Below are 1153433 nucleotides of genomic sequence, written 5' to 3'. Positions count from 1 at the left end.
TCCTACTATAATGAGCAGAATGACAGATGCTCCTTCAACCAAAGATTCACAGATTCTGCTCTGAATCTGGCAATGACACCAAAATTAGGTGTGTAAGGTGAGGCCGAGCGAATTCTTTCCTTTGATTCTTTCTGATGATTAATGGGCCAACTTGCGGGAGATTTGCTAAGGTATCTGTTTATTTTCAGAGAAAACAGTTAATATCCAGAGAAATGGTTTAGACATGTACAAACAAAGCAGGAAAGAAATGTTCCTCACTGCCACTTTATGCCTGATTGACCCTTGCCTTGTGGCAAGAAAAAATACCAAGGAGTGACCTCAAATCTCCCTGACTATTCCCTGTACCAAAAGGTTGTCCTCATCCTAACCCCCACATAGAGAGTTCAAGCAGAAGGCATTCTGAGGGCAAGCTGAGGAAGTGACACAAAATGCCTAAAGGAATTTCATACACTGGTGATTTTGTAGAGGGTCATTCCAAAAGGGATGCATGTTGGGGTTACTGGTACTGTACCAAGTTGATGTATATGAAGCCTCAAAAAATTCCTCGTCATTAGCATTGGCACAAGGATATATTTCCCTGTTATCCTTAATATAAGCCAGTGTAGAGAAAAAAGTATTGAAGGGAAGGCATGACAGATGTGAATCACCTCTATTAACTTGCAAAAGTCATGTACATGTGTCAAAACAACATATTAAAATGGATTAGCCATTCATACAAATAAGAACAACATGTGCATTTGTTTCAGCTAGGATAAAAATCACAAAGGCAATCAATTCTCATACAGCATATGTGAAAGAAAACTTGGCACAAAGGACATCTTATCCCAAGTGTTCAGATACACGTTTCAAGTACGCATATTATTTTTTTCAGCTTTCAGGTTACTAGTCTGCTCCTGCAGGCCATGAGAAAGCTTGAAGGGAGAAATAATGACTTTACACTCCCAATTTATTCTCTAAAGTCACTATTTTTTGTCTTTTTTGAACTTTTTTCCATGTGGCTTTAAATCCTATTCACATAGCCATGCTCAAATGACATTAAACTGTACAGTAAATACATTGTAATAAATATAGTTTTCCGGATAATAAATATGTATTTGGGTATTTTTTCCATGACTCTCTTTAATGATAATTTTACCATATACAGAGCTGCCACTTAGCATGCATAGAGCACATTTTCTAGCAGTTGGCCTCCCACTGTCAACCATGCACGACAACAATGTTGACAGATGGACTATATTTACTCAAAAGGTTTTGGACCAAAGAAGGAGGTTACAGCTTAGACAAGCATAAGTGTTTTGTTATTACCACATAATATTCCCAATAATTTTCTCCTTTCATTGGGATTTGTAAACAGCTCCCAGTCATGTTTCAGAGATGATAAGAAGTGTCACTTTGTTCATCAGTTCTCACATGTAGCAGAAATCTGTTGTCTAAGAGCATGGAGCCATGTCACATACAAAAAATCAGGTTAAAAGAGCAGTATATCCCTTGGTAGAGATATAATTCCTTGGCTCCAAAATCACTTCCACAAGCTCTCTGACAGAGCAGGGGATCAGATTCACAGCTAGACAGACACCCAGCCTCGCTGCCTTACAGGTATGCTTTCTGAAATCTAGTCAGATAAGAACATTTGGGGTAGATAGAAGCATAGAGGTCAATTCTGCCTTATTTTCTCTGACAGCTCAGCATATCCACATATTGCCCACTCTTAAATTAGATGCCAGTGTTCTGTTTATTTCAATGGCAATGACAAACTTACAGAACTACAGTATTGCTTTGGAAAACAATTTAAAAGCCTGAGATATTCTTTTGTTCACGCTTTGGGTAAGTGCCCTTGCAATTGTAAAGACACTGCCACAGTTGCCCTGTGTTTTCAAGCATAGAAGTGTCACAGTTTCTATTCTGAAGCAGAAGTACTTGTGCCTTGTGCAAATTGCATCAACACACAGCTCTGAGAGCACAAACTTACTGCTAGCGGAGACAGGCTGCGAGGCAAGGCAAGATGGGAGCCTCAGGGTTTGCTGGTGGATTTTGTTAAATGTTGGTTCTATTCAGTCCTGGGTAAATTGAGGGAATGCGATATAATCACAGCACCAGGTATCAGGTTGTGGCCATACACAGAGATTGCTGCCTGCTGATGTTGAGCCAAATGAGCTGTGCTGATGGTATCAATAGCAAAGGATTTGATTCTCAGGCACCTCGCTGATAATTCACTTGAAATCTTTTAATTGTTTCAAATAACATCTCTTCTCAAATATATCTAAGTTGGTCACTTTTATGTATCCCCTTAAATGCCAGAAATCAAGTGAATTAAAACAAACTCAGCCATCCTTGAACTTTTTGAATTTCCATCATTCAAGGGTGGAGAGAGTTTTCTGTTTGAATTAATTGGAGAATAAAAATCAGTATCCAGCTGAGATGTAGGGTCTTTTTTCTCTGTGGAATCAATTCTCCCACAGAAAATAGACGTTTGTGCTGGAAATGCCGACTCAGATGAAATCAGAAGACTGTGATCAGGGATGTCAAGAGCACCAGAGATTAACGTTGCATTAAATCCTTGTGGTTGAAAAGAAGCCACAACAGTCAAGCCCCTTCTCCCCGGACACCCGCTATGCTTCATTGCCCTCCAGTTTCTCCCTTCTTTTTCATGTTTCACGACGTGAGTGTATATGTGTGTGTGCACACACATATGTGGGAGGGTGCTAAGCTGTGCTCTCCTTATGCTCTGTTTCCTCTGGTAAAGCCTGTTTTCCTCCCTGCTGTTTGCGCTGCTGTGTGTGCCAGCAACATCTATGCACACTCAGTGAATTATGCGGAGTCGCCTCAGAAGCCAAAGGAGGAGGTGACAACTGGGGGACATCTTTCTCTGCCTGACAGCATATGTAGAAACAGTCCAGCTGGACAGACTTCTTTCTGTGCTGAAGGGACCAGCAGATTATTTTTGTAATTTACTGGCTGAAAGCTCAGCATTTTAATGCCTCAAGGACTAGAAAACTATTGAGCACGAAATCCTGAGAACATGAGAACCGGCCTTGGAAAATGGTGTTTGTGACTCCCCCTATTTTTTCATCTTCATTTCAGCAGGCAAAGTGTATAGTCAATGTTGAAAGGAGACATATAATAATGCTGATAATTTATAAGCTGGCAATGGGATGTAGTTTAATAGAGTCAAGCAACAGCCATTCAAGTTTCTGAAAATCCCTGTAACAAGTACAATTGTAGCTGAAGTTGTTTTGCCTTCCTCCTGTCTCTTCAGAGAAAGCTCAGCTGGTAATAAACAGGGATGGAAGCAGAAATGGGCTTTCATTTGCAGAGATGGTCCCTTTGGCTCAGGTGGAAGCACAGGGGCAAGGAAGGGTAAAAAGCAAATGCCGCTGCTGTGTTGGCCATAGTTACAAATCCCTGGCCTCAGCATCAGGTAACACAACTTATTTTAAGATCTGGAAATTATTCTAACTCTTACAAGAGTTTAAAGTTTACTGTTATTTTAATGAAACCTAAAGCAGGACACACAGGGGGCAGGAGGAAGGGGCTGTCGTTTTGCTAGAGACAGCCCCATCACCAGTGTGGGAACAGACTGCTTGTTCATGTACTTGCCAACGAGTTTCCTGTCAAAGGCACTTGTCTTGCTCAAAAAGCCATTCGGTTCTCAGGGGAATGATGTTTTGGGCTGGATCCCTCCAGGTAATACTCTGTACTGTGCCTCTGAGGCCTTGTCTTCTCCAGGGAAAAAAAAAGGCTGGTCCTCTGGGCATGTTTTCTCAGGGCTTCCAGCCTTAGCTGGAGCATCCCTCAGGATTTAACCTCCACACTGGCCATTGGATCTCCACAGTCTGACAGATAGCACTATCCGTAATGGTGCTTATGCTGTGCATTGCCAAAAGGTCCTCAGCGTTAGCCCTGACACCATCCCCCAAAGTAGCATTGATACTACAAAACCACTCCTGGGCAGCACTTGCAGACTTTTGAGCACCCCTACTTGGTTTAAAAAGACCAACAGAGAGATCCTGCACTCCAGCTGCCTTTGCAGGGGAATTGTCTTAGAAAGCAATTGTTCTCTCCAAACCTTGGGGAATAGTTTTTTTCCATTACAATCATTGTAAAGGCAGTGACCTAAATGCAATGGTGCTTGCACAGAGGATGCATCAGCAGCCCTCCTGTATCATCTTGTCTGTGAAAAAGCAGCCACATTTTGAATCAGCATGTCTCAGTACAGGCCTTATGGGCAATCAATGGATATGTGATATACAAACAATATTTCCTTTGACAGAAAAGTCCTGGTGCCCTTAGGAGAGCCAGGAGAAGTTATTTTTAATTTATGCATTTGGCCAAACACCAAATATTATAAGCCAGACAGTGTAAACCAGTTCTGTATGAACATTTGACTTGTAATGTGATTATTCAAGTGCTTAAGCCGGGACACGCTTCAACATTTTCCTGACTTTGGCGTCATATAGTCAGTTACTACCTCTCCTCCCGCCATGTAAACATAAACTCTGTGTTGCTCAGATCATGCTGGAGTGTCTCAAGAATGGGATAGTGCAGATCTGGATTCCTCTTTGTCTGATCCGTGAGCAAGCTTTAAGCACAGGGTTCTCCACGTGTCTTTGATGTGTATTGTTTGGGGAAAGAACATATTTCTATTTATCTCTTACCATGTAAAACATCACATTTCCCAGGTGTTATGATCCTATAACTCCTCATCACATTTGTCCCAGAATTACCTATACGTATCTTGTAAAGGAAAAACATAATCTTGAGATTTTTTGTGTAGGCAGAGTTTCATGTCTGCAATATTCAGATTTTTTAGAAAATGGGAAATCCTAAAACAATCCCATGACAGAAAGTGAAAAACAGAGAGACAAAGAATATGAGAAAGCTCAGTGCTGGAAAGTAAACTGGTTTTTGAGGTAATCATGCTCCATATAGTAAAATAAAAGTTACAGTTCTTTACCTCTGACAAGTTGAAGGACTTTTTTGTAGGAAAGATTCAATTTTCTCTTTTAACATGCTTCTTTCAAAAGGAGCCACACTACAAAATAAAAGATGCACAGAAGCAAAAGGCTTGGATATAAATAAAGATGAGGTACAACAGATCTGGGACACATTATCTTCCAAATGTAAGAAAGAAACAACCACAAAAACTCCAACTCACAACATTTTATGTTATCATACCAATGAATGGAAGTTCTAGTCTATAATCTTTTTCAAGATGCTTCCTAAACCCTATCTGGAGCTTGAATAAAGTCATGCTGTGTACTTGCTTTGAATTTGTAAATGCAAGTAACTTGGCCTAAGAGTGTTTCGAAATGCATTTTTAAGTATGTCTTTTTAGTGTTAATTTAGAAATAGAAGGCATTACTTTTCTAAGCAAACTTTTCTAAAACAAGCAAAGTTTTACTGACCCAAGAATTACTTGTATTACATCCTACATGTATCAAGTAAGTGTAGTAAGAAATCCTGCTGGTTTTATCTATTCATGGAAGGTTATTTGGGTATACAGATGCAAACCCATCTTTTTAATCTAGCCTAGGTACAATGTACATGACAGGCAATTCTTAGAACAGGTATGTGCAGCTATGCTGGTGGATCTCTGCAACCATCACATGGAGGGTATTTCTGTTTCTTGCTGCTATTACCACTGCTTTCATTAAACATCCCCTGCAGCATTCACACACACGCTTCACACCTTTCAGACACACAGCCATAGTCACACATATATGTACAGATGTAGTCTTAGAGATTTTACAGCCTACTATTCATTACCAGTACCTAACCCACTCTGACTGGAAAAGCCATTATTACCTATGGAAGACTCAACTAGACTGAGCAGGAGGTGATTTATTAGCCCTATATTTAAATTTAATCATCAAAATCTAGGAAGGAAATATTGTCGTTCTTTGCAACAGAGTTCCACTGGATTTTCCTGACAACAATTTTAAGTTTGCAACATACCTGTCTGCAAAGAAACTCCTATCATAGCTTCTGTAAGGACAGAGACTGGCACTTCGAACTCCAGCTTCATTTCTGTTGTCATAGATTACCCAGCAATTGCAATTATTTATTGCTGGGCATAGTATTCCTGCACTCTCTACGGACCTTGCAAACAACTTAGTTTTCTTTCAGGCACCAGTGGTTCTGCTGACATCAATTGAAGTCAGATGAAGTTCAATTTATTGTTAAAAAGTGTTCAGGATAATGCTTGGGCTTTTTCTGAAATCTAGTGCAACAGCTAGGAAGACAGGTCAGCTGCTTAGTATTTCAGAAAGCCCTACAGAAATAAATTCTGCAGAGCTTTCTGCAAGTCTTTTTAGTTTTTAAGACAATGGGAACTTGTATGCTTGATATTTTTGAGCAAATGGAGACAGGTCAGCTCAATGAAACCTTTCAAAGTAACTTAACTGTAGCCTTCAAAAGCATCCAGGCAAAGTCAGGGTTGGAGCATCAAAGTCATAATCAGTGAGACAGACCATGATGCCATCCTCAGTCTATAGGGTTGGGGCTAGTTGCGTAGCCACATCACATGGCGCAGGAGCACGTCCCCCCACCAGTAAGAGAAGGAAATGCAGGGAAGGGGCCAAGCCCTCAGAACCTGCCTCTAGTACATGTCCTCTTGTCTCAGAAACTTCCATCACATTTTGACCACAGCTTCTATCTTCCTCTGTCATGTTCCTGTGTTTTCCAGCAGCCTAGCTCAAAGGAACTTGTCTATATGAAAATATTTCCCAGCCCTAACCTGGTGGAAAGGCTGGAAAAGCGTTCTGGCCAGCCACTCTGACAGTGATTTTATGTCCAGGTTGCTCTCCTGCTGAGTCAGGGGCAGGACTCAACCTGTGGGCTGCTGTCATCCAACCTCTCCACAAGCCTCCTTCTGCTTTAGCCCATGTCCCTGACTGCACCCACAAGGCTCTGGAGGGTCCCCAGGATGGCTTTCAGTGGTGCCTACACAGCTCAGCTGGGTTCAGCATTGCCCATCTTCAACTCGTTTTGACCAAGTGTTCTCCTGCCCCTGGTACTGGACCGTGACCCCAGCTTCATGGATCCTCCCATGACAACTGCTTACGATGGATGGAGGCAGGTGAAGGAAGTTCAGAGACTGAAGGAAAAAATGGAAGGAAAAGCCTTCTCTTTTATCTATTTCAGTTAAATTTGTAACCGCCAAATGCATCTTCTCTTTCCTGAAGTGATAATCCTGTCCCACTTCCTGCATGACCCAGCTATAACCCTGGAAGGAGGAAGTCATTTATTTCAAGTCCTGTTGTTTTAAAGGTGTCTCAGCCTTTAAATTGGCATCTGAGGCCACCCGAGACTTGTTTTTCACCTGCCTGTCTGCTCATCTGCCTCTAGTCACCCGGCAAGCGGAGCTGGGGACTGGGCAGCCACAGCAGGATCCCTGCACAAAAGGCTGACATGGGAGCACAAGCAAGGCTTATTTGTTTCACACCATTTCCCCAGCACCCGTGCTGACAGACAGACAGCCTCCCACCAGTCCCTGTGGGGCACTGAGCAGCCCCGACACCATGGGTATGCAGCTGGGAGGATGCCAGTGCTCTGCCTCTCCTACCTGTTGCCTTAGAAACAAACAAAGGGACATAGGCTTTTTTTCTTTCCTCTCTTTTTCTTTTTTCTTTTTTCTTCTTTTTACTCCTTGGGTAATACAGTCTGTGCCAAGTCTCAAGGTGGGAGGGAAGAGAGAGGAGTTAAGAAAGAAAGGAGAGAAAGGAGTGAGAATATCAAGACCAGGAAACATTTCGAGACTAAATATGAAAGCAAGACACATCGAGACAGCTACCAGGCTCGTCCCTGACCGCTGCCCTTCTGTGATGTGTGGCAGGAGGTCACAGTTGCCACACCAAGAGCACTTGTATGAACCAGCTGTGACATCTGGCTTACACTGAGGGATCTGAATGCTGGAACTGGACAATGTTTGTTTTTTCTTGCTTGAACCCAAATCAAAGTTTTAATTAAAGAACACTCAGAGATGCTTTCAGCAAGACTGCCCAGGGTCAGTGTGCAGAGGGTGCTTTTTCAGGGGTATGAGCTGGTCATGGTCTGACTTGCTCCCTGAGGGGACGGGTTCAATTTTGGGGTGAGGTAGGAGTCGCAGAGCTTAAAGCAACAGAGATGGATTACACTCAGAAGGACCCTATAACTGCCTTTGTGTACACGGAGGCCCAAACCCTGAGGAATAACCACTGTCCCCAAAGATCCCATTACCTCTTGCGTGCCTCCTCTTTTTGCCAGCAGCTATTCCTCTGGTTGATCAGCCTCGCTGCCCTTCTCCTTGCAAAATCACCTGAACCTTCCCGTGGTTCCTCCTTTGTTTAAAGTCAGTCCTAGTGCTCACCTCTCACCATTCCCAGCAAGGACCACCACAGTGATGCCCTCTGCCAACACTGGCTGCAGCTCTGTTGATGCTTAGCTACTAACATAAGCTATTAGTTCTCAAGCTTCTGTGTTAGGTAATACTTTTTTTTTTCAGATAATTGTTTTTTAGACTGTTAGTAACTCTTTAGGATAATTTCTGAAACAGAACAGCCCTATCCCAACTTCTGACCAGCCAGTACCACCATAATAAAATACTTCAAACACATCAGATCTCTAGAAACCCCTTGAGTCAGTTCACAATCCCTATTAAAATTGCAGCAGCAGTTCTTCTCTCCAGGGCTATGCTTGTTTGGAAACCACCCAGCTCACATCCTATGCCTCCAATGCTAAGCACACTCTGTACAGCTGCAGTTTAGGCAATTCAGCCCAGAGTCAATATGTCAATCTGTAGCAACAACTGAAAAACAGAAACTCAAAGCAGAGAGGTAGGTTTGTGGGATCCCCTTCTACAAAGAATGGTATTAAAGGGCATTAGTCTGTTGGATATAGCTGAGACTTCTAGATTGACTGCCTGTGATGTCACAGCCACCCATGTGCCCTATAAATCTATTTTTTGGTTTTATGTGTAAATGATGTAATACCCGCAAGCTTCCTCAGTCAGGGTTCATTATTTAATTTCTCAGGTGGCTGAAATTGTAGGCTTTGTGGCGTCTATGGCCACCCACGATGCACTCTCGCTGCCCAGAAACGAACTTCCTCTTAGGCCTTATTTTCTAATTGGCATCTGCAGAATTAAAAGTCCACTGACCACTGCATGTCATGGGAACGCTTGGAAAAGTATCTCTGGAATGATAAAACCATTCTGATCCCAAAATAAAGTGTGTGCTTAAACTAAGGCCTTCTCTGATAGAAAGAAGACAATTAGAGCCGAGTTTTGCTATGGTGCCATATTAAGAAAACCCCTAGTTTTCATGAACAAATATCTACTTGGAAAATAACACCCGCCAAGCAAGATAAAATCCTTGCTATACCTAACCTAATAGTCCACCTTCAACAGAATTTTATCCTGAATTTTCTTTACTAAATGAGAGTGCATCTTTACTAACATCACCGGGCTTCTAAATTGTTCTTGGGGGTGGTTCTCACCAGTGGTGTCATGAGGATTTATCTGTCTCCCTTGTCTTACCTACTGATGATAAACACATCTCATGCTTTCTTTTAATCCTGCTAAACTCATACCCTTGGTGTTGTTTTACCTAAATGTTTATAAATCCAAGGAGTTAATGATCCATGAAAAACAGTTTCCTGAACACAGAGTATTTCCTACATTCGTCCACTGGGTCTGAGAAATTTGCCTTCTCCATAATAGTGCCTAGTGTCACAGTACCAAAAGCAGTGGTTTTCTGAGAATACCTGTGATCCTTCACGTTTTGGCAAACTGAAATATTGTGCCTTATTAGCAATTAAAATAAATTGAATGGCGCAGTGCAGAGGTCAAATTATTACCGTATAAACACTGATTAGCATTCCTTAAACAGTGTAAATCCTTAAAGCCTGGAAGGATAATCTTCACAAATTACTGTTACTTTCATGAACCTAGAATCAAGCATCTCAAATAAGATTAGCTTTTGGAAGGGCCTGATCCAAAGCACAGTGAAATCTATGAGAATTGACTGCATCCCAAAGATTTACAGTAAAATTCTTCACTGATAGAGTTAGGATTCTTACTGAGGAAACAGTACAAGTGACAATAGTAGATAAAACCACGTATTTATATAGTAACACAAATATATTTGCAAATATAATATACGTTTGCAGGCAAATTCATTCTTCTACAGTAGTAAAGTCACATACAAGATACTTCAGATATTAAATATTAAAATAAGAAGAAACACAAGGAGAGACATTTTCTCATGGAAGAAAATCTGATTAAGAGAATTTTTCATCTACAGGGTTGTGAATGACTAAAACATGTTATTTATTTTCTGAAAGAACTCCAGTAAAAAAATATCACCCTGAGAAAAATGGATGTTCATGCTGTAGACAATACAAGCGGCTCCTGCTTTTTCTCACAGTGAAAATGCTTGAAGAATGTTTTTGGACAGGATGTTTCCAGCAAAGAGTCTCAAAACAGCATTTTACTTTCTCTCCATTTAATATAAAACAGAAATTAAAAGGTGGCAATGAGAAAAAAAAACTCATAAGGAAACTTTTTATCCTCAGCAGCACCTTCTTACTCAGGGAGAATTTTAATTGTGGAAGAAGAGGCAAGAACAAATGTCTGTTGGGCAAGTGGAGCTAGTCAAAGGATTTGCTCCCGAATATTTCTTCCTGTATTTTTATTCAGTCTTTTCTACATCAGATGTCTATTCACCAGTGTTTCATCACTGTAAACCTGTTCCCCTGCACCTTCCATCTGATTTTGATGTTTTTGGCTTATCTTAGGACTTAAGTTCATCCCCCCCCTTTTCCTTAAATCAGCTTTCCCAGTGGCCTGGACATTACCTTCTGCTTTGCTTGTTTTCCCCACTCAGCACTTTTGCCTAGCTAGAGCACTGCACCAGACACAGACCGTTTATCCCCGTGCACAAGCTTCATGAACAAAACCCAGCAGACCCAGCTTGATGTTCTGCCTTGGCAAGTGCTGCCTTTCAGGAGCTTCACACCACCCTCCATAAGCCTCCTCACTGCGTTCAGAAAAGGGCACGGAGGTTACAGGGCAGGTCCCAGGGAACTGAGTGATGTACCAAACCAAAACAAATTTGTCAGTGCTAGCTTCCAAACATTACAAAGCGGTACTGTTTCCATGGAGGGTATGAGCAGAGACTTTTTGCTGAGGCATGCATGTTGAAGGAGGGCAGGAATTTACGGAGGTCCTCCCTGTGCCCAGCCCACCAGGTTCAATGCCAACATTTGGCAGGCTGGAAAAGTCACCTCATTTTGCAGACCTGCAGCTGACATCCAGAAAGTCACACCATGACGACAGCCAGGCTTAAACCCTCTCCTGTGCACGCACAAGGTCTGCTGCTTCCCAAGTCTCGAGATGTCAGCCCAGGCCCCAAGGGTTGCATCGTGGAGGGCAAAAAATAAACAGCCAAGCACCGCAGGCTGCTGCCGGGCACCCTGCATTCCCATGAGAAACTTGCAAAGTCGGATAAACTGCGTCACAGCCTGGAGGCCTGGACGGTTTAAAAATACTGCCTGCTGAAGATTTCCCAGGCCATATATAGTTCACACATCTCACAGTAGCAGGAAGGAGCTGCAAAGACACACAGAGACACAGAGAAGGAAGAAAGTAACGGGGGATGCGACTGCCAGCGTGCAACACAGGTTAAAAATAGCCTGGGCCACAACTGCTCCCTCCTAGCAGGGGGGTGTGGGGACCGCTGGTTCTCCCTGTCCTCACTGGCCCTCTCTCAGCTGCCTATTTTCTGCCAGGAGGAAAGGGCAGGAAGGAAGCTTTTGGTTCCTGTAGGCAGAAGGAAACAAAATGACAGCCCTGCTTGTTTTGACACCAGGCGTGCTCACCGAGATTTCCACAGACACCCAGCTGGTGCTGTGGGACCCCCTCCCTGAGGGGTGGGCTGGGGGCACAGGGAGAGCACAGTGCTTGTGACCCTCAGCAGCGGCAAGCATAACCCTGAGGGATGTGATGCCATGCTGCCCAGAGAGGAACGCAGCCTGCACTTTGATAAAGGCTATGAAATAAGTCTAATCTTCCTCCCCCCACCCTGTGTGTGTTGAGTCCTGATGTGGAGGCAAAGACGAGCTGTCCAACCCTACTCTGGTAAAATAAAGAAAAAGCAAAAAACACTTGTTCTGCCCATCATGTCTTCTCTCCCTCAGCCCAGCCTCCCCAGAGCCACTGCAAAGGGAAAGCAACCGTGTGCCAAATGGGGCTATCTCTTTGCAAGGATCTTCTCCATCACCTTCTCCTAGCCCAGTCCCTTGCACAGAAAGCAAGAATATGAAAGTGTGTGCCATCAGGCAGGATGTGGGACCCTACCCTCTGGAAAACTCCTTGCTTGTTGGGATTTCCGGCAGCCAGGTGATCGCTGCCTGACCTGTGGCTTAGATGGAAAGAAAGAGGTGTTGGTATGTCTCCATAGGCCATGCAATTCATCATGGGGCCAGTTTTAATTTGTTTGTTAGAGTGCTGGGATTTTTTCTTTTATTTTTGGTCACTTGCATCCTGCAGGCCTGGTTGCCCTGGCCGCAAACAACTTCTATCAACTCCTAGATGCCGACATGAGGCACTGAGAGGGGTCCAAGCCAAAAGCCCAGATTCCAAACATCCCTGAACTTTGGATAAGTTCAAATCAGAGCACACATCTTTAGTGAGAAGAGGAAAGCTGTAACATGATCCCAGCCCTGGGCAATAGAGGTAACACTCCAGTGTGGTCTGAAGGTGACTTCCAGAATATGTGGGGTGGAGCACAGTGGAGGAGGAGAGGAAAAAGCATGAAGACATTCTTCCTGTGTTAAAAAAAGAGAAAGCTCTAGGAGAGAACTGGGTGCCTGCTGTCTGTGGGAGGGTGAGGAAGGTTGGTGACAGAGTAAAGGGTGTTGAGAGAGGTGGATGAACTCTGAATGGAACAAGGAGTGATACCAAAGAGCCCTGTAGGCTGTCAGAGAGGTGTCAGAAGCCAGGAAGAAGCAGAAAAACCAAGAACACCAGCATTCAGAGAGAAGTTCATCAGAGCACATCTGCATATTTATGAGATCTTGAGACTGACAGCTGCATTCAGGCTCACACACAGTCCTGCTCTCTGCCTGCCTTTCACATGAATCAAAATCCCCCTAATGCCTCAGCTCCAGTTCTGTTTGCAGGGGAAGGATGCCGTGGGCTAGAAGGGCAGCACTGGGCACCAGCTGTGATGTGAGTGGGACAGTGAGCAGCATCAGCCCCTCTTCCTGCTGCCAGCAGTACTCACCTCAGCATTTCCAGCTAGAGGGACAGCACGGGCTTTTCCTTCTGGAGCACAAGAAGCTGCATGCTGCCCTCCAGCTCTCCATCAGCTTGCGTGTCAGTTCGTCACTTAGGCTTGCAAGAATTAAGGCTGGGCACTAGCAGTGTCAGGCTGCACAAGCAGAGATGCCTTTCTCACTCCATGTCAGAAGATGGACTCTTTGATTCCTGTTCCCAGAAAGGCTCCTTGGAAAGCCCACAGAGAGGCAGCAAACAGCCTATCTGGGTTTGCCTAATGCTATATTAATGCAGTGGGTGTGCTTAGACATAGCAGTCTCTGTGAGCCCCAGCAACAAGCTTTAGCCTGAATTTAGATGGCACCAGCCTGCAGGATTGGGGAGTCACCCCCATCAGATTACACAGGGTTAAGGTTTAAGGTCAGAGCAGTGCAAAGCTTAAGGTGACAGCAGCTCAGGCCATGCTTACAGGAAGGTGGGATGACAATCCCAAGCATGATCATGCATGTGGTGTGCATGCAAGGGTGGCTGTGAGCGTGCCATGTCCCTCTCATGGGCCACGGGAACGAACTCCTGGAGATATCTAACCTCCCTTTGGCCAGCTGCCAGTGACTTTTGTGCCATGCCACAACACCAGCCACAAAGAGTAAAGGATAGCTTCCTGGCTCTCACTTTTTCAGTTAATGAATACCACCACTAATTAACTGACAGTAACATGGAGCTATTCTTGGCCGTAGGTGGATCCTACTGAGGTCATACTGGTTGCGGGTAATGTAATCTATCACCCTGTGAGGCACTTTGGAATACAGTGTGAGAAGACCACTCGGAAAGTGCCAAAGCAATAATCCAAGTCAGGATTTTCCCTGGTAAGGTAATATGTTCCATACTTGCTGTGCCTCTGAGAAATAGAGCATTGAAGTTGCACTGGCTCCGATGCAATGCTGTAAAGATTTCCAAATACATTGGTGGAAACAGAGGACTACTGTGCTCAAGAGGTAGGTCCCTCTTTGGAACAAAAGAAGTGCAAGGCATTAATATTTTTCTTAAAGCAACTCTGAAGACAAAAATCCCACCCTGTGGAAAGGCACTTGGCTGCCAAAGAGAAGTATCGTGCTCTGGGCGGGTGGGCGGCTCTCCCTGCACAGCAGCCGGGTCACGCCGCCTGGCCCACGTTAAGACTGGAGCTGTACTCTAGGTGAACTCTACCAAATTAGCTGTACATGATGCTGCATTCTCTCCTTTCTCGGAGGATCAAAGTGGCTGGATCCAGTCCCAGCTTTCTGCAGATAAGCAGGTCACAGGACTAGTTTGCACCTCTTTGCTGCTTGTAATACACCATGTTACAGATTCTTCTGTATTTCCTAGTTTGTGCCCATATACCCTGGATACTGCTGGACACATTTATTCCTTTTAGCCCTCTGAGCTAACCTAGTGACCTGGGATACTTCCACAGACTCTTAGCACCAGTATAGAGTCTCTGGCAGTGTTACATATGATTATAAACTACTACCACTGTTTTTGCCCAAATGCTCTTTACAATTCCCTTGTTTTATATAAAAAGCTCATTCTGTCCTTCGAAAGGCGTCTCCCACCAGCACAGCAGCACAAGGGCAGGTGCAGCAGCCCAGCAGCCTGACTGGGATTAAACCCTTCCTGAATGGTGGAGGGAGAAAGACAAGGAAGGCTATCTGGTTTGGTAAACCATGAGGCATCCCTAATGCCTAAGCAAAATGTGTGTGAAGAATAGCAGGGAGGGGAAAGATAGCAATAATTGGAAATCCATTTCACTTGTATAAAAGTGTTAATTAGTTGTTTATCTGCAGGCACACTGCGGGCTTCACAAAGGCACACACAAGTTAGAGCAATTAATTACTAGCAGGGTCTGGGAGACTGTCTCCATAATTAAAATTTGTGATCAAGCAGCAGCAATGGGTGATTCAAAAGCAAACAGCAGAACATGCACACATATATTCTTCTTTAAAAAGATAACATGGTTTTCTGTCATAGGACTGGGTGATAAATTGACTGTAATTTTAACCATTGCTGTGGTTTAAGGAAACAAATACATTTCTAATATGCAAGTGATAGCTTGCATAGGTAAAAGAATCCTATGCAGTTTATCTGTCAGTAGAAGCAGACACATGTTGAAACCATGCAAGAATTTATGTCAAATCCAACAAATAGTTTTGGATGAAAAAATAGAGATAGAATAGAGAAAAAAAAATCTTTTCAGAAAGATTTATTTAATTTTGGAATCATAGCTTGTGACCTAATGTTCCTATTTTAATTAAAAAATAAAAAGAAATCCCCGAGTCCAAAGTACTCTGCTGATTTGAAGGTAAATATTTTTCCAGTTCTCACACCCAGCTATAGTGGCACATGCTCCCAGTGTCCATCTTCCTCAGAACATAAAAAGTTTTTAAGGACTGAATGAGGGAGAAATTTAAACAGAGGTATCTTATCAGCAAAGAAAAAGACATGAGAATACTTTGGATGAAGCATTTAAATGTTTTATTTAATTTGTGAAAAATATATCGAGTATAATAATAGAATAGCACTGAATTAAACTTGCACAACTCCAGTGGGACGGGAAGCATCCTGAAAATTTTGGCTTGGGATCTTTCTTTTCAACATTTTAAAAAAAAATATCTGATAGCTGGAGCAGTGAAGACCATTCCCAAAATAAAAGTGACCTTCATAATTATTTTCATAGGCTATTTTTGGCAAGGCTGATTGATTGAAAATGATTTCCAATTAGTGTATTTTAAAAGTGACACATTTGTATTTTCTTGTTGTGAACTGCTTAATTCACAAAGATATTTAGCATTATAAATTACTCATAACCTCTTTTCTGGAATATTTTTGGCCAGGGGATTGTTTAAGACAAGCAGTGGGTATTGTCTAGCCTATATCTGAGCTGTGTTTATCACAGACAGTGACTGCGGGATTTTCTGTGCTCTGCTGGGTGGCTAAAACACACCTGCAAAAAAGTTTTGGGGGCACTGCTTCCAATTGTTCATTGAAACTCCCATTTCCATGTTTTGCAAGTCACAAAAGATCTACTTTTTTCAGTAATATTGCAGCCAAGAAGCTGACAGAAAGGTTTGCTGAAATGTTTCCATGCAGAAAATAGAAAAAAATGAGCAGAATAAAGTTCAAACTGATGCCAACAAACGGTATTTGGTACAGTACAGCCTGTTTCTCACAGCTGCGTTCAGAGGCGAAGAAGACGTTTCCCTGGGTCTGAGGACTCCTTGCACAGGAATGGGCTTCCAGCAGGGAGGATGCACAGCGCTGTGCAAGCGCTTCACAGCAATGAAATACAGGATTGCATGGCAGCCCCTTACTGTAGAAGGTCCGCCCTTTTCATATGTGGCAAGTCACAAATTCAAAGCAAAAAGTTGCATGAAATGGAGCTGTAACTTTATATCTAAATGTGTAATTCAATTATAAACTGAGCATCTTGGCCATCGGCCACAATAAAAGAAATGTCCGATTAGTCTGTGTAAAGAAAAGAGTTCATATTTCAAAAATGAAATGTTAAAATCCAAGACCAGCCCTTAATTACCATGCAATGACCACAAAAAACCTTACAAAAAACCAAATTCAATTACCTGAAATATTATTGCTTGATAGTACTTTAGCCTTCTAGAGTGGACACTAAAACATTCCTGATGTAAGAACGGGGAAGGCTGAGGCCATTTTTTCCTCTGCCAACAAGCTAGGTTTTGCAGCTTTTCTTGAGCAGAATACTTTTAACTTTCAGAATAGTACCTACCTAAAACACTTGCCTTGTAATATAGCTTCTAGGAGCTAAGTCATGAGGGAACAAGAAATTGCAAAAAAAATGGGGGAAAAAATTGAAAACAAAAAAAGAAAGAAAAATAAATTGAAAAGAATTTGAAGAAAAAAAGAAAATTGAAATTGAAAAAGGAAAACAAATCTTAGATCATGAAAAATAAGTTTTGTGATAAAGTAAGGATTTATCTTTCACCTTTCTGCACATGCTTATTATTTTTTATACCAGAATGTTCACAAGAGAAAGTCAGATAACAGCAATGAATAACTGAAACTCCCGTGTAAAAAAAAAAAAATCCAAAATACTTGTGAAATTGGGGATTTTGGGGAGGGGGTTACAGTTGCCCCTTAGAATAACTTTAAAAAAAAATAAAAATCTTACCATTAGTAGAGTCACAATCCACACCAGGGAAGGTACAAAACTTTAAGCGATGAACTGAAGCTGAGGAAAAAGTCATTACTAAATTAGCAGAGCCGAACTTCAGTCAGCCAAGTAGAAGACTCCCCTTTCTACCAGTTAATTTAGACAGCCAGTCCTCTCCAGCTCAACAGCCATCTGCACCTCTTTAAGTTGTCATATTTGGTTCGATTGAAATGTTCACATAGTAAAAAAAAAACAAATAGACTTTGAGAGAGCAAGAATATTACTGACAAGCTTTGTAAAAATCAAACCTATTAACCAAAAAAAAGCAGCTAGACAAAGAAGCCAATATACAGACATTTTATTGGGGTAGGTTTTATTGTGAATTGTGAATTGCACAGTGAGTAGTTTACAAAGGTCAGCCAACTACGTTATTCAAGACAATTACAAATCTCGTCCCAACAATTTTATAATGCAACACTTTTGTAGCATTATTTGGAACGACTTTCCAAATAGCCAAAAAGCAGTGAATATTTTTCATGTTGAATCATTGTTCAAGCATTGCTGTCACCTTCCTAATGTCACCGCACTCCACGCTGACCTGTCAGTGCCCTGCAATGGAACACTTTTGCACAGCAGTTTATCAGGGTGCCTTGCACTGGGATATTGCAACTACCAGCAGTCTTGAAATGCTTTTTTGAGTCTTTGTATGTGTGCTGTGCCACTTTCACACTCAGAGAGTTCTCTGGCACAGATCTTGCTCCTCTGCTTATGAAAACATTCACTAATTTTACTCTTAGCCAAACAATAAAAACCAAAATACATATTCTCACAGAGCAGAAACACAACTGCCTCTAGGAAGGTATATATTACATTTGCCAATGTACTCAATGTACCGAGATACACACTTCACAAAAAAGCATGTCTTCTATTTAGATATGTCACACAACCTGTAAAGTGATTATGAATTTGCATTAAAATATAAAATATATTCAAGACCAAGTGTCCAAATTAAGCGGAGCGGGTTTTTTGGGGAAAAAAAAAAAAAAAGAAGTAAGTGTCTGCATATTTGCCTCAACTAAAGAACCTTAGTTTAAAAGGCAGGTAAGTTAAAATCAGTCTTTTTCTGCACAGTAGAAATTCAGGTTGGTACTACCATATTAGATTTCCCATATGAAAAATACAGGCTATGAAAAGCAGCAGTACCTCAGAAGACAATTTGTAATACTGAAAAATCCCTGGGAATTTCAGTGGTACATTAGCTTTAAAAAATGTTGAGGATTTATGATCCACTTGCAAAGAAACAGTAAAATTGTGGGTGTAAAGAAGCACTTCATAAAATCCTTGCATAAATTTTTACATATAACTAAAGAATGTGGAGTCAGCAAAGCAAAAAGTGGAAATATTAACATCTTTTTAGTTCTCATTCTAGTGTGTCTTTTTTTTTCACTTAAACAGCTGCATATGGGAAGTTCCTCTCTTTTTAAAGGTGGCACAAAGGGATGATATTTTGTCACTGAAGATGACAAAGAGAGGTTGCAGAGTTCCCATCCTTGGAGACAGTCAAAAGCCACACGGACATGGTCATGGGCAACCTGCCCTAGCTGACCCTGCTTTGAGCAGGGGGGTTGGACCAGATGAGTTCCAGAGGTTCCTTCCAAACTCAACCATTATGTGATTCTGTGATCTTCATTAACAAGAATGATGTGTGATGTTGCAAGAACATGTCTGCTAATCACATACTACTGAATATTGTGCATGTGCTGTACAATACAAAGCAAGTGATGTATTTTTAACATGAAAAAGATAACTGTCATAGCTTAAATAATATTCAATTATTAAATTCTGATTTCCTAGAAAGTGTATTTTAGCTGAATCCCTTAATGCATTTTAAATGCTGTAAGACTGAAGAAACATTTCCCTTTCCTGAGTTCTCTAAGTCTTTATTTGATGATGAGCAGACAAAACAAAGGGGGTAGTTTACAGTTCTAAATGTTGGATTTCATTGATGGTTCATCATGGCATACATGATAATTTTACATGACACTATATGTAACATGTAACAACACTGCCATTGCCCACCCCTACTCTGCACTGTGTTTTTACAAGAAAGAAGAACTCTACAACACAAAGCGTAAGCTTGTATTTAGAAAGTCTCTATCTGAACCATCGGTGGGGACTTTTCTTTTCCCCAGCCTGAGTCCTCTTGGACAGTGAATCTGTATAAGATCACAAATCACAGTGTCTGTTTTTCAGTGCATGCCATTTTTTATGCTTTCTCAGGAACTCTCACTTACAGTTGTCTCCTCTAGTCCCATTTCATTCTTTGTACTGGCGGATGGCCTAAAACAGGAAGAAGTGGTTGGACTTTGAATGCATGGTCATTTTTCATACATTTACTGTGCACTGTGTGTACTCCATCCCTCCATTTCTTCCTTACCCATCTTTTAGTCAGGATGAACTCTCCACCAGCCCAAGTGGCTTCCCTCAACTTGCAAGCAACTGCAACCACTTGCCTTCACATCAGTGGTTGAGCAAGAGTGCAGTCACTCCCGGTTGTTAAACCATGCTTAAAAGAAAAAGATTTGCTGATACAAATTCGAGGTGTAACAAAAATTACTTCTGGCTTAAGAAATACTGGCTAGTTGTAAACAAAAGATTACCATGCCCTACCTCTCGGAGGGTATATTTTTCCCAGCTCCCCCTTCATAGTGCCCCACAGTTTGTAACTGCATTTGGCAAAAGCTTATCTTTCACAGTCTGAATGTGGAAGAGTTTTGCTTATCTATCATGTTCATTATTATGTGATTAGACAGTAGCCACCACCCACTGTAACTATGATATGAAATGAGGAATGTGTGAAGATTTACTACTTACTGTCTAAATGCATCTTGGAAATATATCTCTACAGGAATAAACTTGCTTTTCAACTTCAAAAGTATAGCCTACACCTTGCTTCAGAATGCTGAGGAAAATCAACATAGCAGGAAATCCCCATGTTGACACACTCAGATTGGTGCCACTGTTCTGACCTAATCAGGAAAGGAAATGACTTACAAGTAAGACCTACAAGCTGGGGTCAGCAGCCTTGGTGAAGCAGCAGTCAGGGGTGTTCGAGGCTTGGGCTCGACTCTCATGGTGGCATTCAGTCACATCTATAGCAGCTTCTCAGCCTCCCAGCTTGTTAGAAATAATAGAGCCAGACATCAAATTAAGAAGAGAAAGGTTACAGTGGAAGTCAAGAAAGGCTGGTTTCCTCCTTCATGCTAAACTGCTGATGACACAACTGTTTTATTCCCTCATGAGTTTCCACGGCTCCTACAACACCATTCTTCCTGGACATAAGATCACGCACTGTCATTTGTCTTTGTAGATCTCTCATGCTTTGCCTTCTACAACTTTCCATGATGGAAAACCTCACCTGTAACCTTCTGATTACTGCCATCCATTGCCACAAAACAAACTGCTCATAACCCCCAGGAGGGCTTGTGGGGCAAAAGACAAAACTGCAGGTGGGTAGCACTTCACACATAGCTGATTTTGGGGAAGGGGGAGTGGTAAGAAGGAGCCACCTTGGACATTCCTCAAAGTGGTAGGGTGCAGGTATTCACTTCAGCCATTTTGGGGCTGTGGGGAGGAAAGCCATGTACACACCTCAGCCTCATCACAGGGTGCTCTGACCCACTGCCCTGTCCATGTGGATGGGGGATCTGGGCCCTGGGGAGCACTGCTGTGCCCCGTGGCAAGCCGTTGCTATGCCCTGTGGGAATGTTAGTGCCCACTTAAGGGCAGGGAAGGATGCCAGAGCCTCACTGGAACTGTACGGAGACAGTCACACGCCCAGCTGAGGTGGCTGAGAGAGGGAACTCATCTTGCATATCTTCCCCTGTGGTCCATGTCCTCCACAGGCTGGTTCAGAGGTAGAGACTAGTTTAAGGAGTGGTATCAAGGAATGTGAAAGCCCTCACACTTTCAGCTGTCAAGGCTCATTAGGATTTTACCTACATGTCTCCTCCCAGCAATGGCATCTCAGCAGCACAGTGCCCCAAGACACAGTATCAGCCCCAAATGCTGCTGAGGGCAGGGTCCCCCCTTGGGCCATCCAAATCTCTCATAGGTACATCAAAAGGTTCTCCCCAGAACTTACTCATGAGTTGTCTTTAGAGTCTGCCCAGCTGAAAAGTATGGTGACATTAAATTGTATATGCAAATTATTTTTCTTTAAAACAAACAAAGTCTCCAAGCCTGACGGGCAAGGGCAGGGATGGGATTAGGCAAACATCCTATACAGACGGTTCCTCTTTCTGTCTGTCAGCTTGTAAGTGCTTTCTCTTCTGGAACTATACCGTACTAACTGAGCCGGAAACAGCTATTTAAAAAGTGATTATAGTGTGACATTTTTGTTTGACCTAACATCAAGCCATGTGCAGCTTAAATGTCAGCAAAGCTATTTACTATAGGCACAGACAGGCCCTAGCATGCTTAAATCTACCCAGCATCTTAAAACTGCTTGCTGTCTCCACTCAGTGCACATGAATGACACTGAAGCCAAGATGTAAAGTACAGTGCTCCATAAGCTGCGATGATTGACTAATACGCTGGGTAGCACAATGCATTCAGCAAGAGGCTCACAGGGGGATAGACAAAATAATGGATAATTAAAGTCAATCTCAGGTTAGAAAGCAGAGGCCCGTGTAAAATGTTCCCTTGGATTAGCAAGAGCATGCCAATAGCTGGTGTGTTTTGTACAGGGATGTCTGAGGAGCTCAAATATCTGGACAAAAATAGCAAGCCGAATTTTTTTTTTATTAGCACAGGAGTCGCATGGGTCACATGAGAGAGGAGAGAGCACAGCCCCCAGCTGCGGCTATGGGTCCTGCCCTCCGCAGCCTCCTTCAGCCCCTGCGGCAGAGCGGGGTGGCCTTAGGGTTGTAGCCCATGGGGGGCTGGCAAAGCGCAAATTGGGTCGCCCAGCTGCGGCTGCCATGCAGGGTGACAGAGGGGAAGGGAAGCTTCAGAGCCATGTCACGGGCGAGCAAAATAATAGCTGAGCAGTAGGGAAGCATGAGGCTAATACAGCTAATTACATGCATCTTTCCCTGTGTGAGAACTGACAGGAATGAAGTGGCTTCAGATTCTACAAGGATGCACGAACATGTACAGCTAGAAAGTGATATACATGCTTACACAGTTTCATGAGCTCTCTCTGGAAGACAATGAACTGTTTTGCAACGGATGGAGATAAGTACACTTACAGGTCCTTAATGGGACCAGAGGCATATATTTGGACAGCGTTCTAGTTTGACCTTCTCAGAGCCTAAAATAACAAACAAATCGGTGTGCCTTTATTTTGAGAAAACGTTGCTCACAGTAATAAGGGTGGGTGGGGGCACTCAAAAGGAAGCCGAACTGTGATAAAACTTCCATTTTGTTCTTTCTTGTATGTCAGAAAAAAATTTACATTATAATTCAGAGTGCCTTTCAGGGTTTATTTTTCTTTACATTGTTACATGCCGGATCACATCTGATTTTGGAAGCTAAGCAGGGTCTGACTTGGCTGGCATTTGGGAGACGGCTGAAAATGCAGTAGACTGAGCAGGATCTGTGTGCTCATTATATGAACATGCAATGCCTGAAAGCATGACTGGGGGGGAATTACAAGAATATTCACAGCTTTTCCATATTTTAAAATATTGCTTTTCTCCATATATAGCAACTGAAATAACAGCATGACTGAAAACAGCATCATGAATATTAAATGAGCATTTTTTCAAATAATAAAAAAAAGGAGACTGCTCGTGAATAGCGGTTTGTACTTCCCAAAGAGCACAAAAAAATCCCTTTGAGCAAACTGATCATCAGGTCATTAGAGATAGGAAATAAATTCTTTAATTTCTGTCTGCTTGCTATTTACTTTACTGAGTGTTGACAGTGGCAAGGGACTGTTAAAATCCCTTCAAAACTCATTTAAGTACAATAAGTGAAAATAGTATAAACTTTTTAACAGAGAAGATATGAAAGGTAGTCAGAGGTTTTTTTTTTTATGTGGGGTTTATTGTTGTTCTTGGTGTTTTCAGTGACAAAGGGCTTAATTATATCACAGAATGGTTCCTTCCTTCTTGCTTTACCTTAGAAAATTCCAGAAGATCAAGGCTGATCTGTTATGATTTTGCTTGGAGGCTCCCAAGTAAGAGTTAAAACTTTAACAAAAGTTTCCTTCATTAAAAATGTTCATTAGTCATTCAAGTTAAAACAAATATCTTTTAAAAAAATAACAACTGTAACTAGAACTCCTTTCCTCTCCTGCTTTCTTATCAAATGTCATCAGCGTGTACCTCTCAGATCCTGAGTGGGCCTTGCAGTCCAGGGTGAGCTTCAGTTTTTTTGTCACCTCCTCCCCTCCCAAAGTTAAAAAGGTAAAACTGACATTGAATGTGTTACAAAGAAAACAAACAAACAGGACTTTGAGTATCTTTCTTCCCCCTTTAAACAAGGAATAAATATGATATGGCAAAGAAGGCAAGCTTCACATGCTGTAAGCCTCTCCCAGGTAGTGCCTGTGATGCCCTCATTCAGTTTTACAGCCCTTCTTTGTTATATTGAAATGTGAGGGATTTCTAAATCCTGATTTGGATGCATCTCCCAGCAGCAGAGAGAAACCGACAATTACTGAAGCAAGGCAAGTTGTTTTCAGTTTAGCAGTTTTTTTCTAAGCCAGGCTTGTGGTTTCATTTAAAGTTTGAATGCTTCCATTCTCTGAGAAGCCCAGTGGCTTTTCAATAGCAGAAGATCAAATGATGTTAATCGGGCAGTGTGACCTAATCCTCTAATTCAGCTGCCTTTTTACATTAGAAATGTTCTGCTCATGTAAGATTGATTTGCTCTTAAATTGACTTTTTTTTTTTTTTTTGTTAAATGTGCTATTCTAAAGTTCTACTCCTGGCTCCGCAGATCTGTTACACAAATAAGGGAAGACCACTTGTTCTCCATTTTATGGGTTTAGATAGGCCAGTCCTAAGGGTTCTGATAGAAAATCTCTTGTTAATTACAGAAAGCCCAAGATGTTATGCAACAGCAGCAAGAAAAAGATTTTTCTTTCTGGTAGTGGTCCCACCGGTTACCTACACTGAACAGGAGGCTACTCTGGTCAGCTATTGCTGACTATAAGAAGGCTACCATAAGTGTACTTTCTCCTCAGCCTTCTGATATGCCTTTCGTTGATATTCGCACACATTTCACCAAAGACTGAAACAACCTCCTCGTCTCCTTTTTGTTCGCTCACTTTTTCTGATGCGGTGGCTCTGATGCACTGCCTCACGTGACGGGGCTGCTGCCGGGGACCACTGCTGGGAAGGGGCAGCTGGAGCAGCGCTCCTCTGCAACATCCCCCCTCCCTCCACGCTGTGCGTCTGCGGGTAGATCACAGATTGCAACCACACCTGATGTGCAGGATCACAGGAGAGAAAACAGCCTGCTGGGTTGCTCCACAAATGACTGATGGCTTACACACTGAGATTGTCTCACGCTGCCATGCGGATGGGGGCAGCTGGGTGACCCCAAACACAGCCTGTCAGACCTGGCAGTTTTTCTGACACTGTAACACCAGAAGAACTCCTGAGCTCTACAGGTATCAACAGATAGACCATCAGCACTGGTTGTGTCTTCTGACCTTCACAGCAGCATCCCCTAATGGAGGCCACATGAGGGGAGTAGTTTATAGGCCATGCACATTTGCCTGTATTAATCAGTTCCCATGCACACATTTGGAACTAAAATTCTACAAAGCCTGGGACAGTCATTGCTCCTACAGGCAACACACAGGTGCCTGCATTCCTGCACAAACCTAAAGGTCAGATCCTCCTGAAACACTAGGCTCTGTGGTCAAATGGCCAGCAGAAATTAAGTGTCGTTCACTTACCCCTAGGCTGCATTTGACCAATATTTACAGATAATAACCAGCCCATAGTGAACACTATCAATGTTAACCTACTTCCTATGACCTTTCCTGACTGAGCTGTAGAGGAAGTCTCAGCAGATGTCCAGCCCTCGGCACAGATGTCAGCACGTGGTGCCTCTCTGACCTGCTTTGACGGCCTGCAAAGGGCAGCACGGGGCTCCCTGGGCACAAAGACACACAGCCTAGCACCTCTGAGGTGTGTGGCAGAGGGGAAAAAGCCTCATGGCACACACATACCTGCCACTCCAGTGGTTTGTTCTTTTCTGTACCATTACTGATCATTCTTACAACAGATTTTTCACCAGCTACTTCTACATCGTTGCTAAGATTGTCCCAGGTAAAGAAAGATATAATACAGTCTGGAGAACTAAAATGACAATTTACAGTGTTTGGCAGGTGCCCTTCAATCTTTTTTCCTCTTAAGGAGGACATCAGGGCTGTTGCTCCTGCCTGTTGGGTCTGTGACACGCAATCATTTTGCTATATCCAGTGAACTACATAACTTTAACTTTTTTTTCCTGCCAGATGGTAACAAATGAATTTAATCAATTAATTACTTTTCCTGAAGATATTTTGCCAACACAAGGTTTTCAGTGTCCATGTTGGCAGAACACGTAAGTTTTCAAAATCCCACATGTTATTGTTGGCATTGCGTTACGTTACGTAAACCATAAACTGATTAAGATCCACCTTATGAGTAGTTCATGGGTCTGTCCCCAGTCATCTGGCATCTGTGGAGATGATTTTCATATTACTGCGCCAAATTTGTAAAGCATCCCCTTTTCCCCAGCCCTATTTCTTAAAGAAATTGAAGCATAATTTCAGCCTTGCATTGGGCAGCTGCAAATAGGGTCGAAGCAGAAATGTGTAGGCAGAGAGCGCCATCTCCAGCTACCAGATAATAATTACTCTGCAGTAACAACTAATTTCTCCTTTGGAACTGCCATCTGTTCCGGCAAAAGATGGAGAAAAAAAAGCCATCTGAGACTGATGAAAGATTGAGATTTAAGCCTTAACACTATCTTAATATCCTGCAGGGAGGCTATGCAAATCCTTGCTCAAGTTTCTGATTTATATAAAAAAGCTGCTTAAAATCACAAGGAGATGAGCATCTCAAATTTGTTTCTGTTTTCAGGCTACTTAGTCAAGAATAAAATCACATCAGATTCTAACAGAGCTAAAATTTGTACTATATTATGGTCCTCCAGCCTACAGAGAGTCTATGCATCTAATACTACATATGATGCATTTGATAAACACTTGGGAAAGCTCATAAACGATGCCTCTAGTACTGTGCCAGAATGACTGCATAGAAAACTAGTGTGAATAAGCAATATGCAAAAATAGCATACAAAGCGCATACAGAAGAATTATATACATACAAATACTACAAAATTTACAAATATTACAAAAATTACACTATGTAAATATTACATAAATACATTTGCTTACACAAATACAAATATTACCAAATATGACAAAAATTACATAAATACCAAAATTACATAAATACAAATACAAAAGAATTACAACAGTTGTATTAAATACAAGAGTATTTTGTATACATTTCATCCCACATAAATGGTACTGTGGGAATACAACACAAGGTTGGTGAGGATTGTAAACATGCTCAAGTGACTTGCAGCTGGGGTGTTGAAAACACATATATCATACTAATTGTTGTTTAGCTTTGTGTGCTTGATGGGTAGAACGTCTGCGTTTAGATAACATAGGCCTGTGATAGACTCAGAGGCACCTTACTGAACATCCTTTAGATTCTTGCCCTGCTGTGGGAAAGATCAAAGCACAGTAGAAAACTACACCTGTGAAAATCCCTAACATATACAGGTGAAAGCAGCGGGCCTGAGATCTTTTCTTTCCTCTCTTCTTTCTGGCTAGCAAGGACCGAGCTCCACGGTGCCTGTGTCTCCACTTGCGTGCCTCTGCCTGGGTGTTGCTGTGGAGACCCCCCGGGTTGCGAGGCAATGAGAATAAATTTACTCTTTGCATTTCATCTGTGATTTTGTGGTTGTTCCTGAATCATGCCTGTGTTGGCTCACACAGGTACCTATATTAGTGTACACTTTTAAAGAAATCCGTGCTGAAAAAAATAAACCAAGATATTATTTATAGCTGATGCCTCAGAAACTGTTCTCCACCACAATGTTAAATTATGTCATTGCCATCCTGTTAACCCAGCAGTTTTCTGTTCTTCCTAACACCATTGGAAACCTTACGTCTCTGGAACATTCACAGCTTCAAAGGGTTCAAATGGAGCAGAGATATTAAGTGCACTAGAAAATCAATCTGTGAATGCGAGTATGCTGCTTTTGATAGTGTTCTCTAAACTAAATGGACAGCCAAGGTCAGGGCCTGGGAGCTCAGCCTCATTAATGCCATAGAAGAGTTTGTTCTAGAAACATATCTAAAGGATACTAGTGGCAAAGAAGGTGTCACACAATAAAGTTGAAAACCATGCCTCCTCATATGGTCTCTACAAGACTCATCCATGTTAAAGAATTATTAAAGACTTTGAAAAAGTAAATGTATTACTGGATTTAAAGGACTATGAATACTGAATATGTACACTGAATAGAAAGATTCAGAGGGTTAAAAGACAAAGCATCTGTTATCAGCTAGCCTTAAAAATAGCATTCCTGAATTACATACAGCATCTTATTTAAAATGCAAATTATTAAATTACTCTGTGTTATTTTTATGATTGAGTTCAGAAGGTATTTGACAACCGTTCAGAAAAACAGAAAGATTCAGTTTGCAGCCACAGAGACTGCAAGATACAGAAAGAAAATTGATGAAGCTCCACTAGAAAGAGACCTGCAAAGGACAAGAAGGCAATCAAGAACAGCTGGCATGGATTTATGAAAGACAAATCACACTTGGCCAACCTGATTGCATCCTGTAATGAAATGGCTGGCTACGTGGACAAGGAGGGAGCCGCGGAGACAACAGATCTTGACTTCAGTAAAGCTTTTGAAATAATTTCTCACAGCACTTTCACTCACAAACTGAGGAAATACGGCTTGAACAAGCTGTTAGATGCATTGAAAACTGCCTAGGCTGACAGGCTCAGTGGGTGGCAGCTGGTGGCTTGGCAACCTGCCTGAAGTCCCATAACAAGTTGAGTGCTCTAGGGGTTGATACTAGGGCCCATATAATTCATTGTCTCCATCAAAAACCTGGACCATGGGACAGGATGCACCCTCACCATATTTTAAGACAACGCTAAGTTAGGGGGGTGGTTGACACACTAAACTATAGAGCTTTTAGTTCTAAGGAACTTTGAAAAGCTCAAGGACTGGGCTGACAGAAGCCTTAACACATTCAACAAGGAGAAACACAATAAAGGAGAAACACTCAGCCCTGCAGCTAAGGCAGAATAAGCCCTTCCATTGGTACTGGCTGGGAAGAAATAGGCTGGCTATCAGCTTTGCCAAAAAGGACCTGAGGTTATGTGAAAGCCAAGTCTAATATGAAAAAACAGTCTGCTCTCATCCCAAAGAGGGCAAACCACACAGCAGCCTGCATTGGAAGGAGTATGGCCAACAGAGTGAGGAAGGTTATTATCCCCCTCTGCTGAGTGTTGGTGAGGCCCTGGCTGGACACAGGGCCCAGTTTGGTGCTTCCACAGATCAAGATGGCACATCTCCAGTGAAGGCTACCAAGATGATCAGGATCTAAATCATACCACCTTGAAGGAGAGGTTGAGGGATCCTGGGCCCATCTTATCTGTTGAAGAGCATAAGGAGTCATGTATCAGCAGCCTACAACTATTTGAAGGGGGTTTATGAATACGACAGAGCTAAACTCTCCTTGGTAGTGGTAGGCAATACAACAGGAAACCATGGGCAGAAGTGGCTTAGGAGGTCCAAAGAGGAACATTATGAAACAAATTATTTATTTGGAAGGTAGGTAACCTGGACAAACTATGAAATTTTTATTTTGGATGGTTTTGAGAGCTGTGATTTACTTTCAGCAGGGTGGCTGGGCTGTGCAACATACAGAGGTCCTTTCCAACCAACCCATTTATGACTGTGCACAATTGTAAAGCTGATGACTTTCCTGGTCTGTGATTCTTGTTTATTGTTGGAAGGTAGCCTTAAAATGGTCACCAAAATGTTGTCTGGGCTTTATTAATTTATGAGTGTGTTTCAGTATACCCATGAGCAAAAATAAAAATACTCTGCCCATCTGTTGATATCTGGCAAACTGCAGATGTTCTTTTCTGAAAACAGAGTATTTCATTGCCAGATTTAAACCATTATCTGCTACTTCAGTTGGCAGTATAAAAATAACAAAGAAATGCAATGCATTTTGAGAATCCACTGATTGTAAACTAGTTCAGTGTGTTAATTATTCAACTTGTGTAAGTGATGGAAGTGCCTGTAACCACCCCCGGGAGTCCCCAAAATAATTTAAAACTCTTGAGTGCAGCAACTCTGATACATACCCTTTCCTCTCTGAATAATTACATTCTGAACTATTTACCTTTTTTTTTTTTTTTCCTAAAAAGTATGCCTAAGGTCACTGTTTTGACTCAAGTTTTGACTGAACTAGGAGCTATTCCTGCCTCCTTCACACCAGGAGCTTCTCCTCCCTCTGCACCCCAGGAGAGGCCACACCACCCACCTTCCCCTTCCCCGCACCGCACCCCGTGAGCATCCCGGCTTCTCTTGCTGCTTTCCTCGTTGCGATCGCAGTCCTGAGTCCTTATTCTTAAAAGCGCTGTTTGTGGTTAATGAATCCCGCTGGGAGTACGGCCCCACCATACACCTGCCACCCGCCCCCCCGACGCCCGCCTGGCCCGGCAGGCCCTCAGCCGTAGGGGCGTTGCTTCGCCGCCGGCTGCCGGGGCGGGGAGCGCGGCGCCCGGCCAGCCGCTGCTTCCCCTTCCCCCAGCGCCGCTCAGAGCCGCCGTCCGGGCCGGCAGCAGCAGCAGCAGCAGGAGGAGGAGCGGGCGAAGGCTGCCGGGCGGCGGATGGCGGCGGGGGCGAGTGGCGGCGGCGGCCTGCTGCCCTTCCTGCGGCTGCTGGGGCAGCTCAAGGTGAGCGCGGGGGCCGCGGGAGCAAGGCCCGCCTCAGCGGGGCGGCGGGCCCGCCGTGGGCCCGGGCGGCCGCCGTGGCGGGCGGGGAGGCTGCCCGCGGCCTTCGCCGGCGTGGCAGCGGGGGGGCACTCGGTGGCGCCCGGTCCGGCCGCCGGGGCCGGCCCGGCCGCGGGGCGGCCGGCGGAGAAACCGCGGCCACCGGGGCGCCACCGGCGGCTCGCCGCGGCGCCTGCGACTCGGAGACGGCCGGCCCCGGGGCTGGGGCTGCGGCGGGGACACGCGGGCGCCGGCCGGGGGAGGGCAGGAGGGGCCCGGCGCTTCGCCGTGAGCGCCGTGAGGCTGAGTGCGCCTGGGATCAGGCAGGGAGAGTGCGAAGGAGCGTGTGGAGAGGTACCTGTGTAAAGGCGTCCGGTCACAGCCTCGGGGGGCCCGGTCCTTGGGGCAGGTGTTTCTCGGAAGCATCAGATCTCAGCGGAGCGTGGAGGTCACGGTGGGACAGAATTTCGGCTGGCAGCTCTGAAGCGAGGGCCTTCAAAACCTGAGGCGTTAACGTTTCTCTGACGCCGTCCTCACACAGAGAGTACCACGGACGGGATGGGTGTACAGGAACGTGGCGAAGCCAGAGAGCGTATCGGATCACATGTACAGGATGGCGATGATGGCTTTGGTGACCGAAGACAAAAGCCTTAACAAGGACAGGTGAGACTGTCTCTGGTTATCATGACCATGTTAAATGCTGTGGGAGATGCTTAAAATAGCTGGCATCCTGAGGAAGAGCTTTTAAAACGCACTGAAGGAGTTTGAAACGCTTCCCCCTCCATTCTTTGGACAGGGTGCTCTTTACCTGGAGAGCTGAAAGACTTGTTGAATTCCAGGTGCTGAGGCAAATTGTTAATGCAGAGGCTCTGAGCAGGCCTTCTGTCATGCCATAAACTCTGTTAAAACTCAGTTTGAAGCAACAGACAGCAAAGGCAAAGCCATACACCGTGTGGATTTTGATAGCACTCAGCAGCAGTAAGGAGCCTCAGAAATGATACAGTGTAGAAGAGAAAGCATCATTAGTCTTGAATGAGTTGTCAAGTCTGGTATGGGATCGTGCTTGTTTTGGCCCTTCAGGAGCTGATGAAAATAATGAAGGCTTTTTTTGGCTGTTCTGCTGCAAATTGACATAGCTACAGAATTGTGAGTGTCAGATTATATACTGAATTTGGGATGGCTCCCATCAGATTACCTTCTACCTGTTGCAGCATTCATGTGAACCGTATAATGTAGTTACCACAAAATCTCTGAGAGTCAAGCATACAAAAGCTAAGCATGTTATTTTTGAATGCTGTGCAGTTGTACAAACTGTATTTATATCTGAATCTACACTTACAAGTAGCAGGAGGTAGAAATCAGGAATTAAAATCCTGTCTAGGTAGAAACTACTCTCCTTAGTAAAGAAGTGAAAAATGTTATGCAAACTTAAAAAACCAAAAAACCCCCTTTAAAATATGTGAAGGGAGTAAATTATGCAGTCTCTTAGCTTTATGAATAACAAGATATGAGTTAAAATGCTGAAAAACTAATTATTCTGTCTTTCGTATTTGTCAGATGCATACGATTAGCTTTGGTTCACGATATGGCTGAATGCATTGTTGGAGATATCGCTCCTGCAGATAATATCTCAAAAGAGGAAAAACACAGGAGAGAAGAGGTATGGGCATAAGGCACGAAGCCACATCTGCGAAGCATTCTGCGTGTTTTTAGTGTTCTGGTGGTAGTGAAGAGACCCTCTAAACCACATACTACTGTCATTGGCATTGGACAAATAAGCCACGAACAACCAAAGTTCTCAACTCATGATTTTTTTGTACATGTAATGTCACCAAGTACAAAGTTAGGAAGGAGAACCTTTGAAGTACTCTTGACATTGGCCATTTATTCCTGAACTAGGTGGATTTTTGGTAGCCTGAATTAGTCATTTTGACCAGCTTTACCAAGAGGTGGGGAGCAGGGAGTAGGTGCACTGAGAGGGGTGGGTGACAGTTCATGGCGGACCGTTTGTGTGGTGTGGATCGTGTGGTTGTGGCCGAGACTTATTTAAATTTAAACCATTTGTGCAGGACTCCAGACATGGGTGCATGAGTCACGAGCCTTTGAGTGCGGTGTGCCTAGCGTTATTTTATTTTTGGCCTTGTATGTATCCAAACTGTTGGTTTGTCATTTCTAGTTTGCTGCATTATTTGAAGAAAATGTAAACCACTCCTCCAGCGACAGCTAGAGGGCAACGTGATGCCTCAAAACTCTTCAGAGGCTACAATTAGCTCTTCAAAGAGTGTAAAAAAACGTTGCAGTGATTATTTTCCCCACCACTACCTTTTGTGCTTACCTGTTTAAAACTAGGGGCTGGGGGAACTATGACTAACTCTAGGAGTTAGCTCTTTGCTAAGAAAGTGGAAATTAAAGATCAGCATTCTTGAAGTACTGTCTTTACTGACTGCAATTTTGATATTTCTTTTTTTTCAATTTATTTCATAGTGTGTTATTACAATAAACAAAAAACCTTTTTCCTGGAAGCCTCCAAAGGTTGTTTTGTCACTGAGGATAAGGCTTCAACTTTGCCTAGAGGGAATTCTCATTTGTGTTCAGGCAATGAAAAAGATATTTTAATGCCTAAGTATGTTTAAGAAGTTTTCTTAAGTATTTGCAGCTCCTTCTGCTCCTGTTTCACTCAGTGAGGACTTTGCTGTTGACTTTTTGGGAGTGAAGGTCAAGCCCTAAACGTTGAGGCTGACTCTGAAATACTGTTGTAAAAATACACTAAGGGTAATGGTTTCATGAGGTGGCTTGAGCTGAATTATCAATATGCTGCTTCCGCTGCAGAGTTCTCCTTTTTTATCCCCTTTGCTCTATGGCTGACATTGAGCTGGTTCTGAAGTTTGCTGCTTGTGCAGTAAGTTTAATCAGCTAGTCTCACCAAGGGTAAGGCAGCAGAAAATGAACTTGATTTTTAAAAAAAAAAAAAGTTTGGGTTTCTTCTTTGGGGTTGTTTGGTTGGGGTTTTTTTGCCAAGTAAGTCATTTTGGCCTGCTAACCTTGAAATCTGATGAGCTCCAGAGCTGGAAGAAGGTGGGAAGGAATGAGACCTTGATGTTTCAGTGGTGGGAAGCAGCAGGTTCAGTTCAGCCCTATTGTGAAACTATACCCTGTATTTGAGTGGAGAAACAGTCATGGCACAAAACCTTTGTCTTGCCTGTGATGTTGATTGTTTCGGAAGCAGCCCTTAGTGTTACTAGGAAAACAGTAGAAATAACGCAGAAATGAGACTGATCAGCTGGGAGAGCACAAAGAGCCTGCAGAGCATTTTCTGCTTGCTGATTACACCATCAGTTTGATACTGCGTTAAACCTTGTGCCAAGATTTTTGTTGTTGAACAAATGGTATCTCAGTCTTGGAGCACTGCGTTTTATTGCTGCAGGCTATTAAATGGATTTTCTTCCTCTGTTTTTCGAAATTGGAACACTTTTAAAGGCTTATGTTGTGTTGTCTGCCTGACAGACAGTACCTGTTCTCAGCCCTGTTAGTGGAAATGTGCTAGTTGAGTGTTTGGGAGGGCACAGTTGCTTGTCAACACTGGAAGTTAGTATTTCAAAGCTGCTTTTATGAACTGCACCTATAACCTATTAAGTTCAAATTTTGCCGCCACTAGTTAAATTTGGAAGGCAGAGCTGGTAATTGACTTCAGTTCCCTGGCATTTGACTTGCCTGTTTTGCTCTGGGCTTCTTTTTGGATTCTTGAAGATACTGGAAGCACTTTCAGGTTGTTTTTCTTGTGTTTTAGACTACTTCTCTAACACTTTACTTAGGCAGCTCCCAGAAAAGATTCTTCACTGAGAGTGGTCCTGCTGTTTCTCTGGCAGATTTATGTACATGTGCACTTTAGAATAATACACAGTGTAGTGTATGTTTCTACAAACTTGGCAATAAGTAGTTAATTCTTAAAGATAATGATAAAAATATACTTGCCCAAAAAATGGATGAATGGAAATGGCTTCTTTTTTTCAGGCAGCTATGCAACAACTGACCCATCTTCTATCAGAGGACCTCAGAAAAGAAATTTATGAACTCTGGGAAGTAAGCTTGCATTCTTTTGATCCTTTGCTAAAATTCACGGTGACCCGTTGTCCTCTTCCTGTTTGTCATCTCTTATTTTGACCTCAAGCAAGATAGATTCATTTGCTTGGGAGATAAAGCTAATGGTATGAGTCAAGGTTGCTTTGGAATCCTTTTCAAATAGAAACCCCAAACTTTGGTAAAATAACCAGCTTCTGCCTTTGGCCTCTCAAAGTTACAGATGAACCTATCCCGAGCTTGGTTTGTACAACTGAAGGAAGGGTTTGTCTTCTACATCCAGCCCTCTTGGAAATAAATCTGTTTTTTTACTACATTTTCTCCTTTGTTTACATCTTGCCATTTGCAGCTCATGATCTTTTAATACAGGAAAAAATAATGGGAGCTGATGATGCTGTGGAGTATTTTCTGCTTTTTATGGAAGTAATAATTTATGTGGCTTCCATTTCTTTATTATACAGCCCATTAGGTTTAAAATATTTAGTAGTAACTTCTGGTTTAAACTTCAGTGTGGTGCACTGACACATAACAGTGCTTTTCTACAAACAGCACAGATTGCTGGCTGGTCTGGGGTACCTTAAATGTTTGTATTGGAAAGTATCTTCTCTATTTGAAGGTGGTTTAACTTTTTGATGTGAACTCATGCTGTTAATTGATAAGATCTTTTATACTTGTAAACTAGGGATGATTAGATTATTTCCAAACAATTAAAGTTTATAATTACTATGCTTTATCTTATCCTGGCATGAGGACAAGTGCATCACCAATCTCTTGTTCACATGCTGCAAACAAACATTATATGTTTCTTGGACCTGCAACTGTATTTTCTGCTGATATTCTTACTTTTCCACTTGGACTATATTTAAATTCCGGATATTTGCAGCCAATTTCTGCCTTTTGTTACAGCAGCCTGTTTGTTTGGGATTTTTTTCTTGCTGTAGCTGTGTGGTGAAACTGGCAATGGGGATGTGTTTTCAGTGCTATAATTCAAGGTAAAGGGGGTAAACCAGTGTAACCAGATCTGGGAAATAATGTGTGTGCATTTGTTTAGTGAGCACGGGTTCCTTCTCCCTTGGGAAGCTGTTACAATTGAGGAAAAAAGTTGTTGATAGATACAATTATTCCTGTAGGATATTTTTTTTGCATGTATTTTTTTCCTTTACCTCAGTCTTCTGATTGTATAAGAAGCACGTAGCTTTTTATCATTCTCATTAACCATAATTTAACATATGCACAGTTTTGATCATTTGTTCTTTGTTTCTACCTTCAGGGTAATTTATTGGCATTGAGTCTCCAATGCAACAGTACGAGTGTAAGCCACATAGCAGCGAGTATAACCTAAAAATCTAGTATTCACATGTAGTCCCTCTAGTCTTAAGTGGAACCACTAGTTGCTTCTTAAAACGAATTAAAAAAAAAAAAAGCGGAAAACAAGAAGCTTCTGACCATTTGGTGTGATACTCTGCTCTCAGCTAGCCAGAGGCATTTCCCTCTGGTTTCTTTTTGTGAGGGAGGGAGCCCAGGGCTGAACAGTGACTGGGACACAAGTCTGTTGACACTCTTAGCAAGTCCTTCCTGCACTGCTCTGCCCTCATCTCCACCCTTCTTTCCCTTTCAGCCTTATGAGGACTATTGCTTTGGACAGTATTGGTGGGCACTCTGCAAGTGTAGTGTAGAGGAGAAAGGTAGCAGAAGGATTCCTCTGATATATTTTCACTTTATAACTTAATCCAGAATACATTTGAAAAAACATGAAAGTAAGTTAGTCAGCACACTTCTGTCCTGCCTTTTTATTTTCAAGAGCAAAAGTACAGGAGTCTTTTTTTTAAAAGGCAGACTGTGGTGTTTGAGAGACCAGTTACTGTTTTTTCAAAGTATACTGTTATTTCGCACTCTTACACCTGCTGGGAGGAAACAGTGTTTATTTCACCACTGTGCACAGTGGCACATAGAATAGCTGATGTTTCTTGAGGTTAATGTGAACTGAGGTATGAATAAGATCTGGTGGGTTGCGTGGCACAAAGAGGTTGGTAACAGATTGATACTCCCAGTTAACTGCTGGAGGTGGGACAGACCTTTATGAGCAAAAAGCCATAGTTCTCCTGAAGTTCTCCTTTGTAATGCTGCCAAGAATTTGTTCTCTTTGGTAGCCAAAAAAAAAAAGAATAGAAATAAATAGATTTAAGAAAATAAGTAGTAGTTAAACAATCTAAAGGTGAGGCAAAGCTCAGATTGAAAGGAGGAAGGTAAAAATGTTGAAATGAAAGTGATTACTAAAATAACGATCAAAATGTAATTGAAAATTCAAAGCGTTGTTCAAATGCAAATAGAGTAGTATATGAATCAATCATGGCTATCAAAATCTGGATGTCTGACTTTCAGACGTAAAGCAATAATAAGAACAAACAGGCTTCTAATACTATGTCAGACAAGGAAATGACCACGACGCTTATCTGAGTGTCACTGTGCTGGAATTACAACCCAGGATCTTGCCACTGTCAGTGGCATCCACACCCACAGTTGTCTTCTTAAGATGCAGAAAGAGATGCCATATTCCTTTGGTCTGTAAGAAAAACTCTCCCTGTGCTTTGTGCTGCTCTCCTCTGCAGAACTGCTGTGCATCATGGGTTGTGTGGATTTGAAAGCACAGATGGGTCTGGTGTGTACTTGAGCCTCTGGTCTGATGATTGGTGGTGGTGATGATGAACTGGTTCAGACCTGCTGAGGGTGTCAAATGTGATGGTGACCTGCCCAGACAGAAGCCTTTTTCTGTGGCTGGTGTTGGAAGTCAGGAGAAGGCCAGCTGATGAGACATCAAATACAGTGTAGTAGATTTAGAAAAGAAAATGAAACTGCAAACCTGTCCACAGCCAGCACTGGAAGCAAACAGCAGCAAAATTGTTCAAGTTGACTAGAAATGTGAATGACTCACAAATACATACTGGTGATGACTGGAGAGAGGGAAAAAGCAGAGAGATTAAAGGACTTAGTCTGAAGGGGAGGAAACCCCTTAACAACTCCTTCCCTATCTCCTAGGAGAGACATAAAGACATAAGCAGCTCAGACAGATTAGACCAAAGAGATTAAGAAGGAGTGACAGGAGAAATGTAAAGAACAACTCTTCATGAAAACAGCAAGTGGTGGAGAAATGTGCAAAATAGGTCTTAAAAACAGATAATGGTAATGCATAGGCACACACTACAGTAATTCATAGCCTTAGCCTGGCCTGAAAAGATCTTTAGATATAAAATGTTGTTAAATGGAACCTATTATTTGAGTTGTATATTGTGTAGGGTTGTCTCCATATCATCCCTGATTCAGTTTAGCGTATGCAAAAGAATTGTGTTCTTAAGTCCTACTGCATTTAATAGCAATTTAGCATGTACTTATTTAAAGTGTTTTGCTGAATAGCAGTCTTAAAAGAGAGTGAAAGACGTAACTGTCATGAATATTTATGGCGTGGCTTGTACTACTGAAGAAAATTCTAGATCTATAAAGAGCTTCTAATACTCTTGTTTCAGAACAACAAATTTTTTTTCTTATAACTGCAAATCTGTTCAGGAATATGAAAACCAGTGTACTGCAGAAGCCAAGTTTGTAAAACAGTTGGATCAGTGTGAGATGATACTGCAAGCGTTTGAGTATGAAGAGTTGGAAAACACACCTGGCAGACTGCAGGATTTTTACGATTCAACTGCTGGTATGACATTTGGGCTTTTTTTGGTTTTTGTTTCATAAATGAAATGGAATATACAAATTGCCTTTTATCTGATAGACATTCAGAGGAAGTGAGAACTAGTTATTTCACTCATTGCTCCAGTACCCTAAATATTTTTGGGGAAACTTATTGCAGTGTGACAATATTGTACATTTATCTGTAGGTATTGAACCTGAATATCATTTACACCAAGTTCCTTTTACATCACTTTTTTACTTAGAGAGAGGTCCAGGCCCAACGTTCATTACACCTGCATGTGTTTAAGGATCTCCATGTAACATCAGAGGGGGTATAAAGGAGGCTTCAGGCTTCACCGATGCTCCAACAGCAGCTTGTTTCTACTTTGTTAGTGTTTCATGAACCAGTGAAGTAGAATTTGTTATTCTTACATGAGCTATGGCCTTGTGTGACCTGCCCAAAGTACATGTGAGAACCAGCTCAGTGAAATGTTTTAGGTGCAATTGTATTGCTTTTTATTCTATCCACTGCTTTTCAAACTAAACTGATTAGTTGAAAGGAGAAATAGGTAAAATAATAGTATTCATTATTTTAGCAAGGGAGCTGAACACTAGAAGAGGACTGTGACTCCAAGTCATCCTATCCTGGGAAAAAACTAGAGGCAGACAAACTTGGGGAGGGGGCCAGCAATCACCAGACACAGTCCCTGACAAGTCTCATTTATACCTTGGTGACCCCTCAGGGAAATAATAAGCTTTCTGAAAAATGCAATAATTTGATTAGGGAAGAAGGAAAAAAGGGACATCATCAACAAAGCCGGAATACTTCATTTTCTAATTGACATCTTTCCCTCCTACCAGAATACAGTAACTTAAACTGAGCTGGTGTCTCAGTAGAGCCTACAGCATATACCCTAAGTGCATCTGTAATTGGGGTGGTTTCCTGTAGCAGGATACATAGTGTGGGATTATCTTAGTCAGGGTGCATCCCTTTTTCAGCTCTTAAGTGTCTTAATAGAGCACAAAATATTTTTGTAAGGTTTTTGGGAAGAATGGCTATAACTACTGTTACTCCATAGTTGGATTAAACTGGGAGTACTCTCTTTCTTAAAAGAATAATTTGACATTTATTCTGAGCCTAAAGTGACATCACTGCCAACCTTTCACATGTAGGAAAATGAGAGCATTTTTAATTAACTTTGTTTCTTTTGTTTTGCAGGGAAGTTTGTTCACCCAGAAATACTCCAGCTTGTATCTCTGATTAACACAGAAAGGAATAAAAAAAAAGCAGCTACATCTCATCCACATTCCTGAGGTGTTCCTAAATGCTGTAGCTATAATAAATACTTTGTTTTATATTCTGTGCATTATTTTTCCTCCTATAACATCATTAATTCTGCCAGGAGATTTTTTTTCTGTGCATTCACTGATGAGAATCCCAAGACCACTTAGACAGGAGCAGGTAGGATAGTTACCTCCTGGATCAGAGGTTGTGTCAAGGACCAAATATTTGGAATTTGCATGTTTGGGTTGTTTTTTTTTTTAATCAGCCTCTGATTGATGCAGTCTCAGTTACAAATAGATTCTCTACTGGGGAAATTTGCGTAAATTTAAAAATTAGCTGATGACAATCTAATCTGTTCATGTAATGCACTGACTGGGACAGGTCGTCTTGTTCTGTGACTTCTAAGTATGTATGGATTTAAGTACCTTCTGTATCAAATGGGTTAATACCTGTTCCCTGTGCTACACTGAAGTGAGACCAATGAGCACTTTTCTCTAGAAGCTCTTGAAAGAGCCAGACTTAGAGATGAAATTTCTTTGGAGTGCGTAGGCCTTAAGAAGTGATGGTGGATAAAACTGGTAATCTCATTAATTACGTTTTCTCAATATGTTTATTGTTTCATACAATTTTTCCACTGTTGATGGGTTGTATCAGGCAGTGGTGCTGACATTTCCATAAGGCCAGTATTCCTGACTCCCCCTCACACCGGACTGGCAATTTTACAGTGGTTTGCACGAGTAATTGATAATCACAGAAGAGCTGAGGTTGGGAGGGACCTTCAGAGCTTGTGCAGTCTAATGCAAAGCCTGTACACGCATGCAGAGTGGGCTGTCCCTTGTTAATGCTGTTACCACCGCACTGATTCTGCTGTAAATGGCAGTTTTTAGTGGAAGTAATAACGCTAATGTGAAAGTACAGTGTGGTTGTCAAGTGAAGCTGTAGATGGTGGCAAATGCCATAATGAGGCCAGTCTGCACTAACTGTTGTGTCATGTGTGCAGCTGGAGATTGGGGAGAGGTCACAATTGCCAGATGAGGGAAGTGCACCTGGAAAAACTCCATGGTAGAGACCTGGAGCCAGCTTCTTTGTCTTCAGCCTCGTGTCAGATGAGGCAGCGTACAGCTAAATTCAGTAGTCCTCCCCTTTAAAGGCAGGTGATTTAGGTGAGCACACATCTTCAGGCACTGGGACTTGGCAAACATCTCCTTTATGCAAACCTGAGGGGCCTGGCCGAAGCTCGCGCTGTGTTCTGTGGCTGCTGTCTTGGGCAGAGGCACGGCACGCTGCGCAGAGCTGCTGGGAGCTTGTGCCTTAGCGGTGGCACAGTGCCCAAAATCTGCAGAGCAGAGTGGTCCAGGCGAGAGGTGGGATGGCTGCTGTGCTCGGGGAACCCCGCAAGGCAGCCGTTGTGCCCTGTTGGAGACCCTGGAAGAACAAGCTGCGCTTTACTGAGCAATACGAAACCGTTTAGTGGTCACTGGTGGCTGACTGTCATACCGCAAGTGTGAAGGAGTCGGCCCATCATTCTTCAGGAATTACAAACCATAGTCTCCATCAGCTTGTATTGAATGCCAAGCACAGAAGAGCTACAGATGCAGTGCAAGATAGAACTGAGAATGTTCTTGACAAAGAAGTGGCCTTAAAAAGCTGTTTGATAGAAACATACACAGCACAAGCTACCCTGGCAGGAACAGTCGGTGCCTCCAAGACAGCAGGAGGCTTTACTGGCTGGTGATGTGCTGTTGTGCAGGGGGCCCAGGGATGGAGCACTGAACCCCAGGCAGCCGGGCAGTGGTGCAAGAAAGGTGAATGCCAGCCTGGGAAACAGAGATGTGGTGCCTTGGGGCAGGGGGCGGGGTGGGGTGGTGGTGTTGGTTTTGTTTTGGGCACTGCATTTTAATAGAATTAGGAGGTGGTTGGAAAGAGGCTGGAGAAGAAAGTGCTATCAGAAAGCCTGAGCCATGACGACAGCCTGCAGGACTTCAGCCTTCCTAAGGCGATACTGAAACGTACTGTTCATGTGCAGAAGTGTGCTAGGCCCTGGACACACGACCTACAAGAGGAAATCACCTCCTCCCATGTCTTTCTCCTGATCTACTCATATCTGCACTGACCCTACACAGAGTGGCAGCTGCTGTAATGACATTAACATGTACAGATCTATACAGAAGAGAAGCTTGTCTGGCCAACCTACCTCCACGAGATTGTGTTCTTGCAATTTACCTTGATACTCTGCAGGGATGGAGCAAGGCTTAGAGATGCACAGTAATACCGGTAAATACACATAATTAAAAAAAAAAAATCACAAAGTATAAAAGAGCAAGAGAGAAATTTATTTTTAATATCAATAATTTACACAAACTAAGTTGACTATTAGTATCTTCTTTGTTTAAATAAATTCACATTTATGCACAAAACCACGTAAAATAAGCTAGCAAACTGTTACAAGAAAACTGTACTAAAAACCCTAATTAGATTTTCTTCCATGCTAAAAATCACACTAAAGAGGCATTTGATATAAATATCCAAAGTTAACTTATGTCCACTAGAACATTACGAAAGGACTTCCAGCTCTGTAAAAACTATAACAAAAGCCACACTGGAAAAAAATCACTTAAAGCCAAGTTTTTTCACAATATTCTAAGCAGTCTGTAATGTCAAACTCACTGACACAGATTTGAAGCTTTGGCTTACGCTCAAAAAATGCATCCATTTTGAAAGTAGCCAGACTGTTTTCCATTTTGTTTATACTTTATTGATAAAGTTGTGCTCATCTCAGTCTGGTGAACTGAGTAATGCAACATGCAGACTGACATGTGCTCACTAGACAGTAAGACAGTGTCACAAGTGTGCTGCTCTTTTCTTAGAAAAAAATGTTAAAAGGATGCAAGAAAACATGCTGCATCAAAATTGCGAGATGACTGGCTCTTGGTGATTAGGCAGATATAATGCAGTTAGTGGAATTATGTCCTGGAGTGAAGCACAACAAAATTTTGACAGCAAAAGTAAAGTACCTACTCATTCTGTGTATTGTAAGATAATACGGTTTACGCTAGCAGCTCTGAAATGCGGACTGAAGGCATGGGTTCTCTAATCTATGGCACATCTCAAGCCAATTGTTGGTTTTGTATTCTTTCACTTAAGGCTGTATGTTGACTGAGGCTCATAAATATACCTTCCCCTATTTTTGAGGGGAAGATATGGAGACAGAAATATTAGAGGTTCCCTTTTGTACTTAACTTACACTGTCAAGTCTTACCAAACCACAGAGAGAAAGCAGTCGAGCTTTTTAAACAAGCTTTTCCAGCTACAACAATCATCTTAAATCAGCAGCTGTGATCAGTTCAGTCTCTATATGAGTAACCTGGTGTCTCTTCCTGTTCCCCTTAACTCTGCTGACTAATGTGTGGAGAGCAATGCCAGACTGTATCAATGAAGGAGAAAAAGACTTTTTGTGACAGTAAGTGATTTAATTCCTTTAGGAAATAGATTATGTACAGACACTCCTGAGCAAAGGGCACATGGTATGGCTGGTAGACAGCTGGTATATGGACTATTGCTGGCAGTAGAAATCTTTGCACAGCTCTAGGTCCATCTGTCTGATGTGGCACTGAGAGGGGAGTTGGAAACCAACAGATAGAAAACAGTAAACTAAAAGAAGAAAGAAACTGAGACTGGGATACTGTTGGAGGGAAGTTACATAAGCATGAAAACTATTTTGGTCACTTAACATTGAATTTAGAGCATTATAAGTCAATGACTTGCATGTGGTTTCTATGGAATACAAAGTACCTGATGATAAAATGGCCCACTTAAAACACAGCTAGAGAGAGGAGACATTTCTCCAGCGCAAGGCCAGGGAGGCAATTTTCCACAGCTGACAAAATCTTGTTGCACAAGTTGGCTGGCAAGGGAGGTCTAAAAATCACTGACTAGGCAAGTCTCTGGAAGAGAGGCATGTGAGGCTCAGGAGGGCCTGCGGTCTAACACTGAAGCTCTTCTTCGCTCTCAGGGAGTCGGGTGCCGGCAAGAGAGCTCTGAGCGCTGGCATGAGCTGTAGAGCTGAGAACTTCTTCAAAACTGCCCCCTGTGTGGCTTGTCCCACCAACCTTGGTCTGAAACAAGGCAAACAAAGTGAACAGCAAGTTCCTCTGCTCACCCTGTGTAGCAAGTCCCTTTTGCATTCCATCCCGTGGTCATGGAGGGCTGGGAACTTCAAAGCAGGCAGAGACATGTGGGGTTGGGTTTTTCTTAGCACAAAAGCTATAAAAACAGTCAAATAAAGCAACCCCGTCCCTCCCTCAATTTCTAAACTTCTAGGCTGCACTCATCAAATCTGCCAGTGGCATTTATCATGCACTTAAAAGAACCAGTCCCTAAGTAGGCCCCAGGCAGGATCCTAGATCCTACCATTAACCTTGGTGCAGTTCTTCACATGAGTAGCTCACACTTGTTTCACTGTTTTTTCCAGTTCTGCACAGGCTGAATAAAAGATGGGTATTAAAATGAACTAGTTCATCTGCCTTGTAAAGTGGCCCATCCACCAGCAATGGTAACACAGCTGCTCTCAAAATACATAAACTGTACTGGGATTTCAGAAAGTAGAAGGAATATAGTAACCAAAGAACAAAACCAGCCGGCAGAGCTTTAGCTAAAGATTTGGAAATGGTCAACACTAAGTGATGAAAAGACAAAACTGTTTTGACTGGGTTGTCCTGATAAGAGAACATTCTTTTATGGCTTGGCTTGCTGATATGCCCACTTGAAGTTTATTCAAGCCTGAAAATTGGGCAAAACTTTTTACTCCATCCTAGAACTGCAGCAGGAAAAAGACAAGCTGGCATTTTTTCCAGCCTACCAGCCACTGAAAGCTTAGGAAGATTTTAATTTAATGAATTTTGTGTCCTAAGTTTCCAAAGGGTTAATCCTATGTAATCCTTTGCTTCATCAACTATCACAGGAGCTTGCCTAGCTTAAGAGTTCAATAAAATAAGGTGGTAGTAGGTTTGATATTTGCTCTGACAGTTTGAGTCACAGTTATTAAAAGTTCCTGTCTCAAGAGGTATCTGTATCCAGTCTAGTGGGCTTTGCTGACTTTCAGAAGTATCAGTCCATCGCTGATCTTTGCAAACAGCAATACAAAATACATATATTGTTAAATGTTGGTAGACTTGAACTGGCAGTGAAAAGGCAGCCACTGCCTAGTAAAGCTACTATTAAGTTTTCATGGCAGAACTCATGACTTTTATTTGCCAATTAAAATTCTCAAAAGAAAATTGATTCAGACTGATCAGTGATCATGAAAGTGTTCCTGCACTATTTGAAATGACTCAGATAAGGTGCATCTGAATTTGGACACCTCAAAATTAGAAACATTAATGCAGTTTCATTTCTACTAGCCTTTCTGCCTACTCCTCCATCCAAAAGCAAGAATGATCTAAGTCACTTTACTGAATACCCAGTGTTTATGCAAACATTTAATTCATCAGTGTTCTGATTTTCAGAAAAGTTGAAGAGAACTGGGCACCCAGGTCCTGTTGATTTCCAGGGGAAGCTGAACTAATTCACTCTCTTAAGAAGGCTGCAACCCAAAGTCCAACCTCCAAGAGCAAATAAAATCTAATTTGAAATTTGAGTTCTAAATGTATGAAATCTGAACATCAGTTTTGGCTGACTACTAAATATTGTAGGACCACTGAAGACCTGTAGCTAATATGGGGGGGGGCGGTGAGAGATGATAAGGCTACTGCTGTTCTTTTCTTTTTTCAGAAGCGTTTCTGGGAAGTTTTCCACTTTTTTAGATCACAGCAGGATCCTAGAATTGAAGGAGCAGCCTATGATTTCTCCCCCACCACTCCTGTGTCTTCTAAATCTGCAGGCCTTGGAACAGAGGCAGGGAAAATGAAGAACAGTGCTGAGACATTCGCAGTTGTCCACAGCCTATGTTGGTGGCATCCTAGGTCCATGACTCCAGCTTCCTTTCTTGATTTGCACAAAGAAATGAAAGAAAGATAGATAGAATACAGACAGAAAATACTTCAGAAGATGTTAGTGGGTTTGCCAATAAAGATGGACAATGAAGGTTTCATGGGATGTGGAAAATGACTTTAGACTCAAGACTTTTTGTTTTGTCCTGCTTAACTAAAGATTCCTTAAAGGATAATCTAAGAGCACCCTGAACACAATACGTTAAGAGCTGGCATGACAGTCTCCTCTAGAATGCCTTTGCTTAATCAGCAAAATAAGATCAGGCTCCTCAAGAAGATCAGGGCTGTGCAGTTTGAATTGACTTTTCCTCTGAGTGACACACTGAGGTGACTGGAAACAGACATCCTACCCTGATGCAGAAAGGATATCACTCACATTTGTCCTTTAGCCCTCAAAGCAAAGCAAAAGGCTTTAAGCTGTCCTTCTCACAGGTTGGTCATAAGTGTAGAAGGAATGAATCTGTGGAGTCTAGAGTAGTCTAGAACCAAACTTGGGAGCTAGAAGTACTGCTGAAAGCCCTGAGACTAGGTTTAGCAACTAAATGGGTACAAAAGGTGCTGCACTTCTCCAGTGTAGTTTCTTCTAACTTGTGAGTGGCGAAAAATGAAAAAAAAAAATTTAAAAAATCCATTTCAGACCTCAGGTGTTCCAATGAGCTGCTTCCCTTATCTAAATGGGTAGAAGGAACATAAAGAGATAAGCAAGCAATACACTTGACAGCACCAGACAGGAATTCAGGCCTTCCAAGCTGATGCACCCCACTGCATGAATGATTTCTCCGACAGTGAAGTTCAGTATAAAAAGCATTTGCAGCTAAGGTGAAAAGAATTAATAGGAAGGTGTATACAGGCACTGAACTGGGGTTCTGGAGGTCTGCATTCTGTTATGGCTCCTTGGGATGCTGCCTCCCACATGTGAAACTGAGATGATGTTTCCTTCTCTGACACAGTGCACAATCGATGACATTACCCTGCACTATCAAGACTTAAAGTTGTCAGAACAGTCTATCACTAAATAAATGTGAACATTTAAAAGGTGAAAATATAGAGCAACTCTGCAATCTTTGGTGGACATGGGTCTTCAGAAACATAAGAATAAATCAAGCTCTCTGCTGCTTACTTTCCTCAGACACTGACTGGAAAATTTTATCTGCTGTGTGATTTCACAGTGGCATGGAAAAGACAGACCTTCCCTGTGTACCTGCTGCTTCAGTTCTAGCTGTAATTTGCATTTTCTGTAACAAGGAATGTCTTTCTGTCCCAAGTGGAAGGCCATTTTCTTGCCTTTTGAATGCTTTACAAGTTGTTATGTCCTTTGACATTAATCTACTATTTTCAGTTCCCCCTAAAATGAGGGTTGATCAATTTGGCTCTTGTCCACTTGAAATACATTGGAATCTTTCTATCGCAGCAAAGTAAAATGCTATTTTATGAGCACACTTGGCTATCTGATGAACAAGAACCATTAGGAGACAAACCCTCTTGTTCCCCCCCTTGAATGTGCCTCACCATGCAGCCAAAATTAGCTCACTGCAAATTTGCCATGCTCTGTCCTGCTAAGAGCCTTAACAAGTGCTGTTAGTGATAACTGGTAACTTTGCCATCAGATCTTCCTGTCCCACAGCAAATATGTCAATATAGTTTTGAAATTTTAAATCCAGACAAGACAATGAAATTTGAGAGGAAACACATCTGTATTAAAGAAAGATGAGTTCGGTGCTAAGAGCCACACAGGTAGCATGAATCAGACCCGAGTTACATGACAGCTCCCACCAGCAGAGTAAGGGGCACTTGGTGAGTACATCTCTAGCACTGAAAGGAGGGTAGCTCAGGGATGGAAGTTCACTCCACAGGCACATGGCTGTGTCCATCTGGCAGGGCACTGCACTAAGCTCATGAGGCCACACTGCTTCCAAAATCTGACTTTGCATCTCCACATGGCTCTGCCTTGCACAGCATAAACAACCATGGTCACACCTTACGAGATGCCTCTGCTTTCCATTTCAGTATGGCCACATTTTGGGCATTTCTGAGAGCATCTCTTTACTCTGGCAGACAACAGAAGTAATTTCTTAGTAACAAAGCAGAGAAAGACTATTTCTCTGCATATTGCCTTCATTTTCCATTAGTGCTCTTGCAGTTCCATGAAATTCTTGATGGAACAGCCAATTCAACCAGTCTCCTGTACAAATTATAGGGAAAATTAAGCTGTTACACTTTAAGAAGCACAGCCACGTAACTCAGCCTCCAACCTTTACCTTAAGGCTTGTGACAGTGGTCTCAACCTTCTCCTCAAACGATTTGAATGTTGGAGAATTCCTACGAGGAAAAGAAAGTTGAAGAAAAGAAGAGTCAGTTGCAAATGTAATGGGGTAACTCCACAAATTGATCAGTTCTTAGCAGGCAACAAGGCTAGGACAGAATGAAGGCTGGCTGGCAGCACAGGGCTACAGACTGATAGGGTATGAACAGTCTCTTGTACTCTGTCAGTCAAATCCAATTATGGTAAGCAGATGCGTATTTTTTAGCTACAAATTTGCAAATGCAGAACCTGCCTAGTAATTGAAACCAGTTACTGGCCTGCCTACCCTCTGATAAATTTATCATGTTCTCAGAAGAACAATCAAAGAACACTGACTGTAGTGCTGCATTCTATGGTTTTATCCATTTGTGTTGTTGCTTGTAATGAAATTAACAATTTTTTCAGCTGATAAGCAAGTTCATAATAAACATAATTAAAAAGATGACAGTTTAATATCCTGAAGCTAGGATGAAGGAGATTAGAACTACATAGGAAGTGGGTCCAAAATGCCTTTGAGGAATCCTGACCCCGCACTCCATGATTTTGTGATCACAGGTGTATCCTGCAGCTTTCAAAAGACGAAGACTTCAGGACGACTGTGTTCCAAAGGTGCTCCTCTGACAAAGCTAAGCTTTTCTCTGCCTTTCACTCCCTATAGAACAGAATATAACACTGTTTGGGGGAAAACTGTGAGTTGAACATATCTTAAAAAAAAAAAAAGGGCAACAGCTGTAATTTTCCTTCTTAAAGTAAATCACATATTTGGTTTGCTGGCTTGCCTGACAACCTTGTTTGTTCTTTCTTTCTCCAAAATCTGAAACATCTCTCATTTTAAATGCATTCAATCTTTTATATTTCTTCCTACAAACAGAACATAGTGACCACAACTAATACCTGCCACACAGTATTATAATGCATATGCCATTTTAAAGTGAGAGTATGATTCCCCACGGAGATCTGTACCCATGTTTTCCCTCAGTTGCTTAGATGGATGTCTCTTCTCCCCTTTTGACAGCAGCTTCCCCACTGCTGATAATCCCTATCCCATGTAGGGAGCCATGCTAGAAATAGGCAAGGGGGAGTGAGTACAAAAGCTTGTCTCCTCCTCCAGCAGTTCAGCTGGCACAAAGGACTTGAGCAGATCTGCAGTGGGTAAAGGGAACCCTCTTCTGGTTCTCTGTTCCTTGCCTGACAACTGAGAGCTCAATTACAGCATACTTTGTGCTTCATTAGTGAAGACTCTGCAGCTCAAACTGCTGTCCAGCAGGGTTCCTCTTGTACTTTCTTTACCACAAGAAACAAAGCGGTGACAGGATGTCTCTAAGCCCAGTGCAGTATAATGAAACAGTTAATTAAGTGTTTAGTTCTTCATCGTTTGTTTCACCTGTCTATTGTGGTATATCCAGAGAAATTATAGCAATTACCACCACTGAGAGTGCAGTGGTAACTCCTAACAACGTGGCCATCAGGATGGACAAAACCCACTACATCCATTTGCTCCTACGTGATGTGAAATAAAATGTAAGAGAGAACTTTAACCATAACGGAAGGTACCCTCACAGTGGAACAATGAGGCAGAACCACTTTACCCTGGCAGGTGCCCATGCCTCTGTGTCACCCATGGGGGAAGGCAAACACATGCAGGAGCCTGCACTTCATTCTGCAAAGTTACGAAGCTGATGGCTGCTAGAACTTCAGTGTTCCAGTTCATCCTCTGCACATTCTGGTAACGTACCAGGAACATGATGATGACCTCTATTTCTGCAAATACATTTACATCATATCCCTCATCAGGCTAAGTTAAACTGACCCTAATTTAAGGAAAGGGCAAACAGAAACCAGTTGGAAAAATAATGCAGATTTACTTTTGGTTTCTGTTAAATAGGTGACAAACTTTCCACCAGGCAAGAAGAGTCAACAGGAGAGAAATGGAGTTTTATGACTTATATTTGACTCATAGGTCACACTGGTGAATGCTTGCCTTAAACTATCCACCTGCTGAAGTTGAATGCATTAGCATCCATCATATAGGTAGGAGATTTGTTTTCCCCCACATGCTTGGCAGGGAGTGGGGATATTCATATATTTAGAGGCCAGGGAGGTAAAAAGCTGGATCCTAATTTTATTGAAAACAATCAGAGCTTTACTTGAACAGACATCAATATTTCGCTGCAGTCAAGTAAAGCATGATTATAGCCATTAAAATATGAAAGCACTCATATAAAATCCCTCCATAGAAGCATGATCCAAAGCCTGCTGGAGTAGAAAGCATCTCTGACGTTAATAGGCTTTGGATGATGTTCTAGAATCAGCAAAACAACTGAATTTCAGATTCAGTAATACAAACCTGCTAACTACCCAAATACATCTCAGAACTGCTTCATTTACTCAAAGGCTTGTACAAGAGATTAAACTGTTAATACAATTAAAAGGAAAAAAAACCACAGATGGCCTGTCCTGCAGCTCTTATCTACATGAATAACCTTAATTGATTGAAGTAGGACCATTCATCCAACTAAAAACTGCAGGATCAGGATCAGAGTATGCAATTCCCCCCTCATTACAACACTGCTGGACATCACCATAGCAAACAATATGGGTAGCATATTACCTCATTGCAGGCATGCTTATGGAATGGCGAATAGAGTAACTGTGGGATGAAAGCAAAAGATAACAAAAATAAGCTGTAAAATCCAGTCTACAACATAATTACAACATATCATTCTTTTTTTTTTAAATTAAAAAAAATATACATATTTTCAAGAGTGCTGGTACTCTTCCTCTCTTGATGGCAATAGCTTGTCAAACTCACTCGTGAATTCCAGCTCACTTTCAGCACTGAAGATCTTACCGCCACATGTTCTTGTCAACTGATCAGCAATTTAATAGGGCTCAAAGGAATGATGCAAAGCAGCTCCTGGCAATATCCATTTAAATGATGCAGACCCCTGCTATCTACAGAGACATGTTACAGAGGAACAGAGAGCTACCTCTGTTCTGCAGTGACAGACAATAAGCTCTACGTTGGGGGAGTGCAGCATGCCTCAGGTTTGTGAGCATAAACAGAGCTGGTTCAAGGCCACAGGCAAGTGGGCAACTGCCTTTGTTGCATGTACAACGGATAGAGTCCAAATAGCCAGTGCCAGCCACCAATTTCTATAGGATCCTGCACAACAGGCTACTTAAACAAGAGCTTTCTTCAACCAGAGAGGCAGCTCTCAGCTGCAGCAGCTGCTGTCCCCATCTCTAGGACATTTCACCTCCTCCTTCACACCTCAACATTACCAAAAAGCTGTTTTCCACAGCTCTTATCCAGTTCTCCTTGTGATACTTCCCTCCACAGACTTCCCAGCAGCAAGAGTATCAGAAGGTTGGCAAGCGGAGGATGGAGCCTCTGCATCACTCCAAGATCCCCAAATCACCTTGCACACCTTTAACCCTGCAGATGGCCACCCACTCTAACCGCCTGACTTACATTAGCCACATTCTCCCACTGGAGCCACCAAAGCCAACTCTGCTATCATAGCACCACCTATTCCCTGCTGCTGGGAAGCATCAAGTCTGTTCTAAATGTGAATTTTTATTTGAAGCGTAAGAACTGTCTATATGTACATTCAGACCTGAACATTAGAAGTAAATTGTGTACTGCAAGAGTACGTATTGTTTCAAAAATTCCTGCATGGTTACTTTCAGTGTTGACTGACAGATGCAGCCTGGGCTGATTGAAAACAGTGAGAACTTTACTTTAAGAGACAGCAACATTTGACTGCAATCAAGCAAAGCATGATTATAGCATTAAAAAATGAAAAATCTCATATAAACAGCACATGTATTTGTTCTAAACTACACAAACTCAGAGTAGCACTGTGTCCACATACACACAAAAGATTTTTTTTTTCCAGGTTGAAGATTCAGAAAGGGCCGGGGGGGGGGGGGGGGGGGGGGGAGGAAGGAGTTATTTGGCAATTAGGTGGGACAGAGATCTTACAAATTGTTTGTTGTTGTATTTTAAGGCTTCTTCTAAGCTCAGACAGACAAGAACTGACAGCAGACAACGCAAATATTTCATGTTCAATTTTTCACAATTTTTAAGACTTAGAAAAGATTAGCCCAAACATTTCACAAGTGTAGCAAATCTTTAACAATCCTAGTTAAATTAAATAAGCATGCTTGCCATTTTAATCTTGTAACACATGACAAAGAGGCAAAAATAAGAGTTTGGAAGTATTTCAGCATAGGCTGCTCCTCTTCTAATAGCAAAACATTCCAAATACAAAGGTTTAAGTAAGAAGATTAAATTGTGCCAAATTAAATTCGCACAGCTGAGAGGCGGCATGTGACAGACAATTGGAATACTAAGTGCATATTTTATTGAGCTCATCTTTTAATTTCTCTAAAGAAGTAAGGATGCAAGTTAAAGGAACAGTGACAACATCTTTTACTAGAAGCCTAAAACATTAAGCTTTTTTAAAGACATACATGTCTGTGGTGGTGATCAGTGCAGAGGCAGAGAACAGAGATCCTTCATGACAAAGGTCACTAAATATTACATTTTGGTTTCATGTCACAGTGAGATAGGAAGGCCAATCTATGTCCCATTTTGAAATTTTCTCAGTGAAGTAAGAGTCCACATTAGGATCACCTAGCTGAACTGAAAAATTGTTCTTGAGCTGTCCTGTGCACTGGTGATGCTACAAGACCAGAGGGCCTGCAGGGGATTCAGGGCTGCTCAGCCTCTCTGCTGGGTGAACTGACATAAAGCCAGACCGTTTATAGAACCTTTGAGAACACATAAAATTGTTTTATAATTCATCATATACTGAAGTGCTTTACAGCATCAATAAATTCAAGCTCTAAATATAAAGAAACCCTTTAATCATGTTAAGAACTTGGCCTGCTATTGGAAATTTCCCCAGGACTCAAGACTTCTAAAGAGTCGCCATGTACACTTCATGACTAACACACTTTTGCTTTATTGAAGAGGAGGTAAATACTTTATACAATCTTTATAAAACTCTGCTGGCTGAACAGATTTTTTAATGAACATTTGTTTATGTTCCAACTTCTGACAGAAAAAGATGGTTGAGATAATGGGTTTCGTATAAATAGGTTTTCCCCAAGAGGCACATCTTTTGAATGTGTTCATTATTTGAATTTGAGACTAATCTACTCAAGAGCAAGGCAAACAACTCAGTCCAGTCTTTTCCTCATTATACTCACCACGCTGTAAAAATGAGAAATTACAGTTTAAGTAACATATGTTTTTATCCTACATAACGATGCTGAAAGGAAAGAGGTTACTGCACTATATTCCATAAAACAAATCCTGTCAAATACAGAAGCAGTATTCAAGGAGAGTAATGTGTCTTACCCAATTGAATGTGATCTGTGGTGGATGCACAAGGAAAGAAAAGCAAGAGTTAAAAGTATTATGAAAATGTAACAAAAATATACATATATCTCTGTAGCATGTCACACTGCCTGAGGAGAAAAATCAAATCATTTGCATTCAAATCTTGATGCTGGAATTCACACTAGAATGTGAATCAGTTCAGATTCCTTCAGAGCAAAAATTTTCACACACTACTTCACTACACAGTCACCTATTCTGTGTGTAACAAAGAACAGAAGTTTTGTCTGCTAAAATTTGTGTTCTCTTCACTAGATCAGGTTTAAACAATGCTAAGTGGTTTCCCTCCCAAAATCCCACCTTAATCTCATTAAAGAGAAAGGTGAACTGGAATTGTATGTGTACATCAGCAGCAAATGTCCTTTTTCCCCCTCTGGATTTCTTAATCATCTCAGTTGAGAAAGGTATGGAAAAAATAAGAGGATTTTAATTCCTAAAATGACATTTTCTAAAATACTTCTTCCCTGTTGAAAACAATATTTGAAATACTTTGACACTGTTTTCCAGCTCACAAGAAACTTAATTAAGGCAGCAGAACTGGGAGAGGTGCACTGATATTCAAATATTCAAAGGATGTTGTTAAGGTTCCAAAGTCAAGAAATGATGAGGCAGACAGCCTCTCCTTCATCTGTGTGCATTGATGTAGTCTTTAATTACAGACCACTTCAAGGGAACACCTGTCTCATGCAGTGAGCCAGATAGATGGTGCACTCTTCAATACTTATTTTTCACATCCTTTTTCGATGTGTGGTGTGATGCATTACTTACTGCACAATATTCATACCTTGCTCTGAAGAAAAGCATTGATTTCTTCAGTGTTATTTACAGGGCTCATCATCATGTACATTGGTGTTTCTCAAACATTAATGGATTTATCTTCACAGCACATTTCTGCTTAGACCAGCTTAAGTAATATTGTTGCGATACGTAGCTGCCTTTTACTGCCTGCTGGTTCCCAGTTAACAGCCACCCCCTTCTTCATGCTGATTCAGATACCTGTACAGCCATATATGATCAGGAAATCTGTGTTACTGCAGAGCTCTAAAAGCCAGCACAAATGAAGGGGAGAGTGTCAGTAGAAATGAGAGAAAACAACTGCTTTATTCATCAGCAAAAGAAATGCTTATGAAATTATATTCTGAAGCAAGACAGTATTACTGTTTCTATTACAGGGGATATCAGAGAGACAGAGGTTTAAGAATGGTAGTTTTGGTTATGACAACTACAATATTTCAAGGAATTCAGCTCCCAAGGAGTTCATCAACAGTTTTAAGTGCCCAGAACATCCCTAGAGCATGGAAATCCTGGAAATGGACAGCAAAAGGCTGTGCAAAAACTCCACAACCACAACCAAAACCCCAAAAAGGCACAACAATAAAGGCACAACAGAAATCAACTCCCGCAGCACTACAGCAGATTAGCAGATACCTGAGCCATCGCCAAGAGATATTGGCCTAACCTGCTTCTAAAAACTTTAGATGAGAGAGATTTCGCAGCCTTCAGAAATAACCTATGCCACTGTTCTGCTGCATTTGTGAGCCACTAGCCTAGCACTTGCTAGGCCCTTATCTGCAAAGATGGCTGGTCAGTGTTCCCCCAATCTCTGCTTTTGATTTTTTTCTATCTGTCAATAGAGCACCTTATACTTTCCTACACTAAATTTTATTTTATCATTTAAAATAATTTTGAATTCTAATCCTGGTGTCTAAATTGTTTGCACTCCCTCCCACTGCAGTCATTTGGGGATTTTAAGTGTACACATGATGCTATCATCTAATCCAGTAATGAAAATGCCAAAGAGTAACAGACTCAGGACAGATGCCTGCAAAATCCTGCATTACAGTGAGCTACTGAGATCTGTTCTTTGAATATAATTTTCAACTGCCTATGCCCTCTTCCTGCTAAAGCAATAACACCTAAACTGTATTTCTCTAGTTCTGTGAAAACAGTATGGACAGCCTTATCAAAGTCAAGTGCTATCATATCTCCTGCCTCCCCTCTGTCCTCTATGAGAGGTGCTTTCAGTTCAAGATAACTGTTCTTGACAAATCCATTTATGTTTTTGCCATCATGCTATCTTCTAGATGCTTACAAAATAACAGGTTAATGCATTCCCCCAGTACCTGCTTTGTATTTCCCAGAACTTCACTTGTCCCATTCCAGAGGGATGACCTTTGCCTTCCTCCACACCTCTGGGACCTCACAGAATTCTGGGCTGATTCCCATCATCACATTCAACTGTCAGTCATGCCCCCAAGCTCTCCCTCCCTGCAGTCTTCTGTCTCTTTCCACATGTGCCTTCCAACCCCAGGCAGGAATGAGGCATTATATTACCTTCATTCATCTTCAGAGCTGGCTCATCCAGGAACTGAATCTGAAAAGGGTCTGTGCAATCATGTAATTAAAGAAAATGTATGAGACAGTTGACTGAAGGATGTATAAGCAGTATAACTGCTGACATCCTAATTTGCATGCATGCCTTTGTTAGCTTAATCTTCAAACACATTTACTTGTGTAGCATTAATGTATGTGGTAGTGTGCATGTAGTAGTGTAGTGTATGTACTTTCCTTTTCCTTTTTTTTTTTTTTTTAAAGCAAACTAAAAAAACAGAAAGTCTCCCAGTTGGTATCACAACTTATTTCTAAAAAGGTCATCAGCAGGGCTGAAACTCTTAGATCCACACAGACAGCTGCAGTGTCGTCCAGCAGTATTGGACTAAAAGATCCAAACTTTACTAGTATGCAAAGGAGCAACAAATAAAGGCTCTCACCTCTGTATCACATCTGTGCTCTACATGGCAAGAGCCATGTTGAAACGTTAGCGTAACCTCTACTGAGACATCTGAGCCCACACTACTGCCCTATGAGTGACCTGGGACTCTCTTCCCCTTTACCTTCCTTCTCCGTGTTAGAAAATGTTAAAGGAGACAATATGAGCTGGGGATGCAAGGGCAACAAAAAATCCTGATGGCATATCATTAATCACAAGAGCTATTTATGAAGAATCTAATATCTTAACCAGATTACTACTGCCTGGTTTGTATCCTAAAGAAAAAGTATCTCTATACTATTTTTAATGCATTTCTGGTATTTCCAGTAACATGATAATATTAAATAGAATGCATTACAACTGTAAAGAGACTTTACAAGCACTAATAATTAATACAAAATTTAGAAGATGTAAAATGCTAAAGATTATTCATGCACAAAATTAATTACAGAGTTGCAACACTGGGAAGCTCGGGTGGAGATGAAAGAGAATCACAGCAACTGCATGAAAAGCACTTTGTCCCAAAAGGGTGGCTTGTCTGTTCTTTGGGACACACAGAATTTTGTCTTTTTTGAATCCTAACACAGCAAAATAGCACATTTGGGGGAGTCTATCTGCCCTGTTGCTATGATATTTTAGTAACATTTTTAGAGATAATACAAGGTGAAAATTAAGACCCTGCATCTTCAGAACAGAAATGTGTGTTTCATGTGGTGCTCTGTACAGTTGACATAGCAGGCAACCTGGAAAACAGCATTTTGTTTCACAAAGAAGGCACACTTCAATACTTAGAGTCAAGCTGATTACAAGCCTTTTCAAAATCACCATAGACAGGGAATAAAGGCCAAACACACCGGACTGCTGAACATACTGGGAATTATGATGATCATCTGGATTTTAGAAATCAGTTTCAAGTGTCTGCTCTGAAAGTAAGCAGAACAGGGATTTGCATCTGGATGCCATTGGTGACTATCAGACTTAATACCTAACCAAGAGAATTAAGCCAGAGTCTGATGTCTGTTTAAATCAGCATTATGGGAGGGGGTGGTGATAATCCATATACTAGATCACTCAAAATTATTTGGATTAGCAAAGAAGCAAGCAAACAATGAAACAAAAAATGCATGCCTCTTACATCTTACTCCCCCAAACACAGCTGGCATTAGAGTGGGAGAGGGTAAGATTTTTAAAACCAGGTGATAAGGTTTACAGTGTGACCCCACATAGGACTTCACCTGCCCAAGCTGAGCCAAGATCTTAGGTCAGCTTTGTTGCTGAGGGAAGCATACTGACCATTACTCCAGATTTAGGATGTTCAGCAGATGCAGAAGGCCCAAGTCACTCCATGCTTCATGTAACTATGGGATCCTGGCTATTCCGTTTACTGCTTCATCATAAAGAGTCAAGAAAACTCTCCTAACTGAGAATTTAAACTGTAAGCGTCCACAAACAATGGCAATGCTAGTAGTTCATATTTTCCCGAAAAATTCCCATCCAGGTTCAGGATAATAATTTTGATCAAAGAAAGGTACTAGAAACAAGTTTCTCAATTAATCAAAATGCTTATGGGCTTAGCCTTTGCTTTGTAGCTAAAGGGCTAACGGGATAAATACCACCCATCTGCTTTCCAAGCGCTAGTCAGAAGCATGATCACCATGGAGTGGGGGTTGGCACTGATAGGTAGGACAAAGGAATTTGGTAGCAGTCATTAATGAAGGGAAATATTAAGTGAAAAACATGCTCTATTACAGTGGAGACATTTCTGCCTTTGCAGTTCATCTCATACCTATGCAAAGCACAAGCAACATGACCTGAGAAGTACTGAATTGTTAGAGTCATCCTTCCCTCTGTGATCAAGAGCCAGTGTTCAGGGTATTTGCACACCAACTCTTTGGTCACCGCCGTAGGATCTAAAGCAGCAACAGGACCTGTTCACTGAACGGTGGGCTTCTCTTTGTTACAGGAGAAGTGTTATGAAAGAACAGAAAATGAAACAGAGGATATGTTGGTGCCACATGCAGCACACACATCTTGCACATTTCTCAAAAATACAGGATACAACCATAAATGCAGGGAAGGCAGTAAGAATAAAAAAAAAGGCAGGGACGAGGGTTGTGAAAGCAACTCATGCAACTGGAGCCTCCTGGAAAAGAAGGAACTGATGTGAAATATGATAAAACCACAGGAAATGAGTGACATGAAGGACAGCAGAAGGACTACACTCACTGTTTCTTGTAATAGAAGAGCCAGAGGCATCAAAGGAAAGACCAGGGAGACTCAGAACAGGGAATGAATGAACGAACAAATAAACCACACACTTCTTTACCACATAACTATCTGTTCATCTGGGAAGACATGAGGTGTTATGAATGTCGAAAGCTCATACAAGTTAAAATAAATAAATTGAAAAAAGATGAACTCATGAAGAAAAACCTTTCAAAGACTTTTAAATGAAAGATCAAACCTGTGTTTTAGGATGTTTTCAGCTCTTAAGATTGCTGAATGCTAAAAAAACGTACTAGGAAAGTGTAACTGCACGCCCTTCTTATTGTTATATCCTTTTCTAGGCATATACTACCTATGGATGTTTAACTGTATTGAGTCAAACAATTCTTAGTTTATGTTCATACCCTGGTTGCAAGTCACTCACTAGATTTCCATTTTAAATTGCATGTGGAAAAAGACATTGTGAAGCAGATCATACAGTGAAGAAGATTTCCCTTTTTTAGTTTCACCTAGAAAAACATTAGTACTTCTGTAGAGTGTTTATTAAGCTGTATGTAAAAGGTAGGTATGAAGCAAGGACTCTAAAAATTTCTCAAGATTCAGATTAAAAATAAAGAAGTGGAAAAAAAGTTTTAGCTGCCAAGAACTATGGTTCAACCATTTGCAGTAAAAAAAACCCCTATAAATTTGAAGTTCTGTAAAACAGATTCGCACAGTTCTTAGGATATGGTTACCTCATACATTACAAAATGACCAAAAAAGAGAGTACATACCAATATCTCTAATAAATGAGACCCTAATTCTGCTGCTCAAATAATATATTGTGGAGTTATCCATGTCCATTTATTTCACCACAAAAAATCAACTCCCTAATACACCTGAGAAGAAGTTCTGTAATCCTGCTATCAAGTTGAAAACGGAAATGCTCGTTTACAGTGTACAATTTCTTCATTTATGCTCTCATTCTGAGGAACTTTGCCTTTGTACATCTTGAAAAAGCTGATAAAAAAAATAGCCTGAAGTGTTTTATTATCTGTCCACAAGCAGCTCAAAGGCAGGCTTGCTTTCTTCAGATGATGGTCTCCAGAATCCATGTATGAATAAAACCGGGTTAATAAAGATCTGACAGCTATTTTTTGTTCCATTTTATTTGTACATTTCCTTGAGCTTGCAAAGTTATTCCAAAAGGATTTCAAATTGCACTTTTCTTGAACCTGCACTCAAATAAGAATTGTATCATCATTCATTGTTATCCCTTCTTTTTGTTTGACACCATGAATGTTATAAAACAGTCTGACTAAAAACTACTTGAACCTTTAAACACTAACGTAGAAGGAAAAGAAGAGCTGACAGATGACTTATACTTTTTGTCCTCGAAATAAGACCAGAGAAGCAGCAGATCCCTATACCTCATATCTCCGAACTTCTTGCTGATAGCAGTTCCTACATTGCTGATTGCTGCTGTTGCTTTTTGTCCTGCATGGCTCAGGGTCTCATGTGTTTTCTTGTAACTGCAAACAAAAATAGAACAGAAATAGTGATAAGTAGTAAAAAAGAGAGGCTAGAATCCCCTGCAATTAATTCACTTGTCTCTTATTTTCGTATCTTAAAGAAGCCCCATCCACTGAAAGATTAACAAACGTAACTGTAGCACAAAACAAATTACAAAGACGTCTGTTTCTGCACAGCTTCCTAAGTGCAGTTTAATCCTAATATGAGCGAAACGCTCTCCAGAGCAATCCTTAACTGTGCCTCTCCCACTCAGGGGATGTTACCTGCAAAGGGGTCAGCGCAAGCTGTTTAAAAGTAGAATAACAGTGATTTGTTGAATACCTGTTTGATACAATTTCTGTAAATTTACATCAAATAAGCATTCTCGTAGCAGACACCTGGTAGCAAAATCTGCTGTCTAAAGCACAGAAAATAATCAGGACATATACAAGTCTGGTCTTCCATGCGTATATGTATTAGGTACATTTATCAGATACACTTCAAAATGATTTGTTGATATTTCAAATTAGACAAAATTGATCAAATCTGTTTCCATACGCTACGATTTTACTTTTAAAAAATTTCTTTAAAGGAAAAAGGTTTTGGGAGAGACAGGGAAAGAAAGATGAAAAACTCTAGGCAGTGAATGCATATTCTAAATAGCATTGAATTCTTTTATAAGTCATTTATTTCACAAATAGCATACACATTCAAACACAGAATCATCTTAATTTCCTGATCCAGAATATATGCTCTGACCCACGTAGATTCTTCAGTAGATTTAAGCTACATTCTCAGAGTAATCAATAAGCTTTTCTACACAGATGCTTTTCTGCTGAGTAAACTAACTCTGAGCTCGTCAGAGGCTTCCTTCCAAGTAAATTATCTGATACTCCCAGTGATGCAGACAAGCTCAGAATTAAAAGTACTGACCCAGTAACAAAAGGAGAGCACATTATAATCAGTCTTTTATCCTGTGGTGTGTGTTGGCAGACAAGAACTGAAGAAATGATCATGAAAAATTCAGAAATACAATTCCACTGGTCCTAATTCTCCTTTGAACAAATTCTCTAAGATTGTAAATGTGTACGAAAATACACTGGAGATTAATAAAAAAAAAATCCCACTGCCTAATTCCTGAAACAGAGTGTTTTCTTCTTACTTTAGGTATATGAAAGCAATATAACTTTGTGGATGCAGGTGGGGAAATAAGAGAAAATTAACATTTGCAATAGGCACATCACATTTTATGTCGGGTCCTTTTAGCCTTAGCAGTACCAATTGCTGAAAGTCTCCTGTTGAGGACTCCGTTTTACAAACCACAGGTTAGAAGGCAGATGCCAAGTAATGCTCTATTCTTTCAGATAACAGTCTATCAACAATTACTTTTTCCCAACACAAATACTTTGATTTTATGTTCCTAAGCCACAAAATATCTTACAGACTACTGACCTGACCTAACAAGTTCTAAAACTGCCAAGTGAAATAGCTCATTCTACGAAGGTGCTTGTTTCTGTTTTCACTGACTAGAAAGGCAGCCTACAGGGAGCAACTTAGATCAGGGTACCAAGTCTCTAGAAACCTAGAGTAAGATAAGTGAAATCAATCACATGCACAGTGCTGAATGACAACAAGGGCTAAAACATCGCAACAGTGACAGAATGAGCACAAATAACAATTATAGAAAGGCAGAAAGACTGGGTATGTCTGGTTTATTTCTTCTGGTGGAATACAAAGAAGACCAAAAAGACTGTTTTCACTGGGTCTCCTTTCTCCTCAGACCTGCTCTCTGTTCCTGGACACAGCAAGATTGCAATGCTCTTATTTCACTGAGGTCTCATTCTCTAGATTAACTAGTTTAATAGTTCTGTCATTCTCTTGCTGTCAGCGGACATACTCTCATATAAACTAGAGTGGGATGAGAACCTAAAATAGACATTAATGATGCTTCAAGTCAAACTGTAAGCACGTAGCTTTTTGGGAAGTGTTACTTACGAAAAAAAAAAATCAAATATTCTAATGCCTGTGGGCTTGTATCTCTCTCTCTATATATATAGATATATGGGCATTTCTTAAAATGCCTACATTATTGCATACAAGACTTTAGGCATTTTCCTAATAGAGAAGTTTCCTAAACCATTCAGCCCAAGTGAAATTTTGCTGATGACTAAATGAAGCCAAGACTTGACTTCCAGGTCTAAAAGGTCCTTGGTAGCAGAACTTATTTATGTACAGGTTGACTGTACACAGTAAAATACTCTGCAGATATCCTTCTGAGCTAATTTTTTGAAGGCGACATCTTGAAGTTAATTTTATTCACGGGCATGTTTAGCTTTATGAAAACACATCCCCATGTCTTACCCTTCTGCAGGTTCTTCATGCTGTATAACACTGTTAAGAGAATAGTCCCAAATAGCCCATGCAGCAAATGCATTTAACTTTAATTGAGAAACATTAAGAGTCCCCTATGTATTTCTGAACATTACATTGGTCAGAACACACCTGAGAATTGGTTGAAATGACACTGATTTTGGCATTCCAACTAATATTGTGTTTTCTCTGTAAATCCCATAAGCCCAACAACCTCCCCAGTATTTCCACTACCAAGGAAGACATAGAGACTGCATTTATGTTCCTAATGCTTTTGACGTTACATAACAGCATAAATCCAGCTAAGACTGTTATGCAACTGGTGTTTTTTCAGCACCAACTTCAGCAAAAATGACCTTTGACATGAAGCCCTCCTCCCTTTGGCAAAGCTGAAGAAAAGCTTTAAGGAACAACAAAATAACAAAAGTTAAAATGCAGTGCAACATGCAATACCTGTCAGCAGAGACAAGGAACAGTAATTTGCATCCTAGCAGAGCTCAGTGATGGCTGAAAAATAAAGCCCACCTCATCCCTGCCTCTCCACCATTATACGTATCACTATGCCTTCTTCATAAATAAATGATCTTTCCACAGAGCACATTGCCTTCCTATAGTTAGCTATGCTCCGTATTGATATACAGCACAGTATTTTGGTTCAGATATTTTTATCATAGTTATGTTGTATTTACCGCAGTCATTTGATACCTTGCCAAATGCACTAGTAACTGACCTCCTCAACATATTCTCTCTGACCTCCAGGAATATTCTCAGTTCTATTAATAATCTGAGACAGCAGTTTTCATACCCTCATGTAACACACACCAGTTTGCAGTTTTGTTTTAATGCACTGAACAGCTTACAGAATCTTCAGAAACCTTTAAGAGTAGAAATAAAGTTGGATATTCCAGTTAAGACCTACTAACATTTATTCCTTAGAAAAAGCGCTGTACGTATGGCTTAGGTCCTCCTATTGTCCCAACATGCTAAATCATCTACAATACCTGCATGCTCTCGTCCTTTGAGCAGCCATGGCTGGCAATTGTTAGGGAAGTACTGACCACCCAGCTCATCGGGACAGGTGACAGCATCTCAACAGGCAGTCAGACATTGGCTGAAATAAGGTCAGTGACCCTGAACCTTAAGGCAGAAATGCTCCAGCAGAAACAAACTCAGAGAATTTAGGACACAGAGATTCAAGAAATACCATCTTCCATCCAACCCACAGCATGCATTTTCACACAAACACATCATTAGGCTCTATGTCTTTCTTACACTAATACAAAGTCACCATAACCTCCCTGAGTTTAACAGCATTATGCCAGATGCCCAGTAGCATTAGTAAAAGTAGAAAAGCTACTTGATCTGTGCAACTAGAGTAGGAATTCCTTCTCTGGTTTTGTGGCATCTAAACATACTCCGTAGCACAGAAGAACTGCTGGTAGTGGCTAACAAGGATCACATTCCATTCTTTTCACCTAGCACTTAACAGTAAATATTTATAATATATTTCACAGACAATAAGGATTAAACAAATAGGGTATGTGAATTGCTGTCACAATCATACACTTGTAAACAAAACTCACCTGTGTCATTTTGAACATTACCTTTTATATGACATTAACCTAAGAATTTAATCCATCAACTTCCAATTATAATTTAGTTTTAAAATAGGCTATTTCTTTAAAAGAAGCAATTGTTTATAAAACTCATTATAAGAGGTTATCATAAGATATGCTGATATTGCAGTTATATTCTGATAATATGCCCAAAACATTTAAAAGAAGCTTTAAAGATAACTCACATCTCCAGTACTGTAACACACTAATTAGGCAAAGTAGATTTGCAGCATGTTTTGACTGAATTTTCACCTGACAGTTTCATATATGCATTTAGGTTGTATTATCATATGACAACCAGGTCTCACTAGCTGATTTTTACAGCCAGTGAAAGCAAATGAAAGAAGATACTGTTTCATAAAACACAAGGTGTGAAGGAAATAGCGCTTCATAGAGAGTATAGCCATGCAGCAGACATATAGAGAGGTCAGAGAACTAGACATTTAAATGATCAACATCATCTGCAGGATAAGACAGGATAATCATACAGCATGCTGTTTGATCTCATCTCAACTCAGTACAGAATTGCCCTTCACATGGCGGAGTTAAATCTAACCTTACTTCACATGGACTGCTAGCAGAAGTAGGCCACAAATATAATATTCACATTTTGCATAGCAAGCTGCACATTCTGTAAAATTAGTACATCTGCTAATTAATACATCTTCATTCAGTATTGTGCCTCTCAATCAATGCTTGCTGTCAAACTTAATCCATTTGAGAAACACTCTTCTGTGATAAAGCTTGCATAAGATGCAACAAAATGCAAACAATTAACAACAAAACCATACAGTAGAGCAGAGCCTGGTAGCACAAGCCATGCCCTATGGAGCTTGCTGCTTTTTAGTTTTCAAACCATTAGTCAGCTTACAAATGACATTTTTTGAATCAATGTAAAGCATCTGGGTCTCTGAGAAACTCTCAGCTAGAAAATTGTTGATTTTCTGTGAAAAACAGGGCTCAGGATTGACTAAATTATGTTAATGCTCAAACAAAATAAATGCATATATGAATGGCATATAACATGTACATAAGGCATTCTCTAAGAGCATTCATATTGCCATTTTGCCCACAAATGAACTCTACAGTGTTGTGGGATTGTTTTTTTTTTTTTTTTAGTGCTTCCCTGAAACTCATTCCAACTTCAAAAACAAACAATGACAGGTGCACTTTTTTAGACATTCTTCCCTTTGCCAGGTATGTTAAGAATTAATTGGAACTGTGCTGGCACTTGGATGGGTACATATGCCTAAAAAGGAAAAATGATGCAAAGGAAGTATACCCCAGGTAGTTCTTCTCCCACAGAGAGTGGAAAGGCAGAGCTGAGGGAACCAAACCTCTGCAGGTTGAAGAGGACCTGCCTGCAGCCAGAAATCTGTGAGCAGCACATTGAAGATGACTCTTGCATTGGCTGAAGAGAATCACAGGTCAGGAAAGGTGCCAGACAAAGGTAACAAATATTCTGTGCTGTACTGCACTGTAATCTTCAAAAACGTGGGAAAAATGGGGATATAATTCTGTGAAAGCACTATTTGTGCAATGCAGCACAGAACAGGGGTAAAACAATTAGCTGTGGTATGGTTAATCTACAGGTAGAAAAGTCACAATATGTTGGCTTAAGCACTGATGAGTTTAAGACATTCCAAGACAAAACTTCACAGTTCATCATCTCTTAAACTATGACAATAACACTGTGGGCTCTGTACTGTACACTAGATCAACAAAATTATGCAGATTAAACATATTCCAGTCTCCCTTTTCCTTTCTTCCCCTTCCTTTTTCCTCTTCCTCCCTTTCCTTCCTTCCTTCCCCCTTTCTTCTTTCCTTTTCCCTTCCCTTTCTTTTCCTTTCCTTCTTTCTCTTTCCTTTTGCTTAATTTCTGCTCTTCCTTTTCATTTCTCCCTTTCCTTTTCTTTTCCTTCGCTTTACACTGACCCTTTCCTGGATATTTTTAATCCTGGTCATTGCAGAGATTCCAATTCACATTCAGGCTCCACTCCTCTCCTTACAGTTAGATAGACATACATACAGATAACTATAATATACATGTATATATTTTCTAGTGCCCAATGATAATTACAGTGGGCTTTCTCCTGGGAAACTAACACTGTATTCATTGATCCAGAACAGATCACCTGACCTTGCTGGGGAACTTCTATTAACTGAAGGTTCTGGTGTAAAAAGGTGGACATACACCTTTTAGAAAAGCAACAATGAGAACAGACTAAGTTAACTCCTCGAAGTCCTTTCTCCAACCATATTATTCCACCCTTCCAAATTCAAGGCCAGAAATGCATGCGGAAAAGGAGTAAAAAAATTATCTTTGAAGAAGCCATTAACATTGCCTGATCTGACCCAAAGGACACAAAGTCAGTGGAAGTGAGAGGCTCCCTTCCATATAGCGCAGGCTTACACACAGGTAATGTGCTTGCTGAAGCCAACATGCAATTTCTTCACTTACACAACTGCTACATTTACTTGCAAATTTAGTGAAGAAAAAAAATGTCAGAAGGTGATTACACATTGCAATGAACAGAAACACCCACATTTCTTTTACTACCATGCATAACAAGTACGTGTGTGGGAACACAGTATGCTGAATTCCTAAAAGTCACAGTAGGACTGTGCTTGTCCACAAATTATATCTGACTTCCTGAGAAAATTCTGAACCTCTGGAACACATTACTATATATTTAGTAATACTAATGAAGACTGCAGGTACCATAGATTGTAAGTCTAAAACACATGCAGCCCAACTATTACTTTCTATTTTCTCATCACCTGGCAGAAATTTGAACTACAAAACGCTAAGTTCCCACTATTTTTGGAAACCCATACAATTGTCCTCAGGTTCCCTATCAGCAGAACCAAGCTTGCTCACATAACTTTCAACCAGTAGTCAACTAAGAGATATTTATTCTGCCTCTGGAGGGAAAGGCCAAGCGCACATTGAATGCTCTTGTCCCAAATCTCAGGTAAGTATTACATGTAAGACCAGAGCAATATTGAAACCTTCCTAAAACGGCTTCAAAACACAGACACCACCTGAGAAAGTCTCAGGCACTGTCTAGGAGACATGCTGTTCAGAGCTAGCACTTACAATTCTCTTGATTCTGGCCTCTGAATCATAAGATTTTACCTTTCTACAACAAGTGACAATTTTTGACAGTGAGGGCAAAAGATGAAAAGTCATTCTGAAAACAGATCTGTGAGATTCCTATCCTAGATGGCAGTCTTGCATGGGTCCACTTTCCATCACATCAAAGCCTTCCCCAACCCCTGGCTGGAATCACTAAGTATATGGGCTTTTGAGACATTTCAGCTGATTTCACTACTACAGCCCTCAAGGACAGAATGGTTTTTCTTCAAGTTTTTAGCTATTCTAATAATTTATTTGCCATGGCGGAACTGCTGCTGCTAACAGTGGTCTGAACATCTGGAGTATTGGTTTTTAAGGCGGTTAGTAGTAAAACCAACCATTTTTATCTTCCTAGCTCTATCTCTGTAGTTATAAAACTATTCCATCTATGGGTTGAAAGGTTTTCCTGTTTAAAATAGAGGAGGCATATGCCTTCTAACAGTTGCTAACATTTCGAAAAAGAATGACAAAGGAGCTTCTGGGAACTATTAGGCTGGAGTGAGGTTATTGGTGGGTAATTTTACAGATACAACTGTTTCTTAGAAAGTCAGTAGTACCAAAATATCTCCTAAGAGGACACTATAATGCCCTACCATTTTTTTCCAGAGTACAGAAGAGCACTAAATTAAAAGCTGAGGGGCAAAGCTGAGCACGGTTACAATATCTATGCTTAGTAAAGGCCAAGGTAGATCTATGTCCTTAGTGCTTCATGTGAGGGACTGGTGAGGATGATACACTGACCCTTGTAACTTTCTCCATACATAATGCAATGCAATTCTGTAACTGCACTGAAGAATACTATTACTTGGGACCTTGACTGTCTGAAAAAAATGGAGCAGTCTCAGGAAGTTCAACAAAGGGAAATGCAGAGTACTGCAGTTTGGGATTAATAACCGCATGCGCCAGTAGAGGCTGGGGATCAACCAGCTGGAAAGCAGCCTTGCAGAAAAAGACCTGGGGTCTTGGTAGACAACAAGTTGAACATGAGTCAGCAATGTGCCCTCACAGCAAAGGTGGCGGACGGTATCCTGGGCTGCATTAGGAAGAGTGATTACAGGTCGAGGGAGGTGACCCTTCCCCTCTACTCAGCTCTGGTTATGGGCACACCAGGAGTGCTGGGTCCTGTTCTGCGCTCCCCAGTACGGAGCAGACACGGACATAGTGGAGCAAGTCCAGTGAAGGGCCATAAAGATGTCTAAGGGATTGGAGCATCTCTTATATGAGGAAAGGCTGAGAAAGCTGGGACTGGTCATCCTACAGAAGAGAAGGCTCATGTGAGGATCTCTTCAATAACCTGATGAAAGGGAGTAGAGAAGATAGAGGCAAACTCTTCTCAGTGGTATCTACTGAAAGTGCAAGAGACAAAGGGCACATATTGAATGCAAGAAACATTTAAACAAAGAAAAAGGTTTTTCACAGTAAGGGCAATTGAACACTGGAACAGGTTGCCCAGAGAGGCTGTAGAGTCTCCATCCTTGGAGATACTCAAAACCTGACAGGACATAGTCCTGAACACCCTCCTTTAGCTGACCCTGCTCTGAAAGGGGGAGTTGAACTAGTCAGTCTCCTGACAATGATGTCAACCTCAACTATTCTGTGATTCTGTATGAAACTAGGTTAGTCTTTATAGAAGCTATCTTCTTACCTTAATGCACTATGCAGTGAAAATCTTAAGGAAGGAAGGCTAAAGAGTGCTGTGGGCATTTCACTGAAGCACCACCACACAGTTTTAACTAAGTAAACATACTGCATTCAGGTTACATAAAACCTTTCCTTTGTAGCGAAATGTTAATTAGAAAAGCTCAGTTATGGTCTTTGTAAATATCCCTGTGAAGACACTTTTAATCATTTCTTAAACTAAAACAAATAACCTTGAAATCCGCCAACATTACCCAGCTTCTAGCATCTAAATAAGAATGAATTACCTATATTTAAAATATAAATAAAAAACCTGCATTGCTAGAAGCTATCTGAATATCCACCCATCTACCCATCTCTATTCACTAGAAACCTGATCTTTAAAAAGGTGTGTGGGGGAAGTCATTCCAGTTGAATGCCTTACCACCATGAAAACAAATTAAACTTGAGGCAATCATTTGCTCTATAGTTACTGATATCCTCTATAGTAGAACCTCCTGCCTTCCCTAACATATAGATTATACTAAAAATCAGTGCACTAAAGAATAGCAGAGGAAATGAACAAGGAACTTGAAAAATGCCTTTTGATTCTGGCCATCATAATTAAGTGAAGGACTTCCAGGTGTATTTCATACAAGGCTGAAAAATGCAAACAACATTACAGGTTTTCTTTATAGAAAAAAACAAAGGTGATTAAAAAAAAGCTGGGTTTATACCAAAAAAAAAAAGCTGCGCAAATGTAATGTCTTACTAGAGGTAGTTACATTGCTTTTGCATAACTTAAAGCGTGAATTAATGACAAGGAAATAGATTTTGTACAGAACTGTATGTTGACCCTGACATAATCTTCAATCTATGGAGGACATCAGTACATTGACCTCCAGCTCTAGCTTTCCTCAATTTGAAAACTATGAGTGTTTTTTTTTTCCCTTTTTAATCATAGCAATCCTTTAACGAATATTTCTGACATGCACATGTCAAGCACACTCAGGCTAACTCCTAAGCTACCTGTGGCCAACCATTTAAAATGTAAATGCTTAAAAATAGTCAGAATCTCAAGTTTAAATTTAGTCATTCCAGGTGCCATCCATCCTGTGAGTTAGGTCACAAGTCTTAACTAGTTGTTCAGACAAGGCTTGTTGTTTTTGAAACTCATATTAAATAAAAAGTAGCAGCTACCATACTGATAAAGTATCCTAAGTCTCTCTATCCTTGTAGAAAATGTCAACATTGTGAAGGGAAAATGAAAAGCTGTCTTGGAATTTGCTACCACATTTCAAGTAAAACCAAAAGTTTTTGTTTCAAAATTTTGGTAGTGTCTCCCAGTAACTCTAGTTCAGGTGGCTTGCGCCCCACCTCTCTTCTAAAGCTCAGTGTCTCTAGACTGTCTATTCTCCTAGCACATGCCAGACATCCTCACTGAGACAGCATGTTAATGACATGGCATAAGAAATAGGAGCTAGCTGAGAAACTGTCCAAAAGTTAGAGACAGAAGACATACAAACTACGTTTCCTGTTAAGGGGTTGATGCCTTATTTGACTTCTCATTAAAATACAAAAAAATATTATTTTAATGTAAAAATGTACATTTTTACATATTTTTTCCAAGTCTCTGTCAGGGCCTTGAGTGCACCAAGAGGCACTGCAAACTCTTCCCCTCCACTCCCATGGGTTTCTCTGCCTGGACTCAAGGCTAGTTCTGACACAGCACAACTGTGTAACCTTGGGTAAGACTGTGGTGACAGTGCTGTGCAAGAAAGAGTTGGGAGAAGCCTTGTAAGGCACATCTCCCCTTCACTTAGGAGCTACACTAGAGCTTAGACTGCATTTAAACCCTTGGTCCTTGCCTGAATTACATTTCTGGTGTGCCTGTATCTGGCCAGGTATCTCACTGATCTTGACTCATAGATTTGACTTCCCTGCTTGACCTTGGACCTGGCTCCTCACTACAGACTCACCTGGAGATGTAAACTCTTGGCTTGACCCTGTTTACTGTCACTGGACCTGCTCTGCTCTCTTTGTTCAGGTACTGTGGGACTGCTCCTTCATGGGTGATGCCACTGCCCTGCCTGCCTTGCTGGCAACTCCCAGCTCAGCTCTGTTGTGGAGCAGCTCATTCTTGCTTCTCCTTAAGCGTCAAATTCAGTCGTCAATTGAAAAGAAAAAAAACAAAAGTAATTTTTCAGACAGCACTTGATGAAAGGTGGGTGGTTCTTTCTACCAATGTGTCCTGGTTTAGCCAGGATAGGGTTAAGTTTCCCCAGCAGTGGGGGGGAAGCTCTAGCCGGGTTATTCATATATCATGCTGAAGTCACATCCTGGCGCGAGGGCGGGAAGAATCGGTGATCGCGTGGGTTGGCGCAGCCGGTTCTCTCACTGCTGTATCGGTATATACTTTGCTCTGTTCATTGGTATCACTGTTATTGTTATTGTTTGTTGTGTTGCTGTTGCTCTGTGTATTAAACCTTTTCTTATCTCAGTCTCGGGGCTTTGTATTTCACTCCCTTTGTGGGGGAGGGGCAGCGGCCGTGTGGTCTCAGACCCCGGCAGGGATTAAACCACCACACAATGTTTCTATTAATTCAGCCAAAAAAGTTTTAGAGGAACATAGTACATTCGTATGTTAAGTATAAAGATCAGTATGAAGCTGAGACCAGCCCCTCACTAATCATCATGTCCTTCCTAGAGCTTTCGAATTCATAGCTTTATTCTCCATCTCTCTCAGTGATGCTCCATCAGAGATACAGAGCAAAAAGTGTTTGAAGCTTGCAAGTAACAGTACCTATCCTGGGTTTGAACATTTTTGCAGCAGATTCAGGATAAGTCTTATTGCTATGTCCATATGTGTATTTTTCACTCCTTCCTTATGTGAGACAAAAGGCCTGCACCAGTGGTTCTTGGCAGCAAGCTGCAGCCCAAATAATCTCTCCCCCCTGCTTCCTCATCCAAGAACTGGTGCATTTTTAAAAGGCACCCTCCTGGAAGGCAGCAACTGACTTGGACAACAGAATTACTCACTATAACTGGTCTGGTTCAAGACAAAAAAAAAAAATTCAAGTTAAAACCATTTCAACAACAGCAGTAGAGTAACAGTGCTTCATATTTATGGAGTACCTTTCACTCTGGGAACCTAAAGCTGCTTACGTTTTACTGAATTCTTGTGAACTACTCACATTCTGCACAGTAGTAAACCAAGGCTGTGAGAGGCTTCAGGGACTTGCCTAAGAACACACTGCTGGAAAATAACAAAAAACTTGACATACACAGGATTTACGACAGCCTCAAAGATGGTACAGTTACTCCAAAAATTTTTTGTTGTTTCTTTTGGACAACCAAAAGCAGGAATTAAACAGAGTCAAACGTCAACTGATCCTGCCAGTATTCTTTATAATTCAGATGACGGTACTGTTTTTTTTTAAACAGTTACTAATGTTTTTGGGGATGTTTTTGGTTGCTTGCGTTTTTTTCATTGTCTCTCTTGAAGTTGAAAAATATAATACATTGAGATTAAAAGAAGGTTCTCTCTCCGCAGTAAGGACTCTGTAAGAATGCGTCATGAGGCAGGAAGATAACCCTCTCAGAGCCACAACAGTTTTAGCTGCTGTGATTTTGCAAGGGTGAGGTACAACTCAGCAGCAAAGCATGTTGCCGCTATGGAAGGGTTTTTTTCAGGTCTCCTTGCTCTGAGAAGCTTGACATGTTTGTCCCTGCCATCTACTCCTCCTGGCAGGTATTTCAATTGCTAAATTTCATACCAGGGCTCATCAAGACAATAACCCCAACAGGCTACACATATAAAGATGAATTTGTGCAAGGTGTGTACTCACGCAGAAGTTGTCTGCATATCATGCCAGCTTTTGCTGAAGTTCTGCTTCAGTTCATTCATCAGACTTATGCCAAGCTTTTGTTTAATTTCAACCAGGTGCTTTTCTTTGGCTGCTAGCACTTGCCGCAAAGTTGAAATTTCATCCTCCAGCTGAGAGAAACAAAGAGGGAGAAGAAAGGAGTTAGCCTGTTCCCACAGAAGGATAAACAAATAGGATGTTAAGAGATTAAATGAATCTCACATAAACTTGCATTTTTTGTAGGTGACTAGAGAGACAAAGAGGCTCAAGGGCTTGTGGAGATCACAAAAACATGTCCAGAACAGAGTCGACACCGCATTAATGTCTCAAACTGTGTCACCTATGCGCACCATCATACACATGCATGTGACAAGAGAGAATTCTCCAGTAAGGAAGTGACTATTGAGCGACTTGACCAAGATCTGCCTTAGGGCATTAGGAGTCTCAAACATCAGTTTTTCATTCACTTAGTAAAATGGGAATGGGCAGAACAAGAGAAGACTGGATAATTCAGGCAAATATCTCTCTTCAAATGTACAGGGTTTTAACTTCACATTTGTAGCTTTTTAGTCTTCCACTCATGAAAAAAATAGATGCAAATTCTTAGGAGCAGGTTAAAAAAAATAAATCACATGACAACATATGACTTGACAGTATCATAAAAAGTTACGTTCTTGTCACATGAGTTTTAGCTATATATTTTAGGCCCTACGTATTTCAAAATAGTAACATAAAAATATATAGCAGATGGACTGTTAACTTGAGTGAACAGGTCCTCCACAAAGCACAGAAGCATTCAGAAGACACAGCAGACTAGTCTTTTCAGAGCTCCTAGTCATTCACCAAACTGTGCAAATTCAGGTTGTAAAGATGCCATTCAGTCCGAACAGAGGGATATAATTCTCCCTGAAGTGGACATTGTTTGAAACATTTAAACCAAGCCAGTGTTTTAGCAAGGCAAGGACAAGGACACTTGACTTAGAGGACTGACCGCTGAATCAGCCTGCCCCTGGCGCAGGATCCCCGCCTTGGGCAGCACTCCTGCCAGCATGGGTTTGCATTCTTCATCCGGAAGCCTCCCAAGCCAATCAATTATACAAGCAGCACTCAGAGGTACTGAAGCTAACAAGGGCAAGTGACACCAGAGCAGCTGCCTTTCACTTCAGGTTTAGAAATTCCCTTACCAACTGTGTTCCTTCCTCCATATGTTAATAGGATAACATATGGTAATGTATCTGATTACCATATGTTAAGTTCCCTGGAACCACAGTCTCCCTGTGATTTAACTCCATAGGCTGCAGGGAATGAGGCAAGCAGCAGCTGAATCAGTTGCTGACCTCCAGGGCTCTATTTAGGATGTCAATACCAGCATTATTTTTATTTTACACACATATGCATCCTGCTTCCCTGTAAAACTGGCTGCAAGCTCACTGTTCTTAGACAAGTCTTACCCCTGAATCCCCCAGCTATTAGTTTCTCTTTTGTCACTACATGCTATCTAAATTATTCAAGCAGCTCAGGAATTAAGCAACAAGACTATGAACACAAAGCAAAATCATGACCTCAGTGGAACAGGTATCAGTATTCACCAATGCCTGTGATAGCAACACTTTGCTGTTCAAATACGTAACAATGCAGAATTGTTTTATTCCTTCCCATGTCCTTTATGCCCCATTATACTCCTAATCTGCAAATGAAACACTGTCAAGAGGAAGTATGAGTTTCCATTCTGAGAGGATAACTGGTTAAATGCTTACCAAAAGAAGAATTCACAAATGTCGGCATTCCTCAGATTAAGTTCAGAGCTCCCTTTAGTTGTTTCCCACCCACAGAAAACCCCTCAGTGCACAAGTCTGCCTGAGTAACACTGCTAAAGAACTTAAACCAGTATCAATATGCTTACATGTACTTAAATATTAATGCTTTCCATATGGGCTAGCACTAGGTTTATCATTAGGTACCTAGATATGCAAACATTTGAGGGCTTCTATTAAAATTACTTTCCATGTGTTCTGTTGAATGGACATCTAAAGCTGTAAAGCCCTAAGCAAGCATTAACCATGTGCTCAATGGCATATATGAACAACATTTCTGACTGTATTAAAAATAATAAAGTATTTTTCTTTAGAGATCAGTTTTGAATTGACAAAAATCTTCCTCAAGTTCCATCATTTTAAATTAATGTTAGATACAAAGCCTCCCTTCAAATGTTCAGATATCAGTCATTGAAGACTGTGAAGTAGGTAGAAAGGATTAGGGACTTACAGTAGGATCTTGAAAAGCATTTAGGCAGGTTACATACCAAACTCCCACTGAAGTCAGGCATCACCTGCTTAGGCATGTTTGAAAAGTCCAGTCATAAATGCAGACTCCATTATGAAACTAGGGCTTAAGCCAACAGAAATACAAGCTTCTAGTCCTCATGTTTCCTTTCCCTCTAAGTGCAACAGAGTCAGAAGAATATAGATGCATCATATAAGGACAAAGCTTCCTTCTCCCTTTTTGTGGGTTTAGGAATCAGAGTTAATAGCTGGTTTTTCTTTCCTCTGTTACTGTGTGGGACATGTAAAGGCAAGGAGAGGAACTGACCACCTAAGACGTTATGATTACCATGATTAACTGACATGAGTAACACATAAATCACACAAAGGTGAGACCCCAGGAAAAAATCCACCATTACAGAGAGATCTCTCTGAAATCTGGGACTGACTAATAATATGGAAGGAGGACAGTGACACAAACCCAAAAAATTATTTTCCCCTGTTTAACATTTTTGATTATTTTAGGGCAAATTGTTTGTTTTAGAGGGTTGGTCATCCTTTTAAGATGGTGGTATGCCTGAAAAAAGCCACCCCAGTAATTCTTCAACATATAACCTTTACGATTTTTTCCAGTAGATACTTACAAAACAGCTCATAAAAAAAAAATCAGTAAAACGGAGCATTAAACTACTATTAATAAAAAAAATATGTCAGTTGGTATTATCTATATTCTGAGATAAACATAGTACTATGTAAAATGTGGAGGTGGAAAGATTCAGCTATCGGTTGGAATAACATTGATGAATGGGTTGAATGGTAAGCTGAATAGTAAATTGAGTATTTATTATGCTTGTTTTAAGGATCAAGCCAGTAAGAATTAAAATATTAAGGGGCCCCAACAGAAAAAAGAAGCCAGTATAGTTAAATGTATGCTTCTAAGTTACATTAAGCATCCTTTTTCCCTACCACTACATCACCCAAATGTGTAGTGGCCTGGCCTGGCTGTTTGCACAGCCCTCCTCACCAGAGGAACCTAAACCAGGTAAAAGCCATCACAGAAAAGGCCTATTTTTAAACCAGATCCGTTCCTAGATCCGGTGCAGAGAGGTGCACAAGTACCTGTGAGGGTACAGCACAGGGGACAGGAACAAGTGGCTGGAGATGGAGAAGAGAGGAAGGAAGTGATCAATTAAAGCAGCACATGCAGTACACCCATGTTCTGTGATATGTACCACAGACATACATCACTACTGAAAGGAAGGCAGACATGGCTGTTTAGGAGTGAGAACTACCTGAGGGACAGGCTTTGTCAGGTATGTTTAAAGAAATAAGAAGCGAGTTATGCAATCAACACCAGCAGTATGATAACATACTGACAAGAACTTGAGAAGGAGGTGGCAACATCAGCAAAGCCAGCAGAAAAGCTCAGGCCATGGTCCCCTGACAGGGAGGTCTCAGAGCCGGTGCTGTCCCAAGGAATTCCCACTGGCCCCCGTGAGCTGGTACACCTCTCTGCAATTGCACCACCACAATTATCAAAAACAGCCAGGAGGCACGCAGGTGAAAACAGTACGGGTAGAAACTTTGAAAGGGCACTGCCACAGAACATCTCACATCGTGGAACCACAGCTTGGAAATACCTTGGATTCTCAGGGCAGGCTCCCACACTTCACCACAGGTACCACTGTGGCAGCCAGCCTGCAGCATGCATCTGTCTGCCTGTGCTAGAACTGAACATCAACTCTCTGCATAGCTATATCCTTTAAGAAAAGCTGGAAAACATGTAACAGACAAAAACTGTAATAAGGAAGGGCCAGCTCTATCACTGGTAGGAAGAGCAACTGTAAGAGGGTACTTGATAACAGAAAGAAGTTCACTTTGTGCGGAAGAAAATAATGTTTTCCTTCATTTCACTGGCTTTCAGAAAGAAACCACAAGACTACATCTTGTCTATACCGTTCTTTCTTTGTGTCTTCTGACATAAAAAGGATTATGTGAAAATTACAGCAAACATACAGAAAAACTGTCACTCAATGAAGCCAATCCATGGGACCCTTAAATTTTGATTGGCTATTCTATTGACTAAACTAGTGATTGTTTTTGAATTGTTACCCCTTTTCAAAGTTGCTGAGTATTGTAACATGTATACTAAAAATGCATAAAATATTTGTAAGGACATGTGAGCACCTTACTACAGTGGCCTTTAAGGAAAGTTGTAACTGTGAACAGAATAACATAGTACAAAAAATAACAGGCACTTCACCTCTGCACCAATCATATAGCTCAAATTTTACACCTCCAGGCTGAGTACCTGTTGATTTATAAGTTTTTCCTTGGGTGAATAGCACCCAAACACATCAGGGACACCCATAAATAAAATTATTTTCCTTGGGTGAATAGCATCCAAACACACCAGGGACACTCATAAATAAAATCAGTTTGCAGAAAAAGGTACTCGCATCTTTCCTCAAACTGGGAATAAACATTCAGTTACACACATAGCTGAACTCAGAACCTGTCCATCAGCTAGAAAGCTTGTAGATCAAATCAGATAGCTGCTTTTGTGAAGGTATGGGAGGGGGAAGACAGCAAGGAGTAAATGACAACTTTGATGACCGTAAGGGAAGGACAACTGACAGCAGTGAGTGAGATAGCTCAAAACCTCAACCCCCATCATGACTCAAGTCATTGTACCATGCTCCTCACACTAAGGGAGGAAGGGGGAAAAAAATAAATCTGTTCTGATAACAAGCTTCTGGCCTTATGTAAAGTTTTCAGGCTACAATTTTCTGCTATTATTCCAAAGTGTCAGACTGACCTCTATTTATTCAAATGACTGTTAGAAGTTTCTGTAAGTGTTACTCATTTTACTTGCACTGTAGAAATTCCAAGGCTCAGTTAGAGTCAGAGCCCTGCTGTGTTAGCCAGACTACAAATACAAGAACAGTTAGCCCATGCTCTGAAAAGCTTCTAGTACAAAGAGACTACTAGCAGGGGAATAGGAGGATACAAAAAACCTGTCAGAAAAACAGTAGTGGTAGTTCCCCTCCCAATGTCAGGGAGGGAAGGAGGAAGAGGAAGAAGACAGAGATACACAACAGAGAGATGGAACATACTTTTTCTGTTTAAATACATGCACAATAGCTCCCCATTATATCATCTATTAAGTGACTGCAGCATGAAGGAAGATTTGAACATTTCAGAACAATAAGAAGAAAGGTACTTGTTCCTACAGGCTCAAACAGGTATTACCTAACACATAAGCACATGGAAGAAAACAGAACTACCACTGGTGGAGCCAAGGGGGCTTGAAAGTAAGGACTAACAGCTTTTCAAAAGGAAACATCAGCCAGTGCCCACAGAGGTTTCTTTCTGAAGGAGTCAAGGTCTTACATGGTTTTTACAGTCTTTTCTAAGAATCATAAGCCTCATTTAAGTTTAAACTTTGTTCACTCTAAATTCAAGTTTCCCAAACCTTTCTTAGCATAATTATCAGTTTTATTTTGTTTTTAAGCATAAACTGTATGCCAGTAATCTGCTGCGAGCAATTCAGAAAATAATTTCTAGGTCAGCCAAGATCATAACATTTGAAAGGCAATCTCTCACTTCTGTGTTTGTACATGAATTAAAGCATTTCTGCCATGAGCAACTGAGAACTCTCTGCTCCCATAGGAATCAGCAAGCAGGAAGGATGTCCAGGAACTCTTGAGATTAATTCTCTTGAGAAAGGCGTATCATTCTCAGATGGTTGCAGGAAGTTCTTTTTTTAATTCCCTGTTTCCATCTGCCTCTTAAGTCCCTTTCATGAGAAAAGAGAAGAGAATCACAGAATGGTCAAGGTTGGAAGGGACCTCTGGAGGTTGTCTGGTCCAACCCCCCTGCCCAAGCAGGGCCACACAGAGCCAGCTGCCCAGGACTGTGCCTAGACAGATTTTGAATATCTCCAAGGATAGAGACTCCACAACCTCTCTGGGCAACCGGTACCAGTGCTCAGTCACACTTACAGTAAAAACATGTTTCCTGATGTTCAGAGGGAACCTCCTGTGTGCACCCATTGCCTCTGGTCCTGACGAAAAGCTAATAATGAACATCCCAACTCCTATTTCATCACTATGTGATGAACTGAACATGTAAAGTTTCAGCTTCCTTCTTATTATTTATAGATGTGACAGGATCAGCAAAGAAAAAAGAAGTAACTAGCAACTCAAACACAAGGCTTGATAAAACATTAAAGCTAAAACTCAATCTTTTGGGTTTTGTTTCATTAGAAAATCTTAAATCAGCACTGAAAGTAAATGACTTGAGAGTCATTAAGAATGTGACTTCTTAGAGTATTTAACATTACAACTTAATATTTAAATATTTCTGTTGTATGAATGACAGGGATCAATCTCTGCAAAAGAACTGTCCTCTGGATGTTCCCATTCTGTGTGTAATAGCAGCAAATGCTTCACAGAGCACTATGGAACAATTACAAAAGAATACTTTTTCCCTGGCCAGTTTACGCTTTGAGGGTATATGCTCAAAGTCCCAAATTCTGGGTTTCCTACTATTCAAATGGATTGTTATTTTATTCTTGCTGTGTCTCCAACCTTCTGTCATAAAAAATCATTATTTCAATTAAGATAAAAATAACTCCCCCCTTTCATACAGCTGTAATTTCTGTTATGTGTCTCATATTTAAAATAAGTAAGCTCTCACTTTTTCCCATTCTCTCATTTTCCATTTTGGAATTTCACTTCTGTTTCTGTGGTATTCAGTAGCAGTAATTAAAACTGAATCCACCCTCCCATTGTAGACCAAATCTAGACAATCTCGTTAATCTTTGTAATAAAAAGACCACACGGTTCACACCTTTTTCCTCCCATCTCCTTGTTATTATTTTTAAACTTCTTCATGGTGTCATGCATCTCCTTAAGTTCTTTAATTAAGAAAGCAAAAAATAGAAACCAAAAATATAATCCTTTCCAAACACATCAGTGCCAAAGGAAACAAAAATGTGGTGAAATTAGTGTGCTCAGCAGCAGCAGCTTTTCCTCTGAGCACCACACTTTTCCATCAGGTGTCACAACCACTGTAACAACAATACCATAGATCTAATAAGAACATCTTTCATTCTAAGGAAAGGTTTATAAATAAAGACACGTCTTGCCTAAAACAGTAAGGTATATTTAACTTTCTCTCTACAATCATCAAGTAGAAGGATATTTAATCTTCAAAAATATTTAAGGAAATTAATTGCTTCACATTATTATAGCCTAGAATAATTTTACTGAAATGGAAGAGCATACCTTTATGATGTGTACTTCATCCTAAAATTACCATCTTCCAGTTTAAGGAAGTAGAAACAGTAACAGTCACAGAAATTCAAATTCATTACCTTGGCTAGCTCAATCTTTAACTCTTCTTTTTCTTCTTCAGAAATCACATTGGTGAAATCAACATCAGTGACCACATCTTCATCTGCTTCATGCAAAGACTGGGTTTCCAATAGGCCTTAAAGAGTTAAAAGGTCAAGACAACCGTTATCAATTATTTCAGCTATGATACTGACCTCCCCTAAAATCTAAGAATGATACAATATTCACCCACTACGAAAAAAACAAAGAGAAACAAACCAACCTCTTCCTGCTAAAGGTCATTTGGATTCTGCTCCTCTTTGCTTCTGAAAAGCTATTGGAAGTATCAGATGGTAATGTCTGCACAGAAGCAATTTAATATGTGAAATAACCACTCATTCCCAGAAAGCTGTCACCTTGGACCCCACTAGTCCCTGATGAGGCATTTCCCTGACTCTAACAAGACAGAAGAAAAAAAGAAAAAAAAAGAAAGTTTTTTCTTCAAAATAAGAAAGCTGGTTAATGTGGATCACTAATGTGAATAGGGGCAATAGTATACTGAGCAATATAGGAAGTATATTACTGAGCCAAATTTGCTTTACAAGTACCTCTGACTGCAGCAATCTGAGAACCTTACAGATGTACACAGTTTGCAGAAGGAAATGCCATACCTACTGTTCAAATTTTCTAGATGTTAGAGAGGAGCATACCTTGATTGCTCCTTTTAAACCTGTTAAGGGTGAACAGTTATACTGGACCTCCAGTTACTTTCTTCTTCTGCATGTCCAAGATCAGGATCAGTATGTATGATAACCAAGATAAGCACATACATAAATGTTTGCAAGTCCCGGGCCTGTCTGGTATAATATATATAGAGGAAATAAAATATAACCTATCTCCCAATCATTCAGTAAAGAATGACTGCTAGGGTTCCAGCCATTAATAGCCTCTCGTTCTTCACTGTCTGCAAACAGAGCAATGCAAAACATGAGATAGCAGAAAACATTTTTGCTTCTCTGGAACTTGTTTTAAAGTTCTCAATCTGTTTCTGTTGTGGAAGAAAATTCTCCTCTAGGCTACATCTGGGACAACACTCTTCCCTGTATTTCATTTCTTTAGCAGGGTTAATCAGCCATCTCAGCTGACTCCTGACATCCGTATACTGCTTAATACAGGAGAGAACAACTTCTTTCCCAGGTCCACAGAGGCCTGTATACTCTATTACATAAAGATTAGAATTTAACTTTGTTAAGTTTTGGCAATAGGGAATAGAGGTTACAAGCAGCAAGTCCATAGTACTCAACAACTTGAAGTTCAGTACTTAATATTTTCATGCAGAAAGCAAAACTCCCCCCAGCTTTTCATCATTTCTTCCACATAGAGTCCCCCAGTGCACCTGGATTTCCTCCTATTTAACAGAACAGAACTGCTTTGATTCATACCATCAACTTTACTGCAGAGCACAATGTGGAGAACTCAGCCTTGTTAATCACAGCCTCCCCTGAGTGGGAAGATAAAGAGCAGCAACACAGGTGCTGAACCCCTGCCTGGCACCATATGCAAGAATAGAACACCACCCTTAAGCACATAACCTTCTAAAAAAACATGAGACCATACAGAAGTAGTCAATACCTTAGCTATTACCCAAAAAGCATCTTGCCAGGAAAACCTAGTTTGCCAAAGCCACAACAAAAGAAAAGCACATTTATTCACTAGGAATACTCCCAAATCACCTTTATTAACATCCCTACATCCCTAAACATAATTGCTGTTCAGTATTTGTTTGAGGATTAATAGTGTTGCTATGGGAATTGGGCTAAACTTAGTCCCCTTGGTCTTGAAAGCAGTCTCTTTTTTCACGGATGGAGGAGCAGCAGTACAGGGCAGCTCTTGGAAACACCAGGAAGAATCTCAGGGGCAACAGGGTTAAGGCTGAAAACCCTTAAGGAAAGTCTTGGAGTAGATGTGAGATGAGGCTATCTTGGAGCAACTGATACTTGAGCTAAAAAGAAGGCAGATTTGTGCTCAGGGGACAGCATTAGTTTGGGATCAGCTAGGTAAAGAGGGCAGAATTGCAGGACAATGGTTAGATAGATACAGAAGCCAACACAGGCTAAAATCACCAGACGACTGGATAACACTTAACTAGACCCAATGGTCACGACTGAACTGAAATTACAATTCATTCCAAAATAGCATATGAATGTCAACCTTCTGCATGATCCTCTGCAACCTTATCCAGTGCTAGTCCCAATTCTTATCTCTTGCTTCTCGTCCAAGTCCTCTAAAATCAAATCTGATCCTTCAATCTTCACCTTCTTGCTCAAGACACTACCAGAGTCCTCCCTAATGGTCACTGTTCTTCCAGAAAGGCTTGGCTTCAGTCACCTCACAGTTCCAATCTGAACATCTCTCCACCATACTGTGGGTCGCAATCTTCTTTCAGCCAGTCTTGGTTCCGAAACTTCCTCAAATGAGCATTATCATGAGCAACTTACTCTCTCACTCTTCCCTTGCTGTTCTCTGTCTTTCCTTCACCACCCTTGTTTTTTTCCAGTCACACCTAGTAGCTCTCAGCCCTGGACTTCACCTTCTGCTGCCATTCCACTCTGTGGAGGACAGTTTCATTGGTATCCTCTCATGACTTATGACTGATCACTTTGGTGCCAGACCAGGTCTATCAGCACAGGTAGGTGTTTCAGTTCTAGTGCAAGGTCACCTGAACTTCTCAGTCTCTTTTCCCCACTTGAGCTACCGAAACTCATTTCTTGAATCTGACATGGTTTAGTGGTGGACTTGGCAGTGTTAGGTTTATGGTTGCACTTGATGACCTTAAAGGTCTTTTCCAACCTAAATGATTCTATGACCTGAAAACATCTCTTCACCAGTATCTTGGGCCTACCCACGCAGACCACTTCTCTAATTTGACTGTCTTAGTCTTCAGTTTAGGAAAGGGAAGAATAAAAAAACTGAACAGGAAGAAAACAGGCTTCCTAAGGTAGAAGAGATCTCAACTCTTCCCATCTATTGAGAATGTAAACATAAAACTCCGTCCCTGTGATTTATAGCCTAGAGAATTTAGCATCCACAATTTCAAACAATTGCACAGCAAAGTATGCAGGCAAGGTTCCCAAGACTTTGATCTTCTTAAGTCTTTTTTTTTGCCTTTTTTTTTTTTTTTTTTTAATTTATGTGCCTGTCCCTATTTCCCTTCTAATAACCAGAGTCCTGTATTAGATTTCAGAGTTAGCAGTCTCTTAAAACAAGTTTAATGAAAACAATCACTTGGTAGAGAAGATTTAAAGTGATTTCACAGACAGAGATAATGCTAGATTAGCTCATCCTTTTATGAGGTATCAGAGAAACCAAATAGGGAGGCCAAGTCATTCATAAAATCTGTTTTACAACAGAAAAAAAAATGTTCAGGTTTGTACTTCTGAGCACCACAGCACCCATTCCCCCAAAGCACATCTTCTGTGAGGTTCCTACAGCACCTTACCCAGGAGGAGTTCAGCACAGCATCAGGAAGAACTATAGTACTAACTTGATTCAAGGAAGCCAGCCACCCACAAGACGCAAAACCACAGGAAATTAGGCTATTGACATTTTCCTACTCGTAAGACAACTTGTTAGTTTTGCTGTTTCCAAGGAGAACAGGAACCTGCAGCAAAATTCACACCTATATATATATATGAATTGGTAATGATTTTGGTAGTAAAACAGCTCCTATTGCTACTATTGCTGACCCCAAAATATTCTCTCACCTTCTACTCTGTGCAGGAAGCACAGCCTCCTCTCAAACTTCCCTGCAGGGTCCTTTCAACTAGGCAACTTGGGGAATATACTTTTCAGACATTGGTTATAGATGCAACAAGTATAGACGCATAATGGAATACAAGAGCTCAGTGGGATTGCTGATGTCTTAGGCACGAGTAATTCTTTAAGAATCAAGGAACAAGGTAGGACCCTTTTTAGTGTGTTTAATCTAGCTACGCATTTTGCTAAACACACTTAGTCTAACCGTTCATGAAAACACACACAAGGATGAGTTGATGCAGCTAAATGGTTAGAGCTGAGTCCTGGAATCTATTTTTTTCTACGCTATATAGAAGAGTGACAGATTTAGGCATCTAAAAGCCAGAATTTCAAGATAACACATTTTTGTACTTCACCATGTACATTCAATTACAACAATTATGTACTTAACCCAGAAAAAAAGAAATCTGCACTTTAGCAATGCAGACATTCATCTGTGCGCATGTACAGACATTCAGTTTATACATACAGTTGCCGTAGCTGAGCACGTAACACAGCTCTTCTCTTTAGTTTCACACTTCTTCCTTTGGGGGTAGAAGGAACTTAACTGGTTTCCAATTCATCTGGAATTAAATATCTCTACATAGTATATATCTATATAGATAACTATATATCTATGCACAGTCATAATGTATCTACAGTTATATAAATAATCTGTAAATTTATCACAGAAACTAAAATACAGAATGGCATTTTAATCAGATGTCCAAGGCAAATCTTTCCTGCAGCATTGTAATAGAACTTTTACAGCGTGCCTCAATTTCCATTTGCTGATCTCTACACAAACCCCATCTTTTATTTTAAATTTAGGCTATCTTAAACAATAGTATTCAAATGATCATTAGCTGCTTATTAAACTAAACTTGTTGGGGAAGTTGGGAATCTGGTCAGGTAACATTTCAAGGCTCTGTTTTCCCAATAGCTTACTGAAACTACAGAGAAGTTGTAAAATTCATTTAAGTCACTCTTTCTCCCAATTTACAGTATTAAGGAAAATATTACTTACTAACTCTCAGTTAAGTCTCCTTTTGACAAAATATTGGAAGCAAAAAATTTCAGTGAAACATCTCCCAATGGCTAAATTGGTTTTCCATATGAAGTGACAAATATATGCCTGGTCAGAATCATTACTGCCAAATTACCAACTGGTTTTATATGCAGGAAACTAAAGTGGGTTTACCTGCATGTTCACAAAAGTAAGGACACTAAAAGAACCTACTCTACTAGGGTTCCTACCCCTGATTATTAAATTTAACTGACTTCACTGCACTGTGACTTACAGTAATTCTAGAACTGCAAGATAATCTGATACTCCCCAGACCAATACATAGCAATGTTTTAATTCTGCTAAATAAAAGTCAAGTTCTATGTAGTCAATGGCATTGCTAAACCAGCAACAATAAGCAGAGGGGTTACAATTAGGACATTATTATGTTTGAAATGGAGCATAATATAGGTCCACCAGCTCAAACTCAGACTACGGTTGCATAAATACAAACTCGTTCTCTGCTAGTTAGCCACGCCAAATTACACAGCTTATCAACTCAGGCACACTGATAACATAACCTACTGCTCTGGAGCCTTAAGCTAGGACCTCTGCTTTGGATGACATTTGCTCAGAGCTTATGGGTATCTCTGTGCTGTGCTACACTGCAAAGACAGCAGAACATTTCTTGCAGTTACCGCTTTCTCTCTGTAGATAAGACTAGTAACCCAAATTCTACGGTCTGCTGTTAAATCTGATTTAATGCAAGGAACTGTTTCAGCATTGATCTGTACCTGTGCTTATGTTTGCTATTAGAACTGTAGGGATGACAAATTAAATAAGCCACTTGGAAACTACAGGACCTGTAACTGTTCCACAAAATTTAAATTAACCAAACAATACAATGATAAATCCAAGACAATTTTTTAGACTCACTCAGGTATCTGAAGGTTAACTGGATGAAGGTGTTTTAATTAGTGCTTTTTATGTATTTTCTCCATATTCATCTCAGGCTCATGTTCTAGAGTATTATGTATCAAGCTAATTCTTGTATGTTGGTTACCTGTGTTAAAAAAACAACAACAACAAAAAACCCAACAAAAAAAAGCCCACACTACTGGCAGTGATGTCTGATCAACTAACCATAATGACATCAAAATTAAAGGCAAGAACACCAAATTTCTGCTTTGTGTAGATTTTCTGACATTTATTTCAGGGAAATATATAGATGATCCTTTATTCTAACAAAACAGTTAGGAATAGAAGCCCTTTTACTGCTCTATGTTTTTGTTTCCCAGCCAATTAAAAATAGCATGCCTACCTTGTTATCTAGTATTCATATCAAACAGTAAGAAAACATTTTTTAATTATATAGACCTTCTAGTAAACAAAATGACATTACAGCTTCTTTTGCCATATCATTATAGTGTAGCTAACAGCATAGCAAAGTATGCAGATGAACTGTTTCTTATATGAAATTCAAAACCACTTGTTTACAAATTTAAATTGCAGTTAAGTCTTCAAAGGGATGAATGGTAAGCAGAACAAAGGAACTGTCCAGACATTGCATTACTGACTTTGATCTTTTTTATAATGTAGTCTTAATGCCAGATATAGAGATTAAGGGGGAAAAAGGGGGACTAGAAGCATGTTCAGTAAATTACTAAACTGACCAGAAAAACTATTAAAAATTGCAAGGATGTCCGGTACCATATTTGCCACTCCGAAGTTATTATGGGAGGATCCAAACAGGAAAATATGCTTTCATTTAATCCACCTAGAAAACAAACTACTTGAAGGAAGATCTTCCCTTCTGTGTTTGGTTCTAACTGTGGAGAAGTCTGAACTGCTTGAGCCTAGCAAATACCATAGAGCCTGCCTTTCTCTTAGAGGACTTAGAACAGAAGGAAGGTTGACTTCAAAACTATGACTGGAAAATAAACTCAGAGGCTGGATTCATCTTGGTTCAGAGAGGGAAGAACTCAAGATGCACAGGTCATGTGGATCAAAAGTGTAAACATTAAACAAAACTGTGGATTCTACTTCCTGCAATCATGGGGGCTCAATCTTCCTTTTTCTCTATGTATGCTCCTTGGAAGAGACATATGGATTGCCAAGTGTCTTCATTTCCTCTATCCACTGGGCTTTGGATTGGTAGTGGTGGAGAGGAGAGGAAGAGAGTACAGCTTTTGAGTGTTCAGGAGCTCTAGGATATAGTCTACCATCTCAGAATAAGTGTTCCAGTCATCCTGAAGCAGCTCATTGCAGACCTTACTAAGGCTTTCCATTCCATCTCTGAACCCCTGCAAAACCAGGCACTAATAAATCTATCCATAGCTGTGAGATAGACTGGCAGGTTTCCAAACAGAGGAACGCTTCTATTTGAAGCTCCTGGATAAACAGCCAGTCGTAGCGTGCTAATTCTTTTCTCTGTTTTAGTAAAATAAAAAGAAATTAATCATACATTGAGGATCTGTGTTATTTTTCCCCCAGAAGCCACTGACACAGCTGCCAATCTATGCCAGTGAAGAGAGACAATCTACACACAAATAACTGGCAGAAAACAGACTCCACAGCTTAACCACTGCACCAAGAAGCCGTACCATTGATAAGGAGTTTGATAATCATCCCGAAGACAGAAGTGCAATGGATAAAAGTGAGAACAGCAATCATGGAAAAAAAGTATATATCCCTTACTAAAAGCAGGTACCAAGCTTCAACGTGAGAACTGATCTTCCAAACAATTATCTGAAATGTCCAGAAATGCAAGGCATGATCTTATACAGTTTATCCAATAGCCAGCTCTCTTTATAAAATAATAATCCTGCCTGCCTGGGGAAGACAAGGGCGACATTGCTTTCTAAACTGTAGCTATGGAAATACAAAGCAATTGTTGTGAAGTGTAACAGTTTGAAGAGAGCAGATGCCTCTTTCTATTATGTCAATACTGAAAGTAATGACAGCATTGTACCACTTACTGTGCATTCTTTGATCATTCTGCACAACTTTCTGTGAGGTCAAGGGTAAGAAAATGATGCCACAAGTGGAAGGGTTATAATTTCTTTTTCTTTCTTTAGGCAGAACAGAAAAAAAAAGAAAAAAGATGAAGTCACGATGGTATAATAGGGAATGAGAAAGTGGATGACACTGAGTCACAAAAGAGACTTGTTCTCTACAAATAAGGTACTCTAGAAACTGTAACACACTGTATAAAACAAATGAAGGAATAAAGCATATCTAATCAAACGAGAGAAAAAGCAATGTAGGGGAAGATAAGAGCTATGACATGGAAATGTTGGCAGTCAGAGGTGGAAGTTGTCAGTCACATTTCTTAAACCCACCCTTTCGTACTAAAAATACATGAAGGTACATTTTTCTCATCTCAGAATAGATAGGCACCTTGGGTCCCATCCTCAGCTGGTAGAAGTGACTGTGATCCCATCAATTGTATAATTAAGCTCACATATCTGCTTGACAATTGAAATCACAGAAACTTAATGGCAGGATTTAATAACCTTTCTTTCCTATGAAAGGATCAGTTTATTGTACTTTTCTAAAGCCAGGTGCGAAAGAATATCCCTAGATAGCAATCTAACTGCAGTATAATTAAACTCACAAGCCTCTTCAATTAACTTCCAACAAAGTATCTGTGCTGCAAGAAGTGATAAAATTGTATTTTTAATTAAAAAATAAATTCTTCAAGTAGCTATAATTTGTATCCTTTAGATCACAACACACCTAGCTAACAAGATCTTTATAAGTCTAATTTAAATATGAGCAAAATCCTGCTGCAGCCAGCAGGCTGCTTGCTTTCCCCACACCCCCATTCAGCTATCTCAACATGTGAGGCAGGTGCGTCACTTTTGATCCTGTAAACTTACTGGGAAAATACACAGGAAACAAGTTATAATTGGGTACATGACAGATTCTTTATTCTCTTCAGGCTCAAATTCATTATTCCCATTGCTTTAATACAGATTATATGTCTTGGCATTGTTACATATACTAAAATACACATTTAGGAATGCTGAGAGAGAAGGGACAAATTATCCTCCCCTATATCTTCTCTATCTCTCACATTGGGAGAGTAAAGATTACAGTTTTTAAGGACAGGACTGCCTTTTGCATACTGCTTGGCACAGAATATCCATGATCTGTGACTAGCTTTGTAGACACCATCATAATTTTAAATTAACAACAATAAATCACTCACTAAGTTGGGATAAAGGCACAGTTCCTTTATGTTTCTTTATGTTAGACTATGTAAGAGCTCATGACCACCAAGAAGAGGCAGTGAATGAACATGTTCCTCAGAGGAGGCATGTCTTGTGTCTGTCCATCCGTCTGTGTGTGTGTTGCCATTTTTTAAGCACCACCTGCTCAATTTGCAATACCCCTTAACTTGTTCACAATTAAGACTAGCTATTTTGCACCAGTGCACTTTTGCCTTCCTAAGGAGGGTCATCTGACAGTGTAGACTTCCTCCGGGATTCCCTTAACAAACTTGACTTACTCTTGGATGCATCCGCCTGCAACACAACTGCATTCCCATTTAAAACCAATAAAACCAAAGTTATTTATATTAATACTATTTGAAAACAATCCATTTTACTAGAGACAAAGGCCATGTATTCCCTTGCACAGACCCTTTGTTAATATAAAACAAATTTTTATTTGTTAAAACAAGTACTCCAAATATATTGAAAAGCAGTTCTAATTTGTGCCACCTTGTTTCTCGCAAATGCAGTGCCTTGCAGCTAGGCAGTCATTGCTGTGGTGGGTTTCGCTGATAAATCTGGAATTTGGAGTTAGGGCGATGCTAATTCTCTGGACGAAATACTTCTCGATCAGAGTATCACCATCTAGCTGGGGCTGTTCAACTCAGTTTCATTTGGTTTTCTCGCCAGGTTTTTTGCCAGCACCCTGAACTGTCAAATGAGGCATTTATTATTCTGCTTTTAACGTTAAGCTCCATGTTAAGGCCTTCAGAGTTTTTGGCATCATTAATTTTGTGGCTTTGCCCAGCCAGTGTTTTGTACCCTACCATTACAAAGAAATGTGTTTGCTTAGTGAGGCTGTGGGTGGAGACATCTGGGGTTCAGGGCCCTGGATATCTGTGAAGTTCCCATAGAAACAGGTTTCTTGGCCCTTCCTTCTGTTGGGTAGAGTTGGAAGACAGGAGGCATTGTCTCTGCAGTCTGCCTGAGTTACACAAATGACCGTACTGCAGGAGGGGAAGCGATTTATCAGTCCAGGAGACAGAGACTGGCACTTCCAGACACACTGTACTGTCTCAGTCTTTGAGGTCCCTGATTTCCCCTCAAATAAAAGCCAGAATGACAGCTGTCACAGAGAGTGTTTTCTCCTCCTCGACGATGAGCCCTGAACCAGAGGGTCAGCTTCTCTGACAGCTGCTCTGAATACAGGTAATGGCAGGGCCATTGGTAAGAGAAGAGGTTTAGGCACATGGCACGAGCTGCTACACCCTCGAGGCTGAATTAGATCACACTCAGCAGCAAGACCTCAAAACTCTACCCTACTCCATGCAGATCACGCAGTCTGTTATCGTGCCTATTGTAAGTTCAGTGCCTTAAGAAGGTCTACAAAGAGGACAGAAGACAGTCCTTGTCTTTTCTTTGCTCTTCTACTACCTTACATAAGATTTTTCCGAGGATGGTGTTGCAGGATGGATATAACACAACATACTTTTCCAAAATAAACCAATATTCCAATGCTTGCATCTCTGCTAACAACTTCCATTCACGTCCTCATCCCTATTCAACTTAATTGTTAAAATCTTATTGTCTCTTACCCTTCCTCTGTCCTTGAGTCCCACGTGCAGCACACAACTATGACCAGAACACTGCTGCTCCCCTTTCAGGATGGGTTCATGCTCTGTATTCCTGTGCAGACCTGGACACAAATGAGCAGCCTTCTAATTCTGGATCTAGGTCTAAATCTAGTTCCTATCTTTGAACTTCTCTTGAATGGGTACAAACTATTATCATTACATACTCTTCTTTACTCCTTGTGTTTAATGCAGACTTCACCTATATTGCTCACTGTTTATGCCTCTCGATTTTTTTCAAGGAATTTAAAGCCACAAGGGGAGACATATTTTTTCCTCTACATGTAGTATTTGACTTGCAGTTTCCTGACAATTTGTTATTTAACTCTGCAAAGACCTTATTTAAATCTTCAAAACCACATTGTGATTCAGTTTATATGAATGACATTATTCAGCAGTCTTTTCTTTTTTTTTTTAATCAGTGAGACTGTTCAAGTAATTGTTCCTTCTTCACCATCATCTTTTCTTAGCTATCAAAGCTTCCACACCATCTGACCCACAACATGACCGAAGGATTTACTCCTGCAAGACCACATGGCTTCACTGGTTCTCCACTATTCTCATATGCACATAACAATGTACAGCACTGGTTAGATAGTTTAATTACACGGCAAACATCATTCTCCCTGATTACGACTTTGATTCCTTCCTCCCACAATAATAACTTAATAGCTGCCATCTGCCTATTAAAATACTTTGAGCAGAAGATAATCTTCTGTTCCTCACATAATTGCCCCTCTAACTCTGTAATGTACATACATTTTACTTGTCTCTAAGGAAAATCTGGTTGTGTTTAAATACAACTACCTCTGATCACTTTTTAATGAAAATTTAGCATGCACCAACCCAGCAGAGAAAGAACATAAACATTTGAGGCCTTCAGAAGATATTCTAACTAAACACATTGGCTCCGCATCATTCTCTAAAAATCTGTCAGCATTTCCTAGAGTGACCTACCTGTGATCTACTCAGTAAAGAACATTTTAATTAAAAAGTGTGAAACATAGAAAGATAAAGCACCTAAAATGCCTAAGCCAACATCATCACGACAAGTTATTACTAAACCCACCTAAAGCACAATGAAAACAATTATTCCAAGGAAACTATGCAAAAGTATTTTAAAACTTTACGAGGGTTATGAGCAACCTTTCTGTAATCACAAACCTACACCATCTTAGTTCTACCCAGGTGGCATGGCAATTTCCTGCCGGGGAAACTGGTGAAAAGAGAACACCTGAACAAACAGGTGAATACAGAAAAACCTAACTCTTTACTGACAAAGCAAACATGGAAAGCATCAGCTCCCTTCAGCCACCATTTATAAATATTTAGAATATAAACTGTACAGCCTTTTAAATCCATATCATACATAGTTTTTAATCATGCTTTCCATACTTTACTTACAATTTATAAATTAGTAACTTCAATTATTAGGCAATTATTAAATACAACTTTGAAGTGTGGCACAGGTACTAAAGAGAGACAACTTAGGTATTTGGATGGCTAAAGAGGAAGTGTGTTTCACAAGTTAAAGCAAAACCCAGACAGAAATCAGATGGTACAAATGGAAAGAAAAAACAGAAGGAATAGTTCTCAAAAGAGGATGAAATAGTTGGGGCAGGATCTGGTCCCCTGGGGCCTGGGAAAGCAAATAACTTCACTGACCAGCAAACAAAAGTAGCCCTTTCAGTGAGAAAGCACATGAAAATAAACTGCACTCCCTGCTACAAAAACAGTTTGTGCAAACACTTTTTACTGGGAAAACCAACACCATAGACACTTTACGCTTGCATGAATATAAAAAATGTGTTCAGAGTGTAATTTTATATCTCTCTGCCAAAAGCGCCACTAGAGCCCTAGTTCCTGTGTTATACTAAATGCTAATCTTGTGTTTGCATTTTGAGGAATCTGTTGTTGTTAAAAGTACTTTAAATTCTATTATCTTACAAAAACAATAAAAGTCTAATGTTGCCTTTAGAACAACAGCAAAGCTGAAAAGTGACTGCTTTCCATTACACATTTAAGTACTGTCACTACTTTAAAACACTCTACTGACTAGGTTCTTGGTGGACAGCAAGGATAACTGCATGCCGAGGTAAATTAGTGGTGATAGCAGGAAAACTTTACAAAAAACAAACCCCAGAAGACCAACAAAAAAAAAATCAGAAGTAAGCATTTTTCCTGAGAGCCCTCCCTGCTTCAGAAGGAACTGACTGCTCAAGGCATACTGTTACCTCCCCTTTTCTGGAAGCGACACAAAGCATTAGACCGCCTTCTGATCTTTATACCCACTACCTGCTTCTCCAAACTCCCTGGATTCTCCTTCAGTGACTAGAAACACAAAGATGTAAAAATTGCCCAAGATCTGGATCCCTGAATACATAGTTCCTAAGCATTTGAAAGCCCATTAGTTGGACAAGATACTAAATGAGAGAAGCTATTTTAGCTGGCCCCAGGATATACACACATAACCATGACTTCTCCTTATTTCTGTAAACGTGTCTTTATAAATTTTACTGCTGTATTATTCTTATTTGGTTTTTGTAAAAGCCCTGGCTTTCAGCTACAAAAATGAGATGTCTTTCAGCAACCAGCCTTACATAAGAAAACTTCATGACAGATAGTGTGGAGACAATACCAAAACTTCCAGTATTTTATGCGACTATTTGCAGTAGGAACTTTCTTGTCTGCTTGGGGATCCAAGAGTGGATTCTTCACTTTACCATGCCATTACTATAAACACAATACTTTTTTACTGGAGTGAGAAAGAATCAAAAAGTTCAAGAAACTCTTGCACAGAAGTAATTAACAAGAACAGCCTTTTAGAAGCCCTTTTTACTATCCAGAGAGTTTAAGTCCTACAAGCACAGAAAAGGTAAAATGTGCCAAGCAGGAGAAGGAAAATGGAAGATTCAGTGTAAGACCTTTATCATCATGGTAAGATGGCACTTGAGGCAGTATTATTTCACGCATGTCACATTCTTTCATTTGTTTGTATCTTGCATTGATAAGAACATTTGCAGAAAGATCCTCACTGATGACATTCTACTTCTTTTTACAAAGTGAAAGAGAGAGGGAACAAGACACAGCACAAGAGAAAGAAAAGGAGATTTAGTGCTACAGTTATCTACCTGCAACCCTTAACCACGCCATGGATGTGGTAGTGTAATGATGATAGCCTAGTTAGCTATCATAATAAGATTTTGATTCACGGATCTCAAAGATGGCTAAGCAGCATTACCTCTGTTCCAGAGAAACAAACAAACCAACTAATATGCCCAAGGTTTTGGAGAAGGTTAGTGTGATATCTGATATTAGAATTCAGATTTGTTGGTCCCCTCTCATCATTTCTTGTACACAATAGGTTTAGAGAATGCAGCAGCCAAAATGCCCAGTTTAGAGAGCAGTGATATGACTACAGCAGACCACACTTCTAAAATTCGGCACCGCAACCGCGCATTTCTGTGAGATACAAATAAAACCATACAAAACTAGCCCGCCCTGATCTCGTATTTATATATTACCTGAAGAGGTATTTTCTGATCAGTAGAAAGATCTAATTCTACCCTTAAAACACTTTCTGAAACAAAGGCTGGCCACAGTCTTTCTAAACCCAAATTCCAGGACTACCTAAAACAAGCTACTAAATAATATGTAAATTTCTAAATATGGCCACGTGAAACATACTTCAACCCCTCTGCAATCTTCTGACAAGTTTGTGCCACATCCTTGACCTTCAAGCAGCACATGGCCTAAGTAAAGCACCTCAGAAGTTCCACGTGTTTCTGTACTGTACTGCACAAGTCAGCGAGGCACATCAGAACAGCATCAGCAGATTCATCTTTCCACTAGTGCACTTGAGAACACTGACAGAGAGCAGGCTTGCATTACAGTTGTGCTGCCTCACAGTAGGACTCATACCAACAGTCCTGTGAAAATAAGAAGATACAGGAGAAAAAATAGAGCGAGAATTTTAAAATGTGTTTTAGGGTTTGATGTGTTTGGTTTTGCATGCTCCGTATTTTTTATCTTTGTGGTTGTAAAATGGGCAAAGTTACAATGCTTCGTAAGACTGGACCCAGATTTTAGAGGAGGTATCTCTTTTACATCTCTTTTCCAAATCCCATCGTATTTTATTCTCAGTTCTCATGTGTAGCATGAAACCACTCACATCTTCTCAGCCTCAGCAAACTGAATTTCATCCTGTGACAAGTATCATAAAGCTGAAAGCAGTACAGGTTCAAAAGGGTAAAACAGAAGCAACTGCATTTGATTTCAGACATTTGCTTAAAATCTGATATATGCATGGAATGACTTATTTGATATATTTTCCCTTCTTTCAGTGTAAAAAGGATGAAAGAGCAATTATCTCGAGCTCTGCACACTCTTGTTAAATATTTAAAAATCCTATTATAAATTACAACCCTACCATTTTCACTCGACCTCATCTTCACGTGATCTTATTAACAAGGCAGCTGAGATTTCCATCATGCAGTCAAATATGCAGGTTATCACTGGCTGGTTCAATGACCCCAGTATCCTCCTGACCCTTCGCAAAGTCCTCTCTCCTGCTTTCCACAGCGGGGCAATGGTGAGCTCCAAAGGACAGTAAGGAGACAGCACAAGCCCCTGGTTAACTGGAGTGAACCTTGAAGCCTCAGGAGCATGTACCGCCAGGCACTTTCCTTGCAAAGATAGGTGGGGAATGTAGATGCACTTCTCACAATGGAAGGAACTAACAGCTGCTGCTGGGCAAGAAAACTCAGGTTCCCTTTGCCTCATCTTTCCCATTTTCTCACGTGTATCAACACTGACCAACCTGTGTGCTGATGGATTTACCCGAGTAGAGGGATTTTCTTCTCATAGAGCAATTACACTAAATCAGCCCCGAATCACTAGTTTTACTCAGCCATTAGGGGAAAAGTGAACACAGAACAAAACAGTCAGTGCTCCTTGGTAAAGCCGCCAACCTCAAACATGAGGCTACGGAAGATGCTGCCCTCTCCAGCACGCCTGTGCTGTGGTGTGATGGCCACAGCACTGCTGCTGCAGTGAAGTAACCAACATCTCTGTGCGTTCCTTACCCCTACTTTCCCACGTGAGACTGACTCTCTATCTGGATTCGTATCTGCATTAGTAACCACATCAGTAGCTAATGAAGAGAAACGGCAAGAGAATGCTGACCAAGCTGCCAATGCCCTGTTTTGGTGAGTCTTGTACACTGTATCACAGGTAATGCAAGATCCCCTCACCACTGCCTCCCACCATGGAGGACCATCTGACTGTGAGGTGACAGGTGCCGCTCTGGCAGGGAGAGGGCCACTGGGCTACTGCTGTGACTTCTAATGATTTTCTTCTGATCATAACCTCCAGCCAAATGGCATGTGCCCAGGTGCTGCCTCTCTGCTCTGTAACCTCACATGCCAGATGCAACTGGCCTGAGGATCACAAACGGAGCACCTCAGCTGCAACAGCAGAGGAAAGCAGTGCCCTGCTGCAGGCCTACAGGACACAGACCCCAGGGAGCAATCATCTAACTACAGCTCTCACCACAATACGTTACAGGTGTATGCATAGCCATGGCAAGCTATTATGGCTACAGTGCACAACTAGCAGAGGATGTAGGACATCTGCCAAGAACAGCTGTAAGAAGAATTGCCAGGACAGGGAGATGCCTCAAAAACCCTTTCAGAGGCTGGAAGTGCAAGAAGCTGGTTGAGCTACCTGGGTAGGTAAAAGGGCAAAGAGCAGAAAGCTGCACACCAAAGCTTTATTGGGGTAAGAATCAAGACAGGACAAACCAGAGAAAGGAGGAGGTATGATTATAGCTGGGTACAGGAAAAAAAGGGAGAATTATTGCAAAAGGAGAAAGATGTATTAAGAGCAAAGCTCCAGTGTTAAAAGTCACATAGGATTCTCAGATGAGAGACAAATGAAGACATCCATGGTACTGTCAGTATTAGGGGACATTCACAGTTTTAAACTAGAAAGCAGGATAGTCAGTTACTCATTGTACTCCAGGTCCAGATTATCAAGAGTTCTGATTTTCTTGTCTTTCAAAAAGAAACATTGTTCTTCAGACTTCCAAACTTTTCCGTTTAAAAATGACTGACAGCCATAGGAAGGAAAACAAATATGCTCTTACGGAATTTTCAGCACCTAGTGTAAGTATAGCTGGTGTGTTCCCAGATCAGCTAGCTCTGGGACCATTAAGAGGAGAAAGGGAACAAAGATAAAAGCACCCAGAGGCTTAAAGATACAATTTATGCAAAGTACAATTTATGATTTTTATTACACATATGAATTTGTTTACATGGAACAAATGGTTATTTCTTTAGAAAATAATTTTAACATTCATTACTGTTACTTTCTGTCTGGTAGACTCTCATCTAGTTAGCATGAATGCTGCAAGACATATTCAATATACTTAAGTATACTAGTAATTTCATTTCAGTCCATGAACTCGCTCTACTGCTTTAAGATAACTGTCAGAGCATTTAAATTTCACAGTCTTTGGGGCATGGACAGATGTTACATTGTGCCTTGAACCACACAGAAACTCCTGGTATTAGCAGTGACCTGTACGCAGTACCTTGATAGGGTTGCATGCAATAATACCTCTTTTTTTGTCCACAGTTGCATTAAGATTTATAAGGTTGATTCATGCTGCTAGGTAAAAACGCTGACAAAATTTACTTTCCTGCTCTGAAGAAATCTACATTTTATACTTGCATGTGTGTATTTCTTGAATGTGAAATTGATCTACTCAGGCATAGTTTCCCTTCAGAACAACATAAAGTGGCACAAACAACACAATTATGTAGAAAAGTCCTTTTGAAAAAAATATTTAAAATGTAAAATATGAGAAATCTGACAGCGCTTTCAAATTTACAGCTTTTACTTTGTCTTTTCAATTGGAATGCAATCCCCCAGCAAAGCACACTCCAACAAACCAGTCAGGATGCATTTCTATGTGGGCATCTACAGGTTCCTTAGAAGCAATTCATAAACTCATTAAAACATACACACATTTCTCCTGCTGCTTAAGCAGATACTTGAAGTGGGTTTTCTTCCCAAGCAAATTGCTACTGTTTTGTTAGTAACGTCCTATAACTATGCTCTGCAAATTGCATAGCAGGGCTGAAAAATTCAGATTTCTGGCCAGTGCTTAGATGTACTTAACTGAATTCAACTGCATTAGAGACATACAGGTTAAATTCTTTTTGCCAGCAAGGCTCCATAACTGCTGTAACACGCACTGAATTAAGTCTAGAAGACGGACATTTTGGAACAAAAGTTTGCTGGCATGAAAATACCTACCAAAAAATCTTAGCTTGTACTGCTAGTGTATCAAAGAAAGATTTTTTTCAAAGTAATGGGAAACTGTTCTGAGCAACTGTAGAAATAAAATCCACAGGTGAAAAACAGAAGAAAAAAGTCACTTAAGAATCAAGTATAGCCTTGAGAAGTCCCATATTTTTGTCAACTAAATTTCAGATTAAAAAGAAAAAAAAAAAAAGAAAAAGCTCCTGAGCTCCTGCATTGTATGCAGAAAAATGAAGGGCTAAGAATCCCTAATTAGATAAAATTAGGCAATATAAAATGCTTTTATATTCTCTCACTAGCCAATAGATAGTCACCCAGAAGAAGAATTTATTAAAGACCTGTGGCAGTAACAGACTTGCTGACCAAAACACATTTATTGGCTTGAATTTTTAACATGTACTGAGAACATATTTACTCATCTTACTAGTCAGGGAAGATAAAAAAAAAAAAATAAATCACATGCATATATACCACTATCTGGCTAATTAGAATCAGAGATTGTTTTCCATCAGTTCTACAAAATAAGAAATGATCAAATCCTTTACTGTATGAAGTTCCTGGTTAAAGAATAGGAGCTCCCACCGTAGTATCTGTACAGACATATTCAAAAAAAATAGTCTAAACAACAACCTTAGGCTCTAATCTTAATAACTGAGTTTTAAAAACCCCGGCAACTGTGCCACCGATCAATTTCTTTTCCCAGTCAGCTTCAGTCGTGTATCTATTAGGATAGCACATACAAAACACTTTTGTCAGAAAGGCTTTCTCCTTCACAAGCATCATGAACTCAAATTTCCCACTGTATTCCTTTATGTACAACCTCATTTGCAATCATTTGCCTCTTTTATGTCTATTTGTTCAAGACAGTTTTTAGTTATTCTGGAAGGTTATTTTGTCAGTTAATTTCAAGGAGTATATGTCTCCCTCTTACACATCTCCCCGTTTCATAGATGACATAAAATGGTTTCTAAACATTCTGCTTTCGAAGAAATATTTGTACCTCCTGCTTAGTACTCACTTATGGGCATGGGTGGGGAAATCGTGAGGTTCTTCAGAAAACAGAAGCAACACTTATAAAGGCGAGCAAGATCTGTGTATGCTAAATACCTTAGGTTGACTGAAACATCACCTAAACCTTGCATAAAAAGTTTCTTCTGTTCCTTAGAGGCCAATTAACTTTACTCAGAAAGAGAGAGGAATAGCTAACTTAATCGTAACTGTTGCAATAGACGAAGGAAACGTTGGCTTTAAATTAACGAAAGCCGTGTTTGCAAAACTGCAGAAATGCTTTGGCACATGCAATTTTAAGCTGATCTCCGGGGAGAGGTCTGCTGGAAGTCCAGCCGCAGAGTCCCCGCTGCGGGAGCCGCCCCGCCGGCAGCCTCCCAGGCGGAGAGCTGCGATTTCGGGCCGGCCCGGCCCCGTCCCGCCCCCCCCTCCCCGCGGCAGGCGGGGGCCGAGCCCGACGGCAGGACTCGGGCGGGCACCGCACCCCGAACCGCTTCAACCAGCCCACGAGAGCCCCAAACCCTGACGGGAGTAACTTAACGGCAAGTTGTAAGGCGGCTGCTTGACCATGAAATGTTTAAAACCAGTAGAAGGAGAAAACGAACGTCAGCCCCCAAAACAGGCAGCAAAATACAGGCAGCCGAGAGGAGCCCAGGTCGGGGTGGAGGACAGGGCGCACGGCGAGGACGCTCCGCGGGCCGTGCCGGGCCGCGCTCCCCGGCGGAGCCCGGGGCCGCGACCGCCAGCGGGATGCCGGGGAGCCTCCCACGGGTACCGGGCCCCTCGCCGGAGCGGCGGGCGGTGCCCCGGGCGGCGGCTCGCCCTCAGGCTCCCCCCGCCGCCGGGCACCTCCACCGCCGTCCCCGCGCGGGCTCGGCCCTCCCCGCGGAGGGAGCGGGCAGCCCCCGGCGGCGGCAGGGACGGCGCCCGCGCGTCGGCCCGGAGTGTGTCTATCACACGGAGGGCTCTGTCCGGACGAGACTCACCTTGTGCCTGCGGCTCCATGGCGCGGGGGGCTCTGCCGTCCGCCGGAGCCGCCGCCGCCCCGCGCGGACCCGCGGCTCTTGCGGCGCTGACGGCCGGGCCGGGCCGGGCTGTCGCTGCCGCCGCTCCCCTCCCCCGCGCCGCGGGAGCCGGGCGGGGCGGGCGGCGCCACCTGCCGGCCAGGCGCGGGCAGCGCCGGCGCCGCTCACCTGGGGCCGCCCCCGCCCCGGCCCCCGCCCCGGCCCTCGCCCCTCAGCGGCGGGGCCGGCCCCGGTGAGGGGCATCGGGGAGCGGCGGTGGGACTCCCGCGGCAGCAGAGCCCTGGAGGGATGAGGGGAGGGGGTGGGGGGGTGACCGCGAAGCAGAGCCCTTCGCGGGGTAAAGAGCCGCCCGAGCCGCTGCGATTTCGCCCGCGGGGAGACGGGCCTCGCCCCGCGGCCTCCGGGGCGGGCTGAGCGCGCTCCTTGTGGTAACTACAAGCACCTTTGGGAAAGGTCGCATCTGCTGGGGCTGCAAGCGAGGGGAACGGGCCTGCCAGGGGGCTGTGAGAAAGGGCAGCTCCTCTTCAGTGCCCTTCCCCTGCCCGCTGACTGGCTGTACGGTCTCCCGTTTCTTTTAATGTGAAAATCTAATCTTCAATATTGGACTCGGAGGCAAGTGTACAACAAAGCTTCCAGCCTAAAGGTCAAAAGTAGCATGGGTAGCAGAGTTTATCTGCCCACAGAAACCTGTGGCGTCCCAAGGGCAAACCTGGTGTCGTGCCCCTCTCCCGCAGGCTGGGCCCTCTGCCAGGCCCGACCCCCCCAGCTCCGAAGCTGGCCCTGGCCAGCACCCGCTTTCCTGGGCTGCTCAGTTGTTCTTTGCCACCTCCCCTGCACCGCGCCCCAGGCCACGGCTGTCCCCCGCGGAGGGAAGGCACCTGGGGATGTCACATCCCGCTCAGATGAGGGAGACAAGTGACTCAAATTCGCAAATCCCCAGTGGAGCGGACAACAAGTCTCCAAGTCCAAACATTTATTAACTACCCACAATGTACTAATTGAACACAAGATAATTGGCTAAGTATATAGCAAGTTGTGGCAAGCAATACAGTATGCCTTGCATTTTTTAATGGAAAAAGGAAAAGAGGGAGATAGAGGGAATGGGGAAATACAGATCACCGGTCTGTGTTCCTGTGCTGATCCCGCCGACGAGGGTTCCAGGAGGCACAGGAGACATCCGTCTTTTTCACTTGCATCCATCTTCTTCGCTTCACTGCACTCTCCAGGGCCCCCCCCTTTCTTCCCCCCCCTCGATTTATACCCACTTTCCTTGGGTCTGTCCCCTAGGTCGACCCACATACCTACGTATCCCATGTACGGGGAGGGGTAAGGTGTTTCATGGGATGATGTAATTAGCATGATCATGTTAGCCCTCATTAGCATATTGAGGGGTGTTAACTTTAATATGCATTTTGTGGATAATGAAGCAAAGTTCATTCACTGGACAGATGGCCCTTGAAATTTGTCCAGGTGCATCAGAGCAGAGCCATCCTGTCTCCACAGGGCTCCCTCCTCCAGCTGCATCCTGTGTTATTCGGGCAGCCTTATCAGCTTCGACCTCCACACTATGCGCCCTGTGACTCATAGTTTTGTCTTGCGAGTATTTGAGGCATTTCTTCGATCAGCCTCAACTTTTGCTTTCTCAGGCTGTTTTTCTTAGTTTCTTGCAGGCCTGGTTTCTCGTCTCTTACAGAGGATCCTCCCCAGGGGAAGCAAGGGGCCCCAGGGAGCCCCAGGGCACCGGCAGCAGCAAGCTCCCCGCCGGAGCCAACAGGCATACCTGGTGTAAAAGCAGCACCGTGAAGTAGTCGGTGGATGAGTATTTGGCTTACTTGAGTACTGGTAGGTTTCAAGTACTACCTCCTGTGGTAGAAGCATGGGAACACATTCAAAGAAATACCGACAGAGCCTGTGCTGTCAGGTATATCCATATAAAGGATTTTTTTTTTTTCCAGTACGTAGGTCTGTATCCTACTATTCACTGGAAGCTGGGGTGACAATACATAGTTCACAGTACAGTGCAGATTTACTCTAGGTTTGGCTCATGCTGACATAACTTTCACATTTCATTTCCAGTCCATGTTAACCTCACTTGTGGAAGGGTCCAGAATACTTGTCTTAGCAATGCTGCATTCACTGTGGCTGATTATCCATGTATTTGTCAGTCAGTCACCATATCTAATTTGTGTATATGTGTGGTGGTTTAGTCCCTGCTGGGGTCTGAGACCACGCGGCCGCTGCCCCTCCCCCACAAAGGGAGTGAAATACAAAGCCCCGGGGCTGAGATAAGGAAAGGTTTAATACAACAGTGCAACAGCAACAAAACAAACAACAACAATAACAGTAATAACAATGAACAGAGCAAGATATCTACCGATACAGCAGTGAGAGCAGAGAGATGGCATAACACACGCGTTCACCGACTCTCCCGCGCTTGGGCGCCAGGAGGTGACATCAGCATGGTATTGAATAACCCAGCTAGAGCTTCCCCCCACTGCTGGGGAAACTTAACCCTATCCTAGCTGAACCAGGACAATATGATACTACTGAACGCCTTCCAGGACACACTGAAGACACATAGCTTCTTGAGGCCTGTAACATTACAAATAACAAAGCAAGAGTAAAGGCAGATGGAGGAAATATTGGACCTTTGTTTGTGAAGCTATACAAACAGGTAATATTTTAGTTAGAGATAAATGAATCCAAAAGAAAATGATTATGCAGTGAGGTTAAAGAAAAAAGAACATTTATAGGTAGAAAATAAGTTATTTTCCTTAAAATATTGTAGAATATAGAAAAGGGTCAAATTTACTTATTTCTCAACTTTGCTTTTCTAACAAATTAGAAAAATCAAAGCCAAGGCAGCTTTAATTTGTATACATCTAATGATATTTTCCTTTAATATGCACATGCTGGTGGTTTTGAATTTGAATTACTGTAAAACACGAATTATCATTAATTTTTCTAGTCAAGCCTCTCTTCACTGTGATTTGACATCTCCTTGGGCTGGAATTTACCACTTGCAAAAGCAGAACAGAGGTTGTCAGAAGAATGAATTCCTGTACTCACATCTTTTCAAATAGAGACATCCCACCATGACAAGATTTGAGCTCAGAAATGCCATCAACTACTACATGAAAAAACCCAAACCCAAGTTCAGCCACAAATGCATGAAACAACTGAGAAATGCCTCTCAACATGTGAAACTATCAGTATAATTAGAACATGTACTTTTCTGCAAATATAGGCAGAGGTTTTTAAAGCAGCCTAAGCAGTTTCCATGAATTATAATGAAAACTGAGCACCCAATTTACTTACAGGGCTGTATCAATATTAACAACACTGTTTATGTAGAAGCATAATTAAAAATCTGACAGAGGCATATGCTGTTCAAATTAGTGAACAACAGAAAAATTTACTAAATTTTTAGATGCTGTATTTGATTTATTCTTTACATTCATATATATTACTTATTTTGCCACAGCAGAAATGCACTCTTCTGTAAAGAAAATCCAAGCAGAGTTTTACCTAACAAGCACTGTTGAACACCAAAACTAGTTCTACATTTAAGAGATCCATAAATATCTTCAGGGAAGCAAAACTGTCATCTTCATGAGATCCATAGTAACATGTTAATCTCATGGCATGTTACACAGGAAAAGAAATCAGTCATTTACAAGTTAATATTCTCCTATAACATACAGTTAGGAAATGAACATTGTAAAGGTAAATATGATTAGAAAATTAATATCCCATTGAAATGATGTCATTTAATTGTGAAGTAACTGATTCATTTTCTACCTACAGTACAGCAGGACCCATTTTCATGTTGTTCCACATATATCACTGATTTGGTGAGATTCCCCATTGAATTTGCCTTATGAGGGATTTTGTTCCACTTTTCTGTCAGAAGAGTGACATAATTCAGACTTTGTTTTCTGTCTTGGAAGGTCTCAATCAAGTTGTAGCAGCTTCGTTGTTGCCTGAGAAAGGTCATTGTCTCTCCAGTCATGATGAAATTAAAGACAGTTGGGTTTTGTTTGGTTTTTCAAAAGGTCAGACAGAATAAAACAAAAGCCAAATTATTCAATTTTTGAAATACTTATGCGTTAATGTACACTTCAGATTACACCATTTTCACAATACAACAGTAGAAGGCATCAAATAAATTTATTATGTTTATGGCATTACACTGGCTGATTTTTGTCTTCCAACACAAAAGCAATGCTATTCAATCTAGTATCAGACTTCAGTGGATCTCTCCGTGCTTGTAGGGAGTAACTACGTGCATTTTGCAGATAGAGATTACGGCAGGATTCCGCACGATGCTGAGTATCCTAAACTCTTACTAAACTTCCATGGAAAATAATGAGGAAAAACTGTGCTGAATAATTCACATAAGTGCAAAGAGAACTGTGAAATACCACTGGAAATTGTTGGTCCTTCAGACTGTTTAGTGGGATAAACTGCAGCGTATGTATACATGCATTTCATACGAAAAATGGCAGGCTTCAGTGAGCACAACATTCTAGTTGTGAGAAAAAGTTAGATCCCCCAGCAGTGGGCAGAAGAAAACTTTTTAGTAATACGCCATGAATGGAAAGGCCAAGGATATGCTGTGTTTCTTCTGTTTCATTGAAAGGTTGGAAAACCACACTCTCATGTGTTCAGATCAGACCTTACAATTTATTTCCTTCCATTCAGAAGTCCTTGAGTTCTCTGCTAAATGCTTTGTGCTAAGTGTTCAATTCTTGACATATTGTGGGTTCCAATTTTTGAATGAAATACTGAAAATTAAAATAAAATAAGCTCAGTATTATTTCAGAGTTTTTTCCTTACCTTTTAGTAAGTTCTTCTGATTTTCATCTCTTATTCTATGTATACTTAATGTTTTGGGCAATCTTGCAATTTAAAGCTACAAAGCGTGAAATGTCAGCGTTACTACAGCATACAACAGTGAGAAGCTGCTTGCATTGTAAGTTTTATAGACAGGCACTTCAGTTTGGTCTGCAGTTTCATTCAGTGGGCTTCTGGCTCTATGGGTTGAAAGGTACTAGAAAAATACAAAACAATATAAAAAATAATACTAAGCTAAATGATACAATTATATTATTAGAGAATAATATTAAAATCACTAGACCTTACCTCTTAACAGTAAGCAATACTTTTAACTCCATTTTCCACTGGCGCTTGAGTAAGAGGAAATGTGTGACTCTGCCTAAAGCATCCCAAAAACTCATGAAGGACGTCTGTAGAGGGAATATATCGAGTAAGTAGGAGAATTTCACCCCCTTCAAAGAAAGTTGAATTTATTGTATTTATTGAAAGTTGCATGTATTTTCTTCTAAGGCTCACCTACTCTTATCACATAGGTTAGATAAAGGGAAAGACATTACCTTGCTTTGTAAATCAGACATAAGAGCCATCAACAAAGCCTTAATACTCTTTGCAGTTCAATATTATCACAGAATCACAGAATCACAGAATCACGTAGGTTAGAAAGGACCTTGAAGATCATCTAGCCCAACTGTTAACCTAGCACTGACAGATCCCAACTACACCATATCCCTCAGCGCTATGTCAACCCGCCTCTTGAACACCTCCAGGGATGGGGACTCCACCACCTCCCTGGGCAGCCCATTCCAACGCCTAACAACCCGTTCTGTAAAGAAATGCTTCCTAATATCCAGTCTAAACCTTCCCTGGTGCAACTTGAGGCCATTACTTCTTGTCCTCTCACTTATTACTTGGTTAAAGAGACTCATCCCCAGATCTCTGCAGCCTCCTTTCAGGTAGTTGTAGAGGGTGATGAGGTCTCCCCTCAGCCTCCTCTTCTCCAGACTAAACAACCCCAGTTCCCTCAGTTGCTCCTCGTACGACATGTGCTCCAGACCCTTCACCAGCTTCGTTGCCCTTCTCTGGACATGCTCGAGTAATTATCCGTGTCTGCATTGTCCAACACAGCTTTCAGTTCATCTGTTCAGCTGCAATTTTTTCCAGCATTTAAGTCAAGACATATACTTCGGTTCTTCAAAATATCAACCTGTTATTGTACAAGAGATAAAGCAACAGGTTTATCTCCATCGTTTGCCATCTACTACATACACACGCCTCCATTCCTTTAATACTTTCCAATTCTATATTGGAATTGATAAATGTTGATATGAGGGAAGACATATTACCTGCCAGGTGAGCTTTGGGAACACTGGGATGTTAGCATTGGTGATGTCTATACCAACACTAGGATATGCAATATCAGAAATGCTTGGAAGCACAGAATGTTCCTACGTCTTTCTGTCTCCCTCCTTCACAGGGGTCTTGGATGTAGCTTGAGGGTTGTGAAAGATTTTTTTCTCTCCTATGTTCTGAATATATGTGAATCCAAAGACAGTTGTACTGCGTCAGAGGAAAGATCCACTTAGCACAATATTTATTTAAAACCCTGCTTTTCCGCTTACACTTCCCACCCTCCAACCACTTGTAATTCAGGGACATGAATCTCAGTGGATTTCTCTTCCATTAACATATTTGGCCTTCACAGACTCACAAATTTTAGAGCCCTCTAAGGGACATCCTTTGGCAGGGAGCTCCACAGATTAATAACCCGGTGCTTGAGGTCCTTATTCCTTTTGAAGCTGGTTTCCACTACCTTAATTTGAACTGAAAAGTCCAATATATTTTTACTCACCATGGAAAAGAAATACTCTCTCTGATATTCTTCAATACGTGGGAGTAGAAGACCACTATGAACCTGATTTCATTGAAAAGTTTGGTGTTGAAGGACCTTGATGGGTATGTAATTGGACTTAACTGTCCCCTAAACCCACTCCTGTTAGAAAAGAATCAGACTTCTTATCTTTGGGAAAATAATGAAAGTGGTTTTGGAAAGCCAGGTTAGTCTCAAATAACCTTTTCCATGATTCTTAGAAGTTCTGCTACAAAACCTCTTGATATCTCTTGATCTCATGCTGAACATGATCTTCATGACCCTTCACTGGTAGAAGCTGACTAATGCTGGAAAACTGAGCTGAGTAATTGCCTTCCTTGAGTGCCCTTTCCTGAAATACATGATAAAGCACAACTACTTTAAAAGAAATGAAAACACAATTAGGGAGGGTCAGCATCTTCCACTTACAGCTGAAAGGAAACATATTTCACAGTCCCACAGGCTGTTCAAAGCAGCAATAGGACTGAGCTTCTGTAAATATCTGTTTGGTGTGAACCCTCTTACAGAGAAATACCAAAAGAAATATAACTGATCAGAATGTGCTTCATTTATGAATGTCATTTTAAATTGGCATGTATAGATGAACAACTAGCTGCCTTAAACACACTTTAGCTACTCTATCACTAGAAAAATGAAGATAAAACTCAGAGCCAGAAAAAAAGAGTAAGGAGTTTAGCCAATGAAAGTCAGTTATCTTTTGTCCCATACTTTTGAATTCTTATAATTTGCTTGTTGCAAATGTCCAAAGGCACTAAAATAACCTGCCTTTAAAAACATATGGCAAATTAAAAGAAAAATAGCATTTTTTAACGTAGTACACAGAAATATTTGGTTCTGCAGCTGATACCTACTCAGTTATCTTAAAATTCTGTTTGTAATAAAACTTTACTCTTGGTATATTCTTAGGCTATTCCTTTGGTTATACATTTATCTTTCCAACAGAATTCTAGTTTTCTATATAACTGTCTTCAAAAGATGAGATATTCATGATGTATTACTGAAATCTTGAATAGCTGAGTACAGGTCTTTTCTATACATTTAGCAATGGCAGGCACCAAATATAAAACCAAAACATTTTCCATTTGGGGGGCAAAAAATGGAGAAGAGGAAACCATAACTGTGGTTCTTTGAAATACTGTGTCTGGATGCCATATGCTGACGGGACACATACTTTTGTCAGAGAAGCCTGAAATCTTCGAAAGAAACAGACATTAGGGGCTGTACACACACAGTGTAAATTCATGTGCAACACCAGTGAGGGGAAGAACATCATCCTTCCATTTCTTTGCTAACTTTGAAAGGGACTTGCTGGAGAATGAATTACAGGATCTCTACACACTTAAAGTCTTTCTTCAGTTTATATTAATCTAGCCAGTCCTTCAGTTCAATTCTTTAACTATATGTTCATATCAAGAAATGTTTCCTTCTTCCAATATATGGAGATATTGGAACTACAAGCACAGTAAGTAACATTTCACTTTGGCCAGCTTTAGATGACAGACCAACAGGGCTTTCTCATATGGAGCACAGGACTGTAAGGCTTAGTTGCCACTCACTACCAAGGCATAATGGCTCACTGTGAAGAGAATGAATCCATGACAAAATAGATGAGGCCGGAAATGCAGACAGCTAAAATCCACCATTCGACAGAATTGTGGTACAGGGTGGCCAAATGACCCTCAAAGTGCAGGCACAGCCCAGTCACTGTGGCTTTGCAAATATTCTGATCTGCTTAACAAAAAACTAAATAACTTCCCCAAACTTGGGGATGTTTCCCCTCTCGATCGAGGGATCGAGTACACCCTCAGTAAGTTTGCAGATGACACCAAGTTGGGTGGGAGTGTTGATCTGCTTGAGGGTAGGGAGGCTCTGCAGAGAGATCTGGACAGGCTGGAGCGATGGGCTAAGGCCAACTGGATGAGTTTCAATAAGGCCAAATGCAGGGTGCTGCACTTGGGCCACAACATCCCCCAGCAGCGCTACAGGCTTGGGGAGGAGTGGCTGGAGAGCTGCCAGTCAGAGAGGGACCTGGGGGTGGTGATTGACAGCCGGCTGAACATGAGCCAGCAGTGTGCCCAGGTAGCCAAGAAGGCCAATGGCATCCTGGCCTGTATCAGAAATAGCGTGGCCAGCAGGGACAGGGAAGTGATCTTGCCCCTGTACTCGGCACTGGTGAGGCCACACCTCAATTACTGTGTTCGGTTTTGGGCCCCTCACTACAAAAAGGACATTGAATGACTCGAGCGTGTCCAGAGAAGGGCAACGAAGCTGGTGAAGGGTCTGGAGCACATGTCGTACGAGGAGCGGCTGAGGAAACTGGGGTTGTTTAGTCTGGAGAAGAGGAGGCTGAGGGGAGACCTCATCGCCCTCTACAGCTACCTGAAAGGAGGTTGCAGAGATCTGGGGATGAGTCTCTTTAACCAAGTAATAAGCGACAGGACAAGAGGGAATGGCCTCAAGTTGCAAAGTTGCGCCAGGGAAGGTTTAGACTAGATGTCAGGAAGTATTTCTTTATAGAACGGGTTATTAGGCAGTGGAATAGATTGCCCAGGGAGGTGGTGGAGTCCCCATCCCTGGAGGTGTTTAAGAGTAGGGTCGACATAGCGCTGAGAGATATGGTGTAGATGGGAACTGGCAGTGTTAGGTTAATGGTTAGGCTAGATGATCTTCAAGGTCCTTTCCAACCTAGTTGATTCTGTGATTCTGTGATTCTATTGTCAGATGATTTACCATGCCACCTCAACATCTCAAAATGAAATATATTTACAATGCCTCTTTTGAAAGATGTATTCATTTTAGAAATGGGAAAATGGAGCTCAGAGAGACCAAGTAACTTCATCGTGGTCAAAGGCTGCACAAAGTAGGCTCTTAACATTAACCACCAGTCAAACCTTCTTGTTATTTCCAGGGATGGGCAAGTGTCATGGGCAAAACAGTCTTGACCCAGGGAATTTCAGTTAATTTAATGTATTGCCAATTAACACAAACTTTTAATTACTGATTTGGGTATTGAGAAAGAAAACTCCCATGAATATAACAAACATGTAGGGAAACACATTTCCTCCCCTTTCCCCAGACTCAACTTCAGTCCAACACCACAGACTACACTCAATCTCCTTGGTGAAGCAACAAGTGCTGCAGGAGGTTGGGGTTAGTGCATAATTGTTTCTCTCTGCAACTCCTTGCTTCTTAGTCTTTTCCTCCACTGCTTCTTGCTTCTTTCTTGTTTCCTCCACTGCAGTGTGGGTTCCTCCAGTGGCCACAGTCCCTTGGGATTGTCTCCACTCCAGCATGAGTCATCCACAGCTGCAGTCCCTTAGAGCCATTTCTCCTCCAGGATGGAGCATCTCCTCTCATGAGTGCATCTCCAGTGGTGGCTCCAACAATATTCCCTTCTACAAGTCCCCTCCTGTGCCTCCTGCCCCTCATGACTACCACCCTTTCTTGCATGCCACTGAGCAGAGTCTGATTGTTTGATATTCTGGCATGGGGTGGGGGTGTTTATGTCAGTGACAACCCACCACAGTAACTGAGTACTACCTCATAGAATCATAGAACCATAGGACAGCCCAGGTCGGAAGTGACCTCAAAAGATCATCTTGTCCAACATTTTTAAGGAAGGGAAGCCTAGATCTATCTACCACCCCGTCAAATTGTGTCTTGAAAACCTTCGGTGGTGGGGACTCTACCATGTTCCTGGGGAGGTTGTTTCAGTGATTAATTGTTCTCATTGTAAAAGAATTCTTTGTTATATCAAGATGAAACCTCTCCCAAAACCTCTTCTGAAACCTCTCTCCTTTTCTTTCCTTGGTAAACAAGGAAATCATGTGTAGCAGAAGACAGGGCTGGGGCTGAAGACATAGTAGACATAAGAAGCATTACATTAATTTTCTTACATTGATGTGTCTACCCTGGGACAGTATTTTCCTCTACACCTGTATCTGATTCATAAGATTCTATTAAGAGATCACAATTCTGCAAAATGGAATTTTCTTATTGGTCTAGCAGACATTCTTAAAGTTCCTTCAGGCTGTTAGGATGCATGAGATGTACCAGGAAGATGCAAAATCACATGGAAGGCATTCTAAGTATGTATTATTTTACCTTTGTGTGAGCTGTACTGCCTGGAACTGGATGTCATGCTAGGCCTGCAGCAGAATACAACAATTGTAACCAATAAAAAGGCCTGAAAATGTTGCTCTTTAGTGATTTAATCTGATTTTGAAATCTTACATTTACATTTTCTCAGCAGATTATCATGATTGTTCTAATGGTTCTGGAACTACTTTCCAAATTGTTTTAATGTTCTTGTGAGAAACACTCAGTTGCCAATTATCAATGGCTCAGACAGGATGCGGTGTGAAGCACTCTTTATTATGTTCTTGCAAGACCGGGCGCCCCATCAGGTGGACGCGCCTAACAGCCATCATGCAATGGTTTATATCCCTTTCTCCCAGCCGCGAGTTCCCTCCCTTGATTCCTCATTGGCTGAGTACTACAGGGTGTACAGACTTCCCGAACCGCCTACCGATACACCCCTTCATGTATGTGTTCATACATCGCATGTTCATGGAAATGAACCTTGGCTTTCTCCAGGGCGGAGAAGTTAATATGCATGAGCTCATCACGCAAGCATACTAAGAAGGAAAAGTTCGAAATTCATGTTCCCCAAGTCTTTCGGTATCTGCATCCATCTAAAGCCAGTTCCAAGTGCTGGTTCATCACAGTTGACAAAAAGACCACTTGTCTTCTAGCTCTAGGCCAGGGATTTCAATGGTTGTGAATTGCTCTTGTTGATTGCTTTGGTGAATCGCTCCTGCCCTTCCCATCAGGCTTATTATGCAAAAACAACATTCTTTCCCTTACAGTTCTGATGATAAAGTGTTTGAATAGTTTATTTTTTTTTCCTGCCATGAAATGTTTTTTCTCAGCTGTAACTAACAATGTAAGAATGAAGATAACAAACCTTGTGTGGCTTTTGAAGTTATGTTTCAATGCATAGCATTGTATGAAGCATGCTCTGTGATGGAATTGTGCAAAAAAATATTTTCTTCTTATTAATATGAATTAAAAATATCTGCCTGTTTCTTCCACAGCTCAGTTTTCCTTCCAACATCCTGACTTTCTCATAACAGGGATCTGTAGAACTGAACTTCATATCAGCTATCTGACATTGATCACTGGGCTCATAATCTCAGAAGAAATTTAGCAGCTGCTCCCAACTGTAAATGCTGCATCAAGAATCTGGATAAAGATCTTTATCTGATGCCAACTGACATCTCTATTATAACCAATAAAGTTCTGATTAGCCACTGTGGTAGTCTTTGATAAATATGTAACAATACAGCCAGTGACAGTATTACTACACTGTATTATGACAATTCACAGACTGGAATGGAAAGTTATCAATGGAGAGTGTCTCTTGCCTCCGTCTCAAACTTTATCCTAGTTTGTCTGGGGTGAAAAGGGATAATGTAAGGTGAGCAATGGAGGCTGAGCAAGTGGGAAGGCACATCAGACAGTTCACCAGAATCTAATAAAATAGAGAATATGAAGTTTGGATCAGACTAGAATTTACAGATTAAGTGACTGCATAGAAGTAAGTGAATTGTAATCTTCATTTGTAATTCTGGGCCAGGAAACTGGGAAGTTTATCATAATATATTGCTGAAATACTGAGGGGCAACACCAGAATCTTGGAGGACTTTTGGAAAGAAAACCTAGGACTCATAAAAGCTAACTGTTATTTTTGCCAGCAGGTACCAAAGTGCCTATAATTCATTAGATAATAGAAGCTCAGGAATCTTTCAGGGCTGTGGAAAATTGTATTAAAAATGTTTATACTGATATAAATGGAGAGCGAATGTGAATGCATGAGAGCAAAATACCAGCAGGAAAAGGGCTATTAAAATGGCATTTGTTGCTGACACCTGTAGGTGTTAGATCTGAAACGGAGACAATGACTAAATCCTGTGGACTCACAGAGGTTGGACAAGATAGAGAGATAAATCAGAGTCATTTCCTGAAGGGTGTGATAAGACACACCCCAAATCAGCATGCTCCTAAGAAGAACCCAGGAAATGTGGGAAGGGGCTCCAAATCTGATGCTCCTCATCCCCCATGTCATTGCAAGCAATTCTGGACATGGCGCCTCAGTGCCTGAATGCTCAGCAAACTGCTTACATGCATACAGTGTGAGTGTGACTGTGAATCACTGAAATCAGTCTATTTTAAAATAAATTAATCTTTCCTTCCTATGAGGTGTTGCTATGTTTCCTTTATTTCCTACAGGGCAATTCTGTTGTCATTATGCTTTTAGGAGTTTCTAAAAGATACATATACCACAATAAGCAATTCAAGATTCATTCATATAATTATAACTTGTGAGATGAAATAGTCTATTTGTCAAAATAAGGGTGATCTCTCATGTTAATGTACAAAAGAAACCCAGCATTCTAGGCATGGGTTCATGCCATCCTGACACAGAGCTCTAGAGTGGTTCAGATGAACTGCAACTGCAAGAGCTCAGTTGCAGCCCTCATGGTGTCTTTCAAACACCAGATGGCATACGACTAAACTTAGCAGTCTAAATGTAGGACGGCAATTAAAATGCCTAAATATACATACGTAGAACCATTTTAGGTGTCCCAGAAGTCCTGAGATGCCCACACGAGCTGGTATGACACAGGATCTGTGGGAGATCTGTTAAGTGGTATCTTGGGACAGGCAGGATACCTTAGGATATCTAAAATACTACTAGACATTTAACTTTAAGCACTTGAATTATTCAGTATGGAGAGCATTCATCTCTCCAGCGTCACTTGCGAGTTCCTTGAGAGTTTGAGATGCCTCGATAGAGCAGAGAGGTGCAGCACAGCCCTGAAGTCAAGCCTGCACTGCTCTGGAGCAGCAGCTCCAGGCCAGGTGAGACTCCTTGCGATACCTGAAGTGACACGGTAGAGCCTGTGTTCAGACAACTGTGCAGCTGGATGTGAGAGAAGCATCTGTAAATAGAGTCACTGCTGAAATGTACTTAATACCGTGTTGTGTTTGGAGAACTGTAGCATATTCACCAAGTCTACCTGCCATTGTGCATCCACCCCTGCTATGATCACCTCCTTTCTTTTAAAGGACATTCTTGCCACCTTGTCTAAGCTGCAAGTGTCTTGGTTTGTAAGTCAGGCTCTCGCTAGGCTTTAGTTCAGATCAGCAATTAACCTTTTAGCAGCTTCAAAAAATGGCTTTATACTCCCAAAGCCTTCCACCTCCCCAAGGGCATAGTTAATAGCTTTCCTCAGAAGTAGTGGCATAGACATGTCTACTCACATATTCCTACTACACATACCAGAAATTAAATGCTGGCAATCGATTTAACTCATGCAGACAAAAACTTTGTACAAGGGTACTGACCCGAGGATAAGGAAACACACATTGACCCAGCTTGCACCCTGTAATAGTCCCACAGTTAGCTGTAAGCTCCCCCACAGCTGTGGGCAAAGGGACATCTCCCCACCAACCACCCCCTGTGAAACTTCAAGTGTAATTTCTGATTCACATGCCCATCAGCTGCTTCTTCTGGTTCATGTGGACTATTTTTGGAATCCCTTTGGAGGTCCTCTGTGTTGTCCCCATGCACATGTTCTTCCTTGACATTTTGTTCAGGTTTTCCATTTTTGCAGACAGCAAGGCCTGTGTCTCACAGGGTCATGCAAACCTTAGAGGCTGTCCCAGTAATACTGCAAGTATCAGGTATTTATACCCAGTGATAAGATCCCTCCTAAGCCTCCAGGCTGTACAGTCCCAGACTTCTCAGTCTTTTCTCAAATAACAATCCCTCAATCATCTTCATGACCCATTCCTGGACTTGCTCCAGTGTGTTCATGTTTGCCCAGATCTGGACCCAGAACTCCAGGAGTGGCCTCACCAGTGCTGAGCAGAGGGGAATGTGTGCTGCCCTTGACCTGCCAGCAGTGCTCTGCTTCATGCAGCCCAGTACACCACTAGTAACTGGCCCCCAGCCGGGCTTGGTGCTGCTGATCAAAGCTCTTTGAGCCCAGTAATTCAGCCAGTTTTCAGTCCACCTCCCTGTGCATTAATCTAGGTATGTGCCAATCCTGCTGTACAATGAACTTTCAGTTTTGACAAATACTGCAAAATGGGGCTTTATTAAGAAAGTCAACTTAGTGAATCTATATTATGACAATTAAATTTTTAATGGGTCAGAACCAATATCTGCTACAGGTAAAATAATCATGACAGATCCAATGCAATTTAATTTTAACTCAGCAGAACTGATGCAGTTACTTGTGTCTTCTTAGAATGTTTTCTTTATAGCCAAAAGGTAAGAAACTATCTTAAAAGCAAGGATAGAATTCATTTTTCACATGTAGCTCAGAAGTGGAATTCTTGACTGGGACTGTTTAGACTCTTTGCTGGATTAAAAAACATTCATCTATGTATGTATGCACTGGGAAGCTGGTACACAAGCTATTGCTGAGAAGCATTTCATTCAACCTCTTAAAGCACTACTTTGAAGTGCTCTTGATACTGATGGAAGGCCTAGAACATTTAATTATTGCTGTGTTGCTAGGTATAATGCCCATTTCTGTGGCTTAAATCCTACATCTCCAGACTGAAGTGGAAGTGCATCCTGCCACGTGACTGGGAGTGACTGAACGAACCTGGCAACATTCCTGCCTATTTATTATCTAGATCGCCAAAAGAAAAATGTAATTCTTTAACAAATAACTTTAACCCACAGGAAGAAATGGATCATATATAAACTCTATTTTATGTCCTTACATATGCATTCATTTAGCATCATGATGCAAAGATATGAATCACACTTCATGGAAAGATTAGATTTTTAAAGATTTTCCCATTTATGCAAAACACTTCTGATTCTTGTAAAAAATGGAAAAAATTAAGATTCCTTTAAAAGGAATTCACAGTTGAAAGGAGAAAAAGAATCAGCAAACATCAGAGTAAAGTTTCATTATTTTTTTCTCTTTTAAAAGAATTGAATAAGGAAGAGCTGTCAGCAATCCACCATGATGAGCAGAGTGCATTCAGAGAACTGGGTGCCCAGTTAGAGTGACTTCACCCTCCCTGAGAACACAACCAATGACTGAAAATAGAATGGGTCTAGGATTGAGTCCCATGCCCTCAAAATCCCAACTACTATAAACCAAATTTCTTGATACCACACGTTATCTACTCTCGTACCATTGCTATTTTAAAAAATATTTCCTCTTCCATGTCTGGCACAGCCATTTGCAATTTCAGAACTTCTCTTTTCTTTTTAGAAACTGGCTGCTCTATGGCTGTTTGTTGTTCTGCACATTGCTTTAGCTTGGTAATGGTACACATACAAAGAGGCAAAATAACATCAACGTGAGGATTCAAATTTTGCTTAACTGAAAGCTTACCTGTAAAACATACGACTAATTTGGGATGCCTGTAATCTGCAATAAGAGGTAGCTTGCTTACTGAAAATCTTCTGCACATTTTGATTTCATCTTCTGCTCAATGAGTGGTTAGAAACAGAGCAAGTCTCTAATGGTTCCTCATTTTTCACCTAATTTATAAATACAATTATATCACATACTACATATTCCTTCTTGACATATCTGTGTACTTCTGTGTTCTTATTAAAGCAAGTTCCACTTGTTAAGCCATGATTTTATCCATGTGATTAAATGACGTTCTTATACGCTCCTTTGGTATTGCAAATTCTAAATTCAAGAAGAGTCAAGATGACATGAGGATCGAGCTGAAGGGTGTGTGATCTATACAGCAGACTCCTCTCAAAGGCCTGAAATGAAACACTCAATTACTCAGAGTATGCCTACAAAAGCTTTCCGAGGCAGACATGAAAAGCAGTTTGCCTTTCTGTGCAGTCTGCCTGCACTCCAGCTCAGGGGGACATGAGCCAGCTTTACACAGAGCCCCAGCCAGAAAGCTGAGTGGTGGCAAAGCATGTTAGCTTGGATCCAGTGCTGTGTTAATGTGGGGATCCATGGCTCCCACTTTGGAGCTGGCTTGGCGTTTGGGTGGGGCTGAGACCCCTCTGCCTGCAGAGCACTCTGCTGCCGTTCCCCAGATCATCTTCCCCCTGCTGACAGCAAACCTGCAGCACTCCCTCCTCTTCCCCACTAAGTGCTGACAGCAGATTGCTAATATCAATCACTCTCTTACAATGAGCGGCTGAGGTCCATACAAGGGAATTACACAAAAGAATTGTTGTAGGCTTCATAAAACTCAGTGTATCTCCCTTGTCTCTGTCATCTTTCTTTCTTCATACTCTGATACTTTAACAGAGGTAACCTTACATATTTTGGTCTTGATTTATCATTAAGGAGTGCCATTTTATTAAGTACCACATATTTCTCGACATTTGTATTTGGGGTTCTAGCTTACTGGGACAAACCGAGAGAGGGGTTTTGTGAACTTCTGCTTACTGCTGAAATCACTGGTCCTTTTCTCTCTGAGCACATTCTCCTTTCCTGATGCTGGACAAGCTACTGCAGTCAAGTGTATCCAGTACTTAAAAAGATCATTTGGAGGATTTGTTCTGCATGTAATTTCCTAAAATTGGTCAAGATCTCACAAAAGGCCCTTCAAATTTCCCTGCCCCTTTTTGGAAGTCCAAGAGATATATGAAAAGCGTAACGTTACAAGCTATGGACGCAGGAAGATGCTGAGCATCCTGATTTCCAAGGAGCCTACTAGAGTCTGCAAATGCTCTTCACTTCCCATTATCAGAATCTTAGACTCAGTTAACACTCATTTCAAACAAACAGTAGAGAATTAAGTCTTCATCTGTTACTGAAATATTGTGCTTATATGACTGAAGAGTAGATTTGAAGAAAGGGATTTAAACTGTAACAGTAATAATTTCCTTTTCTGATAAGCTGAGTTCCATCTTCTGTATCCACAGCAAAATGGAAAAATATTTTCTGCATCAGATATTTGTCCTCAGATAAACGTAAGAAGCCAATCCAAATAAATGCTTTGGGTTATTCAGCAATATCAGGAAAAACGTCTTTGACTGTAACATAAGGATTTTCTGTTCACTGTTACTCAGGTTGGTTTGCTGCTCTTTTAATTCCTGCCTGGTACAAATTATCTCCAGTTCCTTCTCAGAGGTCAGCTCGTCTGCCTGTCCTTTCTCTTCAGTTGTGTGATCTCATCCACTAGAACCTGCTTCTCATTAAAATAAAATTTTAAGTAACAAAAAAGGTTATTTTAATGGGAGCAAGGTGGGGGGTTTTTTGGTAGAACAAAAAGGTCTTTTTTTATCCTTATTTGATAAGCACACACTGACAAAATTACAAACATTTATGTAACAATCAACCAGGATAATTATAGATCATTTTACCCCACAGGTAGGTCAATTATTTCTTTAATCAAGCTATGCATATATTAAGTGTTATCTGTACCAAGGCTGGTACTAATTGAAATGATGCATGATTACTGCATAATTTAAAATCTCTTCAGATTGCAGAATTGGGTTTGGCCTAGCAAAGGACTTTGTTGTTGTTATTCTTTTAGAGCCAAATTAATTGTGCTGCTTTAAATTCTGGATTTAATTTCTACTGATTTTGTCTGCCTACAACTGTCTCTTTTGCAGACTGCCTTTACTAGTGGCTGGCCCTATACAAGCCCATTCAATGGCCAGCAAGGAAAAGTTGAGCAAGCCTAGTAACAAAGCAGGTTACTGGTTCTGCTCCCATTTTATAGAAGTAACATTTTTAAGGCATCACAAAGAAAGGAGAATAAAAGTCTATACCAGCTTTTATCTTAAAATGAACATTATTTCCATGTTGATCACCTCTAAATAAACTCAACCTCAGTACTTTAGATGGAAAAAATACCAGCATTGATTACGATGATATATTCAAGCTGAAACAATGATTGATCCGAGCTAGATTTACTGGAATCACAGGCATTTAAATCAGGTACATTTCCTGAGAAAACCTCAGGAACTTTTTCAAATAACCTCAGTAAAATGTATTCAAAGATTTCTTTAGGCTCCTTTCTAATATACAACTATATAATTGCCCCCTTTTTTATTATCAAGACTGCTATGAATAAGCAGTACGCCGTTTTACCACTTGATGGTGCCAAATGTTTTACACACTTAGCCAAAGCTAAAAACTTTAAAACCAGGTCACCTTTTGAAAGACAGTTTAAGCTGAAGCTTGAATCATATTCTATTTTCATAGGAAACATACATTTATTATTTGATACCATGGATATTTGAAAATTAGGCATTACCATTCACTTGCTGTAACTTCAGCACTGAAAACTCTTTTAAATGTGTGTATCTGCCAGTGATTCATCTGGCCTCCCCCTCACAAATGCCCACCCACTTGGTGTTACACCCTATAGGTAAGGACACCTAGGCATGTACAGGTCTCCAATGTGCTCCTTTTACCCATACACATCCCTGTCAGCATGCCTACCCCAGTCATCTCCTTTCCAAAATCAGCATCATGTCCTCACCATTTGCAAGACTCTCAATGTATATTTGAGTCCAGGATAAAATTAACTGATCTGAGCAGATGGACTCAGCAGTGGAATGAGCCTGACTCTTAGCTCGTGGCTTAGCATCACCATGAGCAGAGTCAGGTGAGAGCAAGCACAAGATTTTTCATGGACTCTTAGCTTAGGTTAGCATGGTGCAATCGGTAGGTCTGATTGGATATGATACAGTGAGCAACATTAGTGCTTAGGGGCAATTTAGCATTAGAAGAGGAACAATCTTGGTAATTAGAAAGGACGTGGATGGAGATCCATGCTTGGTCCTTAGGACTTTGGTGTGGTAAAAGACAGCAAGGATGGGGTGAGAGAAGGAGCTTCTATGTACTTGTGTTAAGGAGGCTGAAGGGAGAATCTACAGGCAAGCTGACATTTTGCTGTAGTGTGGTTGCTCTTTGGAGAGGTTACAGGAAGGAGATAGCCCAGGTGCTGCTACTCCTAACCTTCTGCACATAGCACTTTTTATACCTCAGAGAAAAGGTCTCCACCAGCTGGAGAGTTTGTAGGCTATACACTTAACAAAGTCTTTAGATACCTTCAGAAAGTATGGAATAATTGCCCACAGACCTGTGAATCTAACTGCATGAATTTTCATCATTCATCTGTTTGTCCCAGCATGCATGGGGCTCTTATGCCTCAAAAACACCACTGGGTCCATACCCTGCCAGTGGAATCCATTCCTGCTCCCTGGAATGTATATCTGGGCTCCATTGAGCTCCTGAGGCATCACCAGTGCTTGGTGTTTCTAGACAAGGGAGGAGACCTGCACACTCCCGATTCTTACAAAAGATGCTGAGCAACTCCATGCACAGAATGAGCATTTTTTCAGCCTTCAGTATGGAGTCAGGCAGGATGCCGTAACAGGATGCCTAGGAACTCCAGAGCTGGAGCAGCAAAAGAAATTGCAGCCTGACATGTTCTCACATCAGGCCTCGTGGTCACCCTTCTGCCACAGCACCAAGGGAACAACCCAATAGAGAACCATCTCCTCCCTTTGCACACCAGCTCATGCGCCCTTGTTGGCTGTACTCTGTCATCAGAGGCAGGGAGAAAAATGTGCGAAGTAGATTTGTGAAGGGAAAGTGTGAAAGTTATGCTGAGTGCAGAAGGAGGAAAACAAGGAAAAGTAAGGAGGAAAAGTGCAGAAGGTGCCTGTCTTGAGGCCACCCTGAAGATGTTAGGAAGCTGTCTAGCTGCAAGAGAGTTACACTGAGGTGCAGACCTAGATGTTGAATGTGCACCATTCTGTGCATATGGTGAAATTATCTACCAGTCCTTTGAAAGATGCGTTGTGATTTACTGCAATTTGGGAAAGGAATTTAATTACACTATATGACATCTGTGCTAAGGTAGAAGTGTTTCAGGCCATGTGTCTGTAATCATCTTTATTCCTGATTAACTTGTGATGAAGGTGGGATGTTGGTATCAGAAATGACAATAACTTACACAACTTCTGTAGTATTTTCAAAACATACATTGGCACAATAATCTCACTAGTATTATGCACACTGTGCCTATTTGCTACTTTTGTATGTCTACACTGCTTCTCAAAACTCTTAATCAAATCATATTAAACAGTGCCTGTTCTCAGTCACTGCCCCAACCCCAGAGCTTGAAGATACAACAAGCCTGTCAGAGCACAATTAGAATCAAACTGCAAAATCGCACAGCTGCCTCCTCACCTCCAGCATGCACACAAAGCACTTTTCAAGGCGGGTTTTTCCTGGAAAACAGTTCTTGCTTCCAACTGCTCAGTTAGCTCCAGTTTTTCATCTGCTGTGCTGAAAACAGCACATAGTAATGAGAAGCTCAGTTTCTGAGGCTTTGCTACTCTGCCTTTTGTTTGAAAGAACATTGCTGTCTGTTCTGTGGAAGACCGCAGCCATTACTGCTTTCCTACCCAATTCTCCCTTTTAGCACCCATCTGCTTAGCTGGGATGGGATCCTTGGTTAGCATACGTACCTCATCATAATTGCACATACAGTTTAACACAGCACTGTTGCCAGCTGCTTAAACGTGTGGGAGAATTAACATAACTGTATGAACCTAGTGCAATCAGATGAAAAGGAGTAAAAAAAGTTCAATAATTAACAGGAGTCAAATTATACACATACATACAGAATATGTACATAGTTAACATACTTTAATATAATAATGAATACTGCAGCATGTAATAATGCATATATATAAGAGGAAAAAATAATGTGTGTATAGCAAACACGCTATTTCATTATTTTGCTATTTTAAATGGTCATCAAAGCAAAATAAATCTCTCAGTCTAAGAGCTGGGCTATATATATATATATGTCCACAATGTCAATGAGCAGGCTGGAAATTTTTCCGATGAGTTAACTTCCTAATGTGGGTGGAGAAAATGACAAGCAGGGAATTTTCCTTCTGGAAAAAAATCTGCCCTTTAGTTCTCAGGCTGCGTAAGAAGTTGGTGGATAGGTGAAAGGGGAACATTTTGAATCATTTAACAAAACATTGGTTATCCTTGTAGGCAAGACACAAGTGGGGTTTGAAAACTGGTTGAATATACAAGAATACCAGAACTGTGAAAAAGGACTGGGAAGGACCCAAGCCCTTTCCCATCTGGGCATATATCAGTATTTTACTTATTGGTATTTAGAAGGAAGATTTTTTTCTCTTGCTAGATTGTTTAGCATCTGCCCAGTGCACAGTTTCTTGCAGCTCTTTTGGAAGCGATATTGAGAGAGCTCTTCACTGCTGGAGATGGTATTCTAAAATAGAAAGAATAACTGCTATAATCTAGTAGAGCTATTCTTCAGATCATAATTCTGAGGAGACAGGACAGGCTTATAAAGTGAAAAAAAATCATTTGAGAAAATATGGAATAACAAATAATTTAAACTAAAAAAAACCCCAGCGGTGTCAGAACTAATTTTCTTTTTCCACAAGGAAGAGAAAAACTAATCAACAAGGAAATTAAAACAACCTCCTACCTCTAGTGTCTCTTCACTGTGTTAAGCAACCTGCCCAGGTCTCAATCTAGTATGGACTAACTAGGATTCAGAAATGAGATCTTGGTGTTACAGCAGCTATTTTCAAAGAACTTTCTTACTCATTACCAGTCAAAAAAACCCCCAATCATACATGAAAAATGATTAAGCCATTACACAATTCCATGTTTTCCCAGATTTTCAGGACCATATGCACATCTTATTTACCTTCTGTACTACACCACCCATCCCAAAAAAGACCTGACAGAATTGGAAAAGGAATGGAGAACAGCAATAAGGACAGTCAGAGTTTTGGAAGAATTTCTGCTGTGTGAGCGCCTCACAGGCTAGGGGTCCTCAGCATGGAAAAGACATGTTGAGTGAGGGAGAATGGAGAGAATTTTACATAACGATATATACAGCAGAGACACGTAAGTCTCACCAGTGACATGGAGGCAGTGAGCAGGAGCTGATAGATCACTGTCTCTTCCCATACAACACATATTGGGATCTAGTGTTAATTCTAAATTCCAAACAATCACAAGGACATATCAATTCAAGTGACATGTGCTAAGCTGTGTGCTTCCCTGCCGTGGTGCATTCTGATTAATAAAAACTTGCATTTGTACAAAAGTGATTGGGAAATTTCATTTAAAAATACCTGTAAGGCCAACAAAATATGAAAATACCACTTCTCTTCCAGAAGACCCTACAGAGTCTCCAAGAGTGCTTAACAGGTTCTTATGCTACTCAAGTCATATGTTAACAGACTCCAATCCAGCACAACTGTTTATACAATCTCTCAAGTATATAAGTTATTGATTCAGACAGACTGTTGTGATTGAGTAGATAAGCCATTCCTTGGCTGAACACTACAGCCTCTGAAGGATCAGAAATCTTCCTCGGAGTGGCTGTTCCCACCCCGCTCTGCCTGTGATGTCCTAATGTCCATAGTCTGGTGTGAAATATTGGTCACTTCCTATTGAGAAGTAGAAAGGGACGGAAAATCTATTAGAAAAATGACCTGTGAGTGACCAAGGATTGGAAGCAAATATGTTGTTCTCTGGTAGCAAAGAAGAGGATATTTATGATCAGTGGAGAGATCAGTTTACGAAAATCTAAGTGGTCTGTCAAATTGTGCGGTATGTATGGGGGAAGTCATGAAAAGATGCATTTGTTGAGATTGAAAAAAATAATTATCATCTACAATCTCAATCTCATTATTAACACATCCTCCTTTTTTCTGCAGAATATTTAAACCACTTCCTTTCTGCTTTAGTGCTAAATGGAAGCCACCAGCTTGAGATCGTAGTGTCCAGAAGAAAATAATTAGGGCATTTTATGATGAAAGTTTCATTCATCTCTTTATGGAATGTTTCCATGCAAGCAGTCATCTGCCTTATTGTCTCTCAGGTCAAACTAGTAAATCTTAAAAAAAAACCCCAAAATCCGTATTTAAAAAATGCATTTAGATGGAAATTTGCATGCTTACTGCCTGATAGCATTCCACAAAGTCAGCATCAAACTGCTGTCACCTTCTTGCTGGAAGCAGGATGTTCAGACATGCTAAAGATTTGAATTACGAGTATGTAACACTGGTCTTAGCCTCTGTACTATCTGCAGTAACGTTTCAACTAAAGTAGTTTTAACTAGTTAGATTGATAAAATGTGACATACAGAGATTGTTATTTGTGAGTTGCATTGGTTACCTAAAAATATGAGACATAACATCTGAACACGTCAGTCTAAAAAATACTGTCTACCAAGGCAACTTCTAGAATAATGGAGTGATATGTAATTTTCTTCCTCACATTTTAAGAATGCTGGGCTATTTTCAGCTGGTCTTGACTCTTATGCTTGTTTATTCCCAGCTGGTGCTACGCCACTCCCAGCAAAGAGCCTTTCCTGGCTCCTCCAAGTCGCTCTAGAAAGATCCTGATTCTTCAGGGTCAGTTGGAATGGGACTTGTTCAGATTTCAAATCACTTGAACACATCTGGCTGTGACTGATCACGACTTACACGTGGAGCCACTTTTGCTTGTACACACCGTATCAAACTACATCAATGGATATCTGAGGCTTCTCAAGGCACAGTATTTACACTGTGGCTCTCTGGCTTAGAAACATGTTCAGAGGCCGGAAGTGAAGCAGGCAAAAATTTCTGTTTGTGATAGACTAGGTCAAGTCTGCAGAGAGCCAGAGCCTCTGTGCTGAGGCAGTGACATACTGAGGACTGTGTGAGACATAGTATGTTGCCTCTGATAAAAGTCTCTGCAGGGTCAGCAGGATCATGTGGTGGGTGAATACATCTTTCTTGTGCAGTGACACACAAAAAAGGGAAGTAATTCTAACTTCAGCTACCTTTGAACTCATGCACAATAAAATGCAGAGTACATATCAGGCTAAAATCTATTTTGAAAACATAATTACGGTCCATTATTTTGCAAAAATCTTTCAAAGATGTATGCTTTTACTACCCATTTTTCAAGCGGTTCCTTCCCCTTTAAAATATAAGTTTGGGCAGCGTTCTTCAAACAAATAAGGCCCACGCAAGACTCCCAAGTACCTTTTCAAAAATACCTCGCATCCATCAAATCCACTGAAGTCAGTCATATAGTGACCCTACCCCATTTCAATGCATTTCTGAACAGTACTCCCATGATTATGTCTACTTTTAGTTTTCTGTTCATGAGGAGAGAGCACAATATTCTTATTCAGTGAAATGGCTGCATTTTTTCCTGTTCATTACATGCAAAATGTCTCATAAATATGCCTTAATTTGATTTATAATGATGAATATGCTTGTTGTGCTGTTCTTCTACTGGGTCATTTTTAACTTTCGTTAACTCCTGCACAAATTCATTAAGGGCCTGGTTACAGAAGAGCATGTCATACAATATTACTTAAACATGATGTAAACCACTAACACACAATAAATCTAATGTCACGTCTCTTAACCCACTTGATCATTTCCTTTTTCTGGCACGGTGGCCTGTCAATAAAATAAGCGGGCATGAACATAAAAGATTTAGCAAAATGAAGTGCTTTGTCTCCTAAGGCTTCACATCTTTGCCAACATAACCAGACTGAATAAGAAAGCTTTTTCCATATATATTTATATTGAACTATACTGGGGCTTTTGAAAGTGAACTCTTTACCTTACTGGTTTTAGCCTCCATCTAGGTAAGGAGACAAACTGCGGTGGACCACATGGCTCCTGCTTGAACCAAAATTTTGTGGATACTTGTCTACTAGGCCAAAAAGACAGGCAAAGTTATAGTCAACTAGTAATTCCACTATCGCCAGGCAGGAAAGGAACATGTAGGTGAGCACTTGCTTCTAGATTGGTATTCCAAAAAAGCCAATACAGGGATTTTTCCAAGATAAAGTAACTTTACTCCAGAAGAGAATGGTTGTAAGAAGCACTGACACTGGCATAGTTATCACAGCACAACTGCTGTTTTAGCTATTCTGGCCTATTGCTTTGTCCTGAGTATCTTAAGTCCCTAGTTACTATCTCAGGCTGGTTCTTTTAATTAGAGCAAGGCTTTAATTGAACATCATCAGGTGAAATAGCTGAAAACAGTCTCCTGCCCTGGTGTGGGAAAATCTCAGAGGGGAAACTGTTATGATGGTAGAAAAATAATTTTAAGAAAGTTGAAAAATACATATTGATAAAATTATTTGTAGCATTTAAATTTATGACAACAGAAATACCCTGGAGGAAAAATGGTGAAGGAAAGCCCCTTAATGCATTTGACATCACTTTTTGTGTAGTCTTTACATGCATATTTAATTATTACATGTACACAATAGCTGTACACATATGTTTACCTGTACACTGATACACAGCACATCATCACAGGTAACTCAACTGCTCAGGTATCTTTGCAGATCAAAGCTTTATTCATCCATAAGTCCCTGCTTCTGTTCTAAATAAAATAATAAACTGAATGATAAAAACACACAGTTAAGCTTAGCAGAACAGCAGTAACTTGAAACTATTTTAACAGGTTCTTAGAACTTGACAGCATCCTTTTAAAACAACTTCTTTCTACAAAAAAAACCCAAACCAAAACAATTCTGAAACATTTAAGGCTAGAACATTTACAGAATAAACCTAATCAACAGAGTTATTTACAATTAATAAATTCAAATGTCTGAGAAAAAGTTATCTGGAGATTTTGAAACATTTGTGCAGTTTTAGAAGTGATCCATGGCTGAAGATCCATGGCTTTTTTAGTCTGCGCAACAGCGATGACTGAAAGTTAGGTTTGTTAAGTAATTTCTCATTTGTTAAATAAATGTAACTTTTCTTTAAATTTAAAACTAAAGAAAATCTATTTTTATTTAATAAAAAAAGGAAAACTATAATTTATTTTTGTTAGCAACTTTTCTTTGATATTGTTCTCTATCAATGGTTTGGCTTGTGACACACACAGCACCACAAAGGGGTTAGAAAATTCCAGTTCCAGGAAATTTTTGCTGGAAATTCTTTATATATTCAGAGTCGATGCTTGAAGGAATAGTCTCCATAGCCAGGAAAGATCAGGTCAAAACTGTCAGTACGTTTTAATTTCTATTTCTAGCTCCAGAATTTATTCTGTGTTTGTCTATGTCCTGCCTCCCCTCATCTTTAGACATTTTTAGCCCCTGCTAGTAGTGGTATTCAACACAGAGCTAGCACGTTTTCAATGGTCTAATTACCATTGCTGTGCTTTAACACTAATGTTCAAAAAATGAAATCTCACACTGACGTTAAAGGGAGAACCTTATATATACAAATGTGAAAGTCTGCACTTTATCCTGGGATTCCTAAGAAATTAAGCTTATAACACCACATGTAACGATGCTCAAAGATGTCAAATTCCTATATGATTTTTGAAGATCAGTACCTGGGCAAGAGCACCTAAAGTGAGAGTTCTTCAGTCAGAAGAAAGAGTGAAGCACCAGGTCACCGTTACCTGGTGGGAGGCCAGCCAACCTGCCAGCTCCTGAAAATTGGTCTGGCAACCTGCACAGCTCTAGTAGCTGACTGACTGGCACCTATGTACTTTGGAAAATGGTAGAGCATGTGTTACTTCTTGCTCACCTAGAGAGGAGGACAAGGCATCAGATGAGAATTTAGGGAACATAGGGCAGAACTAGAGATATTTAACAGGGAGGAATAAGTTCATATAGGATATACTAAGTGAAGACAGGTTATAGTGGAGTGGCACAGAAAATAAATCCACGAGAAACCAGACTTTGTTAATTTTTCTGTTCATGGAACAACTAGTTTTAAATATTGTATGCCTAATAAGCACAGGAGCCAGCAGAAACAGTGACTGGACTCTGCTTTTCATCAGTGAGCTGTGTTAAAATTTTCAGGTACATCAGCCTAATGTGGTCAGTCTCCAACCTCAACAATATACAATTCTCATCAGACGTGCCTTCACAACAGTAGTTTTCCTTTCCTGGTAATCCTATATTGGCATCACCTTTGCAACTTGAAAGCCTTTTCTTGGTTCTCATCTTTCTTTTCAACATACACAAATTCATATCCATGACAATCTTCCCGTTCCTTGTTCTTACCTTAAAGGCAGCGGATAATAATTATATAAAAAGACACTTATTAAAGCAAAGAAATACATTTCCACATTGGAATGTAGATAATTCAGTGCCAAAGAATGCCATTGAAATTAGCAAATTAGCCAAATAATAACAAAACCGTAGCAGTGTACATGGACAAGAAAACAGGCAGCACTTAAATTATTTCACTGCAATTCTTTTGTTCTGAAAAATGACAAACCAGCAAGGAATGAGTAATGCTATAGGTTTGCTGCTGTTATCTATCTGTATTTAACTATATATATAATTATTCATCTTACTACATTTTAACATATAAATTATTGTTACATATTACATATATATTTTTTAAAAAGAGCAAAAGCTTTCACACCATAGTAGTGTGATCATGCATATGCACCATAAACTGAATCATGTAAATGTGTTCTAAAAATCTATGTGTCTTAGCTTAGGACATGTTTGTTATCTGACTTTACAGTAGACAGAGAAACTCTACGCTGAAGAATGCGCTTTTTTTCATGCCTAGATAGTGCTCTGAAAAGATGACCATCCAAAATATGATACTTGCTAATACATTACATTTATGTGTATTGACAGGAGTGGGTCCCATACCATCGTCCAATAGCAAGACCGGGATGTGCAGAGCTCTGTTACGACTTGAATGGACCGACTGCTCGGGGGGAGCAAGCATGCTACGCACACCAAGTCCTGGGCACTGGGACCTGATGGAGTTCCCATGCACATAACCCACACTTACCCCTCAAGTAGCAGCTCAGGACTGGTTGTCACAACCAAAGCAATTACTGCAGCTCACATCCAGCCACCTTTTCTGGAGCACTCCTCATCTGCCAGGCTGTCAACTGAATGAACATCTTTGGCAGAGACAGCTGCTCCATTTATCGCTGATCAGGCTGACAAGGGGTCCTCACGAAGGTTGGTTTTTATGAAGTACAATTCTGACAGTCATGTTCAGTCCTTGAATGCTCATTTGTGGGAGACGAAAAGTCAGCCTTTCTCTAGCTTGTCTCCTTTCGCTGCTACAAGAAAGATAACATCACTACACTCTCAGGTCCAAAGATGCAAAATAGCTAATTCAAGATTACAATGAATAAATAAATCACAATTAAATGAAAGCTATAGGCTGCCTGTAATCTAAGTAACCTGTTTTTTAAAAATAACATCATAAGGGGAGTGGTGACATAGAGCGCATATTGTAAAAGAATTTGAGAAAAAGGCACCAGCAGACACTGAAGGTCCAAAACATTGAAGGTGTTACTGGAAAGCTTTGCTGAATTAATGTTTGTTTGATTTGGCTAAGGTTTGCCACTACCTGTTTATTATTAGTTTGGACTTGTCCATCACCTCATAAAAGTCAGATGAAGTTAAGCTGAAGCCACGTTTTTGAAAGTATTTTTAATAAATAATAAACACATGGTCAAACTAAAGGTTAAAGTAGACGCTGCTTGAAAATAAAAAAAGTTAAGACCATAAAGGCTTGGGGAGAGCTGCAGTGAGAAGCCAGGAGCTGAGGTCAGGCAGAGGGTGCTGCCACACCGCAGGGCTCACAGAGACATGCTGCCCTCCCTGCAGCTTCCTCTCCCAAACATTTTCTGCTCCGCAAAGTATTTTGGTGTGATGCACCGAGGACTTGAGCCTGCCATTACTTTTATTTGATAAGATAGGAGTTAGAAGAGAATCTACATGGCAGTTTTTAAGTGGGAAGGGGCAGGCACAGGATGGCTGAGGACAATCACCTCGATGGTGTGTACACCCTAGGAGAGAAGCCATTAGCCCAGTCAGCTCCTTTGCGTGCCAAGGGCACTGTGCTGTGCGACTGGCCGGCCCTCACGGCAGTCTCTGTTGGCAAGCCCAGCTCTGTCCTGCCCTCTGCAGCTGCTGCTAGAATGGGCCGTGTTCCTGCCCCTGCAGGTGAAGACCACCGTGCCTTGGATGCCCAGTGTGGACACTGAAATGGTTCTTTATTCATTAGACTGTGCTGTGCTGCTGGGACTGTGACTCGGGAAGCAGTGCATCACGATGGGCATCCATCCTCAGAGAGGCTTCAGTCTCAAGCCACCCCTCACCATCCAACAGATGCATATGGATTCCTTAAAAAAACCCAAAAACACAACAACCAAAAAAACACCCAACAAAACAAATCCAAAGCAAAAAAAACCTCACCCAAAACGAGCATGTTGCCAACTCTTTAGATGTATCATACACATGCTAAAAAAACCCCAAATGAAAAAAATCAGAAAATGAGGAGTGCACAAGTGTACAATTATCGTCAGGGGAATCACTAGCAGAGTCCTATTTAATCACACAATGCTGCTCTTCAGGCTTAACTAGCTTTACAATTTTATTTTGATTTACTGCTCTTTTCCTCCTATCTGCTAGGAGATTTTGGAAACTGTCCAGCATTTTTTAGCATGAAAGAGAACAAAATAGAAACCATTATTTACAAAATAAAATGAGATTGATGAGATAGAAGGCAGACAAAAGTGGGCAACAGGCACCTAAAAATGCAGCTGTCACATTTATAGAAAGAAATGTTTCTAGAGAAGCAATATTTATGTATGTCCAAGTTGGTCAAGGAAATGAGCTCTGGGCCATCACAGAACATGGACTTAGATGCGTCCATCACTCTTACAGGGTTGTGAAAACAAAATTTAGCTTCAGATCACTTCAATATTCTAGTAGTGGAAGTGTTAAGAGGAAAAACTGCCTGGGAAAGGTTGACATGACTGTGAGTGCATCCAAAAGATGGTAAGTGGACAAGTTAGGTAGAAATAAGGCTGATGCAAGAACACTGCTCAGATCAGGTGGAACAAAATTAAGTGATGGTGAGAATAGCGCACTACAAAGTGGACAGGCTTGCACTGTGTCTCAGCTTTGCAAATCCGTATCTTACCTTCCAGCATCTCCACCTGAGAAGTGTTTTCCACAGCCAAGTAGGATGGGAGAGGCCACTTCCCCACCATCCCCAATGGATCACCGCTAGGATCTGCTACAACATTCTCACTACCTAGCAACCTTCAATACAAGAAGAAAAAGAGGACAACCTAGAAATACTGGGACAGAATGATAATTCAGAGAGCCCAATATCCTCTCTCTGACCATAAGCAAAACCAGATGTCTGGGGAAGGATGCAAGATACGGCAAACAAATACTACCATCTACTACTGTCCAGGCCTCCAAATGTTTTTGACTCAAGGACCTCCTGAGCCAAACAGGTTATCTATCTATACATTTGGTGACTTACCACAGATTTCTCTCCTCTGAACTGCTTTATTTTCCACTTCACCCCTCAGCATCTACAATATCCTTCAGCAGGAAATTCTACCAGTCTTTCACTGTTCACATGAAGATTCCCCCTTTTTTTTTTGCTATGGCTCCCGCTCGGTCACTATTTTGTCTTTTCTGCATCACTCAAATATTAAGACCTTTATAACAAACATGATAACCATTAAGTATCAGTCATATCATTCCCATACTGAAGAGCTTTCCTCTTATTTTCTTGTTTGTTGTCCAAAAAGCATTCATTCGATTATTGTTACTAGGTCTCATCTTTACTGTCCTGTGTAACTCTCCATCATCAACATCTTTTGTTACCCCATTGTTTACCTTTTTCTTCACATCATTGCAATTACATTCAAGAGCGAAGTCCAAGCACAGGTCTCTGCACAGTTCAACCGACATCCTCCCTTCACAGCAAAAGCTACTCCAACTCTTTTGTATCTTCTGACCATAAGATGTCCAAGCTGTCCATGTGAGATCCTCTTTCTTACCCCATACCTAATTAGTTTCATTTGAGACTATTGCAAGGAATTCCAACAAAGATTTCTAGAAACTCAAATAAAGTATGTAAACAAGATGACTCGCTGACCTGCCAAATAAACTTTGTGGTTGCTAAGGCAAGACTCCATAAAAACTGTATCAACTTTTCAAAAGCATGACAGCTTTACCCATGTGGCTGCTAATTCTAATTCTGTTCTCATTAGCCAGTATTTCACGTATCACACATTCCAACATATTGGCGCCTTGTTTTGCTGCTGAAGACAAACTACTAAACAAATGCATGAGAAATTCAAATATTAATTCAAAATTCTTGGAATGTTAATTAGTTTTAATTATTAATAGTTAAATGTAATTTCTTATAAGCAGGCAGAAATGCATTAATGATTATGGGAAAACACCTATCTTTATTTCCTATAATCACTATTTCAAGTACCCACAAAAGCACATGTCAATCATCTGAAGGGAAGCATCTAAAAATCACAGTTGCATATCTGAAATCTCTGTGGAGCACATTAGTCCTTTACTTAGAGAAATAACATCTTTATAATCAAACTCTGCTTTTCTGTCTTTTGTCAAACAGTATGAGATTGCAAGTGAGAAGTTAGCCTTTAATTTCAGTTTCAGCTCTAGGGATATCAATTTCTTTGTCCTCCTTACCATCCTTCCACTGCTGCAGACCGCATGCTAGAATTCCTGCAGATAAGGAACCTCTGGTATGATGCCCTTGACATTTGGTTGCAAATCTTGACTGTTTTGAAGGGGGCTGAGGAGAGGGCTGAAAGACTGTCCTTGGCCAGAGGCATCTAGCACCGGCCTCAAGAGTTTTGCTGTGTATTTCACTGCAGTGAATTGTTTTTCAGCTTTATTTCCTACAGAAACAGACTGTAGAGAAGCATACTACCTTGTCTGCCTGTGCATGAACATGCAAATGCAATTTCATCATTAGGCATAGTGTTTAAAACTCCCAACACATCAGACAACACATTCCATCAATATTGTCAGTTCATCAAGTGTGGAAACCGAAAACAGTTCCTTTCCAGAGAGAGGCACCTGGTTCAATTAATGGATTACATATTTCAAGTTCACAGCTACAGACTGCCTTCTCTAAAAACTGCCTTTGAAGGAGATGGAGCTTTAGGAAGTAGTCCTAACAAGGGAATGGGAAAGTTGGATTCTAGCATATTTTCTCCTCATTTTGTATTGGGTTATTTTAAGCTAAAATTTTAACATTTCATGACAAGGTAAAATTTTGTGTTGCATATTAAGATGCTTTTAAAAAATGAAAGCAGTAGCCCAGAGATGCCATCACAGGGCAGGGAGTATTTTACATAACAATATTCATCATAATAAACTGGCTTTCTACCTCTGGTTTCATTTTCAATGTTAAAGTAGTGAAAGACTAAAGTGACTGTAATACAGTGTTTGTTAACAGAAATATTCTGAAATTTACATAATTCAGTGGAATTTTTGTAGGATTACATAAGAATCATTATGTAGGATTACACAAGATATCATAAGAAATATTACAGATTTAAGCAAGACTCCTTGGAGCTGGTCAACTATCATTCATGCATACAATTTTTTGCAGAAAGAGTTAAACATGCAGACAAGTTTTATTTTTCTTTTTTAAAACTTTATTAGGTAGACGTTACTAGATGACATCGTAAAACCCCTTGTGTGCAAGTGAACAAACTACAATATATGTCTTCCCACAATTCATTAAATCCACCCCCCCATTTCTGAATATTGATTCTAAGACAGGTGAAGTGCATTCAAATGCTACTTTACATTCTTCCATTTCATCATGGGGAAGCACTTTTTCAGTCTGTTGGTAACAGGGGCTTGGGATATCAGTGTAAGTGAAAGGAATGCCTTTAAACAAAGTACCGTAAGTTTTGACTTACGAACTTCACTCTCAGTATGGACATCAGATTCATCACAGTCTTTTAAATTAAACTGCCTACCATGATTGTGATTGTTTTTAGCAAAGTGAAGCAGTACAGAGACATACCTACTACTGAATACTAGTGAGGTAACATTTTGAAAATAAAACTGTTAAAAAATTCACTTACTTTCAAAAGGTCCTGTCCAGCAGGACAAACATTGGCAGAACACCTTCCCTTGTATCCATGCATGTACATGTGCATATACAACCTGTGTCTACTATAGCTTTTTAAAGAACAGGATTTTAGTTATACATTCATCAGGACAAATTTAAAAGTCAGACATTACTATGGTAGATTCAACAGAAGACTTCAGTGAACCATCTCTAGACCTCCTAAATTAAAAGGCACTCTGAAGAGGGTAGCAAGAAATAATCCTTACAAAACATTGACACAAACTAAAGCAGCCACAAAGGTAACACACTCAACAGTGATTATTGGTGTACATTTACAATACCAACTTGAAGATGGATTATTTGTAAAAATATTGCCCAAGACTACCAAGTATTTGTCAAGTTATTACAGCATGAAGACCATTGTTGCAATACTATGCAACAAAAAAATACAGTTACCAGCTAAATGCGGGAGAAAGATAATGGAAAAACCTTATCAGCATTTTGGTTGTGTGCCTGCTGGTTGTAAGAGAAAAGAATTTCATTTAAGGAAATAACATTTTAAAATAAACAGTAACTCCTAAGATTGAAGAAGTATTTTGATACACGATGCCTCCTATTCAATGGGTTACAGAATGACTTAGTTAATGCCTAAAAAGCAGAGATAATACTGAAACAGAAGTTATTAAGAAATCTGTAAGAGTGATAATTCACTTATAATTTTATTGCAGTATTGTTCTAAATCAAATTCCCTACCACCAAAACCTTCAGATATGCAAGTTGAATCCTGATTAAACACTTGTGTGTGATGCTTCCTGAAGAAATAACACTGCAAGTGACAGCTGTATTACCAATTAAGAACTCCAGGGGAAAAAAAAGCCTCTCCTACTGTTCTGAAAAACTTCAAAAGAATAAAAGGTTCCAAGAGATACTCTTCTCATCTTAATTTCTCCCTCTTTTCCTTCTTTCACAAATTCGTAGTGGAGGAAAGTAAAACCATTTTATGATCATGAATCTACAGGAGATAGACCTTCTAAGCATAATTTTTCTTCTTGCCCCTCCATTATTAACTCAATTTCCTTCTGATAATTACCTTTTTATAACTTCAATATTTTTTAAAGGATAATTTCTATCAGAAGTTCATATAATTCAAGATAATTTTAGAAAAGTAGCTTTTTTCTTGGCACCTGACTTCCAATAGATGGTCAAAAATGGGAGCAATGTTAGTAAGAAAATACAGTTTCCTTTAGAAAATCAAGATCATAAAAGGCAAAATTCCACTGTCTTCTGGGAAGAAGGAAGTAATCCCAGAAGAAGAAAAAAATCCTACGGTATCCATTTTGAAACTATCTGAAGATGGTACAACAAATACTACTTTTTCAGATCATACCTCCCACCATGCAATAAGGGCTGGGCAGAGATCCCAGAGCTGTTCCACGAAGCTTGTTTGATGGTTTAGTCCATCAAAATACCCACCCCAGGGGAATTACCAACTTATATTAACAGGATATGTTAGTTCAAGTTGGGTACATCTGAAATGCTGTTAAACTGCTTTAAGTCCCAACCTAGCTACAGTGCACCTCCGTGCACCACGTTTCTCGCTATTTCCATCTTCATTAATTAGTGCGGAACACGTCCCGTTTGAGCCCTGGAGTTTGAAGGTACACATAACACAGGTTGTGGTCTAACCTAACTTCAGCTGAATTCTCTTCCACAAAAAGTTGCATTTTTTTAAGTGAAAGAAACGTTGAAAACTCCTAGCTGGTTATGCTGGAAGACCAAAGACGACAACAATGTAAGATGCATTTCTGCAGAAGTCTGAAGGGAGATGGGGCAGGGGGGGTGAACAGCAAGTTAAAAAACTCAGAAACGAGATAATCAGAATTAAAATAGGCATGCCAGATTATTTTTATAATTTGTAAAAAGATAACTTCATCACTAACATAACATTTTTCAACTTTCTGAGCAAACCAGTATTGGTTACTTTGGCTTAACATGTCTGTAGGAGTCCATGGAACAGAAATTCCCATATTGCTCTATGGAGGGGAACAAACACCTTTCATTTGTTTCAAGCAATAAGGCACTTACACATTTAAAAGTCCTCATTATACAAAACACACTGAATACTGGAATTCAAGCGTTGATAGTACGGGTATTGCCAACCTCCAGTTTTTATAACTTCTTAGTCATCAAATAAATATACTACAGGAAGTTCTAATCGCTGATGCATCTAGTTTGTATGTAGCCCAAATGTGGAGTTAGAAATTGCTTTCTTAATGAATCCGCGGTGTTTTGGTCAGCAGCCTGTACGCTAAAAAGGATGTGATCTATTGTCTCACTACCCTTACCTCCTGCCAGTCAAATGAACCCTATTTTAAAATGGAATTCTTCACCTTAAAATATATAAAAGAAAAGACATGGGGCAGAGGAAGGTTTCTCATTGAATTATCATGGTTCAGCTTGGACAGCCTCTTCAGAGATCATGTTTTCTTTTTCTCAGCACCTATTATTCTCATCTCTACCACAGTCACAAGAATTAACAAATACCTTAAAAAGTTATTTGGACTCAGATGGTTAGTTATGTAACAAAGACAACTGTGCTTTTTAATTACATTTAAAAAAATGCAAAATTAAAAGCCCTGAAGAAAAACAGATTTCAGCATTCTGCATTTCAGTAATTTAAATACAACAAAATTAACCTTTCGCTGGTACAGCTCAACAAAACATTACTGGAACAACTTCTTATGAGATCACATTTTCCAGCTCTGATTTTATCTTCAGCCATTTTCACAAGTCACTTTCAAATTATGAAATTTGGAAGGAAAATGAGAGTATTAGAAATAAGAGTGTATAACAAATGGAAATATGGTAAACATTTTATTGTGAGATGGTAAACACAGTGAAATGTAAGTCTATCCCTGTCCTTGCAATTTCTGGACACGAAGCAGCAGAATGTAAATTGATAGGAAGAACTCTTAAGAGTGCATTTTTTATGCAAAAAGATAGTCCATGACTGAAGACTGAATCCATCTGCTTATCCAGAGCTTGCATAAGGCATGAAAATGTTTCTTGACTGCATCAGCACTTTTACAGGACAGGTTTAAAATATCTGAACAGCTTGTTTGGATTCTGTAAGTAGATTTTCCTTCTAAAAATGAGGAAAATGTGGCACTGTATTAGTAACATCATGCTCAGCGACAGCAGGTTAAAATTTCAACAATACTGTTTTCAGTCTGACAAATTTTCAACAAGATGAACACTGAATGGGGTTAGCATGCAACTGTGTTTAAGCAGGTATGTGCAAAACTCATGTTTATGCTAAAAAAAATCAAATATTTTTAAATAATAAATTTCTCCTCTTCTGACTTTGATCCATCCAAAACACTTCAAATTTTTCAAGTTTTGACAAGCCAAATAAGCTCCAAAAAGGTATTCTTCTGTACAATATGCATTGTTTAACAAACTATTTGCTATTATAGCTACTCTTTTTTTTTAAGAAAAACATAGACTTAGAAATAAACAGCTGAAATTACGCTTAGAAATTTATGTATTTATTTTTTACTAGGGACTAAGTAATTAAAGCTTATTACACATTTTTGCCTTTGAAATCAGAGCATGCACTCTAAGACCAGTTTCCATTTCCCTACCTTACGGTATTTCACTGTCAGGTTAAGAGAAGCATCAGTGATTAGTTACCTGACACGAGCACTCCATTCCTTACTGGACAGAGAACGTATAGATCCTGAGTTCTTATGCACAGAAAGATAAGGAAGAATCAGCCAGGAAGCTACAGTCCTGTGTAACTGCAACAAGCAGCATTTGTTAGCTTTATTAAGAAAAATGTTTGGGGGTGTTGTGTTATAGCTTGAGCAGTACTTAAGTGAAAACACTGCTAGTCTTGCAGGTGAATCAAGGCTCAGCTGGTTTTTCATATAACAGTAGCAAGACAAGTCACCAAATACATCAGCAACATAACTTTTAAATGTTGTATGCCCTCTTTTTCAAGTTTATGTGTTAAGTCTGAAAAATACTGAGCAGCTATAATTCCAATTCTTTCACTGTGCTAATATCTGCTACACTGAAGAAAGTAGAATTTTAAGATATGTTATTTAACACTGTCCATGGATGTTATTTCTAACTTTATTAGTGACTCAAATCATTACGAAGGTCTCTTATACTAAAAGATATTATTCCTTCCCCTGACAATTTGCTTTAGTAAGAACATCATTTGGGAATTCTTCCCTACTCCATGCTCTCAGTAAACTCTGCAAGTGAAAGGACTGGCTACATAGCAGCTTGCGCTTCTTCAGAAGCGAACCAGATTTTCAAATTGCTGCACAACGGCTATCAACGGGATTCCAGATATTTTTATCAAAGTATTTGCAACCGAATTCCATACTGGCCTGAAAACAATTATGGCTCCTCTGGTTTCATGGGACTATGACTGATGTCAGGAATGGAGCTGACCCACTGCAACTATAAAGCTGCAAAATTAAAGGAAATTAAGAAATCATCTCTCTAATAGTTTCCTCAGGTAGGATTCTTTCCATCAGCAAAATCAGATATCTAACACAGATTATAGAAGTGAGAGTTATCCATGGTTCTTATCCACAGTGTGGACCTACATAATTATTATACCAAGAATTATGAACGGTGCAAGGTTTGCTCAAGAAACAAAACACCACAACTAAGTTTTAAAAAACTCAGAGCCTGCATGGCAAACTATTTGGCCGTTGAATATTAAACAGTTTCTCAGATCTAACTGGCAAGAGAAACCATTCAATCGCTGGAGAATTTGTATCCTCTGACTGAATTACTGCCCTACCTACACACCATTTAACATCACACAAACTATGGCAGTCTTTGGAAGAACAGAAAGCCCCTTGACTAAAAATAATACCTGATGGTGATCCAAAACACCTTCTAGCTAAATAGGCAATAGTCCCTGCAAATTAATGTCTTTAATAAAGTAAACCTTCACGTTGATCACACTTTCAGAATCAGTAAATAGATGTAAATTAAAAAACCCCTAACATACCAGGAAAAGTTATGAAGTCAGCATTAGTAACATCAAAACCAAACACAAAATCCTCCCTTACTTACACATTTGCACTGCCCCAAAGGAAGGTAATAGATCACTCAAGGTGCACTGTACTTTAATGACAGCTGAAAGATATAAATATACTGTTTATTATAGAGATAAAAATTGAAGACCAATAGACTTTTGTATCAAACTAAAACCAATGGGTCAGCTACAGAACGAGGCTACTCAGAACTGCACTTTTGCCTCTCGCTTGTATTCCTGCTCAGCTTCTTATTCTCACTGGCTAATAGATTGACACAAGGAAAAGCACAGTTATTTTCCAGTCACAAGCTCCTGGATAAACTCTGCAAATATACCTAACTATGCTCTGAGATGCCACAGCAGTCAGAACCATCCTGCCACTCACACGGCTGAGCAGGCCTGAAACTTGACCCAGTTAATAAAATACAACTAATTATTTTAGCAAACAAAGTGGAGAAAGGGAGAGCAGCCCCCTCCAGCCTGGCATGCCCAGCCAGCCCTCCCTGGCAGGAGGAGGATGGGGCGCACACAGCACGGCACTGCTGGGAGGGCACCAGCTCCGACTGCTTGCCTGCAAGGAGGCCTGAGCACGTGGGCAAATCCATTTCAGGCAAGCTTGAAAGAGAAGGCTAGTGTAGAATGGATTTAAGCATTTCCTGGTCTGAATACAGTTATCAATGAGCAACAACTTTGCACAAGGATAATCTTAAATATTAAATGTGGTAAAAGCAAACCAGCGATGATCAGCATACAGTAGCGTGAAATCTGCCTTAGCAGGTTAATTCAGCTGCCTCATGAAGTTTTCTGCTAATAAAGATGGAGTAGAACAGTCTGGTGTTTCTTCAGAGTAGTTACAAAAAACAAAACACATTTACAAAATGAAAGAAAACCATCACTGAATTTCCTTACAAAGTCCATTCCATTTCTTTCAAAATGATATATTAATGCTTGTAGAACAGATGACATGACTTTGATGTATACAAGATTTCCTGTGATACGAGAAGAGCTATTTAAAAGCTAACATTATATTGAATAAAGTTTTGTACTAAACTACTTCTCATACTTCAGTTGGTTATGTTACACTGTTTATCATCTTTGTCAGCGACATGGACAGTGGATTGAGTGCACCCCCAGCAAGTTTCCCTGATGACACCAAGCTGTGTGGTGCGGTCGACACACTGGAGGGAAGGGAGATGCCATCCAGAGGGACCTGGACAGGCTGGAGGGGTGGGCCTGTGCAAACCTCATGAAGTTCAACAAGGCCAAGTGCAGGGTCCTGCACATGAGTCGAGGCAATCCCAAGCACAGATACAGGCTGGGCGATGAGTGGATTGAGAGCAGCCCCGGGGAGAAGGACTTGGAGGTATTAGAGGATGGAAAACTGACTATGAGTCAGCAATGGGCGCTCGCAGCCCAGAAATCCAACCATATCCTGGGCTGCATCAAGAGAAATGTGGCCAGCAGGTGGAGGGAGGCGATTCTCCCCCTCTACTCTGCTCTCGTGAGACCCCACCTGGAGTCCAGCTCTGGGGCCCCCAACATAAGAAGAACATGGACCTGCTTGAGCAGGTCCAGAGGAGGCCATGTAGATGATCAGGGGGCTGGAGCACATCCCTTAAGAGGACAGGCTGAGAGAGTTGGGGTTGTTCAGCCTGGAGAAGAGAAGGCTCCAGGGAGACCGTAGAGTGTCCTTCCAGTACTTAAAGGGAGCCCACAGGAAAGATGGGGAGGGACTCTTGATCAGGGAGTGTAGGGATAGAATGAGGGGTAACAGTTTTAAACTGAAAGAGGGTAGATTTAGATTAGATGTAAGCAAGAAATTCTTTACTGTGAGGGTGGTGAGACACTGGAACAGGTTGCCCAGAGAAGTTGCCCCCTCCCTGGAACTGTTCAAGGCCAGATTGGACGGGGCTTTGAGTATCTGAGCAACCTCATCTAGTGGAAGGTGTCCCTGTCCATGGCAGGGGGTTGGAACTAGATGATCTTTAAGAGTCCCTTCCAACCCAAACCATTCTATGATTTCATATTTAATATTGATGAAAAATTGTACTATTCAAGTGGGAATATTTTTATATGGATGAAAAAAAGTCTTCCATATCCCTACTGTGCCTGGCTCTTGAAATTTTTTTCTATTCTACAGAAAAGCAAAAGCAAATATTATTTTAATTTTTTTTTTAACAGAAAAAGCAAGATTAGACTCCCTCATCTTTACAAGGTCAAAGATGCCTCGTTTTGGTATGTGTAGAAAATGAAGAACCATTTCCATTTGATTTAATCTGTTCTGATAAAAGCAAAATGGCCTAGATGAAATTACAATGTAGTAGTTGAGATGCGTTTTTTTTTTCCTCCACCCACAATGACATGCTTTCTGAATATACGTAAGTGCACATCTATTATCTTCCCTTTTATGCTCTTTATTCTAGCATCTGAATTTCAGATCTTACAAACTCCCATCAGAAACTGAAAGTGGCAAACATGGCAGAGTGAAAACAGCTACAAAGACTGTAAGAATCTCTCACACATTTACAAAGAACCAGGAAAAGAAAGAAAATTAATCCACTGTATAGTTAATTACAGATAATCTCAAGTACTAAAATATTCTCAAGTGGAATAGTTTGACACTGAATTACAGACTGCACTGCAAACCCGAATCTATCTATATATATCTCACACTCTGAGGTCTGAAGGTTTTTCTAAATAATACAAAAATATCTTCATTATTTGACATTTAAAGAAAGGAATAAAAATCCCTGAGTAAGCCAAAGACAACTAATATGTATAACCTCAGAAAACACACTCAAAACCAAGACTGATTTTAAGGCAGCTTTCAACCTCAGACAGAACACAAATAGAAAATTGATGTGTCACAAAAGAAGAAATCTAATTAACAGGTGAATTTGCATTGACAATAGACTTTGAACTTTACTTCTAAATGTCACTGCTTCCCTGCTTAATTTGCAGATCTTAGAAAGGTACTATTTCTACCATTAGGACAACAGGGTCAATATGCCCTTAAATTTAAATGGAAATATTAAGTACTTGTTGACCACTATGGTGTGCTTGTATACACTCTTGCAACAACAGCAAAAAAACAAAACAAGAAAACAAAACCAGAAGCTGGCAGAAACCAAACATACTAGCCAACTACTGTAAGCTGATACTTGTGTTTCCAGGTAAACAAAAATCATCAGTTTCTTCCACTGAGGCCTTGAAGCCAAAGTGAGTATGTTAAAACAGCATTGCTGATGGGGCAGAATAGTATTTACTTAAAAATTACAACTAGATTCAGATTTAATAACAATTTTCAAAGTGGTGCAAAGTACATCCTCTCAAATGATATGCTATTTGCAGGCCTAAATTTTGAAGTCTGTGGACTTTTCAGGACATTGCCCACCTCCCTGCTTCCCACTCTCCCCATATATATGCAAATATATATATATATATATGCATCTTCAAACACACACACTGAAAGTACCTTCACAGTAAAAATCCAATCTTCTTTTCTTTAAGATCAGCTTGTATTTTTAAAGTACAGATATTTCTCTTATTCAGTTCCTTTGTTTCAGTGTTCTGATTACACAAATTTATTTTATTCTGATTTTTTAAAGTTATATTTGTATGATAAATTTTGATTATAACTGAAAGTGAAAAAATTCTCAGTAGCTGATTCCTACCACTGAATTACATTGCTCTTGTGGTGATGTGCTGAGAAAGAGGTCTGGTAGCAAACAGTAGTACTCTGAAGTTAGGAAAAAAGAGCAAAGATAGCTATTCTCTTCAGATCTGTAACACCCAGGAAGAGAAACACTGGAAGCAGAGAATAAGAATGAAATGGTCTCCTAAGAATTCATGACCCCTCCCCCCTTACCCAAATTCACAGATTTTCCTCATGAGACATCAGTGGATGCTCTTAAGAGTTATGTAGCCTACTTCAAACAAATGAACTAACAAACAAAACATGCTATTTAGGTTATAAAGTTTCATCAAGTCAATCTTCACACAACTAGAGTGTAGCACGTGTATTTATGCCAAGTCAGAACAGAAGAGCAGGTTTCCAGCTTCCCTGCAAACACACTTCAGGGATATCTTGGGACAGGAACAGACCACTGACACTTCTTGTTATCTAAACCCTTCAAATTTTTTCTGTACTGGGAGAGTTTCAAAATGCTCCACACCCCACAATCAATATTAATAGACTGCCATAAATTAAATACTGAAGTGAAACCAATCAGCATATTTGTAAGTATCACAGAGCTTCAATACTGAGGATATTTCCTTCTGAGGCCCTGCAGTTTGGCGGTGGTAATCTACACTCTTGCCCACTAGCAGGACTCAGAAGATAACCAGCTGTCGTGCTCTGGCATGTAACAGGGTTTCGGTATGCTGAACAGAATGCTGTGTTATGGAAGTTATTTACAGAAGTAGTTTTTAATACCAAAAGTAGTATGCTCAGTATACAGTAAGAGTTCAAACACTTCTAAGCATTTCCCCCTTAAAGGCCGACACTGAAGTTAAATGGAGCACATGTTAGCAGTTAAATGCTTTCTTCACAGGCCAAATCGGTAGTAGAGTTGTGGCTACAATACAGACCTTGATTGTCTAGTTCAGAAGACTCAAAAAACCCCTCCAAAGTAATAATTAAAAAAACCCAACAAACCAAACATTTAAAAAGCAGCAGTCAGGGGGCCCATCTTGTTCAGAGTGCACCAGAGCAAAGTGGCTTTCTGGTCTGCAGTAGTGTTTTCGGCTGAGGGAAGATGGCAGGAGATCGATCCCCCATTCTTCTTCCAGGGCGGTGGCTTTGATGCTGTTACCAGCACTGTATTGCTCTGTTGCACAAAGCGCGTATAGCCCTTGCAGGACCAGCTCAGTTCAGGTGAGTAAGGTCCATCCTTACCAGGGCATACCTGTCCGTGACCTTTTCCTCTGCTTTTTACAAAGGCAATAGATAGGAAACACAAATAAACCTGTCAAAAGAAGAAAATAAGAAGAAAATCATAATTAAATGCAATCCTTTGTGCGTGCATTGTGTTCTTTCAGTGTATGTAGAGTATTCAGATGCAGCTTTCCATGTCTCAAGAGAATTTAGATAAGGCATTTGGACAAGCAGAAAAACTATTAGCCTGCAACAGTCTCTTCAAAAATGAGTTAAGCTACACTGTTTACTTTACAACAAATTCCTGCTAACCCTACTTCCATCTCTGATAAATTAATTCCTGAACCACGCTGTTTTGTAGAAGATACAAACTTAAAACTTTTAAAAGCATTTTGGTAATTCTTAGATTTAAATCCAAGGCTGATTTAACTGAACTAGTTTTCAACCTGTTTTGTATGTAACAGAGGCAGCATGTTATGGCTTTTTAAAAAAAATTTATTTAGTTTTACAAACATCCTCATCTATTGTGAAGTAATACCAAATGTTTATTCTTGCCTGGGCAGAGAACTATTTATTCTTAAAAGTCTTTTGAGAGAAAGGAAGCTGTAAGAGGAAAAATAAATAAATAAAATCCGTTTAGTCAAGAGAAAAATAGTTTTTCATAAGAGGTACTCTTTCAAACACAAATGAGAAGGATATCCCCCTTTCTCTTGCCACCAGCTGACTGAAATGGTGAAAGATCTCCTTTTCAGACACCACTACAGTAACAATATATAACAAAAGACTACTACGGTCACCAGGGTCCTTGCTTTGTTCAATAGCCTTGTAAATGTTGTAGAATGGTTTTCAGCTATGATACTGAGACTACTTTAACAGTTGTGTTGGCAGAAGATATTGCTGTACTTACCTTAAAACCAAAACTTTCCTATAAATAATCAAGTGTTTTTGGAACTGCTCATACTGCTGCTCTTGATCACATATTATCTGGCCATACCTAGGATGGGACTTCAATGACATACTGGGTATTACTGTAATTATCATTATTATATTACTGCAAAACCCTCTTAATTTTCAACATAAGCAAAAGAGTGGGGCTCTTCCCAGCATAATTACAGAATCACAGAATAGTTTTGGTTGGAATGGGCCTTAAAGATCATCTAGTTCCAACCCCCCTGCCAGGGGCAGGGACACTTTCCACTACACCAGGTTGCTCAGAGCCCCGTCCAACCTGGCCTTGAACACTTCCAAGGAGTGGGCAGCCACAACTTCAGGGTCCATCTGGTCCATCTGTCAAATCCATGTCTCTCCAATTTAGAGACAAGGATGTCATGTGGGACAGTGTCAACTACTTTGCACAAGTTCAGGTAGATGACATCACTTGCTCTTCCCTTATCCCCCAATGCTTTAACCCTGTCATAGGCGGCCACCAAATCTGTCAGGCATGATTTGCCCTTAATGAAGCCATGTTGGCTGTCACCAGTCGCCTCCTTATTTTCCATGTGCCCTAGCATACTTTCCAGGAGGATCCGCTCCATGATCTTACTGGGCACAGAGGTGAGACTGACTGGCCTGTAGTTCCCCAGGTCTTCTTTTTTTCCCCTTTTTAAATATGGGGGTTATGTTTCCCCTTTTCCAGTCATCAGGAACTTCCCCGGACTGCCACGACTTCTCAGATATGATGGATAGTGGCTGAGTCCCTTCATCCAAGAGTTCCCTCAGGACCCACGGAGCCATCTCACCAGGTCCCATGGACTTGTGCACCTTCAGGTTCCTTAGATGCTCTTGAACCTGATCTTCACCTATAGTGGGAGATTCTTCATTCTCCCAGTTCCCACCTTTGCCTTCCATGTCTTGGGCAGTGTGGTTGGAGCACTTGCTGGTGAAGACTGAGGCAAAAAAGTCATTGAGTACCTCAGCCTTCTCCATATCCCAGGTAACCAGATATCTTGTCTCCTTCCAGAGAGGGCCCACACTTTCCCTAGTCTTCCTTTTATCACTGAGGTACCTATACAAGCTTTTCTTGTTGGCCTTGATGTCCCTGGTCAGATTTAATTCTATCAGGGCTTTGGCTTTCCTAACCTGATCCCTGGCTGCTTGGACAATTTCTCTGTATTCCTCCCAGACTAACCGTCCTTTCCTCCACCCTCTGTAGGCTTTCTTTTTGTGTTTGAACTTGTCCAGGAGCTCCTTGTTCACCCATGCAGGCCTCCTGGCAGCCTTACCTGACTTCCTCTTTGTCAGGATGCATCGCTCCTGAGCTTGGAGGAGGAGATCCTTGAGTATTAACCAGGTTTCTTGGGCCCCTCATCTCTCCAGGGCTCCAAAGTATACCAGATTGCTGAGCAAGATAAGCTTTACTGGCATTAAGAATATTTTTGGCACAAAAATGTCACTAAAAAGAATAAATATTTAAGATCTCTCTCTCTTTTCAGTGAATCCAACTCAGAATATCGATACAGGAAAAAGATATGTATTCTTAGCCTAAATAATGAAATGAATAGCAATATTCCTTATTTGGCCAGGTGTAGTCTAGGGAAGCTGTAATGGTATTTTGGTTTTATACTGATTGGTTATGTGCAATCTTATTAATATAAATATCCTGGTATATTTTGGCTTTATTATATCAAAATAAAGATGCCACAGCCCCACAAGCCTCAAGGCTGGGCATACACTGCAAAATTTTAAAAGGAATAAGTAGTCTGGTGAAGAGTTGTAAAGCAGCGTAATAATCCCCAATTGACATATTACTGCCAACATAAACAGTGGATATGCACTTACATGAGTAAAATTACACATTTATCATTATGGCTTATTTAATTTCTACAGGAGAATTCAGTTAAACCAGGCAAAGAGCAGATTTGCTAGAGTAACTACATCCACATTAATACAACCACGTTAAGAGAACTTTGATACTCTATCAAATGAGTTTACAGCACTGGTTTTTGTGATGGAATGCAATTTGGCAGTCTATGCACTGAATCAGATTTTGAGATTGACTCATCTCAATTTGCTGCTTTGTTGTTGTTGTTGCTGCATCTTCAAGCTGGAGGGCTCTTGGGACTATGCCTAGTGCCCCCAAAATCTTACCATGCACATGGCCAAGATCTTAGAATTGTTGTCCACTGGGGTGATTAAAGGGAGGGTTCAAGTCAGCCAGCCCCCAGGACTACGCTTAAATTACTTGGACCTTTTTATTAGTTTAACTATACTAGTTAAAGATTTTGGTTCAGAAAACCAAATAAGTGGGGAAAAAAGTAAACCTAACAGGCATAAAATGCAAGTAAGAAAAAAAGATTCTAAACACAATTTTTTTTTAGAGAAAAGTAATGTGCTTTATACTAAAATGGTATCTATGAAATTTGTACCTTGTGTCCATCTCTGAGATGAAAATACAGAGATGTCATACAGAAAGTCACTGCAAAATCAGAATCAGACTCATTCACTTATATAACTCTTACCTATTACAACAGCTATGGCTCCCAGTGCCAGTCCCAGAACCAGTATTAGGGGTGTAATGAGTAGTTTTCCAGCTGAAATGCAAAATTCATTAAACAATTCAAAGTAGGCATTTTGTTTTTCCCTTTCCAACCATCCATAAATATTTTGATATTGGACTCCCAAACACTGGTTCATTTTTTTAATACTTTACCAGGATTCCTATTTGTAAATTCATCCTACAAATCTAACTGGGAGCTATCACCACTCAGCCAGATCCCTCTCTTTGCCCTTTTCACCCACCACAACTCTTCGAGCACAACTCATTTTGTAAATTAACGGTTAGCTTGCATTTACTTCTGTTTCCATTCTAAAATCCTTCAGGCATTGACAGAAACGTGATAGCTATAAAGCTACTATCGTACAGCTTCTCCAGAATACTACTGTACAGCAACCACCCTGGAAAGATGCCAAGCAAACCAGCATCTTTGAGAGTTTATATTAACTCAAGGCGATGAGACCATCACCTCTAAATATGCTTCTGCTTGCTTTAAAAGGCTATGGTGAAGTCCTCCTGTACAATTGTGATTTAGGTCTAAATCAAACCACAGCCAAGCCTATTTTGGATCATTATTTAGAAGGACATGTTTCTGCTCTTACATGAGTAAGGCAGCGAGGTTGTGCAGCACACCAGCTAGAGCATAAGACTCTAAGAACAAATAAAACATGCTCATATTCTTTATTTTTGTTGAGTTCATGATTTGTAGAAATGCATGGAGGGGAAGGCAGGGTTCCTTCTGAAACACTTAAGCTGAAACTGAACTTTGAATCCAAGTTATCTTTCTTGCGTTGCATGCTTTCAACTGAATGGCAGAATCTCCCTAGCCATGTTGGCTGAGAGTTTGGATCACAAATGTCATTTGTCTCAGCTGTCTGAAAACACAGCAGGGCAGGCCTTTTTACCAATACACCAGCAGTCTGATCAGGGATTTGAAATTAAGCGATTTTCTAAGTTAAGCATGTCTTTGAAAGATCACCTCTAGAAATGGAGGAGAAGCAAGTTTGTTACCTCTCTCTAGTCACTTGTGTCAGATTTCAGTAAAAGGATTACTTCATTCAATGATGATGTAAACCTCTCCATAACCTGAGCCACTAATTTGGGCAGTCTAAAGGAAAAATGAGATATTTTGAAAATATTTACAACAGTTAAATGAATTGGTCCTTTTCGTGCTCTATTTTGATAGCTTTTAAATTTCATAGGAGTGTTGTGGGTGTGAAACATTAATTCCTAGAAGAAAAAAAATTGGCAAATATTATTTGTATTACTCTAGTTGCTAGGCATCTTAATGGTAACCCTTCTTGGGACTCCACTGTGCTGCATTCTATACACACAGAAGTTATCAAATAAATTATTCAAGCGTAGACAGGAGAAGGAATGTAGAATGATGGAAAACCTCAAGAAAACTCAAAACATGAGCGATTAAAAACATTTAAAAACACTACCAGAGCTCTTAACAATTTCAAAGTAAAGCTTATAAAAGATTGTTTTAAGGTATGAACTCGCTTTACTTTACTAATAACCATGTAATTAGAATGTTACAAAATCATGACGTTTGGTACCAGAATTATTAAAAACTTAAACCACTGAACTGGTGACTAAGTACACAGAAATAAAGTCTGCAGAAAGAACTAAGCTAGCTTTTGACTGGAATAATTTCTTTGCAGACACAAAGAACAGTTCCTAAGCTAATTCAGTTTAAGAACTTGTTTACTTACACATTTGACAAAGTAACTCGGAGCTGAAATAAAGACTGAGTGAGTGCATTTTTCCTTCTGCCTGTGAATGTAAAGTTATGAGTATCGTGTAGTTCCAAGATCTTATAGGATAAATTCATCATCATGGGACAGTATCTTCTTTTAGTTATCAATGCATTCTTTCTAAAGGTTACACTTTAAAAACAAAACAAAATATCCTTTCTCCTTATATATCTACCACATTTAAATCCTTTACCTTTGTAAACTAAAATTAAGGAACAAGTTAACATGAGGTGAACATAACTTGCACAAGCTACCATCAGTAAAAGTATGAACAGCAGCAATCACTGCAGAGCAGGAGATATGTACCTTTTACTCCAATCATTACCATCAGCATTGTATGAAACATTTATAAAATGCTCCCTTTTACATGTCTGAATTGAACATTACTTTATATCCAATTCCAGTTCAACACAAATCGTTTGTTGTAGTTTGACGGATTATGAGGCTTTCAATAAGAGGGAATCGTGACACACAAGAAATGCTGATGAGACTAAGGATGTCTATTGCAGGCACTAAACTTCCCAATGATCCACTGTCTTACGTCTGTTAGCTCTGAGACTGCTAGCAGAGAGCGCAAACATAAAACTTGCCTCAGAGCTGAATAAAATCTTAGGTCATTAGTCTATGTGGTGAACTCAGCAGTAGGTTATGATAGCCATTTTGGTAATGTTCAAAACCTAGTATTTAAAGATAACTTAAAAAGAAATGGTTGTAAACAGAACAAGGCTCAAAAGAGAACCTTTTTTCAATTTTACTCAAATTAATGGTAAACAATTTATCTACTGGGTTACTCAGCACAAAGATTTAGACATCTGTGGTAATGCAATAACTGTATTTGCAGGTGTCTCAGGGGGGTTGCATCACTTGTGATAGAGAGCGATGTTTTTCTGCAAAATGAGGAAAAGTTTAGGGAAACATGACAGAATATTTTTCCTTTGCATAACTTTGAATTTGGTTGCCAGTTTTATGGAAATGTATACAAAACACCATAACTCCTTAAAGAATTCTTTGTCACGTAGAAAACTAATATAGTAGTTTTAGAAAACAAATTTAGTCACTAGCATGAGAAAAAGTTTTGTCTTCCAAGTCTAAATATCATGTTTATGTAACAGAGCCACTAAAAGTATCCACTTACAAATCAGAACAGTCACATCTATGTAGATTTAAGTTCTAATACAAGTTTGTATCTGGTTTTAGAGTCCTATCAAGTGTATATAGAATATAGGCAACTTCTTACAAATCAGACTGACTTAAATGAAGGTTGGATCCTAGAAATGCATGCTTCCTTCTGCAGAGTTCAAAGCCATGCATACATAAAGTGCATCCTGCACTCTGTCTCGGGACAGGAGCACATTGGATCTGAAAACATGCTGCTTTCAGAATTCTATTTGAAATGCTGTTTACAATGCAAAAAATGTCATTTGCTTTAGTAGCATCATTACATGTTGTGTCCTGTTATGTATCCGTGAAGTACCCGGCAGTTGACTGTGAATATAATTCAAACTGAATTCAGGTGGTACTTAAGTGGCATCTTAAGTACATTTAAGACAGCTGAACATGTTTTCCTTTTCTATGCAATTCATCACTAGATATTATAGTTATAACTAAACATTCTGCCTCCAACAACTTAGCCAAATAATTACTATGAGAATGAAATCTCTAAGTCCACTGGGACTGAAGGATAAAAGCAATTTCAGCTTACTGTACTGGTCACAGGACAAAGTTTCTCTAAAAAATGCTGGCTAAAGAAGGGAGAGAAATGTCATCGAATTGAGAGACCACTTCTGCTCCCAGGTTATTTTCTTTTCCCTGTGATTTCTTTTACCTTTACAAAACCACTGGTTTATGAAGAAAAAGTTTATGCTGTCATAAATGCTTTTCCCTTATTTTTATTACAGAGCAGTTTGTGATTGTAGGCACGAATGCTTGCTTCTCAACAGAAACCATGATAGCATGCCAGCCTGCCATGAAGTGTTCTTTCCTTTCTACACACCCCACCCACTCAGATTTAGTAGAAACAGGCCAAAAAACCTTCACTGCTCAAGGCTACAAAATCACCACGTTTACTTAAATAAGTACTAACTTCTCCATAGCAAGAAAGTATAAAAAGTCACAGAAGAAAATGTATCTAACAACACCTCCCCAGTCTCTCCCTGACAATCAAGGTAATGTTCTCTTAATTTCCACTACTTAGCTAACTAGCAGAAGCATTTTACTACAGGAAATCCAACCTTTATTTCTTGCTACCTGTTACTAAAAGTTAGAGACTATGCTTTCAATGGTCTATCTGCTACCATCTCCTTTTTCCAACATCTTCTGCTGACTGCCAGAATGGAACCAAAACCAGGCTTGTACACTAACACCTACTGATGATAATGTTCCCCTCTTACCTGATAAAGCCTTAAAATATTTACATTTACAGTTCTAGCTACCAGGACATCTGAGCCCAGGCATGATCCTTAATTGGAACTAAACATTTCTGGGTTTTCAACTTGATCTTAAATGATTAAGACTAGGAAGCTTAAGTTCAAAACAAAATGGAAAAAAATAAAAGATCATAACAAAGAAGAATCTGATGGAGGGTCTATAAAAGATATGAGAAGGTAAGTAAGCTATTATTACTTACTCAATTTCATAACAGAAGTAACCAATGAAATTATCGGGAACCAATAAAAGCCAGGAGGAATGGAAGTACTTTCTCCACGCAACACATAGTGAAATCCTACAGCCCCTACCAGAGATATTGTGGAAGCCAAAACTTAAGAACTGTATAAATTGGTGAATGAATGGTGAATTGATAGTTATTAAGCAAAGGTTTAGATACAAACCTTAACTAAGGAAGCGTCCACAACGATTACTGGAAATAGACAGGGAGTGAGATCTTATTTCTAGTTGGCCACTGCTGGGGACAGACTCACTAGGCAGACCTTTACACTCACCCAATTAACAGGCACAGATCAATTCTGTTGAAGTTTTACAAAGATAGCTAATCTTGCCAAATTCCCACCATTCAAGACAACAGAATCCACAAACTGAACTGACACTGTATCACAGTTAGGGATTATATTGTCTTGAAAGAAAACTGTCAGGAGATATAATCTTAAAACAATATAATGCCTTCTTAAAAAAACCGTGCACACCCACATGTGTGCTTGTGTGGAAAAAAGTACAAAAATCTAGACTGACTCACATATGCCGATCATAGCCATAACCTAATCAAATGGAGGAAGAGCAGTGAGCTGAATTCCTGAATTCTAATCTGATATAAATTGTCGAAGCTTTTATTTTTTGATTTTTCACATGTGAGTTCTGTTAGGGCTCTGGAGTGCTTTGGTAGTTATTCATAAAGTGCATCAGGATCAATATTTTAATTTAGAGCTCTAGAGGTAACAGGGTCATGAGTGTCAATGCAGAATTCTTTGAATCATTGTCAACTTGGGCGTTAACAAGCCATTGTAAAAATGAAGGCAATTACTACATGTGCTGGCAGGTTCAGCTAGCTCTGTCTCTATTCAAATGATGACCATTCCTGTGAAAAATAGCACTGTATGACAGAGGTAGTCCTGGAGATAAATTTTTAACAGAGAACCCTATGAGAAATTTAAGCTGAGGCTGTAGGCTTTGCTAATCTTTCTTAGTTTACTAATTAAAGGCAAACTGCAAGTACACTTGCAAACAGGAAATGAAAGTAAAATTATCTTATACCTTCTCTATGCATGTTTTTATAAATATGAACATATACATGTCACCACTGAAGTTTAACTCATATATGCACTTTCGCATTTCTTTACTGCTTCCAAGTCACTGCAAATAAACTAAAACTAAATAAAGCTGTTTCTTTTTAAAAGGGAAAGGTTGTGTATTATTGATTCTTGAAATAGGAAACAGGGAAAATAGAAAATAATTTTAATAGTAGTTAGGCACATGCAGTATGTGCATCTGTATTCTGGACTTTGCATGTGGCATTAAAACATGCCAACTGCATATTTAGATGCCTTATATGTAAATCATTGCACAAATTAAAACAATAATAATGTTATTTTTTGCAGATCTATGTTGTGATAAAACCCACTTATTTTGTATTTATATCTCCATTGTACATAGCAGGTTTAATCTTGGAATAAAGTTACCCATGATTCTGCATGTGAGCAGCACAGACTTGGTACTATCTCTGAGCACAGTCCCTTGCTATCACAGATAATAATTCCATCAAATGTACCAAGACCCATTTTAAAACAGCTTATATTGTTTGCCATTGTGGCTTTTACTAAAAGCTCTTCTGAACCATTACTAAGTGTTTTGAAACAGTTCTTGAATTTTAAGCCTAAATTTATTCATGAACAGTTTATACCCATGTGCTCTAGTGCCAGCATTGTCTTTAATCTAGACTAGATCTTCTCACGCGTTGGAATTTATCTCTACAAAATGTATCAGAGTAGGCACATTCAATCATTTTGAATTTTCATCCACTTTCCTATTTATTTCTGTATCTTTAATTCACCTCTCTCAAGTTTGTTCTAAAGCCTTGCAAGTTCCTGAGGTCAAATTAAAGGGCCTGGATGTCTTATTGCCATTTGTTAGACAAGCATTCCAGGTTTGCGAGCCTCCCACAACATTGCAGATCAGCAAGATCGGCATTCTTGTTACCAGGCCTATGAGTTAATGTGCCAACTCTTGTATTACTGTAAAATAGAAATCACCTAGTTTTCTTACTGGAATGTGTTTGGCTCAGGTGTATTGTTGTCACTGGAAGTCTGCTGACTTCTATTTCCACACATTCAGTCTCTTACCTTTACCTCTACATTCAAGATCATCAACTGATAAGCTCAAAGCATTTCCTCATCCTAGTTGAATTCCAAGTCATCTCCAATTTCTATGCTTTAATTCAAGTACAAAAAGTCTTATTTTCCTTAATAGGTCCCCAGTTTTCAACAGTTAATTAGGAGTTGGTTTTTTTTTTTTTTAATAAAAAAAGTCAAGCTTTTGGCATCATATTCCTGTGAAAGAAATTAATGTATACAGTTGTATTTTGTTTTAAGCTGGATTTTGTCTGAACCAAAACTAACAGATAAAAGGTAAGTATCCTCCTATTTAAATGGGCAAACTTGAGTGATTGGGTTTTTCAAACCCAGACCAGGTTTAAATCTAAACAGTGCTTTATTCAAATAGATCCCTGACACAAAGGTTCATTTAAAAAAAAGTTCCTGCTCTGATCCACTTCTCCTATATGCTTTTAGAATAACGATCACAGCCAGCAACATGCATATTGACATAATTTTTCCAGTTTGCTTACTTATTATTTAAAAAGGTTAGAAAACAGAAGCTATCAGAAGAGGACACAATACTTATTCATACACAGTCCATGAAAAAAGGTAGTGCAAATGGTATATATTTCAACATACTTAATAAACCACCTTTTACATAACTAAACAACAGACTGCCTATCCAATACTTTAAACCACTAGTTTTTATTTAAGTATTACTGACACCTCCCCAATCACCTCATTGTGCAGCTCTCCATAAGGAACATTTATCCACTCACCACAGACAGAGCCTCGCACTAATCTCCTTAAATGTGGTCTCTCGGGGAGGTAACGGTATTTGCATCCAAAGATACTGAGGTTTGACGTGTGATCTCCGAAGAACCGGAGCTGACGGTATCTCTCCCCACAACGGTAACAGAAATTAGTGTTACACTGTGAACAGGTCATGTGGTCACACCCTTCTGTTCTCTGGATGTGGATCTGTATGAGTGGAAGAAAAAAAGAAAAGCATTTTTTCCCCCGCCCTAATCACAGGAAAGTAGGCACTGCCTGGTGCAGTCCATAAATCAGATGAAAAGACACCACAAACAACCCACTGCTTAATTCAGCATTTGCATTAATTAATACTGCAAATATCCTAAGACAATAGTGGTTTTCTAAAGCCACGTTTCAGAGCATCAAATATGAGTTATAGTTGTTTCCAGATTTCCATACATATTTTTCTATATAATCCTCCTTCTTTGTTTAAACACTCTTTGTATCAGATGAGAATCTGAGTCATCCTTGCCCTTACCGAAAATTTGTTTTTATTACTGAAGTAGACACATTAGCATCAAACTTTATTAAAAATAAAAGCAGCACAGTAAATATAGTTATGAACTCTGTTTGACCCGTCAACAGATGGGTTTCCCTCCTATGCTACCTATGGCTCCACTCCCTTTCCTATTACCATCACAAATGGACTTGCATTTGGTAATAAACATCAGAAAGGCTTCACTGTTAGAGTGAATGATTTGAAAAGTATGGGATTTTATTTTTTTTGTAAAAAGAAAGATTCTACAAACCATATAAAAGGATACGCCAAGCTTTCATAATGGCTGCAGTACAGCATGAAGCTGGGCTGCCTAGGTTCTACATCCATCTTTCTGCTCATTGCCTGCATAAATAGCTCCATTCCTGTATCTCCATCTACTCTTCTGCAAAACTGGTACATTACCTGCTTTGCACAGATTTGATAAGGCTTCAGCTTTAGTTAATAGTTCTGAGAGTCTTAGGAGAGAGGGTAGTCCTGGGGCTCAGTATTTCACTAAATCAATACGATTACACAGCCACTTCTAAATCTTGCAAACTAAAACTATAGATAATAATGCTGTAAACACACACTTTTCCTTGCTCACTAAATTGCTAAACCCCTCCCCATCCCAAGACCATGCTCCACAGTGGAATGGCAGATAAAATTATTTAATAATTGAGGGTGGAAGTGACCTTTAGAGGTCATCTATTTTAACCCCTAGCTCCAAGCTGGGCTCACTTCAAAGTCAGATCAGATTGCTCCAGGCCTCATCCCACTAGATTTTAAAAATTTCCAAGTACGGGTATATCTCAGTTTCTTTGAGAAACTGTCCCACACTTCATCACCCTTCCTGGGAATATTTTTTTCCCTTACATCCAATTGGAATTTTATTTGTTGAAACTTGTGATGGATGAATGAACACCTCCTGAAATTCTTATCCATATCTACATTTTGCAGGGAGGTACAGGTGAAGACAAGGCATCACGACTCAGTGGCCCTGCAAGCACCAGAGATGCTGAAAGCTCAGGTACAACTGAAGCCTCTCGCCTTGAGAGGCTTGTGACTCCTGGAGGATCTGGCCAACAGTAGTGATCTCAGAATCTGTATTTCTACAATTTCAAATGCTTCTTCTACACGTAAGAGAGGGGACTGAGCTATAAAACATTACTTTCTAGTAAGCAACTATTCTAGTGGACTTGTATTCATCCCATGAAGGGATGCAAATACTCACCGAGCAGTTATCCCCCCTCTATCCTGAGGAAGCCTGCTGTATCACAGGAGCCCTGTCTCCCAGAAACACCTGACAAAATACCATTGCTGACAAGCTTTATAAGCCACTTGACTTTGAAACATTCACATTTAAGCACTGACTGCAAGCAAAGTGGAAAGAAATGTTGACCCAATATTTTACCAACTTGAGCATAACTTCTTAAGTTATATACTATTTTCTTCTAAAAGGGATATTCTCAGCATGAATTTTGCTTTTACTTTTCAAGTTTTATATGAAAAAATTTCAACCACTCATGGAGCCATAGTTTATTTAATTCCTAAGAGATTAATTTGAATTGAAATTAAGGAATTTTAATAGTGACTTAATATATTTTAACACATAAAGTTTAAAATTTAATTCCAATTAGTTTTGCAGGGGACAAATTCAGACAGCAACTATACAGAATTTTGCAATTTTAGAGGCACCTTTCCTTATCTGGTGATTCAGTGACGTATCTCCATCTTAAAAATGTAAATGAGGGAATTAGATCTTATGACACTAATGAGAATTAACTGGTTGATTCAAAAAGAAAACAAGACTGTTGAATTCTCCTTTCTCTTCTCCAACTTACCAACCCAATCTATTAAGTTACCATCCATCCTAATTGAAAATCTGTACAAGCCTGGAGCCTACAAAAACCCTAGATGCAAACCCAAACTACTTCACATTTCAGAAACAAATTAATCTTCTTTGGTACCAGGAACTTCAAGGAGCTGCTGGCAGTAGCTTTATACATTCTACTATCAATACCTTTCAGAAATACCCACGTCTTTGACACTGCCTACCATTCTTCTATCCACGTTTTCCTAGAAGTATCCCAGCTCCAGTTAGCCAGGCAATACTCCTAAATCACTTCTGAATCTACTTGTTTCTGCTCTAAATACTCCAGATATACTGTCCTCTTAAAACATAAAGAAGGTGATATAGGATTTATTTTCTCACAGACACATATTGCAATTACACATACTTTATCTTTGCTTCTTCAAAAAGTATTAAAAAAATTTTAGTGAATACTTATCTGCACATAAATAACTGTCTTCAAAGCTGCAAATTTGGAACAACTGGTTGTACTTGCTTATATTTTTTGTTGCAAAAAACCTTCCCTTTTTTAGTGAGGAGAGACTTCATTAAAAAAAATGAAATAAAAGAACCCAACAACCTTAGATGCGGGGCATATACTCCCTGTCATATGCCACGTAGACTGACAATGCCAGATGAACTCTGTATGATTCAGTCAGTCTGCTTTCAAGCCTAAAACATGACATCTCACCAGGTCAACTTCAGCTTGCGTTCACATGGGCACGCCTCCCTCCCCTCAGAATAAGCCACTGACAGAGATGGATTACAAATCTATAGGTTGAGAAAGCGATCACTGACAGGTCAGATATCACATGAGTGTTCCTGCTCTGCTGGCAATGCCGCGGCATGCAGCAGGCAGCCGGGGGAATGCACAGGGCCAGGAATGCACCTTGCTATAGTTAGCTGTGGCCATGTGGGGCTGGGTGACTTGTAACTGCAGGCTGCCCCACAGCATGGTGTGGGTGGAGAAGGCAAGATGAGAGCACAATGACTGCAAGTCCCACTTCTGCCTCCAAGCATTCAGTTAGTGTTACTGGTTTCATCCTGCATCCAGAGCCTGCTCAAACCCAAAGACAAACCTTTCCCTGTAAGGTGAGGGTATAGTCATTCAGAAACCCAAGAATGGCTCCCACAACAAAGAGGGGTGAAAATTACACACCAACGGCAAAGCTCAGAGTCTTAAGGAACATCTGAAGTAGCACAGGGGCTATTTCAGACCCTCACTTTACCTCCTCTGCACGTTACATGCCCTCTCACAGAAATCTTCCAGGGAAATCGCTTCTAAGATATCTGAGAATGAGTGGCCATTTCTCCTCCACTCTTTCTGGAAGAAAAGCTGGTGCACAGCTTTATCCCTTCTTCTACAAGATAGGGCTCTCCTCCATCCAGAGTATGAGAAATAATTTGCACAACACCTTCAAAAACTATGCCCCAAGTTATTTGATAACACTCGTATTAATCAGAACAGTGCATCCACAGATAAGTACATACTACTTGATTTGCATTGACATCCTTGTTTACTTAAATTTCTGCTGTTCAAAGCTTTCTAAGCTAGAGCCACTGTTTGGTGTTTTTCAGACAGTGGTGCTTTTGAAATCTGTGGTAAGATAACACCAACATGAAGTACTTCCTTGGTTTGCTGTACTGTACAAACACTTGTGGAAAAAAGGCATTTCGCTGCAAACATGTCACAAGAAACTGTAAAACATAAAACCCTAAACAGTAGTGGGGAAAGACAAGTAAGGTTATTGATTTTATGAAAAGTCATCTAGTATGTAGCAGATCTGAACTCATTAGTCAGTCCCTCTAGAACAAGACCAGCGCTTTCTGAACAAGTCTTCTTGAGAAGAATGGTCTACACTGAGCTTCTCACAGTAGCGTGTAATAAATTTGAAATAGGCTCTATTAGAAACAATAAAGATGTAAAAATTAATTTAAGGTAGTTTTTAAAAAGTAGCATTTTGTAGTATGTATTTCCATACTGACATAGTCACAACATGAATCTACAATTATGTATTTTGACTGCGTGTAACATTTTTATTTGCTTATGTAAGCATATCTTAGAGAAACCAAGTAAATATATGCTACTCCCATTAGCTGCACTAAAGCTGTGTCCACCAACAAGAAAAAGTAATCAAGTTTAAGCTTATTTAACAGTACCTGCTAGTATTCACATTAAGGGATTATGTTCTTTCAAAGCACTTACCAACACTAGTGAAAAAACTTGTGAATACCTGCCTAAGGATCTGGCTATATTTACACACACCATAAGAGTGTTCCTATTTTCTCACCTTCACGCCCAGACAAGATAATAATTGTGCATTCTACTTCTCCATGGTACAGCTACTTAAAGAAAGAGTCTGTGGGTATATGTGTCAGTGTGTATATATAATTAACTCCAGAAGATATCTGGAAGATATGGTCACAGTTTACACTGCAATGAGTATCACACTTTGCAAGTTACCAGTAATTTTAGAAGTTATTTCAGTAAATTCTACCTCTACTGAAGTTTCCACCTTTAATTTCCATTAGCTTCAGTTTTAGCATAAAGACTGAATATTAATATCTTGACATTTACAATTTAATCTTGCCTTTTCCTCAAGCTGCTTGTCAATTTTGGCTGCTACAAATCTTTAACCAAAACATGAAAGAGGTTCTTTAAGCAGAATATATGCACTTATCAAAATATGTTGTCACCTGAAACATTGACTACGCGGATCAAGAACAAGGATAAATCAAATAGTGTGTTACCAAATCTGTTACCTCTGTCACCCTTTTCTCTATTTTATTTGGATATATGGTAGTCATCTGAGTCAATGTCATTTTATATAGAGGTTTTGGGGGGGATGGCTGGAGAGAGAGGCAGAGAAAGTATCAGCTCCAATCCCCCTGATCCAAATTGTTAACTGATGTAATGTTTATCTCTGTGTGCCCAGACATTTATTAATGCTTTGGTGAAGAATTCTCCACAACATGTATTTTTTACAACTACTCAAAAACTGATTAAGAAAAAAGAAAAAGAACAGTATCAGGGACCGCTGGCTAAGTGGTTCTTTTGATTACTTGCTAGTTATAGATTTGGTTTTAAAACAAACTGTGTTGAGATAAACATTTTGAAGGCTGTAGGCAGGAAGAATTTTTTTCACCTCTGAAGAAAAAAAAAAAAATGTCAGGAGTGGGGCTAGCAATACAGTTTATGAAAAGGTTGAACCCTCTCTTCAATATTCACTTGTACCACATTACCAGAAAGGATTTGTTAACAAAGGTTCTTTTTCTGTGCTAGTTTCATAACTTTCCATACTGCCTCCCACCATGCAGTTTTATTTTCTTTTGATTAAGAAAAGAAACCTCAAGTATTTATGAAATTAATAGCCAAACTCATGCAACTTCAGGCTTCAACTTTAGTGACTTAACCTGCATAAGTTTCAAGTGTCCAACCTTTTATTTTGAAGACGGTGAAAACAGCTGTACATTTGGCATTTTAAATAAATTTTTAAAAATGAAGAACAAACATGTTAAGATTAGCAGTTTTAGTTCCTTTCTCTTTCCAGCTAGCAGCTCTCTTCCCCCTGCTTTTCCACATTTGTACTTTTTTGCTTGGAGCATTTTCTTCTTTTTTTGGACAACTTATTTCAAGAGTTACATCATTCACATTGTCATAAAATCTGAATCTGGACACAAGTCAAAGGATTAAAAACAAAACACATACTTCCCACTCCAAAAGGAATGAAGTTTGTAAAAGGATTTTACTGTAAAGATTTCCCAGAAAGTGAACGTTTTTAGAACTGGCTCAAACCTATCAATTCTTACTAAACAGCAAGCTGTTAAAACTCTGTTAAAATGTCATGTGCATGCAGGAGGAAGGGTAAACAACCAACTGCTGACTTTAGAGCTTTCTGAATTTTTCTTAGTGTTTTGAAATCTTTCAATTTCAAGCTATGGCATCACAGGCATTTTTTTCCAAGACCAAAATAAGATACTTAGTAAAATAATAAACATTCTGTTATTTGCACAGCGTAAGGCTCAAAGTGTGACAAAAGTATAGTTTGGAAATTCAGAAGGAAACATTCCCATTCAATATTTATTTCCTATCAAATGTTCCAGTTTCCCTACTTCATCCTCTCCATGAAGTAGATTAGAGCAATAGACAGGTTCATATTAGGCACTCCCTTTCAAAAAAAAGGAGTTTCCCACCACCATGGTGCTCTCAAGATTTTGACTTATTACTCTGTCAGTAGCTGAAGATAAGTGCTGTGAAAAACACAGTGAACAAAAATAATGGCCACCTTCATTAAGGTCAGCCAGAGCAGGGGTGTGCAGGGCTGCTGCATCTCATTTGAGTAGTGGGAAATATTTCCTATCCTGAATGAGATTAATAACATTTTTAGAGTATGTGCCTGCACTTCAGTGTTGAAAATTAAATTAATGCAAAAGAAAGACTTGTAAAGAACTGACAAATTCTAAAAATACTCCTGGTTTTGCCAAATCTTAAAGTCTCCCTTAGTTAACTTGTTGACAGAGTACTTTCTGCCTTACTCAGAAATTGCATTCACCCAAGCTCTTTGGAAAACCTGACAAAGGGCTTCATATTTCTCTAAAGCTTTAAATTTCTTTAAAGATTTATTTTAGGAATAATTTATTCTGTAACACATATTCATTATAAGCATATATCAAAGCCCCCTCTTATGATTTCCATAATGTTTCTTTTACATGCAGAGATTCTGCAGAATCGATGAGGGAACCAGCAAGTAGAACATCTGACCAGTTTTTCTCAATGGGTCATTGACAAGAATCTGCACAAGCGTGAATCCCTTTTCCAATGCTGAACAGAAGCTACAAATACTTGCTTTAATACATATTTAAATGGTTTGAAGCCACTACCTGCAAGCCAAGGGAGAGCAGCTCACCTTGCATTTTGGACACTTCTGGGCATTCCTCTGCCCGTGTTCGATTTCATTGGCCCAGTGACGCAACAGCTTGTCTCCCTTCTTGTATTCTTTGCAGTTAACGCCTTCATGCCAGGGAGAGTGGCACTTGAAACACCAGACAAATTGGCAAGATGGACACTGGATCTGTACAAATGAGAAAACACCACGTTTGCAAGCTGGGCACTGACTCAACTGGAAAGCCTGTTTTAAAACAACTGCTCTTAAATTAGGAGAGTAGCTGCCCAACAAAGGTCTAACATCTTTTGAAGGGTCTGTTTTAAAAACACAAGTTGTAGAAACTAACTTGTTCTTTTTCAAAGAGAGAAAATACAGAACTATTTGCTAAAGCCAGGAAAGGCCCCAGTCAAACAAATCACACGTAGCTTGGTTTAACCATAGAAACTTCTTCCCAAATTCACTGTGTGGCTCAAATGCCAAAAGGCAAAATCCAGGAAGCTTATTCAGTTGCCTCCAATACACGTGTGAAAACACCTAAAAATTAGCAGCCAGTTTTCAGTGCTGTGGATCTCAGTCTTCTAGTTATAAACTTCCCTGCCAAGGCTATTACCAGGGACTACCTGGTCTTCTGAAGGGGCTCTACAGAGTCCAGAATGGGTTATAAAGCTTATATTAGAAAAGGTCCAGGGAAAAGGGGCCAAGAGCAAGGGTCTCAACTAAGGGCCACAACTATCACCTGGAAGTCAGGCACCTCCTTTTGCTCTTGATTGTGTAAGGGCAAGACGAGGCAGTGCCAAACAGACCACAGCTAACGGCAAAAACCACAAACCAAACTCCTTAAGTTGAGAAAGGATCTATTCTTCCCACTCTCTGGGTTTTAAATCATTGTGTCAAACATCATGATGACCATCGTCATCATGTCTTCCTTCAGAGCATGGCTATTTTGAAAAAAAGCTATAGCAGCTGCTGTGTTTGTACAAGTAATAAATAGAGGCAAGTTGCTGGTGCTTATCTGATGAAAGACAGGCTTCCTACCTGGATTGTGACTAAGGAAAGCAAGAACTAGAAGCCACATTAGACACAGGCATGTCTCCACTTCTGCTGTGTTTGGCAGCAAAACATCTCAGCCTGAAAGACGGGAAGGCACATCTCTCAAGTGACTGCTGAGCCCTGTCCACTAGCTCCAGGCAGCCCATGCCTGGCACTGCCCTTGCTTGGTACCAGCTGATGGACAGGACTGAGGAATTCAACCAGACAGAAAAAGGCTTTTTAGTTGTATCTGTGTCTAGAGCTGGTTCAACACCGAATCATGGATGTGTCTGTGCTGGCCATGCATGGTGTGAGGGTGCTGCTCAGGAAACTACATCCTAGTGTGTAGTCACACATGAAGACCCCAAAATGTATTTCCGAAGTTCTCACTCCCACCAGCTGCTGTGCCTTCTGCTCAGACATGCTGACTGGTGGTGTGCTGCCTTGACTCCAATTAAGAGTCCAAAGTAGGCACTCTGATCAGTCTTAAGTATTTTGCTGGGGGGCAGCCGTAATTATTTATATGTGCAATTTCTACATCCATCACTACCAGCATACTAATACAAAGCTGATCTGATCTCTGATGCATGACTGAGAAATGAAGCCGTCTACTACCCCTAATGCTATTCCCCAAGTTCTATACACAGAGACAGCATTTAGCTTTTTGCCTTTAATGTTTCACATTAAAAACTTAATTGACACAATGGCTCAAGCTGAGCATTTTTATGACTGTGGCTGACCTATTTTTCAGTGGTTGTCTTTAACTTCATCGGTAGAGAGAAATTTTAATTTTTATTTTTTTTTTTTACACTGCAGCAGTGTGCAAGTCATAGCTTCATTTGTATAAAGTGATGTACCTCTGTGCGGCACTGTTTAACCAAGTATTTTACTTTTAACAGTGGACTATATGATGCGCTGCTCAATGCATCACTTCAGCTTACCTCTTTATGCCAATACACATCTACAGATCAGCAAGTGTAAAAATGGGAGTTAATGGTCAAGAGAATTAATAATTTTCTCACTACCCATAAGACAGCATTTCCCCCTCCAGGATCCTTTGCCTGGGCATAAGGCTAAAGTGCAAAGAAGAGAAGCAGCATCAAGAAATTGACAGATTTTCTTACTACAACACATTAAATTGACAGATTTTCCTATTATAACACATTAACATTTTAGGCAGTTACCATCTACTAGTCATTATCCTTATAAAAACAATAGTATGTGCATTTAAGTGTTAGAATACATACATTTCCTTCATATCAAGCAGATTCAAAAGGAATGTAATATTAAAATGGATGAAATTCTGATATCATGTAGCCGGTGTAAGTATAGCTTACTGTTTTCTATAGCTCCAAAGTGACATTTTCTGCTAAGGCACACAATAAGATACCTCACACAGAAGAAAACTGCGCGTATCACACGCTTCCTGTCAGTGAAGTGAGTTACTGCAGACACAGGTAGGCAACACAAAAACAGGAAAGAACAACAAATTAACTTGTTTGTAGGGGAACAACACAATAAAGCTGCAACGTGTGGATTACAAACATTCTTACTTTTTACACGAAAACACAGTAATGTCTAAGGCCAAGATAAAGTATAAAACAAAAGCAATACAAAATAAAACCGGTGCCCTTTCTGATTTGTTTGTCTGCTAGCCCAGACGCTAAACCAAAGGGAATACACTATCCTGCATCTCTGCTTCCCAAATGAAATCTCCTAATAAAACAGTTTAACAGGAAAGAGGAAAATTCCCACTCTGAATAACCTAAAGAATAGTGTATTCATTGCTACTAACCAAACTAGCACAGAGCACTGATCCATGTTTCCACAATACTTTAGAAACCAATATACAAAAGATAGATTACTAGTAACTATCCTGCCCAATATCTGGGGTTTTTTTTTCCCCTTTTTCCCCCACCCCAAGCTTTGAATTTATGTTTTTCATTAACACGTCACAGTGACCTACTGCAAGCATCACACTGTACTGCTCAGTATTTGTTATGCCTCAGCCAAAGATGGAGCTTGTAGCCACAATTTAGTGTTCTGCAACCTGAAAGCTTTTATAAGTTGCAGTATCCAGACATCTGAGATACAACATGAATATTAAAAAATACAAACCCAAACCAACGATCTGCGAAGCTACAAGTTAACACTTCTTAAACAAAATGCCAACATAATTTAAAACATAGGTTTTGTGTGTTTGGTTTTGGGTTTGGTTTTCTGGTGAAAATCTGACAAATTCATTGCAGGCTCTATCTTTCCATTATAGCATGCATATAATTGGAAGAAATATAGCAGCCACCAGGATATATATTTAATTTTATACATGCACACTGACATCAGATGTTTCCAAATACATTATACTTAGAAAGTACTGAAATACAGGATGAGGCTCTAACCGCATGAACTCAGAATAACATCTGTTACCATGAATAGGCCTGACTAACTGAAGTAAACTAGAGGGAACTGTCTACTTCATTACCAGGTTTGGAGTTCCTAGTTTCCTCTTCCACCTGTCACCCCTCACAGCACCTTCCTCAAAACTGAACTGGTAAATAGTTTTCACATTTTGAATACGCCACTTGACTTCTTTGTTGTTCAATACTGTATGAATATACATTAAGCAAAGAAAAGCATGCTCTTTTAAGTACTTATGAACCTTATTTTTCTTGGAACCAGTGGCCGCAAAACAAAACCCTAAACCTATTCAAACTTGGATTCAGCGTGACACCAGTGTGCTTAAGAAATAGGGACGCAACTGGCCAATTATAGCAGTCTTTCAGATTCTTATTCCATTCTTTCTCTGCTTTTCTGAAAGAAAAAAGTCAAGTATGATTTGCTTTATGCTCCAGTATTAGTGTATGAAATCATCACAAGGACACAGAAATGCTATCTACTTATAATTTAAATCAGTAAAATACATTGTAGCCCAGCAAAGCAGAGAAACTATACCCCAAAAACACGCAAAACATCAATCCAGTGTTTTTTCAAATACGTTTTTTGTCACACAAAAGTTTTTCCATTTATTTTACAACTTCCATTTCAGTCAATCAGAATTGAGAGGATGGATATATACACAATCTTCTGTGCCATCTGGAGGTCAGTGTCCCTTGAAATAGAAAAGATTACACAACTTCTCATACTAGCCCTTTGGGTTCTCAGCTTTCTGAAACACTGACCTTTGAAGCTAACATTTTCCATTTTCTTAGCTAGTCTCTTTACTGCGGACTAGTCTAACTATGATTTTTCTCACCTCCCAGGAAAAGACCTTTCAAAACTGGTAGGTAACTTCAACACGAAACACTGCTTGATGTGACACGATTATAGCAAAACTGACTGCACGTTAAAAATATTCTGAGAGCCTGAAGCTGCAAAAATCTTAGTGGGATTTTCTGCTGCTTAGTGGAATGCTAGCTATATAATAGGATGGCCAAATTAATCATGCAACTAACTGATTACATGAACTACAATCTTTAGTTACAGCTACACAGTTACTTTATTCCAAAATAAATAGGGGCTCCTGCCAAAACAGCTGCCGCCTCCTTGTCACCAACCAGTCCTGTCTCTTGTACCAGCTGAAAATAAGAACAACAAAACAAACAAATCTTGTATCCCACTGGAGCTGATCTTTGATCCAGCTCCCAGTGTGACACCAAAACATCAACATGAGCAAAAGCAAGTTAGCAGGAATGAACAGCTGAGAGCAAACAGGGAGAGCAGAGCAAAATCACCACGTTCACAGCAGTTCAGGCTCAAGGCAGATTGAAGTGATGTATAGCCATGAAGGTAGCTACTAAAGGTTAAAATCTGATCCAAAAAGGGGAGAACTGATTGATATGAACTACGCAGACCCACTTTATCACAGCATCTTTGCAGGTACAGATTCCTACTAGTTCTAAAGCAACAAGTTTCAGAAACTCTTGAGTAGTTCAAACAAGATAGTTTATATAACAACCGCACTGAAAAAACATTTACATTTCCAAAGCCAAGCACTCAAAGCCCTTCTTTTATGTGATGTTTATCTCTTGACAGAAGCAAACAAGCAAACTTCATTACGAACCTCACAGGTTGACAAGGCAGAAATAGAGTCCAAGAACCAAGAATTGCTTCTTCATGGCAGGTGGCAGGTCAAAGAACTAACATTAAGCATCAGGTGAAATCCATGGCTTAGGAGAAAAAAATCCCCCCAAATCACCCCCAAAACCCCTCACAAAACTAGCCAGCCTACTCACTTTTGTGAAACCTGTATCTGTTCCATGCATAGGAACTAAACTGCCAATTTTTCAATTTTTGCCCATTTCCTTTGCACTTTGGTATACTAGCTTTCACCAAAGGTTTATTAGGATCTTGTCTACAACCAAGTTCTGCACTCCCAATTTAGGTCATAAGACAGGTGGCAGAGGTATTTCCTCAGTTAAAAGTTGGATCCATTTGTGATACAAATATTTGATATGAGAAACTAAATAGTCACACTGCTGTACTGTGCTGTCCTAAGTGGCACTAATGGGAGAAGAAAGGTTTAGATAGCAATTTTCCCTTTCCTCCCTCTCCTTCTCTCTCAACATACATGCACCAGCTAACTTTCTAGGCTTAGCCCACCAAGACTGACCTCAAAAACGAAAACCAGCATCAGCAAACTGAACTGCTGGGCTTTCATCAGTTTAGCTGACACAAAACAGCTATAGCAAAGAAAATTAATCTAATAATTTTGCTACCTCTTTAAATTTAGATGTTATTTATACTTTTAAATAGTTTATCAAATCTTAGGAATGTCATCAATAACATTTTTAAAGTATCTGTTCAAATGCACTCTTGGATTTTAAAGTGTTTTCCTGTTGTAGTGCATAGGAGAGTGAGGGTACTGGCACTGAGCCCTTGCGTGCAGTGATCCTACTAGTAGGCTTGCGTACCGACGTTCCCCACACATGACTCAGTTCTTCTGAAGGCAGCACTTCCAGTGCTGGTGCAGAATTCATCTGGTGCAACTGCTGTTTATATTGGTTGCATGTGAATATGTGAGTTTCCTAGTCTCCAGTCATGTCTCCTATGCTATATGCAGAAGAAAATGAGTCTTTATCTCCAAAGAGCCTGTAATTGAAGGCACGGACAAGATACATACAAGCAATCACAAGAGAATCTAAGAAAACAGAGATAATAAGGGCCCACAGCTACGTGTGTATGTAACTACTCACATATACACAATCTCATATGTAGTCTTCTTTTTAAACCTTATCTCTGCAACAAAACTATTCCTTGTGCTAAGCTTAAAATAAGTTAAAGCTGTACCTATGTCAGAAAACAACACAGGTTCAGGGAGTAGGCTGAAGCCCTGGACTATGATCACACATACTGTTTGCTAGCACTTTCCTAATTATATTTCTGAGCAGCATCAACTAGACATTCTTCCAGGCAACAGCTGGGCACAGCTCAAAGAACACATTTTGCCAGAGTCTGTTCCCAGGAGGAGACTTAAGCTGTGCAGATCAGAGCTACAACATACTGCAAGCCAGAAGCAGTTCCCTGGTCCTGCAGTGATGTATTATTTCATGCATCACACAGCCTCCCATCCTTTCTGATTATGATTTGTAGGGAAGTGGTGGGAACATTTTAACGCATAAAAGAGCACTGGTGGGCAGAATGACCCATTTTGCATCTTGAGGAACATTCTCAGAGTTGGCATGTTTATGATACAACAGCTGCACCACCTGTGACTCACACCAGTGGGACACTAACAGCTTCTGGCACCTTGAGAGGCTACTCCAGAAGCATTAAAAACTCTGATCTACCCTGGACTCTACATCCTGTCTACACCTGAGGGAATGCTAAGCAGATGGGTAAAGGAGAATGGTTGTGGGCAGAAGGAATTTTACCTGCAGTTTTGAATTTCTCCACCTCTGTGTAAGATGTCAAAAATCTGAAAAAGTTAAGTCCAACAGACAGTGTGGCATATAATTAATGCACTGCACAGATATACATAAGCAGCTCATAACTCAGAGTTAGCTTTACCAAGGTTTCAACTCCACTGGATACACAACCTTCTATCTTCTAATCTCTGTACTGGGCTGAATCTTATGCTGTGTAATTAGCGCTATCTAAACAGTCATCTAAACTTGTACTAAGGAGAACTCGTTTGTCCAGGAAAGGCCAGCTCAATCATGAAATTAACCACAACAAATCTAATAACCGGATGGAAAACTAACACAGAGCATGATGCTGAAGACAGAACCATGGTCTTCTGGAACTGAGATGGACCTTCAGCAGCCCAAAGCTTCTTCTAACTGTAATCTCTTGCTTTTTACCTTCAACTGAAATTACAGTATAAGCAAATCTACTAAAAGAAATGCTGTAAAACTTTTTTCTTCCTATTTGCCAAGTTTTCTATATTGTGAGTGATGAGACTACAGTAATGTATAACCTCTAGCAGGGGACTGAAGAAACCAAAACCAAGAATCAGGACAGACAACAGCTCTAAGGAAGGAGCAAGCCAACAGCCAAACACTATAAAATTGCCCAGTATTCATTTGCCCAGAGTTTTAGGGAAAACTTATCTTTGCTAGAGTTGTGTGTCTAAAATTATCACTTATAGTGATAACTCCCCTTCCCCAGTCTCTTCTGATTGTGACCATATTGTTTGCACGTCAAAGAGAAAACACTCTTTAAATTAAAAGGTGTGTCAGGACAAAATTACACCACCCACCAAAGAAGTAAGGGCTAAAGTTCAACTATTTGAACTGTTAGAAATCAATTAAGTAGTTAAATCAATGTTGTACTACAGATTCATATTCCTAAGCTTGTACACAGCCCCAGTGATACAAGAAACCTCATTTAATGCCCACCAAATGCTGTCCTATTTTTGCAGTGCCATCTAACCCACAGTCCTGGCAAGCATGCTCACTTTGTATTTGTTCTCCAATTTGGCAGGGGTAGGAATGTGGCCTCTTCTCCGGAAGGTTGTAAAGTGCTTGCACTGAGGGCACGGCTTGGTGCTGGAGTCAATGCGGCTGAGTTCCAGGAAATATTTATACTTGATGATGTCATCATGGGGCAGGTTATAGAGGACAGTTGTTTCATCCAGGTGTTCGCTGCACTCTGTGATTGGGCATTTTATATCCGCTTGTCCCAGCTGCACCTGCATATGAAAAAACCCAGAAAAGCCGTATGACCTTTTGCTTGGAAAAGTTAAGCAAGCATTTGTGATTTTTCTTGAGGAAATTTACTTTCAAGTACTGTAACAGTCCACAAACTATCAAGCACATAATCTTAAAATTATTTTGACTTAGTCCAAGCACACTGCGTTTTTTTCAGAGTATTTTCAAATCCAATCAGAAAAGCTAATTACCCTTATGACAACTGCAGCTATTAAACATACAGTCTCAGAGTATGTACCATGGCTATGTACTCCATGAAAGCAAAACACAATTCCTAACTAGCAGCATCCATCCAGCACTCCATGCTTTGGTTGTAATGGTCAGCCTCCACTATCACTGCTCACACAGGCTGCGAGAAAGCAGGCAATGGAAACATCTGTGTGCTGTTTCACTGCAAAACGTGCTGGGAACCACAACACAGAGAAATTAAAGTCAATTTAGGATCATCAGAGTCTAGCAGCTCTGACTCAGTGCTAGCCTTGAGTTGGTTCCTGCTTAGCAAGCTCAGTGTCTCTGCAGTCTGCTTCCAAGTAGCTCCTTACATGCCACACTGCATGTGCAGAAAGTGTGAGCTGAGCCTGGGGCTGATCAAGATAATAAATTTTCCCAGCACTCAGAGTTAGAGTTTAAAAACAATCCCTAAAAAAAACCCCAAAATCCTTAAAAAATAAAAAAAACCCAACCCAAAACAAAAACAGGTATAGAAGCAAGCTCAAGGTTAACAGGGCTGAAACTGTTGTTGATCTAATGAGTCCTGATGGTCCCAAGCTGATCCATATGGTCAGATATCCGCAACCTGTTTCCAGAGCTCCTGGATCCGAGAACAGCACTGGACCCAGTTCTGTACCCTTCACGCTTGGCAGGCTTTAACAGCTCAGCCTCCATGCCAAAACAGCAGATCCTACTTGGTCTGGGAGCAGCAGAGTTGCATTTGCTTGGCACTGAGCCTGAGTTAATAAACCCTGCTGGATCTTGAGAGTCTGCAAGGACCCAGCTTGAGCATGTTTGTGTCTGCCTCAAATAATCTTGCATGAATGAGTGTTGACTGTACAAGTGGAGCTTACCACCAGTCCAATTCCTTCCTTACTGAATATCTCCGTGCAAAGAAAAAGCGGTTCAATGGTGCAACCAGCACTTCTTTCTAGGAATTACTGTTTCAAGGTTGGCAAATTTGATTTCCCTAGACTGCATATTCTTTAGCATGCTCCATTATGGGAATCTGCCAAACAATACACTAAATACAATAGAAACACCTGAGATTTGGATGACGATCTCGCTTCTGCATAGTGGTACCAGAAGACACGTCAGAGACTTCACTAATGCAGTATTTAAGCTAAGAAAGGAGGAGAAAAACCCCTAAAACCAACACAACACTACCCTGCCATTTCTGCCTCAGCAATGAAAACATATGAGCTCTAACTGAATGATAATTAATTTAGGCAGGAGCCAGAGGATCAGAAGAGTCATAACAAAATGGTATAAAACCTAAGGTTCATACTGACTTCAAAAAAATCCCTATTGCACACTACCTTTGTTCTCTTGGCAATGTAGCTAAACCTAAGCAGAGCAAAGGGGTTAGATACACATTAGAGAGAGAAAAGCAGGGTGAGGATGGTGGCAGCCTGTCCCAGACCAGCAAACACTGCGGTGAGCAGTTGCTGCCGTGGTGCTCTAAGAAGCCTCAGCTCAGGGTGCAGGCAGGTCAGGATGGAGGCAGATCTGCCTGCAGTACAGAGGAGAGGCAGCTCCTCCAGCAATACACCCACTCTTAGGAGGGAGCTTCCCTGAATTTCATTTCCAGCTCCAAAAGATCAGCAGAGCTCTACCACATGCAAATAAGGCTAGGCTCAAAGTCTGGCTTTTACATGGACCTGCGTAAGTACAGGAGGATTATGTACTCAAAGGTATTAAAAAAAACAAAACCCCACAAACTACATGCTGGGAAATGTCCGCATTTTATACCTGTAGGACACTAAGTCACTGGTAGCAGCATGTGAAAATTGAATTTGAGCATAGGACATCACTAGAGTGACTCTTCTCAGAAGAATCACCCAGTACATCATGGAGGTGTGCTTAAAAAGGAGATGATGATTAATCCAGCACTAGAGCACTCAAACACGCTAAACTAGGAAAACAATTTGCTACAGAAATATAAATCCTTGCACTACTGCAAGGATTAGTACAAGCTTCTGTTTAAAGAAGTGTAAATACAACAATTTAAAACTAAATAATCAAATTAAGCAGGAATGTCAGGGGTTTTAAGCATTAGGGAAATACTGAGAGGCAAGCCCTTTTGCTAAGAGTAAACTAAGCTACAACGGGGTAAACACTTCACAGTGAGAAGGCACACTGTATCTGGCATCTAAACTAGTGCTTAAGAAGCACTGCTTATATTAAATGCTAGTTAGAACAAACCTGCATTTATAAAACGAAGGAATACAAAGCTGAACACTGTCTATATTTCATGCCCACACAGAATATGATTAATATATGTGGTAAAAGTCAAGTGTGGTTTCAGAGCTTATTTTGAAAATATGGTTTACGCCCACTTGAAGTAAATCATTTTTATCCTCTGTAATAGTTTCAAGCCTTTCAAGTTTGGCGAAGATTGATCCTTTTCCTGTGTTTTGAATGGGACTGAAGTGAACAGAGCTGGTTCGCTTATTAGCAGGATCTTCAATGGAGCCTTGTCTTACCAAAACAGTCCATCTTTGTTTGTGCACTAGCATCAGCAATTAAGTACAGCTTTAGAGGTAGCCTGTTAGGCTACCTGCTGCTGCAGACCCAGAAGGTGCTACAGAATGGGAAAGAAAAAACAAAAACATTCCTTATAACATAGGTAGAAATACCTAGTTTTATTCTTTTCCTTGATTTTTTTTAATTTTGAAGAGCCCATCCTTCAATATCAATTTATCACAATGTCAAACCTCTGAGTTTTAAGAAGCCTTTGAATTTCAAAACACCATAGTGTGGTAAGAACTTCAGAACTCCTGGTATACACAACAACATGGTGTATTTTCACAGCATGATGAACGACTCAGATATGTCCAAAAGCAGCTGAGCTGTAGTACAGTGTTAAATGTCAGGCAGCATGCAGTTCTTATGCCCAGCTGTGCTTCACTTCTCTAAAGCATCTTCAGGAGGGGCTAACTCTGCCTACAATTCATAAGGAGAAAGCAGGCTCTCAAGACCTTCACTCTACAGAAAGGTAACATTTAAACTATCAGAAGAGAAATACGTACCTCCCCATCACCCCCATACCCTCCAGATTCTTGACATTTTATTTGAAAACACTGGGGGTTGGGGGGGGGGGGGGGGGGGCGGGGGCGGGCAGGGCAGAATCAGACTCTACAGTGGTCCACTTACTGCCCCAAAATGCAGTGATACCAGCAACAGAAAACAGAAACAGATGACATAGTACTTTAAATAAGAAAATTATTTCTGCACCCTGAACTTTCTTTTAAAAGGAAATCTTTGTTAGCCACACATAAAGCAAAGTTCAAACTACACCAGAGAAGCATTGATTTATACCTGTCGTTTAGCCTGGCCCAAGCTGGATGTAATCTAACCCTGTGCAGGCTGTACTTGGGCAGCTATATTCCTTAAAGGAGGGGCCATTTTACTTTAAAATAGACAAACGAGCATTTTCTAACTAAAACTTTACTCTTAGTTCAGAGATGCATATGCTAAATAAACCAGTAAACTGTTCTTACTTCTCACCTGAAAGAAAAGTGAACAGTGCCATCTCTGCTCTGCACCTCTGTAAAGAAATTCAATTTCTACCAGTGTGACAAATTCTCCCCTGTAAACTACCAAAGATGTTATGCATAAAAAATAACATTCTGGAAAGCACAGATGCAAGTGAAGGGACACTCTGGTCTACAGGACCTTCATATTCTACAGGGGAGAAAACAAATGGCAAGTTCCCTTTATTTATAAGCAAAATCCCATTGCTCACTGTTCACCGGAAACACTGCTCTTGCATTTTTGCTGGTAAGTTGCAAATCAGTGAAGAATTACTTTTCTTGTAGGTTTGGTAAGTGGAGAGTGTCATTTTGAATTTGTTTTCTTTAAAAAAAAAATCGTGGAAAATACTTGAAGGATTAATCATGGTTCGGGACTCTACAGTGATAGGTGCTAATCAAATGAAATCCAAGTAGACATGACTCAACAAGTGAAAACCAAAGACAGTGCAAACCTTTACTAAGCATTCTGCACCTGCCTTTAAGCTTGTGGTTCCATGACCATTTCTGTGGTCTGAGTACTAACTTCAGCAGTCTGAATCCCCCACCTCTGATTTGTGTCAGTGATATGCTGGCATTCTCCATTAAACTCCTTTTACAAAAAAAACCCCACCAAAATTCTATGAAACGGATTCTCTTTTTCAGTCCATCTGTCCTCCCTCCTCATTGCTAAATGGTAAAAATCAGTGCTGCAAGACAAAGTAAGAATGAACAGCTGGAAGTACAAGTAATTAGATTAGGGGCTACCTAAGTTGTATCACCACCAAAACAGATTGGTTTCTTGTGTGCCACCTCCTCCACTGGACATCATCACACAAGTTCTGGTCTGCCATTTATTACTTCACAAACCATACCCCATGGAGTATGTTTCATTTTTATTTCCCCACTGGACATCATCATACAAGTTCTTGTCTGCCATTTATTACTTCACAAACCATACTCCATGGGGTTTTATTTTTATTTCCCCTTTTATTCATTTCTCAATACAGAAGACTTGCAATAAATCACTTTCTGAATTCCTTTCTCATTAAGTCCCCCTACTGTCTTCTCTGCCAACTACCACCTGTAACCTCACTCTAGTTGAGATCCATCACTCCCCTCCCTCAGGAGTCAAGGGCTTCACTAGCTTTAGCAGGGCATATATTGCTGATCTCAAAAGGATCTAGAAAAAGTTCAAATTGGTGAGGAACTCCTTCACACTGGTATTGAACTAATAATTGTTGTATTTTGAGTTTTAATTCATATTTTCTGCTATGTCAGGAAATATCTGAGTAAGCACCAAAACAACTAGAGTGACCAGTCTTTCTTCATAGTCAGTGGAGAATGAGGAAGACAACTGAGGCAACTCAAACGTGGCAAATGTCAACAGCACCTTTAAGATGTCTAGGAGAAAAAAAAAAAAAAAATTCCCACTTTTCCCCAGCTCAGGTGCTAGAAGTAGCCCAAAAAACCTAACTTCTCCCAGCAATATCTGACAGATATTCAAAGACAAAAAACCTCAAATAATTTCTGTATACATTTGTGACAGATGTCCATTTTAAATTGTATTTTAAATGGCTATTTATTCTTAATAAAAGTACAACCAGAGACTTCCACTAAAAAAAAAATGAGATTTCTATTATGTCACAAGCTCACATAGATCAACCCTGAAAGGGTCCATCAGGATGTCCTCCTTCACATGTCCTCTGAGGACAAATGCTTTGTTCTCCTTTCACATTGGTACCACACATCTGGATGACCCATGACAATGACATGTTGGTTCCTGCTCCATGTGACATTCAGAAAGAGAAAGTCACTTGGGCCCAAACATTGTAAGCATGAGCAGACACCACCTCTTCTAGTCACACTGTTAGAGATTCACATTAACTATCACACTGTCAACACTAAAAAAAGACACAAAAAGAAGCAAAGTCTCAGGACCTTTGAAGAACATGTTAGTACCTCATCCTTCAGGAGAAAGGCACTCAAAAGCAAGAAGCTGGGAAGGTGTACATAACTGAATCCAATCACCACCATCAATGGTTTGACCTTTCTGTTCCAAAAGCATCTCTCTTTTGAATGCTTTACAATGCATATTTAAATGCGGCATCAATTTAAATTCTCATCTAGCTTTCACAACCTCAGCCTGTACTGGGTCTGGCTGAGCCAGAATTGGTTTTCCCCTGTAGCAGTCCTCATGGTGCTGTGTTTTATGTTGGGAGCTGGCAGGGTGTTGATAGCACACTGGTGGTGTGGCTACTGCTGAGTAGTGCTTACACAGCACCAAGGCTCTTTCTGACATTCCCCCCCCCCCACAGTGGGATGGGGTGGGCAAGATCTTGGGAGGGGACACAACAGGACAGCTGACCCGAACTGACCAAAGGGATATTCCATACCATACGACGTCTGCTCAGTATAAAGCTGGGAGAAAGGAGGAAGGGGGTGGGGTCACCCTTGGTCCTCCGAGGCAACCACTACGCGTATTGGAGCCCTGCTTCCTGAGAAGGCCCGACATTGCCTGTTCATGGGAAGCAGAGAATAAATCTGTTTTCTTTTTTTGCTTCCGCGTGAGGACCTTTGCTTCGCTTTGCTTATATTAAAACTGCTTTTGTTTTACCCACAAGGGTTGGTTTTTTTTCCTATTTTCTTTCCCCTCTTTGCCCTGTTGAGAAAAAAAAAGGGGAAGGGGGGGGAAGTGATAGAGCGACTTGGTGGGTACTTGGCATTTAACCAAGGTCAAACCACCACACAGTCAGGGATTCCAGCTTCATCCATAACAGTCCAAGGACTGCTTCTGGGAACGCACTTACACAAACTCACATTCCTGGGGTGCTGCAGGATGCCAGCACCACCACCTGCGCAGAACACCAACCAGAGCACCTTTAGCCCCAGAAACCAACCAAAACCTTAACTGGCAAAACTGGCCTCCACAGCCTGAAGCAAAACCCCAAACCACAGTGTCTGCTTCCTGTTCAAATTCTGCTTTTTCCCTCCACAGTCAAATATAGGATTCTCCTAAAAAAAACTTCATGAGGATAAGCTAGCAAGATATTCCTCAGAATACACCTAAACTCAACCAAAACCTTTTTCTTGAAGGCCTCTTAATTTGCTTTTTCATTTGATGACATGCTGACGTGAAGATCTAACTCCTTTTCCCTTCCTTCCACAGGACCGGGTGTTACCTGCTCACATGGATTCAATATCAACAGGAACATTCTTTTATTTGTCCTGTTCCCATGGGGATAGGATTTATAGAAAATTACTTGTAGAAAAGCAAATTAATACTGAAATTCTCCCTCACAAGATGTAAACAAGTAATTATCAACTTGCATGAGCTCCCCCTCTCTGCGCTTTCATCTCCTGTTACTTTCCCTAGCACTAAATGAATTAAAAAATGAAACAATTTTACCTCAGTAATGCATTTAGAAAAACTACACTGCATTAAGTCATGCCTCTGCCTGCTACTACTCAAACCTAGCGCATGTCATCAGCATGTATGGAGGTTATGTACTTTCTGCTCTGTTTTTTTTGGCATCCATGGTGAGCTGAAATCCACAGCAGAGGCAATGGTTAGTCCTGTGGCTGGACAAAACCAGAGCAGGCACACCCAGACAGCTGCCCGCTGTGCTGGGACACTGACAAAATAGGCACACCAGAGTTAGTGAGAGATCAGCTCACAGAAAGTTTTCACAACCTCTGGGAGCCCTGGAGTGTGCAAGATAAAGCTATCTTTCATCTCTCCTCCTGGGGTATGTGTAGAAGCAGAGGGAGGGGGAAATCCCAGCTGAAGAAGGTAATTCAGGAGGAAGAGTGGCAGAAACTGCAAACCTTGGAGCAATCTGACCCAAACCCACAGGTCTCTCAGCATTCATTAAAGGGAACAAGGAAATGCACAAGAGCTTTCTTATTTTGTCCAGGTGTGCATATTACCAATGCTAGCCAAGTATGGGTATGGTAATTTTTCTATTCCTTAGAAGGCACATTCACTTTTAGTAAAAGACCCAAAGATGCTCCTGAAAGAACTTCTTTGAAGTCGGCAGACCGAGCCAGACACCTGCCTTTCCTGAGGTGGAAAACAGAGGCAGTTGCTTCTGCCTAGGAATGGGACCAAAAGATCCCACTAAAACCAAGCAGGTATGGAAGGGATTACAGAAAGGAAGCAAGGGCCAGGAGACCAACTGCATACCATGATACGCTCCAATAACCTGGCCATCTCAGGAGTGAACCCTGCTCGCAGGGGCTGAGTAGCATTAGGAAATACAAGTAGCGAAGAAGCAAAACCTTCTTAATGTAATGATTTGCTGGGCTTCCAACACTGGAATAAAAACACCACTGCCAAATAACACAGAACCAAAACAAGCCAACTGCAACAGCTGATTCTTGTAAAATAAGATAAAAAATCTATCAGTTAACTCTTTAATCAACAGCCTTAAATTCAGAAGAGAACAGCCTGTTCTCCTACAGCCAACATAAGACTTTCAGAAACAGTCATCTGTACTTGAATTTATTACCAGCCAAGCCTAAACCAGGTCTATTCTGCCCACCCAGGTGCTCTGGTAAGGTACAGACCATGAGAGTCCAAGCTGACATCCTGGGAAGGCAAGGAGTGAACAGGTTGAACGGGACAGGACACAAGCCCTCTTCCTCCCATGGGGCAGTACCCCTCCCTTTCAGCATGTCAGACCTCCCAAAAGCAGGAAAGTCATGATGTGTTTGCTATAATTCATTTAAATACTTACCTCACAAAACAATAAATTAGAAATAAAAAACCCAAGAAAACCCCAAATCCTATTCTCCTTTTCCAGTTAAGAAGATTAAACCAAAGTGTGCTCAGCTACTTGAGCAGATAATTTTTATGTATATGCTGCTCTCTTATAGGAGCAATGCTTAAAAAGGTACACAGCTGTTTCCTTGTCTTGCTTACAACAGAAGTCCTCTTCAGTCAAACTCCGACCTTCACTGAGTTCAGACTGAATTAACCCAGATTCAGATCTATTCCAATGGAATAACTACTATAAACAATAATTAATATCACAACCAAATCCTTTCCCATGCTTTTCTTAAAAGAAGCTGTTATAGAAGAATGAAAATATGCAGTCTTAGTCTTTATTAGAAACATCACTTCAGTCTTCAGGTGGAGCCAAGCAAAATCCATCAACAACAGCGACAATTTATTCTACAACTGTTTATGTTGGAAAAGAGATCAACAGCTCATTCTTCTACCGTTTAGTAAGCAGTGTCCTAACGAGACAAAAACTAGAAAAATGTCCCGAGTTTGCATTTGCCAATCAGCGTTCACCTTTCAAATAAAATAGGGCCCAAACCACCATATATTTGCACAACCTATTCAGCAATCTGTATCACTGAGCCTCTAATACAGATAAGCCCAGTTATTATCATCAGCAATAATTAACTGAATCTTCGATTTCACCAGCAACAGCTGTTGTTATGTTTTACTGTTGTACCTACAGAAACATTTATGGTGCTTAATATTTTCTCAGCTGAAAGTGGTGTTTAGCATATAATAAAGAAAATCTCTCAATCAAGGGAAGGAGGTAGGAGAAGTATACTCCCACCTGCCTCGCTACTCCATCCCAGAAGATGGCTACAAAACCTAACAGAGAGTTGCCATGGATGTGGGTGATGACTTAAAAATAGCAAGAACTTTTAACATGAATCTCTCAACTATTCTCTTGACCACCCTGATCATCTACATTCCCTGGCCTGCAGAAAAAAGGATGGGCATTTTATATCCACTCTTAATCTGTCCTGCTTTCCTTAAGAAAGCTACCTACAACTATTTAGTTTCCATGTCTTTGCTAGGTCTGAGATTGTATGCGAGTTTTCTTGTGCATGTATGAATAATCAACATTTTCATTCTTAACTATTAGACATGAAACCAAATTGTGCCCTCTTTACTTGATAAATTTAATATAGAAACAGCAGAACTGTACAGGTGCAAGCAAAAGCAGAAGAAAGCCTGAAAAGTACTTTTTAACTGGCTGACAATTGTCAGGAATGATAGTAACACACCTCATTTCTAACATTCAAGGTGGAATATATAAGGTTATAATGCCATCACTTGGTTTCCTTTACAAAGAACATAACTTAAATTTGTTTATACAATCAAGTTGCTAAAAATAGCTAATATTTGAATTATAGTTATTTTGCCCTGCCTTCCTGAAATCAGACCTATCTCATTCTACCAGTACCTATCCACAATAAACAAAGCTGCTTTTGGTGAAGAGCTATGCTAATTAAAGCTACCACAAAGTGAAACAAATTGGTAACTTTTACATAGCTTAAGCCATAAGAGGAGGGGTGTGCATGCTGACCCATTTTCAGGAATAAATACTTCCTGGGAAAGGCTAACGCAGAACGACTTCCAGGCGTCTCCCCACATACCATCATTTGGACAAACCCCATATACTGTGCTAAAGCTCCCATTTCACGTGACTTTATGAAGTTATGTCTCATAATGCACTGTAAGTTTAAACCACATTTTAATACACATTTAATGCAATGATGGGTACAGCCACAACAGGGAGCAAACAAACAAGATCAAGAAGTGCAAACAGCACAGCCCACTCCAGGGAGCAGTCTGAGGCAAAAGCTTAAGCAGTGGTTCTGATCCATACTTGAAGAAGCAGAAGTGAAAGCAAAGCAAAAGTGTCACTCCAGTTAGGAGAAAATTACCCATGAAAGAGTTACACTGTTACCTAAGATACCTCAGCAGAAAACTGTGACACAGAAGAAAAAGCCTCTTGGGAAAGTTGAAAGAACATTTTTTCCCCACAACTGATCTAATCCAGTAGAGAGCTGCACTCCTCTAGCATGTAGTGATTTCTAAACAGCATATTTAACAGCCAAACTATCATAGGTAATTCTTCTGCTGATCAAACTCTGGCTGTAATTTGGGGGTTGTTAACATAACAGGTCAGTCTCCCTGAGAGTCTGCCAGAATTGAGTCCCAACTGAAGCTGGAAGACAGCCTTCAATTCGATTAATGGAAAGTATTTGTGTATTGATTGCTGCAGACTTTGTCACAAGCAGCTACAATCTCTACATCACCACAAAACCATTAGAAACAGCAAAACAAGGGGGGAAGCAGACAACACAGATGTTTTACACCAGGAAAAACAAACAATAACTGTGTTCAGAACAATATACTGCACTAACCACTTTTTATATTGCACTTACCACTTTTCCATAAAGCAAAGAAATCATTAAGCAAGCTCATTTAAATTCCTGAAGGCAGTTCTATCAGCTGATTAGGTGGTTAAAATACTCATTTTCACATCAGATTTGCCACAAGAGAAGAAATTACGACTTCCTATTTGTTCTAAATTCTCTTTAAAAAAACCCAAAACACTACTATTCATATACAGTTTATATATGTAAATCTATGTTTTAAAAAAAGTGTAGCAACATAATATGACCTTTACTACAAACCCCGTACTAGTTCAAAACATTGATACGGATCTGACAAATCTGTTGCATGTAGTGTTGTGCTCCGAGAGCCTGCTTTTGCCGTGAGGCGCAAGTGAAGAATAGAGGTAGAATAAGTCAAAATGCCCCAGGTTAGACTCCTGACTAAAATTTCACAGTTAACAGTGAGGAATAGATTTGATTTGATTTGATTCTTGCAAAAATAATATTGTCATCAGATAAGGCTGTGGAAATACTTGCATGTAGGAGAAAAAAACCACAAGGTAATAAATATAAATATAAGGCTTCCCTTCCCTACCTCATCATGTTTTTAATCACTTTTGTTCCTTTGAGGATAACAACAGTCCCAGCCAGTCCTGAATACTACAAGAAAGGTGGCACTAATTGTTGTAATCACTGAATGCAGTTCCCTGCAATCACCCTTTTTGACTAGTTAGAGAGACTGGCCTGGAATAAAAAAACAAAAGAGACCTTCTACCTACACAGGCTTACCCTGTATGACTGGGAGTTTAGCCCAAGATCTCCAGTTATGTGATCAAACACCTACATGGGCCTGAAAGATTTGGGATGCAGGTCCAGCTAGATCTCTCACGTATCAGTTGGTCCAGGTATCCCTCTCCAGGTCTCAGACTCCTTCAGCCATTCCATCAGGTCACAGTTAGCCAAGAGTGCCATTATCTCAGACTGCACCCTGCCTAATGGCTAAAACATTATGGAAGAAGTCAATATAGCTTTTCCTTCTCCCTCTCTGCTTTAGAAAGCAATCATGAGGCTGCAGGGAGAAAAGCTTCAGGTGGCTAACACCAGAGTCTGCAGTAGTTTTAAATTAGTTTTCCAATTGATCAGGCAGCTGAATTAATTCTGTGACATATGATCACTGGTTCGCAACCCAATAGAAAAGTGGGAAACACACGGCCAAGGAGAGAGACTCTTGCAAAGGTAGCTGGCCACCAGTCATCTTACCTGTCATGTCACTCTACACCTTCAGATCATGTACCAGGTTCTTTCTCGTGTTAACTTTGTTTACCTTTAGGAAGCTACAAGCCTGAAATACGCTCAGCAGCTTCCCTCAGTAAAAACTGAGGCAACTACAGTACCAGGGTTGGAGGGCTGCACCCAGTCTATGCATCAGTGTTTTCCTCACACATCCAAAAACTATTGTTCTTCAGAAAGCAGCTTGTATTTTTGCATAGCTAGGTGATTATTAGATTTATGAATACTAATGCATATTTTCCCATTCTGTACAAATACTCAAAATGCTCAGTGCACTCAAGAAAATCCTTCACTGAGCTTCAGGTCTGAACCCAGCATCTGCCCTTACACCCGCCCTGCAGCCCTTCAGATGGTTTTCACAGTTTCCACTCCTCTGTTAGCACTATTTCTGCTCTTTCTTGAAGGATACAAGAGTCTTACCTGTGAAACTAAAGCAAAGGGAATAGTCACAAAGTAGAAAAAAAAATCTTAAAAATCTCAAAAGATGAAGAAATGCATTACTTGTAACGAGACAATTAAGTTAATAGGTATCCTCAGCAATGCTGGACCAAGCAGCAGGGAGGAAAACTCTATCAAGAACTGTCATGCATGCTACAAAACACTGAAGCAGCTGACTGTAAGAATAAAATAATGATTATAAAAGATATAAAAGATATACTACGAACAGGACACCTCATTAACTCAACATACACTGCAAGGAATTTTTACTAAATACATTTCAATTGTTCTGTTCCAAGAGTAAAGATATCACCTCCAGAGACTCCAACTTAAAAATGGTCATGGTAGGAAAAAACTGCTTACAATTGGAGGAAAGCAACTATTTATCATTTCTGTAGATACTGCCTATCTATTTACAAACAAAATTACTTCAGACTTGTCTAACCCCACCCTCACCACCCCCCCAAAAAAATCCCAAACAATCAAGGATTATTGACTGTGAGAATTTGTAAAGTGATGGTGGTTAGATACCTTGAAACACCACTTCTGCTGGCATTAAACTTTTGCAGGGCTCCAGAAACTGGGTTGCCACACTGAATATTTAAAGAAGCAGCTTTGTTCCTACCAGTAGGTATCAGAGTTTTCAAACCACCACCAGTAAGGACTGCAGCTTGGGGACCAGGGAGTGGGCAGGTGAAGTGAGGTGAAGGAGGTATCAAGTCAACTATATCCATCTCCACTTCTGAAACCACAGACTCCAGTAGTAATTGAATTCAATACTAGTTGAGGAAATTCTAGTTTCATTAATTATTTCCAAAGAATATATATAGTCCTCAGTGAGAGAGAGGTTAACAGGTAGGAACTAAAGCAGTACAGGAGGAGAAAGGAATTGTTACAAAGCATGGTACCAGAGAACACACAAGGATTGTACACAAGGACAAACATCTCTCCAACTCCAGATTTTGCAAGACCAAAAATAAAGGATCAACAGCTTTCATGACAAAGAAACAAGAAAATAAGTAGAATGCTTGTTAGCAAGGAGATGAAAACTTTTGAAAAGTATCTGATTTATCATTTCATTGACATCTTTGTTAAAATGGAAGCACATCACCTGACATTAAACACCACTGACCTGTCTATCCAAATATGACCCCTCTCAAAATATTAGTTTTGTTTCAGATTTTTAATGGGATAAGAACTTCTTTTTTTTAGAAAAATAACCCAATAGTTCTTCCAGAGCAAATACTTCTACCTAGTAGTTGCAAACTGCAATTACCCTCTATGATTAAGCAATCACTGATGACCATTTGCCACCAGTGCAAGCTTCTGTAGAGGCCTGGCGAGCTGCAGTGGTTTAACCTGGAAAAGGGAAAGCATTCACAGTTGCTCTAGCTTGTTTGGGGAGAGGAAGACAACAAGAGGGGAAAATTCAGGAAAAAGAAAGAAGAGGTACTCACTTCAGCCTTTCCTAGGAAGTCCCCACTCTTCCCACAAGTTGCATCTTTTCTCTCCTGCAGTTTTTCCCTGGAACATAATGTCCTCTTGTCTGGATACAAGGGGGAAAAAAAGTCTGCTCTTCAGACTTTTCTGAATCCACCTGATTTCCCTCACTTTAATAACACACAGACAGAAGCTGACTACCCTCTGAACTGCCCTGTACCTTCACCTAGGGAAGGTTTCGCACTTGTAAAGTCTCCTTTTAACCTGAACCTGTACCAAACAGCTGGAGGTGCTGCTGAGAACTGCTGTTGCTGCCACCCAGAAAACTGCTGCCCCAAAACACATTGGTTTTCTGTGCAAAAGAGACACAGCAATATTTGTATTTGTGACTATTGTTGTTTTGGAAGCACACCCAAACACCAAAATAAGCGATGTGTTTGTTACCCATTTTTCACCAAAACACTGCCTGCAGCGAGGGAAACAGTTGGCATCCTACTGCAGAACTAAGGTCTGAATTGTACTGACATTTCTCTAAAAGAATCAAAACATCACTGCATGAGAACAAACATGGCTGTGTTAACTTCCTAGTAAATTCAGCAATTTCGGAATTTCCACCCATGTGCGCCTACTTTTGATTCCCCAGCACCACCCCAATATGCTATAGGTTTTTGAAGCAGAAGTCACATAAAAGCTGAGAATTTCTGGCAGCACCAGTAGGACATAATAACAGCTTGACAGTCCCCAGTAAAGCACTTTCCCCAACGCTTAAGATTCCTAGTACTTGTTAAAACAAGTCTCAGCACTTTCCTTGGTGGCAAGAGATCAGGCTCAGAGACGTTCCCACCCCCTTATTCCCAACTGGACAGAGAGGGATGGCAGAAGTATCCTTCCAAAGCTAGTCCCTTGTGCTCCTCCCTGCTCAGTATGATCAGCTGATGTCCTGTTGCATGCCTATGCAACTCCCATCATTTCCTACAAACACACAGGCTTACTAAACTTTTAGTACCAAGTAACTAATGATACTAAGATTAAGATGGCACCTCTGAAATTCAGTGGTTAACTGAATGAAAGCCACTCTTTGACTCTCCTCCATTCCATATTCTATGTATTCCCTACATAAATTGAAGGTGACATAGCTGAAACAGCTGAAAGAGTGTATAGAAGTCTAATTTTTTTGTCAAACTTATTTTGGGAATAAGGTAATTTACCCAAACAGCAAGAAAAAAACGTAACTAAACAAATCTGTTAAAATTTATATTAAAATACAATCCTGTAAAACTGGGTTTCTCAGGTAAAAATGACAAATCTGAAAAAAAGCACCGAAGGGTGCTTACACTTAAATCCACAAGCCACTTGCTGTCAAGCAACGGTAAGGCAGTATCAAGGGAAAGTTTAAGAACATTTTATAAAATCATTTAGATTTAATGAAACATCTCTTATTAAAGGCAAAATTAATCCTTTGTTGTATTCCAGTGCATAGGGTATCCTATAAAGGCATTTTTAATAATAAGGTCTTTGGAGTCTACTTTCAACCTCTACTGAAATAAATGTTTAGTACAAATATTTTAATGTATGCTAAGAATTATAGAAGACTGAAGAAAAGACTTACGCACATTTTCTGTGCTAAGTCTCCAAAGTACAAATGGCTATGCTTAAAACTAAGTGCAAATTACAGTTCCATTTGATTTCTCATTTGCAAAACTGCAATCAGTAAGAACGAACAGGTTAGCAAGTCTTTCAGCACACAGGAAGAATGATAAAATAGAGATCATAAAAGCATTTTTTAATGTGCATCCTCAGCTATTTCTGCACACCAAACCTCTAAAGTTATTAATTTCTCATTACAGTATATGAATGTCTTATAAATAAAAATGTCTTTTTCCTAATGTCACCTTGATTTACCTCAAATCATAGCTCCCAGTGACTGAGTGCCAAAGGTGAGTTCACAAACTGAGTCACTGCAATAAGCAGTCATCTGTGAGAAGTCTGGATTGGGGGACTTGGCTAGTATCACCTTGGAAGGCTCTAATACTGCCAGGAAAAAACAACAATGCAGTTCTCCTACCTTAACTATTACATTATTCTCTCTCATCTCACGGCTCCTAGAGTCACAACAGCTGTAACAATCCTCCTCAAATTCAGTTGTATGGGAGAGTACCAGCTATGCATTTTATCAGCAAGCTAGAAGACAATCACCATGTACAGAGGAAAAAACCTGACGTTTGAACTTAGGGAAAAACCACTGGCGGTACTAGGCAGTTATTTTATGCTAAACAGCTGCTAGAGAGAGATTTGCCAGGAGAGATTTCATCCTAGGCAGAGCAAATGCAGACAGCAAGCAGATCCCTGCAGCCTCAGCAGCAGCCTGCAGACACCCTGCCTCTCCCCTCCCCTGCCCCGCATCTCTTCTGGCCTCTCTGCACCAGGCCTCCCTACACGAATTTGTTCTCACTCTTTGCCAAGCCAGCCCTGGTTAGCCTTCATCCACCACATCAGAAGACTTACAGGATTGTCACTGGTGTGCAGACTGCCTTCAGCTCCCACATCATGGCACTACATCCAGAAACAAGGCTTCCCGTCCCATTCAATTTAACTCCTCTGCCACCTCCATCCTGCTGTTCTTGCTGCATTTTGGTTCGCCCACTCCTCCTGGACAGCAGGAAAGGAAGATGTATGCACACCAGAAAAGTGCCACCCTGCTCCAGGATCCACTGCAGGATATTACAGCAGTCTAAAACAGCCAGGATGGACAAAAAGTAAATCTTGTTCAAGTCTCACACAACTGGGACTGTGATTTACGTCACCTAATGAAAAATCTGCATGTTTAACTGCAGTTTTTCATCATGTATCATTTGATTCCCCGTATATAGCATTTGTAAACATGAAGACAGACATCCTGCAATGCTGAGTTCCCCACTCAATTACTGAAACGCTCAAGATTTTCAGTAAAATAGACTAAATGTGATTTTTAAAATTTTAATTTACTGGCAGAAACAAGAAAATAAGTGGGCTTCTCCAAAGTTCACTCTCTTGAGGTATCCAAACCAACTTTTTGCTAGGATTTTCCCCAGAGATTCAAGTGGGATGAAACATTTCCATTTGGAAGAAACCAAGAAAATCTAGAAATCTGGGTTTGGATTTCTCAATTCTAACAGCAGACAATAAATTGCAACAGTGATACATGGTAGATACTTCTACTCAACAAAGAAATGCACTTGCTGAATTCACGTGGGACATCAATGATTTTCCTTCTTATCTATGACAGCAGATAAACATCTTACAACGGAAGGTGGTGGATTCATGTCCTACATGGGACTAGAGAAACTGCATACAGTATTGACTACCGTGCAACAGAAGTACTTTTAAGAGACACTTGGAAAGTAAAACCCATCAAGCTGCAAATTCGAGTACAGTACAGCAAAGAAAACCTGGCCAACCAGCAGAAACTGCTCAAGAGATCTAACCAGAAAAGTGGAACAAAACAAACCAAAAAAACCTAAGCGTAAAGAAAAGCTCATGAGAAGAAAGCAGGACTGTTTCATTTAACCACCACGAAGATGGGAGCATCACAATTCTGCCTGTAGTCCAGGAGTATTAAAATTTCCTGAGGTGTGCAAATTCAGAAGGGAACTAATAGCAAGAGTCAAAACATAAAAATCCAAAAGGAAAAATGAAAGGAGAAAGGAAGCTATGCAAAATGTATATATTTCCTCTTTCATGGAATGATCTGTAATTTAACTGCAGTATGAAGGTTTAATTATCATCACAGATATTTGTATTGTTACAGTAGTCAGTGTCATTCGATAGCGTATTTACAGGTTCAAGGAAATTTCAACAATTAGGTACCACTTCCCTGAATTTACAGTTTTCAAGCAAAAAAGCATTTTTAGAATTTTACAATTTTGCAATTAGTTTCAGATGAAACCATACCAAAACCCACCATCTCTTCCCCCAAAAGTTGAGGCAAAACTGATTTTTAAGGTAGTTTAAAACTGGAGTTACAAGTAGGCATGATTCCAAGGTTTTTCCACTGCGGTCACTATAGGACAGCTAAGACTGATCAGCTATCCTAATTCTGTATTTTTCCAGTTAAATTAAAAAAAAAAAGCTATGAGCAACTTCTTGTTTGCTTGGGTTTGCAACATGTAGTATTAGCACAATCTGTTGTACAACCCAAGACATGATATATGCAGATAGCTTCTCTAAATCATAAACCCCCCCAAAAATATAATTTCTAAAACATAAGTGGTCAAAGCAATACTATACTAAATCAACACTAAATTTCCTACTGCCATGTGATATGTTCTCTAAACTGGGTAGCGACAATTGCTCTTTTTAAAATAAAGTCCATTTTTTTCTGGTCTCGTTAGTGCAGCCCTACCTGCCCAGCCGTATTAGTCACTTCTTGCAAGAGCACTCAAACACCAAAGTGGAATCAAAACACCTCTTATTACATCCAAGAGAGGATACAGGTTTAACTGAAACATTAAAGCAAATCTGTCCCCTGTGCCACCATACATAAGGGTGTCACCTGCAAAACACTCTGGATGGAAAAACTACTGCTTCAGAGAGAGACTAACTCCTGTTCCCAATGCCCTCCCATCCCCAAGTTACATTCAAAGAGAAAGACAGGAAGAAAAAAGGAGGAAAAGCAGACAAACAAAGTCTTAATCTCATGATTATTCCACTCTCTTATCACTTCTAGAGCTTGAGACACAAGTAAGAAAAGGGATAACAAAGGGATAACAGTAACTCTTCTGATACTGGGGGGGTGGGGGGGGGGGGAAGGGGGGAGGGGATGGTCTTCAAAAAACTTTTTGTAATGCTCAATGCAACAGTAAGATAATCTTCTGTTACAGGCCTTTATGATTTTAACTTTCAAATTTCACAACTGCTCCACTTTACCACCAAAAATATCTGTACAATAGAAGCTCAAGTCTATTGAGTTCTATCTTCAAAATCAGCATGCTGAAATCACAGTTGAGTAACAGGGTTGAGTAACAGCATAGGCTAGTCCATAACTTCTCCAAGTCACAAATAACAATGCTTCCCATACCCTGCAGTAAGTGGGGGAAGAAAAAAAATAAATAATGCTGTAATTTCACTGCTGTGAACACTATTCAGCTCCCCCTCCAGAGGTGTACAGGGATAGCAAGGATCGGTGAAGAGCTTCTTGAGCCAGCTATAACTGATGGGTCATGAAGGTTCAGCCTTGGCTCAAGTGTCTTAGTTTAATGCTACAGAGTGACACCACCAGTGCAAAGCATGGCCAGCTCTCTGAGAAATCTGCTACGTGGATCATACTTGCACAAAAGCAGCTGGACAGACAAAAGGGCGTGACATCTGATTACAAAGATCCTCCTGCAAGGAAGTCTTTCTCTCCTGCTCAATTATACACTGTCAGGAAGTAAAACAAGACAAACACTCCAACATATGACAGAGATAAGAAGAGTCCGTGGCTGAGTGACAATTCCTTCCCCTAAAGTCACACAGTATAAAACAGATGTTAGATTTCTTCCAGTACAAAACTTTCACCTTAATGGCACTGATAAATAATAAATAATGTGACCAAGTTAGTCTTAAGCTGTATAAACCTCTACTTTTTCAGGGCACAACTGCAAATACTGTAAGCAAAAGGATTGCTATGCAAAGGAAATACCATTTTAAAAAGCTCCTGAAAGTGGGAAGGAAGCTCATCCAGGAAAGGGAAGAAGAAAGAGAGCAAAAGTTGGAAGCTGGTGAGAACAGAGGTCACTCTCCAGGATCTTTAGAGCACTCATTAGATAAGCATACACCTTTTGAAGAAGCTCAACTTCCTGCCGTAAATAAAGGTTTTATAACCCACTCAAAATACGTATCAGCCAGCCATTTACCTCATTTCATTTACCTTTTATTATTCCTTGGGCAGTACTTCTGTGTTTTTCAAGTGTCTCAATAGACCGTTACACAATATATACTATTTGATATATTCCAGATATAGTTCTCATCAGTTTTTCCACCATGACTTACATATATGAAGTAATTCATTAAAAATCATACACCTTTCAGAAATATTTTTCATGTTTCAATGCTTGCTGGTGTCAGTATATATCAGTCTTCATGTTTGTGTAAGGTTTGTTCGAATCCAGAAGTAGGTTTGTCATGATCAGATTAGTGCCTGGTACTGATTTCAGAGCCAAAAATTAAATCAATTACTGCTTCCATGAAATTTATCTTTCCAGACAGACTTCACTAGTGAACTCGGAGACAATACTTGAAGCTAAAACCCTGCAGAAGACCAGTTTAGTTTGGTATAAACCTAACTTAACAGGAATTGAATAAAAATAGTCTTTAATGCTACAGTCTTCACAGGTACAAACACATATAGGACATTAAATACATAAGACGTGCTTGGCTACACAGCCTCTACCTTTGTGCAAGATTTGTTCATTTTCCCTGTGGATCTAGCTTCTGCATGTAACAGCTGTAAAGAGCACAACAGCTTCAACAAGTTAATTCAGCCAGCTTGCAGGTATATTTTGTGATGAATACAGAAACTCAATGTTTATTGCATCTCAGCAGCAAAGCCCTCCCTGTGTACACCAGGTCAGGCACAGAGCCAGGATGGATTTCACCAGAATCCCCAATAAATCACCTTGCAAACCACCTCGAGCTACCAGAAAACTACCTGGCAGCCAACACAAGTACTTTAAGGATGCTAAAATCCTTCCATAAAATTTGCCAGATATCGTTATCAAAAACTGGAAGGAAAAAAAACCTTAGAATGAGACATCAGGACATAAATCCAGAATGATGATGCTGCAGCCTGTCAAGTGAAGCATACAGCTAACCTAAAGACTAACAGGAAGACAAGGAAGTTCAACAACAACCAGCTACCACCTTCCAGTAATTTACAGCATGTTCACCCAACTGGTAACTGTAGTTTCACCAAAAAAAAAAAAATTTCAAAACAAACCCCACACCCAAACCACCCAATTTCAGAGACTGTTTTCCAGTGTTACATAGCTTTTCTTTGGTACCTTAACCATCTATTCAGTTCATTGTTTTCATGTAAAAGCAATCTGTGGAAACTAAAACAATCACTGGTCTTTTCTAATTGTTCTTTCTCTCATAAGTTTCTTTATACAACAGCCTGCATGAATTCCGTTGGAGAGTTATTTCAAAGGCATCCTCTATAGCCTAGGTCAACTCAGGTAATGGCAATGTCAGCAGAGGGAGGGAACCACTTAGATTGATCTGGCTGAATCAGAGCCGTTTCCAACCAAAACAGTCTGAAAAATGCAGTTTTGAAATTTATTTAAAAGCCATTTCTCCTAAAAACAGTGTGAAACATTTGACTTCAGATTCCTTACAGACCAAAAAATGCCAGATACAAAGCATGGTGTGAAGTGCACTGCTTGCAGGTACACGTTGGGCATTAGAAAATCCTTTGCCATTTTCAATGGTTAAAAAAAATAAAGACAATAGAACTCTTTTACCGTTTCCTCATTGGACTCAAGCTTCTCAGCAGAGCACACTGAGAACTGCAGGAGCCTTTCCATCCAACCAGGCCAAATTCAGCACATAATGGCGCCACATAGCGAGTCTTTTTTTGGCAGCAGCAAAGGTGCTGGCTTTGAGAACCACTCAGATACAGTGTCCTTCTCAAATTCTGAGACTGGAATGGCTCTCCCAGGTCCTTCCCTTCTATCCCAAACATATAGGCTCATGCTGATTTCTAGCCTAACTTAATTTATTGCAATTTTTATAATTCGCATTGTGCCAAAACTTCTTTAGAAGTGCCTACCCAACTTACCCCCTCTTGTACTTAGAGAGCACAGTCATTTCTCCTCCCAGTTCTCCTTATGTTAAAATAAAGTTCCGCATCTACGCGACAGCACTTTTCTCCTTGTGGTCCTTCCTGGTTCCTGACATTCTTCTTAAACCCTGGTGCCTGAGATTCCAAATAAAGCCTCGCCACATACGACAACCTCATTGCTCTCCTCTACTACATCCTCAAATTGCATTCACCTTTTTAGTGGTTCCATCATTATTAGCCACTCACATAATCTGTTGTCATTAACCCAGATTTGTTGCCTCCTACTAACATTACAAGACAGATGAGCTCCTACTTGAAAAATGAAAATCATCAAAAAACCACTTCCTTACTCTTTCTTTTCACCATAAGGACTGATAAAACAGAATTCTCCTAGATCAAAACTCAATAAAGAAGCTAAATGGTAAGCCAGTATCAGAAAACGTAGCATCTGGTGCCAGTTCCATTACTGAGGCAAGGAGGGTGGACTCTGTCCTTGCCTCCTTCCCTTCCCCCAAACATCTCAATGTTTCTCACTAAGAAACATGCTTCTAGCTTGTGAAAGCTGTAGTTACAGCCCATTCACACCAATACGCATGCTGTAAGTGTGGATTACATACATCTTAAAAGAATTCTATATTTATTGTAAAATAAGGCTTAAAACTTTTATGGGTCAAAAGCAGTACACCTACAAAAAACACAGAAAGTCAATTAGAGTGGGAAAGAATATACTGGAATAGCAATGAATTGATTTTGGTTTCATCTTCAAAACAAGTTTAGCTTTTTGTACTTGTACCAAGAGACTGTATGACCAAGTTAAAAAGAACCTTCACCAGCAAAGATCTCAAGATGATGCATACCAGTTCTTCCATGAAAATCCTGTACCTTGTTCTGTTGTGCATTTTTAAGTAGCATCATATCTTGCAAGTCTTCAGGCATTTTGTGCCTTTGCACAAAAACAAAACCTGGCCCGCTCAACCCACACAATAAACCCCCAAAATCCTTGTATCATTTTGAGCTCTGCATCTTTTCTCTTGTTATTCAAACACATAAGGAGCAATAAGGAACTTCTTTTGAGAGCTCTCTGGTGCAGGAAAAATCTCAAGAAAATAATTATCATACTTGGTACTGCTTGGCTGCAGCAAACTAAAGCTGTTGAAACAAGCAAGATCAAAAAAAGAGGTTCCTCATCTGCAAGAACATTCACATGAAAAACTTCACTGGTAAAAACAGCCTTTGGAATAATCTGTTGTGTGTTATAAAACACTTAGGGATGCTTTAAAATTCCAGCTAGTTGAGAGCTTCTTATTTAATAATGACACAGGCAGCAGAGACAGGACTAGCAGGTACCAGCCTGGGCTGTGAGCAGCTCAGAGAAATACTCTGAACCATGCCACCAGGCCTGACCAAGAGCTGTGGGTGCAGACGCACCTTCAGGCGCTGGATAAGCTGTGACTTCCTCTTTCACAATCCAGACGGAAATGATGCAGCAACAGGACCAAATTGCTGGTTTGATTTCATTGAGCTCAAATGAAAACCTCCACGTGCTGTCATCTTGAACACGTTATGTCCCCTTGCCTCACGCTGCCTTTTCAATCGTTTTGTTCCAACAGGCTGTTGCAGTTGCCAAAATAAACGGCTCTGATTAGTCATGGAGACTTTATTCAGTACCACCTTGTGGTGGAATAAACATTTGCACGCTGTGTGCATGAAACAATTAGGAAGTGGATAAGACAAAAAAAAACCTAAAAAAATTGTTGTTAAAGGTTACTTTTAAACCAGATAATTTTTTTCTGATAGTGGATCAGATGATGCAGAAACAGTAGGGAACAAGTTGCAGGTTGGGATGAGCAGCACTGCTAGCTAAAATGACCACAGACCTTCAGCTTTAGACAAGGTCTGCTTTTCTTGATATAGAAAGAAAAAGAATGAGATCCAGAACTCATTTCAGATCCTTAACTTACCAGAAGCGATGGCCTGGTCTTGTCTGACTACCTGTCTCGACTTGGGTGAGGTCCTCATGAAGCACTACACTCTGGGATACTTCAGGCAGGATTTGCTGAGTTACTCTCACAAAAGGAATGACAAATCAAGCCTTCACATGAAATACCTACTTCACTGAGGCAAAAGCACTCAGAAATGTCCATCAATAATAGTCACAACTCACTGCAAGGAAGGTTTAAATCTTAGATACTGGGAAGATGCTAGTAATTTAAAATAAAGTTATGACTCCCGATAATGCCTGGAAAGAATGGGCATCTTCAGAAGTTTGAAAATTACTCTTTAAGCGTTACTTAGAAATACACCAGAAGTGAGACTGAATCTGCTTTCCATTATACAAATGGGTGAAAATTTTGAGGCTGCTTAATTTCCACCGCCCCTGTATAAGGAAAATAGGGACCACAGATATGTGCATACTCTGAAATATCTAGATTTTAATAACGCATTTCACATAACGCAATGGCCACTATGATGTTTAGATGGCCATGTATGTGTCAATACCCATAAGTGTCTAACAGCAACAACATTTAGACAGAACTGCAGTGTTTTACAACTGATCTTCTGCCTTATTCTGAGTAGGATTAGTTCACCACAATAAAATATACTATTACCATCATAATTCTGCCTGGACTCCTAACATCTACATTTTGTGGTTGGTATGCAACACTTGGCATCTAAATACCATGGGGCACGTTTGCTCTTCTGTGGATCCGCTGATTCCAAAAAACTTTTAAGTTGCACATTCTTTCCCCTTTTTAAGCCGTACGTTAATACCTTAAAGTTAACTAAGCAGAGTTTCCAAGCTATTGCACAACTGAGCTGCACATGCACTTGAAAAAGCACTGAGCAGTCTACATACTTGCTTCCATAAGGCCTCTAAAGGAGTACCTCTAAGCAGACAAATTATACCTGGCACTGCACAGGTGTGCTGGAACAGAAAGGCATAAAGTGTCCTCTCCCCAAAGCATTCACACAGCAAGCAATATTAAAATAGCTGAAAGCATTAAGAAGCCCTCCCCCACCATTTCTCTGCCCACACACAGCAGCAATAGTCCTGACAATAGTGAAGCACTTTTTGCCTGCTCAGGAAAGTGGCACCTCTCACAGCGCCTCTGTAATTGTGTCACAGATGGCACACTGCCCTCACCTGCTCCACCCCTCTCTGCTGCCTGTAAGGTATGAAAGTCTTCCAGCAGTCCAATAAAACACCAACCCATTCCTTTCCTGGGAGTTCTATACTTTAAACTGTGTTTAAAATCTATTTTTTTTTTTCCCCTTTTTAAGGTTAGATTTATCTCCTGTCTGGTCCCATCCAGTAAGAAACCAGAAACAGATCTAGTCCAGTTTCAATTTCTGGCCCCCATTTACCAGAATAACTAGCCAGTATTTGACTGCAAGTTTAAACAGAGGCCAAAGATCCACCTTATACACAGGAAGGCCACCAGTCTTCATGATTCCCTTTTGTTTTATGAAAGCTTACCCTCAGCAAGCCCACTTTCTGGGCCAAACTGATTCTTACAACACCACCAAGCCCTTCCCATCCTGGCAATCTTCTTCTTGCTCTTCTTCCTTCCTTGCATTGTGTGAGCAACCCCACAGAGCCACAACACAGCTGTACAGTTTGGATAGGACTTCCCTTTCCTACAAGCTAAAGGGACAGTCATTCGGATCCCCATCCTACACCCCCAAGCTGATACACCACCATTCCTACAAGATCAGGGAGTCAAACCAATTAAACTAGAGAGGTACTTGCCTTTGCTGCCATGTGTTAGTAGTAGAAAACAACATACACAATGGTATCAGCATGACTAGGCTTGACAAAGTTGAACTTTGCCCCTTCTATTTTCCACTACAATATTCAATATAGTTTGTACTGTACTTAATAAAAACACCACCGAGGAAAAAAGTTCACAGAAGGGAAGAGGTACTTTTATTATTATTTCAATCTGATATTCCTTATAAGAGACATTTGCCATTTTATAAGTGCACAACTGTCTACCCACAAGCTCATAAGGAAAAGGAAGTTGGATAGCTTTAGAAATTTCTTTGTCTTCTAATGACATTGTAATCTAGGAAGTGCACAGCCTTTCTCACAATTAGGTAAATAAACAGGAGCAACGATACATACCAACAAGCTTGTCAATGAAAATATACACCAATCTTAAACTGAAGCAGTGAGGTAGCTACTAAGGTAAATGTGGACTCTAAAACGTTTTAGGTTCAGTTCCAAATCTGGCTTAAACTACTGTTAAACTTCTGACCTTTTGCACCGATATCCATAAAGTTCTCTTCTCTACTAGTAAAGTCTTGAATTCATTTTTCCATTTTTTCTATTTCACTTACATTTATTGTATAGGTAAATAAGCCTTGTGAGAGCAGTTGCTTAATGTATGCGTGCCACAGCAGAAAAAAATATATTTAAGAACTGGCTATTCAACAGGAATGCTGTTATTTTAATGTTCACATTACCTTCCAAATAAAATTCATTTCTTTGCCTTATCAAAAATTTTTCGAGTACTTAAAAATGGACTCAAGAGTTAAATAGCCTCTTCATCACTAGACAAATTTGTCCCTTTTTATATACACTAGAAAAAGTCACAGGTATTTGGCTAATAAAATCCTATAGACAAGGACCTTTTTAAAAAAAATATAATTCGTAAAGAATGTATTAAAAAAAGGGCAAGAGAAACCTAAGTGCAAGCATCTAAAGCATACTGAAAGACAGATAAACCAGTGTAACTGGGTGGGTAAGTAATGCACTTCTTCACCAGTTTAAATTCCTTTAAAGAACTTGCATCCCTTACCACTCTTAATCATTTTGACAACATACATACATCCTGGCCACGTAAGATACGTACTTTCCTCAAGCCTGGCTGGTTTATACAGCAGGAAGCAAGATATTTGTACAAGAAGAAGAGAGGAATGAAGGGCCAAGAGGCCCCAGAGCAGTTGGAAGAACAGTTGTTCTGGGTGGAGAAACAGAGGAATGGGGCAGAGGTGAGCTGAAGGCCTTCCCAACCCCCATTTAACTCCTTCATTTCTCTTTCTTCGGGTAATTAAAACCCAACAGTTCAGTTTTCAACTCATTTCACTTTAAAATCCCTGGACTGAGTCCACACCTGTGCCTGGTAGCTCTTGGGAACAGCTGGTGGGAGCAGTGGGAGGGAAGGCACATGGCAGACAATCTCCCCACAGCTCAGCCTGTCTATGGTCCCCAATGCCAACACCACAGACAGACCAGCAAGATGCAACACACGGGCTATGGGAGGCAGCTGACAAGCAGGGCTTCTGCTTCACAGAAATTCCGCATTTTCAATATTAGATTTCAACCCAAGCTAAAAGAAAACCAGTTCTCCTTCACCTCCCGCTGCAATTTCACATTCACAGGAAGTCTTTACCCTTCAAAATCAACTTTACTATCAACACCAACAAATTCATGGCACCACTGCAGGACTCACCATTTACCCTCACCCCTCACTACCAACAATTTCATGACAACATTTATCCTTACTGCAGGAATTCAGGCTTTCCCCCATTAGCAAAACCCTTCCTGCAGCTGTTCAAAGGTGACACCATCTTTTCCATTCCCAACATCTCTGATCATACAGATCAGAGTTTTAACAGAAATCTTCTCAGCTATAAGAACAGCCATTCTTTTTCCCCTTCGCTCCATAACAGCATGGCTAAGAAATAATGGCCACATATTACAGCCCTACATCTGACAAAGACTTTTCCAAACAAGAGGAAGTCATAGCTATCCATGTGGAGTAAGCTTGAAGCTACTTCTATGCAGGCAACAAACATACCATGCAAAGTGGTGGTATGTCGCCAGAGTATTTATCTAGGCGTACACACACCAGGACAACCAGGCAGTATTATCACTCAAGAACATTGCTCAAAATTAGTTTTCTTTAAAAAGAATTTAAAGTATTTCCAGCAATGCTTGATTTTGTAAAACTTTGTTCCAAACTTAAGTTTCAGCCCAAATTGGATCCTTCAACAAGCATTCAAGAGGGACTAAAAGCCAGCTATACACCTAGTCAACTTTAAAGACTGATGCTTACAAATGTAAAGGTACTTGGGTGTTGTTCTGAACTGTGACAGTAACCCTTGGGCAGCTGGCTACGAAGCAGCATTTCAGCACTGGCACTGCATACAACACGTCAGGAGAACAGGACAGACTTTCAGAAGCTGTTTGCTGAACATGACAGAGGAGAAGCTTAGGTGCTCCTGCAGTACAGGCTGCTCACAGCTGATGGACCAGGTCTGTCTCCTCCTCCTTCTACTCAGGAACACAGCCGCCTTACAGTGGCTGAAGTGGCTGGTTTGGTTTAGAAAGCCTGTAATCTAACCAGTAATATATTCTTTTCTCCTCCCGCACCCCTCTTCCTCCTCTGGAAACTTTTGTGTTCTTGCAACGTCAGCTGGAGGGTGATCATTCACCCTGCCATCACCTTCTGGTAGCCAGTCTGAAGTTGTCCTAGCAACTCACTAGCTAGCATCAGTGTGTGTTTTTGGATTAATAACCCTTGCAAACACAGAGCTTCTCCCCCACTGAATGACAGTGGCCCTTCTGAGCTCTGGTTTGACTCAGGGCACAACCAGCTCATTAACGATCAGATGATTCAGCACTTGGTGTCTACATTTCTGCTGGCTGGTTTTCATCAGCAACCAGACTACAGCTTTGAAGGTGTATCATTTATATGATACCATCAGACACCTGAAGAGGCACACAGGTGTCAAGTGCCTCCAGCTCCAAGCCAGTACTAGGTTTTAGGCAATACAGCCTGCTCCTAAATTCTCCTCTTCGCTACGCGGCTTTATAATCACATTCCCCACAAAAATCCCATCTGTAACTGCTGTTTTGTTCTTCAGGTCTTTCAGAAAGAGATCACGCAGAGAAAAGAAAGGGGTCAAAAACAAGATCTCAGCTCACAGAGGAAGACCGGTAACAGGTCCTGGGCAGAGCGAAGACAATCCCCACATTTCATGCTCAGGAGAGAAGAGCAGGATTTTAGTCCCACCAAAACCAGACATGCACAAAACGCTGTTGGATGTGGCCCCTCTCCACCCCCAACAATCCCTTCCAATTTACTCATGGCCACTAATCTCGCTAGGGTTCCTATAATTAAAGCACCATAATATCCGATAGAGAATATAGTATGCTGTTTAAACTAAGTCACCCAAAGTCCTTTAATATAAGAATGACTGCCCCAAGAGAATTACAAGATTTACAAAATAAAGCTTCACTAATGAGCACAGGATCAAAACTGGACTATCAAGTTTCCCAATTTGCACACAGGCAGTCAAATGACCAAGGTTTCTGTAAAACTTTTACAGTCACTTTACAGGAAAAGTGAAACAAGTATAGATACGATTACATATATATATATAGTTTCAAATATTTATTAGAGAACATACTGTACTTTACAGATGTTAGGAGGCAGGATATGTTATTTTGGTCTAGTCAATACTTGCTGAAAAGTGAGGAGATTGTTGTTCTGAATAGCACTTGTCAGGTTTTCAGATTAGGGAGATGAGAAAACACATATAAACCTTAGCCTCTTTACCAGTCCAGGATAAGTTAAATAGTAAAAACTATGTAAACTTTAGGTCTTCTCCCTCTTAAGTCAAAATGCTTCCCATACCTATTTGTTTACTTCTGAAGAAAATTTCTGAACAAACCCCATCCCCAACCCGGACACACAAATGGACGAAAAGCAAAACCGCATGCAAATACTCCCTCTGACTCAGACGTACAAGCAGCCAGGAAAGGTTACGAAGTGAATCACTCATTTAGCAAACCTGTGTGTGCACACAGTTTCTGGAACAACCCGGGTCTGGTGCCATGTTAAATGGAAAGGAAGATGGGAAGTGAAGGAGATGTGAATGCAGTATTACATCTGTGAGACTGAGTTCCCCAGTTCTTATCCCCTATCCCCAGCTTGTATGCTGGATGCACGAGCATAGAAGCCCACAGCTCCTAGGCAAAAGGGGAGCAGTTCTTCAACCCTTCTGACCCCAACCTCAACTCAGCACATACCTGAGAGCCCATGGAGATGGCCTCTGTGAGCACAGTCCTGGAAGAGCACTGACATTTCAAACATTCACACTCTTCAGCCTCATCTGTTTTACGTTCATGATAAAGCATAACAACAAAGAACAGCTTTGGGCTGCATCGATTCCTGCAGACAGGGCTTGTTGGGACCCGATCCAGGCTCTGTGGGACCCACACCAGGTCCTGAGGTGCAAGAGTCACAACCTCCTTCATACTAACCCATCACCCATATCTATCTCTCCCTCAATTTCTCCAGGTCCAAGGGAACAAAGTCATAGAAATTTTTTGGTGAATGGTAAACTGGTCATAGTCAGACCCTGAAAAGCCCTTAGGGGTCTGCAAGTATTAGGCCAGGAGAAAGAATAGCTAAATTGAGGCAGAGGTAGATTTACGCAATTTACCAAAAGACAAGCTCCAGATCAGGCTAGGCACTCAAGGCTCACCTGCTAAGCTTCTGCCCCAGCCATTAAATCTTTGAAAGGAATTATGCAGCAAGGTGTGGGTGATAAGAAAGACTGGATTTGACCTCTAAGGACCTTCAGATATGACATTCCCGAATCAACTGCCCTCATGTTCCAGCGTGCCGGTATCACTATGAGCAAACACTGCAGTTGGGAGTATTTTCATCTGAATAATCTTCTTTTCAACAATGCCTAAAATTTCAGTTGATTTTCTGATCTATAAAGGGCTCCAAGGCAGAAGTTTTGATGCTGCTATGTGTTTGCATAGAAGAGGGAAGAGTGCATTAACAGGGTTTTTACTTTGCTACTCCATTAAGCATCATTTCAGAAATCTCAAAGCCATCATCATCACAAATCCAGCTTTCTTCAGTGGGAAAACAGACATTAAAGGCAACATGAATTGCTTTAAGCGTTATACTTATGCCAACATACTCCACATTTTCAGCATGAAAGACCACTGCTTCTCTAGAGACTTAGAGTAGTCAGCCAGTGTCCTCTCAAACAAAGGGCACAGATCGCTACTTCTCTGACAAGGAAACCAGATCTAAACAATGCATATTGCTGCTTGAGGTTTCGGTTTTGGTTGCTTTTGTTTGTTTCCAATTTCAGGTACCTTCTTAAATTAAGCTGACCGTATCCAACTGGAAAATCTTTTAAAGTTTTCAAACAGAAACAGCTTTTCTACATTTACTTCTTTTGAACTTTTGGTAAATTTTCTTTTATTCTTTGCTACATGAAGTGTTAAGTCTCAAAGATGAAAGGCAACTTTATTTGTCCTATACTGCCTTTCCACTCACCCTTCCCAGAAATTCCTACAACTGACATGGAGAAGAAGCCTTTTCTCTCTCCTCAGGATGAGTCACAGGGTCCTTCCACAGCACAAAGGAAAGATACATCACTTCTTGTTCTTCTCAAAGAAATATCACTTTCCTGTTCTTTTCAAAAAAGAAAGATAGGGAAAGAACACATTGGACTGTTTGAAGGTATTTTGTTTCCTTTTTCTCTGAACAGATTTATCAAACAACTAAAATTCTGCCTGGTCATAACAGCATCTGTTACAATGTGCCCACAGAAGTGCTCTGTGAATCTCCCTCCAAGACCAGCATGTCCGCCTGCAGACATCCCCTCCTCTGCATCTGTATCCCTGCCCCATTTTCTGTGCACAGGAGTAAGTACCCACATGGCTATCAGCCAAGCAGACCTTCTAATAGCTGCTGGGATAAGCTTTGCAGAGTGCTTAGCAATAGTAGCGGCTTCTGTGAATCCCTGCATATACATCCACCAGCTGGCCAATGCTAAACCCACTTCATGAGGCATATAGCTGGTTCCCAGCCACCAAGCTGCTGGATCATCATCCAAGAGTCCAGCCTGAACCAGGCAGAAGAGTTCTTCAGTACATGTTCAGATACTGGATCACATAACTTCCAGAGATCACTGTAAGCTACTCTGTATTGCTTTAGCTCACAGCTAATACAGAACCAATTTTAGGTTTGGACAGACTCTTACTCTGATACAATTTTTTCTCAAACCCTCTAAGATCCTACACCCCTTCTTACTCAAAGGAAACAGGACAAAACAGGCACATCTAGTGGCATTTCAACTCTTTTAGATAAATTATACCCTAAACCCACCTCTTATTCAGCACTAATTTTTTAAAAAAGGGGCTTAGATAACTCAATTCAGTGTTTATGCCTATGCTGCGGACACTTGAACTTCATCATCTGAGGTCGTTACCAACGACCCTGCCTGACCATTCCTTGAAATATTTTACCACCTGTATTAATGGGGAGGAACTACCACAATTCATCGTGTCAACTTGTAGAACAGGCTGCAGGCACCTGCAGAAGCTAGAGATGACCACCCTGACATCACACCACTTTGCAATTTCCAGCTTCAAAGCAAGACAATATTCCGACACATGACCTCAGTAGCAAATACGAAGGTGGCACAAACATACACTGGCAATATACTCTAAAAACTTGCTGAGAGTTTCCAGTCCATCACTTAACTGCAAGCCAAACCATCCTGGGCTCTGTGCACAAAGTCTTGAGAAGACTCAGGAAGTGTTCCTGAGTTTCAGTGCTACAGGAGACATACAAAACACAACTCTGCTTCTCCCATTCATCAGTTCCCATGTTAAGCCCTTCCCTGTTACCTAAACATAACGAAGGTGGTCCATAAAAATGCTAGTGAGTTTACTGTTAGCCAGACCAAAAGCTACCAGCACTAGTAAATGCTACATAGGCTAGCAATGCCTGGAGAGGAGCTTCACTTCAGCCAGAACGTGCAATTTCCAAGGAGTGAAATGTTCCCTGGTCACAACAGCCTGACAACTATTTTTAGTGTGTGGGGGTAGCTGTAGCCATCCATCCTGTCCAGTGGGAAGCACGACTCCCTGCCCCAACAGGTGTAAAAATTCATTCTACCAGCTCGTCTCCACTGAAGTTTCCATTGAATAAAAACATAAAGGCGGTAAGCAAAGGCTACCTGGTTTTGTCTTTCCCATATACCCATACTTCTCCCATTGCTCTTCTGGGTTTAGGGTATGCCTACACTAGCGGCAAAAACAATACACGAGTGTTTTGTGATGCTAAACTAGCTACTAAAAACACTAGCAAAGACAGAGTTTTGCTTTCAAGCTGCTGATTTCGGTTCGAAACAGTAGTTCCGACTGACAAAACAGCGATGAAGATACAAGCAGCCTATACGGGCGTAGCTATCTGCCCAGGACGAGCAGCTATCTGCCCGGAATGGTAAAACTGTTGTGTTTTGGGTGGGGTTTTTTTCCCCCAAAAGTTGTTCTTGTTTACTGTCGCAACTTTGATTCTTCACGAAGAGTCACAGAGATACCCCCCCCCCACACACACACTATTTTAACCTCTCGTACCTGGCGCAACACCAAAGGCAACGCGCTCCCAGAGGCACCGGCCGCTCCCGCACCGAGGGCCCGCCGGTACCGGACCCGCCCGGCGGGGCGAGGGGCTGCGGGGCGGCGGCCGAAAGGCCCGGCCCCAGCTCCCGGACTCGCCCCAGCGGCGGCTGCCGGCGCCAAGCGCCGTTCCCCGTCACCCTTTGCACTTCTCTTTAAGGGAAAGCGGTGCCAGCCACGGAACCCCACGAGTTTGAGAGTTCGAGGAGAAAAGCCTTTAAAAGACGGGACGAGCCTGGCAAACGTAGAAGTGACCAACCCGACAGGCCGCGCAACAACGCGCAAACGCTTCGGGAACAAACGGTCAATAAATTAGCAGCTCGCAGGCGGGCGGCTGCCAAACGCGTCCCGTGCGGGACGGGCGAGGCTCCCACGCCGCGCCACCCCACCGGAGCTCCACTCGCCAGGCGCGCAAGCCGCGGGGCCGGGCCCGGAGCGATGCTCAAGCCGGCGCCTCACGCCCGGCAACGCGGTGGGCCTGGGCGGCGGCCGCACCGTCCAACGGTGTCCGTCGTCCGTGTCCCCCCCCCCCCCCCCCCCCCGCCCCCAGCTCAGCGCAAACCAGCAGCGCCCGCCGGGCCGTACCTGGGAGCTGAGGTACCGCTTGAGGCACTCCTCGCACACCGCCTTCTTGCAGCAGGACAGGGGCTTGATGGGCTTCTCCTCCAGGCACACGCGGCAGCTCAGCACCAGCAGCGGCCCGAACTCCCCCGCGATCAGCCCGGAGAAGGGCTCGGGCAGCAGGTACAAGTCCACCACCTCGATGCTGCCGCCCGCCGACAGCGGGTCGCTGCCCGCCGCCACCCCGCGCCGCCCCGGGGGCTGCCCCACGCCTGGGCCGCCGCCGTCTGGGCCGCCGCGGGGGGAGGCAGGGGCCGCCGCCGGCCGGTCGTTCTCCACGCAGTAGACGGTGCAGTACACGTGCCGCCGAGGGGGGCGGCGGCGGCCGTTGCCCCCCTCCGGCCCCGGCCCCTCCTCCGCCAGGGCGGCCGGCGGCTGCTCCAGCCCAGCCGCCGCCTCCTCCTCGTCGTCCTCCTCCTCTCCTTCAGCCCCTCGCCGCTCGGGGCCGGCGGCGGGCGGCGGCTCCCCGCTTCGCCCCGGCCCGGCTGCCCCGCCGCCCGGGGCCGCCTCTGGCGGCGAAGGCGGCTCCTCCGGGCCGGGCTCCCGCGGACCCCCGGCCGGGCTGGGCGGCGCGACGGCGGCGGCGGCGGCCGCCCGCGGGGCGCTCAGCGAGCTCTGCTGCTCCCCCATCGCCGCCCGCCGCCGCCGCCGCTCCTTCCCATCCAGCCGCCTCCCGGCCCCGCTTCTGCTTCCGGGTCCCGAGCCCCGGCCCGCCGCGCCGAGCCCCGCGCCGCCCGCCCGCCCGCGGGCGCCGGCCGCCCGGCCTCCTCCCTGCGGGGCTGCGGGGGAGGCCGCGACGGGTGCTCAGCGCCGCCCGCGGGGTCTCGGCCGCAGCCCGACCCCCATACCCGGGAGGACGCGGGCAGCCGCCGCTGGTGCCGCGGGGCAGCGCGCCCGGCCGCGCCCCGCAGCCGCCCCGGACCGCCCCACACGTCCCCGCCCCCCGCCTGCGGCGGCCGCCCCGCCGGGCGCCCGCCCCTCCCGCCCCGCTCTGACGCAGCTCCTTGGCCTCGCCCCTCATTCAGCCGTAAACACCGCGGGCCTGCCCGCACGGCCCGGCCGCCCCCCGCTCCCCGCTCCCCGTCCCGGGTCCGCCCCTCCGCCGTGTGCCGGTACCGGGGACCGGCCGGCACCTCCCCGCCCCCCCCGCGCCTTTCTCTCCTCCTGCTGCGGCGGCAGCGCTCCCCACCGCTCCCCCGAAGTCGTTTTCTGCTCGGGAGCACGGGGAGAGGGGTAAAGGGGGGCGTTGGGATGCAGACACCGGTTTCAAGTTCATAACGCCTTCGTGGTCCGTGAGTAGCGTGTGGGGAGCGAACTGTGGGCGTCCGGCTAAGAACCATTCGCGAAGAAAACAAATCGTCACGAGCAGAAGCAGCGCTGCTCTAAGAGCCACGCACTGAAAACAGGCGATACAGTGGCGTTCACAAAAATAATTTAAACCAGGTGGATCCACGTAGGTCCAAAATGGTATCTGGTTGGCTGGGTACTCGCAATTAGGGGGATTAGGGGAACCTCTGTGCGTTCTGCTCTGAGAGTCTGCCAGTATGCTGGAGCCTCTGCTTAAAGGCGGCATCTCCAGACCTTGATGTCATCGCTACATCATCACGTAGGGCAGATGTCATGGAGCTGATCCTGCAGCAGCTGAGTAACATAACAGGGACTTGGCAGCTTCCATCCTGAACTTTGTCTAGAGCGTTAATCGGACGTTAACCAGTTGCTCTGCATGAGAGGGCATGGGGCTGGGCTAGCTAGAGTAAGAGGAGGAGGTATGCAAGTGGGGAGATAACAGTGGGGGATGCCAGGGGTGTTTGCGTGCTGTCACCCCAACCCCAGTGAGCTCATCACCGCAGGCCCCATAGGACCTGGCGCATCTCCATGCATTTGTCTGGCTCTGTGCTTGAGCTCAGCAGCCCCCCAGCCGTCCCGCAGCGCGGGGTGTGGAGGACGCTGCGTGGGGCCAGCCCAGCTCTGGAGGGCCCTGCGTGGCGCTGAAAGGTGTGTGTGCTCTGGAGAGGAGCTGAGCCTCCCAGAAAGCCACAGGGGGAGCCTGCCTGGCCCTGCCCTGCTGAAGGCTGGAAATGGAGGCACCCCGGGCTCTGTGTGGCAACTGTGACATCTTCTAGCTTGGGGGCTCTTCGACTTGAAAATGCTGTATTTCTTTCAGACCCAAGCTGACCTGAAAGTCAGTGTGAATGAATTTGTGCAATGTCAGACTGTGGTTACCCCTGCCGGAAATCCATATAGAGGAATTATTTATTTTAAACAATATGTTTATTTAGCTTTTCTTATTTGAGCCTCTAGAGTTGATGCTCCCAGAGCTTACTTCATTCTAATGAATGAATAAACATCAGAATTTCCTACAACTCTGCCATTCAAGAAGCTGGAGCTCAAAGAAAAAACCTAGAAAGACAACATCATTGCAAAAGCAAGCAATGTTGCTCAGCTGTTAATTCAGAAATGCATGTGATGAAGCACAGCAGGGGAAAAATGGTGCTGGGAATTCAGGACAGCAATGCAAATTGTACTTGGCTTGGAGGAAGCGTTAGGCAAATACAAGTTACAGAATTGCCTGTGCCCTGCTAGACTATGGACTGAGGATAGTCCAGCGGCCTGCGCCTGGCCATGTGTCCTGCTGGTCCTGCCTGCAAACAGTGGGCAGATGTGCTGGCCCCACCTGCCCCCCGTGTCCCCCATCCTGCCCTGCTTCTGGCTGGGATGGTGGGACCAGCCCTGGCTGGTGACGTCCTGCCTAGCAGCCTGCGAGGGGGCCCCGCCACTCCCTGCCACAAGGCTCCTTGATATATATATGCTTTGCAACAAGTCTTTGCCATATTCTGTATATATGCCCTCAGACATATTAAAAAAGTATGGAATTATATAGTAGTAGACAGAAAGAAATACTGGGCTGAGGTAAACATGACATGACCTGCTAGTACGTACCAATTGCCTTTCCCACCATGCCTTCACACAGATTAATATTTGAACAACGTCAAGGAAGAAGAATTTTCAAAAAAAGACCACCCTAACCCTCCACAAGCCCCCAACAACTGGACAAAATAGGATGCTGTGTTGCATGGCACTTGCTTATTCTCCAAGAGAGCTGGTGAGAGAACAAGCGGTCAGCGAGGGATGCTGGTTCTGCTGCTCAGTGCACTGCTGGTAGGTGCCTGCATGCATGAAGCAGAAGCCTGTACAGGGCTGAACGTGTGGTTCCCAAACAGGCTGCTCTGCTGCTGACTGACAGCCTATACCATGTATCTTAGGCTGGCTGTTGCCCAGGTTTTGAGAAAACATGAGTCAGATTGCATCCAGAATGACTGTTGCTAAAACCTTCTTGTTTTAAAATGCGATTTTAGATCCACACATTTTACAGTCTCTGTAGAGCATGTCTAGACTTTAAATAAAACCTTATGGAAGATATGAAAAAGATAGCAGCACTACTGGATTTGCATAAGATAACAGATTAAAATAAATTATCCTGCAGAGATAAACCTTTTTCTCAAACTGTTTGGTTTATGAGAACTTTGTCGTGTTTGAGCACAGTTGTGTGGAACTGAGTCTACTTGCTTGAAAGATTACTTTTCTCCCTGTGATATAGGCCAAGTCAAACTCCACAGAGATTCACACATTTGAGCTCTGCAAATGAAGTGTGAGGAACCAGCTGGCAGGGCATTCATTCTCTGTCAGTGATCCCCTATTTTGGAAACTTCTACCCACCATCCTCCACCAGAACCTGGATTTGCTTACCTTTGCTGAATGCAGCAAAGTCTGTCATTTTTTTCTTCTTTGTTAAAACTATTGGAGGGTGTGGTTTGAATAGGTATGTTTACAGGTGGTCCTTTTACTCATGCCTGATTTTTAAATTCCACAGCTGAGATCCAGGGCAAGCAATATTGTATTTGCAAACAATAAATGTAATTGACTGCCACAGTTCTGGTGATGAAATTTAGGGATTTTTTTTGTTATTCACACTGAACAAAGAAGTTAGGGTGGCTATTGCATCAATTGATTCAATTTTTCCCAATTTGTAAAATATTACAAAGTATTGCCTGGGAATTTCCATCCTTCCTTATTTTCCCTCAGTTCCTCCTTTCCTCCCTTCCTTTCTTTAATCAAAGAGCACATAAAACTTCAGCAAAAGAAATTACCAGGCTATGTAGCATATAAGCAAACTGCAGAATTCATTACTACACGCAATCACTGAAGCAGTTCTATAGTGAATTTAAAAACTGGATACTTTTAGCAATACAGCAGAGCTAAAGCAGGCTGTGCTGTCTGTACCAGCTATGTATATCTATCTATATATCTATCTATCTATCTATCTATCTATCTATCTATCTATCTATCTATTTATCTATCTATCTATGTGTGTGTTTACACATATATGAAAGGAGGACTTAATTTCCCAAGGCTGTAGTTCTTGAGACTTCATGAAAATTACTTTTACTAAAAATAATTAATATTTTTAGGTTGAGTAATTAACATTCATTCTTCTGGGCTTATGATGATGGCCTCTGAGGAAATTCGAAGACTTATTTTACTATGTATAGCAATAAGTAACTGGCAGCATGGTACTGGGTCATTGGGTGTAAAACTTACTTTTGGGGTTGTGTGTTCTTTTTTATCTTCCTATTAAGTGTTTTTTCAACGTATTTACAATTTTCGTTATCTCTTTTGCCTACCATTGCAAATGTATTCTGAGTATTTTATGAAATGTCTTTAACCAAATGTTTATTTTGAAAACAAAATAAAAATTCAGGTACTCGTGTTTGCCCCTCATGCTTGTAATTCTCACTATTGTACACTTCACATATAATATGTTGTCTTACATTCTCCAGAATACATCCCGTATATACCACTTACACTCTGGACATGGTCCAGCTTTTGAAAGTTATAAACTGGCTGTGCTAGCTTGACAGTTTTCACCCAAAAATATCTATAACCTTCTGTGACAAATGCTTGTGGCAATGGTATAGCAGTCATGACAACGGTTTTCTGGGACTGCCCAGTGAGAACAGAACTCTTAAAGCTTCTTCATCTGCAGTTCCGAATTTAGGTGAGATACACGTGGCAAAGAAGATGTAGTCATATAACTCACCTAGAAGAATCCTCCTAGCATCTGAATTATGACACCCAAAAGAAAGTATCCTTGACAGTACTTGGTTTTAATAGTTATGCAGTAAGTTTCTGCAGCTAGAAGGAAAATATAGTTATCTCCTTGGGCTTCTGTTCATTTTGTGACGTGAAAGTCATGTATGTTCTACAGAAAGTATAGGTTAGAAAAAGGCATGCGCTAGAATAATTTCTTACTAATTAAATCAGGAAGAACGTGTGCCTAATTTAATTGTTACAGTATTTATTTTGAAAACAGTCTGTGCCATTATTTTTATCTAGCACTATGGGAACAACCTTCAAAATATAGCTATGTATCTTTAAAGTATGTCCAGAAATTCTAATAGATAGCTTTTGCATATGAGTTCATTAGAAAGCTTTGGGAGAACGTGGTCACTGGCACATCACTGGAATTAAAAGATAGATATATTCATGTATGTGAGTTCCTTCCAGCAAAGAAAGCATTGCCTAAATGAATCAAACCTTTTGGACCACATATGTGCTTACTATCCACATCTGGGCTAGGGACAGAAAATGCTTTTCTGAAATTTATGGATCTTTTCAAACAGATCTTAGCAATGTCTCAAATCATCTTTTAAAGGGCACCTGCAACCTTGATTCATCCTCCTTAATGCTTCTCTTGTTTTCGAATGATGTGTCCTACACACTTCTTCAAAATCCTCCTTTACACCTGTGACACTGTTTTTTTTCTTAATTTTCTGCCTAAATCACTAATTTTTAGTATCTTTCTCTTTTTTCCTGCCACATCTTTTCTTCCTAAAATTACCACAAAGCTCTGTGTTTAGCCTACAGCTTTGTAGACAGACTCATGACTGTGTTTCTGTTCCTGATCTTGCTGAATCCAGTTTCCCATTGAGGGCTGGACTCACCAGCAGCTTAAGCTGATGGAAACAACTTCCTCCTCCTTACCCCAATCTTTGATTCTTCCTAGACCTTCTTACCACATTATCATCGTTCATGTCACCTGGGTTCCTAACTTGGGAATCACTTTCATCTTCAGCACATGCAAAGAACCACTTGAGTGAAGCAAGGTACTTAAACATCAAACTTTTCATAGAGCAGCAGTATATATTTTTAAGTTCTTGAGGTTAAACCGGAGAGATTAAGCTGGGAATCTCATGACCACAGATTGCTTCGCCAGGTGGGCTTCTTCACTGTTTGTCCCAGAACCACAACTGAATCAAGCTAGTCTCCCTATATCCCACAGTCACCGATTTTCTCCTTAACAGCAGACGACGCCCAAAACATTTATCAGCATTAATCTGGAATGAAATGCCTCAGTGCACAGCCTGGATGTGATGCAGCCATTTTGAGGAAGCTGAAGTTGTTTACCACCGTCAGCAGCAGTACAGGCATGAGACCGTTCCAAACTACATCAGCATTTTTAGACTCTCCCAAAGAAAGAATCCTTCATTACTGCATTATTTTTATTAATATGCCTTTGAAGTTAATTTTATAGTAATAGCTGGCCACAGGATTACCTGACAGCAGCACAGCAAGAGTAAATTCTGCTGAAGGGCAAATATATTTTGTAGCTATTCTTGTTTTAATTAACTATGCAGAATGACACACAAATAGAATGTTTTGTAAAATAAAGACTTATCAGCTACATTTTTTAAAATATCGGAGTAATTCTCTGATCTGCAAATTGCTATCTTTTCCTTCTTAGCTTCAGGCCTGAAAATCAGTTGAACATTTGTTAAAACAATTGTCTACCCTTATTACAGGATTATCAAATTATGCTTTTATCATTTTGTACTAGAGGGTTTTTTTTACAATGTTAATAATTTTAAAGGATTTCAGAAAATAATCAAATTAAGTAATTAACCTAATCAGACAGTGGGGATACATGGAGCTATTCAAATTAGCTGTTTTTTAATTATTCTTCTTTACTTCTTAAAGCCAAATTTCAGAATGATTTTGAAGGCTTCCTTATGCTCGTTTCTGTAATTCAACAAAACCCATTGTTATCAGCAGAGGCTCCCATTACACGCTTTGTGACTCCGTTGAGACTTATCGCTTCTGCAAGGAGCTGCTGTAACAAATCGAGCTGCTTTCGTGAGCCGAGCAGGGATGGGCAGCACGGTTTCGTGGCAAGGCCACTGGAGCGAGGTCCTGGGGGCCCCCTTTCTAATCTCAGCTCTGTGACTGACCAGCCCTGTGACCTTGGACGAGATACTCCTGTATCTCTGTTTCCCCTTTTACCCTTTGCCTGCCTCAATTATTTAGACTGTAAGCTGTGTGTGACAAGGAGTGTTTGTAGCTGGGGCACCGCATGGCCCGGCAAATCCCCTGGTCTCGGCTGATACTCAAGATATTGCTGTACCACAGACAAAACACAGTCATTTCAACATCCAACGTGTCACGTGAAATTAGTTAATAAATAGAACAATTTACAGTTAAAAGTAAAATTGTATATATTCAGATACTTTTTGCTATTTTTACTTTGTTTGACTGGGGAACACATTCATGAGAATTTGTCTGCTGGGCTGTAGCCATTACTGAACAGCATGTGTGTGCTGTGAGGGTTTTACACACATAAGCCAACACCAGGAGCTTAACCCACCTTCAACCTCACAGTCTCTTTGTGTAAGAAGGCAGGAATCTAAACATTTTCCGTTGCTCAGGCAATGTGTCCAGATTTCCAGTGGGATTTTATGTGGTGTACCAAAGCAAATATTTGGTAGAACATGTGTGACAACTCTACCAAGGAAAGAAAGGCCAGAATAAAATCTAGTTCACTAGCAGGAGCAAAATACCATAATTCCTCTTCATAAACTTGTTTTTATTACTGCCACAAGAAGTAATGTCTGCTTACACTTGATCAGTCATTCTGCAGAATAAGATGATGCTGGTTTCATACCGTTATGGGTCAGAATAAGTTTCATTTTATGGCTTTGACCCTAATTTGCAAATCCCCTGTGTTTTCCAGCCTGTAAGGCTAACTTCACTGTGGAGATGCCATGCTTAGAAAATCTTCACAGCTGTATGGAAAAAAGGAGGCTGAATTATGAGTCTGCAAAATTTAAGCAGTGTTATATTGATTATATGTTCTATTGATTATTCTATAGATAGTTTGACTATTGTGCACTGCAGTGGGGATTTAGAAGCATCAGAAATGGGAACAGTGAATTGCCTTGACGAAAACTTGTTTACTTGCTGCAATGCACATCCAATATGTGACACAACACAGTGTCAGGTGGCACACCTTTTCTGAAGGGCTGCTAAAACAGAGCAATTAACAGGGAATCAGTTACATTATTTCCTTCAAACATAATTTCAGGTTTGTTTGCATGGGGCATCCTTTGCTCCCCCCATAGTTAAGCTAAAGGCTGATTCTTAAAGACTTCATTGCATACGTTGAAAAAAGTGTTGGTAAATGTTACGCATTTTGCCTTAGGAGTTACTCTATACAGCTGAAAACAGCCATACATTTGTACATATGCCAGTAATAAGTCTGCATGCAACATCACATGTGTTTTTGCATGTAGTATTCATCAACCTTGAAAAAACTGTTCCTAAAAGTCTTTTCCTAGATTCTCTTATCTAAGATATCTTGTTTTAAAACAGGCCAAAAGTAATAATATTAAAAAGTGCAGGCCAGCTAGAGCAATCTACAGACTGCCGTAGAAAGCTGTTTTTAAAGAAAAGAAGAGTTCAGCTAGGAACTTGCTAAATACACGTGAGAAACAGTTTGCACTCTCTCTACAAAAGCAGTTTTTTAGTAGCCATTTTAGAAGCAGCATTAGTACATCTTGCCCTAACAATGTTAGTTGCTTGGTTTGCAGATTAATTCCTGGATGAAGTTATAAAAAGAGAAAGAGATGTTGAAACAATGTCTGGAGTAATGAAAGGGCATCAATAAACCTCTTATTCTAGGAAAGCATAACTGGGGGAAAAAATGTAAAATTTGAAGATACTGTCTGGACAGAAAACAAAATCCTTAGGCTGTCAGAGTAGAATTTGAGACTGCCGGCAAGCCAAGGTTGCAGCAAAATCCCTGCAGTTTGTTTTGTGGATCTGGTATGCTTATCAGCAACATAAAAAAAATCTCAAAAATGCCAAGCCTATCACAGGAGCCTTCCCAAGGAGCCACTTGTGTGGCTGCGTGCTGGGAAACCAATAGTTCTGATGGGTTCTTGCTATATGAATCTCCGTTCATGAGGACAAGAACCGAGACTGACTCTCTTAATGTAGCTTCAGAGCACCGAGATAAAAAGCACTGGTATAACTTTAAACCTCAGACAAACTTGAATTATACTCACAGGGAAAATTATCACCATCATATTCTTCAGTGCCAAGCCAGAAGTTTCACTTTTACTTGAACAGTGGCAGATTTTATAAAAAATAGTAAATATAATTGCAATAGTGTTCCTTATATTAATTAGATCGGAAGGTATCTGACTACTTATGATTGCTTGACTTAGTGTGACTTCACCTGCTGCTTGGAGTGATTCAATTTGCTTATAAGAGAGAGTTTAAAAATAAAGAGAAGAGAGCAAATGTGGGAGATCAACATAGAACTGTGTAATTGCAATCAGATTTGTCTTTTACATTTTTATCACCTATGAGCTTTTTGCATGTGAAAAGGTCTAACGATGGAAGACTACTGTTTAAGCAATTCTTATGTGAAACAGCTATAGGCTTTCTTTATGCTGTCGATTTTAATGAAGTGCATTTATTGAGTACTTCTTATTTTCCATTGAAAACATTTATCTGTGGTTCCTTCAGGACACAACTAGAAGGTATATGGTAAATTTTTGTAATCTAAGAATTGATCTGAACACAGCACTAACAGCATGATTTTAAATAAGTGAAACAAAATTGATGCAATTCAGAGCCAGTGAAGGTAAACTGGTATAACCTGCGCCAATGTCAATGAAACAATGCCCAAAATAAGACATGTTTATTTAAATAAATTAGCAGTGTATGTTAACATCAGGTATGTCTAGATAGTGTCTTTCCAGCTTCCTTGGTCACATCAAAAGGACAAGAAATTGGTCTAAGATGACTAAAATTGACTAAGTATGGATACATTTAAAAATGAGTGAAGCGTTTATCTTAATGCTGCATGATATTCTTGTTTTAAAACACCTGACATCACAACAGAAGTAGTGCACATGTAAAATAAATGAAAAACTGGTACCTGAATTCAAGGAGTAACTATCAGTGGGAAAGGATCATCAGGTGGGCCTGTTTCCAGTAGAATTCAGTGGAAATTAATGCGAGTCCTGGCACTGCTCAATAATTTCTTAGTGCGAGTCCTGGAACTGCTCAATAATTTCATGAACAGGGTGGAAATAAATACAGTGAGTAAAAGCTATTGAGTAACTAACAATAAGGGTAGAGCAGTTGCACAAAGGAGTTTAACTTTAGTGTGTTAGTCTTGTTCCAATAAAATATCTTAATATAATAAAAAGTAAACTAGTATGTTTCAACATACATGTCTAGTATGTAATAGATTTTGTAGTGCTTAAAAGTCTTCAAGGATGGATGCTTTTCTAGAAGTTATCTTTCTGTCAAACATGCATTAAGTGTACTCCGTACACGTTACATAGGTAGGAAATAAGACTCAAGTCTATTAGAGGAATCCTTTCTGGTGTTGGTTTTTATGAATCTATTTGTAACCAGCGAAACTTCTGCACCTTGACCAGACCTGATAAAAGCAAGTTGTTCGTGTCACCGGAGCACTTAGGCATGGCACTGCTGCAGGAGTCTGGGCTTTTTCTGTGTGACTGTGTTCAACATGAAGTAGGGTCCCAGCTCTGCTGGAGCACTGAGATACGCTGAAGTGTTATCAGGAAGAATCACAGCAGTTCCTGCAAACAGACCATTAAGGAAGCTGCCGTGCTTCTTCCAGGTTAGCAGTTTTGCTTGCAGTGCAATTTTTTGCTTGGGAGTTATACTGATGCAGTTCCTAGTGTGGATGTAGGTATGTTGGATGCTTTTATGCGAGACCAATCTTTTCTCTTTCCTATTTAGAAAGCTTAAGCCTTTGCACTGGCAAAACTGCGTCCATGCGAACGGGGTTACAGCACTTAAAGGATTCCAGTGCAGCATTGGCTTGCTTTCATTTAGGCAAGGTCCATGCTTCTTAGGCTGCTGAAAATGGATGTCTTGAACTTTCAGTTCAGAAACTGAAAAGATACCCTAGGCATATAGTCATACCATTTTAACTCTGCTTGGTTGTGTGGTATAATGTGAAGTAATACTAAAACTAGACTATCTAATCTAAGCTATTATTCAGCATTTAAATATGTGAAGCAGAGAGAGCACAGCTAAGAATATGCCAATAAAATTGCCATGATTTAAGATGCCTGTTTTCCCATGTTTCTTTGGGGTAGAGATAGGCACAGAAACATTTGAAAACTTGGGCAGAAAAATTTTTACTTTCACATTTGTGGATGTTAATAAAATTTCAGCCTACAAAATTGTTCTGGGTATATTTTGAAATCTTTATACCCTGAGTTAAGAACCAATTAAAAATTGAAAGTGAAGGCTAGTAAAGCTTAATTTTTTTCCACATATTTCTTATGATTAATATAAGAAGTATGTGTGACAGAAAAGGATTACAGACCAATAGCACCACTTCCCCTGTAATCTTTATCCCTTTCCTGACTAAGTGCTATCTGCTAATACAAATCCCCAAGATCCTGACCTCTCTTTTTTGCTTTCCTTCCCTGCAAGCACAGTGGAGGAAATGATTCCTGTCACGTAGCCAAAGGGGGCATATTTACATGGCTCCACATGATGTGATGAGGAAATCCTGTTGCAGAGAAATCAGGAGAAAAACAAGTAGGTGGCCTGTTCTGCCCCTCTTTTTTTGGAAGTCCTGCCTCTGCTCCTCTACAGGTTTGCTTCCTGAATCACCTCTTCTGTGACTTTATCAGTACAGATCTCTTTGTTTCTCAATTTTGTTTCTCCGTTTTTGAACATGGAGGTTTTCAGGACATTATTCTCCTTCCTGGTATCTACTGTGATTGTGGTGATGTCTGCTACAGATTTTTGCTTTGCAGATTTTTCTTGTAGTACTCGTATTTTTTTGTTCTTCCACTGATCATCTTTAAGTGCGTCACCAAAGTAAGGAACTGCTGTAAGTGCTTTAACTCTGTTCTCTTCTGGGATGGGGGAAAAAGCCTCCACTGCAGACAGGAGTGTGTTATAATTCCAAATCCTAAAGCATGCCAATAGCTTTGGCTGTAGCCTAGAGGAAACCAAACATAGAAGGGTTTAATGTTTGTTTGAAAATGCATTTAGTACATATATAGCCCGTGGTTAATATTTTCTAGATTATATTATAAACAATATATGAAACCTCAGTGTGGGAGCTTTCCTTCACCTACCAAGACAATACCTACAAGGCTGAATTCCCTTCCCTACTGGCTCTGAGATCTGTAATCAAAATCATCAGTGAAATGCATCAGTTGTCTAGAAAGGAAACCTTTAGTAAATGTAGGACCCCATGTAAAATCAACATGGAGCTTATGCAAAAAATCAATTTTATTAAATGTATGTGATAGTAAAAGCTACAGAGCAGTTGTTAAGAAAGCATGATGCATGTGAGTGTCATCCTGCAGTTTCAAACCAGGAATACACTCCTTCAAAGGCTAACTGCTCCTTCAGCTGGCAGCCAGGTCATGTATGTTTAGAGCTGGGTCTGATCAGAGACCACAAGATTAAGAACAAAAGCACTTTTCCACTGTAGCATTAATTTTGATACGCAATGCTATATGTTAAAAGCTTTAAGCTTCTGGAACATTTAGGTCTAGATCCCGCTTTGTGCCTCAGAACCATTGCTACGTTTGTACAATGCACCATATGCTATTTTAAAAAATCTCTGCTTTCAGAGAGGAGCTTATCAAAACAGAAAAAAATTATGTTTTATTCCAAACCCATAATTCTACATATATCTTTTGGTCTGCGTCTCCCATTTGTAGTCTTTCAGAAGGACATAAAAGGGACACAGCAGGCCTCCAGTGATTAAATAAAATTTACCAAGATCAGATGATGGTGCTGTGTTCTGCCTTTGCCAGTCTCAGGATATGGAGTCAGATCCAATTTCCTAGCCTGGCCTCTCCAGCATGGCAGTAATTTAGTAACACAAAGAACTAATGGTCAAAGCATTGTCATACCAGTCAAAGAGATTGTGCAATGCTTATTTGCTTAATTTTTTAGTCATTTTCTTCTTTCCAGTAATACTGGAATTTATCCAATGTCAAAAACATTTTTTGACCTGCTTAAAGACGTTTAGGCTAAAAACCTGACATCCTGTGTTTAAGGTAAGAATGAGTAGGAGGATATTGGGGAACAACCAAGTCAGACTTCCACAGTATAAAAGTGTATAACCCTATGGAATAGAAAGCTGTAGAATATGATAAATGTTTCAGGAGAAAAAGAAAATTTTCTCCTTAAAAATAATAAAAACATTTCAGCTTTCAGATTAGGAAGAGCTAGAAATACTAACAGCTTCTCATTCTGTAATGCAGCTCTTTTCCCCGCTCTTCTTAAGAGTGCAATGTAAAAAGAGGTAGAAGTTGAGTACAAGGGCAAGGGCGAGAAATATTAAATGTATAAACATTCTTTAGGTTTTTCTTATTTTACTGAAAAACGCAAAACACTCAATAAAGTTTGTGTTGCAAATTCTTGTTTTATTAACAGATCTCTGTATCTCAGAAGGTGAATGAAGCTTAGAGATGAGGAGACAAAAACCACAAGAGCTACAGTTGTAGTCCTGCCTTACAAATTTAAAGGAAAAACTAAATCCAGTGTAATTATGGAACATCAAGTTATCAAAGATTGTAAGATCAGTGGTTTTTCCCCTCACATCTTACTTTCAGCAAGTATGTAGGGAATAGTGAACACCCTGAAAAGACCTGACTTGAATAAGAAGCCAGCATTGCGAAAAGGTTGACTAACACTGCTTGTAAATACAGGATCTTGACTATTGGGTCAGTGATTTAGGGTGTTTTCCACACACTGCTCGGACATGGGGCCAGGGCTCTGTGCCTGCCCACCTCTGGGCATCGTCCATGTGGCCGCCTGCCCCATGCATGGCCCTCAGCTCACTCAGCAGTGCTGTGGGGCAGCAGCCTCTGCACTGACTCTGCTCTGGCCAACAGGACACTGCGGGATACACCACCTGTATGTAGTGGGATGAGACCTGACAGCACATGCTGCTGTTTTAAAGCTACATAGGTTTTCTTGTATAGATTTGCTCAGTTAAGCTATGAAAAATACAATTTCTGCATGTTTGACTGCTACTTTATGAGGCCATCAATTTTTAGGAGGGTTTTATGAAGTTTTGATCTGGGCAAACATAGTTATTAGATAACGTCTATCTAGTTTTAAGAAGAAAATAAAAACCACAAATAAAGTAATAAAAATGGGCAATAATAAAAAACCTTAAGGATTTGGTGTGTGCAAGGTGAAGATTTAGGTTCGGTTTGACTGACAGGAAGAGAGGGAACTGTAGATCTCTAACATGAATCATTGTCCCTTGCTCATCATAAAGTTTAATTTTCAAGTAGTTTAGCAATAATAAAAACCCTTAAGGATTCTGTGTGTGTGAGGTGAAGATTTAGGTTTGGTTTGACTGACAGGAAGAGCGGGAACTGTAGAACTCTAACATGAATCATTGTCCCTTGCTCATCATAAAGTTTAATTTTCAAGTAGTTTAGCCTCAGATTACCAGAAAAAATTTCTGATTCCACTCTAGATAATGTTGGTGAGACAGCTGTAGATTTAAGGGTTGTTAAAGAATTCTTATTCACAAAATTATGCACTTACCTTTAATCACATATTTAATTCTCATGTAAGCTAATGGGGTTTAAAAATGTTCTGCAGTCCTTTTGCTTTCAATGGAACTTTAACATTTTCTTCAACTGTAAATTTCCTTAAATGCTTTTCTTAACTGGGGACTTTCCCATCTTCCTGCTTTGCAGGATCAGCCTCTAGCTCCTTCCCCTGTGGTAGGCACCAGCCTCCCAGGTACTGGGTACAGAGAGCCAGGATCTAGGTGGGGAGCAGGGTGAAGCTCTACCAGCTCCCTTTGCTCTGTAATGGGAGAGACACTATAGGCACCACAGGGGATAGTGTGTGCTCATATGGGAGGCGGTCTGCAGTCTCCCTGGTAAATCCCTTTCTGAATCACCCCTCACATGGCACAGGCAACAAGTACTGCACCTTGGTTTTCCTGCTGCAGATAAATTAAAGGGGATTTTCCCTGTTTTTCTACAGATTTGGACAGAGGGGTTTTTATTTTTCTGCTATAAATTCATTTTATGAAGAAGTATCAGTTAGGATCTGATAGATGATTCTCAGCCATTTGTCCTCAGCATCCCCTTGTCCCTAGCGTGTTTTCTGCTTTCTAGGGGATTTGCTATTTCATGCATTCAGCTAAAGGTCCCCAAAAGCATATAAGAGAGTAAAATCTTATGTTTCATTTTAGAAGATTTTATAAGAATCGTAATGATGATTATTGTTTACTATTTTATTTAAAGGAGAAGCTCCCTTCGGGACAAAGAAAACAACCCTTTTGGTCTAACCGGTCAAATGACATTCCAGGAACATTAGCGTCACTGGGGGTCCCTAGTGACTGAAACTTCAAAACGTTTGGCTTCTCTCTGTTTATTTAGTGACAGAAAATGTGGAATGCTTTTGCCAAATTATTTGGAAGAGACTTAGCGGTGAGTAATCTGAGTTTTCTGTCTGTTTTTTATTCCTTGTGAAATTTAGTAGTGGTACCTAAACTCATGTGTAGTATACTTCTAGCCACAGAGTAAGAGGAATAAATGAGTCTGTAGTAGAAATATCTGATTGTTTCAAATATAAGGCCAAGATGGAGAGCCATGGTGTAGCCAAGGAGAAACATGGGTGAATGGATTTTACCTACTTCAATGTAGAGCAAGGAAGAAATTATTTCTTTCTTGCTACCTATCAAACAGGCGTGTTTACCTAAGTTTTTATTTACCAGATACCTAGTGTATCTTTTTTTAAAAAAAATTATCACTACATCACTGGAAGAAAAGAACATAATTTAATTTTATTTTTCTTTGCTAGTTGAAATGTCCAATTTAATGTCTTCCTGGAAAGGAAGGAATATAATGCTAACAATCCTTAACTGTTATATTGCTTAAGCATTTGAAAGAACCATAGCTATAGCTTATTTTAATTTACTAAAAGAGTCCAAGAGTTACAGTTATGCCATGTTTAACTTTATAACAGTCATACAGAGCTCAGTCTGACACTAGGTACATTGCCCAAAATAATTTTGCTAAGCGGTACTGTTATTTTATTTAGAAATGAAAAGAAAATGGTTTTCTAATTCAAAGTTTTGTCAAGACTTTGAATGTAATAGCTCTCAGTAAATCTCAAATTGCTTTATGAGTGTAGGTAAATATCATCATGCATGTCCCATGTCTATCCATGTCTATCAGCTGGACTCACAGCGCTGTTGTGGCTACCAAATATTCCTCTCACCCTGGTTCACAAAAGTCCTATTAGCATAGAGAAACACTTGTCTGCACCAAGATCAGCCCGTAAATGAACGTGCCACCTATGGAACTGTCTCTGCTTGACCTCTGCCAGTACCAGCCTTTCCTTGGTGCAGGTAGAATAAACTTGGGGTCTTGAAGGGTTTATTCTTCCTCAGGAGTTTTCCTCAGGATCTCTCTGTACTTCCATGTGGTGGGTGTTTGCTTTGAAAACCTAGCTATTTCCCTGAAAGCCCAAGGACCAGAGACCTGTGGCGTCCCTCTCTTATTTCCCAGGGGACCCTGCCTGGTACCACTCTTAAAAGTATACCCAGGCTTGGCCAGCCAGAGCTGAACAGTGTTCCAGGAACATGGCTGTGAACACCTCCCTTGGGTTTACAGGGTAAGCATGGGATGGCAGGGGCTCAAAGTGCATGTCCTCTCCTCAGGGTAGCAAGTCAGGAGACAAGTGCTGAGCACTATTTCTGGCAAGAGACAAAACCTGGTTTTGTTATTCAGTTCCCGAAATAACTTTGTTCTTTTCTCCCACAAGGCTGAGGTGACGAAGTTGTCCCTGATGCTGCAGAGAGGAGCCTCCCTGCAGGCTCCGTGCCCCAGGGTGGAGCAGAAGTCACATCAGCTGCTTTTGACAGAAGAGCTGCAGAGCAACTCTAGAATAGCCTGAATTCTAACCAGAAAATAGAGCAGGCCTTAGGCTTAGCATGTTTCCAGGTTTGGCCCTCAGCTGCAAGGACAGTCATTCTCCTCTGCTCCAGCCCACCCAGTCAGCCCCAAGAGGTGGGGGTGAGCTCTGCCCAGGCTTCCACCCCCCTCAGCTGCCTCCAGCAGCACCACAGGGTCCCCTGGGGAAACAAAGACCTGTTGCCCCTCCTGAAGGGCCTTCCCGGCCCACCTTGTCTTCTCTTGTCCACTAGAAGCTTTGAACCCCCAGTTACACAGAGTGTTGGGGGATACCGTCCTTAAGGCATTCCAGGACAATGGCTCCACTCTCTGTTTCAGCACTGCATATGAAACCAGAAAAGAAATACTGGTCCAAAACCTGCTCCCCCACAACCCCTATATTCTCTATATATCTTCTATATGTTCTCACTCTCCAGAACAAGACTGATTGCCTGAGAGGACTCCCTTGCTCCCAGGAATGCCACTGTAATGGTTGTGCTCAGGAGAAGAGGACTTTACCTTGATTAGGATCCTTGCTAAAGGTCAGCAGAGGAAGAGGAGGGTGGTGAGGATGAGGACAGAGCATTTGATAGTAAGTAGGAGGCAGTGGAGTGGGGCAGCATGGGTAGGTACAACACTATTTTGTATCCAGATAAAAACCATGGATGTTAGGCTTGTCCCTGTGTGGATATTCATGCATCTGGGCTATGAGTGGGGCTGATGTCTGTTTAAGGTGGCCAGCTGGCTAGAATAAGCTCCGAAGACTTATTTTCTTTTGGACTGCAGGTGGGAAGGAAATGAAAACTAGTTGCTGCCTGGGAACAAAATTAGAGTCAGATGCACACACTTGTGGGATGCTAGCCAGTGAGGTACAATGTTATTGTCTAGAGCTTTTCCAGCTCTGCAGAAACCTGCTGCCAGGGAGATTTTGTCAGCTGATAATCACCAGTAAAATGGAGAAGAGCTCAGGGTGGAGAAGGAAGGAGAGATGCTGTATGTATGAGGCAAGGAGCAGGGGGGAGTCCAGCCATTGCAACCATGCTACCCAGGCAGGTCTCTGCCAGAGTGGTGTGGAGAAGGCACCTTCTGACTCTGGCCATAGGCTGTCCCTGGTGAGAAGAGCGTGTTGGCTCAGCTCTGGTGAACAGGACATCTCTGCAAAGCTGTTCTGCAACTGCACGTGGCAGGGAAGTGGGACTCTGCCATCACGCAGAGCATGTGAAGAGGATTAGCAGCTCATGTGTGTGAGCAGTGGCAGTGCTGGGGTGCAGATTCAGGCTGGTCAGGCTCTGCTGCTTTGTGGATCCTTCAGTGGACTTCAGTTTCTGTCACTCCTTAAACTTACAGGGTGTGCAGACCACCTCAGAAGGTGGAGGACTAAGTGCCCTCAGGGTTTTTTTTACCAATATTCAAGCTAGAGGCTCTTTTTCTGATTCTAGGTGGCTAGATGCAGTCAGAAGTTGCAGAAGTTATCCTTGAAAGCACTGGGAGAGACAGCCTAGGAGATCATACCAACCTTGTCATCTCACCTTGCTCCCATGCTTGCATACCTGCTTGTATACTCTTTGCCATCTTTTACTTTGATTGCCGTATATATTCTGGTTTAGCAGCAGACCAAACATCTGAAATATAATAACTAGGTAGCTACCATAGAAGAGAAAAGATAAAAAACTTGTTTAGGAATAGGAAACAGAATTGGAAGAAACAGTCAGTCCTTGAAGGCAAGAAGACTTTATCAACGTAATTCAAATCCATCCAGAGATCTGTACTGTTCAACATATTCATAGACAACCATAGTTCAATCAGTGGCAAAGAAAGATTGTAGATGACCCTAATTTGTTTAAGGCAGCAAGGCTAGTTGTGGGATGCAGGAAGACTTCACAAGACTGAGTGAGCTGGCAGCAAAATGGCAAATGAAATTCGATGTACGTACATGTAAAGTAAGAGGTGATTCTTTCCACTGTGAGATGCATATCTAACTTCTCAACCAAAAGAGGTAGATGTCAAAAGGGGAGCTGGAACAAGTTCATGGAGGAGAGACTAAATGCACAGGAGGTATATCTAGCCCTAGATTTCTCCAAGATGGAAATAATTGATGGCTAGAAGAGCATTAGAGGTATGCATTGCACATACTTGTCCTGTTCTTACTCTTCCCTGAGCAATATTTTATGACTACTTTTGGCATGAGCATAATGGGCTAGATGGACTGTTACACAACAAGCATTATACAAAATAAACCATGAGCATGGGTAGCATAGTGCTTACTGTCTTCCTGCCTTCCTTTCCTCCCCTCCTTAATGCAAGAATTGTGTAAAAATGCTGAAGGTTAAACAGACCTTTAAAATTTTCAGCAGCTGCTATTTGGAGGAAGGAGAAAAACAAACCCTTCATGATCACTGAAGGTAGGTGTTTCCAAAACGAAACTTAATTTTCTGTGATGCTCCCTTAGCATCCATTGGATGCAGACAGGCAATAGAGGACAAGGTTACATTGACTGAAAGACAAAAGGCGACCGAGGCAGAGAACAAATTGCTCCCTGTTAGTAGGATGATTTAGGGTTTTATTTTATACAAATGGCAACACTGTTGTAATTGTGATAGTCTAAGGACATAGATGCAGCAATTTTTGAAGAAGAAAGAATACCTTTTGTTAGGCTGACTGATAAACAAAACCCATTGGGCAACGCTGGTGCACAGGCACTGTGGCCTTGGGCACACAACCCTTCCTCTGGGCTCCAGCAGACGCCTCTGTCTGGGACACACAGGCCTTTCTTTACTCTGAATCAGGAGCTTTTCCCTGAGATGGGAAGAAGGGCTTCTGTGCCTGAAAGCTTGCTTGTTTTCTTCAGCTCGACCAGCTGGTCTAATACAGGAGATCATGCCTCACTTAATTTTCTTGTATCTGTTAGGGATCTCATAGATGAGGTGCCAGGAGATTGTGTGCAAGACATTTCAGCATTGTCTTTGGATACTGCAAGGCTGCTTACGTTTTTCTGCAAACATCTTCTGTGCACAGTTTACATTGGGTCTTTATGACAGACACTTCATAAAAATAAAGAGTAGGGAACCTAAGATGAGAAACTGCCAGCAAAATTGTTGATATATTTAGTAGCCGGTCATAGATAGATCATTAAGGCTCCCCTTTACACAGATACCTGGCCAGCTCAGGCTCAGGGCAGCCAGCATGTGTCTTTCAGAGTCCCCTGGGAAAAGCACTCTGTGGGTTTCATCTGCACTGCTGACTGTCTTGGGAGGCGGTGAGGTGGTGTGAAAGGTGGGCAAGGAGCTACAGCTTGTCCTGTCTTCAGTTGTCTGAAGTTTACTCTTTCAAGCAGTGTAAGGGTAGGCAGGATAGTCCCAAATTTGCAGAAACATTCTTCAAATTGAGGAATGCAGACAAGGAGAAATTAAGGGATTTACTCACCCTAACATAGAAAGGCAAGTCACAGGTCACAACAGCTCCAACATCCTCAGTTATGTCCAAGACCAAATAGCAATAAAAGGTTTGTATCCTTGACTGTCTTGTGGTGTGTTTGATTGTTTTAATCATGCTCTATGATCACTTGGCCTCATCAAAACCACAGTTTAACAGAGCTGTATTCATAGTCATCATGCTGTCAGGGGTGGAAGCTTTGGCTGCATGCTTTTCTGTTTCCCACTGAATCACTTTGATGTGGATCCCCCACATCTTGAGTGAGCTATCTAATAAGTCACCTACTGTGTAAAAGCTGGGTACAGTTCCTCCTCCCACTGTATTTTTAAATGAAAATAACTATGGCATCCGCTTTAGTCAAGCCTTCAGGGACACAGCTTGTTTCATCTCATAATAGGGCCTGTGAGGAAATTAAGAGACAAAATTTACCTATGTTACTGAAAAAATATGTAGGGAATTTTTCAGTTCAAACAAGGTTTGATTTAGCCCTGACCAGGAGTTTCATTTCATCTAACATTAGTCACCTAAAAGAGGCATATGATCTAGTCCTGACTTTCTCCCAAGCAATGGAGAAAGTACCTTGCAATGGAGAAAGTACCTTGCAATGGGAAAGCAAGTCATTTCCTCTCATCTAAGTCTCTGTTTAGGGATAGGGTAGGAGGAGCCCACGTTTCTTCACTTCTGCCAGTCTCTAGAGCAGGTCCAGGACTACCTTTCTATGAATAGAATTTCACTGATGCTAAATATCCATTATTCAGATGGTCTCACAATTATGCATCATCAGTTATATGTATGCGTAGGCTGAAAAATACAATGGTCAGATAAAAATCAACCATGAGTCACTACTGGTCTCTAGGAAAAAATGCAAAAAATCTTCAAGTATTCACTGTGAGGTAGAAAAAAATCCAAAACCTTTCCATTAATTATTTGTTGGCTAAGCCCTTCCATCAAGAGCACCAGCTTTTCATTACCATAGAATATAAAGTAATAAAATCTACAAAAAATATAATTCCACAGGGCCATTTTTCTTTGGAAAAAGCTATTTAAATTTCTGTCTTTTCTGATTTTAAAGACAGGATATCTGTGATTCCAAGCACATCATAAATATTAGCAACAGAGACCTGTAATATGTGGTTTAACTCTGATAATGGCATCAGAAGCACCTGAAACACGATGCTAAGGCTGCATTAGAGTCTATAAGTCGACATAGCCTCCAAAAGCTCAACTTAAGAAAACAAATTGTGTCTGAACAAAACAAAGTACCCTGCACGTGGGAAACAAAACATCAGCACATATATTACAGTTTTGGATAACAGTTCAGATTTTTCTTGAAGTCATGATAGGTACTCCTGGTAAATGTTGCTTGGAGCTTTCTTTTACTAGTTCTTTTATACTCGAGGGAGCATTTATAGCGGATTCCTGTTTAAATCTGCTGAAGCCATCTTCTTGGTTCAGTTTTTAGAATATCTTTCGGAAAGTTATCTCATGGTGCATTGTCTGAGCCACTGTAATCAGATAGGGGATAATCTTACAAAAGTTACAACTTTTGGGGAATGCGACCATTATTACAAATTAAGTTTAAAAAAGTCTAAAGAGAAGCAACCTGTAACAGACCTTGTGCACACAACCAAGTGATAAGAACAGACATATTAAGATAGGAAAGTTATATTTCTTTTTTATCTAAATTCCATGTCTCTACTGGACAAATGTAAAATTATCTTGATTGCTCTCCAATTCCCATATTTCAAGATGACCTATCTCAGCAGTTCCGGGAGCCTGTTTTCCACTTGGCTGCCCCTTCTGCACTCACCAACACTTATGCCACGCTGATCTCATAATCCTAGAAGGTGTTTATTTCACAGAAAGCAGTCAAGAATCTTTGTAAGACATTTTTCTGCAGTTGGAACATACAGGTAAGATTAACATCATTCATTGATGTTAAAGTCCTTATATCTTGGCTACATATAGCACAAAACTATTTAGAAACATTTTTAAAAAATGGCTGACATTAAAGTTCAAGCTATTTTCTCATTATTTCTATGATCCTTTAGCCATCGTCATGTGTTCCGCTTTGCAAGGCTCCTTTAGTGAAAATCAATCTGGTCCTACAGCCCCCTCTCCTGTGCATTTATCATTAGTGCAAGAAATTCAGCAATTTGGTCAGCTCTGTAACATTTGTTTCTTGCATACTTACGTAGGGACTTAAAAGTTTGCTCATTATTCCATGTTTGAACAGTTGGTAACTAGTAGTGCATTTGTAGTCGTTGCACCTCAGTGCATTAAGGGAGTACTATTAAAGTGAGGAGCTAAAAAGGAGGTGGAAACAGCTACATTTCTTTTAAAATCTTATGAAGGGACAGATCAGCACCTGCTGGGTTATTCAGAAATGGCTGATCAGGTTAAGTATCTAATTTTCAAAGGGAGTTTATTAGAACCTGTTTATGCTTATTAGTCTGTCTACTAAATGCCAGCCTTCACCCTGGGGATTCTAAACACCTTTGAAAGTCTGCTGGAGAAGAGCTGCATGCCTAGGCTCTGGTGGAGGCATTAAACTAGTTGAGAGCAGGATTTCATTTTTCAGTGTCGCTCCAAGGTCAATCAGAACTTGCCTAGTAGAATCAGAGATTAAACCAGGGGTTAATGAGGAAGCCATCATATTTTAGGTAAAAGCTGAAGCTAATTTTGTAGTTGCATTTACTGTGCTGATGGCTTTCCTTCAAAAGCTGCCTCTGCCAGGGAGTCTGACCTCGCTGTCACACACAGTTTGGTCAATACTGTCATTGCAGCATCCTTCACCCTGGCAGCACAATAGGCAGCACAACGGTAGCAAGCTCCCGGCCAGCCGATAACTGGTGGAGCCTTTTGTTTCCTGGCTGAAGCTTCTCTTATGTACCAAATTCATCCCAATTTACTACCTTACTTATTCTCCCATTGTTTTCATGGGATGCTTATGTCTGTGACATACAGATACATACAACAGAGCTGGTGCCGTGTGCCTTCTCAGGTCTGGAGCTGTCCCAGCTTGCAAATGACTGTTAGAAGTAGGTAATATCTGTAACATTATATGCAACTACTGCTTGGGTCAACAGAGCTACCTTAACTCTTAGCTTGGTGGCAACAGTATTACTTAGTACTGTTCAGTATTACTCAGCCTAAAACAGACTCCAGCCAGACTGAGAGACTTCTAACCCATTGTTATATACACTCCTTATAATAAAGTTAAATCCAGGATTCCCACAGAAAGACCCATCTTGCTGACAGAAAGATCAAAAAAGAGAGTGAGAAATAGAGTGCCAGTGGATGAGGTGATGTAAGGTTGGAAGAAGAAAGTGTCATTTGGTCTTTCTGCAAGCTTGGCCCTGGTTGTCTCGTGACGGCTAACCAGAAGAGAAAGATGTTGGGCACAGTGAGTGCCCAGCAGTGAGCAACTGGATTTAAATGCCCTGGTCATGATCACATAAACTCTGTGATGGAGGGTGGTACAGAATCCATTTCCAAGCTTTGACGCTGACAGAACCAGGACAATGTTCAGTTCCTTTTCCTATGAGACCACCCTGTCTCTTCCTGCAACTGCCAGCCTCATTCACTACACACTGTTTCAGTTCTGCAGCAGCAGATTTGTTATGATACCACTGCCATTCACCACACCATCCCTCAGAGGTCTGTCCCTTACACTGAACTCTGCAGAAAGAAAAAAGAGTGGAGGAACAAATATGGAAAGCAGAGGTGAAATAATGTCTTTTCCCTTTTCTTAAATCCTACAAAACCCTGGCAGAAGGACTGCAGAGAAACTGCAGAGAAAATATTATACAGTTGCTGTAGCCCAAAATGGGAAAAGATTTTTCCTTCTGAAGCCATGACATTTCAAATCTGGTAAATAAGGAAAAGCTACAAGGAGATATGGTGTAACCGCTGCAGGTGAGATATTCAAATTATTTGGCTAAAAACTCAACAGTCTTTGCTGTACTTATGGGTTTGTGATGGTCTTATAATTTGACCAAGTTTGGAGGAATTTTTCATATGAATTATCAAAGATAGCATGTTGAGACCAGTCCTCACCTAAGACCTCAGCATCACTATAGTGTCTCAATAAAGAGTTGTAAAGACATTTCTAATAACAATAAACACAATGTCACCTGAGTTCATTTTTTTGATGCATAAAAAAAGTTTTATCTGGGTGGAAATTTTAAACAGAAAGTTTCTTAATGCTTTAATCAGCTGAAATAAGCTCTCTCTGATAGGAAGATTTGGGTACATCTAGCTACACCAATACCACCAGCCCTGCTTATCTGGCTTCACAAACCAACAAACTGTATCAACAGAGCTGCACCCACGTACTCACCTACTGCCAAAGAGGGTTCATTTTATAGCTATTGATCAAGCAGACTGGCATGTCTTACTGCACATTTTCTGCAGAATAGCATACTTTGTAGATATATCTGTTCTAGTCTAAAACAAGATTATCTCTTAGATATGTTATACATTTTGCAATTCAAATAGTCTTGCCTTTCTGAAATACCCTTGTGCAAAACACTATGTCTGTAGAGCACAGTTGTTAAAAAGAAGTCAGCTTTTGAAAATAGTTACTCTTATGGGAAAAAAGGGAAACAAAAGCATTTATCTTCACCATTAGTGGTAGAAGCAGTATTGCAGATTAAAGTTTCAGCATTTGTCCGTAAGGAATTTGGGTTCTGACTGTATCAGTTTGAAATAGAGGGGCCAGCTGCACTCCTAAATGTGTTTTTTTCTTGCAATATATGGTTTATAACTGTTGTGGTTTAACCCCAGCTGGAAAGTAAGCACCACACAGCCGCTTGCTCACTCCCTCTGCCCCAGCAGGATGTGGGGAAGAGAATTGGAAGGGCAAAAGTGAGAAAAGGCATGGGTTGAGACAAGAACAGTTTAATAATGATAATATAATAATAATGATGATGATGATGATATTGTAATGAAAAGGAAGATAACAAACAGAGACAAATAAAACCCAGGAAAGACAAGTGATGCAAATGAAAACAATTGCTCACCACCAACTGACTGATGCCCAGTCAGTCCATGAGCAGCGGCACCCCCACCAACCTTCCCCCTAGTTTATTGCAGAACATGATTTCATATGGTATGGAATACCCCTTTGGTCAGTTGGGATCAGCTGTCCCAGCTATACCTTCTCCCAGCTTTTTGTGCACCCCCAGCCTACTTGCTGCCAGGGTGGTGTGAGGAGCGGAAAAAGACTTAACTCTGTGTAAACACTGCTCAGCAACAACTAAAACATCCATGAATTATCAACATAGTTTCTAGCACAAATCAAAAACTTATCCCCATACTAGCTACTATGAAGAAAATTAACTACCCCAGGCAAACCCGGCACATTCTCCACCCCTTATTCCATAACATTTATGTCATTCTCAGATCCCATCCTATCTAATACATCCACATTAACCACCACTCCCCTTCCCATCCTTTGATACAACACACAGATGTCATTCCCTTAGTCTATGGACTAATGGACTACCCCTGTAAAGTGTCTGTAAAATGTCCATAAATGTCCACAAACATCCACAAAATTGAGTTGATTTAGTCCATGATTTTGGGCTCCATCTGTTATGGTGGTCACTCAGGACAGGAGAGGTGGTGTGTTGCGTGGAGTTATTGGGCACCAAAATCAGCTCAGGTTGAGTCATTACTGCATTTGCACTGCTTCTTGTAAGGCTTGTCCTCCTTTGGTTCAGATGGTTCCTGCTATAGTAATTCCTACAACATGCAACTCAAACCATGGGTCACAACAATTTAAAGGTATATCCATTACAATCTCCACCCCTGGTCCCTTTGGGCCAGGTTATAGGGTTTAGCATTGCAGTGAACTCCTTCCCTTGCTCCTAGCCTGGCTAGCAACAGGAGGTTCCTGCTATAGTAATTCCCATAACACACAACCCAAAACATGGATTATTTTCACCCAGGATTAAATGACTTTGAGGTACACAATGGACTCTCCCATCCTTCTGCATTACCCACCCAGGTCCTTGAGCGAAAGCAATCCCACAAATAAGTTTACCCTTTCCTGAGGAAGGAGTAATCTGGACTGTTTTTCCCAACAAGTTGCTTATATGTAATATGGGGATCTTATCTCCTTCCACAGTGTGCAGGGGTTTTGATTGGGCAGAGCCAGGTCAAGTGGCAGATCCTCTAATGTTAACTAGCCAAGTGGCTTCTGGAAAATATGTATCCCAATGCTTGAATGTCCCAGCACCCATTGCTCTCCATGTAGTTTTTAACAGTCCATTGTGTAGTTCAATTTTCCCAAAGGCTAGTGCATGATAATGCATGGGATACACCCAGTCAATGCCATGCTTCTTGGACCAGGTGTTTATGAGGTTTTTCAGAAATGAATCCTGTTGTCCAATTCATTTCTTTCAGCGTAGTGTTGCCATAAAATTTGCTTTTCAAGGCCCAAGAGAACATTCTGGTCAGTGTCATGGGTCATAGAGTATGTTTCCAAACATCTAGTAGTTGCTCCCACTATTGTGAGCACATGGTGCTTACCATGGCAGGTTCATGGTAGTGTGATATAATCAGTCTTTCAGACTTCCCCATATTGATATTTCAGCCATCGTCCTCTATACCAAAAAGGCTTTAGATGCTTCGCTTGTTTGATTATGGTGCACATTTGACATTCATGGATAACCTGTGCAATGGCATCAATAGTCAAGTCCACCCCTCGATCGCAATCCCATTTGTATATTGCATCCCTTCCTAAATGTCCTGATGTGTCATGGGCCCATTGAGCTATAAGTAACTCACACTTATGTTCCCAATCCAGATCCACTTGAGCCACTTCAATTCTATCAGCCAGTCCACCTGCTTATTGTTTCAGTGTTCTTCAGTGGCACAACTCTTGGGTATGTGAGCATCTATGTGATGTACTTTCACAACCAGGTTCTCTACCTGAGCATCAATAATTTGACATAGTTCAGCAGCCCAGATGGGTTTACCTCTGTGCTGCCAGCTGATCTGCTTCCATTTCTGTAGCCACCCCCACAGAGCATTTGCCACCAGTCATGAGTCAGTATAGAGATAAAGTACTGGCCATTTTTCTTGTTCAGCAATATCTAAAGCCAGCTGGATGGCTTTTATCTCTGCAAACCGACTCAATTGACCTTGTCCTTCAGAATTTTCTGCAACTTGTTGTGTAGGAGTCCACACAGCAACTTTCCACCTTTGATGTTTTCCCACAATATGAAAGGATCCATCTGTAAACAGGGCATATTGCTCTTTATTTTCTGGTATTTTATTATACAGAGGGACCTCTTCAGCACAAGTCACCTCCACTGGTGACACTGAAGTTTGGGCTCTCTGGCCAGTCCATCATCACTTCCAGGATTTCTGGGCAGTCAGGGTTTCCTATTCGAGCTTGTTGCATTATCAGTGCCGCCTACTTACGCCATGTAGCATCAGTCGCATGATGAGCGCAGGCAATCAAAGGTGCCAAAAGGAGCTGTGCTTCAGTAAAAACTGCTTCTGAAGCAGCTTGAATTCCTTCATATGCTGCTAATATTTCTTTTTCAGTTTGAGTGTAACTGGCTTCAGATGCCCTATATCCCTGGCTCCAAAATCCTAAAGGTCAGCATCAAGTTTCTACAGGTGCTTTCTGCCAGAGGCTCCAGGTGGGGCTGTTATCCCTGGCTGAGGTGTAAAGTATGTTTTTCACATCTTGTCCTGTCTGGACTGGCCCAAGTGCTACTGCATGAACTATCTCCCATTTAATTTGTTCAAAGGCTTGCTGCTGCTCAGAGCCCCATTCAAAGTCGTTCTTCTGGGTCACTTGGTAGAGAGGGTTTATGATCAGATTATAACCTGGAATATGGATTCTCCAGAAATCCATGACACCTAAGAAAGCTTGTGTTTCTTTTTCGTTAGTTGGTGGAGACATAGCTGTTTCTTTATTGATCACATCCATTGGGATATGATGACACACATCTTGCCATTTTATTCCTAAAAACTGGATTTCCGGTGCTGGTAATTTGACCTTAGTTTGTTTTATAACAAAACCAGTTTTCAAAAGTATCCAGATTATTCTTCTCCCTTTCTGAAACACTTAGTTCTCTGTGTTGCCCACATAATGATGTCATCAATATCCTGCAGGTGTTCGGGACCTTCACCTTGTTCCAATGCAGTCTGTATCAATCCATGACAAATGGTAGGACTGTGTTTCCACCCCTGGGGCAGTTGATTCCAGATGTACTGGATACCCCTCCACATGGAAGAAAACTGTGGCCTGCACTCGGCTTCCAGAGGGATCAAGAAAAACACAATGATATCAGTTGTTGCATACCATTTGGTGGCTTTTGACTCCAGTTCATATTGGAGTCCTGGCATGTCTGGTACAGCAGCACTCAGCGGCAGTGTGACTTCATTCAGGCCTCAATAGTTCACTGTTAGCCTCCACTCTCCATTAGATTTTTGCACTGGCCATGTGGGACTGTTAAAGGGTGAATGAATTTTACTGATCACTCCTTGACTCTCTGGTCACCAGATCAACTTATGGATGGAAACCAGGGAGTCTCAATTGGTGCAATATTTTAACCGGTGCATTGTCATGGTAGTAATTGGCACCTGCTGTTCTTTAACCTGCAGCAACCCCACCACAGATGGATTGTCTGAGAGACCAGGCAAGTTAGACAGCTGTTTAATCTTCTCTGTACTCAAGGCAGCTATACCAAAAGCTCACTGGTAGCGTTTTCAGTCTTTGAAATACCCTCTCCTGAGGTAGTCTATGCCAAGGATACATGGAGCCTCTGGACCAGTCACAATACAATGGTTTTGCCACTCACTCCCTGTTATGCTTACCTCAGCCTCCAAAACAAACAGTTCTTGGGATCCTCCCATCATTCCAGATATACAGATGGATTCTGCCCCTTTGTAATCTGATGGTATTAGAGTACACTGTGCAGCGGTGTCCACTAGAGTTTTATAATCCTGTGGGGCTGATGTGCCAGCCATCTAATCCACACAGTCCAGTAAACCCGGTTGACTCTTTTCTCTGCCTGACCAAAGGCAGGGCCTCTCTATTCGTGGTTGGAGTCGTCATTGCTTGATTTTTGTAACTGCAAAGCAGAAGTCCCTTCATCAGGGTCAAAAATATGATCAGCCCTTCTGTTCTGCCCAACAGACACTGGAGCAGTAATTTTCCTGGATAGATGCTTTTTGGCTGTTGTTTTTCCTTGCAGTTCCTGTACCCAAGCTTCTAGTCTCCAGGTAGGTTCATAATCCCACTTCCTCATGTCCTCCCCCTGGTCACACAGGAAGAACCACAAGGTTGCATGTGGTGTGCACCACCAGTACCCTTTCACTTGAACAGAAAAAGGCTGACTCTTAATAGCTGAGGCTTTGGTTGGGGTGTGTGAAGAAGATCTACCCTTCTCGTCTTGCTCAGACATTTTTTGGGTCAGTCTGTCCACAGCTGACACAGGCCCACATGGAGGAAGACAGATTATCTTTTATATTCTTGGAGTTGTCTGGCCAGTTCATCTATAGTTGGTGTCTCTGTGCCTGTCCATTTCATTATCGCCTGGATGTGAGCATATGATATCGATGCATTTTGTACAAACTTTCACCACATGGACCATGTGCACCAGATTTCATCTGGGTCTTCGGATGCCTGGTCATTATCCAGGTTGTTGTAGATCACCTCCAACATGGCTAAGTCCCTCAGATACTGGATACCTCCCTTAGTGTTGGTCCATTTGCTCCAGGAATTTCCAGGTTCTTCCTTGAAGGGATATCAGTCCTTCACACTTGACAGGAGTCACCACCAAAGACTGAAGACTTCTGTTTTTTTTCCAATCCCTTCATCAGTGGTCTTATCCTCAGCAATGTATCCCAGCTGTCGGTCTTCCTTATTCTCTAATTCCTGACTAGTGACCCCAATATCCCGGCATCAGAGTAACCAACTGAGAAATATCTCACCTGGTTGAAGGCTAAAATCTTTTCGCATACCTTGCAGCTCACTTAGGGATAGGGATCAGGTGGTTTCTGTCTCATTTATGATGTCAGTCTCTTCGTCCTCCTGTTCTTGTGACTGCTCTGATGCAGAACAGGCTGCCTCTTCTGATTCTTTTTCCTGCTCCCTTTTAGGAGAAGCTTCTTCATCTCACTAAAGGAGCTGCCTTCCACTTCCATTGTTTCTTTGTAGCTATAAGGGCAACTGATATAGAGTCTGCTTTAGCTGTAGTGTCTATTAGTTTGTTTTCCGTCTCTTCTCCCTGAGGGAGCTACATAATATTGAGTGGTATTTGGTAGATGCTGGCCAGGGCCCAGTGCCATGTGGTAAGCTGTGCCTCTTTGGAATAGCCATGGCAGTTTCTTTTTTCAAGCATTCTGTCACTTCATCAGGATCCTGTAGTTGTTCCTGAGTGAAGTTTCAGACCACTGGAGGTAGTAAATTCTCTAGATACCTGCCCATATTCTCCCACATTCCCTGACATCCATGACCATACTCTTGCACAGCCAGGGTCATATTCCTAAGTTCCTTGTTAACCTTAGACAAAACTCAAGCAATATTCCCAAGAAACATCAATAGAAGTATTTTAACTACCCAAGGATGTTCAAGATACTGAGAAATTATTGTAACAAGGGAAAAAACATCACAGAAGAAGGTAGCGAATATGCCATTCTGTATTTGCTCCACAAAAAACCTCTCAGAGGAAGAAATATAATTGTTAGTTGTCTCCATGAGATGGTACCTGAAGTACAGTAATGGCTTCAGGACAGAGCCCAAATACCAGATTAAGCTCAAGGTCAGTGTTTTAACAACAAATCTCCCAGGCAAAACATCACTAATCACTACAGAGCACATCAAACTGCAAAAGCCAACACTAATCTTTAACATGTATAGCAAAAAAAAGAGCATGGTGCAGATCAGATAAACTAATATCGAGAACAGATGAATCGATATTGTGACCACAACTGTTAACAGATATAAATCCCTTCTAATATACTCTGGTCAATCTGTTATTATCTCAACACTTTGAGCCCCATGTTGGGCACCAAAAAGGACTGTCATGTTTTAACCCCAGCCAGCAACTAAACACCACACAGCCGCTCACTCACTCCCCCTGCCCCAGCAGGATGGGGGGAAGAGAACTAGAAGGGTAAAAGTGAGAAAGCTCATGGGTTGAAATAAGAACAGTTTAATAATTGAAATAAAATAATTATAACAATAATAATAATAATAACAAAATTGTAATGAAAAGAATAATGAGAGAGAGAGAAATAAAACCCAAGAAAGACAAGTGATGCAAACTAAAACAATTTTTCACCACCAGCAACTGACTGATGCCCAGTCAGTCCCGAAGCAGCGGCCCTCCGGCCAACCTCCCCCCTAGTTTATTGCTGAGCGTGACACCATATGGTATGGAATACCCCTTTGGTCAGTTGGGGTCAGCTGTCCCAGCTGTGTGTCTTCCCAATATTTTGTGCATCCCCAGCCTGCTCACTGGTGGGGTTGTGTGAGAAGCAGAAAAGTCCTTGACTCTGTGTAAGCACTGCTCAGCAGTAACTAAAACATCCCTGAATTGTCAACAGTTTCCAGCACAAATCCAAAACTTATCTCCATACTAGCTACTATGAAGAAAATTAACTTTGCCCCAGTCAAAACCAGCACAACAACCATAAGTCTGCCCATGTTGTCACGGTTTCCTTTCTTGTTTTCTGTTGCTCAAGTAGAGCAGTGTCGTTTTGCAGGGTCTGCAACATTACATGGGACTGCAAAGAACAGACTGTCATGCTTTGAAAGAGGGAAGTCTTGACCTACGTTGAACCTTGGTGTAGGACACCCTGACAGTGACTCCACCGTTAGCACATGTGGATTTATATGAAGAGCTGCAAAATGACATTTCAATTTAAGAAAGCACCAAGGTAGAAAAAGCCTTGTTGTGGCCATGAAAAAGTTGTGATTTACTGCCTATTGTTGGTAACTGGTTTATCATTGCTGTTTTTAACCTATGCATGGCCCTAAATGCCAATGAGGACAAACTGTGGTCAGTGCTAAGACAACTCATTTGGTGCTAACAGCCAGTGCTGGCAGCCAGGAGAAAACTGCTGTGACCTGGAAACTCCTGCTGTAATGCTGCTACCTGATACTGCAGCTTTGTCACTTCTGCGGCTCATAGCAACAGTGAAAGTGACCCCAAACTCAGCTTTGCTGGGCAGAACAGCCAGCCATGAGGCTGCCAGACTGGGGGTCCTCCCGCTGCTCCCTCCCAGGTCCCAGCCCTCTCCTGTACCATGCACCCTGAGAATCCAGACTGAAGCTTGGAGATGTTCTGGTTAGTATTCGGAGTCAAAACTATTTTGGAGAACACGATTTAAATCAATAATGTTAAAGCAAAAACGAGATATGAACTCTTGAGTTTTCTGGAATGGAGTTTTTCATTTTCCATCTCATCCATCAACCCTCAAACTTGGTGTTCCTCCCTATGCCTGCCCTAGGGAAGCTAATCTGATAGGTGATCTCCAGTGAGGTGCAGAGGAAATACACTGGTTAGTCCCCTTTTACCTTAAAAATCAAATGAAAAAGGAAACACCTCATTTGTCTAGTACTAAAGGGGTGCTCTGGGACAGAAAAGAGTGCCCTCTTCTGCCTGAAGCAACACAAGCCTCCCCTCCAGAAACATCTGTCACAGGTTGTGGAGTGGTAGCGTACCAGTGAGAACAACCTGAATCCCTTCTGTTGAAGTTACTCTGCTTCCCATGAATAACAAGTGTTTCACAGGCATCAGAAGACAAAGAGAGCACTGTTGTAGCTGAATAGTTGGGATAACCCCATGGTTTCCCTTCTTGGCTCCAAGGGCTGCTTGCTGACTTCATACTGTGTAACATATAGGCATGGATGACATGAATAGAGAGTGCTCAGAGGAGAGACAAGAACCTAGGGATTCCTCTGTCAGTATCAATCCCTATCATATTTCTCTGTTTTTTCTTCCCCTCCTCCCCCAGTGTTTTCTTCTCTTATTCTGTGCTATGACTAAAGGGAAAATAGATAGGGGACAAATTTTGCTTTTAGTGAAAGCACTGGATTTTGGGAGGCTGGAGATGTTCAATTATTGCTTTTATAAATCACTGCTTGGGAGAAAAGCCATTGTAAAACCAAAAATCTTTGTACAAATGTTTAAACATTTCTGACCGATTGGACTAGTAACTCATCTATATAAAGAAAACAATCTCTATACATTATACATTATGGATATCATGGTATTCATTAGCAGGGGAAAAAGCACATAGCAATGAAATGTAGCATTAGGAACATTTTAAAGACTTTTTCATTTGCCAAATATGTACCACAGGGTTTTTGTGAAGCGTACAATTTTTGGACACCCTCCTGATCTTTACTGAGATTTGGGGGGGTGGTGGTGGAAAAGAGCAAATGCGTATTTTTGTCCTTCTTAGTTTTTATTTTCTTATGAGTCATTACTCTCTTCTTCTTAGTGCTCCTTATGAGAGTCTACATGAGCTGTATATAATATTATCTTAGCTTATTTATGGATGCATTAAGTATCTTTTAAAGTTCAGTGCATTCTCTTCCCTCCAAGCTACTCAAGCCCTTTTATTACTTTGTTCTTCTGAATCACTAACAATATTTTACCCTACTCTGATCACTATACAAAAGTAGCTATTATATGGAAACAGAGATATGAGGAATTGCTTTCTCTTATTTTCCTGGAATGAAAGCCTCATTAACCAGACTAATTCTGCCTTGGCAACTGCTCATTTTGACCCTGGTCTGGAAATATATATAATGTGTGTAGCACATCACTAAAACTTGGAGACAGTTTTGTTATGTATGATCCTGGTGGGGTGTCTAGCTCAATGGGACTCTCATACCTGCTGAGAGTCCCTAATGTGATTCAGAGACAGAACCAGAGTTAAATGCTCAGAAAAGAAGTATCTGTTGTATTTTATCACTGCACACAATCAGATTGAGTGGGAATAAGCTAACCATGAATAGATTAAGGTTTTCAATTAGTAGAAAGGGCATAACTATGTGAGTGGAAAGGTTCAGAGACAGCACGTTTTGGCAGGAAAACAATCTGACCAGTTTTAAGGAATTTGACAAATATTCAATCATTTGGGTTAGTGGAGGACTAGCAGAGCTCATCCACTGCTCTGTTCCCACTCTGCGGATGCTTGGTGTGGCTACTGCAGAAAGAGTTTCAGCTGACTCTGTGCCCTTGCCTTGTTTCTTCTGCCTCCACAGTGATTTTCTATATGGGCCTAGATACTGCAGTTGGTGAGGTTAAACTGTTCTGATCTTTCTTGGTTGCTTGGAGTGCATTCCCTGTTCAATGTCTATCAATATCTTTCTCTCACAGAAGACTTGCACTGCTTCAGATCATGCCCTGGACTGTTGCCTCCTGTGCCTCTGTGGTTACTGGAGAGGTCTAACTTATTTGTCATGCCTGCAACACTCTGGAAACAATAACTTTGCTTCAGAAAGAAAAGTTATTGCATAATTATATATTATACAAAATCACAGACCTTAAAGCAATATAGTCATGCACATTTACTCCTAGTTTACAACTTTCACTTCCCAAAGCCTTGAGTCCCTGAATGCTGCCTTATGTAATGGCAAAATTGTCTCTTTGCTCTGGAATCTATAAATTAAAATCTAGCCCAGTCCTTTGATGTCTTCACTTCGATAAAGCCACTACTGTTTAGCTGTCTATAACCTTCTGTTTTCAATGACTACCTCCAGCAACAGTAAACAAGTCCTGAGACATGATGGAGACAGAATGGAAGAGCTGTGAATTGAATAGCCCCTAACGTTGTTTTACAAATGTACACCAGAAATCCCATAGCCTTTATGCTTATCTTTCCAAAACATTTTTTTGTCCCTTGTTAATAGGTAAATAAAACCTTTCAGATGGGAAGCTTTAACAATTCAGTATTCATTGTCTCTGACCAGAGACAGGACACCAATCACCCTGAGGTGTCAAAGAAAGAATTAAATTGAACAAGTTAAGTTGAATTAAGTTGAAAAAGTCACGTTGTATTGAGTGGCTGGATGCTTTTCGGACACATGAGCTCAGGTTCAGCTCCAGATGAAGGCATTTAAATTCAAATGTCTACACATAAGCTTGGTGTCTAGACTTCCACTATTTTCAGAAGGCATTTAAGGTGTCATTTAACAGCAAGCACAGGTGTTTTGTTTGGGACAAAGAATCAACCGAAAACCTCCACAGATGGATTGGTCAAGTGCCTTGACTCGGTTGTCTGAGCACAGGAGTCTAATGTCACTTGAGATGTCCGCAATGGTTCGGCAGATGACACAGCAGCTGCAGAAACCCATGGAGGCCAGTGGGGCACTCCTGGGTGTATTTCTTGACTCTGTGCATGAATGTTTCAGCAGTAGTACTGAACCCTTGAATTCCACCGGTAGCTAGCTCACATGCAGAGGCTTTAAGTATGTTTCCTAATCTGGAACTAATTCATACCTGTAATGTTTCTTTCTTGGCTATGAGAACACTTGGTGAGAAATGAAGCACAACTAAATGGCTGCAGTTGTCTCCTGTGTGGAGTGGGAAAAGCCTCCTGCCATCTGACATGGATCCTGGGGGAATACTGACCCCTCCATTCCCTACTGGAGCGGTAAGGGAGAAACGCTACCAGGAATCAGGTGGATACCGAGCCCGTACAAAGGCATATGGTAAGCACAAGGACTGCTCCTGCCTCTTGCCGTTCCTGGAGATCTTCTGAGTCTGTGAGGAGGAACAGGCATAAACCCCAACCTCGGCAGAAGTACCGTGGAGGCTCTGCAGCCAGTTTCCCCATCCTGTGCTGTCCAGCTGAAGGTCATTGCATGCACACATTTTGCAACAAATGCCTTTAACTTTTACTCTTTCATCAATAGATGGCACTAGGCAGTTAGCAAGAGCCATGTGTGTTTATGAAATTTTTGATCACTAAGTAGACTATCTGTTTCTGTGCTCAGTACCATGTACTTTATATGGCTCAAGATCATATTTTCACAGATTCTACCACCTTTTCAAAGTTTTCTTAGTTATAAAGGACAAAAGATGTAACAAGAAACTGGCAGTTCTGACCGCTTCAGTAATGATAGGCATGAAGATTCTTTAATTAAGATTGTAAGCATGGCCTGCAATGGTAGTTTGTCTGGGAAAACTCTGACCTAATCTTGATTTACCTGAATTTTGTTTATACCCATAATTTCAGATCAAGATCCTTAGCACTGTTCTGATCTGCAAGGAACACTCTGAAGCTATTGACAGGCTACATTTTCCAGTGTGTCGTGGAAAATACCTTATGAAGAAGGAGAGGGGGAAAGGAAAAGGTGATAGTGAGGGAATCCCATGAATCACTGATCCCATGATCTAACACATGCGATCAGGAGGATGAGCAGGCATGATATCACTAGGTTTCTAAGAAGAGACAGGTATTATAATCTCACTTGTAACTCTACAGCTTTTTCCATCAGGTTGAAATAGTTAATTCCTCTGAAGTATTTCTCATTCACTCTGTAACTGTGTGATTGTTAAAGAAAAACAAGGGGAGAGCTGATAAGGTACTTTTAGCTCTTGTAAAAAACATTTATGGACCAGGACTAAGATTTCTTGATGGGATCAATATAAACTATATCAGAACCCCAAAAGAAGGTACAATAAGACCAACGGGAGCAGACCCTTTCATTTGTGTCTGATAGACAAGGTACAAAGTGCTGTTTAGTCTGTTTAGCCTGGGTCTGTTAACAGACCCAGCTGTTGTCTCAGCAGACTGCATATGCAGCACTCTGTTAATGATTCAAAGCTATTTTATCCATGCAAGCTTCTTTTATGTAGAAAAGAATATTAAGGTAAATTTAATTTTACTTCTCCCCAAATTACATTAACACATAATATTAGGAGCGGCTGCTGGTGTTACGTTTTCTGATGAGGCTGTCCCATACATTTTGGTTTCTAGGGCAGTCTAATCTGAGTGTTGGAGCCTGACTGCTTGTCAGATCACAGGCACGATGCTGTGTGTAAAAGAACCTGGAATCAAATAATGAAGAGCTCAATGGAAGGTGCAAGTTTCACATTTCTTTATTTTGCCTACTATTTTAGTAAGGCAAGGTATTTTGGTCGGTCTAAATGCATGCAGTGCTGGGCTGAGACATAACTCTTCCTCGTCCCAGCTGCTGCTATCTACAGTATGTGCTAGGGGCTGTTCCTGTGTTATGATTTACACTGGTGACACTCTGGTGCTGTCATGAATTTGGAGGTGCCTTCTTTTGCTTATACTTGCTAGGTCTGGCTCCTCTCTTCTTCTTGTATAAAAGAGCTACAAGCAACAAGCAGCCTTAGTTTGGAAGGAATACAATTTGCCACAGTCATTAACTGCTTTTAAAAATAGAATTGCGACATTCACGAGTGAAGGAAAAGCTGTAAATGCTCTATGTTTGGATTGCACTCCCGCCTTTAATTACGGTGTCGCACAAAATTGTAATCTCAAAATTAATTCAAATTGAGTTGGAAAGGGAAACTTGTCATGCAGATTGAAAGCTGACTGCAATACCATAAACAAAGGGTGATAGTAAATATAGATGCACCCTATTCAAAGCCAAAGGCTTGTGGCGATTCTGAGGACAGATATAATTTAACAATTTATTGAATAATCTAAAGTGAGGAGCAGAGGTTATAATGGTGTCTTGGTAGAAACTCAGGACTGGAACAGAGAGTCTCAAGGGTTAAAACATGAGGTTGCTACACATCCAGAACTGTAGATGGGGGCTGGAAACATCTGTTCTGCAAGTTGAAGTACCAGGAGAGTTTTTATCTTCCATGCAGCAATGGGTTACATCGATAGTATGCATACTGCTGAGATATATAGATAATGGGAATAAACACAAACACCCTGGAAGACAAATTAAAAAATGCAAACAGGAATAACAACCTGACCCCAAATCTCATAAAAATAAAGGAGAAAATAATAGGGAGTGTGTGTGTGTTTGTGTGTGTGTTTGTTTGTTTGTTTATGGTTTTTTTTTAACATTCTTTGGTTGTCTCAGGCAAGGAAAACAACAAAATATGATTCAGAGTAAGGCACTGGAGAAGCAGGTGGGTGCAATTAAAGGACTTTCAGTGGGACACAGGAATGTGGGAAGCACCACAGCTGAAGGAGAACCATGGATGATGGCAGACAGCGAAACTGTGCTGCTCTGAGGGTCTCACAAGCTCAGGCTGCATATATGACGGTGCAGTTGTGAAACAAATAATTTCATAAAATGACCAACTCATATTCTAGGCAGAATGTCCCATTTTTCAATACACTAATGAAGTGACTGATTTTGTCATTCTGTTGCTATGAACATCTTGTTGTTCTGCTGTTGTGAAGAGTCAAATCATCACTGGGAAACATTGTCCTTAAAAACTTTTTACTGAAATAAATGTGCAGACTAAAACTTTGGCAATATACAAAACATATATTTTGCAATCATGTGCTTACCACCCTTGTATCCCAATGTCTCCAGCTATATCTTTCAGTTACCACATAATGTCTAATGTCATGGAGGCTCAAGAAGTTGTTCTCTGAGCACTACTAAAACTAGCAGTTTTAGTATCTGTCTTCATTGAAAATGCCAAATTGAAGGGTGATATTAGCCACTCCCTCAATTTCTTTTCAGGCCTACCCAGCTGTCTATCTAAAAATGCCTCCAACCCAAACCCCACCTTTATAAGACTTGCCTAGAACTGTGATCTCTCGCCATCTGGCCAGTTTATTTCAAACAAATTCAGAGGTTTTCACTTAAACACAGGCTGCAGAATTGCTTAAAAGCCCAAGAAACCCCTCTTCTCCCTCCCATGATATCTGAAGAGGTTGAATAAATCCGATATCAAACTGATGAACAAGTCTTGAAACGGTGGCCTGCCTTCTCCCGCTAAATAGATTTATAGATAAGCACCAACTGATTCTTTTTTGAGCCAAACTCCTTGACACAAAGCAGAGCAATTGTAGTGAGTCTTCTGGGAATTAAACATATTTACTGCTGGTGTTGTTTTTAAAATAGTTGTTTACAGGGTGTCAGATAGTAAGACTGTGTATGATTCATAGCAAAGAGCAGCATATCAGAACTTTAAACTCTCCTTGCATGGTAATTTGCCTGCTAGCTTGGTTGGATGGAAGGAGAATATTTAGCTTTCCGCTGTAAATATACCTTAAGATTAGCACTCTTAATACAGAAAATGGGAAATACAGCATAGCAACTCCTGTTAACTTTTATATAAACAGCATTAATCGAGTGCATTCTGTATTGTATTCTCCTTGCATTTATGTTCCAAATTGGTCATTCTCTTCATCCTATAAAACATTTTCTGTTACATCGTCTACCCTGATTTTTGTTTTTTGTTTTTTTTTTTTTTTTTAAATGTATATGGTTTAAATTCTACTTCAACAACCTTAATAGATATCTAGGACATTTTGAAATATGTACAACCAGTTATTTCATTATTTATTGCACTGTAAAACTGCCCAGAAATGGAGTATTCTGCTGCTATCGCCATGATATTGTTGATGTAGAACCTGATTAAACCTGCTAACATGATGCATACATGGCTGGACAGCTGCATTTTTTTGTGTCCTTATAGAAACTGCTCATGCACACTGTGACAGCTATTTCAAGCACCTTAGACAAAGCGGCATATACTAACTTTTTGTAGGCCATTTTTTCTTACCTATTGGAATGAAAGTTGTCTTCTATGTGGGGCAAACATGCCATACACTTTTTGTAGATCTATTTAACTGCTTCCAGGAACAGTTTTTATCCTCAACTCAGATCAATGATGGTAGAGGTGGTCTAGGAAGGTCTGGGAAAAGGTATCTGTACCTGCTTCCTGGTCAGTGGCATCATCAAGAAACTAGGAAAACAGGGGCTGAGAAACTGGTGTAGGTATCCTAAGCCTTTCTGTAGATGAAATGTACTTTGCATATTATACCAGGAAGTAGAATAGAGACTGTGGATGTATATCATGTTCCATGCTCAGGATAAGTCTCTTCATTTTGTCAAACTTTTATAAAGATCTGTGTACTTGGCTGGATACTGGACAGCACCAAGATGAGAGAGGAATTGTACTCTTGATAGACAGGTCATCTACAATACTTTTATTGATTAACTCTCTTTCCCTGCAACATGCATAAACATGCACAAACAGACAAACACACACATTCACTCAATTTCTGCAGATACTTTCAAAATCATTTTGTTTAGGTGTTGTTCTTACTTTGCATCCTGCACTGAACTTCTTTATTTAGCCTTCTGCGATGAAAATACCTCCATGAAATCAGAAATGGATTTAACTAAATTGTACTGTTAAGTTTCTACTGCAAATCAGAGCTGACGTTTGTGCTTGTATCCATGAGAATTTTTGACCTCAAAACAGACTTTTAGATCTCCAAAACACACACCACCATAACAAAATTAGAGTACTATGGGTTATGCTGGAACTCAGAATAATGGCAACTTTTATCCAAAATGCATCCAGTGAAATGTTTGGTGTGTTATTCTATTTAACAGTTACAGTTTGCAGAAGTTCATTTGTCCACCTTTTTCCCTAGTGAAAAAAAATAAAATCCGAAAGACAGCTTTAAAATTGGTACATAAAACAGTAAGAGGAATATATCGTGGACTAGTTTTTCTGCTATTGTAGTTCTAAATTTTAGAGTAATGAAAAGTATTTATTTTTCATTAAATTAATTTATTTCCATGTTTTTCTCTCTTTTCATCTCTCATCTCAATTATTCTTTTCTTTTTATAATGCTCTTGTTAAGTACTTACAATCCATCTATAATCTGTTGCCACAGCATTTGTACAGCTGAAAAGAAAACATTACTGAGTTGTCAGCATGTTTTCAACTTCATTAAAGATGACAACCTGGTAATCAGCTGTACAGACTATATTACCACAGTTACAGGGAAATCTGAGCTATTTTCCTGCCATTAAATCATCCTAACAGCAACCAGCATACTCTGGAGTCAAGTCACTCAGCCCTCACTTTCATGTTTCTTAATAAGTTGCTTTGAGAGAATTTGGAATTTACTTCATACAGCTCTCTGGTACAAAGGCTGCTCCTGAACTGCTGTTTGAACTAGTTGTAGAGCGTCAATGTAGCTGTGATAAGTTTACTGAGGATGAATGGTTTTGAGATAAAGTTTGAGCTTCTCTTCCACTGAATTTAAGAAATAAAATTTGCCAGGGACCAAAAGTCCTGTTCAAAGAGAACTGACTTTGCATAATGCTGTTTAAATTACATCTTCATTTTACTAAATTGTGGTCTTTTGGAAATGTCATGTGCACACAGGTAGGTCACTTGATTTTTCTGTAATTCCACCAATACAAAGCATAATGCTTCCTTACAGAAAGGTTTTGAAAGTGTGTAGAGACTAAAATTAGCACAAATGAAAGGCAGTGCAGTCAAGGAGAAGGAAGAAAAACTGGAGAATGACAATAACATAAGGTGGCACCTACATAAGTCAGAAGGCAGTTTAATTTTTTTCCTTTAAAAAAGAAGAATAATATAATTAGCTATTCATGACTAGACCTTTAGGACTAGAACAAAAGTGCTTTAGGCAGGGTTTGGTAGAAGAAAGGAAATTACTTGATACCAGGTTTGGAGATGTCCATACAAAACTTAAGGGTTAGGATGGAAGAAAGTACAAAGGTGCTAATGAGCGAAAAGTCTAGTCAGAATTCATCAAGACAACTATTGGTGACAGAGCAGAACTGAACCATGGGAAAGGATACCAATTTTTTGTCAGATACAGGCAAGGTGATATTTTCTATAGGAAATAGAAAGGAAATAATCTGAAGGTGATACAAAGAGAATTCTTGGAACAATTTAAGAGATAGAGTCAAAGAGATATGCAAAAGAAGTGGTTCTTGGGCATCAGATAAATTTAAATGGGAAAATATGTATAGAAGGAACAAAGCAGCAACAGCTGCAGTAGTCAGATGAAACATCTCTAAGAGAAAAAAGAGAGCAATTTTAGGCAGGGGAGGACACAATGAATATATGAACAGAGAAAGACAGGAAAAGAGCCAAAAGTGTCTTCCTGGGTCATAAGAATCATTCATGAAATATATATGATGGAGACCCATATAGCCAGAAACCAGATGTATAAATGAAAAAAAACCCCAAGCTATGAAGGCAACATCCAGGTATGAAAAACAGTTGAAGGAAAGCATGTGGTGGAACACAATCACAGGAAGCATGTAGTGTCTGCCAGACCACATCATTCAAAGAAAAATGCCCCGAGCAGGGCTTCTTGCCAAACTGTTGATGTTCCAAGACCAGACAAATTTGCTGTTGGCTAGAGGCCTCACATTCTTCTGATCAAAAGTCCCCAGACAAGAAGCATACTAATGCAGTATATCAACAGTGAGCATCTGACACATTGTGCATGTGTTGTACAATGACTGTGCATGCATTGGTTGCCCAGATTTGCAGTGCATGTGCAGATCAATTGGACAGCACGTGCCCACTGGTTTTAATGCACTTCAGTTACATTGGACTTGCTCTAAGGAGGTGACAAAGCTACCGTGTGTGCGGACAGTAACCATTTGCCTAGGATTTCAGGATATCTGCCAGCCCAAACTTATCCTTTTCTAGAAGGTGGAAGAGGCAATAGAGGAGGAAAGCTATGCCAGTGTTGTCAGATAAGGATATTCATGAAGTGTGTAAGAGCAAAGCATTCTGCACAACATAGGCACAGAGGAAAATACAGTCCAGGTCCTTGCAGAGCAGGGATGGAGAATTTAGCAACAGCACAGCCACTTTTGCTTTTGCTGCAATGCAGTATGAGGAAATGTACTTATGCCATGTGGTTATGTTACCTGAGCTGATCTGGCAGAATAAGCAGAACAACTTGGAATGTCAAGTCTAAGCCACAACATTCATAAAGTTTATATCAGCAAGGCTGATAATGTCATGAAGACATACTGGGGAAATGCAGGCTTAGACGTAAGTATTTGGACAAATCTTGGTGCCTGTGTGATAGCTATGATAGCAGAGCCACTCCTAAGGACATTTCCCTTAGCATCAGGAAGCTTGATATAAATTTTACAGTCTATGGGATGCCTATGAACTTGTCTTCCAGCAGAAAATATTGAGGAAGCTTTTCCCAGTGTGTTTAAAGGATACCTGATGCCTCCCAGACTCTAAGGATTCAGCTACTTCCAAATGCAGTGTGACTAGCACACATGCCATAATGACTGCTACTAGTGATGGGGGACAGCAACATAAGGCTGAGCATAACTGAAAAAGGGGAAACCTCAGTGGTTGAGACTGCCAACACTAGCACAAGATAAGTGAGCATGGGCCTTTTGTAGCTACCAAAATGAAGTATCAAAACTAAGGAGACTGTCTCTGCTGAGCCTGAGCTACCATGCAGCTCCCAGTCTTCTTCCTTTTTCTGCTTAACTACGTGATCACAGAGGACATGATCCTTGGAGCAAGTGTCTCACTTGTCTTTTCTTCCTGTCTACATCCCACCTACAGTCTAACCACCCTAGAGGACATCACTTACAGGCCCTCTTCAGCAATTACAGTCTGCTTTGGCACACTGTGTCAGATTGGACAAAGAAGAAGTCGAAGTACGCTCATTTGTCTGTCTAGAAAATGGCTCTTCCAGAATATGCCTTCTGCTATATTCCTATAGCATCTGCACAAATCCAGAAAGGGTACAGTGAAATATTAGATGGAATAGGAGTCCTTGCTGTTGACAATCTAGTATATACAGACACTCAACAAAAAACTAATAGCACTACTCATAAAGTGGAGTGCCATCTAAAACTGAATCATAGCAAAATAAAAATTGGTGTTGTGTGAGTTACTTTGATCAGACCTTGGCAAAAAATACCTCTGAACCTGTTCAAACAAAGTGAAAACAATAAAGCATTTCCAAATCTCCAATTTCTTGTCGGAAAAATCAGAATCCATAATAATCACAATGGTTTACCTAGCACAGACTAATATAGATCCTGGCTATGAAGCCCAAAATAAAAAACAAAAGGCAAGTCTTATCAGGAAAATTTGATGAGAACTTTTAGAACACAGGAGCTGTATCATTTTTAAACCACAATAAATGACAACAATAAATGGCAGCAACAAAGTCTCTGGATGTGTTCCAGGGAATGTTCCTAGAAATTCAGGCCACAACACTGAAAAGGTAGATATGCCGTAAATAGTGGACGAAGCAGTATTTTGCAGGAGACATTTTGGGTGCATAAGGATTGAGAGTGTAGAACTATCACAGGAAAATTATACTAAAATAGAGAAGAATTTACCACTGTCACTGGATGTCAGTACATATTGTGCAGTATAGCTGAAATAGATCACAAACCTTAGGGGATATTCTTGACAAATCTTAAGCTTCTGTATCATCTAGACTTCACACATGATCATAAACCTACAAAGGCATGACTTCAAAGTGAAATACAAGCCCAGAAGAGAAATTCCTGTAGCAACATGTACTGGTGTCTGCAAAAAAAGGAGCAGAAATGCTGAGGAAAAATAGAGAGCATCAATGTGATGAATCTTTTAAAAGAATAGGTCAGGATGGCTTGCCCAAAAACAAATGCTCCTAGCCTATCAGGACTTCTGGAGTGTAAAAAACCAAAGTTAACCTGAAAAATAAAAGGAAAGCAAGCAGTGACACTGAAGAAAAGTCCTTCCAGGCATCTGAAAAGATTTATGGATCTGACAATGATGTTATAGGAAGTCTGAGGATCAAACATACTTCACTGGTCCCAAATGTTTGTAAAAGACATGTGGTTAGGACATGCTGACAATTTGTATCTTTTTCTTTCATATGGCAATAAAATGTGTATAGCAACATCTGAAACACTTGAATAAGCTAATCTGTGTTAATGCATTAATAGAGACTTCCATTATGGAAACTACTAGAGGCAGAAGCAGACGCTTTTATACTAACAGATGATGTACTTTAGAGAGCCCAGGAGCAATGGATAACTGATCTAGAAGATATCCTTAACCTGATGCTAGATTATTATTACAAAAATATTTTTGAAATAGTTCCAATAGACAATGCTTTGCTGATCTCTGGACTGGGTGACATAAAGGCGATATTCTCCAGCTAAAGCAGCAGTGGTGACTTCACTTCATAAAATGAACCACAGAGCACATTTAGAAAAATTTCAAGGCACTGGCATTTCATTACACACAGGCACACACAGACAAGCAGAGGCAGAGCCAGCCACCAGCGCTGCCCACCATCCCAGGGGCTGGTTGAAGTGCACAGAAATAAGCAAGTGGATTCTGATACTGTTTAAGGTGGTCAAGAGTGCTACCTTTTTGTTTATTAAGCTGCTAAAATGAACCTCTGGAGTCAAATATTTCATCTTCACAGGCTCTAGCAAGCAGAAAGTGCAAAGCTGTAACCCCTGTGGAAAGAGTGTCTTTTTCTTTCCAAAACCCTCACGTCAGGGTGAAACAAAACAGCTAAATGAACAGAGGGAAAAAAAGTAGAAATACTATTCATGATGAAAATTCCAGTATACAAAATCCTTTCCAAAACAGGATTATAAAGGCCAGTGCCACTCTAGTGAGATAACTGAACACCCTGGGCTGGGTGTTAGCGAGCCGAAGAAGGGATTCCTCTCTGGGTGAAATTGCAGACGCTTAGGAACTACTTGTATCAGTATGGGCATGGCAGGTTGTGACCACATAAGTCCTGTGACATGTGGAAGGTAATTCCCAGCAAGCCACCTACCTCTGGGAGAAAACAGGCAACACAGCTCACAGCCTACACACGCCATGGTGTCACAGACATGACCTGGTGGCAATACACAAGAATGTGCAGAACAGACCTTGATACATATGTGGGAGAAAATCCAAGCTTAAAAGTCAGGGGGAGTACAACAGCATCTGCTGAGGTGCCTCCCCTCCATGGCTTAACCACATTAATTCCTAGCACCCTAACCCTGATTCAGACCTTGTGGTTTCCTTGAGCTTCATCTTTCCTATGAAAGCGTGTATACAGAGCTTTTGCTCAGAGGCTCCAAAGATGCATTTACTTACAACCTGAGACATTTACTCTACATAGGAAGCTTCCTAAATGCAATGTTCCATGTCTGGACTTGTGTTACCCACGGAAGGAGTGAACCGTACTGTCAAATCAACTGAAATGGAAGTTGTGTCCACCTGCATCTAGGTAAGCAGTGAGGCAACTCATGGTTTGATCATGTAAACCCTGACCAGTCTCTCTCTTGATATGAAATATACTCACCTGGTTCTCTACCTGCTCTAAAACGCCTTTACTCTTTAAGGATCTTCCTCTGTCATGCACACATCTCCTTTCTAGCAATTGCCTTCCTTGTTTGGCTGTTGACGACCTTCTGGTACCCTTTTTAAGAAACAAGTGGAACAGCACCAGCTGCATCCTCAGGCTGTCTGGGAGAATTCAACCTACACAGGAGATCAAGATCTAGCAACTTGCTGTGATAAGGTCCTCCAAATCTCACAGGCAGGATTTGGGGTACTGTCTGTTCCAGACACCTTACTGTCTTAAAGCTTGAATTGTTTCCCATCACCATTTATGCATTCAAGGCAGGTACTGAGCTGCAGTTTGATTTAAATCTTCTATAGGCAGTGATTCTGACAAAGCACGTTTTACAATTTTGTATGCTTAAACTTATGTAACAGAGAAGTATATAGACCCTGAGTCTGTAAGAAAGGCTATGCTAGTCTTACATAAAAAGTTCTCTTTACTGGCTGACAAGGTTGCCTGCTACTGCCCATGAAAAAGACAGATTTTCCTGAATCAGAATGGTAGAGGTAGGAAAGCACCTCCGGAGATGGGCTAGTCCAACCCCCAACTGAGCTGGGTACCCAGAGCTGTTTCTCATTGGGTTTCTGAAGTTCCTTTACATATTAGTTTACATTGTGACAGACAGCATTTCATTAACAAGAAACTCCATAGCTGGTATCACAATTTTTAATTAAGTACCACAATTACAAGTGATGGGATGAAGGAAGGGATTCATTTCCAGTCCAAGGGATTCTTTGCAAATAGGAAGATACAGCAGCAGATTTTTTTACATCAGCTTAGGGTCTTATTTGGAAAGACAATACCCAAGAGAGGAGATCTGTCTAAGGAATTAGGCCCTAATTCTGATGAGTGTGAAACTGTCATGTCAGCTTTGCCAGCTGAGCAAATTGGAAAACACAGCTCAAGACTCAGCCAGCACATGAAGCAGTTTTAAGGTGTGCTGTCATTTCATTTCTTTGTTCTCACTTCCAAAGCCAATAAATAGTTCCTTGACTTTTCTTCATCTTTTCTAGAGTAAATATCTCCTCTTTAACATTATGTTTTCTTCCATTTCAGGAGCTATTTCAGGCTGGCCTGATAAATATTAAACATTTTATTCTTCAGGTTGGGAAATGTCCCTAGAAGATGCCGGCCGTATCCAGGGCACTTCTCTACTAATCAACAAGAACTTGTAAAATGGGCTGCCAAGCTGGTGGCTATCAGCCAAAGTCAGGGAGCAAGCAGCGGGGAGACGTGGAGGTGGCCTGAGACCTAAATGTTGTACTGACTTTGACACCTAATGTTATTCCTGGCTGACAGTGTGAGTCACTGGTGTGACCCAGACCTGCAGACCCATCATGTATGTGTAAAGGGAGCAAATTCCTCAGTGACAGAGAGCCCCAAACTCCCAAGTTCTGCAGTGAGACTCTCCAACTCCCCACATAATACCTGCCACCACAGTTCATCTGCAGCAACATGAGGGCTGCCATCTGTAGATTTCGTGTTTGTGGCAGTGTGACAGAATACAGTTGTATTGTAGTAATTAATGATAGGTTTCTGTAATGTTACTTTTTCAAGAAAGGCATGGTAAGGAACCCCTAAGTATTGTTTCTTGATCGCTATCAGCATGTGCCAAACCTGAGTTGCTAATAACAGAATGTTTTTTAAGTCTTTATTGATTGGAAAGCCTGTTACATTTATTTCAGGCTAGTCTAATCCTAGATCACTGCTCCCAGAGCCAGTGTGTCCTGGTTTTGGCTGGGATAGAGTTAATTTTCTTCCTAGTAGCTGGTACAGTGCTGTGTTTTGGATTTAGTGTGAGGATAATGTTTATAACACACTGATGTTTTAGCTGTTGCTAAGTAGTGCTTATCCTCAGTCAAGGACTTTTCAGTTTCCCATGCTCTGCCAGCGAGGAGGTGCACAAGAAGCAGGGAGGCAACATGGCCAGGACAGCTGACCTGAACTAGCCAAAGGGCTATTCCATGCTGTAGGTTGTCACGCTCAGTATATAAACTGGGGGGAGTTGGACGGGAGGGGTGGATCACTGCTGGCGCATTGGTCAGCGTGTGGTGAGGCCTGTTCATCTTTTGCCTTTTCTTGGGTTTTATTTCTTTCTATTTTGCTTATATTGCTTTTCATTACTACTACTACTATTATTATTATAATTATATTTTATTATTAATGTTGCTATTATATTTTATTTTATTTCAGTTATTAAATTGTTCTTATCTCAACCCATGAGTTTTACTTTTTTTAAAATTCTTGTCTTCATCCCACTGGGTGGGGGGAGGAGTGAACGAGTGGCTGTGTGGTGCTTAGCTGCTGGTTGGGGTTAAACCATGACGGTACTTTTGACCTGTCCAAAGGGATATTCTATACCATATGACATCATGCTCAGCATATAAAGCTGGGGAAGAAGAAGGAAGGGGGGGACGTAAGGAGTTATGATGTTTGTCTTCCCAAGTAGCTGTTAGGAGCCCTGTGTCCTGGAGATGGCTGAGCACCTGTCTGCTGATGGGGAGTGGTGAATGAATTCCTTGTTTTGTTTTGCTTGTGTGTGCCAACTTAGGGTGAAGTTAGGCTGTTCAAGATGAGAAAATAAGAGAAAAGACTCTGAACTCTTAGACCAGAGGGCTATTAAATGACCCGGTATCTGATATTTAACAGAACCTGCTACTTGGAAAAATAAAATACTATATATGCAGTAAAAAATGTTGGAGGATTCTGAAGTTACTTGTTAAAATTTTGATTCTGCAGAAGTCAGTGAGCCTTCTTTTAAAAAGAAAAAAAAATCCTTTTATCTTAAAAGCAGTTTAAGCTCACTATCTTCAATTTTAACCGCCCATACATACCACAGCTTCTGTACGTACTACCTGATACCTTGAAATCATCTTCTCCAGGACACGGGAGTACATGTACCATGCTCACATGCATGTGGCATGCCCTTAGCTTTATGTTCCATTGCCAAGCCTGTGAGTAATCCAGGTCTTCAAACAAATTTTTTCTCTTTAACAGAAAGTGTCAGCAGCAAACCACACACATACTGGTGGCATTTCTGCAGATAGCTGCGCACAAAAGCCAAAGCCTGACGGTTACCATGGGATTCTCTCATTAAGCTTTTACTGAATATACCGCATTCTTCACTGTCTGTTAATCTTTGCTACTCTTCCCCCGCCTCCCCTAATTCTCTTGCCCTCTGTGTAGGAATGTGAATTGTATCAAACCATGGCAAGGGTAAGAGAGTTGCTGTGCTCCGTCTTGAGAAATCTCATTTTTCAATCCCTCACCAAATAGACATTGCTGTGTATTTTGAAGAAAAAAAAAAATCTACTGCACCTGTTGCTGTTTATGAAAAGCAATAAAAAGCTTGGAAGAAGGAGGATACCTAATCTGCCCTCCTGCTGAACATTGGACCAGGATCTCATTTTCACTAAGTCCTCTTTGTGCTCCTTTATCAGGAGTAGAAGCCTTCAGACAGGTGTATTTTACACTGTCACTCCCCTGAAGGCCCATATACACTTCCAGAGAGGTATGAGAGGGTCCCAGTAGTTCCAGTAACGAAGATGGCTTGGGTTATTATTTCACGTGAAGCAGTCCTTTCTGGTTTACGTGTGTGTCCTTTGTGCTTAGGCTTTCAGGAACAGCCCCTGGGGAAGACTTGGCTCAACAAAAACTCTAACTGTTCCTAGGCATCTCAGCAGAAAGATTTCTGTCCTTTTGGATCTTACAAAGAGCATGGTATAACTGGCTATACTGAAACCTCCAGGAAGACAGGTGCAACACTTTAATGCACACTTTGTTTTACTTAAGATAGCAGGACTAAGAAGTTTTTTTTTCCACTTAGCTCCTCAGGTAAAGGAGCCTGAGTGACAGATTTTTCCCTCTGTTGTCCAAATCTCCAGTATGCTCCAGATACGTCAAAAAAATCATCAGCTATTGCACTGCTCGCCTGCTATGGATGTGCCTGTTTCGAGACAGCTGCTAGCCTGGATCAGGCCGCCTGCACTGGCCCCAGGTGTTTCGTGGGCTGCTGTACAAAGCTGCGGCTGCTGTAAGCCCGCAGTAGGTTTTAGAAAGCTGGGAAGGGAATTATAGTGACTTGCTGCTGGCACACTCCTATTAACGTGTTTGCTCACTTTCTTCAGGATCTTATGAGATTTACCAGTGAATTCAGATAACTGACAGGATCTTAGTTATAATTAGTAGCAGCTTCCCTTCTGATACACAGGAAGGGCTAACAACATTTTTCTTAATGCAGAGTTGTTATGCTATCCTCCAGGGAGGTACTTTAAAAAAATGCATTTTCTGGCAAAAAGCCTCTCCCACTTGTTTAGGACAGATGGGAGAGGAAGGGATTCTGAAGTGATGGAGTTAGAGGGTAACAAAGTATTGTACAAACTGTCACAGTGTGTGGGCTGTTGCAGATCAGCTATTTTTGTTACTGTCATACATCCGTTATATTGGGAGCTCAAACAAAACTCACCAGTAGCAAAAGAAAGGTATCAGTGCTGATGTGAATGAAGTTTCTCTCTCCATACAAACTGAAAAAACTCAGGGAAATTATCAGAGTGTAATACATGTGGAGACCTGAAACTTGAGGGTTGGTTCAAATTACCGCATTTATTTAGCCTGACAAGCGAAGCTGTCCACAGGGTCTAACCACAGAGCACTGATTTTCTGTTCCATTTCAGAGAAATTTGAAGATGAAAATAAACATTAGTGGGGCTTTCAAAAAGGTCTAAGAAACTAAATACCCAAGAAGAGTTCAAGATCCGCTGAGTTTCAGTGAAACTGAAAGTCTGGTTTGAGGTTAACTCTCCTCACGGACACCACAGAAATAAGGTGCCTGAAGGGATGGCTTGGATTGCTGAGTCCAATTCTTTACAACTGGAAACAGCCCTGTAATGTTTGAGAAGGCTCATCCTGAGGGACCCTTTCCCATCTGTATTTCCCCAGAAAGTCCTGTAGTTTTACATGCCAGCAGGTCCTTCTAGGAATCTGTCTGGTCTCTCTCTCCAGGTTCTGTTATAGACTATACAGATGAAAAATTAAGTGCAGAAAAGGAATAATTAATGGACAAAACCTGAATGATAAACTTCCATTTCACAATCCTGGAGCCCTTAAGAGCAGTGATAGGACTGGGAGATGATCTGGGCGAGCGACCAGTCAACCCAGTTAAACAAAATTTGACAACAAAGTTAAACAGAGTTTCTGGCCATAATTTGTATGGCTTTCAGGACTAGAAAGTTTTTTTCATTGTAAATGGTCTGTAGTTCCGAGCTTGACGACGGCTTTTTGAGAGCAGTCCTCTGGGGTATAACATTTTCATGTTAATTTTTTCTGCTCTTTCCTTTGATTTTTCTAAATGTAAAATGTACTTCTAAATGTAAAGTGTTCCCCACTGAAATGGGGAATTATAATAAATAAATAAAGCAAATAAGTGCAGTACTGAAAGTAATAAGCAGTACTAGAAGTAATGTAATTATGCACGTGAATCAAGATGTCCTCACATCCATAAAAGAGGCTTGAATATGGTGAAGTTCAAACAGTGACTTAGCTTTTCTCAACTAAAGTTTGTTTTTCAGAAGTATACCTGAGCTATAGCTTTCCTAATGCAAAAGTTTTGGAGTGTTGTTCCTGCTTTCCAAAACTCCCTTCTCTAATTGAACTAACTCTTTAGCAGTTGCAAAGTCTCTGAGGAGTGAAGCAAGGCAGGGCTTTGTCACTTCAAATATAAAAAGCTGGAGCCAGACAAAAGTCTGACTGTTTCTCCTACAAGAAAGGCATGATCCAAGTTAAAACAGAGATCTAGGAAGAGATTCCTTCAGATCCACACTTGCTTTTCCTGCTGGTGCCAGGAGGATGTGGCCTCTTGGATGGTACCATTGATCACCTCTGGGAACTGCTGGTCCTGGACCCAGTGCAGGCTGTGGGTGTTTGGGGATCTGGCAGGAGCAGACAGCAGGGAGCAGGGAGCAGGCAGGTAGATCTTGCTGCCCTTCCTGGCTGCCCCTGCTTGAAGGGCTTCTCTGCTCCACGTGTGCCTAGAGCTGGCCCTGCTCGGGTGGCACAGCACCACTGACACACTGGATGCTTTGTCACTAAGGTCATAGAGACCATGCTTAATTTTAATTGGCACTCACCAGCAGTTCAATTTAATTACCCAACATGCCCATGAGAACTGAGACTGTCATGGGGCAACAGTCTCAAGCATCCAGGCATGAGAAAGATAAGTTCAAGGGAACAGGCCTGAAGAAGCAGTGCTAGTTTCTCATATATTTCCTTTCACGAGGCGGAATATGTGGTTGTGCGTGTCAGTGACTGTCAGGGTGGGGGTCTCACTTGGACAGAGTTTTGTCAGGAACTACATTTCAGGCTGTGAATTAATCAGAGAGGTATTTTTTGCACAGGAGAAACTCCAGACTGAGTGATGCTTTTGGCATAAACACTGGATTTCCAGAAGCACTGGATATTATTAGCCTGTCTTTTGAGGTTGTGCTTTATCTTTCTGTTTATGTGCAAAAATTTCCCTGCTGCTGAATTAGCTTGCTCAATGGAAAACTTATCAAGTCTGAAGAGCTCTGTGCAATTGAGCAAGAAGCTAGAAGGACATGAAATACTTAGACTAAGAATTGTAGGTTACAACTAGTATTTAACATTTATTTATAAAGGGAAAAGAGGTCATGTAGCATATTCCTACTATCGCATTGGCCAAATAGCTATGCAAATGTCTTTTGATTCCTCCTTAATACTCATGTTTTGCAGAAAGTCTCCCAGGGTGCTAATCCCCTGGAGTGATATTCATTCACATGAAATGAAATACACAGAAGGGTGGGAATGATAGAAAGATTTTACTGGCACAAATGTGGCAATGAGCAAGTTATGTAGGTCAGCACAAATGAGTATAGATAAAATTTTTATATCATCAGACCATGCATTTCACAAATGCTGAGCATGAAAGGGGAAAAAAATCAGAAATTTTGTAGAGGCATTTAAAAATTATTGGGGGTAATTGTTATGGGGTTTTGTTTTTTCAAGCAAAGCAAATATTCAGGCATCTTGATTGCAGAGTGAAAACCTGAATTCTCACTGAAACAAACAGCAAAATTCCTACTGACCTTAATGGAATTAGGATTTCATCCAAGTAGCCAACTGCAGGAGACTCAAGGAAGGGAAAAATAATAACCAACACATTTCAGAAACTGATGTTTTTCCTGAAAGCTTTTTTTAATACATAAACCTCTTATTTACACTACAAAGTTAATTCTGAGATTCCCTCAGCCCAGCAAGCAAGATTTTTGCATCCTGTTGAGATGCTAGGAATATTTGCAATGGGAAAAAAATGAAGCTTAAATGAGAGGTGAATCACAGAATTAGAGAATGGCTGAAGCTAGGAAGTGCCTCTGGTGATCGTTTAGTCCAACCTCCCTGCTCAAGCAAGGTCACTTGCAGCAGGTTGCCCAGGACCATGTCTAGTCAGGGTTTTAATATCTCCAAAGATGAAGACTCCACAACCTCTCTGTCCAACCTGTGTCAGTGCTCGGTCACCCTCACAATGAAAAACTGTTTCCTGATGTTCAAAGGGAACCTCCTGGGTTTCATTTGGTGCCCATTGCCTCTGGTCCTGTCACTGGGCACCACTGAGAAGTGTCTAGCTCCCTCTGTCTGTTAAAAACCAGACCTGGGGATAGAACTAAATATTTTGTATCTAAAACTACAGCCCATTTTGTTTTAGGGGATGTAATTTTCAAACTTCTTAGGAAGAAGGAAATAGCTTTTGATCAAAGCTAAGAACAAGAATTCTAGCAACTATTTGCACTGGAAACAATCTCAAGAGAACAGAAGTGGTGGACAGAGAAAAATGGGAAGATGGAAGCAAATGGTGCTGACTGTAGGCTACATGGCTCTCTGAAATCATAGCCTGTGTTTTGCCACCACCTGCAATGTGACTACATGCTGCCATTCTTGATCTCAGATCATATTTGCAGACACAAGAAGTGGCACAGCATCATTGGATGGGCACATTGGATGGGCACACGCTTTGCTGGGTAAAAAACTGGCTGGATGGCCGGGCCCAAAGAGTTGTGGTGAATGGAGTTAAATCCAGTTGGTGGCCGGTCACGAGTGGTGTCCCCCAGGGCTCGGTTTTGGGGCCACTCCTGTTTAACATCTTTATTGATGATCTAGACGAGGGGACCGAGTGCACCCTCAGTAAGTTTGCAGATGACACCAAGTTGGGTGGGAGTGTTGATCTGCTCGAGGGTAGGGAGGCTCTGCAGAGAGACCTGGACAGGCTGGAGAGATGGGCTAAGGCCAACTGTAGGAGTTTCAATAAGGCCAAATGCCGGGTGCTGCACTTGGGTCACAACAACCCCCAGCAGCGCTACAGGCTTGGGGAGGAGTGGCTGGAGAGCTGCCAGTCAGAGAGGGACCTGGGGGTGTTGATTGACAGCCGGCTGAACAGGAGCCAGCAGTGTGCCCAGGTGGCCAAGAAGGCCAATGGCATCCTGGCTTTTATCAGAAATAGCGTGGCCAGCAGGGACAGGGAAGTGATCTTACCCCTGTACTCGGCACTGGTGAGGCCGCACCTCGATGACTGTGTTCAGTTTTGGGCCCCTCACTATAAAAAGGACATTGAATTACTCGAGCATGTCCAGAGAAGGGCAACAAAGCTGGTGAAGGGTCTGGAGCACAGGTCTTATGAGGAGCGGCTGAGGGAACTGGGGTTGTTTAGTCTGGAGAAGAGGAGGCTGAGGGGAGACCTCATCGCCCTCTACAACTACCTGAAAGGAGGCTGCAGAGATCTGGGTATGAGCCTCTTTAACCAAGTAACAAGCGATAGGACAAGAGGGAATGGCCTCAGGTTGTGTCAGGGAAGGTTTAGACTGGATATTAGGAAGCATTTCTTTACAGAACGGGTAGTTAGGCATTGGAATGGGCTGCCCAGGGAGGTGGTGGAGTCCCCATCCCTGGAGGTGTTTAAGAGTCAGGTTGACATAGCGCTGAGGGATATGGTGTAGTTGGGAACTGTTAGTGCTAGGTTAACGGTTGGACTAGATGATCTTCCAGGTCTTTTCCAACCTAGACGATTCTGTGATTCTGTGATCGTTCCTGCAGTCCAGGCACTGTTACACCTTTAAGTCAGCCAGGGGTATCTGGTATAGTGCTCAGCCCCTCGTTCATGCTGACATGGTTTCCTCTGACATCTTACCCTTTTTTTTTGCAGTCATCCCCCCATTACCTTTGCACCACAAACTTTTTGGTTGTAATCATCAGACTTGTACCATGATTTCATTGTGCAAACATCTTCATTAGTCTTTCAGTGTACTTTTGGTTTTTTGCCTCTGTCTCTCTGATGCCCTCCAGTTTATTAGATAGGGCGGAGTTTTCTAAATCAGAATCACAGAATCACAGAATCCACTGGGGAAGGCTGTCACATGATGCAGGCTGCCATGGCTCTTGTCACTGGGACTGTGATCTTTTACTTTTCCTGAGAAGTTGTTCCTAGCTACCTAAAAGTGAGGTCAGATTTTTGGTCAGTGCTTAAGATGCCTGAAAATCGCACCCATGCTGCATATATGTCTACAATGAACACATGAGAAATATTTTTCTTTATTTACAGGTTCAGTGTTCCTGATAGTTTAAAATAAAAACATTTGTCCAAATGAGACTCAGCACTTTCAAAGCATGGTTTCCTTTCAGTTTCAGTTCTTCATCCTTCACAGGCCTCTGTTGTGCCCAGCATCTGCCTTTTTATAATCTGTGATTTTATCTAATTTGGTCATTTCTATGTACTGACTCTGAAGCCCATACTATGATTCTATTAAAATAGAAAAGTTATTTAATCCTATGGAAAACATAATGAAACTGCTGATATTCTCAAAACTTGTTTGCATTGTTTTCCTGGATTTGAACTATAAAATATAAGGCCAAACCAAAGATAGAGCACTTATTTTATTTAGCATCAACAGTATTCAAAATGTTTTTCATACTAAGTTTCTGTCTAAAGTTTAAGCATGTACCCACATGTTATACTAGACAAGACCTTACATCCTTGTCATGTTGAACAGACAGTGAAAGCAAAGATTAAATGGAAAACATGATTTTATATTAATTATAAATGTCTATTATTTCTCAGGACCTGAGGGAAATAAACAATAGATCTTGCTAATGGAAGCTTGGAGTGTATTGCTTTAAATCTGTAAATGTGGACAATTTACATGCGTAACATGCCACATATCAGCATGAAAATATTTGTCAGAAAATGATGAATGAAACAAGAAGAATAATGAAGAAAAATGACAATACGCATACCCTCCAGAGAGTAAAATAAACAATGTAAGTATTTGGTAAATAAATCCCTGCAGAACTCTTAGAAACAACTTACTGATTAATTGAATCAATCCATCAACCTTTTGTGATGGCATCAATTTGCAGTCCCTTCAATGTTGTTCTTCTTCAATAGCTACTGCTTTAGAAGCCTTTACAATGTAGGATATGATGTAATACATCTATATGGAACTATAATTAATTTGATACTCTAGTGAGAGAAAACTGGCTGATTCTTTTACTCAACTCTCATATGTACATGCTTAAACTAATTGTATCACTCTTATAATTGTACTCCAAGTTCTCTTTTCCCTGCCCCTCTCCTTTTCCTGAAGTTTTTTGGCACCCACTTTTTTGATTAGTCAAAATTTAACAGCAGAGTGGGACTGGGAGATCATATTTTTCTTCTTTCTTTTTAAATTGAGATGTTGTCATTTACTTACTTTATTTAGCATATAAACTCTTTGCAGAAAGGACTGTCTTATTTACTGTGTTCATAGATTGCACCACGCTTGTACATCCAGTAAGTATCAGAAATTGTAATTTTTGTATACAGAATGCCCATCTTGAATCTCTTGAGAGGAGGAATAGGAAAAGCTAAGAGGATAAGGGGAGAGACTCTGTGTGTGATTTTGTGTCCCCACCATGAAATATAGTCACGTAACAGGTATGTATGTGTGTCTGCATGTATGACAGAGAAATGAGCCAACGTATAAGCAAATGCCTATAGGTGCATGAATACTGAGAATCCCATGTAAATTAATGCAATTGCACATGCTTACATGTTCTCCTAGGAATAAAAAGTTCACCTGTGTGCATAAAAAACAACCATCTAAATGTTTGGAAGAGAAAAAAAAACCCCGAGACAAATTTGAAGAGACTGAAATGTGAATATGATTTAGTTAGTGTGTTCACAAACACATTTTCTATGAATTTTCTTCTAGTTCACCTGTGCTTTTTGTAACTCTGGATATTTATGACTCTCTGTACTTACTGAATAGGTTTAGCAAATGTAATTGCACATTTGAAAATTACTCCTATCAGGACTCGCTCTACCTCACAGCTTCTGTAATGCTGCCAAACTTTACCATGTTCTTAAGTGTCTCCCTGTGTCTGGGACCCTTGGAGGATGCACATAACCTTCGTGCTTCCTCTTCTTCCAGTTTTGCACATATCCACAGTGACACCATCCTCCATGACTGTGATCACCATCATTATATGAACAGTTTGAAACAACTGATGTGACAAAGAGCAGTACTTAATTTTGGGAAAGTATCTGGGGTTGTGTTCAGACAGGGAGAGAGTGAGAATGGGACAAGAAGATGGTGACAGGGAGAAAGAAATTAAATATGTATGAAATAGCATTCTATGTGGCAGAACAGAAGACCGTTGAAGAGCACAAGCTGAATATGAACATGCTTCTTCACATTTAGCTCCATAAAACCTATTTCCCAGCAGGACAAAGGCAAAGATAGGAAAGTGGTTAGGTAACAGATGCCAGCAAAGATCCTCTTCCACTGGTGAATGCAGAAGTCTGGCTTTCGTACAGGAGATTCAATTTTGGATCAGAGATGACCACAAGCAATTTTTTCTTTTAATTCTCAGGTTTCACAGTACTCTTATCTATCCAAAATAATCCCAAGGTATTTTGAAGTCCCAAGAGCTAAGTCTTCTACTCAACAGAGAGCAGAAAAGATGGTGTTTTGATTGGACCTGATGAAAAAAAATCTTTAGTGATCTTGGCAGGATTTGGAAAACACTTGTAAAAGACATTATCTGTATCAGTTAGTTTCTGAGAGATAAAGGAAGAGAACATTTTAAAAGACCCTTCTTTTGGACATATGGAGAGAGATGTGCAACAAATGCATGTATGATGCTACACTATCCCACTCAGCTATGCAAAAGTCACAACTGCAAGTGGCTGCAATTGCTCCTCTTGGTGGAGGTCTGAACAGAGGGACTTGTCAGGACATTAGAAAAACAGAGCCGATTTCTCCAGTCATGGCTGGGGATGAATCGTATTTAGTGACTACAGGAAGGAAACATCTTTTACTGACTCATTCTGTGCTGTGCCACTTCTATATGTGAATGAATAACTGCAGTCTAAAGGGCAGTTTCTTTTATGCATGGTAATTACATTTAATATTGCACATAGCTTGGAGCGGACTGATTAGCATAACAACTGTCTACATTTTTCTCTAAGGAGCAGTGGACACAGAGCTGTCTGCAGTATTTCTATGCATCGGTCCTTCAATAAATCTGGCTCACCTTTAGTGTCTGTTGCCAATCCACATGCACTGGGAAGAAGACAGATTCAGTTTAGCTACAAAACAAATTCAAAAAGTCTATCAATTTTGTCTCAGCTATGTTGAAGAGACTCAAAAAGAAAGAAACCAAGCAGTACAATAGAAAGAAAGCAAGCATTACATACACATAGATTATTCATGGGGCTTTCCATTTTTGTGAGAAAAAATCCAATTGTATTTAAAAATAAAACAGAGGACTGGAAACAAAAATATTACAAGCTAGAAGGATTCACGGTGTATGAAGTTTTGCTTTGCCTACTATCAGTGTGCTCAAACAGGATGAGAGTGCAAGTGATCAGAACCTTCAGCACTGAGTTAACAGCCACTTCTATCTGGAGACATCCAGGGATCAATATATACTGCACTAGCCTTTGTCAAAATGCTGTATGGCAGTTGAGTATTGCAACCACTACTTAAAGTAAGCAAGTGGATCATAAACTGTTTCTCCTTACCTGAATGAAAAGTATCACTTGCACTATAATTACGGCATCAAAAATCCTAATGACAATAATTAATGAACTCTCTTTCTAAGGAATTGACTTAGGAGAGCATGACAGAGAATCTTGAAATGTATACTGTTCTGCTCCACCTTTATTAAATGACCTCAGGCAAGCTGTCAATGTATGTGTGCTCTATAAAGATGTTGCCTAAGACAGGATTTCATCATTTCAGTGTAGGGACAATGAACAGAATATAAAAGAATATCAATGCAGTGGAAATATCCATGTTACATAGCTCCTTCTTAACAAGGATTACTTTAGCAGTACTTAATACTGTTGGCAACTGTAAACCTATCATAGGCTTAAAATTCCTGATGAGTAGGCAAAAAAGCCCCATTTTCTAAGTGAAGAGACTATTGCAGTCAGCCTTGTAAAAGAAAACTTGTAGAGTCAGTGATAATGAAAATACCTCTTACCTATGACAAAGTTAAAATGGTGTCATGACCTGGCAATTTCTATTCAGTGCTGTCACATCCATGCACTGCACAGATCGGGATTGTCATCATGTAAATGTAACAGGGTTCTTTATCCTGCATTGTTGCTGAGTTGGAAACAGTAATTCTAAGTTTCCTGTAAGTTATGAATAGCAACAGGGGGCCATGAATAGCTTGGAAACCTATATTTTTTCCATTTATTTTTTTTTTAAATGCAAATTACACTAGTAAGTCAAAAAATCACTTTTGTTAAAAATACATTCAGAATTAACAAATGCCAAAAAGAAAAGAAAAAAAAAAAGACACATTTGGATTGTATCTCTTGCCTTCTGAATATTTAAGTTTATAACAAAAGCCCAGCCTAGAAAAATAACATTCTTTACTGGATTTTGAGGAGGATACAGCTGTACAAATCAAAAATGTCATCCAGATATTCTCAAATTACTGTGCTCTAAACCGCTTCCAGAAGAGATCTGTCCACTAATCATTTAGTTTAGTAGTCAACAGTCTTAATTTCTTTTTAATGGTGGTGCTCTAACTGCAACTTAATCAGGGTTATGAATACCAACTTCATATAGCTATGTATGTGTATATATATGTATACTGTGTGTATGTGAGTGTGTGTATATCTACTCTATATGTAATATATGAATACACATTTATGTTGTAATCCTTAATAGTTAGATATGCTTCCTATTTCCTAAGTACTTTACAAACATTAATGATTCAGACCTCACAAAAAGCCTGTGAGGCACATATTATTCCTGTTTTATAGATGGGAAGACTAAGACACAGAGAAATTAAGGCCAAAATTTTCTAAATTAAAATCAGGCCTAAAAGCTACATGTAGACACTTCATTAAATTGTCTGACTTCTAAAATTGTTAACTATCAGTATCTACCATTCATTGGGAAATCACTGAATGGTACAAAAAATTATCTTCTGAAAATTAGATTGCTGCTTAGGTGCCTAAACTGGTTTCTTTTCACGTTAAAAAATGATTTTTATAGAAATATGATTTTGATTAACTGTTATACAGGGAAAGATAAAATACCATGTTATGACATTTTCATTCCATTTAAACCTCTACATTGTGTTTAATACTATACATCTTCTATATGTAATACTACATAAAAGTAGAAACTTTCAAAATTTTTCAAGTTATGGGAAATTTCAGCCTGGCACTTGGAAGCTCTATGATTTTCCAGGGGGTGAAAAGCAGTTCTACCCAGAATGAACTCAGAATTTCAGGAACCCAAGTCTGAAAATTTTAATTCAAGATTCAAATCAGCAATGAATGCTTTACGGGATCAGGTCTAGGGGACGTGCTTAATTCACACAGGAAATCCCTAGCAGTATCTGGGGCTGGAGCCCTTGGCCCCCTGCAGCAGAATCTTCCTAGGTTATGCAGCCCCTGTCAATTCCTGTGTATTTTATATACATAGACATACACACACACACACACACACACACACTTACATATATATATATATATATAAATCTCACTGAATAAATGTAAGTATAGTTCCTGAACATGTCCCATATCTTGTTTTCACTGTTGAATGCCTGTTCCTCTGTCATTGTCCAGAGTTGCTGCTTGTGACACTGTACATCCATGCAGACACAGCAAAGGGCACTGGTTTGTACAGGGATGGATGAGTGGCATGAGCGCACAGGCCATGGGAGCTCGGGAGCCACGCGGGTTCGGCCAGCAAGGAAAAGGGAGTTGCTCAGGGCATCTCAAGCCTTTCCAAGTGCTGACCTTCCCTTTTGCCCTCAAAAGCTATGTGGTCACCTCAGGTGTGGTAGGTGTGTGCGTTTGCCTATGCAAGGTCTGAGCAAAGAAACAATGACAATCCAAGTTTCTGAAAAGCCTGAGCAAAATATTGGGTTTTTCTTAATGAAAGCCACCTAAGTGCTTGAAAATACAGATCAGATGTAGAATAAAACATATGTTCCTAGGAGTTCAGAGTATTTCATATACACATTGACCTACTAGTAAAATTCCCAAAGGCATCTTGTTGCCAACTACGTAACAGCACAGTTTTTTTTTCAGTCACAATAATACAGGAAGATAAAATACACGTTCTAACACACAACAGATCCCCCAAATATACCACAAAAAGGTCTCCAATATTTCTTCAACTCAACTAGGCCCTCCCCTCCCTCCCCAACTGAAACCAAAAATAAAATATATGGATCCCTTATGGTGCAATTAGGAAAAAAAAGCTCACTTACAGAGAATTTTCAGTTGAAATTAGATATAAAAGAGTAAACGTATCTAGTACATATTCAGTTGGCCTTTGTTGATAGAAATCTGCAGATGTCTCTGTAGTTAGTAAAAGACATTTAGAGATAGCTATAAAAGCACCTACAGTGCGATAAATAAAACCAGCAGGATTAAGAAGCACTGTTTCTGCTGCTTATTTCCAGAACGTTAAATTATTAGTTTATGTTACCCCTTTCCCCACCCCGACCCCCAAAAGGTCTCATTTCTTTTGTTTTTTTTCTTAACCATTATAAACTCTTTGTTTCTTGACCACTGTGGAGCCTCAAAAGTAAAGCACTTCTCAGACAGCTGGCAGTTTTCTACTTGGTCGCTCTGGAGCCGTGGAGCAACAGAGCCTTATTCCCTGACATGAAAACAAAACAAAACCAAACAGAAGAAAACCACTGACTTAGAAATCGTTCAGAATTAACAGCAGCATGTTACTTCAGAAAGCTTGCACGGAGTTTCTCTGATGTGCAACGCAGTTGGGTTAAGGCAAGTATGAACTGTACAGCCTTCAGGACAAACAACGTGCTGTCTATTGACTTCTGCTGCAAGGTCATCCTGGTATTTTTAGTGTTGTGTTGACTAAGGAGACTCGATGCGGCCAGGAGTGTGGAGGGGGCTCCGAAAGCACCAAATGGGCTGAGCTCATGTCTTAATCCTGATGGGCCATGATGGCGGTGGCCAGGGTAGGGAAGAGCCAGAAGATGGCACCAATGCCTCTGCTCTGGCCCTCTGGTGCTGGGAGGCAGGAGGTCCAAGGTGGGGGTCTGGGACATCTCCCTTAGTACCTGTTAGAAAGAGGGGCTGAAGGTGTCCATTGTTTTTTGTCTCACTGTTCAATCAGCTTTTTTTTTTCTTTAGCACAAAAACTGGATTTTTTTTGCTCTTTGAAGAACCAAGGGGCCATCCTGAAACAGTTTCCTTGACGGGTCCTCCAGCCCATGTTGAGTAGCCCCTTTGTTTACTTTGACCTAGAAGATAGAAAAAGAAAGATGCTTGTAATCCACCATATACCTATCTGATCCCTGCCCTGCTGCTCTGATGCCCTTTTGCAAGCAAGTGTAAGCCACCAACCAGTAACAGTTCAGGTACACATGGGATGAAGAGGACACAACAGCAACGTGTTTGCTCAGGTGATTGCTTGGCTCTCTCTGGAACACCATCAGGGAAGGCCGCACAGGTTTTCTAAACCATTCTAGGCAAGAGTGATATTTAATTAGAATCTTAACTATATATCCATGTGTCAACTGGAAGGTGACCTGAACTATAATAATCCATCAGAAATGCAGCTGTCTTTGTAAAAAGGATGCAGTATGCAGGACAGACAGGCTGAATTGCAGATACCTGGGAAAGTCTCCCAAGGCCCGCTCACAAAGCAGAGTACATGCGTGAGTACCACAGCCCTGTACACCTGAGGTGCTGTCCCAAACCTGTGTTTTCTAACTTCAGCTTTCAGTCTAAAACAGACAAGGTGTTGCTGGTTGCTACACAAGGCTTAGCTGGTAGCTTATTTAAATAAAATGTCTGAATCCCACAAACATGAATCTTAAGGAGACAGTAACCGAGCAGATTTGTACTGCATGAACTTGGTGAGTGTGATGGTGGTTATACTCTAGATGCTGGTTTTTGTGTCTTGCTTAAGTTTCATTTATACATCAAATGAATGGTAAAGCAGACAGTACCTTCAGTATGTGCAATTATCTAGACAAATACCTACAGCCTTAGACAAGGAGACCACGACCAGCATAATGCACATGTAAACACACAGAGAGAATTGATGGGACTAGGTACAAAGGGACATGCATTAACCCCTCCTACACCCCTCTGACCCTGAGTTATTGCCTCAAATCCCTCTAACACTTGTTGAAAAGTAGGATCCCATTAGCCAGAAACTATCGTTAAGTGCCTTCTAGTGAAAAGCAATGCCTGCTGATAGTCTTGTGTAGCAAAATACACAGAAGTGGGCATATAGATATATAAACACATATATATATACATATATATAGTGGTCTGTGTGCATATAGGGTGTGTGTTTCTATGTGTATATAGTATATGTGTGTGTTTATATAATGCAAAGATGCTCAGACTTCACAGAATATGAGGAAAGCAAGCTTCACTTCAGGGCTGAACTGCTTTTGAGCAATTTCTCCAGTGCATTAGGCATCAGCATCAGACAGGCATGCTTTTTTTTTTGCTTCACCACCTCTTTTCTTGAGCAAACAAGATTACTGTGAAAAACGTAAAGAAAAATATCTCTCCCCTCCTTCCTTCCTACTGTTTTTAGAGCAGTCATGATGCAGTGCAGTCGTGTTCCACAACTATAATTGTGTTTTTTCATGTGCAGCAGAATCAGTTCCATGGAGTGTTTAGTCACCTTCCTCGGTCACCTCCCAAGACCAGAATTTTCTCTTGACAATTGATTTCTACCATCTTGCTGTGTTCTTGTCCCATGGTCTGGAAATGAGCACTGGCATCTCCCACACAGCATGCCAGGAAGCTACTTTTTAGTACATCAGCTGTGGCCACACTGTAAGGGGGTACATGAGCACTGGTTCTGTCCCATTCTATTTAAAAAAATGTATTCGTTTTGAAGGGACTGACTAGGTTTCTTGGCTTGTACAACATAGAGCATGCTGTTGACTCTTAAATAATAATAAAAAGCCATTTACGACAGGTAGATAAACATAATGATAAAAATTCTTCTCCCAAACACCAGTGTTTTATTTAAAACATAATTTTAAATTGAATATATTTTTCTTTTTAGAAAGGAAGCGATTTAAATTAATTGTGAAATTGGGAGAGATGATAAGGAGAGTTGTGATTGGAATTCAAAGCCTAAAATATACAGAAAAGAAACAAAGTGAATTTGAATCTAATAATTCTAGACTATTTAAGGAAACAGTAGCCATAGATAGTCACCCTAATTCACTATCAACTGATAACACTTCTTTTTCATAAATGAAGATTTTTTTCCTTAAGTATCCTGTTCATTCAACTGATGAAATCCCCCACAAGTGTACTCTGTGCGTGTTTAAACTGAATTGTTCTTAAAAGTAGAGCTTGATTGATATCACAAATAAAAAGTAATAATTCTTTAGATAAAAAAACTCCTGACACATTAGAAATGTAAAAATGAGGAGCCTAAATAAATCAATATAATTATTTAATTGCATGTGTAAGTTTGTGTAGGTTCAGTATAACCTCCAAATTAACAAAATGAAGTGCTAACTTTAGCACACAGGAGGAAACTGGTTACAAAACAGTGTGTCTTAACAGTTAGCAATTACTAAACACAGCATTCCTTCAGGATAATAATTAAACTGTGCATGTATAAAACAGTTAAAATTGATTTAAATCACTTGGATGTAAATCTATCTGGCTTGAATTGAAATAAAAGTTTGTGTTGATGGAATTCTGTCATTGCAATCCACTAAATCAATTCACTTCAGCAAGCGGTACGTGGGTGATGACTGAGACCTACCACACAACTCTGTATGTCTTTAAGATTTGTACTATTTCTGTATCTGGTAAATATATGGGGGGTTCTCTGAGCTTATTACTGAAATGCATGTTGAAATTTGCATTTTGGTGTTCTGTACAACCATTAGAAGATGATTTTGTTTTGGTAAGCTCTTCAAAGCTGAGGCCATATGTTCTCCTTCACTTTTGTAGCATGCCTCACACACCTATAGGTACGACCACACCACAGACAACAAAAAGAGGTGTTATTGTGTCTTTGGAAATAGCTAGTAACTGGATGATTTAAAGGCAACTATGTCCTATTTCTCTCATAAACCCAGAGCTCCACATGAGTTGCCCCCAGTGTGAGCCTGAATAGTATAGGACGCAGAGGTGGCAACAAACTATCTTTATATTTTCTTGATCTTTTACAGGAATTAGACAGGATAATTCTTAATATAACCTCCACTGCTTATGGATTCAAAGACATTTTGTAGCAAATGATAAAGTTGTGGAAATAGTTGTGTGAATACATCCATATGAATATGTATGGTATAGTTGTATCCTGGATGGGTATGATTATACCTTGGACAGTGGTGAGAGTATGGCAATGGACTCCATAAAGCCGGTCAGGTCAGGTCAGGTCAGGTCAGGTCAGGTCAGGTCAGGTCAGGTCAGGTCTATTCTATTCTATTCTATTCTATTCTATTCTATTCTATTCTATTCTATTCTATTCTATTCTATTCTATTCTATTCTATTCTATTCTATTCTATTCTCTGCCTTTCTATGTTAAATAAATCTTAACTTTTACTCCTCCCATAGAGATGCTGAGCATTCTAAAGTGAAGGTGACATTGGCCAGAGAGTAATGTAAAGTCCTGTATTTTTGTTTTCTCCTTGCATATAATGGAGAAAACATCAGAACATCAGAACACTGATGTTCTTTCGTGAACAAGATCCCTAGGGAACCAAACCCTTCCTCCCAACAAATAAAGCATTAGAACATCAGGTGTGGCCTGCTGTTATCATATTGGTGTGTTTTGATTTCCAGTAAGTAATATTGCTGTAAATAGTGCTACAAGCAGATCAAACCACAGCTTGATTAATTTGACATTCGAATTTGTCACTCCACTACCTAATGGTCTGCCTACATTTACAGAGCAACTGCAGTGTGAATACATATGCATGTGTTCCTGGTACACCTCAGCTGTAAATAACAGGTATTACTAAATGCTGCAAAAGCCTCTTAAGGACAGACTGGAAATTCTAGAGAACCTTGTCAAATGCTATACAGTCAGAGGGAAACATGAAGTGTCTTTGTTTGACTGTGGCTGCGACATGGCAATACTTTTGTGGGTTGATTGGACAAAATGTCAGCTCACATACTGATTTCTGTCTCTCAGTTAAGACAGCAAAATCACCTATACTCCAGTGAAAATGCAGCACTGAAATAAGGTGTAAACCAGCTACAAGCTTAAAAATATTGCCTTCTTTTTTTGCACAGTCTAGCTTTCTTTCCAGTCAGCATGAAGATGCTCAGTAAATGCAATCTGCTCTTCTGGAAGAAACACTGAGAGCATAAAGAGAATGGGATAATATCTCAGCTGGAGGGCTCCATATGTTGATGACAAGGTAAGGTATACTGAGAAAGAAATAGGATTAGAATTGTTCTAAGAACCTATGAGCCACACATAATACTAGGAAGGAAAGAACATTTTCTAAAAGCACAGCATTGTGCCAAAAGTGCAGGTGAAAAATCTTTACTTGAGCACAGACAGATGGGAAGCTGATGTTAAGATGGCATTGGAGATATGCACCATTGTAATTTGAGATTATTAAAAAGCTCCTAGCAAAGCTCCCAAAGGGCCCAATCCTAAGCACCACCACAGAATTGATTGTACCACTGATAAAGGAGTAAATGCCAGTTCCATGCAAAAATCCACTAATCCATTAGCAGACTTTCTTCCACTAATCAGACGAAATGAAATTACAGTCAAGGGTAAATGGAAGTGTATGTTGGGATGGATATTGTTTGCCTGCATTTAGTTCTTTTCCTCAAAAGAGATGTTCAGAAGAGAAACAAAGGAAAAACGTAAATGATGCCCCTGCGTGAGCTGTTCTGTGTTGTGCTTTTACTGTGTAGGCTAGTGATGGTAAATAAAAAACATTTCAAAAGGCTGCAGCAGTGAGGTAAGATTTATCTGGGTAGTCAGGACTGTTCTGTATTGCAGTTGGCATCAGTACAAGAAATATGTGAAGATGATTTTTCCTGGACTGCCCTATGGTGGGGTGTTAGCTCTAGTGTGAATGCACTACAGTTGTATGTGCTGAGATTTGATTACCCATTTAATCCCCAAATATATCAGACTGCACTTCTAGGCAGTGGATGGAGTTGTCACTCACTGGTTAGGTAAAATACTGTCTTCTATTCAAACTGGTTTTAAAAGCCATGTGTTGTTACATTTGTTTTGGGTTTTTTTTTTATATGTGGAGACTGGAAATGAGGTACAGAGGTGCCTCAGTGAACAGATGCACCGGTAAGACAAATGCTAAATGCATCCACTAAATTAGCAAGTTGCTGAACTTTTGATAAATCTTAATAAAAACCACTTTTTTGCAACCAAGTTTGGTCAGATCTGACTAGTTTTTACTACACCAAATTATCATTCTGAGTGGAACCTGCTTGAATGAAAATGGGGGAAAAATCAGGTGAGAGCTGAGTGTTGTTTAAACAACTGTGACACATTATATCCTGCCATAAGAAATCATTATCATTCAACAGGAGAATAATGTTGGTGCTTAAGTGTAGCTTGAATTTGGTCTATCAAAAAAATGTTTCTGCCCGTTCTGAATTTTTAAGTCACATCATCTTTCAGCTTAATGATCCTTTAATATCAGCCTGCCACTCTGCAGAATATCTCAGAAGTTAAGTACTTACATATACATGGGCTGTAGCTGTAAATGAGATGTCTTCTGTGGACCTTGATAGCCGTAAGAGTCAAATCCACCTATGAAATCAACTGAAAGGGGGAAAATTGCTTTCATTAGCAACACCTTTTCAGAAGTAATAGTCACTATCATTCAAGAATCATCCAGCACACAGATTATTTTTGACGGGCCCCCTAATAATCTGTTAAAATTAGACCAGCTAATTGTGGAGATGCAGAAAAAGGGTAAAAAAAAATAGAGAAAGGCAAAGTCCCTTTTTTAACTTTAAAATAAAATTAATTTTAAAATCACAAAAAGAAAATGAGGGATTTATAACAGCCATCTGTCTATCAGAAGTAGCCACACATCCCTCTTTTTCAAGTAGACCACCTCACTGGATACAAACCAACATGCTATTCAGATATTGCAAATGCTGAAAACCATTTATTTATTGGCATGAATGCATTGCTTCTGACAGTGATTACTGTGTCTGGCTTGCTGTCATACTGTGGTTCAGTGATGTAGAGGAGAAAGCACATTGATCTGACTCTGTCTGAGAGACAGAAGATTCTCTGATTCCCTGCTTTGACATTTGGGTTGAAATGCATGAACAGAGGGTTGGAACAATCCATCTGAGCCTCAGAGATGAGACTTCACAGATCTAAGGAAACCAGCACTTCTCTCAAGGCGCTGGAGGTCTGCAGGAAGGTTGTAGAGTGGGATTTATTTATTAATTCACATCATTGCCAGTTCCCGGTGGTCTTCTCATGTTTATTTTAAACAATTTCCAGAGCAATTCAATCTCATCTGAGCCTGAGACCCCTGTTTCTCTGCTATAACACTTTCTTTACACAGGTAAAAGTCCACCCTTTGCTTCCTTTGCACCAGAAGACCCAACTATTGGCTTTTTGGGAGTTATGTGTGGGCAGCTCTCATCCCTGAAATATTTTCTCTTACATAGCAGATGTGAATTTGACTTTACTTTGATAGAAAAGGGCCAAAGAGTTCAGGTATAGATGTGCATTTTTTCACAGGTCTGGACACTGCTACTGGCAGACTGGCTCTGTATCCATTAAAAGCAAAAAAAGAGAAAAGGTTCTTTGATAAGGGGATAGCTTCCTGTGGATCTAAAATGAGTAAAATTCACATAAAAATCACAAAATATAAATTTATAACCCTTGGTTTCAGAACTTTCACAGTGGTTGGAGTCTTAAAATTTACATTATTTTATACTAAGGTACCCCTCAATGTGTGCCACACTTATCAATGCATTCACATGCATTCCAGACATATTATAAAATCAAATTCTTGTACCCGTCTGTCCGCCATTTATTTAGCAAACAAAGAGCCACCAAAACAGTAGACTGGACCAGTAGAGTATATCTCCATTGCAACCACAGACATGTTGAACATGTCATGCACCTTCTTCCCTGGCAAGAATGGCCCCTGCAGAAATAATTTAGCTGGTTCTGTGCTCTGTGGCAGCATTACATATACTCTTATCCCAGAATGATGTTTTACTAAATTAATCCCTGACATGTCTAATGAAGGAGGTTCTATAGTCTCTCTGTGTTGCCTTTCCCTGTGCCTAACTTCCTAATGTCTAATTTAAATGTAATTTCCTGCAAATTAGCTCCTTTTCTACATTTTGGCCTTTTCTCCCTATGGATATGAAGACAAATGAGCATTTTTTTTTTCTTTTATGACTACTTTCAAGCATTTTCAGTAAGTATTTTCATTCTATCCATCTTTTCCAGATTTAAAAATACCTAGTTCTTTCAAATTTTTCTCATGGCCCATGTTTTCCAAGCCTCTAAATTTCCAAGCCTGAGGATCCTTCTTCAGTCTACTTATGCTTTTCTTACAGTGGTGTGCACAAATCGGGATTAAGTGGAACAACTGCCATGTAGGTCTTCTGTACATTACCTGCAATAACATGGTGGGTTTTCTGTTGTTTTGGGCTTTTAAAATTTTTTTATTCTATTTATTTTTTCAACAGCATCATGCAAATGCTTAATAACCAGATCTTTATTTTTATGTTTTGACACTAACTGTAGTTTAACCAAGTAGTCCATATTTTATCTGAAGACGCTTGATTGATTCTTCCCCACAGGAGTTCTTTTGCACTTGTCTGTATTGAATTTCATCTTCTTGATTTCAAACCACTTCTCAAGATCGTTTTGACTTCTAATCCTATCTTCACAAGTGCTCATACTGCTCCCAGTCTGATTTCATCTGAAAGTTTTACAAATGTTCTCTCTTTTATCATCCTTGCTGTTAACAAAAATAATGAAGAGAATTATTACCCTAGCTGAGGTCCCAGTGGGATCCCATCTGAAATGTCATCCCAGCTCATTGATAACTAAATTTCAAATAGAGTTTTAAACAATTCTTCACACAACCTATGATGACTGTATCTGGACAGTGCTTCCCTGGCCTGCTTACAAACCTTTCATAGGGTCAGAATCTTGCCAAAAATCAGGATAAATGTCATTTGTTGCTTCCTACTTACTCACTGTCTGTAACCATCAGAATAACTTTATTACAATGTGATCATGTCTTTGGAAACATACTAAATTTATAGGCACAAAATGAAGATTCACTATAGGAATATTGTTGAGCAAAGTACTAGGCTGGGAGGAAATAAAACCCCTCTTATTCATATACAGATTGCAGCAAAAAGAATGGACATGTCTTTGCTGTAGCTATGGTTTGTTATTCTCTTGACCAGTTTTCCTTTTTTTCTCATTTCTGACCTCTGACAACACAAATCAGAAAATACCTGTGTTGGATTGAGTGTCTCACAAGTGTCAACCCATGTCAGTTTACAGGTGTTGCTTATATGCATTTGTCTGGCTTTGCATTTCTTGTGTACTTCCCAAGACCCATCAAGCAACTGGTAAACCACTATTAAAAGGCATAGATACTCTGTCATAGGGCAACAAGTCTTAAGGGTGATTTTAGGGTTGTTTTCAGAAAGCTAAACCAACATGTTAAGAAAAAGATTTCTTTGAGTAAAATAACTTTGTGTGGGCATGAGAGAAAGATGCATGCCGAATATCTCTGCATGCATTCTGTCTTTGCCCTGTTGCACAGAGTAAACACAGAATGTTGACAAGCCAGATTGTCAAGTGACAAACAAGGCAAGTTTGTACAGGCATTTCCGTGTTCAACAGACATTGGAAATTCCCATGTGTGTAACCAAATGATGGTAGGGCAGAGAGCGCTACTGTGACCTTGTTGTAGGCATACAATGGCTTCTTACACGCAACAACAAACTTTGCAAGGTAGGTAATAGAAAGTGAACTCCAACACAAAAGGATTTCAGTAATTTCTTTGTAGCGAGTTTTCTTGATAGTGGCAGTTTCTCAGCACTGCAGAGCCTGCGGTGTCCAAACTGTGCTAAAAGCTCCCTGTGGACTCTCAGCTGGTTTCTTAAAGCATGCAAAATACTGCCCTTTCTGCAGGCATTTTATCCTGGCTGTGCCTGAAAGGTCACTAAAAGTGTCTTACGACTGATACATTCCTGGCAGCAGTGACATGAGATGAATAAAACAAGGCTCCTTAGCTGAGTTGCTACAGAGGCGTCCATCCTTAACCTCATCCATCAAATGCATTTTTGACTATTCTGTTTTACATTCATCTTACACGTCATTGTTATCAGAAGTGTCTCTTTTGTCATGTTTTGCTTTAGTAAAAGCACATGTGCTTATACAAACAAACACAGAATCCCATTCCTTTGAAATATTGGTTGCTGAGATGCTTATTTTTTTAGTTGAACTTGAATAGGATAATAGCAATAGTATTTGTCTGTAAAATGTGTTATAAGAAATTCAGCCTGAGTATTTTCTTCCTTTGCTGGTGTTAAGGGGCCTGTCAGGCAATATGACTGTTGTTACAACTGTAACACAGAGAGGACATATGGCTCAAAATAGGGACATATTTTCTATTACTAAGCACCCACAGGGATGTGAAGTTTCAGCCTCTGCTTGCAGTCACAGTCGCCACTGTCTCCGGTGTGTATGGGGACAAGATGAGAGGCATAAATGGGTTTCTCATTTTTCATTTCTGGAAGTTCGTGGTGTATAGAGGGACCATTAAACTGGGATGCACAAAAAAGATCCCATTAGCATGGATGTGTATATGGGAGAAGAGACTTGCTAGAAAGTTTGTAGTGAGAAACATTGAAGCTGATGTAATCAACAGATGGGCAAAGAGAAAGGAATAAGTGTGGAATAAAAGCAATAACATCTTCCTGTAGAAAGCAAAAGGAAAGATATTGAATAGAAACCAGAAGACTAGACACTATTCTACTTATAGAAATTTTCCTCTGTAAGATAGAAATACAGAAGCACAAAGATTCAAGTCCTCAGCTAATATATATATTTATAGCTTCAGTGACTTCATTGAAGCAATGATAATTTACATTACCTTAGGATCTGACCCAAGGAGTCATTTAGGGCACATGTGTATAGAAACGTGACTGATGCTATGGCTTTCCTTGCATTTTAATAGGCATCCAAAAATCAATGTAGACTAGATATGAAAGGATATAGAGTTTAGGAATGGGGAGGGGGATGAGTGGCTTTATCTGCAAAAAAAAGGACAGAGAAAGTTTGGAAAATAGCCATGTACTTGGCCAACCTGCAGTATGGATTCCTTCTTGACTGCTTTCAAACCTTCTCCTTACTTTGTTTCTTTGTTACTATTGTTTGTTTTGCTGATTATCTCATCCCTACCCGTGATGCATGAGGCCCTGCCTCTCACAATGGTAAATCTACTGCCAACACCCAACCCTGCCTTCACCACCACATCCGCTTCCTGCCTGGGACTCCTTCTTTAAAAATGAAAATGTCTTTGGTAGTAATTCTATAATGAGGGTGACTTCTTTCACTGATTCCTCTCTCCTCCTTGACTTTGTACATCTCCCTGACAAAGAAGCTTGGCTCCTCCAGCTTTATTAGTTCCATTCCTGACACCCCCATCACCTCCTCATACGCTTCCTTCCTCCCATCTCCACTTGGTTCTCTGCATGCCATCTCTCCCATTTCTTCTACAAGCAAACTGATAAAGTAGTCCTCCTTTCTTCAGTTTGTCAGCCTTTTTCACTCCTTTTACCATTCATTTCCCCTTCTCTCTTACTACAGTCACAGAAATATTTTTCTGTAAAACTTCTGCTTGTCCCAGTGACAGACTCTTTTGACTTTTTTTTTTTCCCTCCCAATACAAATACATGTAAATTCCTTTAATAAAAAAATCCACCTCACCCTTATCCCTGCTTGTCCCATCCTCTCTCTTTCTCCCTCTCTCCCCTGATGGTTTCAAACACTTTCTGGATCTACTTTCCTCCGTTTCTGTAGATTTTCTCCCATCTATTGTTCTGTCCCTTGCACGGAGGTGGAACCACAGTCAGATCACCTCTTCCTATCCAAATTTGGGTACCGGTAACCAGCACACACAGTTCACTGTGTGGTCATCCAGGCACCTTTTGGACAGCCGTCACTCTCTTTTTCCTGAAACTTTTGACTCATTGGCATCCGCTGTCTCCTCTCGCCTTTCTCCTTTCATCATTCATCTTTCTTGATGGTTCTCCATCCAGCACGCTGCTGAAGTCCCATAAGCAGTAACCTCTGCCTTTTATGTTTTCTCCACCTCCTGTAAACTGGGTAGTCGCACTCGCAAACAAATTCTGCTGTTGCTGGCTCTCTGAGGTGTCATGGAGTACCTGGTTTGTGCTCACTCTGATCCTTCTATACAAACTGAAATCTCAACTTCTCTCTGTGATATTTACCCATGGATAATTAAACATCAATTCCAGTTCAGCATGGCTAAAACCAGAATTCTTAGCTGCTCCTCCCTAATCACCTCTGCTACGTCTTATAGTGAAAAATGGCACTTGTATCCTCAAGTCTGCCTGTCACTTGAGGATATAAGTTAGATGTCAATTTCAGTTTGCGCTGTGCGTGATTTAATTTCCAAAGACTATTTTTGCATATTGAAGAGGAAGACTTCTATCTGTTGATACAGCTATAACATTTACTTAGGGCTCTCAGTGTCAAACACCACAATTGTTCCTCTCTTTTTGAACTCACCAAATATAGAGTTAAAGAGACAAAAGCTACAGGACTCATCTTTTTTGACTAGGTTACTCTTCTCCGCATCCTGCTACTGATTTGATCTTCTATATTACATCAAATAGAAGGTAAATCTTTTTACATTTAAAGCCTATTGTAGACACTCTACATCAGACTCTCCTCCTTCCAGTTCTGAAAGCTAAATTCTGCCCCCATGCTGTCAGCTTGGCCTCCATACTTGTAAAATTTCCAAACATTTTCTCTCCTTATGAGAATATTGTCACAAACAGTTCTCTTAGTACTTTCCCTAAAACTCTAATTAGTTTGCCAATGCCCTTATATTCCTGTCTACCACAGTGAATAATATTTGCTTATAGTTTCTTTGTGTTAATTTTCTGTCTGTACCCACCAGTTCCCTGTTGGTTAATGTGTAGACTGCAAGCTCCAAGAAAAGGCTTGGAGTTCATGTTTGTACAGTGCTTGGCATCATGGTAGTCCTTAAATATATACTTGAATCTAAAGCACTAAAATAATATTAAAAATTTATACTTACTCATGATAAAGATGGTACCATTTAAAAAGTGCTAATGGCCAGGGAAGCACATGTGCATGTGCACATGGATGCTTCCTGCACATGTATGTCATGACTGAACATGTTATCTGAGAGGTATAGAAGAGAGAGAACATGCGTACATGTGCTACATCTGACATGTGGTGTCAAATTTATGTACACTGGCTCCGGAGGCCAAAGACTTGGCCCCCTGGACTCAGGCCTCAGAAGTGTTGTGATTAAGCTTCACTGCCACAGCAAGGCACTTCACTGCACGTGTAGCTGGATGGGAGGAGAGATGGCAAACAAACTACAGCTAAAAACATCACTGGAGGCACTGTTGGTGCAGAAGTGAGTATGTGAGTCAAGAGAGAGCTGTGCACAAATGTTCGTAGCTAAAAACTGGCCAAACTGAGAAAAAATGAAGGGGAGTAAAATTAGGCTTGGTTAATAACTTTAGAAATGACATATGGGAAAAAATATAAAAGAACATATGGAGACATCCTTGCTCCTGCAGCTTTGCCAGTATCCTGCTACCCGCCTCGCTGTTTGGTGAAGGTCCTTCCAAACCCTTTAGTGCTGTCGCCTTTTTATGCTGTGAGCATGGCCTCATGGCTGTTCCACAATATAGCACACAGGAGGAGGTTTGCTTGAATACAATCTCAATAAAGTTTGTTTACAGTGATAATGTAAATTGGTCTTTTTGCTGAGTGCACAGTGATTTAGACTGGCAAAACAGGATAGAGCCAAGCACTGGGAAAACAGGAGGAAGAAGGGCATCTGCCAGTATCTGAGGCTGTCTCCTTCCTGTCGGCACAGGAGGGTTCAGAAATGGCTAAGGATTTGGATGCACAGTCCGGTTCTTGCAGTGCAATGAACTGCATTTCTGCCAAACAGCCAGTAACGGCCTGTGAGTGCTCTCAGCTCACCCATTTGCAAGGTCAAACTAAAACCTCAAACCTTTAAAACATAACTTCATGGCATTTCTGAGCCCTACAATGGCCACAGGAGCAGCAAAGGGAAACCCCTGCACAAACTTCAGTGGAATTTCTCAGCTCAGATTCTGCCTCACTGCCACTGTTTCCATGCTGTTTACTTTTACAATAGCCAAAATTATTCTTTAATTTTTTGCTTCACAGGGGCTTTTCCTCCAGCTTCTTCTCCTCTTATCATGTTTCTTGTTGGATAAGGGCCTGCAGAACCTTCTTCTGTCTCTGTTGCTGCTGATCCCCTGGCTAATTTGTTGATCAGCCATTCTGAGGCAAGACATAGGACTGGGGAAGTATGAAGGTTTGTGAAACCTGGTAAGCACCACCTGGTGTCACAATCCTTACAGAGGTACTGACAAGGATCTCAGCCTGTTACTCATATTTAGGACCAAGCAAGGATTTAGATATTACATTCAAGGTGAGATGGTTGTACCCAGAAGAAAATACCAATATGAATGGTGCTGGGGGTCCAGAAATTAAAGAAGCCAAAATGTGTCTCAGACTCCTAGGCAGAGAAGGGGTCTGGTCAGTGGCAGAGCCTAAGGGCAAGACATGAGGAAGACCATGCTCTGGAGCAATCCTCAGGAAGGTAGGACTAGCCAATAGCAGGAACCATGTCAAAGAGATGGGAACCAGGGTCATGGCTGAGCAGAAAGGAGCCAGAATGAAAGCAGCCAGGAGTAAGGAAGCAAGGCTTGCAAGGCACGAGCAAGGCTTCAGCAGCTGAAGGCAGAAACAGGGAGCAGGGACAGGACAGGCAAGAACAAGAGCCAGAGGCCAGAGGAAATGACTGGATCATAGCTGTAGCAACGAGAAGTACTGCACTGAAATGGCCAGTGCTGCCTTTTATATCTGATAAATACAGCAAACCACCTGTCAAGCTTACAGACCTGGAAACAGGGCTGCAGTCAGGTAGGCTGACGCTTGATCCCTGCAAGGCTTTGCAAGGTTTGCTCAGGCTTGCAGTGGGGCTCGTCCCATGCTCAGTAAGGAGTCTGTAAAATGCCTCCACTCAGCTATGGAACATTAATAGCCTGAAGAATATATTGTTTTTCTAAACTGGACAGAACTGGACACTGCTGGATAATAGCCATTTGCTTTCAAATTTTCATGCTTGGGTACTGAACAAAATAATATAGCCCTGCAGTAGTTTTTGACTGACAAATCATTCTACGAATTAAAGAAAATGTGTGGTAGACTGAATTATCATAGAAGTTATCAAATGAATCGTTAGGAAAAATTGTTTTTAGCCAGATCATTGCTAGGAGCAAGCAATAAAGAGAGGAAAAAAGAAAAAAAGAGGAAAAAGAAAATGCCTGGGGCAGTGGCCTCCAAGCATGACCACCACACTAATAAATTAGAATAAGAGTCATTAGTAGGTGCAACAAAGTGAAGAATTAAGGCCCAAATCTATGAAAGTTAACAATCCAATGCTAATGAAGACCTATCTAGATATTTAAAAGGAAAAGTAATAAGAAAAACTAACAGAAGCTATGTCCCAGGCATGTAGGAAACTGTGAGGAGCTCACGTGGACTGTGTCAGCTGGGAAGACACTAAGGCTGCGGGCAGGTGTCCTTCTTAGGGCCACTGGAAATGGTTAATCAGTCTAGTTCCCCTACAGCAGCTCATCACCACTTCTCTCCAAGACGCTGCTGTCCTTCAGTCTGCACTGAGATTGGAAGGCCAGGACCTGTGGTGTTAGACCCACTCGTTTTGACTGAACCCCTGCGAAGGCACATGAACACCCTCAGAGGCTGGGAAACCAGGGAGGGGAAGGGGGCTGGCAGCCCTGTACAACGGCCACCTGCGGGCTGCTCCTCCACCTGTGCTCAGTGGGGTCCAAGCTGCCCTCCCTCCATTGGGGCAGAGGAGATGCTCCCCGGGGTACAGTGCAGGAGGGCCTGCCTCCAAAGTCTGCCCTTTGCATTCAGTGTGAAGTAGCAATAAACGACTGACATCGAAATGAAGTCTTTCACCAGCATCAAAACAAAACACGACAGTCTGCCTGAAACCATTTTTCATGCATTTTCCACTTGTGGATTGTTTCAGATTTTGCTAATTTTTCCTGATTTTGAATATGAGTTTTGTTTGTTTTTAAATGTCAAAACATTTCCATGACCTGGAAGACCACATCCTATTCAGCTGTGGCAACAACCTGAACATCTCTTCAACTCATCTGTGACTTTTGTTGTCAGAACTGTCACTAGTTACTACCTAATTTCTGCTACCAGTTTGACGCAACCGTGTGGGACATTGTTTTGTGATCTGGACTTCTTTGTGTTCCTCTCCGGAAACAATTAATTCATGACAAGACAAGTAATATTTTCAAACTGTTTTGGTATGAAATGTATCTTTCTTCATAAAAGAGATGTTAACTGTTTATTCCCTTTTCACATAAGCGAATCTTTTCCAATACTTCTGCAACATGTCTTCCTTGAAAAGATAAAGCATGTGTGGTGAATAGTTAAAAAAACTGATGCAAGGTAAGTATATCTCCCTGGCTGTTACAGTGCATTGATTTTATTAAGCAGTATCCCATTGTGATGAGCTGCTGGAATGGAAATGTTACTTCCTTCAAGCTTTACATTTTGTTATTTAGACATTTTTTAAACTTGAGGTTGACAATCCCCACAGGAGGAAGTGATGGATGTAAGGGGAGTGGCAGAGAAGACAGTGAGGGAGAAGAGAAATTATCATAGATGGAGCCAGCAACACCACCATTTCCCCCCATGTGATTTTATTTATATATTTGCCTCATACCACAACCCTGTCTCCTAGGGATTTCTTGAACATCATCTTCATTAGTTATGAAGGCAGCAATCCATAACCAATTTTCTTTTCATGTCAAGCTTGTTCATGTATAAACCCAGCCCTTTTGTTGGAAACATTTGCAATTAATCCCACAAACAAAGAAAATGCAAATCGTACAGTCTACCCTAAGCAACCCTTCTGACTCAAGGCCCTGACCACCATCTATTATACACTAAAATGAATTGAAATTCCCACTTTGAGTCTAACCTAATTTTCTAGTGATAATAGGCATGGATTCCCAGAAGCATTCTATGCATCTAGATAGTAACATCCTAATTTCCTTTCCTGGTAAATGTTTTAAATAAGATTTTAGCACCAAAGGAAATTAACCTTTAAATTAATTGTAATTATAAAATGCCATCACTGATTTTGTCTTCAGACTAATTACTTGCTATTATTTAAACAAACTGCACCTCCTCTGAGCTTTAAGTTTGTTTGTCTCTCTGCACTGCAGTGCCAAATGATCACAGACGAGGCTGCGTAATGTCTGCCGAGCCCTATGACACCTTGGACTGCTCAGGTCCTTTTACATCTCAAATGCAGCCAGTTTCACTTGTCATATCTTCCCGCCATAGGCTTTCACCCCCACACTTCAGCATCGCACTCTGCAGCTCAGACATTTTCAGGCTGTGCTTTAGAATGAGCGAGCACGCCTTGTGGGATGCAGAGTGCCTGTGCTCTGTGCTGGTGAGAATGAGACAAACAACACCAGCCTTCTGCTCTGTGAAAGGTCTCCTCCAAGACAGTACATGACTGGAAATAGTGACACAGGAACCAGCTATTGATATGTGCAAAAGGTTGATGCTGTACAGACATCTCAGGGAATTTCCTACATGTTCCTGGTGGCACTGAGCTCTCCAAGGCAGCTCTCTTTAGCATGAAAAGCATGAGGTAGTACCATGGGATTTCAAAGGCTTCTCTCCCTCCATGCTTCCATCAGCATCCTGACAACCAAAGGCATCCCATTTCCCTCCCTTTGGTTTACTTAGTTCACGTAGCAGTCACCACACTAAATGAAACAAGTAAACAGAAAAAGCTTCTAATTTAGCCACAGGCTGTAAATTGGGGAGTGCAGCTGAGCAAAACCAAGCTGTAGTTTCAGTGTAGCATGTTCACTGAATTCTTATTCATGAATGACCTGCTCAACAGTTGGAGGACAGCTGTTTTAAATATTGGTTTGTATTTGTTCCTATTCTTATGTTGCCTCCGCAGACTGCCTAGGCTGTCCTTAGCATTAACCAAACAAGTCAGACCAGTGCTTCACCCTGTTGTGAGAGAGGTGTCTACCACACATAGGACAAATTGCTCTTTGGAGTTACATCCCTACTTCCACTGACTGTGGTAGAAATCTCAATTGTTGGTTTAAACTGAAGGCCTAATTACATGCAGCTGTGTGTGAGATGCATGCTACCTGCGGCATCATGGAAACGGTGAAGATGGAATGAATGGTGTTTTCCAGAGAAAGACTCAGGACACATTACAGAAAAACTAACAAAATGTATAGCTGAGGTGCTGGAACTCCTTCTCTTGGGAGGCTGTGTTTGATAAAAACTATCTTGGTTCAAACGTAGGTGGAAGCTTTCAGGAAGTGAAGACCATTGTGGTCTGTTGCTGCTGATCCCCTGGCTAATTTGTTGATCAGCCATTCTGAGGCAAGACATAGGACTGGGGAAGTATGAAGGTTTGTGGACAATGGAACCGCTTCTGGCTAAGGAAGTCCCTGAACTGAAAATTACTGTCAGGATTTTCTGGGAACCACAAACTTGCTGTGTTCTTATATGCCTATATGGCAAACAGATATGGAAGTAAGCATCAGATGTCCTTCATTACTGGACATCGCATATGGGGCTGGGTAGACCTGGTCCCTCCTGCCTTATGTTGTGATACACCAGTGTGACAGATAACACTGCACTGGTAGGGCTGCAGCTTACACCGCAGCTGTGGTGTCACCTTTCCTCTGGGGGGAGAAGAGACCTACCAGGCTGCCCACGACAACAACTTCCAGAGATGCCTTCAAGTCCAGCCTTCACTGCAGAAAGATGTTTGCAGTCATCTTCAGCCATCTCCCTCAGCCTTAGTTTCTGCTTCCTTCCTATCTTTCTCCTGTCCTCATAGTCTCAGTATTTACAGCCATATTCACCAGAAAATGAGAAGGGAAATGAAGAAGCAGAATTAATAGCCGAACGTTTGCTACCAGTTTCTCTTTGTCTTTATTTTAGAGATTTTTAAGCAGTGATGGAAGCCGAGGTATTATTTCTTTGTAATATCTTGCTAAGGAGATTGTAAAAAGCATTTGGCACAGAAATAAAGTGATACCTGAGCACATTCTGCAATTCAACAGTGCCTTTCATCCCAGAAGCTCAAAGTTATGAAGCAACACACCTGTGAGTTTGTCCCTGTCATTATTTCCCATTTTAAATCTGGGAAACAAAAGTATGGAGAGGTTAAACAGCCTGCCTAAAAGTGGAAGGCAGCCTGTAACAAAGCTAAAAATAAAAGGCTTTTCTACCTATCCCATATGTTTGTCAAAATTTCACATCTCTTACAGCTGATGAATTTAATACTGTCTTTTAAAGGAAAATTTTTGTCATCACCTTCATACTTCCCAGGTCAGGTCTAGGATTCCAGAGTGGATTGTTTGGCACTGAGTTTATTGGCACATAATTGCTATGCTGTATTGCTCACCAGTAGATATCCCCTATCTATCTGGGGTATTGTCTTCCTGAACATTTTCAGTGATTCCAATAGAATTGTGAATTCAAGTTTTTATTGGGGGGAGTGAAATAATCTTAAAGGGTTGTCTAGAACTCTACTTCTGTGCTAGAAATCCCCAAAAACTGGGCTCGAGGGAATGTGCAGCAAAAATCTACTTAACCCAGTTGCAATTTCTTTTGTTTTGCAGTTTACATGGAAACAATGCCAGGAGACAAGATAGTCTATGTGCAAGTTTGGTCCCTGCTAGTGTGAGATAGTGCAAAGGTTGTACCTCATAGTACTCAAGCAACAGTCAGACAGGCCATATCTATTCTCTGATTGCCTTGTCATTGTGTTATGGTAGGTAAATGCCGTTTCTTCTCCCTGTCTGGGTCTGCAAGAAAGCCTTCTGGATTATGATTTCACTGTGGGACACAGACTGAATTGGTGATTTTCTCTAGGCTGAGGTTCCTTCCCAGCCAAAGCTGTCCCTCTAATAACAAGCCAGTCCCTTTTCCCTCAACAGAACCTGCAAGGTGAGTGCAGAATTCCCACTTCAGTAACCCAGGTTTCTATTTTAATTGCTTACAGACAAAAAGCCCCAGGAGGATGGTGCTTTATTGCTTACATTCCAGGGTTTTCCACAAAATATCTGTATATTTAATAACATTTTAAAAAAAATACACTGAATTTTCTTTTAGTAAGGCAGTACAGCTTATAGCAGGGAGCCAAATTGCTGGTGAGGAAATGCACATTAAACAAACATTTCGATGTTATTAAAAATAATGTGCAGCCTTTGAAAAATACAGGCCTAATACGATTTTGGAAAACAAATGAGTAGCTCTGATAAGTTTACAGCCATTGAATGCCTCCAAGTAATGATTGTTGCTGACATTTTCATGCTTTATTTTTAATTGATACAGCTAATAATACTAATGAGGTAAGAATGACAATGGTTTAGGCATACCAGTGGCAATAGAGAAGAGGCAGCAGCCCTGCTGGGCACCCGTCCTCTCTTGTTGGTGACCTGAGGCTCTCCAAGACTCAGAGTTCCTCCTCCCTGTGCAGCCACAGGGAACACCATGCAGAAGGGACCTTTGGGAGGCACAAACCACCACCAAGAGAAGTAGTTGGGGAAAAGCTTCCCTTGCCTGACCCATGGGGAATGGTGCAGTATTCGGCTCTGTGCACCTGGTGTTAGAGCACTGCTTGAGACTGTACCAGGGAGGAAAAGCAGTTTCCTCTTTAATCCTTGACATAGAATTAACCCAAACCAGATTGTTCTCATAAAAGGTAGTATGGACTTGTATTTCGATTTAGAGGGCCTGCTGCTGGATTTATTTGGCGTGTGAGTAATTAAAACCTCTAGACTTGCTGATTCAGTCCTAGTTATGACCCTGATTTGATCACTGTATTGTTCCATTCCTAATCCTTTAGTGAGGTTAGAGCAGGTTAATCTTAGTGAAATGTTTGCTTAATTCCACCCTTGCTCATTTGTTCTCTTAATAAAATCTGCATAAAGAATGGAGAAACAGTAATTCTTTCAGCTTGTTCCAATTATTCTGAGAGCAAAGCTAATTCAGCTGAAGCAGCTTAAGAGCAACTTGATTGTGTTTCTACAGTTGAGGCTCTGTGCCAACAGAAGATGAGGCACCTCCTTTGCTCCCAAGCCGTGTCGATATGTTAAAATCTGGAACCTGCCCATGTCTGGCTCTTGGATGTTGCATGACTTTTTCTCTAGTTTAATGCCTTGCTGCACACTCCTGCCAGGCTCAGTGTTTCTGCCTCTTTTGCTCCTCTTCTGGACTGTTGTTTCTCCCATGGCCCATTAGCAAAGCAGAAGAAATGGAACTGAGTGTATGGGTGTTCACCACATCCATTATGAGAAGCAAAAGGCTTTTTCTTTTGGCTGTATCTCATCAGAAAGGTTTTTCTATTGACTGTCTCATCAGACAGGATTTGTGGCTAAATGTTCCTTTGGTGCAACCCAATAGAGTTATCCTTATGGTCCTCTGTGATTGGCAGTGAGGCATCCCATTTTTACAGGTGTGAGTGGTCCTGAAAACCAGAGATCTAGATTTCTCCTGTGATGTCTGTGAATACAGAGGTGGGTAAGAAGACCACTCCAGCAGCTGGGAAAGCAGGGCAGTGATGTGGGAGAGTTGCTTTGTGGTGACTGGTCTTGCCAGAGGATCTTTCACAGCTGACACATCTTTAGCACACAGAGGGAACACCAGCTGCCAAACTGTATGCAAGCACAAGCCAAGTCTCACCCCTTATCAGCTGTGGATGCTAGGCAGGGATTGGTGGGCAGTAGAGTAAAGCTTTTTTCTGCTATGCTAGCTGTCCAGCAAGTCTGGGGGAGGGATTATACTGTGGGCAGGAGGGGTGTCTTCATCACTCTGTGCCACACAACTTGCTCCATAGCAGCATGCAGGGGTGAGGAACTGGAAAAATGGAAGAAGAGACTATGGGAAGAGAAACACAGCTAGGGGGTCTGAAGTGATCTCAGACCAAAGAATTGTATATGCAGGAAGCTCTAGGAAAGGCTCTGGGGCATATTCCACTTTTCCTGAAAGCTTTTCTACTTTTCACTCAGTCTGCATGAGATGACCCCATCTCTGAACGTACTGAGGAAGTTATGCTTAGGCATCTTCCTCTGGAGTATAAATACTAAATAACATGGCATCCGTAAGTGATACATTACTTCTCAGAGGAGCACGATAGGTGGATATGTTGCCAAAAGGGAAGGAAAAGGTGAAAAAACGTATCTAAATGGAAATGAAAGAATCTAAAATTAAACGTGAGCAGGGGGTATCTGTACGGACTGCAGCCCCTGACTGTCACAGCAAGCGTTTGGCAAATGTCAGAGTGGATGTCTGATCAGAGAGAGAACTAGAATTGTTCTTATTCTCTGCTACACGGAGCCTCTCCCTAGAAATTAAAGTTGCTTTAATTTTATGATACCTTGAGGGGCCAAATCCAATCTGAACATTATTACAGTGTTGGGACGACTCAGCCACAGAAGTTCCCTTTTTCTCTTTTTTTCCAGCCACGCTTTCAAACCTCACCAAAGGTGAAGTGGTGCCTGAGCTTGCACTGGCTTCATTGTACTGGGTGGGGATTCACTCTGGTACCTCAGAGAGATGCTCACAGATGGGTAAGATGGGTAAGATGGCTCTTTGGCTGGAAGAGGAGGCCTGGCTGAGGTGTACTAACAAAGTAATAAAAGCCTCAAAATAGGCAAGACGATTGCAAGAAAAGGTTCAAAGCAGCATGACGATCTGTGGCTTCTGAACAACAGGGAGCTCCGTCCGCAGTGAACAGAAAACAATAACATATTGGCAGTGGCACTTTGCTGCCAGGAATGCTGCTTTACAGACCACGGGAGAAAGCTCTCAAACGTGCTCTGACTTCTGCTCTTGTTTGGTGAGCCAAGTCACAAGTCCCTTCCTTGTTTTTTACTTGCATCATGCCTTAAAGCATTACAGAAGAGTGAAAAAAAGATTCAAGCCCTTAGAAGAGAGGGCAGAATAGTATTAAACAGGTTTTCATTTGGGGGGGCAAGGAATCACTCTCCTCCAGCTCTGTGGATAGTAAATACACTTAACGGAAAAGTAAGAGAAAATACATATGACTGGGTTCTTCCCTCAAAAAGCAAGACTTATTTGTGACGTACCCTTGCTCCACATGCCTATCCCAAACTCTTTTTACTTTTATGCCTTCCTTGCCTCCACAGAAACACAAAGACAACTGAAACGAGGATGGTTGGAAAGGCCTCCGAAGTGTGGTTTGATTTCAGCACTAGATCTCCCCTTGACGGCTCACAGTGGCACTGTATTGCCAATAGATTATAGGGTTGCAGCTATTTTCTACACAGGAGAACACACAAAGGAACCCCCACCAGTCCTAGCAGTGCTCTCAATCAAATAAAACCCCTTTAGCTTCCTGTTGCAGAGCTCTCTCCAGGATTCATGTATATTTTATCAAAGTTACAGGCAGTTCTGATACTTGTTTCTAAAGTGCTTTAGTATGAATCCCAAGATATACTGAAATGCTGCAGTGGCCCTTTTTAAAAAATCAAGGTTAGAGTACAGAAAAAATGAAATGGCTTGATTCCATAGCATGTAATAAGAGCAAATTCTGCTCAACAGGCTTCCATTGATACAAATAAGCAGAAGAAACACAAATATGCATCTATATGAAATAATTTTGCTCCTTGTAATTGTACCCTGGGAGCAGAAGGAACAAAGAGGAGCACCACAGTTTCACCTCATGTAAATGAAGGTCCTGCAATGATCTAAAGCTATTTTTTTGCCAGAAGTGCTTTTACAAGCCAACACACAAGTCAACACAGAAGAGCTATACCCTCAGTGATAACCAATTACTGTGAAGATAGTTAATAACAATCTAGGAAAAAATAAAAGCTTGTATTTACCAGTTGGGATTTTTGCATTTTTTTATTTTATGTCTTAAGTCAAGCTGTGAGGAAAAAAAATTACTATGATATTCTCAGAAGAAAAGAGTATATATATTTTTAAGCTGCATTTCACGACTCCTTTGTCTTTCAGGCATTTGCAAATTTTAGGTCAAGAAGGATGGACAGAAAGCATGTTCTGGCTACAGTATAATAAGGCATTTAGGTTGAAGTCAGCAAGAGCCAGCATAGTGGAGGGGTGATTAAAAAAAAAAAGAATTAATTTTGTATGTAATAAAGCTTTAGTACTTACAGCTGTCCTCTTCTTCAGTAATACATTTCACCACATAACAGGCATAGATGAAGCCTGCCAGCTGAAACAAAATGTAATAGTGTTAGATGTAAGCAAATACAATAGAAAAACAAGAACTGGTTTTAGAAAAGCAGCAACAGAAACCAAAATAACAAAATTCACCAGACTCTGATGAGGTAATGATAATTCTTCACAACAGTTTGGTATTAATTTTAGTTGGAAATAGTTAGGGGAATTTTTCATCTTTCTTAAAAAACACGCTCTTCAATAAAACTTCCAAAAATTGATCAAAAATTTTACATTACTGAATTGGCTTTTTTTAATGATTGCAAATCAGAAAACCAAGTGGGTGTTTAGATGGATGGACTTTTAGCCATTGAAAATGTAAATATTTCTGTCAAAATTAGATTTGTTATCTAACAAAACTCAACCCTCTAGCAGAAGTCTGTTTTTTAGCAGAACCTTGCCAGCTAAACCTAGGACGAATTCAGTGCACTTGTAAAACAGGTTTATAGTGATATTTTATCACTTGAAATTGGGGCTGCAGATTAGTGGGACTTGTTCCCATACCTGCAGTAGCCCCCAGGCCTCAAGACATATCTAGCAGTTTGGATAGGTCTGGATGTGTTTACATCAGGGTCTCATGCTGCAACTGGCAAATTTGTAACTTGTTCCCTTCATTCCTCTCCTCAGAGCATGCCCAGAAGTGAATTTTAAACAGATGCCACAGTATTTAAAGACAATGAAAATCTGGAGGGTTTCTTGAGTACCATGGCAGATTGCTCATGTTACACTATCACCTGAAGAAATAGAAAAAGGGAATAAATGACCAATATCACATATGCCATGGGCCGAGTATCTGGTAGGTCTTCTGCTGTTCCCTCCACCAAGTTCTGTCATCACTGAGAAGTTACACCAGAATCAACAGAATAAACACTGAAGCAGTAACATGTGCCGCATGTTGCATGCTTTACACGGCTTCCCTTACATGTAGGTCTGGAGAGTTTTCTCTACTGATTGCCAACAAACCATTTTTCATACTTTAGCTCATCACTGAAGTCTGCATGGTAGGGCGTCAAAAGAATTCAGGTTGTTTGATCTCTGACTGAAAAGTCAGCCATGCTGTCGAAATGTGTTATTCTGTACAGGTCATCTGACAGAGATCTTTTCATGAGCTGCAAACCCAACAGTAGACTTTGGGAATTAGTTCTTTAGAAAGATAATAAAAATGCCTTAAGGCTCCAGTCAGGACTGAGTTCTCTGTGTGTGTGGTCCAAAAGCCATAATCTCCATCTGAGGGAGATGATGATCTTAATTTCAGACAAAGTAATCAGTGGGTCAGACAGTAAAAAGGGTGAAATCTGAGAAGACCATGTATTGTTATGAATGCTGGTTAGTGCGAATGGATTTTTTTTTCATTAACCTGAGGCACACCTACAATCACAGCAGTATTGTGGGTTCTTAGAGCCCTTGTACATGAAATGCCAACAAATCCATTCTGTTTCTTAGTACTTTTACACCTGAGGCAGTGACTGTACCTAATTTACTCCAGCTCTTACACAGATATTCCTGGCATTTCTGTCAGTTTTCTACATAGAAAGCTCTCCATGCCTACAAATGCTAGCTTCTAACATCTGTATGGGTGAGAGATGGCTAAATGGAAAAAAAAAAGGCCAGTCCCAAGACTTTTCTGAAGAGATCAAGACTTGATTTGGAGATCACACTGCAGCCAGCATAGATGTTGTCTGCTAACTGCTTCAGTTCCCGTTGGGAGCCCAGAAGCTGCATTACAACAGAACCAAATAATTACTTTTGTCATTTATTATAAGTCTGCCTTATAGTGCTTCTGGGAAGATTTTACACCAGAGAAGGATGATATATTAACCACTGGACACAAAGAACACACTGTACCAAGAACAGTGGCATTCAGCTAATATCAGCATTTCATCTCTGCTTTACTGGATCACGCTTTCCTTTGGTTTCTTGGCTTCAAGACAGAGGGCTAATTTGATCCACTGACTTATGCCCTGCATAACCCCATTGACTTCAGTGACATTACATGAGGTTTAATTCAGCAATGAATTAGGCCCAGAAAGGTTGTTCATAAATGATTCCCTTCTTGGATGTGAACCTTATCTTAATAGTCTCTCTGTTCTCTTTTTACAGACCATCAGATCCAAGATAGCTGAATAGCTGCATCTCTAGTAGGCTGCAATGGTACAGCTTTTCTTGTAATACAGTTCAATACTTTGCTAAAACACCACAAGTTCACATGTTATTAACTAAACTTCTCTCACAAAGCACAACGAACAAACTGTATCACAAACTGTGCTTACAACTGATCTTTTAATGGTATTCAGTTGCATCTCTTAAATGCCTAGGGAACTCCTTTGATATATAAGTAAATCCTACAGCATTTCATCAGATGAGCTTGCTGATTAAAAGAGTGCCTTAAAGTTAAAAATTGTTCTGTACTAATACAAATGGAAGTTTGTTTCCCATGAGATAATGAGAGTTCATAAAATAAACCTCCCCTTCTCCCACATTTATCCAACCATTTGCTTGGTACACATAATAATTTTGGTTTACTTTGAACATCACATTAGTTTTTTGTTTTTAATCTTTTTTTAACCAAGCAATTTATCAGTTCGGATCCAGTGATAGCTATTCAAGATTTATCTTCTAATTGCATCAGCAGCAGAGGGCACACACTCAGAGCTGGGGTTTAGAACAAAAAGTGGTAGTTTTTACTTTGAGGATTCTCAATGGCCTGAGCCTGTGGTGACTACAGAGACTTCTGGGACAGAGACTAGGAACATGCTTCCTTCCCAGTATATGAGGACTTCCTGTAGGAACTCATATATGCATGTAGCAGAAATTTCTTAGGGATCAGTCAGCTAAAATTGTTAATGAATTCCCACACAGATGAAGGGCCCTCATAAAATTTGTTAAAGTGCAAGATGCATTTTTTTGATGTTGTTTCTCTAAGAAAAACACACTGCAACATACCTATGTACAACACAAAATAGATTCCAAACAAAGCACTTAGCTGAATACACTCCTCCCCCTAGAAAAGAAGATGAGAGAAAAAAAACCCAACAAACCCAAATGACAAAGGTCATTTTCCTGGGAATATTCCCATATTCCTGGGAAGCCCTCAAACACAGCAGTGCTGAGTTCAGTATAAGAATTACACAGAGCAGAGTCTTCCTGATTCAGTATCTCAGAAAGATTTTTGCCTTATGAGAGAAGCAAGGGAATGAGTCCTCAGAGATAAAGAAGAGAAGGAGCCTGACTGTCTCAGAAAAACAATTTAAAACTAGGAATGCTAGATTTGTTGCTTTGCATCCCCTTTTGTTTGTTTGTTTGTTTGTTTTTAAATTAACCGAGATTTCTTTTATAAACCATGTACTGATAGAAAGAAATAGGTGCAATGAACAGGAAATCAGTTCTGGATCCCAGACTCATCCAGATTAGGTGTCTACATCTATCCCATTCACATTTTAATGTGGGCTTCCAGAGGAGAAGGAACCATTAACAACATGCCTGCTCATTTATACATACAATGATTTATACCTATAGTGATCAGTGAATGCATGTTTTTATGAACGTCATTTTCTGCAGCTTGAAAAAAAAAATTGCTCTTTAAAACTTTCCCTGATATGTCCATATGAGAGTATAAATGAACACTGCTTTTTCTAAAAATGGCACATTACCCATCCCTGCACCAGCTAGGGTGTTAGTCTGATGACAGCTGATGACCATTTTTATATAGAATGATCTCAAACATTTATTATTTTTTTTAAGGTTTTTTTAATCTATAAACACCTTGATAAAAACATCATTCCTTCTGCCAAGGAAAAAATGAAGACAAGAAAAAGGCTAAAATAAATCAACAATATAACAACAGTACTGAAGGTTTGGCAATGAGATTAATTACAGAATTAAGTTAATGCATCTTATTGCCTTATTATAGCCATATAAGGTAAACAAAAAAGTAGACAGAATATTCCCTACCAAATCATCAGTGTCCTGTTACACTGCTAGAGAGCCTTAGCAATCCTGAGTTTTCTGTGAGTGTACTTCCAGACTTGCTCAAAATATCAAGTGCTGTGATCAAACTTAATCAGAATCCGTATTGATCAGAATCCTGTCTTGCCATTTTTTTCTCACTTCTTTTATGGAGATGAATGTTTTCATACACTGCAAATAGCACCAGATTTTGCAAAAAGGCTATTATATGAAAACCCATCATTCCTGGTCAAGGTCCACACCTTTCCCTCTTTTAAAGAAATATCTATATAGATAATTATTAGGAGTTATCTTTATTAAGCTGGGCACTTGAAACAAAAGAATGACAGCAAGGAAGAAACGAAAACTAAAAGTGGGCAAGATCTCTGTGGGATTAAGGTGATGAGGAGAAGGGTCAAGATGAAGATGAATGAATTATGGGTTATGGAAATAGTACATGGCCTTGGCTTCACTGAATGAGTGTGTTTTATTCTATAACTGGACTTTGTCAAAAGAAATGTACTTTAGACTTAAAAACCACAAAACCATTGTGTTTTCCTATGGAGAGATGTTACAATATCTTCTGAAACAGCTGAGGCCTGTGTATTTACTTTTCATTATTAAGTTTTTGCAGGATTCTACAAATACTGTACTGATTCTAGAATACAGGTTTTAAGACCTTAGCAAAAAATAGGCTAGTTCAAGCAATAACAGCATAGAATTACATGGAGGTTAATTTTGGCCCTGGGAACTTTATATTGCGAAGCTGTGATGTTATGTGCCTACCCATGTGCAGTTTAGTCATATTTCTTAAGCTTACAGGGGGATGCACATATAAAACCTTTGTAATGCTGTGCATTTAAGGAACAGTGTTTCTTTAAAATGGATTTTTGGAGGCTGGATATATATATACATTATGAGCAACTTAAGAACTGGAGAATTACTATCTAGAAAGCTTCCAGTGTATTGATTCACAGAAAAATCATACTCATTATTTAGCAGAAAAGGTGAGACAGAGACCTTTCTCTCAATATCTGTAGAATTAAGTCAGTGTCGTGGGGATTCTAAAGCTGCCCCCTGCAAAAACCCTTTCAAGCATGATTTCACTGCCTGCAGCAGTGCCGCATCAGTGAGTGAACATCATTGCTAGCGTTTAATATAAAACTCAAGCTATGTTCCATGGAAACTACTCTGTTGAGGTACGCTTTTATTTGTGCTTACATTTAACATTATGAGAACTCTGTCATTCCTCCAAGTTTAACTATCTTTCATCATAAAAGGAGCACTGGAAAATTATTGACATCAGGCCAGATTCCTGATGGGGAACGTAGACTGCGTGGTCTTGCAATCATTCTTCTTCTACATAATTAACTATTATGTGTTGTCTGGAAATAATAATTCATTAGTATGACCAAGTAGCTTTATTCTGTGCAATAAAATAATTATTAAAGAAAGGCAATGTTAAATTGCCATGTCCACAATAATAACTAGTGGGCAATCATTAAATTTAAAACCAAACCAAACCAAACCCGTAATTTCTCAGTCTATGTAGTTGTCAAATTCTTTTTCTTTCCTCGCTTAAGCTGAAAGCTGTTCCAGAGGTTTTTGGATTTTTTTTTTTTTTTCAGCAGGCACAGTAGAAGCATGAATCATAAATACAGATAAATCCAGACACATTGGAAAATAGAAGTGTGATAAAAATTGCATTTATTTCACCTAGTGCATTGTAATCTTTTTTATATCAGCTGTCTAAAAGGTGCTTAGCATAAAGTCTTTCTTTATTTCTCAGTGGACTATTCAATTTTCTGGAGATTTCCTTTTTGTGTAAGTATTGAAGATCACCATAAAGACCTGCTAGAATGCTTTTGTTTGAAATGCTGCTGGGAGCTTGTGAGTGGTTCTGTCTTGTTCAGGGCAGCCATTCCCTTAGTGTCTTCCCCGGCAAGCTTTTTCACCTGATGAATTGAAGAGACCACAGGGGCACTGAAAATCACAGCATTGTGCCTTGTCAGATAAGAGCTGTGCAAACCTTTAACAACAGTAGAAAGCAAGAGATACTTACCTGTTTTGAAGCTGTATTACAGACACTCGGCTTGACCCAAATTTCCTGAAAGTTTAGTGAGACATTTCTGCAAATCTGACCTAAAACTTTCTACAAATCTTCCCTCTTCCTAGGTATTTCAGTGTGATTTATGCTTTTGATAACCACATGATATTTGGTGCTTTTCCATGATTTCATCTCACAGCTAAAGAGTAAGATGTCCTTTTTCCTGCTTCAGACATCAAAGACAGCCCAAAATACAGGGGCTACCAGCTTGTATGAGATGGAACTAGGGATGGTTTATTGCCAACCTCTGTGTTAACTGAACTGCGGAGCATCTTGTAGATTCAGGCTTGGTGCTGAACTTTACATTCCTGCTCCCACAGGCGAAATGCCCCAGATGGAACTCTGTTGGATTCCCTCAGGAGACTGAAGCAGGCATATCTCAAGGGGCAGAGGGGAAGCCACAGCAGGCTGACCTGTGTTGATCCCCAGATCACAGCTTAGAGCAATGACAGGGCTGGGAAGCCAGGAGGAAATTCTCCACTGGCTGCATTCAGCGGGTACTGGGTGCCCCTCAAGTGTGCATTGCTCAGTGCAAGCTGAAGGCATTACTGCTGAAAAAAAACCCCAAACTGTTAAAAACTAGAGAACTTTGAATTTTCTCTTTTCTGCTTTTGTGGAATTGTCTCCATTTTACCTTTTCTCACTTAATTAGGTTAAAGGATATATTTGGTTACATATTTCACTAATTCCATCCAGATGAGTCTATAGGAAATCCTGAAAATGGAAAAGTCTATTGCTCTGCTTCCTCTCACGGCATAGCTCTGAAACTCAACTTGTCGCTGTTAGAACAGAGCTCTGATGGTACAGGGGTCAACAGTGTGCAGTGACTACTGTTCACATCAAAGGGATTTAGCCATTAAAGCTGTGTAGATTGGGAAAAATCTTCCCCTTTATTTTTAAAACAAGGCCAGCTGCCTCTATCCACTCGGCAACAGCAAAACAACAGAACAAAGAATGAAGTTGAAACAAAAAAACTAAAGAAAAAGGCTTTAAAATACATATAATTCTGGTCATTCTGTTAATAATAGGAATGGATTATTAAAGCAAAACTGAATATGTGTCTGTATGTGGGCTTTGCTCTGAAAGTTTTATAGCAAGAAAACTTCTATGGAAAAAACCTTTGGACCTTTTTCCCCTCTTGTCTTCTGGGAATGCTTTGGAATGGTTTAATCATCTGGCTTTGGTATCTGACTGCCTTTGGCAGCAGTGGCTTTTCTTATCATTATGTCTAACTGTGTGTCACCTTTTCTAGACAGCCATAGGATTAGGATAAGAAAAATTGGTTCTCTATGCTGCAGATCTAACAAAGCCACAGACTGCACACAACCCACCAAATGAATGCCTAGCATTTTAAACTGAACTGAATTAAAAGAAACAGTTGATTATCAATGCTATTCACTCTTATGAGGGGCAGTAGGATTAAAAAAAAAAAACGTATCTGAAGTTTGTGCAGATTGTATAGGGGGAAATATTTTGGTGGTACAAGAAAACTCAAATTCCTGACAAATAAACACATATGAGCGGTTCTGTTCCGTGAAAACCTATCCCTCCATGTTGAGGCACCCTTATGGCAAGTGAACCTCAATGATGTGAGTGTCAACACTGGGCTCTTGGATCTGGGAAACAGAAGGATTCAGAAGAGAGTGAGTAGAGGATGAGAAAGGGAGTAATATGTTGTTGTGCCTGCCAGTTTCTCAGGATTGTGGCCAACCATGAAAACTGTGTAGAGTAAAATTTCAGAAGGGAAACACAGGTAATTTGCTCTTCTCCATCATTACATATTAGATTAAGTTAGAGCAATGTTGTCACATAAATCGCAAGAGCCAGAACATTTCATCAGAAGTGAGAGAGACTTTCAAGTAGTGACTGACTCTTTCCCTGTGATGCTATTTATTTTCCGTGTGATAAATTGCTGTTTATTTGAAGGCTCTGATGGTGGTTGTAGGGTCAGGAAGATTCATGGTACATGACAGTTTGGGCACTACATGGTGGTGGTCATGGTGTAACAGTCTAATAATGCTCTGATCAAAGTGCTCCTATGACGGCTGGTGATGGCCATGTTGACAAAGCAGATTGGTGTACAATATGCAAAAGGTACAGCTCAGCTGAAGCAGCTCTTCAGCAACCAGAAGAGTGAGGTTCATTACTTTAGCTTACCAAAAGAAAACCAAGTAAGACATTCATAGGAAATGCTCTAGATGTTATGATCTAGATGAATAGGGTCTGAAGTGATAAAACCTGAACATTGGTTGATTGTTAAAATACAATAATAGTAATTCAGAAACCCAGTGGGAATTGTGGGCTAACAGCAGAGGAATAGAGAGATCTCTTTAACAACACCATCAATAACAGGACTGCCATGAAGATGACTAACTCAGGGGGAGGCTTTGCCTGTGCTCTGTGGCTGTCTGTGCCTGTGCAGAAGATGGGAACGCGGGATATCTGACAGGATAGCCTCTCTCTCTGGCAATGCATGTAAGGAAGATGAGGAAGAATGAACTTATCTTAACCAAATAGTTCCCTCAAGCCTCATGCTCTGGAGTAAGGAAGGAGAGGTATTTCAGTGAAAACACAAAGTAGTCTGCATGGGGTGCTCCACATCATTGCATCTCCCTAGGATCTTGCAAATGCATTGCTTAGCACAAACATTTTGCTCTAGATGCACAATATAACAGCATCAAGTGTCAGGGGGGTTTCAAGGTCAATAAAACCTCTTCCTGTGGCATCTAATGTTTAATGTAACTGAACTCAGCTCATGTTTCAATGCTATTTTCCCTCTCAGCACTAGCTTACTGCAGGCTTTTTCCACCATTGTAATCTATAATAAAAGCTATGTTTCAGTGCTACCTTTTTTATTCAGCAAAATCAGCTAAGCAGGCTTCAAAAAGCAAATGCCAAAATGCTTTGTGAAACATTTCCTGCAAAAGGAGAACCGTTGGAGAGTTTAAAAGAATATAACACCATTCAGCCTAGGCTGCTACGAAGAGAGATTACCCTCTAGTGCCTCCAAGTGGAAGGGCAGTTTAGATTCCATGGCCAAAGGCACCTTCTTTCCCCTTACGGCCCTTCTGCTGAAGGACAGGGGATCACTCCCTTATTTATTCAGCATGAAAAATAGTGATCTCCTTGGCCCGGATGGAAATAGCTTGATGGCAAAGGTCCCAGTCACTGCTTGGGGTGGAAGAATATGTATGAATAAATCCTGCACTATGTGTGACAAAAAATCCTTGATTGTTTTAGCTGAAGATTCCAGTAACATCATATCGCATGAGGCATTTGGGTGGAATGACAAATTATAAAGAGAGAACATTCTCGGAAAGGCCATGTCCTTAGAGTCTGTGCCTCATTGCAGAGAGTTAAGTGGATGAGTTATATCTGACAGTTTATGAACCTTGTTAATATAATGCAGTACCTGGGAATGTGCCAGCCATGGTGATCAAGGAAGTCTAAATTAGACCTCTGCCATCAACAGACATCAGATGTCCATTTAAAACTAAATGTTTCATCTGAACCAGGCATGTTTCTCATTATCCTCTAAAGCAGTGCTCGTCAGCTTGAAGCTCTGAAGCCCTGTGTGGCTCTCAGTAGCCAGCACGCATCTCTTCCCTAGGACTCAGTAAGAGGCTATTTAACATGCTGATGCAGAAGCTGTTCTGGTAGGAAGAGCACAAGCAACAGCAGTACTTTGACATGTTAGTCTTCATGAAAAATGTGGGGTTTGTGGGTTTTTTGACCCACATGTGGTGAAGACTGCAGCTCTGTCACCTGTTCCAGGCACAGGTCACTCAGGGCAAGCCATCCAGTGGCAGATTGGGATGCCTTGGCCCCTGCAGGAGAGGTGAGGGGAAGCTTCTGCACTAGCAGAGAAGGACAATCTCCATCCAGCCTCCACAATGGCAATGGACTTCATGAAGTGAAAGAAAAGGCCATAAAGCCCTTTTCCTTCTGCTCTGGCACACACAGTAGCCACCATGCTGGTACAGCGGCTGTGTTCCTTCTTTGTCCCTGAAAATGCTCTGCCTTTCCCTTTGGCTTCAGAAGCTCTCACTCCTGTGATGCAGAGTCACAGTATTCCCTAACATGAGCTTCAAAACAGCACAATCAAATTTTGGGGTTTGTTTCTGTTTGTTTGTTTGTTTGTGGTTTTGTTTGTGTTTTTGTTTGTTTGTTTTGGTTTTTGTTGTGGTTTTGTTTGTTTGTTTTTTGTTTTTTTCCCCTTTGTTTTCTTACAAAATCTGTAAAATTGAGATAATAGTGCCTGTTTCACCAGGGCACTGTAAGTTTCCAGTCATCATTATGACTTTTGGATTGAGATTTTGGCTGGAAAGCATGAAAAGTGCTACAGCTATGTATTCTATTCTACATTGTTATTAATCCATTATATTAGAGTACTGTGCGAAGAATAACAGCAATGTGTTAATGCTTTACTTTTAATATTGTTTATATTTAATTTTTATATTCCAACTGTTGATAGTGTCATTTTTTTGTAATTCTCAGACTCAGCTCTGGCAGAGAATAGATCTTTGGTAGATAGAGATTTGGTGTTATTGACTTGAACAGTGCACCAAGCCTGGAAAATGAAAGATAATGTTATGTCCTACTGAGGGTCAGAGAAGAAATGATTCTTAGCAGTTTAGTTCTCCTACATCTCCAGTTCATTGCCAGAATTGAGAAGTATGACCTTATTTCATCTGGTTGTATTGCCTTGGCAGAATAAAGGGCAGGGAGGATAATTTAATTGGCAAGACATGAGAGAATGCAATACGACACTGCAATGAGGTCCAACTCAGCCATCTTTGAAGACAGCTGAGCTGTGCAGCTGCATAGCAACAATAAACATAGTGTAAAGCCAATACATGTCATATGTAATGAGATTTTTTTCCCCTGGTTTCTTATATATACACAGTAAGTGGATAAAGTTCTACTGATATCTTTAAATGTTAATGAAAGAGGTATAAGAGTTTTCGGGAAGGTGTGCATAGTGTTGAGATAGACTTCTCAAAAGAAGAAACAAAAAATTCTGTTGTTGCAGGTCAGTTCTAATCATGTTTCCATCTGGGAATATTTTAATCTGGAATATTTTCTATGATTTAGCCTGTTTTCAAATATTCAGATACATGATGTTAGTCAGCAGCAAACAAAGTTTTACCTACTAGAAAGCAACAGAATAATCTTCCAAAAGAGGATGAAAAACATTAATTGCAGTATAATACACTGGGGAACTGCTTGGAGAAAAATGAAACAGTACCTGAAAGCATAAAGTGTGTTGTCAAAGGGGAAAGAAGAGTTGACAGCACAGATGGAAAAAGAGACCAGGTGCTCAGGTGCACACAGGCATGCCGACATGCCCTCCATTTTTCACTGGTGCCCTAATGGTAGAGTATATTATGTAATGTGAATAAGAGAATACTGGGAATTAGGAGATATGTCCATACTGTCTAACAGCTGTCTGTTACATCTCCTTTAATCATGGACACCTTAAATCATCTACTGACATACAAGAGACACTACAGTTTATGTAGTTTGGTGGAGCATGAAGACATCCTGTTTCATCAAAACTTATGGGTTAGGAAGTTCAGTTAGTTATTTGGAATGATTATGCCATTATCAGGTCAATAGCTAGGGAATGACAACATTATTGAGCTAGGATATTTATTTCTGAAACCATCCCGCTTTACAGAGTAGACAAAACTAGGGGTCTTCACCAACCAGTTATTCTCAGCATCCTCATACTTCCTTGTGCCATTGAGTATGTCACATCTGGAGCACCATGGATCATCATGCCTTTTTGCATAATTTGTGAAGTTAACAAATCAAAACTAAAAAAAAAAATACAACCCAAAATTTACCTTAATCATTTGAAATACAACATATCCATCAAATATCATTCTTAAATACCTTGTCATTGCCAGGTAATTATGAAAATCACTCTCTGTTAGGAGGAATGAAGACACAATCTGGCAAACAGTTGTTGAAGCTGTGTGGAAAAACCTAACTCTGAGCTAGCGAACAGCCCTTACCAGCTACTTTGGACTTCTGCCTTCCACAGTGACAATGTGCCAGAGATGATAATTGAAGCAAAAATATATATGTCCTGCTGTTACGAATCACTGTGAAAGGTGATTACTCCTATAGGCCATATATTTGCAGGAAACTAGCAATCCATTTTACCAAATTTTGCTCTGTGATTTAGACAAAAAGTTTAGCAAGTTCTTCCACACTTATACTTACATAAGAGAAAAAAATTGAGCAGTGGACAAATATTTTATATAAAGTAAACCTGACATAGAAGATCCATTTTTAAATTGACCAAGGGATTTAGGAGCTCATTGATGACATTTAGGTGGAGAAATGTGTAAATGAGTTTTGAAAGTGGGATTTGAGAGCTTTTGACAAAATTTTATCTTTTATAAACATCATATCAATTTAGGCATCTATTTTATCCTATTTGTTATCACTGAATGTAAAGTGATAGTTGTATTTTGTCCACACAGTGAAACTCAAGAAAATTTCAATTGAATCATAACATTTCTTGATAATCTTGGATAATCTGGTGAATAGATCCTGGAACCCTTCACTATGGAGGAAAACAATTATCTTTTAATAACTCCATCACTATTATGCTTTATTACTTTGTTAACTGCCATGCATATCACTGGGAAGGTTATTGTAATTCTGAAGATATGCATTAATATATTGTTTGATCTAAGATTTAAAATAAACCACCTTATCTTTGTGAAGGTTCTTCTTGTTACAGATGAGCTACACTTTCATAAACTCATAGATTTGATTGTTTTTTCATGTTTAGTGCTCAAGAAGACACATAGTTCTTGGAAAATGTCTAACACAGTATTAGTGGGCAATAAATCACCAATCTGCAGTAACACAAGTCTGCAGCATGAACATGGAAACGTACAAGGTATAACACACTAGGTATGCAAGTCCAGTGGTAGGCTAGAGACATTGCAGAATAAATTTAGCGTTATTGAAAATGGAGAAATAGCAGAAAGAGTCTGAAAAAAACCAATATTTTATGCCAGGACAAATGAAACAGAATCCAAACTTTCAGTGAACAGGGACTGGAGTGGCAGCAGGCCTTATTAGATATAAAAGGTACAATTTGCAAGGTTTGACATATGAATGTGCTACCCAGATAAAATAGATCCTTTGCTTGGATATCTACAAACCAGAGTTGACACAGGTCCAATAAGCAGGTCTCTGTTTCCCAAAGAACTGAAGGAGATCAAATACATTAATAATACTGAAGAAATAGGTTAAAATTAAAGTTGAAAATGCCAACAGACTTCACACCCAAAACTCATTAGGGCAGAAACATCCCAGTTCCAAAAGTGATACAGCTTGTGTGTCTAAATGATCAGTTTGGCTAAGGTGATATAACCTGGTGGTCTTGGTCCCTTCACTTGAATGACTGGGGACCTGATTGGGACAAACACAGATCCTGCTTAGCACCTCTGCCCAGATATTTTTTTTTTTTTTTTTTTTTGCTGTGGAAACCAAGGTATCAGAAAGGAGGACATAAGTGTGTGCTTATGTCTGATCTCAGTCTGGACTTGTGAGAATGGAGATCTTTCTTTCACAGACTTCACAGTCCTTTGTTCACCTTTTCAGAGGCCTGCTGTTTCCCTACAATGAAAGCAACAATTTTGCAGAGGCAGGTGGCTGCTTATGTGTCCAGAAAGCCTGGGTGCTCACATGTTTCTCATGAAAAGTCTGAAAAATCGCCACTAAAGGCATAATTCCACAAGGTGTTAGACTTCATGCTTAATATATGCTTGATTTGCTTGCCTCTGAATTTCATTCTGGTCTTCAGCATGCAGCAATCTACCCATGAAGGAAGACTTTATAAAACTGGGCAGCACACAGATTTGAACCCCTACTGGTATTCAGAGAGAGATGTTAATTGTATGATTCATGAAGATATCTGTTTTATCTGGAGGATGGCATCTAGCACAAAAGCCTGCTTTGGGATCCTTTTGTTCCTCATTCTGATCATTCTGTCAAGCCATCTTATTCAACTTCAACACAGAATCTGGATAATGATTCCCCATCCATCTGATTTGAATCTGGCAGAGTCACCCTAACACTCTTCTGTTCTTTTAGAGACATCCTTCCAAATTCCTTTTAGCCTTCTTTTTAGGTCATTACATTTCTGTACCAAATATGAAGGTCCTGATGATGGCGCATTTTTTTTCTTCTTTCTTATATCAATTTACTCCATCCTGATGTCTTATTGAGCCCAGTAAGTAGTGCAGTTGTCTTCATTGTCCTTGCTGCTGCCTCAGTCAGGCAGAGTCTTTCACTACTGAGGTTCTTCCCTGATAACAATATGTTTTTCAATCAATTTAGGGTCATGATTTTCATCTTTCATATGCACCCTTTTGCAAGTTTTCATTATCTATGGCTTCTTCCCACTGATATTGTTTCCAACAGATGTTATCATGGGGAGGTTCTATATTCTAATATATCTTTTGTCTTCTGTATTTCAACTACTCTATTTCCTGCTTTCAAGCAGCAAAAATCCTGGTGATATAGTTTCAATTAATCATCTATCTATTGAATTCTTGTGCTCTTTCCATCAACTCAATTTTTCACACGTGGAAAGATGTAATGTAGATACAAATATATTGTAATGTTAAATTAGTAGCAGCATTTACAGCTAACCTTAATGTAACATGTTTGAATGTAATGACTGTGGCATGCATACTAACTTTGAAATACTTTCCAGTTACACCATCTTTGTCATGAATTATACACTTTTCCAAAAACAACAAGGTAATGTCAAGGCAAGCCTTGTGCTTAGTGAGGGATTAACGGAATACCAATGCACTGATGTTTCTTTTAAGAGCCAAGTATTCTTGCTTGTTTCTTCACTCTTTGTGACACAGGGGAATGGTCATGATAGAAATATCAGACCTCAGTTTTGCCCTCAAGTTTCACTTACTCAGCAATGTTCTAGCAGCTTTGAAATTTTCACCTCCAGAATCATGAGCATAATTGACAACAATTATAATTATCTTCCTTTTTTCTCCATGAATGCGAAAACAAATGGTGTCTAGCTTTCCTGTGTAGTCACTGGTGAGAGACAGGAACCTATAGAGTAAACAAATCTTCCCACCTATTTTAGGCATCTATGTTATCTAAATTAGGTTGAGATGGATCTCTCTAGAAATGTCTTGTTTTTTCCATGACTGGGAAAGAAGTCCCATTGCTGTCTAGTTTGGCTAGATACTAGCTTTTATATGACTGAAGCTTGGTGATTTGAGGTTAATCCTACTCTAGCAGAACAAAGAAGGAGGTTGAGAGTTTCTATATGTCTACAAGAATCTTAAAAATCAACTGAATTTAGAATAAGTAAAGACAAGAAAGACTTCAGCTCAATCTGGACCTTGTTATTCCAAGTACAAGCAAATAAAGTGTTTGAACACAAAAGCAGGAAAGCCTGGCTCACAGATGGAGTGCCTGTGGAGTAGTGACTCCAGACCTGTGGTTCATAGTGCATAATTATCTCAATGTGGATTCCCAGTTTAACACAGCAGTTAAACAGATCGTGTGGTCTGTGGTTTTTTAAATGGGAACTCTGAGTCTAAACAAGGATGTTACATTTTGTCTGTGCTTAACAGTGGTACCACTCATACTAGTTTTCAAAATATTTCACTACGTCCACACCCCAGAAAGGATTTTGAAAAATGGAGAAGGTTCAGAGAAGAACTGCGAGAATGATTAGGGGACTAGGAGTAGGAGATTAAGCATGTTAGCTATGCAAAAGAGATTAAATTTAATCACAAATCATAAGAACAGGAAGTAAAATGTTGCTAATGACAGGATGATACAGTTTTTCAGATAAATGTATTGTAAGCATCTGGACCAAAAGCTAGAAACTTAGACAAATTAAAGGTAAATTTTAGTAAGAATTTAGGTGGACTTTCCATCATGGGAAATTTTAAGATCAAGAATAAACGTATTTTTAACTGTAGTTCAGGCAGGAATTAATTCAGGGAATCTCTGTGCCCTGCGTATATGTTATGTAGGATGTCAAACTAGGTAATCGCAGTATTTTCTTCTGGCTTCATCATTTTCAACTTTAATATGGTGCATGCAATGTTGGCATGCAACAGTTTTAGTGTGTAGTAGTATTTGTGAAAGAAATTAATTCCACACATGGGGAAAAATGAGCACTTTGCTTTAGTGGAAGAATATCAGAGAAACTTGTAGTGAGAGTAAAGTATTTGCAATTAGTATCTAGCTCACTCAGGTACAGCGGAGTACAATTACCTTCAACTGTATTATGATTTCTTTTACTGTTTTCTTCTTGAGTAAATTAACTTCAATTTGCACATTCAGTAATAAGTAGCATGGTGCATATTACACCACTATTACTACACCTAATTCAATAGATATGTAATTTACATTGCTATTTATATAAGTGCTGAATTAAATCCAAAGAATCCCAGGAGAGGTGTAACCAGCTTATTCCAAACCTCAGTTTAATATTTAATATAGAAATATGGGGAAGGAAGGCACACCTCAAAAACTTCAATTCTTATGTCAGGAATTGCATCTGAATCGCCAGAAAGGAAGAAGGTAGTATCTTAACGTATACCCCCAAAACAAAATGCAGAGGATTTAAAGAAGGTACAGAGCACCTGGGAATAGGGCAAAGAGAAAAGAGTGAGGGACCATGTCACCTTGACTCTTTCTTTTACTTCTTCCTTTTTAATTTTTCATTTTTTATGGAGCATAATATTTCTGACTTCTCTATTCTACAGAGGGATGTGGATTAGTATGAAATGTGCAGAGGGACAAAGTTTCAAAATAAGCATTGTACCACTGGCAGGAGGTTGCCTGAGGCAAACACAGCTCCTCTCCACCGATCACCTTATAACCACAGTGCCAGACGTTTGCTCTTATGAAATGATCAGGTGCAGGGACTGAAGGCTGTGAGTACACCAGGGCAACACACCACTGGTGGAGCCCTCCCTCATCAGCAAGTAGTCTTCATGAAAGGTATTAAAAGAAGTGAACTGTAGAGCCAGCAATGACAAGAAGTTGTACAGTGACATAAATCAAGTGTCTTGTGGAATAGGGCCACACTAATGAGGCAGAGGCACCGTGCTGCCTAAAGGACTGGAAATACTTTATCTTCATAAAACAGAGTACATTCTTGGGACCTGGGTAATTAATGATGCAGGGAAAGATACTCTGGCTGTGACTATGTTGTTGAATAGGAAAGGGCCAAGGGCCAATCTCTGGCTTCAAGGCCAAATTGTGTAGACTGATCGTTGCCTGCACCACTGTGGCGCAGCTCCAGCTAGAGCACAGGGGCTGTGCAGCACTCAGCTGAGACTCCTATGAGTCCTACGCGGTGAGACTTACAGCTCTGAAGCAATGCCATCTTCTCTGAGTTTTTTTTCAGTTCGAAGTATCTGAAATAATGAGGGCTGTGTCACAGCCCAACAGAGTGAAGTTTTGCCTTCTAATATACTGTTGCTGTACTGTAAAATGGCTGTGTCATATCATACCCATCCAAGTTTTTCTCATAGTGAAGGTAGCAAAGCAGAGGAGAGACAGCATAAAATATTCTTGTTTGATATTGATGTCTATGTTGAGATGTTCCCTTGATTTTGTCTTTTTACCTCTGCAAACTACTCCTGGATGCAAAACTGAGGATTGTGTCATGTCTCTTGGATGTAACAGAAGGGTATGAGGGGGTGCTTGAGGGTTTGAAACATCTGGGGATAACACTAGGAAACTGCATAAGCTTGAAGGAGCTAAACATGGTGCTGTCTTATCCATCCTGCCTTTTGGGAAAGGTCTCTGAAAGGAACTATCTCCAGAAGCGTGTGCATGTACTGCCATAGAAATTGCTTGTGGGAGTACTCAAAACAGACTCAGGGCATAAGCTAAAAAATAAGTAAAGTAATTTATCAGGAGTCCAGTGCTTGAGCGAGCTCTCCGTCCCTCTCTTATTATGAGCACAGATATACCCTTTGAGGACACTCACTTTTTGAGCCTTTCAACATCTATGATCCAAAGGGTTGCCAACATACTTGAAACATATATTGTTCGTGTGATGATTTATTATTATTATTGTTATTATGTAAATCTCCATGCTTACAGTAGTATTTACTTCCCACAGACAGCCTTGCTGAGATTAATGGTCTCCTGAATACTAATACGAACCAGTGCAAGTTATTGCTGCACAACTGGAACCAGTCAGACAGATGAAGAGCCTAGTTTCTCTTCAAATTTTTCCACTGACCACATTTAAGATCCTCCTTGCATCTGTGTGGGGATGTACCCCCTCTCTTGGTTGGAAGTTAGGCCTGCAGCATTTGCATTCACCTTACTCTGTGAGCTGTTCACTCATTTGTATGGTGCATAAAATAGAGAGTGCTCTTTATAAATCGTAGTGTTTCCTCCACTTCTTTTTTCCAGGGATGCTAAGACTTCCTTTCAGACATCCCTTCCCTTCCTCCCCCTGGCACCTTTCAATAGCGGATGAAAAAATGGAAAAGTACTTGCTAAGTATTTGCTGTTTTAAAATATTTCTCTGCAAAAGGGTGTGTGTGTGTGTGTGTGTGCGTGCGCGCGTGCATAGGAGTATGTGCACATGTATGAGGGAGAGGGAGGAGAGATTTTGGTGCAGAGAGACAGGATGTACTTGTTGCTCCACTCTCCCTGCTTCTTACAGTTCAGTGAGTTTCTACATACAGGGAATGTATTTTCCTCTTCAGACTAGCTGTGGTGAAAAATATGTTATGGGAAACACAGCCTGACAGCATCCAGTCATCACTCTTTAAAGGCTGTGATATCATGGCACACCAACATTGAGCATTAATGTAATCTAGGCTTTATGTCCAGCTTTAGTTTAATAACTAATTAAGTAAATATTAAAACACAGGGTCAAGGAAAGCTCAGTGTAGACACTAGCATAAAAAAAGATTGTTTTCTGCTGTGTCTGTTTAACCTTTCTGTCCTCACTATGAGAAAAATGTAAATGGATGTGACAGGCATTTTATGGCAGTGAAAGAGTGCACTAGCAGAAATCAGAACACACAAAATAATATAGCAACTTCTTGAGCCATTTTTGAGATCTAGATTAAATACAATAAAACCTGCCCAGTAGCAGGTAGCACCATGTGTCCAGCTCTTCATCAGAATTGATGAATCTGAACTGTCTTTCCCACATATACCTTCAAACCAATAAAAATAAATAATTCCAATGATTTTATTTTTTTCCCTCCACATAAGCCAAGGAATTTACAACGAGGTTATAGCAGAGTAGCAGGTAACTTATTGTCTCCCTTTTCAAGTGGGGAACGGGAGATATAGTGAGATGAAGTGATTCACCAGGAGGTCACTGTGTCCTCATACCCTGAGCAGAATTTAAGAACACATGCTCTAATCCTGACTCGGAGGCTGAATTTCTGTGTCATTTCAGGTACAAATAAAACTTCTCTATCAGCAAAAGTGGAACTCATTAGTACCGGGCTCTCAGACAGTATTTAATTCATCAGATCTGAAGGAAAAGAAGATCTTCTTAAGGGAAACTTGGAATATTTTAGAAATGCTTTGGCAGTCGAGCCTGTTATTTGGCTAAAAGTTTTCTACCACACATGCGCACAAATGAATTTGCAGCAGCTCTTTCTCATTCAGGTATGAGCTCTGTATGCTCACCATTACCTGTGGTTTTACCAGTTTGGACACAGTTCTGCCAATAGCATCATATGGCTAAGGCCTCTGTCATCACAACCCCTATGCACTATGTATTCACTGTATTCTATACCAGGCTTTTTCAGAAAAAAATAGAAACAAAAAAGCAACTTGCTTTTCTGGCCTTTTAACAACTGCCTTTTTACAGTCTCCATTCTTTCCACATTCTGATATTTTTTCTTGATAAATCTTTTATCTCACAGGCATCTCTTCCTCATTTCTACTCCTGCTTTTACAGTCTTTATATTAGGCCTATGCACTAAAAGGAAAGCATTTTAAAAACACTTGACTTATTTTTAAAACACCTACACAGCAGTCTGCACACAAAAATTTTTCTTTCACCTTATCTCAAAACATCACAAGTTTTTTTCCTAGCAGTCTTGCATGTTTTGGTTTCTTCCTTATTTTGTGCTAAGCTGTTCTTTGATAAGGTTCAGCTGGGGAAGTTCATTTCTCTCAGGACCCAATCAGGTTTTTACATCAATTAGGCTAATTGACAGAAGGCTTAACACATTTCTTAATTATGACTGCAAATATGTTCTTGGAAAAAACCCCAAAGCACAGTAGTAAAAAAAAAAAAAAAAAGAGACAAACCTCTTTTCTAGTAAAATAATTTGGGAGATATTTTAAAGGTAAAACACCAGGAAGGAAGTTTACTACTGTATGGCTATCTCACCATGGCTGAAACTGCTCTCAGCTAGAAAGTCTATGCCACACCAAAATGATCAGCCTATGCCTGATAGTGAAAATGTAAATAATCATAGAGTAGGAGAGAGAGTATAGATGTATATAAAGGACATATGTGAAGACAGAAAATACATAACTAGCCACCAAACTACCAAAAAACTCTAAAACAAAACAAAGTTTCCAATTCTGGAAAGACCTACTGGATTTTTTCCTGATTTTGTAACAGGACATCTGAAATAATTTGTGCTTATTCACTTAGCTGTATTAATATTTTTTTAACTTAGGTTAAACCCAGTTAAGCTAAACCTCATAACTCAGTTACGCATCAAGCTTAAGAGACAGTTTACATTACATTATTCTACTGTAGGTTAAACTATAATTCTTTATCTTCTGTTTCAGATTCTAGTCTTTTGTATTAATAGAAATGATAGGGTACTTCTGAAATGTAAAGAACTGCTCTTTATTGATCTTTCTGTTTCCATGTTTGTCATTCTGCTTCTGTTTCCCTGTCCTCTGTGTGATGGTGCAGGAAGGCAACAGAAAAAGCCAGTTCAATACTCTTCAGAATAACCCACAGTCATAAAATATTTTCAGAAGAGGAACCCCTGAGGGAGATATTTAACCTCAGTCTTTGCTGGTGTTTCTGAACATCTGGCCTCCCTACTTGACAAACATGCTAACAATGTTGGGGTTTTTTGAATGTCTGTTATGCACAAAAACCAAACAAACAGTTTAGTGAATAAAAGTCCCTAGGGATGAAACATTTAAAGCAGTACAGAGGAGTTATATACATAAATCCCTTGGATGTATTTTCTATGTAGTACATTGAAAACCAACAAACACTCTGTTACTTAACGCTGGTCCACTGGAGTTGGAATCAGTGTTAAAATGCAGCGGTGCTTTAAAATAAATGGGCCATATTGCAGTTTTTGTGTGTATGTGTAAATACCAGTGAAGAAGGCCATGACATCTCTGTGTGCATATGGTACACACTGAATCCAACTGACAAAATGCCATTTCCTTTTCTAGCTACACTGCAGCACCTTCATCTCTTCTCTTTAGCATGGGACGTGTGTCCCACACCTGTACTCTTGAAAGATTTTTCCTAGAACCTTCCTCAAAGGTATCACAGCAATCACTTCTTTCCTTTCAAGCCCCTCATTTTAAATACTGAGGAAGACGATTTTTTTTCCCTTCAGAAATTAACCCCAACACAGTAACGACTAACTTAGGCCAGAATATAACCTTACAGTTCTCCATATGTCCTCTAGCTCAGGTGGGAGTTTACTAACCATGAGGAGGGAAAGGACAGAAAGATGTCATGGTGCCTTACTCCCTGTTAGGTAGTGGTGCTTTAGGGGTTGTCAGGGCTGGAGCTGGTGGCTGTGGCATGCACCAAGAGCCTTGGACCCTAGGCCTTGCACCACAGGCACTAGTTCATGTAGGATTTACTCTAGATTCATTCAGTACAATTGTAATTGTAGGGAGCTTCAGCACCTCTCACACATATATGAGGGCTACCCTTTCCCTGTGATGATGGGCAGGCTGCTCTGTGTAGATCCTAGTGAGTGACAACACATTCTTTTGAAAGGTGAGAACTCCTCTTCCCTCCAGTAGTTCCAGCCCAGATACTTGTCTCATTTTCTCTTAGCAGCTCTAAACATTTCTGCTCCTTACTTCAGCAGAAAGACAATATTTTCTTCTAGACCAGGTGTGTCAACTAGTGAGGTTTGACAACATGAAAGTATGGAGAGATGGTAGTAGCAGGTCTGTTCCTTTTGTGATTGCCGATGTTTTTCTTTGTTATCTTTAATGCAAGGCAGCACTGCAGGTCAAAGGGGAGTATGGGAAGGAAGAGGCAGTGCTGCAAATTGGATTATGCTCCATTCATCTTCACCTCTTGCCCTGATCTTCTCCAGCCCTTCAGCGCTACTGCTGTCTCTTCAACTCACGTAAGATTGTATTCAAGGAATGAGTACAGCCATGGTGTACAATCTGTCTTGTAGGCAGCCTCTCCCCACATCCACCCTATGGATCCCCTCAGTTGTCTTTGTCCCCTTTTGTCTGCAATCCCCCACCCCAGCCCAGCCCCCCATTAATGGTGAGCTAATGAGATACAGAAGCCAGGCAGAGACAGACTCAGACTGATTGCACTCCATGTATCTTCACCTATCCACTGCCCAGGTCCCAATGCTGACTGCCCTGAAGGTAACACTGTGTCCAAAAATGGTGTTGAAGGGAAAGCTAACAGTAGGATCCAGGAGAAAACTCCTAGTGAAGCAATAGTAGGAACCTGGGACTAGTCTAAGAAAAAGGCTGGCAACCATAGTACTAAACTGTCCCCTCTCATGGGGTGCTGTAAGATTTTTTTTCCCTGATAATCCATTACATTTCCATCTTCTCTTTCACATGGGTGTATATATGCTGAACTGCTTCCTGGATCCCAACTCTCAGGTTTATAATCCATTTTTAAAGAACACAGAATCATATGAAAAAAGGTGGGAGGCACATTTACTGCCTCTTCCAACCTCAAGGCAGAGTCAGCTCTACCTATATTGCTCCTGACAGATGTTTTGCTGAAGGAGTGAAAAGTGTCTTAGAAACCTCCCCTGGTAGCAATTCTTTGATTAGCCTAGTTGATCCATGTCGGTAACTCCCTACTTCTATGTTCAGCACAGAACTACTATGCCTCTTCTGTATCTTTCTCATTGCAATTTAACCCAAGATATGCTGCCCTAGTAAAACTAGACACTGAAAAGTTTATTTCTTCCTAGTGCTCACTTCTGGAACATGAATTTTCTAAGCAGGTGGGAGAGACAAGAGTTCTGGGTTCTGATCCCTGACCTGAAAGCAGCTACTGTGCCTGGTGCAGGGTCTGGTCCTGGACTCCAGCTGGGTCTGGGCTCACACCTTGTGATTGGCTACCATCATGGCTACCATCAAGCTCATTGCAGCCTTCTTGCCTCCACCATTAGTAAGCACTGGAAGGAGCAAACATACCACCATTTCCTCCTTGCAGGGTCAGTTTTCAGCCCTTACATTTGTTCCTCAGCTGCACGGCTCTCAAGTGCCTGGGATGGGTACTGTGGGGTCAGCAGATAATCAGAACCATGTTTCACAGCCAGACATCACCTGCAGTTAACTGTAAAATCAGAGCAACTGTACAATTAGAGGCCAGGGGGGCACAGGCTGAATACAGTTACCTAATTGCTCAGTGGCGGCAAGACTGATACTTCTGAGCTAAACTGAAGTATTAGATATTAAGGGAAGTCTACTGGTGAAAGCTCAGGCAAATGCAGGCTCCAGGCACTCATAGGTTGAGGCATCAGCAGAGCAAAGGCAGCAAATAGTTAATCATGCTCTCTGACAATGGGAATCTAACTGATGCTCTGAATCACCTCTGAACCTTCTCTGCACTCTCTGTAAAGGGATTTTACATTTTGTTTGACATAGTCTGAATCTCACTAATCAAATGTGAATAGCCCTACTCTGCCAAAGCTCCCCTTTAGGTGATTACTCTCTTTGTAGACCTAACTGCCAGAGCTGGCCCTATGAAAATAGCAGTAATTATGAAAGCAGCAATAACAGAAATTAATGTTTCTTTTTTTTTGTTTGTTTGTTGTTGAGTGCAGAGATCATATTTGTACTTCAAAATGGTTCCATGGAATAAATTGCGTAATAATTCATTGAGTCACTGGCTGCTGTAGTTTATTAGACTCGCTGATGCTAACTACAAATCTACTCTATTAGGCAAAAAGAAAACTAATTGTTTTAGAGGTTTTTATAGACTTACTGAAATGCTCCATCACTAACATATACTGTTCCCCAGCACAGCAAAGTATGTATGGCATTACCTTTACAGCCATGCACTATCCAGGATTTGAGCCTGACACAGATAGAAAATCAGTATTTGAACCTGTTTATTGATAAACAATATTCTGTAATATGTAATTCTTCCTTTTTTTGCTTGCCACCAGTGCTAGAGAAATTCTGCCAATTAAATTGTAGATAAGTGAGCCTGCAATCATCCTGATATGCTTCAGCAGTTGTAAATTGGTTAAGGCTCAAATCAATGTTCTGGTCCTCAACATTTCTTGAATGTGTTGAAAATCTAGTTTAATTGCAAGAGACGGTTGTCCTTTACTGTGAAGTAAGCAAAAGACTTCTTTTAGCCTTGAATAGTACTGGACCCAATTGAACTTTACTATCTTTTGGGTGCTTAATAGAAAATACTTCATGCTTGTAAATGGATCACATTTAAACAGAGGCTGTTCTAAGATTAAGGGCACAGCATGAGACTGACTGTCGTCTGAATGTTCCTCCGTCCCCGTGACTGTGTTCCTGTGTCACTTGTGCAAATCTAGGACAGATCAGTGATGCTTCAGCTTTATGCTGGGTTTATTATTTCTGTGAAATGATTTCAGGTACTTCTGCGCTAAAATGATCTTGTGACCTTCCATCAACAGATGGTGTAGTTGTTCCAGTAGCACTAGCAAGAATTATTAGCTATGTTGGGATGAGTGGTAGAATTCACCAGCATTTTCATTCTCATGTTTTATTTGATGAAGAATACAAATTCAAACTGATTGAAACTATTGGAGAATTTGTGTGAATCTCACTGAAATTGTTTTGGTTAATTATTTTCTAAAAATGTTTCATGTTATTTTCTAAAAGCAGTATTTTGATTTTAGCAATAAATAAAATAATGAATGAAACAAAATATTTTCCTTTCCCTTCTTTTGGTTTTGAAGGGAACATGAAAATCAAACAGCTATGCAATTCTGAATGTGCTGCAGCAAACATAATCTTAACCTGTCCCCTGATAATTGTTTTTTTGTACACTGGGAGTATCCTGGGGCAAATCTTTGTTTTATTAGAAGTTCTACAGCACCTTTCATCTACTTCCATAATGAATACAATAAATATTAATAAAGAATACCAGTGATTACAAATGTGTTTGAAAATAAAGCAATATTTTTATACTTACACTGGATTTGGCAAAATCATTGTTCAAGATCTAATAAAACAGTTCATACAAAGTTGTTTTTCCTCACTGTGGTAATTTGAATTTGTATCTGATATTTCTTATCCTGGCAGCGATAATCTGTCTGCAAATAGCAACATTGTTCTTCCCTAATTTATTTTCATATCAGAGAGAAATTTAAATCCTACTGTTTTTGCAAAAATAAAAAGAAGATTTCTTCTGATTTTCACTCATATACAGTCTTATATTTTTTTCAAATAATCCTCCAATTTTCTTATTACATCAGTAGTTACACAGTGACTATGCCTTTTTACTGTTTTCAGCTATACATGATAAACAGATAAAAATGAAAATGTTAAAGAACTGAGTATGAAGATACAAATTAATTTCAGAGGGAAGAAGCTGAAGGTGTACAGAAAAACGTACCAGGTATTGATATCATCCTACAGTATTGTCTAAGATGACAAATTACATTTAAAGAGTACATAAGTACCCTTATGAACATAAGATTTTATGAAGGCAATCTATGTCTTTCTGTCCCTGGTATTGGAATGTCTTCTGTTTTCCTCCATTATAACCCAGCTATCACTGGTTTAAGTGCTGATATGATTACATGATTTCCTTCCTTGTTCAACAGCTGTTCACAATCTGTTACTGCAGATTATTTTCTCTCTAAACTTCTATTGAGAGAGGGTCTAGAGTGCCTTAGACCTTTTTTCTTGGAATGATAAAAATAATAATTTATCAACATGATTCATATTTATTTATCTCTGAGACTGCATCATTCTAACACACTGGAAAAAGAGCAGTGAAATCTGACAGTGATTCTTCTGAGTGTTTTATTAGCAGGTTGTAAATGAAAAGTTGTGGTAGACACCACAACTGAAAGGCTATTAGAAAAAGTGAGAGAAGGAATATTTTTAGCTATGATAAACATACTGGATTTAAAAGCAAAAGAGCTAAGATAAAATCAGTGATACCAGTCAAACTTGCATGCAACTATTTTTCAGTTTGCAGTTAACTTTCCTTATGAGTTAATGAAAATCAAATGCAAATTCCACATGATAGAGGAAAAATAAAAAATATCTCACAAAGCTGTTGGACTTGTGTGCCAAACAATTTATTCATGTCAGAAAAGACTCTCTTAAAGGAAAGCAAATGAAAAATCTGAAGTATGATGTGATGAGGCCAGATGTTGGACCAGATAAATATTCTTTGTGTGTTTCAGTCATCACAAGAGGAGAGTATACACACACTCAAGGTAAAACTTGAGTAGAAAAATCCTCTTAACTTTGTCACTTTCTCTGCTTCCATTTTTTTTTTTTTTTTTTTTTTTGACTTATGTTAGAGGACAGTTAACCTGGGAATAAGTGCAATTGATGTACATCCTGATTCTACTTGATAGTCTAGAAACAGAAAAATACAGCTGTTCCAGGAGGATAGCTTGTTCAAAAGTACTACTTCTTCAACCTGAGCCCAACTACAGAAGCGGAGAGAAACACAATTTATTGGGGGGTGTGTGTGCTCCTAAAAACCTTTTCTTATACCAGAAAATAAGATTTCAGTTTTGTACTTAGTAAACTAAGAGTAAATGAAAGAAAAAAAACCTATTATTGAAGATGAAGAGGAATTACAGGAACGCCAACTGAAGGCTCTCAAAGAGTGTCTGGATGATTTAGTAGCTCATTGAGTTGGAAGGTGAGAAACCCTCTGATGTGACATAGAAATTTCTCTATTTTTTTTACATTGCGGGTGAAATGGAAGCAAATAACAATGCTTTACTAGCAACTGAAAAGAAGATATAACTGTATTTGTCATTAATATCACTGAAAGTTGGCATATTTACAGAGTTCATCAGTCACCATTTGTTTTCTTGAAATGAGGGCAGGCGTTTGCAATAGGGGAATTTCCCATATTATTTATCTGTGCTCCAAAACACAGGCCTCCTAAAACAGCATAATTTTCCGAGGCTCAATTTCCCATGGTTAGAAAAGCATTTTTAATTCAGTGAGGAAAAAGCACAAATGGCAGTTTCTCCACCCTGCTCTGCCAATGGCCCTGGTTTATCTGCACGTCAGGAAAAGTCTCTGTAGCTTCTTTGATGATTTAAATATCCAGGTCATGTGATTGGGTATGCAGACATCAATGACCTACACCAGATGTCAGGTAATAGGCCTCCATGCATGGGCTGGACTAAGTTGTCAAATAATGAATGACTTTGACTTGAAATAAATGAATAGTAACTTACCACAAATTGCATAAACTGATACTAAATTATCTTAGGAACTGTTTCCTCCCACCAGATGTGCACCTGGTGTCCTTTGGACTCATACTGATTTCATTACAATTTTTAGGACGTTTTTATTCCTAACTTACAGAAAAGTAACAACTCACAAGGATGGCAGTTGTTTTCTGGTCTTGCAAGTGCCTTTCAGAGTAGATTCAATCCAGGAAAAAAATCCCTGTACTGCTGAATGTGACAAGTCTTAATATTCCATTCAGCCCTGTGGAGAATTAGTAAACAATGGAAATACAAAAGCAAGGCCGGGAGAATCAGACCAGGATATTTTTTTTTTTTTTTAAAGCTGAATAAAACCTGAAAAACAATGCCAGCTCACAGTTTACCACTGTGTAGTATATGTCTCATTAAATAGGAAGCAGAAATGAGATGCATTAAAATACCTGTGGTAAACTCAAAAATGGACATCACACAGAAATCACACCAGTGTGAATTGAGATTTTAAAACAACAAAACAAATTGGTTCATTTAGAACTTGTAATTTCATGTTTATCTCATCAGTACATGAAAGGAACTGTGAACAAGATCAAGAATGCAAGAAGATGTGATACTATTGGAGCACTGCGTTTAGGGTTTATTATAGCACTCCCAGCATCCCCTGAGGCAATTCCATTCTTGCAATTCAAATTATCTACCTATCATTTAAGACTCTCCATAATTTGTACTGTCATGTGTTGTTGACTATTATGTCACTATGATACCACAGGGATTTGATCAGTGGCTGAGCTGCTTTAACTCAATTAAGTACACTTGACAAACTGTGTGATACTCTAAGTTTCACAGAATTATTTTTAACTGTGACAAGATGACACATCATTGTCTCTTGACTGCTAACCTAGATTGGATGATACCAGCTGATAGCTGAGGCTATCTTGGCTTATATGTGTACACAGCAGTAACTGAGAATGCATCATGCTATTAAGCTCCAACAATTGCTTTACTGCTGTTATAAATGTCAGCTCCAACCTATGATAAAAAAATTTTCACAGCAGGGCTCCTACTTGCACTTCTTTGGACATTAAGACTCATTTTTTCTAGCAGCCAGGATATTCTGAAATACGTACAGAGCTGAGAGAGTCCGAGTTCCTTCTCAGTAGGTCTTACCGAGCCAGTTATACTGACCGTTTAGACAGGAGCTGAGGTCTATCTCACAGTCCTGAAAAATGGACATTTACATTGATTTTATAGCAACTGCATTTAGCTGTTCCCTGAACAACTCAATGAACATAAATACTCATTTTTTTGTGGAGATTACTATGTAAGTATCTTGTAACTCAAGTTTCAGTTCTGGCTCTTCAGTGGACAAGACCAGTTTTCTGGCTCTTTTTAACTTCACACTCATATTTGCTGTGATATTTACTGTTTCTGAGTATGCAGGTGTTCACTTATTCAAAAAGCAAACCAGGTTGCCTATTTTCTAACTAGAAGGACTTGTAAACGTTATGGCCAAAAGAGCTCCACAGTCCCTCAGTATGGAGGCAAGTCTTGTAAACAACACCACTCGCTGAGGTGAGCACAAAAATCTTTACCATAAACCAAAGATGTGCACCCATTAGCTCTCAGGTGGTATCAATGAGGACAGCCAGAAGAACTAAGGTACTAAGAAGAAGCTTAGACAATTTAGTGTAAGCAAATCTAAGGGGAGATTTGATATGAGAATAACCTACATCTTTCATAACTCTCCATGGTATTTGGGTTGTTTTGTTTTGACAAATTTTACATTTTCAGATGTTTTTCCTACCACCAGACCTATATTTGTTAACAGTAGAGGTGAATTTGTTTAATTTTCAAGAATATCTAATTTTGTTCACATATATTATCACATAAATACTATATTTTAATATTTTTTCCTCAGCTTTCTTCATTCTTGCCTTTTCTACATTTTCATTCTTCAGAGGAAAATAGGATAAAAGGAGATTTTTTTTTTCCCTAGCAGGTTGTGAAAAAGGCTGTGAAAAGTGGTTACCTCTAAAAAAAGTATCATGGGAATAACCATAACTCGTTCTATCATCTTTCCATAGTTCCAGTGTATTTAATTATAAAGCCTCTCTTTCTAATGGCAGGATGGTCTAGAAGAAAGGATGTTGCATTTCAGCTACCATTCTTTCAGACTGTGACATAATACAAGTAAAAATGCAGAAGAACATCGGAAGGATAACACCAGAGAAAAGAGTGGGTACTGGAAAGTTTTTGCATAACAATTTTAACTGCATTGTTAATCAGATTTTTCTCTAATATTTGGATAATCTAGATTATGATATTGGTATCACTGTAACCAGACTAATAATAACTGTTGTGTGTTGATAAGACTGTTAAATCTTTAACTGGTCTCAATAAATTCTTAGCTGCACATATCAAGCACGTAATACTTTGAGTGTAACAACTGTGTGATTTAAAATGCACTGGGCTAAAGAAATGGTTGGCTCACAGGCAGATAATTTTAGTCAGAGCACAGTGTTTCTAGCCTCTTGTCATGGTCCACTCGGTGGACTTGTGATGGTTCGTTTGCTACGATCTCGAAAGTGCAAAATTAAGGTGACCAACACCAAAGGCGATAGCAGTAATCAAACAGGAAAGCTTTATTGTGTTGCCTGTGAAGCGGCACGCGGTAGTTAGAGATGGGTGAAAGAAAGGAGAAAAGTAAAGTTTAGAGAGAGGAGGAAGAGAGGTTATAGCTACCACCGCTGATCTCAAGATGTCTTAATGGTCCCGGGTCCAGCTGATGCTGCGTTGTCGCTTGTCGTGATCCTTGGTGGGGAAGCTTCCAATTTTCATTGCCAAGAAGTCATCTTTTATGCTTAGTAACACACCTTGCTCCACCTCTGCCTCAGGGATCTCCGCCCTTCTCAGAATTTAATTATCATATCTCCACCCTTCTCAAGCGAGGTCATCGGGCGTGCGCAGGGGGGAGTGTCCGAGGTGTGGTCAGTCTTGGAGGCAAGTAACCTTCAACCAGGAGGTGTGTTTTGGTATTATAATGAAGCAAAGTTTGTCTAAGGTTCATGATTTCTTCATCGATGTTATGGCAACAGCCGCGATCCATCTTTTTTGACAGTGGCTATGCAATTATCTCTAACAGCTCCGGCTAGGCCCAGGTACCGAACAATAGCACAGCACTCTTTGTACTGCACAGCTCAGGCACCGAAGAACAGCCCTGCACTGCCTGCACCACACGGGTCAGTACTCAGGAGAACAGCACAGCACTGGCTGTGCCACACAGTTCTGCATTCAGGAGCCTTTGCACCACATTCCACTCCAGGGATCGTCAACTGTGTTCCAAACAGGCCATTGCCGGGTACCTCACTGTCCATGTCCCTGATGACAATGTTGAGACAATGCTGATCTTCTGACGGACTCTTACACCTCTGAACTAGGCTGCTCAGGTCTAGCCTGGTATTTCTGGATAGTTTCTGTTGTGTGAGGTAGATGTACCTTTTCCCTACAGTTCCTCATTTCCTTTCTGCTCCCTTGGACTGATGATGACTTTATTATTATAAAGGAGAGCACAAAGGGATGCAACTACATTAATCTAACTTAAGCATCATTAGTAACTTTTTGTTCACCCTGTTGAAAAGTCTTATGAGGATCAATACAGGTAAGAAATGCTCTGATGATGAAGGAGGAATGGCTGTCATCTTCAAAATTCTCAACAGATGCTGCAACACAACAGAGTCAACTCCTGCAACCCGTTCAGAAGTGCAACAGAGAGGAATGAGAGACCGATTATGAGGACATGGGTGTAATTTTAATTTTGTCATACCTCATGCATGTATTGGAACTGATGGGCCAGAAGAGAATGGCTGTCAAACCCTATCAGCCCATCCCAGGAAGATGCTTCCTTTGGTTGTGGGGTGGGCAGCTGTCCCTGTGCTTGGCTGCAGCTGCAGCCCTGAAAGCTGTTGATAGCTGCATTGGTGCCAAGCTCTCCAGCCTGTTCTCAGTTGTGGCTAGGAACAGGATGGCTCTTGACCACCTAGGAGTTTTGTATACATCTGCTTACATGGAATGACTGTACTCTCAACTGCATTTGATCAGTCAGTTTTCTTTTCTGTGCACGCTGAACACTTTTCTTCCTGAGCAGAAACTCCGAGAAGGGAATAAGTTTGAAATGTGCCTCTACAGGATTTACTGATACCAGCTCAAATCTGATGTTGATATTTGCTCCAGCCACAGTCAAAGACACCAGCTATTCCCGAGAGAATTTACAGCAGTAATGGCTAGTGGTGGACACCGGTGGAAGTTTGGTTGGAGCTGATTGTTATAAAGTTTGGTTTGTTTGGACACATTTGCTAGTCTGTAAGTGAGGGTGTGAGCAAATGAATGTGGAAACAAGCTTAGACATGCGACATGTCAGAGTCCTTGTAAGAATATCATTCTGCACAATAAAAATAAATGAAGGTCTAATCCCTGGAGTGGTTGTGTAATCTTCTTAGCTGTGGGGCTTCTTAACCATCCTAACCCATGTAAAGCTATGTGTGTCATTAGTCAGATGGCTGAAAAACTCATTTCCAAGCCAGTTATAACACTTGTCTGTCTAAATTCCTGCCCTGACATGGCACAAAGTGAGCGTATCTAGACTAAAGCAAAAGGGATGCAGTCTATGTAGCTGACTCTGATGGTGTGAGCCCATGGCTCAGTAAGCAGTACTGGTGCAATGTAAAAGTCTGTCACAAAGAGGCTTATGCTATTTCAAAGCTACAAATGAAAAGAAATTGAGTTCACATGCTGCAGTGAAGCAAAGCAAACCCCATAACATTTGTATTAATTGCTGAAAGCAGATAGTGCCTGGGAAGCAGAATAGAGGGTGGAAGTGCAATAAATCTTCAAGCTTAAATTTGGAAATGAGCCCAGGTTTTGGGGAGTTAGTCTGGTAGGACTTACTTTTAAAAGTATAATTTTATCAGGAAAAAAAAATCAGTCTGAGAAGTATATTCTGGATCTTTGTTAATTTTTCTTTGGCCTTTAGCCAAATGTTAATTGAAGCTCTAAGTACTATTTCACTTACTTTGATACTCACAGAGAATTAAATGTTCTTTTTTATAACAACTGATGCTCTCAGACTTTTTTCTTCTTGCTGTTTAAAGATAACATTAGTAAAATATTTCTGGAATCTTTATTGAAAATCCTAAACGAGGACAGAAAATAAGCTAGAAAAATATAACTAAATTTACTAGTTTGCCCCTTTCTGTTGTGGACTACACAGGAACAAGAGTGCTAAGAACACTAGTTTTTCTGTAAGAAGTTAAAATAACTACTGAATAGTAGCCATTTTAATCACTTAATGGAAATAAAGGGTGACAAAGAATAACAGTACTCTTCATGATATCTAATATACTTATTGTATATTCTTTTTTGGTTAAAAATATACAGGAACATTTAAATTAATAGTACAGTGATTTAGAACTATTCTAGACTTTTATCAATGAAGAGAAATGTTGAAATGTGGTGAAACATCACTGTGCAATGATGCTATACTAATTTCTTTTTCTGCTGAAGAAGCAGCAGCACAGTTCCTGAGTTCACGGCAATGCTGAATTAGGTGAGGTAGCTGAGAAACAGAACTGCATGCACGGGGGAGGAAGACTCAATCAGCAACTCTTTAGCAATAAAAGTACCATTGTTGCATCCCAGTTCAAGTGTTTATCAAAGACCTGAAAGAAGTTCATGCCCTAATAGGTGGGTAGTCTTACATCTCTGAAGCTGATGAAAGATTGAATGTTTTCTTGCATAAATAGGGTGAAGATTTGACTGCACATGTGTTAGGCAGCTGTTGTGTCGTCGTTTTGTTCTGTTAAATTGGCAATAGGAGGAAAGGGAAGAGGAAGTGGCATGAAAAGATTTGTGTGATGGTAACAGCAAAGATGAAAAACAGAGAAAGAAAAGTAAGAACAGTGGAAAGAAACATCTCTCATTTCACTGCAGCACTTGACCTTGCCTTTTCCAGTTTCTTTTCCCTGCCATCTAGTGCTCACTGCCTGTTGTCTCCAGTGAAGCCACGATGCCTACATGTCATTAGCTGGGGTGGTTTTATTGGCTGCCCAGAAAAGCTGTTGAGAAAGGAGTTCAGAGAGTTAATAGTAATTATGCCTTGAAACCACAACATGTCATTTGCAAGACTTTCTGGTGCTACTAAAAGTTATGTATTTTATGCTCTACAAACAATGTTTCTTTTGTTGAGAGGAAGGGCAAAGGATTATGTTGTTTGCGCTGAATCATTTGCTCAACATTTTTGCCCACAAGCCAACAAAGTAAAGAAATGCAGAAGGATAATATTAAAATGAAGGAATATATCTGCACTGAGAATCAATACAGCCACACAAACAAAGGTTTCCAAAAGAGATGTAGAATATATTGACAGAATGAGTTTTCTGCTGCTATAGCTTAAGCTGTTTTCACGACCAGATTTCAGATTTCTTTTTTTTAAAAATATATGGCATGAATATCTATGATTTTGCTGGTAAAGTTATACAGCTGCTGGCAGGAAAATAAACTGATTCTAAAGACATTCATAATGTCACTGCATGAATTTTCAAATCCTTATTTTCCATGAAGATCCAGCGGGTTTTTTTTCTCCTATTCTAGATACACACACATCCTCAGAAACATGTTACGTATGTATACACATTATTTGTTTGCCAGACTTTTCAAATAATGTCTGACACAAATCCATGCAAATCTGATAGAAGCAATGATTCAAATGTATCAGGGCTTAAAATCAGCCACTTTCTGATATAGTGACTCATTCTGATAGATAATAGTCCAGCCTAATTTACTTGAGTTACTTTTTGGTAGCTTAATTTGAATAGCTTTTTTAGCTTGAGAGAGAGGGAATGGGAAAAAAAAAAAGATTGTCTGGGTGATGGCACACATAAACAGAGATACTACCTTGTCAAATGCTAGACCAGGTAAGATGTCCCTGGTGAGTCCACAGCACTCTGGTAAGAAAGGGAAGCAGTTGCTCTGCTGTTTGGGCTACTGTTGGGATTTTCCTTTCCTGCCTCTTCCTCTGAAGGTATTTGACATATGGTTCTAGTGTTGCTCAGTTAAACATCTCTCTTCCACCTCACTTAGCATTTTTCATTTATTTGTCATTTCCCATTTTTATCTAGAATTATACTTTATTCATCCTTCCTTTATTCATCCAGCCTTATGTTATTAATTTTTATCAGGGAACGGAAAAAGTCTAGTCCATTATTTGTGAAGAGGGAAAGTTTAATCAGCACAGAACCTGGCTGCGAATGAGATATGAGTCTTCTGTTTTCAATGGGCTGATTGGTCACCAACATAGTTTTTCCCATGAGCTGAAAATGTGTTTAAAACTATGCCATTTGATTAACTTGTAAAGTCTGAGAGTAGCTAGCAAATTCAATTATGGATTCAAATTATGTTACTAAATTGGTCTAATTTTTAAAAGTGATGAATGAAGTGCATTAAAAGAAAGAGATGATAAAGGTCTAAAGAGGAATTGAAAAGGACTATATTAATTAAAGCTTGATGAACATATGCATATCTTTGTTATGTGACTGGGTGTGCAGCTACAAATACATTGGTGTGCATCAAAAATCCAACTTTACACAATGTTTACATCAGATTTAATTTCTTACGTTGTGAAATCCATTGAAATACATTTTTATGATGACAGAAGATATTCGAAATCTGTTCCTAATATTGCAACAAGAAGTGACTGTATTAACCATGTTAGGATGCAGTACCTTTCCTGGAAGACAGAAGGCTGCATAAAAACTTATTGAATGTCTGCAAGATATAATGATGTCTGGCCATAATAATGGCTTCTTTTGGTTGGGTCAAAGACCAAGGTGAGGAAGGGATCCGCAGGAATAACTCTGCAAGGTGCAATGATAAAATTGCTTTCTAAGAATCCCTTAGCTGTAAATAAGAGCATGGGGCATAGAGTTGCAAGTGCTGTACCCATAGACCAGCTCTCAGAAACACTCATAGCATCAGCAGTGATTCAACAAGAGTCACATCAGACCCTGTCACAGCCCAGGAGCTGTCAGGAGGAGTCTTAAAGCTGCAGAGTTACTGCATGGACTCATGACTATTAATCCTCTGCCGTAACTTTCACCACTTGAGTTCAGGCTGTACTTTGATTCCTGCCTCCTGTGTTGGTGAGGTTTTACTGCTATCTCCCTTTTTCCAAGGATGGGAAGCACTTGCTCCAAGGTAACTGTTTGAAATGAGTACTGGTTCTGATGTGGACTTTCACACACCCCTTGTATACAAGACCTCAATCTGTGTTCACATGTCCTTTCCTGCACTGAGAAAGAGCCCATCCACACTGTCCTGCACACAAACCATGGTTCAGACTTATATCTTCATTTTCAGTACATCTCTGTTTAAAGTAGAATGAGTATCTAAGAGCTGAACAGCCCTCTGGAGTATATCAGCCCTTTTCATCCAGCCTTCTTTTTTTTTTTTTTTTTTTTTTTTTCCTGCAGAAGCTTATTCTCGTCAATTGCTAAAAAGCTGGCATGCTTTCCTGCAGCTGGTAAAGAAGAGTACCTGCCTGCACGCCAGTGAAGCACAGAGGTAACTCCTCAGGGACAGCCCTTTTCTGACAGACGCAGTATGCAGCTTCTGCAAACACTCAATTACATTTTCAAGATGAGAGATTAGAATTTTGAAGGTTGTCACAAGCAGACCTCTAATTGTTGAAATTTCAGGTATCTTCAGAAAATAATTTCTTTTTAGTTTTAAAGGATTTGTAAGAAATGACAAAAAGTGGGATGTTTCAAGTCCCTTGTGGATGAAATTTAAATGACGGCACAGAGTGAGGAGATATGATCCGATCTGTGAGGTGGGTCTTTTACATGATGGAGGCTGGAGATTAAGGGAAGCACACAAACTGACAAAGCAAAGCAAATGATTCTTGTCGAAACCAAGTAGAGACAGCTTGTGTTGCACAGGTCAAACATTAGCCAAATATTCACAATTCATAGTACAACCTTTGACTGATAAGACTGTCATATAACAAACAGGACAGTTGGTAGTCTGTGAAAGGATGCTGCCTCCTGTCAAAAGAGTCCTTGATTCACCCAGTTTAAAATCAGGAGTTTTCCTCATAGTTGTTCAGGCATCCCTGCTTCCTGCTTCAGAGACTCCATCTCCTGGAAATAACCTGTCAGGTCCCATCTGTTTTTTTTGTGAAGCTGCCAGCCCCCTGAGAGAGGGTCTGCTATACCCATCTCCTGTCTGATGCTGGAAAACCAAAGGGGAATAACCTCTGTAATCTGCCAGAAATTGGTTTTCTGAAAGCAATGACTCTGCTTCAGGGAGCTGCAATCTACCATACTTAGAGGAAAATTAGTTTTCTAAGTACAGTGCTTTCTTCTGCTGGCTGTTTCAGTCCTCCATCTTTGCTTGTGCTCCTTTTCCTCACAGCATGGCTTGTGGGAGTTTAAGCTTAAATAACTCATTAGCAAGCAAAATCCAGAACACAAAATTTCTTATTACAGCAGGCATCGCGAAGGGTTCAGAGACTCCTTGCCATTGCAATGATAGTGAAACTTTGCCTGAGCACAAAGCAGACTATGGCTGGTATAATTAACAACTGTTATACTTGTCAGTACCTCAAAAACAATTAGCAGGTGTCCTAGTTGATATGACAGATCCATTAATCATTGGAAGCATTCCTTCAAACTGATTTATCAGTCAAATAATTGTGTCCTTACTATTGCTATACAGAGGGCAATAATTTTACATTGTGTATTATAAAGTGCCATCCTGTGTCCTAAAGGACTGAGTGCCTAAATAACACAAAACAAACATACACAGTAAAGACAGCATGGGGCAAAAGCTCAGAAGGATTTGCCATGAGATCAAAGCAACAGAGAGTTTCAAAGACCATTTTGGAACAGAGAAAAGTTGCTAATTGGGGAGGAGTTGTTAGAAAACAAAGTATAAGCCACACAACTAAGAAAAAGGTTAAGTTGATCATAGTCATAGAATCATAGAAACATAGAATCATAGAACAGTTTGGGTTGGGAAGGGACCTTAAAGATCATCAAGTTCCAACCCCCTGCCATGGACAGGGACACCATCTACTAGATAAGGTTTCTCAAGGTCCCATCCAACCTGGCCTTGAACAGTTCCAGGGAGGGGGCAGCCACAACTTCTCTGGGCAACTTGTTCCAGTCCCTCAGCAACATCACAGTAAAGAATTCCTTACATCTAACCTAAATCTACCCTCTTTCAGTTTAAAACCATTACCCCTCATCTTATCACTACACTCCCTGATAAAGAGTCCCTCCCCATCTTTCCTGTGGGCTCCCTTTAGGTACTGGAAGGCTGCTATAAGGTCTCCATGGAGCCTTCTATTCTCCAGGCTGAACAACCCCAACTCTCTCAGCCTGTCCTTATAAGGGAGGTGCTCCAGCCCCCCGATCATCTTTGTGGCCTCCTCTGGACCCGCTTGAGCAGGTCCATGTTCTTCTTATGTTGGAGGCCCCAGAGTTGGACACAGGATTCCAGGTGGGGTCTCACAGGAGTGGAGTAGAGGGGGAGAATCACCTCCCTTGACCTGCTGGCCACGCTTCTCTTGATGCAGCCCAGGATACAGTTGGCTTTCTGGGCTGTGAGCGCCCATTGATGGCTCATAGTCAGTTTTCCATCCACTAATACCCCCAAGTCCTTCTCCCCAGGGCTGCTCTCAACCCACTCATCGCCCAGCCTGTATTTGTGCTTGGGATTGCCCTGACCCATGTGGAGGACCTTGCACTTGGCCTCGTTGAACTTCAAGAGTTTTGCACAGGCCCATCTCTTAAGCCTGTCAAGGCTCCTCTGGATGGCATCTCCCTTCCCTCCAGTGGGTCGACCGCACCACACAGCTTGATGTCATTGGCAAACTTGCTGAGAGTGCATTCAATCCCACTGTCCATGTCTTCAACAAAGATGTTAAACAGCGCCGGTCCCAACACCGAACCCTGAGGAACACCACTTGACAGTGCTCTTCACTTGAAAATCGAGCTGTTGACCATAACCCTTTGAGTGCGACCATCGAGCCAATTCCTTATCCACTGAGTGGTCCATTTGTCAAATCCATGTCTCTCCAATTTAGAGACAAGGATGTCATGTGGGGCAGTGTCAAATGCTTTGCACGAGTCCAAGTAGATGATGTCAGTTGCTCAGAGTCATTTACATAATAACTCTGACTCATAGTCAGAGTATTTTACATAAATTCAAATGTTTGAAAAACTTTAAGGCAAAACATAAGGCTTCAGGGTGATTCAGCAAACATCAGAAAAGAAGGTGTAAAAAGCAGCACCATTTGGCAGGAAGAGCAAGGAAGACAAGAGAAAGGCTACAGAAATAAAGTTGTAAGTATAAAACAGTTTTAGAAGTGCAAAACTGGGCTCTTGGGAAATGATAGAAAGAGTCTGTACAGCTTAATGAGCTAGAGCATCGACAGTGAGCAGAGGAAGAAAGAAAAGTGACCTAGTGTGCTACATGGAAAAGTTTCAAAGGTGAGAAGGTGGAGGACTTTCATGAGATTAAATGGCACAGGATAGATGGGCTTTCTTGTGGTTTTTGGTTGTTTTGCTTTGTTGTGTTTTGTTTTGTTTTTCCTCCTGGAAAATGAAGCAATTTGGTACTTTGTTAAAGGATGGCCCATCCTCAAGCAAAAACTTTCTCATGTATCATCATTCAGACCACAGTACAATATTACCTGGTTAATTCATTATTGGAATTGAGTTACCTTATGGCTTCTTCCGAAAGAAGTGTCAGAGATAGGATTTTGATGTTTATGGACCACTGAGTTATTCTGATGTCTATATAATTGTCTATATATCAATGCTGAATTTCTACAACTTAGAACCCAGACAGCACAGGCTGGGTCTGAAGCTGAATACAGCCAAATGAGTGACACAGACCATAAATCTCAACAATTTCTTTACATGTCCTATTTATGTTCTACAGCACATCAACTGAAGATCTCTTCTGTATAGACTGCAGTGAGTTCTGCTTCATTCATTTCTGTGACTGTGAGGCAGTCAGCCAAGTTAGACTTTATGAAATCATTATATAAATAAACATACACATATACATGTATGTATGTTGTATATACGTATATTCTTGCTTCCTTCTAAATTTGCTCTTCCTTGCACTGTGTCTCTATAAAATGTTCCCTGCTATAACAGGATCATTTTGTAGGGATATTGAATACTAGATCTTAAATAGGAATAGATGTCAGCATCAAAAATCTTAGCTGACCTCAAACCACTTCCAAGCAAAGGTGCTGTCATGTCCTCTTTCTGTCTAAAGAGTAGAGATGCAAGCAAAACTTGCTACTAAATTTTAGAGCAAAAGTACTGAAGGACTGATCTAAAACTATATCAGCTTCTGTCAGAAATTCCTAATGCTTAACATCTATTTGTACGTTAAATCTTGAGTACTCTTGCACTATTGGAACTCTCTAATGTCTCCATGGAAACTTGATAGTTCCCAGAGATGGAGGGAAGGTGTTACTATTGCTGGCAATATTTTTATTCAAGTTGTCTGGGCTGAAGATGTGTTTCTTTGCCCATCCTGAACGTCAATGTCTTTTGGAAGTGTTCGTTACATCAAAATGATGCAAAATTTTGTCAAAGAGTATAATCCCAAGATAGGCAATGTTACCAAAAAGCAAAACAAACTCTGAAACATTAGGATAATTAGTACACAGTTATTCAAAGGTATCCACAAGCAGATACTATTTGTATGGAAAAGCAATTACTACAGGAAAAATGTGAGTCTGTAAATGTAGCACATATTGCTTTCCTATGCTTTTTATGTAATCAGTATAATTATGCTAGGTAATGACACCAATTATTTAAAAATTAAGCACACAATACTGCATACTTCATATTTATTATATTCAGATGGAGTTGCTATCTGCAGCACTTCAGGGCCAGACATCCTTTAATAAATTCTACATGTGCCTTCAGTATTTTCTCCAGGGTTGTATTTTTTTAATGCTTACTCTTTTAGTGGGGAATCTCAGGCATAAAAAATTAAAAAGGTCAATTTTATGATGAAACACATGAGCCTGGATATTCTAAATGGCACCCTAGACTGCAGAAGCTAATTGCTTTTCGACAGAAGAACTCTCTTAAGTGCTCACGCTGGAAACAGGTTCATGCAAAAAGCAAGATGCATCTCTGCTCTGCTTGCAAGCCTGCTGGGATTTCTCGAGATGAGTGATGCTGTAAAAAATAGAAATCACCTGGAGTCTGTTAATATTATAATCAAGTGAAAGCACAATTACTACTGTCTTAATCCATCTGTCTGTATGCACCCACTCCACTTCCAATCACCTGCTTTAGTCACAGGTGTATTATTATGGAGATGGCATTGAAAAAAATCCAGTCCCATGCATGTTCCAAATTGCTGTATGCTCTTCCATGGCGGTCTGTCTGTCTCTGTAGCTTTAGTGCAGTCATTTGTCAAGAAGGAGAGCAAACAAAGGCCCCATGTTGCATGACGTATAGCCAAAGTGCCTTTGTGTGTGGAGGCTGGCTGAATGATGCCCAAGTTTATGTTAACAGGTTGCAATTCTGACAAGTGCCATTTATGTTAAATGAGGGTAAAAAATATCAAGCGAATGTACTGTATTCTGGTAACTTGTGTAAAGCTCGGTAATGTTCGATAGATGCTATGGCATATATCTGGAACACTAAGGTACCTTTGGTAAACAAATTTAAATTTATAGTATACGATGGTAGTTTTACAAAGACAATCTGTCAGTATATGATACATAGTTTCTGATTTCATCCAGAATGATATTTGATATTCTAAGTAATCAAATCGAGAGACAATAATTATACATGATAAAATCAAATTACAACAACAACAACATCAACAATCAAGCAATAACAGTTGCAACAAACAACACCAGTAGTAGTTTTTAATTTAGAATAGGAAAATGCTAAATGAACTAAGGTAATGTTTTCAAATTTCAGTAGGCAAGCTATAGAGAGGAATGTTGAATGGTTTAACAATTCAGACATTTACCATTTCCAACTCATAGGTCTTTTTCATGTGAAACTTCAGTCTCTCAGACATTCTTTGAAACAATTTTGAATGTGAACTTCACCAGCTGAGTCTTTGATTTGTTAACTGCTGTGTATAGAAAGATGCTAGTTTCTAGGATTCATATAAAAAAATCTTCATATATAATCACAGAGACTCTTAAAACGCATTTTGAAAATTATCCGAAGAATGGATTTTTGCAAGTAATTGTAGATAGCGGAAAACATGACAGATTATTGTACGCCTCCCTAGGATATTAAAAACAAAATTCAAAAAAGAGTTAGCTTTTCAGATGTGATGATAAATTAACCTCTGTGTTCATGTGCAGAAACCAGGAGTTAAGATTCTGTATTACAGCAGTTTAGCCTTTCACCTAGTATTTAGAAGACACAAAATATTAAGATAGTGTCTATTAAGTGCTGAAGGTTCTGATATGGCAACTATATCCTTCTAGATCCCACTGTATTTTTAGAGGCTCCAAACTCTGCTTGTACTTTTCCAGCTGGCAGTCTGTTTGTTACAGAAAAAAATTTTAACGGTCTTTTGGAAAAGTTTTACTTTTTAATTTTGGTGAAGTTTTGTTTAAACACCTGAAGTTAGAGGAAGAATTCTAAAACTCCTGAATGATCTGTGCAGCTGCATAAGCTAACTCAAAAATGCCACTGAATCACTCTGTGAGGCGGTTAATGGTCTAATCGCTTTTCATACCCTCTTCAAAATTCCCCCTTGAGACTTGTTCAAAGCTTTCTGCGCTGAGTTGAGCTGTCTAAAGAGCTGTGGATCAAACAGAGCCTGTTGCTCTTAAGTGTGCTAGTGCTGAAGGAGGCACCTTTGCAAAGCTCAGCCCAAAGTTCAGAGGTGAGATCAAACTCTCAGATTAAACATTGCTCAAGTGCAGGGCACTAGTTCAGTCTGCTGATGACAACTGTCATCTGTGGCTGTCCCTTGTCTGGAAATAGGTAGGATTAATTTTGTTATTCTGGAAGTACATCAACTCTTGTTAGTAACCAAGTTGAGATTATACATCTCCCACCATCTGAGGTGATTCCCAGTAAGTGTGCAAAAGGATAGCACCTTCACATGACTTTATAAAGAAATCTGTTGGATTTTTTTGTAGTTTACAGATAATTATACAATGAGGAAACAAAAAACTCTTTCCTTTTCCTTGGTCATGTTCTTCTAAATTGTTTTAATTAAAATGAATCAGCAAGTTTAAGGAAGCTGAAGAGCTACACAAAAGAAGCATTTCAGGATCGTAAATACAATGTACTGTGGTGGGATTCTGTTCGTCCCTGATACTTAAAAATCACAGGATTAAATGACTACTATGTCTGGTAATTTTTAGCCTCTTATATTCACAGTGAACCTTCCATTTGCAGTACTATTTCTAAGATCAAAAAGAGACTGAAAATGCAGCACATATTGCTTACCTATGTTTTACGTATAACCAGTATCATAATTTTTAATGACAGTAACCTCCTTCAGTCAGTCAGAACTTCACAACACATAAAGGTGTAAATGCACAGACAGCATTTGGAAAGGACCTGATACTTTAGAAAATGACAATTTGTTTAGTTCATGCAGTTTATATTCCTGTAAAATTTGCTGCATCATTATATTCTGATTGTTGTAACAAGAAGCAATAATCATGGCAAGAAAGAGCTAACAGACGGGGGAAAAAATCCTTTTCTTATAACACACAGTGATTTTAGAAGCATCTTTACAAAACACAAAGCCACTGAAACCTAAAATGCAGGTTCAGACACAGTACAAAACAATGATTTAGGAGATTAATGCTTTTGAAGATGAGATCAATTCATGCAGCTTGTCATAGAAAATTTTTGCAAGAGTCCACTGCAATCTTTGAAATGTATCTGGGTTATGTATTTTGTACAGTTGATATCTAGCCACAACGAAATTTTTACAGACATCTCTAATGGAGAATCAGGAGGCTGCCGTCTGAAAATGAAGCAAGCACCACCAGCTGATGCAGCAAATGCCAAGTGGCTATTTAGCACTGCCAGCTCATGCTAGACTCACATAGAAAAAATACCTTCTCCTGCTTCTCCCATTTGTATCTAAATCTTCAGGAAACTAAATCACTTCCTAAAAGCAGGGTTGGAGAAAGCAGTCTATTATTCCCTGACAGACCACAAAGTACTGTCTGTGTTGACAATCTATTTTGTATAGGCAGGCTGCAGAAGCAGTAAATCCTATTAACCTGTTCAAAGTCAAATGAAGACATTTAGAAAACAGAACAGCTATTACATGCAGTGGTGAAAGAAGACCATATCAAAGAAAGGTTAAATGGATGCACCAGCTATTAGGTTATGCACAGTTACACATGGAAAATCCCCCCAAACCTTTCTATCACCTGCTTTTGCCCTTCAGGATATTAACCATATTCCCCCAGTCTAACTAGCTGACCATTCAAATACTATCCTCTGTTCTGTCAATGCTAATTTTCGAGGTAAAAAAATCAATTTCATACTAACAGGACTACTATGGAAAATGCCTGTGCTATACTATGGTTTTACTAATGCACACTTCCTCTACCCAAAACATATGGCATTTTGTGTGCACAGACCACTCTGGAGATTTACTGTAATTATGTCATGATGTGCTTATTGTTATGGATTCAGCAGCCTTTCTGCATCTCTACCTGCTTTGTTCAAGAGCAGCTGCTAGCTTCAAGCTGTTGCCTGCTTCCAGTGGCAGAAGCTGAATGAAGGAGTGCTTTCTAGGGAAGACATGTTTTGAAGCAGACATACTGACAATAAAACAGTTCACTAGGGAGGCATAATATTGACTAGATAAAAGTCGAGTAATCATTCTATGATAATTTACCGAAACTGGGTGTAATTTGCTTTAAAATAAAAATTCCCTCTGCTGATGATGTTGGACTTGGAGGCCTTTAACTGATAAAAGTGTGGCATTTGCTTTTATGAAGTAGCTGATCTTTGGAGATTCATTAAATCTCATTATTTCTTCTTATGCATAAGTGACTATTAATACTTACTTACTGAATGAGAAGAATGGTAAGAACGGGATTGTCTGAAGCAAAGCTCGACAGTCCTTCTCTTCCACCTACTCTCCCTGCTTGTCATGACTGAATACACTGAATACAATTACTAAGAAAAGAGTTGGCAATTTGGTAAAATGATGAGTGCTTAAGATGAGACTGCCCAGCATCACCTTGATTTCTGTGCCTGGTTTTCATTGTGAATCAGCTGTGTGCGGTCATTCCGCACTCCTCCCAGCTTCACTGGGAGTGAGGAGGACCAGAGGATCCAGCCCCTTGTCAGTAGCCACTTCCCAACAGAGTACTCACAGAAAATGAGGCTATTTGAACGCAGTTTACCTAATCAGAGACAGGGAATTGTGTCTCATTCCTAGGTTTATTTGCTCTAATTTTTAGGAGAAGAGTATGTGGAAGGGGAAATGGTTAACTAATTCAGAAGAATAATAGGTGCAAAAATGTTGGAGATTCCTCTGCTGTGCTCTTGTTATACCCTCCTTGCTGGAAATGGCAGCTATTAATATTTTATTGACTTGAACCTCTGGGGTAGATTCCAGATGTCGCTACTTGATCATTGTCTACATATAAGGAAAATAAATTCTGTCGTGTCAATGTTGAATTCCCATCTATGGCAACAATCATTACCAGCAGACAAACGCTCCTGTGGTTTTACAGATGCTTTTTTTCCTCAGGTTGTGACTATGCATACATGACCGATCTGTTCGCAGAAAACCCAGACATCCAAAAATTAAATAAAGCAGAGGAAAAGTCCCAACATTTCATTATTAATTTGTATATATTAAGAAATAGCTATATCCTTTACCCTGTTCAGAAAAGAATGGAGGTTAAGTTGGTAGAGCTCAAGGGTAGAGTTAAAAGAATGCTGCCTGCTTGGAAAAAAATCTGCTCTATTGGTTTTGAAAACATTAATCATTCTACGCCAATCAGTTTCAAGCAGTCAAACTGAAAAACTGGTATCTCAATAGTGCTGCAGTCTTGGTGAATGGTGCTGCTAAGGAATACATCTTGAAAGCCCCCCAAACACATCAGTGGTGCACGAATGTGCTCTCAACCTGTCCAACCACCGCTGAAGAAAATGTCTATTAAAGAAGTGGTGAGAATTGCCTGGCATCTACTGAGAATATGGGCAGATTACCCCTGATTACAAAGGAGAGTAATTTTCTTCAGTTGGATGGAACAATGACGTTTTTCTCTAATGAATATTACCTGTCATTTAAAATCTGGGCTTCAGGTGGAAGCTTCAGCAAATTTACAACAAAAAGTTATCTCAGACTCCACTCTCCCTAGAATTTCAGCACTGCAGAAGTCAGTGAACTCAGTATCCTCAGGACATGTCTACAGAGGATCTTTCTCTAATGTACACATTGTTTTGCATGCCTTGTAACCACTAAAAAATTAGGATTTTTCCTACAAATAATGAATTTTCCTCCCACATTATTAGGTTACAATTTATGTTCCTTTTCTGGCCTCCAAGCTGTGGGGCCACAGCATGACTCAAACACTAGCTGGAGTTCTAGTTAGTGTTGGTATTACTATAACTCTTTGGGCACACAGACTCTATGTGTGTAACTGCCGTAGCACTGTGGATGTCCAGAAGTGTAATATAGACATAGTAGTAACTGAAATTACCCAGAGCCTGTCTTCTGATCTACAGGCCAAATGGTATGGCCCAGCTTGTGTTCACACAGATAAGTCTTTTTATCCCCCAGAACAAGATGAACAGATCCAAACTGGTTATCACAGATGATCCCTGGTTTGTGCTACCCCTGCACCCATGCCTTGACAATGTCTGGGACAGTGATAGCTGGATTGGGACAAATGCATGACAGGGACTGTAGCAAAAGTTAAACATTATGGATAATCATGTTGCAGTTTTTAGGATGTCTTCTGTCCAAGAATAAATGTATCATGAAATCCAGAGCCCAAGCAGTCAGCTGAGAAAACTAGCAGGAAACCAGGTACTACGTTAATCATCACTTGGCTACACTTTTAAATGAAGTTCATTGACAAGGTTATGTTAAGACAAACATTTCAGGGGTGATGCATTTTCCAAAAGAATCATGTTTCTTCAGAAAATTCGCAGTCAGCTCTACCTCTGAGATTACACGAGAAACTTCAGTCATCAAAAATAATATGAGCAGTTTTCTGACCCCATTTTCTTGACCTGCCTTGGACACTTATTCCAATGGTCCTAGGGTACACAGTTGCCACAGAAAGCTAGGTACATTTTTTCTGGAAGACAAAAATCTTGTAATGCTGTCTGTGCTAGAAAATGAGGAAAAAAGTTGCAGAATTCACAATGTAATATTACTGGTTTTATTTTATACACTCTAAAAATAAGGGGAATCAAAATGCTTCCTAGATTTTCATTTTCCCCAGGCATAGTTAGTATTTTTAGTGGGGTAGTTAACTCTACCAGAAGCACTTTACTTGTATTATAGAAATCTAGGAATTTTTCATTGAGCAGTACCTTCAATACAGGTTCAGTTGCAGTTGCTGACATTGTTTGTCTCTGGTGAATTTAACAGATTTTCTGGACCATGGTATTGTGACAAGAATTGTCATGACTAAAGCTGCAAAGCAGGTAATTCTATGTTTTCATAGACAATGTTATATTTTTATGTGCTCAGTTCATCTTTTGCACAGGAAGCTGTGTTAACAGCACACAAAAATGAAACCTGAGGTTTCACACATTTACATTACATAAAGCATACTATACAATTTCAACACAAATTTGAAAGCCTTACCTGAAAGCCAGGAATATTACTGGCCTTTTCTGCCCTTTTTTTTTTTTTTTTTTTTAAATACATTATCTTCATAACTAAGTGAGGCAGTTGGCTGTTTTATCACTCTATCTCTTATATTCAGGAATAAAATACCTTAAGTCATGAACTGAGGACTTTTGTTTCCAGAACTGGAGGTTGTTTATGGGGTGTGGAGCAAAATGGCAAAATAATAGCTGTTGCATTTATATATGGCAGAATAAGGTGGTATTGTCATATCAGCAAGAATATGGAGCATGGTGATACTGAGGTATATCTGTACTGTGGATGTTTTTTTAATATTTCTAAGGAGCAGCATTCAGGTGTTTATTGTACCTTCAGAATGAGCTCAGGAATGGGGCTGGTGAATCCAACACTTGACTATGAGTTTTCAATACAAAGAGGGAATCTTTTTTGTTTAATTACATGTTGTAATGGAATAATTATGATTAAAAAGGCTTGTGTTATTTATTGTTATTCCTATTCTTAATATTATTCTTACATCTAAAGCACATATAATTTGGTTTCCCTACTATGCAAATTCACTTGTAGAGAAAGAAAATCTAACGGACTAGACTCTTTGTCCAGAATCTCTTCAAAACATGAAAAACCTGTGGAGGCTCACCAAAACTAGGCAAAAAGACCCCAATCCAAGGCATCTGACCTGTGTATAGCTGAAAAGTGTTCACATGCAGCTCTTATGCTACGACAGTGTCATAAAAACAGTAACAGGACTTTGTTAGTACCAGAACTGAGGAATAATTTAAATCCCAGATGTGGAAGGAAGCAAGTCAGCAAGTCAGCATCACCAGTCAGCACAGCACCACCAGCATCACATAGCCCCAGGACAGCCATGAGGCACTGAACCTGGGGAACCATAATCTCATTGCTGTATTGTATAACTATCTACCCTACAGGGTCAGCCAGAATCAGAGTCCCCTGTGTGAAGGAATACATATGAGATGGTCAAAACAAATTCTCAGGAAACTTCCTTCAGGCCTCAAAGTAATGAGTTTAATGTTCAGCTCTCGGTTATCATGATTCCGATGCCCCCCCCCCAAAACACTGTTTGCCTTTGCTAGAGGACCTGTGAGAGGCAGAACTGCTTTCAGTCTCAGTTCATGCTGGTGTTGTTGCCTTTCATTCCATCAGGGAAAAAAATCTCTCAGAGACAATCATGTGTGCATTGGTCAGGTAACTCTATTTAAAGCTGACTTCTTTCCACTGAGTCGGAGCAAACTGGTTTTCAGACAATTATCATATAACTTTGCTTTATATGAGCCCAGTTCATTAAGAAGGGAAGGCTTTAGGGAAATGAAGGAGTACAGTTCTACTGACAAAGCTCCCTGCTCATTAAAAAACCATTTATGCTTTGATGTGTACAATTCAGTTTTCTGCAAGGAGTAGCGAAGAAACGCAAGTAAAATTTCATAGAAGCAACAACAGACAACATGTGTGGGCATAAAGAAATCTCTTCTTATAGTCATCCTTTAAAACACGAATGACATATGCTCTAACATTATTGTCAAACAGAGAAACAGCAATATACTGTGCTCTGAGGCAATGTCAAAGATGCCTGAACCTGATGTTGGTTCTCCGCTAACATGGCACGACAGTGTTATTAAATTAGCATTTTAGAATGATTCATACCTTCTTCCCATTGTGCCGATTTTGCCCAGTCCTGCAGTGAAAAAACAGTCTTTCTAAAGTACCAATCTATTTCATTAAGAATCAATTTTCTTTCAATCATTGTGTTGCCCTAGAAAGGAACTCCACCTTAATTAAATAATGTTATTTTTCCCCATTAGAGTCAAAGAGTCAAAATTTGATTATACGAGCTCTTGTCTCCTTTCTCATGTATAAATATTCTCACCACTCCACAAGCAGAGGAGGAGGCAGCCCATGTGCAAGGTATGTGAATGAGTGTATGTGTGTGGAAGAGGTGGAGACTGCTGTCAAAAGGGAGGTGGGGAAACAAAATTAGCAAGGGTAAATCTGAACGATGTGCTTCCTGCAGAACTGAAGACCTTTGTGTTGGCTAGAAAGGAAGATGGCATCAGGCTTATTACTGCAAACAGAGGTACTATAAGCCACTTTTGGTCAGCACAAAGGAACGGAGGACTGGAAAATTAAGAATCCAGTGTTAGTTTACTGCTACATTTGAGGGTCAGATGTTTTGCAAGAGCGTTGGCTTTTTAGCATTAGCAGCAAGTAGATCTGATCTTTATCTTCTTCCTCCCAACCCCCCCCCCCCCCCCCCCCCCCGGCATATTACATTGTTTGTATTTTGAGCACAGGAATGAGATATGCTCATTTATTAGCGGAACCAAAGCCTACATCAACTGGTGACACTTTCTAAAAGATGACTATTATCCATCTGAACTCAGTGAAGACCTCTAACACAGTAAAAGTTTTTAGATTGTTCCTTGCCCTGAGTCTTTGTAGCTCTGACAAAAGGACCTGCCTGTTTACTTGTAGCATTTCAACCTGGACAAGCCAGGGCCAACTTATGTTTTGTTTGATTCCACTCATACGTATTTTGGGATCCATGGAAACACCCTTTTGCTATTTGCCTCATTCCTAATGATGTCATTAGTTAGACAGCTTTTATTTTTCATGCATTCTTATGACTCCCTCCCTCATCTCCCCTGCCTTCACTCTTTTGCCCCTCGTCCTATCATGCAGTCTGTCTTGCTCATATACCCACATGTTTTACACCCACTGCTCGCTTCTTTTAGTTCTGCTCTGTCATTTGATGGTGTCTCTGGAAGAACTACCAGTCTTCTTCTCTGCTCAGGTCTCATCAATGTTTTCCCAAATATATTAAAAAAAAAAAAAAAGGGAAAAAGAAAAAAGAGATAGAATGTACTTTTCCCTTACAGAGGGCTCGTTTCCTTTTCCTGATCTAAATGCAGGAGTTTTACAAGCTCTCTGTTCCTGTAACCTCTGTTGCCCTGCTGATGCCCTCCTGATCTCTCACTTAGTGAGTCTCAACTTCAGAGGAGCATCCTGTCTCTAAGTGTGCCATGTCCTCTCCTTGCTCCTGACCAACACCTCAGTCTAGACTCAGCCCATCTGGAAGGCTATTGCAGAGATGATTTTTCACAGCTTGGTTTATCCCTCCATTTCTTCTCCTTAGTTTTTTCCAGTGAAATTCAACTACTCCATTCACGTGCAAGGCTCTCTGTGGCTTGTCCCACCTGGCTTGTCCCCTCCTGTCAGTATGAGAGTGCACCACTGATGAGCCACCAGCTTGTTGTCAGCCACTTAATAAATTTCCATCTTTCGCACACTTTCCTCTTTTGCTGCCTTTTAGGAGAAATTTCCACCAGACAATGCAAAGTTTACTTATTATTCTGGTTCACAGCCCTTCTTAGGGCTTTTCAATCACGTCTACAAAAAAGCTGACAACGGTCAAACAGGAGATGCACTGAAACTGCAAACTAGTATTCCCTCTCTGTTTTCCTGTCTTTCCCCTCTTTTCTGTCTGTATGGGTTGGCTGGCTTGTTCTGTACTTTGCAGGTTAGGTTTTTTTGGACAGGAACTGCTGCTTTGCTTTGCAATCATACTGTCCTCAGTACTGTTGGGGGCTTTTAAGTGATATACTGTTAGAAACATGGGGTCTAAACCACAAATTGACAGTCTGATAAAGAAATTCCTATGAGAGTACATGATTACTCACTACTCCTATCTCTCCACAAGGACATGAGACTATTTAATGTCACCTGTGCTGTGCTAACATTAAGGATTTTAAGAGTACTCTATTCTAATTATTATTAATCCTTGAGAGAAGCAGGGAACATTAATGCTGTTCTACTGTTCTAAGTGCTTAAATACACACATGGACCATCTTTCTGTAATATTTGATTACCTTGCAATGTTTAATGGAATTATTCTGGCAACATCTTTCTGAAATATTTAAGAACCATTATTTGTATAGTATGGACAATAATTGGCATGAATTAAGCACCCTGCCAAAGGTCATACTGTAAGTCTGCAACAGAGCAGAGATTTTGAAGCTGGCATCCTAACTGCATAGCTGTATTATTGCATCTTAATAACAGTTATGCTTTGTGATGTTTTAAGTCAATCTGACAGCATCAGAGCTTGAAAGGTATTATGCATGATGCAGACTTTGCAGAATCCCAAATAGTATACATTTACCGTAACTAGTATGGATAGATAATTACATATTACAAATTTTAGAGCATGAAATAATAATTTTAATGATTGCATGAAGCATATACTCAAGTATAAATACAGGAAGGAACAAATAGAAATTAAGACTAATGTACAGCTCATAAAAGTCAGTGGACAGGATCACTATGAAAATGGTCAATACTTTTGTGTAATAGTTTACTTATGGTTTTATTTATTTGGTATGTAAGTTACCATCAATAATGTAGATACAGTACATAAGAAATGCTTTTTCCCCACTCGTTTTACTGGAATAATATTACACAGTTCATCTTTTCGAGGGCTATATAACTAAAACAGAAATTAGCTAAGGTGATGCCTTCACATTAGTCTTATTCCCATAACTCAGGCACTTAGTTCCACTAAAATCAATAGACTTGTGAGTGTGTAAGTGAGGAGTAAAAGACAAGCATAATAAATACTTTTAATCCTGCGTTGGCAAATAGATATGTAATTCTGTCACACTTATCTCCAAGGCTGATCTTTTATTTGCATATTTTCAGAGTTTTAATCTACAAATGGATTTTAATTTGTCAACTTTTGCAAGAACAGCCTTCTGGGAGTGAGGGCAGGTCATGCATAATCAAAGAGTAAAACACAGGCAGAAGGAAGATGTAGAGAATCGGAGCTCCATTTCTGTATGAAATGCAATTACCATTATTATAATTTCCTTGTACCACACAAAGGCCTTTACTGTACTGGGTGTCATCCACATTTAGAGGCTTTTTGAGAGATCCGAGAGATCCCTATCTATGCAAATGATACAGTGTCTTATAAACTGAACATGAAAAATTTAGGCATGCTTTGCTCTCTGAAGCACTTGGGGAGAGGCACAGAGAGATGAACTAACTTTGTCAAGGACATTGTGGCAGACCTGGAAGCAGAACCCACTGACCTGAACCACAGATCAAGGCCTGAACTGAAAAGATTTCCACCTCTGTTATAAGACAAGAGTTCAATAAAAAGTGCCAAGGAAGAAAATTATACAACATATCTGTAGCTAGAATTAGACATTAATGGGTGTGGGTGCCTGTGAAACTGTGGCTTGTGACCCTTTTTTAGCTGTGTGACTAAACAGTTGGGCTGTATATACTATTTATACATAGAGACACCAACCACCTTAAGCACTGACATGCCATGCCAAGGTTAGCAGGGGTGTATATCCTGCACTGTGTCCCTCCCTGGCACTGCCATGGTGAAGTGGCAGCTATACCTCCTATTGTTTAAGGGTGGGTGGAGACTTTAATTCAGCCTCCACTCTGTAAATATTATACAGAATGCAATTCAAATTTCACAAACCAGTAGCAAATCAAATCTCCATTAGTACCACTGACCTCATTCTTTACCTGGAACAAATCTCTCCAGAGATCAGTAATTTAAGCATATCTATCCTTGATAACCCAGGGGTCCTGAAAATGAAATAGCTTCTCTGATGTAAGCAGCAAGAATCAATAACCATTAAGCACATAAGGACACTTTACTGTATGGAGAATATGGGTATCCAAGCCATGCCATCACCAGACCAGTTCATTTTGGTAATATGTAGGCACCAAGGACAGGAAGAGTTGTGGTCATTGCAGAGCATATTGGATGATCCAGGTGCTCAAGATGTCATAGCTCTGTAAATGGGACTTCCCTGGGAGAGAAGAGTCAAGTGAAGAATTTGGCCCAGTATGCGAGCACAGGCTGCATTGAGGGTTAGCTTTGTACAACAAAACAAATTAATTAGCTGTGGCTGAAACGATGCAATTTTTTTTTCTATATATCAGCATAGCATTAAATAAATTACTGTTGTTGTCAAAGTACAATGAAGCTAAGATCTCACCTTTACAGATTCAGCTATGATATTTGCCAAGAAGTGGGGAGGGCAAGGAAAGAGGGAGTTGTTCCATAGAAATATCTTCCCCACATGTTTTCCCAGACCCCGGGGTTTCGTACAAAACAGAAAAAATCACACCCTTAGCAGTTCTGTTCAGTTCCATACAGCTGTGTGCTGCAGGTGGTGCCCTAAAAATATGTTTGTTTATTTTGCAGCACTGCAGGTTGCAAAGCTACACTTAAGAATGAAAGAGATTCTCCTCCCTCACATATTCCCTTCTTCAGTCTGAACCCCTCTCTCTTTTTAACTTGCTGGAGGAAGATGGTGAGATATAGTGATAAAGTGATAGTAATGTAACTCAGTCTCAAAAGAACCAGAAGTAAGGTATTGGTATGGAGCACAGAGTAAAAATTGACAAGCATGGTGTGTGGCACTGAGATTTTGGTGGCCTGCCACTTCAGAAAGGCAACTACCACAGTAATTGAGTGAAAAATCAGTGGAAGTTTTTCAAAATAGATTTCCATAAACATGAAAAAAACCCAGCAGCTGAGCAAGAAGTAATGCGCTGACATGGGAATGGCTACAAGACAGACATAAATGTGCCTTATATGGTTATTTTTTATATCCTAACACAAGGATTAATTTACTGACAGGCTCTACAGAGGCTGTAGTCTTCCACCAGCATCACCCAATGCACTAAGTGCTCTGTGTCATGAGACAAAGGAGAAGTTGTGGCTGTTTTGCAGCCCCTATTATCACTGTGGGTTATTCCAGCCTTGCTAAATACCCAAATTGGGATAATCCTTGTTTGATCAGAGCATTTTCTCGAACACATTAGTTCTCAAAAAATTTTTCCCAATTTTGAAGATTTTCTAAACCATGAGCATTCAGCAGGTTGGAGTATAGAGATCACCAGACTGAATTTTCTGTTACTTCTTCAGTGTGAGCTAGACTAGCAATTTTGTCCAGTTGTTTGTTTATCTTCAGCAAAATCCACTCCTCAGGAGAAGTTGGCAAAATACCTGTGCATCATTGCATCTCTCTCTCTTTAGTCTCTAAGGCCTGTATTACTCAATAAACACCACCACACACTGGGGACTCTTCTGACCTTTGGGAAGAAACGGGAAGCTCCACTTTGATTAAACAGTAGGAGAAATGAAAATTCTCCTAAATTTCACTCTTAAAAAACCTAAAATCTCTGTTGACTTGCACAAAATTAGCAGCAGCATTTGTATGGTTCACAATCTGGTGCTATTTGCTTCTAGGACACATTCCTCTGGGGAGAGAAAGTCTCTTGAAACTATGAGTATTTTGCACCTCCTCAGCAGAGTATCTGTATGCAATCCTTGAAATATTCCACAGCCCACTTTGAGACTTGCTTTATAGAAAGTATTAGCCATGGGAGTTTTATAGCTTTTATCTTAGCTGTCATACTCTTTCCACTAAGTAATCCACGGCAAATATCACACCTATGTGAAGCCTAACCTTCTGTAGCTGGATTCCTTGTGAGCTTACTCGCAAGCTGTACAAAATACACTCAATATAATGTTTTCAAAGACTGATATAAGTGGTCCTCAATGACGTTGAATGTCTTTGTAACTTTTCTTTATCTGTAGGCAGGAGAAAACATCCTTAAAAACATATTGCAGTGTCACCAGTCTGTGAAAAAGCCAAGATCAACATTTGCTTGATCATTGTCATGAACATACAGAAGTACAAATAGAAAGCAAGTAACCAATTTGTAGATTGCAATTTATAGTTTTACAGTTAGAGTGCAAGATCCACCGAAGTGCCCATAAAAGAAAATTGAAAGGAAAGATTAATTTCTTTCTACTAACTGGAGATAAATCTGACCTAAGGCTTGGGTTTGTTGAGAGCTCATTTGCTGAAAACCAAGCATTATCTGCTTTTCTAACTTTGTGTCATATGTGACTGAGCAGTACCAGGTAATTCCCCTGTTTCTCACTACATATAACATGATAGTGAATTTATGCTAGCATTTATATTAGAAAAAGAACCCCATGCCCACAACTGGAAATGTGAAAATGATGTAAACAGTAAAGCTGCAAGCATCAGGTTTGGAAAATTGACCCATACTTATACTGTGTAGTTCTTTACCTATGATAATAATATTTAGAGTAACACGAATGGAGACATAAAAGCAGCTTTAGTTGGCTACAGCTAGCGGATTACCAATGGTTTGTTATTCTGAACCATTCCCCTGGCTTGCAAAGGATGACTTTATCTAGAAACGCAGCTCTATTTAGGCATAGACACACAAAAAACCTTGTTGCATTAGAAAGAAAATTGAGCTTGAACTATATATTCCTTGAGTTTCTTGTTCATCACTCATTACATACAAAGAAATAACACAGAAAAATAAGCCTGGATATCTCCTTTGGAGGGCTTGAGGGTAGAAAGGCTCTGTAGAGGGATCAGGACAAGCTGGATTGATGGGCCAAAGCCAATTGTATCAACAAAGCTAAGTGCCAGGTCCTGCACTTGGGTCACAACAACCCCATGCAACACTACAGGCTTGGGGAAGAGTGGCTGGAAAGCTGCCCAGCAGAAAAGGACCTGGGGGTGATGGTCGACAGCCGGATGAACATGAGCTAGCAGTGTGCTCAGATGGCCAAGGAGGCCAACAGCATCCTGGCTTGTATCAGAAATAGCGTGGCCAGCAGGATCAGGGAAGTGATCTTACCCCTGTACTCGGCACTGATGAGGTCGCACCTGGAATACCATGTTCAGTTTTGGGCCCCTCACTACAAAAAGGACATTGAATTACTCGAGCGTGTCCACAGAAGGGCAACAAAGCTGGTGAAGGGTCTGGAGCACAGGTCTTATGAGGAGTGGCTGAGGGAACTGGGGTTGTTTAGCATGCAGAAAAGGAGGCTGAGGGGAGACCTTATTGTGCTCTACAACTACGTGGAAGGATGTTGCAGAGGTGGGTGTTGGTTTATTCTCCCAGGTAACAAGTGATAGGACAAGAGGAAACAGCCTCAGGTTGCACCAGGGGAGGTTTAGATTGGGTATTAGGAGAAATTTCTATGGGTTGTCAAGCATTGGAACAGGCTGCCAAGGGAAGTGGTTGAGTCCCCATCCCTGGAGATATTTAAAAGACATATAGATGTGGTGCTTAGGGACATGGTTTAGTGGTGGACTTGGCAGTGTTAGACTTACAGTTGGACTCGATGATCTTAAGGGTCTTTTCCAGCTGAAACGATTCTATGGTTCTATGAGTTAAGCTTGAGTGATAACAATTGCTTGTAAATAGAATTGTAAAGCTCTTTTAATCTTATTTACTTATTCACACTGATTTTGTTGCACTTTTCTCTTTGTCTCTTTTGCACCAGTTGTAGCTTGTCAAAATTGCAGGTGTGAACTATCTGGAAAAAGGGCTGCTTTTGGCTTTCAAACCTATCTAGTGCCTGCCTTGCTACCTACTTGGTCAGGGTCCCTTTGCTCTGCTACAAGCTGAGGAGCATGGAGAAGACCTGGGATGGCTCCACTAAAGGGAGATAGCTGGGCTTTCAGATGAATCAGCCACCAATTTTTTACATGTGAGCCCCGCAGAGTTGTATTGACACAGATACATTTTCCTGAACTCACCTGGTATTTGGCATTGACAGCTAGGCTGGGGAATAGACAGATGGAAAAGCTGCTCATTTTTTTCAGTAGGTGAGGGCCACATTATATGTTATGGACTGTCCAACTGCCTTACATTAGCTTCTGGATCTGGCTAACCAAATTTCCTCTCTCTTTTGGCCTTATGGTCCCTCTTTGGACAAAACACTGGAATCTCTTGAACAAAAAAATTACATAGAGGGAGTCATGTACCGAGGCACTGATCCCAATTTATATGTATAGTAACAGTTTTATTTGCAGTCTTATATATCTCCAGCTGGGCATAAACATGTATGTATCACTAGAGCAAACATAAAAATGCAGATTGTCATTCAGTGTAATTAATTCATTGCTTATGTCATCTTTTCACCTAGGTCAGAGTCAAGACAAGACAAAGTGATTAGTACAGGTAAATATGATTGAAAAACCTATCAATTTCCTCCTAAACAAGATGTTCTCATTCCTTATAAATTTTTTTGCAGTGTAAGAGTGGACTCATATCCTCCTAAAAAGATTTAAGATTTCTGGTTTTGATTTTCATATAACATTTTCGTCTTTTGGGAAGAACCTTTCCTATTCTCCTCCAGTGTGTATTGATTAATATGGTTAAAGACAAATTGGTCAGTTTTGAGTCCTGTGAGCTGATCAGTGAATCTGTTTTTACTGTTGAAAATTTCTCCTTCATTTTGGCTTTTCTTTTATATTCAATTTGGCTTTCACAGTAATAGCTGTAACTTCTTATTATGTCACAACTTCTATCTTATAGAGTAATTTGAATGTAACCTGTTATAAATGATTTGTGGGGAGGTCGGTGGTCAAAATGGAGGTCAGAAAAACAGTGTGTCATGTCAGCAGTTCTCACAGCAATAAATATATGTGTTGGAGCTTTTCATGCACAGGTGTCTTCAACTATCTTCAAGACAACAGAGTTTCATAACAAAACTAACACTTTGAGCCAGGGTTTGTGAATGAATGCCACAATACTCTGCTATTCTGATAATGTTGTTCTGCAAGAAGAAATCTAATAAAGGTGGTGGAAGTGAAGCTATCTGTAAACACTTACTGCAAGGAAGATCTGAAGAGAACTGTGGGCCACTTCTATGTACTGATATTCAAGCAAACACCCCGAGACAGTGATATAACGGTGATCTTCTGGTGCCCAGTCTGGGGCTGGGGTTACTGAGGTCACGGTGCAGCCCGGCCCATTCTCCATCCACCAAGAACGATGCATTGAGATATTAAAGGTCAGAATGAGATCTGTTTCCTGCAAAAGAACAAGTGAAGAATTAATGTGCTGGGACAGTGCTCCAGTATCAAATGCCTCAGCAAGAGATTTCGCAGGATGCGTAAAGAAGCAATGAGCAGCGATAAAACTGCACTGTCACATGAAATTTAGTGGAGCTTGCCTGCAACAAGCACAAGTAGCTGTACCTTGGCAGGCAGAATTGCATTGGAACAGAAGAATAATCCTGCAAGCCAGGGTCTCCTTCTAGACCTTATGGCATCCTAGACAATAGCAGTAATTTCTGTTATATTGCCCATTTTCCTGAGGAAACCATAAGGACTGATGGACGTGCACATTTACACAGCAACCCTCCTCTGCTCAGTTCCTAGAAATATGGCTCATATTTTGGTGGTCGGATGTACCAACCTATACAAGAGTCCTCAGGAACCAAGACTTCATAGACTTTAATATGTGTGGGTCATCTGCAAGGAGTTTTGTCTCATGGACCCTGTGAAGCAGACATGTGGTAGCTCTACTTAAATACTGGAGATGTAAAAAAAGCATTCTGTACATTTGCTTACAAGAAAAATATCTTTGTAATGCCTCTCTCAGATTTCTAACGTACTAGGAGTCTGTAAGAAAAACAGCTAGTGAGTGTTGCCTTGTCTAAAGACTGCTTAGCTTGTTAAAAAGGAGGGGCAGAGGCCTGCAACCTTTAACTCCCATGCAGCTAGTGCAATGAAGTAACTAGTCAGCCGTGCTTTCCATTAAGATTGTATTTATAAATAGTTCATAAAGGATTAATAAATGATTAATATACATCATAAACAATACTATGGATATGACTTTCATAAATTATACTTGGTTGCACATTACTTGAGGGTGTTATACATAGTTATAACAAAACTATGGACTTTGGATTCTGTAATAGCCTACAGTGTTTACCAACCCTTTATAAATAATTTATAAGTGTAACCTCATTGTAAAGTGTGACTATCTAGTCTGTGTGTACATGTGCTCAGTCATGCAAGAAAAATTGCTTTTAAGTAATGTCTTTGCAGAGCCAAACTCTCCCCACACCTAACCAACATTTTTCTTTAGCCTGTTGATGACATTAATAAATAAGATTCTCATAAAGATTTAAAAATGTAACTATTTAATTAGGTTTACTGTGCCAAAAGGAATAGAATGTCATTCTGTAGCAGATATGTTGTGTCCACATTTCCTTCCCTTCAAAAATAGTCATTTTTTCAGTCCAACTTATTTTCCCTTTTTGCACCAACTCATGCAAAGGTAACTCCATCCAGAGAGGTTTTGGATAATGTCATGACTGACGTGTGAATCTATCCATGATTAGGCTTGATATTGTAGTGTAGTTGAATGTTTTTTTCTTTAAGTTACAGTTCTTGTCTAAAAGTGCAGAAATTTGTATATTTAAAAAAAATCATTTCCTACTCTGCATAAGTACATCCAGCTATCAGATGGCAGGAAGGACCATAAATATTTTTGTGATGAATAATTACCCTACATTTTCACAGCAGCCCAATCCAGTAAATAATAAGAATAAGCTGTATGAGAAAATGTATGATGCTTCACATAGTCATGTAACTAACTTCAGGCTTTTTAAGGTGATCAAAGCAACAGTGAACATTTGTATAAACTGTGCAAATTTCCCAAAATTAGATATATTTACCTATGGCTGTAAGTCTTCACCCCCAACAAACCTCTCCTTTCTCTGGACCCATCCCTACCAAAGCTGCAGACACTGGAAAGTGTCTGCCAAATGTTTCTTGGAAATGGGCATTTTTGCCTTACATGCAAGCCAGAAGACTATTTTTCTTTCTGGAGCCAGGACTGTTATAACCCCTCAGTAGCACATTGGCCTTCTCACCTGGTGTGAGAAGTTGAAGAATGTGTATCTTTGGAGTAACTTTGCTTAAAGTAATAGATTTATTCCTGAATGACTAAAATTGGAACCCATCATGTTATTGTCAGAAGACTTTTAAGCCATTCTTGTTACCATGGAAAATTCTTAACCTCTAGTCTCTTATCAGAGACGCAGCATGAATGAATAGGACTCATTGTCTGGCTCTATTTTATAATTTGCAATACCTTCAGAAGAATTGTGATGGACTAAAAATATTTTACGAAGTGCAGACAAGGGATGAAAAATGTATTCCTTGAAAAAGAAAGGGATAAACTGGTTTGCAGGAACTGAGTATTTGTTATGTATCTGCCAGGTGAAGTTAAAATGGATCAGGAGGAGCTAAACATAAAAATCAAAACTGGGCTCTGTGGTTAGAACATCATTGTTATAGATAGTTGTTTGCTTACAAAGGGTGCAGTAATCCAAAACTTTACAGCTTGAAAGCACAAGTAAATTTCCAAGTTACACAGGAAATATAATCACACATTAAAATATATATAATCACATCTGGAAATAAAACTTCACAAAGTCCAGCTTTTTTCCATCCCTGAATTTAGCCCCAGATGATTTTCTGAAATAATTTGTTATATTTAGAAAATTCCCCTGCCCTCAAATCACCTTTTGTCAATTAAGTTGTATGCTATGATTAGGACTAAATAATCTTGTTTTGTTCAGGAACTGTGCTTATCAGTAAAAAATTACAGATCTTTATCAAATCTATATTCTATTTCTATCTCTGACTAATCAGTAAAATGCTCTGCTCTCAAAAAAGACCTGATACATGTCACAGAAATGTTATATTCCTTAATTCTTTTTAATAGTAAAACCAAATAAATCCTACTGAAAGCCCCAACTTCAAATCTTACAGAACTTTGAATGATGTGTTTGAGAAGGCTTTCAAGGAGCGTAGCTATTATGTATTGAATCAGTTAACAAACAAAGTCAACATCAGAAAGCAAAACAATAAGCAGACATGAAATCTGGTTCTGGTAAGATCAGACATCATCCATGGCTCAGGTCAAACTTGGCTGGAATATGAATGATAATGAAATCAGATTTTGACAAGCCAACATGTAAGTTAGACCCTGTAAATTCCTATCACCAAAATATGTGGGATAAGAATAAATACAGAGGATCCTATTCACTACAAAGTCATCTGCTGCACAGTTACATCTCAGGTATGAATTGTTATGGGCTTTGAACTTGCAAATAACCTTCAAATCACGTCCCCCTATATGTAACCGTGTTAGCAGATCAGTTCCTGTTGCTTAGTAATGAAAGTCACCCAGGTTATGAAAAAGTTTTATTTCTTAATGAGAAAACTGTTAAGGACTTGAATCTCCTTGCCGAAAATTGTGTAAGCCAAGAAGGGGATGATGTATCTATCATTAACATCTTTTATACTGAAAACATTTAGAGCTATTTTTGGACAAACTCCGCTTGCTATTTACTTTGTTCACTGTTTGAATACAGTCTTAGTGGACATAGACAAAGTCTACACTGGAAGCTGGGGATTTGTTGTACTCTCCAGTGTATTTGCTGTCTGTTTTCTTTCCAACATCTGTGGCTCAAACATTGTTCAGGGAAATGCAGAGAAACGGTCTGATAAGCCTTGAAGCTATGAAATCTAACAAGAACTGTTGATACACATCGGGCATGCCGATATGTTGTTGTTCACGGTCTGTATGTCAAGGAAGATTTCATTCTCCTAAATTCAGCAAACAGTTGCTTCCTTCATGAACACAGAAATACATCTGTATGAGCTTTATTGATGATCACTGTGCTGTTTTTGTAAATCCTGCTCGTATTTGTAAAACCTATTAATGAAAATTTGTGTATTAAAGTACTTTTGCTATTCATCAAGGAGGAAAAAGCAAAGGAAAATATTTGGTAGGACATCTTTGCTGACATTCTTAAGATGTGCTGCTATTTGTAGTGGTCAGGAGTACTGCTGGATTAGGCAAAGGTTGGAGTTTGGAGGTCTCAGAGATTAGAAACTGACATTTTCAAATTAAGCCTGTAATTTTACTTCACTTTAGTTTGTAAAAAATGTGAGCTCTGATGGTTTTGTGCCTGTGCTTAATATGGTAGATAGATAACAACTTTTGCTGGGGTTAACTGCACAGTACATAACATTTTCTGATGACAGTCCATGGCAGCAGAAAGCTTTGTAAGAGCTGCCAGAAATGAATACAACCTTCTTTGCATTAAGAAGCAGCAGGAAGACAGCAGTGCTTAAAATGAAGATAGCTCTATGTGTATTGTATTACTACTACTAGTACATATCAGTAAGTATACTTTCTCTATGTAGTAATTACAATATATTACTGTTTCAATTATTTTTGTTGGGTGCAGCTTAGAGAAGCTGATCCCAAACACAGTGCCAAGAGAAAAAAGAGGCAGCAGTGTTAAGGGTGATTGTCTTTGAAAGTCCAGGAGATCTTGCAGACTCAGGGAAATTAAATTGTACTGACTTCAATGGTTGTGGCTTGCTGTGTCATGGGAAATAAGTTTCTTCCATTTTTCTAATTAGGAATTGCTGAAACCTGTGCAAACCTGACAAGCTTCTGTACAAGTTTTGTCAAATACAACCATATAACCACTTGTTTCATTTTTCAAACTCAAACTAGCAAGAACAGGCTGCTTGGAGACTGAATGATCACACAAGGTTTCAGTGATAAAAGATCAGGGTCTGAAAGCATTTGTAGTTCCGGATGCCTCAGATTCACAGAGGCCTCTACAGGCATTTTTTTCTTGTTATCTCACTTTTCCACTAAAACTAGCTCCCATCAGGCAGTACCATTTTCTCATGCAAGCAGACTTTTTCCCCTCTAATGAAAAAACCTACTCTCACTGAAGGGACAAAATAGAGCTTGGCAGCTGTGTTTCTTTTACTTTTTCTTCCTTTTTTTTTTCTTTTTAATCCACATATAATTATGGAAATAATTATTGTAAAATTATGTAGGGATCATGGATATTCGGAGTTCCTGATCTTTTTTATCCTGTTGCATTTGAACAGATTTTTAACCTCTCAGCTTTTTTGTATGTGTGTGATGCTTTCCCTTTCATTTGAATATTGTTTTTTTTCAGTAACCTAGAATCCTGTTCTTTAGTTTCCTCTTACAAAACATGGTATAATGGTATAATTTCAAATTGGATATGGAATTTGATTTACATATGTGTCATTAATCTGATAAGATTTAACCAGTCTGAAGCCACCCAACAGATTTACTTCTGAAGATCATCCATGAAAAACAGCAAAAACTGTCTTGCATAGCTTTTCTCAGTATTCTGTTAAAAATGTTCCAAATGCATCTTAAGTGATTTCCAATGTACTTCTGAAGATTTCAATGAATTATAAAGATACCAACATGAAAGAAAGAGATGACTCAGGTGTCTTGTTTTTCTTCTCTAAAATGAAACTAGAGTGTTATATTAATAACATACTATAAAATAGTCCTCAAAAAGCATAGGTACTACTATACAGGGATTGACTTTGTCACTTACTATTCTATGATATGTATCAATAATCTTATGAAATAGTTAGAGTTACAGTCAATGTTATCTTAATTAAGATCATCATATTTTTCTAGTACTGGAGTATGTACATTGACAAACCAATACCTGCTAAACTACAGAATATTTATTTAATCAGTTCAGTGGCATCAACATTTTTCATTAGCGTCTTTGTTCAAGAAGTTTCTATCTATATAGTTCTTCAAGTAAAAATATCATAGAAAGAAAGTAGAAACTTCTAGCTTCTATTGCAAGGTTAAAATTATTATTGCTATCCGATGAATATTTTTCATACTTAGAATATTTTTAGACTAAGAATTTTCTGGGCTAAGACCTTTTGATTTTTTTTTTTTTTCCCCCAGAACAAGAGAATTAAGCTCACCTCGCTAGCCCAATGGTACTTATCATGGGGATTGAGAAGTTGCAGTCCCTGTGCTGTCACACAGAAATTTTAATTTAACTCTTTTACATATTTAGCAAAGATCCTGAGCACTAGAATTTTTGTAATTTCTTGGAAAATTACTTTCTGGTGGATTTAAGTTTGTGCAATGATAAAATACACTGAAATAGGCAGCTGACCAGAGATGTTTACATCCCAGACTAGTAGCAAACTCTGTGGAATCTTATTTATTTGTCACTGTGGAGTAATCAGGGATATCATTCTGGAACTGAGAAAATTTGTTGAGTTAAATATAATACCTTGTTTTGAAAAGTTTCTGTTCTGACAAATTGCCATTATCTGACGTAAACAACTTGCTTCCAATCTTCACTAACGTGGGTGTACAGTGGGCAGTTTTCCAGTCTCAGGTGACCTCTGTTGTTCTATCCCTACAGATGTGCATTGGATGGGCATTGGATTATTACTAGATCTTATTAAAACCAACAAAAACTAGCTTCCTTCAATCCAAAAGACAAATCTATTCTGAAGTTTGGATTAAACCTGAAGGTACAAAGATGTAATTTAAATATTTACTAGTGTACCAGATGATGATGATGCCATGGATATCTTAGAGAGTAAAGTTTCTGCTTTGGGGTGGAACTGAGCAGCCTGATTTAGAGCAGGGTTCCAGAGCTGTTCCCATGAAACAAAACTAGCAAAGAATTTTATGACTCTGCTAAACTCAGTCTGGTTCTGCATCTCTTTCCAAAATGAAGTGAATGTTCTGAATGGTTCCCAAACCCTGGTTATTCATTTTGAGATAAAAACACATGATTTCACTGCTTTCACAATGTATCAGTACTAGTTTTCTATAAATAAGGCATAATGCTTTTAAAGATGTTTAAGTTCTTTAGCCTCAGGAGTGAATTTTTTTCCCTCTTCTTTTTAAATGGTAAAGGAGGTATGTCTCCTGTCTTGGTTTACCCAGGCAAATACACAGATCAATAGTGCTTAGAATTTGCAGACACAATTATAAATAACCTCTTAATTCTAAGTAAAACCCTTCTAAGCACAAGGACATCTTATATTTGGATAATATGCATGTGGAGCTTCCAGTGAGCTGGGAACAAAGCTCTGCAGACTGCAAACAGAAAGGTCTAGGCCTTGAGTAAAATAAAAGGTTGAAATTAATATCCTTAAAATGCTTCCCTTTTCTAGAATAAATGGTTTACCGAGTTGCTGAACCATCTCAAGAATACTTTGCCTGATCATCTCTGTCCAAGGCAAAATTTTATCATGGTCCTACATTTAGTAAGGAAGGATGCAGAAGTGTATGATGTAGAACTTAAACATCAGTAGGTTTATCGAGTGTGTGCAGAAAGAAATTCCAGCTGATGTCACTTGTTCAGTGTCCCTTGGTGTTGGTTATTATATAGTGTTAGGTGCTATAAAACAAATTTCACATGTACAATGACAGACCTTTGTTTCCTACGACATCTATTCTTCTTCAAAATGTAAATAATCACAGTCTTTTTTTTTTTTTTTCTTTAAACAACTAAATTAATTCATAACCCTAGGGTGGAGCTCATATCTACAGTGAAGAATTTTTTTTTTTAATCAGCCTCTGCTGTCAAATCTAGAAAAATCTACCACCTGCAGCATGTGCAGAAAACAATAAGTAAAATTGAACAGAGATCTCAGACCACAGAAAGTGTTGTTACCCCAGAACTGGTATTAGGAAACATGAGATAATTGTCATGCAGAAGGGCTTCATGAAATACCAGGCTGAGGATAAATACATATTGTACATAGGGCTCTGTAGTCTAAGCACTTCTAGCCAGCAGTGATTTTATATACATTAAGATTTCAGAATAATTAAAAAGAAGCCTGGATGAGTTGGGAAATTACTGAAAAGCATGTGGAGTCATCTTACTCAGTTTGATTCAAATCTAGCCCAGGTGAATATTTTCAAAGAGTTTACTTCTGTAGGGAGGTTGCAATGAGCTAAAGCATCAATTTAAAATGCATAGCTAGTCCTCACAACCCACTTGCATTCATATATGAAATAAAATAGCCAGATTTAAATGGTTTGAATTTCTTTGAGTCAATAGAAAGGACCCAGTGGAAAGAGAGCACAAAGTATTCCTGAAGGACTCTGAAAAGCTGCTTAGGGAACCCAGATAAGATGTTGAGCAGGAAGCCAGCTACAGACTGATGGTAAGGAAGCACAGAGGCAGAAATGGAAATGTGGACCATCTCCATATAGCCCTTATGCCTTGTTCAAGAAATGGTGTGGAATAACTATTCTGCATCAACTATTTCAGGCTCTTTCACTATAACTTATTCCAGTATTGCCCAGCCTGATAGATACCATCATCTGCAGAATTAGATTCAGATCTGAAGCAGTACAGCATTCATGTAGCTTACAAATGTAGGCCAGTAAAACAGAAGTCAGATCAGTGAAGCCACAGCAATGCACACTCAGCATGACATGCACAAAGCATGTCTGTAGCAGTTTCTATTGTAACACTGCTGAATATTTGTAGCAAGGACGTTTCTGACACATCTTACGCCTAGATGTGACTTTTACCAATTTTAAGGGATTGCACAGCTGCAACTCCTTCAGGTGGCATAGGAAAACCTGTGTCACAGTTTTTGGTGCATGGCAAGAGGTACTTTTGCCTGAGATATACTTACCCCACAGATTTTGAAAACCACCTTTAGTTCCCATCTGAAATGTTCTATATATTTTTTAAATGAAAAAGACATTTGTCACAGGAAAATGTTATATGACTCTGATAAACTTCAGTTCACAAAGAGTTCATTCGTGTCCTTGCAGGTGATAGTTAGAATACCTAAGGCTATATTCGGATTTGATAAATCAAACTCTTTTCACTTTACATGCAGTAACTAATTTAACAGTAGGTAAAATTGCTCTCTCTTTTTGTGGTGTGATATTATGTCACTCAGCATGGACCACAGATTAGTTTTACTAAAACTAATTTGATTATCCACTACTGTCATCTAAGTACAGAAATAATAAAATCTAACTTATCTTGAACACAGAGTGATTTACAGATGTTTTGTATATTGGCTGTTTCCTGCATTTGAGAATTATTTGAATTATTTCTAAGAAACAAGGTGCACAGTTTCTCCTGTCCTAGAGCTGATAATTCCTTTGTTTTCCTACACTGTGCCTCAGAAATATTTTTGAATAATGAAACTACTCAGGAATTCCAGTTTTAGCTAGTTTTAGCTTTCAAAATGAAAAGGACAAGAATGTGAACAACACTGCGAAAAATTTGTTTCAACATTTTCAAGAAAAAATATTACACTTCTCCAAACCAATTATTAGGGTGCTTAGGCTGCATTTGCAAACTGGAAAATGTTATCATTCCCACATACCCAGTGTAGGTGATAGAGGTTCAAATCCTTGATTCAGAAAAGAAAAATAAGCTATTCATAAACTTCTATTCTGGCATTACAAGTCTGATGGAAACAGACTAAAAAGAAACTTTGTCACCTACATTAATAAACAAACTGCAATATCAAACATGCTGATGTTATTAAGCATTTCAAGTACGTGGCCTTTCCTCTTGCAAGCTATTGCTAAGATGTGACAATGCCCACCACTTTAGTAAACTGCAGCCTCCTAAGAACAATTCAAAGCCATTTAAAAAGATTCAGTGCATAACTTGGGTAAATGTATGTTTTTTATTGAGTTTTCAGAAGCACACCCCGAGGAATAATATTATGATGCCGTGCTAGATTTTTTAGCTAGTATGAAGGAAAGTACCGCATGTACTGCAAAAGAAACTGTAGCAATTTAAACCAGTTAAGGTACTAATGCATAGATGAATAGCCTGTCACACTTATATATTGACTACATGGCATGCAATGCTGCTAAAGCATAGAGGACTACCTGCATATATAAGAATATATGCGTTATATATAATACAAGAACACTTAATTTATGATGGCAAAATCACCTCAATAAAAAGATCCATTATGTTGCTAATCTTATACTTAGCACCAGTTTGTAAAACATATATACCAGCCTGTAAAATATACATAAGATGTACAAAAAGTATTGTGCAGATTCAGTGTGCAGTGTTACAGTTTTGAACTGATGGTGCTATTAGGTGGTAACAAGTAATTTTCCAGATATCACACTATTTCTTGCTAAAACCCTTTATATTAGCTTTTGTTTCCTGTGATTTAATTCTTTCCTCTTAGATACAAATATTTTTATCTGGTATTTTATGGAAGACATAGTGGTTAACAAATAAACTATATTATTTAATGATGTAACAAATGCTATTTGGTATTGTATTTTCCAGTATAGTCTTGTAAAAGCTTTACTCTAACAGTTAAATTAAAATTAATATAAAGAAAAATAATACTGACTGGTTCAAATATTTCCTTTTTTAAACAGTCTTTTTACCTGCTTTCTGCTTCAGGTACTAAGGTGCAAATATATAAGAGATATTTTATAAAAGACAACACAGAAAACCCTATTAATTGAAGAGTAGGATCTAGTATCTGGCAGTCCCCCTTAAAAATTAATTCCTAGATCAACTATGTATTAATGATAGCTCAGTGACAGTTCATGTCAGGTGTCAGCTCCACTGTCGCTGAAGACTTATGTTTGGATGCTTTGCTCCATTTCACAGGGTTGTGAAAAAGGGAAGATTGCCTTTCAGTTCAAATTTACATTGATTGGTCCCAAGACAGTTTGAATGTGGGGGGTCTCTGGCTCTGCTCTCACACAGGACCATTGGTAGTTTGCTCACTTTTCAATGAGAATGGAGCTCTCTCTGTGACTGAACACTGACTGGCAGGGGAGCAGCTCTTCAGAAAAGGACCTGGGGGTCCTGGTGGCTAACAACCTTCTGGGCTGTCTTAGGAGGAGCGTCACTAGCAGGCTAAGGGAGGTGATCTTTCATTTCTGCTCAGCACTGGTGAGAACACATCTGGAGGGCTGGGTCCAGTTCTGGGCTCCCCAGTACAAGAGAGACATGCACATACTGGAGCCAGTCCAGCAAAGGCCACCAAGCTAGTTATGGACTGGAGGACAGGACAGCTGAGGAGAGGCTGAGGCAGCAGGGCCAGTTCAGTGTTAATAGCAGATTGTGGGGATGCTACTGCTGTTTGTAACTACCTAACGGGAGGGCCTAGGGAAGGCAGAGGTCCTCTCTAGGCACCTCTCAGAGGTCCACAGCAGAAGATCAAGAGGCAACAAACACAACTTGGAACACAGTAAACTGACCAGATGTAAGGATATTTTTTTTTTTTTTTTAACTGTAAGAATGGCCAAGCACTAGAACAGATGACCAGAGATGAGGTAAAAACATCCTTGGAGATATTCAGAATTTGATCATAAAACCACCCGAACAATGTCATTTAATTGACCCTCCTCTGAGATTGGAGTTGCATAAGGTGACCTTCCAACCTAAATAATTTAGTGATTCAATATGTCCTTCCTTGAAGTCTTAGAAGTGTTGTTGCAGTTCTTCAAAAAACAAACAAAAAAACCAGCCAAACAACCAAATGAAAAACCCCACCAAATACAGAATAGATTGTCTTCCTGCAGCATGAATATCTGTGGGGTATCCCTCAAAATCCCACTATAACATACTGGGGAGCACGATAGTAGTAAAAAGCACAGCAACTGAAATCTGACTTGTATGCTACTCTGCAGGGAAAACATACTTTCAGGAACCAAGAATAGATTAATAACTTACATGCTTTCTTCCTTGATACAACCCAGACATGTCTCTTTCAGTGAGATGAGGAAGGAAAAGTTTGCATTGGAGTGGCATAAATATTAGTCCCAAAGATTTTGTAGAGATTTTTAATGATGCAGCTACAATTAGGGCTCTTCTCTATCTTGCCAATGAAATATCACAAGTAACCGGGAATAAAAAAATGAAAGTGATAAAAAATTTAGGAGATTTATTTCAAAATGTTTTCTGTCTCTTGCATTCATTCCATTTGAAACATATCATCACAGTACTTCGGTGTCCGTATTTTATTTGCAAGCATTTCATGCTGGCTAGCTAAAATGTCACTTAAGCAAATCTCTTCAGTATTCAACTCCGTATCCAAAGACCCTCCATTTTCCAGCCTGGATTAAGATGAAACACTAGGAGCAATGATCTTGAATGAGCGTAGCTTGAGAGGAGTAACTAGAACAGAGCTCTATATCTGTAGACTGAATCAGTGATTGAAAACTTTATTTAAGAAACTGACGGGGAGTAGATTTACCATTCTAACTGTAGTGTCTGTGTCAGTTTCTTAAATTAAGTTTTCAGGAGCTGATTTAGCCCAGGGAAATGCAGAAATCTGGTTGAAGCGTCTCTTGGGGCTGCTTATACTAAATTTTTTGTTTGTGTTTAGTACTAATGCAGAATTAGAGGAACTCCACTGTCAAGATGTTAGAAGATCGATGTTTTTATTACTTTGAATTGGAAAGCTGTTATACACAATAGAACAGTTGCAGGGGGAAGAATGATACAAAGAGCTCTTCTTCGATTTCCTGGTTCTTAAGAATATTGCAAAATACTGTGAATTCAAAGAAATAGAGGGGTGGGGTTTTTTTTGTCAAAGAATAAACATAGTATATCTGGTTTATTAAATATAAACTGGGTAAAAATATTCTCAAGGAAATGTATATCTGCTCAATGGAAAAAAATATAAATTTCAATAAATAATTAATTTTTGCAGTTTCTATATAATCACTTCACTATGAAGTGCGAGCAATATACCACATGTGCTCTGTCTTTCTCTTTGGAGTAAAACTCTCATAAAATACTTATAAGAGGAATCTTTTGTTTACACAAAGACACATAGCTTTTACATCAGCATCACTGAAATTTTTTTCTTTCTTGAACAAATGCATTGGAATTATTAAAGCTTCCCTGAATTCCTTGTACCAGAGCAGTTTTCTACGATGTGCATTAGTGCAATTCTGACTTCACTGGGAGTTGAATTTGCCCAGAGTAGGTAGCAGTAAAGCCCTATATGCTTCCAACCTAAAATAAATGATTGAATTTAATCTGAAAGAGTGATCTATAATGTATTATTACATTTAAGGCATACATCTCTTAAATAAAAAAAGGAACCAATCTCAAAAATAAATGGCAGAGTTAAGCCTGAAAATAAGGATTACATAGTTTACTTCTCAAAGGTTAAGAAATGACAGACTCCTTGGTTCTGCCCTAGTGCACCTCAGCACTACAATATAGTACTAATTACACACTATTTTATCACCTGAGCTGAACTCACAGCATACCATAAAACTTCATCGTTGTTACCCTCACATATTTTTCAGTCTTTTAACCTGTAGAGATTTACAGCTTAATCCAAGATAATTTCAGAATTTATTTATTTTTTGTACTACCAATAATGCCATTAAATTAATGGGACTCTGACAGTATATGAGATTAAATTTGTTACATTGAAAGCAGACATTCAGATAAACACTTTCCAAGATGTACACTGAACACATTAAAATATATCTTTCCATACTGATGCTGACATGAGTATCTTTTTCATTCTGGGTATGGTTTTCCTGCTGATTTTGGTAAATACACTGTGATTCCTGAGCATACTGAAGAGAATGTCATATGAGACAAAGTTTAATGTTGTCAAAACCATTTTTGTTCTGACCTATCCATAAGGCATTCTGCAAAAAAAGAAACTGTATCCAGAAAGTAATTTCAATAGTTCATGGTCATAATGGAAAGATGTATGAAGTGATGTTATGCTGTGGCTTGTTGTGGGTCCAATACTATTATATTTTGATTAATTACATGAATGATTGAAAAGAGAAAAGACTTATTAAGTGTGTACCGAGAGAATGCAAGTACATTTGAGGAAAGGAGTAACATTCAAAATCATCTCAAGAAACCTGAGATTTGTCCTGGAAAGTGCTATTCAGCAAGGACAAGTGGAAAGTACAACATTTAGGTTGAAATAACTAAACGTGCAAACAGTACAGGCAACAACAGCCTGGGCATTGCTCTCTCACAAGGGAGTGGAAGGTTGCATGGTTTACAAAATGAATAGAAGTCAACTGTCATGTTGCTGCAGAAAAGGAGTAATCCTTCTGCGTTGCTGTCCTGGGTTTGAGTAAGTGGTGGGGATTTTTCATAGCAGGAGATGGGGCTACAACCGTGATTCCCTGTGAGAAGCTTCTCGAAGCCCCCCCCCGGCTCCAAGTTGGACCCGCCTTGGCACCATGGACAGGCCAAATAACTGTGTCTCTGCAACAACATATTTAAGAAGGGGAACCTGGGAGGAGTTGTAGGAGTTGTGAGGAGGAGTTAGACTGTGTGAACACTGAGGTCAGTGGAAAAAAGAAGGGAGTGAACATGCGCCGGTGCAGAGCCCCCCTGTACCGCGTGGTGAGATGGCAGGGACACACCACCACCACCCATGGAGGTCACCGGTGGAGCAGATGCCAACTTGCAGCCTGTAGGCGGCCCCACGCCGGGGCAGGTGACTGCACCCGAAGAAGGCTGGGATCCCGTGGGAAGAAGGACCTGCTGTTGTAGTTCAGTGCTGTGAGGATTGCAACAGGTGGGGGTGACCCACACACCCATGGGAGGGATGAATGTTGGAGAGAATTTGTGGAGGACTGTATCCTGTGAGAAGGAAAACTGCGCTGGAGCAGCAGAAGAATGCCAGAAGTCGTGTTCCACGCCTCCCTAAGGTGGAAGAAGGGGCAGGACTGACTGCACCCCCCATTCCCTGCCCCCTGCACCACTGGAGAGGAGGAGGTAGAGATATCAGGAGCAAAGCTGAGCCCAGGAAGAAGGAAGGGTGGGGAAAGGTGTTTTTAAGATGTGGTGATGCTTCTCATGGTCCTACTTCGTCTCAAGTGTTGCTGTTGTTAGCGTCTGTATTAAATTTATGTTCTTTTTTTAATTCCCCTAATAAGTCTGTCTTTTGCCTGTGACCACAATGGATGACTCATCCCTCTCTGTCCTTATCTCGATTCCTGAGCCTTTTGTTTTATTTTTTCCTTCCCAGCACTGGGGGGAAAAGAGGAAGTGAGCAACTGCATGGTGCTCAGTTGCCCCTTGAGCTCAAACCATGACAGTTGCATAAACAGGAGGGCAGTCTGCAGCATTGATGCAGTTCATGTTGGCTTAGTATTGGCAAGGTTTCAACTCAAAAGACTTCAAGAAAAACTGTGGACTAACTGGAGAGGAGCCAGAGGGGAGCAATTAGAATGAGCAGATGTCTGAAAAGAAGCCCTGTGAAGAATGATAGAAGGAACTGGGGTTTCCTAGCTCAGAAGAGAGAAGTCTGAGTATCAAAGTCTGTTGAAAACAACTGAATAACCTGTTTCTCTGCTTATAATGGAGGGATATCCATCACTGGCCCAGGAACTAGACTACATTGCAAAGAGGATACAAATTAGATCTTGGGGAAAAAGGTTTCTGACCCCAAGGGAGAGAAAATCACTGGAAAATACTGCTTGGGGAGTCTATGTGATCTATTGTTACTGGCATTTAAGAACAAGATAGACAAACTTCTGTCACGTTTTCATACAAATTTAGGCTGGGGACATAGACTAATTGACCTACTGAGTCATTTAGAAATGTGAATCTATGATTCTAATGACTGAGAGCATAGTTCTGGGAATATATAATATTTATAAATATGTAACACTTATCACCAGTCATTCCACTGAGACTTCCAATTATTTAATATAATAATTGGAAGTACCCAACATGTAAAGCATAAACATAACTGAATTTAAATATAACAATTTTCCCTGGAGTTTTCTAACAGATATGAGCAATTTTAATGCAAGAAAGGGGAGCCTTGTTTATAGAAGTAATTTTAAGTGAATGACTCTATAAATTTTTTTTTTTCTTTCTTAGGTTCCCAACTTTTGATAGGATGATTCTTATAGTACTGCACAGTCCATTCTGTGGAACTCTTGAAACAGAGTATGACCTGTAATGGCTGGAATACATTTCTCTAGTTTTGGTTGTCTACTTCTGAGCTAGTTGCCTATGTAGTCAATGGAGCTGAAAGACATTTTCAGGGTATGAGTCATCTCACTAGGTGTAAAAGTCTTCTTCAGTATGAGGTGAATCACACCTTAAAATGTCCTTTGTTAACAAGTCCTTTGGCTTTAGAGCAGATCTAGATACTAATCCAAAGGAAGATATCTCAATTCAAATCAGCTCCATATATTTAAGAAAAAAAATCAGAAGTATAGATACCCTGGAATACATATAACCTGTGAGCCAAGTGCATGTTTTCTGCAGTTAGATGTGCTAAGAAGACACTTCAGCTAGAAATACCTAGTACTAGAATACCTATTCGATAAGCTGAAAATTTCCTCATGCATAAAAATATTGTTTTAGTTAAATATATAAAGTGGAATTTCCTTAGGAAAAATACTAAAATGCTGCTTGAAAATGAAGAAGATTATTTGCTTTGACATGTATTTATGATTCCAAAACTTCTTGAGCTTTTTGGAAACTTGCATTTACCATCTATGAACTCATGTAGCTTGAGAAATTTGAGGACTCTGAGACAAGGTTACTGGGGGTCTGTGATACTGGAAAACTAATTTCTGGGTTAATCACTTAAATGGTTGATTGATGGATTCTTGCAGCCTCCAGAAACTGGGCCAGTGCTGTAATCAGTTCCCAGTCTTCAGCCAGAATTTTGCCATGACTGTACTGCTCTGGATTAAAACTCCAAACTTCCAAATTTTCCCACAAAAAAAAAGTGAAAAAATACAAAAAGGCAATAAATTTTTCAGGCAACTAGCTTTTACCTAATTTTGCAAAAAGGAACTGGTTTGTAAACTGAAAACTACAGACCCAGTAAAAGGAGACAATATAGAAATTTAATGCACCTGGGATTTTTTTTTGACAGAATTAGCTTGAACGCAAATTAAATTGCCACGAAGAAAAAGAGAAAGTCATGAATGCTCAGTTATAAAAAAAGTCTCAGATACAGAAAAAAAGACATTTAGGATAGTAATAGTAGGCAGAAAAATAATGCTGTGAACAAGTTTTCAAGCATTCAGGGAGATGAAAAGGACAGATGTTTATTTGGGACACAGTCAGACTTTAAAAAATAAAGTGCAATAAGTTTGATAAGGTGGTTTTATTAAATGGGCAGAACAGGGATAAAATAGGTTCCTGAAATCTTTTTCCCCACCTAAACCTGAAGCCAGTGGAATTTCCTGAAGCTTAGCTTCTCTTAATGTTCACTGTAATCTTAAAATTATTTGTTAAAATACAGTAACACAAATTAAAAATTTTGCGTCAGAAATAGACTGTAGTATCATTGAGCATGTTTGGTTCATGTTTTATTCAGAAGCTTAAAATATGATATCACTTGAATGTGAATCTTTACATTTAAATCTGATTGCAAACAGAGTGGTCCTTGGTATCTTCTGGATTTTACAAAGGCGAGCCCAACTGTAGTTACTTTAGTGAGACAGGTAATCATGTGTGTAAGTTCTGCTTTCTTTGTATGAACCTGAAAGTAATTTTCCTAGTTTCCATTTACAGATGATGATTTTCATATCGGTTAAGTCCCAATTTCCTACTCAATATTATTCCACTTCTTAGCTGCCATCATACATGTCATGATCTTTAATCTGAAATAATTCCAGTCTCTACTTAACATCCTTTGCTACTACCTGTAATTATCAGCCAATATTCATGTAATATGCCTATGGATGTATTAGATCCAGTGGCTCTTGATCCCTGCACAGAGTTCATATGCTTTTAAAATATCAGAAGGTAAAACTCCTATTTCTAGCTTCAAACTAGCTATTAATCATTGGACTAACATACAATATCTCCTCCTGATAACGAGCAGATCAACATTTATGATTTCTGTTCTACGTGCAAGGGCCATGTTCCGTTCAATACTGCAACTCTCTAAATCAGTCATTTCTGGCAGTGTTTGTTTGGTGGTGATAAACACTTTCACTGGATCTCTGGGTATAATTCTGTGAAATGGAGTTTCTAATATTACCACTGAATGATGAATGAAAGTGAACAATCATACTTTACATTTCCTATTAAAATCCAGTTATTACTTTCTTAGAGGTATATTATTCCTCTGATACAGAGCAGACAGTTTGACTAAACCTGGAAATGATCTATAAGAAGATAGAACTAAATCATGGTTAAAACCTGAATGGAAGATTGTAAACTCCTTGATCAGATGAGATGGAAAATCTTATCAGTGAGGGGTACTTATTGGATATATTTTATAGAGTTAGAACTTCATTTATTTACCAAGCTCTGCACATTGTTTAACCATTCACACCAAAACAATGAATTGCAGAAATAGGATATAAGAAGGTCTCTGTCCATTGCTAGAAAATGGTGTCAAGTTCTTTAAGCTGCCATCTTTACATTGGATAATATAACTGAAAATCTGCCTTGGTCTGATTTGACACCATTAAGAATAAACATATTTAGGAGAAAAGCTTAGAACTGAACTGATGCAGAGATACATGCATATAGATATGTATCACTGCCTATATATATGTGTGTGAGCATGTATACATGTACTTACACTCACTTTCTCTATATACATAAGAAGAATAATGAGTGAAATCAGTGGACAATGACCCCTGTTGTATGTCAATGATATCAACCTCTTGGTACAATAATCTACATCAGGGAATAGATTGCAATCTGTTGTTGGGGCTTCTCTTATACCTTAATTACATCTTTTACTAGATATGATTCTATTTTATATAATTTACAAACTAGGCTACCAATAAGCATACCAAATACAGTAAACTCCCCTAAAAGTTACAGTATTAAAAGTTAGGGCAGGATTAAACTCACTTAATTTTAACCTTCTTGAAATTAAGTATCTAGTCAAAGCTACCTCCCTGGTCGAGTTACAGTCAATGCAGAGGAGCAGGTAGGGCTAGAAGGCAACTGCTAACCCTCCTGTTTTTACAGATGTCAAAGATAATTGTGATAAAGTGTTTTGTAAGGAAGCAACAATTTTTCACTGGCCTAGATGACTATCATAATCTTAATGCCTGAACTTCAAATAGGTGCAAGATAATCTGGGTTATTTACTGTTTTTCTTAATATTCCTGAAGCTGGCAAAGAGCCTTATCCAAGGTCTACTGATATGAGGGGAAGAGTTCTTATTAATATAAGTGTACTTGAATTAATCTCCATGCATTGCAATACTGAAATCTCTTCCTTGTCCTCTTAAATGCATACTTTTGCTGATTTTCTGAACTTGAACCAAAATAAATGACCATGTATCCTAACAGATATGTATATGGTTACATGTGTCTAAGTACCTTGCTACATATACACTCTCTGTTAATTTAAGGATATTTTGTATATCCATGTGTGTATGTTGTGTGTTCAATATTCATCTTGTAAAAGTAACAGCCACTACTGTTCTGTTGCATGTGTTTATACACAAAGGTTATACTGGGACAAACATTAAAATTCTGTTTTCACTTGCTTATGATTTTCTGAGTGCAAAAGAGATGGCTTTATCTAGACTTGTATAAATTAGGTACTTTTCTTTAAAGCCCCATTGAAGCTATTCACCCATGAACACCAACCCTAAAACAGAACAATATTTCCTTTGATCAAGAGCATATCTGAAACATTTTCATTCATTGTATCAAGGTTTTTAAAAATTGGATAGAAAAGGCTGAACAGTATGGAATCTATGAAAAGTTTAATCTTTTAATGTGTTACTGTATTATTGTCAGCAAATCATGGTCAAAGCTATCTTTATCTGATGTCTGAGTTAGAAATCTATTTCAAATTAATCTATCAAGCTAATAAAATTCTTTCCTTAGGTTAGCATGCAGAAAGAGTATAAAGCTTAATGAAAATACTTATTAGAAAACTCCCTGATGTTAATATGTTGCTCAAATCATCACAACTGGATCAGTAAAAAGAAAACTGTATAATTTAATGGGAAATCTCTTTAAATTAGGACTTCTCTTTCTGCTTCTTTCACTTTAATAACATTTGATTATAGAAATACACATTGGCCTGGAAAACTACAGGTCTGGTAAAATAACACAGCAATCTGACCAAGAAGAGGAAGGTAACAGATCATACTGGTATGTGTGGTGTACATGCAATATGGGCACTTGAAAACAAAGAGTAGAAAGACCAGTCACCTCTGTATAAAAGAACTATGGACAAGAAAAAATAACATTGGTATATAAAGTTTATTTCAACACAACTGATAAATGCAGAGCAGAATCTTTACCATTCAACCTTCCTTTCAACACCATACTGTATAAGCACTATTTATTTTCAGAAATCTTGAGTACATCTTGTAGATTCTTCTGTAAATTGTATATTAAAAAATAAATAAATTCTATTTTAACTGATCCAGACCCTGAGTTTTCTTAGATAACCATACTGCAATTGGTCTAATGAATATTTAGTTTTATAATCTCTACTGGTATCCCATGTATCTTCTAGTCATTATGATAATTATGTTACAGACTGACATATGACTTATTTCAGTGTGGGCTTTGTATGAGGGCTTATACTAACTGAACCACCCAAAGAGGAAAAATTTGTCTTGTGACACTGAAATTCAATGTGAGATTGCAGCTTAGATATATGTGCCTTGGTTAGCTTTAACTTAACTAATTTTACATAACAATGTTAATTAAGAACGTGCACAACATAATTCAACCACTTGCTTAGAGGCCCTGGATGGGCTTGTGCAGTAAGATCCACATTGCCATGACTATATGGCTACCAGTATTTAACCTAAATAAAATAAAGCTGTCATGGTTCTGACTACATAAAATGCCATCTCACATCTTACAATTAAAACGGTATTTTAGGGTCATACTTCATTTTCTACTTCCTTTGCTCTCTCATGTAGTATAATACTGCCCTTTTCCTAGTGGCTGAAACAACTTGAATATGTATTCAAGCCAACATGCTTGGTAAGGAGGAAACAAAAGGCCTAATGTCTTGTCATTTCTCTCTCACTCTCCTCCCTTTCTGATAGCCATCCACTCAGGCAGAAGTAGGGGATTTTGAATAGCATTAAATAACTACATCACAAGACACCTAGTGAACAAAGAGGAAAAAAAAAAAAAAAAAGAACAGGTGGGCATTAAGTTAACACTTTATACCTTTGCAGAAAAAGGTAGGATGCAAATATTATGTGAGAACTGTATTATAATGCTTATGTACAATAAGGAATGAATTGCAGCTGTGTAACAAACTTAATTCTAGGGTTTCCAAATATGCAACACTTCAACTTCCCAAGTATTTTTGCAATGAATGAAGGTTGTGAATAGTCTTATGTGTTTATTGTACAAACTTCTGCAAACATTTTCTAGACTTTCTTTGTTGTTTGTCAACTATAGGGATAAAAGCTATACTACAGATATTGTTGCAGAAAAGTCCTTGCACATTTTCACATAGGCCAGGTTGTTTTTTTTTTTTTGTTTGTTTGTTTAAAGGTACTGATTCCAAACTTGCCTTCTCTGGTACATCAAGATCATAAAGTGCATTGCTATTGTCGCTACTATTTTTAAACATTTTTTGATCCCTCTGGCAGGTTGTGTCTAGTGTTCTTTTACGGGATTTAAACTAGATCTTTCTGGCTTTGATAGGCTGTGCTCATTTATTTTTACTCACTAGAAAACCCTCCAAGCTTTTGAGACATTTGTTTCATTACAAACTAATAAATTTGACTTGAACGTACACAATGCTAAAAGGCTTAGTTTGCTGTGACTTGACCTAGCTTACTCTGTCATCTAAGCCCCTAAGCTTTATTTGTAAAGGCTGTTAATGCCACATCAGTATTCAGTTCAGAACTTCATGTAATAGTTCTTTCTTTGGGCACAATTCTATGAAACATGTGAAATTAATCTGAGATAATGTAACTCACAACAGAGATAGAGAAGAATATTCCCTTATTATTGAGCAGTATCCAGAAAACCAGGAGGTGACCAATAAATGAGACAAAATTAATTCTTTTCTTTCTGCCCATCCTTTTGTATTTCACAGCGTGTGCACATTCTAGACAGGATGATACAGTGCAAGAGGGCTGAGCTGGCATGGGTTACTATGACTTTATGCTTTTAGTCAGTACATTTGGTCATTCATTCGTATAACATTAGTGTTTCTTGATGTCATTGTGCTTCCTGAAGCTGTAATGGACTTTGTCCTAATGCTTTTCAGGGGCTGCCTTTCAAGAGGGAAGCTTAATAAAGAGTTTTATTGGTACTTGTCTTAAAACTGATTTTTGAGGGAATTTTTTTTGTTTGTTTTTTTTTTTAACAACTGAAAATTAAAAATGCTCATCTGCAGGCACCTGAAAACCTTAAAAAATATCTTAGAATTCAGTTGACTGAATTCAGTCAATTATGGCAAGTCTAATAACAAAGTAAACAGCAAGTAAGGAAAGCTTCAGAAACACATTTTTTTTCACTGGATCTGGGCTAGCTGAAGACCTGCTCACTTCCACAGTAAATTAGAGATTACCAGCTTCTCAGATCTCTCATTTAGTAAAAACCAATTCTGCTGATATCAGTCAGTTTGCCAAAGATCAACTAGTTACATTTTTTAAACTTATCTGCCTCTCTTAAACTGAAACAGGTGAAGTACTTCATGAGAACAGAATAAACTTTGGCAGATGGTTGGATGATGGAACATATTTGGGGAGCTGAGACCCATGTGGTGTAATCATGGCTGAAAAAGGATTGTTAAGCAAAGTCAGTCAACCTCATGCAACCCCTAAGGCAAATAATAAAAGAATGCAGCCTTGACCAGTATCTGGTTTTTAATTTGTAAAGAAAATAAGTAGGTCTTGAGTGCTCTGACCAGTTATCGGACAGCTAACCATTGTCTGTCACCCAGCAGTGACATTCAGTTTCCCTAAGGGTTGGCTTGGCCCCTAAGAAATAACATATCCAGCAATTTCGTTGGTTGCCTCTTACATGTCATTTCAAGGTTTCTTTGGTGGCTTCCAACAGTCTGTTCCTACTCCTACTTCTTGCCTTTCCCCTGTGCTACCTCACTCATGACTGCTCGCATCCCCCAAGATATATCTCTGATCACAGCTCTTTTCATGTCTGGAATCCTGTTCTGCAACCTGGATGCCAGACTAGTATTTACACTTTTAGCCCTGCTATGCACTTACTTTTGCTTATCTCCCTTGGACAGTTCTTTGAGATTCCCTCCATTCCCTTGAGCTGTCTCTGCCTAATCACCTCACTGGTGTACTCACTGGTTCTTACTACCCAGGCTGGGACCATCTGATGTCTATATGGTATGATTAAACACTCTAAAAAAGTGAGGGAACTCATCTTTATGTGTTCTCCACTAGTCTGTAGAGCAACTGGCGAGCCACTCAGGATTGAGACTTCATATGATAGTTATTCATCCAAGAGTTCTTATTTAATTATGTGCTTTTCTGATTAAAGTACTAACATTTCTTGTTTGTTTCTTGTGCTTTATAGTTGATTGCACGTTTGTGCTACCATCTAAATATTCCTTAAATCTTTCCTGAGATTCCCTGGGATGTTTAATTAAATGATCAAATACACTTTTATTAGAGCATCTCAGAGAAAGTCCTTAGAGTATTTACATCACTTGTGAAAATGAGACTTTTGTCAGCAGGTCACACAAGTGTTTTTGTGAAATTACCCCATTTTTTATGGGTCTTCATCTGGTTATTCCTATGATAGGCAACTAAGATAAATTTTAATATTCTATTTTAAGAAATGACATCAAGTTTTGTTCTGTACAGTATTTTTATCTCATGTTGGTGATCAGGTCTATTCACCAAATAATTTCCTTTTCAATATTTTTGAAGCTACCCTATCTGAAAATACAGTCCAGAGATGTCCTGTTGTATTGCTTCCACTCTCCACTGTACCCAAAGGAAGAAACCTCGCCCAGGTTTTCCATGGCACTTAAATGCCTTCACCCATTTTGATGGGCATTTAAATCCATTGAAGAATCTGGATCCAAAAGACTTTGACTGATGAAGTTTGTATGAAAGCATGGATCTGAACCAGTCTCCCAGATCCCAGCTTGGTGATTTGAGTATTTGATGGGTTTTTCTCTCAAATTGGAGTTCCTAGGATTAATTTCTGATCTTGTAAATATATATGTTGTACTTTACCACTACCTTCAACAGGATGATTCAAAGACATCACCGCACCCATGTAGAAAATCACACCCGTAGTTTATCCAAAGAGAATTAGTCTTTTCATTTTCAGAGAATAAAAATTAAGATAGTTGCTGCGGTTTCTTTCAGAGTTGCAGGTCATATCTTAATTTTTTTTTCTTCTTCTGTCAATGGTTCATGGTGTTTAAAAATCTGCCTGCCTGCTTATAAACTGTAAAAGCACATATTTCTAAAATAAATGTCATATTATGACCAGAGATGCCAGATACAATTCCCAGTGTCTTCCACTGAGATCTGAACACATGTAGCTAAAGGGAATATTTGGTTTTAAGAACACATAGATTAAGGATATGTTACAGATCTGGTACTACCTATATATTTTAACTAGCTATGACTGACACTGATGAAATTGCTGGAGGCTTCCATTTCATTGATACTTTCAGGAAGGAGTTTCTGCTTTATCATGTAGAGCTGAAGTTGAACGACAAAATTCATTTGTAAATAGAAGGGAAAATTATTTTCAATGTCTTAAATCTGATCATTTAATATGAGACAAAAATGTGTTTAGAAGTCATTTAGGTGTATTTTAATGAATCAAAACTTACATAAGTTTTCATTTTTGCTTACTTCTATATTCAGATGGGTTCTGCATTCTCCTAGTTTTGCTCTCATCATCACAGTGCACAGATAATAGCATCCTGTTTAATTGCTAATTATTCTTTGTAATTCTGTTTAGACAGTTTAATTATTTTGTTTAGTGATTTTATAACAACATTTGACTCCTTATATTTGCAAAGCACTTTAGAATTAATGAATAGCATGAAGTATATAGTGGCACTAGTAAAATCATTACAGGTGGAGAAACTGAGACAGGAAAGTGACTTGATTTTGCCAAATTAGGACTGAAGAGATATTCTTTTCCAACTTTGTTTTTGGGCCACTAGAACAATTTGCCTCTTGTTTTGCTGATCAGGGATATCAATTAAACTCAGACACCAAGCCTTAGCACTTCACCTCTCTCCCTTATTGTGCTCAATGAAGATACAAAATTAGAATTTGTTTTAGTTAACAGTAGTCTAAAAGTTCCCTTCAGAAGACAAAACTAAGAACTGTCTATTTCATATATTAACAATTGATACAAGTGAAAAAGGAGTAGATCCAAAATTTATTTTAGGCAATTAGAAGTTGTTTTTTTTTCTCGAGACTGACTGGGTTGGGAAATAAAGTCTTAATGCAACTTCTATCACCTTTTATGGTGCTGCAAATGAAATGCTTTTAGAAAAGTACATTCTGCATAGAAAGTTCTGACTTATTTTTAAATACTCACCTCTGAGGATGTTGGTGAATACATAAGTATTTAATATTGTACATTTCTAGATTATTGTCACTAATGGCTAGATAAGAGTAACTAAATTGCCCTTTGCAGTATTTCTGCTAATGCTAGAGGAATTAGTTTTGATCCAAAATACTGTCTGAATTTAACATTTTCTGACACAATATTTTTCTAGAGAAAAGCCCTACTTAAAAGAACCCAAAGAAACCTTTTGTATGTTTGTGAGTTACCCCATATAGATCCACGTCAGACAACCACATTGCATTTTAAGCTGTCAAATGACTTGAAAAATATATATCATTGCAAGTATACACGATTGTTGTAAACTCTTCTGTGCAGTACACAGTAGGATGTTTCTTCAATAGCACTTCATTTATCGTTCAGAAAAGGAAAGTTTGCTACATCAAGACTATTTTATACTCCATGTTGCTTATAAAATAACAGATGACATCTGAATTTAATATATTATCAATCTGCGGCTACGAGTGTCTGTTGTCAGCCCACAGGCTTCTAGCCTCCAAATTCATCTTCTTCCAAGTAAACCACAACAACAAATACTGCAAAGGAATAGGTACTCAGAGCTTATAAAAACTTCCTCCTCTGGTGGTGGCATCACCACCATAAGCAATTCCCACCCCTTCCTTACTGGCGAGCAGCTCTGCTCCATCGATAGTGCTGAATACCAAATTAATTTTGTTTGTAGCTGGTTCTGAGTGTATGAAAACCCTCACTATGGGGGAAATGAGAACAGTAATCAATGCTTTATCATTCCAGATCAACTACCAGCTATATTTACAAGGTAAATTTAACAATCTTATCAAGATGTAAACTACTAATGTAACCTCCATATGGCACACAGTTTTCTCAGTTGCATACCACCACAGCAGCCTAAAAATGATTTAGATAGCACCAGTGAAAATGTCATGTGAAGCTGTGAAAAACTCCATAAATTCCAAGGTTTGTTGGGTTTTTTTTGCTTTGTTTTTTTTTTGTTTGTTTGTTTGTTTGTTTGTTTTTTTTTTTTTTTTTTTATCTACCTTGTATTACTAGATCATTCCTTACAAACACATAGATTTTTTTGATGGAGATACACCTCACAGTTCTTATTTTGGCATGCATAGTTATTGCCAGATACATCTGCTGCTGAGTCTTTATCTGCTAAAAAATCTTCTGCATTTTTTTCAGAATTATATGAATTTTGGTGACAAGTGTAAAGAAAATAAAAAATTAAATTAAATGTAGCTTCTGACAAGTTTCATAGTTTTTCCAAGTTACAGTGGTGTAACCATGAAATCTAAAATAAAAGTTCTAAACTCATAAAGCTGGGTGGTTTTCTCTCAATATTTTACAGCATGTATTCTAAGATGGGCCAGAAATCTGGTTTTGCTCTTGTATATTTATCAAATATACAATATTTTTTCTGCAGAGTTTTTCTTTTGTGGTAGAAATCCAAATTTAAGGGTGGATTCATGGGATCATGGCTGAATGTTGTCTTTTCTAGAATTTACAGAAAGTAATGAATACTTGTGAAATTAGCACTGGTTGCACAACCTAGGGAATTGTTTCTTACCTAGGCACAGTGTTTGGTTATTTCTATGCTACTAGCATGCGTGCTCATCACCTTGTTGGTCCCAACTCAGTCTGTAACATAACTGTGAAGTTCAGATTTTTGATGGATGGGAGCTAGGTGTGCCATCAGTTGTATAACACAGGTAAAGCATATTGTAAGCCAAACTTAGAGAGTTCCTCTGCCAGCTTTTACAGTAACAATATGATTTCACTGTTGCAAACTTTAGAAATATATTTACTAAGGGATGATTGTTCAGCTTTTTTTGAATGTTTCTTTCCATTCTAATTAACTTTCTACCTACCAAAGAATAACATCTGGCTACCCTGCCTAAAGAATAAAAATATGATTAGAAATGGAGTCATGCTTTTCACCTTTATATGAAAGGGCCTATAAGATCCATTTTCTATAGGTCTTAGACCCTTTTGAGAAGTGATTGAAGATCTTTAAGGACCAAATTTTAAAAAGTGTTTACAAGGGCTGGATGTAACTAGGATATGGATGGGAACAAAGGCTTTGCAGTTGATGGAAATATGCACGAGGTCTGCTGGAGCTAAAGACCTGTTTAGTAAAAGTGCCACTGCTTAGGCATTCACAGATGTCAACATATATTATAAAATAAGGTGCATAAATACGTTTGGAAAGCTCATAATAATACTGACACTTTAGAGATCTATAACTGTATGTTGGTCAGCTCAGAGTTTTTTGATCTGTTGGAGCCAGAAGCCTTGTGCTGGAGTCACCCTACTAAGGAGAAATTCTCCCTTTCTCAGACCAAGCCTAAGATGAAAAGGCAGATCGTCTTTGTGAGGTGAGGGTTTAACACTAGCAGCAGGCAGAGACCAGATGCAGGTGCTCCAACTACCATGATCATCTGGGGAATGTTAATGTGCTACTTCTAAGATTAATGCTGCTGCATTCTCTAAGGTGACAGCGTTAGCAAATTACTGACACAAAGGCACACTTGCATGACAAAACCTGCTGGAATGGTACTTTCTGCACAAACCTCACAGGCAGAACTAGGATGAAAAGTGCAATAAAATGCTTCATGGCACATTTGTAGCTGAAGTGTGATGTAGCAATTATGTTTATGTGATCCAGTGTTCCCCTCGTTCTCATTTTTTAAGTTTTACTTTTCTCTTGCTCATTTTTTTTTCTCAATACAGCTGTGAGTGCATTCAGAGAATAAAGTGAGCCTTTCCAGTCTACTTGGTACGAGGTTCAAGATGCCAATCCTTCTAAACTGAGGGTCCTCTGTACCCAGTTTCCACCAGGGGTCATGGTGAAACCAACCTTATCCTCCTCACTGAGTCTGAGCAGTATGTTGGCACAAGCACACTAAAACCAGAGATAAATTATTGTGCTCATTAACATACTTTTTGGCTTATTCTTCATAGAACTGAAATTTATTGTTCTACTATCATACCACTCCTTGAAAAAAACCACAACAGTTACTGAGTCATATTATTAACTTTTTTACTGGAGATGTCTTTGTAATTTTATGCCAGCTACATAACTCATTCGATGACAATACTTTAATAAGGAACAAAACTTTGCTATTATATCAAGCTTAATTATATGGCTACTATAGGGATAAAAGCAAAAAAGCCTGTAGTAATGAAATAATTTAAAAAAACCCATATTATCCTCTGTGAAAAAGGAAGTAGCACTACCACATGGCTTAAGAAGCAGCTCTCCTTACTTATGAGAGATTTACAGAGATTTGATAGCAGCAATAGAATAAGAATGAAGTTAAGACTGTGAGTACCTCAGAAAATTTTCAAAAGCCTATCAATTGTTACTTAATGCTAGGGAGAAAGCATGAACAAATGAATTGAGGGGAAGGTTCTTATTTTCTCATGTAGTTTTACAATCTGCAATGAAGAGACTTTTTCTAAAAGATCTTCATTGTTACTGGATGAAAGAACACAAAGATGGGTCAAAGCTCATGCTTCATGCCAAGGGTCCTCCCACAGGCATATAAGGTAATTACTACAGGCTCTGAGGGATTGGCACAAAATTTAAATTTCTGAGTCATATAAAGGATAAGTATTCACCCACTTGCTTCATCTCCTGCAGCTACTGCATGCTGTGGGACTGGGGAGTACCTACCCCTGCTTCAAAAGGAAATTCCCTGCATATGGCCCTGGGCTGGGTTGGACATGCTGTTCAATGGTCTCAGTGGCTCCAGACATTTGATGTTGCCATTACTGTAGAAAAGATGCTGTGGATGCCCATTACTTTGGCAGTTAAAAGTGTTTAAGAATCATGAGTGCAAGGTTTGTTGCAGATCTGAGGGATATGGGGAGGCAGGGTCACGTGCCTGGGACATATGCTATTGTCAGGTCAGGCCTATCTTCTGAACAGTCCCAGTCCCTCACAGACATCCTGTTTGGAGCTGGACACATGCTGAAAAGCTTTGAGGGTTCAGAGCGAAACATTATGTTAAGAGATAATATAGGCTTCAGACATTGCATAAAGTGAAATCAACTTCAGAAGTCCTATACCTATGCAGGTTCCTCAAACCACTATATTGGGCTTCTATGTGAAAAGACGCCATCATAAGAGACACGTCTTACAGCGTTAATGAGAGTCACAAGACTAAAACTATATGAAAAGTTTGGAAAGCATGGGGAAAGGGTCATGACCAATGATTACTGTCTTTTATGTTTTTTAATGAATTAGCAATACACCCATAGTTTAGCACAGAGCACTCCCATGTGAATTTACTTTTTCCTTTGTAGAACCACACTGTACGTACTTTCATATTCTCATGGGCAACTGTACTGTCTTATATCTTGGACATAAGAATTTAAATCTCTACAGAGAGAATAAAACTCTTATTGTCAACAAGGAAACAGTCAATGCTCTAATGCAGTGTGCTTTAAATATGTTGAATTACATCAAATGTTCTTCACCAGACAAAAGACACATGATTTTTGCTGCATTTTGGTTGTTGATCTGCCTGGTAGGGCTGAATAATTATGCCATAAAAAAATTGTCCCCTGAGATTTGTAATCTGAAAGTTTATTGCACACTCTTAATTACTTCCAAGGAAATGGCTAGAATTTCATCTTATTTTACTTTGTAGATAAAGCATTTAGAAAATAATTATTTGCAAATAATTTAATACATTTTTTTGAGTTTATAAAAACTTAACAAGGAATCCAAAAGTTCTGTGATATTTTTTAAATCTTAAAAAGAAATAATGTTTTCCAGATCCCAGATGCAATGGATATACATGAAGTACATCAACATATGAATAAGATACAGTAATACAGAGCCTACACCAAAACATGTGGTAGCTATTCATGACCTCAGAACTGTCTAAAGCCATGTTGCACAACAAAATTATAAACACTTTTTACAGCTTCAGCTTGTTAGTGTAAATTCAAAATTATTTAGGCCAATCTTTTAGAATACAATCTGTCACTAAATTAATATGAATGCAATGCTAACATTTTTCATTATAGGATAAACCCCCTTGAAATAATTAAAATGTTATACTTAAAATAATTCAGAATTAAAATTTGTTTTGTATTCATACAAGGTTTTGCATTGTGAGGTGTTCTTCTATCCAAGAACAAAAATAAAATATACCATTTTATCATTTGATCTCAGAGAAATCCAGAAGTGATGTTATTAGGATGTCTTTAGTGACACTAAAAATAATGAATTGGACCTTGTCTTCTCAGCAACTCATTTTACCGTTTGCTTCATATTCCATTTGTAGCTGTTCTCTGAATATAATACAGTCGTATTCTTTACCCCAGCTGCCTTTGTCCCATGCAGAAATTAAAGAATGAACCACATACATCTCTGTGGCACTGTGTACTCATCTTAGTGAATTATATGGATTTTTCAGAAAAGTCTTAATACTATCCTACACAGAATTGTTTTGAAACCCAGTAGGAATATATTCTGGATGCATGGTTTGGTATTGTCTTTTTATAATTTTGGAGGTGCTTATTTCTGTATGAGTCTGGGAAATATGTGCCAATCTGCAAAGCCTAGATATCTGCAAAGGCAACTCTCTGATGCAAACAGTTTACCAAAGACCACTTATTTTTTTAGAAAAGTAAAGGATTAGAGAATAATAACATGCTGCAAAGGGAATTCAAAGAGTTAACCAGTATATGCAAATTCAGACATGCACTGTGAATGAAAATCTACAAAGCACTAGAAAGCCAGCAAACAATTTCATACTAGCCCTAGAGACTTGGTGAGAAAGTACTGGTATTTTATCTTCTTTTTTCTTTCTGTGACATGTTCTATAACATTATGAAATTTGTTTGTATCTTGCATTTCAGTATAAAGAGTAAAAAGATGTTTTTATTTTCTAAAATCAAGAGCTTTGCTTTTCTGTGTCTCTGTTAAGTCCTCCATTTATAGGTTGATGCTTTCATCCAGCTTCATGAAGTTTTTAAGAATCATGATGTAGACAGTCTCTGTGTGTTTAACCAAAACCAAAGAAAAGCAACTTGCCACTGATACCAGCTGAAACATGGTTGTGGATGCTTTTATGACCATTTTGTTTCACCTTGCTCTGTGCTCAGTATAAGTCTCCAGAATTGCTGTCACAAATTCAACCCCTCTGCTGTCGCTAAGCAATACCATTTCATTCAATATAGAGCCTTACACTGATCTCATCACTGTAATCTCTGGCTGTTCTCCAGTAGTGACTGAAGCAGCATGACTCATATCTGTGATATGCGGTTTGTTTCCTTTCCTATTGTTTTGAGGGGAAAAGGGTGGGTGCAAAGTAAGTTTTTGTTCTCTATTTGTGTATATAAATCATTTAAATAGCATATTCTATGACATGCTGTGTATTTAGTGGTCTTAGGATGCCTGACTGAATCTGTAAAACTGCTTTGAACCTCACATTTACAATAGGCTGTACTCCTTTTTCCAAGGGAAAATATTCATGCTTTGACATAGTTTGAGATGCTCTGCAATCTTTTTTTCCTAGTTGCCTCTCTGTGCAATGATGAAAATCCTCTTTAACTAATTACTGAGAGTAACTCTGTTAAAACCAGCCCTTAAAAAATGTTATGCCCAAGCAGGACAAAGCAGAAGGCTTTGCCCAGTTTTACAGCAGATGCAGAAACCTGCCTCCCTGCTCTGAGTCACTGTCAGCAGTTCTGAAATTGCAGGCAGATACTTTTTAAAGCACACTTGAACTTATAGGTGTTATTTCTGATATTCTGCTCGTTTCCCTGAGAATGATGATTTTACTAAAAAGTTGGGAAATTTTGTAATAATTTAGGCCAGTACAGAATACATTCAAAATGGAGTATGTTACTGAACTTTTTAGAAGAGTTCATTATGTTTTAGAAAAATGTTGTTAATATTGCCTCTGCCCACATACAGTATGCTTTTCAAAGAAGAGTAAAAACATTTTGGAAAATTACAGGGAGATGTTGAACTTGTTTCAATAAGCAAGTTCAAGTCTCTACTTTGAGGACTGAAGTCTCCTGGGGCCTTTTTCATCTCAAAATATGTGTCTATTGCAATGAGACAGAGGCAGAAACCAGAAATGGAGGGGTCCAGCTGATTCCAAATATCAGTCACTACCTGTCATCTTCTGTTATTTGTGCAAAGATGGCCACAAACTCAGCTGAGGGTTCACTGTGGTATTCAGAAAACACAGTATAGGTTGATTTCATGTCTTCTTTTTGTAAAAGACAATGGGAATAGTTAATTTGCCACACTGGTAAAATAGAAAAACTCTGTATTGGGAGAAACTTTTTTTTTTTTTTTTGAGTATCCAATTAGTATGAGGAATAGAGTGCCTCATTCTACCTGGGGTTTGAAGTTGGCCAGAAATCAGAAATAACTCAACTGAAGCCAAGTATGATTTTCCATATACTGCTATACTTCGTCAAGTCCCCAAAGGCAAGATCTTGAGAGATGTAAAGTGTGAAGGTGAGCAGGATTTTTAAGAGAGCTCTTTGCCCTTTTTTAGGACCATAACTGTTGTACTTAAGCTGTGAAGAAAATGGCTGTATAATTTTAGTTCAGTTTGGACATTCACTGTACTCTCTCAGTTATCACAGGGTCCTAGAGAAATCTTATGGCAGTGCAGTTCTGAGGTAGAGGTTCATGGGATTTTGAAGGTGATTTAGGGGTCAGTAGTATAGCTCAGAGAGGCTGAGTTGAAAGACAAATGATCTTGGGTTTGGGCTTTTTGTTTCTTACTTGGTTTTCCTAACATCTTCTCCTCCAAGGACAACTAGAAGAAATCCCAGGATCCAGCCATGAAGAACATTTTGGTCTCTTTTGTCATATGACTTTGTAAGTCTTCACAAAATTTCTTTATGTGTTGACCAGGTTCTTAGTATAACTGCATAGTCTGTGCAAAAAAAGAGCTCTATGACTATTTTTTTCTTGGTGGTGTTTTTTTTTGTTAGACGAAAGAAAGGATAGGGTCAGAGGCACTGAAAATGGCTACAGGGCAACAAAGAACCTCCAGAATTGAATATCTCCTATTATGCCCATCTATCTGTGGAAAGAAGCTTCAGCAGTTTGGTACTCTCTGTCCCTTAAGGAGCATTGTGGGCACTCCCTCCAATATCCCAACCTGGAACCGACTCCAGCTGGGGACACACCTGGATGGTCACAACTTCTGACAGTCAAAACCAAATGTATATAGACTCTTTACCTAGCCATTTGATCTTCAAAAACCAAAACATTCTCAGTTAAGAATTAGCAGGTTTATTTCTTGAAAGGGTTCATTTTCTCTCACAGTTCCCTGGCTAAGGAGAGAAAATTTGTCATGGGATGACGGAGTGACAGCCTCAGATCTTTCAGAAGAGAGTTTGTACAATTTCTTGGGTTTTTTTTTGTAAAATACAGAAGCGATGTTTGCTGTCTGCCTACAATGTAACAGTTGACAGGAGCTCCTAAGAAATTGTGAAGAGAGAAGAAGGTTTAGATGTGTAATCTATTATTCCTCGAAAATCTAGACTAGCATGCAAATGGGAATTCTGGCTCACAACTCACTGCTGCTCCAGGCCACATGGGAAGGATCTGCTGATCCTAAGCCTCTTTGCTTCTGGGACATGTGCTCTGTCCCTGGGAGGGCTCCAGTGGGCTCAGTGCAGATGGCACACTGTGACACTGGAGCAGGAGCAAGGTGGCTGGATCACCCACAGGTGATCCATGGCAAATCCTGGAAGCACTCACTGAACAGGTGCACCACAAAATTTTAAGACTGCTAATTTGGCCAAATCTGACTTTGAAATGCAGAAGAGATGCGTATCTCCAACACCAGTCTTCACTTCTTTTGCCAAAATGCTGTTATGAGTAGTCCAGAGCAAAGTATGAATGTGTCAAATACCTGGGAATTCATTTTGGTAAAACTACCATCTACTCTCATTCTTTGAAGTACCTGAACCTCTGTTGAAACTTAATACCCATCTCCCCAAAAGAAAAAGAAAAGCCTAAAGCTGCGAGCAAGTACGGAAAATTTCAGCATGAAAAGTTGACCTAAGGCAAAGTCATAAACTGCTGAAAACTGGGATTTCTTAGTAGAATGTATTAGGCAGCTTCATATATAAATTTCTAACACTATACAGTGCCAGAGAAAGTCACTTTCATGTACTTACAGTAGCTTATTAATACAGATTTTATGTTAGAATTTCCTGCTGAGGTGGCAGTATGGAAAGACAACACTTTAATTACACAACCTGTGCTACAACTAAAGAATACAACTTTTAATCAAATGTTGACAGTCTGATAACAAAACACCATAGCACTCTAATTCTTGACAGGTGGTAACCAATAGGCCAATGTATTAGCTGTTTCACACAGGTCCCCACTGAACTATTGTTTATAGAAGTGCAGAAACATCTTTGACTTCAGTGCAGAAACATCAGTTAGCTGAGCTTCTGATCAGAAATGTTAATTGGAGCATCTTTCAGGATTTGTCTTTGAGTAAGAGTTTGTAAGAAGGCTTTTATGAAGTGGGATTTTATCGCATATTTTTCTGAAATTTTTGTTTGGGAAGAAGGTTAGGAAGCTTGTAGTTAGATGTTTTGCAACAGAAAAGGAATGACTGCTTGACAAGTTTAAAAAGTCATGCTTGACAGAGTAGTTATAGTTGCTTGATAGTAAGACTTAAATGTTCTGCTTTATTGGATGACAGCCTGAAGACTTTTATTTTATTTTGAAAGACTTTCAAAATAAAACTTTTTTATATATACTCATTTTTTTCCTACTTAATAATCCAAGGTCAAACATTCATTTTAATCAAAAAACCTCTGAACTTTTCTGCTGGGTCAGGGAAAACAGAACAAATTCAGTGTTCTTTTCAATGTATTTGTCAGTATACATACAGAAAGTGCATTACAGAGTTGTGTTAGCAAAGGCAAAGCTTTTCCTTGATTATTTAGGGAAATTGCCTTTGGACAAAAGCCATGCTTTTGAATGGGGATTTTAGACTTTGTAAAATAACCAGGGCTCTGTATTTCAATAATATGTCAAAGCTTTACCTCACATCTGCATTTATTAAGGCATTTGGGGATGATATAAAGTTGTCTCAAATTCTGATTTTTGGTTTGATATTTCTAAACATTCAATAAAATCATAAAACACATTTCCATCCACTTTTGTCAACATGTCCGATTCTTTGTAGTTCTTTTTTTCCTTCATATGTCAATGGAGAGCTCAGTCTTGATCAGCCTGACAAATGAATTGAATTACATGAATTTCTTTCAAAAGGAAGCATTGTTCAGGATGAAATAAGGACATTAAACTCAGTTTATTGACAATGACATGTTATTCCTCAAGAAAGTTTTCATACTTTAAAGCTTTTGCGCTAGACTTCCCATATCAATCAATAAATATGGCAGGTTTTTTCAATTGCATTTTAAGGTTTCAAAAGAAAAGTTTTTATGTTAGTATATTTTAGTATATTTCATATTGATATTAATTTTAGTATAATTATTGTACCTATATATCCCATATCTAATTTTTTGTTTGTCCTTCAGTACCAATCACTAATTCAACCTGAGGGGAAAAAAAATTTACTGAGGTTATATTTAGAAAAACAATTTTCATGTCCACTTTTTCTCAGCTATATGGAGATGTTTTTGTCAATGATAATATTTCTACCTTAGTGCTTATTCCTATATATTGATTAGAAAGCATAATTTACATATTCAGGGACTATTGATTGTACATAAAAAGGTCATTCATTTGATTTTAAAATTATTTTAAAGTGAACAGAGGAATAAATATTATTTTTGAACTTGAAAATAATTTTAAAAGCACAGTCTTTCGAATACATTCCCTATGTTGCTTCTAAGGTTTATTATCAAAACCTCTGAGGTTCCATTTTTTTGTCCTTTTATTTTCCCAGTCACTCTGCAGTAGAGGAGAAATATTCCCCTTTGCAACTCCCATTATTCTTCATTTATGCCATGACTACAGCCCTAGTTCAGGAAATAGCTGAACACATCCCTTTTTCCTATTGGATTCAAAATATCAGCATGTCCTCCCTTGAATCTGTGTCGAATTTTGTATACCTTTATATACTGAAATGCATTTTAACCATTTTATTACAAAACTCCATCATTAAGTGTTTGATGCAACTAAATATTTAAAACAAAATCTCTATATGAGGAATAACTTCATCTACACAGAAAAAAAATAACTTAAATCCTACGTAACAGTGTTAAGGATTTATTTTACTGGTGTAAGTACAGTGCCTGAAATCCCAGCAGATTCCAGAGTTCACTATCCTTTCAGAATAAAACCAATGAATTCTAGGCATAATTATGGACTGAGTCCATAAGTCTTCTCTTCAGCTAGATTTATAATTAGCTTGTTAGTCCTCCTACAGCTTAAGAGGAATGACCTTTTAAAAGTCAAGATATCCTTTCTCGTGATAGCATCAGAGTTATGACAGTAAAAAATTACATTACTTTGTGTATTGGTCTTGTGGTCAGTTGCTTGTTAATACACTAGGGTTATTTTTTAAAGTCAATTTATTAAAGAGTTAGAGAGTATTTTTATGAGAATAATATCACCCATGAAAGAAAGTATAGTGCATATCACAGCTGTTATCTCAGGCAGATGTTCATCCGACTACATTTTTGTTTACAAATGTGTAAACATTTCACCTAAAGATCAGAAGGAACAGTATTGCTGGAGAAAAGAGTACTAGCTGCATCAGAAAAGCAATACTAATTTATTAGCAATTTTGCTAAAATGTTAAACTCTTTAAGGAACTCTCTGGCAACTTTCTCCACCCTCTTTAACTGCTGCAGATGGCCAGTGGTGATTCCGGCAGAAATGGAGAAGATCAAAACCATACATGAAGACTTAGCATTCCATAAGTTTGAATTCCATTATAAAAACTATTATGTTATTAAAAAGTGTTCTGTTCAGAGGCTCAGATAAACAAGGTACTTGGGACTCCAACAAACTGCAGCCTGACCTGTAGTCTAATGGTTTTAAATGACAATATTTAGTCATAAGCCTAAACATCCTGCTGAATTTGTGTCAGAAGAATGAGAAGAATGACATTCCCCATGTTGTTTTTTTGTTTGTTGTTTTTTAATTTTTTTTTCAAATACATTGATATTTTCTTTCCAGTGTAATACTAACGTTTCTGAAACTGCAGACAAAAACCAAAGCAATAACTGGGAGGAAGAGCAGATAGAGGCTGCAGAGGGGACTCTAAAATTTTCCTTATACTTACAGGGTTTGTTGTTAGGGTTTTCTTCAAGGACTTACATATATCAGAGGTCAACCCATCTGAAATTCCCTCTTTTTTACTTTTTTTTTTTTTTTTTCCAGTAAACTTGAGTGGTCAAACTCTGTTCAATACACTTGAAATGAATCAGTTTTTACAAATCCTCACATCAGGTTGTATCCAAAGTACCGAAAAAGAAGGCACAATTAATATGCCTTTGCAAGAAAAAAAACAGAAGCCAAGAGGCACACAGAGCATTACTTAACAGAATGGCAAAGTATTTAATATGAATTCTATCTATTGGCACAAAATAAAATATTTCTCTTAGATTCATAAGACCTGTAGGATGGTGAACAATGCTTTTGTCAAGAAGGGAAATGTTTTTCTGGTGATTGCACAAACAGAATAAACCAGAAAAAGAACATTATTTTATATAAATGATCAATCTCTTCATGGTCCTTGAGGCTCGTTTCAGAACAGATTTCTGCAGGGCTACACCAGGGAGTCTGTGATGCATGTAATAGAATCCAAGAGCTCCAATACAATTCCAGACTGGTAGGATCTCTGTTTATATCCAAGCTCACTTTTTCTAACATCAAGTCTAGATTTAATGACCTTGGTAACTTACAAAAGACCATCAAGCTGATCTTTGGAAATAGATTTTACCTGTAGCTTTATCCTAATATAGGTGGTATTTTGCTTTGGGAAACTGATGGAAGTGACAAAGCTAAATTACATATAAAGCTTCTTAACATACAAGCAGATTTGACTACTCCTACTCTAAGATTTTTCCACAACTTCGAAGCACAGGAGGCAGTTGCAAAACGCTCTAAAAGAAAACACCTGGAATTGCATTAAATTACCTTGAGCTGTAATAAAAAACCTTTTTCTGGATATCTCAGTGGAAGCTAAGTAGTGCTATGTAGCTCCACAAATGAATGTAGAAAGACATAATAGGTTTCTTTAAGCAGACAGTTCAGCTCCACTCCACTGCTCATTCTTATCCTTTCCCACACAGACACTTTCGGTATTCACATAAACTTTGCAGTACATGTATATGCTCACACCCATAAAAGACAATATCCTCTATAAAGGGAGACGCATACCTTACCTTATTTTTCTCTAGCTGCTGCCCAATATCCCAACAGAAATTAATACTTTCTGAAAATTAATAACAGTTCTTCTCCTTGTTCCAAAATCAACTCTTTTTAACCTTAACTGTGGAGTGATAGCACTGCAAATATTGAAACACAGGTGAATTGTGCAATCTATATGATAAAGTAAAAAATAAAAGGCACTGTTCTTCTGACCTGCATGTGTGCACAGCAGACTTTTAAGTATGTGGAGAAGAAATCACATGAACAGATTCTTGGTGAAGAATAGACAGGAAAAATTATCAACTACCAATAGAAAGAGCATCAGCCTGTATTGTTAATAGAACATGTACCCCTTCATCTGTAATTTTCACCATCACCAATTCTTACCATTTGGCTGATTTATCAAAGCAGCAAGAAGTCAGTAATAATGGGGAAAAAAAAGCAATTTCACAATGAAAAATATCTTTTGTATACCCAGTTATTTTTCATGTAGACTGGATATTAGGAAGCATTTATTTACAGAATGGGTTATTAGACGTTGGAATGGGCTGCCCAGGGCAGTGGTGGAGTCCCCATCCCTGGAGGTGTTTAAGAGTCGGGTTGACATAGCGCTGAGGGATATGGTGTAGTTGAGAACAGTCAGTGTTAGGTTTAATGGCTGGACTAGATGATCTTCAAGGTCTTTTCCAACCTTGATGATTCTGTGATTCATTTCATTCAAAAATGTCATTTTTCTACACCTGCTTAAAAAATCTTTGGGTTTTCAGAAAAATTACAGAATGGATTGTATAATTTGCTTCATGTTCTCACTCCCTTTTTGCCCCTTAAAAGCAAGTGAGAAAAAGGAATTCAGTGGAAAAGATTGAAAATCTTTGGGGATTTGATTTCAGATGTGCATCCAAGCCCAATATTTTTTCCCAGGGATCATTTGAGAAAAGTCTGTTTGAAATTTAAAACTATCCACTAACCTAGAACATTTACACCAGTTCATTTATTCACCTGCACTTCCAAGACAAACGATACATACAGAATTTAGTCTTATCAACACACTGTAATTAATGCAGAGCTCGACTTTTTCCTACAGATGTTGCTATATGATGCAGACCATAGTGCAGGACAGACAGCAGGATAAAGGTTCACTTAATTATGCTGGTAGTTGCCTGGGACATGTCTGAGGGAAGATTCCCGAGCAATGCCTTCAGGCAGAGCTAGTGTCAAAGGTTGATGATAGATAAAAAAACAACTTAGCACATATAATTTTTTTTTTCATTGCTGGGGGGAGATTATCTACAAATTTGAGCAGAGAAATCAGTACTATATATTTCCATTTTAAGATCACTGGTCAAAAGAAATAAAATTTATGTACTTAAAAACCACCTGGGCTCCCTGGCTCAGTCTGTCCAGGGATCTTCCCCAAAACTAGAACAGGAGCAGCTTGTTAGAAAAATTCTGACTGTTAAGAGGCTAATTTATAATTCTTAAGGATGATCACTGATAATCTCATTTAAAGACTGTAAAAATTATGAGCTAACAGGACCCTGAACTTTTCTTGCTGGCCTTCAGCAGCAAAATGCAACCCCACAGAAAGTTCATGACTGCAAATTAGAATTAGAATTAGAATAGAATAGAATAGAATAGAATAGAATAGAATAGAATAGAATAGAATAGAATAGAATAGAATAGAATAGGAGTATTTCAGTTGGAAGGGACCTGCAATGATCATCTAGTCCAACTGCCTGACCAGTCCAGATCTGACCAAAAGTTAAAGCATGTTGTTGAGGGCATTGTCCAAAAGCCTTTTAAACACTGACAGGCTCATGGCACAAACACCTCTTTAGGAAGCCTGTTCCAGTGTCTGATCACTCTCTTGGTAAAGAAATGCTTCCTAACGTCCAGTCTAAACCTTCCCCAGTGCAGCTCTGAACCACTCTTGCCTTGGAATACTCTTGCACTTCAGTGAGAGGTACCGGCTGGCATCTATCATTTTAATGCATTCTGTGACTAGGGATAGCTTCACACTAGATAGGAGTAATTTTACATGCAGAGGTTAAGAATCATCTATCTTTGGCTGACTAATTGCTAAGGTTCTAGACTAAGCTAGCTCTTTAGGCTCCTTTGGCAGCACTGAAGAGTGACTGCCATCCCAAGCGGATGAATCATCCCACCTACCCAGATGATTACCTCAAACTGATTAGCCTCACCTTAGACTACTCACTGTCAGACAGCTGCAGCTGGTGACTCCTACTCAAAGTAATGCCAGACTTTCATAGCATTACACTGCAACAAAAGAGGAAATGATACGGATTTTAGGCAATATTTACCCATTTTGAAAAGCCCACAGGAAACTGGAGGTTTCTCTCTTTGCCACCTGTATAAGCAGGCACATTTCTATATCCCTGTGCCACAAGTGATTAGGTTCAGTTCAGGGATCCCACTGCCAGTGTTGTGGCCAGCTCTCCTGTCCCTGCTGCCTCATCCTTGGTTCTCTAGCATGATCAGAAACCGCAAACAGTGAAAAGGCCATTTAAGAGCATCCTTTCAAGAGTGAATAAAAGATGGTTGGGAAGTGTTACAATACCAACTATCAATTGATGAATGGACTTTCCTCAGTACATGATGCTTCTTCACCAGTTTCATTATCTATATGCTTTGCCTTACTTTCCAGGCTTCTGATGCCTTATTGTCTTGTTCCAAATAAAGTTTAATTTTATTGGCAGGAAATATTTTGCTTCACTTCTTAGTTTTAAATATAATTAATTCACTATGAACTAGAAGTCATACAATATTTAGTACTCTTACACACTGCATTGTTATATTACATTATATATCCTTCCTATTGAGTATCTGAGTCTGTCCTGCAATTTCAGACTTTTTTACTTTGAAACAGAGAAGAGTGATATTTTTGAAAGCAGCTCTTTTGATTCAGAGAAATTTAAGATTCCTTCAGAGGTTTCCTTCCTTCCCACAGCTTTCAGGCTCATCATTCTGTAGAAGGGACCCCTGTACAGGTTTTTCTCTGGGAAGCTGGGTCATAACTTCTGGGGCCAGCAGGTTTGCCCAGAAGCTTTTACTAAAAGAAAGATACAATGGAAAAGAAGGCATTATGCCAAATGCAGACATTGCATTGACTTTTTTCCTCTTTTTTTCATTTTTTCACTCTCTGGATGTTTATTATCTATCAGATTGTAGACTGTGTTGGTGAGGAATTGTGTGGTATTCCCTGATTTTATTGTATACACCACTATCTAGTCCTGAACATGACTATATTGATAAAATGCATAATGCTTTTGTGTTCAGTAAGACCTATCACACCCCTGAATAAACAACACCTGCTTTGTGACCAGACAGGTGTACAGATGCCTGCCGACAGAGAACTAAACCAGCTTTGTTCCCAAAGTTGAGAGCTAGATAACTCTTTCTTCTCCTTTCTTTGGCAGCAGTAGACCTTGATGACTAAATTCATCTTTCTATAATAACCAAGAAATGAACCACACTAGAGTTTTCTTCAAGGACATGACTCATCATATCTTATATAAGGATCTGTCTTGAATGTTGGCATGACCTCAGTTGAAGCTGAATTGATAGTATTGACCTTTCCTTCATTTTCTGAGTACTACAGACATCAACACTAATTTGGATAAGGTTCAGTGAGATGTGAGAGATTTACAGCCCAAAATGTCTGAAATAAAACCCAGATTACACAGATTCAGAAGCTGTCACAAGTTGAAGCTGTGTTCTGGATGAACAATCTCAGACAAGGCTTAGTCTACAGTAAAATCTGGACTAGTAGCAGTTTCTATAATTTGCTCTGTCAGGTATATGAAAGGAGGGGAGAAATAAGTTTCCAACCATAATTAAACTGAGAAAAAAAAAGACTTTTAAAGAATACCATACTGAAATCCATGGGGAAAAAGTTAGGTCATTGCTTTTTTATTTTCATTTTAATATTAATTTCTTTGAAAATGAAAAGGCAAGGGAAGAAATTCTGAGTTATTTCTATGGCTAAAACTGAACACTAAAAGCTTATTAAAAGCTGCATGGTATCTCAATTCCTAGCACAGGCCACAAGTAGAAAAAAAAAAAAAGTCAGAAAGTCAAAGTAGTGGATTCATTCTCTTTTTTGTTTTAACAATGTTAGAAAAGATCTCTGGACCTTTCCATCCCACAAAAGCAAATATGAAGGTGCAGACATGCCTATCCTTGCTGTTAAATAACTGGAAGTATCTCATCAATGAAGTACCATGTTTTGCATTGATACAAATTTGTAAAATTCATTTGTAACCTTCTATTTGTCAAAGAGCTTTGGATGGCATTAGTTGGTGTTACATGACAGAAAATTAGATGTTAAAATATAGGCCATGCCACATTAACAGCTATAATAATGACTCTGCTTTTTTCAGCATGACAACTGTTCAACCACTGCTAGTGGCTGGATTTCTCCTGAGTGCTAGGGGAATTGGACCAGATCCAGCAACAAAAGAAAATTGTACAACAGGGAAGTCACAACAACTAAAAACTCTTGGTTTGGCAACAAGAGAAGTAAGAATCCACTAGGATTTCAGAATATCTTTTAATAGTACATTAGGCTTGTACTAACCTAATTAAGGATAAAGATTTCTAAAAACATCTTATTAATCTCTCCAACATGCTGTGATTGGCTGTCTTTTCCTCTGAAAATTCCTGCATATAGAATGTGGATGAAGCATTATAAACTCTAATCAATTCTTAGATGAGCTGAATTGCATGCAGAAATCTAAGTGGGTCTGGGAGGAATAACAGTACTACTACAAGGTGCTTTAGGGCTGCCCATAGCGCTCTCTTGCTGCTTGAAACCAGAAGTCTGGTATGCCTCTTTGAAGGTCCAGAAGGAATCAGTGGAAAACAAACAAAATCCCCCCAATATACTTTGCCCCTCAAATATAAGGCTATAAAAAAAACTCCAAATACTTTTTATATATGTGCAACACCTAAAATCCATGTTTGTAACTATTACATGAGTTCATTCCAGTGCCCTGTGGTGCTGGAAATCAGACAGCATGGGCATGGTGGTGGAGATTCTCATTGCCCAGCACTAGGGAATCAGGCTGAAGTATCTAATTCAGAATTTTGGTCTCCCTGCACTTCTATAGTCATTGGAGCATGAGTGAAATGTCTAAAGGGACATTCAGGGAGGAGATTAACTTAGGTGATATGACTACACTATGAAAAACTTATGGAGATATGTACAGAGCAATGAAGCCAGATGGTTTGAGTGCTTGAAGTCCTTGGCAGCCCCAAGACCTGATAGCTTGTGCCTACACTGTTTGTGCAGGCAGACTTGGAGCTGCCTGTGTTCCAGCAGTAAGCATCACAGGGCTTCCCCAGGACAAATCCCAACACCTTCTGACCATCTGACGCCAGTTGCACAGAAGTCCTAGTAACAGCAGATGAGATAGATGATGTCTGGAGCTTACCCACATGGTAGGTAAATATAACCTGAGGTGTATTGCAGAACTGGTTCTGCAATTGCTGAATCTGGCCATGAACTTGGCTTTGGAGCTGTTTCTGTGCAGCAGAGTAGGTTCAGCCTTTCTTCTCCATTTCTTAAGTCTGTTGGATGCCTAAGTAAATACAGCTCCTAACTCTTCACCCACTAATTTTATTGCCTAAAGATACATGAGGTGACTGACCACTGACTATGATGTTTTTAGGCCTTTCATCAGTGAATAATTTTCATTCATTGGTCTGACTTTATAGCTGCTGGCTGGTCATTTAAGTAAAATAGCCATTCATACTACCACACTGCTAACGGGACCATTCATAGTCAGCACCATGTCTTGATGTATTAGCACAATAAATCCAGTTCAGTGGGTCATTTCTGGTTTTGGGAATCTGAGTCTGAACTGATCTGCTTTGGTATTAGTCAGTCTAATGATTCATCCTTACTGAGGTAATAAGAACAGGCTAGAGTCTTTCAAACTGAGCATTTACATTCTGCTCCCAGATGCTTTTATTTTTCTTCAGGCATGAGTCATCATAAAGTATGTCTTTGGTGTGGCTTACTTTTCTTTTTACTCACATCTGCCCTAAATGGCACAAACCCATGAAAGGTCACTTGTCAAGATTAAAAAAAAAAAAAACCAAAACGTTTCTTTATTTACAGGTACCTTTAGAAATAATGCATCAGCTATTATACCAACATACCTGGAACAATTCATTTTGTAGAGAAACCTGCGCTTACAGGGATGTATCAGAATTTGAAACAAACAAGCAAATACATATACTGGTATAAAAGCACTCTAGCCCAGACTTGGGGCATGTTAAAACACATTAGGAGGAACTCTAGTGACAGGTGCACCAAAGACAGTCAGAATTGTTAATTAGAACTTTTCAGGGGAGACAAAACAATAGGCAAGATATTACATGGAAGTCATAAAGTGAATATAAATTTAAAAGTAAAATATGTGGAAAAAAAGACCAAAAAAGTCAATCCTTTATTTTACTACATTATGTTAACTACTGCTTGGAATTCTTACAAATGTCACTTGCAGGCTTCCAGCTGTTCTGAAATGGGTTTGTTTTTAAAGCACTGACTGAATAGAATAATTGTTTTGCAATGTTGAACAGTATGGTGTGTTGGTTTTGCTTCTGCTTTTTAACGTATTTAACTGAATAATCAAATCATGTTCATGCCTCAGATAACTACAATATGACAGGAAATACTTTAGGTATCTAAAGGCTTCACATTCACTGAAGTAATTTGTCTAATATTGCAGGATATATACACCTATGCCTCTATTAAGTTAAACCACTCGTGATTCAAGACTCATGTGGGTTTTAGCTATTGTTCAACAGCTGGATTTCTAGTAAAAGAAAAATTCACTCTTTAAGGTTTTGTACTATGTAGTTATCTCCATTACAATCTCCAACTTCTGCAATCCACCTTCTTAATTAGTACAGCTATTTCAAGCTGTAAGTTTAGTTTTATGACCCTCTTTGCTGATGTCATCCATAAATTCCCCTTCTCCTTTTTATTGCTGTATGAACTGGGTGGCCTGAGGCCCTGATTCTCTTCTCATGTTGGTTTTATGCTGTGAAATAAATCCAATGTCTTCAGGGAAGTTACTTGTGATTTAAACCCACAGCAGAGGAAAGCCAAAGCTTCAGGTTATAGCAGTACGATCAAACACAATTGAATTGTGGTGACTTAACAAGCTGCCTCCTGTCAGCTGAGCAGCTACAAGGGTCCATGAGCATGCTTTTAGCCCAATTAATTATGAGAGAGTATAATTTAGCTTAAATGAATGAACAAGGGTGAAGACAACAGAAGACATCAGAATAAATAACTTTTCTAGGCTATTTAATGCTTGACCAAAGGGTGTAGCATTGGTCTGTAACCAAAAGCTGTGGACTGCATTCTAGGAGCCAGGCATTTACAAGCCTGGTGCTCTCAGCCCAGTGCTAGGCTCCTCCTTCACTGCTATGCTACAGACTTCCATTTTATAGCCAGTGGAGGCAAATATTTACTTTTAAGCTGCAATTTATACGACCTGTATGAGATCATTACTCATAGATGAGATGAATTGTATCCTAGAGCCCATTAACTCTATTAAATGTAATTCCAGCAATTGACAAAGGAGAGAAAGCTGACTGACTTAAACAGAGTTATGCATTGCCACCAGTTGAATCCCACCTGAGCATCATATAGGCAGGCTTTATTTACTCAGTGTAGTTACTGGTACTGAAGTAAGGTGCAGGTTTGCTTCACAGAATCACAGAATCATCATCTAGGTTGGAAAAGACCTTGAAGATCATCTAGCCCAAACATTAACCTCACACTGACAGTTCCCAACTACACCATATCCCTAAGCGCTATGTCAACCCGACTCTTAAACACCTCCAGGGATGGGGACTCCACCACCTCCCTGGGCAGCCCATTCCAATGCCTAACAACCTGTTCTGTAAAGAAATGCTTCCTAATATCCAGTCTAAACCTTCCCTGGTGCAACTTGAGGCCATTCCCTCTTGTCCTATCGCTTATTACTTGGTTAAAGAGACTCATCCCCAGCTCTTTGCAACCTCCTTTCAGGTAGCTGTAGAGGGCGATGAGGTCTCCCCTCAGCCTCCTCTTCTCCAGACTAAACAACCCTAGTTCCCTCAGCCGCTCCTCATAAGACCTGTGCTCCAGACCCTTCACCAGCTTTGTTGCCCTTCTTTGGACACGCTCGAGTAATTCAATGTCCTTTTTGTAGTGAGGGGCCCAAAACTGAACACAGGAATCGAGGTGTGGCCTCACCAGTGCCGAGTACAGGGGTAAGATCACTTTTCTGTCCCTGCTGGCCACGCTATTTCTGATACAAGCCAGGATACCATTGGCCTTCTTGGCCACCTGGGCACACTGCTGGCTTATGTTCAGCTGGTATCAGTCAGCACCCCCAGGTCCCTCTCTGACTCGCAGGCCTCCAGCTGCTGCTCCCCAGCTTCAATCTAACTCTTTTCTAGGCACTTAGGGTGGGATTTGTCTCACCTACTTTTATACATCTAAAATGTAATAATTTTTGGACTAGAAAAGCCAAGCTAAACCAGATGTTTGGAATCCCTTTACAATCAAAGGAAACAGTCCCTTGTAGAGGTAAATATGTTTTGTTCTTTTATATATGTATAGGTCTCCACCTTATATAACATAGGGGAGAGAAATCATACTCCTGAAGAACCTTTTTCTACATTGACTTAAAATGGTAATCAGGATAATCAGGTCAGATGGAGACACTAGGGAAGATGAATCTCTCAGCGTGCAGTAACTGCAAAGCAATGTGCTCCACTTTCTCTTTATTTGTCCTTTCTCTGCCTTTTCTCCACTCATGCAGATTTTTCTCTCTCCACAGGTAGAATGGAGTACCATAATTTTTTATCATTTAATGTAAATATGAGAAAATACATGCAGTTAGAAAGTTTTTTCAGCTGAGGAAAATTGTAACTGTAGTGATCAGAACACAGCACATAACAATGACCTGGGACGACCTGCTAAATCCTGTGAGCTACTTGCACTGGTTAACAAACCTTTCTCCTACATCTAGCTAGAACTTACAGCAAAAGTATTAGCAAACTGGTAAGAGATGAAGTCAACTGAGTGACTATGAAGAGGAAAAAAGACATTGCAAGAAGCAAAAGTCCAAAATCACTAAAAAAAAACCAGTGCACAATTCTTCATCCTTTACATCAGTAGTTTGCAAAGAAATCCAAGACCAACATTTGATTTTAAATTAATGGCAACTCTTTAAAGTTAAGCTTTACAGACTCATTAAACCAGTAAACAAGAACTGTGTATTGTGAGCAGAGAAACTGAATTGTAACTTGTCTTTTTAGTTTGCTCCATCAGAAATAGCTTTAGACACAGCAGTAAAACATATCATAATTTAATCTTTTCTCCATCTTAGTTGTGTGCTTTCAGTAATCTAGAAAAATCTTTTTTTTAGAGTCAGTAGTACAGGGTAAAACCACGAATTTCCATTCCCCAGTTTTACTTTGTGCTAAGATTCAAGAGGAAATGCAGACTATAGAAGAAAACCTTAGCTAAAATATACTGTGCAGCACTGTTTACTTGCCAGTGCAGAAATGATATTCTAGGGTTTTGTCCTGTCTAATTTATGACTTGCAAACATTTGAATAAACTCTAAAGAAAAACACCGGAAGATCACAGTGAGAAAAACTATAATTAAAAATAAAACAATATTTTCAGTGGGCTTTTTTTTAACAAAGAGATAAAGTCATATTGTATTTGTGTGTATTTGCATTTTATATGTGAATTTGCATTTTATACGTGTTTGTAAAGCACATAAGAAAAATGCAGCCTTCATGTTGATAGAGATTGGTAGGATATTACTATAGCACTCAGAATACAGATAGTAGTAAAGGATTATAAGGAAATAACAGTCTAGCAGAAGTGGTCTTGAATTAAATGACATGCAAAGCTCTGAAGGAGACTATGAATATAGAAGGTAACCATTAAAATGAGAAACTCTTTAATGGAGATGCTCATAGGAGAAGTTTCCTCATATATCTTTTAACTTTCCGTTTTTAAATGTTCATCTGTGGTAAATAAAGCTTTCTCTCCTTCATAAAATGTCACTGTTGCATTGTTCTCTTATTGGTAATAGTTATGAATGAGAACATGGTGAAAGAGACCATAAACACTTGTGAAGAGCTATGGCTCCTGCAGCATACCTGCATGTGCATAATTCCTTTTAGAAAAAACATCCAGAGCATTATACTTCTTATGCAATTACAACTTTGTTTGAATTTTATATTTTCAATGACTTTTACATTTTTAGGATGCTTCTTTCAGATAATAACCACTCTGTGCCTCGATTCCAGGGTTTCACAGCTGTACGTAACAACATACTACTCCTTCAGGTTGGTAGTTCAGCTCAGATACACGTTTCTTTCTGTCTTGCTGCATATTGCACTGGATTGTAGGCTTGAATCACAGTTGCCTAGAGTTAGACTAGGTCAAGGAGGTTTTTGGGGACTGCTATGATTGAATGTGTTTCTTAAGCAGCTCTTTAGCCATGCAGGAGTGCCTATTCCAGCAGATGTTATGTTGCTCTTCCACTCCAGGAACATCCCAGGGAAGAGATTATGCTATTACTCTCTTTCTCTGAAGAAAGCTAGCAACTTACTGCTGCCCTACCTTCACAGAAGTTTACTGTTCCCACTGTTCCTGTCACCTAGTTAACAGGTATAGACAAAACTCCCAAAATAGCTATTCCCCTCCTCTTTCTACATAGCGGCTAGACAGAGAGAAAATTATGCCTAGGGAAGTTATAACATATGAATAATGTGCACAAAATAGCTTACTTGAAATGCAGTTTACCTTTGTATTTTCTTTACTAGACTTTTTTCTTATTTAGAAGTAGTAAAGGAAAATGATGTGTGTTCTGAATTATTGCTATTGTTTGCATTCATTTAATGCAGTGTACAAGTCCTACAAGTTTTTGTTGTCGCGGTTAATTTCCAAGTATGTTAGCAGAGCAAACATCTTGCCCATAAAGAGGTAAAATATTCCAAAGTCCCCCAAAATATCTGGAAAGTTATGGTGTACTTTTTGTGGTGTTGTGCACCCTAACCTTTCTGCTGAATGGTGTGCAATGGCAGATTTGCCAATTTATTCCTCTCAGCTTTCCTACGTACTCACATAAATAATACATGTGAGGAGAGGAAGAAGGCTCAACTCTCTCAAGAACTACAGAGGAGAAGATGTGCCTGTCTCAGAAAAGGATTTGGGAATGCAGTATTTGAAAAGTGATTACGGGCTCCTCAAAAGAAAAAATAAATAATAAAAAGGACCCTGATATTACTTTTGACTAAGGCTATATGACTTAGAAGAACTCCTAAACAGATGAAAGTACAAGAAAGAGAAGCAAGCATTTCTGTTTATTTTACTGCTTTAATCCTGACAGCATCTTTTCCATTTCATATGATAAAGGCCTGAATTCTCTGCAAACTTTGCTCTACTATCTTCAGTAAAAGTACAAAAGTAGACTGTTCTAACTCATTTCTCTTAGGTTAAGCTTTTCTCATAAAGGAGAAAACATGATGGTAAATGGAAACAAATATGCTCAAGAAATAATAGACTTAAAACTCAAATTTTAATTTTCACAAAAATAAATATTCAAGACTAAAGTAGCAGGTAACAGCACTAAACAGAGACAAGTGTTCCAGGTTAAGATATCTTACACTAAGATGTACTCCCTTGTTGTAGGTTTAGTTACTTATTTAAAATACACGTACCCGTCCACCCACTGACAGACACAGAGCTACACACAGCTGCAGTAGACTGAGTCTAAGAACTTCAAGGAAAGTATAAGTCAAGCCCATGAACCCAATAAACGTTTGGAAATATAGTTGACAGTGTTAAGTTTGGAAGTGAAATCATAATTCGTAACCTCCCAGATTCAATGGAGGTTCAAAATTCAGATTTTTTCCCCTGGTCACGGAAGGCATTTAAAAGAGAAGGCTGGAACAGAGATTTAATATTTTACTGAGAAGAAACAATCTGCCTCCCAAAGGTCAGAATTATCTAAAGTTTATGATTTTCATTTAGGCTAATTTGACCTGCTTATTGGATGAGGGAAGGGCTGTGGATGTCGTCTACCTTGACTTTAGTAAGGCGCTTGACACCGTTTCCCACAGCATTCTCCTGGTGCAACTGGCAGCTCATGGCTTGGATGGGCACACGCTTTGCTGGGTAAAACACTGGCTGGATAGTCAGGCCCAAAGAGTCATGGTGAAAGGAGTTAATTCCAGCTGGCATCCAGTCATAAGTGGTGTCCCCCAGGGCTCAGTTTTAGGGCCACTCCTGTTTAACATCTTTATTGATGATCTAGACAAGGGGATCGAGTGCACCCTCAGTAAGTTTGCAGATGACACCAAGTTGGGTGGGAGTGTTGATCTGCTCGAGGGTAGGGAGGCTGCTCTGCAGAGAGACCTGGACAGGATGGAGCGATGGGCTAAGGCCAACTGCATGAGTTTCAGTAAGGCCAAATGCCGGGTGCTGCACTTCAGCCACAACAACCCCCAGCAGCGCTACAGGCTTGGGGAGGAGTGGCTGTGGAGCTGCCAGTCAGAGAGGGACCTGGGGGTGTTGATTGACAGCTGGCTGAACATGACCCAGCAGTGTGCTCAGGTGGCCAAGAAGGCCAATGGTATCCTGGCTTGCATCAGAAATAGCGTGGCCAGCAGGGACAGGGAAGTGATCTTACCCCTGTACTCGGCACTGGTGAGGCCACACCTCGATTCCTGTGTTCAGTTTTGGGCCCCTCACTACAAAAAGGACATTGAATTACTCGAGCGTGTCCAAAGAAGGGCAACGAAGCTGGTGAAGGGTCTGGAGCACAGGTCTTATGAGGAGCGGCTGAGGGAACTGGGGTTGTTTAGTCTGGAGAAGAGGAGGCTGAGGGGAGACCTCATTGCCCTCTACAACTACCTGAAAGGAGGTTGCAGAGAGCTGGGGATGAGTCTTTTTAACCAAGTAATAAGCGATAGGACAAGAGGGAATGGCCTCAAGCTGCACCAGGGAAGGTTTAGACTGGATAGTACGAAGCATTTCTTTACAGAACGGGTTGTTAGGCATTGGAATGGGCTGCCCAGGGAGGTGGTGGAGTCCCCATCCCTGGAGGTGTTTAAGAGTCGGGTTGACATAGCGCTGAGGGATATGGTGTAGTTGGGAACTGTCAGTGTGAGGTTAATGTTTGGGCTAGATGATCTTCAAGGTCTTTTCCAACCTAGATGATGATTCTGTGATTCTGTGATTCTAATTTCAAGTTGCAGCTCATTCCAGGTCTTTAAATTTTTTGATGAGAATTTCCCTCCATTTTTCTTCAGAGTTTTAAATGACTGCATTCCTGAATCCTACAGCTTTTCTGAATTTCAGATCTCACGTGCTTTTTATCTTCTATACACCAACAAAGAGACACTCTGCTGGTGAATCTAACTGCTCAGCAACTCTCTTTCATGTCTTCTCTCTTAGTTTATGTTGAAATCTTTTTCCACAAATTGCCCAAAAGGTAGTTTTTAGTTTCTTCTTGACTATATTTAATGAACAAAGAGAAAAAGAGATGAAAGAGTTAGTCGTATAATCCTAGACATGTAAAACAATATTACGAAGGCTCTGAATCATAACCATATATTCTGGTCAGAGCTGTGCCAACGTATGTCATCCAGTGATGCAATGCTTCACTTTCGCTGGAATCCACAGCAGAATTTCTTAAAGTTGCTCTTAGGGAGCGTAACTGGGGTATTATTCACTGTGTTGCATAAGGTACTACTCGAAGTGGTTTGTCCTATCAAGATCCTCACATTCAACAAGCAATTTTACAGCAAATGCATACTGATTATGCTTGATTTTTTCTGATGGTGGAAAGGTTGCAACTTTACCTCTCTTTGCAGAAGTTTATTTTAGACTGTTTAGGCTGGGTATTAAACCCTAGGTTTGTCTTGTTAAGCATGTGTTACCCTTAGAGGTACCATAAGTGGGTGAGTTGGAGCTTACTAACTTACTTAATTTGAGTATGTTAGCCCCTGAGTTTAAGGGGTATTCTTCATTGGACTATTCTCACTTTTTAAACTACCCAACTTAAAGAAAGACTGGGATATCCCTCAGATCCCATACGAATAATTTGTTACACAAAAAATAAATCATAGTTATTCCACAAATATTATTTAAAAAGGTAAACCAAAACAGTAGACTGCATTAAGAACACAATGAAGTAAAATTTCAGCTTACTACCATGAAGCAGTAAGAATACTGAATACAATTAGTAACATTGATCCTCCCACAAATTTCCCATCTGACCAAGCAGCACCCAGCTGCAAGTTCAACAGCTAAGCCTTGACCTTGAACTCCTCTTTTCCTTTTGAAAAACAAAGCTCATTTCTCACAACAGCTGTGCCTGCGCTCTGGAAAATCCTTGTGAGCAACTAAACCCAATCACTGCCCTTTAACAGCAACTGGTTGCTGAGAGGAATTGGTCCTAAATTGCACTGCTTGAACAGAGAGACCAAACTGGGAATGAAGCTACGGATATGAATTGGCCATGACAGCTGACTTGACAAGTGAGAGCCTGGGGCTCTGACCCTGGGTCACATATGCAATGTTAACATAGCTTTAGCAATCTTGAGAAGAGAAAAGCAAGGTTTTTATATTTTGTAATGGATGTTTATTATTATATGTTTCAAATCTACACAAAAAAAAGTTGCTCATTGTTTTCAGAAGCATGGATTTTAGCTGAGATACATCTAATCACTGGCATGTCTGAATACTCTGAAAAATTCTCCTATCTGTCCCCTGGGAGATTATATTTTGTAAAGACATCCTTCTCCCAGAGTTCTAGGTACACATAGTTCACTCCCAAATCCATCAAAAGTAAGTAAAGAAGTTCAAACTCTTTCAAATCTGGACCTTTGCAATGCACTAAATGACTGAGACAACCCAAGAAATGCTTTGTTTTATCTATGGTCTGATATGCAGTTCTTACATACAGTCTCAAAAAGAAAAATAAAACAGAAAAAGAAAGGAGATATTGCAGAGGTTACTATGTCAACAGAGGTATTTTAATACTATTCTATGTAGCTGCTTATAAGATCAAGTATTTTTTGTTAAAGAACAGAATTAAATTTTAGCATACTGAGAAATATATTCTTCTGTAAGGTGTGGGAATGCTGAATATTATTAGCAAAGAACTAAAATTTAATTTCAGTCCTGACTTTAAGTAACCTTTACTGATGTTGCTCAGCAGTATCCCTTTATGTACTGTTGTTATTTTGAACTTCTCCCATAAGCAGTAGTACTAGTGTCATCTAGCTGAATTGTTTAAAATGTGTGCAAGTACATGAACAATCCCCAAATATATCTTAGATGGAGATTCCCTTTTGTGATGACTACGTAGTTATGTTTTGACCAAATTGATCAAAAGAGAGAATTTATTTTTTTAATTAAATACTGAAGACAGTAGGAAAATCATAAGGTCTTTTGAATCTTAGATAAATGTCATGTTAAAATGGAGCTTTAGCAGTACAAAAATCACAATGTTTCGACACAAGTTTTTATTGCCTTCACTTAATTTTAAAACAGTTTTGTCTTTAACGCATGGAATACTGAATGGTACTTACCAAGTTCTGTTTATGGGTCCAGGCATGAATAATAAGAAACAGTAAGAAATCAAGTTTCTTTACTGTAACCTCAATCTTTGTATCAATACGACGTTGAAAGCATATGATGCCAAAGAAGATCGTCTGAGTAGCAAGGAAAGGAAGTTCATCAACATGTATGAACCCCTTCTTCTGTAGCTTTGCATGGACCCCTGGCCACTTCGTCTTGCAACATTGGCTGACAAAAGCTAGTTAAAGTGTTGTAACACAAATTGTATTTCAGCTGTGGAACTCACTGCTGTTGGATATTGACCTCTGGGACAAGTTTATGTAGGCTTAAAAGGCAAATGTAGAAATTAATGGAAAAATACAAAGGCATGATAAGTAACCGAGGAATTCCATAAGCAGCAGTCACTGGGGGGCTAGGAGGAACTTCTGAAGAAACACCAAAAGACATGTGCCTTATCCCTATTGCAAATTCAGAGTATTTAGGGCTGGCTGTTGTCACTATTGCTTGTCTCCATTAAAATTATCATATCCCTACCGAAAACCTCAGTCTTTTCAAAGGTCTTTCTAAATGGATAAAAGAAGAGAACATGATTGACTCAAATAGTTACAGAAGACCATGTAATCCTTTACAGGTGTTACAGAAGACTCTCAGATATGGAGGGTCAAATTTAAAAAGATGAAGGGAGAAGTGCAGAAGAGACAGAGGTGGAGCTGGATGAGAGGCTGCAACCTTGCACACTTAATACATGTGCAGCTCTGGACTCTCTCTCAACCCAAACATGGTACAAACCAGGAGCTGATGAACTGCACCATGGACATGCACTTTGTTTTATGAAGGGTTTCTGAGGCATGTCTTCAGGCCCAGCTCAGAACCTTGGTCTCCCTCTGGTTGTCAAGAGGCTTCCTTGTGTGAGGGGACACATCCTTTCATAGATGGCTGATGTTGGAAGGGACCTCTGGAGGTCATTTGCTGCAAAGGGGGACAGCTGAGAGTCTGAGATGGCACAATCCACTTTCACTAAAGTGGACACACTCTGTCACCTTTATCCTTTTCAAATTTGCGTGTTTCTGCATGAAAGATTTCAATTTTCCTAAGGCAAGGAGAGCTATTTCTCCTCTCCACCTCTTCTTGTATGCTTCCTAAGTACATTTTTTTTGTATGTTTTTCCTCTTAATTTGAATGCAAACTTTTTTTGAACTTATAAGTCTTGTGAAATAAAATCAGTAAACCTTGATCCTAAATCTTCTACCTCAGCTGTAGTGGCTCATTTTATTCTAATACATGACTAAATAATACTCTTGAATATTTACACAAGAGAGGAGAGTTTATAGATGTCTATGAAGCTGCTATCCTCCAGGCAAATGCATTGTTGGTTTTTTTTCCTTTAAGTTTTTCATGACTTGTAAGATCATTGGCCAGTGAGAGATTATCCTTCTCTCTCATCTTTGTGACCCATTCAATTACCCTCAGCTGTAAGTAGACAGGGAAAAAAAAAAAAAAAATCTTAATTTTACTCTGCTGGAAGGCCATAGAGGCGACGTTTCCTTGGGGGCAAGAAGTGCACCAGTCACATTCTATCTCTGGAAAGCAGGTGTTGCTGAGCTGTTGCAAAGATGCAGTCTGGTTCCTACCAAAAGCTCAGAATTCCTGTCAGCATCCACTGCTTTGGACATGGATTTACTTATTTTTAATATAAGAATACAGACAACTCCACAAAGTATTATGCACTTAATAAATATTTCAAAAGTTAACTATGTGGAGATTGTGATAAACATGCAGGGATTTCAATGTTTTATTAATATAGATGTTGGCTTGCTTATTGGCATAGTTTTTTCTGTGTTGCACTTCAAGTATTTCTCTACAGGGATCTGTCAAACAGGAGGACAAGCACAGTTCAAGACAGTCACCTGTCAGTGACCACTTGCAATTCCTTTACGCACAGGACAGGACACAACTAGTAACTCTGAGGATTTGGTCTGACCACTGCTGAGACCAAGAAAGTACTTTGAAGAGAAGGACTAAAGGTTTCTAGAGCTGTTAAATACCGCTGCCAGATTTCCAAGGAAATTTTCAGGTGGAGAATGCAGAAATTGGCCTTACTTGAGTCTTGGACACAAAATCCCTTTGAAGGGACTTAGATACATTGAAGCTGTCATCAGTGGCAGTACTGCAAGTAATACATCTGTCCCTTTCAAAAAAAAAAAAAAATTCCCCGTAAAACTTTGCTGCACTGCCCGATTCAGGTAGTTGCAATAACTATTCCCCTCACTGTCAGCATCAGAAGGGCAGAAACTTGGGTAGCTAGTAAGCCCAAATCAGTTATGGTAGTAAGTTGTACTGGTTATACATACAAATTGTGGGATGAGAGGTTGGAGAGCAGCCCTGTGGAAAGAGATCTGGGGGCTTGGGCTGATGGCAAGTTGAATATGAGTCAACAGTGTGCCCTGGCAGCCAAAAGGGGCAACCACGTCCTGGGGTGCATCTAGCACAGCATCGCTAGCTGGTCAAGGGAGGTGAATGTCCCACCCTACACTGCCTCAATATAAGAAGGACATCAGACTATTAGAGTGTATCCAGAGGAGGGTAAGGAGGTGCAAGATCTTGAGGGCAAGACTTAGGAGGAGTGGCTGAGGTCACTTGCTTTGTCCAGTTTGGAGAAGAGAAGGCTGAGGCGTGTCCTTATCACAGTCTACAACTTCCTTATGGTGGACAGTGGAGGGGGGAAGTGCTGATCTCCTTTTTCTGGTGACCAGCGATAGGACACAAGACAATGGAATGAAGCTGTGTAACATGAAGTTCAGATTGGACATTAGGGAAACATTCTTCACTGAGAGGGTGGTTGGTCACTGAAACAGGGTGTCCAGGGAAGTGATCACAGAACCAAGCTTGTCAGAGTTCAAGGAGCATCTGGATGACGCTCTTTGTCATATGGTTTAATTTTAGATAGTCCTGTGAGAAGTAGGGTGATAGACTTCATGATCCTTATGGGTCCCTTCCAGCTGGAGCTATTCTATGATTTTATGATTTCGTGATTCTAGGTGAGTGCCAGCAGACTCCAGCTAGGGAGTGCAGACAGAGATGAGGAAAGAGAGAAAGGGAGGTGCACTGCTGCACTCCCCTCTGAAAATGCAGCAAAGGTGAAAAAGACAAATTTCAAACTGGGCATTTGGTACAGATCTTGTTGAAAACGTGTCAACCCTGAATTGCTAAGTATTTAACACTCTTGTGAAGTATTAGTTTATTTTGCTGTGGGAATAAAGTTAAGATAATTCACTGGGGTAAAGTTAGGGATTTAGTATTGAACTTCAATTTAAGTCTCTGATTTTAAATCAAATACTCACCTTTCCTTTAACTCAGCTGTACCTGAGCTGACTGAAAACCAAATGTGTCCCCTGCAAAGCCAGACACATTATTCCTTGACACGATGATGTGTACAGCAATTGATTTGCATTAAGAGTGGCAGCTCAATCACCCATCTAACCTCAGGACAGACTATTCAGTTTTTTCATTGTTATTTAATATTTATCTAAACTTTGGACTTAAAAGGATATTTTAAAAAGATACAGCATCTTGGCTGAAATATCCTAAGAATGTTTTGTATGGCCATATTTACTCAGATAATCAATAGAGCAACTTTTACTTCCCCTTGTAGAACAGCTGGCACAGTAGTCCCATATATATAATTCTGCCAAAAGTACCACATAAAGTTATTTCAAATAAAACATAGTTTAAAAAGTAATTTTAATTATTTATCTCTATAATTAAGCTGTATTAATGTCCTTTATTATCCATATTAAAAATTCACAAGGATTTTAATCCCTTTCATCTTTATTAGATGTGCCATAACTTGTTATGCATTTTCATGAACTATTGATGAATATGAAATGCTCAAAAGCAATTTTTTCCTTTTAGTTATAATGACTATATGGGGAGTATATTAATATTTGAACAAGCAGTTATATTTGCTAGTTAGTATCATTTCTACTACTTTTCCTTGGTATGTAGTACAAAGGCAACATCCTTAATACATAAAGCTTCTTGTAGATGAAAAAAAAAAATCTCTTAACTAGTATATATCATAATTACTTATGCCTCCTTATCCCATAATAGTATTTTGATAATATAAAGTGTGCAGAAAACATTGAACACATTGGTAAACACTATGATGAAATAGGTCGCTTCAGTGTTAAAGACAAGTTCACAAGCAGTTGAGTTTTTGTATGAAAAAACTTAGAGTTATTCTCTCCTAAATTTCAGTATTTACTCTTTTAACTCATCTTTCGGAGAGTTAATTACTTGTAATTGAAAGATGACAGCATAAAACAAAGTAGGATACATCCACACTTAAAGACTGGTGGGAGGAATTTGGAATATAGGCCAACCTGGGTAAAGTTTGTAATTTTAATTTCTATTATTTTATGGTTTTTACTTCTAGTTTTTATCTCTTCTTATTTTATAATCTGGATGTTGACAAAGTGGTTTTAGGCCATAGACATCTTCTGATACATTTAGTTCCACTGTATCAAGAGCTTTAAAACCTTTATGCTACCTTACAGTGACAAGGGCTTTTCATTTAAAACTAGTAGGACTTGCATTCCTAAATCATTTAACTGCCTTGGGAAAACCCATCATTTAACTGCCTAAATGAAAAGTGTGAATGTAGACTATCTTAAGTGTTAGCATTTCTATCTAGAAACTTTAAAAAAAAATTAGCCAGTGTTTAGAAAGTGGAAGTAATGGAAGCCTCATTAACACCAAGGCAATTTGTTTTCTAAGTTACAAGGACGTTAAGCAATTAAGAGAAAAGAATACAATAAAACTAGAATTGGAGCTCTCAGACAACAATATTCTTCACTACTCAACCCAAATTTGTTCGCAGATCAGTTGCTTTGTTCAGGGGAAGATCCTGAATTGTGTTATGCATTTACATAAATGAAACATAGGAATAGTCACTGCTCATGTGCAGAAGGGCTAAGGAGTTGCTTAACCATGCAGTACCAAACATTCTTTTAAGGGGCCATTGTATTTCTTTGCCTCTAGATGTGTTGCAAAATTCAAAAGCAATATCCTCACATTTATATCATTAAAAACTGCATTCATAATTTATTCATTAAACACGGTAATGAAAAGCAGCAATGAACAAGGTTTTGAAGTTAGTTTTATAAAAGCTCATACTGATTGGAATTTAAATAAATAATTTTAACAATGAATTAAGTCTCTTTGACCTGAATTATTCCATAGTAGTGTAGGGAAAGCCAGGCAAAATTAAGACAGGAATAAATTGGAAAATTGCATTAGTAAGAAATTGGGAGTATATTCTATAATTGTTTGGCATTGATCTTGTACAATAAGGCAGTTCTGTAACTCAATTTAAAGCCCATTGAGGTTTGCTTAGTTAGTACTCTTCCAACATAGCTTAAAGCAGTCAGAACTAGCTGCTGAATTTAACTATACAATTACTGAAATAATCAAAAAGATAAATTTGACCTGCCATTTTTAAAATTTTTACTATAGCATGATATTTGTTTTTATCTTAGAAAAATATCTCAGTGCAAACAATGCAAAAAAAAAAAAAAAAGGAGCAAGAAAAAGAAAAAGAATACAGTTACTAGACAAAAGTTATGTTAGAAAGTGAACAGTAGCACCACTCAGAAATTCGTGCAGTAAAGGCAGGAATAGAACCTAGTCCTCCAGGGCAACAATAGCTGTCTTAGTTTTTCCCTCTCTTGCAGGCTCCTGCCTTACTATTCCAACTTCAGCAAAAGAGGTCCTTCAGACAATAGTGTCTTTCATTGCTTAGGTGTGATTTATCTGCAGATCCATTCCACTGTGCAATGAACAAGGCAGAGATCTTGAGGAAAAGCAGTAAATCATAAAATAATTAAAGATGGTATAGTAAGCCACAGGTAGCAGAACTAAATGAAGGCTGCACAGAAAACATTATTATTTATATATTTTGAAAAAATGAGAACACTTACTTTACCAACTGAAAGTTTTCACTTTGTAATCTCAGTAATGGACTGAGAATTATTGGCTAACTCTCTCAGGCCAGAGAAAAACTGTAACTAAATATGCTCTTTGGTCTACAGACTATTCCACAATACAATAAGTATTGTTCAAAATAAAATTCACTCTTGGGAAAAATATGACACATTATAGTCTGCATTTTGGATTCACAAAGAAAAGATGCTGCCGCAAGTATTTTATTCAAAACATAAAATAGAGTGGGTACAGCTCCCAGAAGACAGTATTTAGAAGCAGAAAATACTTAAAGCATCAAAATCAAAAGTACAGCAAAAGGCAAACAGCAACCTATTTGTCACAGCAGCCCATCAGTAACCTAATTGCATGAGAGATTCATCCAGAGGAAACTTGAAGGATGCTAACAGAAGTGTCTGATGGGAGTCTTTTGGGAGACAGATGCCAGTTTTGGAAAAATAGACTTTGTGGCTAGAAATTGGACTCGCTGTGATTGTTGTCCAGAGATAAGATGGCTGAAAATATGGTTGGGTGTTGTACAAAAAGAACCCAATTTCTTCAGTAGTGCCAGCAATTTAACAACATGTTGACTGGGAGGATATGATGGTAATATAAAGCCTCCCAAACTCTTTGTGAGAAAGAATCATAAAAGGACTTTGCTGAGTCATTTAATTTTTAAGAGTACCATCTAGAACTTTTTGCTCATTTTTATGAATTCAGTGAAGACAGTACATGCAGTCTGTAAAGGGCTTTAGAATCCTCTAACCTAAAGACATAAATGCATTATTACTAAAGAATTATACTTGTTCAATAAAATTATCTTACCTTAGACATTTGATTACCTCCAAAATTGTTTTATTTTGGTTTTTGTTACACATACAGTTATTTGAGATGCTTTCAATTTAATGCCGGCAGTTACTCTGTGGCCTCATCTTTATCATAAACATTTTTCTCAACAGATGAATTCTCAGCATTCTCAGCTGGATGATGAATCAATGTTTGGAAAGTTCATAGTATATCTTTTTTAAGCACAGTGAATACCATAAAAAGTTATATGTGAAGATACGTCCCTGACTGTTCATTAGAAAACTGGAAAGGAGCTGAAAGTTGGTATTTGAAAACTTCATTTGCGTTGTAGTTTACTAATTCCACCTTATGAAAAATACCACAAGGCACTGGATAGGCAGGGGTTTTCCTCCTCTTTTTCATAGCATGAGGATTAAGAAAACCAGACAATGAAGTAGATTGACTGGAATGAGTTAATTTTGAAGATGCACATTCTGGCCCTTTACGTAGCCTTCAAAGACCTGAAAAACCTTTTTTATGTGTCTGTGTACTGAAATAAGAAAGGAAACTAGGATAACACGGGCTTACTGACTGGGCTGGCTGCATTTGCGCAGAAGGTGGCTAGGGAAGAGTGGTCTGGTTTGCAAATTATATACATTAATTGATCAACCCCTTATGTGTATGTGGCAAGACATAGCCACTTGCTGCTAAGTCCTGGAGTCTGTCTCACTGCATTACTTTTTCTGTGTCTTCTGTGTAGGATCTCCCACTCTAATTCTTTCAACTCATGGTTGAAACTTTCCACAGAGGGTAAAAGTATAGCCCTTAATCTGTGATCATAAAAAGAGGAAATATCCCATGCCTACATGAGATGAGGATTCTTTCTACTCTTGTAAGAGGAACCTAAGCTGTCAGTGAGAATTTATCTGAAATCCAATTCACCCAACTTTTAAGCACTAGCATAGATTGTTTAAATTCATTTCCACAGAGCCTACTGTATCCTGCTACAGTGCTCTTTCTGACAGCAGGTTTAATTTGCTTGGAAATCGAAAGTACAATCCACATCCTTTCTGCAATGCAAAACACTGTGCATATTTAATGAGCTAACATTTTATACCCTTACTGTGTAAACAGCACCTTTAAGGTTGATTGAAATACGATTTAAATGTAAATCTTTCCCCTCACACACTGTTTTTATCTTTTAAAATAGCATTAAATACACTTTATAGCTATTCAGCCTAGTACATTCCCTAGTAGAGGTAAGATAATTAAATATATTTTTCTTGTAAATTTCATAAGACTACCTAGTTTTCTGAGCAGATGCTGCAGTATATATCTTAAAGTACCACAGAAATTATTCCCTTTGTTGCAACATAAGATGAAACCCTGATGTGATATTTGATAGCAAGACTTAGTTAGTTGGGGTTAGTTTCCATGTATCCTGCTCTAATTTTGGAGAGCAAAACAATTCAAAAAAACCCCCAAGCCCATAGTAATTCTGAGTGAACAAAGTGAGGCTTTGTCATGTGTTTGCTCAGCAGTGGGTACAGTTCAGCACAGTTGTTATTCTGAAAGTGCTCTTCATGGGAGGTAGGGTACCATGCTTCTTTTCTTCCTCTGAAGTTTATGCCTCATATTTAACCTTTCCAAAAGTCTTCCTTGGAGCTTTGGGAAGATAGACAATTACATATAAATGAAACAAAATTGCTCCCTGCATGTTACTTAGGATACCAGTAACAACCCACACTTGGGAGCTTAAGGTAGGTTTGAATGCAGTAAGTGACTTTTGTTTACAGACTGCCTGAAAGAATGAATTTCATCCATTTTGAAACCAACAAATCAGCCCTCTCTTGAGTGAACCCCTGGAAATCCAACACGTGGAATGCAGAACCCTCTTTTTGTCCTGTTACGGCTCTACAGATTGGTCTTACTGGAGAACGCACACCATTTCTTCAGAGGTAGTGAACAATCTCCCAAGTGTGAGATAAAACAGACACCTTACAAGAAGTCTTGAAAACTCTTTGTTACTTTAGCTATGGATATTTGCAATTTCGGCATTTTTCTTCTGTTTAGATACTTCATATTAGAGTTGGCCTTGAAAATTTTCTTAGAGATAAATGAACACTGCAAAATAATTTATAATATATTTTACTGTTACTAAAGCTTTTAATAAAATATAAGTTATAAAAGAAATTGTGCCCTAAATCCTAGTGGAATAAATATAATCTTAACAATACTTTCAGTAGTTTTTCTGATTCTGTCAGCTTCTGTGAAAATTTTCCTTTTGTAAAGTAAATGGTCAGAAGATATGTGTGGCTATAAAATAGTTTTTCATTACTTTTGGGTGTGGAGGAGTGTAAAATATCAGCCACAGACTTCACTAATGACTGCACACTGTATATAAGCATGAGGAACACAGAAACAGATGCATTGCTGACTCTGGAACAGGTTGAACCATTTAAAAGAAGAAACAGATACCAAAACTCAGTCCGTCAGTGGCATGGACTTGTGATAAAATAATGAGAAATAAATAACCCTCTTCAAAGAATATTTTTAAAAGAACTTTCCTGTCAGTTGTAAGAGACAAACATAAAGAGCATCATCTTTTTTTCCCCTTCTGCTTGCTCCTTTTCAGCTCAATCCTTTCAGGCTTTCCAGAAGATGTTCAATGTGCATATAAGCCTTCCCAGAATATTTCGTCCTGAACATTGTGCCTACAGTCTTCTTTTGCCTACCTCTACCAGCAGTCAGCCAGAGTTTCTGGATGTCACTATGTTTCTACCCCCTCAGCAAAGAGTAATTTTCAGCACTTGGTTTATTACTATCTCAAAGTTAATGTACAATATAGAGCAACAAAACTGTTCTGGTAATACTAAATCTAGTAAATATTATTTGAAGACATAACACAAGATATACAGTCAACAAATGTAGTGGAAACAGGACTCAAAAGTCCCTTGAAAGCATGTGTAGGACTACTGAAGAGACCTTATCTAGGCAAGTGGAAGGTAAAAGGTAGTTTTTCTCTAGGTAAAAATCGACACAGCAACATAGGTTTTAATACCCACCCGAGCAGGTACATCCATGCAGTGAGGAGCCCTGTGGCACATGGCATTGCCTGGGACATTGAGCTCCACCTCTGACTGAGAGCGTGAGCCAGTGCTCCACACCTCAGTGGCAGGACCTGCTGCTCCTGCTTCCTGCTCTGCTGCCACTGTAGACCTGACATCCACCACTGAGAAATGAATTGTGCTGAGGAGTGCATCTCTAGACACCCCCATGGCAACTGACCATCACACATAATGTTTTTACTGTTTACAGTTTAAAATGCAAAATGCAATCAGTGCAGGAGGCAAGCATGAGACACCAAGACAAAAGTAAGCTGGGTGTGAGCCTCTCTGCATGGAAATCAGCTGGAGATGTTACTGGATGCAGTGTTATTAGATGGACTTGGATGCAGTGTTATTAGATGGACTTCTACGTCCTCCAAGGGCACGTCAGAGATGCAGTGTGCATCAGATTTGAGCAGGTTAGCTTGGTTAATCATTGAGTTGCAGCATCACAGCAGTCAGTGTGGGTCACTTTGCCAAACACAGGCTGTGGGAGAGGCGTACACCTTCCCAGTACAGCTACATTGCTATGAATACACTCATCTTTTTTTGGACGTACAAACATTTGCTAAATTATGAGAGCCATGATAAGGTTGAGACCCATGTGCTCCTTCCAATTTTGAGTTCAGATCCACAACTAGCAAATTCCAAACCAATTTTGCTGTAGGATATTTGGACAAAATTATGAATGCTCTTCCCCCTCCTCCAGGCTTAATCGGGTAGGATCCTGATCTAATACAAAGGAAAACTTCTAGAGAAACTTAATCAAAAGTTAGCATTTGATCATAAGAGCCTCTTTACTGACTATTTGGCCAGAGCTCTAGTCCTGTGAATACTCATATGCAATTATCAAAATCCACACAGATATTAAAGCTGTTGGGTGCAGAATTCACAGTTTTTTAGGAAATGTATCTAGGAGTTCCTCAATACCTCTTCTGCATAAACTCATTCCTGTTTGATAAAAATGAATTAACTCATCTCAATAAGGGCTTTTTAAATTTCCAAGTGTTACAGATGATTTAGGCAGAAAAAAATTAGACTTCATATGCTAGATTTGCTCTGGCTTTCTGAAAGATATCCAAAGATCTTATTTTTCACTCTATTAAAAAATCCCTTAAAAATATCTTGCTGCATTATTTGAAAATGTATGTGACAATTACATACAGAATACCATCCTTCTCTTCTTAACTGAAAGTAAGGATCACAGTAGTACATTATTTAATGTCCAGATGCTTTCTAAGTGAAGAAACATTTTTTCCTGTTGAAAAGTTGCGATTTACTCAGATAGCTATCCATACCATTATTAGAATCACCTGCATAAATAATTTTATTTGAACAGGACTCCACTATTTATATAGATTTAATGTAAGTTTTGGCTCAGTATCTTATTCATCATATAAATAATTTTTTAAAAAATATCTTAACTCAGCTAAGAGAATTTAGTACATTTTGTTTGCTACATAATTCTGACATATCTATTTAAATAACTTCTCTGGTCTCCTCTCCTATTAACGCTATTCCACAGCAGGCTCGGAAACCATGTTTGAGAAAAAAGTGGCATTTAAAGAGCTTGCTGTTGAGTGACTGCTAATACAATAGATCCCACCTCACTGAGAAAGCCTGTGTTTCATCTGAGGTGCTGCTCAGCTCCCCACTGCAGAGCAAAAGTTCTTAGAGGTCTGATTTTTCATCATAGCTGGAAACCATAAACAGGATCTCACCATAGCAGTTTAAAAAGGTGCTACATAGATCAGGTCCTTTTGGTGTCATAGAAAAAAAAGAAAGATGCACGGCTTTCTTCTGGGTGAGGTCATTGATTCACATGCTGGGAAAGCAAAAGGAGGTAGGTAGAGTGAAGGAGGGAGTCCTGTGTCCTATGATCTGGTTTTTTTACACCTGCTCCTGCTCCTTCTTTTAATCCAAGCAGCAACAACAACAACAAAAAATTAAGGCTGCTGTCAATGCAACAGTAAGAGTACTAGGCACCTATCATCAATAAAATGATCTTTTATCCAATTCATACTTAAATGACAATTATTTCAATTTGCTGATGGTATTACTGTGTTTTTCCCTGTAGACAGACAAATGCAGATGACGGGGGGACTGACTGAATTATCTGTCTTGTGTGCAGTAAGTGCAAAGACCATATACTTTTTTTTTTTGTTTATTTTCCTGGGAAATCTATAAGTCCAGATAGTACTGCACACTTTTTAATTAAATCAAAAACTTAAACCACCAAAATCTACTAAGTGCCAACATTGGACACAAATGAAACATTTCTGCCTTTTTATAGGAATTACAGACTTGGTCTAACAGCAGTGAGTCAATCCTTTCTTTTTGTTTTTATTTTCTGTTTCTCCTGCTATGTCCATTCTGATAGTCAGGGTTCTTCACACAAGGCCTGAGCACTAATAGGTTTTTCATGGATCTTGAATCGAGCCCAAAGAGATGTGGGTAGGAATTTTCATCTGAACAGTCTGCAAATGGTGTTTCACCAATTACTGTTTTCTGAGATAAATCATTTTATGATAGTGCCTAAAGCCTAGGTTCTGGCTTTGAAGTATATCATGCAATGTCATGTCCATTGGACAGGGTTTGAATAGTTGGACAGCACATGACTGAATAAAAATCCAAGAAGCTCTATTGAATTTCCATAGTGTTCTAATGTAATCGTGCTTCTTGCTTTGAAAGATTTGGGGAAGCACAATTTAATATGGTCATCTCTTTCCTTGCACTATTATCAAAACGCAGCTGTTCTTGTATCTCATCTGCCAAACAGATTTGATTTTTTATTGGCAATGAAAAAAAAAAATTAACACAAGATGCAACTCCCATCATTCAATATTGAACTTTACAGAAAATGGCTTTTTAGCCTTAGTGAATAAAACATCTGCCTGATATGCTCAAATCCTGTCACTGGCATAGCTGCTCACAAAGGAAGCATGGCATCCACTCCCACTCTGTTGCACAACACTCAATGCTATAAAGAGCTACATAATGCAGAGCAAGAAGCAAACATATCATCAGAAAGTAGGGAACATGTAACTAAATAACATCTCTTTTGTGTCTCTGACTGTATCTGGCACAACCACGACATGATTTTCATTTACTGTTAGTACTGTTGTTTGTTTCCATTTTGCATTTTCTTTTACCGAAGTCATGGCTCTGCCTGTTTTAAACTATCTACACGTCTGCAGAAAGCTAGGAAAAATATATTCCTATACTACCTAATCCAGCTGAGACTCTGGTCCTACTAGAGAGGCCAAAAATTGCTTCCTCATTACCATTAACCTCCTACTTTTCCCTGGAGATCAGGGAAAACCACTCTGCAGAGCTGCTATTTTGCTTTTGTCTGTACACCACCCACGACCAGAAGGGACATGAAGAGGCTGAGACAAGGAAGACTTTTATTTCTGCCCTCTCTTCCTCATGTCTCTTTACTCTGTGTTGCCCTGCAAAAGGAGTCATGCTGCTTTGCAAAGGGCCAAACCCAGCTCTTTCTTTCTCAGAGGCTGTGGGAATACAGGAGGAGCATCCAGACTGTCAGGGCACGACTACGCCCCACAAAGGGATGCTCTACAGGGACTCCCAGGGCAAAGCCAAGCAAGGGGTGGCTGGATAAAGGACCTGGATGTCAGCAGACGGCTGGCCCGGGGCAGGCCCTGCCCAGTGGAGAAGAAAGGGTGCTTTGCCTGTTGTGACTTCAGGGTTGACGTCAATGTAGGTCTTTGGTAACCTGAGCCCAGTGCCATTTTGTGTAAACACCACATGGAGCCAGCGCAGGCATTGCTGATAGTAAACAAGGAAATGTTTAGGAGAGTCAGGAGTTTCAAAACAAGACCACCTAACCCAAACCTGAAAATTTTCTATAGTCACACAAGGTGTGACTAAAGTAATTTGGGCCTTGTATGAGACGATCACACCTATTTTGAGTGGGCATGGTTTGACCAGCACAGGTAAATGTGCTCAAGCTTTATGCCACCAGACCCCTCCAGGCGGCTCCATGGGGATGAGAGCAACACTTTGCTGTTCATAAGAAAAGGCAAGGCACCCAGTCTAGCTCTCTATTAGACTTTTTCCCTTTGAAAGCGTCCCTTTGAAAGCGCCAACAAAGGAATATTTTCCTTCACTTGCCTAAGGGCCAATTAAAATAGTTACAGAATGATAATACCTTATTTAGCACAGATAAAGATTGAGTATGCTAGTCTACGTATCATATTAAATCATTATCTTTCCTTCTATCATAGAATGCAAGATAAAGTGTGTATTTCTGGCAAAGGGCACCTCAAAATACCCAATGCTATATTATAATGCTGTAAAAATGTACTAGAAACTATACAAAGAAGAAAGAAGAGAGTATTTGTCCCAAGGAATTTAAAAGGAAGTGCAATCATAATAATGGAATACATCTCCTTTTTTTTTTTTTTTTTTTTTTTTTTTTGGCTGAATGAGTGCAATGTAAAAGCTGTGGTACACAATTTATGCCTGAGATTCTTTTAAAGATTCAGCTGTCAAAACTTGTGGGATCATAAAAACCTGAAACCTGTACTTCTTTAACTATTCATAGATAAATTTTTTCCAGCTTGAAATTCACATTCTAAAGACACACCTGCACACAAAGTCACGCATGCAGAAAAGCTACCATTTTTAATTGATTGAATTTTCCTTTATTTATTTCTGTCCTATATACTTTGATGATTTTATTTCCATTACATACATCTAAAATTTTGACACTTCTGGATATTTCTGAAAAAGAATGCATCTGAGTCATTCTGGAAAGAAAAAAAAAGGGCAAAACCCACAAAAGCGGCAGCTGTTTTGCTTTGTGAGTCAGACAGAGGTATTGGACTGGCATTTGCTTGCTGCTCCTCCCTCATGCTAATGAGGTGCAACAGTGGGAGCCAAATAGATGGTAAAATGTCGTTCATTAGCGAAACTCCCACAGCCACATTTAGCAGTTGGAGAAGGTCAGGAGGGGTGCATGGCATCCCCGAGAGTGCATAGCATGACCTGCCTCAGACCTGCTACGCTGAGCAGGGCTTGGAGTAAGGATGTACCTGATGCCCGCAAACTAGAGCAGCGCAGAGAAAATAATGCTTTCCTGGCATTTCTCAAAGGTCATGTGGTGCTTTTTTTGCTGAAAACAACATTAAAGAAAGGAGTAACGATCAAAGAAAGAAAAGGGGGTGGGAGAAGCCTGCTTTGCATAGTTTGTCCTTATCCCTTACAGAAAAGTGCCATATCAACTGTCTATTGGGCTACTTTGTAACTACAAGAAGTAGGACTGATCTGGCTGATTGTCCTAATCACAGTAAAATACAGATAACATAACAATTGACATGGGGTGTAGTGATTGTTTATAGACTGAGTTTGGCTCCTATAAATAAGTATTGCAGAGCTGTAATCTATGTATTCAACTGGCAAGATCTGCTTTTCAGGATTCCTAAGGAAATCATCTCATCAGACAAAAGGTGACTGGGTTTAATTTTTCTGGCAGTGTATTTCATTTACAGAACTAGCTTTATCCAATGAAATTTTGGATGTGTCTTTATTTAGTGTCTTGTACAACATCTGACATGTTGTTTGCTCTTGGCATAGAATCTCTCACTTTGATGGTCTATGTAGTACTCGGTCATTAGAAAAGAGTATTCCCATTGTTTTAAATTTTCTGAGAGTATATTCTCCTTTACCAGAGTACAAGGCAGTCAGAAGAACTAAGCAAGCAAACATGATGCTGCCTGGATTTTGGGTCCAGACACAGTTAATCGGAGCACTGGCTCAAGATGCCAAAGATCTGTGCAGATTTCCAAGATTTGGTAAAATTGTACTAATAGCTGGGGGAAAAAAAACCCAGTTCTTTCTTACACTTGTCGGTTCCTAAACAGGAGATAGTACTTTCTTATCTCACAGCACCACAAGAAAGATAAAGTCTGTTTGTAAGGTTGCGGTGTTCCAGAGAGGAGGCTGCAGGTAGATAGCAGGAATCACTTCCTGACCTCTCCTCCCCTGCATGGAGTAGTGGGAAATGGATGAATAAGCACAGGAACAGAGAAGACATTCATTTTGTGCTGATGTAGAGTATTTGCAAATCTTATTTCTAAAGGAAGTAAAATTCTCCAAGAGACAGATGCTATCTGCTGGAAGGTTTGGGTTTCTTTATTTTAAAGATAAGAATATTGGTCAGGGTGAGACGGAAAGGTGGTGATCTAGTCAATAGCATCTGCCATTTATATCATTATGCCCTAAAATACAGATTTTTGTAAAAAAGGCCTCAGGTTCTTCTGTTTCTCACTTCTTGATCTGTGCACAAAAATGACATTTAGTCACATACGTTGAACACCTCAAAGTACTATTTAAGAACAGGAGACCATATACTTTTTTATAACAGAGAACAGCATTTCTCAAATGTGTAAGTGTACGTAAGTGTACTTATGTATTCCTATTATTCTGCTTCACTCCTTGCTTCCATTTGTTACAACACAGACACAATGATTTTTTTTCTTTAGTTCCTTATAGATGTTTTCTATCAGTACCCATAGACTTATTTTATGGAATCTATCAGAGAAAAGAGGAAGGAAGAAATATTTTGTGAAAGTTGCTTTTAACATCTGATGCAAGGCCAGGGACTGGATCAGTACGGAGAATGAATTACTTCTCTGTTCTCCAGAATCTGTACCTTCATAAAACCCAGAGGAGGAAATTTGTAGACTGGAGAGAAGACACTACCTCCATTATTCTGTATATTAGAAACATGGAATATTTTCTGAGTGCTACACTCTAATTCAAAAAGAATGATATAATAAGCAAACCTAAAAAATAATTACAAAGTGGCATTAATTCCACTGAAAGAGTCAAACATTCAATTATTTTCAAGAAAAATATCGCATAACAAGTTCTTATCTTTTAAATGCAAAAACTAGAACTATTGTATTAAATTTCTGAAGTTAAAGGCTCAAAAATCATCTATCAAAAGCTAAGTCTTGGCAGTATGAAGTCAGCCATATTGCATATTTTACAGTGTACATTAGGGCCACAGACTAATACATTAAGATTTAAGCTAACAAAGGGGAAAAATAGAAAATCCTGTATTTACACAATGAAAACCACCTAAAGAAAGATAAAACCTGTTGTGATATATATAGACTATGATGTTTTTGTGAGCATGGTGTTATGAGTGCTCTTTGGCTGTAACTTAACCACTGCAGTAGGTTTACTCTCATTTTGTACGAACGCTGTCCTCAGGCCCTCTGATATTGTAGTTCCCATGGCTCACCCTTGGATGATCACTGAGACCACAGCAAAGGTGTGGTTTTCTTAGTGCCTCAAGCTCATCTCTGTTACTTCAAAGGCTGTCTGGAAATGTCTGGTGAAGGCAATAATGAATCTAGTGCTTCATAAGCTCTCTCCGGGCACTGATATGTGACACTTCTCTAACTGGGAAAAAAAAAAAAAAAAAAGGTCCATAACTGAACCTGCCTATCAGGTCACTGGGTTCTGAGAGAGAATACATGCTTATCTGGAAATGAGAAGAAAACTTCTCCTACATCACCAAAAATGATTAGCATAACAATGGCAACAACCTATAAAGTGAGAGAGAATATATTAAAGGTGTACTGGGGAACATTTACTGCTGGATGCAGAATAATTCATTTTTCTCCCCAGTTTTCCTACTAGGAATGCAGGAACCGGCAGGATAGCTATGCACATATCTGGCTAGACATAAGCAAGCTGAAAAGGGGAACTAAAAGTCTAATGTGTCTTTCAAGGCTAAAGGTTTGACTTATACACTCAAGAAGAACAAGAGCATGGCAGCTCTGACAAAGCCCTCCTACTTCCAGGTGTGGACGGGGTGGGAGAGCAGGAGGAAAGCAACATTTCCAGATCAGACTTTGAGATGTCATGCTTTTTAACTGGTGGGACTTGTAATTTCCCACTGTGAGGGAATGGAAATAAAAGGGTCTCTTCTCAGCACATTACAGCACTTGTGGTCCATCTGCTCTGCTTACTGAAAGGACTGGTCAATGCTCAACATGCAGCCAGCACTGTAATCCTGTGCTTGACACAGGGTGAAGGGCTTGAGCCATGTGGGCTGACACAGAACAAGAACTGTGCTTCTTTGTACCTCAGTTTTGTCCTCAACCCCTTTCTGTACCACAGATGCATAGTTTTACTCTTAAGGCTGCATTATCATAAGATTTGCAATTGGTTAGACTAATATTATTAACCCTTTTCCTCTTAAACCTTGTGTTTTAATTAGTTCTCTGACCTTGTATTTCCCTGTAACCATGCTAAGGCAGTTGATACACCCTGCTTCAGGTTCAGTATTCAACTTGTCTTATCATTCAGTGAGAATCTGAGACAGACCTGAGCAGCAATGTTTTGTATTGATTTGGCTTCTGAATTTTTACATTGTAGATATTGAATTTTTAGACAGTTTTGCATTAGAAGTAACCTCATGAAAATAACAGCATATGGATAATTTTGTCCTCAAAGGCTTTTTCCTAACAGCTCTCTCCTTTGCATCACAGTGTCAGCCCCCAGACCTTCTCCACTTTCCAGAAACCCATCCTCATCCCTCTGCCTCTGTCTTTATCCCTTTACTTTTAATTGTCAGCTGTTTGCATGTGATTATCTGTGAGTTGGCATTTGCCTAGTACCAAGGAAGGCAAATGCATACACACAGGCAGCCAGATGCTTTTGATTATTGCTATTTACAAGGGAGACCAGAGCCGTGCACATCACTGTTTGGAAACCTCCTTCTCTATGCTTAATTCTGTCTATTTCTCCATCATAACCTCTTTCTACTTTGTTTAAGGATGAGCAGTTGTATTTCCAGACCTTGTCATTCCTTGATCAACACAATGTGTGAGGTCTGCTTGGAAAGGACAAACTCCCCTAGAGGGAATCTATGGCTACATCGGTGTATTTTTATTGTTGCGAACTCAAAGGCTTGAATCTCAATTAGTGTCTGGTGCCTTGTGACAATTTTGCTCTGCAAAAACTACTTTCTCTCCATGGGATTTATACTTCTTTTTTCCTTCTTTAACACAAAAATTCTTCACAGCAGACTGTGAGATCTTCCAGAGGAAACAAAGCAAAGCAAAACAACAAACTATAGAGCAATACCAATACAAAAGCCTTCTTTCAACATGGGAGTTAAGCTGTCACTTCTTTATTTCAAAATGCACATGATGTATAAATGCAAATGTCAGAATTGCCTGTAGAATAAGCCACAACAGGAAACAGTATGTTTGCTATACCTGAACACAGAGATCAGCTGCTGAAAGACGAAAACAAATTTTTTTTCTTAACAAGAAGGGATGCCAAGTCAGTTATATTGAAAGAGAAAAGAGAGAAGTGACTTGCTTGTACACATACGGGCACATAGTTTTTATGCTGGGTTTTGATAATGTAAAATAGATTCTTAATTTAAAAGAGAGGGCTTAGACAAAGAGCACTCCAAAAGAAACCACTTTATCATGATCTCTGATCGATAAATGGAATTTATAACATTAGAAAGGGTCTGTGTTTGCAAATGAACAATATGCCAAGACATGTATACACATTTTTCTACTCATCATGTGAAATAAAGGTTATTTGCAAGCAGGATAATTCCTGATTTATTTTTCTAATAATCTAGTCACTGAGTAGCTATAATACTTATTGATTGTGATTCTTCCAGATCAATAGCATATTGTCAAAACAATCCTTCAGTTGTTCCATAAAACAAAACAAAAATTTATAAAGTAGTACTGGCTCTACAGGAACAGCATGAAATGCTTCTTAATATGCAGTCATTATGTAATGCTACCAACAAAGACTGGAGTGTAGCCCACCTAATTTTAGTCATCCGAAGGACAGATTTCAGTCTGTCATCTAAGTTCCCTTCTTAGCCAGTTGGCCTACAGAGGGTAATGGATAGGCTTTCAAGGCAGATGAAGTGAATCACCTTGTGAAGATGCCAATCTCTCTTCAATGACTAGAGAAGTCTTTGTGTTTTGATGACTGCTAGCAGGTCATAGTACCCCAGACAGCCCAAAAGGACCCTGACAGAACTATCAATCTGTGTGTGACTAAGTATTTTGGGGAGAAGGTTGGAAACACTTATCAGGAAGACAAAAAGAAAATGTTTGCTGACAAGTTCCTGTAGCAGGATGATCATGTCTTTCTCATATTGCTCTTCCCTTCCACTGATGCACTCTAAACAGTCTTAGGAAGAAACATGTATGGGTTTAAGAAAGATATAGAATAATTGTGAGAGAAAGGGTCCAACTCAATTTTCTCCCCATATATCTGAGTTGGCTTTCAACCTCAAACATATAAAACTCTTGAACCTATCTCTCAGAATCCTGAGATTAAGTTTAAAAACATTAGGACCTTTTTTTACAAAAGATTGTTTCCCTTTTTTACAAAAGATTGTTTCCCTTGGTTGGTTTCTGAACCATTTTGGGTACAAGTGTTTCTTAGAAATGTGAGGGTTGTAATGAAAACATTTTTAATTAATATCTTTGAGATCCTTCATTAAGATATTTATATGATAGAAGGGTATCTGCATGGTTAATCTTGACTCCCAAAACAGGAATTCAAGCAAACCACCAAATATTACAGAGATAACTTCTAAAACTGCAACTTTTTGCAGTTTTTAGGAATTTGAGCCACCCTACACTTATAGCTGAAAGAGGCTGAAGCTGTTGCTATGAAGCAGCAGTTTATTTGTTTCAATGGGTTCTAGGTGCTGAGCTCCCTTGCACTCACCCAGGGAATCTTTCCATTCACTGCCCTGGGTTTATGGCCAGGACTGTGACAGAAAAACCAGTCCACCCAGACTAATGTCCTAAACTCTCATCTTCTTATGCAAGCTACACAGAAAACAAACTTAAAAGGAACATATCTTCCTCAACACTTAATTAGCCACAGAAGCATATTTTAATAAATAAGAATCAATATTTCATTCTGAGACAGACAACAGTGCCTGTTTGTGATTCAGGAAAATCTTGTCTGCTGTCAGGAAAATATTCTAGGTAAGCAGAGTAGCAATAGGGTTTCTTGCAGTATCTAAAATTTTCATTTTCTTAAGACCCAGCATAATTGCACACTTTTATTCTCTGAGGTTTTGTGAATGATAACAAATAAAGCAAACTCAAATGTTTTCTGTCACCTAGACAGGTGTTACTGCAAGCTAACAAAAGAAATACCAAAGAACCCCATCCAGAGAATAAACCGAAGCCTTGCTCACTAAGTAGTCATTTGACATCCCTTTTCACAGTTTGCCCCTTGAGCAAGGGTCTCTGTGATAAAGATAAGCTCACATTGTAAATGCTTACTTTACAGCCAGCTACAGTGAACTGTGCTAAAGGCAATATTTGTAGTTAACATTACTGTGCAAATTTCTTGCCCTTTTTGAGATAGCTAGAAAGACTACACTGCTGATGTTTCTATCAGAGAAATAATTCTGTCCAATTTTCTGCCCATATTTTTCGAAGTTTCTAGAACTGGAAAAATTTTTATTAATACCATAGTGAGAATAAAAAGGCAAAAACTCAAATAAGAACTTGAATGCAAAACTAAAAAGTATTTGTTCCTCTTTTCTAGAAAAATAATAACTGCTAGAGATCTGTGTTTTAATAGATCATATGTTTTATAATTAAATACATGTATAATGCATACTGTCAACAGGTGACATAACTTGATAGTCCACCGTCTGGCTGAGCCGGAATTGGTTTTCCCCGTAGCAGCCCTCATGGTGCTGTGTTTTGTGTTGGGAGCTGGCAGGGTGTTGATAGCACACTGGTGGTGTGGCTACTGCTGAGTAGTGCTTACACAGCACCAAGGCTCTTTCCGACATTTCCCCCCACAGTGGGATGGGGTGGGCAAGATCTTGGGAGGGGACACAACAGGACAGCTGACCCGAACTGACCAAAGGGATATTCCATACCACATGATGTCTGCTCAAGTATAAAGCTGGGAAAAAGAGGAAGGGGGTGGGGTCACCCTTGGTTCTCCAAGGCAACCACTACGTGTATTGGAGCCCTGCTTCCTGAGAAGGCCCGACATTGCCTGTTCATGGGAAGTAGAGAATAAATCTGTTTTCTTTTTTGCTTCTTTGCCCTGTTGAGAAAAAAAAGGGGAAGGGGAAAAAATGATAGAGCGACTTGGTGGGTACCTGGCATTTAGCCAAGGTCAACCCACCACATCCACTTGCATTTTAGATCCATGTTTGTACTGGGTTTGACTGGGATGGAGTTAATTTTCTTCATATTTTGCTTACTTTGCTTTGTTTGCAGCTTTTGCTTTACCTATTAAATTGTCTTTATCTCAACCAACCGGTTTCCTCACCTTTAACTTTCTCTCCCTCATCCCCTGGGGGAGTGAGTGAGCGGCTGTGTGGGGCCCACAACATACTTGTTTAGGGTCAGTTCAAGTGTGGTAAAATGTCTTAAATTCATTCTAGCTTTGGCTATGACTTAAACTGTAAAGTTATACATAGAAAGTTGTGCTGGGTTTGTGTGGTGGGGTTTTGGTAGCTGGGAAGGGGGCTACAGCAGTGGTCCCTGTGAGAATCTTCTTGAAAGCTCCCCCAGCTCCAAGTTGAACCCGCCTCTGGCCAAGGCTGAGCCATTAGTGATGGCGACTGCACCTCTGTGATAATGTATTTAAGAAGGGGAATCTCAGAGGGGATGGGGACTTTGAGGAGGAGTTACAAGAACGAACACCCAGGTCAGTGGAAGGAAGGAGGAGGAAGGGGGTGAGGTGTGCCGGAGCAGGAATTCCACCTGAATCCCGTGGTGAGAGGGCAGAGTTGCCCCTCTGCCACCCATGGAGGTCACCGGAGGAGCAGGGATTCACCTGCGGCCTGTGGAGGACCCCACACAGGAGCAGGTGGCTGCACTAGGCCAGGGCTCTGTGGGAAGAATAAGCCCCCACTGTTGTAGATCGGTGCTGGGAGGACTGCAACATCTGGAGGTGACCCACACCGGGGCATCTTGAAAAGAATGCATCCTGTGGGGAAGACTCACGGTGGAGAGAGTTTGTGGAGGACTGTCTTCTGTGAGAGGGGAGCCATGTGGAGCAGGGGGAAGAATGCAGAAGAATGCTTCCCTCCCATCTTGGAGGAAGAAGCAGTGGACTGACTGGACTCCCCATCCACTGCCCCTGCACCACTGGGGAAGGAGTTAGAGATATTGGGAACAAAGCTGGGCCTGGGAAGAAGGGAGGGATGGGGGAAGGTGTTTTAAGATAGATAATGCTTCTCATTGTCCCATTTTGTCTGTTAAATGTTGGTTTTGTTAGTGTTTGAATTAAAGTGAGATTCTTGGTTTTTTATTTCCCTAAGAGCTTGTCTTTTTGATGGGTGAGGGACCCCTCCCTGTCCTTATCTTGATTCCTGAGCCTTTTTGTTTCATTTTTTTCCTTCACAAAGCTGGGGGGTGGGGATAGTCAGTGAACAGCTGTGTAGGGCTCGGTTGCCCTCTGGGCCTAAATCATGACAGAAGTGAAGCTCGATACCAGATTCCCCTGTCCTCCACTTTCTGGTTTTAGACTACAATGAATGAAAATAGAATGACATTAATTTATGTTGTCATTTGAACAAACCAAGGGTATTCTTACAACTGGTCTCACTGACATTGTCCAATAAAAAAGAGTAAGTCATAGGTATGTTCAATCTTTATGGTAACTGCAGATAGACAAAAATGAAGTAACCCTCCCTGTTGTGGCTGGGATAGTCCTACTTGGAAAGACATAAATTTTCTTTCTGCAGAATACTTATGGCTTTTCTGTGGTGTGTTACCAACAGATGAAGAGGATCTTGTTTAAGTGATAGTATGTCAAGGTTCAGTAAAATACTTGATCATTACCCTCCTTCTAGCTTTGTAAATAAGATTTTAAGTTTCTGTTTAGCTGTTCTTGAGACTTTTTTCTTCAAGAAATGCTTAAAATGGTATGGCCAAATTAACAAAAGAGGAATCTAAAACCTATTATCAAATCTGTTCATATTTTCAGAGATGATCACGTATTTATACTCACTTGTGAGCACAAACTGTTTAGGCATTTCATAATCCAATTTTGACTTACAAACACACAGCTTGCTCTCAGAAATATGCTTGCATGTGTAATTAAAAGATATGGGGTAATGCTTACAGCTCCTGCCAAGGCATTCAGCAGAGAGCACCCTGGAGAAGGAGATGAAAGCAACCAGAGCAGCAGCCAGACAAATTGGAATATGGGGCAGCAACAGCAGGAGCCAGGAGCAGATAAAAGGTTAATACAACATTCGTGAGAGCAAGATGTAGACTGTGTCCCATTCAGAGCTTAGAACAGGTCCTGAGATGTGCATAAAACAAACTGGTAAGTGTGATTTACCAAGATACAATTCTATCTTGGGACTTGTGGCAACTTCATAAATCATGTTTGCTTTTCTCTCATGGTTTATGATATCATTGGAAAACCCTTGATGGAAATATAACCTCATAAGTGAGATACCTTGAGTATATAACCAACAAATATTTGTTTACAGCAAGCATGACTTACACCTAGTCACATTTGAACTCAAGGACCTCCAGAGATTACAAGTATAACAATAATCTGCAGTTTGCCAAGCCCACTAGGATACTTTGTCACAGTGATGGAGGGTGGGAGGAGGGAGGGATGGAGGGAAGGAGTGCATTTCTGTTTGTGCGTGTGTGCAAGGAAAGGAAGGTGGTCAGGCGCAGGGTTAGGTTACGCATGTGGGAAGCAATGCAAATCCATTTTCAAAGACTTGCAGTCACACAACTCCTTAACACCAGTGGGAGATGTTTGGCTAAATTCCATGCAACACTGAAATTTGAGGGGAAAGTCTTTAGCCATTAACTGTGTTATAATTTAGTTTGAAAGCTTAATGAGAGGGAAAATAGCATTTGGGGGGCAAGGCATTTGCATAGCCCACTTCTTCTGCAGGTGTCTAATTGGTAGTGATACAGGTTTCATTAGAATACACAGCAGGTTGTGGAGCTATCTAAAATGCCACTGAAGATAAATGCATTTTTTTATCAGCAAATGTAACTGCTTGTAGTGGCAACCAACACTGGAATATACAGTATGATACCCATACTGCATCCTGCCTTTCATCCAGCTCTGGGGGAAAATTGGAACACAGAAAGAATTATTAACACTCGTACATTGGAGAGAAACTAGTTTAAAAGTCACAAGTATGGAAATCTAAAGTTGAGGTAGATAAAAAAAGATCTACCACCTTTATTAGTGCTGTGTTTACTGTAGTCCTTGCAGGAGCAAAGGAGCAAAAGAACCACACTCTGAAGTTAATGGGCTTCTGTACTTTCAAGACACAGTGTGAGAAGGTAAAGAGAGTTTATACTAAATCCTGCGTGCAGGAAATTAATTCCTAGATATTCTGTTCGCTTGCAAGGGTGCACTATTTTTGCATGGAAGATATTAAGGATTGCTGCCTGAGGAGAAAATGGTCCTTGACTGGGAGTGGATAGGAATTACAAGTCACAAGCCACAAGGAAATACTATTTTTGGACAACTTCCACCTCCCAACTCTTTGTTAAATTTGAGTGTGATTATAAATATGTATCCGTAAAACAAACAGAAACCAATACAAGAATACTGCAGTCTTAAACCCACAAATATTAGAGAAACTAGACAAAAGGAACTAGCTAACCAAAGCCAAAGTGAAATACAGGGAAAGCACAGAGTTGCAGAGTTAATGTATCCTAAGTAAAGTTAACTCTACCCACCTCTAACATTTACATTATCTTATGTTCCCTAGCCTTTTTTTTTTTTGTCTTATACTTTAATGAGCACTTTTGCATAGGACTATCTTTTTGTCCTGTGTTTGTACAGCACTTGGCAGAGCAAGACTTGGTTGATGACTGATACTCCTAGGCAATCTGCTTACACAAAGAAGAGGTGTTATTAACAAAAAAGCATCTGGTGTCATTAATAAAAAAGCATCTGGCTAACTTATTATTCATAAGAGGTATTTTGGGGGGAACAGAAGAGGAGCTTATTCTGGTTTGTATTTTTATTTTTCTAACACTAAGAAACTAGAAAAGTATTATCACAGGTGCAAAAAACTCTCTTTTCTCTGCATGCTATATGTGAAGAGTGGTAGGCATTTCCATCAGTCAGGAGGCGATTTCTTATAAGAGGCATAGAAGTTTACTTACACTTCCAGTAATAGAATACATTGGGGTTTTTTTGGTTTTGGTATTTCTTTTCCTTCAGGAAATGCCCAGGCATTTATAATGGAGAGACAGGCAGGCACCTAATTGACTGCGTCAAAGGATGCCTCATCACAGAGATGGAGAACCTGACAGATCTATTGTGTCCACATTTGCTCTCAATAACCAGGGCTGCTCATGTCTCTCCTGGGCTTCCTGGCTGCCAAGCAGTGAAAAACCACCAAAGTTAAATGTGCCATCCACTTTGAGTTCCCACCAGTCTGAAGATTAAATGAGAGTTTCTTAGTTGACTACTACTAACATTTCTGCAGGCTTTTCATACTTCATACTAACCACCTGCCTGCTGAGACCTGCCACAGATCCTACACAACATCATCTGTCTTTGGAGAACTGTTATTTTCAATTACAGCTAGTGTTTCACATAAATTGCGTGTGTGTCCTGAATCTCATATCTTGTGTATTAATTAGCTAGTAAATAAATATTTAAAGCTCTGTACTTAACTATGTGTTACAGGAACTTCTTTAGATTAGTTTTCTAAGGGAAAAAAAAAAAAAAGCTTCCAGCATCCTACTGCCTGTCTGTTATTTTTTCTGTCTTTCTGTATAACTCCTTCTTTCCTTCGTCTATGTAATTTTTGAGCCTGCTGGCAGATTTTAACCAAGTCTGACAGAGACATCTAGATATTAAAATCGTACAAATTTCATGAAGAGAAGAAACAGGGAAGAGGAGAGACAATCTATTACTATATTCTCTGAGGGAAAGCTTAAAATGTGTCTACAGTCTTTTCTGCGGGCTGGCTTGGTGGCTCACTGGGCAGCACATGTACCTCAACCAGGAAACTGGCACAAATGTAGCTTGCAACTCAGCACAACTGGCATTTCTTGCCCAACCAGGTAGGTAGCAGACAGGGTGACAGGTGCTGGGCATTGTGTAAGTGCTTTTGTTTGGGTGGGTTTCTCTTGGCAAACTGAGGTATTGTCACAGATGAGAAGAGAGAGTAGGGATGATATGGGGAAGATCTGAGAGGTATTCATGGAGGCCATTGAAGGGGAAAAGGAGAGTATTGTGGAAAAATATGTTGGTTGGGCAGAGCGCAGCCACAGCAATAATGACTGTAAAGGATGCAAAATCCTAGGAAATCAGGTCTTATGAGTTACTCTGCCCACGCAACAACTTGTTTTGCATTTGTTCATTTATATTCCATTTTTTTGGTTTCTGCACCTCACACATTGTTTTTCGATGTCTAAGATTATGTTCTAAGTAATGGAACTACCCAACCCCGCTTTTTAACTATCAATATAAAACAAAACTTTCCCAACTTGATGGAGGGCTGAGTATATGAACATATTTCACTTGTCCAAGCACTGCAATAAAACATTAAAAGGTGAACATTTATTTCTTTTAATAACCATGGAGAACAACTTTTTTGACAAATACAGTCATTTGCAAATTATCCCTGAGCAAGCTGTTAATTAAATCTTTGTATTTGTTTATTTGTAGTAGTTTGTATGCACAGTTTTTAACCTCCTGCAGAATTTATTCATAACTGGTCAGTATGATTATTTTCTATTTACTCTGTGCACTTTGATTAATCACCAAAATCATGTGGTATTATTTCTGCTCCAAGAATGGATGACCTGTGTATTATAAACAGGAAAAATGCCTTGTTTATTAATGAATTATACATGAATATCCACAGTTTTTGATGCCTCTTGTGATAAAGACAAAAAAGAGGCTTTAATAAAGGGACATGATGCCTTCTACTAGCTGTGAACACTCCAAAAATCTATTCTTCCTACTATTCATGATTCATTCCCTTTCCTTGACTATTCTGATGAATAAAGTCTTCCTTGTACAAATGTTTGTGAACAAAATCACTGTGAATGTGACTGAAATAAATCAGCAGATATAGTCACAAAACATAGTCAAATATCTTGTTACTTTGTGAACCTCCAATTCAAATAGAGTTAATTCTGCTGGCTATTTTAGACTAAATCAGATTCCTAAAATTAGGAAGACAGAACCCCTATACAGTCAAGAAGATAAATAATTGTAATTTTTCACAGCCTAAGTTACACAGGAAGCCCAGGCCAGAATTGTTCATAAGCACATAGTATGAATACCTTATACTACACAGCACATTTGAACAATGTACAGTATGTATGATACTAATTTTCACAGGAGCACAGATATTTCTGTTCCTATTGTATGCACAGAGCAAGAGATAAACAAGAGCTTGAGCGGTATTTTTTTCCCCCCAAATTTACCCATATTAAATTCTGAGAAATAACACTGGATGCAACAGAGTGTACACAAAGGAACAGCTTTGAAAAAAACATTAATTATACTTGTCATGAAATATATGCTCTATGAGACTCAAGAGCAATACTACTTGGAAGGAGAGCAATAAATTAGAGTAAAAATGCTTTAAAATGCATAATTATCATGCATTAAGCTGAAAAAACAGGATAGAAATATCCACGCTCTTCAAAATGTCAAGTTGAACACCTTGCTGTGAACCAGACTGCTTAATGTATGGGTGGCTTTCAGTTCTGAAATTCTAATACATAAAGGACAGCATGACAGGATGTTATAACTTTATAAAGATAACATGAAAATTGTAACATTTCATTAACATTAAATAATTTACTGTAATTTCTGAAGAAATACATTTTTGAAGTCTGATACTTTTATCAAATGGACACAAGTTAAAATGTCACATGCCTGAGACCACTGCTTTGTTCAATGTCTTAGTTAAGAATGGAAAGTCAAGGGTCTCTGTGTTCAAGAATATCAAAGCAAGGCTGTTTATTTTTTTATTAATAAAAATAAATAAATTTTGCTAACCTGTGGAGTATTTTAAAACTGATTTTCTTCCATTCTTTTTCTTGCAGCTCCCAAAGTTATGGTAAAATCTGGCAAAAAAACCTTTTGATGATCCAAATTCTTTTCTCAAATTCATTTTTTTGTCATATAGTCGTCTAAAAAAGACAAAGTTTTATTCACTGTGGGCTATGGGTAATTCACCTTGCTGACTCTGCTTTTGAAAGGTGTAATTGTGGCACTATTGCTTGTGATGAACGATGCCTCACTTCATGAGAAGCATCCTCAAATACAGTAGAAGGAATTAGAATCAGACTCCACAACCAACCATGTAAAATGCACTCACATTTTGTGATCCCTGCTTCTAAATATAGCACTGATTGAAGGGCTATGGAAGCCCAGATAAGTCTGTTCTCTCTCTCTTTTTTTTTCCTAAGAATAGTTTGATAAAAGTAATCAGTTTAATACAATGACCTTGCTTCCAAGACCTAGGTTACTGGAGATGATTTCGTTTGCATATGTAAATGTAATTATTTCCTGCCTGAATGTAGATAGCTGCAGACCAGACCTCAATATGCAGAGTGAAGAATGATTCAGGGGTTTAGGTAAGATTTCAAAACAGCTGTATATCCTAATTTGTCATACACATCCATAGAAAAATCTCCCTTTAAATGTCCATACAATCAAGGCTTCTCCTGTGGAATTTTATATACTATTTTATATAAGGGGAAGTAGGAGAAGCTAAATGCCACCAGGATTTCAGAAAGTTGCAGAGTGTTGAGCTCCTTGGAGAAAAAGCTCAAGATTACCAGAAATGCAGTTTTTAAAGTCAGAGAGGAGTATTAGTGTGGTATTTCATTTTCTGTAGAACTGGACAGAGTATTTCAGACAGTTCCACCAAGTACAAAGATACTGTCCAGTGGCATTTTGTACAGAATTTAAAATAGTATACAATCTTGGCTTAACTGCTTTGTGTGATGAAGGCTCCTCCAGTTCTTTTAGGGAAGGTTAATGACTTCTGTTTTATAAATAAGCACTTTGGATTTATCTACCCAGAATTTTCAGTCATTAGTTTTTACTGCATCTTTGTTTTCTCCTATATTAAAAAAATATCCGCTAGAAATTCTCTGGTCATTATTCATTTTCTGTGAACAAACTGAATAGATTGAGTTTCCTATATTTCTTGCTATGTTTTATTAATTGCAGTTTTCCCACTCCTCTCTTGTTGTTCGTTGTTCTTTTAAAAATGGCAACAGCAAAACTGCATTCAGAGGACTAGCAGCCATTTACAAATGCAATATTCTCTATTCATAGGTCATGTTTATCCCCAGAAGTACATTGTCTAACTGAGACTTTCCTTAATCTCTCATGCCTCCAAATTTTTTCCATCATCAGTGCAATCTAAGATATTCTCTCATCTCACAGGAATAACCTACATCTTTTTTTTTCCTAGATGCATGACCTTGGATTTGGTATTGTTTGCATTTTTCAAATGAGACTGCTTCACCAAGCAATCCAGATTAATCCATAAAGCTGACTTGACCCTGTCATTATTTATCTGTTGAGCTAGCCAAGACCCATTTTTTCAGTTGCTGGGAATTTTATTTGTTTTCTTACAATTTAGTTTCAGTGCTAATCAGATCCCAGCTCGTGTCCAAATTAGACATGGAACTGGCAGGTCTGCTCCAGGGCACTGACCATACAAATGACCCCTTATGGCTTTTAAATAAAACTGACGTTTTTGTTATACCACTGTTTGCAGTAAAACTGTCAGGAGCATCATTTTCTTTAGCATCCACCTATTTGTTATACTTACAATTGTAAAAAATAGACGTAGTTTCTTTATTAACTTCAGGGAGAGGCTAACATAGTCATGTTTTTGTGAAATCATATCTAAATCCCAAAGTCAAAATTTGTATAACCTTTCAGCATCTAAAATAGGAAGCATTGTCCAAAAGCAAAGAGAAGAAAGCTTGCACAAATACTTGCCTTTGGCTTTCTGCATCGTCCCTTCTGTGGAATAGGTGAACTTTCCTGCAAACAAATTCATAGGCAGCACTGGGCACTCACGCTGTCCAGACCCCATTGCCAGAACTACGCAACGGAGTTAAAAATAAAAAGTTCATCTTGAGAGGTTGTTAGGAACCTGCCTTGGGGGATGAGGTGTTTCCAGGGGCTTGTAGGAACGGTCAGGCATGGCCTGTGATGTTCAGACTTGTGTTAGGGAGGGAAGAAAGGGAAGGGGCCATGAATGCTGCCTGCTGTTGGACCAGAGCAGGACAGTGCCTTGTCTAGTGTCTGTCCAGAAAGGTAGTCTCCTCCCAGCTGCTCACACAGAAAACTGTTTTCCAAACCCTGAGGTATATGTATATTTGCCTGTCTGACAGACAGGCACACAGCATAAGGGGGTTTGATTCACCCTGTGGCTTGTTAGCCTCCACTGCTCATGTTTTCTAGATTTTCTATGTAAGCAGCCAGTCTGTGTGTGCTGAAATATGCCAACAATATTGCGCAGCAGCAAGGCCGTGTAGTTGTGCATATAGAATTTTTTTCTGTTTTCTAAATTAGTGATTTCAAATCAGTAATTTCAGATGTTATTGTCAGTGCAAAAATAATGCTATGGCTGACTGGAATAAATACTGTATATTAACCTTAAATTTACTCTTGGCATAATAGCTTTATCTAATACACATAAAAGCAATCCAGCTCTGACTGATACCATGAGGAAAATGCTTTCTCCAATCTTACCAGCTAGAATGTATATACAGAGAAATAAATGGGTGACTTTGGTTTCACCTTGACAATGACCAAATTATTTTTCTGTTCTCTTGCAAATGTTTTCTCTTCCTAGACTTAGAACTAAAGCAAAATCTTTTTAAGCATAGAGACTTAAGAATAGTATATGTGTATTCTACATGCACTTATGTGCATATTCTGGTCTGTGGGATGTGGCACTGCACAGTGTTTTAAATGATGTTGTGAATTACATGGTTCATAAGATTATCACAAAAATTGTCTGAGGGGGGTTTGGCTTTAAAGGTGTATTTTATTTTTTTCTATCTAGCAGTTGACAGAAGCTTGTTAACTTAAAAGGAGATGTTGCATCTCACTGAATCCAGCTGTATAAATATTTTAACAACATCATAGATGTTTTCCCTAGTGCTGCAGCACACAGTGGTTTCAGCTTCTAAGCACATAAGTATAATTCTTATTTCAGCTGGAAGTAAGAGAAAGAGAATGAACATGTCTGGTGGCGAAAGGAGGGTAGGTGAGGCTTAGTCAGAGAAGGAAGCAAATGATTCTTTAACAAGTGATCAGCTTGGCACTTCAGCTAATTTTGTATTTTTGTTTCAGTCCCACTGGGGTGCTTTTAGGGATTCAATGTTAAGACGCATTAGTGGAACTTATTGTTATTAGTAGTATCTGCAAGTATGTTTCATCCAGAGTCATTTATACAATCAATGGTAATTCCTATTGGAAAGAATTTAGTTCAGACAGTGAATCTTGCTTTCAAAGTAAGAAATTGCTGCTAGGCGTTCTTAATTTCCAACAAGGAATTCCATCTAGCCTTCATGTACAATTCAGAGTGTGCTTTAGAAATAAGAAAAAGAAAAATTATTAAGATATTATCAACTTCTGTGTAAACTGTGGTAAGTTGCTGCTCCAGCGTTCAGCATGAGAAAAATGCTTATTTTGAGACTGAATATTTTTGTAGCTAAATGTAAAGGGCCACTTGCAGGGCTGCTGTACAACAAGACAGAAATAACTTTTTATGTGATAAATGTGGAGCTTTATAGAGGCAAATCCTTGCATCCATCTTTGCATAATACTCAATTTCCCATTTGCTTGGCCAGGAATGCTAACTGTACCACCCCATGCCACAATCCTTCCCTCTTCTGGGAAAGTCAGAGGCTTCCACTGACTCGACACAAGCTCCACATACCCCCAAGAGGTCTATTTGGCTGCATTTTCTGCCTGTACAAATGAATGTGTTTATGAAGTGGAACCTCTCCGATTTTCACTTCACTAATCAGTACCAACCATAAAACTATGCAAAACTATAAAATCTGTGCTTTTCCACAGTTTTCAAAGGCTTTAAGGTCACTCTGTTGTACTAAAATCTCACAGAACTAAAAAACCCATGGTTTTAACATTACAAACTATAGAATACATTGACTGTTACTGTTTCACTTTATCAATAAGAACCTGGTCTGGCTAGTTATAGAACCGTTCTTAAATATTAATAAAACACACTTTTCTCCTACTTTAACCCAGGGAAAGCAAAGCTTTCTGATGTCCTATTGCAACATTGGTCTTTTAATACCATGTGACTTGTGATAAATTATTAACTACATTTTTCTAAATAATGTATCCTCATCAGTTCAAAAAATTCAGTAAAGCATGGTAGGACCATCTGCCACTAGTTCAAATCTTAAGTGTGTGGTCCAGTACATTTAGAAAAGAGACCACTGCTAGCATTGAATTAAACATTTCTGGAGTAATGAACACAGTCTTATTGCAAAATACCTTCAGTTGCAAGAGACTGAATGCACACCAGGAACAGGGCAGCCCACATCTAAGCTTTGGCCTTGCTGGATTATGACCTGGATAACCTTGTCTCCAGCCCAGACTCTGGCCACATCCTGCTGTTCACCTGGAGGGATCCTGGACCTGACCTATTACCTCTTCTCATCTAAGACTCTCAACAAGCCCTGCCACTGCTGCCATGTGGACCCTGCTTGGAGCTGTGGGACTGTGCCCAGGTCCTTGAGAGCACTGCCTGTACTGTGGTCACCCTCATCCCCTCAGCTCATCCCCCCATACCAGAGCAGCCCTGTTCTTGCTAGTCCCTCATCCGGCCTGTATCAGATGATAGCTTGCACAGGCACAGCTTGTCTATGGGAAAGCAAGGGTTTGACAGAAGACTTGAATGTTTTATAATCTCATGTTTTGAAGGTATTCAGCTTTGTCTCGATGTATGTTGCTTGCACGGTACAAGAATGTGTAAGTCTAAAGTACAAGTTTCATTCAACAAAACCTGTTTACAGGGATACTGCAATTGCCTACCATTACAGCTGTTAACAACATGTAGACTGTTTTCCAGGCACCTCCTTCAATGCTTTTTCCTACCCTCTGCTTCTCTTCACTCCTGAAAATGTGTTCTGCTCTGAAATTCCTTGACTAACCTGCTGGGACCAGATATACAAGTATACAGCTAATTTAGCAAAATGATCTTCACTCTCAACTTTTTTCCTTTAATAATCAAGATCATCCTTCAACTCTGCTGATCAAAACAATATTCCTTTTCTTGTCTGCTGTGTTATTGCCACTGAGGTAGGACTGCTCCCAATCTAGGACAGTTTTCCCTATTTTCATCCTTTAATGTGTGGTGTTGTCACATAAGCAGAAGCCTTTGAGGCTCAGCCTGATGCCTTTCACTTATTTTATCTGAAGTGTGGCTGAACCAAACAGGATTCCTCAGTCTCAGATCCTTTGCTATTAAAGGGTGCCTGCTTAGCCTGACATCATCTTAACAGCTTCTTTGTGCTGTCTATGAGTCCTCCGATGGACGTTGTACAATACTATTTTGTATGAGAAAATGTTTTGTCCTTTTGGTCATTCCTGACAAACCATGTTGAGTTTTTCCAATACCCCTTCTTCTGTGTTTACAGGGCATTCTCCTCCCTCTTGGAGCACCCTACCTACCCAGCTAACCTTGTTTGTTCACATGCAGAAAACACTTTTTCCTGGATGGACTGGCAGGTGTGAACATGATCACTGGACTCACAATGACATCTTCTACATGTTTTAAGAAATCATTCAGGTGCAGTGCAAATTCTCACTTTATGTGTTTCTCCCTGTTTTCTAGAAGGCTGCTCAAGTTTCAGCATGGCCAGTGTTGCCTTTTTTTTACAGATTTGCCATTTTCTTCCTTCTGAGATTCATCAAAACCAACAAAGTGCTGCACACTGTAGTCCCTTGTGTTGCACTTCAGGATCTACTTCACATTTTTCTAACTATCCTAGTGTTATGCCTTTGCTATCCATTAGCAAGCTGTACAAGCCCCTTATAATTCTTCTCTTTCAGTTTGAGAATATTCCGGTGCTGCACTGAAATTAAATATATGGATTTCTATGTCCAGCTCCCTAGCACTTCGTGCCATTGATGTTTGCAGACATCTAGAAACCTCTTCCTAAGGAATTTCTTATTAAATTACTGCATTTGGCCACTGACCTCAGAATGTTTTCTTTTTCTAAAACACTAGCACTTGGTCATGTTTCTTCAGTATAATACTTCTGCTTTTCAGTTTGGCAGGGGTTACGTTGTAGCTGCCTCCATGAATCAGCTGGAATAAAATTTTTCACTGATCTAATAGCATAGTTGCAAAATGCAGCAGTAGAACAGATGTCACCTTTTGTAACAGATGAGGTGTTTTGGAAGCATGTAATAATGAGTATTCTACTGACATGTAACAGATGCTATGGGTGCATGAAATATTCAAAAACTTTTGCATTGCTGTGCTAAAAGTGTTATATATGTTTCTGTGCATATATTTGTGTTATAGTACATGGGTGTTACCTGTTCCTATAATTTATCCATAACTCTGATAGAGATTAACATAATACATATTGCTTTGGTAGGATAGGGGACATCAAACCAGAACAAAAAAATCCCAAACTAAAGAGAATTAGTTCCTACAGGTACAATAGGCAGTGTTAGGAAAGCTCCTTATTGCTTTGTGATATATTTCCTCTATTTTATTTTGAACAAACTGTACTGTGCTCTAAAAGTCTGGCCATCCCTGGGCAACTTTGACACTGCCTGGGAAGAAGCACAGCTGTTGATGTTGGACTCGCAGAGGCCTGCTGGGATAATCAGAATACGAGAAGCCTTGAAGGGATGGCTAGTATTACTTCTCACACTCTTTCTACCACTGGATAGGAAGTGAATATTTTCCTTCTAATCATGCTGATCTTAATGATATTTGTACTGGGCATTGCATGCCTAAACACTTAAGTGTTTCTGTCCTGCTGCTTGAGCTCTTGAAGCTTAGCCAGGTCCTCTTGGTCTCCAGCAGGGACTGTCACCTTTTAACTTTCACCCTGGGTAGCTTGGTCACCCTTGTTTTGGGGTCACTTCAGTGTGGTTAAACTTGTTTCTTTGAAATAATCCCTCCTGGAAATTGGTGTTATAAATCTCACAGCTGATCTTGACTCTGGTACTTCTTGAAAACTAACTGTATTCCAAACATGACTGGTGCTGTGTAGCTTTACTAAGAAGAGAAAACTAAGGAGCAACATTAGAAAGATAGAATGGCTGTAATGAGTCAGACCAAAAATGTATCCTGCCTCATGTCCTGTCTCTGTCAACGGCCAGAAGCAGGTGCCTTGGGAAACAGATAAGAAGGGGCAAATATACTGCCTTTAATTCCTGAAATACGCTTGCAGCACAGTGGATTATATGTGTTCAATAATCCTTACAGAATTTCTTTTCCATGATAACAATCTTTTCATGTTAAAGGTAATGAAAATTGGGAGAAATTATCTAGGGCTGTGGTGGTGCTTGAAAACCTAAGAAACAGATTTGACAAACCCTGAAAAACTCTAACAGATTTGACAAATACATTAGAAATTTCCCAGGTAGAGCCTTATGGCAGCTGTAGGGATAAATAATTTGCTGAGACTCATTTCTGGTTCCTAACCAGACCAAAAAAACTTTAAAAATAGTATCACTCTAGCCTTTATTGATGAAATCTATTTCACCCAACCTTTTACTTTCACATTTAAATCTGAACCAACTGAAGATTTCTATAAGAAAAGTAGAGATAAATAATCTTTGACTTTTTTTTTAAGGTGAGTTGAATTGCTTCTGGAGAGAAGTTTTGTTTCTCTCTATTCACTACAGAGGGAGTCTGGAGTGATTTCTGTTTAGACTGGGCACCCGATGTTGGATGCAGATCAATTTTCCTTAAAAGACGGATCATATCCAATCTATTATCTCCTGTGTGGCAGCACTCAAGTGTTTGCCAGTCATTTAGAAAGTTATGTCTAGCCACACTGTCTCACTGACTTCCTAATCTGTCCTTTAAAAAGGGTAGTAATGAACTTTATCTCCATATTCTCATTTTTATAACCTCATCCCCCAAATCGGCTACAAACACAGATTTAATTCTTGTTACCACCACTCTCCTGTTTATACGAAGTTGCTTTGTTTTCCTGGAAATAAGGATTACAGGTAGTCCGAGTCCTTCCATGCTTCCGGCTGCTCTGTTCTAATATGTTGCTTTCTTTTCCTATTAATCACCCTCTCTTTTGCTGTGAGTGCCAGTAGACAGATCCCTTCTACTTTGTTTCATGCACTGTGCACTACCTAATTACATTACAGGACTTGGTGCTTTATAAGTCTGAATTGTTTCGTTATTTATAAGAGCTATTCACAAAGTGGTAGAATTACAGGAAGAATTCTAGCCCTGCACACACAGACTGGTGTCCTGACTCTTCCTCCATACCTCTTTCTTTTTTGCAGTCGGTGTTTCTTCACCCAAATTTCAAGCATGCTGCTCATGTTCAACATTAACAACACACTTGTGCATATACTTTGGACACTGGCCTAGATGCTGGGAATAACAAGATAAGAAATCTTACATCTATTTTTGAAATATATTTACTGAAGTTCATAAAACTAGACTGATGTCAAGATGAGGTTGATTAAGCCACCATAGCTGAATCACTACTTGGACTAGAATATGAAATCCAAGGACGGTGGCAGTGCTATTTAGGTACAAACAATTCAATAGGGGCAGTGGAGCCTTTCTGCTTCAATGACTGCTCTGCTTGTCATCGTTACAAGAGCTCCAGTTTGATCCTTGATTTTCACTGCTATAGACAAGTCAATATATTTATTGCATTTGATATAACAGACAGTTAAATCAAAAAAAGAAGCAGATATTTTCTAAATTTCTAAAATCAGCCAACAGATGTCCATAACACTATACTATACCTGGAAAGCTCAAAAACTCTCAGTGGCTCTATTTTGAGACAACTGAGATCTGAATGAGAAAATAAACATATTGCAGCAATGGTTCACTGCTACCTGAGGACTTGTTACTTCAAACAGTTGGAAAGTTGGAATCACAAAGTTGCAATCACATAAGATTAAGTGCTGCAATTTGGAGATAATTATATTTTGTATTTATGGTTAAGAAAAGGGATAAACAGAAATCTGATGAAGTTCAACAAGGGAAAAGGCAAAGTCCTGCAGTTGGGGAAGAACAACCCAAGGCACCAGTACAGGTGGAGGATGATGATCTGGAAGGCATCTTTGCAGAAGGGGACCTGGGCTCCTGCCATCAAGGCGCTCTCATCGTAAAGAAGGCCAATGGTATCCTGAGCTGCATTAGGCAGAGAGATGCCAGAAGGCTGAGGGAGGTGATCCTTCCCATCTACTCAACACTGGTGGAGCAACACCTGGAGTACTGGGTCTAGTGCTGGGCTTCCCTATACAAGGCAGACATGGACATATTGCCACCTGGATGAAGGGACTGGAGCATCTGTCATATGAGGAGAGACTGAGAGAATTGGGACTGGTCAGCCTGGAGAAGGGAAGGCTCAGGGGAAACTTATCAGTGTGCGCAAATACCTGAAGGGAGGGTGTAAAGAGGACGGACCCAGGCTTTCTTCAGTGGTGCCTAGTTACAGGACCAGAGGCAACGAGCACAAACTGGAACACAGGAGGTTCCCTCTGAACATCAGGAAACACTTGCTACTGTGAGGGTTATTGAGCACTGGCACAGGTTGCCCAGAGAGTTTGAAGAGTCTTCATCCTTGGAGATATTCAAAAGCCATCTAGACATGGTTCTGGGCAACCTGCTATAGCTGATCGTACTTTGACCAGGGGAAGTGGACTAGGTGACCTTCAGAGGTCCCTTCAAAACTGAGTTATTCTTTGATTAGGTCATTCAAACTGTTTCTACTTATGTACTTTTTAGATAAACCCCAAAGTATGCTTATCCAAAGGATAACTAGCTTTGAAATACAGTATGAATGGAGAACAAGTACAACATCAACATCAGTGTCATGCCATCCTGCAATACTAATCTAATGAACAGTCAAATATTCTCTCTTCCTTAAAAAAAAAAAAAAAAATTTACTGAAAATAACATTTTTTTGTTTCGATGTAGCTTATTTATCTTGCAGTGAATTACGTATCTTATTTTTGTTTTTCAGGAAATAATTCTCTAGTGATTAATACATAAAACAGCCTGCAGACAAGGACTTGAACTGGGTATTCCCCCCTCAATGGGAGTAAGCTAACCTTTTGACTAAGGAGTTAGATGCTTTTGTGTTCTCTTTTTGGCCTCATAAATCTTGTATACTTTGCTGCACTGTGGCACAGCTTTGGTTTTCCCATTTTTTTCCCAGATGTTCTGTGACCCACTTAACTAGAGAAATTTTCCATGGAAGCAACAGATCAGGATTTGAAACCTTGAAACCTGTTGTAGAGACCTACAACTCAGATTTTACATCAACTGGGAAAATGCTTTAATTATTATACTATTTGTAAAAGATAAGGACCATCACGATCACCCAAATATCCTTTTCCAGCAGCTGACTTTTTAAAATGAATGAATCATGCTCCATTGGGCATTTACCTAAATTCTGTTCACTTCAGCTTGAATAAACTGTGATGCTTAATGTTCATCCCTGAATTAGAAACCTACATTCCCACAGAATTATTTTTTTTCAGTTGATACTATGTTGTTTTTTAAAAGCTTTTTCTTGCCCAGGTTAGAAGAAACACATTACTTTGGATTATAAAATAACTTAAAATGTGATATATTTTTATAGTGTTTAATTTTTACTTTTAGAATTGAAGGGTATAATATGAAAAAATATTTCAACAGAAAAAGATGGAGATTTTCCTTTTGAAAGTATAAAACTGGCCACTGTAAAGTGTTCAGATTTGTCCTTTTTAAACAGACACATTTTTTGTAAACAGTGATATATGAAAAATAGCAGTGTAAATTTTGTCTCTTGCTCAGAAAGAAAAAAAGTGTTGCGATGAAAGGATTTACTCAGTTTCAGTCAACATTTGTTTTTCCTTTATTCTTTTTTCTTCATTTAAGCATTAAAATATATCCCACAATAAGAATTAAAAGGGGGAAAAAAAGAATAAGCAAAACATTGGTCTTTGCAAGTATTGTGAATCTGTCATTTAAAAAAATGCAGACACCAAAACTAGCATGACTTCAGTGGAAAAATAAGGAAATTTTGGAAGTCCTATATGCTAAAATTTCTATCAAAATACCTTTCAGCTGCTTTCTTTCTGATGTGTGGTGGTTTCCTGCATATGCAGCAATCTTACTTCAAAAATTGTGGAGGGAAGGGCAAGTAGTGTAAAGGAGTCAGTTCCTCTCAAACACCTCCTCAGCAGAGGCTCTCTTAATTCACACCTGAGTCTCTAATTGAAATATCTGTACTGATCACAAGTATTTATGACGATAATGGTCTTCATCTCCTGGGGTCTAAAAGCACTCATTCTTAATTTTATACATAGGACAGTCTCATGAAAGTGAATGGGTCTGCTCATGTTTCTTACATTAAGCACATAACTCCTCAGAACGGGTCCCTAGTCAGCAGGTCTCTACACAGGGCTTTTTAGGTCAAACAGAGCATCTTAAAGCAGAAAACAGCTGGTGAATGCAAAACCTGTTTGTTTCAATATCTGACTACCAGGTTTTTCCCAATACCAGTCCATGGCTTTGAAGAGCAGTTGCATTCATTGTTCCTCAAAGGTGATGGTAGTACAAAGACGTTGCACTCTAGTTTGTTTCAGAATGCTGTTGTCCCCATGTGATACAGCTTCTGCCTCACAGTAAAACTGTGTTATCATTTTTGGCCTTTAGGCAGATGAGGAGTTCCCTTCCAGCTATCTTGAAAAATAGTGCAAAAAATCTTTAAAGAGCAAGTGCTGTTAGATCAGTTCCACCAACATTTCCAGTGACCTTATATGCTTAGCACAGCCAAGTATTTTTTAACTTTCCATCTCTACCTTTTTCCCTCTCAGTTATTGAATTCCAGAAAGAAGTGCAAGACATTAATATCTCAGCTGGAACAACCAACACTGAATATTATTAAGTTTTCTTATTAAACGTGGCATTTCCATTAAAATCCCTTTCTTCCCCCTGAAAAATCATGATGCTGTATTATCTGTTCTGATACAAGAATGTTACAGCATGTGCCTAGGAGGTAATACAGTTTAGGAAAACGATTAAATATGATGGCTGGCCAAAGGCAATTTATACATTTGTTTCCTTGTTGGCAGGTTATACTTTTAGCAACAAGTTCTGCACCTGAAGCATCAGTGCATTGCTTTCACAGTGACATAAGGTAAAGGCTGTTTTGCGTAATCCCATCTTCAAGGATGGTCGAGCCTGTCAAGAACGACAGGAGTTAGATGTTTGTGCTAAATTCAGTGGACTGCCATGTGAAAATAAAAACCACTTCAGCAATAAGAACATAGAATAATCAAAGTGAAGTGAATGACAAACTGTAAATTTGGCTTTTGGTTTGGTGCAGAATTACAGATACTGTCTCCCTACAAATTCCTTGCCCATCTAAAAACTGTGCTCTGTGCAGACACAAGGTGTGTTCTTTTAACCACAGATGCTTAGTCTTAGTTTCCCTTCTTCTCTGGAATGTCTGTATATGGCAGAAAAAAAAAAAAAATCAATAAAATTAGTTTAATTTCCTTGTTTTCCCCTGGCCACCATCACCATTTCTCCTTTTCATGAGAAAACACCTATCTGGCCCTGGCCCCCAATGTCAGTGACTGATTCATGAGGAATCCCTTACTGGGGAAATGCTGTCCAATGTGAGATCTGGGGAGATGTTTCCAATGTCCTACCTCCAACAGCTCCATGTGAACTGTGCAACTGTGAATGATGTTTTTAGCCACTCTATTTTCTTCATAGACTGTGACTGAGATATAGGTCCTTAATGCAGTGGCATGGACGACTCTGTTGCCAAGGCTTCTCCCCCTCCTATATCCCAGAACCGAACCAGTGATGTGCATCATTGTTGTGCAATGGTGTACGACGGCCCAAAGTGGCAGATGCAGTGGCTGCTCAGGGTCTAAAAGCATCCTCCCATCCTTACCACAAGAGTCATAGGATTTGAGCTAGTATGTATGTGGCCAGTTTGCATTGTGGACGAGACTAGCTTGCAGTTATCTGCAGTTAACTACGTACACAGACATCACGCTTCTGATTCTTCCGATATTCAGATGTGTGTTTAATTTTGACCTTTTATTTGTGTGTGAGATGCCCTGCTGGAATCAATGAGATTACTCTTGCACCATGAGATGTTAATGCTGGCGGGGCTAGTGCCTAAGATGGGCCCTATTCAGCAAAGCACTCAAGCCTGCATCTGCCTTTCCCCATTCAACAACTCCCATTAATGGAACTCAAGTGTGTGCCTAAGTGCTTTCTTAAGCCTGAGCAGTGATAGCTTGTATAATTGGGGTCAATGAACACATGGCTGTGTTAGCAGCCATGTAATGAATGGCATTTTCTCCATTTCAAGCACAGATGAAGTGTTTGAAAGCAAGGAATAGTATTAGTCATTCCTATTATATATGTAAAGTGGAAAAATGATACCTTGAAGTAATTGCACTCTGAAAAGGAAACACTTTTTTCAGTGAAACTATTCTATTATTTGGTCACAGAAATAATAAAAATAAAGAGGTGTGTTTTATATGTGGATTTCATTTTGAAAAATAAATTGAAAAGTACTTCTCCAATCAGTGGCCAAACAATAGTATCAACAAAGTGTGCAAACATGGTTCAACTTGTACAAAAGTAATTTCTTTGATTTTTATCACCAAAAATGGAATTAACAAACCCTAATTATTATTATACTTTTTAATATGACTTAAATCCAAAGCATTTCTTTCATATAGAAAGGTTGATTAAAACTTCTGAGAAGATACTCTAGAACTGCTTAAAGAAAAAATCCCTCTTTTTTCCAAAGAGAAAAGTCAAACCAATTACCTAAACAATGTTACTACAAAATGACATTTTCTCCCTTCTTGATGAAAACCATTTGCTAATTTTGACCCAACTCTTTGAATATGTCTGGACCATGAAACAGCAGTTTTCAACAAAATTATATGAATTAATGAGAAAAAAAAAATAGCTTGACTATAAAGTTAGTTTAATTTAGTTCTGAAAACAATTTTGAGATAAAGTTGTCTCAGATAAATATTTCTAGTTCTTAATTTGTTGGAAATCAAAGTCTGGATCATCAGGAACAGAAAGCAGGGAAGGCCCTTTCTCTCTATATCCTGTGCAGTGATCTGTCGTAGGTTATGGTTTGTTTAATATGCATAAAACAGCAGAGAAAAAATTAATGAGTCTACTTTCCAATTACAACATTATTCTTTGTGTTAAAAATGCAAGCACCCTGATGGAACTGCAATAAGTGTTTCTTATTCTAGCAATACAGATTTTCCATAAAAATTATGAGTGATTTCTGAGTATCAGACCACAGTACTATATCAAGGCTTGAGGGCAACCAAAGCTTTTGAAAGGCATTCAACCTTTCTTCAAGTGTTAACGTAGTAGTCCAGGTAAAATTTACCCTTCACAGTTTGTTTTTTCCTGGTTTAGGGCTTTTAATTACTAAAAGCTTTTTTTTCTTTTTTTTCCAGTATAAAGGACAAACTTGGAGAAGAAAGGGTATTTTTAGCCATATAAAAAAGAATCTAAAATACAGGCACATGCACACAGACACACAAAACCATGTTCTCTTCTTTCTCCCCTCTCCCATGAGTATATGGCTCATTCTTTATCAATGTTACTGGCAGGGAGTTACTGATGCATTTTTCCTCAAAAAGATGTAAGGATATTGTGGATTTGATTTTCTCCTATTCAGATACCACCATCTGTATTTTGTCTTGTCTACCCCCTTTCCAAAAATCTTTCAGCATTTAACCCTCTTTATCACTTTCATCCCCTCCAAAGCATTTCCTTTTTCTGTTTCTGGAACAATTTTTCTTTTCAAATGGTACACTTTTGTATCAGCTACATTTTAAGAAACACCTTTATTCTGCAGTTAGTCTTCCAATAATACATGCTGAAATTCAATTCTCCCACAGTTAAGCTCATTCCTAAAACACAGATGTCCCTGCTTACCATCTTCCAGCCTTTCCTGCCTTTCCTGCCTTTCCTGTCTATAGCTCTAGAATTTTTCTTTGCCTCTTACAGAGGTACTTTTGCCTCTGTAAAGCAGGGAGTTCTTGTCTGCTTTCCAGGATGAGTGATGTAGAAAGTAGTAAAAGGAAGCGGATGGAGTAAAACAAGAGCTGTAAAGCTAACAGAAGTGATTTAAGTATAGCGAGATGACCCCAGCCCCTCAGCTGTGAGGCACTGTCTGTGTCTGTTGCATGTGAAGAGGAACAATCTGTCCCTCAGCACATGGCAAAATGAGTTACTGCTCTTCTGCAAGAGAAGAATGAGTAACACCAGCTAAACAGAGGGAGAATTTTGCATTGGCTGCGAGATTTCACTGCAAATTGATCATTTCTAAAAATTACTATCTTACTGAAATCCTGTAGAACTGAAAATCCTAAATTTACTCTATAAGCATATTTATTCCAAAAGTAAAAATAAATTAATGCTGTAAATTAAAAGCTCACCATTCTGCAAATAACACACAGCATTAAGTAATCCAGTTTCACTGTAAGGGGAAAACAGCTGAGTCTATTTTGAGACTGACATTATCTTGCTGAAGTTATTTGCCCTTTCAAAATCTACTCCTTCATAAAAGCTCAACATTTATAAAGGTTCATATTGATCTGAATAATCCTAATGTGAATGATTTTAACAAGAATACTCTGCTGATGCTTATAAAGCTCTTTGGGAACTTCAGCATGGTCAAGTTCTGATTTCAAGAAACAAATCCAGTGGAAGATTGACACCTAACTTCATGTCTCACATAGGTGTCTGCTTGTGTGATAAGTATCTACATTCCCATTATATGGGCCTATAATGCTCTGCTGCAGTCAATGGAGATAGTATCAATCAAGCCTAAGGAGTGATTCAGATGACCGGATGATAGGTATCTACTTTTGGATGAAGAGACTTGTTCCAACTGCATTGTGTGCTCCATAGTGTTTGTCCATTCACAATACTGACAGCATAGTTGCATAGCATGGCACACAAGACACCTGCATATAAAAGGTGCCTAAATTCTGGTGCCTTAATATTGAACTAAAAGCCTTGCTAAGGGGATGGTAGGGTTTCCCTAGTGTAGGTGCTGATCCAGCCTGGATTGTGGTGCCTGGTGTGCAACTGCCACAGCAGAGATGAGTGCTTCTCTCAAGGGCCTGTGCCAGAGCTGCCTGGCCTGCAGGGGTGACCAGACACCCCAGGACATTCTAAGGCCACATGGTTTCATGTAGCCAGCTCATGATCCAAGAATCCTTTTAGACTGATTTGAAATTTCCCAATTTTTGAGGTTTTTCATATCACAAGGTTGAGATTAATGTAGTGGTTCAGTTTGGGACAGGACTGCAGATCACCTCACTTGCTGTGCCTCAGTTCACACTGCAGAGCGGTCGAAGAAATCCTGCGCAGGAGCCCTTTTGGGCAAAATAAATCAGAAGTACTCTAGGAACATTACAATGACTTCCCACTGCTGCAAGCATTAAATCCATGGGATCTGACCCTGAACCCTCCATAGCGTGCAAGTCAGGTCCTTAGCACCAACAGCTCTTCTCTGAAAACCTCTCCTACTGGGCTGTACTGGTGGCTAATGGAGTGGTAGTGCCAAATTAGCGCTGAGCGTGTTTTGCAACCCCTGAGTTTACAAACTGCGTCTTTAGCAACCTGGACACAGAGTTCTGCATAGGGTATTTTAGTAGTGAGAACATTTAACTGCATGGATGACAGTATGGATTTTTAGACCAGGCATCATGCCTGATTAACCACCTGGCATTACTATAGTTGTTGAGTTATGTAGTGATAGCTCTAATGAACAACTTAGGTGACTACAAGTTGGGTGTTGGAGCATTTAAATTATAAGCATGTTGATCCCCAATGAAATTTGGAGTTACTGGGCTAAGTACTAGAACCTTAGAACTAGAACTAGGCTTTATATAAAAACCGCCTTCTATCAACCTTATATTCGCTCCTACATTAAGTAATTTCTTTCTGTTTGGTATCCAATCCCCTCTGTCAGGTCTTGAACATAAAAGTGAGAGGGAGTCCAATCCAAATTTTGCATTTCCAGAAAAAGCACCAGGTGTTATGCTACTTGCTATTCAGGCTAGAGATACATTCATGCTATCTTTCTGGAGTTGTATCACTGCAGGGAAGAATTCAGATCCACAGGGCTTTAGGAAGTACAGCAATAAGATGCTCACCAGCAGAGAAGAGATCAGGGTTTGGAGCTGTTCTCTAAGAGATGTTATTCAATATTTTAGCCAGTGACTTTGAAACACAAAATGCACAAACAGAACAGAACTAGTATATTTTTCTCATAAAATGAATACATCAATCACAAGGCTGTAGACTCATGCTCCCTCCTCTATATACTCCCTCTCTTCAGTTCTCCACTGCAGAGTGCCTACTTCAAAATGGTGGAGAGATTTTTACTCTGAAGTATTTCTGCACAGCTTATTGCCTAAGGCATCTTTGTAGGAGTTGGGAGAGGGTTTTTTTTTGTTTTGAATGCTGTTATGGGAAGGAAAGAACTGAATCCAGATGATCTGCTTCCTATACAAGAAATCTAGCCACTAGACTGTTTATATTTACACATTCACATTAACATCCATATAAACATTTCATATAAACATTTATATTAAAATTCAGTTTATATTAGGTTAGAGACTGGGCCCTTTAGAGAATATAGGCATACAAATAATAGATTTTAGGTGGGAGACAGGATCCTCAAATGCTGGCAGTTCTGGGCATGTGCAGGGTCACTGGGCACTAAAGAATTTTTAAGTCAGTGACGTGTCTGGCGATGCCTTTGTGGTCAGATGACCTGAAAAATTATTATTTTTTTTAAGCTACAGTTTGTACTTCTGTTGCTTAACATGTATTTTAGATGGTCAGAACCTTCACAAGACCTAAGCCTTAGCTCTTCCTTTATCACTACATACATTTTTTCTGCTTACTAAATTTGTTAGCAAATCTGTGAATGTAAGCCTCCAATTCACTATTTTTAATGCTGATTTTGTTCAATTGAAGACAATTTTATTAATATAAAAGGAAACTTTAACTTTTTGATCATGTTGAAGCTTTTGCTTTTCAGTTGTTTTTACGTCATAGAGCAAACAATGATCTCTGCAGTGTTTTGGTTTCTGGAAATGAATAAAAATTACTCCTGAACATAGCAAATGTAAAAATGTTGCTGAAAACTCTGGAGAAGAAACATCAATTAACATTGTGACTATGTTTCAATGAGGACAATGAAATAAAAGTGTTTCTTTTGCAGGATCATCAGACTCATCAATTTTCTACTCATGACTAGACAAAATTTCAGTCAGTGGCACATTTGAACTTGAAGAATCTGAAGAAACCAATTTTCTGGGCTTTTTGAGTTCAATAGAAATTCTTTCAGTCTCACGAAGGACCAGCGTTTCTTAGTTCAGATCTCTTCAAAACAAGAATCCCTTGATTCTTTCTTCTTCTTTCAAGCTCAGTCATGCAGAATTGGACAAATTCACAAATTCATTTTTATGATAATCAGTGAACAATAATCACATTTACAACATTGACTATTATTTTTAAATTTAGAATAGGTACATTCCTACGCCATAAAATCTGAATAATAGCATAGCCTACATTATGTACAGACAGGTGGTGTGATATAAACTGCTTACCTTTCAGAGGACCTTTCTGATTCTACCAGATTTAATCCCCCAATATTTCACAAGTCTCCCCTCTCTCATCTTTTCAGATTCTTCTCTTATAGTCAGGATAGCTACATTCATTTTCTTAATCAAATCTCAGTTCTGCAATTGCTTTCATAACAATAAAAGTGCTGTTCTCATTACTTTCATAGTTTTAATTCTGAAAGTATTTTTATGTAGATTACAATATCTCCAAATCTTATATTTACTTCTTCTGAGATGCCTGAGGACTGGGATAGTTTTTCCCTATCACATTGTTTCAGATTAATCTTCTTGGTTATATAAATAATTTTTCTATAAGGAGCTATTCCTGACCCAAGCATATGTTTAATGCCAGCACATACCCCAAAACACAGAAAGAAGCTTATGATTCAAGTTCCGCATAGGCATTTTCAAAGTCTCTAAGAAAATCAGTTTGATAAGTGAGTACTTTTGACTGAAGTTTAAAGGAATCATTTTCCCTCTGAAATGACACTTAAAACTAAAAATTATATTCACCAACACACTTGGAACCTACATTCAATATCCTGAATGTCTATGATTTCAGATGCTGACTGTGAGGAATCTGGTAAATAGGCTGAAACCCATAAGGTCTGTTTTCATCTTCTCTTTGACTTGTTATTTTAAACTTATATCATTATTATTTTGACAGCAAGAAATAGAAATAAATTGTTCTACTGAAGAGCATCAGACATCAGTTTTTGATGCTATTTCTATGATCTCAACAATGCTAAAGTGGACTGCATGCACAGTGCAAGTGATAGCTGTCATGCTCCCATTGCCAAAAGCAAATCTACTCTCGGTGATCATAAAACTGGGAGGGTAGAAATGTCAGCAAAGGATCCTAATGTTATTTTAAAGTGGGGTTTTATTTTCATATCCACTTACAACCCCCCATAAAAAATATTGATAGCAGGGGAAAGAAGGAAATAGCAGGTAAGGTAATTGTGCTGCCATGGTTACTCTGAGAAGAGAAAGCTCTCAGAAAATTTTAATACAATTCAAAAAGGATAAGACCAATAGCATTCAATCAAAATACAGAATGTTTCTATAGATTTTTTCACAAAAAAATTACAAAGTCAGATTATCACCTTGACTGTGTCTGCCTGAAGTTGCGGGTAACAGGAATGAATCAGAGTAAAGCTGTGGCCTGGTGGGAAATGTCCCTAGAGTAAGAAGAGAGGTATATCAGTGTCTTCACTGCCTTCATAGGGGTTCATCCTTGAATAGAAACCTGTTCTAAACTGTGTAAGGGGGATGCTGACATGGGGGCAGCATCTAAGAGACCCCATCATCTAGGTGAGGCTCCTGCCCCTGGGTTGTCTCACTGACCCTGGGGATTACTGTATTTCAGAGTGGGAAGGTACAAGACCATTTTTGAAATTGCCTCTTCTTTAGCTGTAGGGGAAAGACTGCATAGGTGAAGGGACAGCACCAAACAACACACAAAGACAGCCGAGTCTTCACAGCTAAGGCAAAAAGAATCAGAACAAAGGCTCTCTTTCTTAAAGAACAAAACCAAAGAATAACTCTCTCCCCCTCACCCTTTCTGCTTACATGGAGTTAGATTTGCAGAATTATTTTGTTAGAGACAGACTCAGGCAAGACAGGCAGGGTCCCTTGGTTCTTTCACTGACACAGTTTGAACACTTGTGTGGTTTTTGGTAATGAAATGATCCCCTCAGGCCTTAGGGAAGTCTGCACTTTGGAGTGAGATTAAGGTATATTTATACACTCTAACAAATCAGAATACATTAATATATTTCTGTGAAAATTCAGGTGCACCTGTCCATCCATTGTAAACTAAAAAAAACCCAAAACATTTTAGGGTAAGTAGCTTCTTAAGTAACAGGGCTTTTGGCTCATGCATCGTTTCCATAGATGAGATGCCTACATTACTCCTTGTTAAACTTAAGTAAGTTTCCTAGCAACCCAATCATTATCTCTGTGGGGCATTAAAACACACCAGCATTATATAGAAGTTGAGAGTCTTTGACAGCATCATGGTTTTTGACCACCACAATTAATTACCAAACATGCTGGCATCAGTCCAAATTCCTCTTCTTCAATAAGACGAGTATCAACAAATTACTTCACTTAATGTTAATGCATTTCATTTTCTGTTACAGGATAAAATCAGATTCTGTGTATCTAGTATACTGTGCAAAGTGCAGAGCATCCTAAACAAAAATCTTCAAATTAACCTCTTGTTTTTGCATGTCCAATGTCAAGGATAGGAAACACCACATCGTGAAGGTCACTTTTTAAGATTTATTTTAGGAGGTAATTAATGGCCTAAATACAAAACCTTTCTAGAAAAAACCTCTTCCTCCTTTTTCCTGTGGGTTGGTTATTTTGCTTAGCTTGCTTGTTTGTTTTTAAAGCAATTTGTCCAGTTCTGCAGTGTTAGATAATAGCCAACAATGTCAACTAACTCAGGACTAGCAGATAGCTCCAGGATGGGAGCAGTAAAGAATATAATTTGCAACTGAAACATTGGGATAGTTAATTTATGTTGCCCTGTGTGTGTGGTTAATCTATTAACAGATGAAAGAGATCTCAGAAGAACAAAAAACAAACACAGGCAAGTGAAAAAAGATTCCCCATTATTATTTCAAATCCTCTGCTGAAATATCTCTATGTTTCTATGGCAAGAGACTATCTCTTGAATAATCCTACATGGTGCTCTGTACCCTGACAGCCCTCGAGTTTATGGAATGTATAAAAGAATGATGACATTAACATTTAGAGAGCCTTTTCTTTTATAGTGGATTATGTGTGGTTCAGCAAGCATGTTCTTGAATAAACCTAGATCTCCTCTCCATATAAAATTTCACCATTAGCTCAAAATACCAGGAGTTTCCAGTATTTGCTTTTTGTTCACGTTAGAGGTAGGTACAAACCAAGCTGAGAGAACATGTCACTGCAGCTTACAATAAACAATCACATTCATTTCTTGGCAGTCCACCACTTTTCTCTTGTAACTTTTTGGAAAAAAAAAGAAAAAAGGAGAAAAAGAGAAGTATTTTTTTCAGATATATATAGGGGACAGGAGATACAACTAATTCAAAACACCCTTTCTTCAGAAGCTATACTAGTCCAGAAGGAAAAGTTAAAATAATACACCCTAAACCCCCAAAGAACAGGAATTATATTTGTAACTCACTCTTTTAACTCTACAGTTACTGGAACCTGTATTCCCTTTTGCAGGAGTAGCTCTGAAACTGGACAAGACTGTTATTTGAAAGGAGTCCGTGACAGCAGTTCCTGTGGTGTTTAACCCATCATTATTTCTCTTCTAAGCAGAAGGAAGAAGCAATACACCTTTGCTGACTCCTGACCTTTTTAAAAGGTAAATCTCCTACCTGTTTGGATTTGAGTATCTGGGCTTGGCCATCTTTGAAGCATTTTTATTTTTTTTTTTAGGTTTCCTCTATCACCTACAGTGATACAATGAGGATTACTCACCTATAAGGCAGTCTATATTAGAGAAGTTTATTTTCACCACAATGATTCCTATAATATGCAGGCAATATGATTATGAAACAAAACTGCAGACAACCTCATATTACCTCATTAAGGCTATGAACTAATGTTATGGTAATTTATAGCTCCATTGCACATCGTTGTTTAAAAGATTTTAAAAGAACGAAATAAAAGAGCCGAGCACATATAACACTGGCCTGTAGCTTGACACAAACTGTGAATACACTTTTTAACTAAATGACCTCATTAAATTTTAGGAGTCTGTTATTTCTTCTATGATTATTATTCTAAATATAATACTATAGCTTCTGTGACTCATGCATAGTACCTCAGGATAGATTTCTTTTTGATGTACATTGCATTAGTCATACTTATCTATGAACACAGATGATATATGGTGCAATCTCTACACCTACTGCTGTATTCTAGAAAAAATATTAATGTTCTGTAATTAACACTGGTACATAAACCAATACAAGTCCCAAAGAACTTTTAGGATTCAAGTTTGGATGAGTAAAAACCCCATTTTTCTCCTCAAAGTTGTTTCACTGATACTGTTAGAAATAATTTATTATGGTAATAACAATCCCTCTAATTCTTGCAAGAAGTATGATGTAAAAGAAGAAAAATGTGAAAGCTAATGGAGAGTCTTTTCTGCAAGACGTGAAACTAGCAGCCATAGAGAAAGTTAATAGTCCTTAAACGCTAAGAATCAAAAGACCTTCAGATATTGGCTTTCTCTGAGGAAACTAAAAATCACACCAAACATATTGATTCCTGACCAGAGGACAGATCTTGACTGGGTCTTGTCCAGTCCAAATTGGCAGGATCCGTGGCAAGATTTGAATGAGTATATGTTAGCAGGCCAACTGTGAAAAGGCAACTTCCTTGTTAGTGGTGCAGAACCAAACTTAAAGTTTGAGAAGAGGATGTCTGTAAAAAGGAATGATAGGAAAAAAATAGATCCTTCCTTTAAAAATTGAGCATCATTACCCTGACCTCTTCATGGTTCAACAAAGTAAGTGTGTCATTCTGCACCTGGGGAAGGATAACTCCAGTATGTATGATGGAGGATGACCATTTGGAAGGCATCTTTGCAGAAAAGGACATGAGGATCATGGTGGACATCAAGTTGAATATAAGCCAGCAGCACGTCCTTACACCAAAGGCAACTAACAGTATTCTGGGATGCATTAGGAAGACCACCGTCAACAAATTGAGGGAGGTGATCCTTCCCCTCTGCTCTGCACTGGTGAGGCCACTCCTGGAGTGCTGGGTCCAGTTCTGGGCTCCCCTGTACAAGGCAAGACATGGAAATACTTGAGAGAGCCCACAAAGCGAAGCCCAAAAGGGCCACAAAGATGATTAAGAGACAGGGACATCTCTCATGTAAGTAGAGGCTGAGAGAGCTGGGACTGCTCAGCCTAGGGAAGAGAAGGCTCAGGGGGATCTTATCAATGTATATAAATACGTGAAGGGAGTGTTGCAAAGAGGACAGAGCCGGAGTCTTTTCAGTGGTGCTCAGTGACAGGACCAGAGGCAATCAGCATAAACTGAAGTGTGGGAGGTTCCCTCTGAACATCAGGAAACACTTTTTCACTGTGAGGGTGACGGAGCACTGGCAGAGGTTGCCCAGGGAGATTGTGGAGTCTTCATCGCTAGAGATATTCTAAAGCTGCTAGACATAGTCCTGAGTAATTGGCTGTAAGTGGACCTGCTTGAGCAGGGGTGGTTGACCAGATGAAATCCAGAGTTCCCTTCCAACCTAAGCCACTCCATGATTCTGCAGTTCTGTTCCATGTCCTCCTACAGAGATGATGTCCTATACTGTTTCCTCACCTCCTGAGAAGAGCATCTTATGAAGGGGGTGAAACAGAACTACATTTTTTTGAACATTACCAATCCATCAGGATGTTCTAATAGGGAAGTAAGGTTATAAAATATCAGAGTAGGGGAAACACAGCCACTACTCCTTGTGTTTCTAATTCCAGACTGCAAAAGTAAAAGCATGCTGGATCTTCTAAAAAGAGGAGAGCAACTTCCCAGAGTTCCCTTCTTTTGCTTGTCTCACTGGTATTCTTGTGAGGTATTTGATGGTCGGCTTTCTTTCACTAATCTTAGTGCTGTGAATGTTTCTAGGTCATCCAGCTCTGCAGTTAGAAAGTTTGGGACTTATAAGGGAAAGGCAGCATTTTTGCCTATGATTGGCAGCTGTCAGTCTTTTTTTTTTTTTTTTTAGTTTGGAAGCTGAACTGACAAAGTGAAAAAAAAATTGCAGATCAAAGTGAATACAATATTATGTGTAAAACAGAAAATAAAATGTTGCTGGGGATGAATGAAACATTTTAGTTCTCTAGGCTTCTTTTATACAATCTCGGCATACCCATGTGATATGACCAGAATAACCAGTATCAGAATGCTTGCCAGGTTTTGGAAGTTACCCTCTCTCCTCTGTTCAGAGAAACTTAACACATACTGTCCAACTTCCAGAGGACTGCCAGGGTTGTCATACGACAGAGTCACTCCCATGCCTTTCTGCAGTTCATGCAGAAGAATTTTCTAGGAAGCAGGATAGCTTAACTAGCTGAAAATAGGAGTAATGCACCTCAAAAACTTCATAGTCGTTAGCTCTATACATGGGTGACCGGGCCTTCCTGTAGGAGATAACAGACAGTGTCAAATACCTATAAATAAAAAGGAGAGTATAGAACCAGGGACTGAGATTTTCTGTGCACTGTAAATAGTCTGCTAGGCAAAGCATTTCTTTCTTCCCAATTTTGAGATTCAAACTAAAGCATTTAAGATGAAAGCCGTGAGTGATTTATGTCAAAATTTGTAAACATCTGTGTCTAGACAGATTTTGCTCACTAACACTCTTTCTTTACCTGACACAAAAGGTGTCATAAGGTGTTAAGTACTGGCTGCAGAGCACTTTGAGATAGTATACAAAAGCAACCCTTACAGCAATTACTGATTCAAAGAAGAGTGGTTTCTTAAAACATCTTGATGGTGTGTTTGATCCAGTCAAGTTGCAGCACTGCTTTAAGCAACCCTGGGAGATTGTTTTTTATTGCATGCAGTTTTACTGTAAGAAAAATATGGCTATAAAGAAAAACATGCCTAAATCCTTCCTTTACTTACTTCCATTCAGTCATTCCTGGTTACTTCTCTTTGAACCACCCTACCTGATTTCTCTCTCATTTACACTCTTAAAACACTTACAGATATTTAGCACATTGTTCATGAATCATTATTTAGACAGGCACTCCATATTTAGCTCTTATCCTTTTCCTCATAAATCAGTCCCTTCCAGACCCTCAATCATTTTTATTGCTCCTTCATAACTGCTGATAGTACTCATAAATGAAATGTCTGTAATGGCACTAAGCAAGAAAAAGGGGACAAGAGACTAAGGCTGGAGTTAATAAAATAAAAATATAACATAACCTAACTTGGGCATCCTCTTTATTTTGGTAATCAAGTACACATAAATAATAGCACAACAAGGCAAATGAATTACCAGAAGCTAAAGTGAGGCCTAGGTATATCTGCTGACATATTTATAAGCCTTGTAGAGGGGGAAGTAGAAAAACAGCTAACGTGAACATGTCTTTCTGTTTTTCAAATCAGTATTCTAATATTCTGTGCACAAGTGGTTGCTGGCATTCAAAACTTAAATTATATCAAAGCAGGACTCTTGTAAGCACATCTAAGAACAGTATCTGTTGCCACTGGACAACCTTCTGAGCCCATTTATCTTCACTCTGCTCAGAGACGATATCATGGGATCCTTTGCACTATTTAAGACATGTCAAGCTTCAGAAACAGTTATCATTTTAATCAAGATCAGTTAAAGGCTTGGTGGGGAAAGAATCACATTTTTGACAGTCTGATATTTACAATACTGCATCCTAATAGTTTTAGTTTAAAAGAAGGGCACCTCCTTTTCCCCTGTGAGGCTAATGAATGCTGGGACCCTGGCGTTTAAAAGATGAGATTTACGTTTCAGTGAAACTATGTACAGGACTTACTTTAAGCTTTCTAATGAAGAGGCAACTTTTTAACAAAGGCAATTTGAATGATTTGTCATAGAAGAGGCAGAAAACTTTATGGAAGTTCAAATAAACTGTCTTCAGCCAGTGAGGCGTCGATGCTCTATCTCTCTGTGTGTGGTGTATGTGAAAACACACACATGAAAAATTTCTAAATGTATGGAAAACAGGAGGCATGAAGGTGAATCCAGCAACATCCATTTTTAGATTGTATTACTGTGCATTTGAAAAATGAAGAAAATTAGACAAGTAAAATTTATAAATGCAAATGTTTTCTACAGGAAACTCAGGAAAAATGTTGAAAATAATAATTCTCAATATAAATTAACTTACAGCAGCTTAGTGGTCAATGGTTTTATAGCCTTTCTTATGGATCCTTTATCAAGCTCATCTTAAAATCTATTTTTTAATTGACTGTTTTAGATTTGTTTTGCTGTTAAACAAAGCGTAATGTGTTAGCCCTTAAGATCTGTTTTAAATTTAAAAAATTATTTAATGTATTAAAATCCTTTGTTTTGGCACTGCAGGTATGTGAAAGCATAGAACACTTAAAGTTCTAAATGCAATACTGATAATAAAAAAACCCAGATATAAATAAACCGACAAGAAGCAACTGGCATTCCTACCTTAAAAGCAATAGTCTTTGCTAGAGTCTGTATATCAAACCAGACCACTGCTTGTCAGCAGGTGAAGATTTAAACATATTTTTCAAGGAGTGGAACATCACATGAAGAAAAGAAAGATTAAAACACTGTAGAAAAATTATTTTCATAATAACAAAATATCTACTCACTTATATTTGGAAGAAATAGGAGAAATTAGCAGTCATAGTTATTAGGCTACCAATTTATAGAGGGGTTGTTTATTTTACAAAGAACTCATTCCTCCTATATGCATACACTCTTCTCTCTACCTCAATGGTTCAGAGGAAAGGAAAGAAAATGTCTGTAAGTCTTTCAGGCTAAAATGTGCTTTCTCTTTACCTGAAATGTGGGCCCCAAATAAGGCACTGTGATGCAAAAGGAACTTAAAACAGCCCTTAGCACTTCAACCAGAGATCCTTCAAACTTTTAGCTGTCATCTGACCTAACAAAATACTTCGCTAGTTTGAAGACTCTCTAAACTTGTCTGATGAAACATTTATGACTACAGTGCTTTGTTAAAATAGTAAAAGAAATGAGTCCATAATCTAGAGTAAGAATTAAAACCTGAAGTTTTAATCATTACCTCTGATTAAGAAAGTCCATTCATCAATCATTCTCTTTCAAAGTCCATGAATAAAGAAGGCATACCTATACACTGTAATAAAATATAAGCATGTGATTAAGATAGACCAGATTGCTTAAAACAAATGATAGTTTTGGCACCCAGAAATCTTGGAGATGATTGTGAGGAACTGGCTATACTGCAAACATAAATACAGTGGATAAGAGTGTTTTGCTCTGCATGTCTTCTGAAGGGCTTTTGTAATGAAATATCCCTGAACAGTTTCAGGTTAAGGAAAGTACGTCAATTTCCCAAGTACCACTGGTACAATCTCTCTCATATGGGAGAGGAGAGGGCTGTGTGAACTTCCTATCAGTCATGTGCATTTAGAATCATCTAGGTTGGAATAGACCTTGAAAATCATCTAGTCCAACCATTCCTAACATTGACTGTTCCCAACTACACCATATCCCTCAGTGCTATGTCAACCTGACTCTTAAACACCTCCAGGGATGGGGACTCCACCACTTCCCTGGGCAGCCCATTCCAACGCCTAACCACCCGTTCTGTAAAGAAATGCTTCCTAATATCCAGTCTAAACCTTCCCTGGTGCAACTTGAGGCCATTCCCTCCTGTCCTATCGCTTGTTACTTGGTTAAAGAGACTCATCCCCAGCTCTCTGCAACCTCCTTTCAGGTAGTTGTAGAGGGCGATGAGGTCTCCCCTCAGCCTCCTCTTCTCCAGACTAAACAACCCCAGTTCCCTCAGCTGCTCCTCATAAGACCTGTGCTCCAGACCCTTCACCAGGCTTCGTTGCCCTTCTTTGGACACGCTCAAGTAATTCAATGTCCTTTTTGTAGTGAGAGGCCCAAAACTGAACACAGTAATCCAGGTGTGGCCTCACCAGTGCCAAGTACAGGGGTAAGATCACTTCCCTGTCCCTGCTGGCCATGCTATTTCTGATACAGGCCATGATACCATTGGCCTTCTTGGCCACCTGGGCACACTGCTGGCTTATGTTCAGCCGGCTGTCAATCAACACCCCCAGGTCCCTCTCTGACTGGCAGCTCTCCAGCCACTCCTCCCCAAGCCTGTAGCGCTGCTGGGGGTTGTTGTGGCTGAAGTGCAGAACCCGGCATTTGGCCTTATTGATACAGTTGGCCTTAGCCCATCGCTCCAGCCTGTCCAGATCTTTCTGTAGAGCCTCCCTACCCTCACTCCCACCCTACCCAACACTCCCACCCAACTTGGTGTCGTCTACATTTATTTGACTTCATATAGGTTACATTTATTCTCTGTATATTATATTTTAAAAATGACTGTAGCAATATTAGGAAATGGGGACCTGAAGATCTGATGATTTAATTCACATCACAGGCTGCATTTTCTGAGATCTTGGTCTATCCTTACTTGGTAGGAAAGAATAAGAAGACACACACAGTGAGGAGCAAGTGAAATGTGGAGATGCATACCTAATTGAGCAATGATGTTGACAAGAATGCTTTGGCTGCTCTGATGCTGGGACACAGTTTAATGAACTGGTAAGGCGGGAGAGAGGTCACATCATGAAAAAGAGGAAGAATATCTTCACCTTCAGAATACCACATCACCTTGCAGCTTTTTATGAAAAACAGTAGTGGTGGCCAGTGGCAAAAGCCTACAGGTAGGTATAAACACTGGCTGTTGGCCAGAAGTCTAAAGTCATGGTGGTGGTTGTGGTGGTGGTGACATTACATTATTCTTCACAGGCTTGGGTAGTGAGGAATTCACTGATGGATATCTGTACAGTGAGGTTGGAGGTACAGGAAACATGCAGGTGAATTGCAAATCCTATTTTATGGTCAAACATACTATAATTGAGAATCAGCAGGACACTGACTGGAATAACTAATTCCAACAGTTATAGCTAACTCAGGAAGGACAGGTAGACAGAACTAGAGGAAGCATGACTTGTATGTTAATTATGCCTAGCAGCTGTTTTGACATCTGGAATTTTTAGCAAGATGCTTCTCTTTAAAATGGCTGGGCAATTTAAAGGAAGCAAAGACAACAGATGTTACTTTTGCTGGAGGTCTTGGAACCATAAGGCCAAAAGAAGATTTTTTGTCACATAGCTGAAGAAGTAGCAAATACCATATTAAGAAGCAAGAAAGCATTATACTCTGCAAGACATGTGAGGTAATCTTCTTCTCATCCCAGCACTGGCAATGACTCAACTGGAGCATTTCAAACAGTTGTTCTGGGCACCAGTCCCCAAAAAAAGTTGTGGGCTGGCAGAGATGCCTACAGCAGAGCAGACATGAAGATCTGCAGTCATGAAAATCTGAGAAAACAGTTCAGGATTCTTGGCACCATAAAGGCAAATCTGAGTGGGGAGGACATGGTTAATGATTGCTGCTGAGCAACTGGTCTATTACCTCCATATGAGAATAGGACAGAAGCAGCAGGTTTAAATAGAAGAAGGTTGTCCTTTAATATCACAAAAACATCCTTAATTCTAAAACTAAGCTATGCAGTCATGATCTAGAAGCTCCATTCAAATGACTGCAAAAGCATTGGACATTTAAGGCTAGGCTACACAAGGATCTGTCAGGAGTTTCATGTGTAAAATTCAGCTTGATTTTCTGGGTCTCTTCCAGTCCTGTTTGCTATGACTATGTATATAGTAGTAAATGAAAAAGATCTGGGCTTGCTCTCTGGCCCAGAGGACAGCTGAAAGGGTGTAGTTTGTACACACATTGCTAAATTTGCTTCCTATATATTTCCTATCCTATAGCTGCATTTAAAAAGCCTCCTGACAACCCTCTTTTCCAAACAGTACTTGTCAATTATCTAGGCAATGATTGGTTGGCACAGGACAAAAAATATATCAGGGACCTGACTAAACAATGCAAGGATGTGGACTTGAGCCAGTGATCCAGTTTCTGCCTGAATCCTTATAGGTCTAGTAATATAGATGTAGCCTTCATACCAGGACCAGAAACAGTTAGCTCTCTGGATAAGTAGTACGTGAATGAAATTCAGTGCCAACTATGCAAAATAAAGCACGTAAGGAAAAAAATGTCTAATTCTAGAGATTCATCAATGGATTCTGAATTAGATATTACCAGTGAGGAAAGAGATTTTGGAATGATTACAGATGTGAAAACATCAATAACAATAAAAAGACAAATAGAAAATTTGAATTATTTTCTAATAAACAAAGTATGAAACTAAACAAAAGAGGGCAAAATGGAAAACATAATCATGACATTGTAAAAATACATAACGCATGGAATTCTCAAATACTGTGCACACACATCAGGCCACTTAGACACAAGGTTATGATGCTATTCACAATACACGTAAAGTGACAAGGATGGTTGGTAGTATGGAACAGATTTTTACAGCTCAGGAAGTTTCTAACACACTAATTCACAGAGCACGAAGAGATATCAGAAAAAGGACACCCTCCCCTTGCTCTCTTTTTTACATTTTTTTCTTTATTCAGCTGAATAAGTTGAACAATTTTAGTCAGTTCTTGCAAGCTCTCCAAACCTCTGGTCATCCCAATGCTTTTGAATACTTGGTTCTTCGATGCAAACACTGAGACTATATCCTGTATTTTGTATGAAGATTCATCCATGTCTTCTAAAATAGCTTCAATACCTCCCTGTTTCTAGTGAAAATGCCCTACCTGACATAACCCAGGGATGCATCTGTCTTTTTTATGACCCCATTGAATTAATCTTAATGGTCAAATAATGAAAGCTACTGAATCAAGGAGAGCAGAAGATGCTTTATGACTTTGAAAATCAAGCTATTTTCATATAGGTACATGTTAAAGGGTCTAACAGTCAGCCATCAATGAAAAAAACCAAAACCCACTGAAAACAAAGCAGAAGAAATATGAAACATGAATAACTGGGAAAAAGATTAAAATAACAATGGACAAAAAGCTTAAAGTATGTTTTTTCTTTTGTTTTCTTTATTCCTCTCATACTAGTGATTCCACCTATTGTATTTGTGTTTTAACATAAAATATCACTAACATACCGATACACTAAAGTCCACATTCTAATTTTAATTAAAATCAAATACATCTGGTGGTGTATTTTTTGCTTCAGAGGAAAAATTGCACATTTATGCTGTTTTAAATGAGAACAGAATTTAGCTCACTACCTTTTTTACATACTTCACTGGTTAGGTACTGAGAATGTCTTACTGGATTGGTTGGATATTTTCCTCATAAGAAATGGACATGATAATTTGTATTTGGCAGTTAAACACCTGGTCACTAAATATTTAAAATTCTGAAATGAAATGCCTCTCAATAAGCTGTGGAGCAATAATACGCAAATACTTACTTACAGTCAATCGGCATATAACAAGGTATGAACAATGTGTGTGCATTGTAATGAAATGATGTAAATGACCTCAGAAGCTGGAAGACACTGCCAAAAGTTTGAATTGTATCCAAAATAAGAATGTCTGTTTTTCCTACAATCTGCTGAATGTAGAATGCATTAGTATCTCGGCACTGCACAGCTGTGTTTTTCTATCGAAGGAGGATAATGTCTGCTTTCAGATTTGGAAAAAAAAAATCCTTCCTAATTGAGTTGGGTACCTTTATCTACATTCAAGCTGCTGCTTATTTATTTTTAAATAACTGAATTCTGGCAACATTTTACCCTGAATGAAACACACAATTTAAAAAGATTTAGATGTTCCATGGCAGCCTTCTGCTATGGAAACACTGTACCAACTTAAGATGAATCTTGACCTTTTTTCTTTTTTCCTCATGACTAATCAAAAAAAATTTCTTTGTGATCTTACCTATGGCCTCAGACTTTTTCCTCCCTATTGTCTGATACAGTCTTATAGGGCAATCATAACACACAGCTACAGTCTTCCCTTTAATTGTCCTGCTGCAGTCTCCAGCTCCATGCTTCTTCACGGGCAGGCTCCTCTCTTAAAGGGGAGACTGTCATCTTGGTGAGGTGTTCACCATTTTCTCCTCCGTACTTTGCTCGTGCAAACAGCATGCTTTAGCTACAGAAGATCTCGATTGCTCAGCAAGACAATATCAAGGGCAGAGCTGTTCAAGTGAAGGATTCAAGATAAATCGAAGTCATGAGTAAATGGTCCCTGAACCACTCCATGGCTCCAGACATGAAGTGTTTGTGATTTTTTTGTGAAGAGTCTCTTGTTCCTTTTTCCTTTTCTGGTGTCACAGTAAGGAGATCCACCTCAGCGCATTTAGCACATGTGAGAGTGCTGTTGAGAAGCCTAGCATAAATGTGGCTACTCTTTGCTGAGAAAGGGTTCAGTGAAGTCAGATCTAGAAAAAGTATCAAAACCTGATGAAAGTGATCTTCAAATACAATTTCCTTATAGCTATGATCCATGGTATCTATACAAAGTGGAACATGCTCTTCTTTTGCAGTAGAACTATACTACTCCAAACCTCTCTTGTCCACAGAAAGGCCTCAGGCTGCTATAATAAAAATATTTCCAAGGTATGCTGTTATTCTGAAGTCAAAAGTAATTTCTCTTTTAAGCTATACTTCACTGTAACACAGGAGAACCTTACTTAGAGAGTTAGAGCTAATAATGGTGCAGAGTCCCAGCTGGAAGAAGTCCATAGGTATGTGCTTAATTCTCTCTTTACTCCAGAGTTTGATAGAACTGAAGCATGTGTTTGAAGATTAATAAATGTTTATCTTAAATGTTTTTCTTAACATAGTTGGCATGTATTCAGGTTTGTGTATGAAAGAAATCACATTTTAGTAGTATATTTGAAGAAGGTAGATCATTAGATAGTATAAATAAATCATTGCAGTTCCACTGTCTTCATTACAGCAAAGAATCCAGCACCTGAACCAATATATTTTGTTCATTTTGTTCTTACCTCTCCCTAATGATAGAAGCACTTGCTTTTCAGAGAGTTGTGATTCATCTGTTTATATTTTGTCACACAACATTTTCTTGGTGTTTACACTTGCTTTTACCAAGCCAAATTTTTATTTCATACCTTTACTTTCCATCTGAGCATATTTCAGCAAAGTACAGATGTGATCTGATTACCATGTGTCAAATATGACTCCTTTTACGTTTTTCTATTAAGGCAAGGAAACCTTATTTAACAGTCTTGTATCAGTTTTGTACAGGAAGAATAAAGTTCTGTTCACACAAGAGATCTGTGGTTTATTAACTTAAGGTTTTTTATAAAGTGAATTAGTTAAACTCCATTGTGGATGTATAACTCAGTTTAAAAGCAGTTTATTTCAGTTTAGCTTAAACAGATTCCAATTTATGCTAAATTGAAAAATGTCTCATTTAAACAGCAGTAAAAGTAGCTGCACAACTTCATTTACTGGTTTAGTTAAATTAGTTAGATTTATTAGTTTTTTTGAACCAAGATAACAGTATCACAGATTCAAGGCTGAAATTTTAAGCTAACATGTAGCCTGGCAAGTTTATAAATTTTAGCAGCAGATATCTGCTGGTATTGCTAATTACCTTGTTACTTTGGGCAGTAACTAACAAAGCCCATGTCTTGAGAAAGATTACTGTGCAGAGCAGCCGCACTGTGCATGTGAGTGAGACTTAAGAGCATGTTATAAGCATCTACCAAACACTTCATACCAAGAACGAGTTAAAATACTGGATTGGAACAATCGTCAAATGCATCAGGGTGTTTTAAAGGAAAACTGAGCCTTATGCAGATCCTCTTTATGACAGGGAATTGGTTTGGGAGAAACATCTTTGTTTTCTGAATCATTTTCCAGTGGTCTCATTGAGCTCACACTGAGAAAGGCAAACATTACTATGACTCCTCAAAGGATTTTCTAAATGGCTATGTAGAATCCTAGTCCAGGTGAAGAGAACTCACTACTCACGTGACCTGTTCTTGCTTAAACTGTATTTTTAAACAGATTGTAAGCTTGCTGCAAGTACGGGTGAGGATTCAGCTGGGAAAAACAGTTAGTAAAGAAAGTCACTTGATGTACAAACAGAAGAAAGGAGGAGACCATGACCTTAGCCTCAGACTTGGGCTCCCAGGAATCTTCCACCAGTTCTCCCTCAGGACAGGAATTGTTCATTGATGACAAAAATGAATTCAAACACATACTCAGGCAGCACCATATTATTACTTTAATATATTTGCAGTGATACACAGTTTTGCAGAGGGACTTCAGATGTCAGAATCTAAGCGCATCAAATTTTAGCCTCAACAGGCAGAATAAACAAATATTCACAGAAGCTGTAATTATTTGGACCCAATGAGTGGGTGCATGCTCAGTTGCCACTGTTCTTTATACTTTTTCCCAAGCAAATGAAGTCTTTTGAAATGTTTGAATACCTGTAGCTACCATTTGTTCAACTACGGAAGCCTGGTAACTCAGATGTCATTCAAAATAAATTTCTGGTTGGACTCAATGCATTTTTTGTTTTTGTTTGTATCTTCAGTTTCATATGTTTGAAAACAGACTTTGATTTTCATAAAATGAAAGTTTTCATAACAAACAAATGACAGAAAGCACAAGTTCTCTATTTAATATTTCATTAATGTGTATCTTCATTCAGCTGAAGAGGGTTATGGGTGTTAACCCTTTCACAAATAATTTCTTCCCCCACTTAGGTTATAAACTATAGTCTAAGCACTATTTTAGTTTATTTTCCCACTACATACAGTTAAACAACTATAGAAAGTTTGAACATATGCAGTCATTTACATATATCTGCATACATTCATATGCATAAATACACATAGCACAGAAGGTGAAACTCAAAGAATGTGAGTTAAGAAACTGAAATTCTTTTCAAGGGTTGAGCTAGCTTTGAAGGTAACTCACTGAGCTGTGAGGTAAAGCAAGTACCACATAAATTTATATACTTTGCTTCTTAAAAAGAAGAAACACTATCTTGCAATCAGTTTGCAATTAATATACTACCTTGATAGCTTGCAAGGTCTCAAGTAACCACAGGATTCTTTTTTGTTCTTCATCTAGTTTGTGATCCTTTTTTCAGAAGGGGGGAATCTGCTATTTAGAAATTCCATTTACAAGCATTTTCATATCAAAATAGATATCTTCACATGAAAGTCAGAGGATCCTTTTTTTGAAATATGTCCTTTTTAAGTTTTTCAAAGAATTCTTTTCAGAAAAGGCAAGCACCTCATCAGCTCTCACGCACACAAATCTTCAAATGCTGTTTTTGAAGAATTGCATTTAAAAGTATGTTCAGTCATATACCAAGCATGAGAAGCTTGGAAAAAATGTCTTTGAATCTGAAATACAGCTCATCATAATCTGGTTAAAATTATCTCCAACACCACCTGTCATTATTAATGCAGGAAGAGAGGCGGAAAAATACCTTCAGCCCAGCTACATTATTGCAAATAAGGTCCATCTGCTTTTCACTGTTTTGTCATATAATAATAGCAGCTATATTTATGATGGATTTAGGATTTTGCCTGTAGTAGATGAATGCGTAACTGTTTTTATTAAAATGCTTTTCTTTGAGGGTGTTCTATCATCTTAGCAGACTTTATACCTAATTTTCATTGTGGAATCCTTGGTCTTGATATAGTCCATTGCTAGATAAATTATTTTCTATAATTATTTATATTCTTATTTTATATATATTTATATTTATATATATATAAAAATACTCTATTTAGTATTTTGTGTTAAATGGCATAGCTGTGCAGAATCTGATTTAAGGCATAATGGGTATAAGAGCCATTTTATAATAGTCATAGTAAAATATTCATGATCTGCAACTTTGAAGGAAACACATTCAAAAAATAGAATCCACAGAGTAATACTTAATTTCTAAAAGAGAAAGCAAGGATGTTTGTTAAAAACAAATGAAAAGGAAAAGCTTAAAGGATAAAATGCTTGCTATTATCATGGGTAGTGTTCAAAACACAGCAAGGATATTCCGAGTAAACAATGGGCGTACCTACATTAGCTAGCAATGTGGTGCATCGACCCAGTGGCTGTGGTGTGACTTACTCTTGGCTTGCTATCTGTTCTTCAAGTCTACATAAATTCTAGTGACTTTGTGTGCCCCAAAAAGAGTATGCTGGCCACAACAACAAACACTCATTAGTAAGATTTTAGCAGACCAAAAAAAGTAAAAGAAGCTATTAGCAGTAAAAGATATCCTTCAGAAATTGTAATTTGTGTCCACACTAGAAGAACAGAAATAATATAATACCTGGGAAGTTAAATGCAAAAGCATGACAACCCAGGCCAAAAAGAGAGCGTGAGGAAGTACTTCATTAATGCATTAACCTCAGAAAAGAATCTTTTTTTCCTAAACTTATTAGAAGAGTTCAATCATCCAAAAAATCTTCAGTGCCTATAGATGATCAGCGTGTACTATGAGCGCTCAGAGAAGACAAGATCACAGCAGAAAAATGAGACTAATTCTTTCTTTCTAATGGTGCTCACTACAAGGATTTTTTTTTCCTTTTTCTTTTTGTCCTTTTGGTCATGATTTTAAAATGTCATAGCCTGGAAAGCCAGTAAATTGGTTCTAGAATAAAGTGATAAGGTAAATGAATACATGATAAACTGAATAGAAACAAATCACCTGAACTGAAATACATTCACTGAAGAATGAATACATGCAGTATGTGCAAATGTCTGACACTTCAAAATTTTTCCTAATATCAACAATAAAAATTTTTTCAGGATAGTCGTAACTGGAACAGAGATGTGCAAGAGTTGCAAGATATGGCAATGCTGAATAACTGGGAAACAAAATAACAGATGAAATTCGGTGTTGATAAAACCTGAAGGTAGCTTCTCATCTGGGTATTTCTAGTCCTTCTAGTCTAGAAAGACCACTTAGGGGACAGTTTTGAAAATCTCAGCTCAATACTCAGGGGTACTTAAAAGACAAATAAAATGTTAGAAAGTATTAGAAGGAAATAGAGAACAACCCAAAATGTCACTATGCCACTTTAAAGCCATGGTGTAGCCTTACTACGGATAACATGCATAGTTGTACTTACCTGATCTTCAAATATATAAAGCTGAAAGAACTTGAAAAGATGCAGAAAATGAGATAAAGCTGATCAAACAAGTGGAATGGCTTCCATAAGAGAAGAAGCTATAACTGTGAAGGGGAGAAGTTGACAGGCCGTGACTCTACAGCCTGGAGAAGACAGGGCTATAAACATATGCAATGACAGATATGATGAAAGAGTGAATAGGAAATTATTTTTTTCATTATTTCTCCTACTAGGGATGCTAAATGAAATTGAGAACTAAAAAATGGAAGGACTTTCTTTATGCTTCACACATTTCAATAGTGGAATTCATTGTTATCAAGTTCTTTGAATAGCAGAATTTTAAATGGACTAGAAAAGTTATCACAGAAATTTATGGAACAAAGATTCATTATAGGCTACTGAACAAAATAAACTGAATGCCAATTCTTGTTAAGAAAGTTCTTAAAATACTGATTAATGGAAGCTGGGAGGATACACATGGAGAAATAATTCTACTTGTTCTGCTGTAATATTAATTGCCTAACCACAGACACAGTACCAGACAAAATGTACATCTGCTGAGATTTTTGTTCATTCTTATATCTTGTATGAGGTAAATAAACATAAAGAAATAAACATTAATATCACCAAATTTATTATAGGTGATAAGAAGCTCAAATTTGGAAGATATCAAATGCTCTCATCTCTCAGTTGTCTCCCACTTAAGCTATTGCAAGGTATCACAGGCACTGGTATGAGTGGTTGGGGTGGGCTTGCTAATAAGAAGCATTTCTCTCAAAGATTGGTAGTAACTGCTTCAGATCCTATCAAATATTCATGTTGCTGTGAAAGAAAATTCCATTTTTTCCCAGTACCTGTACGGTGACTGACTCATTGTTCTTCCTGTTTGCTTATCACGCACAGAGAAATTTTCTCCTAAGCTTATATAGCAGCACAGATCCTAATGAATTTTAATTGTAATTATTAAGATGCACATTTGTAATACTCCCATCCTATGATCTGGGATCCTTATAGGACTTAAACATGAAGAAAATGACAAAGGGCATTTTTCTCTATGATAGGGAATACTTTACTGTGTGATCCCTTGCAACAAGTGAACTCACTCCCTGGTAGTATCAAAGAACTGAAAAAGAAATTGCGAGGAATTTAAAGTAGAAAACTTGAACATGGCTCACAGCTTGTCATGTTCTAAAAGTAGTCACACTTACACTTATCCAGCAAGGATCGGTTCCAGAAACACGAGCGAGCCCAGCACTACGAATAGCATGTGACTTCTAACCCCACTGCCCATAGGACGGGTAACTAAACATAGGAAGATGGCTATACAGAGACTGAAAAGCTGCCTTGCAGGAAATGGGATGTTAAACAGTTAGGGTTATGTACCATCACCTTGAATTTCACCTTAAGGTTAATTGGTAGTTGCTGGAAAATACACAGCACCACCGAAATATATGCTTGACATTCTAGCTGTCTGAGAAGGCTAGAATCTAGCTTACGTTATCTGTTGGTACCGTGTGAATAACTCATTGTGGTAATGAGTTTCTTAAATTGACAAAGCAAGGTCAGCTCATGCAGAAGGAATGAAGAGGACCTGAGTGCCTGATCAGGCTTTCTTTTTGGCCATTTTTCATCTTGAAGATCTTGCAAAAACCTGCAAAACTTTGTGACTAGGGAAACTACTTTGAAGGGATATTCTTTCATCAGTATTTTGGTTTTAACTAACAATTTGCATTTAATTACATTCAGGTGCACCAGATATAAACTAGGAATATGCAACAACCAGTTTGCTTTGGCTTTATGCCTGATATATGAATTTACATTAGTAGGATTGACATTTTTCTGCTCTGCTATACTTAAAAAGCTGTGTGTAAGGATCGATAAAGTCAACTGGAATGATACAATTTTAAACAGTAAACCAGAAAAACTTCTCAATAACCTACAAAATGCTGGAGAGCGCTTTCTTAATCATAACTTAATAAATTCTAAATAATTATATTTAATTAAACTTACATCAGAGAATGCTGAGTTACTCACAATTTTATTCCACAAAGAGTGAGAGCTTACTGAAATCATATGGTACCATTAGCTGATGTAATTTGAAACAAAAACTCCTTCCATTCAAAGCCCTGAACAATTACTGACTTTTATAAATTCACATTGCAAACTCAAAACACAGTCTTCATATTCTAACAGTTCAACAAATGTCTCCTGAAAGCTTCAGGTCTCTTCTGCAGTGATGCCAAAAAAGTACTGAGAGAGGATAAAGCATAAAGAAAAAGCTCAGTTTTTGACTGCTAAAAGGAGGTTATCTTGTAAAATCACTAGGGATTTCTCCACTGATTTTTGAAAGCTTTTCAGCAGAAGCAAGACAGTAACACAGACGATTATTTTGGTTTTGTTGATTTTTTCAGGCTGAGGATGCTTTGTCAAATACTACTATTATAAGTTATATTTCAAAGCAGTTTCACAGAAATTAGAAGTTTTTTGGTTCACTTTCACCTTTTTTTGAGGGATAAGGAACAAAATCTATATTCTGTTTAATAACTGACTGAAAGAAAAAAGGATTCTGAATTAATTTAACTTAATGGATTTAAAATAATGCCAACTTAATTTGAGAACTGTTGGAAGAAATAATTATTTTACCCTTAAACTTCAATGAATGCTTTTTATCTGATTTCTGCTACTATGCATACATGAGTGACAGAGCAGAGGTTTGCTCTGGTGTGTTCCTAACAGTATAGCCAAATCATTCTTTGTGATATGCTGTAAACTACAGGACTTATTTCATGTTAAGGCAGTAGAAAGATTTATTATAGCATTTTCCTGAATCTCACCTAAACCAATGTCAAACTCCTGAGAAGCCTCCAGTATTAGATAACTCTTTTAGGCTGTTTGGGCATTTTCCACGTACCTTATGTTCACAGGTCCTGGCCTGTCATGAATAATATATTTAATAATGGTATTAAAGGAAGATTTTTTATGGCAAGAAGATTATCTTCGTTGAAATGAAGGCAGACCAGGTCAAACTTAACTTCTGAAATAACTTCCCTTAACTATCCAAAATGGAACAGTTCCTATACAAGTTGTTGGGAAGACCTACTCGTAGCACTGAGAGGCTGTATGCATAGGAGGTGTGACTGAAATGTGGGAGACCCAGCTTAGGTACTCAATTCTGAGTCAGGAAAAAAGCTCCATGTAAATGCCTCTACCTTGGCAGTCATCTTGGGTGTGATGTCTCTGACTTTGATTAGTTAATCTGTACTCAAGCTGTGAAATGCTGAAAAGATGAAGGTTTAATAAATATTGCTGTTTTTTCACAAAAAAGCAAACACCCTTAAGTTTCATCTACTGAACAAATTCCGAAAACTTTTCTGTTGAAAAAAAGGTCTAACTGTTTTCTATCACAATTGGCAAGAAATACTGATATCAATTTGGATCAGGAGAGAGCAGAGCGTGTTGAAACCTGTGGTATCTGCAAAGTTCAGATTCATCTTCAGATGAGGCTAAATGTGATGCACTGTTTTATGCAAACTGGATGAACTCAAGCTGTAAACTATAGCAATAAGGTAGTGCTATATTTTGAAAGTTTAGCCTCATTGTAGATCTTACGTCATCTGATTACTAACATGTCCTAAAACCCAAGGTATTTATGGGAAGAAACATACACAATATAAATTTCTTTCCATGAGCCATCTAATATAACTTAGTTGAAGCAAAAAAAGAAATCGTTTCCTTACTTCAGAGTCCTACTGAGTTACAAATGACAAACAACTTTTTATTGTGCTCATCTCCACCATGGCTTCAGTGAAGGTTTCAATTCACCTGAATAGTAACAGTCTTTAATCAATGCAGTGAAGACAGTGGATTCAATGCTGCCATCTGTGGATTCATATCATCACTCCACTAGCTGTTTTTCTTTTCTGACAGGCTTCAGTCACTTCATTTTCTCACATTTCTGGCTCAACAGTTCAGAATGAAGCTGGGCTGATGCTGCTGTAGGAATTGTTCAAGGTTTTCTCTATAAATTTCTTTTGCTTATACTCTACAGGCTTCATATTTATAAGCACCAACAGTTATTTTTCTCCCCGCTTTTCTGAAGTCATAGTATTAATACACAGGATTTTGCTTTTGAGGCTTCAAGGCAAGCGTATTAAAGTGACTGCTACACAGTAAATATAACATCAATTTACACTAGATTTTCAGGTGTTTACAATTTAAACTAGCAGGAAGGTCCCTCTCAGAAAACTGAAAATTCTATATTGTAATTCAAATTCCTACTCTTCCCCTTTAATAGGTCATTTTTCAATATCATATCAAAGTCCCGAAGGCCATTTTTTATTTACCATAGCAAGAACATACACAGATATCTCAATCAGTCCTCATTCTTTTAGGAATACCCTGCGGATCTCAATCAAGTGACAAAACCAGAATGCTCTACTTGTCAGAAATCGGCATTTGGCTTAGTTATGGAAATGAAACATAGTATATTTAATTAGTGTGCTATAATGATTGCTACTATTAATAGGTTTTGTTGTCTTGTAATTTTTTATTACAGGTTAAGCAATTATTGTGCATTTCAACAGAATGAGCTATCCAAAATGAAGCCCTGATGTGACAGAACTGTCATTGAGGAGTAAACATGATATTTGGAAAAGATGCATTTTGTTCTAGTGCTATGCAAGTTATCTCCAGCTAAAACCTAACATCCTAGTCATATTTAACACTAAACACTTCTAGTTCTGTGTACAGGGATTAATATACATTTAGTATGTGGTTTTAGAAAGAAAATGAGATTAAATTATACAGATGCATCTATACATACTGGTGATATTTGGGTGACAAACAGCAGAGATACGTGATAAATTCCATCTGCCTTTGAGTTTATGTATCGATTTTTTTTATAGCACCCACCACACTAAGTGTGAATTATACATGCAGCTCTGAACACTCCACCTGCACTCTGCCCACTACTCTGTTTCTTCCAAGATTACTTGTAACATCTCACACCTCTACACAGTGTGAAATGTTTGCCATTTTTATTTCTAAAACCTATCTTCTACGTATGTGTTTCTTTCTTCACGGAAAAGTTACAGTCATTTAAGAGGAAACACAGACTACATAGAAAGCAAGAACAGGGGGGAGTTTTAGCTTTGATACCTTGTGACACTATATCTAGGAAGAGAAGCTACACAAATTCCTGTAAGGAGAGTTGACTTGCTTCCAGTGGACAACCATCATTTCAGTTGAGGGGCCTAAGGATACTGTAATTTTGTTTTTCTCAAATAGCTGCCTCTGCAGTGACATTTGAATTGCTTAATAGCTAGTGGGCACAGTTTGGCATATGCTGTCCAATAATTCCTAGTAAATAACATGCTAGCTTCAAGGACTTCCATGGAAACTATACCTACATTACAATATAGCTTTCCCAATGTTATCATTTGCATTACTCTCATTCATGGAAAAAAGGTTATTGCTAATATAAAGACATACTACAATATTTAAAGTAACATGACCTGAAGAACTGACATGCCGCTTCACTGCCTGTATGTTGCAGGAGCTCTCAGATGTTTAGATCAACCATCCTTGTATGTTCCATATACTGACACCTGCAGAGCTCTGTTCTACCATCTGCTTGGTGTGCCAAGCATTACAGTTACATACACACCGCATGCTCAAATTTAGCATTGAGAAAACACAGCTTTCACTTTGTAGATGGTACTTCCCAGGTCTATACTGTAATGCTTGAAACCCAGATCACTTCATTACATTTATCCTCACTACATAATAGGTTAGGGGATAGTTTGATATTATGATCTGTTTTACTTAGGCACAGGAAGATTGATCCATGCTGTCCTCTTAGCCTTGGAAAATAAATTATATTGTCATTAAATTCAATGGCCAAATTATTGCTGAATATAATGCTTTAACTTATGCCATTCCTATGCACCATACATATCATAGAAGTTTATCTGTATAGTGTGAACATTCATTTCAGTGCCTTATTTAAGTCCATTTACTTTGTTTAGTAATAAACTTGGTTTTAATACTAATTAAGCTCATTCTTATGCAGAGATGAGAACTTCAGTTTTGTTTTAGGGATCCAGACTAGACTTTCCAGTACTGTCTAAATGTCTCCATTCCAGAGAATGGCATTTGGCAGTTAGTCACTTATTCATATGTGATGCTACTGGGAAAGAATTGATGCCATAAGGATGCAGGGGATCATTGCATCTACCTCCTGTCAACATCTTTCCCAAATGGCAAGGACACTTTGCTTTTATAGTTCCTGGCTGGAAGGATGAGGCTCTTGGCAGAAATGCAGCCGTTATAAAAGGGAAGTAGTTCAGACAGGGCAGAGAAGCATAAAAGAAGATGCTCTCTTCATCTTTTACTGGGAAGAGATTTAATTCCCCATTAATACTCTAGTTATTTGCAATGGCAATTTGGGTCTCACAGTGGCATCTGTGGCCAAATGTCAGTGCTTAAACCATGTGTACTCCGAAGTTCTTCTAACAGTCTGTCATTAAATATAATGTGACACAAGTTAAGTCATGCCAATATGACAAGAAGACTGTGCTACTGCAAAGTTTTCTACCTTAAAAAGCCTTGAATAGTGGCTTTTGGTGGCCGAATGTGCAGTATTGCCTTGAGCTTTCAGCTCCCAGAGAGTGAAAACAGACCCTCTCCATCCATACAACACTCAACTGTAAGAGCATCCAGTGTCTTTTTTTATGACATAGACCAGTTTTGGAAGCTTCAGAGGAGAACATGCGCATGCACGTATCCAGTCATTCTTCGCTGGTGCATTCTTCCATCTTTCAGCAGTTAGCAGCTTACAGACTGATCTGCTCTCATGCACCAGCCTCTGACACACTGCTGTGAAACGGAAACTGTAGAAGAATGCACGGCATTTATATGCTCTGGGTCAGGCAATGGCTCTCCCATGGGGTGCAGGCAACAAGAAAACTGTCAGCGACTTGACAGTCTGTCATCCTTTGTATTCCATAATTCAGTGGGCTAGATGCTCTTCTTATTTAGGCACTGATCCCTCATCCTACCTATCCCCACTCCTTCCCCACGCAAATGCAATCCAATATCAGAATACCAGGAGTCCCACTGAAATTACAAGGGTTTTATTTTCTTCATGTCAGGAATTTATGGCACAGAGGTTTGAGATGTGATTTCATAAAAATCCTCCAAATACCATAGAATTACACTACTATGAAAGCTGGTATGAGGGAAGAAAAGAGTTTATTTTTATACGTATATTTTAAAGTGATCTCTTCTAAAAAATTACTAGTAATTTTCTATCAACTGCTTTACTTGGATTAAAACTTATCTCTTATTCTGACTTTACCTTTTCATTTCTCATCTTAAAGTGTACATACTTTCCAGTTAAAATGCCATAAAATAAATAATTTAAATTTATTTCCTATGGATAACTACACTGCAGTTAACATTGAGATGAAACAGCTGAAAGAACTTTAAAACAGCAGTAAAATGGTTCCTGCAAACATTCCTCAACACAGAAAAGCTACTTGGCCAATTTTGACAGCCAAACATCTGTTGTAGAAAGATATATAAAGTCTTTTAATGAGAGAAAAAGATACCTGTTAGTTACAATTATCTAATTATTTTGTATCAGAATTGTCACAGATGTAAATGTGGCAAGTTTTTGCTTCTGAAAGTGAATGAGAGAATACAGACTGGCAACCAAAGGAGGTCTGTTTTCTACTTAGACTATTTGATAAAATGTCTATCTGTGTTCACATTTTAATTTACCAACCAGCACATTTACTTATATATTCATATATAGTATTTAAAATGAAAAATAACTTGGCATGCCGTCTAACTTTATAACGGCATAATTTAAATGTTATGGATTCTTGAATTAATATTTTTAAACTTTAGTGGTTGTGGCTATGACAAATTTTCAAAACAGTGAATGCATAAAGAAGCAAACTCAAATATTTTGCCTGCTAGAGAAAAGCAATATTACTTTGGAGGCAAATTATCACAAAATGCTTTTCTTAATTTGGGGTACCTCAAATATTAATTTTCATAGAAAACAATTTTTCATGTTATTTTAACATTATTTAATAGACAGAATAGAGCCTCTGAAGTAGTTTCTGCTGCCAAAATTCAACAATTCATGTAGAAAGTTTATTTCTTCAGGATAAAATGCCATTGAAGAATTGTCTACATTTTTTACCATTTAGAGTATTTTAGTTGATTTCTTCCTTCTTTACCCAAGGAGTAGTCTTGGAAAAACACTTTAGCTAAATTTGTCTCAGCTAATTGGAACTTCACCTGAAATCTGATACAACTGAAAATCAGTTCATATAGTTAGTTAATCCATGTGGTGGTGTTCAAATCAAACCTACAAACCAGATGTTTATATATGATAACATACATGTTAGAAATCACATTGAGGTAGTTTCATAATTGGGGTTTTAAAGATTTCATGATCAGTATACAGGAAAGCACTACTGATTTAATTCTTTGTTACTTTCTGTGGAGAATATTCCCCTTTCTGTAGCCTGTTACAAAAATTTCAGTCTAATTTATATTGCTATGGTACCTGGGTTGGCAACTGAGAATAGCAGACATCTACTGGGAAAGTTAAACTATGCATAATGAGAAATATAGGTCTAAAAAGATGGAAAACAATGTTTTGTTAAAAATAATATCTAAAGAGCAACAAAGAAATGCATTACTAATTGTTGGTTTATAGTACACATTTACCCATTAAGAAAATAGAACTTACACATAGCAAACATCACTGTTATGTTATAAGAAAGATCAATACATTAAAATTAATTGAATCATTTTTTCTATAAGGAAAACAGAAGATAAATATTTCTGTCTAGATATCTATTAAAAAATTTTATATTATCAGAACTGAATAATACTGAAGCCTGGATGAGTTTTATTTGTCCATCTGAAGCAGCCCAGGCAAACAATGCCAGATACTCATATTCTCTCATGCTCAAATTGAATCCTAGAGTTGAATCAAATATATACCTATTGCATAGTTTAATTTTGAAGCACAGACTGTTGTCTTGGTGACCTAAACAACATTCATTCTTCTTTTCACCACACTAGAAATTAGTCAGAGCCAGTATGTTTGACATGCTGAAAGATCACAGATAAGCCCCTTGTGACTCTTTTAGGGAAGATGCTATATAAATGTATTGTATTGTTGCAGCACTGAGGAGACTTTAAATTCTCCATTGCTCATAGGTCAAAACCAGCACATTTCAAGACATTGATCTTATATCTCAAGCGAAAGAGTAAAATACTGGTTCTTCATTATATAAATTTCTTCAGATACTCTACTACTTTGCATTCATGTGCTTTGAGGCAGACTATTCCCTTCTCATTCCACCAGTTTACCAAACAATACATTCTGGCGTATAATATATTCTTCTTATCAAAGTATGAGGTTACATTGCCCACATTTGCAGTTATTTTTTTTTTCTTAAGGATCGAGCGTATGTTTCTGATACTGAACAAGTGTGCTTACAGAGGTTGAAAGAGGTGATGTTGGTGCCATGGAAATGGATTGTTAGGGAGAACAGCATCTGGAAGTGAATACTGTGTTTAAACCCCAAGAAGAAATCATAACTTCTCAATGTTTCCTTTAAGAACAAAAAGCCCCACAAAAACAAAAACTTCAATTCCATTCTGGTCACTCATTGTATTTGAAAGAAAATTTTAAAATCATGTAATCTGAACTCAAAACTTATCCTGAGATGCTTAAGCATTCACTATCAAGAAAGGTGGCAGATTTTATTGTTCTGCATACCATGTTATCACTATCCATAGGTATCTTTAATACCAATTTCAGTAAGTCCTGTATACCATGCAGTCACTTTACATTAATTTTTGCAAAGAGAGTAATTACTATATTTCAAGTACTACAAAGGTAATTATTTTTCTACATCAAGTGTCATATTCTCAGGAACATGATTGATCCTTTAGATTAGTCCAATCTGAACATATCATAGGCTAGGTGAGGAGTTTACCTTTTTTTTTTATTTCTGAAATAGAGCCATGCTTTCATTCTTCACCATAACACTGTTCTAGAATGACGACATTCAGCAGGAGCTTGAAACACAGAAATTACATACATAAAAGGAATAAAAACTAGATTTGTTCATTTTCCCACTTTCCCTTGTTCCCATGAAGCAACTGCACAAATGATAGGCAGATGTGTTCCAGACATTTTTCTTTACCTGTGAACATTTTGTATTTCTCAGTGCTGGGTCACAGAGATTGCTAAAAAAACCCCAAAATTTGTGCTATAGTAGATAGTTGGTGAAAGTTAAATGCAGCTGATAAGGAAGCATGCCCTCTGAATCAAACAGATGCACCGAAGTCAGTTGAGCTATTTGTGCATACGCTGCAGTTTTGTAACACTTTCAGCAGTGGCAGAATAGGATCTCAAACACTCAAGAACAGAGGAAAATCTTGAGTGGGGTTACAGCTTTTCCAGAAATACAGACTGAGTGGTGGACAGATTAGCTTGCAAAATTCAAGATGGTGTTAGCTTATATTTATTCTCTTTAAACATACAAAGATTTGCCATCATATTATTCAACAGAACTCGCCAATATAATCTTATTCATGAATGTAAGCATTGTAAAATATTTTTTTTTTATTTCTGCATATCTAATGTCATACACTTTGAGACATCTTCTTACTGAAGTGTCCTGTCTGTTAACTCAATTGGCTAGAATGCCTAACTTGGGGAAGAATGAAATGTGTAATAGCTACTGATGCAGAATTCGTATTTTGATTTTTTAAAATGAGGTTCTCATACTGTTTATCACTGAGCTTGGAAATGACCTGAGGAAAATCACCTTTGGGGATGGAAGGAATAAAGTGATTGTCCGTGCTGTCTCAGTCCTGATATTCTGCTGAACACAGATCGAGAATTGCCAATTAAGCCTAATTGTGATAAATTATGTTCTCTTTATTAAAGATAATGGGACACTACTGTCTAACGGGTAATAACCCTAAAACACTCTTCTAATTGTGGTTAAAACCTCAGGTTAGATTTAAATGACCGTAGATGTGACATGCCAGTGCTCCATCTACTATACCATTATTACAGTATTCACGTTTACATACACAATTAATTTTGGCACAGTGTAAAACATTTTTTGTATATGTATGGCTAACTAGACTTTCTACTGCATTGTTAGTTTTCATCTGATTATAACTGTTCTGAATGTGTTAAGAAAGACAGATGCAGGGAACGCTTTTGCATTTTTGTATTATGTCCTCCTTTTCTTGCCTTCAACCAGTCCCTGTAGCAGAAAGTATTCTGAAATATGCAAGAATTTTGAAATTGTCCAAATATAAAGTGCATGGTCATAACATTGATATCATTTGCATACTTCCTTCCATATGAGAGAAAAACCCAGCCAAGAGAGAGTAGTTGTTCCTGATGGACTGATCAAAGCACAGACATGGTAAAAAAAGTCCCCCAAACCTTTCTAATTGGAAAACTAATTTCCATTAGGAAACATATTTATTAAATGTATCCATAAATGTATTCCTTGGAAATCTCTCAAAATTTTCAACCAACACCAGTGTTTCTGAAAGTCATATTTCCAGTCCTTCACTGGGAAGACAAAAGACTCCTGAATTTTCGTAAACAGATTATGTAAAAATTTTCCATAGAGATAAAAATGATAACACAACAACTAACTGTACTCAATAACTCTAAAAACATGTCACCGGCACTGAAATATGTAGGAGCCAAACTTTAGAGACCCTTTCTTCAAAATTTTCATCCAGAGTGTTAAATGACTTTCCCAAAGTCAAACAGCAGCAAAGTGGTAAAAAGAATAGAGAGCTTTGTTTCCCAACTTCCTTAGGTTGCATATGCATTAATGAAAAGGACATGTCAGCATAAAGGAAGATACACATTATAATTTGTGGAAAGCTCTAAACACGAGTTCTACTTTTGAACATAACTGGATCTTATTTCAATTAATATACATATGTAGAGGAAATTTGCAAAATCAGAAAAAAACTGCTACACAGAGAAATTGAGGTTACATTGAGAGATACCATGATTTTAATTGGCTTTTTCATTTCCAGTTTTGCTGACATGTATTTTAGCTGTCTCCTATATTGCTTCACAGCTGGGCTACATCTATTTTTCATGCATCACTATGAACTCCTACATTGCGCTCCTAAGTGGCAGATTTCCAACCCTTTTGAAACCCAGTTTGAAACATGTACATCTTAAGTTATCGAACACCATACGGCCATTTAAGAAGTACAACGATTTTGATAAATAGTGCAGGTAGATTAAATTAAAAATACTTTTGCTGTGTATACCTTTACATTATGCAAAAGGCTGAATGAAATTCTGGGAAATAGCAAATCACCAAATAAATAGAATAAATATTTTATTTGCTCTAAGAATCTGTCTTATAAAAATAACTTTTAACATTTTTAACAATTATGTCTTCATCCTGCTATGCTTTCCCCATCCCCTTTTTATTTTTTTGACAATCCCCTAATGTTTTCTCCAAAGCATTTTGCATCACAAAAAACATGTTCTATCAGTAATAATATTTCTCTCAGTTGATTTCACCATCTAGATAGATATTTTCTGATAGTATGTTTTATCCTAAATATACATCAGAATATTCAGCATTTGAACTATTGGACTCAGTGATGTGAAACAAACTGATATTTCTATGCAGTCTTTGGACTGAATACTCCCTTGACATTTGTGTGAAAGTCCTAGAAGTCTACGTGTACATTGAGCACAGAATATGATAGGGATTGAGAGATGAGTTTATCAAAGATCCATATATTTGTGCTGACAGTTGTTTTTTCGTTTACTCCAAATTCAAAAGATATTTTCAGTTAACTAAAATTCAGCCTCAGGTTTCAGCTCTTAAAAGTGTGGAACAGTACATAATAAGATTCTGATTTTCATTTTCTGTTATGGATAGCAACATTTAATGATTCAGATCCCTTTTTCTGTGACCTAATTTTAAGAGAAATTCCACTGTCTTAAGCTCAGGGCATGTTTTTGAGTTTGCAATTTGAAACCAAATTTAAAGAACAGGAACTTACTACAGGTGGTTTAGAATGAGTCAAGTATAAGCAGACACTATGGCAGTTTCTTTAAATCTATTTTCTATTAATGTTTATAATTTCTGAGTTCTAGATCAATGACCCTGCGAATATTTATAATCTGTTCAAATTTCAGATAAAAGGATTCATGTGTTACTTTTTTCCTTCCACTCTCCTTTTTTTCCAAAAGGCACTGCCTATGTTATGAGACTGGTGCTTCTTAGTTGCCCATGATGCATTAACCATTACCTAAAGTCTGAGTCACAGTGCCAGATGATCTTAGGCATTTGTGGAGACCCACCTTCCCCACAGCAGTCTCAAGAAGTTACAATGGAGGGAGAGACTCCTCATCAATGAAGAAAGGAAAGGAATTTACCTGATAGAAATGAATGAAGATGAGAGAGCCAGAGTCTTTTCTGCAGGGCCCAGTGAAAGAACAAGAGGCAATGGACATGGATTAAGATGCATGAAATTGCATCTGAAGACAAGAAACCCTTTTTTACTTGGGGACGGAAGTCAAACACTGATGCAGGTTGCCCAGAGAGGCTTAAGAATCTGCACTCTTGGAGATACTAAAAATTCAACCAGATGTGGTCCTGGACATCCTGCTATAGCTGACCCAGCTTGAGCTGGGGGCGTAGACTAGATGATTTCCATGGGTCCCTTCCAATCACACCCATTCTGTGATTCTATGAATTGAGTGCCCCAACTTTAAAAACCAAGATGATCCAGATTCTGATTTCAAGGGCACTAAAGTAAATCCTGGAAATCTGCTGCCTTTCCCTGAAGTCAGACCAAAATAGGGTAATAGGTTTCTTAGAGCACAATTCACAGCCCCATACAAGCTTCAGCATTCATGGAGGCCTTCATTTCCAATGAGAAAAACAAAACCATTTTCTCCCTTAAAGAACTGAACAAAATTATTCTATACTGCTGGGAAGAAAGTAACATGAATTAAGGAAAGAAAAAAAGGACAAGTTTTATTTGAGCTTCTGTTTGATTCCTATGTGGAAAAAATTAACTCCTGGGGCTCCTCTGAGCAGACATACCCATTTCATACCACTGTTGAAAGAGTGTAATAGTACCGGGATGAAAATTCATATAATTTCACTCAATCAGCTGCTATGTAAGTCAGAGAATAGTATGCTGAGCAACTAGGCCACCTACTTTGATAGCTTAAATCACACTAAGAGGAAAACCCCCAAACCCTCAAGCTTTAACAGAGTCCAATAACATGCACATCGTTTTTTGTTTTGTTTCGTTTGTTTTTTTTTTTGTTTTTTTTTCTTATATAAGGGACAGGGTAAGATACAGCTCATAAAAAAAAGAAGAAAATCTGACATTATATTGAAGATTTAATACTGATTTTTTTTTCCCACTGCCAATGTAATCAGAAAAATAAAATTCCAACTACTACAAGCCAAGCATATTAAACAAGCACAGTTTATCTTCCCAAAAAGCACTGCATTAATTGCCTTGTCAAGTATTAGTAGTCAAGTTTATCCTTTAATGGAGAAAGTGTAATGAATTAAGAAAAGTGAAATGTCTAGAATAATAATCATAAAGTTAAACAAAATGTATGAATGACTTACAGTAAGAGATATGTACAATTTTTTAAAACTGTGATAATACAAGATAAAAAAGCAAAGCTAAAGAAGGATAAAACAGTAAAGGTAGAAAAGCATAGTAAAGCCAGTACGAAAATGCAAATAGAAAAGCAAAAGACACATCATAAAGAAACTACATAGGCTTAGCATAAAGACCTCAATCATCAACCACAAAGACAGCTGGAAAATATCAGTGGAAACTGCACAGAATTAACTCAGTGGAAACAAGTTTTATTCTACCTTACTCTTTTCTTCAAAGTGTAGGATAGCAAAGTCTAAACAGAACATGGAGGGATCATCAAAAGATCAGAGTAAGGTAGAGGAATTTCACAAAATGTCATAACACAGCCAGAAAAGCACAGAGGCAATTAAAAACATACCAAGATTTTTGAACCATTTTCTGTTGTGCAATGCTTTTTTACTACAACAAAGATGTTCCATGAGAATGTCAGTAGATTCAGGGAAGCTAGCTTTAAACACAAATAAAAATATCTTTATTTTTACTTGTTTTGAAATGCAGTTAAGTTTTATATTATAAATCATTAACACAAAATTAAAAAGTTGGAACAGGAAGCAAAATGTTCAGCTGAAAAAGAAAGATTTTTTAAAATGTTCTTATTCTATTTCCAGTGACACAAACTATTAATAATATAGTATTTATGAAAGCACTGAAATTCCATGTTCTTCACAGCTATGGTAATACATATTATGCATAGCAAGCTTTATAAGAAAAAATAGTCAAAATTTCCCAAGAACCCATGACTCCATTGATAAAGATTAAAAGGGGTTTTTTAGATAGTTAAGAGCTACAAGAAGGAACAGCTATAAGTGTTTCAGGTAAGATCTTCAATAGACTTGTATATATTAATATGGCCAAGCCTGTTCAGAGGCACTATGCTACTGTTGAAATCAATTTGGTTAAGACAGCCTACAAATGGTTCTCAAAAGAATAGTTTGATTAGGGTTAAAGAATTATTTCTAGATGCAAGAGGGAAAGAAATAAGTCATGCTAAATACCAATAAGTCAGTGAAGAACTAGAAGACATAGTGACTACCATTCTGTGGAAAAAGGGAGACCTTAATCTCTCTTTATTTTTAAACACATATTTTAGAGAAAACTAAATAATGGAATTTGGTGTGCATCAATGCTTTCTTTATATATATTTGATGAAGGAGTGTTGCATGTTAGCGATTTTTCCAGCTTGTTGGAATGGGGTTGTTGCAAATTCTATGTGACAATCAAACCATTAGTCCTTGTTGCCAACAGAACTGACAGATTTCCATTTACAGAAGAAATCTGACATGAGTTTGGTCTCCTGTCAGATTTTTCTCAACATTTCACAGGGAAGAAGAGCTGGTTGCAAATTCACCAAATGAAGTGTTTGCCACTGGCAAACATCAATTTGAAGGAATCAAGATACTTCATACAAACCTGCCAATTTCCACTGAGACTTTTGAAGATAAGGAGACAAAGCTCCTCAGATCCCCTGATCTTCCTGTAGGCATCTGAGACTCTTGGCCCCATGTTCTCAATTACAGGACCATACCTCCACTCTCCCAAGTCTAAATAATCTTGAATTCTCTGGTGTATAACAGGTTGTGATTGAAGGATCAAGAGTTTTACTACCTCTAAAGAGAACACTGCTGCCAAATCACTTTCTAGTATGGTTGGAGGTTTAGGGCTGACTTTTTTAGAACAGAGAGAAAACTTGAAATCTCCCCCATGGCAGGTGACTGCCATATCACCCCTGTAACCCCAGTGCTACTATGCAAAATGGAGTCAATGTTCCTGTGGGCTGGCTCTCTCCCTGACCCTGTGAGAACTGTTCAGGATGGCACATGCTTCACATCAGCAGATGACAGCAAGGCTGTAGTGACATGTGGCCTCCCCTCTAGCCCATCAGCAATATTACATTAGTTACCATCCTCACTTCTCCCCTTGATGGTGTCTGAATCATGCTCTGAGGAGCCTACTGCCAGGCACTGTATAGGACTGCCAGACATTCCACATTTTTTTCTGAGCTGTCTATCAATGTGCATTAAATCAGACCAAATGTTTGAATGAGCAGAAGATGTTGTGGACAAGAAAGCAGGAGACATGGTGGGCCAACTCCAGCAGCTACCTGGAAGGCATCAGCAGAGCTGACTGGCAGCAGAAATGTTGCAGGGAGTTAGCCCTGAGGCAGCCACAGGGTACGACTAATGAGCCACACTTGCTGGGACATAGATTGAAGTGGTTGGATTTGTACAGCAGGAAACTGAGGTTGAAGAGGAAAAGGCCTGGGTGGTTTAGGTATACCGAATAGGGATGAGGACAGGGGCTATACAAGTGAGGGAGTGATGGATGAACACAGAGAGGGAAGGGCGGGGGTGGATTAGGGCCTCCAGAAAACAGAGAGGCTGAGGACTGACATCTTTACATGTAGGGGTGATTGACTGGGCCTTGCAACCAGTTTGGGGCAGTGGAGGCTGGATGTTATGAGATACAAGGAATTTGGAGACAGGAGGGAATGTGGCCTTGCTGTTACATCTGCACCTCTGAAACTAGCTAAAAGAAACACACAGAGGGAATTATCCCTTATCTCCTGGTGATTATCAGCACCCTTTATTTTATCTCCAGAAATATGTTAGCCTAAGTAGTAAACGTAACTGAGGGATATGGACTCCACTTTGGACCCTGACTCTTATTCATCAGATGTTGTAGTGTGCATGGCATTACAATGTTCAAGTGAATTACCCCTCACAGACTGATATTTCATTGTTCTAATTGTTCTAATTATTGCCAGAACTGTGTCTGAGGAGTGGTATATACGTATAGCTAGATTTCATATCATATAAATTCAATAGAGGTAGTCCTGTGTGATTTCCTTATGGTTGGTTTATCTGGAGATGGGGAAAAGACAGAACAAAAATTATCCTTTCTCTGGAATTTTCTCTGCCATAAGGATGAAGTCACTCTTACAAAAATCAACGATGTCAAGATGTGTCTTTGCTGTTAAAGTCTGTCAGGTACTAATTGTTGCCTAATTTTATTTTTTTCTTATGGATTAAAAGTAAGTAATTTTTATAGAGTCTTATCAGATTGAACATAGTATTACTAGACAGTTAACATTCAAGGCTTCTGCTGTCACCAGTGACAATCTAGTATGATCTAAGGACTTCCTGAATTAACTTTATTAATACTTAAGTCTTTCCTCACTGTTGATTCTATTCTCATTCTTGAACAGGACTGGAAAATTCAGAATATTGAAGGCCAAAGAAACAAATCAACATCATGTCTACTGTGGTTCTCATTTAGCTGGACCATGGAATAGGTCCATCTTTTGTTTTTTATACACTATCCATTATGATTTTACTTCAAGAAATGGAAAAGTTGACATGTTACACCTTGAATTGCTATAGAGAAACAGCACTCTATTACTGGAAAATGTATAATATAATAAAGAAGTCTGAGGGGTGATTCAACTACTAGAAAGTAAATTATTCGATTCCTGAGATACACACTTTATCATCCTGTAAAAAACTACCTGTGAGAAAAGTAGAGTGATGCAATTTGGCAAATAGCCAGATTCACCTCTCACTAACTATACAACTGCATACAGTTTGAAAATGGCTCAGCAGCTGCAGTCTTACACACCCAGTTTTACAGAAGAATTTATATAATTAATCCATGAATAACTGTGACATCAACTAATAGCTTCTAGTAAGTTCTTATCTCTTTTTTTCCCACAGGTTCTCTACCTTTAACAGCTCTTATAGTTTTACTAGAAAATAAATTGCAGATAATATATAATCATGCACATATTCACCAGCAAAACTGTAACTGAGGGATTCACAAGGCACTTTCTTCGTCCTGAAGATAACTTTAATGTGCAATATTTGTACAGAAGGTTTGCTGCAAGTACAGAAGACAGGGTATTGTTGCACTGACTCCAAATCCTTTGGTTCTCCACAGACTTTGTTTAAAACCCCACATATTTGGTTGTTTCGTCCTTGGCAGAGCAAAATCAGAGGCAGAGAATAAGAATCTCACATAACAGGATGTTCAAAGAAATATAAGAACCAGTGCTGGAGAATGTGGGAAGGCAGAGAGGCAGGCAGTGTGGAAACTGCCCGTGTGATACCCTTCAGCTATACATTCATCATGCCCGATTATCTTAGTTCTAGTTTTCTTCTGCTGTTAGTCTTGCCAGCTTTCATAGTGGTTTAGTGATACAAATAGATTTCAGATGTGAACTATGGACTAAAACTGAAAATTCATTTGCTCTTGCATTGAAGGTCTTTGAAACCAGAAGCCCAGAAAGGATACAGTTCATTTATGATTCTATGATTTAGGAAATATTCCATTCTATGATTCCATGATTTAGGAAATATGACAAATTGAAGGTGTAATAGGTGTCATCTGAGCTTTTTGAAGAATGTTTCAAACTGAAGAATGTTTCAAAAAGGATATGTATCTCTAACTTCTGATTTGTCTGACAGTTATAGTTAGGCAAGATGGGAGGACAAACTATGAAAAAAATGCTTTGCTAGAACTCTCAGCTGAGGTGGACACCTCTTCAGGGGAGTGGAAAACAGGATAAAATTATACAAAATCTGCACTCAAATGAGAAATTTAAGCAACCTCAAATTTTGGAAAACTTCATAATCTACGATTTGTAGCTCATGCTTCATAGCTGACACTACAATAAACAAAAATAAATTTAAAATATGAATGAAATTCAAAGAGAACTCACTCTTGACCAAAAACCGCAATTCAAGTTAGAATTAAAAGGTCAGAAAATGTAAGGTTCTTCCAGGATTGTCTGCTAATTGAGAAACCTTATGTCATGTGTAGTTTTCCCTTTCCCCTTTCCCCTTTCCCCTTTCCCTTTCCCTTTCCCTTTCCCTTTCCCTTTCCCTTTCCCTTTCCCTTTCCCTTTCCCCCTTTCCACTTCCTCAACTTTCCTCCTTCTTTTTCCATTTTCCCTTTTTTCCCTCATCCCCTTCTGTATTTCCTTTCCATTCCTTGCCTTGCCTTTCTGCCATAATATTCACTCACAGAGATACAGGATGCTCCAGCTGGTGAAAAACCATCTGACATTCTGAAAAAATGCACTTCTTCCAGTTCATACGCAGTGCTTCGGTCACTGAAGAGAGCACAGAAATGGTGCAATGACAAGGATCATGAAGCCCTGGTATCCTAGTTTGCTATCCCTTTGTATGGTCAACTATGTCAACATAAAGAAGACAAAAACTGAACTCATGCAGGGACTCCTATGAGTTCCTGCTCCCTACATAAAGAATTTTGAGGCTCTGCCATAACATCTGAGTACCATCGCACAACACATGCGGGACAACCAGATGATCAGGCCCAGTCAGCATGGGTTTATGAAAGGCAGGTCCTGCTTGACAAACCTGATCTCCTTCTACGACAGGGTGAGCTGCTTATTGGATGAGGGAAAGGCTGTGGATGTTGTCTACCTTGACTTTAGAAAGGCCTTTGACACTGTTTCCCACAGCATTCTCCTGGCAAAACTGGCTGGTTGTGGCTTGGATAGGCACACGCTTTGCTGGATAAAAAACTGGCTGGATGGCTGGGCCCAAAGAGTTGTGGTGAACGGAGTTAAATCCGGTTGGCGGCCGGTCAAGAGTGGTGTCCCCCAGGGCTCGGTTTTGGGGCCACTCCTGTTTAACATCTTTATTGATGATCTAGACAAGGGGATCGAGTGCACCCTCAGTAAGTTTGCAGATGACACCAAGTTGGGTGGGAGTGTTGACCTGCTCGAGGGTAGGGAGGCTCTGCAGAGGGATCTGGACAAGCTAGAGTGATGGACTAAGGCCAACTGCATGAGTTTCAATAAGGCCAAATGCCGGGTGCTGCACTTGGGCCACAACAACCCCCAGCAGCGCTACAGGCTTGGGGAGGAGTGGCTGGAGAGCTGCCAGTCAGAGAGGGACCTGGGGGTGTTGATTGACAGCCGGCTGAACATGAGCCAGCAGTGTGCCCAGGTGGCCAAGAAGGTCAACAACATCCTGGCTTGCATCAGAAATAGCATGGCCAGCAGGGACAGAAAAGTGATCTTACCCCTGTACTTGGCACTGGGGAGGCCGCATGTCGATTAGTGTGTTCAGTTTTGGGCCCCTCACTACAAAAAGGACATTGAATTACTCGAGCGTGTCCACAGAAGGGCAACAAAGCTGGTGAAGGGTCTGGAGCACAGGTCTTATGAGGAGCGGCTGAGGGAACTGGGGTTGTTTAGTCTGGAGAAGAGGAAGCTGAGGGGAGACCTCATCGCCCTCTACAACTCCCTGAAAGGAGGTTGCAGAGAGCTGGGGATGAGTCTCTTTAACCAAGTAACAAGCGATAGGACAGGAGGGAATGGCCTCAAGTTGCACCAGGGAAGGTTTAGACTGGATATTAGGAAGCATTTCTTTACAGAACGGGTTGTTAGGTGTTGGAATGGGCTGCCCAGGGAGGTGGTGGAGTCCCCATCCCTGGAGGTGTTTAAGAGTCAAATTGACATAGTGCTGAGGGATATGGTGTAGTTGAGAACTGGCAGTGTTAGGTTAATGGTTGAACTAGATGATCTTCAAGGTCTTTTCCAACCTAGATGTTTCTGTGATTCTTTAACATCGCTATCTCCTCAATTTAGACAAATCAAGTAAAAAAGGAGTGAAAAAACATGTGGCAATAGATATGTTAGGATTTCTCAGACTAGATCAGTGTGCATTTTGCTATGTAGTCTGAAAGTTTAACATGACAGATAACAAATACAACAACATGAGGACTCTATGACTGCAGTCATCCTGCACTTCTCTTACTCTTGTCTACACAGAGTCTGATCCACTTACAACACACTTCTAGTTTTCATCATTCTGCATCTCTAGCTCCAGGAGAGAGAAATACAAATCAGAAAATACTTATTTTTATTTATTATTCCTAGGTGAAAAATGGTCCATGAAATGACAAACCCGTTAATCTGATCTGACTCTGAATTTTTTTTTCTATTTTAGAAAGTGTGTTTACTGAGATTCTCGAAGCTTAAGAGAAAAAGATTAAAGATATAGCTGGTACACAGCTTTCAATCATTAAAGCAAATGAAAGCAGAGCAGTATTTGAAAAAAGAAATGGTACGTATTAACAATGATCAGAAAGGCTCAAGCACACAGGAATAAAAACACCCAAAAATATTTTGGAAACATATTTGTTTTCTAGGCAAATCAAAACAAAACAGCACTGGTTTAAAAATCCAGGTAAGAAATCATCATTTTAACATTAGCAATATAAGTGTTACCTATACTTTTCCATAATTGTGTAAAGTTTTAATGTTATTCTAAATCTTAATAGCAAGATAAAAACCATCTGTCTCAAATCAAATCTGACATCATTAATACTTTTGGTGCTAGGGTAGTCATAGCTGTAATGCCTGGACATCCTTGCCACAGCCTTCTCAGATTCTAAAATGAAAATAAGAAATTAAGTTTCCCATGGAAACTCAGGAACACAATCACAAATGAAGACAGTCCGTGGTTGTTCTGGGGATATAATGCTTTTATTTATATATTTATTTATTATCTAGGAAAAGAACTGCAGATCTGAGAGGAAAGATTCTCTCAAATAGATGGCCTAGAGGATTCTGAGAAACTATATAAATGATATTTCATGTAGGGGATTTTTGTTTGGTTTTGCTTTTTTTTTTTTTTTTTTTTTTTTTTTTTTTTTTTTTTTTTTTTAAATGGAAGCCTTATTTGATAATAATTTGAATTCTTTTTTTGGTGAACTCTTCAACTCTTTTTTCTGAGTGGGTGGGTGATGGAAGGACTTTCTGTAACTGAACAGATATTTTTAAAATATTTTGTCTAAGCTGCAGACAGAGCAAAGGTTTGGAGAATATCTCATTTCTTTAGATAATTATGGGATAGACAGTTCTGATGACTGATTCAGGTTTAGTGGTGTTTGACTCACAACTTAAGACTTGCACATAGAATTAGGTATATCAGTGTGAGTGAGAACATCACAGCCTGGTTTCTAGCTGTCATATTAAATTCTCCTTTGAAAGTATATATCTCTGTCTTAAAAAGGAAACAGGAAATAACACGTGCAGGTATTATCCCACCCTTGTAGCACAACAATCCAGCCCGAGAGAATGACATCTAGGGATCAAATCCATTACTGATCATTAAGATTAAGAAAACTTTAATGTTTTAGGATCTGAGTATCAGTGAGGCAAATCTGGATTTCTGTTAAGAAATCCTGCTGTGCAACCATCCTCAAAAAAATGCTGGTAGCATATGTAGTAGCTCTTTGAATAGATGTCAACAATTGCCAGAAAAGTTTTGTGCAAGAGAAAACTGGGATATAGAAGTAATTTATGTTGAACTATTTTAACATGAATATATACGGAGTAAGTTCTTCAGCTTTGACCTGAATCTTTTTCTGCCTGGAAGTGGAACATACATATTTCTAACGATTTGTAATTGTAGCAGATCAAAGGCCTCTTCCCTCTGGGCATGCACAGGTGGCTCCGAGGCTGTGTTCATATTGCCATTTTGTGAGACGAATAGTGACAAATGCATTGTATATGAAATCCCAGCAGATTGAGGAATCTTTTGTTTCATTCTGCGATGGCTATAAATAAGCCATGTGGCACAAAACAGACTGCTGAATGAAACAAATGCACACACACAAAATAAATCAGAGAAACCTTCGCGGTTTACAAATGGACATTTTCAACAGGATCCAAACACAGAGTCAGAGAGGGTTTTTTACACAAATGAAAGAACAGCTTTACTGCTTTCTACAGGCACTTCTGGGAAGAAACTTCTATCAAATATTCATGGTAGCCTCTTGTCTATACAAGTCTGGTTGATGGAGTAATAGTGTCGACTCACCTGGCACCAAAACTCAGCCATTTTCCCTTTCTCCATCCAGTAAATCTGTGGCTGTCAGTGATAGGAGCTGATGGGAAATGATAGCCTTATTGAGCTGCCTCATGAACTGTAACTCATTTGTTCTGAAGACCCAGACTGACAGCCTCTGCATTTCTTCCTTCCAGCGAAATTGAGTATAAATCACTTTATCATTTTTCCCCATGACAGTTTATCAGCATTCTGGAATTTTATATGAAGTCATAGAAGCTGGTGGTAGAAATAAGACTCACAGTCGATCTTGTTGGAGAGCATTGCATCTTGCAAGGTTTAACATTCCCATAAAAAATTGCAATTTGACTTTCACTAACCAGACATGTACATACACATATACACAAACACACACTTGACATGGTGATAGAGAGGGAAAGCTAATCAGGCTCACTTCTACTGGGCAAATAATGTAAGTTTATGACTCCTGTGAACCTACAATTTACAATTACTTTCAGTTATTGAGAAGTTATTTTTTCATTTTGAGTTTTATTTCTCCTAATATATTCCCTAACCAAAAAATTAATAAAATCCTTCACTACACAATACTACTTCAGTGAAGAAGAAACCCTCTGCTCTCCTTTGTTTCCATTCTTAATAAAGTGCAAAATAAAAAAATAGGGTGGGTATAGTGAAAGTATTTATGTAGATTGATGCTCTAATCTTGAAACTGTTTTATGAATTTGTTATTTAGAAAAATGAAAAACAATCACCAACAATCAGAATTATATAATGTCAAAGCCATTTAGTTAGTACAGGACAGCCAGTTAGAATCAGGGGGAAGGCCAACAGGGCAGATGTTGTAGTAGGAATCTACTATAGGCCACCCAAGCAAGACAGAGAGGGGGATGAAATATTCTATAGGCATTTAGGAGAAATCTCACAATCGCTTGCCCTTGTTCTTGTGGGAGACTTTAACTTCCCAAACATCTGCTGGAAATACAACACAGCAGAGCGGGACCAGTCCCGGAGATTCCTGAAATGTGTGGCAGATAACTTCCTGACACAGCTGGTGAGTGAACCAACCAGAGAAGGTGCCCTGCTGGACCTCCTCTTTGTGAACAGAGAAGGACTGGTGGGTGATGTGGCAGTTGGAGGCCGACTAGGGCACAGCGATCATGAAATAATAGAGTTCGCTATTCTTAAGAGAGGCCAGGGGAGGCAGCAGCAGAACTGTCATCCTGGGCTTCCAAAAGGCTGACTTTGTCCTGCTTAGGCACCTGCTTTACAGAATCCTTTGGGAGACGGTCCTGAAGGGTACAGGGGTCCAGGAAGGCTGGACACTCTTTAAGAAGAAAGTCTTAACAGCACAGGAGCAGGTGGTGCCCAGGTGCTGTAAGAGAAGCCGGTGCCAGAGAAAGCCACCCTGGCTGAACAGGGAGCTTTGGCTGCAACTAGAGGAGAAAAGGAGAGTTTATGGCCTTTGGAAGAAGTGGCTAGCAACTCACAATGATTACAAAGAGGCTGTGAGGCTATGCAGGGTGGAAATCAGGAGGTCTAAAGCCCAGCTAGAAATTAATCTGGTTTCAGCAGTCAAGGACAACAAGAAATGTTTCTATAAGTATGTCAACAGCAAAAGAAAGACCCGGGAGAGCCTCCATCCCCTTCTAGATGCAGGAGGAAAGATGGTAACAAATGATGAGGAAACAGCTGAGGTGATTAATACCTTCTTTGCCTGAATCTTTAATAACAAGACTAGTTGTACTGAGGGAATCCAGCCTCCTCAGCCAGAAGACAGAGACTGGAAGAATGACTGCCCCGCATTCCAGGAGGAGATAGTGACCTGCTGCATCACATAGACATACACAAGTCTGTGGGACTGGATGGGATACACCCAAGGGTGCTGAAGGAGCTGGCTGAGGTGCTTGCCAAGCCGCTTTCCATCATTTACCAGCAGTCCTGGCTGACTGGGGAGGTCCCGACAGATTGGAAATTGGCCAATGTGACGCCCATATATAAGAAGGGTCGGAAGGATGATCCAGGAAATTTCAGGCCTGTCAGCTTGACTTCGGTGTCCAGAAAGCTGATGGAGCAGCTCATTCTGAGTACCACCATACAACACATGCAGGACAACCAGATGATCAGGCCCAGTCAGCATGGGTTTATGAAAGGCAGGTCCTGCTTGACAAACCTGATCTCCTTCTACGACAGGGTGAGCTGCTTATTGGATGAGGGAAAGGCTGTGGATGTTGTTTACCTTGACTTTAGAAAGGCCTTTGACACCGTTTCCCACAGCATTCTCCTGGCGAAACTGGCTGCTCGTGGCTTGGATGGGCACGTGCTTTGCTGATTTCCCTCAGCCGCTCCTCAGAAGACATGTGCTCCAGACCCTTCACCAGCTTTGTTGCCCTTCTCTGGACACGCTCAAGTAATTCAATGTCCTTTTTGTAGTGAGGGGCCCAAAACTGAACACAGGAATCGAGGTGCGGCCTCACCAGTGCCGAGTACAGGGGCAAGATCACTTCCCTGTCCCTGCTGGCCACGCTATTTCTGATAAAGGTCATGATACCATTGGCCTTCTTGGCCACCTGGGCACACTGCTGGCTCCTGTTCAGCCGGCTGTCAATCAACACCCCCAGGTCCCTCTCTGACTGGCAGCTCTCCAGCCACTCCTCCCCAAGCCTGTAGCACTGCTGGGGGTTGTTGTGGCCGAAGTGCAGCACCCGGCATTTGGCCTTATTGAAACTCCTACAGTTGGCCTTAGCCCATCGCTCCAGCCTGTCCAGATCTCTCTTTACATTGTAAAAATTAAAACACAGGGAGTATTTGTGGTCAAATGCTTGAATTTTCAGACCTTACGACTAAAATGCAAATTGTTAAAATAATCCTGATGGAATTTCTCCTGTTAGATAAATTAATGTATAAAGTTCACAGCCTCATGAAGACTTAGGAGCTGTAGGAAGAAACAATTTCAGAAAGACAGTTAAACAACTTTGTTTATATCCACAGCAAATATATATATGCAAATTTAGTGATCTACATAGTTGTCTATTTTTTGAAAATATTGTAAGTCTCCTATGAAAAAATATTACAGCTGTGAAGTCTGTTTCTGTCTTTAACTTTTTTCAAATATGCTGACATTGTACATTATCCTTAGTTTAAAAAAAAAGTCAAGTGAGCAAATGTCCAGAAAAGACACTGCCCTGCAACTGTCATAAGGTTATTGCTGTTTTCAGGCGGAGAGTTTTAAGGGCTGTTGAGATGAAAAGGAATTATAACCAAGTCACTTAAGTGTCATGAATTTTCCACTGCGCTTCAGGCATGCTTTTTGGGAGCTTGTGTATGTCTTGCTAATAGCTTGACCTTCACGGATTATTAAGATGGAATTTTATACAATGAAAATGCTGATAAATTTGAGCTAAACAGCGTACTTTGAAAGGGCTATGTTTAAAGATGCTAATTGCAGCAGTTCTGTAAAGCAAAATGGTATCATAATTGCAGAGAGAATTGAGATGATGGCTATCATACAATGGTATGCAAGCAAGTCTGTCTTAGCATTTTATGGGAAGGATTTCTTTCTTTGAGTAGCTGTTATTCTTCCCTGTATTTATTTCTGGATTGGAGAACACACAAGAGAAACAAAAAGCATCTTTCTTCAGACACTTGTCTGCTCCCACCCTAAAGTGAGTCAGAAGAATTACATTTCTTAGCATATTAATCAGACTGGTTTTCCTTTCATCCACATTCCAGATTGAAATCTGTATATTTTAAGCAGAGTTTCTCTGCTGGTGAAATGTAGCCCCGAAGGACAACAAAGGTACCAGAAAAAGGAGTCAGGTAAATGAAATCAAGGCAGAGTCATCTCTGTTGCTGTAGATGATTTGTAGGTGCTCCATGAGGGTCGTGGGTTGTGATCGATGAAAAGGATTGTAAAATTTCTGAGTCAAAGCACTGCAGTCCAACTATATAAGAAAGGCATCTTAATATGCAGGGAGAGAAGAATTGCAAAATTATTTCTGTGAAAGAGAAAACAGATCTTTTTCAAAAAAGGAAAATCCAGAGAGATTTTGGAAAGATTAACAGATTGCAAAGCAACAACTGTCAGAAAAGATGGGATTCAAAAATATCTGGAGTTCAAAAACAGGGGAGGCAGATGGTACAAATCCTTGTACTTTTATGTATACATAATCTGGACAGTAATGTTTCACTTGTTGCATATTTTATTTCTTCAGTCTTCTTAAGTTCTTTAATTTGTTGCATTTTACCTTTGCTGCAGAATCCATCTTTGCAGGCACCAAATGAGAATGCTTAAAAAACTGTTTCCAGCACTTCCTAAGAAAATCTCTTATGATACCTCACTTGTAAAATTGAAGAGATTATTTTTTTCCTCTTTTTCTGTATTTGATAGTACAGTGATTAGAGAATTTAAAATGAATGTGAGGGGTTTAAATCCCCTTGGCCTGAGTTAGACTTTCCCATCACTCAAGACAAATACCATCTTTTGTAAGCTATAAAGTGTTTTGAAACACAAGTCTCTCAGCCTCACTTGTTGAAATTTTGGGTTGATCTAGTAGCAGTATCTCCTTGTAAATCCATACTTGGAAGCTATTCCAATTTATAAAATTGTAAGATATTAACTGAGTCAGAAATGAAAGTGGGAATGACTTCCATGACCCTATGGCTTCCCATACTGTCATAGGGTGTCTGTTCTCATCTCTCCTCTGCCTTTTGAGTGGAACTACTCCTATGGGCTCCACTGTTACTTCAGCTGTCTCAGAGGGGAGATTTGAGTTAATGTTTTTTTTCTGATAGTGAGACCTGTATTGGTATCATGACTCTTTCAGGTCTGTAGCCTTTGATTTCATATATACACATATATCCGTATATACAGACCTCTTTCCAGATTCTGTGAAAGGTATGGAAATCCCTCAATTCCTCTTTTTTTTTTTTTTTTTTTTTTTTTTTTCCCCTTTGGTAGGACTGTTTGGTTTTGAGTTTTTTTCCCTATAATTAATAGCCAACAAAATAATGAGTTACTGAGTTCCCATACATATTCCTTTGTACACATATTTTAGATATTAGAAGTCTCATATATCCATAACTGAGATATATTATCTATGCACTGCAAATATAGTTCCATATCTAGTCCTGGATTCAGACTCACTTAACATAATTATATCCATCAAATATTAAGTCTTCTTGGAAGCAGATCTGAACAGAAAATAGTTCATTTGCCTGTGGATACTGGTAATGATGGGAATGCCTTACCATCTGTGTCTCTTCAGGTTGTGATCTTGTCAGATCTCGTAAGGTAAATAGATTCTGGCCTGCATAATAATTGGTTGGGAACTTTCCAAAGAAAATCCCAGGTGCTAGGGAAAGTAGCACTGGTGATTCAGTATTTGGCACTCTTCCCTCTGTTCAGTACAGACCAATATCTTAGCATAATATTGAGAAACCATTTGGTAACTCAGTGTGCCAGCTTCCAGGGGAGATACAATCAGTGCAGACAAGACTCGCAGGTATGAAATATCTGGGCAACTTCTTGCAATGTGAGAAGGCAAAATAGCATTTGGGGATATAAACCCAAGATTTTGCTTGTACAGTAAACTGCTGAGCTGGCTGGAACAATTTGGTACATGCCATCATAAAGACTATTTCAGAGCACTGAATGAACATGAGCACACAAGCTTACATGAAGTGTTTTGGGACAATTCTTGAAAACTACTCTGGACTATTGTTGGCGTTACTTTCTAGTTACTGCTGCTGGCATTCTTCCTAGAAAGATAGGCTGGAGTTTTCAGATGCAGTGTAATTGGATTATTAGACACCCTTAAAATATGTAATTTAGATGAAAGGAACAGGTCCCATCAGATCAAGGAATAGCCAAGGAGTTGAAATGGCTGATTTGTTTTCCTGTTCTGTGAATACTGTGCCTGTGACAAGTCATTCGCAAAGAAAACTGGACTGCCTTATCAGGACGCAGTTTACACAACTATTTCTAATCTATTCATGTGATATTTCAGGAGAGTACCTTATCATGCATTAGTTTCTGATATATAATGAGTTTATTTCATAATTACTGTATTGCTTGCAAATGAAAGTTCATCAGAGAGGAAAAAAAAGGGGTCCTTATTAAGGCTGAGCACTGTACATACTCTTTTTTATCAAAGGGGTGATTGTTCTGAAGGAAAATTTATACTTATAAAAGCAGCCTTCAAGGGGACACTGCTCTTACTCTATGCAGAGACTGGATAAAATGTAACAAATAAGTGATGTTACAAACAGAAATTCCATGCTACCGTTTTAGACTGTAAGCAGCACTCTGTGCACTTAATATGGCAGTGGGCCTCATGTAAAAGTTGTGTATGAGCATCTGTTCACATTCTGTGTAATACTACCTTCACAAAAGGACAATAAATTGGGATTTCCCTTTCGAAATGCCTGAATGCTAGTCTTTAAAATTCAATAGCATCCCCTCAAATATGGTAGGATTGGCCATGTTTGTTTCTGGAGATACATGTAAATCTATATGGAATGGAAAATTTTGAATATAAACATTGATTATAATGTATCTTGTATTTAACATTTAGTAGACCATTTATTTGATAGCAGCACAGTCAGCACAAATCTTAAGGACAGATTGAAAGGGAAGCTTTCTATGCACATGTACTAGAAGAAGCTATCTGTGTGAAAAGGTGACACATAGATAGGTGTTTAAGACATGAATTATCATTAGCTTCATGAATCCATCATTTCTCTAGATTTCATTATCTGAAGCGAAAATTACATGTATATATTATAGAAATGATTCTTCAGGGAGAAGCAAATTAAACATAATTTTAACCTTTCCATACTTTTTGATTCTTATGTTGAGTATACTCTAAGCAACATAACTAACAGCTACCCTATGTGTTTCCCTAATCACCTTGACCTAATGAGAGACAAATGTTCAGTTGAGTATCATGTTTTGGCAGTATTGCTGTTGTGTTTGGAAAGGAGTGTCGTATGTCCATTTCCTTAAAATACATGTTGGTCTGTATTTATATTAACGAAGAACAAAGTCAAAGACATACCATTTTTGTAGAAAGAGTTGCTGAGGCTTGTGATGGTTCCTTAAGAAGTTCATTCTAATACCTTTCATTTTCTCTTTTTTGTTAAAAATAGTGATATTCTTGGCTCTCTCAGAAAAGAGATTACAATTAAACAGGTTTGTCTTCTTACTAAAATCAAATTAAAAATGGAAGAGAAAAATTACTTTCCTTGGTACCAAAACTGTCTGGAACTGAAAATCATTAAGTTGCATATGCATCATGGAATTTCATATTCGAGCAATTGCACCTCAAAAACTGAAAAATGGGAAGCCACTCCAAAAAAAGGAGTCCTGCCCTGACATGACTGTTCTTTCTCTTTGCTCTTGCTTTCCACTGAACATAAAAAATGAAATTAAAGGTAGCTGAATTCCTTGCCTCTATTTTACCCAAGACTCAGTAAAAGAAACAAGTCTACAGCCCTGTAAATTGTCTTCAGAAATTGGGTAGCAGATAAGCTCAGGAATAACAACTTCTGACTCAAAATGAGCACTGAGTATGTTTCACTTTCTCCTTCTTTCCTTGTACTTCCCCTTTCCACCTCCCAAAAGTGAAATACAACTCACTTTATGATACAAAAATATAGCAAAATATGATAAAACTCATTCCAACAGCTAGAAACTGATCTCAAATGCAATAAACATGTGGAAAGGAATAAAAGTAAGGAAAAAATTCCTTAACTTTGTAGTAGTGAAAATAATGCCTGTTGATATATGAATTTTTCCCAACCATTTGCAATCTGTCCTTTGTTTTTGATTTCTCGGTGCTTTTACTCTCTTCTTACCTCAAAACTGTCTGGTATGTTTTCCTATCCTGAAACATGAGCCAAGGGACAGGACTGGCCTTCACCTTTCCTCTGAAGTAGTTAAACAGATATTACTGAAATCAGAGTTAGAAAAAACATGCTATCATAATTAATTAGGTTTCAATTCCTTCACACCTATTATGTCATAATGCTCTCAAGTCTCTGAAATATCTTCTAAACACTGAATTTCTACAGCAAGGAAAGTAGGGAGGAAAAGCACTCCTAGTTTTTATCTATAAAAAACCAAACATGGTACAAGACCTTTTGCTCCTCAGGTCTTTAAAGAGTAATACAATTCCGACTATAAAAGCAACACTAATTATTTTAAAATATATGAGCACAGCAGCTTATGGAAATTACTCCACTTATAGGCCTTCTTTTTAACCCTTTGTGAACAATTTTTATAGTATTAATTTTTTTAATGCATCTTTTTATCAGTTTTTCCAACCATTGCTAATGAAAATAATTAGATTTAAGAGAAACTAGTCTCACATACAAGAATCAAAAACATCCAAGAATCTTCTGTCTCTTTTTCTGAATTGACACACAATTCTTCATCCATGGTGAATTTTTTGTTGCTTACATAGTTCTAAGTCCCCACTTTCACATACTCTTTATTACACTACTAAAACCTTTAAAGTTAGGATATCAGTATGTTCTGTTTATTTATGCTACATTGGTAATATTTATGTTTGTTTAACTTTTGGAGATAACAAGGGAAGGGAATAAAAATATTGATAAAGAATGCTTTGTTTTCACCTTCACTTGGAATTGAGAAACAATTAATATAAAGGAAAGAGGACTGAGAGACAGCACTGCGACATAAAACTGCTTTCCTTAGTGTCAAAAGCAAATGCACATAAACAAATATGTATCTGTTTTCTACTAGAGCTGTCTGCCTGAAAACATGGATATTGTGAGCAATTTTAAACACAAGTATATGCAGCATCATTGTTTAATCTACCTCCAGATGAATATTTCCTAAATAATTGTACATGAATATAACTGTAACATGATAACTGTAACTAGACTTTGATCAACAGAGCTCTCAAGGAGTTCAAGTTTCCTCACAACCAGGATGATATCAATAGCTAAAAACCAAAATAGTTTATATTCTCTGTCAGTCTCCAAGAAACTGCTCTAAAACATACACTATAGAGGCCTGAGATCCTGTGGAGTATCTGGATTAAATTTAATATATTGTCAGAATCAGAAAATGCTTGTCTTTAAAAAGAACTTTTTTAAAAAATCCTTTATTCATTGAACTACATATTAGCATTTTTGCATTATCTAAACAGAGGAGCAGAGTTCTCAAATACTAGATCTAGTTATTCAGTAAGCAAAATATTGTAGGCTCATGGTGGCTCTTCCCTCCTCACAGTTTCATCAGCAATGTACTGGGGACTGCTATGACCCTTTTTATTTTTGTGTCCTACTTCCCCTCCCTTAATTTACAGAGACTAACTGGCTCTGTACCAACAGAGTCCAAAACTGCAGTTGATGCTTTCAAAGCTATTATCAAGAATACTGGAATTAAAAGATGTTCCAAACACAAGCAGTACATTAGCAATTTTCCAAGAGTTACCTCTAATTTTGGGAACCTAGTTTTAGATACTGAGGTGGCTTTATGAACTATAATCATAACTGGAACTCTCTTTAAACCAGGACAGCTTTTCTAATTACATAACCCCGAAATTTGCAGCACAATCAAATGACGAAATAGTAGAAGAAAGCTGAGTAAAAATAAAGAACAAAAATGAAAGCCTCCCAAAATTCATATATCACCTCATCACCGTAAGAACACATGGCTCTTTGATGGTGTTTGCAGACAAAACTTATTATCTTCATTAGATCACAATGGAAGGCTAATACATTAATAGTACTTATATAAAAAGCAGATTGTTATGGCATACAGTAACAATATTTAGTCAGACAGTTTTCACGGGGAACAGAGAGGTACAGTTTCAGGTGACACAAACTGGATCAACTTCTATAGTGTTGCCTAGGATGAGACTGTGTTTGGCTTTCCAAGTTAAATAGTTGTCTTGAAAACATGAAACCATCCATTGAAATGCAAAACACACTTACAAGTCAGACATCACAATGAGGTCTACTACTAAGGATTCACAACAACCTCTGGCCACAAGTAAGCACTACTAAATGCAGACTAATTCTGGGAGGAAAGAAAACATAACCTATAGACAGAGTAACTGGCAAGTAGGTCTCAGCTAAAAGTGTGATTTAATTAGTACTTGTCTAATGACTGACCAATATGATACACTTATTTTAAAAAAAGTTGAAATTCAAGGACTTTTAGACATTTTATTATTTAGAAGTTTAATTTCTTCAACACACGTGTTATGGTGTTTTATAATGAATAGGCTAAGGAAAAATTGTCTATCAGATTCAGAAAGCTGAACTGGATTCTTCACAAATTTCCATAGCTTGGGAGGGGAACCATTACGCTTCAAACTTATCCTTAATTCATCTTCAGGTTACTTTGGCCCAGATCACAGATAATACACATGCTGTTCACAGATCACAGATAAGTTGTTCAAGACCAGAAGATTACTTATAACAACAAATATGACAGATAAATAGGAAAATTACTAAATTACTCTTTACTGGATTCACTTAAAAAGAAAACATCTTAAACCTATTTCAAGGAATTTGCAAACCAATTACAGTAACATTTTGAAAAGTACCACATCTGAACCTTTCCCAGGACATGGAATTAAACACAAATATATTGCCTCCAGAATAGGTGGTTACTTTTATATATATATTTTTTTCCTTCTTGATTTTAGCAAACTTACAGAAACATCTGAGGAAAGTGACCTATTCAATTCAAGCAGTAGAAATTTCCTAAGACAAAATCTACTTAGGAGAATTCTGGACCAGAGATTCCTTGCAGTACAGTGCAAACTACATAAAAAATATAAGCTATTCTATGTTATTTCATAAAACTGCAATAAAAAGTTTTAATTGACAGTATTTTTATCTGTAAAAATAAGTTGATTAAGCTTTATATGTGTACATGTGCAGGAACATGGGTTAGCAGTTGCTCAAGGTGACATCTGCTATGAACCCTCGTCTGTGGTATAATATGCAGATCACATTTTACCTTCTCCCAAATTTATTTATGCCTCTTATACATTTTAATACACTTTTTTAAATCTTGATAATCAAATAAATGTTTACACTTTTCTTCTTCCACACAGAAACCGGGGTTATTGTACTGTATTTTCAGTCCCTGTATATACAGAGTTTTGCTGATTTTGAATGGCTTACAGTGCAACCTCAAAATAAAAGGACTTCCAATATAATATTTTTGCTGGCACATTTCAAGAACACTTTGCCCTCCAATTATTTTCTAAAATCAAGATGACAACAACATGTATATCTGATTAGCTGGTAAAATAACGTTACAAATTATAGCTACTCCCTTTATGTATGTCAATCTGCGCAAGAGAAGGCTGGGCTGTAAAGGGGAGAAATTAAGCTTTGTTTCCTAAAAGTGCACCACCGAAAGTGCAAAAGCAGGCATTTTTTTTCTGGTTGTGCCACTTTCCTGTTCTTTGTTCTTCAGTATGACTACATAGGGTACCTCTTGATGTATTATTCTGAAAAAAAATGGAAACACTCCAGATGCATAGTAAATACTTAAATTTAAAGTAATCAGAAATGTTTTTGGTAATGCCATGCAACTCTTGCTACTGTTCTGCAGGAGTAAAGGCAAAATACTGTGTTAATGACAATTCTGAATGAAGATGGCTTCTCAGCTGCTGTAGAAATCATAGTGGCACCATGACATTCAACAGAGCATTGCCTGTTGGCACTGCTTTACCCTGGCTGAGGATCTGGCCCTGAGATTATAACTGCATAAGGATCAGGAGATTGAGAATTGAAGATCCATAATAAATAAATATTATATGGTGCCTTTTCTAAATGCATTTAGGTCTGTCTGATCCTTTGTCACTGAAAGCAACCTATTCTGTGTAGTGATCTTTGTCCACCTTCATGGCCTCTCTGGGGCATATATTCTGTGATGTCCTGCCATAACAGACAGGACAGGGATAACAATACTGAATCATGACAGAGGCTTTAAAAATATACCACTGAAAGAGATTATCTGAGATATGGGGTGACTTAATGGAGAAGAGAAGAGTTTAAGGAGGCTGTAACCTTTCCAGTAGCATCATCAGTATGCACTCTTTGTCATGTGAAAAGTAAGCAATATTCAACCTCTCCATGGGTCTGGCAGGTACTCTGTCCTGTGTGGCACAGTCTGTTCTGTGGCCTGCAAACCTGAGTCCTTTTCAAGGACATACTACACAAAACTGTACTTTTCACTCTGCATGGAGATCTAAGGTTATGTTTATAAATTATAAATGATAATTTATTTACATATATTATATAAAATTACAATATATACACACAATATATTAATATATATAATATTTAAAATATAATTAAATTATAAATTATAAAACATAATGTAAATGAAAAAAATCTTGTAAATATCTATTGTAGCATATTTTGTAAAGGGTAGACATGATGACCCAAATAATTATAGTCTGGTTAGCTGAACTTCCGTTCTGGGCAAAGTGACAGAAAAGCTGATACAACATAAAACTACTAAAGAATTAAAGGATGGTAGCATAATTAGTATCAATCAGCACAGTTTTATGGAAAACAGATCTTGTCAAAACTACTAAAGAATTAAAGGATGGTAGCATAATTAGTATCAATCAGCACAGTTTTATGGAAAACAGATCTTGTCAAAACTTCTGATGAGGTGATAAGTTCAGTTCACAGAGGAAAGTGTGTTGACATAATACAACTTCTGTAAGGGCAGTTGTCTGCACAACACTCAGATTAAAACTTAACACTATACAAAGTTCCTTGTAGTGCATACTAATAATTTGGAAAACCAGTTCACTGGGAAATCTCAGAAAACAACTATTAATTGGAAACACTTGTGCAAAGAGGAATTTCTAGTGGGCTAGTGCAGAAATCTTGACTGATTACTATCCAATATTCATTCATCCAGAAGAAATTGCACATTCATGTTAGCAAAAACATGCACTTAATACAAAAATGGTGGAATGATGAACAGTAATAAAGAGCAGACAGTGTTACACATATACCTGAATTACAGAGTAAGGTGGACCAAAATAATACATTTTAATATTTTACGATGAGGAACTGGGAATAGTGCTCACAGATTCTCTGATAAATTCCCTTATTTTGGAAAGTCATTCTGAGACAGGATTTTGAGATCTATAGTGGTTAATGAACTAGAATTCCCAGAGTAAAATCATGAAGAAGAGAATAAATGCAATCCCTGAACATATGTGTAGGATGTGCATGTTTGAACTGGACTTTTTATTTATCCTGTTCTTGACACTGTTGAGACCATTACTGGGAAACATCTCTAACGTCCCACTTCCAGATGGATGCTGTAAAAGTGAAAAGAGTGTGAGGAAGAGCTCAAAAAGTTATTCTGGATCTGGGAAGCCTGAATTACAATGAGACATTTAAGAGTCGCAATATTTTAATTTAACCTAGTAGTTTAATAGTGGTAATCTTTATAGTTTAAGCTTGGTAAAGATGGTACAGTACGAGTGGTGCAAGAAGGGAGACAATATAAATACGAACAGAAAATTTCTGGTGATGGAAGATTGTAAATTTACCAGACAAAGGTGTAACAAGATATACAGGCTGGAAGTAGAAGCTAAATAAACCCTCATGAGATAGGAACAAATTTTTAACACTAGAGATACCTACTCAGTAGAACAACTTATGTAGAACAATGGATTTTCCATAACTTTAAGTCTTTCAGACTAAAATGAGTTTCTTTCTATAAGAGGAAGCTCCAACAGAATTTGAAAAATTACTCAGTGAAATTCAAAGGACTGTGTTATTCAAAAGATCAAACTAGAAGATCATAATGGGCTCTCAGTCTTAAAACGGATTACTTACATCTCAGATCACAAGTATGAATTTTTCAACAGAAGAGTACATAGCAAATATAAAGGACAAATTGTCATAATATTTCAAGAAATACCTTTGACCTTTTTACTACCCCCCAACAAAATATGGGTCTATTTTCTCCCTCAGCAGGAGTTACCATTTTAATGACTTTTTCCAACAGACGATGTATCTGATGATGCAAAATTGGACTGAATGAAAAGATTTTCCCATTAAAAAGCACCAGAAATTCATGAATATCATATTTCTGGTAAGACAAGTCACATTATTTTTAAACTGGGCTACTTAAAGATGTTATCTTTACAGTAATGTTAAAAACCTACATCCTTCTCATTTAAAAATATTTTATAGCTCATATTGTACAGCATTCAACCTCTCTTGTAACACTTCCAACTCTCTTTTTTCCTTACTTTCCTTCCTTTTCACATGCTAATATTTTCACAAACAGGTGAACAAACATTATTGTTCCACTTTTTATATCTATTAAAAGACAAATGTCTTTTGACATTTGACAAGGGAAAGACTTAAAAACCTGCCTACCTGTTCATATTTGTACTAACGCGGTAATGAGGCAATAAAAAGGCTGATTTTGTCAATAAAACAGGAATGTCTCAAAATAGCAGATCTGTTGAGGAAAAATAGTTTTTATATTTATGTTTTTCCGTGTAGAATCATTTTTACACCAGTTTTTATTATCTTGAGCCGGCCACTTACATACTGCTTGTTCTGGGGTGTGTACTGCACAAAAGTCACCCCATGCTCAATCCCTCAGCATTCTCACACACACATACAGTCTTTATGCAATCTCCAGAAAATTTTATACAGTCAGCCCTGAAAAACAAAAAAAACCCCACCTCCAAAATCCTATATTCATTATTTGATCTACTTAGAGATATGTCTTACGCAAAGAGATGAAACATATAAACCTCTTTATTAGGAGACTTGTTTAAGAAAGCTGACTAATTCCACTGAACATTCCCCAGCTTTTGAGGCTGATGATTAAGGTGTAACTTTGGCTATGAGATATCATCTGATGTTAAAAAATTTTATTGCACTTTAAAGAGCACAAATCTGAAAGTAAAAAGTCACATAATATTTCATCTACATGGAAATATATTCAATGGACTTTCCAATACTATGCATTTTTATTGCCACAAGTATTATTTTTGTCTAAAGTGCTAAAAACTTATATTCCATGAAAAGGAAAAATTTTGGTGTTAACCATCAGATCAGTTCTCTGACAATATTTAGATATTTTTAGTGTTGTAGCATTAGCATAGAAATACTTTATTCTTCTATTTTGCATGTGTCAAGAAGATTTCTAGCAGTCCAAAAAATTACTAACAATTACCACTAAGATGCAGACAGTTTCTCCAGATACTGCAGCATTTAAATGTTATAGTCTAAATCAGCAGAGGAAGCATCGTTTTATCTTCTGCCATCATAAGTGCATTTCATATTGGAAAGCCGGAACAAAGCCATGAAATAACCTATTCTAAGCCAAATGCAGTTTTTGACGGCTTTTTATATATGATGGCTTAAAAAAAAGTTTACAATATTTTAGCATTAAATTCAAGGTCTAATTAGTCATCACTGGTACCTTTTTTCAAATAGTAAAAATGACATTTTCTTCAGAAAAATACAGTAGTGTTACTTATTAGGATTTTCCCCTCCTAGATTAATATTTATTTTAAATGCATTGCCTACCATTTAAGATGTGCAATTCATGTCAAGGCACTGAAGAAAGAAAATACTCTTACATTCAATATTTTCTGAGTTCTGCCTTCACTAGTTCTTTTTTTAACATTTCAATGAAATTATTTTAAAAAACCCAGATTTCTCCTAAACCAGCCTACAGTATGTATGAGCACTTCGCATGCTGTAAGTCATTAGAGACAAAACCTGGAAAAGGGACTGGTGAAGGGAAGGTATCTCAATGTTCAGGGGAAGCTATATCAATATTCCCAGTAATCATTTCACATCCAGGCTGAATGCTTTCTATCACTCTGGCGTATCAATCCTTCATCTTCTCCACTACATCACATATCAACGGGTTCATTGGATGTGGCTACATTTACTTAGTCTGTAATCCTAGGTTGTTGAAGGAAGAACTGCATAAACTACATTTTAAAAGGGAAATAAAAGATAACTATGCAAATCCCCCCTCCCCTCAACTCTTTCAATATTGAGATCAGGTACAGCAATAACCTGTATAATGACTACAAAGACAAATGATATTCAAGTATGACTGAGCATGCCTCAATCTGTTGGCATCAATTCACTGGACATTATCTTGCAATGGTGCTTCAAAGTAAATATAATTGTGCTCCAAGCATGGCTTTTTTAATAATAATGCATTCAATTTCTATCAGGGAAATGTATGAAAAGCAGTATTTCCATCTTGGGTAGCTAGAAGTCTGTCACAGATAGAGGACACAGCTCTAGCATAAAGCTCACAATTTAAAATCATCTGTATGATACCATCTGGTAGTAGAAATATCCAGTATAAGTTGGGTAGTGGGTTTTTTTTTTCCTGGTGCTCCACTGCAGCCTTCTGCCTGGGCATTAGGACATGACTAGGGATAGTACATGACAGAATAGGAAAAATGAAGTAAAATATAAAATGCCCATAAGCTAACATTTTCCACAAGACTTTTGATTAAATTCTGTGTTTAAACATCAAGAAACCAGAAAACAATTTCACTTTACTCTTTCCATGTGGTCCTTTAAATCTCATATTGTTTGGATTCAATGTTAGAATAGGTTATTTGCCTTGTTATTTTATGTAGACTGAAGAAATTTCAAGCAACAGCATTTTTTAATTTGACATATCTGGAAGAAGGGAGTTAAACCAGCTTGTAATCATCAAATTGATTTCTCATTTTAACCATGCTGTACTTACTACATTATTTTCACTAAGGTAAGAAACAAATCTGAATGCTCTCAACAGTGTTTTTAAATGCTTATAGATTTCAGGAGGAAATGCAAAATGCTCTTTCAGTTGTCTTTCTTGAAAATTCAGCATGTCTTTTCAAGGACTGGTTTTAATGAAACTTAAGTGCTTAAAGAAATTACAGGAATCCACTAAAAGTACAAGTGTTTCACTTGCAATATTACACCCTTTGCATTTATTAGGATATATGTTTATTAAGATTTTATGGTGTTGTAATGCTGATCACTGCAAATGTTTTATCTGGGTTAGAACATTAAGTTGGCTAAAATTGCCTACCTTTCCCAAGAACACAATACATGTTACTAACTCAATTCAGATTTAACTGAACAGAAGTTCACAAATTAGTGTAAACTAATGGAAAAAAACCAATTAAACGTGTTCACAGCACAGTAGCTGCAGTAGAATGATATAATTTTTTAAAAAAATGGTTTCTGGTTAACTTCATGTGGCTGTTGTTCCTGTATTAGCTTTTCCCACAGAAAAAGTATGGATATTACTGTTGATCCAACAAGGCTTTGAATTGTTTAGTGTGCATGCAGAATCTCTCACTCCTTTAGTGAAGTTTCACTGTGCTAATCCCCTTGGAATGCAGCATTTATCACCTACCAAACGAGTGTAAAATATTTCAGTCCAAGAGGATTATCACCGCTGTCTTCCTCTCTGCTCTAGCGGAGCAGAAGAGAGGAAGGGAAGGTAGGCAGGGTGATTCACCAGCTACAAAAGCAAAAACAAGTAATTACAAGAAAATTCCTAAATAATTTTGCCCAGTTGTCTTTTCCCTCAGGTTTTTATTGTGGATTTTTTTTTTTTTTCATTACTGTTTTTAAGAGGGCAATATTTGCAAGCAACAAATCAAAACATGTCATATTTCCTGAAAACAAAAAAGCAGGGGAACCATAGTCAAAGCTACAGCCCTGACACTGTAAGTGTAAAACATGCTGGAGAAAAATATTCTTTACTCCAAGAAGCTGTGATAGTCATTCACCTCCCATGTAACCATTCCAGCATCCCTGTTCCTTCTTGAACAATTTTATTCATTATTTTAGAGACAAATGAACAGAACTGAACACAGTAGTTAACACTGGGATTCACCATGTTTTTTGACAGTAGTATGATATTCCTTGCCTGGTAATCTACTCCTTTCCAAGCAGGTCTTAACATTGTTTTTTCAGTGTTGAGCTGATGTTTTCAGAGAACTACTCACATGATAGATCTTTTTCCTTTGCTCCCTCCCACCTGATTGCTGGCAGAGCATGGGAAACTGAAAAGTCCTTAACTTAGAATACGTGCTACTTAGCAACAACTAAAACATCAGCGTGTTATCAACATTATTCTCCCACTGAATCCAAAGCACAGCTACTAGAAAGAAAATTAACTCTATCCCAGCTGAAACCAGGACAGGAGCGAAGATCCTAGCACAAATCCTGCTAGGATTGATTGGCCAGTTCTTCCCTTGTGAAAATTATCTCTTTGTTTTCTATCTTTTTTTTTTTTTTTTCCTATATTCTTATGGATTCTCAAGTAATACTTTAGTATAAGAAAAGAAGAAAAAGGGAAATTAGCAGCATTTTACTAACAGAATGTGATAGCAAAATCCCTGGCTTTCTATCCAATTACATTTGCACCACTGGAAATGGCATTGCTCTCAGTATATTGCTCTTTCCCACAGAAAGCCCTCAGGTCTCCTGGAGGGGTAGCTGTAGGTAAAGGCCACATTGGACTGAAAAATAACAATTTTTCTGATAGAATTCCCTTTACTGATAGTCCTGATTCTTATTCTTAAGTGTTTTTAATTCTAATTCTTAAGTGTTTGTGATTGCTAAAGGTCCCATCATATTTTTGTTAAAGTAGAAATGTTGTTGGCCTCTATGTAAGGTAGATGACCAGGAGGATTTAATCACATTCTGCATATCTAAATTTTTCTTTTTTGGATAGGATATCCCTCTTCTTCTCTGATCTAAAAACTGTTGCTCATACCTCCACCTTCAGTTACTGCTATGACTCAGTTATGAATGATGTGATTCCTCTATGTATTGTTTACAAATTTATTTTGGATACTTTGAAATGTGAAGTGATGCCTAAATACAAATGAGATTTTTATAAAAAAAAGTCAGCTGTACTTCATTTCATGCCATAGGAATTACTGTTAAAGTTTCTTTACTCAAAGTGGTTTCCCATAGTTTTTTGTCAGGGACAATCACCTTTTCTATGGCAAAATATGACAGCTTAAATTATGACAAACAGAAACTTTCAGTGCATCAGTGTTCATTTAAATGCATTGTAGTTAATCTTCATGATTTAAGCCAGAATATTTGTTTTAGGAACCTAGAATATTGTACAAATGTTTAGCCCGCATAATCCCCAAAGTAAATCTGATTTAAGGGGTATATGAATAACCTTTAAGCAATTGTCAGTGAAATTCTAAAAGAAACTTCTTCAGGTTATCATCCTCCTTTTCCCTATTTCCTCCAGGCCACAAAAAATGAAACATAGATGTAAGAATTTATTTAAACTGGCGGACTGCATCATGACCAGTTTTTATCTTTAATTAAGTGGGTGAGTATACTGTTTCCAGAAAAATATTGTTCATATGACTTCTATAACATCAAACCCAAGGATAACTAGTAAAAGAAGGTACAGTTACAACTGCGTTTAGTTAATACAGAACAGATTGATCTATTCTCCAGGTCTGTTTTCCAGATCTGTTCACACACAACCCAGACGAAAGAAATCATTACAATGAATCTGCCACACACTTCCTAGCAATATTTTTTCAGACTGCTGTGAATGAGTGAGAAAAACTGAAGAAAATATCATTTTAAAAAATGTAGATATGCAGGTTTCAGGAACCCTGAAATTCTTTAGGTTTTTTATCAGTGATTTTTCAGAATAGTACTTTTCTTTCAAATGATACAGAAAGAAGAAGTAAAAGTGGCTAATCTTGCTTTTGATTTTCCTTATCTTTCAGATTACTCTCACCAGCATCTTAAAGAAAGCAAATGCCTTGTAGCTTGGAAACTCAATAAACCAAATAGACTCATCTAATCCAATTATACTCATCAAATCAGTAGAAAGAAAAATATCTTTCGACCAAACTGACTGTCAGTCATTAGGTGATAAAGTGAACAGTTTCTAATAAAATATTTTTTTTTTACCATAAACTTCCACAAATAATTTGAATATGCAAATATAATAACCATAGTTATCACGAGAGTTAGCAGAAGAAAGGTTAAATGTATTGATGACTAGTTGTCTTGTTAGCAATAGGCTGTAATTTCACTGAGGAAGGGAACAATTCATACATAAGAAAACTGAATGGGACCCATTTCTACAAGCAAGACTTCAAGTAATTCCCCAAAGAGAACAGGACTACACATTTTGAACCATCAAAATAAGGTGTCTCTACTAGTACTACGATGCACTTGAGGAATACTGAGTTTAACCTCACTGTGGTGCTGTCCTTTTCATCCAGGCAGCTGCAATCATCTTTGTTTTACAGTGGCAAGAACTGAGAGCAGAAGTTGAGGCAGAAGTTCTGATTTACAGGAAATCTGTGTCAGAGCTGAAAGATGGACTCAAATCTCCCAAGGTTCAGTCAAGTGATTTGAACTACAAAGTCATGTTCCTTTTCTGCAGTTAAATTAACTGTCTCATTCAGTGAGCAGATGATATTTAATAGATTAATAAATGTTTACTTCTTCATGCACAGATTCAGATCCCCTAACATTTGCACATCTTTTATATTCCAAGTTCACTGAAATATGAAAGCCAAAGAACAAAACAGAATTCATACCAACACTCATATGTTTATCTGTGTTTTGTAATGATAAATACCTGTACGTCTTTTTATTAAATCTCATTTAACAACATTTTGGTGAAGGTGGAAATTATCTATGTATGCTTTACATGGTGTCAGTTTAGACACCGAATGCTTGCATGATGCATGCTCCATAACATGATTTCCATATCAATGAAACTAAAATCTTCTCTTCTATTATGGAATTGTTTTTGATGTGCAGAATTCTCAAGACATCATCATGCTTTTAGGGGATAAGACTTGACACTTTGAGAAGCCCTTGAAGAGTCTGTGTCAGTTACTGGCCTCATTTTAGTCAGTGGAAGAAAAAAAAAAATGCATTGACTTCAATAGGGACACAATTTCACCTGAAGTTTCTGCCTTAAAAAAGAAAAAAAAATCAAAAAACCCAGCAATAACCAAAAAATGAAGGGGCAGCCACAGAGAATCAGAAAGACAGATTTTTTTTTTACAGCTTTAGAATAGTGGGTCCGTATTTGATCTTGAGGTTCTGTAACAAAATTGCTAATTCATCAATCCCTGTGTTCTTATGAAATTGTAAGATGAAAAAGATACTTATATGAGCTTTCCAGAGTAGTTCATACTAAAATAACTTTCCTTCTTCAGCTATGACAGATGAGTTGGCTGTGACAGTTTTGGGAGATGGAGCAGTAGATAGGTCATACTTGTCCTTATTCTGGCTTCTGACACTGGGCTGTGTGATGTCACTTACAAGCAAACTAAGGAAGTGCATAATGGATGTAAATCACCATGCATCAGTTGCCCATCTGGTTTAAAACTTGTTCATAAAAAGTATTTGTCAGTGTTTGGCTGTTAAGCTGAGAAAGGGTTTGAAGTGGAAGGTGGGTATCCACTCCAGATTCAACTCAATTAATATTTTCATGAATGATTTGGGTGATAGAATTGAACGCTGTTTATACATGCAGAAGAAAGATAGCAAACACTGCAGAGGGCAGGACTGCAATCCAAATGATCTCAGCAAATTGAAAAGATGACCCAAGAACAACAAGGTGAATTAAATAAAGAGCAAAGTACTTCCTGTAGGCAGGAGAAATCAGACAGATTGAAAGTAAGTAACATTTGGCAAGGTAGCAAAATATGGCAAAGAGAACTGCAGAAGATTGTTGTAGTGGCTCAGAAATGAGAATCAACACTGTAGCACTGCGCAAAACCCAGAAAATCTGATTCATTAAAGCTTTAATGGCAGCTTTATACATAAAATAGTAAAGTGTGCTTTACTTGGTGCTGGTGAGGTATCAGTTGGAATATTCTTTTTCTTACTTGTTTTAGATAATTTATGGTAAAAAACTGACAGTATATAGGAAGAATCTATAGGAGAACAATAAAAATAAGAGACCTAGAAAATGTGAGCAGTAAGGAAACACGAAAGAAATATATCTACTTTGCCTAGAGAAGAGAGAAAAAAAAGAAGAATCAGCACGATAAATGTCTTTCAACATGTAGATGGTATAATACAGAGAATGTTTGTCCTGCCTGTTCAGGAAAGGTCAAAGATATCCAGTAAAATCATTTTGGTCGGATACTAGGAAAAACTTCCTGCATGCAAAACCAGGCTACTTAGTAATGATACGTAATCCATTTTATTAGTTTGTAAAGAATCACTTAGCTAACCAAGTGTTAAAGACAGATTGAATATTATTATTCATTTCTATGTGCAAGAAATATTATAAGGATATCTCTTCCATATGCTTCTATAATCCTACTATAGGTAATTTAACATAACCTAAGTAGAGGAGCAAAAGAAACAGGTCATTCTGGACTCATGGGGATATCTTTCTAAATACATCAGCAACATATGAATACATAATTTGCTTATCTTTTTCTTTTTCATTCTAATGATAAAGTAAATCATCATCTCAAAGGACTTTATACTTAACATAGTGCCACATGACTTTCTATGTATAAAATACATAAGTTTCCTATTTCTAGTTCAATATTTAATTATAAAAAAGTAAAATATTTATTTGCTCAAGGAATTACATATTCAACAGTTTGTCTTTTTCCCCGTTTTACCTTATCTAACATGTACCATGAAGCCCATCACAAAGAAAATACTACAGAAAACAAACAGCCATTAATAAAAATATACCCTTAAATTTTTAAGTAGGCTGAATATATATCCCTTGTTCAGTATTGGAAATCTTCAGATCAGATATTTTGCTTTGAATTTTTCATGTAGTCTTTCAATTTTTCTTGTTATGAGTGTCTTCTATGATATCAGTCAATATAGAGTCACAGATTCTTGACATTTCTCTTTGCTTTGAAGCATGCACATACTTCATTTGCCTTTTTAAGGATCTCAGTTTTTGAAATTCAACCATTCCATGCTCTGAACTGAAAAGCCAAATGCTTATGTGTTGGTATGACTTTTTTTATAAGGTTTTCAAAACTGACTCCCGTTGTTTCATGGACATGGTAGGCAGGTTTTCAATTTATTTCATGTGCAGCATCACTGGCTTACTCTGAAACAAAATGATAATCAATGAAGAAGGAGAATCAAATAAACTATGCAACTCCAACTGAAAACATGAAGCAGTTTTTCAGTATGTTTATAGATAAAAACCTCTACCATTTCCATTCTTTCTCCTTTTCTTGAAGGCAAATCAATAAAGACAGGATTTTCAAAAAAGCATAAGGAAATTTTTGCTAGAACTCAAACACCATTTTCAAAATTACTAACGGACTAAACGCTCAAATTACAACTTAAATGCAATTTAGGCTCCATGGCATCAGATTTTTAAATATATTTGGAGCTTGGTGTTAAAGGAAGGCAACCCATTGTGCTTAACTACCATGAATTCAATGGGTGATAAGCACTTAGGGTTGGATTCAGCTCATTTAACTTTAGCTGTCTAGAAGTCAGGTATCTACTCTGAGCTATGTTGGCAGTCTAGGCAGAGGAGCAGGGATCTCCGGTGTGTTTCAGCCCATCACCACCTGCATCAGGCAGGTGTCTAGGAAAACAGGGGAAGTGTAAAAACAAGGAGTGAGAGACTGAAGAATTACACATGGGAAGGGGCATGTCACATGGGCATGGGAGGGTAGCAGCACACAGTGGTATGTTGGGCTGAGAAGGAACCAAAGACACATCATCAGCCTCTGGATTCACAGTGGCTTGCTGGTTTCCTTGAGTCTATGTTTGCGTGCCTATAACCCACCATCTTAAATAAATAGCAGATTATTTGAATATTATTTGAAAGTAATTTTTAAAGTTTGGGTTATCAAAGACCTAAGCTATATGTGAAATAACATATGCAATTATGCTTGTAATATTTTGCACTGCCTCTGTATGAGATATGGAAATACTTAATACTTACCAACTTTGAAAGCATGCTTCTTTATGATAGGAAACAATGGAGTACTGTCTTACACAGTACACAATGATATCAGTGTAAAAAAAAAATTATATTACTTTTTATATATTCTTTTTTAACGGACACATTTTTGTGCTTGTGAAAAACAACTGAAAGCACTGTCTAAAGCTAAACAGAATGGGTACAGGAATCAAACAAATTTCCCATGTAAACTCTCTCGGTAAACTTCAGTCTTCAGTGACTTTTCATATAGAGGCAACTCTCCTCTGCAGAATCTATCATTAATGCTACATACTGTGACACAGACAAACATCTTTTAATGATAAGTTAAAAATTGCTACACTCATTTTCACTTTGAGACCTGAATCAGGATAAGTAATATTATCTCCTGGGGATGCTTTGCCAGAAATGTAACATCAAAATTAAGTCTCCGTAGTCTGTTAGAAGTTCCTGCTTTTACTACGCGGAGATAGACATTTCTTGAAAGAATCCCAATTACTTCAGATTTGTACTTTACACTATTTCCAAGTGTGAAAACCCAAGAGTCTGGCAATTATCATTATATTCTCATTCCTGTAGCAGGTTGTATATGCTAATGAAGAGAAAAAAACTAATTACATAGTATCATAGTCTGTTGTTACTAAGCACTCCTGTAACCTCTTCTTCCAAACAGCTGTCTGAGCTCATAACTTTTTCCTTTATTAAAAATTAAAACTACAGAATTTGGGAAGGGAAACACAACAGTCAGAAGTTGTAGTTTTAGGAAACATCTCATGCTTTGAACCCCATCATTGTTTGTCAAACATGAAAAATGCACAGTTAGAAGCTCGAAAGCTTTCTGATTCTACACAAATTATGCTATATTGCATATCCTTGTGCTGAGTTGAAACTATTTATGTGATTGAAATACTTTAAACTATTCACAAAGGCACTGATAGTATTTGGCAAGTAGGATAGGAACTATTCAAGACAGAATAACTAAAAGAAGATGGAATATTTTTGCACAATGTAGACAAGGGCACCCATAACACAAGAAAACATCTGATGAAACCAAAAAAAGTAAAATAAGAGCAAAGAATAGCATTTGTATTTTTTGTAGAATTCATGCCTATAAGAATAAAGAAATAAAAAAATATTGAAGAAAAAGAATCAGACACAGAACACCATAAATGTGCTGTCCAGTGAAATGGAAACCAATAATCTAATATAAGTATGTATGTATATGTTTGTTTCTCAATAAAAGTGAATAGTTAGTTCCCTAGGCTTCAGGAGAAGCTTTTTCAATGGAGGAATTTCTTCCAGTACTGCCCAAGCTGTATTTCTTACATGGCCATTCGAACACCTAAGATTAACTGTAGTCGGGTGGATATTAATGCTCATGGATAACCTTTGCACAACCCACAGTATGAATTTTTACATTATTCTTATGTGAATACTTGTGCAGATAGTTTTTATACTGTATATTATCCAGATTATATCTGCAATATATTTAACAATGTTTCATTAAAATTTATATTATGATGTAATACGCAACATGCAAAAGAAGAATCTCACCTACATAAACATAATATTGAATATTCTAATGAAGAAAAACAGGTTTTAAAAATTTCCTTAAGTCAAACTTTAAGATAAAGAAATATGTCCCAACTGCTTAACTTCTCTACCTAATGCAAATCAATCCCCATCATTGCTGCTGCAGGACAGATGTCTTGTCCTCGGGTTTTAGGAACATCTGTGGGAACACTACGAATCAGGTGCATGTGGTTACCATGAGCAGTGAAGTACAGAATTACAAATTTAATGTATTCTGTAAGAGGCAGCTAAAGAGAAATACCTAAATGAAACCGCACTCCAATACAGTGTTTCCCCATAATTCCAAAGCAAAATAAAACTTGCCAGTTTAGCCAAAACCAGCTAGAATACACTTGGATGTGCCAAGCATCAGAGGAATGGGCCAATGATGAGCAAAGCCAAGATTAAAAAAAGTATTCAGCTTTAATAAACTGATGGAGGAAAAGAGAGGAGTGACAAATATAAAATTGCCAAGAAAAGAGAAAAAGGAAGACAGAGATTGCTTCGTGCAATTAATTGGAAGTCATAGTCGGGACCCTTCTATATATAAAGAGAGCCCTTCAGTTTTAAGATATGGTGAATGCATGACAAATTTAACAACTTACTTTCTTCATCTGAGTAGTGAGAAACATATGTCTCGATTACCTGTAGAGGTGAAACTATTTTTCTCACATAGTTTTGAGCACTCTGATCTTACTTTCCTTCTACATTGTAAATAGCAGTTTTTCTATAAAAGGGTTCATTGGCAGTTTAAAGATACCGGTGAGATACTCAGACACAGCACGTTACTGATCACCTCATTATTACTGAATTAGCCAACTATTGTAGGGTGGAAGAAAAGTAGCCCAAGCTACACTGTGGCTTGCTGAAGAACAGACTTTTAGAATGAAACCCACAATAAACCACACTTTTGTTCAATTTGTAAGGTTATTTAATCAATCAAATCCTACCCTCAAAACACAAAATCCAATTTCTACTCAAATAGGTGTTTGTGGTAGTCTGATAAGTGGGATATAATGCCATAGTATAGCAGTCTACTCCTGAATAGATAGGATGCCCCTTAAAATTAATGTCATTGAAATAGCAGCAGCAAGTTTTGAAAACATCAACATTAGAGTGAACTCTTACCCTGGGGATAAATTCACAAAGGTAATCATTGAATTTAATGGGATATTAGAAAAGAAGACCAAATATTTTTCATAGCTAGTCCTTCATTCTGAGCATATGGAATCAACAAAACAAGCTGAGAGTGTGTTGTCAACTGCAGTGTGACAGCACTGAAGTCAATGAGGTTTTGCCAGAGAATAATTTTTCTGGTTTATTATGTGCAATTAATAAAAATTCATCATCAAATCCTACAGAGTTATCAAAGTTGACATTAGTTTATTCACTTATCCATATACCACATATTGCTGCCTTTCAGTAGCAGTTTTGGAAACATTTCTTTCATCGGATTGAGAATGAAAGAAAATGACAAGAAAAAAATTACTAATATTTAAGATTAATTATCTAGTTTTGAGGTAGCAGTTTTACAGGAGGAAAAATTAATTTATTTTGTATCCTGAATAGTTACATTGCACCATGTTTCTGGAAATATCTGTTTAAATGTTTAAAGAGATTTAGCTAGTGAGTGTAAATTCTCTTGGGGTGCAGAAAGCATAGCATGGCTCTATGACTAGGACAGACATTCACTTTGAAATATTTGTGACAGTTTGAACATATTACTGCCTCCTTAGCTTTTATTAGTGTCTTCTCTAGGAGCTCCTCACCTGCTTCAGTGCAAAGTTGGGTGTATGTGTAAGAACGTATTTTATATGGCTGCTAGGAGTGGCTTAAGATGCAAGTGTATTTTAGCCCAGAGATAGATCATGAATGTTCAAGTGCTTCAGTGCTTGGGCAGGGCCATGGGAGTGGGACGCTCCAGCAGAAGGGCAACTGCAAATACGGAGTGTTACAAAATGATGAACCACTATAAGAGATGATCAGCCACCGCAGCCATTTTCAGTGCATGGCCTTATGGTCTGTGAGCTCGCTGCTACCACGGCAGTGGTGAGAAAATAGCACGGTAAAAATGACACTGCACTGCTTGTTGGCTGCATTCAAACTGTTCTATGGGATGGGGACAATATTAAACAGGATCTAAAAAGGAGAGTGCTTCACAGCTCATGTTGCTTTCCCAGGTTCAGTAAATGCTTATTCATATGTGAAAAGATGCTGAAGGCAATACAGAATTTTTATTTCCTACTGGATTAACACTGGCATAATTTTCAGTGACATAAGGATCCAAATGGTTACCTTTGGAAATTCCAAGTAATACAAAGCTCCTCAGAAACTGTATGAGCTTAGTGTTGCCTTGAAAATTCTGGTAGACCTCTGGTTCACATGGGGCACATGTGATAGATTATAATTAGAAGGTGAATTATTTATTTATATGTAGAGGAAAAGTAAATGTGAAGAAAGTATATTCTAGCCATTGTATCTACATTTAGAACAACAGATTGTTAAGGACTATCTTAAAGTATTGCATTGGTATTCAAAAAGAATAAATAATGAAATGAAAGCTGACATGAGAGAGTGAAATTTAACTTGGTTTTAAAAAGCAGAACATGTTTTTGTATGTTTTCATACTTCCACAAAAGATGAGCAGGTGCTCTGGCAGACTCCCCAGCTTTCAACTATGGTAAATAACCCTTCAGCCCTTGTCCATAGCTGATTCCAGAGCCTGATTTATATACCCATAGGAAAGGTCCTGTCTATGAGAGGCATAGACAACTCCCCAGAAGAGCTGTCATAGCAAACATGCATTCTGTAGCTGTGATCTTCTGAGCATCTGCTTCATTGGAAATAAATTTATCTTTTGATTTTTCATTTTAAGCAAAATCAACAGGTTTTCCCCCAGTGCCTTAACAATTGGTGAAATGATAGCAATTGTGTGCTGTAGCATTCAGAAGTGTTTTCCTTACAGAGGGGGACCAGGAAATGCTGCCCAATCAAAAGTAGGGCTTTGTGTCACTTGCATATCCATCCTCATAGGGATGAGAAACATGGGGAAAACTTGATGAAAACAGTTGAGAAAATCCAGACTTCATGAAGAATATACCTTCAAAGGTATAACACTAGTTTGCATTTATATTGCAGTCTCCTATTTGTTGGTTCCTACTTCTTATTCTGTTTCATCACATACTAAGACTATGCACCATTTAGGACAGGCTCTATTTATACTATGTGCGTCTAGGGCTCATAGTATAATGACACCCTGATATCAAACTGGGGCCACTAGATGGTACTGCAATATAATTAATAAATATTAAAAAGTAATCTCATAAATATATATTTGTTTTTTTCTGCAATGTCTTGGCTGTAGCATCTGAAAGACTTGCAGAAATATCCATGGCACTGCCTTTAGATATATACTAAAACCTCCATGTAACTAGAATATATACAGTTGTAAGGCATATGCTAAAATATGTGCTTACTGATCTTAACAGTATAACTAAGGTACTTAATATATATGTACACACATAGATGATATTTATATAATATATACACACATATGTAAATTATTATATGGAAATATCATCTGATCACTTACTCATTTTCATGTGTTCCTGTATTCAGTGCATAACTATTAGATTATGGGAAAAGTGTGAATATATAACTCAATATACAGATGTATGTTTGTTCATGAACCCAACATAAAATATATCCCAGAATTTTAAAAGATAAACTTTGTACAATAAGCAAAATCTATACAACCATATTTCATATTTTTCTATACTTTGAATGATTTCCTATCACAATTTGCTTCACCATTAAAGAGATGAAAAATTCCACTTTTATCTAAATGTTTTCCACCATATGCTACGTCTACAGTATAAACAGTTTAAATTTTGTAATCAGTTATCTTCTAGCTGGTAGAGATCCTGAGGTTTAAAAATTGCTGCAAAACTAAATTATCTGAAACTATAAGCATGCTTAATAGTATCTACCCATGAAACTACCCTCGGAATAACCTAACACTGCTGGTTGCCAGAACTATTTTCAATTTTCATCTGTTAGATATATGATCAAGCATGTCAAATCTGCCCTGAGTAATAGAAGTGAAAAAATAAAGTCATTTACTTAAAACATTCTGATAGCTATTTATCTGAAAACCCTGGTCACATTTACTGCTCAAAGGCATTTACCTACAAAGTTAACCAGATGCTTTGAGTTGAAAACTAATTTAATTTCTCTGTTATCTTAACAGGACATCTGTTAAAACAACATCCAAGGAAGGTAATATGTTCAAAATTAAACATCCTGCAGGTTGTTTTATTAGAGTATGTGCAACATTGACATTTAACTGTTAACGACCACCGCCTTACAAAAATAATTAGTCAATGTGGAATCAAAGCAGTATAATGATCATACTAATGGACACCAAATAGTGTAGAATGAATGTGTAATTGGTGTAAGTTCAATCTTGTCACCAAGTTCATTGCTTTGTTACAGCTGAGTTACACTGAAGATGAATGAACCATTTCTTTTGTTTCTTTCTTTCATCAGCTTCATCTAGGTATCATACTGTCCCTTTAAAATCAGAGTATATTGGCTGCATAAAGTGTTCAGTACTCATAGCCAGCATGTTTTTTAAGCACCATGAGTGACAAGCTATGCAAATCATATCCTGAAGTAATTTGCATTATTGCAGTTAATTTGCATATGAATATAAACTGCATTTCAGAGCAACTAGGTATCAATCCAAGCAGTGGTATGTGAAAGTCAGACTCATAGGTGGATGTGTGCTTGCCAATGTTGGGATATTCAAGTAGAAAAATACTACAAGGTGTCTATTTCTGGTTAGTCCTTATAACTTTGGTGGATAAGATGGTGGGGACAAATAAGAATGGTAGGAGACATTGGCTCCATAGTTCCTCCCACCCTTTCCATCCACCAGCAATACAGGGCTGATGTTAAATGGTCTGTTGGCAGAAAGTGCTACAGCCATTGCTGCCTCTTCCTCTTCCCATTAGTGTCATCCAATGGAAAAGGAAAAGAGAAGGGATGGACTGCACTTCAGCCACTAAAAGTCAGCCGTATCTGGCTAATGCTGGACTAACATCTCAGGTCAACAAGGGAAAGGTGGATTTATCGGTGGTGAAATGTTGTTAATGCATGACCGTCAGCTGTGGGTGGATTTCTAAACTATTCATTTCCTCCTTAAGATCTTTTGCATCAGATGCCCTGTTATAGTCCAGGTTGGCTGCTGAGCCTGGCTGAAGGCAGGAGAATGGACTAGTCATATTCTGAAGTCCCTTCTGGCCATACTTTACTATGAACCATGACTATGAGTATGAATATACTCATTTTAATCACAGTGTACATTGGCAGTTACATGAATTCTTTTATTTGTCTTTATTACTCTGTTTTCATGATATGGAAAACAGTCAAACCTGCAGTTCAGCTACAGAATGGCTAATACTTGCAGATAATAAAACAGCAGCAACTGTCTCCCTAAACCTTCATTTCTCCAGTAGTTTCTCTGCACTCCCAGAGCTGTCTCTCTCCCCAGAGGTATTCCCCAGCAATGTCATTATACTGACTTCCTCCTGCTCCCTATCAGTTACTGGGAGCCTTCACCAAGTTTTGGTTAACCTTTCTGACTCATACTTACCTCAGCAGGAAAGGGGAAGAGTTACACATTTTCAGCATTTATTTAACTGCAAGGTTTATATGCATTGTTTTCCGTATTTCCCTAAATACAGTATCAGACAACTGATATAAATTGAATTGTCTTTGAACTAAAGGATTCTAATTCTTTTTGAACGTTTTATTACTTCTTCCAGATAACAAGGATAACCTTCATCTTTCTGCATATTACTTAAGATACTATATAGCTTTACATATATGTGAAGACCCTTCATTTTTCTTCCATAGTAAAGCATGTAGAATTGTGAAAAGTGAACTTATTATTTATTACATGATAATTAGCTTTTTTCTTGTGAGGTGCAACAAACTGTGTGCAGTTGGAAATAGGAATTCAATTACAGAAAGGACAAAAAGAAAGCTGAATTACTCAACTTCAGTCAAAAGCCTAGAGGGGCTTAGAAAAGGTGTTAGAAAAGTGGAACATGACTCTTCTCAGAGGTACACAGTGAAAGGACAAGAGGCAATGTCACAGATTTCAGCAATGGAAATTTCGACTGCATATCAGGAGAAAATTTTTCATGATGAGAATAGTTAAGAACTAGAGAGGTTGTGAAATTTCCATCCTTGAAGACTTTTAAAAGTTGACTGGTTAAAACTCAGAGCAACCTGATCTAACTTTGAAGCTGGTGCTGCTCTAAGCAGGAGACTGGATTAAGTGACCTTGAGAGGTTTCTTCCAACATGAATTAGTCTGTCATTTTATGGGTCTAAGTTATCTGTTATTTGCAGATATTTGAGGCGGGTAGGAGAAAATGTGTTCTGAAACATCTGGTTTCCCTTAAAACTTCTGGCAGAAAACAATCTGACTACATATTTTTCTTTAGTTTACATTTTAAAAGATACAATACATTTAGTTATTTGTATCATATTTAATAATTTCAACTTTAAATAAGTGTATTTTTTTTAATCTTTCCTATTATTTCATGTTCCCCCTGTTGCAGCTCAGGACAATACAGGAAAGGAAGTAACCTCATTTGAATGCAAATATCAACTTTCTTTTTAAAGAAAAGTAGCTTGCAACTCAGATCTGTAGAATGAGTGCTAAAATCAGGAGGAACTGCACTTGAACTGCACATGGTGAGCTATGTACCCACTATCGCCACGGCGCTTAGGGTTCTTAGTTGCCAAGGTTCTGTACATAAGCTTTCATAGTATTATTCTACATGTTTTCAGAGCAGAGTTGAAGTACAGGATTTACCTGTATGAAGTATGGCAATTAGTCACATGTTGGCCAACAAGGAGAAAACAAAATATGCAATGCCCATAAATGGTAAGAAAAGCACAATTTTTTTTTTCCTTGTCCCTTTATTAAGATGTTCCAACTGCTGCAATACATAGAGTAAGACCCAGTAAGGCAGCCTCACCCAATTCCCAAGCCTGATTCATCTCTAAAATAGGCCATGCTGTACAGAGATTAAGGATTGTGAAAAAGAAACAAAATACAGCTGTGACTGTATAATTAAAAGCTATATAAGAATGAATGTACAGAGAGCACTACATTATGCTTATACAAGCAACCTTAATTCTGTCATTTCTTGATACTGGAGTGTTTGACTTACAAACACCTAATTTTTGTGTCAAAAGACATGTAAGTACAACCTTATGATTTAATATACTAAATATAACCTTTGGAGGAAGATGTCAAGAATGCCACACAAATAGAAACTACGTCAATTTTGACAGTTAAAACGAGTTTTTTAAAAGTGTATTGTTGGTCATGTTCCCGTAGTACTGTAGGGACTACAGCAATGCAATACCAGAGCTCAGCCAGGTGGCAGTGAGAGGAGAGCTCTTTCATCTCATCACACAAGTAGGGTTGCATGTAAGGAGAACCAAAAATACTATCACAAGGGTGGGATCATGCGCAGCAAGGACTGATTTGGACCCTGGACCCCAGCTGGTCCCCCTTGTCCAGCACCCCAAGTCCAGCCTCCAACTTGACTTCCAGTGACTGACAGAGGGAGCATCTCTACACTCCCACCCTTGTGATGGGACCAGTGCAACCTCAGACATACATTTTTTGCAGCAAAAAAATGTCTACTCATTTTTAAACTAAGAGTAGAAGTTTGATAGTTTTTATTCAACTTCCATTCTGTTTGTGGGATCCTTAGACATCAATAGGGGAAGCTTTTAAATGCCTTGAAGCAAAAGTGCTGTTTCTTCATTACATGAGCATTTGCAGCACTCTTTCTACTGAGGGTATTTATTCAGAGGTTGCAGCTGAATCCCATAGAAGTAAATGGGAGTTTTCTCTGAAGAAGAAAGTAAAAAATGCTAAACAGACTGTTAACTTTTGTTGGGGTTTTGGGGCTTTTTTTTTGTCCTGAGAGAGTTGAATCTAGTTCCTTGTGTCCTTTGAAATATTACATTTTCTCGGAGATGCTTTCTATTATGTTTTCCTTTTTGCTTCACTAGTGTACTTCAGATGTGCCTCATTCAAGACAAGAGATTATGATTTTCACGTGCTACATTTGCTTAGCCACAGGCCAAAATAAATATTACCATTCCTGAAACCTTAAAGTCCTTCTTATACTGAATATGGCACTCACCAGCAAGCAGAACAACACACAGACTAATTAAATATTATTAAATAGTAATACTGAAAAGTAAGTCTGAGAAGTGGGTTTTCTAGGCATTCATTCACAGATCCACATAACAATCAAGGTTAAGAATAAGTGATTGTATTTCCTCTTTGTTACAAAGCCATAAATATTCCACCTTGCTGTGAAAGTTTCAGCAAAGACAACAGTGCCTCAAGGATGGAAAATACTTAGTGTGATGCCATTTTCCACAATATATATATGATTGTAATGGTGTGTAATGCAAACAGATTTGCATGGCTGTTCACTAATAATCCTTGAGCATCCTCAGTCTCTTTGGAGATGATAACCTCATTGTTCTAAATATTTTTGAGTCTTTGCAGGCCTGTTTCAGTGTAATAAGGAGAAGCTGTAAAACTGTCATGACCTCCACCCCATAACTAAAATAAAAAAGGATGGAGCTAGAAAGCCTTTTGTAAGAAGGTATATTAACAATTGAAATATGTCCTCTCCATTGTATCAGCAGGTGATGATGGAAAAAGTGATGTACATACACATAGAATAAAAGCTGTTCTCAAAACTTTTTTAAAAAAGGCTTTATTTTATTTGGTAGAAAGCTATAAATTATACATATAAAAATAAACTATACCCAGCTGAACTATTATTAGGCAGTAATTTTAACCTATCCATTCCTAAAGCCATGCTGTGTAGGATCCTCTCTCATGGTTTACAACCTCAGAGGTATCCCTTTGGTACTTACCTAAAGGTTATTTTTTATTCTCTATTTAGAACAGATTTAGACCCAGAGCTTTTTTCAAGGTTCTACGTGCTATTCCAAACACAAAAAAATACACAGGAGTATCATTACAGATTTGAAGTTGCAGTTATTCCCAGATGAAAATATAAATAATAAAGGAGATTCAGTGCAAGACATATGAATGTGACTGAGAGATATAAAACTTAAAATGATCCTTTGTGTAGGATACCTACATCTGTAAAACAGTTGGAGCTTCTGAATGATCTAGAACAAGAGGATAAGTTTTATCCATCCAAACACTTGGGTATCTTTCCATTAGACATACATTTCTAGGCCCTAGATCTTGCAGAAGATTTGATCATGTGGGGAAGTTTTGATGTACGATTTGCAGCTGAAGGGGAGAGGAGAGTGATGTCTCATGTGTGAATTAGACATTTTGTAGCTAATGAGTCAATCTGTACCTATTTCTTATATCAATTTTCCAGGAACTTTTCCTTTTCTCCCTCTCTTTACCAATACTGTTGGTCTAAAAACCACCTGAAGTGGAAGGAATATACTCTACTGGGTGTTTCAAGGCAGATCATATCACTGGAACAAATAATACCTCTAAAGACCAAATAAAAATTGTGACTGCACCCAAATATAAGCCTGAACCATATGGTTAGTTGGGAAGCACTCTAGATGACACAGCCTTAGTGTTCAGAAAAAAAATCAGTTCCAGGCTTACATACTCAGTTTGTCCCATCTTTATTCCAACTAGCACTAGTGTTTGTAAGCTGGATTTATACCCATTAAAACACTGTGCTGAAACAGCTGCTTCTCCTTTCTCCCTACCTTCCTACCTCCTTTCACTTCCCCAGGCATGATAAACATCCCAACATTTACAAGTTTAGGAATGCAGGTGGCTGAAATAAGCAGGTGGAAAGAAGGTGGATCAGGTTGAGTGTAATTGTAACAACAGTTGCCAGGTTTGTTATATACATTAGTTAATTTAGCAATACAGAAAGAACTTTAACCAAATAAAAGATAATATATGCAAGTTACTTTATTTACTATGTTTTTGCCAAGCTTTTTAATCAGATTTGGCCTCTCTGAAGGTATAAGACCCAGGAAATGTTTTACCTGTACAAAATTACTTTACACCCTCAGGAAATGAAATTCTGATCCTTTTGAAGTCAGCATCTTTTGAAGAAACAGAATACATGGGGATGAAATCTCCCAGTCTCTAGAATTTTTTTATACTTTGGGGGTGATTTGAGGGAAAATACAGGTAGGGAAGTATCTTTACCTCATTTATTCTTCCTATAATTGTGTTTAACTTTCTGCATCATAACATATCAGTAACTCACAAAGGCTCAGAGAATTACCTCTTTAATTTACAGTTGGGCTAAAGTCCCTTCAGTCAGGAACAGCAATTAAATATCTAAGTCAAGAAGAGAATGTGATCTCTTTCACACTTGGGATTCTCCTTGATGGTCAGTTCACACCACTGTGAGCACAACTCAGCATGAACAGTAATATTTAGACTTAGTTGAAGCTTATTACTTTAACAAAATAATTTGTTACCACTGCTAACCTTTTATCCCACAAATTGCCAGCCTTCTGGGAATGCCTTAGAATGTAGGAGTTTTGGTTTGAGATGTTGGTTTGAGCACATTACCAACTGCTAGTTTATGTGTTATGACTTACAGTGTCAATAAAACCCTATAAAGATGTCATTCTTAGGAAAATATATTTTTCCTATGGATTTTGACTGTGTATAAGTGTGCAATCATAACATTCCTACCAGAAACACCAAGTTAAAAACCACTGCTGTAGCCAAAATGGCAATCTTTTCTGGCACCCCAGTTTACATTTTATTTTAATTAAAGACAACTTATTTTACAATTATTATGCTGTGGTATAAGACCCCTGAAAGGAATCCAGTTAAGTAACAGCAAGCTAAATGGTAAAAAAATATTTGTTTACTCTTGAGATAGTAATCTTTTGTATTCATGAAATCACTAATTAATGTCTCTCATAGAGGTGAAATTTGCACTGCAGAATTACTGAGGGGGCAAAAGGAGGTAATTTTCTTTTACCATTACTGTTGTGGGCATCAGAAGGTATATGCTCATTACTGTCTAGATTACAAGTTTCTAACATACCCAGAATACTCCAAATTTCCATCATAATACCCTCATTCTAATAACATTATGAGGATGACTAAAACAGAACACAGCCTTTCAACTGGGGTATGTTAACAAAGTGCTGATGACTTAAACGTAGCCAATGGTAAATTACCTTTGAAAGGTCTCCAGCCTCCAAATAGAAGCAGATAACAAACACGTTCCATGTAACCCAAAGGACCAGCCAGACGGCATACTGCAGGGAGGAAGAGAGAAACAGCACATTAATAATTTCACTATCAATTGAGTTAAACTCAGTTCATTAGACTATTAGTTCAATCCAAGACAAGAGTATAAATATGGTGCATATAAATAAAAATGTTACATATAAAAGAGAATCCAGAATAAATTATTCCATTTCACAGACATTCTAAAGTGACGTAGTGAGTACTCAGTCACACCAGAATATCTGTATCTGGGAAAACAGCTAATAGATCTGATATTTGAATTTGAGACTAATCTGGATCTCTTATTATTGTTCAGATGGGGAATACTGCAATATCAAGAGAGGCATGTAATATCAATTATATGTGAGAAGGGCAGAGCTGTTTATTCAAATGGTTATTCAAATATAACTTACTAAATAACAAAGTCTAATTGAATTAGGCACTGGATTCTGCAACACTTTGGATTTAGTCTCAAGAAACTAAAACTATATATATAACCTCAAGAAAATAAACCTATATAGAGAGGTTATTTTGCAGTATTTCTACAAAATATGGAGGGATTTGGTCATGACATCTGCCTCTATCAATATATTTTGTGGCATTCCAAAGCATGATTCATAATTATTCAACACCCTCAGGAGTAGACTGCATTTTAAATTACCAATTTTTGGGGGTTTAGTTTGGTTGTGGTTTGGTTTGGTTTACAGTGTACAGGAGAATTATTCATGCTTAATCAATATCTGTTCATTGGTGGTTGCCAAACTTCTTATTCACATATCTGATGTGGGTATTGAAATACATGTTTTCTCTCCTTCTGTCCACTACTTTGTTTCTTTTTTGTATTCATAAGACCTTATGTGCTAGGACTGGAAGCTACATTTCCCTGACATAATGCTGGAGGATCTTGTATAATAAAGCTTGACCTGCTGTTGCCACTCTTATCTGTCACTGCTTGAGAACTTCACTTGACAAATTATTCCATCATCTAATAAACCTTAAAATCTACAAATGTTTTTTTAATGGCTGTTGTATCTATCCTCTATTTGTTCACAATTCAGTTCTTCATGTTTGCTAATTTCATTCCACAGACCCACCGCACTGCATATGTGTGAAATATGACAGACACGACACTATTTCCTACCTGTTATCGCTGAGGAATATTTCCTCCTTTTATATCATCAGCCCATTTCTCTCATGTATTTACAGACTTTGTCTTCTCCAAACAGTTTTCTCCAAACTGTACTGATTAAATTTTGTTAAACTACTTTTCCAAATCAGGAAACACTGTTTTCTGCACACCTCCATATTATATTCACCGTCTGAATAAGCAGACAATATTTTCAACTGTACACTATCCATCCCTTACAAAAAATACATGACAACCATTGTTTGTCATGAATGACAATCTCATTCTCTAAATTCAGTAACAAGCTGTGTAGGATTCTTCTTGCATTTCTCTTGCAAGTGCTGTTTTGCTCAGACTGTCTATCATTCAACATGCCATTTTCTACTTAATCTTCTAGATACTGTGAAAGTTATACAATTCTGTCCTTTCTCAGGGGATCTAAAGTGAGACTATATCCAACACGAGTAAAATTTAGGCCTGTTCCGACTTCTTATTTTTATAGATAACCAACTGCCAACCAGACTAGCTATTAGGTAGACCATGTACAGATTTTAAAGAATAATGATAAATATTGGTTTGATCTAATGGAAGCTAATACAATTTTAAAGGTTCAAATTGCTTTACACAGAAGTAATTTTAGGTAATTTAAAGCATACAGATTACATATACTTTATAGGACAGCTCTTTCTGGTCCATTGATCTGGTCATAGATCATAGATTCATTTAGGTCAGGATGGACCTTCTGGAGGTCACCTGGTCCAATCTCTGCTCAAAGTACGACCAGCATAGATTAAGTTGTGCAGGGATTTGTCCAGCTGAGGTCTGAATATCGCCAGGGATGGAGATTTCATGGCTTCTTTGATTCACATCTACTCTTTGAGAGTAGGCTGCTCATAAAAACTCATAAAACTTTGGAACATGGGAACTTAATTCAGATGCATGGTCTTAACACACTCTTTATTTTTTTTTTAACCGACTCCGAAACATTAAGCATATGGAACGTTTCATTTTCCTGTAGCTTGCTCATGGTACACCTGGCTTTGTATGTAACATGGAGCATTATAACTACCAGAACAAGAGAAGGAAACATTAATTTAGATTCAATAATCTTAGTTGGGCATTTTTTTTAAACTCTGCAGCATTTTAACTTGCTGGATTTTGCCAGTTATTTTAATACTTTAATGTTATATAAAGTATACATATATTCTGATGGAGTTAATACAAGTATTTCATCTGACACATGAAGATAATTGGATTTCTTATAGTGAAAAATCTAAATACTGCATTTAGACTGGTTTCCCAGAGAAATGAGACTTAAGCAGTAATATCCAGGTGTGATGTCTGTTCCTTTGAAATAATTTCTGTGCTCCTGAAAAATTTTAAGCTAACTGGACAAAAGTCTAGAAGATTCAAAGATATTTTTTCACAAAAGTTTCAGGAAAATAGAACTACAAATGGGAAGAGATACTCTAGTAAGTCCTCATATAGAGAAAGACTTACAAGATCACATTTTACCAGTAAACACGAAAAGGGAAAAAAATGTGGGAGAGCCACAGGAAACTAGGTTTCATTAGATCAGCTGTTCATGGCACAACTTGTCACACTGCATGCAAGCAACAGCTGATTAAAAATCTCCCTGTGCACAGCACATGCAGCAGAACACTCCAAGGCACTTTGGAGTTGCTTGTCCCAGCAGAGAGCCTTATGCTTACCTGAAGAAGTGAAACTTCTTTTTTCCACTGTCTAGTCTATCACCAAAAAAATGACGAATTTATCTGACTTTTAGATACATTCTTTTAACAAGCATCTGCTGTTATTGGACTACAGCTAAGGTCTAAAAATGTCTTTTAAAAGTATGTTTTAAACTGCTTCCTTTTGAAATATTATATTGAGTGTTTGCTGCCTGAATTCTGCGGATAAACACTGAATATAATTGTCTTGAAATACAAGGATGCTTCTGCTTCCCACTGTTTCTTGTTTCAGATGCTTCAGATCTAGCACATCTCTTATCTTTGGATCACATGCAGCCATAAATGCCTCTTGTTGTCTATGTGCTTCAGCAAATTGTTGCGGAAATTCAGCTCTGAAGGTCTGTGACAATGAACAAATCCCGCTGGTACTCTCTATTATATGTATCTAATTAGAAACACATTTTATAAGAGTTCTTCAAAGGACTATAGCTGTATTTTTTTCTCATATGTGGGAGTTCAAGACAGCTGCATTATATGACAGAAGACACCACAATGCTACAGCAGTCTCATATCAACAAGACAAGAACCTTGATACACACACACTTGACCAAGCAGGAGATACTGACAGGAGGCATAGCAATGACAACACAGATTATTATTTTTATGGAAATCCACACTGTAAAGAGGTATAACTGGAAGGCTAACACTGAAGATTTAAATACTTACTATTTTGCAAAGTTGTAGCCAATCAGTAAAAGTGTTTTGTTTTGTTTTTTAAATAAATTATATAAATACAGCTCTTTTATGGTAGAATACACTTACCATTCTTCAAGTAAACATGAATTTATAACACTCTACAAAGAATTATGAGAAAAATTACCTACTTTATATTTTATTGATACTGTGTAGTTACAGGTTTGAAAATTTGCTATGAATCTTCACAAATTAATATAGGATGTCTTTTTTCTTGGGGAATGGGAAACTGAATTATTAAAATACATGTAACTACTAAGAATCCATACATCCCTCTTCACACTTCTTTCAATTTTGTCTAAGTCACATTACCTCCATTTTACTAACAGGGAAACTGAAGGTGAAAGAAATAAATGGCTAGACTTAATTCCACAGCCCAATAGAAAATGATCACAAGGGCACAAGAACTAAAGATCCAGGTAGCCCATTGCTGCCTTTGACATAACCCTCTTCACCAGAACTCACATCTAATACTCGTCACTTTGCCTGGAGGAGACATATGTCACATACTTTTTGAGTATAAATAGTAAGCAACTCTGATAGATATAAGCATTTTAAATTTAAGCATTTTTTCCACAGAACTTTACATGGCATTTCTCTTGCTCCCAAATTCTTTTTGGATATGCGAGTCCATTACAATCACATTTGACTGAGGGATACAAGGGCTCCAGAACCACAAGCTACTACCTTGTGCAATTCAAACCAAATGAACTGTTGTTGTGATTAGTGATTTGCTACTTATCTTCTTTTTAGAAATGTACAAAATTTTAGTTGCAGATTCTTCCAAATCTGAAAATATTACGCCCCAAGACCCTTGCATGCTCCATGCAGGAAAAAGAAACTAAGTGCATTTCTAAAATGATAATTACTACATTTGGCATAGTAATTGAAAATGTGATTGTTTATGCTATCTGGGCAACAGTACCTGAGTTGTTCAAAGATAACCTGGAGCCCAACACGTCTGAAATGAGCACCTCTTTCCAATAACACAGTAACAACTGTTCACAGTTATAATTATCTTTGCTTCTAAAGTTATTTTCCCCTAATTCCTCTGTCTATGAAGATACATCACTTAGAAATACAACTTTCAAACTTATATTTTTCTCATCAAATCTGATAATGAATGGAATTCCGAATACTTGACACCAACATACTATCTAAACTTAGCGATAACATTCAGCTAATCTTTGAGGTGCCTACAGCTCTGCTTACCTTTAAAAAGCCCCTCTGAAATAGAAACAACTATTTGGTGGTTAGCTGTTCCTGAACAGTTAAGTCCGTGGTTTAGTTGTCATAAACTTCTGTGGTGTTGTCTGTTTGAACTTCTTCAGCACCAAACAGTAAAAGTTCTGCCTCACTTCCACCATCCTGGAACTAGTAAAAGATCTCACCTAGATTCCCCTGGGAGAAGTCCATTTGAAGTGGCAAAGACAGCAGTCTACAGGGTGACTTCATGTGGCCATGGTAGGCACCAATCTCTAATTTAATCTTCTCTGCACATTTTGCTGTTTCCTTCCCATTGCCATTGCCTGAGGCTTTCTCCTGAGAGCTGATGATGGTGTGGGAAGCACAGCTTGGTGGGGAGTCCAGCTTTAGAAACCAGCAGGAGCCACACCTCAGTGGGAAGCCTCCAGTGCAGAGCAGGATCAGAAACCACAGCCTGACTCCAAAGAGGAATCAGGAGCCAAATTCACACCCAGGAGAGATTCAGTTATTGAATGCATGAGGACTAGCTGTTTTAAGCAGAACTGCTGCTCTCAGCAACATAACACAAAGAGCAACCACGCTCCGCTTTTAATGATCCAGATGAAAGTCTTCCCTGCCCAGCAGTTACCTACAGACCTCGATAGGAGAGAGCTCAGGGCCAAAACCAGTAGCCTTGACAACAAATAATAATGTTCCTGGCAGCAGAGGGCTTTGTGTAACCAGTTCAACTTCACTAAATGTTCATTCACTTTCTTGAATGTACTGGGAATCTCTTGTAGCAATGACATAATCTTCTGGATTTTTTTCATTGCTTGTTCGTTGTCACAGAATGCAGCTTGCACTAATTTTTCTTGGCTGAATTCTTTGTATCGTTAGGACTTAGACTCTTCTTGCTGTTTTGTTTGGGTTTGTTTAATTATTATTATTTTTAAACAATCATTGCTATAGTGTCAGAGCTGTCCATCTTTGTGAGTTTCTGTTTCTAAGCAAATGTGAATTGATTTTGTACGATCCATTTTTGAGTTGCTGGACTTTTCTGTCTCAGGTTGAAATGACAGTCTAGTTTGCCTGCTTGTGTTTATCAGGGAATTTTTTAATCTTTGGCATTGTGAGTCCTTGGCTCTTCAGCCTTTCATCAGTCACAAATGTATATATATTTTCTCCTTCCCATTGCTCCCTCAGGTAAAAAATATCTCTGACATTTTGCTTCCTTTACATTACACTTTAATACTTAGTGTTCTCTGTCAAAACCGACCGAAAGATGCTGAACTGTCAAGTGCATCAGAACTGGTCACTATCAAACAGAAAATTATTGTTGGATTGGGGTTTTACTCCTGAGCAATCACTGCTTGCAGATACAGAGCAAGTGCTGCTTAAAATTTCTTCCCAGAGGCTTCTATACATCCAGTGGCTATGTATAAACGTTCAAGCTCCTTGGGCTGTTTTATAAGCCCTGATTTTATATAGGAGTGTATTAACTCTATTTTCCCCTTGATTTGTGTTGGAAGAATCAATAAGCATAAAAGGAAGGAAGAAATCTGAGGCACATTCTGGTCAGGTCACAGAATCAGAATCATCATCAAGGATAGAAAAGACCTTGAAGATCATCCAGTCCAACCATTAACCTAACACTGACAGTTCCCAACTACACCATATCCCTAAGTGCTCTGTCAACGTGACTCTTAACACCTCCAGGGATGGGGACTCCACCACTGCTCTGGGCAGCCCATTCCAACGCCTAACAACCCATTTTGTGAAGAAATACTTCCTAATATCCAGTCTAAACCTTCCCGGGTAAAACTTGAGGCCATTCCCTCTTGTCCTATTGCTTGTTACTTGGTTAAAGAGACTCATCCCCAGCTCTCTGCAACCTCCTTTCAGGTAGTTGTAGAGGGTGATGAGGTCTCCCCTCAGCCTCCTCTTCTCCAGACTAAACAACCCCAGTTCCCTCAGCCGCTCCTCATAAGACCTGTGCTCCAGACCCTTCACCAGCTTCGTTGCCCTTCTCTGGACACGCTCGAGTAATTCAATGTCCTTTTTGTAGTGAGGGGCCCAAAACTGAACACACTAATCGAGGTGCGGCCTCACCAGTGCCGAGTACAGGTGTAAGATTACTTCCCTGTCCCTGCTGGCCACGCTATTTCTGATACAAGCCAGGATGCTGTTGACCTTCTTGGCCACCTGCGCACACTGCTGGCTCCTGTTCAGCCTGCTGTCAATCAACAGCCCCAGGTCCCTCTCTGACTGGAAGCTCTCCAGCCACTCCTCCCCAAGCCTGTAGCGCTGCTGGGGGTTGTTGTGGCCCAAGTGCAGAACCCGGCATTTGGCCTTATTGAAACTCATGCAGTTGGCCTTAGCCCATCGCTCCAGCCTGTCCAGATCTCTCTGCAGAGCCTCTCTACCCTCGAGCAGATCAACACTCCCACCCAACTTGGTGTCATCTGCAAACTTTCTGAGGGTGCACTCGATCCCCTTGTCTAGATCATCAATAAAGATGTTAAACAGGAGTGGCCCCAAAACCGAGCCCTGGGGGACACCACTCGTGACCGGCCGCCAACTGGATTTAACTCCATTCACCACAACTCTTTGGGCCCGGCCATCCAGCCAGTTTTTTATCCAGCGAAGTGTGTGCCCATCCAAGCCACAAGCAGCCAGTTTTGCCAGGAAAATGGATGGACAGCCCAGAGCCTATCATGTTGTTATGATGTGCGGTCACCCCTCAGTCTACTCATAGTCAGGGAGTTATAGTTTGGGTGGGACTCACTGGGTTCCTTTTTTTTTTTGGCTTCTTTTGGTTTGTTTCCATTTTCTTGTGTGTTAGAATTATTCTGGGCTCAGAACGTACAACAGAGATGCACTTTTTTTCTGAAGACATAGCTCCAACTCCTTCTGCACAAGAGTAGCTGGATTTCTACATTGCACATTACTGCAGGAGTTGTATCCATCTGCCCACATTTAAATGTCTGCAATGCAGATGTCCTCCTCTGAGCAGTGTCTAGATTCCCATTACAGTCAATTGAGAGGAAAAGGCACTTCCAGGGCTTGTTTTATTTCTCAGTGTCTGACACAGATCACTCCACTCTTGCTGTTTGGAAAGCTAAACTACTCCAAGGCAAAATTCCCAGTGTCACAGAGCCCATTAAAAATCTTGTACCAGTGACATAAAAAATGAGATAGTAACACTGCACTATGCAGATATGCACTCCCTTTTTTCCACATAAACAAAAAGAACAAAGCAATTTAAATGTCACCAGTGTAAAATATCCCCAAAGGATTGCTGAAAAGACATCTGAGAACTATTGTCTCTTGTATCCTACACACACTGATGGTCTGTTAATGTTTAAGGTTGAATCATTAATTTGTTCATTTTCTGTTTCTTGGATTCACAGCTTTTTAGTGGAAAAGACTGGGAGAAGTGTTAACATGGCAGCTGCTTTTGGCTACTACATTACTTCTGTTTGTCTTTCAGTTTCTGTTTCAGTGTCCAACTGTACCATCTTAAAATATCACCCTAAACACTAAATGACAAACGTCCATTCCAAGAACCCGCAAAAAACGCAGGAGACATATTGGCCCATTCATAAAGCCTTCATAAGAAAGATGCACAATATTTTCTCAGTATAGTCACTCTATTCTTAATACATAATGATTTCTTTTCATATGATGCCGTAAGGGTGAATGGCCAAAATGTAAAAGTAAGCACACAGAAACACAAAACTTATATTTTAGCATTATTCAGTCAATTTACTACATTACACTGGGTGTTACAAATATTCTAGATCCCCAAATGAAAGTATTCTGTAACTAAGGAGTTACTTTAAAGACAGTTTTATTTAAAAAGACAATATTTCTTACAAATGGGGAGTAGAGAAATTTTCTTCTTGTCATCTTAAATTATTTTCTTTGTTTTTTTGTTTGGGTTTTTTTTTAGGTTTCTTCTGCATCCATATGTTAAAGCTCATGACCTTTTTAAGAAAAGTGCATTATATGTAGTAAGGAAAGTAAGGTAAGGCAGAAATTTTAACAGGACCTATTTATTTTATCTTTTGACTTAGCAGTAGACATTTAATTGGTTTGGCTTCACTCATCATTCAATTCCTGTACTTCTTTTGATCATATCTTTGTTGTGAAACATTTACCAGCAGGAAGCAACTTCAAATATCTGAATACTCAGTTTATTGCCACACAGCACACATCCACCCAGCTGCAGAGACATACATATACATGCATATATTCACAGATGGATTGATATTTTTCCTCTTATGTTACCTTCCTAGTTTTTATGGGCATTCTTTCTTTTGTTTGTGGAAGAGACTATAAAGTCTCTCAAAATAGAAATGACTAATTGAATATAAGTAACAGGAAAATGACATACAAATAATTCTCATTTAAATAGAGCTCAAAATGTTTTCTCTATATTGGAATTCTAGTAATATCTCTATTTTTCAAGACATAACTTGAGCTGTTCAGGCAATAGTGAACCTTAAAATAGTGTTGCTTTGATCCTCTTCTATATATCTGCTTCAGTTCCAACATGAATCTAACAGGATCTACCTCAAGAGCTACTAGTACTAGAAATCGATGCTGTACAAGATCTAAAAACTTGAAACCATGGCTTTGAATCAGCATTATTTTCTGAGCAGTTCTTATCAGCTGTTAAATTCATATTATAGTTGGCATAGAAAAGAAGAAAGACAGAAATCAAAATGATGTGATTTTGGAGGTTCGGTTCTTCAATGAAAAGGCTAGAAACATTTTGATAGATTTTTTTCAAACCCTGTCTTCTAGACCATTCTTAAGACACTAAGCATTTCAAGCCCTAGATTTCCTCAGAGTTTGTATATAGTGATCAGTGTAGAAATTGCTTTCACAAGAATTCAAGCTGTCATCTATGGATATTTTTAAATTATTAGATCTTAGGGGAAAACTGCAGGAATTTTTTCTGTAAAATTTCACTGTAACTTGTAGCACCACAGAACATTTTACCAATGAAATACCAATGAATAAAAAACATGAACAAGATCATTGGCTACTATAAACTGCTATTGGTTTATTCAAGGCTTCACCTGAGACTCATTCTTATGACGGAATGAATCCACTGCAAAAAAATCCCACACATTTAGCTCAAAAGTGATAGGTGGAAGAACAGATTTGTACGTACAAATCTGCCTCAATTGTTAAGAAATATTTGGAAAAATGCTCAAGAATAGATTGTGTAATTGCTTTTCTGCAGAATATGTGAATAGCCCCTTAGCAAGAAATGGTGTTGCTCCCTCCCTGCCCATTGCCCCATCTGGGGACCACCACCCTACCGAGAGGGTCCACTGATGGTATCAGTTCTTGAGAGCAGTCCACCAAGGTTCGCTGACTGTCAAACCCTTCTGTGGGTAGCAGTGCTTCTCCATGTGGACTCTGTGCCATGCTCACCCTGCCACATGCTTGCACTTCATCCAGCGTAAACCAGCCTCACCAGCTGAGGACCACTTCTCTAGGTCCTTTTCAACCTCAGGCAGCCCTAGAAGGAACCTAACTATTCTGCTGAGTGATCAGACCTGAGTGGGAGCATTGTCTCTCCCTCCTGCTTGGACTGGACAATGTGCAGACAGGAAGGCAAGGTGGTTTTGTCCAAATAAAATAAACATAAGAAATATATTCTTGCTGTAATCTAATGAGAAGGGCTTCCCACTGGAAAGATGGGAAGCCATAATTTCTTTCAGACATCAGCGTATTGGTAGAGCTACACATGTATGGACTGTTTCCTTGGTGTCTCTGGCCTTTTCAGAAACACCCAAAAAGAAAAATCTTGATTATAATTCAGTCATTGAACAGTTTATTTTAATGGAGCTTTTAGCAGCTGTGCCCATTTAAATTCCCTATTAAAAATACAAATCAGGACACTCAGAATCCTTTCAGTGTTCATTTTTAACAGAATGCAAAAAATAAAATTAATAGATACTGTTGCTAGGAACAGAAGTATACTGACATTTATCTAGATTCTTTTATTGATGCCTCAGTATTTGAGTGCCAACTGCAACTATTTATAAAGGGAATCCATCTCCCTCAGTGAATACATCAAATTTCTTGCTAAAACTAAGCCATTTACAATAAGATCTTTTTGATAAATTGAAAGGTTTGTATTCAGCTTCCCAGATATTATCTTCTTCCTTCCATTTTCTTTGACTTAACACCTTAACAGTCAAAGCCATGAGAAACCTGGCCATTGGGTTCACAGGGCTTTGAGTTTGGTCCTTGGTGTTCATATTCCAAAGGAGATTTAATTAAAGCTAAAGATATATTTGTCATAGGAAAAATAAGTGAGGACCATCAGGTGCTTTCTTACCTCTCTCTGAACTGTTTTCTAAAGCACAAATTTTAAAAAATTCCATAATTTTGGGAAAAAATTGGATGGTGGCTAAGACACTAGGAGAGTTTGTGTCTCCAGGCTGGGGAACAGAGCACACAGACTTTCTAAGTCACTGGCTGGCAGCTCTCTTTTGAGCGGTTGATGACTGTTTTGAAAGTACCAGTCAACTGCAAAGGTCACTTCCCATTCTTTGGAGATCACAAACATACATAAATCGGATCTGCAGAGTGTTCAAATTTAAAAGGACCACAACTAGCACAGCTGTTTAGTCAACTGTAGTATGGAGCCAGACTGAATTTTGTTTAGGAAGCTACGACAGTTGGGTGGATGGAGCCAAATTCTAGATGCACAAAAAGTAGCTTCATGAAACAGTATGGTGAGCAGTGTTAGATGCAACTTCCTTGTGTTAGATGCAAGTTCCTTTTGTAGGGGGTGCATACTTGTGAGATTGTCACAGTGCCCACAGGAGTGTGACTGACACACTGAGTGATGTTAATGAGCCACAGGGAGGGGAGAGAGGAAGACAAAGAACACACTTCCCCTTCCCTTATTCCCTTCTGGTACATCTGATTGGCAAGATTTCCTGATTTGGCAAGATCAGTATATTTTAATGCAACATGGCTTTTTTTTCAGTCCTTTTCAATCTTGAATGTATTCAATGAGATAAAAAAGAAATTGGAAGCTATAACAATAAGTAGATACTCCAACATCACTCTTTCTAAAAGAGCATAAAATTCAAAATGGACTTTATTTTCTAGTTTCTTCAGGGAAATTTAAGACTATGTGTGTCTAAATACCATTCATTTCACACTGAAACCAGACTGAATGTATTCAAAGAAAGTACTATTCTAAAAATATCTTCCATATCAACCAATCAATCAATCATCAATCAATATCTGACTTTACTCAAATTACCAGAACTCATTACACTTTTTTTGTTTATTGGATGAATTATGGCCTTCCTCAGGAAAGTTTACACCCAGCTCTGTGTGCACGTTTGGCTCTGTATTATTCAGGAAACAAAGAAAAACCTTCTCTTACAGTATCTTAGAGAAACTGTCTTCTTCTTCAATGTCAACTTGCATCAAAAAACGTTAGCTAAAAATATTGCATGCGACAGGTTCTTCCGGTTCTGAGAATAAACTGGTGATGTAATCAGGTAATACTGTGGTCCAGCCCTCTTAATATACATAGACTGGCCAAATTCTATTTTCCTGACACTCTGTTCTTAAAGAATAACATAATGTTCATTACTGATGCCTCTGAGTCTCTTTCATTCATGATGTAACCTCGAAATCCTTCTTTTTTGGTAAAATTACAGTAATTGCATTTCTCTGTATCTGATTTTCTTTCCCTGAAAGTACCTGTTGTTTCTTTCCACTGTGTATCTCAAATACCCTAAATAATGCTTTTACTCTCCTTCCTCTGGAACTCCAGTTTGTATCTCAGTTTTGGGTGCTTGTTTTGGAATGGCAAAGGTTATCATTACTATTTCTTTTACTGTTAACTTTCTTGTCTCAAGTACCTTCAAGATCAAACATTCTGAAAAAGTTCTTTATAATTTAAAAGTAAAACAGGAGAGATTTTCGAACACCATCCAGGAGTAAGACTGGCATTTCTGTAACTACAGATGCAAAAAACTCAGGACATTTAATCGTTAAGACATCACTGACTGGGAAGCCTGCCACCAACATCCACACTTGATGCACATACATTGTCTTTTGGCTCTCTACAGTTATGCCCATCTGCTTCAGTGGCATGGCGCCCGCTTATCAGCTAGTTGGACAGTTTCAGTATGCAGAGGTGCCAAGTAAGGGTTTTACATGGGTAGCCTGTATAACCCTGAAAGTGCCATTTCTTTTGTAGGAAGAAATGCTAGTGCTGAGATACTAATAGACTACGTCTTTGTACATTTTTTTTTTTTTGCACTCACTGAAGATGGGCTTTGCCAAAACCATTTTTACATCTTTTTTACAAAGAAAGCTATGGTATCAGTATTAAAATGGAAAGAAAGCAGTATCTACAGATAAGACACTGATGAACAAAGCCATTATGAGATAAAATTCAGAGAGTATAGCAGGTTAGGAGTATAGTTTAAGTATTGTGCACTATATGCCTCTAACTCAAAGGACAAAAAAACTATGCAAAAATACAACCTCACCTCGTTTTACAAATTTTGAAACAACGAAAGCTTTGAAAATGCAGAATTGGATCACACTGAGAGGACAGCCAGAAGACAGAGACTGGGAGAATGCCCCCCCTGCAAACCAGGAGGAGTCAGTGACCTACTGCATCACGTAGACATACACAATCTATAGACTGGATGGAATACACCCGAGGGTGCTGAAGGAGCTGGCTGGGGTGCTCGCCAAGCCGCTTTCCATCATTTACCAGCAGTCCTGGCTGACTGGGGAGGTCCTGACAGATTGGAAATTGGCCAATGTGATGCCCATAAATAAGAAGGGTCGGAGGGATGATCCAGGAAATTTCAGGCCTGTCAGCTTGACTTCGGTGCCCGGGAAGCTGATGGAGCAGTTCATCATGAGTACCATCACACAACACATGCGGGACAACCAGATGATCAGGCCCAGTCAGCATGGGTTTATGAAAGGCAGGTCCTGCTTGACAAACATGATCTCCTTCTACGACAGGGCGACCTGCTTATTGGATGAGGGAAAGGCTGTGGATGTTGTCTACCTTGACTTTAGAAAGGCCTTTGACACTGTTTCCCACAGCATTCTCCTGGCAAAACTGGCTGCCTGTGGCTTGGATGGGCACAGGCTTTGCTGGGTGAAAAACTGGCTGGATAGCCGGGCCCAAAGAGTTGTGGTGAATGGAGTTAAATCCGGTTGGCGGACGGTCACGAGTGGTGTCCCCCAGGGCTCAGTTTTGGGGCCACTCCTGTTTAACATCTTTATTGATGATCTAGACAAGGGGATCAAATGCACCCTCAGTAAGTTTGCAGATGACACCAAGTTGGGTGGGAGTGTTGATCTGCTCGAGGGTAGAGAGGCTCTGCAGAGAGATCTGGACAGGCTGGAGCGATGGGCTAACGCCAACTGCATGAGTTTCAATAAGGCCAAATGCCGGGTTCTGCACTTGGGCCACAACAACCCCCAGCAGCGCTACAGGCTTGGGGAGGAGTGGCTGGAGAGCTTCCAGTCAGAGAGGGACCTGGGGCTGTTGATTGACAGCAGGCTGAACAGGAGCCAGCAGTGTGCGCAGGTGGCCAAGAAGGTCAACAGCATCCTGGCTTGTATCAGAAATAGCGTGGCCAGCAGGGACAGGGAAGTGATCTTACCCCTGTACTCGGCACTGGTGAGGCCGCACCTCGATTAGTGTGTTCAGTTTTGGGCCCCTCACTACAAAAAGGACATTGAATTACTCGAGCGTGTCCAGAGAAGGGCAACGAAGCTGGTGAAGGGTCTGGAGCACAGGTCTTATGAGGAGCGGCTGAGGGAACTGGGGTTGTTTAGTCTGGAGAAGAGGAGGCTGAGGGGAGACCTCATTGCCCTCTACAACTCCCTGAAAGGAGATTGCAGAGAGCTGGGGATGAGTCTCTTTAACCAAGTAACAAGCTATAGGACAAGAGGGAATGGCCTCAAGTTTTACCCGGGAAGGTTTAGACTGGATATTAGGAAGTATTTCTTCACAAAATGGGTTGTTAGGCGTTGGAATGGTCTGCCCAGGGAGGTGGTGGAGTCCCCATCCCTGGAGGTGTTTAAGAGTCACGTTGACAGAGCACTTAAGGATATGGTGTCGTTGGGAACTGTCAGGTTAATGGTTGGACTAGATGATCTTCAAGGTCTTTTCCAACCTTGACAATTCTGTGATTCTGTGAATTAAAACATATTATTATATGGCAACATATAGCTGAGAAGTTTTAAAGGGCCCTAGTTTGTCCTACAGAGATGACACACTATTCCCACAGAAACTTAATGAACATTTTTTTTCTTTTTTTGTATCAGTAGTTTAGTCAGTCTTTTAATTAAGAAACATATTGTTTTAAAAATGTTTTTTCCCTCATTGCATGAGTCAGGGTCACAAAGTTCCATGGAGACTATAACTGCATCAGTACTAACAATTACAATAAAATAAAATTGGATCTACATGTAAAGGTAGAAGAAGAAGTTGGAATGTGAACCTTTAATCACAGGGTAGTCTCTAGTAAAAACATCACATCATTTCTTTAGGCATAAAAAATCTTTCATTTTCACATTCTCAAGAGGAATTTAATGGAAAAAGGTTCATGGAAACATTACTTATTGCCCATGATGAAACAAGAAAAAAAATTGTGCACAGTACTTATTACGAGGGGAAAGCAGCTAGTTAAAATAGTTCTGGCAAGAAACATTTAAAACTTCAGAAGATTATTTCCTACAACAAACTGGTGATTAATGAAAGATCAAAGGCTGGGGACTTGTTGGAAAAGATTTAGGGAAAAAAAACCGCCTCTGGAGTACAGTGTTCCAGAGTTCTTGTAAACCCATCATTAAAATACGTGGATGGTGTAGAAAATAAATTAAAATATAGCTACATATCTGTTTATATGTATCACCTGAAAAGAACCATTGTTCAGCTTAGATGTCATTTCAAGCTAAGGCAAGGCTAAACATTCTTTTTATAGCAGTCCTAACTCAGCAAATTGGAATCTAAAGAGATTATTTAACCTTTAAATTAAACAAGTCTTTGAAAAAATTCTTGAGAATTACAGGATGAGGGAATTAAACTGACTTGAAAGGTACAAGTTGCATATGAATATATCCTATATCATTAATACAACCAGTTACAGCATTTCTGATATAACAACATTAGGAGATACAGCAAATAAAGTCAAGAAACCCAATGGTATGACTATAGGTTCCAAAAGCTGCCTTGAAACATCAGATTACACAACTTTACTTTGCTTTGAGAGGGGTGTTGGGCAAGATCATTTTCAGGTGTCCCTCCCAACGAAGCTTTTCCTGTGATTCTTTGATTCTCACAGATCTTTCTTGGCATTATGACCCTATGCACAGCTCAGATGGAAAAGGATACCCATTACTTTGATAAACACTCAATGTTACACATACCCTTTCCCGGCACTTTTCATGAAAAAATAAAAGAAAAAAAGCAGGTTGTTGAAAGGATGATAGCTGAACAAATTATAAGGAGGTAAGAAAGGTCAATAGTGAGGGAATAAACAGCTGATACTTCAAGCAGGGTGGGAATATATCCAGATGTCAAGGATGGTATTTGATGACATTCATAATGAAAGGCATGGTAGCTCCCACGTTGTGGTAGAAAAGCCATGTGACTTACATTGCAGCAACCTAGATTGCCAAGCAAAATCTGAGCACCACCGAGCCAAGAAGCTTCGCCAGTGCCCCCAGCATTGCCACACCAGAGAGACTGTGATGACAGCTTTATGACAGGAGGCAACAGCATGACAGACTGATAACTTTGCTTGGAAAAGCAATTGGTTTTTGAAGAGACCGGACTTAATTATTTCAAATTCTGTAAGGTATAATGAAAATTGAACAGGTTTACCCTGCTCTCCAATTCCATTTCAGAGTTCCAGATCAAGTGCATACTCCTCTCCGTATGTGGAAATAAGTACTGAAACACTCAGTAGGAAAATACTGTCATTTTTTAATTGCTGTTGCCTTAAGACCAACAGGATAACTTTGTGACCATTGGAAAAACTTTTAACTATGGAAGCTAAAGTTCATGCTTATGTTTCATGCTTGAATTAAATTAGAATATGCTGGTGGCCTGATTGCTTGAATGTTTCAAAAAGAATTTCCTGTCCAAGCACAATAATGTATTTCATGCAAAGGAAAAAAAGATGCTTCCAAGCATCCAAAGAAAATTTAAGTAACATTAAGAAAATTTTTATTAAGAAAAGTGGGAATGAGAAGTTACATATGTTAATTTACATCTACATCCAATTCTTTTTCACGTATCACAGCAGAGTTTACTGGATGCTGCTGTTCAATATTTCTTTTATCTTCATCACCCAGTCCAGTCTTGTGCTTTATTTACTGAATATAATCCACATTCAGTTGTTTGTTGGATTTTCTTAGCTAGCTGACTTACTGCAGCTTCTGAGTACATCTTAAGCATGGATTACCTTCCTAAGACCCTGGCTGGGCAGGGCAATAGTTATTAGACCCATGTTAGAGATGAGACATTTCTGATGCAAATGAGTGTGGGGCACTGAAGGCAACATTATTCATTAGCAGTGAGGGAAACCCATGTTGTGCACTAATAAGTAGATGCCCGCTTTGATCACGCAATTAAAGACTGTAGCATAATTCAAAAACACAGGCGGCTAAATAAAGTCCCAGAGGCAGCTTCAATTCTGGAACTTTCTCAGTCTTGGGTGCTACATTTACAGCTTTAATAGCTCTTGTTCCAGTGAATATAAAAATGTGTGTAGGTATTTTCACAACTGTACTTTTGTGGATAATGGGTGTTATGTAATCAGGTAGCCACAGTTAATAATGTGTGATAAGAAGTGTCCTCCACATGAGCTGATGATAGCAGGAGGATAATGCTCTTTTAGCTCCCAGATAAGTCTTCTATGAATACATAGATAAAAATATTTATTTCTTGTTTAAGGAAACACTGAAAACAAAAAGAAACCCTAAAATGCTATTATAGAGAGATGTTGATCTACAGGTGGGCCATTAGAGACCCTCAGCCTCTCAGAACAGACCTGTGCCCATCAAGGCAACAAAATTACAGGAAGCAATACCCTACCAGCCACAATTATACGGGCTAGAGGCTTCTGCGCTCTGCCCTCCTCCCTTTCCCTGTAGTGAACAATGGCTTTTTTCCTCTCCTCCACATGGTTGGTGCAAAGAAAGCATGGTCTCTTTTGTTTTTCATCCCACACAGGTGCCAGTTGCCCGAGCCAGGAGATGCACCAACAGAGTGAAGGCCCGCACAGCCCCCAGGGTTCATCCGTCTGTTCAGCAGGAGTAGAGTCTGCTCCCTCAGCACTGTGGCTCAGTTGCGGGATGGCTGCATGCTGGCTGTCTTGCCTAGAATTTGCTGCCATCCCCTAATTTGAAATCACTGCCTATTCAAACAAAGCTAGATGAATTTGCAATGGGGACAAATAACAGCCTGAAACGATGCCCTGTGGCATCTCTTCCCTCTTTCTTTCCATGTCAAATGTCACACTGGCATTGCAAAAAAGAATTATTAGAACTCATTAGTGTAATGCCTGTCGAAAAAAAACCCCTATTAATATTTTTGTTTTTAATTCCACTGATCTAGATGATCAAAAAGGATGAGTTGATTTAACTGAAAAATAACAAACAGACTTAAGCAAAACTTTAGTTTGAGGGGCTTAACTGTAGCCCACTCATAAAAGTGGTTAAATATGAAGGTCCTGTAATGGAAAATGCTAGACAACTTTATGTGTAAACACTTATTGCCAAACCTGACTATCATTATGCAAATCATTAAATAGATCCAGTGATTTCTTTTTTCCCATCATCCTTTAGAACTTCAGATGTTGAGTAAATGCACTGCTGGGACTTCAGTAATGTTCAGCAGATACATTCCCAATCTTTGATGATACTTCAAGAGAAACAGTCCCATAGAAAAGCTCTGCTGTCCTTCCATCTACAAGAAATTTCAGAGGATTACCCAAATCTTGCTGCTTTTTTCTAGTCTTCTCTCATTGTTAGAACTTCTTTTGTCCTCATTCATTCATTACAGACATCTCATAGCAATAGTAATACAGAGAACAAACAGGAGAACTTCCAAAGCAGGAAGGGGTAAGGGATATAGAAATATTAATACTGCAAAGAGAGTTAGCAAAAATGTCCCAAAACAGAAAGAAGTGAAAGGCTAAGTAAATAAGATAATGTTCAAATACATAAGCCACAAGAGGTCATTGGAGAATATGGTCACATCTTTAAGGCATAAAAAGGGTAATTTCACTGACAGAAGAAAAAGATAATTCTAAAATGTAGATAGGATCTGTGCCTCAGGTAAGCACTTGGGAACAAAAGCCAGAAAGATAAGTATAAAACTCCAAGGGGCTAAAAAAAAAAAAAAAAAAAAGGAAGAAAAATGTCAGAGTATCATTATGAGGTCAGTAGTGGTCAGCAAGAAATTAGAGTTGGAGGATTAAGCAAACTTCCATGGCAGCTGGATTCTGTCCCAGAACACTAATGAAATGGCAAGAAAGATAAAAGAACAATTAGCTTATGTTTGCAATCTCTTAGCTGCAGGACCACACTTCCATAGAAAAGCAATGGAAGTGACTGCAAAGCAGTTTGGCATTAAAATGAAAAGATGAAAATCTAGAACACCCATTGACTTGTCACATAGATCTAGCTATAAAATTACAAAAACAACTCTCCCCCACCAGACAGAACCGGTCCAAAGGAATTGGAAAGTCTTAGTTTAGCAGTATCAGGATAGATTCATCTCAGGGCTTATGCAAATGCTCATTGTGTTAACTGGGCTGAGTAGCAAAAGCCAGACCTAGGGAGAGGGGAATCCTTAGAAATCTTTGTCCTTTCCCATTACTGAACACTTGCTTGTCTCAACCAACCTGAGACCACATTTGCCTGGGAGTGAATGCATGGGGCGGAAAGGACAGTGCGCCCTGGTCCTCTGCAAGTCTCCAACATTTGCAGTGTCTTTGGCTGAATTAGTTCTGTGGCAACCTTGTCTGCTTCCAGTTTATGTGAGAACCTATTGTCATGATGACATTCCCGTGGCACTCATTTTGGAACAAAATGCTGCAGAAAGCAGATGAAGCATCATAAGAGGCTGCTGTGCAACTGGGATGTCTAACTCACATTCCCTATTTATCCCAGAGCTGTTCTTCTAAGCGTGCTGATGCTTTTGCCCGCTGAAGGTGTATTAGAAAACATTGAAGTGGATCTTTTTTTAGTTATTCCATGGGGTATTCCTGCAGAACATTCAAACTAATAAATGGCAAATCTTACACAAGGTCTCAAGTGCAGATTGCAGATGTGATCCCCCTAACTCTCCCTGGAAAGAAGCCAGAAGCTGGTCTGCACAATTGTTTTTATTCAGCAGGGATTTCTGTCTTAATACCTTATTTTGTTGTGGAAACTGAAAGACCACTGAATAGAAACCTGAAGAAATTAAGCCTTAAAAAGCCTACAGTGCAACATTTTTATTGATGAAAGGAAGTTAAGGGAACATCTGCCTACAACAGGAAGTCCTGAATCTCTGTCTTAAGAAACAAGTTTGTCCCCTAAATTCTTGACTCTGGCAAGAATTGGACTGTTCAGAATCCTTCCTCAAAATGATCTATAGCCAGCATGTATAAATCACTGCTGTGACAGATTGGCTGAGAATATCTGTTTGGTGTGGTAAGTCTGCAGCTCTTCCCTATATATGCCTTTTGATACCCAACCTATTCCAAACCTTGTGGATTTAGCATGTCAATAAAAAATCACAGGAGTTCAACAGAAAGAGACAATGAGCTGTCCAGCAAATACAGAACCTTTTGTATGATTAGTTTGATTCTTTCACTCTCTACATGTTAGAAAGCAAATAAGAAATGGACCCTAAACTGGATATGTAAAGTATAGCATGTCTAGGACACAGAGTTGTAATTAACAGAATCCTGTAAGAGTTGGCATTATGGCCAATTTTCTTATTTTGTATTAAATCTTAGGAATTAGCGGAAAAGAAGGCTTGGGTTCATTAAGTTTCACAACTGGAAGATAACAAGACTTTTATCCACATAGCTATATTTTTTAAAGATCTATCACAAGGGTTGTGGCACCTTCAGAGACAAACATTTATTAAAGAACAGTTCTATGAAAACTAGTCTTGATTTGGAAATAGCTATGACATCCATTGTACTTCTAAATGGTAGTTTATCAAGAAGATTGTTCAGGGAGAGGTAAAACTTTCCCAAACAATGCAGAGTAGACCTGCTCTAACCCTTTCAGTAATAGATACCTAACAGGAACCTATTACATGATACAAATATCACTTCTTTCTGATTCTTGAACTGAAGATCAGTTGTGAAAGATGTATGTAAAAGATCGGTTGTCTAAGTGTTTAGAAGGCACTTGTTTAAGGTTAACTACCCTCTATCTGGATAACATAATTCTTATTCCAGGATAAATGATAAGTAAGACATTCTATGGGTGGGCAAGAGTCTGAAGACTGCTAATCAGGGCTTAAAAGTCTAAGGTAAAACACAGAAAAAAATGTGTTGCAGATAGAAAAATAATGAATAACACAAAAGAACATGTTGGAGATTTGATCCCCGTGTAAAAAAGTACATATCTATTCCTGCTTGTTACATATTATCCTCAAGTGGGAGAGCTGCACAACCAATTTAGCTGCCTCCAGAGAAAAAGGGATGCTGTTTTACTCAAAGGGCCCTCCTGTGATGACATTTTAAGCTGTGTTCAGCATTTTCTAGCCAGAAGAACAAATTTCAAAATGTTAATAAATTCTAAATGTACATACGGCACTGCAAGAATAAAAGGAGAAAAACAGTCTAATAATAACTAAGAAGGATTTTAGCTCCACTGTTCAAATAAGGGTTCATTTTTGTTCTTAATGGAAATGTTTGAGACCCAGAAGTGGAAAATATGTCTAACTACATTTACGTGACTGCTGTAATATCATCAGTATAAATGCTACTTCACTACTACGTTATCCTCCTTTCCAGTTATTGTGATTAAAGAAAAATACCGATACCACTACAAAGTTCCTATTCCAATGTTATTTATAAGGATATTTTTGTTTTAGATCAGATTCATTTTGAATGATATAATGAAAACTATGCAAATATACCCAGCAAGTAATTCAAACCACCTGTGCAGACAGTAAAATTCAAATATCAGCCTAACACTATTTCTGTCCAAGGTTGACTCTACAACTGAACCTATGTCTTTAATTTTTTGATTCTGTTGTCAGACATACTGTTGAAATATTTTTTTAGCTTGTTTGTAGCTTTGTTGTGCTCCAAGAATAGCTTTACACTTGTCAGTTGCTTCTGGCATATTTAGAGATTTCCCAGTAGTATGAAATTTCCTGCCTTGTGTTGCTGTCCCAAGAAAGATCAGGTAAACAGTCTTCAATGTTTTCCCTGGCATAGTAACTGCCTTTTTTTTTTTTTTTTCCTATAATTGATACCTGATTATTTTCTTCTTGTAATTTCCTTACAAAAAAATCTATAGCCTTATCTTTAAACTCCTGTTGCTTTGTGGCCAAGTGTCTGAGAAACTTTGATGGCTTTACTGACTCATTTGCTAGCACAAGAATCAGAAAAAATGTTGCCATATTTTCCATCAGATTCCACAAAGTAAATAAAGCCAATAAAGTTTATTGATCTGTAAGAATTTTTGAAGAGCATTAAAATGTTTGCAGTTATTCCAACTGCAACACTTGTTGCTCTAGTGTTAGCTCGGGACCCAAGAACTTCAGTTCATGGCACCTATTCTGTTCCTAGAGTATACAGCTCTAAGCAAAATCATGTGTTCACGAATTCTTGGGAATCAGAGATCCAATAATTCTGCTATATTTATCCTTGAAAGCAAAACTCGATAGCTGTAGACTGTGAACTCCACCACGTTGGGTTTTTTTCCCACACATTTATCCTTCTCCTTTCACTTTTAGTAATATTGTCACATATTGGCTGACTTTCCATGGACATTTTAACTGGCTCTGGAACCAGCTCTCTCTGTATCTATGACGACTGTTTCTACCTTCATAACAGAAACATTGCTGTTTCTCACCACCCACACAAGCAGTCACTTGTTTTGTTTAATTTCTTATCCCTCAGTATTTTCCCCTTTGCCACCCAAATGTGTTAATATTTAAACCTGACTCACAGTTCGCAGGTTTCAAGGGCTAAAAATTAGAGACACAATGCTACAATTTAGCATGACTTCCCTGCAAAGTTCTCATTTCTTAATGACCTATAATGGAGTTGCTGCAGAACATGTTTACTAATGTTTACACTCTCTCTGTGTGCATGCCATACGTTACTCCTGCATGTCCATTTGTGTTTCCCCTTTAGCAAGCTCCACACAGTGCAAAATTTGACAGTACATTTGCTATGTGATAAGTAAAGTGGAAAAATACTAAGCTGGCGCTGAAAACATTTACGCAGCACACTCAGGAATTTCACACCGGATTAGAAATCCAGGTCCAAACCTATGAAGATTTCAGGAGGACAAATCAAGGATTTCTTAACCATTTCTCTTCTGTGACAGGATCAATCAACGTAACTTCAGCTAACAGCAATAAATGAAGGAATCCTGGCGTTGTCATCAGGTAATATCTATTGCATGGGCAGAAATCTTCTACATTTCTTTGAAATCTAAGGCTCTAATCTAGCATTTAATCCTCATTCGAAAATACATGTAAACATACACAATTAACTTCAAGCAAAGTCCATTGGAGTCAATAGAACTTAAGTACTCCTTAAGCATGAGAGACTCGGCAGAACAAAATGCAGTGTTAAATGTAATCCTATTGAGGAATGGGCTTTGGTTTTATTAAATGTAGCGGGTACCTAACAGACAGTACCCATCAAAACTGAATTCCCTTACCAGTGCTCTTAGTGATGCTATGAAATCTCCTCTACAAAAACGGCAGACTAAGAAGAAGAAAAATAAAAATAAAGTTTAAAAAAACCTTCCTAAAGCAGCTGATTATGGTGGGAGAAAGATGTTATCTTTATATCTATATATTTCTTTATAGAAATATAACCTAATTTTCTCGGTTTTAAAATACTAATAATGTAAAATATTTGTAAGGCACTCAGAAACTACAGTAGTGAGTGCTCTAAAAATACCTATTTTGATTAGATTATATGTGGCAGATAGGCCAAAGACTGAAATGTTTGGTCATGGAAGATTTACATACATTAATATTGGAACTAAACTACTCTTTCACCTATTGGCCTAGGATGAAGTAACTGTCAGGTTATAATGCAGATGCTAACACAGCTGTTGACTACAATATACTTCTGTCTGGTGGATAAAAAAACATGACTTAATTTTCCAATGCTATCAAGTTGCCTCTTTCCATGAGAATTATATCCATGTAATAAAACCAAAAAGCAAGACCTCAACTAAGTACTACATCTGCAATATCATGAGACTTTTGAAAGGGAGGAAGGTGTTGACAGAATAGATACCGATTAGTTTCAGGCTCTAATATAGTTACTCTTACAGTTATGCTGCTGATTTGTTGTTGTTGTTATTTCTTTTAATTTACCATGAGGGAAAAAGGCATCCTATCAGTGCTACTTTCAGCCCTTAACACCAAATTCTTAGCTGGTACATTCAGTGAAGTTCCACTGAAAGCAATAGCTTCCCACATATTTACACTAGGGCTATAATCCAGACAAGGGTTTTAAATCCTCACGTCTGCTGGCCTGTGATAACTGTGTGATCTTTTTGTGACACCCTGTATCTGATACAGGCTAGACATTTAATAACTTATATAGCATCTAATGTGTCATCTTGTTAGAAAAGGAGACAAAGCTGAAAAGACACTTATCTGAAAGCTCTTATTTTAAGGTAATCAATAAACTCTCCCACAATAATTGTATCCTGGCAGCATTCAAACAGCAGACACCATACAAAGCTGCAGTGATCCCTCTCTGTTCCCCAGGCAAATGAGGTAAAAATGCAGAGAGACTCTCCTGCCTCAACAATCACAGAAAGAGGCCAGACAGGGAGCATCAGCCTCTGAGACCTCTCTGCAGTTATGACTGTACTTCCCTGTGCTGATCCTCTGCATGGCCATGCTTTTCTCTTCTGTTCCAGCAGTGTCTTTCAGCATGCTGAGGGTGTGCATGGTGTGATGCTCCCATTCCCGGCCTCTCCAAGGAGTTTGACAGCCCCAGAAAACCATAAAAAAAGTCCAGTCTGTACTTAGTGCATGGTCATTAGGTGCTAGGATCTAAATGGGGGATCCCTTTCAAAATGGGAGCCTGGTATATGACCCCTGTATGTCTTTGCCATAAAACACAAGAAGTGACTCCTCAGTTCAGCTCTACTTTTGCCTTTGTCACTGTGATTGCTACATTCTCTCCTTACTTTTTAACTTTTCTCTCCAAGTTACTACCTTATCCCCCTATTGCTGTATTTGTGCACTGTTTAGCACAACAGAGCACATTCTAGGTTGGCTCTTAGAAATTACTGTAACAAAAGTGATTAATAATGATATTAACAGCAGCAACCTTTCAGACCATGCATTTTACTGGGTGATAATTCAAATTCCAGCATTCTGCCAAGAAAGCTTAGTTAAACTAAAAGGTGTGAAATTAGTCTGCAATTTTCCAGAGAATGTATAATTTATTACTTGCATAAGCAAGTGATAATGCTCATAAATGCATTTTCAAAATTGCAAATGCACAGAAATAAAATTTTGTAAACTGGACCTTTTTACTTCTCAATTAATCAAAAGATATTTATGAAAATACATTATTGCTCAAAAGTTTGATTCCAACATCATACAAGACAACTTCCTGATGCATTGGCTACTAGATACCAAGATTAACAGTAATACTTTGATCTTCTGTTCAGTTTTGGTGAAGATAGTACATATTTCTGTTGTTTAAGCTGTTTCATAAATCATATGAAATTATATGTGTGTATGGCTGCTTTACTTACCTGAACAATCAATACAGTGAACTAAGAATATTATACATGAATGTATGATTTGCATTCAACTTAAACTAATATTCAAATGTCCATGACTATAATCATGGGGGTTTTCTGTCTCTCAGCCTTGAGGCTTCATGCTTCTGAAGGTCATTTATGAGAATACTGCCAGGAAGAGAAGACATAGGGAGCAATGTAAATTCATTTGGTATGTTTTATAAATATTTTCCAGAGTTTTTGCAAGGTTGATCAGATATATTTATTTCATAAGATGTCTTCAAAATTCCTGTTGCAAGTGCACATCCTCTATAGATCGGAAATGCAAAGTCATCATTCTGTTTATGAGGGTTAGAAAGCTCAGTAGGCAAAAATCCTTTCACGTTGTAGATTTGCATTTTAATTTGATTTAATTTAAAAAGAGAAGTTGTTTTTGCTGTCCTGGTTTAGGTCTATATCAAATTCCAGGGGAAATCCTCTTTTTGGTCAATCATATTGTGGATCAGAATTTACAGCCACAGTTCCCCGAATGTATTCATACTTATCTTTATGCCTAAGTAGTCCTGCTGAGTTCAGTGTTTTACTGATATGTAAAAAGATAAAATATGCACGTTGGTGTATTTAGGAATGGTTCCTTAGTTGTCTGAATATCTTTGCTCAGTTTGGCAAGCCTCTCATGACTTCACATAGCTGTATATTCACAGAAAACCAAGAACAGGTAGTTCAACTACTTTAATGAAGGAATGAAATGAAAAACTAATTAGATCTTGTGTTAGCATCAACATTAACCTTTTTTTACCCTTAACATTCTTAGTACATTTCACAATATTTGCGATACTTGCTAAAGACAGTACAAAGTAAAGAAATAGTGATATTCTGTACCCATTTTTGCTTTCAAAAGGGTCCTTAAACTTTTAAAGAAAAAATTAGCAATGAATATTCAGTTATGCCTTACATTTTGTGGGCTGCAATTTTTATTAAAATTAAATTGAGGTCATATATAATTTAGTTACAGCAAAACTCTCCTCATTTGGTAAAAGCTGAGGCAAATTTTTGGACAAGTGTTTAATCTGGAAGGACATATAAAATTACATAAATGGCGGGAGAAAACTTACAATTGGAGAAGCATTTTAAAATAAGTAGCTAGCCAAAATGCAGCTATTTATTGTTTAAGATACAGTTTATTCCCTGGATTAGCGAAAGGAAAGAAAGAGAATTTCAATTATAGCTGTTATCCATTATGTATATTAAAAGCTTTCCATTTTCACTGGTGACAACCACAGCATGCACACAACTATTGACTAGAAGCCTTTCATGAGGAATAGATTAATATCATTTCTCCCTCTGGTAGATATAAATATTTCATCTATAGTTCACGAAAACTTCAAATAGTTAAACTGTTAACAACATCATACTCCATTCCCCTATCATGCTACTCCTTCCAGAAGTTTTACAGCAGCAAAGCCTTACAACAGTAGAAATCCGTTTTCACTGCATTATAGCACATTCATTATATGCCTTGACTTTCTAAATGCCCCCTTGTCATATGGTCTTCTTGTTCTCAGTGCATGTAATTAGAAGTATATCTGAAAGCAGTGCAGTCCAGCTTCAAAGGGAGGCATATTACGATGGATTTAACATGGCTGTATTATTCAGATCTTTACCCATCCTGCTACAATCCTGTCCTTAAAGCTATGGGAGTAACGCACTTTTCACAAGAGTTCTTTTCACAAGAGTTAGTGCAAATCTTAGCCACTAGAACAGTTTGAGAAGCGTTTTTACTTTTGGTATAAAAGAACAAAAATAAGCAATGTGAATCCTTGGAGGTTTTCAAGACCCAAGTGGAGCAATCTGATACAAATTCAGAGTTAATCGTCCTTTGAGCAGGAGGTTGAACTAGAGACCTCCTGAGGTCCCTTCCAACCATAATGTCTGTATAATTCTGTACTATACTGGCCTTATTATGGCACCATAACGATGTCTGTGTCTTGCAGTTCACATGTCCATGCTCCCATTTCCTTCTACAGGCTGTTTTCTGTTGTAGATGTATACTGGTTTTGGCTGGGATAGAGTTAGTTTTCTTCATAGTAGCTGGTATGGGGCTATGTTTTGGATTTGTACTGGAAACAATGTTGATAATTCAGGGATGTTTTCCTCATTGCTGAGCAGTGCTTACATAGAGTCAAGGCCTCTTCTGCTTCTACACCACCCCACCAGCGAGGAGGCTGGGGGTGCACAAGAAGATGGGAGGAGACACAGTTGGGACAGCTGACCCCAACTGACCAAAGGGATATTCCATGCCATATGATGTCACACTCAGCAATAAAAGTTGGAGGGAAAAGGAGAAATGGGGGATGTTGAAGTGATGGCGTTTGTCTTCTCAAGTAACCATTATGAGTGATGGAGCCCTACTTTCCTGGAAGTGGTTGAGCTCCTGCCTGCCAACGGGAAATTGTGAATGAGTTCCTTGTTTTGCTTTGCTTATTTGCATGGCTTTTGCTTTACTTATTAGACTGTCTTTATCTCAACACATGTTTTCTCACTTTGACTCTTCCAAATCTCTCCCCCATCCCACCAGGGTGGGGGAGTAAGTGAGCGGCTGTGTGGGGCTTAGTAGCCAGCTGGGGTTAAACAAGATGTTTTCTACAGAAAGTGGTCACAGTCTTCTCTCATCTCTTTTTCCCCAATAAAATAAAAGCCTTTAAGACACATCTATTGAGCTGTAGAAAATCTCCAAATGACTGTTCTAGAAGAATTTGGAAGTTCAAAGGAAGCATTCAAAGGAAGTGATGAATGTGAATTAATTCTGTAACTCTGTTTAAATTGGCACACACCTGCTAAATTGGTATTAAGTATGACATTTTGTTTGTTTTCAAAATTTTATGGCGCCTTGAGCCATAACACAACAATTAAAGGCATTCTGCTAACAAAAGCAGGGATGAAACCATGCCTTTTTGAAACCATGGAGAAGGTTGAAGTACTCAATGACTTTTTTGCCTCAGTCTTCACCAGCAAGTGCTCCAGCCACACTGCCCAAGACATGAAAGACAAAATCAGGGACTGGGAGAAGTGTAGGAGAAGATCAGGTTCAAGACCATCTAAGGAGCCTGAAGGTGCACAAGTCTGTGGGACCTGATGAGATGCATCCATGGGTCCTAAGGGAACTGGCAGATGAAGTGTCTCAGCCACTATCCATCATATTTGTGAAGTCATGGCAGTCTGGGGAAGTTCCCACAGACTGGAAAAGGGGAAACATAGCCCCCATTTTTAAAAAGGGAGAAAAAGAAGACCTGTCAGTCTCAACTCTCTGCCTGGCAGGATCATTGAGTGGATCCTAATGGAAACTATGCTAGGGCACACAGAAAATGAGGAAGTGATTGGTGACAGACAACAGGGCTTTACTAAGGGCAAATCGTGCCTGATTAATTTGGTGGCCTTCTAAGATGGGCTTACAGTGTTGCTGGATAAGGGAAAAGAAACTGATGTCACCTACCTGGACTTGTGCAAAACATTTGACACTGTCCTGCATGACATCCTTGTCTCTAAATTGGAGACACATAGATTTGGCAGATGGACAACTCGGTGGATAATGAATTGGCTGGATGATCACACTGAAAGAGTTGCAGTCAACAGCTTGATGTCCCAGTGGAGAGCAGTGACGAGTGGTTTTCCTCAGGGGTTGGTGTTGGGACTGGTGCTGTTTAACATCTTTGTTGGCGACATGGACAGTGGATTGAGTGCACCCTCAGCAAGTTTGCCAATGCCACCAAGCTGTGTGGTGTGGTCGACACGCTGGAGGAAAGGGATGCCATCTAGAGGGACATTGACAGGTTTGAGAGGTGGGCCCATGCAAACATCATGAAGTTCAACAAGGCCAAGTGCAAGGTCCTGCACATGGGTCAGGGCAATCCCAAGCACAAATACAGGCTGGGTGAAGAGTGGATTGAGAACAGCCCTGCAAAGAAGGATCTGGAGATATTACTGGATAGAAAACTGAATATGAGCCAGCAATGTGTGCTCACAGCCCAGAAAACCAACCGTATCCTGAGCTTCATCAAGAGAACTGTGGCCAGAAGGTGGAGGGAGGGGATTCTCCCCCTCCACTCTGCTCTCATCAGACTTCACCTGGAGTCTTGTGTCCAGCTCTGGGACCCCCAACATAAGAAGGACATGGACCTGCTTGAGTGGGTCCAGAGGAGGTTCATGAAGATGATCAGGGCAGCACCTCCCTTAAGAGGACAGGCTGAGAGAGTTGAGGTTGTTCAGCCTGGAGAAGAGATGCCTTCAGGGAGACTTTATAGCAGCTTTCCAGTACTTAAAGGGGGCCTACAGGAAAGCTGGGGAGGGACTCTTTATCAGGGAGTGTAGTGATAGGATGAGGGGTAACAGTTTTAAACTGAAAGAGGGTAGATTTAGGTTAGAGATAAAGAAGAAATTATTTACTGTGAGGTTGGTGAGACACTGAGAAGTGTGGATGCACCCTCCCTGGAAGTGTTCAAGGCTGGGTTGGATGGGGCTTTGAGCAATCAGATCCAGTGGAAGGTGTCCCTGTCCATGGCAGGGGGGTTTAACTAGTTGATTTTTAAGGTCCCTTCCAATCCAACCATTCTATTTTAAGTTAATTAGTCCTATAGTCCTAATGGGCACTGGACCTTTGAAGACTGGCATAAAAAAATAGTATTCTACTAAAACACTAATTCTCAAAAATCTGTTTGCTTTTCATATTTAACTTCTCAAGTAAATGTTCATAAGTGCAAATGTTTCCTAATAAGTGAGTAGAAGTAGTTCCAAATACCAGAGAAATGAAACAGAAAACTACGCACAAGCATATTCATGAATATTCCTGTCTCGCTTAACACAGCTGTCATCGACATTCAGCACTCACCACTCACCATGGAGCTTCAAATAGATTACATAAAATAGATGGAGAGACAGATGATAGATTATTCATTGAGAGTCAACCCCTACAGTGAGAGGACTTATATTTCTCTGATTTTTTACTCCCTCATGATAAAGGTTACACTGTAAAGAAATGCAAGCTGTCCTCCCATTCAAGTAATAGCAGGGTCTGACTGTGACTCCTTTGATAGATTTAAATGAGATGGGAAGCATCAAATGTTATAGTTACCTAGTCTAAGACCTCACTGAAAAAAACCAAACATAAACCAGCAAAAAATCCCCCACGGGATACTTAGCAAAGCTGCCCCCCAAAAAACTTCCCCATCACGCAAAATGAGATTTGGCATTTCAGTTTCAAAGTGTATTGGAGAAAAAAAATACAAGATACTTAAAAAGTTAGCAACTAACCAGAACTAATAAAAAACAGACAGTGGCCATATAATACAGCACCAGCACAGGATGTGTTGGAGAAATTCAGAGCCTATAGAACTTTAAATCTTATTCCCTCATATCTCAGATGAGCAGTCACTAATATATCAAGTTATTCTACTTTCACCTATCACCATCCTCACATAGCTAGATTTGAAATATTTTGGTAGAAAGTAATTCACTGTGAAAACAAATATATTTCCATGTAAAATTTAAATTGTACTACAATTAGGCTTCTAGCAACAGCAACAAACCAACTGAAAAATGCTAGTGAATGTGAGCTACTTTGTTTTTATCATGAGGTAAACTCATGGTTCACTTGGTAAAGTCAACAACAGCTTGAAGCATTCCTATCTCTACTTGGATTTCACAGAGAAGGTAATCACTAATGTTAAATGTCAGTTTCTGTGAAAACGTACATTACTGGTAGTGAAAGCAAATTGCCAAATTGATTGGGCTAAACCTGGATAGTTGCTAGATATTAAAGTTGATACTGGACATCTGAATTAGTGGTTTGCAAGCACAGAAACATACTGAAATATTTTGTCATTCAAATAATGGGAAAATACCAATGTACTATTAGGCAACTCATTCAAAAATAGTGTCAGTCCAACATACTCTTCTTTAATGTACACTTAACTCCCTGGGAGTCTGTGATTGGAACACTCTATATCACTCATCACTAAGCCAATATTTTGCAGCTCATCTCATCAGCATATTTTTAATGGTCTGAGAAATATGTATAAGTGAAAGTTAGGAAGTCTAGTGGTTTGTCTGGAATATATTTGTATAAGACTATATTCAGATGTGGAACTGGAATCAGTCAAGTTCAACATGTACAACACCCTATTTAAAGAGGGCTTGAAGTAAATTAGCAGGGAATAACCTAGCCTTAGGAAGTAGTTATGCCAAGGTAATTATGCCAAGGAGACAGACAAGACAAAACAAAAATTTAAAAAAAAAAAAAAAATTAGCTATCCTGTTTTGTTTGTAGAACTAGGAATAAAGATTTTCATTTCCAAAATACAACAAGATGTAGAAAGATGTTGAAAAATTGCTTTACTTTATTCTAGGGACTTGTTTTGCCTGGTAGATCTAGTAAGCAAGTCAGATAGAGATACGAAGGCTGATAAGAGGATTAAAAGGAACTTAGAAAAACTGAAAAGACACAAAAAGCTCTCAGAGAGTTGGCCCTTAGAGGGATAATTTTTACAGATAGGTTAACTAGAGCACGAGTTTATAAGCAGCAGAACTGTGTAGACTCTATTTTTAAGAAGGAGAACTCAGCAGAGAATTTGCACCACAGCTAAGCCCAGGAGCCCAGAGATGGCAGAGTATCTAATTATTGCCCGGACACAGCATACATTAAGGAACACAAGATCTAATATAGGAACCTAAGTTATATGAATGGTGAGGGAAGCACATTCAGCAAGGTTTGTAACTACTAAATGAAGGTTTTCTATAGAGAAGCAAGGCCAAGAATAATACAGTGTGATTAAGTCCATATTCTATTTTGTTTGCTTTGAAGTCAAGAAAATTTCACTCTAACATTTCTGTAAGTCTCTTCTTCTTTTAGGAACAGTTCCTATTTTGAAATTATGAGGCACAAATATAGATGGACTTCCTACAGAGAAAGAAATAACTGCCGAAACATTAAATAATTTAGGAAAATATTAATATACTTTACAGTAAATAACATAAGTTGCTGAGCTTGTACTTCATCTCTACCAAGATTTTTAAGTTGCTCTTTATGATTCTATTCTTTTCTCTCCTACTTGACAAACTATTGCTTAAATATAAAACCTGTCACAAAATCAGTTAGCCCTACTAATTTTTTTAGCATGTTTATTTGCCTACAGTGTAAATATCTTATATGAGTTTTCTGAAAGATCATTTGAATAATTTTTAAGAACTTATGAACTGTTTACTGATCCCATAATTACTGTCTTAACAGTCGGTTTGGTTTTTTGTGCTTTATATTACTGCAAAGTTTTATCTGTCCCTTTTTATAGACGATATAATCAGGTATAGATTAGCCAACCCTTTGTATCCAGATGAAACAGGAATGTTGGAAAAACCCATGACACTGAGTATTTTAACCAACTGATCTCTTTGAAGAGAGTCACAACCACTCAGTATAAACAAATTAAGTAGGATATGAATGAAGTTTTAAAACACTTAGATAAATATATTTCCAATGGGTAACTTCTGAAAATGAACAATTTTGAAGACAGGACATTTCTAGTTTTTCAAACTACCCTTGTCAGACTGGTCAACTTATCTAGAGAAGTTCATTCAGCATTCAGAGAATTTAAACAATATCCTGTCCATATGGCATTTTCACAAGGCATGGTAGTACAACTGCAAATTTTAAGAAAATCCCAGGTTCTCCTTGAGTAACTCCACAGCAAGTTTGCATTGTTTTTAAGTGTGCTTCTTGCTTGAAAACCTATGTGCTTTACAAAATGATTTTTCTTCTTTTGAAAGGTGAGATTCTGGGTACATTTGTCTGAGTGTGCAGAGCAGTGACTGGATTGCCAGAAGGCCTATGCCACCCTTGAGCAAAGGCCAGGAGAATGTGGATACCTGGCATCAGCACAGCGTGGGTGTTAGTGCCAGCTGGACCTCAGGATCATTCTGGTGACACACAGAGACAAAACCCCAACTCCTATGGAGACAAAAAAAAAATCCTCATTGATTCAATGCTGCCAGAACTTACTTGGCACCTCTGTTTCCTGGATGGCAGAAAGGGATAAATCTGAGTGTCCCATCTTCTCTCCCACTAGTGGAATGAAAACTAGTCTTATGGGGAAGGCAACATTGTCTTTAAAATTGCCGGTTATTGTCATGCATGAACATACACAATACTACTATGACTTAATCAGACCTTTGTACTTCCTACTGATTCTCAGTTATATGATTTTTACAGGAATGCTCCTACTATGCAGCAACATCTATTAAAGTGTAATGAAGTCCAAATAGCAGCATAAAACAATTAAGACTTCTTTACCTCATTTTCTGATCATTTTGCTCGTTTTTGTGTCATGTAACAGACAGACTTTATCTTCAAGTCCAAAAAGGATGTCACTGTCTGTGCTTCAGACATTGCAGTCGTATTATTTAAATTATTATAACTTCCAGATTATATTAATTACTATCTTGCACATCAGGCTTAAGACATAAAATTAGATATATGTATTTAATGTTCATATATTTTGACAATTTTTCTTAATCAGTAGCGTGCCTACTGCATTTTTATGGGTAAGTTCTCCAGAGTGGAATTGTTTATTTACAGTTATGAACAGTGTATGCTTTTTCTTATGTCAGCCCTTTTGAGGCTTTTTAGTCAACATGTGGATTGTTTTTTTTATCCTGTAACTTTCTGTAGGGTCAGAGTGGACTGGATTTTGTTTCCATTTTTTGTTTCAGTTTTTTTGGACATCATATATTTTTGCACTTTGATTAGAGATTGCACCTACTAAACTAAAATATTGATTCCTGAATTTCTATGGTAAATCTAACTCCTGCGAAGTACCTTGAATAAACCTAAAGATCAGGTTTAGGTCTCTGAAAAATATACGCAGTTTTGTTTATTCATGGTCTTATCTGCATCTGAGTGGAAATGTAGACAGTTGACCAGTGCCCATTTTCAGACTTTTTGTGGCCATAAATAAAATTATACATTTTTAGAATCAGTTATGCTAGAATTCAGTTATCAAATGGTAAAAAGTCAGTGTCAATAAAGTTATCTCAAAGATACTTCTGACACAGAAACAGCAACGTATCTTAGAAACAGACAGTGTATCTGACAGGGTATCACAAAAGGATGCTTATTCACACTGTGTCTATACTTATGTGAATTTAACAATGACATTTTTGTGAGGGCAAAGCATTGTCAATCAACCTAAGACAGGCAGGTAAAACCACTAATATTGCTAGCAATTAAATTTATTACAAGGGTAAGTTTCTCAAGACAGAAATTGGATCTATATTTTTTACAGAATACAGCACATCAAGAAAAAATACAAAATTCACAGAATCACAGAATCATTCAGGTTGGAAAAGACCCTTGGGATCATCGAGTCCAACCATCAGCCCTACTCTACAAAGTTCTCCCCTACACTATATCCCCCAACATCTCATCTAAACGACCCTTAAACACATCCAGGGATGGTGACTCCACCTCCTCCCTGGGCAGCCAATTCTACTGTCTGACCACTCTTTCTGTGAATCTTTTTTTCCTAATGTCCAGTCTAAACTTCCCCTGTTGCAGTTTAAAGCCATTCCCTCTTGTTCTATCACTAATTACCTGTGAGAAGAGACCAGCACCAACCTCTCTACAATGTCCTTTCATGTAGTTGTAGAGAGTGATGAGGTCTCCCCTTAGCCTTCTCCTCCTCAAACTAAACAGTCCCAGCTCCTTCAATTGCATTTCATAGGATTTGTTCTCCAGGCCCTTCACCAGCTTCGTTGCCCTCCTCTGCACTCGCTCCAGCACCTCGATATCTCTCTCGTATTGAGGTGCCCAAAACTGGACACAATACTCCAGGTGTGGCCTCACCAATGCAGAGTACAGGGGGACTATCACCTCCCTACTTCTGCTGGTCACACTATTTCTAATACAAGCCAAGATGTCGTTGGCTTTCTTGGCCACCTGGGCACACTGCCGGCTCATGCTCAGCTGCTTGTCAATTAGAACCCCCAGATCCTTTTCCTCCAGACAGCACTTCAGCCACACCTCCCCAAGCCTGTAACAATGCATGGGGTTGTTGTGGCCCAAGTGCAGGACCTGGCACTTGGCCTTGTTGAAGCTCATCCCATTAATCTTGGCCCACCGATCCAATCTATCCAAGTCTCTCTGTAGTGCCTCCCTATCCTCACGCAGATCGACACTCCTGCTTAACTTGGTGTCATCTGCACACTTACTGATGATACACTCTATGTCCTTATCAAGATCATCAATAAAGATGTTAAACAGAAATGGACCCAACACTGAGCCCTGAGGAACACCACTTGTGACCGGCCACCAGCTGGATTTAGCTCCACTGACCACCACTCTCTAGGACCGTCCATCCAGCCAGTGCTTGACCCAGCAGACCATACGCTCATCCAGGCCATGAGCAGCCAGTTCTTCTATGAGAATTCTATGGGGAACAGTGTCGAATGCTTTTTGAAAATCCAGGTAGACAATATCCACAGCCTTTCCCTTGTCCAATAGTTGAGTCATCTTGTCATAGAAGGAGATCGTGTTTTTCAGGCAGGACCTGCCTTTCATAAACCCATGCTGACTAGGCCTGATCCCATGGTTGTCCATTATATGACTTTTAATGGTACTCGAGATGATCTGCTCCATGACCTTCCCTGGCACTGAGGTCAGACTGACAGGTCTATAGTTTCCTGGATTGTCCTTTCTGCCTCTCTCGTAGATGGGTGTTACATTTGCTACTCTCCAGTCCAATGGGACCTCCCCAGTTAGACATGGTTTCAGGTAAATCATGGAAAGCGGCTTGGCGAGCACATCTGCCAACTCCCTCAGCACCCTTGGGTGTAACCTATCCAGTCCCACAGACTTGTGTGCATCCAAGTGGTGTAGCAGGTCTCTGACCACTTCCTCTTTAACTGTGATGACCTCATTCTGCTTCCCCTCCCCATCTCCCCGCTCATGAGGCTGGGTGTCCAGGGAACAGCCAGTTCCACTGCTAAAGACTGAGGCAAAGTAGGCATTGAGCACCTCAGCCTTTTCCTTATCCTTTGTTACTATGTTTCTCTCTGCATTCAATAAAGGAGGGAGATTTTCCCTAATCCTCTTTCTGTTGTTAATGAATTTATAGAAACATTTTTTATTATCTTTAACAGCTATAGCCAGGTTGAGTTCTAGCTGCGCTTTGGCTCTCCTAATGTTCTCCCTGCATGGCTTCACTGCATCTTTATAGTCTTCATGAGAGACCTGCCCCCTCTTTCAAAGGTCATAGATTCTCCTTTTGTTCTTGAGATCCAGCCAAAGATCCCTCTTTAGCCAGGCCAGTCTCCTTCCCCACCTGCTTGTTTTTCAGCATGCAGGAACAGCCTGCTCCTGTGCCTTTAAGACTTCTCTCCTGAAGTATGTCCAGCCTTCCTGGACTCCCATATCCTTCAGGGCAGCCTCCCAAGGGATTTTGTTAATCAGTCTTCTGAACAAGTCAAAGTTAGCCCTCCAGAAGTCTAAGGTGGCAGTTTGACTAACCCCTCTCTTTGTTTCTCCAAGGATCGAAAATTCAATCATCTCATGATCACTGCATCCTAGACGGCCTCCAACCTTTACTTCCCCCACAAGCTCTTCCCTGTTCACAAGAAGCAGGTCCAGGATGGCATCTTCCCTGGTCGGCTCACTCACCAGCTGTGTGAGGAAGTTATCCTCCACACATTCCAGGAACCTCCTGGATAGTTCCCTCTCTGCTGTCTTGTGTTCCCAGCAGATATCCGGGAGGTTAAAGTCCCCCACAAGAACAACGGCAAGTGACCACAAGATTTCTCCCAACTGTTTATAGAAAGCTTCATCCACCTCACTGCTTTGGTTGGGAGGTCTATAGCAGACTCCCACAGCAAGATCTGCTGTATTGGCCCTTAACCTAATTCAAACACTCTCAACCCCGTTATCACTATACTTGATTTCTGAGCTCTCATAGCATTCTCTAACATACAGGGCCACTCCACCACCTCTCCTTCCCTGTCTATCCCTCCTGAAGAGCTTGTAGACATCGATTGCAGCACTCCAGTCATGTGAGGCTTCCCACCACGTTTCTGTTAATTCGCTTAACTAGCACAGTAAGTGGTGTAGAACCCAGAAGCTTTGAACCATTTATATCACCCAAAACATTTCAAATCTATGAATAGGTATTTCAACAAGACTAAAAACAGAAGATTGTTTCTTGTTTCACAGAACGTAGCCGTAGTGCGTAGGTAAAACCAAGTTCATAAGTAAAACCAGTGACATATTTGTTTCAATATTAAATTTCAAACATGAACTTGCTCTTCAGGCAGATGCATAATTAAGATGAAGTATGCAGAGTGCCCAGTGCCACAGGGTATGAGCAACTTTTTGGTTTTCATACAAGATAAAAAAGTTTTGAAGAAGATTACTTTAGATCTAGACTAGAAATGCCAAACTGCTTAACAGCAAACAGTTAAAATAAATTATGCCACCTTAAAATTCCTGATTTTATTTTCAGATTTATTACCGATTCAAAACATTTAAGAAAGAAAACATGGCTGCAATAATTGTGCTTTTTTATGCATTAGTTACAGAATGCTACCCTTTAACAAAAATTTTCATCCAAGGAGCAACACCTAGGCTCTTCCCAAAGCTGGTGATTTAACTAAGTTGTAAACCTCTGCAGCTATTTCTAATAAGTGCTGTATTTTTCTGATTGGACAGTAAACCCACCATAGATAAATGTGGGGCTTTTTTGACCCATAAAGTAAAGAAAAGCAAAAACATTCATTGGTCTCAGAGCAGAAGCACCACAGAATCTTTAAGCGGGTTACTGGCTGAACAAAGCATCATGAAAACCAAAATTCGATATGTCTGCACTTCCCCAAAATTGATACTGAAATCAATGAAAACAGCTGTAGAGTTTCATAAAATAAATAAATAGATTTCATAACTAACAGTATGACTGGAAATACGTAAGAAACTGCAGCCAGCAACCAAACTGAGCAGCAGCACCAGCTCAAACTGGCATAGAGGGAATCATAGTGGTTACTTGTAAAACTATAATGTTACTTTACTAGACTTGAGAAGTAAAATTTATATTGATATGCAAAATTCTGTCCTTAGAGGCATTTATAATTCAAATCATACCTGCTGAGTTCACAGCACATAAAATGCTGCTTCACTATGATCTTTATTATTTTAAATCTATTTATTATTTATACTTAAGTTTATCCAACATGAATGTATGTAGCATTAACATCTATGCCCAAATATACATGATAACAAATAAAAACAAATAAAACTAAATTGCAAATAAATAGTGCCCTTGACAACTATATTATACAAATAGGGAGCAATGGAAATTTTGGAACATGTTTAATAGCGCATTTTACAGCTCTACTCATTGTTTATCTTGCCTTTCAAGTGTCATTCAGAAAATGTATCTTCATTGGTAAAGGTACTCATAGTACCAGGCAAAGCCTGAAAATTAGTGTGTTCCTTTTCTTGTGGAGCTTCCCGAGTTGAAAATCATGATGAAAACATTAAAATTTGAAACAGGTAAGTACAGAGGGGAAGAGAGAAGCATCTCTGAAGTTCTGAAATGGAGATTTGTGACAAGAAGATTTACAGAATGATTTTTATGTAGGTTGTTGTTCAGAAGGCAAAAAAAAAAAAAAGCCACATTTGGAATATGACTGAAGAAAATAATCTCCATCTTCTGCTCAAAACTGGAAATGGTGATTTGTAAATGAATAGGATAGTATAGCTCTATGTGATTCTCAATGCACCTTTCCTAAAGCATAACCTCAGGGTGACAAGGAAACTCACAAAAGAAGAGAATCAGTCACATTGCCTAGAAAAAACTCTTGGAAAAAAAGATAAGGACGGACTCCAGGTGCTGACAGGTCATCCTGTGCAGAGATATAAACCAACTATGACTAAAGTCGGCTTCATTTGAATGACTGAGATTGCCTAAATCTTAATCAGTTGGCCAAAACAAGAACTGGGTTTCAGTGCAACGTATTGGTAAGTACTGTTATTCAGACTTCATTTAATTCAAAAAAGACAGCTTCATTTTAGCTACATGCAGTACAATGCCATTTTAAATGTACGTGTAGAGATTAGTGGCTGAACCAAGGTGAAGCAGTAATAGTACAGAAGGAGCTGGAATAGAAAGAGAAGCAGCAGTAGAGCCTTTGTTATGTGACCGTAGTCCAGAACAAGCTCTGAACCTGCAACCCATTGCAAGGAGAGGCAGCAGAGCAGAGGAATGTGAGACTCGGATAGGTAGTTTGGACTAGAGGCAATGTTTTCTCTTCTTTTCTAATGTTTATCTCATTGTAATATAAACTGTTAATTAAAATATATTAATCTCTTTCCACAAGGAGTGAAACTACGGGTCCCAGCCACCACCGTAACAGCCACTGAGCCTTACAAAAGAGTTATCACAAAGACAGCTTGAGGCATCAGCAGACTTTTCCCTTGGTGAGAAAGATACTGTTCAAAGACTGGTTTATTATTTTTTTTCATTACAGAAGTATTCCACACTGTTAAGTAGCTGGGGTCCCAACCTTCATTCCTAGACTTTACAGAGAGTTTGGGGTATCTCTATGTTTGCAGTACGCAGTGGATAAAGCACTAGCTTGTAACTTGAGAAAAATGGATTCACATGTTGATCTGTCACAGCCTTTCCTCTGGTACTGAGAAAATGTCCCCCTCTTTTAATATTTCAGTTCCCACTTTGTGGGAACACAGCGCAAGGAGTACTTCCCTACTTCAGTAGCATGACAGTAGCAAGACACAAGGTCATTAAAAGCTCTGAGGTAGACAGATACTCCATGAATGCATGTTATAAACACATACAAGATAAAAAGATAGAGCTATAACCTCTTAGACAAGCGAATGTCAGCAGTAATTGATACGTACCAGCTAGAAAAATTACTAAATAAACAATGTGGAAATCCATAGTAACAGGTATAGGAGCAACTGTGGGAGATACAAGGAAATCTGATTACTCTAGATAAAGACAAATATTTGGCACTGAACTACAGAGGTCATCTCAGACCAGTCGAAACATTACCTTATCGCTGCTTGATTTTTAATTATCTCTATCTGTCCAGAGACAGATTGGGTGTTTGAGAGAATTTTAATGCTTTCAACTGCAGTTTAGGTAGTGGTAGCAAAACCCATGGATTTTCTCTCTAATCTCTTCCTCTAGGTATCTGCTAAAGACACCATCAGCTAAGTCGTTTATTCTCCATGCTTTTTATATTATTTCAACTACAAAGTGCCAATTAGACATTATTTTAACAGAAAGGGTTGTTCTTAAAAAAAACCAAATCAAAACAAAACTAACCCAACATGAAAAGCTGTAGAGTAAAATCCACTTGTCATTATAGTGACAAACCAGAGGATCTATCCTAAAAAAAGAGAAAATTAAATGTAGAGGAACTTCATGTTTTGGCACCTTTTCAGAGATTTTGTTAGTGAGCTCTCTGTTTTGAATGAAAACACCACATTCGTTATATGTTATTATCAGTTCTATACGGAACTGTACTCCTCAGTGGAGACTCCCTGGAAAACCATCTTCCTTTTCTGTGTAATGGATGAGGGGGAGACATTTTGAATGGCTACTTTTTAAATATGAATATGATTCATTGAAAGGGGATAAAAGCATTAGGAAAGGATGAATGTAGCTGAATTCTACACCAGTTAAACCTGCTATGCAACTAATAATTAAGGATTTATATTAAAAATATCAGACTGCTTCATGCACAGAACAGGTTCTGCATAAAATTTCTTGGAAATCAATGCTGTACTTCATTATATGATGCAAATTATAATCTTTCATTTTCTAATACTCAACATATATATCACTTTAAAAAATAGTATCAGCTAAGTATCTTGAAAAGGATTTGTCATAATGGAAAACTTAAAAAACACTCTGAAAAGTAACAAAAATCCATCTCAGTCTAAAAGAAAACAAAACTCCAAGCAGAACTGTTGTTGAAGTAAACTCTGTCCTGGAGTCTTGTCCAGGGTGTCTTTCACCATATTTTCTGAAAACATCCCAAATTAATTTTCAAGGTTCAGTGGCTCTAAGAGCCTAATAGATTTCACGCTCAAATAAGTGAGAAGAGTATATTGTGTTTTCAAAATGTTTACTGTTTAAAAGGCCTCTTGGAGTCTGACAACTTCTCACTCAATTATCTACAATGAAACTCCAGAGGGCTGGTACACTTCTTCTCTTTAGAACTCTGTTTTCTGACAGTAGGGTACTTCTGAAAAAGTAATGTTCTATACAAAACTTAGAGGAAGCAGAGACTTAGGATCTCTTAACTGGGATTGTTTCCTTTTTATGTCCTGACTAATTCTCTGATCAACAGGGTTTTTTTTTCACATTGTACTTCCCTAGAGATAGCAGACTAACTGTCTAGGTAGTCTTTAATCTTGAAAGAATATTTTACACTTTCTTAAGAAGAAGTTGGGTCAGGTTTTCTGAAAAGAGAAGAAATTTCTTTTTCATAATATCCTTTAAATTAATCCTTTTGTACCTCAATGCCTCACACCTAAATATGTTCCAGTGAAGAGAGCAGATGAAAGCAGTCAAACTTTACTCAGAAAATTTTTATGAAAAAAAATTACTTTGAGTGGTCTTTATTCTAAATTGTATGAAAATTTTAAAGTGAAGAGCCAAAAAAGGCAGAAAATGCCAGAGAAATTTACTGCAGGCTACCTTCTTTAATCTATTTCCATACAGTCAAGACAGATACATTCTGTATAATATTATACTGGAAGTGATTCTCTGACATATTTGCCCAAGGCTCAGCTGAATCTCAAGGCCTGGAGAATTTGAGATCTGTTGAGATCTCTTGCAAGTTATCAAAATACTTCTAAAATAAGTCAAAATCAAAAGCCCAGTGTGATCAAAGTCTAGACTGGCTTTCTGAACTGATTATCAGGTAAAAAAGCAGACCATCTGTTTTAAACTGATATTTAATACTCCATCAATAAACTAACCAATAAGCATAAAGAAAGAATGAGTTTTTGACCATTGGAATACTTAAACTTTTCTTTGTTCAAGTTCTGTATGTGTGCAAGGCGTTAGACTCAAAATTTGGATCAGTCAAACCCCTACAGCTATGAAACTGAACAGCTAGCTATTCACTAACTTCTACTCCCTTCACATTCCCACCTCTGCCATAAAGTAGGCTAGATTCAGTTTCAAAAGTAAACTGCTGAGCCTGTCCTTTTAAATATAAATGAAAGTACATTTAAATCCACAACATACTAAAATCTAATCTTTTAACACAACAGCAGCAAAAGCACTCTATTAAACAGCATACCTCCCTGTGAATTGAAATCCCTTTCAGCAAATGTTGTTTAAAGTCCAAAGGGCAGTCTTCTACTTACATCCCTACCGTTTTTTCACAGCATCTGCCAGAATTGAGCAAAAATCTCCAATAAAATAGCAGTTAGCAAAGTTTATAAAGGTCATTCTTATGGAGGCAGCATCCAGTAATGAAAGGACAGACTGTAGAAAGAATCCCAAACTCTACTCTTCTGTGACATCCAAATTGTTATCAGCAATCTTTTATAAGGATTTTTAAGATAAAAAGTTGTAATAACATGCTCTTGTTCCAGGTATTTATGAACATGGATATATTTCAGAAAATACTGACGAGATCTGAACGAGGATTACTGAAAAGGTGACCAAGACAAAGGATCTTTTTCAGAAGGTGAGTTTTGACAAACAGCAAGCATCCCTCAACCAAACTATTTAGTATAAATTCTATAATGAAAGGAATGTTAACGATATTGAATTGTGCTAAGGAGAATTCATGTTGTTATTCATGGCATGGAAAGTATTTCATGGAAGTGCCCCTGTGCAGTAATCACTATACCATAAAATACCAGTGCTTCATTTAGCATCGATTTATCTGGCATAATGAAAATGAAACCATGAATGAAACTTGGGGTTAATTCAGGGTTGAGGTGAATTCTCCAGCACTGTAATCATCTTAATTCATATTATGATTTGGAGCCTTACTGAAGTGTTCCCACAAATGGTTCTGCAGTATTCATTTTGAAGGTTTACTAGTGTTCTTTTAAGTTTTCTATTTTTATTCTGTACTTTTTTGTTTGTCCTCATACTCTTGATCATGCACTTTGCTCTTCAAAGCTTTTTTGTACTTCTATACAAACCTATGCTGTATTATAATTTTACTTTTCTTTTATAATTTACTTCATCAGACACAAACTCTCACAAAGATGTTTATTTTAGTTAACCATCTCTACTAAGCAGCCATATGAGTGTGCTGTTTCTCCTTTGCTTTGTCTCCTTTTTAATTGGGGAGTCTCTGGGGATCCTAAATTATGATCAAGATTTTATTCCCCATTTTTCACCAAGATGAGGATTAGTAATTAATGTTTGTTTCTTGATATTTCCTGAGGCACAGTGACCACTAATATTGCAGTCACTATTATTTGATGGCTCAGATATAACTATTTTTTAACAAACTCATCTGATTTACTTTCAACTGAAAGCAAACTTTCTATATGACATTTTTAATCAACAGCTCCAAGAATAAAATGAGTAAGCATTGAGGAACTACTTTGTTAAAATTTGGCCTGACTGAGCATTTATTCTATTTAGGTGTAGACATAGCTTTCTATAATAACCACTTTGTGGGATGCTATAATCAACTTGATCTTAACAGTTTGTATTTTCTGAATCTTTTTGATCTTTCTGATTGAAAATATAATGGTAGTGCACTTATATAACTGTGACTTGAAACTACTGCATCCAGTACCTCTGCTTATTCCTTTCCAAAGTATATGAACTTCTTTATACACATGCACTTCCCAAATAAAATAGCTATTCTGTCCTCCCTGTTTAAGGCACATGCTCACCATATAGTGCTTAATTTCTGGAATTCTTCTATTTGGGGGAACTACCATTCCATCAACATTGCTTGTCGTTGAGACACCTGTCTTTTTTGTCCTGTTTTAAATTTCTCCAGTGGGTATATATACATTTGGATTACCTCTGACTATTTAGCCATTACTTAAATTTTTACTGACACAGATTTTTCTACTAACATGGAAATACAACCTCTGTGGTCAGACACTTTCTGGTTTTGATCTGGTCTGTAAGTACTAAAATACATATAAACTTCCATCATGATATTTTCAAGTTGATTGAAACCAATAAATCCTGAAAATTTTACACTGAGAACAGCATGGATAATGAAAAATGTTTCCTACAAGTATCATTTCCAATTTTAACTGGATTTACTTCAGTCTTGTTCAGCTTGCTTTCTGGCTCACATTAAGCAAAGATTTGAGTAAATATAGTGACAGAATATCCTAGAAAAATAATAATTCTGTTGCTGGTATTAGTGATATGTGCAGAAAAGAAATTCTGTTTTTTCAAACACATTTGTGCCAGAAATGCGAGTTTTATAGGCTGGTCTTCTTCAAAAGATAAGTAGATATGATATCTATTTATTTATATAGCTAACTATGTTATTGCTTAATTTACAATTAAAATTACCAGAAATCTGTGCTGAGTATTATCAATATTGTAACTGAATACATTAAAAAAGCATAGACACAAACTAATAAACACTCACATTCATTATTATCCACGGCAAACTACTGAATAGAGGAACAAACTGAGGAATATCATTATGTGCGCTTGAATGACATATTAGCAAACAAAACATCTTGCCAATGGCACATTTTGAACAGAATCAATATCCTGATTCATGTGGAGTACTGTATTCATCTCTGAGGCCCCCAATATAAGAAGGGCATGGACCTGTTGGAGTGGGTCCAGAGGAGGGCTGGAGCATCTCCCCTATGAAGACAGGCTGAGAGAGTTGGGGTTGTTCAGCTTAGAGAAGAGGTCTCCAGGGAGACCTTATAGCAGCTTCCAGTTCCTAAAGGGGGCCTACAGGAAAGCACTGTAGAGAGGGACTTTCTATGAGGACATGTAGTGATAGGACAAAGGGGACTGGCTCTAAACTGAAAGAGGGTAGATTTAGATTAGATGTAAAGAAGAAATTCTTTCCTGTGAGGGTGGTGAAATACTGGAACGGTTGATGAGAGGAGCTGTGGATGCCCCATTCCTGAAAGTGTTCAAGGTTGGACGGGGCTTTGAGCAAGCTGGTCTAGTGGAAGCTGTCCCTGTCCACGGCAGGGAGGTTGGAACGAGATGATCTTCCAACCCAAACCATTCTGTGATTCTATGATTCGCAGTCTCCTATGACACCCAACAGACAAAGCTGCTACTAAAATTTTCAAGGTCTTTATATATTTAATTGTACTTATAGTATTATTTGGCATCAGCTCAAAATGATTATGCAGAAGACTATTGCTTATGTCCACAAATTATCATTTGTTCTGAAAAGTTGTGTATAGAAATAGTTTGTGTGACTATGTGCTCCCTGCTATAAATAAATGTCTACATTTTAGTTGCAACACAGTAAATCATCACATAAGTGCAATTAAGGTGAAGAATTCATCTCAGAATGGAGACAAAAGTACATCCTGAAAAAACCTTTATAGAGAGCAGTCTCAGGTAGGAATCTGACTTCATAGACTTCAAAAACTTTGTACCTTGCAGGCTGACCAGAATGTACAATGACCATTCCATTTCATTACATCTTCTGCTTTATTAAATGGGTTTATATATATCTATTTTTCCCAACAGATATAAAGAAAGCAGAAATAAAATATATTTTTTATTAATTCCTGTACTGGGCTTAAGTACATGCACTTTTTTATTTTAAATAAAACAAGTATCTGGAAAATAAATCAGATTAGGTCAATAAGGTAAATTAATCTCAGAACTCAGTTATTAAAAAATGTTAAGCATAAGAGTCTTTTTTTTTTTTTTTTTTTTTTACTATAAATAACTGTTTCATCAGGAAAAAGAACTGGAAACTGGTTATCTTGTAAGATTTAGCAAAATCATCTGAAATTTTTTCTCACCAAAAATTCTAGCAAAATCATTAATTATACAGAGCCTGTCTTTAAAATTCAAAAACGGAGGTCAGAGAATATGGCTCTAGAACAACAGATGCCCTGCTGTTCTTGGTTTTACAGTTTTCTATGTCATGGTTAATGCTGTTTGATAGTATTCTGGTATGTACATATGACAGATGAACTGCTGCATACTTCCATGTACTATTTAAACATTTAAAAAACATGGAAGATACTAAATTGCAATATACAACTGAAATACTCCCAAACAGATCTGCTAGACTAAGGGCTACTTGTCATATAAGGCATTAAGTAGATCCCACTAGGGTTGTTGAAGCGATTGACAATGTCTAGTCTTTACAAAGACATAGATTAACTCAGTTATACTCTCTGAGGCCTAATGGTTTGGCAGACTGATGATGCTGCAAGAAGCTTAGACATAAGGTAATTGCCTCTTTCTCTTTTTTAATATATATCAGCAATTACGTGTTAAACAATGTACCAGTAATAACCTATCCTTTTCTCCCAGACTTAATGTGACCAGGTATTATCCTGTACAAGATTCTTTTTGCTCTTAAAGGTTGCAAATTTGATTTGTGTCAAACCGAGATCCTTGTTCTCTTCTGCATATTGTGGTCTGTACGAGTGCCTGTTATGTTCACTATTATTAGGGGGTGTTACTATTATGTTTAAGAGAAGGAAATACTAGCACAGAATAAATTTATCGCTGCTGTCCACTGTGCAATTTTGCTTCATGCACAACCAAAGTTTACTTGAACTGTGCAATGAATAGGTCATTACAAGAAAACAATTTGTACAATCTCCTACTATCACAGGTCTGAAACAAGGTAATTCTTTCTGGTTTAAAACTTTACTCTCTTACTTGTATTGGATCTTCACTTTATGCTAAAGGCAGGAGAATTTATTCTTCAGTGCAAATGCTTTTTCACTTTCTTTCCAGTCTATGAGACTGCTTAATCAAACCTACAGAATTGTACAAAAATTCTCTCTTTGTTGGAACTAATTCTAGAAGAAGGAAATCTAACAGGTCTAGAAGGTACAAATAAGCAATGGAAATTACAGTAGAATCTACATTCCAGACATGATTTTCCTCCAATTCTTATATTTCATAATTCACTTCAAAGTTTTTCTCTATCTGTTTATGTCACTGTCAAGTCTCAGTAGACATTCCTTTATCTTCTTCCCTTGGCTGTGGAGAAATAAAGTACTTAACTTTACAGTGCTACATCTGTAGCACTGGAGAACTATAAGGTCAGCTTCTTAACCTGTCAGGTGGATTCATCTGTTTGGAGAAGAGAATGCCATTCAGTACAAATGGGACTTTTTGTACTTCTTATATATTCTGATAATGCTTTCTAGAAATGCTAAGACAACAACAGAATGAGATTGCCAAGGTTTTCCATAATGCAGGAACCAGAAAACATCAATTCATTCAGTAGCATTTCCTTACTCTTTTTTTTTTTTCATAGAATCACAAAATCACAGACCAGTTTGGTTGGAAGAGACCTTTAAAGGTCATCTAGTCCAAACCTCCTGACATGGGCAAGGACATCTTTCACTAGATCAGGTTTCTCAAAACCCCATTCAACCTGGCCTTGAACACTTCCAGGGAGGGGGTATCCACAACTTCTCTGGACAACCTGTTCCAGTGTTTTGCCACCCTCACTGTAAAACTTTTCTTCCTTATGTTCAAACTAAATTTATGCTCTTTCACTTTAAACCTATTGTCCCTTGTCCTGCCACTACAGGCCCTGGTAAAAAGTCTTTCTCTATCTTACTTATAAGTTCCCTTTATATATTGAAAGGCTGCAATAAGCTCTCCCAAGAGCCTTCCTTTCTTGAGGCTAAATGACCCCAATTCTCTCAGCCTTTCTTCATAGGACAGGTGTTCCAGCCCTCTGAATGTTTTTGTGGCTCTCCACTGGACCTGCTCTAACAGGTCCGTGTCTTGTACTGGACTCAGTACTCCAGGTGTCTCAGGAGAGTTAAGTATATGAGCAGAATCACCTCCCTTGACCTGTTGGTCACAGTTCTTTTTATGCAGGCCAGAATACAATTGGCTTTTTGAGCTGCAAGCGCATATTGCTGGCTCACGTCCAATTTTTAGTCCACCAGTACCCCCAAGTCCTCCTCCACAGGGCTGCTCTCAATCCATTCATCCCTCAGTCTGTATCAATATCAGGGACCGTCCTCACCCATGTGCAGGACCGCACACTTGGCCTTATTGAACTTTATGAGGTTCACATGGGCCCATTCCTCAAGGCTGTCAAGGTCCCTCTGGATGACATCCCTTCCTTCTAGCAAATCAACTGCACTCAGCTTGGTGTCATCTGCAAACTTGCTGAGGGTGTACTAAATCCCACTGTCTAAGTTGTTGATGAAAACATTAAATACTATTGATCCCAGTACAGACTGCTGAGGGACACCACTTGTTACTGGTTTCCACTTGGACATTGAGCCACTGAGTATGACTCTTTGGACGTGGCCATCCAGCCACTTCCTTTTCCACCTAACAGTCCATTTTTCAAGTCCATACATCTCCAGTTTAGCAGCTAGAATGTTGTGGGTGACCATATCAAAAGCCTTACAAAAGTCTAGTTAGATTACATCCATAGCTCTTCCCTTGTCTACCGATGCAGTTACTCCATTGTAGAAGGTCACTAATTAGTCAGGTGACTAATAATCCATAGTGGAGTGAGGAATATGCACTTAGCATATCAGCACAGTTGGAATCCCTATATAGAAGGAATGGGGAGAAACTGAGCCTCCAGGAGGAGCCCTACCCAGGTTAAGAGCATTGTATCTTTCCAGAACCCTTAATAATTTGCATTAGTATTACCTCTCAGGCATTTGCATTGATGGATCTTATGATAGCACTCCTAAAAAACACATTTACATCTCAGTCGTTACACTGGGTAACCTTTCTTCCCACTGAAATCCTTACTCTCTGTTTCAGCATAGTGTTGTTAAGAGGTCCTTTTATAATTATTTTTTTCACAGAAAAAGCTCATTTAATTATTATCTTTTGAGAAGATATCTTTGAAGGGACGCTCATTCCTACACTCAAACCAGATGTTTCACCTCCTGCATCAATTGCTTATTTATTGGTTAATGGTCCAGGTTTACAAGCAAAAATTAGTATGTTCTTGCCAAACCTACATTGAGATTAACCCCTCTGATAATATTAAAGTACAATTTCCTGTCCCCTTTGTCCACCACAAATCCTGCATCCCATGTAATTTGAACTATTTTCCAAGGCCTGAAACCACACAGTCACCTTTTCCCCTCACCCACTTCAAAACTTCCCTGTGACTCTTGGAGTTCAAGGACACACTTTCACTTGTGGTGTCCCATCTGTCTAAAAGTTATTTCCTCTTCTCCCTAAACTACTGAATCATTTCTTGAAATCTTGCCTTAAAATCTCCCTGCTCTCTTTAACCTATGATTCACAACCTTTAGAAAACATTTTTGTGATATCTTTTACGAAGCATGCACAGTAAAAAGGAAATTTATTGTAGTCTTGTTGAAGCAAGCTTTTCTTGAGATACTAATGTGACTGTGGATTAAGGGTCCTATAGAGTCCAGTCAAGATAGATTGACCCTTGCAGAATCTATTGAAGTCTGAGTATTTACATCCACTCACCTGAAAACCTTATAGCTACACCCTTGCAGGCTTATAGGCTGTTGTCTTTTTTCTTGCCTTTGAACTCATAACTTTACTCCCGATGTCAGATGACACCACTAAGTTTTGCCCAGCTTTAACAAGGTGCCTATTCTGGGCCCAGTAGAACTGAATAAAAGGGTGTAGTTCCCTTACCTCTTCCTCCAGTGACCAGTGCCATTTCCCTCATCCTGATTTTAGATACTCTCCTAAGAAAGCAGTGGAAATGAAAAAATCACAGCACTCCTCCGCTGATCCAACTAAATGAAGGAAGAAAGCTTCGTCATTGTTTCCTTATCTAAGCAGTCTGTGATAGATGGCATATTCAGGTGTCTCTCATAAAATCTGAGCAAGACAAACCATTTGATCTTAGACCGGTTCTATCCAATTCAGTGAGAGGATGCAGGGAGGTAAATTCACAAAACCAGATGGGTTACACTGTGAGGGTGAGAGGGAGCTCTATGAAAAGATTTGTGTGAAAATTAGTAGGATGGTGTGGCACAAACCATATCATCCAGAAACTAATGTGAATGGTACCTATTTATAAGGCTGGTATTCCTCGCCATTCACAAAGCACTCATCATTGTAGCAGGTAATTTTCTGTACTCCTGGTGGAAAGGCCATTTAAATCTAGCTTTTTTGTTTAGCTCAGCTAAGCGTTTTATGCTCATGCTCATTTTTATGCCTTGGAATAGTCTTGGGATGGAACTTTTTACTCTTTTGATTTAACTGACACTTGCTTGAATTTTGGTTTTTTATTTTCAAGCCTTTTGTACTGGCCAAAGCACTAGAAATGGAAGAAGAAAACTCCAGTTCGCATTCATGTGACTCCCAGAGTTGTGACTTGAAGGAAACCCTCTAAATATTTAAGGCTTGCAATATATTTTTCAATGTTGATAATATGTGTTTTGGAATATATTAAATTGAGTGCATGCATAAAGACATTATACATGTAGACACACATTTTCTGTATATAGGAAATCACAGAGATAGAAACACAGACACAAATATTAATGTATTGTTAGCATCACACTACCGCAATATGGATAGCAGCACAGGGGTACAAGCAAAACCTTTCTATCTCCTGAGTGATTACTGGTATATGAGGGAACAGTACAAGAGGAAACAGACTTTGCAGAAGCAGGTACAGATTCAGTGGAGTTATTTTCATTGACATGAAAATATGGCTATGTACGGGCAAATCTTTTCGACTGCTGTCTGTCTCTGAAAAGTATACAAGCTTTAAATGAATTAGCAGTCAAGTTTGATAGAAATATTGTTATGCAAATCTATTTCTAACAAAAGGTGTTCTGAATGATGACTTTCAGATTTGTTATTTTGTCTTTATAGACCTACAAATGGGGAAAAAAATGAACCCGGAGTACGAAATGAGGATTTCATAAATTCCGTATCGTACCAGAGTACAGCAATACTGAGTCTGTGTATGAGGGGTAGCTGAATAAGGAAAAGAAATGGATTAAAAATATAAAGGTCCAAACCCTTTTATTTTGGAGCTCTCAGTCCGTAACCATCAAACTTGCATTTCTTACCATATTCTCATACTTCATTTTCAACTTGGACTATAATTTCTAGGAGGGATATACATAACAGACAGGCACTCCACCAATGATGGTTAATAACAATGAGTAACTATAATATATCAAGATCTGTTGGAGAGATCCAGTGTATCTAGGAAAGTTATGGCTAGCATTTATTCTAGCTCTAAATCCCTGTAATTCTGAGGATGCTGCAATTCTTTAAACTGACTTCACTTCTTGAAAGTTCATATTGTCATGTAGTTTGTGATCATATTGACTTTCAGTTTTTGTACGTTATTACAACTTAATTATTGCAGGCATCTAAAAAGCATAATAAGTAAATGTAAAATATTACAGAAGAAAGTTAAACCAAGATAAGATTTCTATTTGATCTATAAGCAATAGAATTTGGAAAACTTTTTTTTTAACACGCACATCAAAAAAAGTAAATAAAGTTAAATACTCACTCCTGTTATGTAACGAGGTCTATACTGGATGGTTCCAAATAAGCCAAGTATGACTATAATAATGTGTATAAAATTTGCCAGGATGGGTGCCCACTGATAACCAAGGAAGTCAAATATCTGCCTCTCGAGCACAGAAACCTATGATTAAAAAGCAAAAGTATAAATAGATTAGAACAGAGCAGAAAACATCTATTAGGGCATTTCCCCTTCCCATACCCAAGATAATTGCCCTGAGTTAAAAAATACTTTGGTCAGCAGTAAAATGAAATGAGTTTGTTATGTTTCACCTCCTTGTTTTAATGAAAGCTGCATTTCTCACTGACAGTTTACTGAGTTATATTCAGTAAGCTAAAATATTCATGAGGGCAATTCTATCAAGATACTAAACTGTTCACTAGGATGGTATGTTTGCAGGAGGAGAAACACAAATCATTTTGTTATATACACCAGCAAATGCTATAATGTTCTAGGCTACTGGTGGTGAAAATAGGTGGCAGGCTTATGACATCTCAGCTACTTTGCTTCTATTCACAAACACCATCCTTCAGCCTAGTTCTGTCTCTTCCATTATTTTTCTACCTTTTGATTTTTTTCTCTTCCCTCTATTCCTAGATATCTTGTTAGTGGGCTTTTACCTGTAACCAAATGCATACAACTTTTTGACCTGGTTCTACTGATAATGGCTCTAGTTTATGTCCTCCCACTGTCACAAACAGCAGCTGAAGTATAAGCTGTTAACGAGGAGTCTAGATACTTAATTTTAAAAAGTGAATTAAGGGACAGTCTTGGGCTGTCGTTGACTGTTTTCAAGCTATGCCATTCCAAGCAGATAGATCAGAAAGTAGAAAAACTGCATTTTTAACAGTATCAGTAAATAATTTCGGAATTCAAATAGTAGGTGTCCCTTAACTGGTGTTCGGACATTATGTCAAGATACAGCACTGCACCCCAGCCCACAGGCAGAATGGCACATTTTGACAAAAATAATATTGATGTGAATATTAGAAGGTAATGTAATGGTGAAGTGAATTTAGACAGAAAGGGTAAGGAGTTCCTTTGACACCATTCCAACAACTTCACTAACTGGAACAGTGAATAGATGAAAATGTGAATAATAAAGATAAAATTAAAATTATAATAAAAATTAATGATGATAATAGTAATGATGACAACAACAAAAATGCCAACACCACACACGCAAAAGTAAGAAAGAAAAAGCAGGCTGTTTCTTTATAGTTTCATTAAATGACAGGTGACTATTTACTCAGTTTATGTTATGCTGTGGATTAATTGAATTAGGTGTACCTGCCACACTCCATTCATTTAAAAAAATAACACTTTTGAGATCAAGTACTAAATGTATAATTAACTACTGTTCACCACTGTTCTTGCATGATATAGCTATGGGAGAGTTTTTCAATTTTCATGCCACAGTCCACTGCCACACCAACACTTTCTTTTTAAATTAAGAAAACTTGCTATTAAAAAGACAGCCTAGACTTACACCAGCATTGAAAATGTAAAGAGTGTTAATTATATAGTACTTACTGACATAAATTGAACTTTAAGATAGGGATTGTCAAAATAACCCTGGGGAAGTTTGTCAGCCATATCATTTTGAATTTTAAAGCTCAGAATTTCATGTCAACCACTGAATTCCTCTCTACAACAAAGATTCCTTTCACACAATTTATCCAGCTTATAGCCAATCTTGGTATTTTGCCTATCATTTTATTTGACAGATTTATTGACAGAATGAGATTCTGGCCCTACATCACCCAAGATCTTAATGAACTCATTTTTTGCTATCCTAAAACTCTCCCTAGCAAACCAACACCATAGAAGAGTTCCCAGAATCCCAAGACATAATATTCTAATGGTGACAATGTGTTGAAGAAAGAAATGGAAGGCCAAGCTATATTTAGGAACTTCATGAAATCTCAGACTGCCTTTGCTTCTAAGTTTGTCATTAAGAAGTATTTCCTTGACTACTGTCATTTATATGAAAAAGTAATTTATATAAAAAAGAACAACATGAGGCATAAAGCAGTGTTATGTAGGTCTGTGTGAAGTCTATTAGGGGTATCAGCAAAAGACCTGCTACACCTTAAGTGCTGTTAAACAGGTAACAAAGGGAAAATGCCCACTCTGAGCACAGAGCTTTTATTTTCATCAGCTGAACAAAGAGTAAATGAGAATAGCAAAGCAGTAGCAAAAAGAGTCTAGACTATACAAGCTTCTAGTATAGTAACAGTGGGGATTCAGCAAGCAAAAAAATACATGGGATGATGCAAGTCATTCAACCAGTAGGAAATCATACAGTTAAGTATGACAATTATAAAGGAAAATTACAGCACAGTAGTTAATTATATAAAAAAGTAGAATACCTAATATTTCTGCTGCAACTTAAGGTTAAAAGGAAACTGCACTATCATACATCAAGTACATTTTGGTTTGGTTTGGGTTGGGTTTTTTTTGGTGAAAGACGCAGTAGTTACACCAAAACTTGCTTATGGGGCTGTGCTGGATAAATGGCTATTCTGTGCAAATCTTCACTTCCAACATGCCAATGTACTTTTTTTTTTTTTTTTTTTTTTGATGACTAGCAATTTCTTCAGCACCAAGCAACCACTCTCTCAGATTTTGTGGCCATGTTGAAACTTCCAGTGGGGGGATCTAGCCGAAAACATGGCACACAAGGCAGCACGTAAATATTGGCTGTGCAGAACAAGGAGACAAGTCCGCACCACCTCTGTCCCTGTGTACCTAGCTCATGTTTGCCATAGGCAGACTTGCTATTAGACTTTCTCCTGTCACTCCAAGGAATCAGCTGTGTGTGTGGACTGCTGGATATGTGAAATAGCAGCATTCTGGTAAACTGTGCAGATGTAAAATGCTGTGGAAATGCAGCTGCTGTTCCTTAGAAGATCTGACTACCACAGCAAGGTCCATCACAGATTTATCAAATGGAAAAATTAGGAAGGACCTCAATCTTTATTCCCATTTCCTGAAGAGATGAAGGTGGAGAGAAAATAAAAATGACCCACAAACAAATAAAAAAAGAAAAATAATATGGACTTTCTACATGCAGTTACTTTAAAAAAAAAAATCTCATTGGGTCTGTGTTTCTAAAAGGGGAAAAGTGAAAAGTAGGACAAAGTACTGACAAAATCTATTAAAAACAGTATTATGTAGCTTCCTCCTCTTCCACAGATGCCAGAATCATAAGGGATTCCTTACATAGCAAGAGAAAATATAGACCTGATTTTGAAAGATTTTTTTTTCCTTTACTTCAGAAACTTAAACCTTTTGGTTAAACATCTGCACTTCTTTCTCCAAACCATATCCACCAGATTCAAATGTTTAATGACGCTTCAAAGACAGCACAGAGAGAAAGGAAAGGACTGACACATAAATATTAATCTTTAAAGTCTAGAAATAGATAAAGAATGGTTCGTTTTATTTCTTCTTCTGGAAACAGAGTTTAAAATGAGAACAGGAAAGAGGAAAAATGAATACTTTGGATGAAAAGTGTATAGTATGAAAAGAAAAATATATTTTAATTCAACTCCTTTTTAATAATGCAGTGAATCCAAAATGTAGGGTTATGGAGAGTCAGTTCCTAATGTTAGAAAATAAACATCCATCACATAGTCTTCTTAGGCTTCCAAATAAATATCATAGACAGATTATCTTATGTAATCACTGATAAAATTATAGAAGAGATAAGTGTAATTACAGTGAACCATTTGTACTAATGCATTATTTTTCTCGACTTCTGCTAACTGTTTTAAAAATAAATACAAAATAAAACCAGCTTGTATACTGTCAAGTTGGAATAGCTCAAACTATTTCCAGATCCTTGTTGGACGCTGGTTGTTAATAGGTTAACAGTGTTACTGACCTTGAAGGATCTAAGAATTGAATTTCCAAAGGATGAAGAAAATCATTTTGAGATGATTCTTAAAGTATATGATTGGACTAAAATTTCAGACAGGAACCACAAAGGAGAAACCAGTCAAAAGATGATTTATAACACAAACTCCAAAATGGAAAATGACAAAGTGCCTTTCATCAGAAAGCTCCTTGAGAAGAAACTCAACCACAACTACTTCACTCTGATACAGAATCAAAACCCTGCACTGATATAAATTAAAGTGCACACAGGCATACACACACAAGCAGGTATGCACGGCTCCCACTGGCCAGGGCCCTTGGACAGCACACACAGCACAGAGGCACCCAGTATGCTGGGGCCTGGGGCAGGGTCACACTCAACTGATGGACTTACCAGCTGAGACATGGTAACAGGCTCTCAGTTCACTCCAAAGGAAGAAGAGAGTATTAGCTTAAATCACAGTGAAGGAGAATTAAGCAACCGTGGTTTATATCATGACTGGTGCAGGCTAAGAATGAGCTACAGAAATTAAGGTCTAATCAGTAACTCATTAAGTCCCCTCAGCTCAACTGTGTTGCATCAGATGCCCACAGCTTCTAATCATTTGCTTGTGTTTTTAAGTTAGACATATAGTATTTTAATGACTTTCAGTTCTTGGTTCTATGGCATAGAAAGATGAAAAGACCCCAATACATACAAGTATTTTGGGCCTGTGGCTTATGAAAGAATTCTAATGTTAAAGCCTACCTGCATCACAAACAACATCCCCAGCTAACCCTCCCCCAACACTTCCATCATTTTAAGGCAGAATGCATATATTTGTGCCATTCCTTAGAGAGGTTAATTTAATTTTTCATCAAAATTTCAGATAGTGTCCTGAGATAGAGGGCCCAGTTACTCAATGAATTCTCCACAGTTACCCAGCAGAAAAACAGGATAATATCTTGAAAGTCAAACCCATACAAAATACACCTACACATCTGCAAGTGTGCATGTGAGTCAAGTCCTTTACTGCAAGACAGCAGGGAAAGAGAAAAAGATTTGAATTTTTTTTTTGTAAGAAGAAAGACAAAACTAAAATGAAGTTCTGTGAAGAGCTGTGGACACAATGGTGTTCTCAGCACATCTAATAAAAACCATCACAAGCACAGGTAATTCAACTTAAAATCAAGAAGGAATTAGTTTCCACTTGTCCATTGGTTCCTTAAAGGAATCACATATATAATACTAAGCCTCTGTTCTTAATCCGTTTGATGCTGCTGAGAGAAGGAATAGGCCTTCACCACACTTGATAAGAAGGTAATCATAGTTTTTAAAAATCCTGTGTAGGACCACATCCCTGCATCGTATTGTGTACAAGTGGATTTCTGCTGTGACCTGCTGAAGACAACACGGCTCTCCAAGGGTACAGAGTGTATTCTAAGTCTCAGCTGCTGCCTTTTCCAACTGAACATAATAATAATAAAAAAAATGGTAAATACAAGCTTTCTACAGTAGGTTTTCTGTTATGTAATAATGAGAAGCAGAACTGTTATCTAAATAACACTTCAGTTATTATTACTCGTGACATGAAAATAAGAAAGATTCTAGCCAAAGCCGAGCTGGTGAAGCTGACGGTTTAAATAAAAATGATTTACTGTGCACTGAACATGTCTTCAGGGTATTGTATTCATGATTTATAAACATTTAGACTCCACCATACATACATGGAGACCCAGTGACTCAAACAATAACAAAATCAAAACCCTGTCTTCTAAGTACTTCCCTGAAAGAAACATCTCCTGTGTGAGCAAGCAGAAAAACAGAGGAAATTGATGGCAAAATGCTTGATCAACAAGTTCTATTCTTGCAAAAGACTTTCTCCACCCAAAATTATGAAACACCAATATCCATGAAAGAGATAAATGATGGAAAAGAAATCAGGGAAGTCCCTAATTTTACACTGAATGATTTTGCATTTTTAATAATCCTTCCTAAAATTATTTTTAGAATACCCTTATAGGAACCATATTACTAGAATTATGATAAAAAACTAATTAAATAAGTGTTGCACTTAAGATGTAAAATTTTGAAGCCTGAAGCAATTTGAATTCATAGCAACATTTTACATAGTCACAGAGCTGTAGAGATAATCGTGTCTCAGATGTCTATAGCTTTTTTTAATGTGCAAAACCAAATTCACCTTTGCTAATAACTTAAACCAACAAAAATTCAGAATTTGTGAGGTATAGTTGATTTCAATACTCTTGAAACCAGAAGAGTATTTCAGTTCATTCATTTGTCTTCAGAGTAAATTTTTATATACAACTGCACACTTCCCCCCAATGACTAGCTTAAATGGGTTGGGGTCTTAAGTTCATGCTACAATTTAGGTCACAAATCTTAACATCATGTTATAGCAAATTCTTTGCGTGTGTGTGCATGTGTGTATGTTTTCAGGCTACAGTTTCTTGTTTCTGGCAAATAGTAACAAGACTTAGATGTGTATCAAAACCACATCCTTTTGCATGCCTGAAAGAAAATTTGAAAAACCAATCTCATGTAAACTGTTCTACCCATGAGGCTAAATATCATGAAGTTAGTATTTCAGATGCAGGATGAACTTAAGTAATAATAATTTAGAGGTGCTAAGAGTTTTAATCTCTGTAAAGTATTTTCTTTCCTGTTCATGAACACCTGTAATAACAATCTGTGTGTTATTTTAATACGACATATTTGCATTCCACCAAAATCAGAAAGTTAGGGATTGAATGTGCACAAAAGTGGTTCAGACTCAAACTGATAAATTGGGTCAAGTTATGAGGTCCATTTTTATGTTAAAACCAAGATAATGTTATAACACAAAATACTCAGCTGTCAGGTCCCAGCTAGGAATGTACTAAATGTTTAGTAAAACCTGCCCATGTGTTTTTTAGGAACATTCAAAATCAGATGATCTACATGCACCCCCCCACACACACTTCATTAACAAAGCATTAGTCACAGAAGATAGAATATGTAAGAACAGTTTAATATACTGCTTAAATGTGGTTTTTACTTTTAGAAGACCAGATTTACAGAGTGCAGGCCTGTATCACAGAGGCAGAGATGTGAGGGCTGCCTCTTCCCACAGTCCTTTTGAATCTAGAGAGTGGAGGGCAGACACGGTTGATGTCTGTGTGTGCCATCAGGACTGGAAGCAGTATAGCAACACAGTGTCTGTCCCAGCTACAGGACCCTGCTACAAAAGCAGTTTATTGGTGCAAGCTTAAGATAGGATCAATGATTAACAAAACCACTTAAACATACTGGGAACCTAGCATCTACTGGAGGCAGTGTTCTGCATTGTTACCGTCATATGACTACCTGGTACAAAGTCAGGTAAGTCATGAGCATGGTCTTGGGCCTGATGCCTATCTTCCTTATGTCAAAGGTCTGCAGAGACAGGCTGGCTGTGACTGTGACCAAAGGAGGGTTCATGATAGATGGGTTAGTGACACTGGTAGGAATAAGTTTTAACACTGCCAACATGCTCAAGACTATCTTCTCCCATTCTGGCATTGACAATAGGAAGATCAAGACTGATCTCTCAGGGGTTCCCTTCCACCTCTCTGCCCTACCCCTATTCCTCTTTCTCTCTCTCTCCTTCACATCCTTCTTCTAGCAAGAGCATCAAAGCCCTGGTGCCCACACCTCATTTCTAAGGTGACGAAATTCAATTTTACTGACACTGCTGAGAAGTCTAGAGCCAGTTCTAGACTAAAATACTTTTAGATGAAGCTTCAATAATATTTTATAATTGCGCAATCTGAATGTGCCTGCAGTAAAGCCTGAAGGCAAAATCAAGCATTCAGAGAGCATTCAGAAAGATTAGCCTTATCTAATACTTTCAAATTGTTTCTGTCTTTATGGAAGTATTTGACAATAAAACAGATCTTGCTTTCATTCGTAAAGATACAACTAGTTTCTACACAGTGATTCAAATTACAGTACATTACATTTGTAAACTCAACAAAGATTTGATAATGTTGTTATGGCGTTGACAAGAGGATGCATCTAGGTCATCTTAATTTGGGGTAGTGAAACTATGTTCTGTGTATGTTTCTTCAGCCAAAAATAGAATGTGGCCTAATACTGGAAGAAAAATTACCTTCTAACAACAACAAAAGATTAGTCTTTACTCCTCAGTAGGAAAAGCACACCTGTAAGAAACCTCATTAGCCTAATAATTTTGAGTGGTATTGGCAGGGATCACTCACTATCTCATCAGGACTGAGTCTTGTGATAATAAGAACCAGGCATTTGGTATCAGAGGACTTTATCAAGTGAAAACAGTCAATCTAGAGTCACTAAGCTGGTTTTACTTGTATTCAGACATGTAAGAGTGTCCACAAAGCAAGAGAAAGAACGACAACTAATCCATGTCAGAACTGTAAGGCACAGAGGGCTTCTTGCTTTGTAGTCACTCGTTCCACAACTAAACCTGGATAAGCAGGATGCTCACTTTGACCTTTCAGAAATCTCTCTCTTAGATTCTCCTGCTGGAATAGTCATTATTCTTATATAGAATATGTGAAGCACCTACTACATTTTCATGCCTTGGCATAACCTGAAAACTGACATTTAAACTATGCAGACCACTTTATGTAAGAAGAGGTAATTGACATCAGTTACAGTCAGAAAAGTTTCTAGCTGCTAAACTTTGCCTATTACCTGTGTATAAAGCCATTAGTCCTTAGGGAACTCCAAGTAGTGCTGAAGGCTGCAATGTATCTTCTCTGCAACATGGCTACCTTAAGAGTCAGACTCATTATCTGCTCTCTGCACCAGCGTCCCAGGGACAAGCACAAGATCTCATCTTCCAACTTCCCAGTGACCCAGGTCCAGCACCATTAAATGTAACCACAGCTGGGGAACACCGATTGTTGTCTACAACACAGTTTCACAAACAGAAATTTCTATTCTAAGGGTGAAGCTTTTTTTTTGGTAAAGAAAATGGAGTATTCTCATGGGCTAGTTCAAGATTGTTGATTCAACTCAGGAATTGTTGATTAGAACCAGCCAATTTGCAGCAATTTTCAATATTTCATTGTTTGTATTCAATCTGCTTTGGAACATGATTATAAGAAAAAAAAGGCAGCATACAAAACACTCTATGCTGTCATAGTCATTCAGGAATAACTTAGGTCATTAGGCAATTGGGGTAGGGGCCCCCATTCCAAGCCCTGTGGGCAGCTAGAGTGAGTCAGTCAGACATTGCCCTCAAAAAGGTCCCATTAAAACTTTTAAGGAAAACAGGAAGGGTTTTTTTTCTGGTTTTATGAAATAGTATGTTTAAATGAGCAGAACCCAAAGCTTTCTGTTTTAAAGAAATACAAAACCCATCACCTGCCCCTGGAAAGCACAGCCTCTGTAAATATAAATATGAAGTACAGTCTCATTCTCTTGCCTCTTCCGACATTAAAGTTATAATAAAATTAAAAGGCAGACTGGCCATTCCTTTTCCCTATCCCTGATGACAAATGTAATGAATAAAAAGCTAGTCTGTAATAATTAATGTACTTATACTGTATGTTGATCTCTTTTTAGTATGTCAATTCATGTATACATGCACATATCACCTTAAGTACATTGTTTCTGAAATATTATCTGTTTGCAGGCAAGCCTTATCAACCTACAAGGTAACAAACAGTGAAAAACAAAGTACTATACTAAAGTTCCTGCTTAAGAGATAGTGAATCACAAAGCTCTACTCCCTGTCTGTTAAGATTGAAAAGTTAGAAATGTGAGGGGCAAGGAAAAGAGTAGATGCAAATCTCTGACGAAAGACTAAACACACATGGTGAATGCTTGCTATATTCCATAGTGCTAATAGGTGCCACAGTATCCCAGTGATGAAAATATTTCACTTCCGTGTGAGTAGATTGTCCAGAAAATAAAATGTAGTCAGATCAAAATTAAAATGTTAAAACAAAACGGGAAAACAGGAAAGGAAACAGATACTAAAGAGGGATATAATGGGCCTTCTTATTTGCATAAATGTTTACTGCAGTCAATAATATTCCTCTGAGTTACACGGAGATAATTTACATCAACTAATTTGAGTCTAAAGTCTGATTTTTACTGGGTTTTTATTTTTTGTAAAGGTTAGTGTTGAGTGTCCTGGATTAAACCCATTTGTTTATCCAAAATATGCACTCAAGCACAGTAGCAGTCTCTCAGCAGGTATTTTGATGATGACAATATTGTTAAATACCTAAAATAAGATTTTTTTAAAAATTTGTTTCTGTATTTCATATGGTAAAATGCTGATAAACAGTAGTATATTTCTCTGTATTGGAACAAGAATGACATCAGTTTGCTGACACCAGTTGGTACCTTAATTATGTGATGAAGGCTGGAGAGGGCTGTCTCACAAACCTGCATAGCTGACATTATGGTCTTTGTGGAAGTTCTTTCCTTCTTAAAAGAGCCAATCACATAGTAAACCAAAAATCATCATTTCCCCTTCTACATTTGCCTTCAAATCGTTGTTTTCCCCACCTTCCAGTTTGCTTTCTTTAATTCAGTGCCCACAGCAATTCTCCTTGGAAGCAGCAAAAGCTATAATCTAGAACTGCTGCAAGCTCTCCCCCAGCAGAGCCCTACCCCTGCCAATAGCTGCCATCATTCAAGTGGCACTTGCTGGCATGATAGCACAGAGTTGCAGCAATTTCTTTCCACTTTTCCATACCTCATATCCCCAGCTGTTCCAAGGGGGTGATCACCTTGCTGGTTTGATGAGGTCTAGAAAACTCAGCAATAATTATTGTGCTGGCAGTGCTGAAGGCAGCCAGCATCACTAAGGCAGGAATTGGAATGCAGCCCAACCAACATAGCAGAATCTACTAATTTGTTCCACTGAATATTTTGTTGTAAGAAATAATCATGAGCCTTGTGATAGACTATGAAAGGCAAATTAAATTGCTTAAGCCAGACTATTCTACAGTGCCTAGCAAAAAATAAAATAAAGAAATAAAAAATAAGAACTGACAATTTTGTTAGTTGTTTAAATCTACCCATTTTAAATGCTCTGTCTTGTTAGTAAATGACCCCCTTGAATGACAGAAAAAACCAATCATCTATCCAATCATGATCTGTCAAAAAAGAGGTGTTTATAATTGTTTTTGACCAATTTAGCGTGGATTAGACTAGGAGAGGAAGGCTAACAGTGTTCAATTTAATTTCATACTGTATGCCATCTTACACAAGATTGTAAAAAATCAAACAGTGGAGCTTTTTTCCTATAATCATATTAGTCGGTGTTTTAAATGATGCATGTCTACTGACTTTCTAACCCTTGCTAGACAGTAGCTTTTAACATAATTATTTGAGGGTAACGACAATGTCTTTTTCAAAGTGGACTCCTATTATTAATGAAACAATAGGGGAAAAAAAAAAACTTTTACATAACACCAAATGTCTGCACATTTCTTGGTATAGGTGACCTCTCTAGAGAGAGTATTTTTAACTCAAGAAAAGATAACCTGATAATATTGTGTGTGCTGCTTCTCTGCTAAAGCAAGAGCATAGCTTTATGCAATGAATGCTGCACCTGCTGGTTCCTGCTTTGTGTTGCTTGGCACTATTTTGACTGGGGTAATAGTTTACCCAGTGGTTTATCTCTAGCCCGATGACATACTGATTAGAACTCCATTTACAATGAAGATGCAGGCAACTGACCTCCCTGGAAAATAGTATAGTTAGGTGGAAGAGGAACTTACATTAATGAGAACTGCCTTCTCTCTGAGTGGTAAAAAATAACCAAAGCAGAGTCAACCTCTGTCACCCCTGCTGCTCTGTTACTGCAGTCAAAGAAAGACAGGATCAATGCCCATTCAAAACGCTCTGCTATTGACAGGTAGCTCTACAGTGGAGAGAAGGAGGAATAGATAGAACTTGTTCACATCTGGAAAAATATGAAGAAAAAACAGGAGTCATCACATTTTCCCTTCATTTACCTCACTATACAAAGAAAATCATGCCAAAAAGTAAAACTCCAGGGTAAAGACAGCTTTGCATTGTGGGCAACCAGCCAAAGTGCCAGCAGATTTCTGCTCAGAGCTGCCAATGGCTGTCAGTGTCTATAATATTTTTGAAGTGATGTTCATGTTCTCGCTTTGTGAGAAGCTCAGGTAGGAACAACTGCTTCCTGCATAGCTGCCCTCTGCCCTCCCCTAGGTGAAACTGTCTTCCCTGCTGTGGTGAATTCTGCTAAACCATGATCAAATCTCTTCCTTCATCCCCTGCCCAGAAGTAGGTTTCACTACATACATGGATGTAAAACCCTTACAGCTGAGCAAATAAACCCTTCCCAAGTAGTGACACTAATTTCCTAGGAAAGAAGAACTGGCCCATCCTAGTCATAACTTCTATTTAGAAAGCAGAGGTGAGGTCCAGTTATACTTAATTTAGAACCCTAACTTCTGTGTTTTAGGTATTGAACCTCCAGCAAATATATGGTATACTCAGTGAAAGAATGTCCTTCCCTCAGAGGGAGATCTGATATGACTAAATGCAGGTACGCAAGTGAGACAAACTGAATCTGATGCATCCATTTCATCTAAAAGAGTTTTAATTATTACTAAATTAATTGAAACAGCTAATAGTGAATAAACTGTCAGGCTGTGTGCTGTTCCAGGGACTGCCACAGGTTCCCCGTGGGATTCAGTCAAATACCTTTTAATCTCAGGGTAACACACCTAGGCAGTATTTAAATATTGATTTCAAGACAACGTCACTTGGAACATTTCATTGATGTTAATTATTAAGTTCCTATGTTATTTAAATGTTTCTGAATATTTTATTTTGTGTATCAGTTTAATCTGTAAGGTGAAAAGTCTTTAAAGGTAAATATTAGTTTTCAGCATTATTATACAATGGACTTTCTCTTCCACCCTTGTAAAAAGAGATCAGGAACCAGAGCTGACACCAGCTAATGTCCTATCAACAGTCAGTGTGATGGTATATAAAGTTGGTCAAATGCTATTCAAGCAGTTTCTTCTCTTTCAGTATTTCAGACTACAATTAGGTTAGATTGGGAGAACATTTTGATGAATATAATTTGTTATGGGAGAATCAACACTACTTTTGCTGAAGGGTGTTAAGAATCAGTGCCTGCACCTTCCCAGTATACCTGTTCTTTCATAAAGCTTCAGCAACACTGACCACTTGAAGAAAGCATGCTGTGAGAAGAGGTTATCTGTGGAAGTGCTGAAGTTTTCTGACTATCCAAATTTGCAAGGTAGACAATATTAAAATTGAGAGCAAATTGTTGCAAAGGATATCGCAACACTGAATGACTGGGTATAGAAATGGCAGATGAACTCAGTTCCTGATAAATGCAATATGATGTCCCTCCCTGGGAAGGAACATTTAACATTAACACATGCAGGAAATTATAAAATTATTCCAGAGAGTTAGCATAAAATGTCAGCTTGATAATAAACCAAACGTAAATTTTAGAAATCATTGGGAAAGAGTGGGCAATGAAACAGAGAACTGCACTATTGGAGAGAGCATCACACTTGCAGTACTAGACACAGTCAAACTGGAAAAGTACAAAGAAATATAACAGGGATGATCAGAACGGTTGAGGATTTCTATTGAGGACAGACTAAACGAATTAGGACTCTTGAAGTCAGTAAAGAGAGAGCTGTAGGGGGATATGAAAAAGTCTTTAAAATCAAGGATGTTATAAAGTAAATACCTACGGAACAAGTTTTATAATTTCTCCTAGTACTAGCCATAGAGGCAGTCAGTTGCAATGATGTAAGAAAAACTGAAAATGAAAAAAAGGAAATATTTTTTCACAGGGTAAATAATGAAACTGGGAAAAATGTTGCCACGGGCTTTTGTGCTTTATACAGAAAAAAATTAAGAGAATTTTATGGAAAATTAGTCCACTGAGAGCAGTTAAAAACTATGGTCTGGCCACAGCCTTTGGCTTAAGAAGTCTCATAATTACCAATTGCTGAAACCTGAGAGGGTAAATTGAAGGAATGGCCATGCTGTACAGGGTCCTGCACTGTTCACTAGGCAACTGCTACTGGTTTCCTCTTGAGGCAAGTTCCTGTGCTTAGGTGATCTTTTGTTCTTGTCCTGGTTTCGACCAGGATGGAGTTAATTTTCATTGGAGTATTTCATACCATGTGATGTCATGCCCAGGTGGGCGCCCTCTCACTCAGCTTTTCGCTGGGGGTTGGCATGCGCGCGGTCTGCTCATCAGGCGGTATTGATGCTGGGGGGGGGGGGGGGGGGGGGGCGGGCGTCGCCGTGCTCGGTAAGCCACTGCTGCATTTTACCCGTTTTCTTTTTTTGAACTCACTATTGTTACTGTTGTTCTCTTGTTATATTTAGTATATTCCTTCTTTTTATTCAACCCATGAATTCTCTTCTTTTGTCCCTCCCCTATTTTACCAGAGGGGGGAGGTGAATGGCCAGCCACATGGCGTCTGGCTGCCGGCTGAGATCAAACCTCCACAGTTTTTGGTGCCCAACGTGGGGCTCGAGGCTTTTTTGTTTGAGATAACAGCAAAACGGGTAAAATGTGGATTGCTTGGCTCCTTAAGATCTTGTCACCTCATTTGCAATATGTGTTTCCCATGCTGTTGCTCACCTTCTGTGAGAGGTGGGTTAAGGTTTTGTTCCTGTTGTACTATGTGATGCTAATCTATGATAGTGTGCAGTCATCGGTCCTGGGGCTATTTACAGCTGTGTTTGAGAAATTTGGGGAGTTCAAATATCTTTGGAATGTTGACAAAAACATGTTTGCTGTGATGTTCGGAGCTAGTGTTTTCCGGCATGTGGTTCAGGTTTTGTTTATGGTTAAGCTACTATTTAGGATTAACCAAGTAACAGAAACTTCAGCCACTACAAGCCCGACGATGGGCGCTGCAGCTGAACCAGAGAACCAACCCACGACAGTGTCAGATGTTCCCATACAGAAGAAGAAATACACAAAATAATCCCCTTGCAGTGTACAGGGTGATGATGAACCAGGCCCATCACGAGAACAGGAGGAGGCAGAGCCAGTGATAGTCACCGAATCTTTGTCCTTGAGTGAGTTGCGAGACATAAGAAAAGATTACAGCCGCCAGCCAGCTGAGCAACTCGTTACCTGGCTGCTGCAGTGCTGGGATAGTGGGGCCAGTAGCATGGAACTAGAAGGCAGGGAGGCGAGGCAGCTGGGATCCCTGTCTAAGGAAGGGGGCATTGAAAAAGCCATTGGAAAGGAGACACAAAATCTCAGTCTCTGCAAGCGACTTCTGTCAAGTGTGAGGGAGAGGTATCCCTTCAAGGATGACTTGACATGTCGACCAAGTAAGTGGACCACTATGGAAAGAGGCATTCAATACCTGAGGGAGCTAGATGTGCGGGAGGTAGTTTACTATGACCCAGATAATGCACAGCTATCCACAGATCCAGATAAAGTCCGATGCACTCGACCCATGTGGAGGACTTTTGTATGGAGAACACCATCATCATATGCCAGTGCATTAGCACTAATGGACTGGACAGACGAAGAGGGACCAACAGTGAATGAACTGGCTCGCCAACTACGACAATATGATGGAAGTGTCTCTTCCCCCATCATCACGGCTGTGAACAAATTATCTCAAGATGTCCAGCAACTTAAGGAGAACATGTCCTACCCCCCACCTCCACGGACCAGAATCTCAGCTACTAGGAGCAATCGTTTCTCTACTCAAGAGAACCGGTACACACCACGGGGGAAGCTGTGGCATTGCCTGCGTGACTATGGAGAAGACATGAAGAAATGCGATGGAAAACCTACCTACCTCCTAGAAAAGTGGGTATGTGAGCTGGAAGGAAGAACAAGTACAGAACGTGGTCCTTTCCGATGAAATGCTGCTCCGGTTTCCAGTAATCAAGTGCCCAAACGGAGTAGAAAGGTCAACTTTGCTCATGATCCTATGAGAAGAACTCCTGACTTGTATTCACAAGAAGTGACTGATCAAGATGAGGCTGAAACCCGTGCACACCACACTAACCCATTTGTCATTAGCGAGTATTATGATCAACATTAGAGGGGCCCTGCCTCCAGCCAGGCGGAGGACAGGGACAACCGAGTTTACTGGACTGTGTGGATTCGATGGCCTGGCACATCTGACCCCCAGCAGTATAAGGCTCTAGTGGACACTGGTGTGCAATGCACCCCAACGCCATCAAATTTTAGAGGAGCAGAACCCGTTTGTATTTCAGGAGTGACAGGGGGGTCTCAACAGCTGACTGTATTGGAGGCCGAGTTGAGTCTAAGTGGAAAAAAGTGGGAAAAACACCCCATTGTGACTGGCCCAGATGCTCCATGTATTCTTGGCATAGATTACCTCAGAAGAGGGTATTTTAACGACCCAAAAGGTTATCGGTGGGCTTTTGATATAGCTGCCTTGGAAACAGAAGGAATTAAACAGCTGTCTGTGTTGCCCGGTCTGTCAGAGGATCCTTCTGCTGTGGGATTGCTGAGGGTTGAAGAACAATGGGTGCCAACTGCCACTACAACCATGCACCAACGGCTATACCACACCAATCGAGATGCTGTAATCCCTGTCCATAAACTGATTCATCAGCTAGAGAGCCAAGGAGTCATCAGCAAGACGCACTCCCCTTTTAACATCCCCATATGGCCAGTGCAAAAGTCTAATGGAGAGTGGAGATTAACAGTGGACTATCGAGGCCTGAATGAAGTCACACCACCGCTGAGTGATGCCGTGCCAGACACGTTGGAACTGCAATATGAACTAGAGTCGAAGGTGGCCAAGTGGTATGCCACAATTGATATTGCCAATGCATTTTTTCTCCATCCCTCTGGCAGCAGAATGCAGGCCACAGTTTGTTTTTACCTGGAGGGGTGTCCAATACACCTGGAATTGGCTGCCCCAGGGGTGGAAACACAGCCCCACCATTTGCCATGGACTGATCCATGCCACACTGGAACAAGGTGAAGCCCCAGAACATTTACAATACATTGATAACATCATTACATGGGGTAATACAGCAGAAGAAGTTTTTGAGAAAGGGGAGAAAATAAAGTGTAGTAAAGTCAAGGGACCTGCACAAGAGATCCAGTTTTTAGGAGTAAAATGGCAAGATGGACATCGTCAGATTCCAATGGAGGTGATTAATAAAATAACAGCTATGTCCCCACCAACTAACAGAAAGGAAACACAAGCTTTCTTGGGTGTTGTGGGTTTCTGGAGACTGCACATTCCAAATTACAGTCAGATTGTCAGCCATCTCTATCAAGCGACTCGGAAAAAGAATGATTTTGGATGGGGCCCGGAGCAGCGACAGGCTTTTGAGCAAATTAAGCAGGAAATAGTTCATGCAGTAGCCCTTGGGCCAGTTCGGACAGGGCAAGGTGTTAAAAATGTGCTCTACACTGCAGCCGGGAAGAATGGCCCTACCTGGAGTCTCTGGCAGAGAGCACCAGGGGAGACTCGGGGTCGAATCCGGGGGTTTTGGAATCGGGGATACAGAGGATCAGAAGACCATTATACTCTGACTGAAAAGGAGATACTGGCAGCATATGAAGGGGTCCGAGCTGCTTCAGAGGTGATTGGGACTGAAGCACAGCTCCTCCTGGCTCCCCGACTGCCAGTGCTGGGCTGGATGTTCAAAGGGAGTGTCCCCTCTACACACCATGCAACTGATGCCACGTGGAGTAAATGGGTTGCATTAATCACACAACAGGCTCAAATAGGGAGCCCCAGCCATCTGGGAATACTGGAAGTGATCACAAATTGGCCAGAAGGCAAAGATTTTGGAATGGCGCCAGAGGAAGAGTTAGCACGTGCTGAAGAGGCCCTACCATATACTGAGCTACCGGATAATGAGAAGCAATATGCCATGTTTACCGACGGGTCCTCTCGCACTGTGGGAAAACACTGAGGGTGGAAAGCAGCCGTATGGAGCCCCACACGATGGGTTACTGAAGCTGCTGAAGGAGAAGGTGAAGCAAGTCAGTTCACAGAGGTGAAAGCCGTCCAGTTGGCTTTGGATATCTCTGAGCGAGAAAAGTGGCCAGTGCTCTACCTCTATACTGACTGGTGGCAAATGCGCTGTGGGGGTGGTTACAGCAGTGGAAACAGAGCAACTGGCAGTGCAGAGGCAAACCCATCTGGGCTGCTGAATTATGGCAAGATATTGCTGCTCGAGTAGAGAATCTGGTTGTGAAAGTACGCCATGTAGACGCTCATGTACCTAAGAGCCAGGCCACTGAAGAACATCAGAACAACCAACAGGCGGATCAGGCTGCCAAGATTAAGGTGTCCCAAGTAGATCTGGACTGGCAACATAAGGGTGAACAATTTATGGCTCACTGGGCCCATGACTCCTCAGGGCATCAGGGAAGAGATGCAACATATAGATGGGCTTGTGACCGAGGGGTGGACTTAACCATGGATGTTATTGCACAGGTAATCCATGAATGTGAGACATGTGGTATGATCAAGCAAGCCAAACGGTTAAAGCCCATTTGGTATGGAGGACGATGGTCAAAATATAAATATGGGGAGGCCTGGCAGATTGATTATATCACGCTCCCACAAACTCAGCATGGCAAACACTATGTGCTTACAATGGTGGAAGCAGCCACTGGTTGGTTGGAAACTCATGCCGTGTCCCATGCCACTGCCCAGGACACCATTTTAGGCCTTGAGGAGAATGTCTTATGGTGGGATGGCACGCCAGAAAGAATTGAGTCAGATAACGGGACACATTTCCGAAACAACCTCATAGACGCCTGGGCCAAAGAACACGGCATTGATTGGATATATCACATTCCCTACCATGCACCAGCCTCTGGAAAAATGGAGTGATACAATGGATTGCTGAAAACTACACTGAGAGCAATGGGTGGTGGAACTTTCAAACACTGGGACGTGGATTTAGCAAAAGCCACCTGGTTAGTCAATACCAGAGGATCTGCCAAGCAAGCTGGCCCTGCTCAATCAAACCTTTTACATACCGTGGATGGGGATAAAGCCCCCATAGTGCGTATTAGGAATATGTTGGGGAAGGCCATCTGGGTTACTCCTGCATTGGGTAAAGGTAACCCCATGTGTGGGATTACTTTTGCCCAAGGATCTGGGTGCACTTGGTGGGTAATGCAGAAGGATGGAGAGGTCTGATGTGTGCCTCAGGGAGATTTGATTTTAGGTGAGAATAGCCAATGAACCGGACTGTCAAATAACCCTGTTATTGCAATTAGTGCCTTGCAACATCCCCGTGCCACATCCAAAGCCTCCTGCTCCACTGACTGAGCCAACTCCGCCTCATTCCTCAGCCTTATAGACTGTCATAACAGATGGAACCCGAAGTTATGGACTAAATGAACTCAGCAAACATTGTGGAAGGATGGCCCATAGACTAAGGGAATGATATCTGTGAGACCTGGGAAAAAAAAGGGGGGGTGATTCCTTAAGATGTATTTGGAAACCTGAGCATAACGTCAATGGTATGGAATAAGGGGTGGAGACTGTCCTGGTTTCAACCAGGATGGAGTTAATTTTCATTAGAGTATTTCATACCATGTGATGTCATGCCCAGGTGGGCGTGCTCTCACTCGGCTTTTCGCTGGGGGTTGGCATGTGCGCGGTCTGCTCATCAGGCGGTATTGTTGCTGGGGGGGGGCCGTTGCCGTGCTCGACAAGCCACTGCTGCATTTTACCCCTTTTCTTTTTTTGAACTCACTATTGTTACTGTTGTTCTCTTGTTATATTTAGTAAATTCCTTCTTTTTATTCAACCCATGAATTCTCTTCTTTTGTCCCTCCCCTATTTTACCAAAGGGGGGAGGGAGAGGTGAACAGCCAGCCACGTGGCGTCTGGCTGCCGGCTGAGTTCAAACCTCCACAGTTCTCATCTAATATGGCTTATTTTATCTTCCATTTGAAGCAGCTTACAGGTTTACAATTTAAATTGCAATGAAATTACTGCAAAATCATGTTAAAACTATGCCCTCTGACAGCATACAACAATATATATACTTATGCTTAAGTTACAGAATATTATGCCTTCAGATTTTTGAAAGTGTTAAGACTTAAATTGGGTCACGAACAAAACCAATATGATCTAAAATCCTATTGCTTAAACTTATTTATAAAATGAGTTTTAAACACGATCATTTCAGAGACATACCCCATTTCAGTAAAACTACAGGACAGTAATCTCTTCTCAGGTCCTGTAAAAAGCTGCTCTCTAGTGGTTAACAGGAAAGACCAACAATTAGGAGAACAAAAAATGAAATCAATACCTTTATTTACGACTTCTTATCCATTTGTTTCTATTTTAATCCCATTGCACATGTTACATAACCTTGATGTTGAACAACACTAGTTCAAAAATTTTGAAAAATACTGTAAAAGGCTTGACTTATCTGTCAAGATACAGGGGGGCAAAGGGGGTGGGCAAAACTGAGGCACAAGTCAAGTACTTGTGGATAAAATTAGACCTCAAGAAAACTTGCCCCAAGTTTGGATTTATCTATCCTTTGGGACAGGTATCTTTTGTCTATTCGGGGATAGGTATTGATGTGCTGATCCTACTCAGCTATTCCTCTTCAATTGTTTTGCTGTGGTCATTAGCAAGCCTAAATAAATAAATAAATACATTCATAAGTCTGTTACTGTGCCTTTTATCCAAAGGCATGCAAACTATCTTGCAAAGGACATGAAACTCCACTATTTTTGTTTTAAAAATATGGACCTGAAGAATGAGAAGGATACAGACCTACCAAAATTCACCCAAACAACAGCTGAATACTCCAGCATGAAGAATAGCTGACATGCCCTCAGTCCTGCTGAGTCCTAACGATTGAAGTACACAGCCTTTGCTTGCACTAAAGACAACTGTTAGGTGGCACTTTCTGGTTATTATCAAGAACCAGAAGAGAGCCATCTATCTGTTTTTAATAAACATCTGTTACCTGTATTATTACCTGGATCTAATAATGTATGCCATGAAAAAATGTAATACTCTGAGGTAAATTAATAATGATGGTGTGCCTGATGCTTTAAAGGCATCCAAAATATGAACACTTCCTTATTTGAATTGGCCCTTTAATGGGATGAACACTAGCTGGCATGGCACGAGAGGTGATACATCTGGTAACTGCTACAGGAGACACCCTCACTCAAAACTGTCACCGCAAGAAAAACAAATCACTAAGTGTATTTTCAAATGAGAAAATATCACTCAGATATGGCAGATTAGTGCAACATCATGTAAGCTGGAACATAAGATGGAAAAAGTCTTTTGCAAGCATGAAGTAGAATGTTTGAGGAGAAAATACATGCCCTACAAAGCCTGGATAGGAAAAATGGAACAGCAGATGGAAAACTCCACTGAGTGCTTCATCAGCCACCTGTCAACCACTGAATGGTGGCCAGTAAAAAAGCTACACCTTATTAAGTTCTAAAATGAAAGGTAAAGTTGGCACTAGTGGTAAAGCGTAGCAATTTTGGGTAATGATGTATAGTTTTCACTAAGCATAAGAAATTCGAGTTTTGCTTTGAAAATAGCAGAGGTAACTGAAATAATGAGTGGTGGGCAAGACACACAAGACTTTGTTGCTAACTGGCCTTGTAGGTCTTCCCATACACCTAATCACCTTGAAGCTTTCCATACTTAAACTAGCAGTCTATTTGCTGTGGGCCACTGAACATGAATGAATCATTTATCTTTATGCCAATAATGGTGGCAAACAGGTTGGATAAGGGAGTTTCCTCCCTGTGTTATCTAGCTAGGACTTTGCACAGTTTCCTTGAGATGTAGGTAGCTATGAGTTCTAGGCTCCTTGACCTTCTACAATTATATTATGCTACACAAGATATATCTTCTCAGAATAAGAAAAAATAAAATTTATTGTATAAAAATGAAAATATTATTTTCCTCCAAACCATGATTACAGCACTTTCTTCTTGTGAATCCACAACAGAAATGACTGGAGAGAACAGAAAATGCAAGCAGTACGCAGTCAGTTGGTATCAGAAGTCTGTAGATAAACTGCATTATTGTAGCTATGATACAACAACTTCATTGCCTTGGAAAACAACAGTGATACCAATGGCAAATAGGTAATGATTAAAAAAGACAGAGATCTGGACACAGAAAGTAATCAGGTAGGTAATCAACCTTCTCTTCCTGTTATTTAAAGCCAGCAAACATGGATGTAAGCTGAACTAGGTTGACACTTGGTACTTGCAAAAAAGGTTACTTATGTACAAGTCTGATATGGACTTACAAACCTGACCTTCTTATCTCTGTGGTTTTTAACCCTTTGGGTCGTTAATGTAGGCAACGTGAAAAACAATTCTACTTGTATCTAGATATGACTACCATAGCAGGCAACCTAGTAATACTGTCTGAGCGGTATCATCATTGGATATCTCAACATTAGAACAAACCAATAAACACACACTGTAGAAAAAAACCATTAAATTTTTTGCACAAACATTTGAGATAATGTTAAGAAATTGTCAAAAAGAAAGAGAAAGTTATGGTGTTATCATGTATGTCAATGCAATATTGTTTATTCTCATTCTGTTTCTCAAGTTGTGCCATTTCTCCATGTCACTGCGCTCCTTGCTCTGTCATTCAATGGTGGCAGTATGTACAGCTGAGGAACCCCGTGTTGTCCTTCCAGAGCCAGTTTTATGGGCTATTGCCTAACACAAGTTTCTGCAACTCACAATAACTGCTAGGGCAGCATTTGATTACTAAATCCAATTAAACAATTGTAATTCTGTGCATGCATATAGCAGAGACTGTCTCAAAAAACAGAGAGAAATCATATTAACCTGTATTATTCACTTTCCTTGACATTTTTCTCAGGAGGATTTTTTTGAGAAATCACCTCAGATTTTGCTGATTACCTTTTTGTTTATTTAATTCAACACTAAAATTTAAGAAATTTATCATTATTGAACAAAAGTATAAACCTCATAGTTATTAGAAATATGAAGCCCAGACACGATCAAAGCTCAGATGAAAGAAATAGTCTCTAAATCCTATCGTTTCCATTCCAGTGTTGTTAATTAACTCACATTTTACTTGTAAACCTGTGCTGGGGGCAGGTGCCCCGGCGCTGGCAGGGGGCTGTGGGGCAGCCTCTGTGTGGAACCGGTTCCAGCCGGCTCCAACCAACCCACCGCAGGGCACAGCTGAGCCCATGGCCAAGATGGCGGCACCATGGGGACAGTCTGTGTAAGGAAGGATGAAACACAGTCCAGGAGCAATGAGCGAGAAAAAAAAAAAAAGTGTGAGAAACGGCTCTGCAAGCCTCAGGGTGAGACCAGAAGGAAGGGAGGAGGAGGAGCCTGGGTGCCTGAGCAGAGATTCCCTTGCTGTCCCTGGAGAGGCCAGGCTGGAGCAGGGGGACAGCATGAAGAGGAAGGAGTGTTGGAGAGGAGCTGTCATGGACTGACCTCAAGCCCCCATTCCGCATCCCCCTGTGCCACTCAGGCTGGGGAGGTAGAGGAGTTGGGAATGAGGGAATCAAGTTGAGCCTGGGAAAAAGAAGGCAGGGGGGAAGTGTTTAGTTTTTGTTTCTCACCATCCAAATCCATTTTAAATGGCAATAAATTACACTAATTTTTCCCCAAGTTGAGACTGTTTTGTCCATGACAGTAATTGGTGAGTGATCTCCCTGCCTTTATCATGACCCATGAGCTTTTTCATCTTGTTTTCTGCCCCTGTCCTGTTGAGGAAAGGGAGTGAGAACAGCAGGGTGAGTGTCTGGCAGCTGGCCAAGGTCAATCCACCACAAAAATAAGAGAAACATAAAAACATTAGACCTGAGTTAATACTACGGAACCTATTTATTGGACCAAAAATTTTGCTCTTAATAATTATGATTCTGATTGAATATAACTTTCTTGGGATTTTTATAATAATTGCCCATTTCTGCAAAAGTCCATAAAAACTACAGGTGATGGTTCACCACCTCTGAGGCCCTCAATTTTTAAATAACCTTTGATCAGAATTGCTTTATACCAGTTACACGTATACTTAGCACAACAATATAAAGTAATTTCATTCATCAAAATTTCTTTGAAAAATAAGGTCTCTGGCTTTTCAAAATTTGAGATTTTTTACTAACCTACATGAAAAACACTTTGTTTTATCAGGAACTATACCGATACTGGAGGTGCAGTGAATCTATTCTCCCCTGACTTGCCTGACTTATTCTACGAAGCCTTCAATTATTTTGGTTGAGCTTGCCTTGTCTTGCTGGCCTTTATAGAAAACAGAAGGCACAAAAGATAACTGATGTTTCCCCATCTGTTTCTTTAATAAATGCCCTCTGCTACAAAGGACTGCTGTGCAGACCAGAAAATAGGACTCACTTATCAAACCATACACCCAGTGCCACCAGAGATCCAAGCTGTGTTTTGATAAGGATTTCCTGGATGATGTGACAAAATTCTGCCTGAATCACAGAGGTATCTTAGGCATCTGGCAAAAACACTTCATCCAGATCATGAAAACAAATCACTTTTAATTAGGCAAGTTCTAAGCCCATCTCTTCCAACCCTTGAAAAAAAAAACTCACCAGCTAAAAAAATACCCCTCTCTCTGACATTTGAAAACACGATGCCATGTTATCTCCTAAAGACCCCAAATGACAAGATTAAATAACGGAAGTCAAAATCAAAATCTGACTTGTATGTAAACATAAACCAACCTTCAGTTTGCAATCAGAAAAATCCATATGTGATCACTGTGTGCAATGCTCACGAATTATTAGTCTGGTTTTGGATATCTTTTTAAGTGCAGCTGTATGAAATCATGAAATGTTTTCAAATACAGACACGCTAACAGCTAACAGCATTTTTGTTCTGGTCAGATATTTTATTACAGATAAAGCCTTGTATCTTTAAACATATCCCAAAGAAAGAGGGATCTGGATGCTTCCTTTCTTTAATCTCCCCTACATGCAGTGAATTTCAACATGGTGCTAGGCATAGGTGATCTTTCCAACCTCATCGTCCAAAAGTGCTTTTCATACCAATGCTGTGATTGTGAAGGACTCTGACAAGGACATTCCACTCCCTGCATCTTGCATGGAGGACGGGCTCTGTTTGAATCTCACCCTGTTTCTCATATCTGGCTTTCTCCAGAACACCCTATGTCACCGCATAGGTCCAGATCTTCATTGTTTCTATTTCAGACAGAGGAACTCCAGCCAAGGGACTCTTAGGCATGCTGCACTCACAGATACACCAGCTAAGAAAATAATTGAAAAAAATATTCACATTCAAGTTGAAAGAATCAATTCATCCTACTTCACTCAGACTAACCCGATTCTTCAGGTGCCATGTGTATGATCTCCTTTTTGGCATCGTGTTATAAGCCACTGCCAGAGGCAGAACATTGAATGAGATAAATCAATGATCATTCCCACATGCCAAACCAAGAAACTATCAATAGGGTGAAGCACATTCCAGTTTAAATGCCTGCAGCATCTTCCATATGTCTTAGCAAGGAGTGAGGGTCCCTGACTGGATTAGTCCTGATAGCCTGGGAAGGAAGCAATACATTTCCCAGAGAGCTATCAGTCTGGAGAAAGCAGGAGGGAGAGAAAAGGGTTTATAGACTACAAAGCTCTTTGGCAAAAGGTCAAACTGTGGATGACTATTACTCTTCAAGGAGAAAAGAAGAGATTGAAAATGGTACTGTTACAAAACAAAACAGCAAACTCACAAACTGATGAAAGAGCTGAGATAGATATCTGTGGTATAACAATTAGATAATTTTGTAGTGCTTTTCTTTACAGACTGAAGTTTTTGGATTGAAATAGCTCCTTTGGAAAAAGAATTGCTGAATAGGTTTTATAGTTTACTTCTCTGGATACAGCTTGCTCTAACAACTTGCAGAACTGCAAGAATGAGGATAATTGTAATTCTCATACTGTGGATGTTATTGTCTCTGCTCTTCCTGAAAATGGAGCAACAAAATTAACTTAACATCTGAAAAGGGAACAGAAGAAAGCTGGTTGTCTTGCTCTTCATGTGAAGAGAACCAATTCTTTTTATTTTTTTTCCCCTTCACTGATGAAGAAACTACCTCACAGTTGAAAAACAGGGATTAATGGTTTGGAATGACACATCATGAAACCAGTTTTCAATTCTGAATTCTTCCTGTGATCAACACATAGAGGACTCAGAAAAAAAAAAAAAAAAAAAAAAAAAAAGGGAAGGCTTATGTTTTTTTCTCTGGTATATACTTTGCAGAAAGTAAAAATGTCAGCTTTTTAATAATCGTTGTTGAAATAAGGTCTTTGTGTAATTGTACTTTGGTGTCAATGAACCTTTGGTAAACTCTCAGCCAAGCATTTCAGAAATAGTCTCCTAATCCATAAAATCTACTTTGTTTTACTGCACAGGTTTGAAAAAGGGTAATCAAAATATCCCTGTCTTGGAGTTTTCTAAAGCAGGCCTAACCCACTGCTTTAGGAAGCAGAGAAGATGAATTGATACATCCTTGAGACCACTGCTTCATTGACACTTACAGCCCAGGTTTCTTTGTGACACACTGCTGCCTGAGTGAAACCCAGGTGATTCAATATGACTGCTCCAACCTGGAGAAAAATGATTGATATGTAGACATTAAATCTGACCAACTCGAGTGATGGGCAGGTCATCTAAACCACTATCCTTAAACCACCATTGCCACAATAGCCTTGCTCCTTGTCCTGTCCTTTATGGCTCTCTGATTGTCCAGCAATATGTCCAGACACTAACAATAACCCTCAGTCTTCATATACACTCTGTATGTCCCCTCTCCCAGGGCTCCCAGCAATGACCTGAGGGAAAGGAGATTACGCTGTGGCAGTTCTGAGTCACATATGCACTGAGAGGTGGATGTATACTGTGGCCATCAAGGAGATCAAAGCAAAATTGATAGCTATTAAATTCCCTTGCAGTCTTGCACTTGCTCCCAGTGATGCCACTAATTCAATGTCTTTCCTCTTTGCGTCACTTTGCAAAACATACAGTATTATTTTAGGGAAAGTAGTGTATTAGGAAAAATAATGTAAGCAATTAAGAAATACAGGAAATGCACATATGAAGTAAATATGAATTTTAGGTAGCATTGACCAAATCCAATACATCACATTATATTGTATACATATAAGCTACTTATAGAAGTTCCATCAGAGAACTGAAAGCAACTTATGTGCAAGTTTTCTTCTGGTTTTGAGACCATAACTCTTGTGTGAGGGAGGATGATAAAGCTTTAAGAAATATTAAAGAAGGTCAGCAGGCTTTTTAAACCTGTTTTCTACAGGCAAATACCTCTTGTTCAGAGTCCTGGAGGGACATGCACTTGCCAAGCTATACCACTCCAACTTCATTCCTCCTCCCCTTGCCACTCTATATAAACTATCCCTGTGTCAAACTAATTTCCTTCCGTCAGCCTTAGTTTCCATTGAGAACTTCTTTGTTTTCTTTCTTTTACATTTTTTTCCCTGTACATTCTGCTGTTAAGATGGTAAATTTTTCTGAGTGACTTTTTAAGGACACTTTATGGAGACAGCTTTATGCTTCAGAAACATATACTTAACAGCTCAAGACAAGGTTTTCACCTCAGACAGAATTCAAAATTTCATGTACAATGTTAATTTATATCCCTTAAAAAATGGTCTGTCATTTGAATGAGCTTGTACTAAATCATTGGGATTATTCAATCAGTTTTGGATTGTTTGTCTTGCAGTTTCCCTCTTCTTACCTCCTCCATAATAATACATTCTAAATAAAATTCTGACTCTGTAAAAGTTAATTATGAAACTTCATTTTTACATCCACTCCAGCATGAAACCTGAATCAGACCAGGCTTTCCTGAGGAGAATGGTAGCTTGTGCTGATTGGCTAATACTTAGTGATGGACACTTTTCAAATAAAATATTCAGTCAAACATAATAAAAACAGCAAAAAGCATACCAATTTTAAAAAGCCATACTGGATGGAATGTATTCTATAACAGATGGCTGGAATAATGCCAGTGCCCTTAGCGAAAAACACACATGCCTATAGACCATTCTGACAGCCAGAGATCCCTGCTGCTTAAAAAAGTGTACAAGAATGTCACGCACAAGCCAAAGTCTCCATTTGCCAAACAAGATGTGTTGCAAAAGACTTTTTAAAACAAAATAGAGCAGAGTGGCCTTAACATCAGGCTGAGGATTATGCCCAAAGTTTCTAGATTTTTGAAACATTTGTCACAGTACAGCTTCACACAATTGTAAATAATTTTCTTTTTTTCTGAATTAAGAAAACCTTGCTTAGTATTCTAAGGATTTCAGAACAATACAATTGGTATTCTCTCACTGTGTTTATAGTCAGTTGTCTGAGACTGTAGGAGCCAATTCAGCTTTCTCAAAACCGTGGGATGGGTCCGTGCACTGTTCTTTTACCCTGTCAGTGGGTAGTGGGAGAAGGTAAAATCTGTGGATTCAGAGGTGTTTGAGGAATTTCCAGGAAAAATGCTTAGCATGCCACTTTGTTGCCCTGACAGAAAAGGCTAGATTTTTTCCCTAAAACCAAACGTGGTCCCCAAAATGAGTGTCAAGAAATCTGCTTTCCAGCAGACTAATTCTGAAGGTGGTTAAAGTAACCAGGTTGTCTTAACTGGTTTACTCATCTGTGCATGCTCAAAATTGCCTCAAAAGGCAGGTGAGATGACATTTCTTATCAAAGGCTCAGTTATGATCCAGAATCAGGCAGACAGACAGGAATTCTGTTTAAATTCAATAAAAAAACTTAGATTTGGAGCTTATCACTTGTTTAACAGCTTAGTGTTTAAGCACTGATTCAGAAAACAGCCAATGTTCATTCTAAGCTGCGTACAGCCTTTGGTGTTCTCCGGAAGTGCACTATGTGGAGCAGGGCCATTCGGTGGTATCCTGAACATAAGAACTCTCTGTCTCCTGATGAAGCTATATGGCAAAGAAAAGGTGGCAATGCAAGGAGGGTAGCCAGAAGGTTACTAACATTTCTTACTGGGTTCATAAATACCATGCATAAAGAGGCAGACATTTAGCTTAAGCAACCCATGCTGCCTTCTGCAGCTAGCTGTCAGATGTATGAACAAAACAGAAAAAATATTCACATTAGGCAGGCTAAAGCATCCATACCAACACTGCAGGTCTTCAGAGTCATCGGCCTGTTGCCCTGTACTTTGTAGGGACTTTATATAGTCATTATGGCAGCTAGAGATGCTACTCAACTTTTGACTCTACTGACACCCGAAACAGACACCTAAAGTTTTGATGTGTGGTGGAAGCCAATATTAGGCATCTAAAATATTAGATTAGGTTTTGTCCTAAGTCTAAAAGCATAACACAAAAAAAGTGTCTGAAAAGCTGAAAGTGCCTACACCTTCTAGAATAAAATTACCTAGACAGATGAATTTCTACTGTGATATATACTGAGTGCCATAATAATCTTTGCAGAGGTGAGCAAATCCATGCCTCTCTCTTGGCCCAGTCCCTATCAGCCTTGCAAACTGGGTGCCTAAATCCCTTGAAGTGCCTGGTCCTATGGGAGTGTTCAGGGTGTAAATACCTAAGAGTTCAGCACAAAGTACAGCAGTTCAGCCACTTCTAGTAAAAAACATGAAGAAAGGATGAAGTAACTGTGGATTTGGTGACAGACCTCACCTCACTATATAACAGCCTAAGGATTATTAGTCACTAACCCAGGAAATGGGATGCCTGAGGACAAAAGACAGAAAATGGGAGGGGAACGTGTCTCTATCTCAGGCATGCAGAGGATTTTATTTCTAATGCAGAGCAGGTACTTAAATCATATGACTGCCATAAAAAGAATAAATTTTTAGGTCCTCACTGACAGAGGGTGTGTCTTCATAACTATAACTATGTATGTATTTTTCCTTGTTCACTCTTTTCGTAAATCTTGTATTATTGGCTCTTCAGTGTAAGTAGGACATAGAAAAACATAGGAAAATATGAAGAGGAGCAGAAAGAAAATGTTATTGAGCAAGAATAAGAAAAACGAGCCAAGGGTGAAAAACTTAAATTTATAATCCACAAAAAGAAAAATCATGATTGCAGTCTATAAATACATTCAAGCTAACAAGATAAGGAAAAAAAAAAAAAAAGTATGAACACAGGAAGGAGAAGTAATAGCCTATGGGTGTGAAAGGAAAAATTTAAGCAGAATATTAAAGAATGTATTCCCAATAACAAGAATCCTTTAAAAAAGAAATAGGTTCCTCCAGAAAAGCAAGCAAGAAAAAAACATTGTACACATTCAACAATGATTAGTGAGACTATTCACTAGTGAACTATTAGCAATAAGATCAAAGCAAATAAAAGTGGTCCTTGAAGACTGAACATAGTTAATTGTCTATTTCTGTGATAAAAAACTAATAATCATATGGTGCTAAGGTTGAGAATTTAAGCACATTCATCAAAAAAATAATAACATTAAGGATTTTAGCACCTTAAATTTAGCCACACTGTGTGTGATAAAAATGCATGTAGGAAAAAAAAATTATTAAGATATTCTAAAAGGGAAGAGGGGAGTTTTAAATACAAAACAGGACATGAAATGTAACAAATAAATATATATCATAATAATTAAATTCATAACAAAATCCAACTTTTAAATACAACATTAAACAATAAGGATCTAGTGAAATCAATAAATAATCCACAAATATCATTTATTTTTTCCAGAACTTGCATTATCACAATATTGATGGCAGTAAATGAATCTCAAGTTAATCTCTATAAAAATAAAAGACATGAACATACATAGATAGGTACGTAAGATACATACTGAAGTAAGCTTGGTAAGGAATTTAATGTAGTTACAAATGCAGATAAATTATTTGTTATTTATTATCAGGTGATGACTGAAGCCATGATACACATATGATTATTCTGAACCTCAGTTAAGAATGTGTTTTCTGAATGTCTTAATTGTGCAAGCCTAAACTTGGAACTGAACTGAAGCACTCAGCAGCATGATTGTATTTTGATTTACAAATTACTCTTCTATACCTTTTGAAAAAAAGTATTTCAAAGGTAAAATGGTATTTCAGACATACACTATGAGAACAAGTTCCATGTTCTGTATGATTTATCTTTTAAGCCCTAAAATGATAATTACATTTAAATTACTCTCCAATTCTATTGCATTAACATAATTGTATGTCAACTAACAAGACGTACTTATTAAATGGACTATTTCTAGGCCATTTACACATATAATAATATGTTATTGTTAAATTTATAGTACACCTAACAATACTTTGCCTAGCAACTCGGTCTTACTGAAAATGGTGCCATTAAATAATAGCAACTCTACTATTTCCTGTCGACCTCAATGAACTCCTCAGTGCTCTATAAAGAACATAAAAATTAGCATTAGTGATACTACACATTTCTAAAGAAAACTGCTGGTTTAAAAACAAAACCAGAGTAAGCACTTTCTTAAAACGGTAATACTCTCTTCAAGATAGGAAGGAATACTGCCTTTGTAAGAGGTGCAGTAAAAGCAAGAGTTAAGTTTTGCTTTTGTTTAATGCCAGATTAGTAATTCACAAAAACATCTGTAGAACTAAACTGGGCAATTTCAGTGGTTCAGTGCTGGATCCAGGAAGCAAAATTTTCTTCTTCCCACCACCAGTGTTAACAAAAGTTCACAAATAATTTATTTTCTCTTTCAGAACTGGACTCTCAAAGTGAGAATTCAAACATACTAGTGTAAATTGTTAACTTGGTTATTCTATTCAAGTATAAAAAAGATGTATGGTAAAAATCTTGAGCCAATGGGATAAAGGTTTTGTACAAATCTGGGAAAAGGGACTGATAGTAAGAAACATTGTTAGGTTATAATTTACTTCCTTTTCCATCCCAGTGCAGAATTGGTCCCCACAGTATAAATGTTTCTGCAAGCTAAAATGTAGATATGGACTGCTTGGCTTCCAATGAAACACTGATAAGTCTAAAAGACTCCATAAATGTTGAATGGTCTGCTTGCACATTGTAATTTGTGAAACTTTAGCTTTACCTAAAAGACAATGACTCCAGAAGTCTACAGTTCTGGCATGCTTTATCATTTAAATACTGTTTTCTCTGTGAGAGTAAAAGCAGATATTTCTGATGTGACAGTCTGGGGATTTTTTTGCTCTACTCCCAAAGTAACACTTGATTTCATTCAGAAAGTCTTAGAAGTTGCTTTGCTTTTATTTGTAAGTAAAGTTTCTCATGGAAAATGGAATGTACTTATTTTTCATGGACAAGTTTGTCCATTTTTTGATTTCATAGTAAAAAAAGACAAGACTTCCACAGTTCTGTATTTTTCTCAATAGTTCTTGGATATATGCTATTAGTTTCCAGAAACTGCTATTTTCTTTGAGTCAAATATTCAATCAGAATGAATATTCAACAGAATATTCAACCAGAAAATTAAATCTCCCATTAACAATCAAAGGGTATGCACAATTTACGGGCGAGCGGTTGTTGTAATTAAAAGAAAAAAGTGAAATAGAAAATGTCTTAAATCTGAAAATAGCTACTGAACATTTGCGCTAGCTACTTTGCTAATCTCTGCATTCAGTAGGGCAGTAGCACCAGAGCAGACCTGGAGATGCCACACCAGAGCAAAAAACAGCAGAAGGGCTGGTATTCCAAGAAGCAGGGAGGGGAAAAACTGCCTATTAAGCCTCTTCCTTTCACTGTCAGTTTGTTCCCTACAGTATTTTTCTTCAGTAGCATGTTGAATCTGGTTTTAAAAGTCCCAAGAGATAAAGCTGCCATCACTTTTCTTAAAGAGCTATTTCAGAGCCAAAAGGAAGACAGGAATTTTATCCTTTTTGATATTATATTCCAGCACTCTTACAGTAATGTTATAACCATGCACCACATTAAAAACAATAATAGAAAGGAAAAATGAAATATCTTTCAGATACTTGTATCATGTTTCCCTTTGGTTATGAAAGGAACATTGGATTGAAAAAGAATTTATGGCTCACTGACTTTAATATAGTGCTACTCCATGTAATTTATTTTGTGAAGTAAATATGTGCCATCTTAAAAGCAATTCATTTTTCTATTTCTGATGGAAAGCTTTAAACACAAAGCTGTCATGGTTAAAAATCTCCTTTCCAGCTTAAAATAATTAACTGTCAGTTTATATCCAATTAATACTCTTGGTATAACTACTTTCTAACTTTGCAATATTCTCCCTTCCTGTATTTATCCTTGTGGTGGATTTATAGGAAACAATCATACCTGCTTTCAGCTTTAGTTTTTTTCAACTTCTTCTTATCTTCTACTACATTATATTTTGACCCTGGCTTGATTCTTTTGGGATGCTTTCATTCACCAGTTACACTGTGAATTCTTTTTTCCTGGACTTAGTAACCTCAATTTTACAAAGGTTTTCAGAGGAGGCCTTAACACTTCCTTACACAGTGACATTAACATTTTTTCATTTTCAGCATCAACCCCTCAACTGAGTTTACTTTCTTCACGTCTGAATGATTTTGATGATTCAGACATCTTATACACCCAACTCTTTTTCCTCTTCACCCAGTTTATTGTACAAATTCGTAACAGTCCCTAAATCTATGACTATCCGCTTAACTAATGAATTTAATTCCACATTCCCATTCTTACTATTTAAGTCTTCAAATATTTTAATTCTTTCCTTTTCCTATGGCAGCTTTTCTTTGAATTGAAAAAAAACCTTCTAAGATTCTACCACAGACAAACATCAATGGCATCCTACTTTTTGGACAGGACTAAGGTCATTAAGGAAAATTATTAAATGAGAATACCTATAAACCAGTGCTAAAAATCTCCCACAATAACCTCCTTCCCCTGCAGTGTATCTTATCTGTTTCAATATCACACATGGTTTTCTCCTCTATAGTCATTTCCTTGCAGCACATTAAAATTCTTGTAGTAATCCTATTTTTAATTTACTCTTTGGCACTGAATCAAATATTTAACTGAAGTCCAAATAGATGAGCTTTACTGTGTGTCATTTGCCTAGAAAATTATTTATCAAAGAAAAATTGCAGTTAAAAACATGTTGTGTTTTGTTCCATTTCTAATTGCCTTCATACATTTCATTATAATTTCAATCAAAATTTGTTCTAAAACTTTGTTTGCTATAAAGGCCAGATGAACCCACCATCCCAAATCACTTAATGTCTCCCTCTAAATTTTAAATGTAGGCTTTCCTGTTGTTCTCTGAGTGTATTGTATCAGCTGGGAAATGTTGACTAGGGATAGGTTGATCAAATACACCTGTGGTTTCAAATATGGTTCTTTCAAAAATCTAGACTGAAGAATATCTAATCTCCCCCATCTGGGTTACATAGAATTTTTTAGCTTTTTTCCTCCTGTGAAGCAGTAAATCACATTTCCATGTCCTCATTTTCATTATTTTCTCCATATTCCACACCATTGCCTTTACTGAATGTTTTGACAAGGTTTTAATCTAGAATTGGGGGCAAATAAGCCATTTTTAACATCTGTCTGTTCCTAGAATAAAGATCCTTTCTCTTCCTTTTTCATTCTCAATTTTGTATGACTAAAGACCTCTTGTTTTGATTACTTTTTGTATGATGTAGCTTGGCTTGATATTTGGCAATTCTCATATTCCTAGTGTGTGCTGAATTCTAATATGTAGCTTTCATATTGACTAGTTAAAAAAAAAAAGTTATCTGCTTACACTCAATTACTTTTTTTTTTTTTTTTAAAAAAAGCTATTTATCTGTTGTGAACGTGAACTATTCCTTAAGAAATACTTTCCCTTAGCTCAAGTAGTTTTTGCATTCATGCTTAGGGAAATTCTGTCTTAATTTTTACATTCTGGAACGGTTTAGTCCACCTAGTTTCACTAGACAGCCTACATAATTATTCATGTTTTCTCTTCTAAAATTAAGAGCCTTGTATAGATTTTATGTATTCTTTATGTAATCCACCAAATTGATCCATTTTAGGAACACTCATAATTCAGGGTTGCTTTTAAGCAACAGGTCTTATACAATGACTTGCCAACATACAATATAAAGTACTCTTTTGTTGGTAGATTGATTACGTGGTGTAAAAATATGTAAAACCTATTATAATTTACAACAGTTTTTCTTTAATCGAGCAACTTCAAATATCCCAAAGGACATTTGTTCCTGTAATACTAACAATATTACACCAAACATTTTATAAACGAACACTGGCAATCTGTAACAAACTCTAAAATTAGAGCTATGAATCTTTTCCACACTTCTGTCACATATCTTGACCTAAAGATATTAATTTTTTAATGATTGTAAAGATTCATAAAGAATCCTGCTTTACAACATTTGCATTTACATATTTTCTCACTAACCAGTACTTCCAGTCTTTGGATACCTTCTCTCTCCTAAGTATGTTTGCATCTCCTGTCAACTTTCGTTATCTATGAATTTCATTAACATGGCATTTAGTTCTTTGGAATCATTAAGATATTAAATCTGAGAGTATCCTGCAAATACCTAAGTACTTACTTAGCTTTAACCTTGCAGATTCGCACTGCATAACATGTTACATTTTTTTTTCCTTTCCACCTGCATATGCATATAAAAATTATAAAAGTCTCTTGACATCTGAAGTCTCAGTCACACTACCATCCTTCTTTCTGGCCTGCATGCATGTGATCTTGCTCTATTTTCTCTGTGCATAACACTGCTGCAAGGATCTTTGTTTCCAGTGAGTTGTTCAGGGGCATGCATTTCACTCCATCCCACTTGCCTTTCCTTCATTGTTGACTCAAATATCAGCCTTGAATATCAAGACCATTTCTCTCTCATCAGTCGCAATGACTGACTTCTGCCACTGGTTTGCTCATGATCCAAGCCACCATTCATTTACTATGTTCAAAAACATCTGTTTCTTTTCTCCTTATTTTGCTTTTCAGATTTTAGAAGATTTCCTTGTAAACACATGCTGAACTACCTTATTAGTTTCCTTCATGTCCTTTCATAAAATTTTTCTTTGTTCTGAAGCCATCACAAAATTTGATAACAGTTAGATTGTTAACATACTACCTATGAGACTCATCACCTTTTCCTCTTCTTTAATCTCTGATGGGGCAGTTTCCTGACATGAGATCAGACTTTAAGGGCAGGGACCATCACTTTATCTGGTATTCACACAGAGAGTCCTAAGCCATGATTGAGTCTTCTTTAAGATATTAAAACCAATAAATAAATAAAACCAGCAAGAGTAGACAACAAAATAGAAACCCTGAAAATTTCATTAATCCTGATTTTATATTAGGCACATGCACAGTAATTCTGTATAATACTACGGATAAAGCTAGAGCTCACAGAAGAAACTTTCTGAAATCAGTTTATTGCCATTACATTTTTTTCACTGATATAGTTAGTAGTTAATTGACCTAATTTTATTCCTATCCAAGACAATAGGAAGCACTGATATATAATTTTCCAGGGAAGAGACACTGTGTCCAATCTTTTGCTTTTATATATATTTAAATGACAGAAAATTATCATATGACTTAGCATCCTAATCATAGACTACAAATAGCAAACACTGGAGACACTGCTCACAGAAGAAGACCTCATAAGTGATCTACAGGCTGATATTCTGTAGCACATAAATGTGTGAATGACTGACAGCAAAATACAACTCCAGAACAGACGAGTTGAATTTGGAATCCCTCTCAAAGTGATAAACAGTGAAATCTTCTGTAGATATTTGCCAGCAAGAAAAACTTTACCCTCATCATGTGAACCTTCTCACTGAGAATGTTTTTTCATGGCGTTTCTGTGAACAGCACTGTTTTCCCATAGAGTATGCAAGCTTGAGGAGAAACAATGGAAAAATTCTGTACCCTGGTGAAACGTGATGAATTTTAAGTTTCATGGCACTGACTGCTATGATCCAAGATCTACAGGCCAAATTTCACTAGGAAATTGCTGGAAAAACTGATTATACAGTTATCACATTAAGCATACAGTATTAAAACCTTAAGGTTTGCATGATGCGTTTAGCTAACCCAGTGATAGATAAGCAAGATAAGTTTCAATGGAGCGGATGTTTCAAAATATGTACATACTTGTGAAACTCCCGGAAGAGTAACTGGCAAGACTGGGTCTGGAAGACTGGTATTTACCACGAAATAACCCATTTAAATTACACTTGGTTCAAGTTCAGAGAAAATAATGGTCTTAAACTAACACTGACCATTATCCAGAACAGAGACAATTTTCTAGGACTAATGAAAGAAAGGGAAGATTTCTGAGTCATTCTGTCAACTTCTCTGCCTTTGGGTCATTTCTGTCGTCCCCCCCCCCACCCCATTATGGGGATGCTGCAGCTCAGTCAATAATCTATTAAAAGAAGACGGACTCCTTACCAGTTATTGGGTGTAGTGGGCTGATGAGCATAATGTAAGCATCCCATTCCATGTGGGTGTACAAGGGAATCTAGTGATCTAACAATCATCATTTCTGACATTTCTTCTTTTGTTTTCTTTATCTCCCTATTCAACCAATACAGAGTTTCAAAGTAAAGTCACTTGTAAACTCCCAGAAAAGAAGAAAACAGGGCCTCTAGCTTTTTAACCTGTCAAAAAGGAGGACTTAAAAACCTTCTATATATGAACGGTCTCCTAATCACTCCTAACCTTTTTTATAGCTGATATATGTAGATGCACTTTATTAACTTTTTCTAGATACAACTCTGAGTTTAGAATATAGAAATTTATTCATCACAAGAGAGTAAAAAAAATTCTAACAATAAAATGTGCAACTTTCTTGATTTGAAAACTTTTTTCTTCAAATTTCCTCATTTATTTTTCTTCAGGGCATAAAAAGAAGAAATTGAAATAACGAAATGAAAATCAGTTATTGCTTTTCTGATTCTTGAGTTACACTGCTACACAGCAATACACTGCTGTGTGTCAGCTGAAATACAGAGATACATTTGTAGGATTAAAGACTGAAAAGCCTTTTACTCTGTACTATTTGACTTTTTTTGCTTCAGACTGTCCCTTCATATCATTTTACCAAAGATTTTGGTATTTAACAGGCCTATTTTTTTTCTCTCCCTATGCACACAGGGATTGTCACTGATTCAGGTCAGATTATATTTTGTATTCTTGCAGTTGATAGAATTTTACAGCTGTTAAAATTGTTCTAGAAAGGTAGAAAAGTTGGTACTTCTGCTTCAAACATGAAAAGACTTAGTAAGCCAAGAAAACTACATAATACACAGAAGGACATATGCTGCAGAGGCCGAGGGATGGGTGAGTATGTGGTAGAAAGTTCTGGTGAAAACACAAGGATGTAGGAGGATTTTGACAGTTGGGAGAAAGGGAAAGGATGCCAGCTCCTCTCTCCTACTCCTGCCACAGCCACATAGCATGGCAAGGAGCACCCAAGAAGCTGTTTTACAAAAAATGCTGTTTCTCTCAACTATGCAGTATCATATTTCAGCTTTTCTGAAAGACCCAAAGACTTTTTCCTGTGAGTGTCTTTGCACGCTCTGACTTTAAGACACCAGACTGGATGAGTTTAGGGGTTAAATATAAACAAAATCATTGCTCTTTTTGAAATCAAGAGACATGCCTGTGTAGATTCAAATATTAATCTAGAGAGTGTTCACCCCAGCCTCCCAGTAACTTCCCACACCCCACAAAAGCAGAATACCTGATGGCAACCAAGGCTGTGGGCTTTTAGCTCATACCTTGAATGTATACTGAACCCCCCAAAATAAGTATATATGTAAAAAAGATTAATCTTCCACAACATTAGAATAAAGGCTCCTGTAAGTATATCTCTGTTAAAACTGAATAAACATTGAGTATTCTTTTAGCCTGAAGAAATGTATTTAAAATTCCTCCCTCTCAGTCCCCAGACAATTGATGTTGCCAATTATAGGACTATTTTTTTAACATCAAGTGATGGAAGTACATCCCTACTAGCAAAGCAGAATGAATCAGAGCTTACAGTAGCTACTAGAGAGCTGTCAGAACTACTAAGCCCCAAAACCTCTATCCTGGCCCACAGCCCTGCTATCACAAAACCCAGAGTCAAAACATAATTTCACTCAAAGTTTGCTTTAATTAAGAGATGCCTAATCCATTTTTGCTGTATTCTCAAAGACATCATTTCAAACACTATTGTTTGGGATGTGCAGGAACTTATTCACATTGTTTTGTTCTGTTTTCAAACAAGAGAAGATTGCTTTAAATACTTTAAAATATTCTGAGTGACAAGAGATGCATGCAAATTTGAATAATGTTGTTGTTGCTTGCTTGGCATATCTGCGGTGAGATTTCTAAAGCTGATGCCTGCATGTTTTTCTCTTATATTCCTGTTCTATTCTTTATTAGCTGCTACTATCTTCCAAATCTCTGTGGTTTATATCTACTGTACAAATTTCTTTAGTATTGTTATCCTTTCCTTACAAAGTACACTTACATTTGACCACAGAAGGAAGCATGCTGACTACAGTTTAAATAGGTCTTACACATAGTGTTTTTAAGTAACATTTAATTGCTTTTATAAATTATTAAGATTTTTGTGTCACAGCAAGCTTAATTCAAATCTCAGAGACTCCCCAAAAAAGGACTGGCAGAATGGAATTCAGTACATCCAGAAAAGGGATATGACTACAGCTCAGGACTGTAAGTCATACCAAGATAACATATTTTAGTAGAATATAAACCAGCATTATTTATTTTTAAAAGAATATATACTATTTTTTATTTGGGGTTGCTGTAGAAAAAAAGGTATACATCAGCAGGCATAAATCTCCCATGGTGTCACTGAAATCAAGGCATCTGGCCTCATCTTCTTTTTAGTTATTTCTTTTTCATAACACCTTTCACCTTTTTGAAGGGAAGAGCTGAACTACATGTATAGTCTATTAGTGTATCTATTAAGGTACAAACTGAACAAGCACAAGCTATAAAATGGTCCATAAGACAACATGCGTCATCAGAAGAGAACAGGCCCATCTGTTGGAGCTCTGCACAGACCATTTGCTGAGTTCAGCAGTGGGGAAGGAGCACATGGGTTGATCAGTTCTTGCCACACAAGCAACTATAACGGCAAAGCTTAGGAAGTGCTCTGGATGAATGCAAGGTGCTTAATTCTGTTGGGTGGCATTGCATAAGAACACTTCAAAACAAAGTAACTGTGTTCAAGACAATATATTTCAGGGCATTTCTTTATCATCTGGGAAGTATTTTTGACCAAATAATTTAAATAAATCATCCATGCAGCTACAAGCAGTATGGAAAGGTCCTGGTTCAAGAAGTATTGCCGCTCTCTGATAAATAAGGTTGCGGTTTAAATGGTATCTGCTTGCGCTTACTTGTGCTGCTATTCATCCAATAGTTATTAGAGTAAGTAGTCACTCAGCTAAATAGCACTAAAAGAAAAAAAATATTTCTGCAAACACTAACCAAGCCCTGTTCTTGATGTTTAGTATCAGAAAAGAGTTCTTTTAAGAAAATTAAAATTTTTTTGAAAGATGGACACCTTATTCCACAAAATATTTGCAATGCTTCTGAAGGATAGCTATTTTGACAAATTCCTTGTGGTAACAACTTTTCCATACTTAGCTTACATTGTAATTTTACTGGCTATCTGTTTCTGGCAGCTTGTCCCTTAGCCAAAAAAATAAAAAAAGAGTTGACCTCTTCTGTTGGTTTGGCAACTGCATACATGCTTCAAAGCATAAAGACCATAAGCTGTTCTGACTAATCCACAACAACTCAGCTTCTTCCTCTGTCTCATCAACACCATGGTATACAAATGGCATGTCCTATTAGGGACCTATGCAAGCTTGAAGTAAACAGGTCTTTCCAGGACCTAATGGCTTTTGGATGGTGTCCCAGAGCTCCTGTTCTCAAATACATAGGTGTTTAGGTGTTTTGGTAAAGAACCATCAGATCTGTCAAGTGACTGAAGAATTGATGCAGAAGTGATGCAGTTAAGCATTGCTTGACCTACTGTAATCCATACCGTAAGTCAAGGGGCACCTTTTAAACACATGAAAACAGAAAGTTACAAAAGCAATGATGATTCTGGTTGTGGTAGGATGTTATACGCTGCCTAGAGCTGAACTGGATTAAAGGGATACAGGCCTCACTGCCCTTCATCACAAACACAGTGTAGCATGGATTTGTGAATGTAAGTGCATAAATTGTCGTTCTTAAATTGGCCAGCATGGCCCAGTTCAATGCAGCCGTAGTGTTAATGCTGTCTCATTTTGATAGAAATGGGTTAGAGAGCAACAATCTATATTGTTATGCTGTTGTTACACAAGCCTCTGGGAAGTGGCGAGGAGTAGGCTCAAAAATTACCCTGCATCCAGATACAGCTGCTAAGATCAGGGAAAACGAGACTATCTTTTTGACTTAATACCTTTCAGCAAGGATGACACTACGACTTTTGATAGGGTGATAAAGAATTTGAGGGCAATTTTGACCTCCCACAAATTTGGGAATAGAATGGATTCCTTCTGTCTTGACTTTAACAGCAATTCTACAGAGATATGACAAACTCAGAAAGACAAGATAAAATCAAGTAGATAAAAATCCACTCCGCAATATTTGTTATCTTTATAACCTTTGACATGCACTAGGGAAAGAACATTAGAGGAACAGTAATTTGAATAAAATAAAATAATAAGTAGGAAAAAAATGTAAGCATTGCCACTACCTAGGAAGACAGAAGAAACATATGTGGTCCTTCCACTTGTGATCCTTATTTCCCATCCAAAATGGAAATGTTTAGCAGAATACTACGTCAAACACAGATGATGACAAAAATCTCAAGAGCTTAATTGTGCTTAATACAACATGGATGCTTAATGATTAGGAGGAAAAAGTACATCAAGGCTTTCGCAATTTGAAGTATCAGGTCTTCAATCAAATCCCACTGTCTGTTGTCTGGCTAGTCAGGACGAAATTAGTATCCTTCAGCTACATGTTTCCAAGAAATAAATTCCCTGTAGCCTAGGGGAAGCAGACTGAGCTGTAAGACAGAAGAATGTGTTCTCTTCTTATCTTTCCTGGCAGCTGTTTATACTTCCATGCAGACGTTTCTTGAGGATAAGCTGGGGTTAAAAGGATGATCACCATTGCCCTGCATTAGTGCTAGCTAGTTGTGTTGCACAAGCAAACACCCAATCTGAACTGAGAATTCAGAGATCTGTTCTCAACAATGCTGAATGTGATCTCAAACATCCAGTAGTATCATGCACTGCCTCATACAGAAAATGTGTGAAGTGTATGGGGTTTCTAGTCAGACTATTTGTTAACACTTCTTACCTAGCTAGGCATTATGCCATTAGCTTGACTGACAGACATCTGCAAATCTAGCATTTAAATTATGGATCTATATCGGGCTTTCTTCAGATTATACATAATATATTTCAGATTTATAGACTTTTTTTTTTTTTTTTTTTTTTTTTACAGCCCAGGTTAGTTTTCAAGCTAAGGAAATATTCTAAATAAAATATAATATAGTTAGAAACTGTTAAAAAAAAGGTTAGTTTTGGTCCTATACTAGCTATGACAGTAATTCTGGTCATTCTTACAAGCAACTTTTTACTTTAGGAAGCAAGGGTGAAAGACTCACCTGGGGAGGGCAGCTAGTAGTAGCTGAATGAGAGTTTTGAAATGGTTGAATGTCCCCAGAACTTTACTCAAGGTAAGCTGAAATAATTACTTATGCATGGTGAGGAGAAGCAAGTGTAGATTTTCCCTGCTCTCTTCTATGTGGTGGCTTAAGGTACGGACTGACAGCAGAAGCATCACCTGTTTGGGTGCCCAAACAGGGATTTAGTCTCAAAGTGTTTGACAAGGAAACATTTACTTTTACAAGAGGGGGGTGAGAAGTGGGATACAGCACACAAGTGAAGTAAGAATGATGCCAACTCCCACAGTATTTCCAGAATATCTTACTTACCATAAACACACCTTGGTTTAAAACTCCTAAAAGCCCTCAGCCCTCTTAAAATTAGTCTGATAAAATAAGAAATACACTGAAAAGATCTGGCAAACTTTGATATAACTGGTATTGGACAGATGATACTTGTTTAGAATCATCTGTTCATCATTCTTCAGGTTTTGATACTGATGTGGCACATCTGTGAGCCTTTATTAGAGAAAATAATTGGAGTTTATTATGATTTTTCAATAAGGGCACAGTCAATGTTATACTTCCTTCTGCTAGGAAGAAATAGCAAGTATGTATTTTTCAAAAGACTGCCTACAGTATGTAAATACACATTAGCATTGAAAAGTTACAATATGTATAAGATAAAATAGTCATGAGAGACACTTCATGTAGCATGTCAGAGTTAATGTTGCACAAGGCTTCTATTATTGATTAACATTTGTGCGTCTTCCACCTTTATGAAAAATATTCCTAACTTGCTTCAGTGTTGTAGGGTAAACCACAAAGCAGTATGGGGTTTTTGTGCATTCAGTAAGTCAAAACCAAAATATCTTTCTGTATTAAGACATGAAATTTGAAAAAAACCCACACTATGTCATCCAGCCACCTTCAGCAAAAATTAATATCATGTGTGGGAGTATACTAAGGTGTATTATTCAGAGTGTGTACTACAATTTAGACAGAATGAACAGCATGGGTTAGATTATTTGTGAAACTTTTTCAACTCTAAACTTTTGAGTACATCATTTAATAAACCTCTATGTTCACTTTAAAAAGAACAGAAATAGTACATCTTAGGAAGTGCAATTTGGCATCTCTAAAAGTTCAGCAGTTTATTCATGGCAACAAAAGTTTTTTGGCATGATAATGATTCCTGCTATTGAGGCTTAGTGAACAGGGTTGTTGGTTTTTCGTCCTGCAGTACAAAGTGCTGATTAACTTGAAATAAAAAACATGGAGATTTAATCCACTGGAAGTAACAGCACGAATGTTCTTAATCCATTCATTCTATTCAGTAATTTTATGAGCAGCTCTTTGTACAGCAGTGCATCTTGCAGGAGCTGCAAGCCATTTTTACACTTCATTTACGTAACAGAGGAGATACGATTTGAGGATATGACAATTCAGGGAATCTCTCTATATGCAAGTAGACTTCTAATTGAGGGTATGAAGTTGCTGCATCATTAAATGTCTCAAAGTATATGGTATGAAGGCCATGCCATGGGTCTCCTAAAACCAGGATTAATAAAATCTTGTTAGCTCCCGTTTGAATGGCATCATTTCAGGACAACAGACTGATGAAGACTAGGGAAAACTTTTCAACCAAATCAGGGGAGGAAAAGAGCTTGAAGCAGTAGAATTTCACCAGAAGCAAAACACAGCACTAGGTTATTACCATACAGCAGTCCTCTAGAAAGTAGTCTACAATACTACAAAAACTTTTTTCCTCTGGAAGAACCATATTAATTTATCTGAAGAATATGTACTCCTATACACTAATGATCTCCCCCCAAATCAGATAAGAGCTTGGTTTGGTAAAGAGTACATAACTGGTACATAGTAAGGATGTGAATGAGTGAGAAGTCCTTGTACAGTTCTAAATTAATAGCAATTTAGCAGGTATTTAAAAAAAAAAAAAAAAAAAAAAGCTGTGAACTAGTTTGCTTTCATTATAGTCACAATTTTACAGCAGATTAGTTCACAGTGTTCATGGACTTACTGACATCAGCTTGACTAGTTGCCAATACCAGTGATGTGTGTATCCTACTGCAACCTGAGTATCACATGCCCTATTATACTTAGTTGGTAAAAGTTCATCTCTATAAATATTTTTGTGTGGTAGGTTATAAAATAAGTCATAAGTTAGTACCTTTTAAAGAAAATTTCTGGTAGGTCAAAAAAATTCAGATGTCTATGATATACCTCCCTGAAATGCAGTGCCAGCTGTGTAGCTGACACTGTGCAGTGTCAGAATACCAGATTGCCAGCTACAGTCAAATAGCAGGCCAGCAAAACATCTATTACGTATACAGTTATTATGCCCTGGGCAGAGTATAATTTGCTTACGATAGCTAAACATTTCAGGCAAAGAGTACTGAAATGTACCATCATAGAAATGCAGGGGAATTTCAGTTTTTCCGAGGCAGGTTTTCCAATTACTGCTTTATAGCACATCAAAAATACAATGGCACGCAGACTAAAGTCTGCACCCCTGACCTGACAGAGGTATGAAATTCTTATATGTATGGAGTTACAGCTTGCAATCACAATTGACAAACTTAAAAAAAAACTTTTTTTTTTTTTTTTTTTTTTTTGGTAGAAAGACAGAATCATAGAAGCATAGGATAAATTAATTTGCAAGTGACCTCTGAAAGTCATCTAGTCCAAATTCCTGCTCAAGCAGGATATCTTCAATATCTTCAAAGTCAGATCAAGTTGCACAGAGCAGTCTTTGGAAGAATTTTGAAAATCCCCAAGGGTGGAGATTCCACAGCTTCTCTGAACACTTGCTCTACTGTCAAATCACTCTCAGTAAGTCCCATATTTCTCATAACTCATTGCAGCTTCCATTGGTGCAACATGCAACTGTTGTTCTTTCACAGTGACAAAGAGTCTGTTCATACCTGTAATCTGCATTTAGGAGTAGAAGAGTAGAGTTATATTCCCCATCCCCAATTCTTTTCCTCTTCAGGCTAAACAAGCACAGATCCTTCAGACTTTTCTGAGTGTCCTGTGCTGTGCCTAACAGTCTTAGTGATCCTCCTTTGGAGTCTCTCAAGCTTGTCAATCTTTCAACTGTACTGAGAGTCCCAAAACCGGAACCAGTACTCAACATGTATTTTCATCAGTCCTTTGTTGAAAAGAATAACCACTTTCCTTGACCTGCTGGCTCCACTCTTGTTAATATAGACCATTAGTAGCCAGAGGGCTACTAATATGGTGTTAGCTTTCATTGCCAGAAAGTCACACTGCTGAACTATGCTCAATTTGGTACACCAGGACCCCCAACTTCTTTTCTACAGAGCTGCTCCTATCCAATCAGTCCCCAGGCTGTGCTGCTGCATGGGTTATTCCATCTCAGAAGCAAGTCTTTACATTCGTTTTTGTTGAACTCAAATGATATTTGTCAGTTCATTCCTCTAAATTGTTGAGGTCCTTCTGTATGGCAGCCCTTCCCTCCATCAGTTCAACTACTGTCCCCAGCATAGAGTCATCTGTAGACTTGGTGAGCATCCATGTCATCCAATCACTTCTGTTGTTGCTGAATGGTTTTTACCTTATGCTTGATGCCTTCTTCCTCTGTCCTCATGATCTACATTTCTAGCTCCTGACACTAGTCCTCTTCTTGCTGAGTTCACCCTATCTGACCTCTCCTTTCTGATATACCTTGTCCACAACTACAAAAACCAGTGCTGCCATAAAAGCTTCCTTTCCTACTATCCACATTTATCTCACCTGAACTGGTTTCTGATATTTACCTTACCGTTAACATGTCATAGATTTTCAGTGGGTATTTGCACCTGAAAACTGGGAGGGAGGGAGGACAGTGGTTTGGTCCAAACACATAGCAGCAAAGGCAGCACCCTTTGGAAACACAAGTTGCCTTTTCAAACATGATGTACTCTCTCAGACTTTGGGAAAAAGTGATAATTCAAGAACTTTAAACTGATTATCATCCATGAAACTAATTATGTAGAACCTAGTATAGAAGATTATCCAAGAGCATTTTGTTTCAAGTGCAATACTGTCAGGACCAAGACATGTTCCAGCTAACAGTAGCAGAAAAAATAAATTCTTTGAACACTATTTATAGAAAATATGCTTTTCCTCTCTAGTTGTAGAAAAATCTATACTTTCAGTAGTTTATGAAGTTTCTGGTTGTTGCTGTTTCAAATGATGTGTCTGTATGAAGCCAGGCCCACCACTGAAACACAATAATGTAAAAGCTTTCTTCTGGAGCAGGTTATATGAGACAGAGAGGCTTTATCATGATAGAGAAAAGAAGGGCAATTCGACTTTAAATTAGAACAGTTTCACTTTAAATTAACCATGCAACCAGAGAAGAAATAAAAATAGCATAAAAAAGATGGTTTTAAAAAAAAAAAACCAAAAACCAAAACAAAAACCCAAACCTGAAACTCCACCTATTACTGCAAAAATGATAATGTATATTATTTTTCTTCATTTTTAAGTTAAGTTCTATGTAAGATTCCACATTCATGCAAAATTAATTTTCCCTCATCAGAAATCAGAGATTCAAAAGTTAAATTTGAACTTTTGAAGTTTTATCTCTTGTGCATACGAATTTTTTATGTAACTTTTAATTACACAATGATATACTACCCTTTGACTCAGGTCTCTTTTTATTGAGTGTTATTTTTAAACCAGTTCAATATTCGGAGCCGTCTCAAGATTATAATTCCCATAGAAGAAAGCTTTTTACCTAGAAATAACATAATAAAACAGGAACTCCAAGAGGAACTCCAAGAAGATCTAGAACTTAACAGAATGGCAGATATGGACCTGTAGGAGAAATCCGGCTGACATTTTTCTTTCACAGACATACTAATTTTCAAAGATATTTATTGACAAAATGTCATATACGAGATTGAACTACACTTCAAAGTTCATTTGTAAGAAAATCCCAAATGAAACTGTGTTGGAAAAAGTGCTACATTTTGAAGAATAGAAATATGGGTAGAAGATATTCTTAGTTCTTCTAGCTCCAGGCTGATTGATTTGCACTAATTGCATCACTTTGTTTTCTTCCATTATGACTCTTTCATAAAATCTAGATGTGTTTGATAGAAAATTATCTTCCTAAATTTATACCATATATTCACTCTTGATAGAAAGAAAGATGCTTCAAAGCATATAAATTCTATAAAAAGACAGGTTGCCTTTTGGGTGATTCTTCAAATGGATAGGCTTCAACATAGAAACTATTTAATCTATTCCTCTATTGAAATTTTGATTGATATTGAAAGCTCTCCATTTCATTTGTGATATTCTAAGTTAATGGTGGTTTCTGAACTGCCATCAATTATTGGTATGGACATAACGAATAGTGATATGAAGTTCACCCTTTTTTTAACTCAGCATATACAAAATCTTTTTTTACTAATTTTACAAATATTAGGATTCAGGGGTGTGTATATACTGTCTGAATGCACCTGTGAACTTCAAATACTGAAACAGGCTAGTATTTCACAACTGCAGTAGAAGAGAGATCTTGCAAAGAATGTCAGAGAAAGGAATAGTATAAGGAGAGGCTGTAATTTGTCTTTCCCTCAAGAATTAACAGTAAATGTCATCCTTGCCTTGGAATTATGAGCAAAATATAAAAATATCTTTACCTGAACAAGGCAATTACTATAATTGAAAGGTATATGGAGAATATATGTTTTGTTCAGCAAGCACTGAGAGCCAACGCATTTGACAGAAGTCATTTTCTTTCAGTATCTGGGCCTTAATTCGTAGAAATCTGCACTTGACCAATCTCTGCACAAAGAAACCACAGGTTCTAATCAGTTTGTGCAGGAATCCCCTCGAGTTACAGTTTCCCACAAAATGGTCCTTTACTTCCAAACCAAAACCTTCATAATCCTCAGAGGTCATGGAAACATAAAACAAAGCTAAAAGCTCAACTTCATGGGACTCTTTTTCTCTCTTAGGGACTAATTAGCTATTTTATTTAAGTCCCAAAGTAGAAAGGTTGCTAATCCTTGACTTCAAAGTTCTCCAATTCTAAAATGTAATTAAAGAGAGCAACTCTTTCTTCCAATCTGGGAAGAGTTGACTTAACATTTCTGTTTTCTTTCTTTCCCTGTTCTGAAAGAGCCTTGATTTGCAGGAATCCTTCCCTCCCATTCAGCTCCTTGAACAGTGCTTGGGGAAGTAGGGCTACTCTGAGTGTTAGCTTTTAGTTTTTACCCTCTCTAGCTGTCTTGGATGTAGGTTTTAGGTACTGGCGCAAAACAACTGCCCAAAGCAGAAATATAACAGCAGCATGGAAGGACATGGCACTGTCAATGGTGGAAGGAGAACATGCAAGCACATACAGACAGAATTGTCATTAGAGCGCTATTAAGAGTGCCCTACATAAATATTTCCTAGATACTCACTAGGAGGGACAAAGACCCATATACTCTAACTTAACTTCATATGTAGTATTATCACGATAAAATCTTTTGACTTACAATTGAAAACAAAAACATTTAAATATTACAGATAATCCACATTATTTTACCAAAATACAGTTTTAGTGAATTTCAACACTACGTAGAAGTAAAACACTTTTTAGTATGGATTCTTTATTAGAGATTCCATTATATTTTGTGAAGTAAAAAGTAAATCAGTATTACATTTTTTAAATTACAACAAATTATAGCAAGTCGGCTTTCTAGTTACCATGGTTACAGGTCCCAACAGACCATTCTTTAAGAATTTTCTCCCCCGCCCAAGATAGCAACAGTCTTTTAAAAATGTTATCTAGACTACAGCAAAAGACGATTTATAGTACATTTATGTTGATATGCAAATTTCCAGAGCTTTTGTTAATGAGACTGCCACTTGGGCACAAGCACTGGCATCCTTATACTCAGAACGACAGCTGCTGGAAATTATAGGTCTTAATTCTAAATAAACCATGAATACTCTAAAAATAAACTCCACAGCATTTTAGTTTGACAAATATGAAAAATATTTACTGTAACTATCTGACTAACCTATGAATAAGAATCCAAGACAGTGGCTTTTTTCTCATGCTGTTATTTCTGAGTACAGTGTTAGTTTCTGTCAGGTGCCTCTGTTCTATTTTGCACTAATCTCTATAGTTCTTCTATAATCATTTTCACCATAATTAGTAAGCACCTGTAATCACTTACAGCTGTGTACTAAGCAATTTGACCTATATGTTACATGGGATTGTTCTGTAAATTTTCCTTATCTTCTGGAGCTCTCATACAGGCTTAAAGGAAAGGAATTTATTACAATTTGCAAACAAAAAACCTCAACTAATTTAAAGGAAAGGTTGTTCATATGTATTTCTTTTCAAGATTATCAGACAGAATAACACAATAAATGGATTTGCAACCAATCTCTTTCAATAGGTGTGAAACTCACCTACAATACCCAGATATACTCACAGATTTTCCTTTCAGTTGTAGTCATCAGATATACACTTAAGGGACACAATTTTCAGATTTCTAGAAACTATGGTTCAGAATTACTGCAATAATAAAGATTAAAGCCTAGGTCAAAACTGATATTTGCTGTCTTTTTTTAGCAAAATGATGGAAGTCTACTTCCAATATTTTCAGGTGCAACTTTACCAATGTCAAAGAAACTGGACAGGTTTAAGCTACCAATAGCTTTGTCTGGCACACACTGAAAGCAAAGAGTAAATACCTTTAAAAACCTGGTTCTTCGGGGTGTTTTTACTTCAGTGGTGTTACTAATGGAGTCACATGTTTGATTCCCTGGTATGCTATCCTGGCAAGTGTATAAGGCAATAAGAACCAAAAACTTGTGCAACATTTATCTGGAATGCATTCATATGGAGGTACAAACACAAAAGTCTATGTGAGATTTACAAGATTTACTATGCGTGTTTCATTACACAAAGGCTGTTTCACAAATACAAATAACAAAAAAAAAAAACCATAAAATGTTTCCCTGCATTAAAATATCCCCTAACTATTGTGTTTTCTGGTTTCCTTCAGATCAACATTATTTTCTTTTTCCCTCAGTCCTGTGACTAAAACTGTTTATCATGTTATACAGCTACTATAAATTTCTGATTATTGTCTATAAACCAGTCCTTTTACTAATAATAGATTATATTAATCTTATCCTAACCTGCCAATATGTTTATTTTGTTTCTAATACAAGACATTATACAAAACTTTGGTGAAGTTAGAAAAGCAGATTAAATATTCAGGTAAATATTAATTCAGCAATCCATCAAGGTATTAGACCATCTGCTCAGGACTCAAGAGTTCCTTATCATTGACAAAGAAGGGAGAGAGTGTGGGCAGCAGCTACTTGCTGTAATCTCGTTCAGGTAGATGCATTTCCAGGTGTGGGAGAGAAATCATCATTCCATGCTCATTTAACAAACCAGACCCGCCTATCTAAATTGCTGTTTAAGTACCTCAAATTCATCTAGGTCCACACCAATATAGTGCACTTTCTAACTCGGGGTGAATGTGTTTTCTACCCGCCCCCTTTAAGCTAGACTGTGGGCAGCCAGGCATGGAGCAGTCAAGAGCCATAAAACCAGAAGGAGCATGAGGAAACATAATTCTAGCAAAGTGTTTGGCACTGAGCTAGCTCCTGGCTGCTGCTGCTGCGGTGTTATTTCTTTGTCTAAAGCAGTCCTAAGTAGAATATGTTTCTATTCATAGGACTGACCTGGAACCCAGTAGTGCCCATCCTAAATTCCCTGGACATAAGGAGAGGCTTGGCCCCTCCAATGAGCTATCCGTCATGACTTCTGTGCTTCTAACTCACTGGGGCGTAAGTATAATGTGGAGAGAGGAGCATATACTCACTCAGAACAGGGATTAAGACATAAGATGATGAGTTCAATCTTTCTTGAAATGAACAGGGCCGAGAGCCCCAGCTGCCTTTCCTCATATATGGGGCTTCTCTCTGCCAGACAGTGAAGGAGGTCAGAAGTAGCAGTAGTAAAGTAGAAAGTGTGGGTACAGCTCACACCCCATTAGGTGCACATCCACAGCAGAAGGTTATGCAAAATAATGCTCAAGGAGACATGCACCAAACACTGACTACTGTCTCTCTATACTTGCAGTGGTGAGCTAGATATTGCACCTAAAAAGGATTGGACTGTCTCTTTTTGTTGCCTGAATTGCATGAACGGCATGTCTTCAGGAGTGGAAGCCTTTATTCATTCAACTCATAGGGTTCTTAAGTGGTTATTTTTCTCCTTTCTTCTCTTGGCTGTTTCTCAGGAGTTAAACAATATTTATATGATGTGTAACCTGCACCTGCAACACTTCTGTGCTTGCCATTTTATAGCTTAGCTATCTAGAAATCACGTAACAATTACAAACCTTAGTCAAAGATAATAATGGAGTGATCATGTTTCCACTATAAATATTGCTGGAGATTTTTGATCACTGATTAAAATTAATTTCTACGACCATTCTATCATGTTTGTTTTGACCAGAACAAGTATTTTAAAAAGTAATGAATAACAACAACAGAGCTAAGCCAAAATTCTCCAAGGCTCTATCTAGACTAAGATGCAGCTGTACGCTCTGGCCACCTAATTGTAGAAATCTGAGATCTGGATAGACTACATCGTGGCTCCTTTATGGCTGATGAACCCAAGTTTTCTGTCTCCGGAAATGCATGGCTGATATTCATTTTGATTCCACCTTGGTTGGAAGTCAAGATACAACAAGGACACATACATAGACCCTTTGGCTAGCACACACTGCTTTACTAACCTCTTATACCAGCTGTACAAAGCCAGGGCAGGGTGACACAGAGGAATAACTCAGGATTAAATACCAATACAAGAAGCATTAAAATCTATTGTAAATGAAAAAAGATTGTGATATTTAATTGTGAAAGCAAAGGGAGAGAGTTCATAGGAAGACCATATACCTCTCCTTTATACTGTAGGCAGGGTTAGTGAGTAATTTTCCTACTGCCAAAAATTTTCCCCATACTGCTACACAAATAGAAATAAGTACCACTTTGGCCCTAAGGACATTTATTCTTTCCCTATTAAGTTCAAAATATTACACATTTACTAAAGATTTTTTAAGTGTTCATTGCAAACTGTGCACAAATTCAAATGAATAAAATCCAGTAGGCTGGAAAGGGCAGCCTGGCAGTATATCCCTGTTGTCAGTGGAGCTCTTCCTTGACATGTGTAGAGCTTCATGTGGTCTAACTGCTCTGTAAGGAGCTGTGAGTTTCTGACTGGGTGGGCCAGACATTACACTGTCAATAACTGGATGATATTTGTGGACTAAAATAACTTGTTTTGTCCCTCATTAAAATAAAAGTTTATATATTTCTTCGCTTGAGGGATCCATACTCCTTACAAGAAAAACAACAGTTATTCTAGGAATTATCATTACAATCTGCATCCTCACAGGATTAAAATCTTATCCTTTCTAATACTTTGTGATGTTCAAAACAGAATAATTATTTATATTTCCCACAAGTAGAAATGTATTGTATTATTTAATTTTCAATTCCTTAGCCTTATCAGCTGGTTGGGATAGAAATGGTGGGAAATACAGATATACGTATTGACAGTCATAATACGGAGAACTGCAGCACTCCCAATTACTGCCACCAACAATAAGATAGCTAATTTCCTTTAACTGCTATGATTCCTATTAAAAGTTATTATAATAGCTGGCTTCTTAAAATCTAAAGCTTGCTTCACAGTACACTTCCAATATCAGTTATCTTAGTGTGACACTTTTGTAAAGCATAAGATCAGTAACTTCAATTATTTATTAAAAACAGGTGTTCACACATAAATGTGGTGTTAGCCCCAGAAATGAAAATGAGACTGTCTGGGAGAACTGTATTACATTTGTCTGATTTTCAGCTAAGGCTGTTCTAATAAAATAAAACAAAACAGAATATCACAACTGATCATAAAACACTCATTTTCTAACAATTCCCTAACTTATTTTCACTGTTGCATATAAATATATGCATTTTAAGAGAAGGCAGAGGCAAAAGTTATTGCAAGTGTTGGAAGCATTAAATAAGATGTTGGAAGAATAGCAGAAAATGGATTATATAGAATAAAACTAATGGACCCTGGCAGCACTGTCTGCTTAAGCTCTTCCTTTCTGCTTCACTTTTTCATTGTCCATTCAGTTTAGGGCTACCAGTAAAAAACTGTGAGTCTAGTAACGTTACAGTGCCCAAACTCTTGATACAATACAGAATAAAAAAGTGTCTTTGGACCTAATAGTCTTCTGTGAGCTGCTTTCCTTTTGTTCCAGTGACATCCAGCCTGCTTCTGTATTCATCTTTTCGTCTAAGCAGCAAAATCATTTGCTTCATAGCTGTACTGGGGATGACTATCCTCTCATGACAAGGCTGTCTTCAATGCTGGTTAATTAGTAAGCACACAGTAGCAGAGCTGTCCATCTTGCCCTTTACCACACAAACTGGGCATTTATATGCAGCACACGCTGCAGAATTAATATTAGGACAAGTCTTGCAGTTGTAATCAAGTTCTTACACTTGATTTTTTTTTTTTTAGTGGTAATAATTCATTTCTGAAGTTCCACCTATCTATCCATTAAGTGATGAAGTGTCAGGGCACAGAGGGGAGTAATCTGTTATGTTGTCTATGCATAATTTAACTCTTAATTCAGAGGGAAAAAAAATGTATCTAGTATTAAATAAAGCCAATTATTCTCATCTGCATTAGTGTTTTCTTTACCTCCTCTACCATCTGTGCTTTTAGGTAATAGAAATCTAGCAGCTTTCTAGTTTATACTCTTCATACAGCAAAATCTGTGACTGGGAAGTCTACATCAGTCTGCTCAGAGGAGTCCTGGGATACAGAAAGCGAGAAAACACTGCAAGAAGCTATGAAAAAGCAGAGGTCTTAGTGTCTATTCTAAAATGATTCTAGGACGTAAGTCCCCACCCTTGCTCTCACTTTTACATAAACTCTGTGCAAATCCTGGCATTGTGTATGTAACTCAAAATCCTCTTTGTTGGTCAATAAACAGTAATAAAAACATTCAAGCCACTGCTTAAAAAAAATAATTCAAATACTGTGCTACTTCTGCTGGGAAAGTGAGCTTCATAAATTAATTTATAGGATTAATATGATGACGACTGCAGACTAAATAGTATACAATGGATTCTATGCATATTTGCGAACGTACTGAATACAGATTATTTTCCTTTTATTCATTACAGAAATAAATATTAACACATTTTATCAAATAAGTTTAAGATACTTCAGATATATATGTAAAGTTAGACTTTTAAGAAATAGGTTTAATTTTAAAATGTCTTCAGACAGAAGGTTTATGCTATCTTCTTCTCTTTCACTGTCATCCCCCAAATAACTTTTGGGCCAGTGGGCCAATTTCAGGTAGATTTAGAAAAGGGCTAGAAGGCTCAAAGAGAATTTTACTTCCTAAAAGATGTTATAAAATTGGAGACTAGAAAAAGGGGACGTAAACAGATAACTGTGGACACAGCTACATCCTGAGATACAATTTCCTGAGAGGAAGGTAGGCAGAGTGTAACTGCTACACACTCCGTCTGAAGGCAGCTGGGCCAGGCAATCTGCACATATCTAGTTGCAGACTAATGACAAAATGCTTTATCTGCAGGGGTGTCACAGACAGACCCAGGAAGGAACAGATGTTATTGCCATGGAAGACAGATCTAAGAGATTAAAGGACAAAAGTCTGTAGGAAACCAGGCACTCATTAGCTCTACAGCTGATAGAACACCTAGTACTATACTTACCTATATTCACTAGCATGCTTAAGACATACCGCCTTCCTAGGTAGCTGAGTAGAAACCTTTCAATGGCCTGTTGTATAGGTCATGTATATACATTGACAGGTAATCTTGATTAACAAGACACCATTTTTTGTTGTGTGACTACCAGAGAAGAAGGACGCATGGTGTTCCCATGAACTGAGGGGTGCTCCCACAGTTCTCATTTGAAGACCACATTGGGCAACAGAAAGACTCAGGGAGGCACCAGGTGCTATCACAGAATCGTCTAGGTTGGAAAAGACCTTGAAGATCATCCAGTCCAACCATTGACCTAACACTGACAGATCCCAACTACACCATATCCCTAAGCGCTAAGTCAACTTTACTCTTAAACACCTCCAGGGATGGGGACTCCACCACCTCCCTGGGCAGCCCATTCCAATGCCTAACAACCCGTTCTGTAAAGAAATGCTTCCTAATATCCAGTCTAAACCTTCCCTGGCGCAATTTGAGGCCATTCCCTCTTGTCCTATCACTTGTTACTTGGTTAAAGAGACTCATCCCCAGCTCTCTGCAACCTCCTTTCAGGTAGCTGTAGAGGGCGATGAGGTCTCCCCTCAGCCTCTTCTTCTCCAGACTAAACAACCCCAGTTCCCTCAGCCACTCCTCGTACGACATGTGCTCCAGACCCTTCACCAGCTTCGTTGCCCTTCTTTGGACATGCTCAAGTGATTCAATGTCCTTTTTGTAGTGAGGGGCCCAAAACTGAACACACTAATCGAGGTGCGGCCTCACCAGTGCCGAGTACAGGGACAGGATCACTCCCTGTCCCTGCTGGCCACGCTATTTCTGATGCAAGCCAGGATACCATTGGCCTTCTCGGCCACCTGGGCACACTGCTGGGTCATGTTCAGCCAGCTGTCAATCAACACCCCCAGGTCCCTCTCTGACTGGCAGCTCTCCAGCCACTCCTCCCCAAGCCTGTAGCGCTGCTGGGGGTTGTTGTGGCCCAAGTGCAGCACCCGGCATTTGGCCTTATTGAAACTCATCCTGTTGGCCTTAGCCCATCGCTCCAGCCTGTCCAAATCCCTCTGCAGAGCCTCCCTTCCCTCGAGCAGATCAACACTCCCACCCAACTTGGTGTCGTCTGCAAACTTACTGATGTTGCATTCGATCCCCTCATCTAGATCATCAATAAAGATATTAAAGAGGAGTGGCCCCAAAACCGTTGTCCCTTGCAAGATTTATTGAACAAAAATACCCATACTCCTGTTACCTACAACTATACTGACTCCATGGTGCAGGTCTCACTAAAGGAATGTCCCACAGATGTCTGGTCAGTAATTTCATTTCTCTTCAAGGCACAAACATGATGACCTCCTGCTCTTATAGTTTCACAAAATACTGAGGCTTGGCTTCATTGGAGACTCTCCGCCAATCCTGCTTCACATTTATAGGTACCGAGAGTCACAATACAGAAAACTGCTGTGCTTGCAAATCACTACAACCAGCAATAGACAACTAATTTCCTTTAAGCATATCATAAGGATATGCCTGCCACAGGAGAGGCAGGCAGCCCTTTTCAATAAATTCTTCTTGCTTCTAATAGAGAAAGAATACCTGCATAATGATAGATAAATTAAACTTTTTATCTTTGAATCGAAGATATTTAGAACTGCTTTCTTGGTGAGCTCAAGTCCAATTGTGTTTGCTTACGTTTATATTTGCAAGGCTTTCCTAGGCACCAAGATTTCCTTTTACAAAGGATAGCAAAGTTAATAGAATTGCTGGGCAGACAGAAATTGAAATACTGTAGCACCTAAATGCTCAACAGCAATATAATCAGTCAAAATGTGTGAATTATGGTCATACTGTCCCTTCCAGTATAGTTCTGACATAAGTGGTTGAAAAATACTAGTATATATGTATGTATATATATGGTACTTTTAAATATATCTGCTTTAGGAAACATTGTATTTAACAATGTCCTGACATCCTAACAGCTAATGTCCTTTCCTATTCTTGGTGGGAAATTTTAATTATTCAAAGTGTAGCTGTACTAGTATCATGAAAGACCACTTCCAGCTTGTAGAAGAGGGTCTAGATCTTCTGACAGATACCCTGAGCAAGAACAAAACCATTTTTCACTCAAACCTTTCCCTCACAGGTTTTCAGTCCCCTGCAGACTCTGGACTGAACTGATGGCTGACATTGAGGAATAAGTTTTGTTGACTTTGATGAGAAAAGTGCCTGATTTTACATAAGGCTTTAATTTGTTTCTTCATCATTTGCTAAAAATTTTCCAGAAGTTTTCTAGCTTTGGGGAAGATTGGCCAGATTTTGTAATTAGAGTTGCATAAAAAAGACTGAGGCAAGCATTGGCTGGAATTTTCTCAATCTTACATTAATTATTGTCCACTTAAGAGACAAGCAGTAGTTGCCAGTTTAATCGTTTTATGAGACTCCATTTATCATTCATGCTAAAATGGCCCTGGGTAGGTTCTTTTTATCCATTATAAATCAAAATAAATAATGAATAATGATAAGTAATTGCAACTAATGAATCAGACATAGCATTCCTTATTCCCACTACATCAGCTCTAAACATGTGCACTCCTTAGAAGAAGCACAACCATCTTCCAGATAGCAAAAAATAGCAAAGAGGGTGACGCCGCTATTCCAAAGTGCTTTTGCAGCAGTTCTGCATTTGGCACAACAGAATAAGTTGGAATTAATGTGGATGCTTTAAAAAACAAAGAAAGAGACCAGAGATTATTTTCTTGTTGCAGAGCTGTGAGGTGGACTTGCATCATGAGTGAAACATTTTTTGCATAGTTATTAGTAGAGTGTGGGCTACACATGAGAAATACTACTCAGGTCTACACTGTTTCAATTTTTTCATATCATTTACAATATCTCTTTGTTCTATAAAAATAGATTTGTGGATCTTTGTCGGATTTTCTTAAATATGCGTTTCATGCTCACAAAAGTAGTCCTGCAATAAATTTTCACTTTTTCCATTGACAGTTTTGGCTAATATATATCTCATATGGTGGTGAATTAAAGATTAAAAACTATGAAGCACTGTTATTGTTGCAGGTAGTATAAGAGTTCTCATGATACCCAGACAAGAAGATAAAAATAAATAGCTGATACACAAATGCTTTTCATTGCTTTACAGAACTTCCAGGTCACCTAAAATCCAGTACATAAAGGTTAAGCTAAAGCTTAAAGCTAAAGGAGCATATGAAAATTAGAGAACGATTATACTAATCTTTCCTAATGTACAGTATCCAAAGATATTTGATACAGTAGGAATCTAGACAATATACATAGTTATCCTGCATCCAATGTAAATTTGAGCCATCATCACACTCTATTTTATAATAAATTTTGAAAATAAAAAAGGCCTCACTATTAGGCTTGATGAACTAACTAGGCCAAAAAATTGTTAGAATTAAAAAAAAAAAATACAGCAAATGTGCTTCTGGTCAAGGAAATATTTCACTTGATTTAATCTGAAACTCACCTTTTTATGAAATACTTGAGAAATAAAGACTAACTGCAGAAAAAAAAAAAATTTTGAAATGACAAATGGGAATACTTTGTTCCAGAGATCTGGAGAAGTTTTTTATTTTTATGTTTCACTTTTTAAAATCCTTTTAATCAAAACAATTTGCTAAATTCAATGCAAATTGTTTACCTCAATCAGAGAGTCATGCCTCAACGGAAAGTGGTATGCCAGAAAACTACTTCTCTTATAAAGTATGTGGAAAATAGCTCTACGAAGGTATTCATGCTGATCTTGTAGGAACAGCTGAATGATAAGAAAGTCTCTGTTAATATGAGGGAAAAACCTAAATACATTAAGTGGATGTTTTTAAGTAACACAGGAAAATAACTCATGTTTGATTTGAAAGAAAATAGAAGTAAGAACAATTATTTGAACTGCACTTGTACAAAAAAATATTGTATGCAGGTTTTTTCCTACGTTTCACACATAATTTAGCAGACACCCTTTTCACAACAATAAAGAGCTATCCAGCAGGCACTAAAGTCTTCCTTTAACAAAGCCAATTGCATCCTTCAAATACCTACTCTTTTTGCAGTGTTTACTTTCCCAGGGCACTGCATTGACCATAGCACCACTGCAGCCCATTAAAGCATAAACTTTAATTGACTTGTCTTCGTTCAATTTTCAACACACTATATATACTATTCCTTTCCTATATATTTTTTAAATTGTCACAGTTTCTGTCCCTGACCACATTATGACATTTGCATTGCTACTAGCTATATTTTCAGACATACAAAGTCTTCAAAGTTGCCTCTAATGTCTAATAGGAGCTCCCTGTCAGCATCCACAGAGACTCCTCTTTAACCTCCTTTAAATCCCTCCTTGAAACTTTCTGCTGCCTGACAGTGATTAAGTCGCTGGTAGGCTGGCAATGCTGCCTCTTTGGCTGAGCAGCTCTGTCTCGTTTCAACCCACTTCCCCATCTGTCTGTAGCAACCTGCCACCTCTTGTCTTATAACCTCTTTGAACAAGGGCAGTATTTTCATGCTGTGTTTATATACTACCTGGTACAACAGGATTCTGCTGCATGACTGAGAATGTAAGTTTTGATCAAATACTGACAGAACATATGTAAAAACATATATAAATAAAAGTGTTGCTGTTTTGAGATAAGCTTCTGTTCCCTAATGACAGCAAAATATTCAGCACCCCAGAAGAAATAAAACCAAGTCTGCCTATAAAATATCACTGTCCTCTGAGGTCTGGGGGCTTGGCATAAAGCTGTGGTTAACCTGTGTATAAACGTGGGTAGAAGAAAGGAATTTTTTTCAGGCAGGGCTTACGCTACTCCCTGTCAGCAGGTCCACAAACACTGCAGAGGATTTAACCATTAGTGTGTTAACACTCTTTCCTTTCCTTGAGACATGCTAACTAGGACCTGGCAAGAGCCCTGTAGCACAGAACGGAATGTGTTCTCTCCATCGCTCCTGTCGTGAGAATTTTCCTTAGTACAGGGGGCAAACAGTACCACGGCCATTCTGTATCTTACAAAGACATCAAGCAACGCTGAGTGTGTGTGAGGATCTGTCCTTCAAAATCCAAAGAGAAACAAAATGTTTGCCAGTTCCACTTTATCAAAAGAAGTGATTCAGAACGGAACATGTAACAGGTGGGCAAGACAGGAAGGCTGCAAATGTCTTGTTCCCAGGCTCTGCTCTCATAACTCAGTATTAATCGACACAAGTGATAGACTCAAAAGAAGATGTTCAAAATAATTAATTTATACTGGATAGAAAATTAGACAGAAGCACTGAGTCCTTTTCACTGTCCCAGGATGAAGAAATATTTTGCAACAGGAATGCAATCACTGAAGCATAACAAACAAAAGTCACACATCTGAAAAGACATCTGTATTTGCAGGACAGAGGACAGTGTTTCCAACTCATGGATTATATATATGAATTACTTAATCATTATATTTACAGAAATTTATCTGATACATTTTGTTTTTCAGTCTGTAATAGGAAACAGCAGAGGTGCCTTTGTAAACTAGACTTGAACTGTTAAATCAGGGAACTCCACATGCAACATTTTTTGCAATGCAAACCACAGGAGCCAAGAGGATTTTAACCAGTTAAAAACCATTTTGACTGTGTAAGAAAGCCTGAGGAGATGCAGGACTACGAATCTGATTTAAGGTAGGGAACATATTTAGGGGTGATGAGAATGCTGAATACTAGAATAGGGTATGTCACATCCTTGTCTGTATGGAAGAAGGTGGCCAGGGTATTCTAGGTCCATAACTAAACAGTAATAGAGATATTTCCAGCTATGTGCAGAGCAACAGATATATTTTAATTTTTGTAATCTCTACTTAGTAGTTATAGTCTAACAAGGTGATGGGAGCTGAAGAATATTTGCAGAATGCACAAAAGATTATGGAGGTGATGGATATCTCAAGGAGGGATTTCAAGAAAGTCTTCTGTTCAGAGGCATTCACCTGTAAAACAAATCTTTGCCAAAGATTATGATGACCTCTGTAGAGCATTAAGAGGAGAAGATGTCACTTTCCTTTTCCCCAGAACCTTTCTGATAATTTCCCTGAGATCTTCTTCAGGCCCATATTGAATAAGGCATAATTAGAAACAATTAAATCTAGACCAAGGTCTGCCTATCTTGTTATCCCTGTTTGGACAGCAGCCTGTAGCTGATGTGGAGAGAACAGTCTAAGAATATGAGCAGTGTGCAGTGACCCTTCCTCTTGTATACACTCCTTGTTTCCAGAAGACTACAGGTCAGGGTCTATGCATTTTGTGTCTGATGGTATTTTTATTCTGTTGGTGATTCTAATTCTTTTTCACCATGATAACTTGCAATTGCTTTTTGAAACCAAGAAAAATCTGCTAGCAAAAACCAGCCATGTTATGGTCTTCTCTGGTTTATTACACAACCTGACAAACAATTTTTTGGCAGGCTATAAAAAAGATTTTAAAAAACAGTAATTTTCCATACCTTACAGATAAAACCAGTTATTTATCACGACCTAATGAATACCTTCAATGACAGTGACGTGTTTTATGGAGGTACTTAAATAGGTACATTCATTGTTTCAGCTGGCAAAAGTCCACAATAAATAGCTCAGCTTAGTTTTGTATTTATGTATATTTATCAGTTGAAAGGGAGGGGGACTCAATAAAAAAACGGCTTCTCTTTGGCAGTCATTAACTATAAAAGATGGTATGGAACAGTAATACCAGATAAAGTGAAGATGCTTGCCTGGACTTCAAAATGAGCAGGTTTTGGTTGTCACCAACTACAGCTATTAATTCTAACCAAATGGTTACCATTTCCTGCCTTTGCTTTGAAAAGTGACTTTTAAAAAAATTAATCGCAGAACAGTCTAAAGTAATTATTTAACCATTACAAAAAATCATCAATTACTGACATTTATTTTTCCCTTTCAGCACACTGGTCCATCAAAAAAATACTTAACTGTGACCACTGGCCACACAAGGATTTTCAATGATTCAGAGAAACTATTTAAATAAAAATCAAAACTTTCAGTAGTTATTGATTGTTCATGAGTCTACATCATTATTGCTGCTGACAACTTAGATATGTTTCTGACAGCTCAGGCTTTCTTATTGAATTTACAAAGCCATTCAATAATAGCATTAATCTACCAAAATATATGCACATACAAAAAAGGTTGTCACATCCCTCACAAAGGTATAACTGCTTTTCCCCCTTTTTTACTCATAGTTCTGGAAAGAAGAACCCAACAATTCAATAGCCTTAAATTATTTAAAATAATAGTAATTCTTCAAGAGGTCATTATTTGTCTTAACAAAGCCCTTACTATACGAATGAATCTTCTTAGTGGAGCATCTATGTACATAAATAAACGTCACTGCTGTAATGATAAAACACCACCCATGTAAAAAAAAAAAGCTATGAAAGACAGAAACAGTTCAGTCCCTTTCTTTAAATGCTTAAATTGCCCCTTGCAGTGAAATTGCTGAAAAGGAAACAACATATTAAATGTCAAATTGACCTGGGACAGATAATATTACTGTATTTTAGCCATCAAATATTTCCTTTTTTCTTAATTGGCTATTAGTGTCTATGAACACAAAATGCTCAGAAGAAAAAAGCTTTTATCTTTGTTTTGCTCTTGCAGATTTGGTCACACAGAGTGTACAAAGCTGAGCAAACCCTCACACACTGTACATCATGTTCTTTGTAGTGCACAGAACTTTGAGGGTTTATTCCTCTTCTGAACACGAAGCATCAGAATACAAAGAATAGCATGGCCAGCTAAAACAATTGCTTGTGCTACCCATGTATATTTTCTCTTCCAAGTCATTATCTTTTATAACTAGCAGTTAATGCAAGTAAAGAAGATCAAACTAAATGATTGTTCTAGTGTCTAATCAGATGCCCAGATGGTTAGTAAACAATATAAAACTGTTATTAAACAAGACCTAACAATAAACATGTTAATTCCAGGCTTTTTGTAAAATAACTCTCAGAAATTGATACTACCTACAGTTAATAACTACCTATGGACAGCTAAACTCAATGGAAATTTTTACTTTAAATTGAATAAACAATAGATAAACCCCCAATTTTATTCAGCATTTACTTCTTACAAACTTATTTATGAGGAGGGCTTGCACCACTGCTGTGTACTTCAACTTTTATGCTGCTGTCACTGCATAAAATTACACTGTTGTAAAACTAGAAACTACTAAGCTTCTAGCATTTGAATTTCAGTAACAAACACTACAATACTATGCATTTTAGAGCTGCTTCGGAGCTGCTCTAATACAGGATCAGGTACAAACACAACTAGAGAATTCAAACTAATACACCAGCATACCCTGACAGACAGAAAAAGAGATGGAATAGAAATTGTTGACTTCTGCTAGCTGAAGGCTTTCCAGCTATGATGAAATGTCTGAAAGCTCTAGCTAGTAAGCACTGAACAGGGTAAGAAAAAGATCTCGTCAAAAAATTTGAAATCAACTAGCATGAGCATTTCCAATTTAGAAAAATCTTAATAAAAAAGGACAGAATAAGAGAATCACTCTTACTATCTTAAATTTAGTTGCTACTAGTTGGCTGATACTTTTAAATCAAGACCAGCAAAATCAGAAGAAAAACCTTTAATTTTTTGACAATTATAAATTGCTCTCTCATATTAATTGGTATTTTTAATTTAAAAGATTATTTCTTCCCTTTCATTTTTAAATAATAGTTTTGCATGTGAAAGAATGAATTACAAATGCATATGTGTCTATTTGAATAATTAGATACTGTATTCCATTGTTTAGTTACAACAGAAATGAATGAAGGCAGCATAAAAAAAACACCCCACCACACTAACTTTTTACAAAGCATATCTTTCCTGACATTTCTTACCAATTTAAAACAACCTGACATAAAACCTAGCATTTACCTTTTTGGGGTAGTCAGGACTGAGTTCTGCAGCATTCATAAGCGTTTTGATTTTGAAACATGCTTGCTTTTGGACCTTTAAGAGCATATTTAATTCTGCTAAAATAATATTAACCTTGTCACAGTACATTTGAGTACTAGAAGACAGAGTTTTAAGGAAGATTTTCCTGAATGGAAATGAAGAAATCAAATGCAGCATGTTTAGCAAAAAATGTAATGAGACTAAAGTCTGCTACTTTCATATTGCCATTTCCATCAGATTTTATGGTCTTCGCTTCCTAGTTAGTCCTAACAGCCAATGTATCATTCAATATAGTCTCAAATCACTAAGGTACTTACACATATATCAGGTCACTCTGAAGTCAATTACTCACGTGCCTGAAAACTAGGCTTGTTCTTAACCACCTTGCTGAAGAGAAGCCTCATTTAATTTTCATTAAAGTTGGTGGAAGGCCTCCCACTGAATTTTGAGAATCAACATTCAAGTCCTAAAACCCACATCATCTTGTGAATTCAGCGTGGATGGATATCTGTATCCAGTTCATATTGGTCTGCCATAATATTATGGCACGGCACCTTCACCTATTTCTCGCACACTGAACAACTTGCACTGCAGTTTAGTTTTGTCCCAGGCCTGTTTGTTCCCTCCTCCACTGTCCCACCACCCTCTGCTATGGTCCCACAGCTGGTGATCTGCTTATGCTAGTGCAAGGTATCAACTGACTACAACCACCTTGATATTAAAAGTGTAGATCTAAAGTGTTTCAACACTTAAATTTATTCTCTTGGCCACCCACATGAAAAGCTAAAGAGAGCATTATCTGCCTCTTTGGCCTTTGTAAAACTGAAGGAAAATTAGGGGCCTCCAGGTAAGCAATTGGCAAGAACCAGTACGTTGACAGAGGAGCTACCCACAGCAAACCAGGAACAAGTCCTAATGGCCTGGGTGCAGCAGAACTGCCCATGCTCAATGCAATTCAATAAATGTACTTTCCGTGTTATCATTCCTCCCTGAAAGAAAGCTCTACATTATAATTAAAACAAGTACTTTGTAGACTTTAAGACCTTTTTAATAAAAGGAATTTACAGTGTCCTATCATATCACCAATAAAAGGGCAGAATTCTCTATTGAAGTAACAATTTCAGCTTAAAACTCAGTGGGACAACTTGTATCTTTCCTTTCAGAAGTATGCATTGGTCTGTCCCTATCAGAGAAAAGCAAGAGTGAGATGTTTAATGTGCTTTATTTTGTACTATAGTAGAAAACATTATGTCATTCACCATCTTTTCAAATACAAGAACTAGGGGGTATCAAATGAAACCTAGGAGGTAGCAAGCTAAGGGAGATGTTGATGCAATGTGTAGTTGAACTGTGGAAATACTTCTTCAGGAGTATCTGGATGATAAAAATTTAGATCAATATAAGGGGAGATTGGACAAGTTAAAGGAGAAAGGACTATCAGAACTAGTAAATATGAAGGTTAACACATTATACTTAGTGGCTAATATTCTGGAGAACTGTTATGACAGGCCTGTTCTGACTTTATATCCATTTAGAGTTGGTTATCAGTAGAGACAAGAGTCTAATAGGTTAGAGCACCTCTGTTCTGATTTTGGTCCCACTTCAGAGACCAACAAAACCGTCACTCAACTCAGGAAGGCAGGACTTCATTCCAAATTTTATTTATTATATCTAGTATTGAAGTATGAACAAGGTAGAGACCTTATTTTCCCGAGTACAGACATGTGACAAGAGAGATTATTGCTGTGAAGGGCCTCAGACCACAGTAGTTTATGCTCTTGTGCAGCATTCCACATGAACAATACAAGCTTGTAAATCTTTGATTTCACAGTCTGAAATGGCAAACAACATTGGAAAAAGAAGGGATCATAAAAACTATTAATTAAGTACACTTCAAATATTTCTGACTGCTCTTCAATCTCTCATTAATAGATTGGCTAATTAATCATAAGTATCTTAAATGCTTCGTGTTGTTTTTGAATGTTTTGATGTTTCAGGTGAATAATATTTTTATTTTCCCAACATAATTTTAAAGAAAAAGAAGTGCTAAAACAACAACCTTTTAAAAATGACCTTTTCATTCATGAAACACTTGTTAGAGTTCAAAATTAATTTTGAGCTGGAGAATATTTGCAAACGGGAAGGACTATAAACTCAAGTCAGTCATTGTACTGTATATTGAGTTACATTTCCTTGGCCGATAAACCTTTTTCTTGTTTTCTGTAATGCTTCTTGTTTGTAATCTCTGTTATCTGTATCACTGATATACAGAGAATGAGCTAGAACAGAAAGTGGTCTTTGATAGGAGGCATAGGAAGAATTTATAGGAATTCCTTTATGTTTAAACACATCCAGGCCTAATGTCATCACTGCATTCAGAATATTGCACAGTGTACTTTTATTAACAAGTTGTAACACTGGTTTATTCCCGTAGCCTGTCTCAAGCAGAGAGCATGACATGATGCCTTGGGGAAAGTAATGAACAGTTATGGAATAATCTGACTATTGGGGATGCTTCTTGTTAACTCTTAAGCCTGAAAGGCATATTGCTTACAAAATCTTTATTTGATATAATACAGAGCCAAAGGAAGCATGCAAATAAATGTCTAATTCATTTTAAAACTGTATTAAGATCTTGGCCTCAACTCTATCCTGCCTGTGAGAATGAGATTCACATATAGTCTCTGCTTACAAAATTTGTATTTTACAAAAGTACATTTTTGTTCTTTTTTTTCTTTCAGTTATCCATTCTTTCTTATACAATAACAAATGCAAGCATGAGAGTGTGCTTCATCTTCCCCGTGTGTATCTACTTACACATTTTATCATTTCTTCTCTTTAATCCTTTCTAAATTAAAATAATATGTTAAGTCTTTATATGGAAGTCTTTCTACTCAGTCTCCCTTCATATGCCTACTTTATTTTTTGAATTATCTTTTTTGACTAGGACTGAATGTCGTATTCCAGCTGAATTGTTATAATTGACTTATGAGTAACATAGCACTAATTTCTATCTTTCTGTTTAAACATTTCAACACTCTGTTTGCTTTTCCAGTACCTGATGTAGTCATTGGACAATCCCTGACAATGTCAGGTCTTTACTGCTCAGCTGGAACCCAGCAATGTGTATGGTTAGCTCAATTTACACCTTCCAATGAGCCCTAACTTTCACTTGTCAACTATGACGTACATCAATCACTGAGCTAATCACTCATCTGACACTGTCATGTCTCTCCGTAGGTCTTTTCCAGTCACCATTGGTTTTCAGTATTATGCATTCTGAAAATAGTCCTACTTTTTCTACTCAGCCACATCTGACAGAGCCAAGGAGATAAAGTTGGAGCACTGAGACATGTGGCTAGTTGTAGCTCTCCTGCTGTAAAAAAGGGCTTTGCCAAAACAGCTGTGCCATGGAAGAAAGATGTCACTGGAGGTTCTATGATCTATGTTCTTCTGTAGGAGAATACTGGTTCACTGAAACTGTTTCATGGAGATTATTCAATTTCTGTCAATTTACAGGAGAACTCATGTTTTACAACCCCACTTGCCACCTTCAGATATTCATCTGAATATCTTCAGCTTCCAGGCCTTACACTGTAGTAGGCAGAAAAGAAGACAAGAGCTGAGATGCGAAGAGCCATCTCAAAAGCTCTCACTTATCCTATAGTCTAGCTAAAAAAACAAGGAGATTTGGGGAATGCAGAAGCCCTGGTGTACATGGTTTCAAACAAGCTCAATACTCCACTCAAGTGAAGCCCATCACTTTCAGATTCTCCCTGTCTTGTGAAACTGAAATGGGGAATGGTGCTTCTGCTCTCAGGCATTCAGAATTTATATCTCTCTTTTTTTCTTTTTAGTGTTCATTCCAAATCAGAATGAACTCTAACAAAAAACAAAAAAACCCCAAAAAACCCCAAAACCCCACCTTTCTGTATATTTCTACTTCATTACAGTCCATTCATTTTATAAGAAAATTGAATGTTTGTCACTAAAACCGGACTTCATATATATCTTGATCTTATAAACTTGTCATACAATTTGATAGGACTGAGAAAACTGTGCTCAAGTACATCAACATGTACAACTGCTAAACTTGCATAACTTTTAATGAAAGCATTATATGCTCAGAAAGAGACCACCTATTCCTAGTTAGAAATGAATTTCCATATCAAAGAAATACATTTATTCTTATGGCTTAGATAAAAGGGTGGTACAACTTGAATGGATTAGAAAATTTTTGAAAGAACAATTTTCCATCAGAAAATATCTTCAATTTTGGAAAAACTACACAGAATGGCACCAATATTGAAACTTATTACAGCAGTGTGCAATTTTTGCTCAAATTTCATTTTGGGAATGGAACACGTACTTTTAGTTTCAGAGTAAGCTTCTTGTTTCAAAAGCATATGTTACAGCAAAATGTCCTTTTTTTAAGGTTAATTATGTTTTTAAAATTTTTATTGCAGTTTTAATTTCAATTTTCTGACTTTGAAGCTTACCAATTTAGACTTTGCAGAATACTCTGCAAAACAGAAATTTCAGTTTGTTACAATTCTAGACAGAGTAGCTTTCCAGGTTCTTCAGAACCTGTGTCAAGAGGAGAGTGCAGTCACTGCAAGGGATTTTGTCAGTTTCTAAAAATCAAAGCACTGTACTGTTATTATAGGTTTTATAAGATGTACTGGTTGGGAGTCCTCTTACAATGGGAATAAAATGTATGGAATCACCGATTGCTAGCCTTTCACTGACTTAGATGGAAAGCCTACATGCATTTCTGGCAGGCTGTGCAATAACTGGCAGTTATGACTAGTTGGCAAAAGATGGGATTGCAATCTTTTCAAAATAAGGACAGGATGCTCCTTTCTCTGGCTAAGTCTTCCTCCAGCAGCAGCAATTTAGATTTCTTTTTTCCAGTTCTAAATTACTTTTTGTAACAGTGATGCCCACACTTTCTTCTGCATCACCTGCACAAATCAAGCTCTTCCGATCTCTACTGCACTTAGAAAAATAAAAGACAAACGCCCCTGAGACACACACACACACAGAACGACTTTCCGTTTCCTTTGTTTGACACTATTTCAAACTGAAGACAGCTGCTGTTCTGCTGCAAGCCAATCTATATTCAAATCTTCTGTGAGCTTTTAGTGTGGCTTTTAGAATCATCCTGTACTTCATGTGAATCACTTTTTTGGCTGAATATGGACAAACATGGCAATAGTACTGAATGTACATTTACCTTGACATCTCACAGCCCATTTTTTTAACCTGTACAAGTTGTGGAGAGCAAGGGATAATAACAACGTTTAAACCAGAGACTTCAAAATGTCCAGTAAAGGTCATCTGGTACACACAATGTTACCACCTGTTGCGGGAGAAGACCTTAACAGTCAAAACACCAAGAAAACCAACTTATTTCATTAAGAAACATAGTACAAAGCATATTGAGAACTAACCCCAAATAATTTATAACAGTATTAACACTTGTGGTAAAAAGACTGTTATAATCATGCTTGAATGGTAAAACTCAAGCCTGGATTAGGCCTCTAAGGACTACTAAAACTAAAGTTTGAATAGGAAAAATCTAGTTTGTTACAGAAACAGAATGTAATCACCCAATTAGAATCTATGTAATAAACATTTGTGCAGAAATATACACAGAATTATGTGCACGAGTTTTTATGAAACAAAATTCTAATCAAAGAACATCAAAATGGTTACAAGGTTGAGTACTCAAGTGTAAGGCAATTCCAGAGGCTGACTGTGCAACTTTTACATAGCCCCTTTTGCATATACAGTATGATTACGTCTTTGACTGCACACTGATTTTTCTGCATAATCTCTACCTTATTCAGGGCTCCTGATGGATGGTACCCACTTAGTTGGGTAATAATTCAGTATTTTGTTTTCTCTTAATTGTTCGTGTGGCTCCATGTATTACATACAGCATACTATTCACATCCTACTCTATAGAGAGTTATTAATTTCTTCCCAGAGTTATAAATTTTCTCAGGGCTACTTTCCTGGTGCTTCTTTCCATGTTTCATGTGATTTTCTAAAATTTATTTTCACAACAGCCTTTACACTACTGGCCACTACAATTGTAGCACAGAGAGATTAAGGTCAAGGCATCCCTTATTTCCTCAGGATCAGGTTGAGACACTTAAGACCTGATTTTCAAGGTTCTGAGCATATGCAGCAAATCATACACTGAAGCCTATTTTTCAAGAAAGAGGACAAGCTTTGCATCTGCAAATCTGGATCTTAGGTTAGGAATCTTAAAAATGAGGAAAGTACAATCACACCTAGGAAAAGTTTGCTTTAATCACCTGTCAGGCATAAGATGGGACTTTGGTGTCAGTGGTAGGCTTAGAATACAATTTCCCAGAACAAGTGGCAACTACTTCTGTCCTGAAATGATCCCTTTTCTTCTGCAGTCCTTTACCTACTTACGTAGGCAGGGTATGCTTTTCAACTTTTGCAACAAGTGAGGCAGAAGTCAGATTAAAAAAATACTTTCCTTTCATTACTCAATATTGATGAATTCCCAGAATAGGCCCATTCTGTTCGTTGTTTGAAGTGTAAACAAGAAAAAACCTTACAAATATGTTAGAAGGGGAAGGAGCTGAAGTTGCAGGAGCATCCCGAGCAATGTCATTTCCAAACGTTAAGCTCTGCTTTCATCACTTATGTCCTTTTAAGCTATTTCTGGAATTTATTTCTTAGTTGTCTAGTTTGATTTTAAAAGTGGAGCAAAAACCCAAACCCCATTATTTGATGTTTTACTCACATCAGTGTTCTGACATCAGCTATTCAGGGAGCTTTTAGATCCACCACATAGTTTTTCTACTTGAGGTAGCAGAGTAACACTGGTTTATTCCAGTAGTCTGCCTCAAACAGAGAGCATGAAAGCAGCAGTAGTGGGCAGGTGACTGTTGGATCACCACCAACTGAAATGTCAGTCCAGAATCTGCTGGAGGTTTTTAGCAACATTTACAGCTAGCGAAAGAATGACTGTGTTCAGGAACCCTGGAGACCATCCCAAGTCACTGACCATCTGGGGAACACACTCTTCTGCCTGATCTTCACAGGCCTGACCTTTCCCCTCCTCTTCTTCCAACCTGTTCTTCCACTTCTATTTCTTTTTAATCTTTACTCATTTTCCCAGTCCTGTTTTTTGACTAAACTAGACCTGTATGAGCCTATCAACTCAATTTCAAGTTGCTTAACCAACCTTAGCATGCACCTTCAGACACAGAATTCTAGGCTTTCTATACTATATAACGTATCGAGGAACAGAATGAGTGGAAGCAGTCAACTCAATAGAGGAAACATACTGAGTGCTCTGCAGAGGGTACTTTTTCCTACTGAGAAGAATTTTACCACAGAGGTGTTATTTTTAATATCTAAAGTAACTCATTTAAGCTCAATTTTCTCTGACCCATGTTGAATACTTCCCACTTTATCCATCCCTATTTTATTTTTCCCTCCTGATCCTGGATACCTTTCAGTCACTGTCCTTACTAATTGATCATCCAAAACACTCAAACCCATCCCTTGCCAGAACTAGTCCTGCCCTGACAGCTCTGTGCTCCTCCTTTCCTCATTTGCTACCTGTCTTGCTCCTAGAAATGTCTTAGTCCTCTTCTTTATTTCCATTTTTACCCTTCGTCCCAGTTTCCTCCTTCCTTTCAGTAGACTCCCCTGCGTTCTCTCTCTCTCCATTCACTTAGTGGATAGTGATTTTTATACGAATAACTTCTGATGAGATTTTCTTTTAGGGAGACCCTAATATGTAAAATTTAAAACTAAATAGGACTGTTTGCCAAATAACTAGACATCAGGTCTTCTAATGCAAAATGTCAGGCATCTAATGGTAAATGCTTACTGGTCATGCATATAGTACAGTAAAAACTGATTGTGTAAAAATTATTGAGTTTTAGGTTTGAATTTGAGCATACCTGGAAAGTATTACAATCTGGAAAGTCAATCTGCAAACCAAATTTTGCAACTAGATCTAAAATTTAGTGATATGATGCATCCTATGGGCCTGATGCTGTTGAAGAACTTGTTACAACATTAAGGGTTTCCTCAGAAGAGCTGAAATATTTCTTATCATTACCAAAGATGCACAGGTAATTCTGTTGTGAAAAGCATTCATAAATGGAGATAATCCATACACATATTTAGGGAATAAAGCACATCACAATAAATGTCTTTCTACAGTACATTTATTAATTTATACTGCTGAGATCAAAACCTTATACTTCAGTTCCATTGTATCACACCTTACATTGATAAAATAGTAAAACTCTACTTTAGCCACAAGACACTATACTGGAAAAAGTATTTCTAGTGCTTGCAAGGAGCATATCACTTAGTCATTAGAAAAGAAAGAGGACATGAGTTTCTCATGACCTCTAACAAAACATACCAATAACAGTCTAACCTAAAAAAGATTACAACTGATTTTATCATAAATCTGAATTAATCCTTAAAAGTGCATTATTCTTTCAGTGGTAAAGTAAATCTGTGACCAAAGTAAATTTTTCTACAAAACTTAAAGTGAGTTGAAGAAGAGGTTTCTGAAACGTATTATTTTATTGCAGAGTAGTAAGTAGGTAGAGAATAAGAGTAAATTAAGTTAAAAAGGCAGGTTAACTACATTTGTCTATACAAAATCAAATGCACAGAACAGACTACGTTAAAAAGCATTAATTATTAAATTAAGCATACTAAAAAGGATGCCCAGTTCTAGAATGTGATAAGCACTAGAGATCTGAACTTGTATTGGGTAATAATTAAAATAATTTCTTTCACCTCCAAAGATAAAATATTAAGTTCACAAACTCAAATAGTGCATATGAGGTACAGGTTATCAAAGTGCTTAGATAGTACAGTTCCATGGCTGACTGTCCTGCTGGAACCAAGTAAACCAAGAGGCTGCCATCTTCTGTCATTCTCTCTAAGATGCACATTTTGTCAATATTTCACAATTATTTGCTAGCATAAAGAGTCTGAGATAACATGTGCTTCACTTAGTGCTTTCTGATCTTTTTTTTTTCCTTTTGAGTTCTGGCAGCCTTTTCTGGGACCTTCACTTCCAAATTTCTGTCAGGCTCCCACTGCCATTCCCTATCCTGCAGGCGCAGACACAGTCTTAGTCTCCCTAATTATTTCAAAGAAGGCTTATAACCCCAATCTGGTATATCCATTAATACCTTCCTAAACTTGTTTCCTGATGCACGCTGTCTGGAAGCTTGCATAGAATGTTCAGTGAAGTGAATCCTAGTGTTTCAGTTCCTGCGTCCCTAGCACTCCTACACATGGTGAGAGCTGCAGTTGTAGGGAGTGCACAGCTGTTGCAGACCTCAGTGGAGGTCTTCTCAACACCTATGAAAATGCTGAAGAATTTACCATATGCAAATTCAAAATTCTGAAGACTTGACTGTTTGCCCTTCTAGTCTTAACCCATAAACTGAATACCTGCTTCTCAGTCTTCCTTCCTCCTCTCATGGCCTCTAACTTCACACAGCCAGTCGGCATCGATCTCTTTCTCCTGCCCCTTTTTCCCTTGTCTGCAAGCCAACTCCCATCAGAGGATGGAGTCATTACCCAGAGTAGGGTCACGGTATGGGAAGTAAAAAAAAAATAAAGGAGACAGGGTTCCTGAGCTTCCCACCCTTGTCAGCCTGTCAGGTTGTCAGGCTTTCCTTAGTGACAAAGCAAGCTGTGTAGAAACGTTAACAGTTCCCAGGTGTTTACTTTCTAAATCTTTCTTTGAAGTTTGTGTCTACAGTGTTAGTTTACTGCAATGAAGGTATTTTGGAAAGAAATACATTTTACATTTGTGTTTCTGAACATATGTTACATATACATGGGTAGATATGTTATATACTCCTACCCATACATTCATACATATGGAGAAATTTTTTCTTTTCTTACTCAGACTTTGAACTCAGCTTGGTTTTTTTACTATCTCAGTTTATAGGGAGAGGGAAGTCAGAATCAAAAGGCTGAAAATTAATCCTAAACAAACCAGATTATTCATCATAAATTGCATATCCTTATGTGGTCTGACCACTTGTTTATCTTAGATCAAAAATCTCCATGTGATTTTAAACATTGATCCTCCACATATACATCGGAATGAGCAAAACCAGAAGCTTCAGCTGTTTTATTCTAATGTGAGAAGTGGATCTCATTAATAAAATCCCTTGAAGCTTCTCAAGGCATTCCTGCCTTGGCACTTCCAATGGCAAGAAGAGCAGTAATTCCCAATCTACATTTCTTAAAAGCAGTTAAAGGTCATGAATAAATTACTGAGAACTTCAGTATGGAAAGAAAATGGACTGATGCTAAATGAAAACATAAAGATTTATTATAATTAAAATCCTCCTCTCACAGAAACATTTCTTTACAATATTTAACATTTTGATACCAAGGAGGCCAAGGTTATAATGCCATTAGCAAAAGATGACCTTTACTTGTCTCTGTGAGCAATAAATAAGCAGGCAAAATGCAAAACAGCACTTCCTGTGTTTATCTATATTAGGCATTTCATTAGTGTAGCTTTTTCTTATGCCTTCAAATTCTTTGTATTCCCACATATCGGTACAGAACGCACTTATTAAAGTTTTTGAAGCCAAGCAATTTTCATTAGGCAGGAAGTAAAAAGGCAAAAAGATAATATTAAGTAATTAAAAAAAATAAATCTCCCAAGTGACTTTACACTGATTCTAAAAGATGGCCTCAGGTAGTCATTTTTATTTGCATTACCATCATTTATTTTGTTCCAGAAATAGACTATAGCTTTCATCATGGAAACTCCCTGAAGTTCCCCAGTTACCATTCAGGTTCTTCGTTTCTACTGTTTGCCTGTGAAGACATCAATCCTAGATAACTTCAGCAACAAAAAGATCAAGCATGAAGGCTCTAGAATTTGTGAGACTTCATCTCACACCTTTGTGACAAGCTACCTTACAAAACAAAAATTCTGTCTCGTGTAGTAACACTACATCCTGTTTTGTGTTTCTAAGACAATATGTAAAAAAAAAATCTCTCTTGCAACTTATCTTATGCCTGTGAAAATCTCAACCCATCTGGAGACTGACATCTCCTAATTTCAGTCAGACGCTACAATTCTAAAGGAAGATAAAAGATATTTAGCTGCTGAAATTATACAAAAGAAGAAAAAAAAAAAAAAAGAAGTGTAATAGTGGAGGACGAACTGAGTAGAGGAAAGACGAGTTTCTCACCACAACAGGAGAACACAGTCTGATTCCTTGAGTTTCAACACTGAATGGTTCCTGGAAAAGACCCCATGTAAGCAGCGCAGGTGCTGTGACAGGCTGCCCTCACCTTCCTTCTGCTGACCACATGCTCAAATGTTTCCTGAGGTGGGTAATGAAAGCCATGACCTAAATCAGAGTTAATCAAACAAACCAAATTAAAATCAGATACTATATTAAGTGTTACCTTAGTTCAGGCTTTTTTCCTAACTCTGAAGTCCTCTTGGGTGTCTCTAAGAAAGACAAGAACCTGCCTAACTGTGCTGTGGAGAAGCAACTAATAAGATGCAGAAAAGACAGTAGTTTGTTTCTTCATTCAAAGTGAGAGCTATACAAAGTGTACACCTATCCTCAGGAACTGGTCTAGGATCCCATTCATGCTAGATCCTTTGCAGGCTGCTGAAGCTAGGTTCCCTGTCTGTACTGGGTCTGGCTGAGCCGGAACTGGTTTTCCCCTATAGCAGCCCTCATGGGCTGTGTTTTATGTTGGGAGCTGGCAGGGTGTTGATAGCACACTGGTGGTGTGGCTACTGCTGAGTAGTGCTTACACAGCACCAAGGCTCTTTCTGACATTTCCCCCCCCCCACAGTGGGATGGGGTGGGCAAGATCTTGGGAGGGGACACAACCAGGACAGCTGACCCGAACTGACCAAAGGGATATTCCATACCATATGACGTCTGCTCAGTATAAAGCTGGGAGAAAGGAGGAAGGGGGTGGGGTCACCCTTGGTCCTCCGAGGCAACCACTACGTGTATTGGAGCCCTGCTTCCTGAGAAGGCCCGACATCGCCTGTTCATGGGAAGTAAAGAATAAATCTGTTTTTTTTTTTTCTTCCACGCGTGGACCTTTGCTTTGCTTTGCTTATATTAAAACTGCTTTTGTTTTACCCACAAGGGTTGGTTTTTTTCCTATCTTATTTTCTTTCCCCTCTTTGACCTGTTGAGAAAAAAGGGGAAGGGGGGGAAGTGATAGAGTGACTTGGTGGGTACCTGGCATTTAGCCAAGGTCAAACCACCACACTGTCACTCCTCTCTTCCTCACCCTTTGCTTCCTATATTCCCAACTGCACAGTGCCTGATTCCAGCTAGGGGTGGACCATGCTCCCCCGCTGCCCACAACTGCATGGCAACAGGGAGAGCTGGAGCAATTGGTGATACTATGGATTCAAGCCCATGAGAGCTGAAGAAAGCCCAAGAGCTGAGGTCTTCCATCCGAGACAGAAACCTCCATTATCCCACCCTTCTCTGCCAAAACTACACTTCTTTGGGGGTACAAATACTAGGGCCATTGCCAAGCAAGGAAGTACTTCTTGACTATGACTTGTAGGTAATTCTGAATTCATACTGAATTTTCTCTGGAGCTTAGCTCTCAGGAGTTTAAATTTCACGCATACTGCCTTGAACAGGAAATGGACCTTATCCCAAAGCTTTTTAACATATGAAGTATATCTAAAATGAGGAACAAGCAGTAACGCCCTGACACACTGTCAATAGCAGTCAAAATCCAGTGAAGATAGAATGTATTTTAATACTCGATATTTTTGTTTTGCCTTTTTCTCAGTATTACACTGTTAATAGAAATGCTTTATACGTGAACAAATATTCTTTGAGAAGCATTTAAAAAATGGTAAATAAGATTCTGTCTTAGGTCTTCTTTTAGAATCTAAAGCAAACATGCATTAACAAAGCCCAGCTCCAGACATGCCCAGGCACCATAAAGACACATATTAAAGGAGCACCACATGATATCTGCAGCTTAACCAAAATCCCAATATATAGAAGGTCAGCAGTGTTGACACCACCCAGCACCTACACTGCAGTAAACCACTGTGCTGTGCCACTGCTAAAAGCACTTTCTATTGATTGTTTCTTCTAAGAAAAGGACATGAGAGTAGTAAGACAAATTTAGGCAACAGAAAGCTGAAGGAAATAGTCTGACAAAAAAAAGTAATTCACGATGGAACACCAACAAAGATAAAACACAAGGTGTACAATATATCACCAGCCTGGAAATAAACAAGGAGGGTTTCTGCCATTTTTTCAAGTTTTCAGGCGACCACAACTAATTGCTGAAAAAGAAGTCATAAATCTTCTATGAAGTAAATATAGGAATAGACAGAAACAACGTGCTACCCTATGCTGACTTTATCAGTAAAAAACTTGTAGGCCTATTCTGCCCTTGCTTGTATGCTCACTGCTCCTACTGATTTCTGCGAATAGTGACTATATGTACATGAGCATATTTGGTACATCCTGCTCGTCAGAGAAGGCAGGGTGACAGAACTGCTGAACTGAGACCTGGTATGGCCTATTAATGTGATTCTAAATCCGGTGTGAATAAAGCTTCACCTTCTAGACACATCAAGCTTCACCCTCCCCACCAGCAAGGATGTGGATGTTCCTATACACGTTATCCTTGGAGGGTCCTACAGCATTAAAAAGACAATTTTGTGTTAGCAAATGGTGCTGGATTTACGGCTCTGGAGGATAAAATGCTTTAAAATGGGTAAATAACTTGACATTTATACAGTGCCTTTCGTCCCGAAGATTTGCTACAACGTGCTTATCAAACTGTACACATTTGGCAGCACTGAAATACAGCCAATTTGGTGTGCAGCCCAGTGTACAACAAAGCAAGATGAGAAGGAAGGTATTTAACTAGGTACACCAGGGAAAACTTACTCTTGAAACCTTTCTTGGGAAATGTAGTGTCCATATTGACCAGAGGGAACTGTGCATTTCAAAGTTTCAACCCCAAGGCTGTCACAAAGATGACTGCAAAACAGGTTCACATCTTCCCTCTCTCCTTCAGACAGATATAACCGTGTGAATGCAAAGACTCTGTTTGGACCACTAAGCCCTCAATTTATACTAAGATGGTGTCTAAACAGCAGAACAGCCTTTACAGGCCCTGTTGCTCCAAACAGTTCGCATTTGTTCACCAATACAAAATATCTCAAATTTTAAATTGATATCTCCAGTGGGCACAGGTGATTCCTGTTCTGTAGCTCACTCAATACCCAATTGGTCAGCTGAGACTACAAGCAAAAAACTAGGAAAAGAAAGTGAGCTTTGTGACTCTGGGCATAAACTAGTAAAATTACAAAGATCAAATACCTTAATGTCATACTAATACAACAGATTTAAGCAATTTGACCTACTCTGAACCTGTTGTGATCCCTCTAAAGTTCCCCATTTTTTGTATTTGCATAGAAATGTGAATGTACACACATGTACATATGTATATACACATGCACACATATTTAATATGCTTAGTTACATTTTCAAGAAAGTATGAGCATATATATAACAAGGAGTAGATGTAAATCACAGACTGCCATGAATACAATACAAAAAAATGCATAATTTAAACAGGACCAGACTGCAGTCTGTCAGAATGATCCAAGATAAAGAATATAAAAGCTAGGAGTTAAATTAGTTAGTTCACTGTTTAAAATGTGTAGGACCTAGTATCGAATGATTCCTGTTCCTGGCCAGCTTTCACATTGGCTTTTTTGTCATTATTTTGGACAACTGAATCAACTTATAAGTGGATAAGGGAAGAACAACTGATGTCTACCTGTACTTGTGCAAAGCTTTTGACACTGTCCTGCATGACATCTTTATCTCTACATTGGAGAGACATGGATTTGACAGATGTACTACTTGGTGAATAAGGAATTGACTGGACTTGGTGAATAAGGAATTGACTGGATGGTCACACTCAAAGAGTTGTGGTCAACAGCCTGACGTCCAAGTGGAGAGCGGTGACAAGTGGCATTCCTCAGGGGTTAGTGTTAGGACCAGTGCTGTTTAACATCTCTGTCAGCAACATGGACAGTGGGATTGAGTGCACCCTCAGCAAGTTTGCCAATTGCCAAGCTGTGTGGTGCGGTCGACACGCTGGAGGGAAGGGAGATGCCATCCAGAGGGACCTGGACAGGCTGGAGAGGTGGGCCTGTGCAAACCTCATGAAGTTCAACAAGGCCAAGTGCAAGGTCCTGCACATGGGTCGAGGCAATCTCAAGCACAGATACAGGCTGAGCGATGAGTGGATTAAGAGCAGCCCTGGGGCGGAGAATGACTTGGGGGTATTAGTGGATGTAAAACTGAATATGAGCCAGCAATGTGTGCTCACAGCCCAGAAAACCAACCGCATCCTGGGCTGCATCAAGAGAAGTGTGGCCAGCAGGTCAAGGGAGGTGATCCTCCCCATCTTGTGAGATCCCACCTGGAGTCCTGTGTCCAGCTCTGGGGCCCCCAACATAAGAAGGACACAGATCTGCTTGAGCAGGTCCAGAGGACGGTCACGAAGATGATCAGGGGACTGGAGCATCTCTCCTATGAAGACAGGCTGTGAGAGTTGGGTTGTTCAGCCTGGAGAAGAAGAGGCTCCAGGGAGACCTTATAGCAGCCTTCCAGTACCTAAAGGGTGCTGACAGTTGGCCCTTCCAACCCAAACCATTCTATGATTCTATGATTAACTTGGTGTCAAAATCACACTTTCAAAATGGAAACTACAACTACAGCTGTTTGTATTAACATTTCTCTGGGGTTTTTTTGGCTGAAAAAACAAACTGGTACTGATCTACTTTAAAGAAAAAGAAAAGAGTTTGGAGCTGATGTAGAGGGACTTGATAGCCATTCTCAGCAACATTTAGTTTCAGAAAAAAGTCTCCCAATCCACATACCTCTGATTCACTTTTGCATGTCTCACCTTTTGTTGCATTCCCTTTGAAATCTCTGTGATAGTTGTGTGAAAGTTTCTCTATTTTTTCTGTATGGACTTCAGGGATCAAGCACACAAACCAGGCCTCTGAGCAAGGGCACACACTTCTTTCCCTCAGTCTTCCTTCCACGACTGATACCTGAGCATGAATACCAGTCTATGCCAGTTTAAATAAGATGAGTTTTCATTGCCAAATGTACACAGAACAAAGATTTGGCATGCTACACACTATTTACAACCTCTACTGAAAGGTATTTGTCGTGAGGGGAGGATTTACGTTCTGGGCCATTCCCAACAGGTGAAAGCAAACCTCTGTAAGGTGTCAGTTTTTTAGCATCTTGGATAATGAAGAGAGAAATCATCTAAAAGTAGGGGCTTAGACTATCAAAGGTTATTTATAGCAATTTGATTAGCCAGCGAGGCTTCGGAGACACTACTTTACCTCCCACTCTCTAATAAACCTCCCAGTCATTCATTAAAATTAATACACATTAAAAAATCCATTTAAATTACAAGGTTGTATTTGAGATGTTAAGAATGAATCCAATCATATATTTTACATGTAAAAGACATTAACGTGGCTTTCAGGAGCTCAAGCAAGATACTATTTATCTATTACCAAGAAAATTCTGTTTTTACCTGTAATGTTATTTATGTGTTACAAGCTTGAGGAATTTCAGAAGTGTCATTACTTGGCAGCTGACTGTTTGACGTTCACATAAAATATGTTCAGCTTGAAAATTCTCTTAGCTACTTGAGAACAGAGAGGTCCGTTGTACTCCTCTCAAGAAATATGTTGTTCTAATGCGAAAGCACACCCAAACAGGATATCAAATCTACTCATCACTAATGTAGCTGTTGATGAAACCATCTGTGAACACAACACACTCTAGGAATCTTATTTGGATGCAGGCATTACAAAGCTATACAAGTGAAAATCCCTCAAACTGAATTCTGCTTAGAAGTAGGTGCATCCTGTGGGTAGCGCACCGTCACCAGCATTTTCAGAGTCCCACAGCCAAGAGAGGATTTTCAAGAGAAAATCAAATCAGCATGTCAGCTGATGACCTCTGAAAAACTTGGTCATCAGTGTCACCATAGGACATGCTTTTGACAAACTGAAAATAGGAGTTAAAATTTTTCAAGCTCTGTGACCCATAAATGGATACTGAGAGCTTAGAAATCTGGCCCTGAACTGTTTTGAATTCACCACTTCAGATATCAATGAAAATGTTTTTCTTTTAGCCAGAGTTGAGTATGTCCAGAAATATTTGTTTGAATCTGGAAGTGCATTAATCTTCACTACGTTCTTTTGTTTCTCCCAAATATTTAAGAGTACCAGCATGACCAGGAAGGATCCTCATAATCTGGGAATTTTTTGTTTTGATCCATAGACTGTGTGATGGGCTAGCTGCAGCAAACACTCCAGAAATCTGCAGTCATCCAGAGATACAAAATAAAAAGCATGCAATTTGAGGTCTCTCATTTATCTGGTCAATCTCACAGTTATCTGGTCAATGTATAGATCATATTATTAGGGCTTTTGATCTCTAGATTTGAGAACTGGGTGGAATTTCAGCCTCAGCCATGTCAGGGGCTGTCTCCAACTTGCAATGGCATGGTGAGGACAGTACTCTTGCAGGCACACCGGCAATGCCTTTGATCTCTTCTCTCTCTCTGTGGCACACTATTTTTTTTTTTTTTTATTTTGATCTTCAGTCCTTTTAAGTGTTGGAATTGATATAAGATACTGGGAAATGCTTGTGCCCTGTTTTTTATGGGGCAGGTGTTTTCTGGACTATCGTGAACTGTGTAATGGCTTGATGTCTACCACTGTTCTAGAGTACTGAACTTAAAGACCCACTTAACGGTCTCCTATGTCCTTCTGTTTCCACCAATTTTTATATTAATTTTATTACTATTGATCAAATATATTCTTAAATGTCAACATTTCCTCCAAGAACATCCTTAGCCTTTGAAATACTATTCTATTCTAGTGATATTGGTTTGATTAGTAGGCTTAAAAAGAGGATGATTTTTTTTTATATGTTTGAAAGAGTTGTTCTTGTTTGAGCAATCAGTTCATATCAAATGAAACTCGACTACTTAGAAATTGAACACTTCATTTAGCTTAGGAGTAGATTTTTGTGAATAATGCTGACAATTTTGTAAAATTGCACTTTGAAATGAAATGTTTTGAGCTGAAAAGCTGAATATTTTTCCTTCATTAAATGTAAGCTACCCACTTTCTTAATGAATTATTTTCAATGAAAAATTCATTACAAGTTTGTAAATAGTTTCAGTCAAGTTGTGCTCATTCTTCAACAGAAACAGAGTTTTCAACAGAAACAATGTGCTCCAATAGAGCACTCTTTCAATGTTTTCACATGGTAATTGCAACAATGCTTTATTAATAGTTTTCATGAAACCTATTTCAAGTAATTAGCTCTCTAGATATTCTGTAAGTCAGTCGGTCAGTACCAGAGTTTATGACACCAGCATTGATGGCAATAATAAACAAAATTGACTATGATATACTTTGATCTTCTGCAGTTATTAAAAAATGTAAATGTTCAATTTGCACAAAGAATATATGCAGTAATAGATGATAATTAGATTTTGCTTCAAACTGTTCACCTTTTATTCAAATGTAATGACAACTAATTCGGCATCAAGGCAGAATAAACACTTTCCTTTTTGGAGAGCAACATATGGATTTTGTATTCTCAGAAGACAAGGGAATGGCTAGAAGTATATCTCCAAGGTCACATGCACTTCCATAGACATTACACTGCAGTGTTTCAGGGGAATGAGTACAAGAGCCCAGCTAATTAAATAAAACAAATGAATCCATAAATGAAACATTAAGTGCATACAAGTGGATCGACTTTGCCAGGTGCTGAATGATTTTCATCATCAACAACATGATCAGTTTCAAAAATCATATCAGTTTGCAACTAAGATTTTAAAATTAAAAGCCAGAAGACTGAAACCAGAATTTTCTCTGCACTCTTAATTTGCTTTTGCCCTATGGCAACAAAAATATTTATTGCTTTAGGAAACTACCCCATATTAGATTATGCAACATCAATAGAGCTCTCCGGATGGCAGAAGCCATCCCTCACTCCCTTTTCACCAAAAGATGGACACCAACTTGGAAAAGAAAGGACTAAGAATATCTGGAGTAACTTATTTTCTTATTTTGTCCTCCTCCTCACAAAATTTCAATTCTGGTAAAAATTACAACAGGCAATGTCTTCCGCTCAAGCAGAATAACATTCAGAGGAGAACTGGAGTATCACAGGAGAAAAATTATTTGATCACAAAAGCAGAAGTAATAATAATGGCAACAAGCATAAGATCAACTAATAACTAATAGAATTTCTGCCACAAATTCAAAATTCATGAAGAAGAAGATAAAAATTAGGTGGACTAGTAAAGGATAAGTAATCAATGTAATGTGGGCACAAAAAATGGAAATGAAACCCTACTCTAGCTCTGGTAAAGGAAATATTGAAGACAGTCTACAAGGCACTGGCTGAACTCAATCCTGAATACTGTATAGAGTTCTGGTCATCATATTCATAATAGTTAAAATAAAAAGTGATGCCTACTTTTGTTATATATGTAATAAATGGAGAAGGAAGGAAGGAAGGAAGGAAGGAAGGAAGGAAGGAAGGAAGGAAGGAAGGAAGGAAGGAAGGAAGGAAGGAAGGAAGGAAGGAAGGAAGGAAGGAAGGAAGGAAGGAAGGAAGGAAGGGAGGAAGGGAAAGGAAGGGAAAGGAAGGGAAAGGAAGGGAAAGGAAGGGAAAGGAAGGGAAAGGAAGGGAAAGGAAGGGAAAGGAAGGGAAAGGAAGGGAAAGGAAGGGAAAGGAAGGGAAAGGAAGGGAAAGGAAGGGAAAGGAAGGGAAAGGAAGGGAAAGGAAGGGAAAGGAAGGGAAAGGAAGGGAAAGGAAGGGAAAGGAAGGGAAAGGAAGGGAAAGGAAGGGAAAGGAAGGGAAAGGAAGGGAAAGGAAGGGAAAGGAAGGGAAAGGAAGGGAAAGGAAGGGAAAGGAAGGGAAAGGAAGGGAAAGGAAGGGAAAGGAAGGGAAAGGAAGGGAAAGGAAGGGAAAGGAAGGGAAAGGAAGGGAAAGGAAGGGAAAGGAAGGGAAAGGAAGGGAAAGGAAGGGAAAGGAAGGGAAAGGAAGGGAAAGGAAGGGAAAGGAAGGGAAAGGAAGGGAAAGGAAGGGAAAGGAAGGGAAAGGAAGGGAAAGGAAGGGAAAGGAAGGGAAAGGAAGGGAAAGGAAGGGAAAGGAAGGGAAAGGAAGGGAAAGGAAGGGAAAGGAAGGGAAAGGAAGGGAAAGGAAGGGAAAGGAAGGGAAAGGAAGGGAAAGGAAGGGAAAGGAAGGGAAAGGAAGGGAAAGGAAGGGAAAGGAAGGGAAAGGAAGGGAAAGGAAGGGAAAGGAAGGGAAAGGAAGGGAAAGGAAGGGAAAGGAAGGGAAAGGAAGGGAAAGGAAGGGAGGAAGGGAGGAAGGGAGGAAGGAAGGAAGGAAGGAAGGAAGGAAGAAAGGAAGAAAGGAAGAAAGGAAGAAAGGAAGAAAGGAAGAAAGGAAGAAAGGAAGAAAGGAAGAAAGAAAGAAAGAAAGAAAGAAAGAAAGAAAGAAAGAAAGAAAGAAAGAAAGAAAGAAAGAAAGAAAGAAAGAAAGAAAGAAAGAAAGAAAGAAAGAAAGAAAGAAAGAAAGAAAGAAGTATGATGAAGTATTATGTTTACAGGCATCCTTCCAAGGCTTTTGAAAGACTTGTATGTAGCTAACATTTTATGGAATTATACTGGGTTTCTTTCTCCCTATTCTACTTCCTCCCATGAATTGCCTCAGCTCATCACGGTTTTCTTATTTTTGCGAGCTATATGATGCTCTGTCTACCAGAACAAAAGAGAATGCCCTATCAAGAAAACCTGTTCTAAAGGAAATTTGTGGACAGATCTGTACTTACATCAGACTAATTAGATATGTCCAAATCATTGCTGCACAGCAGTGTAATAAAAGCTTCCTGAATTAGAGGATCACTCAGCACTCATACACAGTTCAAGTGCTTTGTCACAGGTAGAATCAGGCAGACAGGGAAGCATCTACCTGCACACCTCATGCTTTCCAGTGATAGCTCAGAAAAGTATACCTCCCACAACTTAAACATTTGCTTTAAGTTAGAAGAGGGATTTCTAATCTTTACAGCTCTGAATAATTTATACTATGATACAGAGAAGAACATTAACAATACTTCCACTAGGGTGTCTTGCATCAAAGGAGCACAGCTTGCCATATAAACTTCCCTGGTATTTAGAGGTCCAGGAAAGCAAACCCAGGTTCTCAAAAAATTCTTTGCTGAATCATTTAAAAAAAAAGAAAAAAAGGACAGAAAACCCAATGATTCTCATCAGGACATCTGTGAAACTTGAATAATCATCCCCTGCACGGGTACAGGCCCTCAAGTAAAGATAAAGAATGTTATCTCCACGGTTAAAGATTTATTAACAGAGACATTATTCCTGCTTCTTGCAACTACAGCTGTTTTTAACCTTTTATTGTACTTATTTGAAGAAAGACCACTAGCAACTTTAAACCCAGCAGAATTTGAAAATAATGGCCCTGGAAAGACGATCAACAGTATCAACCTGCATAGATGTCAGTGTAAGACTCTCTTCCTGTCAGAGACATCTCCTTGGTGTGGATACTACTACTGTGACTCCTCAAAGACACTGCCTTCATAAGCTTCACTGGTGACTGGCTGTAATCCTTCAATGAAACGAATCATCTTGTGGTACTGCATGCTGCTGAACATAGGAACAAGCAGCAGGAAATATCATGGGTAGTGTTATGTTGCACTGTTCAAGAAAAATACTGCAAAGGCCTACTTACAAAAAAAAAGAAGCTCCACCAAAAAACCATAAAATATTAGTTCAATAATAAATTCTAAACAATCCACACAGCAAAACAAAACAAAAATTCTGCTAGGAAGGACACATGAATTAAACATAATCCATACAGAGTAATTGCAACCAGCATTTACTATCTTTTGTCTTAAGGAAGATTACTGTGTGTTGAGGAGAAAGCTGTCAAACTTCTAATGTGTATGTAGGAGAAGCAGATCTCCCTTTAAAATTTACATTTAGGAAAATTATATATGACTGAAAAGAACACTGAACACCTTGGTACAACTATCTTATTCAGAGTTACACTGAGATTTCCAGTGGTAGCTAATGACATTAAAATATTTAAGAAATCTAATCCTGTGAGATTTGAAGCAATAGTTAAGATGCATTCATTAAACAAATCACTGATGGTGGACAGACACCCTGGGGAAAATAAACCTGATACAAATGAACTTGCTCCCCAGATTAAATATGTATATGACTACAAGATTCTCTCTCTGTCCAATGCTACCTTCAAAATGTGAATTATACCCTGGAAAAGGTTTATGTGGAACAGAACAGATACTATAAACATACATACTTTAAAAGCCTTCATCCACAAAATTAATGAGGACAGTTACATACTTAGATCTTTGGTAATATTGTACTGCTTTTTCTGAGAACTATGTCATGCCATAGACAGAAGCAATCATGGATAAAATGCTCATATGCTCAAGTTGCCATTCTTGTATATGCCAAAGAGAACCAACCCCTTATCCACATATCTCTTTAGATACAATCTGGTTTACTATACCAAGAACAAATCTGTCCTTCATCTTGTATTGACACTTGACTGAATAAACTTTTATGGTAAAATGTAGAAAAACTGGAATACGGCATATTACAGATAAACCATGTAAAACTGGGAATTGGCCTGCCAGAAGAAAAATAAAACTTCCATTCTGTAGGTAATCCTAATGTTTTTTAAGGCCAGAAATTAACCAGAGTGGTTCCTAATTATCTATCTGGCAGGACTGGCAAAAAGTTAAAGAAAGTGGTAGTGCATGCTGCACAAGGTGCATCTACATAATCCACTTAGTGCACTGGAACCATCCTGTTCACCTGAAAAGTGATAGAAATGCATTGATTGCATTGTATCTCTATTTGAGTCATGTGGTATGAACTCAACTGCACCTTGAAATGCACTTGAAATGCTTTCTCCTCAGGTGGAACCAAGTAATATGCCAGGGTAGAGTGCCCTCCACGTGCTATGTGAACACAGGACGCCTTCTTCAGGAGGAAAACACATCCTCTCGAAGGTGTACCTCTCAGCAGTGTACTCACTATATATGTATGAATTTCTATTAGTAACAGCACATGCGATGGGGGCGGTCATCCAGGACGGCTGCACAGAAATCTACTTTGTGTCGTCTGTTGGCTACAGATTCATCTTATGTACCTATGACTAGCAACTTGCTGCAGAAAACACAAAATACAGATACATGCTCCTAGAACAGTAACAGAACATGGCAAATCGTGTTGTGCTTCTTTCTTCATGCTGTCACTATTTCAGACACAACTTACAGACATTGCCATGATGGGATATACGGTGTGCAGGGCTCCATTAGCTAGCAAAAGAGACACAATTTATGTCAATGATTTCCTAAAGGTAAACATTCCTTTTGTTTACCATTATTTTCACCACTAACCATAACTGCTCTGAGATTTGGTGCTGTGATAAATCAGATCTCACCACAGTGGTTTAATTATCACTAATCTTTCTGAGAGATGGGTGATCAATTTCATTCACTCCTCTTCATTTGCACTTGTACTCTTCTTTGTCCAAGCATCCCTGAATGATTGTGTCTCTCATGTCATCACAAATCCCAATTTACTGACGTGATTTCTAGTTGATAAGGTTTTCTGTCACACAATCCTCCTAATGAAACTAACCCAGTCATTAGACTTCTTCACTGGCCATAAAACTCTAAACAATTCTCTGTAAGACCTAGATTCAAGTGCCTTTTTAAAAACTAAATAAAATTTTAAAAAATCTGGTGGTGTTGCAGTCTGCTTCCAAAACATATTTTTTAATATTAAAGATGAACTCTCCTTGATAAGCTTGACAGAGCTTTCTTTACTGTCTTGGGTAATAATCAAGCCTATATACCAAACTTTCAACCTAAATAAAACAACCTCCCTCTTCATCAGTACATTCTTGCTCCTTTTTGGTTTACCTGCTTTGTCTTGGATATTAACTGCAAATCTATACTATTTTCCTATGATATCCATCCCTTTCATTAACTACAATCTTTCATTCATCATCTTATGAAATAATGATTTTTTTATCATCCAGGTACCTCAAATTACTGGAAAATCTACTGTTCATCTACAAAACTTCTCTAAATCCTTCCACCACCTTTCTCATTGCTATCTCTGTGTTGAATAAATGAGGTGGCATTGCACATCCTTACTTTAGCCTTCTGCTGACTACAACCCCTTGGGTAACATTGCTTCCACTTTTTAAATGACTTAAACTAAGGTTTCTCTGATTCCCGAAGGACTCATTTTAACTTCTAAGTACTTTTATTAATCTGTATGGAAAAAATCTCCTGAATAAAACATGGGGTTTTTTTGAAAAAATGTTATTTTTTCCTCATAACTATGGATTTGTCTTAAAATTTTAAACACATTTTTTTACAGCAAAAATAACAATTCACTTAGGCAGACAAGAGCTGAGTGGAAGGAGAATAAGTATTTAGATTACCAGAAAAAATATGATTTGATTATTATGGATGAAGGACTCCATGACACAAGGACATATAGGTGATGTAGCAAAAAATGTTGACTGTGCAACTGGTTATAACTTTAAAGGATACTGAGAGTTATAAACAATCAGAAAACCTTGTACAGGCACTCTGAAGGGCTTGATCCTATCATCATATATATAGATGACCATCACTGACTTTACAAAATCAACTAAAGATACAGAATTTTCAAATGCCATCTTGTATTCAGGAGATCTCCTACCCTGCAGATTGAATATCTGTGGATGACATTAAATTCATTTAGCTTTCTGAAGAGTGGGTGGAACTATCAATACTGGAAAAGAAGGTTTTAAAACATCTTTAGAACTTGTCAACATAGGTAGAATCAGGTACCTTATAGATTGCACCTGCAATGATGTAGGGGAAAAAACAATCTGTTCAGTTAAGTGCATGGACAAGATAAAGATTCTTTTAAAGTCACTAAAGATGTTTATGAAAACAGACAGAAGCAGCAATTTGTATGAATAAACCAATGTTGAATCCTTAGAGAGGACTTTTCCTCTACTCTGAAACATCTGACAGCTGATTACATTTACTTTTAATTTCTTACTCAGCTGTAAAATTTGACTGGTCCCTCCTGTGCCAATCTACCCAACTCTGGACACTACGACCCCTTCAAAAAAAACCCTTTAAAAACAAAACCAACAACAGAATTGGCATCAGCATAAATCCAGTTCAGTATAGCTCTTTCCCTCCCAGAACAGCATATTCCTCTCGGGAGATTTTTCTTTACCCAGTATTAAAGGTAGAAAATATATCAGGGATTGAAGATATTAGCCATTCCCATGAGAAAGGCAACCTGTAGTCACTGCACTGTAACATTTGATCTGAGAGGTGACACTAGATGAAGATAACTATAGTCTGATTTGCTTGATTGCTTAGTGATTTTATCCTTGGAAGGAAAGCATGTTGTGTTTTTTGGCTGGATTATACACTGTCCTGCATGGGAGACATAAACCAAAATTTATTCTTAGCTTTAGTCTCCATGACTATGTAACATAATGTGGATCTGATAGAGGACAGAGGAAACTATTGCCTTGCATCTTAATGGGCCACTGTTGGTCAAACACTGATGTCTGTGTGCAAATAAAATAAGTTATATTAAAGATAAGAACCCTGTGAAGCTAGTGTCATCACTTCTCCACTGGAAAGCTGACCCGAAAGATCACATACTTCAGTGTCCTTTTGACAGAGTAGCTACACTGTTGTAACCAGACAGCTGGTGTCAGAAAAAGGGAAAGATCACCATCAACACATTTAATTTTTCATAGCATTACTTAAGTCTCCCACAGGAATCACTATATCTGAGAAGAGGGGGGCCTGTTTTTAAAAATATTTTCCTCTGTCCAGTATTTTGCCCACTGCTTTTGATTTAGGTCCTCTTTGAGTAGAATGCAAATAAAGCAACATTCAAGTTTAAGCATGGTAGCACTTTTCAATACAGAGTAGCTGAGAGGATTTTAAACTAGACAAAACTCAGCAAGAATAGAAAGTGCTAACAGCTTTTTGCCAAGGGACTTTTCATGGCACAGTTATTTTGGTCTTTTTATTTAAGTCTGAAATATCTTTTTTTTGCTAGCTGCCTAACGCTCTACATCTTCTTTAGAAAGTTTAATTCCTGCCAAAATACATATACCATTTCCCAGCTTAAAGTGTCTCTGAATTGCTACAGGAAGAGATAGTTTCAAAAGGTGACAGAATGTCTTTGCTAACAGAACTATAGCTCTGTTTCCTTTGTGGTATTATTCAGCTCTCTCAATGGTTTGCAGTTGGAGAGAGCTCAAGAGAACTGTATGACCCTGTGCACATCTGCAGGTTTGGACCGGGACACACTGTCACTATTAGAGCTCAGTGTGTGGGAGGTGAAGTTTTCTGTATGCAAGTAAAATGTACGGTTCTTCCAGCTTTCCCTTCTGAAGCTTGCATTGAAGCTACATTTTCCCGGTTTTAACTCAATTGCCATTCAGCAAATGCAATCTTACTAGTTTTGCAGCATGTGGGAGTCAGCATGTGTACCTTATCTTGTCTTTCTATCACATACAAGGAGAATATTTTTAGCCTTCAGCACCTAATTAAAAAAGGTGAGGCTGACATCTTCTTCCATGCCTGTGCTAGTGACACAGAGCATTGCAAATGACTCTCTGCTGGGCAGCAGGAAGGTGAGCTTTGTCTAGCTTTGTGCTTCAATTACAGTCCCATGCTGGCAGCCAATTTATTCCAGTTGCCAAAGCCCTTGTTTTCCTACATCCAGTCCCTGGTTACAGAAACCATAAGCTCTGCTGATCTGTGGCAATGAGCAGCATGAAGGAGAATCTTAGCGCTCTCTGGAAAGAAAGAGGAATTAATAGTTAGACCTCGGGGGGATGTAAGGGGACTTTAATTACCACCCCAGTCCCCATGGAGTTTAAGAGATGGTTTGAACTCCAACACTGCTGCATAATTCTGACATTCAGCCACATCAAAGTTTTGAGATTAACCAACACTGCTTTTGTTCCATACACATAGCTGAAAACTTTAAATAAGAAGCATAGGTTTACATGTATTTTGACTCCCAACTGAACAAGAAGATAGCTTTTGCTTGATAATTTCTACAAAATGTACTCTGTAGCTTGAATTATCTTTGTCCCTATTTTTAATTAAGTCTATATTTTGTTTTGTTTTATCTCTCACTTTCCTAATATACCCAAAGTTCGATTTTAACTAATGAAAATAATAGATTAATAATAATGACTTTTATTACAATATTTTGGAAATTATTTGAAATGTTTTAGATCTAAATTTAGGTATAGAAAAGTATATTACATTGACTTTAATCATGGGATTAGATCTGCGTTGTTAACAGCATCATAAGAATACCATGCTAAAAAATGTAGATGTTATTAGTTCAGTATATTGTAACTTGAAAGTGCTTTCTAGAGAACTCCTTTAAAGGAGTTGCTCATCAGCACCATGTTGCTACACAACCTGAAGTATATAATTTGCTTGCTTTAGAAAAAGTGCCCTTGTTCTTCTAGGTCAAGGAGGTATAATGCCAATTAAAGTACTAAGAGAAAGCAACATAGTCTATTACACAGCTGCATTTAGCTTATAAAAGCAAGAAGAAAATAATACCTTAAAAGAACCACAGAATCAAGTGGGGGGAAAAAAAAAAAAAAGCCTAAGCAAGAGAAGGAAGATATTCCAACTTTTCTTTTACATTCATGTTTAAAACCTTTTACTATTACTGGCAATTATATGCAAATGCATTTTAAAAAAACACCAAAGAAAAGAAGAAACACTGTGAACATATTTTAAAAGGAATGGAAGCAAACAGGAAATGGAAAAGGCAAGTTGTGACGAGAAAAAAGAGCCTCTTTTCACAAATAAGAGAGATGAGTCATTTACAACTAAATGTTAAAAAGGAACTGGAGTGATGTGACAGCAATAGAGATTCTTGGGGACCATGACTAAAAGAACAATTAGATATCTGCTGTTAACAATAAAAATACAGGTAAGTGTGAAAGACACAGTCTACAGGGAAGGATGGGGTGCTGTAAGTCTCTCTCTGAAGTTCCTGTGGTCACTGAGCCAACACTTACACCAGGCCCTGCCACCCTACGCAACTTTTTTACCTTTTTCAACAATTGCCTTACTCATAGAGATCAAATACAGGAGAGGAGCCCGAATCCTAAAGACCCCTCTATTAATAAAAATAAACTGCCCTTACCCCCCATGTCATTATTTTAAGCTGAAAGTCAGATTTGTCAGGAAAGAGAGAATACTGAAGAAAAATAGCAGATTGATCTCTAAATTCAGCTCTCCTAGTGAGGCAACTCTTCTGACCTAGACCTCTGGGCTCCCTCTGTAGCTGAGAGAAAGCAACAGGGGACACCCATTCAGTCCAAAAAACTGATGTCTAAAATATCTGAGTTGAATTGCCCTCAGGAAGATCTGGTCTTCTTGACAATAAATTGCTGCCTAGAGGACTAGGTTGGAGTACTTGGTAAAAGTCAGATGAGTGAATTCTGTCTGGAAGGTTCTCAGGCAAGACCCTGAGAGTGGGGCAGTGACTATGGTTCCATATAGCCCTGTTTGCTGAATCACCTTGAAGGAGCCAACGTCCAAAACTTGAACATTAATGAAACAAAACCAGGTATAAAAGCTAAAAAGCATTCCTTTTCATATTACTTCCAAATTTTGTATTGTGCCTTCCTTCCCTCATAAAACTAAGGTAAACTATATTAAAATACAAAACTCCACACATATGAAGGGCCTCATGAAAAAAAAAAAAAAAAAGGGAAAAAAAAGGAGGTACTTCTTTGACTATCACCTAGAAAACAATGGATACTGAAAATTGGGCTAATCAGATGAGTCAGTTGCCATTGTAGTAACAAATGAGAGACAATAGGGCAGGGATAATCTGTAAAAGACATTGTGAACCATCATAATCCTAGAGCTAACTGAACAGAAGAGGCAAAAGAATTTGATACAATGTAGACAGCAGCAATAGGCAGAAGATATGAACTAAGAAACTGATCCTTTTATTGGCATTAGAAGTTCAGTGATCACTTCCATTGCAGAATACTTTCTCATAAAACCTTCCTGAAACTTGTATGGTACATTATTCTCTCTCGAGGGTCATTTCTCTCCCATATTAACAAACAAGTCCGTTTGCTAATTTGAAGAGGAAGAAATTATTGCTTTCTTAAAATAGGATCCCACTGTACTAGTTCCTCATTTTCTGATTATTATACTTGGCAAAAGTATTTAAGTACTAAGTACATTGTGTTAAACTAACAATAAAAGAGATTCAAGCAGACTTCAGATTAGGCAACAGCACAAACACATCTGGCCAGAAGTAGTAAGGATTTTCCAAAAACTAATTAATCAAAAACTTTTCCAAAAACTAACTTCTCTTTTGCTCAGGCTGTCCACTGAGCACTCTGAACTGGTAGTTGCCAATCACTGCAAAGGGATACGAAGGCTGGTATTTCAGGCTCCTGTAATTAGTAAGCCATTCACTCATTCTCCCCATCCTAATTATGAGCAATCCATGCTGAGTCTCTTATTCATCTATATGCACTTTAACCCACAGCATAACTCGTGCACGTTTAAACCAGTGCAATGCTGTGGCCTGGAGCAGCCCAGCTGTTAGCACATGTGCACAATAGGCTGGATTGTGGCTCTGAAGTTACGACCTGCACCAGGGATGCCAGAGAGACTGCCTCGGAGATGGTGTCTGCTTGATCCTCACAGAGTGCTGGGTCAAATGAGACAGAGATAGGAGGACTCCTAGCTGAATGTCCTACAAGCACCCTAACTTCCCAAGTCGAGAAGGAAGCACTTTGTTTCCCAGAGTAAGAGGGATATTGGAAGGGTGCAGTGGCCACATCTGGGATTGCCTCACCATCAGCACCTCCCTGAGAAAAGCACAGCCAGGAGCTGTAAAGCCAGCTGTTTGGTGGGTACCTGTCCCCAGCCTCTCTAATTCCCTCTTTGCAGTTGGTAGCACCTTCAGGAGAAAAAGGTACAGCAGATTGCTAAGGAGTACCGCAGCACAAACTCAATACAAATAACAATAAAGTTACTCCTCCTTAGTAAACTGTTTTGGAGGATGAAAATTCAGCCATGGGCATCCCTGGTGCTAATCTCATTCACAAGATATAACAGAACTGGAACAAAGAAAAAAAGCTGTTCCCCCCACTTGAAAAAAAAACCAAACCCTCCAGAGGCTTCATTTTGCAGCTGTTATAGCAAAAAGGAATATAACTCTGTTTAGTTCACTGGAAGCAAAAATTGAACGATGAGTTTTTTCCAAACACCTCTCAAGTACCAAGGAGAAGAAAAATTTTATCTTTTAAGTGTGGTGTGCATGGTTATCACTGAAAGGATTATAAAAATAACTTGCAGTTCCCATTAGTTCAAGTTTGTTTGATCTGAAAGCATTTATAGGAACTATATTTAAGTTGAATTTGCAGTGCACTACTAGAACCCTAAGTAGTCAGAACACCCACAAGAACATAATTGCTTTCCTCAGCTTTTCCAGATAGATTTTTTTTTTTATGTTTTGAAAAATCTTTTACAAAATGACTGTTTAAATTGTTCCTAAATGGCTTTCTATACTACTTTAGAATGGGAGAAACATGTATTTAGTTCCTTTTAATTTTATTTGCGACTACACTTTGAAACATTCATCTGCTTTCAATTTATGCTTCCAGAGATCATCTCCCACTCAGTCTTGAATATTTGCATTTAGGGCATATTAAGGTAAGCAAAATTCATGCAACTCTTCTTTACAATATAAACTATGATACGGCTTGAAGCATAATAGAAATCGTGGTGAATACAGATTTTTAAAAACATGTTCAGGACTTTTTAGGGAATATCTGTGTTCTTATTACTTATATGATTCTAGACTACTTTTCTATGTTCACCTTTTAATTAGACGAGTCATATTCACCTCCATATGACATATTCCCTTCCTATTTATAAAATAAGAGATTATGTAAAAAAAAGTTTTATTCAGAGGTTTATCTTTCACTAGAAGTGACTGCTTCATTGCTCTTTGGATAAGAGCGTTATGCACTATACTTCTATTGTAGTTCATTTCTTTGTTCAAATATTTATTTACGGAACCGTACTTGTTTCACAATAATCAGATATAAGACATTTTAAATGTCATGAATATTTATAAGTTTTCAACCACACTATAAATAGCAATCCAGCAACCTGCCTTCATGAAGTAAAGGAGATCTTAAATACAGATTATAAAGAAGAATATATGCATGCTTCATTACTTATTTGGTTTTATATATATACGCATTTAGCACAACCCATACAGATACAAACTTAAAAACCTAGTATCATCAAAAAAAGGAACCTGTCTACCTGAGCACTTAACTAGTGCAAGAGGTCACATTATAAAAACAATAATATCTATAGAACTGGGATCCTGCATCATACACTAAACATGGTCCTATATGACACATTCAGCATATAAATAATCTAATACATCCTTGTTAAATACAGTGCTATGATCACTAGTGGGAAAAATTTCTTACACTATTGAAAAATTTACTCTTTTATTTAAATGAGTTCATACTTTGCATTATTTATTAACACTAATAAAACTACAAAACATTACACATCTTTCTCGGAGACTACTACAAATAAAACCAAAGCATAGTGAGCTTGAGGAGAGACAGGTTTTATTCCAATGAATTTCACCCTTCACATCCATGCACAGACTCACCACTACAGCTGTCTTGAGACTGATTTGCCATACTGGTTTGCCTGTGATCTCTTTGTCCTCTGACTTAAACAAGCAAAACAAATTAGACATCACCAGTTCTCTGAAATATTTCAGCTATAACAGAATTATTGCTTATTTCCCCACATTTTTTTTCTGTAAAACGATGGCCTAGAAGTGGAAACAGCTCTACTGGTGAGATACGATGAATTTGGTGACTTTTCCTTGATTCTATTTATTATGAATTTGAGCATCATACAAGCTCAGGGTCAGGGGAAAATTTAAAACTCGTAATAGGAGAGTTATCTCAAATAATAGCAGTCCTGGCAACATATTTTTCATTCTTTGTTATATAGGCAACCATGCTCTGCAGAATATGTTTTGCTTGTCATCTTCTAAAACGCAACATCTATCTTAAAAATCTGGCAGATTATCCTGAAAGGTATTAAAACCAGAAATAGATTTGGTATGGTATGCCTCAGAAATGTTTTAACTTTTTTTTCCATGTGTTTTTAACTCTCTTTGGTAAAGCCATGCAGAACACACCATGATATTAGTTCAAAGCTCTGCCTCCTTCCAAAAATTCTTCTATTGTCTAGATGAAAGCTCAGCAATTTTTTCATCACATTCAGGGTCTGTGATGCAACATACTGATTTACATATTTCATTAATGCAGGCCCTGTTTTATGTTTAGAGGCTGACCTCCATTAATTTATATGTTTTCTCTATGTAATCCCCATTAATATTAGCGAAAATGGTCACACATTTTATACAAACCTCAAAACAGGTAGGCCATTTCTGTGTTTCTATGAAAACGGTAACAGGAATACTCTAAAACAGTGTCTGGGAATTCAGTGATGGTTCTAAGAGAATGCTGCAAGTAACTGTAATATTAGTTGTTATTTCTACACAACAGGAACAATGGTTCTGAAAATGCATACACAGTTCAACACTTCATACACTGTTCTTAACTGTATAAAGTACCTTTTATAAAATGTGCTCTAGTTACTTCTGCAAAAAGATTTAATGTTAGCCTCTGAAATGTCATGGCAACAATAAAGCCAAGAGCATTTTAGGACATTGTGTTCTTGTGAAACAAGCTGCAGAACCTCTTTAAAATCTGAATTAGATGAAGGATAATTTCAGGATTTTGCCAGAAGAAAAATTAAGGACTTGAGTTTAACTTAATGTTTGACTACATCAAACATTGTAAACCCCTTGTAAAAGATTAAGTTGGAGAAAAATGGATGCCACATGCCTTTTTAATTGATTTGTTGAGGTTGGTTCAGCTAAAGTATTTCAGATTCTTCCCTCTTATTGCACCACCTACAGTGAATTAGTTTTGAGATTGTTACTGAATTGAATTCCAAAGGTGTAACTGAGAATTCAGTTTCAATAAAAAGTGAACATGGAATGGGTTTTTTGTAGGCAGCATGTTTACTGTAGAAGGCCATAATAATATTTAGGTCAGTGAGAAGAATAGAAATTTTTTTATTATGATAGGAGGTAAAATAGATGCTTTGTTTTAATTTCAGTTTCTTGTTAGTGTCTTTTTTTAATATGTAGTAATTATATGGCGAATCTTAACCAGCTTTTGAGTAAAATTTCTGTTACTGAGTAGGGAGAAAAAAAATTTTACAACTGATAAATTTCAGCAGGTATAGGTAATTCAGCTACCTCAGATAGGGCCAAACCTCAAAGGCACTTTCGTGCAAGTGACTATAAGCAATGGGAATAGCTGCAAGGAGATTTGACTCCCCTCATTCACACCATCACTAACAAGACTATGGAAGGTGATAACTAAGTGAGAGCAATGGTTCTCTGACCATACACAGTCTTTAGTGGGGTTGTGGCATGGGACACAGATGCAGGGAAAAGATAATAGAAGAACTGAGGGCAGTCAGAACAACCCCTTATTGTTGCTCTTGGGTTGGGGCATCTGGACATGCCTCCTCATAATGGGCAGTGCAGTGACGGAAAGAGTCTTATTCAAGGAACAAAAAGATTTAGTTTAGAAGGTAGAATACACTGAAATGTTCCTTCTATTAAACTATGAAAAAGTAGTGGAGAAGAGGCAATAAGACAGGAAAAGGCAGAGGGAGAGGGTAGCCTGTATCTAGCACAAAGGGCTATACCCCAAGATGTTTGGTTAGTATTTTATGTCCAGAGGATATAGTAAAAAGAGATGACCCAGTCCTTGACAAAATAACGCAGAACTTCTTGAAGATGTCATATTTATTTTTGAGATCATTTTGATATTTGTATAAAAAAAGAATTCAAATTTAGTTATCAGCAAGGATGTGCAAAAAGCCAACAGCAAGTGAGGTCTTGTATGAAATGGAAACCATGTTTTATTTCTGATAATCTTTTCTTGCCTTCTCTATTGTAAGAATTCCAGTAGTAAATTGAGATGTAGGTAGTCCTTGAGATACCAAATATTCAGAACAGATGGGCATCAAAATCCAGACTATGATTTAACTTCAACTTTCTTGTGTGAAAATGTCAACAAAAGCTCTGACATGTCAAACAGCTAAATATTCTATTCATTGATTGGTTTGTCCAGAACGAATGACAACTAACATATATGTTCACAGTAATCTCCCTCAATGTTCCAGAGAACAGCAGCACTAAATAACTGCAATCATCTCATGCTTGGTTAATATTAATAATACCCTTTATAGCGCTGAACAAACATGAACTAATTAATCTTGACATTACCCTAGATGTAGCAGTTCAGCACTTCCCCACTGCATAGGAAAAAAAGAGAAAAAAATATAGAGGTCTAATTGCCCAATGTCTTTATTTATAATAATGGAAGTGTGGACAAACCAGGTACACTTACCTGTAAGTTAGCTCATATTCTTCCATTATTCATTACCTATCAAGCTACTTTGGAGTCACTTGCGTAGTGACTTCACTGGGACTCAGGGGCTATCTGGAGGGGTCAGAATTATATCTGAGTTACACTGATGCAAATGAGATTGAAAACAAGAAGATCTCTCTTCTAGTCCTGGTCCAGTGCATGTTGATCTTTGTTACTGTTCAAACAAACAAGGAGAAGGTACCAACTACAATATCTGCAGAAGCACATTAAAGAAATGCCACCACTGAAATAGGAACTCCAGAATAATAGCACAAGTGAATTTTTATTTTTTTTTCTAACAGTGGTACTAGTCATTTAGATAAGGCAAATTAGGAAATAAATCCTTGTAAGACTGAAAAGTCTTTTATACTCCAAACTTCTTCAAAACTTGAAATACGTTTGTACAAGTTAGAGAAATTAATTTTAAAGACAGAAACTATAAACACTTCGGCAAAGACGTATGGCATATCTTGTAGTCTCTGAACTGCACTCCTGAATGACAGAACACACATATGCAGGAAAAAGGGTTTGTGTGCCAGGAATCTTGTCTGTCTCCCTCCTCCAACTATACCAGTTTCTCTAATAAAATATATATTCCTTACAGGCATTTCCCCACTTACATCCTTAAACAATCACAGGTATAGTGTCATTAATCACACCATTAAAAATGTAAACACACACATAATGCATATTTTCCTTTTAAATGCTTGTTAGATGTTTAATTCTCACTATCCTTATTAACAATAACATTTCTTACAAAAAAAAAAAAAAAGACTTTTTAAGATAAAATATAAAAAGAAAATATCCCACAGCCACAAAATTTTAGGGCTAGATCCAAAATAAGTAGAATTCATATAGCACAGTGTGAATTTTCTGTTTTTAACTAAATTCCTACATTTGAAAACTCCTCCTTCATTTCCTTTTGGTTTTGGCTTTGACAAAATTACTGCTTTATATTTGTTAGCAGTTTCAGTATTTATGACTTATCATACTGCTAGATGCACATCCATAATTTACTAACAGTGCAACTTAAGGATTATGAAACTTCAGGAAGCATCTAGATTATCCACAAAAATATGTAATAAAAACACCACATGCAATTACACAAGCAAAATACAGATGTATTCTGTCATCAGGCTGCTATGTTAGTATTGGTGCAGAGATAGGAATGGGAGCTCTGACTGTGCAAGGAAAGGGGTATTGTGCACACACTAAAGAAATACCCTTCTATTGCACCAGCAACTGGGAAATGAAATGATTACATCTGTATCAATCAAGCAGTGTCACAGAAATAAAATCATGGTAATGGGACTGTTATCACAGGATCAATGCTGCCTGTTTTGAAATGTCTTCTGCTTCACCTTGTGGCCTCAGCATTTATGTGGTAGCAAAAAGCCATTATCTGCTCTTTTTCATTGACATTTACTCTTTCTCCTCAGCTGTTCAGATGTCCATTCTTTGATGGCTCTAGTATATCATGTTTTTCATACTTTGGCAGTTATGTACGCTACCATTTTAGGCCACTTGGATGCTTTGGGTGAGAAAGGCTTTGTCTCCGTGTTCTCACAACATCATGACAACTGAAATTCTGTTGCTGTAATTATATAATTGCATTTTCTTTATCCAGTTGGAGGCTATGTGAAATGTTATTAGTGCAGTGCCATCTCTGGATCAGGTGCAAAATCTTTCTGGGCAGTAAAACACCAAAGTTCCTCAGAGCAAGCTATGAAACATAATTTAAATAAGTGACAAAACCAGTAGTCTAGTTGTGAAAGTAGTTGCTGAAAGGTACAAAGGATCTCAGAACTGCCACTCGTTCACAGATTTCACTGCATCTCAGTTACTTCACTAGGATAGTAGTTTGTGCTATGAAAAAAAAAAACAAAAGCAAAGTGCAATTATCACAGGCAGGGAGCCACTCTACACAGAAATCGGGGAGTGTACATACAGTACTTAGGAAGGATGTAGGGCATCTGAGAAAAATTGTGTAGGCCAGCTGAAAATTAGCCTTTTACAGTAATCTTCAAGGATAATATAAAGATTAAGTATAGGTTTGGAGCTCCTTAGATTGTTTTTTTTTCCTTGTCAAAACAAAAGGAAGAAGCATGGATTTTTCACTAAAGCTTGTTAAACTACAGCAATGCCTTCTTCCAACCTAATCACTGAAGCCCCAGAGAAGCCAGATAGAAATCTATAGCTATTACTTAGAGATACTACTTTTTAAATATAGATTAATATTAAAGCGTTAATGTCTGCCAAAGAGTTAACTTTAAAGACAACGCAATTCTCAAATATTCAGAATAGTAATTTATCTATAGTAAAATAACTGTTTTACTAGAATAACTACTAGCAGTAACATTTATTTTAATTTATGCAATTATAGGTGGTTTATAGTGAATATAGATATTTTGTAGACTCTACAATTTTTTTCTGACACTGGCAAATTGGTTCTATGATTTTTATTATTTAAATTCAAAAGGCTAAGCCTGTGGGGAAAAAAAGGGGGCAAAAAGCACAGCAAAAAAAGGTTGCAATTTACTCAGTGGAAATCTAAAACACCAGGTGCAGAAGAGAGACAAACAGCTTCCAGATTTTTAGTGTATTTTCTTCACAAAAACAGGCCTTCAATCAGCACAAAAACCTGCCCCCTCACAGAGGATGACAGGAGCAGCACAGTTGCTGCTCCAGGGATAGAACTGAGCAAGGCAGGCTGTCAGGGACTGTTAGTTGGCTCAACTGCCAGAAACACCTCAAAGATAACCCTGTTTCTAGAAAAGGAAGTGTCCCCTAAGTGATACAATGTTTATAATTTCAAATTGAACTCACTAATTATACTAATCAGACAGTTGCCATACCAATAAAACATGAGAGAGACTAAGATGTGCAGCACAGAATATGTATGCTAGAATTAGAGTTATCAGCACAGAGACTTGGTTTGCCCACTGCTTGTATGCCTTATGATACAGCTCCTGCTAGCACAATTCCAATATGATGCAACATAATGCCAAATCAGCACAACTGAGAGGATGGATTATGAAATGATACCATACCTTATCTGCAGCTTGTACAGATTAAGACAAGAAGCACCATGTTTATTTTCTTTTTTAAGAAATACATTAATTTTCTGTTCAGTTGTGGAGATTATTAATTGTATCTAGAAAAAACAAGTATGAAAACCTCACATATCAATTATAGGTTAACTTTTCAGATAATGACTACAATAAGATAACAACGTTTGTAAAGCATCCGAAGGTAAACAAGTTCAACTGCAGATGGGAAAACTAAAATGACAAATCAGGTGGCATATTAAACATTAAATGATCATTAAATAGGAAATAAGGCAAAAACTACTGACTGTTTCCAGAAACCCTGCACTACATAGTAGACTCTAATGATTGTGATGGTGTCTATGAATATACTGGGCAATATATTCAAAGATACACATGACATAGAAAAAGGCAACAGTTACCACTGTAAAATATCCTGTTCTCTGAACACAGGAGACCAAGGGAGGCATCACTAGTTTTTGAACACCATCACCAAGAAAAGCAGATGCATGATAAAGATGGCCAGGTATGAAGTCTATAGCTCCAAGGTGGAAACAATAACACGTGCACAGCATCTAACAAAAACTTGGTGTAATATAAATTTGTTTGATTTCCAGTTCACAATTTACAAGTGCTCAATAAGCTACATATTGTTTGAAACAATGCTGTGGCAGCCATCTTTTTACCTTGTTCCCATCTCTCTTGTTTAGGCAGACATTCCTGATGGGAGAGAGGAAGTACCTCTTTTTGGAGGACAACTGAGCATGTCCAGCTAGGAGAAACTTCTGGACAGCAGATGGGGCTGTCAAAAAGGGAAAGCAGGCAGGTAACTGCTGTGTTGGGGCAGCTGGGACACTGCTCCGAGGAGCACAAGGTTTCCTGCAGCAGAGAGCTGGCCCTGAGAATGGGCAGAAAGCAAGGGGGCCCGGATCAACTGGAAAATGAGATAGAAGCAGAAAGGATCTGGAAGGCTTTGTTTTCAATAGGTCTCAATCAGCAGATGGGAAGCCAGTATGGTGAATGACTTATAGCTACAAGTTCGTTTCTCTATTATGGAACAGTTTTGAAGTCTTGGAAGCCTTTTGGTATCTTTCGACTTGCTCTCTGTTGAAGCTAAGCCAGGCACTTCCATTCCCAAGCTGTGGCCAACTAAGGACTCCTTTGCAAAATCCAAAAGAATTCTTTATACCTAGGCAAAGCTGTTTTGACATGACACATGAAAAAGTTGTCTAGGAACAACTCTGTCTTTCTATAAACATTCAGAATACCTAGACACTCATCTTGCAGATGAAAATGGATTGATGCCCTTTCATTTTATTCTAAACAAGTATGGAAATTCATTTTTAGTTGCAATACAAGCCTTACAATACACTTCACACAGTGCTGGCCAGTATCCACCCATTAAAAGGACATACTTTTTCATTCATTGAAAGGATTTACATAACCACAAAAAATACATATGGAGTGGAAATTGGGAAGGAAAGCTGTCCTTAGCTCAGACCAATGGAGCTATGGTTCACACCTGCACTTTCTTCTCAATTATCTCCCTTCTTCAAGGAAACGTTTGAAGGTAAACATTTAATCTCTGTCCATGTCAGAAAGAATCCACACACGCTGCTTAGGAAAAGTGTTTTTGTGGATCTTAATTACATGCTACTTTTGCTACAGTTTAAAAAGTCAGAAAAAATGTTGAGCAGAAGTATCACTGACGGGACATTCTTCTATATTCAGTGGTGCAATTATGAATATCAAACAAAACATACACGTAAATTCATTCAAGATAAAACATATTCTACAGTAAACCAGACAACTAGCTTGACCTCTCTTATACCAAGACAATTAGCATAAAGCAAGTTTCCATTTTAAAAAATGGCTGTGAATGTAGGCTATCATGAGTTGTTTGCCTAGTCATCAGGATTTTTTTATAAATTGAATAAGCAGGTAGGTGGGGCTACACAGTTGTTTATTGCTTTCTGTATCCTAATTTGTCTAATTAACTCATTGCAACAACTTGAGCAACTTTGCAAGAGTGCCGAGTTTGCAAAGATGATACCACAAGCCATCGTGATCTAATGCAAGGCAGAATATTATAAGACACAGAGTCAGGGGGAATGCTGCAACTCTAGCATATCACTTTCATTTCCTCTGTCAATCAGTTTAACAAATAGACAGAGCAATGACTTATTCATGCAAACATCATTGTTTACTTCATTAGATAAATGCTTACTTGTTTCAGGATTATTTTTTTGGGGGGGGGGCGGTGGGGTGGTGGTGGTTCTTTTTCTTTTGTGTTTTGCAAAGCAAGCCTTTCCAGTTCCTATGGGTGCTGCACTTTGGCCACAACAACCCCCAGCAGCGCTACAGGCTTGGGGAGGAGTGGCTGGAGAGCTGCCAGTCAGAGAGGGACCTGGGGGTGTTGATTGACAGCCAGCTGAACAGGAGCCAGCAGTGTGCCCAGGTGGCCAAGAAGGCCAATGGTATCCTGGCTTGTATCAGAAATAGCGTGGCCAGCAGGGACAGGGAAGTGATCTTACCCCTGTACTTGGCACTGGTGAGGCCGCACCTCGATTAGTGTGTTCAGTTTTGGGCCCCTCACTACAAAAAGGACATTGAATTACTCGAGCGTGTCCAGAGAAGGGCAACGAAGCTGGTGAAGGGTCTGGAGCACATGTCGTACGAGGAGCGGCTGAGAGAACTGGGGTTGTTTAGTCTGGAGAAGAGGAGGCTGAGGGGAGACCTCATCGCCCTCTACAACTACCTGAAAGGAGGTTGCAGAGAGCTGGGGATGAGCCTCTTTAACCAAGTAATAAGCGATAGGACAAGAGGGAATGGCCTCAAGTTGTGCCAGAGAAGGTTTAGACTAGATATTAGGAAGTATTTCTTTACAGAACGGGTAGTTAGGCATTGGAATGGGCTGCCCAGGGCAGTGGTGGAGTACCCATCCCTGGAGGTGTTCAAGAGGCGGGTTGACATAGTGCTGAGGGATATGGTGTAGTTGGGATCTGTCAGTGCTAGGTTAATGGTTGGACTGGATGATCTTCAAGGTCCTTTCCAACCTAGATGATTCTGTGATTCTGTGATTCTATGAATGATCGTGTCTGGTTCATAAACTACCCATGAAAGTAATATGATCAAAGAATGAGCAGAGATTTGAAAAATGTTTGTACATGGGTATGAATGCGCACAAGCTCACACAGGCAGGAACATTCATATTATTGCATACACACTGTAGCTTCACCAACTGCTCTTTCAGAATAGTACAGCAGACATTATGATAGTACATCTAATAGCACCCATGGGAACTACTGAATTTGATGTTTAATAAAAAGCAGCTTGCTGAAAAATATAATCACTTCCTACTCTTTTTCCAAAAGGAAGAAACTGAAATTGGGAGTCCTTAAGAACTGTTTCCTGTATACTGACAGACTGAATTCTTATTAGAGCCCATACAACTCTTACAAAAGAAGGAATTTTCAGTAAAATATGTAGATATTCTCACATAATATAGTGCAAATTCACAAGAGGAGGCACTAACTAGGTAGTAGATGCTTGAGGATATGGGTGCATTTAGAATAAATTAACCACATCTGTACATTTTTTGTCTCCTACCTGCCCGATCAAATCAACTGTTCATTCAACCATTCCCATGAGAGATTTTTTACCATTCCAAATCACTAAATGGCTTCATAGCACCTTTCACATCCAGAGAAGTTTCCACATGTTAAACATTTTCTTCAAGAGAGTACACAAAATAAAACACACATAGTCTTTCTCCTGGGAACACAGCAAGATTTTTTTAGAATTAATAAAAAAAAAAAAAACAAAACCCCACAACAAAAAAAAACCCCAAACCTCCAACACACCCCAAACATAATTTAAGTCATGTGATCTTACAGTCTTGTAGAATTAGATTACATTGAATGAAATATAAAAAACCTAAAGGAAGTAGAATTTTCTAGTTTGTAATCAAGATAGAAATTATTTCTTTTAGCTCTGCAGAGGCACAAGTTCCTGGACTTTAAAGTAACTTTTTTTTTTCTTTGTTACACAGTGATTAGTCTTACTAAATATTAGAGAATGATATGTATATTTCCATGTTTCATACTGCTTAGATCAAGAAAAACTAAGGCACATGTTTTTTGAGTCATTAAGATATGAAATACAGTTCAAATTGGATTTGAAAAGCAGTAATCTTTATAATAATCAAAATTAAGCCTTAAAACTTTTGAAGTTGCGAAGAGCTTTTGATACATAAAAAAAAAAAAAAACAAAACAAAACCAAAAACTAAACTCAACACAAACTGAAGTTTAAGCACGTTTTGAAGTTCAAATATGAAAGACTGATTATATTGGTACAAGGAAAAAGTTCATTATTTTATTTTTACTGGGAACTTTTACCCTGGGAACCATAAGCAAACCAGTACTACATCAACAATTCTCTCAGTCATCCTTCATTCTTAACAATCCTCATTCCTAAAATTTCTGAAGCTATATCCCTTTCAAGAGCCTTTGTTTATGGTCCTATTAGTGCATCTTTCCATGTTTATAGATATTTCATTATAAAAATCTAGTAAACATGCAGTTTTTTTCAGAGAAGTGGTGGTTACTACTGAGTTTTCACTGTTTTAATATCCAAACAACAGAATCCAAGGAAGCCTCACTGTAGCTCATTTCCTAAAAAATTCCTCATTTTCTGGGAGTACACCTTGACTCTTCTTCCATGTCCTCTACAGACATGGGTGCACCTAATGTATGAAGGCTAAATACACTTCCACATTCTGCCATGTCACTGCCTCCCCCCTCACACATGGTGCAATATCATTCTAGCTTACTACTTACATTAACATTAGGAGATTTTCACAAGTTCCACAGTCCTTTAAGAGATGACAGTTCGGATGTGCATCCTTCTCTTTTGGCCGTTATAAATTCTGCTAATGCCATTATGAATGTGTGTGCATCTTTCTTTATTTTAGTCCATATTAAGCATGACGGCAGTTGTAATTCCACCACATAAAAGGATAATCTGTCCTTAACAGTTTAATCTCCCTGTATATTGACAGTATAACCATATTACATTTCAGGTGCATTTTCTAAAAGTTTATGGGTATAGGGGAAACTACTGTTTAAAAAAAACCTGACCAAATCATTCTGATAAATTACTCAGAACTATCAGGCCTTTGATTTAGAAAAAAATTTATAACTAATCAGTGTCACGTCATTGATCAGTACCAACTCAGTCTTGAATAAGATGCTTGGTGATACAAAGGAAGAACTACAAAATATCAAATGTGTACCTTCCTTTCATGTGTACTGTGTACTACAGAAATGGTCATGTTGTCATTGTTTCTAAATGAAAGATGACTTCAGTCCATCCTTTATGGATAATATGTGCTCTAATAAGAATTCTCAAAAAATCCTCAGGAAATTACCATTTTATCAATCGTCTGAGACCTTGCTTATCTGTAATTTACTTCTTAATCAACAGCCAAGTGCATATTACTCCTTGTAAGTGAAATGCATTCTCATGTTTGTCCCTCTACATAGCAATTTTCTTTACAAAGCATTGAACCTGACTTTCAGATCCTGAGGCACTGACATTCCCCTTCAGAGTAGTTCTTTGGAGGTCCTCTTTCCACAGCACCTGATGGCCATGTCTTTTTTCCCCCACTCTGAAAGTGTTTCACAAGCATCTCCATAAAACGTATATACCATGATCCTTGGCCAGACTCTTCTTCCCAGATGTGCTCCTCTCACATGTTTGGACAACTAGCTTTATTATGTTAATTTCTTCATTTATGGTCTAATTTCATCAACTGTGGCCATTAGTTCATTTACCTCATTCATAAAATAAATTACATTTTGACACACTTTTCCCCTTGAGAAAAACTCCCACTGCTTCAGTTATGGATATGACTTCAGCACACAGTGACTTTAAAGGACACCACTTTCCTGCCTCCACTTCATTCTCCATCATCTCTTATTATTCTGCTTTGTAACTTTCAAATCTGTTAACATCAAGTTGCTAAAATTATTTTTCATCTATGAATTTTGTAATATATTTGTAATGTATTTTTGTAATCCAAATAGCACCAAACAAAATGCAGTCGATAGAAATAGAGGCACACACATGAGGTGAGAATACACTTCTGAAACAAATTGCACTTACTGTTCCCATTCAGGACTTTTAACTAATAAATCCTGAGGTGGTTCTTTTGGCTCTTGTTCTGTTCTTCATAGCTGCCTGTAAAGTTCATTAACAGGAAAAAGATGCAAATGAGACCTCAAGATATGCATCACTTTTGGCAGGCAGAGCTCAGTTTTCTCTTCCAACTTAGTCCCAAGACTCAGTTCTGGGCAAAACGCTATGATTGAAGCTTCAATGATATCTTCCTCAGTGTACCTTTTTCAAATCCCATATTTGATTTGATGAGCTGAACCGATAATATTTGCTCTGTCCTCCTGATGGGTAATGCCAATCTGTGCCGCAGTTTGTTTATTTATTTATTTTTATAAATGAATCTCACTTTCCACAGTGATAATGACATGTTTTTAGAGAGGCTGGGCTATCTCCTTTGTTTCAGAAGCTGCATTAAAAGCAGGTTTAAATGTTTTCAGTTTACCATTTCTAAGTAGCTCCAACCTATTATGACTCCTCCTCCCATCTACTCCCCCTTGCACTGGTGAAAATAACACACACAATTTGGTCTTTTAACCCCAGGAAGGATAGCAGTTCCTGATCTTTCAGCTTTTACCAGTGTTCATTATTTAAGTGCCTTGCTTGCATATTTAATCAAAGCCAATTTTGTTTGCTGCAATCTGCTCTCAAAATACCCAGACACTGGCATGTCTTGAGCACTCATTGCTTAGCCTGAATGGAAGTCCTTCAGCTTCCACATGAAATACCTCTGCTCTACCTCCCTCGTGGTAACTGTACTTGTAGAACAGGCTTCCCTGGATTGGAAAGGATACAATAGCTGGTAGAGAGAGGTAAGATCTCCAAAATCCGTTCTTTCCCTTGAGTAATTTCCAATGATTTTAAAACCAGGGTCAAAATGAAATCCAAACACTGCATAGGCTCAGCACAGTCTAACCTTCTTACAAGGGCACCACAGTTTCTGTTTAACAGCTGTCACCCTTTATCTCTGGTGAAGATCCTTAAAAAGATAAAAAAAGTCAAAAGGATCCTTGTACATAATGCTTGAAAGACATGGAGTGAGTGGAGCGAAAGTGGCACTAAGCCTCGTAAGTTAGGATGCCTGACTCACATGGAAGTGGAAAGATATTTTATGAGCTCCTGGAGTCATCCAAATCCTACCGTGAAGGATCTCCTACTTCCTGTTTATTTCCTGTATGTACAGGATCAATTGCCTCTCATATTCCCTCCCATATGATCTTTATATTCTTGCCTTCATGTGAAACGATGGCTCTGGTCTACCACGGATGCTGCCTCCCTTCAAGACAGGTAGAGGCTCCCACAATGGCAGTGCACTTGCACAGGTCAAAAGACCAGCCTTTGCCCCTGTGAGGAGGCTCTGTGTGAAGCCACAAGTCCTATCCTTTCAAGAAACAGGAGCTGTTGTCTTCACCGAGACAAGACAACACTAATCAAATAATCAATAACACAACAAACGGTGGCTCCTATCCCCTGCTGTGCACTGGTTCCTGTTAAGTTAAAGTTATCAGCAGCCAGGAGCCATTGATCACACAGGAGCAGAGTAACTCAAACAGCTGCCTGGCACAGTCTTGCCTTTGTGACAAGCGATGGTTCCTGAGCCAGTCAGTCCCTCAGCCACAGTAGGTCACTGCTTATAGAATAGAAAATGCAGTGACATAGCACCTTCCCCAGTCTGGACACTGGGTAGATACCACCCAGCACTCAATTACAAGTATTACACACACAGTTTAGTCTCAGGAGTTTCTCGATGAAACTGAACTCCGCTGAAGCCTGGGAAATACTTGTATTCCAGAAGAATAGTAGCTAAGACAGAATTTGGATTAATATATTTGAAAGTGCCAAACCAGCCTTACAAGCACAAAGCAACAGCACAGACTTAAAGAAAATATTTTTCCCCATACAGGACAAAGCTACTATCTGCTTTTAGTCTTAGCTCTGTTTGGTGAGGAAACTAAGGGCATAGCAATGAAATCTGTGGTCTGAGGAAGACACCAATACAGAAGAGGAGATGCATAAAGAGGTTAACTTTAAAAATTTTATATGTAAAGAATACAAATCTCCCTCCTCAAGAAACCTGTTTGCAACAATTATATTTGGAACACATCCAGCCTTGAAACAGCAATACAAAGTCTCTGGTGTTTCAGCCAGGGTAATAGCAAATCTTTTTTTAAATTATTTTTTTGAAATGATTAAGGCTTCTGTTCATACAGTCAAAATTTTACCTCATTTCTTGCATCTTGCATTTCATATTGGTTGATTTAGGTCTTCATAGAAATTAAGTGTCAGAAAATTTGAGCCTGTGCCAATGTGGCAAATGTATCTAGCCTTTTTCCTCAAGGAGAAAGTGTGGAAAATATGAAGTAATTAACTGATTATTGATGTTAAAGAAAAATGGAGGAAAGAGTTAAATCTGAAGGAACTGGGGACTACATTGATACCCTAGTGAGTCTTCCTAAATTACATTTGCTTATTACCAACACAAGATGTGTCACAAGATGTGTTTTGACACAGCGCTTAGGGACATGGTGTAGTTGGGAACTGTCAAGTGTTAGGTTAATGGTTGGACTAGATAATCTTCAAGATCTTTTCCAACCTAGATGATTCCGTGATTCTGTAAAGGTTCTAGCCTTTCCTTAAGATGGCAGACATGCCAGTGCACAGCCTGATCGCAGCAGTGAATGGAGATAAATGGGGATAGCATTCTTTTTCCTAAGCAAGGCAGCAATTGGGCACAGAGACAATTCTAACACCACTAAAATATTAATACCAACTCCAGTTAAAAAGGTTACCATTACCATGCCATTATTACCATTAAAACTGAAGGAGTTTTCAGTGGGAAAAAAAGGAACTGACAGGATCTAGCACTGGTTTATATTTATAAACACAGAAACTCCTTTGTTCCTATTCCTGTCTGTTATGCTTTCTTTAAAGGTTTTCATTACAGAAAAAAATAAAAATCCTTTGAAAGCTCAGAGGATAACATCCCAGTAGGAAAATTAATATAGTATCCAGGAATTCAGTAGCAATTCTTTCTAGACCTCACAGAGATTAAGGTACACAAGGTGCAATAGACAATGGGGCTTTGTAAGACCTCTAAGGTCAAACACATAAAAGAGAAGCTTCTCCTAAAGTGGTTAAGGTACACTATATACCATTATAGCAAGACCACTTTAACTGAGAGTGTTAAAAATAACTGTATTTTGAAAACAACAAACATTCACAGCTAGTTCTCTATGGAAATAATTCTCTGTGGTTGTCTTTGAGTTAGGATAACAGCACTTGGTCCATAACATACAGAAGCCATTAAAAAGCACCATACAGATTATTTTTGCTATGATATGCGTGTATCACCATCAGGAGGATGTTGACAGCCCACTACAACATACACACATTTTTCACTAATACTCTCTGTATGTCAGCTGAGATTTGTCCAGTAACACTGATAATCATTCACGCACATGTCCACAGAAAATTTAAATTGTGAATCAACAAATCTGCATGTATTTTTTCTAAAATCTCTATATAATTTCTGCGTGATGCGCAAATAATCACATCTGGGACATAACTAAATTTACACCTATTTAAAGTGCAGAGAGTATAGTATGTCCAGCTGAGCAACTGTGCACATGTACATTTCTTGTTGGCGATCTGGCTGCCTGTGAAAAGGTAGCAGTTACTTCTTGCAATATTGCTACCCTGACATCACACACAGATCTTATTGTTTCAGCATATTGCTTTGCTTATTTAATCTGCCTACTTTGAACTCCTTAATTCATACATTCATAAAATTGTTTCAAGGTTGCCAAGATATCCATATCTAGAAGCTGTTTGTTTTTCAAGAGCTGCATTTCTTCCTATAAAAACCCAGAAAAACTAATTCCCCAGCAATGCACAACATTACAAATTTAAATCCAAGTCATCTACTGCAGTAGATATACTGTACAATTTGTCCTTCAGCATATTTTAAACATAAAAATTCTAGGTTTACTTCCTTTCACAGCATTCCACAAATTATAGTTCTGAAACCAAAAAAAAAAAAAAAAAAAGAAAGAAACAAGAAAGAAAGCTTCCTTAGGAGTGACTCATGGACAGAAAATGTATAGATTTTCAATTCAAAGCCAGCATAAAAAAATTCCCTACGGTAATGCGATTGTGAATGCTAATTGCATTCCAGTAAATTGCTTTACATTCATCAAACAACAATCAATGGGAGACACTGCTATCTTCTTTTATAGTAGTGATGCTGTTCTCAGCTATATAGATAAGGTAGTGTCAGACAGTTATAATCTTCCCCCTTGCTATTTTCAGGGGCTTACAACTTCAGAATAAAAATTTATGCTGAAATTTAGCAACTCAGCCCAAGAGTCTTTCTTTTTAATTGAAAAAATTGCTGAAGTATATATCTTGGAGAGATAAAAGAAGACTAAGACAAATACTCCAATTCAAATACCTAAAGTAAACTAATTCAATCTATCATTAGACAAGAATAAGTTATTCCAGTCTCTAAACTTCAGAGGTGCTGCTCATCCAGAGCTCCTGTGAAAACAGCAGCCTTCTCTTCTAAATGTGCTTTTCTTTTTTTTACTTGAAGAGCAAGATCATAAAGTAAGCAATAGTGATTTGGAGGTTATATTTAGAGCTGCTGACCATGTCAGGTCATTAAGATGTGTTACAATTTAGCAGCCCTGTGTGTACACGTATACTGTTCATGTGTATATTTTTAAAAATTTGTGTATCTATATACACGTACACACAAACATACATATACACACATAAATAAAATAAAATTGCAAACTCCATTTTTGTTTCTGAACATCATCTCAATTTCAAAGGTCTCTGTTGCCAATATTCCAGTCCCCAAATTTCATAAGATCTTGTGCTACATTGTCTCCCAAGATAGAACAATAGACATGATTCACCAGAATGGTCACTCGTTCAAGTAAGGGAAAAATAACAATGGGATAGCACAACCCATATAAAACTTGGCTGCATGAGAGAGCTTAAAACAATAGATAATCATCATGATTTAAAAAAAAAAAAAAAAAAAAAAAAAAAAAGAGGGAAAAAAGGGAGTTAAAAGGGATGGAAACTGAGCACAAAACCACTCTTAGTTCTTTCCTCATACTTTTACCAGAATAAGTCCTCATAGCTACTGTGATATTCAGAGAAGATAATAGTCCAAGGGAATGGCTTTTTACTGCTTGAGGTACAAGATCTACACAGATGGCATTGTAAGGACAGGGCGAGACAGGAACAGGGAGACTGGAGAGTCTGAGTATCTGCAAACACTGACAAAAAAATATTCTGAATGCCTCAGAGTGGTAAACATGCAGGAAAGATTTAACTTGAAGGATTTTTTTGCTATTTCTTGGATCTTTAAGACTCTCTTTACTTCCTGAACAGTGAGCACACTACCTAGCAAAGTGTTGCTTTGGAGATGCAATAGCAGTAGACCACCTCTTCAGCTGTAGTGTCTTCCTCAGTTGAGGTAATGGCTCTATATCATGGAAAGCTACTGTGCCTGGTTTCCACCTCCCTTTTTGTCCCCACTTTCCTCCTTATACCTCAACAAATTTTGTGGTTTACTGAGACTTTTTTATTTTTTTATTAGTTTTTAATAAAGTACTTGAACTCTATGCATCTATCCACCCTCAAAATTTGCCATGTTTCCTCCGATAACTTTCTGCTGCCTTCCCTTTGGGACCAGCACAGCCCACAGTGTAGGACAGCTCAGCCAGGAGTGGGAAGAAAGACTTCTTCCTTCTGGTGGCAGCCAGTCATTCCATCAGCTGAGCAATGCGTTAGCTAGTGCCAGATCAGTGTCTCATGAAACCCTTCCAGAAGAAGGGGTATTATGCAGAGCTTATGTTCCTCAGGAATGAGTCTCAAAACTCAGAGATGCTCTTCCAAATGCTATTTATGCTCAACAGATTAAAACACAGCAGCTCGAGGGACAAAACAACAGTAGCTCAAGTAAGCTTATGGAGGGAATATAGGTTGGTACCTGAAATTCAGGGATGCTTCAGAACACCAAGGAGTTGTACTGCAGACACCAAACCTTACAGCTGTACACTGATACAGTAGTAGCAGAGAAAGGGTAGAAGAATCAAAAATGCTAGAGGGAATAAAATAAAACCCCAAACCCAAAAAACTCAGCTTCTAAAATTTCAGAATTTCATAGAATCACAAAATGGTTTGAGTTGGAAGAGAACTTTAAAGATCATCTAGTCCAACCCCCCTGCCAGGGGCAGGGACACCTTCCACTAGAATCAGGTTGTTCAAAGCCCCATCCAACCTGACCTTGAACAATTACAGTGATGGGGAATCCACAACTTCTCTGGGAAACCTGTTCCAGTGTCTCACCACCCTCACAGGAAAGAATTTCTTCCTTATGTCCAATCTTAAGTTCAAAACGGCCTCTCTCAGTTCAAAACTGCTGTCGCTTGTCCTATAGCTACAGACCTTAGTAAAAAGTCTCTCTCTACCTTTCTTATGAGCCCCTTGTTACATATTGAAAGGCTATTTATATATTGTTTTATATATTCTTTAAATAACTTCTAAAATGAAAATTACAAAGGTCTAGAGTTTAAAGACCATATCATAGAGTTTGAGCACCCGTTCTGCTCAAGATGACATTACACATCCTATTTTGAGTATCCAAGGAAGTGGTCTTGCTCATACCATTTTCATACTTTCATCTCTCATCATTCTGTGCCACTTTGTGTCCCAGCCTGATTCATGCTGCTAAATTAAAAGTAATGATAGTGATCTGGAAAAACTCAAGTGTATGATTTTCTACAAAATTAGTGAGCTGAACTGGACGCAACGAAGCTCCTAAGTTCCAGAGCAAATGAGGGGAAAGGACCACCAGGTGTAGGATTGAGGCAGCGGGACAGAGAAGCATCACCTACCCCTTAAGTAGTTTTGAATTGTTAGATTAAATCAGTCTTAATGGGTAACATCCCCTCTGGAGTAGATTCATTGGGTTTAACTGCTCTCATAGCAAAATGATAAGTTAAAGTCCTGATTGAGCAAAACCTTTAAAGACCATGCATTTATTTGACTTGCATATATGATTAAAAAACACAGCCTTTAAAAATGCAGTTTCTTTCTAAAAATTTCTTTTTAAAACATGGATAGTTTGGGACAGTGAAAATTTACTATTTGCACTTATTTATGGTTTGTTTGTGGAAGTCGAATTTAAAAGTTATAAGAAACTAACATTAATAGGCAATGCTTGTAAGACACGCTCTTTGTATTACTCCCTATAGTAAGAAATTTTATTTCCGTGTATATAAATTTTTCTTCAGAATTTACGGTCCAGTATTTTAAAACTAAAGCTTCCACTGTTGGCTCCGAACTAGCTTTTTGCTCTGAATTTCATGACTTTTAAACTTTTATAATATGCTTTCTATTAGCACAGACAGTTAAGGATTCCCATCACTACACTTCCGTACAACTGATGTTTTCAGTAAAATTAGTTATAAAACACAATCTTCATGTTTACATTTGTCATCTTCTCAGATTTTGAAATATTATATAAAAGCATAAGGAGTCCATTCCTTTACATTGTAAAGGAGTGTCCCAGCTTTGCTCCTGATATTTCTGCCAGTGAGCATCACTACGTACTTCTAAGACAATTGCGTGTTGGCATAAATGACTTCCAGATCTAGATGAAATAGCTAAAATGAAAAGTAGTAGAGTAACTTTTTGAGCCCCTTGTATGCATCACAAGACTAACGTCCTTGTGCTGGGTTTGTGTGGCTGGGTTTTGGCAGCAAGAGAGGGGGCTACAGCAGTGGTCCCTTGTAAGAAGCTTCTTAAAGCTCCCCCGGCTCCAAGTTGGACCTGCCTCTGGCCAAGACCGAGCCAATTAGCTGCATCTCTGCAATAATGTATTTAAGAAGAGAAACCTGAGAAGGGGTGGAGACTTTGAGGAGGAGTTACAAGAATGACACTGATGGGAACACCCAGGTCAGTGGAAAGAAGGAGGAGGAAGCGGGGGAAGGTGCACTAGAGCAGGAAGCTCCCCTGTATCCCATGATGAGACAGCAGAACCACCCCCCTGCCACCCATGGAGGTCACTGGTGGAGCAGAGACTCACCTGTGGAGGGCCCCACACAGGAGCAGGCAGCTGCGCTAGGCCGGGACTCTATGGGAAGAAGCCCCCACTCTTCTGGCTCAGCACAGGGAGGACTGCAACACACAGGGGTGACCCACGCCAGGGCATCTCGACAAGAATGCATCCTGTGGGGAAGGACTCACCGTGGAGAGAGTTTGTGGAGGACTGTCTTCTGGGAGAGGGGAACCATGTGGAGCAGGGGGAAGAATGCAGAAGAATGCTTCCCCCCCATCTTGGAGGAAGAAGCAGTGGACTGACTGCACCCCCTATCCCCTGCCCCTGCACCACTGGGGAAGGAGTTAGAGATATCGGGAACAAAGCTGGGCCTGGGAAGAAGGGAGGGATGGGGGAAGGTGTTTTAAGATAGGGTAATGTTTCTCCCTGTCTATTCTGTCTGTTAAGTGTTGGTTTTGTTAGTGTTTGAATTAAAGTGATGTTCTTGGGTTTTTTCTTCTGCTAACGTCTGTCTTTTGCCTGTGACCATTTAAATGGGTGAGAGACCCCCTTCCCTGTCCTTATCTTGATTCCTGAGCCTTTTGATTCATTCTCGTCCTTCACAACGCTGCGGGGGAAGGTGCAGTTGCCCTCTGGGCTCAAACCATGACACTCCCCCTCTTCCACTGTCTCTGAAGACTACTAAGGCTGATATTTAGTTCTATTCAAAGATTACCATCTAATAGAAAGAAAATAGTAATAATAGTACTACTACACTAGTTCTCTAACAGCATTTATAAGATGACCAGCAATAGCTATTTAGTTCATTTTACAAAATAAGATGCTGCAATAGTACAGTTGAATACACCCTCTAATGCACATTTCTCTATGGAAATTCTAATCCTGTCATCTGAGAATTAGCTGTTTTCTAACTACACGTTTGCACCATAAACTCTCACTTTAATTAAGAAAATAAAATACAGACTCCCCATCATTTATTTACTCATTTCCAAATGAGTCCTTTTGCATCTCAGCATTCACATTATTAAAACAAATGCACAATTCTCAAAACAGGTCTGAAATGACTTCCTGTGCATATCCTCACAAAGAAATAATCTGGAACTCAAAATACTCAAACCAAACAAAAGAATTTGTATAACCTTAGCACTAATCCAATATTTGAAATTACTAGATGCTGAGCATACTATCACTTTACTCTAGCAAAATATTTAAGAGTATGCTGCGCTTAAAGAATGCAAGTGCTCTCACTGAGGTTAATAGCATTCTAAAAATACCACTAGTTACAGGCTGCAGTACTTAAACTTCATGCAGAGACCCCGCCGTCCACTGCAGGTCATTCATTTCCTACTACAACACTATAGGGACCCATTTACAAAAGTGTGGTGCACTGTTTAAGCTGCAAAGCTCCCTCTCTGCATCAGAATCCACTGGTCCATGTTACAGAGCATTATTTACAAAGTTTGCTCTTGTTGATAGGAAGAGTTACTGAAGCGCAGCTGCAAAGGAGGCTCTTTTAATGAACGTACCACAGAAATTTGTTTTCATGGAACTGATTCAGCACGAGTGGTAAGTGCTAGCACTGCTTGTTTGCGATCCCCATTTTACACTGCTTTTCCAAGGGCTTCCACATGCGTTCTAGGCAGTACAAAAAGGATCCATTTTGGAACCATATGGCAAAAATGTGTATCGTGCCTCAGTTATGAAACAAGGAGAATTCCCTGCTTGTAGAGTGACACATTTGAGTGGGAGACCACAAGTGCACATGGACTGAAGCTGGAGAAGGTGTTCATGCGTGTTTATCTTCTTCTGTCTAGAGGTCCTTTATGCAGAGCAAAACTCTGCAGGGAGAAATCTCCCCAGCACAGCTCATTTACTTCAGCAGCAGACACAGATGAACCAGCTCAGCTAATTTTAAACTGTAGAGCTCTAAGGGTGGTAAATGTTAGACATTCAGCATGAGCAGGCAGTTGGGTAGTATTGTCTGCAGTGAACTCAGCTGAATTTGGAAGACTGCACCTGTCCCTGTATTAATTTCAAAGGCTCTTTAGAGGTGAAATGTGGAAATGCAGGTAATTTAAAAGATAGCTCTAACTGCTATAGAGCATGGCCCTGGCCATCCCTCACCATCACCCATGTGAAAGGCTGGAACACAAAAGACTCATTTAAAATAAGGCTGAATTTAAAGAAGAAACTAACAATCTCCTTTAAAAACTGGGTAGGCATTGGCAGCCTAGATTTGGGCATTGTGCCATTCAAGAGACTACCCCAAAGCAAATACAATAGTTTAAACTTATTTCAGCATGGACCTAGAGGTGGGAATGAGGAGCAAGAATGTCACAATCATCACCAGCATGAGTAATGCCAGAACTGTTGTTGTGCATTTCACGTTTTAAGGTTGTGATCTGACTGCACAGCGTGCATGTGGGGCTGGCAGGCAATTCCCTGTCACCAGCTGCTGCCAGACCAGGAGAACTAAGAGAACTGCCAACAGGGGACAGGCCTTTATGGGGTATAACCACACCCAGTTCCAGGCATTTTCTCTGGACATGCCATATGAATCATCAATCTTTTGCACAAGCCCACATAAGTATCTAGATATAAGCATACTGCATATGGCAAGACTGATGAACATTTATGATATATTTTCACTGATGTCTTTCGGTGCTTGTATAAAGCCCAGCTGGCTAACAGCTATCCACCTCAATCCACCTATGCTCCTCACACAGGGGATACTTTATAAGCTATATACTCTTAATTTTCTTCTCTAAGTTATAGACTGTGGTGGGTTGAAACTGGCTGGATGCCAGGTGTCCATCAAAGCTGCTCTATCACTCCCCTCCTCAGCTGGACAGGGGAAAGAGAAAATATAACGAAAGGCTCATAGGTCAAGATACGGACAGGAAGCTTACTCACCAATTACTGTCACGGGCAAAACAGACTTGACTTGGGGAAATTAGTTGAATTTATTACCAATGAAATCAGAGCAGGATAATGAGAAATAAAACTGAATCTTAAAAACACCTTCCCCCCACCCCTCCCTTCTTCCCAGGCTTAACTTCACTCCCAATTTCTCTGCCTCCTCCCCCTGAACAGCACAGGGGACAGGGAACAGGGGCTGTGATCAGTTCATCACACATTGTCTCTGCTGCTCCTTCCTCCTCATGGGGAGGACTCCTCATACCGTTCCCTTGCTACAGTGTGGGGTCCCTCCCATGGCAGACAGTCCTCCATGAACTTCTCCAACATGAGTCCTTCCCACAGGCTGCAGTTCTTCATGAACCACTCCACTGTGGGTCCCTTCCACGGGGTGCAGTCCTTCAGGAACAAACTGATCCAGCGTGGGTCCCCCACGGGGTCACAAGTCCTGCCAGCAAACCTGCTCCAGCATGGGCTCCTCTCTCCACGGGTCCACAGGTCCTGCCAGGAGCCTGCTCCAGCTTGGGCTTCCCACAGGGTCACAGCCTCCTTCAGGCACATCCACCTACTCCAGCGTGGGGTCCTCCATGGCTGCAGGTGGAGATCTGCTCCACTGCTAACCTCCACGGGCTGCAGGGGCACAGCCTGCCTCACCATGGTCTGCAACACGGGCTGCAGGGGAACCTCCGCTCTGGCGCCTGGAGCACCTTCTCCCCTTCCTTCTTCACTGACCTTGGTGTCTGCAGAGCTGTTTCTCTCACATATTCTCACTCCTCTCTCCCAACTGCAGTAGCATAGTTCTCTTTTTCCCCTTCTTAAATATGTTATCACAGAGGTGCTACCAGTGTCGCTGATGGCCAGCAGCTGGTCTGTCTTGGAGCCAGCTGGCATTGGCTCTACATGTAGGAAGCTTCTAGCAGGTTCTCACAGAAGCCACTCCTGCAGCCCCCCCACTACCAAAATGTGGCCACACAAACCCAATACAAGGATATTTGCCCACTTGTAACTTTGAAATGTTTCTTTCGCCTGCCATTAACAAATATTTTTGGTAGCCATTTCTATCACTGTGCTGCTTGTTCATATCTTGAGAAGAGCCTTGGTAGTATTCATAAATTCTTCCTTCCATGCCTGTTCTTCACACGTGACTTATCTCAGAAAATTACTTATTCAGACTTCTGTAATTTAATGGCATACAGTCTAAGAACATGTTTTGAGATTATTTCCTTTTTTTTGCTCCCCACAGTTCCAACTGAATAACCTCTGGCAACCTTAATACCCTGTACAGAATATTCCAATGTCTGTCTCCTGGCCACCATGCCCCAGACTACCACTCTTAAAGCAACGCTGAAGCAGTTCTCCGATCTAGGCAAAACAAGCCAACAGCCACAACCCAGTCCCCTAACAGGGAAGAAGTCTCAGCATTAGAACTAGAAGGGATATCGACTTTTCCAGCAGCAAAGACACAAACTGTGCAGGATCAGGGAAAGGCAGACCTCTCATCTTTCAAAGTGGTCCCTGCAGAACAAGGCTGCTGTAGGAGACAGGAATAGTTGGCACTACTTCTCTGACTAAACAGGTCTATTGTTTTCTGGCTAAGTTGAGCGGATGGAGGCCACACGCCACCTTTTATGAATAGTAAATTTAAAATGATTTATAAATTAATGTGCTTCCTGCCTCCTCCTCACACACTGTAAATAATTGCAGCTTTTGACTTATCTGTGTGAGAGATGAATTAAAGCTAGAGAGAGTTTGATGCTAGAGGAAAATAAGCCAAGTGGATGATGATAAAAGCAAAAAGGAGAGAATATAACATCAGCTCTGTTGATTAGCAGAAGAAAGGCAAGCCTCTGAAGAATAATTCTTCATGCAATGAAAGGATGTCATCTGGGGAGAGGTGGGTGCTGAGGTGTATGAACACAGGAGCGATGTGTGTGTGCACTCTGTTCCTCCACCTCGCAGACCCGGCTCTCCAGCCCCAGATATACCTCATCCCTCTGCCCAGGGCTGTCAACTCTGATCCCGGGCACGGGGGAGTCACTGCACCCCAGGAGGAGCAGGGGCTTGACAAAGAAACAAGGTGCTGTGAATGAGCTCAGAAATCTGCATCCAGAAAATGCCTGGTGCTTCATCTGCCACACCAGCTCAAGACACTGCCAGGACGAGGATCTACATTTAACATTACAACTAACTTCTGGAGAAAGGAGCAAATAGGTTTCTCTCACTTCAAACTGACTAAATGTCCAACTCAGTACAAAAATGAAGAAATATACACCATATTGTATGTGTGTATGTATGAATAGATGCCAAGAAACAGAATTTTAGCAGAGAATAATTGGTTTGTAAATAATTACCATAGCCAAGTCAAGTAGAATCTCTTAAAAAAAACCACAAGAGCTTTGATCAGATTAACCTGTACACTGTAACTTCTAAAGTCAAATTTTACAATTATTGTCAATGTTTTATACCAAATTATTGTAATGTAGCACTGCTTTTAGAGAAACAGTACTAAAATAATTCAGAATGTGAAGATGTATCTGAGATTATATAATCAACACCTAACCACCTTGTTTCCTAGCAAAGCTGTGTTATTGCAGAGAAATTAAAACACAAGCTTCCATTGTGATGTCTGTCCACAAAAGCACAATGTATGTGGGCCTTCACCCTCGATGAAGCAGTAGTTAATTAAAAGTAGTCCCCAAAACTGCACAGAGTAATGTTGGTAACAGAAATAAAATGCAGACAAAAAGAGATCAGAGAAAAAAAAAAAAAAAGCACTCTTTTGGTGACTGATGTGGGGCTTTTTTTGTAAAAAGACAAAAAAATTTTAAAAAAACAACAGAATTTGAAACATAAAACTCTGTTATGCTCCGATGCTTCTATCTTTGTGATGAAATGATACAAAGAAGAGGGGCTGCCCAGTTCATAAGATATCTATTGGAGATATAACAACAGATTAAAACATGTAAAAGGCTGCTGCAAGAAAGAGAATTAATTGTTCTCTGAGTCCACTGTGGACAGGAGAAGTAGCAAGGGGGCCTTTAATTTCTGTGAGGGTTTTAAGTTGCCTGGACATATGATCATACACATGTATATAGGTGCATGTCCTACTGAAGAACACACTGAAGTACTGTAACAGATTGCCTGCAAATGTTATATAGTCTCCATCATCTGAGGCTTTTAAGATCTTGCAAGTAAGATGCTTTCCAGGGACAGAATGATTGACTTGATGAGCTTTACTCCCCTTGTGCTATGACTTTACACAACTGAAAAACTTTTTCCAGTTGGAATGGTAGAGCTTTCCCATTGGCAGTGATACAACAAATGACAAAAGGAACAATGCAATGGAGAATCAAGAACTAGCACAAAGCATAAAGGGACGCAGATATCCCAAGCAGTTTCAATACTCTGCTCGCTCATCTATCAGTGAGCAGAAGCAGTTAATGACATAAAACTTTAGCTTAGATGACAAGGGAAGCCCTAACTTTTTTTCTGGAGCAGCACAAAAAGTGTGTTAGGAGTCAGGCTCTCAGCTAAACCCTGTGCATAAAGAAAGAAAGGATCGGGGGAAGAAAAAGGACAGTGTGGGGGAGAATCAACACAACAGCATTCATAAAACTATTGTAAGCAAATGAAAAAGTTAATATGGAAATTACTTAATGTCACTTGGATAATACACGATCAAGTGAGAAGCTGCTGCTTCCGAGCAAGCACATGAATGATTAAAGCCCTAGAAGCACGTTCAGACAAATGCTCTTTTACACAATTAACATAAAAAGTACATGGGGAAAAATTTTTTTGAAGACCTTTAATTCCCATCTCCAAATTGACAGCACTATTTTAAATAGGAATATAGTTTTTGATAGTTTTAAGTGTCACATAATCAATGCGAAAGAAAGCACCACAAAGAATTACAATGACTTTATCACTAGGGTGTGACTAGTGATTAACTGAAAAGGGTTCCCATAAGATTAGCACTAAAATCTGAGATATCTCAGGCAATGCCAAGAGCTTGTCCATGATTTGTTTTTATAAGACTGCTACATTCCTCACTTGCCCAACAAAAACAGCTCCTTCAGTGTACTGGCAGTAAAGCCAGAGAGTCTTCACCATGAAAAAAAATTGCCAGAGAATTTTCTTTTTTACTTGAGTAGGGTTTGGAATTAATATTAAAAACCCACCAACTTTTAAATGAGTGAAAACATACTATGCTGGAGAATTGGAAAGCAATAAACTTTAGCTCCTAGTGCAATTACTACTGCAGACTATACACATAAAAACTGTCTATTCCATGAAACAAAGAACCAAAATGCACTTTGGAACATTATTGCTAAATAGAAGCTTAATATGAATTTTGTCCAAAGACTTTTTGATTCAAACAGCATCTCTACAACTTTTACCATATATCACAGATTTAGTCTGCTCTGTTATAATAAAAAGACCCATAGTTTATAACTCTGCAATTCTCTAACAGAGTAAAGTCCATTAATCAAAATGGTATTTTGATGGGCTGTGCGAATAAATAGAAGTACAGCTATGCTTAGTATGGCTATGGTGCATGAAAACCTGCTCTCAGAACAGTTGGAATGAAGCATTATTCATTTACAGTTTCTAATCACATTCAGCATCTAGAATGGAAATCTGATGTTTGTTAATTGCTTTGAGTATCTTATTTCTTTTTTCAACCCCCTGTAACACAACACTGAAATTATTGGCACCATTTCACATCTATAGCATTCTTTCAAAGTGAAATTTTTATTACCACTTGCTTTGTACAGGAAAAATATACCTCAGATGAAGGATACCAGGATGACTTTAAAATATGCTCAGTAACAAGTTTTCAACTTATTTTTCTAAAAAGTAAAAAGGCAAACCCTATGGGTAAAATTTGCCCTATTTCTCATGCATAAAGCCTGACAGGGAAGAGAAGCAGTATGGTTCCTCCTCACAGGAAGGGAGGATTAATCTCTCAGGGCTCCTGCAGATCAACATGTACAATGATTTGGGGGTAAGCTCAGGTCTGGATCACCAGATCTCAACAGGGATGTTGCAAGGATAAATTCATTTATGTGTCTGAGGTCTCAGATGTAAACATGAGAAACTCTAATTACCTTATGAGGTAAATAGCAGGAGCCTGAGTCCTGGTGGGAATAGCTGGGGCATTGGCTTCTGTTAACCAAGCAGGCAAGCTTAACACCTCTGAAGGAAAAGTTTGATTTCTAAAGTCTTTCAAGAACACAAATATTATGCATGTAAACCAAGCATTGTTTATTTTAACATTTGTGGACAACAGCTGCGAAAACTAGACCGGATCTCCCTCACAGGAAGTTATGCATTTGTGTTTGTAACTTTAAGTTCAGAATTGGTTTTGTTCTGCTCTCCTTGCCAGAAATTATTGCAGTAAGTGTTGATCATACTCACATCACATATTTTTTTAATGCACCTTGCATAAACATACTTGCCTTAAATTCATCTGAACAGTATAAGTTTTATACATCATAGTTCCATTACTAAAGAACTTAACACTCCTCCTATTAAAATAATGTTTGTTTTTTTCCCCACCTGACACTTTCAGAAGCACTGAGGTAAGGCTTAAATTAGCCTAACTCCTAGACGAACTGTGAGTATCTTTCTTTTTTAAAAAAAATATGTGCAACATGTGGCATCTTCTGACCATTTAAGCAAGGCAGAAGACTGCCAGCAGGGGTTGATTTTTATAGCATCTTACCTACTTCATTCCTTGCACCAAACTCCTTTGAAACACTGTTGAATCATCACCAGTAAGCTACAACCTTAAACTGAACTGTTTAACATCTCTTTTTAAGACTTCACTGTCCATTTGTTCCTCACTTGTACTAATTGAAAAACCTAACAGCAAGCATGTCTGTTCACCATCTTGTGGTGAAGACTGAGCCAGATCAACGATTTGTCTACTCTAAAGTATAATGCACAAGAAAAGTAAGGACACTGCAGAGCTGTTAGCCAGAACTTCTTGCCTTCCTGCTTCTAATGTCCTTAAAGAAATACATGTTTTGTCTGTGTGCTTATGCCCTCTTCTTTTCCATTTGTCTGCTAAAGATCATGATCTCTTCTGTGACTTTCACATAGAATGAGCTAACGGTGCTGTATCAGTTTGGACTGACTTGAAAATAACCTCTACTGCTTAAATGGTGATGAAATTACAGCTACAAAACCTGTCCCACTGTGTCACTTTAGCATCTACTATAAAGTTTAACCAGAGCTTGCCTGCATGACAAAGTTATATTAGTTAACACTTGCACATTATGATTTTCTTTCTGGTTTAGAAAAAGATTTAAGATGTAAAAACATAAGTATACCTATGCAGGCTTGTAACAACACTTACAGGTCAGTAAAGGAATTAAGTCATATACATAGTACCAGGGTAACAGGCTTAAAGTAATTTTTTATCTTTACAAGTAGTGTCTACTCTGGATTTTGTTTCCCAGAAATATTTGTATCAACCTACATGGAAAGTCAAAATGCTATAAAAGAATAAAAAGACATAGCACTTTCTCCTATGCATCTGATGATTTTTCTTCCATCTTGCAAAGCCTGCCTTGTGCCATCTTATCTGATGCCTGAACTCCTGGTTTCCCTCTCCTACTAGTTATACTTTCTCCAGATCTGAATCTTCTTACAAAATGCTGAAAGCTTTTCTCCGCTGACCAAAACTTTTCATCTGATTATTTTGTCCTTTGCTGGATTCCCCCAGTTTCCTGCCAATATGCTGTGGGCCATGACTGTCCACCGCCTCTTGACAGTCCCCACTTTAAGTGAAACATTGCAATTAGCATCAGTAAAAAGGAGATCAGAATCAGATTCCATTTTCATTGAACAATCTATTTTTTATTTCCAAGAAACAAACTTGAAAAGAAAGAATCAGTAACCCAAGATGGCTGTACTTCTATTTTTTTCTTAATATACCATGATATTATCTGAAACAGATCTGAATATTCTTCATAACAAATTATGCGCTTTTTTGCATTTTTAGCATTCAAAGGCTCTCTCTCAACAATTCACAGTCCATCGCACACTGGGCACCACATCTAATCTTCTAGTTTAGAAATGTATTAATCATGCAGCGGTGGATAGATATTCTTAAGCATCATTCATAACACATTTTTAAGGTATCCTTTAGAACAACCAATTAAAGTCATACAAGGATCAAATTAAAATAGGAACAGCAGGTGCATCCATTTTTCAATTTTTGACCTGTTTTTCCTACAGAACTTCTTGCTGTAGTTTCAGCACAGAAAGTTTCTACTTCATTCTGGAGACAAAGTGATCCAAGACATGGACATGTCTCCCTCCCACAGTGCAGAACACTCTCTCTAAAGAAAGCACTTTTTTGGGCTTAGTTCCTTAAACCCGAGCCAATCTAGCAAACACCTTAAGCATGTTAATAAACTTAAGTACCCAAGTAGTCTCCCTGATGCAAGTGATTTGATACCTAAAATATGAGATGATATGTCTGCTAGGTGTTTAAAGCTGCATACATATTTAAGTGCTTCAGTGGACTGAGGCCAGGTGGCTTATCTCCTGCAGAGGTTGAAGGGTCTGTGTTCTGCTTGGAAACCTGCCTTTTACCATTTACATCGCAGAAGTTTAATCATTCATATTATTCAATTATGAAATATTTGAAGCACTTGGAAAAAATCCCACTACATAATATTACAATACCTGGAGAAACCAAGCTATTCCAATCTATCATACTAAGCCTTCTTTTGGAAAGTACATGACACATTAAAAATCTCTGCAAAGGCTTTACCATAATAATCTTGTAGAAATGAGCCTACATTACTCAGAATAATGCATTTCTCTCCTCAGACAACCCTTACACAAATACTGTGCTTTTTACATACTGTCTCTAGGCAGTGGTGCAGCACTTCTGCCCTATTTAGCACTATGTCTTTAAATTATCTTCAATTTAAAAAACTACTTACATTAAATATTCTTTTACTTGTAGCAACACATATCTAGTGTTATCAATCTTGCATCTCAACAGTAGATGCATGCAAGTTTAGTCAGCCTCTTGAGTAATGGATATAAAACATCATGAGTAAAATTTCATCAAGTGCCAAAAAACCTTTAATATCTTGGCAACAAAAGTTAGTTCAGAGTAACTCAGGAAAAACCGCTTGTCATTACTTGATGGCCTATGGTCTGAAGTGAACTATAAATAGTGAGAGCATCAGATTGTTAAATACCTTGGCTTTAAGGAGTCTGACCATATGAAACAGACTGATCTTATAGAAATATCTTAAGCCAAATTCTTCTCATTTCACCATGTCATATTCTGAGCCCTTATAAAATGTAGGCCATACTCTGGGAAAGTATATATTCATGTATCTTCTGTGGACTTCAGCAAAGCTCTTCAAAGTTTTTTCAGCTGACAATCAGGTCTTCAAATCCTTTTCTTTTGAACAAGATTTTCAATAAGATTTATCTAATTCAGCTGTAGTCCCCTGTATGGGCAAAAGTCTCATCAACATTTACCTTCTAGACATTGTTTTATAAAAACTCACACTTTAAATAAATTTATATAAGTAAGTTCAGTAAATTATATCCCCGCCATTTGATACTGAAACATTAGGACCGGAGTACTTGGAATCTCCAAACCTATTGCTTGAAAACACATTCTTCCACAGCAGTCTTGTTGAGCTTAACAGACTTTTGTCAGTCTAGAGTAATCATGCACTTTGTGTTATTAGCAGCCTTTATCCAGGGAGATGTTACTAAAAGAATAGCAATGCATGTTTAAAACCCCTGTGGTATGGATACATTGCAGTGTATGTGAGATATCATAGTGATGTGGTATATATATGTCAACATTATCAAACAATTCCAGCTGTACTGAAATAAGGGTGATCCTACTGAAAAGCACCTGAAAATGGATGGCTTCTTAAAGGAATTGTGTTGAAATTCAGACTAAATGAACTACACTGGGTTGCAGGACTGTGTAGCAGCTTTAAATACATTGCTGTTGCTGCTTCAGAGAGAGAGGCACAGTAGCAGCAATGAACAACGCATAAGTAATAAAGACTAGAAGTTAAAACCACAATCATACAACCAGATAGGAGGACAAAAGCCAAAAATGCAGGGATGTGCAGGAGAACTTTTCATAATTTCAGATGTTTAATAAGAAATTCATGATTAATAAATGTGCTCTGCTTTTTTTGTTGTTGTTTTTTTATGTAGATCATTAGCTAAGCATTAAATTGAATGGAGCTGTGCCAATTTATACTAAGTATTTGGCCGCCTAATATCAAGACAGAAATAACAGGAGAGCACCAGATCAGAAATTCCTTCCTTTAAGACTTACTAATTCCTATGGCAGAGGCCAGGACCAAACACATGATGTGTTAGTGAGCCTGGGCTTATTTCTGAATTATCATCATGCTGATGATGGCTTGTGGCACAAAGAATAATCCTGATCAGTGTAGCCAATGCTGAACACATCCATTTTTAAGAAAGATTAATCTGGAAGTCTTCCCAGGTTATACATCTGCCTCTCTAATTCACACTTACTCAAAATGTACAGACTTCTCTCTGACATATTTGTGGGTGAGCTCAGAGCAGCTTGCTAAAAAATACTAGTTAAAATGCTGACTGCGTGTTGGATATTGTATATACAACTATAATTGGGAACACGTTGATTCATCTGCATAAAATGTCATCTACCAATTGTCTAACTTAGGGCAGCTAGAAATTGATTTGATTTACAGAGAAATACATAGGAAGACATTTTCTTCTTGGCTTTATCTCTTTCTCATCTTGTTTTCCTTTTGTTACACTCCAGTTCTGAAGTCTTTTAACCTTTTCCTTCATAACAGATTCCTCTCCTTTTTAAAGAGCAAGCAAGCTCTTCCCCAGTGGAATTTTACTATATTTCAGGGGGGCTAATGGCAATGATACAGTGCTTGAGCTGTTCATACAACATTATTCATAGTCAGCCAGCCAGATTTCCAAGATCTAAAGCATCACTCCTTTTCTAGTGCTAGGCCCCTCCCCAGACTTATTCTGAGAAGGCTGACTGTACTGTTTTGAATCATCTTCAGTGGTTGAGCCTTTCAGGCATTAAAAGCTAATGAAATATTAGGAACAAGTTGATTCCTAGGAGCCGATTTCCTCAGTTGGGTGGGGTTATTTTTGTGTATGTGTGGTGGTAGACAGCCAGATTTTTAATGTTTCTGTCTAGTTGGCTTAAGTTTTTTTCATATACCATCTGTGTCCTGAAAAATTGAACTTGCATGTTTTACACATGGAAATAGCACGCAAATCTGTTTAAGCAGATCAATAATACCTAGATTCGAGTGCTTCTTAACTATACAAATGGCGAGACTGTAGACACAAAAGCAAAACCGCATAAAAGACCAATGCTCTGAAAAAAGAAAACCCACAAGCTCTTACATTAGCATATCAATGGCCAAAAGGACTATATAGCTTGGTCAGCATCTGGTATGGCCATTCCCACATTCTTTGAAAATCCCTGTGCAAGAACAGTGGAAACCTACCTAAGAGTGGGAAGTACAGTTAGGACAAAGAAGTAAATTATCATAACGTGGTGAGAAGCCACTTCAGCTTCAAGTACCAGCTCAACACATTTCCTGAGGGATTGCTACATGTAATGTAGACATACTACATCCTGAAATAACTCATTACTGCAGATTTTGGGCCAGACTGAAATGCATATCTTTTTTGTTCCATGAAAAGATTTTTTTATGGACTGTAAGTTATTAACATAACAGAGGATACAGACTTAAGATTGGATTATATGATTTTACAGCACACTATGTTGCTAGGTTCTGGCACTTCAAAAGGATTGATTTTTTTTCCAAGCCTCCTGTTTAGCTGGAGGGCATGCAGATATATTTTGCTAGCAAAAGGGTTAATAGATTCAACCTTTTGAAAAATGTACTTCTTTACATGCATATAATATGATGGATAGTTAACTGCATGCACATTGGTAAACAGAGGTGAAAAACAAATTAATTGGAAGGTATAGAGTTTATTGTTTGTTCTCTGTTTGATAGATGGATCTCATTATTTTCCTTGGGCAGACAAAGCCATAACAGTTTCCAGAGAAAGGAGAAGTGGCAGCTCCAGGAAACTGCTTACAGATGGACACCCAGCAGGCTAAAAATATTACTTCTGTCCACCTCATCAATAAACTGGCTCCATGCAGAATGGCAATTATTCTTTTCCTGCTTGTGTTGCCCTTTGTGAGGCCTGAGGACTGTTATTGATAACAGGGTATGGAGTGCAAAATATATACAGTAACTCAAACTCATTTACTATGGTAAATCCATACTGGGTAGCAATGATGTCTTTTTATGCCATTATTTAAAGTGGCAGTGTGCACTCGTCAATGTCCAAAAGTATTAAGTTGATCCTGTGTTTTGCTACTAGTCTATTAATGATTAATGATATACAGTTATTATTTGCCTATTTTAGACATAACACATACCGAGCAGAAAGAAAAAGGGGAAAACCACCTCTGCACTCTATTTTGTCTCCAATAAATTAAAATGTCACAAGCAGCGGGATTTTTCTGATCTTTCTTTCACCCCGACACACCGAGCCACAGGTCCTACCTGTAACAGTACAATACCCGGAGAAGGCAGGTTCCCCCAGGTGAAGGCAAGGGGACTACAAATGTGCTTTGCCAGGTTGTCAGCAGCACCATCACCCAACCCTGACCACGGGGTGGAATAAGCCTCAGGCAATGCAATAAGCCAAGGGACCCTGGGAACAAAAGCTGTCCGACAAAGTAGCCACAAATGTTTTCTGTATGAATTGCTAACATGTACAAATGGCTTATTCTACATTTACAGTCCCCCTGCCTTTTCACCCCAAAACACACCTTAAGGCACAAACTGAACTTACTCTATACAAAGTGTTCTATCGGTGTTCTTTGTACACCTTTGCTAGATTACTTGTAGTTAAAATTATTTATCTGTGTTAATACCCAAGAAGGCCACTCAGCAGCTGTTCCATATATGCACACAAACCTCCTTTATCACATCCACTGAAGTGTAGAATTAACTTAAAATATTTTAAAAATCGTTGTTGATTTTCACCTGAATGTTACACGTGCAGACTCCAAAGAATGACAGCAGGTATGCTTGTGGGACAGTCAAGGTGATGGCACTCAGAAATTGTCTGCTTGGGAAGTGAGGAGAGAACAGCATATATTTGTTATACATTTAGTATTCTTTACTTAATGACCCAGAAGTCATTGCTGTATTTCCATTTAGTCTAGTAAATTCAATGTATTAATAAAAAGTAAAACCTATAGTTCCACCACATATACATGTGGAAATAAAATCTCTGTTTTAGAGCTTCCATAAATCTAACCAGCATCATCCCTTCTGAACATGATTCGAACATGAGGAAAAATCCCACAAAACTAAGCCATCTTCAATGCCTTTGACAGAAATAACTTCCTTTATTTTCTCCTTCTGATGAATTAATAAATATTTAAATGATTCCTTCTTAAAAATAATCACATATACGCAGAAGATGTACCTCCCCGTAAAGAACTTGATATTCTCTTTCCCTAGACCCAAACAGATTTACAATTACACAAAGCATATTCATCACTGCTGTTATCTCGGTTTCCTAAGAATTGTTAAAGTCACAAATACTTACCCAGACCACGTAATCATTAAACATATATTAACAAAAAACTCAACCCCCACCAAAACACGTTCAAGTGTGCGTGTTTCCCAGCTATTTGCCAGAACTTGTTTTGGACTCAGAACGCTGCAGGACCTGGAAAGTAAGGCTGCTGGTTCACTATTTATTCAGATTTTATAGTTGGTCTTCCTTCATTCCTAAAGGATTTTTAATGCCCAGGATGATATTAAATCTACAGTGAAGTTAGATATCTAATCTGTATTGAAGAATCATAAGATAATAATTTCCAGTAAAAAATGAAGTGTAAAATATTTAGAGGGGTTTATGCTTGTTTGTGGTTTTGGGGTGGGGGTTTTTTTATTTGTTTGGTGGTTTGGTTTTGGTTTTTTGTTTGGGTTTTTTTGTTGTTGTTTTTTTTAAGGACACACAGGCTGCCTAATAGCTATCATCTGTTTTCCTTTATTATTGACTGGACTATCACCAAACAAATAAGCAAAACGGGGATAAGATCAGTAAAATCTAAAGTTACTGGAAAATGTACTAGCCTTGTATACTATATACAAGATAAATTTGCATTTCTTATCTTGTAGAACTACTGTTACATCACTAGGTCCATCTTGTAGTAATTCATATTACCATGGTTCAGTGTTGGATTTTTTTACAAAAATATTGTTTCATCAAGATTTCACAGTCTTGCTCTAGCAGGAGAAAAGGGCAAGTAGATTCTTAAGGGTTTGTCCTCTCCATAAATGAAACGTCACACTGTTTAAACGGAATACTTCTAGTGTCCATGCACTTATGCTCTGCTAGGTTTTATGACACTACTTGTCTCACAAGTAAAATCAGGTTACTGGTCTTAGCATTCTTACTCCTCTCCACATATGGTTATCTTCTTTATGACCTACAGCAGATGAATTATTTTTGCTCCCTATCTTCAATGTATTAGTGAATGTGTTTAATTTTATTCACTCTCACAGCAGCTTCTATTATTCATTCAAGCCTAAAAAAGCAAGTTATTTACCTACGAGCAGAGACTTTTCCCAGCAAGTTTATAAGCACACATATAAATTAGAATTATTGTTTTGACTGTGCTATAAAGTTTCCTTAGAATTCTCTAATCACTTTTAGAATTATACTGTAATGAAAATCTATTAATCTTATAGTGCTTTCCACACTGCAATAGTAACATTTCTAACATAACTAACATATTAGGGCAGGGGGGGAGAGGACACCTTTAAGCATTTCTAAATAAGATAGATAACGCATGAGTGGCCAAAATATGCCTTAAATAAAAAAAATATTTTCTTAAATTTATGAAGTGATTCTTCTATATACCTGTTAGGAAATAACTCATGATCTCTGCTTGCAAGAGTGCAACTTGTTTATGAGTGAAGAGATCTCTTGTCTTCACTCATAAATAAAACGAGCACCAACTCCAAAGCATAAATAATAAGTTGCTATACCTTAACAGATTAATCTTTCTATTTATACTATTAATTCATCACTGGATGTGCTCAATCATTTAGTAATGTAAATAAGAAAAAACATTTAATCTTAAAAAAAAGTCTGATGTCTAACAAGTGGAAAACCACCCCCAAACTCAAGTATTCAAATGAGTTTTTCTATTCTCATGCTCCCTTCATGTCTCTCAGCAGCTCCTCCAACATGACACAAGAAAATGTGTAGGTGTAGACAATTGTTGAAAGATTTTAATCTCTCTCCCTAGAAACAAATGTTTTCTCAGAAAAGCATGCTAAGATGCATTTTTTTCTAATTATGTTTTGTAAAAGCATTGCCTTGCTATAGGACTCCACCTTTGGCAGAACATTTTTGGTAAACAAGGAACAGCCAGAATTTGTAGTTTGCTTTTCTATTGAAAATTTCATCAGCAACAAAAGCTAGAATGCTTCCAAAACGTAATACTGGGAAAAGATTGTGTAGCTACTGAAATATATTAAAGTCATCCTGTTGCCTTGAATAAGATTTGACTAAGACTCCAGGCTATGCAAAAGAGTTCCAAGAAAACCATTAATTACTTGTACAAGTAAAAGGATTAAATATCTAAGGAAGTAGCCACAATATTACTCCATGTTCTCTGTTTGCATCTAGATATCTATAGAAATGAGAGCACTCCCTGGCTGGATTTCGTCATTTATCACATTTGCAATGAGATGGACAGACAAAACAGAGACACAAACTGTATTTTCATGACAATGCTGACATGTTAATTTTACATACTACTTACATATTGGGGGGGGGGAGGGGAAGCAGACAAAAAGGGGAAGGATTTAGCTGTAGTAACCCTGATCTTCGTTTAGTCCTTTTGAAAACTGCATTATATCAATTCTGATTTTTTAAAAGTGAGTCAAATGTAATTTAAAAAGAATAAGCTGAAACACTATAATCACTACCACCATGAAAGAACCACTTAGCCTCATTTTTAAGCCTCTGAACAAGACAAAGGTTACTAGGTTACCATCCCTGTTTTCTATCAGTAAAGAATTAAGCTCTTGTGCCTGAGGTTTGCAGCGATTGTTCAGACAAGGGCAAACATGTATGATAAGAAAAAGTGGAAATTGATTCATTACATAAGTGTTCAAACAGACACAACCCAAAGAATGAATTTTGTTGCCAATATTATTTAATCTTTCTGACAAGCTTGCAATAAACCATTAGCACTGTAGTATATTTCCCATGAGTCCATATCTCGCCGCTACCAACCACCATCATGAACTGACCCTAGCTTTCTGTTGAGCTGAGAAAGCCCACAGGCCAGTGCTTTGCCTTTTTTAATATGTGTGGCCATGAAACCTGGCCCTAAGCTCTAAAAGAGTATTAGAGTATTTTCATTTTGTGTGGCATGGGAAAACATGTATGTTACTTTTTGACTCCACTTTGTCATTATTTAGCTAATTACAGGTATAGGAAGCTTCCTGAAGGGGGTTCTATAGAGGAAAAGGAAGATATGGAGGAATACCATATCCTACAGAGGTGGTCTCAGATATCCTGAGGCTGTACCTCTCAAATGCTGAAGAGGCCTGTCTGCATGCACTGGAGCCAAACTGAAGGCCCACAGCTTTTCTAAAGATAGCAGAATGTAAATATATCACACCCTAGTGGAAAGAAACCAAACTATTTGAATTTAAAAGCAAATACAACTGCTCAGTAGGATATATATCCTCAGTTTCTGAAGGTTGCTGAACACTCTCAGAACTTGAAAGAGAAAATTTAAAAAATGGAAGCACATGAAGCACCAGAAAAAAGTCACTTAAGTCAAAAGTACAAATCATTTTTCTCACTGGAAGTCAAAAAGCTTTCTCAAAGGCTTTAACAAATACACTATAATATTTTCAATACAAGAAAGTGAGAAAACCCCCAAAGTGGCAAAAAAGTCAACAAATTAAATTACAGGCCACAGTCCAAAATATTCCTCCAATTAGCCTAGACATACATAGCAACTAAGGAACTCTCATAGATAAAGACTTTCGAAGTTTGATAGAAGCAAGGAACATGACAATTTTATAGGTATCTGTATTGAAAACCATCAGAGCAGAGTTTTATTCACTCATTTATCCTTGAACATAGTAGAACAAATGAAACTTCAAATTAGTTCCAGTAAGGGCAGCAATCATTCAGTGAATGCCAAAGATCAAGTGGAATAAGGACTGCAAACTGGGATGACTACTAACTGCACAAAAAGAGCTGCAAAAATACCAGTGTAACATGTTATTAATATAATGTAATATGTAATTTGAAAGGATTATAAAATGAAGAAACAACCTCCTCAACTACATGTATTAATGATAAATGACCATTTTACCATAATGCCACTTCCCTGCATAAAACTGAAATAAGTGAATATTGTCTCTTTGCTAATTAGTCATAAGAAAAAGATGTTAAACATATCAAGTGTGAATATTTTACAACACTAGGCAGACAAAATTAATTACTGTAGATGATATAAATACCTAATTATTGAGTTTAATCTATAAATATGGAAATTATAACTCATAAAACTGGTAAAACTCCTATTTCTCTATTTTGACTAGGCAGTATGAAACAGAAATAAAAGTATTTTCAGCAGTTTTACATGCACAAGAAAAGCTCTTGGGAGCCTTTTATGAAGTAAGCACACACAGATCAAGGCACCAATGGTCCCTCTAGTACAAATATTTGCCAGACACCATTGCTTTCCTTGAAATCTTCCAGCTGTTGATGGCTGAGCTTTTGAGCTGCGAACTAATAGCACCATTCCCTTTTTCAGAATTAGAAAAGTGATACTGCCTGTTCTAAGAAAATTTGGTGGATTGTAAGCACTCGTAACCCTTTATTAAATGCTAGAACAGGAAACATTCCTTTCTGTTATTATCTCTCTTCATTTTTGCAATGTCCTGATCTTTGTCACCCAAATTTCAGACTTAGTATTTGATCTTTATGCTCCATGCAAAGCATCCTTGTGCTAATTACACCTGAGGCTTTTCATGATGACCTTGCAAGACCTCCAACCATCAATTTAGACTTCATAGTCTCTTTTCTGTCTAGACATTTGCTGCAAAACAAAGACAGAAATCTGAAAATTCTTCCAGGAGCATCATCCAGGAAGGTCTAATAATGCATATAAAAAGATTTTTAACTTATTAAAGATTTTCTTTATTTAAAGATTTTTTTCTATTACCAGTTACTCTTGAGTAGCTGGTACAACTTGACATGACAATAACCTTTTTGCTAAGGGATACAAACCACCCTCAATGGACAGTAAGCCACTTTTGTCAAAAAGAGGTAGAAAATATCACTGGTTTTGGACCCATGTCCCAACCAACTGAAACGACCAAGAGGTTCAGAGAAAGAGAAACATGCTCAGAGACATTAGTAACTGACACAAGACCACTAATACTTGACTGCTTTACAAGTGACTACATGAATGGCATTAAGTTGCCTAGATATCTCTGAAGTTCCCAATCCTTGGTAGGTGTTTATCTGCTTCTGAAAAATACTAATTCTTATTAATTACCGACTTCTGCATTTTTCTCTTTTACTTAACCTGCTCTTTTTAATGATCTGCCTTCTTTAGTAACAGCGATTGAGTATTAGAAACAAAATATGAAGGACATTGAAGTAATCCAAGTCATTAATTTACATAGAACAAAAGCATTTTACCATTCAGACACTACTGGAGACAAGCTGAACTATCATATGATATTGTGGAGGTATTACTGTAGCAAGGAGTAGTACACTAGTTGTTGAGGAATACCTCTGCAGAGCATGGAAAACTTGAGGGGGTAGATGATCATAAAGATTTTAGAACATCAAATGTTGATGACCTCATTGTTCTCACACACATATGTAGTCTAGCTCCTCTTCTCTTTAATCCAGACTTTGTTGCAGAGGTCACCAGAGTTACTGACTGGTATGACTGGCATATACTATATTTCAGTGATAGCACAACTTAGAAAAAAAATTCAAATCTCGTTTGATAATCTGATCTTCATTTACCATAACAGTCCTCATGAAAATTCACTAATAGATATGTTTGCATTCTTCTTTGAGTCCCTATTGTATGCAAGGCTTTTGTAGCTTTCTCTAACTATATTTGATATTAAAGCAGTTCTTCAGCTGCGAAAGCTTCAGTGCCCCCAGTTTAAGTGATCACTATAGGGAATAACAAATTGAAGCTTTTGACTATATGGTAAGAGGGAAAACAAACAACCTACAGGGAAATAATACTTTATTACATAGTAGGAGGGGAAAACAGATAATCACTTACAACCAGAAACCAAGTAATTTCATCTGCAGTTTCTTAGCTTGATATTTTCAAGGTATCCATGAAATGCCAGCAGATCAGTGTTCTCACTTCAATGCCATATTCTAGGGCAAGAATGAGACTTTGATAATTTGAATGCACTTTGATAGTGCATCAAATGAATTTAGTCCTGAAGAGCAAAATGGTTGTGTTTCTGAACCATAACCGGATGGCAGAGACAATATGAGAAGGAAAAAAATGAAAGCTTTTTTCCCCTTCAGAAGCCAATCTTTATAATGCTTTCATTAGCAGTTAAAAAACCACTACTTTGAAATAGAGAAGAAATGGATTTGATGACGCTGAATACTATGGGGTATAGTTTTGCTTCTCTGTTTCACTAACAGGCAATGTAAAGAGTTTATTTTACTGTTGTTACACTTGTAAAAGGTTTGCTTGTAAAAGAACCAAACAAAAATATAATCAAGAGGACCTGGAGAATTTTTTTTATTTTGCTAGCCCAGGTAAAAGGAAGAATTTAAGAAAGAAAAGAGATGAAGTACATTTTTTTTCTAGAAGAGAAAATTCTGATAGTGTAGGCAAGAAAGTGACATTTTCTCTTGTGAACGTACACAGTATAACTTCATTTGTAGTATAAACAAAAAAACCCAGCTGGAACTAGATCCAGTAATATACATATCACAATACATGCCAAAGGAAAATTTTTTGTCATGCAAAATACTAGATTGCTACCTGGAGTATAATTTTTATTCATGCCTCCTAACCAGGAGGGAAATGCTTTAGGATTTGAGAAAGCCTGACTGAGAAATGGTTTATTCTCATATCCAAATACAAGCTATAATTTTACGTACACTTTGTCAGTTTGTTGCATTTCATCTGCCCAGATATAAACACTCCATATCTGAGCTGATTGTCCAGACTCCAGTTCTTGTCAATAGGAGGAAATACGCATTTCCATGAAGTCAGCAGACTCACACCAAAAGCAGGTATTTATGTGGCTGGATGGAGCAAAACACTTCCTCAAAGTGCTTGTTTCTCTCCATTAAGTAGAAGGTGGGTCTAGACAACTAGCTGAGTTAACCAAGATGAGTTGTTCTCCATTGTTAAGGCAGCATTCAGACCTAGGAATACAGCAGAACTATGCTGATGGTAAACTATGCCATTTCAAGCACTGTAAAGGAATGGGAACTTGTAAAGGGGGGAGCAAAGAGGAGCGGTTGCTTGGAATAAATAGTTAACAACAGTAATATATCATTTTCTCTATTGCACATTTGAATGGTAAAGATCAGCACTGCGTACATACTTTGCCCACATGTTTTCATCTATCCACCCTGAGAATGTCAGATTGGTACAACAGTTCATAAAAGAATGAGGAAGAGAAAAAATCACTTTGATAGTTATTCTAACTACAATGATGACAATTCAGGAAAAGCTGGCTTCAGATACCATAGGAGTGATGCATAACAGTAACATGGTTTAAACTGAAATCCTGAAGACAGCCAATACTTTAAAGGCTAATCTTTGATATTTTGCTAGTCAAAGATTATTGCATGCCTTCTGATTCCAGGCTTCCCATCAGTTGCTTTTCTTGCAGATTGTCCTGGGAAACCTAAACCATTTGGAGACTTGAGAATTATATCTGTCTTCTCAGTAAATGTTCAGTGGCATGATTGCATGATTGGCTCATGATTGCTCCTATTTAGCACAAAAACTTCAAGAGAACAGTTGCTGAATAGATCCTTTAATATTTGCTGAATACTGATTATAGTCACTGATGATCACATACTGTCTACTCTCTAAGTGTCTAAGCAGGGGTCAGATGAATGATGCTACCTACAGTAACCAGGTACCCCTTACTTCTGTGATTCAGTGACTGAAAACCCTTTGCCTATTTTTGCTGCATGCTAAGAACCAGGAAGTAAATAGATGAAGAGGCAACAATTCTTTTAGCAGACAAACTTTTGGAATGAAGAGATTCTTTTTATGACAGTTATCTTTCTCACTCCCAGCAGGATGTTTTCCAGATGAGCAAATGCTCAGGAGAACATGCAAGCCCTGTGGACCTGCAATCAATTCTAATGAGTTTGTCACAGAGAATTTTGAGAGTTTCAGAGACATAGACTCCATTTCACTACTTACTACAGTCTAACTGCAGGCAATGCAGGCAGGAAAGCCCTCCTGCCAACCACAACAGCTCCCCACCTCTCCAAATCATAGACTGAACCTTACTTTAACTCCCAGTTGAACACAACTTTTCTCCTGTCTATGTCAACTTGCCTTTCCAGGTGGTTGTTTTATGATTCAGAACGAAAGGAAACTGCCTCAGCCATTATAAGTACCCATTGCTGGTCCTGAAGGGCATATGGTTGGCAAAGGAGCCAGCCTCAAATAAAATGCTAAGCAGAAATGGTGGCACCTGAACCACTTGGAATTTTGGCTCATTGTATTTGGGAAACTAAAGTGAGCTTCAGAACACTATTTAACTGCTTGCAAATTGCCAAGATAAAGGATTCTTCATACATAGTATTAGTGAATGGTTAGAGCAGGGAAAAGGGGAAGGAGGGGGAAGACAAAAACCCAAGGAGTTTCTCATTAATCAAAATAGAAACCCATATATCAAGACCCTAAATTAAAACCTAAATTGTCTAAGTTGTCTATATTGAATCAAAAGCATTACTGTGTATTCCATTTCAGCAACCATTTGCAAATCCAGCTCAGCTATTAGCCACCAAAAGTATGTAAAAAGGTTTCATCTTTCAACAGACCTAAGCAGTTGGTTAAGTTATTCCCGTTTCCCTGACAACCTGCCAGCATTCATGACCCAACGAAATTCCCAACTGAGTTGCTGATCAGGCAGTTAATAATTTAGATGTTTCTTTCTTTTGTGGGCTGGTGTTTGTCATTAACATAGCCACCAGCAAACAGCTCTTCATCTATTTCCTAAATGGGATGAGTGTGAGGTAACACCACACTCATTAAATTAGCCAAATCTCTTCAGATGTCTTTGCTTGGAACCATAGTAAAAACAAAGGACAAGAGCTCTGCTCTAATCGAGACTATGCCCTGAACACACCTAGAGTTATCATTAGTTGCTCTATCCTTTAAGTGCTGTTTTATTTCAAACTAGGATGTGAAAATACTAGTACAGAGGTGTCAGATAATTGCCATTATTACTGGGCTTTTTCCAACAAAGAAATGTCACTTCACTGACACAGAACTTATTAAAAGCAGCATAATGCTTCACTTTTTTTTGTGTAATCTCTCCCATCGAGCAGAGCAGATGAAACAACACATAAGATTAGACAGCACTCTTAAAGCCTTGAGCAAGGAAGGCACTGTGCATCAGACTCTTCAAGGAATCTTTTCCTACTTCTCTTCCTTTACTCCCAAGATACACCAGGTTCTGCCCTTCCCCTTTTTAACCATTCTGGGTAAAGAGGAGATATTTACCACAGTGATGGTTATTCCTGCACGTCCAAATCCAAATACCAGTGCAGCTGTGTGTGGGAGTCAAGGCTATGCAATAGTTGAAATAATGATGCCTTAGGCTCATGAAAAAATTTTTACCCAATAGGACCAAATGTGTTTCACCACAATATGAATAAGTGGCAATTTCCTGGGTGCTCTTTGAGTTCTGCAGCTTCTTCATAATTGAGTCCTTCATTAGCACTTTTTAAGCATCCCTTCTCATTTTCATTGCTTCACTGAAAGAAAATTATACTTCAGCCTTACTTTATTTCCAACATTAATACAAGTGGATATTCATTTCCCCACCCCTCCCCCTTCAAGATAAGGATCTTCTGTGAGGAAAAGGATGTCTCTTAGTTTCTACAAAACAATGCTTTCACAATTTCAAGAAAATAAAACCTGAAATTTCAAAGTGGCTATATTCTGGTACTATCAGGAAATTAAAATAGTCCAGCAGTACAAAGACCAGAAAATGAAATTCTCTAAGAATGGTTCAGTGTTATTTTACTCCTAGGCTGAAGAAAGTGTAAAGAGAAAAAAAAGTAAGGCTTAAAGTGTGTATGTGTGTGTATTTTAGTAAACTTTTTTTTTTCCCCACCATCCAGTGCAGGACCACAGCATATTCAGAAACAATTACTGCTGTTAAAAGTTTTTCTTCCATGTTTGCTAGAACTAATGGGCTCTTTACAGACACCCTGTGCCTTACTTTCTTTTCTTTGGTCATATTTAAAGTATTTCTTGTGATTTTTCAGAAGACCTGACCACATACTGATACATTTTGGCAACTTTATACATTGCAGTTAGAAAAGGCATTGCAACTACCACCATATTTTGGACTGAGTACCTTTTTTTTTTTTTTTTTTTTTTTAACTGAGGTAACAATTTCTTTCAGAGCAGTAATTCTGTGTGATTTCGGAGCCTAAAAGCAGACATCCAGTGCTTTAAAGTATCCTGTGTGTTCTCCAGCTGCTACTCCAGAAGCGTCTCCCATTAATCACATATTCTACCTCCACAGCCTCTGCTAGTGTCTTGGATATCATGTTGTGTATTACTCTGATGCCCTGTTTAGGCATCTGGGTTGCTCCTTTTCAGTCCAGTTTTCATGTATAAAAAGACAGGCAGCGAGGTCTGCTGCTCTGTAAAGCTAAGGAGAGGTTTCAAGAGTCACTGATCAGTCTAAGAAATGTGAAGAGGCGGCCAAAATTGGTTTCAGTAATTTGGTACATTAGGAAAGTAGGGGATTTATTCAGGAAGGTATAATACTGTGCTAGTGATGAATGAGAATCAACCTGCATCACTGAACCAGAATACACAGCCCAAGTAGAAATGAAGTGTCGAAGAACCTCAGGTGGTGTGGTACCATTAGGAGAGAAGTTAATGAGAAAAATCATGATATTGAGAAACATCAGGAAAAATTAAGTTGAAAAAATTATAAGAAATGGGGTCTGGCTACAGTCTATCAGAAACTGACTTCAAGCCTAAGGAAATGTACTTTATCTCCTAGGCAGGTGGCTCAGAGTGAGCTCTAGAAGAAAACCTCTTAAGTGCAGATAGACTATTTTAAGAGCCTGTGAAAAGACGGAATAACCCCAGGAACAGCTTTAAGTTTTCTGTATTGACAGTGAACTATGAGATGCAGTTTAATGAATCAGGATGGCACCATAAAAACCTACCTTTTTTTTTAACATTCAATTTAGCAATAAAATCAGATTAGTTAAAGTGGGAGTAGCACACTATATAATAAAAACAGGACAAAGGAACAATTCTTGCGGGGATTTTTTTTAAAAAGTTATTAAAAATAAATGTATGCTAACGCTTGCTTAATACTAAAGTAAAAAAACAAAACAAAACAAACAAAAACTGAGAGGCTTAAACAAGAAATTCAGAAATATATAGAAAAAGCTTTTTAAAAAATTATTCTATTTCCTTTTTAAAAAGGACAAAGATGTGTTTGACTGTTTTTATAGATCTTTTTCAAAGTTTATTCACTGTGAGCCTGACCCAGCATACACTGAAGCCACTGGGAATTGCATAAGACACTTGCAGTCTATGAAAAGGTACCATGAAAAGATGTTTCATACTCTGTCATTAAATCTACATATTTTAATACAGACCATTTAAAGACAAACATGAACACAAAATCTCTGATTCTACCTAGATTTTTGAATATGCCAGTGGCAGTACTGTTTCTGGATAGTTTTAAAACATATTTTTATGTCTAATCTGAAAAAATCAAGTTCATTATATGCAGCAGTAGGAAGGAACAAAAAATGATCCAAGAAACAGTCCATTACCCGTAATTTTCAACTACTGGACCATTATTACCATTGTAGCTATGAATGTCCATCAGCTACTTACAGAATCTCCATTTGTCTTATTTTCCTTCCTAAGCAAAAAATAGTGAACTGCAGTAACTTTTAATTTTTCTCCTGTGATGTCCTGGTTGGATGCTGGCTTCCTTCTGGCTTCTCTTTCAGATCTCACCAGAGTGCCATGGTCTTTCTACTACCACAAGCACCCAGCTGCCATCCCTGCCAGGCTGGGTCTTGCACTTTATAAAGAATTGTTTAATCTCAAAAGCGCTACAGGAACTAAATGCACATTTCTGTATCCAGCCTTAACACACTTAGCGGAGCTCTGCTTCACACAATCTGTTCATAACACTGTAAACATTAAGAAAAATAAGGCTGAAGTTACTCTACTGCTGATATAACAACTGTCCTATGGCAATCTACATGTTTCAGTGCCTCATCCTTACTTTTACATCCAACCATCTAGGAGATGCGCTTCAACTCCTACCTTAAGTCAATTTTTAATCCCTGCAGAAATTGTTTCATTGGTTGTCACTGTATTCTCCCCAGAAAATGTGATACAGTATTTGGAGATTAACCTGCGTTAATATAGCATATTGTCAAATGTTTCCCTACAAAGAAGATAAATTACTATGATAAATGGTATCTGCCATTTCCTTCCTTATTTCCAGCTTTCTAAATGGGCTCAATTTCAAAACCTAGTGTCCAGAAACAGGGCTGTTGTGTCAGTCTCACCTTTTTGCCCCTATGAATGTTTGCAGAGTAGCAATTATTAAACAAACTAATGCTACGGGAGCAAGCAAAGAGAGCAAGTGGCTTCTTTTAGCTCCTAATCATTACTGTTGCCCCGGATTGTACAGACACGACTCAACAAGTGAAACGCTACATGGTCCTAAAAACAGTGAGCCCTTATTGCATCAAATCTACCTACCTGTCAGATTAGCAGGGTAACTCATTTGTATGGCAGTCACATACATTTTGGAAGGACTGGTGCCTTTGAAAATGGGTGAACAACTAAGACCAACCAACGACCAAAGAGTCATGATAGTTTGTGTTTATAATACAGACATGTCTCTATACTCTCTCAAAACCAAAATTGAAAATATTGGGAAATAAGACTTCAGGTGTTTCCCCTTCTTTCTTTTGTTGCTTTTAAACCTCATAATGAACATTTGACTTGCATTAACTTCTAACTGTTGAGTGAACTTTTGTTTGGTTAGCAGGTTGGTTCTTTTGGTTTTCCTTTTTTTTTTTTTTTTTTTCCTCTTCGGGGGTGGGGGGCAGGTAGGGGCAGAGGAATTGCTGCTGCTCTTTCTATGGTTATGTTCTAACTGGCTGGCACCATTTTCTTCAGTTCATGCTTACCTGCTTTCACCAAGCTTTTTGTTTGTTTAGTGTAAAAGGGAGAACTTCAGAAAGGATGGTAACTCTAGGACACAACAAACTACTTCCCCAAGAATGTGTAAAAACCACCTTGCTGGACTCAGAGCAATATTGTATCATGCGTGCCTCGCACAACCTCCAGGGACAGTCAAAGGCTTGTTCTGGAAAATGGGCACATATTTGCAGAAGAAATTTCCAAAACTGTTAGTGTGCTGTAGACTTACACTGCAACAGCACTTACTACAGCCATGGTCCCTGGAAAACACTGTAACCATGCTCCCACTTAATCATTTATAAGCACTATATGGAGAAGTAGAATCAATAAAAACAAGGAAAAAATGTCTGCTACTTAATTTGATAATTTTATATAAGCAACACTTATTTTTATGATCTCTGGAAGCTATTTTAGAGACTTTTTTGCAAGAAAATAAAAAATAAAACCAAACCCCCTTATTCTTACTCAAAATTGTTACTTGCATTTTCAGTTTTTTGCATTGACTGCTTTAACATCATGAAGCCAACATTTTGCATACATCATTTGAGTTTGCCCCTAAACACTTCCAGGGAAAAGGAAGAAAAGATATTTACCTCATAAGAGTCACATTACTTAGATAAAAATGCATTTTAAAGGGGTTAGCCAAGGAAATGTTGAGAAAAAAATGAAAAGAATAAATATAGCTCTAACACTTTATCACTTCATTGATTATTATCAAAATCTATTTAAAATGAAATCTTATTGTACCTGAAAAAGTTAAATAGCATTTGAAGTCTGAACAGTGTTGATGGAATAGGGTAGGGAATTCTAAGGTATCTATATCTATTTTGAACGAAAAATACTAGCAAGACTTTTGAAATGTGTGGTAAATTGCTATGTTAATCAAGGTAAATCAAGCCTTGCATAAGAATGCTTTTTGGAAATAAGTGAATAATTCAGTTTTATTTTCTGTCTAAATTTTGAGGACATAATTGTTTGAAGACAGAGCATCAGAGCTTTTTATAAGGAGATTAATTAAATCCATTCCCCTTTTTTTAGGGAATAATTTAAAATAGCATTAAATAACGTGCAGAAGAAAAAGCAGCTGAAGTAAAGGAACATGGATGAGATGAATGAGACATCATTAATAATGGTGCTGCCACAGTTAATGATTTTATCACTGGCCAGTTAGACTAGAATTACTTAGTAGCATAGTCTCTGCAACCTAGTTGTATTTTTGCCACTCAGCTGGTGGAGGAAGATGCAAGTCTTTTAACGAACTATGAAATCAACCAGCAAAACGCTTTAGCTTATGAGACAGGCTGACTAGTATCAAGGTGATGTATCATATATGCAAGATGGTGTCCAGTCTACTGAACTCAGTCTACACTGAACTCAGCCTGCAAAACTACAGTATCAGCCAGCAAATACTCACCAATAAAAGCTTTGCGAGGCAAATGAGGGTGTCTGAGGACAGCTTTAAAGTGTTTTATTGCTCTTAACTTCACAGAAAGCACAGTGGGGGGTGGAGAGAGGGAAGGATTTTGCATTATTCTTCTTTAGTGACTCCACACAAAATTTGGTTCCCAACATAAATCAGATCCTCCTTCTAGCTACCAGCCTTTTCTGGCTGAGATGTGTAAGGGAGTCCAGCTGGGCTCTTTGTGGCAGCAGCATCCATATTTCGGGCTAACTGCAATGACGTATAGGTTGAGAGTGACCCAGGCCCTGAACCCTGGACTTTAACCCAGTAAGCACCCTGATTTAGTGCTTGTACCCAAATTAGTCTACAGGTGGGCATATTTCTCAAGTCTGTGGCAAAGCACAAAGGAGATTAATGCTGTACGGGCCACTTCACAAATGAGACAGGAGCACAGATTGTCTTCTGGAAATGAAGACTCAATAGCAACTAACAAGAGGGCAAATGAAAACCTGTTCTGGAGACTTTTTGCTCCACCTCTACTCAGGATTTCTTACAGTTTAGTAGTAAGTACTTTAGATACCTCAGACTGAGCTGCTTACATGCCATCCCCTTAGGCCAAAATCTCCATTTTGCTAAAATTGACAAATGGCCTTCAGAATATTTCAGTCATTTTGAAGTAAAACTTGTCCCACATTCTACCCACACAAAACATGATGATCCAGCTCAAATTGTACAGACAAGTTCTGTAGACCAAGTTTATTTTCTGAGAACCAGTGCAGAATATTTATCTAGCTAAATAATGTTGTAATTATACTTTCCAGATAATTATACTGTTCCTCATTTTTCCTTTTTCTGTCTATTACATAAAAATATAAAGAACAATCCTGAACACATCCTCAGTGCTTTGGTCAGGCATTCCTATTGTAGTCTCAGACAACTCAATGCTGATAATATACAAGCATTATAGGTTAAAAATATCAAAATTGGTTTTGAATAAATACAGCCAGTTTTATTGTACATTAATACAACAGGCAATAGAATTATCCTCTGATACTAGAGAACAAACAAGCAAGAACTAGTGAATGGATTGGACAACCTAGCTTTTTCTTCACACATGAATCCTATCAGATAACTTCCCTTGTTTGCCTTGTATTTTAACTCTGGCAGTCTTTACAAACTCATAAACCACGTGAAAGAAATCAGGGAAGACATACCTTCCTGGGCTAGTCATAGTAATGATAGGAATCACAATAGGTTATGAGGCAAAGGCAGAGAAGAGATGATGAAAATTAACAAGAATCAGTATAAAATGGACAAACTACAGAAATAGCCTTCTTGAAATCTCACTTTAAGCAACTTACATGTTTAAAGAAAATCATGCTCATGAGTATATAAGCATATGAGAACTTAAGAGTTGCTATCATCAGGTACTTCAGGAGGGCTTCGGCTTCTTGCTGAAGCTGTTACACTTTGCCTAGGCCAAAGAAAGAATAAACAATATTCTGGAGGAAATGTTTTGGTCAATGACTAGAAAGGAGAAAAACCCAATTAAAGCCCTTGTATCAAAGGCTGTTGATGATACCTAGACTACCCAATGGATAACAACTCTGTCAAATCATTCAATATTACCACACAAAATTCAGTGGAGTGTAACTATGTATTTTTCCTTGTTGACCAGTAGCTTAACTTTTCTCTGCATCTCAGTCTGCCATCTTTAAAAGTGGGAAAACAGGACAGAAGAAGATCTATGACCTAAGAGAAAAACACATATGAGCTTTGCATATTTCAGTTACTTCAGTGGAGGCTGGACTGGGTGGAGAAGTTTTCTTGTGAGCAGAGGTTGAAAATAAAGAGAAAAAACTTCTTCAGAGATACGTCTTTCAGTTTTAAATAGAGATACTTGGAGAATTGACACCACTAAAATAAAACTCAGTATAGTACATGAGTAAGAAAGATGCATATATACACGCATAACAGACAAATAACACGATAGATGCTAAGTAGAGTCACAGCATCTCTAAGTCCTCCTGCTGAATTGTTACTATTTTTGTTCAATAGAATAAGATTCTTAGGTCCTCGAGTAAAAAACTTTGCATGTGACATTATGGAAGCTCATTCAGCAGCTAACATCTATTTCCAGCATTAGAACAAAGGGGTCAAAAAGATGAAGTGTACTTGTACTTTGAAATGTGTCTATAAAAGTGCTATCATTATGCTCTATGATTATTGTATCTCAATGACCAAGTGTGCTCAATTTACATATAAAAAATATTTTTTTTATCTAACTTCCAGCAAAATAAACTCAACAAGGGAGGCTGTTATGTAAATGTGCACTACACTCAGTAGTGGCACAATGGCATTAGAATAGTCACACTGGAAAAATGAGTATGAAAAAAGAAAATGGTTATTAATTTGGGGAAATAATCACAAGAAGCATTTTCTCAAGATAATGTGACCTTGTGTACAGACTGGCAGAATATTTTGCAACAATAGTATGTTTTAATTCTCAGTGTTTTGCAATAAGAAAACTGAACACGATATTCTTGCTTTAGCATGAGAGAGTTGATATTGCCCCAAAACATTTCATCACCTACAATGACTGCAATTGCCTTATAAAATTCCCAGCACTGGTATCTGTTATGAATGAGAGAGGCAGACACACAAGCACCAAAACAGAGACTGATGAACACCCAGAAAGAATGGAGATCCGACTTCTTGGAAGAAAATGGTGCCTGGAAGCTTGAGAAACAGTAAGAAAAATGCGCAGAATGTAGCAAGAGGTGAAAGAACAGAGATGATTATTGCCAGGTTTTGTTCAGTATTAGATTTAGAATGCTTCATGTTAGTTTGCTTCTAACAAGTCTAATAATTGGATTCATATAGTGATGTGAGATTTTATGACCCAGAGAACTGCAAATCCTGCAGTTTGTTTTCAACAAACAAAAAGGAATCTATGAAGACCAAGTAATTTATAATAGTGCCAAAAGTAATCTGATACTTAAAATTTCCTTTCCAATTACAATGCTGGTTTTATTTATTTAATTATCACATCTTTCAGACGCTTGATGCAAAAGTTACTACGAATGAAAACAACAACAAAAATAATCTGTTAAACGTAGATCAAACTGTTGGACCAACCCCAACATTTCTGCTGAAGCAGCAGCCATGTACATGACGATAGTTCCTTGACTGGAGACACATAACAGGGACCATAAGAATTCTTTCTGCCCTGCTAAAACCTGGCTCGGCCTAAATATTCTATCCAGTCTGGACAGTGCCAAGTGACCTAACATGGGTCATAACTTGTAACACCACCACCACATGCAGCAGTGTCTTTTGAAGGGACTAGTTCACTTTCTAGCAATGAGATGCACACATCCAACTCAAGAGAAGACAGGAAGCAATCACTTGCCATGAAAAATACAGGCCATCCAAAAACTGGCAGGCTCAGTCCTAGGACATCTTATCAAGTAGGATTGCAAGTGAAAGCTGCCAAGACAAGCTCTTAATTGGGCTCTTAGGAACTGGGAATAATAAAAATGCCTTTAAACCCAAAAGCTAACATGAATGCAGCACTATGATTGAGAATTCCATCAAAAAGTACTAAGATAACTGCAAAATTTGAGGTTTGTGCAGCAAATTAAGTAGTTTATCTAGTTATTTTATGATGGAAACCCAGTAGCAGCACAGAAGTGATAATAAAACATCGTATCAAGGGGTGAATAGCTCTCCTGGCCTCAGATACCCAGTATGTAAATTCTTAGGAGGAACAGCACAAATGTCTCCTTTTTGCAGATTAAAGATAAGCCTGTTTTTACTTTATGCCTATGTGACTACATCAGCATTGCAGAAAGCCCATAAAAACCAGAGTTTGTCAGGCAGTGTCAACCTAGGAATACACCAGCTCACCTACTGCCTAGAAGTCCTCAACAGTAGCTTAAGGACCTAGGCCGGTCACCAGATTTGCACAAACTGATGCTTTCTCTGTTCTGTTGGCAAACTATCTGCAATATCAAACTGTATATTGTGTTCATTTTATCTCTGTGCAGAGACAGATCCCAGAGTGTGCAAGCACTCATATATGGCTGTTGAGGAAACCCATCATAGCTGCTGTGTAGAAGATAAATTGCACAAAAGGGTATGCTGAAGACCTCTGCACTCCATATTAGGAGGCAATAATTGCATTGCCTTTCACCCTTATGTCCCCTCTAAGAATAGCTTATGGTTAGATAGAATCCAAAACTGGTGACAATTAAGAGACCAACATGCTCCTAATACAAGCTGAAGAATCTCAGCTCTCCACTGGTTTATTATTGCTATCTGTCTCCTGATGCAACATCAAATTACTTGGAGAATCTACAGGGCTGTGCTCCAATTTTGTTTAGGGTAATGTGTGTGTGATGCTGCTCTCTCATGTTTGGTGATGGGACAGAGATTGCCCATTTCAGTCACATTCTAAAAAGCTAAAAATGACCATCTGAATTCATTACTTCCCACATGTTTGAGATGTGTATTAGAAGAACATGCTGTTCATTCAGTCACTAAAATATATGCTTAAAAAGAGTCTGAAGAAATGTAGTTCTGCCTCAGGTGGTAACCAGGGGAGATCTACAAAGAATTATCCCTTAATATGCAAAGAGTAACATGCTTGCTGTTATATACATTTTAGGATGGTACACTGCTCCTGCTCCACCCAGGACAGGGCTACACTGTGCAATAGTCTACTCCACAGATACTCTAGTCAAACAGGGACCCTGTAGCCCTTGGACCCAAGTCATCCTAGTCACCCTCTACAACACAAACCTTATTCATTCAGGCTGGGCAGCACATAGCACTGCCTTTACTGCTGGCATCACGTAAAGCACTGTACGGAACAGCGTGTTCAAGTGAGTACCAGCTTGTGAGTCTGTATCTTGTGCTCTGCTGGCAAGAGCAAAAGCATAGGTCTTGCTGTCCCACGTCCATTAGACAGCAAGAAAAGAACAGCACCTGGCTTCTTCTGGAGCATACATCGGATTACTCCATCTGAGCATAAGAAAGGACAGAGTGAAGAAAAGGGTTCAAGAACCGTATACATTTCCAGTCACACAGAGCACATTTCTCTCAGAACAAGGACTTGTTTCCTGAGAACAGAAAGTTTTTTTATCTGCTCCTTCACTGTTTGTAGGAAAAAAAACCCCAACAAAACAGCCACAACAATGTATGGATTTCTTTTTCTTCCACAGCTGTCAGAAGACTCCAAATAAAACCCCTGTCATTTTCTCTTTATTACCAACTTTAGAGCTCTCGCTGGAGCTGCATATCTGTAGGACTTTGCTAGAAGCTCAGAATAAAATGGATGCATTTCAAAGCTAACTACAGTCTATTTATAATCCAACTGAATGCATCTTCTCATCTGCAGTGGGCTTGTGAATTCATATTCAGTATAAAACTGCAGGGGCTGTCAACTCTTTCCAACAGAGATCCTTAACATTATTCCTCTGTTCCCTCACAACTACTGTACTTCTTGCAAAAACAAAACCCAAAGCAATAACAAAAGTTTCAACAGTAGATATCCAACTCATCATATCCGAATACACCTTATACAATGGAAGTCTCCACAGTTAGTCAGGTCTCCAAAATGGAAGACCTTATTTGGAACAGGTACTTCAGACAGACTCTATTGGTTTGAGTATCATGTTACTTTGTGATGAGGGTGTATGTTTACATGTATGTCCATGGTTACTTTGAAAGGACCAAAGGCAAGAAAGTAAGTGACTTTCCACCTAAAACCCTTTTAACAGAACCTGAATAAAACATCTGGATATTTTTAGAGCTCTCATGCTGTTGAAACTCATGATTCATTCAGATTTTAACCTTCCAGCCTGGAATATTTTATGTTCTCCATTTCATTTAGCACCTGAGTAACCACTCGAATCATTTGAGTGAACATACAGCTATCCACATATGTCTAGGTTTCATTGATTCCATGTTTTTAAAATCATCATTCAATTTCCTGGAAAAGAAAGCTGTTATCAGAATAGATCAAAAGTAATTTTATATTTTGTCTTTCAGACAAGTTTGATTTCTGTTTCTCTTTTACATTCTAGTAAATATAAGTATTAAAAAAACAAAACAAAACAAACACTCTCCTCCCTCTGCTTTTCAAGAAGCCCAAAATGAAGCCCAAAAGCAAAAAATCCCAGTTTCCTACAAAACATTTAAGAGATTCCCTTTCACTTTATCAGAGTGGAATTTCATGTCTCTTGCCTTTATAAAAATAAGAATATTATTAAACTGAATACTATACATAATGTTCTCACTTGTGAAGAATCTTTCAGGGTTGTTGAGATTAACTTCATTTGGGAAAAAATCACTTAAGTAAAAACTTTTAATTGGGCAGTACAGATATTTTTGCTCCTTAATGAATGTTCGTTTTACTAGTTTTCAAAGATACTCGTTTCACCTATAAAATTCACAAGACAGTTTGCAACTCAAACCCAGGCCAATACTCTCAGATACATTCAGCTCCATTTCAACTTCAAATATTAACATGATTATTACACTGGGTTTTGATCCCTTTTAAAATATGACCTGACAGCATAAGTGAAATCCTTGGCAACACTGGTTAGCTTATATAAAAGAGATCATCGCATATCAGCTGCTCTAGGGAACTCTTCTCTCCTAGATATAACTGAACAAAGACTTTCAAGGCAGCAAGCAATTACTAATATACACTGGGAGAGCATTCTGTGAACATACTGTAAGTACTGATAATTAAAAGTCAAATCCTGATACTACTGTAATATTTATAAATTTCTATTTACTTCAGCAGGGTCTGAATTTTGTCATACTACTATGAATATATTCAGAGATTGCTATTTTCTCATTTCTAAAGATGTTCAGAGATGGTAAAAAGAGGGTTGTGCTTCTTCCCCCCCACCACTGCAAAGTGTACTAAAATAACATTATGTCAATGACAAAGGCATTCAGCAAAAATAAACACAACGTACACACACAGCTGCAAACTGAGTCATGAAAGACTTTTCAAGGCAAGAATCATGCAGTTATCTGCATACTTTTTGAAGTTCCCGCTTTGGACTCCTTCCATTACCTGCAACCTCTTTAAAAGTACTGAACAATGTTCTCTTCAAGCATAAATGATGTTCTTAAACAAAACACCATAATAGCTTCATAAACTATTTTCAGGGAGGCAGAAATGCTGGCCAGGATGTGAAGAATCCAAATGAGGCACATTAAAAATGCATGTGTTTGTCCTTTCAGCTAATGGCTTGCTAGAGTTTGGACATACTAGCTGGTCCTCAAAAGCTGTTGCAGCTATTGTGTTCAGAGGACACGTTATGTTCCCATCTCAATTAGGCCTTTTTTGTGGGTCTGTCCTTAATGCCTCTCAGAAGCTGCTTATTCTGCCATTTTCCCCCAATATGCATTCCTACTTGATTTCTCAGGGTGTATATTATTGAGCTTCATGACATTTGGAGAGGAAAACGCCGATATTAAATCTATTGTTATTTTCTAGGAAGTCTTTGTTGTTGATTTTGCAGAGGAGCATAGCTATATCCAATTGTTTTGCTTTTTTAAGCATATTGAATTACTCTTCAAATTCTACCCAGCCATGGATAAAAGGATAAAAAAAACAACTAGCAAACTGATACCTCCTAAATAAGCATAAAAGAAATGCAGACGTAGTAGTATTTTGCTAACAAATTAAACTACCATTAGGAAAAGGTTACTGTTTTGGTTTGCTTGCTTTCAAACTTTGTGACTGCTCCAAATTTTTTCAGATGTTTCAAACTGAATTTCTCCATGATGCAGATTTTAGATCTGGTTAACTGTTAATGACTCAGACTAACAGCTAGCAATTGCTATGAAACTTCCAGCCTCATGTTAATTAAATGTTGGTTTTCCACTTTGAAGTCTTGCTTCATTCATGATGTTAAATAAAAAAAAAAAAACAAACACCAAAAAAACCCCAAAGAAATAAGACCCATCATCATCTTCACCTCTCTCCTTTGGTTTAAGATAATAACATCTGTGAGGTGACAAAACCTGTGAGGTTCTGCACTAACGCTGATGACTAGAGAACCTAGTTTAAAATATTAAAAAACCCTCAAAACCCATGTTTTCTTTCTTGAGGGAACCAAACTCTGTACAGACTTCCCTGGAGATGCAGAAACAGATGATAGATAAAAGCTAATTTATGAGAGAACTGAAAATAAAAATCTCATCTTATGCAAAGCTTCAATATTAAATGCCATAGTAGCTGCAGTTTTGATGGCATGGTTGTTAAACCTATTTAACTAGTGGGTGTGAAAACACTAACATTATTTACATCTCAGAAACTGAAATGCTTTCAAGTCTTAAAAGTGACTAAACTCTCAATCCTCAGCAGTAAAACATGTCTTACTATGCAGATTTTATTTTAAGATGTGATGTAAATATATAACCCTAAATTAAGTCATTTTTTTCCCCTTTAAAGCAACACTGTTAAGCTCCTTTTTTTAAAAATAATAGTTTGTTGGAGACCACTCATGAAAACAGGGTTCTCTACTTCTCTATCTTTACTTCATCGTACTCAGAACACACACTGTGAGCAAGGCTATGAAAAGAAACCCGTTCAGAGAAATATTTAAAATTATTTTAAACTTATAATGCAGTCAGGTGCCATGCTGTATAAATTGGCACAGAAATAACGGACACTCTAGGTTTTACCTAAAGGGTCAAGAGAAATTCCCACAGGGCTGGCCATATGCTGTACCTCATTTCATGGTTTGCTTGAAATATTTTAGGTAATTAGTTTTTTTCTCAGAAAATTCTGCAACTATCAGTATATGCATTAATTCACATTCATTATAACAAAGTGTTCTTTCTACATCTGAGATTTTGTTTCTGTACCCTGACTACTGGATATGGAGCAAGTAGGACCTCCATCCTTCCAAATCAGGCTACTCAGTACATATTACAGTGACACAGTCTTCCTTCCTTTTTCTCTTAACTAGGCTTCTTGCCCATTTACCTTCAAAGCTGCTGCTTTGCAGTGGCAATGTACAATGTTAATGCTAGCAAGGTAAGAAAGGTAGCTCCATGGCATCATGAAGAAATAACTGTTTCTGAAGGAAAGGTGTTTGTTACCTATTGTGTGCCAGAGGCCCTTGCTGAAAATCCTTTATGAGTTTTGACGACCAAGTAGCAGTATTGGAGCCTGTCCATGTTAATGCAGTTTACCAGTCATCTCCTTTCTTGCTTTCAGTGTGTTACCTGTTAGAGACTTCCCAGAAGAAGATATTAATCACAGAACGCTAACTTTTGCCTACTGAAACAAATCTTTCTAAACTTTCTCATTCCCCTATTTACATCAGTCAAATAGGCAATCTAGGGAGAGTCAACTCAATAGCCTAAACTTACTCTTTGTGACCATCCCTCTGAGAGTCTCTAGCATGATCTTTGGATGACAACTGATTATCTTCTTCTAGTTGTATTTTATTTATAATCAGGATAACAATCATGTGCATCCCATCAGGCTCACTTTCACTGGATCTGATGGTTCCTATGTTTCTTCATAAGGAATAGCAGAATTGTTATCCCGGAAGTGCAAACTCTCTTAGCACTGTGCATAGCAGTATGAAGTGAAGAACTTTGACAGCTAAGCACAGTTTGACCTTCCCCATAAACCATTGCTTGATTCTGAGCAGTCTCTCCACACTCACCCATCCCCTCCTTCTGAGGCTCTCCTTTGAAAAAGCATCATTAGTTTCTGGAATCTTGTGCATATTTTCATGGCTGGGCTATCTATTCCAGGTAGACCCTTAGTTAGTCTTGGTATATTTTCACCTTTCTCTTGTCACTATGATCTGAGCTTCTGTCGCTATCTGATTGGAATTGATTTCCTATAGACAGGGATACATACCCTAGGATCACATGGTTCTGTTCATGTCTAGTACTGAAATTAAACAGGTAAACTCATAAGCAGAAGAAAGAATCTAACAGATTGACATTTGTACCATATAAAACATCCACACAAGTTATACATGGGTACCAATGAATCACATGCCAACTTCAAAGCCCCTGAAAAAGTAGGTATGTATGCAACATTTTATGGAAACTACTTGCGTGAAGCTAGTAAATCAGGTTAGGAGCTCTGCTATACACTTTCTATTATTAGTAAGTATATGCTTTTCCATAAACCTGCCTATTACAAAGAAGTCTCTGAACTGGGAGTTTTGAAAACAAGTAGAAGACCTATTTTTCCAATGATCTGGCTGTTCAAGAATACTTCAACAGTTACCGCTAATGCAGATACTGCAGATAATGCAGTCTTACCCAGCCAAGCAGATGCTGACAATGGTGCAACTACAGCAGTTAAGAGGCCTGGGCTGGCCATCAGGCCATGGCTGCCTTGGGCTGGCCATCAGGTTTAACCAAGGTCTTCAGTAAGGACTGTAATACCTACCTAACCTTGCTGCATCATTACTGCTATCCTAGCTATGCCTATGAAGAAGGCTGAAACAGAATGTACTTTAGAAGAAGGCACACAACACGGATGAGGGAGAACATAATCAATGCTACATTGAGCCATGTATTTTAAACCAACACCTTGAAACTACCTTTCAATTGCATATCTTTCATGTACACATACTTAAATCTACCTGCAGATCTAATCTTGATTGACAAATGACTGATTGAATAAAAGTTCTCATTGGTTCTGAAGAACTGAAAAATATCAGTCCCCTGTCTATTAATAAGCCTTCATAAGTTTAACTAGGAGCCTCCTCCTTTTAACAGATAGGGTTCATTCATTACCTTTGGCTTCAACTTTCTTTCAGCTTAGTTAAAGGGAGGGGTCATAAAGCTTTCCAAGAGGCATCTCCCTTTAACTAAGCTCAAGAAAAGGCTGTCATATTCCTCAGATGATAATAGGAGTGGTAAAAAGTAATTATAAGTCATTCTAGTTGGATCTTCAGTTCCCACATGCCAATCTCTTTGCCCTTCTCAGTTTTAAGCCTTACTCAGCATTGTGCCTTATGCAACAAAAAGCAAGCTATCTGAAAAATGGGGACATATGGGAGTACTCTAGTGTTCAAGCAAAATAGCTTCAAGATACGCAATACCATAAAGCATTTTTTTGCACTCACCTTTTTGTTCTTTCCAAAGACTAACAGTATAGCATGTAAATGAATTTTTATTTATGAATCAAGCATACAACAGCCTTGGAAAACAAAACAAAAAAATGCAAATCCATTGAGTTTCTGTATTAGTTTCCCAAACTACAGGAGAAGCTGGATTTGTGGGAACACCTGATTTCACAGGTAAACATCACCTATTATTCAGAAAGAGAGATGATCTGATGAAAACAAAGAACAAAAAAAGAAAGTGTTGAGCACTGCCTTATGTGTACATTCAGTAGGAACAATTCAGGCTTTACACAGGATGAACATTAAATGTCCATCACTACAAAAAGTTATCTAGTTCACTTTCACAACACAATCAGAAAGCTTATCTGAAGGACCTACTGCTTTATAGCCTCATGGTAATATAGAAGCTGACAAATGACTGATGATTTCAAGGTTCAGGAGAGTCAGGTAGCCTGTTGCTGGTGACTAACAAAGGTGCAACAATCCTTTGATAGGTAAGCTTAGATAGTCTGCTGTCACATCTCATCCTGGTTACAAGTATTCATGAAATTTTGAGCAGACTCAAAAAGAAAGTGGACATTTTATTATTCAAGTATAAAATGAAGTCCCTAGTCAGTATGCTAGCTACCTGACACTATCCAAACTTTTGGAATTGATAAAGACTTGTGTTTCAATGGCATAAATGAAAATACATCAGCTATGAAAGAGCTACTTCTGTTCTGCTATGCTTCCCTCATTATTTCCTGAAGAAAATACGTGTATTTCTTCTGAAATGATGTGGAAATACCACTCCTTTCTCCAATGTAGACAGGGGAATCAAACGCACCTCAGCTGCACCTTTTTCCTTGAGCTTCTACAAGACCACCAAGTTTCCATTTCATCATTAACAATCTCAAACTAATGAGCTACTGATTAATATCACAGAAAATATGAGCAGATTCTTATTGGCTATATCCATATCAGAATATGCAACATGCCACTTGTTTCTGGACACCAAGGCCTACTGGCACAGAACAACCTACCCAGCACACTCCTGGCTTACTTGGACATGGTGCCTGCATGCAAATTGCACACTGGGAATGTTTATTCAAGCATCCCAACTCCTGAACTGGGCTCACACACAAACACAAATACTTAAGCCTGCTAGCTGTTACAGGCAAAAGCAGCACCTGAAAAATGTGTAAACATTTTAATGAGTTACATGTTCTCATTCCAAAGAGTGGGAAATTATTTTGAACATAGACAATCATAGCATCCATCCTAAAAAACATAACTTCAGTGGCCACAAGCAAGCTTGGTACAGCTTTTATGTTCTTACCAAGTTAGTGTTTTCCATCACTGGAGCATCAGTGAGTCATACTAAATCACAAGTTCACCAGCATTTCAGTCCACTACTGTGTTTTAGCAAGACAATTCCAGCAGGCAGAGGAGAAAGCCTGTGCAAGAGTATGGCATATGGGTCTTCTGTGATAGCTGTGAACTCCTGAATACAGCATGCGGACAGTCACCTGCACTTGCACTCTCTTGTTCATAGGTTACAGGTTTCCTGCTACATATATACACTCTACCCTTCACTTGTGCTTTCAAACATCTAATAAAGCTAAGTTAATGATTTTACTTCATCATGTAAGTGTTTGAAGACTGGTTTTGCAGATTTGATGTTTTGTATGTAATTATTACAAAAGCATCTAATTCTATTTACTTTATGCTAACGATTGGTAAAAGTAAGTAATTTTGAAGTGTCAACATGAATGTAATGGTTCTTAATGATATTTTATCAACTTAAAAGCTCAAGATTGAAAATGCTACCATTTCCTTTATAATGTCAAAAATTACTGTCAAAAGAAAATATATTAAATTTTTATTGCAACAATGGTTTGAAAACCCCAAGCATCTGATCACATTCTTAATTGTAGAAGTAGAAGAACTTGCAGAGCCAATGGGCTGAAAACATCTTGAAATTGACCGTTTTGTTTGAGAAATACTTATTTGAAAAAAGGTCCTTAAGAGTAGGTCTTACACGTGCACTGACCACCATCTGTGCTGGTCAGAGAAGAAACCTGGACGGTTAATTTTACAGGGAATTTTGTTAAATCTAACTGAACTTTATAAAAGAAAAAAACAAAAACCAAAAACCTCAGAATAGCACAGTGAATGTCACAGCTCATAAAGGAGTAATTGAAGGGTAACAATAGTTAACAGTATATGTAGCAGTGGCAAAATGTATCGAGTGCCAAAGAGCAATGAATGGAAGGCATTATTCTGTAGCTGACTTTCCTGCATAAGAGCAATGAACAATATTCATCTGCATGATCACAATCTGAATTGACATTTGCTTCATTGTTCTAGAAAACAGGGTGTAACTATCTTATTGCAAACAGAAAGTTTTAAGTGTGGGTGGCAGAAGATAGTTTAAGCTATCAAACATACCAAAACACAATTTAGAGAAAAAGGATACTACGTTCAGGCAAATCAACAAATATTTATTTATTTTGTGACTAAGCTAAGGGAATTTTCTGAGATGCAAGCAAATTAGTATTTCATTATGTCTTTAAATTAAAAACAGTTAATGAATTGTAATTAACATTATTCTACAGAAATCACTGAAGTGAAAGTATCAATAAAAAAATCTCAGTTATAAAATTAAAGAAGTCTTCTAGCAACACAAGAATGAGACAATGTTCATACCACTTTCAATTGCAATTTTCTGCTGCTAACGTGTTGAGCATTCCTGTAAACAGAGTAATTTACTTTATTTGGAAGAACAGCTTTCCTCCTTGCAGTCAAAGCATTTTCTTGGAGATATGCAAGACCAGGAAGCTCTTTATATTTGTACTATATCCTTTATGTTATAGATTCCCATTTCAAACACAAGGTAGAACGAAGATGTTCTGCTAACAAAGTCACTTGGGTTTGCATCTTCCTTGACTAAACACCCTCACGATTAGGGATGTCAACAGTGTAACCCAACGGGCATCCTCAGCCATTAAAATGCCACTAGAGGGCAAGCGCAGCACTAAGAGCTCCCCATGCTCAGGTGTCCAGTAGCAACCTTGGTACCACATTTGTACCAAGGCTGCTCTGGACACATCTGAAGGAGAGGAGTAACAAGAGCGATGCGGATGTAGTTTAGTATACTTTGACACTGCATGACTGGGAATATAGATTAGTAGGGCTTTTGCTTACAGAATTATCATTATTATTACTTTTTTCCTGTAATAAAGTACAACTCATACAGTATAGACAATTATAGACATAAGAGGAAATCTAAAAAAGTAACCATTAAAGCTTTGAAAAAAGGGATCATAGTCCACTGAAATAAGCACCTATATATTATTGATAATAGCTTCACTGAAGACAGAGGACATGAGGGGACAATTACATTTTAAATAAATCACATTTCTAATCACTTCAGGTACAAGACTGAGTGGGTGTTAGCACAAGTATCAGGTTCAGGGTTCTGATTTCTGGGACAAGTCTAATCTGACTTGTAGCACCTCAGGTGCCCTGAGGGAAGTTCTCAGGCAACTTGTAAAATGCTGCTTTTGCTCCTCTCTGTCTTGCCATAATACAGGGCTACAGAAATTTAACAGTGACATTTTGGCACCTCCCTTGCAAAGGTGAGAATCAGACTAAGTTTGAAATGCTATTGAATAGCATGCCCTGGTTTAATCACCAGGCCCTTACAGCACAAGGGACAAAGAAAAATAAAAAAAGAAAAAAGGTTTTACTATTTTTAATCTTCAATCTTCTCCTTCATTAAGCATTTAAGGCCACTCTTGTATAAGACATCATGAGGAAGAGGTTTATGATTTCTTCTTTTTTTTTTTTTTCCCCATGATCTAGAGCATTTATACTGGGAAGCCTCAAGTTTTTACTCTGCCACAGTGTAATTTAAAGTTTCACTTTCCAAAAGTTAACCTATAACCATGCTTGCTGGTATGGCTTTCCTTGTTCTCCAGAATCAAAAATCAAATAGAGAGGGATAGACTTAGGTAGTGTTAAAGTAGGTACTTTCTAGCTTTCCTTTGGTGAAGAACTTTGTCACATCACAAACAGGCATGAGCTGACAGGTACTAAAACACTGTTGGCATTTCAAGGCAAGCAGAGTTGTCACATCCTATAGCCAGTCTTGAGTAGTACATTCAAAGATGGTGTTGCCTCTTGGCCATCCAAAAAGGAATATCTGTTTTGTGTCTTTGACACAGTTACAACAATTTGTGCTAGACCTGCTTTTTTGTTGTTGCTGCTGCGGTTCTCACTTGGACTGTAATTCCAAATATTGTCAGCTTCTTTATCTGTTCTGGCTTGGAAAAGTAGCACTGAGCTTCCTTTTTTATTGAGAAGCCTATTTTAATCAGTCTGTAATTAGTGGCTGAACAGGTACTTCCCCATCCTTCTTGCAAAAGATGAAAAGAGATGAAAAATAGTTTGTATAGAGAATATAAATCTCCATTAGAGCTGCAAACTGCTCAGATAAGAAGTGACTTTTAAAATGGAGGAAAATCATTTTGGCTGTGTATTCAAACATATTTGATAATACCCTTAAATGGGAGTGGAAGACACAGATCACACCACAAAAAGTGTACTGGCCTTTGATATCATAGTTCTTGAAGGGAAAGATGCTGTGCTCCTGGCTGGCCCACACTTACCTCATTGAGCACAGTCCTGTCTCTGAGAAGTACTCTCCACAGCCCTTACACAGGCAAAAGCTATGGCAAGATGTCCTGACTGATGTTCTTCAATTTAAAAAGGGATGTTGAATGCACATTCAGTAATTTTTAGATGCACACCTCACTTAAGCAGAATAGCTCCCACAGGTAAAGGCAGTATCAGTTTGTATGATTTCCAATAAGCACTTGGTGTGCATACATACACTCCTCCTATGCACTTGCACTGACCCTGTTCTAAACTTGATTTTTTTTCAGGTATCTGGACGTTCATCTCATTTCCTGTATCACCAAACTGGGTTTCAAGAGTTGAGTTAAAAATACCCAACCTTTACTCCACTTGAAGAAAGGGCTTAGGTAGGGGAGCAGAATAAACATTAAACCAAAAATAAACTAATACAATTTCTGAAAACAATAATTTTCCATGTTACCCTCTATCAGCCTTTCCTGTAGCCAAGTGGAATCTTGACCTCAGTCCAGTAAAAAGGTTTATAGCAGTAACAATGAGCTAATATATTTTCATTTTTCTGTCCCTTTTTTCCCTCCCAGTGAACTGTATGTGTCTGTTATGTCTAAGACAACTATCCTTCCTTTCCACTCAAGCTGTGATAAAAGACCTTCTATACAGTCTAACATCACTGCAGGTCAACAGCCCTGAGACAGCAACACTACTGTTTCTGCTAGGATAGGGATTCCTGTGGAACCTCACAGATTCCTTGTTGCTCTGGCTAGAGGAGTTTGTGGGAAGATAGTTGGCTCAGTACTGGTGAAACACTCATGAGGATACATTTCTCCCAAAACTTTCAGGATTGATGAATGGTAGGGTTTTTTCCCCCCACACACACACTTTTTTCCATTTCTGGTTTTGGAGACACAAAGAGTTTTGTCAACTCCTAATGGATGAACTTTTTTTTTTTTTTTTTATACACATATGTAATAAAATGATGATCACAAAAAACAAAACTCCCAAATATGACCAAAAAAAAAGATATTTTGGATTACCTTGCATGCAGTTTTCTGTTATTTGGGAGATCCTATTATGAAATACTGTTTAGAAAACATTTTTTTCATTTTGACCATTTCCTTGATAGGACTAGTGTCTCACATTCACTAGTAAAGAACAAAAATAACTTGACACTACTTTCAGCAATACTGTGGCTGGTAAGGATGCTCAGGGATCAAGAAACAATGCTATAAAGATAAATACCAGGACAGAGAGCAACTATAATCTCCTGTTCCAGAAAAGCCCTTCAGGTTGCCTAAGAAATTACATGTTGGAGCAGCAACCACCCAAGTCAGGGGAATTCAATCCTAGTGCATGACTTAAATGACAAAAATCAGGCTCACTGGATAGCAAAAAGAGTAACAAACCTGAACCATTTGCTGACACCCAGGAGGACGGAATTCATCCAGGTAATCACTATTTTGTGAAAAGAAAAACTTGCTCAACGAGTCTTCAATGAGCACTCCACTGAAAGCTAAATTTGTTTGATGCAGGGTTGGATCATATACAACAAAAGTGTGTCAAGAAGGCTTAATGTATTTGCAGAAACTGGTGTTTTATACCAAAGTAAAGATAGACCTGAAGGTATTTGGCCATATTTGCACGGAATTTTCTATGCAGTGACTAATAGTTGCTAGCCATAATACAGCCTTACATATCCACAAAAAATTATTAATACAACAGGGGAAAAAAAAAAAAAAAAAAAAAAAAAGAGCAAAAATCTGTATTTACACTGTCTTTAGGACACTCCCTCCAAACAGGTGCCTCTCTAACCCCCTGAATCACTGAATAAGTAGAGAACCTCTAGGAGGGCCTGACCACCTGCAGGGAATTGTTATCTACAGATAATTCCCAACTGAATTAAGTCTCAACCTAATTGAACCACAGCCCTTCCATTTTCTTTCCAGCATATCTAAGAAATACAACTACATCACTTAAACCTGGAGGATGATGAAGGTGCTCTTAGCATTCAAGCCCAAGCTGGAACTAGCTACGCTTCACTGATCCCTGAGCTATTTTTTCTGCTATAAATTTAACACTTGCATGACTCTAGGGGCTTCAGTGACATGTATAAGCTGGTTGTATTTAAGCAGTATTTAACAGCAATGCCAATAAATCAAAAGTGAAATTTCAGAGCTGAATGCAGAAGCATCCACATCCCCAGACATGTGTCTTAACTATTAGTAATGTTCATTGAAATCTTAATTCCCCTAGACCAAGGTAGAGTCAAGCTAACACAGGAAACAATAATGCTATCTGACATGCATGACCTTTCTGATTAAAGCAACTTGTCTTTCTTAGAGAAGGCAGGCACTACAGCTCATTAACAGCTTTGCACTCTATTCTTCAAAATACTGTATCAACCAATTCATATTCTTTATTTGTGGTGGCATTTGGAAATGTCTCAATTTCCTCTTGAAGTTAATGAGACACAATGGGTATCCAATTGTAGGTCAGCAGTGATGGATGCTACCTTATAAGTAACACACCTATCTATTTCTGCAGAATGTTTTGGGTCAGTCCTACTCCCACTCCCCTTGCCTCCTCCCACACTTGAAAAAAAAAAAAAAAAACCAAACCAAAAACCAAAAGCTTGTTATCAAAAGTTCTGAGTAATACATAAAAAGGTATTTCATAATTTGATCTTTTTTTTAAAATCAAACACACATATTAATGTGATATATAGAAAGATATTGCATTTTTAAAAGAAATAATCATGTTACTGTCATAGGTGCTATCAGAAACTTCAGGACAGAATAAAAAGCCCAGGACAGAGATTACTCACAATGCTTCTTTCACTAATTCAGTTCTCGTCTCCATTTCAAAAACGCCAAAACAGACCATTGATCACAGACCAGGAACCCCAGACACAGTACATTAACTGTGCCTGTACGAGACTGATTTTGAATATCTAACTTTTTTCATAACATGGATTTCTAAATACATAAATAATACAACTTTTATCAATGCACTGCACAAAATAAAACACACCTGCTTTCAGAACATTGGTGTATATCTTTTAATATCACTATATTTGTTCCGACAATTGGCTAACATTTCCACCACAATTCCCTTGATACCAAAGAGCTAAAACTTTAAGATCATTACCACTGAAATTGAATTCACACCAGTCACATGAAGTGAATTTCTACAACCTTGTTGCCATCAGCTTTAGATACCATTCAGGAAGATTTAGAGATACCGTACAACCAACGAAATGCTGCAACATTTTTCCAGTGAAAAATCTAACAAAAAGTTGCATTTGAAGACTACAAAATGAATAGAGCTTGTTTTCTAGGTCAGAAAGAGCTACATACATGCAAACTTACATGAAAATTAGATATGATGTAATGCATATTATTCTTCCCTCTTGTACAAACTTTAGTTGCCTGATTACATTCAGGGTTAATGTGGAACAGCTACATATTGAAAACTGTGATCTATTTGACACTGATAAAATAAGGACTACGGAAATGCTGTAAGCAAACAGTTATTGCTCAGTATTTGAGTGTGGTATTTGGGACGTAAAACTGACAGCTTTTCGATTGCTAAGTCGTTGGTTAATATCTACAGTTATTTGAGAATATTTTGTGATAAAAATCACATTAAAATGGTTATTTAAAATACACAAAAGCTGCATGTGTGTATTTTTGCAGTTTCCTCCTCATTTGCTCAAACTAAAACCAGTTTCCACCAGAACACCGAAATCTGCTTTTCCACAGTAGGGGCTATTTCAGCTTTCTATCTCTCGCCTCCTTGCCTAGCCGATCTCTTTAAGCACAGATACAAAGAATCACTGAAGGCTAAAGGCTTTTTCCCTAGCTTTCATACACTTAAAAATGGCAGAATTGTTATTGTTGCTAAAAGTCCACAGTAAAACACCACCAGAACCACCTTCAGGCAGGAAAGATGACTGGAAAAAGCCAGCACGAAGAGCAAAATGTTACAGAAGTTTATGAGCAACAAACCAGAACTTATAGAATCATAGAACAACCCAGGTTGGAAGGGACCTCGAAAGATCATCTGGTCCAACCTTTCACAGGAAAGACAGCCTACATAAGATAATTCTTATCGAGTAAGTTGTAAACTTGCCCTGGAAGAAAGAATTAGAAGATTTAATAAGCCACTTGCATTCAAATCCTGAATGTGATACTTACCTACAATTACTACAGGCAGGTCCCCCTTTCTGAGTACATTTCCCTCTGTAAAACAGGGGCAGTTACATTATTTTTGATCTGGACATGCTGATAGGAACTACACAGATACAATTAACAAAACTTTGGAAGTGTCAAAGGCCTCTGATGTCTACAGGGGGCACAGAAATCAAATATTTCTGCTTTGTTCATTCCCGATTTTGTGCTGTTTCATACTCTCTCTAGTAAGTGAATGGGGTGTAAGCACTAATGAAATTGTAGTTCACACAACTTTAACTACAACTAGTACTTTCACAAGTACTTTTAGGAAGAACTATAAATGATACAATCACTTTGTTTCCTGTAACTTCTAGGATGTAGAATGTATTGTACAGACCAACATCAGGCATTGGCCCTGACCCAAAGACTGCAAATGCAAAGTAATGATTATTGTTGTTGAGGATTTAATACAATATGTTGAAACAGTATTTCAGTATCTTTGTAAATGCTGACTCATTTCCTGCTACAGTACACACTTGTACCCAATATTCTGTGAGGGAGAAGTGATTTCATAATCAATTTTAGTGAGTATTTCCAGCGTACAAACACCTGCTTGAGAAACACATGGCCATGATATCAAGAGGCCAGCAAAAGCATTGTTACCGCATGTTTCTCAGAATGAACCAGGCTCAGAAAATACAACAGTACGTTTGGTAAATGGAAACATAACATTTATGGAGATTCAGCTCAAATAAATTGGGAAAGTAAGCTCTTAAGGCATGTCTTGCTGACTAGAGTAAAACATCTATTTAATCCTGACAACATAAAATACCAAGCTGGGTGTACATTTATAGGACTGTTCTTACATTGCAAGTACTTCAGGGCACAGATTTTGAATTCCATTCATGGTGGACCTTGAATACCTGTCCTTATAGCACCCAAACTGAAAGTTTATGTCCCCAAAACAAACTTTTACTCTGCTACCTTTTACTCTGAGTCAGTAAGGAACATAACTGACTTCAATCTCAGAAACACATCAGTTTAAGAAACCTGGTTTGTAGGTCATTTTAGCTGGCTATATTTAAGATGCTCACCCTATGTTTTGGTGTTTGGGTTTTTTTTGAAGTCAGGGAGAGAAACAGGTACTACTTGGGAGCAATTAATTTCATCTTAGAGTAGGCATCTAAAATAGATCAAATTGGACCCCAATGAATTAATTTATGTTCATTGCCCAAACTTTCAATAAACCAGCTGTTCCAGACAAATTTTCACATTGTACATGTCTTGAATTAGGTGAGCTTAATCCTAGTTTGAGTCCTCTGGACACAACATGGGTGCCCCTATGAGTGAGGCAGAAATTTCACTGCCAGATCTGATATGAGAGATGCTGCCATAAGAGCAACTGATGGTAAAATTCTCCTTGGGGTCTGGGTGAATTGTCCCAGTTTATGCTTTTCCAAGGGTTGGAGTCCTGAATTCTGAAGACAGCACTGGCATAATTTACTACAACTACGTTAGCAAATACTGCAGGCCAATAAGAGTGGACTTATACAGTGAAACAAAGGATGTTATGTGGACTTCTTATTTCAAAGCAGCTACAGAATGCTCCTATGGACTAGGTGCCCATTAGCAGCTGGGGTACATTAATTATTGTGAGAGTGCCCATCTCCTAGGTCTGCTTCATCCAAAAAGAAACAGTTTGCACCATGTTACCCAAAGAACATAAGTAGATATAATAAAAAAAGTTAACTTTAAAAAGCACTCTGTTCACCTGAACTAAAACACTACTGTAAATATACCTACTGGCCAGCTTTAGAAATACTGTCAGCTATTTCCCAGGTAAAGCTTGTCTTCAACTATTGCTCAGGTTCCAAATATATATCTATAAATAACGTCTCCCACAGTCCAAAAGCCTTGCTTCTCATTTAGGTGTAGTTATACCTAACCAATTCAGAGGGAGAATGAGAAAAAGGTCACGGGTAGTAAGCAGGAGCCTTGCTTTTATAGATCCCACTCACAGACATTTACCGTTGTTCGTAAGTTGCACAGAAACCTTGTGATAATTCAGGGGTTTGATGCACTGCACAATGACTTGTTCTTTATCTGAATCTTCATCTGAATCCTCAACAGAAGCAATAACCAAAACGAGGACATCCATGCTTTTAGATAGTTAACACAGAGGCAGTACCACTACATCTTCAGATTTTCATAAGGTTTTAAAAGCACAACTACATTTCACACCAGCATGTGAAACTCTGATCTTGAGCACCTTGATGAAAGTATAATAACAATATTTGTCATTTTATAACTTCAGATATATAAATATTATTACTCCTCAAAGGGAGGCTGCCTGCAAGCATTCTTCCAGCTTCTGCAAGAGCATAGGAATAACAGGAGAGTATTCCTCCTGTTGCGTATTTATGCTTGCTGAGGTGAGATAGGAGAACTATAACTCTCCTTAAGCTAGCATCACTTACCTGCAGTTTGCACTACATGAAAACAGGAATAATGCTGTGTCATTGCATAACTACCTCTTAATCTGGTGGTTAATCACCATACACTTAAACTTGCAGCCCAGTGCCAAATTCTAATCTCAAATTCAATTCCTCTAACGGAGTCTCTCTCATTCTTCATCTCTCTCCTGTTCCACCATGGTCAAACAGTTATCATAAAAGGCAAATTGGCAAGAGACGAATCAAAGAAAGATAGATATATTGCATTTATCAAGCTGTATGAGGCAATAATCAAGAGATTTGAACTATAAGCTTCTGTGAATAGAAGAGTGTATATTATACACTAAGTACAGCAGGTCTTCTGGGTTTTGATAGAAAGTAATTCCTAAAACTGAAGAAAAAACCCAAAACTTACGTACAGAAGATAAACACGCGAATGATATGTCAAAAACAACATTGCAAAAATCCTATTATTATATATTGAACGTTCCCTCACAGTGAGGATTTTTCAGTTGAGAATTGTAATGGGTTCTGTGCAGCTCAGAAGGATCCAGAAGTAGTAAATGACTGTATACATAAAAATCTCAGCTGACAGAAAAAAAGAAAAAGTAGGTAGAAAGTCCTAATATTTAAAACCTCATAAGCCAAATTTTTTAGCATCTACATCAGCTTGCTATTAAAGCATGCAAGTTTCTTAATTGGAACATCTGTGTCAGCCTTGAGGAAGGCCTCCCATCATCATGACCATGTAACAACTTAGTGCAACATCACCACGACTCAATGATGAACAACTAGGGGCAAACACACACAGGGAGACAAAAGAGGTTATTCTAGCTTAGGTTAAGGAAACTCCTGCTCAGAATAATTGCCCCGGATGGCCCCAGTACTTTCTTCCAACAGTATGAATAGAAAAACTAGTTGCAATCAGTCTTCAAAGGGCATCAACTTTGAGAAAAGATGTAGCATTGAATAACCCAGCTTCTTAAACCATCCACGACACTGGGGCAGCTAAGGAAGGTTTTATCATTGAACACAATCTTAATAGTGCATTTTGCCTTTTTCCCCTAAACAAGAAAGTCTTTTGTTCCATTAACAAATCTGTTTAATAAAATCACCTAAGCAGGCCAATTTTATTCCTTAATCTTTTCGAGTTACATAGTTGGTTGTGTAGCCTGGCAAGCAGGAAAATGTTATGTGCAGTGATATGTTACAATGAGGAGTGCAGACACATGAGACCAGCACCCCATGTAACTCAGTTTTACAGAATGTCCTCCCCTGAGCTGCAGGCACTAGCCAGGAACTGGGTAATGCTAAATCCATACCACTTTTCATTACCTGGTAAACTCCACACCATGCATCTGAGCAGCAGGGAAAATGTCTGAATTCGAGTCCTTTACAGTGCATACTATGAAGATTAGCCAACACAAGGGCAGATTTCCTGAAACTTATTACCAGTGTTTTCCTGGCCTTAGTATTTTCTCTTAGTTAAATAAAAGCACATTTTCCAGAAATACACAAGTGGCCATAAGATTTTGAAAGACAAGAGGTAAAACACTGATCCCATTGAAGGCAGTCATTTCACTGATAGAAGTCTCCTTTGCATGTCTTCTAAGTTATTAGAAAGCTCATTAATTTCTGTATAGGCCATCTCATCCCACTTTGGGCATGCTTTCCTTTTGCTGAGTGCAAACAACACTCCATGTTGACATAAAGCTGGACAGCTTCTCCTCCTAGGGAGCCTCGGCATAAAACAGAAAGGGGAAAAGAGATTACTAAATTTCTCAGTCTCTATCCCCTTGGGGTTAATATCTGCCTGGTATATCAGTAATCATTCATGGCATGGTTGGGCTGAAAGAAAGAAAAGATCATGTTTTAGATATTCTTGTATTGTTATATTAAACTTTTTGTTTTCCTGTTAACAGATATATTTTCTCATGAACCTTAACTTTCTAGAGCTACAGAAACCGCACCACTGAGAGAAGGGTTAATACTCCCCTGCTAAGGCTGCTGCTGCTGCTGCCGTCTTACTTCCAGAAGAATATCAAGTGGGGAGTTACTGCTAGGGAGAGATCTAATACAGTGTCAATTAAGCCCTTATTTTTTATTTACTTTTCAATACATTACACTGGAAGAGCAATGCTTTAGTAAAATCAGTGGATGGTTGGGTGTTGGTTTTTTTACTACCACATTGTTGACATCTCAGAGTTTTCCTTCAAGGACCTCTGAATTTATCTACAAGACTTGTTCTAAGGGGAAAGTATCAGACTCCTTTTTACTATTAGTATTTCTCCTTTCTCAGCTTACTTTTTTTTCTCTCCTTTGCCAGCTACAGCTCTGGAATTTTTATGACTATTTGACCACAGTATGAAAGAAATCCTTTGGGAACAATCTGTCCTGAGTTTCTTCTTTAAAGTCCTGTGGGTCAAGTGCCAATGCCTCAGCCTCCAACAAAGGAAGAAGCCTTTGAGGAAGAAGAGAAGTAGATGAGTTCTTAAGCCTTAGTGTGGTTCTTAATTTTTATTTTTTTTTTTTATTTTTCTTCCCTTTCCTATGACTTCAATCTGGAGAGGAAAAGCTATCCTCTTGCATTAATCACTTTTTCAGGGTCACTGTGTGAAGTCTGAACCAGATTCTGCATTGCTAGTGCATTAAGCTCTTTCTGTTCAGAAAATCCTAAGTGAAGCTGTACTAGAAGGAACCCTATGCCTTTCAAGGTCATGATGATGTGCCTCAACATTTTTGGTGGAAACAATTCAAAAACTATCTGCATGTTTGCTAACTAAGGCATGTGCTGAGTAAGAAAGGACAGCAAAGCTTCTTGTGTCAGTCTTCCGATTTTCACATTCTCTATCCAGCTTGAAGAACTAGGGAGGAGGTTTAAAAGTCTTGACCCACATTTTGTGTTCTCACTCATCACAAAGGATTTTCTTTCAGTCTCAGTCCCGTACTCTTTTTTCTGTACCAGCCTTGTTTGCAGAGAACACAAAGCTGATAATCTAGAGACAAACCCAAACTGTGCTCTACAAACTAAGGGCTCCCTTTGTGTCATTTTGGCCTCCTGTGTGCTGTCCATCTGCTCAGTTGCATATTTTGCAAAAGCTCAAAATTATCCTGTTGAGCCAAAGAGTTGGCAGAGTCCTGCTGCTGATGAGAGACAATACCCTCTTTTTCTCAGTCAGCAAGAGACCTACAGGCAGCAAATATGAGAAATTAAAGCGGATGTTAGGGCTGTTGAAGAAACTTCAAATTTTTTCCACAGTTCTTTCAAACTGTTTTATCTGCTGCAGTTAGTGCCCACTACTGGCAATAACTTTCTCCAAACTGTGACAGAGAATTCCTGTATAGCCAGGCAGTGGGCTGACTATACTGTAATACCAGCAAAAGACACAAAAGGGAGCTTTATGTTTTTAACTACCAAGTAGGAACCAGGATAAAAATTTTCTAAAGATTTTGTAGAGCATTTAAATACATAAGAGATCAATGTATGAAAAGGACAACCTTCCTAGACTGGAAGTCATACAATAACATTGGCTGTACCAAGGCAAAGCACAACCAATCTACCAATCTTTTTTTTGGCTTCTCAGTTACTGTTCTGCTACCAAATTTCCTTTTGTCTCAGTGGTAGTACTATCATCTAGGTCAAGGTTGACAGAACTAGAAGATGGGTCAGTTATTCTGGGTTTTATTCAAATAATCTACTAAACCCCCCATCCAGTAGATAATTTAACTACTAGTATCCATCTGACAATCAGCATCCAAATGCACGGTGTGGTTTTGTTGTTTGAGAGTAAGGATCACATTCCTAGCAGCTGCAAGCTTTTGAATCACATTCCCCAAAAACCACTTTCAGGACCATATGTTTCAAACAAGGGTCAAGATCCTGGCTGGTTTTGTGGTGCACTGGCATCATTATACACACCCCTCCTACGGCACTTCAGGCTTTCCTCAACTTCTTGGCTACCCTAATGACCACCAAACACACTGGCACAGTGTCCAGCTAATCTGAGCCTAAGAAGATAACACATCAAACCTCTGGATTTTTCAATGCCTAATCTAGATAGATTAAGTAAGAATTTCCAGCTTTATAACAAAACTAGAAATGTTTGGGATAGAAAAGAAATGCTTATGATCAGAGTTTACAAAACGATAGAATTTCTTTCTTTGACAGAAGACAAGATGAATAGAAATTTGTTGATCCTGTATACATAGTTCTAGTGTTAATGCTCTCCATCAAGAAAAGAGGGTAAATTTTTTTGTTAAATTAGCTCACTGATAAGAGAAATATGATGAATTCTCTGAAGTGCAAGATAGTGTTAGAAAAAAATAGAGGTCAGCCACTAAAGAGAAGCTGTGGAACAAAGGAAACGTGGGTAAGTGTGGTTGGAAAGTTGGCCTTGGTTAAGAACTTTGCTCTTTCTATCCTGCTTAGCTCTGTGGAATAAAAGCAGGTCTGCAAAACAGAAATTTACAGTGTGATCTACGGTAAAATGGAGAGTGCTGTATTTTGAGAGCCTATTTATATATGCTAGAACAAAATTAAAATGCTGAAAATCTTCAATGTAAGGTGGCTCATTTGCTATTCAGTCACTCTAATGTATCTCAGCTGAAATCAACTAGTGTAAATCAGTCTCCTGTGTTTACTTGTCAGATTGGGAGATGACTGCTTTTTTTGTTTTGCTTTAGGTATAATTGAAATGTTGTACTTTTTTTGAGAATGTTCTGTTTACAACTGTATAACATTTTGCATGGCTCTGGAGTCAGTGTTCAATTTAAAAGATGTATTACACCTAAGAAGCATTTAAGATTAAAAGGCTGTATTTTGGGGAAGTGAATGACTATAGCGCCATTTAAATCTGCAACAGTGTTTACAATATAAAAGAAAAATCTTTGGGGTTTTTTGTACTACTGGAGACCAAACCTTCAGAAGGCTTTATAACAATACATGATCTGAGATAAAACTATTTTTTTTATAGCTAAATTCCCAAAGTGGGAGATGCCTAACTCTCCAAATAAATACTGTAGCTAAAGAAGTATAAGAGACAGGAAGAGTAAAGTGCTTGGAAAATGAGGATGATTAACAGAGCTACACTTCTTTGTGTGTGCATAGTCTTTAATCAGCCTTAGGATACATTTGCTTTACAGTATTATTCAGCCCATAAACATATACATTAGTATTTATAACCTGACAATAATGAAAGATTAGCTGTAAGTGAGAACCATTCATCTTAGTGGTGGCTCCATTCAAATGAAGGGAAAAGCATCTACCCTTCTGTACTAGACTATGCTTGATAGCAGTGCGGGCAGTTTCCCTAGCACTGTGGGTGTTGTGGCTTTCTGTTTTCCATCTGACTTCTTGATCGTGCTCTTTACTCCAATTATTATATTTTTCCATATTGATAAAGTGATTACACATCTAAAGAGGAAAACAGGTAACATTCTTACTATTTTTTATTTTTACCATTTGCTTCCTGAGTAGGACCAGCTGAAGGTTTGACTATTGTCATCACTTTGGTGTGGGCTGGGCTGATACACTTTCTGGTGGTTGAAATGAGAAAACCCTTGTGCTTTTCAGGGCTGATTGGAGGTGCCAGAAGTACAAAAGTACTGATACTCAAACGTATTTAGGAAGCCAAATCCTAGCTGATATAATTACAAATGATTAAGCCCTTTGTGAAAATCTCAGCTTTGTTACTTGAGACATGTTCTTTCCCCTCTTAGAAACACTGTACATGTGTGATGGAAGGGGAGGATAAAGCATCCTCCTTGAGATGAATGGGGGGGAATTGGCAGAATGGGAGTCTCTCTGATAACAGCATGGTGAATTGAAGAGGCCATCCTTCAACAGATGGACATAGCATTAGGGAGGTGGCAGCCAGCAGGAGAAGAGAGCAAGAAAGCAAAGCTGCAGGCTCTAATGCTTGATGTTTGATGCTTGAATTCCATTATCAATTGGAATTCTCTGTGTCATCTTGCTCCAACTCCCTCCTCTAGTTAATTGCTGAGGGAGAGGGACCCAAAGCAAATTAGCTCTCAGGATGAAAAATTTAGACCAGTGTAGATTGTTTCATTCAAATCAATGAAAGTGCAAAACAAAACAGAAAATTCTGAAGCTTTCAGTGCTGCTGTATTTCCTACATTATCTAAAGCTCCATCCTGTCTCTGGAGTTCCTACCTTACCTTTCTTTTCAGAGAGAGTTGAGATGAACAGGCAATCAAGAAGGTAAATGGAAAATTCTTACTTAACCTATCTAGCTTTCCATTTGAAGACTTCTTTAGATCATCTTCTAGACCACCAGCAATGCAGCTATTAGGTCAATACAACTCAATAACACAAAGATACTCTTTCTGCCCAATGTAAAAACTATCATAGCTTCAATAAAATTGTATGCAAGTACTCACTTGCTAAATCCTCAGCAAGGAGATTTTTACTAGATTGAACCCAAGGAAGAATGTCTTTGGCTTTGCAGGGTTTCAGTGTGATGAACTAGAGTTACCTACTGCAGAATACTGGCCAAGGAATTTCATCCAGTGATTATCAAAAGAAGAACTTTTATTACAATAGTCTTTAGGTAATTTCTTAAAAATGAAAATTCTTATCACATCACATCAAATAACTGACATCATGGTCACGTCTTTCACAGACTAGAATTCCCCAGCTAGAATTCTATACTCTTCTTGCTCCCATGTAAAATGTTAGCTCCAACTATATATGTTTCTCCTCTTCCCTCCCACTTAAACCTAATCCATGATTCACTCAGCCTTGAAAATATAACTGGAACAAAATTGCTTCTGATGATATTAAGGTCTTGTGCCCTTTCTCAGGTCACTTGCGGAAAACAAAGATCACATAAAGCATATTTATAAATTCACACTGAAAGCAAGAAAGGTTTCATAGAAGAAGCATCAATGAAACATACCTTATTGTTAAAGGACACTCAAACTAGCAGATGTTAAAACAGATGAAATATTTGTTAAGTATTTTTCTATATACAGAAGTTGTTTGGGTCACCAAACATATCTGGTCTGTCCTTATCCAAAGCCTCCTCTGACTTCTCACAATGGGTAAACTTGGACCATAATAGTCAACCTGCTTGCAAAAAAAAGTTAACCACTTAATTCACCAATGTAGTATTCTCTTAAATATGTAACTAATTATCTGAAAGTAAACCTTTCACTCAAAATATGTCAGCTCTATGTTAAAAATCACACAGAAACCTTCATGTAAGAGTGCTTAAGTATTTGAACATTCACATACTATACAATATGACCGAGTTTTAATTATATTTGTCAGAGAAACTTCTTCCCTTGAATTCAGGGCAGATCGTTTTCAAGCCTATGTAAGTAAAAAAGCCACCCTTGTGCTATGAATACATAGAATCACAGAATCATCTAGGTTGGAAAAGACCTTGAAGATCATCTAGTCCAGCCATTAATCTCACACTGACTGTTCTTAACTACACCATATCCCTAAGCGCTAAGTCGACCCTACTCTTAAACACCTCCACAGATGGGAACTCGACCATTACCCTGGGGAGCCCATTCCAATGCCTAACAACCCGTTCTGTAAAGAAATGCTTCCTAATATCCAGTCTAAACCTTTCCTGGCGCAACCTGAGGCCATTCCCTCTTGTCTTATCGCTTGTTACTTGGTTAAAGAGGCTCATCACCAGCTCTCTGGAACCTCCTTTCAGGTAGCTGTAGAGGGCGATGAGGTCTCCCCTCAGCCTCCTCCTCTCCAGACTAAACAACCCCAGTTCCCTCAGCCGCTCCTCATAAGACCTGTGCTCCAGACCCTTCACCAGCTTCGTTGCCCTTCTCTGGACACGCTTGAGTAATTCAATGTCCTTTTTGTAGTGAGGGGCCCAAAACTGAACACACTAATCGAGGTGCGGCCTCACCAGTGCCGAGTACAGGGGTAAGATCACTTCCCTGTCCCTGATGGCCACGCTATTTCTGATACAAGCCAGGATACCATTGGCCTTTTTGGCTACCTGGGCACACTGCTGGCTCATGTTCAGCTGGCTGTCAATCAACACCCCCAGGTCCCTCTCTGACTGGCAGCTCTCCAGCCACTCCTCCCCAAGCCTGTAGCGCTGATGGGGGTTGTTGTGGCCCAAGTGCAGCACCCGGCATTTGGCCTTATTGAAACTCATGCAGTTGGCCTTAGCCCATCGCTCCAGCCTGTCCAGATCTCTCTGTAGAACCTCCCTACCCTCGAGCAGATCAACACTCCCACCCAACTTGGTGTCATCTGCAAACTTACTGAGGGTGCACTCGATCCCCTCATCTAGATCATCAATAAAGATGTTAAACAGGAGTGGCCCCAAAACCAAGCCCTGGGGGACACCACTCGTGACCGGCCGCCAACTGGATTTAACTCCGTTCACCACAACTCTTTGGGCCCGGCCATCCAGCCAGTTTTTTACCCCGCGAAGCATGTGCCCATCTGAGCCATGAGCAGCCAGTTTTGCCAGGAGAATGCTGTGGGAAACGGTGTCAAAGGCCTTTCTAAAGTCAAGGTAGACAACATCAACAGCCTTTCCCTCATCCAATAAGCAGGTCGCCCTGTTGTAGAAGGAGATCAGGTTTGTCAAGCAGGACCTGCCTTTCATAAACCCATGCTGACTGGGCCTGATCATCTGGTTGTCCCACATGTGTTGTGTGATGGTACTCAGGATGAGCTGCTCCATCAGCTTCCTGGGCACCGAAGTCAAGCTGACAGGCCTGAAATTTCCCCGATCATCCTTCCGACCCTTCTTATATATGGACGTCACATTGGCCAATTTCCAATCTGTCAGGACCTCCCTGGTCAGCCAGGATTGCTGGTAAATGATGGAAAGCGGCTTGGCGAGCACCCCAGCCAGCTCCTTCAGCACCCTCAGGTGTATCCCATCCAGTCCCATAGACTTGTGTATGTCTATGTGATGCAGCAGGTCACTATCTCCTCCTGGAATGCGGAAGGCTCATTCTTCCAGTCTCTGTCTTCTGGCTGAGGAGGCTGGATTCCCTCAGTACAACTAGTCTTGTATTAAAGACTGAGGCAAAGAAGGCATTAAGCTCCTCAGCCTTTTCCTCATCACTTGTTACCATGTTTCCTCCTGCGTCCAGCAGGGGATGGAGGCTCTCCCTGGTCTTTCTTTTGCTGTTGACATACTCATAGAAACATTTCTTGTTGTCCTTGATTGCTGAAACCAGATTAATTTCTAGCTGGGCTTTAGACCTCCTGATTTCCACCCTGCATAGCCTCACAGCCTCTTTGTAATCATTGTGAGTCGCTAGCCCGTTCTTTCAAAGGCCGTAAACTCTCCTTTTCTCCCCGAGTTGCAGCCAAAGCTCCCTGTTTAGCCAGGGTGGCCTTCTCTGGCACCGGCTTCTCTTACAGCACCTGGGCACCACCTGCTCCTGTGTCATTAAGACTTTCTTCTTAAAGAGTGTCCAGCCTTCCTGGACCCCTATACCCTTCAGGACCATCTCCCAAGGAATTCTGTCAAGCAGGTGCCCAAACAAGTCAAAGTCAGCCTTTTGGAAGTCCAGGATGGCAGTTCTGCTGCCCCCTCTCCTGGCCTCTCTAAGAATAGAGAACTCTATTATTTCATGATCGCTGTGCCCTAGTTGGCCTCCAACCGCCACATCATCCACCAGTCCTTCTCTGTTCACAAAGAGGAGATCCAGCAGGGCACCTTCTCTGGTTGGTTCACTCACCAGCTGTGTCAGGAAGTTATCTGCCACACATTTCAGGAATCTCCAGGACTAGTCCCGCTCTGCTGTGTTGTATTTCCAGCAGATGTCTGGGAAGTTAAAGTCTCCCACAAGAACAAGGGCAAGCGATCGTGAGATGTCTCCTAAGTGCCTACAGAATATTTCATCCCCCTCTCTGTCCTGGTTGGGTGGCCTATAGTAGACTCCTACTACAACATCTGCCCTGTTGGCCTTCCCCCTGATTCTAACACAAAGACACTCCACCCTGTCTTCACTATACAGAGACACATATAAACACTGTGTTTCAAGAGGAACGGATCTTTATTCTTGGATATTTGCATAGATTATTTATCATTTTCTTTACTGTTTAACAGCATAGAGATTTAGTAGTGAACATTAAGACAGAATACTTCATTGATACTTCTTCTTGCCGTATGTTCATGTGTTTCCTACCACTATGCTGAAAAACATAGCTCTTGTAATTGAAACTCTGAGATCCATTACATTTATTTCAGGATTTCCCAATACAAGGGAGACTATGTGGCCTTATGTCTCCATGCCTCAAGAGATCAGGGTACTAGTCCAACTGTAGTCTTTGTCAATAAGAAGTAACACAAATAAAATAGCAACTTCCACAACAACCTAAAACCTCAGTAGCAGTTATTATTTAAGATCTTTACTCACATCCTGTTTTTCTCACCCCAGGATAGCATTTATTCTAACAATATTTCGCTCTGGCAAATCAGCCCTACGAGATTATAGGGAAGATAGCACTGGAAAATAACACCTACTGAAGTCGTTAATCTGCTATTTACCTTAAGATTCAACAAGCTTCTCTTTGTTCCTATGCATCAACCTTCTACAACAAAAAAGACACATAAAATAACCACATCCAGTGGTAAACCTCCTACACCCAGATAGAAAAAGCAATCTTACTCCAGCCATCTTCCCACACACTCTGAGTAACAGACCTGAGATGGTAAGAGAAAGCTGCAGAAGGGGGATAAAAGAATAACTCATAATGGAATTTAATTTAATCCACCCACTTACATAAACCACTCACCCTTACCAAAGGTGAATAAATACCTGCAACTTTTTTAAACTTTTGGACACTGAGACATCCTTTATAATGTCATGACATTATCACCATTTCAAAGATAGCCTTACATACACACAAAATCTCACCCTTCTCATTCCCACATAAAAACTCACTAACCTGAGTTTGCTGGAGCTTTTATTCACGTCCATCTGGAAGCACGGTATAGCCTTTAGGTCCTGTTTTCATACAGTCTGGTAATCAGTCTAGTTTCTATGAGAATGAAACTAAATCACTGAAGGATTCAGAGTGTTCAAATACCTCTCCACAATACTTTTTTTGCTCCAAGCTCAGGAGAACAAACTAGCTCTTCTATAATCTGCCAGAAGACACTCAAAACACCTGAGCTAACAGCTGTACAAAATATCCCAAGCAACAACCCTCTACACAAGCAGTTCACCTACCACAAAGCAGCAACAGAGTCACTCTGTTATAATCTCTGCTAGCACTGAACAAAGATCAATTAACACCTTCACCCTTGACCACAAATTACTTAGGTATATGGAGTGAAGACGCACCAAAACTGATCAAAGAAAATTAATCCTAAATCAAGGTAGGAGAAAAGGTTTTGAATCCCTTACTTTCTTCACCTGTTGTAGTCAGATGTCCTTCTTGCTATACAGACAAAGTGAAGAGCCATAAGGTTACAATTTATATTTATGGACTTACTGACTCAAAGAATGATGTCTCTCTCTGGACCCTTGCTCTCCTGATACCACAGCAACCATTGCACAAATAACTTCCACAGAAAAAGGATTTGTGCTTCTGTACAATTCTACATTGCTTCTGGTTCCTACTCCTGATTAATGTCATTCAGTCACGTCTCCTTCTGAAGTGCATGGAAAGCCCTAACACACACAGAATGGGTGTTTATTCAACAGTGCCATTTACCTGAGTTGTTTCTGTAATTTTACCAAACTTACAGTCTTCAATTTCCAAAGTGCAACTTTTCAAGCTAGGTAGGGCAGAAATGCTTAAAATATTTTTCACCCCTTTGCTTTTCACGAGAATTTGAACTAAGATTAGAGATCTGCCAGCTCGCAGGCTACAAGACTCCCCATTCCTCTGCAGCTCCTGGGACTTCAAGCGTAACTCGCTTAGGGGCTCCTAAACTTGGTATCACAGAAGTCTGGTAATGCCCTGGTGGTTCTGGTCCAGAATAGCTGTTGTTGCTAGGGTACCAAAAATTCTGGCCTTTTGTCCCACTACAGCACAGGTATCTTACAGGTGACCATCCAAGTACGCATACTCATCTGTTTGCACAATGTGGGCTTTGTTCCAGCAAATATTGAACATGCTTTTGCACTGAACTGAGGCCCAGCTGAAATACCTGCCTACATAAATTACCGGTTTTTTTCTGTTTTCTCTCATTGCTATCCTCTCTGTAATACTTTCCATAGATGAAGTACTGCTTATGAACATGTAAGATATACTATGGAAACATCATACTACTGTACAAGTCCCACAGTGCTGATTAATAGCAATAATTATGCACAAGCAATTGTGCTTTTATTTTTCCACATTTGTTCTATGGCCGTTTTCCCACAAGTTTGATTATAGCAAGAAAGTGTTTAATGAATCAGGAATAATAGCAATATAAGGCAGGAGAGCTTTATGTACAGTTGTAAGACTTATTTCCTTTTGTTGCTGAAAATGGGACACTGGAGCCAAGTCAGTGCATTTATGGCACTATGTTTTTACAGCTTTGTCTTTCCTTACTAGAATGTCACATGCGGATTTACAATTGCCAACATGCATTTTCAATTGCTGAAAGTGATAGCTACAATCTAAGGCAACAGAACAGTGAAAGTGGAGATGCACATACATCTGGCTTTACATTTCTTAACACATCAGACCCATGCCTTTAACACAACTGCATTGCTCCAAAAAAGCTTTTCAACAAGGTTATAGCCCTCCACACAGACTTTTTTCCCCCCTTCTTTTTGAAATATGAACCTCTCTTGAAAGATGATACATTTCTGACTCTGTTCCAAATGATCTTGTCTTTATATCCCTGTAGAAGCAGGTATTTTATCCCACTTGTCTTGGATGGTCAGTTCCAGAATAACAGCTGCTGAATGTGATACTGAGCTGCACCGTCCTTCTCTCCTAAGAAAAATCTTGGAATGAGCTGTCCTGTTCTCAGGGGCTGGAGCTCCTGATTAGCTGTGTCCACACTTAGAAGAGTTTTCAGTCTCCAGTGACCTCTCTGCTTTGCCTTTCCTGGTATGTCTATAAGCTCTGACATGCATCAGAACAAGATAGGAAAATGATGAAATGAACCAGTAACATGATGATTTATGGGGGCATAACTTTTCATTAATTTAAGTGTCTGAATGTTTTTCCACTGTGATACTTAATTTACATTGAGCAAATCACCTATCAGTTGATAATGAGTAATAGCTTTTACTCTGTTTATTACATGGTATTTTATGCTGAAATTTAATACAATGGTTTAATTTCTTTAAAATTCTGGCTAGCATACTGACACATAAGTTAGAGTTCCTTATACCTTGACAATGAGTGCTATAATCACCAGGTTCATCTTCTAAAACAATTTGTGTTGAAGAACACTCCTGAAATGGCTATTTCTTTAGAAAGAAGTTTTATTAAGAAATCTTTTTTAAGAAGTTCAGATATTGGATATATTGGATTTGATCTATTTCATCAAATATTCTCTTGAAACCTTACTACTTTTTGTCAGTTTGGTGGGGTGAAGATACTGGACGCTATCTAAATCGACCACCTCTCATATAAATTAACCTCAAGCAGAAAGATATCTCACACATGTAGCGTTTGCCTTGCTCATCAAGCAGAGTAGAAATAGCCAGTAGCTCCTCTTAGTAAAGGTCCAATACCCTCAGTTACAGGCACAATCCACTTGACTGCTCTAACCTCAGCTGATGTTGGTCCTTGCAAGGATGAGCAGAGTATCTTCTCTGCCACACTGTGAAAACGCTTGGTGCAGCTGGTCCACACTGTCATTTTGATAGTTCCACTGTGGCAAAGCTGTTAAGGCAGATCTGTTTGGACACAAAGAGACTAGATCCTGCTTTACTACGAGACTGAAGGCAGCCTTAGTAAACCCAGCCACAAAATACTGACATCTGGACACATGTGGCACTGGCTGCTGAAAAGGGCTTGGCAAGTTAGCTCCACGGATCAACAAGCTTTAAGGAGACATTTAAATTTTGCTATAATGATGGGAAAGCTAGTCTTACATACCACAGTCATTTTGAAAGCAGGATCTAGCCAGACACAGACACATATTTGCACAGGGGTACTTTATTCTTCATAGAGATGTTCTGTATAGCCTATTTAAAAAGAAAAGCTGTAAAGGTTTTCTAAAAAACTGTAGATGGTGCAGTTTCAGATTTCTTCTAATGTGGTAGCTAGTATTTTGCTCACCTGTTCAGGCAGTACGATATATTATGTTCAGAGGGCTAGAATTCTCCTGATATGCATACATTAACCAATCAAAACTCCTTTTTCTTTGCAAGGTCTTTGGCAGCCACTGATTGATAAGCTATAAAATGTTCATTCCTTGCCCAGAGCTTTTGATGAGTACTAAAGATTATAACATTTAACTCTCCCAACAAGTGCAGCAGAGCACTAAGCAGAATTAGAATACTTAGAATTCTATTTCATCTAAAGATGGTTTCTTTGGGGTAAAACAAGCAGTTAATTTACATATCATCAGTTATGCTTACTCCTCTGTATGTGAAACTATAAATGATTCCCAGGGCTGAGAAAATAATCACACTTTTCTCAAAGTCAAGCAAAGTGTAAACACATTCAAAAGAATGACAAAAGTAACTGAGCTGGTAAGCACCACACACATGCCCAGAGCTGAGAGCAAAATAGACTTTAGTGATTAATAGAAAAGCTGAATACAGCTTCTTGACATGTCTGCTCTTCATCCCAAGAACGATGTACCTCCATGTACTACTATCAGGCTTCAAAGTTAGGGAATACGCAGCAGTACCTGGTAGAGGTTGCAGTGTGATCTCTGAGTCAGAATGAGGAGATGTGAAGCTACATTAGGGTCTTTCTTCATTGCAGAACACAATCTTCATCATGTTTTGTAATACAGGGAAACAAGAGCCAGCTTCAGAATAGTATGCACTATTATAAAGTTATGGACAACAAATGCCTAAGAACTTCTGCCATTGTATAAAGAAGTAGCTTTTCTTTCTTATTCAGAGTTTGTAATGCTTGCTTAACGACTTAAATGCAGTGACTTGATCTAAACACTGGGGATTTGGAGGTACCCTAAAAATAGACTGCAAAATACTACTCTTACAAAATGAGTACATATTGTGGAAGACTCCTGCAACTTTAAATAAATGTGCCAGTGAGTGGGATGCTTCTCAAAGCGGTATGAAAAGCTGTCTACATATAGCTTGATGGAACTGTATCACCCAGAGATTCTAGTCCAGCTACTTTAACAACATAGCTTTATAATCTCTGGAAACTCTTTAGATAATCTTTAGACAAGAACAGGTCTTCCTTTTGATAAGGAACAAATAAGAAGTCTGATAAAAACTCTAAAAGGGTTTAATTTGTTTTACATGAAAAGACTGGAACATCTAAACACTGAGATTAGGAACTCCATAATCAGATGATGACTAGTGATATTATGCAGACAAATGAAATCTATAGGGATGCAATTTCAGCAAGAACTCAAGGCATGGTTAAGAAAACCAGGATGAATGACAACAGTTCCAGGAGTTCCAGGAAAGTCTGTACCAGTTCAAGAAATCCATTTCAGCGTATTAACTATAAAGATGCCATCTCTTACTACTAACTCCTGGAGGCTGAGAATATTCTGGGGAAGTATGGTTGGTCCATAACTGTATTATTCCCAAGATATGTGCTGGGAAGGCATTGAAAACAGCGTGCTAGGCTACATGAAGTGTAGGTCTGTCCTTGTATGGACATTATGTTCTTATATAAATTATATAAAGAGGAGATGTCATGAGGGCTTATATCTCCTAAACCATACAGATCATTGTGGTCTTAGTAAAAAAATCTTCTCTTTGTTTGCTTTGCCAAGGTCTTTGTATCAGAAGTAAATAAGGAGAGAACTGTTAGATATATGTCTAAATTGTGCCTGTATGATGTTTTCAGGTAACGTTCTCCAGCATAGACACAGTTAGAAGGACTGCTATACAAAAAATGCCAGTTGATCTGTAGGTGTTGTCAAGTTCTGACTATCATCTGAGAATATAGTAAAGTGTAAGAGGTCTTTCTGGATTTCAGTGGGGTAATGAAGGTAGGGAGGGCCCTCAAACCCTCTTTTGTCAGGGAAAATCATGAACTAGTGTGAAGAGAAATTCATCCTTCTTATTCATAGGAACCCTGTTGCAAAACACTGAGAAGATTCTCTTCCTCTGGCAACAGTTTCTGGCAAAAGTGGATTCTAAGGGGAAGATGAAACAGCTGGTGACAGGTATGAGGCAACCTACAATGTTCTCTGATCTGGCAGTCCATGTTGTTGAGTACCTCAATATAAGAATGAGAAAAGGTAGTTTACAGTGCAAGGAAATGTGACTAAAATCCATAAGTACGGCAAAATGGAACAGTCTTGTCAGGATTGTTACTTGATAAAATCAGTAAGAAACAGAGTATTTCATAATACCTTGAGCAAGCACTAGTGTCTTCTCAAGGAAGATTTTTTTCTATGTTGTCCTACCCTGTACATGGACCAGCTATTAGATAATTCTGTTTTCTTTTTCTGCAGTCATATACACATTGAAAAAAAAAATGCAGCAAAGGAATCCTCCAAAGTGTGAAGGGCATTGTCCTTTTTCATGCAGAACTAAATTAACATCATCCAAACAGAAGATCTTCCTCTGATGACTACACTGCTCCTGGGATCTCAGAACTCCAGAGCCAAGAAGAGAGCAGCTCATTACCACACATATTTCCATTGACTGTAACATGGTAACTGCAGCATCTAGAGCTGTTTGTAAAGGTGCTCTTGCTGCTAACTGTCCCTCAGCAATTAGGGATTTAAATTTTTTCCTATGCTCCTGTGGTGACCTCATCAACAAAATCTGTAAACTTATTATAATTAAGAAAATCATAACATGCCAGAAAGACCTAATAATTTGACATTCTAAACTGCAAGCTTACCAGTGAATAACTTTATGACCAAGCAGATCTGATCCTCTTGGCTCCCTCTCAGCAGGAGTTTGCATCAGTCTATTCTGTCCTCACAAACGGCACACAGTATGTGTATATTTTGTCCGCTGCCTTTGAATCTGCAGTGACAATTCAAGGTCCTTGCCAAATATTTTTGGGGGTTCCAATGAAGCCTCACTAATGGAAGCGTTTTTCTCCACAGCACAGAAGTATGCAGTATGTCCAACAATCTACAGGCTCTGTGCACATTCTTATGCAGAATTTGGAGCAATTTGGCTATCTTTCTCACAAATTTCTGGAAACTTTAATAATTATCTGATGCAAAGGAAACAGAAGGATCCCCTTTTGCTCTAAGACAAGGATTTAATCTTTCTTTTACTTAAGTCTTTAAAGACAGCCCTAACAAAATTCTTCAAAGCTATTTGTTTCAACTCTGTGGAGTCCTGCAGCTAAGTGTCTAGAGAGGCCCTGATGATTTCCTGGAGGTCAATTTTAAGTGGATATGAGGAAGGAATCAAGAAGAAGATTACTCAAAGTATTCTGAGTCTTTTTTAGCTTTTGATATCCTTTTTATAAAAGTACTTAGACTGGAATACAATAAATCCTTTAACTGTAAGCAAAACGAACACTGAATATATCCTAACAGGAACACTTGACTTGGGAAAAAAAGTCAATGTTTAAAACTAGAAGACATGAATGTGACATTCCTTGTACTTGGGACACCTAGTGGAGAATGTTTTTACAGAAGAAGAAAATACAAAAATTGCCTCTGTGTAACCTACTGCAGAAAAGTTTCCCATGAAGCGTATCGGCTCCTCTCTGATGCATCACTCATTATTTTAAAAGGACTGTTAGTTTTGCTGCTACTACTGAAACTAGGAAGAGTAAACAACATGAAAAAATATCATATTTACCAGCATTGTTATTACCGTTTATTTTTTGTATTACCATATCATCTAGAAGCCCAAGATATACACCAAAAATCATTGTGATAAAGATCTGAAATTTGGGAGAAGATTCAGGTTTGTTTTCCTGAAAAGGTCATAAACTGCTCACCTGAAATACATCACCCTTTCTGTATTGTACATTATTTGCTAGCTCTGATCTTTCATTAGCTTGAGCAGAACACTGGATCATGTTTCTTTTTAAAAGGTACAATACAATAATTAATTTCTCTCCAATAAAAACAGGCTGATCAGTTTGCAATTTTGCATCTTAAAAGCTTTGCATTCTAAAATCATCACATGTATAAGTGTGTTATCACCGATTGTTTCTCAGTCTAGCACCTACATGTCAGAAGTGCTCTTATCGGTAAGATACCAGCAGAAATGATCATTTCCTCACAATAACAAATACAGCCATTGTCACAGTGATACAGACCAATTCATCTAGTCCAATATCCTCTTTCTGACAGTGACCAGCATCAGAGGAAAGGGCAAGAAACCATGAAATTGGCAATTATGGAATAACCTTTCAATAAGTAAAGTTGCTTCTTAAAACTGAATTTAGAAGTTAGTTTATGCCCTGAAGCTTGAGTGTTCATAGAAACTTTCAACTCATATGGTATCTTATAGCAGCATACTGTTCAAATGTATTACTGTACTATTTTTGTATAAGCTTAATTTCAAAGGTATTTCCTCACGGTTTTACTTTTGCTGGACTTTTGCTCTTGAAATGCAAAGGTAATATGTTTTTGTAGCTGCAATTTAAGCAGTCCCTGCATTCATCCTCAAGGCAAATGAAAACCATGTTTCTGCACTCCTAGAAGGAGAAATAAAGAGAAGCACATAACAAAGAAACTTAAAACCAAACACTTTGCACATAGCTACATTCCTTTTCTACTCTATCACAATTATGGTTTAAGCTTATATATATATATGTATGTATACATGCATTCATATACATGTGAATATCTATTTCTCATAATCATCCAATACCACAAGCACACATAAACACACACAGACATAAGCATTAAAACCTCTCTATTGATGAATACATTTTAAACCCTGAAAAACAATTTTATTAGCCTTTGAAGACAACAGTGCAGAAAAAGGAAAAATATAAAAATTAAACATACATTGCCCAAACAGCGTAGGGAATTTAGTCATATATTTAGCCATTAAAACTAACTGAAGAAATGTGTACCCTACTACTTTGAAAATACCGGCTCCATTGTTTGGAAGATCATTCATATTGGATCAAATGATTGCAGAGCAAAACAGATACAAAACCTCCAAGATGATCAAAAAGTCATATATGCAGAGCAAGTGTCTAAAAGACTACTTTGAAAATCAAAACCTACCCAAGCAACAAAGGAAAAAAATGAGAAACTCTGAAAAGGAATGATCCCTCTATACAGTACAGTACTGAACAGATCTACAAAGCTTGTTGCACTGGGTGAAAGTGTCTTAATGTATATGCATATCTACCTACCCTTGTTAAATACACACTATAACTACAACTACTAAAGTCAATGCACCTGAGTTATAGGAAAACTAATATAAATTGTATGGATACAACTTCTATAATGCTCATAAAACAGAACAATGTGCAGTAAATACTGTATCTTACAAGAAAAAAAAAAAAAAAAGTGGTTAGAACAGCTACTGATACCTAATAACAATTTAGTAACAGAACAGAAAATTACATAAATTGTAATTTTAGCACCAAGAGTTCAGCTGTTCTTACCAGACACTTTCAAACAAAAAGAAATGTTTCTGAGAGCCTGAACAAACACTGGCTGAAATTCCAGGAAAGACTCCCATTGACTTGAGCGGCTTTTGGATGGAGCCCAGAAATTGTTGGATCTGCTTGCTTTGAAGAGACCAAAACTTCATACTCATGGTTAGTCCTACGAAGCACCAGTATTTAAGAAACCAGTCCTCCTTAATGACAAATCACACCTCCAAATTGCTTTCACAGTGGTGATACCCTGGAGCTATGCAAGACCCTGAGCTGTCCTTCAGTTTTTTGCCACCAAAAATATTGCCAGTAAGTACTGTTCTGTTTCCACCTGCAGCATACTCTAAATGAAGGTAAATAAGGCATTCATGCAAGAAATTAACACATGGCATAAAATAATACTGAGCTTCAGGGTGAAAGCTAGCATCATGTCAGAGGGAAAATCAGAGTGTAACAGTGTGTGTGCAGTCCCAGGCAGGGCTCAGTAAGACAGCTCAAACCCATAATGGATTGACAGAACAAGCACACAAATCAAAACTAAGTTGTCACTTGTGCTATGATCTGAAAAACCAAAAAGTTGATCTTTTTTTAAACTTTCCTTGATTTTTGTAATATTGCTGTGTTCTCGCATATCATATATTTTGCTAAATTGTTTGCAAAACTTACGTTCAAGCTACTTAGCAAAACTAGCTTAACATATACTTCGCAATCTATGTAGTTTTATAAGCAACATGATGTAATTCCTACTTTTAGTACCATTCTGTGTGGGTTTTATTATTTGGGGCAGGGGAAGAACCGATGTCAATCAAAAAATCTATGGGAGTCTCTCTTACAAGTGAGGCACAAGAAACTAGTTAAAGAGTTGAACTCATGTAAAATACTGTGCCCAGCATCCTGAAGGTGTAGCAAAAAAGTGACAACCCAAGTGAACCTTCTCAGTTTCAATCTTCACCAGATGCCAAAATAGCTTGCTTTATATTTTGGTTAACTCCATAAATTTCCATGTCCATTTGAGATAGGTCAGCTGGGATCCACTTATCAGAATGACCGAGGTATTTCCTACTTCATTTGATTTCCTACTTACAAATTCAATTTGGGTACATCATTAGCATTGGTACTTCCTAGGAAGGCAACTCCTTACATGGCGACTAATGTGACTTCAAACAGTGCCTGTGCCAGTGACATTACAGCCTTGTCAGCCATGGATACCCATAATACCCACACATTGCTATGGTAGTATCTGGGGACTGTAATGGATGCAAGTATCATTTATTAGAATTTTTTAAACTTCCACCAATGTACATGCACACACTAGTCCACAGTTAGACTACAGCACAAGAGTCACATGGAAGTCAGCTGAGTTTGTGTAGCAACATTCACACAAAAACCTGAAAAACAATTTGAGAACTAATTCAGAGTTTAACTAAAAAAATGTCTCTATGAACAGATTCCAGCCATGAACACAGATGGGAAAAGACATGCTGTAAGAGCAGTATCATCTCTAGATATGTTGCAAAGTACTTGCCAGTTCACAAAGGTGAAAATTTCAGGAGAAATGCCTAAGAATGTAAGAGAAAGAGCTGCAGTGAACAGGACTGAATTTGCTGTTCTTGCCACAAAAGGAGGAAGCAAAGGCCAAGGTGAACGGGGGGCCATGCAGCCAAGCCAAAAACACAGAGAAGGTGTTTTGGATGACACAACATTGTGAACCAGCCACCAGGGAAGGAAGGGGACACAAAAAACCTTGTGTTTGCCGATACTGATACGCAAAGGCCAAAAGCAACAGAAAGAAAAAATATTTCTTCCCCACAGGTGGCTCAAACTGCAGAGAAGATGCATAGGGGCTGGTGTAAGGAGAAGGGGGACACTGCATCCCCCGGCCAACTGAGCTCTCCAGTACGCTGCACAAGGGAGCTTAGGAGAATAAAAGTTTGGGGCCAGGCCAGAGCATCATTGCACAAAATGGTATCACTGTGCCAAAACTCTCCAGGGAACAGCCGGTCATATTTGTTGCATCCCCACACTGTGAAGCAGAAAATACAAGTCTGCTGCCTGCTGTCTTCTAAGGAAACCTCTCTGTAAGCTGTTGGCACTGTATTTGGGCTTTGCTCTATCGATTTGCTTAGGTTTTCAGCAGTGTAAAAAGGGGAAAAGCAAAATATGACAAAGGTCCTGAAAAGTAAAAGGAAGATGCGTGAGAATTTCAAATGAAGAGACAGCTGGAAGGAGGATGGAAAGGGTGAAGGGGCAAAAAAGAAACTTTTCATGGAATATGATTCATCAAGCCACTTTCCAGTTAAGATTATAATAATCTCCTTTGTTTTAATATATTCAGCTGGGTAAGGAAATTACTTTTATTTCAATCAGAATTGTCTCAGGCTGAAACAACCACTGGCTAATGGCAGTCTAAAAAAATCAGACATTCTCTCTGACTCATTATATATATTTCTAGGTAGGTAGAAAATCATCTAGCTATTGGAAGTCATTGCTGCCTCTTGGCCAGGCAGGCACTCACTGGAAAACAACACAGAAACATCCTCTAGTTCTGCTTGTCCTCCAGGAGCACCAGCTTCCCTGGTCTGAGAGAGGAATTGCTCTGTGGGCCCAATCTGCCAATTCTCTGTTTTCGACTGACAAGTTATGGCCTTTCCACTACGCTACCACACTCCTTTAGCATTTGCCTTCAGGGAATATTCTAATAAATGAGTTTGCTAGTGAGATTTTCACAAGAGCAGCACAGTAAATGCAGTATTTTTCAAAGAAGATAAAATCTTGTGCTTTGGAGAATCTCTGATAATAAAGACTAGGAAGATACTCTTTCATCTCGGAAAACTGACGCTGTTTCTAAGACTACTGTCCATTCTGGGACAAAAAAGTGGACTGGACTCAATACAGCTGTTTCTATTCTCCCAATAAAGCAAATTGATATAAATTTCCTAGAGGATATGAACAAAGTGTTCACCTAACAGATCTTACTTCTTTCCTCTTGTACCTTAACTTTTTCTTCATCTTAGCACTTTCTTTTATAAAGCAACACTGCGAATATTTCAAGACTGCTCATTGCAGGAAAAATGCATGTAAGGTCAGCATTGTGTCTAAACACAGTCAAACACAGGACAATGTTTCACGGCAGTAAATCCAAACAAAAATCACAGAATCACAGAATCATTCAGGTTGGAAAAGACCCTTGGGATCATCGAGTCTAACCATCAGCCGTATTCTACAAAGTTCTCCCCTACGCCATATCCCCCAACATCACATCCAAACGACCCTTAAACATACCCAGGGATGGTGACTCCACCACCTCCCTGGGCAGCCAATTCCACTGTCTGACCACTCTTTCTGTGAAATTTTTTTCCTAATGTCCAGTCTGAACCTCCTCTGTTGCAGTTTAAAACCGTTCCCTCTTGTTCTATCACTAATTACCTGTGAGAAGAGACCAGCACCAACCTCTCTACAATGTCCTTTCAGGTAGCTGTAGAGAGTGATGAGGTCTCCCCTCAGCCTTCTCCTCCTCAAACTAAACAGTCTCAGCTCCTTCAATCACTCCTCATAGGATTTTTTCTCCAGGCCCTTCACCACTTCGTTGCCCTCCTCTGCACTCGTTCCAGCGCCTCGATATCTCTCTTGTATTGAGGTGCCCAAAACTGGACACAATACTCCAGGTGTGGCCTCACCAGTGCAGAGTACAGGGGGACTATCACCTCCCTACTTCTGCTGGTCACACTATTTCTAATACAAGCCAGGATGCCGTTGGCTTTTTCACCCGGGCACACTGCCGGCTCATGTTCAGCTGCTTGTCAATTAGAACCCCCAGATCCTTTTCTTCCAGACAGCTCTCCAGCCACACCTTCCCAAGCCTGCAGTGATGCATGGGGTTGTTGTGGCCCAAGTGCAGGACCTGGCACTTGGCCTTGTTGAAGCTCATCCCATTAATCTTGGCCCACCGATCCAATCTATCCAAGTCTCTCTGTAGTGCCTCCCTATCTTCATGCACATGAACACTCCCACTTAACTTGGTGTCATCTGCGCACTTACTGATGATACACTCTATGTCCTTATCAAGATCATCAATAAAGATGTTAAACAGAAATGGACCCAACACTGAGCCCTGAGGAACACCACTTGTGACCGGCCACCAGCTGGATTTAGCTCCACTGACCACCACTCTCTAGGACCGTCCATCCAGCCAGTGCTTGACCCAGCAGACCATACGCTCATCCAGGCCATGAGCAGCCAGTTCTTCTATGAGAATTCTATGGGGAACTGTGCTGAATGCTTTTTGAAAATCCAGGTAGACAATATCCACAGCCTTTCCCTTGTCCAATAGTTGGGTCATCTTGTCATAGAAGGAGATCATGTGTGTCAGGCAGGACCTGCCTTTCATAAACCCATGCTGACTAGGCCTGATCCCATGGTTGTCCATTATATGACTTTTAATGACACTCAAGATGACCTGCTCCATGACCTTCCCTGGCACTGAGGTCAGACTGACAGGTCTATAGTTTCCTGGATTGTCCTTTCTGCCTCTCTCGTAGATGGGTGTTACATTTGCTACTCTCCAGTCCAATGGGACCTCCCCAGTTAGACATGATTTCAGGTAAATCATGGAAAGCGGCTTGGTGAGCACATCTGCCAACTCTTTCGGCACCCTTGGGTGTAACCCATCCGGTCCCACAGCCTTGTGTGCCTCCAAGTGGTGTAGCAGGTCTCTGACCACTTCTTCTTTAACTGTGATGACCTTATTCTGCTTCCCCTCCCCATCTCCCAGCTCATGAGGCTGGGTGTCCAGGGAACAGCCAGTTCCACTGCTAAAGACTGAGGCAAAGCAGGAGTTGAGCACCTCAGCCTTTTCCTCATCCTTTGTTACTATGTTTCCCTCTGCATCCAATAAAGGAGGGAGATTTTCCCTAATCCTCCTTCTGTTGTTAATGGATTTATAGAAACATTTTTTATTATCTTTAACAGCTATAGCCAGGTTGAGCTCTAGCTGCGCTTTGGCTCTCCTAATGTTCTCCCTGCATGGCCTCACTGCATCTTTATAGTCTTCATGAGAGACCTGCCCCCTCTTCCAAAGGTCATAGATTCTCCATTTGTTCTTGAGATCCAGCCAAAGATCCCTGTTTAGCCAGGCCAGTCTCCTTCCCCGCCTGCTTGTTTTTCAGCACACGGGAACAGCCTGCTCCTGTGCCTTTAAGACTTCGCTCTTGAAGTATGTCCAGCCTTCCTGGACTCCCATATCCTTCAGGGCAGCCTCCCAAGGGATTTTGTCAATCAGTCTTTATCATTACATATAAACTATTTTGCTGTCACCCTGTGTTGAAGTAGAGGTTCCCACAGCATGAAACTTAAGGTGGATACTTAATCTTCCACTTGAATATTTTTTTAAGATAGGGAGGTATTTATTTGAGTCATTAGTCTTTGAAATTATCTTGAAAAGACACTATGTAATTTTAAGACCCGGTTGCTACAATTATGAGACTTTCACACTGTCTTGTGGCTGCAAATGCTACAACACACTAGATAGTTTATAAAACTTTTGTTTTCACTCATACTGGCTCTCAAAGCAACAGAGAGACTGTTCCTTACAAAATACAATTTCTGTAGATGTCTAAGAGACCAGAAAAGGCAAATAAATAGTTCAAGTTGAAAATGAAGTTGACATAACAACATGTTGACTAAATGTTTGTTCCTCACACCATTAGGTCACAGCAAATCATAATTTCACAACATCAGTAATTCCTCCTTTAGACAGGTTGTTAGACGCAGAACTTAAATCCAACAAAAACATACATAGCTGGCACACAGCCCTGCCTTTTGCTATCTATAACTCCCTACAGTCAACCATACCAATGTTTATCAAAATAATTTTAATTTGAGATGGTCCTGATAACATTTCTCAAAAGTTACCGCGTACTTTGATTTGTTTTACATTATTTCATTAACTAACCATATTAGTGCTGCAGTTCAAGTCATTTATAAAAGTGTTACCTTCCTCCAGTGCACTTTTCATCACACAAACTAGACATTTTACATTTTAAATGCAGCAACTGTTTGGTGCTTTTTTTTTGTTGTCTTTTTCCTTTCTTTCCCTTTGGCCTACTACCCATGATGTGTGGGTTGTTGGGGTTTTTTTCCCTTTCATCTCAATATATAAATGCAATAATAGAATTAATTAATGTTTAGCTGTTTAACTTCCATTTTATGCAGAGCAGACATCTGATGATCAAATCCACCCAATGTCTGCAATTAGACCAACTTGTGCAGCTGTGCTTCCTCTTGCTATCTGGAATGCACTTCCCTTTTGCTCCAAACCGCTTTGTGATGCACTTGATATACAATGCTCCACGCACAGTTTAGAAATAAATGTGGGATATTATTCTATCTTCAAGGCCAAAATAGAGAAGGGCTGTATTAAGCATTTGGGTGGGAGAAGGAGGGAGGGAGGGAGGGAGGGAGGGAGGGGAAAATAAAATGAAAAAGCAATGACTGCAGATGCCCAGGCTGTACGTGGCACTGGAAAATCATTGTCAGCTTTGCTGTCACTGTCACACTAAACTTCCCAGATGTTCATATCTGGAAATGTCACAAAATGTCATGGCATAAGTTGCTGTATTTTGTTTTCTGCAGAAAGGGTGAACAATAATAAAACAGCCTCAGGAGTGTATGGCTAGCCAACAGCAGCTTGTAAAGGTCTCGGTAAAACAGCATGTGTGCACGTTCTGAAAAAGAAGCAAAACATCAGCTTCTTTTCTTTCTTTTTCTTCTTTTTTTTTTTTTTTAAATTAATAATATAGTGCTTGAGCTGATAGAAATTTAACATTTGAATTAAACACAAAGAAAAGGCCCTTTTGTCATCTTCTCTGGATCTCAAAGCTCCCTTTGTCCAGGAGCTAAAATGCTGATGTCAGATTAGTTATTGACAGAGCCAGTACAAATTTGTTCCATGTTCATTTATCTTCTGGAATTTGATGTAGTGCCCTACAATTAAAAGCAGAACCCTCTGTGAAATATGTCCTTCATTGGTTGACATTGATGTGGGAGAAAGCCTTGCATTTTAAAGCAAAATCTTTCAGCACAGATTTTATCTTCTCCACAAGGTTTGTGTATTTGAGTATAGTCCAGGTCAGGTTCTCTCTGTGGCATCTTTCTCTCAAATTACTTCCATTTGCTTCTCAGAAAGCAAAGTAGCAGCAAAACCAACTATATGGGCTTACACTCAACAAGACATCCTCCACTTGACCATTAAGACTAAGCATTATAAAATGGTATCTGCAGTCTATACATCCAAATAAAAAGGGCTTTGGATAAAATGATTTTGGCTCCTTTACAAAGAAACAAGAAAGGAAATCAATCATCTGCTTTTCTCTGCTTATAGAACTCAATGCAGATCCAGAGCTACTGTTAAAATCCTTTTCTTACAATCTTGCTGTTGCATGTAATTAAGTAAGTTCACTGTAATATGCTAATATTCCAATGCTGTGACCCACTTTCAAAGCCAGAACTGTAAAGTGGCTAAAAGTGACCCATTCATTTTCATATTGGTTTTGAGTAAGTCACTAAGCCCCCCTGCCATTTAGTGAATCATGTGCCTCCACTTAAACTATACAGCCTGTGTGGAGCACATACACTTTTTATAGTGTGTGGCTACACAATTGGTACTGCAACTACAGAACAGACATGGGGACAAGGAACTGATCAAGAATAAATGTTGGGCCAGGATCATTTGTTTTCAAAGAGATATTTGCTCCAGGACAGTGATTTATTTCAATGTCTATTTCATATATGCCAAATGGCTTGGATGTCATCATTTAGTCTTGTAGTCCTTGGTACATTAGTCTAATGTAACATCATTGAGCAGCTGCATTCTCATTTATTTGAAGGACAGATGGCAGCTATGCTTTGGTCAATTGTAAATTTGTTCACTCAGAATTTCTTTTTCATCATGCTATACTTTATTCTATGATGGTTGGCTCTAGTCTTTTTCAGTGTTTTTTTTTTCCTCCCAAGCTTTTATCAATGTGAATGAGCTAGATAACCAGCAATCAAGCTGAGAAACATTTTTTTTATTCTTTTCAGTTATTATATGCTACATTTTAAAAGACAGGTGAACTATTCTGTTTATTTAATAAAATCGTATCTCCAAGTGGCAGACTCTGCACATCATTCTGGTCCTTTCTGTTGTCATCTGAGGGAGGAAGAATTTACCTGGAAGCAATGATTCATCATTCACCATCACTTGGAACAGGAGGCTTGGCCTCCCACACTCAATAAATCTGCAGGCAATGACAGCCAAAACCCTTTAACACACACGATTGATACTGTATTCATATATTATGAAGGGAAACAGACCTTCAGATCTGTCTCCTTAATTTCTTGTTGTTATTATCTCTGTCTCTCCACCTCTTCCTAAATGTTGGGCACAACAGCAGGTTATAACTCCACTTACAGTTCTTCTCCTCATAACCACTCTGACTCCTGGTACCACCAGGCTCCTCAAATTCACGGCGCAGCTACCTCTCAGATGGTGTTGCTACGTTAACTCATCGCTCAGGTGGTCAATGAGAGGCTGATGAAAGGCATCATTCTGGTTTATGCATTTGCCAGTTGCAGCATGTATACCACATATGCTCTGCTGAGAATGGCTGTGGAGCCTCCTGGATGGGAGTGTATGCTTGTCTTGGAGTGGATGTGTTTGATTGCAGGATGAGTAGACAGAATGTTTGAGAAACACAGCAAGCTAGGAGCATCCAGCAAAAGCAGAGACTAAGAGTCTCCTAAGGGAACAGCCTCAAAGTCAAACCTCAGAGGTGATGATAAAACAGATACTTTTGTAGAGGTTCAGAAGAGGCAATGCAGAATTCATTGCAGCTCAGAAAGCTAATGAATGTTCCTGGAATGACAGCAGGACAGGATCCACTCAACAAACACAGTGGGCTCGGAGGGGTAAGAGAGATCTGCTGTCAAATGCTTTATTCTAAGCCATTTTGACCAATAAATCTTGAGTTTTCTCTGTGTCAAAAGCTACTCACCTTTAGTACTTTTGGGTTGTTCATTTGAAGGAATAGATGCGGCCAGATCTTCATGAAATCTCTGGCCACCTCTGTTCTCCCACAGAACATATATAAGAATCAACTGAGACTAAGTTGTTAGACAATATGGGAAATGTCTGTATCACTTTCACACTGTTCATTATAAACTCCTTCCTCTACTTGAGCTCAGCTACTGCCCCATCTCACAACTTTCACAAACACAAACAACTTGTGGAAAATCTGGTAGCAGCTACATAGCCACTGTCAAGTCTATGTAATAGGGGTGGCATAATTCTACTCTTTCCACATAGGTACCTCTCTAGAGTATTTGCATCTGCCTATTTTATACAGACTATTTTAAGAATCTAAAGAGCTAAGTTTGCAGGAGGTGGATTAGCATACATCTTCTACATGTAAACACTACACAACAAGACTCCATGAAAACATGTATATTTCCCACTCATAAGAAATTCCAGCAACAGCAGATAATGTCAAGAGGAAAGTGATACAGCTTTACAAGAGTACTTCACACCACTGGAAGAAAAAAACAAACTGATGAAGGAAAGGGGTAAATTAAAGCAAGCAGAAACATTGCTAAGAAATAGTTTTGTGTTAATTTACCCCATGTGGCAATAAGCACTGACTAGCATGAGACATCTAAGCCAACCTCTCATTTTATTTCGGCTTTTACTACGCTATTTAGTCCTTATCCTGTGTAACAATTAAACTGTTACTTCTGTTTTGTGTTTTAATGGATGTGTAGGCAATAGCTTATTTCATTAAATGAATAATGGAAGTCCAGCACCTTGAGTCTCCTCAACATTTCAAGGTATTTCAAAAACTATATTTTTTTCTCCTTACTTGTCAATATCTTTTTTCTATCAGTACTGGAATACAATTGTCTCCATTTATTAATACCAATACCACTGAGGCTATATCTGTCTGTATGTATTAAACTAAAAAAGCCCAGAGATATAAAATTTCTAGTACAAGAATTCTTACCTAATACGTTTTCTGGATTTGTTTCTTGGTATCCAGTATGTACTCCTCTGCATCTCAGATTCTCTTCTTGAGTTGTTACCTGATCCCTTAATCTTTCTAACAAATGAAAGTATTGTACCAATACCTGAGGAAGAGTTTTCTGATCGTCAGTCTAATGTGTCATTTAAGACGAAGGTAGGAAAGCTTCATTGCAGAACACTGAAGTTTGCAAATCTAGCTAGGGTGCTACATAGTATCTTCATAAACTTTACTTTAAAGACAGGGACATTTTTTTAAAGCCAGCTTTTGACATTCAAAACTCCAGAAAGCTAGCTAGAATTTTACTTTTAATTTCTTCTACTGAAAAATTCAGTCTTTGACTTAAAATAACATTTGGGGGATGGGGGAATTAATCTATCTATAGTAATGCAAAAGTACACAAAACTGAACCAGTATTATAGAATTATTTCATTTTATTTCAAACCAAAACCAGTTTAATTTTGTGAAAAAGTAAAAATTTTGACTTTTTATCCTGATGAGGGACAGTATTATTTTTAATGTATGTTTGTTTTATAGAAAGCCAAATAATGATTTCTCACTCAGATCTTTCTATAGCTATAGAATCCTTGAAGGGTCCCAACCCCATTTCCTGAATGCTTTTGCATATTGCATTTTTGGATGAGTAGATCATGACCAACCCTCAAAACTACCTCTGGCTGTCCCTTATCAAACTCCCCTGTTCTGAGAGGACTGTAAAGGGAAGATAGTATCCTTCGGTTTCATGTTTTATTGTTTCCAATACTTAGTAATATACCTTGCTTTCCCATCATGACTATACATCCTTACTGTCTACTTCAGCCCATAATGGCATATACCTGCTAAGAAAAAAAAAAAAAAAAGAGGAAAAAAACTACAAAAGCGAAAGAATAAAAGAATATCAACATCAACCTCAGGGAGGTTTACAGAAAATTCTCAAAATAATCCTAGAAAGTGGGTTTAGATACAAGGTTTGAATGTGGTTAGAGAGCAGGACAGTACGTAGATTTGTCAGCACAGGCTTTAAAGAAGCTACGTATGGATGTGATAAGAGTAATATTAGACAAGTTACATTTGTTTGAGTTCTTGTCTCTGTGTTCACTCCTAAGAAAACATTTCTGGCAAAATGACAGCCCAACGTGAACTACTAGCACTATCATTTTAGACGTATCAGTTACTTCCATTTCAATGAACTTCTAGGTGTCATCCTGGAATTTCAATATCCTTTTGTGTTTGTGCATGCATGTAGGGTAGGTAGAATTATACAATAGGAACCAATCAACTGTAATGCAGCCTGCACTCAGAAAATCCCCACAGAAAAGATTTAAGGATCTCTGACAGACACTTCTTTCTTTTGGTCACAGTTTACTTGCAAGAGGTTATGAACTGACGATAGCCTGCACTATCTCCTCCTCGTTGAAAAAGCTAAAGCTGAATATATTCGTGAAAGACTGTACAACTTTTTGTATTAAAAAAACACTTTCAAAAAAGGTACCTAAATGAAAGGGGTTCCTTTCTGTCAGGGAAGACTATGGCTATGCTGTACAATCCTGTGACCTAAAAATTTCTCAATAAAATGAGAGCATAATCCTTGAGTCTGTTTTTCTTCTTCCTTCGTTAATTGTAAAGTTATTTATTTTTCTATATATACTGGTTGGAGCCACCAGACCAGATGTCAGCCTCCCACAGGGATGCATATTTATCTGTACTCTTGGGGTCACTGTGATACACATCATGTGCTTAGCTCAGTTATTCAGCAGAACCCAGCTGCTTCAGCCTTGACCTGTTCAGGACTAAAAGTGGTCAGAGCCTGGATCCAACACCCCTGTGGACAGCACATGCTGGAAGGCTCCATTGTCTTAAGAGTGAGATTCACCTATGGATTCCTCACTTTTTAGATGACAAGCCCCTATAGGTAGTCCTGATGACACCAATCTTTTTGTCTTCAATGCACAGCAGAAGGACAGTTACTTTCCCAAACAAAGTTTTTAATAAAACTTACTCAGTTTCTCTCCCCAATACATAAGATTTATTTAGTGATCGCCAGGAAACTACTGAGAATTCAGGCAGTTGATTTTCATGATCTATAGCATGGAGCGAATATGGGGCTGATAGTTTCCTGCACTTTTAAGCTGTGACTTAAAACAGAGTTACCTACATATTTCTCCTTAAAAATGATAATTAAGGAGATCCTATAGTTCACTTTATCCCCTCAGATGGCTGCAACAAGACACTTGTAACAGAAGCAGTACATCTACTCTTTTGTTTGCAGCACTTCCTTTTCAGAAAGAGGCCTAAAGCCCAGTGTTTATATATACAGAAAAGGCATAAAGTGGTGGAAAAAATTATGTAGGTCACTGAGAATATGCAAGATCTACAGAGAATCATACTGGGAATTCCCCCCACTCCCCTTTTTTTTTTAAAAAAAAAAAAAAAAAGGGCCATTCATCTAAGTAAAACTACTTGAACAGAGGCTGTGGAAGCAGTAAAACTGGTCTCAAGAATCCATCAATTTAACTGGAGCGCACTGTCTCTTCCTAATGAATGAAACAGAAAAAAAAAAAAAAAATTAAGTGATCCACATTTTCTTAACTTTGAATACTGTAACAGTGCATTTGTTTGAGCTATGCTTGAGGCAAGGGTAAGGATATTCTTTGCAACTGCCTGATCAGGACCAGCTCCTAAACTCATAGATCACATTAGGTCTTTTTCTCCTTTCTCTGATCTCAATTTCACCAGATACTATAACAGCCATAGGATGTGTTGCAGGCTGATGAGGTCCTGCCACGTGCCTCTTCACATTTCTCTGGCGCTGTTCTGAGAGAGAGTGAAATAAAATCTGGCTTTGCTGGTCCCACATCCACATAGTAAAATGTGTCCAATTTCTGGTTTCTTTGCCCTGACAGATTGACTCAAACAGAGAAGAGAACATGACCTTTCCATTTCATTCTTCCTCACTGCCATGTAGTAGCCGAGCTGTCCTATCCATCAGAGCATTTAAGTATGTACTTAAAGTTATAAACAGGCTTTGCTGAGTCCTAGGCTGTATAATTATGGGAAGAATCAACAATTGCTTAGAGTACGGCTGTATTTTCGATAAATGTCAAAGGCATTTCCAACCCTGGATGGGTGCTTTTTAATGTGTCAAATAAATCTAAAATAAATACACACTGCTAGAATCTACTAAAATTCAAATACATTTGTCTTCAACTAGAGCAGTTACTCTCATAAAATCAACATTCCAGTCCTTTCATTGTCCTCAGAAAGTAAAGTTTTTCATCTGTGTAAACTTACAAAATTATCAGAATAGGAACATTTCCTATGTAAATCATATCTTACGTCATATCGTCTTTCCTCATATTTTTAGTCCATGCAGGTAACACAAAATACATCATTAAATGGGCACTAAGTGCAATGCAAGACAGGGAAGGAGCTCTGCTTCACAAAATAATTAGTACTCTTTTTCATCTATTACCTATTGCTACAAGGAAAAAAAACCCAAACTCAACCTCCACCCCCAAACAAACCCAAAAAACCTAAACAAAAAACCCATGAAACACTCAAATGAATTAGTGAAGGGATTTTATTTCCATCTCAAAAGAAAAAAAAAAAATGCAGTAAGATTTGGCTCTTTTGAGCCCTTAAATGCACTCTATATGTAGTCACTATGGTCAATTTCGCACTGCAGTTTTGCTGACTTAGTGGAAATTTATGCTTTTAGAATCAGAATATCTTCCATTTACATATTTCACTTTTCGACTCAAGGGCGCTGCATTACACAGAATATGCAAAGCATGTGGTTGTCTTCAACAGCAGTTCAAAACTCAGAGAAACTAAGCTGTCAGTTACACTCATCCATTGGTGTTAAGATGTCATATTGTGGCTATCCATTTCTTGCCTTTTAGGAGACAGAAGCACTTAGCAACATAATCCTCATTAGATTCACAATCAGAATTTTTTCTAGCATGAGCACTGTATTTTTTTTACAATTCAAAAAATTATTCCAGTAAACAAACACTTTCAATTTTTTTTAATTATATCTGACTTCCAGAGGATGTGAAATGAATCAATACATTTAAGAAGTATGCAAAAGTGCTGAAAGTCCTACAGGCAAAAATCATTAATAAAGAGAGAAGCTAGCTTATAGAAATTACAGGTATTTTTCATATATCTAATAGAAATAGCCTTCAGGCAAAAATAATCTCATGTTATTCCATAGAGAGTACTTAAACTAAAGGTAGGGATCATTAGGTGACAACTAAAAATAATTTTTTCTTAAAGTGATATTTCATTATGCTTAGTCACAGTAATATATTACACCTGTAACTGTACTTTGAGAGAAAATTCTTGAAAAGGAAAAGTGTGCAATATTACCACATTAATAAAGATCATTCACTTCTCCTCCATAAAGATAAATTTAGGGAACCAAGGGAAATCTTAGCTTCCTTCACATGCACAACCACAACTGGAATTAATGACAACTATGGAAAAATACATAGACTAAACTGTCTTTAGTTTATTCAACAGAACAACATTACATGATTTTAAAATTACCAGAAACCAGGGGCTGAAGAAATCTTAGAAGGTGCTGGGAAAGTGAAATAGATTCATTCTGCTGTGAAAGGACATTGATGAAAAAAGTCTCAAGAGTTTCCCAGTAAAAATTTCAAACCTTGTTGCAGTAGAGCCAAATACTGCAGTGCAAATCAACTGAGATTAAGCAATAATCAAGAGGCATTTCCCCCTGACAAGAGCAGGAAAGAAATGGTCTGCAGTCAAGGTAGGCTCAGTAACTGAGCAGACTTTCAAGTACACCAAAGAGCAAGGCAACAAAACGTCAGCAACAGGGTTACTTCAAGGGCCAGGCTGCCCCTGAAGCACACTGAGCAACAAGGCAGGTACCTCAGAACAGCACAAAAGCAATGAGGTAACCAGAATTCAAGCTCCTTTACCAGGCTCTTACTTATCAGGGGAATCAGCTACAGCCTAGTGCTGGTCTGTTAGAAACTGATGGGAACCAAGGAACCAGCTGTAAAATTAGGCATAATCTTTACACACACTGAGAAGAACTGCGTGTCTGATTTTTACTCATTTCTGGTCATTTTGTGGAGCCACCTCATTAGCAACTAGTACCTCAATCACAGTAAAATAAAAACTCCACAGGAAACAATTTCCTTTGACCTTTCAGTAACAGCTTGGGAGGAGCCTATCTCCTTCCAAGAACAGGTGAATGACAGTTTTTCCTTCGTGCTTCAATATAACTCCCATTAACCAAAGTGACTCAGGTGAAAAAAAAAGGAACAAGAGTAATAATAGTCATCCAACAATCTAAATCCAGATGTATCAGCTTGGAAATCAAAAGCTGTTGCTTATCATGTCATCAGCAATGACAAAGCTATTTGCACCACAAAAAGGAAGGGGGTGGGTTGGTGAGTAAACAGAAGGAAGCTAATCAGAGGCAGTCGCTCTTACCTCAGTGCTCTTTTCAGTTGTAGCTTTGTTGCTACATATTAGAAAGTGCTTCTTTGCCTTCCTGAATGTAGCAACACATGCAGTAAATCTGTAGATTATCCAGAGCAAACAACTACTGTAGGGTTGCACAATGGCTGAAGGCAGGGACTTCATATGGCTGAGAATGCTTAAAACAAGCCTGTAATGGATTCAGTGCTGAAAGAATAACCTGTGTAATCAACTTGAGATGCTTAGCAGTATCAGAAGCAGAGAAGTTCAATGAAGACTTTCCCTTTTACCAGAGGATGCTCCAGAATTACTTAGGTATGGCATGTGGTACACTAATGGATTGATTACTGCTTGTGGGTTGTTTTTTTTTTTTTTTTTAAGTGAATAATCTAAATATATTGTTCCTTTTGATCACAAAATACTACAAAATTAGAAATATGAACAGAAGACTATCTCGAAATCATGGTAACACTACCTTTAAGATAATGTGAAATGAATTATAACAGTTCTGTAAAGCACTCCCTGGGATCATCTATTGGCCAGGACTAGCAAAAGATAAAAACATAGTGTATAAATGTTCCCTTCAGTAATGATTTCAGAAGTGTTTCTATATGCTAGGATATGACACAGTTATTTATTTCCCTTTAAAACCAGTATCCATTGCCTTACCCACCAAAGCTTTTGTTTTAATTTCAGAAAGAGCACACAAAATGTCAAAATACAGATCTGAAGTGATTTTAAAACCTGGTGGTTTCATATGTCTTAAAAAAAATTTTGTTCATTATGACAGAAGAAAGTTATTTCCAGGAAGGTTTGAAGACTGTTTTCTGGAAGGCACATTGAATTGCTAACTAATTGCAGTCACACTATTTGCTATATCATCAATGGGGAGCATTTTATGGCTGGATGCAGCTAGATTAAAATCAATTAAAAAGATGAGTTTGTTTTATCATGTATTTTTATTTAGTCTGACAGCTGCTTTCTGAATGGCACAGAAGAGTGCCTACGAACCAGTTATATCCCCTCTGAATAAACCAATTGTTATATTCTTTAGCTCTTTTACAGGTGATGAATTTCATAAAAGAGGCAGTTCAAAGAGAGAGTTCAAATTCTGCCTGTTGTCATGCCTGAAGCCCTCTCTCAAAATTGAGCAATCTGTACTGCCTGTACTGAAACAGGGCACATTAAAAGCAAAGGAATAAGAAAATATTGGTAGAAATTACATAGATATGAGTACGAAGATATCACTGGAAAGCTGAAAAGAGGTTAAAAAAAGAAAGCAATAGGAAGGAGGGGTAGGAAATACTGGAGGAAGGCTGACGTTGCCTTCTGCCTTTTTCATCTAACATTCTCCTATTGCTTGCTTTCCTGTGATTGCTGTACCTTTTGAGCCCTTTGAGATAAATGATAGCCACTTAAACAGCTTCTTTGTGTGTTCTGTAAAGTAAATAAACATTTAATCAGCTTCAAATTTGTCACAAAGCATTAACATTGCTTTTATGATTAGGGTTGCACTTCAAAACTCTTTTAGTAACTGAGACGATGAAGCACAGCATCACTGACACTGCTTCCGCTCACCAAACAAGAAATATTTCAGCATTGCATGAAGCTTCATGTTGTGCAAACCCATGTTATGCAAAGCTTGCCAATATCCTCATGCTGGATTGCTTTGCTATGCAGAAATTCTTAGGGTTTTGTTCCCAAATTTTTCTGCTGAACTCCCAATTCTGGCTGGCCTTGCTACTGACACCAACGTTACAACACTGGCAAAACAGGGAAGATGAGCTGCAAAGTATTTGCACAGTAGATAACAAACAACAGGGGAAGTTGTAGAATTCCCTAAGCTTGCACAGAGATCTTCTGTATCAACTCATTTTAAATACAAATGAAGTTGACAAGACCGATTCTTTGGTTGTCAATTAAATTCTTGGTTGTGGTGGCTGCCTACTGAAATCCCCTGTAGAATGTGCCAGACTCTGGACAAGTAATCTGGAAGTTAAAATATTAAAATCTTGTAAAACACTATGGCTTTCTAAGTTTTTTTCTCAATTATTGTTTTGGGGTTTGTTTGGTTGTTTGGGTTTTTTTTTGTTTTTTGAGGGGGATGATATTGAAGTTCTTACTTTTTTGGAACTGAAAGTCAGAGCATTCTTCCAGTTGGCTTCTGTATTATATTCTGCATGGGAAAAGGCAAAGAACTAACTCCAGTATGAAAGAAGTGGGAAAAATTCCTTTGGTTAATACTAGAAGGGCAACCTTCCAGTACAGGTGGAATACCAAACACAATGATGACTTCTCAAAACATAAAGAAACAAAGAATTCACTGTCTATATAACTAAGCAATGTTGTATACAATAACTGCAAGAAAAAAATATATAGAATGCAGAAAAATAAGTAATTGTAAAACTTTGGTGCTGCTATTACCATATTTTAATATTACTTTATTTATAGAAAGCAACTTGAAAATACACTACCCATTTATCAATATGCTGATTGTTTTATGTGTCCCAAGTAAAAGAACAACCTAAGATTAGTCAGTGAACAAACAAGCAAGCTTGGACGTCTTAGGGTCTATCAATTTTAACTGTCAGAATACATTAGGAAAGGTACTGTGGCTTTCATACTTCTCATTCCTCTACCTTTTCAAAAATATGTACAAGTCTATATCAAGCTGTTTAATTTCTTCCTCAATATAGACTTCATCTTTAGAAAGCAGCTTTAGTACCTCTACCCTTAGCTCATAAATTGTACCCTTTGCTTTATTAATTAAAAATATTCTGGAGGCCGCCACATGAGCAAAACTTTTGTGAAGTGTAGAAACACTTCATAAAGCTCCTTATCTTCACATGCTTTGCCAGTTAACACTCTAAACTGAAAGAATAAAAGAACTACAGATAAACTCTCTTTCAGAACCTTTTATTAAAGGGTCATTAATAAGTGAGATATGCCATTGACTCGGTACTGACTGGTTTTGTCTTTCCAATAAAAATTGGATGGGTTTCCAGTCTACAAAGGCTTCCTACATCTCTTTTGAATCTAGACAACTGACCCAACAGCTAATTCATATTAAGTTTTCAGGTCTTTCTTTATCCTTTCCTTTCAGTTCTCTCACTTCAGTAACATGTTCTTAGAGTAATACGGTGCAGTTCTTGCAATTCAAGAACATCATTTGTCAAAGCTCTGCTTCCAGAGCTTAATCATACGTTTTTAAGGAAGAGTTCAAATGGGGGACATGCCTAACCTCCAGCTAAGGAAGTGCTCTTCAGTTTCTGGTTGAATGGGGTTTGGTATATTTTAACAAACATTCCTGAAATTTGGTTGCATGGTTCAGCTCTTCTGAGAAGCTTCACCAACAAATTATGAACTGGGAACTAAGGATGAAGAGTACAATCATTCTGCCTAAGTTAGGCATTGATGGGTTAGCTAAGACTAGCTCTGCTCTAGTTTAGAATCTTCTGTAATCAATGGAGAGAAGTATGCACCTCTGAAGTGTGTTTTATTTCATTGTAAGGATGTGAGATATTTGCCCTCGCTTGATGTAGCTGTTTTTCTCCATTGAGTAAAAGGAGTGAGTGAGTCACTTGGGGTGAGATTATTAGCTTTTAGCATTTGCTGGGTGAAAAGAATCTTAGTTCAGATGTCTGAAAAGGAGGCAAATGTGACCCCAGCTGATAGGAATATGTTCTGGGAAAACCTGAATATAAAATATGAGCTTCCTTCTCAATGCAGTTCTGTGCTATCGGGGGTGAGAGCTTGGGGGGAAAAAAAAAAAAAAAAAAGTTGATTACAGAAATGAATTTATATCTTGTAACTGTGCAGATCAAGTTGACCTTTTTAAACATTAAAGAATTACTGAACAAAAATCTCTAATGCCATTTGTTCTACTGGCACGTCTAAGTCTGCTATGTATGAACTCCACATTGAACAATCCTATCTAAGCTGTAATTCAGACTGATAAATTCAGTGGTTTCTCTTGCCAGTTAGCTCTCTTGCCAGTTCGCTCTCTTCCATGAATTTACCATTAATTTAGCTCTACTCCAGAAGTGCTATGGCATGGTACAAATGTGCTACTAGTCTTCTAAAGACAGTAACAAATAACATAACAGCAATTAATTGAAATCCGGAATCAAACACTGAAAAAGGCAATGATTACTTTTGGCATGATCCCACAGTGTGCTGAAAATCTAACATTTGGTAAGGACACCGATCTACTGAAAAACAGACAAGAGCTAGAATATTTCTATAGCAGAGTTTGAACATTGGAGAAAATAAAAACAATGTAAAACATACAGGGACACAGTATATCACATATGAGAAGACAAGTCAAAATCACGAATGCTCATTTTCAAATAGTATTAATTCTCTTGTCTTTGTGTTTGCAGGAAACCGCATAATGTAAGAGGAAAAGCTTTTCAGTTGAAAAACTTTATAAAGGTGTAACCTCATGGATGTCATTATAGCCACAAAAAATCTACACCTGTTAAGAACAAACCTATTACCTTAAGGTCCACAAATTAGATTTTGTTCTTCTTGTAATCCTTTCGAACTTCCTTTCAATCAATGTTCAGTAACCTGGACTGAAATACCAGTAATTTAACAATGTTGAAAGGCTTTCAGACTTGCACCTGGTCAGACAGCTCCCCTCCTTCACTTTAGAAATCCACAAATTATGCAAAATCACCGTATTAGTACAAAGCAACACACATTCAGCTGAAGTTCTGGCACAATATGGGGGTAGAGCTCAGCTACATTTTTAGTATAAGAAATCCTTCCAAAATTATAAAAGGTATAATTTTGACAGGAACTGACAGAAATTGGTACTTAAGGCTGTAGGATGATTTGAACTGCCTGCACCATGTTCCATATTCATTAGTTTATTTGACAGAAGATAGCAGACTCAGTCCAAAACCCAATTAAGAAAATGCCACAAGAAAAATCCCAGCTCTACAACTTTGTACCATCACAACAGGCACAGCAAAAATGCCCAAGATGAAACAGATCTCTGAGAAAGAACTGTTCTTCAAGACTAAGAAGGGCTCCTTGAGATGGAAGGTGAGCATGCTGACAGAGTAATGCTAGGGAAGGAAAGCAGATGCTTATGTCGTATCTCTTCTGCAACAGGGACACACAGACTGAAAGGCTACTCTTCTACAAGGGCTAAATTCAGTAGCAGCAAGAATATACGAATACAGAGGGAGTCTGCTCCAGAGTACTAAATCAAGCTAAAAAATAAAATCACAACACACTCCACTTTCGTTGGAAAGTCTTTCAGAGAAAGAAATGGTGAAATAATATTTTCAAAGTCAGATCTAATGTGAAACAGAATCTGACAGATATGATATGATACATCAAGGCAAAACAGAAATTGAATGCAGTTTCTTTGAAAACTGATGAAAATCTACAGTAGTTTTTAGTACTGGTGGTGTGATCCTCAAAGGTATCACCACCAGCTACTGAGCAAATCTGATCTTATTCCACTCCCTAGTCCCAGCTCTCAGATATGCAATTTCTGCAACAGAGGGGAGAGCTGATGAGCTGAGCATTGAATCACCAATACTTTGTACTCCAGCACTCTGACACAGGCTGAGATCGTGTCCTCAGCAGCAAAAGTCGGTGGGGGTTCGGGCTGCTCTGCCTGAAGCTGTGCTTCCTGTGGTCCTCCTCAACAACTGACCTCTCCTTGTCAGAGGCTGCAAAAGTGGTGCTCAGCACAGCCCTAGATTCATTCTCTCTTTAATTGCCTCCCCTTCCCCAAGTTCAGTTTCTGATGGATCTCACCCTTTAGGGGCTGTAAGCAGCCTCACACAGTACTACGCTCTCTGCTCTGGCTGTAGGCTACTCCTTGCACACAGGGGTTGTTTCTGCAACCGTCAGGTTGCTTCATGCTAGTAGGGCAAACTAAAGAGACCTTAACGTAACCGAATCAGGCTTCTTGCTACTGGTCTTCAGCAGAAGTAGATTTACTCAGGCATTTATCCTTCAGCTCCCCAGAGCAAGACATTAGCCACTGTACATGTTCCCACAGAACTTTTTGTGACTCATCATAGAAACTGGGACAGGCTGAACTGCCATGGGCTTCAGCTGGCAGGAGATGAATGAGAAATCACAGCACCTAAATGGGAGGAAACCTCTATTTTGCATAACACAGACCAATCAGATTAACTCTGAGAAGTTTGCTATCGCATTTGATACTTTCAAACGTCAGAGGATTATTTGAGAGGATAGTTCTAGCAGACTCATCTATAGCCTTGACATGCCATTCTGTTATGGCTTTTCCTATTCCTGCTCACATCCTTTGAGGATGTGGGCTACAGTATCTACCAAAGGTAAAACTGATAAAGTTAGGACATTTTCAGAAAGCAAAAACAAGGAATGTTCTTACAGCCTTGGTAATTGCAGGGAACCATAATGTGGGAAATTTGAATTTAGATATTGGGAAAGGGTATCTTGCCTCTACCTGAGATAATGTCTCTTAATCTTTGAAAAGAACAACATGAATAATATTCTACTTTACAACAAGAATAAAGGCACAGCATAGCACTGCTTTTCTTTAAAAAAACTATCCATTGGCAGTACTGCGAATAGTATGAATACAGTTGGTTAATAATTTATTGAGCTTTCAGAAAGAAGTCTGAAAACCTCCTGCAAATAACTTTCTGATCTCAAGTTTTGGTAAGAGAGATGTTGTACCAACTACCCTGCTGCTTGCCACCATAATTCAAGGAGTTTTAGTACCTGTGCTCACCTGGGGGAAACTCCAGTTTCAATCTGAAGCTTGCAGCAAATCAATATAATCTGCATTACAATACATGGTCTGATTCAAGTGACAGGATACTTCTAAATGATCTCCCACTGTGTATCACTTTTATGTTTTATTGTTGAAATATTATTTCAGTACCAGTAATTTCGACTGGAAAAAAAGACTGCTTTTGTTTCTGCCAGTGTCGGCTGCTTTATTTCAGCATTGCCTAAATTATGTAACATTTTCAGTCAGCTCCACGTTCACCACAGAGGTAAAGGCAAGGATTTATGTTAAATTATGACATTAACTTCACAAAATATGCATTAAAAAAAACCCCAACACAAAAACCCCCACTCAAAACAACCCACAGGAAATTCTCACATAGATGACAATGTTTCTACCATTTCTATCTGCACACTTCTCACTCTCCCTTGGAGCTAATAGAGAAAAGGAAAGGCTACTGACCAAGAAGCATCCACTTCTGTTTCTTTCAGCAAAGAGCAAACCTCTTCCAGACAATTTTATTGTATGATACTAATGCCTGATATTATTCTTTGAAACCTTATCAGAACTGCTCTCTGAGTACTTAATTTCTCTAACCCATTCTCACAGAAGAGGAAAAAAATAAAAATTAGAGGAGTGAAATAAATACAACAATGTAGCAAGTTGCCTACATCTCCTGATTTTTTTAAATATTATGTATTTGCTCAGGATACTATAAAACATCATCATCTTATGTTTTAAGAGAATAATATATTCAACAGGGTAGCTGAAAATCACTAGTAATTAAGACATCAAGGTTTTGACTTCACTTTAATTTATATATCACAAAACTTAATAAACATGGGCAAAAATTATTTTTCTCTCAGAGATTCAGAAACACCCATACTTGGCAGTAAATAATATCGCCAAGGTCATCCATGAGGCCCATTGTACAGCCTGACCTAGAGTGCAATTTTCTTGAGTCTCAGTTCTAGCCTACAGTAGAGAAGTTAAGAATATTAATGAAAGAGAAATGAGAAAACACTTTATAATGACTTACAGGAGGGGAAAGCAATAGTGCCTGTAGATCCTTGACAATATCATGATACAGCCCTGCAATCTTTCTCCTTACAAATAATGCACCTATAATACCATAGAAAGTTATAACATGCACAGAAAAGGATAACAGTAGTAAGAATACAAAGAAATTGATAATACTTATGAGATAGACATGAAAACTAAAAGAACATTTTATATAAGTTAACCTGGGATAGCCAGAAATCAAGACACAACTATCAGAGGTGTAATCTCTAAGAACAAAGCATTCTGCACAAGACATTATTAGGTATAGTGTGACTGGAATCAGGACTAAATGCCTCCATCTACACTAGCACGTAGGAGCAGATTTGCTGATCGAAACAGTTAGTGCTGAAGAACTGATACCGACATATTTGAGAGGTTTTTATTTTCAACTAGCCCTAATCCTGTCCCAAGGCTTCAATCTGCTTTTGTAAAAAGAGCACGTGAGGTTTATTCCTGGCAATCCTGGTTTAGTTTGATCCAAACGGGATTCAGGTGAAAACCTCATCCTGAACCACAGCCCTGAAGCTGGGAATGAGCAGGAGATTCACTTCAAAAGCACACTCCTCATGCAAACCTAAACACTGTTACAAATGCAGTCAATACACCTTGTAGAGCAAAATGAGTACACAGGCTAAGTACACTGACTAGTTATGAAAAAGGATGCTTAATAAAGAATAAGAACATGAAATTAGGCAAGGGAAAAGGTTAGGTATCAGGATATAATAGACCTTAGAAGGGAAAACCATTAGATTAGAGTATACCTGAGGGTAGATGTTTTCTATTCCTTGTCAGTGAACTCCTTGATTTTGAAGCATTTTACATAATGTGACCAAAAAAAAAAAAAAAAAAAAATGGAGCAATGTCTGAAAATCAAAAGGAAAAAAAATTACAAACCCTTTGAAAGACTGGTAAATCCTTGTCTTAAAAGGAATTCTTGATTCACCTTCAACCATCATAACTTACTTGGCAATTGACTGTGAAAGAGTAACAATGTTGATAGATAGTTAAACCAGAGTGGCTGACTTGTTACCAAATGCCATCTTTCATGTCATGAATATCTATGATTCTGTAAGAAATCATTTTGGAATCAAAGAATGAAACCTCTACAGAGTCCTGTGGGAAAACAGCATGAGTAGCCTGCGATCCTAATTTTTTCAATGACCACGCTTATTTCAGTCCTATTTTCCAGCTGGCTGATCAGAAAGATACACAGATCAGGAAAGCACTCATCTTTCCGAATTTCTCCTTTTCTGCCTTTCATGAGCAAATCATTTTTCCATTTTAGTTTCCATAAGGGTGCTAATGGAAACCCATTTTGGGCTAAACAAATGATTAAGGCTAATGGATTGCTAATGCATAGTACGAGCAAAATTTTACGAAAGTCAAACTCTCAAATTCACATATCCACAAACAGGTGGAAGTAGATGTGGAGAGAACATTAACAGTAGAGATCGATTTCTGTGCATGAATCTAAGTGAAGTTACTGCACTTATATATGGGGAAGAAAAGGAAGAGGCACTGACAGCTATGAAAACAGTCAAACAGGGCATGGCAAAAATGCAGCTTTGTTACACGTTTATAATGGCGTACTGCTGTGGAGTGGCTTCCATTTCTAAAACTGCATTTATCTACTTTCAGTGTAATGCTGACCAAAAAATTAGTTATATCCTGTTGTAAGTATTAGAAGAACTGTGAGAAGATCTTAGGTGTCTGCATGGACCTACAGACATATTCTGCTGATTTGTCTTGGAAGCCAGAATATATGGTTTCTGTTTGCTTCACTTCAGTAGGATGAAAGCTAAAGAACCTGTGCAGAGAAAATATGAACTCACAGACAGCTCTGGGAGTTTTCAATTTAAGCAGTTCTGCTTGGTAGTTAAAGTCCTGTTTAAATCACTGCTGAAAAAGATTGCCAAAAATTAAAAGAAGGGACATCTACAGAAAGGGCACAGAAAGTATTTATCACAGTAGCTTTTAAAAGATACCTATTGCTCTGTGTCTGAAAACTTACATTTATTGCAAAATCAACTTTCTGAATTAAGCACAAAGACATTTTATGCTCACCAGTTGCCCGTTTTGAAGCAGTAATTAACCAAGAAACATAATTGAGACCCTGTGTTAATATCACTGACAGAACAATTGAACAAAAAACCTAAGCTACTTTAAAAACAAGTTTTACTCCAAACTGGAAAAAAGAATGAGCATTTCTGCACCATTTTTTCCTGACAGGAAGTTAGCAGGCACAGTTATTGACTACACACAAGCCCTTCAACACTTCTTAATATTTTATGCTCATTTAGTCAGCTTCTACTAAAATACCAACTGGAAACCCATTTTTTTTTTTTTTAAATGTAACAGAATTCCCAGTGAAAAGTCCACACAGTAAAGTTTGCAATCTGGCAAAGGTGTGTTGGAACTTTTCCAGCTGGTTCAACAGCACGTCTTAAAATATATACATCACAAACTGTGAAGGGTATGTGTTCTTTGGCATATGCATGCAATATACTTTGAATCATTCCATGTTTAACACATTTTAACTTTATCTCTCACTTCACTGCTGTGTTTAGACGATATGATGACAGACATTAAAAAGATGAGATTTCTATTATTTTATTGTGTCATAGTTTGTATGTTATTAAGGTGTAGGGGGGGTTATATTTAATTTATTGAGGTCTCAGAAAAATCTATTCCAAGAAATTGCTTAAATATGTGAAGCAAAAAGGAAATGTAGTCTTATTCAACAGCATTGGTGTTTTAGTTTTCTCTGTATGGATCATAGATTTGACCCTTTTTTAATCCCTTGGTGGTATAAAATCACTCTGCAAATGCAGTGGGGTACTATCTCTTAACAGAAGGACCACTCTTTGAGAATGAGAAGCAACTCACTTATTTGTCAAATCCACTTTTCTTGTCTTCATAAGGTGAGAAGTTCCACTGTCTTATTTTTCTATAGCAAATGCCTTCGTAGCCTATTTTTTATTTAATGTCTCATTCTGGTTGTAGTATTTCCCAGAAATGATATTTAGTACTTCTCATGCTTAGAGCAACGCACAAATACTATCTAGGGTTTATGCAGAATAGACAAAAATCTCTGGAGTGTGAGCTAAAAAAGCATGTCTTTGTTTATTTAGGTACAACTGTTCTAAGTATATGCCATATAACCTCTCACTGCAACAGTCTATTAAGGCATGTTGCACAGTTCCTGCACATAACCTGCATTTATTTCAATTTTATTTTTTAATAATGATTAGAGGATAATCTTTCCTTTTGGGAAAAATTTTCTTGCCAAGTTACACCAGTTGTTATGAGATTTTTATTAAACTCCTTGCATAATATATATGATACCTCATTAGCTCATTTTAACTCTTGAGTAATAGAGTAGTTTAAAGTGTTTGCTCCTACTCCTCTCTTAACAGAGCAGCACATTTTCTTATAGGATATTCAATATCAGTAATAAGGTACAGACTTCATCCCAGCTGTGTCTTCTATAATAGTTGTCAGCTGTTTGGACATATAATCCTATGCTTTCTTCAGAAGTCCATATTTGTTCCAGAGAGATCCTTTCTTACAGATCCCTTCACCTCCTGACCCAGAGTCTGCCACCGTAGTGCCCATCTGACCTCCTTGCTGAGGTTCGTGTCATAATTCCCACTGCAGCATTAAGCTCAGCAACCACCAAATGTGATTCTACATGGCTCAAGAATTTCACCCAACTCCCCATTTGAGTAGCCTAACTAGCACTTTGTTAGCTGTCTACTGTTTTTGAGACAACATTTCTTGGTAGGATAAAATTATTTTACCTTATTCCCCCTGTGATTTGACACAAATGACAAAGCCAATCATTCAGTTTTCAAATCCAGTCCTAATTACAGAGATGGAGAGTTGAGGAAGAGGGTGAAACCCTTCTATGACTACTGTCAGCTTGTTTAGACTAAAAGATATTAAAACGTGATACTTTTCTTTCAACAGAAAATACCTAACAACTGGTACAATAACCTTCCTAAAAGCAAAAGATGGTGTTTCCAGACACTGGGCATACTAATGTGTTTTGGATAGGGCGGATCAGCTGCAGCCTATTAAAGAGAGCTTGGGTCAGGTTAATTGAAACTTTCTGTTAAGTTTTATGTCACCTAAGGAGATGAAGTCTTGGGAGTTTGGGTTTTTTCCTTTCCCTGTAGGTAAATGTTATTATTGTAAAATTCTGAAATATTTGAAAGGATCAGAGAACTATGAAGTGAAAGGAACATAAACTTTAAAACTGAAGAAGAGAATGGAAATTTTCATCTTCCACCGGAATCATATGATGCCTTGTTTTTATTTTAGCTAGATTCCTGAGATTCGTGATTGGTGTGACAGAAGTACAAGAAAAGAAAAAAAGAAAAAAAAGAAAGCTGTTGATTTCTTCACAGATTCTATTGGAGATATTTTGGAAGGAAGATAGAGAAAACAGAAGAGATGAAACTGAATAAAGGGTCTTAAAGAAATATGTTCTGTTATGATTGACCATCTGTTTCTCACAGGAGCCACCCATCTCCTTCCCTAGCTGTCTTGCACATACGATAATCTGCACCTCTGGCAACCTGGAGACTAAGAACCCAATTTAAAACTTACAGAATAGCATTTCCAGATGCTCCTGTTTAGGTCATCCAGCTATCATCTAACTTATGCTCTGTTCTCTGCTGGAGGTGAAATCAAGTCATGCATAGAATCTCTACAAAGCCTATGAGTCACTCAAGTCCTACTTGAAACGGCGTAAGGACAAAACTCATTACAGTTTAACGACAGGAATTTTGGTAAGAAAAGGCAGACCAGAATGCACATTACTGGTAAATTTATGTGGCTCATTAACTGTAATGGTTCCACTTCTATGAAATGCTAGTGGAAGATCAAGCCTGTAACATGTAATTTTTCTATCATCTTTTCACAAACAACTTAAAAAAAAAAAAACCAAAACAACAAAACCACTGATGCTGCATCAGGATGCTTACAAATTTCTCAGGTGCCAAAATCTGAAGGTTTTTAGAACCTCAGCAGCATTGGACAAGTTTTTATGTCAAAAGTTCACTATTCTGCAAGCCCTTCCTACTCCAAGCTTTTCTGTTCCCTGACAAGCTTGTTAAAATATACCAATAAACTAAGCAGCCTTGTCCTGAGCTTGAGACAGGATGTGACAACCATTCTAGGTACATTGCTCAAAACCAAACTGCTGTTCCTCTGTCAAATTCAATGATGAGAACATCACTTTTTCTTTCTTTTTTTTTTTATCATTTTCTTTCCCTCAGTAGTGTTTACGACTCCTTCCAGTCTCACAGAGTTAACAAACTGCATTCCTCTTCAAGAGCGTTAACAACAGCATTGGCAGAGATCCTGTGTTGTCCCTAGGTTCCAGGTGACACAGGAGAAGGGAAGGACTGCTGAAATCTGTACTGGCTCTTCAACTGGCAAGTTGCATGTACAGCTTTGGGACCACTCTGCTGTACACCAGCTGGCAAATACAGAATGGGGAGAGAAGCAGAGCTTTACTCCCAGAAAAATATCAAGGTTTCAACATCCTTCTACATTCACCACTGGAACTAAAACAAAATCTTAAAACAAACTAAGGGAACAATACTGAACACCAAATAGTCTTGAGATCTGAATACCCTCCTGAGACCTGGGAGACCAAGCTTTAAATTAACCATAGCAAAGACACTAACCTGAGTTTCATCTGCTATGGAGGTGTTACAATACCAGCTATCCAGGAAGATGTATCTGGGTAAGATAGTGTGGGTGCTTGTATATGGTTCACTTTCCAAATTTCAGCCAAACTAGAATTCTGATGAAGCACTGTCTTTTCTGAAAAACCATTGTGACAGAAAATGTTTGGGCAGATTTATTGCTGGTACTTCCAAACCACAACTTATTGACTAGTCAGTTCTGCTGGGCACGTTACAGGAAATTCACAACTGGCTTGGATGATACCATATCCTAGATATTTCTGTCATCAGAGCTAAAATGTCCCAGAGGATCTGGACCACTAAATTAAACTCAGAGTGACAAAAGTGCCATAAGAACCCACTGGCAACAAGTCTACCTTTAAATAGAGACACATAACTGACAGTGTGGATGATGTTCATTTAGATAGCCTGGTTTATAAAAAATCCTTTTCCAAATCTCCCTCTTTTTCATTCCTAGCCTAGAGCCTAGAGCCTAGCCTAGAGCCTCAGTGCAGCAAACTGCATTGTTAGTTTTGCAGCTGATCATAAGACCCATTGATACCACTAATAGCAGTTCCAAAATGCCTTCAAAATGTGACTGGAAGCCCAGTTCTTTCTTTTTTTTAACTAATCCATACTGTATGTCCTTTCCCTCATGACTCTTAAGGTACCTGAAGAGGCTGATTACAATTTTTTGTTATTTACTGGGGACTGGGTTTAATCCCGCTATTCCATGAACAGGTTCAGATTTCTTTGTCTTGGGTTTTTAGTAAGTTCATAAAAATGCCAGTATGCACTGATGAGAATTATATCCCAGAAGGAAATGATGACTTGATATAATTAGCTTCTTGGCAACCCAGAGCAAATCACAGGCTTGTAAGTCTTAAACAGGGAAAAACATATCTGACGTATGGCTGGAGTTCAGTAGCGTGCTGCCATTTTCAAAATCAGTAGGCCTGGAAAGGCAAGGATGAATCAGAGAAAGAATAAAGTAGTGCTCAGTATTGCTTAAAGTAAAATAAGTATAAACACAAATAACTTTGTATAAGGAAGTCCACAAGTTTGGGCATGCGGCAGAAATGGAAACAGAATCACCACAGTGAATATTTGTGCATAGCCCAGTTCTCCAGACTTCAGCTGAATAAAACGTAGTGACTGCATTGAGATGCTGAATCTCAACTTACTGTGAACCGACTGACCCTCCCCAACTACTTCCTCCAAGCCATCCTCCACTCCTCTCTAGCAGGAGGGGAAGAAATGAAGGAAAACAGGGTGGAGGCAGGAGAGATTATGAACGGGAAGAAGAAATCACAATGCACACTCCCAGCTGACGGGACACTGACCATTTGGCGTGCTTAATGACAGCCTTTCTGCCCACCACGTCAGTCTGTCTGACTGAATTGCTCTCAACACGTGCACACCTTCAGGGTTTCCCTGTGGTCCCCTGTGGCCTGGGGTGACCATCCCTCCCAAGGAGAGCTCCAGCCCAGCTCTTCTTCAGCTGCTGTCCAATGCCCTGGCACTTGCCAGGCCACCCGCACTTCCTGACAGCTGTACCTTCCCCATGACACTATTTTATTACAAAGTGCACTGCAAAGGATGATGCTTCACCTGTCTAAATTTGGAGGTTAAGATATTAAAGATTTTACATCTAAGAGAAGTTTTTTCCCTCTGCAAAAAAAAGATTCCTTAGTAAAATGACACAAAACTTCATAGCTGAAGAATTCAAAGATGGTTTTGGTGTTTATATATGCTACAAACAAGAGTATCTTGAAACTAGGCACAGCCTGAGGACTATGAATAAGATCTTCCTGTACATGTTATTTTTCTGTTGTATTTTTTAATAGGGAATCCCCAAAGAGGAGTTCTAAACACTGATTGATTTAAGTGATATTGGAAATACAACTCTATCTCTTTTATTGGAGCTGCTTACAAAACAAGAGGGGATTAACTGAGTTGGGAGATGGAGAACAGAGTATGATTTTATCCATGTAGTTGAAGGAAGAATCAGTGTGGGAATAAACAACAGATTAGCAAAATGTTAGTTGCTAGGATGAAAGGCTTTCTACTGAGAGGCATTTTGAAATGTTGCTTACATTGACATGGTAGGCTTTATACTGAACACAACAATTTTCTTTGTTTGCCTTACAAACAGCAATGGTATTCATTTCTAAAAGTTGCTGTATGCAAGATTATGGTGATCTCTGAGCAACACATTCAACAAACAATTCACTGAAAGTGACGCATAAGGGCTTTCACAGGTAACACAGTCATGGCGAAATATGTATCATCTGACATCAGACCTCTATAAACAATCTGGTTATATCTAAACTAGAAACTATGCTGCCTGCAGTGAGTGGAAACAAATAGGTTTATCTTATGGACAATTCATCTCAACCTAAAACAGATGTCTGAACTGGACAGACACTTTCAGAGAACAACTCACTTTTTCCTCCCCCACTGCAGCTGTAAGTAGGTTTATTTTGATGGGTCATCTCTAAATGCATAGCCCCATTTTACATGCCACTTCCTAGGAAAAGGGAGATTTTGTTTTTTCTCGGGTCTGTCTCCACAAAATCCTTATAACAGGGCTCTTCAGAATGCAGACATCATCTTGAAGGACACGAAATCACCTACTCACCTGCTCCTGAGATATAGACTTAGAAGTCTGACTAAAATGTCATTGTTTTTACCTCTTTCACTTTCAATCCTAGCAGTTTTCAGTTTGAGGGGAAAAAAACAGGCTGAGTATAGGAGGAGTTGCCTTCTTTTCTTTATATTTTACTTGCATGTATGATTATGTTACATATTTTAAAAGAGTGAAATTCTGAAAAGCTCTGGACTGCAAGGGCCTGTCTTACCAGTGCAACAGTTTCAATAAAAGGTAAAAGCAGTGCAACCTGTATGCTGATTTGATCGCTCTGGAAAAGCCAGTTCAAGGGCTGAGGAGAGAACATTATTCATCTCTATCAAGTCAATGCCAATTAACGCCACTTATAACAAACTACAACTGGATTAGGAATCAATCAGATATTCACCATGTGCCTTTTAATAAACTCTTCTGTGAATGACTGATAGGAAATGTTTTTATGTTGGTGCATCTAATGGCCCTTTTGTATACAGCAGAACATCAACAAATTAGTCAGCTAACGAAACATCATTACACCACATCACAAAAACAAAATGAAAGACATACATAAAATTTGACAGTGTTGTTTGTTATTCCTAATTCATGGTGATGTATCTAACTTTGACATGCACATTGACATTACAGCAAACTTCATTCACAATATACTCATCTCAAATATCTTAACAGACTGATGCAGTTTAAGAACTCTTAATTAAATTCTCTAACTTGAATGCTAGCATTCATATTTAGGTACAGTTATTCTCCAAACTCATTCATTCCTCATTTGTGAGCAACTTTTTTGTTTAAACTTGCACATGAAATTAAGGTATTTACAATACACTTATTGAAATGATCTATCTCTTTTCCCTTGCAAAAAGATTTGGTTTGAGATGGAGTTTGATTTTGCTTTGAGGCACTTTGTAGACATAAGCTCTTATGAAAGAAGAAAAAAGAACAATACCCTCTTCTCAGTCATCAGAATATGCGCTGCTTTTTAGCTCATTAGTCTTGTCAGACTCAGTATTTGTATCACTTTTACTCTTCAGACATAATTTCTCAGGCATCTGGATGTAGCTAATTACATATCAGAGAAGTTAAATGAAATTATGAAAATGGAAGCTTTGATCTTCTGTTCCCACATTGCTCAGGAACACTACTGAGGTCTTCACAATACTGTGCATTTTCTCCCCTTTTTACTGAAGAAATAGCTTCTTTAAAGTAACTTATATTTGCTGCCAGCTCTTAGAACACAGAAACAATCATACTATGATTTCTGAGGAACTAACAGGTTGTTTCATTCCTTCCACCTGTGTCTCCATACCACCTGCAGGATGCTTTTCTTCCCTGCCACCAACTGCCAGCTAGATTCGCCCTCCAGTTTAGCAAGTGCTTCAAACATGGTCCTTCTTCCTGATGCCCTGTTTCTTCTGTGTATATCCACAGCATTTCTCTCCCCTATTAATGCAGAAAAGTGCTCCTGCCTTCTCCCTGTTGACCTCTGACCTGGAAAGACACTTAGGCCCCAAAGATTCAGTGGTCTGCATGACAGGCACCTCAGTGACCAGCTCCAGCACTGAAATTGGGAAGTTGAACAGCAGGAAAACGCTGTTGACTACTACCAGTGACAACAGGCAGAAGAGATACTCCCAATACCATTCCTGCTCTTCCTGATCCTCAGTTTGGCAACTTTCCCATACCAGCACTTGAAAGCCTAACAGCATCAGACTCCTAAAGGTTAAAATTCATGTCAACATTTTCCTTTATGAAGCTCTATATTCAGTTAGTCACTATTTAGCTGCAAAACTGTTGATCTGGGTCATACAGCCTAAAAATAAAAGTCACAAAAACCTAAACTCTATCTCCCTAAATCAGTAAGGGTTTCTGTTCTTCAAAACAACATTTCAAGACTCCCATAGTGTGAAACAACTGCTTTTTCTATTAGGAGAACATCATTTTACTATTCTCTCTTTAAAATGGGATGTGGGCATGTGGACTCCACACAGCACCCACATTAAAATAGCACATGTTGGCTTCAAAGGAGCTATTATGCAGTCTATAAGTTCAATGATCTGCAAAGTAATAAAAAGCTCCTTCTGTAGCCCTCACGGCCTATTGAGTAAATAGTAAGCATTTAAGAAAACTCCATAATTACATGTTTACACACTGGAGCCATTATGGGTGATCTAAAAAGAAGTACATGTATTTTTCTAAAAAAATTTCTTAATTACATTTTTTACATGATTACAAGTCCTTTATAGCCACTAAGGACTACCAGATACAGAATATATAGGCTGAAAAGCTCACAGTTACAGACTGTATTTATATTCAGTGATGACAAAATAAGATGTCAGCTGAATATTTTAGATATTAGAATATTTTACATATATTGCATCAGGTCAATCCCAAGCACAAATACAGGCTGTGCGAACAGTGGATTGAGAGAGCCCTGCAGAGAAGGACTTGGGGGAGTATTAGTGGATGGAAAACTGACTATGAGCCAGCAACGTGCACTCGCAGCCCAGAAAGCCAACCATATCCTGGGTTGCATCAAGAGAAGTGTGCCCAGCAGGTCAAGGGAGGTGATTCTCCCCCTCTACTCTGCTCTTGTGAGACCCCACCTGGAATCCTGCGTCCAGCTCTGGGGCCCCCAACATAAGAAGGACACAAACCTGTTTGAGCGGGTCCAGAGGAGGGCCAGAAGATGATCAGGGGGATGGAGCACCTCCCTTATGAGGACAGGCTGAGAGAGTTGGGGCTGTTCAGCCTGGAGAAGAGAAGGCTCCAGGGAGACCTTGTAGTGGCCTTCCAGTACTTAAAGGGGGCCCACAGGAAAGATGGGGAGGGACTCTTTATCAGGGAGTGTAGTGATAGGATGAGGGGTAACAGTTTTAAACTGAAAGAGGGTAGATTTAGATTAGATGTAAGCAAGAAATTCTTTACTGTGATGTTGCTGAGACACTGGAAGAGGTTGCCCAGAGAGGTTATGGTTGCTCCCTCTCTGGAAGTGTTCGAGGCCAGGCTGGACGGGGCTTTGAGCAACCTGGTCCAGTGGAAGGTGTACCCGTCCATGGCAGGGGGGCTGGAACTAGATGATCTTTATGGTCTCTTTCAACCCAAACCATTCTATGACTCTATGATTTAAGCCTAATATTTTAAATTAAATACATTTAAATTTAAAAAATGATAGAAAAGGTTCATTCTGAAATTCTATGCCATAAGCAAAGTAAGATGTATACCTGCATCTGCCATTCCAGAATTGAGGTTTGTGTCAAATATTGAGGCTTTAGGCCCAAGCCTGGTAAAGAATTAAATAGCTCGATGACTTCAGGTAAGTCAACAGGGAACCCCAATGGCTGTATCCTTAGAGACCTGTCTTGGACTCACTTCCCTACCTGTGAAGTACATTCCCGTGTCCAGAGCTACAGCTGCTCCACTCTGGTCAATCAAACTTTAGCTGCAAAAACAATCTGTTTAATCCCTGCCTTATGTAGAAGTATAAATTTGAAGTTTTAAGAGACTGTATCATATAGATGGCACATGCCCTGAAACTGAATTTGTATTAGCTTGACATAGTGGTCTATGGGTAAAACATGCAGTAAAAAAAGAACAGCATCCATTAAGGATGGGACCAACCATGCATTTTTCATATGTGAAAGCCATATAAGGCAGATCATCGATTTAGAGTTGATTGCCATCACTCACATGCCTTTAAAGAACCATTTGCAAAGAATTTGTATCAGGCAAAATGCGTCTTTTACAGGCTTGTACACTGCACGCTGTAAAAGTGACAGAATATTCAGATAAGAATAATTTAAAGTAGCATTTCAGTTCCCTTATTCATATTTTGTATTCTAATTAAACCGTATCATTGTTCATATTCATAAAATAACAACAAAAGCCTGTTTACTAGCTGAAGTGAACACTTCATGTTTTCTAGGAATTTAGAAAAATCCTTAAGAAAACATCAGGGAAATGTTACTAGAAGAACAACTGTGGTTTGGGATCAAAGATGTCCTTTTAACTTGCAAGTGCTACCACACAGAGTTGGGAGACTGAATTTTATTGAAGAATTCAGCTTAATCTTCATGTGCATAAAAAAAATATTTCCCCACTTTTTTCCTCCCAACTAACCATCAAATTATAGGTCATTTGGCATTACAATAATTCATGCACTGTGAGGGATCACAGTATACTTCTATCTAAACTCCCAGAAATATATATCTTTTGTAATTGCTCAGGAATACCTTTACAGTCACAAGTTACAAGCAGTGTGTTCAACCCACTGCTCCTCTGCAACATTACAATAGCCTTAATAATTTTGCCATAAGTCTATGCAGGCCAATTAAGGTAATGACATTTGAATGAACACCTACTTAGGATAGCTTCACATTAATTTAAGATGCTGACCAGTAACATTTGCATGGCAGATGCTGAGAGAGCTAAACTGTCAGACGGTAGTGATGTTTAATGCACAACACAAATGCATGTGTCTACTGTCATATCAGATATTGTGTCATATCTACCACATGCCATTAAGTAACAGAAACACTGTAACAACCATGGATAATCTATAATAACCTGACAACAAAGATTGATGGAAAATGTAGAATTCTAGCCAGGACACTGATGCTTAACAAAAAAATTATCTGCCATTGAGTAGTACTGTCAGTTGTACATCACTGCTTGATAAATACACAGAGGAAGGAGGAATAAAATGACATTGGTATTAAAATGCAATTTAACCAGGATTTCTGTTTAAATTGGTGTCTAGCATGGGTGTAGTAGGTCATATTACCTTGACAGCATTTTTTTTAATACATCATGTATTTTCCAAAGGTCATTTTTATAATGAATGAGGATATTCTCTTTCAGTGTATCATTATTTGCCCAGCACTTCCTACCATTTAGATGCCTATGCAGATAATAGTAGCACACAAGACAGCAAAGACGTCAATGTGTTATTTAAGCATTTAACTCTTACTGAAATCAGTATTAGGTCAGCACCTAAATACCTTTAAAAACTGATTGTCTGTGGGAAAGTTCTCCTTCTTACTCAACAGGTCCATTCTGCTTAAGTATTCAGCATCATGACTGCTCTCTCTAGCAATAAACTGCACTCTGCATCACAGTTCAGCCCCCTGAATCCTGGAAAGACATCTGTCTTGACTCTGTCTTTTTCATCATCCTACCATCTTCTGTAGTCTCTTTACTATACTCCTCCAGCACACTCATTCTACCAGTAGCTTCATATCACTCGGTGCCTTTTGCAGGTAGGACTCAGCTGCAACCAGCGCATCCCAGTTCTTGGCAGCTAGCTGGCCACAAGGCAGGCCACAGCTTTCCATAGGGAAATGTTAAAGAAATACCACTGCAGAACTAGGGTGCAGCTTCATATTTCACACGCACTAGAGCAATATGTAATCAACCAAGATAAAAATGAAAACTACACTTTAGTCCTATGAAACCTCCTGAGCTAACATAGACGGCACAAACTGGAGCTCAGTCAACAGAACTGCTTACTAATTCTGATCTGTTATAAACATGCAAATATTAAGGTACTGAACACATGATTCATCTTGAAGACCTTTTAGCACTATTAACAGTCCATGGTGAGAATCTTGGTCCTCAGTCCCAGGTATGCTGGTAGATGGTTTAAAAAAAATTTAAATAAAAATAATAATACTGCTTTACTTGTAAATTTTGCACTTATGAAAGGCAAAAAGATGATATAAAACAGAACCTTCTTATGTCATTTTTGGAGAATTGCTTTTCAAATCAGAACCGCACAAAATTCAGCACTTCCAGCACAGGAAGGTTAGAAGTAACACACAGGAGAGGTTTTATACTTGGGATTTATTACACTTATTTCAGAAGGTGGTTTGACTCAATAAGGTGAAGCTCTTTGTCAATTCATGTTCTTAAACAATGAGTTCTATGGACCCTCTTCCACTGTCAGTTACATCTTATGTCTAGATGATTTATATGAAATGAACACAGTGGACACATTTACACACTCATTACCTCAAAAATCATGCTTGTAGATGGCCAGCACAGCCTCTTTCCATCACCATGTGCTGGATACAAAGTTCAGACTCAAACATACTCTTTGACAAGTGTGCACGCACCCACAAACAGACCATTGCTCTAGTTTGGCTTCAAGTGTTTATGCTCTTCATACTAAATTGAACTAGAATTCCTGTGGGCTGCTTGCAACAGACTATGGTCTTTTTCAGAAAATTGTCTTTTCACTGTTATCCACCTTAGCAGAGTTGCTTTCCACTTGAAAAGAAAATTATTCCTCTCATGTAAAGATTTTATGTTTCCTTTTTCGCTCTGGAACACCAAGCCAAAGGAAACACAGACACAGATTATTTATATAAACTGTAAATATATGAATAGAGAAAGTGACAAAGCAAAACTGAAGAGTAAGTAATTTCAGGATATCAAGCCAACCTACCTTCTATACCTTCCCTTTGCTTTCTTATTCTACATAATATATGATGATTATCACATGTCCACAATTAGTCCCAAAAAGCAAACTGACATTAAAATAGCCTGGAGTGAAATTATTTTCACAGATGTTAGGAACAGCTAGTAACTATGTTGGTTAAATTAGGTTTAGCTGTATTTTAGATAAACTCATTTGCTTTTCATACATATCCTGTAGGTGATCCTACAGAGAAGCAAGAAAACACCATCCATCCATCCATCCATCCATCCAAGTTTAACTGAAGAAGAATATTTTTCTTAGTGGATTATCCTCACGCATTATCATACAAAGGATGAATTATAAATGGCCACAATTAAATGGTGAAAGCAAAACATAACAAAAGCCTCACTAAGAGTTTGATACAGAATTCCCCATGATAGCCCTTTACTTTGGAATGTACAAGTGAGTATGGAAACTAGCATAAGAATATACTTGATGTTACAAGTACACTTTACAGTTCCTTTCTAAAACACAATGCCTCAAATGGAAAATCTAACACTAAGAAAGCCCCAAACTTCGCATTTTCACATTCCAACTTTATTATGGGTCAACATGTATAAATGGATATATTTTAATTAATATAGTGACCCCATTAGATTGAGAAGCTACTATTTAATAACTTGTCAGTTACCTTTCTCCTAGATCTTGATCTTAAAATGTCAGTGATAAAATCCACACTTGCCCCTTTTCCTCTCTCAACCTATCTGCTCCTAAACTTCATCTTAACCTCTTTATCACCTCCATTAGGGAGAACAAAAAACCAAACCAACACATAATCAGTCTTCCATCTTACTCTAAGCATGCCCTTCTTGGTAATTGACTTTTCTGGCTCATTTGTTCTTAATGCTTCAAATCACTCAAGGTCTGGAGATTTTATTTTAATTAAGGATAGATAACTAAGGTGTTAATCTGGTCCATTTCTGGCAATTGGTTGGTCTGATACAAAAGCCATGCCTTTTGAGAAGATGCAGTTATGAGACTGTGATGGGATTGCATGGTGCTGGCTATAATACACACTTGAGAAGGGATGACCAAGGCACCTGCCTTCAAGACTCATACCAGAATAGTTATCCAGGCAAGACAGAAGACTCAGATTTTACATCTCAGGGAGCCAAAGGAAATAGTTTATAAGATGGGGATAACCCTTATTGTGCCTTGCCACATCTCTGCTCGTTTGTGAGGTATGAATGGCACCTCGGAGCATGCCAGCTTTGTGCAGCCATGCTTTTGAGTGACCAGGTCACACAGAGGGGCCCAGAGCAGGGGACAGCATCTGAGCACCTCACAAGCCCCTGCAGATCCCAAGTCATGGGAGTCACACACCCCCGTACAACGGCACTGCAGGGAGACACAATCAAGATAAAAGTGAAACACGCTGTCAGTGAAACACTGAGTTGCAGAGCAACTGCCTAAATCGCAAGGTTCACATTAGAAGAAAAATCCTTTGTCTTTGGTCTTCTTCATGGGTAAGATCTCCAAAAACTGAACAGTTTCTTAACAATACCAGTCACCAGAGCTTCCTGTTCTTCTGCTCTGCTGCCACTCTTCATTTTATGTTCTTTCCCAGTAACAGTGGGTATGAGATAGATAGATAGTAATTAGTTGGAGTAGGTAGACTGGCTTCCCCCCAACCTTTCCCTTAATCTTGTTACAAAACAACCAGGAAATTGATATTACCCTGAATGTAATCCTTTGTTCCGGTGTCTCTTGCATGTTACTACTCAAAAGAGCAAATCATAAAATCTGTTCTTGTCTGTAGCACGTGAAGGACAGAGGACAACAAAAATGCTTCCATTGTAAGCCTGCTCAAAGATTTTATTTTAGTCTTTGTTTTGGTCCAGTGATAGAAATATCACCACAAACAGTGGTAAGAGCACAAGAACCAACAACCAGACCTGCCCCAGGGGAAGAAAAAAGAAACAAAAAAACCAAACTCAAACCATACCATCTGGCTTCAGGTAAGAAAATATGAACTTCTACTGGAAAGTGTGTTTAAGTAACTATCCAGAAAAGACAACGTGGAAGAACAGTTTTAAAATAATTTGAAAGGACAAGCACATAAGATGTGAGCCTGAAAAAGACATGAAAATCAAATATTAGCACACAAGAATCAGGAAACAAAGGAAGAAAGTATTAAAGAATAAGAGAGACTGAAAAACAGAAACCTTTGCGATTAAAACCAGCTGCAAATAAACCAGGTGACATTCTAAGCAGCTAAAAGCTTCCAGGAAAAACAAATAAACAAACAAACCCAACCAAACAAAAAAGAACAGATCAGCAGTATCAGCTTCTTGGTTTAGAAATTTCACAAAATGTCCTTGAAATTGTAAACACCTGAGTGGAACAGATATTTTTATGAAACTGTACAGGCCAGCCCAAAGGCTATAAGTGTATTAATAAAGAGATCAGCAACTTTCTAAGGAAGTCATCTGATCCTTGTTTAAGTTTCCATTCTAAGAAAAACAGTAAACAAATCTGCAAAAGGTTGATACCCAGGAGGATGATACGATGGTTTCCCAGGATTGTGCATTGAACAGATTTTTGAAATCATCAGAACCCACAGGGCTACAGATTTTAATATAAGTACTATTTGCCTCAGTCATCCACAGACAACAGAAATTAACTTAAAAGGGCAATGAAGGACAGGATTATTTATTTTTTTTTCCCAGCAAGCCTGCCTGTCCCACAAACAAAGATTGCAAAGGAGGGGAAAGGGAGGGAAGGAAACAAAAGGCTTTGGAAGTAAATCTTTTATAAAGCAGAAAGCTTGAGCTTGGTGTAATGTTAATCCGGTTTATACAGAGAGAAGTTCTGCATAATTTTGATTGCCTCTTTCTTGGCAGATAAGGAACCAATCTGCTAGGAACAAGCTGGCTAGGCTAGTCACGGGAGGTAATTAAAAAAACTAAAAGCCAAAAAGGGGGCAAAAACATCCATTCTTGTAGCATAAACTGTCCGTGTGAAAATACTCAAATGTCAAATTTAAAAGAAAAATATTACAGCCTCACTGATATATTTATCATAAGCTGGTCAAAGGGCTTGGGTTGAAGGTCTGACATAAGTGATCCAGCACTGAGGTATCACTGACCAGTCAGAGCAGAAATCATGAGCCAGGTTCTGCAAAACTGATGAAAGAAGTATGCAATGGATTCATGTCAAGGTTTATTCTGTCCCTTTTGGTTTGTCTTTAATATTGGAAATTCCCAGCTCCATATGTGTCCACAGGTGTGTATGTGCTTCCATGCATCTATTCGTCTATATGTATGCATCACACTATTGATTACACTTTTTCTTCACAGAGCAAAGTGAGTTTCACTGGCTGGTGCTCTTAGTGTACGAGCACTACACATATGCCCCTCAAAACCATCAGAGAGAATTCCAATTTGCTCTATACCATTGATACTAGATCTCCAAAAACCTGCTGGCAATATGCATGCCTCATCTACCACTAGTGGTAGATCTGCACGTACAGTAACATCCTTCTTCTGCTATTAATTATGAGTGCTTTCAATAGTACTGATGAACCTGTGGGCCTCATTGTGTTTCTTAATTATGAACTTTCTGGAGGTAGGGGAAGAAATTTGGAAAATGAGATACACACAAAAATGACATTAAATGAATACTCAGATTGCACACACTATGAAGCTAGGAGATGCCCGTGTAAAGAAAATTCAACATCTTGTTCTTTACTCATCATGATATTCCTTTTAGTTAATTAATTGCATTATAATCCTTCCAGGGGTCCTTGGAGTGCTCAAGATAAACCATGCCTACTACTAAAAGTAGGTCAGTAGAAAATAGTGTGCTAGAGCACTCGCGTGTCTTTGAAATTAATCATATTTTTTAGAAAAAAATGCATGCATTCAAAAGTCTGTGGGTCCAGTTGAGATCCTGAGAGCATGAGATGGTAGGCTGGGGGCAAAGCAGGCCCCAATTCCTACATCATCAAGGCATTTTGTCTGGTTATATCTTACTTTTGTGAAAAGTGTGGGATCCTGATGGATTTTGCTGCCATCTCTGAATTTTTGAAGGATCTAAGAATTGCCATTGTTCTTAGAAACCAACAAAAGTGGTGAGCAAGAAGAATCTATATCCTACCAAAGATACCTGGAATATTTTCCTCCCCATTTTTATTGCTAGCAGTGCTTCAGGATTAGTGATTTTATGAGGCAGGAGCTGGTGGTATCCACATTTCAATTAGCCTAATTTCAAAGCATTAAATATTATAGTGTTGCTTTGGAAATGAAGCCTTAAACAGAGAGATGATTACATCAGCTCCTATATAAGGAAGACTATAGTAAAAGTGGTATTCTTGTAGTATGTAAAATCCAAGTCAGATCTCAGGACTTGGCATAATACAAACTCAGAATATGATAGTAAATGAGCCAAAGAGCATATGGCATGTATGGAAAATAGAAGAAGGGTACACACAGTCAAGACACTTCAGTGAATCAGACAACTATAACCCTGGGCAGCACGGCAGACTGCAGCCTCAGCCTACCTGCTGGTAAACCAGCAACAGCCTCGATAGTTTTATGGAAAGATATGAAAGTGGATGACTTAAATAAAAATTGTCTCAGTGAAATAACCCCTTCCCTGTGCATCTGAGCTGTAAGAGCTTGTGTTGTTTATTAGCAGATGCGGGGCAAGAGCAGAAATCTGTTTGCAGCAGGGCAGGCCCATCAGAGGTCAGCACACAGCCACCGACCATTAACTTGTGATACTTTAATGCCCGAGAAGCGGGCTGACTTCTAGATACAGCATACACCTTTCTAGGTCACTTGGCTGAAGTTTGCTGTGCCATGTATCTGAAAGTCTCTGCCAAGAACAGCTGACAGCCTAGTAACAGTGTTTCTCCAGCTACTGATTCACTGATTTATCTATTTTTTTTCCACGGACTCACTGTATATCTACTTTATTCTGCACATCTAACAAATACATACAGCATTGTAAATTAATTGTACAACGTTTAGCTGATGCTCGGTCAGAGCACTGAAATGAAGGTAACTAAGTAAAAAAAGCAAGATCCAGTAAGGGGCCCCTCTATCTGCCTACTCCAGCTCATGCTCAGCAAGGCACAAAACCAGATATGCCAGAGCTGTGGCACCGCTGGGCTCAGGGCCCCACAGACCTTCAGCTGCAGCTCCCTGCAGATATTGTGCTCGACAAGTTTTCTGGTCAAAAGCAGCAACGTTCTGCTCTGTGGCCCTCCCGTCCTTAGCAGCAGCACCAGTTAGCCCAAATTTAGCTCTGAGCACTTACACTCACAGCAAAAATCAGGTACTTCAAACAGATATATGAAGGCTGACAACAGCAAAGCTGCAGAAAATGCAAGTTACTGTAAAATTATTACCAAATCCTTGCCAGGACTATCACATGCTGTCATTAATATTCAGTGTAATTGATGAGAAGCAGTATTTGCAGAACAGCAGCAAAACAGACCCCCAAAGGAATGCCAATCACCCTGGGCTAGAAACTCAGCTAGTTTAAATCCATGAGCTTCAGGATTTATCCCTTATCTAATCTATCTGTCTACAAAGTACCTACCTTTTAGATAGAAACTCATCAACAGACTTGTTCTTTGAATGCTTTCTGATTGTTACCCTAAGGCTCATTCTACAATCACTTCTGTATTTTTAACTTTTTAATTCAATACATCCTGTGCCACCCATTGCCTTCCCTTTTATTCCTGCTGAGAGAGAAAAAAGACAGAATTAGTCATAGGCCTTCAGTTAAGAGTAAATTTCTACCCTCTTTATCATCGATGATTCCTGATGAAAACTGCAAAGCTGTAGTTCTCAACTTACTTCATAAGCTACAAAATGCTTTTTAACTTCTATAAACTACAGTCTCATAATCAGAACTTGTAAACTCCACTGGAACAAACTTCTGATGTTGTAAATTAGCATCATATGCTCTTCTTGAAGTATCATATTTCTTTTACTTTCTTTCAGAGGCGAATAATGTAAAGACTGCATCCAGAATCTACTAGTTTTTTCCTAATGCCATCATAAGGGGACTGGGAAATCGCTTTGGACCAGTATTTTTTCAAAGGAACAAAACCTGTGGTTTAAATTCCACAAATTTTTATCCAAAATTCAAAGTACAATGACCAGGAGCTGTGGCTACAAACCCCTGTGAAATTATTATGGCCTGGTATATTTCAGGTTATACATATCTGAAAGCAGTGGTCACTTCTGAAAACATGGTCCCCCATCCTTCTAAAACGTTTTCCTAGTGCTTACAAGTATATCAACCAAAAAAAGGTACCAGAAAGCCAAAGGGATAAGTGTTTTTAAATACACAGAGTATGTTACAGTGTACCAGCTGATACCGTAACTTACTTGTGATTCTGAACCACTTGAGATCCTCAGCTGCTCACAGCTACAAGTGAAGGACCTGCATTAACAACCTCCACCTGCCCCAAATGTTGTCCCTATCCTGTCCCCGCTCCCCTCCTTCCCCCATGCTAAGGTCCCTCACTCTGCTCTATTTCCCCTACATCCTCCCTGCTCCCACTGTTCTCTTTTCTTTCCTTACTACCTGGGAAGTCCTTCAAAGGATGAATGATATTTAATTATGCTGGAAACACTGAGAGGGAGAGCACTGCCCTGAGGTGCTGCCAGAAAACCAGCATCAAACTTAATGCCAGGCCTTGTTTTATTCAGCCATTTAACTTACCAATTAATTATACAGTAAATAAAGACTATTTCCATGGGGAGTCGAAGTGCAATCCTGACATCTTGCTGGCAACCACACATCCCCAGATCAGGGACAATCACATTACAACAAACTTTGTGATTAATGAATTCATGATATTCAGATAGTGTGACAGCTGCAGTATTGCCTGTGGCCATTGCTCTGTAATTCCATCGCTGCTTAAACCCCTGCATGACTCAAGGAGGGGACTGTGACTACAGACCTTGTGCCTGTTGATGAAATTTTGGACTTGGGATCTTCTTCACCCACAATCCAAACCAATCTCTTCAACAGTGAGACTGTATTACCTTTGTGTGGCTACTATGCTGCCAGGTGGGTACCCCACACAATGGAAAGGCTCTTCCAAAAACAGCACCGTCAGGGACCAGGTAACTGCTTCATCACCCAACTTTAATCCTACATATACCATTGAAGAGCCAGACACATGGGGACCCCACAGCATATGTCTCATCATCACCATAGACACATCCACTGTGACTTTCCTCAGGCTCAGCAGCATTAAAGCACTTCCCCCTCTGACTCAGAAACTGCCAGAGAGATTAACAAACGGTTGCCAAGTCTGTCTCTCCAGTCCATTAAGACAGCTTGTTGGCCTGACTACCAGTATTTTACAAAATCCAGTGTTCTTCCCGTTTCTTTAGTGCAACCAGTGGTTTTTGCAGTCAAGAATGGACAGAAGAAACCACGTGAAATTCTCTGATAACGTGTACAATAAGTCACACAGAGGTATTTTCAATTTGAGTAGGAATGAAGCATTCTTTCAAAAGCTGATATCTGAGACTGTATGATGTAAAATCACATACTGATTTCATTAATCACACCAGGATAATCAGCAGAGGAACTACCAGAACACATTACAAGCTTTTTCCAATTTTACATTTGACTTATTTGGAAAGTAGAAAAGGGATCTTAATTTCAAAATGTGGGACTGGAAGGTTGCTTAACAGTTTTTAAAGTGAGATGAAAATACATGCCAGCAATTACATTTTTGTCCACACATTAATCATACAATTCAAAGTTTCACAGCTCAAGTTCACATGCTTATTTCATATTTTAAAGAAACACATCTCATACATTGAAGAAAATCACATACCAGAGACTACAAGTACACATCAGAAATTACTTCTCTTGCTTCCAAATCACCGTTTCTCTCACCAGTCAAACCTTCATTTGCTGTAACATTATCAGCTTAGACATTATGCACTTTCACAGAATCACAGAATTGTCTAGGTTGGAAAAGACCTTGAAGATCATCCAGTCCAACCATCAACCCATTTCCATTCTGAGTGTTGATTTATGATGAAAAGTTGGACTCCTGAAATGGATTCTGTTCCACTAGCCACATCTTTGTACCATCCATTAGCTGGTGACCTAGCGAGGATGTCAGACCTCACTTGAAACAGTACAAGGATCTTTACAACATACAGCCCACCTGATGTGCCTATATACACTGAAGTTCAGGAACCGCTTCAAACATGTCTCTGAGGTGGAAGAGCAACATCCAGAAGAGCTTGACGGATGAGAGCACCACCTGCCTTCAATCCACTCGGGTTTTTTTCTGTGTCAGTGCAATAAAATGTTGCTTTTACTTGCTTTCAGTCATGCCAAATGATACCAAATGAAGGAAGAGGCAGCCTGACTCCCACAAAGCAGAACAAGGAACAGGGAAAGAAACAGGTTGAAGGACAAAAAATGAGAGAGGCCTAAAATAAAGAAGGAGGCCCTGGGGAATGGGAAGGATCATGGTGAGAGGGAATGGGAAAAGTAGAAGAGAGGCATGAAATATATAGAGGCATGAAACAGGGCTCAGACAATGTGGTTCAGGTAGATGCTGGAAGAAAGACATCACAGTTTATCACTTCTAATACTGAACCATATACTGGAGCAGAGCTCTTTGCCTTTTTATTTTAAGAGGGCCAATTTAGGAAAGCAAGTGAGTAAAGAGTAGGTGGGTTGCAAGGATACAACAGATGGGACGTGGACAAACCTAGTACAGAAGTGGGAAGGGAAAAATGACACCCTGTGCAGCACACAGAGATGAAGGAGGGAGACATCTGATGCAGTATGAGGCAGGATTCATGGTCTGGATACTGTAGGTCTCGTGATGTCAAAGGAGATGCTGGTGTTGAAGCTCAGCTGTCCTCCAGAGTGTTGGCAATGCACTGAGCATCATTACAGACCCTGAAGATGCTGAAGAATCAGGAAACTGGAATCATAATTAATAATAAAGCCTACTCAGGAGATAGAAGCTTTCTTTCCCATCCCAAGTTTTTGCCCAACCCTAGGTTCATAAGAGAGGTTACAAGGTCACTAAGAGCATATCATATCACAGCCAGAAGAATGAACATAGCATGTAAACAATGGCAAGATCTTGCTGTTTCGAGCAACTATTTCTGGATACAAGACATTTTGACAAGAGGCTTCTTAACTGCTTGCTGAGAGCAGATAACGGTAAAGGCTTACAACTCCAGAGTCAAGTTCCAGGTTTGGCAGGAAGCATCCTTTGGCTTTAGATGGACACCTCTGCATGACCCAGAGTCAAAGGAACCATACATCTTGCATGTCTCAATGCTCCTCTGCTGTCAGCACACAGCTGTGAAACCTACCCACAAAGCATTCTGCAGACATTAGACACTACTAATGACTGACATAAGGGAGGACAAGCAACCTACAATAGCTATCAGTGACTGCAGACTCAACTAGAAGCTAATAGGGTTTGAAATGGAGGAATTTAGTGTCTTTCCTTTGTGTGCATATGTGTAGCATGTGCTTATTAATAAGAAAAATTGCAAAAATTTTGAAAAGTTTGGAGAAAAGGCACATACAAAATTTAGAAAAATGTCAGGAGGCAGTCTCTGCAGATTTAATCTTCTGACCTTATGATACACCATTAAGATATGCATTACGATAGTGTCTTTAATCATATGATCACACAGCTCTCTCAGCACATATTTCAAAAATGATAAAGACTAAAGGTAGGTGGAAAAAATTGCATTTAAAAAAAACTAAGAGCAGAATTAATCAGACAGAATTCTGGATTGCTGTTTCAGAAGTCAGTTATTCTTGTATCCTCATGTATCAAAAGCGCTGGCTACTTTTTCAAGTCAGAATCTTGTTAGGGAAAAAAAATAATTAAAAAAAAAATCTTTACATCTGTAGAGGAATTAAACCAGGATGGTTGAACCCTGCATTAGCCTTTACAGAAAGCCAACAGTACTCAATTCCTCACCAACACTAATGTAGCAGTGAAGTGCAAGGACTTGCAAGGCATAAGGAATCACAAAAGAAGGAAGGAGAGCTAAACCAGGCATTTGTCCAGGGGTGCAAATCTGTGCAGGAACTGGTCCTGAAATACTACTTTTCCTTGGTAGTGATAAAGAACTAGGATTCTCTACAGCATAGGCAGGAAGATAAAATACACAATTATTTTTCACACCATATAAATAATCAGAATCTATCCAAAACAATTGTCAAAAAAAATCAACATTTTCCATGTTTACAAAATTCTACAGTGATTCTATCATAAAAAAAATAAGTCAGCTTGTAGAATAAACATCCACTTTTCAGTTCCAAAGTCCAAAAGGTTTTGCAAAGTTGAGCACTTGCCAATGACAAATTTAAAAGCCACCTTTGGTCAAGAAGAGAAAACCTAAGGAATCACTTTTTCCCCTTTTTCATCCTGTGTGTTCTGCCATTTTTCAAGCCAGAGATGTAATTTATATGTAAATTTTTCCTGAATACCATTTCAACCACTGAAAAAAGTAAATATTTTAAGAACAGTATACAATCATTTGGTAAGACTATCTAAGTAATAGTTAAAGTATAGTGGTAATTGAAAAGAATACAATACTAATCAACTATAAGTTTTACAGTATGTGCTACGTTTTCTAGGATGAAGTCAAGGAATAAATGAAAAACTGAAAATATTTGAAGGTAAACATACATGGTTTTAGGTGAAGCAAAATAAAGTACATAATAAAATTCATTCCACCAACTGCAATTTTTATGTTTAATTAAAACCTGAACACTATCCTCAATGAGATTCCTTGAAAAAGATGGACTGAATGCAGCCCAAAATAATCCTTTAACCCAGACTGAGTTTTGTTACCAGTATAGCTATTGGTTTGATCGCTGTTGCTCTTGATTAAACATGCCTGTATAAAATATTTTTCAAAAGTTAATACGCCAGACCAAGTTCACACATAGCTTAATGATAAGCATTTCCAAATATTTGTTTGAATTGGAAAACATGGGTGATTCATTTTAATCATTCTAACAATATTTATTTCTGAAGGTGCCTGGAAAATAAGATTATATTAACACTGAAGGAAAAACTTCTCAGAGGACAATTTTGTATTTCGAAATCAGTTGAACTGAATATGAAGCTGACACCACACTTTGGTACAATTATTTATTACTGCTTAATCAATGACAATGCTGCAACCTCAGCTTTTCTGTTCATGTGAAATGAAGAGTGACTGTCATCCTCAACATATTGCTATGAGTTAGCTGAGCACTGTAAAAGAACCTCAAGATGCAATGCAGTGTAAGGGTATACATATATAACAAGAGCCAGAGTATTTGTGAACAACAGAAATCTATACTTTTCTGGATTGGCCCCAAGAGGTTAAACTGTACAAGTCAGTAAAAACATAGATGGTAGTAAAATAAAGTCATTTCACACTATCATAGAACTTAGCAATAACAAGCTGGGACCCTTCAACTGATTTCTAAAATTAATAGTCACGATGACTTGTTCACTTGACCATTACTTAAAGGATCATCACTTTAAAGACAAGTGACCTTCTCAACTCTGTTTTCAATACCACTAGCACCTGAACTTCCATCTCAGCAGGCATTATCACTGACAGCAAACTCTGCTTCTTAAGAAAATTTTCGAACATATAAAAGCAGTTCTTTAATACTTTATTTGCCATACTTTCATATTCTAGCCTGCAAAAGGTGAGGCAACATAAATGGCAAAATAACAGGATCCTTTTGCTTTCCAACCAGTTCTCGGAAGAGCTTTCAGAATTAAGGAGAAGATTCTCAATGGCCACCTAAAGAGACAGCACCAGTGATAACCACTTCCAGCCTATATTTATATTCTTCTGGATGACTAGGAACACTGGAAAGTTCATAACCTTTGATAATTTACCCACACTTGCATACTATCATAACCACTCTGACAGCTTTGCGGGACGGGGATCTATGTTATCGGATGTTTTTATATGGTGACTAGGAGAATGCAGCTGTAGTCTAACTTCAGTACTGCCATACAAATTAAGATGACAGATGTCCCAAAATACTGAAGATATTCCATATCTTTTTTCACCAGAACTATTTTTGCTTTCTTTAGACCCAGTGATAATCACCATCTACATTTTTTGTCATAACATGAAATCCAGTTATTCACACACTCAGTTTCACTGGTCTTGTGACTGTGCTAGATAAACAGAAGGAAAATATACTTTGAATATAACAAAAATTAGGCTTCAAGATTTTCTTAAAATAATCTTTCCTCACATACAAATTCTAGCTACTAGTATGTATTGGGTTTGCATGGCAAGGTTTTGGTAGCAGGGGGCCTACAGGGGTGGCTTCTGTGAGAAGTTGCTAGAAGCTTTCCCTATAGACCAATGGAGCCAATGCCAGACAGCTCCAAGACGGACCTGCTGCTGGCGAAGGCCAAGCCCATCAGTGATGGTAGTAGCACCTCTGTGATAATGTATTTAAGAAGGGGGAGAAAAAACCCAGGCAACTACAGCCAGAGAGAGGAGTGAGAATATGTGAGAGAAACAGCTCTGCAGTGAAGTTCAGTGAAGATCAGTGAAGAAGGAGGGGGAGGAGGTGCTCCAGGTGCCGAAGCAGAGGTCCCCCTGCAGCCTGTGGTGAAGACCATGTCCCCCTGCCCCCTGCAGCCCATGGAGGTTAGCAGTGGAGCAGATATCCACCTGAAGCCTGTGGAGGACCCCACGGTGCAGCAAGGGCATATAACTTGAAGGAAGCTATGACCCCTTGGAAAGCCCATGCTGGAGCAGGTTCCTGGCAGGACTAATGGACCCATGGAGAGAGGAGTCCACGCTGGAGCGGGTTTGCTGGCAGGATTTGTGACCCCGTGGGGGACCCACGCTGGAGCAGTCTGTTCCTGAAGGACTGCACCCCGTGGAAGGGACCCACAGTGGAGCAGTTTGTGAAGAACTGCAGCCCGTGGTAAGGACTCACGTTGGAGAAGTTTGTGGAGGACTGTCTGCCGTGGGAGGGACCCCACACTGGAGCAGGGAACAGTGTGAGGAGTCCTCCCCTGCAGAGGAAGGAGCGGCAGAGATAATGTGTGATGAACCGCAACCCCCATTCTCCATCCCCCAGTGCTGCTCAGGGGGAGGAGGTAGAGAAATTGGGAGTGAAGTTAAGCCTGGGAAGAAGGGAGGGGTGGGAGGAAGGTGGTTTTGAGATTTAATTTTTAGTTCTCATTATCCTACTCTGATTTGATTGGTAATAAATTCAACTAATTTCCCCAAGTCAAGTCTGTTTTGCCCGTGACAGTAATTGGTGAGTTGATCTCTCTGTCCCTCGACCCACGAGCCTTTCATTGTATTTTCTCTCCCCTGTCCAGCTGAGCAGGGGAGTGATAGAACAGCTTTTGTGGGCATCTGGCATCCAGCCAGGGTCAGCCCAACACATAGTGTTACTTATCAGTGTTCCTTAAAGAGAGAATAACTTGTACATGAGTAAACATTCATGTAAGGATATATTTTAAAGATACTGAGATAGCATCTGATATCATGCATATAATTGCCCATCTGTTTCTATAAATTACATTTAACATAACACTTAATCACTTCCTATAGAAAAGGAAATCAATTAGATACATATGCTTTAAAACTTTATTGGGAGATTGTATGGAAGAAAAAAGGAAAACATGAAAATGTAGTCAGGAAACATTTCTACTATATTTCTTCTTTATTCACAATATTTAATATTGTAAATATAGGTGAGTAATGGAGAGGTAAAAGCTAGAAGGCATTACATTTCAAAAGTAATCAAAACTGGAAAAGATCCCTGACTGAGCTTTGTATTGCCAAATATAAGGAGCAGACTACGCTTTACAAATGCCTATCATGTTCTGATTAATTTTTATACATATAACAAGAGAAATAAAAATAAGACAGAGAAAAGAAAACACAACAGAGAAGATTCCAAGAATTATAGCAAGCAGCACATTTCCAATTAAGTAATCATACTTTTTATTACTGGCAGTCTGGCTGAAAAACTGAGACAACATAGCAAAGCTACTACATTAATGTTTTTGCCAATGAAAACAAAACCATAATGGTGGCTACCAATAACCTTCTTGAATCACTTGGCTGATATACAGGTTTCATGGACTGGTACTCTGGCGATTGCAAGAGAGTTCCCATAAGCTAAGACTTTCCAAGCTGCCAGAAAGGCATTTGGATGTCCATTTTATATTCTAATTTTAACAGATTTGGGTGACTGAAAACAGGGGCAGCTTTCAGAAACCTGAGTCTTTCTTTTCAGAGACTCAGAATCAGTCTGTTCAAAGCACACTTGCTGAAAGGCACTGGAAACATAAAGAAACATCACTGACCTTTGATAAGCCCAGAAAGCACACCACACATCTGACAGTACCAGAACTGTACTTATGAAGACTGTAGGTCACAAAGAAATACATTTTAACTGTAAGGGGGTTTTTTTGGTGGTTGTGGTGGTGTTTTTTTTCTTGTCTGGCAGATGGCACTAAGTCCATAGTAACAGTAATCAGATGGATATGCAGCAAATAAACCACAACATCCTTTCTTTTCCCAGATTCAAAGGACAATGCAGCCAACGAGGACAGCTTAGGAAAAAAACAGCTCAGTTCTGCCTGTGGGATACCAGCATTGTAAAACACAGGACAATGGTCAGCAAAAACTTCATTCTGTGCAAAACGTGGTCCAGGCACATTGAAAAGAACACACAGGAAAGATGACTCCAAAAAAAATAATATCAATTCAAATATCAGAGTATCTTCAGCTGTTCTGGAAATTGATGTAAGGAGCTATTCAGAGAAATAAAAGAGCCCTAACAGGGATACTCTATGGCAAAAGACCACAATCTGGTGAAGAATGCCAGCGCTCTGTGCGCTGCCCTCGGCCCCTCACGCGTGGCATCCCATGTCTGAAGGGACTCTCAAACTCAGCCTGTGGCAGGCTACACACGCACGGCACTGCTATGCGGAGAGAGTGCAGAGCTAAGAGAATGAACAGAAAAGAATGTCATGAGAATTATCAGGCTGCCCAGATTTAGACTTACTCAGTATTTCTCCTAGGCACAGATACCTCCAAGTATACTCATTTTTTGTTATGGTTGAAACTGGCTTTAAAGTCTCACTGAATAAAATCAGACCCTGACCAGTAACTTAGCAAAAGAAAGCAAGCTTAAGAAATTTTCCTCTGCAAGGCTTCTTTAAGTAACTACTAATGATGACAGAAACAACCATACCTTAGGGTGCAAGAAAAAAAAAAAGAAATAAAAGTTATGTTTGATCCTTCTACTTTAATCCTGCTTTTCCTGACAAAGCGATTTGGATTTGTAATAAAAGTAGTTTTTATCATGAATCTTCTCAGGAATTTAGTTAATGTTTTTAGTAAGACCTTTAGTTTCATAAATAGGCATTTGTCCTGGGGCCTGAATCCAGTTTTTTGGTAACAGCGATGATTAGTGTAACTAACGTTTGAATGACTTTACTAAAGAATAAATTAAATAAGATCACTCCTGACAGGGAAAGTAGAAAGGGTTAAGGCTTCAGATCCAGTTCCCACTGATTGATGTCATGACTCTGGGCAAGTGGCTGAGATTATTTTTACCCGACTCAATACCACACTAAACAAATTCCCAGTACAGATCTGCTCTTAATACTGTTTATGCATCTTATAACTCCATCACAGAAAGCAAGTGGAGTGGTCCAAGGAGCTCAGTACAGGTACATTTCTTTAGGGAACTCCTCTATTTTACATATATGGAACTCAGGCCTCTTTTTCCTTTCTCTGTCCTATTCTCAGCCCAGACTAATGTTCCCATTGCTCCTGGGCTGCTGACGAGGGTTACTCTTTCTCAAGATAGCTAAGAAATGAAGGCTTCAGTCCCAGTCTGCTCAAGAGGGCAACGAATGGATGCTTTTTTCTTGTGTGCGCAAACCAAGTCACTTACTATGTGAAAAATTGGCAGCACTACAGCTACCACCACTCCTTCTCCAGACACATCATGACAGAAAAGACTGAGCCTCCCCTCAGTACCAAAAGAGTGATCTTGGTATCTGACTCCAGCACAGGTTGCAAGTGCAGATTCGAACCCCACACAGGCATCTGATGTGGGCATTAGATAACGTGGGGGTGGTTGGACACCTACACCTAGCCCAGAAGGGAGATAAGACACCCTCCTCACCATCAGCATGACCCCAGGACTACTTCTGACTGCCCTGCTCACCCTGTTCACTGCAGAGAAGCCAAGCAATTAGCCTATGTTAAGACCTAAGGCAAGTCCATGGAATTAATTTAAACAGCTTTCACTATATTGACCATTTCTTAGCTTACCAAGTAGCCAAAGCTGCAAAAGTATGTAGTCTTCAGGCCTGACTAGCAACTAAGGTAAGCTGGATGAGTAAGCACAGAAGAGCAAACTAAGGGAAAATTATTTAACCTAGACATATCAATATCATACCAGGAAAGCTCCAGTGGAATTTAGTAAATACTTAAATTTTGAACAGAATTTTTTTGTGGCGATTGATAAACTCCAGGAAACAAACACAGATATTTTTAAAGGAGTACGAAAACCAAGTTAGGAAAAATCCAAGTTAAAAGCTCACATCAGCAAGAATTAACCTCCCACAAAATCAAAATAACACAGATTTTTATGCATTCAGCAACTACAAGCATGTACTGATTGACAAAAAGTGAAAAGAAAAATGGAAAAGGAAAATTATTTGATTTTTTTGTAAGCTAAGTGAGTGAAAAGGCAAAAAAACCCCAGGTTTCAGAAGCAGGAGAAACCTACAAACTACCACCTTGTCTTAGCCAAAAGGTCTCTCACTGTAGGTAGTCTTAAAAATACTACAGTTGCCCAGTTGTAATGCATTCTGTCCTTTATCGTGTGTCTTGTTAGCGTGGGCTTAGTTTTGCTTTAAAAATCAACGTTTATTCAATTTATGAATAAAAGCTTGTCTTACTGACATTACGCGGGGTCCTCAATTTATGTTGATTTCTTTATCATAAAATCTGAGCTGAAGCTTGAATTTTCATAGACTTTCTAAATATATTCAGTATAAACTACAGGCTGTGTTACAACTTTTACACTACTGGTCTAAGCATATGTTGTGGTTTAACCCCTGCCAGCAACTAAGCACCACGCAGACGCTTGCTCATTCATCCCCCCTCCCAGTGGGATGGGGAGGAGACTCGGAAAAAAAGTAAAACTCACGCGTTAAGATGATAACAGTTTAATAACTAAAATATAATAATAACAATAATAATAAAAATAATTAATAATTTCAACAAAAATTACTATAACAAAAAGAGAGAAATAAAATGCAAGAAAAGACAAGGGATGCACAATGCAATCGTTCACCCCCTGCTGATCGATGCCTGAGCAGCGATCCGCCCCTCCCAGCCAATTCCCCCCAGTTTATATACGAAGCATGACGTTCTGTGGTATGGAATATCACTTTGGCTAGTTCGGGTCAGCTGTCCTGGTCATGCTCCCTCCCACCTTCTTGTGCATGTCGTTGCCAGCAAAGCATGGGTAACTGAAAAATCCTTAATTTGGGATAAGTGCTACTTAGCAACAACTAAAACATCAGTGTGTTATCAATGTTATTTTCACACTAAATCCAAAACACACCACTGTACCAGCTACTAGGAAGAAAATTAACTCTATCCCAGACGAAGCCAGGACAGCATACTTTTACGTTTTTTTACAAAATGAATTTTAAGTGCATGTGCTTGCTGATAGAGCACATAAACTAGAAGTATGGGTTTTTTCCACCCACAATACTTAAATGGCTCAACTAATTTCTCTCTTATGTGAGCAAGCCAAGGGTGACTGGAATGAACAGAAATGCAGGGTATTTCTCCACCAAAGGCAACATCAGTTCTGATGGTCAGCAATACTGGTTTCTGACATAAGAGACATCCCTGTGTGCGTGAAACAGTCTGTCCATCCCTGTTGTCTCTATACACACCTCTCCACTCACTGGGGCACTGCCCTAATGCCGCTAAAGAATGGCCAGAACCAGCAAGATTCCTGGCCAGCAAGATCCAGCAGTGGATGCTCTCTGTATTTGCTTCTGAAGTTTATACCAGTTCTGAAGAGGAGTTCTGTATTTCTCTGTTCCCAGCAGGGTCCTGAATCTTGCCACCTCCACTCATTACCCAGGTTACATTTTCTTTTTGTCTGTTCTCCTTCCTTTTTCTCCCAAATTAGCAGTCTAGCATTGATAATAATAGTAGGAACTGGCAGAATGAATGACCTTTCCCATTTAATTCAATGACATAAATATCAAACATTTATCATTTACTCAGCTCGTAGGTCTGCTAAAGACAAATTCACCTGTGACACATGCATCAAGATAAATTCATATCTCTTTCTAATATACTTCCATTAGTATCAGATTTATCATCCATTCTCCTAGTCTTGAGTACCACCCATGCAGCATAGAAGATGACTCTATTCAACTCAACAAGATTCTATTTTAAAAACTCACAGCACACACATTCAGAGCTATGACTTCATTTGGGTATATTTGCTTAAGCTTCTGTCTCCTTTGTTGCAACACTGAGCTGAAAATGGATATGTAATCCATTGCTTATATGTACCCTTTATTCAACATATTGTTTAAGATTCTGCCTGTGTGTAAGCTAGATCTACTAATCTTTTCCCCAAGAAGCCCAGTTTTCCAACTCAAGCTGTAGAGGTATGTGAGTTTTTCTTTGAAAGTCCCCAATTCTACGATATATTAAGTGTCATCATGTATGCACTGCAGTACACCTGCAGTACGTGACACATCACTGCTTTAAATGTGAATTTGATGTCAAATATGACAACTTTACACATCACTGAGACATATCCATTTTTCCCTGTTAGATAAACACACATACATTTCCTGTATATGTACACAGATATCAAATAAATGTTTCAAACTGGCATGCTTCCTTCAATCCCTTTATCTTATCTGAACTATGAATCCCTGAAAAACTGTTATTCATTTCGACCTTTTGGATTTGAGAGCAGTATAAAAAGAGGCTGGTCTAGGGGAAATACATCTTTGTGAAATTAAATTCCCAAGTTCAAAATCAGTCCCATCTGTGATGCATCTTCTTTCCTTTCTCTTCCTTCCATCTCTTACTGGTCTCTTACCACCATTCCTTCATCTCTATATGTCGTGGTGGTTCTGTTACTATGTCAGAAACCAGTTCTTATTTTCCTAACTGGATTTCTTGAATCCAATAAGCCTTACTGTCATTCCATTCACTTACTGTCAATGCATTTTCTTTCACTAAAGATGCATTTCCCCAAGATGCGCAGTATTTTGGGGGAACCTCTCTGCCTCTTTTTCTCCTGTTTTGCTGCAACAGAGCTGATATTCCCTCACAATTTTAATGACAGTTACCTATGGGAATATAGATGATAGTCCAGTGAAATATAGGTGGATCTGTTTGATTAAACATTGCCTTGTCACCAAACAGATCACTGACTAACTGCAACCAAGAAGATTCATGAAGCCTCAGTGACATATGAAAGAACCAGAAAGAGTGATTCCATCCAGGAATGTTTCAGTAGCTACTTAGTAGGAAATTCTTGCTGCTTATATAGCTTAGTTTACAGCTATATAAGCAATATTTCTCATAGCAGCAGAAGGCAAGCTAATACCACAAATATCAACTAAGCAGTGGCTCTATTTACCTTTTCTTACTACCAAGACATTTCAAGGAAGTAATACAAGTAGGACCCAAGTAGTGAAAAGATATGAACAGTGACAAAATGAGGGTATGAAAGAAAACTGCTCTCGCATACTCCATTAGTGCCTGTCAGCTCTTGAAAAGCAGAGACTCAGTCACCATTATGAGGGTAAATAGTCCTTATAAGGATGAATTTTATTAACTGTATTTTACAGCTTTCCTGTTTAAATTATATCCATCTTATTACATAAGCAAGCCTGAAGAAATAGCCTCTTTTTCGTGTTTTTTCTTGATTTATTGTGCAGATCCATAAGAAGATGCTATAATTTAACAAATCTGGTTATGGCAGAGTGTGTGCATGTGCACACGCATGTGTGTGTGGAGAAGGCAGGGGAGAACTGTGTGAGTATCTACCTTTCAACTCTACTTTGCTTTAGACCTGGCCTGCTTCAGAAGCAGCACACTCCATCATGCAGGGTATCTACCAGGATAAGTGATACCAGCCTCTGCAAAAGACTCTCTTATTCTCCAGATCCCCTGTCACCATGCCACCAAAAGACACTAGGGCCCTACAAGATGGTCCAGGCAAATCAGGGGCTGCCTAATGAGGAGAGCTTCCCTGTGCTATTGCACAGCTGATTACAAAGATGAAGGCATTGAAAGCAGATACTAAGGGGAGGGGGCAGCATGGGAAGGAAAAAAAAAAAAAAAAAAGTAAAACAAAAGGTTTGGTCCATATTTTAACCTACTCTACACTTACCACAAAGAAGTATACACCAGATGTGCATGGGGGCAGAAAGAGCGTAGGTATTCTGTGTACTCTAGGCACGTAATTTAGGATCTGATATTCTGTATCAAGTTGGTAGAGATACAGGTTCTTCCAGAGCATGATGTAAAGCACCTAAGTGAAGTTTGGTAAATGCTAACAAAGCGTTGTGAATTCCACCCCCCTAGTCACCTGCCTGCCTCCACTATCCTGACAGGCAGACCAGGTGCTGAGGTACCTGCTGGGAATTCCTCTCAGGTGCTTGCATGGATGGGAAAGTATGTCAGCAAATAAAGAAAGAGGTACAGAAAATGACACAGATCTCCAGTAACACGCACTAGAAATACCTACTTTAAGAATATGCTAGCTGGCTAGTGAAAGAGCTTGTATTACTTCTGCAATCATAGGGAGATTGTAAAGTAGGCACAAGAAGAAAGGGGTTATAAAAAAAAATAACTGTATGATATTTTGCAAATATGAGTACTCTTGTTAGAAGAACTCCACAGACACACATCTTCCCTAAGTGATTATTTAATGCCTATGAAAGTGCTTTCCCTTTCCAAGGCCAACTTCATTATGGTAGCACTACTCACGGTGTGGGGCATCCAGTAAAACCACCATGGTGTAAAACACTCTTCTTCATGATATTAGTAAGCTAATAATGTCCAAGCAAGTATTTATTTTCTTACACTGTAAGATCACAACTGAAAGACTGAATTTTCTAACCTATTTTTAATCAAAAATTAGGATGAGATTGAACATTCCAGAAACATTAATGTGGAGAGAGTGTGGAACAAAAATCTGGGCAGAGCAATGTAACAAAAAGAAGTGCCAATCAAAAGTATTTATGTAAATCTGTGAAACTACTTTTTAGCCCACCATCAGCTCCTGCTGAGACAATTATTGATCAATATTCTGTCAAGTATAACATAATTCTAGAGATTTATTTTCTTTGTCCCTCACCTTAACCTAAGACCTGCTGAATTGTAATTGAAGTAAATAAATCATCTTTACTTTTTGACCTTTTAAAAAATATTCACTAAGCACATTTTACCTCTATCAAATTTGATGTTCTAAAGGGACTCAGGTGGCTGCATTAGCAAACTGACCTTAAACAAGTTCTAGGATGGCTATGATGTAGAACACAATACTTTTAGTAGAACTGCATAGTTACCCACCATTGCACACTGATCATTTGGGTCTAGGTTGAACCTTACGTAAGAGGCAGCACAAACCCATGCCGCTTTAGGAAAGATCTGCACAATTAGGAAGACAGACTTGGCAGGGACCGCATCATTCATCAAGACAGGCTCCTCACAAACAGAAGTTGATGCTTTACATGGAAATGATCCTGGAAGATTACCCATCCCTTCCCTCAGCAAGCATCCCTCAGCACACTCCTCTATAAATTTTGCATCTTCAAAATAAAGGGGATAAAAGCTCTAAACTACAATGCTCCGCTAAAGAAGACCACAGACAACCCAGTGCCAGAGTCTCAGGTCTCTGCATGAACACAAACCTTCTCCTTCACCTTCCTGCTGGATTGTGTGGGTGAGAAATTGATGCAATTCACTGTGAAATCATTTAACACTGCAAGAATGTGGCCAACTCAATGGCCATTGCTGTGTTGGGATAAGAATGGCTCCAGCATGGCTCAGACCCCTGGATGTCACCATTCACAGCTCACACAGAATGAGTATGTGCTCATCAGTCTCCCGCAGATCCCAGACACAGATGGGCACTACCAACACAGGGAGACATCTATGAAAGCAGACAAAATCTTGTCCTAAATTGTGCAGATGGGCCTGGGGTGCAGAGACTAGAATCAAGTTCTCCTGAAATCTGGAGAGGTTAAAATACAAGGTTTGCATCTCCCATACATTCCAGTTATGACATCCATACCTTCCAAACTGTCTCAGAGAGGGCTGTTCTAAAGTACTTCTCTGGCACTTGCTGCTATCACCAGTTCTCACTTTTGCAGAGATTTAATATACCTCAGACAATTAACAACAATTTTTATTTTTCTTTTTTATATATTTTTTTTAAGTTTACCACTGACTGTGTTGCTATTCCCCAGTTCTCTCTCAGTCACCCGGCCAGTCCACCTGTGAGGGCAAATGAATGCCCACACCTCCCCGACCCATCTTTATTGAATGTATCAATACTTGCACCAAACATCAGAGCAGCTAGGATCTTCAGTGCAGTCATTCTCCAGAGACCTCAAACCAAAAGGTAATAGGGAACTTACTATAAATCTAGGTTTTCTAACTCATATAAAAACATACTAGCAGTGTGTCAAAAGCCAGCTATTTTTAAATGGTATAATCATAAAATGAAATGTCAAATATTAACTGTTCAATCCATTCATCATTGCAGCTCTGCATAACTGTCTCGTCTTAAATTAGTAAGAAAACTGTCTAGATGCTGCAGTTTCAGAACTAATAGTTTTCACCTTCCAAAAAAAAGTCAGGGCTTGTGCTCACCCAGAAATCCAATTAGTGACCCAAATGCAATAGGACAAGGGGTAATGGTTTTCAACTAAAAAAGGGTAGATTTAGACTAGATATAAGGAAGAAATTTTTTACGAGGAGGGTGGTGAAACACTGGAACAGGTTGCCCAGAAGGGTGGTAGATGCCTTGTCCCTGGAAGTGTTCAAGGCCAGGTTGGACGGGGCTCTGAGAAACCTGGTCTAGTGGAAGGTGTCCCTGCCCATGGCAGGGAGGGGTTGAACTAGATGACCTTTAAAGGTCCCTTCCAAACCAAACTATGCTATGATGCTATGAAATACTGAAGAACAACTAATTTACTCAAATTTTGAAAAGCAAACAAAAACCAGCAACAAAATAGAAACCTACATGAACATAGAGGCATGGGGTTACATTCCCTAATCCAGTCTGAGCTGCCTACTATGCAGGTCTGAGGATGTACACATGCAACTCATTACAATAGCTAAAATGCCAAGAGGTGGTTCTTGAGGATATGTTCTTGGGTTTGGCATAGCCATCAAACCATGTTGTTCATTGCAAATGGTTTTCTCTGGATGAGTTTACATTAGCTCTTAACGGCATGAGGATGGCACTGTGCCACTTCCGTATTCTTCTTTGTTCCAAATCGGTCCAGTTCTTATCAGAAGTGACAGAAGCCAAAGCACCACTACAGCATCTGAGGAGCTCTGGAGAAATGGAATTAGAGAGAGACTGAGGAGTTACCATAAAACACTTATAACTTGGTAATATCCTCTGCACACCAATCTTCCTTATAGCTGCCCTAGGTTGATGGGGACCTGAATATCTGGCCTTCTAGTGAAGGCACTCTGCATGATCTGAGAGACTCAGATGATGTGCCTTCAGACAGTGCCTTTCTTACTCACCTGTTACAAGGTCCAAGTAGAAACTGCTGGAAGTTCAAAGCCTCCTCACAGGCACTGCGCTCTGAACAAGCATGTGAATAATCCCAGATCCATCACTGCTTCACTCCTAGTTTTACATCCATATTAATTAACTGAAACCACGAGAGCTCCAGCATCCCCCGTCGGTGTAATGCAGAGGAGGGCTACACTCATAACTTCTATTATTGTCAGTGGTAGTTACGGATATGTGCTGGGCAGAGAGGAGCAGCTGTCCTCTAATAAGGTGCTAGTCATGACAAATATAATACTGACATGGGACCCACATAATTGTCTTTATAAGCACACTGCAAAGCAAGAATGATTGCAAATGCCAGGAACCAGAAAAAAAACACAACATTCTCCCCCCACTTTTTTTATTTCAATTCGCAAAGAACAGCACATTTCTGCAGCAAATAGAGCTTACTAAACCAGCTGCCTTTTGTTATTGTCCTTATGCCTATCTGTGATATTATACAACAGATACCACTTTATCGGTGTCCATAAATAACTTTTATTATGCATCTGAAAAAGCACAGTTTAGCACGACGCAGAACAGACACCATCTCTTCCAGCAGTTGAGGCCAACAACTTTCTTCTGTACATGCCATTACGACCCTACCCCTGGGTGATGGGGAAAAAAAAAAAAATAATTGTACCAGACAGCAGCTCCTCTAAATATTCTGAGAGGTTGCCAGCACCAGAAACAGACATTACTAGGTATATTGCTGAATGCTGCATCCAGCTTGTTGTGGTTTTCCCTCTGCAAGTACCAAATTTGCTGCCAGCTCCACACTCAGGAAAGCCAGTCTGATCAAATCCAAGACAATGAGCTCTGTTTTCAGGATACACTGAAGCCCATGTCTTATGTTAACACAACCAGTGCCATCATCTGGCTTGTTACCAGCTGCTGTCACTGCCTGTGACTGCTACTAGTGTCAAAGAAAATAAAAGCTAACTGGCGTCAAGGGCATGAGATGGGCATGGCCAAGAACTTAAAAATAAATTTAAAAAAATATGAAAAAAGTGAAAATCAATTTTATAGCTAATGGCAAAAATAACGTCCATATTTTCCGTTCTTTGTTTTCAGACAAGCCTCTTATTCTTTTGCATGCCTTTAGCTGCTAATGTTTTCATTTGTTTTACTGCCATTTGCTCTGCCAATTTGAACAGTGATGTAATGACATATGACTGCCTGATAATCAGTGGTACTCACAGCACCTTTGTCACTGGTGGCTCAAGTGCACAATGAACAGTATCTTGAATTTAATGTATTTGTGGCTTTGTGAAGGCAGCAATGACATACAACGGGCTTTTTTCTCCTTTTGTTTCTGCGCTCTGTTATAGAACAGCCTGCCACAGAGACTGCGACCAGAGGATAATGAAAAATGCTGGGCCATTGTTGGTCATGGCAAAAATTTGCAAACTTCACATTCTGTTTAATTATTGAAGAATGGCTTTTCAAAGATCCATGCATTGTTCTAAAGAGACATCGTAGCATCTATCTTCCTTTCCTCACAAAAGCTTTTTATCTTCAAACGAGAAGAATAAACTTGTTGAGGGCCAATTAGTAGTCCGTCTATGAAGAAGTTTAAAGGAATTTTTAATTAGTAAATTGACCCATGGTGTGAGTCACCTGGAATTACATCTTCTCCTAAGACAGTTAAGCTTTCTTACACAGATATGAGTCAGTACCTTAGATTCAAGACTCTCTATCTCTTAATACTATGTTGTTCATGTAGACCTATTTCATTCACTACTGCAGGATCACTCAGACAGTAAATGTTATTCAAGGTGAACAAAGACAGCCCTCTGACCCTTGTTCTAAGCCTCTAGCATGACTTCCATTCATCCAGAAGAAATGTTATGCATCACTCATGTATATTCTGCCTAAATCCTAAAAAAAAAAAAAAAAAGTTTCACAGTCTATTCCCTCTCATTTAGTACAAAGATACTATCAAAGATCCGCAGACTTGACTAAATAATGAAATAAATAAGAGTGCATGCAGAATAGAGGCTGGAGTTTCATTCCCAACTGGGCAGCAACTCAAAGATCCCTATATAGTCAATGGAAAGAGGTAGCCACCTCCAGAAGGTGGATCAGAGCCTATTCATTACATGCTTAAATGAAATAGCATGCATCTCTCTCCCACCATCTGCAAATGGTCCTGCATTTTTTCCTTCTGAAAGGTGACATGACATATAAACATGACAGGCATCATCATTTCAACATGCCTCTCAGAAATAATAGAAATAACCTCATACGCTGCCTTCTGTAGAAAACTCTGCTAATGAGAATTTCCTCATAAGAAAAGAAGGGTGAGGAAACCAGATATCAATCTGTTATGGTATGAATATAGGATACAATAGACCGTTCCTATTCCCATTTACGTAACTGGTACCTTGTCAGTTACATGTAACTGGTGACTCGGCACTAGAGATGCAGCCTAACATCCCAACTGAGAAAAAGATCAGAAAGCCAAACTCTGATGTTAGAAAGCTATTACTTCTAACAGCATAGGAAAATCTGAGATTCATTTATGTCATATAAATGGCACTTTTACTGATTTTAGCAATCAGTACAATAATCAGCATTTCTTTTATACGTTTCATCATTACATAGGCAGCAGAGAAGCAAGTTTGTGTATAAAAGGTAAATCTAAGCCTCAAATGAAAGAGATTTTCAAGGTATCCAGATATATGTAAACATTTAAGTGGGAATCAGCAGAGCCCTAAACTGATAAACATTTCTCATAAGTTATGTATGAATTAAAATCAAGTTTTTATTAAAAATGCATAAGTATGATCTGTGGTGAATAGAACTATTAGCTATGCATGTTTACTTTTTAGTGAGGACAGAAATCAGTAATTTTTCTTCTAAATGTCATTTCTATCAGAGAGTTACAGAATGATAAAATGCTGAAACAATTCTCAGATGCCATCCAGCTGGTACATATACATCTGGGGAGAGGGGATAAAATAACAAACTGTGAAATGTTTATTTGCCACAGGGGCAAGAAAATGTCATTTCAACTATTGCGTCCATTTTACTTTACAAGTCAGGTAGTACTCAACAGCCCCTATCTTTCATTCACCATAACAAAAAAATAAATTAAGATTAATCTGGATGACAATAAATTATTTGATGTTTTAAAATTACGCATTTTCAGCATACTTTTTATGATCACACATTACTTACAATGGTCTCTGCCTTCCTCACTCCTGTTGGAAGCTACAGAAAACCACCTAAAACCCAAAGTGAGCATAAATTGGTTTTATCCATTTGATTTTAGCTTTTTTTTTTTTCTAGGGGATCTTAAGGGACATACGCACTAAAGCTGAGATTGCTCTGGTGAAACCATGCTTCTTAGTTTCCTTTTGCAGTCGATGAAGAGATGAATACCTTTCCAAAACAGCATTTCTCAATCTATAGATCAGTCATCCTTAAAATCAAGAAGTCCTCAGTAAAATGACTAATGAAAATGCAAGAGGGAGGAAGATGTAAATGGTAAGTACTATGGATGGAAAAACAGCATACAATGGGTCTGAGATTTCTTCTCTCCCTGCCCCTCCCAAAAAGCCTACTTAAACTGAAGGACCACTTTATTTAACACACAACTCTAAAGGGCAGTTTAGAGCAAGAAACAATGTTAACCACTCTGACCTGCCCCCTGAAGGATTCCCTCTTCTGACCACAGAGGAGCCTAGAGAGATTATTCTGATTTAGTCAGATCATCGACACCCTCGCTCCCACCCAAATATGAAAATACTCACTATTGTTATTCCCCGCTAAATGTCACTTAAATTCAGAACCATAAATAAACGCTGTAGAAATTCAAGATTTCTGACACACCTTCTCTTCTAAAATGTCAGTGGGCACAGTTGTCTCTTTTGGAATTGCACACCTGGGATAATCTCTTGAGCTCAGTGGGCCCATGGGACCAAAAAGGCAGTTTGGAATGTATGGGGATACCCAAGTAGTTCACTGGGCACTGACATCAGCCTCCAGAGCAGACACTGGCTGAATCTCACCAGTCCCTAAGCCCAGGGAAATTTCTCAAAACTTCATGCTAACTGAAACTAGATGTTGAGATCCATGTCATTGGATGCACCAGGACATTGAGAAGACTTCAAAGGTTTTAGATTCTTTCCTGGAACAAGTCACCCAGTACTTGTTTACAAACTTTATCTGCTGCACTTACATTGTATACATTCCCACAGCTGAGCCTGGGACAGTAAAGTCACTATCCACTAAAAACATTATGTTTCTGCTTTGAACCATTCTGCAGTGGAGCCTGTTCCTTTCTGTTGACTACAGAATGAGAGATTTCTCTCTACCAACTACAGACTGACTACAGAGAGTTTTTAGTGTCTTTCAAAAATGCTTACTTAGTGCTTTTTGCAAAGAAACAGAAAAAGGAAAAAAAAAACCCAAAAACAACAACAACACACCCTGCTCATCATTCAAGGTGCTAGCTCAAATCTCTGTCAATATGAAATTAATTCCTACTGTCAAAGATTTGCCTCATGGCTATACAAGAAGAGTAACTTCGCTAGATACTCTAAGTCCCTATATTCAGGTAGCTTATTCAACTCCTCTCATCTATTTAAACCTTCCCCTCCTACCCATCATCACAGTATCTGAATGTTGAGTCTTCTCACTGAACTCTAAAGAAGTTCAGCTTCAAAAAGCAGTGAATTAAACTTGCTGTTCAGCTGGTCTGAAATCTTTTATCCCTGTAACTTAAAACAACATATTCTGCTTTTCTTGAAGTGCATGATTGGTTATTCACAACTATTTTCCATCCACACTTCTACGAAAAATAATACTGTATCATTCATAGTGAACATCAAGCTGCTAAAATTAAATGACATAATGGACTGTTACCTCTGACATCACTATTGTTGACCTCAAGTTATCAGAAAAAAATGTTTGGTTATGAATCCTGGTGTTTTATGTCAAAAACAGAATAGAAAAAGAGTGTTTACTTTTCTACCAAGGTCTCACTTAAACCTAAAAAGGTTGCTACATATTTCTTTCATAGCTCTCTAAATTCACGATCAAGTTGTTGTTTCCTATATTCCCAGCAACACCTCAAAATCTACTGCTTAGTATTATACAGTAGCTTTCAAACATACATCTGTTGAAAGTTTGCTATTCACAGGACCCTTCATTTTCATTGCTAGTAGGATCACAATGTTTTTGGAGACAATGCGACTAAGACTTTCACTTTCCTTCCTATCAAAACTGAAACAAAGCAAGAATCAGAACTTTAAAGAAGGCACAGGCACAAGTTGTTGACAGTCACAATTTCAAAGGCAGTGCTTATATTTAAGTACTGTCCAAAACCCAGAAACCAATTATTTCTACTCTCTTTCTGGACTGACAAACCTACAGATGCACAGGCTAAGAGCAGCAACAACATCACTTTCCATTCCACATGCAAAGCCCACATCTTTAATTCCCCTTTTGCTAGCAAAAAATGTAGGAACATGTATATATCATCAGACTTTTCCATCACAGACACTTCTGTCCTAAAGCTGCTATTGAAAACCATTGGCAACGGTGACAATGAAACACAATTAAAACACATAAGCAAAAAGAAAAAACAATCCTCCCCAAAACCAAGCAATTAAAAGCAAACACCAAAATCATCATTACCGCTTCCCTATAGCAAAAATGAAAAAAAACAAACACGCTACATACAGTAGTTACATGGTTTGGTGTGCTATCGGAAAGTACTCTCATGATACACATGGTATAAGAGCTTATATTAACAAAGAGACGTTCTTCATTACATAAAACTGCAGAGTAGCTAATCCTAGGAGTATCTGGCGTGAACGCCTTTGCTTTGCTCTCAGAGGGACCTCAGCTGTAATCTGGCAAATCCCACTCCCTGAAGGTCCAGAGACAATTCAACCTGCAAACTACTAAAACATGAGTTTTTTCACAAGCAAGGATATTCATAGTATTAAACTGTGCTAAACCTTGTAGGCAGATTTGTGACATAGACTAGAACTTGCCATAAGCACCATTCCTGAAGTACTTGCATGAGCATAAGAATGTTTGCTGTCCTTTTTTAAAAAAGGCAACCCAAAACTTTACAGGGCTGATCACCAAGGCAGACTTTTTCTTTAAAAACCAAGCTCAGTTCTGTTACATATCCCATTGTTTTATAATACATGTGAAAACTGGAAGAGAACAGGACACTCTTCAGTCTTATATCATGTGTGCAGTATAGATTACGGGCATCTCTCATGATGTCAGAAGTCGTCACAGAAGACATACAGTAGATACTACTTCCCTATTTGCTTGTAATTAATTTCCTGGGTTTGAGTGGTTCCACCACTTTATCTGCTGCAGATCAAATACCCGTCTTCATGTACAACAAGGTAACTAAATATGTGTTTATGGACAGTGGTAGAAATTACCTCAGCTGATGCAGTTTTTGAAATAAAACTACTGGAATTTTCTCTTAATTGGCATTATTCATTTGTGGAAAAGCACAGAACAAGCACATTTCCATACAAGCTGTTAGCTTTTCGAACATTTTTTTTTCATTAGCTCAAAGCAAAGAGAAAGATTGGGCCTATGTTAGCAAAAGCAACCAAATCTGGGTGCTGTTGTTGTTCTGCTTGGCAAAAATGACGCACTTGGACAGTGGCTTCAGCCGGAATTGTCACTGGAACAGTTCGCAAAGAGATACAACCAGGTTGTGTGTTGGTGTGCTTATGCCCCGAACAGCAAGGTGTTAGTGAGGAAAAGGAGAGACTGCAAACGCCGTACATTGATGCCTGTGAAAGACATTGATTTTCAGAAATTGAAGAGTTTGTGCCCATTATAATACATGCTTTGTTAGAGCATCAGACTGAATACCCCAGAATCACTAACTGAGCCTTGGGATATATGCAGCTTGTTTACAAATTTTACACAGTTTTTAATACTTAGCTGGAATATCTGAACTGCATGACAATTTACTTTAGGAAAAAAAAAAAAAGAAAGAAAATGAACAGACAAAATGTACAAAAAGAATGATATAAATAAATTCAATAAATGCAGATGAAAACAGAAAAGGCAGTGCAAAGGCTGAATTATCCATCATCTAATTAGCCCTGGGAGTATGGCAATCTTTGATGGATAGAAACAGTAAGGCAATGATTCCTGGAGACTTAAAGTTTCCATAACAAATGTTGTCCTTTCTCATCACTGCACTTGGGAAGAGAGTTTCCAAGTTGAAAACATGCAGAACTTTTTACTGTTTTGCCACTGCTCCAAGTTTCCCAAGCAGCAACAGTGGACACGTAGAAAGTTTCAAACTTCAAGAGCCATGGGGCTCTTGAAGCCTTCCAGAAAGCAGAATAATCTGTCAGTTTCACCTCTGCTGCTCTTGTTATTAAAAAGACTAAGCAACAAGATATTAGTGTTACTGATGTAAGCTATTAATAGACAAGGAGACACCCGAAAATAAAGAGGTTTAAAGGACAAAATGCCATAGCAGAGAATTCTTCCAATGCAACCAGGATAGCTGACACACAGCAAAAACCACCAGAGCCTCTATAACCATGAGAGCCCACGATGCCCCAGGTTGTCTTCAGAAGGACAAAGGACCAGAAAGACCAAAATTAGTATCTTAAAAAAATGAAAAGATATTTTGAGATAATTAGCTCTGTATACAGAAGGCAATGCCTTGTTCCTAGTATCAGCAAAATTAGCTTTTACTTGCTGTTAATTCTTCTCGTTGGCTACAAATGCAGAGGAAAATGAGCTGTCAAAGGTTGTTTTCCATAGCACAAATGAGAGCACAAACAGGAAGGTATATGTATGTTAATAAGTAGGGGAGCAATGATCAGTATGCCCTTGAGAGCAGAAACATTCCTTGAGCTTTCTGATAATCTGATGGTACAGTATGTTGCCTTAGCTATAAGCATTTAAAATGCATTTATGAAAATAATTCTGCTTGCACAGGGTCTCTCAAGTTGATGCAGCTCTAGTCCTGTACCAGTATTTGAAACAATCACCTTTTTTTGTCCATTTGTGACATCTACATCATTTCTATATATGTAAAATATGCAACAGCTTCTCTAATGAACTGCAGTATTCCTCAGTATTATTTATTGTACAGTGCCTACAAAGACCAATTAAATCACCACACCCTAGCTCTGCAGAGATGGAAGAAAATATTTGCATTAAAAATTGGAAGAAACCTTTCTTTTTACAAACTTTTTTCCCCTGAAACAAAAATATATTTTCTACTCCAAACATGACCATTTTAAAACTGAAACCTAGGTATCAGTAATAAACAACATTCACATTAAAAGTTTTCTCCATTTTTTTTTAAACTATGTTTATCATTATAGAAAGGATTCCCATGCCCATCTCCCCAGGCTAGATAACTTCTTCATCCTTTGTTTTTGAATTGCATCGGCATTAACGTGGCTGCTAATTCTAGGATGAATCTTGACAGCATTTGCTCCTTTAAGTAGCCTTTACCTAAAAAGTAGTGACAACTGATGATCACCCACAGGCCTACTTAGGAAAGTTAAGTTTCCTTGACTTAAAACTCATGATCTGTTCCATCTGATGGTATATGGCACATGAAGGAATATGACAAGCGATTTTAATAAAGCGCATCATTTTTTCCATTCCTAAATCCTTTTTGTCATGTAAATTGTTATTCCTGCTTTGAACCTATCTAAATGTCATTACATAGGCCAAGTGTGATTCAGAGGTTTGCGTTGCTGCTAGCATACCCTTTTCTTGCTCAGTAAAAATTTTCACGTTTGCTTTCAGTTTATGAAAATATTTTAAGTTTGCTTAAGCTACTCAAGAAAAAAATATTTACTTTTAAAAAAATATATATATATTTGACCCTGTAGTTTACAAGCACTTTTAGCAAGCTTACAGTAATGCTACAATTCTACATTAGCTTACCTGCTCATCCACTTGCTGATACATTCCCAGGGGGCATTTCTGTTGATGTTTTTACTGTGGGTTTTGCACATATTTTTGTCACCATGAGTTAGCAAATATGTTTTCCTTCACAGGCTTTCAAAACAATAATTTAAAATCTTAGCACATTCCATAGTCATCATAACCTTACTGTTGTTGAATGCATTAGGAAAAAAAAAAAAAAAAATCAACCTTTTATGTGTAAAAGGTACAATTTAAACCACTTTTTGTTCTCTTTGCAGGAAAAAAAAAAATAAGAAGAAAAGTCTGCCTCTGAAACTTAAATGGATCTGAAGAACTTCAGTGATTAATTTTATGTTTCCAAATTGCTGGAAAAGGTTACATTCCTACCATTCCACTCAAGATTCACTACTTCTATTTAAGATTCTTTTTTTAGACAGTGTGCATGAATAAATCACATCCGATAAGATACTTCCAGCTACAAAGAATCAGATAACTTAGGTGGAGAACAGCATATACAAATAAAATGTTTTCCAGAATACAAAAGGATTAAGGGTTGATGACAACCGATAGAAAGACCACAGGCATTTTGAATTTCTCATCTGCTAACACATCTTCCTTTTCCTATGTACCGTTTTACTGATTTTGTTCTCTGAAATCTAGTGGGTTTTTTCTTCTGTAGTTCTCTTAGTACCTGTCTGCAGGAGAGGAATTGGTGACAATGCTGGTTGCTATTGATACCAACTAACACTTTCTCAGCAAAACTATTCAGTAAGAGGTAGAGGGATGGAGTAACATGAATTATTTCCTTCCTGCTATAAGGTTAACTGCTTAACAAAGGTGCTTCCAGCACCTGCTCTGCCAGCACACCAGCACTTGGTCTAATGAAAATAAGAAATGGGGCATGTTCCACTGACAGGTCTTTAGCTGTGTGTCACTGCATCCAAATCCACAGGAATTCTACACATCATGTACCCGATCTGACAGCAACAAACCCATGTATAGAAGGGACATTTCTTTAGTTTAACTTTAAACCCATTCACTTTTCAGGTGCCACGACACAATTGCACAGTCTAACCGTCTTGCTAAGCAGGTCTATTTTTAGGTAGTTTCTTTGTTATTGTATCTCAGTGCCTACTTTTTAAACTCAGTCTAGTTTACAAGTGCTGCCACATGTCTCCTCTAAAGGTAACTATAAATATATAACTGTTTTAGCTCTGGAAGGACATAACGATACGATGTTAACAAACACTGGCCAGTAAGTCTGAAGGGGGGCGGGGGGAGGTACACATCTGCAGAAGAGCTCAGGATAACAACTTCACACACACACACACACCTGTATGGCAAACTGTTTGCACGCTATGCATCACCCCTGCCACGCCGCGTCCCTGCTTTACGTAAGGCCAGCCAAATACCGGCCTGCCAGAGGAAACCCAGGCACCAAGTTGAGTCAAGGCTTGGGAAAGATGCCCGAGTTTATTAACTCCGCCGGGCGCCCACCGCAGCCTCCCCGGCAAAGCTTCCGCGAAACTACCTGTAACGCAGCCCCTATGGCCCACCCTGCCACCTCACCCCGCGCCCCGCTCCTCGCCCCAAGCGCGGCCGCTGCCCCCCCCCCCCCCCCCCGCGCTCCCCCTCCGCCAGCGGGGGAGCCGCCGCCGCCCCCCCCGCTCCCCGCCCGCTCCCACCGCGGGCCGCCCCCGCCGCCACTCACCAGCTGCGCGCCGCACACCGCCACCAGCGTGCACCGGCCGCTGCAATAGCCCATGGCTCCCGGCACCCCGCGCCGCCGTCCCGCCGCGCCGCGCCGCGCCCGCTCAGGCGGCGGGAGAGCACCGCCCGGCCGCCGCCCGGCTCCCGCCTGCCGCCGCCGGCGCGCCCCAGCCCGGGACCCGCATGGGGGCGCGCCCGCCGCCCGCCCGCCCTAGCCGCGGCCGCAGCGCCCGCCGCCTCGGCGGCCGCCGGCAGCGGGGCCGGCCGCCCCCGCGGAGGGCGGCGGCAGCGCCGGGGGGAGGGCGGCGGCAGGTGCCTGCAGGAGCAGCCGCGCTCTGCCGCGCAGCCCCAGAGGCATCTGGGCTTCAAAGTTTGCCCCCTCAACTCCGCTCGCAAACCATCCGGGCTCGCAGCCGTCTGCGGCGGGGGGAGGCGGCGGGGGGAGGAGAGGGAGAGGAGGAGGAGAAGGAGGGAGGGAGGGAGGGACGGCGAGGCAGGCGGCGGTGCTGAGCTCAGTTCACGCTCGGAGAGCGGCTTCCCTCCTGCCCACAGCACAGCCTCTCCCCCCAGCCTCCCTCCTCCTCCTCCTCCTCCTCCTCCTCCCGGTAGGGCTCAGGCAGCCCCAGCAGTGGAAACCCCCCGCCTGGGGGCTCCCCCACGGGAGGGCGCGGAGGGGCGGCGCAGCGCGGCGGCGGGGACGGGGCGGCTACCGCTTTGTCTGCGAGGGCGCGGCGAGGGCGGCTTCACCCTCCGGGCGCCTTTGTCTCGGCGGGACACCTCTCCGCGCCCACCCCTCCCGGGGTGCCCACCCCTCCCGGGGCTCCCCCGCACACGCGCCGCGCCCAGCCGGCGCCCGCCGCAGCCCCGCCGCCGCCCGGGCACAGCCCCCTCGCCGGTGTTGGGGGGCGGGGGGGGGGGGGGAGGGGGCGGCAGGGGCGCGGAGCACGGCGCGGCCGCAGTCACGGCCGGGCCGGGCGCGGAGCGGCACGGCGCGGACCCGGCGCGGACGCGGCCCGGCGGTGGGGCGCGATGCTGCCGCCTGCCGAGCCGCGGCCAGCGGTGCAGGGGGAGGCCGCCCCAGTCCGCTCTTCCCCCGCGGCGGCTGCCGCTGCTGCCGCCGCCGCTCCGGCCGGCACCGGGGAGAGCTCCCCCAGAGATCCGGGGGTACGCCGGCCCCCAGCCTGCCCCCAGCAGCGGTGTCCCACCCACCCCGGGCAGAGGACAGAGGCGGGGGCAGATGGGAAGAGGCTGTCTGGGAGGGATGCGGAGCAGAGGCCAGGAGCTGCAGGGCGAGGGCGGGAAAAGAAGGACAAGACCGGGCAAATCCAGAAAAAATATTGTTTTCAGGGAACTGTTTCTGCTCGCCATCACGAGAGGAACGTTTGCGCTTAGTGGCATGGTCCAGTCTTTCTCTGCTATCAAAAGCATCCAGAATACATAAACTTGGTGGGAAATGCTATGTCAAGTTCTGGTGTGTCAATCAGAGTCCAAAGACTGTTACTTGCTGTGTCATCAGCAGCGGTCTTGACATTGCATTCGGACCAGGTCACTTTTTTGCTGACCTGCCCGTTGACAGAGGTAGTTTTAGCAGTGACATCAACAATTTTGAACTGGAGGAACATCACTAGGTTTTCCGAGCACATGTGGATGTTTGTTTGCAGCACAAATAGTCTGTGAAACTGGAAGCTCTCTGGAAGCTTAGAACCCTATGTAGTTTGTCTCTCACTTTCTAAGCGGGTTTGTCAAAATAGTTGGCAGGCTGTCAAATGAACAGTTATGATTCCTAAAATGCCTTATAACATAATGAGCACTCCACAGGCGAGCAAAACACACACAAAGGTGACACTGGTTGTCCTCTACTCCATAAGGACGTCCTTCTGATCGTCAGCTTCTGTGCTATCAGAAACAGCATTGACCTGTCAAATCACTGGTTGTGCAGAGTACCAAACACAGCAAACACATTCACTTTAGGACCTAAGGAGGCAACAGCCAGGGAGAGCTGTATCTGAGAAGAAATAAAGCTGTGGAGCTACTGAGGCTCAGAGAGCAGAGACATCCAGCAAGTGGCAGAGAATAGCTCAGGTACCTCTGGACTCAAATAGTCTTTCTTGACTTCTCCAGCATGCTATTCATGCATTTTACAGAAGTGATATTGGTGTGCAGGTATTAGCTGGTATTATGGTCATTTGAACTTTAGATTTGAACTAGACAAGATCTAGTGGTAGACTCTGCAGTTCCTGTGTAATTACTTCTGTCTCATCCCAGGCATGTTAGCCTTTGTGTACTGATCTCTTCCAGTATAGTGAATCCTGCCTGACTGAGGAGTCAGGGTGGTCAAAAAACAATGGAAAACACTTTTTATTTACCCACAGCCATTGTCTCCTGGTAAAACTGGCAAAGCGTCAAGAAGAGTGTATCTGATTATCTGAAACTGGGAGCAGGGAAGCTAACAGGAGAAGGGGCAACTTGTATTCATTTAGACTCTTGAGAGGAAGCTAACACTAGTGCTCTGTGTGTGTCCATAACTGATCTGGTTGTTTATTACAGTGGGAGGTTTCCTAAGGAAAGTGTAGGTGGTAGTGACAGAGTCCAAAAGCATGATCTCCATGGACTCCTATAGTTTTCCAGAGCTCCCTGATCCTTTTCTCAGCACCTTCTTCTACAGCTTTGCTTTTCAGTAAGAAGCTCCAATTCTTTGCCTTCTCCTGAGCTTCAAAGTAATTGTGTCTCTTCTTGCCACTGTTCTCCAGTTCCCTCTGGTCTATGGCTTACCTTTCCACACCAGCAGCCTTTCTCCATGCCACTCTTATCCATTCTCTCCGCTTTACAATATCAGATGTATGGGTTGGACTGCATTTTGTCCTGTCTCTGCTTTTGGTCAGAGCTGCTTGGTAAGGTCCCTCTTAGGAGTAGAACAAGGCCTTAGCAAAGGCAGATGAAGTCAAAGAAGTCAGTTGTGTGAAATGCTCTGTTCCCTGACCTTTGAGGTCTGTTGCTGCCTCTGTCGCAGTTTCTCTCTGCTGTTGTTTCAGTCTTTCTACCTTTCCAAGTATGAACCTTCCCAAAAGCTGAGATTTAAAGAGGAAGTTATTCCTCCATCTCTCTTAAGCTTGTTGACAATAGTGATGTTTAGGTTCTCTGTGAGAGTCTCCAGCTGTAACCCACCATTGAGGTGTGAAAGAGGATTCCTCCAGATTCACCACAGTTAGGCTTGTTGCAGACTTGCCTTCTCTCGCTCTGTGCAATTAGAGAGGCTACAAATTATATATTGGGAGGGAAAAAAAAAGTTATGGTATCACTATGTAGAGCAGGCGGGGAAGGATGAGCAAAACACTGTCACTGAATCCTTATAGTCTGCTCCCTGAGTACTCGAGGTGAGCCACAGGATTCAGCTCTCATTAGGTCAAATGCTCAGGGCCTTTCCCAGGCCAGACTAAGCCTGTTCTTGGGGCCCCACAGCTTCAACATGCGGCGAGATCAGCTGTGTCCATACAGTAATATTGTTTTGTAGGTTCCCAGTTAGACTTCACAAAAGGCATGTTGTGTGTGGACAGTGAGTAATTTCCAAATGTTCATAACTTTGTCAAAACAAAACCCATTTTCTGCAAAGCCAGGTTGTGCAGTGCTCTTCAGTGAAGGTTATTCCATGCAAAATATTAACTTGCAGATTTCAGTGATTTCACCAATTGGTTTGTAACCATAAAGAGGCCACAAGGCAAAAAAAAAAAAAAAAAAAAGAGATAAAAATAGGTTTCCCTGTTTCCTTTCACTCTTCTCATAATTAAGTGTGATGTTATTCATATTCTTATAACTTATCTCTGGGAAGAGATCAGTTCCAAAATTTGTGACCGTCACTAATGACTGGAAACAGGAGACTAAAAATTCATTTTACATCCCCAGTTATAAGAGCTCATTGATAGTCCCTGTACACCCATGGTGTCTGCTCTTTTGAGGGAAGTGGGGAACATGCCTTTTGGTGGCATAATGGCAAAAGCTGGTGTGTCCCCCAGTGCCTTCCCACAGTCCCATTTGACAGGACTTACTAATTGGTTGTAAGCCTGTCCCTAGCCTGTTCCTTCCCTGAGCCTGGAGGAGTGCTTGGGTGAGAGGGGTGCACAAGGAGGGCTGCAGCTACCAGCCACTTCATCATACCTGCAGCCACAGGGGAGAACAAGGACTTCCGAGAACAAGCCACAGGCCAAACGAAGCAGCATGAAGGACCACAAGTGGCTCATGAACCACAGCTTGTATATCCCTTTCCTTTAAAAAAACTTCTATGTGAAATCTGTAAAAGCCAGCACAGTGCAGGTTTGGCGGCACGTCATCCCAAGCATTCCAGCCATGTAGGAGCTTGCCCTTCCCTGCTGCCAGCACCCTGTCTGCCCAAACTGTCACAGGCGCTGGTAAATCAGCATGGGCTTCTGCCTACTGTATCCATTCTCATATCAAACCAGTCTGAGAGTTCTTGGTAATTGGTAATGTTGTCATCAATAGTAAAGGGAAAATATTGTTTCAGTTTAACCAACACCTTGTAACAGAGCAGACCTTGCTGTGTGACGTGCATATACATTATCTGGGGAAAAAATCAATTAGGGGGGAAAATACATGATTAAAACATAATACAAAATTATTGCAGGCTTAAGCACACTGCAGTAAGAATTCTATTCAATCCTGTAAGATTGTAGCAGTATTAAATTATTTTTTGAACCTCATCCCTACCATGAAGATTGAGTGTCAGGTACTTTTTTTTTCCTCCTGCAGGATTTCAAGACTTGATTGCCCAAATGACAGTTTACTTATTTTACTGTCACATACTTTTGTGAAATGCCATAACAAGTTGATTACAGGTTTCACATTTTGCATAGTGACAAAATCATCTGTCATATAATAGTCTGATGCCTGAAAGCCATTTAACTAAGAAGCAGTTTCTACTGAAAATAATGATATTTGAAATATTAAGGTGGGTTTAAATGTGTACATTTTCTAAGTAACTCTTTGTTTTAACTGAATGAGAAGACCAGTATTATCCCTTTCAGGCATGAATTTGAGACTTGTAAGTCACTAGACAACAACTAGCCAGAGGGTGAGGCAAATTAGGAGGGACATCATTTCATGAATGAAATGAAAGACGGAAATACGAAGCTTAGTGATACATCCTGGCTGCTGCAAAGACGAAAAAGTGCTTGGCTCCTATTTTGAAAGCCCATTATTTCTACCACCCTATGCTAGAGATCTGAGGCCATGTCATGCACTCTGGCTACAGGAGAGAAAAACAGGCTCCCTTTCCCCTCTGGGCCAAAATATTGGGTCACTAGAACTGGTGTGAAGAGAAGAATAAGATTTACCTTCCTTAATTCAACAATAGCCATACCTTATATGAGATATAAGTGATAAAAGTGATAAGGATATGCATTCATTTAAGGTATTCAGTTTCTCAAGTGATTCTGAGTGTCTGGATTTTGTAAATAATGTGATGTATCATTTTTACCTAGCAATGCTAACCGGTAAGGGAATTTTCCAGGCATTTTATTATTGCTAATGAGTGGATGAAGTAGCAGTAGTAGCATTCTACCTTCTTGTGCGCAGGCAAAGGACAAGCTAGTTTTCAAAATGTGAAAGGAATAGGATGGGGAAGCTCAGCAAGCTGTTAGATTGAAGAAGAGAATGATGTGTCCCTGGCACTCTCATACACTGACTTTGTAGACAGTGTAGCCATCACATACCTGCCATTATGAATGCTAGTAGAAAATAATGGTAAATTACACATGAGGCTGAATGCTGAACCTATCTTGAGGGGTGCTGTAACCAAGGTGCTCAGCTGACCTCCTGCAGTGGGATGCAGGACAGGGCTCCCATTAAGTGTGAGCAGAGCTCGGCAGAGCACTGACCAAGGGCATCTCTGACCTGTCACATAAGTGACAAAAACCTGCTCTGGGGCCACAGAACAATAGCAGCTGAGTGCTGCCACTGCATCCTCTCTGCTGTGTTTGTTCTCCACCCAGGCTGGAGAGACAGCAAGGATGCAACAGCTCTGGCAGTTCTCAGACAGCTCCACCGTCTCTGGGTGAACGGGAAAAAGGAGGAATTGGAGGGGAGGGGGACGGGGATAGGACTTTCTGCTCTGTTGTGCTGCTTCACACAGGGGCAGGGTTAACAAAATTGTCATCCTGGAGGCTTAGCACTGGTCTCTGGACATAATTTGTACAATGTTTTTCTTAACTAACACCGTAATTTTCTGTGCCTTTCTGGGGGAAAAAAAAAAAAAAAAAGAGTCTAATAATGCTATCACTACTTTATTTTTAGTCAGTGCTTTCTCACTTGTGGATGTTAAAGCACTGTATAGGTAAATGAATATTATTGATCCTACATTTCAGTAGATCTGAGCACAGAGATTTGAAACACTTCATATGTTAGGTAATATGGACATTCACTTAGTGGATTTTTGTTATCTGTCTCCTATAAACTTCTGTAACCTTTAGCAAGTTGCTTAAACATTCTGCTTCTTATATGCCTCATCTGGAAAATAAATGTGTTCTCATTTTGCCTAGGGCAAGGTAACACAAGGGAGAAATCATTTTCCTAGCATTGGAATTTCCTTTCACTTTTAAAATTGGCCTATGTGGAGGTCAAATTATCTTTTGTGACCATTGTTTTTTTCTATTATTTGCTTCATTGTCATAGAATCACAGATGCATTTCCATTAACAATATATTTTTTAAGCATTCTGCTGTTAATATGTTTGAAAGTTGCCTTTTCCATAAGCCACTGTCAAATCTGATTTCCATTTCTTAAGTTTTTATTTAATATAATCTATTTAACAAAATATTTTAATGTATTTTAATTCTGAAATAAGTGGGCTCTGCTTTCAGGAAATATTTTGATTACCAGTGAGACTAAAATCCTGATATTTGAAAAACACAAGGATATTTTCTTCTGTGATAAAGCTGTGACAGACGTGTGATTATAGTCTTAGAAAAGGAGAAAAGAAGTCCTATGGGAAAAGGGATAAAAAGGCTCATCTTCAAAGAGAAAACTTGATGGGCAAATAGTGAAATAGAAGGAAACCTCATATTGGCTTTGTGGAGAGATCTCATCACCATCTGAGCAGTTGGAAGAGCTGTAGTAGCTCTCAGCCACAGCTGAACCTTGATATTCTTTCATAAACTGCAACCCGTCAAAAGAGGGCACTGTGTTCATGTATAGACACAGCACCCGAAATCGGAGGTGGTCAGTTCTTGCGGATGCCTGTGGATGCACGAATTTCCAGCCAGCAAGCACCTTTGCCCGCTGCCCTTGCCAGCACCGCTGCCCTCCCGGCACTGCTGCCGCCTTCCCCGGCCGCCGGAGAATGGAGAAAGCTGGAGCAGAGATACCAAGCTGCAAAAGGCAGCTCGCGTATAACGCAGTCTCACTTTGTCACACAAGCAGATTAATGGACTCCATGAAGAGTGAAATGCAAGAAGGAAGTGTAAAAGATGTGCAGCAGATCGAATGGTCTCTTCTGGACTCTGATCTTGGAAAACGCTTCTGTTTTCCTGAGAGCATGAGTGGACGTGTAACTCACACAACAGATCAGAGAGAAGAATAACCTTAATAATGTTTGTTTATAACATTCTGATGGCTTTCTAGGTGAAATGGAGTTCCTTTGTTTACCCATATTGCCCTTCTGCAAGACCTCATAAGTCTTCCTTGGACTGATTTCTGATTGAACTAAACTTTGGGGAAATGCTGATCCAGACATGATTTAAAATTTTCTAAAAATGAGGAATGCACAAAGCGTTATGTAATATAACCTAAGGATTCAGTGGAAGATACAGTATTGAAAATTTGCATTTTAATTCTAGTCTAAAGCTTATTTTTCAAAAACTGGTTCTTGTGCAACTTCTGTCTGCATCACTGAAGACTTCCCTTCACAAATTAAAAAAGATAAAAGTTCTATTCTCTCTATAAGCTTTCCTAGAATGTTACCATTTCAATATATAATCTTCCTTCTGATAAGCTAAAGATCTTGGTCTCCCTGTGTCTTATACTATCAGGTACGTTTCCAATCATTCTCACAGCATTTCTTGAAATCCTCCCTAGCTGTTCAATATTTTCTAGAAACATGGGCAGCAGAAGTGAATACAGTATATTAGTAGGGAATGTGACATTTTCAAATGCAAAAAGTCTCATAGCATTTTTGATTACATCATCCTGATGAGAGGTCCTGTCCATCTTGTACATCTTCCATGACCTCTAGGGCCCCTTCTCTGCTTCTGTTCCCTGGGTCAGGCTCCTCCACAGTTTCCTTCTGAATTATCTTGTCTGTTATTGGCTATGGAACTTTGCATTCTGCTCTGCTCCAACAAATATGTTTCTTTGTGTTCAGCTTGCCAAGTTACCCAAGTTGCACAAAAGTAGCAAGTCCTCTTCACAACATGCCACTGAAGCTATTTTTTGTCTTCAAACTATATTCATAGCAATTTCCTTTCTTTTATGTAGAAATAATTAAAATGGTAGATAATACAAGGTGCTATTGATATACTCAGTAGTTGTTTTACATTTAAAATTACAATTTGAGATGTAGCAGTTAGCTACCTTTTTGACTAGCTTAATATGCTCTATGTTGACTTTTCATCATTCTAGTTTTCTTAATGGAGTGGTCATCAAAATGAGCTTACAAAAGTCTAAACTTTTTAAACCAACACAGTTACCGTCATCATCCAAGCTTGTAATCTCATCAATAAAAGCCATCAGGTTAGGTTGATACGATCTGTTTTCCATAAACTCATGTTGATCAGCATTAATTATATTATTCTCCTTTAATTCTGTATTAATTGAGTCTTATATCAGCTGTTTCATGATTTTGCTTCAAATCGATGTTAGACTGACAGATATGTAATTGTCCAGGTCATCTCTTTTACCCCTTTAAAATATTGGCACAACATTAGCTTTCCTCCTTTTCTCTGGAGCTTTTCTGGTGCTCCAACTCCTATTGAAAATCAACATTAATGGTCCAGAGAATTTCTTTGCCAGGTTTTTTTAAAACTCCTCAATGAAAATCATCTGGACCTTTTTATTTGTAAATGTGTGCCGTTAGTAACTGCCTTTTAATTCTCTGGAGTGACCACTGGAATAGAAAGTATTTTAGCGTTACCTTATGATAAAATTTCTACTTTTTCCCCTCCTAAACACAGAACAGACCTATGCACCGAGCATACATGGCTTGCCTGTGTTCTTATTCTTTATTCTGTGATTCCCATCTATTAGTACAAAGCCAATATTGTTCTTCTCTTTTATTTGCTTTTAATATCCTTTTAAAAAGCCCAAATAGTCTCTCTCCCTATTGACCTCAACAACCATGGCAGGTTTTACTGCCTTTTCACTTTTGTAATTGATTCATCTTGATTTACTTGGATCTAGTGAGGTCCATTATAAAATGATTGTGTATTCTTTTACTTTTGTTTCCTTTATCTATTTTCTCCAGTACCTACCTCAATGTATGCTCATTATATCATGGTACTGTTTTTCTTCCCCTCCATATAATTTGGTGCTTAATTGCTATCAACTCTCTGAAATCAACCCATTTAAAGTAATTCATAAACAGTGCTGGCTGGTCTTTGTTCTCTGTGCAAACAGCAAATCTAGGAATTTGCATAAATATGTCCATGGGTTTTTTACCTAGTAATATGTTAGAAATGTTCACCTATAACTTTTTGAAATTCTAGAAGAGTTTTAACATTGACATCAGAAGTTCCTCAGCATATGTCACTCAGGCTGAAGTCCCTCTGATAACACAGCCACTTATTCCTCCTGCATTATAGACAGGTACTCAGCTGAGCACCTGGCTTCCTGCTGCGATATGGTAACTTGCAGCAAATCCCAGCTGGTACTTTGCTCTTTGCCAGTTAAGTATTCGCCTATAAACCTTCAATATTGATCGCTTCTACACTGTCAGCACTTGGAAAGAGGTAGTGCCATTTTTGACATGAGGTGTCATTTTCCACTCTTTCTTGACGCTTCATCTTTCCTAAATAGATTACAAGCAGTGATTTCAACATTCCAGTCATGCAGATCACCCAATCAAGTCTCAGTAATGCCAGTGAGGAAAAATTCTGGCTCATAAATGAGCCATTCCAATTCTTGTTTACTAACCGGGCTCCTAGCCTTGGAGTATAGGCAATTAAAGATTTTTTTTCTTCTTCACATCCCTTGGAGTTTTGATTGATTTTGTTCTTGGTGGCTTGATCTCGTGCTTAATGATTGCTCCGTTCCCCTCTCCCCTCCATCCTCCCCTTTTGTTATTAGTTTACCATCCTCAGGCAACATTTGGAAAAGGACCCTGGTGCCTTACTGCCTGGTAAAATGTGCAGTGGAAGTTAGATGTTCCCAATGCAACACAGGTCAAGAGGCTGAAAGCAATTTCCCAATGGCAAGAGCAGAGGGCTGCCAAAGATAGGCAGTAGGAATTTCTCCAGAATCAGGCATCTTCTTCAGCCATGATTCACATCCATTAAGCATCCTTTAGGATATAATTTCCCATTATGTTTCTGCTAGTAGTGAGACCAATTGAAGAAGTTCCCGCTTTCCCCTCTCACCAAGACCTCACCCACAATTGACTACCTCCCCAGAGACACTGTACAACTTCACATGGAATCTGGCTGTAAATCAGATCTGTGAAGAGATCCAGCTTTCCAAAAGCCGTCATTTGTGGCATGCTGGGAGGGTGAGAAAGTCTGTAGGAGAGCTGGACAGCAAGAATGCAGGCAGGAGCAGGGGCTCTGGTAGTCCTTACCCCAGCCCTGTGGTGGTTGGCTGCTGAAGGTCCCCTGGTCAGAGCCACAGAGGCAGGAGCTGTGCCTTCCCATCTGCACAGTGACTGCAGGGACCTTCTGTGCCGGGGAAAAGAGCACGTGGGGTCACCGTCTGAATTTTCAGGTCCTCCTGGCTCTTAGGCAGGCACTATACGATGAGGAAGACATAGGCAAAGAGGTATCTCTTGTGGCGGTGTAAGCAGTGCTCCTCTCTTGTCCCAGAAAACTGGGATGAAGAGCATAGGAAGAGCTTCCAGATATGTGATTAACTCAGTTTATAGATAGTAGGGGAAGAGTTTTAATGGATCAGGTTTTGCTCACTGGCTTAGAAAGTTTATCAAATAGCAGTGTCACATTTTGTGTCTCAGCATTCAAAAAACAGCAACCTATGCTGTGATTTATATGTGCTACTTGAAGAAGATCCTTTCCATTTATCTTTCATGAATGGTGATTTTCTTCAACTATTTAGCTGACACAGAGATTTGAGATATATTTAATATATGGAGATAACAGTAGTGAGATTATATTGTGCTAAAAGAAGATACATGTTGGAAAAATATTAACCTTTCAGACCACTAAATGTATATTAGTTTAGTCATAATAACAACCCCCAAACAGGGTTGGTTTTTTTCAGATTTATTTTCGTTTTCTGTCAGAGTGAAATAAGCAAAGTTTAGGTCAAACAATTCCTCAGGACAGGAGTTAGATCTTTTGGTGGAAGGTAGCTATAACAAAGCTGTGAAAAAACTATCATCTCATCATAAAAACTATGAAGTAAACATCTTCCCTCCTATCACCAACCTATCAGAGAGCAGTGAAGGTAGATTAAGATTTGATCTTTAATTATGATTCTTTTTTCATTACAGTAATGGGCTCCTGAAGTTTTCACCAAACTGATTATTTAGAAGTAACAGTCTCTGATTATTTTTAGAAATTTAGCGTCTATTTTATTCTCTCTCACTCATCCCATTAACATCTCCTTTAAACTTTTCTTTAAAATTAATCTCTGACATGCCTTTTCCAACATGAAACATGGATTTCACAAACATTGAGATACATGTAATCTTAACAAGCAACCACCTGAATGGTGTAGCCTGATATTACCAATTCCATTTCTTTTTATTAAATACTTTTGTTCTAAACTGTGCTTTAAATCAAAATTGAATTCTTCAGGACAGAGATTGGGCCTTCAGCTGTATCATAAAATGTTTAATACATTTGGGCATTTAAAAAATGAACATTAAAAAGGCTAGAACATTAAAGAACTGTGTTTTTTAAGCTGCTATTTTTTGTATCCTGTTAAGATTTATTGCAGATTTTTTCAGTTACTCTTAAATTCACTGAGTATCTCAAAGGGATTTAATTTCATTTTTTTTCTTTAGCTGTGGCAGATGTCAGCTCTCTCAGTTTTCTTGCAATTAATGCTTTTTCCAATTTTTCATGTTCTGCCTTGAGGTTAGATTTGAATGAGAAAGGTTTGTCAATTCCTGCAGCCACCAGATCTGGGGCTTTGTTGTAGTTGTTCCTACATTTTGTAATTTTTTGTAATTTTTCTTTAAGATTAGTTGTTGCTCCTTTCTCCCTATGCCTTCATTTGGTGGTCCAGGATATGTATTTATGTTCCTCTCTGGAGAGAGCCATCCTCATCAAGAGACCTGTTTCATTCTCTTTGTGTATGCAAATCACCTATCTCTATTTTTGTGTTTAGGAAATTATGTGTGTTGTTTCTTGTTTGGTATTTAAGTTCTTGAGGTACATTTCAATTCCTCATGCCCTCACCTAACAATTCATATGTACCTCTCATGTGTTCTCCATCCATCCCTCCAGCCAGCTACTGAGTATTACTATCCCATGCACCTGTGCCAGGAGCACCACAAACCAAGGTAGACTAGCTTCCACTTGAAGACTTCTCAGCAAATATGATTTTTACCAGCATTTTCCTACAGTTCCCTAAAATAATAAAAAAAACCTTTCTCTTTTTGACTGACCCTCAGGAAACAGTGGGGTAGATGATAATGCATAAGATGGTAAATAATGTAAAAGACCATTGATTTTTGAGGATAAGTGTTCAGTACTTTTTCTGCCATTATATTCAGTAAAAGTCCAAAATGAATCTCTCCTTCAGTCTGTTTCTCAGGATTATTTTATCTAAGAATGTTTAACCAGCCTAGAGTAATCTTTCACTACTTGTTGGGAAGATTTCACATAAATAAATCATCCATAGTAAAACTATATTCTCCAATCCCATTTTATTCCTGTTTCTATTCTTTTTTTCTTTATCACTTTTTCTTCAGCTGTTTTACTCCCTGACACTGTTCTTTTCACACATATTGACTCACTTTCTTTTTGCTCTCACTGCCTGTAGGTGTTGCTTCTGTCACTGAGCTTTCTTCACTTCACTGAAGTTCTTTCTTCGCTTGCTAAAATCCCTTCCATACCCCAAACTTTCTTAAGAACTCTGTGGTTCATTTGCAGCTAATTCCTGCAGGAAACTCTCAAGGTGATGTTTTTGCCAGTCCTGGGGCTTTCTTTCCCATTTATTTGTTTTTCTTGACTCTCAAAATGTGAGTCAGAGTGTTCTGATCATTGTTTGAACAGCACTGGGGGAAAAAATCACTGCAGCTGTACATTCAACATGTGGCTACAGGGTAAAACAGAAGAAAACTCAGAGATACAAGAAATTCTTCCCAGTTCTGCTGTTTTCCCCTTATATCAGTTTGATCAAAAAATATTGAAAATACAGTCAAGAAATTAAGATACTTAAGTGATGCAGGTTTTGAGAATCAAAGTTCTCTATTATTAAAAGCTCTCTATTATAAGTGAGTCTTCAACTTGATTCTATTTGTAGTTTTCTAATTATCTAAAAATGAGATGGGAAATGAAATGTAAGTGAAAAAAACAAATACCAGAAGTGAATATCCAAGCTATAAGCCTTCATTTTTCTCCTTATAGTAAGCAACTTCTGTAAATATGCAGAGTGATAAAGTTATAACATAAGAATAAACAATCTTGTTCTCCATGCCCTCTGCAAACTATATTACTAAAGCAACTTTCATTTCATCAGACAAGATTCTAGAAGTGGATAGAGCTGACGGGGATAATGCAAATCATCATGAATAAAGGAATATGATCAGTGTTACTTTTTTTTAACACGGTCTTGTATGAGTTGAATTCATTTCTCTCCAAATTTGCCTGCTTTATCTCTCCTTGATGTGCTTATTTTGGATGACTCACTCAAGGTGATCTTTTTTACAGCATGCATATGGCAGCCGCCATCTCGATCAACATAGTGGGACTGCTTTAAGAACCGTTACCTAACCAGAAGCATATTCAGTCTGTAAGACCATGGACTTCCCTCATATCTCTGCACATCCACCCCACACACTATGCGATCAGTTTAGGGATACATCAATTGCGCAGCAATAATCTGCTCCCCTGTGGGCTGTGGCTTTCAAAAAGGAGTAAGACCTTCTTTTTACATTCTACAGATGTAAATGGAACTCAGCCTCCCACCCCTTTTCTGTCTTGATTATGCCTTTCATGCAGGCGCCCACAATTTTTAGCAACATTGCAGCCAACTGAAACTTCTGATTAACAGTTACACCTTCGTGTGCTGGGAAGCAGAGAGCAGCTGTGCACATGTGGTGGGCATGACTTTGGTTTCTGAGCTAACCTGTCTGCAACTGCACATAGATAGCAGTTAGCATCTGCTTTTCCTTGTTTCACAGGCTTTTTGATCAGCTCAGATGAACAACCAGCAGAGGGGAAAAGTGACTTCTTGGTGGTATAGGCTAACATTTGCTGTTGGTCTGTACCACATATGGATTCTAAGGCTGCACAGAGAAATGAGTAAAAAAAGAGGTCTCAGAGAAACACACTGCCTTCAGAGGCTATTCATGGTACATCTGGGCTTAAAAGGGGATACCTCAGCTGTTGCCTATTTTGAAAATCCTAATCGTGCCTATAATAATAACCTGTGCATGTTTCTTTTTTTCCTTCTCATTCATACGAATAGAGTAAATAGACACATGAAGGAAAATAGAAACACAGAGGTGTTGAGGTATGTAAGTATTAAAAAGCTACCGGGATTTCTTCAGTTTGCAGAGCTGAGATGCATAGACATTTGAGATTGACTGCATTCATTGTCCTATATCCAGCTGGTATATTTTAAATATAGATGGTCAACAGAGCATAAATATGTTGTGTATGTGCATTCTGACAGCACATGTATCAGAAGAAAGTTTCACTAAAAAGCACATAAAACAATTGTCACAAAAAACATTTTTTTTTATATCACAGCTAGTCATCTGCCAGCAAGATGCCAGAAAGAGTGTTAAAAATACTGTATATATTCAGCTCAAAGTGTGTTTACATTTGCAATATGTTCTTTTATGTGAAAGAACAGAGACAGAATGAAAGGAGAATCCTCCCCTTGGTAATGACTATTTTAATGTCTGCCCAAAGCTTTGTAAATAATGCAGCAATATGAAATTTAGTCATAAGAAGTAATTATTATCTCTCAATAAAACAGAATAATTTTTCCATTTGACCTGCTATATAAATGTCTATAAACATTATATTTAAGAGTGTTCCTTCTATTCATGTTCTAATACAAGCAATGTGAAGATTTATAACATCTCAGAAAATTAGCCTATAGTATACCTGGTTCCCTGTTTTTTCCAAAAACTGCAGTCCTGAGCAGGGATTTTAAATCTTCCAACAGGTTGGGTCAAAGTCACAGAACAATAGGCCATAAACTTCTTTTGGTTTCTTCTCTAAACTTCCCTCATCAGTGAGGAGATGATTAATGATGAGGAGATATACTTAGTGAAACATACTCCTGTTCAAATAGGTCAAAACCTCTTTTCACAAGATTCTCAGATGTTTCCTTGAAGAAAAGGCATGATGAGAAAATAGTGGAGGAGTACATTTTATCTTAAATAATAAGACTTTGAAATGTGGCTTATTCATTAAAAAAACCCACCAAAAACCAGCAGGTGATTATTAAGCAATTTTCTATTACACTATCTTGAGAGAGAGGTGGTAACTGATGACTGATGTATTGTCGTGGAATTTTATCTTCTTGTTTATATGTAGTGTGCTGCTGTTATTTGGTCACAAGATGTGACACATGCTCCATATGCCAAACTGGGAAATGTTTGCATTCTATTTGTTGACATAGTGAATAACAGTGCATTTTGTGTGGTAAATTACTTACAGTTGGGTGAGATCAAAAGATTTAATGTAGGAAAGGAAAACAGTAGCAAACCTAGCATGATATAATACAGAATACCAGCGTAACAAAGGATGTCTCTGGGACTTCCTCTAGGATTTTAATTCTTAGGTCAATCTTAAAATGAAATATATATTGAAAAGCTTAAAGGTTTCCATTTGCAGAATGATGACGTGGAAGTCATGAGTGCTGCATTATGACTCAGGCTTGCAGTCCTGATTTACAGAAAGCAAAGCCCAAGCATAGATGCATCAGGTTATCCTGGTGGGGCAAGAGAAGGGCATGCACTGGCTCTTCTCCAAACTTTTCTTCTCCTCCCCACGCTTCCACACAGGGTCCAGTTTCCTTGCAAATAAGTCTGAGTGCACTTTCCAGATGGGATCTCTGATGCACTCCAAGCAATACCAGTCAGTACATTGCAGACCTCAGGGCTCAGCATGCTGTGCAGCAGAAGGCAGCAGAGATGTACCCCAGAGAAGTCATTATGTCATGCCTGTATAGGGAGTTGCAAGTGTAAGTGAGTTAACATACTGAAAAATCTTGCTTTACTGTTCTTGTCTGAAAATTTTACAGATCTGTTTTGCGTTAATGTTGGTAACCAGGGGAAACAACCTGGCCTGCTAATCAAGAGTTTTGATTTGCAGTGCCCTACCTCCAAAAGTACTGAGAGCACTATAGCTCCAAAAAGAGCCTCAGTAAAAGGTCTGAAAGAGGTAGTCTGTGTACAGGTCATGTAATATATTTATAAGCAATAGATTCTTAGATCTTTTATGTGAATAAAAACCAACAGGAAATACTACAAAGAGTAGATTATCTAAAATCTTGCCAATAGCCACTTCCCTGCAGTCTTCAGTTGGCATGTATATGAAGATGGAAACAGGGAATCAAAAAATGTTCTTCTGCAATTAGTCTTCTATGAATTACATTTAGAAAGGTATAATGGGTCGGTGTTGTCTTATAAAGTAAGTGCAGATGAGTAAAATGTGATTGAATGTCTCTTGTACATAGTATGGATAAATAACTTTTTTCCCCCTGTTAATCACATAGTTTGTACTGTAACTTGTAGCTACTAGATTTGTGTGACTAATCTGGAGAAACAGCTACATACTACTCTGTTGTCAAGGAAACTGTCCTGATCACCAGTTATACCATGGTAGTAAAATGTTTCTCATGTTCATGGTAAAAATGGGCCATTCTGAAAAGAGATGGCAGAAAGGGGAAAACCAGCTGTAACAAAGCATTGACAAGGGTCTTAATCTGGGAGGGAAGATAATTCCAGCTTCTGGTTCCTGCTCCAAATACTGTTGGTGGATTTATCCTATTATTATTAAATACACAGTCTTGGGAGCAGGGAGGTCTATGATGGATTTCAACTACAATTTTACATTAGGGACCACAAACCCTACCTAAATAATTTGAAGATAGCTTGAATATAATCAGAGTGGGTTTTTTTTTCTTAATAGATATGTTATAATAACTTCTAAAACAAAGAAAGAGAAATAAAATCATATAGTGATTTTATAAGAGAAAAATCAATAATCGTGAATTGTAAAGGTTATCTACATTGTCAACAGCTAAAGTTAGTAAGATGACTCCTGCTGAATCAGTGGTAATTCAGTCTTTTTTTCTTTCTAAAGTAAAAGCACAGAAGAAGTAGAATAAATGGCATATTCACGATATAGGAGACAATACACTACATTTTGCAGTAACCACTAAGGACATATAGAGTTTCATTTGGGGATAAATCAATATAATCCACAGAAGGTAAAGCCTGATTTTCATTATTCTTCAGAGGAGAAAGGGTGTCAGTAGGCAGCAAAGCAGATATGCAGTTTTAATATTGCATCTACGAAGGGAAACAAATATTTGCCTGACATATGTAAAAACCATGAATTAACAGGGACACAATTACTCCTGTCCTAGATACACTTGAAATAGTGTGACCAGTTCTGGGCATCTCTATATTAGGAATATATTGAAAAAAAAATTGAAGGCAGCTCTGAGAAGAATCTTTTTAGTTTTTAGACAGCTTTGAAAGAAAAGTCACCAAGAGAAAGTCATAGATCATATACAGTATACACTAGAAATAAGGACATCCAGATCATGCAGCAGCACTGAAAATCTGACCAGTATAAATACCAACTTTAACTCAGAATTCATTTTTTTTCCCCAACATTCTTAAAGAGTCTAAATATCTGGAATCTAATCCAGTAAGTGTGAATATTGATATAAATCTTTCAAGAGACTGCAGTAGACTGCATAAAACTCCAAAATGGAACTGAATGTTTTAGATGCTTGTAGAGAAAAGAAAAATGTTAAATTAGACCTGAGTCTAATATTCCAGCTGTGATTATCTCTGAGTTTCATGGATGAGAACTTTACCTCCTCACTTGTGTATATTCTGATTTTGTAAAGGAAGATCAAAATGAATTCAGAAAGTCACTTTGCTATGTAAGAGTGAAGGAACTGATGCTTTAAAGAAAGAGACCTTCAGATGAAAGTCAAAGGAATGAGATAATGTTTTCAATGTTTTTTTCCAGATGTAACTACACTGAGCAATGGGTTATTATTAGACAAATTGAGGTAATTCTGGGAGTCATCTGACAAAAATGGATCTCTGAAAAATTATCATGCAGTATTTCTGTAGTCAACAGACACATGGTAATTACAATGAAAAGAAGCTATAGATGCATTTCCTCCTCAAGAAGAATCTGTGTTAACTACACAGCTTTCCATTGACTATCAAGCCAGTTTGTTTAGAGTGACTGTTTCATATATAGACATCTACATTGTGGGCAGTTAAAGTCTGGGTCAGGGAAAAATGCTGAATCTGAGAAGACAGCATTACTGAGTTAGGGTTATGCATTTGGGATAAAGAAGGCAACATTTTTCATATTCTGTGCTTTAAAACTAGGAAAACAAAATGTCAGGAAAGAAATCACAGGGAAATTATTGTGAATATAAATGCCTTTCAGTCAGTAGAGCATCAATGGAACTGATATAGGAGCTTGAATGTTTTCCTTTCAGGTCAATTGACTGCAATCTGGCTTCACTCAACTTCTGCTTATGTGCTGAGATCAGATATTTTGTCTCTGAATGGGCTCAGGCCAGTCTTGTTGCTTTACTGTATGCAAGGATATACTATGACAAGGGAGACTTTGCATTACACTATTCTTGTAACAGGGGTGGTAAGTACAGGAAGAAAAATGCCTATACAGATCACATTTACTCAGATGTATTGCCAAGCCCTGTGGTGTTCATACTCCTGTAATACAGTCCAGAAGAAAATGTCTACTTCTTGAGAAAGGAGGAGGCTTTGCAGAAGCCAAATTGTAAAAGCCCTCTGGGGTTTCTGAGTCCAAAATCTGGGGAAATTGAATTTAAGCTGGAACTGATAACTAAATAAGTAAATAAGTTATGCCATAATGGCCCATTAGAGTATAACAATATGTTGCCTTTTAGATAACTTTCAGTTTCCTAATTTGAAAATTGCAACCATATGAAAGCTTTCAATGTGACAGCACATTTGTTTGTAGTTCGGTATTTGAATATGCCAAATATTGGTTCTATTAAGCTATTATAAAGCTAAATATCTACATCAGACACATTTTCTTTCTGCATGAACACAAAAGCATAATGTTCCATGTTTTGCTGATATCTGCATGATTAACTACATTTGTTTTCTATTTACCACAGAAAGCTGTGCTCTGGAAAACCTATTTGAAACATCAAAACTTTCACTCAGGGACATTTATCCCCATATAATGACCAAAGAGCAATAGATGTCAGTAATCAGAAATCTCTAAGGACCTCGATTTTTACAGCCTCATTAGTAGTGTCTTAATTAGTTGTCACCCAGGTTAGCATTGGCTTGTTAAGCTCATAAGGAATGCACCGAAGGGCAACTGATGTGCTCTCAAAATGTCACATCCTGTATCCAGACTCCATTATATGATGCTTTTGTTTAAAAAGGTTGGTCTAAGTAAAAGACAAGTGGTCTTATCTTCTGACCTCTTTTAGCTCTCTTAGTAGGCTCAGTGGCTTTGTCTTTATTTCAGGAGGAAAAGAATATTATTTTAGAACATTTTATGTAAGCATATTCCTTTTTACAAATGCAATTTCTGCTATATATGTATATTTACATATCCTTTCAGATGTCTTTTCAACATATGTTTGTATATATGTGTGTGTATATGTATATATCTATTGCATGTAAAATGTATATATGTTAGAAAGATAACTGAATAATGATGTACATAATTGCAAACTACTAGATTATTTTATCAAGAATGTATGTCTTTCTTTGTAGCTGTCCTGATGCTAATATAAACAAACAATTCACTGTTTCTAGCCTAATTAGTACATGTATGTCTGTCTTGAGCAGGGGGCTGGGCAAAATGACCTCCAGAGGTCTCTTCCAATCTAAATTATTCTGTGACCCTGTTTACACACACAAAAATGTGCACACATGTATACACACATTTCCCCCCATAAAATGAATTACAAAACCTCCTTGATGATAACTAATCGAATATTTACTTGTCCCAGGTGTCTTGATAAGGTGGAGATTAAAAAACACACCCACCTAAAGGGAATGTATGCATATACAAGTGGTATATGTACCACAGGAATAGGGTCAAACTTTCTGGTGATTGGAGCGATGGTGCCTTTTGTGGCTCTGACCCTTGGCTTCCTTGATTTGGAAGAAGAAACTTTTGTACAGAGAGTAAGGGTTCCAAAAATCTGTACAACTGTTGGAACAAACTGGTTTACTTTGTATTAATGTTATACACAAGTTTAACTATGATGATAGTTTTGTTATTATTATTATATCCTGTTAGACTTCTGCATTCCTTCAAGTCCTGATTTGCCTGTGTCAGCAGGGGTTTCTACATCTTTATGGGTGGATGGTTAATTTGTCAAAAAAAAAAAAAGGTAACATTTACATTTGTTTAAATGATGTGGATTCTTATAAAATGGGTGGTTTGACACCAACTGTGCTAATTTTTTCTGTTATAAATGTAATCTAGAACATCTAAAATGATGAAATCTCAAAAATTTCTCTAAAGAATGGTACAAATTTGATCCTTATAAGTTACAAGCTATAGGCATAGAATACAAAAGCTACATGCAAGATCACAGGGCTGTGATGAAAGGCTTTTTTTTGCTTGCTTCTTTTAAATGATATTTGAACCTCACTGATCTAAAATTTCCCCAATGTATCTTCTGACTGCCCCTGAGATAGACTGGCCATACATTCCTTTAAACCTTTAACCAGTAGTGGTAAAACTACCTGTGAGATGAAAGAACTACTCTACTTCAGACAGTAAAATAGCTCAGACCATTACCAGCATATGACTCACATAAAAATATGTTATCCTATCTCCACTGGTTTGGCAGACACTCTGAATGAAGTAGGTTACTGAGGCAAGGGAGAGAAGTTCTGAGTGAAAGAAAAGGTGAGAAATAGATTAAAACTCACTTGAAGGAAATGAATGGAAGAGCCGTCCACCTGCCCCATCATCATCTGCTGGAATGACACATTGGGCAATAACACTCAGTGATCAAAAGTAGTGTCCTGGGTTGTAGATCTTTTAGGTGGAATAGTAGCTGGCACCAAAACATGTATTTTCTAGAAAAGAAGATTTTTTTTTTTTTTTCTCTTGCCTGGGGAATCCAGTGATGTGTTGCCAATATCTTGAAGGGATTCCACTAAAAAAATATATGCTTCTTACCCTGTGATAAATTCTTTCAGTAAGGATTTTTATTACAGAGAGTAAAGCGGGAGGTATGTTAGCTTATTTGCTTGCTTAGGCAGAAACACTTTATTAGAAAAAATAGCAAAAAAAAAAAAGGAATCCACAACTTGATAAACACCTAAGCAACATTAAGTGGAAATTGTTTGTCATATTGCTTGTTCCTGAAAATACTTCTCATATGTTTATCTTGTACAACAGTTGTCAGCTGATATGGTTTAAAAGGTTTAAAAGGTCAGATATGTTAGGGCAATTGTTAGTAAAATAAATCAAGACCTATTTGGACATAAGAGCCAAACCAAAAGTATTCAGTTGTTCCACAGTATTGATGTAAGTCTGGGGGTTTGTCTCTTTCTGCATGATGACACTATCAAATTTTATATATCGTGCTCTGCAAGTGAAAACACGGCATTATTGCTTTCCCATCAATCAAACATTTCTCTGGGTCATGGTTTGTCTCCTCTTTGAGAGCAGTGCTGTCTGGGCTGTTGTTTTGTGGACCCAGCTAACAATTCTTGAGGTAAACCTCCTCTTGTCCTTTCAGATCACAGAAGGGCTACCAGCTACCGGAAGAGTGGTTGCAGCCTTGCACACACAAACTCATTTCCACTGTTGAACAACCATCTGCTGCACATGCTGTTGCTACTGATTTTTCACCAACTATTCTGACAGATTTTCTAAATCTAGTTGACTTCTGGGGCAGGATGAACTCTTGCACTCATTCCTGCATCTAGTCCTTTTAGCCTTCCTTTACAGTCATAAATTCAGCTAGGCAGCAAACTGTAAGTGAGATACTTACTGAGAGTTATTGCTATTTTATAGCTTAATTAGTACAGTTAATTATATTTTGTAATTATATTATGTTTTGTTTCTATAAACACGGAGGTCGCATTATGGGTAGTCAGATCTACTGTAGAATTTAAGATAATGGTTATTAAATTATGAGAACTATTTTTTCAGTTTTAAGGCAATATACTGTCAATAGTAATTGGGGATAATGTCCTGTGTTGACCCACTTTTTCATCCATTTTTTTATACATGCTTTGTCCTTTAAGATTCATTATTGTGTTCCTCTTCTACCAAAGATGAATATGTTCAATTTTTAAGTTTTCTCCATGGTCTCTTAAATCCCGTATGAGAATCCAACGTTATGAAATAATTCCATAATATGAGGAATTTTGTTTACTCATCTGTTTAAAGATGAAGAAATAAATGCAAAAACTTTTGAGCAGATGACTGGGTTTTTTACTATGTTAATGTCCTATTAAAGCAGTCTATTTGTACATTATGTAGAGAGGATTTTTTTATGCTCAAATGTACAAGTTAATATGCATAGTACTTTGATAAAAGATGTTGCAAAAACTAATCAACTTTTAAAGTTTTATTTTATTAGTAGAACAAGTCATGTTTTTGCATCTAAATGCATGCTGATAAATACACCCGCATAAAAACGCCTCCCTGAAAGAATCTCAGCATATGAATGAGCATTTGATTCAGTTTGGGGAGTAAGATTTTAATTATGCTGTTCTACAAATTCAGTTGACATTTTTGATTCCTATTTCAGTTCTATTTTCTTGATGATTTTGATCATGAAAAGGTTTTTAATTTCATAACTATATACCATTGGTGAATATGACACCTTATTCTTTAATGAAAATGATTTAGTAAAAAAGAAATTTACCTTCTCTGAAATCTCATACACTGAATTAATCTTATATATATATACTATGTAATCTTTTAAGAGAAGATGTCATGATAATGTATGTTGATATAATCACATGAATTTATGAATCATTCAGAGAAACTCTATTAGCATAATAGGTATAATATAGTCTAAAAATCGACAAAAGAATCGTAAGCAAATTTAAAATCAGAATTGCTTTACACCACAGTTCAGTACACAGGTTTGCTGTAATGCTGTTTCTCTAGTTGCTTGCTTCTCTACTGCCAAAGCATCTCATATTGCTCATAATATTTCAGCCTTTTACAGTTTCATACCTCTGAAGACAATAAACTTCATACATAAAAGCAAAAAGAAAAAAAAAGAAATGTCTCTCATGAAAGACAACAAATTAAATAATTGCAAAGTCCTAATTCTTTCTTGAAAGTCTTTTGGTGGTTTAATGCTAGCGCAGCCCATCAAATGTTCTATAAACAGGTATAGAGTAGAGTAACTACTACAGAGAAAGTTCCAGTAAATATGGCAGATAATATGCTTTCTTCTTTTCAGTCACTATGGGATAATTTTTAACTGTTTTTTCAAATGCAGAGAAACTATTAACTTGTATTCTGTATTTTATGCAATTAATGTTTGCATTTAATATATCCCATTTTAATAAATTCTTTTTGCAGACTTTTGTTAATCTATAATAGAAACAACTTTATTTTCCAGTCACACATTTTGGCTTCAGTCAACTGAAAATATTGTGAGTCAAGCTTCTGACTCATGTATGAACAACAGTGACCTCATGTGGCTATTGCTTCAGGGATACATGTATCAGGCAGTACAAAAGGAACACATCTGTCTTCATGGCAGGAATATAAAAACATTAAGCGATGCCCATTATGGTTCATTATAGTTCTTTTTTTTTTTTTTAAATACAGTATGTTCACTACAATACTGCTTGAGAAAGGAGCTTGATGAATACAGCCATGAAATTGGCCAACAAACTCTGTTATACATAGCAAATGTTTACCAAATACCATGCTCAAGAGTTTCTGACTTCTTCCCTGATAACCCTGGTGATTATCAATTAGAGAACAAAAACTTTTTAGCTTGGTATTTATAATTTTTTTAAAGTTTTCTTCCCCTCCCCTCCCCTCCCCTCCTCCCCCCTCCTCCCCCCTCTTCCCCCCTCTCCTCATCTTCTTTTTATAATACCTTTTTTCATGATGTAGTAGTATGTGCATTTAACTATTTTTTTTTTTCAGAGAGGATATTCCATTAAAACTTATTGACTCTTTTCCACAATTGATGTCAGAAAAAGTTATTAGTTAGGGAAGCTTTTGGAGAATACTGATTGAGTGTTTTAGAATAAAAGGTCTGTGTCATTCCAGACACTGTGTCTACACAGAATGAATATTTTAGCATGAAAAACACAACAAAGTAGATGCCAAGGTCTTCCTTGCATCAGCTGATACAGAGGTGATATTTAATTCACACCTGATGTCCTGTTTATTTCACTATTAATGGCCACAAAGGAGTAATTCAGTGGTTTGGGTTGTAATCTTTTTTTTCTCTCTAGATTAACTAATTCTGTAAACTATGGGATAGATACATGGGTAGATACACATATATGTGAATCCACATATCTACAGAAAAATACTATTAGTGCAGAAATCAGAGATTCACCACCTGTGGTATAGATGCACCTGAACTGACCTCATGGAGAATGGATGAAATTTGGCATGACTGATCAGCCCATAGAGCTTCTGCAGCCATTTCCTCAGAAGCCGGGGAATTGATGGCAAAGAAAAAACTTGGCTACTCCATAAGAAACCATCTCTAATTAGGAAGCTCTAACGAGGTTCATTTTTTGCAGACCGTCCCAGACCAATATGGAACTGATTGGACCTATCTGTATCGTGGTCCTTAGCTGTTTTGGTGCTGAGAAGGAGTATTGGCTTGGGAACTGCACTATGCAGAGGACAGACTGCTTCTGGACCTAAAATATCCCTAGTTAAAAGGCCATCCCATAAGCTAGAACAGACAGAAGGATGATACAGAGCTTGTGGAATAGCAAGAAGCAGTAAGCTTGTGACTTCCACTTCCAAGGTTTTTCTACCATGCTGGGTTTTCAAACATGCCATTGCTGCAAAAAGACATTGACTAATTTGGGCTAATTCAGATGAAGACCACCACAATGATTAAAGGCTGAAGCACATGACATATGAGAGGAAGTTGAGAGAACTGGGTTCTAAGGGGGGATCTTACTGCTGTCTTCAACTTCCTAATGAGAGTGTGTAGACAAAAAAGGAGCCAGACTATTCTTGGAAGTCAGCAATGAAAGGACAAGAGACAACAGGCACAAGTTACAATGGGAAGTTCTTAGCGTATATCAGAAAGAGCACCACCAAAGTAAATGCAATAAAATAAGGTTTCCCAGAAAGGTTGTGAAATCTTCCCCTGAACAACCTGCTCTAAGCTGCTTGTACTTTGAGCAAAGATGACCTCCAGAGGTGGAGAACCAAATGAAGAAATTTTTTAATTATATGTAGCAAATGACAGTTCCACAAAATTGCCCTGGTTTCAAGGAGATCTCTGTCAGCACGATAAAAATACTACATTGGATAGAACATTATTGAAACTGATTGGTTTAATGGTTTTGTTTTACCTCGAATATTAGTAGGACTACTTTCACAGGAGACAGCTGAGTAAATAGCTGTCTCCAAATATGCAACACAAAGCACCCATTTCCACACACGTCAAAATGAACATTGCTGACTATTTTCTTGAATAGGTACATACATACATACATCTGTGTGTGTGTGTGTGGAGAGAGAGAGAGAAAGAGAGGGAATAGCAGAACAACTGGAGAAGCAAGTAGCAAAATTAAAAAGGGGGAGGAAAATATCATCCTAGCACTGTAAGTGTACTTGAAAACAAAGCTATAATGTCAGGACACTAGCTGAAAAAGCCTTGTAACTGTGAACAAATAAACTTTCTGGTGGTTTAATTCTTCCCGTATTCAAGATAACATGATGATTGCATTCATATTGCTAGGATATAATGAAAAATGCTTGATTTTGTCAATACAGCATCCTCTGAATTAGAACTACCAGCTAGATCTTTATTTTATGGGTATTTAGGGAGGAAATAATAACGTGTATTTATTAGAACTAAGAAAAAATAACTCCATACCTAAATCGTGCAGCCAGCTATTTCCTCTGATCCAACTTGGACAAGTGAATCCTGTCGATTTTATTCAAACTCTTTAATTTTAAGATTCTCACAGTATTTATCTAGAAAGTGTTTCTTTTAACAATGCTCACAAAAGCAGTTGTGAAGCAATGGCCTAGATTATGCATCTGCTTTGGCAGACAGCTATGAGCTGCTGAATTCCAGCTGCAGAGGGAAAAATGTAAGTTGCCAAATATATTAACCTGCCTTTATGGCCAAAAAAATCATTAAACTTGTTTTAGATGAATGCTTGCTTTCCTTTTCTCTCTCTGCTTCTTGAGCTAATGCTCTTAATCTGGGAGGGAAAGATAGCATGAGAGTGACTGCAGAAAAAAAGGAATAATATTCCTTTTTTTTTGTTCTTTCTGACTCACAGTACAAATCAGCCAAATCTGGCAACTATTGTTCTACTATTCTCCTAAATCATGAGATTTTGGTCTAACAAGGATTCCTGTAAACTGATGGAATTTGGCCTTAATTAAGCATTTATTTAATTTCAAATATGTGAGAAGTCTCACAAGAAAAATCCTTTTCTAGACCAGGGTTTTCTGCAGATTTTTGTAGGTTTTCTTCCTCAGCTCGAAACCGTTCCTATATTTAGCGCAACCTTTGCAACAAGGGAGCCATCTGAATTCTAAGATGACTGATATCAGTATACCTTGTTCTTTTAAGTGGTGAAATCTTCTGCCCTCCAAGTTTTCCATTTCAAAGCAGAATTAGTAGTCAGGTCCTTTACTCCTGAAGGATTCTACCTGATGATTAAGGGAAGCAGGATTTCACCCCCTGTCATACAAAAGAGCTCCTACACACATTTACTGGCTGCTATATCGCACTTCAAATGTAAGAAATAAGTCTCAGCAGTACATGTACATAAAAGATATTTCTCTGAGAGAACATTACTCTTATGGCCATAACCATCCATCCTTTGCAAGACTACAGGTCTTTTCTAGATGTTGTGACACTTTCAATTTTAAAATAAAATAAAATATAAAATATGGACAATGAGTCATACTTAAGCAGGCTAACAGGAGAATGGAATAGTTTTCATCTCGGCTCTCTCTCCCTTTCCCATGGAAGGTTGGACCTGGTGGTCTTTCGAGGTCCCTTCCAACATGGGCTATTCTGTGATTCTATGATTATGACTTTCAGTTATCCCTTAAAAACTACACGGATGCTCTTTTCACACTGAAGGCAATTGCAAAATTCCTATTGACTTCAAAAGGAATAGGACAAGTTCTGCAAGTTATAAAAGTACATTCCCAGACGGAATAGAATGTAAATTTAGATAATGATTTGGAACTTCTCCAATTGCAGCTTAAGCCTTGAAAACAGCTGATTCCCTCTGAAAGTCATTGTAGCTGAACATGAAAATTCTTGTTACGGTGTAGCGAGTTGACATCACACAAGCATAAGTAATGACTTGTGCACCAAAGACACAGAACACCTTCTGGTTTTTAGTTCTAGAACTGGGGGGGGGGGGGGGGGGGGGGGGGGGGGGAGACAATCATCTTTGTCTAAGTGAATTATGAATTAAAGTTTGTTCTGAAATGCTTACTTATTCTTTGTTTGCAATTGATTCTTTGATACATAAATTTACCTAAAAAAAAATTGACCACACTGTTTTAGAATGGTATGCAAAAGTTACTCAAAAGACAGGTTGATGCTAGCAATTAATGATTTGTTTCAAAAGTAAGAATATAGTAACCCTGAATCCAGATAATCCCTCATTTTCCTTTTTTCTTTCCAGTTAAAATAAAGTAACAGTTCAGAGGAATAGATACAAATGAATTATCCTACCTCTCCTTAAAAGTGAAAGTAAATGTCATAGCATCAACCTGAATTTATCAGAAGTAGGACCATAGAATTTACAATCCTGAAAGAGACAATTTGTCCATCAAGGCCTATAATGTGTATCTGGCTGGGTCCAGTAACTGAAACATTACAGAAAGAGGAATGTAGAGGCATGTAATATTCAAGTAGATAATGTTTTCCTTAATGCTGTCTATGCAGGTTTTATTTTATATATGTACATATTATTAATTCTGATGCTTGGAGATCACCACTTAATATATTACAATAATCAGATGCTGAAGAAGCCAGCTGGTTTCACAAACAGCAGCCATAGCAACCAATCTCTTCCTGGGTTGGGAGCCAATTTGTAAGTAATTCTGTGGTTTTTTTTCTGTAATATAAAGCCAGTTGAGCCATCCAGCACAATCTTGAACTTCAGGAATATACATTTGTCTATGTTAAGGCAGCTGATACAAAAAGTAAATTCTGTATCTTCAGCATGACTAAAGTTGAAATACCTATGTATGAGGAAACTGGGTTTTTTTCTTTTCGCATTACAAGGATATCACTAAATAGTATTTATTTAGCAGTGATAGTCTTGTGTGTGTTTCTAGATGCAGTCTTGCAAAAGTTTGCAGATGGGATCTGGTTAAGATTATTATCAAGGCTGCATAGAAGACATCAGTAAAGCTTATAAATGACAAGTTTGCCTCAGGAATCCATGTGATTAGTGTCCACTTCAGTGAAAATGAAAAGTGTTCAGTCAAAGGCTGATTTTGATTCCTAAGCATTGTATATAGTAGATGTCTTCAAGACAGTGGTATTGTTACTTTGTTAAATAGTACTAGTCAAAGGACATGTCACGACAATTCTTCATTTATTATTACATTACCAAGTTAATAGCTGTTGGGGGAAACCTCTACATGTGGAGAAAATAACTTGTTTTCCCTCAAATTCTTGGTGTAATAAAACATTCTTTTCATTAATCTTCAGACAGCTCAGATATGCCTTAGGGAGAGAGGAATAAAAAAAAAAAAAAAAAAAAAAAAAGGTGACTCTCCATGTCATTGTTTTGGAAAGTCTCCTGTTAAAGAGAAATGTACATTATTATTAGTCTTACTCAGGTAAATTTATCTGAGAGACAGTGGTGCTGAAAATCTCAAAGCTACTTATGAATTTGAGTCAAATGATCACTGTGAAGATGCAGGTCCTTGACTCCAGAGAAGAAGTTGCTCCTGACCATCTATTATATCATGTTTTGAGGCAGGGGAGTGGTGCTCTTACTCATTTACTTACATTTTCTTTGTATAAATTGAAACTTTGCCTAGATATTTGAGCCTGGAAACACGATCACCAAACTTCACAAATGCAGGAAAATTCTTCTAATCTTTCTTTCATAGTTTTAGTTAGGTTTGTAAGACTAGCAAAGAATTTGCATAATAATTTAGCCCAATTTCTCATAAATTATTATCACAGAGGGCAAGTCAAATCCAGACTTTTACTCAAGTCATTAGCAAAGATCTGTGAATCATATCAAGGTGACTGGAATGTTTATATCTACGTTAGCCCTGCTTTATGCAAACAATTACTTTAATAAGTGTCTGCGATACAGCATATATTAATTTAATTAAGAGATAATATGAATTGAACAGAACATTGTCACCAAATAAAAGTCTCTTGCTTCTACATGAATCCTAACACATTGGAATAAATAGTAAAGGCACACTGAAACATTTATTTTCAAAGAAGACGTGCTTCTTGTTATGTTATTCTTGCTACTTGGCTATAATCATTTTTTCTGCACCAATATTTTTATGTAAATCTAAAGCTTGATCTACATCTAGGTTAATCTGGTGCTTGAAAAGTAAGGAGTTTAACCCTACTATTTTGCTTATAAACAAACCAGAGAATATTTGTCTTGAGTTCTCATTTTTCCAGAAAGCTATTTCCCATTTTTCCCTTGATTTTCCCCACTCACAGAAATTACTCTCTTGGGTCATTTCTATCTAATACATGTGGTCACAGCCTCATCTCGCTGATTTTGAACTTACCTGACGCTGGTAGATTTATTGAAATTTTCTATGGACGACATTATCATTATTTAATCTTTTTCCTAAATAGCTCTCTTTAAACCTCAATGTTATTTTGCTATTATTTCTACCATGTTAGCTGTATTTGATTCAGATTCTTCTTTGCTGTGTCCAAATATATAATGAGAAGATAATTACTGCTTAAAGTTTAAGTATGTCATGATAAACAGCAGGACAACTGAACAGTTGTCAGGAGGGTGGGGTTTTTTTCACTTTCAAATCACTTCCCAGGATATGAAACTATCATGCAACTGCCCTCATAAATTTCTCATGTTCCAGCATAAAATTGATTATTTTTCTGGGCCACATGCTGAGCCTTTTGGAACCCTGCTCAAGAGATGGTTAGATAGCTTCTAATTTCCAGTCTGAATTAATTCCTCACCAATTTACACTGATTTGTTTTATGCCAGTTCTGTCCTTCACTGTAAATCACTCTTATCTCTTTCTCGTATTTACCCTGTGAGAGAACAATCAACTCTATTCTCAGCCTCATGATTTTAATGACATTTATTTTTAATTTATATCTGGAAAATAAAGATCTCCCATAAATTGTTTCAGGAATTTTGCCATTATTTTAATAGCAGTACAGAGTTCTCTAGCGTGAAGGTAGATCATACCTGTAAAACCTTTTAAAACACCTTCCTGAAAGGAGTTTGACTCATGTTGATTCTTTTATCTCTTTCTGTCCTACTTGTTTCTTTGTAGTGTCCCATAGCTTTAACATTCCCTGTGATCCCCTCTTACCTGCCTTTATTTCTACTTTTTCTGGTCAGTCCGTACCCTGCAGCACCTGTGCTCCACCACATTCATATAATATTCAGTCTCATGTCAAGAAGTGGTAGTAGGATGTTACAATGAAAGAAGTGCTGTTAGTTCAGTAAATAGCCTAACTTTCATTAAAGGGACCTTTTCTAAGAATTCAAAAACCAATGCAATCAGTTGACTCTGGGTGCATAGGGGAAAGTACAGTGGGTGAATGAGGACAATTGGATTAATAAATAAAGAAAGGTGACATTATGGGCCTAAATTCTGTGCAGAATTAGAGTTGCTATACAAATGGTATTATTCTGCATCTGCTCAGCTAGCAGGTACATACTAACTCCTAATTACTTCTTGCACAAAATTTCTTCCACACTGTTCTAGGGAGGACTTTAAAAGGCACTTCCAGAAGGACTTTAACGTCTAAATCCCTTGACTGTCTTTGAAAATTAAAAACAGAGTATCTGACAAAAACTTTGGAGTAGAAATCTTCTAGAAGAGAGAGTTTCTAACAATTCCCTCTTTTACTTGTGATTATTCTTCCATACTCTAGCATGTTTGTGTAACTACTTGATATCATTATGTGAAATGCATAATTTCATTTTCTTTAATTTAATTTTAATTTTTAATTGTAAAGTTGTCCTTGTTCTTTGAAAAGCATCTTATTCTTTATGGCATTATGTCATTTTAAACTTAAGAGTCATCCAAGAGTCATTTAATGGAACTCTCATATTCTCTGAGTACAAGAGGCCAAACAAACGACAAACCAATGTCTAAAATACTAAAGACCTGATATGCAAAAATCAGCATGTAGAATGCAAATAACTCCAGAATATTCTGGGTAGGATTGCTGTTCTGATAGAGCATATTATACGTGAAAGAGATACATTTTAGAAATTGAGATAAACAAAGACACTTCACCACTTAAAATCCAGAGAAAAAAAAGAGTAATTAAAATAGTAGTTTCCTACTCTAACTAGAGAAAAGCAACTCCTGACATAGCATCAATTTTCCATTCTGGCAGCATATCAGCCAGCTGCTGAATTGATTCTTTATGCTTTGGGTGATGCCTAGCCAGGGAATAGATAAATGCTGTAGTACAGTTGCAGTGTCAATCTACCTTCTCTTCTGCTCCCTTGTTCCTTGCAAATATCCTGGGGAGAAAATTGACCATGCATTTTGGGGTACACCAACACACCTGCAAAGGAATATAGTCCTGGCTAGGTTCACTACAGGTGTGCAGAAGTAACCCCAAGGAACTCTTTGAAAAATATGGATTAGCTTCTCATCTCAGCTTCACTGGCAAAATGTGAGAGCAACTCAGTTATCATGATCAGATTTAAGCTAGTCTAAATCGCTGAGATAGATATCTGTACTCTGGATTCTTTCTGTCCAATAATGCTTTATTATCTTTTGTTATCATCAAATTTGGCTCCAAAATATTGTCAGAAAGGCCTTGGTTATAACTTGTTTGTCTGTGTGTGAAGAAATGTGATATAAATAATGTAGGCAAAATAAAGTTAAGAATAAAATAAGATATGTTATTCTCCTCCTTCCTCCATGCACACAGTAGATTAAAAAAATCGCAAAGATTTCTGATTTAATGTCCGCTCCTTCAAGCATTTGTGTTATTCAATTAAAATGCATTGAGCAATAAAAAATGCATGACATACACATGGCATATACAATAAAAATAGCTAAATAGGCTAATTGGAAACTTAGCTGTTACAATGACAAATGGTTCCATCTCTTGTTTTTAATTCATATATCATTATATATCAAGAGGGACTAATTTGTAAAATGCCTCACAGGCTTTGATTGACACTAACTGACTGGCTAGCTGTAGCTCCCCTAATGATAGACATTTGCAACGCTCTCAGGGGTAAAAAGATCAGTTTATGCATCTTCTGATATAGCTCGCTTGCATGTTTGAGTCTATGAAGAATACAAAGTTACAGCCATGGAACTTAGTGTAGATTACCGTTCTCTTCCCAATTCATGTCATTGGAAGGATTCTCTTTTTTTAGAAATATTTAACCTCATTATAATTAAAGGTATTATCTTCAAACACAGGTTCTTCAATTAATGGTTTTGGTTTGTCAATGTAATTATTGCAATTGGTTTACTATGCAAATTCTGTGACTTTCTGAATTCAGCTCATACAGAGACTGGTAAGCCAGTATTATACTGACTGTGCCAAGCTGTTCTTTTCATAAAAAAAAAAAAAAAAAAAAAAAAAATCACAAAATTATCCACAGAGGACTGTGTTAAGATCATGTCTGATGAACAAGAGTGGGATCAAAAATTACTGCACTTTACTTGGTGGATAAAAAAAGCTAAGATAGGATATCCCTACAGTCATAATCAGTTCCTTTACTGAAATAACTGAGAACCATGCCCCAGGGTCCCACATCCAAGATCTTTGGGGTTCTGTTGTAACACCCAAAACTTTCACAGACAATTGTGAGAAATGCCGTGAACATACAACGCCAGATGGAGACAACTAAGTGCAAATGCCAGCTTCACAGTATGAGCTTCCACTCTTTCCCTCACATGTCTTTTTATCTCCTTTCTCTTTTTCTGTTTTTTTTTTTTTTTTTTCTCTTTTGGTCTTCTGTATAAAAAGGAGCCTGGTTTTGCCAGCCACAGCTTCATCCTTTGGATGTTGCTAAATAAATGTTCTGAAATAATCTGCTGCTGATAGAGGTTTTCCCAACCCCACCAGAGACTAACTATCTGGTGAGCAAATATGTCATCCTCTTCTGGCTGACAAAACTAACTTTTTCAGGCAGCACAGCTGTGAGCAAAAAAGGATGTGTGCCTCTGGTGGGGTGACTGGACATTGTGGATTAACTAAAGCAGTCTCTCAGCTCTCTCTGTATCCAACTATGCTAATGATTTTGAAGAACCTTCACATTTTAGAAGGTTTACATCACAGGATCCTCTTCTCATTATGGGCAAACTTACCCATTCTCAAACACTTTGTAAGAATACAATTAGGGAAGGGAAACCCTAACCCAGGCCTTGAGTCTTGCACTGGGTCATGCATGCTCAAAGGAGGAACATGCCCTCTTCAGGTTAGCCCAAAGGAAAGCATGGCCTGCATCACGGCTAAAAAGTTGTTAAACTCTAGTCCATAATGCAAAATTGAAGTTCAGAAGCATAAGCTGCATTTTCCTTTCTTTGCTGCTTTTTTTATCTTCTTTTTGTCTCTGTTTATCTTCATTGTTCTGAAGGACACAGACTGCAACAACAACATCCATCGAAACGGCTTTCACTTTTTTTTCTCTATCCCAAATGGACAGCTGTTACCATCTAGAAGTCTATTTCTAAAAGCTTTAGAGCAAAAGCAGAGAGTAATCGAAAAAAAAGCTGTTTAAAATTAGCTTTGTTTAATTCCTTATATGTAATAAATTTTAACTGTTTTCTCTTTTCATTTTTGTATCTTTAATAAAAGTTTAAAAGATTTTGTATAGCATTTATCATCATGGTACTCAAATGCTGAACTTAGCTGTTCATGGTATTATAAAGTAACAAGGTCATGAAAAAAATTTTGTAAAACCCAGCCAACCTATTCCATCTGAATTAATGCAGCACTACCATATTTTTCTAGGTTTTCTATTAACACCCGTCATTGTACTATTCAAGCTCCTAAACAGTCTTCTTAGAAAGAGAATGCCATTAAATGACTTTAATAGCATGCTGGATATAAATTAACCTTATAAAATGGGTATTTTAAGGTTTTGAAATTGTAGTCCCCTCTCTGCTTTCAGAATCCTACTAATATATATCTTCCCTTATCTCTTCCTTGTAAGATTTAAAATTAATTCCTCTCTTAAAAACATACATTGATTTCAATCCCCGTGTCTGCATCTCTTTGTCCATCATAGGAGAAAGGGTTTAGCTTAGCTAGATGCACATGTATCTTGTTCACACATCAGCTTTTTATCTCCAGAACTGATTTTCAGAAAGTAAAATGCTGATTTTAGGAAAGTTTCATTATTTGAAGGCATGTGCCTAACATAAATCAAATGCAGTTATGCTCAAAAAGATTAACCACCAGAAGAATGTATAAAGAAGGATATACTTTGGAAAGCATGGAGCCATTTCCCTTCATAAACATTATTTGTGGTTCAGTTAACTGTTCACTGGGTTTGGTTTTTTTTATGATGTATTTAGTCTCAAAAAGTTAAATTCTAATGAGAAACATTCCCCTCTGAAGTTGGCCTCCAGCCACTGCTCCCAGCAGGACAACAGTGGCTCCAAGAGAAGTTCTTGCCCAGCTGGTCTTGAGGGGAAGAAAATCCCAAAATGGGGAATGATGTAACCTGGATATTTACGATGGCTTTTAAAAGGAGAAAGACAAGGTTTGATCATTTTGTCTGCAGTTAGATGAATATTAAAGTACTTGATGAAAAATGGTGTGTTACATATGGCATGAAAACTGAAAACTTCCCATATTGTACCTGAACTGGGATATCCCAGTCTGGGTTTTATTGTCTAAAACACCAAAGACTGGGATTTAAAGTAAATCTTACCTCAACGATCCCGGTCTTTCAGGCATCCATGTCTTTCAAGCATTACACTTCTGGGAAAGAGATGGCAACCACAACCACTTTTTACAAACAAGTCCTTTGTTTCCTTGTCTTCTATGTAAATTAATAAAGCAATATCTATTACCCTGCTGTTAACAATGAACACAATTAATAATAAATATTTCTTATTGTTTCACCTGAAGTGAATTTCTTTTGTTTTACTTTTTGATTTAATGAAATCTAATCTTAATTTCTTGCATTCATTTTCTGCACAGCTGAAGTGGAAAAAACCTCTTATTTCCCAACCCCCATTTTTCCATCCCAACCTCCCCTTTGTCATCCTAACAGAGTAACATAGTAAGAATATAGAAAGGAAGATACTGACAGGACTGTAATCATTAAGAGAGCAATCAGACATAAAATAAGTATGCTTTAATTTAACACCATCAATCTTTCTGGAGTTCCATTTTTGAGAATGGATTTTAGAGAACAATTCAAAGCATGAACTCAAAAAAAAAGCTCATTTTGTAATGTAACTAGCAGTAAACACACATTCATTCATCACATAAGTATTTACAGGAATAAAGTGGCTCTTTTGAGAGTAATAAGAAGGCTTGGGAAGAATACCTCAGCAAAACCTATCAACATCTAAATTCTCTTAAGTGCTAGAATGACAGAATGACAGAATCACAGAATCGTCTAGGTTGGAAAAGACCTTGAAAATCATCTAGTCCAACCATTAACACTGACTGTTCTCAACTACACCATACCCCTCAGCGCTATGTCAACCCGACTCTTGAATACCTCCAGGGATAGGGACTCCACCACCTCCCTGGGCAGCCCATTCCAATGCCTAACAACCCGTTCTGTAAAGAAATGCTTCCTAATATCTAGTCTAAACCTTCCCTGGTGCAACTTGAGGCCATTCCCTCTTGTCCTACCGTTTCTTACTTGGTTAAAGAGACTCATCCCCAATTCTCTGCAACCTCCTTTCAGGTAGTTGTAGAGGGCGATGAGGTCTCCCCTCAGCCTCCTCTTCTCCAGACTAAACAACCCCAGTTCCCTCAGCCGCTCCTCATAAGACCTGTGCTCCAGACCCTTCACCAGCTTCGTTGCCCTTCTTTGGACACGCTCGAGTAATTCAATGTCCTTTTTTGTAGTGAGGGGCCCAAAACTGAACACACTAATCGAGGTGCGGCCTCACCAGTGCCGAGTACAGGGGTAAGATCACTTCCCTGTCCCTGATGGCCACGCTATTTCTGATGCAAGCCAGGATACCATTGGCCTTCTCGGCCACCTGGGCACACTGCTGGCTCCTGTTGAGCCCGCTGTCAATCAACAGCCCCAGGTCCCTCTCTGACTGGCAGCTCTCCAGCCACTCCTCCCCAAGCCTGTAGCGCTGCTGGGGGTTGTTGTGGCCCAAGTGCAGCACCCGGCATTTGGCCTTATTGAAACTCCTACAGTTGTCCTTAGCCCATCGCTCCATCCTGTCCAGGTCTCTCTGCAGAGCCTCCCTACCCTCGAGCAGATCAACACTCCCACCCAACTTGGTGTCATCTGCAAACTTACTGAGGGTGCACTCGATCCCCTTATCTAGATCATCAATAAAGATGTTAAACAGGAGTGGCCCCAAAACCAAGCCCTGGGGGACACCACTCGTGACCAGCCGCCAACTGGATCTAACTTCGTTCACCACAACTCTTTGGGCCCGGCCATCCAGTCAGTTTTTTACACAACAAAGTGTGTGTCCGTCCAAGCCATGAGCAGCCAGTTTCACCAGGAGAATGCTGTGGGAAACGGTGTCAAAGGCCTTTCTAAAGTCAAGGTAGACAACATCCACAGCCTTTCCTTCATCCAATAAGCAGGTCGCCCTGTCGTAGAAGGAGATCAGGTTTGTCAGGCAGGACCTGCCTTTCATAAACCCATGCTGACTGGGCCTGATCCCCTGGTTGTCCCGCATGTGTTGTGTGATGGTACTCAGGATGAGCTGCTCCATCAGCTTCCTGGGCACCGAAGTCAAGCTGACAGGCCTGAAATTTCCCCGATCATCCTTCCGACCCTTCTTATATATGGGCGTCACATTGGCCAATTTCCAATCTGTCAGGACCTCCCCGGTCAGCCAGGACTGCTGGTAAATGATGGAAAGCGGCTTGGTGAGCACCCCAGCCAGCTCATTCGGCACCCTCAGGTGTATCCCATCCAGTCCCATAGACTTGTGTATGTCTATGTGATGCAGCAGGTCACTATCTCCTCCTGGAATGCGGAAGGCTCATTCTTCCAGTCTCTGTCTTCTGGCTGAGGAGGCTGGATTCCCTCAGTACAATTAGTCTTGCTATTAAAGACTGAGGCAAAGAAGGCATTAAGCTCCTCAGCCTTTTCCTCATCACTTGTTACCATGTTTCCTCCTGCGTCCAGCAGGGGATGGAGGCTCTCCCTGGTCTTTCTTTTGCTGTTGACATACTTATAGAAACATTTCTTGTTGTCCTTGACTGCTGAAACCAGATTAATTTCTAGCTGGGCTTTAGACCTCCTGATTTCCGCCCTGCATAGCCTCACAGCCTCTTTGTAATCATTGTGAGTCGCTAGCCCGTTCTTTCAAAGGCCGTAAACTCTCCTTTTCTCCCCGAGTTGCAGCCAAAGCTCCCTGTTCAGCCAGGGTGACCTTCTCTGGCACTGGCTTCTCTTACAGCACCTGGGCACCACCTGCTCCTGTGTCATTAAGACTTTCTTCTTAAAGAGTGTCCAGCCTTCCTGGACCCCTATACCCTTCAGGACCATCTCCCAAGGAATTCTGTCAAGCAGGTGCTCAAACAAGTCAAAGTCAGCCCTTTGGAAGTCCAGAATGTCAGTTCTGCTGCCCCCTCTCCTGGCCTCTCTAAGAATAGAGAACTCTATTATTTCATGATCGCTGTGCCCTAGTTGGCCTCCAACTGCCACATCATCCACCAGTCCTTCTCTGTTCACAAAGAGGAGGACCAGCAGGGCACCTTCTCTGGTCGGTTCACTCACCAGCTGTGTCAGGAAGTTATCTCCCACACATTCCAGGAATCTGCGGGACTGGTCCCGCTCTGCTGTGTTGTATTTCCAGCAGATGTCTGGGAAGTTAAAGTCTCCCACAAGAACAAGGACAAGCAATCATGAGATTTCTCCTAAATGCCTATAGAATATTTCATTCACCTCTCTGTCCTGGGTGACATAAAACTTCAAAGTTTGCCAACATTTGCATGAAAGAAGGAGCACTACTCAGAGATAGAAAGCATTAATAAAATGAATGAATACATTTAGTCATCTGCAGACTGGTTATTCATAAGGTTCTCAGGAGATGTAGCAGGAGAAGCCTTATGTATCCAAACTCAGATACCTCAAGACTTGAAACTTGAAGGAGTGCTAGAACAAAATTTAAAGGTTTCTCAATGCCACATAAAATTAATATGCACATCCAATGGTTCCTAAAGCTTGGAAGATTTTAAAGTCAATGTAACAGGTATGTGTGGTGGTTTAGGCTCTGCCAGGATCCGAGACCACGCTGCCACTGCCCCTCCCCCACCCTCTGACCAGACGGGGAGAGAGAGAAATACAAAACCCCGGGACTGAGATAAGGAGAGGTTTAATACAGCAGTGCAACAGCAACAAATTGAACAACAACAAGAACAGTAACAATAGCAGTAATAGTAATAAGAATAAACAGAACAAAAAATGTACCGATACAGTAGTGAGGAGAGTGACTGCACAACACGCATGTTCACCGATTCTCCCGCGCTTGGGCACGCAGATGTGACGTCAGCATGGTATTGAATAACCCGGCTAGAGCTTCCCCCCCACTGCTGGGGAAACTTAACCCTATCCTAGCTAAACCAGGACAATATGTAAAATACTAATTTAAGATTTTAACAGCCAACAGGAATTTGCTTCTCTGAAAGAACAAATTAGAAATACTTTTCACATCTTTTAGCTACTGAGGCAACAAAACTCTAGGGAAAACTCAAATTTAGCAAATATGCTAGTGCAGTATGGTGTAATAGGTATCACAATGGCCACTTTTTTGAAAAAAAGCATCAGCTTTTCATACAACAATGCTGCCCTGGTGTCTCAACACACTATTCTTCCCTGTCATAATAGGGAAATGGACACTGCATTCCTTTATCATCTCATGCCCACAGAATCACTGGAGGAAATGCAGGCAGGATTATTTCATGATTATTCCTTGGGAAAGATGAAAGGTTATGGGGAGAAAAGGGAGAGAAGCTGTTTTTGTAAGAATGACAGCAGGAGGCTGTAGTCATCAGTGGGAGGAGGAAGGGATGGGAGTACTTTTTGGCAGCAGCTCTTTGTACAGGAAAGGCTGTGCTACTTGTCAGGGACCCTGAAACCCTGGACTTGGCTATAGTTAACCTGAGGTAGCAGCAACATCAGTAGGTAAAACCATGCAAGACTGGACACGAACTTGAGGCAATTTCCATTGTAAGAAAAAGAGACAATTAAATATGTACTGCAAATAACGTGATAATACTGACAGTCCATGTGACAAGCAGTTTGCATGGTAATGATAGGAGTACATACTCAGCAGCTTATGACAGGGAAATACAGAAAGCAACTCAGTGTATGGACTGAGAGCCAAAGGCTAGTCCAAACCAAGAGCTGAAGAATAGGAAGAGTAAAGGTATGTTTTCATGTGCTTCCACATCTTCATTGTAGCTGATCCAAAAAAACTTTCACTGGACACTGAAACAGTTTCATTACTTCTCCATTCTTCCCAGTGTCCTTCCCAACGCCAGGGGAGGTTGAACTCAGAAAGCTGATTTGACAACAGAGGAAAAAAACAAACCAATGGTTTTGTCTCATGCTGCCGTGTCAACATGCAAGATCAAATCTTAGCCCTGTGGAAATGAAAAAGAATTGTGTATTTCTTAATTTAATTACTTGAAAGCATATCTGAAACTCAGATAAGCATAATTTACTTCACCTGAAGATCATGGCTTTCATACATAATCAAATTTTAGTTTTGTAAATTTGAGGAATATGTTCTTTTAACTCATCATTTAATTAATTTTCTAGCAGAAAACAGGGATTAGAAAAAGTAGCACTCCACTGAGAAAAATCAGGCTGTACAAATCAATGCTATGCCAACAAACTAGTGCTGTCAGTTTGTACAGACTAATGCCACTTAATGTTATAACAGACTCCATGGAACTTACATGTAAATGTTCACTTTGATGACCACTGTATGACAACTGTATGTATGCATATAAGGGTGTAAGTATCTGGATATTCCTCTGCTCTTTGTGTATTTTGTGTGAGTTTCAGGGAGGAAGGGGAACAGGAATGCTAAATCTTTCCAGTCACAGAAAGGAAACAAAACAGAACTATTTCCAATAATTTGAAGTGTTTTCTGCCCTTTATGAATCTGCTTAACAAAGATTTATTTTTACTTCTTGAAGATAGTAATGGATGAAAGCAATGCATTTGCAGAGTGCTTTTGATGACAGTCTGAGAAGCATTTACATTGTAATTTAACAGTGTAGTTGCAGATGAACCAGAACTGATTTAAAAACATCTCGTTCAGACACCAATACATCTGTAACGTAGCAGTACTCTTGAGCTTGGTCTAGCGGCATTACTCTAAGCTAGAACTTACTTTACATAGGGGTATTTTTCCAGCCAGTGTTTACTCCTTCCTGTCTAATGGTGCACTGTGTGACAGAAGCAAACTGAATATTCCCTGGAGAACAATTTTTTGGATGAGTTTTCCTAATGCCTTCACTGGACCAGAGTTTTCTTTCAAATAGGAAGATACAGCCTTCATTATGTTGTGAGTTAACCCCTGTGGGCAGCTCAGCCCCACCCAGCCACTCATTCATTTCCCCCTGGTGGGAATGGGAAGGGTAAAAGTGAGAGAACTAGTGGGTTGAGATAAAAGCAGTTTAATAAGTAAAGTAGAAGCCACAGGTGCAAGCAAAGTGAAACAAGAAATTCATTCACCACTTTCCATCAGCAGACAGGTGTTCAGCCATCTCCAGGAAAGCAGAGCTCCATCATGCGTAATAGGAACATTTATATGCTGAGCACAGCGTCATATGACATGGGATATCCCCTTGGTCAGCTGGGGTCAGCTGTCCCAGCTGTGTCCCCTCCCAGCCTCTTGTACACCCCCAGCCTCCTCTCTGGTGGGGTGAGAGGCAGAAAAGTCCTTGAGTCTGTGTAAGTGCTGCTCAGCAAAAGCTAAAGCATCTCTGTGCTACTATGAAGAAAATTAACTCTATACCATCCAAAAAGAGTACAATTATAGAAATGGAATTGAGAAGAAATATGTGAGCCATTACATACATATTTCTGGGAATGAAAAAGAGGGAAACTTCACAAGCAAGCTAACCTAGAAATTCAGTGAATGTTTCTCTCCAGAAAAATAACTCTTGCTTGAACCCTTCATTTTGGAAGGTAGGGAAAATTACTTGCTGCAGTCCTAATGAAAGCCAGAGAGTATAATTGTGTAGTTCAAAAGAGAAAGCAATCATCTAGGAACTTGCAGTTAAAAGTCTTCTTTCTGAAATGATCCATGCAACTGGAATCTGTGGTCATCTTTAATAAAAATTATGTAAGGGAGATCATATATACACACAAAAAACCCCCTCTGCATATAAAATGGTGATTTGTGGTTTTGATCAAACTGTTCAGGAAAGTAGAAGTGAAGGGGTGATAGAAAATAAATGAATTAACTGAATAATCTCATTTTTAGGAAGGTCTGCATGGGTCCTAGTAAAATTAATGAAACACAGAAGTATTCATCACTTTTGATTATTAAAACATTTTCAAATCTGGAGGATGAATTTAGGAATTCATTGATGGAAATCAGTGGGTCATCTCTGCTTAAGTCAGTCCAAGCATCTTTCCAAAAATTGCATTAAAGATAGCTAACATTTGACACTAAAGTTTGAAAATTTAACCTTAAATCCATCAGAAAATCTCAATAAATATATATAATGAGGATTTTTAAAGTTTTTGGTTTTAACAATATTCAGGTATTAATTTTTACCTTGGAGTTACTGGAACAGCAACATTCTATTGTACTTGTGTCTGGGTATTCAGGTATTAATGTCACAAACCGTAGAAGTGCCTTGATGAAGCAGTCTTATAGGGGCACAAGTCCCACTAGAGTGCGAAAAATACTTGCAAAATACTTGCAAAGACAGGGTTCTCAGAAAAATATATCTTCTCTAGGGTTATTGCCAAAATTGCCATGGCATACTGTCACAAACACAGAAGAATAGTACAATTGCTTAAATAAGAAATTATGCAGTCTTAAGCCTACAATGTTTTCCAGGTCTGGAACATTTCCAATTAGGAGCCAATGAATATAGGTTTCCATGGTGATTAGCTAAAATGTGGAATGAACTTCATTTCATGATAATTGCTACATATTTGCAGCTGAAGTGCATCTTTCAGTTTCAGTCTAAGATTTTCAGGCCTTAATCACAGTTCTGTATCTGAATCTACTGATGAAACCTGTAATAAAATGCAGGGCTATACTGCATTTGTTTTGGAGGCAGGAGGGTTTACAGGAGACTGAATGTGATTTTTGTTAATGTATTTCATTCTTCTGGCTTTTGTTTGGTTGTTTGTGTAATCTTTAAAGAAGCAGTACATATTCTACTTAAAAAAGAAACTTTAATAGAAAAACCCTTCTTACAACACTTGTGAAAAGCAGCCGGTACTTTGATTATCTGTCAGTAACAGAGAGCTGCATGTTCCTGTTACATTTTTCTCAAAGCTTGTATGTATGCTACAGTAATTGAATTTCACTATAGCTCTTTCATACCCTATACTTGCGCACATTTTACATCACAATACACTTGCCAACAAAAAGTAACAGCATGCCCTTTCACAATTTTATGGCATTGTGAATGTGTGCAGCAATTAGACTGTAATAATAGCATGTCAAATGTTTCTTTAATAGCAATTCTGAAAGCCATCTTTTCTTGGTGGAATGAATGACTATTTGCAAATCCGTTTATCTTACAAATTCTGGTTGAAACTGAGGAGAAAGATTGACCTGATCAATTAGGCCCTCCTAATGGTTCAAAATTAAAAAGCCTGCTTCTCTGCTGAAGGAAGTTGACATACTCCTTAGATTAGATCACTTCCAATTTTGGACAAAAAGCTCAGTTACTTTTTAAACTGGTCCCTGTTCTGTGTAGCTGATCATACAGGAAGAAAAAACCTATTTCTTTCAACTACTAAAAATTCTTCCTTGAACACATCTCTTAATGATTAATATCAGTGAATTCTTCAGTGACCCATGCATTGTCATGCTGAATCTGATTAGGTTCATCTGATAGGTGAAGGCAGTGGAAGAGTCACAGATATATCCTGGGGAAATGAGAGACACTGTCTCTGGGGTGGTGTTTGAGAAGGACACCAGAGTCAACTGTGGGGCTGCTGAGCCCCAAACTCTTGGTCAGTATGCTAAAATGGCAAAACCTTGACTGCATGTGAATACCGAAATGTTTTTTGTCATTATAAGCTGAATTATGTTGTTATAGTATGAAGCTGAAGGTATCTGGGAAGATAGGATGGATTTCACAGACTTCTAAATTTTTGAAATCTGAGGTACATGTCATTCACTAAAGGATCAATTTATGTATAATTTGTCTTTGTGTTATCTGTGTGGAAACTTCTGGTATCTTTCACACGTAGGTCAAAAAATGAGTGGTTGGTAATACAAATACTTTAATTCTGACTATTAATAGTATTGCTTTAGTCCTTATAAACTTTTGATTGCGCTACAGAGTCCTTTTCTTATTAGAATCACTTACAAAAAATACTCAGCTCCTCATATCCATTCCCCTGAGTGATTTGCATAGACAGGCCAGCAAATTCAGAAAACTGAAAATTGCAGCATAGTTCTTTTTTAAGTAGTTACGTCAATTTTACCACAGCTGATGGAGGAGGTATCTGGTTGATTATTATTAACAAGACTTTCCCTCATGTCAAGAGGCCTTTGAAAATAACGAAACAAAATACCCATCTGCATTGTTTTATACTTTCTATTTCTTTCCATCTTTTTTTTAAATATTAAAAAAAGAGAGAAAAGGAATAGTTATTGCTCTAGATTAGAAGACCTGAGATGGAAGAGTTGCTAGACCAGATTGTTTAGAACAATGACATTTTTGCAGGTTGAAAGACAACAAAATTGTTGCAGCTGAAACCACGATGCGCAATTTTTGAAACAAGCCTCTGGTACCCATTTTATCTATGACTAATGTGTCACAATGATCAGTAAAAGGATGCACTAATGAAATAACAGCTCTCTTAATCACTTGATTAAAGTCGCAATAAGGCTGTATGCAAGGGGTTGTGAGCCAAATTAACATCTGGCTTGTTATAAGAATAGAAAAAGAATAACTGAAGGTAAGTGGATGTCTTTGCAACAGGAAATTATGTTCCTCCTGTGATTATTTAAATTTATTTTCTGAATATTTTTGAATTGTTTTTCTTTAAAACTTATAAAGCAAAGTAAGCATGTGTTTTGAGGAAAAACAGAAATGGCAATAATTTGTAAGTGGATTTGATCCTGTGACAAGCTTAGAACTGCAATGAAATATGAAATGCACCTAGCTCTTCTTGGACAATCTGAACCATAGACGATAAAGTATTTCTATTAAATGTTTATTGAAGAGTATAGAGGTGATCAAAGAAATAACTGGAAACAGTGTGATGGCTTGAGACTGAAGAAATCGGGTTTGTATTCCAAATTCTGTTGTTTAGTAATTGATGGTCTTAGTAAATATATATTCCTCTCTGTGGTTTTGTTTCTCATGCCTGAAAATGGCAGTCAGTAATGTTGTCTCATGATACAGAGCTTTGAGAACCACCAGTGAAAAGCAACCTGCAAGAGACATGTAAATTATGATCAAATTTTGCATATTTTCTACACTTTAGTTTTTGTTAATCATGAATGTTCAGTGTTATGTGTTGGCTGAGAATATGAAAAGTGTCTTCATAACCTATATACAGCTATATAGGAGCATTTTTTCTGTGTGGACTTCTGTTCCAGTAAAAAATTATAATTTTAGAATAGGAAGAAGTAGTCTTTTCTGGCATCTTTGCTGAAAGAAGAAACTTCAAGCAAGTAAGTGGGGCTACCTTTCATATCTCCATGCATGAGATACAAGTTGAAAAATAATAACAGGACCACTGGACCCTGTCAAACATTGTCTCTGAATGCTACTGAGACTGTATATTAATTAGGATATGTCGAGTTTGATCACACATGATAAACTGTGCCTCTAAGGAGTTCCAGTTTATCATGATGACTTCTCAGCATGCATTTATGGCTGCCTTACCTTGTTATTTAAATTGAGAGCACTGAATTTGAGGGTGGAAATAAACACTGGTGAAAAGTACTAAAACACAGTTTGTATATAAAACACTTTCTGAAATCTGCTTATCTGATGGCAAATGTTTCCTATCCTTCCAGCTATTAAAAACCTTTACCTCCTCCTATCAGTTTTTTCAAATTGGTTGAAAACTCACTAATTTTTCTTGAATTAAGAATTCCCAAAGCTTATAGATAGCCTGGTGAGTTACTCTTTAACACATTTTTAATCTATACTCTTTCCAACTGCCACACAATATTCCTTTGCAATCTGAGTACAAAATATAAACACTAATGGAAATATGATAATTATTATTAGAGTTCTGGTATTCTCATAAATATGATTCAGAGGTGGAAATACATTTTTACACTTTGCATATGAAAGAAGGTGTGAGGTTTTCCATAATAACAACTCCCTCTATTTCAAGGTTTGTTAAAAAAATATTCTGAATATTTTTCTCTCTAAACCCTATTGTTCAGATCCCCATCTGAAATTCTGCTCATTTTGCAGAAGGGCATGATGGACATTGTCAGGAATGCATCCCTCAAGATCTGCACAGTGATAACATGGAAAATGAATGTGAAATTCAGCCATCAGCATTTACTGTGACGCTATTTATATCTTGGATTGAAAACTGCTGGGAAGCCCTGGGGGAATTATTATCATGGGATAATCGAACTCCCTGTTGTGTGTCATTGATTAATTATTTTTCCTTTTTTGATATTTAAATTTAAGAAAGTTTCCTAAAAGTTATTTTTCATTTTATTTTCTTACATTCTTATTTAGACATTTCTGTATACTTTTGGAGATTTATATCTATTTTACCTTGTATTTTACTTGGTTTGATTTAATGTTAATTGATTATGAGAATGGTCAATACATGAATATATAGGAAATAACATGAGTCTGCTAATCTAACACAAATAATGATGACAAAAATGGCATATTCCAGTCTGTGAATATTATTTCCTTTACGTATTAAATGAGAAAAAGACAATCAATTAAAACAAGAGAGAAGAAAAGTAAATCTTGGCTATTTGGGATGAGCTTACCCTGACTGGATCCATGATTTAAAGGTAAAGACTGAGATTAGTCATATATAAGGGTTAAACCGTGACAGAGGACTATGAAAACCCCATGTCCAAGTTGAAGAGAATTCCTGTGACTCAGAAACTAAGGAAAACAGAAGCAAGCAGGCAGGCTTTTTACAAACTTTACAGCAGTCCCGAGGTATGTTGGCAGGCATGAGGATGGCAGGCAGACAGAGTATGGCAGGCATGTGATTGATCTGGGCCATCCTACTACCCATGGTGGGCATCACTGGAGTTGGGAGGGCATAATATTTGGCTACCTTCTAGGAGTGTCAAAGGTATTCAGGGGTTTATTATTAGCTATTACAAATCCCCAAATTAGTATGTAACTGGAAATAAAGTTGTCATGCATCTCTATAAAGATTTTTAGTCTTCTTCAGAATTTGGCATTCAGTCATTAATTCCATACCATTTCTAACAGTCCTTGGAAAGACTTTCAGAACGTATATACTAGTGCTGTTTTTTTACAGTGCATAATACAATTGCTGAGGAGAGAAATCGTCCCTTCTCAGGCTCCTGTAGCACTCCCTGAATCCTGATCCTTATTCCAACCGGGAGGTCAGGGGACAGTCAGTTTCTTCTGTTATAGTGGCCTCTTGGTACTTAAAGGGGACCTACAGGAAAGATGGCAAGGGACTCTATCAGGGAGTGTAGTGATAGGATGAGGGGTAACAGTTTTAAACTGGAAAAGAGTAGATTTAGCTAAGATATAGGAAGAAGTTCTTTACTGTGAGGTTGGTGAGACGCTGGAACAGGTTGCCCAGAGAGGCTGTGGCTGCTCCCTCCCTGGAAGTGTTCAAGGCCAGGTTGGACGGGTCTTTGAGCAACCTGGTCTAGTGAAATGTGCCCCTGCCCATGACAGGGAGGTTGGAACTAGATGATCTTTAAGGTCCCTTCCAACCCAAACCATTCTACGATTTATTCTATGTTAATGGGGCTGACAAGGACCACTCAGTATCAAGCTACCTGCCATGGTTCCATAATACTGAACCTCCTACTTGAGAATTACCACTCTAAGTTGCACTTTGTCCTACCCTTGGCTCAAAACAGAGAAATAAAGTGACTTATGCCTGTTTTTCCCTAGTTCCCCCATTCACTGAGGATCTTTTAACATGTCTAATATAGGCTGATGCTTTGTGAAGGGCTCAGTCGCAAGCTGCACTGCATATCTGCAACAGCGAGTTGGAAATTCCTCCCTTGTTTTCTCTAGCCTGTTTTCTCTAGGACAGTGAACAGATGCTGATGGCCAGTAATGACCACTTTGGCAAAACTCCATCTCCGCCAACAAACTCTTTGTACCAGTGCATTGCAAAATGAGTTGGCAGGGAGAATAGTGAGCAGTACAATCTATTGTCCAGTGTGAGTGAATAAACACAGTCACTTACTTAAAACTAATGTATCTTCAATATTCTAGCCTTGAGCAGCAAATGGAAAATGTGTACAACTTTAATCTAACATGGAGGAAATGTTCAGTACTGAAATATTAGCAGAGTTTGGAGCACTGAAAAGACCTAGTAAAGATATTTGTCTCATTCATAGCAAAATATTCATTCTCTCTTTTTCATGTTTTACCTTTTCTTTAGACGGATTCTGTTCCTTTGGGATGTAAGGACAAGGTTCTTATAGACTTGAAGCTATAGTTATTACTGAAAAATGATAGATCAAACATTATCTGTGCAAGAAATAGCAAAAGAATGCAGTTCTGGTGTGGTTATTTAATATTTGGGGAGAAAAGATAACAAAAATTCATTATTTTATCTCTGTTGTGCTTGCATACTCAAAAAACAATCACTCTTTCGAAGTTGCCAGGCTCAAATACATATGTAATATATTTTAGTGAATGTGACATAAGCTATTTCCTATTCTTTGCTGCCTAAGTAATATATCATAAAAGTCTCTACATGGAATAGTGACACTCATGCAGAACAACAGGAATCAGGGTGCTTGAAGTTCTAAGGAGATTTTTTTTCATGTCTGCCATTGCTTTTTTTTTTTTCTAGCTGCTTAGAACTGAACATCTGGTTGTCACTAACACATGAGAAATGAATTTCTTATTACTCAAGCTGTTATCTTCTGTTACTAGAAAATCTAAAAATATCATAAGAAATGCCTAATGGAAAAAAAAATTACAGTCTAATTCAGGATGCAAAAGGGTTGACTTTAAAAATGACATTCAGACGCTCCTACTGTATTTCAGGCACTGTAAACCCTTCACCCTTTATGGACTCTAACAAGTTCTAACCCATCTTTCTTAGCCAGTGTTCACTGAACCTTGTAACACAGGGTGCCTTAGTAAAAAACTTGAAGATTGTTTTCACTAATGACAGTGAAGATGCAGGATACAGCAGCTTACCTCCAAAATTATTTCCTTTGCTCCCTGTTATCACATTTCCTGTTGATATCTCCCACTGCTTTCTAAAACTGCATTTTAATACAATCTAACAACTTTCAAGAAATCATATTTATTTGCTCTTTTCTTGGGGTCTTTCCCAACAATAAATGCCATGAAATGCATGTGATGGTGCTGCTGCTTTATTTTTTCTAATGATTAGAAAGTATGATGCCAGTCCAGATAGATTGAAATAAATGGTTTATAACCTCTTTGAAGTCTTTCTTTATACCCACAGAAGTCTAGTTGTGGAGCACAGCTTGATAATATGCTCTACAACTCTAAACTTTAATGAGGTCAGGGAAAGTCTATTCCTCTTGATCTGTAACTAACTCCTGTTAGGGTAAAGTGAAAACTGGTGTGTGCCATTTAAAATTAATTGATCAGCCAACAGCGGCCAGAGAGCCACATCATCCTTTGCTACAGAAAAACAATTGGTGTTCACAGTTTCAGGCAAGCCATTTGAATAAGGATACAAGTGTGTTTTCTTTCACTAGTGAATGATCACAAAAACTAGCCTCCAAATACAAGAATACCAGACTTTTCAAGAAAATGTGGGCATGTAAGGAGGACAGTATTTTAGCACCAGCCTAGTACCTTGCAACGCCTCCTTGCTCAGATCTTTCAAGATAATTTTCTTCTGCTATCCTTGTCCAGAGGCAAGTTTAGAAATTCTCCCCTAAAATAGGATTGTAGCCTTGGAGATTGCTCCAATGAAACACATCTTAAAGTTACATTTTATTTTTTTCTGAGTAAATTTTACAGGCGTATGTTATTTTCCCTATTTTCTCCTTTGCTGGGGAACTGTCTATTCCCTCTGTAATTCTCTCATATTCTCTGAGAGGTCAGGTACAGAAATGGGGGCTCTGTTGCAGGGTGGTGAAACCCACCTTTCAGCAAAACACTAAGCACTGTTCTTCTGGATTTAGGTTTGCAGCAGTACAAAGATAACAAAACTCTAAATCCCTTGATGGTGTTTAAGTTTGAGCTATTCAACAGTTACCTGACAGGAGACTGTTAAAAACTACTCCTTTGCCTTCAAACTTTCCTTTTCATTCCATGTAACTTTTTAGTGCCTTTTTAGTTGCACTAATAGTTACAATTAAAAAAAAAGAAAAAGGTAATGATATATTATCTATACATTCAGCCAGCTTCTAACCACCAAAGACTAATGTGGATAGTGGGTGGGAGGAGAACCCTATGATTTAGTCTGTAGTCAGTGAAAATGAATAGAATTATTTATATTCAGTTCTCAGATATCCCAAGACGGTTTCAGCCAAGTGGTCTGTGCATATTTAAAGCACAGAGAGAGAGATTACATATTTTTATTTTAGGAATAAATACAGCAGAAATAAATCCATTCAGCAACTCATTCTATCTTGGTGCAAAGAAATGCATGTCAAGTTGAACTCTTCAGTGATTTTAGCAATAGACAAATTATCAAAATAATCAATACAACTTAAAAAAGGAGCCTTGTCAATACCAGAGACATCTTCAGTATGCTCTGAGTTGTAAGGATTATTTGAGTCGGGGTAAAGTACATGTACGAATCTGGAGTCCTGACAGAAGGCTTAAATGAAGGACAAAGCCACAAGACTGTGTTTGAAGGTAATATTTCTATTTATTACAGTTCTCATGAAAGCTCTTTTACCTCTTTCTAAACAAGTGTTAGACTGCAATTAATGGCACTACTCATCCAGAATCACAGAATCATCAAGGTTGGAAAAGACCTTGAAGATCATCTAGTCCAACCATTAACACTGACTGTTCTCAACTACACCATATCCCTCAGCGCTATGTCAATTCGACTCTTGAACACCTCCAGGGATGGGGACTCCATCACTGCCCTGGGCAGCCCATTCCAACGCCTAACAGCCCGTCCTGTAAAGAAATGCTCCCTACTATCTAGTCTAAACCTTCCCTGGCACAACTTGAGGCCATTCCCTCTTGTCCTATCGCTTGTTACTTGGTTAAAGAGACTCATCCCCAGCTCTCTGCAACCTCCTTTCAGGTAGTTGTAGAGGGCAATGAGGTCTCCCCTCAGCCTCCTCTTCTCCAGACGAAACAACCCCAGTTCCCTCAGCCGCTCCTCATAAGACCTGTGCTCCAGACCCTTCACCAGCTTAGTTGCCCTTCTTTGGACACGCTCGAGTAATTCGATGTCCTTTTTGTTGTGAGGGGCCCAAAACTGAACACATTATTCGAGGTGCGACCTCACCAGTGCCGAGTACAGGTGTAAGATCACTTCCCTGTCCCTGATGGCCACGCTATTTCTGATAAAAGCCAGGATACCATTGGCCTTCTCGGCCACCTGGGCACACTGCTGGCTCCTGTTCAGCTGGCTGTCAATCAACAGCCCCAGGTCCCTCTCTGACTGGCAGCTCTCCAGCCACTCCTCCCCAAGCCTGTAGCGCTGCTGGGGGTTGTTGTGGCCCAAGTGCAGCACCCGGCATTTGGCCTTATTGAAACTCATGCAGTTGGCCTTAGCCCATCGCTCCAGCCTGTGCAGATTTCTCTGCAGAGCCTCCCTACCCTCGAGCAGATCAACACTCCCACCCAACTTGGTGTCATCTGCAAACTTACTGAGGGTGCACTCGATCCCCTCATCTAGATCATCAATAAAGATATTAGACAGGAGTGGCCCCAAAACCGAGCCCTGGGGGACACCACTCGTGACCGGCCACCAACTGGATTTAATTCCATTCACCACAACTCTTTGGGCCCGGCCATCCAGCCATTTTTTTACCCATCAAAGCGTGTGCCCATCCACATTAAAGTTAAAACATCGTACATTTCAGCTCCTTACAATGAGAGCAGGAGTAGGTTCATAGGTCCCTTTTGTCTTGATATGCAGTGTTATATGTTTTGTTACTAGACTGTGTTTTAGTCTTTGCAATGAAAGACCAGCATGTACAGCCAACTAGTGGTGTTATAACGAAACTTTTCCATGGAATTTTTTGCTAGTCCCCACCACTGACCATCAGTGTTCCAACACTTGGTTCAGAATAATAAATCTATCCTTAAGGATAGATCCTTAGATCTATCTTAGATCTTAGATCTGATCCTTAAGGAGATTTGATAGGGAGCACTGAGGTGAATGTGCTGAATCACTAAAATGGAAAGAGTACAAACACTGATGCAACTGTCTCATAAATTAGGCAAGCTGTCAAATCAGCTGGAAGCAGGTAGGTATGAGAAGATAGTGAAGGTCTCAAAGGGTGGGTGGGATTACTAGCCCCATAATTTTCTCTTTTAAAAAAGAGACAAACCTGGAAATTGAGGAAACTATTATTTTGTGGCCTCTGATTTTGGCTGTTTCTTACACTCAGCCTTACACCTCCAACTGTTACTGGAGATTCCACAGTCACTAAGGAAACTATGGTCTCTATCTGAGAACACTCTAAACATAAAGACAGTGCAGTGGAGCTGCCAGCTCCCTTCTTGGTGCTGTGTTCATCCAAAGAGAAGCTGCTTTTTGGCAATTGGCTCTGTATTCCCTGACAGTGTATCAAAGTTTTTGTTAAAAAAAGCCTGCCTCAAGTGACAGGTGGAGGCTCTGCGTGGTAAGAAACAGTATCTGGAGACTTACAAGGGGCAAACAGGCCTGTAGCTAGTGTTGTCTGTGTCTGATGAATGCTTGTAGCAGGAGGTTTGCTGATACAGACTGAATGAAGTGCAAGAAATTAATTAATTTCTTCTGCTATCGAGAAAATGTTAGCTTAGTCTAACTATCGATGTACTTGGAGATACTTTGTGTTGTGCTGATCATCTTCTCCCTAAACAACCATGCCAAGGGTAATTGTACAGCCTATTTCTGATGACCCTTGCAAAACAAAGCAATCCATTGTTATTCATCAGCCTGCATATATGGGAATCCACCTCATTTCCATACAGATAAGAAATAGATTTGTTTGGGTAGTGGAGGGCTTGCACTGGAGCAAGGGGCTCAAAATGGTAGCAGTCTGATAGTCTTCACAGGTATCAACTGCCACCAGTACTGGTGCTCCCAGTTGAGTAAGGGCAAAACCTGATGGCATCAGGTCTGTAGAATCAGTCTGCTCTGGTCTATACATCCTTGCAGCGGACTCAAACTGCCAGAGGAGGACAGTGGTAGTGTGGGGGAATGTTTTGTTCCAGTATTTCATGTCAGATGATTTCTAAATCTAAAAGAATAAATGATAAATTCAAGGGATTTTTAATAAAGACTTTGAGATAGAATAGTGAAATAAGGTGATCAAGAAGAGACTAACTTCATCGCAAACTCAATGACAGAATCAATCTGACGTTTGAAAATCTGGAAGACAAAAGATCAAATTTGTGAATACTAAGTTTTCCAGAGGGAAATGAGAGAAAAAAGAGGCTGTCATTTTACAAATAACTTTTAAAGGAAATCTTTGCGATCAAGTATGTGTGTCCCTGATTTTGCAATAAAAAGGCAAATCCTTCTGCTGACAAGTCATCAAGTGTAGTGATAGTAGACTTTCTGTTCCTCCAAAATATGGTGAAGATTTTAAAATTTGCCAGGAAAAGAATGTAGATTAGATATTGATCTGTGAAGTAGCTGGGGTTTATTGATACAATCTGACCAATGAACTGTCACTGGCTACAGAATTATTTTTCTAGCAGCAGTGGAAAAACACCAGTCTGCTCATATCAAGTATATTTTTTCTGCCGTTCTTTGGTATTTCCTTGGCAGATATGGCCAGACAATTTGTTTCTATACTGTGCTGAATTCATGTGGTAGATTTGCTCCCCTTTTTGTTAGGGTATTCTTGAGAATATATTCTCTCTTTGCGAAATTAGTGTATAAGCTTCACAGCAGCCAAAGATTCAATAAACAAAGGAGGTGTGTTTTTTTCTGTTACAATCTTGCCTTGGGCCATTGGGATAGCAAGGACTCTAATGCTAGATTATCTTAAAAGGGGTGAGTGGATAACACAGAAATTTCAAATTCTGTATTTTTTTTGTCTTTTTCCAAGTCAGAAAGGATAGGAGAAAACTAAGTGTATTGCCTTTATCTTGAATATACTGGTATATCATGTCCTTTTGGTTTTGCATTTTGGCATTCATCCTTTCTAAACATTCTTTCCCATACAACAAAGTTTGGTTCTTTCATTCTGAATTTAACAGGTAAAAAATGCTGGACTTTCAGCAATGATCAGGTGTGAGCAGCAGTCATCTGCTGTAACAACCAGTAAAATTGCAATTGCCACTGGAATTCCTTCACCTTAATGATGTTATATTGTGTGGCTGTCAGAAAGCTCAGGGACGGTATTTCCAGCAGCATCAGCTCCTTCTGATCAGCCTCAAAATACGCTCTCTTGTTCTTCATGTAACATAAGCATGAACAGTATAAAGAGCAAGGCATATATATTTAATTTGGGCCTACTGGTTGTGAATGCAAAAATAGCAGCTTGATTTGAAAGGAGAACATTTAAAACTGCTTTCAAGACTAAAGTGTTCACACAAATCACTGTGTTAATTATATATCCTAAAAATTATGCAAATAGGCTTTTTAGTAGTGAATTAATCAATGTTAATCACTTGAAAAATAGCTTTTAAGTGGTTTTTTTTATATAAAAATGTGTCAAAGTATTTAAAATTCTCATGGTGAGCTTACATTTTAGTAGTTCTGTTTTGTTTCTTTTTAACAGTGACAGACGAATACTCCCTATGTTATTTTGGTGTTGAGCAACAGACACAGTAGGTGGTCACAGGTGTAAACCTCTTACACTGGGTTCCAGATTCTTGCAAAGGTTTGTAAAATAAGCATCTAGATTTCACATCTTAATGTTTCATTTAAGATGCTTATGGTACAATAGAAATTATCCTAATGGAAATGCAAAAAGTGTATCAACTAAGTGAGACACATTCAAAAGAGGCACTTGACCTCTCTAGAGTTGTGGACATAAATTGCTGTCTACTCTGAAAATATGGTAGAAAACAGTTCTTAAGACCAGTGCATGGGAACCCATTTGGATCAGAACTTTTCATTCATAAATTATTTGATATACCCATATCTGTTTACTGTCCCAAAGGTGTATTTATTTGAAATACCTCCTCTGGTGAAGGTTAGCACAAATCTAGAGAGTGAGATGTTCAGCTCTTGATCCTCACTGTGCCTTTCCCAACTCTGCTGTAGCAGTAGACCCTGTGCTTTCAAGCACGCCTAGACCCTGGAACCACAGCACTGCTACTGTTCAGCCTGGGGTTATATATACTTACACATCTGGGCCCCTGCTTGAACTTTTAAGTCCCAAATTTTTCCAATATTTTGACTTGGAACTTACATAACCAGAATCCCACACAGCTAGCTAGCCATCACAGCCTCTCCCAGAACACATCTAGAAAGTGCCCGCAGAAATTTTTAAGCATAGTCTCAGCCTGGATTTTAACAGCAGACCCAATCATAAAGCTCTGATTAGATGTTTGGGCTGATTTGGAACAATGTAACAGTTCCTATCCCCACAATAACACAAGTCTTGTGCATAGGCTACATGCAACACTTCAGGATCTAGCCAAGACCTAAATGAAAATTTTTAGTGTAGCATTACTATGAAAATTGAATCCTTAAAAATTTTCTGGAAAAGCATTTGATGTGTGTGTGTGTGGAATATATTTTCCACAGTAAAGTTCACTTTCTTCCTATCAGTGACTGTGATGAGGTAAGCTACTGTGACTGTGTGAGGCTGCTAGCTAACACTCTATTGATGAACTACAGGATTTTGTACAGTATATCTGTAATGGTCCAAGGAAGTGCGAATGTCTTGATATTCTCAGTTATGGAAATAAAGTTTCAATTCAGTGGAGTGTAGGACAATATTATTTTAGGAGTAAATAAAAGAGGACAGCAAGGTTTGCAAAGAAATGTAGCAGATATTACATGTTCTTTTACATTGAGAATATCAATTAAGAAAGGACTAGACCTTTAAAATGTGTGGCTATCCATTCATTCATTCATTTATTCATTCATTCATACATTCTTTCTATAACCTGACTCAAATTCTCTGCTATGTTGTGCATTTAATGAAAGACAGTTGGTGAAGTGACTGCAAAACTTTGAATAACTTAATAAAATGATTGTCTTTCAGTGTGATCATAGCATATACACGCTTTCAATTAAATACTTATGTTTACAGTTGTTTATTTCATATGCAATGCAAGTATACAAGCAATACAGGTACATAGCCTGCATTCTGTTTTTGAAGTTTCCCACAGTTCTCTCTTGCTTTAACAGAGATCTTTGACATCCTGAGGATTGGGCTGTAATTGATCCAGTTGGGTGAGGAAGAGGTTCTTTAGTGCCAGGATCTCTACTGTGATGCACGAGCAACAGGTGACAATAAGCTACTTCCATCCATGCTATAACAGGAAAGGAACTTCTTTCCTTGAAATGTTCTTGTGCTTCATGCATGACTTCTGACTGATGAACCACTGAGACAGCTACACTTTTAAAGGGGTGCATGGTTTGCTGTGGTGGTGCTGTTACATTTGGAAGCAGCAGAATGCAGAAACAGTGTCCTTCATGAACTCTTTCACACAGAATCATATAACTATCAGAAATAACTTCCATAACCAAATGTTCTTCATCTGGCATCAGACACATATCATGGGAGATAGGTATGCTGGTCCATAAATAAAGGAACTAAAATTTGCTTTCCATACTTTTTAATTCCCTTTCATTTTTCCTCCCAGTGATGGTTCATTGCTAGTGTGCAAGAGAAGACTGTGTTTTATACATACCTGGTCACTGGAGGGATTTATTATCATAAACTATGAGAACTTTGTTTTAGTTAGTAGGCTGTATTCAATTCAGTTCCCTGAGTTATTGCATTAGATACTACTGCTCTTCTTCAGAACTCACACAAAAATGTTGTAGGATCAAATTCTACTTTCTTGAAAGAAGTCTTCTATCACACCAGACTAACTTATCTACGCCGCAGTCTTTGGTAGTAAAAATAAATAGTTTATCAGAAATCTTTCTGAAATATTTCTGATCTTTTTATATGAGATTCTGCTCAGGAAGGAGACTCCATACCTTTGTTTGATTCATCTCTGATCAAAACGAACAATGTGAAGGAATCTGCAGGTTGAGTTTGACACTTGAAGGTGAAGGAGAGCCAGTAACCTAGCAGAATCCAGAAACTCAAGACTCAGAAATACTGATAAATGCTAGTGATGAAATCCTAACCGCCCAGCAATGACTGACACAGACGTTATTTTTGCAGATAACAGTCTTATGGTACATGAAGCATTAGTCATATCTTTTAAATAATTCAAAAGAATATTAATATCCTCCAACTGCCTTGTACTTAAGAGTGACAGGTGTGCTTAAATTAACCTCTCAAAAAAACACCCGAACTATTCAAGACATGCATTTACTTCAGGACCACCAGCTTTAAGTGCCTGATCCTCCACTCCTTTTGACTGCAATGAAAGTGTTGATAGACCTTGTATGGCCAGACAAGGGAAAAGAGCCTTTGTTGTCTTCTCAATATGCGTTGATGGCAGTCTTTTAGGAGGAAAATATCAAGAGCAAATTTATTTCCCATCCTATTTGTGTTACTATGGAGTGGAAGAACTGGTAACTTACTCTGAGTAGTTTAAAAAGACCATTAGGATTTAGTCTGCTAGTAGCATTTGCTGGTCACTGTCAGGGCATTGCTGTGACTAATAAAGAGTTGTTTTTAACTAAGAAAAGAAATGTACCAATAGGGACAGTGGGGTAAGAAGGACTCATTTGACAAATGCTGTAAAGGAAGCTGGATAGTGTGATTTTTAGAGCAAGTCTGTCAAGTCGGGTAACAAAGGAGGGGGATTGGGTACATAACCCTGCTTGTGGCATGCACCTCTCACTGCTTGCAGTCTTCTGTCTCTGTGCATACCCCCCCCCCCCCCCCCCCCCAGGACTGCACAGCACCCAAATTTCTGTCATGCACCTCTTTGCAGCATATGGGACATAAACATGGTCATGAACATCAGCTTAAATTTGGTGATGTGTGAAAAGTGCACGTTCTGGTTGGTTGTACTTCCAGTCCTGCATTTGTCAAGTTTTGGTGCTGTCTGACCTTTGTTATTAGTGCAGTTGAACCATAGGGTTGCTTTACCCAGCTGTCATGCTGTTTCTTATTTGTAGAACAGATAACATTTTTTGCTGTTACTCTGAAATGTGGGGAATAAGAGTATTGTTATATCTGTCTTCCGCAGAGATTAAGTAAAACCCTAGCTACCTTCCCTCTCTCAGACAAAAAAAAAAAATCCTAACAAAAAAAATCCCCAAACTCCCCTCTCAATTGTCTGTTACCTAAGTAACAAGAAACATGGTTTCTTCTAGTTCATTATAAGGTAGCATTGTTAAGTGAAGCAGAATCCAAATATCCAGGTTACGTTTGCTTCACAAAACCTTTCACCAGACATGCATATGAACAAAAGTTTGAACTGTCCAGGTAGCTCAGGAAAGAGGAAGAACCACAAGTGATCAGAGAGGAAAATTTTTAAGGCACTAGGGATATAAAAATGGGATTTTATAGCCAAATGCCCACTTCAAAAATTGTCTATGAATTTAAAATATACAACTACAGTTATAATTTCCAAGACTCACAAGATAATCTCAAGCACAAACCTTTACACTGGAAGCCAAATCCCCCTGATGCAGAAAATACTTGTGTCCCAGTCTGGATTTCTTTACAGTGGCACAACGGCTCGGTGTCCTTCACTACTGAATCTGGCTGCACGGCCCCTTCACCCCACAGGGAACAACTGCCAACAGCTCCTTGGCAGCTGCGGTTTGTGCCAGTTGTACCAGAGCTGCACGGTTTCCTCAGGCCCCAGGAATGCAGCCGGGAACTTCCAAAAGTCCCCAATGTCCTTGCCTTGCCTTCCGAGCTCTGGGGACGCAGCTGAGGATCTTCTACTCTGTGTCTCTGGGGTAACACTTTTATTTTCATTTAAACTGTGAATTTGGAAAAAGAAATGGTTTAACTGTCCCTTAAGGACCACTGTATTCCTCTACATTTCGTCTGTGTTCTGCTCTTTCAGGGAAACAGGGGGAGGAATAAAGAAGAAGTAGCAATTCTCTTCAGTAAACGCTTTGCAGGCAAATATTCTTTATGGTTTGCATTAAGAAGTTGACTTTGGACATATGTTGGAGCTTGGACAGGAATCTGATGTGACTGACAGTGACAAATGGTGACGTACTATTCAAGGAAAATCAGTATATATCCACTATGATGAGTGATAAAGACATTAATGCTCAAACTTATTTCTCCTTTTAAGTGATCCTTTATTTTTTAGATATACTTTTTTCAGTGCAGTTGCAGCTGTCAACACTGACAAGGTTGAATTTACTAATTCATATCTTCCACTTGCACTCTGTAAAGAAGCTAAATTGCCTAATGAAAAAGCTCCCCGTTTAGATTTTCTTTTTAAATAGTGATGATAATAATAATAAAGTGGGTTCTTCATCTGAAGTTCTGACTTTGATCTGTCCAAGACTGTGGCTAGAATATGGAGGAAAGAAAGAGGAAACACAAAGAAAAATTATAGCTATTGTTGAAGCAAACATTTTTTTATAAATCTGGTTTCTCTCACGTAATTTCTTTCTTATAGCTGATAATTGCTGAAATATTTTGCCTCCTTTATATTTTTTTCTCCTTTCTTCTGTCTCTGTCTCTATGCATACTTGTGACACATAACAGATGTCAGTTTTTCTTAAGTATATTGCATTGTAGGTTTTTGTATTGCTGGCTGGGTGACTGACTTTGTGGCACAAAAAAGGTTAATTCCAGATGCAGACTTTTGTATTTCAGGAGCCAAAGAATGATTTATCCATTGCCAGGAGCTGATATCTATCCCATCTGTGGAAATGTATAGCTCAAGCAGGTCTTAATGTCCCAGGGCAAAGAGGGACCTGGGAATAACAGGAAAACCCACTGTTAAAAAAACCTCACAGGAGACACACACTGTCTGCAGGACCACTCCTAGAGATGCAACTGTATCACATGCACGGGGACGTCCAGGACAAAAAGGCCTACTTAAATTTGCAAGAAAGGTCTAGGATGTATAACCTTCTATTATCCAAGCCTATTTCCACACTACTGTTGCATTTCTAATCAAATAAATGGAGCTTAGCTTGGAAGTGGCTTTTAATTCACTGTGCCCAAGCGTCTGCTTTCAGAAAAGCTATGAAAGAGTCAAAATCCATATGGGCCTCCTGAGGTTTTGACTAGAGTTATTTACAAGGGGAATCCTTTGCTAATGTGACTATGGGAAGTCCAGTCAAGTCTGAGTGTCTAAGAACATGTGGTACATAACGTAACATATCAAGCAGAAGAATAAGTCATTAAATAGAAAAGAAGGTGAGATTTCCCCTTGGTTGTGAAGGTCAGTCTGAGCAGATAGTTTCAAGCATCCCCAAAGGGGTTACATTAGTGAAGATACTTAAGTGCTAGTTTTACTCCATAGTTTTTGCAATTACTTGGCTTGAGAACATATACTAGTCTTTGTCTTTTCACATAAGAATTTTGTCCAAAATTGTCTTTCTTTTCATCTGTTTTTGGCAGTGTGCTCAACTATGATCTTATCTAGAAAAGAAACCAAAATTTATATGCTGATTTCTATTGAAACTTTTTTTAAGAGAAAGGTCCAAAAACAAACTTGAAATGTATCAGTGGAAATTTGGAGCTGGGTCTGAAATTTGAAGTTCAGGAATGATTTTGTTCTTTTATTACACATAACTGTGTGATATATTGGTGAGTCAGCATAGAAACTTGATTTAAAATAAAATGTCGAAAAAGCAGTCATTTAAAAAAAATAAATTCTATTCTCAAGGAAAAAATCATCAGAAGTGAAGTCATCTTGCTTTGAAAGAACTTTTTTGACCAGCCAGCACACGAAGCCCATTAGGATATTAGAACAGTTCTCAGTGTTTATGACAAGGATAATTCTTGTTATGTCAGAGCCAACCCCCATCTCTACTAATTGGTTGGCTACTTTTTATGTTCTGTACACCATCAACCTTGGATGCAGTTTGTCCTGAAGAAAAGGGCAACTAAGGTGGGCTTTTTGTCATTGCTTCTTATAAAGGGTCAGTTCCAGATATCCCTTCTTCACTACCATGGAGGTTGTCTTATCTGTGAGACAGCTTCTGAGAAATTTCCCAGATGTGAAAGTAAAGCCACAGGGTACTAACAAAACAATGGTCATTAAAATATCAAGAATAAAGTAGATCAAAGGAAAAGAAAAAGCATGTAATATGGAACTGCTAAAGCTCATCCAAATGCAGTCCACCTTGACATGCTGTAATAGATGCCCTCCCTGAACCTAGCTCATAGTAATACTTGGTACAGTTAGAGCAAAGAACACTGAAAAAAACCCCACTCTCCTAAAGGGGCTGTTTTAGCCTGATTTCCCTCCACTGACCATCTACTCAGTCAGCTTACAAGAAGACCAAGTAGGATATCTTGTAACATCCTTGTTTCCTGGAAGTAGTTTCATAATTAGTGGACCTTTTTGAATGTTAGAAATGGTTAATTATTCAGTTACACACTCAGACTGAGGTTACATCAGCAGTTTTGCATTATGATGCCTAATTGGGAGTGTTGTCTATGGTAAAGTGAAATACTCATTGTCATTTCTTTTCATTTCTACTCATTTCTTTTGTGCCTGCTGAGTTTCTATCATGTAGCTTTGGAGTAATTTCTTTTTGTGTAACCTAACCTACCAAATGCCCCTTAATGAGCTCAGAGTGCCAAGGTGATGTGACCCCAGTGTGCTTGTCAGCTGTCCCCAGGCAGAGGCTGATTTGCATTCAGACCAGTCTGCCTACAGAGACAGGTCTTCTTAACTGTCTGTCAGTTGCTCACATTAAATGTAGGACAGATCTACTATGGAGTTCAACTGTCTCCTACATATTAAAGAAGAAATTGTTTAAAGGTAATATGTATACAACTCTCTAATTGAAAAATAAAGCAGACTGATTTATGAGAAAGTTAAAACATATACCAAGCTTTAACCTAGATCAGATATGATACCTAGGTCTTGTTTAGTTCTGTACTTTATCCAAAATAAGTCTACACTTTGGTCATGTTGATTCTAAAAACGTGCAACTGTTATTCATGAAATATCAATCACAAATGGAAAACAATTACTTTAGAGTCGTGTAATGGTCCATAGACCATTTCTGACATCTCTGACTGATCTGGACTTCAAGGACATCAGAATATGAATGTGTGCTCCTATTCATACTGAAAAACACAGGATATTACCACTGAGACTGAATGAAATTCTCATCTATAAGTAACAACATTCCTAAACAAAAATAATAAAAAAAAAAAAAAGGAGTGGAAATGTCTGTTTCAGTGGAAACTAGCTGATGCCTCAAACAAATATCAGTATTTTTCTTCATATGCACATCAAAGCACAGTGACAGACATCACTCTAATCCTATATTTGCTTCTGCATGTGTCTACTATTCACTGGATTCAGTACCATCCACCCTCTTCCTAACATTATACTTGCATCCTATATTTAGTTCTTATCAGTTGATTACTGGCTGTTTCTGATGACAACATACTCCAAGGATTCATCAGATATATTGGAGTTAAGGTTAAGTTTCCTTTCCTTGACCCTGCTGTGCTACTGTGCATGCACTGAGATACAAAACAGTTTTATTTTGCTTAGTTTGATTTTGTATGCCTGAACTCTGAGAATTCCTCAGTAATGTGTTAACAGACAAGCTCAAATATTGTTCTGCATTTTCTTGTTGACTGACGGTTTTACTCAATTCCTCAAATCCTTCCTTGTATTGGTATGAAAGTCTCTCTTCTCATTACCTAGTAATTCAATGTGATCTATTGTCTTTCCCTATTCCCTTTTTAATAATATCATCAAGGCAATCCAGAAATCAGCTCATAAAGTATTCATATGGTCTTACTTTGATTATATGAACAACGCAACTTTTCATCTAAAAGCAGGAGTTTGTATTAGAGTTTGTCAAATAGTAAACCTCTGACATTTTCCTAAAATAAGATGTTCAAATAATTGCTTTTCTTTGATTCATCAGTTACGATTCTCACTGAAATACACATTATCTGAGATCAAGGTACATGGTCACACACAGACATCTGTAGCAGCATACAGTACTTCCTTCCCCCCTCTTCATAAGATTGTTACAGGCAACTATAGAGTAAAGACAATCTTCATTTTATTTTCTTTAACACAGACTTGTATATCTCAGGAATCTGGTGTGAGGAGGGACACAGCCTGCTGCTACAACTCTCTCCATCTCCACTGAATATGAGATCTGATCCCAGGAAAGTTTGTTTACCATGTAGCCCCTGTAAGTGGGAAGGGAGTACCTATTGCTAACTTGAGCCAAGAGCATTTTTACATTGTGCCTGAGACCTGATGGGAAGAAAATTAGGAGAAACTGTGTATGTCCAGGCTTGGATATCTCTTGCAAGAACCAAAGTAGTTTTAAATTTTTCAGTCTTGTTATTCTTTGAAATATGAATAAGGAGAGAGAAAGGACATGTTACAAAAGAAGAATTCCTATGAGGTTAGACAGAGAACGCTCCCACCAAAACACATTCTGGATCAGGTTCAATATATAAGCTAGGTCAGGAAATTAATGTTTACTTTGTTGGATGAAGATTATAGATTTTGTGACAGCGTTCTGCATAGTGTGATTTCACAGATTAGTGTAGAAGAAACTCCTAAACTTGAGTCAGGTGCTAAACTTCAGATTTTAACAAGATTTCTAATGAGCCTTAAACAAAATTTTGAGAATTGCCTTGCTTAGACTCCTAAAGAAGAAATATGATATTCTGTATAATCTTCAGATGGTAATGTTTGTTTTTCAGAATAAATGTACATACACATAAGCAGAACCTGGTTTACCTCAGTTCTGTGTATTTTTACAAAAGCCATGATTATCTTCAGCAAAGGTGACAGCCAGCTCCCTTGACTTTGCCCCCCTTAGAGTGAGCGACTGTGTAACTTCCAATAGTTGCCTAGAGCTATACTTGCTGTAAGATATTTGTGCATATGACAGCTTTTGCCTGCTTTCCAGAATGAATGTTTTGCATATACAAGGGATGCAGAGACTACCAAGCAGTTCTCTTTCTGGCCACTGGGTTGTTGTTGTGGAAAATTGATTTCCAGTTGGATTCTCTCACTTCCTCTGCTTTTATATTTTGCTTTCAGAAGATGAGCCTATGATTGAGGGTGAGCATAAATAGCAGCAAAGGAAGTAAGGCATGGAGGCGAGAGGGCAGGTGGTAGGAGCTGAAATGGAAATAGTGAGGGACAGGCAACCACACACATACAGTTACACAAACAGATATGTCTGTGCAGAGTCCACAGTCTCAGGATCTTGCTACATAAAACAAGAACAAAATTCAGACATTTATATTTTCCCCAGTTCTCTCTTCTTATATACCTAAACTGAGCCTTTATTATTTTATTTCAATTTGAATAGCAAGACAAGCAAAAGCAATCCTGACTTCGCAATATTGATTAGCTCTGTGCTTCGGGTATTCAGCTGAGATGATACCTCCCACATCTCAAGCAAGTCGCATAGCTGTCAAAATACAGATAACCCAAAATATTTAACTGTTCATGTAACATAGAACTGCTCCAGCAAAAGAGAAAGAAGTAATGAAGAAGAACAAGGGTTTTGCCATATTATCACACATCCTAGCACCCTTTACTAACCACTGAGCTATTGTGGGCAGCTATTTTGTTGATGAGAATGTGATTCCACAGAACATTTTGGTATTCATGAAAGAGTATTTTTGAAGAAATCAGGTTTTCTTTAAAATCTTTTCATCAGCCTTAGCAAGGAGGATGTTCTGAAAGACAGGCTAAAGGAGCAAACGGAGGGTTAGGAGGATGATCAGAATCAAAACTTGCCAGTGCAAAAGATTTCGTCAGTAGAGATGAAGAAGAAAGGGGATGGAGCGCTGATTGTAAGCTTTGTCTAGAAAAGGCTAACATTTTCAAACATGTGGCGGGTTTGAAGTGTGTTGGACTAGAGGGAAGAGAAAAATCCTGTTTGTGACTGTAAACTGTTCAGTGAACCTTCACTTCTGCATCTTGTGCACTGGATAGGTTTCTTTTCTTATACTTTGCCACAGAGCCAGGTGCTTATATCTCCTGGGGGGAAGATGAGAAGAGCAAATGCCAGCCCATGTAGTGGAGATGAGGTGACTATAGGTTCCCTAGTAAGAACTGTTTAAGATGGTTTCTGATTTCATGTGATGATGACATTTATGTAGAGGTATGCTGGCTTGAGGGTACTTTTTTGCTAATTTCATTTTCAAGCTCTTGCCCACATACATAATTCCACAGCTGTGAAATTGCAAACAATGCAATGAAAAGATTGCTCAGGTTTTTAAATCATTATTCTTATTTAAATTGTTAATATTTTTGTTCCTCTAAATGGTTTTAAAAGGGTATTTGTTTTCAGTTTTATAAAATCTCGTTTAAAATCACAGATTTTTTGAGCTTTTTGTTTCCATGAATCAGACATAGAAAAAATCTGATCTGCTTAATATTTTTTCATATTACCTTCATGCATTTCATCTACATAAACTACTACTATTTACATTTTTAACAGTGTTCTGTAATACTCAGATGAACTTCACAGGTATGTGTGATAATTGCAGCAAATCAGAAGAGTACCAAAAAAATCCAAACTGAAGAAGTTACCAGTTTCACAGGTTTAAAGTGGTGTCTTAGTTGGGTCTGAACTGTGTCTAAGAATCAAAGTGGAGAAAATCACCTAAATTTACCCTCCCCCTTAGTCAGCGGTAAGCCTCATAGGACCCTCCCCAAACCAAATAAGGCCAGGAAGAATGTGCTAAGCACTGAGTGTGCTAAGAATAAAGTTGAGCTGGGATGGATAAGGTTACTTTGAACTCTATATTTCATGTTTCCTGACATACCCCCCAAAGAACTACAATTATGCTAGCAAGGCTGCAGGAGCATTAAACAGCTCTTTCCCAGTTATTTTGTTTTTTGCTGCCTTTCCATGTGTTCCTATCCTGTTTAGAGCTGGTCTTTTATACTTTTTATTTGTAGTGTGCATGGTTCTTCAGATATTAGGAAAAACACGCTGGAGATTCACTGTTGGGCATGGCTATTTCTGTTAGAAGCTGATACTTAAGACTGAGCTTTAAGTGTTGCCTCTGGAAGGCCTTAGGTTGCTCTGGAAGGGCAGGAGTCTGCAGAGGAAACAGAAAGTTCAGAGGGGTGCAAAAGAAGAAGGAACAGAATTAGAAAAAGCAGAGGACCTCCCTCATTCTCACTCTTCAGCTCCTGCAAGAGCCAGAAACCCAGAAGTATTATCTAAGCTGCCACAGTAGATCTTGACCTTTTTAACAGAGTATCTCTTACCATCACCACCATGGCCGAGATTGCAGCAGAAGGTACAGTAACTATTTTCAAATATAATTAACCAAAAATGATATGTACTTTGACAGTGTAATTGAGCTAGCATGTCAATATGATTTGTTGCTCTTAGCAAATACCATTTTCACTCCAGGATCATTTAATTTTGTTTGTCAGATTGTTTTGTACTTTTCTTACCTGTTTTTTCTTTTCTCTTTTTCACTCCTGTAGCCAGAGTTTGTACCAGTTACTGAAGCTAGATCTCTGTTCACCTCTAAAAATAGCGTTAGTCTCATTTGCAGAACGCTGCTTAGGCAGCTCCATTAGAGTGATACAAGAAGGGGAATGTCTGAATATCAGGTGGTTCCACACTCAAGCCTTTGCTCAGGTAAAGCTTTGGTAGTTCCTTATAACCAGAGATTTGCCAGAGTCAAAATAGCTTGGTTTGGTGGCCCTGATTTTTCTATAAAGAGCACAGAGTATTTGTGAACTGTACATGAAGTTACTGAAGGGTAAAAGCTATCCACTCTGCAATCCTTATTCAGGTAAACTTCTAAAGGAGTCAGTGAAAATTATGCTGAAATAAGTATGCCAGAGCTAGGCCTGCAATAATGAAAGCCAATTGTATTAACCAATAAATACATATTCTAAAATATGAATATTTCATGTACTTTAATATTTCCTGACCATTCATATTTAAATAACATTTTAGATGCATAACAATATTTTATCAACCACAGTCAGACAGGGGATATATTTAAAATGCAACCTTCTTTAAATTTAATACTGAATATTTTAGTGGAATTTCATTCCAGCCTTTTTTTTTCCAGTGTGGATTATTCTACTGTTTATCCAAATTTAATAATGACAATGCAAAAAAAAATGTTTTTAAGCAGTCTTCTGAAAGCTATTTTTATTGTTCTTGTCAAGGTTATGTGGCATTTCAGTGCATGAAAGTTGTACTTTTCACCTTCCATTTTTCATTGTTAATATTTGTAAGATGATCTGCATTAAGCACTATTAGAAAGTGAGCCTTTTGTCTTCTAAAGGATTGATGTTAGACCTGTGTCAAACTGTACAATACTTGCCTTATGTCTGGTTAGCTACAGCAAGGAGATGATGTGCGTATGATTTTTTAATCAGCAGTTGGACGGATCTATAATTTGCTTCTGGCAGCAAACACTACCAAAACAGGTGGCTTGGCCTGACAGCCCTGATCCAAATGCTAGCACTAGTTTATCTGGATATTCTTAACCAGGTTGGTTGGAAATATTGGTTATTTTGTAACTGCTATCAGGGAAATCTGTGAAATTAAATTTGTCTTCCAAAATTTCTGCATTAATACCATTAGTGTCAGAGGAGCGGTATGGAAGTACCTCTTGCAAGTTTCTCCAAGCAAAAAAACCCCTCCAAATTAACAAGATTTTTAGTCCAAAATTAATAGCAAAAATAGAAGACTTTTCAATCAATCTGGAAGTGACTTTTCAGTCATTTAGCTTATTAAATAAGAAAATAAAAGACCTTAAAATAAAATAAAAATATAACAAAGAATCAGAAAATGTTTTTATAGTGATTTTATAGTGTTTTTACACTATAAGCAATACTGTGTGTCTTCTGTGTTTTTTCTGTGTAAAGCAATAGATTTCAGATGATAAGGGACATCAGCTCCACAGAAATCTGACATTCAGCATGACAGGTAAATAAGCCATATAACTAGTTTAGTTTAGTTTTGTTTTGTTTTCTTATATTTTGGGTGGACTTATGTTGATTGGCTGATTTTTAAACTCTGGATCCATGGGATGGAAATTTTACTTATGGCACAAAATTAAGAATTCAGCCTGGGGCTAATGTTTCACTGCAGTTTATTTTCCTCTGGGGCTACTACTGGCACTCACAAGACAATATGAAAGTTCAGATCTAAACTTCAGCAACATATAGTCTGGACAAATAAAAAACAATTAAAATACCTCTTGCTTCACACAATTCCTTTTTGATTTTATTTTGTTTCATGCTACATCCTGGCCCATGATTTGCTGGGGTCTTCGTGACATTGCTATTATTATTAGGATTAAAGTACTTGCTCCTTGTGATAGGTATTCTTAACTATTTTACACTGGCAGCCACACATCAGACTGTCAGGCTCCTCTGACTTTTGGGGTACAATGCTGACGTGTTAGAGAGCACGGCACAACAGCACAACAGTGATGCAGGTTTCGACACGGCCATGTCCAGTGTGCCTGCTGGTTTAGAGAGATGGTCCAGCCCTGGCAGAGTAATGCTGTTGGTGCACATCTCAAGGTATCTTCTTCTGACAGCCCATGTCAATACCTTGATCTATTCAGAGACAGATGCACAGGGCTGATGGGGTGCTCTGTCAGGTCAACATCACTGTAATGACAGTGAGACTAAGTAGCTTAAAAATGTAGCCAAGCAAAGACCCTGGCCTGTCTACCTGCATGGCAGGCTACAAGGGCTGCCTATTCATTTCCACGGGTACAAATTGTTAGTTGTGGAAATGCTGGTGAAGCGTGCCCAGTGAAAGACAAAAGGAGATCTCTGAAAAGAGCAATTTATATATGTCCTTAGAAAGTTGGCAGGACCTAGGTCTCCTGCTGGCAAATGTTTAGGAGAAGATTCCGAAGGATTATCTTCAGCATCCTCATATTACATGTAATTGCAACCACAGAAATGTACTATTAAAAAGTGGAAGTCTTAAAACAAAAAAATCTCAGTACAAATACTAAGTACTCTGTCTTTGCAACACTCTTGGGATTTTTATTATTATTATTAACAATAATAATAATAATAATTTATTATTATTAATTATCACATTTCAGCTGTTATTGAGTATTCTGTAATGGCCAGAGACTTTACTGTGATCCATTTAAGAGCTTGCCTAGAAAGCCATGGGTATCTAACTATGCTACTCTGTTGTGATTATGAACACAAGGGTTGGACTGAACTCAATGGCAGATGTAGTTAGAGCTGCCACTGCTGAGATACGAATACAAAAAGCCTGGCACCTCTGAGAAACTGCTTCTACCAATGTACAGCTTAATCTGTATGTGCACAGTAGCTCCAGCAGCAGCCCATAGTTAGTCCTTTCTAGTCCAATCTACTGCAGGTCACACTGCAAGGTTGATGGCTGTCCCCTGGCACTTTATCCTCCCCCGCACGGAAGAATGAACAGAGACTCAGCTCTGCCTGCTGCAATGCACTGGAGACTGTGCACTGATCTAATCCAGGGAGGTGAGGAGAGGAGAAACACAAGGTTTCTATGCCAGCTGTTTGTCTGCCACAACTTATTTCCCCAGCGGAGCAAGAGAGAAGCAGGAGTCAAACAGAAATGTGACAATGAGTCACAATTCAGTCCTTATTTTGCTGCTGAGAGTGTGCAACTACATATTTCCTCTGTCTTGGAGCAGGCTGCAAGGAGACAGGCTAGCCCCGAGGCCACACACAACTTGTCAGTGACAAAATCAAAATTAGCTTCTGGATTTCAGTCCTTTTCTCGGGCTATCTGATAACTACAAAATAGTTTTAAGATGTAAACCATTTCAAAAGGCAGATTTCACAAGATCTGTATGCTTGAAGATTAATATATGTGAAACTGATAATGTATGAGAAATAACACACAAGAGCCAGAGGGTAAAATCATAATGACTTCATGAGTGTGATGGCCAGAAGCTAACAACAGTCTCCAGTTGGCAAAAAGTTTAGCAAAGTCACACTACAGGCAAGAGGGAGATAGCTACTTCTCATGGTAATTCATGAGTTGCTGCTAGAGGTGCGAGTTGTGCCGACTGCAAAAGGGGCCTAGATGAATAAATTAGATTAGATAATTCATTTGGATGACTAAAGGCATGTGAGGTGTTTCCTAGCTTCAGTTAGATGCTGTTTAAGCACTGAGTTAGGACATTTCTATAGAATTTATTTTGCAAATTTGCAAAATGAAAAGATGTCTTCTTTTTCTGGTTTTCAGTGTTGATGAGGAAGCAGATAGTACACCTTTTGCAGCGGGGTAAGGAAAATATAAGTTTTGGCAATGATTTTTTGAAGGAACCAGTCTGCTCTTGTTCATAAGTACCAGGCAAAGTCAACAGCCTAATTACCTGGAGAGACAAAAAGTCAGAAAACACAGGACTGCCTGTAAAAAAGTAAGACTTTGAGTGGAACAGAAGGTCCAAATTCTCACTGAAATTCCTTAAAACTTGGATTCCCTTGTGTCTGTGGGTCTGAACTACTGAGCTGCTTAGTTTGACTGTGGCCTCGGTGCTCTCTCATAGCCTATTGAGGCAAACAAGTGTGAGGCCAAATTCGTCAGCTTAAGTTTTATGTTTAAGAATTTATGGGCAGTGTTACTCACAGCTGGTATGGTATCTATGCATGTTCAGTTGGCACAAAGAAACTCTATTGTTACCTTAGGTAACCCCTTAGAAAATAAGCTAGCTATGGACAGCAGGAAGCCTTAAAACCTGTAAACCAGAGGTTTAAGTGAATGCATCGTGTTGCTGGTCCATGATGGGCTAAAAGTGTGTGTGTGCAGTTTACTTGTGTACAAACAGCTGGACTGTATGTCTGATCATTTATTCAAAAGAACCTTGTGCTCATAAGTATTTGGAACATATTTTAAGGTTACTTATATAATGAGAAATATGTGTAAAAGCCTAGTAGCATTTTCAAGTTATTGGGGTAATCAGTTCCCACTGATTTAAAAATGAAATCTGTGCAACTATTTTGATTCTCAGAAGTCCCAATCTACACTTTCAGGTATCTAATCCTTGAAAAAAATCTAGTCTATAAATATTTGGAGTACTTTTACCCATTGCCTACAATGTAAACACTGAGTAAGAGATGGATTCATGCTGTTTTTTCTGCTCTGCTCTGGAAAGCAGAAACTGGTTTAGTTTAAAAAGTGTTTCATAATATAGGTCTGGCTTCAGTCCAGGACACACTGAGGACAGAGAAATCTGAGTTGCCCTCATTGTGGCAGGTCAGCTGCTTACAGAAATGGAGAAGCTTTCCTTTTCTTTCTGATGCTGATATTCCCTGGTTTCTGCTCTATTTAGGAAGATTGAACTATGGACAGTGCTCATTTTGCCAGCATAAACCACATTTAAAGTAGTAGAGGGTGGATTACTTTAAATCAAAATGATTGAAAAACCTTTTAAATCACAAACTTTAATCATGATTTAAATCAGCAAACAAGAAACCTGCATTTCAAAACCGCAATTTTAAAATTTTTTGCATATATCTTCTATCATTTTTTTCCTCAAAAGAATGGAAAAGAGACACTGATTCCTGTTGGCTGATTACTAATATGGTGACTGAATACAGACTTTCTCACTAAATTTGTGCCTTTTACTCCTAGAGAGAAAGATAACCTAAATATCTGTCTATTAAACAATTCTATAGTTCAGGAGTCATTTATCCAGATTCTTAGTCTTTACATGTTGGGTTTTTTATGATAGAGAGTGGTGAATGGTGCATTTTTTTTTTTGTTAGATAATTATTTCATTTTTAATTGTGATTTCTGTCAAGCTTCATCAGGTTGGAAATTGGAATTCAATTAAAATGGTACAAAGCCAGCATTTTTAAATTGTTTATTTGTGTACTGTAAATGTACTGGATATATAGGAAAAGTCAATTTTAAATAGAACCTGTTTTGATAAGCTAAGTGATTTATTAAACAAATATAATACTGTTTGTAATTTAGTTTCTGGCCATGGCACCCCACAAGAATATATAACTGATAGAGCTCATTTTCTGTCATGTAACGTTTATTCAAAGGTTAGAGAAAGAAAACATATTTTATACTTTTAAAAAAAAAATCCTAATTACTTTTTGACATAGAATAAGATAATAATTGAGTTCAAATAGTAAAATAAATTGAAATTAAGAACATATTCTTTGCATTTACAAACAGGTTATACTCTCAAATAAAGGCTAGCTTAATTTGACTCCATCTGCTTAGCCAATGATTTCCAACAGCTGAGTGATTTCTTTAACTTTCTTCACAACTGTAATGACTTGGTCATAGCTTTTTGTTTAAATAAAAGTAATTTCTATAGATAGTATTGTAAAAGTGTATAGTAAGGTAAAAGTATAGTCCTTAGCACAGGTTTCCTTAATTTCATATTTAATTTTTTAAAAGTGTATTTTTAAAAGCATTTAAAGAAAACTTCAGTCTGTGATTCAAAAAACACCACAATTATATTCCCTGCCTTCCCCCACTGCAGCACCATTTGAGTGGGCCTTAAAAAGGAGAATTATCAAAGATTAATATTGAAATGTCTTCAGTAGTTGCAGATGTCTAGATAGGTGTAAAACAGCAACAACATTTTTTTTTCCTACAGTGCTTTCACAGTAATTTAAAACCAGTTCAAACATTTGGTCAAAGAGAACTTTACAAAGACTTGCAGGATTAGTACCCTTACTGCTTTACATTGACAGATCACGCTGATAACAGGGAACATGAAGTAGATAAGATCTGAACTGTAAAGCCACTGCAACTAAAGACTTAACTTAAAGCTATGGACAACTAGCTATGCTTCTTATCCATGTAAATCCACTGTCATGTTCTCTTGTCAACTTTAAACATTTTTATTGGAAATTATGGTTATCTCATATTTTAGTCTTAGCCTTGTGTCTTTATATAAATCTTGCTTTGGTGAATTGTAACATGCCCATTCAGACTTTAGAGCCCTGAGTGGGAATGTGTTTAAGCAGTATATGGTCAAAAGGGACAAGCAAGTTTTAACTTCTAGTTTTTTTCCTAATATGTGTCTAAGAACAGTTGATTTATGTAAGTAAGTCTACTTCAGGAATTATGAAACAAGTACATGGCTACCAAATATTTGACAAACGGTAGAGATAGGGACACCAACGGGTAGCAAAGATACCAGATGACTGCCAACGGATCTCGTCCTGTCCCACATTCTGTTCGTTTCTTTATAGCCTGCGATACTTTTGCTCTGTAATAGTTTTCCTTATTGTCTTTCTCTTCTCCTCCTTCTTCCAATATCTGAGAGACAATACTTTAGGTAATATGCAGGAGATGCAACTCTGGTCCCTTCACTAAATGCAAAACATAATCAGAACATGATGAAGCACACAGTAAGCAACTACATTATTCTTCAGACTCATTAGATTTTGAGGAAAAGAGCTGAGCTAACAAAACAGACCATATAATGTACAGGAGGCTAAACAAAAAAACTGTAGAAGATGCTGATTTTTTTTAAATCCCAAACTGTCTCATATGCTAAAACTCACCTATGTTACATTTTCAGTCAAATCAGTTCAGTTGCTCAAAGTCATAGTCAGTGCTGGGTTTTGCCCTTAGAAATCAGAATGAAAAAGCTGTGGCTTTAGATCCTGAATAAGCCTCACTTGAGTCTTGTGGTTGATTTGAGCTTTCTTTAGAATCAGCCCTACAGCACAGTATGATCTTAGTCTCTGGCCTAAAAGTTCTGCTTGGTGCCATATGAAGGCATTTACCATAAGAAAGGAAAATATAAAATGCCAGGCACAGAAAAACTTTCTCACTGGAGAAGTCTCTTTCTATCTTCAAAGATAGTTTTCAAAAATCCTTTACAAATATGTAATGAGTAAAGACCTGCTACTCCCTGTACATGCTTATGTTCTCACAACTTCAAAAGTATCTCTGTACCTTTGCCTGGAGTCAAATTGTCAAAGGCACAATGACTTTAAGCCTTTGTAGCCTCCTTTGGTGTGTAAATGAACTCATTTTTTTCCTATATTCCGTATGTAGATTTAAGTTGTGGTTCTTTATGCATGTCAGGAAGGCTAAATCTTGTTTCAGTCTTCTCTAAGAGGTTATTCACAATTGACACAATTACCATAAATACAGTTTTCTGGTAACTATTTTACTGTTTTTAGAGGCATAATTTAATGCATCTATTCAAATGTTAAGATCCTAATTTTGCTTTGACCTTTTCCTCCTATAACAGCTAGGAGCTTAATTTTGGCTTCAGCCCTATCTATGTAACCTCTTCCAAAGTCAACTGAATTGGTACATAAACATATATGATGCAGGATAGAATTTAACATCCCAAAGAGGCAATATCACGTGTATACCATACAATTCAGTCTATAGATGCTTCATAGATTTATAATCCCAATATTTAAACTGTAATTGTAACATGAATTTTGTATAGTTTCAATTAGTTTTCTTTTTCTAAGGGAAAACTTCAAATGCTCTTCTTCCTAGAGATTTTGTTGCATCACCATTCATGATAGGATTAAAAAATGTGAGCATTTCTCAAGCAGATACAAAGTTAGACTCACCCCTTTAAATATTTACTGTTGGGGTTTTTTTAATTATTTTTTTTATTTTCTTTTACCAGGAGTATTATTATAACATTCATTCTAGCAAAAGATCCATGATAGAGGTTGAATGTGACCCCTGTCTGCCTGGGACAGCTACATGACTAGATGTCTCACTACATGCTATCACTTGGAACAGAACCACTACATACTCTGCTCTTAACTTGTGTCACAACCTATAAAGTCAATGAAGACGTTATTTTGGTAGTAGAGAGTGAATTCTGAGGATACAAGGTTTTCTCCTGCTTCAAAAAAAAGAAGGACTCACAAAGCTTTTTTTTTTCTTTTCAGTTTTTAATCTATAAATATATTTGATAAAATTATTACTTTAGTAAGAGCCATGTCAACTCAGAACTAGATACAAGCATTTTTTTCATAGCAAGAGTAGCCTTGTTACCAGACACCCAAGCAGAAATAATCCATGTGAGATACATTTATCCTAAAATACATCTCTTGTTCTAGACATCATAATTTTGTATTGATTACATAAAAGCTGCCTGAAATGCTCTGGAGAATGTAATGCTCTACTCTGCTGTCAGTAAACCAGATGAAATTACAAGTTTCCAGGTCAGTAATAACCAAAACTCTTCTTTCCCAATCTACTCTCTCTTCCTTCCCCTTCCAGAAATGAGTGCAGCAGGGCCCTCTGCCCAGAGACACACCTCCATGCCTATTCCCTTCACTCCCTTCTTCACAAGTGAGACATCCATACATTTTGTAATATAACTTTATTATATTTTGCCTGCAAGTTGCTCTTGAACCAGAAGTTTCCAGTGATCTGTTGTTTCTTCTTTTAGTGATGAATACAGAGCTCATGTAAGAAAGATCATAAGGGAAACTTTGCTAGGTGTCTGTTACTCTGGAAAGAAGGGAATGTAGTAACGTTGGAAATTATGGAGAAAACGTCTACAAATATGTGAGAATGCAATCTCAGGAAAGCCTTTTTGCTTTGCAAGGTTAGCTACAAATATTGATGAGGCTTCAGCACACACTTAAAATTGAAATGAAATGTGAATTAAACGTGCATATGCATACATTAATGCATCAGGGGGCAATGTGCAATTTTGCCCGAGTTAATGAATTAAGATAATTTCGGCTATACAGACAAAACAATGATGAGGGCTAGGTTTTTGTCTTAAAAAGCAATTAACAGGAAGTTTCTTTTAACAATATATTTGCCATCATTTCATTTGTTGCCCGGTATAGGCTAACGTGTTTCACACTTTGAAGTGCTAAAGGCAGTTTCACAAAAGAGATACAAATAACTAAGTTAGTTTTACAAGATGGTTGCTATCCACTCTTCAGTGTGTCATGCTAAGCATAGAAAAACAGAAATAATACTGCATCTGCAGTTTGTCAGAACTATAAAGTGACGTTAGATCTCTTTTTTTAAATTTATTTACTGTGGTAGTGCCTAGAGGTCAGGACTGCATTGGACTAATCACTTTACTTCCTGTAGCAAGAAACAGTCTCTACACTAGAATCTTACAATAGTTCTAACTTGTAAAGATTCTTTGGTTTCCTTAATATTTTAGAGAATAAAGTCCTCTCGGCAATAATTTTAAACTTTAATGTTCTAGTAAAGTAAATACTAAACTATACAACTCTCCAAAAGTTAACATTGAAATTCTTGACAATATTTTTCATACTTACCTGTGTTATTTAGGTATATAAATCATGCGTTATGTTTTCTGCTTGCTGACTGGATTTTTTTTTTGTGAGTAACCCAAACAAGAAGAAAAGAAGTTACTCCACTCTCCATTCTGCTGGAGATCTAGTGGGCTTTGGGACCTATGAGCTTCCTCACCGCTCCCCGCCAGAGCCATTTGTAGTGGGATGCCTCTTCTCCCAGTGCTAGATGGCTGTGGTGGTCCCATGTCCCCATTTGCAGGGAGGAGAGCAGCTAAGCCCGTGCTCCCCATAGGCACACACCTCTGCAACCCACCTTCATTCCTCCCTTTCCCCATCTTTGGTCCTTCCTCTAATCATCCCATCTATTAAATTCTTAGTTCCACTGTCTCAAATCACCGCTACTCCAAGCAGGACAGGCAGCAATAGTACCTCTCACTTCTTGTACTTACAGTGATTTTGAGTCTATTCTCACGTCTCAGAAATCTTCTTGTTCTGAAAGAATTTTTCACGATAGCAGAAACTGGTGTTTAAATAAATGCTCATCTTTAATAAGTTTTAAAAATAAGGCTTCAGACCCTGAAATATAGGGGCCTAAATTTAAAACTAGACAAGTATCTTTGCAGGCCTAAGGCCCAAGATGTCTTTCATAATAAGACTTTTCCTTAGATATTGCAAACATTATGTAAAATTTCAACTGACCCATGTCCATTCTTCTCTCTATGGCCCTGAGATACTCTAGGAGATGCTGAATGCAACATAATGCTTATTTACAAACATCATCAAGTTGTAACCACTGATTCCCTGTATCTGCAGACTCAGCCACTTTCCCCTTTATTCTTTCATTAAGCTGTTTACATTTTCTTGGCATTTCTCAAATGTGAACACAATTTTACCTTCCAGATGTTCCTTCTTTCCATGAAAATGCCCAGGTAGACAGATATGGATTGCATCTTCTCTTGAAAATAGTTGTATATCACTTACAGTGGAGCAATTCCAGTGTCAGACGTATCCCACTGGAGGAGACAGTTGTTTTCCAGGTGAAACTATTTAACTAGCAACAAAAACCACTTTATTATGCCATTATGTGTTTGTTCTCTAGGCCAGAAATCTCATTTTCAGCCAATTCTACCTCTCTGTTTTTCTATGTTTATATGAATAAGCAGGAAGGGAAACCTTTCCTCTTGTCCTGTAGGATGTCTGTAAAATATTGTGCAGAAGTCTAAATTCCTGGTCATATAAGCACACAGGACATAACAAATTATTATCATTAATATTAGGTCCCTGTTTTAAGAATTAGAAAGGAACGGTGAAATGAAACTTGTATTAGTAATTCCCTAGAAAATTTCCTAGAACTTCTTCCCACCCTGCACTACTCATTTTCTCAGATACATGGTGAACGGCCTGTAGTTCACTATGTAATATGGAGATCAATCTCTAACCTGAAAAACAACCAACCAACCAACCAACCAACCAAATACTTTTTTTTTTTTTCAAAAGAATAGGTATCAAAACAGACAAAAATGCATAAAGTGTGCTAAAAAAAATGAGTGGTTACAAAAGCCTGTGAAGTCCTTGTTGTGTTCTAGTGTTCCTCTTTCTGTTCTCAGTTCTCATCTCTGAATGTAAGCAATACCAAAAGTATGTACATTGTCTTTTAGAGTGTGCTGTATTTAAGTAAATATAAATTAAACATGAGATACATCATTAATGTACTTTAGAATATTCTGTGCATTCTGCAGACAGAGAAATGGAGATGTTGAAGAGTCATGTTGACATAGCACTTAGTGATATGGTGTAATTGGGAACTGTCAGTGTTAAGTTAATGGTTGGGCTAGATGATCTTCAAGGTCTTTTTCAACCTTGATTATTCTGTGATTCTGTGATTCTGTTACTAAGTTGCTGATTCACTTTTGGTAGCAGAAACATTTCTTGTGTTTTGTGTTTCCAACTTGCTTAGATCCTAGGATGACAAAGTGGGGAGATAAGGAAATCATAAATTATTCTGTATTTTGTTATAACTAGCATTTCATGAACAATTTTTAACATAGATATGAATAACATGAACTTCCCAACACATGGACTATTAATTTTCAGTAGATCTCTTGTACAAATACCATTTTCATGGCTTGTGCACTTCCAAAGGTATCATCTGAATTTATTCTGTATAAAAGTTACCTGCCCAGACTTCCACTATATGAATCTGCAAGTGCTTCAGCACTCTAACTCTTTTTAATTTATACTTCTTTCTGCAGAGAAGTAGCTCCTGACTAAAGGTGATGTGAATTGAAGTATCAGCTGGGACAGAACTACACTGCACATGATATAAATCCTGACAGTACTTTCCCATGACAAGTAGATCTTACACTTATAATTGCAGACTTGTTATCAACATTTTCAGCACTTGATCACAGAAATGGTGACTTTAACAAGCCCCTGATGTTTAATGGTCTTCCAAGGCCATTTGTGTACTGGTTTTCTAGGGAATAACTCTCTCTGAGGAATGAATACCCAAGGGACTCTGTCAGGTCATAGTCTGTAGCCAGGTCTGAGAATTTCTGGAAATGGAGGGAAGAAGATCTAACCTGTACCTGCCCATTCAGTGACAAAGAAAATGTTCCAGCTCTCTCTCACAACAGATATCTCATGAATGTCCCTTAAAAGTCAACAATACCCCTCCTGCCCTGATCAGCAGGATGAGCAGGAATGAACTGTTGATCTGGACTTGGAAACAGGCTCAGCTGTAAAATAAGACTGATGTCTTATTTAAGTCTTATTTGCCTGGTTAGGTGGTGCAAACCTTTTGTTACAGTTCCTAGTGGTGGAGAACCATAAAGACACTTTATTTTCTCTCCACTTACCTGTTCAAAAGTAACCTGACTGCACAGGTCCTGGGGAGCACACAGGATTCTCTACAGTATGTAGTAGAGTTCTTTAAGAACATCATCCTATACATTCTTTCACACTTCCTATGTGGCAACTGGCCTAAGGTTTAAATAAAGCACTGCCTTAAATAAAAAGCCAAGAAAAGTTATAGCAAGTATAGTACAATGTCTTATGGCCTACTTCTATTTCATGTTGTGAATGATATTCATTAGTAGTCATTCAATTATTTTAGATACATTTTGTGTCTATTCTTGCCTTCCACCATAACACTTTAATAACATTCTGAATGTATTGTACTTTTTTTGGGATGAATTGTGTTCATGAGTGAAAGATTATCAGTTACACGACCATAAGAATACAGTCAATGTAAGCTGTAAGGCTGAAATATCGACTGTAATGTAAATGTTCATCTTCAATAAATGTGAAAGTATGCATTTTTTATTTATTAACACTTATCTAATTACAACTGAAGCTGCACTCTATTGATATAATAGAAAAGGAAATTAATAAAGAAAGGTTAGATGATGAATAGGTTTTTGACCAGAATATAGCAGCCGGCAAATTCTTGCAAAGATGTATAGAGAATAACTAAGTAGGTCTCGAAAGCTTTCTTAAAAATTTAGAAAAAAACTATCAACTTCTACATCTGCAGAGGACATCTCTATCTCTTTTCATTATACTGACAAATTTATGAGTTGAGACTACTGTATTAATATTAAATAAACATCAGAGAATTGCTTTAAAGTTTCCTGAAATTAGAAAGTAGCAGTAGCTTTGGTACTCTCAAAATCCAAGATGGAAAGATTTCAAGAAACTTTTATACGTGCTGAATGTGTATAAATCGCTTGAAAAGATGGGTAAAGAAGTTGACAACTACAGTCAGAGGGCCTATCATATATTTAGCTTAAACATTACACAATGTAGAGGAGCAATGAGCCAGAAGTGAAAACAGAAGACGCGGGTTCAGCTCTGTCTCCTGCCAGACTTCCTGTACATCCTTCACTCCTCACTTAATTGGTCCCTCACTTCTTCTCCTTCAAATGAAAATAGTATGGCCTTAAATCAGAGTGTGAGCTGGAGGGAAGATAAATGTTAGAAGACTAGGAGCAAATAAATCTGGATTTGGGGATCTATAAAAATACCCAGAATAGAATTGCACATTTTGAATATGACTTGAGACTATGTGAAGGTTTAGTAAATAGGAAAACATTGTGTTTATATGGACATGTTTGAGCATCACTAGAAGATTTGTGAATATAGCACAGGCAGTTTGGAAAGCAATACCAGGCTGAAAAATGTCCTTTCATCTGCTGTCTCTGTTTCATTGATATGGAACAAAAGGTTTTTTCTGTCAGATGAAAGAGAATGGGATGTAATCAGGACAAATATGTATAAATATCCTTTTCAGTCATCATCGTTGAACTTCAGGCACAGGTATGAAACTTTGTTCTCTTTTCCTATCACCATGAGAGTCAGGGAGTGAAGCACAAAACAGCTAAGGTTGGGGCAGGATGCCAGGAACGTTACAGAGGTCCTGCAAGTGTCTGATGTTCATAGAAGGCACTTGAGCTGGGTGGAAATTTTGTAGCACCTGCTGTTGCTAGGATTACTGGATCTCCTACTATATGGATCTGCTATTACAGAGACTGTGGGGAGGTGTTACAGCTTGCAAATGAGAGCTGAATGGTTTTGCGATGACTTTGTGCATGTTTACAGAAGATGGTAAAGATTATTTGATTTAGAATCTATGGAGAAAATAAGGAAACTCATTCCAACCAGGTCAAAATTTTTCCCTGGTGTAGCTCACTTTCTGTTCCAGTTAGCAATAAAAACATGGAGGGGCCACCTCAAGATGGAGGCTTTTTTAAACTCAGAATAAAATCTTTTAAACTGCACTGAGGCGAGACTTCAACATTATGAATGCTTTTTGGACTGATTATGCCATTAAAAAGGTGGAAAGGTTTTCTTATGTTCTAAGATGTATCCCTGAGATTTGAGGACTGCTCTGCTACTTATATGTTAATTAGTCTTCCATAATCAGATAAGGTGGACCCCTATTTTGTCCCAGTCTACTGTTTTAATACAGACATGGGAATTGAAAGAGGCTGTGAATTTCAGAAATGTTATATCAAATGTAAGTAAATGGATGCACCATCCATGTGTAGGCCAGAGAGGTGACTAGAAAGGGCAGCTCAGAGATGTTTCAGCACTTTTCTTCCATTTCTATGCCAGTGCTGGTTAGAAAAATGCAATGAGAGTGATTTAAAATTAATTACAATTTTGCAAAATTCTATGTTCTGCATAATCATGTGTAGTTTGAATTTGTTTTTTAGAGTTTGGAATCTTATATTGTTTAAAAAATTTCACAAATATGTCTCTCAATAGAGATTATATTTAGTTCATGTATATTGCACATAGGTTTATCAAAACAGGTATTCTTCCTGTTTTGTGTAATATGCTTAGAAGCTTAATGTAAGTAGGATAGATATTTTAGACATACTCCAATATATAGATAGATATTAAAAATAAATCATCTTCTCTTTTAGATATCTTTGAATTCAGAGAAGATTTTTGTCTTACCTGCCACTGAATAAGTTTAAAGGACTGTTAGCCTACAATTAAATCATAGAATCATAGAATCATAGAATGGTTTGGGTTGGAAAGGACCTTAAAGATCATCTAGTTCCAACCCCCCTGCCATGGGCAAGGACACCTTCCACTAGAAGAAGCTGCTCAAAGCCCCATCCAACCTGGCCTTGAACACTTCCAGGGAGGGAGCAGCCACAACTTCTCTGGGCAACCTGTTCCAGTGTCTCAACACCCTCACAGGAAAGAATTTCTTCCTTACATCTAATCTAAATCTATCCTCTTCCAGTTTAAAGCCATTTCCTGTCATGACATGCCCTTGTAAAATGTCCCTTTCCAGCTTTGTTGGAGGCCCCCTTTAGGTACTGGAAGGCTGCTATAAAGTCTCCCCGGAGCCTTCTCTTCTCCATGTTGAACAACCCCAGCTTTCTCAACCTGTCTTCATAAGGGAGGTGCTCCAACCCTCTGATCATCTTCATGGCCTCCTCTGGACCTGCTTGAGCAGGTTCATGTCCTTATGCTGAGGACACCAGATCTGGACACAGTACTCCAGGTGGGATTTCACAAAGGTAGAGTAGAGGGGCAGAATCACCTCCTGCAACCTGATGGTCACATTCCTCCTGATGCAGCCCAGGATTGCCCTGACCCATGTGCAGGACCTTGCACTTGGCCTTGTTGAACTTCATGATGTTTGCACAGGCCAACATCTCAAGCTTGTCAGGGTCCCTCTGGATGGCATCTCCCTTCCCTCCAGCGTGTTAACTGCACCACACAGCTTGGTGTTGTCAGCAAACTTACTGAGGGTGCACTCAATCCATTGTCCATGTCTCCAACAAAGATGTTAAACAGCGCTGGTCCCAATACCGATCCCTGAGGAACACGACTTGTCACTGCTTTCCATTTGGACATTGAGCTGTTGACCGCAACTCTGAGTGCAACCATCCAGCCAATTCCTTATCCATCAAATGGTCCATCCATCAAATCCATGTCTTTCCAATTTATAGTCAAGGATATTGTGCAGGACAGTGTCAAATGCTTTTCACAAGTCCAGGTGAATGACATCAGTGTTTTGCTGATTAGGGATACCAATTAAACTCAGACACCAGAGTGAAAAGAGCAGGTGTATTTTACTGGAAATAACTAAATAATGTAACAGAATAATACAGAAAACATACAGTAAGAAAAGACAGAATAGTGCACTTAAATAGGAAAACACAGGGTAATGCATCAAATCATTACTACGAGAGAGAGAATAGTGATTAAGAAAGATACATCACCACTTGCATACGTTACCATCATCCAGATCCGCGGTCGCTGGGAAGCCCCGGTTACAGCGAGGATTTGGAGAGCCTGTCCCGGCAAGTGGGAAATCCTACGCGGTGCGTCCACCCGTAGGTGAGGCATCCCAAGTCGCTGCAAGCGGGTCCAGCCCTATATACCAAAAATCAGCAAGCCAGAATAGCTGGCACCTTTGTTTTAAGTGCAAATATCTGGTTTCAATCTCACATTAGATTCCCCCAGAGCCTGGCCAGGGCTCAAGGGAGAAGCTAAGGGAGTTTCCCTCCTTATCTAATGGGATTATGAGCAAGGTCACACATCAGGTCACAGGGCCAGACAACTGTGTCCATGACCCTGTTATCTTATCCACACACAAAGAAAGATAAAGATACATTCAAGATAGCTACATCTTCCATGCATATTTCATTAATGATTACATACTGAGCAGTTTCGGCTCAGGGCCTGTCGTTCAGGCTTCAATACACATCAGATAGGTAGTTTGTTATAACTTAGTGTAATACCTATTAGCACAATGGCTATCAGTTATAAAATATACAGGATTCATCTATAGGTCAACTCTGGCTTAGGCCAGTTGTCCAAGCCTTAGCACTTCACATCAGTTGCTCTTCCTTTATCCACCAACGCTGCAATCCTGTCATAGAAGGCCACCAAATTCTTCTGGCATGATTTACCCTTTGTGAAGCCATGTTAGCTGTCACCAGTCACCTCCTTAAATCTTTCATATGAATAATTTTCAAGATTAAGATGTCACTTCTCTAGTCTTTTAACAATTAAACCATGGATCAAAATTATTTTTCCCTTTCTAAGGCCTGAATCCTATACCAAAAACATCCTCCTCAGGCATTATAGATTTTATATGGATAAATATTTTCATTTTCAAGGAGGTAGGGAAAAAGCCATTTTAAATTTTATGATTCAGCAAATTAATTTTGACAAAAACTATGTTCACAACATTAGGAACTTGTTCTGTACTGATGTTGGCAATTTTGTGCTCAGCGAAAAAAAATTTGCTTTAAAATTATGTCACTATTGCTTTATGTGGAAATCATTAATACAGAATGTGCCATATATACTTGAAAAAATAATTAATTTTGGAATTGGATTTACTGTGTCAGGTGGGAAGATAAGCTAGCATCTTTTGTAGGAAAGAAAAATCTTGAGCTACATTCATCAGTTAATAATACTGCCAATTCTTTCTCTGTAAATCACAAAAGTTATATAATGTCATTATTATACACCAGAAAAGACTAAGCAAAGAAAATATCCTGCCCATATAATAACATTAATATAATACCCACCAAAAAAATTTACTTTAATAATCTTGCACTTCTTGGTATCTTCCATGCATATTTCCATGGCTATCATACAATTTACATGACATTTCAAGTTAGAGTTGATATAGAAATTGTAACTTCACTCAGAGTTTGGGAATAAATAACATTTTTACGTGCACACATCAAAGCATTGTTTTTCATGCACTCATTTTTGCAAGAAAAGAGTCATAGCTGACCCCCAAAAGCCAAACTTGGATTCCATAATTTCTTAGAACAAGTAGCAGTGGAGAGGTACGGAACTGTACTTACCCGTGCACATCTTTTAATCCTGACTTGCCCATAATTGCAAGTTTTATTTTATATGCCACATGGATATCTCAGTGTCTAGTGAGGGATATTTCTAGGAATTATTAAAGAGAATGATTTAATTTCTGGAGTTAAATAACATAGCCAGGTAACAACCTCTTGGCATTTATCACTAGGTTAAATTAGAGAACACTCAGAATCTCATATCTGTGTGGTCATCTGAGGTCTTTATTATTTTATCATCTCATCTACTCTGCAGAGATCTGAAGAGGTGTGATAGGAAGATTTAAATTGTAGGTCAGTCTCCAGTCCCTTATAATAGATAAGGAGGGTTTGGGACTTGATTTCCAAGTCACAGAAGCAAGAGTCCCTAAACCAATCTGTAGTGGTTCATTGTGTTGTTGAGCAACTCTTCTTTGTTCAGCATGTGGGAGTGTGAAAATTAGCAACATTAAAAGTCCTCCAGACTTAAGGATGGGTACCAGACAGACTCACTAATAGTCTCATTTACTGATAATTTACCTGTGGATAAAAGTCAGGTATCACTAACAATTTCTAAAATCTGGTCACAACCTTGTTCTACTTACAAGTGGTGATTGATTTGGGCTGACAGGAGGAAGGATGCAGAGAATGGATATGATTACTGAAGTGATTTTGTTTTTTCCTCAGGTAACCTTCAAGGAATCCTACATCTTCTTGGTTTTCCTTCTTTTCAGTGTGTAGATGAGGTGCCATAAAAATATCTGCATAGGGAGAAAAAGAGAAAAGAAAAAAAGATACCTATGACTCTATACCTGTACATGAATACTATGTAGAGATATTTCCTCATCAAACTTGAATTGACAAGTTTTTCACACATTCCAAAAGTTAACCAGGGTATAATCCTGAATAAAAAGGTTTAAGGCATGGGTAAGTGATGATAACTTTTTTAGGAATGACTGTGGGTAAGGGCACGCACAGGGACTTTTTCCTAATTGGTCAAAGATTTTGCTACTTAGAATGGGTCTCAGTAGTCTCATAAATATCCCATTTTCTCCAGATACTTAATACTCATTTGAAATAAATTTTTCTTCTAAGATGTGAGTATCTGGCATAAGCTTCTATTAAAGAAACCTTTGTAAGGTAATGTAAAGATTTCCCAGTTCTTGAGAATCTCAGAACACATTTTAGATGACAGATGTATTGTGAATATGTACCCTCAACAAAGATCAACTGTTCTTACATGAAAGCATATCCTATGTGTCTCAGCTGCCCATAGATATCACACCTATTTCCAAATAAAAATCAGAGATGACTGATAATATTAATTTAGTCTATCAAGGTTAAAACTCAACTTCAGATTACCATTTTTGGAATCAGTACTGCAAAAAGAAAATGATAAAACACACCATTAACTTTTACCTACACACTGAATTCTATTCCTGAGTGTCAGTTCAAGAGCCTTCTCATACTCTAAAACTGAATGGATATTTTCCAAAGGATTCTTCCAGAGCAAAAAAGAGGAAAAGAAAAAACAAACCAAAACTTTCAGAGGAACTGTTTCTATCATGACTGCCACTACTTCCTAGAATGCTTTTCTTATGGGATCATACACTGAATGAGAATAATATGTCAGAAACCATTCTGAGGGTATATTTTCATAGCCCCATAAGTTTCAAAGTAAGCCTCAGAAAGCCTTGTTTCCCTAGTATTTTAGGTGCCTATGTAGTGGAATTGCCTTTAGTTATTCTGTAACTATACAGATGGAGTACTATTATATTTATTAGAAAATAACTCCCTGACAGAAGATAGATCTTAGTTCATCTGTTCCTGTTTACTATAGCTAACTACTATCTCTCATTAAATTGGTTATACTACTTTGCAAGTCACATAATAGTTTTCTTCAGTGGATCCCTTTGTTTTCTGTCTCCCAGACAGCACAACCTGTAATGAAGTTTCATAGTAAATTGTCATTTACAGATGAGATATATCGGTGACATAGATGACTGAATTGCCATGAGCACTTGTTTTAGTTTTTCCCTTTTGTCAGATGAGGAATTTTGTCTCTCCACTTTTTAGCAAAGTCTTTTCAATATATATATATATTTACTGCATAACTCTTAGTATAGCAGTTTCTGTATTCTTGTTGGCTAAAAATGCCTTTTTCTTCTGTTTCTGGTAAGACGACAGCTGGGACCAAGTCTCTTCAATATGACTTATGCATATATACATGCAAACTATGCATGAGGTGATCTCCATATTTAAGTGCTGTAATGACTGGATAGCTCCATATGGAAGACTTGGCAGACTTGCAATGTGAGACACTGCTTGCACCATAAGTTGTGGAGAGTAGAACGAATTATTGCTAGAACTACTTTTTTAGAGTCTGTAGATATCAGTCCATTAAGACATGTAAAGTTGGTCCTACCTCCACTGTCAGGTTAGCTTGGAATAAATGACATCAAGCAAATAATCTTATTAATCATTCCTAGATACATATATTTGAGAGATAATGGTAGTTCCACCAGAGGTGGTATACTTGTCCAGAGTGAAGACAGAGATATTTGTAACCTACTGTTTATTCTACTGACTTTCAATATTTATTAGACTATCATTATTTTACAGATGGGAACAGAATTTTTTTCTTTTTTTCCATAATAAAAAAAAAAAAGTCAGTTTTTCTCTAATCCCCTCTGAAGGTTTCAGGGATGTGTAGAGTTGAGTTTCCAAAAACAAGTAACAAGAGGAACACATACAGTGCTCTTGCTTCAGAAGGTTTCATACTATTTAAAGATAAATGACAACCATTTTCCTCCAGCCTTCATTTTGACATTTTAAAAGATAAGATGTACCCCTCAGCTTATATCAACTAACAGTACGTCTAAATATCCCTTTGGCATCTCTTTCTGAAATGTCAGATTTCTAAGATGAACAGGAAGGTAAAACTTTTTACTGTTTTAGAGCACCAATTTGATTACAAAGAAGGGAAGGTATTAACACTGATCAGTAAACAAATTCAGGTGTGGAACCAAATAAATAATGCATTTTTCAGTGTGCTGATAGTTTAGGATTGAGTGTTACAAATTCAGTTACATTGTATCTCATCTGCATTCTGAGAAGCTGCAAATGAAGCATTAGATTTTTCAACAAATCTCAGCATTTCTAAAAGAAAATGTAAAAAACATATCAAACTGAAGAGTTATTTCAAAGAGAAAAATCTAAAAGTCCAACTTCCAGATCATGAAAAGGCGAAGTCTACTGCCTCTTGGAAAGGGAGCAGCTCAATGTGCCTTTGACATGCTTGGTCACTGCTTTAAACTGCAGTAAATGACACTTTTCTTGTTCTTATCAACTGTACTTCCTGCAGTTTTGATTTTATAGAAGTAATTTCTTCTGTGTTGATTATTGTTAACCCCTGTGGTCTGCTATGTTCCCAAGAAATTGCTACACAAAGTGATATAGCTGTAAGTAAAATGATCTATAAAATTTCCCAGTAAAACCTGTTATCTTTTAAACCTGGTCCTTAGGGCTTCCCTTACTTTTCTTTCTAAAGTCGTTTCACATATGAATTATTGCAAAAATGTCTGCAATACAATCAGCCATATAAGACTATTTAAGCAGGCTCAACAACAAAGGTCTTTTAACTACTACCGAACCACTAATCCCTTCTGTGTCTGTTGTACTTGAATATTCAAAATAACGTAAAAGTTCTTTGAAATACATGAGCACACAAGAAACAACCATACAGAGAGAGAAGGTTAAAGGTTGTATGGGCATAATGTTCTTTAGAAGCAATTTTGGAAAGAAATGAAGGCATTTTTTACACTTCCTTGCAACAGTATATGAGACAAATTTTCCTCCACTTAATTTGAAGTATCGACCAATGCTCTACTAGACTATGAAATTCAAACATGTAAGGAAAGATGGAAATTTGGCTCCAAATCACTGAAGTACAACTTTTCAAGGGATTTAGGACTCCTTGCATGAATTTTCAATCAGATATGGGCTCCTAGATCCTGCAGACATCTGCTGACCTAACTGGGCTCTCTGAAGTCAACAGTTAGTATGTTAGATGAGAGGAGTTAACTTATTTTACTGCTGATCATATTTTAAAATACAGTGTAATTGAGATATGACTAAAACTGTATTCGACTTCCCCTCCTTAAAGTTCTGTACAAATAGGTAGAATTCTTCTTCTTCATATGTAATTTATCTAATAATACAGTTCATACCTTGGCCTATTCAAGAACAAGTAATAGCTAATATTAGTATTTCTTCAACAGGATCCAAAGATGCATTACCCAAAATGCAGATGTTACCTCTATTAGGTTCACAAACATCAACTTTTTTTTTTTTTTTGTGGTGGTGGTGCCAGGGAGTGTTTGGTGAGATTTTTGTTCCCACTCTTCACTGCAGGGGAAATCTATCTGGAATAAAGAGACCTTTCCTCAGTTATATATCCTTACTCCTTTTCAAAATTTTCTGTAGATCTTTTTCGTCATTTACATTTGTTGCTAGAGCAAATTGAATTTCCTGACTATAGAAGACTTCCTTCCCTAGTATCCCATTCCATAATTTTAATTCTAAGTTTTCTAGACAAACCATCCTTAATTGCTACGACTTGGATTTCTCCCCTTGATCAGGAGGGCTTTTGTGAGGGTGAAGTCCAGATTGCCCTCAGAGGATTCTGATCCATCATTTGAATCTGCATGGCAAGGTGTTAACCACGTATGCCAGCTTGTTACATGAGATACAACCAATTTCTTACAGACATAAAAGTATCTTTAAAGTAATCTTTGTAGCTGTTCTCAGAAAAAACAAAATCAGATCCATGTATTCAAATTATTGTAGCTAGATGGAAAAATGTGGGGTTTGGAAGTATTTTGATTTGATATTCTTGGAGTATGATGAACTGCTGTGCTTCAGCTGTTTAATTATTTCAAAAAGTGATATAAACCAGGTATACAATGCATTATATAAGAAAGAGCAAAATATAGTAAGAAACTTATTTTAAAACATTGGATCTTAGTTTTTGAGTTTTCCATATTTCTTTTGTTTAGAGTCACTAGCACTTCACAGCAGGTTTTGAAAAATCGTACCATGTGCAAAAAAAATCCTGCCATTCGTTCTCTATTTTTCCTTTTTATTATAAAGGCCATTTGCATAAAAATAGTCGATTTGTTTCTTAAAAGTTCTTGCTGCTCCCCTCCCATTTAGAATCATCATAATCCTCACAATAGATTGACATGGAAATGGTTGTCATGTCAGAATGGAAGAATTATGATTGTGACTAGGGTATAAGCAGCAGGTTCTCAAAATGAAAAGATTCTGTTTCCATACAAGTAGCATGGCAAATAAAAAGCAAGAGGGAAGAAATAACAGAAATAAAATATTGTTAAAAATGGATTTTTCTTTGACTTTGATGTTTATTTGGTATTATTTGACAAAAATAAGGTCAGCAAGAACATGAGAACAGCCAACATGTTAGAGAATTGGTCCAGCTGGTGCATTATCTTGTCTTCAGCAGCAGCCACTGGCTGAGGAAAAAACTATCAGCTCAGGCATTAAATGCTTAACTCCTGCCCTGCCAGAATACTGGCTCAGCATTTAGGGATACGAAATAAAGGAAATTCCTGAGTCAGAGATTATGTTTTTGTATTCAAAAGTCCTTTTTTCTTTCATGCAGTTGCCCAGTCCCTATCATAATATGGTTGTACATGATTGGAAAGTAATTTTCTGTTCATAGAGTTATGGGGTTTTTCTAATTAGTTAAACTATTTTCTTCAGAGATTCTTTACTACATAACATATGGTAGTGTACTGTACCTGCATTGTTTACATGACAAGGTTTTGTTAGTGGGGGAGGCTACATGGGTGGCTTCTGTGAGAACCTGTTAGAAGCATCCCCTGTGCCTGATGGAGCCAATGCCAGCTGGCTCCAAGTTGGATCTCCTGCTGGCCAAGGCCAAGCCCATCAGTGACCATGGTAGCACCTCTGTGATAATGTATTTAAGGGGTGAAAAAAAACCCTGCAGAACTGCAACCAGAAATAAGAGTGGGAATGTGTTAGAGAAAAAACTTTGCTGACACCAAGGTCAGTGAAGAAGGAGGAGAAGGAGGTGCTCCAGGCTCCAGAGCAGAGGTTCCTCTGCAGCCTGTGGTGCAGACCATGATGAGGCAGGCTGTGCCCCTGCAGCCCATGGAGGTTAGCAGTGGAGCAGATCTCCACCTGCAGCCCATGGAGGGCCCCATGCTGGAGCAGGTGGATGTGCCTGAAGGAGGCTGTGACCCCGTGGGAAGCCCACCCTGGAGCAGGCTCCTGACAGGACCTGTGGACCCGTGGAGAGAGGAGCCCATGCTGGAGCAGGTTTGCTGGCAGGACCCCATGGGGGACCCACACTGGAGCAGTCTGTTCCTGAAGGACTGCACCCTGTGGGAGGGACCCACATGAAAGCAGTTTCTGAAGAAATGCAGCCTGTGATAAGGACTCACATTGGTGAAGGACTGTCTCCCATGGGAAGGATCCCATATTGGAGCAGGGAAACACTGTGAGGAGTCCTCCCCCTGAGGAGGAAGGAGCAGCAGAAACAATGCATGATGAACTGACTGCAACCCCTATTGCCCATACCCCTGCACTACTCAGGGGGAAGAGTTACAGAAGTTGGAGGTAAAGTTAAGCCCAGGAATAAGGGAGGGGTGGGGGGGAGGTGTTTTTAAGATTTGATTTTATTTCTCATTATCCTACTCTGATTTCATTGGTAATAAATTCAGCTAATTTCCCCAAACTGAGTCTGTTTTGCCAGTGACAGTAATTGGTGAGTGATGTCTCTGTCCTTATCTCAACCCGTGAGCCTTTCATTATATTTTCCCTCTTCTGTCCACTTGAGGAGGGGAGCAGCTTTGGTGGGCATCTGGCATCCAGCCAGGGTCAACCCACCACAGTATCTTAAGAAACAGTGATTATTACAATCCCAAAATATATATCATACCTTAGAAAACAGCATTAATAACTTCTAGTTTTCACCTCATAGTATTTATTAGTAGTAGTGTTGCTATTAATATTATTTACTGATGCTATATTAAGTACACATTTTCTTTGAAGTAAATAATGAAATGTCTTGATAGGATGTATCTTTTATTCTACAAACTTCTTATTGAAATCGATGAGATCAAAAGAATGGTGTACATAATTTCTTAGAGAATGCATGAAAAAGATTAATACGATTTACTTCTTTAAATTATCAGATGCTCTCTATTGATCAAAAATAAAACCAATACAGATATAATAACAGAAAAGGAAATTAAAAAAGTGCACAGCACCATATGTAATTATAAGTGCTTTTCTGATTTCAATTGTTCAGTTAATTTTCATGCACCATCCTCTCCATACTCCATAATCTCTATTATATTTCTTTTGTCATGTAGAATTGGTTGCTGTATAATCTCCAACCCTATTTTCCACATTTCATAAAGAATATTACATTTTTATAACTATCAGTCACCAATAAATCTGCAAATGTTCCCTCACAGACAATCCCAGTCACAGCTTTCTAAGCCTTTGGTCCTCAGAAAGACTACCTTTTAATTTTGAGAAGTTTGCCAATACATGCATGATATGTATTGAGAGGTTTTTTCTCTTTGCACTTTAATTACATAAACTATAGAGCAACACGTCAGTACTCTGTGCAATGAATTTAGAAGTCTGTAAATTCTGGTTTCAGAAACTCCTTTTATATATTATTCCCTTTTAGTTAGTTACATTCATTCATTCATACGTATGGGCATGTAATATGATACAAAAGAAAAGAAATAGCTGAATGTCAGCCATCTCAAGAGATTTATGTTGCAACTATAAATAAATTAGCTTTCCTAAAAATTGTCACATTTCTGCTCAACAGCTTGCAGAAGCTCCTTCATGCTTAGAAGACCTACACTAGGTGCTCGCCATGTATTTCTGGGCTGAACTGTAGATCACTGTCCTACTCAGAGTCTGTTGCAGATAATGATGAGGGAGAGGAGCTTTCAAAGATAAATTGAATTTGCCTATTTAACTTGTCTTTCACTGCTTCCATCTCTTTTTCTTTCAGTGTTAGGAAGAGTCTTGCCTTTGTATTACCAATAGAAAACATGATCCATATTAGTGGATCTAACTAGGTTCCTAACCTATTGAAGGTTACCAGGACTACAGATCCTCCATAGTAAGTAGTTTTAAATTACTGTAATCACATGCTTTAGCAGCACTTGGAGGAGAGCAAAAGGTTTTACCCAGCTGAATTCCTCTTGCTTTTCCTTTTCTGAGCTGTTCTGCACTCTGTTACTCATCATCCGGTACCCGTATCTCCCAGCCTCTGGTGCTGGCCAGATAAGATGGTGTTCTCTGTTCAGGTGTGTACAGTGGTTTCTGAGGGTCTCTCTTCTCTCTGCTCAGCATTTCGTTTCCACATACATGTATAAAGGAGACAAAAAACTTGAGTCCAGTGAAGGGTTTTCAACTCCACGTGCCTATGGAAGTCTTAGGAAATTGGTTACATATTTATGATGAAGGAAAAGTTTTCTGGACAAAAGTCAGCAGAGCGCATCAGGAAAGCATATTGTTACTGATATCTTATTGCAAGCTACTATTAACCACAGCAGAAATTCTGTCTTCTACTTTCCATTTGTATAAGCCAAGGCTGCAGAAACCATAGCAGAGACATGAAAAGAGGAGGATGCCACAGTCAGGCATAAGTATCTCCTGAACAGCAGGCATAGGTATAGTCTTTTCCTGAGGTAGAAAGCATTTTCCCCACATGAGAAAAGGGTGATTATTGTGAGAGCTGCAGAGGTTTGTGGACTTGCTAAGGGTGATGTGCTGGGCCTGGAAAAATGTAGAAGATTATCATATATACATTGCCCATTCCTTCACTGAAGGGTTCTAATCCCTTGTCCTCTTTTCCCTGCAGTACCCTCCTTACCAGAGGCTGAGACTCCTGCCTGCATGATCGCAACAGTCGTGGATTGATAAGGTCACCAGGTTAAAGCCCAAGGCTCAAGCTGGTGCTTAGCATACAGTGTTGATTTAAACAGTCATTCTTTTTCTTTTCTACTCCCTTAATTAGTATTTAAATATTCCAAGTGAAGTGGAATAGGTCGAACAGGAGCCATTAATGATCTGAATCCGGAATACTCTATAGCCTATTTATTGGAGTGTTTGTCTGGGGAGTGGAACAGACAAGTCAAAACCTTCCAGCTCTTTCATTTAGAGCAGACTGCACAGAGGCTTCTAACATCCCAACTGAATTACCCTAGCAACAATATTATTATTTAAAAGGGAACAACCTCTTTTTTTTTAGTAGCATGACTAGCCCTCTGTTTTTAATATGGCCAGCTTAAAAAGGCATTGCACATTAAATATTTTACTTTTTTTTTTTTGTACTATTGACAGAACAAGGACTGTTATACATAAAATAACTATGGAATAACATAAATACAGAAAATTACTATTTTACATTTGAATGAGTCTGAATGGAGAAGGGGTATTTTTTGTTTTGGCTTGGATTTTTTGTTTGGTTTTGTTTTCCTTCTGGGGTAGTGGAAGTTATAGCTGCTAAACTGTAAAATCACCTGTCCATCCTTAACCATGGACTACTATACTTATTATGCCTTAAGGAGAGCTCAGCTCACAAATACAAAGGGTATTTTGTCTAAGATGCCAGGACTACAAGCTCAATCTGGACTCTGAAAATCGCACAGTGTTCTCCTCAAAGTTGTCACCAATTGTCAAGGTTTATTTATATTTACGAGACCCTATAGGTCTTCAGATTGTATCCTAAGTGACAACTCTGAAACCAGAGGAATAGTAAAAATCTCAGAGTTTTAGCTGTTTGGAATTTAGCAAATCAATCTGTTGATGTAAAGGTGACATTTGTGACCTGATGGGGTAGTTCTGTGTGCATGAGAAATTGTGATGTGGAGTCAGAGGTAAATATCCCCAGAGTAATCTTTTTATAGAAGTATATATATAACTTTTTTAACATTCCCATCCTCATTGAAAATCAATAGCAATCACAACCCAAAGTGCCAGGAGGTGCTAGCAGACATTTGGTGGTGGATTAAAATTGGATGGCTGAAATTGTAACAGCCTTCAGTTGCACCCTCCACTCCTTTGATAGATGTCGCCTCCTCCAAAACAGGGACAACTGAGCTGATCATGAATCTTCTGATCCACTGCAGTGTTCATCTAAAGTAAACTGACTTGGATTCTGGTTGGCTATAATACAGACAGTTAAGTTTGTCTTGGGAGAGAATATGTGTATTATATGGGTGGCAAGGATGTCTGAAATTCAGGAGACTGATTTTAACCTGTTGTTGATTGGCCCCTGTCAATTGTAAAACTCAGTAGGCTCCATCAGGTGATATCAAAGCAATAAAAATGCCTTTCTTACTCCCCCACTGGACACCTGAAGTCCCACTGACCTGTTGAGCAGGAGCTCTGCGTAACTTTGGCACATTTCTGAGAAAAAGGAGAATTGGTGCTGGCTGAAATGATGGAAACATTGCACGTGTGTAGGTCCCCTCTTTCTCTACTGGTCTAGCTGTTTAAATAGCATCACTGCAGGTTTGGAGAGGAGGGTAGCACTGGTAGGACATGGACAGAAATGCACACAACACCTGGGCACCGCAAAGCAAGGAACAGGCAGGGAAAAGCATCAGGATATCACCATGGGTACTGCAGTAACAGAATGGTTGTAGGGGGAAAGGCAATCATCTTGGTGTTATTGCCTCTTCTTTTTGGAGTCATGAAATTACAGCGGTATCAATACACAATCCACCCCACATGAGATTATGTAGTAGCAAAAAATGTCTTCCTCAGGAGTCCTCAGCTAAACTCCTTCAGACAATTTAGATTATATTAGTATCTTGGCACATAAAAATCTAATCTCTATTTTCAGTGGTTTAGGACATCCTGTCTGGGTTCTTCCAGAAGTTACTGTCCTGTAGATGATGCTGCCAGTCCTATGAGGATGTGTCTGATATCATAAAGCATCTATAACAACACTGGAGACCTTTCACAGAATCACAGAATCATTCAGGTTGGAAAAGACCCTTGGGATCATCGAGTCCAACCATCAGCCTTACTCTACAAAGTTCTCCCCTACACCATATCTCCCAACATCTCATCTAAATGACCCTTAAACACATCCAGGGATGGTGACTCCACCACCTCCCTGGGCAGCCTATTCCACTGTCTGACCACTCTTTCGGTGAAATTTTTTTCCTAATGTCCAGTCTGAACCTCCTCTGTTGCAGTTTAAAGCCATTCCCTCTTGTTCTATCACTAATTACCTGTGAGAAGAGACCAGCACCAACCTCTCTACAATGTCCTTTCAGGTAGCTGTAGAAAGTGATGAGGTCTCCCCTCAGCCTTCTCCTCCTCAAACTAAACAGTCCCAGCTCCTTCAATCTCTCCTCATAGGATTTGTTCTCCAGGTCCTTCACCGGCTTCGTTGCCCTCCTCTGCACTCGTTCCAGCACCTCGATATCTCTCTTGTATTGAGGTGCCCAAAACTGGACACAATACTCCAGGTGTGGCCTCACCAGTGCAGAGTACAGGGGGACTATCACCTCCTTACTTCTGCTGGTCGCACTATTTCTAATACAAGCCAGGATGCCGTTGGCTTTCTTGGCCACCTGGGCACACTGCCGGCTCATGTTCAGTTGTTTGTCAGTTAGAACCCCCAGATCCTTTTCTTCTTCACAGCTCTCCAGCCACACCTTCCCAAGCCTGCAGTGATTCATGGGGTTGTTGTGGCCCAAGTGCAGGACCTGGCCCTTGGCCTTGTTGAAGCTCATCCCGTTAACGTTGGCCCACCAATCCAATCTATCCAAGTCTCTCTGTAGTGCCTCCCTATCCTCATGCAGATGAACACTCCTGCTTAACTTGGTGTCATCTGCGAATTTACTCATGATACACTCTATGTCCTTATCAAGATCATCAATAAAGATGTTAAACAGAAATGGACCCAACACTGAGCCCTGAGGAACACCACTTGTGACCGGCCACCAGCTGGATTTAACTCCATTGATCACCACTCTCTAGGACCGTCCATCCAGCCAGTGCTTGACCCAGCAGACCGTTGGCTCATCCAGGCCGTGAGCAGCCAGTTCTTCTATGAGAATTCTATGGGGAACTGTGCTGAATGCTTTTTGAAAATTCAGGTAGACAATATCCACAGCCTTTCCCTTGTCCAATAGTTGGGTCATTTTGTCATAGAAGGAGATCATGTTTGTCAGGCAGGACCTGCCTTTCATAAACCCATGCTGACTAGGCCTGATCCCATGGTTGTCCATTATATGACTTTTAATGGTACTCGAGATGATCTGCTCCATGACCTTCCCTGGCACTGAGGTCAGACTGACAGGTCTATAGTTTCCTGGATCGTCCTTTCTGCCTCTCTCGTAGATGGGTGTTATATTTGCTACTCTCCAGTCCAATGGGACCTCCCCAGTTAGACATGATTTCAGGTAAATCATGGAAAGCGGCTTGGTGAGCACATCTGCCAACTCTTTCAGCACCCTTGGGTGTAACCCATCCGGTCCCACAGTCTTGTGTGCCTCCAAGTGGTGTAGCAGGTCTCTGACCACTTCCTCTTTAATTGTGATGACCTTATTCTGCTTCCCCTCCCCATCTCCCAGCTCATGAGGCTGGGTGTCCAGGGAACAGCCAGTTCCACTGCTAAAGACTGAGGCAAAGCAGGAGTTGAGCACCTCATCCTTTCCCTCATCCTTTGTTACTATGTTTCCCTCTGCATCCAATAAAGGAGGGAGATTTTCCCTAATCCTCCTTTTGTTGTTAATGGATTTATAGAAACATTTTTTATTGTCTTTAACAGCTGTAGCCAGGTTGAACTCTAGCTGCGCTTTGGCTCAACCTGGCTACAACTGTTGAAGATAATAAAAGGCCCCTGAATCATACTGCAAGCACCTGCATGTGGAACCTCTAGCAATATAACAGCATTTTTCTTAGCTTGATTTCCAGTCAAATTTGAGTCAATATCTGTTGACTCCCACTTCAATGAATGTAACGGTGGTGATTTTATTGTGTAACATCCTGAGTTTTTAAGGGGAAATCTGACTCGGCTATATCAGCAGCCAAAAGCATGCAATAGATAACCTTTTAGCATATTTGAGCTTTGTCTCTGCAGTGTTGCTCAGATTGATAAATTGTGGGAAACTATTTTCTTCACCAAAGAAGGCACACAGCAGCCTGAATTTGAAAAGATAGGTATACTAAGTAGGAAGGAACTATTTTCACATAGCACGGACCTACAGGAATGATCCTTTGAATGGTAATTATATGTATAAGTCTATATCTATATACACACATAATGTTTTAACTGCTTGTATTATAACTGTGCAAATATCTGTCATTAGTATGTCCTTGGAGATATGCTGTGGTTCTAATCAGATTTGTCAAGATGAGACAGTATCTTTCTATTCTCTTACGCATCATAAACTCTGACTGATATCCCCAGGGGAAAAAAATGAGTAATATGTCATTTATGACCTGTTGCATATACAAATTATTTGCATTTTGTATGTAGTACGATAACAAAATGCTATTGATTTTGAATTTGACTTTAGGTAGCTGATCTTTATTGCTAGTTATTACTTGGCAGATTTTTCCTCCTGCTGTGAAATATTTGATCTAAAATTTATGTTTGGAGAAATGTAAGTGGTGATGTTTTCATAATATTTTAAAAAAGTATATAAATTCTATCTTAGTGGATAAACATTATTCATAAGCAGAATAAACATTCTATAAATAACACTCAATTTCAAATAAGTAAAAAAACGCATGTGATATGCCAATCTTGTTCTGCTTATACAGCACTACTCTGTAGCAGAGCTGCTTTTCAGGGTTCGAAGAAAGGCACTGATCAGTGTCAGGATGCTTGTGCAGAAGCAAGCTTAAAAGGTAGAGCTAAAGGAAGTACACAAATGTAGAATGTTTAAGGATATGAATCTGAACACCCTATGGATATGACAGATTAAGAATTTGGGAAGTTCTGATACCAATATTGTCCTTCCCAGCTCTACAGATATGTGTGAGATACATAAAGGTCATTTCAGTATCACTTTAGAGTATTGATCTCACTTTCTACAGAAAAAGGAATGAAACCAATATTCATTAGTATAAAGATTGGAAGACCTGTTATACCATATTTTTTTAGGGATAAATATAGGTACCTATGGGTAATATCAAGGATCTAATCCTTTCTTCATTTATATCTTTAACGATATCAATATAATGATTTTCAAATAGAGGTTACATATGTGTTGTAATGGCAAATATCTGAAAGTCTTCAACAACATTGTACCTTAGCTCTACTCATAGTTTCCAAATGCATATTTGCATTTTCCATGTGAAAAGTGAACCTAAATTTGTTTATCTTTGTATAAAGTAGCTCCATCACTTTCCTTACCTCTGTCATCCTAGAAAATTATCAGTTTTATAGGTCGTGTCTGCTGTGGCAGATTATAGGTGATCTCAGGGTGAGAAGCAAAGGTATGAGCAAACCAGGCATCATCTGATTCTTTGAAATGTCAGACCTTTGTGTGGGCAAGGGTCCCTGAAATCACTGACATTAATTTAGGAGAGTTGGTGACATCACCCAGACCAGGAACATATGTAACATATTGTTGAATATTTTAACAGTAGCATACAAACAAATATTGTAAAGTAAGCTAAGTGGAGACACTGTGCTCTTCTACTGTTTTTGACTGGGAAGCTATGAATATTTTTACTATTGTTATTGTATATATTGGAAAACAAACACCAACCAAGATTGTTTAGGTTATTACTTTCTTTTGTGAAGAAGTGTAACCTGAGAACTTTCAAAAGTGGTCAGGTTTCAGATACCACGTTTTGGTTTGTGTCCAGAATTAACATTTCTTAATACTCCAGGAAAAAGTAGATTAAGTCACTACCGTTAACTGTCTGTTAAACAGTTAATGTGTATCAACTGTTTACTTAGTTAACATACGTACTCACCTTTCTAGTACCAAGTCTGTGCTTTCTGGAATTAAGTCTGCTCTGTAACTGTAAGTCTTGTTTCTCAGGAGATGTTCTCATTAAGTAAAAAATGCTACAAAGATATTTAAAAATCTGCTACAATCCTCTTTGCAACTTTTAAGGCTACTGGACATGTAAATAAATTGTGTTTCTGTTAGATGAAATGGAGTATATACGTTCCTATTGCCGTTGATGCATGTCCTTGACAGCAGAATCCAGTCAAACCTCAAGTGGCATAGACGCATTAACTCCATTGCATTCAATGGAAGTACACTTAATCACATCACCTGAGAATCTGGCCTACAGCCCGTAACAAGACAGTCCTTTGGAGAGTAATAATATTTTATGCTTTCATCAATCACTCTCCTAGGTCTGTAGCTGTTTGTGGCAGACTAAAAAATGTCATATTATAATCAAAAAGACTGGTTGTGGCTGTTTCACCAGGTTTGCTCCTAAATTAAGTTTACTAAAAGTGGCTCCAGTTCAGGAAAAACTCCTTCCAGAAACCACAACAGCCTGTCTTTAATAATGCAATATTTACACTTATTTTATATATTCTGATTACAGAGCAATTTCAAAACACTCATATTCTTGATTTTTAGGCTGCAAGTGTTACATTCTATTTCCTCTGCTTTGACTATTTTCCTAGGACGTATGTCTACAACCACAACAATAATAGATGGTAAGAACGGATCCGTTCCCTCATCATCCATGAAAGTGGGCAAGAAATCAGTTACGGAAGACCTCGTGACAACGTTCAGCTCACCAGCAGCATGGCTTCTTGTTGTTGCTCTGATTGTTACCTGGTCAGCAGTAGCTATTGTAATGTTTGACTTGGTGGATTACAAAGCCTTTGCAGGTAAAATTCAGCATATTCTGTTTGACATCTTGTATATTAAAGTTTAAAAATTTATTAAGGAATATGTATTATGTAAATATGCATGTCTCTCACCTTCTTAGAGACAGTACAGTGTCTCTGCTGAGTTTACCAGGAGAGGAGATACTGTGAGAAATGTCAGAACATATTAGTTTACAGTTCATACATCTTTATAATTTAAATCTCTCCATTTTGCAGCCCATCCTCATCTTGGAAAATGTGTATGTTGACAGTAATATCGTATGTATATGAGCATATATGGTCAGATTTCTGTTTTGCAATTTCTATATAAAATTATTTCAAGAAAAATAAAATTAATTATTAATTCACATTTTCTGAAATATAAAGTCTTTCATAGTTGCCTTGCGTATTGACATTGGCTTACAGAGCTCAATGACAAGAAAAATGCAAAAGATCATTTCTAAACACGCTAACCCTAAATTAGTCTTCAAAAACCATGTGCACAGAGGACCAGATTCTTAATATTAGGTAGGTCACACCTTGTGTTCAACAAGGCAATAATTCTAGCCTAGTTCAAGACTTGGCAAACTGACTGAACAAGATCAAATTCTGGGGTACATATTGGTTACTGAGGGCAAAGGTGAAAATGAAGTGAGTGGTACAAGGACTGTGATCGTGGTTGAGAAATGGGAAGAAAGGAATGGGGAATAGAAATTACCTCACTGCTAGTTGATTTTTATGCCTTGTATCTGGCAATGATATATAATGAAAAATAAAATAAATTAACCACCTATGTTTGTAAAGGATGAGTAACGTTCAGCGAGCCACTTTAGCAGTAAAACTTTTGTGAGGTACACAGCCTATAATGACTGGGAAACATGTATGTGAAACAGAAAACAAATTATTAAGATCCTTTTCTTTCTTAAATAAGAACTCCAGCTCTAAAGTTATCACATCTGTCACAATAATTAACTAGGAATTGAAATTCAGACTTCAGCCTTTTAATTCAAAACAAATTGACTTGATGTCTCAAAGTTAATTTCCTGGACTTTATTAGTTTACTGATAAATCCATAGATTTTTGTCCTGCTATATATCAATATTGACCTCAAGATTTACTTAAAAAGCTTTTGAGACATAGATACATCTTGAAAAAAACTGACCAATCCAGGATCAATGGATGACATGGATACTTGAAATGTGGAGAAAACATATCACAAACCTCTCTTAAATTTTTTGCTTCTCATCTGTCTTTGTTTTCAGAAAGAAGCCACTTGAGTCCCAGCAAAACATAAAGTTACTTTTAAGTCATCATCCTAAAACAGGCATCAGATTTCAGTTTGGACACTACACACTTAATGCTACAAGATAGATATAAACCAAGAGAGAGAAACCACAATATTCTGCTTTTAATTTTTCATATTAACTATCACCAATCAGTCGAGTTCTTAATATGTTTTCAATAACCAGTCAAGAAACAGGGCATAACTCAGACTAAACTCTTAAACTAAGCAATTCCTGAACTGCCTGTCAACTCACACATGTTCAATATACTAGTCAGGATAATGCTAAGCAACAAGAATCTGTATTTTTACTGGAGACTGAAGGAAACTTTCTAAGTAGATGGAAATCTGATGTTCATGTTGTATTGGTTAAATGAGCTTAAATCCCACAAGTGTTGACGGAAACTGACATTTTCAGACCAGGCTGTAGAAATAAAATAATGTAAAATTTAATCTGCAGAGTGAGTTTGTATTTTGTGGAGATCTCTGAGAGATGATACTTTAGTATTTTGAGTTCATGCTTTTGCTTCTTTTCCTTTCCAATGATATTTCTGTTCCTAAGTGATTAATTAAGCCAACATTTAAATCAGATCTCAATGGTGAAATGTTAAGAGAAGGAACTGTTGTGCTCCTTCACACCAGGATTTATTAGACTGTTCACTGTATTTACATAAATATGACAAAGACTACATAGCTCTTATCATGACCCTTGGGTTTCAACTCCTGAATTCCTACTCAGCTTGATTTTTCCAGGTTAAACCCACTGATTTATATGGATTTATATGATTTATATGGAAATAGTTGAAGATTTTGCATAGGACCACCAGATGACAGTTTGGCCCTTTGTCTCCAGTGGAGGCAAATGCCATCTTTTCCTATAGAAAGTAGAATTTGGAACATATTTTTAAGTGACTCCTTAAATCTAAAACCCAGTGATATTTTCTCTTGGGTTTGACACTTCTTTGAACAACCAGACCTGCATAAAAAAAGTGAATATTTATTTTCAGGACTGTAAATTTAGTTTTGCAAGCGTGATTAAAATTATTTTCCTAATTTTCAAATGTAAATGAAAGATTCCTAAGAAGTTATATTCAACTGTATATTTTTTAATCTATAAACCACAGAATATTCAGTGTATTTTCCTTAAGCACTTGACTTTCATAAGTCAGTGCATTCAATTTCTTTCCCATTTCTTTACCTGAAGTTCCATGAAGTTCAAGTTTAGAAAGTATGCATGGCATATGAATGAGGCAAGATGAGAGAGCTGAAATCAGTTACTCTAGAGAAGAGGAAACTGAAGGGTGACCTAGGAGCAACCTGCAGTTTTTTGAAGGGCAGTTACAAAGATGACAGAGGAATCTGACCTACAGTCTCCCACCAGAGACTTCCACTATGTTTCTGTGCCAGAAATTACTGTCTCCATAGCACAGTCAATAGTAGTGACTGTACCACACAGGACAATTGCAGCAGAAAACAGGAGCAGTTTCACATAGTAAACCAGACTGGGAACTGTGTGACTGAGGAATATACATGGATTTGGTCCCCCTGATTACACTACTGAGCTACTAGCCTCTGGCCAATAAAGTGTAATGCCCTAAATTAAGAGTTACCTATATTACACAGAGATTCATGGAGCTCAGTAGAAGTACAACACATCAGCACAGTAGGAATTAAATTTAGACTTGAACTCAAGCGTTGTTTTCTTATTTCAATAATTAACAATTTTGGTCTCATTATCTTAAAGGCAAATAATTCCAAAAAGGCATAATGAGTATATATATTTTAGCTCTTATGTATTGTTTTATCAGTATAAACTTCACGTTGCCTCTGTAGATTTTTCTTCTTGATTACTATGGTTTCATGCTCTTTTAGAAGTAAACTATCAAGTTTGAGCATTTTGACAACTTATATAAGATGGAATTTGTCCCAGAAGTAGCTATAGGAAAATGAGGTGTTTGGTTTCATCCTAAAACAGATGTGGTAAATTACTTTTTGGAGGGCTGTCTCTATTCAGTGTTTGAAAAGGAACGTTTAAAACCAAGGAAGCCTGAGGGTGGATTACACTTAGGTTTTAGGTAGCTGAAGTTAGATTACATAAATTCAAGCTCCACTCATAGAAAGATTTAAGATATATTTTGTGTAATTTTACACATCCAGAACATGATTACTGTAAATTCTATAGTTCTTTGTAGTATTCAGGAGGTGCTGGTTTTGATATAAAATATCACAGGAGGATCCTGTGTTATGAGTTGCACACAGCATAAAGCTGTGCCTCCTTGGTGGTTATGTGTCAGTTTGTTCAGAGGTTAGGACAGACACAGGATCTGCAAGTCAGCTTTGGCAGTGGATTTTGACGAAAGCATTAGACAAGAATTAGATCAGTGCTGAAAGATTCGCCCCTGTTCTATCTACCCAGAAGAAGGAAATTAAATTTTGCAGTGTTTTGCCTTAGTGTGTTATGTTCTTTCCTTTGAGGAAAGAAATGAAAGCTTACATTCCTATCATGTTGTATTATACAACAATAAACAAGACTGAAATATTTCTAATGTGGTATGAAGGTGACATGCATTACAAAAGCCTGAGATAAGAAACTATGAATCTCATGCAGTATGTAGTGCATATGAATATGCAATAAGTAGCATACTGCCTTGGAAGGTCTCTTATACATTCTCAGTATTTTCAGAAATGCAGAAGAAGATTGATTTTGTTTTGATGTGTGCCTTGCAACAGTTTGTTTTTACTACCACCCTTTGTGTTAGAAAATACACCTTGTTAATTGGCTTCATAATTCATTAATGCATTTCATGCATTTCTTGTACACATAGCTGGATTATATATTTTAATTGGTAAATGTAACTAAATAATTTAAGATTATTTTAGTCCTAAAGATTGATTGCCCGGGAATCCACATTTGCTAATGGGCTAATAAAGTGTTCAGAATTCTCTGCCATCTCTGTGACCAATTACAGCTAATTAACACCACCTTAATTTCAGATCCAGAGTGTTCAATATTCAGAGTAAACTGATAGTGATTTAGCCCATCACCTAAAGGCTAGACTAAATCAAACCTAATGAAACCTCACCAAATCTGTGAAAAGCAAAACTATACACAAAATAATCTAAGTGAAAACACAAAACACACACAGAGCACAATGAGCTTGCCATTTTATCATGCCTGCTTTCATTAAAAAAAAAAAAAAGAGCAAACTCTTTGTTGTGGATAATTCATTTTGCTCAACCATTAAAGAGGATTTTTAGAGACTTGCAGCAAAGACAGATCTCTGTGGAGGTAATGCCTGTCAATGACAGGAATGGGGAACTAACAAGGCATGGAAGCACGGAGCTCCCAGCTCCACAAGAAGCAGCAGAGATTACAGTCAGATATTTTCTTTAACGATTTTTTTTTCCTTAAGTTAATAGCAAAACATCTGGTCAAATTCTTGTGGGGTCTTCCACACCAGCTTCTGACTAACACAGTCTGAATTCACCATTTCCCTGCCTTATCTTGTGGTCACTTCTATTACCGTCTTCAGGTCACAGAAAGCTTTTGGCTGGTCCTGGGTAGTCAAGATGATATACCTATTAATATTCTCCAGTAGAGGAAAGCAAACAAACAAAAAATTAAGAACCATATATTCACATGAACATCTGTATTTTGGAGAAAAAAGACACATGAAAGTAAAGAACAGGACTCCAAACAATTAACACATGGACATTTTTTTCCCAGTCTTCTGAAGGTGCAAAACCTGTTAGGTGCAGAGTGATTGTTTCATTGTTAAGAGAAATGGAAGTCAGCAACATATGTCTTTTCTACTGGGTTTATTTTCTTTTTTTTTCATGGTGAGATAAGCATTATTTGGAATATATACATCCATTTTTCTCCTGGAATATCATCACACTATAGTCATTCTGTTGGGCTCATGTTCACTGGAAACTTTTAAGAACTGAAAAAGAAGAGTGTACTTATATTTATTACTGTATTTTATGACAGTATATGCACTAGTATTAAAACTGATAATACCTTTGCGCTTCTTCAGGAAAAAGAATACACTTCTGGCTTAGGTTGAAGCACCAGCAAACTTAATGGAACAAATAATTTTGTCTCCTGTTGCAAGAGGGGTTTCAAAGTCCCACCAAATTGAAATAATTGGTAAAAGTTTTTCCATACATGTAAAGCCCTAGAAATATCTCCCACAGAACAAAAGAGTGGGATGTGGGAAAGGTGATGGTCCTTGCTGTGCTCACCTTGGAATTTATCAAAACAGTTCTATAGTCTTTAGAAATACAATTTTTACTGTATTTACAAGTGTCAATCCAGAGCATGAGTAAACAGCTTACCCATTTCAAACTTCTTAATGAAATTCTTAGTTAAATTATGTGGAATTTCCATTAATATACTCAAAACCTACAAACCAATTTTTTTCAGTTTTCCATAATAAAAACAATTAAAGGGATTTAAACCCAGTTCCAGTTTAAAGAAGGGCTGTCCAGATGACATCTTATTTCCCATTTTTCACTCTGCAGCAAATCTCACAGCTGACATAAACCCCTAGAAAATGAGTTTATAGTGGAAAGAAAGACAGTCTATAAAGTACTGCAGTGTTGCAAGTACTGCATTCATCCCAAATGGTCTAGCATATACAAGATGATAAACTGTGATAGATCAAACTTCATGAGGTCATGAAGTTGAAAATACAAAATTTCAGAAACTGACTCAGTGAATAGGGAAGGATCTAAGAAGAGAAATGTCTTGCATGCTTAAATACACTTCATGGGATACAAAACACAAACCAAATTTCCAGCCCATAATTGTGTCTGTGAAATTTCTAATTTTAAACAAACAAACAAAACCAGTAATTCATTTCAGTAACAATTGCAGTAATGTAATTCATTGGTTATTTTCTGTTGAAGAAATCTAAATAATTCTACTAGAATCAACTAGATGTAATATATTCTTTTCAGCAATAGAATGTGTTTGTAACTTGTGAAAATACCTGTGCCTTATTTAACCATGTTTTTACATTGCTCTGATTCGTACTGTATTATCTCACACCTACAACATATTGTTTTTCTTTTTAATGAACTCCGATTTCTGCTTCATAACAGCAGCCTCACAAAGTTTAAATAACTCCTCACTTCACTTCTTAGCTGCTTCCTTTAGTCAAGCAACAGCTGAGGATGTTCATTATTAATAATGGTGTTTCTTCCTTTTTTTCATTGGCCTTTCTGGGGTCCATCCTGTTACCATCCGCTATAGCCACCTATTCACAACATTGTGATGATCCCTGTTTACCACCTGGTAAAGACATTCTGCCTGCAGTGTTCTGACTACGCGTGTGTGCCCGCGGTCTGCTGGGTGGTGATAGCAAAGCATGGGCACGAGCAGTGTGCCAGGATGCCGCAGCACTGCTTCTCTGCTAACCCCAGCTCCGGCTGGCCGGGGCTGCAACGTTCATTGCAATAGCATCCTCCCCATTTCCACATCTTGCTTGAAATAGATCTGTCAGCTAAGAGATGCCTTCAGCCAGGAGATTCACAGGAAATGGTGGCAAGATGACAGATGCTCATTTTACCCTCATAAATGCCCTTTAAAAATTCTGTTGTACAATTATTTAACAACATTGCCTTTTTAATCTGAAGTTAAGATCTGTGTTCTTAGTCAGAGAATTGAATCCTTAGAATGGGAAAAAAACAAAACTTCAAATTATTTTCAATAAAATACCTCGATGTTTCAGAAAACATCACCTAACTAGGGTCTGATCCATCAAATCATTCAGCTGATATCAAATCAAGTCATATAAATTACATGTAAAGCCCATCCTAAACCTACATTCCTGCCCATGTGTATGGCTATATCAAAAGTACCTGAAATTACTTGACACTTTGTGGGACTTTGTGAATATCTTTCGAAATTTTGGCTACTAAATTTAGCTTTCTAAATTTGGCTTTCTAAATTTCTAACTACTTTGTTCTCATTTTGGGTAAAATGCATTTGTCCACTTTCAGGTGATGTTTTATCTATGAACTTGACTTCAGTATAATTATCTAAGGCTGATATTAGAAAGAGACAGAGAAGCTTTATACTGCAGACTGTAATCTTCATATTTACAATTTAAGTACCTATAAAATGGAAATTACTGGGTAATGTTGAGTCTGAGTTTTCTTTGGCATTTTTTTTATACTTTTAATTAAATATAATTCAAAATTAAGTTATTATTTTTATACTTATAATTCAGTGATACCCACCACAGTTTGTCCCAAAGCTTAGTGCTGTAAGCATGACAAAAAATGTTAGTCTATGAAATAGGAAGAAAAGACCTAAGCACACCTGTGCTGATAAACTGGAATATCAATAAAGATTTATGTGTGTATTGAGTTTTATTTGTTAGATTCTACTATTCAGAAGACCACAGAGTAAAATACTATTATTAATAACAAATCTTAAAAATATATAAACTTTCAAATTAAAATACAGATCTCTACATTTATAAAATAATATTTTACTATAACTAGGATATGTTTTATTATCACAAACTAGAGTTAGGCTTTTGTATTTTATCAAACGTGACAGAAATTCTCTGTCTTCATCAGCTGTACCTTGTCAGTATCAATGAATTAGATTATATCTCATAGATCAATCTTTACTCCAGATAATTACCATCATTTGTAATTTAATTGCATTCAATTCACTGGAGTCAAAATATGTAATTGATGAAAATCCAACAATTATTAAGTAATTCACTTCAATTCATTAAAAAAAAAACCCTTTAAAGTAGATTGAACTCCCAATATATATTTAACTACTTGACAAGCAAAAATGATTGATAGGAGACTACATTCTTGGCAGAATTATTAAGACTGGAATAATGACTGAAGTGATTTGCACAGATAAATCAATTAGTCACTTTTTGTTGTGCACTTCACAGGAATAAATGATGCAGACCATGAAACATAACCTGATTTGCTTGAGATGCTACAACAAATCATACCATGTGATTAATCAATTCCTATTTCCAAAAGCCACTGTTAAAGGACCCATTATTATTCCTGATGAAAAAAAGGTTTTTCTGTTTGCAAAATACCACAGTTTTACTGAAGTTGAAGTGACTTTGTCAGTTTATGGAAATTATCTTCTGTCCCAAGAATGTACCCAACACTGATTGAAGGACTTTGGAAGTCTGTCATTGGTTGACTTCAAAGAATTGTGTTAAGTGTGAGTTATTAATTACCATTAAACGTATGAATTCTATTTTCAAATCAATTGGAGTTAAAATTGCGAGCCAAGGAGAGTTCAAAACTGAAGAAATTAGTTCATCAGAATTCTTGTTCGGACATTTTGAATCAAATTACTCTTTCTGTACCAGTAATGCTGGAGAGCTAGAAAGAATTGTAGCAGTTTAATTTTGATGTAATGATCATGAAAGACAGTTTTAAAATACACAGGGGGTTCTCAGAAGTATTTAATACCTACAGTACATCTGAAATTATTTATTGAAGATTTTTTTTAACCAAGTTTGCATATGTTTAGTAAAGAAAATCCAAACAAGCTTCCAAATTTTCTTGCAGATATCTACAACAGGTAACAGACATTCTCCAACTAAATTCAGCTGTTTTACTACAATTAGGTTTTGCTGAAAGGTAGTATACAAAGTCCTTCAATTTGACTGGGATTCTTTCTCTGTCAGCTTTAACTCTTTCAATTTTCAGCACTTTCCAGAGACTTCAGAATTAAAATTTTGAAGACTTCACTAAAAAAAAAAAAAAGGCAAAACTGTTAATTATTCTCACAGGAGTGAAAGTGTAAGCACAAGTAGAGCTGAACTTTTACTGAACTGAAAAATATCTCTTATACTTTACCAAGTAATAAAAGACCATGACAAAATGTATAGCAAAGCATTGTTGGTGGTATCAGTGCTGTTTTGGAATGCAAGTAATTTATTGAGGTGAATAGTCATATTGACCTGGAATTAATTATGAATGTAAAGTTACAAATTCAAGTGCTTAGCCAAAGTGTACAATGACAAGAAGGATTTAAATATGAAACAGCACCACTAATAGGATTCATGTCACATACCTCAGTCATATGAAGATAAGGTGTCATGTCCACACTAATATTTCAGGCTTCCTTTCCTTCCTAGTCAATGGAAAGAGCTGGGCATCTTTGGAAATTTATTCATATAACCCTAAAAAATATGCAGAGGAAAGCAAGAGACTTGCCTTCTGAAGGTCACAATATGTCTTTCTGCTTTGGCTTTTGAGGGAGTCTAAAAACCACCAGGGATTCAACACCTGGCTTTCAGGTACATTTGGCTAGATAGGACAATCTGAATTTAAGCTGTGATTAAATGAAATTACATACTGTCAACAAAATTCTTCAATATTAATTGCATGTTTCTTCCCTGATCTTAACCTGCTGCGTAACCATTCACTTCCTTTCTCCTCCTTCCTCCTTTGACAGACATTTAGTATTTTTCTACATTATCTCAGAGGAACAATTGACTCAGTCTCTGTTTACAAATTCAGAAAAAGGTAGAACTTCACAGACTTCTCTATCTGAGAAATATTCTGTATTCATAAAGACTCTTTACAGTTTAAATTCAAGATCCTGCTTCTTCTACTTCCAACACAATAGATGCTATAAGATATATCATATATTCATTATATTTTATACTTGTATATTAGTTACAAATTAGATATTACATACTACATAACATATGCTTTCAAGAGATGTATATTGTGAGCTTAGTTTTAAAATAATTTGTGTTCTAAGGTCTGCTAAGAAATGAAAAGTTGGACAAAGGACAGCTAATCCAGTCTGAATGTGTTGAATCTAAGAGTATTGTAAAAAAATTCATCATACTGTACCCTTACTGGACATCTGTAAATAGGAAAAAAAAATCTATATTACATCAAAATATCAAGCTCAAACTTTGTTATGAAAATTTGCATTCTCTCAGCTTCACTCTTGAAGCAAGAGTATTAAAATCCTCTGGATATGGTTATCTTTCTTTGCATATGTGTGAGATAAATGACATCTTTCTCTCCACTTGTTACCCCCTGAACTGCTTTATTTCCATTGTTTCTTATGTGTTTTGTTCTACTAGGGAAAGAACCTGCTATTGTCAAAGTTGTGGGGAGAGCTAAAAGCATGGATTTGATCAGTAGTAATTTTCACTTCAGCATTACCTGGTGTGCTGTTCTTAAACATTTTAGGACACATCCTTACTGTTAGCACTACTTTTTAAAAATGTAGGAAATACAGCAGAAGTTAATCAGAAGATCTATGCACAGGGAGACAACTTTCCAGGCCTGTGTCACTTGCATCAGACTGCAAGTGGATCTCACAGTATCTGTTTATACACAAATTTTAATTTTGAAAATACCACTAAAGTGTCCTCTACACAGCCCCAAACTGATTTTTCTAAACTTTCTATGTTAAACAAGATTTGAAACATAGGTCTGTTAGTGTAGGCATGACTGGAGAATTTCGCCTTTGGACACTTAAAATTTCTAATCCCTTTTCATAGTTTGCTATGAAGATGTTACGAATTAAAGACCAGGATATGATGTTGAGGGGTCTGATTCATCAGCAAAGATGGCTTGCCTTGGGGTGGTTGAAATAATTTCCTCTGCTCTTGATCTTGCTCTTCTCTGAGCATTTCCCTTGCCTGCCTGGGGGGACAGCTCTGCTACCTGTGAAGCAGTTCTTGAACTGCTAGTTGATAGACCAGTATATTAAAATAAATTGACACCAATTCTTGTTTAGTTTACAGCTGTAGTCCCTGCAGCTGAAAAGCCTGTGGCTGTAAAAGCAACTGAGCCATCCCTAACCAACCAGGGGGGAAAGGATAGCCAGAGTGGAAATCAAGGCAGCTGTCCAAAGTTAAACCATCCCTGATTGTGAATCAAAACCTCAGTTATGCTAAGACCCCTCTGGCCATGTCCATTCTATTAGTCTGTTTGGACTCCTTAGCACCTCTAGATTAGAATAAAGTACAAATGACATCAGGTCTCAGATTGCACATTTATTTTTTAATAGCCTAAATATAGATATTAATTCTTCTGGTAAACACTTCAGAAGAGCATTTGTGGCAAATCAGATGAAAAAATAAAATCTTTACATCACAATGCATGACACCGATGTAAATAAATAAATGCCTTAAATATTCCCTGTTATACTGCTCAATCTTTCTGAATAGTGCACACAATAATACACTAAATGAAGAGATCATGCATATTTCTTTGCAATTATGTCATTTCATCATGGCACACGATTAATTTATTTGATGTGCCTGATTGTTCAGTAATATATATCTATCTAATGCAATCTTCAAAAAAACACTAACCAAAATATTTCTTTGGTCTACATTATTAGTAAGCAGATGTAAAATAATAGAAAATCAGCCTGGACTTTTCTGTTTCAGATCAATTAATTAGAAATAAAAAGAATTATTCAGTGATACATTTATATTTCATATAAAGTTACTTGTATATTTCATTACAGCACTTTTAGAAAATAACTGTTCATACTGCTGCCATCAAAGAAGTTGCTTCAAACCTGCACTTTGCCTGTCTGTAACCTGCAAGTCCATGTGAGACTACTTCTGATTACTGCTAAGATTTGGTTTGTGTCTCAGAACACTGCAACCAGAAGTAGTTCTGAAGAGACTTGTGTTTAACTTCCTATTAAAATATTTGCATACAGAAAAATAGTGATAAACAGAGATATGGCTCCCATCTTTATACTCTTAAATTCAGTGTACATATGTCTATTGAAATTCCTATGAACAAGACTAGGCCAACAACTCAAATCATATTTGTGATCTACCTTCAATTGTCTACATTTGTGGGAAACCTTCACACACAAAGGACAATCATTCAGTCCACCATTTCAAGTACAGTAACATAGACTGAATGACAGTTGTCCCTATTCCTAAGCAGTGTTTAGTACAGATTTCAAGAAAATAAAAGTTTACTGGATAGAAAAGTCAGAAGAAATATTCTGTCAGAGGCCAGAAAGTTTCTCCGAACTACTATGCCAGCATAAAGAGGGTAGGGAGAAATCTGGTGAAATCACAACTGGAAAAGCCTTTAAGTGTATACTTGTATTACCCACTGATGGTTCCTCTCCCTGGGTGGGGATACAGTGAGGAGCAGGGACCTCATGTCCATTAGAGGTCCCAGGAAGGTGGATCACTTTAAACTGCGCAACTTCCTTGTTTGCTAGATTACTTGCCTACAGGAGCAGTAAGACCAGAACTAGTTAAGTATGCAGATGTGCACAAGTGTATGTGAAAGAAACTCTAGAAAAGTTTTAAGAGAAGAACCAGATACGCAGGAGTACATGTTTGAAAGTATCTGTCTCTGTGCCACAATTTGGATTTGCATTCCCCTTCATTCTGGACTCAGGCTTATTTTGGCCTGAGTATGCTCAGCTTTCTTCTTCCCATCCATTACATGTACGCCATGGCAATGATATGACCTGCATGTGGTTAAGCCAGGCTCAGCAATTTCCTCAGCCAGAACTTCTGTAAAGGAGGGCACTCAAGAGGAGCTGTGACAGGAGGAGTGGGACACAGACAGCAGTGAATCTTAATCAGGCATCAATAGGCAGAGGACTTGAGCCAGACAAAAAAAATGGGCTCAAAGGAAGAGATTATCTAAAAAGATGAATATTTGGTAGAAACAAATCTATATTTATACATTGCCCAACCAAGCCTCAGAAGAAGAGCCAGAACTTGGAGCGCAGTATTAGACCAAATTATCCACTGGGTCCGTAATCACTCTGTGAACAAGTACAGTAGGATACAGTTTATGCCAGACTTGCACAGGAAGGAGACGTGTCCTCAAACCCTTGAATAATAAAAATTAACATTCACTATCTTTGTTTCTGTTAAAGGAGGTAGTATAATTACTCCTGTATAAAATGAAGATTAACTTTAATCGTTGAAGGAGTATTATTTTTTTCAAATCGTTTTTGTTTTAAACTCTGCACTCAGGAAGATCTGTTAACAAGCTCAGCACAGAACCACTGAGAATCATTCATGAGACATTGGAAGAATCCACTGATTGGCTTTATGGCTTTATTTCTTTACTGTCTGACATCGTATGGAGTGATGATGATGACAGTGATGAAGGTATTTGTAATGTAAAGACTTCTGTAACTGCTCTAACTGCTGTTTTACATGCATTATGTTGGCTTACTCAGCTTTTAACCTTACAGACAAAAAGGTCAAACAAAATGAAAAGTGAACGTTGTTGTTAATAAAGCATCTACTGGCTCTTCCAATCAGTAAATTGGTCTCTTTGTTAGCTTTCATCTCATGTTTAATGTACCATTACAGAAAAGCTGTCACAATTAAATATTACCATTAGTACGTCTTGAAGTAAAGAGAACTAATTTATACAAGACTTCAAAGCCACAACCAAAATATGCATCAGGGTATTGCTTCAGACAGTGGCAATAGCTATTTTCTTTTAATCAGCAAGAATCTAAAGAAGCCCGGTAAATATACAAGATAGACCCAGAAACTTAAAACTTTTTTATTTTATATATTGATGACAGAACAATATATTGAAACAAAAAAGAAGAAAGAAAAAATAGCATTTTGGCTGAACTAAGGGGATTTTCAGTGACATATTGCAAATAATTCCCTTTACTAGAAATTATGGTTCTGCCATTATAGTAACATTCTTAATATGAGATAATATGATAAAGAAAAATAAATTGCTAACATTTCAAGTTTTGAAATTACTGTCCTTCTGTTATAAAAAAAGTAGTTCCTTGATATGAGCAGAGCAGTAGTGGATCATCATGTCACATCATATTGGTCATTTTGACAAGCGATGAATGTAGGAGTGACAACTTCATTTCACGGTAGTTTATTTTATATTCCATTTGGCTATATCAGAATATAATTAAAAAACAACATGTACTGAAACTGAATTCTACCTGTTTGTTCATAAACTTGAAATATTATAAAGTTTCTACCTTTTAAAAGTGTGCATGAGTTTTTTATATTATCACCGATAGGTATGCTGTTATATGTGAGTCTGTGAACTGAGCATCCTATTCTGAGATATGATTTACAACTATCAGAAAGCCAGTCTCTCATATGGTTGAGAAACAGAAAAGGTGAAATATGGAGAGCTTGCTAAAATTTGAACAGTGTTCATTTTTATCACTTCAGAGCTCCCAAAGCACCTGCAAACTGTCAAATACTTGAGTGTGTAAGTGTTAATGCAAGTAGGAAAGGTCATGAATTACCTGACATACAAAAATTCAAGATCTGAATGGTCACTAAATATTGGGAAACCAGCCTTTGGCCCAAGTGGAATTTCATCAATATCTACCAGGAGTGTGAAAAGGCAGTATGCAACTTACTGTGCTATATCATAAAAATTAAGTGCATGTGAACTCCCTGCCCACTGTGCACTGCAGTCAGTGCAGATGAGGCTGCACACTCACCACAGTCATTCAGGCTAACTTCTTTAAATTTCATGTCCTACAAGGAGGTGGGATGACACACTGCAGCAATCAGGAGCTCATAGTTGCACTGAAATTGAGTATTTTTTGCCTTGGATTTCACTGGAATCATTGCTAGATTTACAACCTTGCTAACCTGCATATACTTTTTATCATTTGGAGATAAAACAGAACTGCTGGGCCTTTCCTCAAAACATGGAAACATCCATAAAATCAAGCAAATTTTAAATTGTAGTCACAAGTTAATATTCAGAAGCACAAACACAGATTTGGACGTTTCCTTGGTTACTACTGCACACTGAATTTATCTAACCCAGACCCAGGAAAACCTCTATGGTAAGAGAGATACGTTATGAAAAATCCAGAATCTCAGAATAGAGTGCTTTTCATTGAGCATATAAAGAATAGATTATTTTTTTAAATTAAAACTAGCCAACTTGAGAAAACCAGTTTTGTTTTTTTTTTTATTATGATGTCCCTTCTCTGATGTTTGTTCTTTTCTCCTGGTTTAGGTGAAGTGGAACCTTCCCTGAAAAAAGGTTGGTCAGTTGCCTTTCTATAGAGAACAAATATTTTGCAACTGTTTTAAGAATTAACTAGTATATCTGTGATATAGATTCTGTCATTAGTTACATGTCAGTCTACTAATCTTGTAAATTGTGCTTTAGCAAACTCATTAAATAAGAAATTCAAGTTATAATAGTTGCTGTACTGTTTGTTGCTCTGTGAGAATTCTTGACTGTTTCATTATTATCCAGAAAATCTGAAAAATGTTCATAAAAACCCAATAGAATTACAGAAATATTATTTGTGCCCTTGCCCTGCATGTGGGACTCTTATTAATGCCAATATAAGTTATGTGTATTCCTGGATAGAAATAATTTTTAGAAATAATAATATTGATATAAATATTTAGAAAGAATATTTATTGACAAATAATGGTGAGGTGTTGTAAAAACATTTTACCTTGTGCCAACACAGAACCCTAAAATGAGGACTACTTCTAAATCTTCTGAAAAAAATTAATCATTGAGTTTTTAAAGCAGACAAGTGAAGCCAGTAGGTTTTATAATATAAATCTTTTCAAATATTAAAATTGTTATGCTGAAACATAAAACTTAAGTTCAACTTCTATTAAATCAAAATTAAATTATATTAGAAGGCTTGAGATATTGGTGATAGGATATAAAGCTTTTCAAAAGTAAGGTGTGTTTTTTTCTCCAGATTGAGCACAGCTTGATAATAACAAGATGTGTAACCCAACCTATGCGATCTGAATTTGGTTTTCATCAAATTCTCTGTAGGTAAATGCCCATAATGAGGAATCTATCACCCCAGTTGGTGCTGAGATTACAGTTCAGTTTTCTCTGAAGTTAACTGGAACTGGATCAGGCTTTTATTTAATGACATGTTTTGTCAGTCTTAATAGGGCATCCAAAGTATTAACAGGCTTGAAGATCAGGACCATTCATCTTTCTGCGGACAATCCTTCATGTTAGGACTGAAGAAAACTTATAGACAGTGTAGGAAAACATTACATCTCTATTCTGTCAGTAAGAATTGCAAAAGTTTCAGCATTGCCCTGTCTATTCTCCCAAAGAAAGAAATGCATTGTTAATTTTACAGTGGGTGCAGAGTCTGAAGCTCTAGGACATTGTTGGCAGGGTTGCTGGGTACATGGGTGGAAGCTGTCTACTCACCACAGGCCAATGTAGCTGACCAGGCTGGGAGTACTGTGGAGATACTTCACTGCTGGGAAGGCTTAATCCATAAAAACATTATGGACAACACCATGCTCAGCATTGCAATGTCTGCTTCTTTATAATCAGTGACATGTTCATGTCTTACAATTTGCATTGGGACATTAGGCTGTAGAAATAGAATTCAGAGAAGCCATCAAAATAAGTTGGAAGCCACTTAAATTAGTCAGTTGGAAGTGATGAGATGATTGTTTGTATCTAGAAGTCCTCCATTCAAGGAGCAGACTATCTAACTGCCAGATTGAAATGTTTTCCTCAGTATTCAAAGCTCACAACCCTGCTCTGGAGATAAATGCCTGAGAAAGTCTTCTATCTTTGGTGTGAAGGAAATGGACAAGGAGCTGGTGATTCCTCTGGAGCTGGTATCTTACAGGATAACTCAGCCACATAGATGTGAAAAGGTCCAAACTCAAACACACTTCATCTGCCTGGGCAGTAAAGTAGCTTTTGAGTGGGCTCTTCCACTTCCCAGATGTATGCTCAAGATCTCTACCTCCATCTTTCAGAGGATAAGGAGTCCCATTCCTGTCTCCCTGCAAGAAACTGTTTCTTGACTAGGACTGATGAAGAAAGTGGTCTAAGGCCCTTCCTGGGTATAGCTGTAAACTTTCACATAGCAACATCCTCAAATAACTTGTTATCATCTCCAGATGACTAGAGGTCTCCATTTCATTCTGGCAGCTAGGATATGGCCTTCTGTGCTACAGAAACACAATATATGTGCCCTGATGCCACCAGTCCCCTAGAAATGCCAGTGCAGAGTATTGCGCATGTCTGCTCAGTGACAGGCAGCTGTGACCTCCTCAGAGCTGCGTCTCTTTGCCAACTTCTCTTAAAATTGTGTAAACATCAAGGAGCTGAATTGCTGGGGTCTAACCCTATACAGAAGTTTTCTGAGAGCTCTGTGATAAAGTCTAGTCAACAGCTTTTCTGCTTAGGCACAGTGAAATTCACTCCCAGGGCTAAAGCTCATGAGCACAGAAGGAAAAGCCCTGGGAGGTGAGGCAAGGGCTCAGATGAGCTCGTGCATGTAGCACTCTCACAAACATCACAATCTGTTCCTCTGAGCATAAGGTGCAGATCTCTTTGAGTAGCTTTGCCTAACTAATGTGTGTTGTCATGTCTATGCTCTAGAAATATAAAGCTCCAGAGAAAAACCTTTCCAAAATGAAACAAAACATTGCATCTGTGTATTTTTCACGTGACTGCTGTAGGGCTGGACACAAAGGAGGACCAGCTATACAAGTTAATTTGGAGACTTCTTGGGTATCAAAATGTTAGTAGTTAGATCCACAAAATCAGAACCAAATTTTTAGGTTATGGAGTATTCTCTGTTTTCATATAAAGGACCATTTCTGCGTCAAAGTCCCTTCCACTCTGTGCAGCATTGTTATCTAAAGCTTTGTGAATGATCCTTCTTTAGGTGTTTCTTATGCTTGTGGCTTTTGAACATTCTAAAAAAAAATGACCCAGTGAGATGGTGCATTACACTACTACTGTCTCCAGAAGATGAACAGTTTGACTTTTTGTACATATTCACATGAAACCTCTCTCAAATTTCACTCTGGAAATGTGCATTATGGTTGCTGTGCCTTTTTTTTTTTAAGTATTTGTGTTGGATCTAACCCACACTTACTGTGGTATTCATGAATAGGCTGAGAGTTGTTGAGAAATCTCCATATCTATTTTTGGTGTATGGGCAAGCTTTCAGTCTTTTGCTTTGTTGACTAGCAGATTTTATGAATGCCAAAATGTTAGCAAAAAATTTACTTTATAATGGAATATAGTGACTGAAAAAATAAGATTGCTGGTACCAAAATACAAGGGGAGTGGTAAAGATACTGTGTAGATGAAGAAAGAAGAGGAAAGTGTAATGATAACTGCGAACTCAAAGAAAGCAAAGATCACCTTCCTAGAGATGTAAATTGAAAGCAATGACAATAAAAGTACAAGTAATGACAATAGGCTTGTACATGCAAAAGGACTAATACCAGTTTTGGAATCCTTTAGAAAGGATGAAAATGCCTCTCGAGTGTCATTTTTATTGCAACTATTTTTGCCAGTCCAAGTCTTATCAGTAATATTTATCTTTAATAATTGGAAAAGAGTGAACATTTGATATTGTCTGGAAAAAAGTGTTCTTTAGTGAACAGGAGGTAGTGAAAGATTACTCTGTAGAGGACTTCTCAGTCTTTAACAATGCATATTCTCAACATGCTAAAACTGCAGACAATTTTCACAAAAAGATATTGAAAAGCCTAATACCTGTTTCACGTGAGTTTGTTATGTTTTTGGCTTCATTTCTTTCTAGAACAATGGCTATGACTGATAATGTTTAATTTTTCAGGGTTAGTTTAACCTTTAGAGACAAATTTAATTATTTGACAGCTGTATGTTTTCTCATATTTTAGTCCTTTCTACTAGAAATTATTGTTATAGAAAAAAAATATTTATTATTTTTTGGTGGACATTAGCAGCAAGAGTTATGAGTTTGGAAAAAACTTGAGAAACCTGGTGCACAAAATTGGAAATAATGATCTGTAAAATATAAGCAAGTGCCGACAGTTCAGCATTGTCATCCATGGCTAAAAACGTCATTATTAAACTGTTCTGGAACTTCACTCCAGTTTACATATGGGTAACTGAAAATTTAAAATCTGAACATGGACTCCTCATTTAGCCAGCCAGGGTACACCTGACAAGCTGTGCACACGTAGCAGTGGGTTTTGAATGTTAAAGTAGCATCTTCTTCTGTTTCAAAGCAGCCAATGCATTATTGGCATAAAATTATTCTATACAAACAATCAAAAGAAACTTGATTTCCTCGGGGTAGAGATGGATCTCTCAATTTCTGTGAGTTAGCCTATGTATGAGACAGAAAGATGTATACAATAGTTATATGAAATGATCTTATTCTCATTACTTGGTTATAAAATTTTTTTCAGAAAAAAGCAGTTAAAAAATCATAGATTAAAACAAGAGGCCACAAACAACAGAAATTTCTGTTAAAGGCTGCAATAAATTTTGTTGATTACAAATAAACTTTTTGGCAAAGCACCTTATCCTTCTGTCTTCAGTTCAAATGAGAATATTGTTGCCTGAGTATTAGGGTGGTTATTAATATGCTGAAGACATACACGTCATGCTCTTCTTAAAAGACATGGCAACTTCTAAGGGTACAGTTGGTTACACTGACTTACCCTCAGCTGCTCTGGTCAAGGTGCAGTTCCTCCAGACCTGACTCCAGACACTCACTCCCATTAACCCCCTCTCCACCCCAGGGTTAAGACAGTCAGAATTTATTTAGCACAAACTATTTGTTCGTTCAGATCTGGGTATTATTCTGCACTAACAACATACAAAATGCTCCCAAAAAAGAAGGTTCTCAGACCAAATAATTTCCTACACCTCCTTTTAAGAGTGACCAAGAAAACATCTATGACAGCTTTTCCTGGGAAAGGGGAGAGGTGGGAATAACCTGCTTCGAGAAGGCTGGTAAGGGCTTTGCTAATTTGAATTTGAAAGTGGGTTTGATGTCATGGCCTGTATAAGCCTAAAGGAACTGTTTTGGATATTCAGGCAGGGTAGAGAAAAACATATCAACAAATACTTAAGATTTCAGTCTTGCAATTTATGATGTGTGCCAGATTGTTTTTATCTATTAAGTTATATAAGAATGGTTATATATGATCAGACCAAAAGTCCAGCTCACCCAGTGGATGGGACAGAAGTCCTTATTGCTGCCCAAGAGTGACCAGTGCAGATGCCTCAGGAAGGATATAAGAACTGTTAAAAATATAGTGATAATTTCCCAAAACAATTCTTCCTACTCTAGACATTTGCCCCAGTCAGGGACTCCCTGAGCCATGGTGTCACTGAATTCAACAGGGACACAGTTCTTGCATGGCTGTCATCTATCTACTGCTTTCTATGAACCCAAGAATACAGAAGGGATGAACATTAACATCAGGAAGCAAAACACGCATGCAGTAAGTTGCTGGAACCAGTTAGGTTTCATAACAAGATTTTGAAGAAAACATTTTTCTTTCCCAAATTCCCACATGATTACTTAAACAGCAGGTAGTTCCACTCATCTGTTATCTTAAAGTCCTATATACTTTAAGAAGCTTTACTTTTAACTCTTTATAATTGAGCATCAACCTTTTCACACACTAGAAATATATTGCGCAGGATTCAGGTGAATAAACCAAACTGGCTGGTGCCATCTTAGATACCACACGGTATCTCAGACGTAACATGGGACTAGCAGAAATGACACAGGACCTATGGAAGAAGTGCACCCTTATAGGGTAGCTGATGACTACCAGAGTACCTTAGGATGTTTAAAATGCCACCAGGTGCTTATTAAGATTCTTACATTTAAAATTTTTTATGAAAAGGGTTTTCTAAAGTTTAAAAGAACTACAAGTTATATGTAAATAATAATTTGTTATTACTATAGTTTATATCAGAAGAATATCTGAGAATGTTAACTTGGCAACTAACTTTATTTCTGGGCAGAATACTGAAATTAGAACATGTCTTTTATCATTTAGAAGTCCTTTTCTTCTACAGGAACAAATCTGGAAAAATAAGGAAAACAAGTGGGTTTTCTTGGGGTAATATTCATGTTCAGAAAAGAGTTTCCAACCAAAAAAATGGAAATGGACTAGAGAAAAGAAATTCAGAATACCATAGATATAACCTGAAAACTGAGTTGCCGGTATGGTTGTTATATGTGTGTTTTAGAAATTACTTATGCAGTTCCATTCATCCCTAAAGTATATATCTATTTGTACTGGTAATGCCTTCTGAATTCAGTTTCTTTTATGTTGCCATATGGTAATGTTCACTTTTCTGTGTATGAGTTGCTATTATAGATCTCTCTAAAAGGCTTTCACTGTCTCCCTAGGCTACACTTTACTACAAAGCATTTTGCATATCTTTGTGTAAAGTACACCCTGTGTTAAAAGATGAAAATCATTGATTGATTCAATTCTCAGATGTTAAACTGCTTTTCTAGATACATATTTTTTGCATTTTGCATTTTTGTGGCATCCATTTCTGTTATTAATGTTCTTTTAACAATCTCATCTTGGTTTGCTTACTCTGATCAATACAGTAATGGCATATCCACTATAAAATAGCATTTTATAATGTAAAGAAAATATTTTCCATATTATCCAGATGAAACAAAGTATTTACCACTAGGGAACAGGGGTGTTTAATTATAGTTCTTTTACCTGTTCAAGAATAGTGATTGGGTTTCAACTTGAGTTGAAACATTTTAATCCAAACTTGCCAGCTGTCTTTTAAAAGACACAGAGAGAACTTTCAGCCACAAGGCTAGTAAGAATCCTGGGCAGAAGTGTAGCAGCACAGAGGTTTGCAGCTGTTTAAGTTATCCTCTTAAATCAGGGAAAACCTTAAGAAAAGTTGTCCATGTTACCCTCACAGAAATCTTCATTTGTGCCCCAGCAATGGAGCATTGGAGAGGTTTTCACTCTAAGGGAAGAGGGAAGCATTAGGCAGATGCCCCACTGGCTGGGAACCTACTGTGCCTGAAACACAATAAATGGCTGACCTGGGAAGTGAGAGGGTCTTCCAAAACTCAGTTAAATCAACAGCACCAAAGCTGGGGGTCCTGTGTGTTTCTGAGTGAACTCAGATCCCCTCACAGCTACTGCTGTGCTAAGGAGAGGATATAGCAAGTGGAGTTCCATGCTCATGACCCACAGAAACAGAATCTATATTCTGCATGACAGACTCCTAAAAAAAAGTAGATCTAGAAGTGATTTAACTTACAAGAATATATATTTGCAGACTAATATATTAAGGTAGGATCTGCAGAGTTGACATTTTTTAAAGCTGAGCGGAGGAACTGTGGTTAGTCTTGTGATTTCTTTTTTCTATTTTTTCCTTCTTTCACAAAAAAACCCTTATTGAATAGATTTATATGGGGAAGGATTTTTTTGATGCTAATCAAGATTACAGATTTTATGTATTACTGTATATATCATTTTGCTCTACTTAGAGGTCTACAAGTTTTGCCTTCATTTTTTCTGCATAAAATTACATTCAATTAAATTCAGACTGACAAAATTGATTATGAAAAACATAATTTAAAACTGGTCCAATAACATCTTTGCAGGCTGGAATGCATAAAGAGAAGCATGTCAACACAATTTTACTTTCCACAAAAGGAAAAGAAAAGCCTGGTTTTGATCACATGACTCTCTCTCTGATTTGTTTGGGTTAGGAGGTTTTGTGGTTTGTTGTTTGGTTGTTTTGGTTTTTTTAATCAAAGTGCAATTAGCATTCCTTTTACATTTCAGAACCAAGGTACAGAACTGCAGTCCAGGAAAGAAAAAACCAGTCTTATCATATTTATGTACTTAGAATAAAAATTAATTTTATGTAAAAAATGTTTACGGTTGAAGATCTTTTAATATCTTCCAATTTTAATTCTTTCAAAAGCCCAGTCATTAAAATTCTTCCATATAAAACAGTCTGCATATGGTCTTCCTGAAGGATGCCAGTACTGTTCACAAGATAATTAGTCAAAGATAATTGCAAGTACCCTACTCTCCTTAAAAACCTTTCTGTTAAGATATTGCTTTTCTCCTGAAAATAGAAACCTTACTAGAAACAAAAGGACATAGAAAACAAAAAATCAGTTAGGCTTTAGAAAGAAAAGAAAAGAAAAGAAAAGAAAAGAAAAGAAAAGAAAAGAAAAGAAAAGAAAAGAAAAGAAAAGAAAAGAAAAGAAAAGAAAAGAAAAGAAAAGAAAAGAAAAGAAAAGAAAAGAAAAGAAAAGAAAAGAAAAGAAAAGAAAAGAAAAGAAAAGAAAAGGGAAGAAAAGAGAAGAAAAGAGAAGAAAAGAGAAGAAAAGAGAAGAAAAGAAAAGAAAAGAGAAGAAAAGAGAAGAAAAGAAAAGAAAAGAGAAGAAAAGAAAAGAGAAGAAAAGAAAAGAGAAGAAAAGAAAAGAGAAGAAAAGAAAAGAGAAGAAAAGAAAAGAGAAGAAAAGAAAAGAAAAGAAAAGAAAAGAAAAGAAAAGAAAAGAAAAGAAAAGAAAAGAAAAGAAAAGAAAAGAAAAGAAAAGAAAAGAAAAGAAAAGAAAAGAAAAGAAAAGAAAAGAAAAGAAAAGAAAAGAAAAGAAAAGAAAAGAAAAGAAAAGAAAAGAAGAAAAGAAAAAGAAAAAGAAAAGAAAAAAAAAGAAAATAAAAGCTTGTGCACTGTCTGAAGTTCCACTTGCCTTGGTAAACTGAGACTTTCAATCTCAAATTAACCACAACCATGTCTTTCTTTTTTTTGGAGAACATAGTACAACTTTTGGATTTATCTCAAAGAAACAAATCTTACAAGAGCTATGTAAGAGCTCCCATGTTTACAGCTAATAGTCCAGCCTTGGGAACTTCTATCAAACTTTCCCTTCATCTCAGCTTTTCAGGAAAAATAAATATTTTGCTCTTTTCCTAAAAGACAATTTTGTATTGAAAGAGTTTGTGGGATTAAGATTTTAAGCAGTCCTGGCAGATACACGAAAATGCCCAAACATAAAAAATCAAAGAGGAAAGGTCAACAACACCGCTCAGTGATTCTGTGATAACACTGTTATAATAAATTCATAGTAATATAATGATACACTTCTACTCACCATTAATTGCTAAAGCTATTTTATTCTATAGCAAAAGGAACGTTATTTCAAACATAGCAATATGGAAAAATATGTACATATTTAATTGCCTTTAACATAATGACAAAAGGAGTGGAATAAATTCAGTTTAGAAAGTTATATGAAAGAGTGGCTTATAATAAAATCTTTACACAGGCTGGGATATTTTGCTGTTATAAAATAACATGCCCACAGTTCTGAAAATGCCTTCCTCACAGTACATTTCTGCTGTATAGCCTTGTAAAAATAAAAATAAGATAAAACATCACCCTGGAATGAAAACATTCCTCAGTATGATGATTAAGATGTCAGCAGGTCATCTACTGTGAATTTCTATTATAGACCAGTGAAACTGCAATAGTGTGGAAACAATTGAATATCTGTTGAACTGGAATTTAATCTATTTATTTTTGTCCTGTTCTGGCTTTATAAAGAAGGCTTAACATATATCTGGAAGGCCATGTTAAATCCCTGTATTCTTGGAGGAACACAAAGCCTACTTTTTTGCTACTCAACATAGGTAAATTGTCTAGAAATATTTGAAGGTCACGTTCTCTGTATTTCTGATAACTGTTTAGTGATGCCAAACAAAGTATCAAGTGGAGAGAATAAAGGCAACTGAGGTGAAGTAGCTGAGCTCTGCTAAATAGATTTAGGACTCATCAACATCGCTTCACAACAACATTTACAGTTTAGAACAACAGGTTGTTTTGGATAAATATACACCAGAGCAGAGGGTTTGCACCAAAAAGAATGAGAAATGGTCTTCTGTGACCTCTGTCAAAAGTAGTCTAATAGAGCAAGTGAAAGAGATGCTGTATAATTCTACAAAATATGAAAGAAAAAAAAAAAAGAAAATAAAAAAGAAACCTTCATTCTCACTCTAAATTGTAGTTGTGGTTTCCAAAGAGATGGATAAACATTCTTAATAGGTATGAAAACATTCTTAATAGGTACTGGTGGTCTAGTATCTCACGCAGTGGATGAGCACACAAACTGTTCAGCATCTTCATCGGTAAGAGGCAATTCTTCTCCTGTCACATTTTCAAGAAAGATCTTACAACACATGACTTCAGGAAAAGTTGTTCTGTACCCAAACCTGAAGTTGCTATGAGTCCTCAAAAAAGTGTAAGATCTACGAAAACACTGGAGATAAGACTGTGCTACTAACAAGCTAGTAGTGAAGTCACCAAAATTAGTCATATGTGTCACTCAGACTTTCCAACACTGAATGCTGGTACTTAAAGCCTTCTGTTACACTGTCTTTGGATCCTGGATATAGGCACAATACACCAATTTAATTCCCCAATTAAATTTTTTTTTTCCCCTGTGGTTTTTTTCCTGTTGTAAAATTTGGGGTTTTTTTCCTCTAGGGTACAGCTATACGATGTATTCGTAGTTAGCTGGAAGTTGATTTAATGCACAACTTCCTCATTCTCTTCCTAGCCCCACAAGGATAACTGTCACCCTCACCAGCTGGTACTATCTAGATTAAAAATAGTCATCAGTTGCACAATTGCAAATTTCTCCTGAGGATACCAGCAGCAAGAGAGTTCAGTACAATTCTTCATACAGAAAACATCTAGAAACACATTAGAAATGACATCCCTCTCATCTTCTAAAGCTCTTAACACCACTCACTCTTGACTTGCCCTCAGTATCTATTTCTACCACTCTTCAGGATAATCAGCTGCCTGCTACCAATTAGTCTTGATAAACTAGCAAGTATATAGCCCCATTAAATTGCTGGCAATAGCTGTAAGGGCTCAAAAGCAAATTGTTAACCTCTGGTTCACCAGGACTTTGAATAGGACTCATTTTCATAGCACTGAAGATGTATATTGCTGTGTTACCTGTAAGAGATTATAAAAAAGACGACCAACTGGTGAAATTTGCTTACAAAGAGCAATGTGCTATCATTTCAAGTGAAATTCCATCTGTCCAATTATACCTTTAAAACAGTAGATACTTTAAACCTATGTTCCATCCTCACTACAGTATTTAAGTAGAAACAGGATGGCTTTAAGCATGAGGGGATAATATTGAATGTCAGGGATTGGAGTTAAATTCCCAGTTCTTTTGCTAAATTTCTGGGTTACTGAGTAAAACGTTCTTGTGTTTCAGATGAGGACAATAAACCTGTTTTTTCTCACTTTTCCTCTCATATCATTGACATTTTTTATTTGGTTTGTTGATTTCTTTAAGGCATATTTCATCTGTAAGAGAGAAACTCAGCAGAGGGTGAGATCTAGGAGTTGTTGTAGCAATGCCAGACAGCTACTCACCACTTCATCCTCTAATGAAGCAAGATGCTCAGCTGTGTTTTCCCACTAAGAGAAGAAATGTAGCCCTCTTAACATTTGAACTCCTTACAGAGATGGCATATTATATCATGTTATCATAGAATCATAGAATGATTTGGGCTGGAAGGGACCTTAAATATCATCTAGTTGCAACTCCCCTGCCATGGGCAGCGACACCTTCCACTAGATAAGGTTGCCCAAAGCCCCGTCCAAGCTGGCCTTGAACATTACGAGGGAGGGGACATCCACAGCTTCTCTGGGCAACTTGTTCCAGTGTCTCAGCAACCTCACAGTAAAGAACTTCTTCCCTACATCTAATCTAAATCTACTCTCTTTTGGTTTAAAGCTATTGCCCCTTGTCCTATCATGATGTGCCCTTGTAAAAAGTCCTTCCTCATCTTTCCTGTAGGCCCCCTTTAGGTACTGGAAGGCCACTGTAAGGTCTCCCTGGAGCCTTTTCTTCTCCAGGCTGAACAACTCCAACTTTCTCAGCCTGTCCTAATACAAGAGGTGCTCCAGCCTTCTGATTATCTTCATGGCCCTTCTCTGGACCGGCTCCAACAGGTCCATGTCCTTCATGGATAAGCTGGGGGCCCCAGAGCTGAACACAGTACTCCTGGTGGGGAGTGACGCAGCCTAGGATATGGTTAGCTTTCTATGCTGCAAGCACACATTGCTGAGTTATGTTGAGCTTCTCGTCAACCAACAACATGGAGTTATAACTCCATGCATTACTTAAAACAATTCATGAGGGCTGAGGCCCATAGGTGCTATCATAATACAATACAATTAAAATAACTAAGAATAATGCTGTATATTTTACCATGTTAAAAAAGGAGATAACAAAAAATCAAAATGAGAAACATGAGAGCAGATGAAGAACTCTGTTTCAGGAAGCAGGAGACTCTCCTTGTGCTCTACCATGAGGGGCTGTGCTCTTCCTGCCTGGAGTTGGTGCTTTGTAGTGCACAGCCAGTGCGGGGCTGTCATTAAACACTGTGAACTGCTGTTAACAAAAATTAGCTGGGTGAGGGATGGGGGAAGCAAGTGCCCAAACTGCATGTTCAGCACGGATTTTCAGTAAAGCTGCCTGCAATATGATCCTCAGATCACTGTGAGGGCCTTTGGGTCATCAGTACCTAGATATGTTGGCCTGCTAACAATATAGTCGAATATATCTCCTTTCAGCATCTTGAAATGGTCAGTGAGAGAACTAAGAGCTTCCCTTTTTGGAGTTATTTAAAATAATCACCCTGCATGTTCTGTATATCTGCACAAGACCTGAGATCTAGAGAAGTCAGTGTCAAGCAGAATCCATATTTAAGGAAATAAAGTACTTATCCATTCAAAACCCAAGAAACATGAGGGGAAAGATAATTTTTCATGTCTGCTTGATAACCAAAGAAAACAAACAATGAAATACAGCTTTTAAAATACATACTCCCTTACAATAATTTAATAAACTGTGCTGTCATTTCATAAAGAATCGGGATGGTTGCCGTGGTGACAAAGATTATCCTTGCTGCTGCTTGATTCTGTCATTTTTCTAAACATGAATTCATAATATTTAGGATTTATTAACAATGTGTCACACTGATAGAGATAAATTACATGCTTTAAACTGGCCATGTAAGTCTTCCATGATATTATAGCCACTTTGTCAACTCAGCAATAAGATATGATGTGATTACTAGAAAATTAAAGTTATTTGTCATGAAAAATGAAGCAGAGAGTATCAAAACTCTCAGAACGAAAAAAAAACCCACTCCAATAATCTAATGTATTTCCTTACTTTAAATATTTTGGAGTTAGCAAAGAGTCACTATTTTCCATCTTGTAAACTGATCAAGATCAACATATATTGAGACGAGATTTATTTGTGCTGGGAAAATTTAGGCTGTAATGTATCAGAACTGATGTGTTCCAGGCTGCAATTTTTTATGATGATTCAAACTGTAATGGGGAGCTTGTGAAGAGAATTTAATGATAGCATACTTTTCAATATATAAAAGCATATATACACACACTTATGGATTATGAAGATGTATTTCACTTCAAGGAATTTGTGTAGGGTTTTTTGTGATGTGTGGTATCCTAACTGTAACAGCAAGTTAGATGAGATTGTCAGTGCAGCTGTCTAGAAAGTTGGGGTTTTTTTGCACCTTACTGAAGTATTTGTGTCAAGTAAGCTTCACTGCTGATAAAATGTGAGGCTGACTTGAATGGCCAGCCCTACAGTCTGTGCTCCATACATATTTTGCAGTCAAACTAGCAATAAGAAATTCCCTAAAACCACAGTAATTTTTAAAACATTTCTTTGAAATAAGAAAGGTTTATACTTATTTTTTCAAGAAAGAAAGGTCTATTTTCTGTAGTGAGACATAATAGATGGTGGGAACCCAGCAGAGCTGAAGCATCTTAAGGCAAGCAAGAAATATGTGTCCGTGTAGATGACTCTGTCTGAAGAATGTGATTTATCACTTAGTGGGCCATATTCATCTCTGTGTGTAGGATGACCTCTTGATCTGGGCAAGATATGTCTCCCTGTATGTTGCAATGCAGAGGAAGTGACTCAGCTTTCTTTGAATGCACTAAATCAGCATGTGGAGCTAGTCTGGAGCAGCAGCATGGAGAACCACTCAGATGTGCTCAGAATCAAGGAGAAATCCTCTGGCCATTCTTGTCTTGCACCATTTTTACCGGTTATGCCACCTAAATTAGTTTATGCATCCCTTTAAGCAGAACAGGCAGGAAAAGTCTGAAAATCCAGAAACTGGATTCTCTCAGTTGATAGAAAAAAAATTCTCACATAGTTGCAGAAAGAAAAATAATCCAGGCTCAGCTGAAATACAGTAAATCAATATGGCATGATTTCTCCCTAATCACAGCCTTTGAGGTTGTGATAAATGAGCTACATACCCAGGCTGCAAAGAAAAAGATGAAAACGGAATAAAAAGTCCTTTTAGCTTAATGACATCGTACAATTAGCTCAGTTATGCTGCCATACATTAGTGGCTAACAGTGATATATATTTTGGCCTTTGTTACCCTTTATCTCGGTGAAATAATATTCCTTCTATCTGAAGACAATGTAGACTGATGCCATAGAAGAGTTATGTTTCTTGCAAACCAGACACAATCATTATTTCAGATTGAAAATACTATCCAATAAAAACATTCTGTATTTATTTTCAAGGACCTATGCAAAGATCAGAGTCTTGGAAGGGAAAATACCATTTTCTACTGGATGTCTCTGGCAATGTGTATCCTGTTACAACCTGAGCAAATAACTGAGGGTATCAGTGGAAGAATACAGTTGTCTTCAATAGGCATTAAAGTAGCTCTTTAAAGTTGAGATGTAATATGCATAACTTTTTCTCTGTTGGATTAATTTTGGTGTCAGTGTTATTGATATTTAGACCCTTCAGACCAAATCTAACCCTAAAATACAAGGAGGCATTTCCCATAGTGTCGAGTGAGATTTACATGTGCTTTTGTCAAAGGTGAATTTGATCCACTATTTTATACCTGCTGCAGGAAATGGGCGCACATTACCATAAACCTGTCACTCTGCATAGTATTAATGACTTTATTGCACAACTATAATTAACAGCCTTTAAATTTCTACCACTGTATGCAAACAGTGCTGTCCAACTTGATTTAGTTCTGTTTTTTTTTTTTTCTCAAATTCAACATTTTGCAGTTTCAATATTATCCAGGTTTTGGCACAATAAGGACAGTAGGAAAAAATCAGTTACAAAGGTATAAATCAGTAATTTCATATCAGTGTCACAGGTGAGGAATTTTGTTCAAAAGACATGGCATGGCAAGGGCAGGTAAATGCTGTACCACTTCCTCTTCTAACAAGGCAGTTCTCAGTGCTTTGGTATACAGCATGATTAAAATGAGTCATTCTCCAAGACAACAATCCCTAACCTGGGAACTTTTATCTCTGTAATTTGTATACAGCACTGAGTCTACCTTTTATTGTGTGTTAGAGCTACCAATTCAGCATGTGTGCTTTAAAAAATTTAGAAAATGTTATAAAATGAACAATTTTTTCCATCCAAAGGTAATTTGGAAAACATAAAATACTAATCCTGGTAAACAGCTCAAGATACATACAGAAAAATGTTTAGTAAAAGCATGTTTTTTCTGATTCATAACCAGCATATATTACTGTATAGCTGTTACAGATCAGTAAAACCTATTCTTGACTTTAAAACTAGCTGTATTGCTCAATTAAAAACAGAATAATTATTAAAATCACTTAATGTTATGATTTTTGTCCATATATGTCTGCGTATATATATAGAATTGAACTTTATTGTATATAATTCTGAATATGTAAATGATAAAACCATGGCTCTGCTATAATATTTGAAGCACTTATTTATTTTTTATTATGAGAATGCATCTGATATTTTTGTGTGTGAAAATTATTTCAATGTTGATAAATCTACATTGCATTGTTTTCAGAAATTCATAAACAGAAACTGGAGAGACATGAAAAACAAACACCACCGAAGGGTAACTTTATTTTTTTAGTCTGTTTACTTAATATATGTATGTAATATACAGTGTTTGTTAACTACATGTGTTACCACTGTTGTATTATAAAAACATTCAAAGATCAGTTGGCACAGACTGGAAATGATCAAAAATGAATATATACTTTAGCATTAACGAATAGTGTCATTTTATGTTTGTGTGGCTATATCATAAATGCACATTTATAATAAGATTCTCCTGCCCAAACTTATCCAGAAATCTTTTTTGTAGCAAAAGTGCAAGTAAGTAGAGTGCTGATGAACTTCCTCTGGTGCAAAAGGCGTGAAGTGAGTTGGGCAAGGAAGAAAGCAAATTTATAGGCCAGTGGGTGCCATCCAAGTTAGGAAGTCATAGTTAACAGTGAGCCAGGTGTGTATCAGAGATAAGAAAAGCCTCCATTTTAAGAACCTACTCTTTTTCAGACTGTTTAATCTCCTCTAACTGGCACTTTCCAAAAATTCACAGAGGAACTGGTTTGGACTGGTTTTCAGAGGTCATGTACACAAAGAAGTTTCCTGGGCTATGTGCAGATTTTTTGCTTAAGAAAGCCTCCTCTGTAAAGGTTAGGCCACATAAAATTTGATGAGCATCTCTCTGATGCATGAGTGCTGTGCTTAGTAATGGCAGGAGGAAGCAAGAAGGAAGCTTATTAAAAATAGTGTGTATATATATATATACCCCCTCCCTCACACAATTATATTCAGTTCTGTATATATTCTTTATACAATTTTATAGTATTTTACTAGTGGTAGCTTTCCAGTTCTGTGCTAATCAGGGTCATCTGGAGTGCCTAGAACTGCTTCCCAACTACTTAATAAATCATGTTGTATGAAAATGATTTTTTTAGAGTATCAGTGGGCTAGCCAAGCAATAATGAACTCAGATCCATTAGCAATGGATCCCAGTTAAGGTCTTTTCAAGCACAGTATTCTAAAAACACAAATGAAGTTGCAGTCTTGACCAAAACAGCCTCTTATGTACCATTTCATCTATACAGAAGTGCACTGCTTTACATAGAAGAGCATTAACATTGCAGAAATAATTACTAAGAAGTTATAAGATGCCAGAAAAAAAACATTCAGGTGTCATTAGTTAAGTCCCTTTGTGCATATGCCTGATAATGCGGTCTTTAATTATACAATCACTTACTGAAGCACAAGACAATTTTTTTTTCTATTTTTCATTTTTATATTTAGTCCCAAAAATGCATCTTGTACATAGGAGTAACAATTACAAGAAAACATTGTGTCTGGCCTCAAGCTAGAGCATGATAAAAGCGTGAATCTTTAGGGAGTTTTACTGTTACCTTCTAAAGTACCTCCAAGGAAACATGTGCAAATACAATATTTTATTGTTTTTAATAGGACATATCTGGAGGTAAAAGGAATGTTTTTAATAGAAGCAAACACTCCAAATGAATTTCAGTCCTCCGCACAAAAATATGGGACACTAGAGTTTTAAAAATAATTTTAAGTATATTTTGGATAGTCAAAACCCCTGAATCTAAGTCCCAAGATTTAAAAGGGAGTTCCATCCATAAACCTCACTTTGAAAAGACTGTACCAAAATATGAGGAATAGATATAATGAATGGAAATCCCAGATGGAAGAGGCTGAAATTATAAGAAAGAGTTACAGTATTAAGAGCCAGGCAAGCCTGTGCCCTAAAATTTGGTTTTAGTTATTTTGATAAACTACTAGTAATAAAGTCCATTTCGATTACTGTACTTAGTCAATTTAATCTTGAAAAGAAGAAATACTCTGAGAAATTATTAAACAAAGCATTTGCTCATGCTTAAGAGCCCTGAAATTAAGTTATTTCATGATTACATGTACACATAAGCACAAATTCACTATAAAATAGGGTCTTTCCAGTTGATGTACTTTCACAAGGCTCAACAGCACCCTGGACTGTATGAGCAGGAGCTCAGCCAGTCAGTGCAGGTAAGGGATTAATTAACCCCCTGTACTCAGCTCTTGTGAGACCACATCTAGATACTGTGTCCAGTTCTGTACTTCCCAGTTCAGGAAAGCCATCCATAAACTGGGGCGAGTTAAGTGTGGGGCCACTGCAATGGTCAGGATTGGAGCAGTTATCCTAAGGGGAGAGGCTGGGTGATGGAGCTGTCTCAGCCTGGGGCAGCTGTCCTGTGAGTCTGTCATTTTGTGACATACACATTGCAAGACTCTGAGTTGCTGCTGAAGGCTGCTTAAGAAGTAGGTGTTATAATTGTTATTACTGTTACTATCAATGAATAAGATATAACTATGCAATACTTTGGCAACAAAATCTATCTAGATAAAAGTATATATAAGTATATAATTTGTGTCTAATGGAAGGTCCAATGATAATCCAAATGAACTGATCATTTCTGATTTTTATGAAAAACTGATATTAGCAGTGAAATGAATTGTCCCCCATTGCCGGGAAATATGTTTTATTACAACAGGCATTGAGAAGACATGTGAAAAGGTTGCTCTACTGTGTGGCTTTTCCCAAATACACTTCACTAATACATTGCGGTTGGAGTGAGGGATGGAAGAAGACAATGTCATGATGAAATGCTACTTCTGACAGCCATACATTAAATCACAATGATTTTAGGATAGACACTTGTGTTCCTCTGAATTAACACTAGCCTCTCTTTTTTTTGCAGAAAGTATCTTTGAGTTCAGTCTGATTTGACAAATAGATTCCAGGCCCTTCAAAACCTTTTCATTTACTATGGACAGCACATATCTGCCCCTCCTACCCCTATTGAGTTGTTAATGGGGCCGTACTGATAATGCAAATATTAAACACCACAGAATAAAGCTGTCTGTATTTTAGCATATGGATAAATTATGAGATTATAAAGACAAATATAATGTGTCCCCAAAATTTAATTTGCTGTAATTGGAAGGCAAGTATTTGAGACAGCTAAACAGATAGAGTTGCACTACACAAATCCACAGTATATACTAGAAACCCACATAAATTCACAAAATTAGCAAGTTAAACAGTGTATTTATATTTGATACAGGGGCTGTCTACCCTGATTTCTGGAGGTATGGCTACAGATGTACCTGAGTTAATTTTAAACTAGGTAACATGGTGCAGATAGCAACATAGCTGTAGTGGCTCAGGTACAGCTGTCAAGTATTTATTTAGCTCTATGGGTTTACAGCAGCCCAGGGTGAATCCAATGCCATGGGCAGTTTGACTACCACCTGTAGCTGTCAAACCTAAATCTTAGTTCAGATGGATGTAACACTGTCTGACTGTTGCAATTAAATCTAATTTTAAATTGCACAAACATGTAAATCATGAGACATTGTCTCAATCCTATATTGGCATTTACATTCAGTGTTGAGGGCTAAATCCAGCACAGGGTTAGGCACTGCAGTGAGCAGCGTAGGCATGTCTGGTGCCTCTTGGGGAAGATCTGAGCAAACTCAGAGGCAAGCCTCTTCCCTCTTCACAGGTAACTGAGGCAGTTTGTAATGAGTGCAGGTGACTCCACAGTTCATGAATTGCTGAGATTTCCTTAGATTATTGTTTGGACCTGGAAGCCTGTGCCCCTCTCCAAATCAAACCTTTTCCTTTTTTTTTTTTTTTAGTGTTCCTTCAAGAAGAATTAAGTTATAGCCATCTAAGGTTACTTTACTTCTGAATAAAAGCATCTACACAAAGATTTAATGCTCTCTGAATAATGCACTCTAACTTTGTTGTATTAGTTCATTTATCTTAACTTTCCTGAGTGTTGCTTTGTAGACAAGCGCTTAATCAGTTAGCTGGAGCAAGCAATCTCTGCTTCATGCTTACTGCACTCATCACCTAGCTTTATACTAAGCAGCACACTTAAGACTTACTCAGCTGGAAACTATTTTTACTTCCCTTACATATGGAATTAGTGCCTCCTTATTACATCTCTTCTTTTTGCACTTGCTTTTTTGGGATAGGGAATGTCTCTGTCTCAAACACTTTAATGAAGAAAAACTAAATGACACCCCTTTCACTATGTCTTCCACTTGATGCAAATATACTATTAGATGATGGAAATTTGGAAAAAATCTCTCATATATATGCTATACTCCTTGTTTTTAATTTTATGTGAAGCAAATAACAATATTCTTATATGATTAAGTTTGGAATATATTGTTAAATTACCTTAAAATTTTCCATTATGAGCTCCTATTTTAGATTATTTATAAATTTACCACACTCCAGTCACTGAGGATGAAATTTTTCATGCTCATTATTTTGCCTCAGGCTGAATTTTCATTCAAAGTCATATAAAAATGTTTCAGCAATTTCCAAAATCTAGGTTAGTGAAAATTAGGTTGGGGTGTTATATTTTTTTCCAGTGCTAATAACAGTTCATTCTGAGTTTATGCTTTTTTGGTATTTGCAAGGAAGTCCAAGATAATTTCTTTAAGTTGTGGAAAAATTTTAGCTTATACAATTGTCATAAAACTAGTTTTAGTTATTTTTCTTATTTTTTCTGGATGAATCCAGCACCCTACTAAAAGAAGAAAAGAGGTGATCTTTTCATTGCAAAGTGTGTCATAAAGCAAATAAAATGGTTGAATTAAAGTTGAATGAGTAGTTTTAGTTCCAGCATTATTCAGCTGAAGAGTGCTTGACTTAGCACTCTTAAAAGGTTTTATGTGCTTTCTCTTTGTTTTTTAGATGCAAAGGAAAATCTTATTAACTCTAATTTGTTTCACAGAAACATGGCAGTATGGCCAGCCAGGTTTATTTCTAAAACTTAATGCTTTCACCTAAGTGCTGCAGGCTTGAAAAAGGGCATGTGTTAAGCCCTTTACAAACAAATAGGTACCCAGGTGACTAAATCTGGGAAAGATCTGTAGAAATAGAAGTATTTTCTATGGCAAAGCCTTTAGGACTACATATGAAGCTGAACGTGAAAACATTTTGGGGGAAAAAACAGAGTTAATATACAAAAGAAAAATCATATTTCAGTTTGTCAGATCAAAAGCTTCCATGGACTTTGGTGTCCCTAGTGCACTGTGATTGAAGAGTCAAAAATGGCCTCTCATCACAGCCTTGAAACATGAACCCTTTAATTTTTGGCAACACCTGCCCTTCCCCGATAAGGTTCTACCCAGAAGCCATAACTCTGACAGTGTCCATTAGAGGTAATGGTAAACATTACAGTCTGAGATTAGCAAACTCTGAGGCTATGGGGATACCAACACACAGGATAGGGCTCTTGAACTAACCAGAGATCACCTTCAGCCTATCATTGGGAAGAGAAAAATAGCTTATGCCAGCCTGGTCTCTGCTTATCCACATTCCAGGCTCCCTGCCCAGATACATCAAGTTACTTTTATTTCTTAAGAAGGAGCTAACTGATCCCTTCTCCATGTTTAAGCTTGGAGTCCACACAAATATTAACATTTCCTTGCATTTTAGCCCTTTATACCATTCTGATGATGTGAAGGAGCCTTAAATTACATTTTTCTGTCCACTTTAAGGTCTATTGACACAGTAAATACAGTAAATGTTGTGCAAGGCTCGTTTTGGGTTTGTTTTTGTTCTTTTTTTTTTTTTTCCCCAAGCATGAAATAGGGAAATGCTGTGGAGAAACTAGAATAAATTTTAAAAAACCCACAACAGTCTTCCTTACACAAGTAAGATGTTCTGTGGCTAAAAACAAGCTTTCTGATCGCCAGTCTGTTCTGCATAGTTCGACTATATTCTCTGGCTTAGAGACTACAACGGCTTTTGTCCAATGTGCAGAAACATGTTTCACTGCCATTGACCATCACAGAACTACTGTTTACAAAACTGTGTTGTTGCCCCACCCAAAACTGACAACAAGGTGGCCCGAAATATTTTGCACAGAGCTAGCAGCTGCTAATACAAATATAAGATGTAAAAGCATGCTACAGTTTCTGCAAAAAATATTCAGTCTACGTTCTACATGGTATATAGAGAGAGGAAACTGCTTTTCCTTGGTATGTTACTAGATGTCCTAAACCAGTTGAATGAGTTGCAGTCTGTAAATCATTCAATAATACATTGCTGATGCCGCTGCATTCTTCACAGCCTGCTTTTTTAGTGTAAATTTGCTGTCCACATTCCTTAATGTTTTGAAAAATCTCCCTTCAATCTCTTTCCACTGTACTGTTAATTGTTTACCTATTATTACTGGAAATGTATTGGGATAATGCAAACACACGCAAGACATAATGAAATTACTGCATGTTTGGAATGATTTTTCTTAAAGACATGGACCAATTTTTTAATGAGGATATATTTAACCACCAAAATAATGCTTGCACCTCTCTGAAATGACATTTGCTGCAAAGTTGGTGAACTGAATGTATGCAAAAACATTACCGTGCTTGTGTATAAAGCTCACGGTTGTCTTCTAATCAGAGTTGTATTTTCTGAGGTTTACTTGACAGAAGCTTGAGTATTGCAAAGAAAATATTTTTCCCTGAAATTGCAAAATGCTAGTCTTTTAGTAGTAGAGGTTGACAAGGACTATTTTTGTCTATCTAAATCATTAGGATGTGGAATACAATCACATCCAAAAACATGGTCTGAAAGTTGGGTGACTAATAGAGTCATAAGGACTCAAGTTTGCCTGCTTCTAGCAGGACGTGTAGTTGGTTGTGTTTTGAACAGCTGCTCTTCCTGAAGTTACGCTCTGATTAAAAAAGATGTTTTCTTGTTAATCCATCTTGTGGATGAAGTAACAGGTAAAAATAAATAAAAAAGAGCATGGAAAGTAATATGCTAGCCAGTTTTTGTTAAGAATAGAAAGCAATGCTGTCAGGGACCGAAAATAATTTCCTCTGTCAGAAATCTTAGAGTCAGGGTGCTTGTGTAATGGGACCAAAAGAGATCCCACAGATTAGATTGAGGTTGCTGAATGTTCACTTATTTTGCAAAAATATGGTGTCACATCTGAAGACTTATTTAAGGAAAAATATTTCTCTTGTACCTGGAATTAAATATTGACATTAAGAAGATCTATACATCATCTAGTACCTGTGACTCAGAGCTAAAATCCGTTATTTGAATTTACAAACATTTTTCCTCGATCACTTCGGTGAAAAAACAACTGTACATCATATCTCCAGATTATAGTTTTATTGTGGGGTTTTTTAATTGTTTCTAGTAATCCACAGAGACAAACCTGAAAAAGAAGAAAAAATTGAGAGAAAGGAAGCCCTAAAAGGTATGTTTTCAGCATTTGATGTTCTTTGTCTTTTTACCAGTAGTTCAGAACAGTCTAATCTATTGACTCTTAGACCCTTCTTGTAAATCCCAATTACGTTTAAGGATGGAGGAGGTGTGAAAGCCAGCTGGAAGGAGAATGAGGATTTTAAAAGCGCTTTGAATTCATCACTCTGCAGAGGGGCTAAAATTATATTCAGAGATTAATGAATAAGTTTTTACTGTATTATTAACTTATGTAAAAGATGCCCAGAGCATAAATAGGTGCCTTTTTTATTCTTCTTGAATAACTCCAAGCATAATATTTGTCTTTGGGAATACTTCTGAGCAAAACATGAGTAAATTATAACATACAGGGCACAGTCCCTGGAGGCATTCTGTTTCAGAGACCTGCCTTAGAAAAAAAATTTCACCAGACTCATTTCAGAGACATTAGGGAGAGGGTGTTAGAGAGGATTTACTAATTTGCTGTTGGTGTATGCCAACAGTAAATTACAGATCCGCCTGTTGTAGGAGTCTGAATCGGGAGACTGCTTCCTCTCCACCCACAACTCATGAGTTAGCTCTGGGCTCCAAGAGTTTGCCTCTTGTGAGAGATTTTTTGGCAAAATGGAATTTTGTTGGAACATACCTACTTGTCAAAACACTTTAAGCCTTCTGAGAACATGTCCTTTACATAAAAATGTGATTAATGAAGTCTCATGCTGGAGGAAGAAACCCATTCTGGAAGAGCAAATAGGCCAATGATCATAATAAATCACCCAAAAAAAGGAAGACCCAATATCCCGCCATGGCTGATTTATTTCAAACCAAGAACATAGGTCTCACAACCCAAGTGAACATGCACCTTCCTGAAATCTGTGTTTGTCTAGGCCTTTATAATGGTCTCTGATTGGGGCTTTTCCACTTTATATAAATAATTCAAAATACATTGACTTAGCAAGACTGATTCTAGAGGTTAACGGCAGACACATGAGTTCAGGTTTCTGTTAGAATGAATATTTATTATTAGAAAATGGAATGGTGGTAACGAGAAATTTTTTCTGAGATTTGGAAAAATAACAAAGCAAAGACTATAATGTCCCATATTAAAACATGAATGTGTCATTAAGACTTCTCCTTTATTTTGTGGAAAACTTGGGAAATTCTTCAATTTCATTTGATAGGAGAACAATATTTAATGTTTTTAAAAGTTTCTTAGAACAGGAAAAAATTATCCCAGCCAATCTGATAGTAAATGAAGAAGAATAAAATTATTATACTGCCTTAACTTCTCGTAACTCCTACTAATAATCTGTCTACCTAACTGTATTTTATCTTAAAGTGAATGTATTACTTAGTTTTCTTTAGTGAGTTATTTCTACAGTTGCTACTAAAACATTACTGCCTGTAGAGATTCTTTGTAATTACAGTATTAAGAAACATTGCTTTCAGACTGTATATTTTAAAACTATGACTATGGATACGTGTCCTTCTAAGGCCCATTTCATTGCAGGGTGACTGGGAGACTCCAAATTTTCACTGCATCCCTGTATTTTAACTGCTTATTTTCTACTTTAAATGCATTCCTTTTACAAGATTGAGATAACTGAGAGAATAAATAAAAACCCATTTTAATTTCTAATCAAGTTCTGTGATGAAGTTTAGGAAAGTTAACTAATGACACAAAGAATAATTAGAAGCATTGCAGTCACCTAGAAGTGATTCGGTAACTTAGAAGTGTCACTTAGCGATGTCAGAAACTCATTCTCATATGTTTCATCACTATATTGTTAAAAAAATATGACAGCCTGAATATTCCATACCCTTCTTCTTTTGCTTCCAGTTAGATATGGAATTCATGGTACTGTAAAAGAACTTCCTTATTTTCTCATGTTTGACAAAGGGAGTTTTTCTAAGCTGGGATGAAATCTCCACAGGAGTTAGAGTTAAAGCTAGCCTGCAGTTTCATGGCTGATTTTTCTGACGTGCTCTAAAATCCACATGCTTATTTCTCATTGTCTGGAAAATTTTTGTGTAAAATCCTAAGAAAAGTGAGTGGAAAATGTTATGTGGATGAGTGGATAGCATAATACTATTTCCACTGTCATAATGTTAATTTTCACTTTACATATCTAACTACGGCTCTGAGATCATCATTGGGGGGACTGATCTCAGCTAGTGTCCATTACTAGCTATCTGTACCCATTACTGGCTATCCATATCCATTACTGGTTATCCATTCCAAGCCAGCTGGCAAGTGACAGATGTGTCATTTGTGCATGTGATGCTCTTATGCTTCAGGACTGATTCCAGGGTTTTTACGAGCCTCTGCCTGACAGAGTATGGAGTGGCCCAGGTGATGTCCTCTTTCTGGTGCAGGCAGCAGCATTTACTGTTAGCTCTGCCTTGGTCCTTGACAGTTTTCTGAAAATCTCTCTCCCTGAATGGACAGAAAATTGTAGGCAATGATGCTACTGTTGTAAACAGCTGAGGAACATTACCATGGCTTAAGTGGTAAGCAGTAACTTGTTGCCCAGAGTTGTCTGCTCATACCCATGTAATGTGATGTATGCTGTGCAGATATGCACAGGATAGCTCAGGAATAAGACAGTTTGTCATTTTGTCTCCTAAGGCTTTTCTTGGTATAATTATTTTTGATTCTTAAGTCTTTTCCACAATTTTTTTTAATATATATGAACACATTTCTTCTTTCCTAGTGACACATAAAGACAAGCTGGAAAGACAAGAAAAACCTGAAAAGAAGGAAAAGCGTGCAGGTAATGATTTAATGTCAGAATTTATTTTACATTTTGAGGTACCCCGGAGCTAATTGTCTACTCAATTTCCATTTATGTATATCCTTGGTTGGAAAAAATGTTATGGAACTTTATGAAGAAAGATCATGAGATCATATGAAGGTTTGCAGACATACAGAGTAGCATTTTGTATTCCTTCTGCATGTTTGTAGGGGTTTTTTTCTGAGGAAGGGAGATAATATATTTTATACTCTGGATTAGTATAATCTCCCAGTAATCACTGAGTATTTCCAACACTCACAGTAAGTATGGTTACTAAGTGAATACGGTCATCCAGGAAAAACACCTGACAGCCTGTAAACAAAGGTATTGAGGCAGGCCATGTGAAAAAATTGTTTTAAATACAATTCTGCGTAGGGCTGTGGCATAGGCATTGAATAAGGCAGGACTAATTCTTTAAGTAGTTACTTGAAATAAATAGGTATCTAGCAGTGCTTTATCTTCCACAAGTCTTACATTTTTTGAAACACCAACACAAAACTAGAGAGCACATAGCAATGCTCATGCATACATTTTTGTGTTCTTAGTATAAACTCATGTGCTGAAGTCAAGTAGGCAGAGGAGTGTTTTCACATGCCTGGTCCCTGTAGGGGATATGAACACATTCAAATATCAGTTCTGCACACCTGTGGACAAGTTACTGTGTAAACATTAATCTCAAAAAGTTAGCATATCAGAGTCCACAGAGGAGAATATTCCAGATTACCCACCACTCAGTGACTATTGCACAACTCAGGTGTATTCTGAAACCTGAACCAGAAATCTACTCACTACAGTGTATTTTATTTCAATTTGTAAAGTGGAAATTAAAAGCAAACAAAAAGCCCCAAAGAGCATTAGTTATAATGCCATTGCAATTAGATTTGTAATTAATTATAGTGTTTAATCATTCATAGCTGGCAAAACTGTTAGTTGTTATGTGGAGTTCACAAAATCCTTCAGAAATGAACCACAGTAATAAACACGAAAGCTCAAAAATAACAATAAACCAAAATAAACCAATAAATGACAATATAAACAAAACAAACAAAATGAACCAGTAAATGACATAAATAAGCATGACTCTTCCTGACTAAATTCTTTCATGGCATTGCAGTTGTGCCAGAAAGGCCATTCCTCCCCCAGCTGATGGCAGAGACCTCAGGGATGGTAGACAAGTTTTTGGTAGTTTGAATCACGTGTTTTGATATCAACAGAAGACAGCAGCAGCTGAATCAATCTTTCTGGTTCTGCATGGATAGTCATGGTGCATAGTTGTGTTTCTTGATCTTCTTTCTCCTCTTTCTCACTTAAAATGCAACATTTCTCTTTTTAAGTAACCATTAATGCTGTTATTTATTTCTAGCTATTCACAAAGAGAAACCTGAAAAGCCAGAAAAATATGAAAAGAAAGTACCTTCTAAAGGTAATGCAGATTATTATTAGATGCTATACAATTTTAGATTTTCAGTGCTTATATAGTTTTGGAGAGTGTGGAGATGAGCATTTAAAGTATAAAGAAAGCTCTTCTAGTCTATGCACCATGTTTTTGGGTGCTCTCACTTTTGCTTGAGCAGGTCTTGATCAGCCCCTGGGTGAGGTCTTGCTCAGCATATATTTTTTGCTTAGTTCTCTTGTTTTGATGCTCAGAGGTAATTATGAATCATTCTCATGCAGCTAAAGAAATAAGCCTATGACTATTATATTTGCATTCCTTGATGTCCTTTCCTCCACAATGGGATTCAGTAATTTGCCTGTAAAGGAAGCTTTCTCTTGTGTATCAATTTTCAGTCTGGTATAGACCTAATACAAGAGTGTTTACTTTCTCCCAGTCTGGGTCTTCCATCACATCCAAAAATAGATTTTCATTTTCTTGTCTTTATTTTTTTGCAATAACATTTTCATTTCACTACATGATTTGTACTGTCCTCCATGGGAGAAGGGGCCTTGGTTAAGATTTACATATCTGCTAATTATCGTATATATTCTGAAGCAATATGGTGTATGAGAGGTGATTTTCAGTATTCTTTTGACTGATTAATTCCATCTTTAGCCATGATTTGGATAGGGGGATTTAAAAATTCAATCAACTTGCCCTGTTATGCTGTTGTTTAAAGACAAACATTTATTATTGCTTGACATTTGAATGTTTTTACTCTGAGGTTGTCTGGGTTTTTTTACATGCATTGCTTTTTGGAAGCCAGATATTTCTATACTGAAGTTGAGTTTCAACCTTTGCCTCTTCTTACTTTTACCCAGTTAACTCTTGAAAAAAATACTATGCAATGTATCTTAATATCAGTCTGGTATGGCATTCAGATTAATCTCATGATAATGGGATGCATAAATTAATTAGTTTTAATTTGAATCTGTTCATACAATATAGATTCAAATGTACAAATCAGTCTTTATTGGACTCGACCTTACTCTAAGGAGAAATGTAAAACAGAAAGTAGGAGTGAAGAAAACATGGAATGAAGATTTATAACTTTAAAAGACTTTGAAAGGTAGCCATTGTCCAGTCTCTCTTTTAAAGGGATATTTGGTCATTTTTTTACTTTCAGTGTATAACTGTAGGATTTTTTTTAATAAAGTGAAATCACATTGAAGTAATCCAGAGAAAATAAATGCCCACGGTGTCTTTGTAGATTTGAAAAGCAAATAACTTCCAAGAGTCACTGAGATATTGCTAATGAGCAGCCAGCCTGTTCACCCATTTATCTTCTGCTAGCTAACCAAATAATCACTTAGAGCCTTAATGTGTTTAATAGCAGCCATGACTCCAGTCACTGGCTGGAAAATTTTAGGAAGGATTTGGCCACTTTGTAGCTAGGGAGGTTTGTTGCTGCAGTGTAACATATAGACATGCCACCTTCTTTTGAATAGTTTCCATGGCATGTGAGTCCCTGTGGGTGGACTCAGTGCACTAGGACACTCGTTGCCTTCAGCACTTCCTAAGGCACATTTCTGCCGACAGTGTGCTGATCTAGCCATTGCCAGGTTCACCTCCCTTTTGTCTGGGGTCTGCTGTAAACCGAATTAGCTACCAGCAGTGCTGAGGGGCCATTTCAACCAGTTGCAGTCCCTAAGAAATGAGGATGCTCAGGTCCAGGCCAACAGCAGGCGTACTGAAAATTGAGTGGCTAGCAGGTTTTCTCTACACTCAATAAAAAGACTTAGAGTATTTTTTCAGCCCCTGTTAAAGGCTCCAGAAAGCTTCAGTGATATGAATGTTATTGAAACACATCATCTGAAAAACAGCTATCTTAAAAAAAGAAAAACAAACCTAAATATCAATCATGACTCATAGAGGCAGCAATTCCAATCTGGAATTCAGTTAGAGAGGATGTTACTATTATGTAGTTATCACTTGAAAGAAGTGTAATTAACTCTCAAGGCTGTTTTGTTCCAGCAATGTGTCTGGATGGCAAGCAAGAAAGGAAAGATAGAAGTCTCCACATAAAATTTTGACAGCCTTTCTGGGACATAGCAGTGTGTGTTTACACAGTGTATCCTGTGCAGACATGAACTCACTCAAGCTGGGCTCTGAAGTGAGCACCAGGCTTGTGGCTGTGTTTGTATGACAGCAAGCCCAAGTTAAGAAAAACACCTCTCTGTAAGATGAATGTAGCTGCATGGCTTCCTGTTGGCTGTAGCACAAGACCAAGCCTGTGTCTGCTCAGAGCTTGAGCTGAGCAGGTTTGTGTCATCTGGAATATTCATTATAAATATTCCCTACAAATCTTAAGATCTGTGTGACTGACTCCTCTTCTGGTTAGGTGAGTTTCAATAGGTATCTTGAAGCTTTTTACCCCAGTGCGTGAACTTGGGAAAAAGAAGTAAGAATTTTGCAAACTGTAAAAACAGGAATCATGAAGAAATGTGAAACTTCCAGGGATGATGTTGTGCTTTAACAATATTTTCTCATTCTTTGTGAACTTTTTTTCTCTAATATACAATTGTACTCATTTCTAGTAATTCAAAAAGACAAGCCCGAAAGACACGAAAAAGCTGAAAAGAAACCTCCTCCCAAAGGTAATTATTTATTTATACTGCATTTTAACCCTAATTTACATTAAAATTCATAAACTTTATATTATTGGAGCAGAGAATATAATCTGTATGAAAAATCATCTACATGACACTGTAATGAAATTAATATATAATTCAAATTAAAATGTCTCTAGAACATTCAAGGGTTAGTTCTATGCATGATCCCTTTTAAAACATGTTGAAATTTCAAAGATTAAAATTAAAGGTATGAACCACCATTTCCCTGAAAAAGAAGTAGGCCTATCTGTAAGTGATTTGACATATGCATTTTCACTCTAACTAGGTAAGGAAATTCTTTCTTCACTAGCCAGCAATACTTGGTCATGCCATGGCTTTATTTAGAAGTAGGAATGTCCTTATATAAATATCTGTATTCTGTTTTATAATAGGTAGAACTATTCAGTTTACATATTGATAAAATCACTTCAGTCAGCCCTGTGGTTTAATGGAAATAGAAACCTAGAGCTTTAGAGGAGACACAGATTTTGTAGCATAAAACTTTGCCTCAAGGATGGAGACAGAGCTATGACGAAAACATGTGATGTGTGAACATCACATGAAACAGATTAGTTTAAACCATATTCAGTGGCATTTTAAACTAGTGTTAGATTTTCCACTGAAGTGAACTAGAAACACACATATTGTCAGCATCCATGTCTCAGATGAGAAAAAGCTGCTGATACATACGAGCAGAAGGAATATTCTTGGTCTCACCAACCTCTGTGTAGCTTCAGCCACTGATATTTACAATTTGGTAATTCTCCTTGGAAACCACCTCACTCTGCTGCAGGACGAATCATGAATTGGCCTGTTTCAGACTAGTCTTTCATCCTGGGAATCGGTATAGAGAGAGACTCAAGAACTCAAGACTTCTTGTGCAGATACCTAGAATCAGTGCATAAAAGGGACCTTTACAAATAGCCACACTTTAAACCAATTACTTTTAGAACTTACAACAGAGTTTAGCTCCGATGTCTGAAGTCTGGAGTTACTCAGATTTAGCCTGGAAGTACCTTTCATATTTGTTTCCTTAATGACCAACATTTGTCTCCCTAGTTTATATCATAAAAGCTAACATATTGTCATTAGAAGCATTTAATATTGTTTGCCATAGCTTACTATATTTAGTATCAGTCAAATACTTGGTACAGGCCTGAAGGCAAAACATGCTTGCATCTCATATATACTTCTAATTCTGTCTGGGTTTGGGGGGGGATTATAGTTTTCATCAGATCTGAGCAAGGTGTTAATAATGAGAAATACCCACTAGTAATAGCACAAGATAAAATAAATGGTATTATTATTTTGTGGGGAAAGAATGACACTGAAAGTTTTTTCTTTATTACCTGCAGAGGAGAAGAAAGTAAAGAGCACTAAAGTGGAAATAAAAGTTAAAAAGGAAGTGAAGGATGGAAAAGGAGAAGCAAAGACGACTGAGAAGGTCAAGCAGACAGAGACGAAAACAACAGAAGTTGGGCTAATAAAGGCCAAACCAAAAGTTAAGGAGGAGAAAGCTCTTCAGACTGTAACTAAATCGGAAAAGAAAGGTAAACAAAATGAGGAGGAAACAGATGAAGATCTTAAAAAGCTAGTAGAGAAGAAGCAGAGAGAATGGAATTAAAGCTGGCAAGGACCAAAGTCCACCCATGAAAAACAAAAGTGCAGTACAAATAAATTCTAGATGAATCTCACAGTGCTAGGAGTAGAGTATCAAGAACAAAATAAGTTTAATCTTAATAACTAGAATATTCCAACTGTTTGGCATGGCTAAAGATTCATTTTAGTTTAAACCCTTCTTTGCCAAGGACCAATCTCTTCAGATAGGCTTGAGTCTTCATGGATTTGCTCGGTAGCATCTTACGTGGTGGATTGCTAGCAGAGTTATTTTGGAAAATATAGACTATCCAATGAACTGCTGGGAATTTTGTTTTGTTTCTACATCTGCATATGTCTTCTGTAACAATAAGGAAATTAGCAGCAGAGGAAAGGGAATGTAATAATTTGTTTTACATCAGATTATATGAGGCATTGTCATGTTGTCAGGTATTGTATGGCACAGCGATATACCTACCTCATAATTTGATGTGAACAGCTTCCAAATTTCTCTTAAAAAGGAAATAAATGCCATTACCCTGTTGAAAGGAAGAAATTAAGTGATAAAATAAAGAATCAACATGGATCAACACCAAATGGAGGTGTTAACTATATGCTCCTCTTTGTCAGAGCCAGCCTGTGTTCTTCCACTCCCAAGTTGCACTGACTTGTTCCCTGATTTCCCTGTGTCTCTTCCATGAAGTTAGGTACGATTTTGTATGAATGAAGGTGGCAGGACCTGACTCTCTGTACGAACTGCCATGCTGCAGGCACAGGATTATTTTGACATTAATAGAGGCAGCTCAGCATTGCGTGGCACACCTATTTGATCCTTTCAGCTGATAACCACAGATAAATCATTTTGCCTGAGCACCAAAGCAGCCATTCCTGCCTAGATATCTGAATATGCCTGGGCAGTTTCTCTCAGAATTTCATAACCATCAGCTCTGGTCACCTTAGGAGTTGCCTAAATTACACCTTTCTAGAAATATGAAATATTTTGAGACGTAGCCCCCTTTCTGACATGCATAGTGTGCTGAACTAGTATTTTTTAACATTATTTGTATTCTAGTTAATTTTGGTTTTTACCTGAAATATTGGAGCCTTTGAGGCATAAAATCAAAGCAGCATCTTTCATGCTGATTGCAGTGACCAAGGAGAAAGTTCAGCAAATTGTTGAGCTCCTCTTGGGAGGTGCAAATCTCGTTCAGTTTTTCTTTGCTCTTACAGAGTTTCAGTGCACAGTGGGATCCACTCTGTACTGTTCAGGATAAGGCTCTTAAAAAGCAATGGTAAGCAGATGAGACACTTTACTCCCTGGCAGCAAAATATTTTAAGTAAGGGTCAAAGATTACAGAGAGCAATAGAGAGTGGTGATGGTTTTTTGTTTGTTGGTTTGGTTTTTGTGAGATTTTTCCCCTCCTTTAGCTGATATATATTATCAAGATGATCCATCTTAACATCAAACATTAACAGATCACTTTGTCAGTCTACTTTAGAGTGTGACCCCAGTGACTGTGCACTGAACCTTGGCAGGTGAAAGTGGGAATGAGCAGCTGGAGTGGAGGAAGGAAGGAGCCTCTTCAACTGCCCTTATCACTGGAATTAGGGCTACACACATTCAGTGAAAGCTGCCTTTTCTACTTTCATCCTTCCTTTTTCAACCATAAGCCGCTGCTGCCCAGCTGGATACTCTTAGAAAATTCAATTCTATATTTCAGTCCCACTGTGACTCAAGGTGAACATAATTTTGAAGTCAATGTGGTTTTGCCAAGATTTCCTGTTCTTTCAATCCTTACTTTTTCTTGCTCAAGGGAGTAGTTCTGCCAGCTTTCCTGCAACAATGTAAAAAATATAACAGTAATCACAGAAGAGTTGTTAAGATTTCCATGCTGTTGCATCATTCCTTACTCAAGTCAAAATTAAACAAGATAGGTCATCTTCCAGGGTAAATTACGTAAGGTCCAATGACAGCATATCTATGACTGTTTTTATCAATAAGAATCTAGTCCCCAAATTTGACATGATTTATTAGTACTCAGATGAATATTTGTGCTACTATTACAGAGATATAAGGTAAAAACTATAGTGTGAAATTCTCTGTTTAACAAGAGAGTTTAAATTAAAATGAATTTTTAGCCATGAAGAGACATTTAGAAAATCATATTCATTTAAAATTCCTTGGGTTTCAATCTTTGCTGATCAGCAGAATTTCCATGAACTTCAATGGGATGTTGTAGTGTACCTTATTATTTCATAGACAGTAGAAATGTTATTTTTGTTATTCAGAGTTTAACATTCTGCCTTCAATTTTTTTTATAAACCCTGATTTTCCGGGGCTGAGTTGCTAAAGAAATCCTATGAGGAGAAGATTAATACAAAATCTTTCTTCTCAGGTACAATTAAGATTAAGGTTTTGTAGAAAAAAGTTTATTCATATCACATTTCCACCAAAAAACAAACAAACAAAAGCACCAAAACAAACAAAAAACCAAACAAAACCCTCAACTCAAACACCCACAGTCTATTTTAATCCTGGTCTATATTACTGCATTTAAATAATTATTTTAATAATTAATAATTGGATTATTTTAATATCAATGAAATTATGTGATCTGATTGGATATAATAATTGACAATTAATAATTGGATTGTTTTAATATCAATGAAATGGTGTGAGCTGCTAGGCCCTCAGGCTATGTCTATGTTATAACCTAAATAGAACCAGCACAGGCTTCTTCTCTGTTCTGTGTTGTCCAGACAGCTTATGTCCCCTGACATAGTTCTGTCCCATGCCATCTACCAGCCCTTTGTACAATGCCTCAAAATGGTCCCAATGGTCCCCAAATGGTTCCCAATGGGTAGCATGGATGGGGGCAGCTTGTTTTGGCAAAAGAGGGGTAAGGAAAATGCAGCTCTGTGGGCAAGAGCTTTGCCCTGTTATTTGCTTTCTGGGCTAAAGAATAGACGTTGGTCCATTTTATTTATTAATGTTCACTGAGGACATATTTGCAAGTCCATTGAAGTCAGTGCAAACACTTTGCTGACTTCAGTGGCTTTAGATGGGCTTACTGAGAGTACAAATTTGTACACATGTTCTCACACATACGCTGCTACTTTTTTCAGAAAACTAGCACATAGACTTAGAGCACATATTGCAGCCAAATTCTTTAGATTCCTTAAGGGTGGAATCCAAATCTGCAGCCAGCCAGAATGATAAACTTGAATTCCTAAATATGAAAGTAGAAACTGTTATGAATAGTCATTAAAGGTTTTAAAAGCAGTGTTTATAGCCACAGTTTTGTATACATCCTGAAAGGTTTCCCCCATTGTAGAAATTCTGATTAGTGTTACCCTCACCATCTCAGTAACAGGAAATAGCTGCATGGACTCCTATTGATTAGTAGAAACAATTGGATATTTGCTGAGCTTGTAAACCCTTTCCTAATTTTTGCAACTACATAGGAAATCATGACTTGAAAGTTGCAGTTCTCCACCCAAGAACTTCTATGACAGTCAACATAACAGAGCAGCAATCACATAAATGCCTCAGCATCAACTAATACTGTTGCTCCAGTGAACTATGTAAGAAAGCAAATAATACAATCAGTGTTATATACTTGGGAATGTCATTTTGCATTTAAATATGAGTTATGCCATTTTTAAAATTTTAAGTATTCCAAAGTCAGCATAATTTTATTTTGAAGTTGGCAAAGTGTCTTTGTAGGTGAGTAGGAGATGTAACAGGAGATGGAAAGAGGAAAAGATGTAACTTCTGTAGCCTAGGAACTGGGCTAGAACAGTCTAGGACAGACGGATGAATATGTTTAACTCAAGGAGATTTGGGAGCTAACTTAGCTAACCAGAGTTGGCATTTAGTCATCAACATTAATTTTCAAAGTCAATGTCCCTTAGAGTCCAGTGGGGCAACATGTTTTTTTCTGGCCAACTGGAGAATCCAGCAATAATGTTGTGATTCTTTTACACTCAGTACAACTGGTAAATTTTCTTCATCATTCTTACTGTTAGAAATTTTTATTAAGGTCTTCAACTCTGCTTATGTATAGGAGAAATCAATAGACAGTCAACATTTCTGAAATCAGTTTCATTTAGATTCAGAAGCCTTAATTTCTGAATAGCATAATTTTAATATATATATCCAAATGTAATATATACATACATATATATATTTGTAAAGATTAGTGTTTGGAAAATAATTCTGTAGCAAAATGATAAAATTTGGGGGAAAATCTCATTGCTACAGGAGTGTAAGTACACAGAGTTCTCTTTATATTCCCATTCACTAAATGTACATATTGATTATAGTGTTAAACCAATATTAACAAAATACTGTGATATAAAACTTTATTGAATTTTTGTATAACCTGGCTGTGACTATTTGAAATGGATCTTCAAGGAGAAGAAAAAGTCTTTGGGACCTGTGTCCAGGCAGCAGTTTGCACGGTACTTGTGTGTGGGGTCAGGATCTCTGCCAAAACCAAGGCTGTGCATTGCTGACCTGCATCACAGACTGCACCCTGGCCCCCCAGAAGAGTTGGTAGCGCTGAGGCACTGGTAGCTCTGAAGTTCTTGGCTGGGAGGCTTGAATTAGATCTGGACAATAAATTGTCTCTTTTTGAACATGTGAATTGAAGGCCAGGAAAAAAATCCCAAACATATAAGTAAGACTATCCTTGAAATGTGTCTTTGCACTGCCAAGTTTTATCTTCACTGTTAAATAGAAACAACATTTCAAATTTACTTTCTTCATTACTCTTTTTTTTCCTTTTGCTCTGTTAGATCAATATGCATTCTGTCGCTATGTGATTGACATGTTTGCGCAAGGGGATTTTTACCCAGGTACTTTCCTACATCACTGAACTCTGTTCTAATATTCTTCTGTTTCCCTGAGAGTTTCTGCTCCTTTATGTATTAAAAGTGTGGTTTGTATTGTTGAAAGGTCTCACAAGTGCAACAAAGAGTGTGCAAATAGTTTTAATAAAGCATAAGAGCTAATGGCTGTATTATTAAAGCTTTTAATTTTTGTCTGCAATGCATGAAATAAAATTAAGGTAATGTTAAAAGTAGAGTTAATTTAAGGTTATAGAAATTGGTGAAACTGTCCATGCTTTTTTTGGCTGAGATGCAAGAGGAAGGAGCTTATTGTTAATAGCTTATTGGGGTTTTTTTCCCTACAAATAGCAAGCTTTAACCCCAGAATGTTTCAAAAATAGAACTGCCATTGTTGTTTTTAGTATATAAAATATCTTAGCTGATCCATCACTTCTGTGTTTTATCTTCTCTCTTCCCACATCTCCATGCTCATCAATTCTAACACAGACACTTAATTCTTAGCCAAAAAAAGAAGCTAGAGCTACTGATGATGACTGAGCATCATCTCATAATATTAAATCAATCTACCCTGACCTTATTTAATCTACACTCTTCCTCCTGAAATCCAGTGCGAGAGGACATAATCCTAGGAATGATAAGCAATTATATTTATGAAAAGAGTCAAGTATAGAGTATTTAAGAACACATTAAGCCTTACAAGCTTTGTTTAGTCTGTTATTTTCCCAAGAAGCTCTCTACTGGTACTTCTCTGAATTGGATGTGTTTTCTAATCTCTGCGTTGTGGCCTACGTCCTCTCTTGACATGCACAGGTCTAGTCAGAGCTAGGAAGTCCTAAGGACATAACTGAGAAACAGAGGCTCTCAAAATGGGGAGAGAGAGGACACAAGAAAATGAACAAGCTTGGAATTTTGGAGGGAGAGGGTTTGTATGGCCTGATCTCAGTGGGTGACATGGAGAGATAGGGGGTTCCATTAAAAGGGAGTAAAGTATTATATCACCTCTAGATTTGTAAAGACAGCCAGTTATAAACAGAGGGACTGGTCTAGATCAGAGTGGGGAAAAGGCTAGCAAAACCTTCCACAGACCTTCAGTTATGCTTTGATTTTAAAAATAACCTCCTGTACCAGATGTAATGCACCCAGTTTCTGGCTTTACACAGCTGTACCATTAATAAATCACAACACAAAGACTTCCATGGAGATCTTCAAGATCTCTCTTATAGTTGTCCTGACATTTACAAGCAGCTTTGACACATGTTAGAGCCTTTTTTTCCAGATGATTCCCTGGGCTGATTGACACTCTCCTAAAGCAGAGCAGATGTGCTGTGGGAAGGGAGTCTTGCTTTTCAGTTTTGACCTTTCCAGCTATGAGGAAGCTGGGAAGACCATGAAAGGGAGAAGGGAGATAGAGAGGGAAGTCTATAGTCACTTGAATTTCAGAAGATAAAAGACATGACTGACTGCTCTTGCCTCCCAATGTTTGCCTTGTGTCATTTCAGTGTGTTATGACAGAGTTGTACTAAGAAACCACAGGTTAAACAGCTGAAAAATGTGTAATGGTCATTGGGTGGTCAGCTGGCCTTACAGGAGAACAGCTAGGGCGACAGGCTGAGACCCCAGAAAGTGGAAGCAAGTCATAAAACAGTTTAAATCATCTGATTTGTAGGTAAAAAGGATGAGGACAGCCCCTTAACTTAGGGTATGCAAAAGTCCACCTGTGGCTCCATCTGTAAAGCAACTATTTGACTTGCTAAATCATTTGTCAACATCTGAAGTTAAATGCTGTGAATGATCGTTGTGATGGAGCCTGATACATTTTTGTGGGAGGTAAAATAAAACATTACCTTCAAAACAAGCTTTAGTCAACCCACAAGATGTGAAAGACAATTCTGAAACATCCAGACCATGTCTCTGAAAAACAAGATAAAGGCCAGGTATGACCATCTCTGTGCTCTTTATAGAAATCATTGAGGAGAGTGTCACCAAACACTGCTCAGTTAGTGTTTGTTACTGCCCATCATCTCAGGCAACATGTTCATTTCACACTGACCTTTGTGAACTGGAATATTACTGTAATTCATTTTCTTGAAAAGGTAAATGCGGGGAAAACACCAGCACACTAAGTCCCTTTAATAACCATAATATCAAATTAGCTTCAAAATCTGCTATATTTTATCCTTTTATCAGTTTATGTATTTCATTGTAAATTACACTGTCCAAACAAAGAGATCCGAGTGCAATTCAGCTAAGGAATTTAATTACAGTCACCCTGACACTGCTATACTTTCAAACCAGGAATCATTGCCATCAATCCCAATATTGGAATTTGTGATGGAGAAAAAACACATTTTTCTCATAGAAAATTCCTTCACATAAGTATATTGGTTTTTTGCAGGATTGTTTACACCAAATATAAATTTCTGTCTTCTTGACTTTAGAAGAGCAGTGTCCCACTCATTAGATTCCTTAGGCACAATATATGTATTTATAATATCATAACAACAATACCACTGAGTATTTATTCTTTGGTAGTATTTTTGGAATTATTTGTATTATTCATATTCATATTTGGAATTATTTGTATTTTTCATATTCATTACTGGCAACATTAGATTATTTTAGGCTTATATAAATTTTATGCAAGAATTTATAGCAAAGTATATCATTTAAGATTACATTTTATAGTGATAAATAATTAAAAGTAAAACTCAGGTCCTTAGATTTCACTCATTAGATACACTTTTCAAAATATATCAATATATTTTGACAGTCACCTGAACAATCTGTTGGAGGTCAGTTAATGCTCTTGTGTTGATTTTAACAAATGAGACTGAAAATTTGTTCATTTACTCAAAGTTTTGTCATGTTACTGCAGTGTTAGCTTTAAAAAATGAGTAAAATATATGTAAACTGTACACAGTGAATTCATAGGAAGCCATAGAAGGGAGAATTCTTGCTAAGCTGCTTCATGAAGCATTAGCTGGTTATTTTGTTTCTCTCCCCAGCATTTGTCCCTGAAACAGACTGGTTTCATGCAGATCCTCCTGTAAATAGCAATAATTACATCCATATCAATTAACTTCCAAGGCTTCTATTTTACTTTTTATAAAAGAAAAGTATTTGATATTCTCAACCCTTTACAATAGATATCAGTGGAGTTTTAGCCATAAGCTCAGATAGGTTTTGTTAAACCAGGAGTCCATCTCATGAATATCATGACTGCAACAGTGACCTACCCTGGATTCTACTGAGGCGTTTATAGATAGCCCTTTTGAGCTCTACTGTATACAGTATAAAAAATTGCTTCCTGATTTTATCAGATGAAGTATGGAACTTGAGAATATTTTTTACTTTCTGTCTAACATGCATGTGATAAGTGACAATCTCTCTGAGGGACTGCTGAACCACCTTTCCTCCAAAGGCTAGATTTTCTGATCTTATTTATCCTCAGACTACAGTTTCTCAGCCAAGTAGAGGCAGTACTGTCCCAGCATTAACAAACCACTCAGTCCAAATTGTTTTGTACTCCTTTTGGCTGCTTGTAAATGAAGAATTAATATATACTTCTTCCAGGGTTAATTTTCCAAGTTTTACTTCTAAAACTTTAAAACCTAAAGAGGAAAGCTTGTTTTTTAGGAGATGCTGAGACACATTGGTTCTGACTGGAACCTCTATTCTGGCACTGGTATTTCTGACAGGCATTGGTATTTCTAAGGTCCAAGATAGCCTTTCTGATACAGAAGGCCACTGACTTTCTGTTGTCTAGTTTCATGGATATAGTCTATTCCATGTATTTGAGAACTTATTTGATATGTCTGAATTTTGTTCTGGTTAATATTTCTAGTGTTCTTACTGATATTTTTATATTTATTGGTAGGAGAAAAGGTTCTATTTTAGTAGAAACCTTTAATTTGATTTTCATAACTATTTTTTTGCCCTTAAAGAACTTGAAATCCTTATCCATGTGGATGGATTTTAGGGACAGTATTTGGTCACTCTTTTAGTATGTGGCACATACGTCTCTAAGTTAGCTGCATCTGCTCTACTTTATTCCCCCTGTGTCATACTCCTGTTTTACCACTCCTCCCCTGCTCTCCCTGCAACATTTGCCAGCTTGCTTTACACTTACATTTGCTGAACTACTCTGGCAGATCAAGGAGTTGTTCCAATGAAATACTTTTTTTAATTTGCATCTACCTTAAATGGATTCTTGCGTATCTGTCTTTTTGCATGCCCACTTCAGCATGTGGTTGTGCATGCTGTGTACTGGTGAATTAAGAGTGATAAGGATCTCTTGGGTATTTGGTCATAACATGGCACCCTTGTTTCCCACAGGCATACTGTATATTTATGGTCAGATTTTGTGTTCATTTTACTGTGTTAAGGAACTTGCATTTCACAGCACACTGGACTTACTACTGGATGATATTTACGGTTACCTAATTGACACAAAGACAGTGGTAGACCAGATGTGATATTACTGTCAGTTTAGCCTATCTAAGATCTTTGCACTGAAGCACCCAATAACCCTATGGAGCTTGTACCACTACATGACTGTTTCCAATAAAAACTAGACTGCACAGGAATGCAACCATACTATTTCCTTTCATCAATTCACCCTCATACGTTTACTGTGTATTTCCATGCCACGGTCTAAAAACCAAAGTGATGTAGACAATTTTACTAATCTTACACTGTTGAAAAAATATTTACCTTGGAGAAATTAATCAGGATTTCTGGCACATTTACATGGCAAGAGTGTATCCTATAGAGTAAAACCATCATTCCACCTTCTCATTGAAAAATCATTGAATCCTCACCCTTTGCACATATGCTCATGAAAAAAAAAAAAAAAAAAAAAAAAGTATAACAGGCAGTTAAGAAATTTTGAGCAAATTGTGGTGATAGTCCCTAGGGAACCCTACAGACTGCTTGGTCCTGGAAAGAAGTAGCAGACTGAATGTCCTTCATGTCTACAATGGTCTTCCAAGGCTTGTCTCTTCTCTTATATTGTCAGGAGGTATTCAGTCAAAGAATAAGGATCATTGTTATTACACAATGTGTCAAGAGAATTCCAAGACATTGTCAGTATGATACAAAAAAAACCAAAAAAAAAAGAGAGCATTAAGTGCCTTATTTTGAAAGTAAAAATGCCTGTATTTGCTGTGGGTGGGCTGTAGCTCTGGAGTTAAATACTTGCCCTCTGCTGTTCAGATAAGAAAACGCTTTGGGGTCTTGAACTATTTTGAAGTGTCACTCCTACTTGATTAAAGACTAGGATGTGTTGTGGATATATCAATGACAGGATGTAACTTTTCACGTTAGAACATTATATTTACAGGGGGACAACTTTGATACCAGTGTAGTTTCTCTGAGGATAAATTTGATACAATGCAATAAAAAAATCAGTCATAATAAATAAGAAAGTAACATGTTATTTGTTTCTTGTTTGGAGAAATTCAGCATGAAAAACTGGGGACTGAGTTATAGGCTTTCACATTTGAGAGCAAAAACTATAGAATATTATTTTTTTTCTGTGGAGAGATGCTTTCTGATGCTATCTACTTAATAGCCCTCTCCCCTACAGTACAAAACAAGGAAACCAGAAATTTGTTTTAGTGAAATGCTAAAGGGAGAGTTTGGGAGCTGTGAAACTTTTCCAGGTTTACTTTTTAAACAGAAAAGGTACCGAAGAACTAACATGTCTTCTCCCTCTGATGGTAGTACTGTACCCAAAAATTTCCAGAGACTCATATGGATTAATCTTCAGAGTTGACAGTTAACTGTCCATCAGTTTATAAAAAAGTTGTTCATATGATGAAACACTTGTCGACACATTTTTTTCTGTTGATGACATAAATGGAGACGATTGAATGACAGAAGCTTTTGTTCCTCTAGTAATCTCCTGGGAGAATTCTGAATACTTTTCAGTCTGAAAGGAAAGAAGTAATGAAGAGCAATTTTAAATATATGTATGAGAAACTGAAAATTAAGTTTTAATTATTGAAAATTTTTAAACTAATTTATTAATGTGCAATTCTTGCAATAGTTTTAGCTGTCATTTGGAGTCTAAATATTGCTTCTTTACATTTCTATTCAGTTATGTAAAACTATGAGAAGACATCCACTGAAATAATTTTAATGAGGTTCTTGTCCATGACTCCCCTCTCACCCCAAAAGCTGTGTCTATTTGGTCAAACTCTGAAAGGACATTGATCTCTTAATGGGGACGTTATCAGCACACAATCCTGACACCATCCCACAGAAGCAAAACAACTATCCATTATTCCCTGTTTATATCATCCCACTGTGAATCAGAGCCAGATGCTGGCACACAAAGCTGCATCTGTCAACATTCTTATGGCACTTTATTGTAACTTCGCCAAAAAAATTTCAAACGACTTTCACTCGCTCAGAAGGAGCTACCCAGGGAATGCATGGTATTCTGCTTCTGTAGAGAGGAATGGATCTCTTTCTTTGATAGTTTACTGCAGGCCATTCTGAGGAGTCAGATTTATGTGATACAAAAGAAAGTCAAACCCTTTGCTGGCGTAAATAAGTCTAAATCCTTGATTTTAATGGAAATAAACCAATCTAACCTGTGAAGGCACAGAGACTAGATTAAAAAAAGTATTCTCATCATCATATTATAGTTTACTATTATTTCATATTATAACTATTTCATATAGTTCAGTAATCAAGTTTCAAAATCAAGGGTCATTTCAAAACATTCATGAACAATGTCTGAAAAAATATAGTTGTGTTGTGGAGGATCATCAAAAAACTCAACCACTTCAGTTTTGAGAAGCTATTTAGAAAGTAAAGGCAAAAGTTAAATGCCAAAACAAATGAGCTAATAATAAACTAACTGAGTTTCATATTAAAAAGGTAAAAATAAGTTTAAGCAGTGACCTTGTAAAATAGTTATCACATTTAATGATTCATTGTCATCATTGATTTCTAGTTAGAATTATTACAAAAAATACTGATGGTATTTCAAGTAGGTTAAAAAATGGAAGCATTATAGAGCTACATAACCCTTCTTCAGTGCTCAATATCATTGTCAGAAGTGAATTCAATATGAAAAATATTTGCAGAACATTATTTAAGCCAAAAGTATTTTTATCCATATTTTTGAGGCATAGTTGGCAAGGAAACAACTCAGAAACCTAAAAACCATAAGTTCCAAATGTCAGCTTATAAGAGCATATGTTTCTTTCATAGAGCTTGGATAGCTTCAAGTATGGGGAAGAACACAATTCCTAAAAGAAAGAGCCTCCTTTTCAAGCCTAGATTTATTAGCTTTTAAAAATCAGTATATTGCAAAGAACTCACATAATGATTATGTATATTGCAGATTTTGCTGAGAGTATTTCTATTTGGAACACACATAGGATTAGTTATTTAAAGGGATGGAATACAACTGTTGATAGAGCTGAAATTGCATTATAAGGTATGTTGGTAGAAAAGACTGTCACAGAAGTCAGCTACATCTAGCTCCACCAATGTTCAGATGGTAGGGTTCAAAACTTGCCATGACAGATTATTCTTCCAGTAAAGATTATTAGTTAAGGCAAAATGTTTCAGCCATTTCCAATACATAGAAAGATATTTTGTGTTGACCATTTAAAATTTGTCTCCTTCAGTCCTTCCTTTTCAAATGTTCTAAGTATTCCTAAACTAGCTAAAAGTGGGACAAGCTAAAAATACCAACCATTTCAGGAAACTAGGAACTTTGCACGATTTGCAAGCAAACATCTGTCTTTGATGAGATATGACAACTCACAGTCTTCTCCTTCACTTAGTTGTGTAAACCCAGGTTATATATCTCTAAAATATATATATATGCAAAATTATAAGTGAGCTAATGAATAGATTACCTTTAGAATATACTCCTGAAAATGTCTTGGGGAAGTCAACCACCATACAATGAGTTTCTCTCAACTTTGATAGAAAGGAAAATAGCTGAGATCTATGCAAATGTGCCTTTAAACACCTCCTGATGCTGAATACATTGAACCATCATGAAGAAGGAAAAATGTATACTGAAGGGCTTCCAGTTTTCTTCTGAATTTTTCATTAGCAAGGCAAAACCTATAGCTACATCGTGGGACTGAGAGAAGTTACTCTCCTCATCCAAGCATAGATTCTCTGTTGTCTTTTCTGGAAAATGATGAAGCTCAGTTTTAACAACAGAAACAGTGCCCAGTCGCCATACTGCACAGATAAGAAGAGCGTAGACAGGACCTACAAATGCTTTGACAAGATACATTCCATCATGAGGCATTTTCAGCTTAGTGGTATTTCCTCACCTCTTCTGCTATGAGAACATGCAATGCAGAGGACAGAATAGCGTTCATCTGTGGACTAAGCATCATGTGCTCTCCCTGCCTTGCTCACGTCTACTTTCTTCTGCATCTAGTTTGCAGGCACTGACAGTTACCTGTGGCAAGTCCATTCCTTTCACCATTCTCTGTTCAGGTGCTTCTTTCTTTTGCCATCCACTTTTTTTCTGCATGTATCTGCTTTGTCAAAAAAGACATGCAATTTACTGACATATACATAGAATGAGTCAAGACTAATTTATTTTCTCTTCATCAAGAAATGTTATTCTTCCCTCTGGTACTTCACTTCCCTTCCTCTTGATTCACTTTGTCCTTCAATACAGTCAGTATTATCTGACAACATAAACAGCACATAGAGTTCAAAAAGCATTCGATGCCCACACATTAAACCTAAACAATGCTTTTATCTTTTTTTTAGTTAAGCTTGACAACAAAATCCTTTCTCTATATGTGATATTCATTTGTATAATTGCTGGGGATTTGGGGAGCACTGTGTTACTAGGCAGCAGCTACAGTGTGAAAAACCATGCACAGTTCTTGATTTTAGTCCTGGAATATTTTGGTGGCATGTAGTGTCATCTTTATGTAGAACAGCAAAATGAGATGTTTGCAATTCATTGTACCTCACTTAGATACCCAGAAGTTAATTGCCAAACTTTAACCTTTAGCTGTCTTTACAGCAAATGGTATAAAATGGAGACTTCCAGAGGACAATTTCATCCTAAAAAAGATGCCTAAGATAGAAAAGATTAATCACACTTCGAAGGTACCAATTTCTTTCCATTGACTATAAATAGTGGACTCTTTCTTGAAGACAACATAAAGTTTTAACATTCTTGAAGTAATGTCTAGATAACTTTTCTGACTTTAGCATTCAGGTGACCTAACTAGATGTAACTGTCTAAAACTTAACTCTTAAATGTCTGTTGAGAAAGAGCTACATACATTCAAGAAGTATACAAAAAAAAAGTGCAAGCAAGGATTTTGCTCAAATGAAGACTTGAAATGCCAAATTTTCTGTAAGCTTTCAAATGGTATTATCAGGAGCAGCTGTTGACTCAGACCAGAAACCAGAAGTGCCACTCTGAAAAGTATGAATAACAGTACTAGCATGGCGATAGCATTTTGGGAGTGAGAGAAGGGGAAAAGGAAGAAATACAGAGGGAAATATTTTCCTGAATTAATATGGAGGCTGTTCCCTGACCAAGTGTGCCAAACAAAAGAAGCCTAAATAATTTCAGCATCAGAACAAAGTTCCAGTCTTTACAGCTTCCACTTTCCCAGAATTTAAGCTTTGGAATTTTTAGTTGCAGCATGCTTACAACATTCAATTTATGTTTTTTTAAGAAAATTCCTGTTATATCTGTTCATAGGTGGAATAGAAAGGCATGGTAAGTTAAGTCAGTTTCCCAAAAAACATACAGTAGGACTTGAGCACAAGTGTTGGAATTCATGATCCCAGGACTCTGTCCTAAAAATAATCTCTTTATAAGAAAGAGGATCTTTCCTGGGAAAAGGAAAAGGAAGAAGAATCAGAAGTTACCAAAATGTGATTGGTTTAAAGTAATTATTATCTCCATTATTATATTTTTTTTGTTACAGTATTTCTCATAATTCTTCCTACCCTTTACACAAAACCAGCAGCTTTAGTTTAAACTGCTTCAGCCTGAAACAGTTCAGGCCATGTATTCTGTCTTGCTATAGAAACCACAGCTGCTGAGGAGTATTGCATCAAACCTAACATCACCATATGTTTTAAAGGGTCTAAATTTTAGCCTCAAATGTCAATATTTATATTTTTGCTATCACTATGTCACAATCTTGTAATTCCCAAAAATATTACAGCCATGGCATTTTTAGAAGAAACAGAAAGCTCACTGAGTTTCTTAATTACACAGAGCCTAACCTTCAATGGTATTAGATACTTAACGCCTACCTAATACTTAGCTCTCATTGATTTCAGTGGGAGTGAGAAACACAAGTTAGTAGCCAACACCTCTGCACTTTCAGGCACTACTCATGATATTTGATCTAATAAAATCTCTCAGTTCTTTTCCTGTAACTTCAAACCGCATTACTGAAATTCTAACTTCAGAAAAATGGTTATAGATTCCCTCTCTTAGGTGATTGTCAAGTATAGACAAGACAGGTAACATAATCATCAGCTTCTTGTTTCTCTCATTCTGGCAAAAAGATTCAGAGAAGTGAAAAACTTATTGGCTTGTCATCACAGCTATTTGGATTCAGTTGCACTTCCAGGGATTTCTATATTAAACATATTAATTATGTACAAATACCTTTAATTGTGAAACATTATAGTATCTGTAATTTGATTTTATCAATTTTTAACAAAATTGTTTCTGTTTAGCAAGACCTGGCATATGTACTCTTTCTTGAAGACAACATAAAGTTTTAACATTCTTGAAGTCATGTCTAGATAACTTTTCTGACTTTAGCACTGAATGTTTCTGAGATGTAGTTGGACTAATGACGGTTGAAATGATGCTATGTACAGATAAACCAAATACAAATAACTCATAGATTACTGAGCAGTGATCCCATGGCATAGTCAGTGTCTATTACCTTTCATCATAACAGCTTATCAGTCCCCTCCATTCTGTTTAATTGTTAGCAGCAAGTGTTTAATTGCAGTGTTTTCTTTTCTCTGTTTTAATTATTTTCCTGTGGATACTTCATATTGTGAAAAGTATACATCTATTCCAACTCCTGACATTCATGTTAATTATACTAGGGATCACTGTATATGATACCAATTTATTAAAGGTTATTTGGGGAGAGAGAGGAAGGGTGAATATGTCTTTTCATTTTATTATCTGCTTTTACAGTCCTTTCTCACTCCAGTATGTAGCAATAACTATAATAACCCATCATTTCCACACAATAACCCATCATTTTCACTGTCCTAGGACTTAGTTCTTTGAGATTAGTCTTTCACTATTTCTAAACATAACGTGCAGGATTATTTTTACCTGCTAAATGCACATGATAAATAATGGGAGGAAGTGGAGACAATTCAATTCCATTTTCAGTTTTTCCTATTCAATTTTCTTTTAATGTCAGGAAAGGCTGTGTGACTTCTTACTTAATGTAAACTGTTAAAACTTAACTTTTAACTCCTTAATGACTTCCATCTTCTGAACACAAGTTGGAACAGCTTTCACATGATATGGATTGAGCTAAAGAGGAATTTTAGAACCTCAATGTGGTAAAAATCTCTGCAAAAGAATTCTCAACAGATATATTGTTGTAAATGGATTTAACTGCACAGATCTGTTGTGCAACTAAGATGCGTTGCATACATTTCTGGTTGAGAACAATAGCAGCAGCTATAGGTTAAAATAGTAAAAAAACCCCTACTCATAGGTCTACCCATGCCTCTCTTTCCTGCCTAATTTATACACTTGTTATGCACACTTGCATTGTGTTTACAAACCCACAGGAAGAGAAAAATATCAAACAAATTCCCAGCTGTGACTTTAATTGTGTTTGGTGGCTGAGTGAAAATGTACCAACTAACTGATGTTCACACAACCTCCAGGAATCTGCGCCAATGGAATCTCACACCTGTTCAGTTACCAAATCAAGTAGGGCTAGAAAAAGCACAACAATAAAAAATATCTATATGTATTTGTGTATATGTGTGCATGCATATGTACACACATGCTTGTGCATGCACAGACATATGGTATATTTTATATAGGTATAAATGTATATAAATATAAGAATGCATCATCAAAAAGAAAGGATTAACTCAAATCTCTATGTATTAAAAATAGAAGACTATCAAGTTGTTGCTACTTTTTGCTTGGTGCCTTAGAAGGGAAATTTAATCCTTTCCCCTACTCCATTCAAAAGAACATTTAGATTATCAGCCAGCATCCATCCTTCCTACACCTTCACTGTTAACCTACTTGGTCCTTGCTTTTAGCTTAATCAATGGATGGCCTCCCAAGGCTGTTAGGTTATTTATAATAGGCTTGATTTTGTTGTCTGTGTGTTGACAGAGGAGTATCTCTCAATAACAGGCTTTACACTTAAATTAGACACTATGCAGAGCACCATTTTTATCTGTGATTATTTTAATCTATTTTAAACCCAAGTAGAACATATAGATAGATCGGGCATTATCCATGTAATCTCTCCTTTTCTTATGCATCATAATAGTAACTGGCTAATAGCCAGTGTAACAGAATATGAACATTTAAAGGATTGTATTGTTACTGGTAATCCCTGCACATACTGTGGCAACATTTTTCCTTAAGTAATATCAACCTCATGCAAAGTGAGAGTTTCACTGTATGTTGGACAATTATCCATTTAATAAAGGGCCAGATCCTGAGTGTAATTGAAACACTGAAATATATTTTCACTACTAGGGTAGACCTCCTTAAAAGCCTCATTTTATCATCCATTAATTCCATTTGCCATTGTTAAAAATTGAGTTCCAAATAGAATCACAGAATCATTCAGGTTGGAAAAGACCCTTGGGATCATCGAGTCCAACCATCAGCCCTACTCTAGAAAGTTCTCCCCTACACCATATCTCCCAATATCTCATCTAAATGACCCTTAAACACATCCAGGGATGGTGACTCCACCACCTCCCTGGGCAGCCTATTCCACTGTCTGACCACTCTTTCTGTGAAAAATTTTTTCCTAATGTCCAGTCTGAACCTCCTCTGTTGCAGTTTAAAGCCATTCCCTCTTGTTCTATCACTAATTACCTGTGAGAAGAGACCAGCACCAACCTCTCTACAATGTCCTTTCATGTAGTTGTAGAGAGTGATGAGGTCTCCCCTTAGCCTTCTCCTCCTCAAACTAAACAGTCCCAGCTCCTTCAATTGCTCCTCATAGGATTTATTCTCCAGGCCCTTCACCGGCTTCCTTGCCCTCCTCTGCACTCGTTCCAGCACCTCGATATCTCTTTTGTATTGAGGTGCCCAAAACTGGACACAATACTCCAGGTGTGGCCTCACCAGTGCAGAGTACAGGGGGACTATCACCTCCCTACTTCTGCTGGTCACACTATTTCTAATACAAGCCAGGATGCCGTTGGCTTTCTTTCACGCAGGCACTCTGCCGGCTCATGTTCAGTTGTTTGTCAGTTAGAACCCTCAGATCCTTTTCTTCCTCACAGCTCTCCAGCCACACCTTCCCAAGCCTGTAATGATGCATGGGGTTGTTGTGGCCCAAGTGCAGGACCTGGCACTTGGCCTTGTTGAAGCTCATCCCGTTAACGTTGGCCCACCGATCCAATCTATCCAAGTCTCTCTGTAGAGCCTCCCTATCCTCACGCAGATCGACACTCCTGCTTAACTTGGTGTCATCTGCGAATTTACTCATGATACACTCTATGTCCTTATCAAGATCATCAATAAAGATGTTAAACAGAAATGGACCCAACACCGAGCCCTGAGGAACACCACTTGTGACCGGCCGCCAGCTGGATTTAACTCCATTGATCACCACTCTCTAGGACCATCCATCCAGCCAGTGCTTGACCCAGCAGACCGTTGGCTCATCCAGGCCATGGGCAGCCAGTTTTTCTATGAGAATTCTATGGGGAACTGTGTCGAATGCTTTTCAAAAATCCAGGTAGACAATATCCACAGCTTTTCCCTCATCCATAGTTGGGTCATTTTGTCATAGACAGAGATCAGGTTTGAGTCATTAGGTCATTAGGTCAAATGAGTCATTAAGACTCTGTTTAAACTATTTTATTCCATTTGACATAATTTTGTTATCACTTTTAAGACTTGTGGACTACATCTAGATTAATATATCAAACTCAACTGTTCTCTGAATGTGATTCCTTCTGTTAGTGATCCTCATCCATTACACTTCCTCAAGGTCAAAATGGGCCAGCTGCATCCTGGTTGATATTGGGAGTGGTACCTGGCCCTTGTTAACTTCTGAACAGAGCCAGTGAATTGTTTGAGACATTGTTACTTGGTACAGATCAAAACTGTCAGAGGCTGTTAAAAAAAAATGCTGCAGGATGCGTATATCTAAATTCCAGATTCCAGTAATGTTCCAGGCACCATTTAATTTACTGTGTACATAAAACCATCGTGTAACGATGTGTTCCTTAGAAAGACTGCCTGTTTGGGCACCTGTATTTCAGTTCATTCCTTCCCCAAAATGAGCATTTGCGTTGTTCAAAACAGTTACATAATCTTACATCTTGATCCTCAGCTATTCCTTTTTAATGAAAAAGAGTTTGCTCATAGTATTTCATGCACATGTACTAAGTGGAGAATCCCTCACAACAGTGACAGTCTAATTTCTGAAGAGTAATGACTGATAACAAGGGAGAGGCTCATCTTTAACTTCAAGCAACTTACACGTCGAAACTGGAAGCCTGGACAGAATGGTGGGACTCCCATGAAGATTTCAGTCCTCTAAAAACATATTTGTCAGTCTTACCTCATTCTTCTGATCCATGTCTTGTTCCAAGCTTCATGAAACATTTGATTTGAATTTACTTTTCATAAGAAATGACTCTACAAAGAGAACACTTACTCTATTTCAATTATCACTACTATCATAAGGAAAAGATGTCACATCTGGGCAGAATGAAATTTATCTGAAGACATTTTGTTGTGTTGTTTGGGACACACATTTGAAACAAAGTGTTGGTGCTGTTGGGTTGTAGGATTCCCATAAGATAACTGGTATGTGGATATAAGGAAGTGCACAGTCATAGGCACGGTGTTTCCACATACTGCTTCCTGTGGTGGCATTTTTCCTCCCCATATCCAGTTGGAATATACAGCCTTCTACAATGCTTTTAGTTGTTTAATAATAATAATAATAATAGTAATAATTTTAGAAGTATTTTCTTTTATTCCATGATCTTTTGATTTAGAAAGATAAATATAGAAACTTTATCTATGTCAATTAAGGTCACTGCAGACAAATTGAACTGGGCAGACAGGGAAGAAAGAACACCCACATGATTTGCTGTTATCACAAGAAATCAATTTATCCTCAATGCTCGGACATGACATTTTTGACACATGTAGAAAGGCACTTCCTAGATTGAGAAAAGTAAGGTAATTAAAGTTTGTCTTGTATTACTTATCATGTAATATAAAACCTAAAATATTCATAAACCAAGTCAGAATGAATTTCTTCATGACATAAGTGATTTAATAAACACTGATAACAGAAGTTTCACAGAGCTTGAGGATTGTAGCTTATTTTCAGTGAAGTATTCATGTTACCATCTAGTGTCTTAAACCTTCTACTCATGTTTGCAGCACATTTTCAGGCAGTGGAGGAAGCTACTCACGTCTTGACAGTTTTTCTCTTGGTGAGCACATTCCCATGAGCTTAAAGTCAAAACATTTCACTAATTTGGTTTCTATTGTCTGTATGTTGTTGTCAAATAGCTGTTTACAATGTCATATATGAAGGAGGTAGCTGTAGCACAACTGCATGGACAGATTAGGCAGAGAAATGTATGCACATTTTTGTGTTTGCAATCACATCTTTTGGAGCAATCAAACCCTAATAAAAAAACCAAAAAACCCCAACCAAATAAACAAAAAAAATCAAGTCAAATGAATTCAGCTTATATCATAGTAGAAAAATAAAGTCTACATTTGAAATGAGAAACAAATAAATATGCAGACATTAAATTTCAGTGCTCTTTATGGCTGTATTTTTAAAATAGTGAGATGATGTCAAATAATAGTAGTGGTAATCTGGATAATGATTTCTCATGATTCATGGACTAATCTGATTGTCCACTGGGATCATTAAAAACATCCTGCCTTCCTCTCATTTACATCATGGATACGTGTCCAACTGGCTACTGCAGGAGTCAAGATAGTAGACACCATTAATCCTAATGGTCTGATCTGCTGAGGTCAGTTCCTCATTTCTATTTATGAGTTCTCTGTACTGCAGAAAACCACTCGTGCTTTATAACTTACATAGGAGAGAAAAAGGAAGAGAAAAGAAATTTGACTTAGGATATCCCCTTTAACATATTTCATCAAAAGAATGGATAAAATATTTATTCAGCTACTGTCCTTTGCATTCCCATCAAAGTGAATAGAGAGAATTTAATAACACATGGAAACTTTAAAGAAGCTTTTTATCAGAGTGGATGGGAACCTGCTCAGAACAAACATGCTGGCCTAAGGGAAAGTTTTTGATCTGTGAAGCTTAAGCTTTTGGTGCTTAAAACACTCTCATATTGGATCATGTGGTTGATTTGCATGAAATAAATGATTTGCTTAAAACTTGTAAAAATATAAAATAGAACTTGACAAGTCATTAGCAATAAGTGGTATCGCACTGGCATTATACTAACACTGGTGAAATCATTAGAAAACTGCTGCTACAGCAAAGAACATGAAGATAATGGGGCCAGCCTATACTTTGACCTAGAGGTGTTAGATCATTGCTCCACACAGTAGATACCACACTGCAGTCCAAATTATTGACTCTCCTTCTTCATTACTGATCTACTCAACATTCTGAGCCACTGCCCTTTATCATCTTTCACACAAAGCAATTAGTCCAAGTTACCACTTTTTCCTTCTAGAGATACATAATCTAGTTTAGGCAAAAACTTTATCAAAACTAGCAGGAAGAATAAGATTATTTACCCTTCCTCTATTAATTTTTATACTGGTTTTGGTTTCATTCTGAACTAGGAATTCAATTAATGAAGTTCCTGTATGTTGACAGAAGTTATGGATATAACTTTTCTATTCTGGTTGGCAACAAATGGTGTTCAGCATCTCATTAGCTCAGTCTGCAATTTCAGGATGATTTTTTTTAAGACACAAAGTGTTTAGAAAATCACAGCTAGACATCTGGATTCCTGAAGTTTGCCTACCGTTCATTTTAAGGCTAGAGTCATTCTGTGATGAGATTGGTAAATATCCACTTGTGATTATTGCCAAGACAAGAAATACACATAAAACCTAAATTTTTACCATTTGTTGCACAACGCTTTCAATGCATTGATTTTTTCAATGTGTTGACATTTTGTCAGTGGCTCTGGTATGTGGGTCAAGTTTGAGCCACTCTGTGCGTGATATTTTATACAAATTACTGGATGAACTAAAGTATATGTTTGCAAATTATTTGCCTGCAATCGTACATATGCTGATGAGATGCAATAACATTAAGACCATGTTACTCGAATCCCACTGCTGTCTTCAAGATGATGTTTTTCTCATGCATTCCCCATGAGTATACACACCTTTGTAAAATGAGAGGGGTAAGTATGATACTGCAGTTTCCAAGTCTCATTAAGATCTTAATTTCTCTTCTGAGTCTATCACCAAGCATGAGGCATGGCTTTGATTTTCTGATGTGGAGGTGGAGCTGAGATTTAACAGCCTGATTGCATGTGGACTCTGGTGCAGTGAACGTATGCTGGTGCATGTGACTGAATTGATATTATATTTAACTACTTAATTTTATTTCCCAGGTCACAACAAGTTGTGCTTTCCAAATGACAGTGACATGATAGCTAGTGAGCACAAACATCAGAGAAATAAATGAAAAGGAATTCAGGAGACTGCAAACAGGTGTTATAAACCAGAAAAGAAGCATTAGTAATATGATGCAATAGATCTGTTTGTGAATCTTTGGGGAAATGAAGTGAAAAATATTTTGGATAAAGCATGGTATTTGCACATAGGCTAAAACAGGACAGAAAGTCCCAGTTCAATACTATGAGAGAATATAGTTAACACTCTGAGAGAGTAGAGGTGTTTCAGTCAGCAACTGGAATCAGAACCTTGTCAGTGTTTACCATGCGTGACCTGATTGTTACAGGCTAATTAAGAATAATCCTTAAGGATGAGAAAAAATAATAATTTTTTCTGGTGTTTCAAGAAGTTCATAATAAGTGGACTTGAGGGAACAACTGAAGATCATTTGTTTGACAGAAGAAAATAAGCTTTTACTGTAGAAGAGGCATCATGAATATGTAACCTTATTATCACAGTATTATTCTTCAGTTTTTTTAGTCTAATGAAGAAAAATAGAACTGTAAGCATTTCAGCATATACTTGAGTCACTTGGACTTCACTGATTTAAAATGTGCCTCTTAAAAATAAATTACTTTATTTGTTGAGAAATAGATTTCCTTCCTATGGTGTCTGGAAGATAATAGCTTTTATGCACAGTGTAATATTTTTAACATGAACAATTCTGAAGGGAGCTCAACCTCCCAGTGAATCTGCTCAGCCTGTTAGTGAATACATTTTCTATGCTTCTTAACCTGTATGCTCGTGTGCAGGACATAAGGAAATGGTACCACCTCCTCTTCTTCTAGAACATAGTCCAAGAAAGAAACCGGCAGCTATTGAAGGTAAGTTTGTTTTTTTCCTTCTTAATTGGCTTCTACTCATTAACTTAACCCTCTGTTCTAATGGATTTTGTTTATAAATATGACCTATATTACAAAACTGATCAAACAATTAGGCTTGGGACATGAATGGCACAATCATATTCGCATGACAAGACCTAAATATTCCTTATAGTAGTGCCACAGATAGTTCAGATATTTTCCTGAGTGAAATAGATTACAGGATCAAGGTTTAATTTGTAAAATGCTTTGGATGGTGTTCAGTCATAAGTTGTCATGTAACTTTAAACATAATCAACATTATCCTCTTAATATACTTTGGATTATTCTTTCAGCTATTGTTATTCACTAATATTTCTGTATTATCTTCAATAATGAACATAATATTTCTGACTCTGCATTTATGAACCCTATCCCTATTGTTAAAATCACTGAAAGAAAAATACAAAATCAGATCTTACCATCAGAAGATTAAAACATAACCCTCGAAATTGAATTATATTGTTTACAGTCTAATCATATCAGCAAAATGGTTGAAATATGCATTTTAATTTTAATATGGGCTATGACCGATGACTTAAAACTACTACTGCAATATACAGTCTTGGTCACTACACCATATGGTTTAATAGTACAAAACACATGAGTCTTTTCATGCAATTATATAGCAGTATTCATATAATACTTCAGAGTCAGTCAGTCACACCATGGCACTTGATAATGTCTCTCACAGAGGTCTTAATTCTATGTTATCCAGAAAGCAGTTGCAATCTAAGGGAAAAACAGATGGGATGGCAGCAGAATAAGGAACAAAAGCTACAAGATTTGCCTGCATTTGGAAATGGAAAATGAGAGTTGGGTTTTGGCAGGACCTATGACTAAAACAAAGAGTTAAATTAATTAGATATATCTGTAATGTTATTATTGTGAATCAGAATGTTTGCATAAAAAGTTGCGTGACTTATTATCTCTTTTCCCAAAATCTCTTTTATCTCAAATGAATATTTCTTTATAAACACACTGTTTAAAGAAGTATAAAATTGTGGTTATTGTGACACAATATTGTATATAAATATATTTGCAGTCCTGCTTATTTTAGGGAAATGTTTGAACCCTGCTTATCAGCAAAAAGAAGTCCCTGCAATGTTAAACACTGTTATCCACCAATTAACCATAATGGAAAAAAGACATAATAGAAAAAGATGGCTGCATTTGCTGAGTGATAAAGTTGATCTTTAAATATAACTGTTAGACAACATGAACTAACATCAAATTAACATTAAGTTCTTGATTTTCAAAATCATGAGGAGCATGCAATTACTGCAATTGCACATGGAAATGACTATTTATGACCAGTTACACATTTGTGTGTTTCATTAGCTCATTTATGCATGCAGTTGAGGTAATTGTGAATGTAAATTAGACATCCATTTGGCAAACAAATTGGGGGGCAGATTATCTGCTCAGTATCATGCAACTAAATTCCCTTTAAGGCTCAAGGCCAGTCACTAGGCTACAATAATGTTCATGCAAGAGTTTTGGAGGAAATGAAGAAGGAAGAATTACTTGCAAAATGCTGCTGTGAAAAGCTGTTATATTATGCTATTGTGTGGTTTCCATATATGAGAAAATATGCCGCAGTGCCTTTAGGAACCCTAGACCCTGAAGCTTTATTTCAGCCCTGGGGAAAATAATTAAGTAATTTATGGGTATATTTGGCACAATGTCAGAAAAGAAAAAGAGGAGTAGGCAGAGAAATTTAAGTCTCTGAAATAGTTGAAGAGGCATCTGTCTGTGACTTCTTAATGCTTACGTACCTTATGACTGGTACATCACTAAATACCATTGATCAGGTGTAGGGACAGATTGGAACAAGAGAGTCTTTTTATCATAACAATAGTTGAAGATAGCATGATAAGTTGTCAGAAAAGGGAATAAGTACAAGCATTTGTTAATTGAGAAATGTACATGGAAGGACTGGCCCAGGCTTTGACAGAAGCAACCAGCTCTGAAAAAAAGGTAAAACCATAGGGAGTATCAGAATGGTTGTTACACAGAAAATTTATGAAACCAATCTATTTAGAACCTAGGCTTTCCAACTCAGTGATATTCAGACACTAGATACAAAACCATGCAGCTGGTAAAGGCTGAAAAGGTTTTAATCTTTTTCTAGATTGAGATGTTTACTCAACTGCCCTGTTTTGCCACTGCCTTCTTAGGTAATCTTGGACCATTCTTGATTTTTGATAAAGTGAAAACAGAAGCAGTATATGTGCCAGACGTCTCTAACATTTTTAGATGATTTGATGCTTTCAAACAGAAAGCTTTTCCTGGATAGTATCCAACGCCCAGTAGAGACTATTCTCTGTTGAATTCATGAGGTCTTAGAAAAACAGGATATTGTTATTATGTATTAGATCTCAACATTTCTCTCCTTGTCATTGCCATTTTCTCTTCCTTACACCTTCCTTGCACATCCACAGTAAATCTTTTGGAAAAGGGGCGATTATGTAAGACAATCCCAATTTGTACACTATATTCTAGTAGTATGCAATAAATTGCATTGAAATATGTGCATGTGAATTAAACTTTTCAGATATATCCTGCTTGGAAAGCAAAATGCTTTGTACTCATTACTCTCCTGTTTCATGATGGTTTGGCTCTTTTCAAAAAGCACTGCTGCCTTAAGATCTTACACTCAAAGTTCAATGAAGAGTTTGAAGTCTCAGGTCACCAACAGAAGAGAATAACAAAACAAAAGAAAAGATCCTGTAACAATAAACAAGAGAAAGAGGGAAAGGGAGTTTGTGAAGATAAAGACATTGATACATAACTTCTACTCGTGTTCCAAGCTTGGAAACCTTGTTTGGCAAACCATGAAGTAAAATAACTAATTTTAAATTCTTTATCTTATCTTCTTCTGGAGCTTTCACAAGGACTTGGAAGCAGTGCTCTCAGCTTGGCTGACGCTCTGATGCTGCCATCTAGGGAGGAGACTGCTGCTGGCTGTAACTTGAACAGATCTGTTCCCCATGGCTGTCTGAACTTTGACTTTAACATATGCTTCTTCCTTGACTGTAGTCTTCTCCCTCTCTTTTAATTCTAGCTTTCTTGTATTTTGTTATCCAATGACATTCTAAAAATGCTCTGCAGTATACACTGATTCTCACTGTGAATCTTGTGCTCAGCTCACATAGCTTCCTCCATTTCCCCATTCACCTGAGAATGACTCTCCTTTCTGATAGTCCTATGTTATGCTTTCTGATGTGGCAGGGCCATTTCTCAGGAAGATGCTGCAGTTAGACAAGAAATCTCAAAACTAAGTTCAGAGGCTTAGTTAGTTACTAGTAAGGCTACATATTATTGTTCCAGAATAGCATGTATTTTCTTTCTCACAAGATCACAGCACCTTTTTAAGAAGCCTGTATCAAAATCCTTCTCTCAGTGGAAGGCATCTTAATGCATATTACATATGATCTCAAACAGACAGTATGCTTTGTACCACTTTGAAGAGCATTGTAGCACAAAAAAATTTGAACAGCATTGTATCTGAGTGTGATTTTCCAGGTTATATTTTCCTAGAAATCTGTGCTTGCATCTTTAAGTGGGAGTGTATTTATCATACAGGATAAATCCAGCATAAATCCAGTCACCAGCATAACCATTCTGATCTGTTAATGGATTGTGATGGACTCTGAAATATCCCCTGCCTTTGACTGAAGCATACTGGCAGTTCTTTGCCATCTTGCTGGTATTTGTGATATTAAATGAGGTTAAAAGAAAAATTTAAAATCTCTGTAATGTCTTTGGTGGATCTCTCAGGAAATAAAAGTATTTTCTCTAGATCACTGTTTGAATCCTCTAATTACAGATTTTGCATAATGCAGTAAAGTAAGTTGCTGTGAAATGTTTAACTTCCTCCAAAACTCCTGCGGAGGCTAAATTGGCATTGAAATAGAAATCTACATCTATCTTTGTTGCTGTATGGAATGTACACTATCTGACTATCTGAAGAAGAATTTCTATTCTATACCTCAGTTCATGAATATAACATTAGGGGATATAACCAAGAGTATCTAAATTACTAAAGCCAGTACCAATTTTAACAAAGCTCCCTTGATGTATAGAAGGGTATACTCTACACAAATCAATCTGCCTCTGTACAGTCTGTCAATGGCCTTCTTCTCTTCTGTACACAGATTGTTCTAAAAAAAACTTCTTTTCTTTTATACTATAAAATCAATCACCCCAAAAAAAATCCTTCTAGTGAAAGACAGTATTTCAAGATACAACAGAAATCTTTCAAAAATACATAATTTTGAAGTTTTCTCCAAATTTAGAACATTTTTAATAATACTGACATGATTTGTGGATGAAAAACCATTTTCTGATAAATTTTAATCCAGGGGAGAATAAAAAGAAATAAGAAAAATGTTTCTGCCAGAAATATCATAACACAATGAGCTAGGTTTTATTCTAGTTTATTAGAAGAAACAGTTTAGATATCTTTAACAAGGTACTGTATATTCAGCATAAAAACAAGTTTTTTGAGAAATATGGGCTCTAGATCTCCATGAGTGTGTACTGAAGAGAGCAAAACCTTTGAAATAATATGCACAACGTTTCAAAGTGAGTTATTTAATGATTTAGATTAGACATTTAAGCAGTAAACTCTAGTGATTTAGCTATGATGAAAAAAGCCTAAATCTTCACTGTTTCAGAAAGCCCTTGACATTTGCTTAATGACATGAGACTCTTCTGTACTGCTTTTATTCTAGCATAAGACAGAAAAAATTAAACAGACTTTGGGAAAAAAGCTTACTACAATGCAGGAAAATTATGTACAAAGATATGCATATTGTGATTAGACATATTACTAAGTTTTTTCATTATTATTATTAATAATAATAATCATTCAATTTACAATATGAGATTATGCATTTTAAAATAGATGTTCACCAAAATCTACCCATAAAACAAAACCAAATAACTCGGATTATTTTAACTTTTTAAAATGTTTTTTAACTGTTACAGAAAAGAAGTAATCTTTTGCACATACTGCACCTGCAAATGGAAATTACTTACTTGGATTAAGATTCTCTGGGCTTTCAAATGCACAAATACCATGTTTCTTTGAAAAGAAAAGGGAAATCCTTGCAGAAGAGGTCCTGCATAGCCTGGTCATCCTGTTTTCCTAAACCTCAGACATTCTTGCTCAAAAGCATGCCCCATAAAAAGCATCATCAAAACCCTTCCCAACACTGGTAACACAAATGGTGCTGCTGTTGATTCATGTTGCTTAATAGGAATGTCAGTCACAAGAAAGGAGAAGGCTAACCCTGATGCTTTAGCTGTGTTGGTCTGGCTCTTGCTGAGGAAGGTCATACCATAAGAAGTCAGTGTTCCCCTGGGAATTTAATTCTTCATCATAATCACATTTGCATTATATTTGCCATTGACCATTGTCCAATGGAGTTTCTAGTGCTGGTCTTGTCATGGAACTTGGCATGTCCTCTCTTTTTTCCCTTGGCATGCATACTCTGGCTTCATTACACCAGTATTTGTACTCCTTTGCTCCCCACTGTGTTGTTTAGTAAGGGCAACATATGGCCCCATGCTATTAACGAACAGTTTTGGTGCTTAATTCAACAGAACCATGAAAAAGGAGCCTATAATCACTACAGGAAGAAATGAGGAACACTTATGTGGGTCACATGAAAGCACTAGGAATTTCAAGCATTATATTGCTATTACATACTTTCTGTAGACCTCAAAAATATCTCCATAAGCAATCTTCAAAGCTGCCAAATAGTGTTTCAGATTGGGATTTGAAAACAGTGAAGTAGTTTCAAAAAGCAAAATCAGACTGGAGAGATTGCCTAGGACTTCAGGGTGTACTATATCTCCAGTGACCTGTATGCCCCATCAGTCTTTCATTTGCTCAATATGAGAACAAATTGTATTACATTACTCTGCTGAAATGAAATGGTGCAGTTTAAACATAGCTTTACAAAAAATGCACTTATTTTTGGCCTAAGGACTCACTTGTAAATTAGAGAGAATATGTGAGTGTGTGTATGTTCGTGTGTGTGCACACATGTATATGTGTTTGTGTGTGAAAAGAAGCAATTCTAAGAACTTTAATATTAATTAGGTTTATTTGATCTTTCTTGACTTTTCAGTAGTTTGGCTGAGACAAGACAGAGTTATTTCTCATAGAGAAAATAACTGGACTAACACAGATACTCTTACCCCAGAAAGGGATTTTTTTCCAAGAGACAGCTGAAGTCAATTTTTACTTGAAATTTAAATTTAATTTTAAAAGTATGAGTTTCCATGACATCCTAAACTAAGCAGAAGTATTTCCTTACAATTTTTTTAATTCCTCCAAAATGTTTGTAACCCTAAAAGGGTCTTATTGTGTGAATGGGTGTGAAATTGTTTAGAATCAAAAGTGCAACTGACCAGTCATTGTCAGTTTCCACTCTAAACAACATGAAAAGGGGAAAAAAATGTCATCAACAACTGAAAGGTAATGAGTTATTTTAATATTTAAAAGGATATCCAGATCCCACTGAAATCAACAGCAAAACTTTCACTGAGTTCAGCAGGGAAAGGATTTTAGTCACCAAATAAAACAAAGAAAGAACAACCATAATCTCTTCAAAATTAATAAGTAAACAGAATTTTTAAATGACAACTTGGGGTTTTTTTGAATGGTCTTTTAAAATTATGCCGGTGACATCTTAAGTTGTACAGAGATGCTTGCAGAGAGATGGAATTAAGTTTTACCTGGAATGAAGTTATTGCATTCAGTCTGAATTATAGTTTCTCAGGAAAAGTTAAATTAATGTTTGTTTTGTTTTGTTTTGTATGTAAGTAAGTATACACGTATCTCTGCTGCTCCTCATTTCTGCCAGGACCAGAATCAGTAGGCAAGAAAAGCTGTTAAGAGTATTTCACAAAGCCAGGCAATATCCAAAGTCTCTCACAAGAGCTTTTCTCCTGAGATTTCCTGACAACAGGGTTTTAGATAAATGCAGATAAGCCTTGTATAAGTATCTGAACTTTAGAAGGCTTATCTGAACCAAAACATCTCCAAACTTCTGTCATTCAGTCCCACTATTTAGTGTTTGTTATACACATGTGTCTCCACAAGAAGGTACCAGTGGCTGTATTTTGCTGCCCTCCTTACCTCAGTTTCTCAGAGGGGATGGGATGAGCTGACAATTCCTTCCAGAGTCAGTGTTTCCATAAGCACATGGAGCATCTAGAGCAACACAGAGAAGAAACTCTTAGAGCACCTTCCTCTTCTAGTTCCCTGGAGGCATTCCCATGATACTATGCCCAGTAGCTCACGTGCATCCCTAAATTTAGATTCCACTCTGCACTTCCACAGTACCACACTGGTCTTACCAGACCTGTTTTCAAGTGCTGCATTGTTAGCATGTTTCTGTTATCTCCCCTCCCCCCATGGTCTAAGAATTAGTTGATGTTCCATGAGAATAACACAAAGACATGTCAAAGCTGGTAAAGGCAATTCAAATTGAAACACCTCTTTCTTGGTCTCTGTTGAATCTTACTTGGATTTTCACCAGTGTCCTCAGTCCCTCACCCCTTATTCAGAAATAAATAAATCCTTCTCAGATGTTTATTTGCTCCAGTCACTTCCCAAGAAAACTATTCTATACTGCTTCTTTTTTTTCCCCCAGGAAAAAAATTTTACCTGAATTTCCCATTCAGTAGCACATCAACTGCTTGAATTCACACTTTTCATGCTCACTGGATTCCTCCTTGTACTACATAAAGCTCCACTTCTGCACAGAGTCTACAGAAAACACCTGACTAAATGCAAAGTCATTGCTTGTCTTGGTGACTGATTCTGTCATCTTGTACTCTGCTATGTGCATATATCCTTATTTCATTCTTGTATAGACATTTCAGGCTTTTGAAGGTGAGGTCTTTTTGTACTAAAATATCTTACAACCTGTACATAAAATGTGGTTCAAGACTAGTGTTCCTGGTGAAAAAATAGTATTAATTACATTATCAAGAAACAATAACAATAGATTTTTTTCAATAGTCAATTGCACTTGAATTCCACATTGTAGTCAACCCTGAATCATCAAAACCACCTTGTGTTTCCTTGTGTAACCCACTGTTGACACATATTATGATACCTCTTTATGCATCTGATCCACAGACATTTGTAGTCCTGTTACTGTTCCTAGCTAAAAAAATTAGTACTTTCAATGAGGTTCATATTTCACAGTGCAAAACACCTGCATAAGTTTCTATTTAATTATTTGCTCTGCCTCTTATCTGTGTACATATCTGGAGAAAACCCACTGCATTTACTGCTTCAGAAATGACAATATTTGTTGGTGTTAAATATACACTTAATATTCAACAATCTAAATGTGAGCTACTCAAATTGAGAGGAAATTAATTTATTCAAGAAATAGGATTGTTTTCTTAAATCAGAAATAGCTCTTTCATAATATCCATTTACCAAGTCCATCATTCTCATTTACTTAAACGTTGGTCAGTAGTAGCTGTGAGGGACATAATGGAGCTAGATGCAGCTGAGATGTGAATGAAAGTCCTGTGACTTTTTTTCTCAGACTTGACCAAGATGTATATCTTGCATTAGGCAGTGCTAGTGCGAAATAGGGGCCACGGTCCCTTAAAACCTCTATGTAATCATCCTCTAGAAAATTCATAATGAATATCGAGGTCTCTAGGCCCCCTAGATACTCTGAATATTGCAGCTTGAGAGCTTGATGGAAGAAAATCATGTCAGTGGAATTAATTGGTGGAATGACTTACCAATAAAAACTCTGAAGCTAGGGGTGTAGTCACCTTGTGCTTTACGTTATTTGCAGTAAAAAATCCTGCTTTCTGTACATCCTCTATACAAAGCTTCACTTCTCAAAGCTCCATGTCTCAGCTCATGGCTCTCAAGACACATATGGCTCTGAACCTTGCTACAAAACTTGGAGCAGATTTCATGTGGCTTAGCTGGGCTCCAGACACATGCAATATTCTACAAATTCAAAGGCAGAAATGGTCTCTGATTAAAGAGAATCTTGTTGGTTTTAAGGACTTGGGCTTACAAATTATTCCTGTGCATCACTTAACAGTAGAAATTTAAGGAAGTGTTATTAACAGCTTCACCAGAACTGAGGTTCACTCAGAAAAAAATGGAAATCACAGAAGTACCAGCAGCACTTCAGTCTCTAGTTACTAAGAGTAAAGGCTAGTGGAAGGAAGACAGTTAAAAGGAAGCTTTTTTCTGACAGTAACTGATAGACTAGATATATTTAACAGTTTCATTTAAATTAGGCAGAGTAAGCAAACAATTTAACCACATTTTAGAAATCAGAAGCGTTGTATATTGTGTGTGGAAATGAAACACTGAAAAGTCATAGGTGGCACGGGAAAGGGGAGCCGTGCAACAGCTTGTGTGTAATCTCAGGCTGAAGAGTCTTCTATTTTGAGGAGAGAGCCACAGTCCCTAACATGAGTCTCTGGAACAGCATGTCAGAATGAGAGAGAGAGACTCCTGAGAACTCTAGAGATAGACAATAACAAGAATACTAAAATATACAAGAAAATGAAGCTCCAAACAAGCTTGTGGAGGATGAGCACTACTCTGATGTTCTGTACATGCTTAACAAAACTGAGTATCATAAAGCATGCTCTCAACACAAAGGAATTTGTAGTTTGAAGTCCAGTATGCTGAGAGTTTCAGCAGGGAGAATTAAGCACACAAAACACCAGGCAAAACATTCTGTAAAACACATGCAGGGATTTTCTGCTTCATTTTGTCAAGATGACAACAAGGGAAACACATTGAACAAATCTGTTTAAAATAAGAAAGAACTGGAACATGTCAAGATGATGCTTAACATTAAACACTATTGTCAGAAAATCAGAATAAGTATGGTTTGGGGAGACCCTGAGTACTGCTAAATACATTGCCTCCATGATAGGCAAAGTATCTTAATTTATGAAACCACCATGGACAGACTGTTGCATTCATGCACTCTATGAAAATAACAATTCTTCTACCAAATATACATGTATTTTGTTTTGGTTTAGGAAGCATGCTGTGCAGATTTCAATTAATTTTTTTCATTAACTCTTTGTATATACTTTTTCATGCAGAAGAAAAGTCTATTGTGGTAGCTAGAGAACTGAAATTTTCTTCATTTTTCCTTTATCTTCATGCTAATTTATGCAAGTGATAATAGCGTATTTGTTTCTTGGATCTGCTGGCTTCAGAAAATATTCCTATACCTTAAATATTTTTCAAGTAAAGAAAAGATTCTCACTTAAAGGCTTGTGGTCCTGTGTTTGTGCTGTTTTGTATGGTAATAAAACTTGGTTTCTTATCCACATTCATAACAGTAAAACATCACAAAAAGAAAACCGTTGTTCCACTAACTACATCAACATCCAAAGCCTTGCAGCACAAACTGAAGGCAACACATTTGGCTCTTTGTGGATGAGCAGTTAAAAAGTCATTTAGATTAGCTATTCTTATACCCTTGTATTTTTCCCCATCAAAATGGGGATTAATTTCCCAAAGGAAAAATAAGAATTATAGCTTCCTCATTTCTTCTACTGAACTCTCAATTTTCTAATTAATAGCATTCATGGAATAAGTAATTAAATTGTTGTAGCTTTTTGTAAAAAAAAAAAAAAAAAACCAAAACATTATCCTTATTTCTACTGTTGTCCAATTAATATATAAAAGAGGCAGATGCTTTTAAAAGAACAAGTTATGTTCTTTTGTAGATGATGCTTTAACTGCAATTCTCCATGAATAACATATGTCCTGTAATGACAGTTTCAAAGGTTCAATTCATAAAAAGTGTCATAAAGATATATTATGTACACAGACTTTTCATGGCATTCTGCATTTATTCCCCAGTACCACTTGCAAGTTTTGCCGCCATTCAGTCAAATTTTATAAAACAAGCAGAACAGGTGCATGTCTACTGAATCACCACAATAAAGTCAGTTACACCAGGTTAATGGGCATAATATCTTGAATTAGTACTTACTTAAGCAATTATCTGTTGTACATACTGGTTCCAGTTCTATCCTTAGAGTCACATTCACTCTCTGAGTATTAAGCTGTATTTCTGAGCTGCTGATAGCAAACTCCTGAGAAACTCACCAGCTTATCAAATCTAGAACCTACTGCAGTTAGTCAAGGATTCTCCTCCCAAATACATATATGTACATACATATGTATGTGTATATATCTCTCTCTATGTAAATATAGTCAGCTGAACTTCTATTTTCTTTTTTAGAGAGAAGAGAGGAAAAGAAAAAGACTGATGTAAAGAAGGCTATGACTGAAACTAAGAAGAAAGGTATGGTCTGGGAATGTTTCTTACTGGCCTCATTCAGCTTTTACTCCCACTCCTGGCTCAAATCCCACTGTTTTTTCTTAGGTTAAACTTACGCTTCTGACTCTGTATTGTCCTTCTCTTAGTTGCTTAATCACTATTTGCATGTTACCGCTTCTTCAGTATCTGATGTCTGATGTATTCAGTGCCTGGAAGTTTTCTAATCTCTTTCTCTGACAAATAAAAAGTCCTGTTTGGTGGCCATCTATGGGCTTGTTAAACAATTCAATGGAGTCCCTATATATAGCAGGACATAGTGATACTGCCATACACAAAACTCATGGAAGATATCACTTGGTTCATGGTACACCACTTTCTGAAGGTGGGATAGATTTAAATATTTTATAGAATCACAACCAAAACTTGCAGTGACCAAACTGCAAAGCCTTAATATCCATCTAAATAACATTCATTCTCACGAAACATCTAAAATCCACTAAGGTCTTTCTTTCATTGGAAAATATTTATGTCATTCATCATTTTTTAATGATCTCATTGCTGCTGGAGCTTAAGTTAAAAGGTACCACATTCATGCACTGATGCTTGTCGCCTAGCCTTTGATGAATTATTAAGGGTCCAAATCATCCATAGCTGATGCATACTGATTAATTTTCATTTTCAGCTGATTTCTCTGTGGTTAGTTGGGTGCAAGTGCTATAAGGGAATAATCTGAACTAAACTCCCAAATAAGTCACATTTTTTTCAGCATGTGCCCACCAGGACTTGGCTGACTGCATATTTGAGTGTATGATTCAGAGTTCTAGCATATCAAATGACTTTCTTTAATTAAATCTTAGAAAAAGAAGGAAAAAAAGAGAAAACTCATGAGAAGACAGCTGCCCCTAAAATTAAAAAAGCAGGTAAGAAATTGAAGTCTGTCTTTCTCCGCAGTAGATATCTGACTACTTGGTGTAAGCACTTTCAGATTTTACACATTTGAGATAGGAGTATATGTAATTCATTATCACTTAATAATCCAAGCTGGATGGAGAAAGAGAGAGAGAGAGCGAGCTCACAGTATATTTTTATATTCATGTGTGTGTGTAATGTGTTCCCATTATATTATATATGTAGTCTCATACATATGATATATACACATATACATATGTGTATATATAGTACATGTAATTTTCAATTCCGTGAGCTTTGGAATTTTGCAAAAACATTAGAAACACTGCTTTCTCTTATACACTAAATCAATCAAGGGCATAAGTAATTTCAAAGGATGCATGATGTGGAAAGACTGAATGGAGCAAATAAATTTTTGCATGAATTATTTCAAAACTTCAGCTCATTTTAAGTAATAAATAGAAACATCTTCATATCAAAACACTTAGAAAATAGATCTCTTTCTGAGGCTTTACCCATGCCCAGAAAATATGTTTTCAAAAGTTAAAAATAAAGTCAGTGAATGACCTGAACCTAATCAATATTGTTTCATGCTATTTATCGTAAAAAGATAATTTTTTCAATAAGATTAGAAATTAAAATTTGGGGTTTGTCTACACTAAAATTGTTGCAACTTTTCTTTCACATTATTTCTATAAATTTGTAAGGATGTTTAAGGCACAAATGTAAACATATCTTCAGTAAGTGACAGTCTGAAACTGTCTCATTAAAATCAAGTCTCATTAAAAGGAGAAACAAAATGTCAGTCTAGTGGTTTCATCATTATCTTAATACCTAGAAACACAGGTTCTACTTGCTGCTTTGTCAGACACTTTATATATAACCTTCTGCAAGCCATCAAGTACTCAGATGAACCTTTCTGTAGACCAAAGTAATGCCTAAAACCATGGAGAAAGGTTTAAAAGAGGATTGAAAGATTCAGGGCTATAGTTACTATGTCCTCAAGGCAAGCTTTGTGCTCTGTTATCTAATTATTCAAATCTGTTGAATTTTATCAAAAACTGAAAGGATATATATCCCATTGTTTACTAACATTGTGGATTACGTATGCAAATTCCAATATGCAACTGGCTTCTTTGCCATTGAGTTGTACATGGTCTACATAAGCTTTCTTATTCAAGTGTTTATGGATGGGAAGAAAAATACTAATTTATGTTTAGAACAATATAAAAATACACAGAATGACACAGAACACCTTGGAGTACTATCCTGGTAGCCCTGTATTTAAATATAGCAGTCTTTTATAGTAAGGAGTGGCACACTGGGAAGGAATGGGGATGAAAGGGAATACTCTTTTACAAGTTAAGTTCCATATTTAAATGTAGAAATACAGATTTAAAAAGAAAATAAGCTGACAATTCAAATATCTTTTCTAATTTTATTCAGGTTCTAAGCTTGTATTTCACTTGAGAATACAGAATTGTAAAAGATTACATTTTATGGCAGAGCTGCAGCATAAAGTTATTAAAATGTTCATCTTCACAAGCTGTTGCTAAATCCAGTGAGTCATCCTACCAATGCTAGAAAGACACAAATTAGACAAACCGAGACATCCGCACATATCTGTCCCTTTTATTAGCTCCGTAGGTTGCTGCATTTTGAAGAGTTTACTAGCCTTTGTGTAAGAGGATGGTAATCCATAATATATTCTAGCTACACATGTTGCTGTTATTCCTCATTCAGCTTGCTCTTTGAATACATGTGTACTTTCCAGCTTTGACTGGCAGCACCTATTGTTATCCCTAAAAGGTTTTAAGCCTGAAATAATTGCCACATTTGATCAACAGAATAGTAGTGCATAGCCCAGTTTTGAAATGAGTCACCTCAATGTCTGATAGTATTTACATGCTTTGGGCAGACACAGCAAATGAGCCACAGAGCGCTTCAATCAGCAGCATAGATAAGCATCCAAAAGCAAGAGTGCAGGAACATCTTCCAATTTTCTTACCTTTTCCCATTAAAAGGCTAGGCAGAGGCCACTGCATTAAAAATAAACTCCTTGCCCTGGTTTTCAAATCCTCATGTTACCTCTGGATGTCCCTAATTTTGTGTCTCATTTTGCTTCCCCCAACCTCTGCAATCCCTGAAGCTGAGGTGCTTGCAGGGCACGCTGCCCCCTCACCACCACCCACACCCCTCCCCATGGCTGATACCCCGACCCCACCTCTGCTCTTCACCCTCGCATACCTCTTTCCATAAGACTCACCTCTGATAGGAGGCCCATTCACCAGGCTTTCCCCACAGAGGAACAGTGGTGTGTACAGGCTGTCAGGTGCAAGAGAGGAGGAGATGCTCACTAAGCACTAGGTGATAAAAACATCTCTAAAATAATGCTCTGAGAGCAGCACTTCCCTCTATTCCTCTCCATCTCTTCCTCTAACAAATACTGAATATTTTTGCTGATTAATATTTTAGATTAGCTCTTTTGTTCAGGAAACAATTTTATCTCTAGTCTTACCAGAATGGAGTTTTTTATTGCTCTCCATTAACTGCATCCCTGTGACATATTTGTTTATTTGCATGTCAGCTCACTCTTTCTCTGTTCCTCTCTTCATCCATTCCTCCCTCGCTCTGTCTCCCTCTCTCTCTTTCTGCTGCTGCAGAGGAGCAAGAGTCATCTAATGTGAAATGTTCTCAGTCTTTAGTACAAAGTGAACTGAATGATTCTTAATTAGCTTTTAAAAATGCATTGTAGATAAAACCACATTAATCCTCTGACCTTCAGCTCGTACAAAAACATTGTGCTAATTGTCCTGAAAAATAGATAATTCCATTGTTACAAACTCAGAGGTCTTGCTTAAACAAACATAATTGTCAGACGCAAGGGTCTGGCACAGTCACACTTCAAAACATTTAACAAAAATCTATCTAGTGCTACTCTGGATAAAGAAGGAGTCACATCTCCAAATCCCCACGAAGGCCCTTGCTGAGCCTCGGCAAAGACAAGCCTTTGCCAAGCTATCCCAAAGCCCCCGGTGTTTGGGACACATCAGCTCAGAGGGGTCCAGCCTGTAATCTGACTGAGAAAAGGGACCCTCTCTGTTAAAGCTTTGGTGCCCAGACCTACAAGAAAATGTATATCCAAAGATTGGTGTTTTCAGGTTCTCATAGTTCCCTTGCAGAGTGTTTCCTGATGGTCCTTTCTCGGAGTCTCAACAGTCTGGAGGTTCTCTGTTCCTTCTTATATCAGATTTCCTAAAAATTCATGTCACATGCAGACTTTTTCTTTATATTTGATTGCTGCAAACTCCTTTCCCACTTTGTTTTGGTTCTCACAACAAATAACATAGGTAATAAACAAGCTTATAAAGCAATGAAAATGTCAGCCTGGATCATCACACCATTTCCTAACTAAAGCTCTGCTCAGCTGTCATTGGTGATCTCGCCTTCCTGTTATCACTGCATAATTTCAAATAATAATGGTAATAAAAATACCTGGGTCTTGTGCAGCGTTTTTTGATATTAAATCTTAGAACCACTTTAGAAGGATTGTCAGTGCCTTTTCCTCCACTTTCCACACAGAGAAATTCAGGTATAGACATGTCACCCAGGCCAGTTGTCCATGGGGTTTATAATATATATCTTCTGAACGCCAAACCAATGCTAGCTGGATTAGAGATCCCAAACTTTTATACACTTTCATTATTTCCCTAATGAAAAAATGATGTTTAGGAAGAAAATGTTTTTTGGTTAAAAACATAAGGCCTGATCAGCTGGACAAGTGTTCAAGAATCCCTAGGCTCTGACCCTCAGTCACAAAGGTTTTAAAGGTGTCAAAGCCAGGTACCTCCCTGAGCAGTTCTGCTTAGCAGAGATAAAACAAGTCAAAGTATGCAGATCCACTCACCCCAGATCAGGGACCATGATCAGACTTGTATTTTGTCATGTTGATACATGCATGCTCTCAACAGAACGTCCAAGCCCTTACTAAGGACCATTGCAGCCCCAACCTAAATCAGGGAGCTAGGTTGAAGTGGTTGCACATCCAGTGCTGTGGACGCATCTGCCATAGAATCATAGAATCATTTAGGTTGGAAAAGACCTTTAAGATCAGAGTCCAACTGTAAACCTAACACTGCCAAGTCCTGCTAAACCATGTCCCTAAGTGCCACATATACAAGTCTTTTATATACCTCCATGGATGGTGACTCAACCACTTCCCTCAGCAGCCTGTTCCAATGCTTGACAACACTTCCAGAGAATAAATTTTTCCTAATATCCAATCTAAGCCTCCCCTGGCACAACTTGAGGCTACTTCCTCTCATCCTGTTGCTTGTTACTTGGGAGAAGAGACCAACACCCACCTTGCTACAATGTTCTTTCAGGTGGTTGTAGAGAGCAATAAGGTCTCCTCTCAGCCTCCTTTTCTGCACACTAAACAACCCCAGTTCCCTCAGCTGCTCCTCATAAGACTTGTTCTCTAGACCCTTCACCAGCTTCATTGCTCTTCTTTGGACACAGTCCAGCACCGCAATGTCTTTCTTGTAGTGAGAAGCTCAAAACTGAACACAGTATTTGAGGCGCAGTCTCACCAGGGCCGAGGATCACTTCTCTGGTCCTGCCGGCCACACTATTTCTGATACAGGCTAGGATGCTATTGGTCTTCTTGGCCACCATGGCACACTGATGGCTCATATTCAGCCAGCTGTCGACCAATACACCCAAGTCCTTTTCTGCCAGGCAGATTTCCAGCCACTCATCCCCAAGCCTGTAGCTTTGCCTGGGATTGATGTGACCCAAGTTTGGGACCCAGCACTCAGTCTTGTTGAATCTCATACAGTTGGCCTCAGACCATCTATCCAGCCTGTCCAGACCCCACTGTAGAGCCTTTCTACTCTCAAGCAGAACATTCCTGCCCCGCTTGGTGTTGTGTACAAACTGACTGAGGCTGCACTCGATCCCCTCATCCAGATCATTCATAAAGATATGACTTTGATAAAGATATATCTATGATGCACGATACTGTGTCATATGTCACATCAGGCAGTATTAGCAGAGGAGGGGAGTGGTGATGTCTCTCTAGCTACCAAAGTAAATCTTTGCCTCCTGAAAAGGAAAAGTTTTCAGGGGTCTAAAGTTACAAACACTGAAGTACATTTTACTGATGTCACTGTAACAATCAAGCAAGCTTGCTCTGAAGTAATGAAAAAATAAACTAAAGGTTAATCTTAGACGTAAAAATTGAAAACATTACCTTATAACTGCCACAGAACCCAGTTAACCAGGTTATTCTTGCTACCCTGTCATCCAGTGAGATCATGGAGCTGGGGGGGGCGGGGAAAGTCTGTGTTTAATCATGTTTTAAAGGAGGGATATTATAGTAGTAGGTAGGCAGCGCAGAGTGGAGGTAATCAGGCAAGAGCAAACAAGACCTACCAGGTCCCAGAGCTTTTTTGCATGGGTTGACCACAGATGCATTTTCGTGAACTGTACGTTCTTTGTTTTAAAGGCCAGTCTTTATAATTTGCAAAAAAGCAGTGATTTAATAGGAAATGGAGGGAAAAGACCGTTTTATATAGCAACAGTGTGTTCTTTGTTATTGTGCTCTATACAGACAGGAAGACAAATTCCTCTGATCATTTTTAAATTCCTGATCTGAACAACAACAAAAAATCTGTTTAATTTTATGACTTTTTTGGCTCAACAGTTACTCTTGCAGTAATAAGAGAACTACTGACACCTGGTGGCAAATTATCTTTTTCTTTCATTCTATATGCCTGGGGTTTTTTTGTTTGCTTTCAAATGTGGCTATTGAAAGAGTTTGCTGATGAAATGATAAACCCATTCCTTATTTCCCTATGATCTTTATCCTATTGCTTTCATGGCTAGAAAGATGTTAGAATGTCATCCAAATGTGACACTTATCAGAAGAAACATTTTGGAATGACAGTACCTTCAGCACTGCCAGAAAAGTAAAAATTGATTAAAACATACCTTATGACATAAGTTTAGAAAAAAAAACATGCTTGGCACACCCACTGATGTAGAGGAATAGATGCACACCACACTCTTTGAAATGTTTTGGGTTGATCCATCTGCAATGGATTGAACGCTTCATCTGGATAGAAATGTGGATCCCAGATTTTTTCTGATAAGCAAATGGGATGTGCTTGCACACATTTGTAGGAAGACATCTCTGTTGTCTCTCAAGAGCAGGGTTTGAACCTCCTTATTCTTCCCTGCCCACCCCCAGGACTGTATTTCCAGATAGGAGACAAGTGAAGTGCTGACAGCTTTCAGCAGCCCAGCTTGCGCACTGCCATGTGTCTCATGTTCCCTAATGTGATAGATGTCACATGATAGACGTTGGGAGGTATAATGGGGGCTTTCAGAAGAACTCTGATGTCAAATCTGCAAGGGCAAGTGAAGTGTAGAGGCTGTCTTAATTTAGGCTGCTTAGAAGGGCAAAATGGAGTTGTGAAGCCAGGCCAAGAGAGCCCAATGTATTTTGAAAGTGGCTGGTCACATACAGAAAACAAAACACATTTATTCATGAATTTTCTTGTGGCTTATAAGACAAAGTATGAGGAAAAGTTATAAGCTGCAGTGGTGAGTAACTGGGGTGCACGTATACCTGTCATTGTGCATTTTGGATTGGTCAGGCCTGTTTTCAGAGTGGCTGTTACAACATGTAGAAGGTAGGAGTTTTGAGGGTTAGAACCCTGTCTGACTCTTTCTTTGCTTTATTTTCTTTTTAATGAAAAAAACAAACTGTAGTGGTTTGAGCCTGGCCAGCAGCTAAACACCCACACAGCTGCTCACTCACTCCCCACCCACCAACAGGATGGGAGAGAGAATAGGAAGAGCAAAAGTGAGAAAACTCATGGGTTGAGACAAAGCCAGCTTAATAAGCAAAAGAAAGAGGAAAAAAAACCAGTGATGCAATGGCAATCGCTCACCACCTCCCACAAGCAGACCAATGCCCAGCCAGTCTGAGCAATGGTCACCCTTCCCCCTGTTCTTCCTCTACCCTGTTTTTATTGATGACCATGACATTATATGGTAGGGAATATCCTTTCATGAATTTGGGTTAACTGTCCCAGATGTGTCCCCTCTCAACCTCTTCCCATCTTGGTGGGGGTGGGCAGAGTGGAAAAAAGAGAAAGCCTTGATGCTGGTGCAAGCCCTGTTCAGCAATAGCCAAAACACTTGTGTGTTAAAAATGATTGAGCCACAAATCCAAAACATGGTACCATACAGGCTGCTATGAAGAAAATTAACTCCATCCCAGCCAGACCCAGTACAGGAACCTAAAATTCATGTTTATTTGCAGCTAGGTTTAGAGAGATTAGGAGGAGAGACAAATGTAAAAATTAAGGAAGAGAAATAATAAGCAATGGGTTGCCTAGTGATTCCTCATGCAGACAAATGAATGTATAAAAGCAATAATTAAGGAAGCACAGTGTGTTATGAGTTGAGAGCAAATTTAGGAACAAATCATGTTAAAGCACACACACGAAAAAAGAACAATCAAGTTATGGACCTTAGCACTGTGTGATCCTTCTCTAGGGTATTGCTTATCAATATTCTTTTGAGACCTTTCTCTGCTAGACTGTTCATCCACTTGTACATTTCTGCAGGGGCCGTGACTTGGCTTGCTGTGTGTTTGTACAACCTTTAGCAAAGACCCTGGCTCGGGTCTCATCTTAACTATGATTTCAATTGGTAATATCATTATATGAATCAATGCCCGTACACCAAAGCCTATAAAAAACATCTATTTTCCCAGCTGGCTGACTGGAGCTTCAGGTTTCATGTCTTGTACTACAGGCTGATTAATTCCTGACTAATAACTTGCTCATGACACTATTATGCATGTCAGGCCCATCCTGATTTTTTCTTTCCTACTCCTCCTCTCCTGGATCCTATTCATAACTCACCTGCTGTTTCCTGGCATTTTTGCATTAGTAGAGGCTTCTGCTTTCAGACATAAGCTATACACCCAGCCCTCAGCACTGGTTGCATTACTAACCTGCAGAAATACTGGATTAGGATTCCTGCACAGTTACCAGCGGGTGATGTTATTCACTCTTCTTTTTCCGACACAGACAGGATTTAGAGGCATCTCTTGACTTTGATAACAATTTCCTGTTTGTGGGGCTTTGTACAACAAAATCACAGAAAGTGGACATGGAAATGACCTACTAGGTCATCTAATCCTCCCCTCTGGCAATGCAGGATAATTCCTTACAGAATATCTTCAAGTGTTTTATCCAGTTTAGTTTTAAATGTCTGAAGCAACTAGGTCTCCATCAATTCCCACAGAAGATTATTCTACAACCTAATAGATCTCACAGTTAAGAAGTATTTCATTCCAGTCTGCCTAAATTTTCCCTTGCTTAATTTTATCCCATTAGTCAGAGTTATATTCTCTTGTGACACCCAAATATAGTCTTTCTAACCTCAGGGCCCAATTCCCTACTACTTCATGTGTTATATTGCCATTACATTTACATCTGGAAAGTAGCTTTAAAACTGACAAGGTGAATGGCAAGCTGAGATTGATATTTTTTCATACAGCCATGAAATTATAAACCTTGCAACAGGGAACATCGACCATAGTCACACATCACCTGTGTACATGGCACTGGAGAGACTGGAACGTGAATATCGATAGAGTGTCCAAATTGGAGAAAGAACGTAAAAAAGTCACTCAAGTTATTTACAAACTAAGGATATTCTTCACAGAGAAGATTAAAGTATTCTATTCATCTCTTCAGGAAGAGGTGACTTTGTTATTGTGGATACTAAGTACATTCACAGAAAAATAAAAGATTCAGGCTACTATAGCTCCCTTTAATCTAGAAGGAAGAGTTTAACAAGAATGAATGACTGGGAGCTGAAGCTAACTGAATCCAGACTGAAAATGAGGTACATGTTCTTAACACTAAGAGTGATAAACTACCACAGCATAGGGTGGATATTGCTTTCCCTGATGTCTGCAGAAGATGATTGTTTACCTAATGGAAGATACACATCAGCTGAAAAGGTGTCTAGCTGAAATATAGGAGTCTGACAACAAAGTGTCAGACTAGATAACCTGACGGTGTGTTCTAGCCTTGAATATTATGGAGGTATATCCTCAGAGATACGCATGATAAGCTAAAAGAATGCAGTGGAGAGTCAGTGCAGGAATGCGGCTGGAAAAATCTTTCTTGCAGGTTCATTGGAAAAATGGAAATTCCTCCCTGCATTATTTGTATAAGCTTTTGTAAACTGAACACAACTGGTAGTCATCCTCTAAGTATTCAGTCTTCCATGGAAAATAGGAAAGCCTGCTTTTCTAATTGATATTTGCAGAAATCATCAAGACACAGATATGGCTATTTAGTAAAAATCAAATTATATGTCCTCAAACAGATAAAAACAGAATAAAAATGGGGTCACAGTGAGGGACAAGGCAAAAAATCCAGCAGAGCAGAGATGCAAACACAGCAGAAAAGCAATTCCCATGGTCTCTGTGTGACTGGCTGTTAAGGGAGTCTGCTTCTGAAACAAGAAAAAAGGCAGCTCAAATATGTCCTACACTGAAAGTTTCAAAGCACTCAGTGGACTTTGAATTCTATACTTCATTATCAGCAGTGATTGACAACATGATTTCAAAGATATTTAGGTGCCTAAAGACGTAGCATGGCACCTGGTAGGATTTACAAGCACGTCAAAGTAGGCCAGGCACATAATTCCCATTGATTTTCTGTGAGAACTGAGCTCCTAAATACCTCTACCACTTTTGAAAAAAGTACAGAGGTTGCAAGGTCATTGTGGTGTTTTTGAAAATATTGTCTCTTATTGCCTGTTGAAAGAGTTCTTCAGCCACAAATGGTAACATTGTTTATACCAAGACCAAACCAAACACTTAAGCCCTTCCAGGACATGGTTAGGGTTCGGTGTTCAGCAGCAAGAAATAAGGTGAAATGCAAAGAGGTAAAGAGTTAGAAACAAGTTTGTCCTGCCTTCCTCTTGTCTCTCCCTCACCTTGTAGTAACAATTGGTTCAATGTAAGACTGCCTCTTCATTGCAATTGATGTGGCAATTCTGAGGTGGAAGACTCTCCTTGTCTTTCATTTAGTATGTATCAGCTTTAGAGGAAACTCAAGTCTCCCTTCCCATTCTTGCCCATCTCCATGTCTTGTGCAAAGAAAGTTCTAGAAAAGAAGAATGTAAATATTCACTGAGGTGCCTGCTCCATTCATGAAATGTTAACAGCAGAGAATTAAGCTTAAGCACCTTTCAGTGGCCTCTGTGCTAACTATTGTGAGTTGAGCATTTTCAGGGCTACGCTGAGTATTGCTCAGCCCAGACCTGTTGATTTGTGTATGTTCTTTTCCATCTTTGACTGCACAAAGCAGGGAGTCACGTGAGAAAGGCAAATGGTGAATGATGGTGGTGAGATCTGGTTGGCAAAGAATTAGAAATGTCAACCCTTTAATAAATAAAGAGAAAATGGCGGAGGCTTGGGCTTGTACTACAAACGCACTTTTTGATGTCTTGGCAAGAGAAACCTCCTTGAGCAAAGCATAGGCATCATTTTGATGTCTGACAGGCAATCTCTTCTGATGCTGCATTGTCAGTCTTGTAAAGAATTTTTTGGGGATATTATAAATAATAAAGTTTGAAGATGATACATATTCAATCTAAAGTCCACACAGGTAACTAAATAATCAGTTTGCCTTTGGATTTTCAGGTGTGTAGAATGAAGTACCCATGCTGCGCAAGCAGATGGGTGGCATAGCTTTAATTAAGGAATCTAATTTATTGCATCAACCCTGTTTATGTTGGTCTGGGGTTTAATGTAATGTTTATTTTTCCAGTCACATCCAGAAATAATGGGATTAGACTACGACTATGCTTCAAACAATGCAAAGTTAATCTTTTTAATGAAGGAAAACAGTTCTGTCCTCAAAATAAGATGTACATCTGAGTCAGCAGACCTGATATTTAGGATAATTATTCTATGTGAAACATCCATGCACAGACACATCAGCTAGGTTGCAATGACATACCTATGTAGTGCTACCTATTTTCTGCTGTCACTCAATGGACAAGTTGAAGGCTTGAATCCACAGCTAAACAAAGTCAGTAGGAATCTTCAGAGTTTGGGATGAGGCTGATTTTCTTTCTTTTGTTTTGCTTTACACTTAAAAAGAAAAAAAAAAATTCCTTGACCTTGAAATAAAGTTTTAAAAGTTTTTACTAAGTTTTAAGAAACACATATTTGATAAAGACTTTCATGTCACTTATTTGAGAGTATACTTCAGTCTCTTGGATGCCTTTTCCCTAGAAAGGTTCATAGACCAGAGGTATTCCTGGCTTATAATAAGACATCCTTTACACTTCACTCTTAGTTAGAATTGTTTAACCTTTCAGTAAATATTCCCAGTGGCCATGCTTGTTCTCTTGATCTGTTTTTCAAGAAGCAGAGCCAACTTTGTGGCTTTGCTATACGTAACTCTGAGAGACTAAGTTGGATGAAGTATTATTGAATGATTAGGATAATAGAATGGGCAGATGTTCTTAAGCGGAAGAGCCATACAAAGCTGTGGTTATCAGTGTATTGATTTTTAGCTTGATTGCAGTAGGTTCTGCTTGAGGTTGCTTTCTCATAGATTTTGCTTCACTTACAAGAGTGTAATTAGAGTAGTGTGTCACCTATAAAGATGAACGGATGGACATTACATTATTCAAGATCTCCCTTTTCAGAGAGTGAGAATGCTGACTGCATCTCTGTTCAGAAGTACAAAAAATATCTTCGTCCTAGTGATAATGTCTACAGATTCCATCTGTACATCCATCTATCCAACAGAGAGATATTTAAATGTGGTGAGAAGTACAGAAAGATATCACAAGGATGCATAACATATATACACTTAAAGTCTATTTTGACTGTAAAAAAAAATCCTCTTGTGAATCATTCGAAAAATATTTGTGCTGAGCTTTCTTAAGAAAAATGTAGAGAGTATATCCCCCATGCTGTTTCAAGAAAAAGTAAAAAATGCTGAAGAAAATTTTCAGCTGTTATAATATTTACAATAATTCAAATGAGAGTTTATTGCAGGAAAAGATCTGGTTCTTAAACTTTAGGAATTAATGTTATTACCTGCATTTGCTACACAAAAAGCATTATTTTTTCCTTAAATGACTGCAGCTTGTATAATTAACTGCACTTACAGCTTCCTGTGTGTGGATGACTGTGATCTCACATTGTGCTCGAGTTTTGCTTTTTTAAACCATTCCTCATGAATGCAGAAGGCAATAGAACATGTTTCCACCTGCTCTGCAGTGGGGGAGAATGAATCCATTTCAGCAATTACAAAGTATAAAGGAGAAATCACTAATTAGTGGAACCATGAATCATTGGTACAGTTGAAATTGGCCATTCCCAAAGTGCAGGCTATTTTGGACTACAAGTGTAGCTGAATCACTTCTTTGCTCACATCCCTCTCCACTTGCTTTATTTTTTACTCTATTGAGTGAACTCTTCTAATGATCTTGGGAAATCTGTCCAAGGTAGCATTTAGTATTTCAGCCATGTGCATTGCCACACAAATTTCCGTAAAGCTCTGTGGGCTTTAGGCTACTACCTGCCTCTGGTGCTGTGCTAATCAGGGCTTGCAGGCACTCGGTGGCTGTGCAGAATATAGACCTTCTTTGTAAATGGTGATGGACATAGTGGTGTGAGGAGACAGTGCAATGGGGAAGCAACACATGCAAGGGATGGTGATCAGAAGGGACTTGGAGACACCAAAGAAATTAAGAAATTATCAAAAAGCCTACTATTGTAAGTGAGAAGGAAATAGAGACAATGGTGAGGAGGGAGGGCACCCTTCACAGAGAGTGGAAGGAAGAGCTTGAATAAATTTCCTGCTGCAATGGAAAATGATCTGTCAATATGTTAGAGTACTATCACCAATTTTCTATTGTAATCAACAACAGAAGAATGTTAGTTAGCTAGTTTTTCATAGTCCTAAATTCTTCAAACCCCTTTATATCCCACATTGTTTATTAGTACATTTTGAGAATTGTTTCTTATAGTCCAGTCTCATGTTGCTTGAGGAAACTTCATTTTACCTTCCAGAACCTCCACTGTCTCCCATTTTCACCCAGCAATAGTAACATCATATGCAGTTTCTCCTCATATTGTGTGCTACAGCCTGGAGAGATTTAAACATGAAACCTGCAATCTGGGATTCAAGGTTTATTGGTCTCTGCCAATAAATTTCCCTGTTATTCCCAAGTTATTCTCAAAGGAAGCTAGTTAAACTCTGGTCAGGGAGTTTACTGTTGTCACTGAATGGGTCAGGGAATAGCTCTGATGCAGCAGTGGCGCAGTACCTTGCTTTTCCTTGTGCACATCTTCAGCATCATCAGTGCAGTGAGGTGCCTTTCTTACGCTCACAAAGAAATTATATTTTGGAAAAGCAAGAGGAGTTTTTGTCAGTAGTTGTCACAGAGCATATGGCGATATCATGCTCAGTGATTAAGATGGGGAACAAAATCAAGTGTTGGTCCAAACACAGAATTTTCCATGTGGGAGGAATGTTAGTATTTCTGAACAGCTCTTTTATGCCTATGTCAAATTTTAGGGTTTGGGAGAAGTATGTTAAAAAATGAATTTACATTAGTATGGATTTTTGATACAGCCTTCCTAGATTTTAAGCCCACTGAAAACAAGAAACGATATTGTTTTAATTCCCTGTAATATGAAATATTTAAAATCTTAATTGCAAAATGGACATATTACAATAGAAAATATAGGCACACTGATAAAATGCCCCTGTATGTGGGCATCTGCTGTGTTAGAAGTGACTGAAATCAAAATAAAAAATACTCCCCAAAGCTTTGAGATGTGGTAAGATGACAATTACTTCATTAATGTCATACAATTAGTGTAAAATCATCAAAAATAGTATAAATTAAAAAACAACTGAGTAACAAATTTTTAAAGACAGTTCAGAATTGAACACTTTTCAGAATGTTGGAATATTAATTGAAATCAATACTATTTTGTAGAAATAAGTTTTAAGAACTTCAAGTAAATGAAAAAAGAAATGCTAGAACTCAGTATATTTCAATAGGAAATTTGAAAATGCTTGTTTAATTACTATATGTTCAATAGCAGTTTATTTTTCATAATGCTCAGCTATCTGGGGTGTCTTGTTCCTTTACAACTACAAATCACTTTAACTGCAAATCTTGCTACTTAATAAATTGTTTTTAAATTCTGGTACATCTGCTAGCTTGGGAGCAGACTACTGAGACTAGTCTCTAGGCGACTTTAATTATGTTTTTCATTCACATGATGGAAATTCTCAGCCATTAGATGCCACCTGCTATCATTTTTATTTCCACTCTTGTGAACTCTTGCTCAGGGCAGCAAAGGCAACATTAGCTGTCATACTTGTAAGGTGCATTGTCTTAAAAGCTCTGCTGTTGTATTGCATTTGCAAAGCCAGAACCCAGCTCCCAAAGCATGCTCTTGATTGTTCTTTGGTGGGTAAAAGCAGCCAGAAGACTTTTTTTTTTTTCTGGAGAACCAGCACAAATTTGACTTCAAAACATCGGAAAATATAATTTCAATTTTCACCACAATTCTCTTTGATTCTTTAAGTTTCTATTCATTTTTCAGCCTTCATTTCTTTTTCTTCTCCTACTTTTAATCGCAAAAAATATTGAATACCTAAGTCAAAATAAATGGTAAGAGCCAAGCAATGATGCAAGATTTGTGTAAGTCTTATTAGAAACATTCTTGAGTCAGCTGGTAGATCTATGGTCATGTTGCATGAGGCATCCTCATCACACAACTTATTTTCTGTGGGTTTAAGTAGAGCATTAGTCAATCAGTGGGGTTTGATTAAGTCCATTCTAGTATGTTATCATCAGCTAAAAGATAGAGAAGGTAGGTGGTCAGTGCTAGTTGAGGTTTGGGATAAGAATTCCTCTTTTAATAACTGCTTAACATTTTAAATTTCTCTTTAGTTTTGATTCAGTGAATCGTGTCTTTTGGAGGCATCTAGCAGTTCCCCAGGATCTTGGTGCTTAATCCACATCAGCCAGTACAGAGGAATCCTTGCATCCTTAGCATCCTTAACCTTAGTCATTGGGTTACACAGTGTTTGATTAGGATATTAGCTACCGTTCAGTTCAGACACTGTGGTTGCTGATGCTGAAATTAGTTTGTTTATAAATTTGATAGTACTGTCATGTTCTTTGGTAATCTTCCAAAAGAAAAGGTTGTTTTAGATACAACATATAAAATAATGCTTCCAGTAGTAAAAGTGGTTTAAGGCAGTGATTTTAAACAGTGCATCATTAGCAGAGCTATCAATATACTGTCTCTGAAATATTCATTTATCTGAATAACACTTTTAGTTTAAGATTTTTTATACACTTATATATATTTGAGTGAGATATTTCTAGGAAGAGAAGCCTTTCAAGAGAGTGGAATTTGAGACCCATTTACTTCCCTCAACTTCTTTTTATATATAAAAATTATAGATTGTATGGAGCTGCTGAAGATCGTCTGTTCTCAAATGTACACTGTATTATAGATCCATTGCTAAAAAAGGTGTAAATGTTTTGTGAACCCCAGATCTAGAATTCACTGCAGAGCAATGTTTGAAATATTCCATTTTGGAAGTTTGTTTAAACTCAACCACATTCTGTACTAGAACACTGGGGCATCCTTGTCTAATGGCTTATTACCAACCTCCTAGGGACTCACTGGCATGAAAGGCACTATATAAGCTTAAAGGGATTTTTTTTTCTTGCCCCATGTGTAGTTTATATGTCACTTGCAGTTACTGTGTACTGCTAGTTTACTTCAAAAGAATGCTGATCGAGGCCTGAGGAAAAGATTGAGCTATGTGCTAAGAAGAGGCAAAAGAATAAAGTATTGCTTTGCTGTTCTACTGAGATACATCTGTGCGGGCTGCCAAATGCTCATTCCTAGTTTGAATTCAAAATTTATCCTTTTAGCCTGTACAGATAAGAAGAAAGTCAGATCATGTTTGTTTAAATATTTGGTGGTTTTTAATAAAATAATTAAAAAAATGTTTTACTGTACTTTAATCTTTTTCAAGAGTCAGTAAAAGGAAAACCTGTTCATTCACCTGGGAAGAGGGGAGCTTGTACAACCATGTTTGCTTTTTGAGAATACAGACCAGAATACAACTGTCTTCAAATATCTCCTGAGAATATGTGTAAAAAGGAAAGGGTGCTTCACAGTCCTCCACAGCTGTTAAATTATTTTGTTAGCTATGGTGCTTAGCCTTTTAAAGCCTGTTGCAGGTGCTTTCATAAAAGCCCATGGCTAGGGTTGTCAGAAGTATCCTAAAACTTTGGATTGCTCAGTATTTGGGTGTTTTACATAAGACCTTTAAGAATTGAATATCAAACCTATCCTTAACAACTTCCAAAAAATTGACTGCTTCAGATTGGGCACCAAATTACCAAAAGCATCAGATCTTGAAGTCTTATCTCCTATAGTAAGTCTACTAAAGGGTTTGTTTGGGGTTTTTTTATTGCTTCACAGTGTTGTAGAAATGGAGCTTTTCTTGAAAATAAAATGCATTACTTGTTGTGGATATCAAATAGTTTTGTCACCAATACCAAGGACAGTCACAGTGCTTTTGACCATACCACACAAGGCTGCTAGAGCACCCAGACTGATGTTCATGTGTTATATAGGTCCTAATGAAGTTACATGGCTTCCAAGAAATGTAGGCATCATTCTCATGTCATACACTTACCTTTCCTGCTGCCAGACTTCAGATATAAAGTTTTAAAGAGAAAATAACCTAAAGCTCCAGAGATTATACTTCCTAGGCTGATTGGCAAAGATGTGTTTAAGATAATGTTCATAGGTTGTCTAACACTGGTGTTTGAAAAAATGTTAATTTCTTCTGGAAATTCCTCTTCTTAACTAACCCAAAAAAACAGACACACCAAGAGGCCAGGGATCTTGTTGTTGTTGTTTTTAAGAAGAAGACATAATGACTATAAAAACCTGAGGTAATATAAACTGCATTCCCCAACCACACTCCCATAATTTAATAGTTAAAACCTAGACCGGTGCAAAACAAAAATGAATAAAGAAAATGCTCCTTGACTTAAATTACACTAATATAACTCATTGTTTGATTCATTTTTGGTATTATTTTCATTTGAGTTGCTTAGTTACATACTATTTGTGCCTTATAGCAGGTAACTACATGTAGAGACTTCAGAAGTTCTGATCAGTTTTCTCTTCTTCTGTGATATCTACCAATTGTTCAGTTCTTTTCAATTAGGTCATTTATTTTAGTCAAGCGTGAGGTGACTAGGTGTAAATGCTATATACATTCACAGGAACCTCCATGGTTCAAGGTCCTACAAAAACTCCTTTGGACAATTTTCTGTAAATCATTCCAGCCTAGTTGCATAAGTATGGCTTTAGAAATCAAACTTTAGGCACCTTGGCTTGGAAAGAATAGCCTAAGAGTAAAAATATCTACATTTTCATTTCAACATATGCTATTGGAATCAGCTCCTGGTAATTTTTCTGCTCTTAAAAAACAAAACAAAACACCAAAAATACACCAAAAAACCCTAAATGATAAGATTTTCTTACTGCAAAAATTGTCCAGATACTCAGAATTTACTATGTTATGTGTTTCAGATGATGGAAAAATACATTCATTCTTTCAACATAAATTATGGCTCTAAAATATATAGAAGAATGTTGCCCTAATAAATTATGACTTATATGAAAAAAGGAAAGAAAGAACTTGAGGGGTTCATTTAGATCCAGTCTGTTATTGTAAATGATGCTGCCAATTTATTTAGTTTTTTATAACCTCCAGCAATAGAAGATTATTGTGATAAATGATTCATATCGCTGCAATATACACCTTTTAAAATTTCCATATCTGGCAACTAATAGGCACTTCTTGAAGGCTTCAATAGGCTCCTTGGCCAGATAACGTGGCTGAAAGCTGCCTCATGATTAATTTCATCTAAATGTGGTAATTATCATACTTTGAAGTAATGCCTGCAAAACACGCTTTCACAGAGAGTTAGTGGAAGCTGAGGATTAACCTAGAAACAGTTCAGTTCAGAGCATCATATCACCCAAATAGAAATGTATTTCCCTCTCAATTTTTCAAGACTTTTTATTAGACTACTTGGCAGTCATTTTCATTACCTTATCTCATATCAACTTCTTCACAGCAATTTAGAGAGCAACAGAAACTGAAGTAACGTTGTATTATTATCAGTAATGGGATAGTCTTTGTTTTGCAAGCTACTTATTTTGGCAGCTTCTGCCCTGAAATATTTCTTGTATTAGTGTTTATCATTCATATATGTTGTGGACATAAGCATTATCCTGCCTATATTCCAGGCACACTATAGATTATTAGAGAGGATGTTCATTTCCTCATGGGCACCCAGGGAAGTAATTCCTACCACTAGTCTATGCATCTTTGCTTCCTGTCTCAGAGGACCAACATGAACCACTTCTTAGCTGTACAGGTGAGACTAGTGAAAAAGGTACGTAAGACCCCAAGTATGGTTATAAAAATGACTGATTTTTGTACCCAGTTAAAAATCCTGAGGTAGAATACCACCAAAAATTATAATGAAGAAAGAAGCTATCACTGAGTATTTCTGCTCACTTATATCTGGTCAGTAAAGATTCCAAATCTTCTCTCAGCCATCAGAAAAGTCCTACAAAGACTGGCACAAAAATGACACCTTAACTGAAGATGAGACTGAACATCTTAGTTAAGTCTCTCTGGTAGACTGCCTGGCTGTGCTGTATTTTGATACAGCCGTGTTATTTTAACTTTGTTTAAACCAACCAGGGGCAGATTTTGCCTACTCTTACATGGTCCATACGTAGGACTGACTGTATTTCTTTAGGTTCATAAGATATTCCACGTTGGCTCAGTTTTGTTAAGTGTCATATGTGTGCTCTTTTTCACAAGCATGAAAGAAATTAATTAGCTTGAACTTCAGTTGAACATTGGAAAAAGTTTGGAGGAGCAGGGATCTTTCCTCCAGGCTGGGCTGGAGGCATGCTTCAGATTCTCTCTTCTCTTTAGCTGTAAGTCTTCCATTTGTTTTGACATGTGGGAAATAGGTGGCAGCTGGAGTTGTGGCTAGGTGTTATGTGGAGCTTTCCAAACTAGGCCTCAATTGTATGGTTGTCAACAACTGTAAGAAGATAATGTTTTTCATTACATGGGTTTATACTTAGGCTCTTAACACATCTTCCCTTGCATTTCTGCTACCTGAAAATGTGCACATGGTGAGCAACCATGGTTCAGCTACTACATGTAAGCCATGGTAACTCAATCACATATGTCAAATCTCACAGATTACTATACTGAAATTAAACGAAAATTTTTATATTCACACAGGTTCTGTTGCATTTACACTTAAGGTTAAATTAGTGGAACTGTACCATGAAACAAACAGATACACTGCATTATTCAAGTACACATTGCATTAAATAAGCTGTTTCACCTGTAAAGCACACACTGCAGTTTTCTACCTGTATCCTTCCTATGTTTTTATGCATATGTGTTTTTTTTTATTTTACAGATAAAAAAGAAGCTGCTGTGACCAAAGAACTCAAAAGTAAGAAACTACTGTGCTATAGGTTATGATCTGTTTATATGTCATGTAGTTTCAAACAGCATGTTTCAATAATCCAGAATAATAGCTATTGAATTGTTGAAAATACAAAGAATAAAGTAGCTACACCGTTTATAATTGAAAAATGACATGTTTAGACTTCAGCTGCCTCTTACTTTCTAAATCCATTCTTATCCCACTTCTAATTCCACACTCCTTTTTGTGACTGACAGTTTTGCCTTTCTCTCTTTTCTATCACTGTCTTCAAAAACAAAGGTTTCATGGGGAAGGAAATGTCAAAAGAGGTGTCAGCTGAATGTTCTCTCAGCGGCAGCAATTTTGGTAAATGGGTTGAGAAGACTGAGACTCAAACGTGTTGAGAGCCACCAAATTTATCTTCACAAATGCAAAACATGGGCCCTGCCTATCTAGTTACTTTGGATTCAGAGAGGTAGAAGAGATGTAGGGGCTGGGCTCTTCTGCATAAATAACCAAAAAATGCTCTGAGAACATGGTATTGTTAACAAGGGAAGTCTTATGCCTTCATTTTCTACAAATTTGCAAGCATCAATGCCTCAACACAATAAGGATAGTAAGACAGTTTCACTGGTAAGACTTCATCTGCTGAGATCTCCGTTCTGAAAGTACTGTAAGAAAAATTAGGAAAATTATGGTGCTTTGAAACCTAATTCAAATTCATGATTAAAGAATGCACTGACTACCATCTCCATATATGATCTTTCCCAACCTGTATAGCAGAATACTCCCGTCATCCTCAATTTTGCAGGAATTTATTAAAATATTTCTTTTAGCAATCAAGAAAAGCTTATGCATTGGTTTTCTACTCAAGTTTTGCAGAAACATTGAACAAAAGATTCAATAGACTTACTCTACAAGTAATGTCCTGTTAGTGAACTGCCTGTTTGCAACCAGGTCTTAAAGGATATATTCATTTGTGCATATGATTTCTCTCATGGGAGAACTCCCCAGTAGCTGTCACAGCAAAACTTCCCAGGTCCATCTCATGAGTGAAATTTGCAGGCTGACATTTTCAGCTGAAATGTGTTCACATAAAGATGCAGAGTCATAAGCACTGAAATAATTTGTGAATTACAAACTAAAAAGCATACGCTTACAAAAGAAAGTTTAAAACATTTGGCACTTTTGTTTCAATGCTACTGAAAGTTAAATAAAAAAATAAATTACACAAGTTTTTGGTCAAACATATCCTTCATTTTAAATTTTTTCCTCAACTGAAATTATTTTTGTTGCCCAGAAAATAACTATTTCAAATTAAAATAAAAGTCTTGGTAGAACAAAAAGTAAAAAAACAGTCTTGTTGGTCAGCAAACTGTAGCTGAGAGCTCAGAAGGGAATACATGTAGGAGTCCTGCAGTTTTGTATAAGTCCATCTTGTCATTTGTAGAAAACGTGTGTTGGAACTCCCGTTTCTTTTACAAGAGCAGGCACTCCGGAAAGTAATACTAAGTATATTCTTCTTCAAGGTCCTCTACATATTTACCCGAAGGAGGGACAAGCACCCCAAGTAATTACAATGCTGTGATAATAACTAAGTTAGGATATAATTATCTGTTGCAGGCTTTTAAATGGATGGAAACAAAACAATCCCACACATGCAAACTATATTTTCTTTTCATTCTGTTTCACAAGACAATCTGAAGCATCTTTTATGAACTTCTCAAAAGACTGAAGGAGAAGAACTCGAAATTACATTCCTGATTTAGCCATATTCTTTTTCTTTGTAATAACATAGTGACAGATGTGAAGGACTGACTAACATTTTTTTGGCATTCTGTAATTCAGATTGTGATTAAAATGATTAATTATTTCCTCTCACAATATGGAAATGTGAATTTTAAGTTAGAGGATCTTCTAGTTGATATAAAAAATCCATTATGAAAGTTGGTGGAGTTTAGCTTATGGATATTTGTTAAATTATTGTGGTTTAAGTACAGTCTGTTTTAGCAGTTCCTGAGAATAAAAGCAATTAACTAAATATGAATAAAGAGTAAATAAATCCGGTAGGCTAGTTAGGTTCTTTTATCCAGGGCTGAGATTCTCCAAGTCTGCTTGGGGATGCACATACACTTCATCATCTGGACCTTCGTTCTGCAAGGAATTGTCCTACCTCAGCAAAGAGAAGGTAGTGCAAATGTTTCAAGGAAACAGCAAGAACATAAAAACTACAGTTAAGCAGCCTAAGAGAGCCAGTTTCTCTGCTAGGAGAACCCAGCAGTTGCTGTTTCAAGTGCAGGATCAAACATGAAATTGTTGTCCTAATGCTCCTCCATCCCTTCAGATGGAGAGAGATTCCTGGTATAGCTGTGTCTGCAAATGCACTTTGCATAAGTAGCCTGATTTCAGCTTTTCTCATCAGGGAGAGATTCAGATTAGGGGAAAGGATGCCACCTGAATAGCTGTGGGATCCCAAGAAGCACCACTGCTGAATTCACAGCAGTGAATCCTTGCCAGCTGCCATAGGCTGATTCAGGGCCTTCTGCTCTCATAGCTGCAAGAGCAAATGCAGAGGCTCCCAGACCATAGCTGCTGCCTGAGCGGCGAGGCTGTGCCTGAACACCTAGATACCTGCTTTGCTCTGCTTTGCCAATAGATATTTAATTACTAGACAGAAAAAGCTAAAAGAAGCAATTCAGTGCCTAACGGCAAGAGTTTGTTAGCCCTTCAGCTGGTTATTAAAGGCAACTCAGTGCTTTTCTCTTTGGGTAATCTCTTTGTCTAGCTCTTGAGTAAAAAAAATGCTACAGGCTATACCTCATTGGAAACCTTTCCTCAGATTTCTGTTTTTTTAAGATATAATACTTTGTAGTAATTGGTTTAATTTGTTCTCTTTTTTTAAGAGCCAGCAAAAACTCCTGCAGCCAAACCAGCCACCAAAAAAGCAGCAGCACCAGGTAAAGGAGTAAAATGTTCACATTCAGTGTATTTCTTGTGTTCTTGAATCAGTTTATTGCATCATAGCACCATCTGCTGGATTATACAAAAGCCACTGGTTTGGGTTTTGTTGTTCTAAATTATTGTGATAATTTGTATGTGTAACCTTTGCTAAGAACAAAATCATTTTGCATTGATCTCTAACGTTATGGTTGCTTCTTGTCGTCTCATGGCAGCTATGAGGTGTCACACTGGGCTATTCTGCAGGCCTAGAGATCAAAAAATGAATCTGAATGTAAAGAGTGATTTAAAGCCCAATATCTACAGAAATTAGTTTCCATGTGAAGCTGTATTCAAGCCCTTTGAGAAGGGGATATGATTTTTCAAAGTGCTGATCTCACAGTAGGTTTTCAAAAATGGAGCTTTTAGATAATCATATATATGCACAGAAAAGACAAGCAAACTTTTTTAAACAAAATAATGGCACATTCATATCTGAATTTAGATTGGATTGTAAAAGTCTACTACTTTTTATTGATTTCTGATCTCTTCTGCTTCACAGCCATCTTCAAAAATGCCACATGACATTTCTGCTTAATTTAATAAAACCCAATATAATGAATAACGATCTAAATATTCAGGGTACTTGTACTTTTACTACATTTTAAATTAACTAACAAAAAAGACAGGAATTCCCATGTGAAAATGTGATCAACATAAAACCATAATATTATTCTACTTTAAAGTAGGTTAGCTAATAGTGCACCAGGCTCTATGCTGCTAAGCTTTGCCTGGTGCTGGCATCACAGGAGTGGCAGGCTCACTCCCTCTGCTTCATCTTGCCTCCATCTGATCCCACTGTATGTGTCTATGTGGATCTGGGCTTTTTTTTTTTTTTTTTTCTTTAAGCTTGTTTGCTTGCTGTCTTTCTCTAATTCAGATCTCTTTCGTGATCTATCTCAGAGATCTCCACCAAATACAGGAATAATAACTTGCATCAATAGAGTAGATTGGGAGTTTGTCAAGGACCAGTGCAAGCCAAGAACATTTTCAGTTGCCTCTACCACAAAAGGACTTGCAGTCTGGAATTGCAGTTGATATAGGCTACCATAGGACATATTGTACAGATGTACAAGGTACTGTGTGAAACTGGCCTAAAAAGCACTATTTCCCCACCAGAGCTCCCAGTCCTTGCCTGCTCTCTTTGTTTGACACTACGTAATCCACACCATTGCCATGGCTTAGAGATAAAAACTGACCTAGAAATAAATGTGTGTGTGTGTGGCAGGGTGTTCAGTCTGGATCATTTCAGTAAGTCTGGCTCCACAAACATTTATATCCATGTAATTGATAATTTCTTAAAGCAGTTTTGTTGCCAAAATGTGTTGTATAGCTAGACCCTTAGATGTCTCGACAGTACACTGCAAAAATTGTTATGTTAGAACCATATGCTTATAATTAATTCATTCCACCTGCTTGCATCCAATATTTGTGTTCATTTTTGAAAAATATTCCAACGAGTCTGCTTGTTGGCAAGAATGGTGATGACAGTAATCTGCTTAAGATAAAGGGAAAAACTGGCATGGCTTCTTATGGAAAAATAAAATTAGTTTGTCTGTTCTGACACATTTCTAAATATCTAATTTGCCTTAAAAGTGATAAAGAGCAGTAGGCTTTGACTTCTACATTTTTCTTTCCCCTCCCCAAATGGCACTGTTCTCTGAAAATTAATTTACCCCCAGAATAACTCACCATAGCAAAATATTAAATATGCTTGTTTGGCAACATTGTAACTAGACTGCTGCCTATTAGCACAGTAAATTAACTACATATCCAATTTCATATTTCATTTTCTTCCGCATATCTTATTACATCACACCCTGTACCCCAGAATGCCTAAAGCTGAAGGTTTAGTCCTGTTAACAGACTGAACAGACTGAGAGCACAGCTGGTCATCTTCCAGTGCTTCTACATCACATATGTTCCTGGTCTTAATGTCATTGGTGAAGAAAATCCTGCCTAATACATTCTGCATGATTTTTATCTCCATATATTTGTACGGAGAAAGCAAACGAAGTGAATGTGGAATCTGGAAGTCTATGAGAGCTTCTGTGTCTGGAAACTGATGGCTGCTCTAGGAAATCAGCCTTGATGAATATCTGTTGCTTGATTTTCAATGTGAGTATTTTCAAATGTAGTGTTATCTCTAAGAGGAAAAAATTACCTCTCTGGCAACCATCTGGAACTGGGATGGAGAGCAGAGTATTTGGCTTTAGAGCAGAATAGTTTCACAGATATGTGCAAGTGATGCTATTCTGAAGGGAGAAACCAGAGTTGAAGATATTTCATGACACTAGTCTTCTTCAGCCACACTGTTTTACCATGTCCACAATCCAAACACTGCTGCCTTTTCCTCTTTCACCGCAGTGCATTGCCTCTCCAGCTGTGCCAGCAGAACAGGCCTGGGAGTGACCTAGCATTGCAAAATATCTGTCTTTCGTTTTTCCCTGAGGAGGGGCACAGGTTTCTTTCACCGGATTTTTTCAGGCACTCTGTGTGTGCTGGGCCCAGGGTGTTTTCTGGAGGGTTTCTCAGAGCCGGGGATGTAGGTGCTGAGCACCTACCTCGTCCTGTCAGACCTGCCCCTCATCCCCATCCACACGGAGCCTCACCTGGGAAGAGCTCCCGCACCGTGTCGGGTATTGCACCCGCAGTTATCAATAACTCTGCCGGGTCAGCGGTCCATGTGTCAGCTGTGGGACACAGATACATCATGCCTCATCTTGCTAAATTTGCTGGGTCTTTTTTGGTACCTTCAGGAAAGCGAACAGATGGTGGTGCAGGGCAGGGAAGGGAGCACAGGCTCAAAAACCACGCAGGGAGCATTTGCAGCCGAATTAGCTCCCCAGCAGGCAGCAAGAAGTCTCAGTGCCACTGAGCGTCACCTGCACACTCCCTTAGCTCTGGTCAGGGATCAGAACAGCTAGTCTGCGTGTCCCTCTCATGGGTTAACCTCACATTACAGGTAACACTCCTGCACCTTCTTTAAGCACCAGTGATAGTGCTTTCCCCTGATTTAAAAAGTAGATCTTACTCTTTTCAACACTGTAATAATTAAATCCTAATTGCAGTTTAGAATCTCCCTGGAATGGTCTTGCAATTTTTAATTCAATTTTACAGTATGTTTAACAGGGTTTGTACTGTCACTTAACTGCCTAATTACTGATCTTTAATGCCTAATTTTTCCCATCTTCCTCTCCACACACATGCAAAAAAAATCTTACTCGTTGTTCCCTTTGGGTTCATAACAGAAACTCTTTTTGAGCACCCCTTGAAAATCAGTGAAATTTAGTTGGGACTCAGAAAGAATAAAATAAGTATGATAGATAAATAGCCAATTTTAGTTGCTTAGATGTCAGCTGCATCCAGCCTCTCAAACTGACTCTGTCAGTTGTGCTAGAATTATTATTATTTTATTATGCCTCTGATTTTTCCACTGTTGGTAAGAAGCAGAAAGAAAAAAAAAATAAAGGACATTATATAGAAAATTGTATAGGAAATTAGTTCATGAGGTAAGTACAGAATAATAGAATGCAGGCTATGCTGAAAAAAAACAGTCAGAGGATCAGTTGAAGAGGTTCAGATCGCTCTGCCTAATGCAGGAAGAACTACTGTTTCTACTGGTAATGGGCAGTATTTACTTAACAGACAAATTATTTTAATTCTTGGTTCAAGGTGAACAACAGCAACTAAAATGGCAGCAGGGGAGAATCTTTGTACTTGCCATATAGTATAACCAGTGTTATTGTACTTAAAAAGGAAGAAATAACACAAAGTTTATGGGACAGCAGGTATGCTTTGAAATGGAGGAAAGGTTTATTAAGGAGCTGGGCTTGTTTGTTTCTTTTAACAGTACACTAGTACATAGAAAGAATGCTAAAACCATGTAACTTACAACAGATTAATAAAAATCAGCACATCTACTGAATAATTTACCAACGCAGTGGAACATGCACAATTATCATGGATTCTCTTTCAGATTTCTCACAGTCAAGTAGTTCTCTCAAGTCACGCATCAGGGTTGTATTTTACTTACAACGCTACACCCCCCACATCATCTGTCCACCTACTTATTCTCTTCTTGTGTAGATATATTGCTCAAGAAAAGAGACATCAAAAAAGAGTGAAAATTTTATGTTATATACCCCCACGGGAAAGAGGAAAAAGAGGGGAGCAGTGTTTCTTTCTCTTTCTCTCTCACTGTACATGGACGTAACCCTATTAGAGTTTGCCATCCTGCAATCTTTTCAGGATCTTATATCTGGGTGCCTATATGTGCCCTGAAATTTCTCTTTATAAGCAACCACTGCCCTCGGTTAGCATCTCTGTGTGTATTTCTGTGGTACATGTGTTACCAAGAAAATTCTTCTGGTGGCTGGAATAGTCTGTTCAGTTTTCTAGTCCCTGAAGCTAACCCTCTCAGACTTTTTTGCAATGTAAGCACAGCCATTCTCAGGGTTTATTTTCTGGGTTTACAGTTTAGATCTTCAGGGACAAATGATAGAAGTAACTTATTGCATGCATAAGGACAGGCTTTGCAGTTTATTTCTGGACAAGATAAATCTTCACTCAAGTAGCAGGTGTTTATGCAGCGGTAAACAAAATAATGAAACCCTACCTGTATTAATCCTGCTGCTCAGGGTCCTTGGGTTTAGATCCAGGATCATTCGGTAGTCCTTTTGAATAACAGAGGCTTTCTTTTTGGTCCAGGTTAGAATAATTCTTCCTCTCTTTAATTCACCTTAACTCTTTGGGAAGATAAACATCTTATCTTCTCTGACTTATTCAGTTTCTTTCTGGTTTTAAAGGGAGAGCTACAGGTTTGTCTGTCTTTGCACAGTAGGTGGAAATAACCTGATCTCGGTCCCCAACACCCTGCAGAAGGATAGGAGAAACTGGGTCTTGGTCCTCAACTGTTTGTCCCAGAGAGTTTCCACTAGGCTTAGTGAAGCCTCACAGCTGACTCTGCCCCGGGTCTGCCAGGAATGCACTGTACTCTCAGCAGCTAAAACCGTGCTGCTATTGCAGCAGTCCATCACTCAGCCACCTTTTAATATCTGCAGGAATGTATTATGTGGATGGAGACGAATTTTCAATCACTGACATTTTCATCCTAGCTCAAGTCTGAGAAAATATTGCAGGCTAGGACGTCTTAAACTGTCCACAGGATTATGTAATCTGGATCATTATCTAACTCTGAATGGGAAAAATGAATTCTTATGTCACAATATACAATTCCAATGTTAGAAGATTTTACTTTACAACCTTGAAATCTTTACATACAGGATTAATTTAAATGAAGCATGAAATAGGTTATTTCACTCTAAACTTTCTAATCTGAAAGCCAGTTTTTATTCACCAATTTTTAAAATCTTTTTGAGTAAATGGCCTAGAATTCAGGATGGTTTTGCTACTTTTGTTAGGATGTTGAAATGCCCAGTCTCATAGCCTGGCATACTGCTGGTGCATTTATATATTCTATAAAGTATCCTCTGTTTCAGGATCATATAGAATTAAAATAATTTCCTATACTTCCTTTCACATCATAGTGAACTGTGAAGACACTTGTACTAAAAAGGTAGCCTTGTTTCTTTTTTTATTACCAGATATTATTAAACACCACAGTCTGGTCTATGCAATGTAGCAAAGTACTGTTTTATTACTAACAAAAAGATGGCATTACTTTAAGAGTAAGGCAGGGGGAGCAAGTTAACTACAAAAAAGAAATTATTTAATACATGAAAGTAACAATAATAATAAAAGAGGGTCAAAATTAAATGCTATTTAAATACAAATCAGAGCTAAAATGATTATTTAACTGTCCACTCTTTCTGGAAAAAGGCATTTTAAGGTGTTTTGTTCTGAGGCTGGCAATCTTTCATAGCCCAGAAGCTATTTTGTGATTTAAGTGAACTTTTGGCAAGAATTAGGCCCAATTTCAGCAAAGCACTTAACATATTTTTAACTCTATCTTGAGTCAGCAAAGCATTTAAGCGCATGCTTAAACTTTGTTGAATGCACACTATCACATACACTATGTATATAATTATCTTCCCAGGCATTAGTCTTTTGGAAGAAATACCACCTTTGCTTTGCTAGAAAGTGAATAAATGGACCTCATCTTGATCATTGAGATCATTATGAAAATAGCTCTTAACTTTTAGGGGAACAAGGGTCTGGAGCACATGTCATATGAGGAGCGGCTGAGGGAACTGGGGTTGTTTAGTCTGGAGAAGAGGAGGCTGAGGGGAGACCTCATCGCCCTCTACAACTACCTGAAAGGAGGTTGCAGAGAGCTGGGGATGAGTCTCTTTAACCAAGTGATGAGCGATAGGACAAGAGGGAATGGCCTCAAGTTGCACCAGGGAAGGTTTAGACTGGATATTAGGAAGCATTTCTTTACAGAACTGGTTGTTAGGTGTTGGAATGGGCTGCCCAGGGAGGTGGTGGAGTCCCCATCCCTGGAGGTGTTTGGGAGTGGGGTCCACTTAGCGCTGAGGGATATGGTGTAGTTGGGAACTGTTAATGTTGAGTTGATGGTTGGACTGGATGATCTTAAAGGTCTTTTCCAACCTAGACAATTCTGTGATTCTGTGATTCTGTATATTATTATATTACATCTACAATTTATGATGTTCTTGAATATGGCAGTGTTATGTTTTAGAGAGAGAGCAAGTGGAAACACAATTTGTTTTACTATGATGTTTCTTAAAAATGAATTTTCTTACATCATCATACAGGTCTGCATCAACTATAGATTTGAAAGTTTCTGTATTAAGAAGTTGCAGTCCAGTATCATAAGTACAAAACAAGTCATTACCAATGGACAGTATGACTTTAGTCTGCAGAGTGCCACAAATAATCGGATGAGTTTTTTCTCTCCTATAAAGCTGCTTGGAGTGCCCAAGTTTGGAGCTTTACATATTTCATAAATAGTGGTTGCTGGGTTTATTTCATATATACAGTAGACTCCTCCCAGCATTTTTTTGACTGAGCTGCACACTTCTAGTGCCTTCTGTAACAATGTCCTCCTTCATGACGCTGCCTCTGCAAATACCTTCTGAAGAAGTTGCTTGTCCTGCTTAAGGCAAAGAAGCCTTTCAAAATATTAACCACGTGATCCTTTGATTTATGGTCTGAGAGCAAATATAACAAAGCTTTTGCTGTCTTATTCTACCCTACTCCTTTGGGCTAACTGACATCAGTACCCAGCTCTAAGTCAGGCACTACAGTTAGAGCTCTTGTTCTGAGTTCATTAACTTTGAATTAAATTTATTCCTTTAGAATCTCCCTTTAGAATCTCATTGCATTCATTTTTAGGGTCTATTGTTTTTGTTACTGAATTAGCTAATTTAATCTGCACATCATGTTTGCCTAATGACAGGAAAAAAATAGAACTGGTATTTACTTCAAAGTCTTCTTTCTCTTCTGAAACATCTGTTCCAGACTCATATTCTCAATGGGTTACAGAGCTTGAAGCAAAAGTCCTTCCTTTGTCAAAAGAAAGTGAAGTATGAACAGTTAAAGCATGAGCAAGTAGTAATGGCTGAGCGCCATTCAAGCTAGGACCACTAGCAGTGGGTATGCTCTTGTCATAAATCAATTACAAAGCAATATGACTCATTCTACCACACAGTAAGAGACTATTAAGAAAACTGAATTACTTTCACCTTGCTGTAGTCTATGAGCATGTGCATAACTGCTGCACCTGATCTCATGCTCAGTAATTTGTCATGTTGCTTGTTGCCCTCCTTTTGGAGTTCCACCTGGAGTGAAGTAGAAATGCCTCTCTAGAAGTGCTCTTTGTTCAAACAGATGTGGTCCAACACAGGATTTTTCTAAATCAAATAGTGTCATTCTACTCATTGGGAATTGACTGGAAATACTTGCACCTGAGCAGCTTAGTCACAGTTCTCCAAAGGCTGGAAGTACTCCTCAGACCCCTATTTAAAAGGAAATACAGGTTGAGTTTTTTCACAGGTAAAGACCTTCTAGTAGATACTAGCTCTCTGCATTAAAGAATCACAATATGCTTATAAATTACTTTTTTTGCCACCTGAGCCTTAACCTGAATGCCCATGCCAGAAATCCTAAGACTAGTGAAGTTAGTTTGTTCTTAAAACAAATTAGTGGTAATGATAGGCATTAATAATGGATCTTTTCACAAGGGCTCTGTTCATAACATGTAAGGTTATGAGAGTCCTTTTCAAGAGTGGTAGATCAGTTCTGAATACAGGCAGTGCCCTAGTCAGAATTGTAGGATTAAAATAATTTTCTTTTTAAGGTTTCTAAATCAAAAATATTTTTATTCCAATGGGAAATTAGGCATCTGTGGTCTATGAATACACCCACACTGTATATTGGTTCTGCTCCTTCTGATGGGAAACGAGAAGACCCACACCTTCCCCTTCTCATATGGCAAAAGTGATGAAAGTGTTGTTTTCCTAGAAGTGATCAAATATACTTTACATTTACATAAGTATGTTTTTCAAGAGTGTTGACTTCAACAACTGATTTATTTGCATGTGATCTGAGTCCCCAGGGAGTGATTTTTCTCTAAATGAGAGGAGCTTGGAAAGGCTGGCAGGACAGTCATCAGAAATCTGCATTTTTTCCATTTCTTCTTTATGCTTGTTTATTTTCTCTTGATTATCCCAGCTTTTGCAGAACTAACAGAACATTTCAGGTTCTGGAGAGGTCTGTTTTATGAGAGACAGCTTTGTCATCAGGCTCCACTATAATTATACTGGAACCTTGTGGAAAGAAGGTGCTTGCTTTCCCTCTGAATTAATACAAGCTGCTATTATAAAAAGAGATGATTGACTTTCTGCCTACTCAAGTATGGGAGGACAGATCCCATCAACTTCAAAGGAGGATCTGAAATCTAATAATGACCCCACCTTCTAAGATCCATATCCTAGGTACAGGGCTCTATATATTTTGATCAATGCTTTTCTTTTTCCTTTTTTTTTTTTTCATCTAGCTTGCTGATGAGTAAGAAAAGGTGTACTAGACTTGAATGAAGGTTTCTAGTAATCTTTATTCGAGTATGTCCAGATAACAAAGAAGATCATGTACTACTACAGTTATTTGAACACCAAGATGGGGTTTTTTGGTTGTGTACACCTGAGGAAAAGGCAGAGCCTGTTGACTTTGTTAAAAGATAAAGAGGGGTTTACCAAGGTATGACTCATTTAGGATCTTCCCTGTAATGACTTTGATAGCAAAATTGATATATGGTCATATGGGAGGATTTTGAAAACACAAGTGTCTAGCTTGCCTTTGGTGAGGACTGACCACATCCATCCAAAATTAGGGACCTTGGCCAATTTGATGGTGTCTGTCCTAATACCAGCTTCTTCTCTGAGCATCATTCATGCATCCAAAATTATGCTGGAACTGTAATAAACAAGAAATGAGCTGTATTAAAATGAATCTAAGGTAACTAATGAAAACAAGTATTTGAATATGAGGCAGCACCTCCGTCTCCTGCCTCTGAATTATATATTTATTTATTTTGTTATGTGAAATCACCAGCTGAACATGAGCCAGCAGTGTGCCCAGGTGGCCAAGAAGGCCAATGGCATCCTGGCTTGCATCAGAAATAGCGTGGCCAGCAGGGACAGGGAAGTGATCTTATCCCTGGACTCGGCACTGGTGAGGCCGCACCTCGAATACTGTGTTCAGTTTTGGGCCCCTCACTACAAAAAGGACATTGAATTACTCGAGTGTGTCCAGAGAAGGGCAACGAAGCTGGTGAAGGGTCTGGAGCACCCGTCGTATGAGGAGCGGCTGAGGGAACTGGGGTTGTTTAGTCTGGAGAAGAGGAGGCTGAGGGGAGACCTCATCGCCCTCTACAACTACCTGAAAGGAGGTTGCAGAGAGCTGGGGATGAGTCTCTTTAACCAAGTAATAAGTGATAGGACAAGAGGGAATGGCCTCAAGTTGCACCAGGGAAGGTTTAGACTAGATATTACGAAGCATTTCTTTACAGAACGGGTTGTTAGGTGTTGGAATGGGCTGCCCAGGGAGGTGGTGGAGTCCCCATCCCTGGAGATGTTTAAGAGTAGGGTCAACATAGCGCTTGGGGATATGGTGTAGTTTGGAACTGTCAATGTTAGGTTGGACTAGATGATGTTCAAGGTCTTTTCCAACCTAGATGATTCTGTGAAGAGCACAGTATAATCTCAATTCTCTGCAGAAGTGTCTTTAAATTCTTTTGATGGCTTCTACTCAAAAGATGTTCATTTATAAAGGAACTGGTATGTGTGGCATGATCTCATCAAGTAAGGGGTTTCTTTGGTGTGTTCTTATTCCAGAAAGAAATGTATTTGTCCAGTTCATTTTCTTTATAAATCAAAGTGTATGATGGCAGTGAGTTTTTCTACATTGATCCGGGAAGTAGAATGGCAGTCAGATATAGCAGGACAAGTATTTCTTGGGAGCAGGAAAACTGGAAAAATCTAGTTTGATGCAAAACTTTCTCATGTGGATTATCTCAGGTCTACCAATGTGACTAAACTCATATTGCAAACTTTCACTTCAACAGAAGGGACTAAAGGGATCTTTTCTGTATCTAGCTTCTTATGTTCACAATATTCTTAATGAAAGCATATCTTGGAAAGCTTTACCACCCTGACTCATTTAGTTTTAATTAATCAACATGATATTAAGTTCTGAGGAAGGGAAACAACAGGCATATAGCCTATAAAACCAAGATTACAAGACTGTAAGACCAGAATAACTTTCTGCTCTCTAAGGATTTAAGTATTCAAGACACTGCATGGAAAATGACAACAGTATGCTTCACTGAAATACTTGTAAAAATTAAACAACAGTACAGAAAACACCGTTTTTATGCAGCTACTGAATGCAAACAGAATGGTGTTGGTTATTTAACATGTGGTGCTTACCACAGAACAGCAAATCCACTTGAAATGTCATTTATTTAAACTTTTCCCAATCTGTGTGATTCCATATACAATTTTTATTTTTCTGAACACTTCTTGGACATGAATGCTTTATCTGAATTGGGAGATAACACATGTGCACACACACACACATATATGTGCACACATAGCTATACAAATCAGGATGGGCTATCAATTGTTGTGTCCTGGCAGATGGCAGAGGGTCACAGTTTGTGACTATGGATCCTGGTAGTAAAGTTGAAGTGCACCACAGCAAATCTGCCAGCTTAGATGCTTTTCAGCACTGTGCTTTAGGGCAGAGTGTGGCTTAGGGAAGAGGAGCAGAGGAAGGTTCAGGTTCTCTTCTGTCTCCCACCTGCACCAGGGGTCTCTAGGAGTATACCCCTAGTAATGGAACAAAAAATACATTTATATGGTTTTGTGGACATACTATACACAACTTTGCCAATTTTCATAAAAAAGGAAAGCTATTTTTTCAAAACATCAGAGCTTATAAAGATGGTGAAATGTCAAACTAAATCAAATCTCAATTCCATGCATGGTAGAAAAATAATATATTACCAGCAAAAATTTCCTGAATAGAAACATATTGTACAGTCTCATATACATACAAAAATGGTTAAATATAAAAAGAATTACAAATGTCATGGCAAATACCTAATGTGTCTACACTTGGCAATAGCTTTTAATGTGTCATAGTAAATACTTGTTAGTAAAAAAAAAAAAAAGAAAAAGACATTGAGATCAAGCAATGATAACTTGTAGCAAAAAGGAAAGATCTAGGTCTGAAATTTCCTGAAGCTTATAGCTCATGTAATGAAAGGTTTCAGTTCATTCCATTAAAATATCAGAGCAGGAATTACCAGAAATTCCAAATGAGATTTCCCCAGATATGCTTTATGTCAAATTCTATGTTATTCATTTTTTTGAATTTTTCTCATGGGAAAGGATCTTATTTAATATGCTTCTCGAAGTAAAACTATTATAAAAGAAGCTCTATAGAACTTCCTTCATGTTTGCAGGTTTTCAAAACAGGAAATAAAGCTAAATAATGGAAAAATTTATACTTTGCAAAAACACTTGCTGAGTGTTGTTAATGTCATACTGTTCCCTGATCTCATGAGAGCTGACAGATCTTAGAATGAGAGGGAAAAATAATTGCCTCGGAACCACTAAAGTCATAATTACATTTCCTTCAGTTTCCAGGAAGCTGTCCTGAGCAATAGCAAAACAGAAAATCCCATGAAACCAATCAAAATTCTCATTTCACAGAATGAGTTCTAAAATATCTGTATGAAATTGGATACTCTGAAGAGCACTTGGGCTACACAAAACCAAAGCTGCAGCTGTTGTTATGATTTAGCTCATTGAGTCAGCCAAACTACTGATTCCCAAACTTCTGTCCTCTCACTTTTTGCTATATTTCTCCTCTTTGACCTATACTGGGGTTGCCACCCAAGGTAGGATGTCATCAAGAAAATATAATATTTATTCAGACAACAAGCTATTTAATGACAACTGACTCTCTAGTTCCATCATTGTTCCATAGTGCTGGGAAAATCATATCGCTGGCTCATTGCTTTAACCACATCAACTTACTCCATGACCATTTCAACTGAGTCTCACCTCTCACATACAATGTGACTATAAAACATCTATGATATTTTAAATATGTATGTGTTATATAATAATTACATTAAAATGTGGTTTATATAACCATATTAAAGTTAGGTCCCTGATTTCAGTCAGCTAGTCTTGATGCTTTAAAGTATACATTTTGGCTAAAAGATATTGTTTATGAAATTGTGATGAAATTCCATCAATGTTTTTGGTAAAAAAAAGAAGAATAAAAATCCAATTTTTTCTTAATAACTCAGCGTGTGAAGTATACCTCTTTTAGATGTCCACTGTGCATTCAGTATTGATTATGAATTAATATTTAATACAAATGTTACTCATGTTAATGTTATTGGTCAATGTATTTACTTTTCTGTTGGCAGTACTTGTTCCTTTTTGCTTATTCAGTTCAAAGATAGCTCAAATTTAGGGATAGGCTTGCTTTTAGTGAGGGTACAATGACTTTGAACATGGAACTTTATATCTTGATTCTAGAGTGGAAACTATTTAAACATTAATATTCCTCAAATGTATACCACAGCACTGATACAAATATATCCTATAATAAGCATGGAGAAAATATAATCATCAGATACCAGTAAGCAACAAGCATGTATTTAATAGAAACTGCCTTTATCTTGTAATCAGTCAGCTCAGATACTCTTGAATTTAGGTAATGTTCCTGTATGGATCCAAACCTGCCCAGCAGAGCCTTTCCATATGCTGTTTAAAAGCATCTGCAGACATCATCTGCAGACAGCAAAAGCTTATCTATTTTTTTGCTACTGTGAACATCAACCCTGGCTGGTAGATCACGCTCAGTTTCTGAGAGACACGTTCAGTCTCTCCCTCTCCCCCCTGGTAGGCCTCCTACTCCTTCTCTGAGGGAGTTTTGAAGCACATCCTGATGAGATGGAAAGAACTGTTACAGAAACTACCATTAAAAATTTGTAAATCCCAGTCATAGTTTGCCAGAGGGTGCAGAGTTTAGGTGGATGAAGCTTTTCAGCTTCAGGTTCCAGATCCTGTTTTGGTGATTAGCTCCGGTGAGGCATGGCTCCCTCCATGCTGTGTATTCCTTCCACAGGACCTCTTCCACTTCTCCTGTGGCTGTAGAGCAACAGCAGCTGGACTAGATGCTCTGCTTATTCTCCAGTCTCTCCAGTGAAGAAAGGCAAGGACCATATCACAGGTGTCCTGAGGCACATACAGTTGGTTCACAAGCCTCCATTTAGACCACTCTGAAGTAAAACTGTAGATAATTTAATCTACACTGTTTCTAGAGTTTCCTTTTAGCACCTTATTATAAGAGTTAAATCCTTTGGTGCCCATTATTAACAGCTAATCTGACCCTGTTTGCACAGTGTGGAAACCACTGGAGAGAGTGATGACAACTCTAAAGGTTTTACTTTGACGTGAAGGAAAGTAGGGAAGGGCTCACCTGAACTGAGAGTCCAAAGGAATGTGCCACATCCAGCTGTTGCTAGTAATAGGAAACATGATTGACCAGGGCAACTAAACAAAACATTACAAGAAAAGAAATTTATACTTGATTTTTTTCTTTTCAGAACTACAGAAGAAAGAAAAAATTACAGAACCTGGTGAATATTCTTCCCTTTTTATCTTACTTTTCAACTATCCTAATGTTCTAAATTAATTCATGTCAGAAGTCAATATTTGATTTTGTTTGTTTGTTTGTTTTGTTTTTACAGCCAAAACAACAAAGAAAGAAGTAAAAGTATATGGTAAGACTTGTGAAAGACAGTAAGTTTTAGAGTTTCATTTCTCTGGTTTGATTTTAAGTTGAGACAGGATTAGGTAAAGGGACAAGAAAAGTGAGGCCAGAGATAAAGATTTGCTGGTCTAATCAAAGTTACTTGAGCAAATGAGTGACTGTGGAGCAGACATGCAGCCATTTGGTCTTCTGGAACTGAGATCTGATCAAATGTTGCTGAGGAGAACAACAAGGGTAAGAATTTTTAATTTCAGGTTTTAAAAGGTTTATCTTTTCAAGGAAGGGGGTCTGCTTGGAGGTTACAGTAAATGGATGGAGAACAAAACACAAAATAGGAGCTTCAGAGTGTGGAGGGGAGGAAATATGTGATGTAGGTTGTTTTAGGGTTTTTTTATTCCAAGGATCCATGCATTTTATTGTTGTAGCTCGGTACTTTTCTTATTCCTGACTGGAATCTACTTCTCCAGTTTATCCAAATTTGGGAAAGCATAAAGATTTTCAACTCCTTTTACAGCCAAGCTTGATGACTCATTCATCAAATGACTCTATTTTCTCAGATATAAATTCTGAGCAAAAAATACCTACCGCAGACAGTCAATTTATAGAAAAAAATGAATCTGTCCTTTTCTATGACATAAAAATCTGTCACAGTTCTTCAGAATGAAGGTGTGAATAATGAAGAAAAAGAAATGTGGTAGTTCAATTTATTTGGCTTTAGTAAATGTAATTATGAAGACTAGTAAACAAATTAAACTGAAAATATATGTCAAGGAAGACTTTTGAAAGTGGATCTTCCCCTGTATCAATACTGGAAGAGTTCTGTGCTTTGAGTTTTCAATAAACTAAAAACAAAAAAATCCTTAACTCCCCCAAATTACTGGAATTGTTAAAAGATTTCTATTGCGTACCCTCCACCTATGTTTGACATGTGCCTATTCTGAAACCTGTTTTCACTCCTTCCCTCATCCTCATTACTTGAAAATAGTAATTTTTTATATTTATACAAAAATGTTACAGCTCTTCCTTTGGCCTCTTACTAAGAATCACAAAGGAATGTTGTTATTTTCTTCTAAATATATTTTTTTAAGATGACAGGCAAATTCTAGTGGGGTTTAATAGATATACCTTTCACTAACTGAATAAAATATATATTGAAACTCCATATATAACTTACCTATTGACCTTGTTTTTCATTGCTTTTAATCTGCAGGTTAATTAGTCATCTGCCATGAGACTATCCAAATAAGCAACATATGTGCTTGTCAGTTTTTCTCTGCATAAAAAAATGAATGCCTGCTCTGCATAGATAGGTAGCATATTGGCCAAGGGAAGAGGTGTTAGGATCAATCTTAATGTCTTTATCCATTTCCAAAATTTGTTTCCTGGAATGTTTTATTTTACAGCATCTGTGGAAACTCTGAAGTCAAAAGGTGGGTAAATTTATTTGTTCTTAAAATTGAAATGGAAGAATGCTGTTGCTAACTCTACTGTTAATGAAGAAGCTTCTTGTGACAAAGCTAACAGTGGACTTTAAATAATAATGGCTCCTTCCTTGCAGCACCTCAAAGCACCTCTAGAACTAGTGTCTTCTCCCTCAGTTGTCCATAGACTAGACATAAAAACCATAAGGTTTTTGCAAAAGGCAGAAAGGAGAAGTAACCAATCTTCTGTAGACACATGATACAAAGAGTAATATTTCTCTTTTTGCCAGTCCAGCTGCAGCACAAACCCAGTGACTGAACAGTGTTCTCTTTAATGACTCCAGGATTTTTACAGGGAGGTTCAGGGAAACAGTTTTTGTTTTCCTCTTATACAAAAACTGCCAATGGCAGAAGGTGGGAGAAGTTGGAGTATCAGTGCTTGCTCCAAAGGTTGCTCCTTTACAGAAGGCAAAGGGAACAGGGATTGGTGAGAAACATCAAGGGTTTAAGTTCAAGCTGAGCAAATATTTAATTGTTCGTGTCAATGTCTGACTTTTTGCATACATACAATGCAAGATACTAGCTCCGAATTGCCTTCAAGAACGTTGCAGATATCAGTTGTATTCTAGACAGGAATGGAAAATGAAATAGCAAGTTATGGACTGCATTTCACTCTCACTCCATGTTTATTCATATCAATGACCACCTTGCTTTATAAACATTCCTTTTGTGGTGGTTTGACCTTGGCTAAATGCCAGGTATCCACCAAGTCGCTTTTTTCTCAACAGGGCAAAGAGGGGAAAGAAAAGAAAATAGGGAAAAAAAATGACCCTTGTGGGTAAAAAAAAAGCAGTTTTAATATAAGCAAAGCGAAGCAAAGGTCCGGGCGTGGAAGAAAAAAAAAAAAAAAACCAACCAGATTTATTCTCTACTTCCCATGAACAGGCGATGTCGGGCCTTCTCAGGAAGCAGGGCTCCAATACGCGTAGTGGTTGCCTCAGAGGACCAAGGGTGACCCCACCCCCTTCCTCCTTTCTCCCAGCTTTATACTGAGCAGACATCATATGGTATGGAATATCCCTTTGGTCAGTTCGGGTCAGCTGTCCTGTTGTGTCCCCTCCCAAGATCTTGCCCACCCCGTCCCACTGTGGGGGGGAAAATGTCAGAAAGAGCCTTGGTGCTGTGTAAGCACTACTCAACAGTAGCCACAACACCAGTGTGCTATCAACACCCTGCCAGCTCCCAACATAAAACACAGCCCATGAGGGCTGCCACAGGGGAAAAGCAATTCCTGCTCAGCCAGACCCTGTACACCTTTTCAAACAATTGGGACTGCATGTATCAGCTGCTCAGACTTGTGGATTGTGGTCTCCGAGCTGTCCACCACAAGTCAAAGGCAGGGAAATGAGAATTTCCAGTTTTAAATACCCCACTATCATTCAAACATTTTCTTTTACTTTAGAGTTCATCTCTGAAGCCTCACTCACACTAACCAGTAAATTCTGACACAAGTAGTCAGGCTGAATTGCAAAGCAGTAGATTCGTCTTCTGGAGCATGAGGAAGGGTTGCAGAATCACAGCTGTGGAGATTAATGTAAGGAAATCAAAACTAATATATTATTCCCTTTATTGGATGGTTTTAAGTTCCCTGCTTCATGGGCTAAATTCATAATGCTGTCATTCCTCTGCAGCTAATTGTATTGAGCAAAACAGAAACCAGAGTAATTTAGGCATTTGTTCTCATTATACTCCCACCAGACAAAACACAGAAACTAAAGGGGAAAAAAAAGTATGGTGAGCTAAGATTTTGCATTTTTAGCAAATTCCAGACAGCCAAAGCTGAAAATAAAGGTAGTCTTGCTGCAGTGGTGATTGAATAAATCTTTCCCCTATTGTTGAAGCCTCTGAGCAAATACATTATTATTATTTCTTCTGTAATGTTGTAGTATGCATATGAAGTCAACATTTCAACATCTGTGAACCCATTTCTGGCAAGATTGTGTTCATCACGGTCCAAAAGGAAGTGAAGCTGTTGTTTCTTGAAGAATTAAGTCCCCTTCTGCAAACTTGAAGTTTTCTTTGGCCACTACTGGGAAATGTTGTCATATACCTTTTGAAATTGTTATTCCCACTGATTATGTTTACCTTTTTATTAAAAGTTATTTTGTTTAGGTCAATTGTAAAGTTTACAAACAGAATTAGCAGGCGTTTTGAAACTACAGATCTTTTACCTCTATGCTTTATTGCTGTGAGTAGCTTCAAATTTTTCTAGTGAATACTGTATTTTATATTTATTTAGATGAGAAGCAAACATTTGTATATGTGATAAGTCTTCATCATGTCTCCAGCAATTTGCAGGATGGAAGCGAACCCTTCCTTATGAGCTATTGAATTAAGGGGCACTTGAAAAAATTTTATAGGAAGTTCAGAGTTCATTAAGGATAAATTGTAGGTTTCTATTATATAAAACCAGAATCATTCTGTTACTTCCGTTGTCAAAAGAGCAGTCTCACAACAGAATATGTTGGTCTCGGCCATCTTAGTTTTACCATAGGATCAGCCTAATGTTGAACCTGAAATTATTCTGCAGTATTTAAGTAAATAACAACTTTGTTTTAATCAGTCACCAATCCCCATTAAACAGAAATAACTGATGTTAGCTCTGGAGTAATTGTTAATTTCTGAAAAATTACTCGTTAAGAAGTGATCGAAATTTATGTTGCTAATTTTGAAACTCAATCATAGCCTGTATTCCAGGGGCAAAATGATATTTATACAAAAATGTTACAGCTCTTCCTTTGGCCTCTTACTAAGAATCACAAAGGAATGTTGTTATTTTCTTCTAAATATATTTTTTTAAGATGACAGGCAAATTCTAGTGGGGTTTAATAGATATACCTTTCACTAACTGAATAAAATCATTGCTTTTCAATCTGTATTTGTTTGTTCTTTATTGTTGCTCATTACTTGTTTCCCATTTTTCTTCTATTAATCCATTTAGATTTAGCAGCTTACTGAGTGCCATGTAGTTTCCAATATTCAGTAGCTGCTGGCAAATTTCAAAATTTTTAAGCATATTCATGGAAGACAAACAGTCCTGCTCTGAAAACAAGAGAGGCTTTTGATGAAATTCTCTTCTTTGGTAATTAAAATAATTAATCTGCTGGCATAGAAGGAGATCTGGGCCATTTCCACTAGCTTGTACTTCTGATGAACTATCAAGCTTATATGAAGTTTTGCTGCATTTTCTCACAAAAGGTTCTGTAATCCCATTATGTCAGGGAATTTTTTCATTTCTCCATGTAACAGAACAGTTCCTAAACCATAAGACACTTCTTAGGTTCATGATTTCTTGATATTAGTGATGTCAGGATGAAGAGCTCCTGTCTCTGACCTCAGGGTTCAGTGAGTGAAGTGTCTGTTGTCTTCAGTCAGAGTGATTTCTTTCAACTTTCCTTCACACCAAGAAAACATCTCAAAATAGCTTTAAACTCGGTGACATTTTGGAATGCATATTTCTGATGTGGATGTTAGTTATGCAACCTGACTCTTTTGGGATAAAAATATTCTGACAAATTTTATTGTAGCCTACAACTATTGAGACTGCAGAAATATTTGACTGATGAAATGATTTCCTGGCTACTTTCAGCACAAAACAATGTCTGCTAAGCTCTCTCTCATTTGATTCCAAAGAGCTTATGATAGAATCAGAGAAACAATTACCATAGAAATCACCCATTTGATCTACATTGTGCCAAGTTGTCAAGAATTTTGCTGAGAAATGACAAAATATAAATGGGAGTCCAGACTCCCTTTACTTCATCTATTTATTTTAAACTATAATTTACTGAAAATATAGATCCCTGACAATTTTCTACTTTTACCTTTATGTGCATTTTTTTATTTTGTATTATCTCAGTCAGGGTTTTCTAGTGGTTTTGATTTGGTTTTCAGCGGGGTTGTTGTTGATTATTGTTTTTAAACCCCTGATGTTCTTCTACTGAGGAGAAAATTATAATACATTATAATACAGCTGTGTTAAGCCATATAAATAAAACATCAGCTTTTCAAATTTGGAACATCTGTAATGGGACCGTTTTTTACAAAGAGGTCATCTTTCAGGCAGCCACTCAGAAGTGGCAAGAACTTTGAAAATGCTCAGTGGAAGGGATGAAATCTTGAACTACTCGGAAAACTTTTTCTGTTCCAATAGAAACAAAACAATACCTTCTTTGGAGTCTTATTCCAAACACCGACTCTATATGTGCAGGCTTTCTGTTTATACAGACTGTTAAAGTTACACCTATTACCTTGATGATAAAAGTCCTCTCAGCATTATTCAAAGTAGCTCACACCTCCCTTCCCAAAAGGGGATGAGGAATGGGGGTTGTGGTCAGTTCATCACACGTTGTCTCTGCTGCTCCTTCCTCGCCAGGGGGAGGACTCCTCACACTCTTTCCCTATTCCAGTGTGGGGTCCCTCCCACGGGAGACAGTCCTCCATGAAATTCTGCAATGTGAGTCCTTCCCACAGGCTGCAGTTCTTCATGAACTGCTCCACTGTGGGTCCCTTCCACGGGGTGCAGTCCTTCAGGAACAGACTGCTCCAGCGTGGATCCCCCATAGGGTCACAATTCCTGCCAGCAAACCTGCTCCAGTGTGGGCTCCTCTCTCCATGGGGCCACAGGTCCTGACAGGAGCCTGCTCCAGGGTGGGCTTCCCACGGGGTCACAGCCTCCTTTGGGCACATCCACCTGCTCCATCATGGGGCCCTCCACAGGCTGCAGGTGGAGATCTGCTTCACTGCTAACCTCCATGGGCTGCAGGGGCACAGCCTGCCTCACCATGGTCTGCACCATAGGCTGCAGAGGAATCTCTGCTCCAGTGCCTGGAGCACCTCCTTCCCCGCCTTCTTCACTGACCTTGGTGTCTGCAGAGTTGTTTAACATATTCTCACTCCTCTCTCCTAGCTACAGTTGCACAGGTTTTCTTCCCCCTTCTTAAATATGTTATCACAAAGGTTCTACCACCATCACTGATGGGCTCGGCCTTGGCCAGTGGTGGATCCATCTTGGAGACAGCTGGCATTGGCTCTATGGGACACAGGGGAAGTTTCTAGCAGGTTCTCACAGAAGCCACTCCTGTAGTTCCCCCTCTTGCCACACAAACCAGATACAGATAGCAAATATACTATGAATTATATTAGTTCTTATTTTTAAATAGTGGCCTCAATGCTTCTCAAGGATGGCTGGTTCCTTCATCATAATTGCACTTGTGGTCTACCACCACATGAATTTGATGTCTCTAAATACCTGATCTCAGAAAGCTGTATTACTCTTCTAGCCTGCAGTTCAGGATCCAGAAAATACTTGTATTTTTTATTCCATCAGTATTCTTGTTTTCAGAAATTAAACAAACCAAAACTGTGTCAGTTTTAGCTAAAAAGGATAAACATGCTTTGGAGAAAACAACAGTCCTCAATAATTCATTTTAATCTTATCATAGCTGCTTTTGCAGCAGATGGTAAAAATACGTTTTGGAATGCATATGGGACGGGTTTCTGGTGCCCCTTTTCATATCCTTTTTTCCATACTAAAATAAGCTTATTCTTCAAGACGTTGACCACTTTAGTAAGATTTTCAGCAGCATTGTGATATTGGTTTGCTCAGTGGCAGGGCTCAATGTCCAGATTCATCTAGGCATGTAGGTGTCTAGTTTATTGCTGATTTAAGTATCCCTGCTGATGTGGGCCTTAGTAACATGAATCTACAATAACTATTAAGGGACTTTGCTCCTTCGTGGCTTTCTCTGTGTCCAGTAACATCAATACAAAGTTAGGTACTTGGATAGAAACAGAGTACTCACTCTTTTTTATTTTCTCATGCATCCAGTCAGTCATCCTTTCAGCCTAGACTTGATTTTCAGGCAAACAGATTATCTGAGGTAACTGAGGTGCAAAGGTGCAATATTTCACTTATTTTCATGGAGTTTGCTCACAAACACCTGCTCACCCCACAACATCCTGGGGTAAACAAGAGCAAGTGGCAAGGGAGTGATTGGGGTGTGTGAGTTGGTCCATCCCACTCAACGTGAAGCAGTTCATCTGTCCATATCTGACATTTCACTGAATCTCAGCAAGCTTTCCTGCTGGGAACAGAAGATCCTTCTTTTGGCCTCCAGCCCACTTGCAGACATTGCAGACAGGCCATAGCTTACTAACTGAGCTGGCCTGCTTGGGCCATCATGCCTAGCAGCTTCAGAGGGACCACCAGGGCATTCCTCCAACAGCAGCAAGCACCCCTGGAGGCAATTCATAGGTCCTTTGAATTCCCTGAATTTCTCAGCACAAATAATGATAATACATGATCCTCAGTATTTACCTTAACTCTAAAAGCCAAGCTCTTAATTTTCAACTGTGATTTGCTGTAATAAAACTGTGTTGAAAATATTTCTGTGTTTGACAGGTTGAAATAACAAGCTGAGGGGATGTTATGTGCTGATAATTCTGTAGCTGCAAAGACGTTTCTATACTTATCAGATATAAATTAATTTTCACCATCCATTTTACATCCTGCCATTTATGCTGATTATTTATTCTTTGCACTACTTTTAAACAAGGCAATGATAGTGAAGCTTATTTTCTTAATGTCACATTTTTTGTCTCAAACACTGTAAGAGAATACCTTTTTAAATTAAAGCAATGCTTCTCATTGAGCTTAATAGTTATAAATTACGGCTACAAAAGCTTGGTTTTACTAAAGTGAAGCGTTGGCAGTGCCATTTAGAGCTAAACAAATATGTTTACATATTTGCAAGACTTAACCCTGAATAATTAAATTAAATGAGAAAAAAATATATGTTGTCCTAAATATATTCAGTAATCTACAGGAAATCTTGTACATTGCCAAACCTGCCATGTAAATTGTCAGAAACTATGGATACCCATATTTATGTAAGTTTCCTAAGAGAGCAAATTCTGAAGGGATTCCTTCCTGCACCTCCTCCTCTTAGATCATTTAATCCTTGGTGTGGACAAATAATCTCTGTCTCTTGTCTCTCAAGCTGTGCAAATCAATTTAGGAACTGTGCAAGCTAGAGCGTGCGAGTAATCAGTTGGATATGTCCAGACATCCTGACCTGGGCTGTTGTACCTGCTTCCCCTGGCATCGGTAAAGGTCTAGCAGCCCTGCCTCACAAGTGGTCTGGTTCCCTCTTCTCTCTTGCATGCAGAAATCACAGCATTCACAAGGACCAAGTTAGGTGTCTGTAACATACAGTCTGGCTGTGGAACACTATCCTCACTGAGACAAACTACATGCTTAAAATTAAGAATACGGGGAAGTATTCTGCTGTGCCAGGGATGCAGAGTGGAGGTTTCTGCTGATGCAAACTGAAAACCACGCTTGCCTGGGGAACCTTCACATAGCTGGGCAAAGGAGAGACCTGCTTGCTTTGCTCTCTCCTCTGTTATGTGACTGCAGTTTAGCCTGTGTTCCACCTGAGATCTAGAAGACAATGCTGCTCTTCATTTTCTGAAAGAAAAATGTTCCCTGTTTGTTTTTCCTCTTTTCTTTTTAAGATACTTAAAAATAGTTATGTAGTCATTCATCAGGGGAAAAAAGGTATCTCATTGTTGCAAATCTTTGAAATCATTTGCCTCAAAGTAATCTGTAAGCATTTAAGAAAAGCTTTCTGTTGGAGCAACAATTCTGACTAGAAATCTTACTTAAACCTTATCTTTATTTTGCAGCAGTACCTGAAAAGAAGGAAGAAAAAGCAACGAAGGCAGCAGCACAAGGTAAAAAGAAAACAAAGCATGTTGGCATTATCTCTCTTAAAGACAATGGCACAGAAACAATAAACCTCAGATTCAGACAACTGGATGACAGCAACCTTTAAATCCATTGCTCTGCTAGTATTTGTCAGGGCTCTGCTGTGTTTATCAGAGCAACAGGAAATTTCCACTGGGAAACTGTTTTTGTCCCACTTTCACAAAACTGCAACCTCCACAGAAAGCTTTAGGTGAATAGGTCATGCACTTCAGTTTAAAGGTCCTGTGCTGGGACTTTGTGTCCCACAGGTCTTGCAAGAGGCTTCCAGCCCCTGCAGCCTCGGCAGGGATCAGGCTTTACTATTCATTCTTAGAGAGTGACTTGCAGTGAGGTAAAGTGGCAGAGTCCCTCTAAAGTCAGATGAGCTGACTTTGTTATCCCAAATGAAACATTAGCCTCATGAAGAGTCACAAAGGTCCACCACAGAGAAACTCAAAAGCTTTTGAGGTTTTTTTGAGGCTAAAACAAAACTCAAACCTCTGAGTGATGATGGTGAACATAAAAAGAAAAGGATTGGAGCCCTAAAGCAGCTAGATAAAGATGTGCCTTTTCCCATTATATACACATATTTATTGTTATTGTTGTTTTCAGCATTATATCCTGCATACTTGCTTCTTGTACACTTGTTAAAAGCAATCCATAATTTTTTAGGTTAGTATGGTAAGGAGCAAAGTAGTAAAATGCTGTCATAAATACCCAAAGCTTATCAGCCCTGGTTGCCTTTGTATGATACACATTGTTATCTACTGTGTTTTGTTACTGTCTACCAAGGTGATTTTTGTATTTACTCATGCTCAAATGGGCAATTAGAGCCCTCAGCATTTTCAGTCTTACCATATTGGAGTTTTTCCAAACTTGCCAATAACCTTTAGAATAAGGTATAAAACAAATTTACTAAGGTAGCTTTGAACAGTAGAGCTATTATCCCTTTCTTTTCTCCAGTTTCTCAGCTTCAGCTTTACTCAGCATTACTCAAGCCAGTGCAGGCACCCTGCAACAGCTGTCAGCTGCTTGTTAGTTGTCATGGAAAATGTTATAATTAGGTGGGCCTTGGCCTAGATTTCAGTCATTGTTAGTATGGGTACCTCCACACTATTTCCTATTGCCATACAAGTGCTTCCTCAGCCATCTGCACTGCTTCCCCTCTGTTTGGCTATCTCATGCAGCAATGAGGTGGTGTTTGCTGTAAGATTTGTCCCTTCTACAACGTGCCACCATCAGATGGGACTTCATCTGCAAAATATTTTAATTGTGCCATAAAGAGCACAGACTGAGCAGTACAAACCATAGTTTCACACGGCTGGTGTTGAGCAGTTGAGCAGGGATTTCTAAACCCTTGGTTGTGATACCCAGGGGGCTCAAAAGGGGGACAAACTGTTTCCCATGACAGCAGTCAGCAGCAGCAGTACTATCTCCCCATGCCAGCAGCCATCTAGCTTCTGCAAGTCAGAGGGGTAAGAACAACATGTAATGTCTATCACAACTACTTCTGCAGCTACTTCCATGCACTGGCAGCAGCTCAGTTCCTCTGCTGCACAGAAGCGAACATAAACACTTTCAGACAGCAGTTGCCTCTGCTCCTCATTTCTGCACCCTGTATGTATGGAGATACTGCCAACACATTGCTCACTCAAAGACAAATGAGCCAAAAAAACTTTCAGGAATTTTTTTTAATATTAGCATGTACTTCTATTTCTCATGGAAGAATAAAATGTAAAGTGATGGAAGCAGCTCTGAGTTATGTTTTGAGTGAAAACTACCTAATTCACTGATTCCAGGTATCTGGAAGATATGAGGAGAAGTGAGGACTCTTTTTCTTAATCAGGAAAGTATGAATACACCAGGAAATAGTTTTTTTCAACCAGGGGATTTTTGAGCCTTTTAGACTGAGAAATGAAATCATTTGCTCTGCTAGCTATTGTATGCCAGGATCCCTGTCAAAAACAAGAAGGATTCAGACCTGGTCAAAATTAGGATTTGCAGTTTGGAAAACACTAAATATAAGGAGACTTGAAGGAAAATCTGGAGTGTTGTCAGCTCTATTTGTTTAGCAAAAGGACATAGCTTCATTGTTTCAAAGCTGAAGGTTTTAGTGATCAAATATGCTGTTGTAGCTTTGCCCTCAAATCCCTAAAGTCTAGAAATGGTCTAAAAGGTTGTAGCAACATTTCAGTTCACTGATCTTCTATTAGTAATAAAACCAAGTTGCATGTAATATTTTTAACTGTTAAAAGTAGAGCAAGAAGGCAGAGAACTGCCAGAAGCGTCTCAAAAAAGACAGTGCTTTAACTCTTTGACCTATGTGTTTGAAAAATTACATGAGCAAGTGTCAGATGGTTGCCACAGAGTTACTGCCTGTTATTAAAGCAACTGAGAATTAATACTTAAAAGAAATGAGGAAAAGGCAAAGATGTTTTCTTGTGATATCCAGTAGTATTAAGAAAGGAGTTAATTACCATCAGTTAAAGCAGGTCATATGAGACGGGTTTATTTATGCTCTTATTGCACGTCTGCAAGGTACTAGGTTGGAACCATGAACTTTTTTCACATACACTGTCAAGCAACAATGGAGTGGAAATCACTTTCAAGGTATATTTAAGCACTTAGGGAAAACATATATTTAAATACATTTTCATTAGCTGACTGTATTAGAAATAATTTTCTATGTGAACATCTATTCTAATATTTCCTTTTTCTTTTCTCTTTTCACTTTTGCTTCCCTTCTCTTCTCTTTCCTCAGATAAACCGAAGACAAAACAAGGAAGTAAGCTATAGTATTACATATTGCTTCTCCCTATAACTGATAAAGCAATGTCAGATCTATAAATGAAAAATAATGTATAAAAACTCCTGCTGTTAGTCAGAATTGCAGATTATGGTTGATTAGACAGGCTAGAACTGATACAACAGAGCTGATAATAGTGATAATGGATATGTTGAGAATTTCTAGTCTGTTTAAGCCAAAGAAGTTTCATCCCAATACTTTAAGTGCTTGCTTGACAAAAGGAAGAGACTTGTGCAATGCTAGCACAAAGTTTTATAAAGTTTATATTTATTATTTTACACAAAAAATTCTTCTCTCCACACGTGCTAGGCTCACTACAGGTCTCAGTTATATATTCTGATGTCAATATGAGCTTAACACTGCTAATTAATACAGAGCAAGTAACACAAGTCTCTTGTCATGGGATTTGCATTACAGGTTGTCATTTTGCCAAGTTATGGCAGACTGTCTAACAGACCTCAGTAAATTCAGTCCTACAGAATATGGCCAGTGTTTATTTACAGTTTGATTTCCTATTTCCAGGGCAGTCCTGGGTAATTTTTTAAGTTCTTCAGCAGCATGTGTGTCACGTGCCACACCATCCTAAAAGCCATTTTTTCTCCTGGAGACAACTATCTCTTAAGAACCTTCCCAAAGCTTTCCTTGTTTAGGAATCACATGAGATTCAAGCTTTGTCAGTAATGACTTAAGCTTTCAGTTCAGAATTTTTTAATGTTTTTTTTTTTTTTTTTCAAAATGTATCATTGATGTGACATCTTCTGTAACAGTTTGGGTAACTGTGTTGTTAATAATGGAAGTGCACAACAACAAGTTCTTACAGGCAGGCTCCTGAAAAGAAAGGGTTAATATTGTGCATTAAATGATTTATTTTGGTAAAGGCATAATAGTGTAGTATTTAGGTGCATTACTTGTGTTCTTATATTAATCACAGAATCTTTATTTGGATTGTGAATCACAGAAAAAAAAAAAAAAAAGAGGGAAAGGTCTGTGTCTTCCATTCTCCTCTTTTTTGTAGAGACCATTGCAGCGAACATGGAATCTCTCTTGGGAATTTTTTCATAACTCATAAGCACAGAGGACAAGTTTTTCAGTCTTCTAACTGAGTTTAATTTCTGTTAGCACAGTTTTCTATCATTAACTTAATATTTAAAAATTGGCGTTGACTTTTTATTAGGACTATTAGAGATACTTAGTTCCACTGTATATGCTTCACAGACATCTGCAGTAAGGTAAATGTCTGGCTTTTCACTTTCGAAATTAGTGACTGAATCATACACTGGTGAGTACAAAACCTGAAGGTAGAAGCAGAAGTTCAGGGGTAGTTTCTGAAGCAGATGTCTGGGATGTAGTAAGGATGGAAAGAGACAGCTTTATTACATAAAATTACACTTTTGACCTTGTTCAAGAAATTCCTTTCCCAAGTCTTCTCCTTTAAAAATTATATCATCTGGAAGCACAATTTAGGAGAAAAATAACGAGACATTTATCCCTTGATGTCAGTCTCAACAGAACAGAAGTTTCAATGTCAACCGTAAATTACGTTTTTCTACCTGATGGTTACTTCTACCATAAACAAAATTTTATTATTTCTGGATTCCTTCAATTCAGATTCCCCATGAACTCAATTTGTCTTACACAAAGCTGAATACTAAATTGTGAACAAGAAGCTTTATTGATACCATGATAAACTACTATTGGACACATTCCATGTTTTTATAACAAAGTGACAATTTGTAAATTCTGTGTGCTTAAGGCAGTAAACAATTATCACTGCAGCTACCCACTGTAGTTACAAGTTTCATATCTATCTGCTAAACACAACCTCCTCCTCATTAGGAGTCTTATCATTTTATCCTATGTGTAGAAACCAAGGTCTTCTAACAGAGTTCTTTAAGACCTTCTGGCACTGAATTTCCACCAAGTTTCTCAACAGAAAGAATTTTTTACTTCATATCTGATGGAGAACATTGTTTGGGATTTTTTTTCCCAGATTACATGTGACCAGTAGTCAGATAGTTAAAACACTCACTTAACATGCAAGAATTCAAAATCCAAGTTTCCTTTCTTTCTGACTAGCCTATTTTGGGACAGTCTCATCTGTCTTTTTAATGTTGGTGGGAAAAGCTTTGGAGATCTTGGTTTCATCAGCCCAGAATGATGATCTCACATTTTGTCTGAAACAGAATTCTTGTTTCCTGTCTGGTTCAAATTTTTTCTTATGCCTTTTACAGGGGACTGTCCTTCCTCGTACAGTATCCATCAAGGATGGTGTGGCCTAGCCATCTTCACTACTTGTCTGTAGGCAAAATAAAAAGAACTCTTCATCCTCCTGTTTGTCACTATTTTATTGCTATCTCAGTTTGATACACATCTGACCCTTAGAAAAGAATAGTTTCAATAAGGACACACCTGGATTGCCCAGCAAGAATAGGCAATCCCAGATGAGGGAAGTAGGCCACAGGCAACACTGATGAGTCAAAATTAGTCAGTTTTGTCCTTCCTGGTTAAGAAAGTTGAAAAAGTATCCTTATCCCATATTAAGTTGAAGCTTGCAAATTTTATAAGTTTCATAGTTATATCAATAAAACACTTTCTGGACTGAACTCTCTGAATAGAAACAGGTGAATTTCATACAACTCTTCCAATCACTCCGTTTTTTATTATTTCTTCCAATATACAGTTATAGTCTCTCATATGATCTAGGTGCTTCATTCTCTCTTATGATTAAATCTCATAGTTTCACTCAGTTATGGCTTCTGACTGTCACTTTATCAGTGTGAATACTTCTTTTACAGATCCTGGAAAAGAGAAAGAATTGAAATCTCCAGCTGCTCCAAAAGATAAAGGTAACACAGCAGGACAAAGCTGTATAAAACTCTAAGATATATGTGCATCAAGAAAAAAATCTTTCAGTGCATTGGCCATTTTGTTTTTACAGTATAACTTAGTTAAGAATTTATGAGCATAATACTATTTCAGTAAATTTGTGATAAAACTTAATTGACATTACCTGGTTCAGAAGTGCAAATAGAGCCTTGGTAATATGAAACATCTGTATGAAAACTTAGAAGTCCAAACTCAGAACTTAGGAACACTTGTTAACGTTTGTTATTACAACCTGAAAAGGAAATAAGTTTTGAGTGATCTTTGTTCTTTCTTTACACTTAAGAAAAGTTCATGGTTTCACTTTGTGAACATGCTAAAACTCATGAAAAACAGTTTTGTGCTACACATCTAATTGGTATCATGGCTCAGTTAGAAACCATCAATCAATTCAATCAATCATTATCCCAGAGGTATTAACCTTTTATCACTCTAGCCTGAAGATTAATAAATTATTTTTACAGAACATGCTAAAGAAAAGGAAGGAAAGAATCCTACAGCTTTGAAAGATAAAGGTAAGAATAGACAATACAATATAAAGTTCATTGAAAACCACATAAAGTAGAATGAAGATATTAATTTTAAAATAAACATTATAAATCTTTCCTATTATAAATCTTAACCAATCAACATTTAAGTGGTTAAAATATTCTACAGGATTTATATCATGAAAAAAAAAGGGGGGAAAAAGGACATAAATAGAATATGGTGAACCAATTAACACTCAGAAGTCTCAAAATTAATTAAATAAATATCACAAAACCACTCTAAGAAATAGTTAAGAATATTCCTAAGAACTTGTTCTTCTGAACAATGCAAGTGTTTAATAGGAGACAGTTAACAAAGTCTGAACTGAATGCTTGCATAAATCATAAATAAATAGAAATAAAGCAAAATTTATGAACATATGAGTGGGTAATGTGCTTTCTGGACTCTGTAAAGGCTATAGTTAAAAACCCATAGCTTCATCCAGTCAACCACCTGTAACCAGAGTTGGTCTGAATCTTCCTGTTGTTCCTTATTTTTTATCAAACAGTTCCCATGTCTTTTTTAATTTGGTCAGAGTAGATGCTTAGCTCAGCTGAATTTCCTTTCACCCATTATTTTGCTGGGTGCTTTTTACCCATCTTATTGCTTCCCTCCTTTCTACAGATAGCTATATTTGAAAGGAGTGATTTATAGATAAGTCCTATTTGACATGTTCTTTAGGTTCTTCAGGATAAAAAGATCTACCATATAGATAGACATATTAATATTTATTCTAAATTATAGTCATTATATGCTATTTCAAACAAAGAACTGAATGAAGAGTTTAGTTCAAACACTATGGAAAGATGAAAAAAAAATCTAAAGCAAAAGGAGGAATAATTTCATTGCTAGACATATTTTCAAAATCCTGGAAGCTGTGTTCATTCACTCACTATTGTTTAATTGAACAATTACTAATTAATCACTTCTTTATACGCAAATTAAAATTAAATTATAATAATCTGCAAATCCTGGGGTTCATGTATTGTCTTCTATGTGTATTCTACTCCTAATATACACATGCCCCATTTACATGAGCTTAGTTATAGAACTGTATATCCAAACTCTCCTGGGGTCCCATGGCCCTCTCCACATCCTGCCTATAATCTGTTGTTCCGTGATGGGGTTGTGCTGAAAAATTAGAAGAGGCACTAGAGTGACGGCTCTGCCCCCTCCTCCTCTGCATGGAGCAGATATGCTCAGCCTGCTGCTCCTTTCAAAGGATTACTGGAGGGGGGGGAAGAAAAAGAAAGACAGGGGAGACCCAAAACAATTTTCTTGTTTGGCGAGAGTTTCTTTAGAACTAATGGAAAGGGGTTTGCCAGCCCTGAACAAACTTCTGTAGCGTGTCCTTCACTGAGTGCTCCCACGGCGCTGCTTTTAATCTCCTGGGCTCATGCTCAATACGTCAGTGACTTCAATCACTAAGTTATTAACAGGTCCTTCTAACATGACAGTGGAGGTTAGACCTTCTCCACCCAGTCTTCAGAAAGGGACAGGCAGAAATTTATTTTAAACCTCAAGTACAGGCCATGTTATATCACATTTTCTACATTTTAGGGAAACAACGCAAAAATGTCTGAAAAACTTCCAACATACTACTCAAAATGTTACCAACTAGAACTTCACACAACTTTCTTTATGCCATGTAATACAGTCATGCATGCCCAATGCATTACTGCTGCTAACAGCAAGACCTCGACCTACTACTCAATGCTGAATACAGCTGGAATTGCACCACAGGCTCCTGAGCCCCTACAACAACACTGATGTCCAGCCCAGCCGAGCCTGGTCCCTCAGATCCTGAGAGCACTTACTGATGCAGTTATCGCTGATTCCCATAATAGGCCTCAAACTTGCACAGTTCAGTGTCTGTGTCTAAAAATGCAGGTGCTGATTAGCAAGCTGAATAGCTCAGTTCAAAATATATTGGCAGCAAAGACTCTATAGGAGAGCAAACTCCTCCATAGGAGGAACTTATAAAGCTCTATGGGAGAAACCCTTAGAAATCTTGGTGCCTTTCTGGGCTATGTGTTTTCCCTATTGTATTCTGGATTACTCTGCTACAGAAACATATATTTAGCACTAAAAATCCCCCATTTCAGTCACCATATTTGCCCAAACTGTAGATCATAAATTAATCAAAGCCTTATTTGCATGCCGCTCTCCCTTCTCCATCACCTCTTCAAGCCTCCTCAGTGGGCTTCTGTAGAGGTTGACCTGGTTATTGGGGCCTTCTCACTCTTTGCAACTTGGTGTCTTACAATGTGTTTCTTAAAGTGGATGTTTCTGGCAAATAAAAATATATTGAAGGACACAGGAAAATAAAGACTTTTAAGACTGCATATACATGCTAATTATATATCTTGGAAGTTTGTTACTATTCATGTAAAACCAAATAAAGGAACATTTTTAGATGAAGTGTTAAATACTTGTGATGATTAATGTTTGCCTGGCACCTTATGCAATAAAGGAAGCATCATCATACCTCATTCTGTTTGAAGGATGGGCTAAATTTGGATGAACAAGGATGATGTTCATATGAAAAACCTTATCATAAAGCAGGCTATTTTTCATAAGCTGATGTATAGTGTTTTTATTTAAAGCAGAGACAGGAAAACTAAATCCCTGAATTTACAGTTATAGCTGGGATACTCTATAGATCACAACCTCACAATGTTACCTTACTATTTTATGAGGTGAAGAAAATGTCTTCAGTCTTAGAGTTTAATCTTATTGGCAGTAATTAAATAGAACACTGGAAGAATATACTTTCTATTGTCTTGTGATAAAGAACATTTCAAGACTCCTTCTGAATTTATAACTAGCTTTTCAGCTTTTTCCTGAAGTAAAGAAGAATAAAGAAGCCCGCTTACAATAATGACTATATAAAAGCTGATTTTCTGTTGACATAAGCATATCCAATAATGTGAGGCCAATGAAACTGTAAGGTATCATTTGCCATGTGTTTTTTTGTTAGATAACTTGCCCAAATAATCAGAGTAGAAGCTCATTCATCCAGAGTCTTGAACAATGGCACTAAAAGCTCATGATATATCATATAAAACTCCTCATTGAATCTTTCTAAAATATTCACTAGAATTGTACTATGCTGAGTTATTAAAGTGACAACATTTGTGCTGTATAGATAATGTAAATTTGCTCTTACCTTGTGTTCTGTGATTTGTTTTCGAAACAAATGCTCTTTTTTCCCTCTTGTTTGCTTTTGCTATGTTTTGGGATATATTTGTATCTTTTCTTATGTCAGTTGTGTATGGATAATAAGCCTATTTATTTTTATGCACAGATTGGTAGGGAAAATATGTCAGTAGTGTGGATTTCTTTCTTGCCATATACATAATGGCACACTGTCATTAAAGAAAAAAATGTGCTGATTTGCACTTGCTATGCAATGCTTGTGCTTCCTTTAAAGTAAAAGTAAAATGAAATAACATCTTGCCTATAGCATTTTTTATCTTAAGTTATAACACTCATTTTTTTTCTTTAAAAGTAGAAAGTTATGTTGTGAAACTCACCTACAGAAAAGTAGTCTCTGTTCAGTTAATATTTCCATCTAATTGTTTGTTGCTGTCATTTGCATGAGAACTAGTTCATTATTCTGAAGAGCTCATATACTGCTGCTGCTTTGTCTTTCTATACCATCTTTCTAACCTGATCCAGCTTCACCTTTGGAGTAAGATGCGGACAGAAAGCAGCAAGATGAATGTTGGCTTTAAGCCAATTTTATGTTTTTCCCCTTCTGGGACCAGCAGAAAAGTGGTCAGTCAAGAGCAGAAATTTGAAACTTCTTCAGTGAGTCCTTGTTTAAACACCTGAAGATAAAAACATGTTCCTTGGAAGGGATCTCAGTAGCTTTGACTCAGAGGGTGGGGAAGTCAGTGCACCATGGAAAGTGTCCTGCACTCACATCTGCATCCAAAAGCTGTAAGAGTCAAAAGTATTGAACCTGCTCTAGAAGCTACAAATCGTAGGAGATTCTCAGGGACACCTGCTACATGGATGACAAAAAATCCCTCATGGGCATATGCCACCAAACCCACAAGGCCAAAGGCAATGGTTTGTGCCTGTTGCTGTAACAGTGGCTGGTGATCTTTGACAACACGAAAGTGCACACAGAGTAAAATGGTCAAAGTTGGGTAGCTGTTGTCTCAAGGATTCCTGTATAGTCAACATAGACACTCCTTCTAAAGGGTTTCAGTCTTCACACTAGAAGTATTCTCTCAATCCCCTGAAGGAGTCCACCTGTTGCTATGAAGACCAGGATCCTAATTTAAGTATCTATCCCTGAATAGTGTGATTTCTCCAATGGCTTCAGCCACCCTGGAAGTGAACTTCTTCTGTTGCAACTCACACTTAAAGCCAGATGGATAAGTGGGATCACTTCCTGGTACCATGGCAGCCAGGAGGATGATCAGAGTTAAACTTATTTTCAAAAGGATCTTCTTTTAGCTTGATCTATTTTATTGAAGACTTGGTTAACTTTCATTTGGAATAAATGGCATGTTTTTTCTGGATGCTTAGGTGCTATATCCTGTCAGATGGAGCGCAATTTGGTCTACTCAGCATCCTGCAAGCTGTGATATTCCCTCACTCAAACTACATACATTCATAACCCTATGAAATTACTTCCTTCACTTTGAAGAAAACTATTTCCTCCTAATATTCCCTGATACGTACACTGAAAGAGTCAAGAGGTTATTGCTTTAAAAAAAAAAAAAAAAAAATTAGTGGTTTATACAATCTAATGTATGTTTTTCCTATGCTTGCTGACCCTGAATGCATGCTCCTTGAAGGAATGAGGCAAAAAATTGTTGTTCAGCCCATCAGAGAAAACAGAATAATCCTTTCTGTCTTCATAAAGTTTTGGATAAGGCCCTAAGAATTTCTAATCCTGTGTCATTACTCGCATTTTGCCCTTCTCCTTTCTGATTTCTCCCTCTGTAAATTCTCTACAAAGTGATCTATAGTAACTTCTACTCTTGCATTTGTTACTAACATTTTTGCACCTTAAAAAATATAAGGTCGTCACTAGAGAGTAAGTAAAAGGTTAAGGTTGCATCCATTTATGTTCACAATTTTAGTCTTAATTTTTAAATATTTGTTGTTTTTTCTTTTAAGTGTAGAAGGGCAGTCTTATCTTCTCGGTCTCAAAAACTTAATTATCTCCCCATAGATTCTCTGAAAGGAAAGAATCCCAAGAATCCAGAGGGGTCAAAGGAAAAAGGTAAGTGACAAAGCTAAGAAATTCAGAACCGAGTATCAGAACAGCTATTCAATGCTAGAAACGGGTCTTGAGTAGGAATATACAAGGATGGAAAACCAAACCCATCCTGGTTCATGTTTAGATTATTTTATCCATTATATTGTTTTCAACAACATATGTGCTGTACAGATCCCCAGTAGGGTCCCTAGTAACTACCTGAGCTTCTTTAAAATGCAGAGATTTGAATTTGTGTCCTGGGGGAAATACTAAAATGTATTTTTAAATAACCTTTGGATATTAGCCTGTCAAAAACAAGTTGTCTAAATCCCATAGTGCGGACATTCCTGCAGGGAACTAGACTAAATCTGGTCCATGTGGCTCAAGAATGTGGTTGACTGAGAATGAGACTGGTTGAGGCTACTGAGAGATCCAGGTGTCTGAGGGTGACTAATATAAATCAGGGTTTTTTCCTAATTTGTTGGCAACACAGACACATACATCTCTAGTCTTTTCAGTTGCAGTAGGTTGGCCTGCTAGCTGTGCACACAGAGGTCATGGATTATTTGATAGTGTTTATTTGGAGAAAACCCTATTTGTTGCAGTGTGGCCTGTATGGAACATTAATACAAAGAATTACAGAATTCACAGGCACTGATGACTTTCTGGACGGTACTTAAACAGCTCAAAAATTTAAGGGAAACAGCAAAGGCTAGCAGAACTGTGCATGGTTCCTGAGCTATAAAGGCACACTTGAGGTCCAAACTGTGGCAAAGTCTCATTTTTTTGGAAGCTGGAGACACTCAGTGCAGTCTGGATTATGGCTGGCATAGTGCAGAGTACTGAATATATATACAGCAAAGTGATGTGCTTCTGGAAGGAATGTATTATTCCTTGTGAAAACTCTGGGGAATGAAGCCAGGACACTACTTGGGACTCAGGATTCTCCTCTTTGTCACTGTTGTCAGTCGATGTGTCTCATCTGGGCACCACAAGAAGATCACAGTTTTCCCTTATTTGTGTTTAACCAACTTCTGGATTTTCGTTTGTCCTTGGGTTCTACTTTGTCAGGTACAAGAAAGAGATAACTGGAATACCAATGTTTTTTCTCATCTCCTTTAATACTTTGTCATATACTGCAGAAAAATTAAAGATACAATTATGTTCTTGGACTATTCATTGTGACATAAAATATATAAATGTACATTCGAAAAATGAGCACTGCTCTTATTTTATACCCAGGTTGCCTGTGATTTTAAAAGGCTATATATATGCAGGAAGTGAAATCCTGTTCACAGGCAATACCCATATGGCCTCTTTGATATTAAAAGAATAATGGAGTTCTGAATGTGTAACCAGTCCTTTTGTCACTCCTGAATAAAGAAAACTCCCACTTACCTTTATCAGCAGCCTCTGTCTTTCAAGACCAGTATTCCTAATGTTTTAATTGTATCAGTGTGGATTAATTTTTTATTTGGGTTCAACAAAAGAAAAATCCATTGATGCCAACTGCTCTGCAGAATTGCTTTCCTCTTTGTAAATTATTATTCTTCATTGCCTACTTGAGAGACAGCTTAACAGTTTCCTCAAAATGCAAAGGAACTAATGACATATTGAAGGGTTATTATTTTGCATATCCAAGTCTAAAAGGATGAACAAATGACTTTGTTGTTTTGTCCTGTTCTTTATTTCCGTGCTGTTAAATCCATTTAATTATCGCATCTTTTTTGCTCTCTACATATCAAATTGTTTGACTTGCTTTCTTTTCAAGTGTCATCTTATTTCTCTAACCTGACTTGTGATAAATGTTTCTTTCTAGAGACTGTTAAAAGAAAAGATGTGAAACCCCCAGCAGCCTTAAAGGAAAAGGGTAATGTCTTATCATTATGTGGTTGGGAAAGAACCAGTAGTTCTCCTGAAAGGTTCTGCTGGTACCTCAGTGCAGTTTCGATATATTTTGAACTACAGGCTTTTGGTGAAAAGGAACTAAACCTAACTTCTTCTCACTCAGCAGATCTCATATATTGGATGGAGCAGTGTCTGACATGATTCAGAAATAATAAAATCGTAACTCTTATTGTGGTGTCCTTTAGCCACTGTCTGACCTGCACAGCCAATATTGCAGCAGGAATGATGGTCTGTTCTGAGTAACAGAGCTGTTACTGAATTCACACAACAGGCTGAAACGACAGGCTGCACAGGAATGAGTGCATGGCTTGAACTGCAGAAACTTTGCCAGCTAATTTAGTGGGAATTATTTTCAGTTTGCTTTCAAATCTTAAATTGAGCCTTTTATTGAAGTAAACAGAAATTCTAGTTGTTAACACTTCTCTCTCTTGCACATTTGGTTGATCTGGTATTATGCACATTTGTTATAGTACTGATGGGCACAGTGAACACTTCTATTACTAAGTTTCTCCTTATATTTCTGTATTTGATATATTTTCCAGACTCTTCAAAAGGAAAAGAAATGAAGACTTCAACTATGACTAAGGAAAAAGGTAACAATCCCAAATTGAGCTGAGCCTTAGCATAAGATTCAGTTGAGAAAATAAATCCTTTGTGCAAACATTCCCAAATGAAATCCTAGTTTCTTCACTTAGCCATCCATAAATATCCTTGAATGGCATTCTTTTCTGCTGGACATTCTTTTTACCTGGCTGATAGATGAGATATACATATGGGGCTATACAAGCAAGTTGTAGCAAAGTTATGAAGACTTATTTTCTTCTTTTTTTAAATTTTGTCTCATTGTTTCTATTTAAATTTGTCATTTCAGTTTGCACTTTTCTTCTATAGCACGTTATTTGACTGTGCTTTGCTCTCTCTTTTTACATTGAAATATCAGCACTAGCTATCGAATAAAAACCAATTATAATTTATAGTACCTCTCAAACACTAGACATTTTTAGGCAGTGATAAAACTATAATTACAATTAACCATATACTTTCAGGTTTATTTATTCATGTCAACTAAATCCAAACAAAACTTAGTTTTATTTTGACACTATTTGCATATTAATTAAATATCACTTGCTCATTAGAAAGCAGTCTCTCAGGTTAAATGTGTAAATAATTTAATATGGATAAGAATATGTAATAACTTGCTAGCTAATAACAGTCATTTGAGCCATGGTAATATAATAGTCAACCTTAAAAACTTCCAGTCCGTTTTGAAAACTGCTTCAAATAATTGAATAATATTACTTCCTATCTTTAGATTTTCCCTAAGGATCACTAGAAATAATGAGGCAATATTTTCTCTGACAAAGCTATAAAAGATAACATCTGCAAGTTTTTATGTGCAGCTCTTTCACATAGTGTATGTAGGTAGTACATAGCAGAACAGTAGAAATCATCTATTACTTTGCACAGTTGTAACACTGAAGCAAAGTGAAGGCTTAAGTGCTACAAAAGGAACTAGGTCTTAAATAGTCTGAAACTCTTTGAAGTAGTCAAAGTAGATGAACTTGGACTCCAGTCCAAGGTCAAGGACATTATAAGAACAGGAATGCATTATTGTACCTTTTCTTTTAGCTACCTTTAGTTAACAGGGAATATTGAAGTGCGTGGGTTTATTTGTATATTGATTATTGGTTTACTACAACTTGGCTTTTTTATTTTGAGCTTCAGGCAAGAAAGGCCTATGGTCTTCCTGCTAGGTTCTCACAAACATATCTCTGAATCATAGGTAGGTTAATGAAGAGTTAAACATTGATTAGACCCTTAAGTGTTTGACTATTAAGCTTCCCATTGACTTTCTTATCTAATTTTTGTCTTTGGTTCTCCATAAATATTTCCGGTTTGAAAATTGATTTATTCAAATTTAAGTGATAATAAAAGTAAAAGACTTTATTACAAAAAATCAAATATTATAAAGAAGTAATACATGTCTGTAAAAGGTTTTTAGCTGCACTTTTAATGAGTTACCTTCAGTGAAGTGTCAAATACCCACCCAACTATACAAAATAAAAGTATTTAAGAAGGATTTAATTAACTCAGTCTGATCAGCCAGTGAAACAACTGGTGAATAACAGCTCCTTTCAAGTTCCAAAACTGAGTTTTTTCAAGAAAGGACATGTTTAATTAAACTTTGTAGAATTTCACTGACTGCACATGAAGTGGTTTATGCTCAGTATATTTGAAAAAGATACTCAGTACCCAGAAGTGATTAACACTACTATCTATTTTTTTTATTATAAAATTAAGTCTTCTTCCCATAGTAGTTGATAGGACACACGCAAGATTTTCCATATATTATAGCAGTAGAAAATATGAGCCATGTTCCCAGTGAACTTTCATATCACACAGACTTTTTCCACACGGGCTAACATTTTAACCTATAGACTAAAACACTTTAACAGACCTAAAGGATTCTGTGTTGTTGTGTCATCCATCTTGTAGTCTTATAGTTTCCTACTTGTCAAGACACAAGAACCAAGATCTGAATGTTTAGTGCAGGGTATGCCAAGTTTAACTTCACTGCAGTACAATGTCACATTAGAAACACCTGTGATTATTCTGATAAAGAACAATGTCTTGAATGAAGTCTGAACTAGAACTGATTGTTTTTTGTAGGAACAGCAGGATATTTGGATAAGCAATGCCGTAGTGGGGACTAATAGTGCTGAGTCTGCACAGCCTTTACCAGGTTCCCAAATGAGATGAGCACTACTTGCTTCAGTTTTTCCTAGTGGCTTGCATACGGCCTTGCATGTCACCTTTAGATGTACTTGATGCCTTGCACACCTCACTGAGAGCAACTGATATCTCACAGCAGTGAGAACATTTCTCTTTGACTCTAGCAAGCTCTACAAGAACTTAAAATATTTGAACTAGATGCTGTCAGACACATGATCAGGCCAACTGCCTTCTTTGTAAGTCTTGTGTGTCTTAGATCTGTAAAGTGGCTGTTCTGATCATGACTGCAGATCCTTCAAAGCCCCTGGAGCAAGACTGCAAGAGAAAAGTGCACCTTGAGTGGGAATATCTCATGTGTATACATGTGTATAGTAATGCCACCTTAGTGTCTACTATAGGATTCAGTCTTTTTCTAGTCACCAAAGTTCATGATACAGCAAACCATATACAAGCTCACTTGGAAGGCAGTTCAGCTCAGTGGCTGCAGGTTTTTAAAAGTTGTTTCTGTCTTTTCTGTTCCATGTGACAGATCTTCAAAAGCCATTTCTTAACTGCTGGGATTCATACAAATGCAGCACTTCTAAAAGCAAATACAACTAACTGAATGACACTGAATATGTATGACAAGACATTGACATTTTGTCAGAAGAGTGTAACCCCAATGCATAAAGTGACTTTAAGCAACCGTGTGGGATGCTGTGCTTCACTAAACCTCTCTTTCTTAACAATGATAAGTGACATGTCACATAGATCAGGCAGTTTGAGAAAAGCCTCTGTAGGGAAAAGTGTTCCAGAAACTTTGTGGCCATCACCCTGTAAAGACGTGCAAAAAGGAGGTCATCTTTATGAGCACTGGTACTTTTTTTAGCCAGCTGAGAGTACACAGGGAGCTTCTTCAATGGACATCTCAGTTTAAACTAGTCAACTTAAAAAACACCTTGAGAAACAGCAGTGGTTTGATTAGCACTTACCACTTTACAGAGATCTGTCAAATCCAGTGTAAATTGCATTAGTAGAAGTGGCCAGTGTAACCCCTTTGTTAAGACAAATACATTTTTGAAATGTGAAAGTTGAATTCACGCAAGCTGGATATAGGATTGCAGTAGACTATCCTGGAAAATAGAGAACCTAAATGAAAGGTAGATATATTAGGTGTATAAAAATTGCAGTATCAGCCTGTTCAAACGGCCCACCCATTACAGTACATCATTGCTGAACACTGATGATAAGAAATACTTCAAGAAAACATCAGAGCTTTAAAAGTCAGACACTAAGATAATGACAGATATGTAAATACAAAGGCTGAGTTGTAGTGGGAGGTACAAAATTCCCATTGTGAGTCAGCACTTAGCTGTAAAAACTCTTCAATAGACATGAGAAAATAAGAGAAAAAGAACAGAAATATCATACATAATATGAATGAATACTATTTTATAAGAGGAAGGAGATAGAATTTTAATTCCAAAAAACAGTTAATATAAATTAAAGATGAGGCATGTTTTATGCCAAACTATGAAGTGTAACATTGTCCTTATGGTTTGATACTTGATTTTTTTTAAGGAAAATATTCAAGCTGAATAAGAAGAAACTGCATATATATGCAAAAATATACATTCAGTAGTCAAAACAGATTTGTAAATGAAAGTATGTCTACTGATACTTAAGGTATATCCTGGAGGCAGGGACAGCTACATGCTTATGTAGATCTCGATAACAGCACTATGTAAAGTCCTCTGAATGCATATATATAACATTTTATTTATACATGCTATGCAATAAAACATAATCGTTGCATAATATTATTGTTTCACATAATATTTAAGATCAGAAACCAGGATTCTCTCTGACTGGGACAATGCACTTCTCAACAGCTGGCAGAATAAGACTCCCTCTGGTTTATTGCCATTTTATGGTCCAATTGCACTCTATTCTTCACAGACCCAGTGAAAAACTGTCCCTCTCCAAAAACACTCTGTACTTTGGGCACTCCTGAAAAGTGAGATTGACAGAGAGAGATTTGCACCCTCTGATGCAGCAGAGAGATCAGATCCCTGGGTAGCTCTGCCACACTCCTTGGCCTTTTGCGATATTTTCAGAGATTTGTGCCTATCTTTGGGAGTGTGCTTAAATTAATCCTCATACGTTTTAAGTATCAAGTTTCAAGGACTCAGACAGGGATGGGAGAAGTCTGTCTTCTGTTAATAGTCAGTATTTCCTGTTCCTTAGCTGTCGATGAGAGTCTGGACCACACTCCACACACAAAGGGAACTTGCTCAGAAATGTAACCAGTCTCTTACCACCTCTATCCAGTGACTTTACAGGGGGCCTGATAATCCATAGAGTGTGAATCCTGATAATCTGAAGCAGAGTTTGCACACTTGTGTCACTTTCATTCTAGACACTGTGCTTGTGTATTCTCATTAAGGCATTGCTGGTAATAAAGAGAAAAACACTGTAAACTTTTGGGGAGGGAGGTTATCTAGTGAGTTCAATTTTTCTTAGTAGGTCTGACAGCTATGTCTTACAAATTAAGACAAAAGGGATAGTCAGGTTATACAGGGGAGTTCAACCACAACATCTTCCTTGCCCATCAATAATAAAATGCATGAAGATAATCGAATAAGAAGTTATTTCTCCTAACCTGTTCATTAAAACCTGGACCAGAGGAGGAAGAGGGCAGGAAAGGTGTTTCCTGCTACTGAATGAGAATCATTCTAAACACAGATACTCCAGGCAATTTAAAGGCTAAATTCTCCTCTCTGTTGCTCTGTAAGACTGGTCCTTTTAGCTGCGGTTTCTTAACACGATTAAAAATTCTCTTGCCATGGATAAGAGAAATTCCAAACTCAAAAAGACTGGAAGAGAGAGAGAAAATAGCTGTTAGGAAGACCTGAGAGAGAAATATCACTTTATATGGTTCTTAAATATTTTAAAACAGTACCTTCTTCTCAAGCTATGAACAGATGGACAATTTATGGTGAGATGGGCAAAGACAGTATCAGCTTAGCGAATGCCAGCTGCTTTGCTGCAGCTGCCTACATGAGGTGGTTTTCACTTCAGCATAACAGCATGCATATGGACAGTTATCACAGAGTACCTGACATTGAGTCTGCATTTGATCTTGTTTTACCATAACTTACATGCCTATAACCAAAATAAATGTAAGAACTTAGTCAAAACTTCCACCAACTTCAGCCAAATCAGTGACTGTCTGTCTCAAAGTGTGTCAGGGTAAATACAATAGTTTAAATTACTCCAGGGTTATTCAGAGATTTTTAAATCAGTCAGAAAATTGGTGAAATCATAATTAAAATCAGAACAAAAACAAATATCTGAAAAATCACATCACAGAGATCTAATCTACATGGTTTCTGCAAAAGGAAATTATGTCTTAGTAATAAGTGTTTTGAACATCTTAATAAAGTAATAAGCACAGCTTTTATGGGATGGTTTAAACAGGCCTTTGAAAAGTTCCAGTATAGGAATTACTGCAGAAACGATATAGCTGCTGCCTAAGAGGCACAGTATTGAAGGAAATAAATATCTGATTAGGAAGCAGAGAGTGATTGATTAATTTTTATCTTGCAGCCTGTTTACAGAATAATTGCTTATGATTCCATGTCTGGACTCATGTTATATTCCTTAATTAACAGGAAAAGATAGAAATAGTAATGTAATGAAATTTTCAGATGACATAAAATTAGTTAAAGAATTCAGGATCAGAAGTGGCTGTGATACACTGAATTTACAAGGTGAATGGGCAGCATGATGGCAAAGAAAATTTAGTGTCAGTAAATAGAATGTAATATATGCTGGAGCAAAAATATTAAAGAATTTATCTCTAAATTAACTATATAAATTCAGGAAAGGACCTAAGTATTAGCGCAGACAAGTCAGTGAAGAACTTTCTTCCATATGCAGATGCATTTGGAAAAAATGCATACAGTGTTTTAAAGACATTGCATAAATCAAAGATGCATCTTATCTGGAGTGTTGTGTTCAAAACTCTTGTGTGATAGTGTGGCACTGGAGTGGGATAGGAAAGAGCAACAAAAGTCTCATAGAAAGAGAAATAGGAAAGATTCAGATTACCTTTGAGATTAATTAGTATGATCATGATAAGACTGAAAATCACAAATCTAAGTCGAGGGCTCTTCAAAAACACCATAGAGGAAATGGATATCTATATGGAAATTCAGCTTTCATAGACCCAATGTTCATAATTAATTATTGTAAATTTAGAAAGGCAGTTAAATTTCATGTCAGGATGGAAACCAATTGCTTGTTATAAGAAAAAAACAGAATTTGTAGAAAAAATCATTCTTTGACAGTATTCTGACTAAATATCTGTTCCTGGCTACTGCTGAGTCATAAAGCTACATGGAACAGACTATTGTTGAGTAGGAAACAGTGTTTTCAAGACTTTTGGTGTTTTCAAGAGATTTTCAAGATTTCAGAAATGTTTCTGTTTTCTGAACAGCTCAGAAAAAAAGTCCCTTAGAACCATCATTACCTATGGGATTCAAGGACTGCTGGTGATCGAGATTCAAGTTTCTGATACAAGTTAAAAGCAATAGAATGACCCCAATCATGAATTATTTTTTATTCTTCGTGAAAATATTTGCTACATTGACACATTTTGTGACCTTTCCACCACTTGAAACTTATCTTTATTTTCCCAGCCCACCAAAAAATTTTTGAACAAGGTCTGCCATGGTTCATGATGCTTTTTTCCCCTGTTCCCAAAACATAAAAGATGACGGTGCTCACTTCAAGTTTCTGGAGTAGTTGTCAGTCTGGATTCATGATCCCTGAAAATGGGATGTGTATCTATGATAAACATATTTTGCTTTATATCTTATCTATATTAAGTGGAAATGTATGATTGGGTTTGGATAGGTCTGGGAAAGGAAGACTGTGACTTAAGACTGTTAATATAGTCCTCTTTGAACAGGTGTGTAGGTACAAATTCCTAATTCAAGAACTAGATGATACCTCTCATCAGTACAGTGCAAAAAAGCTGGCTTTCTTTCTCCAAATAATCAAGGTAAAAAAGAACACAGCCAAGACATTTCTCATATCTGAGCATCGCATTTTCTAGTTCATCATTCTACTTTATTTCATGTCCTTACCTGCCCAGCTATAATATATTGCTCTCATTTGTTCTCATCAGGTAATCTGGCTTTTTATCAGTGTAGACCAAGATCCTTGGGTAATCTATCCATCTTTTTGCTGCATTTCAGATATGAACACATTGCACAGCTTCTGAAAGAGCAATGTAAAGGATGATATTGGTGTTCTTTTTCATTTATTCCTTGTTAATTTTAATTTTGAATAACAGGATTTGGTCAGAGCAATGCTATTGGCAACAGCAGTCAGAATTGAGGTCTCTTCTGTCTCTTAAGATTTGTTGAGTATTTACAGTACATTCCATCAGAAAAACTGTGGCCAAGGTGAAAATTCAAACAGATGTCACAACAGGATATAATAGCATAACAACAGAAATTAGCTAGCCATAAGTGCAGTGGCAAGCATGGACAGACCTTGCTCTGCCTCTGCTTGCCTCGGGACCAGAAGCATGGTAAGCTGCATCCTGTAACCTGGCAGGACAGAAGTCACGAGCTGCCCAGAAGTGCATTGCATGTTCTCTTATAAATCCTACCCAGAGTCTTGATATTTGGGCTTTCTGCTCATTTGGGAGTCCCTCCAACATACTTCAAGTGGCAGTGTAAGTATGCCTTTCGAAAGCCATTGAGGCTTCTATAGCAGCTTCTGGGGGAAAAAATACTAAATCTGCTGTAATGACAGTTTTGTGAAAGATGCACTTCACAGCTCTGATATGCATATCACTTAGGAAAGCAAAGCGATTGCAAAGAGGACCAGATCCTGGAAGCCTTGTGCCTGTTTTTCACTAATTCTAGGCATGAAACCTTTTTTCTACCGCTGGGCACATTTCTGAGATATTAAAAATTTATTTCATTCTGAAAGTAGAGTAAGTGAAAGAAAACTTGAAAAATCTTTGAAATCAGAATCTTTTTTTGCTGCAGGTCATTAATTGATAGATAGCATTTCAGTAATTTCAGGTTTAACCTTTTTGGTTTTGATCTTTTATCCAAATGTAATAATGAATGAAATAAAAGGACTTTTCATGTTAAGAGCACTGAAGAGGCAGAGATCAGCACCCAACCCCAAAATGCAAACACCTGAGACTGTGCCTACTCCCTCCTTTGACCTCCTGAGCCTTGATTTCTGTCCTGCACCAGGGCACATTCTCCAAAGGAAAGGCAGAGATCTGCTTCTGCATGTTTCCTTTCCAGTTCCAGAGCCAAATCAGGCTTGTTCATACTGGGAGCCTACTGCTGAACACCCTTTCCTGGGGCAGAAGAGCTTTGAATTTTAATTCCTCTGTCTTCTTTTGCCCACAAATGCTAGCCTAAGGCAGAGGCTTGCTACCACCATTTCTGTCATGTTTCAAAATAAAGTGACATCTGTAACTACATTTTTAGAAGGTTCAGCCCTATAAATGTAGACTGGGAAATGGGTAGCATATGGATTTCAAATGGACTTAAGTACGAGCTTGGGTCAGCTCCATCAGGATTACAGCAGTCATCTGTAAATGCAGGTAACTTTCCCATTTTAGACACCTCAGTCCTTTTAGTAAAATTTTTATATGATTTCACAGTACCTGTTGCAGATACATGCAATGTTTTATTGGAATACCAGGCTGAGTTTTGGGGGGACTTTTATTCTGTCTCTAGAGTTTGAATACTGGTAACACAGCACGGTTTGCTCTGGGGAACCGATTCCAGGTTGTTTAAACTGGGTTTAAGATTTAAAGCAGTAGTTTCCTTCCAGTCTCTTTTCAGTCTTCTTTCCCACAAAACTCACAATGTAGGATTTGGAGGTGGGATTGCTGCATGATCATACCTTGTAATTCCTTATGTTAGGCAGAGGCTTAGAAACCTGAACATGACTTCAGGTGGTTTTTTGCTTCTTATTTTATGCATGTGTTTAGCACTACAAGCTTTAATAGCAAAAACCCACATATTTCTCTCAAACAGATGATGCTCCATAACCTTTCTCCAGACTCCCTTTACCCCTTCATGCCTTCCCATTCCAGTCTATCCTCCTTCTTTGTTGTTAATTTTAAAATATTAAAAAGTGTGCTTCTATCTCTCAGTATTAGTGTCTGGGAGGAACGATGACTTTGAGACTAAAGTCAAGTGAGAGAATCTAAAAAGATGGAATTTGCTCTCATCAGTAGCAGAGCTGGCTGTCTGTGAAGAAACACTTCATCTTTCTGATCATCAGGTTCTTCATATGGCAAAGAAATCTATTCCTATATTGCATAATATATGTATAGTTTGAGATATGTACACAAAAGGCTCATATATAGGTGTCTGAATTATTTTTACTGATATTATGTGTTATTAACTTCGGTTGTGAAAATATAGTATTTTTATTTCTGTTTCAGCTGCGGTGAAAAAGGAGGGGGAGAAGAAAGGTAAATCAATTATTTTCCCTTGACTGAAGTGTCTTTTAGGCTGTGACCACTGTGAGAAATATTTCTTTCAGTGATACAATTGCAATGACATACACCACCTCATGTGCTACCATCAGCCGGCTTTATCTACTCCTACTGTGATAACACAGTTGTCATTTCCAGTATTGTTAGCTCCTTTTACCACAGGCCAACACAGCCCAGTATCAGACACTTCATCGTTCTGATTGGGAAGAAAATGAAAAGCTTTTGTTACCATGTTAGGATTTGTCAAAGAGAACAAAACTTGTTCTCTGTGTACTGTGCATGCTGACCTGGCTGTTTGTTCTTTGCAGAAGGCTCTTTCCTTGGTACATTTAATTTCCTCTTTTCAGATATGTACGTAGTATAAATATAAGCTTTGCTGAAGTCATTCTTTGGTATTTTAACAGATTAGTAGAAAAATTTTCTCTGAATCAGAATCTAAAACATTACTTTAAATATTTAAAGATAAATATACTGTATTTATCAGACCCTAAATATCTATTTATAGTGTTGTCTTTCAGAACAAGATTTTCTGAGTTGAAACATAATTTTGTAATTTGTCAATTTTATTTCAACTGCAAAAATAATGAAATATTAGCACTGAAGTGATAATTTTCTTTAATCTATTCAACTTTATTGATTATTTGGTTTATAATCCATATTTTGCTCACTAAACTGGGAACATTTCAGAACTTTTCCATAAATTTCAGAGGATAATTTGAGATTTTGTACTAAGTGAGAAAAAAATTGGCTCTTTATTTCTGATGTTTACTGATGGGGGATAATTTTTGGGCGGGGAAAGTGTCTTTTGCCATTTCAAAAAGATTTGGAAATTCTGTGATTCACATAGTTGAACAATGGAGACAACCTTTGTTGTCTATGCATAAAGACATTTTCAATACTGTTAATTTATTATTTTTTCTGTTATCCCTATACACAGTCATTAACTGAATTGGAAAAAATAAAAATTATAGTTTCAACTGTTTTAGCAGCTTATGAGTGAAATCTTGGCTGTGTTAATGATAGTGGCAAAATTCCCATTCACTCCACTGGAGCCAAAATTTCACCTCATGTGTTTAACAGAATAATAAAATTCATTTTCGTTATCAAAAACAACCATGCTTAATAGGTATCGAGCAGGATATTTTGTCCAAAGATTAATTTGCAACAACTGAGGCATAAAAGGTAGCACACAAAGCAGAAAAAATCAGAAAACTGGCAGTACACTTACAGCCATTGGTTTTCAGACATCAAAATTCCTGCTGTGTTCACAGTCTTGAATTTATCACATGGACTGTTACATCCTTAATGGAAAGGAAAGAGTGAAGTAATTGCTAAGGGTGCTACTTCTGTCAGCCTTGCCACAGGTTATGGGTTCATTCATTTACAGAAGAACATCAAGGGAATTTGTTTGAAATACCTACTGTTTGCCCTTAGTTCATTTTTCACAGGTTAGGATTTTTTTCTTCCTTAACCATAATCTTCCCCAACAAAACTGATTAAAAAATGCATTTTTTAATGAACATTCTTTGAAGCTGGATCAATTTTTCCATTTTATTTTCTTTTTTATGTATTTTCTGCTAAAAAAAATAATTTCCTCAAATTTCTTGATTTGTTGAAAGGATTTTATCAACAAGTATAGGTAGGATACTTTCAAGCACCTGGCTCAGGGCAGGTTGTACCTCATCCTGCTGGCTACCACCAGCTTACTTCACAGAAACATGGAGGTGTGAACTAAAAGTCAGCTTTGGTCATTTATTTTTAGACTAAACCTCCCTCTGGTTTTCTGAGATCATAACCAACATTGTCAGCAAAGAAGGTAGTGTTTCTAGTGAAAAACATGCTAGTCAAATGAAATTTTCCGGTAACTAAGGAAAACTGGTTCAATGATGTTCCCGTCTTCAGTAGATGTGCACTAAACTGGACAACTGGAGAGAACAAGGCCTCTTCCAAAAAACGAACATGCCACGCTTTAGCTTTCTCACCTAGCTTCACACTGTCTGCAGGCCCCACATGGAAAATATTGCATGTTACTAGCTAACTCCTAATATGATCAGATTTTATTTATTTCTGCTTATTCTCTTATCATAAAAAACTGTTCAGGCTGCATGTGTATTCCTCTGACTGGCAATAAAAAGGGGCAATATTTGATAGTTTTGCTTAAAGATACAGTATTTTTTGTCCAGCTGCAAAAGTAATAGAAGTAGCCAGGCAGTGCTCTAAATTGACTGGCTCGTTATCCAAAATATATTATGGCAGTAGCATGCAGAGTTCAAATACCACTTTACCATTTCTCGTGTGAATCATGCAGCACATAAGCACTGTACTGTACACAAAGCTTTCTCCAATTATTCTGTCTTATTCAAATACACATCCCTCATCTAGAAGAACAAGAATAATGAGCAATACCGTGACAAGCCATCATAAAAAGAAGATGGAATGACAATTTCTATCAATGGTATATTCTGTGCATAGCATAAATCAGACATGAAGGAGTTTGAAAGAAGAGACAGAAAAGAACAAAATTAAGATGGAGAAAGCTTACATATTTCACTGATTTCTCCAAATATGAATGATACTATCAGGAACCTTAAAGCACAATTTATGTACGAAGTTTATGCATTAACCATTTCTATTTGAAAGGTTAGCTCCCTAAGACTTTGTGACCGAAGTCCTAGAAAATAGTTAGCTTCAGCTTCCAGCATCATGTTATGCCTTCTTTCAACGTGTGTGAGGTAAAGGAGCTGTCATAGAAATGTGTAAAAAGTTGTCAGTTCCTAAAGAGCAAGAGGTAGCAACTCTTGGCATGAGGAAGGCACTCCCTAAAATCCCCAAGAACAAATCTGTCTGCCAGTACATAAGAATTTTTAACTCTTGCTCACAATTCAAAACACTGAAAGCAGGGATTCAAGTGAATTACAACAGACCCATGCATTGGTGATGTGAGATAAAGCCCATCAGCTTTAGGGCACCTCCAAGAAATGATAAACAGAGCTGTAAAACCAAAATATTTCAGCATTTTTTCAGTTTTAAGTGCCCTTTTTAAAGGAAAGAATGGTTAATATTTTTAAAACCAAACCAATATTTTTATATTTCAAAATACAGAGAGTTCCAAAAATGCTTTGTTTGAAATGGGGCCGGATTAAAGCCTATTTCAAGGTCTCCTAGTTCTGCATAAAATGGAATTTCTCATTTTAGTTCATAGCTCCCATACCTTATTGATTTCTGACTAAAGGGGCATGAACTGAGATGGAGATGCCAAGCAAGCAACCTTAACAAGCTTAGTAAATTCTCTCTCCAGGTCAGTTTCAGGAAAGCTTGCCTGAAGATTCATTACTTCTGTGATTCTAGTGAACCCAAACAGGATTTAACCATCTCATAATCCCTGTGGGTTATGCATCCACATGCCTACATGTAAGAAGATCCATCTCATTGTTTAATGTGAATCATGAACCTGCGTTGCCAGGAAGTTGGTTCCTCCAGGCTCCCTATAGCTAATGAACGAGAGAGAGAGAGCCCTGTCTTGTTTCTGAGAGCAAGTTAGAGTGCACATCTAATTCAGGGTAATTGTCTACTGGGAGTCTCATCTCCTATATAGACTACATACAGTTAGACGTTTTGAATACTCCTAAGCTAGTGAGATGCAGCAGCTAGTTGCCTGTCAATAACATGACTCCTGTTCTGATTTTCAACATTATCGCTCTGTCAGCTTGCTCTTAAATTCATTTAATATTTTTTAGGAAATCAAAAAAGACATTCATCTGACAAATTTCATCAATAATAAATTGACAGGAGAGTATGAAGGATCACATTTTGACCTTTTCCTAATAAACGCATCATGGTATAAAAAACTGCATACAGTCTGAGTGCAGCTAATATCAGACAAATGCAGAAAATGGGCAAGGCATGTACATTCCAGCTCCAAAATACACATTTTTGCCAATCCAGTAAAGGACAATTTCTTTCAATTACTCCTGGTAATGGTACCCTATCCATCGCTTGAAAACTGCTGCTCTGCATACAGACTGTGGTATAAACTGGCCAAGGTACAGCTGTGTCCATTTTCAATGTATATAAAAATCAAGATGCTTTCCAAACTGAAGAACTGGGCAGTAGTGCATTTCAAAACAGCTTAACTTTGGAGTTGACCAGAAAAACTGGAAGGCAGCCTTCTTATTCATAAAGCAAATGATGATGGCAGCATGGGATTTCTGCTCAGCTGCACATGTCACTGGTTCAAGGTGCAACATGAGCCACACCTTCATTATGTAGTTTTCTAACATGCCTCAAAGGATAAGAAAATTGACTTTTTAATTCTATAACTGCAATGTGGATTACACAGCCTCCTAACAGAATGTATGTTCTTAAAGGAAAAAAAAAAAAAAAAAGGTAGAAATACTTTTAAAAGCATTTCCTTAAAATAGTGTCAAAAAATCAGTATTATGTATGAGAAAATAATAAAAACGGTCACATGCCACTATGCTGTTTAAACTAGCAGTGCTATTTTGGCTGTTGAAGGCAGACATCTCTCTCGAGGTAACAGTCGTCGAATTAGCCACAAGGTGGAGCCCAAAGGATCTTTGAGGCGGTAGTTAACATTGCCTTCCTGAATCAGATTAAGAACTTTTACCTAACACGCACTTTTACCGAAGAACACTTTATGGGAGTCTTAAACTACAGACAAGGTATTCTTAAATGTAACTCCACTCCTGCCTAAAGATAGTTTTCATTTAATAGATAATTGGCCATGCATTGGTGAGCTTTGACTTCCCATGGTGCAGCAACAAAATCCTGTCATTTTCAAGGAATATTGATAAATGGAGAATTTTCATGAAATATGGAAAATGCTTTGAAAATGCTTGGAAAATGCTTTGAAAAGTCTACATCAGTTAGCTGAAATTTGCTTGACCTCTGTTTACCTTGTCTCAACAATCTTGGGAGGTAGAAATAATTTATGTCCATTTTGCAGGGTTATGTGGCATTTATGATCTGCACAACCTTTATTAAGTGATGGCCATATCTTGAGGGACCAGGCTTATGTACTTTCCATGTTGCAGATATTTCAGTTAGTGTAAGACATGACCAGAAAACACCCTCCAAAGTACCCACGCAATATAAGTAGAAAGTAGGTAGAGGAATGATGAGCGCAGTGGGATCAAGACTTTTCACTGAATTCATACATTTAAGAACTTTTTTAGATCGTCAGATGAATTTAACCATTAAGAAACTTTAACTCATACAAATTTAGATGTCTAAAGTTAGTCATCTATATTGAAACTATTCACCCTAGTCTCACTTTAGATTTAATGGAGAAAAATAAGCATCTGGAGAGTGTTTCATCTGTCTTTTATATCTGTCAGAATGCAAAGAATTGCTCCCCGGAGATACCTATATTTCTGACTTGATTATAACAAGGAACATAGTTTAGATTTAGTAACAAAAATAGAAAACAAACTACAATGAACATCAGGATAGTTTGTTCTTAATTATTTTAACAACCCTCCCTCTCTTCTAAGAATCTGACATGGAAAGAGAAGAAAGGTGAGAAAAAACAGGAAGTCATTTATAGATCTTAATAGCTGATTGAATATCCACTCTCATTGTACTTAGATGGCAGGACTAACGCAATTGTTTAATCTAGAATTCTTAACATTAAACTACAAACTCCATGTTTATCTCCCTAACACCTCTTTTTCAGTGTACTATGACACGTAAAACTATGATGCAAACTTGCATCAATTTTTTTAAAAAAAACACCCACAATTTTAGTCTCAACAGGATTTGTCATTGGTTACGCCTTTGTAATCCATTCAAGTAAAAATTGAGATTATACTTTTTTTGTATGTCTTATGTAACAACAAACCTGCAAATCAACTCATATTGGTAGTCCTGGCATAGCATTTCAATTGCAGTTATGGTTACCACTTGTGTTAATCTTTCTTACTTGCCTTAAAGTACAACAGTAATTTATTCAGCCTCTGCTACCAATAAATGGGGGCAGTTAAACTAGTATTTTGTTGATTATGAAACAGCTGTGATTTCTGAAGAAAGTGATCTGTGTAATTGGTGGCCTGTGTTGTTACTATAAGTTAGGTGCAATACATGTATATTGGCATCATGTCAGCAACACTCTCACCTGTCAATCAGCATAATATGCTTAAACACCTGGATATTCATATAACACATGGTTAATTGGCTAAAAATTTCCCCATGGGATAAACTATTACTTTATTTCTCTGTACAAAGATGTCTGCAAATGAATGTTCAGAGGTATTCTGTTCAGATGCAATTCCAGAATGAACCGTTCTTCTAGCGGTAATCTACATTTCCTTTTTTATCTATGCAGACATCATTTTCAGAAATGTGCTCTTACAAAGTTGTAATTAAAGCAAAAACAGTGATCAGCAGCATTGCATGAGGAATGAAGATGGCTTAAGATGTTCTGCCTCTAGAAGCTAGTCATTAGACCTCTGCTTTAATCACCATATTAATTTGGGTAGAACACTGGGAACAATCCACCTTTTCAAAAGCTAGTTATTTTTTATTATTCTCCACTCCTTATATCAACTAATCTCGCCTCCAAAATTCTTCTTTTCTAGATTTTCATGAGGTCATCTTATTCTTGTCTTAATGACATTTTATATTTTTAATAACATATGTAAATATACATTCAGCCATGATTATACTTTTACAAATCCAGTCATAGGTAAGAAGGAGCTCAACAAAAACATTCATATTCAAAGTAATTGCATGGAATCTGGACCCAAGAGTTTAGTTTGGCACCTTTCACAAATAACAGGCATTATGAAATAGACTGAAGATTCAAATATTAATGAATATTAACATCTGCAAGAGGTGCTCCTTTTGACTCTAATTGTTTATATACAATGGTGAACAACACTACTTTTGCATAAGCAATATTCAGAAAATAAGTATCACTCTAACATCCTACATCCCTCAGTCTGCCCAATTTCACTCAGTTACCCTTTATGAGTCAATAATCTGTGTTGCAATAAAGCATGGCCTGAGCTTGGCTATGTTTTGCCTTAGCTATATGCAAATGTAAAACTGGTATTACTAAGAGTGAAAGCTTGTTAAGCATATTCTCCCTCATCTGTATGTTCCCATCCCACAATTTCAGGGAAAAGCCCATGAAAACGTCAGAAGCTGAGGATGATATTGAGAGGAAGCTCTTCAGGTCTTTCGCCACACGTGCCTAAAGATGAAATGCATTAATGCAGCACATGTACCTCATCTACATTTGACTGAAATTTTATTCTTTCCAGCTCCGTCGATGGAAGATTGTCCTCCTGGGATTTTAAGACTTATAGTACTTTAAAGACATTAGCTTTCAGTGCTATCATACAAGATTGCTGTTTCAACAAGACTTACATTTCCCAGTGCATTTCTATTGTTTAACTGACAAACTGGGAAACAGAGAAAGATTGGGATCATTATTGATGCTCCCTACAGGCATGCATCTCAGATTGAAGTTGAAGCAATTCCTCTCATTAAAAATCATTTAAAAATGTTGGAAATGTCTGTACTTCTTTGCTACTTCTACTATATTTATGCCATGTTAAAGTTTCTCCCTTCCCTCCTCTTTCTGAACTACTTTTTGTTTTTCCCAGCTATATAAAGTATTCTTAAATTGCCAGTTCAAAATAAATCTTTAATAAAAAAAAAAAAAAGTTTTTCTAGACAACAACAGCAAAATCCCCGAAAACCCAGAGTAAGCACATTCTTCACTATGCAGCCCTGAGGTGTAAGGCAAACCAAACAGCAAGGACACAAACATGCTAACTGTATGAAGGCAGATATCTGGGACCAGGCTGCTCTGGTAATGCAAATAAGGCACAAGGAACTGTGAGAGCAGCCTGACAGCTTTTTTGGTGGAAAGTGGCAATAGAAAGATCAGTCTGTTGCAAGTGAATATTCTACAGGCTCTCATATCAGTGGTTAATTATAAATTATAATGGCAACCATGGCATTTTAGGAGGGTTTGCCTTAACTATTTACCCTATTGTCATCGTTAGTCACAAGAGTCCTGCTGTAACAGTGGTCCAAGGAAGTCTGTGGTGCTGCACAGACCCAGACACGCACTCCTGGTAATAAGTAACAGTGAGAGCACTAGGTGGAAGCTCAAGTTCTCTGCTTCCCTGCAAACCTTCCAGACAGCCTTAGATAAATCGCTTTTAGTATGTCAAACCTGTCATGTTAATGTGGGATAATACTTCCTTAATGTGTAGAAACATGGACAAATATCCTGGAAAATTATAGGTTTAAAGTAAACCAGAAATGTAAAGTGAACACTGTAGGGAATCGAGAGATCCTGTAAGGATAAGGCTGGCACAGCATGCACTTTAATACAATCATACACCATCTTCCTCTACTCATGCCACCACCACACTCTTCTTGCTTCCTTTACCTTAACCCATCCATAGGGTAACTATTGGCCATACGCTGCCAAGGCAATTTTCTAAAGTAGAGCAGAGGTCAGGGTGAGCACAAGCCATTCTCTTTATAGGAAGCTTGCTGCAGCTAATCTGTTTGTGAAGAGACATTTTTTTTAGACATATGCTCATTAGACTGTTTTTTTTCTGCACAACCAGTCCGCCAGCTGCTCAGTCAGCCAACAGGCTTGAGCAGGACACGATCAGATATGAGGGATCAGGTCTGCTGATCTAGAAAACTTGTGGGAACATTTGACTTCTCCTTTGAATGACAAAGAGTACAGACAATAACTTCACAAAAGCGGGGAGATCTTCTTGAACAAAGTGGTAAATCCTAATATCCCTTTTTTTTCCAAAGCTGTTATCATCTGAGAATTCTGAACTGGCCCAATGTAAGGAATATGTTTTATTCTGGTTGACTTTTTGATAACGTAGTCGCTCCACAGCCTGAAAAACCTTGCACTGACTAGAACAAAACTGTTTTATTCAACCTTAAATTTAAAGCACATTGATGATTAGGCACAATAATGTGGCATCTTAAACTCTTGCAGACTACAGTATTCCCACTGAATTTTGAAGGGGGAATGTCCATTATTTTGTCTAAGGGCCAAATTGTTAGTTTGTCTAGAGTTCATTTTCAGGGACAATGGACTTATTTATCTTGAATAAGGAAATCAAAGATTTGTCCTTCGTCATGATGTATAAACTGGAAGGTTAAGACACAAATCTTGAGAATTCCATTAAAAGACTCCTGTTGATCTTAACTCCTCTTTTGGCCTCTAACGTTGTTACAAATTAACATCATGGGTGTGTTTGTCTAATCCCCAGTCCAAACCCTATTAAAGAGCCTATATGTTATCTTTAATGAGAGATGACCCAGACTCTTACTTAGACTAATGGAAAGTAACTTTCTTATTTATAATACACATATAACTCTCCAATTAGAAATCATTTTCTCAGCTACAGCATGTATTCTTATTCTGTTATTCTTCACTAAAACAAGTAGTTCTGGCATTGCTTTCATTTCCTGTACAACATATTCTTTTCTTACAGACTGTGCACACTCACAAATATATTTGCTGTCTGAACAGCAAATAACTGTTATCCAGATGGAAAATAGACATGTTATAATCAAAAAGCACATTCTGCTTTTAGCCTCACCAATTTATGGTTCAATAAACCAGAGGATTTCTTTTCTGAACCCGTATCAGAAGCTAATTTACAAAACCACGCCATATAGAATTAATACCCTTCTGACATTCAGAATAGCAGGCAAGAGTCAAAGAAAATTTAAAGTGAATGTGAAAAAACAGCAAGATAACTACCAAGCCTGGCTACCAAGTTTAATTTAGAATGACACAGAAGAAATTTCAAAAACATTTTTGTTGAGGGTAGAATCATATAATTTTATTGATCCAGTTCAGATCTTATGTACCTTCAAGTATTTCATCAAAGATCCAGCTGTTTTCATTAGATCTGAATCTGACACTTTTCCTCCTCTAATATAGTTTAAGTGTTAAACAAATGGAAATAAAGTACTTACTTAGGACTGAATTTTCTAACATTGTGAACAACAAGCAGTTATTTACCTGACAGGTAGTCCTGTTAGTTAATAACATCAGAACAGCTGTTTGAAGTGACACCAAAAGTTCATCTAACCCAACATTCTCTCTCCACTAATGGCCAAACAAGCAAAGGCCTAAGGAAGGGTACAGGAATAGAAGAGTCACACAGAGATGGCTTTGTGACCTCCAAGATCTCAGCTCAGGAACTTCCTAAACCAGAAACCATATCTTCATGTTTAAGAGCACTTGGTAGATATTTTTTTCTAATTTGCCCAGTCACATTTTGAAATCATGAAAATTTTCAACATCCGCACATTTTGCAGCATGGAGCTTCACAGCTTATCTAGGAACCGTATAAAGAAATATTATTTAAACAAGATACTACATGAAATGAGTGACAGCAGCAGAATACAGCCTTTCATTTCTCACCCTTTAGGTTAAATACCATATAATATTTCATTATATATTCTAGAAAGTCTGAGTAGGCCATTGACATTTAGCTTTTACCTTCTTCCTGTTTTCACTAACTAGACTAAAAATCAAGGTATCTGTGACATAGACAATTGTGATACTATAAAAATTAAACCAAGGGTCTTAGGATTTAATTTTTTGGCTTTTTATACTTACTGTATAAGTCATTGGAATTACAACTTTGATGAGATAATATGACAAATAAGGGTAGGATTAATATTGAATGGACTGAAATCATAGTTAACAGATTTGGCAAAATATAAATGTTTTGTAAAAACTTTTAACTTTAGAAGATCCTCATTATTTCATCAAAACATGTGGTAGAAATATCTCTGAGTGTTACACCAGAATAAAGAAGGCTATGTTTTTAGGTAAAGCTCTGATAACAATAATCTCAGTGTTCAAGCTCTGGCTGGATACTGGCACTATTTCAGTTTGGCTAATTAATATCTCCACAGAAAATATGGACAAGGGCAACACAGATACCTTCCTAAACTTGAGGGACCAGTCCTTGACTGAGTTCCTATTACTTTAAACTTTCTCTGTGACTCATATTCACCAGCAGCAAAAGGGAAATAACTGCACTGACTTCACTAGGAAGTTAAAGCATAATGATTTTCTTTTGATTTTAGTGTTTTCAGACAAATTGCAAATCTGTGATAAGGATGCTATAATAAAAGCTTGTTTGTAAAATTCATTAAGCAGTATCAGTAAAGAGTCTTTAAATTAACACTGTTCATATGTGGCCTAGCTCTGATCATTGTTGGTGGTGACTGAAAGTGTTATGTGACAATATTCTGTAATGTAAGTCATTATACCAGCTTCTGAGATTCAGATTACTTTTTTTAATATTTGCCATGAATTTCCTTTTGCAAATTGAAATTCATAGCTAGATGGGCATATCTCACTATGTCTTTTGGCGCAATACAAAATTAATTTTCTCTATAAATTTCAGACACATTTCAGACAAATTAGAATTTACACAAATTTATGATGTTTAGGGATCTATTTTTTGTGGGTTTTGGGGTGTTTAGGCAAAACAATTGAGCCTAAATTTACAAGAAGGTTTTCTTACGTACATAAAGGTAAAAAATGTGGCTTTGTCATGGGATCCCTGTTTTTCTGCTGTTTCTTATTTATGATTCCTCACTTAGGAGCAAGTATATACTCTTAATTTGTATCTTTAGTCTCTATTACCCCCAAAAATGTTCCACTATTTTTGCATTGCTCTACACATGATCTCCAGTTGCTGTCTCCTTAAATGCACAGCAACAGCTTGGATTAAATAGAGGCTGGATATAAAATGGGAGCAGTTTTATACTGCAGGGAAAACGAGCAAAATAAAAACCCACTTGCACAACAGTTAGTTTTTGCCCCGAGTGGGAACTTGGGAGCGCAGTGAATCACAGCCTGGGAGCTCACAGCAGCAGATTTATTGCTTGTGTTGCTGGGCCTACAAAGGCAGCTCATCCCCTGAACTACTGCAACTGTCTGTGGGATTATGCTCTTTCACACACAGCGGACTGCTACATGCAGGTGGTAGAGCCTTTATTCTCTTAAAAACAACAGCTGCCTTGCCAAAGTCAAGAAGAAAAATCCAACTGGTAGGCTAGGTCTTGGCATTTCACTTCCTTCTGTAGAACCAGTAATGGCATTGAGTACAGCTCCCTGAGCTCTCACTTTAACTGAGAAACGTTCTCTTAAGGTACATGGAAAGTATTAGCTCAGTTTTCAGTTTTATCTCACCTGTTTTTTCTGGGAAAAAGTGGAAAATGAAATAGCACAAAGTTTAGGAGCTGTGGCACTGAAATGCTGAGTCCTTTTGTTTAGATGTGTCCTCATTATGTTAATTACATTTCTTAATATGTCTTTCTACTCCTTGGAGTATCACTGAATCCGTCTGAAATTCATTGACATCACCAAGGCAGGTGCAATTGTCAGGGACTCTTACATTTAGATTGCCCTAGGTGTCATTTTCTCACTCAACCTAAAATTATTTGTCTGGCTTTGTCCTGTATTGAACAATTTATGGCCTGAACTTGCCCTGTCTCTTAGCAGACACTGACCTGAGCACCTCACCATAGCAAGGTAGTTGCCCTAGGTTTGATATATATGGTCCCCATTTAGTGAGGGCAACTTAGCCCACCAAGGAGATGCAGAGCCTTCCAGGGTATTTGTATCAAACATTAGCTAAATGAGGAAACTAGGGTGCCTGTGTTCCTTAACTAAGTGTCCCAGTTAGGTGCCTGGGGTGGGTAGTATAAGACAATGCTAACTGTTGCACATTTTAATATAGATTTCACTGAACATTTATTTTATGTGTCTACAAATGTCATGAATAAATACATTAAATCCTGTATTACAGTCACAAAATTATTAAATTGCACCTTTTTTGTTTACTTCTAGCTACCTCAGAGAAATCTCATGAACACAGTAAGTATCAAGATGATAAAGAATATTGCTACTTCAGCTTTTAGGAGGAAGGTATTTTTTACGTTGTCAAAGCTTTAGCAGTTTAAGATGGGATGCATCAACACAAGCTCACAGGAAATTTTGGCTTATGAAACAGGCTTTCAATTATTGTGTTTCACAGGTCTCAGTTTGCATGAAAACCGTTTTCCAATTCAGGCTAAGACCCTCCTGTGCCCTCTGCCTCCATGACAGTTTCACACAGGAAAAAAGTCAGGGGGGACACAGATGAGGAAAGGTCTGTGCAATCCTCTGGCTAGGGCTCTGATCCAAGCAACAGAGAGATTTATCTCTTGGTATGATGCAGCCCTCACCTGCTACACAATTTAGACATAGCTGGTATAAATCAGAATAAAACATATTTTTAACATTCCTCTGAAATGCCATAGCTTTCTCTTTTCTTTACCATAGTGTTGGGTTTTGGATATCACACTGTTTTTAAAGAGCACAAAATTGCATACAGCTTTTTTATTTTTTTATTTTAATACAGTATAATATTTATTATTGTTACTGCTTCACTATATATCTATGGGATCCAGGGTAACAGAGAAATATGGAAAGCTATTTTTTCTTTATGCAGTATACTGAACTTTTATTTGCCATTCTATATGAGACAACCCCACTTCTGTTGCAATAAAATACTTTCATGATTTCTATATTGAACATTAAGGAGAAATTTTCTATATAGAAGATAGGTGATACCAATCAAAATTAGCAGTAGAAGCATTTCACAATTTTAGAAATGCTATGATATTTCTAAAAAACACAGAATGGAATTTTGTGATTTCTAAAACCACATTAAAAAGTGAAAACATTTCTTCGACATTATTTTTATTTTTTAGGGAAAACATTAATTAGATACCTTTTCTCAAGAAAGATTTATCAAAAATTCTTCTCAAATCTAGTATGATTATGTAATGCCAAGTCCTCTTTTAACCTCTTTTAAAATCATGATAAGAATATTTTATTTTTAAAATCTTCTAAAAATTAAAAAGCTTTCTAATGTAAGGGTTCTTATTTGCAGAGCATGAACACGTTAAACATGAAAAAGCTATCTCTCAGACTAAGGCAGGTAGGTTTGGCATTTTAATTTCCAATTACTCCAGGTTCCACTCAATAAGGATATGGTATGGTTTGCAAAACTTGCAGACTTTATTGAGTTAGGCACTGTTTTTTTGCTTTGTGTCATTGGCTTTTTCAGAGTTTGGGAGAGGAAAATAAAAAGAGGGTGAAATTTAACTAAAAGGATTCAACTTCCACAGTTTTTCATAGTTTCTGTGACTCTTTCTCTCATTGGTGCAGTATGGTTTATAAACCATTAGTAAAACCCATTTTCCAGAGTTTGGGGAAGGAGTTCTCTATTGCACTTTGGTACATCAAAGAGGAACACTGGAAATTACCTCATCTCAGGCTTTTCAGTAAACCAATTGTTACATGAAGTGGGTCTGGTCCCCAAAAAGGACCAGTCTCACTGGGTGCATGTTAACCCACAGAGAGGCAGCCTCCAGTTTCTGAATCTCGGAATAACAGGAGCTGAAAAATTTAAAAAATACAAATAAATAAAACTGGGCTGATTATGCACTCAGATAAACTGTAATAACCAGCAACAACTGGTTGCAGGACAGGGATTCCCCTTTTAAACCAGGACTTTATGCCTCATCGCATTATTTGAGGAGAAATGCACTCAGGGATCCACAGTTGGGTCTGGTGCGAAGAAACAGGACTAAGACAATAGCATCATAGAAAACTCAGCTTTTGGTGCTCTGCCTACATCACTCCTGAGTGATCTTACCAGATGCAGTGGGCACTGAAAAGCAAGTATCAGTGTCCCATCGACCTCTGCTGGTAGTGCTGCTGTTTAAACTTCACATGAAAATGAAGTGCTCATGAATAAGTGATTGGATAAACCGCTTAAAACTTTATGTGTTCAATGATAAGCAGACAATCTTTTTTTTATTACACTTTTTTTCAGAACTTTTTTTGAAAGAAAACAATTTATCCTACACATTTACTATTTTTCTCATTTGGTTTTATAATACAATATTCTACTTGTAAATGAAGTATTTTCATAGACATTTTGAGGTTTCCTGCAAGCCTTGAGTAGCTGATTTAGTGAAGTTGTATTGCTGGTTTTGTGTCAACAGGGAAAAAAACAATATTTCTCACTCCAGACTTCAAAGACACAGAGGCCAAGTTGGTTTTTTTTTTTTGTCTCTTTGATCACTTTTGTGTATTAACAGCTGGCAGAGTGCTTCAGCCAGAAGATGGGTGCAGGTGGGCTCAACCAAGGCAGGAACATCCTAGCAAGGAAGCCACCCTATCCAGCTCTGTGCATCCTGGGAGGGGTCAGAGGTGGTCAAACAGTGGGTTGTCCAGGCAGGTGGCAGGACCACTCACCTTTCCTGCAAAATGAAATTAGTCCTGCTTCACAGTCAGCCTGATCTCATCCAGATAACAGCATAAAAATATATTTCCTTGATGAGGCATTTGCAAACATCGGAACATCATGTTGCAAATGAGTACATCCAACTGATTTGAAGCTTACTCTAGTATAGTGCAGTATATTCCAGACTAAAGACCTTGGAATTTAAACGGTTTAAGAAAAAAAAAAAAAAAAAGGCTTGCTAAACTTCCTTTAGCATGAAAGATCTCTTCTCAGGTGATTAATGCTTGCTTTGGAGAACAGTGGCTGTTTTGAGTTTCAGTTGACTAGAAGTATTAATCTGCAAGCACTGGTGGTAACAGTGCTTCTGCCTGCTGTGTGCCAATGAGTGCTCTTGAGTTAGCAGACTGAATTATAAAAGCCTCATTCTGTATAAAGCAGTGGCCTCTCTTTTCACCTTGATTCTGAGCAGCTTCAAACTATTATTCTTATGCCTCCCGTCATCACACATAGAAGTATTACATGACTGATAAACTAGAGAATTTCAGAAAATATATTGACCCTGTAGGGAAATGTTTAAATTAAAGAGTGCTTTGTGTATGTGTGTGAGAGCAAGTAAAGCAAGAGAATTCATTCCTGATGTAATTCTTCTGAAACTGCCTGCAATACACAGAGAAATGTTTACTGCTTTATATTTTTCCATTTAAATTAGATACACCAGGGAAAAAATGAATATTAATGCTTGTAGTGCTGCAAAACTAGAGCTCTGCAGAGGTTTCATTTTCTCTAATGAAATATTTCAGAACTTTAAACTTTGGGCTTAATAAAAATCAGAACAAAATCTGAATTTTTTTTAAATATTCCCAAAAAATTATTTTGGACTTTTTTTTTTTTCCCAGACTCCTCATGATATATTAAACAAAAAGTACAGGAGAAATTAGAAATATCACATCTGTTCTTGACAAAATACTATGTATTGCCCTCATGAGATTTTTTTTTTCACTGCTTTTCTTCATACTGAATCTGGTGAACAGAAATGATTTTGTGAAGCTTCCTGATGTTTTGAAGTATGTTCCCTCATAGAGAGTGTTCTCCTTAAGTTTTGATAATCTACTCCTTCCATTTCCCTTCTGGTTACAACCAATGGCTAGAAACTTAGAGAAAAAGCCGTAGTCACCTCCTGGAGATCTGCCAGGAAACATATCAGGGTGTTCTCCAGTGGAATCAGCAGATCAATACTTGCTGTGTGATTAGATTGCAGAATAGGTAGCTGTATGAATAACAAAGAATTACTGTATTTATTCCCAGATGAATGCAAGTCCACAGTCCTGTTCAAGACACTCTGTTTTCAGGAATGAATTAATTCTGAAAAGAAATCCCTCCCATATCTTTAAACGGATCAAACATGTCATCCACTCACAGACTTACTTGATCGACTCCTAGAGTTACAGAGCAAACATTGCTGTAAATTCTCACCAGAATTAGAAAGGTAAAAATATCTTTAGTGTTCAAAAGATCAGGAATAATATTCAAAGTAAGAGAAGTTCCAAACCTTTTGAGCTTTACTTGTCATTAATCCAGTGGATGGTACAGGACCTATGTTTAAAGTCAGCATGCTGGGTTTTTTTCTGTATTGGTACGTGGAAAACTTAATACCTTAATCTAAATTAATGAAATGCACTGTTATATGCTAAAGGTCATCTAAGAGCAGAAAGAGGATAATTTATCTCAACAAGTTGCATCTTCAAGCTGCTGGTTGTGCTGTAAAAAAAATTCTAGCTTCACAGACAGCCATGAAATGGAGATGAGATTTTTTTAATTCACTGCTTTCATAAGAAGCTGACAATAACAATAGCTGAGTAAGGGGGGGGAAAAAAGCCCTAACTTAATACAACTGAAGAGAAATTAAATCGCCACCTACAAGATGACAACTGAAAAGCATAGCAATGCAGGGCTATATTTTATTTCCAAAGAATAGAAAAGATCAGTAACCATGGAGCTTTATCCCTCCCTGTATTTTCCCCCATCAGTACTGATTTTCTTTCAGAAACAAAATTTTAAAAAAAACAGACCAAACAAACAAAACCCAAACTACAATTGCTGTATGCTTCTTGTCCACACTTGCACCGTAACTTTGCTGAATGCTGCTGTGTTACGAATGAGAAACATGGTCTGTGCAACAATGAAGCTGTTTCTCCATCTATTGATATATGATAAATGTCTTTTTAGGCCTCGCTGGCAAGTGTACACCTCTGGGAATGTCAGAGACCCAAGTTAATAAGAAACCAACACAGAGAAGATGAGCTTGCTCTCTACCCTCAGAAAAAACATTCTCTGGAAGTTACATGCTACGTTCAAAGGAAATGTCATGTCTGTTGAGACCACTCAACAGTCAGCTCTTCTAAATACTGTACTATCCACTTATTTAGTCAGAGTGCAGATTAGGATTTAGCATCCAAATTTGGACATTTGGGTTCTGGAGAAATAGCCCCCAAAAAAGAGCAGCAGTTCTTGAGGTTGACTGAGTGCACATAGGTAGAGTGATGAGTAAAGCAAAGATCTCATAACTCACAGGTGGTTCTAGCTACCCATCCCCTTCCCAGTACCTCCCTCCATCATCTCATTTAAGAACAAGTTTTACCACCAGGTTGGGAACGTCACTCATATTCAGGAGCCAAGCAGCTTTGCGCATGCACAGATGAGGGAGGTTTTCTAGCCAACTAGTCCTCAGATGAGTTGAATGACTTCAGGGGAAAAGACATCCCTGCTGCTCCACCCAGCTGTTGTCAGTTTCAGTCTGATGCCTCACAGAAGTCTTGGGGAAAAGGAAGGGGCCAGAGGCATGTGACTGTAAACTGCTTTCATCAGCAAGAGGAAGGGGAAATATATTCTGAAGTCATCTTAAACATATTTAAAAAGAAAGGTAGCGATGTGAGTTGAAAGGTAGGAGTTGGGAAAGATGTTTGAATTCAGGTATGGAAAGAGAAAATGGGAGTAGAAGAAAGGATCATGAAAGGATCAGAAAAGGTGAAGTTCAAGTCAACCAAACTGGGCAGAGTAGAGATCTGAAAACACACATCACAATTCTCACCTGACTGGGCCATTGGGCAGTTAAGACAAAGCCCACCTGATCAGAAAGCGTAGTCCTACCTGTGCCTCTTCCTGAAGCTTCATCTACAAGCCTACTTGGAGGAGAGTCAGCTCAGGTCTGGTGGATGATGTCAACATGGGTCCACATCATCTGAGAATTGTGCTGAGCAAAGCCACAGGCAGCTCAAGAGCATGTGAATTGGCAGCTTTTCTCATGAAATTAGCAGAAGTTCAGAGTTGCTCTAAGGTTTTGTGACAGATATCCAGCTGAGTCTAGGTAAACTTGTTCAGCAGCAGGTGGCATGAATCATCATTCAGGCTGGCACTGTCCTATGTGGATGTGCCTCTGGTGTTAGCATGTACTTAGGGATCTCAGTACCTTTCTTGTTTTCGGAGTGTAGACATAAGTGGATACGTCTGTGCATATTTGTGATTAGGCAGTATCTAAGCAGAAGTTCTCAGCATTATATAATACCAAACTGTTGAATTTAGACGCTTAGGAAGGTGATGTTCACAAAGTTATAATTGTCATATTGTTAGAATACAGATTCCACCTGAATGCCTGCCTGAAAGACACCAGATAGGTGGCTGTTTCCTGGTGGCTGAGACATTAGGCCCAGTAGTTTATTTTTTCCATGGAGTTTGATCTCACCATACAGTCAGAACTCATAATGCATTCATGCTGTTTTACAGTACTACAATGTGATGGTGATGCTAAAGACATACATCTATTTTGTCGTTGTGAACTATATGTATAATATCACATATAGACATATTCTTCCAGTTATATGCACCTATGCTAACACAGTGTGAATTTCTAATTTTAATGCTGCTTTCACAATACAGAGGAGAAAATTAAACAACAAAAGACAACTCCCACTGAGAAGTCAGGTAGGAACAAGTCATTCTCTCCTGATTTATGGGGGGATGGGGGAGAGGGGGTGTTAAACGCTATTCGGTACACATCTAGCTTAGTACATTTGCATTGCAATCATTTTTTTTACAGTATTTTGAAATATGTGACTGATAACACTTTCTTTGAGCAAATCCAGCAGAATGGCAATTGCAGATATCATTCTAAGAACAGTCTTTCCAATGACAAAGCCAGGTCAAGACATTTCAGCTCTTGGGCTGCTTGTTCCAGCCTCTCTGCCAGAGCTGGGCTAATAAAATGAGGTGTAGATGTAAATCAGGTCTCTGAAATGATCCCAAATTTCCTTGTAAGGTGCTGCTGTTTGTTTTTTTCAACCTCAGATCTTTCGAGCAACTGAATTTACAGCACAGAGACCAGTGCCCAAGTAGGGAGTGATGCAGGAGGATGAATCATCAGGTGGATTAGGAACTTACATGAGTCTTAAACTGGGGAAAATGTTTTTGAAATTTCTCATGGGGAAAATGTTTTTGAAACTAATCTTTAAGTCTTTGGGTCTTTTCTATGATTTAGAACTTGTAGGTTTTGTAATAATAATGCTGACAAAAAAAATTCAAGCAATATTGACTGTTACAGAAGCCCTGAAGGGTCACCCAAGGAATTAGAACATTCTCATCATCACTGACAGTCAACACAAAGCTGTTTTGAAGGATTTTTCTAGATATCAACCTCTTGATTTCTACTGGGGATAGTGTTGAGCCAAACATAAATTGAAAGATTGCCAAATCTTGGACAATGATGCCAACAATGGATTTTCATTTGATATGATGGTGATGATGATGATGAATATTTTCAATAAATGCTATTTTGCTTTAAGCTGAATGGTGCAGATTACTACCTCATTTTTATTCTTATTCCGTATATGCCTTTTCTTCTCTGCAGTAGCAGAATAGATGTTGTGCAGAATAGTATGGTTCTGTCTCTAATTGTGAACGTTCATATAACTTATGAATTTATATTGCTTTGTGTAAGAACTCTAACGATAATCTATCATTTTACTATGAAGTGATGTTTTACAGCACTCTGTTTATCCAATAAAAATACTGGTTTGCTAATTTTTATCTGATCATGATCATAAACTGCTGTAGCTTGTTCAAAACCATATAAATTATATTTCTGTTAATAGAATTAGAGAAATTACTGTAAAATACTTCAATATATTTCTAACCTGAATGTTAAATGAGTTAGCAATTACTGATAGGCAAACAAGTCTGGAGAAGGAAGAAATGACATCTTTGAATTTATAGGATTTTCATACTTAAATTCACAATTTTGTTTTTAGAATCAGCTGTTTCACTCTTAGGTTGTGAGCAAAATCTAGAAGGCACTAACTGTGGTTTAGCAGTGGTTGAAAACAAAACTGCCAGAAATATCATGACTTTACTACTTTTTGTAAGATTTGTTAGAGTCATGTACTTGCCAAGCCTTTTTCCTGTTTGATGGAACCAAACTGAAAATGCAGTATTTCGAGTTGGCCAATTTAACAAAAGCCACTACAGAAATAGCTTGTAAGTTTTCAGATCAATACCTTTTGAGCTTGAAACAGGCAACTTCAAACAGTGGGTAAGTCATTCTATCTTTCTTTAACAAGCATTTTATAATTATATTAATTAGTTTCTGGAGATGACTAGTGCTCTCCTGACTAAAAGCATAGACCAGTGTGTTCTCAATGTTGCAAATCAGTTGAATCCCACCCAAAATTTCCAATCATCTGTTGACTGGTTTGGACCTACTTCTAATTTACACTGTTACACAGGGAGAAATGGTTCTGGAATACATAAATGTGTTACTGTGCTAAATGACAGGATACTGCATTATTTCAACAAAAGCTGATAGCTAGTGGGAGTTGCAAAGGTCTAAACATGTTAGACCCTACCTGCATTTTAGGGGCCTGAATGCTGTACATCTTTACGTGAGTGGGGGAAGCTTAAAACAAGTGAGAACTGATTGCTATAAAAATATCTGAATGCTAAAAAGGAAAAATAAAAAAGTAGAACCTCTTTTCTCTTTATATCTAAAGATTTCAATTTACCTTCTTTTGTCTTCTGTAGTCCAGGCAAAGACAGCAAGTACGTGGTACCTACCTTGATCAGAAAAATTCCTGTAAAATAGCTGGATATGTGTGGCTTTTTTGATTTTAACATATGGAAACTCTCCCTTAGCAGCTTCTAGTTGTTGCTTAAAATTATAGTTTCTTTATCACCATGCCTTCCATTACTTTCATTTAACATACTGTCTCATTGCTATTTAAAAGTCCATTTGACATAACCGGTTACTTCAGTACAGGAGTCAACGCGTTCTATGCTTCCCATATCACAGGTCTAAAAAAAAAAAAAATAAACAGCAGTGACAAGCTTTTTAAAAATCATTGTTAACAATTAGTTGGATTGAATAAATATTCCTGCTGAATTAAAAAGAGAAAAAGAAAGACACCATCACATTTTCTTCCTAATCATATATTATTTTAGTGTAACTGTAGCTAGATTTTTTTCTCAGTCAAAAAGAACTGAATAAGGAGTCCATAAATTAACTTACCACGCAGCCTGCTTGTTAAATTTCTATATCTTTTTCATACCTTCAACATGCAAGGTAAACTGCAAAAGTAAAAAAAAAAAAAAAATCAGTTAAGTTCCCAAACATTGCCATGCTTAAAAACAGCCCAGATATGGGAAAAATATCACTCTTCACTACCACCAGTTTTAATTCACATCTCATAAAACCATTTCCCATTTGAAATTCCCTATCATATCTTCATCTTGGCATTTCCTGACATATATCTTCACCTGAAATCACAGTTGCTAGGAGTTTAATTATTCATCTAAGTAGCAGAAGGGCTGAGGCACATTGCCCTTTTTTTCAGGGGCTACTCACATTTTCAGCATTTTCCACTTTAGAGCCCACATTTGTGTCCTTGTTGCTCAAAAAGTAACTGGTGCACAGTTTTTTTAGCTGTGGGAAACATCACCTGGAAACAAGACCAGCATAGCTGTCCATTGATTCCTCAGCTCTAAAATGTATTGTGGGCCCTATTTGCATGTGTTTGGCATAGCTGCTACTATGCTATGAGATCCATGGTGTAGGGTTTTTTAAATTCCTTTTAAGCAGGTGTGACTTTTGTATAAATGATGTAGTGCTAGAACTTGTTTTTGAAAAAAAAACTTCTTCATCCTCTCCATTTCCAGCAACCTAACATACATTCTCATTTTTTCCAGTAATAATTATGAAAAAGAAAGGAGAGAGGGGAAAAAAGAGAAAAAAAAAAAATGCATTGCCAACCAAGCAGTGCTACTTCTCTACTTTTCCACACTTAGATATAATTTGTTTATATAGAATAGGATGTGTTTGAGACTGTGAAGTCAGCTCAAGTATGTCTGAATCAACAACATAAAGGTTGACTGAATGGTTGCTGAGTTTGCTCTGTACTCTCCTTTCAAATAACAAAAATGGAGAGTAGATACAAATTACATTTCAGAAATTGAGGGGAGCCCCTATTAATGGACTTCTTCCTTAAGATACATGCATAACTCTTATTAACATTAATAATAGCTATATGTGTGGAGCTAAGTGCAGTACTACTGAACTTGTGCTATTGTACTACTGCTATTTTGTGGCAGATCCCTCAGTGGATAATCTGTTAGTAACTAGTCATCTGTCTTTTTGGCAAAATAACAGCATGAAGCAAGAGAAGATAAATGTTTATTCCTGAAAAAGATACATGCAATCCTTCTTAGTTAAAAAAACAAACACATAAACAAACAAAAAACATACAAAATGTAACTTCGAAAAATGGCAATTTTGTTGTGCTGTTTCTTTTATCTAGAGCATGAAGCAGTCAGACATGAAAAAAATGTTCCACCTACAAAACCAGGTAAGCACTCCTGCATTTTATGCATTCATTAATATTTAAACTGTCATTTAAAGAAATTGCAAAATACAATTACATATGACAAATGTCAAAATCATGGCCCTGTGATCTATTTTGCTCTATAGAATGGCCTTGACATGTCATACAGTATGCATTTGCAATTCCAGTTGTCATTTTCTGAAGATATATATATCAAAGGTCAAATTTCTGCTTCTGTAATTCCACTATGTCAAAGAAGTTATGCCAGCCAAGAATTTGAACCATTTCTGAAAGTGCTTGCTTTAAATGGCTTCATTTTGCTAATTATTTGTGGGTGTCTGCCATTTATTTGAACTTCACAGTCTTCATGTATGAGTCAACTTCTCAGGACCAGCAATAGTTTAATTTTTGTCCGTAGCAGGTATTATGCAATATTATATTCAGATCATGACCTGGCACTCACTATCCATCATCTATGATAAATGTCTCTGCATATCATAGCTCCTATACAGCCTCACTGGCAAGAGACAGAGCAAAATTACCTCAAGTATAGGAAGCATCACTGTGAAGCAATCACCATGGGTTTAAAAAATGTCTTCTCTATGCCTCTCTGTGAAAGGAAGTAAGTGAAGAATTAAAATTCTTATTGTTAGTATTCTTCATCCTTAACTCTAGCACAGCAATTATCATGTGTAGATGAGAACATCCCTACTATTATTATCCATTATTAGATTGTTATTACTATGAGATTATTAAAAATTATGTTTTGATAAATAGAACAAATAAAGCCATTCTCCACTATAACAGCATTATGCTGCACCTGACCTGACCATTTTTCTTTCCTCTTTTTACTTCTCAGTCAAACTGAAAAACACTGCAAGTACGTGTCATGTCTTGTTTCCTATAGAATATAAACCTTCTTTTCAGATGCATGTTGTGTCAATTTGCATTTTTGCAATTTTGTCACGTTAGATAATGCTATTTTCTCGTTTATACTACAGATACTCTTGTACTTTGTCTGCATATTAACAGCTGAACAGTCTAAAACTAAGTACATTTATAATTTAATAATGTGAAGCTGCAACATTCAAACTCTGTTTACAATTTTTACTTTTTATAAAAATAAAGTAAATTGTGCTAGCAGTATAATTGATGCTCTGGTGATTTTAGATGAGTGTAGACACATGATTTATCTTTATGCAAATATTTGTTTATTAAAAATACCAAAATGGCATACAGCATAACTGAATTAGACAACTTTTTCATTACTTCTTTTACCATTTCAAAATTACTTCTTTCATTAATTCACTAAGCACGTTCTTGGCCTTGTTTCAATACACTTTTTTTTTTCCTACTTTAATAAAAAGCTAAATTAAATTAAAGAAGAGGAAGGAGTATTTCCCTTTTAGATGAGTTTTAAGGAGTATTCAGGGAGAATTTCTTACATAACAAAGACTTCCAGACATTGGATAAAGTCCTTGTTAAGGCCACTAAGACTTCTGAATAGATAAAGACTGGGATCTATGCTTATTGTGGCAAGTCATTACACATTACATACTGCAAATCATGATCAGACAACAACCAGAAGGACAGTGTTTACATTGCATGCTTTGAGTTGTGAAAAAGTTGAAGCATGGACTTTCACATATGAATTTGTTGTAACCTCTTTATCACAGGATTTCTGTTTTCTTTTTTGTACTGTGCCTGGCATATCAAGACCAAACCATGTGTTATTCTGATGCAAAGTAATCTCCAAAGAGTATCTAAAACCAGGGCCAAGCCCCATGAGGCACAGACCTCTTCCTGCTCCAGGTCATAAGCTGACAAGGCAAGGCAAACTGATTCCATTGAGCTTCCTAAGTCTCCTATGTTAGGTGCCTGAAGTTAAACAAGATGAATACCCCTCTTAAACACCCGTCAGAAGACACAGTGCTATTCTGAACTCCAGCTCCAAAGGGAAAGGGGGAACACAAAGCATCTGAAATATGCCAACACTGGAGGATCTCCTGCAGTCCTGAATTGCAGTGTTCAGTTTTCAAGTTAGCATTTCAAAATTATTACTTCCTGTGAAGCTATTGGTGGATTTTTTCCATTTTTGCCAGTATTTTCAGTAAATTTTCCTCTATTTGATTCCATTATTCAGATTTGTTCAGTTTTGTATTCACTGGATCTGTTCACTGACAATTTATGTATTCTGCTCTGATTTATCTGAGAGAATGTTTTCTCTACTATGCTATCTCTACTATATCTTTACTATTAGAGGCCCATCAGAGATTTAAGTGACTAATTCCTCATGCTTTCCACAGTAAGGATCACTGTCTACAATGCTTTTTTATCAGAAGCTATATTACCCTGGCATATTGTGAATATAAGGAACAGCCAAGATATTTTCCCCTGACCTTTGCAGAGGGATGTTTGTACCACATTCTTGAGCTTATATCCTGTTGCTTGAAATCGTTATAAAGGTTAATACTGCCTTTAGAAAAAGAAAAGGAAAAAAAAAAACAGTAAAAAACATACCTATGATGTGATCATATACAAAAGTAATTCTGTTTACAAGGCCTATTTTGAGCTAACCATCCTTTGAATAGATCAAGCTCAAGATTTTAAGCACCAGAGCTATCTATTTTAAATTACTTTTTTCCGCTCAAAGAAGAACACTTAGTTGGATCACTGCCTTCTTTATTTCTAGAGCTCTATATAGCTTTGCTTCATATATTTCTCAGCCAGGTGTACAGTATATTTGTCATAACATGGACATAGCTATCATGTAATTCAGTATGAGATGTAGCCATGGACACAAAATACACACTGATTTTGGAGTTCAGGTCTAGTAGGAATATAAAATAAATCCATACATTTATCCTGGGCTGAATTTATTCACACCCCATGCAGTCTTACTGTAAAAGTAAATGGGCTTTAAATCAGTAGAGAGATTGTATCATTAAGTGAATGACAGGTTATAAACAGAAATACAAGACTGAATTTGAAAAGTCCAAAATTATCAACAAATACATTTTTACAGTAACTTGCTATGTGAATTACCGTGCAATTATAAAAGCGATTAGTAAACTATCTTATTTCTCACTATTTCTGTTTTAGCATGAGGAGGGTCTTTGGCAGCAATTGATCCTATATCAAATTTCAACGTGTAATGAAACTCAAAATTTACTCCCTGCATACTGAATAAAGACTTTCAAATTGTGAGAAGTTACCTTGAACAGAGGACAAAACTGGTGACATATCTTACTCATGCAAGAAGTAATACAAAACCGCATTTTGCAATCAAGAGGAAGATATTTTAAGAAAAACCTCAGCATTGCTCAAAGTCTATTCCCATTTAGTTCTATAATGAAAGTCCCATGATAGGAATAAAGTGTTTCCCAAAACCCCCAGAGTAAGTGAAATTTTGTTGACACATTGCGAGGAGAAAATGGTCCTTATGTTATATACACCAGAGGGTCAAACTAAGTACTCTTCAGGTCAACAGTCTTCCAGTACCTCGTTATCTAAGGGAATCCATCATTAATCCTAAATTAGGATATATGCATATAACGGCAAGTCCAGATGCCTCAGTCAACCTCTCAGTTAAGGAGTGAGAGCATGAACCCGTTTCCCAGATTTAGTGCCTCAGAAAAGTCTTTTTTTTTTCCCTTCTGAAAATGAGAACAGGTGTTAATCCATGGATCACAATGCAGTAGTAATGCATAAGCTTTCAGCAACTATGCGCATGATCATAAGCAGAAAAATAAATATTAAAGGACTTATGCATGTTAGCATTTAACAGCAGCAAAACTGGCCTTTGCTGAATGCCTGTGATGCCTAAGTGTTGAGCACTGACATTTATGAGTCTCCTTATGAATGAAGACCTGAATGAAAGTTTCCTGGGATGTATTACTGAAAATCATGCTTCATTGCTCCATCTTCCTGTTGAAAAACTGACTGAAACATTTTCACCTTGGTGTGAGCTGTAGAACCTCATGTTCATCTGAAGTCCAAACTCATCATGAAGAAACTACAGAGTTAATCCAATCAAAGGAGACCCTGAAATGTTTTGTGAACATATTCCTTTTTTCTCTAGCTCTAGGTTCAAGGAATAAAGGTTTTGCTTGGCTAGTGAGGTTATTCTGTTTCTTTAAAATTGTGTTCAAAATAAACCCAGGACTAATGAAGTAGTGATGGGTAAAAAATTCTTGGATTCTAAACCACAGTTTAATTAATTCCTTTGATTTAAAAAGAGTAATGATGGTTTACACCAGGAATTTTTATCCCATTGAATTGATCAATTTTCATTAATTATTATGGATATTGTAATAGCACAGGAATACATGCTTCTTTTGTGCTAGGTGCTGTGCAAAAATGTAGCCAAAATTTTTCCAGATCTCAAGAGTTTTTATTCTTAAAAGGCAAGGCAAACTGATAATGCAGGAGAAATAGTTATACGAGGGTGAGTGCCAACTATTCAAGGTTTTTGGTTGGGATGTGTGGATGATAAGAAAAGAGAGGTAACAATTAAACTGAATACATCTTTTGGAAAATAGCATAGTCAGCTATAACCTTGAATGCACATTAAAAAATAAGTCCAAATATTTGCTTGTGTACATGTTCATTGTTAAGTCACCATCCTTTTTAAATGAATATCTTGCAGAAAAGTTGCAGATGAAAGATAAGATATATTTAAATGGTTACTTGCCTTGAAAAAAACATCATACTGAACCTCATATTCTTTTCCTCTTCATTTCTGGTTATTTTCCTGAAGAGCCAACAGGTAAAATCCCAACAGCGGGTAAATACTACATTTCTCTGGTATGTCTTATGGGAAGAGTTAATGAACATACCAGTGTTGAGTAATACAAATTTTTCATCAACAACGTACAATGCTAATGTAAACCAGCATTGTTAAACTGACAGCATTGAAGCTATGCAGTTCTCTGCTGAAGACTGTTCTGATCCGTGGATTATGATATTTTCACTGTTCATCCTCTGCAGTTTCTTTTGGTGAGCTAGACACAGGTGATCAGCACCGAGGAAGCTGGTGTTAATCAGATAACACGTGCACCAGAAGACATTCAACAAAGAGTTATTACAACTGGTTGGGTGACATGAAGTGAAAATGAACAATTCAAAGTCATCCTGCCAGTTTTCTGCTGTGGTCAACAAGGAATACTAAAATGGGCTCAAACGCCTGAAGCAATACACCTTACTTAATTTCAGTCTGCCTTGTTGAATGGAGTCACAGACCAAACGTCTGTGTTTGCAGGCTGGTGAAAAGGATGCTGAAAAGAAAAAAAACACATGTTCTAAGTGAATGTACAATTAGGGAAAAATAAACTAAATAAAATAAATCAGAACCTACTTCTGCAGGACTTCAGAATGGTCGTATTTGGTGGTTTTAAAGGTCCATCTAGCTCCATATCCTGTTCTTTTTTTATTGTTTATTTGTTTCAGATGATTGAGATTGCTCACAGAAAGAGAGTAAGAAGAAGGCAACAGGCAGAGGGATCCTTCCCTGATGCATTTTAGCCACCAATAATCAGACACTTCTGATAGTAGTTAGGGAATTACAGAATTCTAGTGCTTCAAGCCTTTATCAGCAGTTTCCAAACTACTCTGCAACCAGCAATATTCAAATAATTTCCTACGACTGTTCAGAAAGCCCAGAACTGCTACTGCCACTAAGGGTAGCAGCCACTGTGGTAATATTAGATACACTGCATACATGCCATGAGACACATTTACCACAGTTATTATTCCAGGGAAATTACTAGGGAGATCAGCTTTGTGCAATGTACTTATTGAAAGAGCCCCATATTTCTGATGCCTGTCACTTAATGCTGTTTCCTTGTAAATCTTTCTAGCCATGAAAAAGACAAAGACAGCTAAAGAAAAAGAAGGTAGGAATTTACGCTGCATGTGCATATATATGTAGAAGATCACAATAAAAATAGTATGAGATTACAATTTTACATGTATTGTTATTTGAAACAACCCCTAAATGATCTGTGTTAATTTTCAAAGACTTTTACTTGAAAACTCTAGGTAATACTTAGCAACCCTGAACTCTGATACTTTTTCCTTGCTAGAAAAACCAGTTGAGAAGAAACATCTGAAGGATGAAAAAACCAAAGGTAATAAAGGGATGAAAATCTCTGCAAACAGCAATGAAAATGCAAATGTTAGGTTTTTTTCATGGGATTGGAAAGAGGAGCTTTTTTAGTCTTTCTAAATATGTGCAAGTAAGCCAAAACTACGAAATTGTGCATAAATCCACAGTAATTGAATGTCTGATGGCTCCTTTGCATGCAAGTATCAAGGATTACATCAGCGCATCCAATCTGGCTGCGGCAGTGCCTTGCCTGTGTCCCTCCCTGGCTGGTACAGCATTAATCTGTCTGCAGGGTCCTCCAGTGTTGTATCCACAGACTAGTAGGATTAGTAGTTCCCAATTAGTCTGCTGTTATGCTCCCTAGTGAGGTAGTGCAAAGTTCATCTCCATAGCTTGTGTGATGATTTAGATCACCAGCTGCATATTGTAGAATAACTACATTGGTAACAAGAAGTGGTTTTGACACATAGGATAGACTTTGTGGTCACCTATATTCTCACTAGCCTGTTGTACATAACACTGCCTGATCATTTCCCTATGCAGACAGAGAAGCGATTTCTCCTTTCAGTGGTTTCATCCTTTCCATACGCAGACAGAGAAGTGGTTTCTCCTATACCTCTGAAGATAATTAATAGTAATAAGTTGCTTTAATTTATTAAGTTAGTGGTCTAAGACATAAATATCTCCTCTGCATCGGTTAAAGACAATGACTTGCATATAAACATTGTATATTGAAGTCCTGGAACCTCAAAGGATAACGGTTAGTTAGTTGTACTGGTTCAAGTTGCTAAACTAGCATCTAGAAGCAGTTTGATTCTATGGTTTTACTAGACATGAAATTTCTATGTTGAAATAATTCATGAGGAAAGTCACACTTAAAAATAAAACTGTTTTATAGAGATTCCTATCTGTGAGTTGATTCCAGGAAACTAGTATATTTCTTACTGAAATGTATTTAAACATTTTTGCCTGAAACTGAAGATTAATTTATCATCTATGTTTTGTTCTTTAGGAGTCCCGCCAATAAAAGAAGCTCCACGACATCACAACCTGACATCAGGTACATGATTTTCCTTTACTGTAAAGAAACTTGGTTTTCCTTTCCAAATTTCACTTTTTCTTTTTCAGTTCTTGGCTGTGGTTTTTGATTTTTTTTTAAAGGAGATTACACTTGCAATCTTTTCACATCTCTCATTCAAGTCTAGGGGACAAGATGTGAGGCAAGCCAAGTAAATCAAATTCATAAACATCTTCCCCGTGGAGAATGATTTGCTCAAATGGTATTCCTTTACCACCTTCCTAAATTTATAAACATATATTCAGCTCATTCCATTATAAACCAAGTAGCCTGTAATTAATTTGGTAGTGCATTATTTAAAACAAACATATGCTCCTCATTGAAAATCTGTTTCATAACAAAACCACATAAGAAGAAACTTGTTCAGTTTCTTTTCTCTCACATTAATAAATATTGCCTCCCATCACAGTGTGCCCTCTGCCCCAACCCCCTGCAAAAAAAGGTGAATAAATGTCTTAGAAAGAAATCTCACTGCATTGTGTTATTGGTTATCTCCATGTTTTTCCTAGTTTACAATAAAAATAAAAATATGTTCCAGATTCTTCACTAGTATAATTTAATCCCTGTGATGTCAGTGGAACTGCACTGATTCATGACAGATAAGGATCAAAGTCTTTAATCTCACCTGTGAGGTGTAACTGGTTTACACAGAAAAGAGGAACTAAATATTAGTATGAATTCTCCCAGTGCAACTTTGTTGTCTTAAACTACTGAGGAAAGAAGTTCACCTCTAGTTATCCAGACTATTTTGTTGTATATGTCTTTTTTATCTCTTTTACTGTAAGTAGAATGCTTTAGAGTCCTATGTACATGATATAAACTGTGTAACGTATGTGTAGTTATATGTATCTATGTATTTAGAAATATCTATTTATCCATATGTATAAACTTAAAGTATTTGAAAAATAATAAAAAAGGTAGCTAGGTATAAAACAATTACAGAATGATCTGACATCAAGGAAGAGAAAATGCAAATTAAATGCTAAGATCAAGCATCCAAATGTTAGCATGTGTATTTGTATGAAAATATTTGCACACATGGCTCACAACACTGTTGTATAAGGACAACTACATAAAAGAATAGCTTAACTTTATTTTTCCATCTTTTTTTTTTTTTTAATCAGGAGTACGGACTTAAAAAGTCAGATATAGAGTTTAATTCTTCTTAATGATTCTGTTGTTATATGATAGATACAGAGGTAGAATCTATGCTAACAAAAAGTTACTATTTTATTAATATAGAATTCATACAGATCAAGTAGCGCTAATCTTAATAAATAACCAGTAAGGTAAACCAAAGATTTTGTCAGGAGATAAAAGAATTATCTTATGGTGCAAAAATCCAAATTCAGTGTAAAACAGGAATGTACTAAAATTTGTCTACCAGTTGTCTTTCTTCTGCACCCCACACTCCTGCAAAGTTTACAGCATTCAAAAACTGTGTTACTGTGGCTTTCATTTACAGTAATTGTTATGACTGGTGAATTTAATTGTACATTATCATTGTGCAGTTATTCTTGACTGGATATTTTCCAGATCATAAGCAGCTCTGTGCAAACCATTGTTCATAACTAGCTTTGCAAACAGAACTTACTATGTAAGTATTTTCAAACTATTCTTTTTCCACTGAAAAGGATAACTTAATTTTCAGACAATGGATGAAAGATTTTCAGAACATCAAAGTGATTTCTCTTTATGAATGTTGTTCTTTGTTATTTGCTCAAATTGAGAATTTAAAAGTTGAGACCAAATCCTAGGTCTTGAGTTAGAACTTGATAGCTTCTGTCTGTTCTGTTTGCAGATGAAGCCAGTGCATTTTCCCCAGTGCACTGAATACTAATACTTTTTGCTGATAAATGGAAGTAGAAAAGGATTTGCACATTTTGAGCTAATCTAAAATTGTAAATAGTAAATCTTTTTTCAGCTTTCAAAAGCTGAATGGAGTAGATTCACTTGTTCTTAGATTTTGATCAGAGTCCTTCAACCTTTCCCTGATATTAAAAAGCAATCAGATAAAGAAAACTAAGCAATTAAATAAGCTGTATATATCCTCAATTTTAGAATGCTCCACATTTAAACAGAATTTTAAGCAGTACTCTATCTTTCATAAACAATCATATGTGCAGTAGACACTACATTTCACTCTCTTGTAGAGCTGCAAGCAATTACTTAGAATTCTTTCCCCTTCTTTCTCCTGTCCTAAATGTCAAAATTGACACCTATACCCAGACTGAAATTTACCCAAACGAAAAAGATGGGAATTCTTAGAAATTCTTTTTTTTTCTTCTATCTTATAATAAATGTATTTGCAAGCACACAGGAGCAGGTTTTCTAACTCTTGCATTATAAATTCAACTCTGTGGTGAGGACTATCTACCATACCCTTTATATGAACAGCTTTTATAAGTCCTAGTTTGTTTCAAGGATTATGCCAAAGTACGAAAATCTAAATTAATCAGAAGTTGATTATGCTTAATGTAATTACCTTGGAACTCATGGCTGAAAACTCAGGAAACAATGTGTGTTGCTTTTGTCATACAGTTAGTTGAACAGGTTGATGTTTTTATTGTGCTGTTATCTAAGCTCACAGATGTGCAAATGTGGCAGAAACAAAGAGAAGCTGTGATGGAAGAGCATGAAAAGTGAGAAATAGTGAGATTAATACTAATGTAATTCATCCATCTACCCACATACGTTATTAGAGGTTTAAAACTTTCTTGAACATGGGAACTTCTTTACTTACTGTCTAGTCAAAGTTGTACCTCTAGGAAAAGTAAAATTATCATTAAGCAGAGTTGGAACACAGTTTATATGAACATATTATGCTAGCACTTTTATGAAAAAAAGTATTTCTCAGCTAGATTTTTCCTCTGCTGCTGCAGTGAGAGAGCGCAATACAGGTTCTCAGATGTTTTCTAGCATAAAGAGGAATCATTTAATCATGTTATCAGCAAAAGATATGCAATGGCACATAAAAACACATAAAAACATCAGCAACTCTAGTAGACAAATTCATTACATGTCTGTATTAGCACATGGTGATTGGTTTATTACTGTAAGGTTGTTTTATTGCTTTGCACTTTCTGTCTTCCTGTAATATATTTTCCAATGTAAAGATGATTTCCAAATCTGCAAAAGCAGAACATTCTATTTAATGTGAGATTTGAAATGAGAGCCATTTGAGAGACCATCAAGGATGTATCCTCAATGCTAAGGGAAAATAAACTTGTCAGCAGTACAATGTATAAGATTTTTTTCTGTGGATCATTATTTTGAAAGAGAATGAGACCATTCTATTTTTTTCCTTTGTTCTGAAGCATTTGAAGTCTTTGAAGGAAAATATGATGTTTTTCATTATTTTGAAGCTGCAGTTTTTGTCTATTTCCTTAGGCACAAAGATATTGGTACTGTTCTATAAAACAGAAGCATTGAACAATATTGAAAATAATGCATTATATTCAAAAGAGAAGGCAAGAACTTCATCAGTGCAGGACAAGTAGCTCTCATCTATAGATAGGTGATGAGCTACAGATACTATATTTTCTACTGTCCTTGCCACCCAGTCTGTGTATCTCAGGTACATGATGGTTCTGGTATTCTGTCAGCAGCTTCTTCCAGAACTTCACCTGCATAAACTCCTACTCCTGAAGCTGACCATTTGAATGTGACTAGATCAAAGAAGCTGAACAAATGTTGAGGAGAAAAGATGTGATGTCCTTTCCTGAAATAGAAATATAGATTAAGGAAGGGGCCATTAACTGTAACAGCTGTGTCTCTGAAAGTAATAATGAAAACAGTAATAGCATTCTTGAAATAATTTATATTAAAGATTCTTCATTTTTTTTCTCACCAGAATTCAGCAATGTTGTATTTTGTGGACGTAATAAGTGTGCCATTGGCTGGAAATTAATAGAAGGAACTGGCACTCTGAGAAGTTTCAAAAAATTTTTACCAGATCTGTGCTCATTCACTTACAAGACCTGTGTCTATGCAGGATATTCTCATTAAGATTTTCCAGGGTGCTCATTGCTCTGCAGTACAAGTGTTCAGTGTGAGAGCAGGATGAGCTGTGTACTAAGACTGCTTGCAAGAGAGCCTGTGTAGAACAGTCTCCATTCTGTGGATACACACGGATGTCTCAATATTTCATGTTTGTTAGAATTGTGAGGATGAAGGTTGAGTGGTCATTTATCAAGAACTAAGATGACATTGATTTAATTTAGTTTAACCTATTTTGAAATTGAATTGATGAAAATTTCACTGAGGCTGCTTTGATTCTGAATTAGTGTCCACAAAACACTTCTATATGGCCTAATTAATCCATTTTTAAAGTTAACTTGAATTAATCTTCCTGATTTTTCCTATATAGGAAAGCCATATAAGGGGGAAATGTCAACCATATTGTGGTAGCTACGTAAAATGAAATCTTTATGGTCTGGTCTGAAGCTGATTAAATGTCACTGGAAAACTTCTTACAGATTGCAATAAGTTTTGAAAATCAAAATTTGTAAATACACACCACAAATGAGAACAATACATAAGGTTTTATGTTAATTATAAACTTATAGATAGCCTCTCAGCATAATGACATTGTAATCTAAATTATGAATTACAGACATTCTATTTAAATTCCCAAAGCGTAAGTTTTATCTTTTGTAACAAAGAACTTCATGGGGAAAATCTAGAAGCACTTTGGCTTCTGGCTGTGACTTCTACAGAGGAGATCTATCCCTAGGTCTAAACTAACCTCCTCTATTACCTTTGGCTATATTTGGTAATAAGAGATACATCCTGAAGGTTAACAAGCAGAGAGAGTCCTTGCCAAACAACAGTGATAACCACTGTTAAAAATATAAGGTCAGACCCAAAACATTATTTTAGATTTTAATGTCCCAAACAGTCTGTCAAAGAGATTCCATAAAGCTTAAGGTTTCTGCATCAATAAGGCACCTTCCCATGCAAGCACATAGTTTTTTGGCCCCTACATCCCTGTTTTTGAAACAGGGAAAACTGCTGGCCTAGTGCCCAGTTTCTACAAATAGTTCATTAGGATCCAGAAACTTGATTAACAATTCCTGTCTGCCAGACATGCTTTAGTACAACTAACGCATCAGCAAAATCAGGCCCTTGACAAAATGCAGCTGTAAGTACTTTGCTTTGAAAATGGTGGTGACGGTGATATTTTCTCTATATCTGTTGTAGTCATTGTGTACTCTCCAAGGGATTTAGCTGACACTCTTTCAGAGCCCTCCTCACCTGGAGAGACTCAACTTTATACCTTCTACTTCCCAGGAGGGCACTAGTTACAGAATAATATGGCTGCCTGTTCCTCTTAATTTGCACAATTCCAGATCCATTAATGCAAGACTCATTTGTACTGGAGGTTAATAGACATGATTTATATTTTTGATATAAAAGTCTGTTTCTGCTTCAGAAACCTCTTTATGTATAACGCTTCAAACTGATACCAGGTAAAATTTAGAACTAGTTCTGGTCTAATTCTTATACTATCAGGCATGTCTAGTTATGTATGTAGCTAGCTCTTGTGGCTCATGCACATGTATAGCACTGAGTTTAATATCTGAAGAGCTTTGCAGGCCATAATGAAGGGATATTTCCTGTCATCATTGGAGAGCTGGTTTGTAAACCTGACTTCAAATGTAGGTGCTCTCATTCAACCTAAATCTTGTTCAAGGTGTCTGAAGTACACTCTAAATCTTGGTCCACAAACATTATTAGACCTTTCCCATACATGTGATAATGTGCCCTCTGAGCTTGGAATGGTTGTTTACATCAAAATGGAGCAAGCATAATTCTACCAGGGAATACAATAAGGGAAAACTCAGAGTCCAGAGAGAAATCCCAGAAATAAAGAAGGATCTTTTGCAAAAAGATGAGTTGGAGGATGAACAAAAGTTGACAGTGAACAAAGTAATCAAAAACTGGGGTTTTTTACAATTAATTCATTAACTGATTACTTCTCATGTTAAGCCTAAAAATTATTTACCTAGCAAATTATTAGACAAACACCTATATTTTCTATAAATGTAGGTATGAATCGGCCTAACTAAACAACATATGAGGGTCGCAGCCTATGGAAAAAAACCACTATGAAAAAATACATTATTTAGCGTGCTGGTTTAGATCCAGTAATGAGAATCTGAATGGCCTAACTTTGCAAAATTAATCCAATTAGTAATGCTATTTATGACTGTTGGACAACGATTTCATTCCCTTACTCTTAATTGGGTCAAAACATGTTGCTAAAATTAAACTAAGTGGCTCCAAGCATTTATAAATATATAATAAAATTGTGACAAGTCAAATAAAAAAATATATATATATATATCTTAGTATAAGTCTCTGGATGATTTCGCCACAAATGAACTATCAATATTTACTATTTTAATGCTTCTCATTGTTAAGTTGGTTTTGCCCTTTATTTTTACTATCTTCTTAAATCACACTGCAAGTAAAGAGAAGTACATATTACGTATTTCCATGACATATCTTGTAGAAGCAAAGTTCTATACAAAATGTAATTCTTCAATAGTTTTCTGAGTCAGACATTATTTATATTTGTTTCGGATAAATGGCCATTTCTTCAAATCCCTCTTGAACTTTAGGAAAATAATTCCTCTAATGTTCCTTCTCTTCTAATGGGAACATTTCTTAGAGGACAGAGCAACTGTCTTACTTTTTTATCAACAAAGATTTTGGTTTTAAACATTTACCAGCTGTAAAACAGGCATCCTGATGTTGGAGTGAGTTCATGTTTCCAGGTTATCATCAGTATGTGATGATAATCCAGTGGACAAATCATAATTATGTGATGCAATTCTTAGTGAGACCAGAACTGACAGAAGATGCTGTGAAATACTTTAAAGAAGTCTGCTTATTGAGCTTCTACAGTTTCTTTCTGGTTTTCCTTTTTCCTAGAACTGTGCAAATTCAAGGTGAGGAAGACATTCTAATTTAGCTTCATTTTTCGTTGTAAAGTAGCACACAGGCACAGACCCAATCCTCCTTATCATGAGCACTTAAATAGGAGCATATTTGCACAAGTTCCATGGTCAATGAGAGACAAACTTCTCCAATGGATTGGTCATCCCTTCAAAATCTGAATTGTCTCATAGCATTATGTCATGTGGCTAGAAGCTAAATCCAGTGTCTGATGTTAAGCAGGATGAATTTGAGTCTATCAGGGTTTGTCAGTAGTATAGTTCAAGCACTGCCTTTCCTGACTTTTTATTGTCATAAAAAAGTGCTACCACTCCCAGCAAAAAAGTTCTCACTAGCGAAGATAAATGTGTACACATAATGCTACACACATCCAAAAAGACCCCTTTATTTAATAAAGATTTCAGTTAGAATGATAACCAAAATGAAGAAAGCACTTGTACCGTTCAAACACCAGCTTCACTTTCATTAATTGCTTAACTGCCTTATCACTCACTGTTCTCCTCCTCTTCTCTCCTCTCTCTCCTCCTCCGCTCTCCTTGCCTCCTCTCTCCATCCCATGCCTTCACAGCTGAAAAAATATCTGGTATTTACTTGCAGTTATTTGGTATCTACTCTTGTTAACATAGTAAGATCCCTGATTGGTTTTACCTTATTCTTCAGTTTTATATTTTTTGTGTGTGCATAAATGTGTTTGTATGTCAAGTTTGAGCCAATCTTTTAGTGGCTGACAGTTCATTAGAAACTGATTTTAATGCAGTATGTTGTAATTACATTAGTTGAACATGCTGGCCACAGGAATGAGTCACCAGAGGCCATGTCACATCAGCATGCCTAAGGTACATGATCAGCACACAGTGCATCAAGACTCTGTTTATTGAGCAGTAGCAACAAAACCCAATTCCATATTACTGCCCACCAAATACCACTGTAGTCTCATGTAATTAACACTGCAGACTGTGAAAAATCCAACAGATTTTAATAGACTTTGAATCAGGCCTGCATTAATTTTTGGTCCGTCTTAAATATAATTTCTTGAATGATTCATTCATTTGTTTCTATGTTTCCCTAATAAAACACATAATGCCAGTACCAGACTCCTTTGAAAGCTCAGTGCAAGCAAAATTATAAAGACTGTGTACTCTGATCATTGCTATGCTTTGTTGGAAGTGTCTGTATTACCACATATGTCACACTGCTACATCTTGCATGGTCTTATTGTCTAACAAAAAAATTTTTTAATGAATTTTGGGGGAATGTCACTTTGGAGATATTCACACATTTATGTGAGAGTTAAATGGTTTGTGTGCAGTGACCCTGACATGGAATATAACACTTTTCTCTAAACATACAGCTTATTTATCCACCAAGCCTTCTTACTAGACAATGCAAGAGCCAGTTAACAAAACACATATTTTTTTTCTTTCCTTAAATGGTTGTTAGGTGTCATCTATCACATTCAAACTATAAGATAGAAATAATAAATTTCACCTTTTACTGCAAAAATGAGTTCTGTTAGAATAAAGATTCATTCATGGAGTTTTGTTGTTATGTTTCAAAAAGAGCACTGACTTTGAAAAATAACAAATCATAACTAGTTTTAACCAGCTTTGGTCTTTTGATCTTATATATATATTTTACTGTGGATATATTTTTCCCCTCTAATGACATAAAATATGACCAGAGTGACCTTCTAGCACTATTGATTTGATACACTTACAATGTTTTATACCAAGAGAGTGTTATTAGAGACATGTACTGATAATATTTTTGTCCCACTGATTGAAATGCCAATAAAGGCTGGATTCTTTTGTGTATTTAGCAAATTTCCTCAGTAAGTTGGGACTGCAGACACTGATAAGAAATAAAACAATCTTCTAGGTGTTTCTTGCTCACTGTTGAGGACTGATTTTGAGAGATGTATTTATTCTTTTAAAGTATAGCCATTTTACCTTTTCCAGACCTTGCAGTCCCACAATGCGTGAAAAGAGCCGTTAATGAGAACATGCGATCTGAGTTCTCATGGCTATAACAACAATGTTGTTGCTAGTATTTAACTCTGCTGCTCAAACATCTTTAGTACTTTTTACTAAATAACTTATTATCTGACAGACCCCCTGCAAAAATGGATATGAAAACTTGGATGGTCTCTGCAAAGATGAGCAATTAATTGTGTTATATCACAGACACTTTGAAAGTAGCTTTGAGAGATACTTTCCAACCATCCTTATTTTTCTTTTCTTATTCAAGGCAAAATAAGATGCAAAAGGAGTATCCTCATGGGACAATTTCTTTTTTTCCCTGTCTACACATTGTCTATACAATGCTAGAAAAATGTCATTTTAAGGGGATGTTTTTAGATATATAGAATTGATTTAAAGTGGTAGTGATAGTTCTTGCTTATGTGTAATGGACATATAAAAGCTTTCTTCTCTTCTTTTCCCCTTCCTCCTTCCCATTAAGCATTGTACTTCCTGAGAATGGCGGTAGTGTGGCTCTACAGCACGGTCAATAATAAGAAAGGAGTTGAAAAGAATTTATCAAAAAAAGATAAATCTAATTTTTGAAGAAAACTGTGTTGCTTTGAATAGCCAGTATCTAAACACGGACCATGTTCTGAATTTAAGAAAACAGTATTTGGTCTCCCGCATAGGCCCTCAGCATTCAGCTTTGCTATTCAGAGAAATGGGATTTAATTAAATGTCAGTTACACAGTGCCGTTAAGCACAAAGACTTATACACTTATTTTAGAAGGTGTGAAGGCAAAAATTTGTGATATTTAGCAAGGATTTCACACTGCTTCACTTCCCCATCTGCCCCTGTGCTTTCTCTGCCCAGGTTGTCATACTGTAATTTCACTGAAATGTTAAGGGAAAGAGCCCAGATTATTTGATAGGGAAAGAAGCAGAGCAAGGAGGGAAATGCTTGTCTCTCTTGCCCTCTAGTAAGCAAAAAAAATTTCAACTCCCCAGTTGTCAGAACAAGTTTTCTTTGTTCTTGTGTGGTTCAGTTTTGATTGCTGAACTAAAACACAGTACGTGCACTCCTGAGAAGCAATCAGAAAGAAATGAGTGCAATTGTTGATACTTTCCTCTTACTTAAAATTGCTTACTAATTAGTTGTTTCTAATGCTATGATTGCCTGAATTTTTCTGCTTCGTTGAATTGTTTAATTCTATTAGTGAAGAAATTTGATTCAAACTAGAAAACAGTAGTAATAAAAATTGTTTCCTCACACATTCTCTGTAATTTTTCCCTAATAACCAAACTGTTATTGCTAAAAGCTATTGCTTTTTAATGAATATTGTATTGGGTGACCGGCCTTAAAAACAGCTGTCTGAGCCTTATAGAAATGGGACTTTAACCGTTGTAAAACATAAACAGGAACACCTTTGTATTCTTTAGGATTAGTAAATTTTATTCCTGTCTGAATTTTCTACCCCCTTTCCTTATAAGATCAGTTTTTAAAAAGACTATCATAAAAAAATACATTTATTTGTTTGTTTATATCACCATAATTCCTTACACAAAACTCTCATTGCTTCAGTAGACACTTGAATGGTAGTTCAGCACTTTGAATGGTAGAAAGCTACACCTTAGTAGTCATCTTTAAAATGATACTAAATTATATTAACTCAGAAGAAGCTTTCTTGGAAATTATCACAAGGTCCCTGGACATCCTTGGAGTTTAAATATGTTCCCATATTTAACTTCATACAGCTAAAGAAGGAAATGAAAACTGTTTTTTCTCTTTAGTCCCTGAATTACCAATTCCCAAACCAGACACGCTCTTTAAGTGGAGTTAGAGCCTATCATCCTTTGGAAACTGTGGATCAATGCATAGGAAGCCAAACTCTTTTACAGAGTCCCAGCACCCTGACTTTTAAGATCCACCACATCTTTAACTATGGAGTTCCCTCATATTCATGAATTTCTTAAAGAACTACTTCAGCTAAATCAATTCCAAAATAGACTGCTTAGGGTATAAGGATCTATAAAGGCATAAATATGCAGCATAAAATGAACAAGTCAGTGCTTACCTAACACTGAGCTTTAATAGTGACTCTTCCACTACAGGGTTCTTTTAATTAGCTGACAAATGCTTAATAGTCTGTGTCCTGGTGACTGGGCTTCTCATGAAAATCTTTCCCCATCCAGATTTGTCACAGAAGGGGATCCCTGGTTGAGGACCCCTTTATTCCCTTTGTATGGAAGGTTCTTTTGGTGATGGATTCAGAATTAAAACTCCTCTCTTTCCCAGTAATTTCTTAATCCTTCTCTCAACAGAGAAATATTTGGGATCTTACTGTCATTTCATCAGTGTCTGCTTTCTCATGCTTTGGAAATGTAAATGACTGAGTGTGAATCTTTCTGCCCAGACAGTAAATAAAGACTGTTAACCAATGTAAGCCACCATAAGGCAAAAAACTGTAACCACCTGTTAAGCAATATTCAAACCCGAGTGTAAATCTTTCTCATACATTGATTTTAATAGTCCATACAGATTCACATAAATTAATTATTTATGCCATACACAGGTGGATTTAACTCTTCACTGCCTTTGCCAGGGGTGAGGCACAGAGCAATCTGGGATGGTAAAGGACTTGTGGATGTCACCATAACAGTATCTGTAGGGGATATAATAGATGTGCACACTTTGAAAGTTAGATCTGATTCTGGGATGTATTTGGACTGCTGTGAGCCTGTCTGCTGGTTCTCAGCCAAATCAATTCTGCTGGTATCTTTGCCTTATATGTGGAAATGGAACAGTATATAAAATCAGTGTTTAACTGTTCCAACAATCTGATGGCTTTGGGATTGTATTTGTTCTCTTGTTTCTCATCCCTTACTGGGACTTGAATCAGCTAGTTGTCTTTTACCTGTCATCTTTTCCATTCAATAGGCTTAAAGAGAACAATTATCAATTAATATTATGTAATTTGCATTCTAGATCCTCAAAGCAAAATTAATAATCATTGAACAATCATGGCAACTGGGAAGGTGCCTGAGGACTGGCAGAAAGTGTGTGTTGCTCCTGTCTTCAAAAAGGGCAAGAAGGACCCAGGGAACTATAGGCTGTTCAGCCTCACCTCAATCCCTAGGAAGGTGGTAGAGCAGCTAATCCTGGAAACCATTGCCAGACACATGAAGGACAAGAAGTTGATCAGGAATAGTCAGCATGGGTTCACAAAGGGAAAGTCATGCTTGACCAACCTGATAACCTTCTATGATGAAATGACTGGCTTGGGAGACCAGGGGAGAGCAGTGGATATTGTTTACCTTGTCATCAGTAAGGCTTTTGGCACTGTCTCCCACAGGATTCTCATAGAGAAGCTGACGAAGTATGGACTAGATGAGCAGACCATGAGGTGGATTGAAAACTGGCTAAAACAGGCCCAGGGGGTGGTGATCAGTGGCAGGAAGTGTAGTTGCAGGCCAATAAGTAGCAGGGTAACCCAGGGGTCAGTACTGGTTCCATTTATCATCTTCATTAGTGATCTGGATGATGCGGCAGTGTGTACCCCAGGCAAGTTTACAGATGACAGAATACTGGGGGGGGGGGAATGGCTAATACAGAGAGGGCCACGTTGCCATCCAGAGGGACCTCAATAGACAGGTTTTCTCCTTTCTGCTGGAGAATTGAAAGCACCAGGAGAGTGGTCTTGCAATATTCCATACATTTCTTGAAACCAACTCTCTGTGTGAGGTGCGTGTGACTTAGGGATCAATAGTGAAAGAGCACATAGCAAAAAGCATAATTCTGAAACCATGTCCTTCTGCATAGATTTTCTATATTGGCAGCTGACTTTGTTTTGCTTAGAACACGCTAAAGACAGACCATCCCATTTACAGAAGGTGTGAATCTCATCAGCCATAAAGAAGAAAGACAATATATGAGATATTTACCAGAAAATATAATTTTAAAAAAAGGACAAACCCAACAGACATTTGCAATATGTTTGCTTCAAACTCTGGTTGCTTGCTTAGATTAAATATAAAAGATCCATCCCAGCAAGGCATGCTGATGAAATTTTCTTTTATAAATGAGTGGTTTTGTATTGGAAGAATTAATAAGAAGCAATCTATGAAGACAGTATGGAAAAAAAAGGCCTTTTTTAATAGTTTGACTACCATCCAAAACCTGAAAATGCCCTCTTTCTGTACCTACATTTGGAAGTATAACACCTTGCTTACTAAATCTTGTACTCTGAAATCAGTAGCTACTAGATCTCACATGCCATACAATGTATCAAAACAGTTCAATCTTTTAGCAAGTGAATCTTCTTAATTTACTGATGTATAAACATTGCCTTAATATCAGGATAAATCCATGAAGCATTGTGCTTTAGTTTGTCTAACCCCCTCAAAAAAAATTGAAAAAAATGGGGACTTTTCATTTCAGTGAAACATTTCAGATTCATTCTAATGACGTTCCAGTTAAAAAATAAAATATTTTTTTTCGGAAATATTTGTAGATTTTCCAAATAATTTCACAAAAGTTTCATTTAAAAGTTTTGAAAATCAAAAGGTAGAGTTTCCAAATTTTTGTTTCATATACCACCTGTTATTTATAAAGTTGCTTTTGGATCTTTGGATATTTTAAATCCTCTGCTATAGTCTGTTTAGTATTGATGAAAAAAGCACTTCTTTTTTTCGTATAGCCTTCCTCAAAATGAAACAGTCAATAAAGAGTTTTAATTAATTCTTTTGTGGACTTTGATTTTTTTTTTTTTTTTAAATAGCAGAATCTGTATCTTTTCCCAGAAAGTTTTTCTCCAGTGAAAAGTTGTTACAACTAAATTTCTCAGTGACTGTAGTTTTGCCTATGCCTCAGAGGCTAGGAGAAACCTCCTACAGATTAATTCCTCACACTGCTTCACTCACACCACAGAGGAGAGGAGACTTCTGTCAGTTTCAGTGTGGAAGGAGCCTTTGGCCCTGTCACTGATACATGCCAGTTCAGAGCCTGATGTTACAGCCCACACAGACCCTAAGGTCTGGACCCTTAACAAGGGCTCCTGTCATTTGCACTAAAGGAATATTTTCCAACAGAATTAGGTTGTCATTCATGAAATGTGTGAGCACTAAAAAGGGATAAAGTGTTTTACCGGTGTTTTTGACTTCTGGCTGACAGCAGACTGATTGTCCAAAACACTGGTTTTGGAAGACAGGATGCTGCAATATTCATAGCTGTTTGAGCCTCAAACCCCTTACACACTTCTCCTGGAAGAAGTGTGATTGTTTTTTCCTCCTTATCTTAAAAATTCTTGTACATATCCTACCTTTTCTAGTCCCCGTGTTCTTATTCCCATCCCATTTGTAATGTTTATCCTACTTTACTCCTACTCTTCAGGCTTTCACACTCTCAGTTTGTCCAAAAAGTAACTCTTGTTTTTTCTATCTGTCATAATCTCCAGCCCTTGTCTCCCTTCTTACCATGAGGTTCCCCTATCACTTTCCAACCACTTGGCCACAGTCTCTTCATAAAGTTATGTCCATTTTTTTCCTCAAACTCTTTGGTCAAGTTGTATGTCACCCATTTTTTCTTCCAGTCACACGAAGAATCACCTGGACTAATCATTTTGCTAGATTAGTGTTAGTGTCCTACCATGGCAGACCACTTGTTTTGCTTGAGCAATCACAGTCTCCACCACAGTCTTCTACCCTCAACATTCTCCCTCTAGGCTGCTAGGATACTCACACTTTTTAAAGAAAAGATTTTTTATACCACAAAAAGAAAATCTTTTTTTTTTCTAGCTGTTTGTTGGGGTTTTTTTAAATATACCTACATTGTTATTTTGGAGTTCTTTGCCAAAAACCAAGCTCAACTGGCAGCTAATTTCAGCATTGAAAGTTTCACCACAGGTAGTTAAATATGGTAACAAGTTAAGTTACTGGAATTAGAGTCTTATGAAAGGAAGTAGCAGGCAAACTTAATGAAAGTAATTGCTACCATCCTTATCTCTCCTGAGTTTCTATTTTATCTTACATTTTCCTGATATTTTCTGAAAACTGGTGATAAGTGACAGGCTATATAAACAATTGAATGTCACTTCAAAATGTTGCACTTAATATAAGTACATAGTAGCCAAACAACAGGGCTCATTTCAAAAACACTATAGGTGTCTCAGAAATAACACAGTCAAGGGTGATCCTTTAGCATTACACATTTCAAATACACATACATTTTAGATTTTATTTTTAAAATAATTATTTTCTCTGCCTATTTTTCAAATTTAGCATTACAGCCCACATAATTAGATTGTGGCTCTTGGCCAAGTTGCAAAAATCTGAAAATTCACCCTTTCCCTTACCATCCATGAATTTAGTGACTTTTAACAATAGACTGTAAATCAGATTTTCAAGTTAAATGGTTGCAGTGGCCAGTACTACTAGTGATTTTAGAATGACAATCAGATAACACCTCTGGAAAACACTGTGGTGTCAGACATGCTATCATTACAATATTTAACCATGTTTAAAATGCTTGTGTAGCTATATAAGCTAGAATGTACCAGGACTTTGTGAAAGTATGTAAAGAGCTAACTTTTTACTTTCTGACTGCATGTAAAACATAGAGGAGTAGTTTGTGGGTTTTTTTCCCCTTAAGTAAACTATTTATTTGTATTTATTGGGGCTAGAAAATGCATGATGCCATACTTGGCTTCTTCATAAAGAAGAGAGAGTTATTGATTTTTTTGTTTTAGTTTTTATATCCATAAGAGTAATATGCAGAAATACTTTCCATTTAAACAGCACAAGGTGAGTTTTTAATTGGCAGCTTTTTTCCTGTAAGGTATTTCTCTTTATCAAACTGGCACCCACTGGGTTTTCTGTTTTGGTTTTTTTTTAAAGATCTGGTTGAGAAATCTCTGATGGAGTAATTTGGTAGGAGAACATTGTTTTTAATCATAGAGGGTTTTGTGGAAATATACTGCTTTTAGTTAGTTTTACTCACAAAGGTTACTTTAGTTCAAGTATGAAATAAGTCTAATTGTTGAAACTATAACATATCCCAGAAACTTTCTTGTCTTGCCCAAGTGCCTCTGTAAAATGGCCAATGCTACAAGACATAGCACATCCACACCATGCACCTAGTCCGTGTCTTGTCAGGCCTCACAAGGGAACCTTGGTCTGTCAGATTTAGGCTGTGAACTCTAGTCATAACAGTTGCTTTGTCTCTGTTTTCTGAAGAAATCTCAAATTCATTCCACAGAAGAACATCAGAAATACTGAAAATTTTGGGGAAAAAATTGTTTCCGTTCTTAGATTTAGTGGGAAAGCAGTAAGTCAGATGACTGATCTGATTTCCAACTCCATTTTGAAGTGTGCTTTTTAGATAGCAAAACTTAATCTTCTCATGAGTTGGGCAAGAAGACCATAGAGGATAATATAACTGGACTGAATATATCGGCATTTCTGACACTCCTCTCTGTGTTCCACCATTTACTGTGACTTGGCAGTCAATAAATAAACCCTGCACCTCGGTTTATAACACTGGAAGCTATGGAGCCCATCTCAGTTTAGAACTGCCTCAGGGAACAGCTAATTTTTTTTAATATGGAATGAACAGCAGAGGAAAGAAGAAGTCATCAGAAAATTAATTGCATGAAAACTAACTTGTTTCAGGTGCCAACATTCCTCCAGTCATTTTCCCAAACACATAACTGACTAAAAGTTATCTTTTAAAAGCTTGTCAATGTTAATCTCAGAGTGCAAAACTCAGCTTTTAGAACAAATTAGGTCAATTCCATCTGTGCTAAGGAGTTCCTGAACACTTTTAAAACCTAATGGAAATAAGGGCAACTACACAGACTAGTGCTCAAAAATCAAAAGGGAGAAAACCTCCCTGATTGTGAAGGACTAGGAAAGAAGTACTGTCATTTATGATCCCTTTATTCAGAATAAAAGATAACTCATTTGAAGCCTAATAAAATATGTCATTATCTTTATTAGATGTGAGTCCTTCTGGAACTCCTCAGTGTATCTGAAAGTCACTGTGAAATATAAAATCAGAAAATATATGTGTAAATTTTGGGGACTTCCATTCAGCTATCCCAAAATGCAAATATTCTGGGAGAAGTAGGACTATAACACTAGTGGAATAATAGATTTAAGTGTGAAATTGTCAGTAATTTCTCATCCTGTGCTACAAAGATGTCTCACTGAGCCTTTCAGGTAAAATCTTGTTGATATGTGGAACCTGGCTTGTAATCACACTAGAGATTTGTGCTGTTATAACTCAATGGGAATGAAGCTATACAGATATTTTCTGAAAGAACATAGAAGAGATTCATGGCCTCAGTTCGGAAGTCATTAACCATCTCTTCCTTGTTTTCCTAGCTCCTGTCCGCTACTTTCAGTGTGTCTTCCTAAATGGACCTAATGGATTTGGACTGCAATTTCCCACTAATCCCCCTTCAAACAAGGAAGAAAAGACTCACTCAAAGACTTCCAAGAGAAGGACAAGGAAACCAGGGCAGTAGAGAGACTGAGTCCCGTGATCACTCACATTTTGCACTTTATATTTTCTGCTGAGGTCCACAGTAGTTACAGTGGTACTTGTCATTGCAAGAATGTGATCCACTTGGACACATGTACCTGGAAAATGTTTCCATGGGGCAGAGGCAAAACAAGCAGTAATGAACTGTGTTTGACAAAGGTAGAAATGTAAAAGTGCCCCATTTCTCGTGGAAACGCTGCAATGTTAACAAAGTGTTGACACGATTGTGTGTGTGAGCGTGTGTGTGTGTTTTCCTGCCTCTTTTGCTCTTCTTGTTTTTCTTTACCTACCTGCTCAGCATAGAAGTGAGTCTGTTTTCCATTTAATCTTATCTAGGGAGTGAAAGGTTGAATGTAGCTCTTATATCAGCAAGATTGCAAGTCTACCTGCAATCCTAAATCATTTCTTTTTAACGTTCAATCAAATTGCTGACAGGAAAAAGCCTCACTAAGTCATGAAAATGTGCTCTGTGACTGGTGCTATTTTTATGTCTCATTGACCAGTGTAGCCTGAAGCTCACACTTACTTGGAGCAGCTCAATATACTATCAGTAAGTTGACTCCACAAGTCATGTTAATGATGAATATTTCTATTTAACTTGAAGCAGTAAATGCTTGGTCTGTTTGCCCTGCCTGTTGATGAAGTACAAACTCTTCACTTCCTAAAGCCCAAAGTGAGCAGAGAAAGTGAAACAACATGGCAAAAGTGAGGAAAAACAGTGCTTTACCAACATGAAGATCCCAAGAAACAAATGAAATAATTTTAGTACTTCTATTTTTCTTCTGTGGGCAATTCAGATTGACTTGCAGTGAAAACCATGTAAATGAAGAATATACCAGCCAACTATTTGCTATTAGCATAAATTAGAAGAAAAGCTATGATGTGAGATGCCACTCATGAAACTAAGGCAACCCAAATTTCCAATAGGTAAACATGCCAGTTTGATGCAATCTCAGATCAATGAACAAAAAAACCCAACAAAACCAATTTTAAAAAATAAAATTAAATTTAAAACAAACAAACAAACAAAAACAAAAACAAAAACAAAACAAAAAAAACCCACAAAAAACAAAAAACAAGAGCATATGAAATAATCTGAGTAGCTGATTTTGCTAGATGAAATGAAAGCACTTCCTCACAAGACACTACTGTTGATAACTTATAAATGAGAACTGGAAGTAGATATGCGCATCCTCAACATTCTTTTATGCATTTCTGTAGAAATAATGGGTTTGTTGCCTTGAGAAGGAGATGGGATGGCATTTGATCCATGTAAAGACACAACTGAAAACTGGCATCTCAATTGTCTGTACATCTGGCAATGTAAATAATCATACATTTTCGCAAGCTGCTATTTCTTTGTATTTCTTTACTTTGTTTTTGCATTTAATCTGTGAAATGTACAGCAATGATCTTAGTTATATAGTTACCTGGTGAAGCAGCATGATGCTCTTTGTACAGCCTGGCTACTTGCAAAGTCTGAGCACACCAGTAACTATATACTGCTTTTTCGTTTTTAGCATAGTTCAGGATAACATCAGCCCCTTAACCATTCCCTATCCCAGCCGACCCATTCTTACCTTAATCAAATAACTGACTCACATGAGTTTTGGACAACCGAGTCTTTGACAGGTTAATTCAGAAAGCTTTGCTGTTGCACTGCTGGGTGGGGTTGGTACTCCCTGATTACTGGTCATGGCCTTACGTGAACTGAGTTCTCGGTCTTAATGCACTCTCGTATTGCACAGGTTCTGTGCTGCAAAAACTGTCATTGCAACAAGCAGTCTAGACAGTGGTTTCTGGAAAGTAGGAACAGGTCCTGCCCTAGGAGTAGCTCTTTCAACATAGGAACACACTGCAGATGAAAGTGTTCATGGTGAATGCCTCCAGTTACCTGTGAAATCTGCTCTTGAGATAGAGCTACCAACAGAGAATATTTCATGGTAAAATGACAATCTTTAATTTTCTCTCAGTGAACCTTTTTATATTCCAGTGACTTTTTTTCATTCACAATTTGTGATTTTTATATATTATTATGGATATAGTTGCCCTAGGTTTTTACTGCAAAAGCTGTCTTAAAGGCGATTATAATATACTTTCTGAAAATCAGTTAATTCAAGACTTTATCTAATTCCAATAATCAGGACAAAATTTTAATATACTATAAGCCATTATTTTTTCAGCTTCTTTTGGCAAAATAAATTTTTTTCATTATAGATAGCCTTAATCCTTTCTTCTCATTTGAGATGGGAGATGACAAGAATATGTTTCAGATCTCATCTCCATGTTTCAATTAGATATCTGAAAGCTTTGGAAACATAAACAATTAACATAATTGAATAAGTGATATAAAATCAGTCATTTATTGTTGTTTCCTAATCTCAGTCACTGCCTTGAAGAACAGGATAAACAGGTCCATTCTCAAAGTAGCAAGCATTTTTTTCTTTAAATTCACTTGGAAACATCAAAAAAAATGCTTGAATTGCATGGTTTTACTCAAATTAGCTTGAAATATTGCAAAATCATATGCTGATTGTTATCTATTTTGGAAAATAAAGAATATAAACCTTGTTCCAGTGGCTGTGATATGTTTTCCTGTGAATCTAAAAGTGGAGGACAAGGGTTTACATATGTCAGTTTTCTATCCCTGCTAAGTATATACAAATCTTCTGAATATAAAGACGTGACATTTCTTACAATTAGGCTGGAAAAATGAATCATTCATCATTGTATTTATTCCTAATGAGCTTTTTGCAATACTTAGCTAGTCTTTTTACACACTTTGTGGATTACACTCAGACATACGAAAAGCTAAATGCTTGCTGTAATCGTTCAAGGTAGGACGTCATCTGTACCAAAATCACATATGTTCATCAAAGTGGTTGTTTAAAATACAACTGCGCAACCTATACAGACAAATGTGCAATCTTGAATGACTAGTCTGTAGTCCACACAATTGGGAAAATGACCACGAAGAAACTGAGAGAGCACAAATGGTGAGATTTCTCCCCCGACCCCCATAGGAACTATGGCTTGCCTTTATCAGCAATTGTTAAAACAGGTGAGCTGGTGGAAAAACCAGACTACAGCCTGAAGATAGCATAGTTGCAATTGTACAGCTCTGCATTGGTGTTCGAGAGTCCTTTGCCCCATGGAGTTTGATAAGCCTTCCCACGTGGGAGGTTTGTTGCTTGGTAGTTTGGCTGTGCAGGTGGACCGGCGTTTCTAATCCCTTCTTCTTGAAAATGTGCACCTTTCTCTGAGATGCTAAAATCCTGCTGAAGTCAAAAGGAACAGTCAATTTCCAGCAACTCTGAAAATTAAGACTTGACCAAGCTCAATGAGATCAATTGCTCAGCCAAGAGTAAGCTGTCCACCCCAAAACTGCCTGCTCTAGCTAGTACAGTCCACGGACCCTGTCTGCAGCCCTCAGTTTGCACTCAGTCTTTCAAACTTCTACCCACATTGCAGCTGGAGTCCAGTTTTGTCCAGTTTAAAACCTTCCAGCAAATGGGAGCTTTTCTCAATGGCTCATTTCTATTGCTCCCATTGCTGACGTAATTTCCAAAGGAAGGTTGAAAAGTCCATGTAAAAGAAGCTATTTTGGTGATTAACTGTGTCGGTGTACCAGGTGCAGGTGCCCCGGCGCTGGCAGGGGGCTGTGAGGCGGCCTCTGTGCGAAGCGGCCAGGGCTGCCCCGTGCTGGACACAGCCGGTTCCAGCCGGCTCCAACCAACCCACTGCAGGGCACAGCTGAGCGGCACAGCTGAGCCCCACGGCCAAGATGGTGGTACCTCTGGGAAAGCCTGTGTAAGGAAAGGCAGACAATGCCACAAAGAGAGAGGAGGAGGGAACAAAAAGAGTGAGAAGCATCAGAGGGAGCACCAAGGTCAGAAGAGGAGGAGGAAGAGGAGGTGCTCCACACTGGAGCAGAGATTCCCCTGCAACCTGTGGACGACCCATGCCAGAGCAGACAAAAAGTGTGAAGAAGACAGAGCAGTGAAGAGGAACCACCATGTACCAACTGTAACTGCTGGAGACTGGAGTGAAGGAATGAAGTTGAGCTTGGGAAAGAGGAGAGGAAAGGTGTTGTTTTAATGCTTGTCTTTCCGTTTCCCACTATCCAAATTAGCAATTACATTTTCAGGAGTTAATTTTTCCTGAGTCTGCTTTATCCACAACAGTAATGAGTAATCAGCTGGACTGTCTTTATTTCAAACCACGAGCTTTCTCATTCCTGTTTTTCCTATTTTTTACAACTGAGAAGAAAAGTGAGTGAGCAGCTGGGTGGGAGTTTGGCTGTTAGCCATAGATAACCCACCACAGCTGGTTGTTACACAGACCCTATACACCTCCTACTAAATGGCAACAAATTGCTGTTTGTCCCACAATTAGGGTCTTCACTTAGAACACAAGAAAGAACATACATAACTTGTACATTGCCGAAAGATTTATGCCATTGATCCCCAACTCTAGAACTACAGAGCTAGGTTTTTTATACCCAGTCATTTACTACTTAGTATAGTCTAGTTTAGATTCCATATTCCCTGCAGAAAAACTCTACGGCACTTTGCTTTAGTCCAACATAATACGAGAAGTGCAGTAAGCACAGTTGCAGAGGAATATCTTTATCTGCCAGGACATAGGCACTCAGGAGAGCTGCTGAAAGACTCTTCCCTTTCATACCTCACTTAATTCTTTACTTCCACTTTGGCATCCCACTGTATAATCCACTCAGTATGGTGAGAAATGAGTGAAAGACTTACTCCCTTAGGGACAAGACTGGTTGTTTAAGCTGCTTTGGACTTAAGACAGTCAGCTGCTGACTGCCCACAGTTACCTACCATCAGTAACACTTCTTTCCAAGGATTCAAGATTTTGGAAGCCAAGAAAACAAGTAAAAAGATAACATAAATAATACTGGGAGATAATAAACATAAATAGTACTGGGAGAAGGAAAAAGGGAAGACGTGAGGGGCTGGTAACTGACAAATTAAGAGGAAATATCAAATGCCTTATGAGGTTTCCTAGGCAGGAACTGTGCATAAAAGAAGGATTTGCTAAAGATTCAGCTTTGAGAAGGTGATATTTCTGCCACCTTTTAGTTCTCCAGAAGGAAGAAACACAAAGGCAACTGAAAATATGAAGCATGTGTTATTTATACACCTGAAAATGTCAGTAGATATCTAGCTTTCATACCATCCATTTATCCTGTGTGCAGTTCTCCAGAAATTCCCAATTAGCCAAATAGTTAAGGAGTCATATTATTCACCTGTGAGCAAAACCTCCTTATGCAGAAATCTTAGACTTTCAATTAAACAATGAAATAACATGACATTTTGTGGTTTTTCTCTTAATTTATGGATTTCTGTGTATGCTTGTTGCTGGCGATACATCCTCCACACAGCAATCTGTTCTGCAGTACTCACATCTCAAGAACTGCTGTAAATACTTCTCGGGAGTTTTCTTCAATTTCCAGTCTTGTCTTTTATTAGGATAGAAATTAGTAAAATTTTATTTTGCCTGGTCCAAAAGCCCAGCAATTTAATTTACTCAGTGATACTTCCTTTTGGAAAAGTATTGCAAAAAAATACTTTCCAGATATCACTTTTATTACGTAAAGTGCGAAAGGAGGTTCTGTTTTGCCAATAGTCACTAGATAAAATCTGTTTACACTTTGAGCTTGTTTCTTTGCAGAAGTTGCTTATTCTCAAAGGGAAAAGGATGTCCTTGCTCAAATGACCAACATGACCCGTGTGTTCCCTTTGGTTTGGGTTTTGTTCCGTGTTAAGAAAAACCTAAGTGGTCTCATTTTCTATAGATGAAAGGATACTCTGCCCACAGGCAAACTTCTTTCCAGATTAGTTTTTACCTGAAACTTATTAATTTTCTCTCAGAATATCTAATGGTAATAAGCATGTCCATATCCTAAATCTTTGGGTTTTGTCTCAGTCACCAGAGGAAATCAAGATAGGTAATATTGTCTGGTGTGCAAACCAGTAAACCACTGAACATGGTTAGTACCAGAAGTAATAAGCAGCTTCTTCCTAACAAGCTTGATATTTGCTTTTATAATTCTAAAGGGGTTTTTTGTGCTAAAATATTGCTCAGAAATACATTTATTCTCCCATCTACCCCATGTTAAATTCCAACTAGCAGAAAAAGCAAACATCCTTTGAAACGAAATCACCAAACTGAAAAATTGTAATTATGGTAAAGGGTAAACAGAAAAACATTAATCAGCTTCTTTTTTATTTTGTGGAGGGGCATTACAAAATTTGGACCTGTCAAAGAAATGGGAAAATAAAGCTGCTGACATTAATACTCCAACACACTCTCCAGCTGAATGACAAAGATAAAAATGCACATTTATTGTGCAACCCACCTTCTGTGCTTTCTTTCTTTCAGAAGATGAACAATGCAAAGGAGGAGTCTTGAGTACCATACTGTTAAATTAGAGCTTAGCTGTAGCATTTCAGTGAAGAAAAGGCAACATGAAGACAAGTTGATGAGAACCTTCCATACGCCTCTCTAAATATCATATCTTCCTGTCAGAGTGATATGGCCACCCTTTCTCAAAACAAAGAGACAAGAATCTCTTTGTTCTCTCCTTGACCTTGATGTGAGTGGGTGTAAGTCTGGCTTGAGAAAATCTGAATAAATCACTACTGCTTGGTGATTTTTTAGTGTGTGGAAGTTGATACAGTGTTCTGCTGTCATATATATATATATATGTATGTGAGTGTATACATAGGTATACAATACTTGCATACCTACCACTGACATTTCAATTGGAATGACAACATGTTCTCTGATAGATCAAATTAGTAAACAAGGAAGATGGAGTGGTAAGACAAATAACATTAACTGTTATTTTCAAATTCACAAAAAATCTAAAATATGTAGAAGAGAAAAGCTAATTAAAATATCTGCTTTTCTAAGAAGATTTTAAGACCCTGACTGTTTAAATCAGGCAAATCTTCTTCCTTTTCAGTTAATTGTCAAGAGTGTTTTTCCCATGAACCCCTTGCCAATTTATTTATCATCTCTGGGCACAAGTAATAAAAGTTAATAGAATTCTATAGACTTTAAGGACATTTGGATCCAACCCTGAATCCACTTTTTCTTAACTGATTGATCATTTAGCTAATTATTTTGGAAGCTTCCCCAAAAAGTAAAAGAGAAAATTGAAGTACCAAAGCATGTTTTCCACATACTCGTTTTAAAAACAAAAGCAGAAACGGCACTTGGAAAATTAGTACCAATGACAGTGAGGTTATTAAATGCTAAATGTCATGAAAATGAAACATTTGGGTGCTTCAGGTTCCAGGAAATAAAACCAACAGCATCTCTTTAATTTGCCTGAAACTTAATGATTTAAGGAAAATATGGTCTAGCATTTTCAGTTTATAGCAGTGCTGTTGATGTCTTATAGTTTCAGTGGGTTACAGTTAGTGAGAATGATAAGTCCATGTAACCAAAGGCAGAAATATTGTAAAATTAATCCAGGTATGGGAGAACAAATCACATTTTTCATAGGGATATTTTACAGATTTATTTGTCTTGGGGCAACTGTATCATAGATGATAGTGATTGGCACACTGCAATAAACAGCCTTTGTGCAATTTAGTTGACATCATAAATACTCTGAAAAAAATTGCAGCAATAGAGCAGTTAATGAAGTTTGAGTATGACCCCCTTTGACAGCTTTCACCCTTCATGTTGAGAGCCCTACAAAGAGCTTCTATCATATGCAACCATTGTCAGTCTTTTGCTTCCAAGAATGTACCATCCTCTGCTTTTGTTTAGATATATGCATATTTTTAGAGTGTTAAAATAATTCTCTAACATTTGTTCTCTCATTAATATGCTGTAAAAATAAAATCATTGGTTAAGATATAAAGACTTAGGTTTAGTATGGAGCTGAGTATTTTAAGGTTGTAATGGAACTATCAGTTTAAGCAAGTTTTGTATTTCATTTT

The 1153433-nt window shown here is 38.4% G+C and overlaps 5 protein-coding genes and 1 long non-coding RNA gene across 17 annotated transcripts; 2 read left to right on the top strand and 4 right to left on the bottom strand.

Annotated features, from left to right (window-relative positions):
* The first annotated feature begins 30197 nt into the window (after window positions 1-30197).
* HDDC2 (HD domain containing 2) lies at window positions 30198-39576 on the top strand. The gene is made up of 6 exons (XM_074862430.1): window positions 30198-30432; window positions 31010-31131; window positions 32026-32128; window positions 34480-34548; window positions 38107-38245; window positions 39440-39576. The coding sequence occupies exons 1-6, from the start codon at window positions 30367-30369 to the stop codon at window positions 39532-39534; spliced, it is 594 nt and encodes a 197-aa protein (XP_074718531.1). The 5' UTR covers window positions 30198-30366; the 3' UTR covers window positions 39535-39576.
* A 2241-nt stretch (window positions 39577-41817) lies between these two features.
* Window positions 41818-99989, bottom strand: TPD52L1 (TPD52 like 1). Of its 3 annotated transcripts, XM_074862426.1 has the most exons (8): window positions 99869-99989; window positions 79941-80056; window positions 72282-72430; window positions 59610-59711; window positions 53166-53180; window positions 50406-50444; window positions 47751-47811; window positions 41818-43620 (listed from the first exon to the last, which is right to left on the bottom strand). In XM_074862426.1, exons 1-8 carry the CDS (start codon window positions 99885-99887, stop codon window positions 43489-43491), a joined length of 633 nt encoding a protein of 210 aa, XP_074718527.1. In that variant the 5' UTR covers window positions 99888-99989; the 3' UTR covers window positions 41818-43488. The 3 variants fall into 3 exon arrangements, with proteins under 3 accessions (XP_074718527.1, XP_074718528.1, XP_074718530.1); XM_074862427.1 differs by lacking the exon at window positions 53166-53180; XM_074862429.1 differs by lacking the exons at window positions 41818-43620; window positions 47751-47811; window positions 50406-50444; window positions 53166-53180 and adding an exon at window positions 53187-55589.
* Window positions 99990-133118: 33129 nt separating this feature from the next.
* Window positions 133119-204263, bottom strand: RNF217 (ring finger protein 217). Of its 4 annotated transcripts, XM_074862422.1 has the most exons (6): window positions 203598-204263; window positions 169474-169707; window positions 161571-161735; window positions 154300-154501; window positions 146963-147034; window positions 133119-143595 (listed from the first exon to the last, which is right to left on the bottom strand). In XM_074862422.1, the coding sequence occupies exons 1-6, from the start codon at window positions 204261-204263 to the stop codon at window positions 143522-143524; spliced, it is 1413 nt and encodes a 470-aa protein (XP_074718523.1). In that variant the 3' UTR covers window positions 133119-143521. The 4 variants fall into 4 exon arrangements, with proteins under 4 accessions (XP_074718523.1, XP_074718524.1, XP_074718526.1 ...); XM_074862423.1 differs by lacking the exon at window positions 146963-147034; XM_074862425.1 differs by lacking the exons at window positions 133119-143595; window positions 146963-147034 and adding an exon at window positions 148071-148105.
* Window positions 204264-264398: 60135 nt separating this feature from the next.
* On the bottom strand, window positions 264399-844181 carry NKAIN2 (sodium/potassium transporting ATPase interacting 2). The gene is made up of 7 exons (XM_074862421.1): window positions 844030-844181; window positions 583038-583175; window positions 530528-530608; window positions 349100-349300; window positions 290741-290801; window positions 272902-272983; window positions 264399-267475 (listed from the first exon to the last, which is right to left on the bottom strand). The coding sequence occupies exons 1-7, from the start codon at window positions 844081-844083 to the stop codon at window positions 267466-267468; spliced, it is 627 nt and encodes a 208-aa protein (XP_074718522.1). The 5' UTR covers window positions 844084-844181; the 3' UTR covers window positions 264399-267465.
* A 59359-nt stretch (window positions 844182-903540) lies between these two features.
* TRDN (triadin) lies at window positions 903541-1148022 on the top strand. 6 transcript variants are annotated; one of them, XM_074862417.1, is made up of 38 exons: window positions 903541-903666; window positions 945138-945347; window positions 951866-951907; window positions 958608-958745; window positions 960607-960633; window positions 976311-976361; window positions 983518-983577; window positions 986276-986335; window positions 987720-987779; window positions 990329-990388; window positions 991759-991953; window positions 996800-996859; window positions 1015490-1015561; window positions 1026883-1026945; window positions 1027779-1027841; window positions 1047475-1047510; window positions 1050387-1050440; window positions 1064597-1064629; window positions 1064741-1064773; window positions 1066167-1066193; window positions 1073934-1073981; window positions 1076756-1076779; window positions 1079596-1079646; window positions 1080148-1080198; window positions 1085406-1085456; window positions 1087252-1087302; window positions 1087883-1087933; window positions 1097548-1097577; window positions 1110494-1110520; window positions 1111581-1111628; window positions 1116876-1116920; window positions 1119012-1119029; window positions 1120781-1120828; window positions 1121664-1121684; window positions 1126663-1126698; window positions 1126888-1126932; window positions 1127923-1127970; window positions 1145292-1148022. In XM_074862417.1, the coding sequence occupies exons 2-38, from the start codon at window positions 945143-945145 to the stop codon at window positions 1145432-1145434; spliced, it is 2175 nt and encodes a 724-aa protein (XP_074718518.1). In that variant the 5' UTR covers window positions 903541-903666; window positions 945138-945142; the 3' UTR covers window positions 1145435-1148022. The 6 variants fall into 6 exon arrangements, with proteins under 6 accessions (XP_074718518.1, XP_074718516.1, XP_074718515.1 ...); XM_074862415.1 differs by lacking the exon at window positions 903541-903666 and adding an exon at window positions 910574-911167; XM_074862414.1 differs by lacking the exons at window positions 903541-903666; window positions 1119012-1119029 and adding exons at window positions 910574-911167; window positions 911361-911517.
* Window positions 990365-1022894, bottom strand: LOC141940837 (uncharacterized). Of its 2 annotated transcripts, XR_012628136.1 has the most exons (4): window positions 1022754-1022883; window positions 1005297-1005375; window positions 998698-1002785; window positions 990365-991291 (listed from the first exon to the last, which is right to left on the bottom strand). It is a non-coding gene; the product is annotated as an uncharacterized LOC141940837 (long non-coding RNA). The 2 variants fall into 2 exon arrangements; XR_012628137.1 differs by lacking the exon at window positions 990365-991291 and having other exon boundaries at window positions 999003-1002785; window positions 1005297-1005378; window positions 1022754-1022894.
* Window positions 1148023-1153433: the final 5411 nt, after the last annotated feature.

The sequence above is a fragment of the Strix uralensis genome, chromosome 3, assembly GCF_047716275.1.
Source record: "Strix uralensis isolate ZFMK-TIS-50842 chromosome 3, bStrUra1, whole genome shotgun sequence".
Taxonomy (NCBI): Eukaryota; Metazoa; Chordata; class Aves; order Strigiformes; family Strigidae; genus Strix; species Strix uralensis.
The sequence above is the reverse complement of the archived record's forward strand: the minus strand, read 5'-3'. Positions and strand labels throughout refer to the sequence as shown.

Coding starts and splice junctions, on each gene's coding strand:
- HDDC2 (XM_074862430.1), top strand. CDS start 30,367: ATGGCGGCGGGGGCGAGTGGCGGCGGCGGCCTGCTGCCCTTCCTGCGG. Junction 31,132..32,025: donor AAAAGCCTTAACAAGGACAG/GTGAGACTGTCT, acceptor CGTATTTGTCAG/ATGCATACGATTAGCTTTGG. Junction 34,549..38,106: donor AAATTTATGAACTCTGGGAA/GTAAGCTTGCAT, acceptor AAATCTGTTCAG/GAATATGAAAACCAGTGTAC.
- TPD52L1 (XM_074862426.1), bottom strand. Junction 59,712..72,281: donor GATATGCAGACAACTTCTGC/GTGAGTACACAC, acceptor TTTTGTTTGCAG/TTACAAGAAAACACATGAGA. Junction 43,621..47,750: donor CCACTGTCACAAGCCTTAAG/GTAAAGGTTGGA, acceptor GCCTTGTTTCAG/ACCAAGGTTGGTGGGACAAG.
- RNF217 (XM_074862422.1), bottom strand. CDS start 204,263: ATGGGGGAGCAGCAGAGCTCGCTGAGCGCCCCGCGGGCGGCCGCCGCC. Junction 161,736..169,473: donor AATTGGAGAACAAATACAAA/GTGAGCATGCTT, acceptor TCATTTGTACAG/ATCCAGTGTCCATCTTGCCA. Junction 143,596..146,962: donor AGCCATAGCTGTTGTAATAG/GTAAGAGTTATA, acceptor TTCTTTTGACAG/GTTTATTTGTGTTTCCTATC.
- NKAIN2 (XM_074862421.1), bottom strand. CDS start 844,083: ATGGGCTATTGCAGCGGCCGGTGCACGCTGGTGGCGGTGTGCGGCGCG. Junction 530,609..583,037: donor GACCTCGTTACATAACAGGA/GTGAGTATTTAA, acceptor TCCTCCCTGCAG/TATGCCGTCTGGCTGGTCCT. Junction 272,984..290,740: donor TACTGAAGAAGAGGACAGCT/GTAAGTACTAAA, acceptor TCCCCCTTTCAG/TTGATTTCATAGGTGGATTT.
- TRDN (XM_074862414.1), top strand. CDS start 911,475: ATGTCTGAATATCAGGTGGTTCCACACTCAAGCCTTTGCTCAG. Junction 1,087,303..1,087,882: donor AGCAGCCTTAAAGGAAAAGG/GTAATGTCTTAT, acceptor TATATTTTCCAG/ACTCTTCAAAAGGAAAAGAA. Junction 1,097,578..1,110,493: donor AAAGGAGGGGGAGAAGAAAG/GTAAATCAATTA, acceptor GTTTACTTCTAG/CTACCTCAGAGAAATCTCAT.